The 1,028,026-nt window shown below is 51.3% G+C and overlaps 26 protein-coding genes and 10 non-coding genes across 66 annotated transcripts; 22 read left to right on the top strand and 14 right to left on the bottom strand.

The window, feature by feature from the left end:
- Nucleotides 1–4,607: 4,607 nt before the first annotated feature.
- Nucleotides 4,608–191,730, top strand: ST3GAL3 (ST3 beta-galactoside alpha-2,3-sialyltransferase 3). 3 transcript variants are annotated; one of them, XM_075155986.1, is made up of 12 exons: nucleotides 4,608–4,938; nucleotides 42,459–42,506; nucleotides 44,526–44,660; nucleotides 53,193–53,235; nucleotides 73,126–73,218; nucleotides 115,035–115,129; nucleotides 129,550–129,613; nucleotides 137,824–137,919; nucleotides 142,414–142,600; nucleotides 163,353–163,499; nucleotides 173,818–173,964; nucleotides 187,337–191,730. In XM_075155986.1, exons 1-12 carry the CDS (start codon nucleotides 4,824–4,826, stop codon nucleotides 187,424–187,426), a joined length of 1,260 nt encoding a protein of 419 aa, XP_075012087.1. In that variant the 5' UTR covers nucleotides 4,608–4,823; the 3' UTR covers nucleotides 187,427–191,730. The 3 variants fall into 3 exon arrangements, with proteins under 3 accessions (XP_075012087.1, XP_075012089.1, XP_075012088.1); XM_075155988.1 differs by having other exon boundaries at nucleotides 44,509–44,664; XM_075155987.1 differs by lacking the exons at nucleotides 42,459–42,506; nucleotides 44,526–44,660.
- Nucleotides 191,731–196,082: 4,352 nt separating this feature from the next.
- On the top strand, nucleotides 196,083–200,343 carry ARTN (artemin). Its single transcript, XM_075157050.1, has 4 exons — nucleotides 196,083–196,128; nucleotides 199,145–199,215; nucleotides 199,348–199,537; nucleotides 199,907–200,343. The coding sequence occupies exons 1-4, from the start codon at nucleotides 196,083–196,085 to the stop codon at nucleotides 200,341–200,343; spliced, it is 744 nt and encodes a 247-aa protein (XP_075013151.1).
- A 1,340-nt stretch (nucleotides 200,344–201,683) lies between these two features.
- IPO13 (importin 13) lies at nucleotides 201,684–233,896 on the top strand. 2 transcript variants are annotated; one of them, XM_075155981.1, is made up of 20 exons: nucleotides 201,684–201,839; nucleotides 211,401–212,137; nucleotides 217,634–217,774; nucleotides 217,941–218,082; nucleotides 219,160–219,326; nucleotides 219,652–219,772; nucleotides 220,080–220,227; nucleotides 220,393–220,574; nucleotides 221,450–221,476; nucleotides 222,217–222,351; nucleotides 222,576–222,719; nucleotides 223,135–223,215; nucleotides 223,826–223,963; nucleotides 224,061–224,157; nucleotides 226,049–226,101; nucleotides 232,364–232,430; nucleotides 232,596–232,654; nucleotides 232,802–232,891; nucleotides 233,034–233,215; nucleotides 233,331–233,896. In XM_075155981.1, the coding sequence occupies exons 1-20, from the start codon at nucleotides 201,771–201,773 to the stop codon at nucleotides 233,425–233,427; spliced, it is 2,877 nt and encodes a 958-aa protein (XP_075012082.1). In that variant the 5' UTR covers nucleotides 201,684–201,770; the 3' UTR covers nucleotides 233,428–233,896. The 2 variants fall into 2 exon arrangements, with proteins under 2 accessions (XP_075012082.1, XP_075012081.1); XM_075155980.1 differs by having other exon boundaries at nucleotides 233,328–233,896.
- A 537-nt stretch (nucleotides 233,897–234,433) lies between these two features.
- DPH2 (diphthamide biosynthesis 2) lies at nucleotides 234,434–237,044 on the bottom strand. The gene is made up of 6 exons (XM_075155983.1): nucleotides 236,814–237,044; nucleotides 236,617–236,729; nucleotides 236,206–236,426; nucleotides 235,387–236,025; nucleotides 235,058–235,243; nucleotides 234,434–234,961 (listed from the first exon to the last, which is right to left on the bottom strand). Exons 1-6 carry the CDS (start codon nucleotides 236,958–236,960, stop codon nucleotides 234,837–234,839), a joined length of 1,431 nt encoding a protein of 476 aa, XP_075012084.1. The 5' UTR covers nucleotides 236,961–237,044; the 3' UTR covers nucleotides 234,434–234,836.
- Nucleotides 237,045–237,271: 227 nt separating this feature from the next.
- Nucleotides 237,272–244,097, top strand: ATP6V0B (ATPase H+ transporting V0 subunit b). 2 transcript variants are annotated; one of them, XM_075155984.1, is made up of 8 exons: nucleotides 237,272–237,409; nucleotides 240,509–240,557; nucleotides 241,058–241,141; nucleotides 241,607–241,684; nucleotides 242,285–242,354; nucleotides 242,683–242,734; nucleotides 243,197–243,387; nucleotides 243,773–244,097. In XM_075155984.1, the coding sequence occupies exons 1-8, from the start codon at nucleotides 237,343–237,345 to the stop codon at nucleotides 243,797–243,799; spliced, it is 618 nt and encodes a 205-aa protein (XP_075012085.1). In that variant the 5' UTR covers nucleotides 237,272–237,342; the 3' UTR covers nucleotides 243,800–244,097. The 2 variants fall into 2 exon arrangements, with proteins under 2 accessions (XP_075012085.1, XP_075012086.1); XM_075155985.1 differs by lacking the exon at nucleotides 237,272–237,409 and adding an exon at nucleotides 237,890–238,012.
- Nucleotides 244,098–245,817: 1,720 nt separating this feature from the next.
- Nucleotides 245,818–253,543, top strand: B4GALT2 (beta-1,4-galactosyltransferase 2). Of its 2 annotated transcripts, none has more exons than XM_075155979.1 (7): nucleotides 245,818–245,967; nucleotides 249,296–249,682; nucleotides 250,048–250,283; nucleotides 250,357–250,547; nucleotides 250,778–250,900; nucleotides 251,949–252,053; nucleotides 252,213–253,543. In XM_075155979.1, the coding sequence occupies exons 2-7, from the start codon at nucleotides 249,367–249,369 to the stop codon at nucleotides 252,361–252,363; spliced, it is 1,122 nt and encodes a 373-aa protein (XP_075012080.1). In that variant the 5' UTR covers nucleotides 245,818–245,967; nucleotides 249,296–249,366; the 3' UTR covers nucleotides 252,364–253,543. The 2 variants fall into 2 exon arrangements, with proteins under 2 accessions (XP_075012080.1, XP_075012079.1); XM_075155978.1 differs by lacking the exon at nucleotides 245,818–245,967 and adding an exon at nucleotides 246,887–246,994.
- A 486-nt stretch (nucleotides 253,544–254,029) lies between these two features.
- SLC6A9 (solute carrier family 6 member 9) lies at nucleotides 254,030–271,966 on the bottom strand. 2 transcript variants are annotated; one of them, XM_075155976.1, is made up of 14 exons: nucleotides 271,882–271,966; nucleotides 269,294–269,434; nucleotides 260,508–260,664; nucleotides 260,215–260,346; nucleotides 258,821–259,073; nucleotides 258,613–258,745; nucleotides 258,009–258,143; nucleotides 257,825–257,928; nucleotides 257,510–257,747; nucleotides 257,274–257,408; nucleotides 256,848–256,947; nucleotides 256,465–256,565; nucleotides 256,096–256,266; nucleotides 254,030–255,865 (listed from the first exon to the last, which is right to left on the bottom strand). In XM_075155976.1, the coding sequence occupies exons 2-14, from the start codon at nucleotides 269,321–269,323 to the stop codon at nucleotides 255,653–255,655; spliced, it is 1,902 nt and encodes a 633-aa protein (XP_075012077.1). In that variant the 5' UTR covers nucleotides 269,324–269,434; nucleotides 271,882–271,966; the 3' UTR covers nucleotides 254,030–255,652. The 2 variants fall into 2 exon arrangements, with proteins under 2 accessions (XP_075012077.1, XP_075012078.1); XM_075155977.1 differs by lacking the exons at nucleotides 260,508–260,664; nucleotides 271,882–271,966 and having other exon boundaries at nucleotides 269,294–269,680.
- A 33,754-nt stretch (nucleotides 271,967–305,720) lies between these two features.
- Nucleotides 305,721–311,310, top strand: KLF17 (KLF transcription factor 17). Of its 6 annotated transcripts, none has more exons than XR_012674462.1 (4): nucleotides 305,721–305,908; nucleotides 306,173–307,151; nucleotides 308,025–308,492; nucleotides 309,500–310,879. XR_012674462.1 is itself a non-coding variant. In XM_075155970.1 (4 exons), exons 1-3 carry the CDS (start codon nucleotides 305,816–305,818, stop codon nucleotides 308,198–308,200), a joined length of 1,248 nt encoding a protein of 415 aa, XP_075012071.1. In that variant the 5' UTR covers nucleotides 305,721–305,815; the 3' UTR covers nucleotides 308,201–308,247; nucleotides 310,886–311,310. The 6 variants fall into 6 exon arrangements, 4 of the variants coding, with proteins under 4 accessions (XP_075012071.1, XP_075012068.1, XP_075012069.1 ...); XR_012674461.1 differs by lacking the exon at nucleotides 309,500–310,879 and adding an exon at nucleotides 309,212–309,398; XM_075155970.1 differs by lacking the exon at nucleotides 309,500–310,879 and adding an exon at nucleotides 310,886–311,310 and having other exon boundaries at nucleotides 308,025–308,247.
- A 3,651-nt stretch (nucleotides 311,311–314,961) lies between these two features.
- On the top strand, nucleotides 314,962–356,878 carry DMAP1 (DNA methyltransferase 1 associated protein 1). 5 transcript variants are annotated; one of them, XM_075155965.1, is made up of 11 exons: nucleotides 314,962–315,130; nucleotides 316,037–316,193; nucleotides 319,007–319,098; nucleotides 319,712–319,907; nucleotides 324,250–324,408; nucleotides 325,560–325,727; nucleotides 326,718–326,903; nucleotides 329,782–329,853; nucleotides 341,976–342,048; nucleotides 343,918–344,201; nucleotides 349,247–356,878. In XM_075155965.1, the coding sequence occupies exons 2-11, from the start codon at nucleotides 316,092–316,094 to the stop codon at nucleotides 349,304–349,306; spliced, it is 1,392 nt and encodes a 463-aa protein (XP_075012066.1). In that variant the 5' UTR covers nucleotides 314,962–315,130; nucleotides 316,037–316,091; the 3' UTR covers nucleotides 349,307–356,878. The 5 variants fall into 5 exon arrangements, with proteins under 5 accessions (XP_075012066.1, XP_075012062.1, XP_075012063.1 ...); XM_075155961.1 differs by lacking the exon at nucleotides 349,247–356,878 and having other exon boundaries at nucleotides 343,918–345,192; XM_075155962.1 differs by lacking the exons at nucleotides 314,962–315,130; nucleotides 349,247–356,878 and adding an exon at nucleotides 315,576–315,679 and having other exon boundaries at nucleotides 343,918–345,192.
- On the bottom strand, nucleotides 351,281–487,836 carry ERI3 (ERI1 exoribonuclease family member 3). 6 transcript variants are annotated; one of them, XM_075155972.1, is made up of 9 exons: nucleotides 487,754–487,836; nucleotides 477,921–478,047; nucleotides 477,773–477,838; nucleotides 462,792–462,908; nucleotides 455,884–455,943; nucleotides 453,553–453,644; nucleotides 433,238–433,310; nucleotides 390,344–390,443; nucleotides 351,281–352,883 (listed from the first exon to the last, which is right to left on the bottom strand). In XM_075155972.1, the coding sequence occupies exons 2-9, from the start codon at nucleotides 478,029–478,031 to the stop codon at nucleotides 352,801–352,803; spliced, it is 702 nt and encodes a 233-aa protein (XP_075012073.1). In that variant the 5' UTR covers nucleotides 478,032–478,047; nucleotides 487,754–487,836; the 3' UTR covers nucleotides 351,281–352,800. The 6 variants fall into 6 exon arrangements, 5 of the variants coding, with proteins under 5 accessions (XP_075012073.1, XP_075012072.1, XP_075012074.1 ...); XM_075155971.1 differs by having other exon boundaries at nucleotides 477,773–478,047; XR_012674463.1 differs by lacking the exon at nucleotides 351,281–352,883 and adding an exon at nucleotides 401,054–401,916 and having other exon boundaries at nucleotides 390,359–390,443; nucleotides 477,773–478,047.
- Nucleotides 487,837–514,262: 26,426 nt separating this feature from the next.
- LOC142085205 (E3 ubiquitin-protein ligase Rnf220-like) lies at nucleotides 514,263–681,259 on the top strand. Its single transcript, XM_075156994.1, has 5 exons — nucleotides 514,263–515,021; nucleotides 651,809–651,938; nucleotides 666,736–666,781; nucleotides 677,216–677,311; nucleotides 681,107–681,259. The coding sequence occupies exons 1-5, from the start codon at nucleotides 514,397–514,399 to the stop codon at nucleotides 681,257–681,259; spliced, it is 1,050 nt and encodes a 349-aa protein (XP_075013095.1). The 5' UTR covers nucleotides 514,263–514,396.
- Nucleotides 681,251–741,588, top strand: LOC142084857 (E3 ubiquitin-protein ligase RNF220). 8 transcript variants are annotated; one of them, XR_012674460.1, is made up of 12 exons: nucleotides 681,251–681,444; nucleotides 681,611–681,653; nucleotides 689,667–689,788; nucleotides 690,814–690,946; nucleotides 707,095–707,191; nucleotides 708,221–708,307; nucleotides 710,045–710,100; nucleotides 711,834–711,912; nucleotides 719,365–719,504; nucleotides 727,406–727,514; nucleotides 728,647–728,721; nucleotides 738,433–741,588. XR_012674460.1 is itself a non-coding variant. In XM_075155955.1 (11 exons), exons 1-11 carry the CDS (start codon nucleotides 681,400–681,402, stop codon nucleotides 738,502–738,504), a joined length of 840 nt encoding a protein of 279 aa, XP_075012056.1. In that variant the 5' UTR covers nucleotides 681,254–681,399; the 3' UTR covers nucleotides 738,505–741,588. The 8 variants fall into 8 exon arrangements, 7 of the variants coding, with proteins under 7 accessions (XP_075012056.1, XP_075012054.1, XP_075012055.1 ...); XM_075155955.1 differs by lacking the exon at nucleotides 719,365–719,504 and having other exon boundaries at nucleotides 681,254–681,444; nucleotides 689,667–689,710; XM_075155953.1 differs by lacking the exon at nucleotides 719,365–719,504 and having other exon boundaries at nucleotides 681,254–681,444.
- Nucleotides 741,589–745,138: 3,550 nt separating this feature from the next.
- TMEM53 (transmembrane protein 53) lies at nucleotides 745,139–751,186 on the bottom strand. Of its 2 annotated transcripts, XM_075155951.1 has the most exons (4): nucleotides 751,088–751,186; nucleotides 750,409–750,521; nucleotides 747,951–748,569; nucleotides 745,139–747,471 (listed from the first exon to the last, which is right to left on the bottom strand). In XM_075155951.1, the coding sequence occupies exons 1-4, from the start codon at nucleotides 751,140–751,142 to the stop codon at nucleotides 747,317–747,319; spliced, it is 942 nt and encodes a 313-aa protein (XP_075012052.1). In that variant the 5' UTR covers nucleotides 751,143–751,186; the 3' UTR covers nucleotides 745,139–747,316. The 2 variants fall into 2 exon arrangements, with proteins under 2 accessions (XP_075012052.1, XP_075012053.1); XM_075155952.1 differs by having other exon boundaries at nucleotides 745,139–748,569; nucleotides 751,070–751,181.
- Nucleotides 751,187–754,636: 3,450 nt separating this feature from the next.
- On the top strand, nucleotides 754,637–767,773 carry ARMH1 (armadillo like helical domain containing 1). The gene is made up of 11 exons (XM_075155950.1): nucleotides 754,637–754,958; nucleotides 755,336–755,404; nucleotides 755,925–756,091; nucleotides 756,918–757,114; nucleotides 757,302–757,386; nucleotides 759,930–760,052; nucleotides 760,567–760,639; nucleotides 761,617–761,746; nucleotides 762,627–762,704; nucleotides 763,464–763,569; nucleotides 767,677–767,773. The coding sequence occupies exons 1-11, from the start codon at nucleotides 754,753–754,755 to the stop codon at nucleotides 767,688–767,690; spliced, it is 1,248 nt and encodes a 415-aa protein (XP_075012051.1). The 5' UTR covers nucleotides 754,637–754,752; the 3' UTR covers nucleotides 767,691–767,773.
- Nucleotides 757,877–757,991, top strand: LOC142085328 (U5 spliceosomal RNA). The gene has a single exon (XR_012674631.1). It is a non-coding gene; the product is annotated as a U5 spliceosomal RNA (small nuclear RNA).
- Nucleotides 758,975–759,089, top strand: LOC142085327 (U5 spliceosomal RNA). Its single transcript, XR_012674630.1, has one exon. It is a non-coding gene; the product is annotated as a U5 spliceosomal RNA (small nuclear RNA).
- On the top strand, nucleotides 759,619–759,733 carry LOC142085306 (U5 spliceosomal RNA). Its single transcript, XR_012674609.1, has one exon. It is a non-coding gene; the product is annotated as a U5 spliceosomal RNA (small nuclear RNA).
- KIF2C (kinesin family member 2C) lies at nucleotides 764,345–784,691 on the bottom strand. Its single transcript, XM_075155949.1, has 21 exons — nucleotides 784,499–784,691; nucleotides 784,249–784,343; nucleotides 782,324–782,425; nucleotides 782,048–782,096; nucleotides 779,235–779,354; nucleotides 778,369–778,485; nucleotides 777,864–777,964; nucleotides 777,519–777,614; nucleotides 776,233–776,287; nucleotides 775,984–776,146; nucleotides 775,637–775,727; nucleotides 773,014–773,077; nucleotides 771,754–771,845; nucleotides 771,377–771,519; nucleotides 769,716–769,920; nucleotides 769,175–769,285; nucleotides 768,604–768,671; nucleotides 766,951–767,053; nucleotides 766,757–766,873; nucleotides 766,260–766,386; nucleotides 764,345–764,956 (listed from the first exon to the last, which is right to left on the bottom strand). The coding sequence occupies exons 1-21, from the start codon at nucleotides 784,560–784,562 to the stop codon at nucleotides 764,880–764,882; spliced, it is 2,160 nt and encodes a 719-aa protein (XP_075012050.1). The 5' UTR covers nucleotides 784,563–784,691; the 3' UTR covers nucleotides 764,345–764,879.
- Nucleotides 784,692–785,099: 408 nt separating this feature from the next.
- Nucleotides 785,100–785,214, bottom strand: LOC142085326 (U5 spliceosomal RNA). The gene has a single exon (XR_012674629.1). It is a non-coding gene; the product is annotated as a U5 spliceosomal RNA (small nuclear RNA).
- A 1,082-nt stretch (nucleotides 785,215–786,296) lies between these two features.
- Nucleotides 786,297–786,411, bottom strand: LOC142085318 (U5 spliceosomal RNA). The gene has a single exon (XR_012674620.1). It is a non-coding gene; the product is annotated as a U5 spliceosomal RNA (small nuclear RNA).
- A 392-nt stretch (nucleotides 786,412–786,803) lies between these two features.
- RPS8 (ribosomal protein S8) lies at nucleotides 786,804–792,144 on the top strand. Its single transcript, XM_075155948.1, has 6 exons — nucleotides 786,804–787,103; nucleotides 788,000–788,106; nucleotides 788,479–788,578; nucleotides 789,974–790,149; nucleotides 791,129–791,258; nucleotides 791,982–792,144. Exons 1-6 carry the CDS (start codon nucleotides 787,100–787,102, stop codon nucleotides 792,089–792,091), a joined length of 627 nt encoding a protein of 208 aa, XP_075012049.1. The 5' UTR covers nucleotides 786,804–787,099; the 3' UTR covers nucleotides 792,092–792,144.
- On the top strand, nucleotides 787,849–787,933 carry LOC142085310 (small nucleolar RNA SNORD55/SNORD39). Its single transcript, XR_012674613.1, has one exon. It is a non-coding gene; the product is annotated as a small nucleolar RNA SNORD55/SNORD39 (small nucleolar RNA).
- LOC142085313 (small nucleolar RNA SNORD46) lies at nucleotides 788,293–788,396 on the top strand. The gene has a single exon (XR_012674616.1). It is a non-coding gene; the product is annotated as a small nucleolar RNA SNORD46 (small nucleolar RNA).
- Nucleotides 790,404–790,476, top strand: LOC142085311 (small nucleolar RNA SNORD38). Its single transcript, XR_012674614.1, has one exon. It is a non-coding gene; the product is annotated as a small nucleolar RNA SNORD38 (small nucleolar RNA).
- Nucleotides 791,710–791,781, top strand: LOC142085312 (small nucleolar RNA SNORD38). The gene has a single exon (XR_012674615.1). It is a non-coding gene; the product is annotated as a small nucleolar RNA SNORD38 (small nucleolar RNA).
- Nucleotides 792,145–792,815: 671 nt separating the features above from the next.
- LOC142085324 (small nucleolar RNA SNORA35) lies at nucleotides 792,816–792,945 on the top strand. The gene has a single exon (XR_012674626.1). It is a non-coding gene; the product is annotated as a small nucleolar RNA SNORA35 (small nucleolar RNA).
- A 2,395-nt stretch (nucleotides 792,946–795,340) lies between these two features.
- On the bottom strand, nucleotides 795,341–799,796 carry BEST4 (bestrophin 4). The gene is made up of 9 exons (XM_075157049.1): nucleotides 799,645–799,796; nucleotides 799,137–799,231; nucleotides 798,384–798,617; nucleotides 797,908–798,062; nucleotides 797,735–797,812; nucleotides 797,246–797,398; nucleotides 796,874–796,954; nucleotides 796,261–796,415; nucleotides 795,341–795,946 (listed from the first exon to the last, which is right to left on the bottom strand). The coding sequence occupies exons 1-9, from the start codon at nucleotides 799,794–799,796 to the stop codon at nucleotides 795,529–795,531; spliced, it is 1,521 nt and encodes a 506-aa protein (XP_075013150.1). The 3' UTR covers nucleotides 795,341–795,528.
- Nucleotides 799,797–808,376: 8,580 nt separating this feature from the next.
- Nucleotides 808,377–815,701, top strand: PLK3 (polo like kinase 3). Its single transcript, XM_075157048.1, has 15 exons — nucleotides 808,377–808,535; nucleotides 809,328–809,435; nucleotides 809,522–809,638; nucleotides 810,088–810,217; nucleotides 810,305–810,392; nucleotides 810,944–811,039; nucleotides 811,748–811,943; nucleotides 812,291–812,417; nucleotides 812,809–812,918; nucleotides 812,997–813,114; nucleotides 813,220–813,303; nucleotides 813,492–813,654; nucleotides 813,782–813,911; nucleotides 814,155–814,265; nucleotides 814,662–815,701. Exons 1-15 carry the CDS (start codon nucleotides 808,377–808,379, stop codon nucleotides 814,854–814,856), a joined length of 1,932 nt encoding a protein of 643 aa, XP_075013149.1. The 3' UTR covers nucleotides 814,857–815,701.
- An 848-nt stretch (nucleotides 815,702–816,549) lies between these two features.
- Nucleotides 816,550–817,233, bottom strand: DYNLT4 (dynein light chain Tctex-type 4). Its single transcript, XM_075157047.1, has one exon. The coding sequence runs from the start codon at nucleotides 817,225–817,227 to the stop codon at nucleotides 816,550–816,552; it is 678 nt and encodes a 225-aa protein (XP_075013148.1). The 5' UTR covers nucleotides 817,228–817,233.
- Nucleotides 817,234–819,109: 1,876 nt separating this feature from the next.
- BTBD19 (BTB domain containing 19) lies at nucleotides 819,110–826,556 on the top strand. The gene is made up of 8 exons (XM_075157046.1): nucleotides 819,110–819,421; nucleotides 820,844–821,081; nucleotides 821,503–821,556; nucleotides 823,099–823,158; nucleotides 824,449–824,517; nucleotides 824,876–825,007; nucleotides 825,222–825,347; nucleotides 825,470–826,556. Exons 1-8 carry the CDS (start codon nucleotides 819,333–819,335, stop codon nucleotides 825,602–825,604), a joined length of 903 nt encoding a protein of 300 aa, XP_075013147.1. The 5' UTR covers nucleotides 819,110–819,332; the 3' UTR covers nucleotides 825,605–826,556.
- Nucleotides 826,557–828,015: 1,459 nt separating this feature from the next.
- PTCH2 (patched 2) lies at nucleotides 828,016–848,397 on the bottom strand. Its single transcript, XM_075157045.1, has 23 exons — nucleotides 848,329–848,397; nucleotides 847,805–847,997; nucleotides 837,619–837,808; nucleotides 837,427–837,496; nucleotides 837,099–837,190; nucleotides 834,960–835,155; nucleotides 834,738–834,859; nucleotides 834,227–834,374; nucleotides 833,864–833,995; nucleotides 833,631–833,786; nucleotides 833,414–833,506; nucleotides 833,200–833,325; nucleotides 833,002–833,120; nucleotides 832,466–832,871; nucleotides 832,069–832,381; nucleotides 831,761–831,903; nucleotides 831,491–831,671; nucleotides 830,665–830,948; nucleotides 829,913–830,050; nucleotides 829,621–829,763; nucleotides 829,270–829,369; nucleotides 828,598–828,843; nucleotides 828,016–828,429 (listed from the first exon to the last, which is right to left on the bottom strand). The coding sequence occupies exons 1-23, from the start codon at nucleotides 848,395–848,397 to the stop codon at nucleotides 828,016–828,018; spliced, it is 4,074 nt and encodes a 1,357-aa protein (XP_075013146.1).
- Nucleotides 848,398–861,978: 13,581 nt separating this feature from the next.
- Nucleotides 861,979–967,299, bottom strand: EIF2B3 (eukaryotic translation initiation factor 2B subunit gamma). 2 transcript variants are annotated; one of them, XM_075155947.1, is made up of 12 exons: nucleotides 967,119–967,299; nucleotides 966,744–966,892; nucleotides 963,942–964,081; nucleotides 945,773–945,932; nucleotides 940,321–940,432; nucleotides 912,948–913,037; nucleotides 894,495–894,622; nucleotides 893,659–893,852; nucleotides 889,426–889,503; nucleotides 888,566–888,714; nucleotides 874,421–874,524; nucleotides 861,979–862,193 (listed from the first exon to the last, which is right to left on the bottom strand). In XM_075155947.1, exons 2-12 carry the CDS (start codon nucleotides 966,889–966,891, stop codon nucleotides 862,141–862,143), a joined length of 1,356 nt encoding a protein of 451 aa, XP_075012048.1. In that variant the 5' UTR covers nucleotide 966,892; nucleotides 967,119–967,299; the 3' UTR covers nucleotides 861,979–862,140. The 2 variants fall into 2 exon arrangements, with proteins under 2 accessions (XP_075012048.1, XP_075012047.1); XM_075155946.1 differs by lacking the exon at nucleotides 861,979–862,193 and adding an exon at nucleotides 873,144–874,023.
- A 647-nt stretch (nucleotides 967,300–967,946) lies between these two features.
- LOC142084851 (E3 ubiquitin-protein ligase HECTD3-like) lies at nucleotides 967,947–976,571 on the bottom strand. Its single transcript, XM_075155945.1, has 21 exons — nucleotides 976,241–976,571; nucleotides 975,989–976,149; nucleotides 975,333–975,425; nucleotides 974,820–974,955; nucleotides 974,325–974,440; nucleotides 973,947–974,060; nucleotides 972,774–972,856; nucleotides 972,373–972,538; nucleotides 971,726–971,807; nucleotides 971,312–971,494; nucleotides 971,168–971,217; nucleotides 970,984–971,048; nucleotides 970,622–970,725; nucleotides 970,218–970,337; nucleotides 970,000–970,089; nucleotides 969,701–969,907; nucleotides 969,326–969,455; nucleotides 968,809–968,883; nucleotides 968,445–968,526; nucleotides 968,302–968,373; nucleotides 967,947–968,125 (listed from the first exon to the last, which is right to left on the bottom strand). Exons 1-21 carry the CDS (start codon nucleotides 976,559–976,561, stop codon nucleotides 968,041–968,043), a joined length of 2,535 nt encoding a protein of 844 aa, XP_075012046.1. The 5' UTR covers nucleotides 976,562–976,571; the 3' UTR covers nucleotides 967,947–968,040.
- Nucleotides 976,572–979,068: 2,497 nt separating this feature from the next.
- LOC142084848 (E3 ubiquitin-protein ligase HECTD3-like) lies at nucleotides 979,069–992,066 on the bottom strand. 2 transcript variants are annotated; one of them, XM_075155941.1, is made up of 21 exons: nucleotides 991,700–992,066; nucleotides 991,449–991,609; nucleotides 990,909–991,001; nucleotides 990,515–990,650; nucleotides 989,958–990,073; nucleotides 989,561–989,674; nucleotides 989,060–989,142; nucleotides 988,521–988,686; nucleotides 987,956–988,037; nucleotides 986,819–987,001; nucleotides 986,139–986,191; nucleotides 985,751–985,815; nucleotides 985,211–985,314; nucleotides 984,757–984,876; nucleotides 984,328–984,417; nucleotides 983,767–983,973; nucleotides 983,246–983,375; nucleotides 982,727–982,801; nucleotides 982,411–982,492; nucleotides 982,218–982,289; nucleotides 979,069–981,964 (listed from the first exon to the last, which is right to left on the bottom strand). In XM_075155941.1, the coding sequence occupies exons 1-21, from the start codon at nucleotides 992,024–992,026 to the stop codon at nucleotides 981,880–981,882; spliced, it is 2,544 nt and encodes an 847-aa protein (XP_075012042.1). In that variant the 5' UTR covers nucleotides 992,027–992,066; the 3' UTR covers nucleotides 979,069–981,879. The 2 variants fall into 2 exon arrangements, with proteins under 2 accessions (XP_075012042.1, XP_075012041.1); XM_075155940.1 differs by having other exon boundaries at nucleotides 991,449–992,066.
- Nucleotides 992,067–992,161: 95 nt separating this feature from the next.
- UROD (uroporphyrinogen decarboxylase) lies at nucleotides 992,162–997,038 on the top strand. The gene is given in 12 exon segments (XM_075155942.1): nucleotides 992,162–992,227; nucleotides 992,229–992,292; nucleotides 992,295–992,430; nucleotides 993,356–993,468; nucleotides 993,550–993,629; nucleotides 993,828–993,890; nucleotides 993,986–994,183; nucleotides 994,437–994,598; nucleotides 994,724–994,861; nucleotides 994,990–995,090; nucleotides 995,350–995,416; nucleotides 995,603–997,038. Coding segments are annotated over 12 exon segments (1,353 nt in total). The 3' UTR covers nucleotides 995,768–997,038.
- A 1,048-nt stretch (nucleotides 997,039–998,086) lies between these two features.
- On the bottom strand, nucleotides 998,087–1,027,294 carry ZSWIM5 (zinc finger SWIM-type containing 5). The gene is made up of 13 exons (XM_075155944.1): nucleotides 1,026,923–1,027,294; nucleotides 1,017,996–1,018,144; nucleotides 1,017,219–1,017,369; nucleotides 1,011,652–1,011,831; nucleotides 1,009,165–1,009,341; nucleotides 1,006,678–1,006,824; nucleotides 1,005,595–1,005,732; nucleotides 1,004,802–1,005,062; nucleotides 1,004,234–1,004,369; nucleotides 1,002,358–1,002,515; nucleotides 1,000,194–1,000,357; nucleotides 999,804–999,885; nucleotides 998,087–999,377 (listed from the first exon to the last, which is right to left on the bottom strand). Exons 1-13 carry the CDS (start codon nucleotides 1,027,224–1,027,226, stop codon nucleotides 998,515–998,517), a joined length of 2,910 nt encoding a protein of 969 aa, XP_075012045.1. The 5' UTR covers nucleotides 1,027,227–1,027,294; the 3' UTR covers nucleotides 998,087–998,514.
- Between the last annotated feature and the right edge of the window lie 732 nt (nucleotides 1,027,295–1,028,026).

Raw genomic sequence — 1,028,026 nt, 5'->3', positions numbered from 1 at the left:
GATTAGCAGTCTCGCTACAGAGGGAGCCCGGACGCTGACGTGGGTGTGTTTGGCAACCAATGCAGGTAGTTATAGTATAACTTTATTTACTGATAGGAAAAGAACCTGTAGCTGTTATTTACCTTTACGTGTCACCCCGTATAATGTGCGGCTCAGCCACCATGAAAGAAAAAACCAAGCAGGCGTCATTTCAGTACTGGTGCTCAGTACCACGCGTGAGGTGCATTTGCAGAGCAATTTTGGTGTGTCTTCCGGGCGGGCTCCTTCCAGAGGAGCGTTACCTGCTAAGGCAGCCACCAGCCCTGCCCTGTGCCGGTCTTTTTTTTCCCAGTTCGTGGCCAGCGTTGCTGCGGGAAATGCTCTGCAGACATGTGGGCAACCATGGGCTCAGTGGGTCGACCACAAGTGGGTTTTGTTGAGCAGGATGGGCTGCAGCTTTCATTTGGTCAGTTTGGCTTTGAAGAGCTCCAGAGGATTCTGGAAAGTGGCACGGCAATATGGTAGGATTTAATCAGACTTAATTATTCCCCTGCTGTCGATCTCCTAGCAACATCCAGCTTGACATCTGCCTGCAAATGAAACGTGTAAGCTAAGTAGGAACATGTTCAGACTAAAGCCCTGCTACTCAAACCAAATCGCTCCACTAATCATCGCCTTAATTCATCTCGTGGCCGTTAGACAGCTGCCGGGAGCTGGTACCTGATTTCCATAGATGCACGGCACTCGCCTCCCGAGTTTTTTCCAGCCTGGCAAGAAGCGTGACTTCATCCTGGGCTCTTTCCAGCGTGCTGACACTTGATAACAGGGGGTAGAGTTTCCCCAGTGACAAAGGCAGGCTCAGGAGCAAGCCCCAGCCTTGTTGCTATCTGGCTTCGTGCTGTAGGTCCCCGCTTATCTCATCATCAAAATCAGATCACCCGCTGCGCCTGTGGACTGCGGGGTTTAAACTCTGAGGCGCAAGCGGTTAGAGTCGGGGTGGTTCAGGTGAGGTTTGAGGACGGTCAGAGCAGATGTGGCGCGGCAGTGGCAGGCATCGCAGGCAGCTCTGTGTCGCCAGGGCGCGGGGGGTTGAGGCAGGGAGAAGAGACCCGGCTTAGGCAGCCAGAGGGACGAAGAAGAGAAGAAAGGAGCAGGCGTAAAGCAAGTGTTTGTAAAGCAAAGCCAGGCTCCGGCCAGACACGATGCAGCGCAGGAGTCAGTGGAGCTATTGGGGGAAACGAGCCCAGCAGCTGAGCCAGGGCTGGCAGAGGAGGCTGCCCAGTCCGGCCCCGGCCGCCGGCTCACCGTGAAGCTGGAGGGAAGGGAGCTGCCTCGACCGGGTAAGAGCAACCAGCATCCTGAGTGGGTCAGCCCTGGGGAAATGGGGATCAGTGCGGGCAGTGCTGTGGGGGCAGACCTGCAGATGGATGGGGCTGCATGGATGCAGTTGTGGCCCCTCTCCCTGCACCTCCTTGGTGGGGTAACCTCCTTGGTGCTAGTGATACCTGTGTGTTGGCACGAGTCTGTTCAGCTCCTGTACTGTGTCTAGAACTTGTCATTGGAACAAAAAAATCCCAACGCCAGCGCAGCACATCTCCCTCATGTCTCTGTGGAGGAGCATGGTGGATCTGTGAGCCCAGCTGTGGGGTTGCCACACTGGCAGCCAGCTCGTACTGACTTCACTCGCGCTGAACACAAAGTGGGGTTTCTGGCTGCAAAAGTGGAGCTGCATGAGTCCCTGCCAGCTCCCCCTGCGACCTCTGTGGGCTCTGCCGAGCCCCGGGGAGCAGGCTCGGGCAGTGCTCAGCCAGCCCTGTGCCGTCTGAGGCCGTAGCTGCAGGTTGGCATCGGCACCTGGGCTCGCCTGCAGTGGGAGCCACCACCGTGCTGGACACGCTCCTACTCAGTTTCCCTTAAACTCATGTGGCTTTTTGTTTTCCTTGTGTTATCAGTGATTCATGGAGGGTGGAAACAGGAAATCACTGGGCTTCTTTACTGTCCTGAAGATGCAGGTTTATTCCTTACGGTCTCTTTCCTTTCAGATGACTTTTCCCCTGCTATGCCTAATATTTTCCCTAACTCTCTATCATTCCCTCCCTGTGCTGCCTTATACTTGTGTTTCTCACTTGCCTTGTGCCTAATGAGCGTTAGGGATACACAGCAAGGTTGTGGGGCCAGCAGCGAGGAGGATGATGCTGTGGGAAGGGTGAGGTGCGGGCTGGCTCTGCCGCTGCAGCCCTCACGAGGCAGCTCACAAGATGGACACCATAATATAACAGGAACTGCAGGGAAGTGGTGCCAGCTGTGTGGCACTGGCTGTGGGAGGGCAACTGTGGTGTGAGCTGTGCTGTGGGAGGGCAACTGATGTGGTCTGTGCAGCCCAGTGTAGTCCTCGCAGCCTGGTGTGGTCCAGTGGTGGAGGCTGTGCAACACTGGGCAGCCCAGGGAGGTGGCTGGGCAGGACCTTGGTGGGTATGGAGCGGTGTGAGGATCTGCAGAAGTTGGAGGATAGCGTGAAGGCAGTGACCCGGGGCAGTGACTGGGTGCTAAACTGGACTGTGTGGCACGGCGAGGTGCAGTGTGGTGCAATGACTGGAAGCAAGACAGGGTTGGGCTGCTCTGTGCGGTGGCTGTAGGTTAGACTGGGCAGAGCAGCGCAGTGGTTAGAGGCTGTTCTGAGCAGCGTTTGGAGGCTGGGCAGTGCAGCAATTGAAGGGAGATGAGCACACTGCGATGCAGTGACTAGAGGCTAGGCAATGCAGAGTTGGGATGCAGCAGCTGGATCAGAGGGAGGTGTGGTACGGTGTTGTGGCTGCAGTGACTGCAAGATTTGGAGGTGTCTCAGCTGGAGGAAGGTGCAGTGCTGTGCAGTGCAGTCACTGGAGCAATTAGACGATATGGAGCTTGATAGGCGATGCAGTGCCCGGAGGGGTCCTGCCGTGCCATGCCTGGAGGAAGCAATGGCATAGTGGAGTGCTTTGGAGGTGCCACTGAGTGACCTGGAAGCAGTGCAGCCATTTGAAGGAGGAGCAATGCCAGGCAGGGACTGGGGAAACGTGGAGCAGTGCTGTGCAGCCACTGGAAGTGTGTGGGGGGTGCAGGGCAGGGATGGAAGAGGGCAGTGTGGTGCAGTGATGGAAGGGGGGATCCGAGAGGCGAGGGGGAGCAGCGCGGTGCAGTGACTGGAGCAGTGCGGTGCAGTGACTGGGGCAGCGCGGTGCAGTGACTGGAGCAGTGCGGTGCAGTGACTGGGGCAGCGCGGTGCAGTGACTGGGGCAGCGCGGTGCAGTGACTGGAGCGGCGCGCTGCAGTGACTGGAGCGGCGCGGTGCAGTGACTGGTGCGGCGCGGTGCAGTGACTGGGACAGCGCGGTGCAGCGACTGGAGCGGTGCGGTGCAGCGACTGGGGCGATGCAGTGCGGTGACTGGGACAGCGCGGTGCAGTGACTGGGGCGGCGCGGTGCGGTGACTGGTGCGGCGCGGTGCGGTAACTGGGACAGCGCGGTGCAGTGACTGGGGCGGTGCGCTGCAGTGACTGGTGCGGCGCGGTGCAGTGACTGGGGCGGTGCGCTGCAGTGACTGGGGCGATGCAGTGCGGTGACTGGGGCGATGCAGCGCGGTGACTGGGGCGATGCAGCGCACCGCCGAGACCAACGCCGTGCAGTGATTGGGGAGGTGGGGGGTGAGGAAGGGGGGTCCGCGCATGCGCGCCGCCGCTCTGCCGCAGCCCCCCTCCGGCGGCGACCCCCTGCCGCCCGCCCGCCATTGGCTGCGGGCGCGGCCCCCCGCGCCGCCCCATTGGCCGGCGGCGGCCGCTATGCGGGCGGGTTGGCGGCGCGGCGACCCGCCCCGGCGCCCCATTGGCGGCCGCTGTGCCCCTCAGCGCCGCGGCGGCGGCGGCCGGTCCCGCTGCGCCGCGCCCGGCATGGCGGCGCCCGCAGCCCCGCGCCCGGGGGCCGCAGCCGGCGGCCGAGCGCCCAGGGCCGGCGGCGGTCGGGTGAGGAGGGGCGGAGGGGGCGGGGGGGATCGGGCAGGGCCGGGCCCAGAGGCCGCCGCCGTTTCGGCGAGCGGGGCCCGGCGGGGAGAGGGGAGAGGGGAGCGGAGCCCGGCGAGGCGGGGGTAGGCGGCGGGGTGCCTGGCCGGCGCCCCGCCGCCAGCCCGGCGGTGGCGGTGCCGTTGCCCGTTCAAATTCAGATTCCAGCCGGCCGTTGGCAGCTGTCAGCCGGCGGCGAGCTGCCGTCCTGCTCGGGTCGGGCGGGCCCCGCTGCCCCGGCGCCGTCCCCGCCTTCAGGGCAGCACGTCTCCTCACCGCGACGTGCCCGGGGCTCCCGCCGCGCTCCAGCAGGGACCTGCGCTGCCCCCGGCCCGCTGGCGGCCTGCTGCGGGCCCCGCTGTCCGTGGGACACCCCCGAGGAGCCCTGGGCGCTGTGGGTTTGCTTTGTGGCGCGTCTGGGCTTTCCTGTGCTTGGGCGGAGTGTGGTGCTCGCCAGGCCTCGGCTGTGGCGGTTCTGGGACTGGTGATCTGAAGTGGGCTGGGGCGTAAGTGCCAACAGGGAGTTGGGCTGCTGCTCTGTCATAGCGTGGCAGTGCCCTTCTGCCTCTCCAGATCAGCGTTTACCCTTGTGACAAAAAAAAAGGCAGCTGCTTAGGGTGGTAGTTCTTATTTCACTGTTGCGGTTTGGGTAACTGGTGTGTTTTACTTTGTGGAGAGCACGGGTTTGGATCTGTGCGTTATTGTGGATATGGGATTGCATGTTTTGGAAGGATGACTGTAGGAGAAGGTGGCTCCAACCTCAACCTGTTTTTCTTTCTCAGGTCATGTAGAAGAGCAGATTTAATGTGAAGATGGGACTGTTGGTGTTTATGCGTAACCTGCTGCTAGCCCTCTGCCTCTTTCTGGTACTGGGATTTCTGTACTATTCTGCTTGGAAGTTGCACCTTCTCAGATGGGAGGATTCAAGTAAGTATGAGCACCGTGTAAGTGTTTCTGGGCTCCCTAAGATGTCTGTTCAATAGTTGCAATAATACTGAGGTGGTTCCGGTTTAGTAGTATTAGAGGGATGTGATTAAGCCCAATCAAATGCTGGAGCTTTTAGTATACTTAAGGAGTTGAATTTGTGATTACCTAATGCTCTTTATGGCTTTACTCTTATTACTGGTTACAAAAGCAGGTTCACGCTCTATAAATCTAGTATTAGAGACTTCAGTTCTTAGAATATTCTGTGTTAGTTTATGATTCCTAATTGTCAAAATAAAGAGTTTTTGTGCTGAGACTTTTGTTCCCTGAATCTTTCTGTACATTTTAAAATATCTAAGACAAGGTTTTTTTCTCTGGTGGATTTTGATTTCTTTCTATAATCGTATATGCTGGTTACCTCGTCATCTTACTTCGTCCTTCAGAAATCCTCATCTTCCGTTTATCTTCCATGTTGTTATTTGCCAACTATCTGTCATCTAAAATGATGTCTCTCAACCTTTTTAAGTCCGAAGAGACATCTGACCTCATTGAATACAATCTGAGGATTGTACTGTGTGGTAATGCCATAGGACGTTTTAGTTGCAATGAGATATAAATTAGGCTGAGGTTTGATTGCTCAGTTACTGCTCTTATTTTTGCTTGTGTTGATTGCTTTCTTGCTTGCATGTGAGAATTGTTTATTGAAAATATAAAAAAAAGAAAACAATTCCCTCCTCTCCCCCTCCCGCCCAAAACACAAGCCAGCCTTCTTTGCAGCTGTTCCACAGGCTGTTTCAGATGTCTCACAGCCGACTGTTACTCCCTGGATCAGTGGCTGAGAAACACTGATCCAGAAGGATTGTTTTTCTGTCCGACAAAAAGCCATCGGTCAAATTCCGTCTTTGCTGTATTGCGTTTCTGTGCATGCTGCTGGAGGTTTCTACTGCAATGTTTATTAAACTTAATATTTTTCTACCTCTACGTGCTCCATATCTGTTGTTACGTGCTCTAAGAAGTTTTGCAGGATGGCAGATGGTGACTTGGATATGAGATTTGCACTGATGCAGTGATTTTGACAGGAGGACTGCTAAGGTGTCTTGTACTAGAACAGGTATTGGAAGACTGAATTTGGAAAAGGAGATACATAGTGTCTTTCTGAGCAGGGATTGTTTTTTCAGGTTTGTGCTTCAGAGAGGGAGTCAAAAATCTTGATTATGACCTTCTGAAAACTAGCACTTTTGTCGATGAGATATAGAAAATCCTTCCTGCATGAAAATAAGTACAGAATGTAGTTAAAAGAACAGTTTTGCCGTATCTGCTACCACATGATCATCTGTTATGAAATTATACCACCTGCCATCCTTTACTTCCTTCATACCACCAGAAATTGTGTTGGGACTTCCCAAGGCTCGCAAAAAAACCCTTCAGGCCACAACTTGTATGTGAACTTTGTTAAATGTGGAGGAGAAGCTTTGTGTTTATGTGCCATATACCAAGGTGCTGGGGTGGGTTCTAAATTTCTTCAGGTTTCGCCTCTTTGGGTTTTGTGTCTTTAGTTTTGTGTGCCATTTGTTATTTTACGCCATGTCAGTCCCTGAGGAGTTTTGTGGTAATTGTGCCTTGCAATGCAATGTTGCAAATCTATATGCAAACATTGTGGATTTCTATAAATGGAACACTTTTACCCATGAAAGATGACTTTAAGTTGCAGCCTAGTTAGAGTACTTTCTGTTGAGCGTACTGGCTGCTTTCGGGTACCCAGGATGTTCTGACAGGAGCACCGAGAGGTGATGTCACAGACTTTTTGTTAGGTGTGTGTCTCCTTTTTTCTAATCTCGTGTGTAAAATGTGTTCTTCGTTTATTCTGGGAAGTTGCACTGCTTGCATTAAGCTTTTTCAACATGTACAAAGCAATGATGCATTTGAAGATTTAGCTTATTGATATTTATCAGTTGTCTGTACCATACAGACTGTACCATTGTTCCTTTTCTTCTAGATGCCTTTATGGATTGTGTTTTAAATATCAGATGAAGCTCCTTGAAATATTAGTGTAAACAGCAGTCTAGTGTAAGAGGGCAAAATTTTATGTGATTAGTTTTGAAAACAGTTGAGGTGGTACCAGTTTTCAGTTGATCTTCAGAGTTTTGTATGTATCAAAAAATGTTTTATTTGTCATGTAATTTTACACATGAGGAACTTACGCAGATTTAAAATACAAATTTAAAAGCCTGTATTGGGAAACTTGATATGAAGAGTTAATGTTAAGCTTCTATAAATAAGCGTTTGGAAGTTAACAAATGACAGAATTGAAGTTGCTCATTTAACCATGATTAGGCTTCCTTGAGCATGTGTAATATGATACAATGTATAATGGTGCCATTATACTTTCTATTTTCTGAAGGGGAGCCTTGCTTAGTTCAGTGCACAAGACAGGTGGTGCTTGATAGCTGTTTGTGGTTTTATTTCCTGAATTACAATTCAGTGTATGACCTTGTAAATTTCCTTAAGATTGATACGATAATGCTGATGTCCCCAAAGGCAAAATTAAGTTACATTTCTTAATTTTGGGGTGCTTAATCATCTAAGATTATTGATTTTATGTGTAAGTTATCTTCTTATTAAATTATTTTCTCTTTTTTTGTGACCGGTGTCTTTATTCTGTGTAATAGTGACTCCCTAGCTTCAGTAGTCGCATTCATCTTTTCTCTGTTCCGTTCTTTGTGCTAGAGGAGGCATGAAACTAAGCTATTCCTGACATCCGACACCCTTGCAATCTCTTCAGAGACTGGTTTTAGTAAACTTGACACCTGTATTTAATATCGGACACAAACAAATTTGCCATAGAGTATGGTGAAAAATACTTGATCTGCTTACTTGCTGCTTGTGTGGTTTGTTCACTTAATGTTTTAGAAAATGCCTGTGTATGTTGTTGTTATGGATGAATTTGAATGGTAACTCTGTAAGGAGTCTAGTCACACTGAAACTTCGATGTTTGTATATTTAGTTGCTAAAGTAAATGAATAGTTAAATTAATTTGTTTATTTGTACTTCTGACACCTCCAAGAAAGGAGGCTAAACTTCTGGATAGACTGAAAGATACATGTCAATGTTTCTCTTACCATCTCCATTTAACTTTAAATCTGTCCTCCTTGAGTGATGCCGTAGCGAGTTCTGAGAGATTGTTCCCCTTACTGTGTGACTCTACACCTTGCCAAAATACAACGGAGAATAGGAAAGAATTAATTCTCTAAGGCTTATCTTTCCTGTGACAAGAATAGATTGAATTCAGCTGATGTGAACTAATTAAGGTTGAATTAAGTTCAGCTGCTTCTTCCATTCAAGACAAACCTCCAGTGACTGCTACCCCTCTCTCATCCTTTTAGTGAGTATCATGGCTGGCTGCTCTTCCCTGAGCCTTGTTTCATGTCGGTGGCAATATATTGTTAGTTCTCGGAGCAGCAGCAAAGTGCAAAAAAGTGGTGTGTAACATTATGTGAGTGCAGAAGAGGGTCTTTGAGTTCTGGTGATAGCTGGGAGTATATGGGCAGTGTTTAGGACAGAGGTAAGCTTTCCTTCTTCTTTTTTCTTTCCTGATTTCTGTAATGCAGCTTCAGTCTCTGACAAAAGTGGTAAGAGATGTACACCGTCCTTGCACGTTCTTCCCAGACAGGCAATAGTGACAGATGCCGCATCCCTCTGATTAAGAGTGTTGAGTTGCATGGAGGTGTGCTAAGCACGTAGAACTGATAATGTGATGTGGAAGACAAACAAGGAAATAAGAAGTTTGGTATCAGGTTTAGCTGTCCTGTACGTTCTAGAAGGACCTTGCAGCAGCAGATAATCATAACTCTGTTCAGTGTGTTTCTGGACACTGAGTTGTCAGGGAATTTTTGCGTAGTAATGGTAGCGATAGGAGCAGGTTTTGAAGGTCTGACACATGCACTGCAGCCTCTTTCCTAACAACTCCCTGTCCTATCCCTTCCACCTTCCCTGGTGCATTTGGCTCTGAGGAGGAAGGAAGATGTTATCTGTATGAGTGTGAAGACAACAGCACAGGAGAAGGTGCCCCATTATCTTTGAAAAGTATGATGGGAGATGGAGTCTTGCTGACAGTGCCTCTTAAATTTGCTTTATCAGCTTGGAGGAATGCATTTTTACCCATAACTGAAGGACAGAATATAGTCATGTCAAAATTTAATACTGATGTTTGTTACTTAACCTGGTATGTGTATAGCTGATTTTGCAACTTAAAAATGCATGTGTTGTAAGGAAGGAAAGATTCCATTAAAAAATACCCTGGCTGTGCAAATATTGGACTGATTCCCCCAAGGCAGCTTTTTTTTCTTTTTTTGTCTCTCAAAGTATTGAAATATACTTGGGACAAGGACAGTGTGATGCTATTTTCCTGTTCTCTATTGTACTTCTATCTACATTAGCATTGAATTAATTTAAAGAAATATATACTCTACTTCAGGTATTTTTGCCAAAACCTAAGTTAATACAACTTGTAGCTATAGATTTTGAGCTTGTCAGTTTGAATGTGGCTTTTGAAACATCTCCAGGTATGTTCTGTTGATGTCTCCATAAAGAAATCGATTCACTACTCTGTCATCTGTTGCTCCGTGTTATTTTCAACTCTAATTCTGGAAAGGCAGCCAAAGAGATAAAGCTCTGGGAATAGATCTCCTGAAGGTATTTCAGGACCCTTATCCTTTTTATTCTTTTTTTTTTTTTTTTTTTTAAATGTCTGTTTCCATGGGAACTGAGGAGACATAAGCAGGCAAAACTGACTCACTTCTGGTTGCAGGTTTTCAGTCTGCTTGCATTTCCATGGAAACCAGTCTCACAGCAAAAAGGCTAAATTAATCAAAAGCAATCAAACCTTTATCTTTAATATAAATACTGATTTCACTCTTTCAAAGTGAAATGGTATTTTTGTCAATTCTTGTATTAGGGACTAAAAATGTACTGAAGAAATGGATCTTTTTACAAGGGTTTGGAACGTGCATGCTCTTTCTCGTGTGTCTAAAGCTTCACGATATGTGTGGTGGTATGTAGTGTGGGCACAACTGTTGTATCCTGAGTTACTGGGGGTGTCATTTGTTCTACGTTAAGGGAGTGGATCTTGCATACACTGACATCTGACTTCTTTCCGTTCTGTTGTTTAATGAAAAAAAAATGAAAAGACATTCAGTCGGTGTGTGAGCAGCTAGGCCACAGCGACAAACTTGTCCCCTTTGTGGAGAGAGGCATGTAGCAGTTTCGTGTTCAGACCCTCATCTGTGGGAGTTACGGTCCTACTTGCCTTTGCCAGAAGAAGGAAATGCAGGAGTGCTCCTATTAAAAAAAAACATCTGCAGGCCAGCTCAAATTGGCATTGGGAGCATAAATCTCTGATGAACGTGGTTTGAGCTAAGCTGGCTGAATTTATGGTTAGGTGGATGAGGGAGCGTATCCTCTTTTACTGTAGAATTACAAGGCACTTATGCCCCTGTTGTGAGGGTGGCAAGTAAATGGTGATGGTAATAATTTCAGTTGCTCTGTATCTATCTATGGCCTTAGCTTTAGGCATGGGGGTGTCTATGTGTTCTTTATGGTAGACTTTATTGCTGTTGCTGCTACTCCCCCGGCTGAAAAGCCCGAGAGACTTTAACCTTGTGGGCATTAGCTTTTTTAAAAAAGTGTTTTGGACAGTATTATGCAGCAGTGTAAGTTTCCTGAAGCAGTTGCTTTTTTGCTTTGCAGGAAGAGACTGGAAACAGCGTTGAGACCAATTATTGTGAATTCACTGATGTTTGAGTTACTAATAACTTCAAGGTTTGTTTCATGAACTCAGCTGTTCCATAGTCTGTGTTACTGCTGTACTTATTGCACAAAAATTGAGAACAATTTTTTAGAAAGTTCTCATAACAAGGATCTGACTACAGATTCAAGGAATTTCTTTGCTACTTTTCAGATGCTTTAGGGATTTGAGGATCCCAATGATACTTTCTGAAATAACTGTTCCAAATAGGAAGTAATGTTATTAAGGCAGCAGTGAATATTAGAAACAAAGATGTAAAAATAGGAGTTAAAACAACAGTTGTCTGGTAAAGTAGCTTAACTTTTCTAAGAATTCTCCTATTGGGCTGAAATATTCCACTTGTGTTCAGCTTGAAACTGAAAACTTTAGTGTACTAACTATGGTGGATGATTCTTATCTGTGCAGAACACAGAAAAGTGGATTTAGTGCCCAGAAATTGTTACCGCTGTTCAAGTTACTTTATGGTCCCTGTTAACGTGCCAGAATAAGGAGCATAGCTAAACTTAAACTCCTGCAACTCAGGACATTCAGTTGTGGTAGTATCTTTCACAGCTATAATTGTGCCGCCTACTTTTCGCTTGGCCGGAGACAGATGTGTACGTTCCTGATTCCTCTTGCTCTGTCTGTTTGATGCAACCGCACAGAACTGCCTGCCCTTCCCACCGGAGGCAGCTGCCTGTCTGCCACCAGGACAGAAGAGACAGTATAGTCAGCAAATATGAATCAGAACTTCTAAGGTCTATGAAACAGTTAAACACAAAATAAAAAAAAATCATGTGTGCCTCTCTGTCTTTTAGAAGGCAGCGCTTCACAAGGTAGGCCAAAGAAATCGGGGAATGAAAATGCTTCATCTTTTTCTGACCCGTTACTGCATATTTAGTGAAATACCCAACGTTACTTTACAACCTTGCTGTTCTAGGGACCCTGCTGTCTCTCCAGGAATTTCTAGTGCTGCTGTAATGTTAACAGTGCAGGACAAAACTCTGCTGGGGCAACGAGAAGTGATGCATGACAGAGCTATTGAGGGAAGGAGCAAGTATAATGTTGCCTCGTCCTTGGGATTTCTCCAGAGGAGGAAAACTCCCTGAACACTCTTCAGGCTTTAGGAACCTATAGGGACAGGCTTAGTGAAGGGCATTAAGAGCATAGCACCCTAAGCACTTTGTGGATCAAGGGGTGGCTGTAATGCTGTACTTGTACTCATTTTTATTCTATCTTCATTTTAGCTTTTTCAGCCCTGGGTTACTGTTTTAGTTCTGAGCTAATGTTGACTTTTTAGCAAGATAGAAAAGCAAGGTGCAAGAATACTTCTCCATCCCCCTACACATAGCTGGGCCTTAGTTTTGCATCCTAAAATAGTAAGGTGCTGTTGCTTTCTTAACAACAGCAGAATTGTTGCTGTTTGAGTCCCTGTTCAAGCCTTTATATTTCCCCCTCTCTCCATTTGTGTGGCTAGCTGATGGGTGCAATTGAGGAACTTGCCCAGTTTAAAACAGAGTGTGATTTTATTTGTTTCACTTAGTTGACCTTAACCTGACTTAGTGTTTCACTTGCTTCACTTGCTCAACTCTTGAGCATTTTCTCCCTGTCCCCCCCAAGTTTGGGAACGGTATGTTCCTGTGACTTTTGATAGGTGGATTGGGATAGTGTTTGTAAGGGGCAGCACTTAGTTTCTTACATGCAGCCGAAGCTGCGTCCTCCGATACAGTTTTTCAGAGGTCAAAGTCAGCAGCTTTCCATGTTCTGGAAGGTACAATGCAGTGAAAGCACTTTACCTCTCTTAGCAATTGCTCTGCAGCTGAGTGCTTTCAGAGGTGAAAGGACTTATTCATCTCAGCTGACTGTGAACCCCTTAGCAATGAGTTCAGCTGGAAACAATACCTCCCTGTGAGGACTGTCTCATCTGCGTTAGTGAGTGATTCTTTGCCTTCCCTCCATCTTGTCACTGTACGTCCCCTTGGTGCACAAGCGTGCACCTCTGACCTGTAGCCATTGCAGCAATGGCTATTGTGCCTTAAGGTATTGCCAGCCTTAATGGAAGCTCCACCCTATCGCTTGTTTGATAGATCACATGGACTTTCTCCATCGGCTTTAATACAGGCAGGCTGGCTTTGGGCACCTTTCATGCCCATTTCAATTCTGCTTCACGTCAGTTCTGCTGACGTTGTTGGGGCAATAAGGCACAAAGGAGGTAATATGTGATTTGTCTTGAGTTGGACATCTGTTGCTGCTGTGATCTTCTGACCGTGGCCTTAGTACTGATTCTGACCGTGTCTGTCACACTTAGGGGTGTTTTGCAGAGGAGATTTTTCCTAGATTGTTATCTTCTGCCAACCTTTTTGGTGCTTTTGTCACTATAACATCTCATTTTTTCTCATTGCAGTCGGGGTTTACATCACAGTGTCAGGCTGAGACAGTAAAACAGCCAGGCCTGGGTATGACTTGCAAGGACAAGTACAATTGGGTCATGAGGTATAGCTCCATATGAATTATGTATCTCTTTTGCACCTCAGAAGGAATGTAATTGTGCACCCAGGCATCAAGCAAAAAGTAATTTGTACTGTGTGTGCATATCCTGAGTAGATGTTTGAACCTGAGATAGCTGATTTCAAGTGGTTACTCCTTCATGGCACCACATGATTATATTGCTCTTGTATGCATTGCTTTCTTGAGGAAGTAATAGCATGTGAGGATAGCGTCAAAATTCTAGTCAGATACAGAAACTACAGGATATTTCTTAACCAGTTCTTGGTATTTTGAATTACCAAATGCCTAGACAATCCAAGATATATACATCTCTGACAGTCAGAATTTAGCACTTCTTGCTCTGTTTCAAAAAAAGAAAAATCAGAATGTGTTAAAATTAGCTATTTCCACTTCTAAGAGCTTATAAACATGTATGTTACTTGTCTTTAATTTTTTTCAGATGATGCTAGGATCCCTCCTACTTTAACTCAGTCCCTGTTACAGCATGTCATTTTTTTGCAGCTATTATCCTGTGGATTTCAGTGTTAGGGGCACTGATTAAACATGAGGTTCATCTGAGCTGCAACAGTGCAGTAAGTATGCCCCTTAATAGCTCCTGGAACAAAAAGAGTTAACACAGTGTAACTACGGAAAAGTTTAACCGGTATCTCTTCTAGCTACAGTGAGTGTGCATGTTCTGAGGAGTATCTTTGTTCAAAACATTATGCACAGTTGCATGTATGCTTTAAAAGAGGTAGTGAAAATGAGATGGCACAGAAATCAATAAAAGTTGATTTTTCCCAACAGGTAAGTAGCTGATGGTTTCGTACATATGAAGGCTTACTCTAAATGTTGACAATAACAAAAAAGGTTAATAATTTATAAGGGCAATTGCATCTTTTTATCTTTGTCAGAAATTAATCAATCTCAGAACAGCTTTAATACTATGTAAGTATTGCTTTTCAGCTGTGATTGTGTCTAGAGACCCTAATCAAAAAAATGTACCGAGACACATTTCTTAGGATGAAGGGTGATAACTTTTAAATAGACTTGACTCAGGAAGGCAGAGGAAGCTGAGGCACAGGAAAGTGAAATTATTGTATGTCACACAGCAGCTCAAGGGCAGAGCTATGAATAGAATAAAGGTCTGAAAGTTCTTGATCTTGTGTCCAGTTGGCCAAATGAGGCTCGCTCTCCTGTAGTTACGCATTCTACATCTGCGTAGTTCAGGAGAGCAGTAATATGCTGAAGTTGCTTGCTTGGGGCAGAGATCATCTGCTGATATTTGTAAAAACACAGCAGTATTTCAAAGTACTGTATTGATAATAACACGACTGGTGATGGTCTGCATGGGCAGTGCTGGTGGCTTGATGTAGGTACTGTAATTAGGGTATGATGTGGCTAGTGTAAGTTGCTGCTAGAAGCTGCCTAAGATGCATCTGTGGAAGTGCCTTAAGAACTAAGTGTACAACCTGAACAGTCGTGAATGCTGGTTTGAGGTTTTTCAACCTTCAGATTCACCACATCAAAGGCGCTGTACTTCTTGCTTTCCAGCTGCATTAATACCGCAACCGCCTTTTCTTTTTAAAGGTAGTATTTTTTTTTTATAATGGAAAAGTTTAATTTTGCTCTCCATACTCAAACACAGAACTCTTTTTTCTTTTATTTAATTTTTTTTTTTAAATTATGTTCAGGCAGAGGCTAAGCTTCTAGAATTTCTGCTCAAAGGATGAAAAACTGAGCTTTTGAAAAGCAGGGGATAATGGAACAGTTCAAGCAGTTTTAACCATAGCAATCACTAATGCTCCAGGTATAATTAGAAATCTAATTATGTGAATTTAGTTGCTAAGACTTTTCTGCCTTTTGAGACTTGCCCTACTCAATTCTATCAGGTTCCAAATAGAGCATAGTCAGTTCTCCATTATACTGCTAGGAAGTTAGTAGTGCTGCTTTTTTCTGTTAGCACTGTTGTCATAATCTCTGTTTGGAAGTGCCTTATCTGAACATTGGAAAGGCTTTTATTATTTTAAAATATGATTCATTATAACATTAATTTCTATATATTTGAGTTCAGAGCTTTTGTGTTTGGGTCCAGTACTTCATTAGAAGCAGAAGCCTGAGTTAATACAATGTAAAGACTGCACATTGAATTCTAGTAAAAAAATGTGTTAATTCTGGTTGAATTTTCTAAATTTACCTCATATTTAAGGATGCTTCAGATGTAGTTTGAATATTTCTAAACTTTTGAAATACAAGTTTGCACACTGAAATATAAGTTTGCACATTGAAAAATAGGCCTTATTTGCATTACAAAAATATGAAAGCTTCAGTACTGTATAGTAATATATTACTTCTGCTTGCTGCATATTTTGTTTCCCACAAAGTTAGTTTTATAATTACAGCATATTGTATTATTTGAGAAATAGTTTGTGCTTCTATGAATAGAGACCATGCTGTTTTATGAAGGAACTACCTTTAGGCTGGTGTTTCGTGTCTTTTGAATGCTTTAAGTTTCTTGATGTAGTTACTACAACTTTCCTTTTTTTAAGAAGAATTAAAAATAGCTCATAAACTAGGACTAAGTGCTCTTTATATCATGTACTCTTCTATGCAAATTACGCTTCCTGCTTCAAAGGACGGATGGATGAAGGACTAGAGAAATCTGCTGTTGTCTAGTGATTTGCTGCTTTTCTGATACAACTTCGATGCAGATGCAGAATTCTTTCTTGTGATTAACTGTAAGTACGGCTTCAGAAAATGGCAATTGAGGAGTGAGAGGAATCATTAGGTGAAGAACAAAAAACTTGGTATTGGGAAGATCACTTATTTCTAGCAAACTTTATAATTGTAGCATAAAAAAGAACTAAGATAAGAAATTTTTCTGCAGACTTTAGTGTAATTTCAGGAAATTAGGGCTACTTTGATTTTATTTAAGACTTAACAGTGTAGCCAAAAGGTTTAAAAAAACCCTGTTGGCTGGTGTGTATTAATTGCTGGTTTTGACATAATGCTGCACTATTCTAAGTATACCTTGCTCAGCAGTCATGTATTTGTTTGTGCCTTTGCAGGAATGGGATTACCCTATAAGTAGCTTTCCTTATCCTTGTCCCTGTTCATGGTGTTAACTAATGTTGTGATGGGTTCTTTCTTCAAGGACCTGTTTATTAAAAAAAAAAAAAAAAAAAAAAGACATATCTGTATGATTAATTTTTAATTTTTCCATTGTTTGTCTGGAAGAGCCAGGCAAAACCTATAAGATAATTTACTCCGCAGCCAGCTTTGCTGCTTGTGTTGTGGACTCGCTGGATTTGAAGAGTCGTTCACACTTGTGTGGAAGTGTTTAGTAGACGTGTGATATTTGCTGTCAAATCTCTCTCCCCGAGAGCTCTATATAATGTACCTGGAACTGTCTGCTATGGTATCCCTATTATCTCTTCCTGCGTGAGCAATTCCTTTTTTCTTCTTTTATGCTTGTCTGTTTCTATAAGCAATGATTTTTTTTTTAAAAGCCATATTATGTCTCATGCTTGAAGAACTGAAAGTTGCATGGGATGCTGCGATATTTTTTTTTTTGGAGGAATTAAGTTTTTTGCTTGGTTCTCTGACCTGATTTTTTTTTGTTAAATGCATTAATCTTTGTAAAGACTAAATAACATGATAGGGTAGGTAATGTGAAATAAATTCTGGACTTGCTGTACTGGGAAAGTTTCTGCTGAGCCCGTGGCTGAGCAGCTTCTGCTCCTCTGGCTTGCATTCAGATGTGCTGGAAAACTTACTGGTATAGTGAATTGGACCAGGAAACTGATACAGTGTGAAAATACAGAGGCCTTCTCTTCCCTCTCCCTCCAGCTCTTTAGGAAATGTTATTTTTTAATCCAGACCAGGCAGGCTGACATGCTTAAACCAGTATTTTTGCTAAAATACTCCTGCAGCCACGCAGGTGAAGGATCAAGCTGGAAAGGCTGTGGCCTGTTGAAGCGTGCAGTTATTGCAGGTACCACGTGAGGGCAGCAGATGTCTTCTGCTTCACCCCCTCACCAGCACTCCCCTGCCATGTCAAAACCCATTGCAAGTTGAATAAATATTATTTAAAAAAAAAACAACCTACAAACAAAAACGCAAAACAAACCAAAAAGCACAGCATTCTTCTTTCCTTTGCAGTTACAGAGTGGCAGCTGCCATTCCCTGGGTGAACTTTAGTAAATACTACATCAAAAAAATCTTCTATAGAGTCATTTGGTTTGAGAGTAACTTAATTTGGAGGAACCTTGCTATTCATATTAAGTCCACTACTGTTGCCAGTAGCTATTTTCATAATCTACTGGATTAGTCTACAAGTTCCATCTTGTGACAAGTTTCTGGTTTTGCCTCTTGACGCTTCTATTCAGAAGATCTTTTAGTGCCTTATCCTAATAGCTAGAATTTCTTTTTATATTCAGCTGAAATTATGCATGCGCCCAAAGAACCTGGAGAGAGTGGGAGACATTACACAGGGATATAAGGTTTTGAGTACCGTGCTTGTGTTATCGCAGAGGGAAGAAAATCTAGACAAATCTAAAAATTCTTAGGAAACTAGGCTTTGTTACTTCAATTATTTACAGAACAACTCATTTTATTTAAAGGACTTTTGCTAGTTGAGGAGAAAGAAGAAAAGTTGTAACTATGTAATCTTATCTCATGGGTTGGTGCTGTGGTGAAAATCTGGATGCTTCTAATCCTGAGATCCTTCTTGTAGATGTTGAAGCAGAGAAGGAGAATAAAGAATGAAAGACACATTTGATAATTTGAATTGCTTTTCACCAGGTAGAATTTATATGGGAACTGAAGACCAAAAAATGCTGAAGTCCTCTGCCAAGTGATGATGTTTATAATTTTTAAAACAACTACTGCTGTTAATTTCACGTACTTTAAAGAGAGAAGCAAAATAAAATTTCGGGGAGACAGGTTGGTGTTAAGAAGCACATCTGTTGTATATCTCTCTCATGTTTCATGACAAAATCTGTATGCGTAAGTTCTGCCCCTCTGTCACTGGTAACAGTCTCATGTAAGAACGGCTGTGTCTGGTCAGACCAGAGGTCCAAGTAGCGTGGTGTCTTGGAAAACTGTCACTGGGGTTAGCATTTACTGTTGTTTCCACCATCCCACTTTCCTGTCTTCCTGCAATGCGTGACCTTTGATTTCCTGAGATAGATGTATTGTCTTTTCATGTAATAGTGCCTGCTAAGATTTTCTGACATAAACTTGCCTGACTACTTTTCAAACCTATGGTATTGAGCTTCCCAAACTAATGGTGTTGTGTGAAAAAGCACCCCTAAAGCCTAGTTAAAACACAAATGAGATAAGAAGATAGGAAAATTATTTAGTTTTTCTAGAAACATTTGGTAAAATTGCCCTAAATGAATGGCAAAGTGTTTTATTTGTTTGTTTGTTTGTTTTTAAAAAGTGATTAAGAAGATAGTGTAGTGAATGTTTAACTCTGGGTAGAAATTACAATGAGAGTCTAAGAATTTATTTGGGTTCAGAATTTAATATCTATATAGAGGTTGGAAAAACTAAGAATGTCTGACTAACCAAGATTTTAGAAAGCCAGATTTGGAAGGGGAATGAATCTTACTTCAAGGTATTAAACTTCTTTATGTGGACTTACTAGGAAAAAAATATATTCTGATTGAAGGGTTTCTTTTAAGGATGCCTCAGATGTGATGGAATAGAGGCATATTCCTTTCCTGTGAATTTTTGCCCTAATCATGTAGTGGATGCTCTCGACAGAGGAATTCCTGTGTATTGACATCTGATGATTTTAGGTTCCAAATCTACCCTTCTAGGAAACCTATTTCAAATTGCTACGCTTTTCCAAATGTTTCCTATGTTGTAAGCACCTAAAAGATTAAGTGCACATTTCACATGATTTCTTTGAAAACAACTAATCTTTGTGCTTGTTAGGTTCACATGTGGTAACTATCGATACGAGATCAGCTTGAAGATGAAAGTAGATTTATTCTAGCAAAGCAGGGTTAAATTTGGAATTACGCTTGGGAAATATGCAGAATTAGTCTGTGGTTGATGCTGGTCTCTTCTCTGTTACTTTCTTATATCATTGTTTCGAAACTCAGAAAAGCTTAATAATACTCAGTCTTCTGGCTTGGGTTGATTCTGAGAAGTAAATTAAGGTTAATTTGGAGTGACCAATCAATCAATCCCTTCCTGATTTGCTTTTGTAGCAAATTAAGAAGGCAGTGTTTTTCTGGAGCAGAATCTCTGTCTCTATCTTTATTCTGTTGTTTAAAACAAATCCTTTTTGCTTCTTTCTCATCTGAATTTATACTCATATATTTTTTTCTGGGTCCATCTAGTCATTATCATTGTAGGCTTAGTGGTAAAAAGAGCTCTTTTACTAAATGTAACTGCAGTATACTCACATTTGTGTGCACACACATGTAACATGTAAAAAGTGGGGAAAAAAACCAGTTTTCATCTTGTATTATGTGTCCAAATATAGAAATCTAGAGGAAAATACACCTACATTTATTAGTCTTAATGTGCCTCTTACTGTCCAATTCTTTCTGGTTTAAAATATCTTTCAAAGATTTTCAGTGTTTTTAAGAACAGAGCAAGACTTTGCAGAATTACAGAATAACACTAGTTGGAAGGAACGTAAGGAGGTCTCTAATCCAACTTCCTGGTCAAAGCAGCATCAGTTATTGCGTGAGACCAGTTCTTTATCCAGTCAGGTCTTTATCCAGTCAGGTGCTGAAAACCTCCGAGAATGGAGACTGCACAACCTCTCTGTACAACCTTTTCCAATGCTTCACTGTCTTCATGGTGAACGGACTTTTCTTTACATCCAGTCCAAACCTCTCTTGTTTCAACTTATGCCTACTGCCACTCCTCGTCCCACCATGCGACACTTCAGGAACCAGACTCTGTTTTCTTGGTGATCTTCCTGCAGGTGCTGGAGGGCTACCCTTTTGTCTCCCCAAAGCTTTGTCTTCTGCAGGCTAAACAAGCCTTGGTCCCTCAGTCTCTCCTCATAGGTCTTGTATTAGTGCCCTAGTATTTGATCACCTGCACAATCCCTTGTTTGTCTGTAGCCCTCCCTAGAGACCAGACATGATGCATTAAGACAGAGGGCTCATTATCATTTGGAGGGATTTGTGGTTTGGGTGTTTTGTGTTTTGTTTTCCACCCCCCCCCCCCCCCCCAACTTTTTTGCTGCTTCATGTTAGTTAAATTGTTCCATATACTTTCTGGTGTTTCACCTGTTTCAAACACCTCTTTATTGTGCATTTGTTGCACTGGAGGTGCATGGTACCTGTATTGGAGCTTGCTGAAGAAATGCCAGATCAATGAAGTGGCACTTAACATTGAATGTAAGATATTGATATACAATAACGATATAGGTAATGCTGTTGCTACCCCAAAGGCCTTTTGCTTCTCAAGAGGCTCAGTCCAAAAGTAGTCAGTGTTAAGGGAGTATAGAACGGAGGGATGAGTAGGAAAACAGACTTCAGGCAACAGACACCCTCTCTAGGCAACCTGTTCCATGGTGCTCTAGTAGAGAAATTTTTCCTAATGTCCAGTCCAAACCTCCTAATCTGTGATTTGTGGCCATTGTCATTTCCTTCCCCTGAAAAACTCACAGGATGATATGGGCATTGAGTATGTTTCCCATATGCCTATTTTTTTTTTCTGTAAATGTAATTGTAGGTAGAAAGTGAAGTCCTGAAGGTGGTGTGGGGAGTGGGGTATTCCAAGATAATCAGAGCTCTCTCTTGAAATTCCAGAGCTCAAGAGATGAGAAAGTCAGTGAGGAAAGGCAGTGGCTGTTTGTACAATACTACTAATTTAGGCTCTGAGTACTTGACACGCAGCTATTTAGTAAGTTCAGCATAACAAAGAACTATTTGGAAGAGGATGGCTGTTACAGACTGCTGTGTAATCAGGTGTCAAGGACTGGTGTAAAGGTGATGGTTGCAAGGGAGGCCATGTATGTGGTAATTGGTTCCCTCTGGAGAAGACAGTGCTGCTGAAAATAGCTGGATGGGGTGCGAACACTGCTGCATTTGAACTACTACTGCTGCTGCCAGCTGTTAATGTCTGGGTGGTGACTAAAAATGTGGAGATACTTGGAGTGTTTGATCTTCACTGAAGTGACTACAAATTTGGGGTTGCAACCAGTTTCAAGGGAAGTTGGGTGACTACAATGTATTGCATCCAAAAGGAGTAGTCCCTTAGTCTCTCCCTTGTGTGCTTGTGTTTGGTTTTTCTAATCCTTTTGAGCATTTGTATTGCTTATTCTGTCATGTTTCAACTTTCTGGACTTCTTTCTTCAACTCCTTCTACTTCTGCAGTTTCCGGTATAGCACAGATGTTATTTGCCAAACTATTTTTGAGGTTTATTTTTTTTTAGTCAGGCATCTACATTAAGCTGTTTAAATGTTTCCCATGAATTGCTTCATTGATTCAAAACTTTCTGTGGTATAGGAACACGTGAAGTATTCCCTTAGTTGTGCAATAAAATGTGTGCTGGTGGTGACCATAGTCTAGTATGTTGCCGATTCATCTACCTTTTGACTCCTTTTAACCATTGCACGCAATTGTCTGTCTTTCTGTCTGTAGTGACTACACCAACAGTAGTGGTTGTCTCTTTTTCATAGCAGCTGTACTTGGTTGTCCTTCAAAGGTGAGATTTCCAGAGCATGCAAGCTAATAATCAATGAAAAATACCATAATCTCTTTTCTTTCAGTAAGAGTTGAGAAGTGAGTATAGTCCTCTTCGAAGCTATTTTCTCTTAAAATAACTTTTATCAGTTCCTCCTAGCATGTGCCAGTGTACACTTTAGAAAACATTTTAATTCAAAAACATTATTTGTGGCATTTCCTTTGTCCATGTCAAGTGGGAGCTATTGGGATGAATGTTTCCAGAAGGCTTCATTTTGCATTGATTGCTGGGTGGTTCCCTTACTACATCCTGTACAGTGTGAAGCCTCATCTCTGGAATTTCTGTCTGGTCCCATAAAATGTTTGGGGAGATGTGGTTATATGCTATTACGTGGGGTATAAATCTCCTGCAATTGCATGTTGGATGCTGTACTCTTAGACAGGATTATAAACACGTGGAGGTACTTGTATATTAGAAGTTTTATCTTGAAGATAGGAGCAAATCCAAGTTAATGATTTTTAATTTCTCTTTTCCCCTATGTTGTTTTTCCATCAAGGCAAATGCTTTTGGCTTCTCTTAAAGGACAGGCTTGAAAGTGTCTCAAATTTCTAAATGAATGCTGAGCAATTATACTGAGAAAGAAGTTATGTTGCTGTGATTGTAACCATCTTGGGACTTGGGCTGTATTGAAAAATAACATGTCTTCTGCCATAAGGCAGAAGCCTCCTTATTGCTGTCCTGATGTTAAAAATGGGTGAAACTTAATTTTTAAATGTTGGGGTTTTTTTAAAAGCACTAATAGAAGAAAGATGTGAGAATAGCAGTCCTGAACAGTCAATCTGTAGGTAAGGAAGGGATGCTATTAAGTTCCAAAATACGTATTTAAGTTTTTAAAAAAAACCTTGTATTTATTTTTAACTGCTAAAATTTCACTTATTTTCATATTTATGTTACGTATCTCAGTGCCATTATCTTGCATTTTGATACTCCTGGTGCTCTGTTGTTTAGCCCAGCTGCCTCACTGGCATTAAAAAACAACTGGGAGTGAGCTGGAGCTGCAAGGCAGTTTCCTTTGCTGTTGTATAACTGTTTAGTTACTTTCTAAGATACTTGAGTAAATATTTAATTTGTAAACTGATTGTACTATGTTTTTTTTAGTATAGATTAATATACTTAATTTCTAGTACTGTTTATTTTCTTGGTTATCTCATCTTAAATATTGCTACTCATTTTAGAAGCTGTATTTTTTTAACAATGGCCACTCACAGTGTTTTCCTTCATAGGAAATAGTAGAAAATAGCTTTGGAAAGAACTGCAGGACGTCTTTCTCCAGGCCTTTAGAAACAATATTTTTAACATCATTTTATGCCAGCATATGTCAGAAGTACTCCATAAAATCTAACGATGGAAACTTGGACAATCTATCCCAGTGATTAATTATTATTCCCTGTAGAGAGATTTTTCCTGTTGTCTACTCTAAATCACTTTGGCCACAATCAAGTCAATTGCAAGCTTTTCGGATCCTCATCTTCTTCCCCCCCCCAACATGTGTTCATGTATTTTAGGTTAGTTGATAGGCTTCTTTCAGTCTGCTTTTCTTCGGTTTTGGGATTTTTAATCTTTCTAGTGGAGAAAATTTTTTGGAATTTGATCATTCTTACTTTTAAAGACTCTACAACTGGTGCATATGTTTCTTGGAGTGTGGTACTCCAGAATATATTTCTTTGGAGGCTCTATCTGTATGAGTGGAGTAGAAAAATGTGTCTTGCAGTTACGCTCCAGTTCATGCTTTTCAGTGCAAAGGCATTGGGGTTTCAGTATTGTGGTGCTGATTCAGATCAGCTTGCTGTTCACTATAACTCATTATAACACCATTATGTCTGCTTGGAAGTACTGTGTTCCCTTGCCAAGATTCAAATATTTGTATACTTGCTGTATACTTGGATGTCTTGTTGCTGATGTATAAAATGTATAAAAATGTGGTTCTGAGTCTGTTCTGATGGAAAGACATGAAACCATCTTTGAAGCTTAAAAGTTGAGTCCTTTGGTCAAAGGCAATTGACTGATGTCTCCCATCTCTTCAGAAAAAGATACTGAACTGGGTGGAAGTGTCTTGTTGGCAGTATCATTGTGGACAACATGTTTTGTTGTGTTGCTTTCAGTTTCAAGCTCTGTAGACATTTTCTGTAGATGTGTATCCCTGCCCTGATATGCTTTCTAGATCAGGCAGTGTAGGGTTCTTTTCTATTTTTATTTTTTTTCTGAAGACAGGTGGTCTGTAGTTCTGGATCATACTTCAGTGTATTCATTCACAGTACAATTTTGGGACAGTAATCTTAATCACATAATCTAGTTAGAGCATTCCTTGCTCTTGTGTGTGTTTTCCTTCTTGATGCTTGTTCACATAGGCATTCTGTGATGAATATGCCTGTGCTTCAAATCAAGCTTAGGAGCATTTTTAGCCCTATAGTGCTCATACAGTCTGTGCTTATTCTCCCTCCCCTTGCTTTCCACGTGATGTGAGAAGAACAGTATGTACACCTGGTTTCTGAATTTCTCTGCTGATAAAGATCATCAGCTAGACACTGTGAAGGTGATGTTTCCTGAAGTTCATGGCTTGTGCTGAAGCTTCACCTCCCAGACCCTCTGTGAATGCGTCTGGAAACTTCACACCAGGGAGAAGCTAAGGGACTCTTTGCCTCACCTCCCTGTTTCTGCTCTTGCTGTGCTGAATCTGCAATGTGATGGTCCTTCTTCCAGCATGGGGATCGTGGGTGGTCATAGGATATCAGAAGTAGAGGAGTCTGCCTGTGTTTTTATCCCTGGGGCCATTTGCAGATGGGATGTAGCCTTCAAGTTGCTTTTTGAAGAACCTTCTGATAGAATATATGGATTTCTCTATGATGTGTGGCTAATGGATGATGTGCTGATTTTTAAAATCTAAAAGCCACTTTTGCTTTACAGAAATGATCCAGAAAATATTACTGTGATGTTGACTGGCTCTGGTCTTCCTCAGAGGATAGTCTTCCAATTTTTTTTTTATTTTTTTAAATTTTAAAATTATTTTTAAGGCTAAAACTGTCTTGTCGTTTTCCAATCACAGAAAAAGGTCTTGGGAAAAGAAATAGATTAACATCGTAACCAACCCCAAATCTGGCTCTGTAGTGGGAAGAAACCAACAAACTTGGGACATCTCTTCAGGAAACTAGGTAGTTAATGAATAAAGTTAGGTAGGTGTTCTTGATGCATCAGATGTTCCTGATGGTCAGGGCTGGGCTTCATCTTATGCTATGCTGCTTTCTAACAGTAGAGGGTGCTGTTGGTGTAAGATGAAAAATGAGTTTTTTCACAGGGAGCTGGGATTTTTTTTTTTTTTTACTCCTAATATATTGGTCACTGGAACTGTTGATGTGTTATTACGTAGTCATCTTTGGGTCGCCGCCTCATCTTCATCCCATCCATTTGTGGATTTACTAAGTAGTTTTGTGGACAATCCCCTAATTAAGTATGAATGTTTTCTCATTATTTTTGCTGCCACAAAAAGTGCTTCAAAGATGTGTCTTCTGATATAGCTTGTTTTTCCCTCAGTGTTGTGGAAAGACTGTTCCTTCGTTCTAGATTGAGGCATTGATTATGCTGGACAGCTTTCCGAGAGTTTTTCTTCTGGAGATAAAGTATAAAAAAAGAACAGTAATGGTTTGGGGACAAAGTTGCAATTATTCCATCTCTTTTGTTGGACAGCCTTACAATAATCTCTCCTCCTCTGTTTTATTTACCACATTCTTACATAGTCTCTGGCTGCTGTTCACCACAGAGTTGTGTTTTATTTGAGTGTTGACAGGTGTGCAGTTATTTAAGACTTGCTTTTAAGGAATGTTATCGCTTTGCCAGAGATCATTTCAGTTCTGTGGAAAGGACCTGAGTTTTCCAAATCTAAGTTTCTGAGGGTATAGTTACATGGTATGTTGATTTTGGTGGCAAATCTGCTGTAAGTAACTGCGTAGTAGCATTTTTAAGGAGTATTTTTGGTTGGTTTTTGTCCCATACTTTTTCAGTGGTCCTTTTTACAACCTCCCCCACCCTCTGAGCAGTTGTCTGGGCACAGCGGTGCAGTGGGGGGTTACAGTGGTGTGCTGGGCCACGCAGGGTGTGAAAATTTCCTTAATTTTGCTTTGCTGCCAAAGTACTGTGTTAGTACACCTTGAGGTTGGTATTAATTTGGGGTTGGAATTGGTAATCCTGATGGGAGTGAGACACCTTCAATTTGGTCACTGCTGTATTCTAACTGTACTTATGCTGTTGGAAATTCTAATATGGGTTTATTTGATATTGTGCTGGCAAAAAGTACTACTTTTACTGCGAGTAAAGTTTCCACTTGGCAAACTGATTTAAGCCATAATGTCAGAAAAGACTCCTTGTAGGTACAAGATATAGTAGAAATAGTAGCAAGCTCATTGAAGCCCCAAATCCTTCAGCTGCTGAGTCTACCTTTCATGATGGTTTGTCCACATGGATAATTTTACTGGTACTACAGCGTGATTTCGTTCGGAGAAGACCTTATGTAGACAAGCTTGAAAGAAATTTATTCATAGGCCCCCGATAACTGTTTCCCCAATCTGTCTTCATTCTTCTGCATGTTTCTGGGATGGTAGAGTAGCTTTTAGCAATGGAATCAGTTGGGAGCAGAAAACAGAAGAGATATGTCTGGTAGGGGTTGAGCTAAGATGGAGGAGGAGTGGATAGAAAGGTATTGGTGTTCTTTTGGGCTTGGGCTACAGGAAACACTGCTAGCACTGGTTATAAACATGTTTTGAAACATCACTCATGTTCTCCGAGCTTCAACCCTAACCCTTGTTTCTACTGCTTACCTTGAGCCAGCTTTTTCTGCTCGACCGATTGTGTGTCAGACAATGCCAGCCTACTCTAAAACAGTAGAAGACCAAAAGGGAAAGGTGTTTTGCCAGTTCGACCTTTCAACCAGGGGAGTTCCTGTGATGGCTGAAAGGAAGGGACGTGGGGGAATGGTTTCAGGGGCTGTTTGGGACTGCGTTGTGCAGCTGTGCCTTCTGTGGCATCACTGTTTAAATTTTCACCAGCAAAATGTGAGGCATTAATAATCCATCTGCTTGAAATCTTGTGATGAGTGAAATTTGATGGGGGAAGTTGTCAGTGCAGAACACTTCAGTCACGTTGGGTATATTGAACAACTGCAGAGAAACTGCCTGGATCCTGCGAGCTAACTTGGGTAGTTCCTGGCCAGAACACTTCAATTTGCACACTGTTGTATTTAGGTGGCTGCTCCTCTTGTGAGAGCCAGTAGTAAAGAACGGTTTATTATGGGTAATAGTCATGACCTCAACAGGATCATTCTTGGATTTTCACTCCTGGACTCAAATAGTAGCCGTAACAATACATTTCATTATCCTGGGAAGGAAATTCTTTGTAAGTGAACCCTAACCTTATAGTTACTAGATTTATCCTGTGCTCAACTCGGGATAAATTCAGTTCTCACTTTGAAACACATTGTTAAGACTTCTTGCCTGGCATAGCATTACCAGCAGACTGGAAGGTTTGTCTTTTTTGCAGTTGACTCCTCTGCGTTTAATTCATTCTGAGTCAGTCTAACGTGAGGAAAAGTACTTGCACTAAAACCCTGAGAGCAATGCTGATTTAGAACAAAGGTGTTTCGCAGAATCACAAAATAGTTGACACTAGAAGGCACCTCTGGAGATCTTCTTTGCCCTCATAGTACAATTGTTTTTTTTCTTATGTTTAAATAGAATTTCCTGCTTTTCAGTTTGTTCCCATTGCCTCTTGTCCTTTCACTGGGCATGTCTGAGAAGAGTCCATCTCTGCCTTCTTTATTCCTTCCCATCAGGTTACATTACTAAGATCCTCCTGAGCCTTCTCTGCTCAAGGCTAAACAATCCCAGCTCTCTCAGCCTCTCATGTGGCAGATGCTCCAATCCTTTAATCATCTTAGTTCGCTGGACTTGCTCCAATATGTCCACGTCTCTCTTGTAGTGGGGAGCCCAGCACTGGACCCAGCCCTCCAGCAGCGCCTCCCCAGTGCTGAGCCGTGGGGAAGGATCCCCTCCTCGCCCCACTGGCAGCCCTCTGCCCCGTGCAGCCCGGGATGCTGTTGGCCACCTTTGCCGCAAGGGCACATTGCTGGCTCAGGTCAGCTGCTCCACCAGGACTCCCAGGTCCTTCTCTCCAAAGCTGTTTTCCAGTAGGTTGGCACCCACCCTACGGCATAGGGTTATTCCTCCCCAGGAGCAGAACTTTGCATTTCCCTTTGCTCAACTTCATGAGATCTGTCTGCCCATTTCTCCAGGCCTTTTCCATGTGTTTTGTCAGCAGGAGGCCCACATTTTCCCTAGTCTTCCTTTGGCTGCTAAATTACCTGTAGAAGTGTTTCTTGTTGCCCTTCATGTCCCTCACCATTTTCAACTCCAGCCAGGCTTTGACCTTCCTAAGCCTGTCTTTGCACACTAGAGCGGTGTCTCTTTATTTGTCCTAGCTCACCTGACCTCGCTCCCATGTCTTGTATGCATTCTTTTTATGTTTAAGTTTTGTCGGAAGCTCCTTGTTCATCCATGTAGGTCTCCTGGTGCCTTTGCTTGATTTCCTGCACATTGGGCTGGATGATTCTTGAGCTTGGAGGAGGTCATCCTTCAGAATCAACCAACTCTCCTGCACCTGTCTTCTCTCCAGGTCCATATCCTATGGATTCTTTGAAGCAGGTCCCCAAATGGGCTGAATTCTGCTCTCCTCAAACCCGGACTTACGATCCTGCAATTTGCCTTGTTTCCTTTGCCTTGGTTGTGACTTAAGGCTTGGTTCTGTGACTTCCCTGGCTTGAGCATCAGTAATGTTAATCCCTCAGCCTGCGTTTGTGGTGAGCTGGCTAGGTCACATGTTTTAATCTGAACTAGAGATTTTTGTATCTGAAATTCATATCTTGAGTGAACCAGATAGGCCAGGTCTGGGTAAGTGCTAAATGTTCCTGCAGAAGGCTGTACTTTCTTTTGGCATGTTCTTAACTTATGTTTACTGATACATCTGTTCCTTATGTGTGTTGGTCTTATGTACCAATGCTGGTACTGATGCCATTAGTCTCTCTGATTCTGATTGCTGGATACAGATTTAGAAAAACTTCTGTATAGTTAGATGTCATTAAAATGACTCCCTTGCTAGACCCATTTCCATCCCCTTGTGTGGCTGGGAATGGGGCTTAAATTTGCACAGTCTAGCCATGCCCTGGATTGTTCTGAGATTATAGTGTAACCCAAAGCATTTTTTCATGGTAAAACTAGCCTATCCTGTATGTATCCACAAAATTAAAACTAGCCTAGAGGAGTTGACTGCACAACTAACCTAGGAATTATATAGGCTATTCTGTTTCTTATAGCTCCAAAATCTGTTCAGTATCCACATGGTCGTTAATAAGTTTCATGTAGCATGGGTATGGCTAAGGTATAATGGGATTTTGGCAAGTGATCCAACTGCCTTTTCAGGAGTGGTTTTCTCAATGGAGTGTGTCCGGTACCTTTCTTCAAGTTCTGCATCTTCTCCCCACACCCAGTTACCTGTAAGCCGTGGCTCCAGTTACCTGTAAGCAGTGGCTGTACCAGCTGGTATTTAAGGGGAGTGGATACACCACTCTTAAATGCTGTACCTCAGACAGAATTGCAGAATAACATCCTAGTTAGTATCCAGTATTCCTGGTCAGCGCAGATGGTGAAGTGCTGGCAAAAATACTTGCAAAGTGATTTGAGAAGGCTCTGCTTGCTGTTAGTCACTACCACCAAATTAGCTTAATTAAAACCAGCTGTGGGAAACTGGTCTGCTGTAACTGATAAATCTCATTTCCTTCTCTCAAGTGTCTGTGGGCCTGGAGCTGGTGATAACTGCCTGCTTGGATGCAGTGAGGATCTTAAGGTGGTTGCACTTCTCTTCCATATGTGCAATTTTGAAGTTGGCCCTAAATCCTGCTTTTGGCTCGCATTTCTCCATATGGAGTCCTTGGCCTTGAGATGCTCGGGATTGTGTATCGCGTTGAACCTATGATGGTTGGTGTTGCCATTACTTGATTTGGTTTGGGAGAATTAGTGGGCATATTTGTGGGCCTTCCCTCACAACCAAACCCTGACTTTAAAAACCAACAGCATAAGCCATTCAGAAACGTACAGTTTGCTTTCTCTGAACGACCTTTGTGTTTTGTGAACCGGTGCCTTAGGCTTCTGCAATATTCTTTATTCGTAGAATGCCCTACTCGTCGCCGTCTCCCTTCACTTAATCCTCTCCTCTCTTTCCCCATCATCTGTTCAGTTGCGCACACAATTTCACAGTCAAATTTATGGCCAGAAAGTTACCTACGTTGATGGCTTGTCACAAACCAAGAAAAGGCCATTTTCCATTTCTGAATTGATCCCAGACCTGCCAACATCAAGCTGTTGGGTTTTTTTGCCAGTCAAATGAAGTTGTGTTAGATGAGGCAGCTGTTTTAAAATAAGGTTAATAAAATGACTGTTGCCTTTTATAAGGAGTTCTGCTAGTGGAGTAATCCAGAAATGGTGAAACTCTAAAATTTGTGAATCCCAGTGAGCCTGTGAAATCCTGGCTGGAAGCATACTTCAGCAGGTGGCTGGAAATGCTAATAAGGAATGGGGTCTGTCGTGGAGCGCTGTGGAAGGTTTGTCTTTCTGAGATTACAGTGTGTTTTCTTTGTGGAAATTGAATTAATTTAAGAATGGGAGCTGCTCTTGGCAGCTCTCAGTTTCTGAAGTTCCAGTTTTTGGTGAAATAGAGTTGGCATTTTCACATGATCTTCATCAAAACCATTTGATACTTCAGTGATGCTGGTACTGCTGGATGCTGGATTACTGTTTTTAAGCAAGCTGTTCCCTTGTCTTGATATTTTGATTAAAGTAGTCCATTGATCTGGGTTGTTTTCTGCTTTCTGTTTTTAGGGTGGTTTGTTTTGTTTTGTTTAGTTTCCAGAGGCCCTGCAAGTTCTCTGAAAGTCTATGTGGCCACTCAAAAGAGCAAAGCTAATATTGGTGTTTCAGAGGCATAACTGAACAATGTAGATCATTGCACATTGCATTGTGGCAATGTATGTGAATGTGTGTGACTAAACAAAAGGAGTCACGTCAATAATTACCTTTCTACTGAACTTGTAAAATTTTAGTTTCTTTGCTTCAATATTGTTCCAACGTATAATAATAATGATGATGATGATGATGTTATCTATTATATTTGCTTGTTGCAAATGTGCAAGAGACTTTGTGGCTTTCCCAAATAGGGTCACCCAAGATTTTTGGATGCAGTATAGCAGCTGAGCCTGGTCACGCTGCTCATCTGGATGCAGTTCTCTGGTAATTTACTGCCTATTTCAGTTTTGCACACGAGCTTTGTATCACTGTAAGCTTCATTTCTGACAGACAAGGATCTTTTCAATACAATTTATCCTTCGACAGTAGATGTTCTTGTAGGTGGAGGTGAGACTGGCCTCTCTTTTTAGTCCTTTCCCCCCTTGGGGGAGTGGCAGCTTGGTTGTGCTTTTAGCCACTGCTGACTTGGAAACTACACTATGAGGTTTGTTTTTTTTTTTTTTAAAGAAGGCTTGTTTGCTTTGTCAAACAATTTAGTTAGGTGCTCAGCAGTTTAATTCCATTGATCCTAGACTGGAACCAATGTTTCTTAGTATTTAACCTTCTGGGTGTTTTCTCACTGGCTTGTTTCTCTGCCAAGAGCTAATTTAAAGGGATTCATTGTATTTTTGTATGTGGTGTGATAGGAGGAACACTTTTTCTTTAGATCGTCTCCAGCTGTATTTGTCCAGGGGCTGGGTGATATGATGATCAATTTCCGCTTCTGCTGCTGTTATTTGAATAAGTTTTTCGTTGTTCTGCAATTTCTGCACATGGAACTGAAGTGCTACTGACAGTATTTAGTCCATCTCTGGGTTATTTTTCTTATGTGTTGATGAACCAATTTTTTTTTCTTCAAATCAAACACTTCTGTAAAAGAAAGTAATAGGAAATGAGAATCTATATATGCACTGTTCAAAGTTACTGTGGTTTTGGTTATTTGTTTTTGGGGGCTTTTTTTTGTTTGTTTTTTCCTCCGAGTATGGGAGCTTTCATAGCCGAGCAGATACTCTGGGAACAGAATAGCATTTGGTTTTGGCATCCTTCTAGGATGCAGAGATGACTTCTGCAACATCTTTGTTTCAGATTTGCATGTGTAAATGTTTGTTTGGTTTAGGATGATGCAAGGCTTTTGTGTAGACGTAATGCCCTTTGTAGACCAGTTAGTGTGGCTGGAAGGTGAAGAAAAGCCAAAGGCACACAAGCTGCTCTTCAAGACATTTGGCTTCAAGACGTTTTGGAAACTTAATGAGTTTTAGGATTTGATGGGCCAGAAACCTCTTCAGGTTTTGGAATCAGTTTTGGCGATGCTGTTAAAAACAAAACAAAAAACCCCAAACTTCCCCCTGGCCCCAAACTGCAAAAAACATGAATCAAAAATGGGTCCAACAGCCCTTCTGTTCAGTATCACCTTTCATGTTAATAAATGATCTGTGTTCTTGTAATGCAAAAGAAAGTAGAACATTGCCATTGTCTAGAGAAGATGCCTATAAAGCACTTGTGTTCAGGAGATGTTTTATGCTCATAGACTTTTCTTGTACCTTACTCCTGCCTGTCATTTGTTTGTGTTCTGGGCAGACACAAGAGAGATGAAAAGTGTCACTATAAAGCTGTACATATGAACTTGTTGGCAGTTATTCTGGCAGCTGGGCCAGATGATGTGTGCTTTAAGGTTTTGGGAGGCTTTTGACCATTGGCTTAATATCATAAGCAATAGATCATTTTCAAACAAACTCAAGAATGTGAGTTTCCTGATGAAAGTATTTATATTCCTGCTTTTCAGGAAGGAGAGGTTTCTGAGACCTAGCTCGGAAAAGCCAACACACAGAAAAAGTCTTTTCCATACCAGGGAGAGGGAGAAAAAAATGGTTGAATGGCTTCAGTGGGCATACAAACAAGACCAGGCTATTAAAATAGGTGTTGTCCTAATTGCCATTAATTGCATGTAGGTATCTTTAGTTATGTAAAACAAAGATAATATGCAGCAGCCTTCCAGAGCTCTCTGACAGTTGTGTGAGTATATGTAAGTTTAAGACACTGTCACTAATACAGTTCTTAGACTGTGCTCTGTTAAGGTTAAAAGCCCATGTCCGTATTCAGTAAAAATACAAGAGTAAAGCAATTTATTTCTAATTATGAATGCTTTGTATTTTATAGTATCTAAGGTAGCAGTATATATTTTGTTTGCACTATGAAAATACAAAATTAATTTCCTTGTGCCAGTGCTGTGCAATAACCTAATGAAGAAATTTTAGCGTATTTGTCTTTAGTATGAAACTGAACTTTTTTTAAGGACAAATTTAAGGATATTTTGCTTTCTTCATGGTTTCAAGCTGCTAGTATGTAGCAGAGAGTAATAATGTTTGAAAGTTTTGAAGGGGTTTTGATATGGAAATTGCTTGGTATTCCAGAAGTTATGTGAAAATTATATGCGTGAGCACTAACCAAGAAAACTGAAGGGAGTATGCTATTTACATTTTTCTAATGATTGAAATAAATAAGTATTGTTAGGTTAAAATTACTTTAAAAAATACTTTAAGAACAATTTGCACCTTTTGAAGTGTGATTGAAAGCAACCAGAGAGCATTGGCCAATTCATTTTTGTTTACATCTGTTTTGCATCACCAAAATATTACATTGAGTCTGGCTCTTAGTTTGCAAATGACGTAGTGGAGTATTTTCGAAGGCTTATGTCCAAATGAGTGTTAAAAATATTTTAAAAAAAAAAAAATTTAGTTGTGATCTGTAACCCTCCTGTCTAGTATTCTTGTTTGAACTAAATAATGGCTATACTAATTGACCCTTTTAAAGTAAATGTGTTAAAGAATTCATAATTTTGAAGTATAAGCTGGAGATACACATTCAGAAGAAGATACATATTCTGAACCTAAAGCAAGTGCTTTACATTTGAGTGCACAAATACTGTATTTCTTGATGAAAAGAGTGAATCTTTTATTCAGAAATAAAATACGGTTTCACTTCATATTGCTTTGATTAAAGACTGGTACTACCACTGATGTTCAAGAAAATTTTCTTGCACTGAGCTGGTACTATCTTACTGACCCATGTTTTCACATTTGTTCCTGTGTAATTCACCAACTGCCAATATCCATTCTCTGTTTTGCCACACGGATTGTAAGCTTAGAAGAGAGAAGTTTTACTGTTTTGTAATTTACTGCATGTTCCACTATGGATTTTGGGTGTATGACTGACTTAGTGCTACAATAATAATTGAAACCAAAATATGGGACTTGACTTAGGAGGACATGAGCTCCTTAAAGTACTGAGAATCTGCTTGGGTTTAATTAAAGGATTTCTCTCTGTCAAGAGAAAAACCTCTCAGATACCAGCTTTATTGGAACAGTTTGGCCTGTTTGTTTTTGTGACTTTAAGGTAGGTCTATACCTTCTTTACAGTTGTGTTCCTCAAAGCCAAGTATATTTTCATTGAACTTCTGCAGCACTTTGATTTCCCCTTCTCCTTTGCATTTGGGGACTGTTTGTCCATCTCTTCTGGAAAGAACAACCTAAGAGGCCAATGCTGTTGGCCTTCCCCTGGAATAGGGAGCTTTGAAGGACACCGAGGAGCTACACATACCGGATGCTCGGAGTGAAGTACCATGTTGTCCTTCTGCCCAGAGTTTTGTTGGTCTTATGTAGTGAACTTACGTAGTAGATCCAAATAAAGACTGATCTTACGAGCAAAACATACCAGCCCTTCCTGCTACCAAACGGTTATTTGGGCACTGCTGAAGACAATAGCAATGTAATATCCTTCTGAAGCATTTGCCAGCTGGCGCAGGACACCACATCTTTTCATTCAGTTCATTCATTGCAGAATAAAGAAAATTGGCATGCTCAGAACATTTTAAAAATACATCTGTTCAGAACATGAGTGTTGTTTCTTGCTTAGTTAATTTGCCACTTCATTATGAACGTCCTGATGGAAAAGGAGTGATGCGCACAACAGCAAGTGTAAAAGTTGGTTAGGTTCCATGAAATTCATAAAAATTCATTAAAGAAATATGACTACATCTTTCAAGTTCTGTATCACTAAGAGAGTTGTAGTTTCAGTTAAATGACAGGGAATTGAGAGCTGATAGAGAATTACTTTGCAGTTTACAATGTAACCAGTAGATCTTGATGCCACATAAAATTATTGAGACAAGTGATAATACTTTGCTATCTATATCCATTCTTGGCTCTCAAGCCTTTTTTCCAAGGGTCTTTGGAAAAAAGCAGATTGTTTATTTTTACAGGTGAGAAACACTTAATTTCATCAAACGACTTGTTCAGGGTTGTACGGGTTATAGCAAGATTACCCCTATTGGCTGTGCTTTAGTTTGGCCATGAGTTTGCAGAGACGAGTTCTGAACCAGCTCTGTCTGTGCTCCCTGGGGCAGAGCTTGTGCGTGAGCTTCATCCGAATGGCCGAGGAATTTGGGTTCAACTCTCTAAGCTTGGCCGTGAATTCATCTGTCAATAAAAAGGGTGTGTTGTTGGGTCAGCCACAGAAATGGAGAGAGGACCTGCATGGCCTACTTTAGTACTGTATGCTTAAAAAGTCAGTACTATATAAATGAGGGTAGTATTTAAAGAGATGCTGGCTAGAGCAACAATGCAGAAACTTTTCAACTTTGTACAGTGCATAAGTGAATTAATATTTAGATCAGAATGAAGTTTTTCCATTCTTATGATGTTTCACAATGATACGCATTCTCAAATGAAGGTGAATCTTCTCCCACGGGTACATTATATGAAACAAGCACCAGCCTGTTCCCACATCTCCGTGCCGATACAAATTTAGCCAGGTGACGCACAGGACAGGCGTTCAAATTTAGTGCAACAGGAACACTGTACTGCAGCCTTATTTTAAGACAATTTATTAAAGTAGAAAATCCAGAGTTTATTGGAAGTGTTCTTTACAATCAGATGTTTCCTGTTGCTGAAGATGTGTCCTGTTGCTGAGTGACTTTTCCCTTCCCATGAAGGGAATAAGTTTGAACTTTGAACCGGAGTCTCCCATCAGTTGCAGACAGCACTGGGCTGAAACTCTTCATATGGTTTGCTTGCCAAAACTTGCAGTCTGTATTTACTGCTGTTAGCTTCCACATCTGTGATTAGGAAGTGTGCCTGTGCTGTGTGTGTGTTGTCCTTATATATTCCTCATCTTAGATATTGAAATGTTAGAATAATACTGCTCAAACAATACACTTGAGATTGTAACTTCTTGTGGTGTCTAAGCATGGGAATACTACTGGTAGTTTTTCTCAGAGTACGTGTGTAGGCGCTGAGATTACTAGTAAGAGTGGTCTTATATAATGTTTCCTTTGACCTTCACTGACGCTGTGTGAGGTGGTGCATACGGGATGTCATAATTAGTGCCGTGGGTTTTGAAGAGAGAATATGAGTAACTCAGAGCATCCTTGAGGCTGTGGTACAGAAGGTGTTCTTGTAGTGACCAGTGCTCTTAACACAGAGCCATCTCACTGTGTTCAGAAAAAGGTGGAGAAGTAGGAAAATCAGTTGTACTATAGAAGAAAAAGCTTAGTAAAGTGGAATAAACCAATAAACTAAGTGAGGGGGAACACAACATTAATGCAAAAGTAGGATACTTATTAAATTAATAGGATGGTATTTATCATTAGACTGAATAAATTACTTAGCCCTTCCCTAAATCTATCTTCAGCAAGTAAAACAAAGCATTTGTAAGTGAAGGATACCCTGTCAAGTAATTTGTAAGTGCAGGCGGTTGTTCTTGTGTTTTACCAAATCTGAGAAAGGATGTTCATGCTTTAGGTATCTAAGCAAGGTCTCTGTGAAATAGAACTGAAATTATTTAGTTCCCTTCAATTCCTTGGATATAAGAATTATCCAGAATATTGTGTAGTCATGATAAGAGTGGGTTTTTTCCCAAATATTTTTTTCTTTGGGGCAGGGGATGTTCTGGGACAGATGTTCTTGTCAAATGAATCCCGACAGTAGCATGTTTTCTGAGAGTGGTACTGCTTTTGTGACCTTCACTTTCTGGCTAGATGAAACATAAGGACAGTTTTTATTATTACTGGCCTTTTTGTCACTAAGTTATGAAGAGTTTTGTGCATTGAGTGTTCCTTCTCTGGTATATGTCATGTTATAGAATATTGATCTCAAACAGAAAATAAATTTTGATGGCTATTGGGGTGTTTGAGCCTACCCTTTTCAGTACTCAGCTGAAAAAGGGAGACAGCTGAATGACAGACCCTTTTCTTTATAGATGGTCTTCTAATTCTGCGGTAAAAAAGCAGCAGCTAAAATCTTTCTTTTCATTCTGACTCTGATTCAAAATTTTATTCTTTAACGTTGTTACTGCAATTGCCGTCCCCAGATCAGGTGATGGAGCCCTGCAGGATATCTGGTCTCTGATCAAGCTCTGGAGGTAGAAATTACATTAAATGTTATTAAGTATAGGTTGCAGTTCTCTAACAGTCCATCGGAGTATCTGGGGAGCAGGAGTGTGGAATGAGAAACTTAACAGTGATCATGCATACAAGAAAGCAATGCAGACCTCAGAGCTTGAGTCTCCATGTGAGGATGTGCCAAATTACAGCCTTATGTTGCGATGTATTATTGTATTCCCTGTTTGGCTTGGTCTGTGGAGTGTATTACCGTAATGGTATGTGGTATTGAGGCTGTGTTAAGCCTTTATTATTAAACTCTTATAACTCCTGTGGGACTGATGGTTTGTGGTTTCTCAGGACCACTTCCAAAGCAGCACACAATCATTTTTTTTACTGGTGTTTTTTTTTTTTTTTTTCCTGGGGAAGTTGGTTTATTGCTAAAATCTGTTTTGGTTTTGTTTTTTTAAAAACAAGCAAAAAAAAAAAAAAAAAAGAAGAAAAAGGATAAGAGAAGTCATTGGTTCATCTTCTTTGGTTTCCAGTCTACAAATCCTTGCAGGGAGAATCTGTAAAAAGCAAAAAAAGTTAGTGGCTTCTCAAAGGGACTTACTGTAAAAGTCTTAACTGAAATTCTGAAACAGCACTTAGGTAAACATACAGGTTATATGCAGTTCTTGATTAAATGTGGATTGTATTTGCTGTTCTCATTCTGTGTTGCCACTGCTTGTTTTGAGTTGGTATATTGCATTTTCATCAATGATGAAACCAAAGCAAAGCCAGGATTTGCATTGGAAGTTGGTCCATGTATTTGCTCTTACATGATTTCACGAACTTGACACAATTGGACTTTAGGAACTGTTTCCACACATCTCTCAAGAGCAGTACTCATGCATGATATTAAATGTTTATCCTATGGTGTCCATATCTCTTTCCTGGAGTATGAAACTTAAGATGTTTTCCGTCGTGGCCTTGTTTCTCTCTGTCTCTTACAAATCTGCAGTTTGTTGGTCAGGATCATCACTGCTTTATGAAGACCCAAATCTTAATTTATTTTTCTGTTCAGAGACTAAGAGTAGTGGAAAAGATATGGCAACCTGTAAGAAATAGCAGTTTAATAGTTACCTGGTGTCCAGAAATGCCTAGACCTAAGGTGTACAATATACGCAGCGAGATGAGTAATTTAATTTGCTTGTGTGGGGGAGAGGGGAGTGTGGTGCAGAGTTATCCAGGCCCTGAGAAAGCTCACGGTTAACAAAACAAACAGGAGGAAGGATTTGCAGGAGACCTGAGATGGGGGACACTGGAGTGGAAAGGGGTGTGTGTGTGTGAAGAGATAAGAGGTCAGCAACACTTGAAATGCGTCCCTTGCCTTGAAATACAATCAATCCTCATACCTGGGTGGCTTATCTGGACTGTAGTGTAAGTGCAGCAACAAATGGAGCCGCCTCAGATTTGCAGGATTTTTTTACTTCAGGACAGAACTGTGCAAATCCAGTTGTGTTCCTTCAAAGGCAAGTTCAGCTCTACATCCAGTATGCAGCATTGTTGGAACAGAGTTTAAATTTGTTCGCAGCAGCAGCATTGAGTCTCTCTGCACAGTCTGTCTTGGAGCTCCTGGTTCCTGAACCAAACAGGATCCTTGTGCTTGTTCCATAGCAGTGAGCTTTCCTGGAAGAGGGGGTCTCATACAGCACTCCTCCACTCTCCAAAAGGGCTGTGATGGAGCACGTTGAGGTAGCCCTGCACAGCACTGTTTTTTGGGGGATGATGGAGCAGATTCATGTGTTGGTCCAATTTTTGATGCTCTAGCTGGATGGTGGGTGGGAGGGGAAAGTGACCCAGAGCATTGGTCCCAATGCAATTTTGACCCAACGTTGACACAAAGTGACCCAAAACAACTTTGCAGACCTCTGGTGAGGTCTCAACCATTGTTATTCCTGGCACTGAGTGCCTTCTAAATAAGTGAGTGTTTCTGCTGTCTTTGCTGCTTCTGATGGATTGGATCAGATCCAGAATTGCATTTGGATTTTGCTGTATCTTGGGGGTTTTTTTCTTTTCTTTTTTAAACTGCTGTAGCCACTGAAAAAATGATTGTAGCTAACATGAAAACAGATGTAAAAGGCTGGCATTGTGGTGTGTGCAGCCCTAAGCTGTGCAAATTGGCAAGTTATTGGGTGTCAGATTTCATGATCTGGGCATAAAGGCTGCTCTTCAGTTAAGGCAGGAGAAAAAACATTTAAGCTGCTTTATGGATGTAGGTAGCTGAAAGGTTAGGGACTGCTCCTTCAGACATAAACATTTCTTGGCATCTAAAGCAAGGGTGCGTGTAAGGGGGTATGTTTTACGTTGTGTCTTATTAAGTTTTGAAAGATAGAGCCTTTGAAGATTGCCTTTGAAAGAACGGACTCAGGGGCTTGGGGAAAGCACTGGGCACAGACTGAGCAGCCACTGTCTCTGCAAAAAAAAAAGTCTAGAAAGCCAGGAGAATTTTGAACTGAGCGATGACTGAAAGAGATTTGAAGCTAGAAGCAAAGAAACTTTTCTTCTTATGTTTGTGGAAGCAGGACCTGGTGTATTTGCAAATAAATCTGCCTTGCCTCAAAGAAATGCTTATCTCCAACCTCTGACAAAAATAACCTGTAGCTCTGAATTTGGCTGAATGTGAATAGCTGTCTGGGTGGAAGAAAGGTGACACATGATGACCTTCTCAGCCTTTTTCAAGTTTATAGCTTCTTCCCTTTTGAAGTGGGGATGCCAGAAATAAACACAGTGTTTTAATAAAGATCCATGGTTTGTGAAATTACTTGCGGGGCGGAGGGGGAATTAACTGTAATACAGGTTATTCACAGTGAATTTGATGTTGAAACTGTGAAACTAATAGTCACATGGAGGACTGAATTGGAAAAGGGAGCTCACATGCATACTCCGCTTATAATTTTTTTGTTTATATGAGGAAGATAATGTTCTCAGTTAAGGGAATGAAACATCGTACTATTTTTGTGGGCTGCAATAATGGTATTAATTTGGTGCTTGCAGTGCTTTTCAGCCATTCTTAGATAAGTCCTAATATTTCAAGCACAGTGTTTGAATGCAAAATATATTGCAGGAAAATGAACATTTAAATTTGGCATTAACTACAAAGCAATACTTTATGTCGATAAAAATCTCAACAGTTTTTTAAAAGTAAAACCCCACAGAGATACTTCAGAATTAATTGATGGCAGATGAATTTAATGCAGTTAAAATGAATTAAACCCCTTGCTATTTAGAATAATATAAAGATGTCTGAATTTTATTCCCAAAAGAGGAAATAGAGTTGTTAAGTCCAGATGGATTTTTATTTTTATTGGAATAAGTTTTGAGACTAGTAATGTCTATCTATTTTTTTTTTTTTTTTCTGTTACTACCATAGTGTTGGATCTGGGACAGCACAGACCTGCTTTTTAAAAATTGTTTTAAATCCAGTTCAATGAACAGTTTTACTATGTTTATTTTGAAAATTAGCACTTTCTTATTGAATTTGTAAGAACTGGAAGATAAGGACGAGGATGATGTACAGTATAGAAAAGCCAAGGGCTCGGTCCTATGTCAAGTTATTGTCAGCTGAAACGTGGTAACTGTCAATGTCTGCGATTGTAGCCTGCCCAAATGTAAGGTGATGCAGCGGGAGCTTAACCTTTTTTCAGCACGCTAAATCTGATTGTGCTTGGGCTTTTTGCCTTGCACTGAGGGCTTGCACTGAGGCAGCTGTAGTGGTGCTGCAAAGTATGTGGGATCAGTTGATCACATCTGAGGCCTGGGTTATAAAGAGAAACTCTAAGGGATTCAATCTATTCATTTAGCTGAAGGTGAAAGGCAGTTCTGCTATTGCTGTGTCAGTTTAAAGCTTCTCATTCCATAAAATTATTAATCCTATCATGGTGGTTTGTTCTTTGCTGTATTTTACCCATTGACAAGTTGTCGTTAAGTTCTGGGCCCAATTCTGCTCCACTGGTGGTGGAGTAGAATTCAGTAGACTTTCTCCTTCAGTTGGGATTGGCATTAAAATGGATGGCAAACCAGGAGGCTTACTACCAAAATAAGCGTTGGTTTGTCTCAAGTAAGAATAAAGCTGGAAAAAAACCCCGCCATTGAGCATGGTACCATATTGCAGCTCTACTTGGACCAGAATATCAAATTATTACTGATAAATTTTGCAAACAGGTTCTAGGCTGGGAGAGTGGTATATGAGGAAAATGAATGACTAATAAAGGGGTCTGGATCATGGGGTGAGCTAAGTGCAAGCCAGCAATTAGAGTTTCTATGTGGCCAAATGTCAAGTTGCATGTATAAAAACTAGGAACTGTAAACCACAATTGAAGTGAAGTGTGCCCCATCATATGAAACAGTGACTAAAAGTATCAGGCATTAACTGGTGAGCAAGAATTGTCATTGCAATCATGGATAAAAGCACTGTTGTGATCCCCAGATGGCAAAATAAAAGGGTATCAAGTAGAGAGGTTATATTTTCTTGATACTTGGCACATGTGCTGCATATAGTACAAAGGTGAAGGATATTGATAAATTGAAATACATTCAGCTGGGGAGCCACTAGTGTGAGTAAAGATGTGGAAAACATGGTGAGAACTGCAAGGAGCACAAAATACTTGACTTAGCAAACAGTGTTAGGGAAGAGCTGATCGTAACAGGCGAGTCCCGTAAATGGGAACAAAATATTGGTAATACATTTGATACGAAAAAGCTCTCCAGTCTAGCAGTCAACAGCATATTATGATTCATTTTTAGTAAGGTCAACCAAGCTTATTAGGCATAAAATGAAATTATTTTCAATAAATTGTAGCTACTTCATTGGATAATGACATCGTGATTTGTTGTGTACTCCAGTGTTCTGCCTTTGCTAGATGCCTGTTGTTTTGTCTGGCTGGTGAAGAAGTTGTTCTACTTCCTGGTGGAAGGGAGCATAAGGAGTTATTTAAGCAAAATAACAAGAATATGTTACAGCAAGAAACGGTGCTAAGAAAAAGGGGAAAATGAACTTGTACTCTTGTGTTACAGATTCAGTGGTTCTTTCCTTTGACTCCGTTGGACATACAATAGGCTCAGGTACAACATTGCCTTCTTCTCTATCTCCCACTTCATGATAAGGCTTCTACTTAATTGGACATGGTAGCCATGTTGGGAGGCAGGTCACTGAGTCAGACTTCTGTGGGAATCAACCATCTAGCCAAAGTGGGTAAATAGGTCCTTTCCTAAGTGTAGTGGAAGTATTAAGGGTCTTAGTGCAATACAAGGATTAACATGTGGGACCCCTTCCATTACCCAGCAAGGCAGATGACCTGGACACGTTACATGCGTTAGTGATGTGGTTTGTGCTTCGTTTCTCATGTGAAAGGCATTAAGATGATGTCACCCACCAGCTGAAGAAAAACTGTTTCATGCTACTAGGAGAGTTTCTCAGCTAAACAAACAGTTGAGTTATTTGAGGAAAGACATCAGGAATGCTTCCAGGAAGGAGAAGGCGAAAGAGTCATAGCTAAACAAATAGGCCTGGAAACTTTTTTTTTTGGGGAGTGGAGATTGACCAGTATTATCAAACCCCAAGGCAAATCCTGCCCAATCTAATTTCTTTTGGAACCTGAGCACGACCTTCAATTAAACTGAACCAGAAATCAAAAATATTTTTGTGTTGGGGGCACCTCATGAAACCAGTAACTATCCATTTGGCTATGTGTAATATGCGAGCTGTAGCCAAGGCACACCATAGTGAGCATGACACTTGATGAAATTCAGTTTACAGTGTATGTATAATGATATATGAAGTGCAAGGGAAAGGCTAAGAATTACTCTTATAACTTAAAACCCCTTAACACTTAAGATGGGGGTATTTACTGTCTCACAGAAAAGAAAAAATAATCCAAGTGAAGGTTTTGTGTTTTATCTTGCTTACTAGCCTTTCCTCGTAGGTTGATAGGGAAACGTGCTGCCTTCCAACATAGCACCTGTCTTCTGCCTGCACAGTTTGAAAGAGAGCCTGCTGCTGCCTGACACTAACAGCGAAGCTTGAACACAGATTTTCGATTTACTAACTCCCGAGCTAGTGGTAGTAACTTGCTTTGTTTACAACATCCCAAATGCTTTCTGCTCTCCCTGCATCTTCTCTAAAACTTATATGTGGAAATGGATCTATTGTGGGTGTGTGGTCTGATGTGGAAGTATCTCTAGGTGCTGAGTGCAGAGTGGATATGTTGTTGTGTTTATGGGGGGAAGAGACCCTCTATTAACTCCCTTCTACTAATTATTATCAGTAATAACTGAATTGTGTTGTATAGCCTGCCTCCTTCTGTAACGGGTGATGGTTTCTTTAGTCTGCAGAAGTAGGGAGGAAGTTGCATGGGTTTGGGATACGAAATCTGCGAGTAAAATTCGGGGAAATATTTTGATTAGAGCTGAGTATGTCTGAATCAGCATACCTACACTGGACTTATGCTGGATTGATGTTGGTACAGCTAAGACCAGAATTTGTCCTGGAGTAAAACTTTTAAATATTACCTACTATGGATTTTTTTTTCCTAATACTATTTTGGCTTCTAACTGATGTGAAAACAGTTAACCCTGTGGATAGCTTCCAGTGCAGGGTATCTATGGAGTTAATCATAAATATTGTGTTATGATACTACCAATAGGGTGGTAAACTTAGTTATGAAAAATAGTTCAACTGCTCCATGTCTTTTGGAGTTCTGTTAATATGGGAGGTGGGAGACGAGCTAATGTAGGCCAACGGACTGTCTGGGTCTGTTTTAAAAGCACTGATCTTTGTTCTGCTTATATATTGCAACTCAAGCTTGGATTGGTTAGAAGAAAGATAGTAAAATTTGATCTTTTGTAAACCCTTCCACTGGAACAAGATTGAATTTCTTCATTGAAGAAATATGAAGAAAACTCATATATTTGAGAAGGGGGGCTCAGAAATGTCCAAGAGAGCTGTATGTTTATTGCTTACTTATTTAGTACTTTGCATTTACTGTGCTGCAAACTTTAACTTGCTCTGAACTGATATGTGTAATAAGATGTCAAGATGTGTGATGTCTGTCCAACTGAGGGATAGCTTTCCTTGTTGAACAGGAAGGAGAGAGAGAAAAACTGTGGCTATTGTGCTTCCGCTGTCCATCCCATCTCACCTTGCTGCAGACCCAGGAAAAGACAGAGCCCAGAAAGAACCCAAAGAAACAATGGCAGCTCCAGGCCCAGCCATTCCTAGTAGGTGATGTTTCAGGTTGGGGTAAGAAGGGACTAAAGTTACATACTTTGAAACATAAAAATACATATACCTTTTTCCTTATTAGTCAGAATTAAACAGCTGTGAATAAAGTCTCCCTGTTAAGATTTCATGCTGCTTAAAACTAGTACTCATTGACTTATATTTGCATATTAACAGCTTCTTAGAAATTGCTCTTTTGTAATTGTTAATTGTGCCATGAGAAGGGCAATGTCTTGTTGCAGCTTCTGTATTTTATTTGAATTGACTGTTTGTTCTTATCTTGGTTTTTCCATTAACTCTTTGTCCAACATGCAAATCTCAGTTTTCAGGGAGGCTGGAAATCTGTCCTTATACATCTCAGATTAGTGACACACTCTAGGTTATTCTGGATAAACTTTCTGAACTGAGTGTTCAGAAGATCATCTGGCTATGGAGCGTCATAGTAGTGCTTTGTAGAGGTTTATTAGCCTAGAGGACATGAGAATCAAATATGCTTGGAATGAGACTGAACTGTCTGAGGTTCACGCTGTCATCTAGCCTTCACAAGTCCAGATGTTTTTGTGATTCTCTTCACGACTGCCCCTTCCCTTGAAAGATAAAGTTTGAGCAGCAAAGGTAAATGTTTGATATGATGTCTAGGCCAGTGTTTCAGCTGAAAGGAGAGTGTCATGCTCTGAACTTGGGAAACATTTAAGCAGGACAAAGGGTGTTTGAGGAGACCTGGATTTCATTCAATTACCATAGACAGCTAGTACTCTTTTTTTTTTTTTTTTCCCCTCTCTAGTTGCTTTGTTTTACTTGGTTGCTAGCAAATCAAACATTGGACCTTGAAAGTCAGATTTATACCCCTGCTATTTTTGTTCAAGACTTTTTCTACCCCCTGTGTCTGAGAGCAAGCAAGTTAAATTTTTCTTCTCTAAGCCTCATTAGGATAGGAGTGCATCGAATGTGCAACTTTCCCCTCTGCTAATGTGCTTGCTGGAAATATTGAAGTTCTAAAAACCTTATGGTGTAGGCTTACACTGTTGTTAGACATGTTTGATGGCAGTACTGGCCACCAGTTGTATAGTAGTTGTTCTCACTGCAGGCTTAAAACGCCATCTCAAGCAACCAAGTGTTATCTAGGTGGTGCTCAAATTGTTTGAATATTTTAACTTTTTTGTTGTTGTTACTTTTTCCTTTTCAATTTAATTCTTAACCCTTATCAAAAGTTTGGCTGACTTATGCAAAGAAAATGGAGCTTTTAAAATTTGGTTTAGAGTAGCATATCTGCTGCGGCTCATGTGCTTGTGAAAGCTCACATGCAAGACCATGCTCCCAGATGCTGAGTTCACAATGATAGTGGAGTAATCATCTGAGAGTTTAAATCTGTGCTTATTTAGGAGCTTGCTGTTCAGTAATTCCGTATGCTAAAGTCCTTAGCCATCTTGGGAGAAGCTGTGAGAACTATGAAGGAAACTTTCTGTTTCCTTCGGCTGCTGAAGATGCTCAGATAACCATTTTGTGAAGGATGCGAAGAACCTTGTGTCTGTCCTAAATGAGTGTATTTGGTGACTACTTTCCTATGTTTTGGATGGAGAGTGGTATGGATAGAGGCCAGGAATAGCAATACAACTGAAATTGTCAGGTATCAAATTGGTAGAATAGTGACAGATTCCTAGCATGAGAGAAAAACATTGGTGACTTGCAGAAGATCACTTGCTGTTCTTTGGCTTTCTTGATGAGAATCTGGTAGTATAGATTGTCTGGCTACAATTACAAACTGATCTTTCCCAGATTTCTAGGTTAGTGGTAATTAATTTAGATACTATGTTAATTAACAGAATTTGTGAGGCTCTGGTAGATGTTCTTGGTTTGAGGAAAACAATTTTAATTTACGTTTGGAGCTGATGTGGTTCTAGTGTGTTGAGTTTTTTGCGTTGGGTTCCCCCCCTCCCCCAAATTGCATTTCTGACTGTCTTAATGCTACGTGGTAGTGATGGGAAAGGAGAGGTGAACTTATGCTGCGTTTTTCTGCATTCCTGTAAAGTAGAAAATAAATGGGAAAGATTATATTTTTTTTCTGCTGGTTTTAGTGGCTTTATTCTGCAAAAATGCTTTTCCCTTTTCATTTTTGATTAATGAAGTTCTACTTCATTCTTTATTTCTTTGAGCTGTAGACTGTGGGAGATGCTTGAATCTTTGCCAATGACTGTCATGTATCGGTTGCATAGTCCTTATGTGACTTTGCCAGCATGTTCAGTATCATCATCTGTCTTCTTATTAATGCTCTATTTCTCCAATTGAAAATACAGCTGTGAATGAGTTGAGGTGCAAATGCCAAGAAGTGGCTTGAAGAATACCTCAAAATAAAAGTATTTTAATGGGATTTTTCTCTATCACGTGGCATGTCTCTGCATCAAGTCAGTACATCTTGTAAGTCACTAAAAGCCAATATAGATTACTGTTTCGTTAATATTGTTCTTGACTTTTATTAGGAAATATGATACAATTTCTAAAATAAAGAATATGTCAGAAGATTCAGTAGGGCAGCATTAACTCCATTAGTCAAGTGGATACGTGGTAGTAAATGAAACAACTGTTTATTTAGCAAAGGTTGCAGTCTGGCTTTAAACAGATGACTCCCTGGGAAAAGAAAAAGGGCATATGCAGTTCATAGGAAGAAATTTTTCATCTTCCTATTGGAGTCTTTCATAAATTCAGCTTAAAGCAGTCAGTTGCTTTTCTACCGTTGGAGGCTGCTGTAGTTTTATTAGGAAAAAAATTGTAAGGAGTTACATAGTCCATGTTAAGGAAACCAGAGCTTTTTAAAATGTAATATGCTAGAATGACCTCTTTTTTGTTTTACTATACCTATTTTGGAGGTAAGACAAGCAGGCAAGAGACCTTCCTGATGGATGACCCATACAGCACTATCAACAAGTGATAGCTTATTTGTTCTTTCTGTGACTGGGGGATGAATAATGTAGTTGCAGTGTCTAATGAAGGAGACCCCTCTGGTGTATTGCTTTCCTCAGGCTGTAAAGCTGGGCCAGATGTCTTTGGGGGCCCCAATCAGAAATTACAGGGGGGAAAAAAAAACAGCTTGAAGGTATAGAGCTGGAAATTACTTCCTTTTGCTGCTAAATCTGAAACAATAAGTATTATCCTCATGATTTTAGGTGTTACCAGGGCATGCAGGGGTTTGTGACTGGGGACACATTTCTCCCTTCCTTGCTTTGAACTCACAGGTTTGTATTTCAGTTGTGCTGATAGTGCTTGGTGTATCCATTTCCATCAAATATGGCTGTTTTCATGAGGTGCAGTATCTGGAAAATGAATACTGAGCTTGGTGCAGCAGGATTGGTGTCTTTAGATCAGTTTGCACAGTCTATGAATAATAGAAGTGAAATTCCAAGTTCTGCTGAAGGAGTAGTGGTGTTAAGGAAGTTCTTTTGCTCCCCAGAAAAAAAGGAAGCCTAAGTGAGGCTACATTAAAAATTACACCCATGGTGGAAATGTCAAATGGGCAAATAGTTCAGACGTAGATTGGTGAGGCATGCTTCTAGTACTGGGCTGCAAGGGCTAAGCAGTTATCTTTACAGATATCAGTTCTGCTTCTTCTGTGTATTTTTCAGGAGCAGGGAAAGGCACCAAGGACTGGGCTTTGTCTTACCAGTATACTCGGGGTTCTGCCTGATGTCGCTTGGACAACCGGGAGAAAAGGGCTGTTAAACTTGTATGCAAAAGAGTAAATGGGGGTGAGGAGGAAACTGGAACATAGACATGCATGCAGTCTATGCAGCACAGTGCTGTGGAGCACAGGTGGCCTCAGCTCTGCTCCTTCTGACCTTGGCTTTGCAATTTTTTTTTCCCTTATTTTTTTTTTCCTTATTTAAATAGCCTCAGAAAATAATGCTTTCATCAGTAAGTTCCATCACTGAAAAGGTTAAAGTGAAAATTCTAAGGAAAGGATGCAACTTTAAGTCCTTGTTTATCCAGTATTTTCATTGTTGCTCAGTAATCCTGAGCAGTATTTTTTAAACCCTGGAAGAAAACCTTTCTTTTGTCCTTTCCAGTTGATCCATTGCATATGACTTTTTTTTATTAATTCTTTCTTGTCTCTTCAGTTCTAGCAGAATTGCTTTACATCAGCTGAACTTTTATAACTGTCCATAAACTGTGTTTTCTTAGTCCAAGGTGAATGGTAGGTGTTTGACCTTTTTCATTGCAGGGTAAGTCATTTTACCTGGCCTTTGCCACAGATGTAGAACGTGCATGTGGATGGTGACCAAGGTTTAGCTCAGTTGGAGCCTCAGTTCTGCAGAGACCAAACTGCACTTGACAGGATGAAATATATCAGGGTGGTCTGAGCTGTTCTTGGTTGGACTTCTGTCTTTTCAGTGTCATACTGATTTCTTTGACAAACATAAAAGCATTTTGAATAAAATAGCTAAAATTGAACCTTCGGCCTTCCCTCCTGTACTTGCAATTACCAGTTAAACACAGAGAGAACTAGAACCGCATATAGACCATTTTTTAAAAAATGTTTAAATTAATTTTCTCTTTCTGTGGGCAAAGTTATTTGTACTGTGCTTCTAAGTAGCTAGCTGCTAAAGGAATGGTACTCAAGTCAGGTGAAATCAGTTACAGGTAGTTTGGAAGGATTAAACCAGTCAGCCAAGCTAATTCCTGGATTGTTGATTTCAGATTAGTAGCATAAGGGGAAAATTTTGCCGATTTTGCTTGCATATAGCTATATTGGCTATAGACGCAAAATGCAGTTTGAAAATTTGATAGATATTGTACCCTGTGCTTTATGGCTTTTTGGGTGGACTGTATGGAGTTTACAGAATTAGACAATGCATTTCTCGCTTGCTGCCTGGTAGATGGATTTCTGTCGAATACTTGGGAGAAATTTCCATGCCAATGCCAGCATTGAATTTGGCACAAGATTTGCATCATTTATAGAAATTGCTATCCTTGGCTGTTCTTCTGTTCATATAATCCTAATTACATGCTTTATTATGAAATTGTTGACAGTTATTAGATTCTTACTCAATTCCGATTTTCCTGGAAATGTAGAAATGCACTTTATTTCTGACCTAAGAAGACCTCTTGTTCTTTTGGGGCATGATGAAACTTCATTTCCCATGTTCATTCATTTCTGTGCTTCTGTACACTACTGTACCACATTGTCAGCTGAGATCTGTAGCTTCCTAGCACAAGTGAGTGTGGTCCTTAGATTGCCTTGCTCTCTTTTAATACTGTTTCTTTTATCCCTCACGGGCCTTTCAGTCTCTTATGGACCGAGAACATCCATGACGTTCTTCCAGTGGATGCAAAATAAGTTCTCTATTACCTTTACTCATTTTTGGCTTAAAAAAAAATTCCTATTCCACACAGCCATATAAATGCCATGTCTGGAGGTTGGTGGGTCAGGTACGGCCTGAGCTGGATCAGACCTACCAACCTGGTTAGATCCGAAGGGAGTTCCCCAGAACCACATCCATTGGTAGCTCTGCATTGTGCTTCAGTTCAGAGACCGCCTAATGGGGGGTCATAGTGATGATGTTGGCAGAGGCTAACATCAAACCACGGTTAACATGGCCAGCTGGTCCAAGCTAGTTCTTGGTGGAGATGCTGGAGTATTTCTACCTTGTTCTCTCTAGCTGTTCTGTTCCATTTTCTCTAATATTATAGCACTCCTTTATCCCTCTGCATGAAAAAGAGGAGAAATGTTTTTGTGTATCAGCTGGTTAACTTGGAGAGTAAGGCTTTAAACTAAGGTGATGGGAGGTGAAAGCAACCTGTAGGTTGGGGCACAGAGAGGTTACATGAGTGCAAAGGCAGTCTCTTGCAGCTGATATTTTCAAGGGAGGAAAGAGTAGGAGTGGGATTGCCACTTTCTCTAGCAGTGAGCTGTGTGATCAGCTCAGTCTCCTGTAATCATCACACCCTGACCATACTGTATTTTAGAGTTAGTTGTACTTGCCTTTGATTTAGTGGGTCTGTGTTTTATTTTGTTTTAAATTAAATACGTAACTCCAGACAAGGATTGCCTTTTCCTGCAGCTGGGCTACGTGTGTTTGGCTTTCTCCAGGTATTTGGGGTTTTATCTGTCTTTTGTGAATCCAGACTGCTTCCAGCCAGCATGTGGGCTGCACTGTTGTGTGTCGCAGTGACTTTTGGCCCCTGTATTTGTAGTGATACAGCTAAATGACATTGGAAGTCTGTAACAAGACTCTGATTTTTTCCAGAAAGGAAGCTAACTTTGAATCTGTAATTTAGAGGCTCCTAGTGTCTTTCTTGGGGGAGCAGTATATGATAGAGATTCATTTCCAAGCCAATAGTAGCGCTGTGACTTCCAGAAGTCCCAGTGAGTGTGAGATGGCCTGTGGTGAGGGCAGCATTTCTCTGCCTGCAGTAGTTTGCACGTTTCACCGGTCAGCAAGAGGAAGGAGCATAAATGCTTCTGATTTGATGTTAGAGCCTGAAAGGTAATTTACACCCTACTGAAAATCAAGAATACACCTGTGCTTCTAGTTTGAAACCAGAAATGTTATTTTGTTTTGTTATACTTCATACATTTTTTGGAAAGTGCCTGTTGCAAGATAGTTGACGTATAATTTTACAAGATTACTTTATACCTCTGTTAGTAATCATCAGTGAACATCAAAAGTAACCACTTTAAACCTAGGGAAGGTGAAATGCATGTGACAAACAGAAGGTAAATCTTACGAAACATTGCAATGGAGGTATGTCATCGGTGGCACTTAGCGTTTAGTATGTGTGTGTTTTCTGGTGCTTTGATTGCAAAGCTCATAACGTGCTGAGTTAGTAGAAAGCCTAGGATTTTGTTGTAGTTATGAGGTGATGTATCTCTTGCTGCATTTCCTCTTCCTGTATTTCCTGTTGGGAAGAAGGGAATATTAGCTTGAATGGGATAAGACTGATGACAGGTTGGTCAGTGGCTGTAGATGTTTAAAAAAAAAAAAAATTAAAAAAAAAATTCTCTGTTGCTGTTTTCTCAGTATGGATGTTGTTTTTGGAAGGAGGAAGGGTCAATAAAAATTGAAGGCGTTTTTTTTTTCCCCAGCACGGATACCTTCCTATGCACAATCCTACATGTGGAGGAGGTAAGGTTGGACAGGAAATAGTTTCTTGTAGGAGGAATAAACTGGGAGAATGTTATAAGGAAAGCAGCACATGGGGGAAACACAACTGTCAGTATGTGGAAGGTGGAGGAGAGATGCACAGGTGCATTTCTAACATCAAGTACAATGGGCATGGTGGGTGGCACGCGGGTGCTGGCACAGAACGAATAGTATGTGCCAATATCAAGTGCACACATGTTCTGCAACTTCTGTTAGATCTAAGTTATGTCAAACATAATTCTTCCCTTGGCTCGGGAATTAAATCTTAATGGGGTTGACATCAATGGCACAGTTTACACTGACCTATCTGGTGCAATCATTTTGTCTTGGGTACATGTTTAGGCTTTCCTGTTCTGCCGGTAAGTGATAGTGTGAAAAGCTTGTGATCTTGTTAGGTAAACTGCTGCAGCAGAAATTGTGGTGGTGTTTCATAAAGAAAGGAAACTTCTCTATTTCCACTGAGCTCTTTCTAAAAGGCTATGAGAATTTTTTTTTTCTTGTTTCTTTTAATACATCTTGATCATTAAGCTCTAGAGGGATTATCTTTTACTTCTCTTTGTATTGTTTTTTTATTGTATGGTAGTGAGACCCAGTGGTTCTCAGTGTGAGGGAGGCCCCTGAGCTTAACCCAACGCAAGAAGGACACTACACCTTTTAGTTTTTCTTGTGTATCTCGTGTAAATTCTAATAGGTTTATTTTTTGTATCAAGTATTTGATTTACAAGCTCACAATGTATTCAAAGATGCTGAATGCAAAGCTTACTTTATACAGGAGTTAGAGATGTTCTGAGTGATAACTTTGTTTCTGTAGCTGTTCCCTGCTGTTTGTGGCATAAACTGTGACTTTGCAGTTTCCTGTTGAACAGCATCACCTGAACTTGAAGCATTTTTGCCACCGTAAGTGACTTTCTCTTGGAGAAGGGCTGCTTGATTATGAAGTTGTGGGTTGGAATAGACAAGGAATCAAGAAAAATTTCAAAGCTCTACCAAGTCAGGACCTAGGAGGAGTGTTTGTCATACAAATTACCGCCAAATAATTTCTACTGCAAGCAGGAAAGCTTTGTATATCACTGCATGCATGGTTTCAGTAGTGCTTTGTTTTTATGACTACAGATATCTTGGTTAATTCTAGTGATTTCTAAATTTATGATTACCCACACATTCTCTTGCTTTAGTATTTCCTGGAGATTCAGAAATGTTAATTTGGGAATACCTTGAAGTAACAATAATCTGTGATAACAGCTGCTAGTGACTGGAAATTACGATATAGCTATTTTCAGTTAGAAATAATTATTGCCCTTCCATGAAGACTTGCTGCTTTTTAGTTTTGGTGCCTTTTGCAGGGGAGCCACTTGCAGTTTTTATGATATTTTGTCACTTGCTTTTGTTTTCCAGAATATGACAAGCTGGGCTTTCTCCTGAACCTGGACTCAAAATTGTAAGTAGAACGGTAGGACTCTTTGTTTCTGTAGTTACAGATTTCTGTTCTAAGCAACCTTTATGTCACCTGGGCAGTTGGCTCACTGGACTATACACTTCTACCTGGGACAGCCAAGTCCTGCAGCAACCTGGCGATTACGACTTCAGGCTTTGCTGGCCGGCTTGGATTGTGGTTCATTGTCATTAATTCCTTAATGACCGATCAAGAGGCTATAAATGTCCACCTGAAGCCATGACTGTCAGTCTGCTCTAGACAACCTACTGGTAATCTTCCAAATGAGGAAAAAAGTATTAAACATTTGAAAGCAGGAGGAATGTCAATCTGCAATTTACTGGGATGCTTAGAAGTTTATATTTGCTTTCCACTTGTTTCTTTAAAAATGGATACTACTATTTTTGTTTGTAAACTGGAGTGGAAAGAACCTCAACGCAAGGCAGTGACCATTTGCTATGTCAGAAGAACAACGAAGTGCTGAAGGATGATGATACTCATCATGCTTTTTGCCATAAATCAGTCAAATTGAGACCGAACTTCTTAACACTAGGGGTCACTAGCGACTCTGTTTCTGAGGTCAACGGCCTTGCAGAAATTTGGTATTGGGAGCAAAGAGACTACTAAAAGCCTTCTGCCTCTACTACTTAAAAAGGCACTGAAGCAATCCAATGGCTTTGAATGACTTTCGGATGCATCCCCTGGACAATGTATCATGTTAATATAAAACCCATTCTTAATGTTTAGAAAGTTTCATTGTACTTATAGGGGTGTAACATTAAAGTTTTGAGTTTAGTCTTGCTGAGTAGCTTGGGAGCTTCCATAATGAAACAAAAGCCTCGTAAGTGTGTTGGGAACTGCTGTTTGCAGGAAATGAAAGTCTCTAATTAGGAGCTTCTTTTACAGAAGAAACTGGGTACATAAGCTCAGCTATAGTAATTTATCTGGCAAAAAGGTGCTGTAGAAGAACACGTATGAGAAAGAAGAAATATTGGTGTGTTTGGTTTTTGGTTTTTTTTTCCTAAAGGCTCTGTATCTCTTTCAGTGTGCAGGAAAGACGGCGTTTACTGCATGAATAGCTGGTCAAGGTTTCTTTCTGGTCTCATTTAATGTAGTGTTCTGTGCGGTTTTTTTGCATGCTGTCTGGAACCCGTGCTTGTTGTACACTTACCAATTTTCTGTATTAAATTTTCTGTATTGGGATATCCTTGTGATTTAGAGACAATAGCGTATGTACCCTTACAACACTGTGGGATGAGATGATACATTATCTTCAATCTATACATGTAGAGGTCAAAGCAAAGAGTTTAGTCCAAAATTGTGAAGTGGGTAAGTTACCTTTGAATTAACATCTTGATGTTGGTAAGGGAAAAATGGTTTTTAAGTTTTTAAGTAGTCTGATTTTTGTTTTTTTCCAGACTACTTTGCATATTTTATAATGTCCAATTTATTGAACACGCCCATTGACTGTCCACACACTTTTGACATACCAGCTTTGGATACGAGCCTGTGCTGTGTCCAAACCACTGCTTCAGTCTTGTTCTTCCTATTCCTCCTTCTGTGTTCACTGTCCTTTGTTGCTTTTAGCAAGTCCCATTGAGTCTTCCTTCCCCTCAAGCTTCTGTTACATCCTTTTTTTTCCTCTTCTTTGCTGACTTACCTACTTCGATTACAGCTCTCTGAGACATGGCCTGCTCCTTCTCATACTTTAGTATGAGGCCAAGTGAAGTTTTTACCTGCTGGAGGGCTTCTAAAACCCTAAAATTCATTAAAACCTCCCCATGATAAAAACTTTTTGATTAAAGAAAGATTTTGTTGACTACTTAAAAAACATATATTTATATAGCACCCTAAATGTGCATGTTTGCTTTTCAAAGCCATAAAGTTAGCTTCTGGAAAGGCTTGTAATAAAATCAGCATGATTAAAATACATACTATGAGGTTAAGTTAAGGAGCAAAGAAAGCAAGTACTATATATAGGTAAAATCACTTTTTTTTTGTTACTGTAATTGTCCTTTGTTGGTTTTAGCTTGGGTTTTTTTTCCTTTTTTTTTTGTTTTTTTGTTTTGTTGTTGTTTGTTTGTTTCTTTTGTGGAAGTAAACCTGGTCCTGCTTTGAGAATGGACCTGATGACCTGCAGAGTTCCCTTCCAGCCTGAATTATTCTATGATGATTTTTTTTTTTTCCAGTAGCAAGGGAGCCAGACAAAAAGCTGAAAAGTCCGTAAAACATACTAAATAAATTTTGAAAGAAAAATGGGTGACAGCCTAGAGGAATTTGCTGCTGTTCCGTAAGTTCACCATCTGTGGTCAGGTTTCTAAGTCTGAATTCAATGCTTTCTGCGACTCAATCAAGATGGTGCCGTCGTAGAAGCACTTTCTGGTTAAAAAAAATTTGGTTAGAGTTGAAAGGGATAATATATTCTGCACTGATGACTTTACTGGCAGAAATAATTTAATTATGTCTGTTGTGATATAATCGTTCTGGTGGAATTTTACCATAGATCATAACTTTATAGGGTTCACTTAATTGACAGCATGTGAGAGTCTAGTGCGACAATTAGGTTTCTCTCTTTTTTCCTTAATCTTTCATTTGTTCGAAATCTGTTCCTGGCTGTGTTAGTTGATGTCATTTAAACTAATGACCTGGAGGACTAACATTTTCTACAAAGGTAGATCTGCATGAAAACTTAAGTGCTCTGACTTGCATTTTAAATGACGTTATACAGAGGAAAGCGTTTGACATGAATAAATAGGAATATTTGAATAAATAGGAATATTGAATATTGAATAAATAGGAATGTGTCCATTTGCCTTTGCATCTTTAATTTTTTCATGTGTTACTACTTTAGCGTCCTCTATCCTGTAGATGTTCAGGGCATGTTATTCAGGTGTAATACATTCTGCTGTGGTTACAGCAATGTAATGATTCTGTTCACTGATTCTCTTTGAGTTCATGGAAATGGTAATGAAACCAGATTCGTTCACTTTGGAAAGAAAATCTGTCAGAAGTACTTGAGAAGTGTTTTCTGTGGGAACTGTATGTCTGACGCATGCCTTGCTATAGCATTAGGGGAGGCTGCTATGGCCAGGAATCTCACCTGGAAGGGGATGGCCAGTTTTAAAGATACTGTACAGGTGCTTCATGGAAATGACGGGTGCTGACCAGATGCCTTGCTGCTCTGAGCGTATCAGAAGGGAGAGTATCAGGAAGGAAGATGCTTCCTTTCTGCTGCCTGTGCTTAGGCTAACTCTTCTTTGGAAAGTCTTTTAGCTTTTTAAAAGCTAAGATGATATCCAGGTGGGGATTGTTAACAAAATACAGGATGAATGGAAATCTGAGGACATCTTAAGCAACATAGTTTATGATTTTATAGAATCATAGAATAGTTTGGGTTGGAAGGGACCTTTAAAGGTCATCTAGTCCAACCCCCCTGCCATGGGCAGGGACATCTTCAACTAGATCAGGTTGCTCAGAGCCCCGTCCAACCTGACCTTGAATGTTTCCAGGGATGGGGCATCTACCACCTCTCTGGGCAACCTGTGCCAGTGTTTCACCACCCTCATTGTAAAAAATTTCTTCCTTGTATCTAGTCTAAATCTTTTAGTTTAAAACCATTCCCCCTTGTCCTGTTGCAACAGGCCCTGCTAAAATGTTTGTCCCCATCTTTCTTATAAGCCCCCTTTAAATACTGAAGGGCTGCAATGAGGTCTCCCCAGAACCTTCTCTTCTCCAGGCTGAATAACCCCAGCTTAGTTGTTTCCTTAGTCAAAACAAGACCTAAGACTCCTCAGGACCAGAGTAGTAAAAAAGATCTGTTGCAAGAGGAGTTTATCTTTTAGTTATGCTTGTACCAACCATAACATCATTACCAAAATCAGAATATCGAAACAAAATATGCCCAAAGTACAGAAACAGGGCAGTTGAACCAGTCTCTGCCAGGTAAAGAGGATTCCCAAGCAGCAGAGCCATATACCATTTTAAAACCTTTAAGAATAAAATCCAACATTTACTCGTTGTGTAGAGAAAAGTACACAAAAAATACGATACAATTCACAGGTCTTAATTCTTGGAGGGGCCAATAGTTCCTGAACAACTGAAGACCATCAATCACATTAGTGACTCAGCCAGTGGATTACTAGGTGCCACCAAATGCCAAGATTTGCAGTCACTTTCTAAGATCTGTGCTTGGCAAAGGATTGCATGCTTTTATTATTATTAAATATTTATATTGTAGCAGTCCTTTGAGGCTGGCCAGGTCCTAAAAACAAGAGTCTTATTCACTACAAATTCTGAATCATTCCCTGAGCAGAATCTATGTTTGCATTGAATTAAATGAGATTTCTGCAGGAGGATCAGCATATGATCATGTAGTTAATTATAGATGGTATCTTAATGCATATTCAGTGGGCCCAGTTGAAGGTTGCATGGTCATTCTTTATTCTGTCACTTACTACTCTGTGAATGCTTGGTTTAGTCACCTTAACGATTACTTTGAGTATGCCTTGGCATGTTACAAGTGTAGATTGACTTGTCTTGCGTGTGTGAAAAGCTCCTTTTTTGTAATAATCCGTGTGATTTGGCGGCTCTTCCCTTGCGTTGGTCACCCTCGTGCTTCTATACCAGCTTTCCTTACTCTGCCAGCATGCCATTTGCTCGGTGAGATGGAAGTTAAGGACTGCTACTTCTGTCCTCATTTCAAACTCATCTTTCAAAAGCTATTTTCAAAGGTTCTTTAGCAATTAGATTGGCGATTTGATGCTTCTAAACAACAGCCAGAAAAAAGCCCCCCTTGGGTGACGGTGGATCTTTTCACCTGCTGCCATAGTCAGCTCGAAACCTTGGATATTAAAATCTTGGCTGATGAATGATGGACGATGGGTCTCAGAGTTTGACTTTGACTGGGGAAGAAGCACTTCCTCATAAAGTTTTGCAAATGTTAGAAGATGTGCTTGAGCTTACTGGAATCATTCTTCACTTAAACAAAAAGATAGTGGGTATTATAATGCATTAACTTGAGAGAGAAAGTAAATTTTTTTTAAAGGTAGAAACATGCAAAAAACCCTGCTACCTCTCTCAATTAGAAAAATGACTAGGAGATTAGTATGATTGACCCCTAAAATATAATACTAACATAGTTAATATACTGTATTTATACAATATATGGTATTTTATATTGCACACTTTGGGAATTTTTAGGCAGTACTTAATTAAAAGGAAGAATATATATTCCAATGGGCTCTATGCTTTGCTAGACATTTTGTTATACTGTGTATTTACATGTTTTTCCAATATTACAGAGTAGATTTGGGAGGTGCAACAAAGATTTTTTGAATATTCATGATAATTTCAAACTTCTCTTTAAAAAGAAAAGACGAAGAAATTGACTCTTTGGGGGGGGGAAGCCAGAAATAACAACCTTCACCCTGCAAACTCAAACGAAACTTGATCTAGACTTTGAAAAGACCGTAAAAATGGAAGGAGTTTGGACTAGGGAAACACACAGATTGGGTTACTTTTGTTTGTTGAAATTTCTTTACTTCAGAGCTTTAATAATGAAGAACTGAAACAGAGCCCCTTCCCCTCATTCTGTTTCTAGGGTGGGAGGTTGCTTTGAAACTGTTTGTGTCTATGTGTGGTACTTCGCCATTAAGCACTGTAAAAATAAGCAATAAATGTGTTGGAATGCTGGACTTTCCCCGTGCCTGCTGCTGTGGGATTTCTTTGTGCCCTGTTTCCCTTCCCATTTGTCTTTTTGTATTCCTGCAATCCTGAGGGAGAAAAAAGAGAAGAAGTGAGAAATCCCAATGATCTCCCGTCCTGCCTAGGCACGGGTAAGAGTGTGTCTCACGGGCTAAATGGAGGAATTCTGACCATCACAAGCAAGAGCGTCCTGATGCTTTTTCTGAAAAATTATTTCAAGGTTTAGCATACTTTACAACATTGTATTTTCCTGGCAGTTGGTTGTTTATTTCTCTTTCATTTTAGATTTTTCTTTGACTTTTAATTCATGTCCTTCTACCTAATCTCCTCCAGTCTGTACTAATTGTTTGAGCACTTCAAATATTTAAGAAATGAACCCTGACTATTCACAGTGATTCAATTACTGGGCTGTTTGTTGTTCATCCATCAAACCTCCCACGTTTGGGTGGCATGTAACTGCCATCCCCATTTTTTTGTTTTGCTCTTCTTAGCTCATCTCAGTCTTTCTCAATTTTGATCCTTTGGAATTCTCTTAAGGATTTCTTATGTGAGTCTCCATTATCTAACGTTGGGATTCCTGTGTTAGACACAACCTCAGTCGATGAAAAATATCGATAGAGACTGTAGAACTTGGAATTACTGGCTCCTTGGATAGAACTGATTCATTACTTGATTTAAGCGCAAACAAAGTCAAAAACCTATGTTTGATGCTTTTAAAAGAGCCAGTTTCTTGAAGCTGGAAGTAATTATGAACCAAACCATGTGGGAAAAGAATGTAAAGCAAAAATATGAATGGCTGGGCATTGTTTAGAGCAGTTTTATGCTGTTTGCCCCAACAAGTTCAGTTTCATAAGAAAGAAATGTTCATGGAAAAACAGTTTTACCGAGAGTATAAGGGAAAACAGTGATAATGTATTTATAGAAAAAGTAGAAGTGTGCAGTAAATACAAGGAGTTTTGTTCTGTTTGAATGAGGAAAAAAAAGTGCTTTCCTTAATATCAACAACAAAAATTCAAGGAGCAGATACCTAAGTTTACGTGCTTTAGAATTGGTATGTCTGGACAACGTTCTTGCAAGAATTTCTAAAGAAGTAGCTGAGGACTTTTTGGACTGCTAGAGGTTATGAATAAATCTTCAAACACTAGGGGTTCTCCATGTTCTTGGCATAAAGTTGATGTACAAATATTTTAAAAGCAAAAAGGAATGACTCACAAGATTTTTCAACCCGTTTTTGATTCTGAGCACAATAATGTAACGGCCAATATGAGTTTCCACAAAAAAAAAAAAAAGAAAAAAAATTGTAATACATATAGTTCCAATTAGTGTGCATATTAAATAGGAAACACTTTTTGTTAGATGGGCTTGTTCTTCAAGTGAATGTCCATGAAGATGCCTGGTACGCGTGAGATTGATTTCTTTCTTGATATGTTCCTCTTAGGACTGGGTTTGCACATTTTGTGTTCTTTTAACCAGCCAGACTAGTTGTATAAAAAGTGGGAAGTCTATAAAGAAAAGCCTCAGTTCTTTTTTCCCCTCCATATCTGTAAGGTGGAACATTTACTCTGCTTGTAGTTCTTCACCACAGTGGTATTAACCTAATTAAATGTATGTATGTTTGTTTGTTTGTTTTCCTGAGGTGGATATGGTTAAAACTAGTTAACTTTACAAGTTTCTATTAACTGTTGTTTGAGCAAAAATTTTTACAGTCATTACATTCACAAAAGGCTAAATTTACTTTAGTAGCAAAACCCAATTCAGGGATTATCTATAAGCTCATAAATGACATGCGGCCCTCCTGTTGCCTTATCCTCTTGGGAGAAGAGCATATAAAAAGCCACACTTCATGTTCTTCCTTCAGGGAATTGTTCTAAAACTCAGAGATAAATTACTTTAGTTTTGGCCAGCTTCTGCACTGGTAAGCTTGTTAAGTTTCTAGTTACTGAATATCCTCCTACAAAGACCTCTGAATAATTTATGAAAATTGAATGAATTGGGCAATCTAAGCATTGATCATTCCCAAAACTTCAGTTAAAGAGGTTAGAAATACTGCGTTAAGACCATTAAAGGAATTAGTCTCATTCTAATTCTAATTGACTATGCAGTTTACTGAAGGACTAGACGTTCTGTGGTATCATGGGTTTTAATATGGATTTATGTTAAAACACTGGCGTTCATCATTGTATTCTTGATATTGGTCATAATGAACAAAGTACCAGCACACATTGTGGAAGCCGGTGATTTGTTGCTGCCTGTCCTGAATCAAAGCAGTTGTGAGCTTATCCTTAAACTGATGCAAGAGTTGCCTCTTTTGGAAATCCCAGAGGCATGTATATGATTACCAAGCATCAATTCTTCTGCACCTGCCTGGCTTGACATAGATGCCTTCTTGCAGGCCAGCACTGTTCCACCTCCAAAGAGAAATCTACTTTCCTTTTGTTTCCCCTTGGAAATGTTTTGGGGAATCCTCATCTGATGGTTGAATGGAAATCAAGTGTATTCCAGTAAGGGAACGTTATACTGTTTATCAAGCCTGCCTCTGAAGCATGTCACTTACTCTGAAGAACACCCTTGCTATAGTATCTAGACACAGCTTAGTTGTCAGCTCCTAATTTATATTTTTCTGTAGTTGGCTGAGAGGAGGTTTTGTAAATGTGGTCTATGGGAAGGGACAGCTTGCTTTACTCAGTCTGCCTCTAAATTTGTCTTCTGCATTGCTGTAATGTGACCAGAGACGTCAAAGCTTTGCTGTCTGTATGTGCTGAGAATGCCATACCTAAATTTTAAGAATATGTAGTAGGTCATCAAGGCAGGGAAGAGTTTGGTGGGACAAACACATACAGACTTCTTGCATGCTGGGGAAGGACAGTAAAACCAAGACATACTTTTAACAGCTGTGATTATAATCCATTAGGTAAGAAAAGAGTATTTCATTTATGCTGAAAGAAAGCAGGAAGCCTTATTGCTGTGCTTGAGAAGAATTGCCTAGCAGAAGAGAGGATGGTGACCTGCCAGGTAGTGACATGCTGTGAAACCATGATCCTTAGCTTTCTACAGAGTTGATAGGCTGTAGGAACGCTAAGTGAGGGAGACTGAAGGAACCCTGTTAAATATAATCCAGAGGTGTATTTTATTTTACTTGTTCTGTTCCCAGTGTTATGACTGGAAACCTGACAGTAAGTCTTGCCTAGTAAAAATCTCTTTATTTTACTGTTTAAAGTTGTTCTAGGACTGAAGGACAGGTAAGTTTTGATTAGGTTGATAAATTTAGAATATGCTTTTTTCTTGAGGAAGCATGACATTGCTGCTAGCATCCTTGACGAATCTGCACTGGAGAAGTACTCTAAAGGACCCCAGACCTGACGAGGGCTGGTGGGAGAGCTGGTGTTGTGTGATGCCTATTGCAATGAACAAAACATGATGAAGGCTACTGTGCAGCAGGAAGGTCACAGCTGTATCTGATGTGCCATGTCGGGGGAGGAATTGTGTAGCAGTTGCTGTAAGATGTTTTTGAGGTTATGGATGTTTGAATTGAATTGTGAGGCTCAGGTGAGGTTTCCTCTAGTTGCTTTTGTGAAAATCAAACAACTAAATTAACTTTTATGAAATACTTTGTACTCTTATATTACACAGAAGCCCATGTGATTCTTTCTCAGCTCACAGCAGAAATGAAAACAGGCAGAAATGCTACTCCTGACACTAGCTGCAGCCCCAGTCCTGCTCTCAGCAACGAGAATCAGGACCACAAAGGGAGGGACAGAAAACTGACAGAACACGTATGTGCTATTTCTTCCTTGTCTGCCATGCAATCTGTTCCGGCCCGTTAAAGAAGGGTAAACTCAAAAGCCAACAAACATAATGTTTTTTATTTGCATATTGAATGTGTTTGGATACTTCTGTTTGATTTCATACCTTTTAACTCCTACTTAGAAATATCTTCCCCCTGGCTCTTTAAAAGGGTTAATCTTGAAGACCTGAAGAATATGAGTAGTGTCCTATACAGCTGCAAAATGTTGAGTGCCTTCCTCCTGCTCCTTTTCATCCTCTTTTAGTGACCTTTTCTTACATCATTGAAGGCAGAAATCCCCAAAGGTGGTTGTGTCATTTGACTGTTTGAGTCGGGGACTCTGATCTGTATGGGATTCAAAGCTGTATTTGATCATCATGGAACTCAGCCTCAGGTGATTTTGTGAAGTGTTGCTATTTTGATGAATTAACAAGGAGGAGAGGATAGGATTTGTCCTGCTGAAAAGTGAAACCTGTTTCAATGCTCAGCCTTGGAGCTCTCCTTTAGCCTGTACAGCAAACATCTTAGAAAACCACTTCTCTCTCTCTCTCTTTTGGAGAACCACGGATAACCTCCTTAGGACTGATGTTCAGTGAAGTTAGGGGTGATACAAGATGAAGGAAGGTCTGATTAATTGGGCTGTTCACTGTTCTTTGAGACAAACTTTATTCTGTTCTCTGACTCATCGTGGTTACACATGGCAGCTTGGATGTTGGTTGGATGGCCTTTTCAGACAAGCAGCTGCTCTTTGAAGTGGAAAAGAAAAGAAGTTATCTTAGCAGAAGAGCATTCACTAGAACAATGTATGGAGTAAACAGGAGAGTTTTTTGATCTGGGTGTCTCTGCAGCTGTTCTTACTGTCAAGAGTTCTGCCTATTCTTAATTATTTACCCTAAAGCAGTTTGGTTTTTTGTTAGCTTCATGAGAGCACGTTTAGTCACGGTATCTGCAAGGTTCTTCCAGGTCAGGGTTATGTTCTGTATTTACAGCAAGGTTTCTGGAGGAAACATTTTCCTCCCAATATGTAGCCTTCCCCTTCTTAAGACTTCAGTGTGGTACTTACTACATTAGATGTCTGTTTGAATTCATGACATCTGTCTCTAATATAGGTCAGTGAAGACAGCTTTTTTTAGACTACTACTTCAGAAAGAAGTGTGAGGAAAAATTCAGAGCCTCATGACTATATACAGCATTTTGTAAAACTACTGTTAAACCACATTCCCCAATTGTGAGGTCACCTCTACGTACCATCTAAAGCAATTTATTCACTGACCAGTGGTTTTTTCCTCTCAATTTCAGTCCAGCCCAGGGGAAAAAAAAAAAAATTGAAGCCCTTGCCATATCCAGAGTAGACTTTTTCTTTGGTTAAGAGGAGTTAAGTTGTTATTCCTTCCCAGGCTGTCCAGATCTTCCAAAGAAAAGTTTAAAGGGCAACCTTTATCTCCCTTACCCCTGCAAAGTTACTGAAGAAACTGAAAAGAGAGAGTGTTGTGAACTGTTCTTGTTAAAGATTTGCTATCAGGTAGCTGAGAGAGATTTTCCAAATGGGATTTATTCCCCTAAGGTTTGGTCTCTGCCAGTTGCCTGTGCAATAGATTTGCCACCACAACAGAAAGGGTTGAACTTCCTTTGTGGGAAAATAAAAATGGCCAGACCAAAGGTTCACCGGCCCCAATGTCTTGTCTCAAAGTGCTCCCTAGAATTATTTAGGGAAGGAGAAAAATACACCAGTGTGAAGCGATCCTTGCTCCAGTGTCGCTCTCCAGCTTCTGAGGAGAGGAAGCTTTGGTATTCCTGAGTTGGGGATGCTGTTACACTTCTTAATAGCTTTTAATCCCATCTATACATCTGGCTTCTATAACATACTGACGTAAAGAAATCCACCGATTAACTGCATATTACATGAAAGAAGTGCTTCCTTCTGTCAGTGTTTTACTGTGTTTAGGATAAATTTGGTTGATATTCCAATGATATGGGAAATAGTGAATAATAAATCACTGTTGACATTTTCCATAGCATTCTGCTGTGCCAGTGTGCTCTCATACCTAGGTAAACACTGTGAGTTTCTCTGAAATGAAGTGTTCCATAGCCTGGTTGTGTTCTTGCAATGAAATGAACTACATTTTTCAGAAGGAAGATTTGGTGATTAAAACCTTACTGTAACTGATTTTCTCATTTGGCATTTAAAATTGCTAAGCACTGGATTTTGATATTAAAATCTACTAAACTGTAGTAGCCACAGATGTAAAACTGTAATTTTGGCTATGATGCTTCAGGAAATCTTAGTTGATCTTTTTTTCCCCACAGCTGTAGGCTTTGGGGGAGTATCTTTGTATTCAGATGTACCGATTCTTATTAGTCTGAGCAGGGGATTCATGGATTCTAATTGGGTTGGATTATTTATTCTCATCTTTTTAGCACTTGTTTGTCTCTCCTGGACCTACATTGCTGGATTCATTACACTACAAATAGAAAAACACTGTTCCTGATCCAAAGAAAGCATTGATCGTTTGTAGATGTAACAGATGAGGGTTGGTGATGAAGACTTAAGGGTTACAGCAACAAAATTATGACATTTCAATTTATCTTCTTGCATTCCTTTGTTTGGCCAAAAATGGATGTGATAGGTGAGCGTTTTATTTCCCATCAGACTTTTAATTGGCTCACTTTTTATGGCCATTGTGCTAACAGTGAGTTTTGAGAGGTATTTAAATAGAGAATTGCAGCATTTAATTTTTGCAAGTTTGAGAATGACATGTTCTAATATAAGGAGCACTATAGTTCTGACTTTGGGGAAATAGAGTTTATTTAGACGTTCTTTAGACAGTTTTTTTTCAGAAAGCCATTCAGGTAGGAATCCCAATTGACTGCTGAGAGAGTTTTTATTGACTACTAAGTGAGTCCTAACACAGCCCATCTCCAAAAAAGTGACTATCCTCCATTAGGTCATCCTTGTCTCTTATCTGTAAAACCAGAATGTTGATACTTATTACTGAAGATGGAAACCAGTAATTTCGGATCTATGGAAACTAGAATAGATAAGTCCAATAATATACATTCAGGAATTATGTTGATTATCAGCAAGTTACTTCATCATTAAGTTACAAGTTTCTTTGTCCAAAGTTTAATAAATAATCAAAAACTCAGGGAGCAGACATCTTCATAAACTTGATTTTTTTTTTCTTTCTTTGGTAAACAGCTGCCTTCTGTGAAAATAAAATTTCTGTATATCATGCTTTTTGTTTAGTCTAACAATTGGTATTTCAGCCAGTTGTTTTCTCCTTCCCGTGTTTCTTTAAAAACACAAACAAACAAACCCTCAAATGGACTGTTTTCTTTACTCCTTATCTGTGTCTATTTGAACACAATTCTGCTTTTTCCTCCGTGCTACTAGTCTTAAAGGCAAGATGTAACAGAAACTTTAAAAAAAGGGGAAAGTTTATAAAAACCAAAGGAGATCAGGAGATCAGGGATATTACTCAATTCTTAGAGTATGCAGCATGAGGTCATATACAAAATGTGCCATGGACTTTTCTTGGATTTTTTTAACTGCATCCTTTGAATCTGGTTTTATAAACTCAGCATTTAGTTTCTTTATTTACTTATTTAAAACAAACAAAAACTTTCTAGCTTGAAAACTTCTGATTCTTTTGTCCACAAGGATCCCAACACTTCTTTAGGAGTTGATAAAAGGTTATAAATTGAGAAGGTCCAGGCAGGGTTGTTTTGATTCTGTGAACTATAAGAGATGGTACAATGATATAGTCCTTTCTGATAGAGAAGTCACTTATAGCTGTATTTCTTAAGATGTTTATGTATTTAGCACTGCTAAGACTAATCTGAAATTCCTTCTTCTGCCTAGTGATCCAATTCCTAGTATGTCAAAGACCAGGAATGGAATTTAGTAAGGAAGTAGGATCCTCGTGCCTTTTTTGTGGATGGAAACCTCTTCAGTGTGTGTGCGAAGACGACATTTCACAAAGGGTGAATGGCATTGCCAGTGGTCTTCAGCTGTCAGTGCCCCTCTGCCTAGCGTGCATTTACCAAAGGCAGTAACATTGACTTCGTATTGTGTCTTCATTCAGGGCTGTGGAGGTGGGTCATGGGTTTTGGTGGAATGTCTTTAAAACTTTGCTTTCCTGGGCCAATTTAATGTAACCTAATCTTCTTCAGCTGGTGTTCTTGAGTAGTCCAAATAAATAAATAAAAGTATGTGTTGATTATCTTTGTTATTAAGAAATTAATTTCATAAGAAGCCACAATTCTTTGTGGAGAAGCAGAACAAGACTTTTTTTTTAGCGTGCATCATATCTTTTTTAGAAAGAGGGATTTGGGCCATCTCTCCTCGTATTTGGTCATACAACCTCCTTGAGGAATTTGCTTACATACTGAAGTAACATTTGAAAATATTTACATCTATTTAGCTGGCTATAGTGTGATAGATGCATTTCCTGTCTCTTTCAGTGTAAGCATTCTGTTTTTCCTCTTCTTTCTATCTCCTCATTCCTGTCTTTTGTTTGTTTAGTTTTTCCTCAGCTGGAACTAGAAAAATAGCAAATATCACATGATCAGACCGTGTAATTCTTTGAACCAAAGTTTGGAAACTTCTAACAGAGCTGTAATCAGAGTTCCTTAAACTTCTGTCTCAGTGTTTCCTTACCCACGCTGCACTCCTGTTGAACGTGAAGCTCCAGCCACGTACCAAGAGAGGGTTCATCAGCTCATCTTGTTTCCATAGTGTCTTGCACTCAAGGAGATTCCACCTGTCAAAATGACGTGATGATCATAACTCTACTTATAAAGTCAGATGTTCATTTTTTCAGTCCCTTGCTGTTACTGGTGTATGGGAATTGGCTGCTATATAGGTGAAGGCTGCTGCTGTTGTTAATGACCTCTGTTGTTGTTAATGACTTCTCTTCCTCTGGCTGGATAGCAGTCACTGAAGGACAGTAAAAGAGCTGCATCACCAGAGCTGCTAAAGGTGTCCTCCCATGCCGTTAAGTGAACTGGTAGTATTTGCTGTGAGGCTGACAGTCTGTAATGAAGCGGAGAGTTGATGGGGCACTTACTTTCTCATCCATCTCTTTAATAGAAGTCCCTGACAGCTGGGAAGGGAGGGCTGGCTTATGGTTTTGTTTCAGGGGTTTTCCCCCTCAAATGGGATTTGTTGCTTTACAAGCTTATGAGATATTATGAAAAAACATACTGAGACTGGAAGCTGACTATTTATTAGACTATAAGTGATGTATAAAACAAATACCATTCACAGATCTGTGACCCTTTGATACTAATTAAAATATAAACAAATGTACACCCTAGCCACTCTGGTTGTGTCTTCATTAGTATCTTGTTTGGAGCAGTCTTGCAATTTTGAAGCAAATCCCATAATTGTTTCTTACCGTATGCTGATTGAGTTCACAAACTGGTTTTGAAATGTAGCCATGGGCTCATTTGGCGGAAACTAAACCGAAAGCTTTATTCCAGGAGTCTACGAAATGCAACAATATTTAATTGGGGACATAAGATTCCAAACTAAAACTTGGCCTTTTGGCCAACATTGAGCCATGTATGTATGTGATGGATACATCTGGCCCAGGGAATCTGACTGGAGTTCTATCTAAAATGAAATGCCCTGAATCATAGAATCATAGAATAGGTTGGGTTGGAAGGGACCTTTAAAGGTCATCTAGTCCAAACGCCCTGCAATACGCAGAGACATCTTCAACTAGATCAGGTTGCTCAGAGCCCTGCCCAGCCTGACCTTGAATGTTTCCAGGGATGGGGAATCTCATGTGGTGTAGATATGGGGTCTCAGCATTAACTGCTTTGATTTAGTGATCTGCCCTTTTTTGATCTGCCAAATTACTTGCTAAAATTATTTCATCATTACTTCACTATGTTTTACATGCCTTTCATTTCATGTTCTCATCACATCTCCTATTCATTCTTCAGGTATCATGACACAGTCTTTGTAGAGCTGCTGTATAGGTGTAAGACTCAGGTTATTTTGGACCAAAGAGAAAGAAACCCCAAAGAACTCCTTTTCCTTATTTCAGAAATCTATCAGCATATATATTTTGTGTGCAAGAGTAACAGCAAGAGAAATCAATCCTCAAATAAGATGATCTCAAGCAGATGAAGTTTTTCAGTTTTTACAATCTACAATGTAATTCCATGTGGAAGACAAAGAGGCAAAATCTGTCTCTTAAAGTAGATTTTGTAATACTCAATTAGTGAGCTTATTTGCAGATTTTTTTTTTACTAGTCCAAACACTGAGTTTGTATTAGTAATTTCTTTTTTTAAAATGGATTTAGATTCCAGTCCTATGAGGATGACATGCTGTCCCTGATCAAGACATGATGAAGGAATTAACCATGGTGACGTTTTCATATTTGAGATTAAAAGAAGACACACATCTGCCAAATGCAAGCAGAAGGAAAAATCTTGTTACTTTTTCTAAATCCTCTGAAAGCAGCTGGATTTTTAACTTATCCAAATTGTGAAGTTTTGTTAAGATTGATATCCACATAAAAGTGTAGAGAAGCACAGAAAATCTTAAGAACTCAGGATGTGTGCTAGTCTCATAGGAGAAAAGTCAGAAAAAAAAGCAAGAGTGCATTTTCTTTTTAGTGGAATAAACTGATTACTTCCCTTTAACTTCACTCTCATGCAGGCACTTGTTTAAAAACTGCAGATGTTTACAGTTACTGACTATGAATTGTTTCCCTCATTTATTCTGGATAAATTTATTATCTTACTGGGTTTTTCCTGCACAAAATCTGAGCAAAATTTAAGGGTTCGCAGTGTCATCTAATTATATCCTTTCTGCTGTCTCCACTAGCTCTTTAACTATCTCAACCCAACTGATGCTTTCACTTGAACTAGGAGCATGAGAATCAGGAGCTAGAATAATGTGCTCGGACCTGGAAGATGTAAAGGACATTTACACCTTTGTGCCACAACAGTCATAATAACCCTGGCTGGCTTACTGCAACAGCTTTCTGTGTGATCAGGGTAGCCTTAGATTCCAGGCACAGTAATGGAGCTAGTGAGGTGGAGCTGTTTACTAGTAAAGCACTAAGAAAGTAATATTGTTTGGTTTGGTGCATAGTTCTTGACCCATCTGTTGTAAGCAGCATTCAGAATTATAAAACAAGAATCAAATATAAGCTCTTGAATGCTGTGCACCATGTTTTGGTAATTTATCAGGCGGCCTTTGCAGAGTGTACTTTCAGTAATAGTGCTTCTTCCATTTGGAACTAAGAAACATAATCAAAGAAGTAGCAATATATGCAGCAGTGTAATAAGTACACTGTCATCAGATATGAAAGAGATGCTTATTCATACACTTCAGTTATGTACACATTTATGTTACAGAACTGCGTACCTACTAACAGCAGTGATTTTACAAAGCTGGATTTGTTTGAAAAATCTATAGTTCTCTATGGGATGCTTTGTGCAGGATGTTTTGCAGTCCGATTTATGGAAGAGCAATCTCTGCAAGATCTGTGAATCTTGCAGAAAAAAAAAAAAACAAAGCAAATTTAGATATCTAAAGTTATGTTAGCTTGGATAGCTTCATGTGGTAGCAGAATGGCTGTATCCAGCCTTACTCTAAATGTTTTGCTTTGAGTTATACCTAATGTAGGCTTATCGTTATGAGCGTGCTGGCAATGACAGCGTGTAACGTGTAAACTGAAGAAATTGGACAAATAAAATGTGTCCCTAGATGGATTTAAAATGTAGAGTGCCCAGTTCTAGTTTTCTGTAGCCTGCTGGCTCAATATGTGGCTAGAAGAAAGGAGATGAGCAAATGTTGAATGATACGAGATGGCAGCTACAATTGGCTTATGAGCATTGTTCTGCCTCTGGCACTCTGGATCATGAACTTCATCACATCCAAGAAATGTTAACAGCTCAGCCCCTCGGGCTTTAGCAGCTCTGAGTATCTTTGTGGGTTTTGTAATTGACAGCTCCACCATCAGTATGCGGCTCTGACTGGCATTCTGTGCGACTAAAATGCATGAGGGTTTCAGCCTCTTTTGCAGAAACACCATGATGGGCATCTGAGTGACATTTTAATTTGATAATGAAAGCGCCATTAAATCAGAAAAGAGAAAAATGCGTGTGTTTGTGGCACAAGATATTTTGTGTGACCACTGAGGTCATTTGAGAAAGGCTTGCTGTTGAAATAGTTATACGAGTTTGCCAGCAATGACTCACTACCGTGGTGGCTGCAGACAAATTCCAGTTGCTTTCCACTTGTTTTTGAAGATTTTGGTATTAGGGGTTTCTGTATGTTGCTTGAATGGTAAAAATCCAGCAACGCTTAAATTTACTTGATAAAGATTTCCCACACCTCTTCATGTGTGAAATGCTGCAACAAGCTGTGATCTGTACACCCTTTTGACTGTGTCAGAAGGGGATATATTTTAGCACCATTAAGACCATGTTTTATCAGCAACAGGCCTTTCCTTCCTGTGCCTATTTCTAAAGGGATCCTGACTGGACTCAGAACACAAATGATTCAGTGCAAGTCTTCAGGATTCAAACTTCTAGATGCTCATGTCTTAGATGTTTTCTCATCTCTCTCGTTTAGAGATACGTATTATAGTATCACCTATGGAAACCAAACTTGTGGATTTGGGTTGTGCTAGACAATGTTACACCTGTATCTGTCTCTCCATATCTATATAATATATTTAGAGAAATCTAAACTTTGCTGTAAATAATTGACAGTGTAAATAGTCAAATATATTGTTCTGCCATCCTATAGACGAGGAATTGTGATGGTAAAATATTATGTTTTGACCAAAACTATGCAGGCAATCTGTGGCAGAATTAGAATCGGGTCCATGTTCTTAAGCTTTTTCTGGTGCTATTCATCTGCAAAGGTCTTAAGAAATTAAATACTTATAGTGACTTTTTATTTTCTCCAGTTTATTTCCTCTTCCAGCTGTTGAAGGTTTAGATTTTTATTCAGCAGAAATAAATTTTATTCTTTAAGTACTGTAGATTTAAGAGGTTTTGTACTGTATGAGGCTAATGGTAAAATTAACTGTCCATGTATTGATCACCCAGTTGGAACTGGCTAGTGATCTCTTGGGAAGTGACCCCAGGACCAGTACAAGAAGGAGAGTTACTACCAGTTCAGCGTGGAGTTACTGTCATTCAGATACATAATTTTGCCAGCCAGGGTTCTGTTTGTACCACTGCTCACAATCCCTCCAGGACCTTGTCTTCAGCTCAGGGGTCCGCTCCCTTGAAACTCTCTGAATCCATGCTCATTACATTTAGCAGTAGTTTGCTAATTAAGTGATACTGGTGATGTACATGTTGGTGATGCGTGGAAAAGAAAGCATGGTTGTGATAATAATGGGCTCTTCAAAATTATTTTTGTGGACCTACTCTGCGGATCTGTACTGTCATCTTCATTTGACTCCTACTGTTGACCTGTAGGAAAAAACCTTTCATTACTTGCCTACTGCTAACAAAATGGTGTGGCAGATACAGTATTATCTATTATCTTTGCAGTAGTTAGCACTTGTAACTTCCACTGAATGTTGAGCATGTAACTATAAATGCTCACTTTTTTTGGAAGTAATATTAATAATTCTCATCCTGTGACTGACTTTAAGGTATCTAATGTTACCTTGAAAGCACAAGTGAGTTAACCCTTGTAATGTTTTCATGAAATGGATGAATGTAAAAATTTTGCAGGTGGTGGATAGGGACACAAATAGAATTCAGTGTTTTTCCCAGGTCACTCAGTAGATCTATGGTAAAAGTGTACACTGGACTTAAATATCTTTTCTTGAGTTGCTAATCTTGTTTCTGTACAAAAAACTAAACGGAAAAACCCCAATATTCTGAATTTGGCCCCGAAATCTCTAGGCAAGCTGAATTACGACACACGTCAACAGAACAGCAGCAATGTCATCTGTTCCAAATACTGAAAGCATGCATCCCTTGATGATAGTCTGTCAGAACTGCTTGGCAGTTTGTTTCAAATGCTTGAAAGGTATCTTCTAAACAATACTTTTCTATAATTTTAACTTTGGCTATTTTTCTGAAGTATGATCAAAGCAAAGTGCTGTTTATGTTTTCTTCCTTTTGTAAGGTTGAAGTCTAAAATGATATATTTTTCTCCCATGAGCTTTACCTTCCTAAGTATGAAAATCTTTCAGCAAAACTAGTGGTTTAGTGGTATTTCAGATATCTTTAATCCTATCCTTTGTTTGTTGTTCTTCTGTGATGCGATATTGCAACAAATAAATGCCCGTCTGTGTTTGCTATTATTCCTCACAGCTGTTTTTCAGAAAAGCGATAAGTAAAAAAATAACTTGGATGATTGCAAAAGCCAGTTCATAGCCAGGAGAGTCCTGACTCTCTACTTACTTTTTCACAGGCCTCCAGAATTGGCATCAAAGTATGCAAATTTCTCTGAGGGAGCGTGCAAGCCTGGTTATGCATCAGCGCTCATGACTGTCATCTTCCCAAAGTAAGTAATGACTTTACTGGGGTTTTTTTCCCCTTCTTCCCCTGATGACTTCTCATCCTTCAAGGTGGGTGATCTGCAGAGATTGTCTTGAAAAGTGTCATTATTCTGTCACTTGATTGGTTCAAGGGGAGACTGGTGTTGAAATTCTGGGCTATTTGAGTGGTCAGTGGCAATGGCTTAATTGATTTCAGTTTGACTAGGGGCTTCCTCAAACAGTAGAGAGGTCTGTGTGTTGAATAATAAAACAATTATATTGTCAGTGCATGATACAGATGTGTGGTCAAGCTCACTGCTGGTACCAGATGATGCAATCCTTAGGAAGCTTCGGTCATGAAGTGACAGATTAAGTTATCTGGAGTAGTAAAGTGTGGTCTTTTTTTTTAACTTGGGAGAACACGGTAAAGCACCCCTGAGGTGCCTGAAGGCTTTGCAATAGTGTTTTCCAAAGAATCTAAGACATGTTATTAACAAGTTGTGCATCTTACTGTGTTGAGAAGTTACTGTAGCTGAAGTGTCACTAGTTTATTCAGAATTTGTTTCCCTCTGAAGGGGTGGAAAGTTGCAGTACTGTTTGATAGCTTTCAGAAATGAGGAATGTAATTATAACAGATCAACTGAAACTTACCTTTGAATTTGGCTTATGGCTTTCTCTAATGCACCATGTGGCTTCTGCATTTCAAGGAGTTTGTAGAACTGCTGGAAGACAGTTCAGAAGACAGATTGGCAAGAACATTATACTGTTAGGGCTCAAGGATCTCTGTTGCGTTCATGAAATGGAAAATTTGACCAAATGGTCATTTGACCTTTGTACAAGGTTCTAATACATGTGGAAGAGATCCTCTAGTGCAGTGACTTCTTTGGCAAAAGATATATTTTATTTCTTTTGAGGAGGGAATTTCCATGACTTGCACATACAGAGGTTAGGTTGGGTGACCATGGCCTTCAGGCCAAGCCTGAAACTGATGGTATCTTCTTTCTTTGTTTTTATTGGCAAACATGGTATCTGCAACCTCTAAAAATTAAAAATAAAAATCTGACATTGCCTTGTAACCAGCAGATACTACAGCCAGGCCTTAAAAACAAAACAGTAAGTGTTGAGACCATGTTCTCCATCGCCAGTGTAAAACAAACAATTATCAGTATTATCTTCTGTGTGAATTTTGGAACTCTGGTTAGAATATAAATAAATACCAGAACTGAATGTAGATATATTATCATCCTCTTTTAAGAACTTTCTGAGTGCTTTTAAATCTGTGTTTGTGTACATATTAAATGTAAATAGTATAGAAGAGGAATATAAGGTAATTAACTGTGGTAAGATATCTGAAGCTAAAGCTTTCCTTTCTTTATACAGCTGAAACCTAACTGCCCTTTCCAAGGCATGGCTGTTGTTACATATTGGTTCTGCAGAGATAAATTATATACACTGAAGAAGGAAGACTGTTTAGTACAGTTATTAAGGCCAGAAAAATACCATTAATGGTCCTTTATCCTGATTTGTTTCATGACACAGGACATGATGTTTCTTTCCATTAAATTCATCACGGATCACAGGCTAGCTAGCTTGTTTTAAAGATTTTAATTGCTGGAGAATCTGGTAATAATGTGCTACATTATTCCTATGGATAAACTCATAATTGCAAAAATATTAATCTTATTTTAATTTTAAATTAAATTCTAAATTTTATTTTAATTTTAAATTTATTTAAGACTTTGGCTTCAAAAAGGAGGTTTTTTGCCTGCTAGAATCCAAAGTGTTATTTATTCTCTCCCTCAGTAGCTATTTACAGATCGCTGTTCAGTCACTTTCTCCCAGTAGTTAATTGCATTGAACTAATACCATGCAAAGAGGTAGTAACTTGTCTCTAGTCTAACTAGGTGGTGGTTGTCTTGTTCATACATTGAAAAATCATATTGATAGTTCTAAAGACAGCATCTCAGTGGGGATTTATGTTGACTTGCTTCTCTAACATGATCCCGAAACCTTACTAAGGTTGACGTTTTTTTCCAGGATGTCCTTTAATTCTTTATTAATTGAATTCAGTGTCGGACATTTAATTATTTTACCTAGGATTGGTGTAAGGATGGCTGACCAGTAGTTCTGCAAAGAATTCCATGCTACACTTAAGATTCCTTCTCTTCTGAAACTTCTCTCGTACTTCAAGAACTATACAAAGTTCATATTACAAAGCCAGGTATCATAATTTAATGTATTTAGAACTCTTAAAGCCAAATTAGCTTGCCCGTTGATTTAAGAATTTGAGCTGCATGATTTCTTTTATTCTAGCTTTTGTTTTCAGTTGCTCATATCATTAGGAAAACATCATCTCTGCGGCTGACATTTTTCAGGCTTGGTCTTCGCCATAAAATGTGTGTTTTTGTTGAGTGTTTTTATTATTTGGATAAAGTTGGTTTGGCTGTTTTCAAGCATGAATAAAATGAATAAATGTTTTCCCATTCTAAAGGTTCCTGACTTTTTAGTGCAATTTTTAATGTAAATAGGCAAAATATGATGGAAATAGTTGAGATAGAATAAATATTTTTCAGAGGATGTAACTCTTCTTGGTAAGTGCTTCTTTAATGGTAAAAATGTGAGTTCAGACTTTACCAAGCATAAGTAAGTGCTAGATGGATTAAAGAGCCATGCCCTGAGAAATCTCAAAATGTGTTTGCTGGTAAGGAAAGACTAAATCTGATTGGTGTTTTTTTTTTTTAATGAGGTCCTCAGTTGATCAGTTCTCATTCTAGCAATGCTAGGTGCCTTCATCAATAATCCTAGCTGAAAAAAATCCTAGGTTAAGTGTGCAGATGATATGCTTATTGGAGAGTACTAAATAAAGGATTGGTTACTTTTAGAGAACAATCTGGATTGCTGATTTAAATGGCCACAGTCCAACAAAATACATGTTAGTACATCCAATATGAAATAAGACATCTGGGGAGAACAAATGCAGATTATACCTTCAAGATAGAAAACCTCTGTCTTGGAAACAGACATAGAGAAAGCTTCATATAATCTCAACAAAATATCATAGCTGAAATGCTATTTCAGGTTCATATGTACACACTAAGTTGAGAAATTTTGTGAGTAGCACTGATTTAAAATTAAAAATCCAAACCCCCCAAAAACCCCCCAAGACTTCTAGAATACTGTGTCCAGTTTTGATGGTGAAAGTCCGAGAAGGGAGGGGAAATAAGAGATTGAAGGAAAGCCACAAAAATGAATAAGGACTGGCTTAAACAGTAAAGTAAACAAGGCTCCTAGAAATAAGTCATCTTTCTGAAGCGGGAGTTGTATCCAAATGAGGAGACTAGGAAAGAGCATTAACTTTGGCAAGTTAAATATAAACCATAATGAGGTAGGCCAAAAAAATGTTGAGGAACAGCTTTATAAAGGCATAAAAAAAAATAAAGCTTTTTGTCTAACTGTCAAAAGCAGAAAGTCTGCCAGAGATCCCGATGGGCTGACTGATGATCATAGTATTACATGTGAGCTAAGGGAAGGTAAAGCCGCAGCAGAGAAGTTATTTGCATTGCTATTCACTGCAGAACAGTTCTCATGTGGAGCCTTCCTTTCTGGGGGACAGGCTGGGGGAAGCTGACAGAAGGTTGGCGTTTTGGAGCAAATCGGCACAATGAATTGCTAGGAAAAGTTCTCACTTTGTGAAGAACTCGGTGGTGAAGTTGCTGAGTTACACACGGTTGTGTATAATCATTGTTTAAATTGGCCTTAGAATGGAAGAATGAAAAGCAGTAAACGTGTCAGGTTTTTCAAGAGGGGCCCATGGAGCGTTTGGGAAACAGGAAACTAATCGTGACCCTGGTTTCTGTATTGGGCACCTCGGTAGAAACTATAAAAAAAGAATAGAATTAGTGTTCGTTCACAGGAATAAAGGCGATGATAGAGAGGAGTCAAGTTGTCTTCTGCAGTAGGAAGTCCTGCCCTGTAAATCTGCTCATGTTGTTTGAATGACTGGATGAGCATTTGATAAAAGTGATTTAGCTAATACAATATGTCTGGATTTCTTTAAAACAAAACAAAACAAAAAAACCCAGCAAACACTGCTTCAAAGACTTCTGGGAAATTAAACTGGTGTAATCCTGTAGTGGTTAGGTAGTGACTAGGTAAAGATTGGAAACTGTATGGAAAAAAAAAAGACGACTGGACAATATAGGGACATTACCCCTGGAGTCCTCTGGAGAACGTGTGCTGGGATCTCTGCTGTTCCAAGAGGTCATAAGCTATCTGGAACGGAGGATGAATAATAAAGTGCTGACATGTTTTTCCAGGCAGCAAGACCAAAAGCTGACTTTTGTATATGGAACTTCCACTTTCCCCCAGTGAGGAGTGTCAGAGGGGTCTCACAGCGCTAAGTGATGGGGCAATGAAACAGCAGGCAAATTCAGTGTTTGCTGAGAAGATTGATCTGACAGCGTATACCTAATGATGGACTTGGTTATGCCTTGTAAATCGGGAAAGAGATCTTGGAATTACTGTGGATGGTTCTGTGACTTATTGGCCAGCGATGGTTAAAAGACCATGGATATATTAAGAGATAAATGCAGAAACCTCAAGAATATGTTATGACACTGTATAAGTACCCCTTGTGCCTCTATCTTCAATAAGATAATTCTAATTCTCTTCATCTTTTTCTCTTCAACATCTAATTCTCTTCAACTAATTTTGAAACGGGTCTAGAAGAATTAGATATATATAGTGGAAATAAAGACTAAACAAATCATGGAGCTATTTCCATGCTTAGAAAGATTGAATAGACTTAAACTTGTAGAGCAAGCAGAGGGTATTCACAAGTATGTGTAACATAGTGAATGGCATGGAGAAGATGTTCAGGTGATTGCTTCTCTCAATACAAGATTCAGTGGTATTAAATGTAAATATTGTGCACCAAATTTAACATAAACAAAGGAAAGTGCTATTTCATGCTATTTCCAGTTACATTTTTCTGAGAATGAGTTCCACAGTGGGCAAAAGATTAAAAAAAAAAAAAAGATTGACAGTCAGGTTCTATTGACCATAAGGACTCAGAAACAGGCATGGAAATCTCTAAGTTACAGGAGGCTGGAACCTAAATGGATGTTGAGGGCAGAGCGTAGCTTTAAATATTCCCTGTTTCTTAGGCTTTTTACTGAAATATTGACCAATGGACACAGACATCAAGTATTGGGCAAAATGGTCGTTTGGTCTAATCCATTGTGCCCATGCCTGTGTTTTTGTTTTGTTTGGTTGTGGGTTTTTTAATTATTATGCCTTAAAGGCATAGCTGCAGAAAAACATGCTGTAATCTGAATCATGGCAGTGACTCCCCACCAAGAGAAACGGATGCATGATCTCAGTACTGCATCTCTGTGTAGGAGCTGGCTAGCTGGGCTGCATCTGCTGCTCACTGTAAATGAAGGAGTTACCTAATTTTTCACTTTCCAGGGCAATACGATTCTGCCTCTTGCAAATCTCCAACAGTAGATAATGACTCAAAGTGCCTGAAGTAAGGTTACTGGTTTCGGAATGATACAAAGAAAATGACAAGTGTCTTTCGTAAAATGGCATCAGTAGGTCAGTGAATTAGACTACTATGTTCAGTGAATTAGACTATTTTTAGTAGGTCTGAGGTCACCTACAAGTCTGGAGCTAATGCTTTGACCTTTTTGTAGAAGGCACTAACTTGTGTTTGCAGTGGTAACACTGCAGTCTCCTGCATGTCTGGCCTTACTGTGGAAACGATGCTGCCTGTGTACAGTTCTCTTTCTTTTTCTATGCCCTATTCTTTACCAAATGAGAAAGGAGACTTCTGCCCACAGTTTGCGGCTGACATGCCAGCCTGGGACAGTTCAGCTACTGACAATTTTCCAACCACAAGCTCTTGTAAGTTGGCAGCTAATACTAGAAATTAGAGGAGGCGGTAAATAGAGAGGGAATGGCTGCAGCCTGCAGACTTGTGAATCTGTGTTTGGTAAGAGAACATGGGAAAGAAGTATTCAAAGAAAGATAAAGAGTATCTGAAAGGATTTCAGAATAAGGGGGAAAGTGGAAGTTCCATATACAACAAATCTATAGGTGTTGTGACAAAAATAGTGAATTTAACATTTGTGATTCAGATACATAAGACTATTTTTAGCACCAAGGATATGATCATAAACATCTCTTTCTAGTTAATTGGTGCTAAGAAATAGTCTTTTATGAATCACAAACGTCTTTAAGTCAGTTCAGAACCAAAATCAGTTTGGTTTGTTTCATTATTCTGGTGCAAACTTTCTTCATTTTTTTTGCTTATTTTTCAATACTGCAGCCTGCTCTCCACTCCGAGGAAAAACAGCTCTCCTGTAAACTCTTCTGGGTTTATATTGTTTATATTTCCATACTGAATTGTTTCTTTGTACATAAAGTTCAAAATTTTTTAAGCTTTCATATCAGCAGAGAATGCATGACACGGATTTATGCCAGCCATAGAAATTTCAGTGGCTTTCTCTCAAGTCATTCTTCTGTGTTTTTTTTCCCCTTGATATTGTAGATCATAGACTCCTGTGTGTTTCTCCACTTCTACAGGCCAGTTGTGTATAGCTGGGACAGCTCCAGAAGGTCTTTCTCTATAGTGTACAGGCTAGACTCCTGTCTCCTTGACACCAGAGCTTGGCAAAAACTTCTTTGTCATTGCTGTCTTGCAGGTACAGCTTATGCGGCTTTTATACTTTAGGAGAAAAAACATTCCTACATGCAAATGGGGGATAGGGGCTTCAGGTGGAACTGTAGCTTTAGCAAGGGCTTTAGTAGGGGTCAGGATAATTTAAAAATGTGTGGTCCCCTCCTCCCAAACACTTCCCCATTCGCTTCCATATCCCCTTCCAGGAGGCTGTGCCTCTTATAATAAGCACACAAGAGCATCTTTCCATTCCACACTTGCCTGCTTTGTTACTTAGATATTCAGAAAAAATATTTTAAAAAGAGAATTTGTAACCCTCTGTGACAACTGACTTTATTCAAGTTTTGGCTGTCTTGATGCCTCGTGAATTACTGCCATTCCCAAGCATGGGCTTGTACTGAAGTGACAGGGCACGAGCTCAGTGCTTAGAGACTGTCAGCGGAGGTGACGGCTGCTTCCTTTGTGATTAACTATTTAAGGAGAGCAGAGGAAGCCAAAGGATGGCAGCTTCATGTGGTTCGTGAGAGCTCACTGAAGAAATAGGCTGGATAATTAGTTCTCCACTGAGGATTGCTATGGGAATTCGCAACTATTCCCTGACTGTAGCGTGATCCATCTGCTGCATATTTTGTGGTCTCTTCAGGTGCAGTGGGTAGTATCTCTTAATTTTTTAAGATATATAAAATTGTATATATATGCTGAATTAGTTATTGATAGAGGGGATTTTTTGTCTTCTAAATATATGTATAATGTACATCTTTTTGTAATACACTGAAGTGGTTCATTTTGTTAATTTGAACTGTGAAAGCAGCTTGTGTCCAACGCTTCTTGAGGCTCCCACTGAAGTCAGGGTCCCTGTGTCCCAGATACTGCTCTGAGAAAGACTTTCTGCTTTCCTTCAAAACGAGATTACTCCTGTTCTAGGAACGGGGAGTACTCAAACCCCTGTCCCTTCTTTAAGTCTCTTGCTCTGTGCTTGTGCATGCAAGAATAGTGTATGATGATGGCGGAGATAGTTACATTTGGTGTCTCAGTAACTGCTGTAATCACAGCTCTGTAAGGAAATTTGCACGTGCCAGTGCCCAAAAGGGTGTTTGGGGATGCCAGAGTGCTGAGCTGGAGTCTTTATCACAACTCCCCTCAGATCCTGTATCTTGCTTATTCTGCCTGTCCCCACAGCAAAGATGAAGGAAATACTTGCTGTTGCATTATTGAGGTTTGAATTTGCAGGGACAAGTTGTTGCAGGTGTATTTTCTCCTGGGCAGTGCTGATCATCATTGGCGTCCCTCAGTTCCTTGGTTAACTCTGGCTAAAGGAGTTCAGGACTCACAGGAAGGGAAAGGAGGGATGAAAGAGGAATTGATGGTGCCCTCGTCGGTTAAGCCGTCGGTGTTTCCCATTGCTCCAAGCTGTTCAGTGCCTGGCTTGTGCCAGGGGCATTGGAGCATGCCGCTGCTCACGTTTACCTCTTGTCACCTCCTTAGTCTGTGTTTTGTAAAAGCCAGGCTAAAGAAATATGCGAGCCAAAACATGCACACTGTAATGCTCCTCAAATCACTTCTGGTGTCTGGGCAGCACCTCCCCATGCAGAGCTCCATGGCTTTTCCAGTAATGCACCTTCCCATGCAGTCAGCAGTGACAGTGGGTCAGCAGCTGGTGAAGGGAGCATGTTGCACTGCTCTACCTTCCTTTCCTTGTGACTCCCTTATATGTTGGTTCTGGAGTGAAGATTTTCTCCCTTGTTCACCTCTGCAGTTAGTGTGTTGTGTATTACATACAATTTGAAGGCACTTACAAAGAGGGTGATATTTTTAAAAATATATATTAATGTAGATTTTAAGTGACAGAACTGGGTTAGAGTATACAACAGGTATAATTCCTATGTTTGTTTTATTGTCACATGCTCATTTGAGAGACTTAAATCTCTCACACTTCTGCCTAAAGGTGAAAAGTATGTTATCTCACAAAATATTTTGCCACAGCTGGCTGTACTTTAGTGAACATGCAGCACAGTCTGTTAGGAGACATTTGCTTTTAATGTTCGAACTAGGATTGTTGTCTGAGCTGTTGTTGCTATTTATAACTGGGGCAATTGGATTGCCCTTCACACACCCTGATTGCTTCAGTCCCTTCCACCTGCCTTGTCTGCAGGAGGAAGCTGAGGTTAAGAGGCAACATTTGATAACTCGTGTTCGGAGTGTTGCAAACCTCTGGTACCGAAGTGGTGGTAATCAAAGCTCCGTTTAAAGTGTGGTCGAATAACTAATTTCTCCGCGAGAGATTCCCTGCATTTATTTTTTTTTTGTAGAGAGCAATGATCAGGAATGTAATTCCAGAGATGAGCAGATGAAACTGTACACAGAACTTCACTGCTAGCTCTTAAATTCATAGCACTGATTAACCAGCTGGAGTTCGTACTTCAAAACAAACTTCAATGGCAACAGCTCATTTCTTCACTTCTGGCAGCCTCTGAAGATGTGCATGCTGCTGCAGTCAATTTGAAATAGATGTGGCATAATGTAAGAGTAGATTTAAAAAAAAAAAAGGCTTGGGTTCTGTGTCTGCATCCCCTTTTCTACGTGGCACTGTTAGCTTAAGGAGTTCATGCTGCCCCTTGAGCTGCTCCATTACCTGAGCTAGCATAACTGCCTGCAGACAGTGCAATAAACTGGGTAAGTAAAATAATCCTGATGTCCAAACATGAGTTTTCCCTCCCCCATCCATCAACTCGTTTTGTGCAAGATTATTTTTAATCCAGATCAGTTCACTGATCCAGTTTATGGAATTACCAAATCATTATACAAACCCTGCCAAGGGTGCAGCTTGGGAATGAAGAGCTAAGGTGATGGGACTGCAAAAACTCCGTAAGCCAGCTTGGGTACCAGGAGAGAGGTATGGGGAGCAGTTGCTCAGGAGGTAGGGATCTGGTTTCACCTTCAGTTCACGCAGGTTGTTCTCTCTATCTCATGTTGACTTTTTAACCTTTAAAAAATGTGCAAAGTAGTACATGCAATTCCCGTGTGTTGATCATGACAGTAGATTCTACATTGGAGCCATTTTTGGAGCTGAAATCTTTCATGCTTAACCTCTCTCAAGAGTTTAAAAAAAAAAGTATGTGAATCCATGTGATGTGCAGGCTTTGTGCCTGAAAAGTTTGTCTTCAGATTCCTTTTCGTGACCTCTGAATTAAGTGAGACTGTTAGATGTAAAGCTAGAATATGGGCACATGGACCTTACTGAGCGTGTGCCTTTCTGGCTTTGAAAAAGGTGCAGAGCATATGCGCTCTCGCTTCAGGATGAGCACACTGCATCTTAAGCCAGAGTGGGAACAGGACGGGGGGGTTTGTTTTGTTTTGCATTTTTTTTGTTTTCCAGAATACTACAGTTATTTCTAAATTGTGAACTTTAACAAAAAAAAAAGTGACAGCTTTGCAACTGTACAAATAAACTGTATTTGCGTGAGCATGATGATTGTAATAGAAACAATAAACTTAATCTGTGCCACCAAATAAGCATATTTTATTGTGCATGTGTGTTTGGGCTCTGTTGCTGTGGCCCATCTGCTCTAAAGCTATACCAATAAGAATGTTTAACTTTCAGGAAGAATCTTGCAGCAAACATTGCTTGAGGATCTAAATGCATTTGAGTGAATGAAAATATCAGTGAGCGTGAAATGAAACGAATGAAAAATATCAGTGAGCATCAAAGTTAAGCAGCGTATGTAATATCACTGTGGTTTTGATATGCATGTCTTACCTTCTTTTCTTTTCCTCCAATCCCCGTAAGAAAGTGGTTTTGGGTATCTCTCTTTTTATTAAAACTCTGACTCTCTGAAGGTTCATCTTTATTGGTCCAGCCCGTCATTGCCCCAGAGCCCCAAGAAGTTCCCTGGTATCTCTGAGGCTCTGTCTGTCACCAGTGATTTCCTCTTGCCATAGAAAGTGTGCAGCTTCCCTCAGAGTTTTCTGAATTGTGTTCAGGAGTGGATAATTGTTCCTTCTGATCTCCCTACTAGTGGTTTTCATCAAGTTTCCTATCTTTGGGTAGATTTCAAGTCAATTTATTTTCCTATTCTACCTTTCCCTCCTCTTCTCTTGCTGTCACATTTTGTTCTATTATTGAAACATTTCAGGAGTGTCAGTGCGTGCAAAGGCTGTCACTGAGCCAATGTCATTGGCTAAGAATATGGATGAAAAGCAAGTCTCATAATTTATGCAAGATTATTAGGCCAAATTAGAAACAGAACCCTCCAACTCTACGTTAGGCAAACGAAGGTAAAAACTGGAAAGATTAAAAATTCTCTTTGTAGCAACGTGAAAAGTCACTTGAGAATGTTGTTCAGATAATACTGTAGAAGCTCTGATTCCACTGCAGCATGAACAGCATAAGCTCCTTTGGCAATTATTTTCTTGGTACCTTTTAGTATAATTCTGAGCTAACTATGCAGTAAAATAAAATCCATATATTAATTGCTAAATACTATAGAAGCAATGCTGTAACTGTTGTAATAGTGTCAGGGATCACAGTAGCTTGGTGAAGTTCCTGTAGTTTCCCAAGGGCTCTTGCTCACTGGTTCAACCCAGCCCAAATCACTTGTGATGCTGGAAACCAAGACGTTACCACATTCTGCAGTGAAGCTGACTGCAGTGGGATGACAAATTTCACTAGTATTACTCACTATGTTTTTTAATTCTGCTTCTATTTTGCTAAATTTCTGAAAGAAGTTGTTTCCTTTTTGTGTAATCTGCCATATCTTTAAGAATGATCACGTCTCTTTCTCTCCTGAAGCACTTTGAGTCATTGATTTCCTTCCACAGGAACTTTCTGTGTGCGAGCCAGGGCTGTAGCTTACTTCAGTGTCCAGCTTGTAAACCAGAAAAACTGTGTCCAGCTCTCTTAATAGAAGTGTTTCATTATGATTTTCCTGAAAATCATTGCATCTGCCGTGCTAATTTGTTATTCTTCCAAGCTTAAACAACTGATGTAAGCTTCAGAATTGTGTACATTTCAAATAACACGTCTTGTACTGTTCTTGGAAAAAAAAATTTAGGGGCTTATATGGTTCCCCCTTTCTAAATTGATATTTGTGTCACACCAATTTTCGCATGTTTCTAATCTGTTTATCAGCTGTCCCACCCTAAGGTTCATGTTTACGCCAGGGCATACCTAGGAATAAATGTAGAATTGCACTGCTGAAAGTGATGTCAGTGCGGTAAAGAGATTCCTGAGAAATGAATTAATTTATCTAGGAATGAAACAGATTAAAATATCTGTGACCTTCTGTGGGGTCTCAGAGAGCCTGAAACCAGAAGAATATATAAATATGCCTGTGCACAAAACCACAATGCTTTACCTATCGCCCTCCTAAATAAAAAGGGGTGTGTGGTAAATCTGCTTTTACTTTGGGCCTGCCTCTGTTATAGAATCTCTGCTGTCTTTAATGAAAGGTGATGCTGTATTAGCCACCTGAGGTGTTCATTTTTGGACTTGGATTTTTTTTTTTTATTACAGAAGGTTTACACTGAGACAGAAGACTTGCTTGTGGATGAGCTGTTCCAAATATGAACAGTTCCTGTGAATGCTTCAGGAAGGGTGGAATAGTGTTAAATAACCTGAAAATGAAAGGCAAGGGAAAGCTCTTTGGGACATGATGGCTTTCCCTGTCCCTGCAGCCATCATTGGGGTCTGTGATGTGCTGTCCTGGGCTGGCCAGGCACTGCTGGCCCCAAATCTGCAGCGTGAGTAAGTCCATAGGACAGCAGCTGTTGTGGTGGGACGGTCTCTGGCTCCATCTTGGAAAGAAAGGACCAACTTTGGAATGGTCTCAGGGATGTTCAAAGCCACACCAGCTGCTTCACCAGGCAGTGAATTAGGGATAAGCAGCACAGCATATATCTGCTCTGCAAGTTTTGTTTATATCTTAAGAATTTGTAGATGTGTAACCTGATGGATGGGGTAGGTATTTAAAGCTACAGTATCCAGCTCCAGGCAGTCTTGATGCAAGCTGTGGCAAAACAGGCAACTCCTTAGAGCCAGTGGTGGCTAGCTCTTTTTGCTTTTGATTCGTTTCTTAAACAGTGTCTGTGGAGTTTAGGCATCTGCAGAGGAAGATGCTGGTCCCAAGGCTCTGTTTAACAGGCCAGCACTCAGTCCATTCTCGCTGGACTTGTTCCTCCTGGTCTTGGAATGGTTGAGAAAGGATGTCCAGAATTTGAAAGAAGCAAAGGATGCTTACAGGTCCTGGTTTAAGCAAAGAAAACTAAAATAAGAAACCACAAACTTCCTCTGTTTTTTTCCCTTGTTGGGGATTTTAGTCAGCACATGTACCAGGCATTTCTTCTCTGAACAGATCTGATCTCCTGGGTAATAATAACTATTTATGGAACAACAGGTGACCAAACAGTTTATAAATGTTAGGCTTGTTTACTTCTGCTCTGTGACTGCTCATTTCACATAGGGGTTTCCTCATCTGTCAGGGGTAAAGAAACTGAGCTGAATAGACACATCTGTAAAGAAGTACTTGGCCTTGCTCTGCCATGGTGTCCTCGCAGAAGATCTGTCCTGCTCAGCTAGCAAAATTTTCCACCTATGCTCAGTAAGGAAGGTATTTTAGCAGGAAAGTAGTAGTGTCATATTTTCGAAGAGGAAAGAAAGAACTGTTCTGCTTCACTCCTCCCGGGGCTGGCATCTGCTCCTCATGGAGGTGTGGGGGGAAGGTTTGAAGTGCCGATCTCCTCTGACTCCTCTCCGAGAAGCAGGTTCTTCGTTCTTTAGTACTGCATTATTAGGATTTGCTATAACTGGGGGACTCCTAAACCATGTCCAGACATGAAATGAGAGGAAATAACAATGATAATTTAGGTGGGGTTTTTTTTTCCCTCTTCGTATTAATTGGACTTGATTTCCAGTGTTTTACCATCTCTTGTGGGTTGTTGGACAGAAAACACAGAGGGTAAGCAGCACTTCATTCTGCATGGTTTGCTGCCAGACATTGCACCCTCTGAGGAGGAGGGAACAGTGATGGTTCCAGGCTGTCCAGGAAGACAGAATAATTCCCTTAGAAATTCAAAGCTGTGTGAGATTTGCAGTGCTGGCTGTTGCACATTCTGTCTCCATCTGAACAGTAGCTGTGCGATGATGAACTGCTGAGATGTTTTGACAGATGCCAGTCAGAGGGATGTTTTTGACAGATTTTTTGTAATGATTAATGTCACTCTAAGCAGTTGTTTGTGTTTCTACATGTTTGTTTTCATTCATCTCCTATTTGTTTCCCTTTTGCAGCAGTGCCCAGCTTACTGTAATGAGATTCAGGAAGCTGAAATCAGTCTCAATTACTGAGGCTACTGTAAATATTTTCACTGACAGAACTGTCTTTATTCAGTTAAGATCTCAAAATATTTGAATGTTGTTTTACGATAAACAGTTAGAAGATCCAGTAATTCAAATAAAGTGATACTAGGAGGGCAGTTTATTCTGAGATAATCCTGACTTTAGCTAATCTAAAGAAATCGTGCTCTCTGAAGATGCAAGAACCCTAATAAAAGGCAGAGGAGAGGTGAGAAGCATGAGAGAAAATGGAAGAGGCAAAGGTTCCTGGAGACAAAAATTATTGATTACTAGATCTAACTTCATTTAACAAAGTTGTCTGGCCTGTCTAGAAGTGCACAAGGCATTGTTGCCTGCAGTTGATAAACCAAGTAATGCTCAGAGTTGCCCTGGAGAGTGTGAAGCAGTCATCACTGACGAGACCTTCTGCCTTGGCAGGGGAGATGGCCCGTAAGTATCCAAGACATCTAGCCTAGGAAGAGCCCTCAACAGCTTGTTCACAATGACCTCTCTGTGACTGTTAAGGGGTAAAAAATTAAGTGGGAAAATCAGTGTTAAGTACTGGGGCACTTCAGGTTTTTCTGGAGTTGTGGGAATCCCTTACTTCTGTAAGTTCTTTTTCAGCATGGCACTGACTTTCAGCTGCTGAGTTTTCTTCCTAATACCTAAGGCCTGGCATGTCAGCCCGTCTAAAGTGTTAGACACGCAAGAGTGGAGATTTCCAAACTTGTCCCAGTTTGCAGGTGTTAAGAGGGTTTGTCTGCTACATTTTTTTTAGGTTTGAGGGTTTTTATAGATTACAGTGCACTTTCTGCTTGTCAGACCACTAAACAAACAAAAAAAAATTTCTCTAGCAGATCACAGTTAAATTCTTGATCAGTAGCTTTGAAATAGCTACAGAACGAAAGCATAAAATGCAAACTTCTGAATATACCTGGCATTGATCTCTTCATTTCATCAGCTGCTAGAAGATTTTGGAGGCTTGTCTGGACTGTGGAAGCCAAGTGTCAACTCTACAATACTCCGACTCCATAATGCTGCTCTTCACAGCAGTCCTGGGGAGGAAGATGCTGGTTCCCTGTCTCCACCTTCCACGGTTTGCTCCGTGCCGCAGCCCTGGGCTGAGTTCTCTCTCATGCAAGACGATCACTTCCTTCCCTCTCTCCTGTTTGTCCTCAGAGCTCTCCTCTTGGCTCCATCTGCCTTTCCATGTGGATGGAGCGCAGAGATTGTGTAGGACGTAGCCCTTCTTTACCCCTCTTGGGCTACATCTCTGTTTGCTTTTTTTATAAATAAAATACTAACCTTTGTTGTTCACAGCATTTTTAAGTCTTCTACAGCACTTCGTAAATCCTGTATCAGGAAGCATGTTTAGTGTGCATACGTCCTAGTCGTATTGCTTCCTAGCTGAGCTTAGCTGTCTGTAGACTTCCCAAAGGACAGTAACGGTACAGATGAGAACCTGAGACAGGTCTCTCTTCTCAATTTTTGGGGGGAGTTTTGGATCTCCAGCTATCCTGTTTTGAAATAGCTGGTTCTAGGTAGCGTGTGCCTACCCAAACCTTAGGTCGAAAACAATGTAAGAGGGCCTGAAAAAGCTGAAAGTCACTTCCAGTCTTGAACTCCCTAGAAGTTGAAGATGGCACGAATAAGTGTATTAGAAGGCGAAGTAACTGAATCGTGGGTACGTGGCTTTCATGTTTAAATTTGAGTACAGGCATTTTAGAGGAGTGGTGGTGAAAAGAGCCAGGAGAGGATTATGTTGCAAGGTGTAGATTAGAGTTACATTTTATGTTTGTTTATTTGTGTGTGTGTTCTATATTTATATCTTTGTATCTAAAAACCTGACTTTGTATCAAGCTTGATCAATTTTCAATTTACAAATTCTCTAGTTTTAGGAAGCAAGGAGGAATGGGATGGAACAGGCAGATTTGGAGGCAGCAGATAAGTCTAAGAGAGCATGTGCTGGTGGACCAGAGGGTTCTGGCTCTCCAGGGCATTTTAAGGGAGCACAAGGGCTAGGGAGGGAGTAATTTGGTGATTTGTAGGCGGCCAGTGCAAAGCTTTGCCTTGCAGGCCCTGGAAACTCTCTCAGTTCACTCTGGCAGGTGCAAACTGGTGGGCTTCCAGTAAGGGTCACTGAGGAAAAGACCCCACAATTCACATCACTCCTGGAGCATGACAGCCACCGCTACTCTGCTGAAATGAAATGAGCTAATTTGTTTTCCAGCAGACTAATTGCTCGTGGTTTATTATAGAGACTATTTGGTGCCCTGTTCTGAAGACTGTTTGTTCCGGACAGCATGTTTTAGAATATGTTTGTATGTGCTGGCAAATTTTTCAGGGTTGGGGTTTTTTTTTTGTTTTGTTTTGTTTTTTAAAGGTCACCTTGGGTTTAGGAAAGTTTAAAGAGCTGCAACAGCTAAATAGATACAAGAAATTCAAACAAATCCTGAAGGTGGTTGGGCTGTGGAATTCTTTTCAGCTTTTCAGTCTGAACTTCCTTAAATTTGCCAAATTACTGAACTGACTCATTTACATCTGTATTCTAAGGCCTTCCTGGCTTTATTGCCTACAGCTGCCTTAGAACTTTGCAAGTTTTCTTAAATTACAGTATTTCATTAAAATTATCCTTGTAGTATTGCCTTAGTTTCTTCATGCTGTGTCATGTCATTCTGACCTAAACCTGTTTCTCAAATTCTGGAGCTAAAATAACTACTGCCATTGTGTAGTTCCCTCTGCTTGTGCGATTTGTATTGCCTTTCCCTTATCTATCTAAATGAATGACAGACGTTTTTGCATGGGCTGGCCAGTGGTTTTATGCTGCATAGCACAATAGGACCTCAGCTTTGGTCCTCAGGCTCTGCTGTGATTAACATTGTGAGTAACATTCCTGGAGGCTACTGGATTATTCTGCTGGCAAAAGATTATTCTGCCCTCTCTGTGCTGAATCTTTCTGCCTGTTCTGTAGTTCTGCATGCTGTCCTCTCTGGGTACCTCCGGGGTTATGAGCCCCTGCCTTATCTGTTCTTTACCTTCCATGGTAAAATCTTCTATTTGTCCTGTAGACCACCATGTCTCCCACTATGCTGTGATACTATAGTGTGATACTACAAGTGTGAAAACACTTGTCAGCTCATTCTGGTGAATCACTGTTCATGATTTCTGTTACACTCTGCCTCTGAACCTGCAGGAACTGTTTGGCAGCTGGATGATAATGATCTTACTTTAATATTTGATGTGGTGCCATGTTTTTTATGTTTGGAATGTACATTGGAAACAGCAGAAGTGAGTTTTGGCTGGAACTTCAGTGCAATCTTGCAGGCAGTAAATAAGAAAGACTTTAACAGGAAAAGAGAACCCAAACACTTTGTGTTCTGGGTTGGCTTGTATGAATCAGCAAATCCTGCATCTGTGTTGCTAAATAACAAGAACCGATTGCTAAATGTAGCCCAAATAGTATACCCATGTAGAGGCATAACCCATGGGATTCTGCTCCAAAATTGATCTACAAAAAACATCAAGCTGCCTCCTCTTCACATAGCTGAGCCCTGAGCTGGGACTTTCTCTTTTTAGTATTATTACAGTAATGTGCTTCTTTCTCCTCTTGTTTACACTTGTATTGCTCCTTTTAGTCTCTTGTAAAACTGCTGTTAAGTTCATCCTCCTCATTTGTCATACTTTCAGCGACAAGATCTGCCTCCTTTCACTAACTCTCTCTTTTCCACTCTATTAAATCCAGGCTTATTGGCATCTGCAGGACTCTGTGGACAGTTACTGCCAACCACTTAATTGTTAAAGGAGTTAAACGTAAAATCTTTTTGTCTTTCCAAGCAAATCTGGGAATATTCTGACAGCTTATACCAGCTGTTTCCAAGCCTATAGTGGATTTAATTGCAAAGATGAATTATTAGATGATACTTTCCTGTAAAATATTCAGAATTATTTAATCCTTGTATCTGGGTGCCTGAGACTAGGAAGAAAAACAAGATGAGGCAGAAGAGAGCTCATCTGTCTGGCAGAAGGAAAAGAAACTCGATTCGAATTGCATATTCTTTGTCTGCCAGATGTTGCCACAAACTACCTGCGAGTTTGAATGTGGTAAGTTTGAGCAGCATGTTATATAGTGCATACACTAGGCATGAAATGGTGGACATGAACCTGCCTTTGGAAGGAGGAGCAGCTCATCTGTGGCTCTTGTGCCAGAGCTCGTAGGCCTCACGGGTAGCTTTATTCTCTCTGACACGGCTCTGCTGCTTTTGGGACCAAGCTCTGACCTCAGCGCGGCACGCCGCTGCGCGTGCCTCCAGGTTGTCTCGGCAGTAGCTTGAGGTCCTTGCGCGACGCTGTGTTACATAATGCGGACGTGCTGTAAGGTCTCTGACCTCAAGGTAGGTTAGAGCATCCATCGGGTTTTATGTTATATTTCTCAGTTGTGTTCATTAATCGGAGGGAGGTGGAGCCTATTTAATGCATTGTTACCATCCTGAAGGACAACTTTGTGCATTGCAGAAGAGTAAAACCACAATTTATTAACAAATAACAGAAATGCACAACGATGATGGAAATCATTGTAAAGTGACCATGGTACTAACACAATAGAGGCTATAAATGTTAAGGATCAGTCTCATGGGAAATTTCTAAATGTTGAATCCTTTGCTGCCTTTGCTATTTCTTCTTAGAATTTCCATTTACAGATGCTCTGAATTATGCTGATGAGGAGGGAAGAGAAGCTCTTACTTTGCAGACAACTGGCAAAGCATTTTGACCACAGGGAAAGAGAGGACGTTTTCTTCTCACCTGTGTCGGTTAAGCATGGTGTTTTAGTCCTCTAGTTTGGAACTAGGCGGAAAATGAAAAGACTAACAGTGGGAGTTCTTGTAAGGTGCTAATTTAGTGTGGTTTGTCAGTGTTTTCTGCAGTGCTTGTTTGTACCATCTGAATTTAATTAACGCAACTCTGAATTTACTGTCTTGGTTTGCCTACAGTGAGGGGGTAATAAAAAAAAAAAAAAGCCCAGTAGTAATGCCTGTAGCTTGGTATCTGGAAGACTGAAGGGGAAGCTAGAATAATTCAATTACAAGCATAAAAGCTCTGCCTGCTGGGACCTGTGCCACAGAAAAGTATAGATTTCTTTTCATTTCTTTCTAAAGGAGCACATCTCCTGCAAGTGCTGTAAGAAGTAGTTATAGAAGGAAGGAAGCCAGCTGAGGTACCAGAGCAATATTCACAGTGCATGTGTCACGCTCTTGCAAGCACTAGGAATTATGTGCGAAAATAAGCATTAGCACAGCTATGTGGAAGCAGTCAGTATACTTCATAGCAGACATTTAATAGTCCATTAGTACTTCTGGTGACATTTCTGCAGTGTCTAAGGCACTTATTAAAAGCGCATCCATTATGGATTAAGCTTCAAAAAGGGGACATTTGTGGGCATGGATCCCCCACTGCAATGTAATATTAATGTTAGTTTTTAAAATTTATTTAAAAAGAGAGAGAAGAATGTGCCCAATGAAGCAATAACTCAGTAATTCTTTGCTGTGTGCATGATGCTTTATACTCGCGTGGGATAAACGTGCTAAGAAAAAAGGCATAGAAAATATTTTCACAAGCTGACTCTGGTTTCTTTTGTGGTCAGTTTCAAATCTTTGACTTTAAAACAACATTTCCAAAGTTTAGTCTATATCCATGTTTTATGTACCTTAAAATCTGATTTTTTAGCTATATATGCTACACAGCTGTAAGAGCTGAATGCATTCAATACCTCTGAAATCTAGGCCAAAGGTTTTTAGACTTATTTTACTTAAATTGACTTAGAAAACTGAACTCTGGATATCCTATTTTGAAAATATTGACCTCAATCACTGAAAGTTACTAAAGCACAAAATTTCATGTGGAGATGGAAAGGCATCCTTCATGCTGCCCGTCCCTTCAAATGATGTAGCGGGATAATGGTTGAACTGTTCTGATAAAACTTACCTCAAAATAATTTCTGAGTCAGTCTTGTCGTAGGACTATTCAAGAGAAAATAGTCCGAGAAAGTTATAGATGGCTTAGGAATAAATGTAACAGACTTGGTGCCTACTTCACAAGCAGGCAAAGGATTAACTTCAATTTTTCTTCCTCCTTCATTCGGATAGGAAAAGATAATGAAGCAAGGGTGAAGCAGACTAAGGTGCTTCCAGAAGAAGATAACAGGGCCTGCTCTGGGATGGCTGCTGGGAAGCAGGAGGGGCAAATCTCTGGATGAAGGGCAGTTCTGTGCCCTGTGAATTACAGAAGCAGCGGCGGTTCGTGGGTTTGACAACCTTTGCTAAATCACTGAAACATGGTGTTTGTGTTGTCAGGAACCTTGGCTTCATCGGAAGGATTCTGCCTGGGATTGTTACAGTCCTAAGTGAGCTACCCACTTTTTGGATGTCCACAGGCTCTTTCACGCCTGGGAAGCTCTGGCCTCTAAGACCTTTTTGGCCTCGGGACTTTAATAGTGCTTCTGGAGAATAAAACCTGCCATCTAGCTGCCAGTGTAACCCAAGTGCTGGCTGCTATTTTTTTTCTCCAGTCTCTTGCTTAATACCTTTTGTCAGATGAGCTGGCTTGATGCTGAAATGATGTAGAAATGAAACCTCAGATCAAATAAACTGAAGTCCCTATTGCTCCCATGGTGTGTTTGGGTTCAGGAAATGTCCTGCTTTATGCTGGCCAAGGTGGTTCATGGGTACAAATTACGAAACCAGATCACATGTCTGAGCTGCATCATTTACAAATTTCTGATCTCTCTGCTAATCGCTACATGTTTCATAAGGTTATTGGGTGCTACGACTAATAGAGGAATTGACAGATTGTTGAATTATTAATTTGATTTGAGAACAAAAGTGAAGCAGCTTCCCTATTTATGCTTGCTAGTTGTATAAGTTTGTAAGTTTATGTTAGTTTATAAGTTGCACAGTTTCCATAATTTGTCAGAGGACTGTGCTGAAGAGTAGCTTAAACAAAAAAATCAAAACATTAGGGAGGAGTAGTTGTTGTCACTTTTATTATCCTTTTCCTTTACAACACAACTTAACATTTTGCAGCAATGCCATAGTGTGCAGGCTTGCTGGACGTGCTGGGCTTTCTTGTTCTTTTAATCTCTGCTCTGTCACTGTCCTTTCGTCCTTGCCTGCAGCAGCACTGCTGGCTGTATGATAGTCCTGAGTCTCCCGACACAGTTCCCTGTTGTGTCACAGAGCTCTGATGTTAACTTATTTGTCAGTCCTACCGCTTCACTTAAACTGTGAAGGTGTTAAATGGTGTGGGTAGGCATTAGACATTTGCATACTTAGGAGACCTTTGACTAAACTGCAAATATGGAGACTCGCACTTCCCCATTTTGGTTAATTCTCTTCTTCAGCATCAACTGAAAGGAGTAGTTCATTGCTTTCCTTATACCTATTCTGCAGGAGGCATCAAATTTGTACAGGCACCCTCAGTTCAGAGTAAGAGTCTGGGGATTTACACTTAAACACATGCCTCCATTAGTCAAATTATCCTTTTGTGTTTTATGCCAGGTCAATATGCCCATTAGCAATTAAAGCTACAGATTTCCAGTTTTGTTGAATGGCAAATTTAAGCTGTGATTTCCAGAGGATGAAATCCTGTAGTCATATGCATTAATAAGCAGTTTTCACAAGCTCTCTCTGGCCAAGCATTAGGTCAGTGGAATAGCTAATGGTATTGATCAAATTAAATGCCTTTTTTCCATTTTGTAATCTTATCACTTGATTAGGCTGATTGAGGTCAGAATTACAGCATTTGTATAAAATGAAGTTTTAGCAGACCATTGTTTCTGAGATTTGACCTGGATAGAAATTGAGCTCTTGCAACTTTAACGTTTCTTGCTCCGTGGGGAGAAGAATCACAGAATCACTGGCTAGGGGGGTGGGCAGGGACCTCTGGAGATGGTCTAGTCGAAGCCTCCTGCCCAAAGCAGGGTCACCTGGGACAGGTTGCTCAGGGCTATGTTCAGTTGGATTTGAATATCTCCACAGATGGAGACTTCACAACTTCTCTGGGCAACCTGTTCCTGTGTTTGACCACCCTTGCAGTAAAAGTTGTTTTTCTTATTTTGCATGGAATTTCTTGTATTTCAGTTTTTTCCTGTTGCCCTGTACATTGGGCACCACTGAGAAGAGTCTCTCTGCCTTCTTGACTGCCCCCATCAGGTATTTATGCACATTGATAAAAGCCCCAGAGCCTTCTCTGCTCAAGGCTAAACAATCCCAGCTCTCTCAGCCTCTCGTGTGGCAGATGCTCCAATCCTTTAATCATCTTAGTTCACTGGACTTGCTCCAATATGTCCACGTCTCTCTTGTAGTGGGGAGCCCAGCACTGGACCCAGCCCTCCAGCAGCGCCTCCCCAGTGCTGAGCCGTGGGGAAGGATCCCCTCCTCGCCCCGCTGGCAGCCCTCTGCCCCGTGCAGCCCGGGATGCTGTTGGCCACCTTTGCCGCAAGGGCGCAATGCTGGCTCGTGTTCAACTTGTCCACCAGGACCCTCATCTTTGCTTATCTTACAGTCTCTGCTCCTTCTCAGGAATACCTCAAATAAAGGCCTCATTCATCTTTGAGTTACCTTTCTTCATTCAGTTTCCTTAATTACACCCTTGCTAATCATTTAAAAAGAACCCTGCTGATCAAGAGGTAGAGTACCATGGAAGCTATCACTAAAACTAGTTGGAGGGCTTATTCTTCTTCATGCTTCTGCCCATAGTAGCGGCAGGTATTTTTTGAAAGTTAGTTTAAATAGAGGCATTCTGTTTTCATTTGTACAGACAGGAAGGAGGTGGAAGATAGACTGTATCCGATTCAAGCCTTAGCTCTCCTCTGTGTTGTGGGTTTGTAAATCTGCCCTCCGATCTTTTTGCTTTCAAGCCCCGTACACTTAGGAACCAATTTCAGAACAGTAAAATCTCTCTGAAGCAGTGTGTCTGGTCTCTCTCACTGCTAAACTAATGAGCGCTAAATCACCCATCCTGGGCTGTATACATCTAGGAATTTTAAAGAGGCTTAAGAATGTAATGATTGAGCTGCTAACCAAAATGTGCAATCTCTCATTAAAATCAGACTTTCAGCTGCAGGAATGGAAGGAGCAAATATATTACCTAAACTTGCAAAGAGACTTGACAAACCACAACACAATAAACTTGCTTACCAGGAAAACTCTTTAAAAAGAGTATTAAAAATAGACTTCTAAACATTTAGGTGACCAGCACAACTCCTATAATTGAAAATCATGCAGTGTGAACCTATTTGAAGTTTTACTATGTATGTAGTGGCTCAAATCTCACAATTCATTGCCCTTTTTTTTCTGTCACCTGTTGCACCGCTTACGACAACTCATTTGCTTTCCTTATATTACCTTTTATCCGGTTCTTTTCTTCCATTGACAGGTATTTTTTTCTCCCTGTCCTCTTTTTACTTGCTACTTATTCCTTTGCCTCTCTTGTCTTTCACCAGATCTACCCTGGCTCACCCCACAGTGTACTGCTGTTCTTACCCTGCCAGAAATCTGGGACCAGTCTGACCTCTCTTGTGTTACAAATGGATTCTCCCTTCCTTTGGTTTTGTCCTCTTCCTAGTGAAACTGCTCTAACACCCACCGTGGCCACAGAGATAAATGCTTTGTTGTGTGTGAATTGCCCTCAAGCTCTCTTCAGTATTTGTTGCCCATAGTGTCACTGCTCCCCACTCCAAATAAGAGAGAATGACAATATTCAGCACAACATTTTTGCCTTCTCGTCCCCTAACTTGCTTTCTTTTCTTCTTCTACAAATTTTTTCTCATTCCTGAAATTTCTGCTCTTTTGCTTGCTTGCCTGCTGCCTTACAATACTTCGGGATCTGAAGAGTTTACCTCTCCATCTTAGAAAATACTTGTCCTTTATCCCATTGCACTAGTGACTGCCCTCCTCCCTTCATCTTATGCTCAAGGATAACAGTCCATTTGTGTCCTTGAACTTCTCTCCTCCAGTTCCATCCTAGGTTGCTTCCAGTACAGCTTACGCTTTTTGAAGGCCCATGGAAACTTCTAGACAGAGGTTCTGGTGGCTTCTTTGTAGCCAGAGTCTTTGACTTCTTCACTGCTAAGCTGTAAGGGCTGGTCTCAGATGGCTTCCAAGCAGAATTTAGAGGTGCGACTCTGAAATATGGTTTGAAAAAGTAAATTCTTTAGTCCCAGTCACCAGAGAGCCTGTCCCGTGGTCTATGTAATCTTGCGTTTACCACTTCCCTTGTTGTATCTTCTTAGTTCTTCAAATCACAAACCAGTGTCCAGCCTCGTCACTATACCATACTCAGGCAACTCTGTATTCTCCCCTGTTGTATACCGTGACCTGCACAGACCAGCATTCTGATCCCACACTCCTTAACACCATGAGCACATTTTCCCCACTGCACTTTTCCAGTACCTAACACTTTTCCCAGCTGTGGCCCTCATTCCCTGCCTGCTAAGCTTCTTTTGCTTTTTCCTTACCTGGAAGAGCAAATTCTGGCACAATACTCAGTGCCGCTGAGGTGTGGTACAGCCTTGATGCAGTCGTAGTTTGGTAATTATCATCAGAGCTGCAGGAATTGCGGTGTGTAGGCAATGTTTCAGGCAGTTCCTGGAGATGAGTTGATCATAGAATCATAGAATCATTAAGGTTGGAAAAGACCTCTAAGATCATCGAGTCCAACCATCATGTGATGTGACTTTACAGGAGGGGGTGGAAGAAGCAGTGTGACAAGTGATTGCTTAAAACTGGTAGTCTTTTAGGTTGTTCCAGCCAACAGCCTTTACTACTGTCAAGCTGGTTCTTCTAAAAATGGGGTTTTTCCCTTCCTTTTTTGTCTCCTCTCTTGTTCTCCCACTGCAGCACTCCTTCACAGGTCCTTCAGAAGCTCTTTCACAGCCAGCTCTATCAAGCTTCCTCTAGGAGGAGGCCCACAGAGCTCAGACCTTGGTCCTCTCCTCTTCCTCTTTCACTCCTTACTAAGAAGAGGTAGTGGTAGAGAAGACCTGCATGTCTGCATACCTACTTCAGACCTGCTTTCCGATCTACTCCAAAATAAAATCGTAGCCTGTCTCTCCAAGAAGGACGGGTTCTGTATAAGCCAAAATGTGATGTGTTTAGTTTGCAGAGAAAATACCATAGGTGCGTCAATTTAGTGAATGGCAGAAAAGTAGTAAATTGCATTAATATTAACCCTTCTTGGCTTTCAATTAAATGGAAATAGACCATGTTTCAAACTGGTCTAACCTCATAGACTTTAGTGAGACAGGATCTGAATAAGAGATGCATCGTCGTATACTAATACAAGTACTAAAACGGCTATAGTAACAGTAGGTTTTTTAAAAAGTAAGAATGTGAATTCTTGCTCTTTAAGGCATTGATTTTGAAGCTGATTGGGGTTGGGGAGAAACTGTATCTCTGGTTGGTTTATTCCACTGTGGCTTAGTACAAAGCTATTATACTTTTGTGGGAAGTATGTTGCTGTTTTTTGTTTTAGGTGGGATTGCTTATCTGATGTGGTGTAATAATACATGCTTGAAGTAATACATGTCCTACTGTCATGTAATTGAGTAAAAACATGTGCGGCTGCACACATCTTATTCAGAGCATTTTTCCAAACCTACTAGCTAATCTAATCTCTGTTAATTGGTTGAGTGATTTCAGTGTCTACCAGAGGTAATTCGTCAACACTTCCCACACAAGACTGGGTCTTAAGTCAGTATTGCTGGATCAAAGTCTAGGTATTACTGTACTTCCCACAGGTCAGTAGAGACAACCTGTGAATGTCCAAGGCAAAGCTGTACAGAAAGTGGAATGGGATGGTCACCTACTTTTGTGCTGTCATTGCTCGGTTGGCCAGGGTTGCAGCAGCACTTCTCCTCTTCCTGTGCCTGACTTGTTCACATGCCAGCTCTGTGACAGCTGCAGGACGTTGCTACAGAGGCAGTTTTCCTGTGTCTGAGCTTTATTCCCACGCTAGCCGGTGGGTAAAGAGGAGTAATGGGGCTGTTTGTCATTTGTGTCTGGACAGACCTCATCTCTTTATGAAATATATCTTTTTGAAAACTAGTGTTTTACTCCTTGTGTGCAGCTGCTGGAGAACATTGGCCAGCTCAAAAGAGCAAGAGAGGATCTCCTTGAAGCAGTTGATAGCTGCCATAACTGCCGCTTCTTGTTCAGTGCAGTCTGTGGATGTAGTGACTTCGTGTTCTTCACCGGCTGGAAGCCCAGGCCACTTCCTGAGCGTGCCATGGTTTCTGTGCCTGTGCACTGTTTCCCAGAAAGCAGCTGGGGCTTGTTGTACGTGTATGGCCCTTCAGTCCTTTACAAATACTTCATTTCTGGTGCTCCTGTCGGGAACTACATTGTGCAGAGAGAGATTTTCAGTCATATGCAATAAATCTGAAACTTCCCAGCCATCTACAGCTACCAAACATCTTAGGGAAAGCTGTCCTGTGTGAACACAGGAGGAGCCTGGACTCCTTATGTGGTGGGAGAGGGACTACTGCCTGCAGTACTCCCCGATCTTAGAAGTTGCTAAGTCGTCTGCCAGGCCAAAAAGGGGTAGTTGCTCACCTAGTTAGGTGAGAGCAAGCGGCTTGAGGTAGACACTGGAGAAGCCAGCTGAGAGCTTTGGGAGATATGCAGTCTGAGGAACATAAGGAACATCAGAAACAGATTTAAAGGCTTCTACTGCACAGAGGTAGAGTGTGCTTTCCAGATGAGAGCTGCATGAAAAAAAACTTCTTGAAGCTTTGTAACATCAAATCCCAAAGGCAGAATAAGGAAGGACCTTGAGGGCAAAGGGGGATTGAGAGGTAGGAGGCGATGTGATTGCTGAGGCAGCTGGATGTGTAACAAATGGGATAAAAACATATGTCCCTGTTAGTGTCTGAGGGGAAGGAAGCAAGAGAGCAGAGGGAAATCTGATCTTCTGTGGTGGGTCTTCTGGCTGAGCTGCGCTGAACTCTCCCTTGGCTTTTACTACAGGGAAGAAAGGTAGAAGGGAAAAAACACTGTCTTTCTGCATAAAGTGTTTCTACTTCCACACATCAGAACAAAAAAGATTCAGTTCTTCGTGCATCAGGTCATATACCTGGGCAACTCCTTGCCAAAGCATGTGACGGCTGCAGAATGTCTGTACGAATTCCAGGGGAGTCTGGACAAACATTTGGAAGAGAGATCCATTGCTGGGAGGGAAAGGGGGGTTGCTGATTAGACAAACCACATCAAGCTCAGGAAATCCACTCAGCTGAAAATGTTTGAAAGCTGTGTGAATGTTAGGGAGGAAATATTTTATCTCTTTGCCCTGTTCTTGCTTTACATTGGACATCCATTTATTGTCATTTTTGGAAAAGAGATTTTGAACTCTGATCTGACCCAGCACAGTCCCATGCACATCCTTAGGTAGGATTCTCCTTACTGCTGGGCAGGCAAGCTGATGAAGTCTTAAAAAAAAAAATCCCAAGCTAAAAATCAAGCAACGCTTTTTTTTTCCTTCCTCAGAGACAACCAATTCTGATGCATTAACTGTGATTACCAAGAATGCACACATCTCTGCTGCCCGTGCCTCTGTTCGGGAGTTAGTGTTGATGGTTAACGCTTGCACAGCTCAGTGCCTCGAGATCTCTGCCCTCAGAGTCCAGGCTCTTCACATGTGTTTCAAAAAATGCCCATGATAGCTTTCAGTGGGTGATAACAGTAAGCAAAGCAGACAAAGTTTGTTCAGATTTGTGCTTTGCAGCATTAAGCACACTCTTGATATCAAAAGAAGAAGCAAGTAGCCATCGAGTGAAAGCTCACACTAACTGTTACAGATTCTCCAAAGCTGTGCTGGCCGTGGGCAGGTTTGGAAGCAATTTGTTGAATACTGCTGCACATCAGCCTGCTCTTATTTCTATCAGAGTTGCTCTTGTATCTTTACTCCTAATTCCTATTCTCAGTATGGGAGATACTAATCCCTATAACTAGGGATGCCACTTTTCAAAGGTTAGTTGATAAAAGTTTATGGGAGTGGACCTGTTTTGTTGCCTCTAAAAGCCTGGTATCACCAGAGGGGCTGTTGATTTGATTCACTTCATGACTGGCCAAGATACTAAAATGAAAATCATTGCTGCAGAGCATGTATCAGGGTGTTGCGGTGGAAAAACGTGCACTGGGAATATTCAGAAGTAATTACTAGAAGATAAGTATGGTAACATGAGTGACCTGATTTGTTCAGAAGACAGGTTACTATGTAGTTTCTGTTGAATTCAACAAAGTGCTGATGGTCTCTGAAAATCTTTTCTGCAGTCATTTGTAAGCTTAAGTTTAGACAGTGATGTTTACACAGCATTGACGTGAGAATCTGCAGGTTTTATAATTGTGTTGCTTGTGAACTTCACTGCCAAGTACACTTAGTCTGCAAGTCAGGAAAAGCAAAATGTCCAACGGAAAGGAAATGTACAATTCAGGAGGGCTAAGCATGAGCGTTACAGAGGTGGAGAGAGTAATGTGGGATGATATTGTACTGTTTTCTCGCTCCGTGGTTGTCTGTTTGGAGTCTGGTTGAACACTTGCCCAAAGAGCACCCATAAATACTGGTGGGAAGTTCTCCTTTTGGCCAACAGCGTTGCTATTTGCTGGCTAATGAAAATCTGCTGCTTCTCTTGTCATTGAGATCAAGGGATACTCGGCTAACGTAGTTCTTCAACTTTTCTGTTTAGACAGGGAAATTTAAGAGTATCCTGAATTAGATGGGGTTGTGGGCTTTAACTTTTTTAAAACTACTCTAAGCTAGTATGGGGAAATTGTTTTTAGAGAAATAACTATTTGGGAAAAATTTGGAAGGGCAGTCAAAATGTTTTCTGGGATTTTATTGCAGCTTTGAATATAATAATAATAATGATGATGATGAAACTTTATTTGATAGCTTGAACCATAGCTTTCTTGTTATTTATTTCTTCTATTGTACTTCAGTAAGGTCAAAGAAGTGACTAAGTATTTATTGATTTATTGGAGGGTAGAAGTACTTAAGACAATAAGATATTAGAAATAGCTGATGATTAAGATTACTCATTATTTATATTACGGTCTTTGTTTTCTTCAGTGCATTCCAAAGCTTTCACTTTTTAGGCTGTGAGCTTTCATGACTTTTTCCAGTTTTTCTCACCAAGGTGATTGTTTTGTTAAAAGTAAGATTAAACGAGAACAAAATGACTGCAATTTGTCATTGTAACAGAGAGATTTCTTGCACTGTCACACTGAGCATGTCTGCTTCCAAAATGTCTGGAGTGAAAAGTTCAATACGTTCATGGAATTAGTTTTAAAACTTTCAAGAAGTGAATGAAAACACGAAGACCTTCTCTATGACAGATGTAAATCGTAAGCAATTGTTTGTGGAGCACTTGAATACTGTAATGGTTGTGTAGGCCATCTAAGTGGTTAGACAAACATAGGTGGGCAAACAGAAGAATGAGGAAATAAACCAACACTGGATGATGCTAAGAAAATACAGTGAATAGACTGAATTCCAGGCTGAGGCGGAGATAAGTTACTTCTTTTGTGGCTCCCTGATGGATCCGTGGAAATGCTGGGTTCCAGGGTCACTCTCTGTACTTTGTTCCACCCGCTCACCAAGAGTATGGAAAACTCCCGGGTGTGGCAGGATTTCTGTGTCAACTAGCAGTGCTGCACACTGAAACTACTCAATATTGAGTCGCCTGAGGGGGTCAGTGGGAGAATATCAATGATAGGAGTGAACTTATAGATGCTTTCTATAAAGGCTGAACGCAGTTCATGCAATTAAGCATTGCTACTGGAACAAAAGTAAGTGGATCAGCAATGGTCACTGCTGTTTGTAATATTCAGGAGCGAATACAAATGTCGATGACGAATATGCCTGCAGCATTTCTTTGCTTTGGAACTTGGGATCACTCAGACTGCATTTTGTCCATATGCTATAGCTCCCTTTGATAACAGCCAAAAGATGGGAGACTTTAACTTTCACCATTATGTCTTGTTTTCTTTCCCACAGCTGTAGGAAAAGTGCTTTCTTTATCAAGGGTACTGAGAGAGAAGACATATTTGTGGGGGTTTTTTATCCCCTCAGCTTCACCATAACCATTTCCTTTAGTAGCTAATAATATTTAGTATTTATTGCAGTGACTTACATAAATCTCAAATGCATAAACCAGCAGCATCCTTTTTTCTGCTGGCTTTTCTTGTGGGAGCTTGTTGAAATGAACTATCTCATTGAAAAGCTGCGTTCCTGGAATGAGGAGGACTGTTGTACCATTCTTCAGGTAGTGCAATAAGAGTAATTGGGAGGGTGTCTCTGCTTTGATTAGTGAATCAGGGAGGATATCAGTTCCTCCAAAAGATATATAGCATTTTGGAGAGCAGGCTTTGAAGAACTTAGCTTATGCTTCAGGTATTGGTGCATCAAGCCTAGGAGCAGAGTCCTTTGAAGTTACTGCCGTGGGTGCTGTTATTGCTGCACAGCCTGTTGCCAGATGCATATTGAACTTTGACTTGGGGACACAACAGAGCACAGGACCCTGGTTGGAGGACGGCAGTGAGTGTGCTGGCTGGCAGGATAGGTCTTGTTTTTTGCACCTGTGTTGCAAAAGGAGATGTCAGCATGGTTGATGGTTCTTTTCTTTGTCAGAGCAGTCAAGTGGCACCTCCAGTCTCTTCTTCCCCACCTAATCTCTAACTCAAGCCAGACACTTTCTGTGTGGGATGATGAAGAAATGATGGAGCTGTCTGTGCTGTCTACTGTTTGCAGTTTTCTCCACTGCACCCACTTGCTCCTTGAGTCAGTAAATCCTTTTGGTTTTGTCAGGTGGCCTCTTTCTTCAGTGTCCAGTCTCTGTGCCTTATCTCTGGAAGCAGTACCCAGAAAGAGGTTTTACAAGCTCAGTGTCTTACCCTTGTTTTGTTAAAATACTTGTTTATTTTTAAAACCATGAGACCAAAGGAGAGAGGCTTAGATTAAACAGTGCTGATATTATCTGGAAGATTTTAATGCATGTTGCTTTACAGATGACTCTTAGGCTAAGGGCTGGAATTAATAAGGTGACAGAGGAGGCAGAGAATTACATGAAACTGGGCACAGGGTCCATGTTTCCTATATCAATCATTCTCTCGTTACAGAGGGACCTGCTGGCACAGGCACCTGGGGAGGAAAGCCCCCTCTGAAAACACTCTTTCCACTTGGGATGCATGTTTTGGCCTTTTTTTGTCTAGGTTCCTAGTCTGAGCCTGTGAGATGCAAAAATCCTTGGAGGTTTTTGCATCTGGTTAAAGGAAGAAAAAGCCTCTGTCTAAACCTTAAATGGTAACAACTGGCTGCCCCCAGTTCGTCCTGCACTACAATGTGAAGTCTATTGTGCAGCAGAGTAACAGAAACACATCTGGAATTTTTCCCATCGGGAATGATATGAATCTCATTAATAGCAGCTTTGTTATCTATCTGTAACTGTTTTTCAGTAAGTGATACTATTCTGATATTAGTGATTTTTTTTTTACACATTGTACAAATGCACATCAGGTGGCTGTACCTGGGAGATGGCACCTAAAACTATATTATCCTGTTTCACTTAATAGAAGGAAAAAAAGCTTATTCTCTGGACGGATGAATTACACTGCTTTGACTACTAGGCAAGCTTGAAAATCACACAACTCCTGTCTTGAACAACTTCCTACAAGAAGGAGCATGCCAAGGTAAATTGTTGAGGCATTAGGAATTTGTGCAACAGAGAACATTTCCACCCTCACTGTTTTTTTTAGTTAGGATGTCCACCTTCTGAATGGTGCAAACTATGACATGGATTCCAACCAAAAAGCCTTGTCCGATTTCAAAACGTTAAGACAGAACCCTGCTTGCCCAGCATCTCCAATGCTGTCAGTCCCTCCTTGTTTTTGCTGCAGAGTTCATTCTTGTTTCTAGTTCATATCTTCCTATTTTCTCAACGAAACTATAGACTTGATTTGATATTGTCATTGCTATGTCAGTTTTTTATGTCAAACCCAGATTGTGATGACTTAAAAAATCTTTTGAAAGTAACTGACAAAAAAATTCTGAGAAACATCACAGTGGACTATCTGTGTGATTGTCTTTGAGCATGACTTTACATAGTGTACAAAGAAGCTGAACAATTTACTACTTGTCTGTGTTTCTTTGCATTTAATTATCTGCCTGTCTTGTGCGCTGCAGGCAAGTATTGGTGCAATAACTTCTACAGACTTTTTTCCCCCTCACTTTTATTGTTTTGCTTTCATTTCCTGTTTGTGTCTGAGCGCAGGCTTGTCCTTTTGCCGGCATTTTCATTGGGCAGGCTTTCTCTGGAACACCTTAAAGTCACTGTTGGGAGTTGCACTGATGAGAATTCCAACCTACAAATATTCAGTAATAATGATACAGGACAGAAAATGCATGCAGTTTGAAAATAATGGTTTCTTTTTATTTTTCCTCAGGTTTCTGAGCCTTTATTAGTTATTGAGGTCTCATTTCCAACTATAAGGCTAGGAAAATATTTTTTATTTGTTTGGGGTTTTTTTAACATGAAAGCTGAGATTCTCCCAGGAGTGTAATATGAGGAATTGGGTCCCGTAGAACTTTTCAGAATATTAGACTCCATGTAAGAAAATCAGAAGAGCTGACAATACCTCTGTTGATGCCATGGTGTGTACTTTGCAGCAGATTAATAATTTCCATATCATCTTAAAAGGAATTTTTTGGCTAGGTTCTGAAATGGCATTGATCGTTCTGGAAGAATATGAGCCTTGAAAAAATTAAGACTATTGTCTTTCAGAACAACCCATCTGTTTCAATAATGATGCTTGAAACATTGACATTTCTTCTGCCAGCACCCTCACTCTAGTAAGACTTAGGCAGGAAATTTTTGCTCCAAGCAGATTTTTGACCTGGATAAGAGCAATATGCCAGAGGTGAAGGAACATCAAGCATTCAGGAACCGAATGAATTAGGAAGTCCAGTCCCCTGCCTATGCAGACACCAAATCATACAACCTCTTTCATAAACTGACCAAACTTCACCTCAAGTAATTTGTTTTGTACTTTCCTGTCTTCCTCGGCTTCCATCACAAGGCTGTTTTGGAGCTTACTCGTTTTAAACGTTAGTGACCTTATTTTCATCTTCAGCTGGTTGTATCATGATCAGGTCATATTCATTTGTCTTTTGTGCCTATTTGTTCGTTAGCTTTGATAGCTCTTTTCCGTCCAAGCTGCATTGCCTATGCTGTATGTAGACAGAGCAGTCGTGTTCTGTGCTTGTGCTTGCCTGTGCTGAACAATATGTGCGTTTTTGGTTTAGCTGATCATTGAAGGCTCTTTTTCATCATTGTCTTATTCTCTACATATGTACCAGTTTCTTTTCCGCTTTCTTGATGTACTTGCACAAAAACTGTATGTGCTGTTTGTTCTAGATGGAAGAATTAAGTATTCCAGGCTCCTTCTGCAGTGGTGTTATTACTTGTTATGAGGGCCACTAAAGATTTCACTATTCCCCTCAGTGCTTTCAAATATGAAAATTGCTCTGATACAGTAGGATAACCTCAAGATAGATATATACATTAAATAATGTGGTAGGAGGAAACAAGATCAGAGGCTTTTGAAACAGTGAAGTGCAATGTAATGTGCTCTACCATAAGACTGCCGGCAGCTCAGGACAGTGAAACATGCTGATGGTGACAGGAATGAGCAGTGGGTGGGGAGGATTGCTGGCAATGGCATGGCTGTGGATTAACTTTCCTCTGGAAGTAGAATGCAGAGAACAGTAAGATGGCGATATAAAAGCAAAGTTCAGTCACTGCATTTTAACAGACCAGTTAATTAGTATCTATGATGAAAGACAACAGGTCAGTGATGGAAACTGTGCCCATCATCTGCAGTCTTCTGGAATGTATGTTAGATCTTCACCAGAAAAATCAGATTCCCTGCCTTTTGGGAATACAATGTTGCACAGCAGCAATTAGCCTAGATGACTGCTGTCCTATTCTTTTTCATTAGAAACAGCAATCTCCTTCCTGTCCCGGTGGAATGTGAGCAGGAACATAATTGTGCTAAACTTTGGCCAACTGGCAGAGTTGCTGGCTGGCATCTTCCATGTGAGCTGACTCTTTCTGTTAGGGGAAAGGATTGGACCCTTTCTCCTTACCTCCTCATCTCATTTTTTATTTGCACAGAAGGCTTTGAAAACTCAGGCCGTAATTACAGTCTGCTTTTGCTCACCTTCATCATGTTTCCAAATACCATGTAATCTCATCTGTTTGGCTCAGTGCTCCCTCAGAGGCCTTGAACACCCCACCTGGCTTTTGGTAGGAAAAACTAGCTGTAATTCAATCTTGCATCTTTGACAGTAACACATGAAAAACAAACTATGACATTGAAATGATGTTAGGAGACTGGTTTTTAAACTAAAATCATTCTACGCTGTCTAGAAGTCAGCTTTTCACCCTTGCATAATTGTGTTTTGGTATTAGAGGGTTTGGTGAACAATGACAAATTTTGCACGTTGTCTTATATGCTGCACCGTGAGGCAGGTCAGGACCTGCCTAAGTTTTTGCCTTGTCTGAATTTTATAGCTTTGGGGTTTTTTCCTTTTTTTTCCCCAAAGGGAAGCCAACCTTTAAACCAAGCTTCTTGTTATTTTTGTGTGTGCGTGTGTGTGTTTTGTCTGAAGCGTTTGGAGAGTCAGTAGGAAAGTCTGAGGATTTGGTTAGAGCAGGCAAACTGATTTCTTTCTGTCTTTAATATTTACAGTTCCTCTAAAAATTTTTCAGTCCCCATAATGATTATTTGCATTATATAGAGACACTCTAGGTAAGCCGTGCAGGGTACTTTGTTAGACTTCATGCATGTCAGAACATAGTCAGTTAGCAGGAGGGACTGAGCTGATACTAAATCAGTCTCTGATTTTGTGCCTTGGTGGTGCGGAAGCACAAGATCTTAATGACTGCAGAAAGGTTAAACTTTACGTGTCTTCCTGTTTATCACAAAGGTACAGGGTACAAACAGAAAGCAGTCTTGGCAGGCAACAGGCTTGCAAAATCCATGTGCTGCTTATCTACAGTTGCGTTTGTACTGAAATTTGATTACCATATATGAAGGTAAGTACTTAAGAATCCCAAGGAGTCTGAGGGGTAGCTCTTGATTCCCAACTGCAGCGGACTGTAGCTTGGGTACTTGGTCACCTCCTAGCAACATTAGCCCAGTGTGAAAATGGTTTTAAAAGAAATAGACCTGTGCAAAGCTTCAAAAGATCATCTATTGAATTTTCCTTCTTAAAAGTAGGCACAGCTGTGACTAACCCATGCTTATTAGATGCAAACTTGTTCTTAAAAATCATACAATAAAATCAGAAACTAATGTAGTTCATGCAGGTTCTGTAACCCATGTCCAGGCAATAGATTTCAGTGTGTAATGATCCCAAGCATAAGAAACCTTTTTCTAATGTTTAATTTAAGTTTCCTTTGCTGCGTTTTAAGCCCAGGGCTACTACTTCTATTTACGAGGGATATGGAGGTATTACCTTTCTCTTTTGCAGCAGCCTCACAATATTCAGCGGCTTATCATGTCCTCTTTCAATTTTCTCTTCTCTAGACTAAACAAATTCATTTCTTTCTAGCTTTCCTCAGAGATCATGTTTTCTAGACCTTAGATCTTTTTCACAGCTCTCCTACGGCCTGTTTCCAGTTTGTTCCATGGTTTTTTTGCATGAGGCCCAGAACTGGGCATGGTCCTTGAGATGGTGCTGCTTTCTGATCCTGATCCTAAGTGGAGTACTTAACAGGTTTTACAGCTGTGATACTTACATTTTTCAGTCATGATAGGATGTTTATCTTTTCTGCAATAGTATGACAATGTTCTGTGTATGAACCACAGCACAGAGTATGGAGGCCCTTTAAGATACGTTGGAGCAGCTGGTCCGGCTCTAAATAGAGCAGTGAGCAGGCAATGGGGAAAATGCCTGCACCGATGAGTTTAAACAATCTACTAGGTGATGGAGAGCACAGAGGGCAAGAAGGCTGATGATGCTCCACAGTGCCTCAAAGGTGCAGAGCAACCATTCCCAGGGGAGGAGGCTGCGAAAACTGAGAGTCCTGCTACATGGCCTGCGGTGGGTAGAGGGATTTTTGTTCAGTGGACTTTACCTGCCCCTTCCTTTTCTTTGCTTATGGAATAAAGCCTGTTCAAAGGCATTTTTTGGAGTGGCTGTGGCATTTACTGCCCCTTTCTGTCAGAAGGAAGGACCACGGTTTACACCTCATGGTCCTTCTTGCAGAGCTGCGAAGGGGCAAGTGATTACACCAGCTCAGAAATGGACAAAACCCAAATGGTAGAGTTATTAGGAAAGGGCAGAGAACAAAGCAAAGCAGTGTTGTACCACTGCATAATTCAGTGGCATCTGTATAGAGAATGGCCAAGTAGTTGAGGACTTTTCAGCCTGAAAGGGCCAACTGTACATGAGAGAACGTGGATAGGGATCAGTGGCTCACTGTTTCTTCCAAAAGAAGAACTAGGGGTCTCAGATGGCAGTGGTAGGGTGCACTGACCCAGTGCGGCCATTCTTCCGTAGGAAGTTGTCTTCACTGTATTGTCTGATTTTCTTTTAGACCATTTCTGCAGTTTGTTAAGATCAACTTAATTTTTGGCCTGGTCTCTACTGTTAAAAGATTTTCTTCTTGCAGCCATCCATTTTTTTTTAGCTCTTTTATTTGCTGATTTAGGAAAAGAAGTATGTTGGTTGTAGGATGGGGTTAATCCTTATTAATGCAGTTTCTTAAATTTTTCAGCTGCTTGAGGAATCTTTGAGCTGCTTGGATTTTTGAGAGGGGATTAATGTCAATAAGAAATGTGAAATCAGAACATCACAAGCCTCCTCATTCCCTATGCTATCACACCATGCTGCTCCCCAGAGGAGGGAGGCAAGGGAGAGAACATACATCTAGGTCTCACTAGGGAAAAAGGAAAAGGTTAGTTTAGATTTTTCTCCCCCTACCTTTATAAATGCCTCTATCAGAGCTAATTATTCAGTGCTAGAGTGCTTTGGTTTGTATTTCAGTCATTTTATTAATAAAATTGTTAGATTTTGTGCCTTCTGTCTAACTGTGGATGCTTTTCAGCATAAGCAAATGAAAGAGAGAATAGAAGTCATGCCGGAACAAATAAGTTATTCTTTTGTGTATGTTTTTTTTTTTTTAAAAAAAAAAAAGGTTGTTCATGCCCTTTTACAAATGCAATGTGCGGGTTACGTACAACATGAGGTTCTAGCACCGTTTGTTTTTTTTCCTTCAGCTTCCAGTTTTTCTATGCTGCTGATTCTCTGTAACTAAAGAAGAAACAAAAGGGTAGAGGGTGGCTTAAAGGAGGAAGGTGGGGGGAAAAGGAAAGAAATATCTGAGAAATAAGCCCCCAATGGAGCTTAGTGGCTGCCAATCTGTCTTGCCTTGGTATCATGATTTCTAGAAGCGTGGTGCCATCTTCTCCTCTGCTCTTTAAGGGACTTAGCCTTGTCTTCCTCCCTCCTTGGTATAGCCAAAGACTATCAATCGGTTTATTTGTTTACTTTCTCTCTGGTCTAGCTTATTCCCTTCTACACATTTATGTATTAATTGCCTTGAAAGCAGCAGGTAGAAGTGGGAGCAGATTCTAGTCAAGATAAATGTCTGAAATTGTTCAATAGCTACTTTGATAGAGGCGGTGCCGGTCTAGGATTTGGGCGATACTTTGGGCAGTTAGTGCTGCTGATGTTGAATACCTCAGCACACGTCGGAGAGAAGTGGTTGTGAATGTATCTGTGTATCGAGGACAGTCAGAAAGCTTGGCTGGAGAGCTTCTGGCAGGCTAGTTCAGCCTTCCAGGTAGAATGTTTCGGGGTCACAACTCTTCTTACTTGTCAGGGAGAAAATAACTGGAAATGTAATTTTTTGTTGCATAAGCTGTAATCCCCTAGGCACAAACATATATCACACTTTCTTGTGTATATAGATTCCTGTTTAAGGATAGTTTCCTGGCAGTACACTTCCTTTTGCTGTGAGCAGTGACAAATTGTGTTAGAGATTTTACTAATGTCTTTGTATAAGGAATGCAAACTTGAGAGCTGGCAGAGATTTGGACTGTACCTCGTAATTACCATATCCATCATTTCATAGAATCATTTAGCTTGGAAAAGACCTTTAAGATCATCGAGTCCAGATTTCGTCTATTTAGATGTCATTTGCTGTTTTATCGGGGTATGTCATTCAAACTAGTGATTTTAGATGCTTAGCATTTCTCTCCCAAATCATGCAGATCATAAGCGTGTGCCACAAGCATGCAAATTTCTCACCTTTTCATGGCTGTCACGTGCTATGAGGTTGCATTATGTCTGTTCTGGAATTTGGGGAGAGGTAGATAGGAAGTGGTTAAAAATCAAACTTGAAAAATAGAAACTCTCGCTTTATGTGCTGCTTGCCCGTAGAGCTCAAGCCTATTTCAGTTCTGGAGCTGTGGTTGTCAGTGAAGCTCACCTGCCTTTAGGCAGCAGCAGCAGATGACTCGGGTGAAATGCAGCATCCCGTATGTAAGCTGCTCAGTAGATAGATACAAAATTTAACATCATTCAGAAACGTTTACTTTTTCTGTTTGACAAACTCCCACGCATTCCTTGGAATGTATTTTAGGTGCTCTGCAGAGAGCATTCCCATGGCCTGTTTGAGGCATATCCTGATATTTCCTGAAGGGTCCTAAGAATACACCAGATGCGCTTCAGAGCCGAGACAGAACAGCCATGCTCCTGGAGAGGTCTGGCAGGCAGCGTTTCCCTGTCACTGCTGGACATCGGTTCTGGCCTGCTGTGATTTATTGGGGTGGCAAAGCACTTTTCATAGATCATGAGCTTACAGCATTCGTGATTTCTTAATATTTCCGAAATGCAATTACCTTCAAGATTTATGGGAGCTCTATAGGCCTAAATATCCTCTAATTTGCTCTTTTTTTCCCCCATATGGATATAATATTTCCCCCAAAACTGTTCCTTCCCCCTCTTTAAATGAAGCAAAAGTATGAATTAAGTCAGTTTCCCTGGCTCTGTAAAATATTGTTAAATATTACCAAATAATAGTAGGTGGTCTAAGGCTATTGTGTTCTTTGCTAGAAAGATCCCAAAGTTTACTTGTAGCAAATACAATAACAAGGCCAATGGTCACTTCACCCTTCTCTTTGGTCACATGCAGAAGGGACACCATAGAGCATCAGATCAGTCCTGCTAGCGCTTCAGCTGCTTTTGGGGACTCCCCTCAGAGCCCAGGGAGTCCCAGGAGGATCTGACCTTCCTCCTGGTTTGACCAGGCACCTTCTAAGGGGGAATCTGCCTTAGGGAGAGACACTCAATACTCCATGTCAGACTACTGTAAACTGTCTTTTCCTGGTGTATGACTTGCAAATAGACCAGTTAATTGCATCTGTAAACAATACCAACTTCTGAGTTAGGCCTGACCTTACAGCCTGTACCTTCTTTTTCGTGCAGTGCTCTTGAATAGGCGAACTGAACTGGCTAAGTTTTCTATTTACGCTGCACTACTTTGTAGCATTATTGTAGGGAATCCTCCTGATTCTTGAGAGGAGAATAAAACCTGCTCATATATGCATTTTCTGAAGCATCCAACTTTTTCCTGAAGATTGCATGTCACAGTGGCAACCAGAGTAGCTCGGTGACCTAACAAACCAGCCCAAAGGTGCTGGTGACCCCCAGGCAGTGCCATCGTCCTTCACTGCGGCTGCTGTTTGTGGAGAATGGGGACCATTCTGTGAGACCTGACTTCTGCTTTAGTTCAAGTGGTAGCTGTAAAGGAAGAGCTGTGAACATCTATGCTGTAGCCATTCAGGTTATAAAAGCTCTTACCTTGTATGGGAATCCTGCAAAGATTCCTCCTATTGATTTTGGAAGGAGGTGGAGATAACTCCTTGGAGACCCACCAGTGTAACATAATACTTACATTTCAGTGCACCAAGATGCTTGAAAAAACATTGAACTAATATGGCAGGTTATTGAAACTTTTAGGATATTTTCAGAGTATTATTGTATCCTGTTCTTTTTCTTTTTTTTTAAATAGGCCTGTGGTTTTTTGTTTTCCACTTAAGATCTTCAGAAGCTCTAATATATCTAACACATCTTCCCCACCTTTTCCCAGATAAAGTTATGTAGAACCTTTCATATCCTCAGCTCTGGAAAAACATTCCTTTCCTTTTGGATCAGCCATGTAATCTGTGCATCCTGCTTTTATGGTTATAGATGATCTTATTAAAGATTGCATGAGTGGATGTGAAGCGGTATGCATGGGTGAGTTGGAGTCTTCTGTTCTTGTTTTGTTAAATGCTCTTCGTCTCTCTCTTCCCCCTTTCCAGAGATTTCTGCAACCTCTGGTTTACTGGGCATCTGTGATAGGACTGTACTTTGAGCAGTTTATAATTCGGAATTCGTTCCGCCCTTTCCTCACTGTGCTGCTGTCTGAAAGTGTTGCTCTGTACCTGGCTGTGGCGTAGTGTAGATGAGTTTATCTTAACTCAGGTAGTTCAAGTCCAAAAGTTATCTGATTGCAGTAGCACGGAGTTGCATGGTGAGTGCAAAAACAGCCTGAAGGGAGGGTTAAACCGGTGCGTTACATCTATCCCGCTACCAATACCTAGGTTAGCCAGGCTGTATCTATTTCAGGTATGTGTACATGGCACTTGCAGTATGGCTGTAGTGGAGATGTACTCTCTGACTCTGAACACGCAGTACATTCCTTTCTTCGTTTCTATAGCATAGTGTGATTGATTTTGATCCAGAACATCCCTGCTACTGTTTTGATATGATTGAATGAACAGATTTCTAATAGTATTAGCATATTTTCTAGCAGTGATCTTGATACATTCAGAAATGGTCCCATACAAAAGTTAATATTTCTGTAGTTTCTTTTGCTAATTGTTTCCTTCTATCTGGCCACTATACTAATTGTTTCTAGAAGAGACAAATTTTTAGGAGCTGCTGTGTTTGTCTGTTGAGGGTGTAATTAGGATAATATATTCACATAATGACACGGTTAAGAAGGACTAGTTCTCTTTTTTGTAAGTGATTTTGGATAGATCACGACTGTTTGGTTTGGCAAGGACCTCTCTCGAATCATTTATATGTTAATGAATGCAGAAGAAAATACCTACATCTGTACTGAATTTCCATTCTCTGTAAACTAAGCGCTGCTTCATGATGTCCTGAACCGTTTCCTTTCTTGCCTGTGTTATGGTAGCTGCTGTGTATCTGCATATGAGTGAGGCAGAAGCAGCCGTGAGAGCAGATAACCCTAGCCTTGCTCTCCACATGCATTTGCCCAGTGCATCCACCCCTGCACAGAGCAGCACACATATATGTAATGAACAATATAAAAGCAACTCCGCACCTCTTTCTCACACACTCGCGTAGACAGCACGTAAATTGGCTTGTGCTTACAAAGCTGGAAGTAAAACTGCCTAAACTCTGGTTGCAATTCACAATTTATTGTAGCTAAATTAATAGCCAAACAATAGTGTGGAAGTTCTAAATTGTTAAGTGGAAGTGATTGCCAGGCTTACGATTTGAGTGGTTTGGGTGTCCTCATGGCATAGAGTCTGACAGATTTGTTCCACTGCAGGCTCCTTTGGGTAAAGGTAAAATCTTCCACGTTAGTGTATTGCCGGTGAGAATGTAGAATCAGCACTTAGGTATGGATTCTCTCAACCTCCCTACAGAAATTTATACTTCCTATTCAGGAGTTAATTTCTCTCTCATTTTGGTTTTCTCAGGTTCTCGAAGCCGGCACCAATGTTCTTGGATGATTCCTTCAGGAAATGGGCACGTATCAGGGACTTTGTACCCCCTTTTGGAATTAAAGGACAAGGTAGGAGAAAACTGTACAGCTGTTGAAAAAGAAGGTGGTTCTGCAGATGCTTGCCCCATCTTGTTTTTCTGTTTTGAAAGCTCAGGTGGTCCCTTGAGCTCAGCTTTCTTCTCCTGGTCCAGAGAAGCATTGTATGTGTAGGTCTTAGAAACCCAAACGGGTTTTCACAGATGGAATGTGGAGGATGGTTTAGTACATGGGGAGAGTCAGTGCAACAATGGCAATTTAGACCTACGACCACATTCTGGAAGAAGCATTCTGGCATTGACTGCCGTATCTTGTAGCATCTTTGTTGACACCAGCAGAGTCCAAACTGATTTAAAGTACCTTTAAGTCAGTAATTCTCTAAAGAACAGGAAAGACTCCCCTTTCTGAGTTTTGGAGCCTTGGGGTTGACCACTGATAAAAATCTTCATTTTCTTTTCATAGCATTTGGTTGTATAATTATTTTATAGTTGTGTTATTTTTGGACTTTTAAAACAAATAGGAAGAATCTGTCAGATGCTTTCATGATGATTTGTAATATGCCTTGTCCTGCAGCTGGAGCATGGTATCTCAGGTATGCTGTGGGAGAGCAAGAGTGGTGCTGGTGGTGATGAGATGGGAGCCAGTAGCCCATCCAGCAGATGGTACATTTTGCGGGTGACGCAAGCTCCTTGCTATCCCGCATGTGCCACCAAAGGCCACTCCGGGTGAGTGGTGGTGGAGCAGAAGGCTTACGCTCACAGCAGTCATTTGCTGCAGACTTCCTGAAGTCTGATGTATTTATTAAAAAGTTTGTGGCATTGCATCAACTTCCAAGATTTTTTTTTTTACCCTGACAAACTCAAGGTTACAGATGGCCGTAGGAATTGAAATACCTGGTGGAGAAAGGACTGCATCCACTAATAGGCTTGGGTCTGTCTCTCTCCGTGGAAGCAGGTGTTGTAGTTGTTAGAACAATCTCTGATCAAATCAAAGGCTCTACCGACAAATTTCTTTTGGCTTGCATCAATTCCCTTCTTTGTTTTCTGTATGTCCATTCCTGGTCCAGTCGGTCTTTTGCAGCTCAATAGGCAGCTAATTACTGTCCTCTAAATCAGCCAGCAGAGTTTGCAGCAAAGAAATAAGAGTGGCAGCACAAGTGGAAGGCTGCGTTGACCACAGGAGGGCTTGTCCCCTTCTAACAGGCGCACAAGGTGTACAAAGCTAGGGCAAGCTGCCTGACCAACGTGGAGGTGGGATTTGCAGATTACACATGATGTCAGATAGACCTAATAAAAATCATTCCGTTAAACTGAATCCAAATGGAGAAATTCACCAAAAGGGGATGACGGAACGGCTCTGGCAGCCTTCTCCCTGGGTTTGTTGCCAGCTTGTATCACCACTGCAATGTTATGTAAATCTGGTGTTTTATATTGGATTTCCTCAGTTAAAAAGAGAAATGAGAAATTGCCATTATTTAAATGGCTGTGAGCTGAAGCCATGGGACAGAAACAGTTGAATGGGTTATTTTTTTAATGCCCTCCTGGGACTGAATTTTGTGCCAAGTTTCAGTCTGGAGCAAGTTCTGTGTGTGGGAGGGTTGAATTATAAATCTCTGTAGCCCAGGATTTCTAATGGCCGTGCTGACAGGCTGTGAGTCCTAGTGATGCGAATGGCGCCCTTTCATGTTACACATCACTTGGAATTCTTGCATCAGTCTTTTCTGGCCGTCCCACGGGATGCATTCTGGCTCAGCTGAGTGATTGGATGATGGGATCAGCACCTCATTAGGGCTTTCAGTCAGGGCAATCTAATGATATCCAAACGACTGACCCAGGCAGGCAGCGTGGAGCTCAGTCACGTGCTGGTGGGAGATGAAGACTATCAGAGCTGGGATGTGCATGGGAAAAAGAGCAGTCAGGGTGGCTGAGAAAGCGTAGAGAGAAGTGCCTGTGTTGAAAGAGACGGGGCAGGGGTTTTGCTCTGTGCGTTAGGAAGCCCTGTGACACCATCAGCTGGGATTTCCGACATGCATCACACTGGGAAAGGCAGTCGGTGTTTATAGACACCGACTGTAGCTGGGTTGGTAATGGGAAGATTTTGCTGAGAACTTCGGTGAATATCACCTGGCATTTTCAAGTCACTATGATCTAGTCCAAGTGCAAAATGGCTTTTTTTGTGTGTGAAATACAGCTACAGGATGAGCTCACTTTCAGTAATGCTGCATGTTCCAAGAAACTTCTAGAAACCAATCTGTGGTGGCTTGAAAGCACTAAAGTTATGAAATCAAGAGATTCATAGCAGCTTGGAGGCTAATGCACCATTTCTGCTTTCTCTTGTTAAAGTTTCTCTCTATTCTTCAGACTTTTAGCTAAGTTTTTCTTTTTTTGGTCTCTGAAAAAAAACTGAAAGAAGTCCTTTTTCATCCATCGCTTGGTGTTTACTGGCCCACGAAAGCACAATTCCAAGATTGCAAGAACAAATCTTGCAATCTTTAAGGGAAAGCTTTTGAGGAGCATTGTCTACTGAGCTGCACTAATTTGGAGTAACACGTCTGTATAAATTACATGAAAAAAAGTAGAAATGGCTCAGAAATTTTCAGGGCGGGACTACCACTCTTTAAAGGCAATCATATCAAGGAGAAGGCAGTATGCTGATCATGTTGACACAGTTCATCAGGGATCTTCATTGTCTTCAAAAAGAACGTGATTGTAAAGACAATTCTTCCATCTACAGATGCTAAAAAGTAGTCAGTATAACATAGAAAGCTTAACAGTGTTTCTTCGTGAAAGAATGCTCGCTCCTTTTCTCCATTGGTCATTTTCTGATTTGGCCATTAGCCCATGCAAGAGGGATTTATGACCCGAGTGCTCCACTGTCTCCAAGAGCATTTGCGTGTAGATGCCGTCAAGGTGAATATGGTTCTCAATATGGAAGTTTTTAGACTTTCTCCCAAATGATGCCGGTTCTGAGATGTGCATTATTCCTACTGCAATAGTCCATCTCATGTCAGATTGGAAACTGCTGCTGTTGTTAGTCAATCACCTTAGTGACTACTTGTCTGCTAAATGAAAGAAGCACAGGAACAAGCAGGTGGTGACCCTACTGCTTTATGAACAGGACTTTCTGAGATGAGGCAAGTAGGAAGTCTTGTGCAAAGTCTTTTAGAACAGTGGTCTCTGAGTGTCCTCTACAAGTTATTAGAAATAGATAAAGAGGAGTGGTTGTACCTTTTTCTTAAACTGTCTTAAATGGGCAGAGAGTTTTAGTACATGTTGTACTTGGTGACTCTGCCTCTGCTCACCAAAGATCTGGACCAAGGATTGATCCTAATTACTTGATCCTAATCCCTAGAGACCTGGGACAAAAGCGGAGCTGACAACTGTCAGGAGTGTTGGAGCTGATACAGCAGATTGAAGGTGTCATTGCATTCATCGCAGATGTCTGTAACCCTTTGTGGGAACTCTTGCTTTCTCTGTGTGCAGAGAATAAGGAAAGTAATAGATATGTCATATTTCTGAAGAGGCGTGAGTATATTAGGTTTTGACACCACAAAGGGTCGCTACAAGTATCTAGTTTGGTCTTTTGTGTAACAGTGGCTCTAAGTTTCACAGAGTGACTTCTGCAGCTGGCTATGAACATATGAGATTATCTTTCAGAATTTGAATCAAGTTTTTCTAAATTATGAAGAATGACTGTGTTGTCAGACAGGCCAGTGTCATATTTGACTGCACTTACTTTAAAAAATGAGACTGTGTTGAGCTTGTTGTCTCCTACTATGTGACTTGACAGAATCTAGAAATGGGATGTGCCACTGTGAGCGCTTGGAAATGTTGACTCCATCTCTATTAATAAGTAAAATGCTTGTTCTGAGGGCAGTTGAGCTCATTGTTCAAACAGGTTAACTTCCTGCCCCCCCCAAAAGAGGGTGGCTATATCCAGGCTTCCTATCAAGAAAGGTCACTGGCCTGTATTAGCCTGTGAACCTATGAATGCGTGAGAATTATAGAGGAGGGTATTTGTTGGCCCTGGTGAAAACCATCAGAGACTGTGCTAACGCTTTAATAGTATGGACTCATGTAGGACAGTGTGGGCCCGTGCCCTGCTGCCAATTTGTTTATTAGTGTGTATTAGCCAAAGCGAGGGATGTCATTCAGGAACATGATGAAATTAGTCAACTTCAAGAGTTATCGAGAAGATCAAACTGTAACAAGAAGTTGGAACTCTGAAAGTTACAAATGTCAAGATGTCCTGTTGGGGACAGCTCAGGCTGCCGAGCACCCTTCTGTGTCCCAGGCTATTGTTTCAGCATTAGCTGGGATGTTGGAGTGCCTCCCACGTCTCACCATTTGCGAGGATCTAATTTGCTTGTAGGAATTTTTCTTTCGCACCACTGACCAAGCCTGCTCTTGCAGCTTTTTCAGTGAAGAGCAAGGAGACTGCAGCAATCTCAGGCTCTTAAATGAGTTACATGGAGATTTTTTTTTATTGAAATTGAAATTTCTTCTTTTGTATTTGCACCCTTTTCTAGCAGTGCTTCTATCAGTGTAACTTACAGAGGTATGAACATGCACATGCTATCTGTTTTGTTGCAGAGATCCTCTAGCATGTGCACTGCTTTCAGGGTTAAATTCGTCAATGAATAAGCAATGGAAAAATTGTTTATAGTATTAGTGAGATTATTAATCCCAGAGGACCTCCTCCCCAAGTTTACCTCTGTAACTAAAGCAAAAGGAAAAAGTTATTTGGAGAAGGGCAACAAACAAGACTGGAGAAATACCTGACTATTAATAGAATTTCTCAGTACATGTGGCTTAAAGAATATAAAAGGTTTTCATAAGAAAGAGTAGCTAGTATCTGGCATCCTCTCTGTGTAATGAGGACGGGAGAGTTGCTGCAGTTTTTTTTTGAACTTAAGTGAAAACATATGGCACAGCATATACTAAAAAACTAAACAGACATGATCCATGTAATATATCTCTTCCATGCATTTAGTCAGTAATTGTGTCATTGCTTAGCAATAATTATAGGTCTTCACTTCTACCTTTGTTCCTGCTAGATTGTTTTAAGCAGAGAGGCTGCTTTGTTGGCCCTGGATCAGTTTGTCTTTGAAGGTGATATTTATTTCTTAGGGAGTGACTGTCTTGTCACCATCTCAGAATTTGCCTCCCACCAGGAATCTAGGAAGCAATTTCTCCCCCGCAGTGAAAAGAGAATATTAAGAACATGTTTGAAGTGCTACAGTTCTATCAAATGTAGTATGTACTACTGGCCAGGAGACTTTGTATTTTCATCTGGTACAAGAGGAGCATCTGGAATTGGTGACACATTCGATGACAAAGAAATCAAGTCTTTGCCCAGAGCACCAATGCTAATAGATATATTGTGCAATGGTTAATTGTTCTTGTACTCGGTTTTATTTGGATGTTTTCTTTTGTGTTAGTGCTTCTGGGAAGAACCATGGTTCAGTGCTGCTTAGCAGTGGATTCATGAGTCTCATGGGGGAGAGGTCATTCATCTTGAGTGAAAATGTTGAGTTTCCAGGCGTGCAAAAGTTGGCATATCAAAATGTTATTGGGAGGAAATCTCTTCTCTTTTCATGCGTGTTCTTTTCTTGCATAGCTTTTTCTTCCACATCAACTTTCTTGGCATGAGCAATACTTTATCTCTGAGAAAACATATTCACTTGGACATCACAATTGAAATTTACAGCTGAACCAAAGAAAAACTATCAGAAAAGTAGGTCTTTTCCAACCTACTCTTCCAGCTCTTTATAGAGGCTGGAGTACCACATGCAGACACCTTCCCTACATTTGACTGGGTCTGTTTGATAATGAGGTGTCTCTTTTCTGCTTTAATTCTCCAACCTTGTCTTTATTTTGTTAGCTGTACTCTGTTGTACAGATGATTTTTGTACTGTGAGCATTTTTTTTTGTTCTTCGTATGTTCTTCCTTTAACAAACAAGCAAGAAGCACAAGCATGTATAGCCGTTAGTTCTGTTTAGAGTAGGTATTAACACAAGATTATTGTTTCTTCTTGAGTTTGAGGCAGATTTCTGAACTAGTTTCCAATAGAATTTTACATTTGACCAAAATTGGTAATGGTTGCCATTATCACATGGGAATATAGCTATAAAAATGTTGCTGTTTCTCTAGGGAATCTAGCTGATTTTATAGCCTCAAGAAATTAAATGAAAGGGTTGAAAGGAAAAAAATTAAAAGTTTCAGAAGAGGTAGAGGATCAGCTTTTCATTACTGAATAAAGCCTCTAAAGGGAAGTTATATTGTGAATTTTGAAGTTAAATCAACTCTTGCTCTTGAGCTCTCTTGATGAAAGTACAACCCTCCAGTGCAGTCCCTTATTTCAGTCAAAATTGATGCTTTGCTGTTGAATGTGCTTAAAGAATAGCCTTTCTCCCAACCCACTGAGAAGGGAAAGGTGCCCCAGGGAGATCTCAAACCCCAAGTTCGTAGTTAATTGAGTGACTCCATATTGGAGTTCTTCCCAGAATTGTTGAAGTGCAATTGAGACATGGATATTATTCCTATCTTTTACCTCCTAGAGGGAAGAGCAGGTCTTCTCTGGCTGTTGTGTTTTGAAGTGACACATCTTAGTGCTTCTGCAAGGGTCAGGAGAATTAGGAATCACTGTAGTAGTTACTGAGTTTTTTGGCCTTGAAGACATTGTCTGGCCACCTGTGAAGGGGCAACAAAAATGCAGCAACAAAGGGAAGAACAGCCCTCTATAACAACTGTATTTCTTTTCCCACTTGTCTTTGGACAGCACATTGTGAATCTTTCAAATACCATTTTCATTTGGCGTGAATTAGCCTGTTTCTACAGGCTTTATTGCTTCCTGTGCCTCAAACTTGAGTTTGGATCAAAATGGTTAATGCATGGTTATTGTAAAATGTTGCCCATTTTTTGGCATAATTGTTTTTATGTTCCAACTTTCCAAGCCCTGGGATTATGTTAGGAGCTACGCTTGTATTCTGAAAAAACAAACTCTTGCTTGTGAAGAAAAGCTTGAAAAAAAAAATCCCTGAAGGCTCCAAAACTACGATGTAAATGAAGAGTCCAAATGTTATGTATTTTTTTCATATCTTTTGATAAAAAAAGGCCTTAAGGGCTTTCTGGAGCTTACATCTAACACATGCCAGGTTTTCCTAAAATTGTTAGGGAGGTACCATGCATCTTCAGTCTTTCTTTTTTTCTTTTGTTTTATGTTTGTATCTATGGAACACTATAAGCCTCTTGTTTTAATACCATTAAAAATCATCAGTGGAAGTATTGGGATATTGGAAGTAGTGGCAGTTTTAAGTCCTCTTGTAAGTAAGGTGTATCTCAAGTAAACCACCTAAATCTAGTACAGCTAATGACCTCAAGAAACCATTCTCTTGTATTTACACACAAGATGTGATTTGGGGACAGATTCCTGCAGTTTGTAGTTAACTGTCTTTGAGAGGCAGTTCACGTGTTTTCAATTTGCTTCTAAGTTCTGGAAGTCTTAGTAGCTGCTTTCTCCTGCATAGACCTCATAAAGTTAGTTGATCAATAATAAAAAGAAGCGGTGCAAGGAATTTCAGACTCATTTTGATACCTGTTGTTCTCACTGGATTCCCAGCTTCAGTAAGATACAAATAATATTGTGTGTCTACAGCTGGACATGATGTTTCTGGGAGAGAGCTGGAGGACAGAATATGTGGTGGGACTTGGGTCCGTGGCCTCGTGCTGGGCACCAGGGTGGCAAATCCTTCTGTAAAAGATCACTCCTCAGCTCTCATATGGAGTGAGATCTTAAGGAAAAAAATGCTGAAGAAGGAACTTTATACAGACCTGAACTTTCAGGTAGTGTAAAAAAAAAAAAAGTGTGCACTGGGTTTGTGCTTACAGCTTGTTTGTAAATATTGCGATTTGTTTAATCCATAACATTGATAGTGTTTAGCTTACTCTCCCTGCGACGCTGACACACACCTGTGGCATTCTGTTATTGTGGGACAGGGATCCATATGCAGAGGAGACTGGCATGCTTCAGGGATGTCTATCAACCTCAGTCTAGTCAGAGTATTTCCAAAAGCTGAAGCTGATCCCCACTGCCCTACAGAAGTGCTGGCTAGAGGTGTGGCAGCTGGGTGACCAGCTGTGGAGGGGGGCACTGACCACGGCTCGCAGGGCAAACACGAAGAACTGTGGCAGTACACTGTTCCCTGGCCCTAATGCATGGTATTCAAATACTTACTGCTGGCAATAAGGACACGTAGACTTGCTGAGTTTTTGAGGAAGATGGCTGGTATGGACACTTGAAAAATTACAGCCTCTTCTCTTGGCCACTTGAGAATGCATGAACAGCCCCAATTTGCCTACTTTCAAGGCAGGCAGAAGGTAGACCTTGTGAGATGCCTGCAGTAATCCCTGTGGAGTGGAAAGGTCTCCCATCTTTTTTTAATGATACAAGTGAGAAGCTTATGCATTAGAAACAACAATGTTAAGTGTTGTTGACATTTACAGTGAAGGCCTCCACTCCTCCACATAAATAACAGAGAAAAAGGCTAGAATTGAGACTTAGGCTGGTTCTCACTGTGTGGTCACTGCCTGCCTAATTTCTAACGATTTACTTTTAGTTTTTCCAAATGTCTGAAAATTTCAGGGTCAACCTGAAGTCAAGACGTACTTGCATTCAGAGAAATCATGCAGTCCTGAGCTGCCTTTGAATCTTCTGATGCTATAAGGCAAAGCTGATAGAATATGTCATGATAACTCAGGATTCTTAGATAAATGTAGTCAACTCCTCTAGATGGGAGGAAAATGTGCAGAGGCTTCTTGCTTTGTTTGTATAGTAATAGTGTGTGCATAGTGGTTGACAGATGAATGGGTTAATCTCCTGCTCTCCTCAATAATCTAAATTCTCCATGACAAGAAAAAAATATAATAAACAAACTATAGCTGCAGAAAACTGCAGTAGATTGCTTGCCCTGGTGATGTGTTCATTATTTAATAATGGGAGAAAGTAAGGGTGAAAATGCAGGATATTGGTGTTCCTTTCCATTAATTTATCATTAAAGGATGGTAGCAGACCCATATGAAGAACATGTAAACCAGAGGGCTATCTGAAGATGAAAGCCTTTGCAGAGGGCTCCTTATCTAGGAGTCAAAGGCCTCATTCTGTTCCTAGTTATGTCACTTACTTGCCTTTTGACCTTCAGTAAGTTTGATTCTCTCAGAGTATAAAGACATTTACTGCTTTCAGAAGTGAGGAGAACAGCTGGAGGACCTGAGAGGGTGAATTCAGGAATATGGATGTATGTTTACATACGTGTGTATATGTATCACCTTATAGCCTTTGACTTGAAGGAGCTGTGTAAAAGCCACATATTTTTACTGTTGGAAGTTCACTTGCCTAATACCTCAACTAGAATCAAACAGCACAGACGTTCCTCCCTATATATAACATATGTATGTACACTATGTTCTTATGCTTACCATACGGATGGTTTCAGGTAAGCAGAACCACTGCATTAATTTGCTCTGTCTGATGTGAACTCTTGGAGCTAACACAAGTAAAAAATGGGCTGCCGGTGAGCTGCTGCTAAGATGCGTGCCACTCCCAGGACAGCTGACATCTGTAGCCCTAAGGATGGTGGAGGAAGGAGGAGGAACGATTTAGTATTGATAACGTCTGCCTTGAATCTCATGAGGGTGAATAGCAGGAGCAGTGCACAGGAAGCGATATTGCTGTTGGGTTTACTCAGCCTTCAAGCGGTTACCAAAACTGTGGCCACTGAATGGCTGTTGGATGATCTGCACGAGACGAGTTTGGTATTTGGATTCAGTTTCCAGTGGGAAGTTTGTATTTCACAAAACATGCAGCTAATTAGCACCTGCTGGGCTGCCTGTTTGGCAGCTGGGAAGAGGCCAAAGATTAAATGCATTTCAAAGACGAATTCACCTTTTATCCATACGGGATAGGGGAGGAGAGTGACAGGGAAGAAGTGCATGGTTTTGCCCGAGCTGTTCTGTTCCTGCCTGCTCAGCATGTCTGAAGGATTCCATGGACAGTGCAAGGTAGCCATGGTACAGTGCTGCCAGCTCTCCTTGTCCGGAGTAAACAAGACGTAGAGCTGGTGGATCTGCGGGAGCCGCCTCTGTGCCAGCAATAAATGGCAGCTAATAAGTGCTGCTTGATCTGAGCTGACCTTCCATGGAGCCCTGCAGGTCTCTGCACCGTGCTCTCCATGGTTCATGTTTCTGGGTATATGGTGCTGAGACATGTCTGCTGGGTTGATTTGCTGGGGTTCTGCATTGAACAAAAGTAGCTGAAACTTTTCCAGACTGGAAAGGGCCCTCAAAGAGTTAGAGACCTGCTTGGATGGGGATGTGTCTGAGCTAATGAATTCTGTTACACCTGAGCTGGCTGTGTGCCTGGGCCCTGGAAGCATGAGATGAGTGCACGCATACCTGTTGCTTGTAACAGGAAGGATTTTTTTCCTTTTTAGTACTCAGAACACGTATACTCAGGCCCCTCGTGCCCTTCCTTGGTGCACAGGTATACAAGGCAGAGCACACCCACCACTATGTCTGTTCTTCACAACTTGGGTAAACCATCTGGGGGGAAAAAAAAAGAATCAAAACAAATTGTTTGCATAGCTGTTGCCCTAATAAAACAATCTTTCTTTTAAGCACAGGTTCATGTTAAAGCAGGGGTTGTACGCAGCTGGTGCCTTTTAAAAAAAAAAACAGAAAATAAAATCGATGGATGAATGGAGAAATCTGACAGTTATCAGGAACAAAATGTGCTCCCCTGATACACTGATCTTGGGTTGTTCTGTTCTTTGTTCTTTGCTGTGTTCAATGCAAGTAAGTCCCAATCACGAGCTCTATCCCTCTCCCTTAAGAATATGCCTACCCCAGAGAAACTCGCTTCCCTGGGTGCCAGCTGTTCCCGCTGCTGTCCCACCCCAATGGAGGGGTTCTGTGGCCAAGGTGCAGCATACCTGGGCTGCTGCTGATCAGATTTGCTACTAAATCAGGTAATGGTTTAGTATAGGTTGTTTAGAAGTTTAGCATCAATGTGTATGACATCCAGACTGGTTTGGTAGCCTTTCTGCCACTGTTCTGTAGAACAGGCTTTTTTTTTAATCTGCCCAGAAGCTACTGCATGAAGATAGAACGTGTTAGTTATTGCCTAGATCATGGGGATACCGATCATGTTGGGCATACACTGGGGCAGTCTCTGTGGCTCGGGTCTTGAAGATTTGGCCTTTCTTTTATCCTTTCAAAACTTGCTTTCTTGCTTTCAGTCCTTGACAGATCAGTATTGAGCCAGCAGCTGTGCACAAATCCTGTTACTTGAAACAGGAAGGAATTTTTCTTTGTAGCATTTGTAACATTTACTTGTACCCGTTATTATCACTCAGTACATAGGTATATAAGGCAGACTATGCTCATCACCCTTTCAATTTCTCTCTTACCCTGAAGAAAGCATGCTCCATCAATTAACTTTACATAATGCACCTGCTTTCCTGGTGCCTGATTTTCTTTAGTCATAGTCTGGAGATGAACACTGCTTTGTGTCCTGCAGGTCACTATCTGTGATAGTAGTCTTTGCAGTGGTGATTTCAAATGACCCTCCACCTTGACCCAGCTGTGGTAAAAGATCCTGCCAGTGGTTTTCTGTTGTAGGTATCTTCATTGTCTTGTGAAATGTTGCAGATCAGCCGCAGGAGCATCTGCTGATCCTTAAAACCTTGCCCCAAGAAGATACAGAAGCTCCTTCTGAAGAAGGTCTTGTCCTTCCATCCTGTGCCAGTGAGCAAGGTGCCAAATGCAAGTATCCACCTCAGCAGCAGTGTAGAGAACTCTCTTCTAGTAGAGTTCCAGCTCAGTCAAAAAGATCTAGTGCCTCTCCCCTGCCCAGCCATTAGCTTTTCCTGTTAGTGCTTGTGGCTTCTGCTCCTGGCTTCCAATGAGGGTGCTAGACTAGACGAATGGGCACTGAGGACATCTGTGCCACCTTCATTCCTGCTGCGAGTCAACACTTGGCAGTGAAGTCCTTCGTCTTTTTTTGAGCTTCATTCAGCAGTTTTGAATGATAACACTGTGACTTGTGCAACTTCCAAACTTGTTGTTGTTGGACTGTGGGGGCTGCTGAAGAGATATCTCCCATTTGGCTATTCATAATCTGTACTGAATGTCCTGTATTGTTGTTTGGTTTGTTTGTGTTTTCTCTCTGGATGATGAGAATGGGGAGCATCCCCATCCCAAATGCTGCCATATCCAGTCCTAAAGTAGTCATATTTCATTCCTGAGCATTCACTATGAAGGCATTACTAATTAGCTGGCAAGATGAGAAAAACAGAATTTTCTGAGTGCATTAGTCAACTGTATTTCTTTAATGTGCTTTTTAATATAGTATAACAGATGGCCTCCAAGTAGTGTGGGGTGTTAACTTGTGGGTGGTAGAGCAAACCTGGCATAAGAAAAGCTTGGTAGATGGGAGGTTGCAGCCCTTGACATGCAATCCTTTCATCTCTTTTCTGAGAGTGTGGGAAAACAACCACAGTAACGTATACTGTCCAGTAAAAGTCAACGTATGAGACAGGCCAAGGATAGGACTGTGGCATGGTGCCATTAGAGGTCACAACAACCTACTGCTGTTGCAGCAGACTTAGGGAAATAGCATTCCTGTTGGAGAGGGAGCCTGCTGCCAATGCGTCAAAAGAAATTCTTCAGATGAAGGAAAATTAAACAAAACCATTATTTTGTTAGCAAAGTAAGTTGCTTTTACCCTACATATTCCCTCTTTCCTTACTCCACTCCAAAATACGATCTTCTCAAAGTTCCCCGTTCCCAGCTTGTAATGGTTGGCAGGGGCTGTCAGTAATGCCATGTCAAAAACTTCCCCAAACCTAAAAGTAACCATCAGAGTTTTCTGGTTATCACCTTTGTTTGTCTGCCTTGTGTGTCTCACCAGCTTGTTGTGAGGTTCAAAGCTGTTTGGCACGTGGGCTGCCTCGAGCTTGTGTGTTTGTCCCACACCCTCGTCCTGTAGTTTCTGCGGAGGGATATAGTAAATAAGAACAGAACTCTCTATTTGAAAGGGACTCCCCTAGCTGTGCTGATTGCAGTAAGTAGTGTCTATCAGGAAAACGATTTAAGATTGTAAACAATCACTTGATGTCAGTCGTCTTAATGTTCCTGTGTCATTTTTAATCTTTTGTAAAGAAATGAGACTTATTTATTCCTTTTGACTGGTTGTTTTCTAAGAACTTTTGAACTAGTTGACCGATATATTTAAGGGAAGGATATGATAGATATTTACAATCTCCCAAGGGAAGTGGAAGGGAACTAATTGTTCACAATCTTTTCTAGTATAAATGAAGCTCAGAGAAGCCGTATTCAAAATCAGGAAAGGGAAGTGATTGAAAGTCCATATGGATCCAGGAGGATTCTGAGCTCGTGGAAGAGAAATCAATGAGGGTTGCCAAATACATAGAAGCTATACCTGGCACATGAAATCCCTGACTTGAAAACAGTTAAATGGTAGAAGAGATTTTCAGGCCACAGTCAGAGTCAGGATTTGGAGACAGATGGACTTTTTGTCGGACCCAGTACAGCCATTCTGAAGTTACTGATGCATTTGTAAATCCAGACTAGCCAAAGTATTGCTGCTTCTTGGCCCTGGACGGGTCATGGTAAAGGAGTTTGGACCTTTATAGGGGAGGGAGGTAGAAAAATTAGGGACAAAGGACAAAATCTAGAAGGAAGCAGACTCAAAAATTTCCATAGTCAATAGAATTATTTATGTGTAATCATTGTGCTTCTAGAATTTAATACATTTAATTTGTGTGTGTGTCTGTGCTTGCATAACTTACATCATCTGGTTGCTGCAGTGTTCACTGGGTATCAGTGTAGGTTGTGGTTCCATGGGCATTTCTTTAAGCAACTATGATGGTTTCATTGGATTCTGCCGTGAAGAAAGCCAGACTGAGGAACTGAACCTAAACTAAAAGTAACCCAGGAAAATAAAAAGCATTAGTTTTAACCTGGTTCTGTTCCTACTTCCAGTTCACTGCTCAGCTGCATAAAAGCTTCTCTGAAAGCAAGCATTGACAGTGATACTGGCTTTTTCATGTCTGAAGTGTTTGTGAAACTGCAGTCTCAGGGAAGTGGGTATGAAACCACTGCCTTAAACTGTACTGTGTTTGTTCTCTGTCACTCTCTCTGTGCAAGGCATTTGCACACTGCATCCGAATTTGGCACGTAACATGTCTTTGCAGCCGGTGCGTGAGGGTCATTGTCCAGAGAAAATAGGAATATGCAAGTTAAAGTGTTTATTCCTAATGTGAACCTTATTTCAGTTCCTCCAAGTAACTGCTTCAGATGCTTTACATCACTTTGTTTTTCATTGCCATTAGAAGTGAGAACTTGTTCCTAATGTCTTCTTCCTTTCTCCCCAGATAATCTGATCAAAGCCATCCTGTCAGCAACCAAAGATTACCGTCTAACTCCAGCTCTTGACAGGTAAGATGAGACCTTTTAGAATAGACAGAGTAGAAGTGATTATTTTCCACGTCTTAAATAAATTTTGCTAGATATTTTTGCCAGAAATTATTGCCAGTAAATTTGGCTGTGCTTTGGAGGTAGATCAGGAGCTGGAAACTGAGTCCTCTTTCCAGTAAATCTGTAAACTCTGGAGACCTCTGTTAAGTCAAACATGAGTGGAAAAAAGCATTTACCTTTTGACTATTTCCTTATCTTTTGTTTCATATGGTGTTACAATACACCCTCTTGCCCCTTTTTCAAATAAGTAAATAAAAGGTTTTCAATAAACACATTATTCTTTTTCAGCCTTTCTGACAAAGCAACAGGATCACAAGAAACTCTTAGAGGGAAAGAAGGGACTGGCTGGTTTTAACAATGTTTCACTAATACCTCACTCTTAAAGCAGGAATGTGTGATTGTGTTGGCCAAGCCTGTGCCAGGATGTGATAGCGGTCCTCTGGGTCCTGTGGTATTTAAATTGATGCCTTTAGAAGAAGTTCCTTTGATTCTTCAGTCCTATTGTAGAGGTTGCTTCTGAAACTCACTGGCATGTTTACAATCAGCTTCCCAATGATAGTCCTTTAGTCTTTCCTACCCTTGCTTTTCTGTCATTCCTTCTCTTTGCCCTGCAGTTTTGGTTTAGTGCCGCCTCCTGGATTAGAGGTAGTTTCTTTCAGAAGCTGCCAGAGGTTTTTACTGGGACATGATCTCTTTTCAAAGTCCTGGTACTACTTCTTTCCAAGCAGTGGTACTTCCTTGAACCTGGGCTAACAACACAGTTCCTGCTTTCTAAACACATTGGTTTTATTTCCTAGCCCAGTTCCCCTTCTGCCCACTTTTCCATGACAAAGTTCATAAGCTTTTCCAGCCTTTCTGTAGGTCTCCGCATCTCTCATGTTGATTGTAGAGCTTGCCCGCTGTAGTTAGAGTTGGGAGTTACTCTCTATGTGAAAGTTTATTCTTAGATTTTTGCAATCTGTGTGCTAATTTAGGTTGCTTTGAAGTTTGCCTTGCCTCACAGCAGTGCCGGATAGGGTTAGCCTTCAGAGTTTGGATTAATTTGAGAAATGATGTCCAGAAGGCAAAACATTTTACAAATTACCTTCTTAGAGATTTTGTACACAACTGAGTCTCACCCATCTGGGGTTTATCTCAGCTCTGATTGGAGAATTAAGATTTTAACCTGTTGAAAAATCCACATATACACTCTTTCAGAAGGTTGCTCATGGGAAATTAGTGTTAATGACAGAGGGCAGTTGGAAGATTCTTGCAGTGACGGTTAATGTAATTGTGACCCTTGCTACTCACCTGTTTTTTGAGGAGTGGAATGTTTCAAGTTTTTTAAGTCATTTCACAGGAGGTTGTGAAACATAGCCACTCTAGCATGAGCTGCTCTCTTTGGGTTTATATTCTTTATGATGGGTTTGGTACAGAGATAGGAAAGACCTAACACTCAAGCCTTCATGAAACTTATGCGAAGTCCTTGAGATCTCAACTATGAATGAGACCTAAGGAACAGGCTAGAAATGTATTTCCATAGCATTGCAGTAACAAGGTTTGGTGGTGTGTATGCTTGTAAACACACAGATATCTTGGGGAAGTACTGTTTTCTTGGGAATTTTTGTGATAAATGCAAAGCAGTAGATGTTGGTTGTGTAGTACATATGCCTCACAGTCAAAGGCATCCCAGAGCCCTTCCAAGTGAGCAGGTCTTAGGAAAGATAAAAATTGAAGCTGATGTGCGAGAAAGGGACAAGAAAGGCTTGGGATAGCAAGCTGCAAAGTGAGAGCCTAAAGCAGTAAGTGGATGGAGTTGCAACAGAAGGGTTATTACGAGAGAGCGCTTGGGTACTGTAGGAGGTGTTAAGCTACTGCAGTGCTGCTCTTGGAAACCTGCTTGGTGAGTAGGACATAGATGAAGACTTGGGTATGCTTCCAGAAATGTTCTTTAGCCGTAATGGTCAATGATTTACAGTGCTGGCAGCAATGGGTATCTGCCATTTTGGATTCCAGAAGAACTGATGGAGCAGACTGATGAGGGAAGGCTGGCTACTTTCTCATCTTGTCTCAAGCTCAAAGCAGAGCCCAACAGTTCCTCTCTGTGGCAGCTCCAGTGCGCTGGGAGCAGGGCCTTGAGGTTCGGCTCACTCCCTTCTGCTCACTGGTCAAGGAGAAAGTCCAGACCTCTCCCTTTTGCTCACTACCTTGGAGCAACTGGAGAGGGCCTGACTTAAGGGACCTTTAAAGGTCCCTTCCAACCCAAACCATTCTATGATTAAGGGCTGAAAAAATGCCTTATTGTGAAAGAGTTAGATAAGAGAGACAGCTAAAGTCTGTGAGGTACAAGGGGTCAGACTTAGGAGATCTTGTGAACCCTTCCACTTGTAGGGTCTCAGAAGTCTAGTGGGCTGATTCTAGCAGTAGAAAAGAAGCTCCAGGTTCACCTTTTCTTCAGGATGGAGTTACACCAACATCTTCTCTGTTGGCAAAGCCAGTCTAAGAAGCTATCTTTGCTGCTGCTGCTGCCTGCTCTCAGACTGTAGCTCCTTACTTCTCCTTGTGCTGCTGCTATTGTTTTAAGAGGGACTTTAAAGTGGGTCACTGAAACAATTCCAGTTTAAAAGTTCTTCTCTTAACCCGGGTCATTCCAGTGACCTCATTTACAGAGCTCCCCTCCTACTGAAGAGTTGCATTGGCGCAGCGCTGCAACGGCAGCAGGAGAGGCAGAGGGCTGGGGATGGGTGGGGAGGGTGAGCGCTGCCGAGCCTATTGAAGCAAGTGTTCATGTAACCACATGCTGAATGCAGCTTTCCCGGGGGAAGGGTGGGAGAGGCAGCAGAGGTGAGGTCAGAGCAGTGCGTGAGAACATAGGAAGGAAAGAGGGGATTGGAGTTTTGTGGTGGGGCATCTACACCAAGCCTTTGGTCTTGTCCCCACACAAGCTTCTCCATTCTGTCCTCCTTCACAAAGCTGTCCCTTGAGATGTTACCTTCACTTGCTTCCCATAAGCCCTGGAAATGAACTTGTTTGTTTGATTATCCCTATGCCAAAAGGGCATCCTGATGCACCTTTCCTGACATAATGTACTGACGTGGTGCTGAAATGAGGCAAACTTGATCCTTCCGGGTATGCGTACACCTTTCATCATCCCCAAGCAGCTTTGCCAACTCACTCCAACTAATCCCTCCTTTGTGAGTAGAGTTGTGTTAATAACAAGCAGCAGCTCGAGGGCATGTGAACAAATGCTATAGTTCACGCCTGTAACATAGTGTAAGTGATGCCGTGCTTTCTTAGGTTTCTTCATGACTCCTTATTATGGCACCTTTGTGTTGAACTGCTTATAGTAACCTGCTTCTGCTCCAGGGCAGGAGGTAGGTAAAGCTGCAGTTGTGTTTGTGAGGGTAGTTGCAACTCAGCTCTGAACTTTTCTGGAAAAGATTGGAGATCCAGGGAACATTCTCTAGAATCAGTGTCCTCTTCCTTCAGAGCTGGCATGTCTTTCTCCCCAATGCAGATGCTGGTGGGCCTCGTCTTTGACACTTCAAAGTTCTTTTGCCCTCTGTTGGCTTTTCCAGGCCCATTTATATCACTGACATCTTCACTGCTTGCTTTAGTGACTCCTCCAGTGACCTGCTCCTCATTCTGCAAATCGATCAGGGCTTGGTTTCTAGTTCCATGGCTCTTCTGCTGGCTGGACTTCAGTAGATTTGGGGGTTAAATCTCTGCGGTGATGACCTGTAAATTTCCTATGAAAAGACAGAAATATAAAAACCTGACTGACCCTTTTGTATTGCCTCCAGGTAGTAATGGAGGAAAACTGAGAGTTTGAGCTTATAACTAACACAGTCTTTATTAATGCAGTATATAAGCTAACAAGTGAGGAAGGAATTTGATAGAGCAGGAAAGGGGATGTGTGTGCCCCTCTGGCTCAGGTTGATAGCACCAGTTTAAGTAGCAGCAGCCAGATCAAACCAGAATATGCTAAGCCTCCTTAAGTACCAGTTACCCTGAAGACTTATTTTTAAATTATTCTGTTATATCTTTCCTCAAAGCCTTTAGTTCCAAAGTTGAGTAAAGGAAGGCTTTGTGGTTTTTCTCCCCTGACAAATCCCTAAAGTGCTTTGATAAGAGAGGAAGAGGAAGTAGCAATTGCTACAATGCATACATGTGTTTACAGTGCTATATTGTTCAAGAGGATCTGTGTGAATCGTGGTTTTGGTGTAGACGAAGTCAACCTCTGAGCACCTGTGTCAAGAGGCTGTACATCTGGCTGCAGCTCCCAGCTTAGGGCTTTAGGGAAAGTCTGTCTCGTGTGGAAAGTCCATGACCCTCCTTCATACCACCCTGGTAGCAAAACTGGAACCTGGGCTGTGTCCGATGTGTTCAGTCCTTCAGCTCTTCTGGAAAAGAAGTACAGCTTTGACATACTGTGTAAACAAACAAAAAGGTGTTTGCGCACTTCTTTGTGGAGAAACAATTGAGCTGTAACTGATGCTGCTTGCACAGTGTGTTTCTTCAGCCAGAAACTTGCCTGGAGCCAGCAGTGACTTTGCAGGCTTCCCATGCTCAGGCACCGTCAGTCAGTGCTGGCTGTGAAGGAGCCCAGCTACGCTAGTGCCAAGTGTCCAAACTTCTGGTCGGGATGTGAGGTGCCTGACATCCCTGCTGAATGCTTGCCTTTCACAGTGCCATCAGGGTGGCCCTGCAATCTTCTCACTGTCCCACAGTGTGGTTGCCAAAGTTGGTGAGACCAAACCAGCTCACCTTTCTGCCTGTCTTGATCAAAACAGTCCTGGCTGCCCAGACTTGATGTACACGCCTGATGTGTAGAACGCACCTGAAGAAAGCAATCTGCACCTGAGTACTGCCATCTGAGTGTGCAACAGAAACTTCCAGCTTTGCAATGAGAGCGGGCAAAGTACTTTTGAAAGAAATTTAAGAAAAAGCTGCTAGAAGATCAAAGATTAGACCTTAGCGTCAAAAAGATACTAATGAAAAATCTTATCTGCAGACTTAAGGAAAAAGGAGGACGCATTTAAATATGTCAAGACCACCAGAGTATAAGAGTGGTTCAGACATGAAGCTGGGCAAAGGTCAGTTACGATGAGTAAAGGCAGAACCATTCAGCTAAGTATTTGTTTCATTTATTTGAGTAAAGGTAGAATGATGTTGTCCCATTTTACAGCAACAATGAAATACTTTCTGTATTTTTATTAGTAACTATGAGGATGTTAAATGACAATTATATGTCTCTTGAAATCAGAAAGCATTGAAGAGTATTCAAAGAGTTAAATAAAGAGTTCTTTTTGTTATTACTGTTTGCTTTTTAACCCTTCTTGTAATGGTGGATAGAACAGCAAATGTTGTGCCATTCCTGGAGAAGTATGGGAGATGACAAAGAGGTGGCTGTAAGCTGATTAGCTCAGTTTTGCAGAAAAAATCTTGGAAAGTTAGATCTGGAACAGAGCTAGGATGGCAGCATAATTGATGTCAGTTATCTTGGATTTTGTGGAAATGAAATCTTGTCATGTAGATGAAGGTGGGTTTTTTTTTTCAATTAACTAGAAGCTTGATAAAGGTAACCTTTTTAAGGTAGGCATTAGTTATTTGTCTCAGTCCATTATATTCTGATTGTACACAACACTGTTGTAGGCATGTCCTTTTTAGGAATGGGATATGTCACAGAGCTTTAAAAAGTTACTGTCAGGGTTGAGAATTAATCCTTTAGTGACACTTCTAGTGTAATCCTGCTGGCAGGTGTTCGCAGTGGTTAAGACCGGTCTGTAGGAAATGTAAAATTACACTAGGAAAATTTGCTAGAGCCAAAGACTGGGAAAGTAGAGAGTTGGAGGACTGGGTCAGTCTAGACTTTTTCGTAGGGCCCTTTTCTGAGCAGTCCTTTACTGGAGCCAAATCGAAAGTCAGGCATCTCAGAGGTGACAACAGATCATGCTTACAAGATGAGGATTACAGTCTGCAAACCAGTGACTATAAAAAGAGCATTGGAATGATGTACATAAAACCTCTGTGTAAAAGGGACCTTGCTTTGAGCAGCATTAGCTCCGCATGCTGGTCTTCCAGAGTCAGTGCTTCCGAGATTTGGGGAGAAGTTGAAAATGGTTCAGAGAGATACTGCAAATGTGACTCAAGATCTAGGAGAGCTGCCATACTGTAAGAGATGTGATGAGCTCAGTCCAGTTTGTATGGTCAAGAGAAAATTAAGAATGGGCTTTGATCAGTCTACAAGTGCTGTGTGGGAACAGGGCCATGAAGAGAGGCTGCTGGAACGGCTTTGGCTGGTGGAACTGGTTCTTTTATCTCATGTGTAGCGGCTCATGCTCACCAGTCTGACCCGTAACTGGTTATCCACCTAGAAGCAGATGTTTACACACATAAGTGGGTCACATGCAGATGTGGAAAGGACTGCTGACAGTAGATGGTGCTTTAATTTAGCAGAAAAGGGAAGAATGCGATTAAGTGGTTTGAGGCTGAAACAAACACATCTGTATTCAAAATTGGTAAGAGCTAGCGTCCTAACAGTAAGTGGGAAAGTGATAGAGGGGAGTGGCTACAGCTTGCAGCCTTTGGATTTCAGCATGGTATTCTTCTTCAAAACATAAAATTAAGAAAAGTCATGGCTCAGCAACAACTGGGTAGAGAAATTACAGTATTTCACCCCGCAGTCTGTTGTTTAAGAGGTCAAACTTTCTTATCGTAATCATCAAAAGAGCGTATTTTCATCTGAAATTTCACTTGGCCAGAACTGAACTATGTAATTTTTCCCTCCTGCAGCACGTTTTCCTTAAAGGTTTTGACAAAGCCGTTACCGTCTTTGTCACTCAGTTGGGTGTACTTGGGGCTGACTTTTTCCCTTCCCACCTTGACACAATATACTGCCCGAACCAGATCTTGCCTCTGCTTTCTCCTTGTTGCCAGAACGGTATTTTTTTTTCTGTGCCATTGTCTATAAAGTTCTTTCTCTTTTGTGATTTGATTATCACAAACATCCACACTTCTTCAGCCCTTAGGGACACGAGCACTGGGCTAATATGCCCATCTTATTAAGGAGGTTTTTTCTTTTGGAAAGGCTGGGATCTGCAGTGAGACTTTATCTGGGCTGGGGAAGCTGTTCCTGAGCGTTTCTTGGTTCTGTTAATTCTGCACATATCTCCAGCTAATGGCTCTGTCAGCGGAGTAACCCTCAGTGGTTTAGCTGAGTCTTTCAGTGCGCTCCAGCCCCGCTCCGCAAAGACAGACCCCACATAAGCAGAGCTTTCCTCACGCTGGCTCTTCTGATCACAGCGAGGACAGCCTAGAAGAGACCAGTTGACTGTGCCTGGGACTAGGAAGGCCGCCTGCTCCAAACAACTGATTGCCTTGGACCCTTTCCGAAAAAGGCTCTGCAGACACGTATTCCTTCAGTGAACTACCAGAGATGGAGGCACATTGCCAGGAGAGCCAGCTGCGTTTGGGATTAGATGGCTGGAAAGAAGTCCTCTCTCTGTCTTCAAAACGAAATCACTTTTTAACATCTGCTGCAGAGAGTTCTCGTGACTCGCAGTTCCACGAGAAACCATTCTCTTCCTTCTTTTTCCTGTTTCTTTGTTAATTACAGTTATTTTCCTTCCCTTTCCTCACCCATTGTGTCTCTATATATGTTTCCTACTGGACAGGAGTGTTAGGGGATCCTTTTTCTATCCATTTAGTGTTTTTCTCTTGGAGTCTCATGATAACTGCAGCAATTTTGCACTCAGCAAGGTGAGCACACCCCAGATAACCTGGCAAGATCTGCCTGCACTCAGAAAATTGCTTGGAGAGAGGACTTCCTCACTAAGCCTTTGGTTTATTGTTATTTCAGTGCTAAATGAATAATGAGAAGGTTTAAGTAAACAGATGGGTTTGATTCAAGCCCATCATACCAGGGGTGTGGGGGGAGAGGAGCTGCTTGTCCTGACAGCTCATCTCATTAGGCCACACGTGGTGTGAGGTGTTGAAAGCAGTTTATCACGTGTAATGCCTGGGCATGATGGGGTGAGCTGGGGATCAAGTGTATCTCTGTTCTCCCCTTAATTCTTAATATTCCAGAAGGTTTCCTATAGTTCTCAGATAGGTGCAAACTAAATATGCCCAGCTCGGTGTGTTTGAAGTTATGTGACAAAAATCACCTCTTTCCTCTGTTTCTTCCACAGTCTCAGCTGCCGGCGTTGTATTATCGTGGGAAATGGTGGAGTACTTGCAAATAAGTCATTGGGGTTAAAAATTGATGACTATGATGTTGTTGTCAGGTGAGTCTTTGGCATCACAGTTTTCTTGTCATATATTCAGTTTCTGTATCAGTTCACATGCTATGCAGGCAAACGTTAAACCTACACTAGTGACAATATCCATTTGTGTGGAAGCATTAGCTAATATGGAGGGGTAAAAAACCCAAGAGTATATAAATGTTTGTTATAAACGGTGATCACATCAAAAGGTGAAGGCACTCCTCAAGCATTCCATTTTCCACAGCTGTTTGGGAATGTGGTTTCTCCTGTGATCCCACTTCAACCTTCTCTTCATAGCTCATTTCTAAAAGCTGCTGCTTTTGTGATGCCCCTAGGTGGTGAAGCAGTAAAACATACTGTTAGGTATATCTCCTAGGTAGCTCAGGGAAGTATTATTGGTCACACATGTGTAGCATTCCCCGGGAGCAACACTTCACAGTTAGGATGGGAAGAACTAAAAATGGTGCAGCATAGGGTCTCAGGAAGCAGTAAGCCTCTGTGAGTGAGAACCCAGTAATGATTAAACACCTGTAGGTGCGCCTTAGAAACTGTGAATACTTTGCCTCTGTTTCAGTGCGAATGATGATGTTGAATAAGGGAGCAGACGCAAAGTGGTGTAGGAGTAGAAACGACCACAGTCAAAGTTAGGACTTCTTGCTTTCGCTGAGGACCTGGATCATCGCCATCTCAGAATGCTTGAAAAACGTGCTGATATGTGAAATCACAGGTCTAGTCATAACTCTTAGTAATAAATCTGTCAAGTCAGGGAGGTGTTCTGGGTGACTGGAGATTAACAAGCATAATACCTGTACTAATGGAGAGTGAGAGAGAGTGTGTGTGTAGGAGGGAGGGGGGACGTGCTCTAGGGAGCTACAGACCCATTAGTCTGACTTGAAAAAAGTGCAGAGCTTTATAGCAGGTTTTGAATCATGAGCAAGAAAATATTACGGTGGTAAATAGGAAAAGTGGGATAAACTGCAGTGTAAGTTTATAAAACTGGTTTACCAGTCTAAACTGCTATTTTTTTTCCTTAGTAAGATAGCTGATTTCATATTAAAGGGAACGTAACTGATATCTCTCTGAACTTTAGTCAACCATGAGACATGGTGGCAAATAGCAAATTCTTAGCTAAGGTGGAAGAAAGAAAAGGATTAGTAAAAGAATTTAAGGCATAGAGAAGGTACCATTTAGCATGGTCTCCTTTCTCTCCCATGCACTAGTAATGGGCACATGAGGGAAGAGCAGAATATACATAGAGTAATAAATACCCTTTAACTCTGGACAAAAAAACCAAGAAGATCTCTTTCAGTCCTTTGTTCCTGTGAAAGTTCCCTGCTTCCCCGACGGTGCTCTGGACACAGAGATGACTGTTCAGAACAGGATGAAACTTCTACAGCCCTTCTCCTAGTTCATCCCACTATCAGTTGCTAGTGAAGAGCTCTTACTGCTCATCATACTCTGGTGACTTGCAGTTATTTGAGCTGAATTAAAATTCAGTTATAGCCTCTTCTTGGACTCAGACTGTTCAAAAAGTAGCAAGAGAACAGTTTCAATCCATCTGGACTAAGCCACCCACTAAGATTTACATCAGAAAGTCCACTATTTAATTTCCAAATGAAAAGTTGAACCTTTTCTCTCCACATCAGTAAATCTAAGTCAGTTTGCAAGCTGAGAGTATAAGAGGGCAGCTAAGCACCTGTGCTGTCTGTGGGATGGATAAAGGAGAAAAAAGTCAACTGTAAAGGTTAAATGAAGCCAGGTGCTTGGATGTGGGACTGAGGAGGTGAGAGCAGACTTCTTCTTAAATGTATCCCACTGCTTCCGTTACTCCTGGGGAAGTCCCTTGTGTATAGCATCCTTTTTCATGGATTGCAAAAATCCTTTGAAGGATCAGATTTGGGACCTGGGAGGTGAATTTTAAGGGAAAAAATGTGGTAGATTTGTGAACAAAGGAGTGATCCAGTAGTATGTGGAGTTTTTTGGTGCATCGTGTGTTACCATGTGAGGATCGCTAATTGCAGCAAGAAATTTTGATCTTGTGAAGAGAGTTAGATCAGCTTTGACAGTTCTAAACCAGCTTGGAGCAAGTTAGTTACTGGGTTTTTTTTTTAACTGGATATTATCAGATTTCAGTGCAGACGTTATTCCCGGCTGTCACTCTGTTTACCTGGCAGCAGCTTCTTGCAGCAGTCAGTCGTCAGTGCTCTGAAATGCCTCCTTAGAATAGATTGCAGACAGAGGAAAAACAAGTATGTGTCAGAAATTCCTGGTTAGAATGAGATAGGGATTCACCTGATGATGATACTTTAGTGATATTTGGGAGGGTCTTCATGGTACCTAGGTTAGGAGTTAGTGTCTCGAAGCTCCCTGTGTCGTCAGTGGATACAGAGACAGAAGAACACTCTGAAAATTCTTCTGGAGAAAACTGCCTGTCCATGGGCAGTACGAGGAGGCCTGGCATCCTAACTGAGGTTTTCTAAGATTTAGCTGTGTTTATAACCACCAGTGTGTCCTGCCTGAGAAAGGGTTCAAACTGCGTAGCTTCCACCTTCGTGAACACAGGTTGTGGCTGCCAGAACTTTTCCTGCTCCATTGCCTGCGCTGCCCCTGGGGCACTGACCGTGGGGCTGACAGTGCTGGCTCGTTAGCAGGACTCCATCGCTATGACTCCGTCAGCAACTCACATTCTGGCCCTTTGCTGGAGACCTGAGTTCATTTTACTCAGGGAAATGGTTTGTTTTGTTTCCTGTCTAGATGCAAAGTAGGGGTCCCAAGTTTTGGGAGCTTTAACAAGGTAAGCAGCCAAACAGCAAACCCAGCAGCTGGGGGTGGGGAAAACCCTGCCAAAGAGCTACACATTGACATTTGAAACAACTGCAGATGCTAACCTTCCCCTCGACTTCAAGAAGGCAGATGAAAATACGTATAACTAGCTTTCTTTACATAGTACTTTCTTGTATTTATCTCTGTTACCTTTAGGGCCACGGCTTTTACATTATGTAGGCTCATCTACCCCAAAGAGGCACAACGCCTTGAAGTTTAAATAACATCCATAGCAAAAGTGAGTGATGTGTGAACGCAACAGAGGAAACAGTTCCGTCAGCAACAGAGGAAAAAGCAAGGGCTCAGGCTGGCTGAGAGCACTGTTTTTGCAGGTAGACAGGTCTAGGTACTGCAAAGTCAGGGTACAAAGCGAGGTTTTATAAACCACAAAAAAAAAGGCTTCATCTCCTGTATAAATTGTGGTGGTGCTGATTCTTGTTTTCCTTTTAACATTTTATTCCTAATGATAAAGTAAGTGTTTTTACTAAAAATGCATAGGAATTTATTCTCCTTAATTCTGAACAGAATTTCAGATTGTATACAGGGATTTTCTTCTACTAAAAGGTCTCCCACCTAAAATGCTTATCCGGGCTGAAAAAGACAAGTCCAGATCCTCATTAATGTTCCTACATGGCAAAATTTGCAGTCCATAAGCAGTTTCCAGTATATTGAACTACCCCAAGTCAAGAAGGATGCAATAATTCAAGCAGGCAATGCTGTTCCATCAGGGGCTGCTGTTTGACGTCAGCAAGACTTGTATTCCAAGTTACTTGACATTTCTTCAGCTTTAGGTTTCTAGTTTTGAATAGAAGTTCTCAATAACTTCAATGTCATGGAAGTTATCATTGCTGCTGACGCCAGAGCAGTTTGTTTTTTGAAGGGTAAAAACTTTGTCCCTGAGGGATGTTTTGACAAAAGCACAGCTAAACACATAGCATCCCCTTAGAAATCAGTGTGCCCAAGAGCAAAGCTGCATGTCTGCGTGGGTGTTTTCAGAGCAGGGTGCATTTCCACAGCAGAAACTCCCCCAAGTCAGTGAGACCGCAGTGCTGCTGAGCCTTACCCCAGCTGCGCAGCCCAGCCTCTTCCTTTGCGTTGGCATTGCAGGGCAGCTTGCCTTCTGGATGGGCCAGTTTGGGGAATTAAACCAGGTGGAGATTGTTCCTTTGTTTGTTTTTTTTTTTTTTAAATTATTAGCTGGCTTAGTTCCCTAAACAATCTCACTGCAAGTAAGATGAGCAGTGTAAGCTCTGGACTGGGGTTGGAGCTTGAGACCAGTTTCGCTTAAACTGCCATGGAGCTGCATCCTCTGTTTCAGCACAGTCTTGCAGAATCCAAGTAAGAGATCCCAGGAGCGATGGGATGTTAGAATATTAATGCTTAGTTTATAACTTTAAATTTGCAAGGACAATATTTTTCAGTTTCCTTTTCCAAAGCTTCCAACCCAATTTAAATCACAAGAGTGGATGTGCAGAAGTGGTTTGCATTATATTCAATGAAATAATTGAAATAGCTTCTAATTAAACTGTTGTCACTTGGTATAACGTTTGTGATGAAGAACTGTAAGAGTTAACATTTGCTGCTGTAACAGCTGCATTCAGGGAGCTCTTGCCCGGCAGTGATTGCTGTATCATCAACATGCATGAGCGAAAGTGGGAATTCATGACAGTGTCTTCTCTGGTTGCCCTGCAGGCTGAACTCGGCTCCAGTGAAGGGCTTTGAAAAAGATGTGGGTGGCAAGACAACTCTCCGGATCACATATCCTGAAGGTGCAATCCAGAAAATGGAGCAGTATGAGAAGGATTCCCTGTTTGTTCTGGCAGGGTTCAAATGGCAGGATTTCAAGTGGCTGAAATACATTGTTTACAAGGAGAAAGTGGTAAGAACGCTGTCAGCTTGCATTGTCAAGGTCTCCTAATTAGAAACAGTGGGCAGACATGATATCACAGTCATATTTGCCCCATTTTGGTCTGAAGAGAGGTCCTCTGCGTGTCCTGCTGCACTTAAGTGAAGGCTTTTTTACCTCCATGGACTTCAGCTTTAATTAAATATGCTAAAAGACATCTCTCTGTAACCTGACCTTGCATCACAGATGAGGCTTTCTATTCAAGATTATGTCAGTGTGTGCTATGAACAATGAATTTAATTTTTATTTATTTTAAAGAGTATAAAAAAGGACCAACTTTTCCATGGATTTTATGAACTCTTAGGGTTTAAGAGCAGAGGAAGGAAAAGAGTAAGGGCAAAGGGAGGAAATGGGAGTTTGGGGATAAGGATGTGATGGCACAGGAGGGGAGGAGGAGACAGCAGCAGCATAACTTGTTGAAAAGGCTACAATCCACAGACTTAATATGACCTCTTGAATAGCACAAGCCATTATATTTTGCTCTGTTATTGCTGTACTGAGATTCATGATTTGTGTTTGGCTAAAGTATCACCTGGAAGAACAGTATCAAGTCTAATTTAAAACCATTGAAATGGTGGATCCACCACTTTCCCCATGTAAATATTTTGTCCCAGTCACTTGCATTAGTGCCCTTCTGAAGTACCATCGACCTGTTACTGGTCAGGGTTGTCCTCTGTAATTCACCCATCCTAAATGGAATCAGGTTGTGATCACTGACTTCTTATTCAGTGGATGGCTCATCTTTATCTGTTGTCATGAAGTCCGGAATAAATGGCCTCTATTTGTTTTACAAATCTTATATCTGTTTTCAAATGTTCTTTAATGATTTTTCAACAAATAACCAGACAAATGGATTAATGTTCAGAGGATGGGATGTTATATTGTGTGTTTGGAGATGAAGAGAGGAGGTTGGCAGCTCACCATATATAGAATGAAACAGTCTGGGAATATAATTGTATACAGTTGTTACATAGATGGCCTTAAGGGCTCATACCTTGCTCTTGTCTCACACTGGCACCAACTTGCAATTATTTTCCTGGTACCAGACGGATTAAGTTACCTGTCAGCCTCTGGGCAAGCACAAGGGGGCTTTCGTAACATGAATAATTGAGTCAAAAGTAATTTTCTTTGGTTTATGTCATGCTCTTGTTCTACATTCTGGGCCAGGGAAAGCCCTGGCAGTGTCAGTGCCCTGCAACCTGAATGCAGTTTTAGGGACTCCTAGTGTTTAGCTTGACCCTCAAAGGATGGATTGGTTTACTTCAAAACAAATTGAATTTCCATCTGATGCTTGCAGTCATGCGGTCATCACTAGATTCTAATGTGGTATCCTTGCTCTTGGAAAGATGCAGCAAACAGTTTGTTAAAACTTGCTAGAAGACTGGGGAGAGTGATTGCAGTAATCTTAACTGAGTGCTTCAGTGCCCGGCTTGGCAGAAAGCAGAACGAACGTGAGCTTCTTGCGTTGCATGTTACTTCAGTGCTCTTGTAGTTGGCTCCTTATCCCTTCATTTCTTTGGAATAAACATTCCATTTTTTTCAGTTCTTGTAGGTGATGTTTTCCAGATCTCTTAATTCCTGCTGCTCTTTTGAATGCCTGCAGTTGATTCATCTTTTTATTAAAGAGCAGTGCCCAAAAATGTACAGAGGATGCAAATAGAGAGGAGCAAACAGCTATTTCACTAACCTCGCAGTTCTCATTCGTTATACATCCGCTGTTTTGACGGCCTTTTCCACAATGGCATGGGACTGAAGGTGAGTGTCCAGTTCCTTGAGACACCAGGTTTCAGGAAGGACTGAAGAGCTGCTACCTCCCCAGCTCCACACCCTGTGCTTGTGCCATTGGCTCTTCCTGCCAAAGAGCAGCACCGTGCACTTGTCCCTACCGATTCTTTCTTCCAGAACACTTCTCCAATTTGCCAAGTTCCTTTGGCAGCACTTTCCAGCATGTCTGCCATTCTTTCCAGATTCATGTCCTCTGCAATTTAATAAACATACTTTTTACTCCATCATCCAGGTTGACAATGAAAACACACTAAACGAAGTTGGTTCCTAGGCACACCCCAAAGTAATAACATCCTTCCATTTCTACAGTGAGCCCACTGAGAACTCCTGGATAGTTTTTTGGCCATTTCTGTACTTGTATCACAGTAGTATCATTAATAACATTTTTGGCTTGTTTGTGAAAGTGATATGTCAGAAGCCTTACTGAATTCCAGTTCATGTCTTGTTTCTCCCCTATGATACTTTTTTCACTGTATAAAGAAATACTATTTTTTTTCAATAATGATTTGTTCTTGACAAATCCACCTGTGTTGTTACTCAGTCTTTGTTATTTTTTTCCGGTGCTTACAAATAGTTGATCTTGCTATTCTGAGAATCGAAATCATAAATCAACTCTCTTCCCTTTTTTTTGCCTTCTTAAGGCTAGGCACTACTTTTGTCCATTTTTCAATCCTTTGACATCCTACCTGTACTACGCAAATTCCCAAAGGGAATTATTGCTGGGTTTTGAGGCTGCTGAGCCAGTTCATTGAATACTTTAGGATGCAGTCCAGGTGACTGAAGACATCTGTCTTGTCCTCTTTAGTCTGATCTCTCTCTATTTGAGATCTTGCTGTCACTGGCTTTAGCTGCAAGCAGGTGGCTAGCACAGCTGCTTTTTCTAGTGGCAGCATGGGAATAAGACATTTTTTAGTGGATGCTATGGGAATAAGACATAGGCGTCTCTTCTGGTAGTGAGTGTTAGTATTTTTATCAGTGTGTGGTAAAATCAAAATGACAGCTGTTTGCCCAGTGCTCTCTGTGGAGAGTTTCTGTTCCTCTCTCAGCTGATTTTCCAGAGAAAAAGGAGTTTCTTCCTTTCCTGGCTTCATCTAGAGGCACCTGCTTGACCTAGGAGCTCTGTATGCCACTGTTGCTTATTCCTTATCTGACATTAGGCCTGTCCCTCTGCAAGACTTCATCCCCACTGCAAACCAGTGGTTACAGTCAGGAGTCTGACCTCAGAAAAGAGATAAGGGAAATGGAAGCATCCTGCTAAGGAACATGACTGCTGTGGAAGTGGACACATTCCTCAGAAAAACAGGCCGAACTCTGCTCTCTGATGTTTCCTTTGCCCCTGAATGTTGACGGCAACTGCGTGTGTCCATGGTGGGGTATGAGACTTTCTGAATTCCTTCAGACACCAGACCTGGAACTGCTTGGACTTGCTTGACCAGAGATTCTGAGCCAGGTACTAGGATCCTTGCTTAGTCCTCTCTCAAGTAAGTGAAATCAAAAGGACTTTATCTGAGAAAGAGTAAATGAAAGGCGAATGGCTATTTATTGCTGGGGTCAGTGGTCGGATAAGCTTATTCTCCCTGCAGCTGAGAGGGATTTGCTCTGTGTTATGTTAGTCTTTTGGCAGCACTTGCATACTGAGGAAGGGATAAGTGCTTTGTAGAGAGGAGGATTTTCAGGAGATGTTATAAGGAAAAAAAGTCAGTGTGATGCAGAAGCAGCAGCAGAACAGTGAGGCAGAGGATTTGATGTGTTACATGCAGTTTGGTGCAAAAGCCTTCCAGAGATCTGCGTGATGCCTCGGTGCCCTGGGAGGCACTATATTCAGAAAGAGGAGCAGTGGAATATGGACCAAAGAAAAAGTAAAAGCTCAGCTGCTTTTTATTTCACACTAAACCAGAAATATCTGGAAGCAAATAAAATCTTGAGAGAAAAGATTAATCTAGAAAAAGGACAGGTTTGGCTAAATATTCAACATCAGCAGCAAAACAAAGGTAGTCTCCATCATAGAGTTCTGGGTGAGCTGGCACTCAAAATTGCAAGTCTTGTAAGCAAGTTAGGGCCATACTGTATGACTGGAGAGTACAGACCTGTCTTCAAGAAGAGGAAAGGTGGGTGAATCTGAGCAACTAAAACCCTGGTAATCTGATTTGAGTTAATTTGACAAGCATTAGAATAAACTGAAGGGGAAAATAATTGCACTTGTTGCAAGTAAATGTGGGAAAAGGAGTGCAGGATGGAGAAAGGTGACATGGTTAGCGGAGGGGAGTATTGCACCATGCTGACCTAATATGTCAAAGTACAAGTAGAAAATAAGTGGGTTGGAGTCCCACAGCCTGCAGTTGCATGAACCCATGATTACTGCAGAAGGGTCACAGATGTGCATTGTTCGTGCATCTGTGGTGACTGGTCTGGCAGTGCGTTCTTGCAGTCATCGCTGCAAGAGCCTGCTGACACTTCCAGGCACCCCTCCTCTGATGAAGCAGCTGCTGCTAGTTTAGTGGGTTACTCATGGACAGTCAGAACAGTTACATTCTCTCCTGGACTGTTCTTTTTGCCAAGAAACATTACCCATATGTATTGTGACCCACCCTGCCTGCTTCCCACTATTGTACCGTCCTGCATCACCCCGGGTCTCTCCGTGACAGAAGTTCTTCCTGAATACCCAAAGTACCAGAGGAATTATAGGAGGAGGGAGGTTTGGCCATATACTGCTCTTCTCTATTAAAATAATGGTCAAAAGCTGAAGGTTTCTCTATTGTGTGGAGAGTAGATGCTTCCTGAAACAGAGAATTTACAAGGGCCAGTTATGCAAACCAGCCATCACAGCCTGGCATTGAGGCTGATTCCGACGTGGGTTTTTGCCCGTCATTAGTGAATCAGAAGGAGCTCTCTTGCTTGCTAGGGCTCACTTCCCTGAACATCTGGCACATGGTGGTAAAGCAGCCAAGTGAGGGCAAAGGTTTCACTAGAAATTGGCAGCTCACAAGCTTCCTTCTCATGTAGTAATAAGCCTGCGGACGCTTCCAGCAGGAATCTCTGCAGCCTTTGCCAGGAGGAGTCACTTGTGCAGTAAGTGCCTGCGGCACCTTGAAGCTCTCTTTGATAGTGAAAGTTATAGGAGCGAGTGAGCACCTGCCTGCGAGCGAGGCCAAGTTCGGTTGTCTGTCCCTTGCAGGGGCATGCCTCTGACAACTTGCACACGGCAGTGATGCCATCTGAAAAGCAGTTGTCCTCCAGCAGATGTTGAGACTCCAGCAGTGGGCATGACATAACCCCTCTCCTTTATCACAGCATGTGACTGCTGCTTGTGGAGATCTTGTGGATGTGGCAGCAGTGGAGATTTTTTTTAACCTTTTATTTGGGAACTACATCTCTGCTTTAAGTCAACAGGTTACTTCTAGTCCTGCTAAAATGTATGTTACGATACCTTCCTGCCTCAATCAGCCTATATTACTGTGCTAGAGCCGAGGCTGGACTGCTGCCAGAGCCCTCACTGTCTGCTGAGCTTTTGTTTAGAACTTCTCTTCTTCCATTAGTTAATGGCCTTGTCATGCTGTGTTTGCTAGGGCACACTGTGAACGTCACAGCCTCGTAGTACGCTGCAGATTCCTCGGATTCTGAAATAGCCTTGCCTGTGGGCTGTTTTGCAGCCCTGAAAAAAAACTGAGGAGCCACCATGTTCCTCCTTTCGGCTTGAGGAAAATAGTGAGGCTTTGAATCTGTTCTTGCTGTCCAGCCTCAGGTAAAGCTTCATCCACATGCGTGCATTTCCAGCTTGTTTGGAACTTGAGCCCAGCACTTGAGCAGGTGGTTTCTCTGGGTCTGGGCAAGGGAGGGAGAACCTGCTTTTTCCAGTGCTGTCACTTGCCTGTGTTGACAAATGGAGTGGCCACTGCCACTGGCAGTTTCACTCCAGAGTCTGCTTCTGGATTACAAATACTGTTCTTTCCCTTTCCTCTTCCCAGGGGCTTGTTGCTTTAAGATATTTTGTATACAGTTGGCCTCTTCAGTTTTTAAAGGACTGTGAGAAAGACTCTTCATCTGGTTTTGGTGGAGCTGTAAATCCAGCGCTAGTTGTCTTAATGCATTATGAATGCAAAGCTTGGTTACAGATTTGTGATGCCTGATCCTGTGCTGAGACAGAGCTCTAGCCCATCTGCTTAGAGATATGCCTGGGTAGGCATTGCCTTGTGTCCTCCTGCTCTCCTTGGACTCGGGTGGAAGGGGACAGAAGCTGGACTTGCTGCTCCATCATAAATGAAAAGAAGCTTTTGAATTGGGAAGTCAGCTTAAGGGTTGTCCCATTTCTTTCACAAATTTGAGTTTTCACCCAAATAGCCATTTATAACTAATCCCTTCAGAGGAATAATATAGGAAGGCATGGCTGGTGAGTAAGGCAGCCAACGTGCATAAAGGACATGATGAGGCTTGCACGGGGGAAGAGGGAAGAAAGCCTTTTCCGTGGTGATTGTCCGTGGTCCTAGCACACGGTGCAAAAGGCCATTTCCATTCAGAGCATGGGGGGATTTTAGGAGGAATTGATAGCAGAGGAGGAATTTTTAGGAGGAATTGATAGCACTGAACCATCCTATCAGGATGGTTCAGTGCTTCGGTCAAGGCAACTGAACCATTACTAAAAGTTGAAGCAGAGAAAATGACTTGTAATAAAATGAAAACATGAGACAGACTCTTCTGGCTCCTTCCAAGTCTCTGTGAGAGTGAGAAGAAGAGGTGGGAGAGTCTGCGTGATGTATTCTGTGGAGAATATTCCATTTTCCTCTGACAGAGAGTAACTGGGAGTTAGTTTGTCTTTCTGGGATGATTCTTGGGACAATGTTGACTTTTTTTTAGGTTTTGATCTCTCTTTGGCTGTGCAGAAGGCTAGTGTGTACTGCCTGAGGGCTTGTGCTCCCACGGTCAGGACCTGCTCCCCCAGTGCAGTGCATTGGTGGGAATGGCCCAAGGGTACCAAAGAAAACTTGCATATGAAAAAACAAATCCTTCTTCGTGACTGGCCCAAGAAGAGCCATTTCCAGAAGACGTAAGAAGTATGAACACTGGTGCCCTATGAGAGAAGGTGAGCCAGTTTTTTTCCAGTCATGATTAGAAGAGAGGCTGGAAAATATGTAGGTGTGCTCTATAAAATCTTGTCCCTGCTGACCAGAAGAGGGAGAAGACCTTAGTTCTGTATTGCATAGCTTTTAACAAGCTTTCAGGTAGCACTGTGGTGAGGGCCATACGGGAATCTCAGTAGACAAATGACCCAGTTTGCAACATGGGCCTTGGGGAAGACTTCCTGGCCAGATTCCCAAAGGAAGGTTGTTGGTATGGAAAGTGCAGGCTGGAGCTTGCCCTTCATACATACCTGCATGCAACAGCGTAATAAGATTAGGCAGGTCACTGCATAGCTGAGAGCTGTTCCCACCCAGGCATACTTCGTGTGTCTGTAAGTACACTGTCAAGCATCATCTGGTAACAGGGGCTGCTCTGCTGCCATTGCAGTGTGCCTTCATAGCATTTAATATTATCAAATGGATGCACGCTGGACAACAATACTTGTCGACCTGGATCTGGATAGTCATCAATATCCACAAGTCTGTAGCCACATTCACCTAAGCTTCTGGGGCAGATGAAGAAAATGAAAAATAGCCATAAGTACGCTATTTTCTGGATGAAAAACTTCCACGTATCAAAAGTTTATGAAGTGTCTATATTTGTAGGAATAATTGGTTACCCCAATTTTAGACAGTTTTTCCTTAAAATTCAAATAAAAATTGTTGGTGTGCCTGCCCTTCCCATCATTCCCACACCATGCATGGTTTTTTTTCCTTTTTTTTCTCCCTTACTTTGCTTGCTATTGCCTAACTCCACTCTTCCTTGCACTATACTTCCTATTAAAAGATGAGGAGCCTTTACTTATGCTAGGCTTCGGTAGTCCTTAAAGAACCTTTATCCCACATCTGCCAAGACAGTATTGTCTTCATTTCTGGCTCAGTAATCCTAGGTGTGACATGAAAATCGGAGAGCCCCAGTCAGATTTTTATTCTTCTTTAGTTCCTTTTCCTTCACATCATTCTTAAATGAAGAGACCCAAGCGGAATTTACCCCCTGAAGAAACTGAATCATTGCCCTAGTAGGACATCCTTTCTGGGATTGCCTCACCATCCTGCTTTATCCTGAGACAATTTCTTCCTAAAATTGTCATCTTCTGATCTCTTCTGATGTCTGCTGCCATCCAACTGACAGTTGCTGTCCTTTCCTAGATACTTGATCACTACTTCCTCCTTCATCCATGACTCAACCAAAGTCAAAAAAGATGGATAATTTAAAGAGTTGCAGTTTTTCCACATCCCTTCTTTTGAAAAGCCAACATGAGCGAGGGCCAACTGAAGAGCTAGTGCAGCTTCTTGAAAAAGCATCGGGAGGGTGCTCATGTTGTACTCGCCCTCTTTGGCAGGCTCGGGCAGTATTCAGATATCAATATTATGCAAATCCTGGTAGAGGCATTTCAAGGTCATAGTGCATGTAAACTCAGACTATTCTGGTTAGCTGCATTGATCAAAGATAGGCTTGGAATATCTGAGGCAATGTAAAGAAATTAATTCCAAATCTGATGCTGATCTTAATGAAACACACAATTCCATAAACAGCAGAGCTAACGAAATTGCCTGATTGCCTATGGATTTATGTCCTGCTCCCTCGTGCCTCCCCCTGGCACCACAATACTCTCAGATTTCCCCCACCTCATAAATACTCAGTATGCTCTATCCTTCCTTTTATCCCTCACTACTGCCTGGTGGTTGCATGCTGGCCAAGACATGCATGTTCACTGGCCCATACGTATGTGATTGGGCACCTGGCAGACCAAATGAACAGATAATTGCTGAGCTCGCACGGCATCATCTCCACCTGGCCTCACATGCAGACATGTGGGTGTCTCTTCCATCCGGCCGTACATGGCTTTACCACCAGCCCATGCCTGCTGAGGATATTGCATTGCCCACCTGTGCAGCAGATGTTCCCCCATACTGGAGCAGTGCTTTGTGAATCCAGCACATGGAAAAAGTCAGGGAACATCGTCAACAATGAAAATGAGACGTTGCCCAGAGGGTATCAGCTATTCATGCAAGTGTTAGTAGAGTAAAAATGTTCTGTGTTAACACTTCAGTAAAGAACTACAAGAATCATTTTAAGTCTGCAAAGCCTCCCTTAGTTTAAGAGATTTGAGTTCAGTTTATTTAGCTTATGCATGAGATTTTGGGCAGATTTACTTGTAGTCTCTATCTGTTTACCTAGAGGGAACATTTTTTCTCAGAAGACTTTTTAATTTAATAGGAAGAAGTATATCTGAAGCTATACAAATGACCAAAAAAGGCAGCACATTTATATCTGCCCTATTTACATCTGCCCTACAGACTTGATGAATTTGCTCTTGAAGTCTTAAAATCAAGACTGGATATCTTGGTAAAGTTCTGCTCAAGCAGCGTGAGAGTAAAGGACTGGCAGGAGAAGTTGCTGATGGAGGGAACACTGCTCCCTGCTACGCAGGACGTCCAGGAGGACGTCGGGAGGATCTCTCTTGGCATTTCGAGCAGTGCTGATAAAAAATAGCAGAATGTGGTGCCTAGGAGCTGAAGCTAGATAAAATCAGCCTGGACAGATGTAATTTCCTTGAAATCTGTGCTTATAATACTCAAATGACATACTTGTAGGCGTGAGCACGGACTGCTGACGCCGTTTTCTGAAATACAGACTTAATCCAGTATCTGGGAAAATTCTGTTTCCTGGGAGTACCCAGGACAGGGCTGCACTCGTGTGTTGCCTTCTCACCATCCTGTTCTGTGACTCTGGGAACCCCTGTCCTCACTCTATGACCCGTTTGTTGACTATGAGGAGCAGGATAGCAAGCCAGTAATACCCTTGACAGCTTTTCACGGAAGTAAGTTATTTGCTTCATCCAGTTGTCTGCAAGGGTCACAATTAGCCAGATCTATTTCTGCATCCCGAGGGCGAAGGCTTCATGGAGTCTCTGAGGTGAGCAACTTCCAGCATAACAAGAGCCCTTCGGAAAGCATTGCAACATGACAGGATGCTGCGAGTTCACCCCTGTGCAGTGTGAAGACTCACAGAGGAGGGGAAAAACACTGATTTGATTTTGTAAATAAAATCACATGCTTTCTATCAGTGGCTGAAAAGAGACTCCCCTTTCACAGCTCCAGGAATTTTGCTATCTGCATTTTTTTCTTTAAACTAAAAAGAAAATTCTGAACAGTAAATATTTATCCAAGATGTGTGGTTGTTAATATGATCCAGTCTTCAGTCATTTTGAATGGTGTCATGATGACAGATGTTAATTCAGAAAGGAATAGATTGGACGATTTATGCCTGAAACACATGTGTTCCTTGGCGGGCTCCATGGATTACTTGCATAGTTAGTGCTGTCTGAGCAATTTGTAATGTTTTCTCTGCCTCGAAGCACCGAGGTCTCCAGGACAGGGGGTTGACCTATATCTCCAGTTTGCTATAATAAACACTGAGGTAACTAAACTCCCCATGTGCTTTTATCTTCCTAAATTTATCTCTGCCCCTGTGCTCCAGCTGTGTGTGGTGCTTCTGGTTCTTCCCAGGAAGAATGGCAGCTTCTTTCTGCAAGAGAGGAGGATGCTCCTGTGTGCGCGGGGTGCGAATCCCTGACCTGCTCCCCCTCTAGATTCAACTTCTCTCTTACCTCAACACTTGCAGTTATTTAATGCAAACACTTGTCCTGACAACAGGAGTGTCAGGGTCCGGAGGAGGGCCACGAAAATGATGAGGGGGGTTGGAACACCTCTCCTATGAGGAAAGGCTGAGAGAGTTGGGGTTGTTCAGCCTGGAGAAGAGAAGGCTTCGGGGAGACCTTATTGCAGCCTTTCAGTACTTAAAGGGGGCTTATAAGAAAGATGGGGACAAACTTTTTAGCAGGGCCTGTTGCAACAGGACAAGGGGGAATGGTTTTAAACTAAAAGAGGATAGATTTAGACTAGATATAAGGAAGAAATTTTTTACAGTGAGGGTGGTGAAACACTGGCACAGGTTGCCCAGAGAGGTGGTAGATGCCCCATCCCTGGAAACATTCAAGGTCAGGTTGGACGGGGCTCTGAGCAACCTGATCTAGTTGAAGATGTCCCTGCCCGCGGCAGCGGGGTTGGACTAGATGACCTTTAGAGGTCCCTTCCAATCCAAACTATTCTATGATTCTATGAAGATAAAACAAGCCATGTGAAGAGAGTAAGCAAGAGAGATTCTGGGAAGACCTCACTTTATTTTTGTAATATTTGAATTCTTACAGTTGCGAATTTATAGGATGTGTCTAAGGGTGTTTCTTCTCTCCTTAGTTAAGACCAGGTTTGTAAAAGTGTTAGTATCTCATGTTTCATTTATTTTTTTAATCAGAGACATAAAATTGAAGGAAAATGCCCAAGCTGTTGGGTGTACAAGGCTCTTGGTAGGTCTGCTTGGAAATTTTTCTCAGCTGGTCCATCAGTTGTGTTCTCACCATTTTCCGTGAAATGAACTTTGCCTGCAGCTGACAAGTACAAAAAGTACCGAGCCTGGCCTAGGCAATCAGCGCTTTGACTATTTGGAAAAAACTCTTAAATGTAAATGTTCTGTTTGGATTACAGTTTATTTAAATTCTCATCGTTTAAGAATATTAAATAATGTTACTTAAAAACTCTTCTTTTGTAGAATACCTTTTATTAATGCAAGTCTAGAAAATAAAGTAGGGCAGGAGCTTCCTGGCATCTTCCCAGCCCCTTGTTATTTTGACCTTTCTGCTTTCTCCTCCTAAAGGATGCTGAATAATTTGTATATATTCTATATGAACACTCAGTGAACATACAAATTATTTGGCTTCTCGTTTCAGCAAAAATGCCAAAATAGGAGAAAGATTTTCTGTGTACTCTTGCTGTAAAAACAATGTAAAAATTTCCCTAGAGACTCACTTTAAGATAACTTCAGAAAGTAATGAGAGTTTCTAGGCCATAATTCTTCCTGTGGTGATCCTTTAGCTTTTTTTGTTATAATGTGCCAAGAGTTTAGTCTAAATATGTGTTGTTTAATGAGTTGTTGTTTGTATTCAAACTCATGAACCAGTTCAGCTCCCTAAAAAAGACTTTGCAGATGGGTGTCCTCAGATGCCCTGGGATGCCCTCACGCTTTGTCACCAAAGCCTGCAAAGACAGCTTTTTAAAATTTTTTTAATCTTTTTTTTTCCTTTTGTGCAGGCATACTGTTGTAAGCGGGAGCAGGTAGCTGTGCTTACAGTTGGGATCACCTTATGTTTTCTGTTATAAGCCACGGGGAAAATGCTCTATCATTTTATTACACTGTCGTCTTTGAGCTGATGTTTTCCATGCCACGTGTTTGGTACAGCTGGAAAGTTCAGCTAAAATAACTTAGCTGTCTCTGAGGATGAGGCTACTGAAAATGCACAGTTTTATCCCTGTTTAAAAAAAATAAAAATAAAAAAATAGTCTCCCACCCTATTTTGCTGAGATTCTCTAATTCTTCAGGGCAGTGGCTGGGAATCAGTGAGGCTGTGTTACCATGGCAGCCTGCTGTGGCTCCTGCTGTTCTGTGAAATCCCATGGCTTGGTCTGACGTTCCATGGGGGCTGTTAGATGCTGGCAGCGCAGCGCTGCGTGCGCTGGGCACGGTCTGTCCTGCCAGGGCTCCCCTGCCCTGCCTGCGCTGGTCAGGTGCCCTCGCCGTACAGTTAGTTGGGATGCAGCATCTCCAAGGATGTAAGAACCAAATAGGATTTTCCCTTCGGTTGCTTCTCCACAAAGAGATTGGGGCATGGACAACAGACCTGGGAGCAGGGAATCTCTCCTGGGCTCTCAGGAACCCCCTCTTCTCCTGCCAGCCAGCTGGGCAACGTGAAGGAGCAGTAGCCTGGTCTGGTGCATGGCAAGAGTAGGAGTATTGGAGGTTGGAGGGTGATGGGTACTGGGGACAGCAGAGAAAGGAAGGGTTGACAACCAGCAGGGAACTCCTCAAACGCTTGCAGGTTTGTTAGGTGTAAATAGTTCAGGAGCCCTATAAGAGGGTGCATTTTTTCTCCTCTAACAGCTGATCTAGAATACAATAGCTTACTGGAGCTTGTCGTTGCACTTAGAGGACTGTGCCCTTGGGTTTAATTGCTCCACTTGGTGGAGTTTTTCTTGAGTTGATTTTTTTTTTTTGGTGGATTTTTTCTTCAGTTAATTTTTTTTTAGCATATTAAGTTACCCTTTAAGACTTTTTAAAGAGCTTTATGGTTATAAAAATCAAGCTGCCCGAAGTTAGGAAAAGCAAAAAAATAACATTGCATTTTCAACATTAATTCAGTTCCCCTGTGCAGATGTTATCCTTAATTACATAATTATATCCTGGCTCTTTTAGAACACAGCTGTCTATCTAGTGGAGAGGGAAGACTGAGATTTAGACTAATTTCTGTAATGCAAGACATTCAGCCTTGGTATGAGTAGTTGCAGAAGCTGTAGAACATGTTGTGGATAGGAGAGAGGAAAGGACAGGAGAAAGAACGGTCTCCTGATTACAGACACTGAGAATTCCTCTTGAGGAGGTGGTTTAGCCTTTAACTGATGCGATGCTGGGCAAGTTAGATCAGAATTTCCCCCGAACGCATTTAAGTCTCATGGGGCAGTTTGCAGGAGAGCTGGGTGTTCAGCAACAGAAAAGTCAATGGAGTTGTACTGTGAGCTTAACAAATGTTCTGAAAATTCAGCTTAAGGTGTCTGAAGTAGAGCATCAGGAGGCAATGGAAACTGTGGGCATTCATCTTTGTCTGTTTTCTCCCCTGTAAAACGGTGTAATACATGCCAAATACTGCAGAGGTGCTCTAAATATGAAAGTATTGTTTGTAAAACATTTAAATATATGGTGATATAAGAAAAATCTTGTGGGAAAATTAGAAAGTCACTGTTCACAATAGAAATCCTGAGCTGCAGCTCTGAAGTTGAAGGGCTGTTGTCTTACTTCAGCACTTACTAACATGTGGATTTGGCCTTTCAGCCACAGTATTCTTTTAATAGATGTTATGTGAGTATGACATTTCATAAACTGTGTCATAAAAATAATAGCAAAATAAAGGGGCTGGTCCCTTAAGGCAATAAAATACCCTGTAAATAATGGTGATATTATAGGGCCTGTTCTTCTTTGGGATTTTTCTGAAACTGTACTACTTCAGATATTTTTTCATTGAAGGATTATTATTATTCACAGACAAAAAACCACAACAGAAACATAAATTATCTAAATCCATTCCTCTTACTAAAAACTTCCGTCTTTCCTAAGTTATTTCAAAACAGGAATATTTCTTCAAATTTTGGCTCAAAATCCAGCTTACATTTTGGACAAAAGCGTCTGTAGTACAGTCTATCCATCACCCTGTTTGCACATAGTACAAACACGTCTTCTGACACACCGTATGTGAGCTATCATTTATGCTTTGACTTGTGAAACACAGTATTCATCAGAATAATCTTCAGGTTTTTTTCTGCAGCTCATCTGACATGTTCCAAGTTTCATTTTCTTCACAGGACAATCTCTTTTTCAGCGGCATTTTGTTATATTACAACTGTGAACCATACTTTGCTCTCCGTTACACGGATAAAACCATAGAAATACATGAAGAAAAAGGAATTCCTTTGCATTTACAACATAGCATAAAAATAAATTTACTCTCCTGACTCTTTAGAGCTGGTCTTGGCCTCATGCTGCCTCGTCCTGTGAATCGGAAGACGACAATTGGCATTAGACCAGCAACACAGGAGGCCCATGTCTGTCTGTAGGTTAGCTGTAGCACTGGAAGTTATATAGGTCAAATGAAGTTTGAAATTCAGTAGGCCTATTTGTATATGCTTTTCTGCTTATTCGTAATATATGCTTCCAGGTAAACAGGGCAGAAACTTCGTACTGACAGCTGTGGGAAAGAGCACATTGCTATGTTTTAGCAAACTGACCTGGTAACGCACCAGTGCCACCCTCACATCCCAGCTGGCTGTTGTCACCACTGAGGTGCTGCTTTCTGAGCTGGTGTCTGGGGACAGGGCAGCTTCCAGTTTTGTGTGTAGCTGGGCTGCCATGTAGTTTATATGTCTAGCACAAAGTTTGAAGTCTGCAACCACTATTTGGAATTAAGTTTCCCTTCTCTTGTGGTTTTCAGCCTGGTTCTCAAGCCTAAAGGAACTAATCTCTAGCCAGTGTAGAGAAGTATTATTAGCTCAACTGTACCAATGAAGAAGCATAGTTAGGTTTTTGCTTTAAAAAAAAAAACTCTAGTAGTACCTTGTACTAAGAGGTGCTTTTGCCTCCATCATGCTTTGCTGCTCTTTGCCACTGAAAACACTGGGTAGAAAATGTGTTTGGGTTTCACACCGAGAAACGTTAGTAAAAGCTAAATTTGGGGGGTTTACAACCTGTCAAGAGCTCTCTTGGGTGCTGTGAGGCTATTGGGAGATGGGGAATACCGACAGGGGAATGGCCTGGAAATTACAACCATTTGATTTTAGGCTTGGTCAGTGGGAGGCTATTTGGAGAGAAGAAACAAAAATTACAAAAGATTAGACGTATCATATTGTTGGATAGCCCAAGAGCTGCATCATTTTTGGCAGTGGGACAAACAGAAGATGAGGGAAAGGCTTGAGCACAATCTGCAGTGTTCCTGCTTCAGGCAGAGTAAGAGCTTTTCAGTGGGGCAGATAAGAGTGGAACAAAATGCTCTAGACTCTAGAGCATTTCTAGACTCCAGAAACTGAAGATAGAGAAGTTCAGAACGAGTGCCGGCCATCAGAGACATGTACAGAGGGTGGTCAGGGGTTCTCCATCGCTTTGAGAAGGTTGGGTAAATATATTTGAAGTGTGGGCTAGTGGGTCTGGCAGTTGACCATCAACCCAGACTGCAGGCTCTCAGCACGTCTGTTCTTGTTGCTAAAAATTCCTTGTTGCTTTGATAATCAGTGCAAATGATGCAACTTCATTTATATTACCACTTGTAGAAGAGCATTTTCTAGGCCTCCGTGTCTACTTGACCGCTGAGAAATGCAGCATTGGCTGATAAGATGGTTCTTTTCTAGCGGAAACACACCTTCCACATCTAATCCAGTTACGCCTGAGCAGAAACCTTTCAAAGGCCTCTGCAGATGGATTGCAGCGGTCCTTCTGTACCCTGTGTTTGTGTGACAGTGAGTGCTTGTGGATGACGGGTATAGAATAAACCACATTCCAGCCTAGGTGGGGGCAGAGATCCCGGTGAACTACGTGTTCCCAGGCACGGTGAGGTCTTGTGACTAGTATGTCATACTCTGGCTTTTTCTTTCCCTCATGCCCTCCTTCCTCTCCATTTCTGGTGCTATCAGAGTTTGAAAGAGCAATAATCTCCATTTACCACAGGTTCTCTCTCCAGTCTTTTCATCTTTCTTGTTCCTTTGCAGCAGAGTATTGCATACCTAGACTTTATTCAACTTTGTGTTGTGCTTAGCTGACCTTTGCAGACTCCCTGTCCCCTTGCCATCAGACTTAGAAGTCTTCCAGAGCAATGCTGCTTGTACTCCTAAATCCAGCAGTCCCAGAGAGGTACAGAAGAGGCAGCATCCGTGTCATCAGGATGCAATAGCGTTACTCCCTCATTTTGCTTAGTTTATTAGAAATGTTGTTATTCTGGAGACTCACCTGGCTTTTAGCTGTTTGTATCTTCTTTTGAGGTGTGCTTTTGGCTAAGGCTCCGAGTTTCCACATTTTATTTTAGCATACGTTGTGATTCGCCTTGGTAAATCTGAGAAGAGGAGATGGAAACCTGACTGGAGATAAAAATAGCTTACAGCTGGCTGTCCCTATTCAGTATTCTGCAAATGGACAGAATGAGGAATTATAGCTGGATTGTCTTGTCCCTGTAGCTATTAGGTGAGCCCTGCCATTTTTTATCCCTTCCTTGTAACCTGCCTTCTCTGGTCTGTCATGTCTATACCCGTTTATTCCTGGAGTGGTGTCTCTAGAGGGGATATTTCTGCCTCTCTCCCTGGATGAGAGCTGTACAAGACTGGCTTGAAAGCCCTGGCCCATCTAAATTTTTTCTGCTTTTTAAATAGTCTCCTCCAGCCTTTAGTGATGTCCTTTACAATTACACAATTTTGAAAATACTCCAAGATTGCTTAACAATCCTGTGGCCCTCAGAGACTTGCTCTTCAGTCGTGTTTTCCTTCTGCCTCTGTGTTGCTAGTTTCTTTATGCTTATACTATAAGCTCTTTTTGGCAGCCCTTGGCACTGTGAACGCTGATCTGTGACTGACCTCCAGGTGCACAGTAATACCAACAAATAATAAAGGCGGGAACTTAATGCGGGGAGACCTGGTTTCCAGCCTGGACCCTATGGTTTCCACCTCCATGCCAGGAGGTGATGAGATACTGTGGGAACATTGCCTAAGCAGTTTCCAGACTCGCTTTCTGACTTCTTATCATTATGATAATCAGGAAGGGCGATGTTGCATCTTCAGAGGCCCACTCTTAAGCACTTCAGGCTTAGTCACTGTAGCGGAGAACAGGGGATGCCCTCAACTTCAAACTGCAAGTCTGAGCTCCCGAATCTGGCAGGAAAAGCCTTCCTTCCCAGTGCCTGCTGCTCCTCGGGTGGCTGCCTGTCTCCTCCCAGCCTAAAAAGGGACAGCGTTCCCCGACGGGAAGTAATTGCTTTGGAAACCTCGCTGAACATCTGTGTCCAATCAGACTGAACATCCACACCAGGCGTAGCGGCAGCCCGCGGCCGAGCATCAGCGGTAGCGCGGAGCCTTGGAAGGGGCTGCGCTCCCGACGCCGCAGCTCCCGAGGGGGTTGCGTCAGGGGAGCAGCCTCCCGGGGCTTGCAGTTGTGGTGGTGCTGCGTTGCCAGTGACAAGCTGCAGAACAAAACCACAAGGCTTGAGATGTAGCTCAAAACTAGAGGGTTTGTAGAGCCAAACCACAAGGCTCAGAATTTCAGTAATTATAAGCCAGGAAAACAGTTTTTAGTTCTTTAGCCCTTATATGGGGCTTTGCCTACTGTATAGGCGGAAGTTTGAGAGCTGTCTGCTGGGACTCCACATTTCTCCCTACAATTGTTTTAGAAACTACAGAGGGAAAACACACCAAAATGAAAAATTACCCCAGGCATCCCTCAATAATAATCTCAGGGGAACTGCACAGAAAAGTTACAGGGAAGAACACAGAGCAAATAGAAATGAGACAGAAGGGAGAAACCAGAGCAATTTCACAGCAATGTGATAGCTGAGGAAAATGCTTAGGGAAGTAGTCTGGATGAAGGACAGGAGAAACAGCCACACAGCAGGGACCAAAGCGGACAGGTTGTATTCCCAGTTAGGGATGGGGTCCACATTGATTTTGCACTGGCATCGAACACTAGAGAGGAGACCAGGTATGGTCCTAGTGGTTCCCACAGCACAGGGAATATGGGCAACTGCGATTTGTGTAGTTATCTCTTTCTGAACAGCTCAAGCAACAGCGAAGAATAAGAGTCTCAAATGTTTGTAATCTTTCTTCTTTTTCTTTTCTCTTTAATGTTTTCTGTGTAATGTAAAAGCCATGTAAAACCTACTCAGAACTTATGTAAAATCTCCTATGGACTCCTAGTGAGTCCAAACAAAAGGCAGCTTTTGTCCACTTTAAATAGCTTGCAGACCTTTGGTTTGAATTGTTTGCAAAATTTAGGCAATGCCATGTTTAGAGTTGCATGTGAAATCATAATTGAACTTATAAATTTATTTTAGTTTCAAGGTCACACACTATTTTTCCAGGGTGTGCCTGCTTAAACCCATGATAAAATGGTTTCACTGAATGAGTAGCTGTTCAAGATTTTTGTTTATCATCTTCATTTCTGTGAGACCTGGAGCATGCTTAATGCAAGTGGAATCTGTGAATTTTTTTTATTTAATCTTTTTTTTTTTTTTTTCCTTCCTTCCCTGGAACTGAAAGGCCTCTGCTCTACATGTGCCCTTAGGAAATTCCAAAGGTTTAATATTTATCCTATTTTTAATGAATTTTCACAAGGAGACAAAACTCAGCTGACATACCAAATCCCTCAAATCCCTTGGTCGAATGGATGTTGGACTTTATTAACATTTGTGAAGTTGATTTTTTTTTTCCTAATTTTTTTTTTTTAATGGTGGGATCACTCAGTGGCTGAAAATTTCATATTATAATGGAAAGTGTTAGACCACTTTGACACCAGCCATTCTTTCTAATTCAACTGTGATGAAAGAACGTGAGTGTTAATTAGGATTTTTTCCATTTAGGGTCCTGAGAGCACTTTGCTATTGTCAAAATGCAAACTTAAACTCACGGGATCCTTGCCCTGGTCAGCAAAAGTGTATTATGTTTGGGCAGCTTTGAGGGGGCACATGGGATCAAAACAGGATAGCAATGGCATTTGGCTGTCTTAGGCTGTTGGTTTGGATAACAGTGTGCTTCCTCATCGAGTTTGCTGTGTTAATGCCTTTTGTAGCAAGAGCTATCTACCAAAGTTTCATTCTTCAGGATCTGAAATTCAGCAGCTAAAGATAACCGTGGGATTGTTCCATAAAGAAGCCTCTGTAAGGTGTGTAGCACCACGTGGTATGAGAGTTCACAGGAGCCGTGCGCAGTACAAGTAGTGTGTGAAATGCAGCAGGCATCGGCTGTGGCATAATTACCGTCGATAATTACAGGGGTAATCACTACTGGGCAGGGGAGGCTCCTGAGGATTTTGCAGGGCATAATCAACATTTTCGGCAGTGCCTTGAAAGCAACTGTAAAGTCACTGTTAAGCTGCAAGCAATCCAAAACTGGTGTAAATAATGACTTCCAAAGCACATGCTTTTTATGTAGAGTGTAACGTCTGCCTCTGTTGCTTGTCATGGAGATCGCAGGGAAGATGGCTCAATGCTGCGAGGAGGTATTCAGTCAGATTACCCTGCCAAAGCTGTTGGTTAGCAGATTAAAATTCCTGCCATCCTCCCTGTGCCTTGCTCTGAATTTTTAACCCAAACAGAAGTGAAATGTTAGAACGTAATTGTTCTGTAAGTCCCGTGAACACAGAGCCTCTGGTTATTTTGAGGGCAGTACATGCTATACCCCCTAACATCTGGACCAACAGGAGCAATGATATAAAGTAATGTGGCAGAGAGGCAGGAGCCCCTCTCTAGGCAGGGCTGTCTAGCAGGGCAGCAGTATTCAAGGCCAATGTTCTCCCATGTTTGCAAGGTGAAGACTTTAATTAAAAAACAATCTATTGGGTAAACATAAAGGACATACTTGGTTGTGTTTTCCCTTGTACCATGAACATGCATGACTCTTCACAAGACAAGATGGCACCTTTATAAGCTTACAGCTTAATTCACATAAAACCTAACAGAAGAGGATAAATCTAGGATCAAGTAGGAAGCATGTAGCTCACGCTGAAAGTAAAGCTGTACGGTCGTTTTTAGCTCTTTCTTAAAGAGTTCTTTAATGTTCTTAAAAGCATTTGCTATCCCATGGTACATCCTCTTGGAGGCAGGTGGGAGTAATCACAGGGTGTGCTGGAATGCTTAAGCCATTAACCAAACTAGCTGAAGTGCCAATAAGAGTGAAAAGATGGCACCAAGGAGGGGGTAATTCATGCTGAAGCCCGGGCCTCTCTGTCTTCCTCACGCTTGTCATCAAGACTAGCTCAAGTGCATCTGCACGTGCTGCTGTCACCCCTCCAGGACGCACCCCCCACTACAACCTTATACTAGTGCCTTGTGGCAGTGAGCAGGGACAGCGGGAACTGCTGCCAGAAGTGCATTTTAATTATTTTTTTTAAAGAATAATAGCAATCTGCTGTCTTTTGTATATAATTGTGTTTGTTGTTTTATCTTCCCTTTTTTTTCCTTGTTTTTTGTTACCAGAGTGCCTCTGATGGCTTTTGGAAGTCAGTGGCAACTCGTGTCCCAAGAGAACCTCATGAGATACGTATCCTGAATCCCTACTTCATCCAGGAGGCAGCTTTCAGCTTCATTGGACTGCCTTTCAACAACGGCCTGATGGGCAGAGGGGTAGGTATAAAGCAAAGCAAGCAAAACCACAGCGAAGGACGAGAGACCAAGCAGCAGAGTAGGCTTACGCTGTTCTTACTTTTCCTTTGGGCCTCCGCTGTTGGACACTGAAGGGAAAGGACTTTGGCTCTGTTATGGTGGCAGCGCTCAGCCTCCTTCAGGCCAAGGCAAGATCCTTCCTTGGAACATACTGAGGATTTTGTCGGGGATCATCAACATTTCAACAGTGCCTTGAAAGCAATTGTAAAGTTGCATCCCAGGCTTATAGTAAGAGAGGGTAAAGGTGTGTTTTATGAGACCTTTGGTAAGAAATTCTGATCTTACAGTGACAAGTTTTAGATGTAAAAGCTTACAAAAGAAAACAATGCAAAACACAGTTTTAGGTCATAGTTAGTAAAAAAATATCTTCATGGTCATTCTCACATCTCTCAGCCCCAGTACAGCTTTTTGGAGTGTTAGTGTGCAGTAGATGGTGACTTGGGTTTTCTGGATCATCTCACACTGCAATGCTGTCCTCAGAACCTATTTATATTTGCTCTACCTAATATATCAACCATTAGAGAAAGTACTACTTGGGTGGGTAAATTACTCATGTACACATGCAATATAGTTGTTGATAGAGACCACATGTGACATTTTTGGGCACGTTAGCGCAGCTGACAAATCCAGAGAGAAGCACTTTTGCTGGACAAAGTCTGCTTGCTCTGCCCCTGGCATTGTCCTTCCATTGTTATCAGTACAGGAGATTTGCCATGTTGCAACATGGATCTGGACTAGACAGAATAGTACCTGATTTTCCATGCTCCAATTATATCGTGAAGTCTTCAGAAATATTAGAGACGTTTGTTTTGTGCAGATCAGATGGATGGGTGCCTGGAGATAGGAAATTCTCTTCTTAAAATGCGGTGTGCAAGATGTGCAGACAGATTCAGCCACATAGAATGGGTCTTTTGTGAAATGCATTGCTGCATATGTACGTACAGAAGCTGTCATGGGGTTCTGGAAGCACTGGATTTTTGCTTTGTGCACTGAAGGTATCTTATCTCAAATGTTCCCGTCAGTTAGGAAGTAACTTACTTCACCTTTCTGCATTCTCTGGAACTTACCCTTAGAACAATGTGGTCTTGATTTGTCTTCCAGAAAACAAGGACTGCTGCCCTGGTAAAGGACAGAAATCATCAGACTTTTGCCTTTATTTTCTTCAGATTTGTTTTTATTTTTAAACACGTTATTTTAATACACAAGATATTACTTAAGCTGAGAGGAGAAGAGAGAATCCGGAAATGAAAATGCTGTGAACTGAAGTTTATGAGGTTTTGATAGGTTGTTTAACACACATCAGATTGGGAAATGAAGGCATCTTAATTGAAACCTGATGTTTCACTTCATGAAAGTTCATTTGAGCATTTAAAAATAGTTTATGGAGCTTTAAGGCAAGCAGTCTTTGCCCATGACCTTTGCTAGATTGTGTAAATTGTAGTTCATTCCTTCAGATGGGGCAACAGGAGCTCTGCAGGTGCATCTCTGGGGCTGGGATGTTAGTATACCCTGTGCTGTCTGTGCAAAGGACACTCTTTAATATAGTGATTCTGTCAGAGTTTAAAAACAGACAGAGAATATTTCTAGCCTGTGGGTACAAATTTTACTGCAGACATCAACTATGGACTGCTGTCATGGAGCTGCTGGGACTTCGTGCTTTAGTGAATGCTGCTGCATCAGTGTAAAGGCTCCCACAGAAGCTACTGCTGCCAGCGTAAAGAGGGGAGAAGACTCTGAGTAGGATCCTGGTGATACAAATTTGCTACAGACCTTTTTTCACTGAGAGTTTAAATGGGAAGAGTGGAAATCAGAGCCTGTAGACCAAGAATCCAACTCTCATTAAAGATTTGACAGCGATCTAGCAAGATGAGTGAGGCAGCTAGAGCAAGGAGAATTGCTCCACAAGAGACAGCGTGACCCAGCAGCCGCAGAGCATAGCTGGTTGGGTTCAGGGTCATGCTTTAGAGATTTGAGACAGCCTGGAAAACTTTACTCAAGAAGGAAGCATATGAAAATGGAAAAGGAAAATGCTGAGGTCTAGTAAGCAAAAGCACAGCAAACAGTATGTGTCCTGAGTTTCTCCTGGGGAACCGGGATGAGGACAGATTGGTGCCCCCGTACTGCAGCGTGCTGTGGTATGTTGGGCAGGCTACACACAGGAGGGTCAAGGCTGGGGATGCCTTAGTAATCAAGGCCAACATGAAATCCTCATAAAGAGCAGTAATATTCCACTCTTCTTTGGTTCTGATGCCTAAATAAACTTCAGTGCTTCTCTTGCACACCACATATGGTAACAATGTGCTGCCAATTAACTTTGTAATTTGGGGGCTTTTTCAGCAAGGTTGAGGAGAGCTAGTAAAATAGTTTGGGGCTGATCTCAAAGCGTTTTTCCCAGGATTCAATAACGAGTGAATGTAGTAACATCCTCTGCTTTGATAATATAATTTGGGCCAGGTGGTTCTGGAGGATAGTAGGGGGTTACAACTGAGATGTGCATTTTGATTGCACTTGTGGCATTAGTAGCCGAAAGTCTGAGCAAGGAGCAAAACTGGTCACCCACAATGAACAGTGACTTCTCTCTGGGACCGGTAAAGCTTTTCAGGAGTTTCCTCAGTCCATTTACTGAAGTCTTAAGAAAAGGGAGAGCTGTTTCCTACTACATGTGGACTTCTCTTTTCTTGTGATAAGCTGATGATAAAGAAAAACTTTAGTTTAGGATCCTAGCAATGTCTAGGGAAAATTAAATGTTAATGCCTGAAGATGGTTTAGCACGAAAGAAACAAGCTAGTAAAGATCCTCTCTTTGATTAAAGAATCCTCTTAAGGAGTGGAGTGCAGGCTTGGAGGTCTCACTAGCCAAAGGTGTATGTATGTGATTTACGTTTAGGTGGAAGTTCTGTGTTTACAGGTCTTTTGAGCTTGAAACCAGATGTTAGTGGTATTGCAACTGGTAATTCAGGCATGCAATAACCTACCTTACACTGCAGACGGCTTGCTGGGGGACAAGCATGAACATCAGTTTAGAGGCGTCATTGCCTGCTGCATGTACCACACTAGGGATGGTTATTGCCATGGTGCTTTTTGCTGTGTAGTGAATAGTCCTATCCACTCAGTAGCACTCAGAGCCATTGGAACAGTGGCTTTCTGACTCCTCCGGGAGCCCTGAGCATGGTGTGAGGTGGCCAGGAGAACGTTTCAGATTACACAAATTACCAGGACTCTGAGGACTCCAGTGCAGATTGTGGTGTTTGTTTCTCTCTCTCTGCTGGTGCTGTGTATCCATGGAACTGCTTATGATTTAACTTTTTCTGAGATTAAGCTCTGCTGCCCAAAACTGTAAGCCTTTGGTTTGTTCGTGTACTGGAAATGGACCTCTTACTAAAGAGATAAAGCATCCTCCTCTGGACTTCACGCAGCCTCAGCACCAACTTGGTGAACGAGGAGCCGTGTGCAGGAGGGGTTATCAGGTTGCATCAGGCACCCGGCCATGGATTAGCACCTCTGCAGAGTGCTGACAGCCGGGGGATTAACCTCTGATGCTGGAGCATTAGCACGTCCTGCCCCAGGGCTTCTCTCTGCTGATATGTCGTTTTGCCTGTGGGCAGGCAGCCTTTGTGGAGATGCCAGTGGTGACCCTTTGCTCCTTAGGCAGTTTTTCAGCGCCCCTGCTGGTCGTAACGACCATTTCTCTCATTAGTACTGGGTTGCCCTGGTGTCAGCAAGCTTTGTCTCCTGGGCTGTTCTTGCTGGACTGTCACTGTGTGAAGGCCGTGTCTTGGGACCTGTTGGGTCTTTATGGAGCAGAAGGGAGGTGGGGAATGGCAGAGGAGCAGAGCAGTCTGCCACTCCATCCTTTCCAGTTGCGTCCTTCTCCTTTTTTTGCACTCTGACGGCAACTTCTAAGGCAGGTAGAGGGGCAGGTAAAGGGCCACTGCAGCTGCAGTCAGTTAAATATAGAGACTTAGTGTCATTGTTAAGCTTTGGGTTTGCAAGACAGCACATCTGTTTCACGGCCTGGATTGTTCAATCCATTACCACTGCAGTATGATCAGTCCATGAGTTGCTGGGGAATGGACACTCAGACAAGCCATTATAGGGTAGCAGGTAAATGCATACCAGCCGCTTCTTGGTAAATGCCCAACCACGTGCTTCTGCACATGATAAATGCAAAGCAACTGAAGGGAGTTTACTTTTCAATGAAAGAGTAGACCATGAACTCCCATTTAGCATAGGGTGAAGCATACACGTGGTTACCACAGAGCAGCCGGCGTGTAGTAAAGTCATGCCCTTGCTTGCCCCCTGTTAAATTGTTAGGTCCTTAAGAAATACTCCTTGCATTGCACAGGAATCTGCTCTATGGCAAGTGGTGAATCAGAGCTTGTGCATCAGGTTAGATGTGGTCAAAGATATTTGATTTGGGCTAAGTTGTATAGGAGCTCAGCAGTTAAATGGCAGAGCGGAAACCTGCTGGGCAGCCAGCTTGTCATGCCTCCAGCAACAGGCCTCTGGCCCTTCCTTTTTGCTTTGCTGCAGACCGCCAGTTCTGGAGGCTCTCTCCGGCTTACAGCAAGTGATAACTAGGGAAAGTGAAGGAATAGTGTTGGAGATGCTCTGCTTTGTCTTTTGAAGCCCTATTGCAGCTGATCCTGTGCATGGATGGAGGTAGCTGTGGGAGCAGCACTGTGGGTGATAAGCTCCTGTGACAGGGACCACTCTGCAGGTACTCGTCTGCTCACAATAAGTGGTACTAAATTGCTTTTTATGCCATATTTCCAAACTTGCCAGCTAAGGAAAGCAAAGAGTAGGTTTGGGGTTGTTCCTGTGCAAACATAAATGAACAAAGAGAAAATACAGTGACTGTTGTGTATAGTGTGTGATGGCTATTATAGTTTTGTTCTGTATTTCTTTTGTTTTCACTTTATTGCTGTTAGGTGATCAGGTCTATAACTGATAAAACTAAGGTAGCAATTTTTCCTAGGTGAGCAATTTTTGAAGTTTTCCCTTGAATAAATTAATATAGTAGTCAAACTAATTTGAATATCTAGTTGCATTATTGTTTTTAGGGAATTTATTCTTTGGCAATGCTTACCCTTTTAGTGAAAAAGGTAACAATTAGAATAGTCTGAACAATCCAATACATCTTACCCTGAGCTAAGTAAAATCCCATAAATAACTGGAACTCATTTAACATATTAAGGGAGTCAAATATTTCTAAAACCAGATTTACAGCAGTCATTTCCTTCCAGTCCAGCAGGCAGTGACACAGGAATGACCCAGGCATGGAATGAAAAGCAGCAAGAGCTTTTCACATGCACCAAGCAAAGAGCAGTTACAGACCCCTGGTTCAGTTGCCAGCACTGGATCTCCAGAGCAAGCCCATGAGGGCTGGTGTTCATTTCTGCTGACTGGCTTCTTTTCTTGTGTGAGTAGAAGTTAGTCTTTAAAGCCTCTTCACGGGGACCAATGGAAGATGAAACAGCAATGTCTTGAGGGGAAGCCTTTAATCTTTCCTGCTGCAGCAGTGTAGGAGCAGTTAGGAGAACCTGTCATATGTCTGTCTGTACTGCTAAAGGCATTTCTGGGTGCCTGACCTGGTGGTGCAGACTGGTTGTGTTTGCACCGCACAGAACTTGCAATGAACCCTGATGCAGCACAAGACCAGAGATCTTTGCCTCTCTTGTCTTTATGCTTTTCTCTCCCAGGATCCACCATGGTTGTGCTCACCTCACCCATGGAGGACGTGTGCCAGCGGGCCCCTGGAAAGAGCCACGCTCTGGATGCACAGGCAGCCTTTGCCCAGCACTGCTGCGGTGACGTGGCGCTCACCACTGTTGTGTTTGCTGCTTCTGTTTGTCAGGTGGCCTTTTGGTGTCATCTCTAGCTCGTCCGTCAGTGTGCTGCATTCTCTCAAATGGGACCGGGCAAAGGGCTGATCCCTGGGGAGCATTATATTAGATACTACATTTTCCAGATGTTTGGGCTTAGACAAGCAGGCCAGGCTTGGAAATGTGGACTGTCAGTTCAGGCCACGTTATTCAGGGAGGTTGCCCTTGCAGTTGTTTATCAGTGCTGGAGAGGCGATGCTGAACCTGGTACCACCATGGACCCCAGCTGGGACAGAAACCTATGAGAAACAGTAGGGGGTACAGAGCTTGCAAGGCCAAGTTCAAGGCTTGTGGCAGGGAACTGGCAGGGGGAGAGGACTGCCTATGCTTTCTGGGGTCTTGCCATTCCCAACTCTCCCTGTTCGGTGGGCGCCAGTTCAGGTCAGAAACTCATCATGGCCACATCTGGAGCAGCGGTCTTGCTGGGCCACTCCAGGCAGCCCCATGCCGTGGCCTAGCCTGTGCTGGCCAGTCTTTTTGTGGCTGGAGGGCATCCCAGGAGGCTCCTGCCTCGGCACTGGCCACTGTTGGGCTGCCGTTCTTCAACCATTTGGTTGAAAGCAGCACTGCTTGGTAGTACCGGAATACCCAGGCACATAGAGAACCATGAGCTGGAAGACAGGCTTTGAGCTGGTCCAACCCAAGATTATTATTCCTGAGGCGAAATGTTGGGATTTTGGGTTTTTTCTTTAGCGATGGCCTAGAATAACAAGAGGCCTCTTGCTCAGTTGTTAGAGTTTTATTTTCATAACTCAACGCAAGAGGTGTGGTGGTTGCTTTGGTATGTCTTTGGGGCACGGCACAAGGGTGTGTGTGGTGAGGTAGCACTGACGCATTGTGCAGGGCATAGCAAGCCAGGTTTGGCACAGCCATGTCCATGATGCCTAACTTCTTTTGGAGCGACCTGTCCCCCAACTTGCCCCAAAGCTTGTACGTGGTTCATTAGGTCCAGATCAGAGCTTAGCAGCAAACAAATTTAAATGCCTGTGTACAAGCAGGAGAGCTTGGAAGCTGTGTAGATGCAGCCAGAGAATAATTATAACTGTTTCCTCTCTCCGATACATGTCCCCTCTCATTTGCCACTTCCCTGCTGAGAGGAGAGGAGAGCCCTTTCCCCTGGACCTGGAGAACGCTGCTGAGTTGGCTTCTCTGCAGCACAGCCTGGGACATATCCCTAGATCTCTTTCCCATGCTGCAAGCTGGACATGAAGCAGTCCTTCATTTTCAACAGAAGGAAGGAGTAGCAGAAGCTCAGCAGGCTGTCAGAGGAGAAAAAACGCTCAGTTTCTATAGTTTAAACCAAATCAGGACCAAAGCACTATATTGACTTACTAACGACATGTAGTTAACCGGCAATCATGCTTCTTTTATGCTTCTCTTCAAGGTGGCTCCTTTTTTTTCAAGTCTCTCTAATTCCCCAGGTACTGTTTAATCTGTCTGATGGTTGCTTCTTTTTTAACATAAACAGTTCGGAGCAAATGCCCAGTTATGTATATTTGAACCAGGCGTATGTGGGTGCACACACAATTTGTACTCACGCTCGTCTCTTAGCAGGTGCTGTTACGCTCGCCATTTATTAAGGGTGGGCTCTGCAAGCACGCCCCTGCTGCCCTGGCAGTTACTGCCCTCGGTGAATAGCAGGGGTAATAATTTTTACAGTATTTTCCAGGGTTCTGACTGCAGCAGCGGGACATGAGGCTGCATCTCAGCAGTGAAGGTGTGAATGGCTGCAGATCTCTGTCTTCAAGGGGGACACACGCACTAGGCTGTAGCTACCCTGGTATTGGAGGGTGCTAACATCAATAAGGCATAATTTAATTAAAAACTGCCATCAGATCATCGGTTTCTGAATGTGATTTTAGGGCAATACAAAACTATTTTGCTAAGAACACCTTGTGATTTTCTGATAGTTGTAGGGGCCAAACCAGATACATCTACTACAATCCAAGAGGTTAGGAAGTCTTTGATAGTCTTTGGTATTTTAATCATTTTTGAGAGAGGAGCAGGCAGTACTGAGATATTGGCATGTTAGGAACTACTGAAGAACAGAAGCAGATGAGAAAATTATCTCCTATTTTTCCATTAAGGCCATTGGAGGTATTATACGTAGAAAGAAGTCAGGCAGATATTTGGTGACCAAAGGAAAGTTCACTTTTGATTTCTGTAATCTGTTATTCTCCAAACAGAAATAAGAATATGCTTGAAAGAAAGTTTTGGTGGTTTGGCAATCCTCCCGTAAGGTTGGGTAGCATGATTAATTCTCTGTAGTTTGTAAGACTCACATTAGAAAGTTAGCTCTTAACTGTTAACTTGGCCAGTGAAATTCCCTCCAGGCAAAGACCCTGTGTCTCCCTTGAGCTGTACCGTGGGAATGGGCCCAATGCAAGTGTGGGTGGTGTTAACGCCATCTTATTCCCAATGACGACACGTTCTCAAGGACGTAACCATTTACTCACTATGTTTTGGACACTGTAACTACAGCTCAGCTGAGGGAAAGGGTTTTGTGGCAAGTCCACTACCAGCTGATGCAATTCCAGTGACATCTGAATGTCATTTCCTATGTAAAACATAAAGCTGAGAATATCTGAATTTGAACTGCTGTGCCTGGGAAGACAGGATGTTCTTGCATATTTTGAAATTCGGGGAATTTTCTTATCATTGCCTAATAAACTTTTTCCAATTTTTTTTAAAGCCCTCCTTGATATTTTATGGCTACCAGTGAATTAACAATTAACTAAAGTAACCAGAATAAAACCAATATTGTTTGTGGTGAGTATCAATTGAAATTAAGCAGTGAGAACAAAATGACTCTGCTGTTTTTCCTAACATCTAGAGCTGGCACTGGAGGATGTAGTAAGGTCTTTTCATTTCAGATGTGCACTGTTACAGTTGCACTGCAAATGTTTGAATTTAATGTTTCACTGATTTAGCCATAAGCAGTTTTTGCACATTTGTCTTCAGATTAGTGTAATTCCAGTGCACTGTAGTGGAGTTCTCCATAGCACATGGGTTGTGCTCCCAGCTCTGCACATCTCAGCTAGGGTATGGGTGGCATTTTTTGCTTGGAAGTTGTTGATCTTGGGACAGGCAATCAGAAGTGAGCAAGGTAGTGTGCTGCCAAAAGTCGGTTCCTTTGAACCAGAGGCAGAAACTCAAAACATTGTGTTCCCAGTCTGTTACGAACATTAGGTGAAATGCAATAGCATTGCTCACTAGTTCAGGGTAAACCATTTTAAAGGCAAAATATAAGCGTGCAATTGGTTTCTACATCTCAGTTAAGAGGCTGTCACCCTTGGTGACTGTCTGAGCATGTCCTCTGAATTCGTGATGCTTTTGATACAGCAGGTGTTGGATGCTCTACAAATGAAGATAAGATATGTGGGTGGATTTCTCAGCCTCTCCCTAGCCCCTGGGGTAAAGCTACCTCTGGATTCATCTGGCTAAAGGGGAGCTAGAAGAGTCTGAGAGGTAGGGTTTTACACTGGAAACACTCGTCTATCACAGTGGTCATGTTCATCTGAACGCACAAGAGGAGTTGCAGCCGTACAGCATTGCTGTCACAGGGCCTCGGCCGAAGCCAGGTGAAATGGGAAGGGCTGAGGCTGGACTTTGGTGCAAATGGCAGGTCAGCAGACGAGAGAGGACAGTCGGGGTGTCCCTGCTCGGAGTGCTAGCACCCATCTCTGCTTGGCTTCCCACTGCTCCTCGTCTTCCCAGTATGCTGAGTGCCCTTTGCCTGTGGGGGTGCCCCTGAGCAAAGGAAGGGGTCTCAGTGCACACTGCTGACTGGGTCTGCCTGATCTCTCCATCTCCCAGAGCTGTTTAACAGCCTCCTTAAACTGCTTTTGCCATCAGTAAAATAAAGAGTTCGTACTGTTCCTCACTTCTGCTCCTGTGTGGTGGCCCGTTTGGGATAAGTATTCCTCCTTAGCCTAGCTGGAAGCGAATAATGTGCACAGAATAGTAATCCGGTATCTACGTCTGTTTTAATTTCAGAAAACTAATGTATCCACTGTGATTCATCCTCCAGCTTGTCTGCTGCCCCGTTCTCAGGACAGCAAAGTTGTGGAAGGAGAGTCTGACCAGTTGCATTAATCCCTCTGCCCTGCAATACTCCCCTGGAGAGCCATAGAGCCTCAAACAAGAGCCGCTACTTTTGTGCTAGATGTTTTGCAGGAAGCTGGCTAACATATGATTGTCTTTACAAGTCGGGAGGCTATTGACCCCGCAAGCTGGCATTGGGCAGCTGATGTGCAGATATAGCCAAACACCCTGTTCCTGATTTTCTGCTTAGTAGCAGCAGTGCCCCTGTGAGCAGAGACAGTGAGAGGAAATCTTTGATAATAGAAATGGCAACCTGCTAATGACTTCCATTCCTGCTTTCTCTCCTCTCAGAACATCCCCACCTTGGGAAGCGTAGCAATAACCATGGCGCTCCACAACTGTGATGAGGTGGCGGTAGCTGGGTTTGGCTATGACATGAGTTCACCCAATGCACCGCTGCACTACTATGAGAACATCAAGATGTCTGCCATCAAAGAGGTAGGGAGCTCCTGCCGAGCACATCTTCCTCCCAAGGCCGCCGACCGCCCTGACTCCAGAGCCTGACTGGGATGGTGATGTCAACTTACAGCTTTCCTGTATGGGTCAAAACACAGCTCCACCCATGCATTTGCCTGTAAAATTCTAGACATTCTCCCAAACGCAATGTGTGTTAACGGTTATTTCTGCTGGGAAAAGTTCTCTGGAATGTGTATATAATGCAATTCATTCAAGCAGCAGGGAAAAGATTCACATAAATGTTAACTCAAGTAGGGTGAAAGGGAGCAATTCTGCTCTGGGGTTGAAAAGATGTGGCCTCCTCCTGCTTTTTGATCCATTGTATTGCTCTCTAATCCATAGGCTTCTTTTGCTAGATGATCCCCTCCTCAGCCCCTGTGAAATGTGGGGGAGGTGAGATTAGCCTGTGCATGTTAGCTCTCAGCTGACTGTTCAGCAGCAGTTAGCTAGTGTAAACACATCATGGCTCTGTGGAGTCTGCTCTTTAAAGCTAGAACTACATTAGAAACATTTTCTGGTACTATCACAGTGAGATGGACAGCATCTTTAGAGGAACAAAAGCTCTCGTGTTGATATAATGCAGCAGTACAAAGACACTCTTTCAGGTCTCTCCATCTCCTGTACCAAACTAGAGCAAACTCGGACACTGGTCAAAGCGTCTATAGCGGGAAGGTTTGCTGCTTTTTTGGTAGAGCTCAATCTTTCCCAGCACAGATGTTGCCCAGGTCTTTCTAAAATTGCTTCCCCCTTCTTACTGGCTCCTAGGTAGGGAAACTTTCTCCATCCTACTCCACGTTGTGCAAAGTTGTATTATTCACGGACAGTAGCTGTCTCCTGGCACTTGGCATTTGTTCACCTCAAGCCCTTTGCCATTGATCCATGCTGGAAGGGAAGCTAGAAAGTTGTGTTTTTCCAAATCACAAGATTGTATGTGTCTTAGGACTCTCTCAGGCTGCAGGCTGCATGACCCTAGGCAGACTGAGAGGAATTAGAAATCAGTGATTAGTCAGCTTGAGAAATGAGAAGAGCGTTCTAATTATCAAAGTAATGAGGCTTTGGAACAACCTCTCAGCAGAGGCCAAGAGAACAAACTAAGTTTGGGAAAAGACTGTGAGGAGGTCCCCAATATATCAAGGGGCTGGACATTGTTGTCCTGAGGTACCTTCTGGGCCTGTGGAGGTAGCAAGAAAGTCTGCCTTGCTCAACGGAATAACCATGGATTTAATCTGTCCTGGCTGGGAAAGTGAGTGCCCATTTACAGGATTTAAGGGATACGTCCCGAGAGGAAAACTGAATTGACTCACTATGTACAGAGGTGGTATCTGGCTTGTGAAATCTCCGAGCGGAAAATAGCTGAGCAATATCATTCTTGCAGTAGTAGAGGAGGTATCACCATTGGCTTGCCCAGTTCTGACTCTTCCCTGGGTGTCTGCTTCTAACCACTGCCTGAGACAGGACCCTGGGCTACTCAGGCCCAGGTCTGAGTTAGTACAGCTGGCTCCTTAGTCTTCCAGCAAAGACATGATTACAGCAGAGTGAAAATGGATGCAGATGCCTGGCTCCAGCAGTGGGTACAAAGACTGTTAATGAAAGTTTCAGGAAAAGCTTTTGTCTCTGCGGTGCCACTGTGTCCACTCTGGTGAATTGGCTACCTTTGGTGGAGAATCACTCTTGCCCAGTTGTTCCTCCTGTTTCATAAGGTTGTCAGTCCCACGGTCTGCTCTTGGACATGGGGACACTCACAGCGGGTGTCCTGTGCCAAGCCTGTTTTGCAACATGGTAGGTGTCTCTGACCTCAAGGATACCTACACAGGAGCTGACAAAAATGAAGTCATCTTGCTCTTGATCCTTACATGGATCAATGGGAAAAGTTGGCAAAAAGAGTTGGATGACAGTGTCTTTGGTTGAAGTCACTGGTCCAGATCACTTGCATCTTTGATTCTGGAGGCCAGCACCCTGAGTGGGATGCAGAAGCCAGTGGAAGACAGGAGGGAGTCGCTCTTGGACACCATATGTGGTCTCGGGAATAAACCTTGCATGGCACAGGGTGGTAGCTGAGGATGAACATGTGAAATGCAACCATTAGGGTCTCCTAGAGAGACCAGTTGGTGCCTGGTTTGTCAGGCTTCTGCTGTCTGGAAGCTGTCATCGTGTCCAGGATGTTCTGCACAGAGGTGAGGGAGCGTTGAAAGGTTCTGGTGAAGCCTCACTAATTCAGATGTCAGTGGATTTGTTTCTGCAGCCAGGGCTGTTGATGAGAACTCTGCAGGCCAGCGGAGCTGGTTCTAGGAGGAAGGTTCCGTTCCACTTGAAGGCTGGTTATCTGATACATGTATGCCCATCTAATCCTCACATCCTCACCCACAGGTCCTCTTACATTTCGCTGCCCTGGTACTAGAAAAGCCATCTGTTCCCGAGTATCAATAATTAATGCTCCTCCTGCCTCTACCCCTCCCAATATGACAAATGGTTTGTGATATTGTGGAATGTGAAGAGCAGAGAGAGGATTGCATTTCTTTCTTTCCCATTTAATATTAATGGTAGCTGGTAATTGTTAGTCACCTGAGGGTGAAGTTGAAAGGTGAAGGGCATGATAGTTGGGTTGTGTCTTCTGCAGTTGCCCTCAAAGAAAACAAAAATGGAGATTTGCCCCAGTCTACACTGGAAGCGCCCTGCACACTCTGCTTGAAGAGAGACCTGCATGTGGTTTGCAAATTGGGAGGCTGCCCTGCATTAGCACCTTGTGCCAAACATTGCCCTTGGCACTAGTGAAAGAAGACTGATCCAGAGCCAAGCTCCACCAAGGTTTTTGTTCCTTCTGCTCTGGCACCCAAAGGCCCAAGAGCATCTACAGCATTTTCCTCAGTGTTACTTTGGGCCTCTGGGATTGTGTCCAGGTCTAGTTCTTCCTGGTCCTCCTCTACATTTCAGCCTCTAAAGGAGCCACTAAAGCAAGCTGTGCCTTGAAATTATGCAAGTATCATCTTTGTCCTCTGTCTGGCCTGCAGACCCATGCAGGCTGGAATACTCGTTCCTGGCTAGGGGAGTGGAAAAGGTTTGCTTAACGTAGCAACATCACAGCACTGAAACAATTGCCATGAGATGCAGCTCTTCCACCATAATGAACATCTCAGGCAGGAGCCCCTTGCAGTTTGACCAGGCTTTGGTGAGACAGAACTTCTGTTTCTGAAGTTCAAATCTTTTTTCTGTCTGCTGGGCTCCTCCAGCCCAGATGACCGAAAATCTTCAGTGTTTAAGCCTGGAGAGCAGCTGCAGGGACGCACTCCAGCTCCACCCTGAAACCATCACTGTCTTTATAGAGGAAATGTAAACACCAGCAGTGTCCTGGGTCCGGAGGTGCCACACGTGTGTGTGTGGCTCATGGGGGCGTCCCTAGGAACATCCATGGAGCCCCTTCCCTTGCCTGGTGTCCACAGGGGGAATGGGCCTGCCGGCGAGCATGCATCCTCTCAGCAAGGTGTGTCACTGATTTACACTTGAGGCCTGCTTGACATCTCTCTGGACACCCTTGAAACCCTGTGACTCATCTCCAAGGAATTTGTTCTGATTACATAAAAAAAAGCCAGCAAAATGCGCTGGCTTGCTCACAGCTGGGCGGAGATGCTTCTCCCATGCCAAGACTGAGGTGATAAAATCTCTGTGGAAATGAATGTGATTTTTCCTGTTGCTCTGTGAGACTGGCAGCCGAATTTCCAAGAGGCGAAACAGGCAGCCCGAGTGTACAGTTTTGCGTAGTCTTTACTTTCCCTGCAGGAGTAAAAGCCCTCAAGGTCCAAGATTGTGCTGCAACTGCTTACCGCAGGAGGCAGCTGCCTCCACTGCCTCTTCCAGCATCTCAGACTGACGGGGGCTGGGCAGGCGTTTCCTGCCCCAGAGGAAAAGGCTCTGCGAAGGGGCAGATGCTCTGGAGCTTCATTGGTGTTACCAGTCACGAGGAGTTTATGCTCTTGGGACCCTGGTCAGTAGTATGGCTGCAGAACACATATGGATTCTCCTGTGCTTGTAAGTGCTCATGGGAGTAAATTTCTCCAGTTTAGTCCTGGATGGCTTCCTTACCCTCTTTCCTGGGTAGCTCGGTGTGCTCCAGCCAGGGCACGTCCAGGCAGACCTGGTGGAGAAGACCCTTTTCTGTTCATAAGCGTGCGCCGGAGAGCTGGTAGCACACTGGTGCAGTGCTTTCAGTTTCAGGCTGTGAGCTGGAAGATGAGTGCTTGCAGTGCAAAACTGCCCCTCGATCCCAGCTCCGCTGCCCAGCACCTTCCCCCCTTGTCTCTCCTCTTCTTCCCCATCATGGCCGGGGGAGCAGAGTCCCTGGCCTGCACTTCAGCAGGGGTTTTCTGGGTGGTATGAAGACACTCAGCTGTTCTCTGGTCTGTTACTGGGAGACTGCTGCCCAGTAGACCCCGTGCTGTTGTGTAAATTCTCACAGGTGATTTTTCAGCTCTGATCCTGTCTCTTTGTTTTAACTTAGAAAATGCAGAATGTTCAAGTGTGTCATCTCCCTTCAGTTACTATTTTCCCTATTCCCAATAACTTTGCAACAGCTTTCAACCCTTGGCTGCTTCCATGAATGCTGTACAGAAAATGATTGAGTCCTTGCCAAGGTGTCTGCTCACTTGTTTCCGTTTTCGTGGCAATGAGTCCATCGGAGCTGAATTTTGATATAGTTTATTGTATTTTTATTTCTTGCTCAGGTCCTGTAATGCTTCATGCCCAAGTACTCCATAAAAGTGTATTTTTACCACAGGTCTTCTATTTTATCACTGTCTTCTATTAATGTAGAAGTGTCAGATCCGCTGGGAACATAGCGAAGGAAACATGGAAATGGAGGTGAGGAAAAAGAGAATAATTTTAAAATACAGTGAAGGCTTTTCCAGGTAAAAAAATGAATGAACCTGCCTATAAGGGTTATGATAGACCTTCATTGCTAATGGCAAAACAGGCTAGTGTTTCAGGCAGAAATTATTTCAGGATGGGAAAGTGACAGTGTTTAGAATAGTAAAAACATATCTGAAAGGAGTTGATGAAACTGAGGGGGCAGGAGGCTGTGCTAAATCATGGGAACGAGGCACAAGACTGGCTCCCAGCATCCCTCCTTGTGTGCTCTGCCCTGAGCCTGGCAGCACACAGCCTTCCCCAGCCTTGTGATCCAGAGGTGAGCTTCAGTCTCCTGGTCGTTTCTTGCATGAGCAAGGAGTCACCTCAGATGCCGCACAGGGAGCACCCCGAGCAGTCTTCTCAGCAGCTGGCTGCAGACTGCCTCATGCACTTGCGGTTGGTAAAAATGGAGAACGCGTGGTTAAAGGCCACCCTTATCCATCCAGAGCCCATCTGTGGCATTTGTGTCACTGCTGACTGGTCTCCTTTTCACTGTAGAAGCAGATCAAGCGCCAGCACCGATGTTGTTGGAGGTGTCAGCTCCTTTGATACAGCTGTGCCCGGCACTTCAGTGACTCGCTGCCTGACCCGAGGGGGAGGTGGTGCAGCTGCCTTTGATGGCTGCTTTCTGATCGTTGGCTCCGCTTCCCCAGCAGGTCTTTGTGGGATGCTGGAGGACACCATCTTGTAACACTTCTTATTCAGCCTGTGTAAGGGCTGTCACAAGGGCCAGGGGAGGTGGCCTGCAGCACGCAGTGACACACAGCTTTGTCTCTGTCTCTCCCTGCCAGCAGCTACCTCTCAGAATAATCCAGAAACATCAAGTTTGGAGTCTTGGCCCATAAAGGCACAAACAATAGTGCTTTATCATCATCTGGGCTCTCTCTGTGAAGCCGTCCTTTGCATTTTAAATCAACGCAAGTTGCTTGGGAGGGGGTGGTTGGGCTGCTTCAGGCCTCCAAGTACCTTAAAGTTTGCGGTAGCCAACAAGAAGAACAAAACTCCTTTGAAAGCCAGGCAGATGTCTAGCCTGGTGATTTATAGACTGAAAACAGCTATTCGAGCCTGGCTGATGAATTGCGATTGGAGTACAAGGCATGGTGCAGACTGAAGTGGAGGTCAGCTTTGGGGGGGGGGTTAGGGGCTGGGGCAGGGGGACCTCTGAAAGGGCAGTGCTTTTTCTTGGGGCCGGCAGCGATGACTGATGAGGTTTATACATTTTTGTCTTTGTTTAAAAGCCACCTGTTTGACAGCGTTTTGGCTGAACGAAGGCCTCACATGCTGTTCCTGTGCATAAGGACTGTGTGTCTATGTAATAGAAATCTGGAAAAGATTGATGGAATAGCAGTCACGACCAGAGCACAGGTATTGCCTTGTTCAGTGGGACAGAAGTACGGTAACACTCGTGGGGTACCACTGTGCACTAATAACAGCAAGGAAAGGAAGGCTGGAGGATGGACAAAAACAGAATTAGGGTTTGGACAAGATCTCTGTAGGAAAAGACAGTGAAAAATCTACAGGGGTGTGCTAGAGCCCAGCTGCTGACCCCAACATTGAACACAGATGTCTGTAGGGGTGCTAGGTACCACCAGAAATTGCACTGTCGTGAATGTACAGTAGGAGCCAGTATTACTGTCAAGGGGAAAGCCCAGGTATTCCTAGATGCAATAGCTAGCACGGCTCTTCTCACCAACCATGAGAGCACAAGAAGAGCTGATGGCCATTCAAAGCTGTTTTTAGCAGCCCCCCGCCCTTGCAATCCGCCCCCCTTGCAGAGGGACATTTTAGGAAATAGCCTTTGATCAAGTGCCTCCATGGTTAAATTAAATGGAAAGGCAGCAGAAGGGATGTTATAACTCAGATTTTGCTTCCAAAAGGGGGGAGCTTGGTAAGCGGGGCTGTATCTAGACTGTGGGGTGGCACGCAGCAGTGCTGGCAGGGCGCTCAGTGGAACTGGGATGTGTGTGCAGACTCTGACCTCTGAATTTAGGCCTAGCCTAGGAGAATGGGCTACCAAAAGCAGATGCACTGAAAAGCTCATGGACTCACTGTAGACTTGAAACTTCTTTTGTGAAAAGTGCAAAAATTATCTGCAATTCATGTTTGCATCAAGGGAGGAACCGACAGAAAAAGGCAGTAGACATAACTTCATAAATGACTGCTTTAAAGTGGTGTTAGAAGTAACAGAGGAGTCGGGGAGAGCATCAGGAGACTTCACCCTGATGGTTGGAAAGGACAGAGATAAAGTGGAAACTGGCAGAAATCAAGTTGAATTAGATCTTGCAAAGGAAAATAAAACAAGCACTGCACAGTCCCACTGCCAAACAAATAATATGGAAACAAGGAAAGAATTACGAGGGCTGTGGCATCCAGGGAGGTGAAGGAAGCAGAAGGCGTAGGGATTAAATAGCCAAAGTGGGAACCACGTGAATGAATATATTACCTCCATAAGGATGGTATGATGAATGTGAGGGAAAGGGTGGCTTACAGCGAGAAGTTCATAGAAACAGAAAATGACAGGGTCAGCAGTGAAAGGCAAAAGCCGTTGGAACTAATGCACTAGGTGTGAGAGCCTGAGCGATCTCTGTTCCAACCGCTGTACTATTGAGCTAATTAAGCTGCAAGTGCAGAGGAAAAGGTCCTCAATAAATCTATCAGGTTACACATGGTTCCACAGCATTAGATTGTAGTGGACATAACACCTCTTTTCCCTTTCTTTTTTGGGGGGATGGGAGCAAGGCAAGGAAAATAATCCTGTCAAATTCAGACCTCTTAATCTGACCTTAGAGGTACTGTTCAGAACTTCAGAGCAGAGTTTAAATGAAAGAATAATTAAATCCTGAAAGTAAACACAGTATGGATTTACCAAAGGCAGGTTACAAAAACTCATTTAATATCTTTATTTGATTTAAAAGAAAATTCATTCTGGGGACAGAGGAAGTGTAGTAGCTCAGTCTGTCTGAAGTGCAGTTAAGCGTGTGGTACTGTGCCGTGTGAGATATTATTAGTTAAGCTTCAGAAGCTACGGTTTGGTGCAACACCTGTATGTGAATAGTCTCTCTAAAGGAGAACACAAAGAGCAGCACTGAATGGACAGCTGGGAGTTCCCCCACAGGAGGTCATGTTTAGTGTTTGCTTTAATGATTTTTGGCACAGAAGGCAATGGTGTGCAAGTGGAATTTGTGATGATACAAAACCAGGTGTGGTCAATACAAAGGAGGATCAAAATACCATCCAGGAAGACCATGAGCACCTGGGGAACAGGAGTTAACTGGGTGGCATGAAACCTAAGAGTATGAATGGAAGGTCATGCTGTTTGGGGCAATTACAGAAATTTTGACACTAAGCTGGGAAAGCATTATTTGGCAATGGTAGAGGAGGAAAATGCTTAGATAGGTATGAATAAATCACAGGATAAATGAGAGTGCCAGGCTGTTACTGTGAAAAAAAGGCAAATACAGCTCTGGAAAGACTTGAGGAAAGGACTTCTTATAGAGACAGGGAATTGCCTCTGTCTGAGGCAATGGTGAGCCCTTTTTCTGCTTCTCGAGAAGTAAATTTGGAGTAAATAGGGACAGAGGAAGCTACGACACTTCTGGGAAATTTCCCAGTTTTCATAGAGGAAATGAACAGCCTCTTTTGGTAGAAGGAAAAAGAAAACATGGCTTGTTTAGCTTGGTAAAATGAAGACCGAGAAGAGATACAATTGCTCTCTCTGTATGTATTAAGAATAAGCAGGAGCTAAAAGAGCTGTTTAAAGTTTCAAGTTGGTATAAGAATAACTGGGCTTAAAGGAGCTGTGAGTAAATCTTTCCTAAACATGAAAAGAGGAGGGTGCACAGCCCTCCCTTTTGTTTCAGTACATGTTTCTTGAAAAATAAGCAGCTCTAGAGACAAGTGCAGTGCAGTGCAGGTTAAAGGTAGAGATAAATTAGCACCAGTGGAAACTGGAAACCGACTGTTACCAGTGAAGTAGCACTTCTTGCTGCTGCTGTGGTTGCTGTGCAGGTTTTCAGGGAGAAATGCTGCTGACTTGCAGAAATATGGAGGATGTAACAGAACTGAGAAACCTTCTGCTTTACAACTTACTGGTTTTCTTGAATGCATTCCTCATTGACTTCACTCTCTCTGATTTTATCTTCCTGTATTTTAAGATATTGCAATATACTTGATAAGACTAATGTGCTCTGAAGCTGAGGCATTCCCCGATTGTAATTGATTACAGATGGGGAGCTTACCTTCCTCCTGGGTTGGTATCTGAAACATTTTCTTAGTCTTAAAATATTCTACTTGGCTTCTCTTGAAGGGACAGAGGATGTTTTGTGCTTCCTTGTGGAGTCGTCAGGAAAAAAAGGACGGGTGGTTTGGGGCTGCTGCATTTGCATAACCCTGAAAGGTGGCTTTAACTGGTGATAAATTTTGGTCTAATAACTGTGACCAATCAATCACACATCAGACCCACTACCACCTCTCTGGGATAGACAGCCATAACAGTGCATCTGCTTGTGGAGCGACTCTCCTCCTGCTGTTTCTCTCTCCGCTGAAAAGAGCAAATATCTACTAATCATAGAGAGACCCGAAGCAAAGGAAATCCCAGCCTGATCCCCAAACAGCAAGAAGGGCTCTGGTGCCTCCTGGGACATTCCTGGTGGAGCTTCCAGAAGTTCATTACTCCAGCCGTGGGCTCAGACAAGCAGCCCATTTGTTTGCACAAGTGGAAACAAACGGTTGGACTCAATGATCTTAAGGGTCTTTCCCAACCTAAATGATTCTGTGATTCTAAGCTGTACCAGCCACCTGCTCGATGCGAGCAGCGGAGGTGGGAGAGGGCAGAGCCAGTCTGCCAGGTCACAGGAACAGTGGTGGTAGTGACGTGCGGGGACAAGAAGGTGGAGGTGTCAGTGAATGCTCCGAGCTGCTCTGTTGCTGTCTGGAGGTGCAGATTCATGAGAGAAGAGCTGGAGTTTTCTGCTTGTGATGCTGAGGTGTAGCTTCAGGACTCGGGGCAGGAGCTTTGTGAATGTGAATAATCTGGCATACAGGAGTAGGAAATGAGGCAGTAATGGCTCGGTGTGCACGGGAAGAGAGGGTCAAGGCAGTCAGAAGGGACAGTGAGCATCTTGCCAGCACAGCCAAAGCGCATCCAGCGTCCGAGGGCGGGAGAAGGCTTCTTTGCAGTAGTAGCAGGAATAAACCACCAGCGTCACAACTGCTTCATGTAATCCTTCTCCAGATGTGGATCCTGCTCACAACGCTCTGCTTAAAATGCCTAAATGAGCACTCTGACAGCACAGTCCTGTCTGTGGGAACACAGGTGGCAGAAGCATTGCCTCTTTCTTACCATCCTGCTGCAGCTCAGGACAATGCGTCAGCTGAAGGATTTCCAGGACAACTTGCCCGCAAGCTTGGTTGCACAGAGCACCTGTGCTTACCCAGTGAGGGGTGGCAAAAGAGAACTTCCCCTTACAACAGCCATAACGTGGTCCTGGCGCCAAAGCAAACTGAGCCTGCCAAGGCCTGGCTTTTCATGAGACCCTGCAGCCGGCTCACAGAGCCCTCCTGCCTGCCGGGCCGTGCCGGCAGTGTGTGCTACCCAGGCTGTGCTCCCCAGGGTGCTGTTTAGGGTGTATTTTCTTCCCTTTCCCTTGTTGGGGCAATGGGAGCGAGGTGCCTGCCTCTCTCCGGCAGTTTTGAGAAATCTGCTCCAGCTCTTCTCCCCACTGCGGCTGCTGGGGCTGGAATGCAGCTTCCTTTGCCTCATTAGCTCTGTCTGTCAGTGGGGTGAGTCCCTCTCCTGTAATCAGTAACCGGAGCTGGTGTCAAAGACATGCCTCATCCCTCCTGCCTGTGTTGCTGTCGGGCGGGGGGAGCAGCACCGCACCGCACCGAGCGAACACTCTGCTAATGCTCTTTTGGAGGGGATGAAAGCCCATCCTTACCAGGGAATCCTCCTCCTCTGTGGTCCTGCATTCAACCACAAAACACTTGAGAGTACTGCCGCAGACACTGCTGAGATCCATGGATCAAATGGGAGGCTGAATTCCCTTACATGTGGCTTTCTGCTTGGAAGGAGGAGTTTGTGGCAGTGTCCAGGGTATAGAGCAGCCTGGATGCTGAACAGCCAGAGGTTTATAGGTCTTGCCAGCAGCCTTGCAGTCAGTGCTCGAGCCAGACCTAGCCGTAATGTGAGAGACTGCAATTGTATTGCCCAAAATTTTATTATCTACCTCCTGTACTTAAATTCCTGCTCCACTTGTACCATTCACAAAGCAGATTTCTCCTTGCCGTCAGATAAGGCACTTGGATGTGGCCTGCAGTGAGGTTTTAGGTGGTTTGAGTTTGCCTAGAAGTGGCTGCTTCCTCAGTTACCGACCATACCGAGGGATGCAAGCAGGTTGTACTGGGTGAAATCAGTTGACTTCTCATACTGTTTGATGAGGCTTAAAGACGTGAAAGATGGATTAGCTTGTGCTATGATGTGTCAGGCACATCAGGCTCCCTGGCGCTCCAGATAGGCTTTGAACAACAAGCCCAGCCAGATGTAAGTGAATGCATCAAGACCTGGTATTCCCAGCGTGGCCTTTGTGCCAGCAGACAGCTGCTCACTGCCTGTTGGCAGGAGCACACACGCACACGTGGCTGCCTCTGCCGGTGCCGTGCATTCCTAGCAAGGAGCTATGTTGTCAGAAGAGACGCTGCTGCATGGCGGGGGCCAAGCCCGGGACCCCCCGCTGACATGGCACATGTAGGACTGTTTCCAGCACATTGGGAGATCCTGGCTCTCTGGCTCCAAGTGACAGGCACACGCAGCCTTGCTCTCCCAGCTCCCTCTGCTCTGCACCACCATCGCTGTCACTGCTGCTTTCTGAAATTCATACTTTTTTCCTTTTACGAGCCAGCTTTCTTCCCAGTGCCAGTTTTCAGTTTCTGCTTTTTGCTAGCAGAAGCCAGGCACTGAGTTGTTTCTAGGCAGCATCTTTTCAGTTTAGAGACGGAGTCTTCTGCGTTTTCAGAGTCCCAAAGAGCACCAGCAGAGTTTACCACGTGTGGCCCTGTTGTTCCTGGTGCTGGTGCACCCTTTGCAGCATTCAGGTAACTGTCACTGGAAGCAGAGGAAGTCAAAGACTTCTTTTGAACACAGGTTACAAAGTAATACCTGCCTGAACTTTCCTTAGCAGCTTTAACTGTTGTCATTCCTGTGCACTGAGGGGATGGAAGTGGCACAGTAGCAGCAAGAGACGTATTTCCAAAATGTGCTGGAGATCCAGAGAGGGACCTTCAGTTCCTTGGACCTCTTGGCAGCAGGCTCCACGCCATGACCAGAGCTGTCTGTGCCACACAGTCAGCAGTCGTGGCTGAGAGCTGCTTGTTCTGGACAGGACAAGACATCCACAGATGACGGGAGAGCCACATGCACATGTGTGATGGGTGCAACGAGTGCTTTGCAGGGAGGTGCCCACGGTTTTGCAGTTGGTAAACTGGGTTTAGATACCTATGACAAAGTGCCCTCAGAGGGCTTGTTGTGCTGGTGCTTTGTTGGTTGAGGTCATTTCAGGGAGGCTCCTGTAGAGTGATTTTATCATGGTCCAGATCATATTTAGAGCTCAGATTTCCTGCTGGCCAGAGCACTGTGCTGGAGACCTGGATTCATTTACTGGGATTCTTGCCCTGTTGGGAAATTTTGGGGAAAGTTGCTCTTCCCTGCTCTGCCTTGATCTCCCCAGGGGACAAACCACTTACTGCTTTCATTAAGTGCTTTAATAGTACCAGCACAGGGGGGTGATGGCAGATGCTCTGGTCGCAGCTAAAGCCTGCTCTAGGGAACACATCTGGGTGGGCTGACACCAGCTATAGCAATCATTGCTCTGAAGTGCCTGCCTGGGAGATGGGACCATTTCACCCTTCACATTGTATTAGTGTAACCTTTAGCTTGTGATTTCCTCTTGATAGGGCTAGCGGAGGCAAGAGCTGGCCTTGATGGGGCTGGTCTTGGGGCTTTTCAGCTGCATGGACCCCCATGCGTTCCCCAGAGACCTCCCTTGGCAGGGAACTGTATGTGGGTACGACATGTCCTGCCACCGTGTTCTCTGCCAGCTCTGTTCCCTGGCACACATCACTCTTGGACTCTTGTGTGCTGTGGCTTGGGAGGGCATTGTAACCAGCTACATCGGCCCAAGGTACCTGGGTTGCCCAGATCTCACCATGCCAAAAAAACTTCACCCAGCCCATGGGCAGACCTCCTACCTCAGGTACACAGGTCTGACCCAGCTGGCTGTATCGGCTTTAGATAAGAGAAGGCCCTTGGTCTCCCAGGGTTCTTCTGGTCTGCAGTGGGGTCTGTCTCCTTGGCAGAAGCCACTGCCCTGCCCCAGCTGGAATCTCCCGCAACGTGGGGAATGGGAGCATGCTTGGCCAGGATAGCTGCTCACCTCCTGTCTTTCCCATTTCCTTCCAGTCCTGGACGCACAATATCCAGCGGGAGAAGGAGTTCCTGCGGAAGCTGGTGAAAGCCCGAGTCATCACTGACCTAACCAGTGGGATTTGAGTGGCTGCAGCCACTGCCTCCAAGGGAGGAGACAAAGATGCACGCTGCAGCTCTGGGAGCAGGCACTGGGAGCAGGCCCCCGCAAGAATCCCACCTCACTGAAGACACACAGAGATGCCCAGGTGCTCTGGGAAGACCCTCTCACATTGCCAGTCTGCACGAGGGTTGCATCTGCTGCCTCCGGGCCTAGAGCTGGCAGGAGGTGGGCAAGGGACTGAGTGGGCCGTTCTTGAACTCTGCATTGCAGATGGATCTTCTGTGTCCTGAATTAAACAGGAAAGACTCAGGAGGGAGAAGAAAGGTTTGTGAATAAAACAATTTGTGCCAAATGGGAGGTGACGCTGCCCCGAGGCAGCAATGCCTGAATGTACAAAGTATTATTTTTTAAAAGAAACTCTGCTGGAATCGTACTAGAAATACCAAGGTGCAAGGCAAAGTCTGCTTGTGCACAGCCCTGCAAAAAGCCTGGCCTCTCCATGCTCCACCTGTGTTGTCACCGGCCTCAGACCTTTCCCCAGGAAAACAAATCCGTCCAAAAGTTCAGTGTCATTGGTGCTGCTATAATTTGAAGGCAGAATAATGGCTTTCCCTCATTCTCCACTTGGAGCTTGTGGATGGAGATGAGCATGGGTTTGTTTTTCTGCACTTTTCCTTGCTTCCCGCATAGAGGCGGCAGCAGCAGCCACTTACTTGGCTGCATTTTCCATAACCGTTTGCCCTGCTCTGCCTCTGCCCTGACCCCAAGGTGGAGCGGGGAGCTGATGGCTTTCTCTGCCTGCAGCAGACCCTCCCCACCTTCCTGCCGGTCACGGCGCTGAGGAACCTGCCTCGTTGTGCTCAAGGCTTTCAGGCCTCTTGGTTTGTGCCTGCTGTGCAGGGCTGCCGTGGAGTCCATGCAGATTGGTGTCACCATTTCTGGACAGCATCTCGCTTTATTTTTGTGTGGGAGAGGAGTAATTTATTCTCTGGAAGGAGGTCAGATCTTGCGCGGAGATCTGAAGCTTTACAATTCGAGAGCAGGCCACCGAAGATGTTTGTTTTACTTTCCAGACTCGATCATGTTCCCTATTTAAGCGATGTGTGACCTCAGTGATGATGGAGCCTGCTGGCACGGGTGGGGGCCTGCTGGGAACCCTCACCTTCTGCTCGACCCCTGCTCACTGCGTTTCCAAGCTCCTCCCGTGCTGCTCTAGCACTGCTGCTCCTCCTGCTCTCAGGAGCATGTCCCTTCCTTTGCCGTCTTGGTCCCAAGATGCAGTATTTGCACATTTGATTTGTATACGTATTTCAGAGGAGCTGGAATAAACTGAGCAGCATGGCTGAGTGTGAGGACAGTGGGGTGGTTTCATCCACCTGGAGAGCTTGGGCAGAAGGGCGATTGCCAGGGGAATGGTTACAGGTGGAAATCGGCTCCCATGCTCTCCTAGCCTGGAGCAGGCGGGACTGCGCCCATGGGCATTGTCCTGAGCTGAGTCCCTGTGTGTTGGGGACCGGCGTGCAGCCAGCCAGTGCTGGGGTCAGTGGAGGGGGGATCCGGGAAGGATGCTGGCTGGGCTCATGGTCCTGGTGCTGCATCTGATGTAGCCCAAGGATTGCCTTGCTCTGAGCTGAAGGGAGAACATGGCCCTAACATGGACAAGGGATGCTCACAGCAGGGCTTGCATGGTTCCCCTGGGTTGCCTCTGTTCCCGCTGACTTGCAGGGGGCTGTGGCTCTGGGGCTGAGACCCCAGAGAGGACGTGCAGGAGGAGCAGGCAATGATCCAGGCCTGGGACAAGGAGCAAACTGTATGGAATGGTTTGAGACCAGGCTGCAAGCAGAGGCACTCTCAGGACATGATGCTGGGGTGCTGCCCCCAGACTGGCATGGGATGTGCCCCTCAGGAGCCTCTCCTGCATGGTGCGCCCATAGCCAAGGAGCTTACTCAGGGGCAAGTCCTGTCCAGCTTCTGGTCGTGGCTGCTGCTTGCCTTGTAGTCTGGGAGCTCAAAGATCCTCCCTCTTCCAGGCTGCAGAGAACAGATGCTGGGAGGCTTTCCTTTCCCTTTCTCCTTCCTATGTCCCTTCCCCTGTCCCTCTGGCCTCCCAGCCAGGTGGTCCCTGCCCCCCCCCCCCGGTACATGCCTCCCCCCAGGATGCTCTGTGAGGTTTCCAGCATGGAGAGCTGGGGTTTCCAGCAGGTTTTTGAGCATATGCTGTAGCAGATACTCCTTTGAATATTCTTCCCCAATTTGTTTTTCCTGCTCAAGGAGCCCAAGGGACTGGATTTCCATGGCTCTCGCCAGGTGACACTCCCTTTGCAGTTCCTGTCTGTCAGCTCGGACTTGGGACCATCGTCCGTAGAGTCCCTGTCACGGTGGCAGTGGGGGTGCCTGGGGTGGACCTGGTTGAGGTTGTGGCTGGGGAAGGGTGAGCACCCGCCCTCCACCTTGGTGCTTGAACTGGGTCTTTAACCAGCTGCTGTGGGAGCCCTGGGGCAGTGACAGGGTGATGGGCCACATCCATATGCTACAGTGAGCTGAGATGCCAGAGAGCGTGGCTGCAGCCAGGAGGAGAAGGAGGGGGGTGAAGAGGCTTTGGTGTCCATGCTGGGCTCCTCTCCAGCCCCTAGGGGAAGCACTCCCATGGAGACTTGTGATGGCATTAATTTGATTTAGTCCGTTTCATTGAGCACTACAAAGCTATGGGGCACCTTTGTTTTCCAGCTCGCTGGCTTCAGGTCCAAGGAGAGACCATGGCCCCTGCTCTGCTTTCGCTGGCGTCCCAGCTCCCCACCACAGCCAGGGACAGGTCCTGATGGGAAGCTGTCACTGCAGACCAGGGAGGTGACTCCAAGCCCTTCCCTCCACCTTGGTGGGGGTCTCCAGGCGGAAGATAGTGTGTGGCCCAGGGTGACTGTGGTGGGTCAGGACCACCTGCAAGCAGAAGGAAAGAGAGGATGGGGGGGGTTGTTTGCGGGCCAAAGGCTCCCCTCTAACTGTCCCATTTGGCATTGGTGGGGCAAGCACACCCACGGAGCAGCCCTACGGCCGGGCGATGGGGGTGCGCACCCCAGCCCCGGAGGCAGTGCGCAGCGCTGGGTTTCGCTCCTGGATGCTGTTCCTTTGGCTGCCTCCCCGCGTGCACCTGCAGCCACCTCCCGCCCTCCGAAACGCTGCAGTCCTGCCAGCTCGGAGCGGTGCACGCGGGTCAGAGCAGGGTCAGTGGGACGGATGCGAGTCTTGGCCTCTCCCTCGCAGTGACTCACCTTTTCAGCTCGGAAGGGAGAGCCCAGGGGAATTCTCCACAGCCTAAATATAGAGCGGGGTTGCCTGGCGCCTCTGACGCACTGCGGTGCAGAAAGGCCACTCGGGTGGCAGGGAACCTGCCTAGGGAGAGGCCGGGGAAGCGCAGGGCGGTCGGGGAGCCAGCTCCCGCAGCGGGGTTTTGCTCCAGCCGGTGCAGAGAGCAGGTCTGGGGAGCTGCAGGCCAGCCAGCACGGGGGAGAGGGGGCTGCCAGAGAGCTGCTGCTGCGCCGACCACACCATGAGCACGGGCTGCTCGTGCATTTGTGGCGTGCAGCCCTCCCGAGGGCCCACCACACTGGCGTCGGGCTCCCTCCACCAGCTCACCCCATTAGGGCCGGCCATGCTGTGGCCTCAAGCTCAAACGTGCCAAACGGAGGCACCACGGCCAGGGAGCACAAGGCAGCAGCGGGATCCTCTGTGGCCCAGCATCCCTCAGCCCAGCATCTCTGGGCTTCCAGCGTCTCCTTTTCCTAGGAGGGAGCAGCGGGGAGGCCCTGTCCCGCCGTGCTGCTTTACCCCTCAGTGCGGGCGCTGCTGGGAGGGGGGGAAGGTGTCAGGACAGGGCTATCTGTCTGTATCAAACAGGGGCAGGCCGGCTGGGAACGGGCAACACCAGGGGACAAGCAAGGGCTTCCAGACTGCCTGGCAGGGAGGCGGCCGCCATGCTGAGCTCCACCGGCACCAGCACGGCACGTGCCATTGGCCCAGGTGTGCATCGCACGCAGTATTAGAGACGTCCTTCGGTGTGGGTGAGCTGGGCCGCTACCCAGCCCCTCCGGGCACCGGCTCCTTGCACAGCCTGCACAGGGACTCGCTCCAAAGGCCAGTGCACTCACCGGTACTGTACCAAGCTGAGATGCAAGAACTCAATGAGTTTTTAAAATTAGTTTTCGTTTCTGCGATTTTTTTTAAATTTTCCCTCTAGGCAGGGAGGGCAAGAGTCTTGCAGGCTCCTCCAAGCCAGCTTATGTCACATCAATTCAGTCATATCACAGAAGCAATAAAGCTATCAAACAAGCTTGGCTGGCCTCTTTCTTCTGCTGCCTTTGGCCTTTTTTAGGGGAGGCAGCGGGAGTCCCCTGCTCGGGCTGTCCCCAGCCTGGTTTCACTGCTGACTCCTCCAGCACAGTCACCCAGAGGCAGCCGCCGGGAGCTGCAGCTGGCCGATGCCACTGGCCTGGCGCTGGGGACAGGAGAGGGCTGTGCTCCTCCTTGCTAGTGACCTAAGGGGTGGGAGAGGGGCTTGCGGGTTGGGTGCATGTCATGTTGGGGGGCAAAGGGGTGGGGACTTGTCCTGCCCGGGACGGGCTGCCTGTGACTCCGCATGCTCTCTCGGGGACTCCCTGCCAGCAGGGTGGCTTCCCGCTGAGGGTCACAGCAGCAATCGGGCTGGGCGTGGCCCCGACAAAGGCAGATGTCCATCCAAGTGACCTTCTCGCTGTAGCGTCCAGGAAGGACGTGGTTTAGGAAGCCGGGGGCTGAGGCTGTGACCGGGCTCCGACACCTGCCAGGTCCCAGTGGGAGGACTGTAACCCCTGCGGCAAACCCCGGTGATACCACAGGGCTTCCAAAGCCACAGGATGAGTCGGGGACAGTCCCATCGCCCCAGGGAACTGGGTGGCTGCTTCCAGGTGGGTGGCCGGTCTGCCACACCTGCCAGCTCCTAAACACAAGGGGTGACTTCCTTCCAGAACCAATGGGACACCGCAGAGGCAACTGCCCAACCCTCCCCCGTGCATGGCTGCAAGTTCCAGATCGCTCCCAGAAAGGAGATGCTGGAGCATCTCCTCTCCTCCCAGCCTTTAAAGAGCAGGGCCACCACTGCCATCGGGCTAGGCCAGCCCCAGGGGTGGCCCGTGTCCCATCCTGGCTTTGGGAGGGCTGCGGAGGAGGAGAGCGCAGAGCCTGGGACCGGGGCACATGGGCACAGCCTGTGGGAGGTTCAGGTCAGCAGAGACAAAGACACTTGTCTGGAGCAGGCGTCCCCGAAGGAGCCACATCACCGCTGAGATGGGGACAATGCAACTGGTTGGTCCGTCTGCGTCACAGCTCTCTCCACATGTGTTTTGTCACACCCAGCCATGGCCTTGCACAGGCACGGCAGCAGCCATGGTGTGCTCAGTCCTGCCGTCTGTCTGGACTGCATCACCCCCATCCCGCCTCGCGCAAGGGTGGCACCTTCAGGGACAGACGTCACAGCGGGCCCTGGCCCTGCAGGGCTCATTCCAGGCCAGACGAGGGGCACGGGGACACCCCAGCCCTGGGGGTGCAGGAGCACAGGCTGATGCAGGTGGTGCCTTAGGGGGCACCAAGCCAGCCACTGCCAACAGGAGCAGGTCACCCATCTGTCTGGAGACCCATGGGGCTGGGGACCCTGCCCTGCACCCCAGCACCCTGTGGGGCCTGGCGCACGCTTAGCACTCCCAAGGGCAGAGCCGATACTCCTGGGAGCCCAAGGGGAGAGAGCAGCGCCCAGATTCAGGCACAGCGCTGGGACATGCCACCTCCTGCCACTGCGATCTTGGGGGGGACAGGGAGGAGGTGCCTCTGGCAGGACATTAGCGGGGCTGACAGCAACAGCAGGGTCACATCTCCCAGGACAAGGGCCAGAGGAGGGAGCCAGGGCCCCCAGGTGTCTGGGGTAGCAGCCACGAAGGGGGCACATCTGGAAGAGGACAGAGGCCAGGCTTTGCACAGCTTTGCACAGCCACGCCTTTCACAGGACCGGGGGACGCCGTGGGCCCACCTGTATGGGGGTCCCTTGGATATCCCCCTGTGCCGTGCCCCTCACAGCCCCCTGCCCCCCACCAGCGTCACACCCACAGCAGCTCCCGGCTGTGCCCTGGGGACATGAGGACCAGCCCAACCCGCAGGAAGGTGGGAGGGGGCAACTCCTGGGGTGAGCCAGCACCTGGGGCTGCCTCCAAGCCCCGAGGGCTGTCCCCTCCTGGGGCAGCTCCCTCTGCATGGGTAGGGCTGTGGCCAGTCCCGGCCCTGCGGGGACAGCCAGGCAACGTGGAGCAAGACATGCCACTCACACGGAAACTTTCCAAGCAGGCAGCCCTGTTAGTCTGCAGCCCTGCAAAGCTGAGGATCCTGTTCCTTGTCCCCTGTCCCCGTCCCCTGGCTCATTCCCCACCCCAGGGATGCTCCTGTGCCTCCAAACCTCTGCTGAGCTGAGGCATCCAGGGCATCACCTCTACCAGCTCCCATGAGGGCATCACGGATGGGAGCAGCCTCAGGCCACGGCCATGGGGCAGTGCAGCCCCACGGCAGAGGCCACCCTCCCACGCAGTCCCACTAGCCGGCGTGAAGCCACCCACAGCCACAGGCTTGGCCAAGCTGCCTGTGCTGAGAGCAGGGGGGGACCAGGGCCACTTGGTGCCACACCAGGGCAAGGGCAGCAGCTCGGGGCCACGTGCCGCCTCCACCATCCCTGCTAGCGGTGGCGGGGACGGCTTAGTCGGCGCCGCCTGTGTCAGCACATTCCCCGGCAGGTGATGCCGCAGGAGGGACGCGAGAGTTGTCATCCCTGCACTGGATAATCCAACGAGATGAGATGAGATGAGACAAGATGAGGTGGCCAGCTCCGCCGGTGGCTCGCACACGCCGGCCGGCCCTCCCTGCCGCAGGACCGTGGGGTCCGGGCTGCCGTGCGGCGGGGAAGCAGTTAACGCCAGGCGGGGGGCCCGGGTGCCGGGGCAGACCCCACGGGCGACCCGGGGTCGGTGTGCAGCCGCGGCACAGCCGGCGATCGAGCGGCTGGCCCCGCTCCAGCCGGGGAGTTATATAAGCCCGGGGAGGTTGCGCCGAGGCGGTTGAGCGCTGCCGGGGCAGATGACACGGCAGGCGGCATCCCGGGGCGCGCAGCCCGCCCAGACACCTCCGGACCCCGCCGCAGGCAGGGCCCGGGGGGCCGGCGGGCCATGAGGGCCGGCCCCGGGGGGGCTTGCCCGGCCTGGGCTGTGCCCCGGCGGCCGGCTCCGGCCAGGGGAGCACGTGTGAAGCGGGGCCGAGCGGAGGCGGCCCTGGGATTTGGCACGTTCGCAAGGAGCACTCGAGAGCCCCGGGATGGACGTGGAGGGCCCTGGGCGGTGACGTAAGGACTCGCACGGGCTCGGCGCGGCTCGCCAGCCGGCCCCCATGTCCCCGGGGCCTGCGACGGCCCCGGCGGAGGGAGGCAGGGAGACGGCAGAGGTAAGGAGCCCGGCGGCGGGTGGCCCCGCCGCGGTGGACCTGGCCGCGGGGCGCCCGTGGGCTGTGGCCGCGGGGCGCGGGCGGGCTGGGGGGCAGGGCAGGGAGGCCGGACTCCTCCTCCGGCGAGGCCGGACGTGAACGCCAGGCACACCGGTGGCCCGCGGTGGCTGGGGGTGCGTGGGACGCCGGCCAGCCCCGCTGCAGCCCAGGCGCTGCCGGGGTGGCCCCCGCCCTGCCCCCCCAAATCCATCCCCGCCGGGTCCCCACGGGCCCGAGTGGCCCGCTGTGTGCAAGCGGTCCCCGTGGGGCTCTGCCCCCCGACGCCGGGCGTGGGGTCCACGGGGGGGTCTGCTCCCGGAGCGCTCCGGGAAGGGCTGAACTCGTCCCTGGGGGGGTCCGTGTGTCCGTCCTGCCAGCGCTGTGACCGGGCTGTCGAGGCAGGGAGCCCCGCTCAGGGGGCGTCCGTCCGTCCGGGCTGCGCGTCCGTCTGCCCGTCCGCCGGCCCGGGGGTCTGCTGGCGGGCAGGTGGTGGTGGCGGGGGTCGGGTGCCGCCGGGGGTCCCGGTGCCGATCCCGGCGGGGTGCGAGTCTCCGCGGGAGCTCGGCGACGGTGCGGGTCCCGGCGCGGAGCCGGTGCTGATGCGGATCGGGCTGCGGCTCCTGCTGCTGGCGGGATCCCGGTGCTGTCCTGATCCCGGGACAGTCCCGGCGCCGGTGCGGGCCGGAGTCCCGGTGCCGCTGCCGTGCGGTGCGGAGTCCCGGTGCGGATCGGAGTCCCGGTGCCGGTGGGGATCCTGGTGCCGGTGCGGATCGGAGTCCCGGTGCCGGTGGGGATCTTGGTGCCGGTGCGGATCAGGGTCCCGGTGCCGGTGCCCGCCCCGCCGGTCAGGTGACGGCGGCTGGAATTTGACACCGGCGGCGGCGGCGGGAGCGGGATGGAGCCGCCGCTGCCCCGCACTGCGCGCCCGCCCGCAGCCGCCGGCACCGGCACCGCACCCCGAGGCGCACCGGCACCGGGACCCGCACCCCGAGGCGCGGCGGGAGCGGCACCGGGAGCAGCGGCGGGAGCCGGTCCCGGTGTCGGCGGGGCAGCGCCGGCCCCCGCCCGCGCCCCGCCCCGGCGCGGCGGGCGGCGGCGGCGGCGGGCGGCGGGGGGCGGCGGGGAGCGGAGGCGATGCGGGGCGGCGGCGGCCCGGGGGATGGTCCCCGCCGCGGGCACGGTGAGTGCGGGCCGGGGCGGCGGGCGGCAGCGTCCGCCCCAGCCTGCCGGTGGCGCCGGGCCTCGGCGGCGCCTCGTACCGGGGCTGCGGGGAGGACGGGGGGGGCCCGCTTCGCTGCCCGCCCCCCGGCAATACCCGCGGGGCGGCGAGGGGGCTCGGGCCGCCCCCGGGCAGGTCTCCGCCGGGCGGCTCCCGGGGTGTCGAGCCCGGCCCGGCGGCGGGAAGCGCTCGGGGCCGCGGCGGGGACGCGGTTGCCCGGGCGGGGAGAGGCGGGACCCCGCTGCGGGTGCCGGGGGGCACGGGGACGGTCTCACCCGTCTCTTCCCTGGGCTCCCGCCCCGGCCCTTGGGGCACGTCGGGCAGGTCTGTGCCCCGGCTGCCCGGGCAGTGGGCGGCGGAGAGCCCCGGGGCGGGGGTCCCCGGGCCGGCTCTGCCCGGCGCCCCCCGGCTCTGCTTTCCGCGGGCTGGGGCCGGGTTTGGTCTCTCCCGTGTGCCCCACGTGTCCGACTCCGGCCTCCCACGGCTTTGCGGGGCGGGTGCCAGCTCCGCGTCACACGTGGGGTTGATTTCTGGTCCCCTGCCGGGGGCAGCGCGGTGGGATGCCGGGCCTCGGTCGTGCCCGTGGGGGGTCTCCGGGCATCCCCCGGGATTCCAGGCAGGACCCGTGGCTACAGGGCTGGCACGGCGAGCAGCAGTGAGCCCCAGCATAGCCCTTTTCCAAAAGTGGCCACTCCGTGTGCTGAGACCCTCACCCCGGGGCCGAGGCACCCGCTGGCCCCGCATGGATGCGCTTCGAGAGTGGCTCCTGCCTCCCCCGCCTGGTGCAGCCCACGGGGCACCCGCTCCCAAGCGCCCTGTGCGCTGCGCGGGCAGCGGGGCTCTCGCCGGGGCCCTGCACGGGTGGATGTGGGATTACCCCAGCACGCTGCTGCTCAGCCCCCGGGCGGGGGACAGATGTGGCGGGGGACAGATGTGGCGGGGGGTCAGGCAGGTCCTCACATGGATGGGCCTGTTCCTGACCCTGGAAAGGGCTCCTATGCCTGGGCTCTTGCAGACGTGGCAGGGGCAGACCCCAGCCAGATCCCCCCCCCCATGCGGGATCTGGGGTTCTGCCGTGGGGGCTGCAGGTCTGGGACCCCCGTGGGCTGCAGGTCTGGGACCCCCGCGCTAGGGGAAAGCAGGGGCCGAGCAAGGCTGCAGGGGTGCGGGGACAGCGTGGGCTGCGGTCCTGCGCGCTCGGGGAGCTGCGGCTGGGGACGGGGTTCCGTGTCTGCGGAGACAGTGGCAGGGCCGGCAGCGGGACTGCCCGGGGGCGAAGGGAGGCTGCCCTCGCCCGGCGCCCCGCCGGCAGCGCTGCCGCCGCAGAGCCCGGGGCCGTGCTGCCGCCGGACGGGAGAAGCCTGAATTGCACCGGCTGCGCCGTCCCGTCCCATCCCATCCCATCCTATCCCATCCCATCCCATCCCATCCCATCCCATCCCATCTCATCCTGTCCTATCCTATCTTGTCCTCTCCTCTCCCGCCGGGATGCTGGGGTCGAGGGGCCGCAGGAGCGGGAACCGGGGTGGGGCCTGTCCCCTCCCAGCGGGGTGCGGGGACCCTCGCATGGCCCCTCTGGGGGTGCCAGCCTGGGAAAACCATGACCTGGCAGCAGCAGCTGGCGCGGGGCCATGGGCCGCCACGGGAGCGACGTGCTGCGTGGGCTGTGCTTGGCCAGGCTGCGGCGGCTGGCGGGGCCGGGGGGCCTGGTGCCAGCCCTGCCTGCACCGGGGACGCATCCTGCCCCGTGCATGGCCCCCGGAGGAGACACATGGGCCTGAGAGAGCCCATGGTGTGGCCAGTGCAGGGTGTCATGAGATGGGACTTGGGGAGCATCCCCTGAGGTGCTGGGGGGATCGGGGGAACTGATTTTGTTTCCTTGTCCCAGAGGTGCCCAGCTGTGTCCCATCATTTTTTGGCCAGGAGTGCTCTCCTCAGCATGTCCCATCCCAGCTTTGCCAGGAAGCACCTGAGACATGCTGGGGCAAAGCCATGGAGGGGACAGGGGAACTCCCTGCTGCAGGATGCCACCGAGCTCCAAGGGGACAGTCATGACCGGAGAGACAGGGGATGCAACAGACAGGCCAGGGAGGGTTAAAGCCCCCTTGGGAGCCACCTCTGGGGGATCCTAGCTTGGGACACTGGGGCACAGGGGGCCTCCCCGCACCCCAGGGGAGCTGGGGAAGGAGGTGCAATGTGTGGCTGCAGACTGGGAATTGCCCCTGCACCTCCCCGGGGACATCACTCCCCTGAGACCATGGTTGCTGCTCTGCTGACACCATGCACGGCGGGGACCTAATTCCCCTGTGTGTGTCTGGGCAGCGGATGCTGGGCAGTGGTGTTGGGGTGAATGACTATAGCGAGCCCAGCGTGGTGCCCCGCACCCCGCTGTGTCCCGATGGGACCTGCCTCTCATGGCCCCACTCGCCCGGGCTGCTCTGGGGCTGCACGTCCCAGCTCCCTGCAGGCAGCAGGCTGGGGAGTCAGCGCAGAGCCGGGGGGTGGCTGCACCCGGGGACCCTGCGCTAATGGATTTGGAGTTTCCAAGGTCAGGCTCCCACTGCGAGCAAGAAAAACATTCCCAGGGAAGGGCCATGGGAAAGGGGCCCCCCCGCAGCGCTCCCAGCTCCAGCCGCTGCCTCACGGCCCAGCCTGGCATCCCAGGGCCGCTCGCGCAAGGAGGCGGCTGCATCCCCCTGAGGAGAGGTGCTGGGCAAAGACTGGGCTGCCCCAGCTGCCAAATCTCCGGGAAGGGGTTCGCGGGGTGGCGAGGGTGCCTGGCTGTGTGGAGAGGGGATGGGCGGGGGGGAATGCATGGGGTGCAGGAGGTGTTGCAGGGTGCTGAGGGGCGAGGGAGGGGATGGCATGCTTGGCAGGGGCAGGGGCAGGGGAGAGGTGTGCCAGCTCCCAGCCCGCCAGCTCGATGCCCACCCCATCCCCTCTGCATGGGCGCTGACCCCCACCTCTGCACTTGCAGCCAGCATGGAGCAGCGAGCGGGACCACCAGAGCCGAGACCTGCAGGACCCACCACGCACCCGCAGCCCAAGGTGAGCCCAGGCCCGGCTGGCTGCAACGGCCGGAACCACACGTCCCCTTCCCCATCCCCAGCTCATGGAGCCTCGTCCCTGGTATGGGAACCCTGGCTGGGACTCACCCCACTGTGCTGTGCTTTGTCTCAGGAGGGGATGCTGTGGGGGCTCCTCGCCATCCTCTCGCTGCTGGCCGGGCTGGCCGCAGGCACCCTGCGAACGCCGCACTGCAATGAGACGCTGGATGCGGCCCCCACGCCACGGGGCATGGCCACCTCCAGCCCGGCTGTGGAGGACAGCGTGGAGCTACCGCTCGCTGCTGCCTGGAACCAGCTGTACGGTGCGTGTCGGGGCAGGACCCCCAGCCTGGGCATGGTGGCCCCAAGCGTGGGGCATGGATGGGTTGGGAGCCGCTGCCGGGAGCCCCAGCCTGTGCAGGGCTGCCTCTGCACATCGGGGCTGGGTGGGGTGGGGCTGAACACATGGGGCCCCATGCTTCATGCTGGGAATGGTGGCAGAACCCTGGGGATGAGAAGATGCTTGATCGGGTGCCCACCCACGCCACTGCCCTGCGGGCACCCAGCCAATGCCATGGTGGGTAGTCAGGAGGGGTCTGCAGGTCATGGCGGGGGACAGGCAGGCTCAGCGGGCCCCAGGAGGGCAGCGGGTGTGGGATGGGGTCTGACGGTGCTATGCCCTCTGCGTGCAGGGGACAATGCGACAACGGGTGGCCCAGGTGCCGCGGAGCTGGCAGAGGACCTGCTGCTGCGTGCTGAGCGCTCACCGCCGGCCACTGGCAAAGCCAAGAAGGCAGCGCGGAAACTTTCACGGGGGGCCCGCGGGCGCAACTGCCACATCCGCAACCTGATGGTGAAGGTGCGTGACCTGGGCCTGGGCTTCAACTCAGACGAGATTGTGCTGTTCAAGTACTGCAGCGGGTCCTGCCACCGGGCACGCAGCAACTACGACCTGACGCTGGGCAGCCTGCTGCGGCAGCAGCTCATTGCCCCGGGGCCGCAGGAGCGGGTCCTCAGCCACCCCTGCTGCCGGCCCACCCGCTACGAGGCCGTCTCCTTCATGGATGTGCAGAACACCTGGCAGACAGTGGAGAAGCTCTCGGCAGCCGAGTGCAGCTGCATTGGTTGAGGAGAGGGCTGCCGGCTCGGCCCCAGCTCAACGCATGCCGGCAGACCCCGGCTCATGGTGCACAGCAGCACTGATGCTTGGAGGAAAGGTCTGGCGGAAGCGGGTGCCCCCGGTTTTACATGGCCACGAGGGACTGAGGCGAGATGGAGCCATGATGAGGGGTGGGCGGCCGAGCCCCCTCCCGCTCAGTGCCAAGCAGCTGGTGCCACTGGCTGCGCGGGGCCCTGCCTGGGTGCACCCCGTCTCAGCCCTGGGAGAGGAGCTGGAGGGGTACGGAGCTGCTCGCAGGGGTCTGCCAGCCTGGTGTATGCCAGCAGCACCCAGCTCGCCTGCGCCCTGCCTGGACTGGTGCTTCCGCACCCCTGCTTTAGGGGAGCTGGGGCCAAGCGTTGTCCAAGCTTCAGAGGGCGACAGAAAGGGGGCAAAACCTCCCTGTCCCCTCGGGCAGCCTGGGGCTGGCAGTGGCCAGAGCTGCCATGCAGGGAGGGGGCATCACTGAGGACAGGGGTGCAGTGGGGCCAAACTGCGTCAGCGTAGGGTGGGGGACCTGCACCCAGGTTGGCAGCAGCAGCCCCCGGTGCTCCGCAGGGCGGCAGGGCACTTGCCGGGACCCCTGCCCGGCTCCCAGGGCGGTGGCAGGGTCCCCCCGCTGCCCCTGCAGTGCTGCGGCACTAAACTATTTATTACTCTAAATTATTTATTTATTGTTCTCGAGCGGCAGCTCCTATTTATGACTTTGGGCCCCCGGGGCCGGGTGTAATTTAACCCCAGCGCTGCTGTGAAGCCCTGGGCAGCGCCCCGGCCCCAGCCTCCGGTGCCCCGTGCCCCCAGCCCCCTTTTTCTATTATTTGTAAAATTTGAGGGATAAACTCTATTTTTGTACAGTCGCCTTTTCCTGTAGCAATAAAGCGATGGGCTGCGAGTCCAACCCCTCCGTGTGCCCGTGATGCGGAGGGGACGGGGGTGGCCGGCGTGTTTGACACCCGTGGGCTGGCAGCGGGAGGGTGGGAGGCGGTGCTGAGCAGGGTTCCTGCCGGCACTGCCCGCACCACGCGCGGGGACCAGGGGCGGCGCTCGGTGCTGGTGCCGGTGCCCGGCAGGGGACGCGCGTGGGCCGGGACTACGGCTCCCGGCGTGCGGCGCGGCGCTGCGGCAGGTCCCGGGCTGCCCGGTGGCGCCTGCGGGGCAGCGGGGCGAGACGCTGCCGAAGCGGAGCGGGGCGGCGGTGCCGCTCGGGGCGTCCCTCGGGCGCCTCCCGGCCCGACCGCCGCTGCCCCCCGTGCCGAGCCGCGCCGAGCCGCGCCGCCCCGGTGCCGCCGCCCTCGTCGGGGCGGGGAGGCGGGTCCCGCCGCGATGCGGCTGCCCGTGCGCCGCCGCTGTCGCCCGCCCGCCGCCACTGCCGCCGCCTCCTGAGCGCCGCCGCAGCCATGGAGCGGAGGGCGGAGGCGCCGCCGCCGCCGCAGGGCCTCGACTTCACCGTGGAGAACGTGGAGAAGGTGAGCGAGCCGCCCCGAACCCACCCAGCCCACCCGCGGCGTTGGCGGGGCTGGGGGACGCGGTTGCGGGATGCTGATGCTGCCGCGGGGGTGCGGGGGCTGCGGCTCGGGGGGGCACCTGCTCGGCGGTGCCGGGCCCGGGAGGGCGGCGGGGCGGCATCCCCGCTGCCCTGCCCGCCCTGCCCGCAGCGGGGGCGGCGGGGACCCGCCTCGGCGCCCGGGGGGTCCGGTGCGCGGCGCGGGAGGTGGAGCCGCCGGCTCCTGTGCGCCGGGGCAGCCCGGGGAGAGAAAATGATGTGGCAGAAATGGGAGCAGAAGGGAGGAGTTGTGTCTCCGACGGGCGTCCTCTGGGTCGCCGTGCTGCAGCGCCGGGCAGGGAGAGCCTACGGGTCTAGTCCGGGCTGCCCCCGACATTATCAGTGTCTCCATCAGACAGGGAAGGGAGGGCAGCCGGGCTTTCACCAGGTGCTGGGAATTGTTGGGAATTGCGGTTGGGAAAAGCCTTTGGAGGGCGGATGGCCCGGTGATGCCTTTCTAAATCTGGATTGATCCAGCCCCCGTGCTCCTGCTGATGCTCGAGGTCCTCCCTAAGCAGCTGCAGGGCAAGAGGATCGAGGTCGTGATTGCTGAAACCTGGGATGCAGGGAATGGCCACGGCAAACCGAGGCCTGCCAGCATCACACTGCTGCTGGGAAGAGCCCGAGCAGCCTCCGTGTGACCTGAGGTTCATCATGGAGACCGAGCAGGGCACCCCAGTGAGCGCCAGGGGGGCAGCTGAGCAAAATCCTTCCCTTGGGCCATCTTGGAGGTGATGGGGGCAGGGCAGCAGAGGATGCATCCCTGAAGGGCAAACAGCAAGAGAGTGATTCTCCCTTCCACTCACCCTGTAGGCAGACATCCGCTCGGAGACTGACAGCCTGTCGATCCATAGCTCGGTCCCCAGACAGCTAGTGGGAATCCCAGCGTCCTCATTTTTCCTCGATAAGAATAAACTGAGTTCCTTGCCAAAGTGATGCCCACGGGTGTGCTGGTGGGCACATGGCTTGTGTTTCGCACCCGTCCCTACCCAGCAGCTTGCCCGGCCTTGCGGGAGGTGTCGGGTCAGGGATGTCAGGTTTGTAAGTGGGCGCCAGTTGCCTTTGTGACTGCAGGTGAGACAGCCCACCTCTGCCAGGGAGACGGAGACAGAGCACGGCTGGGGGGATTAACTGATGTCTGGAAAATGCTACATTAATGCAACCTTCTGCAGCTTAATCTGCATATATCCAGGGCTGCTGGATGATTTTGCCTCTGACTTCCTTTCTCTTCGGCAGACACAAACCGCTCCTTTGTTTGCACCAACAATGAAGCGCACACTTGCCCAGGAAGGGTGGGCAGTGCCAGGGCGGGGGGCGCCCGGCGCTGCCTGGGTGAGGTGGGGCTGTGCCGAGAGGCAGCTTGCCCTCGCCGCGCCGCTCTGGATTTAGTCTCCTGCCACCTGGGAGGAGGCAAAGATGCCCTCGAGGGTGCTTCAACTCCCCTCCCCCAGCCCACCCAGCTTCTCCCAGTCTCCGCAGGCTTTGCCATCTCGGTGGTGTCCTCTGAAGATGCGGCTGTGGAGCCTGGTGAGGCTTTGAGCTGCTGGCTGGGGGCAGCAGGATGGTCCCTGCCCAGAGGAAGAAATGTGAGGTGGGATCAGAAAAAGCTCAGAGGTTCAGCAGCTCGGAGCCTTCCTGTGTCTGTCTTTTCAAGGGAGGGCTGCGGGGTGTTTCTGGTACAAAGCAAAGCAAGGGTGGGCTTTGCTGGGGGCTGGGCTGGTGGGAGGCAGGTGGGTAGAGCTGCTTTGTCAGAGGTGATGCTGGCAGATAAATGATGCTCCTACTGGCCTGGGCTCTTCTGCCTGCCAGGTTTTGTGCTTGGCTCTATTAATAACATTGAATACTGATTAAAGTCGGGCTTTGACTCCACTCTGAGTCAGTTAGTGATAAATGCTGGGGTTAGGAACAGCATAAGGAGCTGGTTATCTCTTAAGTCAGAGGGTTGAAGCCTCTCCAGGTCACCCACAGTGGAAGTCATCACGTGTGGCAGTTGTAGCCAGGGAAGTCTCTGAGCAGACCGTGCCCGTCACGCTCTTCTGATGGTTTTTGTGGGGAGGATTCTCATCCCTGGAAGACCCTTCTGTACCTGCACTGTTGTTTATTATGCAGTGGACTGGGCAAATGCCCCCACAGTTTTGCAGGGCTCCATGTTTCCGTGTAGCTGAAGAGGATCATCGCTGTGTTTATCCAGCATGACGTGTGCCAGAGAGAGCCGGTTAGATCCCTCCAGCTGTGACCAGCGGTTGCAGGGAGGCGGGAGAGTATGGATGCTGTAGGCTGGGCCCACACTGCCCTTTGCCAACTGGCAGGTCTGAAGCCCGCAGGCAGCAGGCAGGCAGCTGCCTCCATTCCTAAGGAGGTGTCAGGTTCAGGTGCTGCGCTTCAGGAGCCGTCTGAAAGTTGCTCCCTGCATTTTTTTTTTTCTCCATTTTTCCATACGGAGCTCTCCCATGACACAGGGAAGGAGCAGGGCCGCACTGGGGCTGAGCCGTTGTGTCAGGTTACTGTGTCAGCATCCCCCAGTCCCAGCTGAGGGCTGCTCGGCTGCTTTTTGTTTTCTTCCGAGCCTGACCTAGATGCTGCTCTGGCTTCGGCACAGCTAGAGCAGGCTGGCGTGGCCGTGCTGTGTGGACCTGCTGGGTGGCCGGCCGGCAGCTCTGGGCTGGCTCTGCTTCCCCTGCACCTGCTGCTGAGCGGGGCTCTGCTGCTGCGCCTGGAGGGGTCGGAGGGAAGGGAAGGCTGCGCAAGCCGAAGGCTTCAGGCAGCGAGGATGCTCGGCCTTCCCGTGCCTAAATGGTGCAATCTGGTTCGTGACCTGCGTGTGCTTTTGTGTGCCCAGGGGCTGTCCCCAGTGTGACCGACAGCCTGGTGATGGGGCGACGCTGCCCTGGGGAGGTGATGCTCCTGCTGCAGGATGAACGCTGCTCCGGTGAAGATGGATTGCAGACGTTCGGTCCCTGCTCTCTGTGTCCGTCTCGGAGGAGCAGTGCACAAGCAGGACTTGTGCCTTGCATTTTGGTCCCCCTGGGTCAGGGGTGGCAGCACCTAACACTGCGGGGTTGGCCAGGAGAGACCCTCTTTACCTGCTTTCAGTGCAGTTGAATCTGCTCCAGCAGTATCCCCCTTTTTGAAATAAGAAAGAAGGCAGTGCCATTCCTCCCTGAATTTCCCAAGTGCCTGCTCTCGCCCTGTTTTTTTGTCTGATTCCTTCCAGGTCTTTCCTCCCTTGGCCTGCCTCTGATCCTCTGGGGTGTTTGTAATATTCACTGACATCTTTTCCTTAGCACATGAGCGGTCTGGCATCTCTGGGCCTTCCAGATTGCCGTGTGCCTCTCTGGAGATGCCTGATGAATGCACAGAGTCTCTCCGGCAGGATGGGTAGGCGGGGTGTCATGGAGCTGACATCCGGAGCCTACTGCGATAGGAGAGGGGTGGCTTTGATCACCGCTCCTTGGAGATGCTGAGCTTCGGGGATGTGGCAGCTGCCGAGGCTGCCTTCCACACGGGATGGGGAGGAGAAACCCAAGTGCATCTGCTTTCTTCAGAAAAAGGTTATTGCCTGTCTTCGGAAACCTGATGAAGAGAATTATGGACACGTCAGGATGGGGGAATGGCATCCCCTGTCTGGTGCACCGCTGGCAGCACCTTGGCCACTTCTTCCTTAGAGGCAGCCCACATATACGAGATGTGGCAACCGTGCCGGGGATGGTAAGTTAGGGGCCTTGGAAGGGGAGATTCTTGCAAAATTAAGGGAAGCGAGGAGTCACCTTGTTCAGCATTTAAGTAGATCTTCACTGCAAAAGCAGATTCCACCCAGAGCCAACCTTGGCTGAACACCTTGCTCCTTCCTGTGGCGTCATGGTGATGGGAGGAGAAGGCAGCACCTTGTGCTTGCCAGGGCTTGGCTTTGCCCTACAAGGCCCATCACTGGAGCCTCATCTCAGCTCCGACATCTTATGGAGCAGAAACGGGTGAGATCGGCACCTGCCTGCCAGCAGGGATTCCTCTCAAAACCCTTGCAGACTTGTTCATTGAGGTGATGGGTAGAAACACGAGGTGGTGGGCAGAGGTATTCGGGTCACCCTTGCAACTCATCCTGGGCCCTGTGCTCCCAGGGTTCCTCTCTGGTCCTGCTCACCCTTTGCTTGTGCAGGCCCCTAGCCACCACCGCTGAGCGCACGTGTCTCCTGCAGCCCCCGTCCCTGCTGGGGACCACACCGTTCTCTGCAAAGGGCCTATGGCAGCGAAGCAGGAGGGATGCTGACGCTGCCGAGCCACGTCTGGGCTGCAGCCCCTTGGGGACAGCCGAGGACTTGGTGTGGGCAAGCTGGGCTCAAAGAGGGGTGCAAAGTGGCAGCACCTCTTATTAGGAGTTGGGAAAAAAACCCTGTTCTTTGGGACTGCTGGCAAAATGTGGGTGCCTTGAGCAGGAGCAGCACGCCTGGCAGCACATGCACAGCTTTATTTTGCATCCGTTTGCTATCCTCGGCGCTTCAGCAGGCTGCCGCCTTCCCGGGGCTGCTGGCTGCTCAGCCTGCCCGGCCGTGGCAGGGGGAGGACAGGGGGAGGATGGCTGCTGCGCGGGGCGGGGGGAGGCAGGGATGACGTTCCCTTCGCTCGGCAGAGCCGTGGTAATGGCTGTGCTGTCGCAGGCCTGGAGCGCTGGCGGTGCGAGTGCGTTCAGCTAGAAAGGACAGCGAGCGACTGCAGCGGGAGACACCCCGGGGGGGTCCTGCTGGAAGAAGGCTGGTGGCTGCCGAGGGGCCGTGGCCACCGCTGCCCCTGGCGTGCCACGGCTGTGGGCACAGGGCAAGGAGCAGAACAGGAATATGTTTTGCAGTTTGCTGTTTTCCCTGCCGGCTTGCAGACCTCAGAGCTGTACCCGCTGTTACCTCCATTAGCTCAAGCAGCCTGGCCCCTGGAGGGGACCCATCTCTCTGAGGAGCCCCCAGGGAATGGCAGGCAGCACGCTTCTACTCTGTGGGGCCAGAGCTGCACATCTGGGGCTCCTCTTGTCACCCCACAAATGGCACAGATACAACTCTCTGCTGGGGACCCTATGTTAATGGATTGACACCGTGCAGTCGGACAGACACCCTGCTGGCTCTGGGCTCCCTGCAGAAGCTCCGAGGGGTGAGGGCTGGGAGATGCGGGGCTCGTGGCAGCTTCTTTTCCCCTGTGATACCAGACTGCCAGCTAAGATCAGGTGCCTTTGCTTGGCAATAACTCTCCTTGGACTGGTCCCCCTCCCACTGTCCAAAGTGACCAGCATGGGACCCCTGACCCGTGCCTTTTGGGCAAGCTCCCCCGCCCCAAGGCAGCTTACTTCTGGCTCTCTTGAGCAGCTGATACCGCTCCAGTATCTAGAGCCTAACTGAGACTTTGGCCACAGCTTTTTAGGGCAGGGAAGAGCCATCATAACAAGCTTGAATTATTTTCAGCCAAGCAGAGCTGATGTTGGAGAAAGCTCCTTCCCTGGCCAAAGGGCATAGCTGACAGCCGGGCTGTTTACCAGCTCTCACGTTACAGGTCTAATTGCGGAGGAGGCAGGTCTGGTGGCAGCCACCCGTTCAAATCAGAATGCACAAAGCCTCCCTGTTAGATGTCACTGCCCGATTTCATGCCTTCTGCTTCTCCCTCCTGGCACTAATGAGTTCCTCTCATCATCTCCAGTGCTTCCTGATGGCCCTGAGAGTGCTGGCCGGTGCGGTGTTGTCAAAAGTCCAACAGCAGCCGGTGCCTGCCTCTGGGATGAGGATGGTGCCTTTCTTTGCTGGGGAGGAGCACACCGGGTGTTCAGGTACCCTTCTGCAGGGCACGGTGCCTTGCAGCCTCCTGTCCCACGCTCTCAGCAGAGGATGGTACTCAGCCGATGTGCGTGGTAGGCTAGGGAAAGAGCCTAGTCTTCTCCCAGGGGTTTCATCTGCTGCTTTGGGCTGGGCTAGGATGGTTCCAGTATTAATGCCCATCCTTGGAGGTCCTCTGGAAGGCTCTCCCGTGTCGTGTAGAGCACCAGATGGGGTGCACTGTCAGCAGCCCCGGGGCACGTGCTGCCTTGCCTCTCTACCTGACATCCTGCACGCAGGCAGGAACAGCCATGCTCCGGCCAGGAGCTGCCACGGCCGGTCCCATCCCGGGTAGGGTGCTCAGGGAATGGGGGTGAGAAAGCCAGCAGACGCGTTTTTCCAGAGTATTCTTCTGACTTCCAACAGCTTGCAGCGTGACTCTTCAGTGTCGGCTTTGTTTCCATCCTCTGAATAACTTCGTGTAGTTGGTAGACTTTGTCATCTCGCCACTCACCCTCTCTCCCTGAGGTGCTGAGCAGCAGAGGCTCCAGCATGTGTCCCCGGGGGCCTCCGCTGGAAACCTCCCCAGAGGCTCCCAGCGGGAGGAGCAGGGCTCTGGGGTGGTGTTGCTGGGCGATGGATGCCTCTCCAGAGAGCTCACTGGTGACAGCGGGCACCACTGCAGGGCGGACGGAGCATGAGGGGTACAGGCGAGGTGCTGGGGTGGTGGTGGTGGGAAAGCCATCTGCGTGGCTGGAAAGCTGACCCTGCCTGGGGAGGGCTCTCACAACCTGATTGCTCACCATTCCTCTAATGCGGTGATAGTGATATCCCCCCAGCATGAGCATCGAGGGGAGCATCTACGATAATGCTCCCTCTTTGCCATCGTTATGACGCAGCAGGGGTCTCTGCAGCACCAGGGTCTCTGCTGCCAGGGCTGCACGCAGGGTGCTCGCGCAGGGGCTGCGTGCAGGATGCTCATGCCTCAGCCTTGTGCTGGGCTCTGCCTGGTTGCTTGCTCCTCTCCCTTCGGTCAGGTGATCCCATGAAAGCACCGGGGTCTGCTTGCCTGGAAGCGGTGGCAGGATCAGGGCTTAGCCAGCAGCACCGGCAACCTCAGCCGGGCGGGAGGATGATCCCGCAGCTGCTTCCCAGTGGGCAGGCTGCGTGCGCCAGCCCCCACTCTGCTGCCCTGCGACGTTCCCCATCACCCGCGGCACTGCGTAAGGCTCACCCCGCATTCACATCGCTCCGGGGGCTCGCTTCCGTGTGCCCGGAGTGTACGCAGGGCCGCGCTTTCCCTGCACAGCTCCCCACCGTGAGACCATGAAGCAGCAGCCCTGAAGCCAGCGGAGGTGAGCATCTGGGAAACTCGTGGGTTGGAAACCCAGCGCTGGAGCCAGGTCCGTCCTCCACACGTGGCGTGGTCCGCACTTTACAAACCTTGTACTGGATTAGAGGTTAGGACTCCTGGAGCATGTATACAGCTTGTGCCTTATAATATATGATGCATAGGGATTTTGTTTCCCACCACAATTTTCTAAGTTTTATCAGGAAGACTATTCAAAATAGAAAAAATCAATTAATTAGGGAATGCACGGGAGTGTAAATGGAGGGTCTGAGAGGTGGTGGGGAGGGGTCCCGGGCTAGGGAGCAGGTGGTGGGGACTGGCCTTTGCACCTTGTCAGGGTGCCCAGTGAGCGGGGAAGGAGACAAGTGAGCTGACACCGACTCTGGGAATCTCAAGTGACATTTCTTTTGGAAAGAAGCATCAAGCTCTGATGGGGGCAAATAAGAGACTGAGCTGGTACTGGAGGAGATCGTTGGGATCTCCAGCTCCAGCCCTGCTGCAGGATGACTCAGTCTTCAGTGGAAGAGCAGGGGTAGGAGCCAGGTTCCTACCCCCCGGAGTGGTTGAACTTTTAGCACATCTGCAGCTAGTGCTTGGTAGGGAAGTAAATTGTTGCTTTGATGGGAGGGGATGACAGTGCTTACCTCTGCCCCAGCAGCTGAGTGATGCTTCAGGTAAGAGTCTGAGATAACCGAGAGCAGTGCAAGGTTTCAGGTAGCTGCTGATAACTCGTGGGCTCCCCTTGGCTGCTCTGTCAGAACAGATTTCTCTCTCCCCGTATCCTGCTTATCTAGGGTTAACCTTTTCTGTGTCAGGATACATCTTTTAGTGGGACAGACTCCTGTCCCTCTGCAGCCCGTGTCGGCTGGCTCTGTCTCCTACAACATACTTCATAACCTCTTTCTTTCTCACAAAGAGGTTATCCTCGTTTCCCCCCGCCACGAAGTCTTGAACAGAGGCTTTTCAAATGATGGCCCAGGCAATGCCATCTCTGTGAGGTTCCTGCCATTTTGTCCTGCTCTTTGGTCTTGTGCTGGAAAGCAGCAGGAGGCACAAGCGCTTGCTTGGGAAGCTTGTTCCTGTGCCCCGGGCTGCCAGCTCTGCATGCTTAAAAATAGGGTTTAAATCCTCTCCTGGGTACAAGAGCCACACAAGAATTTCATAGAGCTTTTTAGGGGGGAGGAGGAGGATATCTGAGACCTGGAGCCGGGATGGGGACACAAAAAATCCTCTGCACCTGCTGGAATCATCCTCTGATTTGATGGTGGGGCGCGACGCGTGCCTGATAGCCTGACAAATGCCATTGCTCTTCCTTGCTCCTGGCATATGCAGTCAGCGACTTGAAGTGAAACACACTCTGGCCGGCAGAAAGCCTCACTGCTGGAAAATGGAGTTCAGGCAAAGGGTAGTTCTGTCCCCCTCCATGTGTGAGGGCATCGCTGGTTACCAGTTGCACCCGCTCAGGATGAGTAACTAATTAATGTTACCCTTAAGATCTATATAATATTCCTCTACAAATAAAGTCTTGCAGCCTGCGTGAGGCTGTTCACGTGGATCTGAGCTCTGCAAAGCAGTAACTAGATCTCCCAAAGCTGTTGGAGCAGGTAAGTGGTGTTCTCCTCCGTACGGGGAGAGGGAGTGAGCAGCCCTGGACTGTCCCGGGAGGTGGTGGCAGTGGCGGGGTTAGATGCCAGCTCTCCTGGCCCAGCTGTAACTGGGTGGCTTTGGGAATACTTCAGAGGGACTCTGTGGAGGGATTAATCCCTGAGCTTAGTGACTGTGGGTTTCCAGGGCTCTGTACAACCTGACAGACGGAGATATCTGCAGCAGCTCTTGCTTCCTTGGGCTCCCGGACGCAAGCTTTGGGCCACACACGGTTTCTGAGAGCCGGTGCATCGACAGCACTTTTCTGAGAGCGGGTGCAGGTGGAAGGCAGGAGTGCCGGCGGTGTCCCTTACAGCCCTCGCGCTGCAGAGGGGTCCTGCGCCCACCCCGGTGACGGTGCATCAGCAGGGAAGCAGGCGGGTTCGGCATGAGCGAAGGCGAGGATGGGAGATGACTAAGGAAAAGAAATTTCCAGAGGGCTCTGTGAGAGGAGGAGGGGAAGAATGCTTTGCAGGTCCTCGCCTGCTGCCAGATCGCTCTCGCTTCACCGAGAGCCCAAGCAGGGAGGCCAGCTAAGGCAGGCTGACACAGGGAGGGCGGCTGGCTTTGCAGGGCAGCGGCTGGCGGGCAGCCCGGGCGCTGGGCTCCATGCCGGTGAGCCTTCCCGGTGAGCCTTCCCCTGGCGGGACCGGCCAGGGCTGTGCTCCTTGGCTGCTCCAGGGTGCTTCCCTCTCTCTTCCAGGCTCTCCATCAGCTGTATTACGACCCAAACATCGAGAACAAGAACTTGGCTCAGAAATGGCTGATGCAGGCGCAGGTCTCCCCCCAGGCGTGGCACTTCAGCTGGCTGCTTCTCAACATGGACAAGGTGCCCGAGATCCAGTACTTCGGTGCCAGCGCTCTCCACATTAAAATCTCCCGTTACTGGAACGACATCCCGGCCGACCAGTACGAGAGCCTCAAGTCACAGCTCTTCACCCACATCACCCGCTTCGCTAGCGGCTCCAAGATCGTGCTGACCCGGCTGTGCGTGGCACTGGCCTCCCTGGCCCTCAGCATGATGCCAGAGGCTTGGCCCTGCGCTGTGGCAGACATGGTGCGCATGTTCCAGGCAGAGGACTCCAACGTGGACGGGCGAGCGCGGTGCCTGGCGCTGCTGGAGCTGCTGACGGTGCTGCCCGAGGAGTTTCAGACCAGCCGCCTGCCGCAGTACCGCAAGGGCCAGGTACGAAGTGTCCTGGCGCAGGAGTGCGGCTCCGTCTTCCCTTTGCTGGAGCAGCTGCTGCAGCAGCAGGACTCCCCGGGTTTCATCAAGCAGAAGGTGTTGAAGTGCTTCTCCAGCTGGGTGCAGCTGGAGATCCCACTGATGGACTGTGAAAACCTGATCCAGGCAGCTTTCACCTCTCTGCAGGACCCGGAGCTCTTCGACACAGCGGTGGAGGCTGTTGTCAATGCCATTTCCCAGCCCGATGCCCAGAGGTAAGGGCAGCCTCTCCCGTGCGCTGCAGGCTGGTGCTCCTGGGCATCAATGGGGGAATGGGGTGGGGAGGAAAAACCTCAGGCTTTTTTCTAGCTACCATCGGCCCTGGAGGTTATGACAGGGTTTGGAAGTGGGAGATGTTAAAAGCAGCCGGAGACTCCTGGTTTCACGTGGTTGGCCCTGGAAGGCTTTGCACCACGGTTGACTTGTGGGGACCATGGGCAGCCGCGGCCCATCTCCACCCTCCTCCTCTCCAGCAGAGGAGGATGCTCCCTTCTGGTCCCTCGTGTCAGACCCAGCAGTGCCCGACCAGGGACCAGCTGCCCAGCTCTGGCCAGGGGGATTTCAGAGACCCTCCTCTGCCTCGTGCTGCTGGTCCAGCCAAGGAACTGATTTGATGCAGAGATAACAAAACCAGACCTGTCAGTCTTCTCCCTCCTCCTGGCTCCAACAGCTCATGCCAGCCGAGGACTTGTCTTTTGTTTGTGGCCATGGCTGCCCCTGGTGCAGCTGAGCTGGGAGCTGGGACTGGGGCAGGTCCTGCCGGGGCTGCGCTGTGGGGCTCCAAGCTTGTCTGCTTGGCCGCGTTGTCCGAGCTGCTGTCAGCTCTCGGGACCGATGCCCGCAGAAGGGAAAGTGCATCTCCGCCGGTTCTCGCGGCCACATCCCCTCCTGGCTGCTTAGCAACCTTCCCCCGAAGAGGAGGGTTTCCTTGAAGACTGGGCTGAGCTGCTGCCGCTGTGCATCCCTGTGCATCGCTGCGCATTGTGCAGGCTCTGACCCTCTGCAGTGGTGCGGATGCTGCTGCCGCTGCGGTTGTGAGCCCTGGTCCTCACATTGGCTTCAGGGCAGGGGCAGCCAGCGCGGTCCCCGGCTTGAGCGCAGCCTGGGGCTGCCCTCCGCAATGCCAAGGGGGTAGCATCTGGAGACTGCAAGTCCTGGTGTGCAAAGGGATGCGTCAGGACTTCGATGCGTTGCTGGGTGCGGGGAGGGGTTGCCTCATTTGCTAGTATTCAGAAGATGACCACAAACAGCTTTTCCTTGGCTGTGGGCCAGCCCAAACCCTTGTAGCAGGATTCGTACAGAAAATGAGAAGGTGAGAGAGGGTGACTTGCAGTTCTGAAATGTTGGACTCGCTGCCTTCCTCTTTTCCACTTCCCTTGAGTCTCAGAAGTCCCTTGGCTGTGATTCCCCACCTGTGTGCGGGAGCCTGACCCTGCAGCACTGTTCTTCAGTTGCATTAAAAGCTTTCTGTTGAGCTTTCAGAGTGAGTTTTAGTGAGAAGCGTGGCTGACAGTGGAGTTTCCTCTCCGCTCCCGTGCTGACCCTGCCATGCAGTTTCTGGCCCCGTTCGGTCCTGCCACACTGGTGGCTCCCTTACAGCATCACCAGCACTTGCTCTCCATCCTTCTCCTTGGAGGCATGATCGGCCGTGGCAGAGCACCCTCCCTGTCCGTAGGCGTGCGGGCAGTGGCCAGGACGGGGCAGGCAGCCGGCCTGAAAGGCTGCCCAGTGTGTGCGAGCCTGGCGCAGCCCCTGGTCCGGGGGCGCGGGGACAGCGGTGGCATTGTCACAGGGCCGCCCTGCCAGGCGGTGTGTGGTGTCAGCTGCTCCAGGGAGGAGCAGGACTGTGCTCGGTGCTGAGATCCGGGATAGCTTCAGGAGCGAGGTAGCTCACAGAGCTGCCACTTCCCAGCCCCGGTGGGCTCTCTCTTCCCCTTTGTTCCTTGTGTCCTCCATCCCGTATCCCTCCTCCCGCTTCCCCTGGTGCTGGCTGTCCCGCCCCTCTGGCTTTGTTGCTCAGCCGCAGCGGATCCAGCTCTTCCCAGAGCCCCCAGGGAGTCTCCTGACCTTTCTGCCTCTTTTCTCGACAGTCTGGGGGATCCCTGCTGCTTTTCAGCCGCTCTCTTCCTCCACAGTCTCTCGCCTTTTTTTCCGCAGGGGCCTGGTTCCCCGCTGCCCTTGGCTGCAGGCTTGGAGCATCCTTGGCGCTGGGCTGCCAACATGGTCCTCTCTAGAGCTTTGTAGGGCATCACTCTGTGAGAGGGTTAGTCTCAGGGCTCCCCACTTTCCCACGTGTTCCCCTGGGTGTTACGGACCCTGTGTCTCCTCTTCGCCCCTTCCCAGCTGGCTTCGTTGACGTTGCTGCGGAGGTGATCATGGATGTGTGCCTCAACCGTCAGCAGAAGGCTCAGTGGCTCATGAGCTTGGCTTCTGCTGCTGGGGGTTATGTAGCCTGTGGGTCATCTTCCCAGGGGAGCATCACCTTGCCAGGCATCCCTCATGCTGCAGCTCCCACCCCGGGAGTAGCCGGCTGCCACCCGTGTCCAGGTGGAGAAGGGCAGGTGGGACCTCGTGGGCAAGGATCACCCTCAGGGTAAGTCGCTTGTGCCGGGCAGCTTCCATTTCCCTGCTTGCGAGCAGCAGCGGGTGGCTTTCCTGCCTCCAAGGTGTTACTAGAGGTGATGCAGCAGAGATCTGTAGGTGCGAAGCGTTTGATCTCCTTACCTGCCAGGTGGGTGGGAGCCCTTAGCACCCAGAGGAGTGCTGGAGTCTGGACGGCACTCCTCTGTTAGGATACGGTGTTCCTGAGCAGAAACCTCAGAGGCTTGGCTCTGTGCACACCTCCGCTCTTGGGGGTGGTGGGAAGCTCCTGAGTCGCAGGATTATCCCCCAGCTAAGCGGGTCAGAGAGCTCGGTGGCGCGTGCTGCAGGGCAAGAGCTGGCATGCAGCACTTGGCCACACTCCTGCAGCCCGGCGGGTAGTGTCGGAGCGGGGAGAGGGACCTCCATGCGGTGTGTGCCCATGGCGGGAGTTATGGAGCGTGGGCATCAGACACTGAGCCACCTCTTTGAAAGCAGTAGGGTGTTGCTGCAGTGATGGAGCTGGCGGGATTGCAGGTGTCCAGGTGGGATCACATGGTGTCCAGCCCATCCCTTCCTGGTCTTGGCACCTGCTGCTGAATCCCTGAAGAGGAATTTCACTAGAAGAGTTTTCTAAGAGCTTCATTAGAAATAGGTTTTTAATACATTGTGTTTTCTCATCAGGACGTGGCTCAGATTTTGGATCAGGAAGGATGAGATTGTCCTGTGTGAGCTGCCCATATCTTCCCCGCACAGGTTGTGCCCTGCACTGTGGTGTGGTTTGGGGAGGGTTGTGAGAAGAGCAGAAGGAGGTCCTGGTCCCATGGAGGGGGCTGTGCATGCTCAGCTGCTAAATACCAAGATAGCAAATCTTGCTCAGGAAGGCCAAGACAAATCGCTGGAGGGAGATACATGGGGAAGCGTCACTGTGTGGCTGTCACGTTCATAGACCCTTTCACAGGTATTCCCAGTCATCAGCTGCTGGAGACAGGCTGCTCAGCTGGGTGGCCAGAGGCTCACCTGGGCTGGGATGGTCTTGTCCTCTCCTGCCTGGCGCTGGGGTGCAGGGGGTGGGAAGCGGTGGCTGGCAGCAGGGCCGGCAGACGTCGTGTCTGCCTCCGGGGGCAAGTTCTGCACCTGGTCAGGGCCGTGGTGCCAGCTGGTTGCTCAGGGCTGGGACGCAGCACTGGCCAGGTGGGGTGGCCTGGGGCTCCGTGCTGGCTGGGCGCGGAGGAGAGGAGCCCGGCTCCGGCTGGCTTGGCCATGGCTCTTGGGTGACTGGTTGAAACAACTCACCTAGAGTAGGAGTCTCCCTCCTTGCTGGGGACCCTTGCGTCTGAGTTGCCCTTACATCTGCATAGGTAACGAGCAGAGCAAGGTGGCGCTCAGGAGACATGGTTCACTCAACCTTTTCTAGAAGTCTTCACTAACATGGGATGAGTTGCAGCATGGAAGCAAATCCAGGTGGTTCTCTCTGTTGGCTGTGCAGGGAGTCCAGAGGACTAGCTCAGGTCTAGGCATCTGCACCGTGAGTATTTTAAGGTAACCAGCAGAAGCAGGATCCTTGTCATAAATTCCTAAAATTGTAAAAACATCTCTAGGGAAGTGTGAGCCCAGTGCTGTGGAGGAAGGATGGCTTTGCCCTACACTGGAGCAGTGGAGGGTCCCCTGTGCCTTTTTGTCAGCTCCCTTGGGCTGACCCTGACTGTAGCATCGGTTCCCTGGGAGAGAAGCTGGTGAATTCCCAAATCATCCATAATCATAGCGCTCCCACACTGCCACGGGCATCACTCACGGGGCATCAGAGACTTGAAAATGGTTTACGCACAAATACCTGTCCCCTTGGCCCTGTGATTTCCTCTGGAGGAGAAGGGCAAGGGGGGGTGACCCCCAGCAGCACACAGCACACAGAGGGGATGTTGAGGCGGAGACTTCCTTTTCCCTCTGCCTTCTCCTAGAAGGTAGAAGCTGCCACCACCAGCACGGCTCTCTCCCTGTGCTGGTGGCACTGATGGCTTTGTTCACTCTTACGTTGGCCACAGCAAGAGCTGCCGGAGCGCTGGGCAGCCGTGCCGCTCCAGGGTGGACATGCAGCTGTCCTAGTGCCAGCGCTCACGTCTTTTCCCCGTGGTGGGCAACAGGAGAGCTGGCATCACGTGTGCCTCCCACTCCATGCATCCTTGGCCCCGCACCTGCGTGCGGCGGGGCAGGCAGGGAGCGCACGGAATAGCTGCAGCTCCGGATAACACACTTCGGCAGGCAGGGAAATGGCAGGCTGCTCATCAGCCTCCAGCACGGCCTCTCTCCGGGGGCCCTGGGCTGCATTTCACCTTGGCTGCCTCCTTCTCGTTGCCGTGGTTACCATCACTTCCAGGCAGCGGCGCGGAGGGGAGGCTGATGTGCGTGATGTGATGTGGGAGAGCTGTGCCGCTCAGGGCTGCGGCAGCCCAGGAGGGTGGGGGGCCGGGGGGCCGTGCCGTAGGGCCAGCATCCTCCCTGGGTAGGGGTCCCCGAGGGTGGCTGCCCACTTCATCCCAGCCAGAGAGCACAATCTAGATGTGCCCGTGCTGGAGAGTCGAGCGGCTTCCCACCGGCAATTTTGGCTGCTCTCATGCAGAGCTGAGAAGCACGGGCTGCAAGCATGGCGAAAAGAGCCCACAGGTCTGCCTTCACCACCCTTCTCCCGCTCCCAATCGCCGCCGACGCTGCGGCACGCGGGCACAGCTTGCTCAGAGCTGGTCATGGCAGTGACAATTTAGTGCTGGCTGGGGGTGCTGGCAGTCCTGCCGGCAGGTTCGGGTGGGCAGAGGCAGGTGCCCACACTGTGGTGCAGGTGCCCACACTGTGGGAGATTTGCACAGAGCTGGTGGCCACTGGCTTGGCCCTATCTCTTCGCTTGCAGAGGCCCCGCTGCAGGAGTACTCAGGGCTTCAGCCTTCATCCCGATGCCACGGGCTGGGAGGAGAGTCTCTGTAAGTGGTAAAGGCTCCTGGATTCACCCTGTTGCACAAAGCAGCTTTCCAGTAGGGAAAGCTGGGCAGGAACCCTGGGAGAGCATCAGGAGGGATGGGTGCCATGGCAGCCAGTGCCGGTGAGGCGATGCCCGGCGCTGATTCAGGCTGTGCTTGCAGGTATGTGAACACCCTCCTGAAGCTCATCCCCCCCGTGCTGGGGCTCCAAGAGCAGCTACGCCAGGCGGTCCAGAGCGGGGACATGGAGACGTCGCATGGGATCTGCCGCATCGCTGTGGCCTTGGGGGAGAACCACTCCCGGTGAGTGCTGGGGATGGTCCCCAGGAGAGGGAATGAGCTTGGAGCAGCCTGCTGTTCCCCATGCGGCTTCGTCCAGGGCCTGTCCTGCACCCGGTGATGTGTCTCAGGGCAGAGGAGCCAGGCTCGCAGCGGTGCTGCCACCCTGACCATGCTGTCTGCTCCCCAGGGCCCTCCTGGACCAGGTGGAGCACTGGCAGAGCTTCCTGGCCCTGGTCAACATGATCATGTTCTGCACCGGCATCCCTGGGCACTATCCCGTCAACGAAACCACCAGCTCCTTGACGCTCACCTTCTGGTACACGCTGCAGGTCAGTGGCTGTTGTGGGGCAGCCTGCCTGGATCCTGCACTCCAGGCAGGGCTGGAGACACCAGGGACCGGGGTCTGGCCTGGCTGCGTGTGGTCCCCAGGGATTTCCGATGCTCCCGCTCCTCGCCCTGCACTCGCAGCCACCACAGGGCACGTACCTCAGAAATGCTGGCCCCGTGGCTTGCTTTTTCCACCCCCAGTCTTCCTTGGAAGTCTGAGCCAGCCTTTAAGGGCCTCATTAAGATAACTAATTAAAACTTCATGGTAATTTTTTTTTTTCTAGCAGCAGATCTGGTTGTTTAGCTCCTTGCTGCACGGCTGCACCGGCCGCAGGCAGGGAGGAGAGCACGTGCCAGCTTACTGCGGGCTAGACCCTGCTGCCGGGCTGGCGGTCATGGTCTCTCGGAGGAGGAAAGAGAGGGCTGGGGGCTCCTAGTGGCCGCCCAGTGGGGGGTCCCTCTCCCATGGCCAGTGTTCCCTGCGCCAGCAGAGCAGCCCTGCCACGTCGTGCTCTATTTTTAGCCCCCATTCATCCCTCCAGCTCCATTCCTTTGCAATCTGGTGCAGCGTGGCTGAGCGTGGGCAGGGAGGGGGGTGATGTCGGTGCCGTGCTGGCAGCTCCTCTGCTGCGCAGGGCTGGGCCGAGGCTTCCACCTCCTCTTGCTGCTTCTCTGGATGGGTCTGGGGATACGGGTGCAGGCAGGAGAGTGCTGTGCTCCCCAGGCACCCATCCTAGCCTGCTTCGCAAGGGTCCGAGGAATACGTTCTCCTGATGATGCAGGCGTGCTCCTGAGGCTAGGACATGGCAGGGCAGTGTAACCTGCTGTAACCGTGCTGTCCTCAAACGCCCAAGGGTCCACCCGGCTGCTGGGGCTTCTGGCATCTTGGCTCCAGGTAACACTGCCGCTGCAGAAGGGCTCGGCATCAGGTGGACCTTGGGGAGTTGGAAATGCAACCTCCGAGGTGTGACAGGTCCCACCAGCCCTGGGAGATGCGCCTGAGGCCCCCGTGCAGCAGGCATGCTGGCTCCATTTCCTTTCCCCTGCAACACCTGATGTATTGCTCCTCCTGCCGCCAGGATGACATCCTCTCCTTCGAGCCGGACAAGCAGGCAGTGTACCAGCAGGTCTACAGGCCTGTCTACTTCCAGCTGGTGGATGTACTGCTGCACAAAGCCCAGTTCCCCTCCGATGAGGAGTATGGCTTCTGGTCTTCGGATGAGAAGGAGCAGTTTCGGATATACAGGTACAGCTGGGAGGTTTGGGCTTGTTTGTCAGGCAGGCGAGGACGCAGGCAGCAGCCTGCCTCCCTGGAGCCTGAGCGTCATGGGGACACCCAGGGAGGGACATGGAGGAGATTCCTTCCACCAAGAGCTGTTTTGGCTGTGGTGGTGATGTGGAAATGAGCTGGTGTTTTGGCATGGCACCAGTTGCCCTGCCTAGGAAGCCCTGGGAGCACTCCGCGGCAGTGCCTGCATCCTGCCTGGCAGCGGGAGAAATAACGTGTCCATGCGTGGAGCGCTCTGCAGGGGATGGGGACAGCGTTTGGAGACCCTCCATGTTCTCTGCAGGGTGGACATCTCTGACACGCTGATGTATGTGTATGAGATGCTGGGTGCTGAGCTCTTGAGCAGCCTCTACGACAAACTGGGACGTCTCCTGACCAACACGGAGCAGCCGTCCACGTGGCAGGTGAGTGAGGGCACCCGGGCACCAGGCTGATGGCTACCAGCCCCTCGGGGACCTATCCTTGCTACAGGGTGTTGAGAGCAAAGGGATGTGGTAGAGGCGAGAAGCATGACCACCTTGCCAGCACACTTGTGGGCTCTCTGGGGTCTGCTGGGAGGAGGAACAGGTCGTCTTCTGCTTCCCTGTCCTTAGCACTGCCCAGGGACCAGCCTCCTCGGCCGCTGCGTGGGGGTCTGAGGTAGTGCCCGGGGCGGGGGTGGGCATCGAGGGTCAGCGCGTGGCTCTGATGGTGAGTCTCCTACTCTGGCAGCACACGGAGGCCTTGCTCTACGGCTTCCAGTCCATCGCTGAGACCATCGATGTGAACTACTCCGATGTGGTGCCAGGGCTGATCGGCCTCATTCCCCGGATCAGCATCAGCAACGTGCAGCTCGCTGACACCGTCATGTTCACTATCGGTGAGGCCTTTGCTCACGTGCAGGCTGGGCTGGGGAGGGGGAGCCTCTCTGAGACCGCTCCTGCCCAGCAATAACAGCAGCAAAAAGCAAAGCTGAGCATCCCGGGACGCGGGGAGCAAGAGCCCGTGGCACAGTCCTGCGGTCTGATCCCGTCTGTGTGCGCAGGGGCCCTGTCGGAGTGGCTGGCTGATCACCCCGTCATGATTAACAACGTGCTGCCGCTGGTGCTCCAAGCCTTGGGCAACCCTGAGCTCTCCATCTCTAGTGTCTCCACCCTGAAGAAGATCTGCCGGGAGTGCAAGTACGACCTGCCGCCCTATGCTGCCAACATCGTTGCCGTGTCGCAGGTAGGAGCTGGATGCAGATGGACGTGTGGCGGCGAGCCGGGATGTGCTCTGTGCAAAACCTTTCCTCCGCATGGATCAGGGCAGGGGGATGCAAAGCAGCAGCTCAGGACATCTTGCTTGGTGTGGGGGAGTTGTGCATCCTGTTCCTAGGCCAGTAGACCCAGGTGGCAGGCCCTGTATCCTCCTGTGAGTGTAGAAAAGGCAAGCGGTGCCAGACACGACTGCCAAGGGGTCCATTGGGGTTGCACTTGGGCATCCATCCTTTCCCCGGGGTTTGTTTGCCTTGTTGGGAGCGGCATCCTGCCAGCTCTGCACCTGCCAGGCAGCTGGTGCCGCTGCTGAGCGTCTTGGGGGACATCCTGGTGTTCAAGCCACCCCGTGGAGACTGAGCTGGTCCCTGCAGTGCTGGGGCAGGTTATCCCGTGGTCTTTCTTGGCTCTCAAGATTTGGGACAGATGGGACTCGGAGTCCCGAGGCACTAGGAGGAGGGCTGGGGTGTGCATGGGAGCAGAGGGGGGCCAGTGGAGGGCATGAGCCTCTGCTCTTGGAGCCTGGGGGACACCATCGCTGGGGTGAGGAAGCCCTGGCTGAGGTTGGCTGCTCAAGCCATCCTGCTGCAGAGCCTGTCCGAGGCAGGGGCTCCCCTCACTGCGTGGCTGAGGGGGCTGGCTGGGGGTAGAGCTTGCCAGAGGACAAGGATTTTGCTCTCTGCCTGTGGTGGGTTGTGGGGAGGCTGTGCGGAGCCACGTGCCGCTTGTCTGTGCCCACACTGGTGTCAGTTGTCTTGAACTCCTCCATCAGTCCTGCCTCCTGGAAGGGAAGGGGCTTTCCGCAGCACTCACCCTCTTCTTTCTCTCTCCCCTTCCCTTCGGCAGGAGGTGTTGATGAAGCAGATTCACAAGGTAAGAGGGGCTGGCTCACACCTCTGGCTGGTTCTGCTTGCCCTCATTAGTCACGCTCAGCTGAAGACACGAGGAGTGCCATCGTGCGCTGGGCTGTCCCCGGAGGAGAGCTCGGTGCTGCAGCCATCGTGTGTGGGGCAGGAGTACCTGCTGGCTGCCTCTCGCTGCGCTGCTGGGCTCCCACCGCACGTGGGCTGGGGTCGTGCTGGGGGGTATGTCCCCATAGAGAGGGAAGCCCACAGGGAGACTTAACTCTGGCAGTTCCCAGTCCCTCCAAGCCCAAGGATGCCGAGACGGCAGACATGTCTTCAAGGGGAAAAAGGAGGGAGATGAGTGTGGGGACAGAGCCCAGGCCGTGCCTATGACCAGGACAGGGTGGGACGCCTGACCCCACAGGGGCTGAGACGGGTCTGTGCAAAGGATGGTGTGCTGAGGTAGGGCGAGTGGTGCCAGCATGGAGATCTCTGGGCACCAACTGGTCTTTCCTTGGCGGGTTGCTGGGAAGAGGCCAGGTGTGCTGGTGGCAGAGCGCCTGTTCCCTGGGTTCTGCCGTGCTGGTAGGGAGCTGCTCCCCTCTCCTGCAGTGAGATACACCTAGAGTGATCCAGCTCAGGAGCTACAGCATGCTGGGGTCCTGGCTTTGCTGGTTGGGCCCCTGGCAGCTGTCTTAGCTAGCATGTGTGCGGTAAGGCTGCAGGCTGGACGGTGACCTGCCCCGTTGTGTCTCCTCTCTGTCCCAGACAAGCCAGTGCATGTGGCTTATGCAGGCTCTTGGTTTCCTGCTCTCTGCGCTGCAAGTGGAGGAGATCCTGAAGAACCTGCACTCCCTGATCACCCCCTACATCCAGCAGCTGGAAAAGCTGGCTGACGAAACGGTGAGTGCCCTCGTGCTACCTCCCTCCAGAAGTGGCTTCTCCCACTGGCCGTAGCCCTGGGGCTGCTGTCTTGGAGCAGCACTCTTGAATGTGGGCTTAAGAGAGTGCAGGGAACACCTCTCTGGCACTTTGCCTCTACAGTCTTGATTCCTCAGCATCCCAAAGGCACAACTGTGATTGAGCAGCGTGGTCTATGTCACACTTGGCTTTATTTTCCCTGGCAGCCCAATCCCTCCAACAAGCTGGCCATCATCCACATCCTGGGCCTGCTCTCCAACTTGTTCACCACCCTAGACATCAGCCACCACGATGATGACCACGAAAGCACCGAAGTCAAGAAGCTGCCAGTGCAGCAAGGACCCAACCCAGTGAGTACAGCAGTAGCTCGATGCTCTTTGCCACAGCCTGGCCAAAGCCTCGCTATTCACTGCTGGTGCCAGGAGAGGGGGGTTAATGGGGAATGCAGTGTGTACCATGAAGAGGGTGGTGCTGCTGCATTCCAGCTAAAACGAGTCCTTCAGCTCATCCCACTGCTCCTGAGGTGGGCAGAGGTGACCTGCAGGATCCCTCTTGGCTGGGCACTGGAGGACAGCCTGGGCGCTGCCTGCCAGCCAGCTGTGCGCTGTGCCAGGCTGCTTCAGCAGGGAAGAAAGCTGCTCAGCTTCGGAGGGTGGAGGAGGCAGTGGTGCCTGAAGGTTTGAGTCCAGGCAATGCTCAGTCTTGAATCTCCCCTCCACAGTGCCATGGCGGCCAATTCTCTTCAGTCCCTCTCGTTCCTTCCAGGTGGTGGTGGTTCTGCAGCAAGTCTTCCAGCTCATACAGAAGGTTCTCAGCAAGTGGCTGAATGATGCCCAGGTGGTGGAGGTAACCAGGCTCCTCCTGTGTACTGCCTGCAGCTCTGCCTGTCCTTGCTGACCTCTGTCCCCTGAACTGGGGACAGCAAGGGACAGACTCTGGGTTATGCCCTGTAAGAGGGGTGTCTTGCTGGGTTGTCTGGACCAGTGCTACTTGCTGTCACCAGCAGCATCTGGCCATTCTTGTCTTGTGCCCCCATCAGCTCTGCTCCTGTCCAGTTTCAGAGGCCCTGCCATGAACAGGGAGACAGTAGATGGAGGTTTACCAAACCTGTATTCCCTAAGGGGGTAGCTCTGCTCTGACCTGGACCTCTGTCACCTGGTGTTTCTCCAGTTCGCTCAGTTCACAGTAATGCCCAGGTGCGGCGTCCCACCAGCCACTCTTCCCCCTGGTCCTCAGGGAGCCTTCTTGCTGCAGTGGGAAGGGTGTTTCCCGGTCTCTGGGAGCATCCTGTGCTGCAGGGCAGGGCACCAGTACCAGTGCAGGTGTGAGCCCTCTGCCTGGCTGGTCGCCATCCCCATTGCCAGTCTTCCCTCCCTTGAGACCCATCCATCAAGCCCTACCCTCTAGGAGAGGTCTCCAGACACCCATTGCTCATGCGGTCCCTCTTCTCCCGCAGTCCGTCTGTGCCATCTTTGAGAAGTCCGTGAAGACCCTCCTGGATGATTTTGCCCCCATGGTGCCTCAGCTGTGCGAGATGCTGGGGCAGATGTACAGCACCATCCCCCAGGCCTCTGCCATCGACCTCACCCGGCAGGTACGGAGCCACGCTCGAGGCTGGGGCTGCCACTCCCCGGGGAGGCTGGGGGCACACAGGACCAGCAGCAGCTTCAGTCCTCCTCTCTCTCTTGCAGCTGGTTCACATCTTTGCCCATGAGCCTGCCCACTTCCCTCCCATCAAGGCCCTCTTCCTGCTCGTTACCTCAGTCACGCTGACCCTCTTCCAGCAAGGTACGTGGGATTAACCCTTCTTCGCGCTGGGGCTGTTGTCAGGCTGTTGCATGCACGGAGTCTGGAGGCGTCTTACCAGGAATGGCTGTTTTCACTCCTAGCTAAGCTAATGGGGCCATCTCTGTTTCTTGGATTCATCCCAACCCCTGGAAGGTGGGTACCTTCCCTGCAGGGCAGCAGAAGCAGGAAACTCCCAGGCGAGACTTTGGATTGCCGTGACAGTCCTGCTTCTGCAGCAGGGCTGGGCGTCGCGTGCTGTAAGGGTCGAGCCGGAGCTCCAGTCCCACTTGGCAGGGAGGCTGTGCTCCCTAGGAGATCCCAGGGCTCCTCCCAGGGCCAGCGGTGCTCATAATGGCCAGGAATCAAGGCCTCGCACGAGCAGGAGGATGTGTGTGTGAATATCTGGGAAAGGACCTTTTCAGAGTCACTGCTGGCCACCGAGTCACTGCTGGCCACCGAGTCACTGCTGCGATGCTGAGGACGCTGGCATCCTCCCGCAGGGCAGGGGCCCCGCTTTGGCTCGCTGCCTGCACTACAAAAAGCAAACGGAGTTAGAACAGGCCCCCCCATGGCTTCCCTCAGCCGCTTGGTGACTTGCCCCATGATGGGGACAAACCTCGGAGCTGCTGGCTCTGGTCCTTCAGCAGCTCTGTTTACAGTCCCCAAGGGGTCTTGTCCTTTGCTCACAGCTGGGTGCTGGGTAGGGTGATGCCGCCCCCCAGTACAAGGCTCAGAGCTCTCTAGAGAAGTGGGGGAGGCGTGAGGACCCCTGCTTCATCATCACGCCATGGTCCAAGCAAATCCTGCTGCGCTGAGGTGTCACTGGGGTCAGCGGCAAGCGAGCCGGGCTTACCCGGAGATCAAGTCCCTGCTTCTGCCAGCGGTGTGTGGATGCGTGTACGCTGAAACCCTCTTGGCTCGGCACCTGGGGAGGCGGCGATGCCTCTGGGCAGCAGCAGGCATGTCTGCAGGAGGAAAGGGGAGGGGACAGAGCCCGAGCTGTGCCAACGCTTGGACGCGAACTTTGCTCAGACGAGCGGCCATCCAGCTCGCTGTGTGCCAGGACTGTGCTCCCACCCACCCCGTGGGTCACCTCCGGTGGGCGGCTGGCCCTGAGCAGGGCGAGACCCTTCTGCTGAGCCCACGGGCGGCAGGAGAGGGGGGGACGCCTGACCCCGCAGGGGCTGAGACGTGTCTGTGCACAGAGTCAGATGCCAAGGTAGGGTGAGTGGTGCTGGCATAGAGATCTCTGGGCACTGAGCTGCTCTCTCCCAGGAGGATGCTGGAGGAGACCTGCAGAAGGGTCCTGGACTCAGGGTCTCGGAGAGCATCTGGGAACGGGGTGGGAGGGGACTGTGCCAGGGGCTCCTGAGCAGCTGGTGCTGGTGACAAGCATGTGCACGCCTGAGCCCGGCTGGGCCTGTCAAGCGTTTGCTGAGGTGTTGTCGTTCACTTGCAGTTATCTTCCAGGACCAAACGGTGCTCTGAAGACACCCGCTCAGTCCCCACAGTGCAAAAGCTCTAATTCTCCTTGTGGAGATGGTGCCCAGCTAGCCCCTGCTCCTCCTCCTCCTCTTCCTCCCCAAGGACATGAAGATCTCCTCCTTGGCTCTGCAGCGCCCAGGTGCTAGCTGGAGACCCTGGGGCTTCAGACCCTTTCCTTTGCAGTTTCTTTCTGTTCTTGGGTTCTCCAAGTTTCATGATTTTTTGTATGTTTTGTTTCTTTAACTTGCTTCAAGCTGCTCATGTTGCCCATCCCCTTCCCCACACACCCCTCCTCCCTTACACTCCTGTTTTCACTTGTAAATTCTTTCTGTATCACATAACTATATGATGTTGAGTTGCTGTTTGTATGATTTTTCTCTTAAGTTACATCTTTATTATATTTTAGGGCCCAGGGATCATCCTGATATTGTTGATTCATTTATGCAACTCCTGGCACAGGTGTGTTTTAGTTTCTTATTCATTCACTTTCTGTTCTCTCTCTTTCTCTTTTTAATTCAATTTAAACCTATTTTTAGCTTTCTGTTGACAACGTTTTTTTCCTTTTAGTTGAATATCGAGTTTCTCCATCTGTTTCCGTGGAAGTTGAAAACAAAACATTCTCCTTTAGTTCTGGGTTTGCACCATCCCCAGGGCAGTGCCCTCCTCTGCAGGGCAGCCTCCAGCTGCCAGCCCCTCGCCTTGCCAATGCAGGGCGCTTGGGGCTGCTGCCGCGGTCACCCTCGGGTGGCAAATTAGAGCATTGAGTGGATGTTTTCCGACCCATTTACCTGCCCTGAGACGGGTCCTCCAGAGCGGGGACGGGCTGAGCTGGCTGCCTTGCCCCGGGGCCGGTGGGAGGAAGCCCCTGCCCGCGGTAGCCGGCAGCTGCCAGGGTTTGGCTCTGAGCAGCGTGCTTGTGATGGCGTCTGGACCTGCCAGGGTGCCACGCTGCCTCCTGCCCCGGCAGCCTCTCGGGGTGGTGGCAGCTCCTGTGTCTGCAGCCTGGGAGTGCTCTGGTGCCCCTGGCTCGGTGGCACGCAGGGACAGTTTGCGTCGGTGTGGCGGGGGCCGCAGGCTGGCTCGCGGGGCTGGCACTCGTGTCACCACTGGCAGCGGGCAGGCGGGGCCGGCGCTGTGCTCTGTGTGTATATACACCCGTTGGGAGCAGCGCGAGCCCGGCACGCTCCTCAGCCCACCGTGGCCCTTGAGGGAGAAGCCCTGACGTCCTCAATGCACTCAGTGCCCCTGTTGGAGATCCATCCCCCGGCACCTGCTCAGAGGGTGGGTCAGTGGCAAGGAGGGGCTGGCAAAATCGCTTTCTGCTTCATTTCTGTAATGATGAGACCTCTGACCACACGTGCCGGCCTGGTGGCTGTGCAGGGACACCCGCCCAGGCAGCTGCCAGAGCTGTGGCCATCCTGCCCTTGCCAGCAGCCCAGGAAGGGTGCCTGGCGTGCCCGGGTGCTAAGCCGTCAGCCCCCTCCGATGGCAGCTTGGCCCTCGTGTGGGTCTTGCGGGATGGAGCGGGCGAGGGGACTGCACCTCACCCGCCCGGGCAGGGTCTGCTCCTCACGGGTCTCACCTTGACGCCCAGGTGCCCCTGAGACCCATCGCATCTCGCAAGCTGTACTGCAGTGTTTTCTTCCCTGCTTTTCCTCTTGAAAGACGTAATGTAATCGAGGTTGTTGGAAAGCGTTCACAGTTTTTGCCGATGCTGGATTCGGAAGCTGTGACCTTTTAACAAGGGTTTTGAACGTGATGGGAGAATTGGTGAATGGGGTCTGTGCGTGAAGTTCATGGAGATGTCCTCCCCTGGTGGGAACTCCATTCGAGCACTGTGCCCAGTTTGGAGCACAACGTTTCTGTAGATATAGACCAGAAACCATAGAGAAAAGCATCTGGGAAGATGACCACCTTGTACACATGGTGAGGAGGAAAGGCTGATGGGAGCCTGAGGAGCTGCATGAGTCTTGGGGTGTGTAAAAGCTAATGTCCCAGTCGTAGGTAAAAACCCCTTTCCTGTTCTCCTCAAGTGGGACAAACAGTCACGGGAGGAAATAATGGAAAAGAATCCAGGTTAGGCAGTAGGAGATCTTTCTAACAGCACGGGGAAGCACTGGAAGGTCACTCAGGGAGCTGCTGTTGCTTGGAGGGCTTGAAAGGACTCAACAAGCCTGTTGCTCCTGGAGGGCAGGTAGAGGTGATCCTGCCAGGGGGGTAGGGGATTAGGTGACCCTGAGAGACTCTTCCAAGGCTATTTGTTGTTTCTTTGGAAACTGCTGAGTTTCTCTCTGGCTTGGGGTCCTTCTCTCTGTCTGGACACAGCACATATTTGTGCTTTCTTGGAGAGAAAAGTGCAACCGTGCTGCACTTCCGTGGGGTGTGCTGTCAGAGCAAACACCACCCATCCCAGCTGCTGGGAAACTGTTACACGCTGCCCTCATGGGCAGGATCTGCAGGCAATGCTGGGGCAGCGTGCTGGCAGCCAGCCTGGTCCCTGGCATGCCGGTCTCTGGACAGCCCATGTCCTTTGGAGGTCCTGTTACAGGAGCAGCTCAGAGGCTCCTACCTCCATGGCTGCTCCATCATGGATCACTGCGAGGTGCCTGATGTGCTGCCGGCCCACCACCGCCCATAGCCACTCAAGACCTCTTTTCCTGGGCTTTTTATTCCAGCAACCCCACGGAGACCAAAGGATCCCGTTCCCGTCCTCTCTCCTCACACATAGGACTTGTTTCAAGGTTTCCTCCTCTTCCTTGGCCTGCCTCTCTTCCCAGACTGATCATCTGTCGGGGTACTTTGAAAGCCATCAAGAAATGGCCTTGCCGTCCCTGCTTGGCTCCTTGCTCTCAGGACTTCAGGAGCTGCCTGATGGTAGGGGTGGGTCCAGCCTGTCCTTTTCCAGAGGACCATGCGCTGTGGTGATGCTGTTGAGCATTTGTAGATCCATGGATTAAAGTTGGAGAGAACTGCAGATCTCTTCAGATCTGATTTTCATGTGGCGCGGGCTGTGTTTTCATCCCAGCCTGCTCCACCTGTGGAGCCCTTGGCCAAGTAATGCATCTTGCAGCAGCGAGTTTGGACCCAAGAGTGTGTCAAGGTGGAGACTTTCCCACTTCCCTGACCGTCTGTTCCTGTGGTTGATCACCTTGGTGGAAATATTATCTTCCCTGTTTCAAATTTGTCTGCTTTCTCCTTGCGGGCAGTGTTTTTGTCCTCTCCCTCTGCCAGCAAGTACTCTCCTCCACAGGGAGCCATCTCTCTGTGACAGGATTTCAGTTGACTTTACAGTATATTTATTTGGGCTTGGTTGCAGCCCGTGGGACTGCCCAGTTGGTGCAGCTGATTGTTTTGCCACCATGTTAATTGGCAATCTACTCTTGACGATGGCTGGCTGACCACAAGAACAAGCTGGCTTAAACCAAATGTCTTACAGATGCCGGAGACCCCGGAGTTATTGTTGCTACTCAAAGCTAAGTATAAAATAACCAGTCTGCTGTAAGGCTGCGTGGAGCGGTGCCGGCACCCTTTGCAGTGAGATCTGTCCTCAGCCGCTCCCCTCCCGCCTCCACTCTGTGCTGGGAACGGTGCAGAGCATCGCTGCTGCTGTGCCCGAGGTGAGCATCCCGCCTGGAAGGCTGCTGGGCTCAGTGCCACCCGCTCAGCCAGAGTGCCCGTGCCCAGGATGCCCAGGATCGCACAGCTGGGGCTGCACCCAGGTCCTGGTCTGCAAACCCAGGCAGGAGGTTTTGGTGTTTTGGAGCTCTTACCTGCTGGCCAGGGACCGGGCATCACTAGTGTGTGTGCTCCTGGTTGCAGGTAGGATTTTGGGGCTCTCCAGCCTGCCTCCCCACCAGCAGCTGCAGGCACATCCACCCACCCTGGCAGGGCTCCACGCTGGCACGGACCTCGGGAGCGCTGCGGTGACCTCCCTTGACCAGGAGACCAGGGGCATTCTGGGACAGAAGATGCTGGACTGACCTTCTGTGATGGCCCAGCCACTGCTGTCCCCCACCTCCTTCCCTTCTTGGGCTGGTCCAGGCTGCACACAGCAATCCTTGAGCTCTCCACCACGCCTGCTGCAGCCGGAGTCATAGAGCCCCGTGGAGGACACGGGCTCAGCATCCCCTCTCCCTGGCAGGCAGGGGCTGACTGCTCCTCTCTGGTCCTGTTGCCTGGCCAAGCTCATGCGCCCTTTCCAAAGCTGGAGGCTCTGCTCCGCCAGGCATGTGGTCTGGGAAGAGGTGGTGGAGCCGTACACAAGGGCTTGATCTGTGTGCTCTGGAGAGCTGCAGAAACTGGCCATGCAGCCCCCCACCGTTCCCTGTCTGCTGGAGGAGTGGGGTTCAGTGTCCCTTCCATGCTTGCCTACCGGTCTCTGAAGAGCCAGGCACAGAAGAGGAGCCAGCTCTGAAGACCTGTCTGGGGTTCTCCCAGCTGCCGTGGAGAAGAACCTGACGTCCTTTCTGTGCCACCCTGCAGGACAGCCCTCACCAGAGAGCCAGTGCCTACCTCTGCAGTGGCTGCTGCAGCAGAGGATGTGGGAGGACGTTTGAAAGCATTTAAAGACCTGTCCCCATCCCAGAACATGTGAGCAGAGATGCTCTGGCAGGAGATGGGGAGGACAGGCTGCAGCTGGGTTCCTGGTGCTGGGAAAGAGCAGCTGGACCTACCTGGTGCCGCTTGCTAATAGGAGAAGCTCCACAGGGCCCCATCTCATGGGGTAAAAAGCATCTCTGTCTACATTAGACCTGTGCACGTGTGCCCAGGTTGAGCTTGCACTCTGTGCTCCCTTGGTGGAGGTGTCCTACAGGACGGAGGCCTCCTGATACCAGGGCACGCTTTTCCCCCATGGCACTGACAGAGTGAGGAGCAGGTGCTGCAGCGAACCTGCAGGAGAGCCTGGGGGCTGCCATGGGTCTGGTTTGGCTGTGAGAAGCATCATGCAGGTAGGTGGCAACCGGAGCATGTTGGAAGACCCGTGTGCCAGCTGAACAGTCTTGCAGTGCACAGGACATGGGTTAAAACCAGCCCCTTGGATGGGCAGGGTAGAGGAACCTGCAGTTTGGGTGGAATCACGGGAGCCAGCTGCCCTTGAGTAGCGTGCTGCTGGGGGAGAGGCTTGTGGTCACCGCTCTGGAGGCCAGACCAGGGCTGGGGGCAGCGGGGGTAGTCCTCCATGGTGAAAACTGCAACGTGTCTTGCAAGCGTTGGCTGATATGGAGCCGACTAGACAGCAGCAGCCATGATGAGTGGATGTGTTTCTAAATGATTGCCCATCCACTAGCTAGCCTTCTGATGTTGGTGCTAGCCTTCTGATGTTGGTGCTAGCCTGTCAGGAGGGATGGTGCACACTGTATACACACAGGTATATACACACACGGGTATAACATGGCCCCTGATGGCTCCCATGAAGGTCTCTGCTTGTATCTAGCAGGGAAGCAGGTCCCTGCGATTGTGCCCCCTCCGCCTGGTACAGTGATGCCTTCAGTGACCAAATCCGAGTCCTCTCTTGCACTGTGTGATAGAAAGTCAGAAAGGAGATGGGGTAACCCTGAAACCTGCTACTCGGCTTCTCAGTCTGCAGCATATGTTCTCTGCACCAGGCAGATGGCTGTAGGCTTTCCCTGGAGAAGAAGGGGTGGGAAATAAGTCTGTTTTGCTCCAAGTAGAGACCATGGCTATGAGCAGATGGCCATGTGTCCTGGACACTGCTGGCTGAAAGCTGTCCCTGCTTTCGTCCCTGGGAGCAGGCTCGGAGGGAGGCAGTGGCCCTGTACACAGCTCAGCCCAAGGGCTGCCTGCCCTGGTGTCCTGCTGTCTGAGCTCCAGGCACAGAGCAGGGCCACTCCAGTGCTGTGGCTGCTGTCTCCAGTGTCACAGTGACAGCAGGGCAGGAGACATGGCTGCCATCCCCAGTGCTGGCCTGCAGCAGTGGGCACGGTGGCATGGTGGTCAGGGCACAGATGTCACCACAACTCCTCCTGTGGAATGGCAACTGCAGACTGAAACGTTTCCCCCAAGTAACTTCCCAGTGCCAGCACAGGGGGGACCAAGCCATTGCATGGGGTACCACAGCTCAGAGTGTCCCCAGCAGCAGTGCCTGACCCCCAGAGTGGCTGGTGGCATTGCCAAGTGGCAGAAAAGACCCAAAACTTTTCTGATCTCAGAATTGCTGCTCAGGAACTGCCAAGCAATGGTAGCATCTCATTGTCATCTGTGCCCTGGAGCCCAAGCAGAGCTAGCTGCCGGTCCAATCTGGGGGTTACTGCTTGATCCAGTTGCTGTGACCCCAGGGACGCCAGCATCTTCAAGAGGAGAGGAGCAAAGCACAGAGGTGGCTGGTCTCTGCTGGGCCCCGCATGGCTGCCCTTGCCCTGGGAGCGCTGCTGCTGCCTGGCCTGCTCTGGTGGGACAGGAGCCCTCTGTCCTGTCTCTGTGTCCGAAGTGTTTGTTTGTGTACGCCACTGTGGCATCTATCCTCAGGTCCTGGGGTTGGCAGTCCCTGAGTGTAGTGAACTGCCTGGCTGTTTGATTGACATTTCCTTGGGGGGGGAAAGTGATGGTTTCCTGCTGTACTGTGTGAATCTGCCGTTTACCGTGGGTGTGCCCAGGTAAGTGTGCATCCAGGCAGAAGCTGTCTGGGGCACTGGGTTCCTCGGAGGCTTCCTGGCTGCCTCTGCAGCGCTGGGTTTATGCTGCCTGTCTGTGTGCCTTGCAGGCTCTGAAAAGGAAGCCGGACCTCTTCCTGTGTAGCAACCTGGATGTCAAAGCAGTGTTTCAGTGTGGTGAGTACCATGGGCATGGGCGCGCACGCCACCGCTCTGCGGCGAAGCCAGCCTGCTCCCCCTGCGGAGCTGGGCACAGACCAGCCAGGGGCTGGGGACCACCGGGCTGGTTTGGGATGGTGTGCGGGGTTTCTGCCTGCTAACCTGAGTGCTTTCTGCCCGCAGGTGTCCTTTCGCTCAAGTTCCCTGAGGCCCCAACGGTCAAAGCATCCTGTGGCTTTTTTGTGAGTATCGTGGCATTGTGCAGCCCCAAGGGGATGGGCTGCAGCCCCCTGAGGGACGGGAGGGCAGGAGTGGGGCTGTGGGATGGGCAAGGGCACTGCAACATGGAGCTTGCTCTGGCACTGAGCAAGCTGGGCTCTGTGTTACAGACGGAGCTGCTGCCCCGCTGCGGAGAGATCGCCCCGGTGGGACAGGTCGTGCATGAGAATGGCAAAGTGCTGCTGCAGGCAGTGCTGGAGGTGAGAGACGCCAGGACTGCAGGCTCCCCGGGCAGCTTTGGGCTCTGTGCCTGTGGAGCTGGGGGCAGAGAGCCCGGCAGCGTGGGTGGGTGCAGACAGGGTGATGCTGGGGGCTCAGCAGGGTCTGTCTGCTCTGTGGCAGGGCGTCGGTGGCCAGGCCTCCCGCAGCCTCATGGATCACTTCGCAGAAATCCTCTTTGCCTTGAACAAGCACTGCTTCAGCTACCTGAGCGTCTGGATCAAGGAGGCCATGCAGCAGGACGGCTTCCCCTCGGCCCGCGTCAGTCCTGAGCAGAAGGAGACCTTCAGCCAGCAGATCCTCAGGTTTGTGCACCCCTTCCTGTGGTGGCTGTGCCCCACTTGCGGTGGGAGTGACCCTCCTGCATGGCCTGGTGTGTCCCTCCTGCTTCATGTGTGTCCCCTCCCTCTGTCTTAGCAGAGAGCGTGTGAACAAGCGGCGAGTGAAGGAGATGGTGAAGGAGTTCACCCTGCTGTGCCGAGGGCTGCATGGCACGGAGTACACAGCAGACTACTGAGCACCTGGCCACGACCGCGGACAATTTGCCCGGACCAGCTCTTCCCCGCAAGGAAGCCCCCCCATCCTCCCTGCCCTGCTGCAGTACGGCTCGTAGAATAACCCTCCACCTAGAATTAACCCACTCGGGACGCTCCTCAGCTAGATTTGGTGGCCGCATCTCGTGTCAGCATCTTTGTTCCCCCCAGCATGCTCCCCCCTCGCAGGGGACGGGAGTGCCGGCTGCAGGAGGCGGCGGTGGGGAGGGGGAAGCCTGGGCAGGACTGCCCCAGCACGGACTGTCCCGTGCCCGGGCTACCAGCCCTTCCCTGGCACTTCCCCGTGGGTGCCCGTGCGCCGCGGCGGGGAGGCTGCCCCTGTGCCTGTGGCAGTGGCTGGCTGGGCAGGGGGGCTCGCCCCCTGCTCGTTTGTACGTGTGTGGTTGGGAGGGGGGAGGCCCCGCACCTAATTATATTAAGAATATTTCTATGTTGTGGCTGTCGTTATTGTGGTGCCCGGACTTTGCCTGCCCCTTGCCTCTGGGGAAGAGCACAGCAGAGGGGGTTAAATCAAGGCTGGGATGCCCCAAAGCCTCCTGTCCCCACTGGCTGTGGGAGGGATGCCAAAAACAGTGTCCCCCCTGCTCGCCATGCTCTCCTGCCCGGCATGGAGCAGCTCATGGAGCAGAAACGGTCCTGCCCAACACGAGAGGGGCCAGACTCCATCCCTGCCGAACGTGGGGTCCTCCCTGCAGCACGGGATGTGTGCGCCCCACTCCTATTCATGGGAGCAGGTGAGGGGCTTGCTCACACTCGGAGCCCTCTCCCCTTTGCCTTAGTTTCCCAGCCCAGCCTGTGAATGTGGTTTCATTTCTGGGGGTCCCAGTTCCGGTTTGCTGTTCTCTCAGGCTGGTTTTAGCCGACACCAGAGCGAGAAACGTGTATTTTCACTCTGGGATGTCTGGTATCACCCCTGCCTCCACTCCTCAGCCCATGTTTCATTCTAGAAGACAATTCACTCACAAGTCCTTTTCCGTTCAGCTTTAGTTAGCTGCGATATCCCACATAAGCCTCGAGTCCTGGTGCTGTCGGCTCGCGCGAAACCGTGAGCTCTCCCATGTAGGGCCAAAGCTGCCCTGGACTGGGGAGCCCTCGGAGGCCGGGTCTGGGCCAAGCGCCTCTCCTGGCCCTGCTGCTGCCCTGGCCACCAGCCCCAGGGTGCCACGGGCATCCCCGAACACGCGCACACACAACTCCTGCTCTCCCACTGCAGTACTACTGACCCAAGGCTGCATTCACCGTGAGGCCAGCTGGTGGCAGGTCCAGACCCTCATGACACCCTCACAGGTCCGACACCCAGTGACAAGTGACGCCCGCGCCCCTGCACGCCCCCGGCTCCTGGCTGGATGCCGACGCTACTGCCGAATCAGGGTTACTTGCGCCCCTCGTCCTCGTAGGCAATGGCAATCCCTCGTCGGCCCTGCACTGCCCTGGAGACGGGCGTCTGCCCCAGCTGCTGCTCCAGGCCCCGCCAGCTGCGGGACTCCAGGAAGGAGGCTGGGAGGAGAGAGAAAGGGAATTGTCACTGAGAGCAGGGAGACGGCACCGCCCCTGCACTGGGGCTCAGCCCCACCACGAAACCCCATCACAAACCAGCAGGGCTGATCTCTGCGAGGGCCCGCGACTGGTCCCTGCAGGCCAGGGTGGTGCTGGGGGGCAGCTGGGGGGCCGGGGGGTCGCAGAGGTGGGTGGCGCGCATCTCCCCTGTGATCAGCGAGATGTCAGGAACGGCCTCCGCTGCAGGGACGGCTGGTGGGAGCTCAACGTGCGCACAGGCACCTGCCGGGAAATGGTAACGTTAGCCTGGTGCTCACATCTATCCTCCGGCCAGCACAGAGCTGGGGCAACTGCAGCCTCCAGGCAGGGGAGCGGGGCAGGACATGCCCCGGGAAGGTGTTGGGCAGCTGTTTTCCAGCTGTTACCTGGCAGCAGGTCTCGGAAGTCAGTGAGATAGTTCCCTGTCCATTCGCGGGCTGGGTTACAGGCCAGCTCCAGCTCGTAGGGGGTCACAACGGGCCGGTAGAAGTCGCTGGAGTCCAGCAGGGAGTTCTGAGCGCAGGCCACCAGGACGAAGATGTCCACCTCCAGGAAGTTGGCCAGCTTGGCGGGGTTCGGCTTCCCCACAGCCAGTGTGTAGCTGCGCTTGCCGGCCTGGCGCAGAAGCTCCCGCAGGTGCTGCAGCACGGCCAAGTAGCCAGCCACGCCGAGGGTGCCCACCAGGATGCCCACCACCTGGGCATCCCGGGCCCGCTCCACCAGGTAGAGGCGTCGCATCAGAGCCCTACTGACATTGAGGGTCTCACGGCGGCCGCAGCCGGTGGCAGGGTCGAAGGAGCTGAAGGGGCAGCAGTTCCAGGTCAGCATGAAGCTGGTGAGGGCCAGGCCCTCGGCTCCCACGTAGAACATGGCGCAGTCCTGCAGCCCTCCCGGCGCCTCCACTGGGAACTGGCGACCAAACTGCCACACCTCCCCGGGCGGTGCGGGGCCAGGAGGGTCCCCACACACCACCCTGGAGAAAACGATATTGGGGTACTCGGGGCACAACTGCTGCTCCAGCTCACCTGAAGGGAGAGAGGAGCAAGAACGAAACATGGCCACAGACCTGACAGCAGATTAGGGGAGAGGAGAGGACAGAAATCAAGACTGACAGCATCTGCCTGCCTGCTGCTGCCTCTTCCCCTGGCAGCTCTGCAGAGCTCAGAGCAGCACCAGAGACCCCCTCCCTGTCCCAGAGCACTCACCCATCGCATGGGCATAGACCACATCGCTCAGCACCACCACACATCTCTGCCGGTCGGGATAGAGCTCCCGGAAGGCCTCTGCGCAACGCCCGATGTCCAGGGGCTGCTGCCCGAAGATGTGCAGCACCGGGAGCTTTCTGCAGGGGCTGAGGCAGGCCGGGCCGTAGTGCAGCACTGCCTCGGCACCCGCGTGCTCGGCGGCCACTTCGTCCACACAGCAGCTGTGGGGAGGACCCGGTGTCAGACGAGCTCTGCAGCACGGAGCTCTTCCTCCTCCCTGGCACCACTGTCCCCAGCCCGGGCAGCTCCGGCCGTCGACCCTGCCAGGCAGGGGGCCAGCAGCCCCGTTCCTGCCCGTGGAGGACCCCCAGAACAACCCCCCCGGGACACCCCCCGCGGCCCCGCACAGACCTGCCATACGTGGTGTCTCCCAGGACGTACATCTCGGCCCCGGTCGCCGCCTCCATCCGTGCCGCCACCGCCGCCGCGTCTGCCAGGAGCTCGTCGGGGAACTGGAGAGCGACCTGGGGGGATCGGGAGTGAGGCACCGGGGAGGGGCGGCCCGCCCCCGCAGCCCCCGGCCCTGCTCCGCCCCCGGCCCCGCTCACCTTGCGGAACCCGCCGCCTCGCACGAAGGCGGCGGCCCGGCCCATCTCGTAGAAGCCGTCGAGGTCCCCCCGCGGCGCCGCCGCCGCCGCCGGGCCCAGCTCCCGCTGCAGCGCGGCCTCCCCGTCGCTGCTGAAGGCCGTTGCCATGGCGCCGCGGGGTCGGCGGGTCAGGCCCGCCACGCGGGACCCCTGCGCCCGCTTCCGGGCTGGGGCGCGGAGCCGGCCAATGAGAACTCGGCACCGCCCTCCCCGTTCTCGGAAATCCCGCCCCTGACGGAGCGGGGCCTATCGCGCTTCACGGCAGGGGGAAGAGGGGAAGGACAGCCAATAGAAAGAGGCGCTCGTCGCGGTGCGTTATGGTCTATGTAGTTCCCTCGGGGCTGTGGGTTCGGGCAGCCAATAAGCGGGCGCGGTGGCGTCACGCTGTTTCCGCTCGGGCGCTGCGGTTCCGCTCACGTGTCCCGCGCGGGTCAGGTGACGCGCTCGCGCCCGGCCGGCCCGCTCCGCTCCGTCCCGCGCCGCTGCCGCCATGACGGGGCTCGCGCTGCTGTACTCGGGGCTCGGCCTCGCCTTCTGGACCACGATGCTGGGCGTCGGTCAGCGCCGGGCCGGGGGGCTGGGGGTCACAGGCAGGGCCGGGCCGGGCTGGGCTGGGCTGTGGGTCCTGGGCCGTGGGGCAGGAGGGGGCTCTGGGCGTGGGGAGAGACTGCGGCAGTAGCTCGGGCTTGTGACCCCGCTGGCGGCTTCGGAGAGGGGCTGGGGGTTTGCTCTGGCGTGGAAAAGGAAGGCGGCGGTCGAGGGGGTGCAGGGTTGTCAGTCCCCCGGTGGCTGAGCTGCTCTCGGGCAGAGGCAGGAGCGCTGGCCTATGGCCTGCCACGGCACCGGGAGCGCTGCTGTGGGGCTCCTCAGCCTGGGCGCTTTGAGCTGCTCCCTCAGAGGGCTCGGACCCCCAGCAGCTCCATGTATCTGCCAGCTGCTGTTGGATGCGCAGCTTTCGGCACTCTGAGCCGGTCCGGTTGATCTGCTTCTCTGTGTGTGCGAGAGCAGAAAGGTGCCGGTGGCAGTCAAGGGTTGTGTTGGGATTTGGTGGATTGGGGGAGGTAAAGGCAGGTGCCTGGTTTTTCAGGCTGTGTCTGATGTCTCCTGGACAGAGGTGATCGCCCCCCGCTTTGCCAAGCTGTGGCAGCATAAGGAAATGTGTGAGTTTGTCCGGATGATTGCAGAGTGCATGGTCGTGTTGCAACTTGTGGCGGCGTAGGCCCTGCTGCCAGTAGTATTGGGCTCAGCGGCACTGAGGATGGATTTAGTGGTTCCTGGGAAGGGGATGACTCCAAGGGGTAGCAAGAAGATTTTGTGGTGGAGCTGCTGGTTATTTCCTCTTTCAGCACAGTGAAGTGACCATAGGCCAGGCAGAGGCTGGGGAGACCTTGGCTCCCGCCTCAGCGTTTGGGTGAGGGGAGAGACTGAGTCAGAAGCTGAGGGTGTCTCAATCCCTCGTGTTTCCAGGGCCTGGTGAACCCAGTGCTGGGCCCAGAGCTGCCTTCCTGGGCTCCCTGAATCATGCGGCTCGCACCAGCACAGACACATGCGAACTTGAGACTGTTGGAGAATGTCAACGAGCTGAGCCCAGATGCTTTTAACTTCCCCTGCCCTGTTGCAATCACTTTTCAGGGAGGGAGCGAGCAGGAAGCGGTCTCACTGTGCGCAGTGTTGCGGTGCCTCTTTGTGCTTTCCCACCTTGTCCTGAGCCCTGCTTTGGTGCTCCGGTCCTGCTGCCCCAGCTCTTTTCTGCCCTTCTGGCTGCAGGGATCCAGAGCTCACAGGAAAGCGTCCTTCACCCTGTTTCTTTTGTATATGAATCCAAGTCTACATCTGCTCTTGAAGAGATGGAAGGTGCCCCAAGGATCTGCCCTGAGCTGGTTGTAGCTCTTTTTTACCACTCCTGGTGAGTGGGGGCAGCTGAGGCTGGCTGGGTTCAGTTCCTGCACTGCGAGCCAAGCAGCGAAGCCAAAACACAAATCTGAGACTGGCTGGGCCCAGCACCATAGAGATCATCCCTGAAGGTCGCCAGGCGTGCAAACGGGGGTGCAGCAGCCCTCCATGCTCCCTGGCCATGGTGGCACCGTTCCTCGTGTGTGTGTGTTGCTGCAGGGGAGGGGAGCACCACGATTCTGCGGGCGGGAGGAGTGACCAGCGTTACTGCTTCCCGTTTAGTGCTTGCCTGGCAGTGCTTGTACATCCTCCTGATGCACAGGGTGCTGAGCCCTGAGTCGCGTGTGGAGGGGTTAGCACACGGGGACGATGGGGACATCCCTGCTGTGAGGGTGGCAGGTCTCCCTATGCTGCAGTGCCGAGGCTCTCCCACGGGATGAGTTGTCCTCAGGTCTTGGCCATGGGCAGGGAAGGGCTCCTCCAACCTGGGGCACATGGTCCTGCCCCTGTATTGCTACCGGGCACAGCGCTGGCTTGCCATCACTCCAGCCTCCAGGCTGTGACTCGCGGAGGGGGAAGGGAGCAGCAGGACACATGCAACGGCCTCTTTGCTGCTTTTAAGCATTTCAGAAATCTCCTATTTCCTCTTTTTCCAGCCCTACACAGGGTCATTGTCACACAGCCGCTGGCTCTAGTCAGCAATAGTAAAGAGCCATCCCTTCACCCTCTTTATCTGGTGTGGAGCAGACAATGCCATGCTGCCTGCACTTATCTGTTCCTTAGGACCAGGTCTCTCTCTTTTCCAGCTGCACGCTGCAAGTCATGCGAAGAGCGAGTGGCTCTTCTGGTCTGCAGCTGTGTTTCCCGCTCACGAGCTCAGAGCAAGGCAGGGTTTCAGTGCGAGCACCTCTGCGTCTGCTCCGGCTGCGTGGGGCTGCTGGGTGCAACTCCCGGCTGCGATTTGGCACAGGAGGGGAGCACTTGGGGTACAGCAGGGCAAGCGGCCCTTGTAATCCCTCCCTGGAAAGGAAGGGCTTTTCTGGGTTTCTCAGGGCTGCACTTTGGTGTCTCCTGCCTGTGTTGGAGTACAAATTTCTCTGGAAATTACTAACCTTGGGGGAAAACTGAGGACAGCAGGCATGTCTTGAACATCCAGAGCCTTGGCAAGGGGGATGCTGGGGAGCAGCTGCAGCTTCTGGTGTTGATGGGCTCCTGGGGAGTGGCACAGACCCTGGTGGAATGGTGACAGAGCAGCATGTGATGGTCAGTCAGGGCACAGCCTCGCACCTCTCACCTCCCCTGTGAGAGACAAGAGCTCACGGCTGGTTGCCCAGTGCCGTGGCTCTCCAGTGGGGCTGAGCCGTTGGGTGATGCGGATGGAGACAGTGCTGAGACACAGGGCTCCTTACAGCCCAGCATGGCCTATGGGCTCTCAGCAGGGTCAAGGAACAGAAAATGGGTGCGACAACCACAGCAACCCTCTTCTCGGTGAAGACTGGGATGGGGTTTGGGAGTATCGTGGGTCCGGGCTGTCTCTGTCCTGCGCTGATGTGGGAGTGGCGGGGTCGCTGGGGCTGGACTTTGGTGGGGCATCTTGCCCCACAGCTCTGCGTGCCTGAGCCAGTCTTCCCAGTACCCTCCTGCGTGCTGTGGTGTGCTCCTGGGCCTCTGCCCCGGCGCTCTGCAGGTGGGGGAGGAAACAGCAGCGCTGGGCTAGTAGCTGGTGCCTCTCTGAAGGTTCCCGTGTCACTCTTGCTTTCTAGGGGTCTGCTACACAATATTTGACCTCGGCTTCCGCTTCGATGTCGCCTGGTGAGTTCCCTGTAAATACCGGCATCCTCCCCGCCGAGCACAGGGCTGTGTGAGGAGGTGGTCGGTGTTGGCAGTGCCTGCCAGGGAAGAGCACTTGCTTTTGAGCCACGGGCAGTGGTCACTGCGTCACAGGGGACAAGAGCTACAGTGCTCCCTGTGAGGCGGGATAGATGCAGCCCACGTGTATGTGTGACCGGCTCCATATAGGGTCCTGGTGCAGCCATCACTGCCCTTCGACCTCTGTCCCAGCCCGCGCCCCTCTCCCAGCAGCCTCCTAACCCAGGCTTTCCCTTCACGGTGAGGGAGGAAGGTCTCGCTCCATGTGGCTGAGGGTCCTGGGTTGCTGGCTGGCAAAGAAAGGCTCTTGTGTCCCACTGTCTGGCAGTGCCCAGCCCATCTCAGTCTGCATGACGGGGTGGGGAGTACCTGTTGTGGGGCTGTGCACCATGACTAGAGGGGCTCAGCCTGTGTGCTAACTCAGGGCATTTCTTCCTCTCCAGGTTCCTGACAGAGACCTCGCCCTTCATGTGGTCCAACCTGGGCATTGGCCTGGCCATCTCCCTGTCCGTGGTGGGAGCTGCTTGGTGAGTGGGGCTGGCTCTTCAGCAGGCTCCTGCTGTCCCACCTCAGTAGTCACTTACATACTGTGGTTTCCCGTGGCAGAGCAGCAGCAGAACAGCATATACCTGCAGGGGTGTGGGGCCGGGTGGGTCACTGCAGCAGTGGGGCCAGGTTGCTGGGTTCCTGGGGGGTCTGGGCAGACCACCTCGTGGGCTGCAATGGCAGTGGAGAAGCAGGGACATCCCTGGCTCTCTGGAAGCCGTGCCCCTGAGCCTGGGCCACGCAGTGGTGGCTCTTGTGCCCCAGCAGTCCTGCTGGCGTAGGTGGTGGAGCTTGGGACCAACTGTACCCTGGGGGTGGACAGGCCAGGTCTGCAGTGTCCCCCAGCTGCATGCCCAATTCTTTGCTCAACTGGAAGATCCTGGTTTTCCCTATTGAATCCTTCAGCGAGTGCCAGACTCTCCACCAACCACCCTTGTCTGCCACAGGGGGATTTACATCACGGGCTCCAGCATCATTGGTGGTGGAGTCAAAGCCCCTCGGATCAAAACCAAGAACCTGGTCAGGTAAGCACAGACCTGGGGTTAGTGCTCATGCTGCGCCTGAGCGGGGCAGGTCCCAACCTGGTGCAGAGGCTGCTGTCCTATCTCTAGCTGGGTGCTGTTGGCAGACCATTCCTTGCTGAGCTGTTTGGTTTCAAAACAAAGAGCCCTAAAGGAGCCAGAGTGCTGCTTTGAAGAGTCACTATGCAATGTCACGCAGTGAATGAGCCCAGTGTGCTCAAAACAAACACCCTGAGGTCACGCTTCCTGCCCCAGGCGGGGGTTCCCCTGGCCAGACCTTGCACAGCCTTTCCCCAAAGGAGCAGAAGGGGGCTGGCGCAGGGCGGGAGCTCCCCGGGCCTGCTTCCAACAGGGTTGTTATAGCTTCCTCGGGCGGCACAGCACAAGCAGCGCCCAGCCTTTGTCCTTGGCAGCTGTCCCTTGTTTGAGAGGAAAGCAGCGGGTGGGCTGGGCTGCCTTTCTGCCCTTGGCAGCAATGGGGCAGGTTCAGATATGGCCATGGAGGGGTCTGGCTGCTGGCTGGCTGGGCACGAAGTGGTGGGGGCTGCTCAGGGTGGGGCAGAGCCTGGGACACTGTGCTCAGACTTTGCCTTTCTCCCATAGCATCATTTTCTGCGAGGCTGTGGCCATCTACGGGATCATCATGGCAATTGTCATCAGTAACATGGCTGAGGTACAGGAGGACCTGGGGCTGCCCTGCCAGCCTCAGGGCCACGGTGGGGATGGGCAGCTGGGCATGGGCCAGCATTGTGAGTGGTGGCCATCTGGGGACTTGGGACACTGTTGTGGCTCTGGGAGCCCCTGGGCTGGTGGTCTGTGTGGTGGCCCTTGTCCACGCACAAGAGCGGGTTGGGGGAGCAGATGTCATGAAGCCACCCAGGGACATGGAGTCAGGGAGCAGCTCTGGCCAAAACGTGCCTGCCTCATGCTGTATTGGGGGCAGGTACCTCTCTCGGAGACCACAGACTTGCTGGTAACCCAGGCCCTGTGCTTTCTCTCAGCCTTTCTCTGCAGTCACCCCAGAGACAATTGGAGCCAGGAACTACCATGCAGGTAAGGACTGCTGAGTCCCCAGTGCCATCGCTGTGAGCATTGCCACACCCTGACTGCCACCTCCTGCTGCTCCCTCTGCCCTGGGCTGTAGAGAACAGGACTGCGGGGCCCCGCTCACCCAGACCGTGGCCTGCTGCAGGTGTCTGAAGGACACGTGACTCTTCTGCCAAAAAGCGGCTTTTTAGTTACCTTCTTGATGCCCTCCTGCACCCAGCTGGGCTGTGCTGCCCAGCAGCAGCACCACTCCTCCCTCAGGTGGCAGCAGATCGCTGTCACCTGCTGGCCTGGCACTGCGGGAACCGGGGCGCACCCTGGAGCAGTCCTGCTCCCCAAACAGGAGGACGCTGCTGGTGCTTGGCAGCTCTGGATCTTCTGTCACCTCGAGGCAGAGCTGCTGTAGTGTGCCCCGGGTGCGGGTGGAAGGGGGTTACCCCCTGCTCTTGCAGTGTTCCTCTCTCACAGGTTTCTCCATGTTTGGGGCTGGCCTGACTGTGGGGTTATGCAATCTCTTCTGTGGGGTCTGCGTGGGCATCGTGGGCAGTGGGGCTGCCCTGGCTGATGCCCAGAACGCCAGCCTCTTTGTCAAGATCCTGATCGTGGAGATCTTTGGCAGTGCCATAGGGCTGTTTGGGGTCATCGTTGCTATCCTGCAGGTACCTGCCTCCTGGGGCCACCAGGCTTATGTGAGCACAAGGTGCCTGTCACCCTGTGTGCTCTTCAGCTCCAGGGAGACACACCTACGCTCCAGCACAATCCTCTGCATTGGGATGGGGTGGCATCTCGCAAGGTTTGGGGTGGCACAGCTGTCCCCACAGCATACCGTGCCTGTTTGCAGCAGTGTGAACTCTTTTGATGGCCCCTCTGAGCAACTGTCACCGAGGGTGTCATCTTGGGTGCACCGTGTGTGATGCCTATGTCTTGTCAGTGGGGCTGATAAGCTGTCTGCAGCTTCTGGACGGTCCAGGGGTGCTTGGGTGGGACTGGGGTGCTGGGCTCGGGTTTGTGGGGCATGGCCTAACCTCTCTTCTTTCTTTCTAGACATCTAAAGTAAAAATGGGCAACTGAGCCCTGTCCCACCCAGCCTGTTCCAGCCCGCCCCAGGAGGTGCTGTATATATTTATTTAATGTTTCTATCCTTGACTGGGGCGGGAGTTGCCCGGTGGCGGGAGCGGGAGCCCAGCTGTGTAGAGCCCCAACCTGCCGATTGATCAGCCCCTCAGAAGAAACAAATTTCTCTGTGTGAATTCTGCCCCCAACGGCCTGGCCCAGCCCGTGGGGCCCTGCTGCTGCGTGTCCCCGGTGTGTGTAGAATCGACCACCAGTGCAATTCTGTGTCCGTGAAATAAATATGGTTCTCGTCCAAGGATGCAGCTTTTCCTCTGCCCTGCGCGTGCAGGGAAGGCTTGCAGAGAGCAAGTGCTGATTTGGGTTGACCCCTGCTCGGCGATTCCCCTCTGTGCCTCTGGCAAAGTCCCTGCCCGGCTCCAGGAGCCTAGTGGTGTCCTCCCTGTGTGGGGTTAACCCTGCTGCCTGCTCAGCCTGCAAGAGGCTGCCCTCTCTGGGCTGTGGGAACACAGAGCTCTGCTTTGCTGCCCAGAGCAGGTAGGAGGCTGCTGGAGCAGGCAGCAGGCAGCTCTGCGCTGCCTCTGCCAGGCTCCTACCAGCGCTGGCACTGCCCCACGCGAGGCACTGCCCCCCCATGCAGGCACAGGCACGAGCTGGTTTGGACCTTTCGGCTCCCATCCAGGTGGTTTAGCGCAGGGGGAGCGTACACAGTGTCCGTAGCCCACTTGTGCAGCTGGGGAGCACCAGAAGGGCAGAGGAGCAAAGCTTTTGCCCCTTCCAAGGCTGTCCTCCAGCCAGCAGCTCCCTTGTGTGATGGCTGGGTGCTGCTGCCTGGCCAGGTGCTGCTGGGTGCAGGGGCTGTCCAGTCTGCGGTGCCCCTCTGTCCTGGGGGGGGCCCTGGCAGAGGTCCCAGGGGAGGGGCGCTTTGTGCTGGCTCTGCTCCCCTCTCCCTGGCTGCAGTGAATACAGCGTGGGGAAGCTGGCTGTGGACAGCTGGACCTGCAGCTCTTCTGCTGCTCAGGGGAAGCGAAGAACAAGGTCCTCCTGCCTCCGCTCTGCAGAGAGCCTGGAGCCAATGCTTCTGCAGTCTGCTGTGTCCAGCACAAGGCCCTCATTCTGCTGTGCTGCCAGTACACCTTCACAGGGGGAGCTTCTGTCCCCCAGTGCTGTTAGTGGTATGTCAGAGCAGATGCATGCCTGGAGCTATCCATCTCTCTTCCCACCTGCATGCAACAGGCTGGGGCAGCACTGGGGCTGCTGGAGCCAGGGAAGTGTTCACGCCTGCTGATTTTTGCCCTTGAGACTAGGGCAGGTGCCTCTGCACAGCCTCTCCAAGCTCTGCCAGTTTTCCAGCTCCGCTCCCTGTTGTCCTGTGCGTTTTGGGACAGCAGTGTTTCAGCCTGGGGTGTGGGAAGACTGCTGGGGCAACCCAAGCCGCTGTTCCTGCCAGCTGTGCTGGCTGCTCCGGGCTGGAGGCAGCGACAGGAGTTCCGTGTGCTCCCCGTAATGGCAGGGACACAAGCTGGGCCCTGCCTGCTCGGAAGAAAGGGTGTCAGGTGTGGGCAGAGTTTTGCCTGTCCTGTGTGAGGGGCATCCCCTGGCATTGCCGCTGCTGCAGGCCAGAGATGTCTGAAGGCCCTGGGAGCTGCAGGGCCATCCTGTCAGACCTGTGCCGAACTCATGGGGCTGCCTTCAAGAAGGAGATGCCAGGGGTTGGAGAGCCTGCGCTGGCAGTAAAGAAGCTGCTCTATGGGTTAATCATCTTCCTGGTTAACAACTGTCTTGAAAGACTCGCCCGCTTGTCTTTCAGTGATGGGTCTCGCCTTGGCATGACAGAAATCCATCTGCTGTCAGAAATCTCCCTCTGCAAAGTGCTTTTCTACCCTCCAAATCCCACCTGTGTGTATCACTGATTGGGCTCCGGGTCCCTTGTGAGGACATGAGACCCATCAGGGCTGGTCTCGCGGTAGCGTGGGTAACCCACGGCCCCCCTCCGGCAGCCAGCAGTGGTGAGGTGACCGTGCACTGCCCTGTTCTAGGTTCTGGGTGTGCCAAATACGTGCTGCTCAAGCATGGAGAAAAAGCTTAAGCTGGGCTCCAGCGTCTGGCACCTCGTCTCCTTTAGGAGCAGCGGCAGCAGGATTTGAAAGATGATTTGGTGACCGCATGTAAGTACTCATGAGGGAAATGCCACCTGCCAAAGAGGCAAACCAAGAGCTGGAGGCAGAAGTTGGACAGCTTTCAGCAGGGCTTGCTTGCAGGGGTGGAGCAGGGCTGGGCTGGTTGGGTGCTGCTCTGCTCTCTGCTGTAAGGTCTTCTGAAGGGAGCTGTCATGGGGCAGAGGGAAAGCCCTCGCTCGGGTGAGTGGCCAGGTACAGGGCATGAGGAGAGGCCTCAGAGGACAGGGGCTGCTGGAAATGGGCACAAATGCCATGGGGTGGCTGGCAAGAAGTGAAAGGCTGTGGATGGCACAAAAATTACTCGTGGTGGGCCGAACTCTCGGTGGGACCAGCCCAAGATCTTTCGGTGATCCGCCTGCCGTTGCGGTAGGGAGAGTGAAATTCATTGCTAGGAAACATGGAAAGGGGGGGAAGAAAGGAGCCACAAATAGGTTGCGACGGGCGCTGAGCCAGCACCAACACTTGGGGACGCGGGAGTCGCCCTGGGTGGGTCGGTGAATGCGCTGCCTCCCACACTGCCAAAAACACTGCGGGAAGGAGCAGAGAGAAACGCCGAGAGACCCTGTCCTTGTGTCCCCGGGGTGCGCAGGGGGTCTCCGGTGCCGGGCTTGGGGCCCAGGGCTGAGCATCTCGGGGCGGAGTGGCGGGCAGCGAGCATCCCGGGGGGGAGGGTCGTGCGTGGGGTCTGCATCCGTGGGGTCTGCATCCGTGGGGTCGCGGTCCCGGCGGGACTGCCCTCGCTCGGCGGCAGCACGGTCCCGGAGCGCGGGGCGGGCGGCGGCGGCGGCGGCCCCGCCCGGTGCGGCGGCGGGCGGAGCCGGCGTGCGGGCGCGGCCCCGTCTCCCTGCGGCTCTCGGTGGTGCGGCGGCCCGGCCGGCAGGGCCCCCCCGCAGCCCCGGGCATGGGAGCCCGCGGGGCGGCGGCCGGGCCTGGAGGAGGAAGAGGAAGAGGAAGAGGAGGCGGCGGCGGGGGCCGCTGACCGGCGCCGGGGCGGCGCGGCAGCCCCGAGGCCGCGGTGAGTGGAGCGGCGCGGACAGGCCTGGCCGGGTGGGGGAGGCCCTGGGTAGCCCCGGGATGCGACCCGGGGGATGCGATCCCGGTCGCTTATGGGTGGCACCGCCCCGGCTCGGGAAAAAGCCTCTTTTTCAGGTTGTTTCTCGATTTTTAATAAGTTTTTGTGTGTGCCAGGGACTGGAAAAAATTTGGGGGGGCATGGTTGTGCTGAATGCGCCCCCTCACCCCGCTTTTGGCCGGGAAAAGGGAGGCACAGGGGGGAGCCGATGGCCCCAGTGCCACCTTTGCCCCCCACGCCTCCCTTCTCCAGGCCCAGAGATGTCCTACGGGAAGAAGGATGGAGCCCATGGGGATGAGCATCCCCTCCAAAATGAGCATCACCAGCCCCATGGCACACACCACACTGGAGTGAATCCCTGGGGACCAGCTCCCCAACCCCAGGTTGCTTTTGGCATCTCACACCCTGCGAAGATGCTGCGGTGTAAGGGGGGGTCATCATCTTTCATAGCCCCCCAGCTAGCAGGTGTTTTTAAGCCCACTCATGTTCGTGGCATCCCATGGCCACTGTTTGATGGAGCGCTTCGCTTTTGTTCCTGTCGAGCATCACTCTCTGCTCGCCGCGTGGACCACCCCGCTAAAGGGTCCCTAAAATCCACTCTTATTTTTTCCTAACACCTCCCCACCTGGCTGTCGAGACACCACCGCTCCATGTGCTGCCTGCTGCGAGGGCTGTGGTTTTTGGAGAGGATTTCTGGCAGGCACTGGGGGCAGGCAGGTCCCTACATCAAGGGCTCTGCTGGGTGACAGGGTGCCGTGACCGCAACAAGGTTTGGGAGATAACAGCAAACCTGGCTTTTCTCCAAAGGGCGACTTTCTAGAAAAAAACTGGATGAGGGGTTGGGGTGCTGGGGCGAGCCAGGAGACCCCTGCCCACGCGGACCCCACTCTTCATCCTGTGGAGAGAGAGGGTGGACACAGGTGGGGCATCAGGCTCAGAGCCTTTTCCAGCACCTCCCTGCCTGCGGTGGGCTCCTGTCAACGCCCCGTTGCCTGCTGGGGTCAGCCCTGTGGCTGGGAGAAGGTAGCTGGAGCAGGGTTGGGTCCGCGGGTCCTGCTCTGGCCCACGTCGGCTCTGATCCCTGCTCCCAGCCGGTGCTGCCGTCACTGCTGCTCGGTGCCCTGCAGCTCCCCTGGGGGCCCCACTAGCCGGGGCTGGCAGCTGCCGGTGGGCTGGCCCCAGGCCTTGGGCTGGTTGCCAGCACCCTCGGGTCCTAGCTGCGCTCCTGCCGGGGGGTCCTGCCACAGCTCCCTGCCCGCTGGGGTTCCCCCAGGGTCCCTGCAGCAGCACTGGCCTGTCCCAGGGTCCCCAGGGCCTCGCAAGCCCCATGCTTGTCCTTCGTGGTTGCCTTGCCCTGTCCTAGCAGCTTCCCTGAGAGTGGGGACCAGGGCAGGAACTGGGGTGCACGGCTGTGCTGCGGCCCGAGCCTCGGCGGTGGCGGGGCTGGGAAGAGCCAGACAGTTTGGCTCAGCCAAGGCTCTCCAGTGACTCTCCCTGCTGCCTTCCCGGCAGGGCTCTGGCCCAGCTCCAGGTGTCATGTGGGAGATAAGGGGACCCTGGCTCCCAGCGGCTTCTGGTGTCCCGGGGGGCCTCGCCACCAGCAGCAGGAGGAGAGAGGACCCGTGCTGCTGGCTGTAAGCTGGACTCCCCTGGACGCAGCAGGGACCCCTGCCCCAGGGGCCGGCATGTCCCACTCAGCTTGGCTCGGTGTCTGCCGTGCAGCTGCTCGCCCCGCTGGGTGCCCTGAGGAGGGCCCCTGCCGGCATGGCCCTCGCTGCCAGCCCCGCTTTGGTGCTGCTGCTGGGGTGCAGCGCTGCGGGGGGCTTGGGACGGGGAGCAGGGAAATGGGGTGCCTTGGAAAGGGGTGGCTGCTGGGGGCACTCGTGGTGCCCTTGGGACACCCCAGGCTGGCCGCGTTTTGGAGACCGTGACCTTCAAGGGCCCAGCCTCCACGGAGGCTCTTTGCGGCACCCATTGCAGTGTCCCCATCCCCTGCTTGGGAGGTGAGGGGGACAGGGAGTGGTCTTGGCCTTGGAAAGCGCAGAGGAGACTTGCTGCATGGGGCTGGGGACCTCTCGCATCTTCGTGGCTGTGCCTTCAGAGCAGGGGTCCAAGCGCAGCATCCCCCATGGGACCTGCGAGCCCATCACCTCCTCATCAGGCCTGTGCTGCTCCCGCTGCCCTGGTGTCATTCAGTCTGCGGGCTCAGGCTGGCGGTGTCCTGAACGTGGGGTGTCTCGGCAGGATCGGGACCGTGGCTGGAGCCGCCCCCCTGCCCCGCTGAGCGCACATGTCTGCCTGCCCGTGCCCGGAAGATGACCAGGCTGCTCTTGGGGGTGACCCTGGAAAGGATTTGCAAGGCCGTGCTGCTGCTCTGCCTGCTCCACTTCGTCATCATCATGATCCTCTACTTCGACGTCTATGCGCAGCACCTGGACTTCTTCAGCCGCTTCAATGCCAGGAATGCCTCGCGCTCCCACCCCTTCTCCAACTCCTCCCGCCCCAACGGCACCGTCCCCAGCTTTGGGCCGGCCGGCGCTGAGGCCCTGTCCCCCAGCGCCAAGCCCAGCACCAACCAGTCCACCACTGAGAAGCCCTTGCAGCCCTGCCAGGAGACACCTCCTGGCTTAGGTGAGACGTGTGGGGCGAGTGCTGGGGATAGTTGGGCTCTGGCTCCGAGCATGGGGCTTGTGGGTGGCATCTCCGTCCCCTGGGCCCTGGGCATGGCTTCCTGGTGGTCCCAGGGGTGGAGCAGTGGAGAAATCCCAGCCTGGAACTGGTACCAGGACAGCTGGTTTCAGGTTTTGTTAGCGGCTTGCCCAGCCTCTCTGCCCCTGTTTGGGAAAGGTTTTGGGTGTCCTCTGCCCTCGGCTGTGCCGGTCCCCCTTACAGGTCCCCCTCGCTATTTGCTCCACTGGCCTGGCTGGGAGGAGCAGATGACCATGACCCGGATTGTGTCCTGTCCTGTGGGCATCACCCTGCCCTCCCTCTTGCAGTCGGGCGCCTGCTCATCGAGTTCAGCTCTCCCATGAGCATGGAGCGGGTGCAGCGGGAGAACCCCGATGTGCGCCAGGGTGGCAAGTACACCCCCCCGGACTGCCTGCCCCGGCAGAAGGTGGCCATCCTCATCCCCTTCCGGCACCGCGAGCACCACCTCAAGTACTGGCTGCACTACCTACACCCCATCCTGCGTCGGCAGAAGGTGGCTTACGGCATCTACATCATCAACCAGGTGAGGGGGGTAGGGGCAAGGGGTTGGCAGGGATGGGGTGGGCAGGCGGGCGTTGCTGAGCTCTGCCCCGCAGTTCGGCGAGGACACCTTCAACCGGGCCAAGCTGCTCAATGTGGGGTTCCTGGAGGCCCTCAAGGATGATGAGGAGTATGACTGCTTCATCTTCAGTGACGTGGACCTCATCCCCATGGACGACCGCAACCTCTATCGCTGCTATGAGCAGCCACGGCACTTTGCCGTTGGCATGGACAAGTTTGGGTTCAGGTGGGTGCTCTGCGGGGCTGGGGTGTTTCCCTGGGCAGGGCTCGGTGGTTGCCCGGGGCAGGCATGGGGTCACTGGCTTGAATTGTGGACATGGGATGGGAGAGGGCGCAGAGGCCTGGGTGGGAGAGTGACACAGGGGAGGGCTGGTGCTTGTCCCTGGGGGTCCCCATGGGGCTGACACCCATCCCTGCCTGTCCCTGGGGGCTGACCTGTTTGCTGTCACCCTCCAGGCTGCCCTACGCCGGCTACTTCGGCGGTGTCTCTGGGCTGAGCAAGTCCCAGTTCCTGAAGATCAATGGCTTTCCCAACGAGTACTGGGGCTGGGGAGGAGAGGATGATGACATCTTTAACCGGTAGGTGCCAACCCCTTGCCAGCGCCGGCTCGTTCGGGTATGCTGGGGCTCCCTGCCGAGCACCGACCTGGCACCCTCACCAGCGCCAGGACTCCCGGTTTTGCGGGGGATGTGCATGGGTCATGCCGCATGGCGGGGAGGGATTTAATTACCCTCCAACTTGAGGGTTGGTGACCTTCACGGACCGAACTGGCCCCTCCCAGGGTATTGGGGGGCTGGGGGGCACCCATGTGCCTTCCTTGTGGCTGAACCTCCCCAGCATGTTGGGGCACAGCCCCCTCCTGCTGCGGTGTGAGCTGCGCCAGCGGGGCGGCGTGCCGGTGGGCTCCACTCCAGGCTGGGGCTGGGATGCTAAACTTGAAAGTGTCCAGGGCTGGGATGCAAAACTTGGAAGTGTCTCGGTGGCAGCCGTGCAGTGGCTGAACAGGCATTTCTGCCAGCAGCCGGCAGGCCGCAGCACAGCCGCATGCAGAGCTGGAGCCCAATCCCCCCGCATGCACCCCACGTTGGGTGCTGGAGCCGGATGGCTCCTGCCTCATCTCCCACGGGTTTCCCCACGGCACTGCCCAGGGGAGCAGCGCGCGGCCGGTGGTGCACAACCAGCCTGCAATGGTCGGGCGAGCAAAACACCCCTTGCAGGTGCTGCGGGCACGGTGGCGCGGTTGCGGTTTCCATCCAAGGTGGGCTCGGGGTGGGGAACGAGCAGCGTGTGGAGCTCTAGGAGAGTTTCAGGCAGCCCTTAATGTGTGGGGGGAGCCCCGAGGGAAGGGCCGGGCGCCGGCATTTGGAGAATGTAAACAGCACGGGCTGACCGCAGCGGCCGGCCCGCGGAGCCGGAGGTCGCCGGGCGGGAGCGGTGCTTTGGGCACACCCTGCCGTGAGGCATGCGGCACCCTTGGTTGTGGCAGTGGCCCAGCCCTGGTCTGGCTTTGCTCAGCTTGGCTTGGCTGTTTAAGCAGGGACGGGTTTATTTAGGGTGGGGGCTGACCCCAGAGGTCTCTGGGCTGGGGAATGTCTGCACGCTGATCCTCCCCGCTCCCGCCCCCAGCATCTCCCTGAACGGCATGAAGGTGTCGAGGCCTGACATCCGCATCGGGAGGTACCGCATGATCAAGCACGAACGCGACAAACACAACGAGCCCAACCCGCAGAGGTGAGTGAGCCGCAGGGGCCGGGGCAGCCGGGACGCTGGGTGATTGCTGGGCTGCCTCCGGCCATCGGCTCCCCTGCTCCGCTCACCCCCGTGGAGGTCCGGCACTGCGGCAAGCGTCCCCAGCTCCCCCCCACCTCATCCTGCTCCCATTTCCACCAGATTCACCAAGATCCAGAACACCAAAATGACGATGAAGCGGGATGGGATCAGCTCGCTGCAGTACCGGCTGGTGGAGGTCTCGCGCCAACCCATGTACACCAACATTACGGTGGAGATCGGCAGGCCGCCCCCCCGCCTGGCCCGAGGCTAGCGCTCGCCCTGCCGGCAGAGCCGCCGGGAGAAGGCTCTGTGCCCGGGCTGGCTGGGCACGGTGGGTTTTGCCCCAGCTCGAGAGCCAGGACTGGACGGGGATGTTTTCTGCCTACTCTGCTGCCTTCTGGAGACACCCCCAACCCACCCGTTGGTCCCCAGGATTTCTCTGTCCCCCCCTGTCCCCACGAGTGTGTTTGCAGGACCCCCGCCCCATACTCGGTGTGTCGGCGGATGAGCCCGGCCGCCCTGCATGCGGTTCCTGGCGCAGAGGGAGGGGGCAGCCCCAGGCCTGGCAAGGAGCCCCTGCCTGCGCCAGCTCCTGCCTGCATCCCGGGTGGGGAGGGTGAGATCCCACTGCTCCGGGAGAGTTGCGGGGGTCCCCACCAGTGCTGTGAGAAGCGGGGTGCAGGCTTCCCCCTTCGCCAGCGCTGGAGCCGCTGCTGCCCCGGCCGGGGGTGGGAGCAGCCTGGGCCCCCCCGAGCAGGCAGGATGGTGCCACCCCAGCCGGGCGCTGCCCGCGCTGCTGAGCACGCAGACGTGGCTCGCTGTCTTCCTCTGCTTTAGTCTGGTGCTTAGAGCCGGGCCCTGTCTCAGCTCTGCCAAACAGAGACCTCCGGTTAGCGAACGCCCCTCGCTGTGCCTCAGTTTCCCCAGGACGGGGGGGGTGGCGGCCATATCCCGTCCCCCGTCCCCAAAGGCAGATGCTGTGTATGCGTGTGCAGCCCCTGCCCTCACCTGCCCTCCCCGCTTTGCGGGGGGGATGGGGCTCATTTGACCCCCCCAGCCCCTCTCGGCAGGGGCTGGCACGCGGGGGCGGTTGCCCCACAGCTCCCTTCAGCGGCACGTGCCCCACAGGCAGTTTGGGGGCCATTGGGGTCTCCCCCTTCTCTGGCTTCCCCCTGCAGGCCTGGGGCAGGGGGGCTGTGGGCAGGAGAGGCCGGGGCCGTGCAGGGCGGGTGCCCCGTGCCCCTCCATGGGGCTGGGAGCCCCGGCACCCCCCACACACCCCGTGGGGGGCTGGGAGCAGTGGGGCCAGGAGCAGGGCAGCATGCCGGGGCCGGGGGGCACCGGCGACTTTTGTACATTTGAATGTCTGACCCTTTTTTTGAGCGTACGTTGAATGCAGCGTTCGGTCGTAGAGACCAGGGTTTTTGTATTTAATAAAAGTTTCAAAAGTTTGTGGGGTTTGTGGGGCCGGTGCGGGGGAGTTACCATGAGATGGAGGAGTTTCAGCGTCCGCTGCGGGGGGGACAGCCCTGCCTGCCACCTCCAGCTGGGGGCTGGGAGGCAGAGCCCCCCTGCCCTGCCCACCCTCGGAGCCGCCCCCAGCTCACACAGCCCTGGGGGCTCCTGCCCTGCAAGGTGCCCAGCCCCAGCTGGGGTGAGGTGCCCAGGGCAAAAGCAGCTGCTGTTGCTGCTCCGTGGGGCAATTGGTGTCCTTAGGGACAATGCTCGCTCTCAGCAGGGACAAGCCCTTCTCCCCCGTGCCCTGCTCCAGCTGGATTTGTAGGTCCGAGTGGGGCAAGGGAGCGTTCCCTAGCTGCTGGCTGCTCAGGGCCAGTGCTGGGTGCGCGAGGGGGAAAGCGCTGCACCCATGGGACATGGTCACCCATTCTCCAACCCACTCCCAGGGTCCCCAAAGAAGTGCACAGTGGGACACAGTCTCAGGAATATAAATCTCATTAAAATCTAGGATACTTTAGAACTCTACACCGGGAGAAACACTGGCACAGGCAGCGCTGCCCAGGGACGCGCGCGTTATTGCTAACAATTAGAGGTGAAGAGTAGCGGCGTGACACGTGGGGCAGGGCATGGGCACCATGCGGGAACCTGCACCCCTTGCCGCGGCACGGCGGGGGGCTCAGGACAGGGCCAGGGGAGCTGGAACGTCCTGCCAGGGCTCAGCACCCTCCGCACGCCGCCATGCCAAGCCACGCCGTGTCCCTGTGCCAGCCTTGGGGCTGCAGCATGGAGAGCGCAGGGCGCTGACTGGGAGGGGAGCGGTGGGGTGGAAAGGGTCCCACCCCATCCACCCCGAATCAAGAGCTCCAAGCCCTTTGGCTGGAGCTGGAAGACAGATTGAAAACCGCCCGGCCTTGCCAGTGCATCCTGCTCCACTAATACTGGTTGGGGACTGAGTGTCTCCAGATGGCTCGGAGCGAGCGGGCTGGCACAGCCCCCTGTGTCTCCGCTGGTACCTCTCGCTAGCAGCAGCTGGGGGGGGGCTGGTCCATCCTGCTCCCCCTTAGCACCATGGAAAGCCCACCCTGCCCATGCTGGGGCTGCTGGGGAGAGCTGGACCCCGGCCCAGCCCCGACACCCCTTGGCCAGGCTTAAGTGCTCCCCCAGCCTCCTGCCCTGCTGCAGGGCAGGCAGCAGCGCCAGGCTGTGCCCACACTGCTTATGGCTGCGCCCAGCTTTGCAGGCGGTGCCCGGCCACGCAGGCAGGCACCCAGAGCCCCCCAGTGGGGCCGCAAGGTGCTGCAGGGTGCATGGGGGGGTCATACCAGCTCGCTGCCTGTACAGCCCCATGGTACCGTGCATATATGCGTGCCCACGTGTGCCATGTGTGTGCCCATATCGTGTCTGAGGGACACACACATGCACACACATGTGCTGTAAGTGCTTGTGTCTTGTGCTGTGAGATCCTGCTGCCCATGCTGGCAGCGTGCTTGCCCCCATCTCCCTGTGCTGGCCCAGTGCCTGGCACTGTCCCTGGGCACGGCCACCCATGGAAACCTGCAGGTTCTGAGCCACAGCAGATGCCCACCCGGGCCAGGGGGTCCCTACAGTGCCAACCTCCTCCACGACAGCCCTGTGCACACACAGCTCGGGACAGCCGCCGGCAGTCCCTGCGAGCCCCAGCCCTGGTCCCACGCCACGCCATCTCGACGGGGAGGCCAGGAGGGTGCCCCACGGTGGGGCAGGCTGCCCGGCTGCGGGGAGGCTGGGAGCCGGGGGGCATCCCACTCCCCCCCATCCTGTGCATCCCCCTGGGGCAGGGCCCCTGCAAAGTGCCTCTGGCTCCCGGCCTCCCGGGGCTGTGCCCCCTCCTCTCTTGTCCCAGCGTCGCGCACAAAGGTTACCGTAAACACGAGGGTTAACGAACGCCACGGGGTGGGGGGATAGGGGTGGGGGTTAACCGGCGAGGAGGTGGGGGGGTCTCGGGGACGGGTGCTGAGAGCCCCCCGCGGTCCGGTGCGGCCCGGAGCCAGGCTCCGCCAGCGGAAGGTGCGAAAGTGTCACCGCGCAGGAGGGGTTAGAGGGGGTGCGGGGACAGCGGGGGGTCACAGTCTGGAGTCCTGGCTGTGGGCTGAGCCGTTGCTGCCCTGCACGGGGGAAGCAGCCGCCACCTCGCTCCGGCCCTTCTCCGGTTGCAGGGGCTGCACCTCCAGGTGGGACTCGGTGGAGGAGCTGAACGCCGGGGCGTAGCGCCCGCTGCGGTGCTCTGCCAGCGCCGGGCCCCAGTCCTTGCTTGCCTTGGTAGCATTTTTCAAGCGCTAGAGAGAGGGAGAGGATGGGTAGAGGGTGAGCACCTGCCCTGCTCCCCTGCCCCAGCCTCCCCCAGCATGCCAGCAGCTCCCAGGGGCGCCTGGAGATGGGGTGCCCCACAGATGCTGCCTGCCCACAGCTGCTGCGGGATGCTGACAGCTCCAGTGGGGTGGGGGACAGCCTTGCAGGCAGCCCCAGGTGGGACACGAACAAGGGTGTCTAGCCCCTGGCCACCCACCTCCAGCAGCGTGTCCCCCTCGGAGCGGCACACTTTGTAGATGGCGTAGATGGGGATGCAGATGACGGAGGAGAGCGCCATGAGGAAGCCGATGCTGATGGCCCAGGTGGGGTAGATGTAGTCGTTGTAGGAGATGGGCCGGTACTGGATCACTGTGAAGACCAGGATGAACTGGGGAGGGACAGGCAGGATCAGCCAGTGGGGAGCAGCCAGCCTGCTCTGCACCCCCCCGATTGCCCTGCTCTGCCCCATCCCTGCTGCCCCCCTGCAGCCCAGCACCCTCCCCCCCAGGGTGGGCAAGTGGGTGGTCCAGGTGGGATCCTTGCCCCCTCCTCCCGTCACCCCATGCCCCATGGTCGCGATGCTCACAAAAATGATGGCGGGCGAGATGAAGCGCCAGCAGATCTGGAAGAAGAGTGGGGGCGGGAAGCCCAGCATCATCTCAATGTCCTTGAAGTAGTTGCGGTGCCCTGCGGGGACGAGCGACTGTCAGCCGCGGCGTGGCTGGGCTGGGGCCCCGGTGGGACCCCAAGCCCCCTTCCACCCCTGCCCAGCACCAACTTCAGACCCCGCATGGTGGGATCCACCAGGCTCCTCGGGTCACGGCTGCCCCGATTGGCCAACGGCCTTGCACGCCTCAGCCAGTTAGGACACAGAAAACCACTGATTGGCCAGAAGATAGCACACCCTTTTCCCCACTGGTTGGCTGGGGCAGCCCTAATGGCTGATTGGCTGTAGGCGGTTGCACCTACCATAGATGTACATGATGGCCACGCACATGATGCAGGAGATGACGACCAGGGAGAAGCTGGCGGCGTAGTTGTCCATCAGCAGGAGCCAGTAGATGCCCGCCTGTGAGAGGGACCCGTTGGCACGGCTGCCCCGGTGGTACCGTCGCTGTCAGCAGGGCAACGGCACAGCCGCGCTGCCAGGGCCGACATGGCAACACGCAGCCCAGATACCACCACCGCAGTCGGCATGGCAACACCCGATGCCAGTGTCAGCATGGCGACACTTAGTCTGGATACTATTGCCAGTGTTGGCATGGCAACACCAGGCCCTGGGTGTCACCACTACCAGGGTGGTCATGGCAACAATGTGGACATGGCTGATGGTGTCAGCATGGCAAGGTCACCATGGCAACGGCACCCTGTTACCCCAGTCCCGTGGTCACCTACCTGCGTGGTGAGCGGGACGCCCAGCAGGAAGCCCACCACGGCCACCCCCAGCGTTACGAAGGTCTTTCTGCGGATGATCCACTCGTTGCCCACCTCATCCACGATGGCCGTGACCAGCGTCTCCAGCAGGCAGAACTGTGTGTCAGGTGGAGGGGGAAGCATGTCACCACCTTGGCCCCACCATGCCACCCCATCCCAACACGCTGGCCCCACCATGCTGCCCCACCATGACCTACCTGTGTACCCAGCCCCAGGAGGATGAGCATAAAGAAGAAGAGGATGGACCAGAGGGGCGAGATGGGGAGCAAGGTGAGGGCCTCGGGGTAGGCAACAAAGGCCAGACCAGGGCCGTGGTCGGCCACCTTGGAGATGTCCACGCCCAGGTGGTTGGCCATGAAGCCCAGGATGGAGAAGATGACAAAGCCGGCATAGACACTGGTGGCGCAGTTGGTGATGCTGATGATGATGCTGTCCCTGCGGGGAGAGGGGTCAGGGCTGGCGGCAGGCCCGGGGGGCAGCAAGAGGACTGGTGGCCGCAGTCGGGCACTCACCGGTAGCAGTTGTTGTGGAACTTGTTGTAGGAGGCCATGGTGATGAGCCCGCCCCAGGCACAGCCCAGCGAGTAGAAGATCTGCGAGGCCGCGTCACCCCACACCTGCGGCGGTGGGGTGGTCAGTGCTGTGACCCCCAGCCCTGCTCCTCCCTGGCCGCCCGCCACCCCTCGTCCCTGCTCACCTTGGCGTTGAGGATCTTGTCCCACTGGGGCGTCAGGTAGTACATGATGCCGGTGAGGGCCCCCTCCAGCGTGATGCCACGCACGAAGAGGATGGTGAGCACCACGTAGGGGAAGGTGGCCGTGAAGTATACCACCTGCGGGGCGGCACCTCAGTGGGGTGGGGCCGGGGACAGGGGTGGGGCCACGGACAAGGGGTGTGGCCCAGGAGAGCGGGTGTGGTTATGGACTGGGGAGGGGCTCCAGACCAGGGGAGGGATTATGGTCCAGAGTGTGGAGCAGTGGTCCAGAAGGAGAGAGTATGGTCTCAGGGGGAGGGGCTACGGTCAGGGAAGGCGGGGCCATGGCCACATGGGAGGAGCTGTGCCCAGAAGGGGTGTGGCCAGGTCACTAGGGGTGTGGCCTTTCCCAGAGTGGGAGGAGCACAGAGGGCTGGGACCATGCCTAAAAGGGGAGAGGCTGTGCCCAGAAGGGGTGGGGCCACAGCTACAATGGGCGGTACATTCCCAATAGGGGAGGGGCTATGCCTAAAGGGGGCATGGCCGTCTGCAGTGGGGGCGTGTCCACACCCAGGGGGCGGGGCCCAGAGGGGAAACAGGCGGGTACCTTCCCCGAGGACTTGACGCCCTTGATGAGGCAGAGGAAGACGACGACCCAGGAGACGCCGAGGCAGCCCAGGAGGGGCAGCCGCACCTCGCCCAGGTTCCCGATGTCGTCCGACAGGTCCAGCACGTACCTCCTGCGCGGGGGGCAGCCGGCGTCAGCAGGGTCCTGCCAACACCGCCTCCCCCAGCCCCCAGCCTCGCCCCAGTACCTCCAGTACTCCTCGCTGGGACTGGTGCGCTTCTGGGTGGCGTTGAGGAGGCGGGTGAGGTTGATGGCGGCGCGGCTGGAGAGGTTCCCGTCCAGCACCCCCGCGCAGTCGGGCGTGTTCCAGGCGTTGCTGCAGTACGTCCAGGGCAGCACGGGCGTCATGGACACAAAGAAGTAGTAGAAGGCAATACAGATCACCACGTTGTAGTAGATCCCGATGTACGTGGACACCACCATCATCCCGTAGCCCACGCCTGGGAACAGCACCGGGGAGGGGTGAGCGGCATGGTGCGGCATGGCGCGGGTACGGCACGCAGCACGGGGGGTTGTGGCGAGCGGGGGTGGGCAGCATGCAGTGCTGTCAGCAACCTTACAGCCATGCTGCCGCTCGGGGCCCAGCTGTGGCACTGAGGTAGAGAGCACCCCACGCATCCCACCATGCATGGGGTCCTCTACCTCTGAGTAAACCCCATGGTGCTGAGGGTCCCTGGGATGCATGGCAACACACACACAGGGTGCATGGCCTGCAAGGCTGCAGGCAAACCCTTGGGGTCTGGAGACCTCCTTGGAGAACCACTGGGTGGGGGTCTCTCCTTGCACGGCCACAGTGACTTTAGGGCTGCAGCTACCTGGTGGCAGAGGCCACACAAGCACAGGGACATGCACCCAGGCTGAGTACACCACGGTGCGGAGCACACAGGAGCGTGTGCATGGGCTGCCTGCACTCAGACGTGACGTGTGGGCGCGTCACCCGGCAGGCACTGTGTAGGCGTGTGCCGGGGCGCCGGCAGCACAGGAGCACGCTGGTGCGCCAGGAGGTGCACCCGGAGCAGGGTCCAGCCATGGCAGGGCAAGCTCCGAGCACGGCCAGCACCCACGCATGTGGGCACAGCACCCACTGCCCACGGGGCAGGGAGAGGACTGCAGGAGTGTGCCCACAACCGGAAGGGCCACGGGCACCCCCAGCATGTTCAGGGGACCCGACTGGCCTCTGCAAGGGTGATGCACGGGGGACACATGTGGTGTGTGCAGGGATGTGTGTGTAATGCCTGCAGTGGATGCCAGTGCAGGGCTGGGGTGTGCACAGGGGATGCATCGTGTGTGGACGTGTGTAATGCGTGCAGGGGATGCCGGGCGGGCTGTGTGTGCAGGGCAGTGCGGCCCGGGGTGGGTGTGCACACAGGGGACCCCTGCCACGCAGGCAGCGGTGCGTGTGCAAGGCATGTGTGTGCAAGGCATGCGGGGCTGTGTGAGCCGCAGGTGCCTGCATGGGGCTGTGCAACATGCCAGAGGTGTGCATGCAGGGGACACAGGGGGTGTGCAGGGGGGTGTACCACGTGCCAGGGGCAGGCGCCCCGTGCCTGTGTGTGCTGGTGGGGACAGGCAGCCCCTTACCTTTGAACATGGGGCTGACCCTCCAGACGCCGAGGCAGCCCTGGCTGGCGAACTGCCCAAAGGAGAGCTCCATGAAGAAGAGAGGGATGCCACAAAACACCAGCATGATGAAGTAGGGGAACATGAAGGCACCTGGCGGGCAGGAACCAGAGCGTGAGAGTGAGCAATGACCCTGGACACGGCTGTGCCCCCCGCCTCCCTGCACCTGGGGCCGGCAAGCACAGCACAGGGCCGGGCGCATGCCCCCACCCCTGCCCCAGGGCACCCCGCTCATCCGGCTCTCCGACACCCACCTCCCCCATTGCGGTAGCAGAGGTACGGGAAGCGCCAGACGTTGCCCAGCCCCACGGCGTAGCCCACGCTGGTCAGCACGAACTCGATCTGGTTGCCCCAGTTGCCGCGCTTGACGCTCTTGTCCTGCTTGCCCCGCTCCCCGGGCACGGCGCCGTTCTGCGGAGAGATGCCGCGAGGCGCGTCAACTGGGGACCCCCCCACCGGTCCCATCGGAGGGGTGACGGCCACCGAGCAGGGCCGGGTGGTCCCCTGCATCCTGCCCCATCCCTCCCCCATGCCAGCCCTCCCCTCACCATGCAAAGGCAGTGCCAAGGAGGGGGGAGGGCAGCGGTGGCCCCCCCGATGAATAGCTCTGCCCGGAGCCCGGCTGCAGCGAAGGAAGAGCCTGCAACTCATACAAAGCAGGTCCGGGCGCCCGAGCACAAAGGGGCCTCTGTTCCCGTGCCCCCCCCCTCCCCGCGCCCAGCAAGAGAGGCCCTGCTGAGTGGCCACTGCCCATGGCTGGGGGGGAATGGTGGGACCCCCAGGGTGAAGCATGGGACCCCCCCCAATGGGGAGTAGGGTGCAGTGACTAGAGCAGGCGGGGGGCTGGGTGCCGTCCCGGGAAAGGCACCTTGCCACTGCTGGGGTCCTGCTGCCAGCTCAGCGCCCAGCGAGGGCACCGTGCTCAGGGCAGCGCAGGGGGGGTCCTGTGCAGGTGGGTCCCCTGGGGACAGCCCCAGCACCCAGCCATCCCTCACCACAGGGGACCTGGGGGGGAACTGGACAGGGGCGAGAAAGGGCGCTTTGTGCAGGCTGCCACACAATGCAAGCTCACACCAGGAACAACAACAACAACAGGGACGGGCGCCTGTCATCCCGGATGGAGATGGCACCCATCACCCCGTGGCTCCGTCCCAGCATGGCCCTGGGCTCGCACTAATACCCTGCCTGGATGCTGCCAAGCTCCAGCAGGTTGGGCTGAGGCCAGATGGCATTTTGGGGTGCCGTGGGTGCCCTGAGCCCTCCCATCCCCACCTGAGGCCAGGCGATGGGTGCATGGGATGAGGGTGCTGGTCAGTCCATGGCCCCACAGCACCCATGACCCTACAAGAGCAGCATGGGGTGCCAGCAGCCCTAGGATGCCGGAGCTCCATGGTGCCAGTCTCCCCACCATGGACACCCTCGTGCCTGCTCACGCTGCTGTCCCCCACTACACCCCCCTGCCCCGTGTGCCGCCCGCGATGGCTGACGTGGGCAGCAAGCATGCCACAAATGGGAGCCGTCGCTTCGGATCTGCTCATGCCAGCGGGGTGCGGGCAGCAGGCGCGGTGCACCTAACCGTATCATTCGATTAGGGCCGGCACAGCCGGGACGTGATGCCCGGTGACTCCGGCACCGCGCTGCCAAACAAAGCCATCTGCTGCAAGCGGGGGCCGCACGCGCCAGGGGCCGCGGGGGGGCTGCTGGGGCGCAGGGCTGGGGGAGAGGGGTGATGGGAGGGTCGGCAGGTGCTTTGGGCAGGGCTATAGGGGCTATAGGGGCAATACGCCAGCCAAGCCCAGCCAGGGCACCAGGGTGCCCACGCCAGACCCCATGGGCAAAGGCTCCATCAGAAGTGAGCTCACAGCAACTGCAGGTGCTGGGGGAGGCTCTTATTGTGGGGTGCTGAGCTGGAGCGGGGCCGAGGGGTCCCCAGGGTGGTGGGGGGACACTGGCACAGTCCCCACGCTGGGGGGGGGATGCTGGCACAGTCCCCACACTGGGGAACGCTGCCCGCTTGAGCAGGCTGATCCGATTGGGAAGACTCTGATTAAGCTGCTTGCACTAACAAGGCTCCTAATGAGCAGCACAGCCTGGCAAAGGGTCTGGGGGGGGACGGGATGACACTGCACAGCCCCAGCTCAGCCTGGAGCCCCGGTGCCCAAAGGAGACCTCATCCTTGTCCCAAAGCCAGAGGCCAACCCCTCTGCTTGGGTGACCCTGGCACGGCTTCACCTGCATGCCCGATGGGGCACCCCAGCTCTGAGCTGTCTGGCACCGGTGTGACAAGAGCGCCAGGGCTCTGCTGCCCACCCCCCCCAGCTTCCTGCAGTGCGGGGCTTCGGCATGCTTGTCCCCAATAAGAGGGCAGCCACATCTGTGCCCATGCGTGCACAAGCACACGCATGTGCGCACACGCTTGCGTGCTCACCCCTCAGCTTGCTACAACCCCCCCCTCGCCCCAAATCTGGGAAGGTCACCCTGTCCTTTACACTCGTTAACTGCCCTCCCAACCCCACACGGTAAAAGATGGGGGGACACAGAGAACCCAGGCGTCCGGGAAGATGAGACACCCCCCCTCCCTGCTGTGGGGATGGGACAGAGGTGGGCTGTAAAGGGGGAGCTGCCCCCCAGCAAGGATGCAGCCTCTCTTGGGGGAGTCCTTATCCCACTCCCCAAATTTTCCATGCATGTGTTCCCATGCAGCCCCAAAAGATGCCTGGCTTGGGTGCAAACATTGGGGGGGGAGGAAGGGTGCCCCGGGCACCCCGAAAGTCCCCCAAAGGGGATGTTCGGGGTGCCCAGGGCATCCTTCCTCCCCCTTCCCGAGGGACCCCCCCCCCCGCCCCCGGTCAAAGATTCCCCAGCCCAGCAGAAGAGGCATCATCCATCAGGCCATTTGGCACCGGAGCCTTTCTCATGCTAAGCAGCATCGCCTCGCACAATGACAGCTTGGCTGGGGTGCCCGGATGCCCCCCACTTCTCGAAGGAGCCCTGATTTATGGCTGGGAAGCTCATGGCAGTAGTGGGGTCGATGCTGGGAGGGGATGTCCCCGTGGGAGGCATCTCCAGCGTGGTCCCCCCACCTTTTTCCCCACCCACACTGCCCCCACGGAGGTATTTCAGCCCGGCAGCAGCACTCCGTGGGGCATCAGCCTTACCCAGACCCCCCTGAACCAGTGAGGGACCCCAATTCCTTCCCCAGCCTCCTAATGGGGTGCCAGGGCTGCTCCTGCATGCTAATGCAGGGTACCAGTCAGCCCCTGATGTCGTCAGCCTGATGTCATTGCTCTTCGCCATGGCAATGGTGATGCAGTCATGGCCGGGTGAGGCAGGGGCTGCCGGAAGGTATAAATAGATGCTAATTACATCATTTGCCAAAGTAGCCGCTCTTCCAGGGCAGGGAAGTGGAGTGCAGGATGCCTGGGGCAGGGGGATCCCAGCCTGGGGTGGGGGTCCCTGGGGATGGAGGGATGGGGTGACTTGGAGAGGGTTCCCCAGGGATGGGATGACTTTGAGAGGGGTGTCCCAGATGCCTTCACCATCCGGTAATGGCTCCTGGGTGCTGTGGTGCAGGGGTGCCCCTGTAATCAACCCCCACACTCCCTGCCCCTGGCACATGGGGTGATGAACCCAGAAATGCCAGCCCAGTGCCAGAGGCTGCCATGCCCTCCCAGCCTGCCCATCCCAGCTCTGCCAGCCCCACCGGCACATCCCAGCCATCCCTGCCCTCTCTCTGCGGTGCCCAGCCCCGTGTTTGCCCCTGCTCTGGTGCGGCAGAGGCACGGCATGGGGGCACGGGCACCTGGCACAGCCCAGGCAGTGGCAGCATCAGCCGTAAGTGCCAAGATGGGCACAGGCAAAGGGGCACTCCCAGGGTGTGTGTGATGCAATGCTGAGGGGGATGTCCAAATCGCAGGACCCCCCTGCAGTGCTACACAGCCCTGACCACCCCCAATGCGGGGAGGCTGCCCAGCCCCACTGACAGCCCTGAGCGTGCTCTGCCAGCCACCCACAGCAGCACCAGCCCCGGGGTGCCACGGCAAACTTTGACATTGCTTGTTGATGCCCATGAAATGGAGGGGGCAGACAGGGGTGTCTTAGCTAGACTCTGCCCCTCCAGCACTGAGCAAGGCAAAGGGGTGCTGTACACCCCTCTTGCAATCAGTAGGTTCCAGAGTTAACGAACACACAACTGTCAGCCAATCTCTTCTTGCTCCCAACACAGCTGAGGCCATGGAGGGGCTTGGTGCCGCACTGTACCCTCCCTCCTCAGGGCACCCCAAATCCCTGGGGGTGCCTTCCCAGCGTCCCAAGGCGCCAAGCTGCAGCTGTGCCTCAGTCCCGCAGAGCCATCGCCCCAGAGCCGGCACAAAGGGGCTGGGAGAGCCACGGAGGTGGGGGGACGGTGCTGGCACAGCCACCATCCAGCCCGGCCCCCCACTCTGCCCCCCAAACCCTGCTCTCACCTCCCCACTGACCTGCTGAGAGGGTCTGGGGGGGCCCAGCTGCCCACGGCCGCCATCCAGGAGGCCAGGCTGGCTGGCTCGGCGAGTCCCCGGCTTCATTGGCACCTTGGGCTCTGGCGCAGCAGCCGCCCGCCCGCCTCCCCCCGCCCGCTGCCTCTGGCGCTTGGCACCGCTCCCTGCTTGCTTCCCGGCCAGGCTCAGCCCCTCACTGCCCGCCCCGCCGTGGCACTGGCGCCCCACCACACCGCCCGCCCCGGCACCATCCCTGCCTGCCCCCATGCCACAGGGAGCCCCCGTGCCTCAGTTTCCCCCCCACAAGCCATGTTCCCATGAGTCAGGCACCACCCCCCCCGCAGCAGGCACAGGCAGGGCAGGCTGCGCAGCGGGCTGAGCCCCGTCCTGCTTAATGAGGCCTCATTAGCGGGGTCCAGCTGCTCGCAGCCCTGCATGCTCCGGCAGGCAGCGCTGCCCTCCCTGCAGGCACCGCTGCCCGTCTGGCCCGGGCAGGGACATGCGTTTGGAGCGTGGCAGAGAGCCACGTCCCCTCAGTGCCCCCCCGTTCCCACACCCCAATGCCCCCAGCCCCACACACACGTTCCTGCCCCTGTGCCCGTCATCCACGCAGCCGCCTGGCCCTGCATGCCCAACCCCAACCCCTGGCACTCGAGGGCTGCAGGGACTGGGCATGGCCCCGCTGGGGGACAGGGGCACAGGGACAAGCCTGCCTGCTGGCACATCCCCAGCCTGGTGCAACAGCTACTTCACTCTGACGTCATACCGCTGGCGACATCATGGGGTTTCCATGGCAACCCTCGCAAGGTCACTGCCCAGCGAGGGACCATCTGGCTGGCAGGAGGGCTGTGCCGCGACCCTCCTGCCACCCGAGCACCCTGCAGCCTCCCTGCTCGCCCCCTTGCCAGTGTGGGGTGGGACCCCGCTGGGGTGCTGTGTCCCATGGGAGGGTGGGCGTGGGGTGCCCCCCAGCCAGGCTCGGGGTACCCCAGCTGTTCCCAGCCCTGCGCCCCTGCTAGGGAGCGCAGCCAAGGCGCCAGCGAGGCGTGATGGCGCGCTGAGGGCGGGGGGACAGGCCGGCGCTTTTGGGCAACCATCTGGGGTCTGGGCAGCGGCGGCCGCGGGCACGCACGTGAACAGCACACGTGTGCAAGGCAGGCGGGCGGGAGGCCCCCCGCATGCCGGCACCCAGCGCCTGTCCCTGTCCCCTCCTGCAGCGGCCACCCGGTAGCTTGGGACATGCCCCATCCATGAGACAGCAGCACCCAACTGTGCCTCCCTGGGACACATGCAATCCCAGAGCCACCCCATGCTGTGCCAGCCCCAGTGATCCCAGCCAAGCCCTCCCAGCTTGCACCTCCAGCCCTGCCCTCCCGTGCAGCCGGGCACCTCCCGTGCCCCGACACTCCACAACGTGCCTACACGAGCATCCCTCCATGTGCCGGTTCAGCTGCACCACCTTGCCCAGGCCACCTGCGTGCCACCACCTGCCCTGGGTACACTGCTCCCCGTGCCCCCCGCAGCAGCCTGAGCACCGCGGGACCCACCGCGCCGTCCCGGGGATGCCAGGCCCTGCACCAGCCCACGGGAGCACAGCACTGCTCCCCTCCAGCCCAACCAGCAGGCAGAGGGGACTGCCAGCCCCACGGGGACACGCTGCTGGAAATGAAGGACCCTCACCTCCCCTGACACCCTGGTCCCCACCCCGGCTGGCTGGCTGTGCTGGGGCTGAACTAGAGAGGCAAGGGCGATGGGCCCATGGCAATGGGCAAGGGCCATGCGTCTTCCAGCCCCTGTCACCCTGTCCCCAAGCAGGGCTGCAGGGTGCCCGGGGCAGGGACAATGCCCAAGGACCTGCCCCAGTGCCACTATCCCCTAGCTGGGCGCTTCCCGCTGGGGCTCTCCTTTCTCCGGCCCCATTCTCCCAGGGCGGACACGATTCTCCCAGGGCGTTCAGGCAGAAAAATCCCCCGCCGGCCCCCCCATCACTGCCCCTTGGTATTCCAGGAAGGGCTCCTGCAGCCAAGAGCCACTTCCGCAGCTCTGCTGGCCCCCCTGCCTGCGGCCACTGGCCGGCGGCACCACACCGCTGGGGGTGTCTGGGACAGGCAGGGTCCCCCCAGCCCTCAACCCCTGGCAGCGCGGTAGGAGCGGCGCCCCAGTGTCCACCCAGGGTGGGCTGGGGCGATGGCAGGAGCCCACCTGAGGCGGGCACCCCACGGCTGAAGGCTGCCCTGCCGTGCCAGGAAGGCAGCCCTGGGAGTCAGGAGCTGCTGGCACTGCTGGAGCCCGAACAAAGCACCCTGAGGAGGACAAACAAAATGTCCTTACAGGCCGGGGAGGGAGAGGCTGTCAGACCCTCCCTGCTCCCCTGTGGCCCCATGGGGACCCCCCCTACCCGGCCGCACAGGGACTGATCCAGCCCCTGGAGCTGCCCTGTACCCTGTTGGGCACCCACCCCCACGGCCTCTGCAGGGTTTGGGAGGGGGCGGGGGGCACTGCCCACCCTCCTGCCTGTGATTTTGGAGTGAGTGTGCAGAGTTTCCCCGGGGCATCCACAAAATGCAGAGCTTGTAAAAGCATGACATGGCACCATCATCACCCCAGGACCGACGGGAGGGCGCAGGCCCTAGCTCACAGGTGGGGAAACCGAGGCATGGCTGCACATTGCCCAGCTGCTATCTCCATCACCCTGTCCCTCCCAGGCCGGGCACAGCAGGTACCCAAAGCCCCACCGCAAACCTGCCTGGTCCTGGGGCTGCACACACCCCCGGGCAGGGGCTGCGCTGTGGGACCCCAGCCAGGCCGGAGGCTGTGGCGACAAGTTCTGCAGCTGCAGGGATGAGAGGACAGGCAGGGACAGCGCTTTACCAGGCGACTGGCACGGCCCCAGAGGCAGGCCAAGGAGATTAGCTCCCTTCCCCAGTGACCCAGGCAGCTCAGCAGCCAGCGCCCGTCCCGCCGCAGCTCCCCCCGAGGCTCTGGCAGCTGGTGCAGCGCAGGGATGCTCTGGGAGCAGGGATGCTCCGGGAGCAGGGATGCTCTCACAGGGACCTGCCTTCCTCCTGCAGCCCCTGCACCACCACCCCCGTGCCCTGTGCGTGGGTGTCCTCTCAGCCACACAAACATGGGAGGTCTGGGCAGAGGGCTGCGAGCCAGGGCGGCCAGCACAGTGCGTGCCAGACCCCAAGGTCCCCCACCCGTCCCCACCTCTCCGCACGCTCTGGCCCCGGCGGGGGCTGGTCAGGTACTTCCGAGAAGTGAGTTAAAGATTGACCGGGAGCAGGTGGGCGCTCCCATGCCTGGCTCCCTGCCGCAGGTGCCAGGCTCAGCCCTCACCATGGTGCGATGCTGGCTGCTCTGGCCAGGGCAAGGACGCAGGCGGCAGCACGGAGACACGGTGAGCACCCCGCACGTGCAGGAGCACGTCCCTGTGACTGACCCCCGATTGAGCCGGATACGTCCCTGCTCCCAGCCAAGGGCTTCTCCTGGAGAAACCTGCCTTCCCATCCCACCAGCCACCCTGACCCCTCCACGCTGCCCGCTATGGGCAGGATGGGCGCTGGGCTTCCCACTGCAGACACAGCCAGCGGGGCCATGCTGGGACGCGCAAGCGGAGGAGCCACACGCACGCGAGTGCGCTGGAAGTGCCTGCTGGGCACGCCGCTCCCCCGGCTCTCAGCTTCCCAGGGAAGTCCTGGCTCTGGGCCCTCTGGCTGGAGCGTTCAGCTATTTCGGGAAGCCCCCCGGGAAGGGGAGGGCCCGGCAATCGTGTCAGCCCCGGCATTCAGCTCCCATCCATCAGGAAAAAGGGAAGAGCCAAGCCCAGCCTGGGCTCACCTGCCAGGCGCAACACAGCAGCCTGGCACGGGAAGCTGAGCTCGGGGCTCCCAAACCGCTCGCTGCACAGCAGAGCTGCCACAAGCACGGCGCCATCGCAGCCCTCCAAGGAGGACACGCGCCAGGCACGTCCCACATCCGCCCAGGGCACCGCACCCCTCCCTGGCGCAGGTGACCGCAGGGCAGCACACAGCACCCCACAACACGCCGCTTGCAAGGACGGAGGGTCGGGCACCACACCGGTGCCTGGAAACACCCAGCTCTGCCCACGCACCATCCTACCAGCCCAGTTCGGGAGAGCCTGCCGGGTGGAGGCAGAGGGGAAGCAGCCCCACACCGTGGGGGCAGCTGGCACAGAGGGGCACCTGCACCCTTTACTGAGAGCAGGCTGAGGAGCCGCCCGGCCAGGGCTTTCCCGCCTTCACCGCCCGCCCGGAGAGCTGGGGTGGGCGATAAGGCCGGGCAGGGCGCCTGAGACGGGCGATAGCATCTCCAGGCACGGCGAGACACTGCACCCAGGGAGCCTTGCAGGGGCAAGCGGTGGCCGGCGTCTGCCCCACAGGCATCGTGCTGGGGGAGCACCAGGGTGGCACAACCCCGGCCAGGGGTGCCATGGGGCACCAAGCCTTACAGGAGCCCCAGCGCCCTGTTCCCTGCACTGGGTGCTGCGGGTCCCGCAGCAGGTGCCCGCGCCAGCCCTCTCCCCGCGCCCCGGCACTTACCAGCAGCCCCTCGCTGCACTTATCGGCCATCCCTGGAGGCTGGAGTGCAGTGCAGTGCCGCAGGGGCGCTTGCCCGCCCGCTCTCCGTTGCGCTGGCTGTGGCACCAGCACCGGTGCGCTTCAATCCACTGTCGGAGCAAGCTGGACAGAGGGGAGAGACACCAAGAGAGACGTGACTGGTGGGGTGGGCACGTCCCTGCCCCGGCCCTCCCCTCCCTCCAGGAACCAGGGGCCGTGCCAGGCGAGTCGCTCCCCCATACCTGCCTGCAGGGCACACGGGAGCGGGGCTGGTGGAGGACGCAGGGCTCAGAGCCGGGTGGGCTGGCAGTGGGTTCTCTCACTGCTGGCTCCCACCCCCTCCGGCATCTCCAAACCCCCTGGCACCCACACGAGTGGCGGCTCCCAGGTGTTTCCCAAGAAGCAGTTAAAGATTTACCCGGTGTGGACAGACGACCTTGCGGGCAGCTGGCTGCTGGCCTCCCGGCGGGTGGGCGTCGGGGGCCGCGGGCAGGAGCGGGGGCCCTGCGAGCTCTCCCCCAGTGAGAGCTGGAGCCGAAGTGGCTGCGGCACACGGCAGCACCGGGACTGGGCGCTGAGCGGGGCCAGCTCAGGGCTCAGCTGCGGCGCAGGACGCAGATGGGAAACGATTGCCTTCTGCCCGGGTGCATTGCGTGCACGTGCGGGCGCAGGGGGGCCGAGCTGCTGGGCTCTGCCATGCGCCAGGTGCTGCCGGACAGGGCACGGGCGCGGGCAGCTGCCTCCCTTGCCCCTATCCCTGCCCCAGCCTGGGGCTGCTGGAGGCCCCAGGGGAGCACTGGGGCCTGACCTCACCGAGGGGGACAGCCGCTCTTGTGAAATGCCAGTTTGCTTGTCCATGCGACAGCCCCGGTGTTTGCAGATCCCACACCAGCACTCAGTGCACTTGCTGGCCGGGGAAGGACCCCCAACCCCCACCAAGGGTCCCCAACCACTGCCACCACCACCGGCCAAGCACCCCAGGGCCTGTCCCCAGGCCACCGTGGGTATGGAGCGATCAGCAGAGGGGCATAAGGCCCTGAAGCTGTGGGGAGGGAGCATGGGCAGTGGAGATAAAGGGCAGGAGGCCAGGGGATGTGGGGCGAGCCCCCAGCCCTGGCCACAGCCCCTCCAGCGCAGGCAGGCTGCTGCCAGTAGATACCGCATCCCACCACCAAACCCCTCCCCAGCAGCAGCTGCATTTCCAAGGGGAGCCGAGATGTCGTCACTGCGCAGGGAGGACGACAAGCCCCGCTCCTCATGTGGCACAGGCACCTCTCAGAGGTGGGAGGCGTGGGGCCAGCAGCCGGACCTCCTCCCCGCTGCACGCCTATCGCCAGCCAGCCAAAAGCTGCCCACCCTGCGGCCCTGAATTCAGCCCAGGGACTCATCCTGTGTCCCGGGAGGGAAAAGTGCCCAAGAGGACGGCCCGCCACTCCCCCTGGGGTCTGCCAGGTCCTGATAAGGCTGTGTGCCTGTGTAGATGCTGCTGGCTTCAGCTCCCAGCCTGGCAAGGAAGCGAGCGCCCAGTCAGGTGAGGGATGGCAATGGGATGGATGCAGGGATGCCCAAGGTTGCGGCATCCCCTGGGAGAGCCAGGCAGGGATGGGGATGCAATGCATTGGTGGTACGGGGCTGCTCTCCCAAAGCTGCGGGATGCCATGGCAGCTCGGAGGGCAGGGCAGCTCGTACCTAGAGACGGGACGCGTCACATCGTGGAAGTGGGGACACCTGGGCACCCACGGGGGCTTGCGGCTGGGGTGTCATACCTCGGTGGGTGAGGCAGCCCACGGCACCCAGAGGAAGGCCACGGATGCCCGGCCGCAGGATGGAGCCCCCCAGTCCCCTCCCGGCCGGCGGGCGGCCCGGGGCGCCGGTGGAGCCGCTGCCACCTGCGAGGCCATTTCCTCCGCCAGCATCCGCCGGGCCCGCCGCAGCCGGGGCTCGCCGGTACCCACGGGAGTCGGGCTGCGGGCCAGCCTGCCACCGCCGCCCTGCCCCCCTCCCCGCGCGGAGGCGGCTCCGGCGGCAGCCCCGCGGGCAGCGCCCGCCGCGACGCGCCCGCCGCCCAGCACCCCCCCGCCGCCGCCGCCCGGTGCAGCACGGCGGCAGGGGGGCCCGGTTACATCAGCCGCCACGTGGTGGCTGCTCCGCCGCCCCGCCCCGGCACATGCCCGTGGAAAATTACCGCCAGCCCCCCCGCCCCGCCACCGGGCCGGGCCGCCCCGGTACCCGCGGCCCCCCCCGGGTGCAGCGGCGGGCGGCCCCGCTCTGCCCGCCGCGCCCCCGCGCTCCCCCGGTACCGCGCCGCCGCGCCGGGAGAGCAACAGATGCGGGACCGCCCTGCATCCCGCTCCCGCTCCCGCCACCGTCCTGGAGGGTGGCCGCTCCCGGTGTCGTTCCCGGTATCGCTCCCTGTGCCGCTCCCGATGTCCCCGGCCCCGCCGACCCAGAGCCCCCTCGCCGTCCCTGTCCCCTCCCCGGCAGCCCCCACACACACTCCCCGCTCCGGTGCTCCCGCGGCTGCCGACCGGGCCGGGCACCCAGTGCCGACGGAGGCGCGCGCCCCTTACCGTGCCCATGCCGCCACCGTCGCCCGGCCCCTCCCGCCGCGCCGGCTGGGCCCGCGGGGGCGCCGCCCCGCCCCGCCGCGCCCGGCCCGCTGCCGGTACCGGTGCCGGTGCTGTGCCAGGCCCGCAGCCGCCGCCGCTGCCGGTGCTGCCGAGTTAATGAAAGTTTGGAGGTCGGTGGGGGCTGGCGCCGCCTCTCGCCCCCGCCGCCGCGCTCCGCCCTCCGCGCCGCCGCGCTCCCCAGCGCCCCGCGCCGGCACCGGCACCCGCACCCGCACCGGGGGCGCCGGCACCGCTGGGCACCGCGGGCACTCGCGGGTCGTGAGAGCGCACACGGCACACGTGGGCATACGGGGCACACATGCACACGCATGGGCACACAGGTACACATGGCACATATGGACACACACGGGCACATATGGGCATACATGGGCGCGCTGCACACATGGGCGTGCACAGGCACACGTGGGCACACATGGGCACATGGCACACATGGGCACATGGGCACACTATGCACTTGGCCCACTTGGGCACACACATGGCATACTTCACACACATGGGTAGTCACAGCCCACATGCAGCCCACAGGCACGTGGACACCCAGGGGCACATGCAGGCTTGCACAGGCACATGGCACACGTGGACATATGTGGGACATACGGGCACACAGAGGCTCCTAGAGGGCACACATGCATCCGCACACGCGTGTTTTAACACCCACAAGCACACAGAGAGGAACACCCGCATGCAGCGTGCACAGACTCACACTGCCAGGGCACAGCACCATGACGAACCCAGGCAGGGGGCATGGCCACAAGCTCCGGCCAGGATGCATGCAGTTAGTGTGAGTGTTGTACATGTGTGCGTGTGTGTGTGCATGTGTGTGTGCATGTGTCTGTTGCATGGGTGTGGGTCCATGCACACACACCTGTGTGTCCATGCATGTGCATGCTGCAGCAAGTGTGATTGCTGGCACATGTTCACACATGTGTACGCATGCAAATCCGTACATGTAAACCTATGTATTTAGGTGTGCGTGTATGTGTGTGTACACATGTAAGTGTACATGTCTGTATTTATATGCATACACATGTATGTGGGCATCTACATGTGTGTGCAAACCTCCATGCCTATGTATGTGTGTGTATACATGTATGGGTACGTATGCACACGTGAACATGAGTGTACACAGGTGTGGATGCATCTACTGATATACACATACCCATAAATACATAAGTGCATGTGTGCATCCCCATACCCATGTGCATGTGTGCACATGCGTGTGCAGCCAGCGCACACCCCCACAGCCCAGGCCAGATGTTTCCAGTAATGCATGACGGGTGCGCCCGGGGCCGCCCCTCGCCTGGCCCCTTGCCGAGGCCTCCCCTCCCTCCCCTTCCCTTCCTGCTGGGCTTCTCGCGTGCCGGGACGGGTGCCTGCACCCCAGCACCCTGCCCTGTCCCCTGGATCCGTCCCAGCTCCCAGGGCGTGCTGTGCACCGGGGCCTTGGGGCAGCTGGGGGGAGCGTGGCAGGGGTGCAGTGGAATGCCAGGGGTGCATGCCTTGTGCCCCACAGCCAAGCACCCCAAGTGTACCAACAGCACAGCCCTTCCCACATCCCATTGGGTGCTCCCTGGTCCTTTCCGCCTCCGCAGCCCTGCACCCTAACCCAGGGCTGACCCCCAAGTGCTCCAGCCAACTTGGGGAGCATCCCTTACCTCTCTCTCCACGGATCCCTGTTGTCCCTGCAGGTTGCTGCCTGGTTAAGGAAATCCTCAGCGTGGGATGGGGTGGAGGTGGGGCAGCGATGGAGTGGGTGCCCCAGGGCTGTCTGGCCAGCTGCTACAGGCCCCACTGCCGCAGACTCGCCAGGGTGCTGGGCTGCAGGATGGGAGACGGCGCCAGCGCACTCGCGCACCGACACTGCTTTCGTTTTGCAAGTGTGGTAAAGCCAGAGTCAGGACACCCACAGCAGGAAGGGGAAGGCAACAGAGAAATTGGCGGGTGCTCAGGTCCTCCCACGCCCTCCCAGCACCCACACATGGCTGCTCTGCACCAGGAGCCAGGTTGCTTACTAGCACCCTTGCTCCCACTGCACATGGCTTCACACCCCACCCTGCAGCCCAAATCTGGCACCCAGAACCTGAATCCAGCATCCCACACCAGGCATCCTGAATCCAGCATCCCATGTCCAGCGTCCTGCATCAGAGCCAGAACTCGGCTGCAACCCGCACCCCTGCCCCAGGGTCTGGACTCTGGAGAGGAGCTGCCAGCCATGGAGTTGCAGACTTAACCCTCAAGGGATGGATTTCTATGGATGAAACTCATGCTTTCAACCCCCCTCCTTAGGGTCTCACTCCATTTCTGTGCATCTCCTCTGTGCGCTCTCCCATGTCTCGACTCAGGGAAACAGGAGGAGGGACCCCGCAGCCCCCAACAGGTCAGCGAGGGGCTGCTCCTGCCCCCCTGCAGCTTCTGAGATGCTGCGGTGCCCTTGCAGCACCCTGCACCTGGGTGCAAACGCCTCCTCCCCAGGAGCCTGGGCATTTCATGCACCCACGGCTTTGGCCATGGTCCTGCTGTGCCGGTCAGGCCTTCCCCAGGGTCTCATGGTGCCCAGAGCCGTAGCAGGGACAGAGTCCAAATGTGGTCCGTGGGGTGGGAGGCTGCAGTGCCAAAGGGATGTGGGATTGGTGCGAGCCTCCAGCCTGTGCTCATGCCCCCTTCACCCATCTCTCCCCACCTGGTAGCAATCATCCCCCCATTCCCTGCTTCGGGCCACCCGTCTCCTTCCCTTCTCACCATCCCTCCTCTAGACTGGCAGGTGTCACAGTGTCCCCCAAGCCCCCGCAGGGTGGTGGGGGTGATGCCACAGCGCTCCTTCCCCGGTGCCACTCCAATCTGTGGGGCTGGTGGCTTCCCCTGCTGCGAGCAGGTGCAGTGATTTTATGGCAGAGTTGGCATCTCCGTGGGGGACATGGGTTTGCGTGCGGGTGGCATCGCTGCCTCGGTAGCATGGCCTCTCCTCTCCTTTCCCATCTCGATGGGTGCTGTTGCCTGGGAAACTGTGGGCAAACTGTGGGCAGGCATCCAGAGGGGTGAAGGGTGGGAAGGAAATGCCAGCTCCCAGCACCTGAGAGAGGGCTGGGCCGGCCAAAACGCCAGCGATCTCTGGAGATTTCCCATGCGGCGGGCCTGTGGCATGGGGCTGTGGTGATCCCCGAGTGCTCAGAACCCTGGCATGGTCCAGAGCTTGTCCTTGAGTTTGGGGGTGCACCAAATGCAGCAGGATTTAATGTTGCCCTCCCCGCGTGCCCGACATGGGGGCTGGCTGTGCAACTCCCTGGAGGGACCCAAGGGTTGTGTCCCAACCTGCTTCCCGAGCACTGTGACCCCCAGCGCTACCGGGTCTGGATCTGGCCCTGAGGTCTCCCTGCCGGCAGGATGCTGCGTGCAGAGCCGGGGGCTCCCTGCCCTCCCCGCCCTGGATCACGCCCCCAGTGCTTGCGTGTGTCCTGGGGTGGGAGGCAGGGGGAGGGCAAAATTCAGCATTGGCATGATGGTGCTTCACCAAAATCAATCAGTTTTCTTTTAAACCAGCTTCTCAGAAGCAGCTCCCAGCTTCCCAGGCTGCGGGCCAGCCCCAAAGAGGACCAGGCTGCTTGGGGAGCTGCAGAGACTGGGGGACCACACGCTCTGGGGTCACCCTCATCCCGGTCCCCCAGCTTCCCACCTGAGCACCGGAGCCTGGAGAGGGAGCGGGCTGGCAGGGCACACCCGCTGCCATCAGGGTGGGGGGATGGAGGTAGAAGTCCCCACACAGGCTGGATGTGCCCACTCTGGGGATGGCATAGCCACCCCTGCATTATCAGGAAGCATCCCACAATGCGGCAGGGGAAGCTCCGGGCAAGAGCCACCAGCTCGTGTTTTGCCCTTCCAGCTTTCCCAACTTTCTTTTCTCCCCTGTATGTCCTCCTCACCCTGCCCGGCACATGGGAAGAGGAACTGGTCCATGACAGCACATCATCTCCCGCCCCATGGCTCCTGCGATGGTATCGGAGCTTTTGGAAAGCCCCCAAAATTGTCCCTGATTTGCCAGCAATTTGAAGCCACCTTGTGAGAGCCACCTCATGAGAGGCACCTCGCTCCCCAGCAAAGACCGGGCATGCTTGCAACGCCGTGTGGCAGTGCCATACTCCTGTCCTGGCACCCCGCTGCATCCTGGGACCCCTGTTCCTGCTGGGCTGAGAGCTGCCCCTCACCCAGCCCCAGGCTCGGCTCCCTGCCGACCCCTGCCGCGCCCCTGCCCCGGGCTTTGCCAGCAGCTCACACCCGCTCCGGCTCCAAGCTTCGCCTGAGTGCTGCGGCCTGGGCGAGTGCCAGGGCAGGCGAGTGGTGTCGGGGATGGGAGGAGACGCCGCAGGCATCGTTGCTCCCGGCCACAGGGATCTGCGTCGCCAGCAGCACAAGCACAGCTCCTGGGGACTTTCCACTCCGGTGCCTGCTAGTGGCCCAGGAAAAGTCCCTTGTGGAGGATCCAGCCAGCCTGGGGGAAGCTCTGGCTCAGATGAGCAGCAAGATGGGTGGGCAAACCCGCAGTGTTCCGGGGCCAGTGGCTGAGGGGGATGAAGCCGGGCCCCCGCGCTGCACCGTGCTGCCCTCCCCGCAGCTCACCTCGGCGGCACACACGGCACCCAGCTCGCAGCGCAAGGCTCGTGTTTCACACCGTGAACATGTGTGGCCAGCGGAGACAGCCCTGGGCACAGACAAGGGCTCTGTTGCTGGGAGCTTGTATTTTGGCTGCAGATCCCGAGGCTGTTGTTCCTCCCTCTGCCCTGGTCACAGCTGGCTGGGAGGCACGGAGCCATCTGGATGGGTTCAGTATCACCCATGTCGGCTCCGCACCGGGCTGCCTCACCCCGGGGATATGGCTCACCTCTGGGTGCAGGAGGCAGCAGGGTGCTGGGACCCCACGGGAAGCACATGCACCTCCCCTAATGCTGCCCAGGGCAGCACCCAGGTCCCTGCCCTGGCACAGGCTCTGTGCTGCAGTGAGCACGACAGCTGGGGTGCCTCCGGCTGCCCAAAATAGCTGTCCCCCCGCTGCCCTGCCACTGGGAGCTATCCCATGACAGCGCCTCACAGACCTGGAGCAGCTGGAGGCGGCTGCCATCCTGCTGCAGCGCTCAGCCCACCGCCCACAGGCTGCTGGCCACTGAGCACCCTAGGCTGGGACAAGCATCTCCCCAGGGACCGTCTCCCCTGAGCACTGCCCTGCCCTGGTGCACCCATGGGTGCTCTGCCCAGGGAAAGTGTGTGGCCGCAGCCCTGGGGCTCTGCAAAGCCACCTTTGCCCCACAGACAGGGATAGCTGGTGCCCAGAGGCTGGGCAGGGCTCGCAGAGCTGCTCCCAGCTCCTGTTGCAACTTGGCGGCCAGCCATGTGCTTGCAGGGTGCTCCCCCCTCCCTGGCCCCACCACGCCACGAGCCATACACAGGGACCAGGCTCGCATCTCTCTGCTGCCAGGTCCCCCTTCCCGGCCGGGCCAGGCTGGCTCTTGGGCCCTGGCAAAAGGGGGTTGTGTTGCTGCCCTGCCCGGGGCCGGTGCTGGGGCAAGTCACACCTGGCTGCAGGGCTGGGCTGGGCAGTGTTCCTGGGGTGCGGGGTTGTGGTTCTCCCACAGAGACCGCACAGGGGTGAGGGACAAGGGACAACGGCTGCACCAGCCTGGCAAAACAGCAGCCGGCACTTGCCCACATATGACGTTTGCCGATGCAGATCCCTGGAGACAGTCCCCAAGCCCGTCTCCTCTGCATCCTCAAGGGCAGCGAGGAGGATGAGGTGCTGCCTGGCCAGCTCACTCCACAGTGCTCCATCCTGCATGACACAGAGGTTTCGGTTCCCCTTGGGGCATGCACATGGTGTAACCATCCACGCAGTCATGTCCCCTCACCCATCCTCCACCATGTCATGCCTCTGACCCCTCTGAAATTCCCTGTGGGGAATTCAGCCAAGCATCCCTGGGGCTGGAATGTGGCAGTGTGGGGAATGCAGTGATGGCGTGGAAATAGCACAGCTCCCTGCAGCTCTGACACCCCACTCCAGCCAGGGTGCTGCTGTGGTCCTGGCCAGGAGACCATGATAGGCTGAGGAGTTCGTGACCCACATAACAGCAAGCCTGAGCAGGCCCAGACCTGGGCTGTGGGGTAAGCTCAGCCGGGTTAGAAGCCAGGCTGTAACAGGGGAGTCTGCAGGGAGTTCATACCTAGTACCTGCCACGTGCGTATCTGTGCCTTTATCTAAAACAGCAGCAAGAAGTACTTATGTGAGCATCTTTCTTTTTGGCAGTAGAAATGATGAATAGAACTGTTTTCCTCTAAGAAAATTTTATATTAGCTCAAATGACGGCAGTGGAATAACGCTTTCCACCGACGGGGTCTGCACGGCGTGCTGTGCATGGATTGGAGGTCTGATCGATGCTGCGCTGCTCGGAGTTCCCAGCATCTGAAGGGATCTAAGATTGTCCAGAGTAGCCTCTCTACAGTGTGAGCTCTAATAAATAGCATTTTAAACCATACTTAAAGAGTCTGAGTGCCTTTCTCACTGGGATCATTACAAACCAGCACATCCTGGTGCAAAATAAATACCAGCTGTGTTTGGAGTGGGGGTGCCAGAGTGGGAGGGGGTGGCTGGAGGGCTCGGTGGTTGAAGTCCAAGGACCCCAGGATGGGTAAAATTCCTGACGCTGGCAAGATGAGTGGGTGCTACAGCTGCTGCCTGCAGGCATGGCCAAACACAAGTGCCGGGGACCCCCTAAGTGGCTGGGGGGTCTCCCCAGAGCAGGTCCGGAGGGATGGAGGCAGGGGCATCGCATGGACACTGCACGGTGGGACCCAACAGTGCCCGGGGGGGTCACCCCTCTGCCGGCCCGACCCGCAGCTCGCCCTCCTCGGCGGAGGGGACCCCGGGGGACGTGGCGGGTGCTGAGAACCCACGCTCTCATCTTAGGGGCAGAGGGGCCGGAGCTCGGAGGGGAGCTGCCGGCCTGAGAGGGGCGGTGGAGGAGGAGGGCTGGGTGCCAGGGTGTGCCCCCGCCGTCGGGAGGGCTGGGAAGGGGCCGGGCTCCCTCTGCGGACAGCTGCCGCTCACTGCAGCCGCCGGCAAAGCAGCCGGGGTCGGATCCTGCCCGGCTCCTGCGGGACTCTCAGGGATACTGTCCCCCGCGGGCAGTGGGGACAGCCCGGCGTGGGTGCCCTGCGCCCCCGCTGCTGGCAGAGGCAAGGGCTGTCGTCTCCTGGGGAGCCCCACGCTTCGTCTGTGCCGGTGCTCCCCTGCAGCCGGGCACCCATCGTCCCCACAACGGCTCTTGTGTCCCTGGGGAGAGCCTGCAGGAACTCCACATGTAAAGCTGGGGGGTGGCTGCCTTCGGAGCCGTTCACAGCAGATAAAATCCAGATATCCCTGCCCTGTGCTGCTGAGAGTGTCCCCGAGCCTGAAAACAAGCTCCAGAATGACCGGGGAGAGGAGCAGGCAGCCTCCAGGCATGGCCAGGCTCTGCCATGCAGAGCTGCCTGTCCCCAGGACACGCACCCCGGCCAGCCGTGCCATGCGGCTTTGCAGCTTTTAATGTGACTTGGCAGCAGTAAGGGAAGCAGGGGACGGAGGGGACAGCTGCAAAAAGCTGGCAGGGATGGCCCAGGCTAGGGGAGTACCTGGCTGCATGGTCCCCATGGGGTGGGGTGGGATGCTGGGGTGATGGGCATGCAGACCCTGTTCAGGCTGGCCAGCCCTGAGCTCCCATTGCTCAGAGATAGAGTAGTTTAGGACTTTTTTTGTCCAGGAGACAGGGATTTTAGGAGAAGCTGGAGGTGAAAGGCTCAGTGTCAGAGTGGGGTGAGGCGCAGCACATTTATGGGAGGACATGGGGCTGTCTTAGCTGTAAAGGGCAATCACAGGCTGGTGGGCATCACATCTGTCCTGGAGAACTGGGGGAAACTGAGATGGGATATAATTAATAAAGACTGAACGGGTAGGGATCCTAACGCACATTGCCTTTGCCTCGTGGAAACTTGACCTCTCCTATCCAAACCTATTGGGTCCCTTTCTGAGAGAAGGAATTCACTTGCTAAAGACACTGGGGAGACCAGCAAATGGTCTGGTAAGATGAGCACGGTGGCACGTCCACACAGCACAGGGCTGCAAGCGCTGAGGGATGCTCAGGTGAGCACCCACGGCACCTCGCAGAGGGTCCACATGGGACACGGGGCAGCCAGGCCTGTGGATGCCTGGAAGCGGCTCTGCACTTCACCAACGGGGCAGGGGCAATGCCAAGCCACTGCCGATTAAGCTCTGAGACCCAGCTCTGCAGACGATGCTGTAGAGACGAGGAGAGCGCGACACATTGAGCAGCTGGAAACTGCGTGGGAAAAAAATGCCGCCTTTCACCCAAAGCTGGGTGGAGGGGAAGCAGGGGGCAGAGGGTCTGGCTGGCAGGGGGCGGCAGGAATGCCGCCCTGGGGCTGAGGGACTGCGAATCCCGGAGCTCCAAGATCCAGGGAGCGGCAGCGGGGAGCAGCGGGTGCCTGCTGCCGGCAGAGGGAGGCAGACACCGAGGCGGGGAGAGCCGCGGCGGCGGGGCGGGGGATGCTCCGGCACGGCCCCGCCGGCCCGGGACCAGCGGCTGGAGGGCACAGGCGGACAGGGGGACATGGGGACACGGGCCAAAGCCTGCGGAGCCGGGGTGGCGCAGCGTGCCCCACGGCCCCGGGGCCGCTCCAAGTCCAGCCGTGACTGAGCTCTGAGCAGTAATTTCGGGGCGTAGCCCAAAGGTTGTTTCTGACCCCACAACCAGCCCGGCACAGCACTGAGCTCCGGGACGGGAAGGTGCCGACTTGGCCCAGGGTGTTTTGGGGTCGGGGAGATGGACCTGCATCCTTGCTGTGGCACCGGCATCCTCACTGCATGGGCATGGAGCCTGTGCCATCATCCTCAGGAGCCCTGTACCTCCAGGGTGCCGGCCTCATCCTGCTTCCCATGAGAAGTGCTGCCATCCCCACAGCCGTGCTTCTGTGCCTCACACTCCACGGTGGGTGTTGGTCCTGGGGGTGCCACTCCTGGGGCACATCTGGTGACGCTGGTGCACCCACCGCCCGTGCCGATGCAGGCTGTGCCAGGAGCTCCCCCACGGCTGTCAGCACTGGATGGTGCCTGGGTGTGTCCCCAGCTAAATTTAAAGGACTTTGCGGTATAAATATACTCGGTCATAAATAAACAGAGAGGCTAGATGTTTATCGGGGCCTTCCTGACAGTCTCACTCCAGTGTGCTAGGCACCCGCGCCGTCCCTGCAGTCCTCCCTGGGCTTGTCCCCTCTGCTGGCAGCACAGCTGGGTCTTGCGCTGCCCGATGGGGATGGGGGACAGGGTCCTGCCCCATGCTACAGCCCTACCTCGATCCCACCAGGCCCTCAGGGGAAAAGGTCCAGCAGCCGCTGTTGCCCCTCTGGAGATGTTGAGTCTGACTGCTTGTGGGAGCGGGGATGGCCCCAGGCCCTGTGCTGTCCCTGCCACCAGCCCTGTTTGCCTGGTGCCCTGGGAACAGGTTTGTGTGGGGACAGGGGGCAGTGGAGCTGGGACTCTGGCACCCATTGTGGCTGGTGTGGGACACCACCCGCCCGGCCCTGGGGACCACCGTGAGGACCACCCACTGCTGGGGCCTTGGGGACCCTGAGGCACTGCTGGTCCAGCCCCAGGGCTGGTGCATGGCGAGTCCCCGGGCTGTGCTGGCACTGTCCCTTGGGCAGTCCCTTGGGGCCACCGTAGGGCAGGGCCAGAGCCACAGTGAGGGGGGGGCCAGGACCACAATAGGGGGAGGAGCCAGACTACAATGTGGGGCGGTGCTGGAGGTGCTGGTGCTGGGAGGTGAGAACCAGGCAGAGGGGCAGAAGCAGCCCCACGGTGCTGGCAGGAGGCTCCCGTGGGCCCAGTGCCCACGGGCTGCCCCAGCCCCGCCCCTGCCTGCCCACCCTGAGTGTCCCAGCACTGCTGCTGTGAAGCCACCCCATGCTGGCACCAGCCTGTGCACACCCCGGTGCATTCACCCCCTCCCAGCCCCACCAGCAGGGAGCTCTGGGGCTCTGTGTGTGTGCCCTGGGAATGAGGGCTTTCTGTAGGATGTGCAGTCTCTTTGCAACCTGTGGGATGGCATCAAGGCCAGAGCAGCATCTCTGTGCCCCCACCTGCCTCTGTCTCTGTATTCCGGGCCCGGCTTTTGGCCACTTCCTCCCAGTCCTTCCTGGACTGCCCATTTCCAGCTCCTGTCCTGCACCCTGCACCTCTCAGGGTCTCCTGCTGCTCACTTCCACCCAGTCCTAACCAACCTGCCTGAGCCGTGCTGCACAGCCCTCCGCCACATGGCTTCCAGCATGGGGCATCTCCAACCCTCCTGCCGCACACGGGGGCTTGAGCATCCCTCTGCGAGAGTCAGCAGCCCTTCTGCGACTCATAGCTGTGCCAGGAGCATGAGCTGAGCTGGGGATGCTGCCTTGAGCAAAGCCCCACTGAGCTGTGCCATGCCATGCTGTGGGGTGGCCGTGGGGCTGCGGGCACGCTGGGCAGACAGCAGGTTGGCTGCACCTTGCAGAGGTGTGAGGGAAAACCTCTGGCACGTTGGCACCTGGTAAAAGGTCATCAGAATTTGCCTGGAGCCAGTCCCCGGCACTGGCCAACTGTTCCTGGCTGGCTTGGATCCGTCCTCTTCACCATCTGCAGCCTGGGGTTAATGAGTAGCTCCAGGGTACACAACTGGAGGGTCATTAAACAGCAGTCGAACAAGCCGGGGCTGCCAGCAGCACTCGAACAAAGGGGGCTGATTCACTGTTTGCCCTGCAACAATATTTACTGTGGCCGGGAGTGAGGGAATGTTTGTGCGGGGCAGGACAGCGGGGCGACATGGGGACTGCCAGGGGAGGGCGGCCGTGCTGGGGAGAGGACTGCGCACTGTGCCACAGTCCTGCCTGCTGCAGGTAGGCTGCCTGGCATGGCCACGGTGCCCTTGGCTCAGTGGGGTGTCCCTGTGCCCCCCCGATGTGTCCATCCAGCACCCTGGGGAGCTGAGGTCACCGAGCTGCATGGGGCCAGGCTCAGTGTCAACCTCCCTCAGCCTGGCAGCCTGCTCCAGCACCCTCGTCGGCCCGTTGTCCTCAGGAACTGAGTCTGTTCCCAAGGGAGGCAGGGAGCTGGGGATGGGGGGAACAGGGATGGGGGGAACAGGGATGGGGGTACCTGGCTGAAGATGGGGAAAGCCCGCCTGGCTCCCCTCAGGAGACATCTATCCCTGACCCTGGTGTGAGGCTGCTTGTGGCTCAGGGGTAGCTGGGAGGGATGCTGGGGGATGACCCGTGTCCCCACTGATCCTCGCTTGTCTCCTTTGCTGTCCCCAGAAAGTCAACGGGGGAAGGTTGCTTGCTGATTAGCTCACTACCTAATTAGCCCCAACTGAAGATGTATCACGTGCACAGTCAATATGTTCATGCTCATACATATGTGTACATGCACACACGTGTCTATGCACACTCGGCAGCCCCAGGACTGGGACACCCGCAGGGGAACACGCTGCATCCCCTGGTAGATGCTAAGACAAGAGAGGTGTTCAGCAAAGACGCTTCTTCATGCCAGGGCCTGCCACGCAGCCGGCTTCCCTAACGCAGCGGTGATGGGCTGGGGCACGCAGGCTATACCATCCCCAGGAGCCCTTGAGCCTCTCCAGCTCCCAGCCCTCTCAGCACTGCCTGGCACAGCCTTTTCCCACAGCTGTGCATGTACTGCACCTTGCCGGGGCATCTCTCCACACCCTGCCCGGATCACCCTCCCAGGGACGGGAGCTGCTGGGTTGTTGGTGGCCGGTGGCCATTGGGATCGGGAAGCGCCCTCCAGCGCATCCCGGCACGTGACCCCGGCATAGGGACCGTTCTGGCCATGGTGGGTGTGCATGTACAGCTGCAGGGTGGGTGAGCAGCTGGCACCGACCCCGGCTTCCTCCCCAGCACCCCACTGGTGCATCCGGACTCGCGTCTGTGGGGCAGAGGGGTCCCGGTCAGGTAAAGCAGCACTGCGAGTGCCCTGCCCCAGCAAGGGGGGCTGCCCGCCCTGCCTGCGCAGGCTCAGGGCGCAGCAGCCCACCTGCACACCCCTCCCTGCCCCTCCGGGCCCTGCAGCCTCCTGGGCTGAGGGCGGAGAGGGCAGATTCCTTTCCAGGTGGAGGATTTCTCTTCTCGGGAGCAGTGAATTATCCCCAGCCCGTCACACGCAATCCGTCTGCCTGTCCACCCGCCTGCTTGCCAGGCTGCAGGCACAGTGCCTGCCCAGTGTCCTGGGTGCACCGGGGCCCCACTGCAGGGTCCTGCCTGTGCACCCCTGTGTCCAGCCTGGGGTCCCCATGTCCTTGCAGCCTCACAGGGTGCAGGATCCTGGCAGGGCTGAAGCATGTCTGAGCACTGGCCGTGTGAACTTGGCTAAAGTGGAGACCTGCATCTCCATCCCCAAAGGCTTGAGAGCATCCTCAGCACCCACAGCAGGGTGGGAGCTGGTCCTGCTCCTCTCCCTGCTCTGCTTGGCTGCTCCCGGGTACAGGATCCAGCTCAGCCCATGCAGAGCCAGACCCTGTACTTGGGTCCCAACAGCCATGGGTTCTAATATGTGTCCCCAACAGTGCTGGCTGATGTGTGCCCCCATGCTGGTCCCTGCATGGGTGAGCAGCGTGGGGGGCAACTGGTCCCATTCATCTCTGCACCCTGTGCTACTCTGGCCTGGGGCTGATGCAGGCTGGAGGCCGCTGTCCAGGCATCCGTCCCATGCAGGGTACACCCTGGCCACCAGAAACGTGGTGACCCAAGACAGGACATGATGGCTGGATGGATTTCCCAGCCAGGACCAGGATCCCCAGGCCTGAGGGTGACAGTGCTGGGGACGTCCCCCCCAGCTGACACACTAAGGCTGGGCAGCCAAGCTGGAGCCAGGACTCCCAGCCAGGCTCCCACAGCTGAGGCATCCCCTTAGCGCAGCACTGCAGCGGGCTGGGAACGGCCAGGACTTGCTGAGTTCAGCCCTTTGGTACCCACTCTTTGCCTGGGGCATCCTCATCCACCTGCCTCTGTCGGGGGCAGGAGCAGAGCGGACAAAACCCTGTCATTACCCAGCCCAGGGAAGCCTCCCTGTGCCCAGAGCCAGCCCCCTGCCCCGCTAATCACACTCTCCTCTTTAGCCAGCCCCTCATTCAGCCCTGATGAAGGGGAACAGCAGGGGTTCCAATTAGAGCTGAAATGACAGGCTGGGGCAGGGATCCTGCTCTACCTGTCCTTGCCCCGGGCAAGCATCACTCATGGGGTGAGGGCCCCGGCGGGCCAACGTGGGGGACAACAGGGACAATGTGGGCTTGTTGGGGTTCTGGTGTCCCACACCCTTGCCCTAGACACCGCTGCGATCTGCTGGCACTGGAGCCAGGACAGAGGCTGCAGATGCCGCCCAGATGCTGCTGCAGGGGATCGGCCCATGCTCTGCACATCCTTGTGTGTGCCAGACATGTACAGCCCCGTGCACACGTGTGTGCAGGTGTGCCAGGCTCTGCCACCCTCTTGTGTCCAGGAGTAGGTTCCTCCAGCAGTGCAAATTGCTGCTGTCCCATCCGGGGCAATGCACTTGCTGCTTTACACCACAGCAGGCCCTGGCCCTGCCATGCAATTGCCACTGGCTGTGGTGGGCAGAGCTGCCCCCCAAATACCCACTCTGGGGTGCAGCCTGGTCCCTGCCACGTCCCCATCCCTGCATCTCCACCCCGCTGCTCCCTGTCCCTGCACCCCCACCCTGCTGCCCTGCAGGGACCACGGCAACTCTTGGGTCTCTCCAACACGGCCGCCCCAACTCCCCCACCCCACTCCCCAGGACACTCGTGGCGCTGGATGGGACCATGTGAGCTGGGCACATCCTGGCTCCACCGGGGCATCCAGACTCATCAGTGGCCCCAAGGTCTGGGTCCCTATGGCTGGTGCATCTCTGGGTGCCAGCAAGGAGAGGGTGCAGGGCAGGCTGCAGGAGCCCGGGCAGGGAAGGGTTACGGCTGCACCAGTTCCCAGCACCTTCCCAGCAGGAGCTATGGGGCTCATTAACCAGATGGCGATGGCAGGTATGGGAGGGAAGTCATTAGGGATGGAGAGCCGAACTCAAGGGCCCAGCCTCCGGGCACTACGGGGCTCTATCCCTCCTCTGCCAGCCAGGATCTGGCCTTGCTTGCTCAGGGAGGAGACCCTGGGGGTCCCTTGTCCCCCTGACAGGGGATCGCCCCACTGGGACCCTGACTGCCCCTGTGCTTCCCAGGCAGCCCCTGCTCCAGGCAGGGAGAGCTGCGGGTAATTACAGACCCCGGCAGCAATGCTAATCACCGGTTGTGGGAATAAACGGAGCAGGTCGGGGTGCCCGGGGGCCTGCACCTCCCCTGCCCCAGCCAAGAGCCTGCGTCCTGCCCGGCATGGCCAGGAGGAGAGCATGGAGGCATAGCCTAACATGGCCTGGGGGGTGATGTCCCCAGGACAGTCCCCTGGCTGCTGGGACACAGAAATGGGTCTGGCATCGCCACGGAACCAGAGCCCCACACTCCGGCTCTCCCTGAAGGATGCTCTGGGACTGCGCGGGGTTGGGCAGCGCTGCTGGCTTGGTGCCCATGGCTCCTCTGGGGCTTAACCCAGCATGTCTCTTCCGCCATGCTCTCTGCCTTGGTTTCCCCACGTGCAGAAGGAGGGGTGGGCGAGCGGGTGCATGAGCTGTCCTGCTGCTGGGGCAGGAGTGGTGGCACAGCCTGAGTTGCCCTGGGCAGGCTGTGGGGACAGCAAGGCATGGCAGGGCTTGGCACAGCAAGTGGCTCCCACGCGCCCGCCTGCAGCCACGGCTACGCCCTCTGCTCAAAACCATGTCCTCACCCCCGGTGTGGAGCTGTGGGCTGCTCTGGGCGGGGAAGGGGTTTTCCATGGGCAGCGTGAGTTTGGTTGAAGGTCTGGCCTCTCCCCAAGGCTGAGCATCCCAGTGTGGCCAGTACCATCCTGCGCAGCGAGAGGGAGAGCCCGGCTCACCGGAGCCATCCCAGCCTGGCTTTGCCTGCCCAACTCCCAGCCCCAGGCAGTCTCTGCCCTCCTGCCCGGCCCTGGTGGGCGCTTCTCCCTGGGCTCCAGCACCGGGAGATGCCTGTCCCCACCAGCACCGATCCGCCCGGAATGTCCTCCAGCCGTGGCGGCAAAAGAACGGCACCCATGCTGCCCGCCCGGGCCTGACTTGCCCAGCCAGTCCGGCCGCCCCAACCACCCATCAGGGAGGCAGCAGGTTTCTTCCCGCACCTCCCAGCCCCGGCGTGACTCAGTGCCCACCTGCTGCCAGCACTTGCAGCCCCGCTCCCTCGCCGCCCGCCCAGCATCACCCAGGCAGAGCGGCTGTGGCAGCACGGGGAGCTGGCCAGCACCGGGGCGGGATGCTGGAGCCGGGGTGCTCAGCCGGGGAGGCAGGGCAGGGGCCAGGACAATGTGTTGCCCCAGCTTGGTGCTCCAGGAACTTGCCCATCCGGATGGGGAAGAGGCAGGTGCCAAGCAGCCATCCGGGAAATCGCGGCAAGACCCGACATGACTGGCCTGACAGGCTGGGAAACAGCCGGAAAGAGACAGCCCAGCCCCTGTGTCACAGCTTGAAGCCACCACTCTGGGGAGAGGCACCAGGAAGGGCTCGGGGCTGCTCCCCAGCCACCTGCTCACACGAGAACTCGCCAACGCGCTGCCAAGAGAGCCGGCAGCGCTCACTGGCACACTGCTGCGTGCCGGGAACTGCTACCGGGGACACTTGCACGTGTATACATGCAGTGTAGGTGGATGGACACACACCCTGACACCACCTGCACCATGCAGTGCGCACCCCTGTATATACGTGCATGCGCCCCCACTGTCCACCCCACAGGCGCTGTGCACATCCCTGCATGTCCCACATGCGTGCGCAGGCCTCCCCACACACGCACCCCCAGACACACTGTGCATACATCAGCATCCCCCATACATACATGCACCTCTGCAAATGCCCCCATCTGAATGCATGTGCACCCCTCACATGCATGCACACCCTGCACATGTATATATGTGCCCTACACACAGGCATATGTCGCATACACACCACGCACACCCACCACATCCATGCATAGCCCACCCAGACCCCATGCCATGGATTCCGCCCCCCATGTCCCACGTGCACACCCACCACACATGCAAAACCCCCACGTGCCCACACACCCCATCACCCCACTTGTCCCCCTGCCCCACAGGTCAGTTCGGGCTCGCGTGTGCCTGCACAGCGCATGGGGACACGGACACGTGGCACGCTTCCATGGACACCCCCAGACCGCACATCTCCACGCTCCTGTATGTCCCCCATGCACACTGATCCCCCCACCTGGCTGCTCCCCCCGAGGTTGTCCCAACGTGGGGCTAGCGAGGTGCTGCGGCATGCCGGCCACCCGGACTCGTCCTCCACCCACGTGGCCTCCACCCACGCGGCCATGCTGCCCTGGGCTCGGCCATGGCCCAGCAAAGCCACCGCACACATCAGCACCGACATGGTCCCGTGGGAGGCTCGCCGGGGTGGGAGCTGCTGCCATGCTGGGAGGGTCACACCTCGCCCAGCACTGGGCCAGGTCTTGGCAATCCCTGGCACAGCTTTGCTGGGCCCCAGAGTGGATTTGGGGAGTGCCGTGTCAGGAGGGACAGGCAGGCGGTGGGAGAGGGACGTGCGCTCTTCGCTCCTCGTGGACAGCAAAGCCGGGGGGGATGTAGGGTGGGGGCTCCATGCACCCTGCCGGGCAGGGGGCTGCCGGGAGACCCTGGCCACCTCCTCCTTGGCGGGGGCAGGAGATAGGGGAGGTGGCAGAGCCAGGTTGCTGGAGTGGGGCTGGAGGCAAGGAGCATCCTCACCCCGTGCTGACCCCACCAGGCACCCGGTGCCCCCTCCCTCCGCACCCTATCCCCACGGCCTCTCCAGCACCCAGTGCCACCAGCCAAGCACTTCCCATGCGCCCGAGGCGTCAGCGGCGGCTACATTTGCAAGTGCCAAGCCATCTCTGGTGCCGGGGGGTGACACTCCCAGCATGCCCGGATGGGGACATGGGGCAGTGCAGGTGGCCGCGAGCAGGGGCCGGGGCCAGGGCGGGTGGCTGCCGGCAGGGTGAGGTTGCTGGCAGCACTGCTGCACTCTTCGAAAGAGTCAGGCACCACGGCGAGCTGGGGCAGGAGGCGGCAGGAGGTTAGCAAGGCTGTGTGCAGTGCCCAGAGCCGGGGCGTTGCGGCCCGGAGTGGTGGCAGAGGATGCAAACCCCTTCCCCAGGCTGCTTGGGGCGAAGAGGACAAGGGTGGGTCCTCCCTGGCTCCCCGCGGGATGCAGGACACCCAGCACCGAAGCTTTCCCAGAGCAGGGCAGGAGCATTTGTCCTGCGCTGCTGGGGTCCGGGGTGGGAAACCCAGGACCAGGGCAGGAGAGGGCACTCCGGAGAGTCCGCACAGGGACAGGCACCCATCGCCTTGCACAGAGCTGTGTGCGGCCGCTGGAGCCAGCACACGTTGCCAGCACGGCCAGGCGCGGGTGAAGGTTTTGGCAGCAGAGGTGCCGGTGACTCAGAGCTGGGAGGAATGTGGAAAATGCAGCTTGGCCGCCGTGCCACGTGAGATGCAGGCAGGGCCAGGCCTGCCAGCGCGGCCGGGCTCCAGCGCCGCGTGCACCGCGCTGCGCACAGCGACGCTCAGCCGGGGCAGTGAGTGCGCCCTGCTGACGAGGCGCCGCGAAGGCCCTAATTAAGTGCGTGGGTTGCCAGGACGGGTTCAGCTTGCCCTCCTCTGCAGAGTTGAGCAACCGTGCGGCAGGCTGGCACGGTGCGGCTGCCTGCCCCGTTGGCAGCGGCAGCTGGCCGGGATGCTTTTGGGAGCCCAGGGGCCACGGGCTCAGCCCCTGCCTGCCGCAGCCCTGCGCTGGGTGACAGTGGCAGGTGGCAGCTCCACCGGTGATCGCCGGCGGCTGGGCAATGTGAAGAAAAGCTGCCTGAGCTTGCAGGGTGGCGGGGCGTGGGAAGTGGGGACCCCAGCTCCAGGCTTGTGTGTCCCACCATGACATGCCACTTCCCCGGTGCCCATAGATGCTGTCCATGCCCTCACTGCCCTCCAGGCCCCCCAGCCCCAGCCCTCCCCAGGTGTGTTTGCTCCCAAACAGACCTCATGTGGCTGGAAGAAGCTGCCCCGGGTCCTCCCAAGGTGTCATTTGGAGGTGGCACGAGCTGCTTCTCCACTCCCAGGTGCCTCCAACCACCCTGGGACAGGCAGAGGATGGCTCTCGAGACTGGCTAATTCTGGCAAGACCTGGAGCACCGGCACTTGCAGGCAATGTTGCCTTCAACTGGGGATGGAGAAGACCCCGCAGGAGCAGGCGTCAGCAGCTCCCAGGCACCCGCACTCTCCACCCCGGGCAGAGCCTGCGTGTCCCTCTGGGCAGGGCCAGCGTATGCCCAAAGGGAAGCAGCCGAGGATTTAATGCCGCAGGGAGAGGGAAAGGCTGCAGAGAGGTGGGTCCCAGCTGGCGGCTTTCCTGGAGCATCCCGGGAGCGCAGGCAGGACTTGGGCTGGCAGCAGTGGCAGGAACGGGACCGGCTGCAATCCAATTAACCACGGTGCTCAGTCACCGGGTCAAAAGCTGACTGAGTGAGGCCATCGACAGAATGCTTGGCAGAGGCCGAATCCAGGCTGCAAAGCGCAAGGGGGTTGTTGGCATCTTCACTTCCACCCGTGACTGTGCTAACGACCCCCTCCTCAACTAGGAACAGGTCCTTGGGGTCCAGGTGGGATGAAAATAGTAATTAGAGATTTGGTTTTGGGGAAACAGCCACGTGACACTTGCCTGCGTGTCCTTGTCCTACCAAAGAATGACTTGGAAAGGCGAAGAGAAGGGGGCAGAGGGTTTCAGGAACCAGGGAGCTCTCCCAGCACAGTCAGGGAGAGGGGCCAGGGAAGTGTTCACAGGCAGGACTGGTTCGGATGCCTGGAAAAGGGGGTGAGAGCCAAGAGGTGAAGCCGTAGCTGGGATAGGCACATCTGGGGGCAGAGGGCACCCTCTGGACCACGGGCAGTGAAAGGCGGGAGGGCAGGAAGCTGTGGGGTCAAAGTGAGTCAGGTGCGAGTCACGGCCAAACAAAAGGTGAGATGCTCGGATAAGAACCACAGCTGACTCAGAGTTTCCACCTCTTCCAGGGGGTAATCACAGGGGATGGCCAGGGACCAGCCGGGACCCCCGTTTGTGTGGAGCCAGTGCTGGGAGGAGGCAGCGATTGCTTCCTGATGCCTTCGGGACCCTGGAGCCCAGACATGATGGGGGGAGCAGCACCTGCTGCCGCCCAGGGCCCCCATCTAGCGCCAGTGTCCTGTGGCATGGAGGGTCCTGGGGGGATCCCAGCAGGAGCTCAGCAGCCAGCCTGGGAACCTGGGCTGAGAGCCCATACCTTCCTGGAGTGCCCAGGCAGAAGCTGTTTGAATTAAATAGGAGAGATTTCCCCCTTATTAGCGGGCTATTAATCACATTCAGTTTTTTTTAAATTGAGCTGTTGCACAACAGGTTGAGTAACAGCCTAATAACAGGCTGTAAATCTCAGTTTGCTCTCCGGGAGATTACAGATGTTAATAACAGATAATGACCCACAACTCACGAGCTGCTCCTCTCCCCCGCCCCTTTGATCCCTCTGCTCTGCCCCTCACCGTACCCAGCCCCCAGGATGGAGTGGGCTGCAGGGAAACCCCTAAAAATGCAAACCGCCAGCTAATCCCCCCCAGCACCACCATCCAGCAGAGCTGGGGGCTGACTGCCCGGGCCTGCCTGCAGAAACCAGCCCCCACTAACCCCAACCTCTCCTGCAGCTCCCTGCCACCACCTGTGCTGTGCCCTGCACCCCTCCAGAGCACTGTTTTTGGGGTCCTTGGCTCCGCGTGCTGGTTCACACCACCCATCTCTAGCCATGGGAGCACAGGGAGCAGCAAAGCATCTGTGCACCCGCGGCTGCGCTCCTGCAGCCTGGGGGTGCCGGCTGGGAGCTGGGGCAGGTCCCCTGGCGCTCGGGTGCCCACAGGACTGGTGTGGGATGGCTGGGGCAGGCAGGGCTCAGACCCTGCTCTGCCTGCCCCAAGCCTGCCTGCTAGACCCTGGGCATAAATCTCCCCATCCCATGTCCTCCTTCATCAGCACAGGGGTCCAGGCCTCACACGCAATCGGGGGCTGCTCCTGGGCTTGCTACCATCCTGGACATGGCAAGACCAGAGCACATCGCACACTGCAAGAAACAGTTGCACTGAGACAGGCACCTGCTTGCTGCAGCAGCCACACAGAGCAGCTAACCCCTGCAAAACCTCCTGGGGAGGTTTCCAAAGACAGTGCCCTCCCCACCTCCTGCCTGCTGCCCCCATCCCTACCTGCCCCCTTGACCCAGAGGCCCCTTCGCAAAATGGGGACCATTTGGATGCATCCCGACATGACCTTCTGTCCCCCCTGGATGTGTGCACATGCTGCCTGCATCCTTCCTCTGGGATGCGCACACCCCTGCGAGCCCTGGGGCAGCTGGGCGAGGTGTTGGCTGTGCAGCGCTCGGCTCAGCCCCAGGCGCTGCTCTGGGGACAGGGACAGCCCCAAAAGGGCTCCCTCTCTCCCTGCCCCATGCACCAGCTGGGAGCAAGGGGATGGAGGGACCCTGCGGGAGGGGTTGCATGCGTATTGCCCCCAGAGGGGGGGGAAGGGGAGAAAAAGGGGTGGGGGATGACTTTCTCCTGTCCCCTATCCTGGGTCTGGCACCACCAAGCCAGGGCACGGGAGCAGGGCAACAAGGAGTGCCCGGCTGCCCAGCTGCCGGACTGGTGCAGATTTGCCACAGGGCGTTGGGTCCTTCCATCCCCAGGCCCAGGGGACATCCCCCGCGGGTGGCAACCGTCCCAACAGCATCGTCCCAGTGCCTTGCAGGATCTGGGCCTGTGGTCACTGCCACGGGGAGGGCGCAGGGGCTGGCAGGAGCCAAGGGACGGGGGTGCGGGAGGAGTTGCCTGGCAGGCAGGGCCAGCGAGGGCGGTGAGTCACCACCAGCTTTCCCTGCCAGGGTGGGACTGCTGCAGCCGCTTGGCATCCCACTGCACTCCCTGGTCGCACCAGGCAGCACCGAGCAACTGGCAGGCACAGCAAAACCCTCTCCCCTGCCCCAAGGGCTCCTTCCCCAGCACATGGGGGGCTCCTGGTCATCATCTCCAGCAGGCCAGATCAGGTGTGGGGCAGGCAGTGGTGGGGCCCCGTCCCTTCTGCAGGCACCTGATGTCCCCCACCCTGGTCCTTGCAAAAGGGTGCAGATGGTTGGGGGGTGCTGGGTCCCCCCGGTGCAAGCACTCTTGCTGTGCTGTGCCTACCCAGGTGCTGTGTACACATCAGCTCCATATGGCAACAGTCGCTGGCAGCGGCACTGGCACCACCAACAGGGTACGGAGAAGGATGGAGAAGCAGCTGTGTTTGCCATGAGAGGTGACTGCCATCCGGGAGCCATAGGCCAGTGCCCCGGATGGCGCCAAGTCAGTGCAGGCAGCACCCCTGTGCCACCGCATAGGTGTCCTTGTGTCCCTCCAGGAGCACTGTGCCGTCCCTCCAGCAGACCTGGGACACTGCTGGAGATGGACACTAGGAGAGCTCATCCAGGCAGGGCTCGTCCAGTAGCAGCCTAAGGTGAAGATTATACAGTGACCTGTTGTGGTTTAACCCCAGTCGGCAACCAAGCACCACCCAGCCGCTAGCTCACCCTCCCCTCCCCGGTGGGATGGGGGAGAGAATCAGAAGAGCAAAAGTAAGAAAACTCATAGGTTGAGATAAGAACAGTTTAATAATTGAAATATAATAATAATAATAATAATAATAATGATGATGATGATGATGATGATGATGATGATGATGATGATGTAATGAAAAGGAAAAACAATGAGAGAGAGAGGAACAAAACCCAGGAAAAACAAGTGATGCAACCGCTCACCACCTGCCAACCGATGCCCAGCCCGTCCCCAAGCAGCTGCCCCCCGGCCAACTCCCCCCAGTTTGTATACTGAGCATGATGTCATATGGTATGGAATATCCCTTCGGCCAGTTTGGGTCAGCTGTCCTGGCTGTGCCCCCTCCCAGCTTCTTGTGCACCCAGCAGCCCATGGGAAGCTGAAAAGTCCTTGACATAGTGCAAACCCTACTTCGCAACAACTGCAACATCAGTGTGTTATCAACATTATTCTCATACCAAATCCAAAACACAGCACTATACCAGCTACTAGGAAGAAAATTAACTCTGTCCCAGCTGAAACCAGGACATGACCCATGGGGGCTCTGGGGTCCTCCCAAGAAGGAGGTGTAGGGCCACCAGCCCACGGCGTGGGAGCATCCAGCACATCCCTCTGGATGCGGAGATGGCTCAGGTCTGTCCTGCCTGCAGGTGCAGAGTGATGCCACCTTGGGCCACGGGGCAGTGTCCTCTCCACACCCAGGGAAGGTGCTCAGGGGGGCCCTGAGGAATGCAGAGAGGATGAGCAAGGAGGAAAGCACTTTCCCAAGAGGAGGACACGCTGGTCGATCTGCAAGCACGCCTCGGGGGGTGCAATAGCCACAGCCAGGCCACCCTGGGGTGCTGGCCGTCCCACCCAGCCCAGCCTCCAGCGCATGGCACCCCGTTAGGCAGATGCCGAGCAACGCTCTCCCTGCCGGTATGTGGCACCGGGGCTGCTGGTCCTTTCCCTAGGGACACATCGCAGCAGGATGAGGACGGTGCCACTCCCTGGCGCAGGGAATGTAGGCCAGGGCTGCCCCAGCCAGTTTCCCTTCGGATGTTTTTAGTAACCCTGCACATGAGTCAGGGTGTTTGTGGGTGCTCCTGCCCCACGCTGGCCCCATGGCCCCCCGAGGTGGGCGGCGGGGGCTGCGGCCCCCTCCCCACCCGGTCCACAGCCACATTCTTTCACAACCTGCATGGGGACAAAATCTCCTCCCTGCAGCCCTAGGGGGAAGGAAATCTCAGCAGAGGGGTGCCAGAGAGGGGTACAGGCAAGGGTGCAGAGGTGTCCCCATCCCGGCACCCAGGGAGGGCTGGTGGCCCTCTTCCATCCCTGTTCTTTGGGCTTCCCCCGCAGCCGGGGGCTCCCAGGAGCGGGGTGACAGCCACCCCGGCAGTGATGAAAGGTGGCGGAGGGGAGGTTTGTGGCTATAAGAGAGCCCGGGACCTTTGATATGCAGAAGCCTCCGGCCCCGCTGATTGCATTAGCGGGTTTAGTGCCCGAGCAGGCACCCAGCCCCGGCTATCAGGAGCAGACAAGCTGCTAAAGGGCCCAGCTCCCATTTCAAATGCAAATGACCCTGCAATTGTGGACTTGGAGGGGAGAAGAATCCCAAAATCACCGTCGGGTGGAAGCAGACCTGGCTGGAGACAAAAAGGTTCCCAGGCGGCTTGAGTGGCCCCGTAATGGTCCCATTGATGCCTCAGGTGCGGGGCATCGCAGCCTCAATGCCTTCCCGGAACCAGGCCCTTTATGGGAAGTGCAGATTCCCGGAGGAATCTCCCACCATCCCCACCACCAGCCCGGGCTGCCCGCATGTCCCCCTGCCTGCCACTAATGTCCCCAGGGCAGGCGGCTCCTGCCGCAGGGCTGGAGCTGGGCTTCGCTCCCAGCTTTGAAGTGCATCAGATTGGGCTAATGGGGAGATGCATCCACAAAACCCGCACCCAGAGGGGCTGGGGGAGGGCATCCCCCACCCAGCGCAGAGGTAGTCCGGAGGAGGTGACCAGGCATGGCCAGATCCCCCCCCAGTGTCCCCCGATGTGGCCCCGTTTGCACCAGGTGAGCTGGAGCAGACTCACTGGGGCAGCCCCGGATTTGGGTCACTTTAGGAGCATCCTGGCTCCCTAAATCCACCCAAGCGCTTGGAGCAAGGCTGGGCCACCATCCCCACTGAGATATGGCAGCCCCCAACCCACCAGGGCAGCGAGGAAGGCTTTCCTCCTCCTCCTCCCAGCACCATTCCAGCGCTGCTCTACTGCCCCCGGGGCACCTTGTGCCACCTCATGCCCCACCCCACACCTGTCCCCTAAGCTGCTGTGGGGTCTTCTTCAGGCAGGGTCGGGAGGGGAGGCTGCCCACCGCCCACTGCTCCTTACCCCACCTCTGGGCTGTAAGCCTGCGAGGGCAGGGTCCACAAAGGTCTTGGTGCAGGGAGTGCCTGGGACGGGGAGCTGAGGTCCCTCCTGCATGGTCCCTTGCCCACTGCCCTGGGGGCAGCCCAAAAACCAGCCCCAGAGAGCCCCCCAGCTCCATGGAGAACTCCACAGCCCCACAGAGCCAGACTGCAGCCCCACAGAAACTCCCCTTGCCCCCCAGCAGCCTCAGCCCCAGAGCAGAAGGGGGGTGGGGCCATGCATGAAGGACAGCAGTGGGGCCAGGGTGGTCTTGCAGCTCCAACCCCCCAAAGATCCCCTCTCCCCCCCCTGACTCTGCCCTCCCCATGGCATGGGCATGGCTGTGCCACGGACCCGCCTCCAGCAGCCTCCTCACCCTTACATGTGCCACGAGTTCGGTCAGGTCTCATTCATCCCACATCTCTCTGAGGGGAGATGGCTTTAGGGCCATCAGCCCTGGGAAAGTCTCCCGGGTCCCCTGCATCCCACAGTGCATAGGGTGCCAGGGAAGCAGGAGGGGCTGAACTGGCATGGTGTGGAGCAGGGGACCTCGGGGTCCTGTGTGGTCACTTGCTCATGGTCACCACCGCTTTCCAAAACAAGGAGGCAGGCGGGCAGGTGCGCAGGGCATGGCCTCCATGTCCGTCCCTGCAAAACCACGTGGCTCTGCTTTGATGTAGGTGGAAAATTCCCTGTTTGGCCTGGAATCTCGGGGTCTGGGGACTCCAATGCTGGCTATGCTTGGTGAGGAATTAAAAGCGTGTTTTGTTGGAAAGATTTTTCCTCTCCTGACTGGGGAGGCGACATCCGAACCTTATTTTCCTTTCCGTGCTGGGACACGCGCCAGTGGGGCTGAGCGGTCCCCGGGGAGCCATGGGACGCTGCGGCTGCGCCGAGCCCCTCGCCGGCACGTGGGAGGTAGCGGCGGGGCAGGACCGAGGCACGGCGGGGAAGATGGAGCTGGGGAAAATGGAGGCCGCTAGAGGTTGGATTTGGGCTTGGGGCTGTTTGCCTGTAGCCAGAACACGCGCCGAGGTCGGGCAGGGAGCCGGCTCGGCTGTGGATTTTAAAATAGCACCTTGTCTGCCAAGGACCCTCCTACTCTGCCACGGGCTGGGTGGATCCTGGCCCCGCTGTGCACCTTGTGCTGCTGGCGAAGTGCTGCACGCCTGGCCGGCTCCGCTCCAGCGCCGCAGCCGCTGCGGGGCCGGGAGGCAGGGAGGGGTGCGCTGGATGCTCCTGCCGCATGCCTGGCCGTGGCTGTGCACCAGCCCAGCTCGGGGACAAGCAGCCCGCGGCCACTCCTGGGCACTGTCCAGCCAGGGGACACTTCTCCCAGACGTCCTCAGGGCAGGCTGCTGGGCCCCAGCCCCGGCAGCACGGTGCCTTGGAGCAGGTGGAGAAGAGCATCCCCATCTCCTGGCATCGCCCCCAGCAGCTGGGGGTCCCAGGCATCCTTCACCCCAGGGCAGTGGTCTCTGCTTTGGGACCACGCTTATGGGACGGCAGTACCCCTTCTGCCTGCTTCCCGCAGGGCACCAGCTTAGGGCAGGAGCAAACCGGGATTGCTACATCAGGACCACCCAGGGAGTGCGGAGGAGAGCGGGGTGTGCACACTGGGGCTCGGAAAGCTCAGGTTTCCCCCTAATCCCTCCCCCGGGGGACTGCCTCACTATCCCACTGCTTGCAAATGGCAACTGGGTCCCCTCGGGAGCCAAACCTTGCAACAGCCTACCCTCCAAGGAACCCGCTGCCCTGCCAGCCCCGCAGCATGCTTGGGCATCGAAGGCTGCAATAAGGATCTTCCTCCATCTTTTCAGAGTGTGCTGCCCTGGGGGACACCGGCAGCCAGGCACGTGCTCTGCTGGAGCCAGGGTGCTGTGGCTCCCACTCAACTGGCTGCGGCACCGCCAGCAGCGCACACATGTGTGCACATTCACCTGCGGATGAGCTTGCGAGCTTCCTGGGGATTATGCTCATGCCACGAAGCTTCAAAGCTTGACGGGTGCTCCGAGGCAACCCCTCTTCATCCCCAGAAATGGCTGCAGCCCCAGCGAAAGGGAGGGCAGGATTCGGGCTCTGTCTGCAGCAATCTTTCTTCATCCCTCTCCTACCTGCCTGGATTTGTCTCTGTCCATCCTTGGACCCAAGAGCATCCAGAGGTCCCCTCCATCCCTGCTGTCCCACCCACCCCTGGTGCACGCCGGCACCGCCAGCACTGCCAGGGTAGGTGAAGCAGCCGGTTCTCTCCGAGTGACTCATGCTGAAATACATGACGTTCACCATATTTCAGGGCTTTCGGCTTGGATGAGAAAAACATCAGGGTGTACAAAAGTTTCTTTGCGAGCTGCTCTTAAGACACTGGAGGGACTTCTCCTCCCACTTGCTCACACTCTACTTTTTTGTAGAGAGAAAAGCTGCATTTTTAATAAAAACTCCTTTTGATTGTTTATAACGTGGCAAATAGACAATTAAGCAAAATGTCTTCTCTTGATTTATAAAAAAAAAACCTCTGAAGATCATCGGGGTCCACCCCAAACCGTTCCTGGCTGCACGCAGCGAGCAGCGAGCGCGTGGCCCTGCAGCCGGACACGCTGCCTCTGCCGCCTCCTCCCTCCACCCCAGCCGCTCCGGCCAAGCCTTCATGTAGGGGGCCAGCGAGCCATGCGGCCACTGCGCCCGCTTGCCGCCTGCCTGCGGGGCCGTGCCGTGGCCATACCCGGCAACGCTGCCCGTCCCAGCGTGGCTCTCCCGGCAGCTCGGCTTGGTTTCGCTGCTGCGTTTGCTCGCAGGGTTATCTGCTCCGGAGCTGGTGTTGGTTTTGGCACGCAGCGCCGGGACCACACCTACTATTTAAATACCACAGCCAAGGGCTCGGAGGGGGAAAAAAAAAAAAGGGAAAGAAAGAAAACGAATATGAAATATTTGTTGCGGTTTGGAGATACACACACACATGCACACACAACACAAACACACCAGCCCGGCTCCGGGTCGCTGGCAGCCGAGGAAGGAAGACTCCGGCTAAGATTGTCTTCAAAACCACGCTGGCGGCAGAGTCTGCTGAAGGGAAACCCTTTGGGCCAAAATTAGCCCCTGCCGCATGCCAAGCCGGAGCCTGCTCTCGCCCGGGCTGGGGAAGCCGGGGCAGCCCTGGCGGCACAGCCGGGGCCAGGGAGCTGTGCCAGCCCTTCCCGGGTGGCTGCCCTCCCGCCGGGCTGCGAAAAGCTGGGGAAAGGGTGCCAGGGATGGAAATCCCCAGGGAGGCAGCCCTCGTGGGGACGGGAGGGTTCTCCCCCTGCAGCACCCTGGAATAGCAGGTCCTGTCCTAGAAATGCCCATCAGGGTGGCAGCACTCACAGTGGGGCCGGGGCGGCTGGGGATAGAGATGGGCAGTGCTGCTGGTGCTGGCATGGGATAAATGGGCACCCAGCAGCTAAGGATGGGCTGGGGCTGGAAACGAGGAGGACGGGTCTCCCATGTGAGTAGGTAGCCCCGGCCACCCCCTTGCCTTTGGGATCGTGACGGGCTTGGTGACATTGTGACCCTGCCAGCGGTGCTGGCACCGTGGTGGATGGGAAGAGGTGCCATTTACCCCCTGTCCCTGCTCAGCTCACTCCGCTGGGGCAGGTCCCGCTGCCCCCTTCCCCGGTGTCAGCCCCAGCGAGGCGGCTGCCATCATGAAGCCACACCAAGGTGGCCCAAGGGGCGCTGGGTGGCCGTGCCATGCCATGCCGTGCCACGCAGCGAGGCCTGCTGAGGCGGCTGGAGCAGGTGGATTACCACCACCTTCCTTTCCCCAGGCTCATTCCCGCAGAAGTTTTCCCGATGATCTCACTGGATGCACATTTCTAAATTGTTTGGTTGATTGTTTCATCATCGGAGGTCAATTAAAGAGAAGGCGAGTTCCTGTCGCCCCGCTCCGAACCCCTTCGCTGCCAGAGCCCCAGAACAAAGGGAGGAATTGGGCTTGGGCTCGGCCAGCTTGGATTCCCATTTGATTATTTCCAACAAGGGAGCGAATCTATTTTGGAGCCGGTATTCCCAGGGGATGAGCTCACCGGTGCAGCGCATGAGCAGGGTTGGGGAAAAAAAAAAATAATACAGCCTTTTGTAATGTGTTGCAAACCTATTTACTACCAGGGAGGCTGAGTAATTAAATGCCACTTCCTGGAGCAGAATGAAGCAGCTTTATGTAACGTCGGCGCAAAGGGGTTTGCTCCCGACGCAGGGTGGCCACTGCTCCTGCCGGACGCCACTGTGCGTGTTGCGGGTGGGAGGATGCACTTTCGCGGGATGCACTTTTTCTGCATGCAATTGCACTGCGGCATCCGCGTGTGGCCGGCTGCGAGCTGGGGCCGGTGTCCCGTGCCGGAGTGGGTGGCCTCGGTGCAGCGCGTGTCCTGGGGGCGCAGGACGGCAGCGGGACGGCTTTCCCATGCAATGCTCTACAGTGTGTGATTTACACCGGTGAGGCGGCTGCGGGCAGATAGCTACATGGGAGGAATAACAAAATCAGATGTCCTGGAAAACAGCTTCCACGCAGAGCAGGACGGCTCCCCGGCTCCCTGCTTGTCCTGCTGTCCCCTGGGCTGTCCTCCGCTGCCTCGCACCAGGGCTGTGTCCCCATGGGTGCCAGTGACTCATGGCACAGCCCGTTCGCGCAGCCCCAGCTCCTGTTGGAAAGTCATTCCCCCATTGGGGCGGCAGTGCCCCGCGTACTGTGGCCACACCGGTGCCCAGCCGGGCTTTCTCTGGGCTGGGAAACGGCATGGACCTGCGTGGAGCAGGGCTGACGGGCGCTGGGCTCGGTGCCCACACTTTCCCTGCCTCTGTGCACGGGCAAGGGAGGGTTTTCCCACCCCTGAGAATCTGGGTTCATTGGAGGTTCAATACATTAGAATATCGCTAGGGAGGGATGGAGGCTGCTCGGAAAAGAGCGGCAGAGGTTTTTACCTGGATTATTTGAAACTTTTGTAGTCGAATTGCTCGTACATGACGTACAGTTATTAATCCCCAGCGCATGAGAGAGGGGCTCTAACGCGCACATCCCCTGTGCTGTGCAGCCATACCACGATGCCCACTGCAAAACTCCCTGTGCAACCTGCTGGCACTGCATGTTGGAGCTTTTTTTTTTAAAGATTAAACCAGAGATGTTGGGAAAAATATTCTGCGTTCCTCCCAGCCTTCCCTGTTGCTCACAAGGAAGCAGAAAACAGCAATTCCTCCTTTTACCCCTGGAGCTGCTGGGGTGGCATGGGTCTTCTCCAGTGCTGTTGTAGGTGGCAGCCAAAGCGAACAGCTCTCACGGCCACGGTCCAGACCCGGCTGCTGTGGCCGGGGCCAGGGGGGTCGCTGGGCCAGGGGGCAGGATGCGGCCCTGGGCTGGCACGTGAGTGCATGCGTTCGCACGTGAGGCTGCTGCTGCGAGGGCTGGCCAGACGCCTCGAGCGCGTCGCACTGCCGATGGAGGCTGCGGTGTGCGTTGCGGGTTGGGACGTTTCTTGGAACTGCGCCGAGTGCGATGTCCCCTCCGACCGGGGGGATACCCCATCCATTGCGGTGCTGGACCTTGTGGCTCTGTGCAGAGCCCGGTGCTTTCAGCTTTCCTCTGCCAGTGAAAGTTAAGCAGTGGAGGAAAAACGTTGCTGTATGTTATAGAGGAAGAGAGGTAAAAAGGGCAGGAAATTTGCACCATGTCCATTTCCCCTTGGCCCCTGGCCGCTGCTCATTCCGGATTCGGGATTTGCGTAGGCAGTGTTAAAAATAACAGGGGTATATAAAGAAGGACAGAGAGGGCTGCGCTGGCCCCGCAGCCGCCAGGGCACAGCCAGGCAGCAGGCAGAGATCAAAGCAGGATGCGGTCCAGGCGGCGCAGTGGGGCCGGGAGCGCGTGCGGGGTCTGGGGGGTGCCGCCATGCCGCGGGTCGGGGTGCCCAGCTCTGCCGGCTCGGCAGCCTCCCTGGGCGGGCAGCTGGGCAGCACCCGTGGGAGACAGGGCCATGTACATTTCTGTAGGCAAAGATGTCACCCCCGAGCCCTGTCCCTCCGCAGCCCTGTCCCTCTGCAGCGTTTACTCCATGGTGACATTCACTGGGAGGGACCCCGGCTCCCCCAGCCAGAGCGCTGCGTGGGGAGCCTGGATTTGGCCCCCAGCCAGAGCACCCCATCCCAGGGCCGAACTCCCTGCCAGTGCCGCCGGGGCGCTGCCTGCCTCCCCGAACCCCCAGCAGTCCCGGTCCTCGGCCGTGCACCCCGGTGCTCCCCAGGCCCAGGGCAGGCAGGGCGGACACAGCAGCTCGCTCGGCCGGTGCAAACGAATCTGCCCTCTGTGCCCTGATAACATTGTGTTTGTTGCAGAGCGGGAAGAGCCTGCCAGCACACGATAAGAGCAGATGACTTTACTCTGGACCCGCTCCGGATTGAATTATGCTTTAATTTCATTTTCGGTTCCTCTTTTCTTTTCAGTAGGGGAAGGGGGCTTGTGGCGGTGCAGGTAGGTCTGGGGGCTCCTGGTCCCTTCTCCAGGCAGGCCAGCCCTGTGCAGAGGGGAGGACAGAGAGTAAAACCCAGACAGATCTACTTTCTGCTCTCAGGGATGTAACTCTGGAGCATCACAGCAGCCCAGGGTGTCCTGCTGTGTGGATCCCCACAGCCCCTTTCCATGGGGTCTCCTGCAGAGCTTTTGGGGCCCAGGTTTTGCCTCCCACCGAAGCAGAAGGTCTCCGGGCTGTGATGCCATGGCCCATGTTGGAGGGGCTCCATGGTTCCTGTTGGAGGGGGGCACCGGAGATGCCCCAAAGGCGAGTCCCTGAGTTCACTTCAGGCCCCCAGCTCCAGCTGACGGGGGACGGGGGGGGATGCAGTGCAGGTGTTTTTCAGTCCCCTGTGTTTTGTGGGGTAGGGGACTCCCCTGGGTCTACAGGGGGTCCTGCTGGGCAACCCGGGCACTGATGCCATCTCCGGCAGTGCCGCGGGGCATTGCCCCTCTGCCTGCCCCATGCGTGCTGCGTGCCATGGGGAGGGTGCCGTGGCGCCGTGACTGTGTTGGCAGGGCTGCCGATGCTCTTGGCTTGATGGAGCCACCTCCGGCACACCACGCTGGGCATGGCACGCTCCTCTGCTGACAGATGTGCCAAGAACAGGGATAACCATTAACCCTTTCCTCTTTGGCCATCGCCTGAGCGCGTGGCCCTTCCCACCCTCTGTTTGCTCTCCTGCTGGGCCGCTGTTTGATCTCCTGGGATGCCAGCGACTTTACAGCCTGTTGTAGTGGCGCAGGAGATAATCCATGTTTCCTAAAGGGGCTTCTGTCAACGGTGGCTGTGCGCACACCGGCTGTTCCCACTCGCCTCCCTCTTGGCTTGGAGGAGGCTCCCACGGCCGAGGGGCCAGCGGGGCTGCAGCGGGGACCCCCCCCCGTGCCCACCCCGCAGCTCACAGCAGGCAAATCCCTCCTGTGCTGCCCTCCCCGGCTCCCTGCGCGGTCAGCGCTGGCAGCGCTTGTGTTGGTGCGGTGCCTGGCGTGATGCCGCTCCCCTCCACGCCGGCCCTCCCACCATAGCATCAGTAATAAGAGTTTCCTGGGGAATATCCCACATTTGCAAGAAATATTGGCTGTAAAAATGAACCCAATCTGCTGGCGACGCCTCTTTTAAAATAAGCCAGTGCCGCATGGGTGCAGACGCCAAAACTGCCTGGAAAAGGGGAAAACCAAGTGGAATTAGTGTTTGTCTCCTGTGGCATCTGCTCTCACTTATCTATAAAAGTTTGGGGCGGGAACTGTCTTGCTATTAATTATTATTTGGCCAAGACACAAATAATGGGATTAACCGGTGACTTAAATAAGCTACTCTGGGGGCCAGGCTAAAAGGGATTTTGAGTGATGCCCACATGCTTCTTTGCCACTTCAGAGGTGACTTTTTCTGAGGAAGGACTTTGCAGCCTGTGTGTTTCGACCTGCCGAGTGGCATTAATAAACCCGCACCCTTGCCGGCAACTGGGCACGCGGGGCCCAGGCAGCGACCCAGCATGTGCTCTGGAAACCAGGGCAGGGATTCTTGGTAAAAGGGGGAAGATTTGAATCGTTGTTGTTCCACTGGATTACTGAAATAATTTATTGCAATGCTCCACCCTTGTAATTAAAGCGTGGTGATGAAAGCAACTGGTAGAGTAGCTTTGGATCCAGAAGCAGCGTGTGCGTGTGTGTGCGCGCACCTCACCTTTGGTGTTTATATTTGTTTTTTTTTAAATCGACTCCTCGCTTCTGAATAGCGCAGGCAGCAGCCCCAGTTCTTAGAAAGGTATCTGGGGATGGAAAGCCCCAGAAAGCAGGGAGACAGGCTCCAGGAGATAAGGGCCATTGCTTCTTGACAAGAGCAACAGTAGTAGGCCCATTCCTGGTACTGGCTGGACGACGGCCAAACGGAGAAGGTCTCACTACGAGCCGGACAGGGCAGCAGAGAGTCCTCGGGGAGGCCTGCCCAGTGCCCCGGGTCTCCATGCCACGCCCTGACTAGCCAGCACAGAGTGGAGTACCTGGGTGTCTCCTGCGAGGTGGCACATCCTGGTCCCCTCACATCCCCTGCCATGGGAAGCTCTCGGGCAGACGGCACTGTCCCAGTGGCTCCGTAGGGCAGGCAGGGTCAGACAGCTGGCCCGTGCCCCCCACAGCAGGGCGGTCGGTCGGAGGCCCCGGTCCCCAGGCAGGGCAGACAAACGTCCCGCAGGGGCTGTGGGGCGAGATGAGGCGATGCAGGCAGGGTGCCAGCCCCCCAGCAGGGTCTGCCAGGCAGTTATCTCGGCTCGCACACGCACCCTGCGCTCGGCCAGATGGGAGCTGGTGTGCTCTGGGCTGCTGATTGCCTCACCGACAGCACCGGCGCCGGGGGACGTGGCCTCACAGGCGCTGTTAAATGAGGCGAGTGGTGTGGGGGCACCGGGGCTCAGGCACCCCGGCCCAGCTCCCCAGCTGGCACAAGCACCCATTGCGACGGCACCTTTGCTCACTGACGCGCTCGGCGTCCCCCATGGCGAGCGCTCTGCCCGGCTCTGCGGCCGGCGTGGTTTCAGCTGTAACACTGCACCAGACCTCCCTGGCACACTCTTGCTCGCGTTCATGCACACTGGCGTGCGACACGGCCATTGCCCCCGTCCCACTCGGGGCAGGGTGCCGGGGGACCCCCGGCTCTGCGATCCTCAGCCCCCCTCCCCGCTCGCAGTGTGGGGCAAGGCGTCTGGGCACCGCTGCCCCACTCAGGTCGTGGGGACGGGCAGGAGGGCTTTGCGATCTACACCGGCACCCCTGCCCCTTCTCCCTCCGTGGGCCAGGGCGCGGAGACCCCTGCCACGCTGCCCCGTCCCGGCCGCGCGGGCAGGCGGGCGGCGGAGCGCCGTCGAGGCAAGGGCGGCCGCCGACCCCCGCCCGCAGGGGCAGCCTCATGAGAGGGGGCGTGGCTCGGGGGACGGAGAGCCAATGGGAGGCGGCGGCGGTGAATATCAATGAGGCCGGGCCAATAGGGGCGCAGCCATGCTGTTAACAGCTTAGGGGCGCGGGGCGGCGCAGAGCAGCGCTGCCGCCGCCGCGGGGAGCGGAGCGGAGCGGTGCCGGGCTCCGCGCACCCCCAGCCCGCCCCGGCCCCGGTTCCCCCGCCCGGCCCGCCATGGCGGCGGCCGTGGACGAGAGCACCCTGCCCTCCATCTCCACTTTCGCCAACCTGCTGCCGCTGGAGGAGCGGCCCGCAGACATGCTCCACGTAAGCACCGGGCACCGGGGAGGGGGCGGCAAGGGGGGTACGGGGCAGAGCGTCCCAGGCTGGGGCTCAGCCCGGCTGGTGGGGGCAGCCCCTCTTCCGCCGTCGGAGGGCGCCCCGGGGGCGGCGCAGCCGGAGCGGGGCCGACCCGTCGGACGGGTTGGGGGGAGCCGCCGCCCCGAGCGGGCGGCGCGGACCGCGGTGCCCGAGCGGCGGGCGCCGCCGCAGCCGTCGCCCCGCCGGTCCTGACGCCTCTCTTCCCCACAGAGGATGCTGCAGCAAGACGGCGCCGCCGCCGTCAAGCGGGAGGAGGACGACTTGGGCAAGTTCGTGGACTTGGACTTCATCCTGGCGCACACCAGCAGCGGCGGGCAGGGGCCGCCCGGTCCCGGCCCCAACTACCCCCTGCCCGAGACCCCAGAAAGCTGCGGCACCACCTACGACAGCGACGGCTCCTACCCCACGCCGGGCAAGTTCCCGGCGCCTTACCCCGAGGGCCAGGGCCACAGCTACGTGGCCGAGCTGCTCACCCCGGACCTGCCCGGCCACTGCGACCTGCAGCGGAGGGAGTACACGGAGCTGCGGGTGCCCGGCGGCCCCCACCACCACCCCCATCACCACCCGCCCCTGCACCCGGCCCTGGCCCGCCCGCTGCCTCTGGACCCCGCGCAGCCCTTCGGGCCCCGCATCAAGAAGGAGCAGCCGGAGGAGCGCGCCTGCATGCTGGGGCTGCCCGCCGCCGATTACCTGGGGCCGGGCGGCGGCGAGCACAAGCCACGCGTGGCGCCGGGTCCCGGGCCGGGACCGGTGCCGGGGCCGCCGCTGCCATACCCGGGCTTCACCCACGGCCGCCTGGGGCCCCCCGAGGAGCCGCTGCCCGGCGCCGACCCGCACCTCCTGGCCGACCTGCCGCCCCACTACGCCGTGGCCCCACACCGCTACGCGCCCCACTTCGCCCCCCAGCCGCCGCCGCCGCAGTTTCATGGACACTTCAGTGTTTTCAGGGAACCCCTGAAGGGGCCGGGGCCGGGCCCGGCGGGGCTGCCCGGGCTGCTGGTCACGCCGCCCAACTCCCCGGTGCTGGAGTACTTCCCGGCCGGGGCCCCTCCCGAGGACTGCAAGCCCAAGCGCGGCCGCCGCTCGTGGGCGCGCAAGCGGACGGCCACGCACAACTGTGAATACCCGGGCTGCGGCAAGACCTACACCAAGAGCTCCCACCTCAAGGCGCACATGCGGACCCACACAGGTAAGGGCGCGCCGGGGAGGGCGGCTACGCGGGGGGGGATGCGCAGAGGGTCCCGGGTGGGGGGACCGGAGCACACGGCGAGACCCGCGAGCCCGCTCCGGCGTGGTTCCCGGAGGTGTGGAGGGGCGCCGGGGGAGGTGGCACCGGGGACGTACGGAGAAGACCCCCGGCCGTCAGTCCGGGGGCGCACGGAACGTCCCCGTGGTGGGGCCAGGTGGGGACACCCAGAGAGACCCCGCAGCCGGAGTCCGTGGGGCTGCACGGAGGGGTCCTGCGTGGGGCAGGGTGCAGGTGGGAATGTCCCTGGGAGCTCTCAGAAGGACCCCCGTGGTGGGGCCGGGCAGGGACCCCCGTGGTGGGGCCGGGCAGGGGCACACGGGGGCCAAGGCACACAGTGAGACCACCCCCATAACACCCCGCCCTGGTCTCGGGGCCCAGGGGTGCCTGAAGGGGCAGGGCCTGGGGCACATGGAGAAGCCCCCCCATGGCAAATGGAGGGGGGAGACAGATTGGGAGTGTATGGTGAGACCCCCCAGCAGAGCTGGGACAGGGCACGTGGTGCGGCCTCACAGCAGGGCTGGACAGGGGAGCACCCACAGTTTGAAGTGGGGCAGGGGTGCCCAGAGGACAACCCCCATGCAGGGCGCATGGGACAGCGGAGCACATGGGGAAGGGCAGGAAGATAGGGGACAAATGGAAAAGTGGGTCAGGCAGAGGTGCGCAGGAGATGAGTACACAGTGGGGCTCCCCTCTACTAAGGGTGGTGGGCAGAGATCCCTCCTGAAAAGGGGGTGCTGGGCAGGGGAGCACCAGGGTGAAGGCATAGGGAGGATGGGGGCCTCCAAGCCCACTGACACTCCCTCTCCTCTGCAGGTGAGAAGCCCTACCACTGCACCTGGGAAGGCTGTGGCTGGAAATTTGCCCGCTCTGATGAGCTGACCCGCCACTACCGCAAGCACACGGGGCACCGGCCCTTCCAGTGCCACCTCTGCGAGCGGGCTTTCTCCCGCTCCGACCACCTCGCCCTCCACATGAAGCGGCACATGTGAGCGGCGGGCCGCGGCCGGACTCGATGTCCCCAGAGCCAGCTTACATTGTAAATAGCGTTGGGCCGGGGACGGCAATGGGGAGCAGCCCGGCCACCCAGCCCTCTCCGCTTGTAGTTGATAACTAGTTTTCTTCTCCTGCCCCCACTGTGAGAGCTGGGCCCAGCTGAGTGGTGGGGAAGGGTTGCTTTGGGGTGTAGATGGGGAGCAAAGCTGCAAGAAGTGTCTCCAGCCCCTGCCTAGGCACCACCACTCAGCTCTCCACACCTGGAGGGTCCCCCCAGCCAGGCACCCGGTAAGTGGGGGGGCTGGTGCAGCAGGGATCTGTCCCCAAAGCTCCTGGCTTGTATTTGGCATCAGCTTAAAAACCTTCTTCACCCTCTGATCTTGGCACCCCCCTGGCTCCAGGGACTGTGGTGGCTGATTCCGGCTGGGTTTTGGCTGGAGACCCGTGCCTGCTGGGTGCGTGGGTCACAGCGCTGGGAAGTGGATTGCTGATCTTCTCGGTTGCGGCTATCAGAACAAACATCCCAGGCTGGACGGGGCGAGGGTGGGACCTGACTGTGGCTCATGGCTATAAAGGTTTGCGGGGGTTGGCAGCGCAGCATCACCTTGCACAGGGAGCGGGGATGCTCCCATCGCCAGCTTGGGACCCCGCCGGGCAGTCTGGTCCTGGCCATTCCCAGAGTTTTCTGCTTGGGAGCCTAAAATGGCTCTCCTGGCTCTCGTCTGCTTTCATTTGTCTTGTTCTTCCCCTCAGGATGACACCAGGTACTGCTGCAGCTGCCTTCCCCATGCTGCTTTTTTAAATTTAGTGTGTAAAGGACAGTGAGTCCAGCTATGAATGCCCAGGTCTCTGCTATACTTGAAACTTTCGTAGAGGGAAAAAAAAAAAAGAGAAAACTCAAAAGAAAATGAGTCTTTTTATGTGCAGCTTCTGCAAAGCAAGTTGTAAATTAAACAAAGCAGTAATATATAATGTTTCTGTTTTTTTAATATATTTTTTTCTTCCAGCTGGGAACACAGATGAGTCTCGGCTTTGGGAAGTGCACTGTTCCCGTCTGTGTATATTGTTAATTAACATTTCTCTGCTTGGGCACGTTAGGTCTCTCGCACTCTGAAATGTTACTTTTCTTTATATGCAAACTGTTGAAATATTGTGATCTGCTGTATAATAAATAAACAAGATGTAAACATGAAAGAGCCAGGAGAGTTTACTTTAAAGCTTTCTTCTAAGAGGAGAGGGTGAGGCTGGGCTCGCTTGTCAGTAAATATTTATATCGATGTTCATTTCTGCTTAAGTTAGCTGTGGAGGATCGATGGGGAACGCCCAAGCCTCGGCATCCGAGCAGCATCTCCTGTGCAACAGCTCTTGAGTCACCCCACTTCCCCGTGCCTCAGTTTCCCTAATCTGCAGATGGGGCAATTGTGGCATCGGGATGGCGTGACTGGTCCTGCGGTGAGTCACCGCTGAGGGGAACGGCAGCTGAAACCCTACTGGGAGCCTTGCTGGCCCTGTCCGCTTCCCAAGCGGTCCCGTCCTGCTGTCCCCTGCAGCAGGAGCTCTGTGGCACCAGCCTTGTGGTCACAACAACACAAGAGGAGGTCGGTGGTCCTGTGTGCTGTCCCTGCTGTCCTCCCGGGGGTGGCCCGGCAGCTTGGCGAGGTTCAGGTGCTGAGGTTTCCCTGCGTTAATAGGTGGTGACTCAGCACAAGCGTGCTGGCAGGTCCTGAGCTCAGCAAGCAGGTCTGGCTCCATCCCTCCCTCCCACTTCTGATTACCCGTGATGCACGCATCCCTCTGAAGGCCGGGGCTTGTCTGGACCTGACACCATGCTGGCAGCGCAGGGAGCGTGCTGTACGGGCTGTGTGGTGCCCTGGCCCAGGGTGGCGGTGGCTTCTTCCTCCCGTGCTTGCTGCCGCAACCCCCGGCGGCAGGCCAGGGCTGGGGGATGCCCTGGGGCTCCTCGCCCCGCAAGCAGAAATAGGAGGTAGCTGTGCTGCCAGCACGGGCTGGGCAGGGCTGATCCTGCTCCTTCCCCGTTTCCTGCTTGCAGCTGCAGAGAGTTGAGCTGGAAAAAGAGATGGGAATGGCAGAGTGGGACTGATGCCTCCCCGAGGGGTGGCTAGTCTTTTGGGGTCAGGCTGAGTGTCCCGGGGCCGGTGCGCAGCCTTGGGGTCTGTCCTGAGCAGGTACAACAGCGTGGGTGTCTCCAGGCAGGGTGGCAGCAGCTTGGGACGTTGCGTCCTGCCTGCGGGCCCGGGCATGGGACTGCATCCACAGGTGTCACTGATCCACCAGGCTCAATCACTTGTCCTTTCCACAGCTGCCTCCACCCTCCGCTTGCCCCACTTTCTGAGAGGTGCCTGCGTGGGGGTGACCGTGCTGGGACACAAGTGACCTGTGATGGGGTACCGGGGGTGTCTCGCTCCTGGGACCCCCGGTACACAAGGGCAAGGGCCCGATGCCCGTGGGGTGGCCGGAGCAAAACTGCTGCCTCTTCCCTGGAGACTCGTTCAAAACGTCACATGGAGGGAGAGGGAGAGGGAAAGGTGTGGGCTGTTTGAATTAGCGATGAGTCAGGCTGGCAAAGCCAGATGGGGAGAGAGTGCGTGCCTGCGTGTTTGTGTGCGTATAAGTAATCTCTGGCTTTGTGTTTTTATTATGATTATTATTTTTATTTCCAGGGGAACGATGAATTTCTCCAACCATCCCGTCCCACTGGAAAGGCTGGCTCTACTGTCCTGTCCTCCCTAAGCATCCTGGGAGCCAGAGTGACGGTCCGCGGCTGTTTTGAGGTTCGGCTCTGAGATCAGAGCACAAACCAGTTCTTCCTCGCCTTTCATCATCGCTGCGCTGGGGCGGGAGCGAGGCCCGGCTCCGCTGCCGCTGCCTTACACGGAGGCGAGAGCAGGGGAAGGCGCTTCGGCTCCTTCTCTGGGCAGAGCCGCTCCGGATTTGCTCCCCCCGGCCCAGGGCAAGGTGCTCCTTTGGGCATATGATGGTGCACGGCAGTTGCAGGGACCGGCATGGCCGGGAGCCTTGCCTGGGCGAGGTAGTGGAAATGGCAATTACGGTTAATTTGTTGTTAATAAAAAACACCCTCTTCCAATTGCCTGGGCCAAGATGCACTCTCCGTTGGAGGAGGGAGCCCAGTCCCGTCCCCAGCAAAACCTGCTCCACAAAGCGATGAGGGCAGCAAGAAAACATCCTCGGCAGTGCTGAGGCAGGCAGGGCTGGGGCACAATCCCTGCCTGCGGTCCGTGCACCCGTGGTCAGCTGGAAAGCGCTTTACCCCAGCCCGGCAGGGGCATACTGGGACCCAAAATGCGCCAGTCAACCGGGTGGGACCCTGCTTTGCAGGATGTGGCATTAACAGTGTGTCCTGTGCCAGAGGAAAGGGGGATGCTCCGGAGAAGCCAGGTTGGTTCCTGAGGAGCTGATTTACCCACATATAACCCCTGGGTCCGTGGCTGGCCCAGTCTGGGGCAGGTCTCAGTGTCCTGGATCACACATGGGCTGCTGCAGGGATGGTGCAGAGGGAAAGTTGGCTGGCAGGGCAATGCCGTGGTGCCCAAGCCACCGTGCCCACACCAGGGCCACGCAGCCCTGCTCTGGGACGTATCTCCTCTGGCCAGCCTGGCTTTCCTTTCCCTCCTTGGTCATCTCCTGGTAAAAAGGCCCCCGGGAGCCACAGTGGTGGGCGATGCAGAGGTCCCTGAGCTCCCTGCAAACCTTAAAGCTCAACCCTGTGGCTTTGAGGTGCAGCCAAACCGGCACAGCAGGGAGGCAAGAGGGGAAGGGAAGGAGCGAGGCATGGAGAAACACCTCCCGGCAGAGGGGTGAGTCACGGCCGCAGCATGGCCTGGCACCCTGCAACCACCTGCCAGCAGGAGCGGGGCCCCGGGGATTCCATGGCTGGAGGGGGAGCGAAAGAGCAGCTTGGGTGGGTTTCTGTCCTCTGGGAGTGATCCAGCTTGTCGGCATCCCCCGTGCTGCAACCAACAGGTCCCACAGAACTGGTCCGAGGATGCGGGGCTGTGGGGAGAAGGGGAGGTTGCAGGTCTGGGAGGGCTCCTTGCCCAGGGCTCGACCGTGGGGTTGCTGCGGTCCACTGGGACAGTATGGAGCTGGGGAGGGGATCCGGGTGCTGGAGGTGGGACGCAGCCTGGGTGCTCTGGAGGGGGAGAGACTATTTGGGTGAAACAGACCTTTCCTCGGCACAACGCAAGGTGGGAGCTTGGGTCCCCAGGGATGGGGCGTCCCAGCTGAAGGATGCTCCCGGGGCTGGTGTCCCCCCTCTTGGCGGGGCGGTGGGAAGTGTCCCATCCCTGCCACTGGGGGAAGGTCCAGCAGCCTGTCCCTGCCACTTGGGGTGGGCCAGACGCCGTGATAACGGGGCTGTGGCTGTCACCGCACCCTTAGGAAACATTTGGCTTCAGGCACCTGAACCCACGGGGAAGCGATAACTCCCCAGCTCGCTCGCCCTGCCTGGACCCACACCTGGCGCTATCGTGCCTTAATCACACACGGAGAGTTTTTCCACTGCCGGGCCCCAGATAACCTCCTTCCACCCCACTGGCCGCAGTGTTTGCACTTGTCCTCCTCCGCTGGTGCCAGGCCGGGAGACACACACACCTTGAGCCCCGGGCTGGAGGCACGCACACCTCTGGCCTGGGGCCATCTATGGCCATGCCTGCAGTCGGGGCACAGGCAAAGGGCACGAGGAGCATCTTTCCCCCAGGACCCTGGGGTGGGCAGGCAGCTGGCCAGGAGTGGCCCAGTGTTACCCTCCTGCCAGGGCTAAATGTGGGGGGGACCCATCCCTCCCCCAGCTGCTGCTGGGTGGCAGTGAGGTCACCCAGGGTTGGCACCCTGTGCCGCAGGATGGCAGGAGATGGGTGATGGGGTGGCAGTGACAGCACAGTGATGCTGGCTGTTGCTGTCCAACAAAAGCCAAAGCCCAGGGGCACAGGAGCACTGGGCTGCCCGCTGTCGCTGGCTTTCCCTGACCCGCTGCATTCCCTGTGTTCTCCCTCTGCCCTGGCAAGGCAGGACCCCGGTGCTCCAGGGAGGTGACAGACCTGGGCACGTTTCCCTATGCAGGACTCTTATGTATGGCACTGGGGTGTGGGGGCTGAGCAAGGTCTCCAGCTGTGCCCCTTTGCTCTTCGAAGGCTGTGCAAGCTCTGGGATGCAGTGGCTGCTGCCCAGAAACAACATCTCTGGGTCCCTTTGAAGGCAGTGCTAATTGTGCCACTGCTGATCAAATTAGCAGAAGCACCCAGCTAATGTGTTTCGCTTGCAGGTCCATACAGCTCCTGGTGGGATGCAGCCCCACCGTGACACCCATGCTCACAGAGGTGCAGGGGAGGTGGGCTCTGAATAACACAACCCAGCTGCCCACAACCTCCACCTTTCATGAGGTTAAAAAGCTGCTACCCTGAGGAGAGGAGCCCAAACGTGCTGCAGGCTTAGTTTGTTGAAGAGGAGTGAGTTGATCGCCCTGCACCAGGGCAGAGCTTGGGCTGAGTCCTGCTGGGATAGGGCTGGAAGCTAGGCTTGAGCAGGTCAGGCCTAAAAGTGGGGGATATAATCAAAACCCAAGGACACTGAACGGCCACCTGTCTCCAGATTTTATTTCAGGACAGGCTGTGTTTTCTCTAAGTGCTGTTTAACAACGTGAACAGACTGTGAATGACCTGCGAGTGAGGGGCGAAGGGAGAGATCCTCTTTCTCTGGTCTTACAAAGCTCTCCCCGGAGCAGCAGTGCCAGGCTTGCCAGGCAGGCAGAGCAGGGGTGACCCTGTCAGCAAAGGCAGAGGAGGGTAGTGCTGGCTAGGCCCTGTCTCCCTCTGCAGACCCACCTCGGGGGAGCGTGGCACCGCCTCCGGGCCAGCTGTGGCAAGAGAGCGAGGAAAGACGCTAGAAATGATTAGGAACGGCCACACGCACTGATGGGGAGAGGGCTTGGGTGGATGTGGCAGAGCTGAGAGCAAATGGGCAGGACAGGAGAAACCTGAGGACCGGCTCTGTGCTTGTGGGAGGAAGGGCCAAGATCCTAAAAGCCACCCAGGCAGCATGGGAGGGGACAGAAAAGGAGTTAAACGATTCCTGGGGACAACAGACGACACTCCAGGGGTGTTACCAGCTCCCGTTGGGGCACACTGGCGCATGCTGGGCCCTGGTGCGGAGGTGACACACCAGTTCCGTGGGAAGAGATTGCCAGCGGGATGGGAATGGTGGCAACACCAGCACAGCCTGGCTGGCGTTGGGGGGCTGCGTGTCCGAGTCACCCCGGCACAGTGGGGTTTGGCTCATCTCAGGGCAGCTGCACAGAAGAGACCCCGCCCGGGGGCACCCCCTCTCCTGGGCTAGCTGAGGTGGCTGGCAGATTGCCGTGGATCTCTATTCGGACAAACCTCCACCTGGCAGCCTCGCTCCTGCCTCGATGCAGCAGGAAGGAGATTTCTTGAAGTCTCTCCTGGCCCCACACTGCTGTTTCCTCCCCCTTCCCCATTCCCACCCCTTCTTTCCTCCCACAGGGAAGAGGAAACGGGACAGTCCTATTAATAAAACTTTCACTCCCGGCTGCCTGCAGCCTCAGGTAAGCGCTGCGGCTCTGGAGCACTTCGGGAGGATTTCCTTGCCAAGCATGAAGGCGAGGAACGTACGCTTTGTAAAACGAAGCCGGGACGGGCAGCCTGAACGTGCCACATGGTGCAGCGCCCGCCTGGCAGGCAGCCACCTGGCACGGCTGGCTCACCGCTGGCAGGGAGAGCGGGAGGGTGCGACAGCCACGAGCGAGCGCCTCGGGACCTAGCGAGGAGATGGAAACACTTCTTATGAGCTCTGCGGGGAACCGGGGTCAGCCCCGAGATCTTGGGGAGAGCAGGGCACTGCCACCAAGCTGCCCTCCGCCATCGTGCCAGGTGAGCGGTGGGGTGGGGGTGGCCTGCCCCACAGCCCCCGTGTCCCCGGCCGAGGCAGAGCTCAGCAACCTTCCGCCAAGGTCCCAGGGGAACGGGCACCGCCAGCTTGTCACTTCGGGCAACTAGGGGGGAAGGTGGGAGCACCCTGGAAGGCCCCCGGCGCCCTGCAGCCCCCTGCTCCCGCACACGGGGCGACCCCCGGCCGCGGGACCAGGCCGAGCTCGGCTGTGCTGCCACCTCCTGGCGCGGGAGCGAGTCCCCGCCTGCAGCGGGCTCTCCGTCCGGAGCGGGGAAGGAGGTACGTCGGACCCGGGCGGGTCCGGGTGCGGCCGCTGGGCTGCGGGGGAGGCAGCGCCGGCGGCGCCAGGCCCGGGCCGGCCGCGACCTGCCGGGAGCAGGGCGCGAACCCGACATCCGCACCTCTCACCCGGTGGTGCGTCACCCAAGGGGCTCCGGGCACTTCCGGGCGCCACTCGGCGGGAGCGGAAGTGGCGCTGCCCGGGCCGCTGTGGTGGTTGCACCGTCCCAGTGGCTGCGGAGCCGGCGCGGGTGGGTGAGCGCGGGATCGGCTGGGGTCGGGGCTGCTGTGTCCCCTCGGCGGCGCCTCGTCCCGCCCGTCCTCCCGCGGGCTTCCCGGGACCCCGCCGCGGGGCTCCGGGCCGCAGGCTCAGTGTGCGTGGCGCCCGGGACCGGCCGGGTACAAGGCCCCGTTGCTGGGCCTAAGGGGGATGGGGAGGCGGCTGGGGGGTGTGTGTATATATATCCGTGTATGTAAGTAGATATACGTGTGTCGGTATATATATATATATATATATATATATATATATATGCATGTTTGTGTATGTATGGGATAGCCCCCGCGGGAGGTGCACGTTAACCCCGGCCCCGTGGTTTCCCACCCCCCAGAGCTGGAGGGGACGGACGGGACGGCGGCGGGCAAGGCCAGCGGGCAGGCGGAGAGATGGCGACGGGCGCAGACGTGCGGGACATCCTGGAGCTGGGCGGCGTGGAGTCGGAGAACACGGGCACCATCAACAAAAAGGATATCATCAACTCGGATAAGGTGAACTGCAATGCCCTAAGGGGCCGCTGCTTGTTTTCTAGGTACTGACTGACCTTGCATGTGGTGTCTGGGGTGAATATTGGAAAAAAGATGGAATAAAGCATGTTCCTACCATAGTCCATTTGTTTTTGGGCTTCCTAGGAGTATCTGGAAATGCCTGGAGGGCCCCACTTCTGGGCTCCTGGTGTTCTTAGTTAACTGCCCTGTGGCGTTTGGGGTGGTATTTAGGCTGGAGCTGTGTGAGTGGTGTCCTGGTGAGGTGGGCCTGGCCCCAGGATGTTTTCAGCTGTCTCTAAAATTCCCGTTTTGTGGAGTAAGTGTGAAGCGTGTTTACCGTCTAGCCCCCAAGCAGATGGAAATAATATAACACAGTCCTGTTTTAGAAGAAAAAAACATTGTCTGACTTGATTGAACGGTAAACGTCTTCAAACCATGGGAGCAGTCCCTGTGCGGGGAAGGTATGTGGCTGGGGTTTGGGAGAACTGGGATGTGTTGCCTGTGGGAATGTGGGCAAGTTAGTAAGCTCTGTTAAGGATGCGTGCCGTCACGTGCTGCGTTCTGTGTGGTATATGCTATGGTATGTTGTTGCCTTCTGTATTTTAAATTTGGGCAAGGTCTTGGCTGTCCCATGCTTTGCGAGGTGTTGGGAAGGTCAATTCACAAGTAGTTACGAGATGTGGCGGTGCTTGGAAACGAGCCAGGGGAGATGAAATCCCCAGGAGCTCTCTGGTATAGAGATGGTCTGATTTGAAGTAAAGCGTGTGTATTTGTTTGGAAAAAAAAAAACCAAAACAAAACCAAACATACGCAACCACCTGAAAGTACTTCCTGACTGTCTTTGCCTCCACTGAAACGTTTATCTCTGAAGAGAAGCACAGTGGTTTCATGACTGCCTTGCTGGGGATAGGACACATAGTGTAATTGGTGTAATGGGAAACTGATGAGTTTCAGTAATTTAAAGGCTGAAATGTTAAAATCACTGGTTATCAGCTGTGTTGGTGAATAGTGTGTCCGGTGAGCAGCTCGTTGGCTGGATTCAGGCTGCGATGTTGTGCCACTGAGTGTTTGGAATTGCGAGTTCTTTGATTTAGATGCGTTTGTGTGTTAGATAGCAGAGAGCTGAAGGAGTACTCGTGGATGTCTGTCGTACTTTTGGAGCAGAGAATAAGATGGGTTTCTCCTCAAATTTACTGTAATGGAAAGAGAGAGGAAGGGGAGGTGCAGTGAGAGGTTTCAGGAGGAGTGCAGGAGGCCACTTGCGGCTGTGAGTGAAACATTCTCAATTTCGACAACGTACAGAAACTAAGTCAAACTGAAGGTATAAGCCGTTATTACATGGAGAGAGCAAAATTGCTAATAACAGTGCAGCACTTGCTCAGGAAATAGATCTGTTCTCAATTAGAAAAGAAACAGATTGATGTCTTTAAATCACAAGAGAACTGTGAAGTACTTTCCAGTCCATTAGTGGCTGAGAATGTTAAAATAAAAATTACTGGGCATAAAAACATTTAAATCAGCAAGACCAAGTAATTTGTTCTCAACTCCTAAAAGAGCTGGCTGAGCTGATCTCTGGCCTGCTGATATTAACTTTTAATAAATCTAGGAACTTTGGGGGAATTCCAGAAGCCTGTGTTCAAACAGGGTGTGTGGTGACCTCGTGACCCACGGGTAACTGCCTTGGTTGGCCTTACATCGCTCCTGGGCAAAGTGATGGACACGCTAGGAGAAAGGTGTTTGATTAGGAGAGAGAAGGTGCTAATATAACGTATGTCTGTCATCAAGTTTTATGGAAAGTTGTAGTCCAAGCTGGTAGTTTATTATTTTTTTAATGGGATTTTGAATTTGCTTGATAAAGGTGACTGTATGGATTTAATACAATTTATGATACGGTGTTAGTTTTACTACTGCAAAATACTCTGATTTAAAAGTTGGTAGCGATATGGTAAACAAGTACTTAAAAGTAGTGGCTAATGGCTAATAGTTATAAAGATGGTACAGTTAGAGATGTTCTGGACTACTCAGTAAACTTGGCCCACTTAAATAAAGTGTACCTTGTTAATGTGGCTGTTACTGTATCTACCTGAATCCAAAGCTGATTACTTTATAAACTTGTATCTGCGATACGGGGTGGAATGTGTCTTAGAAACCATCAGTTCTGACAAGGTTTTAGGGGCCAGATTGAGTTGTCTACACTGAATTCCTAGTGTGAAGAAATTGTCAAAAAAAAAAAAAAACCAACAAAAAAACCCAAACCAAAACAAAGCAAAATTCTTTCCTCTGTAAATGGGAGAGCAGAGGCGGGAACAGGGATTTACTTTTGTAGGTGATACCGGTAGTTTTGACATTGGGCTACTGCAAGGGCTTGATGACAACTGGTGAAAACTGAAGTTGCTGCAGAACAAAGTGACAAAAACCAAGAGAGGGTGGTGGGAAGACATTCCTTATCTTCTCTAAAAGGCAGAGAATCACTTAATTAAATGCATTAATACCTTCATGTGAGGACAGTGTTTACCTAGTAAAAAAAAGACTTAGTGCACCAGCCCCTGAAAACTACATCCAGATGTTCAACTTGGAATTTAAGTGTGTGTTATCAGCAACAAGAAGTGTCTGAGTACTGGTGTGTGCTATCACTGAAAGTAAGGCACGTCTTGTCCGTCAGTGTCTTCCACCAGGAACAGGCACTTTCCTGGAGAAATTCAAGGTGTCTAAAACCAGATAAAAGTGAAAACCATCACAGGGCTCTACGTTATGTAGTTTAATGTTCCCTCAGGGATTGCTATTTCTGAATCTAAAATGCAATTCTTTTGTTTCAGAAAAAATCCAAGAAATCTTCAGAGACGTTGACATTTAAGAGGCCGGAAGGAATGCACAGAGAAGTTTATGCACTCCTCTACTCTGACAAAAAGTAAGAGCTTATGGTCATCTGTGCAGGTTGTGGGGTAGCCTGGGCTTTTGGTGGCAGGGCAGTGTCCTCTTGAAAATACGGGCAGTCTTGCTTCCCAGATTGACTCCCCTTTGTGCTTGGCCCATGCTTGTCCCCTTCTCTCTTAGACAGTCATGGACAGCGTCTGTCTTCTCTCTTCTAAATTTGAGAGGTTTGCTCTGTGTAGGAGATGAATTAGGTACAGGCATAACAGTCTAGTGCAGACAAGGCAATGTTCTTACCCTTCTGTATCTAATTCTCTTTTATTCACAACTGGGAATAGCATCTGCTTTTATTTCTGCAAAAAGAGTTCTGCTGCAGCCTGTATTTAGCTTGTTATGGATTGTGCCCTTGCCCCAGAGGTCTCTTGCATAGTTTGCTTTCCAGATGGTTATGTTCATCCGTGCTGTGTATTCTGTCTTTTGATGCGGGAAGCATTACAGTCTGGGAATTGCAAAACCCGGAATAAAGCTTAAACTCAGGTTTTCCCACCCTAGACATTGTGATGGCAGATCCCATTCTGAGTCTGAAATCTCCCAGGTTTGTCCTGGGCTGCTTCTTGCTTCTCATCAGCCGGTGCTTTTCTCCACCACAGGGATGCACCTCCGCTCTTGCCAAGTGATACAACTCAGGGTTATCGAACAGTCAAAGCAAAACTGGGGTCCAAGAAAGTCCGGCCTTGGAAGTGGATGCCTTTCACCAACCCAGCAAGAAAAGATGGAGCAATGTTCTACCACTGGAGGAGAGCAGCAGAGGAAGGAAAGGACTACCCTTTTGCCAGGTTTAATAAAGTAAGTGGGAGCACTTTCAAATAAAAGCATGTAAATAGCAGCTGGAAAATACCCTTCGGTCAGCTTCTTGAATGTCCAGACAGGAAGTTGGTTCTTTCAGCATGTGAAGGCTGAGTTAGATTTGGCAATTGCATTTTAAATTGCAGCATGGCCTGCAGCCGTGTGACCTCAGACTATGATGTCTCCAAATCCTTTAAACTAAGTGGGCTCAGCATGTGGTCAGAGCTTGCTAGAGCTCTCTGTGCTTCAGGTGTGCAGTCATTGATTGTGGTAAGGAGGCACTGTACCATCTAATTCGGTTCCTAGCCAACATCCTCTCCCTGATTACAGGCTTTGGGTGGTAAAAGATATTCTATTCTGAGTGAGACATTAAAGTCTTGTTATTTTGCCCAGTATGAAAAAAATTGCTTGAGTTTCGTGGCAAAAAAGCTGGCTTGCAGCCTTTTGGCCAGATTCCAGCACAGATGCTGAATTACGTTGCATTCCCTCTGAAATTGCTCCTGTGGTATCAGTGTGGTGCAGTACTCTGTTCTTTGCATCTTACGTTAAATTGTCACAATGTGTTATTGTGAACTCCTGCTGTGTTTTGTCCCAGATGTATTTGCTTTGAGTGGTTGGGGCTTTCATGTGCATGCACAAAGAAAACTACATAAAGATTTGTATTTCAAAGTCAGGTCCTCCAAAGTTAGGAAGGAGCAGTGTTAGGGTGCTTCCATAATGTGAATACGAGTCTGAAGGGGGAAAAAAAAAGTGTGTGATAACATGATTCCACAAAAGCTCTGCTTGCGTATAACTGTATACAGCATTTTAAGTTTGTAACCCACAGAGCACCAGCTCTTACAAAGCCTGGCTTCCTGCAGAGTTAAGTGGTTGGTTGACCTTATATGTTAGAAGGCTCAAGCTCTGACTGATGCATTTCCTCTTGCTGGGACATTGGTAAGAGCCTCCTGTGGTATCTCTTCTCTGATGTCTAGGGTGGAAGTCTGAAGCATGACTCGCTTCGTCAAGGCACCTACCTAGCTGTTTGAGTGACACTTTGGGAGTGTAATTGTTTCTAAGACTCTACTGCTGTAACAGTTTTTGGCTGAGTTCAACTGAGTTTATCAGAGGGCACCACACATGGGTGTTGTAATTATATGATTCTTGTTTCCTTAACTTTATCATGTACTGTGAATTGACAGACAGAAGAGCCTTCAGCAAGGCTGCAACCTTTAGATTAGTGGTACAGACCTCTGCCATCTGCACACGCACAATTACATAGTATTAGGAGCAAGTTGCTACCCTTGTGGATTCGTGGTTGAGAGACTAGAAAGCACTGATGAGGAGTTTTGCAGATACTTGCTATATCAGAGGAATTTTGTTTACTTTTCCAGCCTCTTCTGTGGCTTCCTTCTCACATACTTGATCCCTCTGCCCGAATCTCTTACGCCCGTTGGCACAAGCGCATTTTCCTGTGTAGTTTGTCCCACTGGTCACTCAAGCTCCCGTGTCCCTGCCCAGTTGCTTTGCCTTTTCTCTCTGCTCCCTGTCTCCCACCCAAATCCCTCATCTTTGTGAAATCCAAAATGTAAACTTAGGTTTCACAGTGTACACTGAGCCTTGATCCAGGGTGTGAAATAGGAATATAAAAGCAGCTTCACTGGTGTCAGAGCAAAAGCCCATCTCAGCCGATATTCTGTTTCTGGCTACCATTAGTAAAGGCTTAGAGAAAGAGCATGAGAATGGGGCAGATATAGCTAGCTTCTGGTGGTCTTTGGCTTAAGGATTTCTTAACTTGGAATTTGTGTTTAATAATTCTTGCTAGGTACGTTCAGGGCAGAAAGCTGCTTTGTGAATATCCCATGGTAATGGGTTCTGCAGGTTAATTTTGTGTGGTGTACAAAAGCGCTTTCTTCTGTTCATTTTAAACTGCTGCCTTGGTGTTTTATTTGGTGTCTCTGAGATCTTCTGTTACATGATGTAGTAAATTGTCCTTGCTATGTACTGTTTTCCATAATTTGACATACATCTGCCCTTCTGTGCCCTGTGTCACCCTTGTTGTTCTCAAATATCCTTTCTTTTGAAATGGGTGGATTAGGGGTTCGTGTTTCACTTATGGAAGCATGGTGGGTTTGTACATTGGCTGTGTTTCTCTTTTCCCCCCCCCCCGATCATTTTTAATCTTTAGTTTGTCTTTTCACCACTGCTGGGCATTGTGCTGATGTTTTCACAGAACTGTCTCATGGCTCCAGGATCTTTCCTGAGCAATTTCAGCTAATTTAATGCCCATCATTGTGTGAGTTTGTAGTGTGAAATGTAGGACTAAGAGGGGTTTTCTGGGCCATTGAATCCTCTTCTTGGCTCTTTCAGGTCCTGCACCATCCAGTCCCTTTTATAAACTGATCAAGTTCCTTTTGAAAAGCACTTGGATTTTCTTGCCCCTGTGCTTCCTTGGGAAGTTGTTCCAGACTGTCTCTGCTCCATTTCTCATTTCCAGGTTAAATTTTCCACATTAAATTTGCATTTCTTTGCAAGCCCATTTCTTTGTCCTTATTTCAGTTGTTCTTTTCTTCCTGTGCGTATTCCTTTCTTTCCATCTAGCATACTTGAAGCTTGCAGTCAGATTCCCATTCAAACTTCTTTTGCTGGGCTCCTTTCTCTTCCAATCTGCTATGGGAGGACAAGCTCCCCACCCCATTACTCATCCTCATTGCTCTTCTCTGTACTTTTTCCCATTTCAGTTCATCTTTCCTGAACATGGGTCAGTAGACTTATAGTTGGTATTCCCGCCAAGGTCTTGTGGTGCAACTGAAACCCTGCCAGTTTCTGCTGGAAATCCCTCTCTAGGGGTCATATTTGCATTTTCATGGCTGCATTACATTTGAACTTATAGTCATCCCGTGGTTGGCTCAAGCTTCCCATTTGATGAGTTCTCACCTTCTCACTTCTCAGCAGTTCTCACCTGAGCAGCCATGAAAGCGGCTGAGGAAGTGTTTTGGGGACTGCTCTTTGCTCTTGTCCCATTCTATTCTCTGACCTGGCATCTGCCACCTTCCCTTCCATCCACTGCAGAGGGCCCTGCTGGCTCTTTCCATGTATGTACGCTACTGTATAATTTTTTTTTTTCTTTTTCATGACGTACGTAGGGCATCCTTACGTTGTCTAATAGGATGGTGCTTCTGCTGGCGGAAGTGGTACTTGAAGGTTGAGGTGCAGTATGTCTCCAGGAGATACGCTTCACCTTTATGCTTCTGTATCTAAGTGATGGACAAAAGGCAGTAGACCTAAAAAGACTGTGATGTGGAGGCTCAGAAATGCTCCTCTGGTCTTTATGGAGTTCATGAGGATGACTTTTCTGGTGTAGGACTCAGGAGGGTATAGGGGTGTTGAAGCATGTGCGCTGCTCACATGCGCACCGTGTTTTTGTGTGGAGGCAGGACCTCCTCAGGCTGAGCAAAGTTCAGCTGCAGCAGTGGTGCGAGGGGGTAGGGGAGGAAAGCACAGACTTGTTTGCACTTTTGCTTTACCACGCGCTAGGACTTCCCCTGATATAGTATTTTTACTGTTCCTTTAGTACTCATGTGACACTTGTGTTCTGGATAGAGCCCTTGCAGAGCAGTTCCACGCTGGGCACAGTGGTGTGGATTTGGCCTTTTAGGCACCTGGGACACTCTGAGAGTTGGACTGTCATTTGGCCCTGTGGCTCTGATGGAGAAAGGGTGGATGAGGAAGGGAGGGACAAAGTTGTTTGCCAAGTTTATGGCCCTCAATTGTACAGCACTCAGCCTTTGAGATCTTCACAGCACTGTCTGCACCAAACATGAAAGAAGTGGGTTGTGTATCAAAGCAGGAGGTGTGCTAAAGGCTAGGAACCACCACTCCTTGCCTTTCCCGTTCTTCCCGTACAAGTGAGCATGTCCCACCCCAAGTAAAGAGTTGACTGTCAGGGCAGTTTATGTGAAGGTATTGGTGCTGTGATGTGGGAGGAATGCAGGGAGGCTGGCTGAACCTTGGTTTCACTGTCATGTTAGCCTGATAATTTTGAAACCTATTGTCAGGATGTGGGTTGCTGACCTCTGCCTGTGTCAGCCACCTGAAATAGGTTTCAGTGTCCCAGGCAATAGTTCCCGGTGGGCTCCCCAGAACGTTATGTCTGCGTCCCTGAGATCACACATTGCTCCTTATCAAGTCCCCTGCCTGCTCATTGTGTTTCCTACCAGGACCCATTGCTCAGGGTCCTGGCAGCCCCTTCCTGTCAGTGCGCTGCTCTTGTTCTCGGCTCAAGTATCTTGGCCCCTACCAGCTGGCAGTGCGAAGGGCAGTGCTGCCAGAGAGCTGCCATGTTTTTCTTTTCCCTGCATAGACAGTGCAGGTACCTGTCTACTCAGAGCAGGAGTACCAGATGTATCTCCATGATGATGCGTGGACCAAAGCTGAGACAGACCACCTCTTTGACCTGGCTCGGCGTTTTGATCTGCGCTTTGTGGTGATTCATGACCGCTATGATCACCAGCAGTTCAAGGTGAGTCCCAGGGGCCAAGGTGCTGCTAGCAACCTGCTGCTACGGCACGTGCAGGGCTTGCTGCACTGCAAAGACCAAATTACCCTTTATATCAACTTAATTAGGGGAAAATAATGAATTATTGGCAGCAAGGAATATTGAATTTCCAGCACGGGGCATTGCTGCTTGCTTTGTTTGTAATTAAATCCACTGTGACTTGTGCTCATTCCGTGTTGTGTTTTATTAGAAAGTTGGAAGGTTTGTCCCTGCCAGGAGAACAACTCATTGTTCCTTGAAGATAAGGCAGCTGGGGAGTTTGTTTAGCTGAGCAGGATAGGTCTCCTGGATTCTAGTCTAGGCTCTGGTAGAAGGGTCTGCTAACAGTCCCTGGGGATTGGGATTTTTCCCTAGTGCTGCTCCTGACTTGTGGTCTGACCTGCTGCAGGTTTCTGTCATCTCTGCTGTGAAGCAGGGACCATTAGTGGTCTGAAGATGCCACTCTGGTGTCATGATCCTAAATCTCTTGTAACTGCTGGTTCCATGCCTCCTGGTGACACAGGGGAATGATGTGACTCCTACAGAACAGCTCCAAGTGCTGGAGGTTTTTGTTGCCCTCTGAAAAGCTCACATGAAGAGCCTGTAGCAAAGCGGAATATCAAGAGTCTGCCCAGCTGGGCAGCCCAAATATCTTTGGTGCTTGGAGTAAGGGAACACAGCTCAGACTCCATGTAGCGATGGGCAGTGAATTGTTGCAGCTGATACCTTCTTGGTTATGGCTTGAACAGCCATTGTCTGGAGCAGCTCAGAGGAGACCTCCAGTATGTTTGGCAGAGTTTCCTGTTCACAGGTTTTCACCTCTTGAGACAGCTATCCTTGCATCCTTTTATCTGGGAGTGCTTCGCTGCTGTATTGTCTCTAACCCTTGGCTGTAATGTTGGACCCTCTGGTGGGTGTTTTGAAAGCAGTAGCTGTGAACCCATGACAGTTAATTGACGCAGTTCACTGAGAAACTCCCCCTTCCCTGTGGTTCCACTGGGACTGGCGAGGCTCCTCCTAGGCACTGTGTCTTACACCCTATCTGACATCCTTCAGTGAGTGGTCCTTAGCTGGCTACTGCACAAGGTTTTGCTTGGTTCTTTCATAATGTTGTCCTCCTGTGATGTCTTCCGCAGAAAAGATCAGTGGAGGACCTGAAGGAACGATATTACCACATCTGTGCCAAGCTGGCTAATATTCGTGCAGCTCCAGGTACAGACCTGAAAATCCCAGTCTTCGATGCTGGCCATGAGAGGCGAAGGAAGGAACAGCTGGAAAGGCTGTACAATAGGACACCAGAGCAGGTAACCTGAGGAAGAGGGCATCACTGCTCCAAAAGATTTATGATAAGTTGAATCAGTAGGTGGATGAAATAGGCCAGAGGGTGGGAAAGGGAAAGAAAGACTGGACAAGAAAAGATCAACACCTAAGTACTGCTTGTGTTGTTGAGTTCTTGTCTTTTTAAGGGATACAAAAGGACAATAACTGAGAAGTCTGACTGTACAGGAGAGAGGGCTGGGTGAGCAGGGTTATGGTCTCTGGTAACTGCCAACACCACCTCTGTGACACTTGCTGTACTAGTCCTCTGGATAGAAACAAATTCTCAGATCAATGTTCTTATGAGTCCCTGAGTTCCATGGGGAGAGAATTATTTCCTTTAGAGTAAAAATCTTGCCAGAAAACATCAAAGACTGTAAATCTGCATGTTTAGTTCTCCTCTTTGTTGAAGCTGTGTAATGGTCCCAGGGTTTAGAGGTTAAGGAACTGTGTGTTCCCCAAAGGCTGGGGGAGAGCATCCTTTCCTGTTAGTAGTTCCCTTTAATGACAAGTTCACATGTGTAATGACTCTGCTTGTCCTTCCCACATTGACAGGTGTGCTAATACTAGGCATAGTTGCTCTAAGTTCTACGTACTATGTCTGGGGAGGGGAGCCAGCTTTTCACAGCACCACATTTGCAACTACAGTATATTTGGGCTTTTTTACCCTTCTGTCTGTGCTCTTGGCCTCTTGTCTGGAGGAGGGATTGATCACTTATGGATGCTGCCGAAGAGCGCATCATGGATGTTGCCACACAGTAGCTGCCAGTTTGTAGACTGGCATTGCCATGGGTGCAGGGTAAGGCTATGGAAGATAATGTGCTCTGCAAATCCAAGTCCTCTGCAGGAGATTAGGCAGGGGAGCTTAAAGGCATTCCCAGGCTGGCCCAGGGCAGAGTTGTTGTCGGTAGATGGCCCCCTTGCCTTGCTAGGCCTCCTCTGCTGCTCTGATTGCCTTTCTGTGCTCTGGTCTGCAGGTGGCAGAAGAAGAATACCTCATCCAGGAGCTCCGCAAAATCGAAACCAGGAAGAAAGAGAGAGAAAAGAGAACCCAAGACCTGCAGAAACTCATCACAGCTGCTGACACCACCACTGAGCAGAGACGTGCCGAGCGCAAGGCTCCCAAGAAGAAGCTGCCACAGAAAAAGGAGACAGAGAAGCCTGTAAATATTTCTCTTTTTTTCCCCTGCTTTATGTTCTAGCTGGGTAACATGTTTTTCCTTCAACAATCCTAGTGGGATCAGGCCCTCAGCTTTTTAGAGGGAAGCGGCTGCTGGCTGCCTTCTGGCAGATGCGTTTTTGGTTATGTCTTTTGGAAGGCAGAATGGTCTAAGGCAGCCATTGTCAGAATCCTCTGGTGTGCTTTCTGTCTCTCTCCCATTTGAAAAATGCTGATTTAAGTTCTGTTTCCCTTTCCCTCCCTGAGAAACGGGATGAAATGGTGCCAGCCATTCATGCCTCATGGCAGGGAGAAGCATCTGTCTCCCTGCTTCTCCCAAGTGTATTCTGGTACTGCTATGCAGGGTTGTCCCACAAACCTGTTGTCTTTCACCTGTTTTCTTTTTCTAGTCCAGGTTTCCCTTTCCTTCCCCGTTCCTGGGTCTCAGCAGTGTCTCCCCAAGCTCAGTACATGCCCCTCTCCTGATCCTCAGCTGTGATCAAAGCAGCTGGGGGACTCCTGTATTCCAGGAGCTATTGCTTCTTATTTCTCCCTGAGCCAAGCTAAAGTCTAAGGAGCCCAGAACACAGGTTTCAATTCACATTTGATGTTACCTCAATTTCCCTTTCTGGAAAGAGGACAGCATGGACTGAACTAAATTCAGCACCTTCAGTAGGAAATGGCTGTTACAAAATCTCAGATGTTTCCAGTGAGTCCCTGGGAATTCCTGTCCCTCCACCTTGTGAAAAGAGAGCACTTGTGTCATCGTCCTCCAAAAGGGTCTGTGAAGGGAGAGGAGAGAAGCAGTGAATGCTAGACAGTTATTGCTTGATGAAGTGTACCTAATGGCCACCACTTCCTTAAACCAGGGTTTTTTGGTGGTGTCCCCGCCCCCCCCCCCCCCCGAATATAGTATCACTGGGCACCTTGTGCATTGAATTCCCTTGAGGGTTGATCTGGTAAAGCTCACCCATGGCTGGCATATCTCTCTCTAAAGAAAGCAGCTTGTAATTGGTGGTGAGGGAGAATGGGGCTGGAAAGATGCTGAGGATGCCAAGGTGAGGGAGTCCAGCCCTAAATATCGCTTGTTGGCTGGTGCCTGTCTGCAGGCATGTAGTGGATAGGCACGCCAGGGTGGGCAGAGAAGCAGTTTCTGTTGTTGCACTAGCATCATTTCAACCATGACAGAGTCCATTAGGAGTCAATTACCAACTATAGCCAGGAAATGTTAAGAAAAAAATTGCATTTTAACTAAGAATTTGAATCGGGAGCTGCATCAGCATCATTTCAACAAAGGAAAATCATTTACCAAAGAGTCAATTGAGGTTGAAGCGTTTACAGCATGTACAGGCACGCAAGGCAAAAGAACCCATTTAATTGCTTCTGTGCTGAGTGCAGTCAGAGTTGTCTCGGCTAAGCCAGCGATGCTGATTTACCCTCACTGCTTGTGTCAGGGTGTTCAGCAGTGGGCTGGGGGGCAGAGTTTGGGGAGTCTGAAAGCCAGCCTTCATCCAAAGGAAGCAGAGGGGATTGGTTTTTGATTGCAGCCCTCTTTGTCTAATAATCTAAGCAGGGAGGCTACATCCTACCAAAGATCAAAGTGATCCCTACAAGTTCATGAGCCCTGTTGGTAGTTAAAGAATACTTTCTCCACCATGGTCATGTTTAGAAATCTCTTCCTGGGCCTTCTGTTTATTGGACTGACCACAGATAAACTGAAAAAAAAAGTCTTAATGCCTGGCCACACAGAGCGGTTTGTAAGGTGCCACCTCAAGACCAAGACATAGAGATAGCTGATAGAGATGTGAGAGTCATTGGCAGGGAACTTGAGGAGTTGAGTCACTGTCCTTCAGCATCTCTTATGATCTTGGGGCAGCCCTGGTTGTCTCAGTCCTCTCTGGAACGAACAAAGAGCAAGCTGCAGAGCCTTTCTGCAGAGAAATACGGGAGCAGCAAGGCAAATGCTGTCTCCAAAGAAATTGGGAGATTTGAGGCGACTCTTCCTTTTGGAAAAGCGTGATTGAGCATGCGTTTTGCATAGATTGTGGCTATTCATAAATTGAAACATGACTATCACTGACCCATTCAGAGGACCCCACACCATTCAGTGCACAGGGCCCTGCAGGTAGGCTGGTTTAATTATTTAAAAGTATGCTCACCTTGTGCTTTGCTCAGCAGCACAGATTTTTAAGGGATTTCATTTACTTTTTTTTCCATTTTGTTGAAATGCAACCAAATGCTCTACTGTCTAGCAGCAGCATTAGAAGTTTGCGTTATTGTAGTACTATGCTTAAAATGTGAAGTGGGGAAGAAAGAAAACTGTCTAACGAGTGGATAAATGGCAAAACGTGTAAACAGCAGGCCTCCTTGGAGGGGTGCAGTCCTTACATCCTCATTAGTGGGCTCATGTCTATAGAGATCAGAGGTTTCTCAGCTCATTCCTTAGAGGACTTGCAGTCAAAAGCCAAGATTTAGGGAAGTCCTGGGCTTTTTTGATCAGTGAAATGGGCCTAAGTTAGATAAGGATGATATTGTGCAAGTATGCATATGTTAGTATAAGGAGTACCATTTAGGGTTAGAGTTTATGCTTGTGTGGATAGGTGTAAGGATCTGTGTAGAGCAGTGCATTTAAACCAACCAAACAAAAATGCTTGAGCTCTCCAAAGATACCTTGAACTGCAGTATTTTTCTCAGTGAATTGCTTGGGATTTTCCCACTGAATCCCGTTGCTTGGGATTTTCCTCTTGCCTCAGCTCTGACGTGTGGCTGTGGCAGGTGGTTCTCTGTCATAGGAAACAGTGTTTCCCCTTTCAATAGTCTCTATATGAAATCGGGTGTTTCTTGTTTCCTCCATCAACACATCCTGTTTCGATCTCTTTCAGGCTGTTCCTGAGACTGCTGGCATCAAGTTTCCTGACTTCAAATCTGCAGGTGTCACGCTGCGAAGCCAGAGGGTAGGCTGTTGTCCTGGTCCCTTGAGACCTCTGTTAATGTCTTTCAGTCTGCTTGTCTGTCTCCTCATCTGTTCTCCTTTTATAGCTAAAGAAAGTCAAGTTCTTGCCTCTAAAATAAGAAAGGAATTCCATAAATGTGGAGACTCAGAAACCTGGAATGCTGGCTCTGTCAAAGCCAGCTCATCATCTTGCAGGGGCACCTGAACTTGCTGGTGTTTGTTACCGGTGGCACTGGTGTGCCCGCTCTGCTGTTAGACACACGTGACGGGCCCAAATGGAGCTGTCTAGTCCAAACAGAGCGTGCAGCCAAATGTAATAGGCCTCGTAGAGCACGTTTGTTGACAGATGAGAGGTGCTTTTAAGAACCAGATGTTCAGGTTGTGACTTGGAAAAAAGAGACACACATAAACGCATACAATTTTTAGCCTTCCTATTTCCATTATTGTCAGAAAATATTTTGGGGAAAAGCCCCTTTGTTCATTCTGTCGCACAGATATCCCTGAGAAAAGAATTTTCTTGCTGTTTTATCAGCAAGACTTGATGCCTGTCTCTTAGCGACAGGTTTTGGGGTACTGAGGGAGTTAAACCTGCCTGGCCGACTGAATGTTTTCAGAGGGGTTTTCATAGCAAAATCCTGTTTGTCTGGTACAAGTGCTTTTTTTTTCTAGCCAAATAAAATAATCCTTAGTTGCTTTATTGTACCGAAGGTGGAGAAGGAGGTTCGTTGCCTGGCACCTTCACTTGGCATAGTAATTTTCTAGGTCACTTTTAAAGACTGGTTTATGGGATGTTCTTTTGATGTCAGAATAGTTTCAGATCTTCCTGGGAACACCCTGGGACTGTTAATAGAAATGTGTTTGGGATCATGCTGCTTCGATGTACGGGTGCATGTGCACATTAGAGGCAAGGTCACTGCTGGGGGACCCCTTTAGTGTCCAGGTGCCACCACCTGCAGGCTACCTGTTTGAGTGAGGGGCTACAGCCTTGAGGAAGTTCAAAAATCCCAGCAAGTGACAGGCAAGACTGCAGTGCATGTGTTGAGATTTATGGAGACGTGGCAGATGTGTTCTCCAGCGCTAAGATAAATAGAGTAATTTATGGAGATTGATTTGGATTTTGAAAACTAATAAGTGATAGTTGATCTTTTCTATTTTTTTACCCCCCCTGGAAGAGAAGCTGAGCAATAACCTGTCAGTGATGGAACCATCTGGCAAAGCCAGCAGCCTTTTCCTGTGCCAAACAGGCAATTCAAATCCCAGCCTTTGTGGAAATGGGTGCTACGTGCTTCTCCCTGTTCTCTTTAATGCTCACAAAATGCAGCGATAAGCTGAGACATGGCAGTCTGATTCAGCAACTTTCAGCATGCAGTATCCACGCTCCTGAGATGACCTGGAGCAACTTCCTATGCTCTGCTTGAAATTTTTAAGGAAATAAATGCTGTTATTAGAAGTACCAGTGGTTTGCAAATTGAAGAAGATTGCAAATCACTGATATAGGTAAAAAACAACATTTTGTTGCTTGGAAATGTGAAACCTGCCTCCAACCCAGCAAAATGAATTCATTTGTGGCTTTTAGTCAGTCAGCTGGCTTCCTTATTCAGGTCTTCCCTGTTTTTAAAACAGGAGCTAATAGACTCACTTGCTTCACTTATGGGTGATGGGGAGAATTAATTACATGAGGTCAGTATGGGCCTTTTGAACTGGTAAGAGATGCTGAAGTGCTAAGTGGTATAGAGTTGACAATCCATGCTAATCCGAATTATTTTACTTGTGGGATTTATGTGGCAAACCCTCTACACACCAGTGGTGTGGAATTGATAAGGGTGGGAACCGACTAGGACTAAGTGAGGAATTGGGATGCTGTGCTGGAAACTTGTACTCTGGCAACATCCAGCATAAGATATTTTGCCTTGAGCACATTGGAAAATGATTTCTAAAGGCTTGTGACATCTTGCAGTAGGTTCTTTTGCCTGAGGACCTAAAGCGTTCCTCACTTAAAGGCTTCTATTGTCCTCCTTTATTTTGTACTTTGCTACCCTGCTTTACGCCTTCATAGTTAGGTGAAGTTGGATTTTGCACTGCGATCAGGGACTCAACCTCTGTCACGTGTGAAAAATGTACCATATCATCCCCAGGATAATAGCACTTCCTCTTTGATTAGAGATGTATTTTTTTTTTCTGAGGATTTACAATTAGTCTGAAAACTTGAGTTAAAATTAATTTATAGAAACGAGTCCTTGAAGAAAAAGTTAGCAGTCTGTATTCAACTTATTTTTTTCCTAGTAGTTTTTATGACAATAGCCCTGGCTTTTCAAATTCTTTCTGTTGTTAAAGCTTACAAAATCTTATGCACAGGCTGAATTTGAAGACTTCTTTTTTCCCCCTAGGATTAATGGTCACTTATGGCCATTATTCTTCATAACCGAAAGTTTCTCCTTCAGCAGACGCTGAAGAGTAATCTTCTCCAGTGAGTTCGACAAGCTGCCTTCTATCACAATGGCTTCAGTCTCCCATTGTTCTCCATGGGGCTGTGGCCACAGGCAAAGAAGGCCACAGCCCCCGTGCCCTTGCTCTGCATGGGATTTCCCCTCTGCCTCCTGACAGCACAGACTGCAAGTGTCTCTAAGGCAGCAGGAAGCTGGGCATTATGAAAAGCTTCATCTTAATTCAAGGCAGTGTATTGCCTTGGTGCCACTGAGAACAGGAGGCAGTAACAGATGTTTTGGAAGGGCATAAGCCTTTCATGAGTTTCTTGAAAAGGAATTTTAGACCTTTGCCTTCACTGTTAGTAAAACAGTGTTATGAAAATAACACCAGAAATGTATTATTAATCCTAAATGTTACTTCTGGAAAACTTCCTGTTATACTAGGTCTGCTCAGCTGGGAGGGCAGACGGCCAAAGAGCCAGAGGAAATGAGAGATGGGTAGGGAATTTGTACAGAGAAAGGAGAGGAAGAGACTAAAGGGAAAGCAGGGAGTTATGAGGAAGGAAAGCTTTGCTGGGGATCTGCCTGAGGCAAAGGAAAATGGGAGCTGTTGAACTTGAATCTTTTCCAGGACCCAGATAAACCAACAATAACCACATCTGAGATCTGGGCATCATGTTGCTTCTGTAGGGCAGAGCTGAGTTTGTTTCGAATTCACCGCAGTGTTTCTGTACCATGTCATGTTCAGCTTTCTTTTAAGTTTAACCTTTGTCTTTGACTTTATTGTGATCAGAGCACTTGACTTTGGCATACTTAACACCTCTTCAGTGTGTTTTAAGTTGCTCATCTTCTCTCTCAGCCTTATTTGTGAATTTTAAGTAACGATTTTGTTAATGCTGTTGAATTGCTGCAGCAGTGCTTTTAGGAGGGAAGGTGATGGATGGAAAAGGGTGTCCCCACTCCTGCACGTTATGGTGTAAGTCTGTGTCCTTGCTCTGTTGTCACGGGTTTGGAAACAAAGGAACTGGAAGAGAATCGATTGAGTGATGTCTCATCTGAAAAGAAAACAAAACTCTGGAATGAAAGGAGTTTGTAGAGATCTCAGTCTGCAGAAAGGACTGAGGGATGCTCCAGCTTAGTCATTCAAAGCTGGCCACCTCCCCTCAGAAAAGGCTTCCAGTGAGCAGCCTGACTCTATCTGCTGACTGGGATCTTGTAGACAATTTGCCAGTCGGACCAATTAAAGAAGAAGAAGAGGAAGGAAAATTACAAGTACAACTTTAGTATCCATTGATTCAAATATTCACACTCACCAGCTTTTAAATATTTACTAGCCTGCTGAGCATTTTTTTTAGCACTGATTAATGAGTAAGAATTTACTGTGGTTTGGGTGTGTGAGTTCTCTTCCATTTGTTTTTTTCTTGGATTGGGAACTGAGTGCTTACTACAGCTCCAAGGTGAATGATTTTTCTAGAGGAAGATGGGGTTATATGTATGTGTTTAGACATGTTTATTCTCCATATTTGATCTGACCCACAATTAAATGGCCAAGCACGCCGCCTGTTTACTCTGCATCGGAGGCTGTTGGCTCTGTTCCTTCCCTGTCATTAATGCAAACCCAGACCTCGTCGTCTGTGAACATGTGAAACATCTGTCTGTCCTCCTGTGATCAATACTGTCCCTTCAGAGGTTCAGCTTTGGAAGCAGTTCCATAAAATATCATTTATTTTTATTTGGATTTGATAAATTTAATTACTTGGAGCAATTAATAATTTATTTGTTTTGTATTGATTGCACTCCAAGGCATCCTGGCATCAATCTGATGGAGATCAGCACACCCTTATTAGGTAGGAAAGTTTATGTTTCCAGATCTGAACATCCCATGGATTAGTTAGCTGAGATGTGCTTGTTGCTTCTGCTAGCAATTTTTCATTAGCGAAGTTGTATGTTTTGCACTCTACAAGAGAGTGGATGAGAGTAATTTCCATGGGGAGCCTGACAGAGGTGTGGAAGGAAAGTAGTAGTCTCATTTCTGTGAATAAAAGTTATGAACAAATGATGCAGGCTGGATCGAATTCATGTTGTGGCATTGCCATCTATTTGTTGTATTACGTGCCCTCTAATTAGGGCCAAGAGAGTGCTGGTGCATTTCCTAATCAAACTCCTGCCTGTAGAGAATGAAATAAGATGAAAATATTGGAGTATTTATTTTTTAAGAGAACAGCAAAGGATTCAAAATCTTGAATGAACTAGAGAAGGTGAATCCAACACTTCTCTTCCTCCGTTCTCATTCTTAGCTAAACTGAAAGGCAGTTAATGTTAAATTGCTGAAAGAAAATGCATCTGTCACCTTTTTCATGGAGCTCTTTGGTGTGGGAGAGCATCTGGACCAAAGCCTTAGTAGGCTCTTGGGTATAAAGAGAGCACTTTGGGTACAGTAATGGGGTCTTTTAAATAAGTTGTAGTTCTGGAAAGGATACTCCGTGTTGCTGCTTCTGTTGAATCTTCAGGTACCAAACAGTGTCTCTGCAGTACGAGGCCTTGGGGACCTTTGTCTGCCAGTCCTGGACCGATTTGAGAAGCTTTTACTACCTTTGAGTAGTCCGTAGTGACACAGTCTTAGATGTCATTCATCAGGTAGTCTGACTGTATGTAACTTGTGCAGAGCACCATATATATTACGTTTTTCTTTCATTAGCATAACCAATATAATGATCAGAGTGTAATTAGTCACTGTGGTTTTTTCTATTTGTGTAAGTGTAGTTTCAGTTAAATTATTTAAGAGAAAGGTAACATCAATTCAAGACTAGATGCATGTTTTGCTACAGTATCTTGGATTTCTGTCTCATCTGGAATTTTACATAACGTTCTTGTACTATGTGAAACTGTCCTCAGAGTTCCCCCTCCTGTGGCCTATCTTAGGGCCTTCCCTGTGATCATAGCACGCTCTTCTGTGCTCTTGATTTGTTTCAGTCAGATGCAGCTCAGAGGCTGCAGCCGGTTCCATGTCCTGCAGCCACCTCTACAGGTCTCAGCTTGGTTTCTGCGCCTGTAGTGAGAGGCAGGGGTAGGACTATCTGGGAATCTGCAGATCTCCTAAAGCAAAATACTATAGTGTCATACTGTGGTAATGTGCTTTTAACATAAAACACCCTCCAGTAAAAATGTCCTGTGCAGTTCTTTCTTCTGCACCATGTATTTTACTGTTTTTCCCTACACAAACACTTCCTGTACACCTTTTGCATTTGTTTTACGGGCTTGTGCTATATTTAAAGCAAAATGTATTTAAGGGCCAGGGAATCTCAGGATGGGTAAGTGGCAGATAATACTTTGCTTGCCGGAAGATAATCATCTTCTAAATGGTAGGCAGTCCTGGCAAGGTGTGAATTCTTCTTGTCTTCTCAGGTGTCTTGGTTCTTGTCATAACCTGTATGTCAAATTGGGAGAAAGCTGACTCTTTCCAGGTTATCAGCCATCACTTCTGTGGATTCCAGGTTATTCTCATTTTAGGCCATTTGTGCTGGGTCAAAGCAATCTATATCCCCTTCCTAGGGGGAAAATGGTGGGAGAGTATAAAAACCTTGAAGACCTTGTTACCTGCACTGGTGGGAACCCATCATGCTGAGACATTGATGCTTCAGGACCTTTGGTTTCTTTAGGAAGTATCTCTTAGCTTTACCCCTTGAATCAGTGCTATAGATGTGTAATGAGGCATTAATGTTTGTAGGAACAGTGAGCTGCTACTTTGCCATATGCCTGAGCGTGCTGTGCTTCTCCAGGATCTGTTGGCTGCCCTCATCCTGACAAAGCTTTTACTAACATATTCCTCTAACAGATAAAACTGGTTTAATTTACTAGGAGGATTCAAGTACAGAATTTATATTTTTGCACAATTGATTTGGGAATTTGTGAGATATGTCTAACTTTAGTCTAAAAAAACCCTGAAATAACCATTTACATAAGTTAATATAGAAATGTTTTCTTCTTAAAAGATTGGTTTATTTAGCATAAGCCTCATTGATGGAGCAAGTTGATCGTCATGTGCCATTCCGGAGTGATCGCTGTGTGTTTAATGTATTACATAGCATAGTAGAGATGGCATAGCGGTATGACTCTTTATTTTTATCTGTTCTAAATCTTAGTCTGGCAAATCAGCAGGCACTGACGTAAGACATGGGGTCCATGGCTGTAAGCTGGGGCAGGGGAAAGCATGTATGTTCATTGAGGCAGAGAATACCTGTGCAGTTTCAAACTTTTATAACTTTTGCATAGATCCACTGCAATTGCCCATCTGCCTTCCATTGTAGCACTTTAGTTCTGCGCAATTAAGCACTTCAAATTTCTAAAAATGTGCACGTACATATCTGAAATTGAATTTCTCTGTTGGTGTTTTTTAAATTCCAGAGCTCTAAGGCTAAAGTACTTAATATGGTTCTTTACTTCCTTGAGTCTTAAAACTGTGCAGGAATGGAGGCTCTCCGCTCCTGTGGAGTAGAGCCATGCAGCCGAGGAAAGGTTGACCTTCCTTCTCTGTCTTAAGCCAGAAAATGCAAAAAACATTATTCATCTGAAACTTTAGCACTCCTTCCTGGAAACCCACTAAGCAATTCAGTACTCTAAAGATATCCATGAAGAAAGTGCCTAATGAGAAAGTTTTCTTGCTGCTGAAATCCATGAAGAAGGTGGTTTTCAATGTCAGTGAGCTGTATTATAATGCTGAACAACAATACCGGTGCTGGTGCATAAAACCACAGTTTATAGCTGTACAGACACAGGTCAGATGTGTGAAGTTTTTAGGATTAACGGTTTTAGGACAGTCATATTGGTTAGGATTGGGGAAGGTTGAGTTTAAGGAAAAGGTTGTCTCAAAATTGAATTAAGATGAAGTGCAGCATCAGGGAGGGTACATGTGAAATATCCAAATAACCATTGATTAATTTTAAAAACCTTGTATTTTGGTGATAGACCAAACAAAAGGTTTCAGCACAAAAGTGGGATTTTTTTTTTTTTTTTTGGAAGTTAGCACCAGAAATGGAGCATTTATGAAGAAAGCAATAAATTGAGAGCAGGACATTTAAGATGACCACACAGGTAAATGTGGGACCTAGCTAAATCTGTCTGTAGATCCTGCAGACCTCTTCCATTCCTAGTGCAGATCCCTATGACAGCCTCTACCTGCCAGGTGGTGATGCTATAAGACATAATAGGGGACTGTGTTACAAGCTCTCCAATTACTTAGACTTCATTACTCCTCCAAAATATATTCAACATTTACAACTATGCTTAAAAGTATTAGCATAAATAATGAAAACTGAATGGCACACAAAAATAAATGAACCAAGTCTGTTTGGGGAGGCTATATCTTCAGTTATTTCTTATCGTGTTTGTTCATTTAATGAATTTTGCCAATTAGCAATTAATTTGCAGTAGGTCTCCTAGTCATTAGTGTGAATTAGCAAGGTTTTGTTGGTGGAATGTCTCGAACATTAAATAAAAATCCTGTATCGTTCAAAACCTCAATGGTACTCCGTGGTGAAACCCTCTATAGAAATCGAACTGGCTCAGGGCCACCCCCCCAGTTTCTCAACCCCTGCCGTGAAAGTGCGGTGGATGCTCTGTTCATCAATTTAAGCTGCACGGCCCAATTCTAGAGCAATGCCCTCCTCCTTCAGGGGAGAGCAGACCCGGTCAGTACCGGTGTACTCCGTGCCTCTCAGGCCAAGTGCCTGCCAGCAGAGGCTGTGTATCCCAGGATCAGGCAAGGTTCCTCTCTGCGTAGGTAGGCTCTGGTACTGTGGCTTCATGGTGTTGATTCACGCAATTTTCTGTAGCTCTTTATTTATTTTTCTCTTGGTACACGCAGTTCATGTGTTTAATGCAGGTTGTTTATAGCAAGGACAAAGGATTACAGTCCTTAAATCAAAAGCGATGTTGGTGTAATTATAAGCGCAGGCTGGTGTTGCAAAGAGGGCTGTAGGGAGAGGCTGTCAAAGGAGAAGAGCATCCAAAATATAGTAACCTCAAAAATCTCGGCTAATCAGTTTTCTGATGGGAGCAATATGTTTCCCAGGTATTATTATTATATGGGGACTTTAAAGATAATAAATAACAATAATAGTCTAGTATAAGGAAGGAGAGAAAAGGGCAAATGCCATTCACCTCGGAAGCTGTGGTTGCTCACTGGAGTTCTCTGAGGAACATAATTTTCCTCAGCCCTGCAGACGACTCGATCCATGACAACACCAAGAACATCCCAGGAGCTGTGGTGTAAGCAAGGAGGTTGCCCTGAGTGGTGTTTTCATTAACGCAGAGATAGGGCCTGCAGAAACCACATATCCCAGCACACACATCTCGAGCCAGAGAGCACAGAGAAGAGGGACCTGTGGTCCCTGTGGATTGCCTCATTCCTCGGGAATGAGGGCAGGTGCTACACCACTTCCAGCGCTCTGGTGCATCTCTGGACATCTACTTAAAAGACCAAAACAAAGAAGGGCTTGCTGAAGTAAGCTTGGGCTTATCAGAGCTGTACAGGGCATGAAGGCTTCTCTCCTGCAACAAGGCAGCCCAGCTAACGGACCCTGGCTAACAGATTATCAGCAGCATTTGAGTAATAGACTGCTCATTTAGTTTTAATACATTTTGCATAGAGAGCAATCAGCCTTCATCAGTCTTAGAGATGAATTGGCTTAGCCAGCTAAATTCTAAAGATATTAGTCCGACAGCAGCCACATAAATCATAACATTTTCTTAATGATGGTAAAATTAAAATATACTCTTGCTTTGAGAAACCAATGAAGCCTTCCTGTTTGCAGGCCAGATCCTCCTGCCTGAATTAAAAGGAAGCTTAATTGATGTGTTTTTAAACTAAACTCACAGCCCCACTCCTCCTGAGCATCTCTAGTGTTCCTTTCTTTGAAGGTAAATTAATTTGTCCTGCCTCTCCCTGCTCCATCCTCTAATCTTCAGGAGTGTCAGTGAAGACCTTGGCTCGGTTTTCATTGACCAGACTCCTGTGGGATGTGAGCAGGACATGCACAACATCACAGTTGAAGGCTTTGCCAGGTTAATCGTTTGTGTTGCCAGTAGTTCCTTGAGCTAGTGGAAGCCTCCCAGGGGAAAAGCTTGTGCTCTTTGTCTAACCAACAAACCAAGGCCTCCTACCTAGCCAAGCATGAACTTTTCCTGTTTCTTGTCCTTTGTTCCTGAAGCTGGCTTGAAGTCCAGTATGCTTTTGCCAGCTGGTGTTTAACAGAAGGGAATGCTGCCTTTAGCTAGAAAGACCGTGATGTCGGTGTTAGGGGCAGGGGTGAAGACAGACTCTCAGGGCTGTGATAATCACACAAGTATTGTGTCTCCAGAGCTCTTCAACAAGGAGATGCTGGGCTCTGTTAACTCTTTGTGTCCTACAAGTTAAGGATAGCACAATCTGACTAGGTCAGCCCATACATCCCCCAGCTGAGGCAGAGCTGGGTACATTGCCCATCTTAAATGTTCTGTGTGATTCCTCGTGGGGCAGAACAGTTCTCTGGACTGAGGCCTCTTGCTGTCAGGAATTTCTTCCCGATGCTCCAGGCTAACCATTCTGTCTCCTGCTAAGCTGAGCTACGTGACCTTTCCTTCTTTGGCATCCCGCTGCTAGCTGCAGCATGGCACCCACTAAATAAACAGAACAGTCTCCTGTCCCAGAGCTCTGGGCTGCCTTATCTTAGGGCTCTACCCTGTCCTGCTGCTTTTCAGCAGAGCCCGTGCAGGTAGTCTGTGCAGCAGAGCTCCTGGGAAAACCTATTTTAGTAAGATTCTGCTTAGGTTAAGACTCTGGACCAAAGATTTGACTGAAATCCAAATACCCTTGGCAGCCTTTCTTCTGCTAAAACAATCATTTTATGGTCAACTGTAAAGATTCAGTCTCTGAAGTATGAAATTCACTGCTATGCAGAAACCCCAGCTCCAAGCCAAAGACCCTCAGGACTTAGGTGTCATCTAGTCCTTACCTGTGCTGGCCGCTTGCACAAGGGCAGGTTTTCCTTTTTCCCTAGTGCTCCTTTGGGTCCTCTGGATCAGGTTGGTTTCTTAGAAATCCTCCCCTGTTAGTCCTCTTGGTCCTTTGCTGGGGTCTTAATTGTGGTGGTAATATCTAGCAAAAGGACTAGGTGGTGCTTAGCATATACAGTGAAAGGCCCATTCCCCTGGGGTGCTCGGTGGCATCCGTACTCTGGTTTCTTGGCTGAAATGATGAGGTGGAGAAGGCAGGTTTTCCCAGCAGGTCCTGCATCACAGTTGTGGAGCTGCTGATGGGACATATTCAGCCAGAGCTGAGTTAAGGTTAGCGCTTTCACCATTTGAGTATGTGCGTGCAGTGCTCCTGCCTTCAAAGGAATTAAGAAGTTCCAGGTGGTTTCTCTTGTTATCACTTTTGTGTGGGGGCAGTGAACACTGTGGAAAAGATGGGCCTAATTTGGGAGACTGACGTTGGGCTGTCTGTTTTGGGGAACTTCAGCCTGTGGCCTGTGGGAAGTAAGGTGACCATGGGGCCCTCCGGTGAGCTCACCTCAGAGGCCAGTTTTAAGGTGGAGTAAAGAATGGCTCTTCCTTCAGGTCATTCTCAGCCCAGTGTTCCAGGCTCATGGTTGGTTTGGCCAAGGTTGGGGCCGCTGGTCAGTAAGTGGTGTGCAGGATGGCTGCAGGGTGCTCTCAGCTCTCGGCTACTCAATGCCCTGCTGGGCAGCTTGAGCTGGTGATGGTGATCTCTGGGAGGAGGTGTCAGCTCACCTTCCCAGAGTTGGGTATGGAGGGACAGCCTGCGACTGAGTGCAGTAAGGTGTTTGACACTGCGGTGTTGAGGATCGTTTCTTTCCTGGTCTGTCTTCTAGCATTGTTGAGGAAGGAAAGTGCTTTCATTCGTTCGTGGATGTATCCGCAGGGCTTGGAAACGTGTTCTCCCTGCCATATTGTGCCAGCTGCGTTTGTGCTGCTTGTAATGTAATAAATGCTTGGTCTGAGCAGCTAGCACTCCTGCTAGAGCCCAAATGAATGCAGAGGAAGGACCCTGCTAAGTGTATGCATTCTTCCTCTCCTGGCCAGCTCCGATTCCCTTTCATAGCTCACATCTGATGCTTCCTCTCTCACCTAGCCCCTTAGCTCCGATGTAAATGTGTGTTCACACTTCCGCCAGTCAAGTAACTGTGCTCTCTCTGTCTCTCCCCTTTGTTATAAAGCCTGCTCTGTAAATGAATCCCACAGGTCTGGGGCTCAGCAGGTAAAAGGAGAAGTGAGTCTGTTAGCGCATGAGTCTAATCAGGCCGGCTAAAGCGAATAAAGTAGGGCAGCATTGCACATTAGCCGCTGTGTAAATGAGCCCTTTGATGGGCTGGGCACCGCGGGAGAGGGTTTGAAGCCAAGAAGAACTTTTGTTGTTAATTCAGTGACACATGGAAACTGTAAAACAGCGTGTCTTGCACACACACGAGAGAGAAAATAAAAGCCCTCACGACCGGGCTCTTCAATACCTGCCCTCGGACCTAGTCTGAAAACTTTCAGCCCCTGTCTCCCTCTCTTGCCACTTGATTTTCCTTTCTCTCCCTTTCTTTTTTTGTTCCCCCTGCACTATAAAAAGAAAAGCTCTCTTGCCTTTTGAACTAGACGGCTGTGAGTGAGGGCTATCTCTGAGCTGTGTGGCTCTGTTACCTTTGTGTTCCAGATGAAACTGCCAAGCTCGGTGGGACAGAAGAAGATTAAAGCCCTGGAGCAGATGCTGATGGAACTCGGAGTAGGTGAGTAAAGGGGGCACGCGCGAGAGAAAGAGACACACAGAGCTAGCCTTTGTTCTCGAGATGGGCTATTTTTTCCCCTAGTAATACAGCCAGTTTCTTGAATAACAGTATGTGAATGGTTTTTAAAATATTTTATGTGTTTTTTTTTAAAAAAAAAAAAAAAGAGAGGGTAAAAGCCAGAACAAGATGCACAGTTTTTTTTTTTTCCTCCCAGTAGAAAAATGTTTTAAAAGAGCCTTTGTTTCTCTCTTGTTTGGGCCTTTTTAACCATCAAGAGAGGCAGCACAGCGTTCGGAAGGCAAATCTCAGCCTTGCCGGGAGAGGTACTTCTAAGTGTGTTAGTGGCCACGGCACATGCATTGTTCAGGGCTGCCCTGTCTTGCTTTCAAGCTTCGTTTCCTCTTAATTTACTGCTCACGGTGGCAAGTCCAAAAGGCGTCTGGGACTGTTCATCCCCCCTTTATAGGTTGCATGCTGTGTGAAAATCTGGAGCATCTCTGCTGAAAGGCGAGTAAACACACATCCCTCACTCTTGAACTCCAGTGTCTTAGCAGCAGAAAGAAGGGTTCACTTAACATGTACAATGCCCGCTCGTAGCTAGAGGGGAGGAAGTGCAGCCCATGGCTAGCTGCTGCCCTCCATGCAGTGGGTACAGTTTGCAGGTACTACAGGTCCCAGCATGCAGTGCCCCTTGATTAGACACCTGATGATCCCTTTTCCCCCCACTGTGGCTGGGGGGATTTTTAAAAATAGAAAAAAAGAAGAAGAAGAAAAAAAAAAAAGCCTTATTGGTGATTTAAAAGAGATTACTGAGCCTGTTCCCAGCACTGACTTTTGTTAACTCTTGCTAGTTTTTTGGGCCAACTGGTTTATGGCTTGATATGTTGTCTCAGAGACTCTGTGCAGTTCTGAAGGCCTCCCGTGGCTGGTGAAAGCGGCTCAATCAGGGTGGTTTCCCCTTTCTGCTTTAAAACTAAGGAAGTTACCATCTTTGCTTGCTAGGGAAGCCTTGGGGAAGGGTGTGAGTGCTTCTTAGACTTCACTTTCCATGAGGGTAAGGAGGGGTTCCTGACTCCCCATTGCTGCCTTGCAAAACACACCTATCTTGAGGGCTTTCTGGTGCTTCAGCCCTGCTGTGCCTTAGAGTGCAGAAACACACCCGGGCTTTGTGTAGGTGAACACAGTGCTAGCAGGAAGGGCTCCTGTGGGCAGCCCTGTGGACAGGGGGCCACTGCTGTATATCAGGACAAACAACACAGAGCTTCATCCTTTTCTTCTCCAGAACATACAGCTCATCCTGGCTCTGTGTGCGTGTGTGGTGGGCTGCAGCAGAATGCATGGTGTGGCGAGGTGATCTGCCAGCCCTTGCTACAAGCAGGTCAAGTCTGCATTAAAACATGTCTGTAACAGCAGCAGAGCAATTCTCTGCCTCAGTTGTAACCTGGGAGGAGCAACAAGAGAGGCAAGGGAGCTCAGCCTGTCCACCCCTTGTTGGTGAAGGTGTAAGGGACAGCAGGAGCTCTTCTGTCCTCTGCAGCAGTGTGTGAGGACTTGTTCCCAAAACTGAGCTCCCTTCATGTGACCTCGTGGGTAGCAAGGTTCAGTCGTCTGGTTTGATCTGCATCTTCCATCATCCTTCACTTGCTGAGTCCTGAACTTTAGGATTTAGTCCTTGGCCAGAGCTAAAGGACAGCCTGAAAATTGAGGTCTCCAGCCCTTATGGATTCCAGTTGCTAATGATCCATGTGATGGGAGTGAGGCTCCTGGCGTATCTTTGTGGGAGTGAATGGGCAGCCAGGACCTTTCTAGGGATCTTCCATTGTAGGGTTGCAGGTCTGGGTGTTTAACAGAACCCCTTTTTCTCCCTAGATCTCAACCCTATGCCCACAGAGGAGATCGTGCAAATGTTCAATGAGCTGCGGAGTGACCTGGTGCTGCTGTATGAGCTGAAGCAAGCCTTTGCCAACTGCGAATATGAGCTGCAGATGTTACGGCACCGCTATGAGGCCCTGGCCAAAGCTGGTAGTATTGGCCCCCTCAGTGCGGAAGGCGCCCACCCAGATGCCCAGGCAGGGCTTGGCATTGAGGAGGGCAAGGGAGATGCCAAGGACCAGATCATTGATGTAGTAGGAGCACCACTGACCCCCAACTCGGTGAGAAGGAAGGTTGGGGGGGCAGAACAGGGAGCACTCAGGTCTCCGACGCAGTTGCCCTGACAAGCGCTGGGGATGCTGCCCTGCTCTCCCTCCAGGCGTGCGCGTCCAAGGGAGCACAGCGTGCCTGTTCCCCCCAAGTCCCAGTGCTGCTCTCTGGGCTTGTCTTCTGTGCTGGACAGTGTTCTTGGTGCTATAGGTGGGGTCAGCAGGGCTTTCGACATCCTGCATGCAGGCAGATGGCTTGACGTGGGTGCCACCGTGGACCAAAGCAGCAAGGCTTTGGGTGACGAGAGCTTGTACTAGGGCAGCAACAGTGATGCCAGTACAGCTGCAGGCCTGAGGCATTTTCCTTCTAGACACAGCCCCATAAGGGTTGCTCAGCAGAGGGAAGCGAGTGGGGAAAGCAGTCTTGAGATGATGAGCCATGACCTGCACGAGTCCCCGGAGTCAGGCAAGTAGCCCTGCCTGGAGCAGGAGGCTCGGGAAGGAGAGAGGTGTTTGAAGAGCAAAGGGGTGTTTTTATACCCTACTTCCAGTGCCGAGAAAGGAAAGCCAGATCTAGGGGCCCTGTGACAATGTCCTGTGCATGTACCTCTGCAGTTTGCGAATCACCAGCCTCTCCTCCCTGCCTCCATGAGGGCAGGCTGCCCAGCCCCTCACCACTGCTTCAGGGCCAAGGGTATGCCTGGGGATCAGCTGAGGTTGCTTTCCCCTCTGTGCAGTCCCCTGGCACAGCTGAGCTGAACTGCCTGATAAAAGCTGCCCGTCTCTACACAGTGGCATCCCCGGCGCCTCAGACATACTGCCCCTGGTAGTGGCACAGACCTTTCCTTTCTAAAATGTATAATGTATTGCAGGATATTGAGAACACCTTATCTGTCAACGGCAGAGGCGACATGTTAATCTGGACTTGAGTAATGTCGTATTTGATTGTGACAATACGGAGTCATAAGGAAGTGTTCCACTGAGACAGGTTCATGTTTGCAAAGGAGTCTTCTGAATTTTTTTTTTCCCTATTGCATTCAATCTGAAATATCACCCCTGCCTGCGGTCCGGAGTGTCCTGGTTGGCAAACTTTTCGGGCTGATTCACAACACACTTGCTCTTCCTTGAGACTTTGCTTGTTGGGAAGGTGGGAGAGGTGGTGATGATGGTGGGGGTGGCCATGGCTGCAGGAGGAGGGAGCCCATATGTGTGTTTCTGACCACGTTGTTCTTCAGTGCCACCTCCTGGAATTGGAAACAAAAGGGTGGGCCCAGGCAGCACAGAGAGGGTTAAACTGACCTGGTCTCTGACATATTTGAAAGAATATAATCAAGTTAATTCACTGCAAGGCAAATTCAGTACCTAAAGGGCCCCCATGTTAAATACAGCACTGACCTTTACCGGCTGATTACACAAAGACGACACAATTAGATTAGTCCAAGACAAAAGGTCAAGCACATTCACACTGTGACCATTTTATGCTACCTTTTGAGGGGGGGAAAAATTACATCCCAGCTGGAGGGGTATCTTGGAGAGGAGGGAAATGGGGCTGCTGTACCATGTTCTGCCTGGCTCGGGTATATCTGGAGAGTCAGGCAAGACCTGGCATCGTGCTTGCCCTGAACCTTTCCTGCGGTTCTGGGCAATGTGGCCATGGGCGAGACCAGCAGCCTGCGGCCCACAACCAGCTTTTCCAAGGATGGGCTGCACTGAGTGGAGGCCATGTAGTGGTGATGCTTCCTGCCCAGAGCTGGCAGGAGCAGCCGCAGTGCCTCTCGCTCAGCGTCGTGGCTAAAATTGGCCTCTGGAAGATCAGCAGGCTGAGGTCAGCTCTGAGAAGGGGGGTGGCTGGAGCAGTCGCTGGCTGTTCGGCTGGTGGGGTGCATGCGTGTGTCCCCACCCTGCACAGTGATAACCCTGAGGTGTCACAGGCCCTGGTGCGATGGGGACAGCGTGGGAGGCAGTGGGCCCAGGACACGGTGCTGAGAAAGCAGCCTGCCTCTGCAAGCACAGTGCTTTTCCCCCACCCTGGGGCGCTTGCAGCGGGGGTAGCAATATTGGTAGTGCAAACAAGGAGCTCTCTGTAGAGCAAGCGCAGCGGTTCTTTGTAGTGGCCTTTCCCTCCCTCACCTCCTGCAGCCCTGGCCGTGGGCGCTTGCGGGTGACAACCTGCCCTTCCCTGAGGCTGCTTCAGGGGTTTAACCCTGCCACGCCAGCCTTGAACTCCTTGAGTTCAAGCGTGTGCTTTGCCACTGAGCTGCCGGGGGTCCTTGGGGGAATCATTTAATCTCCCTGCTTCAAATTCCTCTGAGTTAGAGAATCCTTTTGTGCTGTCTAGCACTGCCCATCCATGGCACTCCACATGTTGGATTAAGCATGGATTAGTTCGGCCTCCAAACCAGCTGCTCCCCGAAGCCAGATTTGTTTCCCTGGAGAGACGTATCTTGCCCCAGATGTTGGAGGAAGTGAGTGGCAAAGCCAGGAACAGGACTAGGAGTCCTGACTCCTGAGCCCTGCCCGGCATGCCTGGACTCCTTTCCAGGAATTGGGTCGGATGGGCAAAGGCACACCAGGGTCTTGAGATACTGGTTGTGGCAGCAGCTGGCTGCCACCATCCCCCTTGGTCAGCAGTGGGGATGGGGGACATCTCAGCAGGGTGTTTTAGCCCAGGTTAGGAGAGGCGTCTGCCTGTCGCAGCAGCGAGACCCCATGGGGCAGCGGGAAGCCCGGCACCGTTCTGCCCTGCCATGTCCACCGCATCCCTCCTACCCTGGCTGCCTGTCCACCCTCTCCTAGGGGCTGCGGTGCCCATCGCTGACCATTAAAGCCGAGCTGGCATCCCCCCAGTGCCGTCTGCTGCTGACCCCAGTAGGGACTTTACTCGGGGCCTTCGGGAGGTGAAAGGTGAGCCGAACTCGGAACAAATTAGTTCCAAGCAGAAGTTCAGCCAGTTACTCCAGATTGGATCCTTTGATTTCCGCAACTCAGACTCCACTCAGTGATCTGTAATGAGTGACTCTCAGAAATCCTCACATTGCAGCACTTTGTTCCTGAGCTCACAAGTCAGCCCATTAATGGGTAAAGGAAAGGACCTTGAGTCTAAGAAGTCTCGGGTTCAGAGTCAGAATTATTTGACTTTTAAGCTTCCTTTATCTGAACTCCTGCTGACTTCTTGTTTTCTGAGCCTGTTTGAAAGCTAGAAGTTACATTGTTAAGATCAAACATTCTCTCTTTCCAGATGGAGTTACAATATCTGTCTTTTATATTTTTTTTTTAATATATATATAGTGTATATATACCAGGGTGTATATATATTCCTCTTTTTTTTTTTTTAATCGTTCTTTCCATTAAAAGAAACTAGACTTGTAGGCTCTTGTAAATTATAATGTAAAACATTTTTTTTAACCAGACAGTTCCCAATTTTGCCCAAGGCAACTGGAATAGCGGTGCCACAGAAGGCAATAGGAAGGTGATTAATATGAATTTGTGACATATTTGAAAGATGGGTCTTTTGCCATATAAAGATTATCAAACACATGTGCTCTTCCCCATTAATTCCGCAGCCCTCCCAGGAAAGCCACAAAGCCCAGCTCCTTTGTTTCCAGGGTGGGTTTTTGTTTTTTTAAATGTACCTTTCGGTCCCCTTGATTACCATGTATTTGATTTTTATAGGGCATCTGTTCACTCTGCTGTGTGGGTTTCCTGGCCCTTTTATTTCCCTGTTAATCGGATCCTGCGAAGGCAGCCGTGCCAGGGCCTCTGACGAAATCCGTGTGTGTGTTGTATTTAACTTTTAGCCGTGCAAATTCCATGCTCTGTTTGCCATCCGCGCAGTGCCCAGCGGGGACTAGGGGCCGCCTTCCCGCTGGGGGAGGCAGCGGGGCCTCCCGCCACGCGCGCTGCCGCCGGGAGCACACGCGTGCGGGACCGGCAGGGCTGGCTTGTTTCGGAGAGTGCGTCAGTGCCGCCTCGTCCATCCCCTGGGTGCTTGCTGGCGCGGGCAGTGGCTCTTGCAGGTCTTTGGGGACAGGGGATGGCTGCAGGGCTGGGCACGGCGGGGACCTGACCGCAGTCACCGTGCCTGTGCAGCGCATGCTGCAGTGCCAGCCTCTGCCCCTGCCTGCGGTGCGTTGTGCAAAGCGGACCCGATCTCGCGCTGTGCAGTGGGGCCCCCAGGGCTCCCTACGGCACCCAGTGCGTGGGGTACCTGGTGCCTCTGGCATGCCTGGTACACCCCGCACACAAAGCCCGGCTTTGGGTGCTGAACCCGCCGCGGTCTTGGCCAAAGCGTTCATGCGGCGCCTGGCACTGAGTCTCACTGCAATGCAGCAATACAGCTAGGGTCACCTTCCCCATTTGGTGCAATGGTCCCGTCTTTCCTATGGCCGGATTCAGCCCTGAAACCTTTTCTGTGAACATGAGGCTCACCAGAGCCTGCCAGTCTCGCTCAGGAGTATCGGTGCGCGCTGCCCAGAGAAGAGGTGGGTTTTTTGAGGAGCCGTGGTTCTCTGCCAGCCTTCTGCTCTGCTCCTGCGCCACTTCATGGCAGGTCTGGATGGTGGAGGAGCATTTCCAGGCTCTGCCCTGTCCTGCACCAAGCATCCCCGGCATAGCTGGCCGTAGCGCAGAGCTGCTCTGCCCCTCTCTCAAGGCCCTGCTCCTTAGGGCTTGTTGCATGCCAGCTTGCTTGGTCAGGCCTCCTGGGACCACTGGGATGTTGCAGAGCTCAGCCCCTTTCTCCTGCTCATTCCCAGATCCTGCACTGCAAAGATGACCATCCCAAAGCCCTGTCCCTGTCAGGGAGGTGACATCCCCTGCAAGGGTGCCATCCCAGCCGCTCGTCACTGCTGGAGTAGCTCTGTCCCTCCCATCATGCAAGGACCTGGCTCTGCCTTCATCTGGGCAGATGGCAGCGTGGTCCGTTGGGCACTGCCGGGTGTGATGCCGGGGCGCCGGAGCCGACTCTGGGACAGGCGGTTGTGTTTTCCATGTGACCTGAGCGTGCCCACCCGCTGACCCTGGTTTTTCTTTTGTTTTCCATCTCCCTCTTGGAGCAGAGAAAGCGAAGGGAGTTGGCTTCCAGCTCCTCCTCTGTCAAGAAGGTGAAGAAGCCGTGAGCCCCCTGCGCTGGGCGAGGAGGTGCAGAGCTGTGTGCAGGGTCAGTGCCGTCCTGTCCCGGAGGCCCCAGGGACAGCTGGCTGCCTGCAGCAATGGGGCAGGGTGGTGGCCTTGCTGGGGCAAACACCGCAGGGCTCCAGAGAACAGCGGGAGCCATCCCCTGCCCAGGGCCATGGCCCCAGCCCCATCTGACCTCGGGAGCAGCGTCACCTCCGGACACCTGCAGCAGGTGCTGGAGGGCAGCCCCGGGCCCGCGCAGGGCTCTGCCAGTGGCTGCTGCTCCGCCCAAGGCCGTGCATGGCTGCCCCGCGACCGCTAGCGTTAGTTAGATGGGTCTCAGTACAGATAACAGACATAGGGACAATCACTGGTGGTCAATCACCACTGTTCTGGTGGTTTTTTTTTTTTTTTTACATGCCAGATTCTTGTGAGCCTCCCTGTAAATACAGAACCCATCACTGACACTGGAGCAGAGTCGTCATTAGCCCCAGTGGGCCTGTGCGGAGCGGGAGGAGATGGCGCGAGCTGTCGTGCCAGGTACCGCTACCCGTACTGAGAGCCCTGGCTGCTGGTGGCTCTCCCTGAGCCCGCCCGCCTTTGTTGCAGGGCTGCAGCAGAGGTTGCTGCAGACTCTGCTGCCGTCGGGGCTGTCAGGCCCTGCTCCAGGCTGCTGCAGCGCTGCTTGTGCCAGGCTGGGGAGCTCCCTCCAGCATCCCACATGCCCAGATCCTGCGTGGCTGCTCTCTGGTGGGCTCTTGCATGCCCCACACCTGCCAGCACCGCCTCGCCTGGGTGAGGGGATGCCCCTGCCGGGAAACACTCGTGTTGTCCCCAGCACTCGCTGTCAGGCTGTTCCTCCTCCTGCTGCCTTGCCCAAGGCAGGCGGACACCTCTGGCTTCAGTCTGTGGTGAGAGGGGCCCCCGGTCCCTGCGCCCCATGTTTTGCAGGGCCTTGGAGAGGTTGAGGCATTGCTGATGCCAGAGATGGGAGCCTGGGTTTGTGCACTACCTCTGTGGCACCACGGGCATGGGTGGCCCTGGCTGCCCGCCTGCCTGCCCTGCGTCCCCTCCACGCTGCCTTTCAAGTGTAACTGGCAATTGATCCACAGTGACAACGTCCTCTGAGTCACATTCTCGCCTGCAGGAGTAAAGGGCAAAGGCCAAGTTCTTAGTTTTCATAGAAAACTAATTAGATGACTCCATCGAAAATAGGTCAATAAAGCTGATCGGGGCTGCACAGAGGGAGCCATTAAAGCCCCCGTGACCTTTGCTTGGAGCAAGTGGGCTGGGGCTGCCCCTTCCCTCTGCCAGCTGGGCAGCTGTGTGCCTGTCGCCCAGCAGCACCATGGCGCTGGGCAGGGTCCTTTGGGTACCTGGACGTGGTGGCGTTTCCTGCACGGCTCGGTATGGCTCCCGTGCATCATGGTGCTGTGCTCGTGCTGGCTCTGCTGCCTGGGGCAGAGCGGATGCCCCAGCGCCCTGGGCAGAGCCACGCTGCTCCAGCCTGTAGCGGAGATGCTGTAAGTGCAGTAGGGGCCATGCAGGTACAGCATGCCAGGCTGCAGGGTGGGATGACAGATGCCAGTGGGACATGGTGGTGGCTGTCACCCTGCACTGGGCAGAAGGCTGCACTGGGGTGCACCCATGGGTGCAGCCCAGCTGGGATGGGCTGGTGGCACCCTTGTGGCAGAGCCGTCCTGGGGCACAAGCAAACCCGAGGTGGTGGGGGAGACTGCTGGGCCCACCCACGATCCCCATGCTGGAGAGCAGGGCAGCGCTCCCAGCAGCGGGGAACCTGGACCTCCCTTTCACAGCCAAAAAGTTCGCCTTTTTGGGGAGCACGGGCATGCTGGGGTGCCATACCCCAGTGAGGGCAGCCCCACTGGTGGGGCACCCTGCTCCCACGCACCCAGGTGGCAGATCCCTGCCTCCGCCCCCCCACACACTCGCACATGCATGGGCACAGCCCGGGCTCCTTTACCCCCAAACTTTATTCATGTGGCACATTTACAGCAAGGATTGGAATAACTAGACAATGAAAATGCTGGGTTTGCATTATCGGTTGGTTTAACTGGAACACCACACACCATGCAGTCATGTACCGCCAAGTTCAGTGCCTGTATTGCCCTTCTGGCTGCCGTCACCGGCTTCGCTCCAGGCCATGCACGCACGGGCCCGGGGCTGCAGCCTCCCTGCAGGTCAGCGCCCGGACGAGGGCTCCATTCAGCAGGGCCCCGGGGCTGGGTGACACCGGGGGGACGCGCGCCCTCAGCCTGCCCCCCCAACGGCTGCCCCCCAACTGCCCTGGCCAGCCGGGAGCCCACCCAGCCGGAGGGATGTGCTCGGCAACTCTCTCAGGCAACAAGCCAGCTGCTGCTGAGCGTCTGCGGGGACCGGCGAGGGGCAGGGCACGGCACGGCCCGCGGGGACCGTGGGCATGTGGGGGCCAAGCCTCAGCTCGGGAACCGAGGGAGGCCGGATGGGGTCGGAGGGGAGCGGGGTCAGGGGCCTGGGGCAATTTGCAGCTCCCCTGCTCGGGTACCTTGGGCCGGGGGCCAGCGCGCGCTGGCACGTCCACCGCCGGCAATGGACGCGGTGCTGCGGCGGGCCTGGCCCCGGTGGAGCTGGAATCGGTCGGCGGGGCCGGGGCAGGGCTGGGCATCCCACCCAGCCCCCCAAGAGGCACGAGCAGACGGGACAGGGATGGGATGGGACACGGCTCCGCGCGGACACTGTCACCTCCCTCCTGCCGCCCGCCCGCCTGCCGGGCCCCCGCCCGACTGAAGGGAGCCCTCTGGGGCCCCGCAGCCCGCGGTGGGGCTGCCAGGGGCTCTGCAGCGGAGAATACAGGCACTTCACCTTGAACATAAAGAGACGGATCGCGTTTGTCACATACAGGAGTCAGAGAGGGGTTAGTGTTGACTCAAAAAGGGGAAAAGGCGCTCGGGGGAGAGGCGAGGGGGTTGGCGGGGAGGGCGAGGGGCCGTCTCGACACTGCTGAGCCTCCGTGAGCGCTGCCCGGGCGCGGGCACGCGCCGGCCTCACTGCAGCAGCCGTCGAGGCCTGAAAACATAAAACCAGAAAAAAGAAAGAAGAAGGGAAGGCGGGGACGGCCCATGCCGGGGAGGAGATGGGGGATGCTCTGGCTACGGGGCGGGAGAGGGAGGACGGGGTGGGATATGGAGGGAGGGACGGAAATCGGGAGCCAAAGAAAAAGAACAAACTACGAGTCTAAAATGTGGTGCAAGCGCCCTACGCGGCTGTCCGCTAGCATGGCATAATGTCCGGAGCAGCCCAGAGAGGGAGTCACATCAGGTCTACACAGATTTGCCTTCCCATATATACAACCTCTACTGGAGTTAACAGCTGAAATTGAGATTTTTTGTGTCGGTTCCTCTGGCCTCGGTTGCCGTTTTTTTTTAATGCTGGAGCCCGTCCTCCCCGCCTCGCCGGCGCCGGGCGCATGCAGCCCTTGCCTGGCTTGCCTTGGGGATCAAAAGGGTTTGGAGGTCTGCTTGAAGATAAAGCCTCTATGGGCCAGTGTCTTCATGATGTTGGCGATGTTCTTACAGTCGTCTGCGGAGAGAGCAGAGAGATTCCAGGTTAGAGCCATGATCCGACCGGGAGCTCTTGGATCAAGCTCCGAGTCCCACGCCGGGCACAGCCCCTGTATCCCCACCAGTCCAGGCACTCTGTCCCAAGTGCCTTGCAGTGGTGGAGTCAGTGCAGGATCCATGACTCCCTGGCACTGGCCACCTGCATCCCGGTATGGCTCTGTGCTGCACTGGGATGGATCCATGCCCAATCCATGCCCAGGACCTGGAGGCTTGCCTGGAGCAGTGGCATCTCCCAGGCTGCTGGCGGACACATCCCTGGGTCCTTCAGGACGGTGCTTGCCCCACAGCCCGTGGGGAGCCAGTGGATGGGGAAGGCAGTGTTCCTGCAAGCTGGACCTGCACTGGACCCCAGCTCTTGGCCAGCGGCTGCTTCCCTGTAAGCCCAGTGCCAGTTACCCCAGCCTCCTCTTCCAGCACCCCCGTCCCTTGGTTGGCACTGGCCAGCAAAAGGGCTGTCCCCGCACTGGGACGGGTGATACCAGAGCTGCTCTTCACCAGCCAAGCAGGGTCCTCTCCTTCCCCTTGCCCTTCTTGGGCAGGGACTGTGTGGCACCTGCTTGCCACCGTGGTTCGGGATCGTCCCCGTTCCCACCAGAGCCAGCCCTCGGTGCTGCCCCGTGCCCACCGGCCCCAGGCTGGCAGGCAGCGGTGGCCAGGCTGGTGAGCTGCAGCCATCCCCAGCATGGGGCTGCGGTTGAAGCGGGTGCCGGGGGTCGGCCAGCAGCACCGCGGCCGCCAGAGCGAGCGGCGGCGGGGTGGTGAGCTGGGGAGGGGGAAGGCTCCGGCTGATGTTATTTACCTGGGACTAAACGCAGGCACCGTTTGCTAAAATAGAAGCTGGGCTTAAATTGATTCCTGGTGTCTATATTTCATGTTGAAAATTGGCTTGTAAATCCATGTTTTGATCTATGAGGGCCGTCTCCTTAAGAAAAAGCAAGAGTAAATGTGTAATTTCTCCCTTGACAGCACACGGCGCAGAGGCGATCCTTCTTCCCGCTCCCCTCCGTTTCGGGACAGCTCCACTCGTTCCGATTACCACTCTTTCTTCCTCGCCCCACGCCTTGATGTCTCCATTTCATTACCGCCCGCCCATTTATCAAGCTGTTACCGTAAGGGTGACTTTGCCCACTTGCGTGTGGCAGCGGGGCCCGGCTGACACGGGGAGAGGGTGCCCCGGGAGGCGGGGCGCAGGCAGGGCCCCCCTCTCCCCGCCGCCGCTGGATGGATGTTGTGGTGGAGGGAAGGCTGCATCATTACTGATGTGTAAATGATAAAGAAGCCTCCACATCCATCTCCCAACTGTAAATCCAGGGAGTGCTTTATAATCAAGCTACAGCGATAATAATGTGAAATTAGGTCTCTCTATCAACGGGAGGAGGCCTTTTAATCACGGCTTAAAGGGTGCAAACGCTGTTTATCATAATTGAACTGTATCCGGGCTAATTGTGGCCATATTTCACTGTCTAGGAGACAGCAGGCTGCCTGCTGACAGTGCCGCGTGCCGGATTGAGGGCCCCGCGCAGACGGGCAGCACTGCCCTGCTGCCAGGCGCCTGCCTGCAGGGACGGGGCTGCCAGGCCGCCTTGGCGCTCCCTGCCAGACCAGCAGCCCTGCCCAGCCCCGCTGCGCCCGGTGACCCGGTGGCAAAGCCAGCACCTGTCCCCCAGCGTCGGTCGGAGGCGCAGGGGGCTTCCCCTGCGCGCAGCTCCCCGGGGGACTGCCCTGAGCTGCCGGGGACCCTCCTGGCCGATGGCCGGCAGTGGGAGAGGTAACGTTCCCGTCAGAGCCGTGTGCCTCCTGAGTGTCCCCCCAGGCCCTCTCATGGCACCCCTTGCCCTCGCCGGTGTGCCAGGCCAGGGAAGGGAGCTGGGCATGAGGACAGCCCGACGAAGGAGAGGTGTCCCCAGCCCCACTGGCTGGTGCGGGGGCAGAGACGAGCCCGTCTCTCTGTGCCTCTGTCCTCTCCGCGGGCCGAGGTGGCACCGATGGCTCCGGAAGGGCCCTGGAGATGACGGGTATCCTGCCTGGCCAAGCCAGGAGTGCCAGCTCCTGCTGCCACTTGTTCCCGCTCAAGCAAGCCCCTCGCCATCCTTAGGACCCCCTGCTCCACCCGTCTCGCCCCCCGCCCAGCTGAGCCCCTGGGAAACCAGAACCGGACCTGCCCCTGGAGCCAGCTTCCAGTGGGACCTAACAGGGAAACGGTGGCTCGAAAGCTGGGGAAACCGAGGCAGGGGGAGTGCAACCATTTGCAGCCAAAGTACCCCCACCCCACAGCCAGCCAGCCAGACCCTGGCGTGGTCCCCCAAAAAAGTAACAATAAAGCAAATCCTGGCCTCTGAGCTGTGTCAGGCGGGTGAGCGGCTTGGATTTGAAAGCACAGCCCTGGCCGCTGCCCTTCACCACTCCCGGGCACCCACTGCCCACCTCCCTGCCCGCAGCATCGCCCCGGGTGGGCGTGGGCCGCCGGGACCTGGCTATTGCTCCATATTGCTGAAAGGGAAACTGCGCCGAGACCTGGGGAGCAGCCAAACTGGCAGCGAGACCCCACGGCACCTCCTGGGGTCCCTGAGCTGCTCCCCGGGGAGACTCTTGGGACCGCCGAGTGCTTCCTAAACCCCACCAGCTGTCTCCCCAAAACCCTGACGTGCTCTCATGCCGGGTGCCAGCGCTGGGAGCCGCCCAGGGCTCTGGGCTACCACCCTGCAAAGCCGGTGGGACGCTGGCGGGTCGGTGCCACCCGCACCGGCAGCACCATCCTCGCTGTCCCAAACGATGCCACGGCCCCCTGGCAGCAGGAGCGCCAAGCTTGTCATAAGTCATTTAGTGAGACTCATTCCAAATCAGTACTAAGGTAAACATGCTTATTATAATTATCCATGTAAAAAAAAATCAACAACAGCAGAACAACTTTCTAATATGCAATTACAGCCATCTATTGATTTTACAATGTAATCCGCTCCGATTGATTTAATAACACAATTATAGGCTGGCTCTCGGGATATTAGAGTGGGAGATTTTCATAAACTCCAAAGCAAAAAACTAAGCGGCTTTTAAAACAACACAGTCAGATGGCTGTTTGGGGAATTATTAGCAATATGAAATCCTCTAAATCTGGCCGTCGTTACCTTGTGAAAGGAATTTCTATTACAAAAATGGCAATTGACAGCCTAAGAGAGCGCGAACGGGATTGCTTTGCTGCTCTTTCAGTGCTTAATCCATCGCAAAGGTGACCACAGGGTGGGGGACGAGCGGGGTCCGAGGCAGGCGGGGGGGCACGGGCAGCCCTGCCCACCCTGCACCCCACAGCCCGGCTCTCCCCAGGGTGCATGCGGCCGCGGCAGGGCTGCCCCAGCACCCAGGCTGGCACCCACCAGCCCCGTCACATCAGGGTGACCCTGCCCGGTCCCATGGAGGCTGGCAGGGTGCGGAGCCCCCCACGATTCCTATCCCAGTGCACCCGGCTTGCCCCGGGCGCAGACACCCCCAGGGGCCGCGGGGTGCCTGCCTGTGTCCCCAGGCCTGAGCAGGGGGACGGGGTGAAGGTGGCCCCACGCCGCCGGCCGGCACGGCTCTGCGGGTGCCGCACTGGCGCGCACACACGTGCGCGGCCCCGCTCTCCTCGTGCTCGCTCCCTCAATGTATTCCTGACTTTATGGGCACATTTTTCTTGTCAAGTTGACAGGGTTGCTAAGTGGATTTCTCCCTGATATGCGGACGGATTATCACATTACTCCAATGTCCTACACAAACATATTACTTTATATTCAATAGCCCTAATGAATATAAACTGCTTTTTCTTTTTTGGGGGTGGGGGGTAATCTATAGATTTTTAATGAGGGCACTATTAACTCCCTCCTCTTTAAAACAGACTTAGGTGCAGCCTCTGAGTAGAAAATCAATGGTGTTATTGTAGGAATATTGTATATTGATATTGTAATAATAAGATGCAATTGATTTAGGGGTGTTGTGCGGTGTGTGTGAAAGGGGTCAGCCTGGGGTTATCGTGCCTCCTGCAAACGGAGCGGCGGCTCTGCCCTGCCTGCCTGCCCCTCGCCTTGTCGTGCCGCTTCCGAGCATCGCCCCGCGTGCCCCCGCGGCGGCCCCAGGACAGCCGGGGCTGAGCTCGCCCCGAGGCCAGGCTGCCAGCGCAGTGTGGGGTGACGTGCCGCCCCAACCTCCCCTCGTCCCGGCTGGCTTAGCCCCGTCGGGTCTTAACCCTTCTACCCGGTGTTTCAGCATTACCCACTGCAACACTGCGCTGCCTCGACACCCACGTCCCGCCAAGCTCTCGCTGCAGTGACAGACAAGGACAGCGGCACGTGCACACGCGTGGGGCGGCGGGAGCCTTCTTTTAATTAGGGCGGGAGTTTGCCGCCGTTCAGCATCGCTGGCTGCCCTTGTCCTTGGCGGGGGACGGACATTCCCACCGCGCTCCTCTGCTGGCAGGGAGGCAGAGACCCCTCAGCCCGCGGCGCTGGGGTCACCGCCCGGCGTGCGCCCTCCCTCCAGCCGCTGCAAAGCGGCACTGCTGCAAACCCAGGACGAGCTCAAGGATTTCATCGGCAGGAGGCTGGCCCACAGCTTGGACATGATGCAGCCACGACACGGGAACAGGCTGCCAGGAGGAGCGATGCTCACTCGGGGAGAGCATCACCTCCGCACCCACCCCAGGCACCGGGGAGAAGGGAAGGGGCCGTGTCCCCATGCGCGCCGCTCTGCCGGCATTTCCCCCACCTCCCCACGGGACCAGACCGCCCGGACGCCACCGCCACGGGGGCTCGGAGGGCCGGGTGCTGCCGCGACCGCCGTGCGCTGGGCCGAGACACTTGCGGTGCAAGGAGCGAGCTTTTCAATCCCGGCAGCCGCCCGGGTGGGCTGGGGGTGGCTGGGGGAGCGCAGGGCCCCCCTAAATGTGCTCATTTGGAGGCAGCCCCGCCGCACCTGTGCTACGGCCGGGAAGACGGATCACCCCCGGCCCGAGCTGAGCAGGTCCATATTTAAACTGTCCCCATGCTTTATGGGCTGTACAAGAACTGATGCTCAGGCGACGAGGGGCCATTTGTCAATGTTCTAATGGCAGATCCCTGTTAATGAATAATATCACTGCTGCCTTTGTATAACAGCTCCCTGCAAAGCGGAAACAGGGCTGCCCGGCCACCGCCGCCCTTCGTCTCCCCGCTGCCGACCCCGGGTGACAGCAGGTGGCCTTGTGACCAGCGGGAGCCGTGCGGTCCCCACGCAGCCCGGCACTGCTGCCGGCGTCCCCGGCAATCGCAAAGGGGAGCGCTGGGTGCTGTGTGCCCCCAGTGGGCTGCGCTGCTCCCCATGAGCGGGCAAGTCCCCAAGAGGGGACAGCCACCAGGGGCAAGGAGTGACAGCGGAGCCAGGCTCTCACAGCCACTCACCCTGTCCATGCCGGAGCCGGGAGGGAGCTGTATCTGGTCTGCATCCATCCCCACCATGACATGCCGGGCGAGGTGGGGACACTGGGATGCCTGGCCGCAGCGGTGACAAGGACACGGCAGAGCACAGAGTTCCCGGCCTGAAGGGAGCCATGGGGACACCGGGGACGGTCCTGCCGGGCTGCTCCCAAATGAATGGCCTCATAATCCTGCGCGCGGGGCGAGGGGCTCCGCGTGCCCCGCACAGCCGGCAGGTATATTAGGTGGAGCTGACAGCGACGCACAGAATATTAAGAATAACTTACCTCATTATCTGCAATTACGTTACTGCCACACACCTCATTTCTTCACGAAGAAAAGAAAATTAGTTTTATATTGACTTCATCCCAGTGCCTCCCCTGCCTGCCCCACCACTGAGTGCCCGCACAGGCCCTAGAGAGGGTTTGGACACAATTCAATACTTGTCCCCCCCCACCTGTTGCTGTCCCTGTCCCGAGGGGACGGGATGCCCGTCCCACCCCCTGCACACCGGGGTCAGTGAAGTCTCCAAATCCGGCTCGCCCTAGCAGGGATGCTGGAGCAGGGAGGGCCCGTCTCTGGCTGTTCCCAGGTCTGCAGAGAGGTGACACCACCGGGCGTCCCTGGGAAGCAGCCAGGCAGACGAGCACAGCGGAGGGGACCCATCCCGGTGTTCAACCTGCCACCCCAGGAACCTGCCCGGGCTGGCCACCATCGCCCCATGGGTGACGGACTGCTTCCTCCTGTCCCCTGCGCTGGGGACTGGAAGAAGGGTGACTGGATCTGGGTGGCTGGGGACACAGCACCACAAGACACCCGGCTGCCGAGGCACGCGCCAGCCCCGCAGGCTGCCGGATGGCCGGGCACAGGCGATGCCGTGCAGGGGGACCCCGAGATCAGGGGCATCCCAGCTGGAGGGGATGGGCAGCTGGGGCTGAGCTCTCTTGCACCATGCCCAACAGCTCCTGGAGCCCACGAACCCAAAAGGGCATCAACATTGCTGGGGCCGAGGGTGGCACAGGGTGCACAGAGCCCTGGGTTTGTCCTCCAGCGCCTGTGACTGTCCCCGCACATCCAGCATCCTTGCAGGCCAGCAGCACCCCCGGGCAAACAAAGCGAGCGCCACCATCGCCCCGCTCCCGGCCACAGCCACCCTCCGGCCGGGAGGGAAGGGGAGCGGCGTGCACGGCAATACAGGGAAAAAAGCCAATTTCATCTTTATTAGAAGGAGATTTCTCTTTTAGTAATAAGCACACTTCAAATAATTAGCGTGTTTTACGTAATAATGAAATTATGGAAATGCAGGCCACTTATTCAAACAAGTCACCATTACCATATTTTTAAATATTAGACTTAATTAGAGTTTATCACTTCAGAGAAGTACGAGGAGTGGAGATTTTTTTTCCTTTACAAAAAAATCCTCATAAAGTGTTTATTAAGAGCGGGTAAGAAGGGGATAATGATCTGTTTGGAAATTAAGGCAATCAAACATTTAATGCTCTGCACTCCTGTAGGCAAAAGCATTCAAATGAGTCAATTATACATCCATTATCCAGGCACGATTAAACAAGGCAGGACGGGGAATTTGTCCTCCGCATCATGCGATTGTCGCGAGGACTTATGTCCACTTAAAGGCAGCTAATAAAACACTAAACTTGGGGAAGAAGAGGAAGGGAGGACTGAGAAAAGGGAAGAAAGGGGAAGAGAGGTGGCGGGTCGGTGGGACCGCAGAGGGGCGAGGGTGGGAGGTGGGTAAGGATGGAGCCGTGTCTGCATCCCAGCCCTTCATAAATCAAAGTAATTAAGTTAACATGAAAATCAACTTCACCATCCCGTTAAATTACAGCATTTGCATATTAGGACTCAAATGAAGTAGGTAGCGGGCGAGGGGGGTGGCAGGGGAGGAGGGAGTGGGGGGGATCAGGGGAGAAGGATGGGGGGACGCACACCAAAAAGGGAACCATTTATTACGGTGAATAACTAATTTCAGAATTTATAGCGCTGGATTTTTGTTCCTGTGCCATTTATATTACAGAAGGAAATTAAGGGGCGGGCAGGAGGCTGGCTGGACATCTTTCTGCGTTATTGCTTGTCTGCCATTTGCAAATCATTATTAATTGTGGCCCGTGTCGCTGGTGCAGCAGGGCAGGGTGCCTGGACAGCCGGAGCAGACACACATATCTCTTCATCAGGACCCCAGCCGCTAGCCCTGGAGAGCCAATTACCCCTCCCTGATTGGTATCAGATAAGGAGGGAATTTTTACAAATTAGGGAATAAATAGAATTTCCACACGTGGAGCAGGGAGGGCTTGAGAGGCAGTAATGAAAAACGATACATCACCATCAGCCAGACAACCCTATTCATACGCCGATGCATTACGCTCACTACTCATAATCCCGCCGAGTGACAGACAGCCGCCGAGCCGGCCAAGCCGGAGGGGAGCGCATCCCGCCGGCCAGCCCGCTCCGAAGCACGGCCTCCAGCCACCAGCACCCTCGCGGGAGCCCAGGGAGGGCTCCCCTTCGCCGGCCCCGTGGCACAGCCTCTGCCGTGGCCTCTCCAGCTTGGCACTATTCGGCTGGGCGGGCGGTGGGGACAGACCTCCTGGCAGGGGTGACGCTGCGCGGCAGCCGTCCCTGCTCTGCTGCCCGCAGGAGGAGCCCAGCAGGACGAGCCTCCAAACTTGGCCCCGAGTTTGGCGGTTAAAGTCGGCAGCCGGGCACCCAGCTGCACCCCAGCCTCTCACCCGACTCCCGTGTCCCCGCAGGTAAAGCACATCTTCCGCAAAATTATCCAGCCCAAACCATGCCCTCAGGAAGACTCCCTGCTCCCTTGCTGGCTCATAGCAGTATCCTGCTGTTACAAGATCCCTACCTAATTTCTGGCAAGGATTTGCCTTTTTGTACTATTCAGGTCCCAGATCGGCCCTGCGGCTCTCAGCTCCGCTGCTCAGCCAGCCCTGGGCCCCCCTGCACCAGCGGGGTCCCTGTGTCACCTTGTGAGCACTGCTAGGGCTCGAGGACAGGGAAGGCAGTGCCGGCTCCAACCAGCCACGGGAGCAAAGGATGCGCTCCTGCATGGCTCTGCTCCATTGGGAACAGGCTCGGGTTGGGGCACCTCCATCCCCCCGTGAGCTTGCCGCCGCAGCAGACCCCAGAGCTGCCGGCCGGCTGTGTCCCCCGAGCTGGGGCACCCACTTTCAGACCCCGGCAGCTCCCCGTGGAAGCACAGTCCTTTGCCCTGGGCTGTGACGGAGCTGGATGGCCCCCAGGACCAGCTGGCACCCAGCTAACGGGGGCCTGGCACGTGGCTGGCCTCGGAAAGAGCAAATCCTGGAATTGTGGGGACCCCGCTGACATTTGGGAGCCCAGTTTGTGCCGTACTCCCCAGCGTCGGAGCCACGCACCTCCACGCCAGTAATTAGCTCTCCCTTATGACAAGCACGTCACTAAACAAAATGCTCGGCAGGAGATCAATCTCGCCTGTAAGTCACGCAGCCTTTAATTTATTCCGCATACAATGTCGCTCCACCGCTGGCTTCCTGTAATTTACACCGTACACTGTTGTGTATTATTTAACTCGTCCGAATGTTTTACAGCTCGCCTGAAAGTCGCCATGCAAAATAAAGTCAGGGCTGGGGCACTGGCGAGGTGCAGGGAGGATGGAAGCTGCCCCCTTGCTCCGGGGCTGGTGCGGGACCCCTGGCCTGGCCCGGGGACAAGGTGACGGTGACAAGTTCCCGCAGAAGTTGGCGTCTCAGGACCCCCCTCTCTGAGGCTCTGTGGGTGGGAATGGGAAAGGGAGGTGGGTCCCCACACGAGCCCTGTAAACTGCAGGCTCCAGCGTGGACGCTTCCTTGGAGGAGGAAGGAGGAAAGGATGGCGGCAGGGGGAGAGGGCAGCAGGACTCCTGCCTGCTGGGGCTGGGGTGACTGGGGGGACCCAGCTGGACTTGGGGATGGGACAGGGCAGAGACGCTCTCGGCACCTACTCCTCCCAGCTGCGCTAGATGCCGGGGATGGCCAGGCTGGTGCCTGCCCCTCTCTGCAACATGGATGGAGGGTCCCTGCCCACAGGCGCTGCTCGAACACAGCCAGAGACACCAGAGCAAAGTGCAGTGAGGGAGATGGCTGGGAGCCCCACGGGGTGGCTCAGCACTTGCAACAGCCTCATCTCCTGGCCTAGCCTGGGCAGACCGGCGGGCAGCTGCCAGAAGGGGACAGGGCAGGCAGGGGAGGCGAGCAAGCAGCAGCACTGCTGGCACGTCCAGCCCAACCAGTACCAGAGCAAGAGAGATGTCCAGGGGACGGGTGGGAGATGGGCTGCTGCTGCAGCCATGCTGCCCAGCCCACGTCCCATCACCACCACAGCTCTGCCTTTGCCTTCCCTGCACAGCCAGTACCGTCACTGCCACTGGAGAGGGACCCTGGGGATCCCGGGGGGCACTGGTGGGAGCAGGCAGTCCCGCCAGGGTGGTGGGGTTTTGTCCCACAGGCAGGGCGCCGGGGGCTGCCCCATCGCCCCTTCTCCTGGCGCCCACCCTAGAGCGGGCAGAGGGCAGGCAGGCAGCGTGCGGTGGGACGGCTCCTTCCTGGCCTCTCCAGCAGGACACACGGCAGCAGCAGCCAGGCCCTGAGAGCAGGAGGGAGGCCCTCCCCAAAACTGGGGTAAGGACCGGGGCTAGACTGGGCTAAGAGCCGGCTGGTAGCTGGTGTGGCCGCTCCGAGCAGCTCACCTAGAGCTTGTCTTGCAACTGGATGGGAACAGTCAGTGATGTAGAGCTGGATATCCTCCGCAGGGAAGGTTAAAACCTCTGTTCAGTGTGAAGTTGCTATATGTAAGCACTTATGATCATGATATTTATGGCTAGTTTATTCCAGGCTGTTAAAGGCAGCAGTAGTTATGCACAGATAAAGGGAATTTGTCTCCCCTGATGCCTTTTCTCCCCGTGGCGAAGGCGTGCCTGGCCAGAGCCGGGTGCTCGTGGTGTGTAACTCACCCAATGGTCCCTGCCAGAGCCAGCGCCGAGGCCGGGCACGCGGATGCTCGGCATGGCAGGGACTGTGGCTCTGGTTCTGCTGCGTGGGAGCTGCGGGGACAGATGTGGGAGATGCTGTCTCCCTGCCCCTGACTGATGCTGCTGGGGGCCGGGAGGTCCCCAGGCTGCAGGGAGCAATCCAGTCTGCCTTCCTGCTGGTCCCCAGCACCGGCACAGGTGTCCTGGCCTCCTGCACCTCCTCTGCAGCTTGCCGTGCCTCTGCCATGCCCTGCTCTGACAGAGGGTTTATTTAGGGCAGCAGGTGGCCAAACGGCTCTGGGGTTTTGCAGGGCATTGGCTCTGCTCCACGTACAGCTCCTGACACCCAGTCCCACCACTGGGATTGGGACCCTAATTAGGGAGAAATTTCAAGGGAGAAATGAGAGAGTTTATAAAGCCGAGTTTCTCCTGCCTGTTGAGTGACACGAGATGTCAGAGAAAGGAAATAAAAGGCAAGGATGCAATTCCAGTGCTGCCGAGAGTGTGTGGCGAGTCCTAATGGAAAGTTCTCCTGCTCTTTAAAGCTTGGTCAGATGGCCTAGTTATTGCTTTAAAAGGACCCAGAATCAAACCGCCGTGCCGCACTCGAAGCCTTCAAATAAAGCGAGCTGTGTTTCTGCAGGTCCAGTGAGGCAGAGGCAGGCGATTACACAGAGAAGGGCAGGTCTCTTTATCTTGGAGGGAGACCTACCTATTTTTAAACATTAGCTCCAAATCAGCAGCTCACCTCTTTGTCTCACACAAACCCTCTCTCGCCTTCTGGAGGAGAGATCAAACACCAGCCCTGCTGCCATTGTTTCTCTCCCAGCGAGATGGATGCGGGACTGTAATCTTCCCACAAAGCCGCACGCTTCAAAGGCATCAAAAGTGCTTATTAAAAGTCCTAGGAAACTAATTTAATAACATCCCAAAGGGCTGGAAAAATCAGCGCTGGCAGCTCAAAATATAACCTGGCGAGGGAGATGGGCCCCCGTTCGACATGACTCCGTCTGCGGACGGCTGCACGCGGGGCCACGGCGCTTCGGCACACAGATCTGCCCCGCTGTCTGTGGCATGACTGCCCCGGCACTGCCCGCTCTCCTGCCGGGGATGTGGCCGGGTGAGTGGGAGCATAGGAGACCCTGCCCTGATGGCACTGGCAGCGCAGCTCACACGGGACTGTGTCCCCACCACGGGCTTTGCTGGGCCAGAGGCATCCTCACATGGTGGGGACAGAGTCCGTCCGTCCGCTCCAGCTCTGCTCCCCTTGTTGAGCCTAAGAGCCCTGCACCGTCCCGGAGGCAGGATTTCAGGCTTGCCTCTGAAACATGAAAAGCACCGGGCAGCCTTTCCTGGCTATCTCGCCGGCTGCTGGCGTGGCGGCTTTGTGCAACGCTCACCCAGAGTGCTGGGCTAGAGGGAGCCGCACACGAGGCAGACGCATGCCGGGCCCGTCCGCGGTGCAGACAGGGACGTCAGGCAGACCTACGAAGCCACGTCAGAGAGACCCGTGCGCTACGTGTGAGACAGACCTCCACACTGCCCGCTGACATACGTGCCTCCCCGCTAATGCGTACGTGCAGCAGGCACATGCTCACAGCCGCAGCGGCACGAGGGCTGCACTCCCCTGCATCCCCCAGAGCCGGTCCCTGCTCCCAGCCTGTGCTGGGCGATGCGCGGGACGCCGGCGCTGCGTCCCGTCCGAACGGCACAGGCTCCCGCAGAAAGGGGCAGGGGATGGAAATTAACGCTCCAGCCTCCGTCTCATCCTGCCCATTAGCGGGGCTGTTTTACTCCGGATCATTAAATATGTATATCTTATTACACGCCTTGTTACAGTATTGAGCTCTATTGACTGATAATAAATTCCAAGCATCATCCTGGTCATAAATTTATCTGGAGATGATGAAGACTCAATAATCTAGTCATGCAGATAATATGATAGGGCCTTAAAAAAGATCATTACATTATATGTCAAAATTAAAAGTGAAATACACTTTATTAACACTGTTTCCACACTCGGGACCATTACTTGTTATATTCCCTCCTGCCCTCCCACCCACCCGCACACTGTCCCTCGGGTGAGCCAGGGAAGGCGAGATGAGGCAGAGCTGCCACAGCTCTACCCTGGCAGGAGACTGGCAGGCAGCAGAGATGGTCACGCCAGGACTTTCCAGCTTGACCCCAAGGATGCAGGGCTCTGCCCGGTACAGCACCGCTGCCCTGCCCATCGGGCAATGGCCTCTGAGCATCTCCAGGTATCTCAGCAAGCTCCCGTGCCTGATGCCACTTGCTGGCTGCAGGCAGCCCTCGGCAGGCCCTGGCTGTAGCCACCAGGACGAAGGGTAGCCTTGTCCCCAACCTCCAGAAGGAAAAAGCGAGCCCCTGCAGCTTCAGGTCTCCTGAGAAAGCTGCCCATCCATCCCAGCAGCTCCCACCCGACAACACCTCTTGCTCGGGCTCTGGCAAGCTGCAGAGCCAGGACGGGGGTCCCTGCTCATGCCCGGCCACACTGCAGAGTGGCAGAGACAGCCGGGGGGCAGAAATGGGGCTGTGGGTGCAGTGGGTGTCCCCTCCGAGAGAGGAGGGCTCCCGGCAGGCTCCTGGTGCGCCGGTGCCAGTCTCACCAAGCTGCCCCTTGGCGGGACTGTGAGGGCTGGGCAGCTCCTGGCCACCCTCCCCAGGGAGCGGGGCTTGGCCCCCTCCTCCTGCCGGCCCTCCAGAGCCATTCCTCTCCTTTAACAAGAAGGTCACAGCCATTTAAACTCCTCTGATGAGGGCAGGCGGCTCGCGCCCCTCCTGCCTGGCGGGGCCGGCCTGGCCACGCTCCCGCCTGCGGATCAATGGCACGCAGCAAGTTTAAAGAGTCCCCCCCCGGCCCCCCTTCCCTCCGCCACCTTCCTCTCCAGACACGCAAGGTGACGAGCGCCGGGGGGGCCCGCGGATCGATGCCGCGACACGGATCGGCTGCTGGGAAAAACCAATCGCGGAGCAGATGGAAACCGACTTCTTCTTGTATCTGCCCGGCTCTTGCCGGGATAGATTGGCTGGAGAAATCCGATGGCGAGAGGAGACAAAGGGGGAGGCGATGGGGAGAGGAGGAAAGGGCTGATAATGCTCCTGCCGCGGCCGCTCTAATCTGTGACAGCCCGAGGATTTGCTGAAAACCATTATCACATTGCTCTCCCTTCTCTTGTCCCTGATAAAGCCCCGGCTAATCTGTTTGTTGCAGGTATTGAACGAATGCATTTAGCGAAACAAGGGGTGTGTGCGCGCCTCCCTGCCCACGGAGCAAATTTTTTTCCCTGCACCTCCGGTCTTGCTGGAGGACCAGGCACCCTACTTGGGTGCAGGCTCTGCCCCGCCGGGCCATGCCATGGGCAGAGGTGCCATGCCTGGCACGGGGGAAACATCTCCGCTGACCGCCCTTCGTGAGTTTTGGGGAGCTTTTCTCTAGGCACTGCATTTCATTTTCATAACGCAATTCGCGGAGGACAGTGAGCGAAGCTCTGGGGCCGGTGGGCGATGCGGCAGTGCCGTGGCACATCCCAGCCGGGAGCGCTGCCGCAGCCCACCGCGCACCCAGCTGCGCTCCCGCGGGGCAGAGCAGCCGAGACGGGGGGACGTGGGGGGTCTGTGCCGCGGGAACAGCTCTCGGGCCCCCCATCTGTCACAGCCTGGCTCATCTCGTGCCGCCTGTCCCGGTGCTGACCTCGGCCGTCCCCTTGCGAGAGGCTCCTTCTCCGGGGAGGAGAGATAATTCAGCGGCTGTGAAAGCCCAGACCGGGGCTCCCGCAGCCGCCTGTTACAAACAGTTCTAGTGGAACATTAATTATAGTAATTTAGCCGTGGAACACTAACTGCAGCCAGTGCAATAGCATTCAGTACATTAGTGGCTATAACCCACTCCTTAAAAAAGACATTTGGCTACTGACAGCTGATAAAATGAGTTGTGAAGCATAACCAAAAGGGGAAAAAAAAAAAATCAGAAGCACACTGGGAGTGAGCCGTGGGCGGCCGGGCGGGGGGCAGCACCCCATGGGGTGCCAGGGGGCACAGGGGGTGCAGGCGGAGGGGCAGGAGGCGGCGGGGGGCCGCAGCAAGCACCCTCCTGCCCGCCACGCGGCACACAGGCCGGCGGGCTCCCCGTGCCGCGGGCAGGGCTCGGCGAGGCGGGGGGCGCGGGGCCGTGTCTCGGCAGTATGTCAAACAGAAGGACATTTCCTTCTATCTCCCAGCCGCCGCCCCAGGGCACAATCCACCTACATTCAATCTTTACTCCACTACACATGTTTCCTTTCCAGCCTCGGATTATTTTTTATCATCAAATTACCGTGGCGATAAGATGGAGTAGATGTGATAGCGAGCAGAGAGCCCGCCCCCCCCTCACCCCCCGTTCCTTGGCATCCCTCCTCCCTCTGCCACCCCCAGTCTCCTGGCTCTGAGCAGGCGGGGGGTTATCCAAATGTCAGGGGGTGAGGTGAGACCCCCGGCAGCTGGATTTGCTGGCTGGGACCAAACCGCGGCTGGCAGTGAGCGCCTGGGCCACCAGGGTGCCCACCAAGCTGGCCGGGAAAACTTGTGGGGTGCCCTGCCACGGCGTGGGACCCCGCCGGCAGCCGTGCCGCAGCGGAGCCAGAGCTGAGCATCTGCTCCCCACTGCTCTGCCGCAGCACCCTGGCTCCCCCACTGCACCCGATGCCCCAGCCCGGCACTGGAGGTGCCACAGCCCGGTGACACCAGCAAGCCAGCAGGGACACCGGGATCGCCGGCGCAAGAGTGGCCAGGAAAAGCACGGCCGTGCCGTTACAAGCCTGAACAGCGCCGGGAGGCCCTGCTGTGATGAATCCTCCCCATCTCCTTGTTTACTCCAGTCTGCAACAAATGAGTCCCTGCCCGTCCGGGGATAGCTCATCCAGAGGAATGCTCTTTCAGGCCTCTCCCTCTAATCCCTATTAATTTAAATAATGCTCGGCCACTCTTCTCAAACTATTTATTATTTATCAGGTTTGTTTATTTGTAGCTAACAGGTAGCGCTCAGCATGCGTCCCCGGCACAGGGACAGGGGCCGTTCATCACACTGGCTCCCCCGCCATCCACCATCCGTCAATTACTCCTGCTTCCTTTAATTAGTAATGAGGACTAATATCTCTGCCTGGGATGGTGGCTGGAGCGGAACTTCCCTCCGGTGGCATCCGAGCAGCACAAGGGAGGGAATGAAAAATAAATACCTGCGCCAGGCTGCTGCTGCTGCTCCCAGACGAGCAGTGGGGCTCGTCAGACCCCACGCAGCCCTTCCCAGGGGGGTCCGGCCCCCGGCAGCTCCCCAAGTGTCCCCTGTACACCAGAGGCTCCTACCCAGCAGGGCAGGGGATGTGATGCCAGCCAGGTCCCAATCCACGGGTGCCCTTTTCTGCACAGCAGGGCTACCCCAAACCACGGGGGATCTCTTGTCGAGCCCCAGCTGCTGAGCTCCGCATGGGTATCGGCAAGGGGAAGCCTAAATTAAATGCCCATTAGAGCCTCTGGCCTCGCCTGGCGGTCCTGGGGAGCTCTGTATCAGAACATGCCATCCAGAGGCAGCCTAATAGCGAAGGCAGCACATGATATAAATGGAGCCCCTTTGATTTATTGACTGGGAGAAGTTTTTACACGATAGCCCATTAAGAAGGACGGCTCTGTTTACAGCCAGGCCATCTAGCTATAGGGACCCTGAACTGGATGGTGTGTTTTGCTATTGCTCTTCAGGCAGACATCTCATTAAGGGGAACAGCATATGGAGCTCTCTGGATCTATACTTCACGAGTCCTGAGGGAGGCTTTTACCATTTTTAATAAGCGGGCAAGGTTAGCAAACCTGCAACGCGGTGACCTCCCCTCCCCGTGCGATGGATCTCCCTGAAACGCAGAGAGCTGGACTCACCGGGTGCACGCGGGACTCCATAAATCACCTACCCACTGCCGGCCGGGGAAACCGGCCGGGGAGGACGGGAAGGGGGTTCCGGACCAGGCAACGCCACTTTCCGAAACGCAGCGGTGATGCGTGGCTCAGCCAAACGCGCTGGGGGCAGGCAGCTTGGCGGGGAGCGGTGCGGAGTGTGCCCCTGCCCACCGTGCCGGCAGGGTGATGGGCAGCACGCGGGTGGCTCAGCTGGCAAAGGTGCTTTAAGGAGAGAGCGTTAACACGATAGCTGCAGTGCAGGAAATGAAACCCCCAGCTGGCTGTCGAGGGGGGATTATTCCGTATTCAGTAACACGGCTGTTTAGGAGAACAAGTAATCTCTGGCAAAGACCTCCGGCTCTTCTCCGATCTGATAAAGCCCTGCAGCCTACAGGCAAGCTGGCCCCTGCGGGGGCTGCCGAAGCTGGATGCCATAGGCCAGGGCTGCTGGGGCTGGAGGGCAGGAGAAGGAGCGGGGAGGCAGGCACGTGGGGCAAGCCGCTGAGGGGTGGGGTGGACATGCTGCAAACAGCTTGCCCGGGACACCTTTCCAAGGCAAAAGGGCTCGTGCAAGGTTTGGGTGCCCCTGCTCAGGCACCACTCACAGCCCCAGGTACAGCAGCACAGACATACGGCCTCAAGGCAACGGGTCACACACGCTTATGGGCAGAGCTCCCACCATCTCCTCCTGGCCCAGGTACATGGCTGTGCACCCACCCGCTCCCCAACAACGGCAATCTGGCTCTTGCCCATCAGCCACCCTTTAAATCCCTGCTTTTCACTCCTGCGGTACCAGCTAAGCACTATAACCATCACCAATATCATTGGCATTTAACGTACACATCTAAAATTCACACCATGGAAAAACCTGCCAGAAAAGCAGGAGACTGAGAACATGATCGTTTCCTTGTGAGAAGTCTGGCTCTGGTTGGGAAAGAGGGAAGGCAGAGAAGGACAAACGGACAGACACGGCGGCATATTTGTGTCTCTTTCCAGCAATTCTCTCACAAACAGTCTGAGCATCTTTGAAATGAAATTTTGTAGGCGATTAGCTCACAATGTGAACTTAATTGCTTTTGGTATTTAAAAAACCCCATTAAACTAAATGGCCGAGATATTGAGGCTTAAGCAATGGCTGCTTCCAATGCACAGTAACTACCAGCCTCATTACTGGGACGCCAATTCCAGCGGCGGAAGGCGCAGACCCATGCGACGTGACCGGTGCAGCTCTAACGCTTCCTCCCACCCCGAGGGTGAGAGGATCATCACAGCAATGAGAGGATGGCTCAGAGCAAGGCTGGCATGGAGCAGCAGCCCAACAGCGTGCTGAGCTCCTGGTTCCCCAAAGCACCCTTGTTGGACCAGACAAGCCAGACCTGGGGGTCTGGAAGCCAAGGGAACATCGGGTGCCTTTGGCTTGATGAGAGGAGCAGCCGCAGTGGCACAGTCCCACACTGCAGGACACCTGAGTCCTGCTCTGCCAAGACATCAAGGCGACCTCCACCAAGCCGCTTCAGTCCCCATTCCTTGGAGATCCTGTGGTGCTCGCACCGCTCGCACTCGGAGAGTGGTGGGTGCGCAGCTCCCATGAGTGACTATTAAGTGATGCGAGCTCGGCTGGTACCGCTTTTCCCCGGGGACAGCCCCAAAGCTGGCACCTTGCACCTCTTTATGCCAGCGCCCGCGCAAAGGAGCTCTTCTCTGCCACAGAGCCGGCAGCACAGCCCCGCTTTGCATTTAGTCCCATAATACAATAGAGCGGCCAATGGTAGTGCTTTCACCTTACTTTACTTGTTTGTTTAAATTATTTACACTCCTCAGATGCAAGATTGCTCTCCAAAAGGAGCATCCTTTTGGCTGCTGCAGCTTTAAAATGACTTGCATCCATCACTCAATCGCTTTCAGGTCAAACACACGCTCCCGACTTAATGACCACATTTCCGCAGCAACAAATCTGTCACTGCTGTTTGTTTAAAGCCAACAATCTGTAGGAGCACTGTGTGCAAGGATTGAATTAACTCAGCATCTGAATGACTGCGGTGCCAGATCATTCAAATTGCACCTTTCCTAAGATCTTCCAGCAATGTTAATTAATGTTCCTTGGGTGATGTGCAACATGCTGCAGTTCACAGGGCTGCAAAGCCCGATCCCTGTGGGCCTGGGGCCACGGGAGCCGGGTTCCCAGCTGCCCCAGCGCCAGGAGCACATGGGGAGGGGGTGTTTTGGGGAAAAAGAGGGACTGGTGGCTGCCCCTTCCTCTGACACGACCTACCCTGACTTTCCCCAAAGTTTATCGATTCGGCTGAGATATTCCATGCTGGATGTCCGACTCATGCTGAATTTTTTTCCCAGGAAATTCCAGCCCGAACCGTTAATACATTGCCATCAACAAGAATGAAAAATATGTTGCTATTATTTCCCTTAAATTCCAGCTACTTGTTGTTGCGGGTTTTTTTTGTGCATGCCCAGATGTTTTGGAACAAAGCCTTGAAGTCTGGCGGGAAGGTGATTTTGGGGCCAGGGAACGTTTTGGATTTCCCATCGGAATCTCGCCAACTTTGGGCAAAGCCAGCCCTGCCCGTGGCCCCGGGCGGCCGCACGTGCGCCAAGGCCCAGCCCCAGGCCGGCTCCCTGCTCCCAGCTGCTGCAACCCCCCTGGCACCCGCTCCAGGCACCTGCACGGGGAGCGGGGACCCAGCTCTCCGGGTGCTCGATGACTTCCCCAGGAAGCGCGAGGGAGGAAACTGCTTCATTGAAACACTTGCGCCAACAAGAGCTGGAGTCGGAGGGCAGGCGAGGCAGGAGGAAACCGTGACGGGGAGTTAGTGGGGCTGGTGGCAGGGGGAGATGAGATGATACCAGAGAAATGGGGGAAGGGACCGGGACAAGGAAATGAGGACAAAGAGTTGGGATGGGGATGGGGAGGGAGACTGAGCCTGGCAAGAAGTGCAGAGAAGGAAGGAGGGAGCAGGATTCAATCCAACCCCAAACCACCCAGGTCTCCTGCCGCCATTCGCAGCCTCCAGCTACTCCAGCCCTTGCCCACCAGCAAGTCCTTGGCCCAATGTCCTCGTCCCAGGCCCCCGGCCATGGTCCCTGTTGGTCTGGGGCATTCACATCTCCTCGGAGCAAAACCGAGGTCTGCTGGGGGGTCCTAACCTGGAGAGCTAGAGCCCTCCCCCAGCCTCCCCTCAGCTCGCTGCAGTTAATTGGGGCACTGCTCTAATCTCTATCTGCCATTGATTTCAATTCAGCTCCAATTTTCTTCTTTGACCTCTCCTCCAGACCCTGCTCGCAAACAGAACACAAATCCTCAAACATCCCCTTTGTTTTTCCCTGTGATATTCTAGCGTGCCCCAGTCCCAGGCCGGGGAAGGCGATGACCGATGCCTGTTTGAGCCTATACACTCATGCACAGGGACGGACACACCGCTGCCTGCACAGACACCCTCCCCGGGGCACGCTCACCCCGGCTCCGGCATGGAGAGGGAAGTGGAGATGCTCTGACACCATCCAAACCACTACAAGAGAAAAGCATGACAAAGGGACTTCCAGATGGTTTCCTCCAGGACAGCTGCTTTTTTTCTAGCAGCCTCTGGATCCAAGGGGGCATGCGAGAGCGCTCCTGAGTCTGGGTCTCAGCTGCTGGGTTTGCATCCAGCACCCATACCTCTGGAGGGATCTTCTTCTGCCCACTTGAAAACTGGTCCCTCCGTGCCGAGCCCCAGCCCTGTGTGGCAAGTGGAAGGAGATGGGCTGGCCATGAGCTAGGGGAAGATCTCTCCTTCGCTGTGTCCCTGGGGCCGTGGATCAGGCACAGGGACCGGGAGCGCCTGCCCCCAGCTCCCTGATGCCCCTGATGCTCTGTGCTGTGATCTGGAAGGGGAGCCAGCCACTGGGAAGCAGTTACAATCAGGTTGCAGTGTGGTGGTGCAGACAAGCAGGGGAGGACAGGGTCCTAGACAGCGCCTGGGAGACGTCTCCCAGAGAGAGACACTGCCAGCACTGCGGCAAGCGGGCAAGAGCTGTCAAGGGGGTATGGGATGGGAAAGGCACTATCCCTTAACACCCACCCCTTCCTGGCACCCCAAAATGGGTGGGGAACCTCCGTCAAGGCTCCTTTCTCAAGAAAGGCTGGATGCCAGAATTTCAGCCCTCCTGGGGCCCTTCTTTTCCTGGCAGCAATTCACTATGTAAAGAGGCTGGATATTTATAATTATGCTCAAAGTGGCCACTTTGAAAATCTATATGTCTCTAGGCTCCCTGTACATCATAATGTCAAGTCTGTGAATGGAGGCATCCATCAGAGGCCTCACATCACAGACCTCGGAGCTGTGATAAACACTTGGGAAATGCTCACTGAACCCCATGTCCCACTGCTGTCTTCTGGAGAAGAGACTTGGTCTTTGGGAGGTGCCCCCATGGGGACTCCTCCAGGAGGGATGCCACCGGGTGCTCCTGAGTCGCTAATCAGAGATGGGGATGGGAGCAGGGTCTGGGTTCCTCTAGCCAGAGCCTTCTCTGCTGACCCTTGCTGTCCCCCAGGAACGGGGGCTTTCTTCCAGGTGGGACCATCCAAGCCATCACCTCATTTCTACGCCGTGGGCACACTGTCTGCAAAAAGGCAGCTTCCACCTCCCGATATCTGGGAAAGCCCCAGCACTGGGAGGGTGGTGAGCTACAGGGACAGGATACACTCCTCAAACACCAGCTCCACTCTTGGTCATCAAATCCCCATCCCTTGGCCTCATCAACCCCAGGATGTCCTGAGCCTGACTGAGAAAGACTAGGTGAGTGACAAAGGGGGGGCTCAGCCCCCGTTCCCAGCAGGGAAACCAATGCAGGGAGCTGAAGTCTCTTCTCCGGTACAGCAAACGTCAGAGCTGATCCCGAAGCCACGCTCCAGCCCCCTAGCCCCACCGCGCTTGCAGGGAGTTTCTACTGCACTTCTCCTGGCGTGGGGACACAAAGCCCCCGCTTTGCGTCACCTCCTTGAGAAGCGGGGCAGGCGCCCTGCCGGCGAGATGCCCGCGGGAGACCAGGAACGCCGCTCTCTGCCGACAGCGTGGCGAGAGGACGCGCAGGCTTTGCTAACGCTTTGCCCAGGCTGTTCTTAAAAATTTATTACTCTGTTGCAACATGAAAAATAAGACAGAGAAGTAATCATTAGTATAACTATAACTCCCCGTGCAATAGTCCCACTTGTAAATTGAGATTTATGATTGCAGCTGCCGATATTTTAGAGGCCAGTGCAGGCAGCGGTGGCAGTACAGCCCAGCTACGCGCTGCCCCGCCGCAGTTACAGTTTATCACAATCTGCAGAGATTATTGCAATGAATAATACACAACAGGCTGGCAGTGAAGAACTATTCCCGATCAAACGCTTCTGTAAACAACTGAATAAATAATATTGCTCAGCCCCTCTTTAGAGCCCTCGGAGGCCCAGGGAAATCTCTCATTACTCAGCAGGAGAGGCAGCGGGGGGCTCGGAGATGGACGGGAGGGAGGGACGCAGTGACTCTGGGCAGGCACTGGACATCCCACGCCCTGGCACTTCCCATACAGACAGCTCACCTTGCCATTTTTTGGCAAAAAAGGAGGCTGAGACATGGGAAAGACCCGCTCACGGTCCCGCAGCTCCATGTGCAGGGCTGTTACTGCTTGGACAGACAGACAGATGCAAGCACAGAAAAACAGGTATTGCTGTCCTCTCTTCTGCTTGGCAAGGCTTTTGCTCACTCCTGATATTACCAGGGCCTGCGGGTTGGCAGCAGGTAATGAGCGGGTTCGGGGGCAGCCTGGCCCGCAGGCAGCTGGCCCCCATCCGCGGCAGGGATGGGGCAATTGGGGCCGAGCCCACCGGGAGCGGGGCTCCACGCGCTCCCTGAAATGTCAGTAAGTAATGCAACGTGATCGGGGTTGTGCGCCAGCAGCTGTAGAAATGGCATTTCTCACACAGCTCAGAAGGATAAAGTTCAGCTCCACGACGCTGCGAGTTCCCCTGCTGCAGCGAGCTCCGGCTCGGCCACCACGCCATGCTGCCACGGGCACCATGTCTGCAGAGACCCCTGCCCGTGAGCAGGGGGGATTCACCCCTTCCCCAGCAACCATCACACAGAGGTGCTTTATTTACTCTCCAAACATCTATGCTCAAAATACAGTGAGCGGAGGAGGGATCCAAAAGGAGCTAAGGGAGGGTTATAACCCTCCTCAGGCTATAAACCAGTGGCTCTTTGACATTTCAGAGCCCTTGCACCACGCTTTCCATGAGGTGGGTGCCCATGTGCCTCTGCCCACAGACACCCGCAGGCAGGGAGCATCCCCCTGCACACACGTCCTGCCTGCTCCAGGACCAGCTCCCAGGGTTGTTCCCTGCCCTCCGCAGCTCTCCCCACGGCCGGGTCCTGGGGAAGGGCAAGGGAAGCAAAGCAGGAAAGTTTGCATCCCTGCATGGGCTGCTCCACAGCGTCTGTATGTGTGCAGGAATCGGCGCCAATTAATCCCCCCTCAGCTTGGCCCGCCCGCTTCATTACCTCCCCTTGATGAGAACCATCAGTGGGGCCTGTATGATTTTGCTAATTAGCCTCACTTCGTTTATCATTTCCATTTTCTCCCAGAGACGCTCGGCTTGCTGGGCGACAGCTTCATCTCCCGCTGAAACAACGCAGCCCCTTCTGTGCCTGTCTCACTTAGCGCTGTCACTGCAGCCATTATGAAATTGGGGTTTCATTTACACACTAATTAAACATTACAGCTTGTTCACAATTACAACATGGGGATGAGGAGGTAACTAATTACTTAAGAAATGAGCTAACATTTATCTCCGATTCCTCCCCCCCAGCCCGCCGCCCTCCTCTCCAATCAAGATTAGAAATTGTTGTTTGACGGCGGCAGCCCAGCATCCTCCCCCCAGCCCGCCTCTGCGCACGCCATGTCCCCTTCGGGGGGCCATACTGAGACCCCGGCCCGGGGACAATCCATCAACCCCTAATTGCAGCCAGGATGACGGGGGGCCGTAGTGGCGGCACGTGGCGCTGTGCCAAACGGGGCTGCATGGGGACGAGCAGTGATGCTAGGGGTGCATCCGTCCTGGCCAGCCCTGCCCGCTGACGTGGCATCCCCGGGACAGCCCGGCCATGGTGGCAGCAGGGACTGAGGTACTCCCTGGGCATCATGGCCCTCGACACCTACCGGGCTCTTGCCTGTTGGGTTAACGGCTGGCTCTGCACAGAGGCTGGGGACACCAGCACGCCCTCCACAGTCCCGCTGATGGGGAACTCATCCTGAAAAGACATTTTCTTCAGGGAGGAATTAACATTTAAAATTGAGAACCGTTAGAATAAATAAAGCAGGCTGTCACTTGGATCAAATGGCAACACCAATGTGGGCTTGGGACACAAATGTGACTGGGGAGACGGGCCCTGGGGAGCAGGCAAGGAGAGGAAGGGGCAGGCACCCCTTCGTTCATCCCTCGGGGTGGGGTGGCTGGCACGGCCGGGCTGGTGCCCCGCATCCGGCCTAGCAGGGCTGGGTGCTGCCACCGAGCAAGCGACAGCCTCCTTGCATGGGCAGCACGGGGCTGCCATGTGCTGCCGTCGCAGGCAAGCGGTCCTCGCCTTGCTGCAGCGCGGGCAGCCGGCGGAGGGGGTGAGCAGCGGATGGAGGGTGCAGGCAGGCTGCACCCAGAGATACAGATGGGTTAGAGGAGAGGCCAGTGGAGAAAGGTGATGGAGATGTGGACTGTCCTGGGATGGATCAGAGACAGGAGCCAGGCTGCATGGTCGCCTGCAAGGCAGCAAGCCAGCTGGTGGGAGAGAGGCTGGAGAGGCTGGGGATGCTGCTGCGGTGCCTGGACACTGGTGCGGTGCCTGGACACCAGTGCGGTGCCTGGACACTCCTGCAGGCTCTGGGAAAAGGCAGTGCCACTGCAGGGCTTTTGAAACACAAGAGGCTCCCTGTAAACAGCCCTAAGCACTGGAAATGCTCTCAGAAAAAATACCTAGTTCAGCACCAGGCAATTAAGGTTCTTTTGCAACTCTTAACCCATGATTTTGAGACAAAGAAAGTGGCCTTGGCATAATTTGAACTGCTAATTGCTTTCCTGATCCGCAGTCAGAGAACTGAGCTGAAGTGTGGGCACAAAAAAATCACCTTCCCCGCCTGGGAGAAAATTCAGAGCCGCTCTCTGGGGGGAAGGGGATGCTCTCTTCTTCCCTCCGAGCAGCTTAAAAAATAATGATCAGGAAACAGTTAAGCAAAAGGGGGGTGAACTGATGGTTAAAAAAACTCACACCACTTTATAATAATAGTAACAACTCATTCCCATAGTTTTTATCCTTCCTGTCTTTAGCCCACAAAAAAAAAAAAAAAAAAAGAAAAAAAAAGAAACCCTGAGCTAAACTACTGACACTGGCTGGGAGCTTAGAACTGTGGCATCAAACAGAGCCCTTGAAACTCCTGAACATAATTGTGCTGCCCTCTAACCTCAACCTTCAATCAGTGCAGTGTAACTATCTCATTTTAGCCTACAGGACACACCCCTCTGCTAACTAGCAGCCATATTCTTCTCATTAGGAGACTGCTCTGGATGGGAGCGTGGAGGCAAAGCCGTTGTCTCTTTTTCTCTCTCCCTCTCTGCCTCTCTTGGCTGTTATATATGTACTTCTGGGAAGCACTAGCAGAGGGCTTTGTGGGTGCTGGAGATGGCCCAGCTGCCAAGCTCCGAGTCCCCTGGACATGCAAATAAAGCCAAATCGCTGGTTCTTGGTTGGAAACACACAGGACGAGAGAGGGGACCCGGCCCCTGGCTCCGGGCGGCTGGCCCCGGGGAGCTGCAGCTAACGGCTGGAGTGGGATACCCAGCAAGATGGTGCTGCTGTGCCCTCCGCAGAGCAAGGGGCCGGGGGTCCTGCCCGCCGCGGGCTCACCCCATGCGCAGAGCCCCCAAGGAAGGGTCCTGAGGCAGCAGTGACGGGGCACAGGTCCCCTGCCCGCCGAGGCCAGGCTGAGAGGTGGCGGCAGGCAGGGAGACATGCATGCCCTAGTAAGCACAGGCAACCAGCAGCTCCAGCACCATGTCTGCTGCCGAGGGGCCTGCAGAAAAGCAGGGGGCAATGCAGGGCTGGGGTGCAGCAGGAAGGTCTGTACAGAGACAGCCCCTCTGGCCAGGCGGTTGCTCCCCCTGCACATTACAGGCATACATGTAATTAACAGCGAGGCTAATTATAGCAGGAAAGCTTACCCAGGGCTGCCAGGTGCTCTCCATCACTGGGGGGTTTTGCATCATGTCACTGGGTAGGGGTTTCTCCATGGTTAAAGATCAGCGGGGGGATGAGGCAGGATGCTCCTGTAGCCCACCTGGCACAGAAGCCCAGCCCTGCTGATCCCACTGCATCTCTCGGCCACCACCTGGCCAAAACCTGATAGGAGCTCTTGAGCCCCTGCTTCGTGCCACCCCCTCAGAGGCCTCTAAGCACGCAGGGCAGACGTGTCAGACGCAGCACTGGACACAGCACCCCGGTCCCAGCAGTGTGGACCGGCGGGCCCACTCTTAGCAGTGAGGATGATCCTCTCCTCCTGCCAGCAGCACCCGGTTTGGGGCCCAGGCCAGGAGCAGCTGCTCGGGCTCTTGCTGGGTTTGAAGAAGAACCCAGCTTCCAAGCTGGAGCAGGATTGTCTCAGGACTCTTGGGGACAGAGGGAAACACTGCCGTCCCAGTGCACGCCCCCCACGGGGCTCTGCCGCAGGACAGGGAACAAGCCAGAGCTCGGGCAGTTAATGGCACAGCCAGGATCAGCCCGCGTAGTGGCGGCTGCGGCTTTGGAAAGAACCTCACGCTATGGAGGATAAAGAGGAGAGCAGATCCCCTCTGATCCCACTGCAGACCCACAAAGTGAGCAAGGCCATGCTGGGAAAGGGCAGCAGTGTGGCTGGCGCAGCCCTCCCCTCCTGCCAGAGCCCTTTGCCCTGGGATTTCAACACGTTAGCAACTTGGGAGCGGGGGAATTACACTGATTTGTGTAAGGAAAGGGAAAAACATGGCACCGGACAGATTTTTGATGCCTCAGCGCCCATCTTCCCCACCCAGCAGCATCTTCCCCATCCAGACCTCATCCCTAGATCCTCTGCTGAGTTGTACCGGCTATTAACACACTCGAAGTTCGTTATCTTAAACAGGCCACTAGGACACGGGGCAGCGATCCTTAAACCAATTAATGCGATCCTTTGATTTCAGGGGAGAATGAAGAGGGCACTGTCAGCGCAGCGGCAAGGCAGGAGTTACGGGTCAGAGCCCAACAGCACGGAGGTGCCCGTTAGCTCTTAACAAGAGGTGGGGGCTGGTGGGCAGCTGCCAGAACTGGCTTCTGTCAGAGCCCTTCTCCACTGCCTCAGCCCTGGCCCAGCGCCGCTTCCCGGGCACCGGGGAGAGCAAAGGAAAGCGGCGCGTAATGGGGGTCCAGATGCCAAAAGTGCCTCTGCTGCCCCGTGCCCGGTCGGGGCTTCCAGGAGGAGGAGAGCAGCGATTGTGCCGTGTCACAGCGGTCATGCCGGCACAGCGGGGACGGAGGGAGCTCCCCTCTGCCGCGGCGGGGACGGCCAGGGTGCTGCCGCTGCTTGGCCTGAGGCCCCCGGGCACCCCGGGGTGCCAGGAGTAGCATCACCCCGCAGCCCAAAACTTTCCTCTCTTTCTTTCTTTGCTTAGCCATTTTTTAAAGCAGAAGTTCTCTCTTAGCGAAGTCTTTTGGGGGAGGTGGAGAGAGAGTAGGAAGCCAAAGGGAATCGTCTTGCTAGTCAAAGCCTTTAACAACTATTTTTAATATCAGGCAGAGGAGCAGGATTTTGAAATGAAACAGCCGGTGCCCCTTTGATGGGCGAGCTACAGATCTTGAAACAAGGTCCATTCCCTCCTCCTTCACTAACTAACAGCCATATTTCTCTCATTAAAGACAATCTGGCCGTATTTTCAAACTTCTTAACAAGGCGATCACCGTAATTTGAGATTTCTATTATCCATGCTCCTATTACAGCAGTCTTTTAAGCAGCTAGCTTTTTTTTTTGCTTTCTTTCCCCGACTTTGTCTCTCCCCTCAAACTGCCATCAGTGGTAATGACGTGCAGGAAACAAGAGCGCCAAGAACCATCTTTTTTTTTTCCCCTTCTTTTTGGTACTAGGTTGTGTGTGGGTAGCAATAAGGAATAAAATAAAAAGCGAAATGAAGTTTGGTTATCTCTTATCTGGAGTTTGGTTTTTAATCCGCCCAGGAGCACAAATGAAGCCAATGCAGTATCTTATCTCCCCCATCGATCACGGACCCCCCTCCCCAAAGACCCCCAGCTCTCTCCCGTTCCCAAAGGTGCCCGGCCACGGCCCCCTCTCTGTCCCATTAGTCCTTCGCTGGGCTCTGCCAGATGCATGCAATTTGCATAGTATCACCGGCGGAGGCTGGCAGATCAACTGGGGTCAGGCTCTGACATCTCCAGCACAGTCTATCTCCAAGTGCTAATTTGGACTGCATTGATCTCTCTTTCTGATTTCTTTGTCATTTACGTCTGCAACGCTTTGACAGGAGATACAGAGACAGACAAGGGGGGAAAAGAAGAGGAGAGGGGGGAGAAGAGGAGAGAAACAAAGATTGTAGTTACAGATGTCTTTAAGGGAAAAAACAGATTAATCCAAGGACTCCTCTGAGGGTCGCAGCTTTGAAAGATCCTAATTATCCTATTCTTATGAATTCCTGTACAGACTTAGAGGGGGGTCTTGTCAGGGAACTCAGGGGAATGGAAACTTGTTAAATTGCGGTGGAGTCTCTCCGGCTGGCTGGTACACCTTACCCTCCTGCACCTCGCAATCGTTTCTCATTAGGTGAAGCGGGGCAGCTTTAAACCTGGCGTCCCTCACTGACACAGCCTTCGCTCCATACCTCTGCCACCACTCTTGTTAAAGGCAGATCTTCGGCAGAACTTGGGCAGGAGTCTCTCGTCTTCGCAGAGGGGGACCGCGGTGCTCACAGCCACCAACCCCACACTGCCCAGGGAGGCCAAACCTGGGACAACGTGGATGCCCGACTCCTGGAGACAAGGGCTAATCTGAGAGGGACAGCAGCATCCTCACGATCCCCCGGGATGCACATGCAGAAGGGCAGGTTTGGGGACACATAGCTGTTGCAGGACAGCATGACGTTAAAAGACACCTTCCACCGGAGTTTGGCGCAAAGCAGGGCAGGCAATTCGTGCTCTTAATTGATATGTTTATGTTCATTAACAGGAAACTCTTCCCTTCCTCACAGGTAAGGGAAGACGCGCTACCTTTTAGCCTCGTCTGGGACACATTGCAGAGACACCAAGGCACCAAAAGAATCCACGGGGAAATCAAAATGTCACTCAGTGTTTTACGTCGCTATTTTCTACAGAAAAAGCTCTCCAGAAAGTTAATGATCTTCCAGGGCCTCTCACCTAACATGTGTCTCGCTATGTCGGAGGATGCATCACGGTGCATGGGAAGTGCTGCTTGTTGCAGGGGCTGGAGAACAAGTGCTAGCAAACATGTTTTACCCATCCAGCACAACATGGGACAGGGCTTGGTCAGTGCAAGGGTTGTTCCAGCAGTGGGAGGGGGGATATTTTGCAAGGCTCACTGACGGGACTGGACAAATAGCCAGCAGTGGGACGGGTCCAAGGCAGTGCAAGGGTCTCTCTAGTACAGATCAGTTCACGTCTGCACGCTCCTGGGTTTGGGACTGGCTGATTGGTAAGACAGAACACACATAATACAAACCATCAGCCTCTATCCGTGCTCCCAGTATGCCAACAACACTTTAGAGGGATATGAAAAACATATTTAAGAGGTTTCTCATCTGTCACTGGGGAAAGGAATTGGGCCAGGTGTTGGGCTGCGTATCACAACTGGCTTGGGAGTGAAGAAGGGAGGGACAGCAGATCTGCTCTTCTTGCCAAGGGAGACAGTCCCCACTGCTGGTGGGATGAGTCCGGGGAAAGCCTAAAACCAGAAGCCAAAGGAAGGGGGGTACAGCAGCAGCCATGCCAAAGGGCGGCTCCAGGATGACAGCAGCACTGTCCTGCTGGGGGTCAGCCAGGTCTGGGGCTTGAGACGGACCTGCCCTGATCTGCAGCTGGGCCTCCCAGGCATCACGGCACAGCGAACAGCAGATCATCCAGAAATCCCTCTTAGATCTTCAGCCTGACACTGGTGCTGCAAACATAACTGCTTCAGGCCAGAAGAGAGGGGCTTGCGCCTACCTTCTGCACATCCCAAGTGAGCGGGCACTGCCACTGCCTGCCCTGGGGCTGGGAGGAGCGCACGGCAGCACCCGACTTCTCTCAGGCAGCCGAAGCCCTGCAGCCCCTCTCACCCTCCCCTCCAAAGGCCGCTCTCTCCGGGGACCAGGAGCCCTCAGGAGAGGGGCAAGGTGTGACGAACCCATCACAACCCCCCGGCAGGCAGCAAGGTCGGGCGAGCGCGTGTGCCCCCACCCCAGCGGGCGTGCGACCAACTTTCGGCAGGGTAGGACGGAGGGGTGAGCGCAGTCAACACAAACACTCAATCATCCTTCCTTTCTTTCTTCTGTGCCTCCTTTGTTAACTGCAGGAAACAGCTGAAAGACCTTGAGTTTCCCATTGTAGCGTGTATGGGAACAGAGCTGCAGTGATCAGAACATACCCCCCGCTGCTCCCAGGGAAAAAGGGAGAGCAGAATTCTTTCTAAAAAGGGTTTACGATTAGAAGAGTGTTCTGTCACTCTGGCGTGCAGTAATCCACTGCGCCACCAAGTCCCTTCAGAGAGATGTCGAAAACTTACATGACTGAAAGCAAAAGAGCCCCAGCTCAGGTTCCCAGGCAGCCAGACATCCTAATTATCTTTAGATCCACTCCCACATGGAGGGGAGAGAGCACACAAGAGTAAAAAAAAAAAAAAAAAAAAACCACGGAAAAGAAAAGAAAAAGAAAGAGGGGGGAAAAAAAAGACTGTCACATTGCTTTTTTCTTTTTTTAAAAGCTTGTCTCCGCTCACTGCTTTTCCAGCTGTGACACCTCTCACGGTAGTTAATTAGAATCATGTCACCGCGTTAATGTGCTCTGACTGGACTCTGATAGACGCGCGTCCCCTAACCGGCCGCCCTGGCTGGCCCTCCCTCCCCATCCCTCCTCAGGGATGCAGGGCCCGGTGCTCGCGGCAGGACCCCTTGCACCCGCCTGCTGCCCCGTCCCCGCGCCCGTGGTCCAGCGGGTGCCCCGGAGCGGCTGGGCTGGTCCCTGCACCCTGTCTCCCTGGGTGCTGGGACACGCTGCCTGGCCGCGACACCCGGCACACAGCCGCTCCACCTGTTCTGGATCCGCCTGACCTTTACAAGTGCTAATTCAAAATGACACTGCTCATTTGATGACATTTCTGTTGATTTTTACTTAAGTCTCTTTTAATTATTTAATTCGGAGTCTTTCCCCTTCTGCCTTGGGCTGGGGCCGCTGTGTGCGGGGCAGTGGCCCTGAGGCAGCCCCATGCCCTGCTCTGCAGCAGCGAGCCCTGTGCTCCGCTCTTGCTCTCAGCATCCCCTGGCAAAAGGATGGTGCGGTGCAAACGGCACTGCCCCTGGGCACAGCATCACCTGTGTGCCACCGCAAAGAGACGTAGAACGGGGTTTGCCTGCTCCAGGGGAGCGTGGGGTTCTCCTTGGGAGGGACGGGGAGGGTGGGCCCAGCTCTGCCAGCCAGGGCCATGTGGGCTGGGATGGAAAGTGGTGAAAAAAACAGAGAGAAGTTTCACAAAATGTTGTCCCTTTCCCCTTGTTCTCCCTGCCCCGCTGCAGAGGAGGCAGGTGGGCACCAAGGGTGACCGGGGATCCCACAGATGCTGGGAGGCTGCAGGCTTCCCTGCACCCCCGGGAGAGCTAGGAAAACGAAAGAGGGGAAAGGAAAGCAGGGAAAATGAAAGGAGGCGGAAATAAAGCCAGCAAGCTGCCAGGACCACAAGCTCCCAGCACCTCGCAGGGCGAGGCAAAGCCTCATCAGCCCCTGCCGAGCTCCCAGGGGAAGAGCTGGCGCTGACAGCTGAAGGCACCCATCATGGCGGGTGGCCCACCGCCTGCCACTGCACTTAGCGAGCGCAGCCCTCGCCACCCTCTCCTTCAATGTCAGCGCGGAGAGCAGCCCAGCGCCGCCGGGACACGAGCAGGCAGAGCAGGCAGAGTGGCACAGGGAGAAGGGACAGCTTCTCCGGGCAGGAGGCACCCCCGGCAGGCGCTGGCCCGGCTCCCCGCGGCGGTGGCAGCTCGCGGTAGTTAATTAGAATCGTGTCACTAAGTAAATGTGCTCTGACTGGACTCTGACAGACGCTCACCTATGACACCGGGGGCCAGGAGACAATCCACATCAAACTACTGCAGTGTGACCCTTTTAACACAAAGAGTAAACTCACTGCACATCGAGTTGAAGCTCATTAAAACTGTCTACTCTGTGAGCATCCCATTAACCTCACTGTTAAAAACACGCAATTCCTCTTCTTCTTTCCGAGGCCTAATTAATGCTCTGGATCAGGAACAATATCACACCCTAACCTTCCGAGATTTCCAATCAGTAAATGAAAAGAGAGAGATGGAGCCGGGAAGGCACGGTGGCTTGCTGGGTTGCTCACCACATGGGCTGCTGACCTGCCCAGGCAGGTAGGGCTTTCCCATTCGGCACGGCAGAGATCCCCACGGAGGGAGCACAGCACAGCCCTGGCCAGGGGTACCGTGGGCACAGGGAAGATGGTGAAGCCCTGCGCAGAGGCTCACGGCTCATGGGATTACGCCAGCTGGTGTAGAACAGCCCAGCGAGGGCATCGTGTCAAGACAGGCGCTACTGTGGGACCAGATCTCCTGGTCGCCTGGGATGGGTACTGCTGGTTTGTTAGGAAGAGACACAGCAGCCTGGCTACCCTCTTCCCCCCCAAAAAAAAAAAACCCCAAACCAGGCATTTAGAACTAAATCTAAAATCATAATAATCTGTGGGCTAAAGTCTAAACTTTAAAGATTCTACTAAATTCAATTAGATTCAAAAAAGACCAGTAGCAAGGGGTAACATCATGTTTTAAAGACAGTCAATGCACTGGAGGTGGAAGCAGAGCTGACAGATGAGAAACAAGCTTTCCCAGCAGCTACTTCTCCAGATTTGGAAACTTTTTACTTTTTTTGGTGTATTTTCTGTTCAATACTTGGCTCGTTCAGAACTGAGAAACAACAAAGGACTGAAAAAAAAAAAAAGAAAGAAGATGTGCCTTTTAGCTTTTCCATAATCAGGGAAACAAACAAATCAACAAACTAAGGTGGGAGAGGATGAGATGTGCTAATTCTAAAATCTTGAAAGGGTGGTTTCCAGAAACACTCCTTCAACTCACCAATCACTTCTTGCTTTGGTTTCATGCACCAGGTGTTTTTAACTAAAATGTATTCTGAAATTTACTTTTCCTTCTGTATTGAGTATATGCGAGGGAAACAGGATTTTACTAATAAAATCTATTCAAACTACTGCTGGGGTACTTTAACGTGGCATTCCAATTTTCATCCAAAAGAGTAACAACTCAAATCATGAGTAATAATTTAATCACCACCTCTTTAAGAACAAATAGTAATTCATCATTTTCCTAATGTAACAAATATCTAAAAACGAAGGCTAATGGCATATTATGTTATGTAATTGATCAAAATAAGTGTAGCAACTATAGGGCATTTGATGAATAAAAGAATAACCAGATTTAACAACTGGGCAGTGGGAAGGAGAGCTGCACTTGTTTTGATAGGTGCTGGTCAGTAAAACTTGACCTTTTTTCAGGGAAACAGGTAAAAAAAAAAGGCAAAAATAGAAGAAAATCAATTACTGAATCCAGGTGATCTGCTGGCTGATTTAAATCACAACTAAAGCCTGGGATTTTAATCCTTCTGATTTATATCAGTCTCTGAAACTCAGTAGAAAGACCCCAATACAAGAACCCAGCTCCACTGGTGTGGAGCCTGTGAATGCTGGTCTTTGCGTGAGAGTGCCAAGACCCCCATTACAAGCTGCAGCTCGTTTTTGGCAAGCAGCGCCTCAAACACATGTTTTAAGAAACACAACGTGCACACATCTGTAAGATGAGTAACTTCTTGGCAAGACTCAACTTCATTTTGTTGAGGGACAAGAGAACACCAGACAAAAAGAAGTTCTTCACCCCAAGAGCCCACGCTAGAGCTGACACACATTTAATCTATGTTCGAGGAGAGACGGAAGCTGCAAAAAAAAGTCCTCTCTGGTCCTCAGGGCCACATTCAGCTCAGGGAGAATCCTTACAGCCAAAATACCAATCTGAGAAAAAGTATGAAAGAACAGGTTTCACTCCCCTTTTGCTCCTTTCCCATCTCTCAAGGATTTTCTGCATTCTCACTCTCTGGAGCAGGACTTTGCAACCTCCTTATTCTGCCCAGCACTCCTCAGCAAGCTGAAATATTGGCATTTTCCCCCTTCCTTTACCTTTTCCCTCCTGTGAAACAACTGCAGCAGACCCCTACCCATCCCACCCCAAAGCAGCTATATTTGCAGTGTATGCAAATACACTTCGGGGTATTTGGTGACACAAACCACTTTTCTAACCCCTCGACAAGATTTGCAGTTCACTTGTTTGCGAGTGGAAACCAGACAAAAGTTAGAACGTGAGCTCTGTTCAGCAACTTGCTGTATGCTCAGCCGTGTCCCCCAGGGAATGCCGTTAGACTCCACCGTGCTCCACCACGAGCCCCTCCTGCCCGCACGCACCAGCTGCTAAAGGTGAGGTTCCCGTCCAGAACCCGGCCCTGGCCCTGCAGGGTGTCGAGCGCCCTGGAACTCCCTGGATTTTGAACACGACAAAGAAGAGGAGATGCAGCACAGAGCAGGACTGGTCCCAGAGCATGCCAAGTGCAGAGATTTGGAGCAGGTATCTGCTGAGCCAGTGAATCAGAGAGTGATTTGAAAACAAAGCAATACACAACTGATCAGGCGAGATGGCAAAATTCCTTGCAAATTGTTTGCAAAAACAAGTGGTCACCCACTGCAATTTGTCTGTCACATTTGAAGGGAAACATCCATGTTGCACATCCCTGCATAAGCGAGCTGAGGCTTCACAGGACTGCCTGCATCCCCCAGACCGCTCCCACCCTGCCGGGAAAGGGGCAGCACGGAGACTCTCCTGCACGGCACAGTATTCGCGAAACCTCTGTGGCTGGCAAACACATCACCTTGCTGCTCCCTCCTCAGCCTTCTTTGGTTTGCAGACTTCTGGACACCAGCAACCCACGAGGGCTGTGAGAGTCAGGGGCTGACCCTGCTTACACCTGCCTTGGGCAGCCCTGGGGACCCCTTTCTCATCTCCCCCACTTCCCTCGACCCTGCTGCACTCTGGGACCACAAAAGAGAAGGGAGGCTCTAGACCGCATGGGAGCATCCCCAGAGCCACAGCCAGCTCCCGTCTCAGGGCGGGCAGCAAGAGGCGGGGAGGCAGCGTGCTTCGCCTTTCTCCAGTCTCTTCTCCAGCAGCAGTCCTTGCGAAGGGGTCATTTATTCGGCCGAGTGGGCAGGGCTGTGTCAGGAGCAAGGCTCCTTTCAGCCAGGGAGGGAAGGGGAGGGCAGCCCTGGGCAGGGAGAGGGATGGCTCCTCCCAGCCCTGAAGCAAAAGCAGTTGAGAGCATGAAGGAGAGAGGTGAGGACTGCTCAGGTCATACGGCGATTGTCAGGAATTGGGATGACCATGCCCAGTCCCAGTGGCTGATACGGAACAACTCGGCTGTGCAGGACCGACACTTGCTCCAAGATGAGGCAGCAAAGCTGGACCCAAGGAAGCCAGCCCAGCTTGCCCCTGCAGTGAGCAGCCCCTCCTCGGCCCTTGGCCTGGGGACCTCTCGGGCTGTCACTAAAGGCAACGCTTGATCCATGACCAGGACCTGAAAAGCCAGCAGGCTGGGAAATGAAGTGGCCAGAAGGCCAGGAGGCTGGTGCCCTGACAAAATGCCAAACAAGGCATGTCTCCAGACACCAGCGTTGCCCCGAACTTTCTCCCAGGAGGGACGCTGGGCTACCAAGCCCCAAAGCCAGCAGCCCTGACATCGCAGGCAGCAGCTATGCCTGGGGCTTCCAAGCTGGCCAGGAGGAGAAGCCATTCAATGAGCCATGCCTCCAGCTCATTCCCAGGGGTTTAGCCTGTGGTAAAGCCACCAGGCACGGGGTGCTAGCGGCTGCCGGCAGCAGGATCACAGACGCCCGGGCAGAGCTGCTCTGGACCCAGCCCAAATGGAGCAGCCAGCAGGCTGCAACACACAGGGCACGTGTGCACTGTTGGCGGTGCCAGGGAGATGGAGACGGTCACACTGCTGGCCTGGCATCCTTCACAGCACCCATGTAAAACCCTTTCCCAACAGTGTGTGAAAAGCAGGTTTGCCACTGGGACAGGGCGCTGCAAGAACGGAGCTTGACTGCTTCTCTGTGGGCAATCTGCCCGTGGCTCACCCTATACCGGGAAGAGCTGGGAATGCTCTCCCATGGAGGAAGCTGGCAGAAATGAAGAAGTAAAACCTTCCTAAAGGACTGGAGTGGGGAGGGACGTGAACAGCATCTCTCTGAACTCCATCAGATAGAGACACCTGTGCAAGACAACAGCACCGAGATAAACACAGGCAGAAACCAACGGCAGACAGATGATACTCCGGAGCTGGGGACGCTTTGTCAGTATGAGATGAAAGCAACAGAGAGCTCTTGCCATAAATAAAATGAGGAAGGACGAGGCACAAACCAACCCTGCATCCCCGAGGAGACCCTAGGAAAAGCCCAAGCCCCCAGAGCAGGACAGGCACACACAACTCCTGCAGTTCCTGCTCCTTCCCTGTGATCCCCCCAACATGGCACACAAGCAAGGCAAATCTGCTCCCAGGCAAGGAAGCAAATTTTAATGCTACCTCCGTCAATAATGCAACCAGATCCATAGTTCAAAAGGAGCTTGCTAATTAAAAGCTGGTGAGCTTTAAATAATTCATCTCCTTAACTTGGATTGATTGGAGAGTTTAATGGTTAGTCTTGAAACAATATTAAACAGCCTCCTCAAGGCCCAGGTAGCCGGTGACTTTTCCAAGTAAATCTTACCTCCTTGCAAACTTTAATGCTCACAAGTCACCGTGGATGAAGGCCTGGGAGGCAGAGGGAACACCTGACCACTGGTCTCCAAGAGGTGATACAGAGCCCCCCACAGAAACAAGACAGGCAAGAACGATGCAGCCCTGAGTTACAGCCCTGCCTACAGCTCAGTAACTCTGAGCTCCTGCCTGTACTGCAGCCTCCGGCTGCTCCAGCTCTGCGCCCCCAGCGTTATGCAGCAGGCAGATATAAGGCCTCAGTGCCCTGGGCCAGGTCTCCCTCCTCATATCACTTTGATCCCTGGTGCAGATGAGCTAGGGGAAACATGGAGCTCTGCCACTGTGCATGGTAGTCTCAGTTGTTTATCCTGGAGCAGGCTGCAGGACCATGAAGTTCATCACACGTGTGAGCAAACGGGACGATTGCTGGGGCCACGCATCTTCATTCTGCAGCGCATTTCCAGCCAGCTCCAGAGGCTCCACCACTTGGCAGAGTCTCCTTTCCAAGGACAAACGCAGCATCCGGAGCAGCTGGAGGACTGGCCCGACAGGGAGAGCATCCTGCCCAGCCTGGGGACCCCTGCCCTGTGCTCCAGGCACCACGGGAGCCCTGGCACTGCCCACCCCCACCCCCAGCCCAAGCACTACCAGAGCAGCCGAGGAGGGGAACAGCTCCCTGGTCAGAGGGACAGGCAGGTGTGTTGGCCACACTGGGATGTGCCAGGGACCCAGAGCTCATCCCGCGTGCCCATCCTGCCCTGACACATCTTCGTCCCTTCCACCATCCGGAGACCCCGCAGCCCTTTGGTTGGCTCTCAGCACCCCAGCCTGGACCAGCTCTCAGAGCCGAGGCACGTCCCGCGCACCCGGAGCAGCAGCCACGGGGATGGGAAGGGCACGGGGCAGCATCACTCACCTATCCCGCTGTGAGGCCTCCCTATGTGCTGTAGGTTCAGTCCTTTGTTCATGTCTAAGAGCCCGTTCTTTGGCCAACTCCCCATGGCAAAGCTGTACGCCTGGAAGAGAGAAGCAGAGGGTCAGACCAGTGCATAGCCCACGTGCAGACATGTTTTGTACTTGCCCAGGCCTGGCTGCTCCTGGGGCCGGTGTGGCCCTCCGGTCGCCGTGTTCAGTGCGGACCCGCACATTGCCCTCACAGCAGCTCTCCTGGAGCTGCCTGCACGAAGCACCCTCACCCTGGCATGTCCCACCTGATGCTCCTCAGAGAAGAGGTGTCCAGGGTCTGTCCTTGTATGGGTGACAACCCTCACAGGGTTTGCTGGGCACTGTGCCACATCAGCATCACCTGGGGCCACCTTCGCCATGCTGGGGCGAGCTGGGGGCTGTGAGCTCATCCCACATGTCCCTCAGTTGCTCCAACATCATCCCCCCAAGGATGGGGTCGGCAGCAGGAGTCAGGGGGTTTGGAAAGGGGTGCCCGTGCCCAGGCTGGCCTGGCCAGCAGCCCCCTTCCCTGCTGGCAAGCACAGCCCTCCCAGCCTCCCCCCTCCTTTCCACCCCCAGAGTCCCAGCTGCCTTGGGACTCTCCATCACCGGGAGCCAGCTCTGCTCACCCCCCAGCACCGAGCCCGCAGCCTGGCCGGAGGGAGCCTGCTCCATCCCTGCCGCGTCCCCCGGCAGGGCTCCCAGCAGGAGCGAGGCAGGCAGGAGCCCGAGCAGCACAAAAACCCACCGGCCAACACAAACGTGAAAGCAGCCGGGCCTCCATGTCACACGCACGGCTGTAATTACAGCCTGACAGCCACGTATCTTCTTCATCTTGAGGAATTAAGCTCAGCGCTGCATTGTGAGCAGTAAGAAGGGCGCGTGGGCTTAGCGTCGCTCACGCTGGCGCTATCTCTGCTACCGTGAGGGCCATTGTCCCCAGATGAGATCAGGTCAATCCAGCAGCCCCTATCTCCCTTCTGCAGCAGGGATCATTGCTAACTGCAGCCACGGCGCAGCGGGGCATCGCCAACACCCTCCGCGGGCTGGGAATGCCGGAGGAGATGCTCTCTGCAGCGGGAACGGGGCCGAACTAGGCGAGCGGAGCTGAGCGGTCTCCCCCACCAGCCCACTGCCCACCGGCCTGCCACAGGGACCTGCTGCCAGTCCCTCTGCCCCCGCCACCTGTTGCTCTACCCAGCATGGGCAGGGCCGGCCCCTGTGCAGCCCCCGCCACCGGCAGCCCCCCGGGAGCTATGGGGCTTGGGGGAGTTAATCTATTACTGGCCTACGGAACAATTCCCGCTGCTTTGTTACTCCTGCCTTAGCAAAACAGAGGGCTCCACAGCTAATTAATAGACAGCATTGCTAATCCTGTTGGGAGATGATTAGCAATTAAAACTCCTAATTAAGTCTATGCATAATTCACTGAAATTACACTTTGTGTACACAACAGGGAGGTTTCCTTTGCATTCAACAAACATGCTCTGGTATCTTCATTGCTGTGGATGCAGGTTGGCTGGCCACGGGGCAGGGGGGAGCCAGGGGGTCGGGATGCGGGATGGGACCCCGCCACCCACCTGCCGGGTGGCCCTGGGTGACAGCAGCAGCGGCTCTGCGTGTGGCTCCCTCTCCTGGGCTCCGTCCCAAAAAGCAAGCCCAGGCACAGCGCAGGAAGGTCCCCGCACCCAGCACCAGCGGATCCAGGCCCGGGATTGCCAGCAGTGGGGGGCATCCCTGGAGAAGGGGTGTCCCCCCACACTTCGGAGGGAGGATGGACAGGAAGGGAGCAGGGCTGTCCCTGCACTGGGGCAAGGCAAGCTCTGAGCTACCGTATCGCAGGCTGCCTTCCCAGCCCAGACACATCCCTCAGACCCTGGCCAGGAGCAACCAAGGGAACACAGCAGGAGGCTGGCAGGATCCCGGGAAAGCCACGGGGACAGCTCTGGAAAGCTCCTGACAGCTGGGCGCTGGTGCCAACCCCAGCCTGCCTCCCCCAGCCCCGCAGCAGCAGTGTCAGCAGGGAGGCGTCGGCGCGTGCCCCGGCCCCAGGATCGGCACCGGGTCCATCTTTGCATCGCGTTTTGCTTTCCTAATCAAGGTCATTCGGTACAGCAGCAATACCTGAGCAAACTAGCTAAGCAGCCGGGGTGGAAGTTGGCCTGACCACTGAAGGTCAAGTGTGCACTTATGCATATTCAAAGCTGCCTGCAGGATCGATCGGGTTTTAATTGTTTTTCCTGGGGTTTTGGAAGGAAGTGCCAGGGGCATTGATCAGTCCCAGACTCACACTTCGGGGCTGGCAGGGACGTCACTTTGCTGCAGGCAGAGGGAAATACGGGCAGAGAGGCAGAGATGAAGGCAGGCCAGGGGAGAGGGCAGCCAGCCCCGGCCGGGAGGAGGAGCCATCGCTGGGCTGCGTTGGAAAACAAGTTTTTTAATTAAAACTAGCAATTCTGAGCCGCCTGCTGGCAGCAGCCACACAATCAAGAGCAAGGAGCTTTGCTGTTTAATATTTAAAGAAAATGTTCAATCTTTAAACGGGAAAGTTCTTCTTCTGACTGTTAAAGTGAGACAGAAAGTGCCGGAGGCTCCCCGACGCAGGGCTCTCCAGCCCGTCGGGGTGGCTGTGGCCAGCGGCTCGCTGCTGGCTCACCACAGCCGCCAGGAAACCGGTGCCATCCGCAGCCGTTCTCCTGCCGGCTCCTCCGCCGCTCCAGCCCTGCATGGCCGCTGGCAGCGGCACAGACCCCTGCCCCTTCAAGCACTTACCCCTACGGCAAACTGTGAAAAAGTCTGAGACATCCCTGGTTCGCTCGCAAGCCGAAGGATTTAAAAAAATGCTACGAAACCCTTTTTGCCAGGAAATCACACTAATTTGTCCCTCTCTCTGGTTTAATCCTGTGTTGCAGGGACTGGGTTGCTCCCTTCTAGGTCAGACACTAAAGCAGGGCCAGAACCCCGTGGCATCTTATTTTCATCCACATTTTAATTGATAAAAAATGCAGGCATCTTTTAAAAAAGCTATTTTTAAATGGTTTTGTCAAAATTCTTATTTAGAGACAAACTCAGTGCCTCTGATCTGCTAAAACCCACCCAAATGATGTTTGCAGAATAATTTTCAAGCAGCTTGAACACAATTATTTCCATTCATACCAGCTCCTAGAAAGGTCTCTCTTTTTTCCTGATTTTGTTTTTAATTCTGTGGAGGCTACATTTACCTCCCTGCCAATGCTGCTCTGAAGTCAGATGATTATTAATTATATTTATTTACTTATACAATCCCATAGGCATACGCAGCAGTTCACAGACAAATACCACCCTGGGTCCCTGATGTAGGGATCTCGAATCAAAGGTAAGCAGATACTCCTGTGATAAATGTGAGCTAACAGCAGCAGGAGATTAGGAACATACTGTGTTTCCATGCATAGAGCCAGCACCATGGATAATCCACAAATCCACACCCTGCTAAAAGTGTCAGTCCTTAGGTAACCCGTACCTCACATAACCTGCAGAAAGTCCAAAAAACAAAGGTGGGGAGCTATTAGGGGATAAGACATGGGGGTACAGCAGCCTGGGGCAGGGAGATGCTGCGTGCGCAGAATCACAGCATCTGGGACTGGCCTTGTAATAAAGCAAAGAGGGTCTGAGATCATTCTCCTGTTGCAGCGGGTCACAAAACTTCCTGGTGGCCATGCTGCATCTGCCTCAATTTGCAAAGAGCCTGAAACAAGAGCTCCAGGGACCACTTCTAGTAGCGCTGGGGATCAAAGATGGTCCTCTCAGCTGAGACAGGAGCGCACGGAGGGCAGACCAGCGATGCTGGGCAGTGCCACGGTGCTGCTTGCAGGGGGAAGAACACAGGATTTGTCCAGTTCTTGTAAAAATGGTGCCCAGTTTGGCACTGAGTTCACCCCACCTGCTCTTGCGGCAATCCCACTGCAAACCAGCCCCTTTCCCCAGCAACGCCAGGGCCGGCAAGGTGGCAGCGCCAACACAGCCAGATCCTGATGCTCCGCTCCCTGGAGCTTTTTTGGGCTACACACCGCGGTTTGTAAGCAGCACAGCTGCAGAGAAGATGATCCAGGGGGTCAGAAAATTCCTAGAACTGGAACTTGTCAAGCTGATGTATTGATCTAAGTGGACTGAATAATGCTCCATCATTTATTTATGGGGAAGTGCCCGGCACACTTCACAAAAACTGGTGTTCGTCAGTCACATTAAGGCAAGATTTAACGTCCTGCATCATGCAAACAGGGCACCTGCGTAGAGGTCAGGATGCTCACTTCCACAGGGAGCCCCACAAATCCTTCCCACACCTGCAGGGAGGGGCTGGGCTGGTCCTCACGGAGCTGCTGGAGCTCTGCTAGGGCAATGTGCCGACGCCAGCAGAGCCAGTCCTGTCCTTTCTGCATGTGCCAATGCTGTGACCTGCTTGGCCAGCCCCCAGCCAGCGCTGCACCGCCCTGGGTGCTTTAGCTGAAGGGCAGGAGGGGAGCGGGGCTCTGTGCTTTGCGATGGCACAAGCATGTTCACAAACCACGGCAGCAAGAACTGCCAGGACCGGCACAGAGCCCCCTGCTGCCCTGCCCAGCCTGGCAACCCTGTCGTTTTTCATGTCCCATCAAGAGGTTTTAAATGTTTCACCCACTAATTGTAATTTTAATATTAATACGGACACTTTCAGGCAGGGAGAAAATATTTCCTTTTGGAAAAAACCTCCCAGGAGCAAAGGGGCTCAGCGGTTTGAGAAGATGCTGAAGTGTGGGTACTAAGATAAAAAAAAAGAAGTGGTCATTTTTTCTGAAAATTTCCATTAAGAATTTCAAAAAGACTCCTGGGAAAAACATGTTTTTAAACAAATAGAAAGCAGGCGTGAGATCTCCCCAGCTGCCCTTGGCTTGGGCAAGCGGCGGGTGCTGGCTGTGCTCCCCCAGGATCAGGCCGGGCAGAGCAGCCAGCCGATCGGAGCCGACCCCCCTGACATTTTCGCAATGGAGAAAATGGCTTTGCGACAGCAAAAGCGCCTTCCTCCTCTTGTCATGTCAGCTGCGCGCCGCGTCTGCCCAAAATAAGCATTTCCCTCTAACTCCCCTCATTCCGCTGCTCCCATGATGAGGTGTCAAGGTTTTATATTACTTTGTATGGTGGGAATCAAAAAAGAGGTCATGTCTACAACTGAGTGGCCTTCTAAACACAGCTTAAAATGTTTTCAGTGCCACCCAGTAACCATAAGGTTTTGGGGCTGAGGGTGTCTTTGAGGCCAACCCCACATGGCACTCAGGACACTGGGGACTCCAGGGTGGTCCCTCGACATCCCATTTTAACTGCATGCCACCTGAAGCCCACTTCAAGGAAGGGATGTGCACATTTCTTGCTGGGATTTCTTGCCATGCAGACTTTCTGGCACGACACAAGGCAAATCTAATGACAATTAGGGCCCGACCCCACCGCCAAATCATTTAGTAGCAAGGCTGCTGGATCACGGCTGAATGCAATTAAAGAAGAGGCAGGTAATGAATAAGCAGCTTGCCAAGCCCCGGCTGACAACGGCAGAGCTCCTCTGCCGCAGGGAAGGCACGGAGGAAAGCTCGTCCGGCAGGACAGAGGCACGGAGCCCAGGACGGCTCATCCCCGGCAGTGCTGGAGCCCGCTGCCCTCGCTGGCTGTTGGGAGGCAGGAGCTAAACCCAGGTGTAACGTGTTCCTTTTAAGCAGTTTAGTCAGAAGTGCTGCCACATTCACAGCTTTTCAAGTATTTTTAAATCACTTACAAAAGCAGGATTAAACGATCAGGAATTCCATTTAATAGGACAAATAAAGAAATAACAATCTACTCCATCAGCCCTGCGAAAGGCAGGTTTGATTTAAGGAAAAAAAAAAAAGTAAGTATAAAAGAGGGAGAGAAAAAAGGAAAGGGGGGTGGAAAAAAAAAAGGATAATGTGTGTTTACTCAAGCAAAGAAAAAAATATTTAAGTGATGTAGGGGAGAAGATTGCGGTAACTAGTGAAGAATAACATCGTCTGCTTTGCTGTCAAATCACACAAGAATTTCAGTAATAGATTCTCATTCTGACACTCAATTCAATTCGAAGGTGATCCTGCTTTATCCCAACACATCAAATATTAAACACTCGTATTAGCCAGGGTGCCGTCGCCTTTCCCGGCTTAGACGCGGCAGGAAGCTTTTCCCCCTACTTTCTCTCACTCGCTATAATATTCTCAATGTTATCTAAACATGCCTTCATACACTGGGGTTCCTTATCAATCCCATTTGGGGAGGGGGGGGTACTTAAAATGGTATTAGTTTCGGGGGCTTTTAGTATTATTATTATTTCCAAAGCTTTTCAATTTTGTGTGGAAAAAGCTTAGAAAAAAAAAGGCGGAGGGAGGGGAGGCGGCGAGAGAGGGAGAGGGAGCGCGGGAGCGAGAGAAAGTATAAGAAAGGGAAAAGCAGCCAGCAGCTCTTGTTTGACTGATGCCTTTCAACAAGGGCAGTCTAGCTTGTCAAAGCCTGGGCTCGAGATGAATTGGCATATCTATTCAGCCTGCCTCTGGATGTCATGCAATACAGTTTCATATTCCCAGATAAGGCATGATAAGCAATTGCTGCCCTGACACCAACTCCATCCATCCCTGCCTTTCTGTCCACGCGTATTACAGTTCTCTGCTGCGCCGCTAATAAGAGGCATTTAATTTTTACAAACGCAGCGGCAAGAGGGGCCTCCAGACTGACCAGGGAGCATTAACACTGTTCACATTTAATTACTTTTTCTCGGTGCACTGAGCTCCCCGAACACTCGTGAGTGGCACCGGGTGCACAAAAACAGCTTCTACCCAACGTGGCACCCACGGAAGCCTCGGATTAAACATCTGTGCTAACCATTAAGGGGTGGGGGTGACGAGAGTAGAGGGTGTTTGTCCTCTGCCAAATAAATCGGCAGTGCTGCTGAGCAGGAGGTGGTTTGGCTAGGGTTTGGACATGGGAGGACACAGGAGAAGATGCAAGCGGTGCCCTTTCCCAGGGAACGTCCCTCTCTGGAGCACAAATCCCGTAAGAGCTGCGGGGGGAAGGAGAGGGGCTGACACATCGAACGCTGGGACACCACAAATGGGTCTGGCCCCACTTAGGTGGAAGCAAGTGCCGCCCTTGGAAATTCCTGCCATTGCCAGCACCCTGCAGTGGGAAGATGGGATCCGTACACAATCCTCTCACGTGGCCGAAAAGGTGCTGGGACCCTGCCTGGCGCTCTACCCTCTTCATGCAATGGCACATGAAGGTTTTTCGGAGAACAGTGCCACACAACCACCTTCTTACATGTCCCGGATGAGCAGGGAGCCCTCGGCACACGAGCCACCTTCCCAGCCCTACATGGCCTTGCTGAGCAACCTTTAGTAAGCACAGCTGGTGTCCACCTCAGTCCATTTGCAAAGCTGGTTGTTAAAACAGCCACATCTTTATACCTCACGTTAGGCAATAAATTAAACAAAAAAAAATATGAATGGTCTATTTTTGAAAAGGTGAGCACTGGGCACACAGAAGCTGCCTGGCTCTGCCCACCTTTGGGAAGTGCTTCACAGAGGCGAGGTGCCCCCAGTCCATGGGAGGAGGACAGGTCAAGCTTAAGGGAAGGCAGCAAGGTGTCAGATAAGATGCAGAGGATGCAGCATAACTGTATGTGCTTTCTCCTTATTAAAATAAGCAGCCCATGCCATCAGATCTCTGTCCACAGAAGCACTGCAAAAGAGAAACTGAGGCACGCAATGATCTCATGCCTGACCCTTCTTCCTACCCAGACACAGGCGTGAGCAGCCGCAGCCTGCCCATGTCCCGGTAATATCCCCACTCAGCCACAGACGTGCAAATTCACTGTCAAAATCCCTCTTAACTTCAGGAGGGGCAGGATGGACCCTGCAGCCACCAACGGCCCTTCTCCAGGGTGCATTTGGACGCCGTGACCCCGCCGGGCAGTGGGGAGGTGGCCCCGCCGCTGGGCAGGATTAGCACGTGCCCTGGCTTAGGCTGCAATAGAAACGCCGGTGTGCCTGACTCTGCAGTGTCAAAGTGCCAAGCGGTTTAGGCTTCACGTTTCCCTGTGTTTGAACAAGAACAGTCTCTGCCTTGCTCCCAGGCTAGGGATTATCCTGGATAAAATGTTCTCGACTGCTATGTGCTCTGCGGTTGGCGACACACTAGGTTAATGCCGTGGAGACCTGGGTCCAAGCCCGGGGTTTGGTCACAAGCAAAACAAAGCTACAGGTCCGGGTCCCTGGAGGGCTGGGAAATAGAGCTGGGGTGTGCACAAGCCAGCGCTGACCCCGGACAGGGAACAAGTAGAGCCATAAACCACCAAGAACGCAGCTCAAGGATGGGGCTGCTGGCAAGACCGAGGGGGTCTGGGCTCGGGGTCAGGCAGCTGAGCAGAGCATCGCAGCAGGAACCCAGGGGCTGCTGCGGAGACAAGGGGCTGGAGGCAAGTCCGGGACAAGTGGCCCTGCCCTTGAGCCGCAGGTCACGTCTGTTTGAACAGGGCTGCCTTCTCGCGGTGTCCCGGCGTTTCTGGCTGCACCGCAGGGTGACCGAGACCCAGGCTGGGTTACGCTATGTATGCAATCAGCTCCCAACGCTGAGATACAAAAGCAGCTTCCAATTAGTGCCTGAAAGGCAGAGACACACAACGACATGGCAGACAGCTACCAGGGAGTACCTGCACGCAGCTGATTTACCCCTCCAGCCCCGGGAAGGATAGGCTCACGTCCTGCAGTGCCATCCCCCGGTGACCGTCCCAGCCCCTGTGGGGCCAATTCAAGCAGGAAAGTGGTGCTAAGCCTTTCCCCACCACAGCACCGTGGCCGGCAGAGTGGGGAAGCTGGGTATGACCCTAAGGAAAACAAACACACTTCATGGATGATTCACCGCAGCCACGGTTGCCTCTCCACGCAGACAAGAACGGACCAGTCCGATTCTGGCTGCTCCTGGGGAAACTGGGGGTTCAGGGGGAAGGGGAAGATGCCTCCAACGGTGCTGGAAAACAAGCAAATGTTGGCACTGCCCTGAAATGAGACCCACCGTCAGCCCCTGGATACATGAGGACAGAAAACGGCATGATGGGGCCCCAGCAGATGTGCCATGCTGCACAGCTGAGCTGCCGGGGCAGCAGCGAGGTGGACATCTCTCGCCCTCCTTGGATTTAGATGGAGATTAACAACCACCAAAGAGGGCTCTGGTTTTGCCATATTACACGAGGATGGGTGACAATATCCACTGATCACACCCTTCTTCTCTTTCCAGGGCCACGAACGACAACTGCAATGCTCAGACATGCCCCACAGTCCCCCAAACACGCACCCGTTTAATTTAACCCCAGGTCTTTCCCAAGCAAAGCCAGCGCCGGGCTCGCTGTCAAAACCTTCAAGCCCTTCCGAAGGGGGTATTTTCCCCCCTCGATTTCTATTTTTACACATGCACACGCTCGCCTCTCCCTCGCTCGCTGTTTAATTTCCGTGTGAGAGGGAAGCAGGTGCCCGTGCTCCCGTGAGCTCTCCCTTTTCTAGGTTTTTTTTCCCTTCTTGGATCCTGCCCCATTAGTTTAGTGCCCAGCCATCTGCGACGTCTCCTGTAATGCTGTCCCCCTTGTGTACCAGGGAGCTTTTCCATTAGCGCCTTTAATATTCTGACACCTTAGCACAGGCTGCTATTACATTCAAACACTGATCGCCCTGTGAAATTACATCGCAGGGCTTGCTAAAATGGAATTGTGTATAATCAGGCTCCTCCATGCACTGTCAGTCCCATCACAAATACAACGTAAAGCAGGCTTATGGATGGGCTTAGCAGCTGCTACAAGTGTATTTTTTTTTAATAGATGAAGTATCCCTTATTTAAAGCATTTCCTTAAGAAAAAAAAACAAACAGTGAAAGACAAATCAACAGCTGCTGCACTATGTTAACCATACCACCGGTCTCTTAAAAACATGTTATTTACTAAGGTAGCTATCTGTTTATCTATAACTATATCAAACAGAGAAGGAGGGTGAGATAAAGATAGTTAAACAGACAGCCGAGGAGATATCTGCCACTGGGAAATAATAGCTAAATAAAAAGTACCATTATTTACTCCAGAGGGGGGAGGAGGGAGAGCCAGCGCTTTTCCTCCCAGTGCCGCACAGCCGGTAACCCACAGCGGGGAGCTGCTGTTTATAAGGGCAGCCCATGCCAGCCTGCACGTGCCCCAGCTCGCCCCACTCCAGCCTGCTCATCTCCCCACGACCACGTCAGATAAATCTGGGGGAAAGAAAACAGCTCAGGACCCAAGTACCGCACCCCTCTGGGGAGGCTGCGATGCGGGGAAGCGAGAGAGGGCAGGGCAGCCAGGCTGCTGCCGAGGGCTGGCTTGGCGGGGCAACCCCCACCTCCACGCAGGCTGAGAGCAGCTCAAATTAAGGCAAAATTGGCCATGGCAGAGGGTCTGGATGCGTTCCCGCAGGGGAGGCTGGTTTCTGCGTGGCCGGCACACAAGGGACCAACTTGACCAACTCCCAGCTTTTTTTTTTAATTCCAGCTAAGGAAGTGATGGATTAGGACAAAGGTATTTCAGGGGGATGCAGGAAGCGGCAGGGACACAGATGATGTGTCAGAGAAACGAGCTCCCTGGCTCGGAGTTCAAAACACTGCCTCTTACCATGCCCTAAAGGTTATTCTGTCTGTCTGCTGTGAAATGCGACGGCACATCGCCTGAAGGGAGATTTCCAGAGGCACTGTGACCCTTCTGCTATCTCCTCCGAGAAGCCTCCGCAGGAATGATGAGATTGTAGCTCATTTCCACACACCTTGAAAGAGCCGGGCTGGATCAAACGTGCTGGAAGCAGAAGCAGCACATCCCTGGGACTCATCCTCGCCTCCTGGCAGGGAGCGTGCTCTTGCTGTAGCGGGCTGCGAAACCATGTCCACCCCACCGAAACACCGATGCTCTGACATTGCCTTGCATCCTAAACCAGGATGGAAAAGCTAAAACATTGTCTCATTTCACTGTGTGGGAACAGTTCTGCTTGGGAACCACGAAGTAAAACCCAGTGATAGAAATGCTGCTCTCTGGAAAGGAGCAATCTATTCCTGTGCGAAACACTGACATGACATTTTGACTCCAGTTTTTCCAGTGCAAAACAAAGCCATTTGTCCAGAGCAGACACACCGCTCCTTTGCACCCTGCACGGCATGTCTCAGCACACGGTGCTCTGGATGTTTTCGGAAGGGACACATCTGGTGACAGTCGGGCTGCTGTGTCCAAACATGCCAGATGGGGAGAATGAGACTGCCGAGGGCAGAGACCCACAGACAGGTTACCAGGGGAAAAGCGTACGGAAGGTGCTGTACCACTGCACATCCATTCACATTGCAGGTGCGAGACAAGGCAATTCAACCCTCTGTTTTTTGCTACCTGGCATTTTCAAGGTTAGGTGCTTGCAGGCTGGCAGTGAGGGAAGGATGCTGGGCAACCAGCAGGTTCGCATCTCAGTTTCATAATCTGTTCTTGAAATCCAGGCCCTAAGGGATGGGAAAGAAATCAGAGGGTGACCCTGCAGGACCTTCTCACCACTTCTATTCACTTGCCTGCACGTCTTATCACATACCTCTCTCCCTCTAGTCACATCCTACAATTCCTTTCACACTTCCATGTCTACCATGCCTTCCTGGGACAGATCCAAGACCTTTTCCAAAACTCACCTCTGGCACGATGCAGAGAAACTGGCCTGTATAGGACAGACCAGAGGGGCATGGAAACATGGGCCCTGCTCCCTCTTACCTCCTCCTCCCAGACAGCAGACTCTCAGGAGCAAAACCCAATCTTTCATATTTGGCACAGCACCAACCCAACAGAGCTGTCGGGGCCTCTGAGTGTTACTGCTCTGCAAGAATCAAATAAAACAGAGTTTCTCAGCACTCCCACAAGATGCAAAGCCGCTCAGAGGAGAGGCAGCTGGAAGCGCAAGAGAAAAGCAAGGGAATACAATGCACGAGGCATCAGGGAAAAGATCAATAAAGATTACGAGGGCAGCAGCCGCATCCCTTGCCCACATCGGAGGCTCTCAGGGCTGCAGGGAGGGAACACCAAGGAAAGTTAAGGCGCTGCCACACCGGTGCCTGGGGATGATACCTGTCTAATCAAAGGTAGAGTTTACACTGGATCATCTAAGCAGCAGCTCCTCCTCATCACTGTTGACTCAGGTCAGGGTTAAGACTGAAGAGGTTAAAGCAGAGGCGCCTCTAAGAGCTCTGATGGATGCAAACGCCAGGCAAGCAGGCAACGCACAGGGGCCCAGCCAGCACAGCCTACCAGGGCAGCAGGCGGCAAAATGAAGGGTCCCCGATTTCGATGGAAGAGCAAACAGAAGGAGATGGTCCGAGGGACCAGGCAGCACACCGCAAGAGAATCAGTTTGGAGACAGGTCAGGAAAGCAGAGAATAAAGGGACCTGAGAGGAGGATGTGGTGAGGTCCTAAGAAGAGGTTATTAAAGGAGGCATGGGGGGTGAAGTGCAGCAGCTATGGCCAGGCAGGAGTGGGGGGCAGGACTGGCTACCTGGACTGGGAAGAGGGGACCAGCACTGTGTTATGGTGCTGAGAAGGTCACAGGGGAGATCATGACATGGATGACAGAAAATTAAGGGCTTTGGGTCCCCAAGGCCTCCGTTCACGTCTCCCGGGGGAGCGAAAGGCACCTCCATGGCTCTGGTGCCAGCAGGCTCACCGACCGCCAGCCAGGCCGGGCTCCCGCAAGGACACGGGCAGCGACCACCCTCTCTTGCAGCCAGCCAGCCAGGGTCTCCTTACCGGGCAAGCTCGGACACAGAACTGCTGTGCCTGCAGTTCTGCCTGTAGTAAGGCGCTGGGGAGGGCTGCGACCCCCGGCCGCACGGACGCCCTCGGGCCCCACTCCCCGTGGAAGGAGGCGCCACTGCCTTGCCGCTGCCGAGGGCCGGATTCAGCGGCTTGGCTGGCCCTTCCCTGCCAGCGCGCCTGGGAGGTGCTGCTAGGATTTGCCTAGCTGCTGCCTGCTGATGATCCGAGACCTGAGGAGCAGGTCCCAGGAGCACATGCCCAACGGAATTATTACTGAGTGTGAGTAGCAGAGGGGTGCCCCCCACGCAGCCACAGTACAAGGACAGAGCTGTGGGGTCAAGTAATGCTCACCCCACCCCTTTCAGCATCCTTCAGCTGCCCTGCGAACCCGTCCCTGACCTGCCTGTGCTGTTCTCAGCTCTGGCTACAGCTGAGGGAATCAAGAAGAGCAAGCGAGAAGCAAAGCCCCCCCGGGGGGCAGCTGGTCTGCAGCAGAGGGCTGGAGGGCTGAGATGTGACGAGGAGGTTCATGGGCTGTCTAGAAAGCGCTTGGCCGTGGACCGCCTGGCTCTCCCGGCCACAGAGCCGTGCCAGGCAGCCCGCCCGCCACCTCCTGCCAACATGCCAGCACAGAGTGAGCGGCTGGTATGGAACACGGTGTCCCAATTAGCTCTCCACTGATCTAATTAGATCTCCACGGGGAGGACCAGAGCTGGAGAAACACCACGGCTGCCTCCTTGACCAGACACTCAACCTTTCCCACCTGCAGCATTTTATTTTTCAGATTTTTAACTTGCAGTACCTTTTTTGTCTGGCTCAGCAGAACCTGCCCTGCCTCAAGTCCTGCCACAGCTCCTCACCAGCAAGGAGCAATTACGTGTGTACACAAACAGGCGTTCAGTGACTGTGCACAGCATCCAAGCTCTCTGCTCCTGTGTTGGGGAACAGCTGCCGGGGCTGCAAATCAGAGCCGTAAGGAGAGAGACAAGGGGCACCAGGAGGCAGAGCCAATTGGGAGGACACGGCAGAGCACGCCAGGTCCCTCTCACTCCCCACCGAGTGACAGCAAGCCGTGCGAGCGCGCCTGCCCTCCCCACTGCCGCCCCGCACCACCCCAGAGAGCTGGCAAACGAGCTTCAAACCAGCCCGCTCCTTGTAATCGGCGTCAGTCAGTGTGTGTGTTATGCTTGAGTTGATGGCTGGTGTTAAATTCAATGCCTTGAGTATTGATTTCCTCGCACATCCCGGACTTTGTTAAAGGGTTAGCCGTGAACCGAGATCAAAGGGAGGTTAACTCGTTTCTCATAAGTGGTAAAGCAGACCTCTAGCAAAACTGGGCACCAGGCCTCCTCCGCAGAGGATGCTCCGTGCATGTTGTTAGCTACCCCGGTTGCCTCGAAAGCCAGATAAAGCCACAAAGCTGCCGCAAAGCAGGGAGATAAAATGATCCCGACAACTTCCCACAGACCCCCAAGCTATTATGAGTGCACATCAGGGACAGGCAGCGTGGGCCAGCGCGCTCCTCCTCCCCGACCCGTCCCCACAGCACGGGGAGCTGCTCCCCTTGCTCGGCCACAGGAGAAGGGTGGAAGCAAGTCTTCGCCCCTGAAGGGCGAAGCAAGTCTGCACTTGGGAAGCAAGTCTGCACCCCAAAGAGGCTGCCCCTGAGGGGCTCTCGAGAGAGAGGGGGAGAGCCCTCCCCAGGAAGACTATGGTGTCCTAGAGCTACGGGTAGGAGAGGGGGAAGGCACAGGGCTGCTCCCTGAAGGACCGTCCAGCAGGGACACAGCTCCCTCGCCATGGCCAGGTGCAGAGGACACCTTCACTTGAGCTGACACCGCCATCAGCACCATCTCAACCTGCATGGCACCTGCTTGCTCCATTTTACTTTACTCCCTTCTTGGCTTTCCCTACCCCACACGAAGTAATTTTGGCACTGATAGCACCAAGATCAGCAGGTTTTGCTAAGGCAGTAAGAGTTAAGTGCACAAATAATGTGGCACTAACAGGGTTTTGGTTTTACCTTTGTAATTTTTAAGGGATGGAGGCAGGGAAAGAGGATGTAGGAAACAATCTGGAATTGTTATCACTAGTATTAATGAATGCCCAGAGGCACCAAGCAAGAAGCATCCATTTCAGATGAACATCTGTCAACAATAAGAGGTAACATTTCAAAAGTAGTTAAGGTACTTTGGAGCCTCGATTGCACCAACTTCCTGGGAGGCTAAAGCACCCAAGTCATTTCTCACAACAGGACCCTTGGCCCCTAAGTCATCTCATCAACAACGCTATTTCTCAACCCCTCTCCTCTACCCCAAGAACTACTTACAGCACAGTCCAGCTTCCCAGCAGCCACGTTGTTCTTCAACCAGATTAATTTAATTTCAGTGGCACTGTACCTTCCGCTGGGGGGTGACACCGTGACCAGTCCCCACCTCTCCCAGGAGCCATGCAGCTTCAGCTGCAGAAAATGCAGCACACACTAAAAAAACCCAACCCAAAGCAACCCAGCAATGCTGCTGGTGTAATTCCCTCTGTCCTGCAGCATCGGCAGGGAAGGCAGCCCTACCACATCTCGGGGGTCTCAGTGGGAGCTTTATTCCTGAGCACCTATACTCACATTTGACTATGAGGTCCTCCCTAGGGTGCTAAACAGGTACTCCCCCACCCCTTCTCCCCTCCCAAACTCCTGCCACCCAGCACTGCCCCAGCAGCCAATTTGTTTTTAAGTGAAAGGTTTATACCAAAGTGCTGAGGGAATATCTGCGCAGTGCCCAGCATACCAAGTGCTGAAGATTTCACTTAAACTCTCAGCATCTGTGTATCTCAACTAAATTAAGCTATTTGCTATAAAAGAGCACAATGACAGTAATAGAATAATAACAGCATTAATAAAACACAACAATCCTCGAATGAGAAGCGGACGCATCAGCTAGCTTCAACCAAGAGAAGAAGGCTATTTTAAAATCACACACAAAAACCATCTGGGGGCGGAGAAAACCAACAAAAGCTCCGAAACTCAGAGGTCAGACTGAAATTATGTTTTTAACCTCGAAAGAAAGATGCTTGCCAGAGCCGTCCCAGCCAGAGCGCTCCCACACCAGCTGGAAATGAATTTCCACAGCTCCCAGCAAAGCAAGGGCTTATAGGGGGAATGCCGAAAATTTCCAGGGGAGCACGCTGGGTCCATAAAAGGGGGGTGGGAGCACTCGTAGGAGGGAGGACACAGAATCAAAAGCCTGAAACAGAAATGACCCCTCAAGCATCAGCAAGGATTGTAACCCAGCTCCTGGGAGAGACGCATTGGAGCAGGGGGTGATGCTGCACCGAACGTGCGAATGCCGAGCTAGCGACGCAGGGCCAGATGCCGGCGCATCATTATGCAAACATCCAGATGTCTCAAGCTCACCACAGTGCCATTCCCCTCTTCGTTGGAAAAGACGCCTTCAGTCCATCCACAAATTCCTCCTCCTTCCTTTGTTTTGGATGAGCTTGAGACTAAACAGTACCTTCAGTTTCAGAGTCACCTACACACCGTCTCACAGGGATAAAATAACCCTGGGGACCTGCAGTAGCGTTGGGGACAGGGATACCCGAGTCCTAATCACAGCTCTGGGAGGCCACATCCCCTTGCTGGCCCCCTTTACAGGAGAAGGAGACTTAGCACTTGGTGACAATCAGAGCAATTAATGTGCTTTAAGCATGTCATGCTGTATCTCTGAGGTCTTGCCACAGCCCCATCCTGCCCAGGGCAACACCCCAAACTATCACTTGCCTTGGTGGGGACTGGGAGAGTGGGTGACAGTTGTTTCCCTGGAACAGGAGTAGATGGAGGAAAAGGAGACCTCCATGTTCACCATCAGCTTCTTGCTCACCCCCATGGTGAGAAGGACCAGTAGTAGGTTTGTGCCAGCACCAGGAGGTAGGGTCTTTGTGCTTTTCCTGCAGGCACGTTTCTCTAGCCCAAGCCTTGCCCCAGCCCCACGGGCAGAGAAAGCAGAGTCCCTTCCCTGCCCAGGCTCCGGTTTAGCTGGCTGCCTCTGCAGAGGGTACATGATAGCTGCTCCTCTCCTCGCCCCAGCTGCCCAGAGCCCACGTGCAGATCCTCACGAGGATAATGCGGCAGAGACAGATGTCACCTCTTCTCACTGGAAGGAAACACGACCTGGGGCGCAGTCCTGCAGGCAAGCTCACCGCTGCCTCCCTGTGCTCTGCGGCACAGCCCGAGCCAAACGCAGGCAGCTGAGTGATCCCTGACTCCAAAAATGGCAGAATTAGGCAGAAGGTGGGGAGCAGCTGGCTGGCTTTCCCACAGCACAACGGGTATCATCTTCGGGTCCACCTGGCTTTTAAAAAGGAGCGAAGAGAGGCTGGCAGGTCAGTGGTATAGCGTCCATAAGCGCCCAGGCTCACGTGATGCAAGATGGCTGGAAGCCTTCTGTGTACAGGTCCACACACAAGTCCTCCTGCTCGTCCCCTGAGCAGACAATTTCAACTTGGCTGACCTATCTCCTCCAGCTGATCCACAAGGCAGCGCTCCCGACTTACACCTTTCTAAATTCCTATGGAGAAAAAGCCAAAGCAGCAGTTGCCCAGACTTGAACAGGCTGCAAGTTTCTTTGTTTTCATTACAATTTCCAATCCTGATGCCTTTTTATTTTTTTTTTTTAGCGATTTCTGCTCTGCCTCCCGGAGGTGCTGCTGTGATTGAATGAAACACGACCCCAGGCTCCAATAAGTGTATTTCAATTACATCTGTCACCATGTAACAATGTACTGATATATCATGTGATATTAAATCCATGGTAATCATATCAGCGATTTTTTTAATAGTGCACTAATCACATTATTACATCTCAATAATTAACAACAGAAGGCCTAAAAAACCTGGATATAAAGCAGAAAGCTCAGAGGGTCCCCAGCTCCTGCCCGGGAGAGGCCCAGAGGAGAGCAGGATGGAGAGTGCTGCCAGGCGGGCACGGCGAGTAGCAAGGGCAAGGGCACAGAAGTTTTGCACGAGTAGCATTGTGCGGAGCAGCCAGGTAAGAACAGATTCTTCGCTGGTCCCAGATCAAAGGAGAAGTGAGTATTTTGGAGCTGGGAAGAGACACTTGACATGTCCCATCTCGCCCAGCATTGCTCCCTTATCCTCTGCTGCTCCTGCACTGCCACTTTTCCTCCAGCAAACCAATCCCTCTAGTCCAGAAAGTGCCTTGCAAAGGTGCTGTCCTGCCGCAGACAAACACTGCTGGTGCCCCGCTGCAGAGGGAAGGATGGTGTCTTCAAAAGGAAGGACCAATCCTACCAACACGTCCTTACCAGGCTGCTGGAAAAATGACATTATTTTCCTTCTCCCCTTGCACCAGCTAGAGACGAAGCTAAGAAAGCATCCCACCTCACAGAGCCACTGCAAGGCTTGAAGTCACTCTGATTTTTGCAGCAAAACAAATCTGTCAGCTTAAAACTGAAAACCGGTGAGAATCCTTTAGAGGGACAGGGGTCCTCTGGGTCACCGCCTCTGCCCCAAGCTCTCACCTGCACGCCTGGAACAAACTGGGGCTGGACTCCAAAGCACTGACTGACATACACTTCCCCCTATGCAGAAGGGAGTCACCCAGTTTTGTGCAAGCAAGCTGCTCCCCCCAGCTGTATTTTATTCCTTGCAGGATGAGGGTGAAGACAGGTGCAGGCGGCAGGGAGCCGTGGGCAGCAGCAGGCTGGTGCAGAGCGCCAGGGCGTGGGGAGTCCCGTGCCGCACCATCCCTGGCTGTGACAGAGCTTTCTTCCAGTTGCAGCCTGGTCAATCTAGCAGTTTCCACATCACAAGCTGATCTGAAGAGAGCCTCATTACCTGCCTTAAAGTTCCAGCCAAGCACTTAGCTCTTAAAGACAGGATTTAAGAAATATTTGACTGATCATTTCTCTTCTCATTTAGTTTGGCTGCTCTGAACCAATTCAACCTGTGAAGTTGAAATAGTGAGAACGGGAGGAAATGCGTGTGCAGGCAGTCACACCACGCACCGCACACAACGGCCCAGCTCACACCAGCTCTTCCCAAAGGGCCAAGTCCTGGCTCAGCCTCTCCTGCACCAGGAGTGCCCATGGGGCATTTCCCAACGCCAAAGGGGAGCCACCTCTTCCTTTCCCCTGTGGGACAGGCATTTGGGGGCATCATTAACTCCCTGGCATCCAGACAGTACCTTTATGTATGCTTGGAAGTGCCAAGTGCAGCATCCCAGAACTGGAAATAAGGGATGGAAAGAGGGATGAGCCAGCCAGGATTGACAGCACCACCATCCCCACGTCTTCAACCGACCCAGGACAAGACATTCCTGGGTCCCTCATCTCCTTGCATGCCTTCCTCCTATTCTGCTTTCCAGCTCCGCTGTCCCCACAGCCGTGCCAGACAGCAGCTGGGCTGCCGGCCCTCCCAACAAAGGTGCTGCCCGCCACGCTCCCGCACGCCCACAGTGCCCTGCTCCCTCGCCCTGGGGACTGGAGCCTGTGGAGGGGCTGGGGGGGGCCTCAGGGAGACAACGAGGCTCCCAGGGCCAAACAGGAGTTGCAGCACCAAGCAAAGAGACCCTGAGAGTCATTTAGGGGTGATCCTGCTGAGGGGCAGGCAGGACAGGTAGACGGACGCCTCACTGGCCAAGGCAGTGCAATTGGACTTTCTCTCCTTCCCCCATCCCTTCATTTTTTTTTTTCTTTTAATTTTGTCTCAGAAGCCACGATCCTTTAAAGATGTGCACGTCTCATTAGCTCTACCTTGACAATCATTACCATTCCTGCAAAGGCAGGAGGAGAGCTCAGCCCGAGCGTGGGGGAGTCCATTACCTTGTAGTTAAAGGGACATTGACAACTCTGGGCTGCCCGTGGTCTGACTCCCCCTTTGAAGCAGGGTCTCTCCCGCACACCCCTGTTCCCCCTCCTGTACTGAGCAATAATCTCCTGCTCAACGCGGGCGAGATGCAAACCTTGCGGTGGCGGGTGGTCCTGCACCCACCACCAGACACTCGGTGCTCCCCTGGATGGGCTGTAGGGCCAGGTCTGTGCCCACAGCCCCTGGGGCGAGGGGCACTGAAGCACCCAAACCTTCCCAACACATTGCACATGGCCTTCATGCAACCACATCTCACTTCAGTAAAGGCACACTCCCCGGCTGGATCACAAGACCCAAACCTAGCCATGATAGCAAGCAGCAAGCCCAAAATGTCCACAGCAAAAGCCATAGCACAGCCTGGGGCAAGAACCACCATGAGGGCCCTAGGACAAGGGCACAGTCCCCACGTATGAATGCCTGGTGGCACAACCGCAACAGGGCAGTGAGCTCTGCGCTCATGAACCAGCTTCAAAGTGAAATGTACCCTACACCTATGAGTTTATCCCTAGCTTTTCTGGCTCTGTAGGGTGCAACACGGACCACCACACACCCAAGGGTGGGGATGAGGAAGAGTTCAAGTAGGTGAGCATGCAGTGGGGTGATCCCAGGAAAGGACCCTACTCGCTAAAGATGCTGGTCCAGACAGTCTTGCTTTGCCCCATAGCTGGGGGCTGTTGCTCTGCCTGGCTGTCCCCAGAGCCTGCTTTGCCCCCCCACCCCAAGATTGGTAACAGGGGACCTGACTCACGTTATGCAAGGGCAGGACCCCTCATTCAGGAGATTTCAGGGCAAAGACCCCAAAGCGACTTTTGATGAAACACCCCCTGCCTTCTCCCAGCCCCACGGGGCTTTGAAGCCTGGTGCAATCCTCAGGAGGCAAACGCAGCAGGGTGCAGCCCTACAGAGATGATCCTGCCTCTTTGTGCCTTGCAGGACGGGAGCTCTGCTGCAGCCACTCTAACTCCCCGCTGCTCTCTGCAAAGCCACGACAGGAGACAGTAACGCATGGCCGCGGTTCCGAGCCATACTCCAAGGAAGGATCCTACCTCCACACAAGGCTGTCCAAGAACTTGACAGGACTCTGTTTGAAAAAGATGTTGAAAGAAATGATCTCTTTAAGTGCAATGGGAGATATTTGTCTCTGATTTACCCTTGGCTTTTTGCTCTGGTTCAGGTAGGAGCGGTGTGGGATGGCTGGCAGATCTGAGAGCATGGCACGCCCCAGCGGGCAAAGCGAGCAGTGCGGAGGAAGGCGCGAGTCAGTTTGGAGTGCTCCCCATTTATCAAACTCACGCAGCCCGCCAGCAGAGCGAGTCTTTCTATCATTACAGCTCTCAAAATCCGATTCATACCACTAATCCTGCCTTCATTCTCCCAGATTAATAACATCTCTTTCAACCTTCACAGTGTGATAAATAGACAAAGAGAGAACAAAAGGAGAAACAGAAGTGAGAGAAAGAGCCAGAGCAACTCCACATAATAAAGAGAACCAAGAAAGGGGAAAGGAAAAAAAAAAGGGAAAAGAAAAGGGAAAGAAAGGAGCCAGCACACTTGACTCTGCCATTTACTTTAGCAGATTCTCCCCAAAAGCTCCCTGCGATCTTTAAAGAATGTAAAACATTGCTCAAAGGAAAGGCTCGTTAGCAACCCTGACCAGCCCAGGGTTGCTGGAAATCTTTTCACTTCCAGCCTCTGCTCAGGTCAGCGCTGAAAATGAGTTTGTTGGTTTCTCATCCTGCTCCTCCCCAGACTCCTGCAGACGCAAAGCCTCCAGCACACACTTGCTCTCTCCCCTACTTGCACCAGCTTCTTGGAGGGGAATGGGGGGTCTCGGCCAGTGTCTGCTCCAGGGGTGCCCCAGCAGCTCAGCGAGCCCAAGACATGCTGCCAGCGCAGCAGCACCCTCAGGCTGGCACAGCAAGGGGTATCCCAGAAGCCAGGACCATACGTCAAGCTTGGGATGGGGATGAAGACCAAAACCATGACAGCAGCATAGCAGATGTAGGGCCCCACGCCACCAGCCTGGCTGGAGGGCACCCATGGGGCCAGAGGAAAGGGGAAGCCTGCGTGGACACAGCTGTACTGCAACAGGGGTGTCACAAGCCCCGGCTCCCCAGGCTGTACCTCTCTGCTCCCTGCCTTGTCCCCTGTCAGGGAGCTCCCATCCTTGCCCATGCTGCACAGCCTGGACCCGCATTTGGGCCACCCAAGTCCTGCTGGCGATCATGGAGGCTGGAAGCCCCCCGTATGCTCATCCGTGCCTGCTCCAAGCAAGGGGGTGGCAGCCACAGGCACCCCTCCACAGCAATCCTCTGCTCTGGTTCCTTCAGAAACAACTGAGCCCCAGGGAAAGCTGATCCTACAGCCTAGGACCCCAGAAAGCCAACCCCACTGGCTCCAGGGTGCATGGAGACGTCTAGTCATTTCCCACCCACAGCCTTCACCAGAGCTGTGCTGTTCAGCTTTTTCACTCTGCCACGCCGTATTGAACACGCCATGCAATCTCCGAGTTATTTTAATAATTAAATGTTTATTGGCACATTTTTCCCATACTGCTTCCAGACTTGCCTGATTTTCTTTCCAGTGAGTGACTTCCCTTGGTTCAGTCCTTCCATAGGATGCACGCCTGCAAAATGTTTCCTCTGCTCCCCCCACAATGAGCATCCCTCTTTGAGCCCATCCCCGTGGACTCCTGGCAGGTGCTGTGCACACCGAGTAACACTACACCAAGCCCAGATGAACGGCTGGGGCAAAGCGCTGGATTTCTGGCCAGGATGGTGCTCCATTACGGCTCTGCATTCACAGCCCCCGTGCAGAGGCTGGGCTAGGTTGTTTTTTTTTTTTCTCTCTTCTTTTACACTGTTCCATATTACTCCAGGCTTTGAAGTACACAGAAAAGCAACACTCAATGTGCCTTTTTTTTTTTTTTTTTTTAAAGCTACCTTTATCATAGCAAATCTTTTCCTTCTCCGCTGTGTCGCTGGAGATAGATATCAAGCAAAAAGAAAGTCTCCTCTTCTAACAATGGATTTCACTTCCCTTCTGAACTTCAAATAGAAAACTCTTATCTACAGCCACAGTTGACCAGAATAAGAAAAGAAAAGAAAACAGACATATGAACTGAACCCGGGCTCTCTTTCTATTTACTCAAAAAAGCTGTGCTGGGTTCTTCACGCAGAGATGCTCTGCACGTGTTTATAGCACGTATTTACTCACTTCACTAGCTAACCCCCCACCATGGAAACCCGCCTCCAGAACGACTCTCCTCTGCTCCATGTACCCTCTGCAATCTTTTCTTTGCTTAGCAAGCTCCAGGCACCTGGGCCATCCAGCACAACAAAGCCTACACCTAAAGCTGGGGACAGCAAGAGCTCTTCAAACTCAGCTAAGAGTAACAGCAGCGATGCCCCTGGCTCACATAAAGCATCACTTCCGTATAGTGCAAGTTCTTTAAGTGACAGGATGGATTACAGGTCAGACCTTGCTGGCTGTACTCGCACAAGATGCCTTGAACGGCTCTGGCTGAGATGAGGCTGCTCCAGCTGCCCATGACCTACTCACACGCACACCCTACACAGCACTCATGTGCCACTGCTGGCCCCAGCCAGCTCCTCTGCATGTTTTAAGATCTCCCTTTGAACCATCTTCTTGCCTTTGATGGAGCCACTCCAAGGAGAAACGTACAGAACCATGACGTTTCTTCTCTTCCCCACTTCAGCCCCAGGGTGCAGCACTCTCCTGCCCTGGCATTCCTCCCCCTCCAGCTGCCTGATCTCCAGAGAGGCACCACCAGGTCCCAGCTGGGTTGAACACCCACCTCCCTGGGACTTGCTGAGGTCCAGCTGCTGCCAGACCACCCTTGCTCCCTGCCCAGCTAACAGAAACTAAAATGTGAGCAACGTGCTTAACAGGTAATGTCCCTGCCAAAGTCACAGTGCCTGGACCAACATGCACATAGCAAGAAACCCAACGAGGCAGGTACTACTGCCTTCTCCACCTCCCAGCGTGTCCTGCTGGGCAATGCGTGCTTCTTGAACCGTTCTTACTTTCAGCCGTGACAGATATGGTCACACAAGCCTTGGGGAACCCGGACTCATGGCCATGGAGCTCCCATTCCTCCTTATCCTCCCAAACCCACCTTGAGTTCAGGCACAAATTTATTCACATGAGGCAGCTAGACAGACAAACGGTCCTCCCCACCGCTTGTGGCACCAGGGGCTCTGCCACCAGAGACGGACACAGCTACTGCCACATGTTGTACCCCAGCCTGCGAGGGGGACCCCAGCTGAAGAGACTCGCTGCTGGAACTGCAGCCAGAGTCCCAAATCATTCGGGGCAGAGAGGGCTGGAAACTTTCCAGATCATTTTCCATTAGAAATAAGAAGTTTCCTTCATCAAAAGCCAAATATCTTTTCATTAGAATTTGGAGCTCCCAGCCAAAGGGAAGATGAACTCCCACCTGAGACATGGCCAGGAATCCTCCGCAGTCATGCGTGGGGACAACGTGCAAGTCTGAGCTCCGCCTCATTTGGACTGGAGACAGTTTTGGTAACTCTACCTGGCTTCAAAGCAGCCCCCAGCCAGGATAGCCCAACCAGCAGCCCCAGCTGTCCAGCAGGCTCTCCTGGGGTCCCCTATACAGCTTTCCAGGCAGCAGCATCATTCCCTTCACGTTAAACTGCACAAAAGCCCCCAGTTCTCTTCCCTCGGGGCAGTCCCGGTGTTGCAGGAGGCTCCTCCCTGTGGAGCTACAATGAGAAGATCCATCAGACAAAGCACCTTCTCTTCAAGCTGTCTGATGACAGATGTTCAGCCAACGGAGCGGTGGGATTGGCGGAGCACCGCAGAAGCGCTTTGTAATTCCTGCTCCTCTCCTTCTTCAGCGTCTCCTGGGAGAGACACGATGATGGACGGTGACATAACTGACTGTTCCCAATCAAGGTAATGTAAGTAATGACAGCTGACGTGATTCCTGGAACGTGCAGGCGCTGCTGGCCCGCATGCCTTGCCTACCACCGCCAGAGTTTGTGGAAGGAGAGGAGACCAGAGCATGGAGGCCTGGCTGGGGACTGGGGAGGAAGAGCCCCGAGATGCAGAGGCTGTCTCCAAACCACCTGCAAATAACTCATTCCATCAGCCTGCAAACCAAGCGGGAGCCAAGGGGAGGTGGGTAGCACATATCTCGCGGAGCAAACACCCCCTGGGCTGTGCACAACGCCTGCCCCAGACCTGGATGCCACTGTATCTCTTTCTAGTGTCACCTGGGACTGTAGTGCCCCCATTCCTTGCAAAGTGGCTTGTTGGGGCCTTACCTGTCCCCTCAAGGTTCGGCAAGGCTTCTACTGCTCTGGCCCTGCCCCTGCTCCTGCTCCCCCCCACCAGCAGTGACTATCTGGAAATGGGAACATTAAGTCAATAACATGGAGCTCACCTCCCCGTCCGGCTGGCGCGCAGGCAGCACCACGTCATCTGAACCCAAGGCAAGGGGCTGCAGCAGCCCCAGAAAACACACATGGGTGTACGGAGACTCACGGAGGGAAAATACTATGCAAGCTCATAGCCGCAGTCCTCCTCCAGAGTGTTGAAATTAGTAGGCAAATTTAACATGCAGAGAAGCGACCGATTAATAACCCAGCATTGACTTAAGAAGACCTTGAATAATACATAGTGCTTGTACACGGAAGGGGAAAAAGTCAAGTCCTTCTGCTTGTCAAGTGTATCCGCCTCCCAAGCACTGACACTTGACAAGAAACCTCTCTGCCAGCCAGCCACAGCTTTAAGCATCTCTTCAGAAATGCCTTTTGCTAAGATGAATGGCAAAACTTTGCGCCAAGTTAGACAGGCATTTGGACAGGTCCAAGTATGGTCTTGTTTTAAATGTAATTAGCACTGCCTGGTAATAAAGTCCCTTTAAAGCTGCCAAATAAAAGAGGCAGCTGAGCCCTTGCAGCCCACAATGATGTGCCATGAAGAAGCCCCGTGTTGGCCATCCCAATGGGTTGCCCCAACCTCTCCTCCATGCTGTCTGCACTGCAATCCTCCCAGTAGCTCGGCCACGTCAAGGAAAAGTCAGACAAAAGATTGGCAGAAGCTCAGCTGCAGGCGCTGGGCTCCACCGCACAACGATGACAGCAGATGAAGCTGTGAACGGACTATTCCCTTCCACAGCTTGATTCTGGCTTCTGTTGTTTAATGCTGGTTTCAGTGAGACACTGAGCAGTGGTATCAGCATCTCTGTGTGGTGCTGTCTACTTTCCTAAATAATGATGGCTGGAGAAAAATTTGCCCCCTTTTGGAAATAATCCAAACCAGAACTAGCAGAAAAATGGTGTTTACCTTGACAACAGCCACTATTTTTGTATAGGGGCTACATACACAATGCCCATTGTGAAAGGGGTGGAGTGCTGCAGCCACTAGGGATTTGTATATCATCAGTGAAATACTGTGAATCTCAAACGCCTTAATTTTTGAGAGGGGGAGAAAGACTCTGAACGGCACGGCAGGCAGAGGCTCCCAACAGCCGGTCGTTTTGACTCTCGCAGCTGAGTGACCCTCCTGCGCAGCCAGCCCATGAGGATGCTGCGTGGATTTAATGCCTGCAAAGCAACTGGAAAGTGAAAAGCCTCGCAAACAAGCCTTGTGGCTGAAGCCCAGGAGCGATGAGACCTAATTTCTATTCCAATCTCTGATATGGACTCACAGGAAAATCTTCCAACTCACCTGTGCCTCAGTATCCCCAGAATAATATCTATTGAGCATTATGAGCCTGAATTCATTCATGTCTTTGAAGAGCTTTAGCATCTAGTGCCTGAAGACCAAAGGACCGTCACTACGTAAAACATGAGCCGTTTTCTGACATAAGGTCAGAAAGCATTTAAAAAAGCAGCCACCCAGTGCAAAACACAAGGGAAAACATTTGAGCAGGAAACAGGATTTGTCGTCTTCAGATGTAAATGAGTGCCAGCTAGCAGCAGAGCTCCAAAGACACACATTTTAGCACTGAAAAGTGTTTCTACAAAGGGGGCCAAGAAAAAAATATGATAAACAGGCTCAATTCTTAGAGTTTGATTTCCAGAGCAGTAAGCGCAGAAACTGAGCCCAAAGAAAAGATCCGTATTAGCAACCAAATCCAATCATTCCAATAATAAAGAAGAGACATCTAGACTGGTGCAGAACTATTTCCAGAGAGAAGTTTGTCTCCCCAACCCTTTCACACCCTGCAGTGGCTCGGTGGAAGAATACTTAAGAAGTTGCAAGTTTGGTCATAATGTGTAAAAAGCCCCTGAAATGCGACATCATTTACTCTTCTGTGGTATTGCTCAGCAGAGCTAATAAATCTTGCATGAGCAGAGCTGATTCTAATTTTCTAATATGAAAAGGCATTTGGATTGAGAGAGAGGGGAAGATAAAAGTGATTGAATCTCCAATAGCCCAGCATCAGTGACAAGAAACATCCTGCTACGGACCCCAAGGAAGAATGGCTCCCCCTCCTCCCCGAACCACAGGCACACTCACCCGCTCGCACATCCAATTCTCCCTGCTTTCTGCTCACCACGTCTCAGTCTCCCCTATTGACAGGACGTGGTTTTAAACACAGTTACACAAGTTATCATTTCTGCCTTTTGATCAATCTGAATTTTCAGGACAATTACCCTCTTAATCAATGATTGCTATCAGCAGCCCCTTGGATTCTTCACCAAGGCAATCGTGCCGCCGGGGCAGACGGCGTGTGCATATGCAATGAAGCTGCGGGGAGGTGCAAGTCCATCTTCCCCTGACGTAGTCATCGGCTGAAAGGGTGGAGAGCTGTGAAGGCCACTTCAAGGAACACCTGACGTAAAAAATAAGCGGAGGGAATTAAAAGGGACATTGTGCGAGGTATCTGTGGCACAGCTGGGCTGGGGGGGACCAGGGACCTGCTGAAAATATCATCGAGTTGAAAAATAAACCAGCTAAAACAACAGATTTACCATCCACCGAAACCATATATTTAAGAGCTATCTATAGCCAGCACTAACCGCTCCTAATGAGGCTAACAAAGTCCGTTTCCAATAGACTGAAACTATTAGAAGAAGGAAAGGCGGAGAGGCAGCTTTTAACCACCTCTAAAGATGTGGGGTTTGAATTTGGGGTTTTCTGGGTTTTTTTTTGGTTTTGTTTCTGTTTTTTTTTTGTGTGGTTTTTTTTTTTTCCCCATCAGAAATGATTTAATATCACCAAAATGCCCCTAGCATTTACACACACAAAGCAAGCCTCCTGCCGCTCTTCCCTGGCAAGTGTATGTGTTTCAGTAATTGATGTTTGCACAGAACCTCAGCTCTTGGAGGACACGGCTCCTCCGAGGCATCTCTCACCACCACAGAAACATAGTCCCAGATATTTAGACGCCACAAAAACCCCCAAAGCAGCCGAAGCCCAATTGCAGGGGCCATGGGTTGGCTGGTGGACGAGGCTTAGCATCTTGCAAGAGAACCACCAGGCCGTTGGCAGGTTCATGCCACTCGGCTTGTATTTTCGGCACTCCAGCCCAGGCAGGGGTGAAGGAGCACGTGGCTCCCACCCACACATGGCTCTGCGCTGCTCCCTGAACTACATTACGGGCTTCCCCTGGGCATAGGACTCCTTGACACATCATTCTGTCCAAAAAATAGCTCGGCCAGACCCAGGCACCGTTGTGTCTTTCTGAACGGCTCCTGCAGGTAGAGCAGCTGCGTCTTCTCCCAGGCTTGGAAAGCACCCTGTTCCCCTCAGGTGCTGTGTCAGCAGGAGGGAGCTTTGGGACCTTGAGGACAGCAGGGAAACCCTGCCAGAAAGCAGCCGAGCTCCCGCAGGGGAAGGCAGTGTGGTGGCTTCACCACCTTGACCACCAGATCAGGCTGGCAGTAAGCAGCAGAGGCAGCACCAGGTGAGGCTGGCGGGCCAGCTGCCTTTGCAGGCTGCTGGCTGAAGGAGCTCTCCGACAGGCACAGTATTTCACTAGCTATTTTACATGGAGAATTGCCGATCAAAGATATCCCCACTGTGTACTCCAGAGCAATAAAAATAAAAAAAAACCACAAGAAGAATTCTTTAGGCGGGTAATGGGCATTTTATTCCTTTTTATGACACTAAACATAGGCAGCTGGCATAATTACACCACAATAAAGGCATAATGTGCACCTAGCAGAACAAACTCATACTTTTGATAATTAGGCAGAGCAAACACAGTCTGGGATTCAGTCACACAGCTTCACTGTCTCCTGGATCTGCCAGAGCCCCCATCCCTGCAGCACATCGGCCCCTTTCCCACAGCTGGATTTAGCTGGGCCCCACGGGGAAGGCTGAGCAAGCAGAGCACCACCAGAGCTCTCCTGCACCGAGAGGAACGGCCATGCAGCTCCACTGTTTAGAGCAGACCGAGGGCAGAGCGCAAGCAGCGAGGTGCAGGATGGGTCCACGTGCAGCTCCTGAGAGGCAGCTGGAGACGGCACGTGGCAGAGCACCGCTGGAGGATGTCAGTCACCTCCTGATGGCTCTGACTGACCCCACAGGCAAGGCTGCAGCAGAACCACTCTATGGGGCCAAATCACACAAGGTGCGATGGCAAAGGGAGACCCAAAATACAGGAGAGATGCAGAGGTCTTTTGGGTTTGGCAGCTCCGCTGAGGCCAGCTCCAGAAACTGGAAGGGCTGAGCATCGGGACACCCCTCCACAGCAAGGACCTTGGCCAAATGCAGTCTGCAGAGACAACATCCAGAGGAAAGCTGTCCCCTTTGCCAAAAGGCAAGGGCAGAAGAGAATGTCCCAGGGAAGCTGAAAGACCCTCACCTACAGAAGGGGCCAGCTTGGACCTGCTAGAGGCTGGCAATTACCCCTCTGAAGGCTTTCTGCTCTCATTAGTCCTGGTGGCCCTGTTGACCTGCAGACCTGCCTCCTCCAAAACACACCAGCAGGCAGCAAGCACGCTCCTCCGGCAGCTGCAGGCACCCACGCAGGACAGCTCTTGCCTGAGCACAGAGCACAGCCAACGTGGAGATCCTAAATGATCTCTAAAATATTAATAGCATCAATCAGAGCCAGGCTGACAGAGGTTACAACACTGGGAGAGCGCAGAGAGCAGGCTTTCCTGAAGTTGGCACAGGAACATACACTAAATATCCAGAGTTTGTTTAAAAATGCATCTGCAGGATGCATGCAGGAGCAGTGCTGGCAGAACGGTGTGCTGAGATTTCATCTCCACGCCACTGAAACCTGCTGGGGATGCCGACCACTCCACACAGGAGAGAGACCAGCTCAACTACACTCCCTCTCTTACGCGGCTTAATGGAAGTTGGTGTCTTGAAGGTATATTGAGTGCAATGCAGAAATCCTGGAGTATCTTGACTCAAAGAAAGGTGAGGGAGGTGCAGCTAATCTGTCAGCCATGAGTGAGACCTGTGTATTCATCTGTGGATAGGATGCCCAAGAAAACACCAAACAATGTCATTATGAGATTTTTCAACACGAGATTCAACATGAGAAAGGGAAGATGCATGTTGTCAGCAAATATAAGCATCTTGCCTCCATACCTACCGACACCCAGAAGAGGTGGACTGAGAACTGGACAGGTACTGAGCAAGCTTGGGAAGGCTGCAGTGCAGCAATCCAGACCATGACTTCAGGACGGCTGTTTGCTCAGGAGCTTTGATGCCCTATAGAGCCGGCAGCAACATTCGTGTCAGAGCACCCAAGGAGAAGATGGTCCCAGTCTGTAGGAGACAATACCCAGGCAACTGGGAAAACCAAGCACTGTGAGATAGCCTCTGGCAGGGCTCATGCTTCAGAGTGATCAGAGCTGCCCTCCTCAGCGGGCCGCAAAATAGGGGAAGTTTATGCCTAGATGAGGGCAAAGGATGGGCTGATTCCTAAACAAAAGCAGACAATATCTGCAGACTTTCTGGTCAGTTCTTAGCAAGCCACTTGCTGTGAGATCCAATCCACTGGCTGCAGGCAAAGAGCTTAAGCAAGGAAACCGGCAAGTGGAGAGAGCCAAAGCCAGGATGGAGCCAGAAGTGCTGTGCCAGCATGGGGGAAGGGCGGCAGGAGATTTTTAATCCCAACTCTGAAATCAACTTGCTTAGTAGCCTTGGGGTTCCGAGAGATTTAATTAATTAATTTAATGAGTGTGAAGCACTGTAAGTTATTAATATACAAATTCCACTACAGTATCTCCCACTTCCCAGTTCAGAATCTCTTGCCACTTTATATCGAGCCCATGAGAAGCAAAAGCCAAGCCACGGTATGTCTCTGTGCAATGGGGCAGGGGCTGCACACCCTCACCTTCCCAGCCAAGACAGCAGTAGCAAAGCCCCATCCCTTTCAGCAGGATAGTGCATCACACTCAGCACAGGAACACCTCATACAAAAAAAGCTCTTTCCACTTACTGGCAAGCCGATTGCTACCATAAACCGGCTTGCTGCTCGTGGAGGTGGCAGGCAGTCACTCTCCCTCTTGTAGCCATGCTGGCTTGGTAGGACAATGAGGACTAAACCAGTTAATGTTTTAATCCCTAAGGCTAGAAAATCTGATTAACCCGTCATACCTCCCGGGAGAACTACACAGGGCTATTTTCATGCTCCTACATGGAGCTCTTGTCTTTTAAATGCAGAGAAAAGAGGACACAGCTCCTTTCCCAGGAACTAGGCAGCTGTGCTGGTACCCACATAAAGCTCCAGCTGAAGGGCTGGGATGCAGGGATGCTCTGCCCCTCGCCTGACCCATGGGACTCTGGGAAAGGCCATCTTTCACGCATTGCGCCTTCACCTTCCAGCTCCTCCTGGCCTAGAATGCAGCACACGTTGCAGGATTATTGTAAAACATGCCCTGCCTCTAATCCCTTCTCCTCTTGCCTTGCTCTGGTATTGACTGCGGGGAGCTGTGTCAGGCCTGGGGTCAGGCTTGCCTCTTGCAATACCAGGGCACGCAGAAGGCTCCAGCCTCTCCCGCTGACCGCACTACGCATGAGACATGGGAAAACACAGGCCGCCCCACACCTTCACATAAGCAACACATCAGCCATGCTGCAGTCACACTGTACGTACTGTTACCCCCAGCTATAGCAAGCATCCAGCTGACAGGTCCCAGTCACACCATGACCAGCCCTGTAGCAACTCCCTGCCTGTCTGGACCCCACCGTGGGGACCATCAGGCCACTTCAGCCTGTATAACCATTGCAGACAGATTTCTTATCAAAAGCACAAGTTGCTTAGATTTCATTGTGGGTTGTTTTGCTTGGTTTTGAATGCTCTTTCAAAAACTTTGTCTTTCGCACCTACAACACACTGCCCCATAAACAGGCAGGATCAGGAGAGCCAGCATGGCTCGTTCCTCAACCTGCAAGCAGCAACCAGGCTCACGGTGTAAAGGTCTGAGCAGTATGTTTAACCCCAGCAGCAGTGCACACACAGCCAGATGGAAACCAGGAGGCTCCTCGGTGCAGGGGACAGATGTTCAAATCCCCCAGCAAGGGGAGCGCAGGCACAGCGAGGTGCAGCCGAGCAATATGGCACTCAGCAGGAAGAGCAGCACGCAAGGTCTGAGCAGCTGCCTCTCCGCCTTTTGCCTGCAGGCTATGGCAATGCACATGTAGAAAAACCACAAATGCCAACGTGCCTCCAACCACTTGCATAGACAAGGATGCTTTCAGTAAAGCAACCATTGCAATGCACTCAGCAAACTACTGCTTACAATTTCATCTAGAAGGCAAAGCTTTTGCACTGGTTAAAAAAAGCACAAAAGCAACAAATTCTACTCTCTGCTTTGTCTGGTACCTGCAGGCTGCATGGAGCCAAGTAAGATAATTGTGTTCCTCAGCTCTTGAATCACCACCTTCCTGCCTTGTCCGAGAGATCTCTGTACCATACGTGGCACCAGGAGGCCCTGGTCCTTGCTGGAGCCTGAAGGTGCTGCCAAATAATAAAGGCTGCCTTGGGATTCCCCCAGTACAAACATCCTGATCTGGGCAGATGGCATCAGGAGAGGAGTGGAGACGGTACGCAGCACCCAAGGCAACCAGCCCTTCTTTCCCTGCTCAGGTACTCTGAGTTTCAGCGACGTGTCCCAGGGAAAGCAGACAGCCTATGTCCAAATGCAAGGGAGCAGAAAGTGTCACAGAAAACAGGGTAGGAAGGGAGAAGTGATGACCCACACTGTCTGCTTCAAGGCAGGACCAGCTCCATGCAAACCATCCCCACCATATCCTTCTAAACTCTGAAAATCTCAAGAGCCCACATCCACAGAGACTGTACCGATCTCCTTGCAGCAGGTAAGGACATGATCAAGAGCCGTCCACCACAACCACCCAGAATAAACTTCTCCCTTCCTCTCAGCACTTTCATTCCTTCACAAATGATTTCTGCTTAGTCTTCACTAAGGTGAACATCCCAGATCCCTCAATCTTCCCCTGGAGGTCACATCTTCCAGCTCGCTGACCTTTCTTTTGTTCCCTTCTGGGCTTTCTCCACCTGTGCCAGTTCCTCCCTGACTGCAGTACACAAAACTGGTTTGTTCCAAAGGATAAAACAAGGTTCCAAAGCAGCTTGTCTAGGAAAATAGCTGAGATTTTAACACACGCCTATTGCAATTTTAATATGTATTAGCAAAAGAGAGCATAGAAGAACCACTGATGGTAAAGAAGTTAATGTGTGTGTGAGATGCCATGAGATGAACACATGCTAAAACACAGGCAGGATAGCTACGGGAAGGAAGGACGGAAGGATGGAAGGAAGTTCCAAGAAGAGGTTGCTGTTAATAGGACCAAAATACTCATGTGTCCCCTAGGAGTAGCTCTAAATGGCTTCCACATAACAGGACCTCGTCAGAGGTTGTCTTTACCCACCCAGCAGAGTCTAAACAGCAGTAAGTGAGGAACAGGCCGCATGTGCCCAGCCCATAGCCTTCTGCTTGGCATGAGTTTGGCAGGGAGAAGGGTGCTCTTTCAAATAGCTGTGGATTTTACAGCCAAAAGGAATTACTAAACTAATCTGCTATTTTGCAAGCCAGGAAACTTAGCTACTTTCTGGTGAACAAGACCAAGAACTTACATTAAGCCTCTGAGGATCACATCTTTCCCGTGTGCTCCCAGAACAGTTCATACAGACACAAGCTCCACAGAAAATTGCTCCTGTGCTTTTAGGATGCAATAAAAAAACACCAACAAAAGCCAAAGCGGGGGGAAACGCACAAAACCATTTGATTTAGGCGAAGATGGACACTGCTCTTTCCTGCCCTCCTGGGATGGGCATGTGTGTTACCGCTCAAGTCATCCAAAACCACTGAAGCCTCCAGGCTGCATCTACAGCCCCTCTCAGCTGTAGCAAGACCAGCTCCTGAGACTGCAAGAAAAGGAAATGAAATGCGAGGCTGGGATCATTACTTTGAAACTAAGCTCGTGCCACTGAGCCAAAGCCTGTTATATGGACATGGGTTTGTGTCACCCCAGCAGCAGAGATCATTCTCCATCTCCGCTTGCTCAGCTCCCCTCCTCCCAGGACAGCTGCCGGCACGGTACTCTGCAACACTCTGCGAAGTCTAGCTACAGAAAAACTCCCAAGGCTTCGTCCAGCAGGTTAAAGTTATAGGGCTGAGCTACTGCAGAGCGAAAAGTACGCTGCTGACCGCTCCACCATGCTTGGGAAGCTGCTGGCAAAGCACAAAGTGCCACTTGCAGAGGAACAAATAGCAAAAACCACAAGTTTCCTTCCCTGGGGGAGAGAGCCCAGAGGGGGATGTTGCTTCTTAAAGCCTCCAGTATTTAAAAGGCACTGAATTTGCACCTAGCTGTCACGTAGGATACTCCTACTCTGTGTCCCCAGTCACCAGCCTGGGCAGCAGCTCTGAGGGAGGGAGACAACCCTGCTTGCCAGTGAGTCCCAGGCTGCGGAGGGGAGAGCAGAGCCCTGAACAACTACTGGCCACGCAGCCCACATGCCGTGCCTCCGCTTCCTTTGTTTTATGCAAAGGTGGATACCAAAACCAACCCCAATGCTTACTCTGCGTTACATGAGCACCCTACCTTAGCGCATATTGCAAACCCCCATCAACAACCCCTTGGTCCATCTGGTGATAGCTTCTACAGAAACCGAGGCAAAGAAGTCTGATGCATCTACCCATCCTGTATCCCCTTCTAATGAGACCAGCGGGATGAAAGGGAAAAGACTGGCAAGAACTTGCAGACACTCACCCTCTCTTCCCAGCACAACCTCCCGCTTGTTGGTTTTCCTTGGAAATGTGTTTTTAATCCGCACTCCTTGTTAAATAAGAAAGGGAGAACAGGTCTCTCTGCAGCAGGACAGAGAGGGCTGCTCCTTTAAGGCCTCTCCTGGATGCCCTTTCCCTTTGAGATGACTATCCTCGACTCCCTCCTCGTCTCCCTCCCTTTGATTTAAGAGTTCCTCTCCTGGCCCTGACAGTAAGGTATTTCTGTCCCACAGATTATAACTCACTCTGGGCTATTATTCAACTCCCAAGCCCTGGCCCTGCTGCATTTAGTCCAAACATAATATCCTTCATGCATATATTATCTGTCTCCCTATTATCTGGAATCATTTCGGAATTAAATTTCAGTCCTGCAATATTGGCTTGAAGAGCGGCTCGCTTTATGGGCTAGTCAAAGGTTAGAATACCAATCAAAATAACACTGCCGATGCAGAGAGACATTTTAATATTCCAAAACCCGGTAATTGTAAAAGGACATAATATTTTTTCCCTGATTACCCCAAAGGCAACACATGTTAACAAGGCGAGGGAGAGAGTGAAAGAAATTTCAGAGTTCAGACAGCTGCACGACAGATTTAAAGGAGAAGTCATGGACGGCTGCCGCGCTCCAGCCCCCGGAGCAGGAGGGCTCCCCTGCCCGTGCCAGCGGTGCCGTGCTCCCCGGGATGCCGTCCCCTCCGTCCCCAGCCTCGTGGCATTCGTGCCACCCACACTCCCCCAAGTCAGAAGCCTTCGAGAGTGCTCTCACTGCAAGGGAACAGAGCAGCCAGAGCTACGCCGAGACGGACAGTCGAAGATTATCACGGCGGAAGAAACCGCTGCGATCGGCTGGCCTGACCTGCACAGGCCATGAGGCTGCCCCAAATTAATTCCTGTTTGAACCAGAGCTGATCTTTTTAGGAAAAAACCGTCCCTCCTGAGCTGGAGAATACACCACAGCCCTCGGTAAGTTGTTCCAATGGTTAATTACCCTCACTGTAAAAATCTGCACCTGAATTACCTCGCTTTGGCTTCCAGGCGCTGGAACTGTTTATGCTTTTGTCTGCTAGACTGAGGGAGCCTCTCCCCACATTTTGGCTCTCCCTTTAGATACTTAGGGACTACAGCCAAGTCTCCCTTACCCTTCTCTCCGGTACCCTAAACAGCTCCCAGGGTCTCTACTGCATGACGAGTGTTCCCATGGGTCTTGCAGTTCTCATCCAGTCTTCAAGTTTCCAGAATCCTTTCCAATGCAGAGATGGGACCCAGCATCCCATACCGGTCAAACCAGTCCCAAAGAAAGAGATGATCCAGCCCCTCTGCTCCTACTCACCATTGCCTGTTTATAAATCCAACAGCAGCCGCCTCCTAGATGCAGTATCTGCACACTTTATTGAAAATGATTTTTATGTTTTCTTTCAGGGCATTGATAAAAGTGTTAAGTACAAGAGGTCTGAGAAATAGATCCCTGTGGGACCCCACTAGGAAGACATGCGCTCCATGATGATTACCCATTTACAATTAAATGCTAGGAGCTGTCAGTTTGCTCGTTCTTAATCAATGTAATGTGTGCCATGTTGATTTTGTATCACTCTTGTTTCTTAATCAAAATGTCATAAGGTACCAAGTCAAATGCCTTCCAGAAGTATATTACATTGACATGGTTACCTTTATCAACCAAACATGTAGTCTCATAAAAAAAATATCAAGTTAGTTTGAAAAAGATCTAGTTTCCATAAATCCACATTGATTGGCATTATATTACCCTCTTTTCATTCTTTATTAATCAACTATGATATCTGGCTTTTCATTACTTTGCCCAGAATTAATGTCAAGCTGATAGGGCTATAATTACTTCATCGGTCATCCCATTTGCCCTTCTAAATTACTGGTACAACATTAGCTTTCTTCCAGTCCTCTAGAACTTCCCCCGTGTTCAAAGACTTATTAACAGTCCAGGGCTTCTCAGCCAGCTCTTTTAAAACTCCTGTAAACCAGCTATGCAAAATGCCAACTGAAAGCTACCACTTAACTTTATCAGAAAATTGTGTTGTAACAGCAAACCTCTTGCTCAGCAATACGGCACCCTCTGCCTTTCTGTAAATACAGAGTAAAGTATTTATTAAACACAGTCATTTTGCTGTTATAAGCAATTCTTCCATTTCCTTCCAACTATGAACCAATGCCGTTGCACAAACACTTTTCTTTCCTAATCTCCATGGAAAAGACACTCTTACTCCCCTTAATCCTGGAGTCACGCTTCTCCTTCTGTTTCCTTTCACAACTTCTTCTATTCCTGTCTTCTGAGAGAGACCTTCCAAAGCCAAGAGCTCCGCAGCCGGGGGTGAGGAGCCCAGGAAAGCACAGCTCCCACTGAAGGAAGGTGTGACAGTGTCTCAGAGCATTCAGCCATGCTGCAAACCAGCAAAGCACTAAGCACCGTGGGCATATAAGCAGCTCTCCGCAGTCAAGTGGCAACATCTACTCACACGCTTGATGCTTTGGCTGTGAAGCACTCTGCCTGAGGAGACCTCCTCCGTCATTTCTGACCTTACTAGGTATTTTATACTCCCTACAGCCAGTAATTCAATAAACAGGCAATTGATAACAAGCACAGTAAGTCCTCAAGAGGTTAGATCTCACAGAAACAAATTCCAGGCATATGAGCCAAAAAAATAAACCATTTCTCAGTTGCACCCATTTCAATGTTCTTCATCCAAAGCACTCGAGACACTTCACCATCAAGTGCCTGAGAACTCCTCCTCCTCCCATCCCGAAGGCAGAAGGAATTGTTAATTCAGAGGAGAAACAAAAAGCTGTTAGCAAATCTTTGTTTGTTTAAGATGTGTTTATTTCTAGTTGCCAAATATTAACAAAAACATCCTATTACATGCTTCCTCTGTCAGATTTCACAAAGTGAGTAGGTGACCTTAAACATTTGTGCATGTGTATTAACAGTTTGCTTCCAAGCTATGAGCATCTACAGATCAATAAGTGCTGGGCCTGGAAAAGGCTGCACGCAGCCATGTCACCCCCAGCATGGTCACGCTGTGCTCCCCAAGGCTCCCTCAACTCTGTTTCATGATGCCCGGAGAAGGAAAGTTGCATTCCTCCACACACATCATTCAACCCTTTCATAAAAACTGTCCTGGACTTCAGGAGGATGTCAAACTAGGACCAGTTTTCTGTCGCTTTAAAGCAACCACTATTACTGTATCTAAAGACATGCTGCCCTCTGTGAACAAAAATCAAAGATGGTCAAACGTGCCAGCACAGCTGTCCTGAGAAAGGAGCAGCTCTGTCATTGGTACGGAGATTGTCTTTTAAAAAAAAAAAAAATCATTTGAAAAACAAGGAATAAAACAAACCCTTAGTGGTTACATAAAACACTTCCCTGTTATCTTTTAACTGAATAATGTCCAGAGAAAAAACGGAAGATCAGAATAGTGTATACAGCGTTAAAAATAGCTTCCACAACCCAATTCTAGAGTCAGAGTGCCTTTGTGCCAGCCCTCCGACAAGTTATGCTGTGCTGGAAGAGAGACAACTAAGCAATGGTATGGTAGAGGTCTCAAGTCAAGAATAACACAATAGAGAAGAACTGGAAACACTTATTTGCTCTTTCACAGAGCGAAAGACCTAGGCCCAAGAAAATGATCCAACAGTAGGTTTAAAAGAAACAGATTCACACAATATATGAATATACAGAGTATAATTAATGCATAATTAAATAGCAAAAGTCACTGCTGCAGGATGCTGTAGAAACCGAAAGCATGAGCAGTTTCAGAAGAACATGTACAAGTTCCTGGTACACAGACATGTGGGTGCTAGGCACAGTGCTCCAGGGGCAGCTGCCGGCTTTCAGTCTCTGAAGAGACAACTACTGGGAACCAGAGGAAGCTGACTCCAGTCATGCTCTCCTTGTTACACCTGCAAGCATCAGCTACCGGCCTCTGGCACAGAGAGGATCTGGGCTAGACCTTTGGTCTGGCCATTTTGACACCTTTGTCATCCTTCTTATGTTTTTGTTGCACAGGCTAACTGTAAGAGAATCTAGCTTCCCCTCCTTCTTCCATCAAACTACTCTCCCCTCCGTGACGTGCTCCCAACCCAGTGGTGCTGGCACTCCTGCTGCCCGCCGGGTTTCCCATTCCCAGGCTCCCAGCCACCCTGCGATCGCTGGTGCCACGGCCTCAGCCTAACACAGCGCTGGCTCCATCCCCGCAGGGTGAGGATCCACTGTGGGACCGACCATGCCACTAACTCAAGCGGGACCTGGAACAATAAACCACAGAGGCTCCCGAAAGAGCAAAGGGAGCACGAATGAGAGCTGATCCTTGTGTTAGAATAAGCACTAATGAATTTATCCAGGCTACCTGAGGATACTCTTAGGGAAGCAGCTTGGTTGTCACTTGTTCGCTGCAGCAACTTTCCTTTTCACATAAATTTTGACCCACAGCCTCCTGCTTTCTGCACGTATTTCTCCACTGGTGCCCCTCTCTCCTGACGTGAAGCACTCTCTGCTATTTACATCCTGAGCATCCAGCTCCAACGATGTAGCTCAGGTTCTGCACCTCAGTCCTAACCCACAGGGCCTTTGTGGATCCACATGACAGGTACATAAGGAGAACTGGCAGCTGGGATGGTGGCTCTCTATGGAGATGGTTTAGGAGGATATCTGAAATGTTGCGGCATTCAAAGAAAGCGTCCTCTGCTTTCTGCTGCCCTCCCACAAGGCTGAGCTAATCGAAGTGAAGAACATGATAAACTCTCTGCCCCGAGTCAGCTCTACAGTGACAGTTCACCAGAGATACAAGATCGCTCAGTGACATTAAAAATGTCAGCAAACACCGATCAGGCTTGACGGAAGGGATGCATTAGCAGGCTGGGGGAGCATAGGGCAAGGTAAAACTTCAGCAAACGCGGTCAAGTGCACAGGCAGCTTTTCTCCTTTTGTCCTCCACAGAAGGCTTTTTCACAGATCCCAAGGCACTGTGGCCACCATCGCAGCAGTCAGGTGTGGAGCTCACCACCACCTGCACGGCCAGATCAATCCAAAAAGGTTTGCCTGGGGCAATGCAAGCGTGGCAGCTAGTGGGGCCTGACTCCTGTCTTCAGCTTGCCCAAGAGGCAAGTCTTGGATACTCTGAAAGAGGCCTGGAGGCACAGGGTGCTCACTTCAGCTGCTCCTGCAGCACAGAAGTGACAAGGGAAGGAGTTTAATGGAGAATGAACCCTGGGAAAGACTGTCTCACTGCCTTGGGAAGAGGCCCTGGAGCATTCCACGCTTTGGCAGAGGCAGCATAGACAAGCACTTTTTCTTCAAATGATACAAAACGGAGACAAAGAGGAGCTGAAGCCATGTGTGCATGGGCAGAGGGAATCAGGAACATATTTTGTGGCTACCGCACTACACACAGGTAGACAAACATGCCTGCCCCATGCACACACCTTTCCGTACGTAATCCCACTCTGTTGCATTGCCTTGTATTTGCAGCAGCAGTTCCCTAATTCGGTAGGGTCCTCTTGTTATCCCTGCTCACAAGCAGAGACCCAAAGGACAGACAGCAGATGCAGGTGGGGCCAGCCCGCAGGAAACTGCTCTCAGTCACACGTGCCATTTACACTCACATGAACTGTTTTCTCGACATCTGAAACATCCAAGTCTCTGCATTATCCATGACCTAGAAATTAGCAGTTTCACACCACCCCCCCCAACACTTTCACTTCATGGATCAGGTCAGAGGCAGACTCAGCCTAGGAGGTATTTCTAAGTCAGGAACGTGCCAGAGGGAGCGGAAAAGGGGCCACCTGAGCTATGCAGGGAAGAGCAGGGGGGCTAGATACCTGTCCATCCTTATTTGTCTCACAGTGGGAGCTCACTCAAAAGAGACTGAGGTCCCATTGGGTCCAGCTGCTTGACCAGAATTATTTACCTAGGCTGGAAATCCTGTGGAAACACACAGGCGGTTCCCCCACAAGCACCCCCAGAGAGCAGGGCAGTGAGTGGCATGGGAAGATCCTCTTCCTGGGGTAAGAGCCAGCCCCAGGGGAGGCAGCTCTTCAGCCACAGGACAGGAGAGGTCCCTGCTCTCCACTTCAACCTGGGTCGCCTCCCAGAGGGGCGCAGGGGCCCTGGAACCACCCTGGGTGTCACAGGGCATCAGATATTAAAGAGTCAGAAAAACTTCAGATTTTTAAGGGATTAGAAGGGTTGGAGGAAAATAAACATTTTTCCCACACATCCCGTCCCCGTGTGATCTGAGGGAGATCAGAGCCTTACTTTCTGAGTAACACATCTGTAGAGGAGGACAACCCCAACCCACGTGCCCCCATCCTACATGCTCAGCCTGCTCCCCCTTCAGAGAGCTGGGCAGGGGAACGCCTCACTGCAACAGCTTCCCTCCTCCTGCCTTTAGCTCTGTGCTTGGTTCTTCATGGATGCTCACCAGCCCTCAAGTTTGTAGCACAGTATTTGCTGAAGCCCAATACATGAACGCCTGTTTTGAAGAACAGCCACTTGCCTGGATGTTCACGTTACAATGAATCCCAGCTCCTAACATGCTAAATCCAGGAGCCTCGAACTATGGGAAAGAGCCATATTCATCCTGAGGCCCAGAACAGGAGCATAGCTGGATCAACCTACTTCTTAGCAAACATCATGGTATATAGGGATTTTTTTTTTTTTTAAATATTATTATTCTGCAGCCATCAACCTGCTGGTTATGTAGCTCCTATCCATTCACCGGAAGTTTAGTGAACTTCAAATGGCGATCATTAATGGTCACTGAACTGCAGAATGCCCCAATGTGCTTTCAGATTTCATTTACCAAGGACCAGCAATCAGCCAAAAGATTTGCTCTGACAGCAGGGAAATACAAGACCCTTTGACAAGTTCAGCCGGGAATGTGCTGCCAGCATCCCTTGTTAAGTTCATGTTCTACCCTATTTGACGGAACAGATCATGCAAATTGTCCTTCTGCGACCGCTCAGCCTGTCACTCGTGCTTCCATTTAAAACAATAAATAGATAAAAGAACAAAAGAAAAGCCCACAAGTACAACGAGCTGTTTACAAGCAAATTCCACTTACCGAGACCCCTAATTATCAGGAAAAGGCGCAGAAACCCAAATAAAACATTAAATTGGATGGGGGATGGGAATCTTTCTCATCCAAAGGTTTAACCAGGAGGGTCACCCCAGTTTCTCTTGTGCACAGACCCCAGCCTTCCCTCTCACCCTGCTACTGCTTGTAATCGCACTTGTGCTTTTCTTCCCGCTTTGATTTGTGGCTGATGGCATCACCGCCTTTTTCTGTGCAGATGGAGCAGCTGTGCCAGGAGACCCCGTGGATGCACAGCAGGCTGCTCTTTAACCACCCAGAGAAGGTCTGGAACAACACAAGGCACCAGACAGTAAAGTCCAAGGTATTTTGCTTTGCAAAGTGACCACTGGCTTCTTAGGTGGACGTGCTGCTGAGGCAGCTCCCATTCCCCACCGCACAAAGGGAAATACTGATTTTTATTTGGGAATATTTCCACATGTTTATCAACCAGAATTTGATCTGAAGGGAACCGAGCTCCTAGGAGCCTTATACGGCTGCAAAACAGAGTCGCAACACTGGGGCCAACACAACCTTTGCTAAAGAGGGGCCTCACAGTGTCCCACTATTATGCAGAGACACCGCACTGTGCCTGCCACAATGGGATTCTCCCCAGCTGCAGAACACATCCCATCAAGTACAGTAAGACTCTATTAGAGGAGATACAATAGGGAGCCGGAGGACTCGCTCAGCCCAGCTTCTGAGAAAATAACTCATTTCAATGCAAAACAGCAGCAGTTATTAGACACCTCCTTAAAGAGGAAAGGAGAAGGACAAGGGGAGGGGGGAGAGAGGGAGACAGGGACATGGCAGTTTGCACAAAAGTACCTTTTTCAGATTAATCCACTGTTTGAAGTAATCAGCAACCGGCAGCCCTAAGTACTGGCATTGTCCTGGTAACCTGTAAGAGAGAAAAGAGAGCAGGTTTGATTCAATCAGTGTCCTGACAACACAAACTCTGTTTTCTTAAGTGCATTTCGTTCTGAGATGGAAGAGACCCTCAAGTCTGCTGTAACATGCTGCACATCAGAAGGACTGTAGCTCTCGGCAAAAAAATCTCACGAGAGCACAGCTTGGCTGAAGACTTACATACATCCAGCCACATCCAGGCTGCTGACACCTTTCAGACTGAACATTTTGAACAGGAGCTGTGTGCAGGTGCAACATGCAGCTCTTCTCCACAGCGGCTAACACAAACACGACTGGAGCACCCGGGCTGTCTTTAGATAAGTGAAATCATCACAAATCCCTGCAAAACCATCCTGCTCAGCCAGCGGCTTACAGGGCAGACAGAAGGACTGACAATTCACCTGTTGTGCCCTGGTGCTTTTCCATTTGGCCTCTATGGTTAAAATACCGAATGAGACATGAGGGAGGGAAGGAGGCACCAATGCATTCGTTTTTTGGGTAGTAATGCTGCAGGGACCAACGTTTTAGGGCTAAGAAAGCAGAGGCTGTTTTCCAAGCAGGTGCTTAGAAGAAGAGAGCAGTCACCACTCTGAAGATGCAAGGTGCTGCACACTGTCTCACTACGCGTTTCAGCACCAGCAGCCAGAGCTGCGAGCACACGTATTTAACCTCTCCTTTACTACAGCGAGCCGCCAGAATAGGGCTCACAAAACAAAACGGCACCAGTAAAGGAGGTGGATTGCCTGAAGGGACAGCAGGACCCCAGGATTTGGAAAGCTGTTTCTCCCACACTGTGCCGACCCCAGTGTGTCGCAGGGAAGCTACGACGTGCCCCTCAGACGGGGAAGGCTGAGTCGCAAAGCCGTGCAGCTCCAGCCGAGGCTGTGCAGGGAGATGAGCTATGAGAGTTTTCCCCGGCCGGTTTGATCTGATCAAGAGTAATTGATGGATCTTGTTCATTCACATACTGCTGAGCACGCCTGGGGCGCTGGTCACAGGATCTTTAACTGAAGCAAAGGAACATCCCAAATAAATATGTCAACTAAATAAATGACTAAATTAGAGCCGTTTGTGCATGTTAAAAGCCACAACTCCAGAAATCGGCTTTTGCAAACAGAGGGGGGCGGGGAATCTCACAACTTCCTCAGGCACTTGCGGGCTGTAAGGGGAGGTTGCAGGGGAGGAGGGAAGAGCTGCAAGTGCCAGCATCAGCTGCTCAAACATCCCAACACAGACCGTGTCCAGGGCAAAGTCTTCTCCCACTCTCCACAGAGGAAAGACTGAATAATTCAGACTGGACTTCAGACTCAAGGTTGAAATTCAGGAACAAGCTCTGGTCAGATGTGGATACAAGCTAGATACACTGCCTTGAGCTGGGGTGCACCATCAGCACCCCATGCAGTACCTGAGTGCTCAGCCCAGCTCCAAACCCTCTGGTGATCAGGGCAGCATCTCTTCAGACCTACAAACAGTTTCCCAAGTAAGGAGATGAAGGAGGGACACAGATAATGCACTTGCAGATAATGTGACACTCGGGATAGTGCAGTACCAGAGTGGTTTGGTCTCAGTGCTGCCTCCATTTCTATGGGAAGAAAAGGAAGGAAGTTGGCGAGCATATCCAGGGGAATGTCCCAGGAATATGTGGCCAACAGAGCCAGCACACACTGGGCCCCACCAGTGTACTGGCTTTGTGAGCCCTGCTTAGGCTAAGAAAGGAATAGATCTCCCTGGCCAAAACCAAATGCCTGGTCCTGAGAAGATGCAGGTGTCATCATTTAGGAGCAATAATTTAAGTCATACTAACACATTTGAATAAGGAGGTCCAGAGGAATCTCTTTGAAAGCAGGAAGCCTGTCAAAAGAACGAGCTTGCAAGCAGCAGGGCTGCAGCGATTTGCAGGGTAAGCAATGTGACTTGACAGCACGGTCTCATCTCTGGGCACGGCTCATCTGATGCTAGCACCATCACGCTGAAATAAACCACCTGGAGTCACTCCTCACAATTGCACAGCCGTCACATAAATAGCAGCCTGGTCTATGCATTTTACAGCCATTACACATATGTCCATGACATCCCGTAGTCGAACAGACCCCACCAGCCCCAACCAGCATGCTAAGAAAGCTCTTTCTCCAGGAAAGTTGCTTTCTACTGGTGCCCAAATCAAAACAGATCACAAGAAAAGGAACCATCTAAAACAAATGACCGGTCTAAATACAGACACGTGATCAGCTCAACCTCTCTTAGACTGCTCACATTTAGCTAGAGAGGATGATGACAGCAGTTAGCAAAAGATATGTTAATAAAAGCCGAGTTTCTCCTCCCAACCCAAGAGGCTTTCAATAATACAGGTCTCAGCCTAGCTCCAGTTAGGGGAATAATTATCAATTCACCTAACATTTGGATAGGGCCCAGAAGAAGCGAGTACAGCATTGTTCTTGTTAGCCACAGGAATTGACAGCTAACCACCCAGTGCAATGAATGACATCTAAAGCATTTCCATCCCTGTGGGACCAAAAGGCCCAGCAAACTGGACAGTCTGGTTCTACTTCCACCCTGAGACTGATGGCAGTATGCCCGGGGCGCTGGACAGCGGGTCTTTAATTGGAGAAAATAAATGCTCCAAATAAATATGTCAACTAAATAAATGACCCATTTTTGCAAACAAGTAACAACCCCAGAAACTGCCTGTGAAGCCGTGTGACCTAAGGACATTCCCCCTCCCCCTCTGTGCTTGTGCTCCCCTCATTTCACATTACCACTGGAGAGACTTCACCAAGTTTTTCAAGCACTAGAAGACCTACGGTCATGCTATAACCTGGGCAGGCTGTCAGCAGCACAGACCAAAGCATCAGTCCACTCCCCGAGCTGGAAGATGCAGGCCTGGTGGCTCCAGGCCAGCAAGGATACAGCCACTCAATGTGCTTGGCTTTAGTGAAGGATTGCCATACGGGTCTGGTCTAGTCTGGGTACGCAGCGCTCCCAGCACAGGGAACCAGGGGCTCTCGCTGCACAGAAACCAGGTCCCCAGGTAGCTACGGGAAGCACCCCTGCAATGTCTTTTCCCCAGCTCCTAGCTCATCACCTGCAGTAGTCCCCCCCCTCCTCAGCCTGGTGACCAGGCAGGAGTTTCTCCAGCATCTTCTCCAGGTTGGAGTGAACAAGGCACATCTGTGGCTCTCCTGGGGAACAGAAGTGCCAGGGCCTGTAAGGAAGTATCTCCATTTATCAGGGCCACCATTCACTTGAGCAGCTCACTTGGTAAACATGCTCTTATGCTCAGTACGGCTTCTTGCTCTTGCAAGAGTCAACCTTGCTTACTGGGGGCAGCTTTGCTTGAGAAAGAGTTGGGATTCAGCCCTCCCTCAGGTAAGGGAGAAGAGAAATGATAGCACGTTTCACTGCATTCAACATCCCATGATCCTTCCAGCTTTTGAACGAGGTCTCGCTGCCTCCCCAAACACTGAAGCTCTCACTCCTTGGGAAGGAAGCTGGCTCTCAAAATCACCATGTCAACCAAACGCCGTGGCTTCAGGTATGACTGCACTTGATAGAGAGAAACTTGAAAATGGCTGTGGGATTTTCCAGCCTCCGATGCAGCTCTGGTAAAGTCTGTCTTCCCAGCAGCAGAGATGGGAGCGCACAACCTCCGCCTGCTCCCAAAATGCAGGTCCCCTTCGGGCAGAAGAGCAAGTGACATCAGGTAGCACGCTCTCCTCCACCAGCCAAGCAAGTCCAAGTCCTCCTTGGACTGTGGTCAGCAGTGGCAGCTCTGCACCATTTTCAGAGAGCTTTCATCACCCCAGGCTCTGATTTCCATCCAGCCCTGCTCCTTCACTCTGCAGGGTAAATGGGGCCTGGAGATGAACGGGATGCAAATAGGAGGCGAGGTTACATAGCTGCATTTCTCCCGTTGAAGCAGGCTCTCTCCAAGGCGGCAAGAAGCGCACAGCTCGGCGGTGATAAACGGCCTTGCTTTAGTTATCACTTTCCTTAAGTTAAGGAGAGCAGCCTAGTGATGGATGGGCTGGAATTCGGTTATCAGGGAAGGCTGTCAGCCAGAGTTGCCTATCTCCACACACATTTAGCAGGGCGTCATTATGCGATGGCATGGAGTTAAAATATGACCAAGGGTATTGAAAGAAAAAGAACAGGATTAAAAAAAAAAAAAAAGGCAAATTGAGCAACAATAAAGGAGCATGAGGCAAGAACGTTATCGGACTAGTGACACCTTTTATCTCGGTCTGGTTAGCTAGAGCAGGGCACAAATTGGTCCTTCCTCCACTATTGTATCCTCTTGTACAAACAGAGGCAGATAAAATGTGTCACCAGTGCGATAGCATATCAATTTAACCCTAATTATCTAGGGGGTCAAACTAAGAAATAGGGGTTTCTCATTTCAACAGGTTCCTCCGTCTCTGCTCGGAGCCACCACATTAATATGGAAGGGGGAGGGGCAGCCATAATTGATTTCCGTCACTCAGGTGGTCCTGAGATATAAAAAATTAATGCTTGATTCTCCCAACTAATCAGAGCTGGTTAACGTCCATCTGCTTCTGGGTTCAGGATGTCAGGAGACAAAGAAATTGGGCCACTTTCTACACACCGGGTGTATTGATATCGAGCCAGTTAAAAGAACAAGTCCCTCTATGGGAAAGATAAAGGGACATTAAATCTTGGTTTTTATAGACCTGGTCTCAGCCTTCCAAAAACCCAAGCCCTGGAGACCTTGAGTTGTAAGGGATGCAGAACATTATAATTGCGTCCCGGCCAACCCCACTGCACCGGGCTGCAAAGGCGAGGTCAGGCAAGCTCCTGCCTTGGAAATCCTTCACTGAAGGAGGGCTGGAAAGCCTGAATGAAGCTGCTTGGATGCAACAGCACACAACAGCAACAAGGTGATAGCCAAAGAGAGGAGCTGTCAAACCATCCCAGCCTTGCGCCCTAGTTCAAAGCAAGGCTGGTCAAGGCATCGCCCTGGACCATGCGGCGCAGAGGTGCTGCTCTGTTTTGATGTAGGGTGGGATGTCTGCCAGGCCAAGAGGAAAGCTTGGGTGTCCTCTCCTAACAGAGAAAGCTAGCGAGGGAATAACATCCTCAGGCACCTGAGATGTTTCGGCAGAGAAACAGCACCATAACAGGCAAAGCCACATCTGTCTGCACTGAACCTCGCGTGAGTTGGAACCAAGCTAGGAATTTAAAGCAGGTAAACCCGCACCCTCCCAAACAGGCAGTCTTAGGTTGATCCAAACTTTGTTAAAACAGCAAGTCTCAACCAGCAGGGTTCAATGGCCTGGGGATGCAAAGGGGTGAGACCCTGTTCCAAAGCGCCGAGGCTGCAGGAGCATCCCACACAGGGGCAGAAAGCCTGGCAGAGCTCTGCCAAAACCACCGTGCTGGGCCAGGAGAGCTCCAACAGCACGATGCCACAGCACCCCCATGCAAGCAGAGCGCCCCGGGCACACAGCACAGCCCAAGCCGTGCTGCGACCTGCGGAAATTGAAACATGCTGACACACATCTCCAAAAAAAACCCCAAACCCCAACTCCCCCATCCCAATAATTCAAGTTAGACTGGAGCAGCTTTCCTGCGTAATCCCAGGCTTTGGCAGGGAGACGTCTCCTCCCCAGTGCTGGAGTCACTATGCCACCCAGTGCAAAGAGGCAAGAGCTGAGCCAGTCTCCCCTCATGCTTCTGTCCAAAGTGAAGGATGGAGGGATGAATCCCCTGCCAGACTTCTGGCACGCCGCTCACACGCTCCTCAGCCCCACAGACCTGCCAAGGGGCCGGAGGAGCCCACCTGCCCTTGATTCCCACCAGATAAGCCCTTGCCGGGTGACTGCACCCCGCTCTCACTGAGCACACCCTTGGCGCCGTCCCTCTCTGTCCCCCACCAGTGCAGGACAAACCACCCCAGCATGGCTGCACTTAAAATTCACAAGCAGTACCTGTGGAAAGACAATACATTTGGAGAGGGTCTGAAAAGCCCTGGGCTTTCACGGAAACCCTGAGACAGGTCCCATCTCCCTCCCTCTTTGCTTTCTTTCCACCCTCTCAGTTCTCTCAACCACCCCCAAACTTGTCACAGTGCAACAAGCCTACAAGCCGCATATCAGCTTTAAATATCAGCATGCGTGAAGCAGGGACATGAGAGCAGGGAAGTGGGAACAGACAGAGCAAGCCTCCATCGCCTGTCAGGAAACACTAATGAATTTCAACACCAGCAGCCATTGCCTCAGACGGGCTGGCGAGAGGAGGAGACGGAGTTACAGCGAGGAGCCTTTGCAGGAGCAGCCTGCCTTTTTTCAAAGCCCCCTCTGTTAATAAATGTCATTGCCGAGTGGGCTGCAGCAGTCCTCGAGCTGGGATGGGGTGGGTCGGGGGAGAGACAGGCGACTGACAGCGCTCAGGATGCCTGGGCAGCACAGCCTTTTCTTCTGCTGCATTCGCAGACAGGAGCCAGGAAAAGGAAGCAGATGGGACGTCGCCGTTGGCATGAGGCTGTCTTCCATTAAGGTCCCAATACCCCCACAAGGAGCCACAAGTGCAACCCCAACATCCCCCAGTCCCATTCACCGGGATGGATGGAGGCTCTACAGGGAATGGTCCTTGGGATGGGCAGAGGGATGCAGAGACATCCAGATACGCTGCCTGTGTTCCCAGAAGCAGCAAAGGGTTACAGAGCAGCCTGTCCCTTTGCTAACACAAATGCATTCCCGAGGCAGCTCAGGAAGAAGCATCCAGCACAGGGCACCGCATGGCAACCGCACCGATGCACAACATGAAGGTCAATGCAAGTCTTCTTTACAAATGTCAACCTGTCATCTCTGGATATTAATGAGGGCTGACCAGCAGCTAAAATGCATCCATGCTCCATTAGTAATAAGAGAGACACGATGCAGGAGGAGAGCACACACCACGGCATGTGGAGGCACCAGTGGGTCTGCAGGGCCCGGGGAGGTGTGGTGATGCACAAGACAACTAGGGCCACTCCAGCTGCCCAGGAAGGAAAGCAATTGCCACACAAACCCCTTCACTGGAGTGTGTGTTATCTTTTTCCATCAATCTTTAATTGGATTAGTGTAATGAGGCCAAAAAACCCAGGCTAAGCAGCAAGGCTGATACCTGGCACTTTCAGACCTTCCTTTCTTTTTCTGTGATGCCCATTCTGGACAGCATTGCCTTCTCTCTCCACCAGGCATATTCCTGCCTAGGAAGCTTAAAAGGGAAGTCGCAAGCCTTGGGACTCACAGCAGCACTGGCTGAAGTGTCTGAATACCCACCACCCATCATATGCTAACAGCCAGATCCCTCTTCTCTAAATTTTTGCTGGGCACTAAGAAATTTGGGAGAATCTCAACACCCATGCTTTCCATGCAGCTAGCCTGCGAATGGAAAAGACTGTTACCCCAGACTGCAACCAGAGCAACGTCTACACTAGGAAAATAATTCTGCCACAAAAAGCACACAGGGCAAGTGGCTCATCGTGACTTGCTCGTCCTGCAAAGCACTGTGTGCCTTCCACTGCCATCAACCTTAATGAAACATGAAGGCATTTAACACCATGAGAGATCTGGCCCTTTTATGGGTATCTGTCTGTGCGTCAGCTAGATGCTGGCAGAGATGCTATCTCAACATTAAAAGCAAGGCTGTAACACAGCAGGTATTCAGCCTCCAACAGAAGATGTTCATCAACAATTGCACACACATGATGCTACAATAAATCTATGTGCTACCGCTTAACAGCTTCTCTTAAAAAGATTCATAGCTCTATTTACTGGGCCTGATTCTGCTGCTATGCATGTGGAAGTAAATCTGGAGTAACTCTACCTGCAGTTAGTAAGCAGCCAGTGAGAGTAGGATCAGAATTGAGCCTTTTGATTTTTAAGTAACTATTTAATTACCATGCAGGAAACCAGAGCTTGCTGGCTCCACGGTTCAGCTGAGGTTAGCAGTGCAGCAGTCAGAAGCTTTGCAGTCCTCCATACCGAGTCCTCCAGATCGGTGAAGGGGTAAGAGCAAATGCTCTCACCAGCCCTTCCAGACAGGGAGGATGACTGGGTGGACTTCCCTTTGACATTACAAATGCATCACGCTGCTCCTAAGGAAAGAGAAACAGGAAAGCCTCCGAGGCTGAGGTCACACCCCCAGCCTTGGGAATCTGACACTATGAAAAACCCGTAAAAACAGATTTCTACACACAAGCTTGCTTGTGACAGTCCGTCTGCTTACTAAATACAGCATTATACAGCACCTTATGAATAGGAGTGTACAAAATTGGATACTGTGTATATCTACCACACAGGCATGTTCTCAGTGAAAGTCACCCATCATGACCACAGGCTGCAGCAGGTGAACTTCCAATTTGTCATCAGGAAAAACTCTTCACCGTGCAGGCAATAAAACACTGGAACAGATTGGTGGGGGAATCTCTTCCCGTGGAGACATTCAAACTCATCTGGAGAAGACCCTGAGCAACCTGATGTAAGTCTGAAGTTAGTTCTGCTTTGAGCAGGGGGCTGGATTAGAGATCTCTAAATTATTCTGTAATTCACGCTGCAGCAGAGTCTGATTACAAACGCAGAGCATGTCCCTTGTCTGTCTATATGGTCTCTTATGAAGTCTTTCATACAGACAACTAATTTAGGAATCGCCTGGTTCTCTGCATACTGTTTTAAGAGGGAGCGTTCAGACTCCTTTTGCAGAATACTGTAATTACGCACTGAGTAAGGGAGTATATCTGATGCAATGGATGCACCCACAACGCATCGTGTCTAAGCCCCCTCAAAATCAAAATATGCACAAAAACTAAGCTAAAATTAAATGTGCTTCTCCTCCCACTGCACAATTCCCATTGCAGAAGTTTTTCTCCCCAGGAAACCGGAGCACGCAAGACCTAGAGCAAGGCACTGCTTTAGGACGGAGAAGACACGTCCCGTCCCAGTCCTTCCTTAGACCTGCTGTACAACAGGCAGGAGGAAACCTTGCCTCTTCCATGCCTTGCCTGTCCAGACCATTTAGCGTATAAACTCTTCAAGACAAGGGCTTCTCTGCTATGAGTCATAAACTGCTTAGTGCCTAATGGTAAAGCCTATAGACGCTTAACATAATACAATCATGTCACTTAAAGGCCATTAGTCTCCAGTCTAAACAGCACTTTTCCAGTCACAAAAGGGACCTGCCAACTCAGGAAGGCAGGATAAGGGACGTGGGTGGCCAGTCAGGTCACTGGACTCGCAGACACCCGACGTGAAGCCCCAAGCAGGACGGAGCCCAGCCGAACGGCACGGGGGAAAGCCATGGCAACTCAAGCAATCAAAGAGCTTTATCTTTTGGGCTTTCTTGAACCACTTGAATCAGCTGAAAGCCCCTGCCAGCCAGGTGAAAAACCTCTCCACCTCCAGCTACGGCTGTACCGCTTGCAAGGGGGGCTGGAGCCCCTCACCCATACAGAGGGTCTCCAGCCTTCTGCATCATCTCTCTTCCCACTCACTGAAGCACATCATTTATCTACAAGAAAATATGCCACTCTGTCTTACGACACTGTTTGAACCCCTCTTCTTTCCTGGCACTGTCTCTGCCGCCCTCTGGCACTACATTGTCCAGGTCTACTCTCTCAACTGACTCCTGTGATTGCCTCTTCTTCCCTCTCCCCACTAAGGGGAAGACAGAAATCCTATAAGGAGCCAGTGGGATGGGGTAAACCCCCTCCCTGTCCCCTCTAATGATACACAACCCAAAATTACATGCACAACAGCTCCACGGGCTCTCAGCACAGCCTCCAGTCTGGCAGCAGCGGGGAGCCTGGCACATCACGTAACAGGGTCTGAGCACAGGTTCCTGTGCAGCTGCAAATTACATCTGCACGAGGGAAAACAAGTTCGTCTTTTCCTTGTGGGGAAGAGACCGCTCCCCACCTCCAAGCACAAGCTGCCATTAGTATTTGCTTCGCTGGAGAGAAGGAGCAGCGAATCCTCCAGAGCAAAGGACAAGTGCAGCAATTAGGATGCAGGGGCTGCGGGAGCTGTTTAACAGCACGACCCGGAGGTCAGTGCCGCCGACTCCCAGCCCTGCATAAATATTGTATGAGTCGGGGAGAGGGGCTGTTACAGTCACCCTCAGCGCCAGCCCTCCCCCCTCCATCACCATTCTGCATCTAGCTAGATACACCAGCAACATTATTTACAGATGTGACAGTCGGGAAAATCACTTGAGTAACTAGGGGAATGGGAAAGAGGGCTGCTCGGTGGAGCAGGCACCTGGGAGCGGGCTCCCACCCACACCTTCTGCCTCCCCTTGCAGGACGCTCCTCTGCACAGGTAATTGCCAGATGGCACAGCCCGTTCTCAGACCAGAAGGTGAAATACCACCAAGAACAAGGAAGGGAAGCTGTGAGCTCCCCTCTCAAAGGTTGCCCAGGGGTTTGATTATCAATGCTGCTGAAGGACACTTCAGCCAGCAGCTGCTTTCCAGTTTCCTATCAGCATCCCTGCTAGACCCTCCCTTCGGAGGGAGCTTTATAGCAATATAATGAGAGGCTTTATAGAGAGCTTCCCCTCAGACTCTGTCCATGTAGCTCTGCAGAAGGGTCCTTACTCCAACACAGCCACAGTGGCCTCATCCCTGCAGAGACTCCCCCAGCCGCTCTGTTTGGTACCAACCACCTTCTTCACCCATGAACTGTCTGCTGTTTATTCTCCGAAGGATCATCTTCACCTGCAGCTTCAGCCACACTGATCGGCACAGTCCCTACTGCATCCTGGAAGGACTTCTCATTCCTCTGCCCATTTTTTTGCTGGAGATACCAGTCGATTGCACGTTTGCCATGATACACAAATACAAACCTACTTTCAGATTCACTGAGACTGAAGGCTCCCGAGGACAAGGACACAGGCCATTCTCCAACTCTACCAGCAGCCCATGAATTCCTGGGGGCACACAGTTAATAAACATTACTGCCCTGGGCAGCACACAAGGGCTGCAAGATAGGAAACACAGCTCCTGCCCACGATACCCCTCTAGAAATTCCTCCACTGCTCTGTGGCTGGTTGCTGAATCCAGGGAAGGCAGAAGCCCGGTCTTACCATTCTCAGCTTTCCTGAACTCACCGTGCAATTAATGGGCTTAATTATTGATGGCAAAGGCAGGGAAGGGAGGAAAGAAAGAAAAAGCCAACAAGAAGAGAATGATGTGGGGGTGGCGGGCGCCAAAGGTCTCCAAAGATCTTCCCTCAGCCTAGCACAGAGAAAGAGCCCCTAGCCGCTCTGCTGCTCCCACGGCCCTGCTCTAATGCTCCCTGACATGCCTCTGAAGACAGCGAGCTGTTTGCAGTCACCACCGTGATTTGTTAGTAATTATTTTCACAGTGTCACATTGCTGTCACTCTCTTAACAAAGAGACAGGCAGCCCGAGGCTGCCTGCGAGAAAGAACCAGCAGAGAAAAGGAACTGTCAGGCACCCAGGGATCCTCTTTGCTTCCTGGGTTTCACAACCAGAGTCCTTACCAGCTTCTGAAGAAACTTCTGAGGAAAAGTGGCAAGTCAGAATCATCTCCCATCCTGGTCACAGCAAGAGGAATTAATTACTTAGCCCCCTCCTAATTTCACCTTACCTGTAAATCCAGTGCAAGACCCAGCTGCCTAGAGCCTCTTAAGCCAGCAATTTGCTTCAGGCATCCAGCAAACGCAAAAAACTTTGGCAATTGAGGACTTCTAGTGCTCTCCTTGCAAGCTCCAACTTCTTTTCATGTGGTTTGCCATTAGACCGCGCTTCCCAAGCCTGGCAACCCTGATGACAAAACCCCGCCTAAGCCTATCACCCCCCCCACATTAACCCTCAACACCAGCCACGTGTGCTCTCCCTACACCAGTCTCATTAATTCCGGCATGCTGCTGTGCTCCACGTGGCAGTAACATTTCACTTGGCATTTTGCAATGCCAGGGGACCTCAGCAGCTTCCTCACACCTGAAATACATAGCCTAACGGCTTGCCTTCTCTGTTTTTTCATACGCACCACAGTGACTTGACAAGAACCTCCCCTTGAACCACCTCCCATCCATCCATCTCACACCTGCTGTGCAACCGCAGCCATCCATCCTTCGGCTAACTCGTCAGTCCAAGGTAATCACTCCTTTCCCAGTAAGCGTGGAGCTTGCTTGGGCCCCCAAGGAATGGAAGCTATTTTGGCACCTGAAGTGTCACACAATGTAAGGATATAGAGATGAAAGACTGAGACACCTGGCCAGCCAGCCCTTAAAGCGCCCTTGATCTCTATGCAGAAAGCAAGTGGCCTTCCTCCAGAGCAATTCAAAGTTTGAATTACTCCCGGCAAAAGCGTTCTTCCCCCTCCTGCTTACTGACGGCGTACAAGGGTCAGTCCCTGCAGCCTCAGGGAGACTTGGGTATTAATTCACCCTCTTAGCACAGGGAGAGTTTGGAAATGCTAAGCCTCACAGTCTCAGCAAAACCGTCCTGCAATTAACTGCATGGAAGAGCACTGACTCAGAGGGCAGCTCCTTTTCAGGGGTCCTTTTAATAACCAAGAAATGGCACATACATGCTGTGAAGAATTAGGATCACCATTGGGAAGCTAAATGGTCCATAAAATGTAACAGTTCTCTTCAGAGCTGGGAGCACAGCGAGCTGGAGGAGAGGTCTTGCAATCTCCCACCAGCCTCTTCCCCCCACCCAGTTTTGCAGAGGACACACATGACCCCAGGCAGGGACAAGGAGCTGCGCTCAGCCGGTGCCCAGGCACCTCTGGCACCCTGGCCGACGGTCAGCACCGAGGCTGGCTCAACACCCAGATGGAAAAACTGAAGCAGGGAAATTAGAGATGACCAAGAGGCACCTGCAGAGGGAGTCGAAGGGTGTCCCAGAGTATAGGTGCCGGGCAGGGGAGGGGAAAGCCCTGCTCGAAGAGAGGCAGACAAAGCTGTTGGGACCAAGGCAGGACAAAGTTCTGGCCAGCACGAGCTTCCCGCACACAGCCCTGCCAGCCCATCGCACTGCTTCCTCAGTCTTCTTCCCCCCAATTCCTCTGTTCTGCTCTTTCTTCTAGTACCACCTCGACGTGCCTCACGTCATTGCTAGGACCTGGTCCAGAGTAATCTCTGAGCACAAGACACCATCTTCGGGGTGCCAGGCTGTGGGCAGCACCCTGGCCAAACACACAGAAAAAGGTGACTCCAACGTGGAATGGACTCAGCTCAAAAATTTAGTCTGCAGCTCCGGCGTCCTCCCGAGAGTCCTGCACCCACCCAGACTCCACTCCTCAGGATACGGAGAGTTGCTGGACAAGGCACATGAGAACACGCTGGAGGGAAAATACCAGGGATGACCTCAAGATGGCCCAGTAGGTCTTTGCCAGCCAGGAGCTTCAGGAGGAAAGGGACTGAACCCATCCAGGAAAATGGCTCCCAACAGGAAACAAACATGCAAACAAAATAAAAAGCTTTCAAGAAAGCTACCGACTTACACAAGGCGTGAACAGAGCAAGTGAAAGGGGAAGGACGCTGCTCCCAGGCTGGCAGTATTTTTCAAGCAGAGCTCTCTAACAGAGAAGCCATGAGAGCACCACTCCCAGCCAAGTCACTGGGAGGGCAGCACTGGTACCAACACACAACTGCTTTGCTTCAGCTGGGAAGTAAGAAGAGCTGGGATCCAAAGGGAGACACCTGACATTTTAGCCCCAGCATGAAACACTATGGCTGTCTAACGCTAGAAAAATTAAGCTTTTTGAAGTAATAAAGAAAATTCACACTTTGTGAAGCTAATCCTATTTTCCACACATGCTGCAGACAACAAACTCAGATGGCAAACAGCCTTCCAGTGGTTTATCCTCTGTAGTTCCCAAGCCAACCAGCTTTTCAGTTCCCCAGGGCACAGGATAACCACGATGCTGAGTTGCTATTAGATGCCTCTCTCACACAGACAAAGGCCAGGGTGTGCTTTTTACCAAATATCCGTTATAGACCCATTGATTTTGAAACCATTTTGCCTGAATTCATACACTGGGCACAGAATTCACCTTAGCAATTCCTGCTGCAGAGGGAATTATGGTTCCTTACTGTATGAGCAGATGACACTGAGACCAACGGCTTGCATTCAGCTCAGCATGACTGTTTCCAAACACAGCTTGAGTTAAGTTACCCAGGGATGGAAAATCCACCTTCTCCATTCATTACCCCATCCCAATGGTTCAGTGCTGGAAATAAGTACTTGATGCAATGGCTGTCTTATTCCCCGCTACGCTGTATATTTATTCCAAGTTTCTTCACCATCTTTCACGCTGGTTCCAACTTCTTTGGTCCTAATTCCCAGGCAGCAGAGTCCATGCTCCCCAGAGTGCATCAGGCATCACAGCTCAATAAATCTGTGGCCACTACAGCCCTGACTATGACAAACATCTTTGGTTTGATGTGCCAGACAAGTAGCAGACCTGAAGGTGATAGTCCACTGCATGATGACCCCTATGCAAAGATTTCATGTCCAAAGCTCAACCCAAAGGCATTCCCAGAGTCACATATCTCAGACAACGCAACTTGCAGAAGCTCATGCAACCAGCAGATTTCAAACAAAGGCAAGAACGGGAGACAGCCAGGGGAACCGCTGCAGAAGGATAACAAAAGTCAAGTGTGCTATGTTCATTTTAAATAAGAGTGTACAGAGGGGGAATCTTAAAATCCAAAATTTATTTTGCATAAGTGATACAATTTCCTTTAAAAACAAAAAGCTGGATTGCAGGGTCGCAGAAGTGAATGGGGTCAGTGCTACTCCCTGTAAGTGCTAGAGAAGAGCATGCTCACAAGGCTGCCTTGCTTAGCTCCGGCAAAGCACTTTAGGACGTAATTACACGAACGACTCCATCAGCAAAGCTGACTCGAAAGGTTCCTGACCCTGGATACTCAGTCCTGTCCCTGCACTGTAGTTCACACCACTCTCTGCCTTCAGCCAATGTAACTGTGTGAAGAGATACACCATAGGCTTGGTCAGCAAAACAATCCCCACTGAAAGCAACAACAACAACAAGCTAATCCAAAGATCTTAGTTGGAAAGGAATTGTCTTATTATTTTTAAATGCAGATTAAATGTTATTTTTCCATTACCGGCTCTTTCTTCTTACTCTCAAAGCCACCCTCTGAACATACCTCCTGCCCTGCTGCCACCCAACCAGCCCACCCTACGCCTCTCCTGCCTCTCCCTACGGCCACCCGAGTGGTCCCACTCACTCCATTCAGTGGCTGGCTGCAATTTCTCCCCCAGGCAGAGGCTACCAACCCCCTCCCGGGCCTGTGATAAAGAGCAGCATGCACAAGGGACACTAACACCATCAATCCTTCTTCATTCATGACCTAAGGCTCATCTCAAACCAAGCGTCCAGGACAGAAGGCTGGAAAGACCAACCCATTGCCAGACACAGAGCTGGTCTGACAAGGCAAGCATCCCCCCAGCCTGTATAACTTGGAAAGGAAGAATTAAAACAGAACGATAAAATTAAGCAATGGTATAATTTACTGCTCAGAATTTACTAATACGCAACCTAGGAAGAGCACCAAGGGCTATAAACATTTCCAGACACTTCACTGTGTTTTATCACTATATTAGAGAGTACTTGCCTTTTAACACTTATTTAAGAAAAAAAACTTCTGAGCAGTAGTTTCCTCTAAAGACATAAATTAGCATGTTCTGATCAGCCACAGTAAGTGCAGTACAAGCATCTTCATGTCAGAGGTGTACAGACCAAAGCCTACATGCATGTTTACCTACGTTCAATGTGTTTACAGAACAATCCAAAACTGGAAGGAGAAGGATTAACTGATGCTCCTGACATTAAGATGCAGGTCTGAGATTCAGCACATGTGGCTTTCAGCTCCTTTCTCTGCCTCTGCCTGCCTGCATGACCATAGGCATATCACTTAACTTCACCGTATCTCAGCTCTGTAGCTATGAACACACAGTAAAAATGCTTCTTCGGTTGCCAAGATTAATTCACATCGTGCTTAAGAGCAGGTAAACCGGTTCCATACATGAGGGGAGGCAATTTGACTAAAGAGCTTACATTACAAGGGCTCAACCCTGGCAGACACCGAGTACCCTCTTTCCACTAAAACCATCTCCTGCAGTCGGCGGCTCCCTCAGCCCTTCAGAGGCACGTTACCCTCGCCACCCAATGCCACACCAATGCAATTCACTTAATCACTAGTGGCGGTTCCATCCTAGGTGCAGGATGAGGTCCAAGCACTAAAGCAGACTAAACCAGGTGTCTGAACCCAGACCTGCAGCTGTTAAACTTGGAGGGTAGCTCCTTGCAACAGGCTAAAGGAATCTTCCCGCTGAGCACTCGGAGGCCCGAGGACCGTGTGCCTAACGAGGCTGTATCCCCACTCATATTTTAGCTTGGCAGGTCTGGTGCTCCTTTCATCTTTTGCTTCAGGTAGCTCTCTTTAATTAATAACATTTCTGTGTCGACACAGGGAACTTTCCACCCAGAATGAATGGCCCTCTCTCATTAGAACCATGACTTGTCATGATGTATTCAAGAGCAGGAGTGTGATTCATTCCCTTGTCTGGGAACGAGGGGTGTTGCTGGGGGGTTGGGAGGGGAGAAGAGTCTTTGTAAGGAGTGACTGATATTTGCTGAAGTTGATATGTGACTCTGTCGGCTTGAACTGCCTTGTCAGGACAAGCCTTCAGAAAGGTGATGTTCCTACTCAAGAGGCTTTCCTCATTAAAGAAATTGCATCTTAACAAGAGGGAAGGGGAGGGGCAGCAGGAGAGCTGCTGTCTCCCCAACTCCAGCCTGGTTCACACACACCGAGCGCTGAAAGCCGGTTGATCCAAGCGCAGCCAGTAGAAGATGAGCACTCCATTTCTGAGCCCTCTTGCGCAATGGGCTCTCTCCAGCAGCTACCAAATCTCTCCAACAGGGACTCTCCTTCTGATGGTGCACCATACCCACGACAAAGCCTTTGGTGGCATGGCTGAGGACCTTGACTTATGCTGAACCTCCATAAGCCCTTCCCAGATGCTTGGTGTCCTCTTCTGGGCACCCAGCTCCTTGTGACTAGCGCTCCCTGTTGTCAGAGGAAAGCCAGACAAACAGCTCTGTGATCTTCCAAGAAAGGTCCAACACTCAAGAGAAATCAAGTCTGCAGCCTCACAGTGCCTCATTCCCTGAAGATCCCAGAGCGAAGCAGAGGCTTTGCAGGTCCTTTAGCAGTTAAGCTTCCATCCTGAATCCTGCAGGCTCAGATAGTGCTAGACATCATCAGCAGAGAGCTTGACTCAGAGAGTACCTTGACAATTGCTACTTGTCTGGTGCTTTTCTCTGAGCTAGGATTGCTACACATCTTGCAACTCCTGGCTTTGACAGGGCTATTCGCTCACCTTGTCCCCATATCCACCACTGACAGGCTTGTATATTCCCCCTCTTTGTTCCAGCCACCATCCTCCATGCAGCTTGCTCACCCCACTGTGCCTCCCAGTGCCCTGGCACCTACCAGTGGCACCCGCTGGAAACACCCACAGTAGAGAGGCCTGTCCAGAAGATACCATGCCTCACCTCTTCAACAGCACACGTAGACAGAAACCAAACGAAATGCTCTGGTCATTGCTGGAGAAGCCAGGAACAAGGCTGCATGGTTTCCCACCAACAGCTGAGCTAAGGAGAACAGAGGACAGGAACTCCAAACCACACGAGACACTGGGTAAGAGGACCGCAGCTTGCTTCACGGGCAGCTGTGCAAGAGCTGTCATTACTAAGGAAGCTGAGAAAAGGAGCAGCAGAGTTAGGAACAGACCTGCCCCAAGTTGCCGCTCCCTAAGCCAGGAAGCGCTGCACTCACCTCATTGTCCCGAATTCCTCTGGAACCCAGTGGGGTTTCTACCACACAATGCTTCCACAAACACACTCCTCCAAATGTGGACAAGCAGCACCACCTCCCTTCCCACTGCCCCAGTGCCTTTTGTGCCTGGCGTGTGGCCTCCACACGGTATAAAGGGCACCAGCTACACCACAAGTCTTGTAGGGAAGCACAGGGCGATTCCCTGGAATACATCCTAGATGTTCCGCACCTCTGAGGCTCTAACTCCCTGTCTGAGTAGCCTTGTTTCAGCTTTCTGCCTTCTCTCTTTAAAAAGAGATGCTCAGTTCTGCTTTGCTAAACCCTATTTGGCAATGTGTCTAAACACACGCAAACTTAATTAGTTCAGGAGGGAGACTCGGCATTTGTGGTGACGGATAAAAGTAATGGGAAATGAGACAAGTCAGAGCTGGCAGGGAGTCCTCACTCAAGCCTCATCCACTGGCACGGCGCTAATCAGATGTGACGCTACACGCTGCTGCACCCAATCAGCGACGGAGCGGCGTGATGTGCGGCTCACCAAGCGGCTGCGGCCAGACTCCCGCTATCCATGTGGTTGGAAACACGAAATGTATTTTCTGCTTTGCCCTGGAGACGCTTCAGGAATGAATTCTGAAGTTAATGGTTTAAAAAAATTTTTTAAAAGGAAGAGGGGGAAATGAACCACTCGCTGCAACCTCACGGCCAGGACTGGAGTCTTCTTTTCCAGCTGACTAGTGAGGTACAATCCATGCGAGAGACCACTGCAAATGGCGAATCAAGTATCTCTGCTCCAGAACTGCATGTCCTGCTGAGCCAGCTCACCCCACAACCCCTAATGTTCACCAGAAATGGGGCTCATCTTTACCTCTATTTGCCCACTGTAGAGCTCTGAAGCAAAAAAAAAAAAACCCACAAACATCCAGAAGGTTGCCCACTGCATACAGACACCAAGTTAGGATGTCATTATCTGGAAACCTTGTTTCCGTTGCTTTCACAGTGGGATAAGATGGGCTTTGAGCACAGATAACTCTGTTCCTCACAACCATCATCAAAAGCGGTAACCTGGACTCTCAGAACAGCAGTACAGGAGCAAAGAACTGAGAAAAGAGAACAGATGAGAAACAGAAATTTAGCACATCCCTGCAGCTGTCTTGGTGCTGGTCTCTAATAAAAGTTTAAACGCGATATATGTAAAGAAAAATAAGCCTCACTCTTAATTTGAACCAGTAACGCAGGAATTGGCAATATATACCAGCTCTGGACATGGCCCCAGCAGAGACCCAGATTTTGACTCAAAAGCTCGCATACCACGCTCCTGTCTGGAGCATGGCAAATTTCTCATCTCCACTAGCGCTTGTGCTGCTGCTTCAGTCCTCATATCTCATGTCTCGCTAATCACCCTAAGAAGAGGCAAGGAACTGCCACTCTACAAAGACCACTCTGCAGGGAAGAACTGGTGCTGATTGCTCCCAGGCTTTGTGCAGTTTATTTAGGCTTCTGACTTGGGGAAACCAATGTCACACAGAAAACCAAGTAACACTACTAACGAGTTGTGGATGTCAGTTTAGCATTGGATGTGTCAAGCCCATGCTTTACCAGTGTGGTAACAACAGGAGTCTTTACCCAGTGCTCTGAGGAAATGAAAAGCTGAAGCGAGATTACAGGAATCCAAGTGAATTCAGCACAACATGACACCTATCCGCAAACACCTTACAGATCAGACTAATCTAATTCTTAAGACATTTAACTTCATTTTTTTAAATAACATTTTTACGTTGGTGGTCTAGCTATTTTCATAATAAAACACGCACATACACTGACACTTGCAGATCCCAGTGCAGGTCTCCACCTGGTACTCTCCAGATACAGTCTCCCAGCTGATGAAGATGACCTTAATGATAAGAACACTGATGAAGCATGCCAGACTTGGCTTGTACTCTCTTTCGAAAGACTGCTCTGTGATTCACATCCAGTTAGCGTGCCAAGATGACAGAGAGAAAGCCTTGCATGCAGAAGTCAGGTAAGGACCATTGCTTGATTTGGGTGTGCAGAAACAGAGTTCCATCTATGTGCTCAGAAATATCCATCCCTTTGGAAAGTATACTGGATAAAAGGGAAAACATCACACAGCTCCAGTTTAAACTTTTTTTGGGGTTCTGAAAGGATTCATTTGCTATAGGGAATATCCTAGGCAGTGATCTTGCACTATGCCCAGCACCTACCCGTCTTCTTAAACAACCCTCCACTCCCAATTATGCATGGCAAACAACGATTTCCCTAAGAAACAAAGACTAGGGACAGTCAGAGGCTTGTAAGGACAAAGACGCACATACTACAGGCAAGCATGGAGCAATAAAGCCCAGAAAAATCTCCCTCCCCTTCCATACTCACATCACTTTCAAATCCCAGTCTCCACAGGTCACAAAAATCGACTTGACGCTGGGATCTAAGAGGCCTTCCTTCGCCATCCACTCGTCAACCCTCTGAAAGGAAGGCAAGAAAAGGGGATGAGTTTTGCAGAGACAGGCCGAGCCACAACAGTTAAACTCAGATAAGCTGCTTGCAATCAAGAGAGAAGAAAATTGTGATCTTATCCACACTCTCCCTCTCTCTCTTCTCTCTTTGCTTGCCATCTCAACAGCAGCACGTTTGGACCTTTGAAGATTTCTGATAGGAGACATCAGGCAACTAGAGCAGAGATGATCTTATCAGACACTGCAGCAGCTCTGCTTGTGGAGGGATGGAAGTTGTGCAGCGTTAACGGGACGATACAACTGCACCGTTGCCCGACATTCCTCCTCCACTTTTCCTTTCCCTGTACCAAATGGGCTTGCAGCGAGCGTAACTTGTGTCCCCTCCAGTGAGGAGAAAACATAGGCACCCCGGGACGGCAACCCTCACCTACGGCATTTCTCACATGCTCCAATTCATACAGCTTCAAGGGGATATGGGAGAGGGGGAAAAATGGAAGGGCTGGGCACACACAGGCAGTGTGTGGCAGTAACAAGCAAAGCCACGTGTCCCCTTCCTCTCCAGGCTGCGTCTCTCCTTCCTCCCTACAGTTCTGAGGAGGCGCTTGTTCAGGGTACAGTGTGGATTTAAAGTGAATCCACTGTTCCTGATCAACTTCCCATAGGGACAGATGTTCTGGATCCACTTCAGAAATGGGCCACGTTAATCTGGAGGATGCAGACCCACCTCGGGGATTAACCAGGAGGAACTAACCTAGACTAAAACCCCTGCATAGACACTTACTCTAGCTAGAACTAGCAAATGATGTGCCCAAAATCTTCCGGTGGCAGGTGACAGGCAATCAGCTGCTATTATGCAGCACTTCCAGTGCTCAGCAAGAGAAATCCCTCCTCTTTTCCCTTGCTCGACACCTTCCGCTCCTGAATAAACTAGCGTGCCCCAGAAGCTGCCAGACCCGAATCTCATTTTAACCTAGAAACATGCTGCTGCATGAACCTTTTCAGTCCAAATAAAAACAAATCTACAGAAATGTTTCCACACTCTAAGAAGCTCCCGTAGAGACAGAATGAACCATTTTCTGTAATAGCCCAGCGGCAATGTACGTTCACCCATCCAGGCAAAGAGGGCTCTCCCTCCTTCGGAAGCAGGCACAGGCATCCGTATGCTTACAGACATGCACCGCTGCTACGTGCTCTCTGGAGAGCACCAGGGACCGGGGAGAGTTGGGAGTTTGCATGGATGTGAGACGTCACCTCCGCAGAGCACCGGCTTCAGCCTCGTGTCACTGCCGCAGCCTTTCCAGCAGAGAACGGCGCTTCTTTCTGCGATTGATTGTACAATGTCCCTTTGGGGTAAAGCTCCCCGCAAAGCTGCATCCAGCCTCTCAGCCCCATTTTTGCCTCCCTTGGGCTGCTGGGATCTAACAGGCGGCACCGCACAAGTCTTCCCGGAGCGAGGGACAGCAGCGGTAACCTTTCTAAACTCCCTGATGTGAGCGCCCATGAAGTGCTGTCTCCATGGAGGATTTTAAAGCCTTTAATTTGATTTCCTCACATAAGCAATTGTTGCAATTATTCTGATTAGGAACAATTAGGTAACACAGCAGTGGAAATCCTGACAGAGACAATGCATCGAACAGCAACCTGCAGCCCGAGTGGGCTCTGCTTGAGGAGGTTTCCTTCACTATTTGACTACCAACACAAAAGCTATTGATGGAGAAATACTTCCAAGCTAATTAAGCCCTAAATGCTGTAGGAATTCAACATTAAGCAGATGGCATTATTAGGGCTGTGTCTGCATTCACACATCCTCCAGATTAGATTTTAGAGGCATTTTCTTTCTATACTACATGTATTATTGAGCATTTAAATAGGTAGAAAAAAATTAATTTAATAAAGTGCTAGGGAGGGGAAAGAAAATGAAGGCAGAAGGTCCCAGAGCAGTGGTCTCGAGCAATGTCTTGGTGCTTTAAAACTTAAAGCAAGAATCGCCTCTTCTCTTATCTACTGGCAGGAGTTTGGATCTCTTGTCAGCACCCTTGACATGAACAGCTGGAGATGACAGATCAATGGTTCAATACTCTCAGCAGCGTGTCACCAACGTGACAGCAAATGTTATTCTAATGAAGCGGTAATCATAGTCAAATTATGCGGTTCGATTCTCAGCAAGGGGAGGGTGCAGGGAAAGAGATGAAGAGGGGAGGACAGGACCAGAGGTCAGAGTTCGGGAACTAAAGGTTACTCTGCTTACCTCAAGCACTTGCTGGAGGCTTGGCTGCCCATCCACCATGCCTTGAATAATCCCAGTCAGCTGAAACGAGAGACAAACAGAAAGCAGGCGTCAGAGCAGCACTCAAAAGATCATTAGAGAGGTCTCCTCTCCTGTCCATCTCGCTGCAACCAAAACATCCTCCTGTGACCCACGTGGACGTTGCTGAGGAGCCAGCCACAGCAGAGCGACCCTGGCAGCTCCACAGCCACAGGCAAGTGCACAGCTTCATCCCAAACACAGAAATGCAGGGGGGCTCCTACCCACACCATGAAACAGCAAACTCTCAGCAGGGCAGGATCCACTTGGGGAGCAGTGGTGCCCTCTGCTTCATGTACCAGCACGATGCCCAAAATACTGCCCTTTTTCAACATGCATTTCACCAGTTTTGATGTTGCCCTGACTTACACAGGCAGCAGTAACTACTGGGTTCTGTGGCCATTCCTCTGCTACCGCGGCGTAGTGTTAGATGCACAGTGTCAGATGAACAGAATAGACCACTATTGGTAAGCGAGACCCAAAGGGGACCCAGTCATCCTCCCCTGCGCTGGGCAGCCAGCACACATGCTTTCCCGTAGTCCATCACAGCATCCCTCTGCATTTTGAAATTGTACTTAAAACAACTGAATGAAATCTGAAGAAAACCGCTTTCTTCCAGGACCCTGGTCTACTCTGTTTTTCAGGAGGTTCCTTAGGAACAGGTCCTACCAACAGATTGTCCTACTGACTGTACCAGGACTGCTTGGCTGTTTAAAGCTAGACACATGCATAAAAAGATGCAGTCTCATGGGCCTCTGCCTGCCCAGGATAGCCTGAGGCACATGGAAAATAGATAATTTTTCTGTCTGCCTTCCAACTGACAAAACTGTCTTTTAACATATTGAATATCGGAGGTCAGTAGCTTGCCATCAATGCACCCAAGTAATTAAAAAAATCATTATTAAAACAAGTGCACACTACAGGATTTCACTTCATATGGCACTTTCCTGAAGCTACACATCTCACACGTTTTCATAAAATAAAGGTCAAACACAGCCTAGGAGCATGCCCTGCTGCCTGCACACGCATCCAAGCCTCCAGAAGCCACAGCGTCCAGTCGAGAGGTGCTGGCAGCCCCCCCACCACCCAGGAGTAACTCTTCCACGCAGACCAGCTCAACCTACTCGTAAAACATAAGCCCTCTCTCAAACCACAGGGCTCTGCTTTATTAAATGTGTAGCAACTGAAAGAAACTCAATGGTTTCTACCTCTCCGTTTCTTTGGCTGCCTGGCTTACAGCACTGAACTCTGAGGAAGGAAAAAAAAAGAGATTAAACTCCAATTAAACTGTAATTACATTTAATGAATACCAAATACCTGACTCACTGAATAAGCTGTAAGTGGAAAGATTATTTTCTCATAGTGACTTCCATGGAATGGTAATATATACCTTTTAGGGAAAGTATTTTAATTTTAAGAATACAGAGTTCCTCTAGGTGTGTTTCTCAAGTTCATCAAGCCATTATGAGGTGGAATTTTAAGGAAGTGGAGGGACATAGACACTCTTTTATATTCCAGAAACTGTTTTTGTATTAATCTGTTATTTTAATTGGGTAACAGCTACTACCTACAGACTTCCCATACTCTGAGAGGCAAATAGATTTGAGAGATTAACGCATGGCTCTTTAGAGCAGTTTTTAAAGTTCACTGGCTTGTTTTTTGTTTTTCTTGCCGTCTTTCTCTCCATGCATTTGCCTGGCAGAGGTGGACAGCTCACCTACTGCAAGGTGCTGGCTCCGCCTCTCAGAGGGCAGCTCAAATCAAACCTCTGGAAGTGGGTGAAAGATGAGCTTTTGGGAAAGGATCATAGAATCATAGAATAGTTTGGGTTGGAAGGGACCTTTAAAGGTCATCTAGACCACTCCCGCTGCAATAAGCGGGGACATCTTCAACTAGATCAGGTTGCTCAGAGCCCCGTCCAACCTGACCTCGAATATTCCCAGGGATGGGGCATCTACCACCTCTCTGGGCAACCTGTGCCAGTGTTTCATCACGCTCATCGTAAAAAATTTCTTCCTTGTATTTAGTCTGAATCTACCCTCTTCTAGTTTAAAACCATTATCCCTTGTCCTGTAGCAACAGGCCCTACTAAAAAGTTTGTCCCCATCTCTCTTATAAGCCCCCTTTAAGTATTGAAAGGCCGCAATAAGGTGTCCCCAGAGCCTTTTCTTCTCCAGGCTGAACAACCTCAACTCTCTCAGCCTTTCCTCATAGGAGAGGTGTTCCATCCCTCTGATCATTTTTGTAGCCCTCCTCTGGACCCACTCCAACAGGTCCATGTCTTTCCTGTACTAAGGATGGCAGGCAACCTTTCGGTATCATGGCCAACACTGATGTAAATGGCTTCTACCGCTCTGGGCACCTTCAGGACTGCATCTGTTCAGCGCTGCACCCCTGATGGCCATGGGAGGACAGGGCGAAATGGCCTCATCCAGACATTTCATAGAATCATAGAATCATTAAGGTTGGAAAAGACCTCTAAGATCATCAAGTCCAACTGTCAACCTAACACCACCATGCCCACTAAACCATGTCCCTAAGTGCCACATCTACACGTCTTTTAAATACTTCCAGGGATGGTGACTCAATCACTTCCCTGGGCAGCCTGTTCCTATGTTTAACAACTCTTTCAGTAAAGAAATTTCTCCTAATGTCCAACCTAAACCTCCCTTGGCACAACTTGAGGCCATTTCCTCTCGTCCTATCGCCAGTTACTTGGGAGAAGAGACTGACCCCCACCTCACTACAACCTCCTGTCAGGTAGTTATAGAGTGCGATAAGGTCCCCCCTGAGCCTCCTCTTCTCCAGGCTAAACAGTCCCAGTTCCCTCAGCCGCTCCTCATAAGACTTGTGCTCCAGACCCTTCACCAGCTTCGTTGCCCTTCTCTGGACATGCTCCAGCAACTCAATGTCCTTCTTGTAGTGAGGGGCCCATCAGGAGGAGGGAGGGACGGGAAGGCGGACACAGAGGTCCCACCAGAGTCACTGCTTGATCTTGCCCAAGACTCCTTCCCTCCTTCCCTGCCAGGCCAAGCAAAGCACCAACTTATCCGTACAAGAACACATCACCAAGCACACATGCACGCAAGATTCATGCTGCAGAAACTGCACACACGAATACAAAGGGATATACCTGCTCCACAGGTACATTTCAATACAGGTCAGAGAGTGCTCAAAAGGGACCAGATTTCTACTCTCTCACCCTTTCTGTTATCAGTTACATCCATCTGTAACACCCAACCTAGTGCATTGGGTATCTGCAGCATTATCTGGTCTTGCAGCTTTGATAAAGTATAAAAACATAAAACCGCACAATTGTAAAGTTTCACTGGCGATCCCAAGAAGCACATGGTACTTGGGAACATAAACAAGCTATAAGGCATTTATCTTTTTGTACTTTTATTGTCTGTTCCTTCAGGGAAAAAAAAAAATCAATAAAAATTAATCATAAAAAGAGAGCAAAGTACCATGAAAAAGCCTGTACAAGCACCTTCTGTGTAGAGGGAACCTCTAACTAAAGCTCCTGGCATGAACTTTCTTTGGCATCAGACAAGCCACTTGCATCTTCCGAAATGGCATGATGAGCTTTATATACCTAATAATAGCTTTTAACCACTTGCAAGCACTTTCCACCTTCTCTGTCTAAACGTTCAGCACACCCCTCATCATAACCAAGCCTCACAACCTGTTGTTTTACAGAAGCAGGTCAAGAGAAAGGACACCAGATGAGGGCTACAGAGTGAGCCAGCACTGGAAGACATGCTCCTGGCCATTGGTGTGGGGAGTCAGAGGAACCTCCTGTAGCCAGGGGAGAGCACAGACACACCAAAAGCTACGCAAAGGGATGCCTTGAAGGTGACCACGAGCTCTCCAACCTTGCAGACACCCTTCCTGTGCTCTGCTGTCTTCTTCAAGAAGGAAGAAGGATGTGAGAGGTACTCCAGATCCAAGGAGTAACGTTGAGCAACCCCGGTAATCCTCCCACGCACAGCTTATACCAAGCAGTCCTACTGCTTCCCAACAAAGGCAGCGAGCGGAGGGGAAAGAGGAAAGCAGCAGCACAGCAGACAGGCTCCCGTGTAGTGTCAACACCACTGCTTTTCCTACAGAGTTTATCTGGGAAACCATCGTATTTCTACTCCAAGACAGTTTGCTGATTACCTAAGCACTTGTCTCTGGTGTACAATCTGATAATCAGGCCTGGTCTTTCTTTGCAGACAAAAGAGGCCAATAAATCTCACCTTTTGTAAGCAGAGGTGCCTAGACAAAGCCCTTTACTGGCATTTAGCAAAATGGGTATTTTTCAGAAAACATAAACCAGCTGAAAGTCAATGGCAAATGCTGCAGCTGTGCAGGCAGTGGCTCTGCAGGAGCTGGACGCACAGCACGCCCCGGCTGCGTCCCCGGGGTCTTAGGGGAACCTACACCAGTGGCACCAGCTGACCCCTGCGCCTGCCTAGCAGGAGCCACCGACCTCTTAGGTTTCTATGTGGCCACTACAGTCTCCGCAAAAAAGCGGCTGCAAATACGAAACGATATTTTTGCAACTGTTTAGTAAGGTCCTCAGTACGACCAGCTCACCTGTGGCTCTTAGGGCAGCGTTTCAATGTCAGCCCCAGATGTGGGGCCCAGGGACAAGCCCAGTTACCCCTCCAGCACAATCCCTGGACCTCATGGCAGGCCCTGCACAGGGAGGGGGACCGCCAAGGGAGGGACAGGGGCCATGCTCTGCACCGAGCAGCACGGGCGCAGTCGAGGAGCTGCCCAGGAGCCGGTGGCTTCCATGCTAGGATTAAAACCAGCCCCCTAACCCACACTGTTAATAACAGAGAACTTGCCAAACCTGGCGAGTTGGACCATTTTGTGCCACCGATACACACTGGTGGGGGTTCTGGGATCATTCTGCCTGCTGGCCTCAGCACCGTCCATTTTTATCCAACTCTGAAGACACCAGACGGAAGTCAGCAGCAGAATCTGCAGTGCAACGCTGCAGCTGGGACGCCCATGCCCATCCTGGGGACTCCTGCAAATGCACGGCCAGCACACACACACATGGCCTCGCTTGCTGCAGGGCTCCATGCAGGAGTCACGAACCTGCAGAGACACAAACAGCTGCTCCAGGCTCCCGAGAGCATGAGAAGGCAGAGGAACCCACACTGCAGTGAGGGAGCATTAGATGGGCTGAATGTCTCTGTCACAAGCTTGGTGTCCAGAGAACCTCTCAATGTCCTCAAGCTGCAGCAGGCTGGAGGCTCCGTTCAGCTCAGACAGCCACACCAAGCAAGTCATGCAGACTCTCGTGCAACGACAGAGCTGCAACCTTTAGCAGCGGGGGAAGGACGCAGCAGAGGAATTTCCAGAGAAAGGAATTTCGGTGGGAGTTAATAAGTGAGACGACTTCTCTCTAGAATTTAGATGACATGCAAAACGGACATTTTGGACTCTACTCTAGAGGATGACGTTGCTCTTAGCAAAGATCAGGTGCAAGCTGTGAGATTTATCACATTTGTACAAACATATGTCCAGTAAGTCTCATGGGGATAAGGACAGCCAAAGTAGTTGTCCAGCCTTCTAGCATTAAGGTTGCAAAACCATTTCCATTATAGCCCTCTGTTTTCACACATTTATAGCTTTCTGAAAGCCCCTCTCCTGGGAATAATGTTTTCTGTGCTTAGTCTTTTTTTTTTTTTTTTTAAAGTTTAAATAAAATACCTTCAGCTGGTTTTTAGTTACAAGAGAATAAAAAAGAAAAGTATTTGTTTTTACAGTGTGGAAATCTGGAAGGGGCTGGTTGGTCCTGGAGGGGACTCCACCTAACACAGAGGAGTCATTTTTCATCAGGTTAGTACACACGGGACAGGCACTTCAAGGACCTAAACCTGCAGCCACGGAGGTCAAGGAAAACACACCACGGTGTCGACGATCCCAGATGAGACCAGGACAGAACGAAGAACTTGGATACCCTGATTCCCATAGTCAGTACTTCAGTCGCTGAGCTGGCCAATATCGAAACAGTAGAGTAACAGGTAAAAAAGCCCAAAGCAAAAGGAACTTAGAAACTTTGCTTTAATGGCTACAGCAGGGAGGAAGAACACACTTGCAGAAACAGTTAACTTTGTGTTGAGTGAAGAAAATATAATTTAAAAAAACAAAACCAAAAAACAACCTCTGCCCCCCTATTCATTTGAACCATCAGGGATCGCATTTACCACCTTCATCCTCTCGTCTGTATGTGGGGAAAAGTGGCCGCAGCTCAAGAGCAGCTGTCCTCAGCAATGAGAGTAACCAAGTAACAAGAGGCCACTTCTCCAGCAATCATTTCAAGTGCCCCACAAGCATGATATCAAAAAGAAAGTCTTAAAAATACAGACGTGGGTTACCCCACCACTCTGAAGGACTCATCAGATCCCAACAGGCAGGCCCACAGGAGAGTCGTTCAGAGCCTCTGAACCATGCAGCAGTACTTTCTTCCCTCAGACCATGCTCTCTCTGACCTTCCCCACCATAAAGCAGCACGGCAAAATCACGAAGAGCTCACAGAAAGGCTACAGGATTTTGAGCATCAACTAACATGACTGCTTTTATTTTGTGGTCACCCAGAAGACATTCATTACTTGTAAGTACAACTGATCTTAGTTAGCAGATCATAGCTGGAGTTATTTATGAATACAAACTGAGGTCTTTACATGCTACTGCAATGACAAAAAATGATTCCCCTTGTCCTTAACTCGAGGCTGGCATGACACGCTGCCTTGCAGCTGCACTGTGAAGAGGCGACCCCAACCCCTGGTGCAATGGAAACCTGCTTCCCAGGGAGACTCTTGGAGCACCGGGGAACCTTTGCACTTTACCTCTGTACAGAAGGGCGTAAGCTGGGGATGCACCACAGGCTGAACATACATGTGAAAGGTGGATTCGATCTCCATCGTCCTGCCATTCAGCTTCAGGATAGGGAATTCGATGATTTCCTGAATGGGGCAAAAAGAAAAGCAGCTGTTCATTTAAAACAAACAAAAAATGAAGCTGGAAATGATCCCGCCTAGCAAGCTGGCTGTAAAAAGAGGGGCCTGACAGTCCCAAACAAAAACCAGCCTGACGTGAAGCTCTGCACTACAAGGGGGAAAGTGGTGCCGGAGCACAGAGCACACCCAACACCGTGAGCGGAGGAGGATGGTGCCGATGCTCATCCCAGCTGGGACGGGCGGCAGGGATGTCCCTGTGCTCAGCGCTGCAACCACACACATCGCTGCCTAAGCTGAACCTCAGGAAGATGGTCTGGCATCACTCGCACGTGCTGGCACCACCCAGGGAACATGGAGACGCACTTGCAACGGGCTCACGTCTGTTTAGCAAGGACAGCCCAGGGGCTGCGCCCTCCCCAAGACCAGTCCCAGCCTCTCCACCTTGCTGTTCTTTTGGAGGACACCCCCAGACAGACAACAGGAGCTTCTGCATGAAGCACCTCCTTCCCAGGAGCAGCTGAGGAGCACTGCTCTCCTCCAACAGAGTGAGGAGAGAAGCTGGAAGCCCCCCCTGAAAATCCATCCCTATGGGATATGGCACAGTAGCAAGCCCTGCTTAATTTTCCTCTTTGTAGCCAATTTATGCTGATAGGGAAATAAAAACGTTCCTTCATCAGAAGAATGTTCAATTATTTGAATAATCAGCAATCAAAAATTTACATGGACCTGCTAATAAAAAGTTTAAACAAATCCAGTTGCGATGGATTTCTCAATTATTAAAAAATATACATGAAATTAAAAAAGCCGACCACTGAATAAAAGCGATAAAATCCTTTGTGTTCACCCCCCTCCTTCTCCACTCCCTCTCCTCCTTCCAGTTTAATGTAAGAGGAGAAGTGACAATTTGTTTGGTGTCTTTAAAGAATAATTTGTCTATGTTATTTAATAGAGATGCATGGCACCAAGGTTCTGGAGTGCAAATGAGCCCGCTGAGTGATATCCATGCAACAAGCCTCTCAAATCACTTCTGGAGAGAAACAGAGAGAGGGAGAGAGAATAAAAAAAATATTGCTTTTTAATATTCAAAAACAGTTTGCAAAATTTAATCAAAGCAGAGCAAAAGCTAACATTTTTACCACTTTGACATTTTTATTAGCGCTTTCATAAATTTTTAAAACATGAATGGAATTAGTTTAACAACAAAAAAAACTGCCTGAAAACATCTGGAAGAGACAAATAAGAAATAATAAAAAATAAAAAAAATCCAACTCCTGTGAGTAAAATTAGCATGTGGAAAATGCAGCCGCTGCAGAGGAACTAACACAGTTTTTGGACCCTGGCTGCAACCCTCATGACCCGCAGGCGGAAATTATCATGAGGTCATACATATGAGCTGATGACATCACCACCCCAGCAGGCAGAGGGAGGACAAGAAGCTGGGTGGGTAAATGGAAACAACAAATGATTTAAATAGCTGGGAGAAACACGCAATTTCCATGGTGGACAGAGCCCGTGGCCACAGCAGAGCAGCTCCCCGGAGCAGCAGGCACACAGCCCAAACCAGGGCACGCGGGGAGCTGAGATGGAAAGTTAGAAAAAAAGATTAAAATAAAATAAAGTGTTAACAGTGCTGAAGTGCTCAGGTGTAGACACCGAGCAGTGAAGCTGCAGAGGACGCGGGGCTTAACCATTTCCCCTCGGTCGGCTGTGCCACACTCGGTGTGAGCCAAGGCAGAGCGGAGGTTTGGGTGCATCCCTCCCCACCGCCGAACCACCCCACCGCGAGTCATGAGGTTTCCCCAGGAAAGAAATAAAACTCCACCCATGGGCTGGAGGGGGAGGAGGACAGAAGCAAAACACCTGAGCATCTCCCAGCTCGCCTGCTGTGGTGCAGCCAAACTCACCAGCCTCAGCCGCACCGGAGGACCCGTGGAAACACGAGAAACTCAATCTGAGTAAGAAACACTGGACACAGCTGATCCTCCCTTCAAAAGAGCTACCCACAGGTAGGCTCCGAATGCTGCAAGTTTCTGTTCAGAAGGAAAACGGACTGCAAAGTTTGAAGCCAATGGACAGGACATCGTAACAGAGCCAGGCTTAACCCCAGGATAACACCACCCCATCCTTCAAACTAGGCTGGGGTGGCCTGTTGTCCGTAGGTCTCACTCAGGGGGTGACTGTGGAAGTGGGGAAGCCCACAATAGGGCAAGACGAGCATTCCCCCGCCCGGAGACAGACACGCACCGGCTGGATTTCACAGCAGGGCTCCGTTGCCACGCCAAGATCGGTCCTAAGGGACCAGAAACAACCTCAGGGGCCATCAAGTGGCTGGATGCAAAGCGAGACTGAAAGACAGCCCTGCCGCTGATCTGATACACAAAGGCGTCGCTCGCCTTCCAGAACCAAAGGCAAAAAGCACTTCCAGGAGGGTCGGATTAAGACAGACAGAGGAAATAAAAAGCCGTACTAAAAAAATGTGGAAAATTTAACAATATGCAGAATTACTGCAGGTCTGTGGGAAGCACACAGCCAGGAGCGGGGGTGGAACCCCAGGAGCGACTTGAGCGTCTCAGGAGAAAGCGCAGCCGCTCTTTTGGGCTTATTTGGTCAGTTTTTGAAGCAAGTGGTAAAGGACCTTTCCCAAAAGGCTGTTTATCTGCACACTTCCTATAGCAGAGATTTTTTCCAGTCTCTGGCAGTGTTTGCTCCACTGGTATCTAAGGCAACAGATACCAGCCCCATGAAATCAGCCCCACTCCTCACTAACGACGTTAGCCAGTCCTACAATGAAATTTAACCTGTGACACTGCTGTACTTTTCATTTAAACTTTCATTTGGAGAGAAGCAGTGTTTGGAGACCCTGCAGTTTGTCCTGCTAATAAAGACAAGTGTTGGGACCTTTAAAGGTGCCATTCATCTTTTGCCTTTATTAAATTCAATTTTCTTAAGCCCATGATACATCATGAAATTAAGAGTTGACATTCCTGCAGAAACAAAAATATCTATCAAACATAAACAGAAAGGGGGGAAAAAAAAAAAAGAAAAAGAGGCCTCTATTACCAAGAATTTATGGCTTAAAGTTGATCTGTTTCCACTTTCTCTCTCTCTCTTTTTTTTTTTTTTTACAAGCATATGGTTTGTTTTAGATATCCAAAATGTTATTACAGATCTAGAATTTCATTAGTAATTATTATGAAATGGTGAGCACTTAGACACACACACACACAACCCCCCAACAGACCGTGATGCAGGAAGGCAGCCGGGCGCTCTCTCACGTTTCACAGCAGCCCGGTGAGCTCAACACGCTCAGCTCCATCCCCACCGTCACAGACTTTCGCTGCTTCTTCCCAGGTGGGAAAGGTGGAGGTGAGCGGCACAAGGGAATTAAAAGGAAGAGGTTCACTGACACTTCCTTTCTTTTATCAGAGTCTGATCATCCAGAAGTGCCACCTTGAGATCCTCACCCATTTCCATTTCCAACACTGAGACACATTCCAACTTGAGCAGTGATTTGTGCCAGCAGCTTTTGGGGCTTCCAAGTCTTCCCCCCGCCCCCAGCTTTTCCTCACAGCGCAACCAGAAGTTATGGATGTGCTGAAATAATCCTGAGGGTGTCCAGAGGCTGCAAATAGCCACAAGCTACCAGAAGAACAAATGTACCCATTTGAATTTTGTGAGCACTGCAATTAGGTATTTTATTTAGCACTGCAAAGTAACTTGAAAGGAAATCCAGGATTCAAACCACTAGCAATAAATAAGCGGCTTTTTATTTTCCTTTCATTGTCATGAAAAGTTGAACATATTTTCTGTTGAGAAATTCTGCACGCGGCTCCCAATTACAAGGCATTTGCATTTATATTGTTGGAACACAGAGCTTCTAAAATCAATATTAACACGCTTAAAGAAAAAGACATCGGCACCCTGTCCCTCCCCTCAGCTGCGCCCCCCAAACGTGGTAACAATAGGAACCTACAGAGCCGGAGGCTTATACGTATCCATTACCAGGTCCACTCTCTTTACAACAACCTTGCATTTATGATTTCACGGTACTTCAAGCAAATCTGTGTGACAGCTTGCTCAGAATTTTTGCCTTTTAAAAAAACAATAAATGTTCCCAAAAAAAAGAGGTCCCAGGTGCAAGCCTCCCGTGCAACCTGGCTGTCCCAAGCCAGTGGGCTGAGCAGCAGCAGGAGGCTGCAGGATAACTGCGGAATAGCTAGGGACTTCCTTTTAAGAGGGATTTGAAAAATTCATAAGGGCCTGTGAAAGCACTGCTATAAACCCAGCCTTTTCCTACCCAACCATCCTAAATGAAACTCCCCTCCCTTTAACACCGGAACAGGGATGCACAAATTCAGCTGTCTTGATCTTCTTGCTAATAAATGAACAAGCACACAACTATACTCGCTAAATAATTTCCTGTAACAGACAGATCTCAAGTTCAGAGAAGAAAGCACCTGAAGTTACACTAATTCCCACAGAGGAATCTTTTTGCTCATCGTTTTGGATCTGGGGAGCACTAACATCATTAGACGAAAAAAATACAGTGTGCAGCAAGAACTTCCTGGCTCTCAAAACCTTTTAATCCAGAAGCCTACATGCAAAGTGAACAGGGCACACTTCAGGACACTGATTTATATATTTGAGGAAGACCTTGTGGCCTGTTCAGTTCAAAAACTAGCAGAGAGTAATTTATCCCTTAAGCCCACCCCCATATGAAGATGTTTAATAAACACAAGAATAAAAGATGCCCATAAAAATCAGCGCTGACTGTTCAAAATGCAATAAAAACAAGCAGAGGCCATTGAGAGAAAGGGATTTTTTCTGATAAGGAAAAGCATAAAACTTCCTACCAAAAGACCCCTTTACACCTTCACAAAAGGTAAGGGCGGAAGAGGCAAGGGAGTCTCTGTGGAGAGGGGACAGACTCAGCACCAGCTCTTTTGTTGAGGGATGTTGCCTCCCCCAACCCTTTAAAGAAAAAAAGTCATTTTATGCACAAGGAGCTTATTTCTTAAACAAACACTCGTGTTTTTGATTTACACCACGGGCTGCTCCTAAATAATTTATGGCGGGTTAAATTTATTGCACAGCCCTGGCCGGCTGCAAATTCGAATTGCCAAATAATTAGATTTTAGGGCAATGCTTATAAATTATCCGCCGATTTGTCCGGACTTGTTTGTCAGTTGCTTTGTGCTTCAGGTCATCTTTGGCATTTCGCTGTTTGTGTTTTAATTGCTGATTTACACTTTGACAGATGAGAGTTGATGCCTCCAAGATCGGGGAGGGGGCGGGGGGGTGAAGAGCAGGAAGAATCAGAGCTTTTAAAGCCTTGTGATTTTCCTTTTTTTCCAAGGCAATTAAATTCGAAAAGGGACATAGTACGGACGGCACTAGCCTAACAGATCTGCCGCCTCCCCAGTTTCTATCCTCTGCCTTAATTATTATTTTAACTAAAGCTGTTTCCAAGTGAGCAGCCTTACGCTGACCCTCAGGGGCAGTAACCAAGATGACCTCATAGGTCTTTCCCCCACTTCTAAATTTTTATTAAACTAACCAAAACAAGTACCATAAAGGCAAGACCTCTGCACAGGGGGACAGCAGGACTTCTGCTGAACCAGGGCTATGCCGACTTCCCGAAGGATGCCTACCCGCACACACGGCGAGGAGTCTCTCAGCGCTTCTATCCCGGGTAAGTTACTCTGTGTACTGATTAACCCTGCCAAAAGGTCTGTGGGGAAGCAGCTGACCCCAAATTTCTTTTTCCATCGCTACCTAGCTTAAAGTACACATTTGCACACACCCAGCAATTTAATACATTTAAACAACTGTTATATCCCAGAAAAGCATGAAGGGAAATACACATCAAAATCAAAACACAAGGAAACTGTCAGGAACATGGAAAGATCATGAAACACTGGGACAAGATGATGTGAATACAAAGTCTGCTGCCCGATCATTGAATAGCCAAGGTTTCTTCCTCCTTCTGCTCTTAGGTGAATCTCACAGCCTACCCCCAACGCTCAGGCACTGGAGCCCCAAGTCAAAGGCTGGATTTCCTCAAAGATATATTTTGAGTTGCATTTTGCACTGGCATCAAACCTGGCCCTTATTTTCAGGTGCTTCCTTACAACTGTAAGGGTGAGGGACCATTTCTCTTTCTTTAATAGAAGCTGAAATTCCCATCTAATCACATGCCTCCAGGAGCTTGAGCTTTAAGAGAGACATCTAGTCCATGCACCTGCCTGAGGGCAGCATCACCTCCCCCTAAATCATTTCTGACTTTGTCTAGGCTGTTTTTACAGACTCCAATAAGAGAGACTCGCGCGCTCCCCAGGCACTCTATCCTCCCGTTTCATTAGTCTTATCATTGGAAAGTTTTTCCTAATGTCTAATCAGAATTTCCCTTGCTGTTGTTTAAATTCATGACTGCTCTTCCTACCCACAGCAGACACAAGCCAGAACATTGCCGTTCTCGATTTTGTAACAGAAGACCTCATCATCCATACCTTTCTCTTCACCGCACTAAATGCAACCCCAATGCCATCCAGCCTGCACCCACAGGTTGTGTTTTGCAGACCCCTGGTCACACTCACTGTTTCTCTTTTGGATGCTCTTGGAATGGCCTCAGGTTTTTTTTGAAGTATGGAGTCCAAAGTGAAACACTTCCCCAGCTGAGGTCTCTTCTTACCGGGCCAAGAAAAGGAGGATCCACACGTCTCACAAATGAGATTTTCCCCCTAAACTTATCACTGTGGTCTTTGGGACTTCCTTCATATCTGCCATTGCTCCTGAAATCTCGACAGCTGGCTCACAACCCTTGTCCTGCCATGCTGAACAAAACTTTTGGTAGTCATTTGCTCCCAGGCTGGTTCCTGCCTCTCAACATCAGCATCAGCTCACCTGCCGAAACCCACAAAGCTATTTTGATCTTTCCAGCAGCACTCAGACATTATGCATAAGGCAGAACCTCCCTCCTTTTTCCACACCTGGGATGAGAAATACAGACCAACAGACATCAAGATTTCAACTTGTTTCTTCAAGCACTACTGACATATATTTAACCACCCAGAAAACCTCCACCGACACAGCCAACAACAATTTAAACTAGACAGTTTGAGGGAAGTTTAATACTCAAACCAGGTTACAAACAGCACACACACATTTCCAAATATTACCTTTCCATTGCAAGATGACAACTACATTGTATCCTTTTTTCACGTCCACTCCTTTCTACTGCAGGCAATCAGCCTGTGAGTCCTCGTTGCAGAATTATCAAATCATTTCAAGACCCAGCCTCTTCACCTGATATTGAGCAGCACAAACGATCAATGTTCCCAGCAACACTAAAACATCTGGGATGAGTGGAAAGGGCATGCTAGTGCGTAAATGAACACCCAGGGTTTTACAAACATCACGACTAGCTGCTGGTGACAGCGCATTTCTGCCTGGCAGAGAGGAACTAAATAACACAACCAAGAGCTATTTTGCCAGCTAATAAGTGCACAGATCAACAAAGAGAACACAGGGATGGCTGCACAGCCAGCTTGGCACAAAGGGGAAGAAAACACGAGACTTAGGCATGTACTGTGCCCTTCTCGCCAAAAATTGCTGAGCTGCACTTTCTCTTTACCAGGAGGGTTTTGTTCAAAACTAAGATCACCTTAGTGCAGCAAAGACCATTCCCCGGGAACCACAGCAGCCTGAGAAGCGGCATCCCCGTGCAGCACTCTAGACAGATGCCACACCATGGAAGAATACTGCCTGGTTTTAAAACATCATGCTGGGAGGGATGCAAAATACCCCCCTGCCTCAGAGGCTGGGAAACAGCACCAGGCACGCACCGATCATCGGCGACCGTACAGGGCCATGCACACGGCAGGACAAGCGCAGCGAACGTACAAACCTCTGGCACCCGTTCCCTTCACTTCAGAAATGCATGTGGTGCGAACGTTTCCAGCAGCACACGTTACCCTCAGCAGCAGATTTACGGAGCGGCGAAGAAACCTTTAAACACAATACAGCGGACTTGCACATTCCTGAACATAGCCTGGATCTTTTCTTTTCAGGGTGACTGCCGCTCAACTACTTTCTGCTGTAACAACAAGTCTGCTTAACTTTGCAACTTGTCACCTAAACGATGTGTAATGTTTGCACAGCTAAGGATACAGTGTTCAAACAGCACAGGTGGGGAATTGCACGCCGGGATGCATAACTGATGTGGGTCTCCGCGTGCTGCAAGGGAAAGGGCAACATGACTGATTGCTTTAAAGTAGTCATCTCATCGGCCTGTCAATAACCAGCCGAAAGCTAAGCAGGTTGGGTCAGGTTAGGACTGCAGCAATTGGCCACCTGAGTGCCTTGGTATTTTAGGCTTTTTGCTATAATGCTGCTGGGTTTATATCTTTAAATAAGAAATTGCTTTGAATTTTTTTTTCATACATCAGATGTCTTGCCTGGTGGTCTCGTGGTGTGCTCTCCAGGAGATTTGGGTTCAGTAACTGTTCACGTTCTCTAGCTCATCGGGTTTTAAATAAATACAGCTAATTCTGTTGCCTGAAGCCATAACCTGCCCTGTCAGATTCATATGGGTCACAGCCAGGTTGTCCCCACTTACTGGGAGAATGAGGGAGGTCTCCAAGGCAAAATGACTGCCGCCGAGAATGCAGCTTTTGAGGGTTACACCACACCTGGTGTCTCAGACCCTCCGAAATGTGGTCTTCTCTCTACACCTTTTAAAATAAAAACATTATTCTCCATATTGGTCAAAATAAGATTTCACAACAGTCCAACAGAATTGCAATGAAGCACATGACATACGGAAAATACAACTAAAGAACAGCATCTCTTTAATTTCAGATGCGCCTTGTAGGATGGTGAGCTATGGATATTCATGTGTTCTTTGCAAAATTTTTAACTGTTCAGAGGAACTAGCTACAAGGCCTCAAGAAGTTTTTTCAAAAGATTGTTCAAAAAATTAACGTGAACAGAAAAACCCATCTGAAGCAGCTTTTGTATGAACTATTTCCTGCCACTCTAGGAACTTACAGCATTCTGACATAAGAAGAATAGCATAACAAGAGCCATCATTGGCAAAGAGATGATAAATATGTTTTTTTTTTTTTTTACTTAGTTTTAGTAAAAAAAAAAAAAAAAAGACAAGACTTTAAGTCACTCTGTTACATGCATTTTTAACGGCATTCCTCTAGAAACAACATTTTAAGAAGCTGAATTGAGAACTAGGTATTTAAAACTACACCCAAGCCTAAGCTGCATGAAGACAGGTAATTGCAGATTAATATTCCACTGTAATACTTATGCACAAGAGTGTGGAGTTAAAGTTGCCATGGGAAACAAGCCTGAATTTCTTCACTTTTCAGCAATTCACGATCATCCTTAATAAAGGCTTTGGCAGGTGATTTCTAATGCACCGAGCTTAACAGCCACACAAAAACCGTGCAAGAAGAAAGCTGCCTCGCGGGGATGTCTCGATAGAATAGGTAGGCATGGGCATATCTCCATTATCCGCCTCTGAGTAGAACTGTGACAATCTCCGTTACTGCATGAGCCACCTTCTGCATTCCCATCCTGGCCTTCAGGTAGGATTGCCTTGATAGAGGCTCCACAGAGCACCGCTTGAAAAGCACGCAGAAGATACCTCGCAGCCTGCTCCCCAGCAGACCAGCGGTCCCTCCATAAACTCCTCCCGCAGCAGGTTTGTGATTTCAGGGACATATTCCTCCTAGAAAGTCCTCTGAGCCTAGGCTACGGCTCCCAAGGCAGCTTGTCTATCCCCTATCTACTCACCCTGAGCAGGGAGCTCGGCAGGGACTGCACATCTGTTGCTACGGCCTAAATTTGGTGGAAATCAACATCCATTCCCGTTACAAGGTCAGTCTATAAATCACAGCGGCTCAGGAGCAGAGACACATCATTCAGTCGTCCCTGCCATGGGAACGAGACCACGGGTAGAGCAGTACAGGCGGCGGAGAGGCAGCGATCATTGCAGCCACTCCAGCTGCACCTGCCCGCGACTGCCAGCCAGAACCGCAAGACGGATGTTCAGGGGAAAACGCCAGTAATGCTCTTTTACACCAGCACTCAAGAAAACACAGCCTGAACCCAATTTAACCTTGTCATGCATTTGTACTTAATATTATCTTAAAGAAAGACTGGCTCCCATTTGTTAATATGCTTTTGCCAATCAGGAGACTTACTATGATCATCCATATACTTAAATTAGTAATTGAACGTATGCTTATTCATAGTCTCAGTGTTTATGGTTTTATGTTGAAATGGTGAGTGATGTTCTGTATTTATTAGTATGTCCAGTTTCATCTGACAGCAACTATAATTAAAAATTCCCCCAAAATAACAATCAAAATGCATGCTAAACAAACGTGAAATATATATGTGCTGGTTTTGGCTGGGATAGAGTTAATTTTCTTCACAGTAGTTGGTATGGGGCTGTGTTTTGGATTTGTGCTGAAAACAGTGTTGATAACACAGGGCTGTTTCGTTACTGCTGAGCAGTGCATACAGAGTCAAGGCCTTTTCTGCTCCTCACCCCACCCCACCAGCGAGCAGGCTGGGGGTGCACAAGAAGCTGGGGGCAGAGCACAGCTGGGACAGCTGACCCCAACTGACCGAAGGGATATTCCATACCATATGACGTCATGCTCAGCATATAAAGCTGGGGGAAGAAGAAGGAAGCGGAGGACGTTTGGAGTGATGGCATTTTGACTTCCCAAGTAACCATTACACATGAAGGAGCCCTGCTTTCCTGAAGATGGCTGAACACCTGCCTGCCGATGGGAAGCAGTGAATGAATTCCTTGCTTTCCTTTGCTTGCGCATGTGGCTTTTGCTTTACCTATTAAACTGTCTTATCTCAACCCACGAGTTTTCTCACTTTTACTCTTTTGATTCTCTCCCCCATCCACCAAGGGGGAGTAAGCGAGTGGCTGTGTGGGGCTTAGCTGCCGGCTGGAGTTAAATAGGATACACTAAAGAAAAATATCAAGATGTTTTTGTATTTAAAATGTGGGGTTTAAGAGAACAAGGAAAGTCTTGTCTGTAAACAATTTATTCTTCTGCCTCTGGTCACAACCTCCTTCAGCAATTAGAAGATCTGAACATTTCATACCTTCCTTTTACAGAGAGTTTGGAAGAGGCAAATTTCTAATTCCCAACTGATTATCAAATTTGAGTGACCCTGAGACACTGAAGTCAAGTACCTGAAAAAACTGGCATGAAAAAAGTAACTTCATCATTACCAAAAGCTCATTTAGCAGCTTAGCAACTCCTAGGTCCAGCTCCTTCTGCCAGGTCAGGGGTCTGATACTCTTTTACACTTCCAGGCAGCAGACATGCAAAGCTTGATTTTTATTTGGTTTTCATTTAAGCGGCTTGAATAGATTACAGTAGTGATTAATTTCCTATGTAGAAGCCTAATTTCAAATTCAGCTTGGAACAGATCTGATTTCTACCTTCAGACTTTTTACATTTTAAAATATCATTGCTTTTCATCCACTCTGGTGAAGTTGAAGGCAAGATACTTGGCTTGCTGACTGAAAGAGGCACACCCACTCACTGCATTAATAAAATAAGGTTACAAGCAGCCACGGATCCGAGCCTGGAGAGCTCCTTTACACAGCCACTGAAAACACTGACCACCATAAACACTGGTGTATACAAGGACAAAGGGACAAAAGAGCGAGACTCCCACTTATTAATGCATCTTCTCTTGTGTAGCCAAAGCACCATATGTACCCGGCTCTACAGGCTGACAGCGTATAAAAGCAGCAGATACTTATAAACCCTTAGCAGACAGTAAAGGAAAAAAAGTCAGAGTTAGAGCTGAAAAATGAAGCACACTACCACCGTCGTGGTCCGAGGTCCACCGACCTCCGCAGAACAACAGCTCCCACCTGACCCCACTGTGCTCTGGATCAAATTCCAAATGCACAGGCTAAGCTTTAAAGAGATGCGAGGGGCCAGCCATAAACATCCCTTACTGCCTGAACAAACCCCTACTGACCTTTGGCTGGCTAAAACACTACACAACACAGACTGTGCCTCTATTCTTTCAGGTTTTCCCATCTATCCACCCGGGGCAATGCAGTTAAACTCCCCACCTTCTTTTCTCTCTGGGATGGTCTCATTATTCATAAACATATCCAAAAAACCTATAAAGCTAAGCTACTTCTTTGTGCATATAAACATGCATTTTGATTTAGGGGCATATCTGTTGAAAGCCATCAGAAGTAAGGACTGCAAGGATGCTACCGTTCCTCTGTGGGTGTAGGGCAGGGAACATGAAGGACCCTCCATGCCTGACCCAGAAGTGGTAAAGCAAAGGGCAGCGGCCATGAGGCACTCAGCCAGCAGGCCCAGCCACTGGAGCCACAATGCAGACAGCTTCCCAGGGGAATACCACTGTCCTTGACCCTCCTTGATCCCCATTACGGAGGCCGTACCACGAGACCTCAGAGAGAGATCGGGCAGCGTGAAAGGGAATGGAAATGAAGGAGTCTTCAGGGCTCCCGAATGAGCATGAAGGACTTCCCCAGGGATAAAGCCAGCAAGGCTGTCGGTTGTAGAAGAGCACAAGCAAATACAGTGGGAGGGGGAGCAGATGTGGCAGTCACACACTTAGTGTAGATAAAAAGATAGCTTCTTCAGTAGTTTCTGGTCAAAAGCCAGAATATTTTGAAGAGCAGTTAGTGAGAGATGTGAAGCATGCTGCACAGTGGCAAGTGCACTCTGCAGGACTTTTAGGCTGAGCTGGCTAAACTTACAGCTATGCCTACCCACTTAAAGTAGCCTGGATCACAACTTAGCTCTGTATATGCAGCCTCCTCATCAAATCTGAATGCATTTGAATTTCATTGTATCTAGACTTCTATTTTGCAGGTATTAAAACAAAAGCAGAAAAAGGATCAGGATCACAGCAAAGATCAGCACTTGACCATTCCTAGCTCCCAGGTCTGTCCTCAGACCAAACCTCCAAGACCTGTCTGCCGCTGCTCCAGTGAAAGATCCTGCCACTAAAACCTTGCACAAAATATCGCTGAAATACACAGCACAGTTTGCTCACCATGACATACAGCCCAGCAGTGAAGAGGACAAATGCCATGCTGGTCAGCAAAAAGGTAAGATGTAAGCAGGGGCATCAACTAAAGTTTCATTTTATGAAGTTGCGTGATTCTGGCAGGCACCTTCAGCCTTTCCAGCTACACTGATTCCCATGTAGCAAGAGCCATTTCTCTATTTGTCAAACTAATTTGTTGGTGAGGATGTAAGGGATTGACAGCTCTTTCCCCACACGATATGATGCAGACAGGCACTGAACACAGCAGACTGGGAAAACAACACTGAAGAACATCTCCACCTTAAAGGTGCTATCTCACCAACAAAATATATAGCAGATCTGCATTGGCCCAGACCATTACTTTCCCTGGCAAGGACTTGGGGACAAAGCTCCTTAAAACAGTAGTAATCATATTCCACTCATGCTCCTTTTTACTGCCAGCTGTAAACTAGCTCCACATGCATCATGGTTTTGCATCAAAATGTGCACCGACCAAACCCATATCCAAAGGGACAAGGTAGATCCAATTTACAGCTTTGACAGGTCTGTGCACCCGAGGCGGAGTGTGCAGGAAATAGCCTGACATCTCACTTGGAGAGCGGTTAAGACCCTGCTAGCAGAACTGGATGCAGAGCCACAACAGCCTGCCACAAAGACCCAGCAAAAGAGCGGGGAATTTGCTGTCCATTTTTCAAGAAACACGAGAAGCAGGCAGCACTCACCAAGGCACTACTGGGGAAGAGAGGAGTCAAGTTTGACCCCAACTAGCAGCATGCCTTTGACGGGACAAGCCCAAGGGAAACCACAGCTGCACTGGGAAACAAACACACTGCATCAAGTCACTTCAGTAATGAGATACCACAACGAAAACCGCTTAGCCTTTAGTATATTCGAAACAAAGCAAATGGAAGTTATTCTGACCCAATGCATATATTACCAGCAATACCCATAAGAGGCCAATTGCTTGGCAGAGGAGGGTGAGAAGTCCAAGTTCAATTTAGAGACGCAGAAATTCTGTTTGCTTGTTACCAACCCAATATTAGGTTAGGTTTTTTTTTTTCTTTTTAGCACAGTTTTCCAACTTAAATGGAAAACCTAGGCCCATCCTGCTGACAACTGAAAATTTCTTTACTAATATGCTCTATGCTACTATGGAAGAACTGTCTGCAGGAAAACCTCTGTACTTCATCTGGATCTCTGTATGTCTCAAGTGGTAGGGCACTGGAAAATCCCTCTGAAGCTGAACTCTTCCTGTCTCATTACACTCCAGAGTTAGCACCCAGGCAAGATAACTTCAGCAAGATCAGACAGCTCCAAACTATTGTTCTTCTCTACTTAGAAACACCATTTTGTTACACATATTCATGTCATTCAAACTATTCTTTTCCTAAAGTTGTTGGCTACCAACAGCGTTTTTCCTTGCAGAATCAAACAAGGCTGCCATGAGTACTCTACTAATGCAGGTTCCCAGCCAAAAATTTTTAGACCCTCCCCAGTTCAGGCAGATGACAAGCATACATGACTTAAAAATGTTTTCGATAACAATGAATTGTCACTTCCTTGATGGAAATCAGGCTCCTTCATTTTATTCCCACCGAACAGTCCTGGCGTTGCTCCTGAGAGAACAAGTGACTGGCAAGAGCCCTGGAGGACCAGCAACAGAAAGGAGGTGGGACAAACCAGAGAAAACGAGTGAGCCAGCACTGTGCTTTTTCCTTCCACCTCTCAGAACAGCAGCAGCAATTGCAGAGGGATAATTAACACGATTGACTATTTACCTGAGGATGAATCTGTGGTTTATCACACGTAGCCTCAAAATCCAGCACTAAGAAGTAGTGATATCTCTGTGGAGGGAAGGATGACATTGCTGCCATGGAAGCTCCAAAGCCGTGGGACGCCAGTTTCCTGCTTACGATGGAGCCGTACCCTTTGAGAACACCAGCCGGGAGGAGGGAGCACACAGCTTGTCTTGCCCTTGGAAGTAAGTTTTGGGGAAACTTTGCTGCTCCAGTATGGAGGAGTGCTATCATTGAACATCCAGAGGCATCTGAAACTGAAGACAAACTCACGTTACTCATGCACACATACATCTCATCTCTGCTAGCATCTCTTCACTGGCCTCCTCTGTCGGGGATTTTCTCTGTGCTTCCCGGTGGAGCTTCCAGCATCGCAAACCTGAAATAACACAGTAACCTGCTCTAAGCACGACAGATGACATTCGGACTGAGCTCAAGGTGTCCAGAATCATGGGCAACTGGAAATTAACCTCTGCAAATGGCTCTAAATTAAGAACTGAGACACACAACAGTCATGGCTCCAGGCACCAGATACCCCCCTCCGCTGAACCTTATCATAGCAGAACACAACACAAACCACTTAAACATAGAAAATCTGATCTAAACCCCATTGAAATTTCTGAGGAGGCCTTTCGTCTTTTCATATACAATGCAACTTCTGATACATGGTAGGAATTAAATACAGCAATACACATATCAACACTACAATCCATCCAAACTGCTGGGCCCTGAAACACCTCTAAGTCGCACCGAAACCTCCCACTTCCATTACAAATCCAGGCGCCTGGTGGCTGGAAGGCTCCTCCCCAGGGAAGTTCTCATTTGCTCTGTGTATGAGGTTTCTCAGGGATGTGATTCTAGTGCTACACTTGATTTCTTACTTCAGGTATTTCTCAGAGGATATTGGTTCAACAAACCCATATGTGAACTGCAAAACGCAAGCAGGACTCTATAGGTTACAGTCTCCCTCCCAAAGAAATACCTCACCCAGCCATCACCTTCTGATACTTCTACTTAACTAATGCTATTTAATAAATTACATTATCCATGTGAGACTGCCTGGATATCCCCCCTATCCTTTTTCTTTTAAAATGTTGCAGGAAAAACATGACAGGACTGTCACTGCCCAAGGTGGGCCAGCCTTGGGGCTGTTAATAGATTTATTGGGATGAGAGTTCAAGCCCAACTCATGAGGGTGTTACATAGCTGGGTTACAGTGACCGATAGCAAAACAGGTGAATTGCAACAACCCAGTCCTCTTGAACAAGGATATAAGTACCCCCTCTAACTATATATATACACACACACCTCGTTACATTGAGATTTAAAATCCATCCCCACAGTTGGTCCCACTGTTCGTGGCTCTGGGCAAGAGCTCCATCGCACCACGTGCCCCCCACCCGTCTGGTTTCTGAGCCCGGCCTCCCCGCGCCTGCGCTCGCTTTTCGCTCCGCCATGAAGGGCTGGAAGTGCCCGCCGCAAGAAACAGAGCCGAAACGGGCATGGCGAAACGAAGGACTCGCCGCCCACGAACAAAATCACTGTTTGCACAAAAGACAGCATTTGCTCTCTCCCATCCGTTAGTCCGTCAGGTAAATAATGCACGTGCCAAAACACACACTTAATGAGGTAAATAATATGCCTTGAATAACGGCTAAATCTGTATTTACCTGCGAGACCAGAGAAACTCGGAAGGACCAGATTAGGAGATAATTGCAGCTGAGCAGGTTGTGTGCTTCGAGTAAACATGCATTTGGTAACCTTCCCTTTCCAAGGTTTTGAGTGAAAGGCAAAAATCAAAAGAGCTGAGATGTTTAAGACGGAGCCACTGTCCACACTGCCAATTCCACGGCATAAATACATCCCCACCTCGCGGCTTTCATGTTTTGGGGGGCTGCTTGCTTTATTAAAGCAGTGTGCAGGCATCAGGTACCGGGAAAACTGAAAACTCAAATTACAAAACCGTAACAAAGAGCCCAACATTGCATTTATCCTAAAGGGGCTCAGTTCTACCTATTGCTTTTCCATCTACAGCTTTTACTGTCATTAATAAATGCATTACGGCCAAACAGAGGTTAGTTATATTCACTTCTAACCTGCCCCAGATAAGAGATATTTAAGGTATGCGTGCTTAAAATCTTCAAGCTACCGGCTATGAATCTAAAAACCCATCACAGCAAATACAGTATCTCAGAATAAAGCAACTTGTAAGTTAGTTGCGGTAAAACCTGGTCTTTAGCATACTGCATAAAGTAAAATATACAGTTGGAGTGGGGGAGGCAGGCAGGCTCCAACCCCTATATCAAACACAGGCAATAAAACATACATTATCCACTCACACACAGCAAGATCAGTACTTCTCTAATGTATCTTAATCAGCAAGACTAGGGAATCAGACATGAACCCCACGAATCTTCAGGCTGGCCCACACCATGCACAGCGGTGCAGAGGTTCCCGAGCCACTGAGTCCACACGGCAAAGATAAACCAGCCGGCTCGGCAGGAGCCCGGCACGTCACCACGCCGGCACAGCAGCACCGCTCCGGACCCCGGCCGGTCTGTGTCACATGTCTGGGACATCAGGACAGGGAAATAACAGCTAACATCTAGTGCCTGCTCACACTAACAACTTCTGCAGGTGGGCCGTGTCCAATAACAGGATCAGGCTCCCCGTCCTAAAAGCAGCCTCCCTCCCCACCCTCCTGTGTAACAGAGGGAGCAATGCTCCGAACAAAGGTGCGCGAGTGGGGTATTGCATGCCAATTCCCCTACACAGATGGCATACAAATAAGAGCAACCCCACTGCAAACTCCGCACTTCCAGCCAAATGAAGTTTCAACTGCATGTTTACCCAGCCATTGCTCTAGGTGCCCTGAGAAGACCTCACATCATCTTCTTTGGCAAGGTCAGAGTGCCTCAGAGCACAAGATAGCTGGTTGCATCACACTTTACTGGAAGTCACGTAAAGCATTTATAACGGCTATGACAATGCAAAGCACTAGCAATTATCCCATATTTTTTTCAAACAGACAACAATGCAAGCAACGCAGCTTCAAAAATTGGAAACCTGGCTCTAGCCATATAAATCCACATGTTCAATGATTCCATTTCCAAACCTACGTAAAACACCACATGTATATTTCTTATGCACATAGGGTCAGATTATAATCTCAGACAGTGCAAGCTGTCACATCTGGCATTCAACCCTACCAGGTTAATATTTCATATCACACAGCTCCAATTCCTTACACAGATACATATGAAATGTAATGGGACCATGAACTGAGGCTGGACTTCAGGAATTATTTTGACAGATTGTACACAGACCTAGGAAAATGTGACAGCACTTTACATTTGCAACACCCAATAACACGGGAAACGGCCATGTGTGGTGGGTTTCAGCTGGAAGATAAAGTTCGCGTTACGTGCTGTATAACAGCATGTGCCACACGTGACATCACCGGCTATAATCAGCAACTGTCTTTTAAAAATAATTAAAAAAAACATTAATCTCTGGACATCAGCCGCAAGTAACAGGATAAGCTCAGGCTGACCACAGCTCTTGCTTGTTCGTGGTCCAAGCACACGATACTAAAGCACGACAGTTTGATCACCAGCAAGTAGGGAAAGCCGGGAGAAAGGCAAGTGCCAGCTGTAGCTGCCGGCTTGCCAGGGGCCCCACCGAGGGAGAAGTGGAGAATCTGCACCGGCGGCTGTCGCGCTCCAGGCTTCCCACCGGGGAAGCCGCTTAGTGGCAACCACAAGCGGCAAGGAACAGGGTGGGAAACTCCTGCCACATGAAGGACACTGGTGACAAAAGCCAGCGGGGCATTGCAAGTGCTCTCCCCCACCTGCGGGACAGCCCCAAAGCCACATACAGAGATGTGCACCGCGCAAGTTGCAGAGGATTCAAATTCATCAATGGCAAGACAAACGAGCCTACAAACTTGAGCTTAAAAGGTTCTTTACACATAACATTAGTATTTACTTTTTACAACCATATCTAATTAAAATCATCTGGCAGCAAGAGAAGGCATAACTTTAACAGCTTGCCTTTAATCCAAAAATATTCCCTTTCACTGTCCAGTTTGATAAGCTGATGCAGGGAGGGGGCAAGAAGACAAACACCTAAATTCAGGCTGGAGGAGCGACCCAAGAAATTATATGTTTTATGAGAGCCTCCATTCACACATTAAATTACTTTGTTATGGCAATATGGCCCTCCACTGTATTAAAAAATCAACCAAACAAAAACCCACACACACTAATCTAAAGGACAAGACAAACTAAAACTAAAAAATAAAAGCAAGCAAGCTTTGGGAGTCATACGCTTCCGTTCATTCCCTGTGCAAAGCCTGGGTAGGGGCAGCTGCGACTCCTGGCCTCTGACAGACAACGGAACTCGTGGCTAGAGCAGCCAAAACCAATCCAAAATGTAAGTCAGGTTTGTCTTATTTTATTACATTATAGTGTCTTATTTTATTAAATTATAAAGAGTAAAAAGATAGGGTAATAAAGATGCTTTTTGCAGAACAAAATTGCATACATTTAGCAACACCTGGAACAGAATATAACAAAAAATGCAGGACTTCCATTTTGGTAGCTATTCAAATGCATACTCAGAGGTCAAATGTGAGCCCATATTTCAGTTGTGTGAAGATATAACTGAAGAACAATAGAGATAACTCCATTTTTTTTAAATCAACCTTAACCTAAAACCAAGTATTTCATTAGATGAACTACAGTCCAAAAATGACAGCACCTGGCTAGCCTGCGAGGCAGGAAACGAGAGACTAGGAACAAAACCAGCTTATCCACTGTCACCATCCAAACTTGGGAAAAAAAAATACATAAGGTAAAACAAACAACAAAACACAAAGCTTTTAGAACCGTTTTAATAATGTAACATGATTTTAGACAGGTAAATTTGCTTCTTTAATTTGTTAACCTCACAGTATCATCCCTTCAACATGAATGCAGTACACTTCCATGGTTGCGCTCCCTTCACTTTCGGCTGGGTTTGTCTCCAGCACTGCTAGACAGCCAAGCCCACGTTTTGGAAAATTCGTAACTTAACTTTCCCAAAGCATTGCCACGGCATGCCTATATGCTGTCCCATCGTTACTCAGCTCAGATACAACTTGGCATCAATCTTTTTTTTTTTTTTTACAGTACCCCGCAGTCGCACCCAGCCTCTTCCCACTACAGATGAAGATGTCCCTGTTCTCAAGAACTTACAGTCTAAAATCAGATGCAATACAACAAGTGAGGGTAACAGCAGAGAAGAATGAGGGTTACAGGAGCGAAGTCAGGCAACCGCTCATTCGGGAGATACATGCATCTTGGTAGTTCAACTAAAAAAATAATTCACTCTCTATAGGCACCGGCTTCCCTCTATATGGGCATTATGGAAGAGTTAAGTGAACACAGAAAGGGTTGACTAAAGGATGGAGGGCACTCTCCTCTCAGGTTAAGGAAGGTCTCTCCCGTCTTGAGCTCATTCTTCCCGCTGCGTTCCTTGGCCGGTATGTCAAAGGCACCACCAGATATGTCAGCTATGTCAGAGCACCAGAATCTCTTCCATTGTGACATCACAGACGCGATGGCTTGTGAGATCACAATGAGCGAGGCCGAAGGCGCTGATTACTTAGGGAAGCACTTGCTGGGGCTATCGCACCCTACGAGGCTGGGAAACAAACACATCTCAGTTCACTTGACAACACAGTGAAACCCACACGAGACTCCACACCAGTAGGAACTCATCTGAACAGACCACCCAGAAGCCGTCCCAAAGATGCACGTACAATTACACTCCAATTTTATTAGGCCACCTCTGCTAGGCAACCCACTTTCATCAGCTCTTTGACTCGTCTCCTAAGTCAAGCTTTGCTCTGTATTTTTAAATCTTCTCCAAGAGTAACTGCAGATAGGCAAACGGGTCTAAGCTGAAGTCTGAAGAAGTTCCGCGCAGTAAAGGACTGGTCACTTAGAGGAAATGTAGAGGAAGGAAACAACAAAAATTAAAAGAAGAAACAACAGAGATGCATACAGCAAAAGACTGTAAAGCCGCAGTGGAAGAGTGGATTTGGTATTAAGGAAGAGAAGAGTTACCGAGTATCAGACCAAGAAGCCTTTAGTCCAGTCTCCTGCCTCTGCGTGGGAGCCATAAGAAAATGCACCAGGGTGAAGCTACACAAAATGGGGTTAACCAAGCCAATAATTCTGGGAGGTCAAAAGGAGGCAGGCCTGTCCTTCCCTCTCGGTCTCACTCTCCTGCTGATTACCTTACACCAGTTCCTGAGCTTCTCTGGCCCCTCTGTGAGCCAATTCAACCACAGGAACCTATAAAAGTGCTAATGCAGCCAGAATAAAACCCAATTAAAACAAGATAGTTTCCTGCTGGTTTAGTGAGACGAATCAGCTCAGGGCCAGGCTGGATGAGTGCCAAAGCTCAAAGGAGGGGACGGGCCCACATTGGCAGAAGCAGGAGGGAGATGAGCCATTGGGAGCTGGCGGCTCAGCCACTCACCAAACCATGTTCTCAGACCAGGATACATACACCTGGGATGGTGTGGCACTTTGCAGGAAACGGAGAAGGTATCTTGGCTCTAGCAGCATAAACACATAAAACTTGAAGTCGGAAAGCCCATCGGACCATCCTGTCTGAACCTCATGTAATGCTGGCCATAAAGTTTCCACTTCATTACTCCTGAATTGAGCCCAAAGGCTTCAACATCTTTCAGAAAAAGTTTCTGGCCTTGAATTGCAGCATCAAGTATGGAGGCTCCTCACTACCTTCAGACAGCTCGTTCCAATGGTCAATCCATTTGCTGTCAAAAAATAACACAACTTAGTTTTCATTCAAACTTTCCCAGCCTTGGTCTTTGGAGCAAGTTCTGAAATTTATGGCATTTCAGTGCTCTCAATCCAGAGCAGAGCTCCCGCAGCCAGGAGTAAGAGATTTGCAGTTACTATGCTTCTAGTCAGTAAAAGCTACTATTGCATATTGGCCTAATTTAGTGGAAAGGAGACATAGCAGGCCACCCTTTGTTTAATGGAATCTAGCACGCATAATTACTTGATTTTCATACACATGAATGCCACAGTTGTTCAAACCACTTATACAGTCACACACCTTCGTTATCTGAAAAATGAACTTCAAGGTTAACACCGGACAGTTCCAAATAAATCTCAGTCTGGATTCAGGGAGACAACACTTGCATTGCTCAATACACTGTTCACTTTTGATCTTCACAAATGAACTCCAGAAGTGTTAAAAGAAAATCTATACTTTGCCAAAGCTCTGTCCTAGTAGACAGGCAAATGCTCCAAGCAGGGTAGCAGCTACAATGGGGCATGGTTTCCACACAACCCAGTCTCAGTGAGCCCCGAAAACCAGGGGAAGATGTTGACCCCAATATTCAACCACAGAGAAAATAACAACTGTAACAAATACAGCGGAAATAAAAAAAAAAAAAATTTTTTTTTGGTTGGGAGCGAAGTATCTTTACCTGCACAACATATCTGGAGAGCATACAACTTCTCAGCTGGCATTTGGCCAGCACAGGTAACTTCTCTTACGGGAGAGAAAAGTTGCCAAATGGTATCTAGCAGCAGCAGCCAGCACCTCTGCTCCAGGTTACGCTTCCAGAGCCAGAACTTGTCCTCTCCTCCCCTCATTCCCCTGCTTGCCATTGCACCATGCTGGTATGTTAGCTCAGCACTATTAGAGTAAAACACCAGGAGTCTCAGGATGACCATTTCCAGCAATAACACATGCTTCAGATCCAAGGACAGACTTGTGACAAATGCATAGCTGCTTAATAGGCTTCAGTGTTCTCCTGTAAGCACAGCCACAGTGGTCGGTCCTACACCGTTTACCTGAACTTCACCAGAGCTGCACTCTACAGTCTCGTTGCTCTTTACTGGAGGCAGCTACTGGATCGATACAGGGGCAGAGCCAAGTACAAAAACTTCACACATTTAAGTCTCTTCCAGAACTCCATTTCCAAAATGTAAGGGTGGGGTGGTGGTGGGGGAAATCAAATCAGGACCTACCAAAGTTAACAGAGCCAAAACAAGATAAGCATCAAACCAGCTGTAGCCAGGCCTCCTAAAGGAATCAAACTGAAGTTAAGTATCTCTCAACTGCAGAGCAGAAGGTTTAGGTCATATCAGTGCATACTCAATCCAAGGACTTCTTTATTTAGCATCAAGCACACGAGCATTTTCTTTTCAATGCTTCAATGGGTTTCTTCTTTTGGATTTTGGTACCACTCAAATCTGTCTGGTTATACACACTAACTTTAAAAAAAAAAAAAACCAAAACAAAACACAAAAAAACAACACACCATTCATGTAGAGCAACTCAAAGTTTAAGAGGAACAAGAACCATAAAAGGGCTACTCTTTGAAACATGACAAGCATTTAGTCCACACTATAAATTAACATGAAAATTCAGTTGCAAAGGCCAGAATTCAGTTCTTGAAAAGGGAAACAAAAATATCTGAAATCAAACTTCCCAAGCCCACACAATGAAGAGTAATCAACTGGACTTCTAACACATTACTTATTTTAAGAATAATTCATTCTTGGAAAATAAAAGTTCAAACGCCAACTTTAACATCAAGTGATATGAGATGCTACAATGTTGCAAAGAACAACTAAAGGATAAATAAATTCAAGTTACCATTAAAAAAAAAAAATCCTCCAACAACTGTCTAAGAGCATCTGATGGGACAAGCGTCTTCGAGATGTACCTGCCCAGACCCCTGTCCTGCCCAAGGCACAGTGCAAGCATTAACCTATTAGAAAACTTGCTGGTCCCTTGCATCGCAGCTGAAAGAATATTAAAGAGTTCAGACTAAGCAGCAGCTGTCAATCCACCCATTTCTGAAACCAAAAGCTCAATAAGGCAAAGAGGTAAGTAAAGAAGTAGTAAAACAAATATCAGACTTATTAGCAAACAGGCCAGCAATGACCATGTAAATCCACCAGACACAGGACTTGTAAAAGACAGAACATAAGGAGTAAATGACAACACCTTTTCATACATCTCAGTTTAGAAGAAACACCTGTAACAGTACAGCAGCGAGAAAAGAACAGAAGAAATTCCTACTGCCAGTCAGGAAACAAGTAAACAGATCCTGCACTTCTAAGCCTTCTCAAGTTTACTTCAGTCTCAAGATCTGAGACAGGTGACCAGTTCAATCTCACAGGATAAAAAAAATAGAAAAAAAAAGAAGACAAACCTCCTACTCCCCCATCACCTCCCTCTACGAACCTCCACATCCCAAAAGGAACATGAAAAACCCTCACTGCTGCTGGCTCTTGCTCACCCCCGTGCTCGCCCCCCGCTCCCTGGGCAGACAGGTTTCTTCCCTTCCTCGAGCTCTAACAGCAACTGATCCCGCTCCGCTGGGACCTGGGGGGCCGCTGCCACCGCCACCCTCCAGACTTCTACCCGAAACAGAGCGCGGGGAGCGGAGGGCCCGGCAGCCCCGAGCTCCAGCACAGAGGAGCAGGGGCTCGGCGTCGAGCGGACGAGGCGCCGCCGCGCCAGCGCGCCGCCGCCCCGCGCCCTCCCCCAGGGCCGGGGCCGCCCCCCGTCCCCAACGGCCTCCCCACACCCCCGCCGCCGCCCCGCCCCGGCCCGCAGCCCGGCTCGCCGCCCCACACCCCCGGCCGCGGGCCGCCGCCCCGGCGCAGGCCCCGCCGCCTTGGGGGGCCAGGCCGCGCCCCCCCTCCGGGCCAGGCCTCCACCCCCCGCCCCGGGCCACGGCGGCCCCACGCCTCCGCCAGGCCTGCCGGGCCCCCGCACCGGCCGGGCCCCGCCGCGGCCGTGCCGCCGCCCGCTGCCCGGCGGCGCCGGGCCCCCCCCCCGCGGCGGGGGCCGCCCCAGCCCGGCCGTCCCCCCCCGCCCCGCACACACTCCGCACCACGAGTCCCCAACACCGCCACTCACCTCCGCGCACTCTGACCCCCGACCCCGCTCTGAGCGGCAGCGCCGCCGGCCAACCGCAGCGCCGCCTGCCGCCGCCGAGGGCGGGGCTTCCTCCCCGCCGCGCCCCCTCGCGCAGGCGCCCGCTGCCCGCCGCGGCGCGGAGCACGCTGGGGCTCGTAGTCCGGCGCCGCCGCACCGCCCCCTCGCCCTGCCCCGCCGCGTGGCCGCGCCTCGACGCTGCCGCCGCGCCGGCCCCGCCGCGTCCCCAGGCGCCCGGCCGCGGTGGCCGCCCCCCTGCGTGCGCATCGGGCACCCCGTCCCCTCCCCACCGGCTCACCTCCTCGTGTCCCCCGGGGCCACCCCTTACCCCCTCGTGTGTCCCCAGCGGCCGCCCCATCAGTGTCCCCCAGTGCCACCTCCCCCTGTCCCCTGAGGCCTCCCCGCTCTATGCGCGGCCCGGGCCCCAGCAGCTCCGGCCTTCAGCAAACCCAGCGTCAGCTGTAAACGCGATGCCGCACGTGTGGAGTTCATTTTGGCTGCAGCGGAGAGAGACCACGTCCCCCGTGTGGGGGCCGCGCGGCCTGCGGGTGTGGGTCTCACCGGGGCCCCTCTGCAGGGGTCTCCCCTCGCCCCCGCTGCTGCTGGGCTCATGGCACCACTTCACCTCTGGACCAGGTTGATGCTGCCGGCGCCGGTAACTCTTTGTCGGTCTTAACGGTGCCAGGTGGGGCTGCACCAGTAACAGCAGCTGGTCCTGTCCGGTGTTTCCTCCCTCCTTTTGATTTGGATTAAGTCAAAGGCAGGTCCCTCAGCAAGCCTGGGGCTGTCTTTCTTCCCCCTCACTTGGACATCAGTCACCGGCTTCCAGTTCTTCTGTGTTCTTGCAGCTCTCTGATCCTAAACCTCTGTCTGGACCTTGCCCAGTGTCCACTAGACACCCTAAGCTGTGGCATCTCCTCCCCACACACATCGCTGGCACCCTCAGCCGGGACACTCACATCTTACCTGCAACGATACCTAATCTGTACCTTACTGCCGCGTCTGTAACCCTTGGAAAGCGCAGCTGCAATGACAAGCATGCTAGCTGGGGCCCTTCCCCTCTTTGCTTCCTTCCTTGCCCCCCACATTAACTCACGCCTCCACATTTCAAGCTGGCAGCTCCTTTGCACCATCCCTGGTGCTCCACACGTGTGCTAAGAGCAAACTCAGAGTCACCGACTCGCACAAACAGGACCGCGAGGGTTCCTAGAGGTCACCTCACCCATCTCCCGCTCACAGGTGGGAGCAGTCCTACCTCTCTGTCATCTTGCTGTCGTCTTCAACTCATCCCTTAAGCCTTTCTCTGGCTCTGTGCCTAAAAATATTGGACAAACGTAAGCACCAGGGTGCAGAGATCACTGACTGCCACTCCATGCAAGGCGGGCTGCTCGCGCTTTCCTGGCTGCCTGGCCGGGTCTGCCTGGTGCTCCTGCCTTTAATCGCATTGCCGACTCTTCAGGCTGAATTTATCTTTTTGCTCTGTTTGTGTGCAGCCTTGAACTTCGGAGGCCCGAATCACGGAAGTACCATTGTCAGAACTATAAAAATACCAACAGCAAACCATTTAATAATAGAAAGAGTTCCTTTAAGCCCTCTTAGATTTGGCATCTCTCAGCCTCCCACCCACATAAGCAAGGATAATGTGAAGTTTTACTTCTAAGCTTAGCTGTATCTCTGTGATTTGTCAAGCCTTTGGTGACTGATGTATGGTTTGCCAGGAGCCCAGGAGAGAGAATTGAGGGCCTTTGCGCTCTGGCGTTCTTTGAGCAATCTGTCCCTGCCCCTCCTTATCGGGAATGGAAACTGGCTGAGACGTGCTTGAAATTATGCTGCAACCCCAAGCTTGAAATTTAGGGCTCACAGCCTGCCTGTGTTTCTGGGAGGATGAGAGAGAGGAGGCCTTTTCACTGCTGACCTCTGCATCTAGCAGTAAAAAATAATTTTTTTCTCAGTCTAGACAAACAATGAATGGCTCATAGATGTGTGCATGTCCTTTTTTCATCAGTCAAGCCTCGTGCTGTTTCCCAGGTTTGTCAGGCAGCACAGCAGGCAGGAGATTTCCTCCTGGTTTTTTTTGGGGGGAACCCCTTTTCCCAGCTGAGCATCTGCCATAGCCGGGAGCCACATCCTGGCTTCTGCCAGCCTCCGTGACCCTTGTGAGATCCGTACAAGTTGTCCTCCAAAGACTGCAGGACAGCCATGTGATCCTCTTCAGCAACTGCACTTTCAAAGAGGTCCTTTTTTCTGGCACAGCTATCTGCTGCTGAAGAAGGCACCCAAACCAGTTTGAGGAGAGCCATGTTTTATTACATATTGTCACTGTTTGTGTAGTGTTCATATCTGAGCTTGTCTTATGTGAGTGTGCATGTCTCAAATGAACACTCCAGGCCACTGAAAATGCCACCTACAGATTAATCTGGCTCACTCCAGGCTTCTGGAAAAATGAACGAGAGTGATAAATAGATATCCTGTGGCCTCCCCATCAATGCGCATGGCCCCTGTGGCATCCCGGCTGGGAACAGCTCCCCTCCCCAAGGGACTCAGTCAGCGGCAGAGCTACAAAATGCAAAGGTGGACAACTGCCATGGGGCCCTGGGCAAGCAATGCTTAGAAACTGGGTCGTGCAGATGGGGAAAAGTGGGCAAAAGGGCTGATAGCTGCTGATCAGGGTCACCTTATTTTTTCCCGGTAGCACCTTATTTATTCCTGGTAGGACAGCCCATGCCAGTCCCGCTACCCCATTGCCTCAGGACCAACAGAATCAGCCCTCTGCCAGTCCGAGAGCAAGTGAGTGTGTTTCAAGAGCAGCTCTGGTGTCTTAATTGCTTGTCCTACTTTAGAGATTTTGGGATGGCTAGAAGCAGCCCAGAGGAAATAGGGTCCAGGCTGGGGCGGTGTCTGGGCTGTCCTGATTTACACTAAGGACTATCTTCAAACCCTGGGTGGAAAGGGCAGCTCGAAGCTTCCAGCTGTGCCCCCCTCTCCTATGGCTGGATCCCCTGTGCTGCCGCCAGTAGATGCAGCAGCCTGGTCTACAGTTGCCCGTAAGTTTTATTTGTTTTAAAAACCCAATAGTTTCTTAACAAAGCATCATTTCATTCAGCACAGATGTGCAGCCACCTCTGGGCTGACGGATGGGCAGGGCTTTATGAGAAGGCAGCAAACTGGTGGGGCAGGGTAAGGCAGAAGACACAGAATAAACCCCCCCGACCCTGCGTGGCAGCTCCAGGGGATCCTCCGTGTGAATAAAGAGCTGAGCCCATCCTAGCCCGAGATGAAATATCAGGTCGCTGCCTGCTGCTGGGTCAGCAGAGAGGAGGAGGGAGGGTCCCACCGACTGCCTCCCCAGCCCTGCTCCCAGTGCCTCCTTCCCAAGGGCCCGTGGAGCACAGCTCCTTTAAAAGCAATGGGATTTTACATGATTACAGCACAGAGAAACATCACCTCATTTTAAAGGTGACTCCTTTAGTTCTGTTCGGCTGCTTATGCTGAATGCAACTTTTAAATGTCTTATAATACACATGACAAGTAGTCTTGTATCACTGTTTTCTACTTAACAAGTTAATAACGTGCCAACCCAAATCCTTCAGTTACTAACGCCACCGGTGGGACTCATTAACCAACGTGAACACATATTTAAGGGAATACTAATATTCACAACGTACATTTTTATATTCATGTTGTCATTCTTGAAACCACAGCTCAGTTCATGTGTTCTGTTGAAACATTTGTTTGCAGAGGATTTCTCTCTCCCTTTTCCTCTAAACACTATGACTGGGATATCATTCTGGTGAATGATATTAATGACAGCTTGTCATCATGGAAAGCTATTCCTAGCTGTCAATTAAGGGGTGTTTTGAAAGAAAGCAGCTCATTCAACTCCGGTGGGAGAAAGTGTGTCTCTTTGTTTGACAGTGACCCCCTTGATGAATTTGGGAGCAGCAGCAACAGCAGCTCTGTGGGGCCAGGAGGTTTGCAGATGCAGCACAGGGCTCTTGGGTGATAATGACAGGAGATTTTAAAGGTGCTGATGTCCTTAGCAAAGGAAAGGCAAAAGAGGATTTCAGATCCTAAAAGCAATCCACATGTAGGAGTATAGGCCAGGAAAGGGATACTGAGCCGTTCCCCTTCATCTTGTAATATAATTTCCCATCCAACATCCCAGTAAATTTATCAACATCCATCTTCAACTATGTTTGTTTACTTGCCCACGCTAACCCGAATAGAAGGCTTCTTCAGGTCTTCTCTGCCTGACAGATGGGAAACTTCCTCTAATTCCCAGATTAAATGTATTCACAGCTAGTTTACACTCTGGCAAAATGGCCCTTTGCTTTAACTTGGTTTTTTTTTTCCCCTCCCCTGGTGTAGCTATAGGCTCTCAGATCCCGGTCATCTTTGTCCTCTTTGTTTTGCTGGGCTAAACAAACCACATTATTCTCATGTCTCCTCACCACCTTGGCTTTCCATTTCCCACACCATCTTAGCGGACCTCCTCTGCACCTGCTCCAGTTTCAATTAAATTTTCTTGAGCACGAGCTCCCAGACTGGTACGTGGTATTCCTGAGCTGGGCTCCAAGGCCTTGTACAATATTTGTCACTTGACCCTATAAATATCACTCATATAAACATGCTCGATTTCTATATTTCCCCCCTCAACAGGGTGGTCCACTCTCAGGGCTTTCTTGTTCCTTTTATTTTCCTAAGCACTCCTTGCACAGTAATAAAAATGTACAGACTCAGTGGGGATCTGTTTTAACTTCAAATGTGCTGATTCAGTTCAAAAACTATTAATTCAGCCGGAATCAGGGCCATGGGGTGGAAATCCTTTTCCAGTTAAAACAGAGGTGAGAGGGACAGCCTTTGGCAGGCTGGGAAATAAAGTGCAGTAGAAAAGCATAGCAGGACATCAGAGAGTGGCTATTGACGGGGCTATGTTAACAGAGGACCAGGGAGTCTTGGACATTTCAGATCAGGATGGGATGTCTGCTGTAGCTTGGATTTGGGCAAAGCTCTGGGATTTGATGCATGGGAGCATTATATTTTTGGACATGATGGTCCTTGCCAGACCTCACATTGACTGAACACGCAAAGCGCTGTACAAAGCTGACCAGACAGACTGGTCCTGTCTCCAGAAAATCCCCCGTTATTTGAGAGCGTAAGAGGATGCAATGAAATGCAAAGCAAACACAAGCAACTGTGTAGCTTGGGCTGCACGCCACTGCAGTTCCCCTCTGCAAGGGTCTGGTGCGACCACCCCAGGCACACAGCGCTTGGTGCTGGATGTGGAACTACCACCAATGTACGTGCTTCAGAAAGCAGGAGCCCACTTGGGTAGGTGGGTTGGGTAAGGAGAGAGGGTGGAAAGTGCCCAGTGAACCCAGGTTTTGCCCCTTACCCCCACTTTGTATGTGGGATGAGCAGAAAAACTACCTACGTGTGTCAGGAAGGCATCAGGACCGAAGCACAGAATAAAACGACCCCTCAGCAGAGCACTTCCACAAGACATTTGACTGAAGGAAAACGTAGGCTGAACATCAGGAGAAATTTCCTGAGGCTATGATGCATTAAATTGTGGGATCACCTCCCGAGAGGAGCGATGGGAACCATGAAACCAGCCACTTAGAGCACCGTAAAACGTCCCGTTGGTGCCAACCCGATTCCGGTTCAAGGGAGCTGCACTGAATCATCTACCATGCCTTTTCCAACTCTCGCTCCTAAAAATCAGACCCAAGAAGTACAAAGAAAGAAGGACAAACAGTGATGTCAATTTGCTGAAGAAATACAACCTTTTTTACATTATTGTATGTCATAAAACCTTTGTGCTCGCACTGTATACTTAATCTTGATATTCCAGTGCCATCGACAAAAAAATTCAGGCTTAACCCTCACAGTTTATATTGTCACTATAAATGCTGGTAAAAAAATATTGTACAGTTGGGTGCAGTTTATTCTTTATATTTTAATGGCTATAGCAAAAATCCATTGCTAACTAGTAAAAAAAAATTAAAAAAATAAAAAGTTGAATGTGTTTTACAGCCATGTCGTCATGGGAAAGCTGTATTTCAAAGTGAGGGCATCAAGAGCAGTGAAATGGGACATTCTTAAACATTTTAAACATTTTTAATGGGACATTAAAAAAAAACACTTCACCAAAATCTCTTTGCCAGTATTTTAGCTAATAGGGTTGCAGTGTATAAAGGAAAGGTTCTGACGCCTGCACAGGCCACCCAATACTGAGGCGCTGCTCAAGTGTCTTGAACTCTAAGTGTAAATGGAAAAAACATCTAAAATTAAGCGTTTCTCCTGGAGGAACAAATTGCTGATAAAGCAAATCTTCCCATAGGACAAGCACACCTGCTGGAAGGTAGAGAGACATTTTTATGTGTGGGATTTTAACTCGAGATAAAATATTTTTCACGGGCAATCATATGGAAGACAGCTGGCCAAAAATAATAGTAAAGGAATGTGTGTCCCTTGGGAAATTCTGAGGTTTCAAAAAATATGATTTTTGACCTAATCTGGGACAAAAAGTTTAGCGCTCTGATTTTTTTCACTTAATGACGTATTCCCAAGTAAGAATAGTATATTTCTTTTCACTTTATCACTTTGACATTTCTTTTCTTTTATTATTACATAATTCTAGAAGTCCAAACCATCCATTATACCACACTGTTATGTTTCCTTATACCGTAAATTACATCGACAGGCATAATCTCCACCCTTTTTTAAGATCCCTATTAAACCAGCTAAGTTTCTTCATGAAACCGAATATCAGGAACAACAAGGATCCCTGCCCCAAGCCAGGGGGATGATGGGTTTTTGACTACTATTTTTCAAATGTGCCTTTAAAAGATGGACATAAGAGACTAGAGCAGCCGGGAAGAAGAGAAGCGCCCAGCACAATCCGAACAAGCACTGGGAACATGATGGTTGAAAAAACCTGAACTAGCTCTCGGGCTGATGGCTGGCAAGAAGAAGGCCTGGCACAAGCCCATCATCACTGGTGGTTTAATTCTTGCTGTGGGCAGGGAAGCGAAACTTCGCAAAGGAAAAATACTGTACTCGGAGAGCGCCTGGCTCCCCCTCAGCTCAGGAGACCCCATGTTTTTGGCCAAGCACTTGGACCGAAAGCGGTATAAATGCATAACACAGGAGTGAAACAATGCTGTCAGAAGGAGATGAGAAAAAAACCCATATGAACATTTTGGATAATTTCTCAGCAAAAGCTTGGATAATGTTGATACATCCCAGGAAATGCTTCCAGTTACTCCAATCAGCGTTTCTGGTAGAAAACTGGTCTGCTGGAAAAAAATTGACCTGCTCTACCATGAAATCTCTCATGTTCGTTATTTGTTTGGACTCAGCCGTGATGTTCAGTGCTATGCAAAACTTCCTGGATCCAAAAATCCTCTAAACTGCCCCGCAGAAACTAAATAATTACCTGGCTAGGACTCGCCACTGCTGCTCCAAGTGTCCAGAGGCCAGGTCTTCAGAGTCGTTCCTAAATTGCAGGCCAAAGTGGCTCCTTCCACCGAACTTAAGGTCTCACCTCTCTCTCCAGTAACATGCACCTCCAAAGGACAGCTAAATCCACCGGGAAGGAGGTGCGTAAGGAGTTACTCCCTGGTGTAAGGGTGTAAGGGGCTGAGAGTCAGACTCTTGCTCTCACGTACCTTCTGTCTACACTGCTTTAATTTCCTCATCGTCTCCCCTTCTGTTTATTCTATTTTCTGCCACTTTGTCTTTCCTCTCCAGTGTTTGGAGACCCTCTTTCCTTTTCCAGCCTCTCTCTTCCTCCCATCGTTTCCCCCAGCTCGCTCCTTCCTTCCTTTCTTTCTTCTTTCCTTCCTTCTCAGCTCTCTCCCTGGAGTTTCCATTCTCTCTTCCCTCCTCCCTCTCTTCCCCCAGGACTTCCCCTCTGCCACCGGAGACACTTATTCTGCCAGGGGTAGGGAGAAGAAGGACATGCCGTGTCCAGACAAGCCTTAGACACTGACATCCCAGTTTCCCCTTGCCTGGGGACCAGTCGCAGCTCCTGCATCTCCTGCTGCTTTCAGTCCGCAAGTACCAGCTGTGTGTATTGCCGTGTAGGAATGGGAACATGTAAGGGGTCCCGGGAGACAGTGCAGAGGGGTCCAAAGGCTGGAGACCTTGGCCTCTGTGCTTGCAAGTGTCCTTTGAAACCCAAGAGAAAGACCCTGTGAAAGAGAGTGGCACATCCTCGCCCGGACCTCCTCCTTTGTTACAGCCCTGAAGCAGCTGAGCTTTGAAATGTCAAAATCCCATTCCCCCCCCAAATATTCTCACTTACGTTGGCTGCCATCAAAAAGCACAGCTGAGACCACTGAAATTCATCACACCTGTGACCCACGCTGGAGGTAGGAGGCTGAAGGGGCCAGTGTAGTAATGTGCTACCTTATCTCTAGTGCCACCGACTTTGGTCTATTTAATTTTCCCTTTGATTTTAATATAGATTTATTGAAAACAACAGTTATCAAAACAAACTGCACTGGCAAATTGGTGTTCGTCTGTAGCTGTACAAGCACCTATAAAGCTGCCAGCGTATGAAATAAATGGTGCTATATGGGAGGTCAGTTATTGCAATAGAAGTTCCCCAAGGATTTGCACTGGGCAGTTTAATATTTTTCTTATTACCCTCTTTTCTTTTCTACTATTTATGCCTCTCTGTTTAAATTTAAAACATACAGCCATCTGCCAAGACAAGCCTCTCTAATAAAATCATCTCTGGTAAACCTTTTCATGAGTGGGCTTCCCTCAGAGTGCCAGCAAATACGGATGTGTCCTGTTCAAAAGGCAAGCAAATGGGGACAGGGAGGCCAGGTTTTCTTCCCAAAAGGCTTCACTGCCTAGCGCAGCTCTTTTTTTTTCCACCTGCTTTTGAAAGGGTTTGTCCTTACCTCATGTTCCTTGAAAAAACCCCTGATTAAAACCCTGCTTCTTGCCATGTTATTTAACCTCCATTCGAATTCTGTGGCAGTATCCCACCTTACACAAATTGTACCTGGTATCTGTGGGCTCCTCCCTACACACGGTTCTAAAAAAATCAAATCCAATCATAGTCTAAACCCGTTCATCAGAAGAGATAAAAGGGTTTCTGTACCGATCTCCACATCAGGAGAACACAAATCAAATAACATAACTGTCAAATGAGGAGACGAGGTGTTTAAATGCCTATAGAAACAGGAACTCTAATTACGGAAACATCTATAATGTAACTAATATTATTTACATTAGAGTGATGCTAATCCAGGCGAGGGTTAATGTCCCTGCTCCTAAAACATTACAGTTTAAATAGACAAGAGACAGTGAGAGGATGAGGGGATGAGGGGAGCATCAGCATGCTCATGCCTGCTGGAAGATGAAGGATGGAGGCAAACTCCTCACGATAGAAGAGGAGAGGATGAAAGCAAGCCAAAATGTGCAATAATGAAGACGAGTTTAGATGCAGCCAACGAGAGCAAGCGACTTGCTCAGCTTCACACAAGCTGCCTGGGGGGCTGGTGGAAAATGAATAGAAACTGCGGACGGCTTATATGAGTCTCTTACTCACAAAAACATTACTCGGCAGCGGGCAGTGCTTGGATCTCACTGAGTCACCGGGCAGTCTTGCACTGCGCTCTGCAAACATCCAGTTCGCTGGGAATGAGCTCCTACTGCCGCTCCTCAAAGCCAGGCTGGTAGGTTTTCAGACCAGGCTGCTCCAGGTGCCCCTTTGTCTCCATGTGAGAGGCACCAGCCATCATTTTTGGGGCTCCAGGGAACAAGGCATCTTGCTTTCGTTGGCAGAAAAAGGGTCAAGCTGATGGAGAGCAAGCAAAGCCCTCCATCCTCTGGACCTCTGGACTGATTCACTGCTCAGCCCATCAACATGCAGACAACCCATCCCCCGCTCAGAATTGAACCTTCTGACCTTAAAGTCTACTCTCTGGAGAACCTCACCCATCTTCCCCAGGCCAAAAGCCTCCTCCACTTTCTAAGTCTGTACAAACTGGGGGCAAAATGTTAATGCAAGTGCTTTGTCCTTTATCCACTGTGGTCGCCAGCTCTGGCAGCTGTTTCCCAACTTCACAGAGTACTGACAAGAGGACATGTTCTCCTTCTCCTCTATCCTGCCCCCTCTATTCTCCACTGAAGAGACTGAATTTCTCAGTGCAAAAGCTCAACACTTGCACCTACCAGTCCTTTAGAGACCACTTGAGGTTCTTCCTGTCTGGCCAAGCTACCCCGATAGAACCTGGGGTTGGATATGACCTCTTTAGACCATATTCCATTTGATGTGAATTGCTGAAGTGGAGACAGAAAGAGCAAGTATGACTTTCTTTAGATAAAGCTATTGCAATATCGAATATAGCTCTGTTCTCTTTTTAAGGGATCTCAAACATTTCTCATCCCCTTCAGAAACTTGCTGTAAAGAATAACAATCCCACACACCTAAAATGAGGCAAAAATCCTCTGCATTTGAAGGGAAAGGATCCACACAATTTGGCACTGGACCCAGCAGATTTTCCAAGGCTCTAGTAACAGTTCAGCACAAAAGGGAAAGCCAGCAGACGAGAAGCAGAGCATTAACAACTCTGAATGACACGTGCAGCCAGATTGTCTGCTTCGCTGACAATTGATGCCATCACCATTACTGGGAAAATATTGTAAGCATGCTTCCATAGCGCTCTGCAGCTTATTGCTACAGATAGCCAGTGTTTCTTGTCATGGCTTATGGCTTTTGTGAGCTGGTGTAAAATGGCTTGCTGTTCCCATGCCCGAGTTTACTGGTGGAGGCAGCTGACGCACAGCCAGAGCATGCCTCTCCAAGCATCTTGTATGCTTTGGGATTCTGTAAAGTAACAACTGTATTATAAATACCACTCTGGCACAGCTAAAGAGACAGTCCTCACTAGAGAAGCTCGCTGTTAAGTCTCACTGTTGAGGATCAAACACAGGACAAGGGAAAGGGAGTCCCGCAAACAAGATCTGACCTTGTGCAAGAAGAGCGCAAGGCTCTCCGCAGATGCTCCTCTAAATGGGACCATTGGGGAGCCCAAGGCTGAGGTATTTATGTTAGACAATTTATTCTCACCATCTCAGCAGCGCTGGAAGAAGAACGAGTGGTACGGAGGGCAAGGCGAGGGGCAGGAGCCCCTGGGCAGTGGGAAGGTGCAGCTGAGCACCCCGCGGCAACCTTGGGGCAGGCAGTGGAGGGCTGAAGGAGTGGATCCAGGCAGGCAGGGACCACGGGCGATTCCCTCAAGTAAGGCTCTGCTAGAAGAACAATTGAGAAACAGAGTGCTAGAGCTCTCCCCTTGTTTCTGTTAATATTCCCACTTCACTTTCACTCTCCATTTCTTTTTTTTTCACTTCTGAAGCGGCTCATAGGGAAGGACAAGCAGTTTGCCTCTCCTGGCAGTGGAGAGGTAACACAAGCGTGTGGTTTCACATCTTCACACCCCTCTTACATCCTCCATCTACAGTCAAAAGTACCCTGTAAGGAAACCAGCTGTGGTGAGTAGGCAGAGCAGGGGATGGGGGGAAAGGAAGGAACAAGAAGAATTGGAGGCTGAGGCAGAGCATCTCTGTGAATCATAGCAATTTCCTCTGATCCTGTTTTATCATTGGGGGTGGGAATGTAAAAGATGCAGAACCTGTGTGAACAAGGTCAAATTAAATCACATTTCCAGGCTGGGGAAATTACTTTTGCCTGCAGCAAGAGAGGTGCACAACACGAATGAAGGAGGGGAGGTTCATGCCACCAGGCATGCTGTATCCAGCTAATGCAAGACAGAGGGAATTTATAATTAGCCCACTGAAATATATCCCTGCAGGATTTCAGCGGGAGGGGGGTCACAGCAATTGAACATGTAAGAGAAAGACTAACTGAGATGTGATTTCAAACCTATTGCTCCTTATGGAAGACAGCTCATCCTTATCTCAATGGACATGCGTTTTTGTCTAATGAGATGACATTACTCAACAAGGTCAACTACCCACGCACTCTGAAGACCTAAGAGAGAGACCTTGAACATCTCCAGGACTATTCAAACCTGACTCAGCTTCAAGAACATCAGTGGGAGGAAGACCCAGATGCTACTGAAGCTCAAGATTTCCTACAAGAGCACACAAATTGTCAGGGCTATTTAACATCTCTTGGTCACACCCTACAACTGTTTCTCACTGGCACAGCCTTAAGGGAGGGAGAACAATGCTGTGCATAGGTGGCTTGATGGACCAATGGAAGGATGGATGGAAAGGAGTCTCCTGAATACCAGCCGAAGAACACATGACTGGAGGAAGTGGCCTTTCACATACTTCACACACAACAGGGAGAAATTACTACAGACTCCCATGCAGCCTCACTAGCTACGCATGATGCATTGCAGGCACGTGGGAATCGCTGTGTCTGCCTTAGCTAACTCACTGTCTCAGTGCTAACAAAGGGAAGTGGGTGAGGTGGTGTGTGCAGGTGATGACTCTCAACTCTGAAGTGCCTAATTTGGGTTATTGTAGTGGAATTTTTGACTCCTGAGTATCCCTCATTCCTTTCAATTTTAACTAGAGTTGTAGGAGGAAACACCGGAGTCTGGAGATGGACCAGACCTAGAGCTCACCTACTCCATGTGTTGTCCCTGCTGGTAGTGGCACTGCCAAAAGGCACAGCCCTTCCAAGGTTTATCGTTTCTATTTGCTGTTAAAATTCAAGCTATTCTTGTTATCCAAACCATTTTGTGCATTCCAGTAAATTCTGCCTTTCTGGTTCCTTGGGGGGGGGTTGAGGTCCACAGGAAAACTGTAGATGCAATGAGCTGCTCCTCCAACAGTCAAGGCAGGCGTCTGAAGGGTTGTGAGATATGGGTCACTGGGACTGGACAGCAGAAAAAGCTAGCTAAAGAGAAAGCAGGGCCAAGATAAAGAAATTTTGAGTGTATCAGTTTCTGAACAGGCTCATGTCTGACAGAAAGCTAGCTTGTTGCACGTATTTGCCTTCTTTAAATAATTTACTGCTACAGTAATGTGAGCTGGATTAAAGGACAAGAAAGGGGCAAGAAAAAGGGATTGGAAAGTCAGGTGAGAAGTGACTCGTGAAAAAGACCGCTAGAAAGAAGACGTGTTTCTTGGAGGAAGATGGGTAATTTCCCAGGAGGGAGAGAGTGAGAACCAGGCACATAGTCCTGGAAATCAGCAGCAGGAGTCTATCTCAGTATGAAACCAAAAATTACCCAAAGTTGTAAGAAGAGATTGCGAAAATGGTCTCTGAAGCCAGGTTTGGTGACTGAGCTGAGGAACAGCTGGAGCTCTGGAGCACATCACGCTCTCAGAAAGGGAAAGGAGGATCCCGAGGAGGAGCGAGGCTCGGAGGGGTGCGCAGCAGCACCTTCCCTCCTGCGAGTACCCCGACGGGTACGCCAGAGTCCAAGATCTCTGCTGGGGCAGCAGATGTGCTGGGGCTGAGCAGAAGGCAGGCTAGGCACGCTGCTGGCGCTCACGTGCAGCGTGGCAGCCATAGGGACAGGCTTTCTTGTGCCGCGACTCTGCTGGAGCCACGCTGCTGTGGGACCAGGATAGGGGGGTTCTGCGTGGAAGTCCCTGGCCTGACCCAAATCCCCAGGGAGGGACCCACGAGGCAGAAATTCCCCCTCCCCTGCGATGCCGCAGGAGGGGTTTGCTTCGCTGGAGAGGAGGTTTTGCAGAGAGTCTTCTGCAAAGGACAGGGGGGATGGAGAGGGCAAAAGACGTTTCCCTCTGCTCTCACCTGCACAGAGGCTGGTTTGTTATTTCAGCCTGGATTTTCCCCCCTTCAGATTTAACCTCCAACTCCTATTAAACAGACAGATCAGCCTAGGGAATGAAAGTATTTATTTATTTGGTTATTATTATTTTTTCTAGGGAGGAATACCATCTGGTTGGCATGACAACGGTGCTGTGGGCCACCATAAACACTGGATCATTAGCACCAATGCATTGGGCTATTATGTAGGCTTGGCCATCAGCGCGGCTAAGGTGTGTGGGTTTATGGTGCAATCCCATTCGTATCGCAGCATGGGAATTATCACAGCAGTCACAGTACTGAGCACTACAGCTGACGCTGAGGTCCAGCCTTACGCAGGACTAACTGCATCGGCATAAAGCATTTTCCTTTGAAAGAAGGCAGGCACAGAGCGTAGGTTTGTCTTAAGTCACCTATGGCGTGTGAGCTGGCTAATATCTAACGCAATTCCTGGGCACGACCACAAACATCGTAATACTCAGCACTTTGAACTCCTAAACAGCATCGCTCTGTGTTACGCAGTATCATGAGAAAATGCACGTGCATATAAGGCACCAGTATATTTCCTCCTAAGAACAGCCAGTTCCTATTACTACAGATGTTCGGGGTGCTCAGCACGGCTCTGAATTAGATCCACAACCTGTATGTTCTTGGGAAAGAGCAACTTGTCTTTCTTTTTACTGTAAAGCACCATTTCAGCTTATATATCTGTAGCAGATATTAATAACAATCATGCTGCACTTGGCTGCTGCAAACTCTGACTGATGAGAGCAGCCCTAACTCACACAAGTTTCCAATTGATTTTATCTCATGTTAGGCTCTAACTAATCACACCAGAGAGCTGCCTTAAAAGCTCACTAGATCTGTCCTGCTTGGGTTTGCTTGCCTGGCTAAAGGGAAAGGTGGGGGTCGTTCCCAGTTCCCCGCTGAACTGGGGTTCACCGCTGAATTAGGGAGCCCCACATCTCAGGCAGGTGCAGCCCCGTGTCCCTCCAGGCTTTGCCCCTGCACCAGCCTGTGCAGCCTCTTTGGGCCCCAAAAGCAAACCCAACATGTTCCCTGAGGTGCAGTCACAGCAAACACCAAGAAATAAATAAGAAGAGCAAAGCCGTGCGCTTTCCATGGGCCAAAGCAGGAGCCACCGCTCTGAGCTGCTCTCGGCCATGGCTCCAGCTTCCCCCGGCTTCCGAGGCACAGTTCAATAGCTTTGCCTTAGTTTTACTTGATCCCATTAATGACAAAAATGACAAACACATATGCTTTGCCTTTATAGCTATTTCACGCTTTGACATGATCCCGGGCAAGTTACCTATGCTGTCAGCGTGATGGATGGTGCACAGAAGGGGGGTTGGACAGGTGTAGCTCTTGTCACAGGGAAATATTTTTCCACACCATTAGCCTGTGGAACTCATAGCAACAGGATATTGCTCAGAGAGGGATTCAAAAAAGCCCTGAAAGAAGGGTGGATGCTTGTACAGAAAACAAGTGTCCAGTACTGTAACAGCAAACGTTAGAAATAATCGATACGAAAGGATGTTGCAGACTGCACGTGCTTAAAACATGCAACTTCAGATACTGGAGTTTTGGAGATAACTTTCCTCAGGAGCAGAGTGTCCCAGAAGTGCCTCATTTAGGGCTCTGGACACCTTATCCCAAGCAGCTGGGTTGGGCCTCAGCTTTGGAAATGGTAATATGGCTGACGTTCACTTGTGAGCAGTGTTCCTGAAACACTTGGTACAGTTACTTGTCAGGCATCTGCCACCCAGTCTGCAACCTCTTTTTTGGAGAAGGAATTTTCCAAGGGGAAGGTCATATAGGAAACAGTACCGCAGGACAATGGTTAATGAGGAACACCTAGCACTCATTTGCAAACTCCTGGGCATGTTCTCCACCCTTGCTGTCAAGATTCGGTGATGAGAAAGCTGTAGAAGTAAAGTGGCATCTTGCAGCATGCCCTGAGGAGCAGAACCAGGAGGTTCTTCTTGCTCTCATGTGTTACTCAGCAGATTTTGGAAGAGGTCTAGGTGATGGCGATGATGAAAAAGGGACATGGTTATCTGTCGGCCATAGAAAATTTTTCCAGGCTGAAGGAAATTTTCTCACTACTTGTCCTATGAGTCAACAAGTCATTTAAAGGACTGTTTTCTCATTCTGGGAGGACTAGTCACTGAGAGTACGCCAGCTCTAAATTTCAAACTTCTGGCAAATAGTATGATTTCAACCCTGCCTCTGCCAGATTCTTCCTCTGCAAGAGAGAGGGGACTGGCAGAGGGCAGTCACAGATGGCTCAGAAGACGAAGAGATCTCGTATTAACTCTCCTGAGCTATGGGACAATCCTTAAACCAATCATTAAAGCCCAGATCAGCTGCTAAGACCAGAATAATGCTCCCAAACTCATAGGTCAATCTTTATCTCAGATGTCCTCCTCAGAGTGAGACATGGCTAACTGCAGAGGCTGCAAGCTCCTGTCCTCCTGGAGTGTAGCCACCAGCTTATCAACGCTGAAACCAGGGCCATGGCTCTGATAAAACCAGGGAACAAAAACATTTGGACAGTGGGGACTACAGCCACTGGCAGCATTTCCCAGCATCTTCTCCCGGGAGGGGACAAGTGGTCCTTCTCCCAGCTGTGAGGGCAGGGTGGTGGTGGCACGCTGCTGAGACACGCTGGCTGTAGCCAGCAGAGGGCATGGAGATTACACACGCCAGCCAGCCACCCACACCTCGCTGGAAGCAACAGCCGTCTTGAAGGCTAACTGCGATAAAAAGTTTATTTTTAATGAATGAATGAATGAATTTGCCATTTTCCCCACCTCCACCCATACTGCAGATGAAAGGATGCAAGGGATGGCCTGGGTCTAGCAGAGGTGACAGCACCAGTGACTTCAGGACATGGTCCCATACCTGCAGAATTTTGGCACCTTCTCAGGGTGCTGCTTTTCGGGGGACCCACAGCATCACAGCAGGGCAGTTCCAACAAATGCAATGCACCGTCATGGGATCCCAACGCGCTGCTGGTACATGTGCAATACAGATTTGCTCCATGCCTTCTGTAGTTGCTGCTATAATTTATCATATTTCTTAATTTTATTTTATAAAATAGCAGCTAGAGGACATAATGATGAGTGAGGGGTCTCTTGTTTTAAGAATTGTATGTTGGTATTTTAAGAATCCAGCAGGCTTACCGTCAGAGGCACTATTCTTGGTGGAATTTACACGTACACTTGACTTTATGTACTATTGGTAATCCTATAGAAATCTGTATGCATAAAGTTAAGTGCATCTAATCAACTCTGTAGGTTCAGGATTGTATATATTAATTTAATTTAGACTTCAGTATTTAGAACAGTGTTTGCAATGAGAAGGTACAGCACTGTGATAGCCCATAACAATCTCAAATTTTGTTTTACTATTAAGTGCAAAAAAAAAAAAAGATATTGAGGGGTCCCCTATTAGTCTTAGAGATGAGCAGTACACACAAAGTTAAATCAGATGGTCAAAGTTATTTTAGGTCCAAATCATCAGTGTAGAATATATTTCAGTGGAAATTTTTCCTATGGGCCTCTGTGCATATCACAGCTCCATAGCTGTGCAGGAGTCCATGTTTATGGATCCATTTTCAGGATCAAAACCCTCATTAGTAATACAGATTAATGGTAATTACAAATATAAATAACTTGAGTGTATCTTCTCATTTCCCTCCAAAGACATTGCTCACAGAAGCTAGCTAAATGCCAGACTTGTTCCCTGAATCCAAACTGTATTAAGTTCTTGTGTAACGGTGCAGTAACATAAAGTTAAATAAAGCTGCATAATTTTTTTTCAAGCCTCAAAACACAGAGCTTGATTCTCAGCTAGCATAAATTGGACACCGGCGCAGGATTCAGATCCCTTTTTCCATACTAAGGAACTGAAAAAGTAAAAAAAATTGCTTTTTTCTAAGAACAAAAGAAAAAAGTTTAAATCTGAGGGATCATTTTTCACAACGTTGTAAGTACCGAAAAGAAGACTTTATAATAAGAGCACTTTTTTAACCAGAATTCTGTAATTCTGACTATGAAGCTGTAGCCATGGCTGAATGTTTTCCCCAAGATCCCTGGGACATAAGGGTTGGTTTTTAATGTGGCTTCCTGAACTCTGATGTTATCTAAAATGTGGCCTATCTATACTACCCTATGGAATATTTACTGAAGTCCTCAACTGGTTGGTCCTGTTGGTGTGGAGCATGCTGCAGGATGAGTGCCTTGGAAATGTGTGGGATGCCAATTAACTCAGTGTCCCCACACAAATCAGCAGGACTCGTGTGTTGGGGCATGTCTGCCTGTGGGGCAGCTATTTCCAAAGAGGTGTTAGAAATGACCAATCCAAAAAAATCATAACTTCGGTTAATCAAGGGGTAACTGCAGAATATATGCACAGTAATGCTTGCTCACAATTGTGAGAGATTTTTACCTGGAATATCTAAATGCCAGTTTTTACACAACGCAGGAAAGGAGCTTGGGAATCTGAGCCCGCGTTTACCATCGTACCACGGATGATCCATGGAAGAAGGCAGCGCTTGCTGCCTGCCCTGCCAGCCTCCTCGCTCCGGCACACGGTGTGCAGGAAAGCAGCCACGGAGCAGATGCCTTGAAGGGGAAGCATGCTCTTTTTGTTGAGTATCATCTGCCTCTGTATGGCTGAGCTGCAGGTCAGAGCAGGGAACAGAGCTACTGGCGCTTATGTAAAGAACGTACATGAAGCTCCTTCACCCAAGTGCTTTCCTGAGTTGAGGAACTTGAAATGCCACAGGATTTTATTTTGAAATTTAAGTGTGAAAAGAAGAAAGCCTTTTTTTTTTGGCTACATTTACTACCATTTCCAAAGGTTTTACCATTCACGAAGCATGCAAGCACTCTGACTGCATAAGACCTTCTGAAGTGTTGTAGAAAAGATGGGTGAGCTTCAGCCCAGCAGAGAAGCAAACGGTTACGGTCTGCACAATGCACCCGGTTAAGGCCTGGGGCCACGTTTCTTGCTGTGCCTGTGGACACTTTTATAGGCGTTGGTGCATCCCAGGGAGTAACAGGCAAAACCAGCCCATATATTTCAGTGATGAGTCACTGCTTACACAAAAGTTGCTGGATGATGTAAGCACATAATCCCTCTTACTCTCACACACACACATAGGATATAGCCCAAGTGGTGGATGATGCTGATGGAGAGGACTTCTTTTTTCAGTGTATGTCGTATAGCATGGTCATATTTTGAGAATGCCAGTGCAGAGTTAGGTAAGAGCCAAAAAATGCTGCCCACACTTTATTTTGAAGAACAACCTGAAATTATTTAGCAGTTGAAGAAAAAAACAAAACAGTTCCCTCCTGGGTGGAACAAATAAGTCTCTCGGTTCAATCCCTGGTGTACTTCACAGGAAACAATGAGACAAGTGTTTCATCTGAGCCCCCATCTAAAACTGGCTCTTCCATTTCCTACGACTGGCAGTTTTGCTTGGGACAATCATAGGGCTGGCAGGGGAGTCGCCTGCGGCTGAGGTGGAGCGCGTGTGCGGGAGGGTTCGTGCAGAGCTGCGACGTGCATCCAGGAAACATTAAAATAGCAATGTGCGTGCCGTGCATGCGTGCTGCAGTTGGAGAAACACTGGGAGTGTGAAGTCCCTAATTTGCTCTCTGGCTCTGCTGCGGCTGTCCAAGTCAAATTTGGGGATGTTGTTAGATCTGCCCATCCCTGGGCACCCCTGAGTGCCAGGAGACGCGGCAGGGTGCGTGGGGGAAGGCTGCGTGCCCGTGAGCATCCCGAGGGGTGCCAGCTGCCCCTGGGCTGGAGGGGTGCAGGGCTGCCTGGGAGGGGATGCTGCTGCCCAGGGGACCCTGCAGCGTCCGGCTGCAATTTAGGAGGGAGCTGCACGGTGGAAAATATGATCGGTGCCAGAAGCTAACGGCGTGTGGGCAACGCGGGTGCGGAGGGGCTGGGGTGGAAGCGGCGCCCCTGGGAGGGGAGCAGCCCCCTGACGCCCCATTTGGGCAACTCCGGGGGCTGTGCCTGCCGGCCGGCCGGCGGGTGGGCGCTCGGTCCTGGACTGCATTTCCCATACTGCCCGAGTGCCCTAATGTATGCAGTGCTCAGCCTGGCTCCGAGTGCGAGTGTGTGTGTGTGCGTGTGTGTGTGTGTGTGCGCGCGTGTGTGTGTGCATGTGTGTGTGCAGGCAGGAGTCCCTCGGAGAGTGGAGGCTCATTCACTGATGAGAGCCGGCACTGAGAGGCAGCACTGCTCCTTCCTTCGCACCCCCGCCGCCTCCCGCTCTGCTACATGCGAGCCGCGGGCGCGCAGCGGGGCCAGCACGCCCGGGACTCCCCTGCTCCCCGCACGCCGCCAGCTCCGCGCAGCGCCCGCCGGCAGCCGCACCGTGAGTACCGGCCACCGGGGCCGCCCGGCCACACGCAAACTTTGCAGGGCAAGTTTCTCCCCCTCCCTCCACCCCAACCCCTCGCGCCCTTTCCTCCTTCTCCCTCCCCAGCTCCGGGAAGCCGGGCGGCTCGGCGGCGGCGGGGAGCCGCGCCGGCCGCGGGGAGGGCCGGGTGGGTGGGGATCGGCATGGTAATGCCGAGGGGAAAGGCAGATAAAAGGGGCCCCCCCCCGCACCCTCGGCGAGCCCCGAGCTGCGCGGATCCTCCCCCCCGGCGGCGTTCCGGGGGGGACCGGTAGCCACCGGGGGATCAGGTGCCGGGGACCGCCGCGGCAGCCCGCCCGGGGACGGCGCACGGCGGGGGGGACCCGGCCGGACCCAGAGACCGGCACAGATCCCTCGCTCCGAAACATATATTGTTTTTTTAACTCCTTTTTTTTTTTCTCCTTATTTTTTTGGTGGGGCAGCCCGGGGAGTTATTTCCTCGCCTCCCTCCGCTGCGCCCAGCACGTCGCTCTCCCCGCGGCCGCTTTGGGCAGCGACAATTTCATTTCCCAGCGGCTGCAAAACAAAAACTTTTTTCAAAGGAAATAAGCAGATCCACGCACCCACCCGCCCAGGGTTTGTTGTGTTGTTTTTTTTTCCAAACACACAAACTAAGGCTTTTATTTTGCAATAAAAGTATCTGCAAAAAAACCCCGCCAGGGTTTCTGTGCGTTCAAGAAACACTGAACAGCCAGTAATTTTATTTACTCCGAAGCTTTCATTTTTGCAGTCATGCGGTCCCCGTGTGAACTTTAGTTTTAAGCCGTACCAAAAATGCGCGATCCCCGCTCGAAGACCGAATTATTTTTTTAAACGCACGTTGTTAAATCGCCACTTAGCTTAATTTTGGACGAGGCTGAAGTTTGTCCAACGTCCTCGCCCCTCCTCGGGTCCTTCATCCCTAAAAGATTGCCGCCCTTGCCCCCCGACTGCTTTCAGGTAGGAACCAAACGCCTGGATCTCACATGCGGTGTTGTTCTGGTTTTATTATTGCAGATAAAACAAAGGTAGAGAGGCGGTTTAAATTGTCAGCGTTGTTCAACGAATGAGCTAAAATTACTCCACATGTGAATTGCGTAGCTTGGAAAGCCAGAAGAGGTGAAAGGAATTATCCGTGATTTCGCTTTAGGTTCTTTAGAAAACTTTCTGGATCATCCAGCGATGCGATCGAGAAATCGCAGGATTTTCTTTCTTTTAACCAACAACCCCAGTTCTAGACCAGGGAAGTCTGTAAATAGGTTGGAAGCATGGAAAATAATTCTTCACCTTCAGATCTAAATACATAAAAACCATCTGGTTGACCACAATGAAATCATTAGGAACTGTCTACTTAAAGAGTTGTATTGAATGCTTATCCTTCCACACAGGAAACGTGTATGGTAAGTGATTGTTGCAATAAATCCAAACAACTCTGGTCCTCTTCGCGTTTGATGATCTTTGCGACTGGGGGTTTAAGGAGGAGGAAGAAGTGGGGGAAAAAGGCGACTTAACGGGCTGTACGGACCGGACTGGCGGAGCCCCCTCCCGCCGCCCTCCCTGGGAGGGAATAATTCCCGAGGAGGCAGGAGAGGAGCAGCCCCGGCTGCGTCCCGGTCGCCGCTTCCCGGCGGGGCGTGCGGGGCCGGGCGGGACCGCGGGGCCGTGCCGAGCCGAGCCGAGCCGAGCCGAGCCGAGCCGTGCCCGCAGCCCCGGCCCCGCCGGGCCGCCAAACACCTGTTTAATTTGCCGGCGGGGAGAGCGGAGCGGCGGGGCTTGGCGGCGTCGGTAGGCTCCAGCCCGGGGCTCGCCCCCTTCTTATTTTATTTTATTTGGGTTTATTTAACACCCCCTCCCCCGGGCGCGGGAGAAAAATCGGGAGCGGGAGGTAGAGGGGGCGGCCGGCGGGTGCCGACCCGGTTGGCTGCCCGCGCCGAGGCGGGCGCTGCCGGAGGGGGCCGGGGCCGGTGCCCGGGGCCCGGGGCCGGGGCGCGCCCGCCGCCCGCGCTGCCCGGCGGAGCGGGGCTTCCCCCCGGGCGACGCCGCCCGCGATTTTCGCTCGGATTTCGCCAAGTTGGGAGCGGGGCCGGGGGCGTAGCGGCCAGCAAAGCCCTCGGTAGGTTGTGGGGTTTTTTCCTTCTTTCCCTCTTTTTTTCCTCTTGCAAAGCCCCCGGCGCTCCCGCCCTCCCTGCAGCCCGCCGCCGCGGGGAGCACCCGCTCCGCCCCGGGGCTTTTTTCCCCCCCTTTTTTTCTTAAAAAAAAATTTTTTTTCGGGCGGGGGGAAGAAGTTTGCAGCAAAACAAAAGCGGGCGCGCAGCGCGGGGCGAGGGGGCAGAGGCCGGGCTGCCCTGCCCGGCGGAGCCGCCCGGGGCCGGGGCCGCTCCGGCCGGGCCCGCCGCCGGCTCCTCCGCTGCCCGCTCTCCTCTATTTTTTTTTCTTTTCCCCTTAAACCGGTTTTCGCAGCAGCTGCCCGGGTGTGCGGCTGCAGTTGGCATATTTCACGCGTTGGAAAAAAATTAACTGTTTTTCTTTTGTATCTTAATCCAGTGATGAGAGCTCTCCTTTGTTGGCTTTCGAGCTTGCATTTGTTTTATTTATTATAAGGAAATCCAGTTTGGTTCAAATATATAATCCATTTGAGCACTTAAATCCCCAAACAGCTGGCATTATTTTGTTTTATAATCTTTGGCTTTTCTGCGCAGAGCATATTTCTAAATTCCTACTTGACATTTATGGGGAAAAAAACTTTTTAATGTAAATGGATATTGTGATTTTTTTCTGGGTCTTTCCTAATTTACATGCATCATCAATTTTCCTGGGTTTCCCATTGTTTTAATCTTTTTTTTTTTTCCCCATAGCTTGTTAATTATTTTTTTTTTCCCCAGAAAACTTTGTTTCTGGAGGGAGAAAAATGTTAATTTGCCCCATTATTTTAATCTCTGGCATTTGGAAATGGTTGAGAGACCACAAAAATGCAACCTGTTGTAGAAACCAGAGCGGTGCGTTTTATTTATTTTAATCGATAGCAGAGAGGTGATTTAGTAATAGGAATTCTGAGTAACATTTTAGTAAAAGATTTGCAGATCTGGTGGCTGCGTATGGGGTGTGCATGTGCCTGCATATGTGTGTGTTTCTTTGCAGGCTGATTTGCAAGTGGGTTTTACGCTTATAACCAGTGGTCACTGCTGTTTTCTCCACTTGCTGGGTGTTTGTGATGCCTGCTAAATCCAGCTCTGTCATGGCTTCTCCTACTTTTGTCAGACTTTCCTCTGAACTAATTCAGCACAGTGCTACAACCTTCGTAAGCAGAGGAACCAAAACTGAGGCAGAGATAACTGATTACAACTTGTTCCTTGGTGAGAGATTTTTTTTTTTTTTTTAATGGTTCAGAGCTAAAGGCTGTTGATTCAATTTGTCTTGGTTGTGGCGTGTTTAGCCTTGTTGTTAGTAATAGACACGATTGCACAGGTAATTTGTATACACCTTAAACAGGGTAGCTCTAAAAACCAATAACTATGCATATAGGTAGCTGTGAAAAAAACAATAATAAAAAAATTAGACTTTGTTTTCAGTCTGTCTGTCTAACCTTCACACTTGGTAGACAGTTTATGTAGCTTCATAGATTGATCTCCACTCCCCCTCCCTCTACTCCTTGTTTAGTTAATTCAACAAAGACTTTTTGCAATCTGTTTGGAGTTTGTCTGATGCCGTGGAAAAGTAGCTGCTGATTTATTTGGTTGCTTTTCGATTTCTGTCTCTAGCCCGTCTTTTCTCCTCCTTTCAGCGGGGATGTCAGCTGTTATTACTTCCTATTGATCCCTTTGCAAAGTGAGAAGTGAACTAAAATTAATGTCAATTCCACTGCTCGGATCAATAGCTGGAGTTATTTTAATCTGGATTTGCACGAGGTGCTAAATTAAAAAAAATCAGCATAGAGGCAGAAAAGTAGCAGTTCCTCACTCCGCCTGTGCCCACCGCCTTCCCGGCACCCAAATGTTCCCTCCAGCTGATTACCCTGCAATCCATATTTTTTTAATTAAGAAGGTCAGTTAGTTTTCGTATTTTTGGGTTCTGTATTTAAACCTATGACATTTTGACATTGGGAGTGTATTAACGATAGATTTTCATAATGACTGGTCCGCTGCAGTCTAATCTGTCCGTGTTGCTGGGGGTGGGGAGGTGCTGGCCGAGAAGGGAGCAAGAGAGAACGAAAAAGGAAGTGGGAGCTGAAAAAAAATTAAATTTGGCTGGCTGAGATATTGTAATGTGTTGATTTATTCCCAGTGTAATGAAGTTTGCAAACGAATAAACGGCCGTAGTGATTCACAGTATCCTACAGGAGTGTCAAGTGTTGCGGCCAGATTACTAATTTATGAAATACATTTAACGTAATGGGGTGATAGCACAAGTAAAAATAGAAAGGGAGGCAGAGGTGGTCGCTTTTTTTTTTTCCCTGGAAATCCGTGTTTTCCCGTGATGGCTCAGTTTCACTTCCACGTTAATGATTGTTTGTTTCTGAGAACGGTGGCTTATTTGCATGCGTCTCTTTAGATATATAATCGTGTGTGTGTGTATATATATTTACCTGGTTGCATAAGCCCCCAGCAACTCCAGATTTGCCAGTGGCTGCAGTTTCCTGACCTCCAGTTTTTGATCAGCCTCGCGTGAAGCAGCGGAGCGAGTGTACCCAAGACTGCAGCGCTGACCAGGATGCCCTTGGCATCCCTCGCTCTCCCTCTCCCCCTCGCTCTCCTCGGCGAGAACTCGACGGGAAAGTTATTTAAAATTTGGAAGAGAGCAAATCCGTCAATGCGAGATACATAATCTGGTAATTTAGCAATGATGTCTGTAAGGATGGGTGCCAAATGAGGAAGCAGAGAGACGGTGTCCACTCATCTTCACAATTAATAACAGTCAGTGGAGCGGCTGGGTACAGGATGGGCGAGAGGAAATGTTATCAGTGAACTGCATTAAAGCCACAGACTGGATTTCATACACTTTGTTAACCTAGGCTCCCTCATTCATGGAGTACAAAAGGCACTCCATTAGGGAGACACTCTTTCACTAAGTTTTATTTGAGATGTTTGACCCTCTGGATTTAAGAGGCACAATTTGTAACAGCTTTTTATTATTATATGATTTTTCTGGCCCTTTGAGCTCCAGCGGCTAGTATATTGTTTCAAAGTTATAGTCCTTGTATTTTAAGCTGGGTTGTGGGGCCTGAATGGCAGGCAGCGGAAGCTTAAAAGAAAAGACACGAGATTGATTGGGGGAGAAAATAACAACACAAAAAGCCGGAGCGAACTGGGGGAGATACAGAAAGGAGCATTTTCCCTTCTCGCACCCTGGGAGGGGGTTGTGGCTGGCTGGGTGGCTGCAGCCAGCCTAGGAGGCTCAGCAAGATGCGAGGCAGAAATTTTGTTAACATTTTCCTCTAAATGTTAATGGCACATCCAGGGCAGTTTGCAAATCTACTTAAGAGTGAGTGCATTAGGAACTAAAATTACTGATCCATTCTCTCTTGTCCCCGACCCGAAAGGCAGATGCTTGCAGAGATCAGATGGCAGAAGCACCCGTTATGATTTTAAATATTGTCAGAGACGCCAGGCGTTTTACTGGGGAAGTCTCTTCTCCTTTGGCTAACAGGGAGCGTGTGCCCGCGTGGGTGTTTGTGTATTACACACACGCACCCATACACAGTCACATTCCTACATTCCAATGGTGTGTGTGTGTGTATATGTATATGATGGTGCCAAGTACTGTGTGCAAGTACTTAGCTACACATATATACTGTGAGAGTGAGGGAAAATGCATGTCTGTTATGTATGCCTTAGGCATCGTGTACAGTATAACCATGTATGCTGGGTTATTTAGGTAACTATGTGCAATAGATATTTTTACACCCCCCCCAAGCAAATTAGCGGTGTGTGTTTGTGAGGGCATTCTCAAGTTTATTGCAATTATATGTACATGCCTCTTTGTCCGTATAACATTTCAATTATAATTTGGAGTTACTATCTTAATTTTAGACCGAACCTCGTTTATTAGTGGGTTATTAAATCTGCATGTTATTATGTTTGGTTTGCCTTCCATTCATCTGCACTGGATGATACCCTTTAACCTGGAGGGCCAGAGCTGATTCCACTAGTGTGTGAAGTTGTCTATTGATTTTCTTGAATGAGAACAGTGGCGTGTCGCCGGCCGGTGGGTTGTAACACGTGTGGCCACCCTGCTGCTGGAGCGTCCCAGGGAGGTGCGTGCAGAAACCTAACCGGTTGTGTTTTCTTTTCTTTTCTGTTTCCTTGCAGTGTTTGGAGGGTGATGATGCTCCAGTAATTTTCCCCGCTCCATTCCCAGGCATCGCTTTGCTTTCCTTCCAGGGAAGATCGTTCTGCTTGTGATCCTGCTGAGGAAAGGGACTCCGATGGACTTACACCGGGCAGCGTTCAAGATGGAGAACTCACCCTACCTCCCCAACCCGCTGGCTTCCCCGGCACTGATGGTTCTTGCCTCCACCGCCGAAGCCAGCCGTGATGCTTCCATTCCCTGCCAGCAGCCGAGGCCTTTTGGGGTCCCCGTGTCAGCAGATAAGGACGTGCATATTCCCTTTACCAATGGCTCATATACTTTTGCCTCCATGTATCACCGGCAAGGCGGGGTGCCGGGAGCATTTGCGAACCGTGACTTTCCCCCGTCCTTGCTTCACCTCCACCCCCAGTTTGCACCCCCCAACCTGGACTGCACCCCAATCAGTATGTTGAACCACAGCGGCGTTGGGGCTTTCCGCCCCTTTGCATCTACTGAAGACCGGGAGAGCTACCAGTCAGCCTTTACGCCGGCCAAGCGCCTGAAAAACTGCCATGACACTGACTCGCCCCATCTGCGCTTCTCGGACGCTGATGGGAAGGAGTACGAGTTTGGCACGCAGCTCCCCTCCAGCTCCCCCGGCTCCCTCAAAGTTGATGATACGGGGAAGAAGATCTTTGCCGTTTCTGGCCTCATTTCTGACCGGGAGACCTCATCCAGTCCCGAAGACCGAAGCGACAGATGTAAGTACCTCCGTTGACTTGTTGGTTCTTCTTTAGTTGCGCCTCATTGAGATACTCAACAGGAGATTGTCCCGCAGTGCTGTGGTTCTTGCTGACGGCAGAGGGAACCCAGCCTTTCCTGCCTGCCCAGCTCAGCCACGCGGCGTTGCCTTGTCTCTTCTAAATGGGCATTGGCAGATTTTAAGGTGAGGTGCTCTTGAGGGAGACTTCCAGCCCACAGCTGGAGAGACAATGCTGACCATGCAGAAAGCTGCCCGTGCCCCGGTGCGAGGCTATAGGTGCTGGTACATATATGTGTGTAAACAGGGATTATATGTGTGTAAACAGGGATTCAGCTGGAGTGTGTAGCCAGAAACTTTCCCAGAGCTTGCAGCAAACATGTACCCCCTGCTTCTTCAGGTATTTCTTTCTGACCTTTTCTTCATGCACACTGTTCTTGGAGCAAATGCATCACCTTCAGGATTCGTGCCTCGGGTTAGGACAAAAGTGCCTTTTCCTCTGGTTAACTTGAGAATATTTCTGGCGACCAAGCTCCCTCTTCGAGACATAAACCCGAATGCGTTCTTACAGTGCAATAAGCTGTTTCCCAACATACGCCGTGTGCCTTCTCTGAGTGTTTCCCCCCTTTGGTGCCTGTTGAAAGGCGACGTGCCCTTTCGCAGATCGGTGGTAGGACTGAGGGAAACCAGTCCATGTGCTCATGACTGTAACTCCCTGCTCCCCCATCACCTTGTCCCTTGCGGTGTTGCCTGCACAGAGGGGCAGAGGTGTCCTCGGGGAAGGGCAGGCTGCCAGGTTTGCTGAGCTGGGAGGTGACCCGCGACGGGGAGTGGTCTGGGGGCAGCAGTGTGGTACCCCGAAGAAGAGCGCTAACTTATGATTAGAGTTTTCCTGTAAACCCAGACGTGTAGACCAAGGAGCGAGTGGTTTGCTTTTCACGTGGGCTCCTTTGTTCTGTTGAATTTTCATCCTAGAAAACAATTTTATTATTGTTGTTGTTAGTATTATTACTATTTTTTTTTCAACAAAACCCTGCTGCACCGTTCCTTCCTCTCCCTTTCAGACGTGATTTTTCTTCTCCCCTTTATGATGCCGAGGAGAGTAATAGAGACATTGTGGCTCTCTCTCCCCTGTCGGCGCTGCTTCCTCAGGCTGTCTCCTTGAATTAGGCACTGTGCTAACTTACGGGCGCTAAAAGGCATCTGCCTAAACCCAGCGTACCTTTTCAATAAAAGTCATCATAAAATCAACCTGCCTTGTAAATCCATCGCTCTTTGGTTTTGAAATATGCTGCAAGTGTGTCTTTTATGTCGGTGTTTGCGAGGGCAGGACGATTCCCACTGAAGGCAGAAGCCGTGTATTCCTCGCACTACGAATGCGATCTCTTATCTGTCTCCCCCCCCCTCCTTCTGATCCACCCCCGACCATGTTACTTTTTGTGCCGTAAGCTCCTTTCATTGTTCAGCACCTCCTCTCCCTTCTTTTGGGTCCGTAAGGGAAGCGGCTGTAGGTGGGAGCGCCTACGGATGCGTATGTGTATGAGCTGGTGCTATAATTATCCTGGGGGGAGGCAGGTGAGATGGCAAGGCTTAGAGGCATCTTTGTCGATGCTCTTTCCCTTATCGATATAACCTGCCTGTGGAAGTGAAGCTTGCTCAAAAGAATACTCCGGGAGATAGTGGCGGAGGAGCGGGTCCGCTAGCTAAATGAATTTAGAGCGCATCAGCTGCTATGGATCTTGCTAGCAAAATCCTGTCAGATACCCCATTTAAAGAAGTAAATCTGTTAAATGAATTAGACCACACGGAGCGCAGCTGTGGACAGACAGACGCATCCACATCCACCGCCGTGCCTTGCCTTTGCCAACAGCGTGTGCCCAGCGCGGGTCCCCTCCTTCCTGGGAGCCGTCGGGGCTTTGCACAGGCGCGTGCGAGCGGCAGGCTCGGTGACACCCGGCTCCCCCACCGCCCGTGCTGCGGCAGGGGACTTGCCGGGGAAAGGAAGCAGAATAAAAACTTTGCAGGCAGCTTTGGAAACTTGGGCAGAAGTGGAAGGTGTTTTGTTTTGTTGTTTTTCTTACCCGTATTGTTATATTTCTTTAAGATGCTTTGCTGCACGGTAGAGCTGAGCAAATGCAACATCCCCGATATTTCATCGACATTAAAATTCTTCTGTAACTACCAGGATAGTGTACACTAAATATGTCTGTTGGCTCTGTATCATATTCCCATCACATATAGACACTGCACCATGGAAACTTCGCTCCATTAACACGGCGAGTTTATTTGGTGTGTGCATACACACGTATGGGTGTGTTTGCTGGAGACCGAGAGAGCGAGTGGCGGAGCTTTATAGAGGATCCTAATGATCTTTGATGTTGACCATCAGAAAAGAAAAACTTCCGTAATGAGGAATTCGAGATCAGTTTGCAGATATAATCGTGATCCTGTTTTGCATTGACATTTGCATATGTATTTTTGGAGTTTCTATATAAATGCATACTTTGGGGGGGTGGTCGTCTCTGAGAATTTTTGTGGATTCCTTGTGTAATTGTTATATATCACCCTTTGTAAAAACTGCCTACTTGTGCTCCTGATGGAGAGTCTGTTGCAGGAAGGTGGCTGTAGATTCTAGGCAAAAATGTAATAAGGCTTTTCTACAACAGCGAGCAAAAATTGTAAAATTTTCTTAGATCAGCAACACCTTTATGTATCTAACGGGTGCTTTTCAGATTTGCAGAGCTCAATCCTTTAGTTGTATTTTTCAGATTCCTGAAAGGGTTTGTGTTACGTGGAAGGTGAATTACTGTGATTGCACTGCGTATTCTTCTGTACCACTGCACAAGAACCTTTTTTGAATAGCTCATTAAAATGTTTGTTTTACCCCATAGCTTAAATGGTGATTTTCTAAGAAACTAGCTCTTTTTTTTTTTTTGGTGGAAAAAAAAAAAAGGAATTCAATGCGCTGAGTTTTAATCTTCTTGAAAAATAGGTTTATGCTTGAGATACTTTGCAGCAAAACGAGAATCCAAAGTCAGGCATTTTCATCTGAGTGTTTGGAAGTTGCTCTATTTAGTCCTCTGCCTCACGGGAGCAAAGTCTCATCCTCTTTTCACCAGTGGAGGAAATTCACATAATTCAGTAAAATTATCTGGGATGTGTGCTGGTGTAACCCAGATTAGCACCTGGCCCTGTAGGAGATGTATTTGTGCAGCAGAGATTGCTCAGTCTTTTGGGTGAACCTTTCCTTACTTTGGAAGCAGGGTGTTGCTTGCCAGCGGTACCCGTACCCGTGCCTCCCGGGAAGGGCCAGCATCTCCTTTGGGGTGCATCTGGGTGGGATTATGCTCCTTGTAACTCAGCAAATTGGTCTGAGATGTCTGCGTTTGGCCAAGTTGTCCCTTACTGTAAAATGCAGGTACTCAGGAGATCTGGAGCGATGGAGCGTACAGGGAGCATGTAGAAAAGTGGAGCTTTTCCAGGGAGAAGCAGATGTAACGTGTGCTGGATGGGCCCATTCTCTTAGGTGCTTGCTCAGAAAAATAATGCCATTTGTTATAGTTTAGGGGCTTCTTGTAAAGCATGTGTTAAAGACACTGGGAGACATATTTTATGGGTTTCCTTTAATGAGCATACAATAGTTGAGATTCCTAGAAGGAGTGGAAATAAATGGCATGTTCCTTTCTGCAAAAGAGATCTATAGCCCTGTTTTAAAATCAGAAAAAAAAAAAAAAGATCCCTGGTTTTATTCTTTGCTTCTAATAAAATCAGTCCCAGTGGCCTTCTGCACCCAGTCACCATGGCGTTGCTTTCCCACAAAGTGACAAGCAGAGGTCCATGCCGAAGCCGGGATCTCTTGGCAAAGAACTGGACCTCGCCAGAGTGGGCACCTCTGCCGTCCCTGTGAGGCTGCCCGCGCCCCAGCCTCCCTGGTCCACAGGAGATGGTTTCCTGTCGCTGCTTGGTCTTCATCGTGTGTTGTCTGTGACTTCTTGTGGAGCACAGCCTGGTGTGTCAAGGTGACCTTCTACATCCTGGCCTCTGGCTCTTCTAGCCTCAGTTTCCCTGCTGCTGCTGGTGGCTCTCGCCCAGCTCGTGGTGTGCCCTGGGGATGAGCGATTGGGTTGGTGAGCACGCTGCAATCCTCGCTCATCTCTTGGCACTGGTGGGTAAAGTGGTTTTATTAACATTATTTTGGTTATTATTTTTCATAATCATATTTAACCTTGGTTATCTGGACACAGTCAGATACTGCAACCGGTTTCTCCCCTGCAAGAGAGTTTGTGTGCCGTGTTAATGAGCTCTTTGTTCCACTTCAGGGTTTTAAAGAACATCTCTAGCATGGAGTTCGTTTTCCTTTTGAAACAACTGGCTCGTTATTGATCAAATGTAAATCGCACTTCAGGTGATGAACATCAGGGCTATGATGACCACAGCTTGAATTTCTGAAAAACGTAGTGCTTTGGAAATCAGGCCGAGGACTGTCCCTACAGTCACCCGCCGCATCAGACATGTGCGTGTTGGGCTTCGTGTTTACGGGCTGGGACATATGTAGAGTAGAGATGTATGTGTGTACATATGTACATGTGCTGGAGGGGAAGAAGGTTTTTCTTCTTATATTTCTTTCTTAGATTTTGAGGCAGAACAATGGGTTGGAGGGGGAATGCACACGTGCACACATCCACACGTGCACACATCCATCGCTCACTCTCACAACTCTTCCCGCTGGGATGCACCACTTAGGAGGCTGGTAAAATTTGGGGTCTGACGTGAAGTGACGCTTTGTTGCTAATAATAATCAGCCATCACCATGGGAAATTGCAAGCTTAACATTGCTTATGAAATGATGAAATAAATCAAGTGGAACGTTTGCTTTCCGTCGCGCAGTGCCCTGCGAGATGTAGGAGCAGAGCAGGAGCAAGAGTGGATTTTCTGAAGGGCTGGGCAGGCAGCCGGGCAGTGGCAGAGATGAGGGCCACGCACCCATCCCTGTCTCACCACCGAAAACGCGCCGTCCTCCTGGAGCTAGGTGCGCTGCGTGGAAGGAGGTCTTGGAGTATGCAGCAATCGCCTCCTTTTTCTGCTTTTCTGGCAACAACCTTCCCGCTCCCTCTGCAAACTGTTGCCGAGACTCCTTTCCATGCTGTTCGGCTTAATTGTCTTGTCGGGATAAAGAAATGTTTGAACAGTTAAAGTGGGGAAGGGCTGGATGGGAGCAGCCCCTGCCGGCTGCGGGGCCATCTGGCCTGCCTTGGATCTGCCGGTCTCCAGTTTATATTTCTCTTTCTGTTATTTGGGGCTATCTGGCGCACTCGGAATACCTAATCACCATGGTGAGAGGAGGGACGGGGCTGCCTCCCCCGCCGCCCCTCCGGCCTCCCCTTCCCATCAATTGTCATGCAGAGCCCGGCCGGGCGGCTGTTCTGCTCGCAGCCCTCATTTGCTGTCCTCGCCCGGCTCTCGGCAGAAGGATGGCTTTTAATTGATCGTTTGAGGGGGAGGGCTGGGGCTGTTTTCTCCTCCAAAATGTTTCCTCGCGCAGCCGCTGCCACCCGGCCAGCTTTCGTGTTGTCTCAGCCGTGCCAGCGATGCCTCGTGCCCTTTCTCTTCCTTTTTGGACTCCCCGAGAGTTGGTGTCAGGGCTCGTAACCGCCGTCCTCGGAGCGCCGAGCAACACCTAAATGTCATATTTATCCATCTCCTGCTGGAGAGATGGGCACAGGCGGGGTAAATATTTATCGCTCCTCTTTCGCTCCGTGTGTCTGAACGCTTGTGTGAGGATATTTATTGTACATTTGCAAACTCCCCATCTCGCTCAGTATTTCCCATCAAAACCACGGCCCCCAAACCACTGGCCAAACCCTGCTTTTCGAGAAGGATTTAATCACGTTAAATCTTCAGTCCTATCGATCAGACTCGACTGCTGTCACAAAACTACGGCAGGAGAAGCGAGGGCAGACTCGGCGGCTGCCGGGCTGTGTTGGGGACCGGGAATCCCGACCTTGGGCACGGCTCGGAGTCGCGGTTTCCCGATCCCGAACGGGGATATAGCGATAGCTCCCTCACGGCGGCGTGTGCCGCTTTGATATCTTCTGACAGAAGACACTAGGCAAGGGCAAAGTATTAGTATTATTAATATAGTACAGTTAGTAGAATATTATGAACTATTATAAATCATTACCGCTAAACTACAGTTATTAAAGGAAATGACCAAAGTGCACTTTGCGAGCCAGGATCTCTGACAGTTAAAACGTTGTTTTATTATTTTACTTGCTAACTTGCAAAATTCAGGAGTTAGCAACAGTTTCCTGGTTGATCTGTGGCAATTGCGTAAGGAATTGGGAGAAGTGGGGGGGAACGGGCATGCATTTCAGGAGGGAGAGAATAAGCATTAGTGCCTCTGTGATTCCGCCCCCCCCCCCCCCCCTTTCTTTGATAATTTGAAGGTCTCAAAGGAAAGAGACATACTCAGGCATGGGCCTAATCCTGCTCTGTAGGAGTGAAAGTGTTCAAGGCAATGAGGTCTTAGTTTCTGGAATTCCCCTATGGAAAAAATAAAAGTGAAGGTGTTTGTGGATTGTTGCTGGTTGCTATTTGTTTGATATCATTTAGACAAGTCCCATTAAATGCTAGCAGCAGATTCATTTTTCCCTCTTTGTTTGCCTTCCAAGGAGTAGAAAACAGACATAATGATATTTTACAGAAGACTGTAAGATTTCCTCTCATCTCCTTTTCTGGCTAATATCTGCAGCTATAAAATAAATTCCATTTGTGCATACATGGTGTTAGACTGAGGTAAATAACTGTCATCTAAAATCTGCCTAACCTTAATCTGCATCAGGAGCACTATAGAGAACTGTAGCCATTTGTATAATATTAAGCTTTATTTTTATTATGGATTTCTAATGCAAATTTGTAGTGGGGGCAAAGTTGTTTTCTTTTAATACCATATTGCAAGAAAAGCAGCCATTGAAAGCAAATTGTGACAATTTTTATCCTGCGGTTCATGTCACTGGTGGTCTTCAATCACATCAGTTTTCTTGATGGCCTATGAATTCTTCACCTCTCTTCTTCAGGATGAAATAGCAGATTTGGGGACTTCTGAGGACATTTTTCAGCTATGCAAAGCAATTGAAATTCTTTGGGAATAATGGATTTCTATTTGGGAAATTTAATGTGGGATCGGATTCCTATATAGTGTCTTCTGAAAAAGGGCATGTGTATTTTTTTGTAGCTCTACCCGTGTAAGCTGTGTATGTGTCTTTCTCCCCTTTTATGCAACCTCGCTGTTTGCCTGCTTGGCTCTGCTGACCGGAGCGATCCCTGTGTATAAAAACTCACAGGTTACAGGTATTTGGGGCAGATTCATCGCCCTGAATTCAGTTTTCTTTACATCTTAGTGCTGAAGTATTTTCCTGATGCTGCTAGGGTATTTGTTGGCCAGATTGGCAGTCCTTCTCGGGGACCTAGCCCTCAAGTCAATGAAGGCTCTGACTGAAGAAGTGCTGTGGATTTTGGTACTATCTGTGTCTGTCCTCTTCTTTGTCTTGTCTTTTTAAAACATGGATGGTGGTTGCGATAAGCCAGGCCATTCTTCTTTAGCCATCACTTTCTCCTTTCCTTCAACCATTTGCTGGCGTCTTGAACTGCAGCAGTACCCGAGCAACAGAAGAAGGAGAAAAGCAATGTTGGGAAGGAGCGGGGCAAAGGGAGATTTATTGTCTTAAACACAGATAACATGGGGAGGGAGTCCTGGTGACAGTGAAACCGCTCTTTGAGTTCAGGTGTGGGACACTTCCATAGTATTTTTCCTCACTTGGGACATTGTTTCTAATCAGTATTGTTTTAAACCCTTCCTTTTTTGATAGCTTGAGGCCGAGATCTGCTTTCTCACCGAATTGCAGAGCAAGAATGTGTTTTGTACTTCTTGTGAATACCAGGCTGTCCTGCAGTGGGAAAAGGCAGGCACTAAGTGTCTCTGGATACCCCTGAGAGGAAGAGCTGGAAACTGTGTCCTTGCTTTCCCCCAGCAGCACCGATTCTTAGTAACTGGCTCTCACCAGGGTAACAATATCAAGTTTTTAATTTGGAAAGACACAAGAGCTTTTACACGTGAGCTTTTTGCTGGTTCAATCCTGCAGCCTTGCCTCTGCTTTGCAAATTTGCGATGCTGCAGCCCAGAGCAGGGTGAGGGCGGCCGGACGCCTCCAGCTGCAGGTGCTGGGCTGCTGGCAGGGCTGGTTTCCCGAGCGCGGGCTCGTTCCTTGGGAGGGAGGTGGAGCGCTTTGCAGCTCTGGTGTGAAAACTAAACCAGAAAGCGCTGGGGCACCAGTCCGCAGGCGAGCAGCGTGCCACTGGGGTAGAGACTCGGCAAATGCAGTAGGTTTTGCAGACAGAGCAAAAAGTGAAACTCGGGGGACTGCTCTGACGACCCATTTCTTTCTATTGGGATTTTTGATACTTTGTTTCTAATTAAGATATTTTTAATTACAAATGACTCAACCTTTCCATCTGCTTTTGATATTGTTTCCCTGCACTTTAAGAAACAACTTGCAAAGCCATTTAGTATGTGAAATTGTCTGTCCTGTAACATCCCTCGCTATAAGGAGGCATAGGATAACAATCCCTCATCGCAGAGAGCCGGCTTTGGCAGTTGCGCCGGGATGGGAAAAGACCTGGTGCCAGATGACAGCTCTGCCTTCTCCTCCAACCTGGCTTCCAATATTGAAGATTTCTTTAGGAGTTTTCTGTCCCAGTCCCGTTTGGGGGCAGACTCCACAGAATTCCGTACGGGGGACCCTGCCCAAGCCCCCGCGCTGTGCGGGAGGAGATGTGAGGGTGTTTGGGAGCGAGCTGGAGGAGAGCTCACAGGTGTGACCGGCATCCTGGGTGCTGCACCTTGGGCTGGGTGAGCGAAAGCCTTATCAGGGTGGCCTGGCCGTGCCGTAGCAGAGCCACCCCGCACCCAGGCCAACCTTTGGCCCATGCAGGCTAGAGGGAACCTTGTCTCCTCATCGCTGCTTGCAGCGTGGAGGATCCTGCAAGGTCCTGATGGCTGTGGATGGGTGGAAGGTGCCATCTTGGGTACCGGGTATCAGGGCAGGTCAGAGGGATGCAGGCAAAACGCTGCAGCACCGTCGAGGGGGCTGCAGAAGCCCAATTCCTTCTCTTCTTTATTCTCCTCCTGGCAAACCAGTTTCACTTCCCATTACCAGCGCTGTAGCTGGAGGTGAGCCTCCAGCAAAGTCCTTAGCCAGGGTGACAGCTTTTCCCGTCTGAGCTCTTGTCTTCAGCCTCCCCAAGGAGGCAGTTTGACCACTGGCCTTTTTTTTTTTTTATTAGGGAGATGAAGGAGCAATCAGTGACCTGGGTAACCCTGCGTGGAGCACGAGCAGAGGAACTTAATGGTCGCAATCAAAAAGTTGCCAGCCTGAGTGGATTCATACATCAGGAGGTGCCCCTTAGACAGGAGAAGGGGAGAACGAGCAGCTAAACTCTTATAATCCTGCTTCTTCACCCTTGGCTTTGCACTTTGCTCCTGCACAGCCCTGTTCAGGACTGCTGGTGTTGCTCCTGGGGTGTCTGCTCCTGGGGCTGGTTGCCACCATCTGTGCTGCTCCCTCCTTTCTGCATATTTGGGTTCACGCACAAAAGTGTTGCTCTCCAAGGGTTGTTCTGGTTACAGACGAGGCGTGGTGATCAGCAGCCTGCCTTCGCTCAAGATTTGGGGCTAATGTGTTCAGGGAAGCTGTGTTGAAGGCGCCTGGAGATTCAGTAGTGAGGGAATCACTCCCCTGAGTGATTCTGTCTGACCAGAGTCTGCAGACCAGAAATGTAACGTCAGCAAAAGGTCTTTGAGAGAGTGTGAAGCAGAAAAGTGCTACAAGTTATTTCTGTCTTAATTTGGCCAATGTGTTGTGTCCAGTCCCATGTTGGGTCCAGGACTGAAATAAGTATGATGATATTTGGATGAGGACTGGGATATACTGGAAAAAGTAAGCCGTGAAAGTTTGCAGATCTCCGTCTCCATTAGCCAGAAGTAATGTTCCCACCATCTCATTATTTTCTCCTCTTAAAATGAAAACAACACGTTAACTGTGGAAACAGGGGAGGATTGTGTTATAGCAAGACAGAGCTGGGCAGAGGGAACTTGAATTGGCCTCACTTGCATGTAACTGGGATGCTGTGGGTGTTGTAGCCTGCGGAAGCTCTGCGTGGTGTGGTGTGGATCAGGCCTCAGGTTTTATGGCACGTTGGAAGGAAGAAGGGCCCTTAAACTAAAAAAATGCTTCACCTTTGGTCATCTCTTCAGGAACACTGTGAGGACCCAACTCTGCCCTCGAGCATGTGCATCTCCCACCCGGGCGCCTACCCCGGGGAGCGGGCATGCCCTGGCGAAGGCTGCGGAAGGTTACGATGTCAATGAGAAACATCTGGGTCTGTGTTCTCCCAGATGTTGCCAGTTGTGTCTGGGTTGTTAGCTGCACCTGGGCAAAGAAGAAAAGGAAACCCCCGGGTGGTGTGATGGATTTTGCAGACCCTGGGAGGAGAAGGCAGTTAGACACCACTTGCTGATGGTCCCTCTGCTATGTACTCAGGTGGCTTCCTGACGTTCGGGTGATCCAGACCCACGTTTTTTGCAGCTAAGGAAATGTGTCATCAACTCGTCACATACCGATTATTTTACTTTTGTTGCGTGTTTCTAGCTTGACTGGTGTGGGGGTATTGAAGATGAAGGGCATGGTTATTGGCAGAGCAGAGCACGCGTCTCCTCGCAGCCACGCAGAGCAGGAAGAGGGAAGGGCTGCCTGGGCAAAGCCCGGAGCCTAGCTTGTGCTTCTGCTGTGGACTCTATTGACCTTGGACAAGCAGAGTCATTTCCCATCGCCCCTCTTTAAAGCAGGGGTTACGATAGTCTCGTAGCACAGCCGAATGCTGGGGGCGGTTGCATTCATGTTTTGGAGGTGCTCGGGTCCTAGAGCAGTGGTTATAACCGTGGTACCCGGTGGTTACACCAGAATTGAAAAGGCTGCGTGGGGGAAGGGATGGAGGCTTGTTTAATAAACATTATCATTGGGATTTATTCTGAAGAAACAGTTGCCAGATTTTTTTTTTTTTTTGGTGAAACTTGGATGAACAGCTGAAAACAGTGGCTAGGAACAGTAGAGAGAGAACTGGGGGGGAAAAATTTGGAGTAAGGTAGATAAAAGTGAGAGATAAAAGAAATAATGCAGGGAAGGATGAGTAATCGACATTCTTGGAGTCGAAGCGCAGGCTCTGGCTTCCTTCCTGAGCAGTAAAATAAAATTAAAAAAAAAAAAGTCTTTAGAACAACAAAACTCTGGACGCTCTGGTTTCCTTCCTGACAGGCCCAGCCTCGTGGTGTTTCGATGAGTCCTCATTGGCAACCAGGGCTGATCTAAAGGCCAAAGGCAGAAAGATTGGGGGGAAGGGAGAGGGATTTAACTCTTTGAGCTCTGCTGGAAAACCAGAGATCATCTGCTTTGTGTGGATTCCTTTTGCCATCGCTGGAGCCCAAACAGTGTTCATTGTGGCTCAGAGGTCTGAGAGGCGATGGGTACATCTATCCGGTGCCTGGTCATAGTCAGGTGTTATAAAATAGTGAGTATTTTTAATCCTTGTGGATAAAGTTCCTTGGACTGTGCGTGGTACGGCATGAAACAACAGCACCAACGAGCAACGCGGGAGCGGACTGGCAACCCTTAGTAGGAAGCCCTGACACGCCGCTGTTGCTGTCTCGGGGATGCTCAGTTTACTCGTAGCATCCAGTTTATAGTAAAGTGCTGCTCCGGTGTCTTTCCTTAGCACGCTTCCCAGCCGGGAAGGAGCCGCTGGCTGCACGAGAGCCCGTCGTGCCCCAGGAGGCTCTGGGCAGCTTGCAAGGAGCCAGGAGCGCGGGAGGGGAGGCTGCCTGCGCGCTAGACAGGTTGAATGGCTTGGGCAAAGCTTGTTTTGCAACTAACTCTCTGAGGCTCGCCGCTCTCCGCAGGGTTCCCCTCTCCGAAAGGTCGAAGCTACTTCTTAATTCTCAGCAGCTGACAAAATATTTATTTTCAGGTACTTAAAATATTATAATTTGAAGTGGAGTCCAGGGCCCTGGCTGGAGCTGAGCTTTTGTACTAACAGCTTCAGCGAAATGCCTTTTTCCTCCTACAACTTGCCAACAAATGCTTGGAAAATAATTGTGGGACAGTCATCCCTTTAGTGAGCAGATCAAGAAGATTTGAGACTTGCCAGAGACTTTCAAAGGACAGGCCAAAGGTTCAAGTTGTTGCCAGTTCTATTTGTCTTAGCCTTTATACTTACTTTTGTGTCATTAATTTCGTCAAATGTCTGTGGGTAAAAGGCACCCAGCGGGCTGCTGCTTTTGCTGAGCTCTCTGGGTGTACTTGGACACCTCTCGGGAAATAAGCCCACCTTTTTGTCTAGGGAGAGAGATTAATCCCACCGCAGCTGTAGCTGAAAGAGGCTTACCCACCCGCACGCTTGTGATAACCTGGCGTGGAGATGGCCGTCCTGGGGGAGCAACACTCGTGAGCTACTGGTGTCCTTTCTGCAGCCCTTCTTAAGTGGGTTTTACAGGGAAACGCGCATATGAATGATGCTCTCTCAGTGGTACCGTACCTATAGGACCTATAGAGACCTACAGAAATAAGGTGTGGAACTTACTGCAATGAGGGCTCAGCAAGAAGGAGAGGTGAGCAGAGGCTGGGCAGAGGGGAGCCCAGTGCTCCGGGTCCTGTTCCTGGCCCTGCTGTTGGGTCCTCTGGATAATCATGTATTTTTTGGGATGCCGGCAGGTTGTTCTGTTGATTTTGGTAGGCAGGGCAGCTCTGTTGAGCTCTTTGCAAGAGCTGCTCTTGCTAGAGTGACAACTCTGTTGGCACTGTCCTCTCCTGGGGGCCGTGCAGCACAAAAAGCAGGGAGGAGGCTGTTTTCTCCGCAGGATCCCTGCAGGCAGAGCTTCCCTGCCCTTCTCTTGTGCCCTTGTGCCGCAAACCTCTTTTCTTGGTGCTCCCATCGCTGCCTGCATCCTGACAGCTGCTTTCCTACCCTTTCTGCCCCAGTGCAGCCGGCCAAGCACGTTAATTTTTCGGCAGAAGTGTTGTAATAATTAGGCAGCTCGTCGGAGGGTTTAGCGGTACTTAACCAGATGTGAAAAGACTCGTCCCATGGTCCCCGCTCTCTCGCTGGGCTCCAGCCAGCTGCCTTTTCCCGCCTGCTCAGGTTGCCTAGAAAGGGCTGTAGGAGATCTCCCCGCTGCCCTGGCTCCTCTTGCCTCTCTTCTTATGCTAAACACTCATTTGTAAAGGAGAAGGAGGGAGGGTGGAAACCCCTGGGCTGTTTGGGAGAAGAGCAGCAAAGAATTAAAAGCAGACACCTGCAGTGCTCAGACTTGAGACCTCCACCATTAACTCTTCCCAGGGCAGCATCCCCGGGGCTCGTGGTCCGTCTTGTGGTGCCTGGCAGGGCTGCGTGGCGGGATGCAAGGGCTAGAGCGGGTGGTGGTGCTATCCAGGGCTCTTGATGGCTCCTCGTTATATATAATCTCCATCAAGTTATATATAGATAGATATAATAAGGTATATCTATACATATAATCTCCATCTCCCCTGCCTCAGTTTCCCTCCCTGTGGGGTCGATGCTGTTTCCCTGTCCACTGTGCTCTATAAGCATTCACACAGAAGGCAGCAGTATTATCACCAACGTGGTCATAAAACGAGGTTGTAGTAAACTGTATTGTCTGCCTAATCCATATTAATGGGAAAAACTGTTGGAGACAGGATATTGGCCTGGATGGCCCTTGGACTGAGTCTTTCTGACAATTCTTACACTTCTATGGTAAAGCTTTATACATACACACTGGCACCATATATTATGTTTAAAAAAAAATCTATATACAACCTATAGGTTTATGGTTATAGAGAGAAAAAGACGTATTAAATCAGCAAGACCAAGGGAGCAGACAAGATATAAAAATGATGCTGTATTATACTAGAACTTATTGAAAATCCCAACGCATCTTTTTTTTGTGTAAATGGTAAATTCTTTTCTACATTCTGAATTTGTTTCTTAATGTGTGTCACGTACCAGAACAGTAGCATGGACACAGTTGCAAATACGGTATGTGTTTTATTGTGAGTATTATACTGCATAGCAGAGTAAGGGTGTTGAATATTGCAGTCAGTTATATACAGCTGTAAATGGGAGCTACCTGCTGTTCTGTATACAGCGAGCTGCATATTTATTAGTAAATACCAGTCTAGGTAAAATAAAAATAAAACAGGAAGTTGTATTAAGGACTTCAAGGTTTAAAACTAGTTTGCACAAAGCTCCTGGGATCCTACTGCAGGGAACGGTCCTGCATTTTCCGGCATTAAGTCTTTTCCATCTGATTTTTCTAGTTCTGTGAATTTGAAAGCCTCGGCTGAACTGCCCCGCTTATCAGTTTGTGGAATAATTCATACGTGTTTCAAAGCAGGGTAAAGATTGGGTTTGGGGCTGGGGAAATTGCGTGTCGGCTCCTTCCCTGGTGTAGCTCCAGCTGAACACATCAGAGTAGCTCTGATGGGCGAAACACCGAGGACCTGTGGTTTAGGGGAACACGCGAGGGCACATGCATCACACACGCGTGTGCACGTAACACGCAGGGCCGCGGGCGCTCGGTGCCTGCAGCAGAAAGGCCGGGTGCGGGTGGAAAGCAAACCCTGCGTTTTCTGGGGTGCTTGCAGGCTTTCCGACTGACAGCCACCTCTCCGGAGATAAAGGCATCAGGGCAGAGCGCGGACTCCGAAATGAGCAATGGCTTCTGAAATACCCGAGTGTTTAACCTAGAGGGAGCTCTCTTACATGAAGAATGAGACTATTGGCACAGCTTGCCTGAACAGCTTTTAGCGTCTGTATCTTTAGCAAACTTCTGCCTCCTGCATCCTCGGCTTGTGCTTCTGGGTACCGCGTTTCCCTGGGCTGATGTATGGAAGGTTGGAGAAGTCCTGTGGGTAATTTCTGCGGTCCTGGCTGTGCAGGGGCCGGAGCGGGAGCCTTGCTCTGTTTCCAGAGGTTGCTCCTTGTGGAAGTTGATGGAGATTTCTTCTGGCAATAGCATTTCTTCTATTCTTCCTGCTCCTGGTAGCACTGTTGCACCTCACGGATGAGTCACGGCTTTTGGGGTGCCAAGCCCCTGCTCCCTGCTCTGCTGGGAGGAGGAAGGGCTCCTCAGTGGGGAATAGTCTTTTGTTGGCTGCTGAGGGTGCTCGTAGCAGGCTGATTCACTGAGGAGATATTTACGTGCTGGTCCGGGGTGGCTCAGTTGCTCCCTTTGGGTCTCTCCTTTTAAATGGCTTCATATCCCTTTGTCCTCCTCGGGGTAGGTCCAGCTGCCTGAATACAAAGCCATGATGTTCTGGGGTTAGATGAACTGGTATTTCCTTTCCTGGAAGCTGTGTGATGCTGGAGGTGACACAGATGGATGATGCGAGGATGCTTGCCCTGTGCAGGGACAGATCCGGCTCCAACCTGGTGTGAGTCCTTCAAATCCCACGAGTCCTGCTCCCGGTGGGTGCGGGAGCTCGCAGCCTGTCTCCAGACGCCGCAATGCATCAGTGAGAGGTGTGAATGAGCTGATGGGGAGCTTGTAGCCTTGTGTACCCACAGCAGCAGGGCAGAGGGGATGTGGCTCTCCAGAGGCAGCGATCGTAGCTCTGCGTGTCCAGGCCACCCACTGATTTAACAGAGTGAAAGAGAAACTTGCTGAGGTGCTGGGGCAGAGGTCTCGGAGAGCTGATGGTGTCTGAGATGTCATTTAAAAGAGGACTGAATAAAAGCAGGACTGTGCAATTCCTTCCTGGGTTCAGAAAGCTCCTATCTGGCAATGGTGGGCCCAAAGGGACAGCTTGATGGTGCTGGGGTCAAGCTGGAGGGATCGAGAGTGGTGATGCTGCCCTGTTCCTCCATTCCATCCTCTGGCAGTCTGGGTCCCCGTGGTGGCTGCGTTTGCCCCAGCAAGTGGCAGGAGGGTGGCACTCTCACTGCTGGGGGGCCGGCGGCGGCTTTGCTGGGAAGCCCCTCTCCCCAGGGCAGCCGCCCTGCTGCCGGCACTGTGCCGGTACCGGGTGAAAAAAGAACCACCCCAAAAAGCAGAAAGGGGAGGTTCATCCAGCCTGGGCGTACCTGTGGGGAGCACCGCCGGGAGAAGCCGGGAGCTGAAATCCAGCCCACCAGCCAGAGCAGGCTTTCCCAGTCACAGCCCAATCTCTTCTTGAGGCCTTCCTAAGCTGCCTGGCACAGTCTGTCTGTCTGTCTGTCTTCCTTCCCGTTCTAACTTCCAAGAGGCTTAACAGTCCGGGGGACGGAGGGGGCTCCTCTCTTTTTTGCAGCCCTTGCCTTAAGGAGTTTATTTTATTAAGCTGGGCAGGGGGCTGGGGTGGAGGAGGAGGGCAGAGGCCCTTTCCCCTCCGGCGCGCTGCTTGCCGAGAGCCGTGGCCTTGGCAGTGGCTCGGCTGCTGGCACGGGCATCCCCGGGAGCGTGGGAGGGATGCTGTGCGGTGGTGTCACTGGCACTGGTGCCCCCCAGCCACTGCTCCTTGGACGCGTCCCTTCTCTCCAGGCAAGGGCTGGATGTTGCTTCATTAGCTTTTTGTCTCACTCGTGCCCCCGCTGACCTACCCTGCCCCCCCCAGCTCTGTGGACCTACCGACTAACGGCTTGACAGGAGGACGAGGAAGCCTAGGTGCAGAAAACAGAAAGGCCAGAGTTTCCACGGGAGAAAGCAGGGAGATGCTGGCGGAGTCTCTCCAGGGAGCTTTTGTAGCGGAGTTCATGGAGCCCTGAATCAGCCTTTCAGATACCTTGACCCTGGCGTGCAGGGTTGGGGTGGTCCTTCTGCAGCCCCACCGTCGGCAGCTGGGCTGCTTTGAAAGAGGGCTGCGGAGGGGCAGAGCTGGGGCGGAAACGAAGGACGGATGGAGTAGGACAGCGCATATTTGCCTGTGGGTGCTTTTCTTTTTGTTGTTTTTTTGTTGAACGAAGGAGTTTGGGGAAGGAAAGGGCATGTGTGAGGGTAAGGAGCTGAATGAAGAAGGTGGTTGGAGGGAAGAAATGGAGAACTAAAGCACCTTTTTCATCTAATTTTTAGAGAAAGGCTTTGCACTAACTTTTTGTGTCTTCGGTTTGTAGTGCGGTCTGTGTTTTTCCAGAGAGGGCAAGGAGAAGTGTGAGCAGCAGAGGCAGGAGAAGTTACTTTGATTCAAGCCCTCAATTTAGCTTGAAAAATGCCAGAGGAAAGTAGCTGAGATTGGAATAAGCACTTTTACTGGGAACGACTTCTTCTCTCCGTGTTTCAGATGGTGCCCATTCCTTCCCCCATCTCGCTGTCTTTGCTTTGCCAGCTAGCAGATCGTACCTGAGCCTCCCTGTCCATCCTTCCCTTTTCTGCGTTGGCACGAGGAGATTCTGGGAAGCAGCTAATTGCAAGGATATCTCCCCTGGACTTCTAACAAGGTTAGGGGATGCTGGAGGAGAGAGAGCAGGATTAGTAGGCACACTCGGCTTTGGGGTCTCAGCAAATTTCTCTGCATGTTAATAGTGCCCAGGCCCCACCGCATTCCGTTTCTGTCTTTGACAGGAGGAAGCCGCACGGTTGAGTACAACTCTCATGAAATTCAACTCTGTGAGGGCTTGTGGTTAGAAAAAACAACCCATTGCTCTAATGGTTAGCTTTAAAGAAATCTGTTAACTCTAGGAAGCAATGAGAGAGCTCAAAGTGCTGTCCTTCAGGGCTGCTTCCCAAATACCAGAGTGGCAGACCAGTCCTTGCAAATCCTGAAGTAGCAGCTATTGAATGTAAGCTCTTGCAGCGAGAGGTCTACACAAGATGCCCAAATTGTGCATTTGAAAATGACGCCAGTGTTGGTTTGATGCTTGTCCCGTGGCTGTGGATGCAGACTGGGTTATGGTTGTTGACTGAAGTGCGTTATTTCGGGCTCAGCCGTCCTGTGTGCTGGATGAAGATGCATTGCAGGGGAGCGGTTGGTGCGAGGAGACTCCTGCTTCCCAAGCTGCGCTGCAGCGGCGAGGAGGGTCCCAGCCCTGCCCTCACGCGGCTCGGGCAGCCCGGGCCCTTGCAGTGAGCTGTGCAACCACAACCCAGACTGTCTCTGCTGATCGTGAAGGGACTGTAGTGTCGTGGTGTTGCGCACACAGGCACCTTGGTGAAATGCCTGTGGTAGGGACTGTGGATGTCCCCACGCAGCAGAAATGCTCCATGTCCTCCTCTCTCCCTTGTGGTCCCAAGTCCACGGCCCAGCAGATACCTGCTGTTTGAGGGCCTGGCCAGAGCAGCCTTTTTATTCTGCATCCAAATTTCTTGAGAGTGAGTTCCCCGCAGGTCTCTGCTCTTTGCTCAGCACAAGCAGCCCTCCTTCTGCATTTGACCTTGTACAGAAAGTTAGTTTTATTTTTACGAGCATCCCAGGGAGGCTCAGTCCTGCGCAGGATGGCGTGGAGGCAGCTTTAGGGGGTGCTGGTTTCTCATCAGTAATTCCCACCAGTCGTCAGCTGTTTGGAGTGAAACACTTTGGCTCCTGAGGAATTCCTGGGAATCTCAAAGGGTTAAAAAAACCCGGCACTTCTGACTTGTACCTCGTGTGATCTTCCCCTTCTCTTTACCCCCTTCCCCTCATTCACCCGTCAAGAGAGAGCATTAGCCCAAGATGCTGCAGGTGTACGAAAACAGGCTGATTTATGTTAAATGAATTCGCAGTGCTCCATGTTGTCACCAGTGACTGTCTCACTGTTCGTGACATGGGGATGAGAAACAAACTGCTCTTCTGTCCCATGAGACACCGCCTTTATACCTAAAGATATTAACAGCGCAGAGAAAACCAGGAGCTGCAGCCTGCAGGGAAAATGGAAAGGACTTAATACCCACAGCTTGCAAAACGAGAGCGGCTCAGGACATCGGCGTCGGGTGCTGGAGCCTCGGAGGTGGTGGGAGAGTCTGTAGGAAATGGGAGCAGGGATGAAAGGGCTAGGACTGGGGGGATCTCAGTGGCAGCCTGAGACTGTTTTCAGAAACAACCTTGGACCTTTGGTGGCTCAAAGGAAGCATTGAGAGTCCTACATGTATCTGTTGTGTGTCCCTAATAAAACCGTACCCCCCAAACGAGGAGGCAGATAGGGGATGGTGAGTGTGTCCTGAACGCGCTGAGAAAGGCGAGCAGGAGAAGAGAAGGAAGGCGAGCAGGAGAAGAGAAGGAAGGCGAGCAGGAGAAGGAAGGCGAGCAGGAGAAGAAAGCTCTCTTCTCCTGGCTGCCTGGCACAGGTTATCGTGCGATCGCAGGTGCAGGAGAGGCTGTGGAGAGCTTGTCCCCAGGCGATGTGCCAGGGCTATGGGGTGACGCAGTGCTGCGGCTGAGGTAAGCCCGCCTCATGCCATCCCTCCACGGCTCATCTGACTTGGAACAGCCCTCTGAGTTAGCGTCGGCTCTTTTCTGCAGGGCAGAGGGGTGACGATCAGCTGCACAGCTATGCTCTGCCCCGGGCAGGAGGGTCTGGCCTGGCGCTGGTGATCGATGGAAGTTTGCGGTTCCCTGCCTGGAGGTGGGTGTCAACGGCTGCATCGTCGTCTTCCCGCGCTCTGCCCGGGGCTCTGGGCGGCTGCGAGCGGAGGAGCGAGGGTGCTGCTGGCTGCTGCCCGCTACCTGGTGGCCCCTTTGGGCCCTTTTGCAACCCTCAGGAGGTCGCGACCCGCACTCAGAGGAGCACTGCTTTAGATCAAGGGTGGCTGGCGAGCACACGGGCAGCGAAACCCAGCCCAGCAGTGTCCAGCTGGGAGAGGAGGACCAGGGCTCAGGCATCCCCAGCAAGCGGACTTTGAAAAGGCCGCCTTTTCTTTACATAGAGGTGTTTTCTGCTCTCACCTAGACTTTAAATTTAAAAGGTCCCTGCCTGGTAAGTCAGGAGAGATGTAACTTTGGCTTGCGAACTTTGGGCCTGATTTAAACGAGGGCAGCACTTTAAAAATAAATCCTTCTTCCCCTGCTTCCCTAAGATACATCCAGGTAGGATGTGCTTCACGCTGGCTTAATGTTCCAGTTTAAAGAGATAGTTTTGTCCAAAGCCACCCTTCTGTAGGAGCCTATAATTAGCAATTAAAGCACAAAAAATATTTCCATCGAGTGACTCCTAAATAAATGCTTGTCACTGCTGATCAGAGTTGGTTTATTTCCATGTGTGTTTTCCTTCCTTCTTTTTTTGTATAACTTACGGCCCTGTAAATGCTCAGCAGCTGTTAATATGATTCTGTCGATACGTTTACCATGGTGATTTGGCTATATTTGGCGAGCGTGTGAAGAAATCACTCACTGGTTAGAAGGAGGAAAGACAAGCTGTCGATATCGAGGGAGAAATGCTAATAACCCCGGTGACAAATCATTCCTGGGAATCTCAAAGGGTTAAAAAAAAAAGCAGCAGCACTTCCCGGAGCGAGGGGCCTTGGCGAGTGAAGGTGACTCATCAGGAGCTGCAGACACCAGCTGTCATCTCCAGCTCCTCCTGTGCTTAATCACTTCACTTTTCTAAAGAAATATTTTGTTCTAATTCAAACAGACCTGGGCTTGTTTGTTTTTTATGAATTATTTACTGGTGAGGAGAACCTCTTGAGGTATCCATCTTCACTCAGAAATAAGTGGACTCTCAGCCTGCTGCAGCACTTTAAAGCACGCAGTCCCCTCCACGATGAGCCTTTTTTTTTTTTTTAACACCCACTTAAATCCAGAATAAACCGCAGAAAGTCAGCTCTGGCACGTGGGCCCGTACTGGAGGGAATGCACGCAGACTTTGGCCTCATCTAGTTGCTCTTTGAAGGACATCCCTGCTCGTAGGTGTGGGGCGGTGATGGTCCAGGTGACCCCATGGCTACCACTGGTTTCCCAGTGTGGAGGTGGAGATGTGCCCCCATACCTGACGTGCTCCTAGGTGTGTTCCCGCAGCAAAAACAAGTGCATGAAGGGTGCAGCTGACCCCCCCTCTGGGCATGGACACCCTCCAGCTCTGGGTGATCTTTCTGTAACTTAATAAACCCATGACCAAGTTCCACCTGGCGGTTCTTAGCTTCTGCTCTTTGCACATTTATAGCTCTTCCAGTGGCAGCGGGAGCTCATATGCTATCTTGCAGTCCCAAAAGGTCTGATCCAGCAGCCGTGGAAGTAAATAAATGGAAAAATTTGCGCTGACTGGACTGGGCATCAGATTAGTCCCTAAATGTTAGTTGATCTGCTTTGGGGTTATGACAGACAAATATTGCCCCACGGTTACTGCTACAGGAATAATCGATCTACCTGTCTTGGCTGTGTCTAGGCTGCCTATCATCACTCTAATATCTAAGTGAGTGTTACCTCCCAGGAAGACTGTGCCTGACCAAATAAGTTGCCTTTTCTTTGTGTGGTCTGAGACCAGAGAGTGCAGTTTTCAGCGTGTTTAAGATCATTTCTATTTGGCACTTATCTGCTCCACAGGATATTGCTACTTGACTGCAATGTCCTTATTACCTACTTCTTATATTTCATTTCAAATTGTTTTTTTAAATTTATTTTTTACTAAATAAATAACATGATTTGTAAATAAATGACTTGGTCCTCCAAACAATTTAGACAGACAAAGTGCCTTGAGTGTGATTTAACTTGAGTGGTGTAAGTCGCACGCTTATACAAGCTTCAAAATGACAGGAAAGATAATCCCATCAGGCAGTTTGTAAAACAGAACAAGCCTTGAGAAGGGTTTTCTTGTATACAATTACACTTAGAGACACCGGATGAGGAGGAAGGGGATTCAGGACCTGGGGAGGCTGAAAGAGGCAGCTGCTTGTGTCCTAGACACTTATTTGCACTAAGGCCCCTTCATGCAAGTCAGCGCAGCCTATGGAAGCTGGAAAGGAGATGGGCACAGCCGCGTGGAAAGTAGCTCTGGTGCCCCGTCAGCACGGGTTTGGCCAAAGGGCTTTGCACCGACGCCGGCTGCAGCCGCCGGTGTGTTGCAGACCTGCTGGGAACGCGGTAGGAGCGTGCTGCGTGGCGCAGCCTGTTCTCCATCCCGTGGGTTATGTGCAGCGGGGCATATTTTAGCCTCATTTCAGGGCTGCTCTGGCGTGACCCAGGAGCCTGCAGCCCACCAGCTTGCCCCTGAGCGCAAGAGACAAACGTGCCCAAAAGTTCTTTGTGCCCTATTTCTGTTCGGAGAATGGGAACATCCCCTGGAAAATAGGATGCATGAAGGCGATGCCTTTACCGAAGTCAAGCATATATTTGCTTTTGATTCCTCAATTTTTTTCTTTTTTCTTGCAGAAGACCCTTTAAGCAACACTTTTTTTAAGGGGCACTTTTGACACCCAAACCTCTTCTTCCTGACTCCTTCCACCCCCTCCTGCCTCCAGCCCACACAATCTGCCGGGCTCCCTCTCTGCTCCCCTCCCGGTGCAAAGATAAGACATTTGGGGTAAGAAGTTTGTGCTGTATTCATTAGTGATGTGTAAGCTAGCAGAATTGAGGACTTCTTTGGGCTTCTTGCCACTTCTTATGATAGGAACTCTGGGATCCCGCTGTTTACAAAGCAGCGGCTGGTGAAGGCAGAAGATACAACTGAGGTTCACTTCTGAGCCACTTTCGTGCCTTTTTTCTTGTGTGAAAAGTTCCTGACTCTGTGTTGATTTTCTGGAGATCGTGTTTATTTAAATCAGGATAATAATCTTCCAAATATACCCTAAAATTATATAGCCATATAAATCCTGTCATAATATATTCAGTAAAACTGTCAGGTGATCATTCTTAATGTAAAATGAGACCTTTTCATTTTCATCCAGTCAGTTAGCACTAAATTAACTCCTTGGAACAGGCTCAGAGTCATTCATTTGAGTAAATACCCCGGTTATTTATTGAATATACAGCATTGCTGTCTGTCTCAGGGCTGGGAGCGAGGGGCTCCTGTCCTTATCCCAGCTCCGACACCTGTCAGTCAGATTGCTTGAAAACTTCAGTAACACCCACACAAACATTCGTTTTGCTTTTAATCTCGGTGCAGCCATGAGCTGATTCCCAATGATGGGTTCAAGCCGTGGGCTAGGCTGCAGGCAGGACTCCTGATCCGCTGCCCCGGCAGCAGCCCGGGAGCAGGAATTGTCCCACGCTGGCTCGGGGACGTGGGCAGGAACCGTGTCTTGGCATGCAGCTGAGGATGCTCTGCTGGTGGGCTCCGTGGAGGAGGACTCCAACCAGTTGGACTGGCTCTGTCCTCCTCGGTCACCTCACCTCAGAGCACCTTTTCTAAATGATTATTTTTGCCAACCTTTTTGATTCCTAACAAGGACAGGTCTTCTAAACCTCCAGCCGCGAACTGGTCTGGGCACATCAGGACCTCCATCTCCTCCTCTTGGGATGGAAGGGTGCCAGCAGGTGTGGGAGAGGTTTGCTGTGGGGTTCACCATGCATGGCTGTTTGGAAGAATCATTCAGACTAGTGCTGGAGTCCCAGAAGGGCTGTCACTGAGATAAAGACCCTCAAAGAGCTTCAGCTCTTCAGCGATTTTGTGGAGTGCCTGGTCTGTTACAGCCTCCTCGCCATCCCCAGAGAGGCTCTGGCCCCTCCTTTACTCCTCTTCATCCCTCCTCTGGCTGCTGGGCCAGCGGGGAGCATGAATAGTCAGCTCATGTCCCAGAGCCTGCCACAAAACGAGATGGAAATTGAAGTGCTGCCTGCAGGGCATTCCCTGGAGGACTGAGATATCTTATCAGCACACACTGTTTAGGTGTCTAGTCCCGTGATGGAGCAGGAGGGAGAGGTGAGCTTCTTTCCCTGCATCCCTGAGAAGACAGTGGAAGTGCCTTCAGAGATGCCCTGGCATCCAGCCCACTGCCTGGGAAGCACGGACTCAGCCAGGTTCAGGGAAACACCTTCCTTCTCCTGGGCCTAAAGAAAGAGCCTTGCTTGCAGCCCCGTATTCAGCTTGCCAAACACAAAAGCCAAATAAAAATAAACGAATCAATGAATCAAATCCTGACTGTCCGGAACCGGGCTGCAAGGAGACACATTCATCCTGCTCTTCTGGGAGATCAAATTCACTACACAGATCAAAGAAAGAAGAGGAAAAGCTCTTCAAAAGTCAGGAAACAAAATCGCCTCGGCCTTCCTTTTAAAGAAGGAAAGTTACTGGACCGCAGCCTAAAAGAACCAGAGGAGAAAGCATCAAAGGGAAGCTCTTAGTCCCATGTGGCTCTGTGAAAGGTGAGGTCTGCCAGGTACTAGATGTCCAGTTTGAACTGGCAACTTCAGCTCCCAAAGAGCAGTCTCTTATCCTGCTTACAGGAGCTCTGCATCCCCCTCCCCTAGAAAAAATGAGAAGATTAGAGTAAGGGAAAAAAGAAATTAAAAGGCTTCCCAGGTTTATTCATAAATTCTTTATAATCCTGCAGAAAATGGAGGGCTGTTCCCTTTCTTATTTCTTCTTGTTGATGCCCATTTCAGCTGCAGCCTACCTAGAACAAAGACAGTGAGGGTGGTCTCTCCTAAGGTCTCTCCTTGGGAGGGTGGGAAAGAAATCCGTCCTCATCTGAGGATGGCGTGTCGGGTGGGCATTGCAGGTTGAGTAGCAGGAAGATGTGCCAACTGCCGATAAGGCAAGAACTTCGGAGCTTAAACTGAAGCCTTTCTGTCAGCTGTTATTGTCTAGCAGGGGGGTGACAAAGCAATGCAATAGGCTGGGAGTGGGGAGCACTGGTAGGTTTCAGGAGCAAATTAAGCAGAATTATTTCAGGAATGTGTTAAATTTAGCTGTTTCCGCTTTTGTACAGAAAGAAGCAGATAACCTCTCGTTCACCCTTCCACGTCTGCATGATTTTGTGATTCTCCAGGTATCAGGTTCCCACTGTTGTGCAGACACAAGGTGTGGAGCATTGGGTGCTCTCCCAGAAATGCACTCCAGTTTCTGTGGGAGCTCAATACTGAGGTAACCTGTTGGGTGGGGAGATGCTTTAATAAACAAGAGGCACAGCAGTTTAAAGTGCAGGATCAGCAGCTGGCAGCAAAAATGGTTCCATGTAAGTTCATCAGCACATGGTCAACTGGAAGAAGGGAGAACGCAGTTCGCCCCCCTAGAAGAAAAGGAAAGGAGATGCAAAGGGAAAAGGTGTGAACAAATTGCGCAGGGATTGAAGCGAGGAGAGCAGCTAGAGAGATGGCTCTTATAGCTTTCAAGTCTAGGAGCTGCAGGAGTACGGCGACCCCAGCCATCTAGCGGGGTCACCTGTCCAGAGGACTCACAAAATCAAAGCTGCGGTGTGTGGCTGCCCGAGGAGGACCACCCGTTCACAGGTACCCAGGCGTCAGCAGAGAGGATGCCAGGGCTCGGCGCAGCAGGATGCTGAAGCCTTTTATCTCTGTTTTCTTAGTCTGGCTGACCCAGGGCGATTTTGATGCCTAACTGGGATTTCGTGTAGTTTGTTTTAGTTTAGTATGACATTGTTTAGTGTTTAAAGGTTACCTGGGTTACAAATTTTACTGTTGTATTGATTGACTGGTCTTTTCTGCCTTGCTGCTGAAGATGAGAAGGAATTGAGAAAAATGTTCCCAATTCCTTCACCAAACTGGAGTGCTTTTCCCTACAGGTGGCTGGCAGTTTCCTTCCAGCATTTTCCTCTGCTTCCATCTTGCTATGTGCCAACATGCACGCAAGGCACGGGCTTCTTCCAGTATTGCATGATATGCTTGAAACTCACATGCGCGCACTGCTTTATATTTCTGCCGGTGCAACTTCTGCTTCTGGATATGTGCAACAAAGTTTTAAAAAAGCCAGCAATAACCAGCGTGATTCTTTTGAGCACGGTGTTTGTGCGGGGAAAGCAGGTCAGAGACCACAGGAGGATGCTCTGCTTTACTGAAGCCTACGTATGGCCTTGCCAGCACTACTGCTGCTGCAGAGAGCAGAGGTGGGAGCACACGTGTTAGTAGACAGATCGTGTACGTTCATCCAGTGGAAGGTGGTGTACTTTGAGGGACTGCTACACGCTGAATCTGTGACAGCAGCTGTTGCAGATTTGGTCCTTTTCTGCTCTTTGAATGAGTGGAGGGTTCCTCACTGCCCCAGGTACTTTCCACTGGCAGCGGACATGTGTGATCCTCCCAAGGAGGATGTGTTGACCCCACAAAACACAGCTGGGATGCTGCTGTCATATCTCCACTGGCCCCTTTGCTGTGTTTATTGATATCCGCGTTGCTCCATTTCAGTGTGTTAGCAATCATGGTGGTAAACAGCACCGTAACAGCGCACCGTGGGCACCTCTATCCCTCTGCTGTAAGGTGCTGCTTAAGTACCTGTGCCACAGAGCATCTCCAGATGGGAGCTGGTTTGAGGGCTTGCAGTTGCACCCCGGCGCGCGGTACCTCTGGGGGTCGCGGTCCAAGGAGGCAGGTGGGCAGCAGGCACGAAGTTCTGCCTCTCGTCTGTCACTCTATCCACAGAGCGCTGGAAAGCACAAATTCTGTTGAGATTAAGTTATAATTTAAGGCAGCGAACATGTGCTCTGCTGGCGGCTATAAAGATTCAAATCATAAAGTTTTACAGTGGAACGGTTTCTGTAAAAGCATCATTAGAAAGGGGGAATCGTGCCTTTAATTCTTACGACTTATGGGGCTGCCTGGTTTGTTCTGGTTTTAGTGGTGCTTGGTGTGACATGGGGTGGGGTTCCAACCCAATCTTTCCATTTAAAGTCAGGTCTTTCTTCCCCAGGGCTCTGTTGTTCCAGTGCCTTGAGAAGGACTGGAGATGGTGCAGAATTTTGTGTGTTCACCCCATCCACGGGCGAGTTTTGTGACCCCTAACGTGCACAGAGCTTTTGGCCTTTCAGATTAGCAGGCAGAGGGAAGATCTGGTGTGCGCTGTGTAATGGTATGGAGTCTGGGGGAACCCAGGCTGGGACACAAGTACCGTGAGCATGTTACAAACGCCTAGCCAAACCGTCAGCGTAGGGTTAGGGTTGGGTTGGTCATCCTGAGGTCTCTTAGGCCTTTGGATATTCTTCCAAAGGATGGATTAGCTTCCTTGTTCTTTCAGTCTTTCAGAAACCAAGTTAGGCTTAGTCATGTCCCGTAACACTGGTTAGCGTCCCAAAGGAAGCACCACCACACGTTGCTTCGAGGTTTTGCGGCGTGCGGGGTGGTGTTCTCCGTCTATAATGTCTTTGCTCTGGTAGCGTTGGAGTGGAGACCCGATTGCTCTCAGCAGGTGAGGGCTCCCAGGTCTGGGCTTCGGAAGCGGTCTGACACAGCTGGTGAAAATCTGCAGCTGCTGCGTGAGAGGCGAATGAATTAAAACATAATATGAATAATACAGTCAATACAGCAGCCACGAGTTGTTTATTTTTATGTTAAATTCAATGCATTTTTGTCACCCTCATATTTTGAGTGATCAATAGGCCAAAGATTTTCATATTAACAATACTCAGCTGCGTTGTAGAAGCCGGGAGAAGTGGGAAGTGTCGGCAGCTGGATAGACACGTAAGGTTTTTGTCACCTCCTTGGGACACATGGAGAGCAGTTTGAGATTATGAAGAAGCATCACAGATACATATATTCGCTGGTAGATCAGCAGTGAAATTGTTAACAGTATTCCCATTTCAATGGTTATCTCCAGCTCCCAGAATTAGCACCCCACTGGGGTGAGTCAACTACGGCAGAGCTCGCTGTGCGGTTATAGCAAGATCTTTACAGGGGGAGGAACACACCGCTGGTGTGATTACACTTGGTTCATCTTTCAGTTTTATTTATAAATTAAAGCTCGGGAACTTATTCTTAATGAAAATTAAGATCGGCGGTGCAGGTGGCGCGTGTGTAATATTTAGGGCTTTGACCCTAGGTGGAGGGCTGCATTCTGCTGAGCCTTGCAGCTGGACTGCCGTTGCAGGGCTTGCCTGGGTGAAACCGAGAGGGGAATTCAGCTCAGCTGTAAGGCAGCTGGGTTTGAAATGGGGGAGTTTTACGGTCCCAGGTCTTGGGATTTTATGTGATTCTGGCTCGAATAGAGGATGGGGACATAGGCGCTCCCCAGCCTTCATCTGCAAAATGGAGGAGCAGACGGTTAGCTGAGGTGCTGTCGGTATCCTATGGATGGAAAGAAGGCATTTAATCTGTTCCACTGGGCGGTGGAAGTGACTTCCCAGCCTCGGCTGGCAGCTGGCGGCTGGCAATATTGCCTTTAAAGCTGAGTGTCATGGGATTAGAGTGAGTCCTGTGGCATTATGGCCAAGTCTTGTTCTGCTTTTGAATCCTCCCTTTGCCGAGCCCATAGATCAGCTCGGCTCAGGCTGTGCGGTGGCAGTAACCCAGCATTATTGAACCTGTCCTCCTCGCTCTCCCAGGCAGTCACACGTGCGTCTGGCCAGATTTGCAGGACTCAGCAACGGACAGCCCGGGCCCCACTTACTCAGAGGAGCAGATCGATAACAGAGGCGGGTGATAGATGAGGAGAGTTAGGGATGGATAATCTGCTGAATTTACATGACCCAGGGTGGTCCAGGGAAGGCTGAGGCTTTGCTGGGAGACTTTCAATAGGAGACAGAAGTTGCCTTAGTTTCCAGCTGCTGACTGCATTTTAAAAAACATTGCGGGGTCTGTTTGGGTGGGTGGAGGAAACTGCCAATTGTGAGCAGAAAATAAAAAGCGGCATGTCCGCTGCCTGCCTTCAGGGCTGCATCCCCCCGGCCCCGCTCGTCGGCAGCCGAGCCGGCGCTCGGGAAAGGGAGCGTGCGGTACCATCCACTCATCTGCCCGTACCGGCAGGCTCCATCCCACAGTGGAGTTTCAGGGAAGAAGGAGATACTGGCAGGGTGGGCAGGATATGCTTTGAGATATTATCTAGATACGTGGTCGGTATATGTGTTAAATTGGCTGTGCTGGCTCACTCGGTAAGAAGCAGAGGGTTTGGGTCCGAAAGCTCTGTATTTCCAGGACCTGGTTAGCAAACACATCATAAAAACAAGCACCAGCAGGTTGAAAAGAGAAGCAAAAAGCTGTGCTTTTAAATAATAATAAAAAAAAGATTCCAGCTTTCCAGTCCCATTGATACTGGAGAGTGGAGTTTTAGGGCTTAATCCTGTAAGATGTTGCTAAATGCCTTCTGCCATGAGAACAGAGCATATGCCAGCGGCCGGCTTTTGGGGAGGCAACTTCCCTTGAATTGAGGCTGCCCTGTAACTGTTTACAGTGGTGTCTTCCTTTTGTCTTCTTTCGTTTGATCTTTCACAGAAGCATCTGGTCTGGCCTTTGCTGGAGACACCACACTGGGCTGGAAGGACCACAGGTCACTTCTTCTGCCCACAAGTGACAGCTCTGGTGCCCATAAAACTATAACTTTCCTGCTGGCTGGAGTGCGCTGCTGACAGTCTGGCACACTTTGATTTACGTGGTTTAGCTTTTTCTATAATGTGTCTATGTCATTTGGTCTCACATTCAGTTTTTGGTAAGAAACAATATTTACAAAACCTCAAAAGAAAAACAAACAAACAAACAGTAATTTGAAATAAATATGTACACCAATCCTTTAAAAACCAACCTTCCTCCTTCCCTTTCATCTGTTCATCTTGGAGCTCAGGCCTTGCAGTATTCAGCTTTTGCACAAAACTCTGAAAGATAAGGCACCGCAGAGCAACTGGAACCAAAAGTGAGGACAGGAAAGCTGTTTTCAATATGCAGACTGTTAAAACTGCCCACATTCCCAATAGTAGAAAGTAAAATAGATTTTCATGTTTCTTCCCAGCGCAACGATCACAGAATTTTCTAAAAAAAATAGAGAGATTATTTTAAAAAAAAAGTATGATTTTAATCAAAGTATGTTTCTTTATTGTTTTACTGAATTAGACCCTGATCCTACAGTTAGATCTGGTTTGGATGCAGCTGATCGAGAATCATCTTACTCCCTCTGATTCCAGGAGACCTTTGCTGTCTGTAGAGCCTTTTCCTCTGTACACCTGGCTGCAGAGTTGATGTCTTGGGATGAATTGGTCCTCCTTCGCTTGAAAATGCCTGTCCAAAGGTAGAGCGAGCGTTGCAGGGTCTGGGACCTTCTGGAGAGAGCGGTACTGGAAAAAAAGCAGGACACTGCGAGCTGCCTTGTGCAGGAGTGCATGGGGCTGACGTGGACGTAAAGTCATTGATCAGCTTTGTTTGTGTTTGCTATTTTGCTGGATAGTGTAAGTAATCAGCGACAGACCGTGGCTAAGGAGGACCACCCCTCCTTTTCATGCCAAAGATTGCACACTGCCAGGAGGGGCTCTGACAGCAAAGGCATCGGAAAGTCTTCACACCAAGCAAAAATTGCTGTTCTAATACAAAAAGACCCTAAAGGGACGGATTTTAAAGGCTTTTCCCCTTCCTGCCTCCCTCCCCTGCTCTATATTAGTACTGAGTAAATGGGTTTGGCCCTAAGACAGGCTGTCCTGCTGGGAAGGGACCCAGGGGAGCGGGGATGGCCTCGCGCGGGGCGCAGGCTGCTGTGCGCTGCGGTGTTGCGCGTGTGCTGACGAGCTGCAAGGGCGGCTGCGGGGATGGGAAGCTCTTGGCTGGAGGTGCCCTGCAGCTCTGTAAATCACCTGTTTGGGTAGCTGTGCTGGGTGCCGCAGCGTCCCCGGTGAGGCCACGGCTCAGTGATTGAAAGGAGCATCCTGGAGAGGGAAAACGAGCTGTGCAAGTGTAAGGGAGTTCACAGGAGAGCAGCGGTACCCAGGGGCACTCATATAATCATCTTAGGTAAAACATCTGCCCTCCAAACAAAGCAGTTGTATTACTGAAGCTCTCTGTAGGCAAGGTCTATATCTGAATTCTCTTCAGCACCTTTGGTCGCCTCTGCCTTCTTCCAAGGAAGAAGAAGGAGCAGTGCTAGAAGCCCGGCATGGATGTGTAAGCCTGTACCAGTGAGCGTGGGTGCGGGGAGCAAGGGTAGCCTGCAGTGCCGGCCGTGCTCGTGCTGCAGCAAACCTGCGTGGCACTGGTGCTGGGGACAGCTGCAAGAAGGACGGGCTGTTCTACTGGACAAGTTGTATTTAAAGCAGAGAAGTTTTGAAAAGGCGAAACTTTATGTTTCAAACAGTTCTGTGTAGCAGTGAAGAAGAGACGCTCTCGCGCATCTACCTGTTCTCTATGCATGTAGTGTACGTATACGTTGGCATATCCGTGTCTTCCATTAAATCACAGGCATGCACATATCTGGACACGCGTACACGACTGGGGCCTTTGTACGTTTGTGTTTATTGAATGGGCTTAATACAGGGCAAAGTTCCCTTTGCTTTCTACTTCCTGACATTTCAGGGAGAAAAATGTCCTGCTGTAGCCTCAGGAAAATAACTGAGCTAATAACTTAAAGGAAAAAAAAAAATATCCAGGATTGCTCCAGTTAAGGAATTAGCCTGCCTAGCCTCTGCAATAAAGCTCCTCTCCCTCTCTCCCTGTCAGTCCTGTGGCACCCTCCCTGCTCTGCGTTTTAATTCTAGTCTCTAATCTCGGCCGCTCCTGTGATAAATTAATTGTAATGATAGAGGCCCCAGTTACGAGGTCTGCACCGTTTGCTTGTAATCTGAGCGACAGGTTTAGGGCCTGCTTTATTTAAGATGCGAGGGTAATTACATGGGAGTTAGCATATGCAGGCAGGGAGATATGATTCATTCTCCCAGCGACGGCCATGACACAGCTGTTTGTCGGATAAAATAGAGGAACCGTGTTGTTACAAAATGTTCCCCTTATTATACCTCATTAAAAACAAGGCTGCGATAAGTCAGACCTGGCAATGAATAAAATGTATTGCCCCCTGTAAAAGCTGATAGGAGAGAAAGAGGGTCTTCCAAGCAGCCTCAGGTCATTTATTTATTTTTTGTTCTCTTTCACGCTCCCTCTTCTTTCTTTCCCTCTGGTTTTCTGCCTTGCTCTGGCTGCTAGCGAAAAGAACAGGAATGTTTTCTCTTGCTTTCTCTTCTTTCTTTTCTTCTTCCTTCCTTTCTTTGAACCTGCCTATGCCCTCCCCTTCTGGGAGCAACCGCAGATAAGGCAGAGTCGGGCCAACGGCAATTAGCAAAGCCTTTTGCAGGGAACAAAAGAGGAGATTTGTTCCCATCGGCCTAACACGAGCTGTGCCTCTTCACCTTGCCTGAATGCAACAGGCTGAGAGAGATGGAAGCTCCCTCTCCAGCCCCGGGCACAGGGTCTTCCCAGGCAGGTTATTAAAAAAAAAAATTAGGAAAATTCAAAATAATACGAAAGCGTTCCTTTCAGGAGAGAAAAAATATTTTTCTTTTTCTTTCCCTTTCTTTTTAAATAACCCGAGAAGCGTAAGGTGATTCTCTCCCCTTTTTCATCTGCAGGAAAACGGCGAAAGTTTAAACAATAAAGCCAGAAGTGGGGAAGAAGGCCACAAATGACTTCTGAGAGCCCCACCAGGATGCGATGGATAGAAAGGGTCTCTCTGAACTGGCGTGCCGGAGCAGATGCATAAATCCGTTGCCTCTGAGAGCGCTGGGGCACGGGAGTTCAAAGGATGGCTTTCACTCTTTCACCAGCCTTTTTTTCTTTGCGCACACTTTAAGCTGTCAGACTTCGTGGGTTGCAAGCATTCCTGCTTATTTATTTATTATTTTGGTGCCCTAAAGATACAATGTTGACTTTTGTTTTAATTTTTTTTTTTTATTCCGGGGAAGATAGAGTAGTTTTAAAGTAGTAGGAGCAGTAAGAGGTCTTGCCCGCTCTGGAGGGCTGTCGTTTGGGTGAGAGGCACCAGCCGACTTGAGCAAGGCTCGAGGCGGGCAGCTGTGGCCTTTTGGAGCTGTTTGTATGGGCTGCATTAAACCAAATGACGTGTGCCTTGGTTTTTCTAACAATTTTTTTTTTTAACTCTGATCAATACGTTCAGCTGCCTCTTCTCAGACCATTTGCTTCTCTCTTGCGTATGTTGCTCTTTTCTTCCCACAATAGCTGAGATGAATGAATAAGGCTGATTGATAGATTAGCTAGTTTATTTTTAACTTAAACTATTGAGGGAGATTTATAAAAGCATCATAATTTCTCTCTGGGTGGGTATTTAAGTTATAAACACCATAACATTTGACTAACAAGATATTGAGCTGTGTTCGATTTTAAAATTAGATTCAATATCTTAGAAATAACTTTTTGAAGTACCAGACACAACAAATTAGTCACTTTTTAGGTCTGTTCCCTTGGGAATAGGTCCTGTTTGTAAAAATGCATATCTGGTTTGCATCCAAAACATCCGTTTTTCGGAAGGGTAGGTCATCGCTTGGCTGGGTTGTTGTCCTCCGTGCTGTACCCAGGTCCTGTGTGGGTGGTGTTGGGTGTTAGCAGTGGGCTCAGGAGTGACGGTGACAGCAGAAGGTGCTGCAGTACCATGGGGTATCACCACGCTATTAAATCAGTTAGGGGACTTACGACGTTAGAGACGGTGTCCCGGGCAAAGAAGATCAGATCCCAGTGTGGAACCTGTGTTCATGTCCCATTGCTGCTCATGGTTTCTCCCATGCCAGCCAGAAGAGGTGCAGGGACTGCCGGGTCTTGCTTCTGTCTGGTGGTAGCATTTTAGTGGAAAAGTGATTTTTGGGTTAGGGGCAGTATCAGCTCATGACAGTTATGATGGCACCGGTGTCGTGGACCTGCTGGGCTTCACAAGCTGCTTGCATTGCTTTCAAATACTGGATGGTGACTGTGGGGAGATCAGTGCTGTGCACTTGCGAAGAGCCTATCCTGTTCCCATCACCTTGCTCCAAGGGCATGGGGTGTAAGGATGAGGAGGTCTCCCAAGACAAAATGTCCCGGGCAGATGTGCCCTCATGCAAGAGTCTACAGCATGGCAATGGTGCTGCAAGTTTCAGGATGAGACTAGTGCATTTTGAAGGCTGATGTTGGAAGGTTAGGGAGAAGTCGAGTGCAGCATAGGCAGCCCTTGGACAGTTTTTTCTGAATCTCTGGGTTAATCACACTTTCCCAGACTGGTTTGCTTGTCCCCTCACCTCCTCTTCCCACTTCTGTATTGATCCTCTGCACCAGTTCTCCTTTCTGAGTAGATCTTGTTTACAGAGATGTAATGAAGTGTCTTATTTCCAAATAAAATCCAAAACAAGCAGGAGTAATGGTTCGCAGATTCAACCACTCCCACACTGGTAATTTACTAAAATTAAAACTTAATTAAGCCAGGCTCACTCAAAGGTTTTGCATAATTTAGTAGTCTGTCTTGGATAGCCAAGGAGCTGTACAAGCAGGCAGCTGGGTCGGGAGCTGGGTCTGTCATCCAGCTCTGGATTCAGGGCTGTTAGTTGGCACTTTGCACACCTAATTCTTTTCACTCATAAGATCTCAGAGCAGTTTAAAGGATTGAGCTGGAATCACTGCCTCCCTTTCACTGATGGGGAAAACAAGGCCCAGAGAAAAGCATCAACTGTCCAGGCTGGTGCTGTGAGGAGTAGTAGAGGAGAACCTGAGGTCTGCACTCCCTCATCCCTGTTTATGCATCACATCAGCCATTGTCAAGATTTTTTAAAATGGATTATCACACAGCATCTGGACTAGGACATGTCTCTGCTGAGGGATGCAACTTGCATTTTAAGGTCACATCTTGGGGGAGTATGTCACCTTTGAGCACAGGACCACTTAGCGTCACTTAGGGATGACAGCTTGGGAGTGTGTGCAGCCAGGTCACGGTGATGGTACCCGTATGACTTGCTGCTAGGACTAGGGCTCCTTTGCAGGAGAGCGCGGAGCAGGGAGGAGCGCTGCTTCCAAAGATCTTACAGTCTAGGGAGGGAAGACAGGCAGCAGGAGCTGTATCAAAGGGAAAATGAAAAGGCTCGAGGTGTCCCCAGCAGAGGTGCTGGGGAGCATGTAGGAGCAAAGACCGAATCGATGTGCTGCTGTCAGTGTGTGTGAGGCTGTACTGTCTCCCCTTTCCACAAGATGCCCTGTGAGAGCCTGCTGTTGGTCTGGGAAGAAACCTTTGTACCCACAGTTACTTGGTCTCTTTTCTTTATTCCTTAAAGGGAAGGGACAAGTTTTATCACTGGATCCTCTGCTGCCTCTGAGAAAGCTTTGGAGAGACTTGATGGCAGAAATGCCAAGCCTTCTTTCTGCTCCTGTGAAATGGCATCGGCAGAAGCACCGCTGTGGGAGGTTATCCCAGAAAAGCTGGTGGCTACTGTCTGAAAACCATGGCTTAGTCAGTGCAGTTTTGCTCTTCTACTGGGTGCAGGTACCCAACTGTATGAGACACACCTGAGCAGCCCTGCAGAGCCGTTTGGGCATTAAAGCCTATCTATCTCACTTGGCCCACTGGCCCCATGGGGACAATTGATGGGGACTGCCCAGGTGGGTCAGCACCATGAGACTTTGAAGCCCAATGGGGCTGTAGGAGCGTTGTTGCTTTTCTGCAGCCTTTCACAGATGCTGCCTTGGCTGCAAGGGATGGATGAGCGAGTGGAGCTGGCTTCCTACACAACCAGGCATGAGCGGTGCTTACAGAGAAGACATCTCTCTCTGCAAGGGGAATACAGAACTAGGGAGGATGCTTGAGAGGGAAACAGAGAGCAACGGTTTAGCTGGAGATGGGTAGAGGGGAGGTCACCTCAAAGGGAGGACCCTGAAATGTCCTGAAAGGGAAGGGAGCTGCAGGCCTCAATGTCTGGACCATGAGCACTGAACAGGACACCCAGCACTGGTATGGAGGGGAGGGACATCAGCTAGTGGCGAGGTTAAGGATCACCCAGAAGATGCTGGCTCAAGAGAAGGGGGGACAGCAACAAAAGCCGGGGGGGGTGTAAAACCAAAGGCCAGCCCTCCCCTCCCCCTTGACCCATAGAAATTCACGGGGGGCTGGAGAGGCAGGTGAGTAAATCACGCCGCCTGGCTCCATCACCGCCGGGCTCTTCTTTGTGCGCCGCACAAAGGCTGGGAGTGTTTTATTTTTGGTGCGTGCGGGTGTGTTTTGGCGCGCGAGGCCCCCCCGGCCGAGGGCGAGCCGCGGCCGGGAGCGGGGAGCAGGGCCCCCGCAGGGCTGGGTGCCCCTTGTCGCTGGCCCGAACCCGCCCCGGCCAGACAATGCGGAGGGTGGGCTGGGGGAGGCTTTTGTCTCCCTGTTTTATACACTCTCTTTTCAAGGTGGGGAGGAGGGAAAGGGGCTGAAAAAGTTTTTGAATTTCAATCAGGTTTGGCTTTGAAAGCCTTTGGCTTTTGTTGTGGGGAGAGGAGGGGAGGTTTACATTTCAGCTGAGCCTGGTGGATGGGCGCTGGGGAGGCAAGGGGGCGGGGGGGGCAGTCACTTTAATGACATCAGTTTGGCTTTGGGGCTAGGCATCCAAAAAAAAGTGTCATCCCAGAGTCTGCTTATTTGGCAGGCACACGGAGAGGGTGTCGCGGGGGGACGATGGGACAGTGCTGCGGCTGCTTTCTCAGTAGCTCTGAGACAGGCATGTCGATCTGAAGTGCCGGGTGTGAAACACAAGCCTGCCTGAATGGCTTGTCCCCGCGAAGCACCGGCCACCCCCCGCCTAGCTTGTCCCCCCCACCTCGGTGGCAGCTTTGACTTGCGTAAGCTGGTGAAGAATGGACCCACCCATGCCTAGAAATCCGCCTCCTCCCTCCCTTCCCACCCCTTCTCCCCTTTTCTGAGAGATGTAATGGAGCAGATCTTACAGGGAGCAGCTGCCTCTGCCCCCGTGCCTGCCTGCCCCATGCTCCGCTTTATAATCTCGGGGTGAAAGGGGGGCATGGATGCCTGTGCCCCCCAAGATGCAGGGCTTGGGTCTGCTCTTCCCATGCAGTGGCACAGCTGCCACCATGGTGCAGGCTTTGGAAAGGCTTGTTCGGCCGGACGCTGCGGCACCCCTCGAGTGGATGCCATGCAATTTCCAATCTTGCAGCACCGTGACGGGGTGAGGGCAGCACAGCGAGACCTCCATGAGCTGGTTCACCTCCCTCCTCACCCCGCTCACCCCCTTCCCAGCACACAGGCGACACGGGATTACCCTCTCTGCATGGCCAGCCTCGGCCGGGGAGAGGTCTGGGGGAGAGGAGCATCACTCATTCCAGCTTGTCATCATCTCCAGTAATGTGTCCTTCTTGCACGTGGCAATGCTGCGTGGCTCTTGTCCCCTTCTGCCCGGCAGTAGGGAGGACATGTACCAGCTTCCATGGTTGTATCAGATGGTGCAGATGGCCCTTCCTCTTTTGTGTGTGGCTGCGTTCGACTCTCCCATTCAGCTGCAGAAGAGCTTATTTTCCTTTGTTTTGAGTAGACTTAAGAGAAACACAAACCCGCACTTCCAAGAGCAGATCTCAGCTCTCCTAATATGGGCTGTTAAGACGCACACCTCCGATATTAAAAATCAAACGCTGCCCTCTTCTCCTGGTTGCTGCAGTTCTGTCTGGGACAAACGTGGAGTAAAAAATGTGGAGGAGCTCATGGAAAGAGAAGGAATATGGTTTCACATGATCATTTCCATTTTTGAGACAAATCCTGGATTCTAGATTCTAGAGTTTCCCCATTCTCGGATCATAGAAAGAGTGGGACATTCCTGGTTTAAAGAAAATAAAACTTAACAATCTTTGGGTTTTAATCAGAAACATTTTATGTCCCAGAGGTGTGTGTGCTGCCAGACCATTGTGCCCTTGGCAGTGAAATAAGTTCTTCCTCTTGTGCATCCTTCAGAAGCAGCAGAGCAAGGGGATGAGAGGGTGTCAGGAGTAGGTCTTAGCTCTTATAAATGGAGATGTCTCATATTCTAAAAATATAAAGAACCCATCTCCATTCCTCAAAAGTCAGAAGATCCAGAACTTCAGTCCTGCCCCAGGGGCACCACTTTTTCCCAAGCCTTATTTCAGTATAAGTTGGGAGGAATTTCCACAACACAAAGAATGGTTTGAAATAAGCCTCATTTCATCCTGAATTTTTCTCTTATTGAGTCTATTATTTTTCTCTTATTTGAATCTATTAACAAATATGAGCAGCCAAATGAAACCCCAGCAGAGAAGAACCTAGGAAAACTCACCAGCAGCATGCCAGCGGCTGTGCGAGGGTACAGTCCGTGCGGGGCGAGGTGTCTTTCTATCTTTCCATATTGTGTTTGTACATTTCTAGGAATACTTCAGCTTTGCCCCTGAACAGTACTTACTAGGTAAAAATGCACAATATAAATCATATTTCTTAGAGTAGTCTTGTCATATGCTCTTTCCACCTGGTGTGGAGTTTTCTTCATCTTTAAAACGGTATCAAAATTCATATTGATTGCCTTGAGAGATATAAAGTGGCTTCTCAGAGTCACTGTAGTGCTTTGTGCAGAAGGACATGATCGAATTTTTCCTGCTTTCAGTCTCTGATGTAAGCTCAGCACCTTCAGCTGGTGTCTGGTATGGAGGAGTCCATGTTCACCATGTCCATACTGAGCCGTAAGGATCTGTTTTAGAATATCAGTCAGAAGAAGAAAGTGTTGGTGGACAGGGAAGACTCGCCGTCCCTTCCAGGAACTTCACTGAAACCCAAGGGCATGCCTGCAAAGAAAGCAGTCTACTCCTACGTTGGGCAGGCGTTGCCGGTGGCTGCAGGTGCTTTGCATTCCTCACCATGAGGAACTTTGGAAATGACCTGAGGTTCTGAGGAAGATAGCGTACAGTGTCCTGCTTTCCATGCATGTGTCCGTCACCACCTGTAGAACCACGAGATGCAGGGTAGGAGCTGCTGTACCACTGTGGAGCAAGTCCCTGGGGGTGTTGACACAAGGCTGGTGCGGCTCTGGGGGGTGAAGGAGGTGCCTGCACCAGCCCAGGCTGCTGAGGGTGGGCAGGGTGACACGGCCAAACCCACTCGCACCCAGAGCATGACCTAATGTTGCTCAGAAAAGGGAGATTGTCAACAGAGGAAGGGGTTCAAAAGAGCATCAGGTTTGGGGGAAAGCAGCTGGACCTTGAAAACGGAGATGTTGAGACGTTTGTGTACGAAGCTAGTCATCAGATCTTTGAGGGCAGGAGTTGGCTCCTGGTGGGGCTGTGTGGACGCGGTGGTGAGAGGTGGAGGTCAAGGAGGATATATTCCCTTTGTTTGTGCATTACCCTGAACCACGGCCGTGGGAACTCCTGCCGTGACCCATATTTACGTTCATATTTGATTTTTATCTATTTACCTCTCAATTTAAGAGAGATGGGAGTAGATGACTCCTCGTAGGGGACTCACGTCTGGCCTCAGTTGCGCCCTGTGAGCCTGCAGGAGCTCCTGGCTCCAGCAGCGTTACGCTGGGATTTATGCTGGCACGGCAGAGGTCAGAATCTGGCCCTGCCACCCCTCCTTCTTCTTGTAGGAACCTTTTTGGTTTGTGGCTTGCCCATGAGTCCCATGCAACTCTGTTTTGCTTTTCTCTTCTTTGAAAAAAACCCCACAATCTAATTTTTACTCTCTGACGGATTCCAGGACCTGAGGTGCCACTCCAAAATAAAAATGCATCCTCCCTTCCCCAGGTCCAGCGAAGTTGTTTTCCTCTGCCTCCTGCAGCGCAGGTTAAGCCAGTGCCAGCTCTGGTCTCGGGAGATTCCCTGCAACCCCCACTTGCCTCGCTCCGTCGCCGGCAGCTTTTTCATTATTTATTTAATGTCTTGTACCGTAAATAATGGTGACTTTATGGTTATTAGGAACGGGTTAAGGTACATGCGGGCAGCACCAGGCTGCCTTCAAAAGGAACAGGCCCGGCATAAAATGTTGCGATAATTGCTTTACTGCTGAGTGCTTGGTCTTTATTTTGTGTCCGATTTGTCTCTTAAGCCAGCGTAACATTCTCCCCGCTGCAGGAGAATGCAGAGAGCAAATTGAAGGTCTGAGCGTGAACAATGCAACATGGTGCACTGCTGGGTTTTTCTTTTCTTTCCTCTTTCTTCGTTCCTCTCTCGACCTCCCTCCAGTCATCTCTACTCCCCCTCCCCCTCCAGCCTCCTCTCCCTCTCGGCCGCTCCAGCTCTTCCACCTCTCGGCACCCTCTTTTCGGCAGGTGAGATGGGAGGCGGGAAGCCGGCAGGTCCTCTTCAAAAGCAAAGAAAAAATATATAACAGTGGAAAGTACCTTCTTATACGAAGCCAGGCGTGTCCTTCAGCCTGAAATCCCAAGCACGCATCCCAACCCAAGAATAATGATGGCTTTTCCGTAGCGCTAACGATACCCACACACGCAGCAGCTAAGGATGCTCCTGGGTGCCCGCGCCTGCCGGCAGCGGCGCGGCAGCTGCCCGCGCGCCGCACGTGCCGAGGAGGAGGCAGCAGGGAGCGGGTCGTGGAGGCAGGTGTGCTTTTAAAACACCGCTCCCAAGGTGCTGGGGCCTGGGGAGTGTTTGTGTTGTCCTGCCGTACACGATAATTACCTTGTTAGGAGTAATTAAACGTGGATTTGTGGTCCTTCTAAGGTGGAGGTTCCCTTTCCCTCCTCTTAATCATGAAAGGCAGCTGCGGTTGCACTGCAGACAATGGGAGCATCCCGGAGCGGGGCAGCCACGGTGGGTGCATCAGTCATCCCAGGGCCCTGGTAGTTGACCTGGCTCTTTTCCCACCCGTACGCTCCTCCCCGATGTGAAACCATCTGAATTGCTTTCTTCTGAGATTTATTTTCGGCGGAGGGGGGGAAGCCAAGTGCCAACCTGGCTCCCGCGTGGCACTGCAAGTCTGCGCTGGGCTGCTCCTGTGACCTTGACAAAGCTGCTTGGTTTTCCTGGACCTCAGTGATCCGGGCTGTGAAATGGCACCATTGCCCCCAGTTTGCCTGATTATGAGTCTCTGTTTAATAACTATCCAGAAAGTGCTATACCAGAGGGACAGGGGTCTGCTACGGAGCCTCCCCTCTCTCCTCTATCTAGAGGCAGTGGAAACGAAGGTTGCAGTTTCTCATCTAATCTCTGGTTGTAGAAAAATCACTGCTTATTAAATGGCCTTTTGGACTCCTCTGAAGTGCCTGGGTCTCCTTCATGTTGGAGAAACCTCCTCTGGTTGGAAAGTCAGAAGTTTCCTGGTCGTGCAGTGTGTGCTGGCATGATGGGATGGGATGACAGGGAGCTGGCCTGATGCAGAGCAGGTGAACAGCCCTTTCTCCACGCCTTGCTAGCAGCGTTGGGGCCAAGGCAATATTAGTTTTACTAGGAGGAAACAGAGAAAGGGGGTTTGATTGTAAAGGACTCCACAGCCTTCTCCTGAATGCCTAGCGAGGAGTCTTCTAAGATGTTCAGAATCTCTATCGTTTGAGATCAGACCTTTCTGGTTTGACCATTCTATATCTTATCTACCTGGTATGGAAAATGCAACCAAAAATATCCCCAGTCGCATGTCATCTTTGAAAAAGCTTTGGTTTGAATTTTGCTCAGGACTTAAGATTTGGCCGTTACCCCAAGTGCAACAGCTACCCGTCTGAGAAGTTGGTATGTGCAAAAATTCAACTTTTTGCTTTGCCCCCTCTTCCCGCCTTAGCTAGAGACACGATGCTTACCGGGAATTAGAAATGAGAGAGTTTTACCTTCCCTGGGCCTCTGGAAAATAGCTTGATTAGCAGAGCAAATTATTACACAAAAGAAGTTTTTTTTTTTTCTTTGCAAGGATCCAGGAGTTATTTCAATCAGAAAGTGCTTATCATCAATTTAAGCTTAAGAATCAATGGATTGTAGCCGTGGCAAAAGCCAAATCAATGCTGAAAATCTGACCCATGGATAGGTTTGGTCCCCTTTCTCACACTCCCCACCTGCCTCCCTTCCCCCTCCCCTTGTCCCCTAGAGCAGCGACCGAGTAATTAATAAGGCATAAGGGGAAATATGAATGAATTGGGCTGAGCGAGAGAAGGACGAGCAGGAGGAAGGATTTGATCTGTGTATCTGAACAGCTTTAATTAGCTGTTTCTTAGTCTCTTTGGTTTGGTTGCTTGTTAGGGTAATCCAGTTAAAGAGGCTGCCTTTCATCTCCGTTGGACTTTCTCAGCAGAGAGGGATGGCTGAGCTGTGCTGGAGCACGGGGTGGTGCGGGCGGGTGAGAGCCGAGGCCACCCCAAACCCCAAATGCGATTGTTCCTACAGGGCTGCCGCCTTTAAAAACAACTAAAACAACCCAACTCCGGTGCAGCCCTCTAGCTAGCCACGAAAGTCAGCGGTAAAATGGCCAATGTGCTTCTCCGGGCTTAATGTGTCCTGTTTTCTGACCCCGAAACGTTTTCTTTATGAAAGGATCAAGTTGGGAGCATTGTCCCAGTGCCTTGAAAAGAGCTGCACAGAATGCTCTTTTGTGTTAAGTTGCCTTTTTTTTTTCTTTTTTTTTTTTTTTGAGCCACTGCCTGCTGTGTTTTTTTCCTCCCCCTCCCTTCTGCACGATGGGGGGAGAGGCTGGGACGGACAGTGATACAGACAGAGACTGTCTTGATGAACCATCTGTGCCACAGTGTAATCCAGTGGAGCTGAAAAATTAAACAGCATTTTCAATTAACTTTCTCTCTCTGGCTCTTTTTCCTTCTTCTTCTTCTTCTTGGGGAGAAGTTTGATTTTAACCCCTTGGAAGCCATTGGGATGGGGAGGATATTGGCTGCAGGGGCCGTGTGGGCAGGACACATGTAAAAACACACACCTGGAATCAGGACAGAGTCTGCGAAGCCCAGTGTCCTGTCTGGGGCAGGAGATGCTGGCTGAGCTAGGGGATGGCTGAGAAAGGCACGTAATTTTGGAACAAATGGGCCACAGGGGAACTTTTTCTTACTCAGTTGAAAGAGTGTGTTCCCCTTTAAAAAATGACAATGGCAGTTTTTGTTTACCTTTGTTGATATAACCTAGGATGTTTTTATTATCCTGTTTAAGTGGGTTTTTTTCTCTCTTTGATTGTAGCCTCAGCGCTATCTTGTGGCAAGGGGTCCCAGGGGTTAACTCTGCATTGTCTACAACTATTGCCTTTTTATCAATTGTAAGGGTTTTTTGCCATTCTTCTTCACTTCTTCATTTAATTTCCTTCTTCCTTTACCCAAGGAAAGGTGTAGTAAGTGTTATTTTATTAAAACTACTCCTGTTCTAGGTGTTATTTTATTAAAACTACTCCTGTTCCACTCTCTCTTTTGTATATGTCCTTTGTGACCATTTTTATTTGTCCTCTACAGAAAAGGTATTTTCATTCTCTTTGGGAAAAAGGTTGCTCCCGACCTCGGCTGGTGGCTGTGGTTCACGCGAACACTCCTGTTTGCAGCAGAGGTGTGGGGGCTGGCGTGGGACGCAGCGTCCCCGCTGCTGGCTGCCGATGCACCAGTGTCTCCCGGGTTGTGGTTACCGTGGCTTTTTGGGGGAGAATCCTGCCTTTTTCCCGTTGATGACGCTAGCTGTCCTAGGTGCTCAGTTGGGAGCTCCTCCGTCAAAGGCATTTAGAAAGCCCAAAAAACTTGCCAGCCAGTCGTTGAACTGAGGCACTCGGACAATTCCCACGGAGAAGAGAGTATTTGCCTTTGCAGGAGGCTCCCTGCGTGGGATGTGTTAAATCGTGGCCATCTGAATTCAGTCTTTAATTCTGGAACTGTTTCCAGCGATTTGCCTGATACTGAAGCAGGGCTTTGCTCATCTGTAACCCTCACGGCCATCTTTTGGCCTCTTTGAGAAACATTACTAACGTTTTGCCCTCCAGTCCTCTGGCTTAGCGGTTGCAATGATCCTCGTACTACTTTGCTCTTACAAGCTCCTTTTACAGCTGTAGGACTCCCAGTACTTCACGAGGGAGATGAACTTCGTTAGTACTTTATTTTGAAGGAGAAATGAAGCATGAGGAAGCAAAGGGACTCACGAGAGGTATCACCAGGTGACCAGTGTCATGGCTGAGTCTGGTCCATGAGCTGGAAATCCAGGTTGCTCCCTGTTTCTACTGGAGTTGAGCTGCTGGCGTTGAGGAGGACATCCAGCCCTGTCATGCCCACATCCCCTCGCTTGTGTCTCCCCTGGGCCTGGGAACTTAAATTCTTGTAACCTGCGTGCTGTGCACACACAGGCAGAGGCACCCAGGCTCTCGCTCCTCCAGCTCATCCCTTGCCTCCCCCCTCAAGCAATTTAGCAACCTTCCTGAGCCCTCCCAGCTCGACACCCTCCTTCTCCTCAGCCTCCCCCCTCAGGAAGTCCTCTTCTCCCACACTTGCAGCCCAACAGCAGCAACTTTTCCCCAGCAGTGACCTCAGGGAAGGACCCACGAGGACGGCCCCATGCCTATTTCGCCTCCCAGTGCTCGTACTGGGGGCACGGAGCTGGCAGAGGGGTGGGTGCAGAGCCTGGGCCCGCTCTTTGTCCTTGGCTGTTGAACACTCCAGGTCTCCATCCACAGCCATGTCAGTTGGAGGGCGGGGAGGGAGGACCTTTGCTTCCCATCAGACCAAATCCAGGCGGTCCCTGGACCCAGGCTGCTCTGACCCACTCCGCAGAAGCTGGGACAAGGGGGCTGTAGCCATAGCTTCACTGCAGCCTTTGCATCTCTGCTGCAGACCTGCTTCACGCAACTGGGTAAGACCAGGCAAAGCAAAAAAAATGCCCCCCCGAGCCAGTGTCCCCAGTCCACTGACTTCTGCAGCCAGGAGGGAAGGTCACTGGGGTGTGCGGGTCCTTCCACTGCAGCTCGAGCTTGTCACTCCTCAGGCTAGCAGACAAGCGGGGAGAGTTGCCGCTTGCAGCCGCGTCCCGGGGCCCGCTTGCCCTGCATTCGCCGTGCCCCCTCGCAGGGCTCCCTCCCCAGCCCACAGCTCCCCGGGGAGAGCAGCCCGCGGGTCTCCCCCTCCATGCAGGCAGCCTCCCAGTTACCAGGGGCTGCTGCTGGCATGACGGGGGGAAGAATACTCAGCAAATTGCTTTGCTGCACATCTTAAAGCAGCCCTTGATTTGATTTAAACAAAAACAAAAGGGGGCTTGGTGGAAAGCGGGGCGATTGGCGGGCACAGGCCCTCTTCTGTGTCTTGCACATACAGGCGCGCATAAGTGACAGCTCAGTGGGCCGCTGTTGAGCGCTTTCATTGCACTGGCGCAGCCTTTCGCTCGGGAAAGCCAAAGTGTCTGTCACTGTATGTCCCCCCCCGGCCCCCCCACGCCTTTTCTTTTGCTGTTCCCTTTCTTTCCCTCCCTCTCTCTGCAGAGGAATGGGCGAGACCTTTGCATTCAAAGGGAGGATGGCTCTGTGAGGTCTCACTGAGGGTGGAAATCGCTTTAGCAGAGATGATGTTTCTTTGTTTAGGGGCAAATTGTGCCCCTTTTCTGCAGCTCCAGAGTTGCCAGATGCTGTCATCTGCAGGGGGTCCCCAGAGAGGGGTGCGGGAGCCACGAGGGGCGAGGAAGGACTCTGAGAGGGGAGCTGCTGGCTTCAGCACTTTTCAGTGGGAGGCAGGGATACAAGGGGGAACAGAGAAAGGTTTGGAAGATTTGTAGTTGGTGTCTGGGGAACTGCATGTGAGCAAGGGCACAGGGAAGAAGTGCAGCTGGGTGGAAAGGACATGTGCTCCCTCTTCACATTTTGGGGCCGTGAGCTCCATGCGGTTGCTGAGCAGTGGTTCTCCCTGGATGCTTTGGTCTGAGTTTCTGCTGTTATTTGATACTGCATCAAATTCCCATGCTGCTTCCACCTCCAGTCTTGACCAAAATGGAGCCCTAGGACTGAATTAACTGGCACCGAGGGAGATGGATCGGGTATTGCATTGCAATGTCTCTAGCCGTTCATTTTATTGGAGCTGTTCTGACCATATCCAGCTCTCATAGCAAGCTGGAGTAGATCCATCCCTTGGCTTTCACATGAACCTTGCACAAAATGCAGGATAGTGGGATCAAGAAAAAGCCGTGAACAGCATCAAGGAAGACACAGGGTGCTTGGACATGCGGCGATGGGTGCGATGGGGCAGAGCCTCTTGCTGCTCTCCCTGGAATCGGCACTCACTGCACTTTGTGCCTGAGCACACTGCAGACAACTGCAGACACTGCACTCCTTCTCCCAGCATCCCAGGGAGAAGCAGGACTTGAGAGGACCAGCAGAGCTTTTGAGGACATGCCTAGTAGCCCACTTCTGATGTCCAAGCATGTGGCCAAGTGTGAATGTGTTTGGGATGATACATTCTCCTGAGCCCTTGGACCAGGGCTGCTCTTACTTCGACAAGTGAGCAGCCCCTTCAAGCGCCTGTCCCTCATCATCCTTTGTGAGCTGTCTGACACCCTTACCCCGCTCCCAGATGTATTCATTGGTGGGTCTTGTGGGCTGTTTCTCCTGAGGACTCAGAGCATGGTCGTCTCAGCCCTCCACAGCCATGGGCATGATCCTGCAGTCTCTGCCTTGATGGCAGCAGATGTCAGGTCCGTGTGTGTCCAAGGACGCTCTCAGATCACTTGGAGGCTCGATGCCAGCACTTTGGGTGACGAGGCTGGTTGGTATTTGGAAGCAGACGGGGTGGTTGCTTTAGCAGCAGATCGCAGTAACCCCTGGCACAAGGAGTGTGATGTGGAACATGAATTTCGGCATGTGTGCTGCTCCCAACAGTCATTCTCTGTTTCTCTGTTCCCAGTGGCAGGGTCAGGCTTACCACAGGTCTGCTTTGGCAGAGGAAGAGGGGAAGGGAAGCAAATATCTCCTCAGTGAGGGTTAAGGAGAGTGACTCATTTGGGTGATCCCGCAGAGTCCTCCTGCCAGCCCCGGTTTCATACGCCTCAGCTGTGCTGAACACTTTCTCTCGGTCCTTTTGGCAACCTCACAGTTAAAAACTTTACCAGTTTCTTTCTCTCTCTTTTTCCCTTCCTTCCTTTTCAGAGTTGACAGGGGCAAAATAAAGGCTTTATTTTTTTTTTAAACAATTTTGTTCCTTCTGGGAGTGATGGAGCGAGAGTGAGTGAAGATTATAGCTCTGTGTGCCGAAGACCTTCATAATGGGGGGAGAAGCAGTGACATAATGGGAACCTAATGGCAGTAATTGGCCCTGGTTTTGACAGGGCCTATATCACGGCTCAGGAAAAAAAGAGATGTTTAAAGTAAAAATTTACACAAAATTATACGGTTTGGGGGGTGAAAACGGCTGTTTGGTTTTTATCTCTCTTTTTTTCCCATTCCTCTGGGGACGTTGCCTCGCACTGTGTTTGTGTTTGTGTGTGTTTTCATGTCCATCACTTAATCAAAGTCAGAATGCGGGTCCCTGAACAAGAGAGCCCTCCGCGCAGCACCCAGGTTTTTAAAGCGCTGGGTCAGATGCTGAAAGCCGGCGCTGCTGAAGTCTCCTTCAGGAGAGGTGGGACGTGGGGACCCCAGTGAGATTTCTCCGAGGCTCAGCTGTGCCAAGGCTGGTGGCACAGGAAAGCAAGGAGCACGGCGGGGAGCAGAAGCCGGAGCAGCAAAGAGGGGCTGTGGGCAGGGGTATCCATTTCTCTTTGCTGTTCACGCCACCGAGTGAGATCCCTTCTAGCTTTTTCCATCTCCCCTTGCAGGGTTGCAAGAGCCCATGCGTACAGAGGACAGTGAAAGGGACGTACGTCCAGCGAGCCAGGGAAAGGGCAGCACTGTGTCTGCAGGCTGCACCGCCGTCCCCTTAACCCTCAGCACGCTGCGTTTCCTTTAACGTTTGCTCTGCTATTCAGAGAGCAGAGGTCCACAATATCTTACCCATCACCGGACCCTATGAACTTCCTTCCTTGAACGTAGCCACAGCTCCCCCAGCCTTAGTCAGCTCCTTGATCATCTCCCAGGATCTCTTGCCGCTGCGCTCCAGATCGTCTCTGCCTCTCTCCAGCACTGTGGTCCCAGGGGACAACGTCCTTCCTTCAACATGGCCATGTGAGCACCGGCCAGAGTAAAATGCTGGTCCGAGCTCTGATTCCTTTGCAAGCCTGAATCACACTGCATGTTTTGTGCTGCCATATCACAGTGCAAGCTGAGGTCCATCTTGATGTCCCCTACCATCACCCACTTCTTCCCTGCTGCTGCAGCTTCCCTTGCACATTTTCTTGCTCGATACGTATCAGTCAGCTTGTTTTCCCTTGGAATACCGGTGTGTGCTAATGAAAGCCTGTATACTGTAGGATTGCACTCTGAAGGCCCTTAGCCAGAAAGTGGCCACAGGCTTTGAGGTGTGACTGCAAACAGAAGCTTGGAAGTGCGGCACCACGAGCATTTGTGTGTGTGTGCGATTTTATATACACTGTGTGGGACGGGGACTCAAACTTGTACAAGACCCTGCAGGAGCCTTCAAAAAGCGTGTGCATATTGTGGTGTAAGCATGCTTATCACATGCATAGTTGTGACAGCTCAGTGAAAAATTGCAACTCGGATCACAAAGCTATTCTAGAAGATACTTAGATGTTTCTAGAGTGCATTGAGTTACAAATTCCTCTGTCTTCAAGCTGGATTTAGCACAAAGGGCTGCTGGCCTTATGGACAAAAAGATGTTGAATCGGGATGTGTGTCTGCATGATGGTGTGTTGGTTGAAGAGGTCCCAATTCTTTCACTCTCCTGACGCTAGGACCTTTAAGTGTGACTAGTAAATAAGCTCAAGACTCTGCGTGCCCATCACCCGGTAGAAGTTGGGCAATATTCTTCAAGGACTGATCCCAAGGGGGCAGCTTGGATGCACACCACGTACATTTATCTCATGGGAAGGGCCGAAGGGGGCTTGTACAGATGTCTTGCCCCCATTCTGACCAAAACGAAACCAGTAGATTTGCAGTAGTACAGTTTGAAAGGGACAAGGAACTTAAAGCGGGATCTCTCAGTGAAAATGCCCGAGGGCTGCTGTTACACCTCTGTGTTAAGGGATCAATAGTCATTTGGACCAGATTGAGCAGAGAAATGACTAATCTCAGAAAACGTCATTCCCTGTGTAGCTGGGTTGGAAGTGGTGTGCCATGGTCTGGGAGGGTAACCTGGGCTCAGTGCGTGCTTGGTGAGTTTGCAGACCCCGGGTGGCCCACTCTGGTGAGGTTTTTTAGGAATAAATAAGTGCATCTCTCCTCTAAGCTACAAGCAGTTGTCTGTTCTTCGACCCAGGCAGTAGGAGAGCCATGACACAGAAGCTCTGTGCTTGTCCACCAAGCCCACACTGATCACCTACTGCTGTAGTCTGCCTGGAGGGGGCCTTTCCTTGGCCCCTGCTTCTGCAGCCGTCTCCCCCCCCCCACATCTCCCAGGGGGGACAGAGAATATGCTTTAACTCCAGTTTAGAGATGGGAATGCCAGTCCCAACGCCTGCGCCGCTGGCTGGCTGTGGGGAAGGGAAGTCCTTTTAACACTAAAGGCTGAGCATAGCCATAACTCTTCCCTGCGCTTGCTTTGCTTTACGCTGGGGTGCCTCTCTGCCCACCCCACTGTCGAGCTCGTGTGTGTGTGTGAATGTGCGTGCTTGTGCGCATGCACCTGACCGACCTTAAACAAGTGTGCAAAACTCGTTTGCCTTCCCGGCTCAAAGGCAGCAGAGCTGCTGGGGACCTTGGGGGCAGGGGGAAGGCAACATCTGTTCAAAACCAAACAGTGCCTCCTGCTAAATGGCCTAGAAAGCTCCTGCGAGCGGGGTCCTGGGTGGAGACTCCAACGCTGGGAATGTTTTGTCTGGAGGAGCTGGGATCGGAGGTGGGTGTCCGTGGGGGCTCCCACATCCTGAGAATGAGCCACATCTGGGGAAGTCGTTTGGCTGGTGCTGATGATTCCCCAAGCGCTCTTGGCTTTAATGACTCGTGATGCCGCAAGAAGTGGCCCTGTAATGGCCATTCCATGCTTGGCCAAGGGGCGCGTGCTCTGCCCCTGCACCGGTGTGTTTTCTCATTCCCACTGGGGACCAGGACCTTCCGCTCTCCAGCTGCCCCAGGCAGGGCCACCTGGAGACCCCAGCGCCTTCGGGAGGGGTCTGGGGGATTTGCAGGTTGCAGTAAGGTGCGCTTCTAGTGGCCATCCAGGTGTTTGTTCTGGCTCTGCTGTACCCATCACCAGTACTGGGCCAGCGTGAATTCTCCCCGCATGAGGTGGGTTCAGAGGTGCTGGCTAAGCTGGGTTGTGGTTGCAGAGCCAGGAGCGTAAGTCAGAGCATGGACCTACTGCTTGTAATGGGAGGGAGAAGGGAAGCACCCTGACCCTGGAGCAACAGTCCTGGCTGTTTCAATGCCTGGGAGCTGGGTTTTCAGTGAGGATGTTATCTTGCATTGCCTATAGGAGGGGTGGCCAAGCCAGGACACCAGCACCAGGCTTGCCTGCTGGGACTTGAATGGGACCAAGCACTCCCAAGAGCGGCCCTGCGCTCCCAACCCTTCTTACTGTGTGGCTTGAGAGGCAGTGATGGCATTTGTTCCCCTTGTCCTTACCAGCCTGCCACAGATCTCCATTCAGAAAGGTCCCTGGCTTTGGACCTTGCACACAGCTTGTAGAAACCGGGCCCATCCTGTCAGCCCAGCATCTGGCCAAGCCTGCCCCTTTGGCCATTTTCAGCTCTGTTCAGGAAGGTGAATTGCTGTGGGACTTGTCCTGCTGGGAAGCAAACTAGCAATCTGTTTAATCCAGCACCTTCCCTGCAACAGTGAGTGGACCTCGGAACTCCAGGAGAAGTTTAAGTACTCTGCAGTGGGCAGTTTGGGGTTAATTCCCCTCCAGCCCTTGTCCCACTCACTGGTAGGCTTTGGTTTATATCTCCTGGTTGCATGGCAAATCTAAGCCAATGTTTCCTTGACTGAAAGTTGCCTCATGCTGACTTGGTGGTGTCCAGTAGCCATGGGAGGGTTTTGCTGGGCCTCAACTTAGTTTCTGGTGGCACGTGCACATAGTGGCACCTGCTCTGCCGCTGTTGTCAGCCTTGGCACAGAAGCTGAAGCCCAAGAGGGGCCAAGGAGAATGAAGCTGGCAGCATGCAAAGCGTACATCCTGGCTCTCCTGCAGCCTCCGCGACTGCTGCTGACCCCGCCAGGTACGTGGGGCTGGCAGTGGGCTGAGCCTGGCACACTGCTTCGGTCTCTCTTAACCCTAGACAGCAGAGAATACCACGGCTGAGTACCCACAAGTCATATTGTGTGCAGGCACAATGTTTTCCAGGCTCCAGCTGCGGCGAACGGTGATGGAGATACAGGGTCATTGCCTGGTGGCTCCTCTGGTGCATCCATGGACTTTCTCCTTGGTTGTGCTGATTTGAGGGTCTGCAGCAGCCTGCTCCCACCCTTGTTGTCTCAACAGTGGCCAGCTGCGTGCAGAGCAGTGGGGATCAGAGGACAGATCTGACTGTTTCTGGAAGACAGAGCTGACACTGTTGACTGTCCCCCTCTTCCCCTGCTCCTGCCCCCAGCATGGGTCCCCTTCCTTTGGTGGGTTGTCTTGGTGCTCTCCTGCTTCCCATCCAGACCCTGGCGGAAGATTTGTTTTCACACCAAACCAAACGCAAAACCCATCGCAGCAACGGCAATGAGATTCATGTACAGATTCGGGCTGCTCGCAGGGCCCAGTTCCTGCTCAGCTCCGGGTCACAGCATCCGGTACCCGTCCTGGCAGGAGCCTGCCCGCCGTGCCGGTGGGGAGCAGGGAATTCCCTCCCCCTGCCCGCCTTGCCCAGCGAGCACTCATAAAGCCGCAGGTGTGGGATGTTTGTTATTTAGTCTACAGCCTGGTATGTGACAGTTTCTTTTCTACTCGGAGTGGTTTCAGATAATTAGTACATTACGATTCCCCCACCTTGAGTGGGGGAGAGAGGAGGGGGCAGCCCACCCTCAGACTACTTGTAATTTCACATCCTGTGTTTTATGGACCCGAACTGTTCGGGGCGGGGAGTTGGATGGGGGGGATCAGAGAGCAAACAGCAAGTCCTTCCCCCACCTTCACCACCAACCAAACCCTGGGGTTGTTAGGGTGGCCAAATGTTATTTTGCAGAGTTGCAACCAACTTAATTCAGAGATGTTTGTTTGCTTTTTTTTCCCCCCTCTTTTTTTTTTTTTTTTTTCCTTCTAAGGCTTGAATGCCTTAAAAAGGGAAGAATGAAAAACAAGATGCTCTTTCTCCCGGCCTGTCCACACTCCCCTCTCTCCCTTTTTATTACACGCTTATCGCTTCTTTCCCTCCTGCTTTTGAAATTGATTTCCTTTCCTTTCTCCCCTATTCAGGGCCTAAACGCTGAATGTTCGATATTTCATTTGAGGCCGCTAATCGCATTACCACCCTTGACGTTTTACAGATATCATATTATGGGCGCAAATTTGGCAAATTATTAGCGTTGTAATGTATAGCTTGTCAAAGGTATTTAAGACACTAAGAGCCCTGGGCTTATCGGGGTTAGCAGAGAGCTCTCGTTGAGCTTTTGAAATGCAGAGAGCCGGTTATAAAACACACTGTGACTCTCTTTTCAGCTTGTAAAAAAAGAGAGTGAGAGAGAGAGAGAAAGGAGGGGGAAAAATATCATCCGTCTATCAGGGGCTTCCAGGGCTGATAACAAGCAAAATTCTTCTCTGTGGGTTTCACTGGAAATGTGAGAAGCTTTTAAAACATTTCACAAGCTGTCTGGGAAAGAGGAAAAAATCTTTATTGAAAGGATGTAGCAATCTTTTTACTGAGGTCTATTTATCTCCTGGGAACAAGCTGTAAGTAGGAGTTCCCCTCCCGGTCACCGGAGGGGTTTGGGGAGGGAGGCTGGAGAGGGGTCCTCCAGAGCTCCTGCGCCGTCCCCTGCGGTGACTCCTCCTGGCCCAGCCTGGGACGTCGGTGGCTAGAAATGGGCCCCGTCAGCCCTCCTTCACCCCGCTCAGCCGGGATGCTCATTGCCACCACCACATCCCGTTAGGCAGCAGAGGCGAGAGGCAGATGCTGCCGGGCCAGCCGCAGGAGAGAGGGTCCGGGGAAGCCCCTTCCCCGGTGCCCCAGCCAGCTCCAGGACAGAGGCAGTGCTGGCATTTGCTCAGCGACCCTCTCCCAAAGGGAGGTGGTTCCTCTCTGATCAGTTTATTAAAATGGTTTTAAGTCCTTTTAAAGCCCTGTGGGGGATTTGTGCCTTCCCTCGGTGTCGAGATGTGAGCGTGTGTGTTTCCCCCTCTCCTTTCAGACCGAGGGAGGAGGGGGCATGGCAGTGCAGGGTCACATTTTGCTCCCAATATTGTGATGCTAACAAGCTGCGGAGTTCGTCAAGGCGAAGCGGGGCTCTGGCAGGACCAGGGAGGGGGTGACGGGGTTGGCGTGATTCACTCCCCGCTGGCAGCAGAATGGATATCATGCGTCTTATTACGGAGTTAGACAGACAGAGCCCCACCACTGAGAGCTGTCAGTCCTGCCTCTGCTTGACAAAAACAAGCCATAAATAAGCAAATGCTTCACAGCAAGGGGGCTTGTGTGTGTGTGTGTGAAAGAGAGGGAGAATGGCTGTGTGTGAAATACCCGTGGGGGGGCTGCATTTGTTACCCCTGTTTGTAAGAGGGAAAATGGATGGGATTTATGTCGCTGGGTCTCCACGGAAGAGAACGTGTGTCTTCGTATTGCCTTGCTTAAGTGTTTGGAAACATAACCTTGTGTACACCAGGCAGCGCACATCTGGGTGAAAGCGTGCCAGCACGGGGGGGTATGCGAGCGCATTCACAGCAGTTTGTGTTTGCGAGGCTGCGTCGGCAGGAGAGGTAGCTGGGGGGTTCCTCTTGCAGAGGTATTTCGCTGGGAGGACACAGTGGAATGCTGAGTTTGGTAGAAGCTTTAGAAGTACCTGTTGCATATGCGTGTGGGCCTGGCTGTGATGCACGTGTGCTGGGAAGATGCAAAGCAGTAGGTTCAGGGATGTGTCGTGCTTTTCTGAGCACAGAGCATCTCTGAAAAGAGCTGAGCATGGACACAGGTTGTGCATGGGCATGGGTGAAGTGCCCATCATACTCAGCAAGCTCTGCCAGCGCCTGTGAAGGCAGGAGGACATGCAGCCCTCAAGGGCAGGGAGCGTGTCTTGTTTGGGGCAGGAAGGGTCCATGGTCTTGTCACAGCTTTTCTGAGAGAATGTCAGTGAAGGACCCCTAGCCTGTGCTCCTGCATGTGCCCTGGGAAGGCTGCGGTATGGATGTGTCACCTGTCCCTCCTGGGCTGAAGCAGGGGTCGGCACACGGTGCCCTGTATCTGCTAATGGGTGCAGGAGTTTTTCCTGGCAGCCCCATCCAGCCCCCTTCCGCTGCGGGTACTCTGCCATCCACATCCTCCCAGCAGCTTTCAGCCTCTTCTCATTTTGTGGCACCCCAGGGGGGTTTCCAGCGGAAGTGCAGAGCCCACATGCAGAGCAGTATTTGATCCTCAGTTTGCTTTTCTTGTTCAGGATTCCTGGGTAGCTGACAAGTAATCCATGGACCCTCAGGGATCACAGACCATGGGCTGCAAATCACTGTGTTCTGCTTACGTCTGTGAAAGAGTTTTGTAACTGCCCCCATGCCTGTCAGAGGGCAGGAGATGGTGTCCTCTGACCAGCCAGTTAGAGCAGTGATTTTCATGATTTTCACTGCAATACAGGGCTGCTCAGCACCTCTGTGCCATGCAGCAAGTTTTGGGGTGGTGCTAAGGGCTGGAAGGGCAGAAACATCAGCCACAGGGCAGGCAGCAGTGCACAGACCTGAAAGGTGCTGGGCACTGCGGTTAGTTGATGCTTGCAGGCTCCCGCAGCGGTGGTGGGGAGGAGGAGTTGCAGCAGGATTTGGGGAAAGGCTCTGGGTTGGATTTGGCTCTTCTGAGGAATTTGCCTCATTGCAGGCAAATGTGCCAGGCAAGCCCTTTCCACATCAAATGGAGCTACTCTTCTCTCTCATATGACCGGCCATGGTCTTTCTACCTTAAAAGAAGGCAGTGGGAAAAAGACACTGCCCTGTCCTCGGTTGGCTTCTGCTGGGTTGAAGTCCATCCTTAGGGCTTTGGTCCCATTTCCCTAATGGACAGAAGTTTGTTTGATTTGAGCGTGGAGCCCTGGGCTCCCTTCCCCTCTCAGCCTCCTAAGGATGCAGCATTCACCCTCTCTCTCATATGAAATGGCGCATCGGTAAGTGCTACTTAAGAAAACACATGTTCTCCCCCTTGAAAGCAGCCCCCCCACTCCCCCCTCACACTAACACCTTTCTTTATTCGACCCAAACCTCACCAAGGGGAATTTGCAACAACTGCGGTGATAAATCCGCCCGCAGATAATTGGCAAGAAAACAACACTTGTGCAGTATATAACGTTTTATGGTTGTTTCATGTACTTTATTATAATACTAATGAGCAGTTATATATCAGGAGCTAACTGCACGCCGGATTAGCTTGTTAGCATGATATGAAACGGCAGAGCAAATAGTCCAGTCCCCCTCACCCGCGCGCCCTCCCCCTACCTCTCGTTCCCATTTGCACTGAGTAATTAGTATGCAAATTAGACCCCGGGACCACACAAGTTCTAGTATATTACAAGGGCTTTATTATGCTCTTGTGAGTAGATGATGGAAGCGGCCCATGACAGTGTTTATCTCACTACCTCTCTCTCTTTTTCTCTCTCACATACATTGGCAGAGAGTAAACACACACTGAGCTGGGCCCCGTACCATTATGACTCCCTGAAGATGCCACCAGCTTGCCTTTATCCCGACGACCGGAGTTAAGAGCCTCCTCTGGAAACACCATAACAATGATGTTAATAATAATAATAACCCTGATGATGATGGTGATGCTAAGAGCAGCCTTGGCTCTGGCAGTCATGGTGATGATTGCAGGAGCAAGGAGAGGAATCAGAGTGAGCCAGAATGAGCTCTTTGTCACCTGGGTCATGCTGTGGAGGAGCAAGGGTTGGCCTCGGTTTCCAGCCCTGCAGGGATATCCTGTGCTTTCTTGTAGCACAGGATTATGGTGTGTTAACTGCTTTTGGTGTGTGATAGTCAGAGCAAAGCATCTTCATAGTCTTTGGTGATTTCCAAGCTATTGAGAGATAGATCTCAGCTGAAGTTTGTTTCTGGGTTCCTTTCCTCTTCTGTTTCCTGTATACCATACTTTGTGTCCCACTTTCTCTTTTTCCCTTCATTTCTCACTGAGGAGGTCTCTGTCTTCCAACCATTTATCTGATGATGGACAGACCTCCCTGAATATAGGTTTCTTCCATTTAAATTAGACTGTAAGACACCGGCGGCATCCTCTGTCTCTCCTGCCAGCATGGCTCAGATGTGCACTATGGCACAGACTGAAGTCGGCCTCCATGGTCTATTGGTGCTCTGCTGGGACGCTGACCATGGTGCCATGGGACTGTGCTCCTGCCCGTAGCAGCTGAACCCACCAGCTTGGGTGCCCAGCACTCTGTTGAGCTATTAGTCATAATTTCTGGTTGTCATAACCAGGGCCGATGCCAATCTGGTCAGCTGGGTGCGAACGCATACAGTCTCATTCACGCCCTTGACCCAGCCTGCTCTCTTCTCTCCAGGTCTGAGATCTGGTGTCTCACTTAGTTGGGGTTGCTCTTTGGGTTGAAGCAATGAGTACTGAGGAGCTGGTAGGGGTGAAGGAATGGAAGGAATCTCAATGAAACCTCATCCCCACTTCTTGGGCCCTTGTGGCATGCAGTTACCTCCACAAGGTGTTGAACTCCATCTCAGAAATAAGCAGGTTTTTGCCCAGAGGCTTTCCATTAGCAAGTCCTGGCTGTGAAGCTCTTGGGCTTTGACCAAAAGAAAATGTTGTATGGGGGGGCCCAATCGCTCTGTGGAAATGCAACCTCCTGCGGTCACCGTAGTGCTTCTGGGGGTGTCTGGGAGTTCATGAAGGTGCAGGGGAGCCAGCTGATGGGCCTGGGGTAGGGGCAGAGAGACCTGGACTGGCACCAGTCTCTGTGCTGGGCTGCCCGTGGGGCAGGCATCAGGCATTAAACCATCTCTGGGGAGCTGCCTTTTGCCAGTCTTCCTCGGGGGGTTCACTGCCAGCATTTGCTTTGGTTTGTTCGCTTTTGCATCCAGCTTTTTCTTACCCCGAGAGCTGACCGTCCTGGATGTTCGCTGTTCTGGTAGACAAAGAGAAAGGGAAAACCAGAGGGATGGTTTGCTTTTCTGGGAGGCGTCTTCTCAGGGCTTAATGCTGAAGAACTTTGTGCAAAAGGAGAGAGATCCTGAAATCCCAGAGCAAAAAAAAATTGGCCACATTCGTCCTGAGCATAAGTGAGGGGCGGGGGGGTGAATCTGTAGAGGCGGCAGTTTTTGTAAAGCGCTGAAGTGCCCCACACATCACACCCTGACAGGCCCTGATGTTAGCTCCCGGAATGGATCACAGGAGACTCATTAGAAAAAACAAATATTATCACACGCTGAAATGATTTATGGAGAAAAATGAAAAATTTTGTGTTGTTGCGTCCTCGCTCTCCCGCTCTCCTCTGCTTTCGCTCAGGGAAGTTATTTATGGCAGCGGGCCCTTAACAAGAGAAAGGCGAAGCGCCGAGCCGCTCGCTCCTGCAAACTGCCTGCATTTGATTTTTATTAGCGAGTTAAAACTTCCTTCTTTTCACCTCCCCCCTTCCCCTCGCGCGCCTTTATTATCCCGGACTAACTGAAATGCATTTTAATGCCTACTACTTGTGCTTTTAATAGTGATCCTATCGCCACCCCAGCAGCAAATAAAGTGACATTGACAGGGGGAGGAAGGCCTGACAGACAGCCGGGCAGACAGGAAGGAGTTACAGGCCCGCGTGTGCTCCCTCCTCGTCTGCTCGGCGCCGCTACCTTCCCAGTAACCCGAGAGGCGTTTTATTGTCAGAGCAGCAAATGCACACGAAACCCAGCCGCCGATGTATGCGCAGCCCCGGCTGCCGCCTGCGAGGCCGGGGAGCGCGCGGTGCCCGGGCGCGTGGGCTTGTGTCCCTGCGGAGGTGGCGGGCCCTCTGCCTCCCACCCGTGACGAGAGGGCGGGCGACCGGAGACATGGAGCTTCCCCCAGGCTTCGCAAGTGTCCCTGGGCAGGGGCTCTGTACCCTCAGCTCCGCTGCCCTGGGGGGAAACGGTCCTACAGCTTCCCAGGCAGGGCCCTCAGCTCCGGGCCTTGCCCGGGGAGCTCCTCGCCGCAACCTGGGTGGGAGGGTGAAGCAGGGGCTGGTGCCTTTCCCCTCCAGGACACAGCCTGGCCTCTGGAGCATTTTTCCTGGCCCCAACCCGGCCAAATCGCCGCCCTCAGCTGTGCCCAGCAGGATAACACTGGCAGGGGGCAAAGCCACCAAGCACCCCCCAGCCTGGCTGCTGGCAGGGCTCGGCCAGGCCGGCAGGCGCCAGCCTCCAAGCTGCTGTGCCCTCCACTCGGTTGCTAAGTGTCCCCAGGGCCACAGTGGCTATGCCAGGCCTGGCCCCCCCCCCCCCCGAAACTCTCTGGGTGGCTGGACAGCCCTGTTCTCCCCCTGGCCAAGCATCCCCAAAGCGGCACGATAAGCTTTCCGGAGCGATGGTTATCGTCCGGCCTTTCCCTCCGCTCCCTCTTTGTGCAGGGCTTTCCACGTGAGCCCGGCCCGGGGGACCTCCCAGCCCTGGCTGCGGCCCTCGCCGGCTGCTTCCCCAGCGGCGGCCGGGCCTTTCAAGGGAGCTGGGAGCCCTGCACGGGTTAATGCCCGCTGACACCTGCAGCTCCTCGGCTGGTGCTGCTGGCCTGGGGGGAGGCACACAGGGAGGGGGGATCGTTGGTGGCGTTATTATGAAGAGCTCAGCAGGCCTGGGGCCTTCCATTGTCCGAGTGGCAAATAAATAAATAGAAGAAAGCAAGTCTTCCCTATGGCTCGGCAACGGGAGGTTAACAGCTGGACATGACATGACAAATTGGACGTTTTTTTTTCCTGCGGGGGCCGATCCCAGCAGCTCGGTGTGCGGGGGAGGGATGGGGGAGAGCGGCTGAAGGAGGGGAGGGAGGGAGAAATCGGCCAGGAGAAATCGGCCAGGCGAGGGTCCCATCGGCTTGCGGAGGGGCTTTGTCCCGGGCCGGCCGCCTCCCTCCCCACTGAGCCAGGTCCCCAGAACGAGCCAGTCTCTAGAAAACATGTTGGGAGGGGATTATCCTCCAGGAGGGAATCCCCAACGCCAGAACACTCACCCTGACCCTGCGCACCTGATTCTCATGCCGGCAGGTCCCCACAGCCAGCCCCCATGTTGTGTTCCCCTCCGGCGCGGCTCCGCTCCAAAATCAGGCAGCGCGGTGCCTTTTAACGGCCAATAAAACCCGGAATTCTCCAGCAGGAAAAGCAGGGAAATTAATCAAATCGTGGATCTGCTGTGAATTACGCGCTCACCTCCCATCTGCCCGTTCAGCCGGCTCACCTTCCCCTCCCTGCCTGCAGCCCCTTCGGCTTGCGGCGGGAGGGAGCCTTTATGGCTACGCCTGGAGCCCTCGCCATTTGTCGTGGGCTTAATAGAAAATGTGTTAAACATACAGGAAATGGCCCAAATGTTACCAACGGGTCTAGTTTGCTTGATTTGTTTCTCCTTTTCGGGGGTGGCAGAGGGTGGTTGGTTTCGTTTGGAAATTGTGGGATGTAATGGCAGCCGGCCTTGTCCCCAAGACGGTCCTTCAAGCTAGCCTTTGCTCGGCCGGTGCCCCTGGCTGAGCACGCTGCTGGTGGCAGTGATGCCGGTCACACCGAATGCCAGCCCCGGCACTTTCATGAGACTGGCTTCTCCCCAGGCCTTTCCATCAAACCCTGCCTCCCTCCGTGCTGAACGGCTGCCCCATTGCACGTCCCGTGCTGGGGTCTGTCACCCCCTCCCTGCACTTTGCTGCCTGCTCCCTGTCCTGGCACGTGGGCACCTTGAGCCTGGCCTGCCTCCACGGCTTTTATTCCCACCCTCGTGCCTCCCAGGACCTGCCAGGGCCTTGGGGCGCCCAGGAGGGACTGCTGCAGCTCTTCGGAGGGCCTCTATGTGCAAGCACTGTGCTGTCTAGAATTGCTCTGCTGCTCTTTCTATACAGCCACTCTCTGCGGTCCGTTGACTTGCTGAAGGCTTTGGGAGGGCTGGAGTCTGCTCTGTGCAGCCTGTGAAAGCCCGGCGCAGCTGAGGGACCCAATCTCACTGAGATTCAGGTTGCACTGAGTTCCTGTCACCGCAGGGATGTGGCCAGGGAGGAGCTGCTTGCTCTTTCCATCTCAGCTGATGTGCATGGGACCAAAGGAAGGTCCTTTAAAGCAGCAGGCATGACCCAGGCTACCCAGCAGATGTAGCCAGGCTGGTTTTTTCAGTATGGTGGACACCAGTGGAGCCGTCACCATGACTGTGGTGTGGACGGGTCCAAGGGAGCTGGAGCCATGGTGGGTGGTCAGGAGGGAGACTCTATAAACCCCATCAATCTCCTCCTCTGGCTCCCATACATCTGCTTGCAAAGGGAGGGGGAGGCAATAACCTGGCTATCCGCTCACCATTGGCGCTTTGGGAGGTGGAAGGGGGAGGAAGGGGGGAAACGCCAGCCCCGATCCCTTGGCAACTGTGGGCTGAAATATTAACTGGAAGAATGTGCCCAAGACTTGGCCCCCATGCTGGCCCGCTCCAGCGCTGCCTCCGGGGGGGGTGCAGGGAGGGGGCAGCCTGTTTGCACAGCCCAAGTGTCAACTAATTAATAGGAGTTTATAGGAACATTTCCAGGGCAGCTGGCTCAGGAGTAGTGGGGGAAGCACCCCACAGTTCCTGAATCCGAGCCGTGACCCAGTGCTTTTCTTTGCGTCTTGGACGGACAGCAACTGGGGTCTGTGCGACCGAAGCAGCCTCAGCTGGTCACTGCATTGCTCCTGCCTGCGCTGCCACCATGCAAAGCAGTGTCCATAGCCCATTTCGGAGTCCTTTTCATTGCGTGGACACACTTCTCTTCTCAGGGCTTCAAAGTGCCTGTTGAAAGACCCAAGTGGGTGGACTTGACAATGTGTGTCCTACCGCGGTTCCCTGAGTGCCCATGCTTGGTTGAGGAACAGCGAGTTTCACATCCTTCTTTCTATCCTCCAAGGTACAGCTGTGGATGAGTCCATTCCAGCCCATAATTTCTCATGTTTTCTCAAATAACAGGAAAGATGCTTTCTGGGAAGTGCATACACTCCCAACAGTGTCTGCTGGATGGTCCCCTTGGAAGCGCGTGCGCTGCTTCCTCTTGCATTGACATCAGACTGCGTAGACTGTAGTGAGAGGTCTTGCTTGTACATCTCTCCTGATGCATAGCATGTTCCTCGGTGGCAGCTCCCCTCCTGTGCTTTACCTGGTCGTGTTGGAGGGATCTTACAGAGGCAGCCAGGCAGCTGTCTTGGGGTAGGGAAGGGCACGAGCTGGGGGAGCACCCTGGGGTGCACGGCAGCCCCACGGACCCCACTCCAGAGAGTGGGGCTGGAGAACCCTGCTCTGAGCATCCCTGAATTTAGGGCCTACGTGGCTGTGATCTTTGAACAAACCAATAAATGAAGTGTAATAACCAAAACGGTGATTGTTTTCCTCGCGGTAGCTGTGGAAATCTCTCCCGGGGGAGCACAGAGCTGCCAGCCTCGGGTTTTAGATCACAATCCCACTAACCTTCCTGTCCCCTGGGCAATAGTTTACCGCTGCTGCCCTCAGAGCTAGGCTCTATTTATTACATATACTGGCCTCTGTGTGTGGCGGTGTGTTCGTAAAGCCTGATTGAGCTGTAAGGAAAAGTGTACTCGAGGGGAAGGAGGAGACAAATGCCTGATTTGGCCTGCCCTAAATATGGGCTAATAACCTCTGTGGGTGCTGCCAGAGGGTTCGAGGCTGTCATTCAGGCGCAGCCCTGGCCACAAAGCTATTCCTTGATAGCCGTCCTCTGCAGGGGACTGCAGTTGTCCTGCCCTTGTTAACACCTCTGAGGGGCTCAAAGAGCTGCAGGAGCGCAGCAGGACCTGAGCAGCTCTCTCTGAGCTGGTGACTTGCCCTTTGCATGGATCTGCAAAGTCCGGCTTGGAGAAATCGAGACCCCTGACCATGCAGGTGCAGCTTGGAGCAGCCAGCAGATGGGACCTCAGCATGGCTGGGGATGCTGAGTCCAGAGCCTGCAAGGTGTCGTAGCCATCGGATGCTAACAAAGCATTTTGCGTTTGTTTGAAATGATAGTTACATGTAGCCTGGACCAAAATCATCTGCAGGTGTCTGCCTTCAGATAATGGAATGGACAGTCAGGTCACTGTGGGGAGGACAGTACTCTGATCTCCTGCCAGTGCATGTCTTTGGCACTGGGCTTGAAAAAACCTAGTCAGTGTGGCAGAGTTTAGCAGGCACCCTTGTCCCATGCTGCCCAACATCACTTTCATGAGCTGGAGACCTTTACAGTTACCGTGCTGCAGGGAGAGGATCCGCACCTCTCTGCAGGGGGGTTCTCTGGTTGTCCATGCAAAACCTTGGCCAAAGGGGGAAGAGGGGTTTCTACTGGGGTGCTGTACTGGCTTGTGTGTGTATCTGTGCACAAGAGTACACAAACCTGCCCAGCAGCACTTAGCTGTGTGTCACAAGTCCTGTATTGCTCAACACTGGGAGCAAATCTTCTGTACCAGTGTCAGCGGCCATCTGGTATGGATGGCTATGGTCATGGCTGTTGCTCAATGCAGTCAGTAGCCATGGGGTCCAGCAGGGCCTTGACTGGACATTCCCACTTTTACTTTGCCTAGTTTAGCTGGTTTGATACAAGCGTGAACTGAGGCTGTGATAAAACAGGACAAGAGACAAGACAGATGTGGCCCCATCACCTACGATTGCATGGCCCATGAAAGCCCCAAAGGACAAGCAAAACACCATCCTCCGCTCCCAAACCCCACTCTGAGTTCAACATTGGCTGTAAATACCTCCAGGATCAGGGCTTGGTGCTTCAGACCCATCTTCAGACCTACATCCTGAAAGCCACCCTCCTGGTATGGCTGGCAGCATGCGGTGTGGCTGGCAGTTGCTGGAGTCACTGGCATTGCTCTGCACGCAGCCAGTCTTGCCCTAGTTTTTACTGTGATGCCTGTGCAAGGTGAGAGCCCAGTACAGATTGATGTGGGAGCTAGCAGACTGGGAATGGCAAGGCTGCCCCAGCCACTCAAGAAGGGGCACGGTGGTGCAGCACAGACATAGTTATTCTTGATTGGGGTAACGGAGAGCTATAAGATCTTTCATTTTCCAGGAATCTGCCCCCTCCCCCTACTTTTAGTTTTCCTATATAATATTCCATGCTGTAGCCTATAAATGCTGCTCTGAGCCCACAGCCTGATTGAATTTGGAAGCCTTTGTTTACAGATGTCTGGCTGTACAGGGGTATTTATTGAATTTTCCATGAAATGTTGCTCCTCTAATGCTGTAAAGCACAAGCTGCCCACATCAGAGGAGCTGCGTGTTAACGGATCGGGTTACGCAAAGATGCATTGCTCTCCCTCGCCGTCCTTTGCCTTCCAGGGGAGGAAGGTGGGTGCTGGAGTCCATGCACAGCGGGGCTTTTCAGGGGACTCTCGCCCTTGAGAAGAGGAGGACTGGCTGTTCTGCACCCTGGGGCTGGAAGGTGAGTTTGGTCCTGCAAGGCAGCAACTCCAGCCACATGCGATGCAGCCCGGCCGGTGGTGAGGGCAGAGCAACTCGCTTGCTGGTCACAGCAGCAGCCAGGTCTGCTGGTGGGACTGGAGGTGGGTCTGATTTTGGGCTGTTATAATTACTGCACTGGCTATCGGCGGCTCAGATGAGACCTTGATGGCAGGCAGATGTCCTCAGGGCTTTTTTGTGCCTCTCTTTGAGGCTTGTGATGTTGGTAGATAATCTCATAAGATGCCCCTTTGGTTGCTGTGTAACCAGGGTCCATCTTTCCTTACACATCTGATCTATCTCTCTGATCTACTGGGGGCCCACAAGCAGAAGACTGTTATCAGCGAAAGAAACAGGATTTTTTTCCTGGGAGACCTTTATGGAGCCCCTCGGAGCATCCTCTGACCTCAGTGTGTCATTTTTAACCTTTGTCTTGAGAGGGAAATGAGGGAGAGCCTGGTCTGTGAAGGACACATCCGGGACCTGCCATTCCTGCAGTGGTAGCTGGAGGAATGTGTCTTCCTTCCTCGTGGGGGAAAGTACAAAACCATCTTGCAAAACTCTGGGTCAGGAGCCCCAGGATCTCTGATGTAAAATAAATGATTCTCGGGAGAGAGCATGTGTTCACCATGTTAGAAAAACAAGCCCCCTGCAAACAGCACATACCAAACTCTGCCCGGAGGAAGGGACTTCAAGGGTGGACGGAGGGAGCAGTCCGAGCATCAGAGCACAGCCTGCCCCCCTCTCCCAGGCTGGATCTTCACACTGGTCCGAGGAGGAGGCAGGAGGGATGGGGGCTTGTTTTCTCAGATTTGATTGGTTTATTTATCCTTGGTCCGGGCTCCCATCTGGTCCAACTTCAAACAGGGGCTGCCGTGAAGTGTGGAAGCCACCAAGAGAGACTCTGCAAACAACGATTGTGCAAAGTATATAAATATTTCTGGACATAAAAATGACTGTGTCTGAGGAGGGATCGATTTGGGCTGGGATGGAGGGTTCCCCGTCCTGCCTGAGATAAGTCCTGGAGAGTGGCTGGGGCAAGGAGAAATATGTGCTTATTTACAGTTTACATCTGCATGTGCAAGGGCAGAACCAGGCCTGCTGAGTGCTGCTACTGCCAGAGGCTATAAGGCAAGGAGAGGACAATGGGAAAGTCAGTCTGTCTCTCTGCTCCTGATTTAATAGTCAGCGTGCAAAAATGTCCACTGATTTGGGGGGCCAAAATTGGATTCCGGGGTTTGGAACTCAGTGGAAAATCCAGCATGGTCTGTCTCGACCTCCAAAACATAGCAGCTACATTTGAAAAGTTTGGCGCAGCTGCTGGACGTGAACTTTTAATTGAGGATAGAAGGAAAATGCAGTTCTGTTAGTGATGGCCTTTTGTGCTGCTTGGACAGCAACGAGTGCCTGGGCCAGGATCCTTGCGCATCCCGGAGCGATGCAGCTGGTGGCTTCGGAACTGGCTGCTGGATTGTAAATCAGATCAGCTCACAGATTACCGTTTGGATGGCATCCCTTCAGGAAAAAAGGCAGTGGCTGGCGTTATGCCTGGCCTAAGCCAGTGTGCATTGGTGGTGCTGAAGAGGATGTGAAGGCCACGCGGAGGAATTTGTAGTTGATGCTACAATGGAGGGAACTGCAGACACCGCTGAGGGCAAAGAAGTAGTGTCAGGGTAGAGAGGACAGTGCATGCTAGGCAGGGGACGCTGAGGTGTAGGAACGGCATGTGGCATTCCCAAATGTGCTTCTCAGTATTCACATAACGGCCCTTCCTCGTGCAAGGCAATGTGTATTTCTGGCTGGGATAAGGAGAGGGACAAGGAGGATACAGCCACCGTTATGAGCTCATCGCTGCCTTTGGAAACATTTGGGGGTGCTGGGTCTTGTGGGGTTCACCAGGAGTGTGCCAGCCCCAGACAAGGCATGCTTCATGCTGCAGCTCTCATGGGGCTCAGCTGCCCGTTGACTTCTGGCCGCAGGGGCTGGAGCCAAATCACCTGGGAGAAATCCCACCAGGCTAGTTGTTCTCAGATCAGACAAAGAACTCCTCAAAAGCAGGCGTTTCTTGAGTTGAGTCCTGTTCAGGCTTAAGTCCATGGGGACAGGGCAGTTCCAGATCAGTGGATTTAAATCTGAGTGGTTTACATTCCCAGGATTCAGAGGTTTTAACCTCAGACTTTGAGTACCTCTTAGCACCAGCACACCCAGATGTGCCGTAGGCAGCAGCATGCATTTGTCCCTTCCTCAGAGAGAGCCATGCTCTCGGCAGCGTGTGGTAGGACCCAACTGCTAACCACGGACAGAAATGACCTCGTGCCTGAGTGGCAGGATGCTTGAGTGCTGTCCCTTCCTCTGCTGCGGAGCTGCCTGGTTTGTGTCCCCAGCCTTGCTTCAAGAGGAACACGGCAGCCGGCGCCTGGTGACATGGTTTCAGCCAAGGGAAGAAAAGCAGCTCTACCCGAGCTTGGTTTCTATCACAAACTGCATCAGGCAACAGAGTCGGCAGCAAGGCAAAGCCAGAAGACCCCTTAGGAGCAGAGGCAGGGTGCTGAGATTCCCCCTTTGTCTCTTTCTGTCTTGGCAGGGACCAGGATCAGCCCCATGTGAGCTCCAAAACCTGCCGTCCTGCGGGAGCCACGGCTCTCCTCTCCCACAGGCACCGCTGTCTTCCCACGCTGGGGCTCCCCAAAACTGGGTGCTGACCTGGAGGGCAGGGGGGAAGCCCTGGGGAAATTCGCTGGGATTGAACTTCTCGGGGTTGAACTCGGCTGCCTGGGATGGAGAGCATCTAAAAACTGTCCTGCCCACGCGAAGCCCAGCCTGAGCCCTGGCCCAGCCTCCAGCAGCCGCACTCTGCAGTGGCCCTCAGTTAAACCTGATCCCTTGCTTTAAGGGCCTGCCTGGCACTTAGTGGAGACCGTAAATAGCGATTTATAAACGATCTTCACGCCGATTCCTCTGCCGCTGCTCAGACATCAAAGTCTATAATTCACGCCCTCCCGCGTCCTGAGCCTTGCAAAACCCGAGCCTTTGATGTGAGCCTCCCCCTTCGCTACCTGCGCGCGGGGGCCGAGCCCGGCTGGGCTGCGGGCATGTGCGCTGCTTGCAGCAAGGCGCCAGGCCCGCTCTGCGAGGCATTTTATAAGGTGTCTGCTGTCATTCAGCCTGTTCCTGAGCCTGTTATCCCCTTTGGCGGGGCCGCGTGGGACGGCTGCGAAACAATGGGAACGGACCGGGGGGACCTTGCTGGGGGCAGCGTCCAGAAAGCACCTGGCCTCTCCTTCCCCCCCTTCCCCCCAGCACCTGCAAATTAATGGAAACTTCTCCTTCCAATAGTGCTGCCTGTGCTGTTTAACAAGTCCGACTGTGTGCTCTGAGGGTTAGAAACCAGCCTTCCTTCTCGGGGTGGAGACGGCTCCCAGGACCCTTGCACCAACCCTGCTGCTCTTAGGGCAGGGGCAAACGCTGCCGCAAGAACTTTGTGGTGTAAACAGGCCATGATTATATCTAAGGTGAGGTTAAGAAGGAGTTTCCTGGCTCTGCAAGCAGGGAGTCTCTGAAACAGCCTCCCAGGAGGGAATAAGGAGAAAGAAAACGTCCAGCTAGTTGTAAGATGAAGCTGGATCCATTGTAGGAGGTGGTGCTGGTGACGGCCCCTCGGGACTCCTCCACATGCCGAAACTCCCCATGAGCTGCTCCTGGTTTGCAGCCATCCTCGAGGTGGACCCAACAGCCCCACTGGCCTCTCTCGACATTGTGGGGCAGAGTTCAGCTTCGTGCTTGTTATCAGGGAAGGCTGGCCCAGGATGCTCTCCCCATTTTTCCTGGCCTCTGTCTCACCTCTCCTGAGCCAGCATTGCCCATGCAGGTGCAGGAGCCCTTCTCCAGCACCACAGTCAGCCCCATTCGGGTCCCCTTCTAGCTCCTCCATTACCTTCTGAAACCTTGAGCTGGACATCTTACCTCTTTTCTGTAAGATGGACAATTTTCTCTTCCTCGTACATGTGAAACTGCAAAATGAAAGCTCCATGCTGTGACCGCGCTGAGGTCTGGGGGAGCTGAGCAGGACAGGTGTCCTCACCAGCTTGGCAATCTCTTCCTCTTTCTTCTGCCTCTTTCTGCCTCTGTTTTTTAGCCCCTGGAGCTATGGAGAGTACTTTAAAGATGTGAAACCAGTGCAGCAATGTTTGTCTGCATCCGTAGGCTCTGGGGAAGGCACACACCCCCACATCCCTCTTAAACCAAACGATTGTTCAAGCACAGCGTGTTTGACTGTGGTACCAAAGCGCTGGCAGAAGGGAGAGAGAGAGGGGTTTGGGACCATATCCCTGCTCACCTTCATCTCTGTCAGTTCAGCCCCTCGTTCCCCACACGAGGGCCTGCAGGGTCAGGCGCCAGAGCTGGATATAAGTCGCATGTAAAGCACAAATTAAACTCTGTCCATAAAAAAGCTGCCTGGTGTGGTGCGAAATACTGTGTCTTACAAGCCAGACACTGCAAAGTTGATAGAGGCGTTTGGGGTGTTGGGAGGATTTCAATGTATTTTGCAGCTGGAATGGGTGTGGATTTATTTATTTTATTTTATTTTAAGTGAAAGTCTGTAAAAATGTATTGAGAGAGTCTTGCATGTGCTACAGACTGGCAAGTGGTGAAGAAAGGGCATGAATCATGTCACTTGGCTCTGTATTTAATCATATCAAACTGGTTTGGTTCTCCAACAAGTCAACATATATTATCTGTGTAAAAAAGGCATTTTACAGGACTAGGAGTCTAAATATCATTTATAAATATTTAATTCTACAAGTGATCTTTGCAAAAGAAGGATAGCTCTTCATTATCATACCTGTGTCTATTGAAATATCACCATTATTTATCATCCACTGTTGGTGCAGCGTCCCGCCTGGGACTGGAAGAGTTATTTTGTACTGGAGGCCACCGCGGGGCTGGTCCCGTCCTTCTCCCCACACAAGGCACTGTATGAAATGGGACACACGGCCCTGGCATGAGTCCCCTCTGCCCTGGCCCCTGACCGCACCAGCCCGGTGGCAGGAGGGTCACACCGCAGAGGTGCTTAGGGACCCCTTGCCTAAGCTCAAAGGAGCCTCATGCCACCAGGCTCCTTCTTCGCCTAAGCAACCAGAGCTGCCAAAATCCTGTGTGTTGGAGAGCTTTTGTGGAGCGCTCATCACCCATCTTGCTGTGAAAGTGCCCTGCTCAGCCGTAATCCGGCTCCTCTTACGGTTGCTGAAGTGAACCATAAAAAGCCGTGGCCACCCCGCTTATCCTGTCCCGTCCCCATCCCTGTGGCTTTCTGCCTGTTTAATCTCTCTGACATTCAGCCCAGCTTTGCCCTGCTCTGTTTTGACTCCTGACAAGCCTTTCAATTTGCTCTCCTCTCTGAAGAGCTGAGAAGCCATTGATAGCTCTCCCCCTGAATTATTGAACCTCGGCGTCGGGTTTCGGGCCCCGGGGAGCAGCCCTGCACGCGCAGGGCTCTGAGACACGCCATTGATCGGCAGGGCTCAGGTTCAGCCTGCTGCTGTCCCCGGGTCCCCAGGCGGCCCTGGCTCCCTGTGTGCATGGCTTCTTGCTCTGCCGTGGGAGGAGACCCCCGTCTTTTAGGGCTGGGGCTTGAGGGGCGGCATGCTGCCTCTGGAGTGTGCACGCCACACCGTCGTCCTCCTCATATTTGACAGGGACAGGAGGAAATGAACTTGTTCCTGGCCAGCTTCCAGTTCGTGACTGGCCTGCCTGCTCAGGAGCCTTGAGCCCCGTATGTCTCCATGTTCCCTCCCATGAAACAGAGGTGTGCCATTGAGGTAGCAGAGGTGTGCGAAGCACCAAGGTCTTCTGCTGGAGTAGAGGGCCAGGAAGGGACAAAGAATTATTCTGCTTAGAGAGCGGGAACCTCTGACTTTGCGCTTCTTGGAGAAACAAACCTCCCTGGAGAAGACACAGTGACAGGGAGTATCTCATTTAAACCCCGCTGGCATCTTGCCCCAACTAGCTAGGACTTTCCTCTTGTCACTGCTGCATGGGCTGATCAGAAAACAGATACCCATTCGCACAACAAATACCCTTGGTGTTTTCATACGCTGTTGTGAATTGTTTTCAAAGACCATGGGAATGTGTGTTGACAGGCTACAGAAAACCAATAGCATTTTTCACCATGTTTTCAAGAGGAACATTTTTCATCGCCTTTTTTCACTGCCACCCTTACAGCCACCGCATAGTGAAAGGGAGCAGGGGGCAGGTATCCCTCACACACCAGCCCATGTCACCATCATGTCTGCTGGCACCCCTGGGCAGTGCTGATTACCCAGGAGAGGCCAGATATCTTCTCCATCCCTCCCTTACCCACTTAGGGCATTTTTAGCCCCTGGCCACTCCATGCTCCTCTCCCAGAGGCTGGCAGGATGCAGGGACATGGCAGGAGCTGGCCTGGGAACCGGAGTGCAAATGCGTTTCAGTAGGGGGGGAAGAGGAAGGGCAAGTGTGGATTTTATTAAGTGATAACACATCTTCAAATCAGATTATGGGAAATTTTCGGGGGCACCGCGGCATTGATTGGCTGGGCCAGAGTTGGCGAGGCTGTGTGGGAGCACGTCAGAGCATGTGCAATCGGATCCCTTCCATTAGCCTGATCAATAGCCACCGCGTGGGGGGAGTGGACAGGAGCGTGGACAAAACTGCATAAATATATACGTGAGAGCCAAGAAATCACATTACAGCCAAAGAATCTGAGCACAACACGGGTAACCCTTTCACCCCAGGACCCAGAGCAGGGGGAGCATTAACCCTTTCAGGGAGCCCTCTGACTCCGGCACTGGATCGGGGTATGACTGGGTTGTGGCTTGGCATAGCAGTAGGAAGAAGGGAGGCACCACTCCCCCATGCCCGGCTTGCTGGAGGCCGGGAATGTTTCTTTGGCTGCAAGGGATCCGATGGCACGTGCTCTCATGGGCATGAGGTGTGGTTGGCCACTGGGAGCGTGAGCACCGTATGCACAGTGTCCCCTCCAGCAGTGTCCCCACCGCCCTTTGCAGTGTGGTGCTTGTGGCACACGGCGTGGGTGGGTTAGCATCAGACGTTGCACCCGTGTGATGCACAAGTAGAAGGAACTGGCAAAGGGCTGGAGAGCCACCACAGAGCTGAGCCAAGCCCAGCCTGCAGGCCAGGTCTTCCTCCATCGCTTCTCCACCGGTTATTTGCTGTGCAGCCTCAGGAGACTAGGAGCTACGGGCTTCTCTTCTGCACCATCACGTGCAGCATCCCCGGGCGCTCGCAAGCAGGCAGGGCTGGGTGCACCCAGTTTGTGGCAGCCTGAGGCCAGTGCAGGAGATGGAGGAAGGGAGAACGAACACTTCCAGTGGGACAGAGAGCAAAACTTGGCGGGGGGGTGTCTGAAAGGGAGAGAAATAAGACATTTATAAAATCTTTTGTGCTTCTTACGTGGGAATCCTAAGAATTGTAGGAACGCAGGACAGACCTTGTTGTCCACTGAGCCCATCTCCCTTACATCTCACATTCGGGATTTCTGGACAAAAAAATGTCAGAGAAGCTCAAATGCCGCTGCAGGGGCCTTCCAGCTCTCACCTGCAGTGCGGTCCGGAGCCCCAGGATTTCGTGTCTCTCTCCACCAAGCCCCACTTATCACATTTCCAGGCCCTCCCCAGCCATGCCTGCCTTTCCAGTCCTGTTTTGACACTTCTAATTAGCAGACATTCAACACCTTGTTTTGCTTGGACTCTGCCTTCAGCCAGACAACACATCGATGGCCTTTGACTTCTCCCCTGACTCGGGCTAACCTGGCAGCGCAGAGCTCTTGGCACCGCTCTGAACACATCCTGTCCAATTTCCTCCCGCTGCCCTCTGCCCCCGGCCCCCCCAGCCCTCCCAGCCGCGCCGGGCGAAGACACGGCGAGGTGCGGCGCGCAGCCTTTCCCTTCATAAGCGCTTTCCTGAACATGATTTAAAGCACTGAAACAAGAAGAGAAAAAAAAAAAAGACCTGTAATAAAGTCAGCACTCTGCTTATTAAGGGGAAAAGGCTGTGCTTTACTTACACTAACATTAATTAGATAGATATATAGGGAGCAAAGAGGCCTCTAGGAGATTTATACGGAGGCCCTGAAGATGGATGTGAGGACTGACAGACAGACAGCAGCTCCTGTAGAATGCCAGGAATGGGGTACTTGGGGAGCGGTGATGGGGAGCCAGAGGGGCAGTGGTCTCAGGGATGCTTCAGTGCAGCAAGCATGAGGGCAGATGGGGATGTTGGGATCTGCCAAAAACACCTGGGGGTGCCATAAAACTGGAAGGAGGTGCAGATGGGGAGTACCAGGGAGGTTTCTGAGAGCATCCTCAGAGAGGAGCATGTCTCCCTCTCCTGTTCCCCTCTGTGGTACAGTCAGGCAGGTCTAGTGGCAGACAAGGTCTTTCAAGCGATAGTTTGTCTTTCATGCTCTGGAAACCTGTAGTCACCTGGATGCCATTATCAAATTGAGGAGACACTCAAAGCTGTTTATTTTCACTGTGAGACTTTTCTCCCTCTGTTCCCTTCCTTGCTGCATCAATCAAATATTTTCCTACCGCTTCCAGCGCCGGACAGACAGCAGAGCAGAAAACTCATCGTGGCTTTTTCATTATCCCACTGCAGAAGGATGCTTTGTTAGCATCTGATCAGAGCAGGTCCCCTCCTGCTCGGTGCATCACACCGAGATGGGAGAGCGGTCCCTGCCCCAGCTGCCCCAGCCCGCAGCCGCACGCAGCAGGGCATAACCTTGTGTATGCCACTGACACAATAGGACAGGTGACCATCTTCTTGGTCCTTCTGGGCCTGCCCTTGTGGCCATCTGGACCATCCTTTTCTCGTGTTTCTGTTTGGGGAGGTGACCACAACCTGTGGGTCCGGTAAGGATAGCTGAGCCCGTGCCTTGTACATGTTTTTCACCATCCTCCCTCCTTCCTCATCTGTCCCTGCGGAGAGCAGAACTCCTTACTGGTCCTTTCCCACTGATGCTTCAGCAAGGACAAGTCTGGAAGTGCCCTGTGATACCTTTGCAAGAGTTGAACTTTCCACTTCGCCAAGACAGTTGGCGTCCTTGGGCTTTCTTCTCTCTCCTCTAAGCACTTCTTTTACCTGCAAGGACAAGAGCTGACTTAAGCAGGAAAGGAAGCTTAACTGTGTGTCCTTGCAGCCTCAGTGGAGGGACCTCACTCATCCTAGGACTGCCAGGTGCTCGCACGCTGCTGAGAGACTTCCCCAGCCTGGAGAGCTGGCTCTCTCATTAAATCTCCATTCTCATCCGCTTTGCACAGGAGGAGCTTCCATGCAGGGAAGAGCTCAGGGAAGAGCCTCCCCATGCTTGGGGAGGCCGCGACTGAGGTGGGAGTTCAGCTGAGGTCTCTTTGATCCGTAGCCTCGTGCTTCACCACAAGCCCGCCCTGCTCTTGAGTTAGGGCTTGTAAAAGGGTTGTTGCTGCTGCTGACAAGCGGAGGCTGAAGGCTATTTGCCATTGCTCCAGCAGGCCCCTGCCTGCGTCCGTGAGCTGCGTCAGGGCCACTCGTCACCCTGTCCTCCCTTCGCTTTCTGATCTTGCCCCCTCCCCTCTTTCCCCCAGTCTGGGTTAAATATAGCAGCTAACTTTGGTGGTGATTAGTAATAAAATTTTAACAAGCATCCATATGAACGTCTTTCTGTCACTTTTATGAGGCCATTTACAGCAGGGAGATATAAGAGCACCTTAAATCTCCCCCTAACAGGAGGGGTCACATCAGGAGGGTGAGAAGCAGAAGGCCCAGTGTCCCATGTCACCTGCCTGGTGGTGCTGTAGGTGCTCCCTGTCCCCGCGATGGGATGGGTGGCTTCCCTTTGCACAGATGTTACTGGTTTGGCCAGTCGCTTTCTGGACCAGTGGGTGGAAAAGCAGAGGGGATGCTGTGGGCTGCCGGTGCCCGTGGGCGCTGCCCGTCTACAGAGGAGCACGGCACAGGGATGGGACAGGAGCTGGAGACGGGCACGGTGGTGTGAGGTTAGCTCAGGTCCCGCGGCAGGGCAGCTGCCTCAGTGCTAAGGCGTTGCACTTAGACAAATAAATTCTGTTAGGAAAAAGTGTTCACGTCGACTATTTTCCATTCGCCTCCCAAGCATGCTAACTGCAAAACGGGGAATGGTTCCTGTTGCTTTGCCCAAGCCTAAATTTGGGGCCTGACTCTACCCTGACACTGTCTACCTTTTTTAAGAAAGCCTTGTAAAAGCCATACACCCTTCCCTGTTTCCGACCCGTTTGGCTGCACACCAAGGGCAGGGTCTGCTCCTGCTTCCAGTGGTGCAGCTCTCCCCTGCCCTCAGCCACGTCACACCCGGCGTAAGGGGGAAGAGGATTGAGTCCCAGGTTGGCAATATATGTGCGAGCAGCCAAAGGGATCCTTTCCAGGAGTACAGTGGAAGGAATAAGCCTCTGTGTTTCCTGTGTAGTTACATGTCCCAGCCCTGCTCCTGTCTGTAGGCTTAATTTGTGAGCAGTGGTACTTGAAGACTTTCTGCCTCTGCTTTGGCTCAGCATGGGCATTACATCAGGCTAGGACAGGTCCCGGGTCCGGCCAGGCTCTGGGCTGACCACTGGGAACAAGCAGAGTTTCTGGAGCGCTGATCCAGCCAGCAAATTCAGTATGTGAGACTGCAGAGGATTTTGCCAGGTGGTGTTTCATGGTGTGAAGGTGAAAGCTCCTTCTGCCCCAGGTAGGAGGTAGCAGCAGCAGCAAATTCCCGCATCTACTAATGCCCCCGTGCACCCAGAGGGGATCAGGGACAGGGAGAGGTGCGGTCCTTTCCCCAGGGTCACACTTTGGGTTGGCGGAAAGCCCAAAATAGAGCCCCTCTGTTCTGACAGCCACCAAACCACACGGCTTCACAACTGCTCTGCGACACCCCTTTCGTGTGGGTGCTCTGCTTCCTGTGCCAGGGGTGCCGGATCAAACACAGCTTCACCAAGTCTTTCAATATTAGGAAAAACCCCAAGACTTGTGGTCTGAGTTTTGGGCGGAAGTTTAGGTTCGTTCCTTTTTCTAGTTTTGTTTCTTAAAAAAAAGGAAACACACCTTTGAATAGTGAAATCAGAAAATAAGGAAGCAAAGCGTGTCCAAAATGAGGGCTTGTTTGTTGTGAGCGGTGCCTGGTCCCTAGAAGAGCAACGTGCAGCCTCTTCACAGGCAGCCCAAGCTTTTCAGGAGGAGCTACTTTTACATAACTAATATACATTATAACTAATATACATTAGTTATGTAAACATACATAACTAGTTTTCCAACCTCATATATGCTACCCCAGCACTAACTGTGCAAGGCAAGTATAAATATCACCCCTGCAAAGGCAGGGGAGCAGATGCGGGGAGCAGATGCCTTGTTCTAGGTCTAGGGCTGGAATTATAATTCACTGTTGCAAACCTGCTCCTTTCCGAGGAGGCAAGACGGAGCTGCCAGCCTGCAGCAACCTGGCAGAGCGGGCAGCAGGGGTGCTCAAACTCCTTGCAGTAAAAATATCTAGTGTGGCCAACAATAAAAGTAAGAGGAAAAGATTGGTATAGATTATTTTGATTTTCTGGGGAGGAAGGCAGAAGTGCATAGGTTGGCTAAGTCAGACTGTTACTTTTTGCTCAGAAAAGATGAATTTTCCATGTGTGAAAATTTCGTTCTGGAGTCTTGTAGGATACACTGGCCCTCTGGTTTTGACCAAGCAGGAAAGTAATTCTGCAGTGTTGCTGTTTGCTATGAAAAGCAGGGCTGCGTGCGTCAGCAGCCCTGGCAGACAGCGTCCCAAGGGCTGGTCCCCGTACCGCTCTCGGGCCGCGGGTGAAGCAGGGGTAGAGCGCAGCACAGCTGCTGACGCGTGTGGGTGAGAGGAGGTGGTGGCTGCTGCCAGGCCAAGATGATGTTGGCACTGCCTGAGCCCGTTGGCAGCAGAGGGATGATGACTCTGTTTCTTGCTCCCACGCCGCTCTGTTGAGTTTCCCTTGGAGCCCAGGCTCCCCCTGGGCTGGTATTTGGGTGTTTTTCCTGACTGCTTCCCTGGGTCAGAGAAGACATCTGTATCCTGGGAGCAGGAGGGACCCGATGCTCCCTCTGTGCACCACTACATGTTGCTACTGAGATGTTATTCTGGGAGAGCCGTGGTACCCCAGATAAAGTTAGTGAGCCAGGATGTCCCCATACATCCTTGGTGCTGTAAATCACGGTTTCCATCCTCTGCTCACATATACACTCCCATCCCATGGCCATATGTTCACTGTGCATGTCAACGCAGTCATTGATAACGACTGGGATCTTGGGATCACCAAAGTGACCTCTTCGCAGAGGCGGGTTGCCCAAGCGTGGCAGAAGAAGGCACCTTGAGGCCCCTGGAAGGACGGAATGCAGGGGACGGTGCTGAGGGAAGGCGAGCGGGGAGCAGAGGGCAGCGACTGGCAGCCCCCGTGGGTGGTGGGATGCAGGGGTAGCCCTGCTCCGTGGGGTTAGAGCCTGCTCCGGCAGGAGGTCAAAAAGGCAAAGTTTCTTGGGAGGTGAATTATCAGTGGGAGCAATATTGGCAGGTCAAGCACATCGGTGCTGGGGTAATACAGTTAAGGTGCAGAGCCTTGGAGGGAGCCCGGCCGAGGAGTGCAGCATTAAAGCAATGAGCCCAGCTTAATCTGCCCCAAGTGAGGGCAGTGGGGTCTTTAATATTGTGTCAGGCTCGCAGGCCCTTGTTGGCGGGTTATTCTTCACGGCAGCTAATGCCACTGGGCTAACTGAATTAGCCCCTCCTTCCGCGGGGTGAGCGTGGGGTTGCCGGGAGGGCGATCGTGCCTCGCAGCTGCAGGGAGAGCGAGTGATGGCCTGGAAATTCAATCAGGTGAGGAGCCGCCACCATCCCCAAAGGACAGGGAGCAGCCGGATTGGGGAGGAGAGCCCGGGACGGGGACGCCGGTGACTGGCTCCTTGCTGTCCCTAGGCAGGGTGCCCGCCGGGGACTGCTCCCTGCTCTGAATGGCATGAAGTGCTGCCCTGCAGCCTGCTGCTCTGCATCCATCAGCCCTCCGGGACCGCCTTGGTGGAGAGCCCATCCGTACCTCCATGCTCGTTTCCAGCTTGCACACCGCTGGGTGTGGTATTCCCTCGCGCATCCGTAGGGAACCACGGCGTAGGGACATGCGGGGACATGCGGTGTGTTTCCAGCCAGGCTGGGCGTCCCCGGGGTCCAGCCTCCAGCACACCTGCAGCATTTCTCTTTGATCGGAGATGAAGGTTCGCCAGGAGAGACAGCCTGGCCCAGGAAGTTGGCAAATGGGTCTTTTTTCTGGCTGTGCTGTTGGGACGAGGTGCTCCCCTAACAAGCCGCTGAGTGATTGCACTATCCTCTTTGTAAAGCCCTGAGGGATGCGCAGGAAGGAGGACGGCTGAGGGGCTGGGTACGGCAATGACCCATCATTCCCAGGAGTCATTTTCTCTCCTCCAAGTTAAGGAAAAATGAAAATCTGAACCTCACAGGTGTTTGCTTGTTGTCCTCTGAATCTGCCACTGCTTTTTTTCTTTCCCAGCCTCAACAATTGCTTTCTCTGTCACATCTAATTAAAAGTACACACCCGGCGAATACTGCAGTACATCCTGAGCGGGCGACAGTGCCTGTGCCCGCCGCTGCCTGGGTGGTGCCAAACCCAGAAGGCCTCACCTGTGTGCCCGGGGCCCGGGACAGCCCGCATCCAGGTGGTGGCACTTTGTCAGCCCCAAGGGCAGGAGTGGCTGCGGGGACCACGGAGGATGCTGCAGTCCCAGGGGTCCAGGAATGGCAGACCCACAGCACGGGGCTGCTCCCCTCCCGCAGGGCACAGCCCCCCTCACCCCGCCACACCAGCCCTTTCCCTAGCTGAAGCCACCGTCCCTTCACCCCCGCCACCGGGGCTGACGCCGTCCCCTCTCCTTTCCCGGGTGCCCCTTTGATCTTCAAACCTGCCCCGGCTCCCTCCACCCCCCTTCCCCCACATTGTTATAAATGGAGGCTTTGGCTGCCTTTAAATAGTCATATCTATCAGACAAGCTCATGTCAGCCATAAATTCTACAGTAATGATGATTTTCTAAGTGGGTCGACCAGAGCTATTTCCGCTTCAGCCTCAAGTTACTGCACATGTCCCCCCCCAGGGGCCAGCAGCCTCATTTGTTGTCCCCCTAATTGTCATCTCTCCCGTACGCACTTGGGCAGAAGCTGGAAGGAAAACTGGCCCTGCCGCCAGCCCCGGGCTGGGACTCCCCTCCGCCCTGACAGGTCCCTCCTGATCTTCCCACCTGGGAGGGGGCTTCAGAGGAGGGAAGAGGGCTGGAGGGGCAAGATGGCACCGGCTGCCTCTAACGCAGGCAGGGGGAATGGCCGCCTATGGAAGCCTACCATATGGATGCCCTTACCTCTCGCCGCTCTCCCCCGCCTTCCCCAGCCGCGCAAAACCGGCCCTGACGTGTGAAAGCTGTAATTGCAGGTAATCCCCCCGCACTGCGCATGGTTTGAATTTGGCAGAGCAGGAATGTGGAAGGGAGAAGGGGAATTACTGCCCAGACGCGCTGCAGGGCCAACATCTGCACGAGTCATCAGTGCACATCTGGCCGCAGCAGCCTGCGCTTGGTTGCCCAGCTGGTCACTTTTTAGCCCATTGAGTCTGTCTCAGGCTCCCACTTAGGGCAGGGCATGGACACCCCGGGACAGGAAACCTTGGGCTGATAGAGAAATTACTCCCCTCACCTGATATTGCTGCTGATATTGGGGTGGTCACACAGACTTTCTCTGCCTTTGTTTTTCCATTTGTGAAATAGAGGAAGGCTGTCAGGAGCACACTTCAGGGTACCCATCACGAGCTCTTCTAGAGAGGAGAGTGGCTGTATGTGCACCCTCTTCCAGGTTTGCCTAAGGCTGGCACTGCTTTGCAGCATCCCCCAGGGAGATGCTGGAGCAAAGGAGCTGATTTCTGCCTCCACGTGCAGTTGGGCTCAGTGAGGTGGGTCCCTGCCTACTTTCTGTTTCACTGGAGCATGATCCCAGAGCCAGCAAGCTTTCTGCAGAAGTCCTGCCCGGAGGTTCACTCCTGCAAGGCGGAGCCCTTCTCAGCACAGAGCCCGTGGTGCAAAGCGAAGGATTTCAGATCTGCCTTGCAGGATCAGGCCTTTGCAGAGAGAACCGAGGCAGGATGGGCAGAGTGGGACTCACCTGCCATCAGTACCAGAGGGTCTTTGTTGCCTCCAGGTGCCGTGAACTTCAGTCGGTCTGCTAACGCTGGATAGGGGTGGAAAGCTTCCATCACACACACAAGATGTGCTCTTGGTAATTGCTTGCATTTCCACGCTGTGGCTGGCAAGCTAGTCCTGCGCCCTGGGAAGGCTGCTGGGACCCAGGGGGAGCTAGAAAGGGCTGGGGAGACGGGAGGGCTCAGGGCACAGAGAGGGGTCTTGGCAAGGGGAGGCTGTTATGTCCAACGCCTGGTTTCTGTGGACGGGGTCGATCTGATCTGCGGGTGAGAGGGTGGGACGAGAATCGGGGAGGTTAGAGAGATAGACAGGCAAGTGGCTGAAGATCCACCCGCCGCCGTGCTCTGGGACGAGGGCTGGCCCCAGGGAGCACTCTGGCAGTGCCTCGTCCCTGAGGCAGCCGGCCCTGCTCTGTCTCCTTGATGGAAAAGACCTGCCGGACTTTCTCATCCCGACCCTTCGCCTCCCAGGTTTCTTTGGGAATGTGCACGATCAGGGTGTAAATCCTTGCTGCTGGTGAGCTGCCCCGTGCTGGGGAGGAGATGCTGGGGGGGCTTTAAGCAGCAGGCGTGGGTGTTACGTCTCCTTCCAAATGTGGCTGAGCAACCCCCTGTAGGGAGCCTGCTTGGGGCTGACCCAGGAGCAAAAGCATCTTCTGTTCAGTCGCTTACACCCCTCCCTGTCCTCCCAGCCCCGAGGAAAGCAGCCTGACCTCGCTCAGCCAGAAGGCAGACGCAACCTCCTCCCCAGGCAGGCGGCTTCCCAGATAACCCCCGGCTTTCCGGGGGCAGTGCGGGTGTCAGAGGCATTGTCTCTTTGGAAATTAATTTTCCTGTCGATTTCCTTATTTCTCTTAATTGATGAGGGGCAAGTCTTCGGCGTGTTGCCAGCGGCACCAGCCACAGCCTCCCGTAGGTATCGGCGGAGCCAAAAGCACTAGCGCCGAGGGCTGGGGAGTGTAATGAACTCTCAGAGGACTCGTTGCAGCTCAGCCCGTGCTCTAGATTAGCTGAGGAATCATCTGGCCCAGCTATTAACTGTCCCATTTAACATCATAAATTATTAACCTAATTTTGAGGAGGGTCGGTGACGGATCACACTGATTTTGTCAGCCTTCCTGCAGCCTCTCGCGCAGCCTGCCGGTGCGGGGTAAGCCGCGGGCAGGGCCTGAGGGGCAGCGCCTCCAGGGAAGGAGAGAGACCGGGCAGCACAGCCCGGCTGCCGGCAGAAGGACCAGCTCTGCCTCCTCTTCCAGCCCAGCGGAGAGCTCGGGGAGAGCCCAAGCAGGGCGATCCTCCGGTGGAAACGGGGGATGTAAGAGCTGCCCCCGGGGAAGAGCAAAGCCACCCCCTCCCCAGATTTCGGTGCAACACACCTGCACCCATGTGGGACACGCCTGCACCTGTGTACGGGTGCTCGAGACCTCTGCCCCTTGCTCGGTACCCATGTGCGCCACCCACCCTCGGTGCAAGCCATCACCAGAGGTGCTTTTTGCCTTGTTTAAGCAGCTATCAGGATGCTTTTTAGTTTGTACAGCAAAGGCCTGGGGTCGGGAGGTTTTTCTTCCTACGCTTGTTGTAGACTGGAGCTTGTTCAAAAAGTTTCCTTCCTGGGAAAAGTTTTAAATAAAATAGGGGGAAAGTGGATTCTTTGGTATAAAAGTTTTAAACCATTCAGAGGTTTTTTTCAGCTGATGGAAGTGTAATGAAAATGTAAGGGATACCATCTTTTCTTTCCCCTTTATCTTTCTTTGAGAAGAGAGATGCGTGCAAGAAGAAGGGGCTGAGAATTGCACTCAAACCCGCATTTTTTTTAATTGAGTGGAAAAATTTTGAAGTCATTTGGTCTGTTGAAAAAAACATACAAACCTGAAGGAAAGCAAGCTCTGAAATCCTCGTAAAACGCCTCTTTCATTCTGGCATCACAAAAAGGACTTTTTGTTTCCCTGCGAGCAGCTGTGCTGCTCGGTGCTGCCTGTCCGTGGTGTGCGAGCGCGCGGCCCCGGGCTGGCCGTGTGCGTGTCCCCGCGCCGTGTCCCGTGCGTGGGAGCCAGCATAACCCCCAGTCCCGCTCCCCTTCCCCTCGAGGCTGCGCGAGGTTCAGCGGCTGTAGGACCCAGCCTCGCTCTCTGCCTCGCATTTCCCTGGCTGGAGGGGCTTGGGGTCAGGATCAGCAGGCTGCGTTGCTGGTAAAACAAACCCCCCAAAAACCCCAACACAAGCTCAAAGAAGTGCCTTTGGCTGTGGTGGGGCATGGAAAGGTGTCGGAGTCTGCATTAAATTGGCAAGAGCCTGTACCACTGACGCGCTCATCCTTGAGGACTCATCTACTAACCAAAAGTGCCTCATAGTGTGGTTGCTGCCCCTCTTTCCCTTAGAGAATGAAACGGGAAGAGGAATCCAGCGTTTGCAGACCCACGGCATCGGTGCTGTCATAATCACCTTACCCGACACAAGGCTTTACACGCGTGCAGAATAGAGAAGGTGCAAGGAAATTGCCTTCGCCAGAGGCCTGAACCTCACAGCGCACACGCGGTACAGACCCGCACAGGACTGATGCCCAGCACACGGATATAAAATATAGCGCCCTGCAATAAAACATGCACTGCTAGTCTATATATTTTGCAATCCCTTTAAAGATTTTTTTTTTCTTTAAACCCCTCACCCCAGCTCCCTCCTCGTTCTCCCCCCAAAAAATTATTATAAAGAATTATTGCCATTAGTACGTCTTTCCCAGTGAAAGGAGAAAATCGCCTCATTCATAATTTATACCCTCAATTACTATTAATAAAGAAATATTTCAGCAGAAAATCGCCTGGGAAAATTACACGTAACATTGCATTAACATTCTATTTGAACATTTTCATCACATTTGTTATAGAGTTAATAAGAGGGATATGCTCCCCTGACTTCTTCATGAAATTATGGGCTGCCTATGATAGTTTAATCTTTTAGACTTTATATAATATATTCACTTTACTAATTGAGCTATCCAAGGAGCAGTTAGGGATGTTCTTAAACGTGGAAGACAAAGTAATCAGGGCCGTGACTTCCTGACGAGAAGATCTTCTTCCGGAGATGAGGAGCCGCACGTGTGAGGAGCACACACGTACGTGTTTGTGCGCAGATGTGCCATTCCATTAGCCCTGCCCTTAATGTCCTGCCTGTACTTGGAAGTGAACGTGAATGAAGGCTGGAGGTGATTTTCAGGCTGGCGAAATATTCCCCAAAAGCTCCGTTTGTATTTCAGAGTGAAAGGGGGGTCTGGTAAGCTTGAGCAAGCTATTATTTTTGGAATAAGAAATGCCCAGCGTGGGGGGTTTCTCAGGAGCAGTACTTTGTGCAGACAAGCCTTTATGCTCAAATTCACTCCCACCCGCAATCATGCACAGACCATATCCAAAGCTCTGGACAAGGAGCTGGACAGGGGTGGACAACCCCTCTTCTGCTCTCCCTGGAGCTTCTGCTTCACCAGGTAGTGCGATCTGGGGCACGCGGTGCAGAAAGGCTTCCCCTCGCCCAGGGCACAAACAAACCCCAAATTGGGCCAGAGGCAAGAAGCGAGGTAGGTGTGAGCAGTGAGGGATGAGGAGGCATTTGGAAGATGGACACTGCTCTGCTGCACCATGACAGTATCACCATGGGCATTGCTCTGGACAGTTCGCTTGTCTCCAAAAAACTGAAGCAACAGGAAAGCCTTGGTAGGTCCCTCTCCTGCTCCTGCTCTCCTGCTCCTGCACCTGCACCCGGGGACCTCGGGCAGCAACTGGAGCCTTGGTCCAGGCTCAGCTGCTCTTGGACCCTTCCCTGCATAGAGGCAGTGTCGGGCACAGAGATCTGAGCCCCTCGTCCAGTTTGGGAGCTGAACACAGGTCAGGGTCTCTCTGCGAGATCCTTCTTTCCCCTCCATGTGCATATGAGGTGTCCCTTGCTACAGGATGTGATCCAGAGCTCTTGGTTTCAAACAGGAGGCTTCCCGAGGTGACAGCAGGCAGTGGTTTGGACCAGGACCATGTGGAAGAGGGCTGCATCGTCAGCATGCCAGGAGGTTGCTCACTCATTAAGCCTAAGTACATGCAGCCGCGAGCAGGTGCAAAGAGGGATCCATCACTGCTGAGCAATGGCCCTGCCACCAGAGATGAAGGCGAATCTCTGTTAGCTGCCCCTGACGAGAGAAGCTGAGGGAGCAAGGGACCAGCTGCTTCATTTCACATCCGCAGGGTGCTGGTGTCCCCTCTGCAGCCACTGAGACCGGGCACGGGCCGGGAAAATGTGGCAGGGCACAAGGTGGGACGCAGGCTCATAGGTGAGGATCTGCAGTCACCCCTGAAACCACTCTTGTGATCCCCAGCCTCTGCAAACCGGTGGCCAATGCTGACAGCAAGCCAAAGGGTTAATGAAAAGCTTTCATGTGTTGGGATTCATTAGCTGGGACTCATTAAACAGCAAATAAGAGCCCGGATGTTGCCAACCGAGCCCTGCTGAAGGCAGCTCCTGCGGGTGAGGCAGCCTGGGACCGCAGGAGACCCCCATGCTGGGGGGCAGCCAGCCATCGCTCCCGGCAGACCGTGGCCAGTGCATCCCACCAGAGATGGGAATCGGTGCAGGAAGAGTGCAAGGGGGGTGCTGGCAGTGAGCACCCCCCCGCCACGTCCCCAGTGTTTAATGTATATTCACAAGGCCATCGACCCATAGGGCCCAGCCAGGCTCAACCATTCAGACCCCTGGTGTGACATCCAGTTCTGCCAGCAGGTGGAAGAGGGGGCTGAGCTCCTGCCAGCTCTGTCCTCCCAGCCCATATGAGCCCATCAGGGGGACAAGGATAGATGCATGACAACCTGAGCCTGTGGCCCTCTGCTGCAGTGGGAGGTGTTGGGAGCAAAACACCCACATCTAACCGCATGAGTCCTGCAGCTCCGTTAATGCCTTCATGGTGGAGCATGGTTGTCCCTGGCCAGTTGGTTTCTCATGAGATGCGCTGCACCCTCACTGCTGAGCTTGCAGCCAACACTTTCCTGGGTGACAGCGTGCCACCAGCCAGCACTGATAGAGGCTGTGGCCATCTGGGCCACTACTGAGCCACACTGGGCAAGCAGCAGCCCATGCAAGCCCAGATCTCCCCATAGCTTCCCAAATGGACAGGGGGCCACAAGCTGCCCTGTGTGCAAACACATGGAGAGCGTGGGGCGTCGGGCATCTTTCCAGGGACCAGACGGGCAGCCTGGGCATGGCAGAGGCTGAGGAAGAGGAGACACGGACTGACCACCCCAGGGATGGCCACTGCCTGGTCCTGGGCAGGATGGACCATGCTGTAAACAGGACAAGGCTTGTAAACAGGGCTCCAGCTGGGATAAATTTAGCCCGTTGGGGTTGCAGCCCCGGCGCGGCAGGACACAGTGTCAGGGCATTGTCGAGAGGAGAGGGGGAGAAAGAAGCTGAATAAACAAACACAGCTTGTCCCTTTTTTTTTTGTCCTAGAGTTGTTATTTCAGCCGGACAATTGCCCTGCAGATTGAGGGAACAGGCTGGAGTTCAAGTGAATTTGGCTTCCAGCGCCTCCCTTTTTACGTTGTGTTTTCAGGGAATGTATCCTGGCATATATGGTGGGGGTCCGTACCCGGGTGTGTGTGGAGGATAACTCCATGGGTGCTCCACACATATCTCTGGGCTGTCCCACAGGGATACGGGCTGCTTTGAAGCCCGGGTGAGGCCAAGTAACTTGGTGTTGGCTGTTGTGTAGGACTTTGCTTTCTCCATGTGCACAGCCCAGACTAACACCCGTGGGTGTCCAGGAGCACACATGCGAGGTGATCTGAGCTCTGCACGCATCTGTACGTACCTCTGTGGGCAGAGCAGCCCTGGAGGTGTCCCCCCACGGCAGAGGGGACGCTGTAGAGGTGAAAGTCTTTGCAAGACTTTAGAAATGGGGATCAGGACTCCTGAGCTTTTTTTCCCTAGTTCTGTCACGGGGTTTGGACAAGTCATATTCCCCTGACAGAATCATCCGTGATCTCGGGAGCAAAGGGCATGGATCGTCTCTGTCAGTCCTGCTCTGTGAGGACCTAAGTCTTTTCTAAAGGCCATGTTTAGAGGCAGCCTAATTTTCACGTCTTAATTTTATTTTTCTCACATCTCTCTCTGACACACACATACACACACACACTTATATTGGAAAAACGATTTTAATACCCATGGCACATTGTCCTGGTGTGATATAAAATCCAATGACATGTGGCATTTGGAAAAGGTCACTTCCCCCATCAGGATTCATTATCCTACCTCAGCCTGGGAAGCCATGGGGTTGCCCCCTCCTCTGCGGACCCCTTGCCCCCTCCCTGGCTGCGGCAGGCGAGCAGGGAGAAGGGGTGAGGTGGCTGGGTGGCCACGCCAGGGACTTTGGCGGTTACAGGGACACACTGCTCGGAAGGCTTGGGCTGCAAAGCCAGCTCCGCTGGGTGCACAGGCTGGCTTTTACCTGCCCCCCCCACTCACTGCTCCCTCTCTGTTCTCTTGCGAGCAGGAGCCGGCTCTTGCGGTGCCCTCGCTCGGCACGGTTGCAGAAGGGAAACAGTCCCCTTCCCTGTTTCACTTGTTCAGTTTTTTGGCTGGGTTGGTTGGGAAGTGCCTTTCCGTCTCGGTGCTCACCGCCACCTAGGCAGAACTGAGAAGAGAAAGTGGAGGGGACATGGAAGGCCCAGCTCCTCGCCAGCTTCCCCACCAAGCACGGGGTCCCTGGCTGCCCCTTGGTGCCCCCCAGCCCCTGGGGCAGACCGGCAGCGCCCAGAAGGCTGGGTGCAGCAGCACTGGGGGGGCTCTGCCCCGTCCCTTGGTGATTGCCCACACCGGGCAGCATCCTGGGCTAGAAAGGGGTCCCTGGCGCACCTTGAAGGTGAGGGACAGCAGGTCAGGAGTGGGGGATGCTCACAGCAGGGCAGGATTGACAAGCTGTCCTGGAGTGCTTGCATATTTTTTGCCTTTCACTGGACTCACTCAGGCTTCCCCAGGACCATCTTTATCCAAGTATATCCACCTCCCAAGGTGTTTCCAGCCCAACATGGAGCTATTCCCTGGAAGGGCAGAAGGGAACAGGAGGGCCAAACCTGCAGTGGCGGCTGCCTGGGGGTGCTCAGGGGGGTGCAGCCCTTGTGGGGCAGAGCACGGGCTGTTCCCCAGCACGTCGTCCTGTGGGCAGGGGACTGAGAGCCAGGACTTCTCTGCTTGGTCACAAACTACCTTGGGGCACCTTGGGCAAGTCATTCACTTCCATAACCCCATTTCCCACCCGCAGGGAGGGGAGAGGCGAGGGTGGGTGCACTGAGCATGCAGTGGGCTCGGGGCTGTGAGAAGGGCAGGAGGTGGGGAGCGGGAGCCGTTGTTCCCGGGGAGAAGAGGATTAGTTTTGCAGCGGGGAGCGGGATTTGATGCCTGCTGAAGATGACTTCTCAGAGTGCTGAGGGTGATGGTGAGTGTAGCCCCTTCCTACCGTATAAACACCCATGAGTTATGGGTACCCCAGCCTCTAATTATGCAGTCAGCCCCAAATAGGCTGTGTCTAACGAGGCTGACAGACTAATATCTCAAGAGCCCTTAATGCGTTATCATCTCTTGCTGTATGACCTCATATTTATAACTGCTCTGGTGGGAGGTTGAGAAATGTCCTTCTCTTCCCCCAGCCCCCTCCCCAACTTCCCCCCCCCCCGGGACCAGCAGCTCTTCAGCCTCATCTGTTAGGATCAGGAGGAGAGAGGCGACTTCTCTCCATCCATCATGAGCGGAGTTCGCGCTATTAGATGATTAAAGACATTTTTTATAATATTTGGAAGAGGCTTTGAAATGTCTCTCAAACAGTGTGATTAATGCCTGCTTAACCCTCGCCTGGCCAGGATGGTGTGGTGGGGAGGCGGGTGCATCCCGGGGCAGGGCTCCCCGGGCATCTCGGCGGTCGCCCGGCCGTTGGGCACCCCAAGCCCTGACAAGGTGTGATTCATGAGCGCGGGGCACCTGCAGGAAGCTCCGGCCTCCAGGCAGTTCCTAACGCACCGGGGACTTGGTGGTTTCTGAGGCTGCAACGGCCGGGGCAGGAGGAAGCGGCGCCTGCCCCCTCCCCAGCGCTTACACAAGAGGCCCCCGGGCTGTGCCGGTCCGCGAGCTGGACCCACGCCGATGCTGTGGGGTTCAAGGGCGGGCAGGGAGAGGGGGTGAGCAGCCTGTGCCCGTTCCCAGCTGGCCTGAGCTGGTGGAGTGTTTGCTCTCCCCATTTCCCCTTCTTTTTCCTCTCCCTCTCCGGACGGCTCGCTCTCAGAGTGAAGTCTCTCCAAAAAAAAAATCAGGGGCATCTAGATGCTCCAGTAGGATCCACCTTTAGGACGTTGCATCCTTGCTCAGTGTTTGCCATAATGACCTGTGGGGCTGGTGGACACATTCACGCTAAAAGTCGTGCTGGTACCTGCCAAAGGCCAAATCGCTGACGTTCGCTGTCGTTGGTTCCCGTGGGGGAGTGGAGATTTGGCCTCGGATGGGGGAAGGATGCCCGCCTCCTTTGATCACAGGCGCAATGTTTCATAATCTCAATTTCTTGTCAATTGATTGCCAGATAGAAGCGACAACCAAAGAGGGCCCCAGGCGTCTGCAACTGCCACTCATCGTATGATTTTAACTCTCCCCCTCTGTAAGTTTGCATTATTTTCTTCTTGTTGTTGTTGTTTTCTAAAGAAACCTCCCCTCCCTCCCCCTCCAAAAAGCCTCCTAGAAATCCCAATGCCCTTGTCAATTTGGTATTCAATGTACAAATAGCTGAGAAGGGTTAATGCATGATTAATAGGTGTTTTATTAAAATGGCTAATCTGTCATTATAGAGTCCAAAAGATCAATAGATTTCTTATAATCATGGCTTAAAATCATCTTTAGCGCCACTGCTTATGGGCTTAAGACCCTGGGCAAGAGGCTTAGGGGACCTGGGAGTCTCCTGTTAACTCCTTCTAGCCCTTCTGCCATCTGAAGCGTGACCCAAGGTCTCCTGCAGATGGAGAAAAGCCGCCACAGGGCTGCATGTACTGTTATGCTTACCATCCGCCTTATTATTTATGGGTATTAAAATTGTCACACCTGAGCGACAGAAAAGGGAAATGGAAACAGGGAGAAACTGGGAATGCAGTTGGATAAATGCTCTTTGTTACTGCTGTCAGCAGTGCCCGAGCGGAGCGAGGCGAGGGCATGGCTGGGCTGTCTCCGATCCATTAGTGCCGTCGCAAAGCAGCGAGCGTTGGCTGAGCATCGCCCATCACAGCCGTGCTCCTTCACTACCGACCGCTGCCTCGCACGCCGGGGTGAGGCGGGGAGGTTCCAGCCTTGCACGGAGGTGAAGCCATGTGCCTGGTGTGAGGCAGGGTGTCGGTGGCCAGGGAGGACCAGCCCAATGCCACCTGAGTCCCATCCATGTCCTCAGCCCCAGAGGCTGCTTTCCTGGCAGCTGGGTGTTGTTGGGTCTCGTTGACCCAACCCTTTGGGATGCCTGGTCCAAGCTGCTTTTTGATAACTCCGGCGATACCGTGACAAATCCCAGAGACGCTGAGCTGCCGACCCCCGGCGTGAGGTCTCTGCGGGAGGAGGTGCTGTTTAGACAGGCTGACACGGGAGCGGCTGAGCCAGCGCAGGCAGGGGGGAGCGCAGCCCCCTCGCTGCCCCCCGAGCGCCCCACAGCATCCTCTCCTCCACGGCAGAGGAGGGATCCCGAGGTCACGCGAGGGGTCTGTGGTGGAGCCTGGTGGGCAATGCGGAGCACCGCAGGGACACCGCGCTCTGAGCATGAGGCAGGGCAGCTGGCACCGGCGAGTGATGCCTGAGCAATTTTGGCTATGGATGTTGCTGGGCCACCCATGCGATGGAGACCCAGACCTGCTGCCTAGTGAGCAGAGCAGATGTTGGTGTGCTGGAACCAGTCCTGGTGGCCTGAAATCCCTCCCTGTGCCTTCATTTCTCCCTTGCCAAGATGCACGTGTGCAGGACGGGCAGACTTTTGTGCAGCCCCTGGCATCACAAGCCTGCCCAAGGTTGGAGACCCTTGCTGGGCTGCTGGGAGCTGCTGCTCTCCGATAATTTGGCTATGCAGAGTGCCTCCACCGCAGCCCCCCTTCCTCGCCTCCTTGCCCTCTGTGGGGGCTCAACCCCACTCCCCACCGGGCTCTGCTCCCTGCCCGACCCCACAGCCCGTGCCAGCCAGCTGGCCTCAAACCACAGGTCAGGTAAAATGAAGGCAAGTTCACACCATTACTTTCCCCTTCTCTTCCCTGCCTGTCCTGCACTCATCCTGCTAGGGCTGGCTTGAATAACTCCCACCTGGCAAGAAATCCCAAGTCTGCCCCATCCAACCAGTGGGTGCGTGCCCAGCGCAGGGGTCCCAGCCTGCCAGGAGGGTATCGCTGCCTCCACCTCCCACCCCCACCAGCGCTCGGCGTGGGGCTGGGCGGAGATTTTCCAGACCCCCTGGGTCCAGCCCTTTCCATCCCTGCCGCATTGCTTATTTCTGGGTCATTATGTTCGACAGAGAGAATTTGTTTCTGTCCAGAGCAGATCCCCGGACAGTCTCAAACCTCTGAGGATTTATCATCCTGAGCTTTTGTTTGAGGGTCTCCAGGACCCTCTGCCCCACAGCTGAGCCGAGACAGCTTCTCTGTCTCCTCCGCGGAGCCTGCTGCCCCCAAGGAGCACTGACCCCTCTCTTCCCGCATGGATGCCCAGGCGCGCGGGCTTCCCTGCACCCCGGTCACACACACGCCTGCAAAGGCCAGTGCTGGGGGCAGGATGCTGCGGTCACAGTGCCAGGGGACATGTCCTACCTACCAGGAAGATGATGGCTGTGGCTTCTTCTGGCTTGGTTCCCCAGGGCTGCCGAGGGAAGTGGCCCAGGGCAGGGCACGCTGGGCTCCCAGCACAGAAATCCCCCGGGATCCTTAGGTGACGTTCAGCGTGCCCCGGGACTGGTGGCTGGGGAGCCTGGGCTCGTCCCCCCGCAACCCCCAGATTGCATCCCTGCTTCCAGCCCCGTTCCATGGCAGCGGAGCGGCTGGGAGGGCCGGTCAAAAGTGAGGTGTGAGTCCCCTCGCTTGTCTCGGGGGTCAGCATTGACGTCCCCTCGTGTCTAACAGAGCTGAAACAGCAGCAGCCGCCTGTGCCAAGTGACAGCGCGGTGACAGCAGGGGCGGCACAGGTGCCGGTGCCGCTGGCTGCACTCTCCATTTAAGCAGATGTTCGGCTACCCCACGGTCGTGGTGGTGAGGATTTGGGGTCACTCTCAACGGGTTCAGGTCTATCAGGACGGAGCCATCGGCTGGCACAGGGAGCGGCTGGGGTTGCGTTTCCAAATTGCCACCGCTGCTGCGTTAGATGGGGACCCCACTCGCCACCAGCCTCCTGCTCACTCTCCTCCTGTCCCAGAGGCCACCATGTCGGTGACAGAAAGCTGCTCTGGAGGCTGGTGGAGTGATGGAGAAGGAAAGGGGTGCAGGGCTGCTCCACCAAAGCGCCGCCCCTGCAGCCCCGTCCCCTCCCCGGCCGCCCACATTCCTCTGCAGCAGCGCCAGGAACGGAGGGACCAACCTTTGGCACGTTTATTGACACTCCCTGAGTTCATACTGCGACTATACAATCTTTCCCTGAGATTATTAAGAATTAATTGATCACTTTTATATTCCCCCCGATACCCAGTGCTGCTTCGCGACAGGCGGCAGGAGGAGGGAAGGGAGACGGGAGGAGGGCGGGGTGTGTGTAAAAAACACACTGATAAATGTTAATTACTCTTTTACAGCCCTTGTCAAATTCCAAAGCAAGTCGTAAATTCATTAAACTCTAACGGATTAAGCACATGCAGCTTATTTAGTCGCCATAAACAAGATCATTTGGATGTTGATTTTCCCCTTTTTATTGCTGCAGCAGAAAAGGGGAAAAAATCAGATGAGGGAAGCAGTTGGTGGTTACCAGGGAGTCAGAAAAGTTTGGATTTATTTCATATCTTGTTTTCTTATTCCGTGGCAGCTCTCTGTAGCACATCAGTCCTCAGGTTGCACCTGGGCAGCTTCTTGCCAGGGAGTGTGGCCTTCCCAGGAGCCGTGTCTGTGCCCCAAGCGTCCGAGTCTGCGTGGGCAGCCCTGGGATGGAGGGGCCGTGCTGCACAAAAGGTCTCCATGTTCTCTCCATGCCCCAGGGCTGCCTTCTTAGTGCTGAGACCCAAGCAAGGTCTGGATGAGCAGAGATGGAATGCTCAAAGACCTTTCGGTGATGGTTTTGGACTGGGCTGGCTGCTCTGCACTCCATCGTGCTGGGAGGTCTCCACGGGTAGGTTGTCTCCAGCGAGGCTCAACCCGGCCCCTGGGATGCAGGGCTCTACTCAGCCACGCTGCAAGGGATTGTGCAGGCAGACTTAACATAAAGGAAGCTCTGCTCATTCTGGGATGTTTCAGCCCATTTAAGTGCTGTCCCCAAAGTGCTGACTGTGCCCAAGCGAGTGGGATGTGTCCCCAGCCAAGCCCAGCCACGAGGGAGAGGAAGCAGGGAAGGGATGCCGTGGTGGCAGGGAGGGACAGGGCACCTTTGGCTGCTTTGAACATGGGGACATGGCCCAGGGTCTGCCGACCCGCTTGGTGAGCTTGCCATCCTCTACATGCACGTGTTAATAATCCAGGCTTGACCTCCTGAGTTGTGAGAGCAGGGGAAGGAGAATGAGAGGAGGGTCATGGAAATTAATTAATACTCAGGGCTCTAATTACGAGTTTCTTCAACACTGGGCTTCTAATGAGGAACAGGTGCTGAGGCAGCCCCACGTCCCGCTGCCCCCCAGCTGGCCCTGCTGAGACATCTCCTGCCTCCTTGCAGGGATGGTTTTACTGGGAAAGGGATGGGAGTTTGCCCCCGGCATCTCCCACTGCGGCTCTGGGGCTCCGGGCTGTGTGGCCGAGAAGTTGCCGCGCTTCTGTGTAACCCCCTCTGCGCCTTGGGCTGAGCGCCGGAGACCTGCTGCCATCCCCAGCACGCCCAGCTCCCTCCCTCGGTCCAGTATCCGAGCATGGGATGCAGGCAGGAGGTAGCCTGGGGGACCAGAGGACCTTGATGGGTGTCACAGCCTGGCCCTGCAGAGTGGAGGGTGCTCCCCAGGTCCGGTGCTGGCAGGAGCCCTGGCACTGCTGGCTGCTGGCTCTGCTGATGCTGGTTAGCCACACTCACGGCCAGCGGTGCTGGCCCTGGGGCACGGCTGTGCTTCTCCAGCATTTCCCAGCCTCTGATGAGGCTGTGCTCGTCAGGAGCTGCAGGCAGCCATGCGCTGCAGGCAGCAGAGGGAACTCTAAACACCTCACCAGAGCTCGCAGCCTGGCTGCTGCCGGAAAAATTTTGGGCTTTTGCTTCAGAGTCCTCAGCAGCACTTCATCTAAAGGAGGTGGCCTGGGCGCTGGAGGGGTGACTGCCTTCCTCCAGCCCCATCTGAGCCCATCTCCGAAACGGGTACAGCCCAGGAAGGTCTGAGCCATGGGTACATACATACCACCCTGGCCCTGCTCCCCTCTGCATTTGCCTCTTGGGGGCAGAGGGAGAGAGAGGAGCCGCTGAAGAGCGAGGGGGTGCCAGCCTTCAGAGCCCCATTCGCGTCAAGCATTTCCCTCCCGCAGTCTTCACCCTTTTCCTTGCAGTGAGTACAAAGTGCACAGCTAAGTGCCAGCAGAAGCAGCCCTGCCCACCAGGTCCCTCCATGCTTTCCCGCTGCGTGGAGGTGCCCTCCGGAGATCTCCCGGGGCTTCTGAGCGCGGATGAGGCATCCAGGGGTTAACGGAAGGAGCGTGTCCCATGCTAAGCAGTAGCTAACAGCCACTAGCTAATAACTTTATGGCTTCAAAGCAGGGCATTTATCATGCTGAAGTTTGTTTATGCACTAGTTATATGGCGCATTATACCAGCGCTGTGTTTGGCTGATAAATTCTCCGTGACAAGCGAGGCTACCAATGGGGACTCACTGAGTCCAAAAGACCAGTAGCTTTTTCCTGAACTCTGCTTTCCGAGATAAGGATGTTTTTTCCCTCTTTTGTTTTGTAAGGAGGAAAGAAAAAAAATTTGACAACCTGAAAACTTAAAAAAAAAAGGGAGATTTTTGTTCCGGGTAAGTTGCCTGATGCCGCGGTCCCCCCCGATGGGGGCAGAGGAGATGGTCCTGGTCCTGCGTGTGAGGACCTCTGTGCTGGCAAGTGATGCACGTGGGCCCGTGCCAGGAGATTTGTGCGTGTGCTGAGTGGGCACTGACACTCCTACGGGCTCTGGATATCTGCAGGAACAGCCGACCTCGGTCCCGTCTGCCTTCAGGGAGGGTATTTTTGGGGTAGAAGTGTTAGAGGGTACTCTGGCAACTCTCTAGTTCTGCTCAATGTTTCTAAAATGAGCCGTGATCGTAGCATCCGTCAGTACTTTGAGGTTGTGCGTGTGTGCGATTTGTTGCTGAGTGCAGCACAGCTGCTACGTTCACCTGTACCCCCTCACTGCTGGGTTAAATTGCTTTAATCCTACTAATAATAATGACCTTCACATTTCTGGCTTGCTCTATCACAGGAGCCAAACCCACTTCGCAAACATTAACAAGCTCAGCCTCCCGACTCCGTGCAAACACGATGGGTCAGGATTATTTTTTCCTGCTGCAGTGATGGGGAAACTGAGGCATAAAGCAAGGAGCTGGCTGGTCTGAGCCTACCAGAGGGGCACCCTTTGCTTTAACCAGTAGACCTCATCCTGTTCCAGTTTGGACCAGTGCAGGCTTTCATGGGTCTCACCTGTGGAGCAAGATCTGGGGCTGCCTGGCTGGTGGGATGCAGCGGGACAGACCCTGATGCCAGGACCTGCCTCCACAGTGCCACCAAGGCACTTCGTGCATCAGCAGCCTTTGCTCCTGCCGGGGAGCGGGATCCGCGCTGCAGGATGCTGGGGGGGGCTGGGCTGTGCCAGCTCAGCCTGGCCCCCTCCCGGCGGGGCCATGTCCCTCCATCTTGCTGCAATGAGCAGAAAGTCCCTCACCATGGTCTAGTGTTTGGGGGCAAATGCCCAGCCAGCAGACATGTGGGCGCACACCTCCCCGCATGCAAACGTGCTTGTTATGTGCATCTGTGGGTGCTCCCCGGTGAGGGCACCTTAGCACATTTACCCGTGCACGCCTCTGTGCGCATCCGTGGGTGTGCGTAAACATGGATTCATTAGTGCGCTATGTGCATCTCCATCTCTGTGTGCTGCGTTAGGATCCGTCCACGGCTGCCCACCCACGTGGGCATCCCCGGCCACGTAGCCGTCCCAGCCCGTGCATCTCTGGCTGCGTACCTGTTGCCTCCCCAGCTGCATACCTGTGCCGGCGCGCACGGCCCCGGCTGCAGATCTGCATCGGTGGCTGCGTGCAGTGGCCCCTGCAGGCTGTAAATACTGCCAGTGTGGCGGGGAGGTTGAGCGGTTTATGGCTCAAGGTCAGGCCCATGAATCATAAAAAGGTGTCGGAAGGAGCATTAACTCCTAGCCTTCGCTCGGTCTCTGTGTGGTTTCAGGCGGGGCCCCGGAGGCAGTGATTAAAGGGTGCACCTTCCCCTTTCAGTTTTACGGTAAAAGGAAAGCAGTAAATTAGAAGCCCACAGGCCAGGTCCCGCCAGCGCAACAGCTAAGCGAGTACCTGCCGTGCGCCCCAAGACCCCGCCGCCGGCTCTTCACCCCCCCCACCGGCACGGCCCCCGCGCAGCCCCTTCCCATGGCAGCCCCTTCCCGAGGGGCAGGGGCCGGCCGTGTGCTGGGCAGGCGGCCGCGCTCACGGCGGGTACATCCCTCCGTCCTTGCCCGGCCGACGGTTCAGGGTGGCTGGGGGTGCTCAGCCCTGCTCGCCCTATACAGCAGCAGCACCTCTTGCTCTGCACCTTTTTACGACTCCAGCTATAATTAACTGAAGTAATAAAATTTTTTGAATCCAAATAGATATAATTAACGTTTAATGCCCCTGTTTTCTTGCGAATTGTCAGGACTATTAAGAGCTGAGTATTGATTGAAGAGGTGAGGCAGATGTTTCTGCTGCCGAAGTGGGATTGCCGGGGCAGAGGCGGAAAGCCCTGGTAATGGTTGGATCCCTGCCCCACATCTGGACCTCGGGACAGCAAGTTGGGGCTGGGGAGAGCTGGGGCAACACCCAGTGCTGCAGGGCTGACCCTGGCCCAGGGAGGCAGGGAGGAAGGGACCTTTTTCCTACCACTCAGCTATAGGTGGTCTCCAGCACTGCAGCCACATGGCAAGCACTCGGGCGTGGGGCATTGCTGGAGATTTCACCCCGCCAGCGTGTGCTTCAAACCCACCATCTGCTGGAGAAGGGCTTTCGGGGACGGAGGTGGGAATGCACCCAGCCCCATCCTCATCCCGGCAGCGGTGTCGTCCTCCCGAGCCTGACCCAGCTGGTGGCTGCCCTGGCATCCCTGTCTCGTCCCTGCCGCTGCCGGCCAGGCTGGGGAGCGGGACATGGGACATATGCAGTAACACCTTCCCCGAGCTGCTGCTGCTGCAGCCAGCCCCGATAAGGTGTCGTGCAAAGGCCAGGCGCGTTTGGCCATTGCCAGGCTGATTTCCCCCAGCTCCTGCCAGCTTGGCATGGCTGCTCACCCTCCGGACCTGTCTGCCGGACCTGCGGGCTGCGGGTCAGGCTGCCACCACCTGCCTGGTACCTGCAATAGCAAGGGCCCGGGGGCAGGCCGGGAGCTGGAGCACATCTGCCCTGGGGCCACTGCACATCTGCCCCGGAGACACTGCACATCTGTCCAGGTACCGCAGCCCTTCGGATCCCTGGCAGCCGGCGGGGAGGCTGGGGCTGGGCTGAATGAAAAGCCCAGGCACATGCTGTGCCCCTGTCCCTGGGCTGGGTTGAGCGTTAGATGTCTCTGAGGAGGGGAGGGAGGGATCCTAGCAGCTTGCCAGGATGGAAAATACTTCTCCTTTCCCTTAAAAAAAAAGTGCTTTTTCCCCCTGGGGAATGGCATCACGGAGCCCTGGAATTGACGGGGCTGCCAGAGCTGATGGATGGCGTCGGCGGAGGGAGCAAAGCGGGTCAGCAGAGCAGAAACCAGCAGGCACAAAGAGAGAGCATCCCCGCTAACCAAGGCAGGCGGTGACACCCTGTGCCGGGGCTGGGCCCGCAACAGCCCCCTCTCTGTTGGGCTGGAGAGTCGGCACAGCTGGGGTACCTGGGGTGCCATCCTGCGATGCCCCCGGGCTCACCCCAACTGCACCCGCCAACAAGAACGGCCTTTCTTCGTCTCTGCACAAGCCCCAATTGTTCGGACACTTCCCCTCCCACTGCCTTGTGCTTCTGCTCTTCCCAGAGATGGTTCTGGGAGGAAAGGGAGGACTTGCAACGTCTGCACGGCCAGAGCTGCTGGGACTTCAGGGTTTCTAAAGGGGCTGGGGCTCCTCGGGCAGCTCCAGATCAGGACATCTTGGTCCTCTCGGCAGCTCTGTTGTGTGGCCGTGCAAGTCCACAAGCTGCCCGTGCCTCAGTTCCCCCACCAGTAACTGAGGTCCTGCTCTGCCTTTGCAGGTGTGCTGCAAAGAGTGGGTGCGTGCATTTGAGCCAAGGCACCCCCAAGAATTGGGGAGCTGCAGTGCCGACTGCTCAGGGCAGCCTCGGTGCAGGCAGCTGTGCTGCCGGGTCCTCTGCCTTCCCTCCCGGGCACACAACATCCCGCTGGCCATCCTGGAGCTGAGAAGGGGGAAAATGAAAGGTGGAAGCCTGGGCTGGTGTGGGTCTCTGAGGACTGCTCCACGCAGGGACCTGGCCATTGGTGGAAGAAACTGTGTTTTTTGTAAATGGTGGAGGCGGTGGCTGCAGGGAGACATTGAGAGACTGGGCAGCTGTGCTAAATCAGCCCTAACCTCACTGAAACTTGTGTGCTCTTTCTGCTTCCTCAGGAGAGACACCCAGCCAGCCCCTCGCAGGAGAGGCGACAGCAGCTTGCAGTGACCCAGGGGGGATGCTGGCTGTTGTGATGTGACCAGGACTCACAGACACCCACTCCAGTCTAGGAGCCCCTGGCTCTACTGGTGGGAAGTGTCTCCTTCCTGAGCACTGTCCCCATCAGGCACATGGGGGAGGGCAGGATCTGTCCCCATCAGCCACGCGTGGGAGGGCAGGATCTGTCCCCATCAGCCACACGTGGGAGGGGAGGATCTGTCCCCATCAAGCATGGGTGGGTGGGCAGGATCGGGAGGAGATCGGAGTGGAGGCAGGCCACGCTGAGCTGTAGAAAGTGACAGCTCTTTGGAGGGCTGGAGTAAAACAAGGGTGCCGTGAGCCCCAGGGTTGGGATCCAGGACTGCAGGCTGCTCCCTGTCTCTCCTGTGGGGTCAGCGGGTCCTTCTCCTTTCTTCCCCCCTAGCACGGGGAGGAGAACAAGCTCCTGCCTCAGCGGGGAGGCCATAGCCCTTTGCCCAGGGCCCCGGCTGGAGGCTCACAGCGCCCTCCGGGGATGCAGGGCTGCCTGGCCCCTCCCGCAGCCTGGGGACACGGAGCGGGTCTCCCTGCAGACGCGTGGCGGGAAGGAGCCCAGGCGTCCTGGCTCCTGTCCCGTGCTCTGTTTCCAGCTGGAGGATACGCCTGAAGCTGCTAGGCTGGAAGGACGTATCTCTGGAGGGATCTGAACCCTGAACTGTCATCTTTGCTCTCCAACAAGCCCTGCTGCTGAGTCCCTCTGCAGCGCCGACCGCTGCTCCAGCAGCTGCGAGGAGGAGGAGGAGGAGTGCGGGGAAGGGGCTCAGCTTCAAATCGATTCTGAGCACTGTGATAAGAATCTCTTATCACCCTTGTCATTGTAATGGCTGGGACTGAAATGCTGGGCTGAGTAAGGGCCAGATTTCTGCAGGATTGGAGGTGAGGAGGAGACGGGGCACAGCAGGGAGGCAGCAGTGGGTCTGGGATGATGTCCCAGTGCTTCAAGCACCTGCTTGCTCTCTTCAGTGATGGCCAAAGGCAGCTCTCCCTTCCCAGCCTTGGGGCTGCCCTGTCTCCTTCCCCAGCTCCTTAGAAGGAGGAGGAACTCCCGGTGACACGGGTGAAATGCAGTGAAGGAATGGGTCCAGCAGATCCAGACCATGCGTGGAGGTAAGGGGCACATAGAAGAGCAGCTCAGAGGGCTGAACATTGCCAAGAGAGACCAGGAGTGAAAGGAAGAACTGGGAAGCTCCTGCTCCCACCTCTGCAGCTACCTTCAGCCTCTTCCCACCTCCCCCTGGGCTGGGCTCAGCCCCAGCCCTTCAGGGGGGTGCAGCACAGGCACAAGACAGGCACCCAGGGGCCAACAGGCTGTGGAGCAGGCGGGGATCTGGGGGGTTTCCAGGCCTTTGGGAATTCCTTCTATTCCTATTAGTATCCAAAAGCAGCTTTTCCAATGGTTAAGGAAAAAGGAGCCAGTAAGTTTACGTGCTCTGGGCAGTATTAGACTAGACAGTGGCAGCATCGAGTGCCCTCAGCTGTAATGGGGCTCCCCCAGAGCCCTGCAGCACGCTCTGCCTTCAGCCCCTCCTGCTTCTCCCCTATGTTTTATTAACAACTGTTGATTGGGATTCCAAGGTCGTCCGGCCATGCAGAGACGCAGATAAAATCTAAGGCTGCTGCGGTCCCCTGCATCTCTGGACCCACCAATCTCTCCGTCTATCTACAATATCTCTCCTCCTGCTAAGCTCTCCTCCGGCGGACAAGCTCGAGAAGGTTAAACAGGGTCCTGTAGCAAGGCCACTGCTCTGTCTTCCTCCGATGACCACGGGGGCACTGGGGGATGTGTGAGCTTTCTGCCCTCTCACCCCATTCCCCTTTGCTGCGGCTGTGCGGGATGTCCTGCTGCCTTGTGGGGATGGCCAGGCAGGGACCGCGGTGCCGAGGAGGACAACGCTGCTCCAAAAGGCTTGCTGAGGGTCTGCGGCTGCCTGGGAGGCTTTGCTGCTGGCTCCACACTGTTGGTGCCAAAAAAACCCCATGCTAGAAAGACCCCGTGAGCCCCCTGCACATGGGTGCCCTGCCATTGGGGGCTGCCAGCCAGGACGAGGTACCCTGGCACACTGCAGAGCTGGGGACTTGTGCAGCGGGGGCTTTATCGGGCCCACAGTTGTTCTGCTGGAGAGGACGACTGAAGCTACGGACTGGTTTTTCCTATCACAGACCAGACACAGGTTTCGTGGCTTAAGGATTAGCAGCCCCCACCACAGCTCCCAGGCTTGGTGGCCAGGGAGCCAGTGGGCAGGGGTGCTGGCATGGTGCCGAGCAGCCCACCGCTCCCGAGAGGTACCTCGGGACTTGCCCGTTTAATTCCAGGAGGAGCAGTGTCAGGTCGAGTGAAATTGGCCCCGCTGGAGGATTTATTCGTTTCTCCTTCCCTCTGCCTCCTGCCAGGGCTGCGCTAAGATCCCGCGCCGCACAGTCATCTCGCTAAAGCCGAGGGGGGCTTAGTGCTTAAATGGTTTTCATGCCGCCGCGGAGTTTAGTGCTTGTCAACAAGTCCGAGGTCTTGCCGAAGAGCCTTGACAAAGAGAGCAGCGGGGAGACGGGGAGAGCCGACATCAGTGCTGGGAAGGGGGGAGCACGTGAACCGGGTCTCCAAACCACCCTGCGTACGTGGGAACGTTGCATGCCCAGCTCCGCATACCCCCTCCAACATGGAGACGAATTTGGCTGTCCCACACTCCAGCGAGAGGTGTATTTGGCCCAGCTCTAAGTTTAAACCTCATGGAAACACCTTCATTATACCTCACTAATGTGAAAAAGCAGAGCTCACCCATATTTTTTAAGCCCTTGCTTTTGTAGGGTCTTGCAGAAATAGATGTATGCATAGGAATATGTTTTGTGCTCTGTGCTCATCGGGCTGCTTTTGCTGCTGGGGTGAGCCCGGCGGGGCTGAGTGCTGTTGCAGTAACGTGCCGGCTCTGCAGATGGGGATAGCAGAGCTCAGAAACCAAACCCGGCTCCAGATGCCACTTAAAAAGCTTGCCCTGCCTGGGGAGGGGGAGGAAGGCACCCTCACCTCCTCCTGCACCCCAGCCTGCCCCACTGGGAGGAAAAAAACGTAAACTCATCTTCTTTCCTTTTGAAGAGCTGGATTTGCCAGGGATGAATTTGCTTAAGCATGGGATAGTTCAATTCAAGCTCTGGGACAAGGGTCTGGCACACCGTGGAGCGGCAAGGCACACGGCGCGGGTGAGCCAGCAGTGCTGAGGTCTGGAGGCCACTTGTGCTGTGGTCCCCTGGGAAGCCACCCCACGCCTTGGTGGCAGCATGGGGAGCGAAGAGGCACGCATGGCAGGGCAGGCTGCCCGTAGCAGCCGGCTGCCCCCACCCTGGGCGTGCTGCAGCAATGGCAGCCCCCGAGACGCCCGCTCCTGTGGGATCTGCTGCTGCCGGTGGGTCGCCCGAGTCAAGCGTTTGAGCAGGATTCAGAGGAGAGCTGGGTAGTTTTATGGGCAGTAATAGTATTTACAGCCCTGCTGGCTGAGGCACTGATCCAGGGGGAAGGGAGCCCCCTCGCCAGCAAAAATCAGATTGCAACACTATCCCGCCTCCAGCCTTCCCAAGGGCTGGGTTGGCCCCATCCTTTTTTTGAAGCATCCTTGGTCGACCAATGCCCCGTGAACCCATGGGTCGGTCCCACCTGGCACGGCCAGCATTCCTGTGCCGGTGAGGTCCTCACTTGGTGTACACTCACACTTCTCTCTTGATTAAGGATTAAGCCCTTCATTTTCATGGGAAGTGCCAGAGATTTTCTTTCTTCACACCACTCCGTGGCTTTGTCCTGCCATCCGCAGTAACTGCCTTCCTTGGCAGCTCCCCCGCCCGACGGGCAGGGATGGCAGGCAGCCCCGTGCACACCCCACATTGTTTTCCCATCACCTGCCACAGGCCCCGTATGTTTTCATTTAGTCGACGTAGGGGAAAGCTGTAAAACATATGTCTGCTTCCCAAGGAGAAGGAAAAAAATGACTCCGACAGCTTGGCCCAGTTAACGGCTTGGGCTCTTGACTCCGCTGTTGGCTTCGCAGGGACTTTGTTTCACGCTCTGCAGTAGCTGGCCCCCTTCTCTAGCTGGACCAAGGTGTGTGTCTGGGGGGAAGGATATTTGGGGGCAAGGATGCTTGGGGGGGCTGCCCCCAGCAGCTGGGGGAGCGCGGTGGGGCTGTGCTGCCCCTGAGAGCGGGCGGGCAGCAGCGCTTTCCACCCCACCCTCCGCGGGCTCCTCCCAGCACAGCTCCCCATCCATCCCATACATTTACCTAACGCTAATGAGACGTATTGATTGGAATGATGGGATTTGTAAAGGTCACAGGGTTAAAGTACATAAAACCAGCCTTTCTGGAGCTGCAATATCAGGGCCGATGGGTCTGGTGGGAGAGATTAAAGGCCTCGTGCTGCAAGAATGGAGAGAGCTGACAGCAATTACATTTCAGATGTGTGCATAGTTATAACCCCCCCGCTCCGCAAGACAGGCGACCACGTCCCCACCACCGCAGAGCAGGTCTCCAACCCCCCGCTCTGTCTCCCTTTCAAAAGCCGGATTTCAACAGAACAAGTCAGGGAATGAAAGAATGAGAGAAAGGGGGAAAGGGAGAGAGAGAGACTGGCGATCCCTTTGGAGAGGTGGTGCCCAGCCCCATCCCTGCGGCTGGGCTCATGCCCCTGCTTTGGGATTCCCAGCTGAGCTGTTACGGCATCACTGCGCTTAAATCACGTCGGTGGAATCTAAACTCCGAGAACACTGTGGTCCCTTTTGTTAGGGCAGGACTCCCACTACTGGTAATGAGCTGGCAGGTCATTAGAGCTCTATCTGTCCCCTGGAAAGGACCTTCCTTCCCCAGCAGTTCATGCTTGAGGGCTGGAGGAGTCCAGATCCCCAGAACCACAAATGCAGTTGGCTGGAGGTTTGTCCCAGGTCAGGATTAAAAGGTCTTGCCATAGGAGGCAAACGGATCTGGACATCACTTTTTCTAGAGGTGTTTCTCAGCCACATCTGGGGACGTTTGGGAGCTCAGTCCCTCGTGCTCTGCTCTAGGCTGCACCCACCAACAGTGCCTGCTGGAGCTGCAGGGCCAGCCCAGCTCTGGTGGAGTCATCTCGCTCCATCATCCCTCCTTGTAGGCCCCTCTCCGCACCGTGCGTTTGTTTCTTGGTCCAAAAGAAAGAAGGAGGAGCACAACCAGGAGAGTTATATCATCTGAAGGTTATATGCTTTTAACACTGGGGGCTCCTGCGCTGGTTCTGGGGTGCAGGGGGATAAACACATGCCTTGGTGGTTTTCATGGGTCTCCAGAGGGAACAAGTAGACAGACACACGAGCTAGGCTGAAGGATGCGCTCACGTTAAGGAAGGATTAGTGTCGACAGTATCACTACACAGAGAAACAGCTAAATTATCTCCATGACCAAGCTTCATTAGCCCAGGCTCAAAGCTCAGGTCCAGGCAGGAGGAAGTCCAGCTCAAGGGCTTTTTAGCCTCAGCTCATCTTGACTTCACATCACCTGCAGGATTAACACCAGAGGCATCTGGGACTCAGGAAACCTGGCTCCATCTGGCATCGCACCAAGCCAAGAACATGAGCACGAGCTGCACTTCCCCAGGGATGAACCCCAGGATGAAACCCAGCAGGGGAAAGGAGCCAAGCAAGGACAGAGGCACATTACTGACCTGCAACTGTTGCTGTCTCGGGCTGAGAGCCTTTCCCCGGTGACAAGGCAGCGCTTAGCACGTGGTGTGAAGTACCAGCGATCTAAGAGCCCCTGCAGAGCAGTTGTGCACAGGAGCTTTCCCCTGCTGCCCATCCACACGTGCTAGAGCTTTAAATCCTCCCGCAGAGCCCTGCCAAAGGGGCTACACCGGGGCGCAGGAGCATCCCCCGGCACTGCAGCTCACCACCAGTGCCAGGCACCCGCCCGAGTAGCTCGGTCTTTATTTATCCCTCCCGCGCACTCTCTTTCCCTCTCTCAGATGGTAATGAGTGGTTTGCACTGGGAACTAAATGAAGTTGATTGCCCACTGGTGTCTGCCATTAGTGGTAATTAGTTAAAACATCAGAGTATAAACAGTAAATTGGCTCTAATAATTAATACTAGCACTCAAGCATATGAGAGACACAGAGACTGGGAGAGAAGCAGCGGCAAGCTTGTAAAATCAGCTGGGGCTGCTTTAATTAAAAAAGAAGGAATGTAAGTAACACAGTATTGGAAAAAGGACAAAAGCCATCAGGATCTTGCTCGTTAGGAGCATGGCCGTGTCTCCCCTGGAGCGCAGCAGGGCCGAGGGCTTGCCTCGAGCCTCGGGTACCTGCTGCTGCAAGATGCAGAGCCCAGGATGCAGAGGCTGCTGCATCCCCGGGGTGCTGGGAGACCACTTGTGTGATGAGTTTTAGCCTTGTCGCCAGTCTCCTGGGGCAATAGGGGGGACCGTAACATGTCGATCTGCTCCCACTCCTGCAGATGTGAGGCGAGTCGGGTAGACAGGTGGGATAATCCCATGGGATTTTTCAGGGGAGATCTGCTTGGATCAGAGGGGCTGGTTCATTCCACTGCTCCCTGCTTAATAAAGGCGCCATCCTCTTCTGTCTTTTGGGAAGAAGGACCCAGTAAGGGGTGGGCGGGTCCTACTGGGGAAGGTTGGGTTTACTCTTAGAATAACAGTTTTTTTCTGCAGGTTTTGCCAACCTGCATCCTTCCCCTTATTCCAGCCACCTTCTGCCCCTGCACGCCTTCCCCTTCTCCCAGCCAGCGTCTGCTGGGGGTTCCCACAGCCCTGCCTTGGCAGAAAGCCCTCTGCCCCCCGAGTGCCTTCAACACTTCATCTTAAAAATAATAATAATAATAAAATACAGCATAAAGCAGTAATACTGGTGGTGCTGGGGTGGTGCTGAGCACCCGGGGCTCCCAGGGTGGGGGTGCGGCATGGCTTCCCCGTGAAGGCGGGCGCACTGGCTGCGCCCCTCGCAGCCCCAGCTCGGGCAGAGGTGGCAGAGCCGCAGCGTTTGGGGAGGAGGGGAGGCTGCATGTATATCGCTATTAATCATCCTCACGTACGTTAACCATGCTAATGTCGTAAGTGACAATAGCCCATCTCAGCTCGTGATTTAGGGTCTGTGAACGGAAGCTGGGCTCCTGGGAGTAAATGCGTGAATCCTCCGCTGGTACTAAACCTTCTAATAAATCTAACGCACACCAAAAAGCCCTGGGCACTAAATCCCAGAATCCGGTAATTGAAACCCTTACAGCTCTCAGAAAAAAGGTAACCAGTGAGTGGAAGTGAGTGTATGTTTTTACAGAATATACATCCTATCTGCACCTGATTATCTCCAGCAGAGACAAAGGAAACCTGGTGCCTCCTCGTAAAGCACCTCGTTCCACAGACTTAAAATAAGACCTTTGAAAATAAGACCCAAGCAGCCCCGCGCTGACGCTGTGCTCGGCAGACCCGAATGGGCAGGGGCGAGGAGCTGTGGCCCCTCGCCGCATCCCGCTGCTGCCCCAGCCATGGGCAAATGCCATGTGGTGGTCCAACTGCCTGCTGTCCTGCGCTGTAGTGCCTTGGTGTCACGGGGGGCCAGTGTGCTGGCACGCTTGGGGACAGTCACCAACCCAGTCTGGCTCACGCACACCTTTGCGGCAGGCTCCTGCAGCAGAGGAGCGTCCCTGAGCTGTCCCTGCCCTACAAGTCGCAGGGGCCGAGGAAGGGCAGGACGTTCCCGTGGGGCTCAGCATCCCGGCCGATGGGGTGGTGCCGGGCAGCTGCCCGGGGCAGGGGGGGTGAAGGTGTTCCCCCACCAACCGGGTCTTCGGTGCAGGGAGCAGCTGGACAAGCAGAAGCACGTGTGGGGGGCTGATCCCCGCCTCTGAGAGTGGGGCGTTTGCAGGCACAAGTATGTTTGTGTTGCGGCTGCAATGAATTCAGGATCCTTCCCACGGCTTGTGTGCGTCTGGTAGCCAGCGCTGAGGCTGTTTATTGTGTTGTTTACTTGAAAAAAGATCACGTTTGTGTTTTATTCTGCTTTTAATCTCTGTTACAGACCACTCTGTAATGCCTTGGCAGGGGACTTAATAAATATAGTCATTTGGATAATGAATGGTGATGATACAGGCGAGCTCGGGGGAGGTCGCAGAGGAGAGATGCTGCACAGGGCACCTGGCTGCGTTTGGAGGCAGCAGGACCGTGTCCTCCCTGGGGTCGCCCCTCCGCAAGGTCCCGCAGCCCCGGCTGGTGGCCGGGACGCTGGGGTTGCCCAGTCCTTTCCCGGTTCAGCATCCTTCGTCGTGTGAAGAGAGCTGAGACAGGCAGGGATCGATGCAGATGCTCGGAGTCCTGCCCGGTGGTGACCACAAGCCTGTCACCTGCCTGTGCCCCTGCACCCTGGGACCTGGGAGCGTCCCATGCACGCCACAGCACCGTTCTGTGCAGCACTTCTGCGTGATGGCTTCCTCTCAGAAATGAGATTGGGGTTTTTTTTCCCCCCTTCTCCCTACCTTTTGCTCTACCGCTGCCTGACTGTCCCTCTATATTACCACAGATCACCCCTGCAGCCCCTCTTACTATCTCCCACGTGTCAGAGCCCCGCATCCCTCCCACCACACAGCCGTTTTCGGGTGAGCCGGTGCCAGGCTGCAAGTGAGCCATGACGGGCACCCAGCATGGCCGCCCATCCGCATCTCCCATCCCATCCTGGGGCGCTGGGACCATCCCCTTGGGGACAACCACAGGATTTCCATTGCCTCTCCCCTTCCTCCCCCCCAAACCTGGGGAGAGCCTGAGCACCCTCATTTCTCAGGTCACCGCTTGGCTAATGGTCTATTAATTTGTTCAATTGTCCCCTGTGAGGCAAACTCAATTTCTGCCTGAGATTCCTCCCTGGCTGTCGACACGGTGATGGATAGGACGAGCGGCTGTCACCGCCGGCCCCGGCGCCCGCTCGGCACGCCGGGCACCCGCGCCGGCCCTCCGCCTGCATACCGGTGCGGCTCCGGCGGGGCCAATCCGCCGCCTCACGCCCAAGGATCTGTCTCCAGCAATGAAAAATGACAGAAATATTTAAGGACAAATAAGGTTTACAAACCCAATTTAAAATTATTACGGGAGGCCCCGGCTGCAGATGGGCCCAAGCTGATTCGCGGCGGCAATCAAATCGAATTTCCTTATCGTTGTATTATTTTAGGGCGTTATCTGGCCCCATAATGCAGTTATAAATTCAATTTCATCTGCGAGCGTTCATTGTTTACTGTCGCCTGTTTGCTGGGGAAAATGTAAACACTTCGCAGCCCTGGGCTGCAAAATTAATTTCTGGCGGAAAACGGGAAAAGGGAGAAAAAGTGGAAGGTGCCAGAAAAAAAAAAAGAGAGAAAACAAGAAAGGTGGTGGCGGCAGCGCTGCCGGGCACGGTACGAGGGCTGGCCAGGGCACCGGCCGCGCCGCTTGGGCCGGTCAGCTGCCGGGGCTGGCTGCCAGCGCGGTGCCGTGCTTGGGGTGGCAGTGGGTGGGGATGGGTGGGGATGGGCGGCGATGGGCGGCGATGGGTGGGGACGGGTACCCGGGCAGCATTGGCGGCTCTCGCCTCTCCGCCCCGCTGCCACGTTTCTCCCCCGTGCAAAAGGAGAAAAAAAATACTCAGTGACCTGCTGGGGCTGCCAAGGGAAAGTTGAAGGTCTCCCATTAATTCCAGACTAAAAATGACAAATTCATCTTCTACGACAATTAAATGAAGTCAGTAATTGATGCTAATTGATCTTCAGCCGAGAGGGCTCTTACTGCTTTGCCGTACTCTCCCTGATGCTCCGGCACTTTCCCCCCTTCCCCGCTCCGCCCCCCCGCAGTCCCCAGCCGCGGGGAGTCCCCGACGGCCGCTCCCGAGCCTGCCCAGCCCGGCCAGCCCCGTGCATCTCTTTCGGCCGCTTCCTCCTTGGAGTTTGGATTTATTTTCTTTTTTTTTTTTTTTTGGAGGCAGGTACCAGGCCTGGCTGTGTTAGCGACAAAGGATTTATAGCCTACAGCTGTGTAGGTTTCCACTTAATTTTTATAAGCCCAGCATAAGAGCCAGCAGGGGGTAAAGCACACTTGGATTTTCTCTACTTAAAATATTACAATGTTAGCACTTTTGCTTGAGCCCTGAAAAGGGGGCAGTGGGGGGGCTGGATGCGTGTGTGTGTTTGGGTTTTTTTTGGTGTTTTGGTTTTTTTTTTTCCTTTTTTATGAGAGCCCTTTAATCTCAAGCCAATATGTCAAAATCAAATTAAGCCTTGGAAGGGGAGCGGGCTCAGCGTGCCAAGCTCGCTCGCTGGGTTGTAAATGTACAATTGTTTCTGGGAGCTGTTATTAAAGCGAGGTGACTGCTGCCCATTAAGGGAACCTGACGTCACGTCCTCCAGCCGCGCTCGCGAAGCGGCACCGGTAGGAGGGGGACAGGGCTCGGCCACGGGAAGGGGACGGACCCACGGCGTCCCCTGGAGCAGAGCAGAGGGAGGGTGGCACCAGCCCTGGCGTGGATGGGCTGCGCGGTGGCCCCAGCAAAGGAAGCCCTGGGGACCCAGGGGGGGACATGGCTTGTGTTTCCACGCAGAAGAGCAGGTTGAGACCCCCGCAAGGAACCGTCAGAGGGGGTGGGTTTGGGGCTTGCAGCAGGGTCTGGGTTTTGGAGGTAGGAGAGGTTGCTCAGCCAGGACTTCCCCCAGCCCTTCTGGAGAAGAAAAAGGGGGAAATCATAGGGGTTTTTTCAGTTTTCTGATTAAAAAGTCCCTGTTTGCTTTGGTTGAGAAGCCCATTTCTTGCCCAAGCAAAACCTTTTCAGCAGGGTGGTGGGGCCAGCCAAGAGGTGCCCTGCAGAGCCCCCTGAAAGGTGTGGGACAGCATCGCTATTTTTGGGTAGCGGGGGCTCTTTGCCAGGTTATGGTTAGGGGCAGAGGGGGCAAGCCTTGTCCCTAGCGGTTACCAAACCCCACTGATGTGGAGGCGGGATTTGGGGTGCTCTGCTCTGGGGTACACGCCCTGCAGGGGGTCATGAGCCATTTGCAGGGGGTCTTACCGCGGCAAGATGCTCCCGTCAGCACCGTGATTTAAATCCACATTTCTGCTGAGCTTCGCTACAAGCAAAGTAACAGCAATGACAACACTGTAAAGTATCACCGTTCTTCACTCAAGACAGTTTATATTTAACCATAATGCTGATATCTGACATATTTAGACTGTGCAGGTCTTTAAGGTGGTCACTTACCACCTTTTATTCATGCAGTGGAACTGGAACGGGCTGGAGAAGCGTGGGGGGCAGCGGGGCGGTGTGTTGGTACACTGAGATCTGCTCGCCGCCCTCTCCCGTCCGACCTGACTTCAGCTCCTACAGATGCCGAGGCAGGTGGTCCCTGCTCCGTATCCCCAAATCCCTGATTTCAGTGCATCCGGATAGGCAGCTTCACACCTCGCCGAGAGCCATCCGGACTGGATGCTGGCGGTCGCAGCCATGTTACCGTCAGCGCTGGGGCAAGGAGCCGGCACGAGAACAGCGAGGAGACCTCACGCCTTCTCCTTTTGGCCACGCCATGCTGGGCAGAGAGAGACGAACTAACAGCCGGGATAATTAGCCCTGGTGAGAGGCAGTGCTAATGAGATGGAGCGTAGCGGTGCTAACGGGGCTGTCTTGCTTCCAGGACACAAGACAGGAGCCCTGCGCGGCGCTGGGCTGTCCTGGGTGGACGTACGAGCTCATTAGGAGCGAGCTGAGAGACATCTAACATGATGCTGTGGGCAGGGGGTCAGACCCTGGGGTGGGCAGCCCCTGGGGCCCCGAGGGACATAGGTAGCGGTTCTCTGGGCGATGCGGCGGAGAAGCCTACATGCCCGTGTGCAGGCTGCTTTCGCTGGTCTTGCTGGGTCGCCGCTGGGAAGCAATGGCACGGGTAATTCTGTTCTCTGGTCTTTATGGGTCCCACTAAATCCTGTGTAATATACTGTAAATAAAGTTTATAGCTGAAATGGGTGTTTTACAGGGGCAAACCAAAGTCCAGCTGCGGAGCTACAAACAAATGTACTGTACGCAAAGGGGAGACGGCACCAGTGCCTCCCACCGAGCCCCGACCCATTTCTTGGGCATGTTTCACTGGGTCTTAGGAAGAGCGTAGCTTGCACCGGCTGGCTCTGGCTCTGGACGTGCTCATCACCTGCACATGGCTCCTGGCTCCCAGCACCTCTTCCCTGTAAGCAATTGAGACCAAAAGTCAATTGCAAAGTGAAAATAAATTACTTTCCTCAAGTCGCGCAAGGAATCAGTGGTGAGGGCAAGGGTAGATGTCATGCACAGGGAAACTGAGGCAAGGAGTCGTGCTTCAGGGTCGTGTAACAAGGCTCCGGCAGAGCCGGCAGGAAGACCAGGAGCCCTGTGTCCTTGTGTCTCTCGTGTTGGTGCCTGATGCGGCGTGCAGGGACCTGAGGCCCCCAAAATACCCCCCTCGCCTCTTTTCCCGTGGCTGCGCAGCTGGAGCGGCCGGTGGGCAGGGCTGCGCCTGCGGGAGCGCTCCGGGTTGCTCAGCGATTCCCAGACGTGCTGCGCTCGCTGTTTTCCGGGAACTCAGCGGCCTGAGCGGAGATAAATAAGTGATACAGACATCTCTGCACTAAACACACATGACGCGCTCCCTCCCGCTCCCCCCCCCACGCACACAGTTCTATTAATCCTGACAAATTATGACGTACAGACGTGTAATGCAAACTGATTCATCATACATTCAAATCTGCTGTGCGGGAGCAGCGGGAGGGCAGAGGCAGACAAGTGTATTACACGGATAATGTATTTGACGTATTAATAAAACCAGCCGCATTGCTCAATCTGGAGAGAGGGGGGGATGCCGATACATCATGACAGATCACATATTGATGGAATCCAGATGTTGGGAATCATAGTCTTGGGGCCTTTCTTGTATTGACTAAAGGTAAAAAATGCAGGCTGTCAGCACATTAAATCTCTGCTCCGCTCGCGGAGGCTGGGGGAGTGATTATTTATTTCTGGAGGATGAGGAAGCTGCTCCCCGCGTCCCCTGTCCCGTTAGCCCAGCCATCTGCGAGGGAGGGTCGGGGAAAGAGTTTTGAACCCTCCTGCTATTTGGTTGCTTATCGACCACAATGACCAGCCGGAGCACACGTTAGTAGGGTCCCACCAGCTTGAACTCCTTGGCTGGGTCCCTCAGCTGATGTAAATCAGCAGCAAAGTGATCCCCCTTGAGCACCTGGCCTCAGATTTTTAGCCGGTGAAACAGCCAAAAACATCCCCCTTGGCTTTACCGGCAATGCTGCTGCTTCCCGTGTTTTGCTCCTCTTGGCTCCGTCTCCCTTTTTATCCTTGTTCTGAGCACATCGTGAGTGGTTTGAGTGAACATCACATAGGTACTTATATGCATATGCACACGCATGTGTGTATCCATAAGATATTTTTAGTATTTTTCAGGGAAAGATATTCTGTTACTCACACTTTCATGGGTAAAGGTCATTGTGCCAATAACAACTCCAACTTTTATTTTACCTTACCGAGTCCTTTTAAAATGAAATCATCTTGTTTCAGATCTGTTGGGGTTGGATACTTTTTAAGGGCTGCTTGCATTCTTGAAGCCTGATTGACTTTGGCTTGCGTGCGACACGGCGTTGCGCACACGGTAACGTTATCTGTTGGGGTACACAAATATATGAACGTACCGGCTTGGCTTTGTGTCCCTCCGCCTGGTACTGCCTTTCCCTTGAGCATCTGCTTGTTGCAGTGGGTTAAACCTGCTGCTCGGGGCACGGCCAGCACGGCAGGATGAAGTGACACTGAGAAGATGACAGAGCTTTACGCTAATGCTCTTTCCAGCGTTATTGCCATCCTGCAGAAGGTGCTGTGCTCTGTATTTTTGGGCCCTACCCCTGCCAGCTTGCGTTACCCGCAGAGGGGAGTGACCAGGAGGTGGCTGGGACACAAATGGTCGTTGCCTGGGAGGCCAGGGCAGCCCGGAGGAGCAGTGTGGGTTTCAAAAGTAATGAACTTGCAGCAGAGAGGGAGGGACGTTTGAGCACTAGGAAGAGCTTAAATGATCGGGGCACAGTTTCCTTGGATTCAGACCACTGGAACTTACATAAAGGAGCCTATAGAACTATAATACAGGCTCAGAGAAAGAGAGAGAGAAACTCCATATAGGAACTATAGAACTATATAGATATATATAACTATATATAAAATATAGAACTATTATATTATACAGAACTAATATATAGGAGCCTATAGAACTATTTGTATGGCATTTTTTCCCCCCTATCAGAATGGATCAAAAAGCAGGAATCAAGGAATTTAGGGAAATACAAAAGCAGACATTGACATTTTGGCGTTTTCCCAGGGGAGCCCCAGTGGGTGCGTGCCGTGGGTCCACGCCCGGCGGGGGGGGGGATGCTGGGAGGTCTCTGATGCGCAGAGGTGCAGATGCGCGGGGCCGCCCTGGCATCCTGGGTCCCTTACAGAGCACTCCTGAAATCCTCCACTCCCACGGAGGGTAGCCCAAACTGGAGCTGAGTGATTAGCCTCTCTGAGCCTTCCAAAACAGTGTCCCGACGGGCTGGCAGCGGGGCAGGGGTTAGCACACACCGGGTTTGCGGGGTGGGAGCAAGCCTGCCCCCGGCGCTGGGGTCCGGGCTCCACCCCCGCCTCCCTGCGGGTCTGCGGTCTTGCGAGCGAGCTCGGCTGATTGAACGGGGAACCGGCGCTGCCCATTGATGGCAGCGGCCGCGTTCATCGTCCCGAGGGTGAGCAAGATCTGGCCCTGGCTTTGAGCGCACACAGCGGTGCCGCTGCCCTCGGGCACGGCCAGGGCATGGGGCCGGCAGCCGGGGCGAGTCTCTGGCCCCTGCTCAGCCGCCGACTCCCCCTCCAGCTGTGAGTGACCTGCGCCGTGCAGGGCTTTCAAAAGCAAGGACACAAGTCCCTCCGAGTCCCAAAGTGCTTTTAAAACTCCTTCTTTAACCTCTGGAAGCCGTTTCCTTGAATGCGAAATGGAGACAATAAACACCTGAGATGAAAGGGCAGCTTTTCTCTGCTAAGACTTTATCTTTGCTCTTTCCCCGGGACTGGTTCGGTACAAGTGGACGGGTCTGGAGGCTGAACCGCTGGCAGGGATTGCGCACCAGCCCTGGAAAGTAGCAAGGTCGTTTTTCAAGTTGGAGAAAAGCAGCTTAGAGGAAATATAAATTGCACTGAGTGAGCAGGACTTGAAAGCAGGGAGGGCTCCTCAGATGGGGAGCCGGGGAAAATGATGGAGGGAATGTAAGAATGACAAAGCATGTCGTTCCAGTGGAGTGCAAGACGATTTGCTTTAGCTCATTAAATACTGCAATAAAATATTAATAGTTATTGTCCCTCTATTTTTTGTAATTATCCTTGCAAAGAAGGATCTGCTGCAAGTCACTAATGTATTCCCAGCAGCGGGTTGCTTTTTAATACGGTGATGGCAGTCAGGGGTGAGGAGGGGGGGGAATGAAAGCATTTATGTGTGGCCAGAAAATAGTTGTATGATCAGGGTCATTAAGGAACCAGCGCTGTCTACAGAGGGAGAGACACGAGGAGGGGAAGAGGAGGCTGCGGGAAGAGGAAGAGGGTGCAGGTCAACTCGGGAGCACTCGAGAAGGGACGGGATTTGAGGACAGTCTGGTGTCCATGTCCCACCTAACCCCAAGGAAGAAATGCGTGCTGCGGCTGCCCAGCCCGGCGTGCTCGGGTGTTTGCTGGTGAATATGGTGATTTCCCCACCTGATCGCTCTGACGCGGCTATGAAGGACCCTGGAAAGGGCCGAGCTCCTGCTGCAAGTGCTCAGGTGACCTGGGGACAGCCCATGCACATGGGAGGTAGACCTCAGGGTGCTGCGTGTTGTGCCGGGGAGGCTGCCCTCCGTCACAGCCCTCTGGCGCGTGTTCGCCGTGCCTCTGCCTTCCAGTGCCCCCGTTCCTGTGCCTGTCCTACCTGGCTTCCCTGGGGCTCTCCTCATGGTCGGTGCCATAGCTCGTGCTGTTGCCTCCAGGTTCCTCTGTGCAGCCTTTGAGGCTTTGGAAACTCTCCCTCCAGGGATTCTCTTTCTCCGCCTGATGCAGTGCAGCTGGATCCAAAGAGGCTATCACTCTTCCCTCAGCATCACAGCTGAGCCCCTCTGCTGTGGCCTCTGGGCTGCAAAGAGCAGGTAAAGGGCTGCTATCAGTACCTGCAGCTGCAGTGCTGGGGCTCAGCAAGCCCCATCCTCTCGCCGTGGCCAGGAGGGCTGGGGATGTGACGGGGTGGCACCTCACAGCCTTGTCCTCTCCACACCATGCTCCAGCCAGCTCTTCTTGGACCTCAGCATCTCTCAGTGGTCGAAGGAGCCCTTCCCAGCAGTTTTGCCTGGGCAAACACCAGGGTGAGGCAGTCCCCAGGGTGGCCAGGGACCCAGATGATGGCTGGCGGGCCAGACGCCGTCTGCCTAGGCAGGAGGTATCTCAGGGACCACACCATATCCAGAGATTTGTCCCAGGAGAAGCTGGAGGGCAGCATCAGCCTCTCTCCATCCCACTGCCATCTCAGCCTGCTCCCTTCTCCTGGTGCATCCCAACCCAGGAGCAGGGACATGCCTCCCAGCCCCTCCGGTCCCCACTGCGGTGCCAGCCAGGGGGTCACTGGAGCCCAGCTGAGACACTGCACCGCACAGGAGCAAGCAATGCTGATGCTGTGGCCATGACAGGCTCCGGCAGAAAGCTTAAAAAAGTGAGGTGGGATGTCTCCTGCCAGGAGCAAAGAGCCCCTCTAAGGCTTGTAGCTTCTGCAGCAGCACCAGCATCCCACCCCGCCGTGCTCTGGCCAGACGAGACCTCACTCGGCTTCCTCCAGCTCTGGTTTCCCGCTGCTTGAGCAAAGCGCGATGCAGAGGTGTTTGGCTGAGCCTGGGCAAAGCTATCGGCGTAAACACGGGGTGGTGGGGAGCTGGGGCTTTTCCAGCCAGGAGCAGCCCGTTGTGCCCGGGTGGGTGAGCAAAGGCTGAGCCCCGGCAAAGCACTCCCAGCATGTGAGACCAACCTTGTGGTCACCGTGGGGTGGCTTGGAAAGCCTCGGCCGGAGGAGACAGAAAATGCTCTGCCGGCAGAGGAGGAGAGAGCGGGGATCCCACCGTGACTCCTGCCCCCAGGCAGGGAAAGCCCAGGAACGCAGGTGCCGGCGCGGCGGCGTGCCGTGAGCCCGTGTCGGGGAGCAAAGCCTGTCCTGGTGATCCGCCCGTCCGTCCCGGGGAGCTGAGGGCAGGGCAGCCGTGTCCGTGATGCTGCCTGCCGCAGCGGGGATGCTCCTGCTTCCCGCGCTGGAGGGTCAGGGTTCCGGCCCCGCTCAGATCCCATCAGCCGGCCCTCGGAAGAGAAACGGTGCTGACAGGTATCTAAGCGAGGCAGAATTAAGGGAAATGATAATAAATGTGGATGGTCAGGCGGGGGAATGAAATGATCCATCTTTTGCATGTTAGTCAAGAGGTGCTCGCAGGCTCCCCCCTCCCCGCTCCCGTTCAATCAGGGCCTGTCAGACCTCCAGCAGGCTGGCATTTTTGTGAAGAATCTCTCGGCTAAAAATTGTTGTCATTCCTATTTCCTTGTTATCAGTCGGCGGCACCTCGGCGGAGCCCGGAGATTAACGCAGAATCGCCGGGCGAGCATCCATTCCCGAGGAGCCCTATCCATTACGCCGAGCTCGGCGGGTCCCTCCCGCCTCACCTCCCACATTCATCATCTTTAACGCTGACAGCCCGGCGCAGGCCTTTCAAATTTATCTCGCCGCGTCCCGGGCAGGCTCTATCCGTCAAACTGCACGAGAGGGAGCGAGCGGAGCGCCGTCTCCTCTCCCCTGTTCGTCGGGGAGGGAGAGGGGGGGAACAACCTGCCCGTGTGAGGGACTCGGTAAAAGATTGGTCCGAGATACACAATTAATCATGGCTCGCATCAATTTGCTTGATTTACTCCCCGGAGGGAGAAGGGGCGTAAACACGGCGTGTGCAGAGGCAGTGTGGAAACATAATGTGTCTGTCTATAGGAAAAACATTAACACATCATCCCCGTTGTGGGTGATTGATGGGGGAACGGGAGAGGGACAGCCCGGAGCTGGCAGGGTGACAGAGAGCCAGGAGCTTGCCAGAGAGACAGACCCAATGGAGATGAACCTCAAGGGCCACCGGTCAGGGCAGCCGGTGCCTGGCACGTCCGACCCAGCTTGCGCTTCCCTCCCGGTGCTCTCCCCGAGGCGACAGCCCGGCCCGGGCGTCCTTCCCCGCACCGAGACCCTCTGGGTGGGGAAGGGAGGTGGGAAGGGGAGCTGCCGGCCGTGCTCCATGTAGGAGGCGGGCACTTCGAGGTACGGATGTACAAAACATTCCATCCTCAGGGTGATGCAGAATCCAAAGCAAAACTGCTTTTGCACATAAAAATTTCCAAGGCATATTTCATGTTCGCCACCATGTCCTAAATGGGTGGCAGTGCAGCTTGCTCTGCCTTGCCTTCCCTGAATTCCTCCTGTAAATAACTTTTTCTGCCCATCCCTGCAAGCGGGTGCGTTTCAGGATGAGATCCAAATGTGCGGAGCGTGCTTGTGAAGCCCTTCAGCAGCCTTCGGGGCGGGAGATGCCGTAGCAATGAAAGATGCTGTTATTATTAGATCCCAAGCACTGGGTTGTGCCATCCCTTGATGGCTCCGGCAGAGAGAAGAGGCTGACTTTTATGGAGAAAGTTACTGCTGTATTTACAATCCAAACCTCCTCGTAACCAGCCGCAGGGTGGAGGAGGAAATGCGGAGAGAGTGTGTGATGATTTAATGTGTCCTTCTCGCGTGCCTTTCAGCTAGGGAGCCTCCTCCCTCCTTCACCAACTCGGCCGGGCTCCAGCTCGGTGATCACACCCACACGGACAAGGGGAGTGTGAGGAGAGGCTTAACCGAGGTGAAAATGGGGGAGCAGGAACCTGGAGACTCGTGTCCCAGACCTGCGTCTTCCTTGGTAAAGTCTCCGTGGAAATAAATGGTCCCCAGACCCCGCTGGGCCAGGGACAGGGTTTCCCACTAGCTTTCAGAGAGGTTATGGTGTTTGGAGGGGGAGATGGGGGTTCATGAGAGCTCGCTGCCACCAACAAGTACATCTGCACCTGATATTTGTAGGGAATAACCTCGCTGATAGGAATAGCTCAGTGGTTGGGGAGGATGAGCCGGTGCAGCTCACCAGCTCTTACCGCCCAGACAGACGTATTGCCCGGGGCAGGTTGCAGCCCACGGGCCGTTCCTAAACTCGGCGCCGTTCCTGCTGGGAGCTGCGAGCGCCCGCCTGCGCTGCAGCGCCGGCTTTGCTCCTGGTTAGCTAGTGGTGGTGTGGAACGGGCTCCCTCCTGCCCGGCCACGCGTGGGACCTTCCTGCAGGTGCTCCCGTCATTTGGGCTCTGAACAAGCAGCAATTTCCCCGTATATATTTCTTAACACGCCCAAGGCTGGGTTTAAAAGCTGGTCTTCCAGCTCTTCCACCACCTGCCTGTGTGGGCTTTCCTTTAGCTGTGTTTCCACCTGGGAGGAAGGGATACTAACGCAGGGAGATCTGTCATCCACAGAGCACCGGACGATGCTTTTTAAGTCAGCAATGCACGAGACAGATGTAATCTGTCTTAAATGAAACCTGGAGTGGTGCGGGCATGATTTGAGCATCCAAACAGACTGTCCACTAGTTGTCCTCCTGTTTGCAGGTCCTTGGGAGAAAAGCCTACCGTGCCCCATCTTGTCGTCCGTCTGTCTGTCTGGCCAGCTATCAGTACGGTGCTTCAGACTGTTCCTATTTCTAACTCATAGAGTATGAATTAAACTCTGAGAATTAGCACTCCAGCCGGGGGCTGCTCCCATCCGCAGGAAAACTCCCGTCCCCTCTCCGTGATGTGCAGCATCAGCCCGCGCCCACACGCCCGACGCACCCAGCCCTTTGCCCTCCTCGGGGTAGATCCTGTCCCTAAGGCACCCGGGCTGAGCTCAGGCAGGATCAGGTCTGTGACCCACAATTTTGGTGTTGCTTGTGGTTTAAATTTATCAGTTTAATTTAGTTTTGTTCTCCCCTGAATTAGTTGTGTTGGAAGGGGTTTTTTTGTGTTGTCTTATCTTGTGGAAATTACCCATAATTTTGTAGTGGCTGTTTAATATATATATATGTATGTATATGCTGGGTTTTACAGCCCATTTTTATCACCTTTTTATTATCTCGGGTCAAAAGCTTTACTGGGTTGCATTCAGGGAATTATGCAAACTAAGAGAAAATACCATAGCAAAACTATAGATTTTCTCATTAAACTCTGCTTGGACATGTAGTTATTGTAGTAAAACTCTAGTAACTATTACAGGCCCTAATATAAAATTATAGTTTGACACCTCAGCGTGATTGGCCTTGCACTGCGGTTAAATTAACCCTTTCTGTCCCTTGCCTGCTCAGACTAAAGGCTTTTGCTGGAAGCAGGCAAGCCAGGCTTAATGGGCAAGCCAGGGTGGCTGCGCGGGGGCGTAGCCTGGGACTCCGCTGCAGCACCCGCGGCCCCGCCGTGCTGTGCAGCTTGAGAGCAGCTTCGTCCCAGCTGTCAAAAAACTTCACTCCAGCAAGCATTTAGAGAGACAGTGATGCTCGAGCAAGGGAGGAGCCCACAACTCCAGAGGGATGAAGTCCAGCAAAGAAGTAGGAGTTTGCTGGAGTTTGCAGCGTTCCCCATCACCCCAGAAATTGCTTCATTCCCACCACCCAAAGACTGTAAAATTCTCCCTGCTCCATGTGCAGTGGATTTAAGGAGCGATAAGCATATTCAGCGACTTAATTATCTCAGACCAGATTTTCTTCTCAATTACACTCAAGTAAATCTGAAGTGATTCCATTCAAGTGGATGGTGTTAGTCCACCCTCGTAAAAAATAAAATCAGATAAAATATCGTCCATGCACTTTAGCAAGCCCCACGCCTCTGCCCGGTAATGCCGCAGCGATCATGGAAGGTTTTGGGGATCGGCTGCTGCAGTGACGGGGAGCTGTGTTTAAAACAATTTGGATGGTCCGGCAGGGATGGGGACTATTTCCTTCTGATTGTCTGATTAACATTTTAAAGCCATGTTGATAATAACCCGGGGTAGCATGACAGTTCAGCAACTTCATTCGAGGGAAACACTTAATCATATTTATTATGTAAACACAGCTTGCCATGCCCCCATTAAATTATTAATAGTACCATTAACATATTTACATATAAATCTTATAGCAATTGATGGAAATGGCTTCAAGAACTTTGCGTTAGCTCCCTTTTTATAATGGATTCTCTCTTGCAAATACCCATTTATTAAAGAGACAAAATATTAATTTTTTGTTAAATGTTCATGTCAAGAATGTCACCTTTGCAGTTTTGCAAATTGCCATTTATGCAAAACCTACTGACTTGGTATTTTCCTGTCTTAAAAAATGGTCTGTTTAAAAATATTGCTTCAGTAGGAGCAATTAAGGAGAATAAGAGTAAACATATTTCAGTGATCTGGTTTTTTGCATTTTCATTAATAATCAAGTTGATAAACTGAACGACAAAAATACTGGGGGGGTTGTTCTATCACTTCGCCCCTGGAGGTGCCCTAAAATGGCCCCAGTCCTGCGGCCTGGGGGTTAACCTCTGATCAACACATACGCAGTTGTTATGTATTTGCAAAAGCTATTTGCTGTTACTGGGACCTGAGTTAATTTACTTTGGGCTGGAGTCATGCCCAGATGTCCCAGTTAGAGCTGATCACTCTAATGGGATGCCATCCCCCAGTTATGGATGGGGATGCTGGACCAGGCTCCCAGGGAGATGCTGCTGTCCCGGGGAGTTCCCGGGATGGAGGGCTGGAGGATAGGGCAGAAGGGATGCCGTTTGCACGCACAGTGGTTGGAGGCACCAAGGGCCCAGCGACTCCCCTCTTTTTTCTGTATTTCCTAAGAAAGGGGGCGAGGTCTCCTTTCAAAACAGGAGTGGGAAACTGAGGGAAATAGGTGGCATAGCGGGAGCATGGCGGGAAGAGGTTAAGGGGGGTAGGGAGTACGAAGGCAGGGTTTACCAGACAGGATAAAGAGAAGAGCATGGAGGGTAGGTTAGTCTGTCTTCTCCTGTTTCTCCTCCAAATTCTGCATCTTTCCTAACCAGCCCGGCCCTGACTAATAATCCTAATTAGGCTATATACTGTAATTCCTTAATACCTTCCAGGTAGCGGTATGCCAGGGTGATTCATTCTCAGGATTGCCAGTTTTCACAAGTTTATCATAAGGCTCTCAGGATTCCTTTTTCCTCCTTAAAGTTTCAACCCCTGCAATCAAGTGGTGATATAAGAATCTCAGTTTTCCTTTAAATAAATAGCAAAGGCATGCTTCGAGCCCTGCGGTCAGGGCAGAACGCTTGAATATGTGCTGTGAGAAGGGTCCTTAAAGTCTGGAGAGCAGAAGGCAGAGAAGAAGATGATCACAGGGTTGTGGAGTTGTAGGATAATTTAGGTTGAAAGGATGGTCATCGTACACTTAATTCCAGATGCATCTCATACTTAAACAGCAGTTTTCATTAGCATTTTTAGTAATAAAATTAATAAAACATAGCTCATAGTTTTGTGTGAACTATAGATACTATACATCTCCACATTGTGAAGTATAAATCTCCACCGAGAGCCCAGCTGTCCCTTGCCCCTCCGGCGTGCCCCGCTGCGATGGCAGACGTCCCGTGCCGGCAGCTCTGAGCCGAGCAGAGGGGAAGAAAACCAGTTTGCTGGGAATGAGCCATAACTGCCTGAACTGGGACCTGCTGGGAACCCAGCACAGGGCTCCTGTCCCAGCTCCGCTCGGGATGCACGACCTCGGTAAGTTGTGTCTCCTTTCCACGCCTCCCTTCTTCCCACCCGAATACGGGGATGAAAAAGGCACTTTGCTTTCTGGGGAAGTATTTAAGAATTAGACCTTGTTATGATAATGCAGAAGCTGGGGAAAGACAGAGGAGGCATTACATAGGATTTTTTTCCCTTTCTCAATTAAATGAATGTTCCTCTAACCCATCGTGCCCAGCCCTCGTGTGTGCTGTTGCAATTGTCTCTAAAAACTCTGCCTGATTTTTCAAGCAATTTCTCATGAAACAGGCACTTTCAGAAAAATCATAAGAAAGCAATCGTTTCAAATTGGTCATTTGGGACTCAAATTACTAATCTAATACATTTTTTATTGAGGGTTCCTGAAAGGTTCCATAAAACACAGCGTGTGAAGCTGCCCAAACTTGCCAGCCTCCCCGTTTGACAAATCGAACCCAACAATCCACTTTGCAGCTCAGGTTTAGGGCTCGCGAAGCCGCCACCGAAATAGCAGCGTTTATATTTCTCCATCAATAGTGCCTATCTGGTTAGATTTTTAAATTCCCTGGGGTGTTTTGTTGGGTTTTTTCACCTGTGCTGGATTTTTGTGTCCGTGTCCAAGCTGCAACACTGATATTGGGGATATTTGGGGGGGGCTGATGTGGAATAAGCTGTTGAGCATCAGCTCTGGAGCTGCAGGGAGGAGTGAGCGGGAGGACAAAAGTTGGCTCAGGCAAGGAGAGGACTGGGAGCCAGAGACTGAGTTTTTCATTATTTTTTTTTTTATTATTATTACATTATTTTTATAATTTATATTCTTTTAGTATTTTGTTGTATTATTTATAATGTTATTTGTTTTTCTTGAGGCTGCGCTTAGAGGTGGCCCCTATAGCAGCAGAGCACTGCGCACAGTCCCTGTCCCGCTGAGCTCAAGGGCTGAACAGAGAAGGGAGCCAAAGTATGGGAAAGACAATTTCTTTCTAGAAATGAGGGCTCAAAGCATGAGAAAATGAGTGAGATCAAACAGGTGGTCTCTGGTCCTGAGTCCCTGTGTCATGTCATGGCCACAAGACCATACTCCCCTATTTTTGACCCGCTTCCCAACGGCCACTCATGGTTACGAAGCATCAGCCTCCCCACACACAAGGCACTAATCAAATACATGTTAATTATTATTTTGGCAGATGCTGAGGGCCGCCTTGAGGTAGGACCAAAAAAAGGGCGCCTCTCTGATCAGGTTTAATAAAATCCAAAATAAAACTCTGTGGGTTGACAGCCAGCTCCTTCCTGATGCCGGAGAGGCAGCACCCAGCGAGGAAAAACAAGCGGCACGAGGCAAATACTAGCTCAGCTTGCCAAGAGCCCAACCAAAATTGCTTTTCCCCTGTAACTATGATATAACCTATTTCTGGTGGCAATTTTTCTTCTGCAAGATCTGCTGGTCGGGAGCAAGGCAAAAATGTAGTTTTGGGGAGGATTTTCTAGCAGTGCCTGCTTCTTGGTCCGGCTGTTACAAGAACATGGAGGGGAGAGGGAAGGAGCGGGGCAGCCCGAGAGGCTGCTGGGCATCGGGCAGAGATGGGGATGGAGAGCCTGGGAAGAGAGGTGGTACCTCTGCCTGCGGCTCAGCGCCCTCGACATGGCTCGCAGAGCGGGGACGGGGCTGGCGCGGCGCCGACGCTCTTGGCTCGGTCCCGGCATCTCGGTTTGAATTTCACCCTCCGAGAGGAGCCGTGCGAGCTGGTCCGACGTGCAACAGGGGCCGTGTGGGCAGGGAGAGGGGGCTTCCCTGCAAACCCTGCTGCACCCGCTCTGCTCCTCACCTTGCAGCCCCCGCTGTCCTCTGGCTGTGCAGCTCCCTTGGCGCTGAGACGGCCGGCTGTGTGCTGACACGCTCCCCTCTAATGCCTCCGAGGGGGCCTGTTACTATTTATTGGGTTAGCGTATAGTTTTCTGCTGCCGTCACGGTTTTACTACGGGGATAATGCACAACATGTAGTCAAAAGTTGCTTTCAAGCCGAACGCGGCCGTTTTGGATATCAGCTGGGGCTGCATTGCAGGGTGGGGCCATTCTTGGCCGATTCTGCCCGTGGTGGTCACCCATGGGTGATAGGGATGAGCTGGTAGCCCCTCCAGCCCATCCTCTGGTCCGCAGCTCCCCGAGGAGTGATGCCAGGGTCCTGCCCCCGCGCAGGCAGGGCGGGTTGCACAGCTTCCTACACATCCACGGCCCTACAAACAGACCGGAGGTTCTTATTGTGCTGTTTCTTCAAAAGAAAAAAATCCATTTATTAAAATTAATAAGTGATGCGATGTTTCAGAGAAAAACTCTCTTCCCGTTTCAAAGAAAACTTCCAAGCTAAACTCCAAGCTGAAGCAGATTCAAAGGGGGCAATGTATAAGTGAAGCAAAAAGGAAGGTGAAGCAAGAGCCGCCCTTTAATCTTGGCTGTGGCCGCACCGTCAGCAGCTCCTGCCTGCGCTGCCCAGGCTGGGGGTGACGGTGCCAGTTCATCCCAGCTCTGCCAGCGCCGTGTCTGGCACAGCTGCTTCCCTTGCAGGAGATGCAGGTATTTTTATTGCAGATGGGAAAACTTACGTGCAGGCGTGTGCTCCCAGCTGTGCGTTTCCTTTTACCCTGCTCAACCTTTTTTTAGGCACGTACGAGCAGCAAGATGCCCACGTGTTTCCATCAGAGGGGCTGCGTGACCCGTGGGGATGCACTTCCCAGGCTCATCCTTGCCTTTTCCCTGTGCATCTGCACGTTCTACTGCGCAGAGCAGGTCCACCTCCCCGAAAGCTGCATGCACCAGCCTGCTCTGCCTCTGTCCCCACCGGGTAGGAAAGCCACCGGCACCGGTGGTGGAGAGACGTCAGGCCACCATCTCGGCGCGAGGTCTCTGCACAGAGACATGTGGGGTCCACAGCAGGTCGGGGACATCGCTCCTCACTGCACTGAGCTGCAGGTGTAGCTCTGCCAACCCCTGATCCTTCCCACCGCCCTTCTTTGATCTCCCTCCAGCCGCTCGATGGCTTCGCAGGGTGCGTGTGCTCCGTCTCCTCTTTGCTCTCATGATTCACGCCTCTCCCCTGCCGGGGCCGTTCCCCGCTCTGCTGTGTGCCATGGCCGCCTGCCACGGCGCAGCCTCCCCGGGACGGCGTCTGATGAGCTGTTTGCTTTAGCCGGAGGGAAGAGCCAGCCACGGGGCAGGAGCAGCGGGCGGCCATGACGGCACGTCTCCCGGCCCGCCGCTCGACAGACTTGGATGCCGAGAGGCGCGGAGGTGCCAAGTGCTGATCTGGCTTTCGCGCCGTTGAAGTCCATGAAGTTGCTGTGGATTTACACCCATGGAAGCGGGATGGGAACTTGGCCTGAGGTCTCGGGGCTGTCGTAAAGCTGAAGGAGCCTTCGGACCCACCGCCAGGCCTTTAATTGGGGTGGGGGATGCAGTGGAGGAGAGGAGGGGTGAGGCTCAGGGCAAGGGGAAGGCAGCCCTGGTCTTCTTGGCCTCCTGGGGAAAAAGTGATGGCTACAGCGACTGTGGATGTCGTGGGAGGGAACAGCAAGGGTCTGGGCAGGTCAGGACCCAGAAAGACAGAAAAACCAGGATTTTCAATCCCTTCCCCACGCTCCTCCGCGTGGCGCATTTCCTTGTGCATCAGCCAAGGCACCCCGGGGCACGGGGATGAGGGCGGCCCTGTCCCCAGAAGCTGTGCCCGTACAGGTCAGGGCTGTGTGTGAAACGCCAGATCTCGGCAGCAGATTAAGAGGCTGAAGTGTCAGGATGTGTCCCCGCCTCGTGCTGAGCACCCCTCTCTGGGGAGGGGAGGCTCTCAGGGCAGATTTCACCTTGTGCGAAGGGGTCAGCGAAAGACTCACGCGCCACTTAAATCCCACTTAAGCACTCTGCACCGGGGTGAAATTAACTCTCTCCGCAGAATAAGCCATCAAGAAAAAACGGATCTAAAAATCTACGCTGGGCCACAGCCGAGCCACGCTTCTATTAGCAAGTAAAAAAATATTTCCCGTCCTTAGAGTTAAATGAGCCAATAGTTCAATCACGGAGCGAAAAGCGGCAATAGAGACGGGGATGTTGAGTGCCTCAGGTATTGGCAATCTATGCAAGGAATCACAATAAGCAGGACTCGCCTGTTTTCTCTGTCTTTAGCAGCAGTGTTATTCAACAACCTATTTGCAAATGCCATCTTCCAAAGTCCTTTTTTCCCCCCTCGTTAAAGTTGCAGCGATAATAGGGCGATTACAGTGCAATAAGCTAAACGCAATCCATTAGTGGCATCACGGCCGTTTTTAGATCTTTAAAAAAAAAAAATCAAAGCTGTTTAAGTTTTCTTGTTACGCACATTAAAGGCAGGCAGCAGGGTCTGATCAAAGACACCACCACCCCTGCGCTCCCCCCGCCCGCCTCCTGTCCCTGCATCTTGTCCCCCCTCTATTCATTAGTGGTCACAGCTGTGCAGTCGGCCAATTACTTGGGAATAATAAGTACATTTTGCAGTAAATTAAATATTAATTAGTCCTTGGCAGGTTGTTTTGTTGTTTTTTTTTTTTTTCTTATTTCCCTCCCTCCACCTGAAAACGGCAGAAGGGATGTGACACTGTCATCGCCTGTGTCGGCATGTGGGTGACAGCGGGGGAGGCTCCCCTCTGGCCCTGCGCTCGGTCTCCTCCGTGGTGACTTGCAGCGAGGTCTTTCCTGCTCTTCCCAGAGGGTTCCCTGCTGCTGGGCCAGGGTTTGTAAACCCCTCCCCAGCTTTGCCGTTATCTTCTTCTCCCAACCCGGGCTCGTCACGACTCTGCCTGGGTTCCCCTCCTGCACGCTCCACTCGGGCACTAAGCTCTCCGGGCCAGGGCATCGTTCCCGATTGCCTGTGACATGCCTGTGGGAGGGGTCTGGAGGCAGCAAATAAATCAGTGTGGGGTTTGCCTGGCCGTGGGGAGGGCCAGCTCCATGGGGCTTGAGGGCAGCTTGGCTGGTGCGACCCCCTCCCCAGCAGTGGTGGTGGGAGGGATGCTGCCTGGTCCCCTGGATGTGCCTGCGAGGCCTCATCCTGCCCTGCTCCTGCACAGCAGGACCCCAACCCAAACAGTGCGTGTTGTGCCAGGGGACGAGGAGGAGGAGTAGGGGTGGGCAGAAGGGGCTGGCTGACTGTCGTACAGCCCAGCGTCACCCCTGGCCAAAGTTGACCCTTTTCTGGTTCGGTGGCAGACCCTAGGCGGGGTGACCCTTTGATCCCCTGGCCAGGGACTCCAGGGACAGAGTGACCTGGTCTGGCTTTGCCTGTTCCCGTGGAAGTCAGACCACCTTGAACAAGTGCAGACCCTGGGGAAAAAGCCCTGCAGACTGTGGTCAGGTGAAGCCCAGACCAGATCCCAAGCGTTGATCTGCTGGGAAGAGCAGTTCCTTAAACTGAGCCAGGTGGGCTGATTTTGATGTCTATTAAGGTTTAAAGAATGAATGCAGTGCAAAGGAAAAATGGATGAAAAGAGCAGCTAAGCTCTCTATAGGAGGGATGAGAGCCTGACGTGGAGGGGAGACCTGTCCTTGCTCTGGAGCTCCCCAGGAGCACTGCAGGGGCTGGCACAGGAGCCCTTGGGAGCACTCAGCAGTCAGGACAGGAGGGGAGGATGCTCTGGTCACTCACCCATTCCCTGCTGGCTAATTCTGGCTGGAGACGCTGTCCCTGTCACCTGGGCTGTGCCACCCTGAAGCGCAGCATCACCTTCGCTCCGTACAGCCAGGCAGGAGCCTGGAAACAACAAGATGGGGTCTCAGCATCCCACCCACCACCCATCCTTCCTCCCTGGCACCGATGTCAGTGTGAGCAGAGGAGAGAGCTTTTTGCGCTCTCTATTCTTACTAACCCTTTCCCAAGAGTTTCTGGGGCAGGAATGAGCTACGTTAGCAAAGCCGGAGTAATCTGTGCCTGTCAGCAGATCCCAAGGTAAAAGGCTCCACTTGTCCAGCTCTTGGATTTACACTTTACTAACAGCTCTGCGGGCTGCCTTGTGATGCACCGTGCACCGGGCCGCCCCTTGGTGCTCTTGAGTGCAATTAAGTTGGTTTTTTTTTTAAATGTAGTTTGACAATATGCAGGTTAGGTTTGTATTTTATTTACAGCTTTTACTTGGGGACCAATAAAACCCCAGCTGGCTAATGTGAGATCTAAAACTTGCATCTCACTCTTTGCCTTGGATATCTTTTCTATGGTAAACTATTTATTTGCGTTTCATCTTGTACAAGCTCCTCTTTCCATGCTGAGAAGCTGAGAGCTCCAGGGGCTCTTTGAAGACTATTTGCTATAGGATAGCAACTGGAATTCTCTTTAAACATCCGCGCCTGCTTTGTCCTACAACTGGCCTCTTGGTGTCAACACGCAGTTTTGTGCGAGTTTCCTGTGCAAAGCTAACATTTGCACGCTCCCCTGGCAATTGCGCTTCCAGATCCCTCTTGTTCAAGCACATCCCGTCGTTTATTCTTGCAAGCATGTGCAGCAGTTACTCCACGTGCCAAATTAAAGGTGGCACCAAGGCCTCTTTAAAAAGGAAGATTTAACCGGGTTATGAATGACCGCTGTGCTGCTCAGGTAGGAGGAACGTGCTGCGTGACCTATGTGGCTGGTCAAAACGGTCTATGTTTGGATTGCAAGTACGTGGTCCCCCTATCTCTGAGCCTTCAGGTTCTCATCACACAGTTAAAATGCCACAAACTCTTCTTGGAAAGGGTTATTCGACAGCAGGATGAGGCACACACATGCAAAATCCCAGCGCATTTCAATGTCGGGCAGTCAGACATCCCCACCTATGAGCATCCCCCAGACGCTGACCCTGGCATGCCAGCAGAGCACGTGTGAAGGGTGAGGTGGCATCAGGCTAGCGACACAAATCACGCTAAAAATGCCAAATAGCTGCGTTTACATGCATTCGCAACCCGAGGGTCGTGCTCTTGCCATAAAAAGAAAGATGAACCCCGGCGAGATGGGAGCGATGTTCCCAAGGATGCCTCTGGGAGGGAAAGATCAAGAACCGATGCTCGTAATGGCCTCGGCTGCTAAAACAGTCAAAATAATAACGGGGTGGGGAGGATGCTGGAGGGGCTAGATGCAGCCCAGGGAGCCACATGATGGGTGCCCGTCGTGTGCTGGTGCATCTGCCCAGTGACACCCCGATGCGTCCGTTCTCCCTGGGATGCTGCAGGCCTTTGGTGCGCGTATCCCAACATCCAGCCCCCTTTTAAATCCCAGCAGAGATTTCTGTTATGTGGGTGGAAACGGCCGGGACAAGCTCTAGGAAGACACAGAAGGGAAAATATTTTCATTCTCTCCGGCGTTATTTTTTCACTCCCTCTGTTTTCCTTTCTGCTCTTCCTTTGCCATCTCACGGCTCTCTAAATTCACGGGAGCTCTTCCTCAAGGTGAAATGAAGGCTCCTGGCTGCATTTGGTGGTGCCGGCGGGGGGGGACGAGGGTCAGGGAGGGTTAAGCAGGGAGGGGGCAGTGCAACAAGGCGGCCTGATCTAGTGATTAAACAAAGGGATTCAGCCAACATGTGTAAAATTAAGTGATCAAGAGTTGATTACAGAGTGCATTGATTGTGTACTGATGGATTAAACAGAGTCGTGCTCGGGATGCGATTTTCCGAGCCGGGCACAGAGAGCGCAGGCAATCGACGTGTTAGCCAGAAGGACCCGCTTCTCCCAAGCCCTGGCTTTTATACATTCTCCAGATAAATCTGCAGAGAGGCCCGTGGAATTATAATCGATTATCCATTTCTCAAAGTCACTTAAGGGCCCTGAGCTACAAGCTAAAGTGCCGGTGCTGCGAAGAGGCATTGGGTATGCGCCGGCATGTGCAGGTGCTGGCGCGAGGGGAAAATGTGGCAATGACCCTGCGTGCTGCAAGCTGATGAATCTATTTTCTTGTAGGAAATAGTTTTGACAGTTCAATATCTGTGTTTTCGATATGTGCCCCACACACCCCCGAGGGAGGAGAGGAGAGGAGCCGGAAAGTGGGGGGAGGGAGTGGGTGGGAGGCAGGGAAAGACTCTACCCCATCACCCCTTCGAATTATAGACGGATCAGTATATCACCAACTTAACAGGCTGCCCTCCAAGTCAAGGGCATGGAGACGTGTGGCTGCCTGCGAGCGTCTGCTGCGGGGACAGGATGGGGCGGGAGCCCCTCTCGGGGCGCCTCGCTGGGCTGCGGGGGGACCCACAGCAACCCCCTGGCCCGCAGGCAGTTGGGGGGTCCTCAGGCTCTTGTTTCCCTGTCAATGGTGAGGGCAGAGACCCATTTCCAGGCTGATCCTGTCTCTCTGGGTGCAGCCAGATGCTTCGCCGAGGACCCAGAGGAGCAGGAGGACGGGGCGTGCGAGAGCTGAGCAGCGGCAGTCTGGTGCAGGATCGTCCTGCGGGTTTTGCAGGGAGCTGGGATGTGCGGTGGTGGGATAAGGCTGGGAGGGAGAAGCCCCTCCAGTGCTCCGCCAGGCCCTGTGCAGGGCTCTCGCTCCCGCTCACGACTGCATCCCAGTTTCTGGTATGGATGAAGCAATCAGGGCATGGCGCAGACCCCAAAAGTGTCTGGGACATCGGACCCCAGCTCTCTTATGGGCTCCCAGCCAGACACAGGGATGTCCCTATGAAACTCCCACCTTCTCTAGTTCCCACTGCCATTATTTTTTGGCAGCTAAAGAAGGTATTTTACTCCAGGTCTTTCCATCCCAAGAACTGATGCAGAGCATGGATAATCAAGGCATGCGCTGGCGATGCAGTTACGCAGCTCCTCCTCTCCGCCCTCTCCCACCGGGCCAGCAGGAACCCCAGCTTGGGGGACTGGTTCAGCAAGGGACAAAAAGTGACCCTTGTGACAGCAAACAGGGCCAGAGGCCTATTGGTGAATGTCACCCAGCTGCCACCTCTGGGTGCACAACCCCAGGCATGCCGGGTGGCCGAGGAGGAGAAGGGGGGATGGTGAGGAGGCAGAGCCGTTCGCTGCACTCGGTCCAGCCATGGCTGCACAGACGGTGCAGGCAGCGAGAGAGCCCTGGGGTCTCCTGCCCGGCTGCCTGCCTGCTGGGGAGTGTGCTGGGTCCCAGTGCCTCGTTTCGCAAGCCCCGCTGTGGAAGGACTGGCTGTGGGCCACAGCATTTGCAGAATTGCATGCAGGGTCCATGGGTCTCACTGGCTCTGGGTGGTTTGTCCACAGCCTGGCCATTCTTGGCTGCATGGCGTGACAAGATCCACAGGATGGAGGGCAGCTCAAGGATGTGGGGGAGGGAGGTGCGTCATGCTCCAGGAGGTCCCCCAGGCTGGAGGGAACAGAGCTGTAGGATGCCCTCAGGAGCGTTTCTGCTGCGCCATGTTTGCTGAAGCCAGGGACCCCACTGATGTCGGGGAGACCCAGCTGCTCCCCAGGACTTGTGTGTTTTGGAGACGAGGCAGTGGGTTGGAGGAGGCTCCAGTTCCGCTGCCAGGGCAGAGGATGGGTGGCAGCAGGAAGGTCCAGCTCTGCGGTCCTAAGCTTGCCCCGATTCATATCAGCACCCATCAGAGAAGCTGGAGTGGAGAAGGGATCATCTGTCTCTGTGCCTGGTCCCTGGTCCATCTCCTCCCAGTGCAGGTCGTGGCCGGGCACCGATGTGCTTCCTTGGGGGAAGGCAGCACGGGCAGCCTGCCCGGCCAGGAGCTGCGAGGCAGGCGGGCAGGGACGGAGGCAGCGCAGCCCCTTGGCTTGCTCTCGGCGTTCCTCTATTCTTCTCTTGTGAAGCCCGGGGAGGCGTTTCTGCTCCGCTCTGCGGAGCCGCATTGAGCCCAGGAGCAGTGCCGTGGGGAGACGGGGCCACAGCCCGTCCCAGCCCTCCTATTCTCCTCTCCCTTCCAGGTCCCTGTCACACTCTCCCTTTCCAGCTCTCCCAGCGGCCCGCGTGCCTCTCATCGAGGATTCATTGTCTTGTCAGCCTCTAGTTAGCCAGCATGCGTGCGAATCATAAATTACCCCGCCCGGGCCTCTGCTATGCTTCAGCACAGACAAAAAAATTGCACTCCATCACCGTGTCTCCCGGCTTTTAGTGGTATTGATCAATGCTGCTCCCTTCCCGCCCCCCCCCCTTTTCATTTTAACCGAGCCGGTTAAGTGCAGTATCTTATTTTGTGCTGGGACAAATGAAAAGAATATTAGCAAGGGCTGAAATATATCTCTTTTTTATCTCTCTGCTACTTTTTTATTGAATCTTTCTGAGTAGGTGGCTTTCCGCAGGATGACAGCCTCATGACAGGCTCCTCATTAGAGCCGAGACAGTAATTGTGATGCATTTCCCTGCGCGGCCTTTTCACTTCTCCCCCCGCTCCTGCCTTTCCTCCTCTCTCCTTTTCCCCTGATTTGTAAAGTGATTGGATGTACAGACTCACTCAGTTTCTTAAATTATTGCCCAGCTCAATCCATCTTCCTCTGCCCCGCGCCGGGCGGCCGTGATCTCCGCAGGTGGAGAGCCAGGGCCGGGATCGCGAGCGGTGGGGTCGGATGCTCGGAGGGGCCCCTCACCTCTCCTTGCTGCCGGGCTGCCACCCGCCATGAGAAACGTGGTGCCGGACCCAACGGGACGTGCAACAGCCTCTGAAGGGCCCAGGGTGCTGTTTGAACACACGTTCTGACTGAGCGACCCATGGGATCACCCCAGCTGGCATTAGCTGCATGGCAGGAGCACTGCACCAGTTTACACCAGTCCTCTCCAGTATCCAGCTTACCTGGAGAGGCAGCTACAAGAGCAACTCTTTTCTTTGGAAGGAAAATCAAGATTTTAGCAAGCTTTTCTGCCTCGGATCCCTCCGTAGATTTTAGCCTCAGGTGTATTTTCTAAACTGCTTGGCAGCCTGGGCACCTTAGCAGGGAGCAGCGCTGGGGATCAGGCCCTTGGCGGGGATGCAGGGGGCTGAGTTCAGCTCTTCGCTGCGCCCCAGTTTGCTCAGGAGGTTGTAGAGGTCCCTCGGTCCATATGTGCCTCTCTGTTTTATACATTCCAGCTGTATAAAACCGGCTGTCACCCATCCCTGTGCCCCTCTCTGCTAGATTCAAGGCAGGAGCGGCCCCGTGCCGTGCCCAGCACGATCTGAGCCCAGCTTCTGCTGGTGCCCTGCGGCAGCTTTGCGCTGTGGTGCAGGAGTGAAGAAGTGACTCCTCAAAAGCCTTTTCTTACATGAAAAGCCACTTTTCCAGACCTCTGTTCCCTTCCCGCCTGCACAGACCTCCAAAACGCAGGTGCTCCAGGGAAGGGCAGGTCTGCTCGACACAGGGTGATTCCCCGGTGATCTGGATGCGCTCGCTGCTCTGTGGGGTGTTTGCAGAGTTAGGTCGTGCTGTGGATGTGGTTATGGCCAGATGCTGAACCCAGCCACAGCACGCGAACCTGCAGTCACCTCACTGCCCATCGCTGTCCCCGGCGCCTGGCTCTCCATCGCCCCGGGCAGAGCAAGTGCAGGAGGGGCCAGGCCCAGGGTGCCCGGTCCTGAGCAGCAAGCTGAGGTCTGCATCCCACACAGCCGAGGTCTGCATCCCGCATTCAGCCAGGAGCCCGAGGGAGGGGAAGGGCCTGCTGGAAGGAGCGGGACGTGCCCTGACCTCAAGCCACCCCCTTTGCAGGTTTTTGGGGGCCACGTACCTTTTGGCCCCAGTCAAAACCAGCAGGACCCAAGGCGATGCCCAGCAGGCAGGATGCAGCCCTATGGGGATGGCACTGGGAGCTCACCAGTAAATAGCAGGGAGATGGGAGAGCAATGAGCAACATTATTCCTGCTCCCTCACTTCATTACCAAATACTTTTTGCCTCTGCTGTTATTCCGGGGTGCTCTGCACTGACACATGAACCATCTCCGCCTTCCTCGCCCCACCGTTGTCATCGTCCCCCGGCTACGGCGCAGCCCCTTGGCTGCCACTTACTGTCAGGGCTCTGCAAGCCTCATCGGCTGCGGCGCGGGCTCGCCGGGAGAACAGCGAGCGTTTGGCTATTTCCAAGCTAATATGGGGCTTTCTTTGAATTATTGTTTTTTGAGCTGGAAGGAAAGGAGGCTTGTCACACGAGATATCTGCTATCAGTACACAAATAACAGCAAGCCCATCATCGAATGGAAAATAATCGCCGCGGAAACCGAGTTGCGGGGGAGCCGGGAGGGATTATTACAGGCGCTGGCAGTGGCGATGCTGTCAAGGAGCCTGTGTCAGCACTTCCATTACCACCCACCTGGTTTCAGCGCGGCCCCCGAAGCGGCGCGCGGGGCCGGGGGCCCCAGCATGGGGTCATTTCTATTCAGAAGAGTTTCAGATCAACTGGCTTTGATTGGGTTTAAATGATGGGGTGTTTAAGAGGAAGAGAGAGGGAATAGGAGGGCGAGATGGAGGGAGGCATCTCGGCGGAGGGGGAGTTTGATACTCAGACAAGTGGAAAACAGTTTGAGATAGGAGAAATCAGGAGTTGGGAGAGAAGAGCTGGTCCTCCCGGGGGCAAGTTTCAGATGGCCACGAGGAAGGACAGCGTGGGGAGAAGATGCCCCCAAACCTGGGCAGATGCCCTGGGGTCTGCCCAGTGAAGGGCCGTTAGGAAAGAGCGAGCACGTCCCCAGCGGGGACCGGGCCCCCATCAGTGCTCCCTGCCTGTGCCACCGCGGTGGCAGTCCCTGGGGAGGCACCTGGCTGTGCAATAAGCCATCAGCGGAGCTCAGCAATTGAGTAACAAACAATTTATTCCGTTCATTTGGCAACTTGCCGAGCTCCTGGGCAGAGCGAGCCCTCACACCTTGTAACCTTTGCTCATTCAGAGTGACTTGGGAGCATCGTTTACTCCATGCTGCATAGTGACGAGGGGCTGTATACATCACGTGCTGTCATGGCTGTTGGCGGGCTGGGCCGGGCCCCTTTTTTCCTCACTTAAATGCTCTCCAAAATAGCATTTCCCATTCTGCTGAGGGGGAAGCTCTCCCTTCCAAGTGACCCAGTCCTGGCCTGCAAACGCCTTGCGGTGCTGTCAGCCCTCCGTCCCAGGGCACAGGCGCAGGGTGGGAGCAGGGATGGCTTCATGCCTTCACGCCTATTCGGTGCCATGTGTGCATCCCTGGTACCAGAGCCCAGCTCCCAGCCTGGAGCCTGCGTCCCCTTAGCAGTTGCTTTGCGGTGAATCAGACCTGACTCAGGGGAATTAGGCTGGATCCATATTGGTGTAACTGAGGGCAGGATCTGGCCCTTGATCCCCCCAGTGAGATCAGGAAGGTTCGATTCAGTGCCCGCCTGGGCTGGGATCGGTTTGCAGACGCCCTCCAACGGAGCCCGTGGACAAATTCCTCCACGCAGGGGTGCGTCTGCGCATCGAGCCCTCTGCTTTCAGAGCAGGAAATATTCAGTTTCAACACTTGGAGTTAAACATTTCCGCGGAGCCCAGGAGACCGTGCAAACAGCGGGAGCACCAAAGCTCTGCCTTTTCATCTCTCTGGCACTGGTGAGCGGGGGGTCGGCAGCGGGGAAAGCACGGCAGAGCTGAGGAGGGTAAACACTGGAGCTGAGCCTACCGAGTAACCAGAGAGTGAAGGGGAGAGAGAGGGGCAAAGAAAACAAAAACACAGCTGCCAAAAAACAAAAGCCTGAAAAGAGCCATTCAGGGTCTCCCAGGAGCGGGTTTGGCACAGGGCGGGGAGGGAAGAGCGGGGAGCACTCGTTGCTGGGGCAGGCGCGGGGCCAGCCTGCTCGGGGTTTGCACCCTTCATTTTGCCCCGGGCAAATCAATGCCCTCTGCTCCCTCGAGCAGGGTAAGCATCTACACCCCAGGGCGGTCCAGCCGCACACACAGTGCGGCATCCTTTGCTTTTTCATGAGTACCGGGATGCCCCTGCTCCGGAGAGGAGAGGCGGGATGTACGCGTCTCCCTCCACCTTTGCATTCACAACCGAGGACTTACGATGCCCATCCTCTCCCTCCCCACAACCCAACATCCCACGCCATGGAGCTGGGTACCGCTGCCCGGCGTGAAACACTACAGCGTGGGCGTGTGCTGGGCTCCGGGGCACGCTGCAGATGTGGCTGCCACTGATTTGGGGAGACGCATCCCGCCGGCAGCCTCTGCGGCACTGCGGGCGTGCAGCAGGTTTCGCAGACCTGGGGAGGCTTGCGTAGGTGTCCTGCTGGCACGGGAGGTGATCCCTCCCTTCTGCCTGTCACTCGCACTTAGCCCTGCTCCTGCAAAAGCGCAGTTGTCAGCCCCTTGGGCCAGGAGCCAGGGCTCCTTCTGTCTCCTGCTTTGCAATCTCTACATCAGGGACTTGGCTGCCTGGCCGGGTCCCTGTTCTCCTGCCTCTCTGGAAGCCCTTGCTTCAGCGCAAGCACCAGCCTCCCGTGCTCACTGGAGCAAGGGGATCTTCCCCCGCTGTCACGGGGATGCAGGGTGACAGCTGTCACGTCCTTCCTTGGCACAAATTCGTTGCCGTATCGTTGGTGTAGCTGGTGGGTAAGGCCGCTGCTGCTCATTTCTCCTGCTGGCCTGGGCTGGGGTTGGGAGTGGCCGTGGAAGGCAGCAAGGCTCCTTCCCATGGCCTGAGATCCCTCCCAGTTGCCCCGGCCGTTGAAATCCAAAGTCACCTCTGCTTAGGAACATGCACCCCATGGAAGAGCCCTGGAGAACACGCAGGGCATGAGAACCTGGGTGTGCAGGAGGTTAAAAAAGCCACCAGCCCAGCGCAACAGAGCTGGTCCCCAGGCGGGACCTCAGCTGCACCTCCTGTTCCGAGGCTGCCCGTCCCAGCACTGCGGTCCAGGACTCTCCATCACCTCCCCCAGCAAACAGACACCCCTGGGCTCCCCGGAGAGCAGAGACCCGGGGATGCTCAACCTCCGGTTCACCCTCCGGTGCTGCCGAGAGCATCCCTGTCCCACCAGCCCAAGCTGTGGGTGGCAGGCGGGGGGGGCTCACGGGCCCCACGGTGGTGGCCTGGGCTGGGAGCGGGGATGCGGCGCGGCAGGGCGGAGGGCAGTCTGTTTACCCGTCCATCTGCACACCCCACAGCGGGGATCCAGCAGGATTTCCCGTCCGCTCAAAGGCTGCCTGTTTATTTTGGGAGGGAGACTCAGACAGCTCCATTGTTTTGCTGCGAAGTTGGGGTTATAAATAGCAGGTGGTCGGGGACGCTCCTGGGCTATTTCGGGCCCCCGCTACACAAAAGTGGAAAAGCTCCAAGAGGAAGGTGGAATTACTGAAATGCCGACCTTTCCCGCAAGGGTCAGCAGGAGCTGGTTGTTTGGGTTTGGGTTGGGTTCTGGGCATTATTTAAACACAAGGGAAGGAGGAGAGAGGAAGATGTTCCCAGTTGCACGGGCTGCACGTTGTGTCCTCCCCGGCAGAAGGGTGGTGGGGACAAGGAGCTGAGGTGTCTGGAGTCTGCTGGGACCCTGCCCAGGAGCCATCGCGAGCGGCTCAAGTCCGGAGGAGAGACCGGCTGGGTTTTCCTCCTGGCTCTGCAAATGGGAGAGTTCCTAGTGGATGGAAAAGCTGGGGAGGTAGGGGCTGCCCCATAGCACTGGCCTGCCCCAACTTGCCCCTCGTGCCTCAGTTTCCCCCATCTCCTATAGGGAGGCTGAAGAAAAGGGCAGGCAATGTCCCGGCGACAGCCCCGCTCCCACCAGGCACGTACGCTGTGTCCTGCTGGAAGGCAAGGATGAGCCAAGGTGACTCTCAAACTTATTTCAGACCCTTCCTCTCGTTAAATGCCTGCGCCAAGCGGTTATACAGTGAGCGCAGGGACCCAGTAAAGCCGCTCACACCAATGTTTTATACTTTGAGAAGGTCTATTCCTTTAATGGGGATTCATTTAACTGGGCTTGCCATCGTTAGGAGCCATAAAATGGCACCTTTTGGCTCCTGATTGGAAGGCCACGGTGCACGCAGCCCCCTTGTATCCAGCGCCGACTGCTTTATTGTGCATTACTGCCTCTCACTCGGATTTAACCAATTTGATCCATGTCTAATACATAAATAAATAATCCAGCAGGAGGGTTCACGTTAGCTGACAACAGGCGGCTATAAAGCATGTTTCTCCCCGCCGGAGCCATCTGAGCCGGGCTCCGCACGCCCTCTCATGAGCAGAGCTGCTAATACAGCTGGGAGAGGGGGGCCTGGAGACCCACGGGCTTCTCTGTTTTATTGAAACTTCATTGTTTGCTTTAGAGTTTTATTTTATGTTAAATAGATGCTGTATATTCCTTACAGAGGGGGCAATAAAGTTTCTGAGCTGGAGGAAATTGGCTTCGGAGCACGGAGTGAACCAGGGAGATGTGGCTGGGCAGGGGAGCGGCGGGGGGGATTTGGGGCGAGGAGTGGGTGAGGCAGAGCCCCCCAGGGCAGCCCCAGGGCTCAGCCCAGCTTGGGATTGGGGTTCACAGGCACCCCCAGATATAACCCAGGTATGATGCAGCCCCAGGGGGTTCGGGGCTCAGGCGGCTGCAGGGTCCGGAGCTGCCGGTGGTGCGGGGAGGGTGAGGGGCCCCATCCCAGCCCGGGGACAGGGTGAGCAATCCCCGGTGACTGCTGGGACGGCCATGCCGAGCATCCGGACCTGCTCCCTGCCATCTGCAGCCCAGCGCCGTGGGGTCTCCTCTGCCTCCCAACTGTTGTGTGCCAATGGAGAATCGCTCTGCCCTTCGGGGGGGGTCATCCTGACCCCCCCGACTTCAGGACTACCGAGGAGGATGAAGATGGCTCTTCTTAATTTACTGTTATTAGTTAATAGGAACAGTGGGTAGTGCAGTGTCATCCGTCTGCCCCCAGCCACACCGTCTGCACCGCAAACTGGGGAAGCCAGGATTGCACAGGGTCACTCCTGAAATGTGGCTGTTGCTGCTCTCCCTGTAAGATTGGAGGTCCCAAGGCTGGGGCTGGGATGCTCCCATGCCAGTTGCTCTCCTGCTGCAGAACAGAGCCAGTCCCTGCCCCAGGGAGCATGGGATGGGGAGAGAAATGGGGCTATACCAGGAGAAAATCCCCTGGGTTCGGACCTCAGCTAGGACGGGGACCAGGGCAGAGCGCAGGCGATGCTGATGGCAGCTAAAGCTTTCTCCCCTCTTTTCCTCCCCGCAGGCAAAAAGAAAGCGACTTTGTTTGACAGCCAGGCTCCGATCTGTCCCATCTGCCAGGTCCTCCTTCGCCCCGGGGAGTTGCAAGAGCACATGGAGCAGGAGCTGGAGAAGCTCACCCAGCTGAACATCAGGTAAGCAGCTGCCGGGGTCCACCAGCATCCCCGGGTCAGCCAGCCGGCGCACCCACAGATGGCAAAGGAGATGGTGGTACCCACAGCTACCAGACATAGAAGATTTAGAGCTAGCCAGCAGGGCAGAAACATTTCCCTGGGGTTCACCGCAACGGTAGAGATGGGACAGAAATGCCTCCCGGAGGGCAGGGACACCGGGGACGTGCGTTCGGGTCAGCAGCTCTCACGTTGCTGACATCCCGTGATGGAGCAGGCCTGCAGCAATGGTGCACGTGGCCCTCGGCCGCCTTCAGCTCCCGTCTGCTTTCCCCAGCACAGCCAAGTCCCCTATTTAAAAAAAATAATAATAATAATTGCATTTTAACTGCTAGCAGTTATTTAGGAAATGGCTGCAGCCAAGGGTTGGCAGATCTCTGCCCCTGCCTTAATAAAACTCAGCAGCCTTGGAAAAGAGCGTGTTTATTTCAATTATTAATGAATTCCCCGGTCATTAAAAGGTGAGGAAAGGAATCAAACTGCTGACCAGAAGCAAAGTTACGTCAGAAGCAAAGGAGAGGAGGGAGAGCGCGTGTGTCAGCGTGCGTCTGTGCCAGGGCAAGGGGCTGCAGGTGGCTGTGCACACTGCGGAGGACGCGGAATCCGTCCCTGCCTGGCGAGGAGCTTCTCTGCAACTGAGCGATAGCCATTGCAGATGCAGAGAGAAGGAGGGAGCTTTAGCTAGAGAAATAGAGACTTTCCCAAATGGGTGCGGGCTGAGATCTCCCAAATTCGGCACCCACAGGCTGAGGCTGAGACCCGCATCCCCCAGGCATTGCACAGGAAGACGGAGAAAGGCGGGGGGGAAGGGAACAGGCAGCCCATTTATCCCCCGCGACACCCAGTTCCCTTGCGAGCATAATTTATGGTGTAATTTGGGCTGCATCCAACTTAATAAAGGGCCACTGCAAATTAGTGAACAGGTTTAAATGAACAGAAGCAATTAGTGCTCGGAGGAGCCCATCAAAGAAGTTGGGCCAATATCAGAGTGAAACTGAAACCGCAAGCCAGGAGCGGAGGCTGGCTGGCGCGAGGCGGTGATGGGAAGGTGGCGTTTAATGGGAAAGGAAAGGAAACCCTAAATCATAAAGCATGACAAGGGCCATTGTGGGCCAGCTGACAAATGAAAAAGAATGGCATTATTCCTTTAAATAACAGCAGCAGTTAGAGAGGAGACAGCTCTCCCCAGCTTGCCCTCGCTTCCCTGGCCCGCTCCGCTCGGCCACGCAGGCGGCGAAGAAGAATCAGAGGTCTTTATTAATTATTAAATAACGACTCCCTCCGCAGCATGATAGATAACGTTCAATCTAGACGATGGATTCAGGCGATGGAGGCTAATCTGTAACACGGCAGCTCTGCACAGGGACAGTCTCCCAGTCCCGGAGGGGAGCGGGGCAGGGGCCAGCGGCAGCAGCAGGCAGGGCGGGCAGGGCAGGCAGCAATACGGGCAGCGGGACGCGAGCGGGTCGAGCTTCTGTGCGCTGCCCGGCTCCGGCGGGGCGGCTCGATCTAGCGGGTGGCCCCATCTCCCTTTCCCCCACCTTTCCCGCCTGGAGGAGCCGGGAGCAAGAACACATCAACAAGAGGAGAGAGAAACTAATAATGATCTCAAATAACCCAATAAACATAAAAATAAAATGTAGGCCTATAAACGTGACGGGCACCGGCAGCCCTGGCCGCTCCCTGCCAATACCGACTCGTTACCGAAATGGCTGAGCAGCTGTTACTTATCAGTCTGATGGGGAGAAGCAAACCGGGGGGCTGCTTTCCAAGGGCCATTTTTTTTTTTTAATTTAAAGAGGATGCAGCCAATCATGGCTTGTGCTGTTAAGTTTTAATAAACCTTAATGATTTGCAACAAAATCATAAATTTCCAGCGCTCGGGGTTAGGAAGGCAGATCCCCTCCTGCCCGCTGAGCCTGCAGCACCAGCGACTTGGCGGGCGCCGCATCAGCTCCCGCCGCGGCGCCGGGGCTCCCCATGTGCCGGGATCTCCCCCGAGGCAGCGCGGCCGCGGGGCTGTGTGGCGGGGTGAGCCAGCCGAGGTGCTGCCGTAGGGCCCGATCAAGAGGAGGGGAGAGGCTGGTGGAGAAGAAAGGTGGAGGGGCTGCCCTGTGCCACCGCCTCCGCCGGGCGTGGAGTGTTCACTTGGGCTGTCGGGCATCGCCGGAGCGGGGAGCTCGGCATCGCTCGGAGGAGGGCAGAGGAAGAGAAGGAAGAAAAGAGATTCCTCCAGGTGTTCACAGGACCTTTTTGGGGCTGAGATACAAGGGAGCTGTAGGAGCCACCTGGTTGATGCTACCCGTGGTCCCAGCTCACCAGGAGCCGGGGGTTGCATCCCACCCACACCAATGCACCCCTTGCTCAGCTGGCGGGGATGCGGTTTGCTATGCCCCAGGGGACAGGGGCAGCCCTTCTTCCCCACCGGCAGTGCCGGTGTGTCTGTCCTGGCCTCAGGGCAGGGACATCTCAAGGTCTACCCAGCTGGAGCATCATGCTGAGCCATGCTGGCAGGAGGAGCCACGCTGAGCCACAGGGCAGTACCTACCCGTGCCAAGGGGCTGTGCGTGCCCAGGGGATGGACACCGGCCAATGGACCGGTGATGAACATCACTCAGGAGGATCCAACCCTGGTGCAGGGTCAAGCTTTCCCTTGACAAAGCGGACTTGAGTAGGAATGAGGGACCTGAGTTTCTAGCTCTGCTGCCTTCTTGGTGCGTCCAGTCTCCCAAAGCACAGGGAGAGACCTGCTTGTGCTCGCCCCACGGCTCCTCCACCCCGCGCGGGTCCGGCCGAGCCCCGTGCACAGCTCCGCGCGGCGAGGCAAGGCTCTCTGAATGCAAATTTCATTTCTGAGCCACTGGCGCTGTTTCAAGAGCCGGCAGCCTCCGAGCCCTTCTCGGTGTTACATATGTAACAGCCTCATTGAACTTGACATGTCAAATTCAGGCCATTTGTGCAAAATCTCCCTTTAATAATACCGTTTCATTTCGCTCAAATGAGACTTGAATGCATGTAAAATGGAAAAGGATATTTAAGCGCTAACATTAGGCAGATGTCTTGCCAGAGGCCGATTGAATATATGAGATTTTGAAGTGCTTAACACGTTTTCGGTGCTCCCTCTTAGAATGTGTCACCTGGCTTTCTTTTTTCTCCCCCTCCTTTCTTTTTTTCCCCCCACTCTTTAAGTGAAGGGTATAAATTGAAAGAAAACAAAACTACAAGCCTTGGTTTTATGGGGTTTAACTCTTGCCAGGCAAGACTGTTGGTATTCCTCCTCCAAAGAGAAATTACCTAGTAGCTCACCTTTGCAGAGCACAAGCACAAAGCAGCAGAGAGCGGGAGGCGGGCGAGCGGCGGCCCCACGCGCTTGCAGAAGAGGTGCTCTCCTCGCTCTGCAGGTACAGCTCGGAGAGCAAAAGGTGCCGATCCCCAGCTGAGCAGCTAAGTGCCACCAAGGTAAAAATAAGAAGTAATAACAGCAACCCTCTGTGTACGCCGATGCCCTGTGCCCCAGCCAGGCTGGTCGCTGCAGAATACATGAATATTCCTGGCTTGTGTGCATGAAGCTTATCTGTGCGCTAGATGCAGGTCTCCTATCCTCACTCGATTTATATTCACCTGGTTTACACCTCATCTGTATTAAAGGCTTGCAATAAAGCACACTGAAATGTGAGACTCTTTCTGGAGCTGTCAATGCCCCAACTCCAAGCTTCGGCTGGTGCTTTGGCTGCAGACGCGTTTCCCCAGCCCAGGGCCACCCGGGAGTGCAGGCAAGCACAGCGTTCAAGAGCAGCACCCATGGGTGTCCCTCAGGACAGGCACACACACACATTCCCATGTGCATACAAGAGTATCGCTGCGTATATCACTGCAGGTAAATACGGAGGTGGCGGTGCGCAGGGGGACCCTTAAACCCTGCCCGCTGCTCCCCAGGCAGTGACCGGAGAGGACAACCTGCTGGTGATGGGGGAGGCTGGGTGGAGAAGGGGCAGGTCTGAGGCTATGGTTTGAGTTTGGGGTGGGAGGGAAGATGAGTTTGAGGAGAGAAGAGGAATAAAGGAGGCAGCAGGAGCTGTGGAGCCTGCCTCAGTTGATGGTCCCCAATGGGTCCACAGTGCTTTCTCGAGTTTGGGGAAGAGGCATTTATTGACTGTTTAAAAAACATTAGGAAGTCACATTACAAATATTACAGTTGCTGAGTCCAGCACCTGAAGGTTGTGAATGTGCCTTTGGATGCAGTAGTTTTAATAACCTGATGCTCTGTTCTTGAATGTGCAGTGCTCTTTTTAAAAAATTTATTTGACAGGGGGCATTTTTATTTCCCTGTGTGACAGCTGGCAGATTCTTCCCTGCATTACCAGCAGCAAACCTATGCTTCCGAGCTCTGATTTCACCTCCCCAAAAGGATGAGGTGTATCATTATAGCTGGGGAATGGTCCAGAGGGTGGAGCAGTGAGTTGGACCATGCCGGCTCTCTTCCTGCTTTTGCAGCTGAAGGACGGTGCAAGCTCAGACAGGACTATCTATCCCTTATCTAAAGGGGTTTCTAAGCTTAGCAGATGTAGCCAGCAGTATCCTCATGCCATGTTGTAATATTACCTGTGCCTGCACTATGGAACCTGGCGGCTGGGCATGGTGGTGCAACAGCCGCCCGGGGTGCCCAGCGGGTGCCTCCGGGGATGGACGTGCTTGGGTGGGCAGGCGGGGGACGATGCTGCTCTCGCAGTGCCCCATGGCTGTGCAAACTCTCCCCTTCACTTTTCTTCCTTTCTTCCCTCCGCATTGAAGGCTTAATCTGAGCATATTTGTGTTTTAAGCCCACGCCCACCTGTTGGCTGTTCCCAGCCTGGGCTAGCAGCTCTCACTGGTCCTTGCCACAGCACTGGGAGCGTGGGGAGACACCCCTGTGCACCCAGCATCTCAGGAGCTACTGATTCCCCCTAATGACCTTTCTGGTGTGTCCAGGAATCATTTCTCTTCCAATTCTCTGATTACGAAGCATTTCCCGGAACACAGAGGGCACCGGGGTCTCTCACCTTGGTGCAAATGGAAAGTGCTGCGAGCTGTTTTCTGGTGACCTCAAAGATGCTGTCACAAAGAGGGAAGCAAATAGTGTTAGGGCAGAGCAAGGCGCAGTGGGGAGGCCTGATTCAAAGCGGGTGAAATGCCCAGACGGGGGATTCAGCCTGACTGTTGGAGCCAGCTTTGATTCATGTCAGAGGAAAAGAGCCAACCATGGGACTGTGGCAGCTCCAGCTCCCGTAGCAGCTCTCAGTGGACTTCTGCCCAGGCTTAAATCTTCCTTCGGCATCCCTCTGAAGCTTCTTCTCCCTCGTTTGCACGTGTGCTCTTTTCCTCTCACCTCCCCTCCCTCCCTTGGCAGCTGAGGTGGAAGCAGAAAGTGCTGCCTCCGTTCCTGGCTCCGCACTGAGCATCCTCACCCTGCCGTGGGGGCTTCAGCTCAAGGTTTCTTTATGCAGAGCGGCACGGCGGTAGCTCTCCTCGGGGGACAGAGGCAGCTCCAGGCCTGACGGGTTAAGGAATAAGGAGGAAGCTGGCAATATAGCTAAAACATGAAGGCTGTGGGACCTTGGGAGATGGCCTGGTCATCCAGGCAGGGTCGCTGTCCTTGAGAGATTTCTCCAGGCTTCTGGAGACGCATCTTGGATTTCACATCCTTTCACAGCTTGATTTCCCAGTGTTTTGTGGTCTTTCTGATTAAAGTCATCCCGTTAACCCCCCGGAGTCTGCACTGGAGACTCCTGCTGATGGACGAGGAGAGAAGGACACCAGCCCTGTGGTCCCTGCACGCTCAAATGACAGGGGCTTTCTGTGTTACGCCTGGTCAGGATAAGGACCCAGAGCAAGTTCTGAGACGTGGCTCTGACCCCTCTCCTGCTCAGGGAACCCTGTGTTTAAATACGGCTGCTCCTCGCACTGCCCCAGGCAAGGGTTTGCTTCATTTCAGTGGGATCTGCTGGGCGCTGTGGTGTCCCAAAGGGCCCTTGGAGGAGACCTTCCCGGGGCCAGCACGGGCGGCTGCTCTGGGAAGGGCGAGCGGCCGCGCTGCCAGGCCCAGCAGGATAAATAGAGTGTGTAAAACCCGAATTAGCTCTGTTGTCATGTGTCACATCAGGGTCATGGCTCTCGCCTCAGGTCTCCTCAATTTATGCCTGGGGACTTTAACTTGATGGCCAGGTACTTTCCCAGACCTCTTCTACAGCGAACGCTGCAGGTCCCCCAGCCTCTGAACGAGTGAGATTAGAGATGTTTTTGAGCGAGAAGGATTTTTTTTCCAAGCCACAGTGAAATACATGCTGATTCCCTTCCTGGCACCTGAGAGTGCTCCAGAGAGGGCAAGGAGCACTGGCCAACAAGTGAGCTTGCAGCCAGGGAAAAGCAGGCATTGCAACCTCCTGCTCCTCAACTTCTCTCTGTCTTTTCTTCCTTCTTTTCCCCTCTTCTTTTTCCACCTTCTTCTTTTCCTTTCTTCCCTTTCTCCCCCTCTTCTTCCCCCTCCCTCCCTCCCTCTCTCCCCACCCCCCCGGTATCAAAGCGACATCTCCAAGCCAAGTACTTTTAATTTCGCCCGTGGCCCTTGCTGACACGGTGGATATGCACAGCAAGTTAAATTCCCGCCTGATCAATAAAGCAGAAGCAGTGTGTCCGACTGGTCGATATTTTTTTATCTGTCTTCAGCCCAGTCCTGCTGATGACAGCCCCCTGCGCTTCAGCAAAGGCACTCAAGGGCATCGGGCTTTGGCAACACAGCTCTTTTTTTATTTAAATTAAAAAAAAAACCCAGATGCCTACAAAAAAAAAAAGTTCACGGAGTTTGGCCTTTGCTTAATAACATTTTATGATTTATCTTAATTTTTAATTGAAAAAAATTTGCGAATTAATTGATTTCTGGGACTTGCCAATTAACATTGTAATTGGGTGCATGATAAATTTCGAGGGAGCATCATTTTTCTCCCTCTCCCCCTTGTCACCGAGAAGGGGAATCGCGAGGGCAGCTGCTTCCTTTCCGTACGCCCCCCGCTCCTTCCCGAGGTGCCGCTGCCCTCCTCCCCCCTTGCTACTGTATCTTAAAGAAGGAACAAGAAAGCTAATAAAGTCGTGTTATTAGAGTCTCGCCAGAGGTGACCCCTCAAGGCATAAATCCAGGCCGGGGAGATGGTGGGGACAGGTACTATTAAGTGCCTGACAGTGCTTTGCGAGGCGGGACTGGGTACCTCCCCTGCGGCACCCCTCTCCCTGGGCCGTGGGGAAGGCGGCCGGCCAGCCCGGGGCTCCCCGGGGCTTTCCCGGAGGGCCCTGGCACCCCCCGAGGTGTTCAACCGAGCAGTTCATTACCTGTCATGTCTCCCCGATGCTCTCCCCGTGAGCCCAGCTGCTCCAGGGAGAGACCCCACCCCAGCACCGAGCATCCGGGTACCCGAACGGGCGCTTCCCGCAGCGCGTGCAGCGTCCAGGGTTTGCCCAGGGTTTGCAGCCAACGTCGCCCAGCAAATCCTGCTGGGGCAGGGCTGGTGCTTGGGAGCTGCCGCTTTGCTCCGGGGGCTGGAGCACAGGAGGGGTCGTTTCATAGAATCATAGAATCATAGAATCATTAAGGTTGGAAAAGACCTCTAAGATCATCAAGTCCACCCTGCTCTGCCCTGAGCCCCCCAGGGAGGCGGTCCCCACGGCAGCAGCAGGGCATCCCATGCCACCCCACAGCAGAGGTGTTCGGTGTGGGACCTCAGCTCCGGGGTCATGGGTGTCCAGATTCAGGCACGGACACACCTCCAGGTGCGTGGGAAGTGGCATCACCTAACGCTTTCTCCAGCAGTGTGACTCCTGCCAGATGTAAATTAAACACACTCCGTTACCGGAGAAACCCGCCTGGAAGTGTCAGCTTCTCCGTGATACCCGAGCAGGGCGCAGGGCCACCTGGCACCACGAGGCAGGGTCACATCCCCACATGGGGTGCAGAGAAGTGGGCAAGCTGGCTGCTGTCGAAATGAGGAGTGAGGAAACAGCATTGTGCCGGGGCAGGGAGAGAGAACAAGCCACACCTGGGGGGACTGAGATGGAGAGTGAAATTCAAGTAAATTCAAGTAAATTCAAGAGTGCCCGGTGTCTCTGGTGGTTCTCCCACCCACTTCACACGCTGGTATGGATCACCTCGTCGCAGTCAGCTCAGGTGTCGCATGCACTCTCTGAAGCCCATGAGCTTGGATTGGGCTTCGCTGTGCTGTCCTGCCGCCCCCGCCACAACCCCATGTGCACAGGGGGTGAAGGATGCCAGCCTGGGTGGGAGGTCCCGGGCTTCTCCGGCAGAGCCGTGGCTCTCCCCACTGGCCGGGATGCCAGAAAGGCCAGGAGCAGCCCAGCTCCTCGCCCACCGGTGTCAGTGGCAGGGAACCGTTGGGGAACGGAGGGAAATTTATGAGGAGAGGAGTCTGTTTATTATCTAGCAAATGCTGATACCGTGGATTTATCCTCTTTCATCCCCCCTCTGATTTGTGTCCCTGCCCCTTGCTGTGGCAGATTAATCATGGACAGAAAGGGAAGAGAGACCCTCCAGCTTCCTCCCGTGCACTCAGAGGGTGGCAATGGCAGCAGCCTGGACCCTTCATCCACGGCTTCTCCAGCAGAGAGAGCACAAGCCATACAGCCGCCTGTCCCGCTTAGAGATGCCCCATTCCTCCCCTCCCATGGCAGACCCCAGGGGAGGCAGAGGGTGCTGCCCATAATCCGTGGGTGAGAGCACTTCTCATGGGTCAGGGCTTCCAGGTTATTTCAGCGGGTAAGAAAATTTGTGGGTCACGTATCCCCTCGCTCATGCAACGCCATGGAAGTGCTATGAACGCTCCTTGAAGTGCCTCCGGACCCGCGGTACCCACAGCCCATTCCCTGACTCCAGGCCTGGGGTTTGGGACCTCAGCGGGCAAAGCCTTCCTCTGCCCCTGACTCCCAGGGCAGCGGGAGCCCTGGGAAGGGATGCATGGAAACCCAAGGGTGAGAAATAAATCTTCGGCCAGTTATTTGCCCTTAAGCGACGCATGCCTCCTGCGGAGCCTCTTCTGAACTGCCACGTGAGCTGGGAATAATTAAACAGCCATTACAGCCACGGTAGCAAAGAGCCCCCCAGATCAATCTAATGCATGACCTTTCCCTCCGACTTTTCTCTTTATTTTTCCAGCCACCTCCTTTTCAAATAGTGGGAGAGAAAGGAAACAACCCTCCCACCCCAGCCTCCTGCTTCGCCCCGCACACGTGGACCATCTCATCCTCACCCAGAAACCTGTCGCCCACTCTAAGCCAGGGCTCCCGGCAGGGGGTACCAGGGGTTGATAAAGAAAAACCCCAGCAGGGGAGAAAGAGCCGGGGGTGCGAACAGGACAGAGCAAATGGGGGATTTTAGCGTGGTCAGGTCATGCCTCAGTGTTTTATGATCCTGCTGCATTTCTGCTGCAGCATCATCTTTTTGGGGAAGGTGGGTGGCTGCCCTGTGGGGTCACATTTGCCACAGCTGACCACGTTGGGCACTGTGGTCTCACAAATATGGACTGGGGGAGCATTTGGGAAGCACGGCTGGGACTGTGGGTGCAGAGCGTTTCTAGTCCTGACTCCAGCATCTTTGGCAATTTTTACCATCACTTGGCCCCTTTCCCCATCTTTGGATGCAGGAGATGTACTCAGCACTCGGAGTAGGTGCTGCTAGTGGAGCCACGGCAGGTTAAAAATCCTGGCATGCTTCCTTGACGGCACAGATCACTCCCGGGGCTGTCACCTGCAGCTAGGTGAGGATTTGGCCTCATGTAATTTTAAAAAAAAAAAAATCATCAAACTCCCATTTCCTTATTTAGGCTTCAAGTGACACTTCCACTTATTTAAGCTGGCGTTCACAAAAATCCAATTCCCTCTCTACCCGGCGACTGCTTATTTACAGCTGGTGTTCCCATTCGCACAGCTCTGCAGGTAGCTTGCTCCGCTGCCGGGGCTCCCGTCCCAAGGCTGCGTGTTTGAGCTGCAAGTCCCACAGCTAAAAAATAAATTGTTTCCACTAGATTTTTTTTTTTTAAAAAAAAAAAAGAAATACATCAGTTGGCCACGGCTTGTAGAAAACTTTTGGCTTTGCAGGATCTCATGTGGGAGCTGCATGCGCTCTGGCTGGTGCCTATCAAACTCAGAGGGCTGCTGAGAGTTGTTCTGTGGAAGGGTTACAGGGCTGGAAGACACCAGCTGCGTGGCAGCAGCCCTCTTACCACCTCTTTAAACCTCTTCTGGCTGTGATGTCGTTAAGGGATGAGCACAAACAACTGTAGCTGCCTGAGCTCAAGGAACTTCTTCTCTTGCAGTTGTTATTAATTACGTGTGGGGAGTGTGGCCGGGGGGTGGTTGCCGTGCCAGGTGCAGAGCTCAGCCCTTCCTTGACGGATGCTCTTCATAAGCCCTGCCTTGCCCTGGGTGGGGGCTCTGCAGAAATCTCGTTTGAACATGCTTGGGGAGCCCAAGCGGCTGTGGTAGGCTGAAGCACGGTGTCAGGGCTGTTCCTGGCCCTGTTGTTGCTGCGCTGAGATTTCAGGCAAGTCCTGTCACTGCTCTGCACCCACATTGTCCCTCTGAGCACATCTCTATCTCTCCGTCTCCTTACATTGGCAAACATTTGAGCTGTAGCTACGATTACAACAGAGCTTTCCAAGCCTTGCTTGGACGATGTGGTGATGCCCGGTGCCGGCACAGTCAGTGTGTGCGCTGCGGTGAGCGCGGAGGAGGAGGGCTCCTGCCCTGCTTCCCTGGGGCAGCCGCTGGCACCAGGCTTCTGCCTGGGCTGGGGGTCAGCGAGAGCCCTGCCTGCATCTGATGGCTCCGGGCACCAAGAGCACACCCTGGGTCGTGGTCCTCTGCCCGGTGGCTGACAAGGCATCTCCTGTGGGGAGCAAGCCTGCAGGCTTCTGCTTGTCTCCTGACTCGGGCACCCAGAAAACTTCTTTCTTTTGGAGGAAAGCTGAGATTCCTACAACAGCTTGCAAGAGCAGAGGCTTAAAGGAAAAGGAGAAGTACCACCTTGCTCATGGTCGCTTAGCCTTCATCTCATACCCTGGATTCTCCACGTGGGAAGCAGCAGCTTCTGTTCATGGGGATGATAAGGGACCATTCCCTGCATATTGCTTTTTTTTTTTTCCCTATGGCAAGCACACCCCAAAAAGCAGGACCATAACAAAAAAATAAGTAAACCTGAAGGTCATTGTGTGTAACAGCAACCACGGCGGGGTAGGGAAACCCCAAGACTGTGGGTAAGGAGGGCATGTATTCGGCATGCTGAGCTGCCCATTGGAACATCACGACTGAAGTGTTGGGTCTGAACAGCCCCTTGGGGCTCTCTCAGGGAGATGCCAGGGGATTCCCAGTTGCATCTGTGGATGCTCCTAACCAAATCCCTGCTTAGTGTTAAAAGACATCTGCATGTCTGCCATATAGCCTGAGTCTTGCTTTCATTGTGGAGGCCCTCGCTGAGAGCAAATGTTCCCCTTAAAGCTGACGTGCCCTAATATAGAGGAGCGATGGGTCCGCGGCGAGTGCCCCTGGGCGCGTGGGGACCTGGCGTGCAGCTCCCGTTAATGGGTGACAAAGGCAGAGCCCTCCAGCAGCACCAGAGCAGGGACCTTATTTTGTCCCCACAGAGGCGCAGGGCACCCAAACACGTGGGGATGCAGGAATGCACTGCCAGAACTGGTGCCGCAACCCCGAGAAAGGGAACCAGCGAGGAAGCAGCCTCTTATCGCTTGGAAATGCAAAGTTGTAGGGAGAGAGAGAAGGAGGCTGCCCGAATCGCTGGGTCTTTCCAGGGCACTTCTTGTCGTCTTTGGTACTTTGGGGGGGTTGCATAAAAGGGAAAGAAGTTGTTTTGCTGTAATGAACTAGATAAACAATTCCCCAAATAGATTAAAACTAACTGTAACTTATAAAAGTGGGTAGTAATTATATTTTATTAGCTAGCAAAACACCATTTTTTTATTTCGTAGGATAATTCTGTGTAAATCACCTTAATTAGAAGTGTCAGACGAGCCCGTGAATATTGTACTTAGTAACTAATTTCCTATGTACAGGTTATAATTTAAAACACATGGATCACTCGCCGAGTGGAAATATGCTAGCCATGAAATAATGTGGGGAGTGTTGGGGTTATTACTATGTAAATGTGTAATCATTTCAGACCACTGCAGCCTGGCTGGGTGATTAAAGAGAATCCCAAGGTCTCCAAAGATTGTGCTCTCTGCAAGGGCCTAGAGCGAAAAAACTTTAAAAGGCACTGAAAAGTGTTTGAACTTTAAAGGTCTTGATTTCCCTTTTACCATTTTTAATTTGTCTGCGGTGTTTATGGAGGGGAAGGTTTCTCTTTGCTGATGGCCTTTCGATTCTCAGCCCGCTGCCGGCATCCTTAAGAAGCGCGGGGGGCTGCAGCCGCTGTGATTCAGGGGGTTGGTTAGCGGGTGAAGGAAAGCACCCTTAAATTGCAGGGTCTTGCGACTCGGATGACCAGGGCTTGTGCCCATTCCTGACCCGCCTCTGGAAATAAATAAAAACAAATTGCAAACTCTTATTAGCAATAGAGCAGGGTTAAATTGCAAGGAGCGGGGTGGTTCTTAATAATCCTCCAAATTAAGAATAAAATAACTTGGCAGAGTTTATCTAAATCAGTTCCCTTCTCCGTCAGTCCCAACGGCAGAGCCTTGGCCTTTCAGCTGACCAGAGAGACTCTCGTCCTGAAAACTGCAGTTTCCTGGCACTAACACCAGTTCTGGGAGGAATTAATGAGATTCTTCCTCTTTCCCTCGAAAAGGAATAATTTTAAACACCTTTAACAAGAAAAGGGAGGAAATTAGTTGGGTTTTTTAACCTGGCGTTTGGATTATAAAAGTAAAAAAAAGTTGTTTCATACTTTGGGCGATTGAGAAATTCAAGGTAGCGCTGGAGACGGGGAGGGCTGGAAATCCGTCCCATCGGGGCTGCGCCTCCGGGGGCAGCGGGGACTGACTCTGCTCCCCGCCGCCTCCCGAGAGCAGGGGGGTAGAGCTGGGGCAAGGGGGGGCATCCTGCACCCCCCAGCAAGCATCCGGCAAGGGAGGACTGCAAGGGAGGCGATGCCCCAGCCCTTCGATGGGTGGTCCCCAGAAACCACAGCCGCTTGCTCCGGGAGCGGAGCTGCGGTGTTTGGGGTGACCTGATGGCGATGGATAACTGCATGGTTCCCCCTGTTCTGGGTGGGGGGCGAGGGCGGTGGCACTGGGAGAGGAGAGGGGCTGTAGCCCCGGGAGAAAACACCTTCCTCCATCCCTGCTCATTTCATAACACCCAGCCATCTGCCAAATCAAGGCAGATTAAAGCCAGCCAAATTCAATTTCTCCCCGCTGCCACTGCAGCTCGGCATCTGGGGCTAAAGTGTCCCCGACAAAGCGAACATGACAGGCACATTGCTTTTTTGTCACATCTAGTACCGTGTTGATCTTCTAAAAGTCTCATAAAAATTTATTGATGTCTCCCATATTGCTGTGATTGAGAAGAAAGGAGCGCGGGTGTGCGGAGCCGGGCGCGCGCGCGCGGGCGAGCGTGTGTGCGTGTGTATATTAATGTTTCTGAAGTAGATCTGATTTGATATGTCTTGTTCTATTGTCAGCATCTGTTTAGCGAGGCTTTTTAATACTTTCTGGCTGCCGATCACTCATCCTTAGCCTGGATGCAGGCTTGCATACAAATTTTGTTATTAAACACAATTCCATTCCCCCCCCTTCCCCAACCTCCGCCTCCCCCCGCTAACCTCCCCCCTCCACCCACCCATCCATCATCTCCCCGGGGCTATGGGGAGCTGGGAGCCAGCCGCCCCACCGGCGTGCGCTCACAAGCACAGGCACTGGGCTTGGCAACATATTTCAAGAGCCTTTTGCCTGCTGCAGGTGCTTTGCATTGACAAATCGAATCATGGGGAAATAATTTATTTCCTAATGCTGTTTGCAGCATGTTAGCAGGAGAATTTACATGAGAGAGATTACTTTAATAACCAAAAAATTACAGTGCAGGCCTCCCCGCCATGTCGGCTTTGATATGTAATTGTTTCAAGTTTAACCTGTCTGGAGGGGGGAAGGTGTTATTAAATCTATAGCATCTCCCGCTGGCGAGGGCAGGCGAGGAGGAGCACCGTGGCGGGGACCTCCTTCCCTGCTAAATGGGGAACAAGCTGAATTAACAAATCACTCCAGCCTCCGGCAGAGCTGCTGCCTCCAAGGCGCAGCTGGAGCAGAGGGGATCTTCCTTCTTTTCCCTTGCTCTTATGCCGATTTAATCGCCTTCTCTTTCCTTCCCTCCTTTTTTTTATTGTGCCTGACCCTACGCAGGGCTCACCACCTCCGCTCCCCTCTCCTCGGCTTGCTTCCCAGCGGCCCTGCAGGCTCGCTCCCCGCTTTTCCCCAGGGCTGGGAGAGGAGCTGTGCAAGCCCCCGGGGAGGCGGAGAGTTGGGATTTGACTCTGCATCGCATGTCTGGGTTTGGGGGGTTCCACTCGTAGGACCATTTTATTCCAGGTGGAGAAATAGTTGGCGCTGCCCTCCTTTCCGTGCCCCTCCGGTCAGGGTGAGGAGGCTCTCGTTGCTCCGGGGAAGGGGAGCCCTGTGCTTTGCTATTTGACCTCGTGAGATCCCTCGAAGCGCTTCCCCCCTTGCCCGCCACAGCGGTTTTGTGACTCTGACCCCGTTCTCTTCTCTCTTGGCAGCAAGAGCTCCATCCTGAAGGATGCCATGGCAGCGGGCACCCCCAAGGTAAGTGAGCACAACTCAGCACGTACCCCCGCCCCAAGGGATGCTCTTTACACCCCCTCGCCTTCCCACTCCCTCTCCTGCTATTCGGTGTCCCCCAGGAAGGTGGCCGTGCTTTGGAGGCCGGCCAGCACTGGGGGCTGCTGCTGTCCCCATTCACCCCCTGGGCTGGAGCGGTCAAGTCCCTGCAGGGGCTCTCTCGTTCCCCGTGCAGCCAAGGGATGGTGGAGCTGAAGGACCCGGCGGGCTCCGGGATTCCAGATTGTGTCTAATGACAGCTAATGAGAGCTGATCACACGCAGGCTGAGCTCAGCCTGGGAAATCACGTGCGGGAGTTCCTGGAGCCAGAGCCATATGCCAGCTTTGGAAGAGGGGAGCGGGACTGCCTCAGGTGGAGTGAAACACACCTGAGAAGGAGCCCAAATCACTAAAAGACCCTGTCTCAGCCGCATCCCCCTCCCCAGGACCCACCTCCCATCCCCTTGGCTCAGAATGCAAAAATACAAAACGCACAGAGCATCACGCCATCGCTGCAACGGGCATCATTTACTAATTAGCATTACTGTTAGCTGGACTTCATGTGATACGGAGGTGGGAAGGCCAAGAGCTTGGGCAGGCAAGTGGGTGGCAGGGGACACTGCAGGGCAGCTGGGCATTGCACGGCCTCTGAAAACCACGCTGTGCTCCCCAAGGCGGGCAAAGGCAAGTGGTCCAAGCTTTCCTACACTTCTGGTGACACAGACCAAGCCAGGGAGCCTCCTGGCTTCCAGGGAGGTGCCAACTCCCGGCATCTCCTGGGAGATGTCTTCATGCTTGTTTTAATAGAATCGACTTCAGGTCTCACTCTCCCTTTTTTTTCCTGGAAGCTTTGGGTCATTTTTGGCGTGTGATGTCAGAAACAGAGACCGACATTTCAGCTCTAGGTTTTCCCCTTGGAGCTGGGTCTTGCCAAGTACATAAACACCTTGTCTGCTCCACCAAGCGAGGGGCTGGGGAGCCACCGTGCTGACCCAAGTTCCCAGCAGGCAGGGACACCTCCCAAGTCAACCCAACAATTTCCCAAACCCCATAAGGGAAAATAAAGATCATGGCGATACTCCGTAATGCTCCACACCTTTGGCATTCCCATCTCCTGCATGACTATCCTTGTCTCCCGTGCCCTGTCCGGAAGGAGACTGGAGATCTGACTGTTTCTCTGTGAAAAACAAGCAGAGCCGAAAGCAACCCCCAAACCCACCCGCGGCTGATAATCCACGGAGCATGAGGCTGCCTTGGGATGTCTCGAAGGAGCTGGAAAGGGCACCCGCAAAATGAAAGCAGCTGGACTCCGCAAGCTTCCCTTTCCCTCCTCATCAGGTCTGAGTGTAGATAACTCAATGGTCCCAAACACATCGCCTGCGAGGGAGAAGGACGGCTAGGAAGACAGATTAGCTGTTTGGAGGGAACCGCAGCGAGTGACTGACAGAGACCAGATAAAGAAGAAGGTCCATCTCGCGGCAGGGCCGGGCTTTTGAAGTTTCCATTGACAAAGAATCCCATTTGCCTTGAGCGAGGGGATTAAACTGGGACTGGAGCGTCGTTCTATGTAAAAGAGATCAATCGTCCCCTGTCACCACATGGATCTTTTCCCTTTGCCCGTCACGTCCAGGACTAAGAACATTAACTTCAAGAAGCCAGGAGAGCAGGGAGGGAGAGGGTGAAATCAGGAAATCTTTCATTCCCTTCTCAGAGAGCTTGAAAGCCCCTCAGCCCAGGAGGATTCATTATTTCTAGGTGGCTTTTGCTGGGAGACAAGTCCTGTGTGGCATGGGAAGGCACACGCTGTCACCTCCACCTGAGCTTGGTATTAAAGGCTCCTTTGTAACTGCATGGGATTGAGGAGGAGGGTGGTGGGGAGATGAAGGCTGCTTTTTCCCTTTGTGCCCACAGAGCATCTGCAACATGGGGTGGGAATAGCTCATCAGGATGTGAAGTCCCTTCGAGAAAGTCCTGCTGGGGACAAAGCTGGGCCTCCGGGCCACCCTTAACAGGGGTCTCAGGTGGAGGGATGGAGGACAGACCTGCGGGTGGGCTTGCAGCCCATGCCCAGGCACCTCGGCATTGCTGGAGGTCTGGCAGGCACCGCCTAGGAACCTGTGCCGTGTCACGCTTCCCATCCCGGGCACTGGTGGAAGGAATCACGGGGACTGCTGCGACATTTCCTGGCCGGTCCTTCTCCTGGTGCCAACAACAGGGCCAGCATCTCCAGCAGCTCAGCAGTGGGAGAAAGGGGCTGCACCTCCCCACCTCTCGGGAGCATCCCCTGGCAGCACGGGCAGCCTGGTTCCACTCAGGGACATGGGAGCTGGGGTCGGGTGCAGGCTGGTGTTATGAAAGGTGTTACCTTTGTGGTCGCCGGTGGCTTTAAGACCACTTTAGTTCTCATTTAGGGCCTTCGCGTACACTACCATGGGCTGTCGCCGCTTCTATGCTGGCTTAAGACTCTTCCTGGGGTGCAGCTGGGGGCAGGGGATTTAACTCCCCCCATGCTCTGTCTCCTGGCTCTGCTCCCATCCCTTCCCTGCCGTTGCCCCGGCAAACATCTCTCCTGGCAATAAAAGCCCAGATGTAAACCCGTATTCCTCTCTCGCTGCTTCCCTGCCCCTGAAGAGCTGTCACTCACTGCACTGGGTCAATTTTCATGGCAATATGTCAAAGAAAATCCAATCACTCAACATGGGATGTGATGAATGCAGGATTATTGTATCAGGTTCTTCTATTATCGGAGCCGACGGAGGCAGTGACAGCCAAGCAAGGGCTGCGAGCTGGGGGGCTCCGGCCAACACATCTGCTCGCTGCCTGGGCTCCCTCTCTGCGAGGGCAGCTCGGAGAGCAGTGCTGAGCACCAAATAACTCCGCAGAGTTCAGGGTCCTCGTTTGCTTTCTGTTAGTGACCAAGCCCAATCGATGGTGGTATGCCAGTGTGGACAAGCCACTTGGACAAGCAGATGACAAACCTGTGTAGTGAGCCTCAGGATGAGATTTTTATCCAACCCTGACTGCCACTTACTTAGGCAAGCTGGTGACAGCAAGCTGGGCTCTGCCAGCCTCTGGCTGGGGAGAAGGGCCTGAGAGAGCTGCTTGGTGTCTTCAGGAAGTCCCGTGGCCTGCGGACAGCAAAGGGAACAGCGCTGTCTCCTCCCAGCTGCAGCTTCTGTCCCTGATTGCAAGCTTGGATGCTCACCCCATGGCTTGCGGTAGCCTTTGGTGCCTTGATCTTCATGTTGCTGAGAGCCAGGTAGCCCATTGAGCCCCCACAGGTCAAGGTGATGGCTTGCTCTTGCTGGGCTGCTTTGTGCCTGTGCTTTGCAGAAGGCAGAGGTGCAAAAAGGTGCTGAAAGCCCATCTCCTTTGCAGAAAGCACACCCAGCGGTCCTGCTCTGAGAAAGGTCTTCCTCATGCGTTGGACTTCAGGGAGAGTCCTGGACATCTGTAGCATCCTTCTCTGATGACATGTCTGAGACACCAGGAGGAAGAGGAGGGGTGGGAAAAGAAATTCTTCACCGAGGAGAAGTTTCGGTGTTGGTGGGAACAGATGCTTCACGCCCATGGGAAGGGATGGAGGATGTCCTTGCTCTTGCTCAGCTAGAGACCACGGTTCATGGTCCTGTTCACTGGTGTGGGCTGAGCATTGCTCACTAACCTTTCACTGTTGTTCTGGGTCACCCTGGGGAAACCCAACACCAGAGCCACTCAGAAGGGCACTTTCAGAAGGTGTGTCTGAGCCAGCCATGCCCCAGACCTCTGTGAGCCCAGAGCTTCCCTGCAGCAGTCCCCAGCGTGGCCACAGGCCATGTTTCAGGCAGGCCAGGCATCAGGGATGTCTTGCAGAGGCGTACGGACAACACCATGGGCTCTGTCCAGGCTTGTGGCTGCCCAGGAGTCTGTAGGTAGCTGTCAGCAGGACACAGTTCCCCCAGGCATCATTCTTGGGTTTCACGCTCTCCCCTTACCTTTCCCCTCTTGCCTTGGCTGCCTCTTGCAAGGGGTTGTGCAGGAGAGGAGCACACGCTGAGCTGAAGCCGCATTGGCGAGGTGTATGAGCAGTCTAAGTCCGCTGTTCCTGCTCTTCCTTGAGCAGCCGGCAGTAATTCCGAGAGTCAGCGTCCCCAGGCCCTCCTAGCGACCTAGGAGCACTTCTTTGCCACTGCCTGTCTGGCCTACGGCTCTCCCTCCGCAGGCTATCATCTAGGTGGGCTATCATCCCTGCCCGGAGAGATCTCAACCCCTGAATTTCAGGATATTAGCTGCAGACTGGTACTTGTCACCTAACAGCGTCCACTGAACTTTCTTATATCCTCTGTGAAAGTGCCGGTACTGACGGCTGAAGGGGAAGAGGCTGGGCTCTGCGAAGCATCCCAGCTCTCGTGGCGGGTCCGGCATTCCTTTTCCACTGCTGCTTCCTAATACGTGACTGCAAATTGCCTTTCCCACTAACGGTCCAGCCCGTGCGCTGGCTCTTGCTGCAAACAAACACTGAAGCAAGCGGCCAGGAACAAAATCCATCTCCTGCGCCCAGCAGAAGCTTGTGGCCGGTTTGTTTAGGTGTGCACCCACCTCCTCGGAGGGTGCCCGCAGGCAGGCGGCCAGCACGCTGCTCCGAGACCTCCGGCGGAGCTGGGAACCGAGCCACAGTGCCAGAGCCCTTTGATTCCCCCACCCACCCCTGTGATTTTACAGCTTCACCGAGCAGTTTGAGAGAGAATTACAGCACCTAGAGGGAAATTTGACCACTAAAGCCCTCCAAGGAAAAAGAGCTTTGAAGCAAGCAAGATTTGGAGCCTTAAACCTTGACAGAATGTCTGTATTAAGCCCTTCCCAGCTGCCTCGCTTGAGATGAAATTTCTAGCACAATCATTTAACTTCTCCATATCGTGTCTGGTGGTAGGAACAGGGGACGGGTGTCAGGGCCCTGGGGTTTTAACTCCTTCTCTTGTGTCACTGACTCACTGGGGGGGTGGAGAAGTCACTCACCGTATCTGTGCCCCCTCCCTCTGTAGCTGTGATTTACAAGGAACGATTAGAAAGCTAAATCTGAGCGTTGTGGCAAAGCTATGGCCAAGCCAGGGACACAAGAGCAGCCCACAGATACGCGAAGGAGGGGAAATTACCTCGGATGAGTGTCGGCTGAACGCGCTCCCTGCCAGTTCGGGGTGATAAATACCAGAGCCACTCCAAAAAAAATCTCTGCCAGGTTTTATTCCATAAAACAAATTACCCCGTGAACAAACAAAGCCCCTCGCTCCCCTTGGGCTGAACAGCTGTGCCCTCCCATTAGTCCGGGGGAAACCGCTGCGTTCGGCAGGAGGAGCGGAGAGGGATGTGGTCCCGGCGGGGAGCCGGACAGGCTGGCAGACCCCGGCAGCCCTTGGCCAGACCTCTCTCCCCCTCCATCCCCAATGGGCAGTTCTGCTGGAAGGGGACCCTTTCCCCACCGTGTAGCTGGTGTCTCTCCCAAGAGGACCCAGAGCTCAGTTGCAATCCCAGATGTGACCGTAACGTGCACAGCAATAAATCAGTAGCTCACATTTCTGTAAGCTTATTCTGCTTGCGGACCACTGGAATCCTTCAGCGAAGGCCAGAAGCTGCCGATACCATTATTTCTGTTCACTATTCACACCCTTCTCACATTTAAGCCTTTTATCCCCAGCTCCATCCCACCTTTATCTCTGCCAGCTAAAAGCCACTAGATAATTTTACCTCTAACTTTCCCGGGAGCAAATGTGGACACTCCGAAAGCTTCTAGGAAACTCAACTCTAATGGTAGCATCTTTATGTCAGGGGATTCTGCAGCAATAACATAAAAAATGGCTAGCAGAGTTAAGGGGGAAAATCGCAGCGAGGCCTGGTATCACTCATTGCTTTCGGGTTACAGTTCCCAAGTGATAACAGCTATTAGCAACACTTTGACGGCTTCCCTACCGTGGAGGGGAGGGCAGGAGATAGAAAACATGTCAAGCCATCACCTCCATGTTAAGTGATAAGTACCTATTTAGATGGCAGAGTTAAAGCTGAATGCATCAAACAGGGAACACTTTGTGCCAAAATAAAAAAAAAAAAAAAGGGCCATATAGATACATAAAAAGCAGGGTTAGGGTATTTGTTCTGCTGACAGCAGCTGTGATGGATTGTTTAAGAAAAATAGACTCCCTGTGTTTTTCCAGGGCTATCAGAAAGCAGGAGTCCAGCACTTTAATACTCTCAAATGACTGGCCTTGAGAGCAGCAGAATGTCAGCGGCACCGGCTGGGCTCTCCCCGCGCTGACACCTGCCCCGGCTGCCGGCGAGCGGCAGCGCTCAGGGCTGGGGGCGGTGCGTGCCGGCAATTTCCATCCATTTCCTCGGGCCGGCGGCTGCACCCTGACACCCGTCCCCTCCCCTCGCGCTGCCCCGGGCCCACGCCTCGAGCGCCTGTGGGTCGGGAGCCGGCGGCATGTCGGCACGCGTGCCCTTGCCGGCATCGCCTCGGAGCCGCCTGTGGCTCCTCCGCCCCAGCAGGGAGGAGCAGGTCTGGAGAGCGATGGACTGGGATCACAGCAGCTGGCACACCAGCTGCATGGGGCATATTTGATTCACGCTGAACCTGCCCGTGTATTTATATATGTAAACTATAGGTTGTTCCTAATTGCAACGAGACTGCTGAAACCTTTGCAGACGCTGCAGCCCAGCTCTGCAGAATTGCACGGTCCATGGAGGGTGTCGGGAGCTGCCAGGGTGTGAACCGCGGCAGCGTGAGCAAGGCTTACGCGGCCTCTGCTTCCTGCGGCGCCGCATCCCCGCGGAGAGCCCAGGTCCACGGACGCAGGCAGGTAAAGCCATACTCCCAGACATGTCTCTTCCCCTCGGCACGGCACAGCTGGGCTCCAAGGGGTGGGAAGGAAACGCCAAGCGGGGCCATGGCTGCCCGGCACGGCAGGAGGGGCAGGAGGAAGGAGGGAGTACATGGCTCGGACAAGATTGATGGCCTCGTTGCCATTAAGAAAAAAATTAGCCGGTGGCGGCTATCATATTAAAGGGTGAAGAAGCCGTGAATTATTTTCTTAAAGATCTTATCACTTACAATGATAATTTTACCTTCCAAAAGGCCACTTTTAATGAGGCAAGCCAGGCAAAAAGTCATGATTTAATGCCAGATTTTTTTTTCCAAACACATTTTACTGCTTTTTTGTCCATGTTTAAAAAGCGCCGGTGACCTTTTTTTATTTAGCTTGCCCCAGGTGTAATGCTCAGGCTGATCCTCTCAGGGTTTATAACCTCTGCAGAGAGTGCCTTTACCCAATGGAGAGATGATTTAAAGGGGAGGGAGAAATATGAGGCTGCACGGCCACTTGCACAAGGCCCTTGCTCCATCTTTGATGCTGGGAGCCGTGGTTTGCCAGGGGAGGGGGGACCGGGGAGAGAGGAGGGTGCTCTCGCCCCGACAGCCCCGCTCAGACGTACCCTGAAAGGGAGCTGGGCTGAACTGGCAACCAGGCGGGGATGAGCTGGCTGGTGGCCTTTCCCCAGGGGAAACAGGGACATCGCAGCATCAAGGCTTGTTCCCACCACGCCAAAGCGGCTGGTTCCCGAGGTAGGGAGCACGCCCGTCTGCACACAGAGCAACCGGCGCCGCGTTTTTGGGGTGGGAAGCCAGAATTTGGGTCTGCCCTGCAGTGTGGGTGTGCACGGGGACTGGGAGGCCTTTTCTCTCCGCAGCCGTCTTCCCAGATGCCAGTCGAGAGAGGGATGGGGATCGTATCGATGCCCCTTCCCCACTCGCCGGGACCCCAGTGGGAGTGAGCAGCGTGGGTGCAGGGGACAGCAAATCCTCGGCTTGGCGTGCTGTGGCTGTGCATCCTCGCCGCTTAGCCACCGGGAAACAGCCCCAACACAACGATTTGGGAAAAAAGAGGCCAAAATCAGGATGGCAGAGAGGCTGGCCTAATGCAGAAATGAAAGCCACCCTGATGGCAAGTGCCTTTCCTAATCCCTTAGCCCCCGAGCCTGCATCCCTGCCTGCTCCCATGGCTGCCTGAAAGGCAAAGTGTGGCACAGCGCGCGGAAATGAGAAAAACAAATGAAGTCAAGTTTCCTAAGAGTGAAGGGGAAGTGTGACTTGGCATCTCTAACGCTGTGTTTAACATGCCGGCGAGGTATTTAGAATTGAAGTGCTTGCACACAATTTAAAAATAGACAGTTTATTAATCTAAACTGCAAGTGTATGTAGAAGAGGCCTCGAGATTGACATCTTTGGGATTAGTTTAGCCCTGCGTTTTTCCAGAGGTCATCGCCATGGTGCTCAGGAGGTTTGTGGAATAAATGGGGCCAGCGTTCTTCCCGGGACCACACGCTAAAAACTAATACATAACGTTTAATTTACTGTCTCCATAGCTAGCCCAACCATTTTTCACATAATAATATTGGATTAGAGCTACCAGAAGCTGAGGGGGGAGCTGGAGGCGGGGAGGGTTTGTCTGTCTGTCGCCGAGGAATGGGGAGATGGGTATTTTTTCCCCTTCTCCAGAATACATTGGAAGACAAAACGGATTTAACCCTCCCAGCTCCAGGGTGCTTGGCTTATTAGAGGAGGGAAAGGGCATTAGCACCGCTGCAATCAGGGCTGTTGTTCTGAGTCCCACCTGAAGGCTTTGAGTCTCCATCCCCCTGTTTTGTAGGACATGTGCAAACCTGTTTCTTCAGAAATGGTCCTCGTTCTCTGATTAGAAAATAAAGAAACCAAACAACAGCAGGAGCTCGGGGTCTGCACTCTGCTTCGCATGGTTATCAGAGGGCTTCTCCAGAAATAAATGAGCCGCTCACCAAAACCCATCATGTTGGGTTTGGCCAACACGTGAGGCAGGAGAAGCCCCTGCTCTGCCCATCTCTCTCCTGGGAAGCGGAGGCCGGTCTCCTGGGGCAGCCCTCGCTGCGTGCCCCCAGTCCCACCGGCTCCCGCTGGCCCTCCCAGCGCCTGGCATGCCCGTCGGGCTGAGCTGAGGAGCGTGCCAGCCCCGAGATGTGGCTGGCACAGCCCTCGGCGTTGGCAGGAGGGACCATGCCTGCAGAGGTAACTGAGCACCCCAGCAGGTAACTCCCCCGTGACCCCTTTCAGGACGTCACGCCTCTGCACGGCCGGTAGAGCCGTGTTTTATGGCAGAGACCCGCAGTGCAGACAGGGATGCAGCTCTTGCCCTCGTGGCAAGGCTGGCAGCTCATGCCCGTGGGGTTGAACCCAGCACCCCAAATCCTCCTCCCCCGTCTCCACCCCGAGTGTGCCCCGCCTCCGCGCCCACGCCGACTGCGCTGCCGTGCTTTTATCGCCGGGAGAGCTGTCCGAGCCCGGGGGATCGCATCCTGCTGACTGAACCGATTTGTATGCTGAGTCATTTTTCCACTTACTCATATCTTTCCAAAAAATGCACATTTTTTCACGTTTCATTTCAGCCCAGAGGCAAATGTTTCTGGAATACTTGCCTTTCTCCAAGGTATTATGCTTTTTAATAATGTTGTCACCACACTTGACCTGTCCAATTCAGATGATATCTACACTTCCCTTCGCAAACATACACATCTCCGAGCAGTCATTTATTGTCGAATCTTGCCAGCTGATTCTCAGAAACAAACATCTGGAGAGCTGCATTTCCACTGTACATTTTTTACAATGTATTGAGCTACATTTAGCCTAGTTTAGCTAATTTATATTTTAAATTAGAATTCTAAATTGCATTTTTCCCTCAAACTCTTCTCATAATAAAGTTCACTTACAACTCAGTGTACATTTTTTTAGATGCTGTCAAACTCCTGCAGTAATTTTCCCGCTAGAGTTCACTGTGTGTAGAATTTAGACTTATCTACTATTGACTTGAAGTTTATCAGTGATTTCTTAGGTCTCAAATATCACTGATCTTTTTAACCTTCTAAAAGGCCCTTTTTTTCTGTGCTACTTATTAAAATAAATAGCATCATTACAGAAGGAAGAGGTAGTTGCGCTGCAAAGGTGCCGAGAGCTTTAGTGCAGTTTACAAAGCTATTGAGAGATTTAGTGGCACTGAGAGGGGCGGGCGAGGGCCCGTTAGCACGGCTCCACGTCAGCACGCCTTCGCCTTACCGTGTGCATTTCTGGTGTGGTCCTCACGCATCACTTCCAGCAGGGACTGATTCTGCCCCAGCCACCAGACCTGGGGACAAAATGACCATCCCTTTGTTGCCTGATGCGTTTGCACTTTGCTAGAGCCTGCAGCCCGGTCCCCTCGTGGGTCAGGGTCCCACGGGAAGAGCAGAGCCAGCCCCACAGCCCGGCAGTCTGTCCCAGTGCAGCCCCCCAGCCCAGCAGACGCTCTCCGTGTCTTTGAGGACGGCTTAGCGAGGGGCAGAGAGCTCGGCGACGCTCACAGCATGAATTTCTCCTTTCTCTTGCAGTCAATTTTGTTGTCGGCCTCAATCAAGCGGGAAGGAGATTCTCCGACAGCATCACCCCACTCCTCAGATGACATCCATCACTCGGACAGATACCAGGTAAGCAGGCGGATGCTGTCGCTGCTCTCAGCCTTAGGCAGGCAGCCAGTTCGCCCCAGTGCCCGCAGCTCTCTGTGTGTGAGAGCCCGGCTCTCGGCTCTGCACCGGTGCCCCAGCTCACCCGCCTGCAGCGCGGGGACGTGAGCACTCGGTCCCTCACAAGCCTACGAAGGCGTGCTTTTGTCTGCAGACTCCTCCCAGCTCCGACTTTAAACCACAGCCATGCAAAACTGCTTTGAATCTCTGTAGAGGTTTCTCTTGCATTATATTCACCATCTCGGTCGTTGCCGTGGCTATGTTTGTCATTGCTTACCCTGTGCCACCGGGAAACTTTCAGAGAAGTGATTTTTTTGTAAAACAGTGAATGATGTCAGCCTGCAGCAGGCCAAAATTCTCCGTTTCACTGGTGTGCCGCAGCCCAGCAAACTGACTCGTGACTCCCACCCAAAACAGAAATGGTTTTGGACCATCCACAGCCATGCCAACAAGTGTTATAAAACACCCTCTGCCCAGAGGAGCAGCAGGTCTTGGCTTTGACACAATGAGTAAAAGTTGAGGAAGACGGAGCAAGGAAAGAAGAGAAAGGCAGCAGCACAAGCACAGCTTTGCTTGTTGTAAGTCTGTCTGTATTTTTGGGGTGGGCTGGCACACTTGACTCTGACTCAACACACACCCAAACTGTTTGGCTGCAAGCCTGCGCTCAGCCAGCGGCTTCAAGTAAGGTCTGAAAGGCAGCAGGTAAATTAATGGTGCTCTTCAGCATAGACCCAAGGGTGCCTCTCCCTGCCGTGTGGACAGGCTGGGTGGGCCGTGGCTGTACCAGCTTGGCATACGCCCATCACCCGGTATCCTGCGGTGCTCTGCAGCGATACCCTGTGCCCGGGGTCAGGCAGGCAGTCAGGTCTTCCTGCATCGGCCACTTGGCGTGTGCCAGGCCTGCGTTTGGATCTGCAGAGGGAGAAGCTGATGGGCAGTGCTGGGGGTCTAACCGAGCAGCCCCAGTTAAAGCATGTGTTCCTGAAGATAGATCCCATTAGTAGCAGATTTGTACATTTGTTGCCCATTATTCTCTCCTCTGTCCTATTGGTTGGTTATATTATCAAATATGGGCCAGATCCTCCATTTTTTGCTACGTATTCCCATGTAGCCTTCAGTTACAACTTGGTGTCACATCACAAGTCACTTTACCCTTGTATGAACAATGAGACCTAGTACAAAGTAAGAGAAGCAAAACCCTGCAGAAGATACAGAAATGCCTGATTCAGGTAATCCCGCTCTCTTTCCTGCCTGTTTATCAAGGCTTATAAATAAATCATGTTCTTTCCAAAGGGACATGGAAGAGACTTTTGCCATGGCCCCCTTTGTTGGAGAACACCCCTCCCTTCCCGCTCCACCAGACTTTAGTCTCTGTGATATTGGTGGTCCCTTGCAGTCCTCCCCTCCTATAAATTTTTATTATGTCATACTTGAGGACAAATATTCTCAGCAGAAGCCCCCTCTATGTGCTGAGTCTAGCTAGTCTGTAATATGTTTTAAGTTTGTGAGTGTATTTTATGGAGGGTTGCAGCCCTTAATGCAAATGCGTAATGGGAGTTGTAAGTCTGCACTGCAGGGAGAAAAGACCTCTGGGGCCTGATTTTCATTTACGCTTGTGCTGGCTGCATTATGCTGCTCTGGCAGCGTAAAGGGACCTCAGAGTGGGTGCCAGGGTTGTGTAAAGCCTCAGTGTATCCTTAATAAAGCCACAATATGAATGAGAAGTCAGTCTTCCTGGCTTACCAAGTAAAATGCTCAGGAAGCAGAGCAGAAGGCTCTCATGGTGGTGAGTTTAAGGGCTGCAAAATGTAGCTTTCCATATGCAGAGTTGTGCTGGAATTATGAATGTCCCTTGTGTTATCTGTGATCTAATCGTGAATATACAGTGTATTAGCAACATGCTAGAACGTGAGTTATTGGCGTGTAGGTTTTCAGAATTCCTGTGGCTCGGTTTTCTTAGTCCTCATGCTTATTTACCATGGGGTTATTTAGGGAAGAAGGAGATTTACGAGTAGGAGAGCTGCAGGAATACGGGCTTGCACAGCGCTTGGGCTGTTTGCATTGCTCCCCATGCTGAGAGGGAGCTGCAGTGCAGGCGGTGGGGTGGCTCCAGGACGCGGGGAGGGGGGATCCCCTTGCCTCCCCTACACCAAGCCTGGTTGCTTGAGTTTGGTACGTGGATGCTGATCAGACCAAGGTGGTGGCAGCTGGTGTAGCGCAGGACCTTGTGATAGGGGTCAGTGGTGGGTGCCCCTCTGAGATACAGTATGTCCTATTAGTCAGGGCTTTTCCTGCGCTCCGAGTAAAAATAAAGCCATTTTAGTTAGATTTAGATACAACCCTGAACCCCCAGTGGAAAAATCAACAGCGAGTTGTAAGTCATTTACCGTACTGCAAAGAGAACGTTTCAGGCTTGGAGAGAGCCTACCTTGCGTGGGTCAGCTGAGCCCACAGAACATTTGTGACTGAATAACATGTGGAGCAAGTATAACTGAAAGCCTAAAATCCTTGTCCAGGAAAGGCTCACTTCCTCCACCTGAGCTCAGCGGTGAGCATGCCGCCTGAAATTAATTAAAGCTTAATTAATTAAAAGGGTAAAACCGACAATGAGCAGCTTTGATTTTGTAAGTAAGCACACGTATGAAAATACAGCTGCGTTTCAGCTTGCAGGCAGAGCTGGGATGTACGATGCAGGTCAGCGCTGCGCAAAGCTTACCAGCCAGCACCTGAACCTGCTGACTGCCCATCATCTTCTGATACAGCAAAACATATCAGGGTTTTTTTTTGTTTTGCCTCTGAAGGAGCGGCACATTGTCAGTTGCCAGAGCAAAAACCCAAAATGTAGATTTGATTCCAAGAAACAAAGTCTGGGGAGTCTGCATAGGGGGGAACAAATGGGACTTGTGTGTGTAGGAGCCTGTGCTGCCCAATTTCTAGGCCCTAGCTCTGTCCTACCCTCAGGCTGGTCCGCTGGGGCCGTCCCCCACCACAGCTGTGGGGCAGACATGGGAAGGAAATCCATGAGCCAGGTTTGATTGACCAGGTTTGCTGAAATGCAGAAGGCAAAAGAGGGGGAAGAGGCTGAAAAGCACAGGGGAGGTGGCAGCGCTCCACCTGTAGCCTGGGTGCCCCCTCGCCCAAGGCATGGGCCGCTTCTCCTCGGGAAGGCCAGGAAGATTTCAGAGCCCCAGAACCGAGGTCGGTGCCATCGGGGTGGGTCGGGCTGGGGTGCCCAGCCCGGCCCCGGCAGCCGCAGCCGCTGTTGGCATTCAGGCTGTGCTCCGCCCACGGGACAGGCGGGAGGGCCGGGGCTCCTCTCCCTGGGCCTTGCCTCCCCCCCGAGCCGGTGCCCGAGGGGGCCAGGTCATGCCGCGCCCGGGAGGCGGTGCCTGAGGCTCCGTGGCAGGGCTGGGGCCCCATTGGCCACGTGCCTTCGGGTCTAGTTACCCCTTGGGCCCTGATTGGGCAGGTGCCCTTGGGCCTCAATGGCCCCCAATCCCTAATTGGGCAAGAAAAGTTGGGGAACGGTTGTCCCTGGTTCCTCATTGGCCAGCACCTTTGGGTTACAGTTGGGGCCAGGGCCCTGACTGGCTAGTGCTGTTGGGCCTAAAGGATGCCCAGTCCCTATTGGGCAAGGAAACCTGGCTTGCAGTTGCCCCTGGGCCCTGATTAGTCACATGCCCTTGGGTTCCAGTGGCTCCTGATTCCTGATTGGCCAGGTACTCGGGCCCCTGTTACCCCTGCTCTCTGATTGGCCAGGTGTCTGGGTTCCAACCGCCCCTGGGCCCTGATTGGCCGGGGTTCGCTGGGCCCTGCTGCCGCCTGTCGGTTGCCATGGGAACTTCCTCCTCTCGCGCCTCTCCCCGCCGGTTTCCTGGTGAACTTTCACCCGCTCGGCGGCGGGTCACATGACCGGGGCCAACATGGCGGCGGCCGCTGGGGGCTGATCGGCGGCGCCTGCCGGGCCGCGCCGTATCCGCCCGCATCCCGGGCCGCGCGGGGGGGTCCGCCCTGGGGCCGCCGCCCCGCTGCCCCGCCGGCCGCCCGCGGCTATGCAGAGCGGCAGGAGGGGGCCCGGCGGCGGGGGCCGGGAAGAGGTGGGTGCGGGGGGGGGGGGTGGCAGGCCCGGGGCCGGTGCGTGGTCCCGGTGATGCGCGGGGCGGGGGGGGCCGGGCCGGGCCTTCTTTGCCGGCGGGGGGCGAGTTGTTTACATCCGGCGCCCGCGGGCCCTGACACTTCTCCGCTCTTGTCTCCCCTCTGCAGACCTTCCTGCGGGTGCGAGCGAATCGGCAGACCCGGCTGAACGGTGAGTGCGGTCCCGCGCGGCGCCCCAGGCTGTCCCCGCCCCGCCGGGCCTCCTCCCGCGCCTCCCCCCGCCCGGAGAACTTCCCAGAGTTGGGCCGAGTTGTGTGACACACCCCCCCCACCCCCCGCAGGCCGGGAGCTCCGACCTGCCTCGCCCGGGCCTCGACGTGCAGCTGGTGGGGCGCAGGGTGTGCTGGGGCGAAACCCTCCACGCTCGTCCCTGCCTTCCTCGGGGAGGCGGTTCTCGCCGCGGGGATCCCACCAGCGAGCTTATAAGCAGGCCTTGAGCCCTGTATTTTAAATTAGGGGGCCAGGCTGCTGGGCTTTCGTGGCTCACATGGCAGAATCTTGCAGTAAACTTTTAAACCAGCAGTCTGAGCGTCTGTGCATCTGACGTCATGTTTTGGTTTGGTTTTTTTTCTCTCAAACCACAGATGCTGGTGCGTTACTTTTATTCTTGTATTTCTGGGTGTTCCTAACAAGAAGTAAAGAAGTATTTCTAGTGAAAATTGTCTTGGCATTTAAAAAACAAATCAGAGGGCATGCTATTTCAGAGAGAGAAAGTCCCATCTCTGTGTTTGTAAATCGGAAAAAAAGCTGAAAGTATACTTTTTTTTTTAGCTTGAGCTGAAGAAGTTGAAACGCTTTTCCCAAAGTTCAGAGAAGTCAGAACTTACCATTTAAATAGTAACAGTATTCTGTCATCTGATTTCGTATTGCTTATAGCTGGTCTAATATGTACCATTTAGTCAAGATTTTGTTTTTTGGGCTATCAGGAGGCTTGTCAATTTTGAGCTTCCTGCTATGATAGTTTAAGATAACACCAGTAACGTTGTGCTGCTGCAGTTTATTTAGAAGAAGATACGAGATACTTTAAGGAAATAGCAAAAGGCTTTAGAGTGTACTGATACCAAAATAGTTTGCTTGAATTTGAAGTGCTACATGTTTAGCATAGTCTTAAGTAAACAGAAGTATTATTAAGTTACTGACCCAATAACTTTAAGTTACACATAACTGAATTCAGAGCTAGCTTGGTGGAGATTTTTAAATATCAACCCTGAGGGCCAAAAACCTGTGAACTCCTGAAAGTCTGTTAAGTCATACAACAAAGAGTTGAGTTGCCTTGCATCAATTACAGGTAACTGCTGGCAGGTGTGCTCACATCTGTGCTCCTAGATGAGCACAGTGAGCTGCCAGCGTTGGCAGGTAGACCCTTTTTCTGACACAGAGACTTCAGATAGCTGAAATGCACCGAGGTATTGCTTTGCAGTGACTTGTTTTGTGTGACAGAGGTCTCTGGAGTCAGTGATGTCAAACTGTTTCTTTGTCATTTTTGGATAGCTGGGGCTAAGCTCCCACCTTCCACCTTTTTTCAGGCCAACAATGTGCCATTACCTTATTTTAAATTAAAAAAAAAAGTCTGAGCCAGGCTTGTGAGGTTCTTGGTGTTGTGGAGTCCTTCAGTATGAATGAAAGCTCTTGATAATAGCGTGCTCTGCTGAACTGGCTCAATAGTGCTTTATGCTTTTGACTTTAGCCTAAAGTAGGGCTGCATTGCAGTTTGTGTAGCCTGCGATTTAGGAACTCCTCTTGGGCCCTGTTCTTGGATGTTTTGTGAACCTGGCCTCATCATCTAAAGAGAGGCTGCTAGTTTTGTACAGCGTTTGCAGTGTTTTTGCTGAACCTTTTACTCTTTTTGTATATACCGTTTTGGGGTACAGTGAGCAGAACTAACAGCCATGTTGCAAATGAGGACATTTGGTTAATTTATATAATGCCCTTACAACGCTGGTGTCTCCTATCCGTTCTGTTGTACACCTTAACACTACTAGGGAGCTGGATGCAGAAATATCAGCTGAAGCACTTTGGCTTTGGGTCACAAAGAAGGTAATACTAGATCAGAACTGGTTCCTCCTGATCTTAGCTTTTTATGACTGATTACTACTGTTCCCAGAACATACCTGTAGCGATGCCTGGTTCAGTCCTATGCTGTTAGATTAGTATCCAGCCGGACGGTTGGGTAGGTTATACTGCTGCTTTCTATGCGTGTGGCTCTGTTTGTGACTGAACTCAGCCTGCTTTCTTGTTTCCTCCTCCACATTTGTTTGCACTAAAATAACTTTGCCACATTGTTAAACAGTTATTTAAGCAGTATTGCTCCAGATGGAGAACGCTTGAGTGCTTTCGGAAAAAAAAATGCGTATTTGTCTATATCTTGTGTTTTAATGAGCTTCTAATCAATTACGCAACTTTATAGCTTGCTCTGTGAGAATGGTTTCCTTATCCCTGTTAGTTCACGGAAATTGACAGAAATTATGTAGGACTTGTCCAAAGACGTCTGGCTTTTTGTTTCATGTTCTTATTGACACAGTAAAGAAACTTAGGATATAGAAAATGCAGTCTATCTGTCAAAGAAAAATCTATTTCATGTGTTCTTATTATGTTTTAAGTGTACTTTTCAATATTGTTGTAACCGGTTTATTTTGGTATCTCTGTCTAGCTTCTTACCAGCTGAGTTCCAGAATCACTTCTGGAAACTCCTCCCATAAAAAGGGGCCCACGGTGTTTGCTCCTCTCCCATATAGTCCTTGACTCAAATCTCAGCTGCCCAGGCTTTTTGTGCCCGAGTCCTGTCAGATCTCCTCTGTGTGTTCCATCCTGTTGTGGTCACTTGGGAAAGTGCAACAGGAGCTAAGGAAAGAGAAAGTAGAGAGGGAGATGTCTTCTGTGAGCTGCCCTTGGCCTGGCTGCAACATGATTAGGTCCTGGTAGTTACATGGTTCACGAGTACCTGACGGTCCAGAATTTTAATTCTGTAAGTCAAACCTTTGACTTAAATTGAACTGTAAGTAAGGTGAATGCATGTGCAAGCTCTGGAGCAGGAGATTAATGTTCTGTCTGTTACACTCTTGGTTGACTGTTTGTATCTGAACTTCCCTGTCAGCCTCAGCCAGTTAATCTTGCACCTCTCACCTGTGCTAAACTCACTTTGAGAGGTTGTGTCCTTGTGAACCCAGGAGTACAAAGTGATGATTCCTGATGAACCCATGTGATAAAGAAGGAATTTCTTTCATTTGCCTTATTTCCAGTGTTGCCAAACTGGAAACTTTAAGCCACCCTGTAAATTGATGCCTACAGAGTTTAGCCGTGCAGAGCAGGTTAGGTAGTCATTCAAAATTAGAGGCACAAAGTTATGGGTTAGCATATCAGAACATGGATTCAGCAGGTTAAGTATGTGCCAACCTTGGAGAATAGTGTCAGATTGAAGGCTGCTGAAAATCATCTGTGTGGAAGTTTGGCCACATTGTGAAAGCCTCACTAAGACCCTTCTGTGAATTTGGCCCTCATTTTCTCTCTCAGGCAGATAAGCAGCAAATTGTACAGAAAGTCTGAAACAGTCTCATTCTTGACTGTCTGTTTTCTTGCTTTAGCTTGTTCTTGAGATGTTTTTTTTGTGCTCTGCCATTGCTGCCTTTGTTCCCTTGGATCAGATGCTCTTGGAGAAGTTGATCAGCCACAGAAGCTTTTTGTGATAGGCCTAACAAAAATAGGTATAACCGCTCCTCAAGAGTCCTCTAGTAGATTTGCAGAGAGCAGGTGCTAACTCTTGTGCTTGAATATCTTTGATTCAAATTCAAGGGTATTTGCAAAGTTGGCGTTGTTGTAAAATAGGTCCTTACAAAGCTCCTTTTGCACCTGCCTGTGAAGCTGATTCCTGTATTGGTGGTGACCATAAGCCTGCCTCTCTGGGCAGACCTCGGTGGAGGTGGTCACCGTGCAGTTTGTTGTTGAACCACCACCAGCATGTCGTGTGCTTTTGTAGCTGATGGGTGGGGGAGGAATAAAGCTGGGTTATTTTCTCTGGAAAGGAGACAAAAATGTTTCCACTTAATTTGATTGGCCTGCCATTGCAGGAGCTGCTAATGATGTCTGCATGGCACTCGGGGGACCACTCAAACTGGTGGAAGGAATCATAAGAGATATTGCTAGTAACTTAATCATCTCCTTTGATGCTGCAGGAGAGGTTTGTATGGTGTCCACTGTTAGATGCTATGTAAGAGCACTTCTGAGGTAATTACTGCCCTGTCCTGAAAGTGAATTTTTGTTTGGGGAGGGGAGTACCAGTGAAAACTAAAACCCATTAGCTTTTATCTCAGGAAGTTTTGCTGGGCTAGAGAATAACATGATCTTTAGGCATTAATAAGGTTTAGCCTTGATGGGGAGAGCCCGTTGTGAGAAAAAATCCTCAGTCTCTTCTGCCAGTAAGGCAGCAGTGTCTGTGGACGGGGGGTGGGCTGGCTCCTTCTCTCTGCACCTGTGGGAAGGCAGAGGCCAGTGCACCCCCAGCCGTAGAGGCTTTGTCAAGTGCGGTTTGGCTCCTCCTCTAGTGCAAGCAGCTTCTCTCCTTCCATAGTCCCAAAAGACCCCATATTAGGAAAGGGAAGAGCAGCTCCCTTAGCCAGCACAGCTCTTAAGTTAAGTCAGAGATGGTAACCGAGACCCCAGCCCTTGCAGAGGGTCCCAATTCTTGCTCATCTCCATGTGCTACTTTCTCATTCATATGCTATGGCCATTTAAACTCCCTGGGTGCCCCATGGTTTAATGTAACCTGAAGGAGAACACGCACACGCAGGAGCAGTGTGTAGGGTAATGTACATCTGTTAAAACTGAGGCCTCAAAGGTATTGGAAGCCCTCTGATGGCCTAATGATAATTAGTAATGCTAATAAAAATTAGTGAACTCCTCACCTCCTGGCAGAAGGCTGGAATAATAACTACAGAGTCTCTGTTCAGTCGGAGATAAGAATGGGTCAGCCTTGTGCAAAAACCTCCTTCCCTGAGCTCTGTCCTCTTCTTGCATCCAGTCCTCCGCTGGCTGCGTTTTTATCTTCCTGAATTACAAGAGAGAATGGCTTCCCCCCCACCCCATGCTCCTGTGACAGGAGCGAGGGGGAGAGGGATTAGTGAGCTAATTAGAAATGATCGCATCTATCAACACTAATTAACAATCCTGTGGTCTCACTTGCGTGTTCTTTTGAGCTGCTCCCCTTCGGGACAGCGCCACAATCACCCCCTGCCTTTGGGGCCACTCCGTCCCTTCCACGCTGATTGGAAGTGATAGCCGGGCTGCGTGTCGGGTAGGGACAGCGCTGCTCGGGATGTGCTTTCTAGGCTGCAGCATTCCCTTTCGGATTCTGCTGTCACCAGGGGCACCCTGGGCCTCCGTGGGCACAACGCTGCCGCTGCTAATGACCACACAATAAAAACGGCAGCGGGATTTGTTTTCAACACCTCTTTCTTCCAGTGGCTTTTTCACTTGTGGCACTAGGACTTAAAGGGCTGCTTCTTGGCGCAGCTAAATGAGCCAAAATAGGGGCTGTCTGCTGAGCCTTGGGTGGAGCTAGAGCAGAGTGAGGGTCTGTTCCCAGCTCTGCACTAACATTTCAACAGTAGATCAGGTGCTTGTACTGGCAAAATGGTCCCAAGAATCTATCAGTGCAAGATAAAACCTAAAGACAAGACGAGACCTAAAACAAGTTGTCTTCCTTTTATCACTGTTACAGTGCATGGACTGGAAGGTGGCAGTAAAAAAGTTAAAAATACTAATAAACTTGCCAGGCAGACTGACTTAGCTGAATTGATTGGCCACAGGGAGTCCTACCAGAATAATTAAACTGCTCCTTCCCTATGTTTCCCTGTTTAAAAACAGGATGAGGTGAGAGAAAGATGTGTCTCCAATGAGGATAGAGAAGGCTTTGTTCCTGTGTTTTTCTCTGGTCAGATAGGTGTTTGCTGGAGAATGCTCAAGTCGTGTCTGATTCCAGCCTCCTCCCCTATTTTGTGCTGGCTCTGCAGCACTAGTGAGGCCAGGAAAGAGTGTCCTAAACTTGTGCGAAAGAGCCGTACTGGAGGATATAGGTATGCACTAAACCAGAACTTCAGAAGTCTCTTGTGCACTGCAGTACAAACCAGAAAAAGCATGGCTTAACTCTGACTACTTCTGGTAACAGGTCTGGATGATGTTGAAGGGGGAGGAGGGATAGCGTTTTGGGGTTCAGGAAGGGGAAAGAACACAGAAGACATGTTTGGGGTCATTGTTTTATTTAAAAGTGGAGCATAATTCATCTGGGCACAATGAAATTAGCAATTACACTTCTTGATGTTTGTTTCTCTATTGACTGGAAGTCAAGCGGTTTTCCTTCTGGAGTAGAAGATGACAGTGGAGGTAAAATAACAGATTTAAGCAGACAAAATAGAAGGGAAGCTATTAAAACAGGAATAGTTGAAGTACCTGAAGTACTTCAGGTGTGGAGGGGCAGGTGGGCTGTGGAGCTTCAGCAAAAGAAATTTAGATGACTGATGAAAGTGGTGTGCGTTTACTTGACCGTCTCTATTGTTCAAAGTGCCAGGTCTCAAAAACACCCTTGTTGTGCTCTCAAGTTGCTGTCTCTTATTCTAGGAATGTCACATTTGCAGAAGCCTTTTGATGATGCCAGGAGGGAAGATTCGTTTTGGAAGGAGTTTTCCTACAAATCCCTATAGTTCAGTGAGGAAAAGCAATGCCCAGGGAATAATTTGAAGCCTTCTTAATCCTGGAGCATCACAGAGTGTAAGGGATGGTGAATATTCCTAATTCTGGATTGTGGGAAAGTATATCCTAACCCAGACAGTCCTGAATCCGGGGAAGCCAACAAGAAAGCCCTGAAAGAGGCCTTTCAGGTCTGTGTTGGTGTATTCAGATGAAACCAAGTGAGTTATAAACTGATGCACTTTAGAAAACGATTGACAGAAACTTTCCTGTACCCTGGTCCTTCTCTTCCTGGCATTCCAGCAGCTTTCTCTCACTCGTTGGCTGCAGGGAGCTGTTGATCCCACAGTATTCAGGCATGAAGGCTTTCGGACCATGCTGCAGCGCTCACAATGTCAGTAGCGATTTCTGGCTAACGCAGCTTTTTGGTGGTGTCATCTCTCATTATCACATGGGCTTTCCTTGGGCTTTTCCTTGTCTCTCATTCAGAATTTTGACCTTCCTTATTAAACAATAACTTTCCTGCAGCCAATGATTGAGTTATTCAGTAATACCTGCCTAAAGCCATCGTAATAAAGGACAGAAGATCTTTTTAATGCAAATTATTTGGTTCCAGATGTTTTGATCACATTAAACGATGGCTCAAATTAACCAGAGATTGGATTAAGCAACAGGCTACCTTGGCTGCTTTTTCTAATCATTGTGATTCCTAACATGTTTGTTTCCCAGAGCGTGCCCTCAGGAAGGCAGTGTAGCCCCCAGTTTTTCTCTACTGAAAATAGTGAAATAAAAATAACAGAGAGAGCCAGAAGCTGTGTAACATAGGTGCTGCGTTTTTCACAGCAAAGATCTTTCCTCTCCATAAATGTTACCTGCTGCTAAGATGCTGCTCTGACTTGTTCGTGGTGTTCTGGGAAGGAATTATTCAGGGTGTACAGGAGACTCTGTGGTCCTGAGTGTTATATACCTCGTCCAAGGCTTTTTGGGTGCTACATCATCCTTCTACGGTCTGAGCAAGTTCCTGTATAGGGAATAGATGTGTTAGTGGATGGGTCTCAGACTTAGAAGGCAAAATCCAGAACAGGATTCAGTGGCTTGATCACTCAACTTTGAAAACAATTTCAGGCTTCCAAGAGAAAGTATTTAATCATTTGAATAACTTATCCGGGGGTGTGCGGCAGATATTCCCTCTCCTAGTTATTAAATCGCGAGTAGCTGCCTTTCTGAAATCAGGCTGTACTCCACCACAGGTTACAGTCTTAATCTGGAAAGTGCTAAGTAACAGTCTCTGTACTTTTTATGGAGATCAGAATAGGGAGTTGCAATGGGATTTTCTGGTGTGAAATCTTACCGTTTCTACCAAGAGTTTTTTATTTGGAGCTGAGCAAATAGAGAGAAGAGTGGATCTGCAAACTTGACATGTCTTCCTTTTTTTTTGTGTGTGTGTTTTTTTTGTTTGTTTTCTTTCCCTGGTTTCTCCATGCAGCTCGGATTGGAAAAATGAAACGGAGGAAGCAAGACGAAGGGCAGGTATGTCCCCTCTGCAGCCGACCTCTGTCAGGATCCGAGGAGGAGATGAGTAGGCATGTGGAACAATGCCTTGCAAAGGTAGAGGCGCAGCAGAATCACCAGCTGCCATTCCCTTCTCCCTACTCCCAGCTTTGTCTGCAGTTGACCTAACATGGGGCAAAAACTAACGTTGCTGAGCTTGCAGGCAATGCTAACTATGTCTCCTTAAGATCTGTAGTCACTTCTCTTTGTCTTGGAAGATGAATTCTTCTGGATTTTTCTCCTGTGTTGCATTAGTAATTTTATGCACCCTTTCACTGTTACTGAAGTCTAAGTTATAGACTGTAAAGGTAGAACTATTGAAGTTTTTGAAGCCTTTTGTAGGACTTCATGCTTCCTGTGTGGCACAGCAAGAAGAGTTCTTTCTGATCTCTGCCTTTGACAACATTAGAATTATTTTTTATTGGGTTCTTTTGTAACAGATTGGCATTTGTGAATGTTGCATGACCATCTTAGTCCAGGAAGTGCATTTGAGCAGAACTGTTCTCTCGCTGTTCATCCCAAAGACAGCAAGGAAGAAGGAGGAGCAAGCCCTAGGGGAGGGAGAGAGTTGTGTCATAGGGCTTTCTTTGCTTGTTTTTCTTGAAAAGCCCACAATAGAGATGCTAAGAAATTCATTCTTGTTGCCTCAAGAGGTGCATGGTGTAAAGAGAGGTGTCTTTTTTGATCACTGTGCCCCAAAAAATATGCTGTAGGAGAACATTCCTGCTGGGGGGCAAAGGAATCTGTGGTTTACATGGTAGAGGAATTGCATGCAAGGTAGGGGAATGCATGTTGAAATGCCCACCAGCATTGTTGCAGGAACCAGAGCTTAAATTTCCATGTGTAAAAATGATGAACCTTGCAACTTATTTTGATCTTAAGGTTGTCAAGTTCTTCCAGCACCCATTTACTTCTAGATTTAGATCACTGGGAATGGGGGCGGGAGTAGATGCTGCTGTCTGCTCTATACTTAGCTGTTCTGGGAACAGTCCAGCTTTTCTTCTCCATCCCACCCTGAGTTATTAACCCCAAAGAGCTATTTCATGCATCTCAACGCTCTGCCCCTGCTTTACCCTGTGCAGAGAGAAGGTTCATGCATGACTGAGGATGACTCTGTGGACATCGAGAACGAGAACGGCAACCGCTTTGAAGAGTACGAATGGTGCGGGCAGAAGAGGATACGGGCTACTACTCTCCTGGAGGGAGGATTTCGAGGTGCGCCAGTGTTTTGGGGGCCCTTGTAAATCATTCTGTTGTGGAAGTTGATCGTTGTCTATCTTTAAAGGGAGGGACCTAGAGATTTGCTTTTCACAAAGGGCGGGACCTTCAGCCTTTGCCAGAATGTAAAGTGATTTCAGCTTTCTGCCTCTCTTGAATGATGAGAGTCAAAATTTGTGCAAATCTTGAACAAAAGCGCGGCGTTATTTCTTGCTTAAGAAATGTGGCTGAAGAGGGAATGAGTAGGAATGGGTAGAATGGGGAGATCATTTGGGGAAAATAGCTTTTTATATGTTACACATAGTAAGAAATACGTGGAGATATGTGAAGAGAGGGAAATAGAAATGAAATTGTAAAAATTCCCAGCCTGGAGTGACGAAAGCTGGTGTATCGGCCTCTGGTGATGTATTGAAGGTGACAGCTAAGTCGCTTTAGCACCTGCATAAAATATTAAAGGGCCAGTTGTGCATTTATCACTCCATCCCTTTTAAGGTTGATAAATGAGAATCCAGGAACCTGCTCTGCACCTCCAGCACAGCAAGCCCTTAGGGCTCCCAGACAAACACATTTTATTTTTCCTCCTTTTGCTCCTTCCCCAGTGACGGGGAAATCAGTTACTGAGAAGAGAGTGAGTTATGGCAAAATTTGACCTCTCGTGAGCTTTATTGGTGAATGTAATTTTAGCTAGAAACCTGGCCCCTTTCTTACACTCAGCCCTTTGGCCTCGAAGAGGAGGATTTACTAAACTGTTCGTTGGCATGAACCTCTGGCACTAAGGAGAGTCTCTCGCAAGCAATCCACGTAGCGCATGCCTAACGAGAAGAGGAATGCTGGCTCCCTCCGTTCAATAAAGAGGATGGGATGTGATCTCTTCCTGTATCAGCTTGGATTTTAATTTAAAATATCTCAAGGGGAAAGGCTACTACGTAAGGGAGTTGGACTTAAAAGCCAGCCATGTGCTCACTGACAACCTGGCACTCCTGATCTGCTCTTACCTTCCTCTGAAATTAAATTGTAGCTGGGTTGTAGCAGAGCAGATGATCAGGAGCACAGAGGTGAAGGAGCAGCTTCTTTCGGTTTTAAAGGCTACCCAGTAAAGCGCTCACTGTCGCTTCCTGTGTCTGTAGCCTTACCTACCTTAATTTTTTTTGTGCCTGCGTGGAGAGTTGAGTTTGTACATGATTCCAGGTAGAGGTCTGATGAGACCGTGCAGGGCCTTAGACTATGTTAACGTGGTATAGTTACTACAATCCGTAGCGGGGAAGCGTGGGATGTCCATGTGCCTCTGTTGTTGTCACTGCTAGTCCTGATTAGAAAAAGCTACTTGGTTCATTTCTGCCCGTTTTTTGTGCATGCGTAGTTTCTTCCTTCACCCCCACCGAACGCCTGAGTTTGAGGAGAGCACAATCTTCTGCTTCCTTAGGTGAGGACATTATGCTGTCTTCACCTGGTTAACATTCCCAGTTGGTTTTGAGCTAACTCACTGAAGTGTGATCTGAACCTTTCATACTGCTTGAGTCATGTGGAGACCCTCTTTCGAATGAGGCTTCAGGTGGACGAAATGTGTGTAATTGATGTGATTAGGCTGTGTAAACGCAAAGTACTTGCTCCTTGTTGCATTTTCTTCTTTATTTTAAGGAATTCTCAAATGTGTTAGTTTGCGTTATATAGATCAATGGCTTTCCTCCACCAGGGGTAGGACAGATTCTAGCAACAGTCAGGGCTGTAACCCCTGCTAGATGGCTGCACGCACATGGACAGGTACTTCTGTATTTCATACTTAGAAATAGCCTTGCTTCCATCAGGAAGTATGGGGTCCGTCTCTTCTTCCCTTTTTGAGACCTCCATGACACCCTCAAGAGTGTTTAGTTACATGAACAGATCCAGCAAAGGATCGGAAGACCAGGAGAAGAGTAGAGCACGACTAGATGCAGTTCTAAAACTCTTCATAATCACCCTGATGGGAAGGCTTTTGGATTAGACTTCTTCCCTTTGTCGTGCTGCATGAAAGGTGTCCGTAGATCAGCTCACAAGCACAGGAACCTCCCTGTAGCATTTGTAGTGAGGAGCATCCTCTGTGCAGCTTTTGGAGGCAGAGCCACTGCTGAAGAAATGACTCCACCTGAGCAGCTGGCAGGTCCCTAGCGCATGCGTTTCTCCCTGCCCTTCCTCCTCTGGAGCACGCCTCTGCTGGCAGCTGGATTCAACAGGTCCTCTAGAGAGGTGTCCTCTTCCCTAAACGGGGAAACTTTTTGCCACCAACTTTCCACCTAGTATTTTGGGATGACCAGATAGTATCTGCAGGGTACCTACCTACTCTGCACAAGAAGTTTCTGTAAAATTTGGGAAGCCAAAGCAAAGCTGGAATGATCTCCTGTAGCTGGCTGATTGTATTTCTTTTTAAGCAAGTTACACTTTTTCATGCTCCTTTTTGTGGTTCTCGTATTGTCTCTGGCTGCTGGCATTCAGAGGTCTCCATCAGTCAGGTCTGCTTTGTGCACTCTCAGGTAACCTTAAGGTGACTGTCTTTTTCCTTTCTCTGCCACTGTTGGCTCTTGCCTTGTTTTAGGGACAGAATTCTTAATTTACAGCCCTGAAGCACAGCACAACGTTTTGGAGATGCTTTCTAATGCTTAAAACTGCTTTGTCTGGAGTTGGCAAGGCCCTCGTTAACCCTCGTCACCCGAGGCTTTGTGTTTGGCTCTGTTCCCTTTGCTGAGATGTAGCAGCGATGCGGAAATCGAAGGCCTTTTATAATGCCAGACAGCCTTTGCCAGGCTACAGGGATGTCACCAGTGTCTAAAGAGATGACACGGGGAAATACATAAAACCGGAGGGGAAAATAGGTGTCCATGTGTCTCATTAATTTTGGTTTTAATGGTGTGTGGCTTTGAGGAGATGTCACAGCTGGGCGAAGAGGGAACGGGACACTGTGGCCAGCGTGTATTGCATGAGTCAGTCAGACCATTGGGCAGCATTACAGAAGAGACTCAAACTTACCACAGGTCCTGGCTGCTTCTTTTTATCATTTTTGGTTAATGAACAAAATTTGTATCACTCTGAAGGTGAGGAAACTCTTTGCTTATTATGTATGAAAGATCCTGCCAGTTTCTCAGGTGGGGGAAGGTTGGGAGATCCTGGGGTTTTTCTTCTTGAAAACAGAAAGGTCAGGGAAATGAACAGCCCTGCTCAGGTTTTCTGGAAGGTGGTCTACTATTAGGGAGCAATCACAGGCTGAAACTCTCACTTGTGTCGTTCCTAGGATGAAGCTTTCTTGCTTCCAAAGGGGTTGCAGGGAAAACTTGCTCCTCTCACCTGAGGGGCTGTCTTAGAAGGTGGAAATTCTTTGTCTTCTGTGTTGGTGTTGCAGCTGCAAATCCCCAGTCGGGTCTAGTGCAGCAGAGCCAAAGCACACCTTCTTGCCTGCCACAGCTTGGCATACTTGAGGCAGCAGGTGGAAAGAACAGGAGATGGCAGCAAGTAGGAATATGACGTAACTGAGAAGTGCTGGGATCAGTATGTTGTCTCTTAAGCTGTTGGGTTTGGTGAAGGCATTCAGTCAGGAAATGTTTTGTACTTCTAGCTGTCCTCCTGGCTTCTTAAAGCATCATTTGCTGTTGCTTAATTTGCTTACCCAAAACTGGAGGAGGTAACTGAAGATTATTGGCAATTATATAGGATTTGGAACCACTTTGTTTCAGCAGAGGTCCTGCTTGAGGAAGGGGTTTGTAGCAGGAGAGTTCTTGCTTCTGTTTAGGATGGGTACAGAAGGCTACAGCATGAAATACCAAGCGCTGTTTAAATCAAGCTGGTGCTTCAAAGTGAAAAGCTATACAGATGTAATAATCAAATATTTCCTGATCTTTGAACAGTGTCACAAGACTAAAATTTCTCTTGAAATACCTGAACGTTCAGTAACCATCTATCCCCACGTCTCTGGATCATCCCTCTCCGAAGCTCTTTCTTGCAGGGGATTATTTCATGCCATCTTTGTCTAATGAGTTGCTGTGTTTAGGAAGCCAATAAGGCTTCGCAAGTGAAAGCATCAAGTGGCTCCCTCTCTGATGGTTTTTTTTGACGCTCAACATATTTGTAGCAATTCTTCTGTTCCCTCTCCAGAATGGATGCACGTTACCCTCAGTGTTTACACTGTAAGGTTATCCCTTTAAAGAATTCCTGAGGGAAGTTCAAAAGGGTTTTTTTTCTTTGAAAGATTCAGTGTCTCTTTTTGTGTGTATGTCTCTTACTTGAAAGAAGGAAAAGGGAGGGGGGAAGTGAAAAAAAGTGCTTTATCTGAAAAGAATCGCATCAGCTTCGCGCTGATAGAAGCTGCTGTCATCTCTTAAACGGCTTAGCACAGTCAAAAGGCAAGAGGACTTAAAACAGTGTCTTACACAGGGATCGATGGGTGGAACACATAACTTGTGACTGCAAAAAAAAAAAGAAGCACGGGGAGGGGGGGGAAGAGATAACGGTAATGATTGCATTGAGGGAAGCTTGAGGGAGGCTTGTTCTTTGTAACACAGCTTCAAAGGTGTCTGGACCGGTGCCTGAGCAAACTGTCCTGTGAAGTCGCTGCCTCTGTAGGTCTAGGGAAGGAGGGGGGGATGCTTGCACCCTTCTGTTTCTTAGCAGATGGGACAAAAATTAGTAAATGCCAAGTTAGCAGCTCCCTTCTGCTGCTTCACATTTGAGGAGAGGTTTTTGTCACTTGGTCTCTCGCCATCCGTTCCGGGAAGGCTGCTTGTCCAGGAGAGGGGAAGGAGGCGAGCAGCGGATGGGGCGGTTGGGGAGATCGGGTGGGGGACGGGATGTCAGTTTATCGATCGCACCTCAGTCAGGAGAGCTGCAGGCGCAGTGCTCTGAGCACGAGCAGCAGCGTGCTTAATGTGATTGAAAGGCAGTTAAAATGGCGGTGACCTTTTCAGGGGGAATTAGATTGCCTGCCAAGAGTGGTTAGAGGGAGTGATAACGCCAGCTTGAGGAAGCTGTCCAGTCTGCTTCAAAGGGAGAGAGACAGAGACAGGGAAAGTAAGCTAGCAGCAAGTACCATTTAAAGCACGAATCGCGCGGTCTGATAGAACAGAGATTGCTGTCCTCTTTAGATATGAAAGAATTGAAGAATTGTAGCTAAGTTCTCTCCACCCGCCCCATCCTCCTCTTCTCCCCTCCAGCTCCCCCACCAAAAAGCCACCTTCTGGGCACAGTAGCAAGCTAGTCACCACTGCTTTTCTGGGTTTCTTTTCCTTCAGCAGATCAGTTGCATCAAAAATAACACAGAAGAGAGAAAGACTTTGAAAATGTTAAAATGGTAAGCAGGGCATTTTCAGGGAAGGATACTTTCTAAGAAAGATCAACATGACAAGGATCTGTGTGATAGATTGCGATACCTTGAAGAAGGAGAAACACACAGGGATTACTTAACTCTGAAGTTTCTCTTTATTTCTCCATGCTGCCCTCCTCCCAAGTTAAGAAAAGGTTTGCATCTGTTCGTTAATGTCTTATCAAGGGAAAAGAACAGCATGACTTAGCGGAAGCATAGAGGGACTTGGTAAAGCCTTATAAGCTGTAACAAACTACAGTTATCCTTGGGTGCCCATTTGCATTGGATCTCAGGTCATGTACAATTAGGGCAGCTGCCTGGAAAGTGGGACTATATTAAAATGTCTAAAAGTTTCCAGCAGACGGCTGCCATCCCACTGTCAGCTTTCTGTCTCAGCAGAATCAAGATGTGCTTCAGTTTGAGCAGCAAATGTTGTAGGCCAGCCTTCGTCCAGCATGGGTTAGTGGTCCAAGAAAGAGCATTGGGGTGATAGCTATATGCTCCTCTAATTTGTTCTCCTTCTAAATACATACAACATTAGAAGCATGCTCTTTAAGTGTGAGGTCCTGTCCTCAAAATCTAAGTAGATGCTTTTCAGTTCTCCTGCCTCAGCAGCAGGTGTTCATGAACACAATGACTTCACTTGTCTGGTAACTGCCTGGCAGAAAGCTCCAAATAGAGGAACATCAAACTCTACAACAATACTCTGCAAAATCTGTGTTTGACACGTTTCTGGAAACTGAAGCATGGAGAAGCATCTTCTCTAATGTTATAAAGATAGTAGCAAAGCTGGCAACAGAGCTTAAAAGTCTTGCTCTAGAATCTCACCTAGCAGCCAGCTGTGCCCTCTTCTTCAGACAAAATATAATGAGGCATGCAGGAAAGCTTCAGGAAGCAAGGAGACTTTCCATTTTTCCATGCCAGGAGGTTCAGGCTGCATTTAAGATCATACTAGTAAGAGGATATAAACTGATCTACTCAAATTCAGCAAAAGAATTTGAGCTGAACGGTAAAAGTGTGACTTCTCCAAAGAGACTGTGTGGGAAACAGAAGATGTCACTGGCACGTTGAAGCCTTTTGGTAGAATGGTCTAGTAACTAGAATAATTTTCCCCATTTCTGGGTAGATGAGTCAGAATTCATTCATTTTACCCTGGCAGGCTAAAGCAAACTTCAACTTGGATGCAAGAGCAGTCTGTAGTAAGAGTATAGGGAATCTTTGCCATTATGAAATTCTTAATCTTCCTCCCACTTAGCAAGAGCTCAGTTCAGGGCCTTTCTCTGTCACATTTCCAGCGTCAGCGTCCTTCGTTGCTTAGTCTCTAAGGTGAATGCATCTGTGTACCTCAACATCCTTCCCAGCCTCTCAGTCTTGGTATTTTAGCCTTCCTATATTTGGTTTTCTGTCTTCTGCTGGTCACTTCTACCTGCCGTAAGCTTCCAAGTGGGCAAGATGTATAAATTTCATATTTCTCAAGTGCTTATTCTAAGCTTTATCCCCCCTCTAGAGGGTTGCTCAGTCCCAGAGCACTCGTATGCCTTACCTCAGCCCTTGTGTAAAATGGTGGTAATCCTAGTAATCCCCCCGTTGCTGAAGGACAGTACTTTGTACTTGTCTGATGGAGTAGCCCAAGCACTCCTTAATGTTTGCACCTCTCTCCTTTGAGAGCAAGTACTTGTCCAAAAGGTAATACTTGACCTAAAAATGCTAAGGTATGTTTACATAGTGTTATATACAGTAATCAGATGGGCTCTACGTGACTATTTCTCCATAGTTTGTATTCACATATAGAATTTGAGAGATTCCGTGGCTAATAAATGTCTCTTGGGCATTGTACGGAATATTAATATCAGAAGTTGACTTTAGTGAGCAGGACAAACAGATGAGAATAGTACGTGATTTTTAAAAGAAAAAAATCAGAATTCCTGCCATACCTACAAAAGCCATCATGATCCACCATGTAATTGATGCTCGATATCACATGTGTTCAAAGTTCACATAATGCTTCAGGGAACAGTGTTTTCTTCATTTTGGACCACGAAGTAATCAATGGGACTTGGCAAAGTAAAAGTCACTTTAATTGAAAAAAAGAAATTGGTGTTTATAGCTGTTAAAAGTCATGATTGTTGATGGTACATTTTTGTTAACTTGAACACATGCAAAAATGTAAGAACCTAATTTTTATGCTCAAACTGCCAGAACACATTAGCTGAAAGGAGCACAATCAACTAAACCTTGCTGTTTGATTTACGTAATGCTGACAGCTACTCTAACCAGGAAAAGATTTTCTGTGGGAAGAAGGGGAATTCTCTCCATTTGACAGTATTATGTATCGTACTTGGAGGAGGAGAAGGGATGTCTGTCACCCAGCAACAGAGGAAGAAGGAAAAAAATTAATTAAAAAGAAAACAGAAAATGCAGTTGTAACACCGTGAAAATTGGCAGGGGGAGTAAGGGAGCAGGTAGAGCACCTGAAACTACTCAATTTTTTGAAATTGACTGGGTTTCAAGTTGACAGCATCCCTTTAAACTTCAATTTTCCTAGATCTCAGACATGCAGCATAAGATCTTCCAGTCCCATCTGCTGCACTTGCTTAGCTGCTCTCTGCAATCCATTTTTCTAGTGGTCTGTCTGCTTTGGTTTTGAAAGTCCCAGGCTTTTAGACAGTCATTTGATAATTTTTTTTTTTTTCCCAAGTGTCTGCAGTTTTGCTAGAACTGCAACCTGCTGCTTGGACACTCAGGTCAAACTTCAGCTTTAAACACCCAATAGTTGATGGACATGATTTTAATAGCGTTTTAGAATACAGTTGTTAAGTCAGGGGCAGTGAGATTTTTCTAAAAGAAAAAGGGAGCACGGGTCGCAATGGCTCTAAACAGCTCCTGTCTCCGCATGTCGTCTCTTACACTCGGCGGTGAAACGCATTATCGAGTAGTGCCCGGAAAGTGGCTAACTGCGTTTGACACACGCCAACTCCCTGCCTCCACACTGGATAATTGCATTGTCAACTGTTCAGCAAAGTGGCAGGTGACACTGCAGCCGGATTGATTGTCCTAGTATGGAGGCTCCCAAGACTGTCAGCCACCCAATCGATAGAGTTTACACAAGACACTGTGACTGCATCTGTAACTAATTTCAGTTTGAACCTCACAAGATGCGGCTGTCCCTGTTTCCTGGCCTCTCTTCTCCTTTGCTTGCATCTTCTCCCCGGACAAGGAAGTTGCTTTCCTGCTGAAAGCACGGATTTATTTCTTGTTTTGGAGCTGGAAGTGAAGAAATCAATGGTGTGTTTTGTGGTTTCAGAGTTGAGGGCATTACAGCACATGGCTAACTACCAGCTCCAGTTTTGCAATCAATAGGCTGATCAATTGATTAAATTAGCACTGATTTTTCTTTCTTCTTTCCAGCCCAGAAAAGAATTAGTTTGGGGGGGAAGAACATATGGGTTTGGCCCGTGAAATTTAGCCCTTGGTTTTCCAGTCCTTGGCTGTCTTTCCCCTACAAATACAATCTCTGTGCTCATCATTATTTAAAGCAAACTGCATCGAGCCCCGCCACTGGCAGCAGCCCGCTGTAAGCCAGGGTGTCACTTTCAGCTGTTCACCAGCCTTGCTGCTTCATGCTCGGCTGCCTTAGAAAAGTCATCCTCCAAGCTCTGCTGTGCTGCTTTATTATTGGCAAAGTTGCGACATTCCTGTGATCCCTGTCAGTGGTGCTTATTGATCCAGTGATGTGAATCTGCTTAGTGATTCAAGATTACTTTAATTCTCCCTCTTCCTTTTTTGTTTGTTTCCACCCTCTCCCCAGGGGAACAAAAGCTTTCAGATCCACCTTTCCCTGACTGAGGAAAACGAGCCGTAGCTGCAAAGACTGTGGTGGTTGCTGCTGCTTTTGTACTTCAGCTCTGGGTTTTGAAGAGCAGCCTTTGAGATAGTCAGGAGACTGTTCTCACCTTAGTGCATCGCGCCGGCATGAGGCTCTAGGAGGCAGCCGTGCGTGAGTGGCCACACCAGATCAGACCTTTGGTCCGAGAGTGTTTTCCCCTCTGCAGCCACGATCTGCACCTGATGGGTTACGGAGAGGTGTAAAAGAAATCTCTGGAATACTCCTCAGCGCTGCAAGGGGTGGGGAAGCCTCTTCCCCGAGCCTTGCAGCAGCTGGCTCTTATCCTGTCCAGCGGAGCTTGCCCGCCCTTTGTTCAGCACGCTGCTGTGAAATGATGTTAATGGTCATAAAATTATATGGCCCTTTCTTTAAAGGCAGCTGTTCTTCTGATCTGTTAGCAAAGATCACTGTAAGCCTCCAAGACGCTGGTAAGCAGTCAGGTCTCTGGCAGCCTATTTGTGCCTCTGTGGGAGCTAATAGACGGCGTCAGATGGATGCATCTGCTATTTCAGGTGTACACTGTAACGACACAGTTGGGTGTCAGTTTTCCAGGTAAATCACTGTTTTGCTTGTAATGGATCTGGCTCCAGAGAAATGAAACCCTCGTCCTGCAGGCAGCTTTTCATGGCCTCTGAATGTCATTTTTCCTGCAACAGGCTGGGAAAGTCACCAAAAGAACTATTCTGTTCCTGTTTGCGCTAGGAAAAAATGGGGAACAATTTCACTGTCCAAAAATATGGCTGGGGAAAGACTGCTGTTCAGGATGGCCTCATCTCTGCCTTCCTCTTGTTTTCAAGAATATCTAATGGCTTTCTCTTTCTTTCCAAATGCCTTTTAAAATAAAACAGTATCCGTGCCACCTTGTCCTCTTAGTACTAGTTTGGGATACTTCAGCAGCTGATGAAATAAACCCAGTTTAGAGCCATTCTCGGGAAGTATGTGTGAGGCCTGGCCGTGTGTCTGCATAAACTACTTTTATTGCCTTCATTGTTTTTACTCTCCAAGAAGCCAACGAGTGACATTTCGTTAAGAAAATAGAGTGAACGTGCTGGAAAGGGAGGTTGTGTAGAAGGGGGTTACTGCAAGGAGTGTAATTAGCAAAGGCTACAGTTCTGGAGATTTATGGGAGGCTTTTTTTTCTTCTTTCCTGAGCACGTGTAAATTACCTGCAAGCAGAATGAATGCCTCTTCCCAGCCAAAACAGGCCGCAGTAGAGCTGCACGTCCCTGAGATGGATTTGGATTTCGACCCACTTACAGAATTTACACAAAATTCTGGATTTCTAGGATATTTCCGGTATAGATTTGACACCCCTCCCCCCATTCCTTGGGGGGGCAAACAGGAGAAACACTAGTTAAACAGAGGAGTTTGATCTTCTGCGTGAGCAGCATCTAGTAGTTGCATTCATAATGGTGGTGCAAATAATAACACTAACATCTTATTTTGTTCCTCAGTCTTTTTTGGAGTGATAATTAAATGTGTACAAAACAGCTGGCCCCTAAAACTGACTTATCTGCCCAGATAGGAGTTGAGGAGCAGAGATGGGGCACAGCAGGTCTCTGCTTTCCTACCTGTGCTGATGAAATTTGGCTGTGGTCGTTTGGGTCTGCACTGGTCTAGTTGTCTTACCTTTGTACTCCTGAGACTGCCACGCTCCGTGTGAGCTGACGCCTGCGCAGGAAACAGCAGTGCTGCCAACACCTGAAGCAGCATATGTTGTCACTTTGACCATCTGCCGCTGAACGTGATGGAGAAACGGAGGGACTTGAATGTAAGGCCCTTTTATCTGTTCTGTGAATCTGCTTATATATCATGTTAATGACCGTCGATCTTAGCTTGAGCCGCTGTTCACGTGAGAGATGTCGAGGTGACCGGTCATCGGGGGATTGCACAAAGGAAGTGGGATTTGAGAAGCAATGCAGAGGTCAGAGAGGATGCTTAGGCATAAGGGTCGGCTTAGGAGGAACCAAAGTGCTATGAAAACTTAGGGAAAGGGGAAGAAAAGGGTTTCTGATGAAATTTATCTCCAGCCATTATTAATAGGCACATGGAAGAATGTGGGAAGTGTTTTCCAGTCTCCTTCAAGCTCAGCTGATTCCTGTAGCCTGCCAGTGCCTGCAGCCTGCCGGCGGCGAAGAGGCATGTGAATTTTTTCTGCTTTTCAGAGCTCTGCATCGGTATTTCAGGAACACTGTTGTTTGTGTAGAGTACCTAAATTTTTCAGAAACTACCTTGAATTGGTGCTCAGGCGGACTGCTCCGAGGCCAGCTCAAGCAAAGCTGTGTACACAGTGCTGGAGGGTGGCGGGCACTCTGGGTAAGTGATCTTGATAGGTACATTCTGATTGATGGGGGAGTTTGTCTCCCAAACTGTCACAGGGTTTATAGAGGTGCCACTCAATACCAGTGCTGGAATTGCTTGTCAGAGCACCTGGCTACAAGAGCAATGGGGATTGGAGACAGAGCTGTAACTTTGTTTTTTCTCTGCTTAATGGCCCCGGCGTCTGACCTGCCTGCTCACTCGTGTTTGTCTGGACCTTAAGGAGGCAGCTGGGATTAAGACTGTCAGAGGATTGTGCTGCTTTAGCATCGGGAGGCTAATTGTATCGGGGCTGGCAGCATATGACAAGCAGTTGCCTCCTACCAAATGCACAGCAAGAGCAAAAAATTCTTCAACAAGGAAAGGGAAAGGTATAGGAGAGTCTGCATTTTGGTTTGTTCATCCGAAAGCAGTGTTTTCAAATTCACATGTGGTATTATGTTCTTCAGGCCTTAGGTGACTTTCTTTGTAAGATTCGCAGCTGCTCCTGTGAGTAACAGCCTCAGGATCGTGTCTCTTGTGAATTCCTAAGTCAAACTCACGACTTAACATTCACTTGTAGGATTTCACTTTGCTAACACATTGGGATAAAGTGCTGGTCCTGAGCATTGACCTCTGGGTAGTGGTGTTGGCTTTAGAGGTCCGCTCTAGGCAGCATTGCTGACGGTCGTGAATTACTGCGTGACCTTCAGAAGCCGAGCCTTGCTGGAGGAATCCTTCTCCGTTCCCAGTGTGTGCTATTGAATTGCAAATCACCCGAGTGTAGTGGTAGGGGGTCTTCTGGAAGTTCCCATTCTCCTCTAGCAGGTCCAAAACAATGCTGTTGCAAAGGCCATTTTATTCTGCTCGACGCCCTCTGCGCTCCATTTCACGTTTTCCTTGCTCCGGGATGGCAGCGTACGCCGCCGGCAGGAGCTGGAAGTTATGAGCCCTCTTTACACTTGGGCTGAGTTAGCGAGAAGCAGGTGTGATCCTATCAGGCCTTCCTTGCATTTAGTGGTCCTCTTAATCCATTTATAACAGCACTTGTCCAGAAATCTGGTTTGAATGAGCCTGAGATGAATGAATAATGTCAAGCAGTTCAGACGTTAAATATTTGAACAGCTGCGTGGGTGTTTTCACTGGCTTTGTGCATGGAAGCGACTCCAGGAAGTTAGACAAGGAGGGTCAGGTCGAAATTGTGGCACCAAACCCCAGCCCGCCGGAACTGGCCTCAAAATCCATCCCTGCTGCAGATGAAAGGGCGTTAGGATGCCGGTGGCAGGCCATTCGCTCCGCAGGTGATGCTGGACCGAGCTTTGCATCCTGTTCTTTGGTGTTCTCTTGCATGCGGTGGCAGTACTGGGATTTATGGACCTTTTGATCACATGGGAAACATATTTTGTGGATTTTGTTTTTCCTTTTTGTTTTTTTAAAGCAGCCTCTGAAGTCCTGAAACTGATAGCACAACTTGTATTCACTCTTTTCTGGGTACAGAGAGGTTACTTTGTTTAGCATACAGTTTCTGAACCAGTGTGTTTTACCATGTTGCAATGGATTGCGCTTGGTCATGTTCAAAAAAAAAAAAAAAAACCAAAGTCCATATTTGGTGAAAATCTGAGAGTTGGATCACCTTACTGCAGCTTCCTTTAGGCCCTGGCCTGGGAGTCCTTGTTTGATCAGAAAAGAAAATTTGCCCTTCTCCTGCCCCTCATCTTAACCTATGAACTTCTCTGCTATGCCCTCCTCTCTGACTGAAATGCTGTATCAGAACATCCCGGTGTGTATCTGTCATCATAACACGCAGTGTCCAAACCTTTCCTCTGTACCCTCCCGGTGCAGGGCGGGTAGTACTCTGTTGGGAATGCAGTGGTTCCTGTTATAGAGCTAGATTCAGCAAAAGGTCTGTGGAGTATTTTCCTTACAGACTTAAAAGGGATTTTCTTGAATACAAAGGTTTTGAGAGCAAGAACGCCAAGATTCTGAGGTCAAGGTGCCTTAATATTTGTAAATTGTATCACAGTAAGCAGATCTTCTTTTCTTAAGCTCTAACCATAAACCACTACTTGGCTTGAGTCACTTGGAAACAAAATTGATGGAAAGGTGCGTGTTTGGTGTGTGCTTGGCATCCTTGCAGAGAGAGGGACACAGGGAGGAGTCCCACTTACATTCACTCTTTTGGACACCTTTCCCCCCCCGCCCAAGGCACTTGCTCCAAGTATTCATTGTCTGGCTAACATTCAGATCACCTCTGGGACTGGCCAAGTCACAGCTCCAGCTTTGCATGATTTGTGTTTCCCACAGCTACAAGAAAAATGGAGACCTGTGTGTCCAAAGTTTATGGCCTTTGAGAAGTGATGGGCTAAAGTAATGCCAGATGAGGGGATGGTGTTACTGCAGGTTAAATGCCATACCTGTAAATTACCACCCCATCGCCCACTGTGAGTTCTAAGGCAGCTTTGAAAGACTATCCAGCTTCTTTGACAGGTCTCTCGTACTCCTCTAAATCTTCTCCCAAACATGGTGATGAACTGAAGGATTCAAGATTTACTAGATGAGCCATTGCAGCAAAAGAAGGCAGCTCGTGACGTGTGTTGGCGGGCAGCGTGCAGCCAGTATGTGAAACACTTTGTAAGAAGTGCTGGAAGAGGGCTGCCCCAGTGACAACACAGAGCTGACCTACGAGCACGGCTCCTGCATACCTGGCGCAGACGGTGGATGCTATATTGTCGATGCTGGTTTTGTTACCTCTGCTGAAAATTAAGGCTGGCAATTACTTTGAAGTAAAAGGTAGTTTATGCTTCTACAGAAAGGTTAGTCTTAAAATCATTGTCATGCTACAGTTATCACTCGTTAAGGACCTTCTTTGTATTCAGGGAAGAGAAATATCAAATCCATATAAACAAATTTTATTGGGGGCTTAATGAATCAGTGAGAGCATCCGTTCCTAGAGAGCGACAGTAAAGAACTGTGTCTGCATGGTGTCCTTGGAAATGAGACCTTTGCCTTGCCCTGCTCTCTGCACAGATGCAGACTGTTAGGAATACAGCTCACTCTTTTGGGCTGGGAAGGTGCAAGTTTGCTGCTGACAGCACGAGCTTGTGTAAGTGTGCTGGTGAGAGCCCAGTGGGGTGAACAGACTCAGAGATCGGGAGCACTAAAAGGGCAACCCTAACGCTTGGGAGTGTCCTCATTCTTCAGACATGCACCTTCTATCCAGTGCTTCTACATTCATTTTAGCCTGTCTTTTGCACTTAGAACCACGTTCACAGTGCAGAAATGTGCCTCTTTTGCGGCATTTGTGCAAAGCCAAGGCTACGTCTGCCTTACTCTTTCAGTGTTTGCAGGTGGGATGTGCTCCCTGGTCTAGCCACAGACTTAGGTCGCCAGCCACCTGGCTGTGCGAGGTCCTTCAGGCTCCAGCAGGTATCCTCTGTCTGTGAGCCAGGTGTCCGGGTCTGCTGTCTGGACAGTGGAATGCTAAGTGGAGGAGCGTACTGGAGGCAGCCAGAGTGAGCAAATTTCTGTCTGCATAGCTTATGTCCCCAAACAGCTTAGATCTGCTGCAGAATTGAACGCAAATGAGGACCTTGCACTACCCTAGAATTCAGGAGATCTTTGCTTAATTTCCAGTCTCATGGGAGAGAACATATCCAGTGTTAGTTCTCATAAAGAGCAAATATATATCTTCCTTAGTTTTACCTGCTATTAATAAACCTTAGGTGGCAAATACCAGGTGAAGGTTCATCTTTGTAGGTGTTTGCACGCAGATTCAATTAAAAGAAGCCTGGTAACGATTAGAAATAAGAGTCAACAAAATGCTTGAGAACCAAAATAAATGTGTATATTGTTAGAAAGTGGCAATTGTTACACAGTTCAGTCTCAGGTGGAACTGTGTACACTTGCTTCCTGCTGGAGTCGGGACTGAGCTCGTGCCCGATTCACCCTTGTTGGAAGTGCAGGACTTTTGTTGACTTGGACTTGCTCACATAAGAGGTACTTAAGGGGCTGTTAATGACTGTGGAGTCTGATATTTTTTTTTTTCCTTCTCCTAGAAACAGGTTTGCTATTCTTAAATGTTTTATATTGTAAAAATCTAAGTCATGACTGAATGCATTTAAAAAAGAAAAAGATATTTCTAATTGTATTTTAGCCTCTGCCTGCTGTCTGCATCTGAATTAAGGACTAATTCAGAATGTCCCTGTGGCGTTCTCTTACCTGCTAGTAGTGTAGTTTTTGTGTTGACCACTTTTATGAAAAATCAGTCTTCCCTATTTCCTATGAAAAATCAATCTTCTCTATTTTGCTTCAATTTTTTTCTGCCTTTGAGAGAGACCCTTCCAGTGCCTTCAACTTTAAAATAACTTGTGTAGCAAGCAAAAGGTCAAGAACGTTTCATTTTCAGTGTTAAGGGGCATTTTAGAGCATAAAATCCAGGAAGTTAGAGCATTTCTGTGAGTGTTTTCTGTGCAGTCTTCTGAAAATTGTTCTTGTGCAGTCTTTGGAGATATGGTACCTTTTGTGAAGCCGTAAGAGTAAAGGACAGCCTGCAGACTGGTGCTGTCGCACTGTCCTTGGGAGATCTCCTACGCTTCATCTCCAATTCAAGTGCTCATCATGTGTTTTATTTTCTTTCAGGTTCTGGGTTTATCATGTGCAGCGGCAAGGAGAATCCAGACAGCGACGCTGACCTGGATGTGGATGGAGATGACACACTTGAATACGGCAAACCACAGTATCGTTTTTGAGAGGCTCTTACTGAGAGGGAACCTGGAGTTGCATCTTTAGCTAACTTTCAGACAGCACTGCCCTGGGGAGTGGTGGATAATCTGTGTCCAGCCCTACTGGAAATGGCACTGCCTTCCCCAGTTCCCATGTTACTTGAACTAGGAGGGATTCCCAGTTGCTGCCTTTGAGATCCTTCTGTTGATGCAGCACTACATCAGACCCAGTTGGTGAAGTCTGTAGGAGACATTGCAGGAGATCAAAGTTAGTGTTTCTCTATTCTGTTTCATAAGCAATCTCTTGTCTCTACCCAGGTTTCCTGCATGTGGGTAGCTTTTCCTGCTTCATGGGTAGGAATTGAGTTTATTTTCCACAAGACACCCCTTTGTTTTCAGGGTTTTGTGCAGTAAACATTTCAAGCAGTATTCACCTGCCACTCTAAGAAACTGATTTTTTTTTCCTTTCAGTAGACAGTTCATGGGCAGAACTATCATTAAGGGCAGTTTTTGGGAACGTCTCCATGTGGGAGCCAGACTCTTCGGACACAGCTCTGGAAGAGCTGTGGGCAGACTTCTGCCCTGCAGCAGCTGTACAGCCATCAAAGAGCAATTATTGCAAGGGTATTAGGTAGACATTGACTTAGCTATGATGACGGGGAATGTATAGCTATAGAATTAGATTTTACTGAAATCTGTACCAGCCTTTAAGACTGAAGCCCCAACCCTTAGCTGGTAAAAGATCTCTGTACCTTAAACAGAAATAGCGGAATTGTGCAAGTTAGGCTTGCAGAGGTTGAGGAATTGGTTTTCATCTTTTAAGGGGCTGTGGCGTCATGTTGCTGTCAAAAGACTTTTCTGTCTCTTTCCACCTAAAACAAAACTTTAATCCAGGATTTAAAACCAAGCCCCTCCATGGATACCAGCCCCTCTTATTTTGAGGTGTTCCCAGTTGGAATGAATTTGTTCTGTATCCCAACCATTTCAAAAGCCTTTCCCCTGTCTGCAGCAAGGCTGTATGTTCCTTAGCCCCTTGTGCTCAGGTACACAGAGGCAGACGTTATCCCTTGCACTGGGGAAGAGCCAGGTGAAGCCAAAGAGAGGGAGGCGCTCCGAGGTGCTGTTTTAAAGTAAGTACTGTGCCTTTCTAATTTGCTTTCATTATTTTGGGGGAATCTCAATTTGTGGAAAATACCCGTTCACTTGAGCGCAAGGGTGGCAACGAGAGAGACTTACAAAGAACCATAGTGTGTCGGGTGGGTCTCTACCTATGCAGCCTCGTAAAGCCTCCCTGTACACTCTCCCTCCCTTAACCACCCCGCTGCCCCGCAAGTGCCATCTTCTCCCTGAATGGTGCTGGACAGAAGGTGAATTCTAGCGATGGGGGAGACTATGCTGTACTAAAGCCTTATGCATCATCCTGCTTCACGATCAAATGTGGCCTCTTAGTAATAGTATAATGTGATGCCATCCGAATCTTGTTCAGCCCATTAGGAGTCCGGCACTTGGGGTATGATTTCCTTGCCATTATGTGTTGTGGGGTACACAAACTAATCCTTCTGCTTTTGGCTCTGGGGTTGGGGCAGGTCGGGGCAGGATCTGTGCTCTGCCCACATACATATGTGGAGAATGTAGGCAGCCAGCATTCAGGGCACTTGGGGAAGCATTTCAGGCAAATAAAATGAGTCTTAACAGGGAGGTAGGATTGCTTTCTAAGCCCTCTGCCCTGCATAAAACATGGCTTAAATTACCCCTCTATCTCTTTCACTGAGTGATCCTGTGAGGTCAAGGTTGAAATGATTGATAGAACAGTGCAATGAAGTTTTCTTACTGCTTAGCCTGTCACAAACACTGGTTCAAAATTAGGTTCCACTCCATAGAAAAGTGGCATTTGCCACACCAGATCCAAACCATTGGTCCGTTCAATTCTTTGCTAACCCTGCTAGTCCATAGGCAGGGCCTCAAAGATGCTGAAGCTCCTTCACACCCAGGAAAGTGGTATTGTAGCAGGAAGATACCAGAGTATCCCTTATCAGTGGCTGTGGACACTTTGTGCTTGGTGGGAGGACTGAAGACCTGAGGCCAGGAGACCCAGTTCCTTCATGTGGCTTGCAGCTAACACATTGTTTTGCTGTTTGGGCAAGGTCCTTGCACGTCTCCTGGACTTGTTTGCCCATCTCTAAAACAGGAGAGACGATGTTGCTTGTAAAAGCAGTTTGACATTCTGGCAAGTTTCTGTAGAAATGCAGTAGGGTAGCTGATGCCCTGAAGCATGATCTACGTTACCTTTTGAGTGCAACTGACTTAGCTCATAGAGCTAAAATGTCACAGGAGTGCAGTCACAGGTGTGCAGCCTGCTCAGAAGATTCCTTTCTCTTAGTCTCTGTTACTGGCTTGCAAGAGAATGGGCAGGGTTAGGAGTTGTCTGTTCTTCAGTGCTGTTGTTCTTCACATGGGAAGATGGGAAAGATGGGGCTTGTGAAGGTGTAAAGTTATTCTTAAAGGGAGAAGCTATTGCAACACAGAGGATTTCTGTTCGTGAGTAAGGTTTTCATCTTTGAAATTGTGTATTCAAAAATGAGCCTTAGGTCACAGGTGCTGTTTGAATCCCAAGCCTTCAGTCAGCATCACAACCCCCGTGTGATTCAGCAGAGGTCACAGCTAGAAGTGCAGGTTGGGAGAACACTAGTGGAAGTGCGGACTAGCACAAAAAGCACCTCCTGCAGCAGGCCAACCGCTCACATTTTGAAGCCTAGACTGATGGATAGAAATATTGAGAGAGAAGTGGTGGCTGGAAGGGGTGGCTTTTCCTGAGCAGCAAAATTTTTCATATTCAACCTTTAGCATTCTGCCCTTTTCTTTTTTAGTGGTGGCACACCCAGTACTCGAATAACACCGGAGTTTTCTAAATGGGCCAGCGACGGTGAGTGTTGAACTTGTAACTTATTAATTTGTATGCTACAGGAGGGCAGATAGATGTTCCATATGTTCTGATTGCCAGTAATTAGGAAAATGGTAGTTACAAGTGCTCGTGCACAGTACCAGCAGATATGTATGCATGTACAATCACACTATCTTTTTGAAACTTTAAGCACAATTAACTGTAGTCAGTGGCAGCCAGGGGAGTTCCCGAAAAAGCAACTTTAACTGGTATGGTGATAAGAGATAGGGGTCGGATTGACTTGCTGTCATGTCACTAAAAGACAAACTGCTGTATCACAGAGGGAGCCGTCAGAGCTTGACTATGAGATGGTGGTGTTCAGCTGCTGGGGGTTTAAACTACACAGGCATCTGTCGCTTGGGTTTTTTTCAGCTGCTTTCTTATCATCTTCCCTTCTTTAAAGGGGTATGCTAGAGTCTTGTATCTTGATCTGTGGGGTAGGTCTTGTCCTTGCTGACCTCTGTATGGCAAGAAAAGCATGCAGCTCTGAAGCCTGCACCTTTGGAGTGGGAACTCTAGGATCTGTCCTACCTGTAGTTGAGACTCCAGAGCAAACGAATGAATGTGAAATTGTACCTTTGCATGCGTTATTTGAAAGCTCATAGCATTGGGGGGGTGGGTGTTAAACCCATTCGACTGCTGGGGTTTATTTAATGCCAGCAGCACTGGAAGTGTAAGCAGCAACCTAGTGGAAATATGAGAATAATAAAACCTGGCGCATTCCAGCTGTAGATGCCAAATCCATTTCCAGAGCTGGGCAGTGCTGCTTCAGCTCCCTTAGGAAGGGAACTGAAGCTCAGCGACCTGAAGAGACTTGTCCCAATGATTTTGTTCCCTGTTCTGTTACTGTAATGCTTTGGGCATTTGATTCCCAGCCTTGAAAGTACCTACAAGACATAACTGCTTGCCAGTGGGAGGGGGAGTGGGTAGAAGGAGTTTTGCCAAGGGCATGATGATTAAATGGAGAACATAGGATATCTATCGCAGGCATTTTCTTCTGTGGGATAGGCAATGGCATTTATTTTCTGTGATGTAGGAGCACTCGCTTGTAGGTGTGTTCAGCTTCAGTAACTACAGCCACAGAGGTGATGAGGAAGCAGCCCTGATAGCACTTGCTATGAGCTGTTTTCTTCATACCTTTTACCTGAAGCCACGGTGCTGAACCTACAGTCCAGAGGCTGGCCCTAGGACAGTTCATCCGGCTCATCTCCGACTGGTATCTCATATCCCCTCCAGTGCTGGGAGGAGCCATGGGACTGCCGGTGGAGGAGAACTATGAGCAGACTGTTCTGTCGTACTGGTTACCTGGCATATATTTTTCTCCCTGTCTGTGTCTGAGGAGTCTCAGAAAAAGGCAGAAGCTGAGAGCCGGGTCTGGGCTGGGTGGATTTGCTCCAGATCCACCTTTCTAGAAGTATACTTTGGCATGGCAGCTGCATCAAACCTTTCTGAATTAAATCCTGGCTTAAACAACTGGAACATCTGCAAGGGTCAGTCAGTATCTTCAGCCCCGAATTGTAGAAGCATGCTGTACAGAGGGAGGGCCTCCCTGCCAGACAGGGACACGTAGCATCGGTCTCTTCTCTCTCTTTCCGAGAATCGGCATGAAAATGACTCATCGGGCTCCTCTGCTTCTGAAACTGTAACTCACTCAGACTATTTCATTGCAGTGATCGAATGTTCTCTTACTAATTTGTCTGTTCTTCCCTCAACAGAAATGCCCTCAACGAGTAATGGTGAAAGCAGTAAACAGGAGACCATGCAGAAGACCTGTAAGAACAGTGACATTGAAAAGTGAGTGTAGAGTGGATAGCTTTCATTTTTCTGGTTTTAAGGAACCATAGTGTCCCATCTGGTGTTCTTAGAAGCAGTGCTAGTCTGAGGGTAGGCATATTTGAAGCTTTTACCACTGCGAAGGGAAGTTGTGCTCCAGCATGAAGCCTGGGCTTGGAGCTATGGGTGTCCTGACTTGCCGCTGCTGCGTCCACAGAGGGCCTGTGGGAAGTTCTCCGCCAGATATCTGCGTGGGCGGGTACCCAGTGACAAGGAATTGAGTGCAGCTTCCAAAGGGCTTCTCCACTGCAAATTGACTTCTTTTAAAATGTAAATAGATATATCCATGCTTTCCATCATATTCTAGTTATGGTGGGTTTTCAGATATGTTCTGCGGTGTATAGCAGCCTAGACTAGAGCTGGGACTTTGGACGGGAGGTGAAGATTCAAACCCGCTTTAACCTGACAAAAGCAATTAGCTTGTCAAGCTGTACTTTGATGGTTTTTTTTTGATTCTCCCTGCAAGTTTTCTTCTATCAATGTATCATGGGATCCTGCTTTTACTAGAGAAGTTACCTTATGGTTGCATCTTGGTTTTTGAGGGCAGTCCTTCACATGGTTTCTCTTTGGTTTTCTCCATGGCACCTCTATGTTCCACCCTCCATCTCTCCAGCAAAAGGGAATCCCAGCAGCCCTGTAACTTGGCAGAAGCCTCACTGAGAGAATTTCTTTTCCTTTAAGATCCAGATTTTACCTTTGTGTGATTGCTAACTCAGTTCCTGAGTTCTTTACCTGCAGCTCTTCCAGTTGATTCAGAAGTTTGTCCCAGTGTTTGAATATACAATAGTGCAGGGGCTCCTGAACATCTCCTTTCCTGTCTCTGCTTGCTGGATATCCTGCAGCCTGGTCCGGGATAGAAACAAATTATGTTATCTGCACTGTGCATTTGAGTAACAACCTCAGCATCCTTCCACACTCTGCTAGGGTGACTTACTGCTCAGGCAGATTTGACGATCCAAGCCTAAAACTACAGGCTCTTCACTGCTGCCATGAACTGCATTATTTGGGATGGGGCAGTGTTTTAAGTTGATTATTGCCTGACATAAAATGTTGCCCCAAGATCAAGTGAGAAACAAAACAGCTTGAATGAGATGGAAGCAATGAGGTAGTTGTGGGTTTTAAACAGACAACATTTGCATTTTGGGGATGAGGTCCATTGGTAATTTGGGATGGGGAGAAAATCTGGTGGTAACGTTAAGCTGTTTTTACAGAAAGTTTTTGGGTTTTAATGTCGTTTGTTCTCCTCCTGCCCCCTGGTCCTGACTTGAGAGGTTGTGTCCCTGGCACATTTCGGCATCTCTGACCGTGCAGGCAGCCTGGCAAAGTGTATGTTCACAGTCAGGGGTTAACTGGGGAAACTCCCTGCTGCAGAGGAAACTTTAACACTGCTTTGCTGTCTCGGCACTTTCCTTTTTACAAGGCTTTTTATTAGCATGTTCCAAACGTGGGCTGTCTGCTGTTCAGTGCTTCTCAGTGAGCAGACTTTGGCCAAGGATCACTGAGTCTGGGAGCTCACAGGTCAGTGCAGAAGCAGCTTTGTCCTTAGAGCGAGCCAACGTTGCATGCTGTCTTGGTGGCAAGGACTCATCCCTTCTGGCCTAATCTGTCAGCCTCTGTCTCAGCCGCTGCTTGGCTTCCCTTTGGGCCTCCTGCCTGTCAGCCCAGCAGCCCTCCACCCTCCTAGATCCACTCCTATTGAAAATCTTTAAACTGCAGGAGCTGAAAGGATTTGACATTTTCCAGAACACTTGAGCTCAAGTGATAAAATTGACATAGCTTTAATAATCTGATCAAAGAGGCTTTAGCTAGCAGCTTTCGAAGGATCCCAGAATCCTCTCTAAACAACACTTGTGCTAACGCCGTGAATTGGGGGGAGCGTGTATGTGCGTGTGCACGTGTATGCACGCATGCCTTGCTCCACAATAACCTTGCCCCACTAAAGGTTCAGTTCTGCAAAAGGTGTGAAAAGTCAGCAAAACCCAATAGAAATTACAGGAAAAGCCTTAAGTGTGTTGCTGAGTCTTTCCAATAATGTTGCTTTTGAAAGTAGCAGGGAGAGCTTTTTATTTAAGGCGCTTTATTTCACCGAGGTTCAGAAAACAAGATGGTGTTTCAGGTGGAGAATTCTAGCTGCTTTTTTTTTTTTCCCCCTCTCCTTCTTTCCTTTGAGATTCGTGCGTGATAAATAGTTTCTGTCCTGCCATTTAAGGAGTCTGAATGCTCTGTGTGCTTGCCTGTGTAGAGGGGTTCTGTTAAATTAATTGATAACAGGGATCAGAGCTAGAAGCCTACAGAAAAGGAGGGGGAAGGGTTTCACACTGTCTGGCTGCTTCCCACTCCACTGCTGAGCCATGATATATGGCGACCCAGCCCAACAGGCTAAATTGATTCATCTCTAGTTCCTGTTTCTTAATCTGGAGCTAAATTGGTTTCATTTTTCTTGTTTTGGGTGGCGCTTACAGGAAGTTTTTGGCAGCATCACTTTACTCCATTGTTTGTAACTTTAATTTTTGCCTTTAAATCTGAGCGTTATTGATTGGCATGTTAAACCCTGTGTAGCATCTGATTAGCATTTTTAGAAGTGTCCAGAAGCACATGGCTTACCACCTATGTCAGCCGTGCTCTCCGTTTAGAGCAGCGGCTAATAGAGTTAGCAGCGATCCGCGTATTGATCCTTCTCATAAGAATGACGTTCCTTCCCCCTCCCCTCTTCCAAAAATAAGTCTAGGCAAGGAGAGCAGTGTGGGTTTGTTTGTTTGTTTTTTAATCCATTAATACAGTACAGCAAGCGATCCTCCTTTTGGCACGCAGCTGAAGCTCTTTGCTTGAGCAAGTTAATTTAATCTAAATTCAGGTTTTCTTGGAAGAGTCTCTTGCATGTAGAACGACTCGATGGGGTTTAGGGCAAGTCTGTGTTTGTTGCCCCACTCTTTGTGCCGTGCCAGGTCATCAATAGCTTGGGCAGGTTGCCCTCATCTGTGTTGTGTTGAACTTCAGATGGCAGCCACAAGTAATGAGAGACATGGTGCTGGTCCCAGCTCTCCTTTGCAGCTATGCCAGGCCGTCGATAGCTCAGGCAGGTTTATCACTGTTGACCTCATTTGTGTTGTGTTGAACTTCAGATGGCAGCTACAGGTAATGAGAGAGGTGGTACTGGTCCCACCTCTCCTTCCCAGCCATGCCAGGTTATTGATAGCTCGGGCAGATTTCTTACCATTGACCTCATCTGCGTTGCGTTGAACTTCAGATGGCAGCCACAGGTAATGAGAGACGTGGTGCTGGTCCCTCTCCTTCCCAGCGCTGCGAGGTGTCTCAGCCCTGCTGAGTGTTTCAGATCTCACCAACGTGAGGTCTGGGAGACACCCTGGGGTGCTGAAGGCTCACATGGGAAGAGGTAAAGGAGCGGCGCACCGGCTGAGCTCTGCCCGTCTGCTGAAGACCCCAGCCACCGGTGACTGACTTCAGCAGACGGGCAGAACTCGGCCAGTGCGACGCTCCTTTACCTCTGCTCAAGATGCAGCTTTGCTCAGAGAGAGCAGCCGGTCCCGAATTGCCTAGGCATCCTCCCCGACTCCTCCGCCAACGTCGTACTCTCAACCGAAGCGCTGTCGCACACAGAGAACTGCAAAAAGCACCTTCCCTGCAAAAAGCCTTCCTCCCTTCTCCCTCCTGAGATGCTGCCTGCGAGGATCTGGTGCCATTTTGAAACCGAGGTTCCCCGGGGTTAAAAGCCAGCATCTTAATTCAGAGTGCCAATGTTCAATTTTGCTTTCTGCCACCAGACTAGATTGCAGGCCAGCGAGAGAGTCTGGGTTAGTGGCCCACTGGGTCACCTCCCATTTGTTTTCCTCAATTTTGTGTTGTCATAAATTCATTCCAGCCCGTTGTGGTTGATCAGTTTATCTCCGCCGGGGCAGGGAGCGCTGCGAGCATGATATATGGCACAGAGCATTGTAGCCAGCCTCTCCATGAATCACTCCAGCTGTTTGGTGTCAGCCCCAAAGCAAACAGGACCCGGCCGCTAAGCGTTGACTACGATGAGCTCAGTATGGGAAGAGACATGACGTATGAATGTTTATTTAATAATTCTCTAATATTTCCAGCGGAGTGTGGCTGTGCCTTCTGGGGGGGTGGAAGGGGGGGGAGGTTGAAGAGGGAAACTCTAATCTGTTGAGGTGGGTCATAAATCAGGCAGACAACATCATTAATCAGGGATGGGACAGAAGTGGAAGGAGGTGGGACTGGAGCTGCCATCCTCTGTGGAAAGGGGGCTGTGCTCTTTTTTTTCTTAAAACAAATCTTGTTTCTGATTCCGCTTGGCCCCAGCCGCACTGCCCGCATAATAGCAAACCCGGACACAAGGCTGTTTAGGTGAGTATGCTACCTCCGCTATAAACCTTGCGATACGAGCCTGCCAAGCATTAAATCCCTTTATAATTATCTTCTTTATATAACACTTCATGCTCATCATGCTTCATTGGATGAGACGCTCGTTGGGTTAAAAAGAGGGGTTTAGAGACAAAAAGCTATTGTATTTGGTTTATTTTTCCTGTCTCCTCTTTCCTCCCTTTCCCCCCCACCTCACCTCTTTCCAATCCAGCTGTTCCGAAAGCATCAGCTCCAGAGGGGCTCTGATGCTGCAGCACAGGAAGGAGCATCAGTTAAAATTAAACAAAGTTTAGGTTGGGGTCATGGTGCAAAGAGTCAAGCGTGTGAGAGCAGCTGGGGAGGTAGCAGTGTCTGTTGGGGGGACCCTGCTCCCAGGCAGACGGGTCGGGACGGGAGCAGAGTGAGTGTGAAGCCAGAGGATTAGCAGAGGCCTGAAAGCGAAGGAGCCATGCTTAAGCTGGTGTGTCAGAGGGAAACAGCTGTTGTGAATTCACACCAGAGGATAAGCGCTCCCCAGCCCTTCTCCATAGTGTCACATCATTAATAGGCTTTGGTGGGAGTGTCATATAGCAAAGATAGAATTAAAAAATTAGCTTGAGTCATAAATGAACTAACCCTTTGCGTTCTGCTAAGAGAGAGCATGGTGCTACTGGTGGGTCCAGTCCTAGATCAGCCCGTGTAAACTTGAGACAGGACCCAGGAAGCTGAACTGAAGCCTGGGATTGTCAAAGCCAGGCTGAGAAAGCACGGCTGGGCTGGGCTGCTTGTGTCCAAATTTTTATCTTTATTAGGTTTTAGTCCTTCCTTTCAGTAATTCAGGAGTATGTAATATGTGCTTGTAATGTATACTGGTGGTCAGTGTTGGAAGGGTGCATATGTAGATGCTCCATTTCTTTATGAAGTAAGACTTTGGCATTACTTCATCCTTTAGGTTGTGGCAGCGGAGAGCAGAGTGCTGGGCTGTGTTTCTTTATTCTGCTTCCTCTTTTAACTGTTCAGTAGAAGTTGCATGTGCCAATGATGGTCTCAAACGTTATTACACTGCGCCAACTGAAATTGTATCAGTGTCATGGTTCCTCATAGGCTGGCGGTTAACGAAGCTCAGCGAGGCAGGCTGACTGTACAAGCTCAGACCTGGGGGAGAAGGTGGTATCTCTGTTTAGTGCAACTATGTCCAGAGGTTTGGTCTAATTCTCGTGCCTGGGGCAGTTTTTCTATAGATACGTGTTTGACATCTTCATATAGGGAGGGACTCTTCCATCTGTTGAACCGGTGATGTTTTAGAGCAGAAGTATCTGCAAACCCAAGGTGGCTGCCAGCTTTGGGGGCAGTAGCATTCCTGTCCCATAACTGGTGAGAACCCCGGCAAGGAATTTTATTCCTATGTTGAGGGTGTGATTTAGGCATCTTGCCCTTCGTGTCTCTTCACTTGCCCCTTCTTTTCTTTTTTTCTTTTCTTTTTTTTCTTAGTTTCAGAAATGCTGTTAACTTTAATTTGTGGAGTTGCTTCCTGGGAGTGAAAAATCGATGGGGGGCTATCGCAGTGTGAAATTCGACTGTCACTATTGAGCTATAGAGTTAGCAAGATGTCTTAGAAGGTAAAAAATAAATCGTGGCCCAGCAAGTGCTCAGCTGTGCTATTTCAAAGGGGATATGAGGCTGATGGTCCGTTAGAGGGTACTTCAGTTAGATGGATGATGATTCTCTGTGAAACATTGGAGTTATTCCATAGGTAAGAGAAACTTTAGCTTACAAAACACAAACAGCTGCCTTCTAGCAGACAAATTCTGCCCTTAGATATGTGAGCAGCTTGTCAGAGAGAGGACTCATCCCTAAAATTAGCCTGTTGTGTTTAACAATGTCTCTGATGGAGCATTGTAGATCCTGCTGTGTTCCTTCTGAAAATATTTTGAGGATATGACTGTTTATTCACATCCCTTACTTACACTGCAAGAATTAAGAGGCAGGGACTGATTTTTTTTTTTTTTTTTTAGGAAATGTTTGTATGGTGCCCAGATGCTCTCAAGAGAAAAGTAACAATTATTTTTTACGTAGGCTGCATCCCCTGTTTGGATGGAAATGTTCCTTTGAAGAGCAGAAAAGGGATCATGTTGTGCCCCATCGGCTGCCAGTTTGCTGTCGCTCTCATGCATCTGTTGAAGGGCAGCCCTGGCTGCGCCGGCTGCCTGCGTGCTGGCTTAATAGGGCTACTGCTTTCTTTGGCACTTACTGACTATTGTGGCAGGACTCAGTAAGTGTTTGTGCTGTGCCAGCTGCTGTATGACAACAGGATGATTGTAATTACAGCTCTTGGTAGTTTATGTATTTCTTAGACTATAGTTAGTAAGTATAAATATGAAGTAGTACCAAAAAAACACCAGTTTGTATTACTTCTCACTAAACCATGTCTGGGACAACTGTAAAATCTGTAATTATTTCTCTTATACTTGCATGCATAGTTGCAGTACCTCTGAGAGGAGCTTACTACTGCAAGAAAGAGTTTTAAGTCGCATTTAGTTGGAGCTTGGTAAAGATTTCCCAAAGAATTTAATGACAGAAGAATTCATTGTGCTTTCGTATCTCCTCTGCCTCTGTGACACAGAACCCAGCACTGCCTTTACAGAAGCAGTGTAATAGCAAGTAATGTAATTAACGTAGTTTAATATCCATGTTGATTTTTTGCCCTCACTTCAGTGTCGATGCTTGTCCTAACCTTACTTGCTCCCCACCACTGCAGGCATTCTATTTCTCCATTGCCTTCTCCTTTGTTCCTTTCTGACGGTTTCTGTCCCCAAAAAGCTGCTGTTTCCCACTCAGTTGCATAAGCGTTCCTGCTTTTCCCTCAGATAGCCGGCTCGTGACCTGTCCTTCCTCCGCATTGCTTGTTTCCTTTTCCAGCTCTGGGACCACAGTTGGTTATGTGATACTAATGTGCCGTGGCCTCCTTTAATAGCCTCATGTTTCTTTTTGAAGGCATGATTACCTTAAATGATGCTAATTCTGATCCTTTCTTTCCCTGTAAAGGAAACAGCAACAGTGTAAAAGTTCTAGGGCGGCAGCAGCAGTTGTAGGAAGCTGTCTGGAGGATGTGTTATCGCGCTGTCCTTGTGTACCTCCAATCAGCAGTCATGAATGGAAGTTCTGGAAAGCGTATCACCTCCACGGTAAAGCCCTTAAAAGGCTGCAGATGAATTCAAGTGCTGCTGTAGTAACATAGATATTTCCTGTTTATTTCGGCCGTTTGGATGCAGGCCATGGGAGTAGAAGGCATTTCATTGTGCACAGAGGCTGGCCGCAAGACTCAACTGCATGTCCAACCTTCTGAACACCTTTCAGCCCTAGGAATTTGCTATTCCTCTTTCACTTCAGGGATATTTTATAATTTTGTGCCCTGATCATCCAACCAAAGCTACCAATAATCCCAGACCACCTCCAGGCCACAGTAAGATGACGGGTTACAGCTGCCATAAGTCTTCCAGTAAAAAAATATACCTGCCTAGCTATATGTGGAGCTTGGTCATAATCCAAACATGTTTACTTGTGGATCGAGGCAGGTTTCAGTAGGCTGGAACCTTTAAACCGTGTGCCTCAGCAGGGAGAGGAGCTGCATTTTCCATTTCCACTGCCTGCCTCTTGTGGCCCTGGCCCGTATTAAGACAGAGACAATGATGCACCTTCACTGATCTGTTAGGAATACAGTTAGGGTCACCAGGGTGAAGGATACATTTGAAAAGTGAACCGAGACATTAACACATTAGATGTGCAATTATTTCTAGTTAGGAATTTCGTTTAGAGAATAATTTTCTAACTCAGCCCATGCTGCCTCAACAAAACCTTGCTGCAGCAAAATACTTTTCCGTAGCATGGCTTTTTACTTTATCGCCAAAGCTGCTCCAGTAAAGCAATGGGATTGCATTTATTTTCTCTTTGGAACAGGGGACATAGTCTCTAAATCGAAATCAGAATGACCCATGCATTCTTCCTCCCAGCTTTCATGTCGAACCATAATTGCTCAAATGGCACATTTAAAATTTTGGCGCAAGCTCAGACATTCACTAGCCGCCTTTTTAAATCAGTCCCAGTGGCCAGCGGATACTGCGTAGCCCTACAAATGCATCTAAACATGCTGACTCCGAGGCTCCTTCCATTCTGAATGATCAGCGGTGCCATCTGTCTCTGTTTTGATTGGGGCTGGGCACATGTGTCCCAGCGAAACGCGGGCCAAAAAAAAGAGAGAGAGAAAGAGCCAGCGCCTGAATTTACTTCCCGCTTCTGTAAAGACATTGTTGGGCTCTGTGTTATAGAGGCGGAGGAGATATGAAAGCATAATGAATTCTTCTGTCGTTAAATTCTTTGGGGGATCTTTACCCAAGTCCCTACAAAATGCAGCTTAAAACGCCTTCTTGTAGCAGTAAGCTCCCCTCAGTGGTATTGCGACGGTGCATGCAAGTGTAAGAGAAATAATTCCTCTGTGGGGAAAAAAAGAGACAACATTTTGGTTTGCATCAAGATGAAATTAGTCAGAAGCAAACTCTGAATTTGGCAAGCAGATGCCGGTATTAACAAGTTGTGCAAGCAAGTATAAAATAGAGGCGCTCATGACTGAAAGCGCCTCGGCATCGTGTATGTGTGCCCTTGCATGCACCCCGCTCCAAATTCACAACTTAGAACACGGAAATTAGAATGGGGAACATTGCATTATTCATAACTTGGCAACCAGAAGCCAGGGCACTTTGCCAAAATAAACTATTCTCTATAATTACAGGTGAAGCAACATTCTTTAATATCTTACAATACAAAAACATACATTAATCAAGGAAAGAGGGCTTTTTTTTTTTCCTAGAGGACAATAAATTAGCATCCTTGCCAATTTCTTCAATACATGTGACAATGTTTTACAGGATTATAAGTCAACCTTTTTAAAGGAGGTTAGTCTAAAACAAATAAACCCAATAAATGAGTTTTTTTAGCTAAATAAGGGGGAAGCCAGCTCCTAAAACATTGATGTCTTGCCAGAAGATTTGCTTTTAGCACTGACATTCTCACAGACCAGGGGTCTAAACTTCACTTGGTGTGTTTTGACAGGGCTCTACTGCAAACAGCTTTGCTGGGCAGTTTTCTACTGCTAGGGATCTGGCCCCTTCTGCCGTAGCCAGCTCATCTAGTGACATAAAATCACAGTGCATCGTGCCAATCCGGTAGCCCGCATGTTCTGGGGTGATTCGCAGTCAATCTGCCACCAGTGCCTCACGCTGGAGTTCTTTCAGAGACTTAACATACTGACAATTCTTGAGCTGTGTCCGTTTCCCTTTAAAGCTGCCTGTGACTTTTCTGTTAAAAACCTATTTATCAATTTAAGTGTTCTGCTTCTTACTAGCAAACTTTTTTTTCAGCTTTATGTTACGTTCTTGCACTACAGTAAGTGCAAAAGGCCTTTGTGTCTGTCTGTCTTGCACTGACTTCAGTAGTGCTCACCCACATCTGCCAAAATAAACTCCCCATATTATTAGCTCTCGCATTTGCTGCAGGTGATGCTTGCTAAATTGAAAGAGGGGGTGGATTCTTTCACCAGGTTGTCCCAGAAAACTTAGGGTTGTTTTTAGTTAGTGTTTGAAACTCAGATAGCAAGGGAGTTGTGTTGAAGACAACGTATGAGTGAGAGCCAGGACAGCATCATCGTGCTCTGCCATTCCGCAGTGTTACCGGTGTCACAGCAGCTATGCGCAGCATGTTACAGGCTGATAAAACATGGTCTCTTCTCTGAAAAAGTTGCCCTCTCACCAAAACGTAAATTGGCTATGAGAGAAGGCTTGCAATTAAATGATTGTGCACTGATGTTGGGGTCATTTTTTGGATCATTTTATCAAGTCTTTAAGATTTGTGCCCCACAAAGCGAGGACTGCAGTAGGCTTTCTCTTCTGCAGCATAGTTGTGGTTATGTTAATTGTCATCTGCGGCCGTGGTTGGATATGGCCAGGAGCAATTTCTCTGCTCTTGGAATCTTACTTTAGCTTGACTCTGCCTTCGAAGCATCGACCAGTCTGTTTCTAATATTTATGATATGTAAGCTGCTAGCGACCTGACCTCTGCCCCCGGTGCAGGGAAATGGCATGTACGTTCTGCTGGGATCAGGTTCTCCACCTCGGACAAGGGAAGATAAAGGCTTTGTTTAAAAATAAAGACATCACACTTGGGTTTGTCAGTGGTACTGTACATTTTCCCCTCTGCCACTTTGTTTACAGGCATACAAAAACAAAAGTAAATGTATGAGGAAGAGAGAGGAAGGTCAGAATATCAAGTGTCAAAAGTAGCCTGTGAAATTTTATTGGTGGTGCGTTTAATCAGTGCTAAGCGTTTTTTACAAGGTACATACAAACAGTGGAATTGTAAAAATTTATGGAATGCTGTGTACAGTGTGGCTGTTTATGAAGAAAGGAAAATTTATATCCAGTTGAAATAAACCAAAGGGGAATGTTTTATGAGGACTCCTCAACAGTGGGGTGCATCAAGTAGGATCTGAGTAAGGGGAGGAGTGGGTATTTACAGGGGTTGACTGATCTTTGAGGTGTTTTTCTGCCTCTTCGGCAGCTAATAGTTTGCATCTTTCTGTGGCTTTCAAGTAGACAGGATGCTGGATGCAGTGATGTATTTTTTTTCTGTACAATGGAAAGGAAACGTAAGCGAACAGCTGCTCCTGGCATCTCTGGTACGAGGCTCTTGCTCTTGGGCCCGTTCCAGTCTAACAGTTTCTTGAGCAGCCCTTAATATCCAGCTGGGAAGGGTTAACTGAAGCCAATCACTTTGACATCAGCATTTTTTTGTTTCCCTTTTGGTCCAGTATTTTGTTGATGATAAAGCACAGACTTAGTCAATTGAGAGATTCCAGAGCTGCAGAATCAGAGATAATTTAATTAACGGAATTGCTTGTGATTGCCCACTGGGACAGCGGGTAGGAATTGCTCGATTTAATTTGGAGAAACAAAGATCACATGCATGCTAATGTTTGACAAATAACCAGCGTTTGGTTTAAAGTTTTTTTGCAGGGGGGGGATGACACGCAGCCAATTCCCGGGGAGATTTTTCAGGAGGTGATTGCTGAGTAACAGTTCAAAGCTACAAATAGGTCCTTTTTCCTTTTACATGGTATTTTTATGTCCTTCTGCTGACCTTTTACCTGAACAAAGCAAGGATTTGCTCAAAGGAAGAAAGTTGGTTCTTATTTTTAGTGCTGAGGGGAAAATGCTATGAACAGTAGAAAAACATGCACTGGGCACAAAGACCGAAAACTGTCATGTGCTGTCTGCCAGGTCTCATAGACTTGCTCCCTGGTACCCAGCATCCTCAACTGTGACTGCCAAGTTGTTGAAGAGTTATCCACAAAGTCCAGAGAGAAGTACAGGACCAAGCTTCCTCTGCGAGGAGCCCTCCCTTCATGTTTTTGCTCTTGTATAAACGTTCTCGCTCAGGCTCCCTTCTTTGTGGTAGGTCCACAGCGAGTAGATCGTGGATGTGCCCTCTTGATAGGTTTTCAGCCAGGGAGGACAATGCAGGTATCAGCGAGGCCGCTCAGACCTGTGTGGTTGGAGAAGCAGCGGCGCTGGGGCTCAGGGTATTGCTCTTGGCAGCAGTCGTGCTCAGCGGATCTCTCCGGAGGCTGATAAATGACGTTATCCAAACACGTCAAATCAGAGCGCTGAGGCGCAAAATTGTTAAAAGAGTCCTCCCACATCCAGCATGAGGTCAAGGCAAAGCGGGGAGAGCAAGGCTGTGGAAGCCAATTCCTTCTTCCTTGCAATTCCCTCTGCCTCCTTTGGCAGGGTAACTTGTACACAGCCTTACCCCATCCGTGGAGCTTGGCTTTCTGACCCTCGCTCCACCCCGGCATTACCCTGTAAAAATACTGCACAGGCTGCTCCCAGCTGTGTCCGGGCAAGCGCACACGAGGTGTGCACGCAAGAGGGAAGCCTGAGGGAGTTCCCAAGATTGCTGCTGCAGGAAGAGTTGCTCCTAAGCGATGCTTATCTTTAGGATACAAGCAGCAGGTTGACGGTAAAATGTCACTAAATGGAATGGCATGTGTCCCAAGTGTGCTGGCCACCACGGGAGCCAGACGCTTGGGAAGTGACTCTCATCTTTATTCCATCCCTGGAGGTAGTTCCAGTTTCCTTTATTTACTAATGTTCTCCCTATTTCCCTTGACCTCATTTCCTCCGGCTTTTCGGAAGCAACCATGCAATTATCACTCACTTTGGGTTGACCCTTGGCCACCACGTCCCTGGTTCCTGCTGCTCTGGGAGGCTTTCCTGAAATCTCAAGTGCAAAATACTCACTTGTGGCCAAAATCTCTCTCTTGTGAGATAGGAGCTGTGTCTTCGGCACTGTGCTGTGTGTCAGGTTTTGTCCTGAGAGCACGCTTAGCAGGGAGAACATGGAGTTTAAAGTCTGTCACAGCTGAGCTTTGATCAGCGCTGGGAGATATTGCAGTGGCTAAAGCTCCCTCTCTTACCAATGCACCCCAGTCTTGTTAATAAATGTATATTTAACAATGTCTGGAGCGTATGAAGTGATAATAACTAAATCAATACCTCCCACATTGATTGTCCAGGATCCCTACAGCGTGACGCACGCAGCGGTGCGGTAATTTTCCAGCTAACTAGCACCCTGATCTACAGCCCTCCTATTGATTGGCCATTGTATCAGGCAGCCTCTGAGCATTATTGCTTATACCTCTATTCAACCTCCTTTTCTGATTCATTCGTTTATTACTGGACAGGTGCGATTATCTCAGAGACTTTCCGAAATTGGCTGATGGGGGTCAGCCATTTAGACTTCTATAAACAAGCCATTTTCTATCTCCTCTAGTTGTTGCAGAGGCAAATTTTTCCTTTTCAAGCTTTGACTGTTATTGGGCTGGGACTGGGGATGAATTGGCTTTTGCTTGGATCTGCTCAAGGATTCCACTTTTCTCTTTCCTTGCTGAGTCGCCTGCCCTTCAGAGGAGGACGGATAGCTCCATGGGTAGTAATACGAGAATTTAGCAAGCGTTGAGGTTCTGCTTGCCACTCACTTTGGGGAGGAGCCACACACACTGCCTTTGAAAACTCCAGTGCCCTTATGCATGCAGGAAGGAGAAATGGATTCCATAAAGTCAAATTCAACTGCAGCCTTCATCCAGCGTCAGCTTGTTGATGGGCCAGACTGGAAGGGAAACAATTTTCTCATCCAACAATAATCTTCAAGCTATAAATAAATAATTCTGTTTCTTCCTTGGACAAAACTAACACCTTTCTAGACTTTCTTTGAAAACACTAACAACTCTTCCTTGAGGGTGAGAACCCAAACTGGGAAACGATAATAATTTATACCCATGAGTAGGAGCAAGTGGGTGTTTCACAGCAGGGAGCACTGTCTCCTACTGAAGCTCTTTCATTTTGCTCCAAAGAATATTTATTAATACCAAGACTTGAATCCACAGTGTCCCTGTCCCCAGGTAGTCCTCTCCTACTAGGCTATCATGGGACGTGTATTTCTTTGCCTTTTTTGCAGTTTTAAAATTGTTACCATTTCCTAGCAACTGTCATTTGCAATGAGTCTCCTTCTGATGAAGGTCTCTCCTTGGTTAGCTCGTGCAGAGAGTGTCTGATCTGTACAAAGGTAGGAGTGAAGCTGGAGGAGCTTTATGACACTGGTACTTAACAATATGCACTCCTGCAGCTCCAGTTTCTTCTGAAGTGTCGTAATTAGAAAAATCACTCAAGATCTTTTCGACTAGCTCTGTTTCCAGAGCCTTGGGAAAAGCCAGCAGAGTCGCCTCGTGGGAGATACCTCAGGTCCCTCCCTGTGTGCTGGCAACAGGTGACTAATGAACAAAGGAGCGAGTGTGTGCGTGCAGTGGGAGTGCTGAGATTGCAGCTCACTTTATTGGTTGTAGTAATTCCACTAGACCCATGTTACAGCCACCTGTTGATGAATCGTCCTCTAGAAAGATAGAACACATAGGTGCCACTGTGGGTTATGTTGTGATTGAGGCAGCTTCTGGTGGCGAGTTACTCTTCAGGTTCTTCTGAGCTGGAGTCTGCTTGGACAGGCCTGAAATTCACTGACAGACATGAAAATTGCTGTTTTGTTTTGTTTTTTCACAAGAGTGAAAGCCTTAATGTCAATACAATACTCTAAACCTTTTCTGGGGAATGCTTGAGGGCCCCTCTCTATGTCTGCACTGTGTAGAAATGGGATTTTGCAGCCTGCTGGAGTGACACATCCTTGTCTATAATGCTCCCTGCATCTCATTTGCTAAGCATTGCTATCTGCCCTTGCTTTTAGGTTGGCAAGTTGCTCTTTTCACCAGCCTCGCAGAACCATGAAAATACACTTGCCTGCCCTCAGCACAGCGCCTCTGTGACAAAAGAGATAATGCTGCCCATCAAAAATGACCCTAGGAAATGGGAAAGCAGAGATTGTAAAGCTGCTTTTATAGCCACCCTGTTGGCACAGTGTCCGTTGCTTTTGGTTTCTCCTTTTTTTCAGTATTGGAATCCAAAAAGCTAGGGATTTCTTTAATATAAAAGCATTGTGCTGATCCTGTGTAACGAGCTGATTTTGTGTTCCGTGAGGTTGATGGCCAGCAAAGACCTTCATTCTCTAAGGGGAGAGCAGCTCCTATTGCCTAGCTTTATCTCACCAGCTTTAGAGCAACGTACAGAACTTTGTCCAAAGCATTTGGTCCTAAGGAATCTCTTAAGGGAGACAAGAAAAGAGGCAGAAAACAAAAAACAAACAAAAAAAATTGTTCTTTAAATGTCCGTGTCTTGTGGAAACTTGGCTCTGTACAAAGTTGACAACACCACCCTCGTTGTGTTCTGTTGTGATGCGTTCGGAAGCGTTTAGTAGGACACCTCGAAGAATTCACTCTGGGCTTTTCAGGAGTTCTTCTTCACCCCAAGTTGGATGTAGTAGTTCGAATGTTGCCATTTCCTGTGTGGTACCTGTTGTGGGACCCTTTTTCCCCAAAACTCTTAACAATCTTGCGTGCTCAGTGATGCTCACTCTCCATCGTCTTTTGCAGAATTACAGAAGACTCTGCAGTGACAACATTTGAAGCGTTAAAGGCTCGTGTCCGTGAGTTAGAAAGGCAGCTTTCCCGTGGGGACCGCTATAAATGTCTCATTTGCATGGTGAGTAGCACTCCACTTGTGGTAATGAATCAGAAATGTCTTGCTATCTTTGCCGAGGAGGGGAGAAGTTTTTCTCCCTTTTCGAGTGGAGTGGGGGAACTTACCTTTGTCCCTATACTCCAATTAGCCTTCCAAATGAAGGTGCTAGGTCTTTTTAGCAATTGAAGTTTCTGAATGCATTACATTGTTCCATTGGTATTTGTAGCTGTCCATCTGTATCAGGGGCAAGAAAGCCCCAACTTCGGAAGGTTTTCAGCCTTCCTATAGAAAACTCCCAGATACCAGTATGTGCTGGTGCAGATTTACATACATAGGAGAGAGCAGAATCTGTGATCTGAGACCCACTGTATGATTTGCGAACAGGAATGTTGCCTGAGCATTTAAAAGTTGTCGATGTCCTGCTTGCTCTGTGGTGATGCTGTGGCCTTCTTAAAGAAGGGCAGCAGCTCCCTCTGATGGTCTGAGCCTGCAAAGCTTTGCATCTCTTGTTAGGTTTTTATTCTGATAGTGGGAGAAAATTCTGCTTGGTGAAGGGCTCCCTCTGCAACTTGATTCATGGTGCTCTCTCTGCCAGCTCATGACTTGTGAGTATGGGGGTGCAGTCCCCATCTCTCATCCCACAGAAGGGACAACAGCTTGCTGCTGACTTCCAGAGGTTTATTAGCAATGATAGAAAATACTCAAGAGAAGGCATGTCTGCTGAAATAGCAGCAGCATTCTTGGGATGTAGTTAAGCTGTTCCTGCAGAACTAAGAGTTGTGATAAGGGTTAATCTTACCCTGTCACTGGTTTTTGTATGATCTGGTGACTTTTCTGATGGGAATAATGACAGGTGGCCACAGCAACTTGAGATGCTCTTGTGATAACTGTGCTGAGCCAGGTCACCGCTTGAGTGGATTATGGGCTTCCAACAGGAGTTCTGGGAAGCCAGAAAAATGGACTGCAGGAGACTTTCTGCCTCTACTACACAAACATTACAAAAATACAAGCTTACATATTACACAAGCTTGTTTTTTTTAAATACAAAATACAAGGCAATGTTACCCACAAAGAAAGGTGTTGTGATGGGGTTGGGAGTGAAGAATCAGTAGATCCCTGCTGTGGAAATAACGTGTTTGCTTCTTCTCCTCAGGACTCCTACACAATGCCCCTGACTTCCATTCAGTGCTGGCATGTGCACTGTGAAGAATGCTGGCTGCGGACTCTGGTGAGGCTCTTGGCTACTTTCTTGTTGACTTACAGACTTTTTCCTCTCTTCTGGGATGCTTTATTTGAATCACCATGGGAAAGGTGCTTTTTGCTTTATTTTAAACAATGCGAGTGCTATGCGTGCAGACTTCCCAAGCCTTGCTGTTTAACACCCCACTCTAGCTTTCACTTGAGTGAGTTTCGTTTGAGTCATCGTGACCAAAGTGCAGTCCTGCCCCTTGCTTGCTCCTCTGCTGCTGTGGGGGACAGCCTTTGCTCATGTAAGAGCTCTGTGCCGGGGACAACCTTGTCTTACAGTAATTTCCTGTGGGGCGTCCATGCAGAGAGGTAAAGCTGTGAAAGTGGAGGCCAAATCCACTGAGATTCATGGAATGGGTAGCTTCTGAGAAACCTAATATTCCCCTGCAGCAAAGGGAATCATCTTCAGGATAGATGATATGGAAGGAAGCTTTTATGAATATGAATCTATAATTTTCGGATTATTTGAAATAGCATCGTGCGGTTTTCAAGCATATGCCATTCTGTTTGGAAGATTGGGGACTACCTTGAACATTGAATAGGTGATCCAATGCAGTAGTAATTTATGTATTAGACATTAGGTTAAAATTCAAGATGTTATTAAATAAAGTGTTTTCCTTTCCTTTGTTAAAACTGTGGGCTTTATAATCAGCCTTTCATTTCCCCTGTGCAGCTGATTTTCAAGCTTTCATTTTATTCAGGTTGGGGAGTGGAAAATAGTCACTTGTGCTTTCTAGTTCTCTTGCTAGCAAGATGATACAGTGTTGGGTTGCAAAAAACGTAAGGGAATGCCACTCCTAAAAATTGTTCCTGTAAGGCATTACAAAATCTACTTTATAGAATACGTTGTGCGCTTGGAATTACGATTAAGCCGATCATGCTCCTTTAAATCCTGCCTTTTAAAAGTCTTGTCCAAGAAAAGTTACCAGGATGGTGAAGTGCCTGTGGGCTTGAGTACTAATAGCAACTCAATAACTTGGCTATCCCTTGGGCTGCATTTTATAGCTCTTCAGCTACACCCCGTCACTATTTAGGTTATACAAGCTTTTGTAAACATTTTAGCAGCGTGTTATAAAAGACACATATGTGGGTACATAGCTGTGAGATGTTTGGATGAATGTGTGCTCTGCCACCTTTGCTAAGTGAAGAGTAATCTTGTCCTTCAGCGATGCGACAAGCAGAGGATAAAACACTAATTTCTTTTTCATTTTCTTTTCTCTGAAGTCTTTGTCCTCTCCTCTTCCTACAGCCTCAAGTCATCTTCTAAATCTGTGGCACCGATTTCAGGCTGTTCTTGGGCTCAGCAGCAACTTAGTTCAACTTCAGTCAGGCCCCTTTGTTTCACGTGCAGCGGTCATGGCTGCTCATAAGGACTGGGAAATCCCACTCCAGGTGCTCAGGGGTTAGCATTTACCCTTGCAGAGGGAGAGCCATCTCTGCTCTAGATATCCATGAGGAAGGTGGCGATCAAGCTGGCTGTGGGCTATCCACACATGGCTCTTCTGCCGACCAGGCAGGCGGGATAGGAATAGTCCAGCAAGACATCGTGTTAGGACTTGGCACTTGCATAGGGGAAGCAATTAATAAGTGGCTACTCATGTGTTCCCCAGTCCTAGCCTCTCCCTGCAGCCCCCAATTTATTAAACCAGGCCTTTTCACAAGGCATGCTTGCACTCCCTCTCCCGTCTCAGAAAAAATCTCCCAGCCTGTGTTCGCATGTTTCTAATGTAACCATTAAAATGTAGCCCGAAGACAGCAATAAAAACCCTGGAACGCCTTGGTGCTTTTGTGTCTTGATCAAAGTCAATGTGTGTAATCTCGTTAAGACTGCCCTCCTTCCCCCCTCCTTTTTTATGAATTTAATGGCATACAGCAGCTGGGCTCAGTGTTTAATGCTCACCAACCTGCATTGTTCTAATTAAGGTATCTCCTTTTATTTCGGGCACAAAAGAGACTCTTGTTTTTTTTAACAAGCGAGGAGCTGTGGGATAGTGTGTGTAATAATCGCCGCTGTTACCTTTCCCTGGGTATAAAGCTGGCTCCCCAGCGGGGGCAGGAGGAGGGAGCCTGCGCGTGCTGCACACATGGAAAGACTTGGCTGGGGGAGAGGGGCAACATTTTTCTTCTGTTGTGCAATAAACAATTTGTTGGAGTTAATAGGAGTTGGGGCGGGGGGGTTGTGTCGGGCTTCCGGCCCCTTTTGAACATTCTGGAGATCTGCCATCCCTGCTGGTGAAAAGTCCCCTTTCTCCTGTGCGCCTGTGGTTTATACGCCCAGCCAAGATCTAATATTAAATTAGAGTGTGAGTGTGTTTGTGAGAGAGAGGGAGAACCATGTATTGAACAAGGCCTTGGAACTGAAGGCTCAGAGTGCCTGGGAGCACCTCTAAACCTCTGCAGGGTATTGAAGACGGGGTGAAATTTGGTGGTAGGGACCAGAGGAGGTGAAGTGGTTTTTAGAAGGTTTAAGGTTTAAACATTTTCTAGGATACGATGCTACAATGATCTGAGCATCTCCAGGATCCTCTGACTTCCATGGTGTCTAGGGCACTTGAGGAAGATTCGATCTTTAAAGTGCTTAGGCTTTCTGAAAATATAATTTTTGGACTTTTGGCTCTTGATGTCTAATTGCAAATTATGACTGTTCTATTGCTAAGGGAGAGGGGGAGACATTTTTAGCCACCAACTCTACAAATGGCTACTGGGCTCTCTAGCTTGGGTGCCGTTATACTAGAGCTCAATGAATCAAACTAGCTCCAAGTTCCGGGGATGAAACATCCACTGGACCAGACTCCATCTCTAGCTCCTGTTGCTGTGTTGGATTACCATGAAGGAAAGGCTGGGATCGCAGAAAGGGACCCTGGAGATGGCTTAAGAGAACCGAGATCGTGGCACTTGCTGAGTTAGCCAGCGCCTCAGTGCCAATACAAGCTGCTTGGTTAGACGGTCCTCCTCAGGGTGGCCGTGGAGAAACGGAGGAACCATCCTTTCACTCAGCGTCAGGACATGGTGAGTGAGTGGTTTTCTCTCCTTCCACTTGCCCTGTGAGCAGAACCGGTCTGCCTGAGGGCTGTGGTCCAGGGGCCGCAGGCTAAAGTTGTGCTGTATACTGCGTACGCTGTTGGCAGCTCTGTGGTTGTAGGCACAACAGGAATGGAGATGGGGAGAGGGATACAAGAATGTGTTGCTTGATGCCATGTGATCGTGCCTGGTTTCCCAGGAAATCCTATTAGCTGTTTTGTCAGCTGGGTGTTTGTCTGCTGGTTTTGTATTGCTGTGTCAAACCACACTGATGAGCTTGCTACTCCTGACTTGCTGGTTGTCTGGGGCACTCAACACAGTGACATTTTTCATTCATCCATCCTGCGTGCAGAGAGCTAGTTGATATCTTCAAGTTACGCAGAAACGGGGACACAGGCTGGTGTCTTTGAGTGTCTTCTAGGAGTCCTAGGAGTGACTTCCCTGTGATCCCTTTTGGAAACCCCTGAAAACACGTGGAGGTTCTTCAAAGACAGGAGGGGGAATGGTGTTGCAGGAGGGAGGCTTAGCCTGGGCAGCAGGAGGTGGGGTTCATTTCCCTGAATGTCGACCGTCCTCGCGGCAGGTGTCCATCCTCAACTGGCTGTTGGACTGCAGCCCTGAGTCACTGGGTGATGGGGGATGAATCTGCCTCTGGAAGAGGTTTGTCTGCCGCTTCTCTATCCTTCCCTATTAACCAAGAGGGACCCTACAGCTACTAGTGGGTGAGATTCATATTTTCCTTCTTGTGGGAAGAGTGCTCTGATAGTAAAGATCGGCGATCTGCTGCAGTGCTTTGCTGGGGAGGTTTAGAGCCTCCGTCCTTGGAGGTTTGTGAGAACAGGTTTGATGCATGTCCATCAGCAGTAATTCAGGTTGGGGAGATCTTGCTGGGGCAGTGGCTTGGCGAGTTCTTGATGTCCCTCTGAGGTGTGGTTCTGTGATCCCCCAAACGCTGGTATCCTTCCTTACGAAGTAAATGGAGTTAAAAACTAAGTCACGCTGTTGTTTGCCAGTGATGGAGCTGTTGGTGGGTGCAGGTGTGCAGGGGCTGAGGGAGGGCAGGTTTATTTGAGCAGGTGCAGTTTGCCGAGTTTCCCCCATCGCCTCAGCCAGATCCAGCATTTCCTATGTGTGTTTGCTGACCCCAGGCTTGTACTTGTCTGTCTTGGGCTTATTTGAAAACGACAACTGCAAGAGCAGGAAAAAATCACTTCTAAAAAGCCTTCTTCGTCACAGAATATGCTTCCAGGGGACCCATCGGTAGATATGTATGCTCTGCAGTTGACACATTTATATCTTTGGTAGATTACACTACTACGTTCTTAGCCTTGTCGCTTTTTCTAGGCTATAATACCGTATATCCCATGCGGGCTGGAGTGTTTTTTTAAGAAACAGCAGATACAGAGCAATCCTTCTGGGTGATTCCTTAGTGCTTCCAGCAACATAGGGACCTCCTGAGTTAGCAGCTACTAACTGCTGCGCTTGATCCTTTATGATGTTCCTAACTGCCATGAGTTTGTCCGGTTATTTATTAACATGTTTCAGTTTTTGGCCTCCAACAACCAGTGGGGGTGAGCTCCACCCTTTGAGGAGGCTCTGTGGAAAAGGTTGCTCTCCTGATTGCTTTATCCCTATTACCTGACAAGTGGAGGTACCCCACGATGGCAGTGGTGAACGGCTGTTTCGCTGGGAATTAGCATTTGCAGAGGAGAAGCTGCCACGTCGTGTGCAGGCATGGGGAGAGGGGGCTGTTGCCTTGGTTGAGAATTGGATCTTGGAGTTCGATTCCTGTCCTGGCAGAAGCTGGCTCTTGGTTTGGGTCCCTGTCATCTCTCTGCCTTGGTTTTCCTTCCTATAAAATAGGCAAGCTTTGAGCCCGGGTTTGACGGTGGCACTGTGTAGGCGAAGTTGCTCTGTGTGTGTGTCTCTTTATTCTCTATGCCTGATAGCATATTCTGCTTGGAAATTGCCCATTTTTAGACCCACAGGACAGCAGGAAGTGCCTAAATCCTTCCTTTTGAGTTTTCTTGCTTTAGCCAATTTATAGCAGACGTCACGCCATTTTTTTTTTTAAGAGGCAACTTTAAGACAAAATACTCCAATCCTTCCTGGCACCATGTGAGCCCTAACGACTTCTCAACATCTCAGCTCTCGTTAATGTATTTTTCAAACTACTACCCCAAGTGATTAGCCTGTATTGTGGATCAATCACTTGCCAAATTTTAATTAAGAAAGGAGGAGAAAAAATAAACTCCATCCTGGTTCCAGCCCCTTTGCTTTGCTTTGTAACAGCCCTGGAGCAAACTTCTTGCAGCAGAGTTTTATAAACCCCTCAAAACTGGGGTTTATAATGGAAAAGCTGAGGTGGCCTTTACTCTAGCACACGCAGCTATAACACATCAAGGCTTTTCCATGAAGCTATGATGAAAGGAGCAGAAGGACCTGGAAAAAAAAGAAAGAAAGAAATGGCCGACAGGTGGGACTTATTATTCCACAGCATTTTTATTTCAAGGGAAAAGTTTAGTAACCCCAGCTGGCAGGTGAGCAGTGGGGGAGCAAACGCTTTTTCATTGTGCCTGTGCCAGCATGTGTGTGTGTACAAGCTTATGTGCCTCTCTACAAGAGAGGAGAGCTTAAATGCTAGTGCCAATAAATGTTGTACACCTACACCGAAAAGTCAGATGTAAGGAACAAGGTTCTAAGCAATTTCAATCTAAAAAGAAAAAATCAGGACTTAGTTCTGAATTTAACACACATGCTTATGTGTGCAGAGGATGACAGTTTTATTTAAAAAAAAAAAAAAGAAAAGAAAGAAGAAAAAGGCTTCCCCAAGGGTCCAAAGTCATTATTTTTGCTTGAACTGTTTAATACCAAGCATAAGTACTAGGGAGACCCAGAGACCTGGGCTCGGCGTGCCACGTGCAGTCAGCCTGCGCAGCATTCAGGCCAGGCTGCTGAGGGTCTCTTGGATGCCGTTGTTCCCGCAGAGGTACCCGGGCTTCAGAGCTCCAGATGAGCTGCCCTTCCCACGTGCAGGTGAAGCAACATCCACCACTGCCCTAAATCAATCTGCAGTCACGTAGCTTTTGCAGAAAATGGGTCAAGCTATATGTGGTTAGGTACTGCCTTCTGGCGTGGTCAAAAACTTGGCCCTGGCTGTCCCTGTGCAGCTCTCAGCCTTCGGTGGGGAGCGTGGATCCCCCTAAAGCCATCAGCATGTGGTGCAGAAAGCAGATCTCCGGGACAGAGATCCTGGGGCCTGGCAGGATAAATCCACCCATATTCCCTTTCCCTGTGGTGTGAAGGAATTGCATACCCGACCTTGCTTTGCCATGGGAGAGAGGAGCAAAGCTGCAGTCGGTTTAATCAGGCTTGTTCTGCCATCCCGTGGGCTGAGTGCGGAGGACTTGTGCTTATAGCGAGCACCTGTGCAGCCTTTGGAGGGACCTGGGCAGGGTGGCTTTCCAGGAATCTGTTCTTCCGAAATTACGCCCATTGAGCTGTCCAGTCTGTGTTAGCAAGGTTGCCCTCACTGTGGGTCACGTACATCTGCCTGCAGCTGTCTCAGTCCACCTCCCAATCCCAGAACGGAGCACGAGATGCCAGACAGTGAGATGGCAGCTGAGATTTACTTTTAGCAAAAATGACCTCAAGGGGGTTCAGTGCTCCTCCCCATCCACTTACAGCCAAACGTCTCCAACTTCAGCAGAGCTAAAGGAAGATCACTGCTGAATGCTTTTCAGGTTTGCACAGGAGCACTGAGGAATAGGGGGGCATGGGTTTAGGTGGCAGCAAGCACTTCCCTTCATCCTTCGCCCCAGACTGAAGGCAGGCTAAGGCATTTGGTGAGTCAGGAAACTGGTCCTGCAGAAGGTACCTCTCCCTGGTGCATTGCCCAGAGAAGCAGAAGCTCCAGCTACTTGGTTGGATGCTTTGCTGCCTCCTGCCAATAAGCTGTGCCTGTCTTGGGAAGGAGAGCATGGACACAGACATGTGCAGTAGTCACATCTGGAATGCCTTAAAGTCCCCACGCACACTTACTTCTGCTTCTCAGGGCACACAGGAAAGCTTGAACGGGCAGCTGCCAACTGCTGCCCCTTTGCAACATGCTGTGAATTAATTCCTCACCACCTCCCTGTCACTTCCCCTGGGACCTTCCAGCTACAAAGATCATGCCAAGAGGCCAACCAGATGCAACAGGAGTGTCTGAGGACCGAGGAGCTGCATGGCGATGCAGGCCTGAGCTAGGACTCAATTGAAACAGGCTGTTTCGTGGCATTTGCATCCCAGATTAGCGAGCCCCTCCTTGGCAGTGCTGCTATGTAGCCCGGCCCACAGTGGCTTTAAAGGTGGCGGAAGGGGCAGATGTTTAGATTTTTCTCTCCTACCTGTTGTAGCTGCTGCAGGAAGTTTTTACTGGGACATGCAGGGTTAGAGCTTGCCCTTTTCTAATGCTGGAGATCCAAAGCTCTGGTCTTGAGCATAAGCGAAGAGGCGTGTTATACAAACAGGCTCTGTTAAAGTCCGGTGCAGTCAGTCTTCGATTTCATTAGGCTTTTAATCCTTTCCTTCCAGTTGTGGTTTGTGCTTGTGCTTCCCAGAATCCAGCATGGCGAGTCCACTCTGTGAAGAGCAGGGGCTGCCCGATGCGTTGCACAGGCACAGTGAGGTGGTCCCTGCCCCAAAAAGCTGGAAATCTAAACAGGCAAAGTAGTTTAGAGTGGGGATAAGATAGGTCCCAGGCAGCTAGAAGGACACAGGCATCAGCACCAGAACGAGATACACCATCCAGACCGCCAGCGGTCTGTCCCACTGCCAGTTTGTCACTCACCCTAAGAGTGATGTCCAAGGTGTCTTGGGTGTCCGTCACATGTTTAATTCAACCCTAGTTCAACAGAACTTCGTGTGTGGCTGTTTTAGATCTCAGGTGCAAGTACCCGTGGTTCCTACACATGTCTGGGCAGCGGCTCAGCTGCTAGCAGCAAGGGGTGTCAAACGGGAGCCTGATTACTCAGAAGTCCAAAGCTCGGGGAACAGCAAACGTGCAAAATCCAGGTCTGCCAGGAATAATGTGCACTGGGAGCAGGAAGGGAGCGGGTTTGAGGCTGGTCTGCGGGGGCTTTTTGGTAGTACTCAAGACTGCAGAGCAAACATGACTTGCACCTCTTCGGAGCAACATCCCTGTGAATTACTTGCATCCGTGTAAATTTGCTGTACCTGGGACTCTCTCCTCCAGATTCTCCTTAGTCTGGGGAGCTTCCAGGGGAGAAAGCCTCTGTCCTCTCTCTGCAGGTGTTGTCACAGAGCAGAAAGAACCTTTTCTAAGGACGCTTGCCTTTTGTAAGCAGCAGTGCCAGGTCCTCTGCTAGGGGTGTCCCCAAATGCAGGTAGCAGTACCGAAGCAGCGTGGCAGGTCACGGTCCTGCCCTGCCACTCAGTCTACGTCCTGCAAGCTGCCGCGCTCACCGCTGCAGGTACTGAAACAAGCCCTGCTAAGGGAGAGCAGCAGCATCACTGAACCGAACAGCTTCAGTTCTGCCAGCAAGCCCTGTGCAAGCTGGCAGGCTTTCACAAAGCGTGTTGCATCCCTCTCAGCTCGCTTCTCATGCTGAGCGCCGGGCGTTAGCAGCTGGAAGGGCCTGCCTGATAGCAGTGAGCAAAACTCGGGGTGCTCAGACAGAGCCTGTGCTCAGTTCTGTGCAACGGGAGGTCGTGTTGAGGCTGTGGTCGGTGATGAAAGCCAGGGCATCCCAATTTCCTGCACTGCTGCTGCTGTAGACAGGAGGCTGCCTCGCAGCAGAGCCATCTTTCTGTCATTTTTCCCATCAACTGTCTGTCATATCTGCCAATCTAATGATGACCGGCTTAGGTTGACCCCGATTCTGAGGCTTATTAACATCCCCTTGCTGTCAGGCTTGGTGACAGATGGCACATCAGCCCTTGTTTTATTTCATGTAGTGTTCATGTCGGCCACCCATTACCTCTCCCCAGTTCAGAGTTTACCAGTTCCAGCTCACCTTGGCAGAACAGACTCGTCTCCGCAGCACCTCTGCGAGCTGGGCGAGGACAGGACGGGGGTCTCCTTCACGCCAGCAGCTCTGGGGCTTTCGCAGGATGGCTGAGGCAGTCCCTCAGCGTTCTGCCCTGAAAGGCATGTCCAACCCCACCATGAACCCGTTCAGTCATCCCAGCTGAAAACTGCACTTGTTCTGGCTGGGTTGGTTTTCTGCCTGCTCAGTGACCTGAACTGGCTCATCGGGGGCTGCAGGTGGGCAAGGGAAGCAGAAGGGAGCAGATCTGCCTGGCAGCCAGCGACGACAGTGCAGTGGGACGGGGGGCTCAGGCCAATCCGTCTGCAGAGGCTCCTCTCCCCGGGACTGCTGAGTTTGGTGACGCGTCTTGGCTCTGGGTTTCAGCCTCCTGCAGAGCTCCCGCCTGCCCAGCCGCCTCGTGCCGGGGACTGGAGTGGGGCGAGGGTCTTGCAGGGCAGGCAAGGAAGGCATTGGGGCTCCCCCTTCTCACAGCTTGTGCCCACCGTTGGAGGGCATGGCCCTGCCTGGAGGGGAAGCGGGGTGGCCTTGCTCCCCCCGAGATCCCAGGCCAACGGCAGAGTCACGCGGGTTGTCCTCCTTCACTCTCTCACGCTGTTCGTCTCGTCTGCCGGTTGCAGGGTGCCAAGAAGCTCTGTCCCCAGTGTAACACCATCACGTCTCCCGGAGACCTTCGGCGCATCTACTTATGAAGGACCCAGCGGGAGGGCGGGACCCAGCTACTCGGCTCAGCTCATCACACCAAGGGGGAGAAGAACGACAGCAACAAAAAAAAGACGTTTTAAAATTTAAAAAAAAAAAAACAAACCAGAGACTCCAGACATGGACTCGAGGATACAGGAGCAGTGGGGAGCCTCGGCCCCCAGATCCCGCGTGTTGAGACCTCCTTCAGCATCTGCAGCGGGCAAAACCAAACCCATTGTTGTGAAGCCCCCTTTTTTAAAACCAGTATTCCCCATCCACCCGTTCCCTGGAGCTGGCTTTGCATCGCGGATGGCTCGTGAGCCCTCCTTTGGACTGTGTTGTTGACCACTCTGCCCCCAGGAGACTGGGGAAGGGACCCTTGGCAGAAAGATGTTAAATAACCTGTAACTTGTGTTCTTTGTTCAGTTTTTTGTTTTGTTTTTATTTGTTTTGGTTTGGTTTTTGGTTTGGTTCTGTTTTGGTTTTTTGTGGTGTTCTAGTGATAAAAAAAGGTTTAAAGAAAAAAAAAAACACACCCAGGCAGAAATGAAGCACATGTAATATAGATTATATATGTTTACAATGTTGTGTATAAATGGGATAGACTCAAACATTACATACTAATAAGTTTCCCTTTCTTTTTTTTGGGTTGTATTTTTTTTAAAGAAGAAAAAAAAATGAGCAGAGAACATTAAACCCATATTTTTCTTGGTTCAGCAAAGTTTTGGCATTAAAGTCATTAGTTTAAAAAAAGTATATATATACATATATATAATATAAATGGTTTAATGTTCTGTGGTGTATATTTCCTCATTCAGATATGAAGTTAACAGCTTTTAGTAATGGCTGTAGCATTGCCCATAACTTACAGAACTTATGGGGAGTAGAGGAGGTGGATTTTTGTCATTAGTTGTAGCTAATGGGGCTATTTATAATAGAGTCGTTATCCCCGGAAAGACACGGCTTTTAACTCCTCGCCGGGGGACCGGGCAGGGCGGGGGGATCTGGCTCAGCCCCCTTTGCCTTTCCCAGCTGGGGAGGGGGCAAACGGTGCGGAGCTGGAGGGAGGCAGCCTGCCGGAGCGCTGCCTCTCCCCCGGCCGGGAGCCCCTGCTCGAGGGTCCGGCCGACCCCCTCGTGCCGCCTCCAAGGCCGTGGCCCCTTCCCCTGCCCCTGCCTTGCTTTGCTTTCCGCCCGGGATGCCTGAGCTGCTCCCAGTGCCCGCTGCCGAGGCAGGATGGCGGGGAAGCAGGCACAGGGAGGGACGGCAGGGGACGGGATGGTGGCTTTGCCCAGAGGGGCTCGGCCAGTTCCCTCGCGGTCAGCGGGTCCCGGCGCTGCCCGGCAGAGACGTGCAAGCCCTGCAGAGCCAGCCCTGCCCCGCGCCGGCTTCCCCCAGCTCCTGCTCTCCTGGAGCCTGCGTTTTGCAAAAGAGGTTTTGGCACCAGGGCAGAGAGCCGAGCCAGCCCTGTTTCGTCCCCACGGCCACCCCCAGGGCTTGCCCGCAGGCTGCAGCGAGCAGAGGTGCTTCCAGCCAGAGCTGGAGGTTCCCCGCAGCCCCAGCTTCTTCCACGCAGTCCCACATGCTTGTCCCCGTCTCCCGTATCCTCAGCCTTAACCAAAGCCGCCATCTGGCCTGTTTTTTGTTGTTTTTTCTTTTATTTTCAGGACCCAAGAAACAGATACTGATCCATTTCCCAAGGCGAACGCATGCCCTGTGTGCTGACTTTTCCCAGCCCCACGCCGTGCAACCCTGCCCCGGCCCCCTGGGCAGTCGCGGGGTGCCAGCTCCCCAAAGCCAGAAGACGGGGAGATGGGGAAGTTCATCTCCCCCTGCTCCTGCAGGGTCTTTCCAAGCAGATCCCACCTGGCAGCACAGCGTGACTGGGGCATTTTAAGACAGTCTGGAAACAGCAGCGGATGAGGGGTTTGGAGCTAGGGCCCCAGCACCGCTGGGCTGCCAGGGCCTTTCCGGAGAGGGAAGGCTGGGGAGGCAGGGTGCCTGCGGGGTGACGGTCCCATCACCACTTCTCTGCCCTGAGCTTGATGCTGTTTTGCAATGAGCGACTGCTGTCCTCGGCATCTCCCGAGTGATTTCAGAAGGATCCCGCTGCATCCAAAACAAAAAAAACCAACACCAACCCAAATTGAAGGAGCTGTATTTTATAAGCATCTCAGCAAAGGGCGACAATTCCTAATTGAGAGTTTCCTGGGTCTCCAAGCCCGTAGCAGCGTGGTGGCCTCTGACACAGGAGAGCTGCAGCCTCCCCTGCTCAGGAGCGCATCCCTGTAGAGCTCCTGGGGACCCAAGAAAGCTGAGGCATCCCAGGAGGGTCCTGCCTCCCCGGGAAGGCTGTGGGCAGGGGAAGGGGCTGCAGCGATGGGCTGTCACTGCTGGGTAACCCTCCGGCCAGCAGCGCTCGGGCAGGGGAAGGGTCGGCACACAGAACTGGAGTCTGGGTTTGTAAAGGGGGAAAAATTGGGGGGAGCACAGCTGGGGTGCAAGTGCCACCCAGCCGGGGCTGCAATGCCTGGGTGCTGCACTGGGGTCTCAGAGATGGATTTGGAGAGGGTGCAGTGGGTGGGTTTGAGAGGCAGCCGGGAAGGGGGAGAGGGCAGGACCCCCCGGCCCCAGCCCTTCCTTGGAAGTAGACCCCGGGAAAGAGCCAGGACTTCTGGTGGGTGTTGTGGACCAGCCATGTGCTCTATGTACGTATGTGTAAAACCATATGTAACTAGTCATTGGTTCTTTGTTTTGGGTTTTTTGTTTGTTTGTTTAATATTTTTTTACTTGTAAAGCCATCCCCTGTTTTCAAGAGGGGGGGCTGCAGGGGGAAGGCTGGGGAGGGAGGCATCCCGGTTTGTAACACGCATCTGCCGCTTCCCCTCTTCTGTAATGAGTTTAAATGATTTAAAAAAAAAAAAAAAAATTGAAATATTGGAGTTACCTATCTTTGCCCAAAGAATCCCAGTTGCACAAAGCGATATTCCGGTGTGTCGATGATTGTGTGTCGGTGTATATTATACAAAGAGGTACTTGTCACTCCCGTTTGTAAACTACATTTGACATTAATTAAACAAGTATAAATCTTCTCAGGCGCTTCCCGCCTTTCTGTTTTTCCCTTTGGGGTGCAGGGACGGATGCAGGGGGATGCTGGGGCAGGACCCCCCGCCAGCCCCCGAAGGGACCCCTGCCCTAGCATCCCCCTGCAGTGATGCGTTTCTGCCCTGCCACGAATGGGGTCCCCCAACTTGTCCCCCCCGCATAGAGCCAGGGCGAAGGGCACACCTCAGGGGACACCTCCCCACCCCCCCCCCATAATGAAGTCTCGTCGGCTGCATTAGTTGGGGGCAGGAGGCGCCCAGCCCCAACAGATCTATACGTCCTGCATTAGGGGCCACTGGCACGGTATAGGGTTACCCCGTTCAGCAGGGACTGGGAGGCTGCCGGGGGGGGGGGGGTGGAGGTCAGGTTCCCCCCTGGCATGGGGCTGGCGCCGACGCTTTTGGTTTACAAACATTTTGCAGACGGGTCGATGGGGTGTTTAACCCCTCCCCATGGCTGTGTCCCCTGGGGATGGGGTGCTGGGGGGTCCCTGGGCTGACGGGGCGGGGAGCAGCGGGGATGTCAGGGACCTCTTTCCATCTGCAGTGGCAAGGATGGGGAAAGGGATGGATTTGGCCGCTTTTTTGGCTGGCAGGGAGCAGCAGGGCATCTCATCCGTTCTCCAGTCCGCTTTCATCCCAGAGGAGGCCTGAGGCCAGGGTGAGCGGCGGGAACCCTCCCTCCCTCTCCCTCTACCCGCCCTGCAGCGGGCTGCTAATATTTTATTTAAAATATCTTTAGGAAGCGGAGGGCCGTGATGTATCGGATGTATTGAGAAAATGCTAATGTGTAATAGCGTGTGTCAGGGGCCTCGTTCATCACCCTGCACCGCCTTCTGGGGGATCCATATCTAATTAACAGTAATGAATGAGGGAGCCCACCTAATGACAGCCCGCCAGTTTGTTATGGAAATGAGGCAATCCCATTAGGCAAAACACTTAATTAAACAAACTGCTCAGAGTGGAGGCCGGAGCAGGATGGGCACAGGTACCCGGCCCCCCACATGCCAGCTGTGGGGCACAGGGGCTGCTGCAGCCCCATCGAGCCGGGTGCCCATGGTCAACCCCAGCAGCCACGGGCTGGGGGAGCCGAGAGGGACACACCGGGGGGTCCGGGCCGGGGAGGGGGCAGCAGGGCCATTCACATCCCCCTCTCGTCTCTCCGGCACGTCGATGGGCGCAGAGGCAGCAGAGGCCAAACACAGATTTCCAATCAAACGTGTGTACTTGGCTCCTGCTCTATTGACACTGAAGCAAGAAGGGCTCAAGGTTAATTCCTTATCAATACCCTATTGTCAGCTCATTCATCACCCCGGGAGGGCAGGGCCTGCCCAAGCTCTCCCTGCCCCAGCCCCCATGGGTTTGGGAGGGTGACCGAAGGATGCCGTGCATCCCTCAGCCCTGCCTGGGTGGCTCATGTCTGGCTGGCGGTGCTGGGGTGGGTATGCAGCCATGTGAGGATGAGGAGACGAGGGGATGGGGGCTCAGGTTCAAAGGGAAGGGGATGGGGCGATGCCGGGCAGGCAGAGCGAGCAGCTGCCCTGTGAGCCCCTGCCTCCTTTGCCCATGGGTGCAGGACCTGTGCATAGGCGTTGCTGGGGGGTGTGTTGGGGAGGTTCAGATTGAGCCTGTGGCCCCCAGTTGTGCTATTCTGTTTCCTATCTGCCCCCCAGGCTCTCAGTCCTGTGTGCTGGGGGGTCCTGCTGGCCTTTCTGGAGAGCAGCGCCAAGCTCAGCTTCCTCCCCAGGGCTGGGGGGCTACAGGGAACCCACGGGAGCTCCACAGTCCCGATCTGTGGGGTTTCCAGAAGCTGGACCATGCTCTGTCTAACCACACTACTGCACAGATTTGCTTAAAAAATAGATAGCCCCCTCTGGGTGATGGAGAGGGAAGTGGTGCGACCTGGCCTGCCAATGCGGGAAGGGCAGTAAAGCTATTCCTGCTGTTAGACTTACGGTTTTAATGTTCAGGTAAAGCTGAGAAATAGGACTTCCAGGGGCAGGCAGCTCTAGGGCTAGATCCTGTTCCATATTAACTCACGATCTTTACGCTTCAGCATTGGAGTTTGTTCTTGCTGGTCTTCTTCCTTGCCTCCAGAGGGGACTTTTTGCAGGAGATGCTCTCAGGCACGCAGAAGCGCAGGGCTGAGCCGCGCTGTTGGGGTCTTCTCCAGCATCTGCTCTGCTTGTCTCCTAAGCTAGAAATCTCTCCACGCAGGAAAGAGGGGGCCTGCTGCCACCTCGTGGAGTGCTGCTCCCTCCCGCGCCCGAGCATCCCACGCCCGGTCGGGCTGCTGCGGGGCTCAGGGAGGTTGCCATAACCGCCCTAGGCCAGCTCCCTCCTCCATCACCTCCACAGGGCGATGGAGACGAGCCTCACGCCTCCCCTCTTCTCCTTCTAGGAAGCAGCACATGGGCTTGGGTTGCTTGTTTCCATTTCCAGCCATCCATGCTTGCTTTTCCATCGGTGGCACGGGTTCACACATGTGCCCGCGCCTTCCCAACACGTACAAAGATGGGGCCTCAGCCCATGCACAATTTGCTGCCCCAACACACAAAAGGCAACAGCAGACTTTTAAAACACCTTTTTTAGGTGTGGGCACAGGTCAGTCTTTGCACAGGGGCTTGGTTTGAATTACGGGTACTGCAAGATGTTCCCCCCTGCTCCAAAACACGGCCCCTGGCCAGGCTGGATCATGCCCCTGGTCTGCCCAGGTCTCTCCCAGCACCCTGGCTGCACCAGCACCCTCCCACCGCCTGTCAGCAGCAGCTAAGCACCCTCCAGCCCAGGCACACGACCACCCTGACCACTAACTAAGCGGCTTTTTTTCTTTTTTAAAACCTTCCTGTAACATCACTGCTGCCTGGGGAGACGAGGCAGCACAGGGGAGCGAGCCGGCAGGCAGCTCCTCACAGGAAACACTCACGAATGGCTGTTGTTGCTGAGGAAAGGTAAATTTGCGCTCTTGCAAAATGAACCTAGCTGGGAAACGTGCAACGGCAGCAGCTGGCCCCTGGGCATCCTCCTCTCCCACCACCGCTGGTATTTCACCCACGCTGCTCCACCGTCTGCGCACGAGGTCTGGACTGTAGGAAAACGAGCTCCGGGCTCCCCAGGCAGAGATCGCCGGTGCCGCATCCCGCTCCCTACCCACGAGGCAAGCTCAGGGATGCTGCATTTCTCCTCCCAAAGAGCAGATCTGCAATACCCCTCCCACAGCTCATCTCAGAGATTTACTTGGATTTGCCAAGCTATCCCAACCTTTGGCTTTCAGTGTTCAGGCTGAAGCTCTTTAGAAAGGCAGGCTGCACCAAACTGTGACAGTTTAGCAAGGATTAAGGGTTTGAGGCTGGGTTTTTTTAAATCCAGTAGTGCTTGTATCAGTTCTTGGCCGTGTGCCTTCAGGCTCCAAGTTATTAACCTTCTGTTTCAAATAACAAGCAACAGAAATAAGGAGGGCAGAAAGGGGGGCGGCAAGCATACATGCTGTATAGGAAAGAAGGCGGCGATATATCACACAATACATTTAACACACTGCTCATAACCATCATTGAAACTTGCCGGGACACAGAAAACGAAACCCACCCAGAAGACTGGTGCTTCTGTACAGACTTCCTCTGTAAACCACTGGCCTGCTCAAGGTCGCCCAGGCTCTTAGAGAGGTGTCTACACGAATTAGCCCTGAATGTCAAGTCAGTTTTGCAGCAGTGGAAATGCCGGTGAGCTGGTTCCTGCTTGTGTAGCACAGGGCACCTCCGACTGCGGAGCTCCAGCAGGCAGCACCCGCTCCCTGCCCGCTGCCCTGGAAAGCGGGGAGGTGGAGCAGAGCTGGGCTGCGCTGGGGGAGCAGCAATCCCGTGGTGGGGAGGTGAAGGTGGGGTGGAAGGTGCAGCTGGCAAACGTGGGGCTCTTCCCAGAGGGAGCTTCGCTGTCCCTCACACAGGGACAGAGGGTTTAGCCCTGTCAGCCACACTCCACAACAGACCAAGTCCTTAAACAGGAGAAGTTCAACGTCCACAGCAATAAACAGGAACAGGAGATTCCCAGCCCAGCACAACTGTATTAATTCAGAGGCGTGTATTATGGAGTGTTTAACTGTTCTGTAAATACTGAAGCTGTAGAAACCAGCATGAGGGCAAGTGCTAGTTAAATAACCTTTATCACCTCTGCTCTCTAAGAGTTTTCACAGTGCCACAAACAGGCTGGATGCTCAGAAGAGGCAGCCCAGCGCTCCAAGAAGGCAGGCAAACAGACCACAGCTCAGGAGTTATAGAATCATAGAATCATTAAGGTTGGAAAAGACCTCTAAGATCATCGTGTCCAACCGTCACATTATAGTGCTGACAGCATGAAGCAGGGGCCTGCTTTAAACAGCTGGGAGATCTCTGATGGGCTTTCTGGGGACAGGGGACCATGCCTGGATTTTACACGTCCAAACCCTAGGAACAAGAATTTCTTCATGAAAAGCGGCAGGCTGAAGGCTTCCCAGGGTAGCCCTCACAGCTCATCTTCACAGTGGAAGCTGAAACTGGGATCACACCTACAGAAGACTGGACCCTGAGCAACAAGGGCTTCTGTGCCTGGAACCAGTCTTCGCTTTAAAAAAACTGAAGACAAACCAGGCCATCAGCCCCTTTTCAGTTAATTCCCACCTATCCTATATACCCCAGTCCACCCCTTAAAACCACACCCGATGTGGGATTATTCTTTGCTTTAAATAAGCGTTGCCACACTGGCCTGCTATAAACAGTTGTTCTGGCCACTGACCGCAACTCACCCTGTGCTTCCACTTCTGTGAGGTGTCACAGTTCTCGTTTTAAACTTCCAAATTATTTTAGTGCTTCCCAAGAGACCTCCCTCTCTGTGTTTCAATTCAGAACAGCAAGTGCTTTGTAATTGTGGATGACAGCACCCCAAAGGTGGGTGAGACAAGCACAGTAGCCCACAGGCAGCAAACATCTGTAAAAATCTTCGTGCTTTTTATGTTCCTACCTCTCGAGGGCAGCCCCTTGTTCAAACAGGCCCACAGCCCTCCAGAGCCTGTTCCCAGCAACTTTGACTAGGAATATAAAGTCGGCTAATCCTGTCCACCACATTATTAATTAGCTTGCAATGCTGTGACATGGCATAAACATGTTATTAGCAGGGTCTCCTCCGTCTTAATCCCCGCTTCTCCCCAAAATAAACAACAAAACCCAGAACCAAACATGGCTGAAGCGCAGTGCAATGAGCTACTTTTTCACTAGGTGGAAGGAATTAATTTCTTCTATTACTAGTACACGCTGCACGGTCAGCAAAGACTGATCATCTGAGGAGAACATTATGGGGAAAAACATCAAATTTCATGGTCATTTGTGGGCTGGAAGTGATTTAAGAAACACCCAGTATAAATCACAGCTCCAAGAGACAGTTTCATTTTTCTCTGCAGTTCCACCTTTCTATTTCTGAGGTCTTTTGGGTTACAGCTGTGCCAGTTTCCCTGCATTTCCAGAGGCACAATATAGGCTGCTCAAAGACACACAATAATAAATGAGCAGTTCTCCAAGAAAGCAAAACTACTTGGGAGAACACACAAAAGACTGGAGGGAAGAGAAACAAAACACAAGACACATTCAAAAAGGTTAACTTAAAACTTTTGGTTGAAGAACACAAAAGTTATCACAAACATTTGAGCTCCCACCAAGGATCAGAGCTTTGACTGTTCCATCTATCTCAGCTATTTAATGGAACCAGATGACAGTCTGGTCATACTGCCCTGCACAAGCCTTTTCGAGGTCTTACACTTCGCTTCTGGGCCTGCAGGGAGTATAACAAGAGCTGGGATGCACTGAGAGAAGAGAGAAGTCCTGCACAGCTGCTTCTGTTTGCTCACTGCAAGATAAAAGAAATGGCAGAGAGGAAAAAAACAACAAAGACATTGAAGAGCTGTATTGTGAAATAAGTACAAAGCAACAGAACATGCACATTGGACATCGGGGACAAAGAGACAACATGGAAAGCAGAGAACAACATGAGACAGGAAGAAACAAGTAACACTCCATGTGAAATTCTGCTCCATGGCACCTTGGTAAAGCACATCAACTTCAAACATGCTAGGATTTCACCTTCAGTACTTTAAATTAATCCATATGTACTCTCTGTAGAGAGAAAGCCTGGAGGCTTTCAAACTTGTAGATGGTGGGGGACAAAAAAAAAAAAGCTAGGAAGTCTCTACTTTCCTCCCTTGGAAAGCACAAAGGCAAAGGGGGTGACATTTCCCATACAAGCTGAGCAAAGCAGAGGCAAACGTTGGAGGTCACTACACCACTAACGAGGTGAGCCCCCGACACAGTCAGACAGGAAAGTCGTACAGAGGTTGCTGTAATAGGTGGGATACACCCGCATATGGCTGACGTGAGCTGAATCCGAGAAGTCTACAGCTTTCACAGAGACACCGAGGTGCTGCCGGGCATCAGCCATGTGCTTAACTTCGCTGGCCTTGATGATGGCATCGGCTTGGGAATAGAGGTAAAGCTCAGGCCACCGCGAGGGCGCTTTCAGCAGGGCATCGTAATGGCTCTCATGGATGAAGCGGGTCAATGGGTACAGCAAGATCCGCAGCACGGCAGCTGTAGTAGCAAAAGCAAAGAAGAGGAAATACTTGAGCAGCACATTCGTGGATACCAAGACAGTTGCCAAGGCACGAAGGCCTCCTCTCAAGTTTCTTCTGCCAGGGGCGCTATCAAAAATGGTGCCTGCTACTTTGAGGTTCTTAAACGGTTTGTGAGTGTGGAGCGCCTCAATGATGTAACGGTACAGCATGACACCACCATTGCTAAAAACATGAAAAAGAACCGGTCTGTTTTCAACGCTGTAGTCAAAGAGCAGCTCCAGGAGTCGCCTGGCTGGGGTCTGGAGGGATCTGATGCCAAAGGTCTCAGAGAAGAATATCATCCTCCATGGAGCCGTATAGCGGATGACGGTGCACCCCTAAGAAGAACAGAAAGAGACCCCACACATTTAGGCTGTGCTGTAAATTACATGGAGTAGGCAAGCATCACTACAAGGAAGTGAAAATTTGGGAGAGGTTTCCAACAGAAACCACAGGGTCAGAAGAAAGTCTTTAGTGTTAGTAGCAAGGCACCAATATGAATAGGATTATATTAATCATAACAGCACATAGTATTATGAAAAGGTTTCTGCAGTAGCAGAGGCCTGGATTTGATGATGTTTGAGATCCTTTCAAATCTTGTGCTAACTGGCACAGCCCCTGGGGACATTGCCACCCAAGCTTTTATGAGTGTAAGTCTTCACCCAGGAAGAGAAAACCATCTCCCTGATTCACAAACCTTCAGTATCAACCATTTTGGTAAGAAGGGTCTGCTCTGGTACACATCTAGTTCATGACATGGAAACAAACGTAAGAAGGAGGAGGAACTTTTTCCTGTCCTTGGGTAGTACTTGTTTGCAGCTGTCTCTGAGAGTCACCCACAATCAACACTGACATGATTTTCATAAGTCTTTCTGAAATGCTCCAGCTGTGCAAGTGAAGAGCACTGGTTCAGAGATTCAGAACGCCTGAGCAATTGCCTTTACAGTTAAGGCCTTACCTTTAGGTGTAGATTGGGAACAGGATCTTGGAGGAGTTTCTAAATAGAGCAGATGGAACTACATTTATAAATGCTTTAGGTCTTTTCTATCACCTAAACTCACTGATGTTACACACTGACAAACACAAGGCAAAGCCACCAAGACAGCCCTCCCACCCAGAGCTCCCTAAACAGTGAACAAGGAAGAAGAGGATATCAAGTTCTTAAATCAAAGTCTTCTATATCGTCTTGCCATGATTGCAGCCACTTCCTCATTAGGGAGCTAAGAAAAGCTTTCTCTCCTTTCCTGTTCCTATCACCTTTCTGATAGAAAAGTATTTTCAAAAAAGTTGCCATGCTGCCATGTAATGCGCTCCTCACCTGCTCAGCAGCATCTCTTAGTCACAACAGTCACTTAACAATTAATTCTTCACTAGAACAAGCCAATTCATGACTCTTGCACTGGATTACACATTAACAACAGACTTGTTAATGTACAAACTTTGCCACCTATAGCCGAAACAGATTTGGATAAATACAAGATCCTTGCATGCTGACAAAAAAAAAAAAAAAAGTCGTCTAATGTTTCATTGGGTCCCCATACCACAAGGTGGGGTCATTCCAATAAAATACAGTATTAGGGAACCAGCAATCAGACCTCTCTAGTTCAAACACAAGGAGTTCCTAGTGAGCAGGTGTGACTATCATAGGATGCCTGTTTCACAGTCAGGATAAAATGAATTTGGATTACAACATTTAGATGAATCATCTTCACAGGAAGGAAAAGCCAAAGGAATGACAGATGCTGACGTGCTCCATCAGCCCTCAGCCTGGCCTCGCCAAGTCTGTGCTGTGGCCTATTAGCAAGCAGTATACGCATAATCCTTCCCCGCATGTTCACCTGTTTGGAAAACTAACAGAGTTCATGTCATTCCTGAATAATCTCACAACTTTAAAAGCCTTAAAATATTCCAGTGATTCACACAACAGCAGAAAGTTTCTCCAAGGAAGTATTTTTGTCTCAGCTGCACGCACAAAGATGACATCAGCAACTGTTAGATAACGCTGCCTGGGCTCCTAGAGACAAGGAGCTTGCAATGACAAGAGAACTCACCACTCACTCCCAATGACTCTTCAGACTGAGAGGCGCTTTAGAGCGATTTTTACCAACGTGCAGAAAAGAGGCAGTTTCTCAGAGAGCTGTATGACAGTGTCATGAAAATACAAATAAGCTACTCACCTTCTGACTGTAGATTGCACTGTATTTGGCCAGGTATTTGTCCTGGCAGCCTGCCCAACCTAGAAGGATCACCACAGGCTGACCATCTGCATGCCCTCCCTCTGTACTGCTCTCTGAAACAAATCACAAGATTTACAATAATTGTCCTCCAGTCTACCAGAATCAGAACTTACGGCAACTTGCCTGGTTAATACAGTTTAAAGGTAATGGTGAAGCAGGTATTAGTTTAATTTCTCAGTCAGCTATGAATACTGCCTCGTCCCAGTTTCGCTATGTGGGCGCGCTCAGTAGGGCAGCACAGTTTCAATCCCTGCAGCTTCCCAAAGCTCTCCACTGACGCAAAGCCAGCAGGGTGCAGGTCGCTACAGGGGACAGAGACCCCCTCCTCACGCCTCCCAGGAGCTGGGGAGGCATCAGAGACTGCTGCCCACTTCCAGGGAGGAAGGGAAGTGTCCTGCCCTGCCCTCCAGGAACTAACAGACACCTGGTACGGCACAAGCGTCTCCAGGCTCCCTCCCCCCGTGCCCTGAGGGGTGCCCCAGGCCCCGGCCCCGTCCTCCACCCTCAGGGGTCTCCCAGTCCCTCCTGTCATTGGGGTCCCCCGGGCCCGCCCGCCCCCCCCTTCACCCTCGAGACCTCCCAGGCCCACTCGTCCCCGCACGTCGGGCCACCCCCGCACCGCGGGCCTCCGCCGGCGCCAGCTCCACCGCCGCCTCCAGCCCGCGAGCCCCCATCGCCGCACACTCCCGCCTCACACCCCACGGGCGCTTCCGCTCTCCCCACCGGAAGCTCCGCCCCCCTGCCCCTCACGCAGCCAATGGGAAAGAAAAGCGCCCACCCCGCCTCACTCCCCGTCCCCTATCCTGCCCGCCTGCCACTTCCTTAGCAACGCGCCCTTAGCAACCGGCCCGGGCTGGGCGCCCCGCCCACTGGTGGCGGAAACTTGCCCACCCATTGGTCCGCACGTGGCAAAGGCGGGTCGCGATTGGTTCGGCTGCGGTGTCAGTTATTCTGCGGGGTATCCGCCCCTCGGGGAAGGTGAGAGGGAGTGAGGGGCTGAGGCGGGCGCTGCTGCTGGCGGGGTTGCAGGACCTGGGCGGGGTCGGGATGAAGGGAATTGTAGGGCCTGGAGTGGGGGTCGCAGTCAGGGGGACTGGGGGATAGGGTGGGTGTGAGGGGGTTGTTGGTCCAGAGCTGGGCATGTGGGTCAGAGGGGGCAGACACAGGGGCTGGGGTGGGCACCGGGGTCAGGGAGCATGTGAGGGACTGCTGGGTTTGTTGGGGTGTGGGGGAGCACAGGGCCTGAGGTTGGGCTGGATCAGGCCTGGCAGGATGGTTGGGCCTGGGACGGGGAATGTTGAGGCGGCAGTGGATTAGGGCGGGTAGGGGCTGGCATGGATGTAGGGATTAGTGCAGGGCCTGGCTGGGGGTGAGGGGAGTGCAGGGGCTAGGTTTGGGGTTGTGGCTGGGGTTGACAGTGGGGCTGGGAGGCAGGACATGTAGGTGAGAGAGGGGCCAGTGGGACTGTGGATTGATAGGGGCTGGGTAGAAGGCATTGGGGTACACTGAGGAAGGTGCATTGTGTGTGAGGAGGGTTGTAGGGGACTTGAGGTATGCCAGGAGACGGTGAAACCTGTTGGGGAAACAGAAGCTCTAAGTTTTGCTTGAGGCTGGGCACAACCTTGATGTTGCAAGATGCAAAGGTAACACCAAATCGCCATCACTCTGTCCTTCCATAACTCCAAGGCTATCAGTCGCTGCACCTCACGCTCGGACTGAGGCTGACACAGCACCAGTCTGCCTTTTGATCTCAATCTGATGATTTAGCAGCACTCTGGATGTAAAGAACCGCTGAATTGCCACAACCAGCTCCTAAATCACTTGTGTTTTTCTTGGCAGGAAAAAAGCACTGCCCTGACCCAGTCTTGATTATTAGGTCCAATGGACTGGTGTGGCAGCACAGCACTGTAGAGAGCAGAGTTTGAAGCCAACAAACAGGAGTTATGTGCTGATACTAGCGCTGACAAACGACTGAGGCAAGTCATTTAACTTCCCTGTGTCTGTATGTTCCCATATGTAAAATGGTCATCATAAAAATATTCATGTACATTTTCAGGGTACTTGGCAATGTCAGCTTAAAGACTACTATGTCAGCAGATGCTATTATTATCGCAGCCAGGGACGGATACCACAGTATCCTCAGAAGCCTCATGTGATCATTGTTTCAAATTCTTCTTTTTTTTGCCATTGATTCATAGGCAAGCCCTTTGTATCACCAAAATCCTTACGTCCAGGGGCTGGTGCTGGTATTTCTGAATAGTGGGGGGTTACTGCAGCTATATAATAAAAATAGGATAGCATTACACCACCAGCATCTTAAACATAAATATGGAAAGGTTAATCTAGAATCAATTTTGGGATGTTTCAGACTGTAAAGTTCTTTTAACTAGATCTCTGTTGAGGACAGAGGAGCACTTTATGGGATTGTAAATTTCATGCAAACAGTCTCTGTGAAATACAGATTCCCCCTACACACTAGCTGTTCTCTCAATATCAATCATATGCCTTGCAAGTAATGTTTCACAAATATTCTGTAAATCACAGGAAAATGCTCGCAATAATGTGAAATATGACTTTCACTTGACTGTTTCACCAGAGGCCCCTAACAGGCCATTCTCCTGTCAGCACTAACATTTGTTATGGCTAATAACATTTTCAATCACAACTATTTTGGGAAAATGGATTTATTTTAAACCTGCTTCCCCGCAAAGGAGATCCTGAAAACGCCCTGCCAAGGACACAGACTCCTTACAGAGCACAGACCGTTAACTCCCACATGAAATTTCATCTCATCTTAATTCTCAAACATTGTTTCTCAGCCAGCTTTTTGAAGACTTTGTTTGTTTGTTTTCAGGCCCTGAGGTGTATGTTCACCTCTTGGTCATTGTTTTCTGAAAACAATGGTTCAGATAATAGCAATAGAAAGTTACTTTTTGAGCAGGTATCTTGGGGATATTCTGGAACGGATTTGGAATTTTGCTCCAGATTCTAGGAGAAAAGGCTTAAGAGCTTTGTAGATAGGAAATTGGTAATCTTGGCAACTTGTATTACATTGAAAGAAACTTCTTATTCTGAAACCCAAAGATTTTGTGTCATTTTAACTTTTTTCCTCGTAAACCACACTTTAAATAAAACCTAAAATGGTGCTTTTTTATGTAGGAAGAATTGTATTAGGCAAGGCGTGAGTTCCTTTCTTATCCTCAGGCATGTTGATGCAGGTTGGTGGAGGACAACACACCTGTGTTCATGCAGCTGTCTGTGACCTTGTCTCTCTTTCTGCCTCTGTGTGTGTGCACAGATACTGATGTTTAACTGCGAGGCTCCTTGAGATTGGTCAGTGTCTTAAAGCCAAACGCATACATGTCCGTGGAATTCTCACCTACCTGAATGGAGAGCTTAATCCTCTGATATTTCATCCCCCTACTAAATGCACCTTCACGTTTGTCAAGCTGGAATAGGGGATATCATACTGAGCCAAAAGCGTGCCAAAGAAATTTGGCAAAATATGGATTGCTTTATTTAACACCTGTGGGAAGGGATGGAAGGAAGTGCAGGCAAGGGATGTTTCTGGAGCTTCTGTCTTCTTGCCTACGGTTCCTATCATTTCAGGTTTTCTTAGATTGTTTAAAAATGTGCCATAGAAATTAGATAAGAAAAAAACAGAGCAAATGTCTGTCATGCCAAAGGGTCCCAAAGCACTCTCCCAGTGCCAAGGCCAAGCACATCTTCCTGGAGTGGATGTGGGCCCAGTCCAAATGACTGTCGCTCCATCACGTGAGTGAGGGCATGCTGCGCTGCTGTGCTAACAGGCATTTACAGCCCCCTTGACCCTGTCACTCCCCATAAATCCACACCTATTTGTGCTCTCATTTCACCCTATTTATTCTCTGGCAGGTCAGATATGAGATGCAGTGTTCATATCATGAGGATAGCGAGAAACCGAGGATGAGGGAATGGGTAACATCAGAATGACTTTATTAACAGAGCAGAGAAGAGAGTTCCTGTGGTGAAGCCACCTGCCCTGGAAAATAATCTCATCTCAAGTCTGTCACAGATTCATTGTGCAGCTTCAGACATACCAGGACTCTCCTTTTGCCTCAGTTTTCCTACCTATGAAATGAGTATTAAGGAAAATTAGATTAAATTAATGGCTAGTAAGCGCTTTGATATTATTTGCCAGAGATTTTAAATGTGATTCTGGTGGTAATTCCTTAGTACAGACTTTTTCTACCTTCAAAGCCTTTCTTTAACTTCTTTCTCACTTTTCTCTAGGCAGAAGAGATCATGACTTCTGTCAAAGAGCAGGAAGCCATCAAGAAGCTCATGGTTTTCTTGCAAGAATGGGATAGTGCCCACAAAGTTGCTCGAAGCCACATCCTAGACAACTTCATTAAAAGCAACGACGGCAAGACAGAACCAGAGCTGGAGCTGGAGTTCTCCCAGGGAGCCAGCTTGTTTCTGGCTCGCCTAACAACATGGCTCAGGATGACGTATCTCTTTCCTTGGACAGCTGGAGGAGGCGTGTGGTAGTGGGATGGAGGGGAAGGGAAAGTTCTCTACCGAGAATTTGTTTAAAGAATAAGCTTCTGTACGGAGACATCCATATCCAGGCGTGTTCTGCAGGGTTAAAAAAAAAATGGCTATCTAAAGATGGAACTGAAGGGAAAGTCACGTAACCTGTCTCTCAGGGACCTAGAATTAGTGGTTTTTCTCACCTTGGGATGAGCGTGCTGCCTCTGCACGCCTGTGAGAGGAAGGTCCATGTTCTCTCGCAGAGGGAGTACCCACTTCAGACCTCCACATTGCCAAAGGCTGTCTGGGGGACACCACGATGGTCTGTAAATCTCTCCTTAGCCTTGTCAAACAGCTACATGTACAGCACATGCCTCAACAAGCTGCTCAAGTCCATTGGCATCTTCTTATCTGCTGCAAGTGGGTGAGTATAGAATGTCACTGTGTGAGAGGTGCCGTGGGGAAGGCACGCAAGAGAGAGGGGGTGAGTAGATAAAGAAAATAACAAGTCCTTGGCGGTCTTTTGGGAGGGCTGCGTAAGCATTTCAGGCAAAGCAGGCCCCACTGAGGCTTGTGGTAGGAATTTAAAATGCTCTCAAAACCAAATCCACTGCTTGTGCATGTCTCCAGAGCCACCAGGTCACTGACACGATGTGGAAGGAGTGTGATGAGAGTCTTGAGTGCAGAGATGGGGCTTTCTGTGCCTGTGGTTCAGTACCTGAAATGAGCACAGGGTAAATCAGGAGCTGGTGACCTGCTGGCAGCAAAGCGTGCTGCTGGCGGGCATCTGCCTCTGCGGTCCAGGCTGAGCCTCCTTGTGCTCACTGCCCGGGCACCCGCAGCGAGGCAGGAGGTGATGGCTCCCAGGAGCACGGCGTGCTGATGGGGGAAGATGGGCTCCAAGGCAGGTGACGCTTTTGGCTTTGTTCCCTCTATCCTTGCAGACGCAGATACCTTATTGAATTTCTGGAGATCGGAGGTGTCTTGATTCTCCTGGAAATACTAGGGCTGAACCACCTGAAAGAAGAGGACAAAAGGGAGTCTGTAAAGCTGCTGCAGCTCGTCGCAGATGCTGGCAGGAAGTATAAGGAGCTCATTTGTGAAAGCTACGGTAGGCAGCGTGTCCATCCGTGCTTTTTCCTAATTCAGGTGAGGATGTTCTCCCTGACCTCTGGCCCCCGGAGCTGCTTGCCACGCTGAGCCACTCCCTTCCCTCCACCTGCCGGATGGCAGGTCGCCACAGCATTCCTCTGGCTGGAAGGAGTTCAGAGTCTCGGCTATTGTTGAGCGGTTGCATTTCATCCCTTCTCTCAGTTTTTAACGAGCTCACTTTCTTTACAGTCCTTTCTTTTGATGCAATATTGCTGTCCTGCTGGTTGCAACTGCTCCAGTTAAACAAGAAAGTTTCCATTCTTACCTGCAGCGTTCGCCTACTGCAAACTTTCCCAGACTTCCCCTCTGGGGGTGGGAGAGTTTTGCGGCTTGTATCTTTTGAAAGAGCATTACAACTTTTTTTTTCCTGTTTTTCCTCCTGGGCAGTGGAAGCCAAACCCCATTAGTTGTTCTGTAGTTCGGATGACGTTGTCGGAGGCTGGTACCTGCCGTCACAGCTTCCCCCAAGGGAGACGAAGTGGCAGGATCAGCAGAGGGGTCCTTAGCAGCACTGTTGGCATCCCAGTGCCAGATTCTGTGCTTGTGTAAACGCCCGCAGCAGGGCCTTGGCCACCTAGTCCAGCTGAGAATTTTGCTGACTGGTTTTCCAGTTGGTGGTGTGGTTCCTGTCAAGGACAAAGAACTTTTTGCCTGGCTTCTGTTCTTCTTCTGCGCTTCGAGTGGAACGTGGTGCTGGGTTCTCTCGGGGTGTCAGTGAGACAGCTGAGGCGGGTGACCTGCAGACTCATCCAGACACACGACTTGGCGTCTCTTTCTCTGCACAGGGGTGCGATCCCTCGCAGAGTTCTTGGCCACTTCCAACTCAGCAGAGGCTCAAGGAGACGTGCAGGTGCTGATGGACTCTTTGGGCCGTGGCAATCCCAAGTACCAGAACCAAGTCTACAAAGGCCTTGTTGCAGTGCTGCCGTGCGCCTCCCCCCGAGCGCAGCAGCTGGCTCTGCAGACACTCGGGGTCATGCAGGTGGGTAGTGGGCCTCACGGGGTGTGAAGGGCAGCGTTAGCTTCCATGTCTGTCCTTCCTGCCTGGCAGGAGCTGGGCCAGTCCCCTTGGTGTTGGGGGCTGCACGGGACACTCCCCGTGCCTGGCAGAAGGCAGCATGGAGTATTATGTGAAGGCTGTCCCTGCCACTCTGCCCTTCTTCCCCCAGGACATGGTGGGACAGGCACCCTCCGTCCTCGTGGAGCCCGTGCTGGGTGTGCTGCGCTCAGTACACCTGGAGGTCCAGTATGAAGGTAGGACCCATCTTGCAACCTCTGGGGGAGGCCGTGGCTGGGGATGGCCATCTCCAAGCCTGGGCAAGTGTGGCAGGGGCATGGGGAAGGGTGCCGGGGACGGAGGGCTGGGGAGGAGAGGCCTTGGCCTGCGCGACTCCTGGACTCCCGGACCCGCGGCGGGGCGGGACATGCGCAGCAGCCCCCGCGCTGGCCAGGCTCCGGCCGTGCTCGGCGCTGCGGGCCGTGTCCGCGTCATTAGCATGCGGCTTATTAGCATTCATTGTATTTGCATACCCAGGGTGCACCGCGGACTAGCGCTGCGGTCCCGGTAGCGCTGTCCGCCGCCGCAGCTCCCGCGGGGCCGCTCGGGTCCAGGCGGGGGCCGTGCCCATGTGCGCCGCTGGGGGGCCGGGCCGGGCCGGCGGGGACTGTGCCGGCGCGGCGGGGGTCGCCGTGTGCTACGGAGCGACAGCAGCGGGTGGGTACAGGTGCGGGCGGAGCTACAGGCATACTCTGGTTTCTCTTCAGATCGCATAAATCTTTCGCCTTTTACTAAAGATTTCCGTGGAGAGGAACAGGCACGAGTGTCGAGGAATTTTTTGAGGCTCCATTTCGGTGGAGCTGCCCCTTTTCCAGTAAAGAACAGAGCAGGTTGGAGAGGGGCGGGGGGCGCTGCGTCATGTCCGAGTTGCGGTACCGCCCAGCGGCAGAACCGAGCTCTTTCGGGGCTGGGGGAGCAGTGATCTGCTGCAGGGCCGGCCCCGGCTCCCGTACGGTGCGCACGGTGGAGCCGTGCGGCGGGGCCGCTGCCTGCCGACGGTTCGGGCTGCGGGAGAAGCGGTTAGCTGGGGATCCTGGGGATCTCCCGCGGGCTCGGCGGGCCCGGTACCGCAGCGCTGTCCCGGGCGCTCCAGCCCCGCCCGGGCCGCCGCTCTGGCGCCGTTGGCGCCGCGGGGCTCCTGAGTGGGCCTAGTCGTTATTGCCCGAGGCTCAGCGCCCTGCGCGGGGCCCAGCGGTCTCCCGCCTCCCGCTTCGCTCCGATCCGTGGCGGCGGAAGCGGCGGTGGGGTCGTACAGCGGACTGTTCCGTAGCCGATCTTCCGCCTCTGCGGGGACGATGCGACCCAACCCGGGCGCCGCGGGGTCCTTGCCCGCTTCCGCTCGCTGCCCCCCGTCTGCCCGGCGCCGCTGCCCCGGCCCCGGCCCCGGCCCCGGCCCCGGCCGTTCGCTCCGCCCCGGCCATCCGGTCCCCGACGGGGCGCCGCGCGGCCCCGCCCAGCGCTGCAGCTCCTCTTGGCGCGGCGCCGGGGGCGGGGCGGGCTGCCTCATTAGCATGTCCCGCCTCAGCACGGCTCTGATTAGCATACCCAGGGTGCAGTGCAGGCAGCGCCGTGCCGGCCCCGCTGGCCACTGCGGCCGCGAGCCGGCGTGGCCGGCGGGCTCAGGCCGAGCCGGGGCTGTGATAGCTGCGGCGAGCCGTTGTCGGGCCGGGTGGGACGGCGGGGGGTGGAGTGGGGGGGGGGGGGGGGGTGTGTGTCGGAGTGATGGTCGCCGTATCTGGTGGGGCGGCAGCCGGGAGTGGGTATCTGTGCGGGCGGAAGGATGGCATACTCTGGTTTCTCTTCAGATCGCATAAATCTTTCGCCTTTTACTAAAGATTTCCGTGGAGAGGAACAGGCACGAGTGTCGAGGAATTTTTTGAGGCTCCATTTCGGTGGAGCTGCCCCTTGTGTGGTTAAAAGTAGAATTATGACAGGGAGAAGGTGGGGGGTTGCAGCGCCACGGCGAGGGAAGAGGGAGACGCCATCTTTCGCGGTTCGGACTGGAGGGAGAAGTGCTGCGGGACCGGCGGAGCTGGCCCGGCCCGGCTGCCCGCATCGCTGACGGCGCTTGCTCGGGCCTCCCCGCGCCGCCCCCGCCCGCCCGTGTCGACGCCAGGAGCGGCCTCCTCATTAGCATGTATCTCATTACCATGCGGCTGTTTTGTGTACCCAGTGTGCACCACGGCAGCGCGGCTCCCACCGCTCCACACGCACCACCGTCCCACCCCGCCCGCCCCGCTCTCCGCTGCCGCGGCGGCCTCCGACGGCCGGTCCGAGCTGTTCGGGTCCGCATGGCTTGTGCGCCCCAGCGGGGCCGGGCCGGGCCGGGCCGGGGGCCGCGGTGCCGGGAGCAGGCGGGCAGGCGCCCGTCGCCCTGACTTGTGGGGCGTAGGGCAGGCGGGCGGTGTGCCGAGGGCGGGGGCTTGGGTATACTCTGGTTTCTCTTCAAGTCGTATAAATCTTTCGCCTTTTACTAAAGATTTCCGTGGAGGGGAACAAGTACGAGTGTCGAGGAATTTTTTGAGGCTCCATTTTGGTGGAGCTGCTCTTTGTCTGGTTAAAGATAGAACGAGCTGCATGGTGACCGTTGTGACCCTTAGAACTGTTAGTCCCCAACGGTGGGATCTCGGGGTGCCTGCAGAGCCCTCACCATGACAAGCATACACAAATCCCCACCGCTGTCCACAAAGACATCCAGAATGCGAGTCCCTGTGCTGACAGGCGCTCCCCTCTCCTCCAGCCATCCAGCTGATGAAGGCCCTCATGGCCCACGAGGTCCGGCCAGCCCTCCTCAAGGGCCTGGTTGCATTACTGACGCCACCCAGGAAGAAAGCGTTCACGTTCTGCGGCGAGACCACCAAAGGTAAAAGAGCTGACCAAGGCCTGCCAGGGCGACCAGGGGGTGTTTCTCCCAAGGTCCCTCATCTCCTTCAGGGTTCAGCCGTTGCCCTGACTCATAGGGTAGGACGTGCAGGGGGCTGCCCCTTGAGGCGAGGGGCATAGCAGCAAAGGCTGCCTGCGTCGAGGCAGTGCTTGCCTGCAGCACTAATGCTAGCATGGAGGCCTCCAGAGACCCGCTGAGGTCTGCTGAGCAAGGATGATGAATAGTTCCAGCCCTGGGTTTTTCCTCCCCCGACTCAGCAGAGCAGGCTGCAGTGGCCCAGGCTCTCTGAGCTCTCTGATCTGCAAGGATCATGCGCGCAGATCCTTGCAGGGTACTACGTATGATATGTAGCCACAGGGTTTCCCTAAGGTGTGTTTCCTGAAAAACTACATCCTCCTTTCATGCTAGCAGTGTAAGTCCACCTCCCCTCCCTTCTAACATCTTAGAAGTGTTTCAAAGCATCATTCTCACCTTCCTAATGTTCCTCATGCAGATCCAACCGCACTTTGCCTGAGGGAGCCCATGCTGGTGTATATTCAGCAGGCAGCTGCTGCAAAAGTCATTGGGTAAGAAACTCTGGAGCAAAACCCACAGGAACATAAAAGGGACCTTAGAGAAGTGGCTTCCTTTGGAAGGAAAGGACTGGGACATGTTTCTCGCAGGGAGCATTCACCTCTGGCACTGCTCTCTGGCTGAGTACCCCAGCTCTGCCAAGTCTCCAGTACTAGGCTGTTCGGAGATGGGGTGTGTTCAGGAATGGGGCAGAGCCGCTGCCTGCAGGTAGCAGTGCTCAGACCCTCCCTGCTGCTGACACTGGAGCTGGCTTGAAGTTTTATTTATAAGAAGATGTGGAATCCCATCTGCTGGCCCTGTGTGCCATCACAATGTCCGTCCCCTTTATGGCTGGGCCTGGAAGCCATGTCTGTGTCCTGCCACAGCACAGGGCTGAAGGGTGCTGTATTGCTCATGGCCACTATTCTCTGCATAGCTGGGAGCCACAGGGAGCGGTGGATCACCCTTATTTAACATCAGCCATTCAATGGAGGAATCTAGTGCCTATGATTGCAGAATCCTTAAGGAAATTCAGCTGTTTGTGCTAAAATTGGTTCGTTCAGTATGAATTTCCTGCAGTGTCCACAAGATAGTGCTATCAGAACACTTTTCCTGCAAAAGCAGATGACAGAAAACCCTTGGCAGGTAGGGAGACATACTGGACTGTCTTCCAGGGACATGCTCCAAGAAGTAGTGTTGATGGCATTTGAGTCCTGGGTTCTCCATGGTCACGCAGAAACTTGCTAGACTTGAGTACACACCAGGAAGTTCCTGCCAATCATTAAACAATTGGTTCTCAGAAAGCCCACATATTAAATGATTGCTAATCCATGTACAGCCAAACATTTCTTGTTTGGTTTGAGACTCTCCTGTTGGTTGGTGCCGCTAGGGCAGGGTAGGAACACATCATTTTCCATTGAGGTTGCACCAAGAGGCCCAGACTCGATTTATTGTGTGCTTCTTCGCCCATCCGGGGCCTATCTCATTGCAGCGTATTAGCCAAGGAGTCAGCAGAAGTGGCTGAAGAGCTGATCCAGCTTAAAGTGGTACATGGCCTGATGGTTGCTGTGGGGAACCTGGACTATATGGCCAGCCAGCGACATGCCAGCATCTCCCTGGAGGTGAGAATGGTGGTACATGGCAGCAGACATCATAGCACGGCCTCTGCTCCCAGAGCACCGGAGCAGAAAGGCTCCCTATACTGTGGGGTTTTTTTCCTAGGCATAGCAGACAGGCTTAGTTACAAAGGCAGGAGTCACACTTCCTTCAGGAAAGAGCTGTATTTCCCCTCCTGTCTGCCTCCCTCCTGCCACCCACCACAAGTAGGGTGCTGGGAAGCCAATGTTGGCCCTCACACCTCTGTTCTACCCCCAGGCTTGCTCTGGGTAGCAAGCACAGACAGAGGTAAGGGGCTAACCAAGACAATTTGCCTGGAGCAAGACACTAGCACAGAACTATAAGCAGGCTATTTTTTCCTGCTGGTGCTGGGCAAGGAGTTTTGGCTTGCCTCAGCGCAGCTCTGCCTGTGTAACAGCCACAGGGAAGGACCATGCTGTCAGTAGCTGGGAAGGGCTGAATGAGTGATGGCTGAAAACCAGGCTGTTCAGGGTGAAAAAGGGTTTACAAACCTACCTAGTAATGCAGAGGGTGAGTGCATCCTTCCTCTGAGCAGGCACCGACAGCACAGCAGGGTAAACTCCCTGGCAACTACTGCACTGCAGTCATTTCACTGAAACACCCTCCCTCCTCTTGTCAATGAAGGTGGGAACTGGCACTGGGGGAGGGCAGGGGGGAGCAAGGTGAGGCTTGAGCGAGGACCCACAGGTTTGTCTTATGTGTTCATGAAGTGCCAGCAGTAGCACCGGCACTAAAGGAGGTGGGTCAGGGACTCACTGGCACCTGACACAGGTTATCGGGAGCCACATCATCCATACAGCTCTACCCTCTATACACACACTCACATCCCTTCTCCCTACACACCAACTCTCTGTTCTGTTGCAGTATTTTGTCCACACATTTCCCTTTGTGGAGGAGTGCGTGAAGAAGGCCCTAGGACACACACTGTTCCAGCGCTTTATGGTAAACATGCCTCCCTTATGGGGTTTATTAGTGGCCCTAGGACCTTGGTCTGTTTTGCAGGGATGGGCATAAGAGCCCAGAAATAAACCAAGCCACCCTTTGAGAAGTGTTCACCTTCAATCTCAGTGTTCAGGAAGATAATTGCTCTGACTCAGCCTCAAGGCAGAGCAAGGAGGGATCTCAGGCTACTGCTACCTCTGTGTCAGTGGGAACTTGATGTCAGGAGTGTGAGCTGAAGGGCCATTGAGGCAAGAGGTGACCTGAGCTCTTCCAAACCGGGTCCCTTCTGACTGTAGCTCCTGGGGTGGATATACAAATTAGTAAGCAATGTTAGGTCCAGGCAGGGAAGGTCAAACAAAGAAGGGGCAACATTTTGTTCCTTGCACCCAGGCCCATCCTTACTCACCCCAAGACACCACTGGGCAAGGCTGGATAATCCAAGTGTAATAACATCTGAAGTGGAACAGGACGGTCTTGCTTTAGTCCAAACTCAGTAGGGCATAACAGCCCTTTTACTCTGGATGTGCCATCTTACCTGGGCTCTGCCTGCACCATATCAAAAGTCAGCTTTGACAGTTCAGAGGCCCTTAGAGTGCTCAGCCCCACACTGCTTCCAGTACCTGAACTGTTGATCACAAAATGCCCCAGCTGTGGGGGAGGATCCTGTCTGGGTTGAAGTATCCCTTCTCTAGCTGCTTGTCACTACTGCTGCTTGCCTACATCCTATTAAAATCATAACTCTTTTGCTGCCTTTTCCAGGACAGTCCTAAGACGTGGTACACAAAAATGAATCCAGTCCAGGCTGAAGAACTGTCCTCCAATATAGTAGACATCCCCAGAGACATGGCAAGGATGCAGTCTACAGGTGTGTGCAGAGCTGGGAGCACAGACACTTAAACTACACCCTTTACTTTCAGGAGGAGAAGGCAGCTCAGGAAGCAGGAGATGAGGGTGGAGGTCTAGGGAAAAAGGGAGTAACAGTAAAAGGATCCCTTTGTAATCTGCTGTTTGTATAGCTGCATCCTGTGTTGCGGGACCCAGAGCTCACAGTGCCGTTTTGTCCTCTTTCAGAGACAAACCCTGGAGTGAGCTGAACAAACAGGAAACAGAGGGCAGCAGCACATGCCTCCCATCTGTCCTCCCCCACCCTGACCCTCTGCCTGCTCCTCCCTAGAGGACAGGTTGTGTGGGGCCACCTGGACCCAGGTTGCATGGCAGCACCTTGCTGCATCTGAGCCAGTGGCCAGCTTCACACTTCTGCCCTCAAATACAGATTTTGGTGGGCTACTGAACGTGTATTTTGTGTGGCATGTTAGCCATAGGAAATATATGTGAAAAAATGTGAAGTAACATGCTGGGGCTATCTTCAAAGCCTAAGTAAACGCCAGTGATATAAGGGAGTCTCACAGGGCCCTTCCTACTTACCTGATGTCATAAGAGCCGAGCCACTCACTAAATGCTGAGCTTTGCTCAGGTGCAGGATAGGTACCCTCTAAACCAGCTTCCCCCTTGCTAGGCAAGTTCTACGCAGGATCTAAGCAGGATCTCAAAATTAAGAGACAAAATTTATTTCGAGTGATTTTTATGTAAACATTACAAGTGTAAAGACTTTAAAAAGAAACTTCATCCAAGAAATCAGCTTGTCTCTACCACACCAGCCAGTCTTTAGGGGCTGTTAGACTTTACCAAAATCAGCAAGAAATATATTTTATAAGATAGAAGATAATTAAATCCAGGAACATTTATTTATCAAACTTCTTAAAATACTGATTTTTTACAATTACATATAGTCCATTTTCTTTCTAGAAAAGCCAGACTTGCAACAGTTTTGCAATGTTTGAAGCACATCTGGAAAGGTTATATGTACACTAGAAAACTATATACATGTATCTAGTTCTATTAGAGGAGACCATTGTCACTAGCAAAGGGCCAGATGTTAGACACACATAGCAGACTCCCAGGCCCTCCTCCCCAAGCCTTGCAGGGGTGTTTCTAGCACTCTGCTGAGTACCCCGATACCAGGCCATGAAGAGAGAGAGGCTGCCATGTTCACTGCCCTCAGGCATGTGTGACCTGCAGACACTCTGCCACATTTGAAATAGGAGTTACACAAACCACCGACAAACATGCAAGACATACAGAAGACTGCTTGTGAACCGGGTTTTGCTGTATTTACTAAGGCCTCTGCCGGCTCATCTTCTTGCTGGCTTGCTCTTCCAGTTGCATGGCAGCCCCCAAGGCATCCAACGTTTCTATAAAGGAAGACGGTGACAGGGTGACTGACCTGGAAGCTGAACTCCCCAGCCCAGCTGTCCCCCTCAGCAGCTCAGCAGGGCTCTGCAAGGGCCACAGAGGGAAGTGAACAGGGCAAGAACTACTCAGCCAACATCAAATCCTGCCTGGTCCCACAAAGCTCTTCAGCTGTACTTGTTCATTTCTACTCATCAACAGTTTCAAGCCTGCAACTTGCAGTTCAAACTAGACACCACTAATCCAACCATCCCAGAGGGCCAGATTTCCCTGGCCTATAAGGCAGAGAGGGTAGCAGGGTGTTTACTCTTGTTATCTTGTCACCACCGCTCCATGGTGAATGGGGGAATACAGCTCTCAGGCTGCATTTGAGATGGGAGGACAGCCAGGGCTGTTTAAGTTAACAGTTCACTTCGATGCCACAATTTTCAGCCTCATTAAAATAAAAAACCCTCACAGCCCTGTTTTTGAGGCAAAGACTACGCCAGCTGTGATGGCTCCAGTAGCAATCAAAGCCCAAGCTACTGCAACAGTGGCAGAAAAGTAGCAGTTACCAGTGTAACAGTTCCCCTGTCCTAGTCAGGCAGTCTATGTACCTGACACTCTTATCACGTCAGCCAAACTCATACATCTGCCTTGCTGCCTCTCTACCATCGCTTCAACCAGCATGGTCCAAACGAAGTCAGGCAGTGCCCAGAGAACAGGCAGCTGACATCCTCCTGCACTGAGCTGAGAAGTCTCCAGACTGGGTCAGAACTGAACAGTTGGAGGGATTTTGTTGCACATTAAGTAATGCCCTATACTAAGGTAAAGGCATGCCAAACAGGTGCTGGCAGGCATAGCATCTCAGTATATGCCTGGCAGACGCTTGTTATAAGTGAATGGGTATTAAGGCCTGATATCCATGAAAACAGGAGTGGAAACAGCGGGCATACCCCTGTGAATCCCTAGAACATGGCACTGGGACCTATTTCTCAAAGTCCAAGGCAAAAAGCAAACTATACAACCAACTAGCCAAACAGACTTCAGCTCGTATGCTCTTGGTGGATATTGCATTCTGCTCAAGGGAAGGTAGTTTTATATGGCAATGCAAAGCAAGTGGAAGTTACTAGCCAAAATTTTACTTTGGAAAGTGCAGACAATAGGACATTTCAGATCTGTACCTATGATCACACAGGAAAGTGATCTAAACCGTAAGCTAAGCAGAAGGACTAGGTGCTCAAACCCCCACAGGTATGCTGGTGTGACTTTCAGGTCTTTGAAAAAAGATTAGTGACAGTGCTAGTCAGACAGGCACTAACATACCTCTGACACTAAGGAAATTTCTTGAGCTCTCCTCTACAAAGTGCTTAGTTCTGCTCACAAAGGTCTCGAGATCGTAGTCTGGTTGCTCCGTGATTCCCAAGAGGTAATCAAGTTCAGTTGTCATTCTCTATATTTACAAGGATAACAGTGATAAGAAATTGACTTTCTGGAAATTCAATTAGTTTCTTCAAACCTGGCACACCAATCAACAGAGCTGAGCTTCTACAGGCCAGTACCAGTCAGTGCTCATTAGCAGCAAGTAGAGGTTGCTAGTTGGAGGGGAAGGGGGACCAGCTGGCCACAAGCACTGAAATGCCCCAGTTCAACCACTTGAGCAGGAAACCACAGGAAAAAGTTGACAGTGAGGAAAAAGTAACACCACTGACAGTATCTTGCAGTACAGCCCACAGCCTACCCAGCAGCACTTGGCTCAGACAAGGCAAGGTGCTGTCAACATGTAGAAGGCAGCCTGGGCTGGGCTTGCCTCTTCCACATACCTGTCTCAGTTCTCTAAGCTGTTCTACAACCTTCTCCTCCCGTTCACTAATTTGAGTCATAGCCTCACGAAAGTTGAACATGTCGGGAGAGATGTCTTCCTCCTCATCCTTGGAGAGCTGCAAGAAACAGCCCAAGTAAGAACAGCAAGTTCTTCCCAGCTTTGAGATCTGTTCAGCCCACTGCACACACATACATTGTGATCTGAGCCTTCTCCGCTGGACTCTGCTTCCTCGTTCTCAGTCTCCATCTGATTCTGTGTTTCACCACCTCCATTATGAGGACTGAGCTCTTTCACTCTGCAACAAGAAAATTTGTCACTCAAACTCTTCTTCCAGCAGTTTCTGGGCTACAGCATCACAAAACAGCTACTGCAATCAATCAGTGCTCAGCAAGAAACATTCAGCTGCACTTAAAAAGTCACACATTACCACCCCCAGAACAAGCTCACATGAGCAGAAACCCCGGAGGGCTGTGGGAAGGAAAGCTGAGAGATGTTTGTCTCCATGCTCCATCTAGGACCTCTCCTGGAGAGAAATGTCCAAGTACACAGTGCTAATTAACAGCAATGCCTTTCACAGAAGCTCTCTTTCACATGTCAGCTTGGTCTGTCATGACCAACTAGGAGAACTTAGTATGGAAAGCCTGATTTTGCCCAGAGACCCACTGTGCCAGCATAGGTCTATAAGAACGATAAAAGCCATGGCTGAAGATGTGGTACGAGAGGTAGATGTCAGCTAGGCGTTTCGTTCCAGTTACTAGCATCAGCTTCATATTTCCAGTGAGTTTCAGCCTAATACCCCCTTTCTTATAGCTTGAACTTGCCTTGTGCACTGGCTAAGAACCCAATGGGCCCAAGTCAAGACTAGAACCTTACTGAAGCACGCTAAGTCAGATGTTGCATTTTGTCCTGTACTTTCAGGTGAGCAGGAATGACTGTCCACCAGAACGAAAAAATGCAACTTCAATCCAGAACCAAATCTGCGAATCTGTCAAGATTCACAGTGTTCCTGAATGCTTATGACAAGCATTACAAACGTATTTTCAGAGTGTGGAATGCTTTCCAGGAAGGAAGCCTTTGTGAACCAAATGAAGGAAAGCTACCAAGCCTGAAATGTGCAAGTGTCATCTTGTTAACACATGACAAAAGTCACAGACTTCTTTTTACTTGTCACCTCACCAGCAAGGTGTAGAGGCATGTAAAGCAGAGACTGGGAGGCACTCACTGCTCTGTCATCAGGGTTCCAGGTATCAGCAAGACCCCCTGAAACCTGGGGCTCAGTCCCTGCAAATCTACCTTGCCCTGCAGGTACCCAAGGTCAATAATGGGGCACTGAAAACACACGCTCCCACCATCTGCTTCGAGGCATTTGAGTTCTCCAGGTCCTTCAGATTTTCCCCAAAGTCTCCAAGATGCCATACCCTATTATCCCATATCAAAGTCCATCAAGAACACCAAGTGTTTTGTGTCATCTTTAGGGCCATGTCAGGGACACATTCTTAGCACACCACTTACAGATGGGACCCAAAGTACTACAAAAAGTAAAGGGCATAGAGGTAACCATTCAGGACAGAGTAAACTCCCTACAAAAAACAGCACAGTCCAAAGTCTAGCACGAGAGACTCCTCTGAGGAAAGGAGACGTTAGTCACAGTTTAAGACAATCTCTATTATGTCTCACACAGAGAACACCCATGTTAGTTTCATAAGACAGCTCTGAGATAATTTGCTCATAACAGCCTCCTAATTGCCATTACAGGCAATAACAAGAGAACTTTTGGTCAGAATAAAAGCAGCCAAAACACCTTCCGCAACAAGAGTAGAATCCCCAGGTCAGAAAGGCCATTACCTGTCAGCATATCTCAGTGTGTTTAAGGTGTACTCGCACGAGTTCATGCCTGGAGAAATCATTGCTATCTGCAAACAGAACAAAATACCCCCGTGACTCCCACATCTGACTTTTGGTCACGTTAATGGTCCTACAGATGTCACCAGGCAGCTGGGACATGTTAGGGCAAAGGGTCAGAGCTGAGACATTCTGTCAAGTCCATTTTTCTTTATAGCTTCTGTGGAAGATGCCAGTGGCCCTGTATCCAGCTTTCCACTGGCTTTGTGTACACCCACTGTGCTGCACCCTCCCCAGGAAGCAAAGCCCTTTGAGAGAACCAGGCTCTACTGTAGATTCACTGTATGAAAGTGACTTCTGCAGCCCTGCTTCTACTGGGGCTGGGCAAAGCTCACCAGTTTTTGATCTCAGTCACCATGGGTGAGTGGAGGAGGAAAACTGTATGACTTTTTTGCAGAGAACTGAAGCTTTCTGACTTCAAAGTCCCCTCACTCTTGAAGAAGAGCATGCAGCTATTTGGTCAAATTGCAGAACCCGTAAGCAGTGTGTATGTTTGTGCCATGTGCATACTCACCATACAGGTCCTTGAGTTTGTTCCTATGAAAGAGTCTCTTAGCACCTGGGTCAGCTTGCTCTCCCGGAAAGGGGTATGAGATTTGTTCTGCCCTAAAGCTCGGATACATTCCTAAGAAAAGACAAGTCTTGTGAATGTGATATCTGCATCTCTTCTCAAACAGCTCTGAAAGCTATCAACCACCAATTGCTGGTAAACCCAACAGACTGGAGAAGGGTCATCTCTATTGCTCTGTAAGTACTTCATGGCCTTTTAGGTACACTCCAGATATTTGACTGTCACAGGACAGCTGGTATATCCATCACATGTAAAAAAAGACAACTTGAATGAAGCTTGAAAGGGCTGTACCAGTGTCTGACCTGACAACACTGCACTGTTTTCCTGGAAACATTCTAAATGGACGTATACACCATTTTCAGGGTTGTTAACATACTAAACTAGGATATTTTTGGCTGTTCTGTTTCTTTCCAGTGCAAGGGAAAAGAACAGATAACCCCAGAGTTGAACAGAATCCATGTGTTGATTAGCACTATTTGCTCACCTTCAAAGCCAGTAAGCTCTTATTGATTTCTGCACCTTCCATTCGTGTCTGCCGATCAGCACTAGATGTGTCTGCACCCCTCTCATTTCCTGCCAGATCCACCAAGGAAAATTTGCCAAGCAGTTTCCCTCTTTGGCGTAGTAGGATTTGGAAGCAGGCATGTGACCGTGAAGAGCTAGCATTTGCAAATGTCTGCCCAGATGTCCTACAGCAAAGATGAAAACAAGCGTTAGAACTGTGTCACAGAAGATGCAACAGGTCCCAACAGCACTAGATCTGCAGCCATTCAGTTAAGTTGTTTAACCTCCCCAGTTTTATCCCACACATTAATACCTCAAGTTTGCATGACTTATGGAATTACCTTCAATACAAGAGCACAGAAGGACTGCTGTGAAGAATATGAAGCTGCACCCCCAGATTTAATAATCTGCCTGACTCAACTCAGCCTACACTGGAATGCCTTTCTGACTGCTAATGCCTTACCTGCATTTGGAGCTGGAAGACATACCTTCAGCACTGCATCTCCCTGCCTGAGAGCCAGCCACATGTCATTCTCCTAATGCATCTGCCACTACCCTGTAAGCTCAGCCGAGCTCCCCATTAAACAGCATTAGCTGTGCTAGCACATTACAATCATGGTAAATCCCCTTCTCCAGCCAAGCTAGCTTGGCACTTTACCTCTGCTGTGCAACTGCACCTGCCCCATCACTGCAAGACACAGACTGGAGTCTTCTAAGTTACCATAAACCTCCCTGTGACCTTTGCTATCATTTATTCCCTGAGAAGGCTGGCAGGTTCGCTGTCCCACATGCATCCCTACTGCTGGGGGAAAGAGAGGGAGGTTGTCCTAAAGTGAGGCGGGAGTCTGAAATGTTAAACAGTTCTTGGCTGAATTATCAGCCAAAAAAGCATGCACAGTAGAGTGCTGAAAGAGCTGCCCATGCAGTGTAATACAGAAGCCAAGGAGTTCTCATTTGCCTAGTAATGTTTCCACAGCAGTTGCAACTTAACTGAGACAGATAAGACTTGCTAATACGGATTTTAGCTCCTGATTAAAGACATCAGTACAATGGTAGAGTTGCCCTGACCACAGCCTTCCTGCCAGAATAAGCCAAGCCTACGGCTGTCCCTTGGCACCTGCTCTCAAGGATTCTTTAGACAAGATCCCTGAACAACATGCAACATTTTTGTTGCTATTGGAATAACTCATCTGGCCTGCAGTTAAGCCAAAGCATTTTTGCAACTGTAGGTTGATGCCAGCTGCTCTTCCTTGATCTTACAAGCCTGCAGAGAGCTACCTGTGCTCCTGTAAACTAGTGATACTTCTAGAAAGTAGCTAGACTGCTCAGTTTAGCTGTGGCACCAGGGCAGCCATCTCTTCATGTGAATAGTTTCTTTCTTCTTGGAGTTACATGAGGACATATGAACTATGAACTCTGACCTTCTCTATGGAAGGCAGGCTAAACCCATCCCTGCTAGCCCTTTATTCCATAACCATCTTCTTATATTCATGCAGAGGTGCTGCTCAGTGCCTGCCTATTACTGGGAACAACAAGCTCCTGTTTAAGTCTCAAAGCACCAGCTACAGACATTATATATTTTTTGTAGGCATGAAGGTACAATAGGACATGGCTCTTCTTATTGGTTTTAAGGCACCAAACCTGCAGGCACTGCCCATCTCAATCATTCTGATGACATCCTCAGCACAGCCGACTTGTCTCTCTTGGAGACCAACGACCTGGACCTGCTGCTTGCCATCCTCCAGGACTCGAAGCTTTGTCTTCTTATTCAAGAGGTCAAACACCTATATTCAGGCAACAATATTAAGGCAAATCTGAACAAAGTCTCCTTGTAAGTATTTTGCGCTGTCTTTATAGAAAGCTATATAGAAACAGCTCCTTTAGCATAGCCTTCCAATTCAATTCCAAACACACCAAGAATAGACTATATAGAACTATAGAAACTAGTAAATTTCACTCAGCTACTTATGAAACAGCCAAAGAAGTCAGGTCAAGATTTAAAAAAAAAAAAGTCTTACCTTTCCATTGTATATTTCAAAGAAAGTCACAAAGACTTCCAGGTCCTGACTCCTGTACCTGGGCTGGTTTAGAAGGAGGAAGACATCTTGTGCTAGTGAGGAAAGGCAGTTAGTTAAGTAGTTTAACATATTCTAGTTGCTACTTGATCTACTTTCAAATATTGTGCAGCCATAAGGCAGTGACTAGCAGCTACATGACAGTCATCCTAAACAAATGCTAGTGGAACAATTGGTGCTGTGCTACCATCTGGAGAACAGTTTCAGCAGCATCCTCATCCAGAGACTGAAAACACAGGGGGATACAGAAGTTTCTACTGCTAATGTCACCTGCAGACAGCAATCCTTACTGATCTGGAGGAACACTGGGAGCTGCTATTGTTTTGGACAGGCCTGAAAAAGTTACATATTTGTGTTTCAAGCGCTTCTTGCTGAAAGCCTAGAAAACAGGCATCCCTGAGCATCTGCATTGCTGCTGTTTGGAGACAATATATCAGATTAGTTGACCCTTTGGCTGGATCCAGTGCAGCTTCTCACAACTGGGCTTCATATTTTGAAATTGAGCTGAAAAGCAAAGACTTTCCTTCAGGGCCAGTTAAAACTAATTTTCAGAGACTAGCAAACAGTTGCTTTTGTTTCAACTGCCTCGCCACACAGACAAGTTTCACAATATACCTTTCTAAAGGGAAGGTAGAGGAGGTCAGGGTTCATGGTGCTTTCTAGGCATTATATCAAGGAGGGGCTTCTGAGCATCTGTTTTCTGAAATCATTTTCTATGTGCTAGGTTTTTTTTGCATCTAATGTTTACAAGAAGAAACATAACACATACATTCATACGCTTTCTGTATAACAAGCTTTATATCAGAAATGTAGGTAGGGTTGTGTTGCATTCACGTCAGGTATTTCCAAACACCATCCTCAGTCTGAGGCAAAAACCAAAGCAGAAGAGTCAAAATTAAATGGTTCAGCCCAGCAAATGCCAAACTAGAAAATATGTCATCTCTTTGCCTCAAAAACAAATATCTTCTGGTGACTTAAGTGTGGATCTAGAAACTTACAGGCTGGATGGAAAATATTTTGAGAAACTGATAAAAAAATAATCATACCTCCTGCAACAAACACCACTACTTATTACTGAAAACACAAATACTTTATGTATCTTTTACTGGAAATATTTTAAATAACCATACAAAACCAGACCATATCTATTTAAGAAAAACAAGTACTAATTTGATTTTTGTATCTAAAGAAGAATCAACTTACATGCAAAAGCATATATGCCCTTTGAGGCATTCTGTGCTCTCCCGGAGAAGTCTCCACCCATAGTCTGTGAAGAGAAGAGGCCAGAGGTAAGGCATGGTACAAACAAGTCAGGCTACCTGATTTTAGTCCCAAGAACATACTAGGAAGTTACCATATATATGCTCTGATGTCAGCAAGATGATTAGAACACAGTGAATTCAGGATAAAATTAGTTTGCTGCTTCCCTATCAGTTCAGAAGGAATATCTGGACTATGCAAAGCAACAGCTGAATGCCTGTAAGGCTCTGCAGTGCAGAGTCAAAGCAGTTGTTCCTTCAAGGGGAATTTCATGGCCTTGACAGTGCAACCAAATAGCCTCTGGTCAGAAGAAACAAAGCCTCATTTTTTAAGACATAGGTTGAATAACATTTTCACTTGCAAAAGCTCACATGTGATACCAAAACGCATCAAACTTCTAGAGCAGACACCACCTTTAACTCCTTTGACCAAGGTACCTTTAATCCCAACAAAATTTTCAGTTGGTGCTATCCTGGTGACTTGCTGCACCACTTTTATATGAAACAGAGTCAATTATGTAAAACACAACTCAATCCCATGACACATTCTCAATTTACCAGAGTTTAATATGCAGGACTCCAGTCTCAAGGTACAGCTATTGTCCTTGCACTAGTTCTGCACCCTAGGATCAGGAAGGGAAACTTCATTGCCGATGATTTTAGTGCCTTACAGTTGTATTCCTATAACGATGCTCAGATGAGCAGGTTTGTCTGCCCATTCCAGTGCAATGGAGGCAGCCTATGTCCAAACTTCTATAAACTTCCAAATTTCCTTCTGGATTACTGGATGAGGTCTACAGCTCACTACATAGCACTGATAGGAGATCCTAACCTAAAAACTTGCCTCTAACACTGGAATGAAAGCAACTGTCTGATTACTCAAACTGGCAGGCTAGCCTAGTCCAGTCCAGATCACTGTGGTTTGAGGTAAAGGCTTCTTGCAGAAGAAGGCAGCAGATTTGACTCCACTATCATGCTGTGAGGGAAGAGAGTTTCCCACTTTCCTTCCCTATAGTTTTCAGAAGAAAGTTAAAAAGGCAACACAGTTGTTGAAAATTTAGAGCAGATCACCTTTGAGGCAGAAAACACAATCTTCAGGTCTCTTGAAACTGCATCGATAGACTGGAAGGAGTGGTTAGAAAGTGAACACGCTAATTTGCCCACTTCTCAAACAATACCAGATCACTTAAATGTTTATGTGCAACAAGAGACTTATTCTTATATAATCGCTAGTGTCTTTGGAATGCCTCCAAGCTCAAAACACAGTACAGACAACAGCCTTTGTCTCAGATGTAGGCCAATAGCCCCACTTTGCAGACTGGAGTTAGGCAGCAACAGCCATTTGAGGCAAGGAATAGCCATGACTAACACTGACATGTCATAGAATCATAGAATCATTAAGGTTGGAAAAGACCTCTAAGATCATCGTGTCCAACCGTCAACCCAACACACCATGCCCACTACACCATGTCCCTAAGCGCCTCATCTACACGTCTTTTAAATACTTCCAGGGTTGGTGACTCCACCACTTCCCTGGGCAGCCTGTTCCAAGGCCTGACCACTCTTTCAGTAAAGAAATTTCTCCTAATGTCCAATCTAAACCTCCCTTGGTGCAACTTGAGACCATTTCCTCTCGTCCTATCGCCAGTTACGTGGCAGAAGAGACCAGCACCCACCTCCCTACAACCTCCTTTCAGGTAGTTGTAGAGCGCGATCAGGTCTCCCCTCAGCCTCCTCTTCTCCAGACTAAACAGTCCCAGTTCCCTCAGCCGCTCCCCATCAGACTTGTGCTCCAGGCCCTTCACCAGCTTCGTTGCCCTCCTCTGGACACACTCCAGCACCTCCATGTCCTTCTTGTAGTGAGAGGCCCAAAACTGAACACAGCATTCGAGGTGCGGCCTCACCAGTGCCGAGTACAGGGGCACGATCACCTCCCTGCTCCTGCTGGCCACACTATTTCTGATACAGGCCAGGATGCCGTTGGCCTTCTTGGCCACCTGGGCACACTGCTGGCTCATGTTCAGCCGGCTGTCAATCAGCACCCCCAGGTCCTTTTCCTCCGGGCAGCTTTCCAGCCACTCTTCCCCAAGCCTGTAGCGTTGCCTGGGGTTGTTGTGACCCAAGTGCAGGACCCGGCACTTGGCCTTGTTGAATCTCATACAGTTGGCCTTGGCCCATCGACCCAGCCTGTCCAGGTCCCTCTGCAGAGCCTTCCTACCCTCCAGCAGATCAACACTCCCGCCCAGCTTGGTGTCATCTGCAAACTTACTGAGGAAGCACTCGATTCCTTCATCCAGATCGTTGATAAAGATATTGTCAGGACATCCTAAGTCTTTAACAAGCCAGCTTTGGGGGGATTTTAGTACGATTTTCCTCACAACCTCAAAGGAAAGCCATTAATACATAGAACTACAGAAAAAGAGGATTAACAACTGACAAAAATATTAGCTTTAAGACAATAAAACCAAGATCCAAACTCTATACAATCCTACTCATTATCAACATCAAGGAGCTTTAAAATACTTTAAATAGAGCTAGAAAATTTGAGACCTTGGAGAAAAACTTACATGTGTCTTGCCACTGCCTGTCTGGCCATATGCAAAGCACGTCGCCTTCCCACCCTCAAAGATGGTCTCTACAAGAGGTCTAGCAGTGAACCTGGATGTTCAGAAGGTAAAAGACAGTTAAGGCAAGCATTTCACACCCTGCCTCATCAGTTTTCCTAAAAAAAGGAAATAAAAGCACATCCTTAGGCAATCAGCAAGGCCATGCCATAAATAAGCTTTAGACTTTTCAGTCCTTTGGTTTCCTCCAAAAACGATTTTAATATTTATTTCAGGTAGCAGTGCTGCCATCTAGCCATACCCCCGTGCTTTGATCTCGAAAGTCGTTCCCCATGAGAAGAAAGCATTACCTGTATACCATCTCATTAGAAGAGGATTCATCAAATGAAAAGTCAAATCTAAATGCTTGGGTTTCAAGGTATTTTGTTAGGTCCACTTTCTGCTTTGGCTCATGCACCAGCAGGACACACTTGCTTGGAACAGTAATCACATCACATTCCTTTTTCAGAAGTTCTGTTGACAGAAAAAACCCTCTGTTTTAATGAAAATAAGCCATGTCAAACTGCTCCAAGACAGAGCTGCTTTGTCAGGACACTCACCTTGTTTATTGAGAGGGCGCTTCCTCACACAGACACAAATCCTATGTTCTTCTATCTAAAGGAAAAGTAAGAAACCAAGTAATAACTGTTTCCCAATTACACCCACACCTACTCAATATTACAAGAGAAAGATCCAATGCTCTCTCATATCTACTTTTCTGTATGCTGATCAGTTGCCTCTGCTACTGATCAGACCCACTCATGCAGGGATGCAAGTCTTAAAGTCCATTTGTGCAAAAGAAACACTACAAACAATTGAGCTTTTCATAGCATGCTCCAACACATCAGGTGGAAATGCTGCTATGCTACAGAAAGTGCCCCAAATATTCTGTATCAGAATTAGTAAAAACTTTAGTCTTGGCCAGCTTTCCAGCAAAATCTGTGATATCAATACTGCAACTACAGTCAAATTCAGGCAAATTATTATTTTAATTTTACCCCAGAGGTATTTTTTGACCTGGAGTTCTTTATTGATGCATTAAGTTTAGCTATTTGTGCAGCACAGCTACACATCAGTTGAGTTTGGGAAAGTGCATATTCTGTTGGGTGAGGCAGAAAGCAGAAGACAACAAACTCCTCTTCTGTCATGCAGCGATATCTACACAAACAGCTGGTTCTCAGCCCTGTAGGATGCAGGCACACAAACCACCTCGTGTTCTAAGCTAGTCCACACCTAGTTTTTTGTTGGAACTTAAATGCTGGTCATTTTTCACTGACCATAACAAGGCTTTTGCTAGACAAGGACTACTTGTTGTCAGGTATTAAACAACACTACCTCCATAATTGCTGAAGATATTGACTAAGCCTGGTTTTTCTAGTTTTTGACCTCTACTTTTGCTCCTCTGCTTTTTAAATTTTAAAGTAAATTTAAATTTTAAGTAATTTTAAAATTACTTAATATGACTTACATATGATAACACTTTCTGTTATAGGGCAATAGTCCGTTTTAAATTATACCTATACCTACAACAAGCTAAGCTACTAGGTAGTAGGCTCTGCCACTTCTAAGCTCTGAAAAATACTGGTATTACCACACAAATCATTGCATGATAATTGTCGAAGTGCAAGCTCTTCACTAGTGACATATGCAAAGTAATGCAAGGCAGCTTAGCCCTAAATAGGGGATGTAAGTGACCTCACATATACCACCAGATGCCTCAAGACCACAATATGCTCAGAGGATTTCCAAGGTCCAGTGATGCACTAAATTGCTCATATGCTAAAATCTTCAGTACAAAATAAAGAAGTCTGTCTACAGGCTGCAGTTAGCCTCAGTATTTACTTACTGGGTCAGTTATAGATATTGGCTGGCAGTCTAAAGTTGCTCTGAATTCTTTGATCATCCGTGCAAACTCCCAGTTTGGACAGCTGCTGTCAAATTCCTGCATGGAAAAAGCCGTTGATGTGAAGGTAATTAACCTGTTACAGCAAAAAAGCCAGAGCATACTAAATCAGCTATAGACAATTAGAAATACTTCACTTAAAGGCCACAAGATTCAGAACTTTCTGAATCTAGAATCAATCCATACAGCTTCGTAAGAACAAAGCCTGTCCAACATGTTTTAGTTTCAACTATTGTGATGCACCATCCTATAGTATTCCCCTTACTGGTGTATTGTAGAGTACTCCACCTGTGCACGTTTTGACCTGATTTCACTAATTTGAGCTCTCTTTTCTTCTCTCTTGTTTTTCATTTTCTCCATCTCTTTCACAATGTTAGATCTTCTCCGAACTAGATAAAAACAAAAACGTTTCCTTGGATTAAATTTTCATACTAGGTTTTAAGCACAATGCAAATACTTCAACTTTTCCAGATTGCCAACAGACTAACTTGTACAGAAAACAATAATCTTCAGAAGGATGGTCATTAATTTTGCAGCACTTCCTTCCTAAACCAGATCTACCTACCACAGAAACTGCCTAGCAAGCCTCACTACCACTCTAATGTAAAGGCAGCATTTCTGAGGAGATACCACTAAGAGAATTACACATTTGTCGTAAAAAATACTCAAGATATGCAGTCTTGCCGCCAACGGCACCTTTTCAAAGCTTTAGTCTCGGAGTATACAAAGCAGCAATCACATAGTGATGCATTGCTGACTGGTGAGTCAGTTCTTACCCACTGCTCTCTGGTACCTGGGCTCGCTGAAGAGCTCATTCTAGCAGCAGGTAGATGATCCTCTGTATTTCCATTGACATTTGTCAATGACGCTTCTGGAGCACAGCTCAGCCTGCTAGTCCTGGTTCGGCCAGCTGCAGAAAGAAGCCAGACCAAAACCAATAATTAGATTCCAAAGATCAAGAATAATTTTGTAATTTGTAAAGCCTCACAGACCACAGGCATTTCTCGACTTTGATTCTGGATCAGGAGAAAGAACTAGCTAAAACCTGTGATAAGTGTGCAAATAATTTTTTAAATCCTTTGCCGATCACCAACTTTTATTCAAAGCTACAAATCAAGGCCACACCGACTAGACAAGAATTTAGTATCAAGCCTCTTATTTCAGTGTCTTTGCAGAACTTAATACACAAGGCATGCCCTCAACTACTCATAGGGTAGGTCTGGTAAAGATAAATAACTACAATTTCATAATTCAAGTAGGCTCAAGTTCTTGCTTTACTCAACCAGTATAGGTAAAACTACTACCAGTTTAGTTAGAGTGTATTGTCAGCAGTATTAAGGCACTTCTCTTCCCACTCTAGCCCTGTGAGTATGACTTACACTGTTAAGCAGATACCACAGCCATCCACCCACCCACCCGCAGCTCTCTGGCTAATAAGCACATCATTATTCAACAACATTGTTTCCAAACTCCTTTGAGAACCCCTTCAGGTAGGAGCCCTGGGTATATACACAGTGGCAGACCTCTAGGTCTCTCTTGTTTTATATATGAAGGGGTAGAGGTTGCTCCTCCCCATTGGGATTTGCGGTTTACCTAATCAAATGCAGACAAAGCATCTTGCTTCATAGTAAGAATTCACTGGGTTCTTTCTCCACTCACCAGGAACCAACAAATTGTTTCTGGTTTGTGCAGAAGTGCAGGGATCCACCCCCATCTCATTTTCCTGGAGGCTGCACAGAGATTCTGTGATAACAGACATCCTGGAACGGCCACGAACAGCTTTGGAAACACGAATTCAAGGTCAGCATCATGCCTCAGAAACTCACACATTTGCAAGTAATCAAGTGCTGAAAGTGCAGAACAACAGGGAACAGGGTGTGTTTAAAAGGACCATTTCCAGATCTCTGATGCATTAGCAAAGTGCAGGACAAAGCAATGCAGGTGGGTGAAAAGTGATCATGAAATATACCACTACAGAAAAGCAAACAGTTCATTCCAGATTTGCAGTTCCAGTGAGTTTCTTTCAGATACCACTAAGGATTCACTAAGATGGCAGTTCCAGAACCTTAATACCGAGGAAGGAGGCAGTTACAAGTCAAGGAACTGGGAAATCCTCTGAAGCTTCACACTTGCAGGGCTGTGTGAATTAACTGTTTGATGGTGACAGTAATACTGCAATCTGGCAACTGGTCATGGGCAGCATCATGCCCACCATCACAGCACCCACGCACAGACAGGGTGCGTGGTGCACAGTGGAGTGGGAGCTTGATAACACTAAATTCAGCTAAAAGACTGTATGTAATCACAACAGCAAATCTTTGGAAAGGGTCCTTTTGTAGGCAGTCCATTGTCACATGCCAAGGTACATTTCTTTCACTGAGACCAAGTCCCTCACAAAGCTGCCTGGGGAAGGGATTGGAACATACACCTCAATAGATTTGTTAAGAAAGCAAATCTGATATAAAAAAAATAGAAGTGTGATATGAAAGCTAGAACTACCTTCACCTCCAGCAATCACAAGAATTTATCCAGAATTAAATCACTATGATTTTAAAGAACGTTAGATTTGTTTCAGCCCAATGGTTAATTTCAATTCTGGATCAAATTCCTTACAACTGTACCCACAAAATTCAGTGCTCGTATCTGTTAACTCTTTACCTGAAATCTTCTGCTCAGGTGCAGAGACATTAGGTATCACTGTTGCAACTTTAGGAACAAAAAGCATCAGTTTCATTATGCTCAGAGATGGCATTTTATTCCATTTACTTTTGTCACATATGCCCAGACCTGATCTTATCACAAACTCAGCAGCACTTTTTCTGTAAACGATAGTGCTCCTGGACATACCAACTGGAGGATTTGCTGCATCTAAATGGGTTTGATTCAAGTGATTCTTGTATGTGAGAATATTCAGCATCCTCCAAAATTCTTATTGATTCAGACGACTGAGGCAATATCTGTTTCTTAATTCATTCTGAAAGCACTGCTGGTGCTTCTCTCACTTTCCTGAATGAGATGGAGACAGACACCTCCTGATCTTCTTTAAGTTGTTTAATCTAAGAACCAAAACTTGAAGCCAATGTTAGCTTTCTAATTGGTGCAGTGCAGAGTTTGCAACAGGACAGATACTCACTGACACTCTTGGGGTTTAGCTAGCTATAATAACATAAAATATTTGAGGAATACTGAAAACACTGCTTCTGTCTTGTACTCTGAGCAGGTCTTTAGGGACAAGACTGTGCCAGTAGGAAAGGCAACAGATATTTCAGATTTGCCAAGACTTGCCATTAGATTCTATACTTCAGGAAAGCTGTGACCTCTGTGAGGACATTTTTCCATCAATCAGTGACTGGATTAAAAAACCTTTATTTTTCCAGCGGGCTATCCAGCTCCATTAACTGACCTGTCTAGAAACCTGTCTAGAGACAGTCATAACTTTACCACATCATTTTGCTTGCCAGTTCACAAAATTTATGGAGAGTTCTCTGGATTTGAGGAAGATCAGGATGCTCTAGTACAGAACAACTTCTAACACATTAAGCTTCTTGGACTACTCCTGCCTCTCCAATGCAAGGGCATTTGTACTGGTGTCTTTCGGTACCAGCTTCCCTGTCTTGCATCGCATACAACAAAAGAGGCCAGACAAGCACAGCTGCTTTGTTTACAGCACAGTTGCGTGGAAAAGCACAAGTTCTGGCTAGCTATGCATTTTAAGAGAATCATTAAACTAGCAACCTCAGCATCACGCAAGTGTATTACAAATAGACCTGTAATGCTGCCACTTGCAATTCAAAAAGCCAAAAGAGTCAACTAATAAGCTAAAGGAGGTAGAAAATGTGAGAGTTTTCTAACTCCTGACACCTCAAGAAAAACAATTCCTTAGCAATCCCACACTCTGACATCTCTATCTTCTCTTTTGGCTTTCCTCAAAACATTGTACTGACATACAATCGCTGAGCTACGGCACACCAGCTGGCACTTTGGCTCCCTGCTCTGAAATGTCTCCAGGAATAAAGCTCTAGTTATTGTCTAGGGAGACTGTTTGAAGAGGAGGCATCCATTTGTCACCGCTATTTCTTTCTTGCCCTTTCCACTCTCATTTTGACACTTTTAATCTTAATAAATGCCACTTACCTTTTGTTGTTTGTGGCATTTGCAAAACTCCATATGAAACTTTAAAACTCACTGCAACAGTAACTGCCTAGTGACATTTAAAGCAGTGTCAAGGAATAACTACAGAAATGCTGCAGAAAAGGGCAACACATCAACAAACTCCAGCTCACAGGAACAGGACAGCAATCTGTTAGCAAAGTTTCTGCCCTCAGGAGTCCAAAGTGTTGGTATGAGCCAGTATGGTCTTCATTACCATTGTCTGAATGAGCAACCTTATGATACACTCAGAATTTAACAGCTGCAGTGGAAGACCGCCACTGTTTCACAGGGATACAGCAGAGAAAAGAACATTTTCTCACCTTCCCGTGGAGCAGGAATTTTTGAAAGGGTTGTTCTACGCTTGTGTTTCTGAAAAAACAATGAATGCTGTAAGTAACCAGAGCAAGCTGCAAACACATAGCACAGCACTTCAAGACAACATTGATACAAGGATTTCTGACCAAGGTCTAACTACGAAACAGAAAAGACAAGTTAAAGACCTCAAACTTTAAGACTGAGGGTATTATTTATAACAAGACCTATGCTGCTGCCACTTTAGTACCTTAGGAGAGACTAAATCACTTTAAAGCACTCACCTGTACAGTTACATTCTCTTGCAAAGGAAGGTTCTCTTTCACATCCACAGCAGGCAGTTCTGATAACTCAGGATTTATTGTTATCACATCATCAATCTCAATCTACAAGAGCAAAGGCAGGATTTTACAGAGTGGAATATTGCTGCTACTACTTATGGCATTTTTTTTTTTGAAGCTTGACTTTCAGTACAGGCAAACAAGCCTGACCCACTGCCTGCCAAATGTTAAGTTAAAATTGCCTGGCAGGGCAAGACAGTAGTTCATATTCCATTTGAGTAGTCTCATATGTCAAAATATGCTAGAAGAAATGTGCTAGTTAAGCCATTTACCTTCATCTGCCAAATGCTATGCAGCTCTGCAGGTGCCACAGAGCACTTCTGAAGAGATGGGCCAAGCACATTTGGCATCAACTGCTTTAATCTCATACTGCTAATCTTAGTAAATCTCAGCTGCTCCGTGACTTCTGTGCTAGGAGAGCATTAAGTGTTTACTGTGCGATTGTGCTTACTGAAATAAACTTCAAAGAGCTGCTTAGACTTTGGGAAATGAAGGATTCAGCATTTAATCCACAAGTCAATTCACCTGCATTTTCACTTGCTATTGCAAGTGATTTCCTAGGGCCAGCTACCGCCTCCTGCCTGACCCTCCAGTGAAGTCATAGTCCTGCCTTCACCGCATTCTGCAGCGCCCTGGCACAGGCAGCTGCAGGGCAGGGAGAGCAGCGGGGGGCAGGCAGCCAAGGGCAGGCTGCAGCACAAAAGACAGCAACTGTCTCGGTTCGGTTTTTCAAACCTGACCCTGCAGAAGAGGGTGAAAGCACGTGTACACAAAAACTCTGGTATCGCAACAGCTTGCACTGGAATCCATCTAACAAAGCAACACAAGCACCACTCCAGGAAGTTCTTGAGTTCTCAATTAACTTTTAAATTACTTAAAATAAGAGTGCATAAAAAGAGCAAAAACAAGTAGGTGAGCCTCTGTAAAATGTGGAGATACTGCATTCTAACATAAGAGAAATAATCTATAAAATTTTATTTATATGGAATCTTTAAGTATCTACTCAGAAACTGAATTAGCTCAGAAACACATATATGTGGACAATATAACATATACTAACAGCATATAAGAAAATTTGCTGGGTTTTGAGTTTTCTTCATGAAGTTTTAGTATCATCAGAGATACACACAATTTAGCCAGCAATTATACCTGAATCTGCAAATTCCACATATTTGAATGCAGCATGCACACAAACAGTGTAAGATCCAATTTCAGAGAACCAGCCAATAGCAACTTCAAGATTTCAACCAGAGTTTAGGTTTCCAGAGAAGCAGCCAGGACGAGCATGTTTGCTCAGTTACCAAAGGGGATTTTGTTAAGTGTCAGGATTTCGGCCACATCAACCTCAAGTGCCCCAGGCTCCCTTCCCCCCCCCAATCTCACACCAGCATAGAGATTCTGGAAAGCAAACTCAGCCCTCTTCACATAGCACCTTATCAGTGGCACATTAAGTCTTAAGGAAAGCCTAAAGGCCGTTGTTAATGACATGAAAAGCCAACGGGCAGCCCCAGAGCTGGGAAAACTGAGACTTTGGGGCATGCAAAGTCAGCAGCCAACAGTGTGAGTGGGAGGCCCAACACCCCCTTGTTCACTCTGAAGGGTTAAGAGCCTGTTTTGGTACTGCTCCGCTGCAACTGTCACACCTTACCTTTACACATCTATTTCTTTACTTTAATTATGCATAACGTTAAAATAAGCACAGGCGCGCCAGAGGAGCTCGCCGCGGCCAGCCCAGGCGGTGCGAACCTTCGGCTCCCGGAGGCCCGTGCCCAGCCAAGGCTGCAGCTGGCAGCAGGCAAAGCCCGCCTGTGCTACGGGAGAGCCTCGGCGCGGCCCGGGGCAGGCGCCGCGGGTGGGCCGCCACTCACCTCCTTGCCCTTGATGGTGCCGTCCTCGGGCCACTCCACGGACACGGAGGACCGCTCCACGTTCACTGTCTTCACCGTCGCCTTGTGGATCAAGCCTGGAAGAGGCCGGCGTTGAGCCCCGGCCCGGCCGCCCGATGCTGCCCCGCGGGGCCGGGACCCCCACGGCACCGCCCCGCCTCTGCCGAGGGGCGCTACGGGCGGCGGCGGCCGGGACCCCCGCAGACGTCCCGCTCCCCTCCCCACCCCTCACCGTTGCTCCGCTGGATGTTGATGACGCGGCCGGGGCAGACGCGGCGGCAGAGGCGGGAGTCCATGGCGCGGGCACGAGAAGAGCGGGCGGCTCCTCCCGTCCCGGCAGCGAAACGCAGGCCCGGGCAACCGCCGCCGATTTAAACCCCGCGCGCCGGCGTGCCGCGGGGCGTACCGGGAAACACCGGCGGGGGGACTACACCTCCCAGCATGCACGGCGCACACGGCCGCCTACAGCTCCCGGCGTGCCCCGGGACTAAGCCCCCTGGGGGCGGTGCGCGTGCTGAGAGGCGTAGTTCGGCGCGGCGGCACGCGTGCGCAGTCGGCCCCGCTACGTGCGGCGGCTTGGGGCGGGGCGGGGGGCAGGCGGCGGTGTCGCTCCCGGCGGGGCTGGAGAAGGCCCCGGCCGCCATCGGGCCGAGGCGAAGCAGGAGGCAGGGCGCAGGGGCCGGCGGCAGACCCGCCGCTGGGGGCGCGGCGGAACCAGGGGCTGAGCGGTGGGTGCGGGGCAGGGGAGCGTAGCTAGAGCAGAGGAGCGCGCGCGAGGAGCCTGTAACGCTGCCGCTGCTGGATTTGGTTCTGCTTTTGACCAGACAAGGGGCAGCTCCACCGAAATGGAGCCTCAAAAAATTCCTCGACACTCGTGCCTGTTCCTCTCCACGGAAATCTTTAGTAAAAGGCGAAAGATTTATGCGATCTGAAGAGAAACCAGAGTATGCCCAAACCCCCGCCCCCGGCACACCGCCCGCCTGCCCCATGCCCCAAAAGTCAGGGCGATGGGCGCCCGCCTGCTCCCGGCACCGCGGCCCCCGGCCCGGCCCGGCCCCGCCGGGGCGCTAAGTCGTGCGGACCCGAACAGCTCGGACCGGCCGTCGGGAGCGGCCGTAGTGGCGGGGAGCGAGGCTGGAGCAGGACAGCGCTGCCGCGGTGCACCCTGGGTATGCAAAACAGCCGCATGGTAATGAGATACATGCTAATGAGGCGGCACGGGAGGGCGGGGGCGGTGCGGGGGGGACCGGGCAGCGGCGTCAGCGCTGCCCCCGCCGTCCCGGTCCCGCAGCAGACCCCTTCTCCCCCCGGATCCCTTCTGCCCCCGGATCCCTTCCGCCCCCGCCCGAATAGTGCCTGTGGCTCCCTGTCGTTGTTTAACCCCGGCCGGCAACCAAGCACCACCCAGCCGCTGGCTCACTCCCCCCCCCCCCCCCGGTGGGATGGGGGAGGAATTGGAAGGATAAAAGTGAGAAACTCGTGGGTTGAGATAAAAGCACTTTAATAGTTAAAAAGAAATAATAATGGTTTAAAAAAAATCTACGAAAAGAAGGGAAAAAAGTAACAGGAAAAAAACCAGGAAAGACAAGTGATGCAAGTGAAAGCCGTTGCTCACCGCCGACCGACCCGCGCCCAGCCGGTCCCCGAGCAGCGGCCCCCCGCCCTCTCCCCGCAGTTTCTATTGCTGAGCATGACGTCATATCGCATGGGACATCCCCGTGCGCACCGGGGTCAGCTGTCCCGGCTGCGTCACCCCCCAGCTCCCTCTGCCCCCGCAGCCTGCCCGCTGGCGAGGCCGGACGGGAGGAGAACGGGCCGTGGCGGTGCTGAGCGCTCTCGGTGGTAACAACATCCCCGGTGCCAACGCTGCTCTCAGCAAAACCCGCACAAGGTACCGGCAGGGCAAGAAGCCTGACCCGACCTGACCCACCCTGTCCCAGCGGACCCCCGCGTCCTCCCTACAGCATCGCAGCCTCCGCACCGCGAACCTTCTCCCGCCATGTTGCTCTGTTTTTAACCAGACAAGGGGCAGCTCCACCGAAATGGAGTCTCAAAAAATTCCTCGACACTCGTATTTGTTCCTCTCCACGGAAATCTTTAGTAAAAGGCGAAAGATTTATGCGATCTGAAGAGAAACCAGAGTATGCCCTGAACTCCCCCCGCGCACACACCGTCCCCCGGTTCTCCCTCCGCAGGACACGGCGACCCCCGCTGCCCCCCCCGCACGGTCCCCCGCTGCCCCGGCCCGCTCCGCCGGCGGCACACACGGGCACGGCCCTGCGCCCGGACCCGAGCGGCACCGCGGGAGCGGCGGACAGCGCTACAGGGGCCGCGCCGCGGATCCGCGGTGCACCCTGGGTATGCAAATCAGCCCAAATACTAACGAGTCCTACGCTAATGAGGGGTCCGCAGCGCCGAGCACGGCCGTAGTTTGGGGGCCGCGGGGGCCGCTGCGCCCGTCCGGCCCTGCCGCGGGATGCCGGGCCCGGGGCCCTGCCCGGAGGCGTTCGTGAGGTGACCCGTGGGGCAGAAAGGACGGGCCTGCGACAGGCAGCGCCCCGACAGCGCTCCCCTCCCTCCCGGGCCCGCGGGCTGGAGCCCGGGGCCGCTGGTGTCCCGGCAGAGCAGCCCCAGCGCTGAGACAGGCAGAGGCTCGGCGCGGGGTCAGCCCCCGCCGCCGCCACCGCCCACCGCCTCCCCTCAGCCGCCGCGTCGCCAGGCAACGGCGCGCGCCCCGCGCTGGCGGCGCGGTGACGTCACAGCCTCGCGAGAGCTCGCCCCGCCAAACCGCCCCGTGAGGCTCCGCCCCGCCTCTTTGCGCCAGTGCCGCACCATGGGTGAGTGGGGCCGCCGCGGGGCCCGGCCGCCATCCGCCGCCATCCGCTCGCCGCGCCGCCGCCGCCCGCTCCTGCCCCTTACCGGGTGACAGCGGGGGGCGGCCGCCAGCCTGCATCGCCCGCCATTGGGGGCGGCCGCGACGGCCCTGAGCTGCTGGCGGGGGGAGGGTGCCCAGGCCCAACATGGCGACCGGGGGGGGGCGGACGGCCTCGCCTCGCCTTGCTGCAGGCCCCGAGCACTGGGTTCGCTCTCGGTGGCGCTGGGGCCGTAGTGCTCTGGGGCTGTGGAGAGAGCGTTTCCTGCAGGGAACCCTGCGGATGAGGTGGGACGGCTTTCATAGGGGACCCAGCAAGAGGGGCGGGCTGGGGGGTGGCCCTGTACCTAGCTGGTTGGTGGGGGCTTGTAGGGGAAACAGGATATGGGGTACGATGGGGAGATAGTCCTTACGGGGTGCCCAGCAGGCTGGGTAGGAGAAGGGGGTTTGTGTTGCGGTGTCTTTCAGGGGCTCAGCAGGTGGATGGGTCAGGGGTTCCTTTCTGTAGATGATCTACCAGACCCAGAGGATAACGTAGGGTGTCTCCTATGGGGTGCCTAGCAGCTGGGGATGGGGCACTTCCCATAGGGTGCCCAGCACATGAGGTAGGTTGGGAGGTTGCTTCCCAAAGGGGCCACCCATCAGACATGGCGGAGGGAGTCTGTCTGCTTTCTGCAGCTCTGCTAGAAGGGAGGAGGTCGAGGCAGGTCTGAGTATCAATGATGAAGCTTCTCTGACTGCTGCATAAGGCTGAGTGCACTGTGCGGATACCAACCTTGGAGAGCTGAGGACTCAGAACCGTGCCCTGCCATGGCCAGGTGGGCTCCGTGCCATGCTCTGACCACACTGCTCTCCATTCAGGTATCTCCAGGGACAACTGGCATAAGCGTCGCAAGACTGGAGGCAAGAGGAAGCCCTACCACAAGAAGAGGAAGTATGAGTTGGGGCGACCTCCTGCCAACACTAAGGTGGGTGATTTGGGGAGGGTGGTCAGTAGTTGTGTTTTCAAACTTGGGTTACTGGTCACGTGCTGTTAGAGGCTTAAATAAATGGTCTGTTTTGTGAGTGGTTGAATATCTGCCACTGCTTCTTTAAAAGGTGGTATTTTCTCTTATGCCTGTGGAAAGCAGTGATATATTTTTGCAATAAGAGGCAATTGGAGTGATGAAACTTTCACCTTAGGTAGATGCAACAGACTGTTTTGGTCACTTACTGTATCTGCCAATGCTGGGGTTTGTCATAGTTACACTGACCACATTGCCTTTGAGGTTAGGAGTTGGCTGCGTGAGCTGTGCAGCCTTCCAGCACCAGCAACACCCTGTGTTTGTTTCTGACCATAGATTGGCCCACGCCGAATTCATACAGTGAGGGTTCGTGGTGGAAATAAGAAGTACCGTGCCCTTCGGTTGGATGTTGGCAACTTCTCCTGGGGATCGGAATGTAAGTACATCGTAAACCTGATGTGTTGGAAGGGAAAAGTCTTTTACAGTAGTGCTGGTCCCCAGTGCTGCTACAGAATACAGGGATGATGACGCAAGCATGGATTTGAAGGCTGGGTTTGAACATCGTGGAGCTTGCAGTTCTGGGTCTGAAGCAGCATGCATAGTGATGAAAACTTTGACCTTATGTGGCCTTAGGAGACCTGGATGTCTGCTAAGTTCACAGTGATTGGAGTGTCATAGTTACACTGAGTGACATGCTCCTGGTACCTTTTTACTGGGGGAGAACTACAGAGGGGCAAAAAACCTAAATATGGGTAGATGTTCATAAATGCAACTTCTGTTTATTGATGAACGCTTGCAGAAAGTTAGGCGGTCCTGTACAAGAGGGAAAGGTGTTGAGGATTTTGTCCTAGGGCCACGCTTTCTCAGAAAAATTCTAGCACGTGCAGTTTACTTCATACGCCTGCTTTGCTAAGCAAAAGCGGGAAGCACAGAAGGGAGAGGGAAGTCTAACCCTGAGCAGGGTGGGTTTTCTCTGAATTGCAAAAACCGTATCACTTGACCCCAGGCCTGTTCAGTGTTACTGAGCATGGTGGCAAAGCTGGCAGTTGGTAAGGTGGCGCTTCAGTGGCCAGCGTGGTGTGAGGGAGAAAGGACATGCTTTCTCTCGGTGATCACAGAGTGTTGTCCATGCTGAGATAAGTGCTGTCATTCATAGGCAGTATTACGGAAGGGAAGGGATGAGCGTACCTTGCAGAACAAGGATGAGGTACGTGAGCAAGGGGGAGAAAACCCATCTTGTGCCTGGCCTTTGCATACGTGGAGGGCTGTGTCTCCAGGGCGGGCAACTGCTAAACAGTCAGATCTAGTGGCTAAGACTGAATGCTTCAGGTGGGTCCTGAAGGGTGAAAACACCAGCTTTCCTTCTCAATTTACTCATAAACCCTCATCCTATAAAAATGGTTTCTAGTATATGTTGCAGAGCAGTCCCGTTCAAAACAGCTTAATTCAGTAACTCTAGGAAGTACATGTAGGATTGAGCCCTGTGTGCAATGTTCATTGGCATCTGCTGAGGTATCTTCCAATCCAGAAATTTATTTTTTAGCATTGCTTAGTCTTATTTGAGATGAGTTCCAGCAAGGCCAGAGATCTCAGTTTTTCACCTGGGGTGAATCAGTTTCCAGGTGTAGGCTTGTGTCCTAGCAACAGAAGGTTGGACTGATGAAAAATAGATGCATCTCTTAGTTAAATTTAATTCAATGCCAGGGAAGCTGGAGGACATTTGATGGGGTGATGAGTGTGAGATGGTTTGAGGGTATGTGTGAAATGCTGTGGACTGTATTCTCAGTTGTCTGATCCCTGTAGGTTTGAATTCATACTCTTCTTTTGAAAGGCTGCACTCGCAAGACCAGAATCATCGATGTCGTCTACAATGCTTCCAACAATGAACTGGTGCGGACAAAGACCCTGGTGAAGAATTGCATCGTTCTCATTGACAGTACCCCGTACCGGCAGTGGTATGAAGCCCACTATGCCTTGCCCCTTGGACGCAAGAAGGGCGCCAAACTGGTATGTCTGGGACTGACATTTGGGCTCCTTGCAGAGTAGAGTCTGCCTGCTAGAGGCAGTTAGCCATCGGGAATGGACAGTGCCTGCCGGAAGAGGGTTGGGTACCCGTCAGTGATAACATTGGTTATCTGGGCTGCATTCCCGTCGGCTCCCAGGACAAGTCTCGCTCTGTTGATGGAGTGTTCAGTACCACGGAGCTCTGTGAGGTATTGCACTCCTCTGTGCACAAGGACCTGCCTGTCCATCTCTTTGGTCTTCTAATGATGATACCTTTGTCCAGTTCTGCTACTGAAGGGAGAGCGATGACATTTTATGATGCTGAGGAAGACTGCAGATCAGATCCTTGTGCTGGGGAATGGCTGCTTTGATGAGAAGCTTGTGGATTGCTACCTAAATTTCAGCTTGCTTTTAAGTGTTCTTAAGTGTCTTTAAACTATCAAGACCCATCGCCTTTAATTTTTTTTCAAGATGCAAACCCCAGACTCTTGAAAAGTGTTTAAACCCCCATGGTAGCACTCAGCTCAAGGTTATCTCCTTGCATTAAAAACAAAGCACTTCCTACCTGAGCACTGTGCAGTTCAGAAGCATGGGGAGAGCTTGTAGCCTGTCTGCCAGGACTTGCACCACACCCAAGTGCTCTCATTATGTCTGGAGAGGGAGAGTATTTGCTTTTTTGGAGGAGGATTAATTCATCAAGGAAACCTTTGCAATTTCATTTGTCTGAGAGCACCCTTCCCTAGGGCACCCTGCGTTGTTGTCAGCAGTGACTCTAGTTAGCAACATTGCATTTCTTGGCCTCAAAAGTGAAACACTGCACCTAATTCTGTGAGGTTGAAGTGTTTGTACCTGGAAGGTATGACTTGGGAAATGGTGCAGTGCTGAGAATACAAGGGTCTCCTTGACGTTAGTGGAGACCTTCTGCTCTAGCAGAAGGTGGCCGTATGCTTAACCTTGTCTTCGCTTGTGGTCTTGTTTTTAGACTCCTGAAGAGGAGGAGATCTTGAACAAGAAGCGTTCAAAGAAGATCCAGAAAAAATATGATGAGCGAAAGAAGAACGCGAAGATAGCAAGTATTCTTGAGGAGCAGTTCCAGCAAGGAAAGCTACTTGGTGAGTCTTGGCAGAATGAATGTGGGTGGGGATAAGGGAGTCAGGGCACAAACAGGGTGCCAGAGCAGATCTTATTCTTGGTCTTGGGATCACTTGAAGTTCTACTGGCTGTGGTAAAGCTAACTGCTGGGTGAAAGCAATGGGGTGTTCTCCATATCTGCAGGAGTATTTTCTGGGTCTTAAATGTAACTTGTTCTTTTATCTTCTCTGGAGATACCCCACTTCTGGCAGCAAGGGGAAATCTATTTCTGGAGCTTGAATTGGCAGATGTCCCAGCCAGGCTCCCGGAGTTGATCATTCCTGGTTGGCCTTTGAGAAAAATAATGGGGCTTGAGACTTGCAAAATGAGCAAAGACCCATGGGCTGCACGGAGTGTGAGAAAAATGTCCTACGAACATGTGACAGCTTTGACCAGTTTCAAGTTCTGGCAAATAGTTCAGTGTTCTGAAGTCTTCTGGTGATGAGACCTTTGTCCAGTTCTGCTACTGAACTTGAGCGATGACAGTTTGGAGATCTGAGGAGGACTTCATTAGGGACTCAGTCCAGCAGAGCAGGTTCAAGAGCATGATACCGTGGGGGGAGGTACCGAAGCCAGCACATAAACTGGTGTATCTGTTACTGATACCGTGCGTTTGCAGAGAGACTGCACGCAGTGTTTATTTCACTTTGTATATACTGGGGTAGTGAATTGTTAAACGTTAACGGGATGACTTCTCCTTGCAGCCTGCATTGCCTCCAGACCTGGACAGTGTGGCCGAGCCGATGGCTACGTGTTGGAAGGCAAGGAATTAGAGTTCTACTTGAGGAAGATCAAGGCCAGAAAAGGCAAATGAATAAAAACTATTCTGCTGAGAGAATGAATAAAACCAAGAGTACCTACAGTAAAGGGTTGTGTGCTCATTTGTGCGTGCAGGGCGGAGGTGGCTTGTGTAGCTCCTCCTGCCTGTAAAATGTGAAAGAAGAAGATGGATCTCTCCTGGAGTCCCCGAGAGCTGTTGTGTCTTCAGGCAAGCTCTGACTCTGCATGTTCTCAACTAAAACCTCTCCCTGGGTTCTAGGACAGTGACTTAATGGAAGTGGGCGTGGGAAAGCGTTGTCAGACTCGGCTCAAGTGGAGAATTTCAGATACTGGAAACCTGCAAGCAGGAGGAAGGTGCAAATGTCCACCCCCATTAAGAGTCCTGGCTTTCTGGGAGCTGCCAGGGTCTGGCTGGGCATCCCCCCTTTTCCTGTGGTGTCTTAGGTCAGCACATGCTGCGTTTTGGGACCTCTTGGAGTGAGGTCAGTGGGGAAAGGGGCCCCGCTGTCTCAGGAGAGGACTGTTCAGGGAGCAGCTCTACCGCTGCAGCACGGTGTTTCTTAGACTGCATTTGTGTGGCTGAAAACTTCTCTTGCACCTCCAGCCTCTGCAGCTGGTACCTCCTGCCTCTGCTTTCAGATCACAGATGCTCACGTCCTCTGGTTCAGGCCAGCAGCCCCTTTCGCCATTGCTTGGTGTTTCCTGCCTGGTGGTACGATTGCCTTCAGGGTCCGGTACCTTCTTTTAACCAAACTTGGCTGCACTGCGCAGTGACCAGCTGGTCTTTCTCTGACCTCCTCGGTCTCATTCCAGTGCAAGATAAATTCCTTCTAGCAGAAGGGCCAGGCTCTCATCATGGTCTGCCCCTTTCGAAAGCTGGGTACAAACTCCAGCTTTCTGCCCTGTCACTTGTGGTGGGACTGGAAAGCTGTGGTGAACAAAAGCTTTTCTGGATGTTTTGGAGCGTGTGATGTCGTTCCTTGGGGCTGCTGTCTTTTAAAGAAAGCCAGCATGATGGATCTCTGCATCTAGTCCCCAAATGCTTTGTGCAGGTATTGGGGTGGAGTTGGGAGCCCATCTAAGGGCTGGTCCTGGGGCCACAGGGCCAGGCCAGACTCGCACATCTTACGCCTGCCAAGTGGACACACTGGATACTTCACCCCACTTCTATATTTTTACAAAAGCCTCATTTATCCATAGGAGCACTCGTGCGAGGCAGGCTGCCTACAGCCCCAGCTTCACAATTTTTAGCTCTGAAGTGAAGGAGATGGTCCGTGATCATCTTGCCCCAAGCAGAGCTGTGGTGAGACCCATGTCCCTAGTGCCTTGAAATGCAGACTGTCTGCCCTGCAAATACCTTGTGCATGGTATTTTTTTATTTAAAGTTTTTCCTGTGATGCTCTGCCCCGGCTGCCGAGTCTGGCAGCAGGAGGTGCTAGCGGGCTCGGGTGCCCTGGGCAGTGTGGGTTTCATCCTGCCTTGCTGGCAGGGAGCCCAGAATGGGTCTGTGCCACAGATGGAGAGACACACCAACCGCATCAGAAAACAGTACCTGTTACCTGGATGGCTGCAGCAGCACGGTTATGCCGTGGTGGGCATGCGTTGGCACTGCTCTGCAGCTTGGGTCTGTGCTCCTGGCGGCACTGCCAGCAGAGCCATGCCCGGCTGGGTGCAGCTGGCCGCACTTCTGGAGTCCCTGGCAGTGGGACCTGGGCTGGGTGGGACGTTTGCACAAGCACATTCCTTCTCCATAGTGATCTGGGGTAAACTTTCCGTGCTCTCCAGCAACGCCTGCTTTCCAGAGAGGTGGGGTGGAGGCGATAAAGGGCACTCGGGAGGGATGCGTCACGTCTGCTTCCTCCGAATGTGTTTCTTCTCCCCCCTCGCCCTCTGCAGAGCGCAAACAGGATTCGGGGTGTTTCTGGGGGACTTTGGACAGATGGAGAAACTGAGGCTTACGGAGCAAGTGCCAACTGCGCGTCAGAATAGGAGCTGTAAACCTGGTCCCTGATGAGCAGGATTATGACTAATTCATCAATGCACGCTGCTTATGAAGTTACTGCTCTGAAAAACGCAGCTGCCGAGGGCAACGACCCGTGGGAACGAAAGCAGCACCCATTGCCGGCTGGAGCCGCGCTGTAGGTGTGACATGGGAACAGGACGGTGGCAGCTGGCCAGGGGCGTGTGGCACCTGGCTCCCACGGTGACACAGGCTGTGGGACCTTGCGCGGCTCGGCCGCAGGATGTATGGTTTCTGGTCTGGCCTTGGCACGGCCCCGCGGATGTGTGTGGGGATTTACCTGCCTGGGAGGCGGCAAGCCTGCCATGCACTGAGCCAGAAAGAGATGGGCAGGGGCGAGGGTTAAGCACAGCTTTAGTCTGGGTGGGTTTATGAGCTGCCAAAACCTGGTCTAAGGACCTTACCCACTTCTGCAGATAGATGCGGGGGCTGAACTTAAATAAGCTACTTTTCATATGATAAGCAGCGTAACCCAAGTGAGGTCACTCGTCATCCTGAGTGCTGCTCCTTGCTGTTGAACGGCGCTCTCAGCTCCACGCGGTATTAACTTTGGGGTATTTTCACGGGATATGGTCCAACCCAGAAAATGACCTCGTGGTTACGCTTTAACTGGTCCAGCAGTCACCCAGAGGGTAGTGGAGGAGGAGCGGGGCCAGCTTGCTGGGGGGGACAGGAGCTTTAGAGGAAAGGTGGCTTTGGGAAAGAGGGGCTTGCAGGAAAGGGAGTTTTTTAACAGCTGTGCTAATATTCTCAGGGGAAACACACATGTCTGAGTGCGGGAATCCTTCTACATCTTTCTGGGTTTTTTTCTGGCTCCATCACATGGTCTAATACCCCACAACCATCACTGGTGTCAGTCCATGGGGCTGTGCCTTTTTTGCCCCGGGAGAACATGTGCACTCCTTGACAAAATCCAAATTCACCTGCTTTTTGCATAACTGTGATGTCCCTGCTGTCTCACTGCTGGGGGTGATTTGCACCCACAAGGAAGAACCGAAAAGCTGAGGTTGGCAATAGCTTTATTAATATCAAGGGGACATCTCCATCACGGTGTTAGTTTTCTGCAAGACTAATGCCCTTGTCCCATCCCTTGCTTGGGGTCTGGGCTGTCGCCTGTCCCCTGCGCTGGGCATTGGGAGCAGGGAGTGAGCCTGGCCAGCTGCAAGTTGGCAGCATCATCACACGGATGGGCTGAATCCTGCAGTTTTGGGGCTAACAGCTAGTGTTGAAGGCTGTCTGCCCAATCCCAAACCCACTATGAGCTTCCCATCAATCTGGGGACACATCTTGGCTCGGGGCTGGGTGGCGAAAGACCTGGCAATGTCCTGCTTCTGGATGGGGGGCCCAACGGGGGGTGTCTGGGGACAGGGAGCTTCGTGGCTGATGGTGGCAGTGCCTTGGGGTGGGGGCGGCTATTCTGCCCCCAGGAAAGGGGTGCTTTTGGAGCAGCCTCAGGGCTCCCAGACCTCCAGCTGGTCAGCCCCGATGCTCTCGCTGGATGGTAACTTCACCCGGATCAGTGGCAGCTCCTTCCTCCGCGTTTCGGAGGCCTCCAGTGGCTGGGTCCCCGCCAGGTGACCGCCAGGCGTGGTGGACTCACTGGCCCGGCTCTCCTCATCCTCCGTCTCCTCCTCCTCTATGCGGGCCACCGACTCGGGGTCCTCGGAGCGGTTGGGGTAAGGGGAGGGGAAGCCGCCGTCTGTCCGGGGACGCCGCAGGTGGGGGTGGGCTCGGCTACCCCGGCTGAAGTTTTTGATGCTGATGGCAGGGGATGCGGCAGCGAAGAAGCGGCTGAGCAGGGGCGTCTGGATGCGCGGCACGCTCGGCGAGGCCTCCGCCAGCTGGCTCTGCTCCGCATCCTCGCACATGCTGGGGGAGCACGGTGGGGTGATGGGGACAGGCTGCCATCCTCCGCACGGGTGCCCAGCACCACTCACCGCCTCCATCCCAACGCATTTGCAAGCAGGGAGGAGCTCCAGGAGGCCACGTCCCTGCCCCAGCAGCTCATCCATCGCCCAGCGCAGCCCCCAAGCCCCACAGGGGCTGGGCAAGGTGGTCCCAGGGGGGATTTGCTGTTTGCTCACTGTAATTGGGCCCAGGGGGGACGAGCCCGGTTGTGCTATTGCTACCCTGAAGCACTCGCCCTCTTTTTCTCCAACCCCAGGGCTGCGCCGTGCACTCACCGCCTGTCGAAGGTGGAGCCCAGGAACGAGGGCTTCAAGGTCTCAGCGGCTGTGGCCGTGGTGTAGGGGGGCTGAGCCGTGGACTCATTCCAGTATTTGTCCTTCACGGTGGGTGGCAGGTTCTGGTACATGTCATCCACGGAGAGCAGGGACACCTGGGCACGGCAAAGGCAGGGGACAGGGGTGGCTTTGCGAGGACATGAGCAGGAGCGGTGGCCGCAGATGCTGCTCCCAGCGCCAGCCTGGCAGGGGTAGGGCTGAGCTCTGCAAGGGGCCAGGGAGGCTCCAGGCCCATCTCCTGGCTGCATTTGGGGTTTTCCCCTTTTGAACACTTTTCTCAGAGGTGAGGGGCTGAGCAGCGGTGCCAGGCTGCTGAGTGTCCCGTGGGGGGGTGCTGACCCTGCCATGGGGAGCAGACACACGGAGGGACAGCGATGGAGGGACAAGGTGCAGCCCCACTTCCTGGCATGGGAATCTATTTTGGACAAGGAGCTGCGTGGCCAGGAGCAGGGCTGGGGGCTGGCAGGGCACAGGTCCCACTGCCAGGGGCAGGGATGTCCCTGTGCCCTGACTGCAGCAGCCCCACACAACATCAGCCTGGGGCAGGACCCACCTGCAGGTTCCTGTCTATCAGCTTGTTGGTCTCAAAGTCATCATCATCTTCTCCAAAAGGGTTAATGATCTGCTCTGCAACCTGGGGAGGGAGGGGGCCAGGTGAGACAGAGGATCGGGGACAGGGACACTTTTCCCATGGGGCTTTCCATCCCTCGGTCTACCTGTGGGGCACCCAAAACGTGCAGACTTGGAGCTCCATGGTGCCCCGGTGTGATGGCTGGGCCCAGAGGATGTGTCCCAAGGGCAGCTAGCAGTGACGTGGCTGGTGCCATGCCCTGGGTCAGCCACCCCCCAGCCCAGGGGGGCACTCAGGGCCACCTGGCCACCCCCAGCCTGTAAAGCAAAGCCCGGCTGCGTGGCTGCATCTCACCTTCAGCCAGCCGGCGTAGAAGAAGAACTGGAGGAGGGTGGAGAGAGGGACATACATGTCCAGGTCACCCTCCTGCCCTGGCTCCAGCGGCTCCAGGAACTGCCGCCCGATGAGGCAGAAGGCGAAGAAGGAGTAGACAGCGATGGTGACCACCTGCCGGGAGTGCGGGTCAGCCGGCAGCGAGGGTGGCAGCCAAGGGGGATGCTCGGTACAGGGGCAGCAAGGATGCAAGAGGCTCGGCCGGTCACTGATGCTCTCGTGGGCTTAAGGCTAAACCTCACTGCCCGGCTGCCCGGGCTCCCGCACATCCCTGTGGGGCTGTGAACCAGCGGCCGTGCCGGATCCGGCACCAGATTCAATGGGGGAGTAAAGTGCTCCCCATCGTGGTGCAGGGAGGAGGCTGTGGGGCTCTTCTGCCATTGTGGGGTGGAAGGAGCTGGGACCTGGGCTCGGGGGGCCCATGGTCCCACAGGGTGGGGAGGTACCCACCTGCGTGTACACCAGGGGGATGCTGATCCAGTCGTAATGGAACAACATGCTGCACTTGGCCCGGTAGAGATTCAGCTCCTGGGCAGAGAAGACAAGGACGGGTGACCCAGGCTTTGTACGAGCCCCCCCCCCGCAGCGCCTGATCCCCCCCCGCGCACCCGGCGCCAACTAACGTCCATGAGCAGGCGGAGGGCCACGTCGTCACGGATGCGGCCGTCCCGCCTGGCCTGGGCCGCCAGGTTGGTGAACCACACGCAGGGGATCCAGTACTTGTTGAAGTCGGAGTGGAGGCTCTCGAACTTCTTGCGCTCGTCCTGCGTCATGAAGCCTGCAGCGGGGCAGAGGCTCAGCGCCACGGCCCCGTGTCGGTGGGGGAGAGCCCTTCTGGGGACTGTCCCCAGCAGGAACACAGCGTTTTCCAGGTGAAACTACAGCCCCTGGAGATGAGCTCCGGGCATAGGGGATGCGGGGCTCTTTGGGGGTGAATATCCACACAAGGATGCCACCCCATGTGCGGGGCAGTTTGGGGCAGGGAGGTTTGCAAGGATCCCTGGCCCCCAGCACACCCTCCCGGTGACGGGGACACATCTGTGGCCCCCAGCTCTCACCCCACATTGCAAGTCATCACCCCCAGGGCTTAGCTCCTCACCCGCTTCCACCACATGGTCTATGGTGGGGAAGCGCTTAAGCACCCTGGTGCTGATGGAGCGCAGGATGAGGACCGCCGACAGGTTGGCGTAGCGGATAAGGGTGCGCCGCAGGATCCGCCCCCTCTCGTCCTTGCCGTGGACATTGCTGGAGATGACACACATGAGCTGGTCGGGCAGGGGGATGCTGGTATACTGGGCCCACCACCGGTTCACGATCAGAGTGACATAAAAACCTGCACCGAGAGACAGCACGTCAGCGTTCGGCGCAGCCGAGCGGTGGGTTGAGGCGAGGACGAGCTCACGCCAGGAGAGCTGCCACATTTCAGGGGTGACAGATTTCTCTGTAGCCAGGAGATAAAGTGCGCATTGTGCTTCCCTTTGGGCTGCCCTCCCCAGGGATGGAGGTGGGGATGCCCCCAGCTCTTCCCTGCCCTGGACGCGGGTGGCACAGGGCAGGACAGCCACCTCTTGTAAATAAGGTGCTCCTTTCCTGGGCATGGGGAGGAGGGTGCAGAGTGGGTCAGGGGAAATCACAGCTTCCCACTGGCATCCCCGGGGCCAGGGAGCTGCGCTCGGTGGGTCTGGGAGCCAAGTGCCATCCCTGGGGCGCCAGGCTCCGCCATCCCCCATCCGATGGTGTCCAAGGGATGTTTTGGCATGGGATCAGGATGGGCAGTGGGGCCATCCTCAAGCTGCCAGTGCCGGGGGGAGCAGGGGACCCCAACTCCCGGGTTCAGGGGCAGGACCCATACCTAGGACAAACGATATGGGGATGAGGTCCGTGGAACGGTTGCAGTATTGAGCCACTTTGGTGTAGAGGCGCTTCTGCTCCTCGGTCAGCAGCCGCCTGCAGTGGACACGCAGCAGGGTCAGGGACACGCAGCGGGGTCAGGGACACACAGCGGGGTCAGGGACACACAGCAGGGTCAGGGACACACAGCGGGGTCAGGGACACGCAGCAGGGTCAGGGACACGCAGCGGGGTCAGGGACACACAGCAGGGTCAGGGACACACAGCAGGATGAGTCGCGAGCGGTGAGGCTGGGGCACTGCCTCGGACCTCCACAAAAAGCCGTTGTCTGGTTCCTCTTCTCCTTGCCCTCCCCTGCCCTCCCCTGCCCACTCCCACCTTCCCTGGGGGCGTCCCCGGGGCTTCTCCCCTCCCTGCAGGGACCCCAGTCCGTGACCAATGGGGAATCTCTGCACATCCCAGGGTCAGCAGGGAGGGACATGACGGGCAGTGACACACCACCCCACTCACCGGTAGACAAGGCTGAGCACGGCGTACAGCACCGCAAAGACGATGAACTCCTTGTACAGCAGCTTGTAGATGCTGCCTTTCCAGCGGAAGAGCAGCTTGGAGAAACCTCCGAAACGGGAGTTGGCAACTTTCAGTGTGTAGGAGACGGTCATCACGGCTCTTCGGCAGAAAAATCCTTCTCTCGCTGGCTGCCGGCTAAATTGAGGACAACTGGGGCTCCCGCCGTGCGTCCAGGGATGTGCGCTCGCTCCCACACCAAGCCCTATGGCCCATCAGCAGGATTGCCCGCACGGCCACCCTGCCCTTCCCACGCCTGCCGCAGCCGCCGCCTGCTCCCTGCCTGCACCCACCCGTCCTGCCAGTGCCTCTCCCCCCTAAATACCCCAGCATGGGCCCGCACAACCGAGCCCTCCCCGTGATGGATTGGGGCTGTCAGAGGCAGGGAACAGGGAACTCCGGGTCGGTCACACCTCCCTGCCACTGGCCACGGCCGGAGATTTCAGTGGGGGCTGTGGAGCCGGGGCTGGGCAGGACCCAGTCGGGCGATTTGGGTCGTTCCCCTTTGCAATCATGGCGGCTGAATTTAGGCTCCGTGAAAAGGAGGGGAAAGGACAAGGGGTTGCATCGCTCCTGGCAGCCCTGGGAACGGGAGCCTGGGGTGCGCAGGCAGAGCCGGCACCCAGGCGGGGCTGCGGGATATTTCTGGAACCACGGGTGAAGAACGTGCCCGTCGCTGCCCGCGTCCTCGCTGCCGGCCACGTGGGCTGGGCTGGGGACGGCTGGCTGACCCCTGCCTGTCCTGCCTCGGCACTGTGGCAGCTCCTGGTCCCTCCACGTCCCTGGGGGGCACTTGGGGATTGCATGAGCCGGGGCACGCCAGGTGTCCCCTGGGTGTCCCCTGGCTGCACTACTTGGCAGGGGGTGGTGGAGACATATTAAAGGCCGGCACGGGGCCACTTTCCCAGGGCCCGGGAGGGAGTGGGAAGGGAAAAATTCCAGCAGGACATAAAACAGTGGGAAACATCCGTGAGCGACTGAGACATGCAGAGAAATCATCCCATCCTCGTCCCCGACTCGCGCTGGGGCTGGGGCCGAGCACCGCCGGGGCCCGTGGCTCGTCCCGCCGTGGGCTGCTGGAGGCCATGCCGCGCTCCGCAGGAAACGCCGCTTCCTTTGCCGGCCGGAGCGCCGTGTCCTGCCCTGCCCGGCTCCCTCCCTTCCTGCCTGGGCTCGGGGCCCGGCCCAGGCCCAGGACAGCTCCAGCACAGAGCAGGGCAGCCGCTGGGGCTCCCAGCCTGGGAAATGTCCCCCTGGGCAGGGGGGGCAGGACTCAAGGGTGACCCATTGCAGAGAAGGGCTGGAGCACCCATGGGTGAGGCTCACTGGGGGGGTGCCTGTGCAGGGGGGTGATTTACAGCACCCTCAGCCTTTGCCCCATTCCCGGGCCACACAGCTCCCGGCCGGGAACCGCAGCGTTTACAGCAGGCTGACACCTTCCCCAGCCGGGCTGTAAATCACGGTGCAAGGCAGAGGCTCCGCTCACCCCCAGCCAGTGCCCAGCTCTGCTCTGCTGGCTGGAAAAGTGGCCCTGGGGCTGCCAGATGAGACCCACGCTGGGGCATCACCCAGGGCATGGGAGAGGAGACGGGGTAGGAGCAAACCCCCCCATCCCTGTGCTCCCTCACGCCCCGTCGGTCGGCTCCCCAGCACCCCAAACCATGCAGACACAGGGGTGGAGACGCACTGCCAGGAGTAAAATGGTTTATTTCTTATTGAGAGCTGGATCCTACAGGAGTTGGCAGCACACGGGGCAGGAGAGGCTGCAAGGGGCCCCCTCCGGTGCCTCCCCATGTGCGTGTGCACCTCGCACACCCGCTCACACCCACCCATGCACAGTCCCCGCACACACGTGTGCACACACGCTCGTGTGCACAGCAGCACATGTGCACTGGCTGCTTCAAGCCCCTGTGCCATGCAGCGGGACACAGCGGCATGTGGGGTGGGGAGCAGGCAGGGCCACCCCAGGCTCCCCCTGCCAAGCCCAGGGCACCCTGTCCACGTGTGACACCCCCCCCCCCCGCAGACCACATAGGCAGAGCCAGCCCCGTTTCATGTCCCCAGACCCTCTTATCTGTGGGCTGGGGAGCAGCGGGTCCATGCCAGATGCCATCTGGCTTCAGCAAGAGAGGATGAAGGCCCTGGTCGGTGGGTCTGGCACACACAGTATTGTCACCTCGTCCCCAAAACCAGACAAGACAGCCCCCACCTCCCCTCCACATCCTTCCTCTGGCACTGCCAGCGCGTGTGTCCCCAAACACCACTGGCCTGCAGCAGAGTCCCCAGTGCCCGAAGCACCCTTGCACCCCTTGCCCAGCTGCAGCACATGGCAAGCGAGGGGTGCACGTGGTAGCACAGGGGAAGGGATGGCGATTTAGGGGTGCAGCTTTGCAAACAGCCACTGTAAGCCACGGCAGGACAGCTCATGCCTCTTCTGCTCTGCCAGCTTTCACTACCGCCCGGCCCCTGCCATCCCCCCAGTGTGTCCCAGATAGGGCCCAAGTCCCAGCATCAGTGCAGGTCAATGTTCTCATACTCCAGGTTGTCTGAGTCCTCCAGCTCGATGCCAGGTACCAGGTTGTAATAGTTGGTCGACTGACTCATGTAGATCTTCTCCCGGTCGGCAGAGTCCTTCAGGACTTCACTCACGCTGACGGTGTCCACCTCTGGCTCGCTGCCCCCCTGCTCCTCTGCTCTCGGTGGTGGGGTGTCCCGCTGCCTGCCCGGCCCCGTGCCTCGCTGCCCTTCCTGGGCCGGCACCTGGGAACTGCTGGGGGATCCTACCTGGATCTCCACCTCCTCATAGAGGTCCCTGCTGCTCTCCAATGGGTCCACAGAGGGCTGGAGCAGGACCTGGCTCCCCAGCAGCACCTTCTTCTCGGTCTTGGAGGGGGCGGCAGGCAGCTCGTAGGGGACGTAGTGGTGGGGCTCCGCAGGCACTGGCGTGTTGCCCCTCTCTGCCATGGCCTGGTGGCTCTGGGACCTGCTCTGAAGGCTGTAGTTGGTCTTTCTCTTCTGCCTGCAGAAGCACCAGGTGATGCTGGCAAGGATGAGGAGAGGGGGCAGGCAGATGAAGAGGGCGGTGAGGCTGTGTGAGCGGCACAGCTCATCCCGGGGGATGCTCTGGAGGTCCACGCCACAGTACCGCTCCGGCGTGTGGCAGACAACCTCAGCGACCAGGCTGGGCCAACCCTCCAGGTTGCTGAGCAAAGCGCAGCTGCAGTCCCAGCTGTTGTTGGAGAGCTGGAGCCGGAGCAGAGACGGCTTCAGGAGGCTGGCAGGAAGGAAGGTCAAGGCGTTGAAGCCCAGGTAGACCTCCTGGACCTGGGTGGATGCCTTCAGGAAGGACTTGGGCAGCTCCTGGAGCTGGTTGCTGTCCAGATAAAGGACCCTCAAATTAGGGGCATCTTCCAGAAAGCTTCTAGGGAGACTTTCCAGCAGGTTGTGACTTAAGTGCAAGATCTCTAAGGCAGGGGGGACTCCCTGCGCATTGCTGATATCCATGATGCTGCAGTGTGAGAGGTAGAGCTCCCGTAGCCCCCGCACCCCTACCAGTGCACCCCAGTCCAGGTGGGTGATGTTGGAGCTGGTGAAGTTGAGGCAGCAGCTCTCAGGGAGCGGAGCCTCCTGGAAAGCCTGGAAGTCCATGGGCTCTGTGCAGTTGCAGCTTTGTGGTGCTGGGTCGAGGGTAAGGCCGGCAGCGAGCAGGAGGCTGCCCCAGAGGGACACGGTCCCCAGCCCAGCGCCTGTGGGGAGAGCAGAGAGGACGGGTGACCCCCCTGCAGGACCAGCTCTCCCCTTGCTCCAGCCCGCCAGTGAAAGGGTGAACCCCCTTTCTCCCCCCTCTAGAGAAGGGACCCGGGTCCCCGCAGCCCCCCCGGACCCACCTCCCACGGCTACCGTCCCCCGCCAGCCCGGGGCTGTCTCACACCCGACGTCCCGCTGCGCCCGCCGGGTGCCCGCGGGCAGCGAGCGACCCCCGGGGCTACGCTCGCCGCCCCCCCGGGAGCCCTGCCCGGCCTCACCTGCCGCCGCACGCCCCATCCTCCGGGGCCGCTCCGCGCCCCGCCGCGCTCCCCGCCGGGCGCGGCCGCCGGCTCCGCCTCGCCGCGGGGCGGCCCCGCCGCAGCCCGCCCGCCCCGGCCCGGCCCGCCTCGCCCCGCGCCCGCTGCCCCCCCCCCGGGCCGTGGTCTCCCTTCAGACCCTGTGCCCCGTCCCCTGGCTGGGCTCCCACCAGCCACGGACCCTCCAGCCGCACTGTGCGGCGACACCCCTCAAAATATGCTTGTTCCCAGCTCCCCACATTCAATCTGTCCTCTGGTCCACCTTCTTCTGCACCCCCCCATAAACCTTACAGCCCCCCATCCCCTCCCCATCCCTCCCCTCTCCATCCCCCAGAAGCAATGTGCCTTCCCGACCTCCCCCAATCTCCATATCCCACTGGCCCCCCACAAGCCATATCTCCCTCCAGCCCCCTCCATACTCCAGCATCAGCCCCTCAAGCCCCTGGAGAGGCACCAGGCTGGGCTCTGCTGAATTCCCCTCCCTCCTGGGATGGGGATAGAGCTTTGCCTGGCTGGTCCCGACCTCCGTAGACAGTGTGACTCCCAGCCCCACTGGGGAGAGGATGCAGGGTGGACATGCTTGCAGGATGCTTCTCTCTCCATCACCGGACCCTTTATGACTTCCTTCCATCCCACACAAGTCCCAGGCCAAGAAGGAGGAGCAGAGTCAAACACGAGCACTACAGCCCACAGGAAAAGCAGCGCTGGAGGGGGGGCTGTGTTTCCACACCCTGAAAGCGCGTGTGTGCTCACCGTGGTGTGAATTGGGTAAACCGAGGTACGCAGCATGGTACCGACAGTGCTTTACTTCGGTACTGGTGGGAGGTGGGTGAAATGGGATCTGGCCCAAGTGCCAGTGCGGTGCTGCGGTGCTGGAGCCCGGTGGAGTGACTGCAGCGGGGCAGGGCTCTGGCAGTTGCTCTTCAGCCTGGCTCGGGGTGCAGGGTGCTGGGACACCCTACTTACTGCATATCTGGGGTGCCTCAGAGGCCTGGCAAGCTCAGCGCACCAGTAATAAAAGTGCTGGGTTGTTTCAGGCTTCCTTGGGCCACCCATGCTATCCTGAGGGATGCAGCGATGTTTCAGAAGGCACCAGGCTTCAAGAGTTTCTTCCCTTGATTTCACCCCTCGCTCGTGGCTCAAAACTGGCACCTCGGGTGCCGCTGTCATGTCTCCGCTCAGGGACGCTCCAGCCCCCAGTGGGAGAGTTCCCCAGCAGCAGTTCCCCTTGGCACAGACCCATCACCCACGTCCCGTGCACCCTGCTTGGGTCTCTCCCAGACCCACAAACCCCAGCAGAGGGTGGGTTTCTGGCAGTGGGACCTACCCCATCCTGCTGTGGGCATTGCCTCGTGAGCAGTGGGTTTGGGGTGCCGGCACCTCACACTGTGCAGCAAATGCTGCAGCAACGAATCCTGCACCAGGGATTTCTGCCGGGGAGCAGGGCTGGGACGGGATGGAGTGGGAAGGGAAGCAAGGCCGGCCAAGTCCGGGCTGCTGGGGTGGGACGCAGGAAACGCCGTTCGGGCCCTTGCGGGAAGGGAGGTGCCGGCAGCGCGCTGGCCTGGGGGGACGAGAGTTACCTCCCAGGATGCCCTGGACACGGTCATACAGCCCCAAGCTGGCACCCATGGGCTGGAGTCTGCTGACACCCTGCTTGGGGTAAAGCCTCCCCTGCTCCCCCCTCTCCGGGGCAGCAGCTGAGCCAAGAGTCCCATTGCAGGAGATTTCAGAGGGCTCCCTGAGCCTCCGTGGGTCGGATCCTGCCTTCTGGGGGTGGCTTCCAGCACTGGCATTTTATATAGCATTCCAGATCCAAGTGCTTCCTTAATCCGGAGGGATCCGGATCTTTTCTCTCTCCCTCCAGGCAGCTCTGCCCAGATTTGCAGCTTCCCCTCTGCACATCCCCAGCCAGCCCCTGGGGCGGGTTGGCCTCCCTGGTGCTGGAGCTGGTGCTGGAGCTGGTGCTTCCTTCCCCGGCTCAGCTGAGGGACCAGCCATCTTCTCCCTCCTCCTCCTCGGCAGCTGCAGCCCTGTTCTTTGCAGGAGCTCACCGGGTGACAGTGCCAAGGGAGGGGAAAACCCCACTCCCGAGGGGGTCAGAGCTGTCACCCCAATCCCGGGGAGCTACCCTGCACCCCAGGCTGTGAGGGTGGGCAGACCTCAGGGGAACCAGCCAGGTCTGAGTATCGTGGGGGATGGAGATCCCACAGCCTCTCCAGGCTCCTGTAGTATTTTACCATGCTCACAGGGGAAAAAAGTTTCCTAGTATCTAGACGGACTTTCCCTTGATGCAACTTGCATCGGGTGCCTGTCCCCATTTCGCTGTACACCTCCCCGAAGAGCCTGGCTCCCTTTTCCTGTAACTCCATCTAAATAGCTGCAGGCAGCTGGGAGATCCCCAGATACCCCAGAGCCCCCCCTTCCCCAGGCTGGGCAGGTTGTTGATGTCAAACTAGGCTTCCTCCTGCCGCCCCAGCTCGGTGATGCGAAAACCCTTGGCTGCGATGCTCTGCATCACCACGGACCCCAGCTGCAGGTGCAGGGGGGCTGCTCCCAGGCTCCATCCCTCCTGGAGAGGAGGTGCCCCAGCCCTGGTGGGACACGGGCTGTGGGGTCTGTCCGTCCCCCCAAACCCAGCACAAGAGCTCGCCCAGAGCCAGCGGGAAGCAGGAGCAGAGCTGGCAGCTCTCAGCCCTTGCTGGTCCCCGCTGTGCCTCTGCAGGGGACACTGGGGCAAGCCCCATGCAGGTCGTCCTCCCACCCCCAGACAGGTCCCTTGGGACCTCCCCTCACCCCTGGGTGCCTCCACCCACGCGCTGCCTCCAGACGCTGACTCAGCTCTGCCCAGGGAGCTCCCGGCAGCCCTGAGCTGGGCCCTCTGTCGGAAAACCAGCATGGCCCCATGACACCGCCCGTGCCCCGGGGAGCTCCGGGGCCCTGGTGGAAACAGGCAGCATTCCCCCAAGGGGCAGCAGCCTCCCTGCCTGCTCCCGGAGCGTGTTTGCTGCCTGGCAGTGGGTTTGCACATATTTCCTCTGCAAAAGCTGGAAACACAAGAAAAAAGCAGCTGGATTCCTCTCTCCCTGCAGACAGGTTTGCTCAGGTTTCCTGCAGCAAAAAAGAGGATTGATTCCCCCCACAGGGGATGTGCTGTGAAGCACGGGGCTGTTTGGCTGGGAGTACTCATGCAAAACCCTCAGCATATTTAGGAGTAGATGGAGCATCAGTGACCGGAGCCCTGAGCTGCCCTGGGGCAGCAGAGGTGGAGTGCAGAGTGGGGAAACTGAGGCACAGAGCAAGGGACGTGCAGGGGAAGGGCAGCAGGATCTGCTTTTGAGGGGTTCTCACAATGCTGCTGCTCCAGGTTCGTGGGGGGCCATGGGTTTGTGGCCACCTCTGCCAGCTCCCAGGCCCGTGGGGAGGGAGAGATCCCCCGCATCCTTCCATGACCTGTTCTGGGTGACACAGAGACATGTCCTCCTCATGGCCATTAGAGAGCAGCACTGCTATGGCCCACTGCCCGGACACCACCGCACACCAGGGCCAGCACAGCCAGGCCCACCCCACAACCCCAGAACCCCCAGGAAGCCGAGGATGGGGTGCCCAGGCGCCGAGGAGTGAGGATGGACATCCCCCAGTGGGACAGTCCTGCAGGTTCCCAGTTCTGGACTGGCCACCGCGGGCAGCCGCAGGGGCTGTTTGAGAGCCACTGGGGCACGGGGCTGGGCTGGAGCCAGGGCAAAGGGTGGCCAAGGGGCACCTACCCAGGGGACAGCATGGCCAGGGAGCTCAGCTGCATCTTCCACTGACCCCTATGTCCCCAGTGCCCCATCTGGGGTGGGCTGTGACACCCCTTCCCCGGCCCCTGGCACAGAGTGAAGGGCTGCAGGGGGGTCCCTGCCTGCATCTAGGTTTGGCATGGGAGGCGCAGGGGCTGCAGTGAACACATGGGCTTTGAAATCCCACCCTGGCCACGGCCTTTCCGTGGGGTGTACGTATGAGGTCCCCAGTCCCTAGGGGGTCGTGTGACACAAGGTGGTCACCCCTGTGAGGGCAGGCTCCCTGTGAGTGGATGGGGGGGGCTGTATTTACAGATATGTTTGGGGAGGGGGCTCTGCATGTCCCAGGAGAGGGAGCCGAGAAGGGGTCTCCGCGTGTCTGTGGGGCCTCGATGTGCCTATAGGGGATCCCTGTGCCTAGGGGGGCTGCCTGTCTTATGGAGGGTCTCTGTGTCTAGGGGGGGCATGCATCTCTTGGCGGGGCCCTGTGCCTGGGGGGGACAGTGCTTGGGGGGCCCTGTGCGGTGGAGGCAACAGCGCCGGAGCTGGACCCCCCGCGAGTCACCGCCGGCCAAGAGGTTCCGGTAGATCCGCAGGACTCCACCGCCTCCTCCCACTCACCCTTCACCTCGCGGCGGCCACTTTAAGGGCAGCGCGGGGCCGCCTGGGGGCGGGGCTCCGCGGGTGACGTCAGCGCGCCCATTGATAAAGCCGGCGGGATCCCCGCGGCGGCAGCAGCAGCGCACGGCGGCGGGGCCACGTGCGCGGGGCCCGGCGGTGGCGGAGCAGCCCCCGTCCCGCGGAGCCGCCTCCTTCTCCCGCGCCCGCCATGGAGCCCGCCGGCCTCTTCCCCCCCTTCCCCGCCGCCTGCCTCCCCGCACAGCCCGCACCCGCCCCGGCGCCCTCGCCCCGCGCGGCTGAGACCACCCGCATCATCACCGACCCGATCTCCGGCCGCTCCTACTGCAAGGGACGCCTGCTGGGAAAGGTACCGGGGAATGGGAAGGCGAGCCGCCGCGGTGGGCGTCGGCCGGGTTGAGCGGGGCTGGGGGCCACCGCCCGGTGCGGGCGCGGGGAGGGGCGGGGGGCTGCTCGACCCCCCGCCCCGGGGTGGCCCGGGCTGGATGTGGCCCCTCGGCTGCCGCACGCCACCTCCACCCTCCCCGCCTCTCCCGGCGGGCCCGCAGCAGCTCTGGAAGCTGTGAATCACCCGGGCTGGCTGCATGCCTCGCCGGCTATCGGAGTCGCATCGGTTTCGGGGCGCCCCGCGGGGCGTGCGTGGGCCGGCGGGTGCCCCGGTTCCCAGGGGTGCCGGCCCGCGCCGCTCCGCCACACGCAACTTTTTCCGCCCACTGCCAGCGGTATGTGTAGGAGGTGGGTGCCGGTTCCCAGCCCGGCCCGGGCGGGCTCGGCGGCTGAGTGTGCAGATTGGAGGCTGACATCACGGCAGGAAAAACCTGTCTCCATGGGGCTGCCTTTCGGTGGCCTCCAGTCCCCGGGCTCCCGGCCCTGCGCAGGACTTTCCAGGTTGATCTGTCTTGTGGAAAGATGCAGAATCTGGCCATGGTGGGAGGAAAAACGCCCTGGAGGTTTTACAGGAACTGGGTGAAGAAAATCCCTGGTTGAGAGCATCATAGTTCAGATCTTAGTGGGCGATACAGCGGGAGGGAGCGTGTGACGCTTGCTGGGCTGTGCTGCAAGGGAATGGAGGAGGAGGAGGCTCATAGGCAGGGGCGAAGAGCTGTCTCTCACCCATCCATAACCACCTCTTCCCTTGCAGGGTGGGTTTGCACGATGCTATGAAATGACAGACCTTTCCAGCAACAAAACCTATGCCGTGAAGGTCATTCCTCACAGCCGGGTGGCTAAACCCCACCAGCGGGAGAAGGTGAGTGCTGTGGGTCTGGTGGGGTGCTGGGCTGGTGGGGTGCAGCGGGGGCCCTGCGCTCACCCAGGACCACTGCTTCCTTTCAGATCACTAATGAGATCGAGCTGCACCGGGACTTGCACCACAAGCACATAGTCAAGTTCTCCCACTACTTCGAGGATGCAGAGAGCATCTACATCTTCCTGGAGCACTGCAGTAGGAAGGTGAGCGCTGGTATGGCCTCCTTGCCAAAGGATCTCCTAAACAGAATTGTGGCTGCTTGGAGCAGGCCTTATCTGAGGTGCTTTGTTAGCATACGCCTTCTCCTGGGCTGCCTTGCTGCCTGCTCTTGTCACACGCTCTGAGCTCAGCCATAACCCTTGTGGTTTCGCATGGCACTGGGGACACCACTGGTTACCTGTCCTACTCGGGCTGCCTGCTCATGTTGGGGCCTGGTGGGGCCACCATAAATCCAGTGGTTCCCCTGCCTGTGCTGAGCCACCTCAGCCTTGTGTGGGGAGTCTGCTGAGGTCATGGCTGTGGAAGAAGGATTATTTGTGGATGTGCAACTTCTGGAAGAACTGGCTTTGACCCTGCCTGCCCCTTGCCTAGTCAGCAGGGCTGCCTGTTCTCCTTGCCTGCCATCACCAAACTGCCTTCTCTCCCTCTGCAGTCCCTGGCCCACATCTGGAAGGCTCGCCATACTCTGCTGGAGCCCGAAGTGCGCTATTACCTCAAACAGATCATCTCAGGCTTGAAATACCTTCACCTCAAGGGCATCCTGCACAGAGACCTCAAACTCGGTGAGTGCTGTGGTCGGGGCAGGGTGCTGTGTGGGGAGCGAGCTGCCCCAGAGGGACTTGTGGTGATGCATCACCCTTGACTTGCAGGCAACTTCTTCATCAATGAAAACATGGAGCTGAAAGTGGGGGACTTTGGTCTAGCTGCTTGCCAGGATATCTCTGACCAAAAGAAAAAGTAAGTCTGGGATTTCCCTATTCCAGAGCCCTCTGAGGTTTCACTCTTCCTCCTGCGGCTTCCTGGGAGGGTGGAGGGATGAGTGGTCCCTCCTGGCCTGGGGAGAGGAAGCCTTAGGGCCCCTTCCTGGGGTGTGTGTGGGGGTGTGATTCCTGCCCCAGCTGCAGGCAAGGCAAGGGGGCTGGGGACTTTGTGACTCCTTCAGGAGTGAGCTCGCAGCCGTCGGGGAGAACAATGTGCTGACTATCGCTATTGTGCCTGCCTGGCTGCCCCGCCGGCTGCGCGGGGCTGGGACACAAAGACTCTGTTCCTCCCTGATTCTAGGACAAGCTCTTCCCAATGGCTCCCCAGGAGCAGCTGCTCCTGACCCCGGGAGCTGGGCGCGGGGGGTGGTGGTGAGTCTGTACGGGGCTTCTTGTAGATGGAGGGCCATAAAGAACAAAATGGGAGGGGGGAGGACAGGCTGCAAGCTGAATCCCAGGGCTTGGATGGGGGGAGGTTGTCTGCAAGGGGATGCAGAGCATGCGCTGACCTGGTGCTCTGCCCCACAGGACAATATGTGGGACCCCCAACTACCTGGCCCCAGAAGTGCTGCTGAGGCAGGGCCATGGCCCGGAGTCGGACGTGTGGTCTCTGGGCTGTGTCATGTAAGTCTGTGCTGTTGGGTGGGGGGGGTCTGGGCAGCCTTGCCTGCGCGGGGCGGGGGAGAGCCAGCTACAGAGCAGCCCCAATGAGGAAGTCCTCTTGCGCTTTGCCTCGTGGCTTTGCTGTGGTTGCCAAAAGGCAGGGGGAGGGGAGTGGGCGGCCGGATCCTGCTGAGCCCCGCTTCAGAGCGGGTGCTGCCAGCCGTCCCGGGATGCCGCTTGGGGGCTGCGCAAGCGGGAGCTGCAAAGGGCAAGCACTCTCCTGCTGCGCTCAGCTCCAGTTCAAAGCAGGCTCGGCTGCCCCTTGAACCTGATAAACAACGGAAAATCTCGGTGGCTGGCAGCAGCTGCCTCAATGTTTGTATGGGGCGCGATCGCTGTGCTGCTTCGGTGCATCCAGCCCCCGGCCTGGCCGCTGCCCGCAAGCTTCCTGCTCTGCTTTCCGCCCCGGCGGCTGTGCAGGGGGTGGGAGCGGCGGCAGCGGAGTGGCCTTCTCCTGCCAGCCCTTTCCCCTTCCCCAGGGCTCCTTGCCTGTTGCTCTAAACAGTTGCTAGGAGGAAGCGTGGCCGGATGTGAGCGTGGCCACCGGGGCTGGAAGTGGTGCTCCCGGCCAGGTGTGGCCGGCCAAATGCCAATAACTTCCTTGCTTTAAGTACTGCTGAGTCACAAGTCTGGTGGGGATGTGACAGCGGCACACGTGTCCCCTCCCAGGTACACCCTGCTGTGTGGGAACCCTCCCTTTGAGACCTCCGACCTCAAGGAGACCTACAGGTGTATCAAGCAGGTGGAGTACACCCTCCCCATCTTCCTCTCCCTGCCTGCCAAGCACCTCATTGCCGGCATCCTCAGACGCAACCCCCAGGACCGCCTCACCCTCGAGGAGATCTTGGACCATGAGTTCTTCAAGGTGAGTGGGTGGGGGTCTGGCCTTGACCCTTCTCCAGGTTGGATGAGGCTTTTTGGGCTGTGCAGGGTGCTGTCCTTGGAGCCCAAGTGTCAGTCCTTCAAAGGAAGCAGCCACTGTCCTGCCCAAACACCAGCCAGGAGAGCTGAGGGATCTGGTGTGCTCCTGCCACCTTGTCCCTATAGCACAGGCTGTCTTCCATACTGATGCCAGTCGTGGGGCCAAGGCTTGACGGAAACACAAACTGGCTGTCAGGAGGGCTGTGAGTGACTGCGGTCAGCCCAGGGCAGCCGCTCTGCCTGCAGCACGTGGGCTGTGAAAACCAAACCTCTGCCTTGACCTCTCTGCAGGGCTACACGCCTGAGAAGCTCCCTCCCAGCAGCTGTGTGATGGCTCCAGAGCTGAGTCCCCCCAACCCAGCAAAGAGTCTGTTCGCTAAAGTCACCAAGACACTCTTTGGGAAGAAGAAACCCAGGGGTGAGTTCATAAGGCCCAGGAGTCTCTGGGTGACCCTTCCTCCAGGGAGAAGTGGGTCCCATCTCCTGGAGAGATGTCCCGATGGGTCTCTGGACCCCCTACCCAGGGCCAGCACAAGCTGGACTTGCCCGTGCTCTTCTGGTGCTGGTGGCCTGGCATGGGTGTGCGCCTGGAGAGCGGATGCTGTGCTGCAACCCACGGGGCAGTTCCTCCTGGAAGCCCTGTGTTGCATGAGAACTGGGAAGTGAAAGTGGGAGGCAGCTGCTTGACACCATCCTCACCACCATGGGCATGGGAGCAGATGAGGGAGAGCTGAGCTGCTGGGAGGGGTGGCCCAGATGTCCCCATCCCCTCTGCTCAGCAGTGTACTCATTGCTTGCTCTCTCCTCAGCCAAGAAGGGCTCTTTGGAGGACAAGGATGACATCTCTAAGCTGGTCACTGGGCTGATGAAGACCTCAATCTGCCGGCAGATGAGCTATAAAACTGTTGAAGGGAATGAGGTGAGAACATCCCCAAGCCATGCACACCCCTCTTCAGGGGAGAAGGCAGGTTGGTGATAAAGCCAGGTCTTTCCACAGGGCACCCCCGTATCATGCCGCAGTGCCAGCTCTAGCCCCGTGGAGACAGTGGTGGAGGAGACATCTCACAAGTCTGTGTCCCCCTCCATCCAGGGGATAATGGCCAGCAGCTGTGAGGGTGAGCAATACCTGCCTGGGTCACCCCAAGCCTGCCCCGAGCTTCCTGTCCTGCCCTGGCTGATAGCGGGGCCGGCTGACTCAGCCTGTCACCTTCTCCCCGCAGCCTTTGAAGACTGCATCACTGCCTCTGCCATCATCGAGTCGGCTGTCCGGCTCCTGTGGACCTGCCTGTCCTCCATGCCCCCAGGTAAACTGGTTGGACTGCTCTGGGATGGGGCAGGGTGCTATGCATCCCCTTCCCCATGGGATGAAGGCCCGGCTGCTATTTGGGGTAACTTAAATGCTGCCAGAGCCTGCTGTGGGGAGTCTGCTCCCCCCGGGGAGGTGAGGTGGGCACCCTGCTCTGCTCTGCTCACCCCCTCTCCTCTCCACCAGCGGAGAAAAACCCGGCTTCCCTGGCCCGTCACGAGCACTTTGTCTGGGTGAGCAAGTGGGTGGATTATTCCAACAAGTACGGCTTTGGCTACCAGCTCTCCAACCGCAGCATCGGGGTCCTCTTCAACAACGGCACACACATGACGCTTTCCCCCAACCACAGGTAAGTGGTGGAGAAGGGGCTGCTGTCTCTGGGGAAGCCCCTCGGGTGGGAAGGGGCAAGGGGAGGCTGTGCCAGGAGTGGGTTTGGTGCTGGGTGGCCCCAAAGCTCATGGTCTGCTCCCTCCCAGGACTGTGCATTACAACCCGACCAACAGCAAACACCTTGTGTTCTCTGTGGCCGCCATCCCCGAGCAGCTGCAGGGACAGATGAGTGTCTTGCGCTACTTTGCGTCCTACATGGAGCAGCATCTCATGAAGGTGGGTGTTGGGGCCCTGGGCTGAGCTGGGATCATGGGTATTCTGGATGGTGTGTCATGGCTTGACCACACTGCTTGGGGTTGTGGGACTCTGCTCACAGGCTGTGGCCAGCTGGACACCCAGAGAGTTGTGTCCTGGGAGCGAGGACCCCACTGGGGGTGTGTCTGGGTTTGGCTGTGTGTATCCCGATGGCAGTGCTCCCATGTATGGGACTAGTGGCTTACGCAGACCTTTCTCTTCAAGGGAGGTGACTTGCCCAGCATAGATGACCTCGGGCAGCCGGCCCTGCTCCTCCTGCAGTGGGTGAAGACCGACCAAGCCTTGCTCATGCTCTTCAGCAGTGGCACCCTCCAGGTATGAGTGGGACACAGTGGAGAAGCCCAGAGCCTTGTGGGGAGGAGGCCAGCTGGGGACTCCTGGCTGGTGTTAGATCTTGTCTGCCACAGCCCAAATGCAAGGTCCAGCTGTGAAAACAGCTGTGGGTGCAGGATGCTGCTCCAGTGCCCGGAGCTGCTGGTTGCAGCTTGTCCAGCCCGTGGGGGACATGACGCTTCAGTCGGATGCTTCAGTTGGATGCTTCCGTCTGCCCTGGTGCTGGGCCTGGCGCGTTCCCGCCGTGGGGCATGGAGCAGGGATGCTCCTGGGCAGGTCGGGGAGGAGGAACGGGTTGAGGCAGGAAGCATGGCTCCATCCCGGCTCCCGACATGCCGTGGGAAGCGTGGGTTAAACCAAGCCCAACCTGTCTCCTAGGTGAACTTCTACAACGACCACACCAAGGTGATCATTAGCAAGCCTGACCACTCCTGCCTTGTCACCTACATCAACCGGGAGCGCAACTCCTACACCTACAAGCTGTGCAGCATCCAGGAGCTGGGCTGCTCTCCTGAGCTCCACCACCGCCTCAGATACATCCTCAAACTCCTCCAAGAACGGGCTGAGGCCTAGCATGGGACCTTGGGGGACCCTCTCTGGACGTAGAGGTCTCCCCCTGCCCTCCCACAGGATGGGAGGTATGTTGTGGTGCTGGCTGCCCGCCTGGGCACCCTGTATCCTGGTGCTCAGCTGGACTCGACTGAAACACATGGATGTGGTTACAGCAGCAGGTCTGGACATCCTTGCTGCTCCCTGGCTCTGGGCAATCGCTGTCTTCCCGCTGGCAGCTCCTGCTCTGGTTGTGCTGGTCTTGGTGGAGTGGACTAGAGTGGCACAGGGAGGTGGTGGGTGAGTGCCCTGCAGCCAGGTTTGGGTCTGGCTGTGCCTCGTTCATGGCCTGGTGCTCCAGCCTGCAGTGAGGGCTAGGGCTGTCCTGCCCAAGGTGGTGCACCAGTTGCACAGACCCTCTCCATGGTCTGGAGAGGACCGGCACAGCCTTGACCTCAAGGCTTGGCTGCTGTGGGGTAGGGAAAAACCCCTTCTCAGGGGTGGACAGGGGTGAAGGGCGCTGCCTGCCCTGCCAGGGGCTGTGTGGGCTGGTGTGTGCCACTCCACAACTGCTACACTAAGGAGGGGGTTGTGCTGGGCCAGACTGTGCCCTGTCCGCTCCCGAATTGTGAATTGTCTGGTACAACTTGAGGTTTGATAAAGGGGGGGGGGTGGGATCTGAGGGCTTGCCTGGAGAAGCCCTTGTCTCGCTGGGACCTGGGGAGGTTTCTTGTTTCAAGGCAGTCTCTGCCATGTGGGAGTATTTATGTATCTTATTTATATGGAATTATTTATTTTCCTGTTGGTCTGTCCATGTGCAGCTCCCCTGTCCCTGACTCACCTCAATAAAAATTTATTTGTGTAAGGGCAAACTGTCTGCCTTGCTTGGAGCTGGGGCCTTGGTCACAAAAGGGCTTCATCTTCATCCTTGCTCCAGGGCTGCTTCTGGCTGCCAGGCAAGACCCCTCTTGACACTGGCTGTTGCTGGGGGACAAGGTCAGGGAGGCAGGATGGGGGTGAGGAGCCCATGTGGTACCTCCACTGCCCTTCCCAGGGCTGCCAGGAAGAGCAGAGCTGGCTTTTGCTGAAGCCTGTGGAGCCCTGGAGTTGCCTCAGCTTCTCCTTGCTGCTGCCAAACTCTCATTCCCAACTGTCTCTGCACTTGGACCAAACCCAGCTGCTCTCAAGCTTCTGCTGAGCTGGAGAAAGCAGGAGCTGTGGCCCAGGGGCTGGGTGGGTTGCCTGGGTCCTTGCACTATGACAGCTGGCGTGATGGGATATGAGCTGGGAATGAAGCCAGGAGGAGAGATTTAATCAGCTCCGTGAGCTTGCTTTGAAGGTGATCTGTCGCCTCCTTCCCCAGTGCTGGTGTAATCAATCTGCCTGGGAGCAGCTTGCGCGGTGGGAAGCAGCCTGGGCTGCTCCCTGTAGCATGGCCTTGGGCAGCTGCCTGCTCCAGGGTAATGCAGCCTTTTGGGTTGTATTTGCTGCAGCTTGGGTCTTTTTGCAAACCGTGGCAGTGGAAGCTACAGTGTGGGAATGAGCTCAGGCTGGGGGCTGTAGGATGCACCTCAGTGCCTTGATGCTCACATGCTTTCCTCCCTGCATGCACCATGGCTAAAGCCACCAGGTATGAGCCACAGCTGGAGCAAACCTCTTTATTTCAGCTGCTCTCCCCCTGCAGCCCTACAATGCTGAGTGGAGGGAGAGGCAGGCGCTACTCGAAGTAAACCCCATGCACTGTGGCCACAGCAAAGAGGGAAGTGTTGGAGAAGGTGGCGGCGGCAAAGCTGTCGCTCTCAGGGTCCCACAGCGCCCGGCTGGCCGCCAGCAGGCTCTGCTGGCCCCGCTGGCCCAGCAGCACGTGGCAGACCAGCTTGTAGCGGGGCGGCACCACCTCCTTTGCCCGGCTCCGCAGCAGCTCGGCCAGGCTCTGGGCTAGCGGGGCGCTGCCCTGGGGGCTGTAGGCTGTGGTCCCCAGGGTGGTGGCCAGGGCTCCCTCCAGCACCCGCTGCACCCGCCCCGCATCAAACTTGCAGCCTTCGTCCGGCCGCATCCTGTAAGTGTTTTCAAGGCGGGTCTTGAGGATGGGCTGGAAGAGGGGGAGCCCGGAGAAGCTCACGCGGCTGTGGAGCATCCAGGGACCGATGGAGGGGTGCCTGGCCCCCGGGGCTGCTCCGAGTGAGCTGCGGCGGCTGGCCAGGGGTGCCAGGTGGGTGCTGAGGATGGAGTTGCGGCGGGAGAGCAGAAGCTGCGGTTTGCCTTCCTCTGTGCCCCGTGCCGGGGCTGGGGGCTGGGAGCCGCGGCGGCTGGCCCGGAGTGGAGGGGCTTCAGTGTTGTCTGCAGCCGTCACCTGGGCTGGGAGTGCCACCTCTGGGGAAGGCTGCTCAGCCATAGGGGTGGCCTGAAAGCAGACACGGCTCTGAGTGTTGGGGGGAGGCGGGTTGTCCCCCTCTCCATCCCACCGCCTCTCTGCTTTGCTTCTCCCCGCCCCCTGCAAATCCCACGCTTCCTGGCACGTGGGTCCCTGAAGGGCTGGATGCAGAGGGGCTGGGGGGACCGTGGCAGCTGCCTTCCCTTCTCCAGCACCTCTATCCCCAGCACCCTTGGCCAGCTGGGACTGATCCAGCGCAGCCATGCATGGTGCATCCAGCCCTCTGCTCTCCCATCCCCAACTTTTTCCCCCTGGCACGGGTGAGCAGCTCCTTCCTCCCCAGCTTCCCCAACCCTCCTGTCTGCATCTCGTCCCACACTTACCCCTAGCCCTACTCCTACTCTGCCAGGGTAAATCCAGAGGACTTGTCTCCAGCCGATGTTGTGCTCCGGCTGCCCAGGACCAACCTTGGTCCTGGCAATTCTCAGTGAGCAGGGCCAAACCTGTTGTGCTCCTGGAGCAAGTGTTGCTACGTGACACTGCAGCTCTCCAGGGCCGCTCTGGGACACGGCTCCGTAACTCCTTGTTTCCTGGTTCATGGACAGCTCTGTCCCCTTTCACTCCTGCCCTGTCTGCGTTTCCAGCACAGGGACATGGTCGCTCCAGGCATGTGCCCTCTAACCTTGGCTGCTCCCTGCCAGCCCCGAAAAATGTTTGCTGGTGTTGAATGTGCAAAGGAAGAGCAGGGGGTGAGAACAGCCACTGTGATCACTGCTTTGCACCCCAACTATGGGCTGCACCGGGGCTGGGACATCCAACAGCTTGATTTTACCCAAAGGTTTGCATCCTTTGGGTACTTAGCCCCCTGCACCAACGAAGAGTGTGGGCAGTTGGGCACCCATGGAGCGCAGCTCTGCCACGTGCCGGGGACCCTGCTGCCGCAATGCCTGGCCTGAGGGCAGGTTTGCTGGGGGCTCCTGACCCCGAGCAGGGTTTCTCTCCGCTGGCGGAGCCCAGCCCAGCTGGTACGCCGTGGCTGCCCCGTCAATGCGCCTTTGTCTGGCCTGGCTGCCGAGCTATTTGAGGAAAGTGGAGATGGCTTTTGTGTTTCTATCTCCTGTCAGAGGTATTTATAGCCTGCTGCTGACTAGCGCTGCCAAGCACGCAGGCAGCTGGACCCTGCTCCCTCGGGGTGCTGCTGTCGGCTGCGGGCCCTGCTCCTCCATCTCTCTCCCACTGCCGCTGACAAGCGAAGGTGTGTCCCTCCGTGGGCACCCTCCCTGCATTCCTGTCCATGGGCTGCTTGGGGCCAGCCAGGCTTGGGAGGAAGGGGACGGGGCATCCCCTGGGTTTGGGCTTGGGCGAGGCTGGTTATACTTTTTTCTGCCTGCGATCGCTTGTGTCCTAAGCCGACATGAGAGCTGCAGGACTTTGGCCCAGAGCATCGGCGAGAGAGAAGGCCTTTGCCATTTCAGGCGGCAGATCTCCCCGTGGGCTCAAGTTTGCTCCACTGCTGGTGCCGAGGACCCAGCCATGCCCACTGGCTTTCCATGGGGGCTGTGCATGTGGAGGTGGGGGTGATCTTTGTGCGTTTAACCTGTACCGTGTTGCCTTTTTCAAAATCCCAGCCGCCCGCCTCCCTTCACCCCTATCTGCCCCATCCACAGGCTCCTCTGCAGCAAAGCCCCCGGCTGGGGGGCAGGTCCCCGTGCGGGGGTGCTGGGGCCGTGCCATGAGCCGCAGCGGGGGATGCCGCTTGAACCGAGATGCAGGCCCGCCGCCCCGCTCCGCTCCATCCGGCCTCGGCAGCATGGGCGGGCGTCCCCGCTCGCCGCCCCCTCTCTCCCTCCCTCTGCCCCCCCGGCAGCACGGCTGCCTGGCCCCGGCGCTGCCTGCCAGGTTTCCCTAGCAATGGGCCATGTCGTACGGCGCGGCGGCCTCCTCCCCGCGGCCTCCCCAGGCCGGGCAGCCTCCCGCCTGCTTGCCTGCCTCCCGCCTGCCTGCCCGCCTGCCTGCCCGCCTGCCTGCCTTCTGCCTGCCCGCCTGCCTCCCGCCTGCCTCCCGCCTGCCTCCCGCCTGCCTCCCGCCTGCGCCGCCTTCCTCCGCCGCCCTCCCCGAGGCAGCCCATGGCCGGACCCTGCTCGGCGCGGCTGCAGGGCGAAACGGCGGCCTTCACCGCCGCCCTCCGCACCCTGGTCAACAACCCTCAGTTCAGGTGAGGGGCGGGGGGGCTGCCACCCCCCAGCCGTGCCGAGCCCCCCGGCGCCCGCTCCGTGCTGCTTTCCCACGGCCCCGAGCCCTGCCGGGGGGGGTTTGGGGCCCCCGGGCAGTGCGGGGAGCCCCGGGCAACTGGCGGGGCAGGCATGGCTTGTGCACGCCCTGGGGCATCCCGCACGGCTTTGCAGCTCTCCCCCCGCATCCGCACGGCAGTGGGAGCCCAGGGCTGTGCGGGTGCGTCCCCCTGGGACGGCTACCGTCTCTCTGGAGGAGGGAAGGTCCCCGGGTGCACCCAGACCCCCTCTGTCCCCGGGCATGGTGCCAGCAGGGCAAGGCAGTGTCCCAGGCTGAACCCCGCACTGGGGCTCCTGCCCTTGCCAGGAGTGGGGGTACTGCAGCCACCGTGCCCCCCAGGGGCAGCCACCCGTGCTCTGCTCCTTTCCCACCCCAGCTGTACCGGTGCTTTCCTTTGACATCTCCAAACTCCCTGCATCCTGGAGGGCAGGCAGCAGCCCAGCTGGCCCCCCGTGCAGCACCCAGTGTCCCTACCACCTCCTCCCAGAGCAGGGAGCAGAGATGGAGAGCCACTGGCTTGGCCGTCCCCCACCTACATGGCACGTCCTGCCTGGCAGCTGGCCGGCTGTGTGGATCGCTTCACCTGCTTCACGCTGAGGCCTGGTACAAATCTGTGCTATCAGTGCTATCTGAGGAAATCCCCGAACCTGCTGAAATTTTGGCCACCCAGAAGAGAAATCCCGGTGAAAACTCCCCAGCCACAGCACCAGGCAGTGGGGAAGCGGCTGCCAGCACCTGCTGTTTGCCCACTCACTTTCCCCTGATCCTGCCTCCTTTTTGTGGGGCCGCAGGGCTGGGAAACTGTGCTGGGGGGCTGTGGGGGACCAGGGCAGCAGGACCCCATGCCCCAGTGTGCAGTGCAGGCTGCCCTGTCCCGCAGGCCAGGGGGGCCCAGTGCCAGCCCCGCCAGCAGCGATGCCAGAGGCTTCGCATCCCTGAGCACGTGAGTCAGGGCCTGTGAGTCAAGGAGGCCGAGCCTGGTGGCAGCTGCGCTTTCCCTGGCTTCGCTCTGCCAAAAGAGAAAGCCACTTTCTCCAGCTGTCCTGGGCCTTTCTCTGCCCTGCTCTGTGCCAGCACCCATGGCCGTCTGTGTTGGCACCCATGGCTGGCTGTGCCAGCACCCATGGCCGGCTGTCCTCTGGCTTCCAGAGGACCCATCTTGCTCACCCCGCCTGCATCATTTAGATGGCCGCAAGGAGCCACCAGCAAAGAGCATCCGTGCCTGGGAAAAGCCCCGCGTTAAAACTAAAGGGCACTGCCCTGCTAGGACGGGCACCCAGCTGGTCCCATCCCGTGCCTCGGCTTCCCAAGCACCCCATCCCTGACAGTCCCCTCTCCCCCGCAGTGACGTGACGTTCGTGGTGGGCCGGGAGCAGCAGAAGGTGTTTGCGCACCGCTGCGTGCTGGCGTGCCGCTGCCAGGCTTTCCAGGGGATGCTCGGCCAGGGGCTGGCAGGCAGCGAGGACCCCCCCAGCAGCATCCCACCCCAGGGCCCCTTCATCCTGGGCAACGTGCAGCCCGAGGTCTTCCTGGCGGTCATTGAGTTCCTCTACACCAACAGTGTCACCCTCAACAGCCACATCGTGAGTGGGGATGGGGCTGGCAGGGACTGTGGGCATGGGAGGGACAAGGAGAGGATGCAGGGGTAGGGGGTGCTTTGCAGCTCCTGGGGTGCCAAAAGTGGAGGGGGTGCTCTGCATAATGCTTTCTGGCTGGCTAACAGTGCAGTGAGTGTGTGGGGTCTCAGCCCAGCACAGTGGGGTGTACAGAGCAACTTGCCCCACATGTGTCTTGGGACAGCTGGCTGTGCACATCCTGAATGCTGGGAATGGGGACACCAGAGCAGGACACCTTCATATGCCCCCATGCGGCATCCCCTTCCCCCTCCATGCCCCACCTGGGAGCTCCCACGGAGGCAGGAGGACATGTGCCCTTGGCCCCTGGGCTGCCGTGCCTGTCCGTGACCCTGCACGCCAATGCTTACAAGGTCTCTCTTGCCTGCAGGCGCTGGAGGTGCTGACCTCGTCGGTGGAGTACGGCCTGCAGGACTTGTGCAAGGTACGGCTCTGCTTAGACTGGGGGTGGTGGTCCCCGAGTGCCCCCGTGCTGAGGAGCACCCCAAGATGGTCCCTGCATGGCTGGTGGCTGGAGGTGGCTCTGAGGACAGCAGTGTGGTGCATCACCCAGGTCCATCGCAGGCTCGGTCCCTGCTTCTCGATCCTGGAGGGTCTTTCCGGTGGGATCTCCCTTGAGGGGATGCAGCACCGGCATCCCCTGGCTGGGGGCAGGGAGCCCTGCGGGGCCGGGGAATCCCGGGAAAGGGCATGGGGCCTCACGTCTCCCGCACGGCAAAGGGCAGCAGGAAAGCCCCGATGCCATCGCCCACGGGTGCCCTCCAGTCATCTGGCAGGATGATGCCATAGGGAAAGCCCCCGGTCCTGGGCAGCGCTCAGCACCCCAGCTGTGCTGCTGCTAAGGGGGTGCTGCTTCAGGCGGGAAAGTTTTGAGAAGGCAGCAGGGAGCGAAAAGGAAGTGTGGGAGCCGGACGAGGAGGGGGCAGGGAGCTGGAGCGGCTCGGCATTGGGGAGGGCGGCCGGGCCACGTCATCAGAGCGATTCCTGAATTACGGCTGGGCCGATCGCGTGACCCGCCATCTCGCGCCCGGACTTCCCCTCCCTTCCCACCGCGCTGGGGAAGGACCTCGCTGAGGAGCTGAGTAACCGCGGGCTGCTGTGTGCCGGGGCAGCGGGACGGGACCTGCCCCATCACCCCGTGGGGACAAGCTCAGCCAAAGCCCAGATGTGTCTGGGCAGGGAAGGGACATAAGGGGTGTTGCAGAAAGGGAGACCCAGTGCCCTGGCCACACGAGGCCCACCCCACCATCCAGCAAATGCATCCTTGGGGGAATGTCCTGCAGCGGGGAGAGCTGTAGGGGAGGGGTGGGACGGAAGGGGCTGACCAAGGACAAGCCGGGGAAGCCCATGGCTGTGTCCCCAGCTGCAGGGTGACCTCATCTCCCTCCCGCCAGTGACTCAGGGCCCTTCTGCTCCAGCTGACGGCTCCTCCCTGCATGTCACATCCCCTTGGGTTGCCCAGGGACTGTGACCCCTTTGCATGGGAGGCAGCTGAGATGGGCAGGAGGGAGGTCCTGCTCCCTGACACATGTGCCCGTCTGGCTGCATCCCACCTGCATCGCCCGCGTTTGGGCTGCAGCCAAAGCTGCTGATCCCCCAACAGTCACAGGCAGAGAGCAGCTGGCAGGCAGGGCTGGGCAAAGCTGGGGTCACCCAGTGCATTGCGGCCAGCACCAGGGCCATTCCCTGTGGCAGGAGATGGCTAGTGACCGTGGCCAGGGCTAGGTGGCCCACCTGGGGCTATGAGGTTGGCTGGGGTTTGATCACATCAAGCTTGGTCCCTGGCTGAATCAGTGCCCAGGCTGGCTGCCCACAGCCCATCGCTGCCTTATGAAACCCTGCGGGGCTGGAGGTGCCTCCACCCCATGTCCCGTGTCCTGGGGGCTCAGGGGATGCTGAGAGTCACGGGAGGGGGTGGCGGGGCTGGGTCCCCGCTCTGCTCACCCTCTTTCCATCTGCTTTCCAGCTCTGCGTCAAGTTCATCAAGGACACGCTGAGCGTGGAGCAGGTCTGCGAGGCTCTGCAGGTGAGTGTGACCCCAGTGGGGTCACAGAGGGTTAAAAATAACCTGTCTGATTTTAGGGTAGGAGCTGGCCTCCTGCTCTTGGTTGGATGGTGGGGCAGGATTTCCTACCCACCCCTGGCCAAGCAGCTGCCCTACCAGCTCCTGGGCACGTTGTACCAGGGCTGCAAGGGACACCAGGGCCACCACAACCTGGCAGGGAAATGTCCTCACGCTGCCCTGAGCAGGGCTGGCCAGAGCTCACCAGTGCCAGGGCCTTGCCATCATCTGCATGAAACTGGGAGGCACTGGGTTTCTGGGAGCTCTCATGGTTTTGAGGCCAGTCCCAAAAACCCTGCTGAAAGTTGGGGCACCTAAAAATAGCCTTGGGGAAGTCCCAATGGCCCTGCCATGCTGCTTGGTAGCACCAAGGCTGCTCCCCAGAGAAGGGGGATTTGTTCCATCTCTCACAAGCCGAAGCGATGCTCTTGGGGCAAGATGCCGGCCCCAGAGCACATAGGCTCCCACCAGACATGGTGCCAGACCACTGCGGCATAAAGAGAGCTAAAACTGGCCTGGAGGAAACAAACAGAAAACCCCAAAACCCCAGAACAAAACAAACCTGAAGAAAACATCTCGCCTTTCCTCCCCGCTTGCGTCAATGCTGGTCCCCTGCCGTGGTGGAGGGGGAGGTGATGTTTGCCCTGCCTGTGCTGGTCCCGAGGACCCTGCATGCAGGGACTGCCACCACGGGGGGGGACAGGGACGTATCCTCCTGGTGTCCAGGTGGGCAGTGCCAGCCCTGGGACGAGCATCGCTGAGTAGGGCTGGGGGAGGATGAGAGCACCCCAAATTCCTGCTGCAGTGGGGATGGCAGCTATGGGGCAGACTGGGGCTGACACCAGGGCATGGAGCACATGTGGGGGGCTCTAAGCTGACCCTGTGCCCATGCAAGGAGCACTGGGGACGGGTGGCCCCATGTCCCCGCAGTGTGGCCTTGTGAGAGCAACGCCGGGGCCCCTCGCCCACCCGGGGCTGGGTGACGTCCCTGAGCAGCGGTGGAAAATCAGGGGCTTCCTGCTGACGGCAGGGCTGAGTGACCGTTGTAGGCGGTAGAGCCACCAAACCCTTTGCTGTGGGGCAGGCCAGGAAAGGAGGGCACCTTGGTGCCCCTTCCTCATCACACTGTGGCACCCACGCATGGGGATGCTCGCCTCACCTGGGTCCCTGAGAGTGCCCGTGTCTCTGTAGGGCTTTGGCAGGGGTGTCCCTCCTGCCCCGGACCCCCTCGCAGGTGTCTGTGTTGTCCCACAGGCTGCGGTGACCTATGGGCAGGCAGACCTCCAGCAGCACTGCCTGGCCTTCATTGAGGGCTGCACCGCGGTACGGCTGCGGGCGATGGGGGAGCATGGCATGGGGTACCCCAGGGCATGGGGAGCACCGGGGGCACGTGGCATGGGGAACACTGGGGGACACAGCACGAGGCAGGGGGGCAGGGTCCCTAAGAATGGGGAGGCTGGGCAGGGGAGGAAAGGGAGCAAATGGTGTTTGGGGGGAAGATGCTGGGTGACAGGTAGAGGCTGGCTGGGTGGTACTGGGGTGCCAGGGGATGGGGGTCCGGGTGGGGGGATGCTGGAGTGCCAGGCAGGGATGGCACCAGGATGGGTCCGATGGCCCATGGAGGATCGGGGCTAGTGTAGGGTCCCAGTACCAGCGCCGCGGTGCTGTGGTGTGCTGGCAGGCGGTGGTGCAGACGCAGGGCTTCCACGAGCTCTCCGACGTGGTGCTGGCACAGGTGCTCCGCAGTGACCGCCTGGCCGTGGACGAGCTGGACCTCGTGCAGGCCGTGCGGGAGTGGGCACACGTCAGCTCGGTGAGTGCAATACAAGCAGTGATGGGGGGGTTGGTCCTGGCTGCCCCTCCAGGCAAAGCCACCCAGGGGTGCCCGGCCCCCTCACCAGCCCAGGCAGGCAACCCAGGCACCCTGCCTCTGAGCCCAGGGCTGTGCGATGGGCACAGAGGCTGTGTTCCCCCCAAACACCCCCGGTGCCCAAGGCATCACCAGCCCCATTCCTCACATCCCGCAGGCTGTCTTGGAGCGCCCAGTGCCCGAGGTGGCCGCCCTGCCTGTGCGGGAGCTGCGCCTGCCTTTGCTGGCACCCAGCGAGCTGGCGACGCTGGAGAGCCACAACCAGCGGGACCTGCTCATCCCGGTGAGGTGCTACCTCCCCTTGGGGTGCCCCGGCTCACTTCTGGGGCTGGAGAATGCTGCGGGGCCGGGTTTGGGGGGGACTATGCTGTGGCCATGCTGATGCCCCCATCCCTGTCCCTGTAGGTGGAGAGCATCGCGGCAGCCTGGCGGTCCCACGCGCTGAGGAAGGGCAGCGGGGTGCCCTCACGCCTCTGCCGGCCCCGGCGCGGCACGCGGCCCCGTGACCACCACCGCCAGCTGGACCCACACGCCAAGTAGGGGCCCGGTGCCGAGGTCCCCCCAGCCTGACCCGGGGGCTCGGGCAGCGGCAGTGCCCCCCGGCCTGGTGCTCCGCAGTGGGGCAGGCTGAGGGGCTGGGCACTGCCGGAGGAGCCGCCGCAGCCAAGAGCATCAATAAAGCCCTTTGCCCCAAGCCACAGCTTCGGGGTCAGGGCAGGATGCCCGGGTCACCCCAGAAAGGGGTGCAGGGACTGGCAGGGTTGGAGCTGGGCCATGGGGTGGGTGCGAGGACGCCCAGGCGCCGTGGCACTCGCACGCAGCCCGGGCGGTGACCCCAGGGGTGGCAGGGCTGCAGGGTCCCTTGAGGGACGGGGGCACAGGGCGAGCTCCCCCTTTCCCAACTCCACTGCTGCCCCGCAGCCGGGCCCTGCGCTGGGGCCCTTCCCCAGGGCCGTGCTGCCCTCCCCCGGCGGCGGGGCCGTGCTGCAGCAGGCAGCGAGCGCTGGCACCGGCCCGGGCAGGGGCACAACCCTCCAGCCCGTGGCAGGAGTGGGGAAGGGATGGGGAGCCTGGGGCTTAGCGGGGGGTAAGTGGGACGGGAGACCCCAGCATCTTTGCACCCACCCAGCACCGCTGCACTAATGCCAGTGCCCCCCCCCGAGACCCACCCCAAGCTCTGCCAGCAGCCCCCAGCCCCTCATAGCGCCAGGGTGGGGAGACAGGCCAGCAGCCCCCCATGTGCCACACACACTCTTACACACCTCTGCACAGTGTGCACCCCCCCACCTGCACACCCCATTGCGTGTGCACACGCAGCTGGGTCTGTCTCAAGCATCCCCCCCACCCCCCACCCCCAGATGTCACCCCCAGGAGAAAGGGCCGGACACGGCAGGTAATTTATATATAATATATATATTTACTCTTTAAAAATAAACCTTCAGTCCCCACTACCGCCTGTACAAACTACAAAAATAAACCTTTGCTCTCTTTGATATAAATAACTTAGATGGCGTGTTGGGGGGGGAAGAGGGGGGGGCTGCCCACCGTGCCCACGCCTGGCACGGGGATGGGGTCCCCGGGCCACCCCAGCTCAGCGGCAGTGTCTGGGGGCCGGGGGGGACTGGGGTGACGGGCACGGCAAACACCGCTGGAGTTAAAGTGCTGGGTAACGGTGCAGACGGTGCCCGGGATGGGGACAGGGACAGGGGCTGGCCTCAGAGACAGCCCCGCTGCACGGGGACATGGTGAGAAATTTGCTTTCCCAGAGAGATGTGCCCGGTGGCACTGTGGGCACCCACGTGAGCGTGCGCTGCCGCGGGTGTGCATCAGCATGTGCTGTCACCAGGGCAGAGCACGAGCGTTGCACGAGGGCCGTGACTGTGGGACAGCTCAGGGGTTCGGCACAGCAAGGACCACCCCAAGGACCCCCCCAAAACTCTGCCTGTGCGGTGGGAGCAACAGGCTCCCTGGCTCCGTGGCATGTCCCCTATCTCCAGCACTCTCATGCTCACCAGTGGGGAAACTGAGGCACGGAGCAGAGTGTCAAAGGGGGTGAGCTGCCCATGGCCACCCAGCACCCCATGGAGCAGGGGCATGAACCAGGTCTGCGTTCCCGCCTTGGGCTCCTGCTGCCTCCGCTGGGCAGCCCTGCACTGGCAAAGGGTCTGCCCCCTCCCCGCCTGCACCCTGGGCAGCTGGGCGAGGCCGTAGGCTGAGAAATAAATCTTTTAAAATAAGCTTAAAAATATATATCTCTCTATAGATAGTTTCCCTTTGCAATAAATAAAGGTGGGGGTGCCCGCCCCAGGCCTTGCCCACGGCACCCCAGGGCACAGCTGGCTCTGGGGCTGCCCCCTTATTGGGATGGGGGGCACCAGGGCACCCTGTTGGGGCACCCCAGCATGTGGCCCGGGTGGGGGGTCCCAGGAGGAGGTGACGGGGAGCAGGCAGTGACCCCACAGCGGGGGAGCTGGCAGGGCACCAAGCCCGCCTTGCCAGCAGCTCCAGAAACAGAGGAGGGGTTAGTGCTTCCATTTCTGGGAGGGGCAACAAGCCCGGGGCAGGGTAACCCCAAACCCTGTGTGGGAGGACACGGCACCATTGGCACAGCCCCAGGCTGGGGACATACGGGCACGGCATGGCCTGCACACAGCTTGCATAGAAGTGCCAGCCTGCCCTGCTGAGCCCCTTTACGGGGGGCACGGGGGGCCGGTCCTTCTTGGCTGAGACCAGGGGGCATTGCCGCTCCGGCGATTAGCAGCACAATGCGGGCGACCCTGCTCTGCACCCTCCCGTGCCCGCCGGGCTCTGGGGAGATGCTTTGCCCAGGAGCTGGCAACCTGCAGGGAGAGAGAAAGGAGGGGTCAGCCGGGCCCCTCTAAACCCAACCCACGCCCCCAAGCCACCGTGCATGAAGCCCCGGGGTAGGGTGCCTGTGTCCCCAAGCTCACCTAACGCTGGGTGCCTGCCCCACGGCGTCCAATGCTCTGCATCTCGAAGGCATTGGGCATGGCGGTGCCACCCGTGCTGGGCATGCTGGGCTCCTCCAGGCAGTCCCGCTCACCACTGGCGAAGCCCTCGGGGCCAAAGTTGGGGTAGGAGCCAGGCAGCGTGGGGTGCAGGGCCACTGTCACCGAAGCGGTGGCCGTGACGGTGGTGTAGCTGCCAGCGGGACCCTGCAGGTGGGTGCTGTAGGCAGGCAGGGCTGCAGGGGGGGCTGGCTGGGCACCCAGTGGGCAGTACTGCGGGTAGTCTCGGGGCAGCGCGGGGCACGGCTCCCCGAAGGGCAGGGAGGGTGTGGGCTGCGGGCCAGGAGCCTCCTTCTTCTCCTGGACCTCCGGGCTGTCCTTGTAGGGCTTCAGCACCTGGGGGGGGTAAACGGCGTGTGAGGGGTCCCAGCCACACCAAGAATCCCTCCGGTAACCCCACCAGGGTCACAGGAGACCCACAAGCCCCCGTCCCCTGGCTCTATCTGTGACCCTCTCCCAGGGGATGCCAGGGAGCCGGCGATGCCACAGCAGGCAGAGACTCACGGTGATGCGGGGGAAGCTGGGGTCCTTGCCGGCCTCCAGCAGGATGTGTGCCGGGGCAGGGGGCACGATGAAGGGTCCCCGGGGACTGCCTGGCCCCACGCTCTCCGCGTAGCGCTCCGTGTCCGAGGGGTCGGGAAAGGCGGCAGGCCAGGCTGGGGCACGTCGGACGTATAGCCCACCGGGGCCCAGGCATGGGGGCACCGGTTCCGGAGGGGGCAGGCGGGGGCCATTATCCACTGGGGATGCCTGGGGAGAGAAGGAACAGCGTCAGAGAGACAGGGGACATGCAGGGATGGAGGAGCAGGGGGTGGCAGGGAGTACGGGGTGATGCGAGGATGGGGCGAGGGCTGTGTGGGGTGAGGGAGATAGGAGGTGAGGCAGGGATGGGGTAAATGGGTCAGGGAGGGATGGGGGGAGTCCAGTGTGGGGTGAGGCAGGAGCGGGGTCATGCAGGTATGGGGCAAGTTGGATATGGGGCAGAGAAAGGATGGGGTACAGCAGGGATGGTACTGGGTGAGGGATGGGCTGAGGTGGGTACGAGGTGAGGTTGGGCCTGGGCAAGGCAAGGATGGGTATAGGGTGAAGGGGGGACAGGGTGAGGGGCAATGGGGGATGAAGAGGTGGGTTCAGGGTGGGGGAGGGACAGGGAGAGGTGGGACAGGGGTCTCGTACCTCGGGGGGTGGCCCGATGACGGAGAGCAGGACGGGCAGCAGCACCAGCCCGTTGAGCAGCCCCAGCAGCGTCAGGACGGTGAGCACGGCAAAGAAGTACCTGGGGGGGCCGCAGGCAGAGGGGGTAAGCAGGCACAGCCCCCATGAAGCCCATCCCACCCCAAACATGGCTACCCACACCACACACCCCAGCCTCCCCCCATGTCTCCCCAGCTCCCCTGCCAAGACATGCCCTCGCCAGCTGCCCCAAATCCGCACTGCCAGCCAGGGGGGCTGCCATGCTCACCAGCCCCCATTGCCAAAGCTTTTGGGGGGCAACAAGCGGCTGGTTTATGCCCCTCCGGCGCTCACCTCATGATGAAGTCAAACTCAGAGCCAGCCAACATGAGGACGCCCAGGAGGGTGGAGACGGCGCCGTCCATCACAGGGGCGAAAGTGTGCTCCAGCGCTGCGGCCGAGCGCACGTTCCTGCTCCCCGCAGCCGTCAGGAAACCCTGCATGGGATGGGGATGTCATGCAGGGCTCGTCCCTGTGTGCCACCCGTAACGTGGCCATCCATCGGCACATGGCCAAGGGGGTGAGGGTGCCAGGGGAGAGGGAACTGGGGCGCCCCATGGCTGGGCAGGGGTCTGCCTGTGCTCACCAAGGCCACATGGACAGTGAACTCCACACCGATGCCCACCGAGGCGATGAGGATGACCACGGGGATGGCGCTCAGCTTGATGCCCATCAGCCCCATGATGCCAAACAGCTCCACTGCCATCATGGCCAGGATGGAGACCTGGGGGGCGATGGGGTCAGTGAGGGGTGGCTCTGACCGGCTGTCCCCTCTGCCCCTCCGCCTGGCATACCCAATCCTACCCCTCCATATAGGGCAGCCTCACCCCGTTGCCCCTTTTCCCTCTATTTGGGGTGTCCCTCTGTTCCATCTATTGGGGTGGCCCTCACCCTCCTCTGCATGGGTGTCCCCAAACCCCTGCCCACTACATACGTTCCCTTCATAAGGGGTGTCCCTGACCCCTCCATATGGGTTGCCCACCTGCTGACATCTCCATACGGGTGTTCCCCCACACTCCTCTGCATAGATGTCCCCAGACCCCTGTCCCCTCCATATGTTCCCTTCATAAGCGATGTCCCTGATCCCTCCATATGGGTGTTCCCCATCCACTGCCACCTCCATATGGGTGCCTCTTCCACCCAGGGTGCCCCTCGCCACCCCATCGCCCCATCCCCATGAAGCAGGTACCCAGGGCCACCCAGCAGGATGGGAGCAGGGATGCTCCCTGGATGTCCTGGGATGATCCCTGCTCCAGTTGGATGTCCCTGTCCCTATCCATCAGGAGGGCAGCGCGGCCGGTCACCCCCCGGTCCCCATGCATCGGGGTGCGTACTCACGATGATGCCGGCCGTCCAGGGGTTGAGCAGCAGCAGGGCACAGACGAGGAAGGTGCAGGCCAGCAGGATGCTGATGGCCAGCAGGAACCAGTGGCGCAGGCCGATGTACTGCTCCCAGAAGAGGAAGGGGTAGCCGCTGGGGTAGCTCAGCACCCCGTGGCGCTGGGCGGCCTCCCGGCAGATGGCCCGCACGCTCTCGATCGCCTCCACGAAGTCGGCCGTGCGACGCAGCCCGCTCAGGTAGAAGGGGAACTGGGCAAACTCCAGTGGCTGGGCTGCCGGGACTGGAGAGGAGATCACGGGCAGTATGGAGGTCCAGGCAGCATGGGGGCACCCCAGCCACACCAGCCTGAAGGCAGCCCAGGCAGCCCGATGCCTGGTTGGGTACCACGGGGCTGGGGAGCACGCAGGGAGCAGACTGGGGGCAAGGGGGAGGGGGTTTCTCTGCCAGCAGGATGCTTGTGGGGTAGGGGGTCACGGGGAGCAGGGGAATGTTTGTGGGACAGAGGGGGAACAGAGTGGAGGGGCTTCTTTGCGGTGAGATGCTCATGGGCTGGAGCAGGGAGGTGTTGCTGCAGCAGGAGGGCGAAGGGCAGGGGGGGTGCGCAGTGGGATGCTCAGGGTGTGGGGTGCAGGGGGAGGAGCGTGGGGCGCGGGGAAGCAGGGCAGTTTCTCTACCAGAAGATGCTGATGGGACAAGGGATGCGGGGGGGTTTCTCTTCAGGGGGATGCTTGCGGGGCAGGGAAGGTGCAGGGAGTGGGGTCCTCTGCAGGGGGATGCCGGGAGGTAGGAGGGGGCTGTGGGGAGCCCACCGCGCTCACTCACTTCGCAGGTTCTCGCCCGTGGTGTCGTACTTGTCATGGATCCACTCGGGCGGCGGGGGGTAGAAGTTGGCCTGGGAGGCAGCGAAGCCCAGGGGGTCATTGCTGGCCCACACCGTCAAGCAGATGTAGAAGGTGTCAGGGGGGATGATGCCGTTCTCGTCCACCAGCCGCCGCGTGGTCAGCTATGAGGAGAGAGCAGGAGCGGGCATGAGCAGGGCAGCGGGCACAGTGTCATCCCTAGCCCGGTTGCCCCAGCCCTGTCCCCACACACCTGATTGAAGTTGAAGGGCTCCTTCTTGTTGCCGGTCTGGATTAGGAGCTTGTACGCCAGCGCCCCGTCCTCGGAGCCATTGCGGTAGCTGTCATGAGTGATGCGCCCAGCTTGCCAGTCCCTGTCGAAGGTGGCCTGGAGCCCTGAGGACGCAGCGCAAGGGGTGAGCATCCCTTGGGGCACACCACCCTGCACGGCATCCCATGTGCGCCAGAGAGGTGGTGCCAGCAGGACGGGCACTCAGAAACCCTAGGCCAATGGGGAGGGTGCAGGTTTGGGAGGGCATAGAGAAGAGGAATGTCCCTCACCTCGCAGCCAGTCCTGGAAGTAATGGAGCCACATCTTGGGCAGGTCACGGTTGCCCTCCCGCACCACGTACTTGACGGTGCTGAAGGCCTGGTGCAGGCTGAGCAGCGCGGCTTGGGCGCCCGGGTAGTGGAAGCCGCCCTTGGTGACGATGAACATGTTGTAGAAGGAGAAGTACTTGAACTGGGCCGAGATGAAGGCGTGTGCCTTGGTGTCCCGTGGCACGATGTCTGTCAGGTAGAGCCCGTCGTGCACCATGGTGGTGCCGTAGAGGCTCAGTCCCAGCAGCGCCAGGAACAGCACCGCTACCACCGCCTGCGGGGACAGCAGGGGGGTCAGGCAGGGCCCCGTGCCACCCACCCGCCTCGGGTGGCACCGCCGGGGCCGTCCCCACTTCACCTTGGTCCGGGTCCGCAGAAGGAGCGGGGCGTACTTCTCCCGGGCGAAGTCGGCGAGGCTCCAGCGGCAGAAGGGCAGGGGGACGCACTCCCGCCCGCCCTTGGCCTCATCCAGCTGGGCCAGCAGGTCCCGGGTGGAGCTGGATGGGGCAAAGACCTGCGAGCCCAGGGGGTCGGTGGGGGGCAGCAGGACGGCGGGCGAGGTGCACACCTGGGAGGTGGGCGGCAGGACGGTGACGACATGGTGGCCCGAGGGGTCGCACCGGGTGAAGGCTTGCACGGTGGTTGTGATCTGGGTGCTGGTGGCCATGCTGGGGTGCCCATAAGGGGAGGGGTGGCAGGCATGGTTGTCGTTGGCGTCAGCGAGCTCCTGGGGTTGGATCTGGATGACCCGCGAGGAGCAAGGGCTGTGGGGAGAGAGGAAAGGAGGAGAGAGGGAAGGAGGAGAAGATGTTGAGGGAGAGGAGCAGAGTCACCCCATGCTTCTGGGGGAGACCCATGGAGTCAGCTCCATCCTGGCCACCCCGGTGCTGGTACCTGTAGAAGCAGCAGAGGATGTCGAGCCGACGTTTCTCCCGGCGGTGCAGGTCCAGGCTCAGGATGGCGGGGAAGACGAAAAGCACCATGGCGAAGTTGAACACCACAACCACCGCAGCCTGCGGGCGGGGAGGCACGTGTCAGAGCGGGGTCTGGCCATCCCTTCCTGCCCCCCCCGGAGAGGGACCCTGGCCCTACCTGGAGGGAGAAGGCACGCAGGGCAGGGATGGGCACCAGGGCTGCCATGAAGAAGGCAATCATGTTGCTGACGGAGGTGAGAGCCACACTGGTCCCCGTGCGCTTCAGGCACTCGCCCGTCCGCTCCTGCGGGGATAGAGGGAGGGGGTGACAAGAGAGGCCACAGGGAGGCGGGAGGGGGCTGGGGAGCCCCCAGGCAGGGCTCGGTGCTCACCTTGAAGGGGATGTGCTGGCTGGTCTCGGTGAAGGCGTGAGCCAAGAGGAACATGTCGTCCACACCAATGCCAAGGGCCAGGAAGGGCAGGACCTGCCAGAGAGCAGCCAGCGTCAGTGGAAGGGACATGGCCACCACTCAGGAGGGGACCCAGACACCTCGCAGCCCCCAGGGTCCCACCAGCCCCGCAGTACCCGGCTCTTCCCCCAGCACATACCTGGGTGGTGGCTGCGTTGAAGGAGATGCCCAGCAGTGAGCAAAGCCCCAGGCCAGAGGCCACAGAGAGAGCCACAAGCAGGACCCCGGCCAGGCCCACGGCCCCTTGGGACTTGGAGCAGTCCCACCGCAGCATGGTGACGCAGGCGTAGGCCAGCTGGAAGAGCACAGCGGGTTAGTGGGGACAGGGGGGCGAGGGAGGGATGGCGGGGGACAGAGAGGGGGCACACACACCATGAGGAGGTAGCCCCCGGCCACTCGGATGGCGCTGACGTCGGAGAAGGACTTCATGATGTCGTTGAGCGTGGTGGTGGAGAAAGCATGGACACTCTGCGTGGCGTTGGGCGGGATGGAGTCCTGCGCCAGCTGTCAGAGGCGCACCCCGTTAGAGGAGTCAGGACCCCCTCCACTCCCCAGTACATCCCCCCCAGAGTCACCCAGGGTATCAGCATCGCCACTGAGGGTCCCTAGGGACCCACTGGACCACAACAGGGCGGTGCCAGGACCTGTGGCCACATGAAAACCTGGGTGCAGGGGGATGCCACACACAGGCTCACCCCTGCCCAGCCCCACATGGGGGCTGTTCCCAGTGCCCACCTCCACGAATTTCCTCTGCCAGGCCTCCAGGATGGCACCCGCCTTCTCCTCGCTCCAGCTGATGTCATGGATCTCATAGTCATCCTTGAAGTGCTCAAAGAGCTGCCGGGGGCTCATGAGGAGGAACATGGTCTGCAGGGCCTCGGCGCTGGGGGACAGGCATGCACCTCGCTGGGACCGGCTGCAGCACCCCGGGATGCAGGAATGGGTCCGTCCCCCACCCCACGGCTCCCATCCCCACTGCGGACACCCAGGAGAGGACCGAGGCATCCCGCCCCCCCTCGCCCCCCTCGCTCTGACGCACTGCCCCGCTCACCAGCCCCATTCCCTCGCCAGCCTCACACGCTCTCCCAGGCAGCCCCACAGCCCCTCTTACAGCCAGGGCGGGTTCCCATGGGCATCAGATGAGGACGAGGAGAAGGGAACCCTGTCCCAAACCATCCCGGGAGCGAGTGCTGTGGCTGGGCCCCGGCGCCGTGCCTGGGGACGCCCGCACTGCAGCGGCTCTCACCGTAGCAGCTTGCCCTGGGAGTCTTTGGTCGTGCCGCCTAAAATCAGCTCCTCCTGCCAGCGCATGAACTTCCTGGAGAAGCCGTGGCAGCCCCCTGAGAGCTCGGCCGGGATGTCAGGGCTCTGCGAGTGGAGGGGAGGTGTCAGGGACGCAGGACCGTGGGGCAGGCAGGAGAGCAGCAAGCCTCCGCACCCCTCCCGGTCCCCACGGGCTGTGACACACCTGCTGGCTCTGCTTGTTGGGGGCACTGGGCGGGCACTGGGGGTCCCTGGGATCCAGGCAGGGCCGCTCCATGTAAGCCTGTCCCACCTCTGCCTTGTCCAGCAGCTCTTTGAAGCCTTCCAGGGATGTGAACTGCCCCAGCTCCTCCATCAGCTGCAGAGGGTCCAGGTTGCTCCACTGGATGTCCGGGCGGCCCCTGGGGAGAGAGGGGCATTGGGTTGATGGAGGATGCCAAAACCCACATGCGGTGGTACCACTGCCTCCCTATCCCATGCATGGGGCCGTGCCTGCGGGCCCCGGGGGTGCCCTCGAAGGCAGGGTGCGAGGCTGCAGAGGAGCAGCATCAGTCCCCAGCGCATCCCCTACCCCCTCCCGGGGCCGCTTGCGGCATCCCCTGTGCCCTGTGCGGCTCAGCGGGCCGTGCCCGAGTCAAGTAGCGTGCATGATCCTGTTAGGCTGGGACAAAGCGGGGGGAGCCGGCCCCACCGCTCGGCCCCGCTTTGTGCGAGCAGTCAGGCCGATTACTGCCCGCGGGCTAACATCTTGATAGAGGGGAGCAGGCAGGCAAGGGCTCCCGGCATCCCTTCCAGCCCTTCCTGCCGTCTCCCCCCAAGCTGGAGGTTTTCGGGCTCAGCAGAGGTTCTGGGGGCTCAGGATGGTGCTGGCAGCTGGGCACAGACCAGGTCCTTGGAGGTCCAGCGGGACCCCAGGGGACTTGAGTAGCCGGGAAAAGGGGCTTTTCCATTGCCTGTGGGTGCTCTGCTCCCTCCGTCCCAGCCCGGGGTGCCAGGGGCCAGCTCCCAGCCTCGCTCGGCTTCTTTTTTAAGACAGAAAGGACGCACAAAAAAGCCAATAACCCAGCCCAGCGCTCCAAAGAGGGGAAGAAAAAGCCCCGAGCGAGTGTGGGCTCTGGGGAGAAATGCAGCCTAATAATTCATGAAGGCTGGCTGGGCCGGAGCCGGCCGCTCGAGATTCCCACATACCAACCGGAGCTGCTGCTGCTTCCAAAGAGAGCCCCTTTTATCTGCTTTCGCTTGCTTCACTGAGCCAGGGCAAATCCTTTTGTCTTTCCATAGATTGCTGCTCTTTGTTCTCCCAGCTCCCGCCCAGCTCACCCCTTGGCGTTAAAAAGGGGGACGAGTCCCCATGGGCTGGCCAGCTCTCAGCCGGGGTGCCCACCCGGGCACCCACTCACCCGATTGCGAGGAGAGATGGCTCCCACCGCTGCTGCGGGTGCCACCCTGCCTGCCACGTACCCCAGCACCAGGATGCTGCCCACCCCAGCGGACGATGCCACCAGCATCCCGCTCGGCATGGCCATCCCAGCCCCACTCACTCCCGCTCCCGGCTGCTCCCTAGGCTGGGACGGGGAGAATCTGAGGTCTTGGGGGGACAAAGCCGGTCCCCCAGTCCTGGCTGGGGATGCTGCGGCCCCTTCCCCCTCCTCCCGTCCAGCAGCAGCCTGAATAAGGCCACTATTTCATCTGTTTGGCAAGGGGCAGCTTTCAGAGCAGCATTAGCATGAGAAAGCGCGGGGCTGCGTTTGCTGACAATGCACAAGCCGCCCCGGCTCTCCCGGACAAACACACGCGTAAACAGAAGGAATGTGGGGAGGGCTCCCCCCGCCCAGTCCGGGGTCCCCAGCCCCACCACCGCGGTGCAGGGAGCTGGCTGGGAGTCACCCGCCACCCATCCCGGGGACTCCGCGCCCTCTGTGTCCCTGGGCACAGCTGAGGAGCGTGGGTGCCTCCTCGCCATTGTGGCACCCACTTGCGGGGGAGCAGCCCCAGGGACCTGCCTGCGGCACGGCCTCTGTCCCCGTGTCCCCATCCCTGGCTGGTGTGACCGCATGGCACGGCAGGTATGGGCAGCTCTTGCCCATGGGGTGCAGACCCCCCCACAGTGGTGCAGCCCTGCCCGTGCCACCAAGGCCAGGTGGACAAGGACAGGGACCTTGCCCAGGGTGTTGACCCAACAGGATGAGCAATGGTGGCAGGACCATACTGGGGCCAGGCAAGACAAGCAGCAACACCAAGGGACCAGGCTGCACGGGGAGGACAGGCACAGCCCCTTGGCAGCCCCCTCAGCCCCTGCTCCCAAGCGCACCTCCCGCACCCCAGGACGGCCCCCCAAACTCACGGGAGGTAGGCTGAGCCTCCCTGCAGCTTGGCGCCTTCCCAGAAGCAGTCCAGCGGCGTCAGGATCACACAGGGGAACAGCTTCTCTATCATCTGCAGGAGGAGGAGATGCGAGGGGTCAGCAGGGATGCATCAGGCCCCCCCGCTCCCCCCTTCAGCCCTACTGGGCTGCCCAAACCTGCACCCTCCCACACAGGAGCTGGTGGTGCCTTTGCAGCACCCGGGGCTGGCAAGCCCCGGCCCCACCATGGCCCATCCGCTGCCCGTTTCTTGGGGGACCAGTCCCCCTTGGGGGCTTCCCTGGGAGCCACGCCATGCCTGCCACTCACCCTCTCGATCATGCCGTTCTCAATGATGGGGACACCCGACTTGTAGCAGATCTTATTCAAATCCCACGATCTGGAAAGGCAGAAAGAGGAGCTGAGGACAGGCATCATCCCACGGGGGACATGGCAAGGGGTGTGGGGGACACACAGGACATGGTGGGGGTCCCCGTTCCCCCCATCCAGAGCCGGACTCACTTTCCGTACAGCGAGACTTGGACTTTGCTGGCGGCCAGGGCCGCCTCGAGGTGGAGCTGCAGGGCCTCCTGCGTCAGGATGTTCTCCCCATCCCGCTTCGGGGTCTGGATCAGCATTTGGGAGGTGTAGACGGACTCCTCGCCCAGCTTCTCCTTGGTGTAGCGCAGCTCCTGGCTCACCCGGCTGCCCGCTGCGGAGGGGACCGCAACGTGCCCTGTCAGTGCCAAGGCTGGCAGAGCCCCCATCCCACCAACCTATCCTGCCCATCGGGATGCCCAGGGAAGGGGCCGGGCAGGAGCAAGGCTCCACAGCACCAGGTGGTGCCACATTAACCCAGGGGAGCTTCTTGCCATAGGGTTCCCCAGCTGCTGCATCCTCTGGGCGCTCGCATCCAGGGGACCCAAGCAGGCAGCACCCCAGCCCACGCCGGACCAGGCATTCCCCTTCCCACCGACACAGCCCCAGAGCGGCTCGTTGGCTTTGCTTTCCCTGAAAAAACCCCACAGATGGAAAGCTGGCGAAGCGGATGGGACGCATCCTGCCCCCTCCCACTCATGTGCTGCAGCGGGTGCCGCAGATACCCAACACAACCGGACCCCGACGCAGCGAGTGAAACTGGGGACACCCCACCCTGTCCCTGCCCAGCTGCTCCCTGGCACCCTGAGGCGGGCAGCGTTTTGGCCAGCGGATGGACATAAGGAGAGGTGGGCACCCCAAAACCCCTGCAGGTGCAGGCTGCCCCAGGAGGGGCTTGGGGACAGGGGAGGGACACGGTGCTGGAGAGCTCCACAGGATCCCTCTCCTCCCGCCCAGGCTCCGGGATCCATCCCCGACCGCAGCAGGAGCGTTCCGAGCACGGCGAGGCTGAGGTTTCCAGGAGAAGCCGCCGACCTTATTTGCAGCCGCCTCGGTGTGGAAGAGAAATCCCCGCCGGCCAGCGCGGCTGGGGTTGAGCTCAAACCCTGCGTGGCCTTTTGCATGGCAGGGCACCGTCCCAGGGACAGCTGTCCCCATCCCTACCGAAGGAGGGGCTCCCATCCCTCCTGGCACAGCAAAGGGGGCACGACACAGCCCGCAGGAGGGTGGGAGGCCAAGCCTGAGACCCCTAAGCGCAACACCCGGCCGCCCTGCTCCCAGCCCCCTGCCCGGCAGGGCGGATGCTGCATGTAGCCCCCGCCCCGTGCCACCCACCAGGGATGCCCCAGAGTCCCCGGTGTCGGGGCGCATCCCAAGGCAGCGCTGCTGGTGGGGGGGAGGCCGCCTCCTGCCCAGCCCCGGGTGCTGGGGAAGGGGGGGGGTCAGGATTCATCCGTGCTGGGACGCTCCCTCAGCAAGAGGCGGGGGCCCCGGCGGGCCTGGCCCCCCGCCAGCGCCGAGGAGGCCAGAGCGAGACCGCAAATAAGGAGCAGAATCTTCCCTTTTAATGACTTATTATATGGGTTGGTGTTTTTTTTGGTGGTTTTTTTCCTGCTTTTTGGGAATGGGGGGGGAAGCGTCTTTATTGTTCCTGGCTGGGCCGGGAAGCAGCTGGTGTCCATCAGATGCCAGTTGGAATAGAGGTTGTGCCAGGGCCGGGGAGGGGGGGACACGGCCGCGGCCTTTGTGTGTGTGTCAGAGGGGATGGCGGCGCCTGGGGCGAGGGGACAAGGACACAGGGAGGGTGGGTGTCACAGGGCGGGGGGGGAACCCGTTCCCTTCCCGGCAGGCTGGGAGGTCGGGCAGGAGGTGCACCGAGTTGCTCTGATCTCAGCCGCGCCACCCACGCTGAACCCCGGGCGGGTGGTGGGAGACGGCGATGGGGGGTGCCCAGCATCGCTGCCACTCCCAGGGGACGCATCCTGCTGCGCCGCGCGGGCATCTCCGCTGAGCACGGCCGCGGGAGGAGCCGCACATCTGCAAGCGTGGAGTGGGGGGGAGCCCCCCAAAAAATTAAAAAAAAAAAAAAAGAGAAAATAAAAAGCCGTCCCTTGTAATTAGTGTTAATTTGGAACAGGGCACTGCGAGCCGTCAGCAAGCTTCAAAGGCCGTGAGGAAGCCTCAAATTCCAACACCCTAATTAACCAAAGAGCAACATGAAAAGACAAGGCAGCGCACACAGGGCTGCCAAGGACACTTCAAACGGGCGCGCGCCCGCCGGCCGGCCGGCCCAGGGCCGGGAGCGGGGCGAGACGCCCCACGCCGCACGCAGCCCCCCGGCCCAGGGAGGGGGCCGGGGGGGCGCCCCGATACCAACAATGAGCACGTTAATGAGGAACTGTATGTAAATTCTTCCTTTTTTTTTTTTTTATTCCAATTAACAAAGGGAGCCCTCGGCTTTTTCATGCAAAGGGCCCTCTGGTTCCAATCAGGCGCCCCAGTCCTGCTTATTAACAGCCCGCTCCACTCCCCAACGGGGGCTGCTTTTGCCCCCCGTATCCCCACACCGGGCAAAGGGACCCCCACGTTCCCCAAAATCTCACAGCGGGGCCTGGGGCAGGACAGTCCCCGGAAGCAGCCGTGTCTTGCGCGAGCATCCTCCCCGGGGTGGGCGCCACTTCTGGGTACCACTGGCTGGGGGTTTCACGGGGTGCAGGCATGCAGCAGCGTGGGCTGGGAGGTGGATGGGACCCCATGCCCACCCACATCCCAAACACCCAGGGTGGGGAGCGGGCCCCCACCATGCCCAAGCAGGGAGGGTGCCAGGGAGGGGATGGGGTCCCCGGCAGTGAGGGCAGCTGCGTGTGCGGCTGCCTCCCGCCCGTGGGCCACGCCGGGGAGCCCTCCCCGTAATTACAGCATCCGCCGCAAAATTACAGAGCAGGGCGGGAGCCTCCCTGCCCCCTTCCCGGCCACCCTGCCTGAGCCGCCCCCCCCGCCACCGCTCCCCAAACCCTCCTGGCACAGGACACACGGCCACGGCGCTGCAGCCAGCTCACCCTCGCCCACCCTTGCCCAGCGGGACCAGCTTGTGCCCTCCTCTGCCTTGGTGGGTGCAGGGACAGCAGCACCCTCTGCCTGATGCCAGTCCCCCTGCACCCTCCAGCCATGGGTAGCCCCAGGCTGGCAGGGGGTGGGGGGGCAAGGGGTTGCTCCTGCTCCCAGCCAGGACAGAGCCCCAGCCCCCACGTTGCACCCCTGCCCAGGAAGACGCAAGCTCACCCCACATCCCCCCAAGGGCTGCAGGCACCCCCCAGACCCAGCTCAGAGGGTTTGAGATCAGAGGAGCCCATGCCGGCTCCTGCTGTCCCCGACGCAGCTGCAACCTCCCCGGCACAGGGTTCGCCCCCACACAGCCACCCCACCTGGCATGACAGCAAGGGGATGTCCCGCCGTGCCTACCCAGGACAGGAGGCGGGCAAACCCCACGGGGGCCTTGTCCCCAGGCACCCACGGGTGGGGGACAGCAGGCTGAGCACGCCGGGGCAGCATGCCCGGGCAGCACTGGGAGGGCAGTGGGTCGCGGCAGGCTGCCAGCCCCACACCGAGCCCTCCCTGCCTGGCAAGGGCAAAGGGGCCAGAGGCGAGGGGGGGGGCCAGGGGAGGTGCTGGGGGCCACAGAGAGGCACCAGTGTCCCCCTGGGAGACGCATGCTGCTGCAAGGACCACTCTGTGTCCCCCCAGGGCAGATGGAGGCTGTGCCACCGCTCTGCAGATGGGACCTGGGCACCACCAGCAGCCACCACTACCGCTTGGGTGACCTGGATGTGAGAGGGAGGGAGCACGCCTGGGTACATGTCCTCACTTGGCCTCCAAAAATCAGGCCCTGTCCTCCTGCCTGTTGTAACAGGGCTATGGGATGTGATGACAAGTGTGGCGAGGCCCAGATTCGGCTGGTGCACAGGGGATGCTGCAGCCCTGTCCCAGGGCCATGCCAGCCCTGACCCCAGCTCCAGCCGTGCCCCCCAGAGAGGGAAGAGCTGGGGGCAGTAAAGGGGGGTCTCCTGGGGAGCAGCCTTCTTTCCACAGCACCACATCCCAGTGCCAGGGCTAGAAACCCCTGCTCAAGTCCACAGCTGGGAGGGGGGCAAGGTCATGCTGAGATCGCCCGGGAAAAGCCATCCCCATGGGGACCCCGCTCTACAGCACCCCCCCACCGCAACAAGGGGCAAATGCCGGACCGCTGAGCACACGGTATGGACAGAGCACGTCACACCAGCAGACATGCCTGCCCCTGGACGATGAAAGCCCCCAGGGGTCACGAAGAGATGGTGGCATCATCCCGCATCCCGTGCACCATCCCGGCGGGAAGGGGTCCCGAGGCACCGCCCCGAGCATCTCTCAACCGGCCGCTTCCCCGTGCCGAGCGGCGTGCAAGCCGGAGGCCACCTTCAAAGTGTTGTGGGGCGGATTAGCTGGATTAGGGAGGCAGTGAAAGGACCCATGCTGCTCCGGAGGAAGTCTCGCCCAGGGCACGCTGAAAGAGCCATTTTTACCTGTCCCGGCCGCTACCGCCAGCCTCGACAAAAGCCCCGTGGCCCCGTCCTGTCAAAACACGTCCTCCCGGCCCCATTCACCCCACGGCGCGGGGCTGGCCCCAGGGAAAGGGGGGGTGCGTGGCAGATGGGTGTCCCCAGCAGCGGCGAGGGATGAACGTTGCCGCTGCCCCAGCGCCTCCAACCAAACCCGGCCCCACCAAAGGGGCTCCCACCGCCCGGCTAAGTCAAGAGGGGCGGCAGAAGTGGGGGATGCCTTCAAAAAGCCAGCGGCGGAGGGGCTGAAAGGGCCTGTTTGAGGCCGGCTCCCCGGTCGTCGGCCCCGGCCAAACCCTTTTGTTTAACGGCAGAGCTAAATTAATGTCTTTATTACCCCAAATCGCGGGGCGGCGGTTCCCAGCGCGGGCGGGGGGGCAGCCGGCAGCTCGCACCGCCCCGGCCCGCACTGAGGGGACAGCGCGACCCCCGAAAAAGAGAGAAAAAAAAAAAAGGGGGGAGAGGGGATTCAGTTGGGAACTATTCACCGCTAAGACTCCTGTCAGCATTGACATAAATTTCCACTGGTGTTGGCATTTAGGCATTTGCCATTTCCATATGTATAGGGCTGCCTGTACTAATTATGCTAATCACCCCCTCTGTTGGCTGCTGTGAAAAATGGCCACATTAGGCACTCCACTGCTTGCTAATGTCACTTAATGTGTGGTTGAAACATACATTCATCCCCCTCTGAATGGTGAAATTTTTCCACATTGCTGGCTTCATTCAGGCAAGAAATGAATTTTTTGAACTCAGACCACTTTTCCAGGCCCGAGGGAGAGGCAGATAATAAAACCCTCTTCTCGGGCCCTGGCGCTGCCCCCTCCCAGCCGCCAAATAACATTTAAAACGCAAAAAAAGAGCCCCCTCCCTATGTCCGTGGATACGTCTAAGTTTAAAAAAAAAAAAAAACACAACACAACACTTTCTAGGAAATAAAAAAAAAAATATATAAGTTGAAAAGCAAAGCAAAATGGATGGGGGCAGATAAGCCACAGCCATCTGTAAAGAGTCTCCCAAACCTTTTGGGTTAATTAGCAAAATTTTCCAGCCCAAAAAAGCTGACCGAGCTGTCAAGAAAGGGAAAAGGAAAAGCAAGAGGTTTCACGCTCGCCTCCCGAAGATAAATAAGGCAAACTGCCTGCGCCCCATCTTCGGGCAGGCGGGGGGCTGCTGGGTGAGGCCCCCCCCCCGAGAAGAAAGGTCCTTTCAGAGCCAGTCGGGGCTGTGAGGGAAAAGGTGCTTTGGAGCAGAGGGCAGAGCCAGGCGGGCGAGTTTTTGGGATAACGGGGACCTCAGCACCCCATGGCAGCAACGCCCCGGCTGCCCCTCGCTCCTCTAAGCCCCCGAGGATGGGGGCACAGGGTCCCCAAAGACGCCCAGACCCTGTGAACAGAGAGGACTGCAGGGTCCCGAAGAAAAAAATCCCACCGGGCCAGGCAGGGGGTCCCCAGGGCAGCGCTGGGAACCCCGGGAGGCCCCTTCCCCCCCTATGGGGCGATACCTGTGTCACTGCACCCAGAGAGGAGTGGGGACCCTGTCCCCACAGGACGCCAGTCTGGGGACGGAGCGGGGACGTGGCAGCCCGGGAGCCGCCCCTTGGGCACGAGGCCGGCTCAGGCCAGATCCCAGCGGGTGCCTCGCTGCCCTTGCCGCAGGGACGAGCTGCCATCAGAGCCCCCCATGTTGCCGGCACCAGCCCCATGCAGCCCCCCAGCCCGGCTTCACCCGCTCCTTCCTCAGCCCCTGCACCGACATCTCACCCCACAAAACCCACCCGCCGGCAGCAACAAGACCACCCACCTCTCCCCGTGCCCACCCAGGAATGGCCACGGCACCTTGCTCCCCCACACCCCCCCGTGGGTTCCACCATGTAGAGTGGGAACAGGGGCTGGGAAGAGGGGCCGTACGGATAGCCTCCCCGGGGGAGAGGTGGGGTGGGGAGGGCGCTGAATCCCCATCTTTGGCTTTTCATTGTGGCTTTCCCATCCCCGATGCCCCTCTCTCTGCAAAGACGGAGCCAGCCGGGGTCTCCTCTCCTGCTCGCCCCTGCTGTAGGGGGAGCCCCTGGGCTGCCCCCCAGCCCTGCCCTGGGTGCCGAGGAGGGGACAAGTTCTATTGCAGAGGTCAAGGAAGGACAAAAACTATTGCCAAGGGGGCTGGGGGTGTCTCGGCTTCATGCCCCAAGCTGAGAACAAGGCAGCAAATTCCCCTTGCCCCCATACCATGCACCCATTTCATCCCACTGGCGCATTCAGGGTGTCCCTGACCCCTGCAGGAGAGGATCGGGGTCTTCTCTGGGGAGACTCAGCAACTCTTTGAGAGCACGACGGCTGCACGGGGCGCTGGGCTGTTCCGGTTAGGAATTAACCCGGCCTTCCTTTGAACCAGCCCTCGGCGCTATAAATCAGGCAGGCCCATTCACCACCCAGGGCTCTGCCTGCCCGGAGCTCGCCGCCCCGGCCCCTTGGCCCTACAGACGCCCTGGGAGAGCCGGGAACAGCTGCCAGGTGTCTAGAGGTAACTCAACACTCGCCGCTAGCCGGGATTTCAAAGCCTCTGAGTGGCTAATTGCTTCAGAGGAGCCTAATTGAACATTTCCACAGTCGAGTCCAATTTATGGGGTGACACAGCCTCCCTCCATCTCCCAAACAGGGATGCGGGTCAGGCACAACCCCAGGGCAGCACCAGCACCCCCCAGCCTGTGGGGCTGAGGACACTCCTCAAATCAGGACAGGGGACCCTGCGCTTTCCAGTGATGGCTGAGGTCACAGCCCAGGCTCAGGGGGACCCATCAGGGGACCTGCCATCAGCACAGCCCCAACACTGACCCCAGCCATGGGGCCAAAGCAGGGCTGCCCACCCTATTCCTCTGGGGAGGGACAGCAGCATGGTGCCCCCATGGGAAGCAGCTCTCTTCCCTCCCCTGCCCGCCAGGTCCCCGGCTCCTGGAGGGCTGAGCTCAGCCTGCAGTGGGGACAGCCTGGCACAGGGTCACGCTCCACTCCTGCGGGGTTGGGACCCCACCTGGGTGAGATGGTTTGGGTTGGAGCATCACCAACCCACATCCCTCAGGCTGGCTAGGCAGAGGCAAGTGAGCCGGTACAGCCCGGCTTCAGGGAGTCATCGGAGGCTTCCTGGGATCCTCAGCCACCCAGCCTCCGAGCTGGGGGATCGGCTGGGACCTACTGGCCTAGGATGATAGGACCAGGACTCCCTGCACACAGGACTCTGCCCCTTAAACTCCTCATGGCGCTGCCTCGGGGCTGCGATGGACCATGCTCCTGCAAACACCTCCCCACACATACCCAGAGAAGGCAGGAGCTGGGGTCCCCCGGCATCCTGGGGATCCCAAGACTTTGGGGCCAGGCTGATGGGGGCACCCAGCTTTGCCAGCCTGGGGGCAAGGGCTGCGCTGCCTTGACCCGGCACAGCAGTACCAGGCTCGCTGCAGAGGGACATGCACACCAGCCACCCTGCCGTACACCTGGGGACGGCAGAAAGTGGTGGCTGAGAGAATCCAGAAGCAGCTTAAAGCGCTCAGGATGCAACCACACAGTTTGGGAAATTGCGTCCTGCTCCCCAGGGGCAGCCCAGGCCCTCCTGCCCCCCAGTAACACATATCCCCACACCAGATCAGGGAGGGCTGGGTACACCCCAGGACACCAGGGAATGCTTTGATCTCACCAGAAAATACAGAGGTAGAGGCCAGTGGAGAGGCAAGCCCCCATGGATAGTTTTGGGGAAGGAAGGCAGCCCCACAGCTGATAGATGAGACTGAAAAAGCCACTGCAAACCTTCCACATCCTGACCCACGCAACCCCATCAGGGACCCCACAGGACTAAAGGCACCCTGGCCACATCATCCTTGGTGGTCACAGGTAGTGCCAACACCTGAGGACAGCCTCGGGGCCAAGCCACCCAGGAGCAAGGCACAGAGGGGTCTGCCCCAAGTGCACATTCCTGGGGGAAGAGCCCTCCCAGGAAGGCCACGGGGGCCCCCAAGAGCACCCCCAGCACCCCAGGTGCTGCATATCCGGAGCAGGGGGTGTGCGCAGACCCCAGTGCACCCATCGCCCAGGAAGGGACAGGACACCCCAGGTCAGCGGTGTTTCACTGTGGGCTAAAAAAAAAAATCCAGCTCCTGACACCAAAGAAGATGCCCCAGCCATAAGAAAGAGCCAGTTCCTTGGAGAGGCCCCTGGCACCCGCGCTACAGCCACACCACAGCGGGGGGGAAGATCCTCTAAGAGCAGCCGCAGTGCCTCCTGGCTGTACCCATGAGCTGGGAAGCACAGTGGGGCACAGATGTGTGTGCAGGAAAAGCCGGGTGTCTGGGCACTTCCAGCCGTCCCCAGGCTCGGCCCCTTCCCCATCCCACTCTCCACCCCGATGCACCACAAGTCCCATTCCCTCTCAACAGGAACAACCGCAGCCACTTCCCTGGCTCCGGCCACAGTTGCAAGAAACGCCGACTCCTTGCAACCCCAAAAGCACAATAAAAATCCGATGGAGCCGAAGTCAAGACCCGGAGCAAGGGAACCACGGAGGGAGCACGTCCCTCCTCCAGCAGCCACCGCTCAGGCGCCGGCCGGACCAGGAGGTATCACTGGATTTCTCTGCTACGTGTTGCAGAGGAAAGGGTTGATGGAGACGAGACCTAAGGGGGGGACAAACACCCCTCGGGAGTGGGGAGCAGGTGGGAGAGCTGGGCATTCCTGGGCAGGAGTGCGTGCGTGCATCTGTGTGCGAGTAGCGAGGGAGCGCAGGGCCTTTTTTTTTTTAAATAAAAAAAAAAAGGGGGTGGGAGAGCAAAGTTGCTTCTATTGTTGAACCAAATCCAAGAGTAGCTGAGGACCACACAGGGAGCGGGGCGTGGGGGAGGAGGCAGCGCTCCCGCACAAAGATGGCTGACACCCCTCCGCTGAGCAACATCTGCCCCTGCACAGCACCCCGCCGGGGACCCCAGGCTGGGAGACCCCCCCCCGGCCAGGGCCGGGCAGGGATCGGGGGGTGCAATGCGGGGTGCTGCTCCCCCGGGATCCCCAAAGCAGGAAAGAGGCACAGGGAAAGCGAATCCCAGCGCTGGGGAGCAGAGCTGCAGGGAGAGGGAAGAGAAAATCCACGCTGGAGTTATTAATAACAAAGGAGGGGGATCAGCCACTTCCACTCGGAAACGGGGATTTGCTCCTGCCTGACCCTGCCCGCTGCTCCGTCCCCGCCGGGCAGGGGTCCGCAGCCGGGACCGGCAACTCCGCGGCGCCGGCTCTGTCCGGGTACGGGGCTGCGACCGCCCCCGGGGGCTCTTCCCGCGGGGAAAGGGTCCGGAGGCGGGAGAGCGGAACCGCGGGAAGGGGGTGCCCACGCGTGGGCACACGCGCGCTCGGTCGGCGGCAAACACCATCCCGGCCCCACGTGTCCGCTCGTGCGGGGACGCGACCGCGGGGAACCCCGCGGGGACACGCGTAGGGGTCCCTTTGCGACTCAGCACCACGCACCCGCGCAAGACGCTGCCCGAACGGCCGCGCAGACGGGACCTCCGCTCGCGGGCATCCACGGCCCCATCCTCCGCGGCCCCGCACGCAGGGATCCCGGCGGCATCCTCCTCCCGCCCCGCTCCCGCGCTGTCACCTGCCTCCGGGCCGGCCCCGCACCTCCGCGCCCCGCGGGGCGGACAAAGCCGCGGCCGGGAGCGGGACCGTTCCCACGGGCGGCTGAGGCCGTGGGGCCGCGCTTACCTTCCACCCAGAGGTGTTCGATGTCGGTCTCGATGGAGGCCACCCGCAGCCCCACGGCCAGCGCCCCGAACACCAGCAGCCCCACGAAGAGCACCTTCCCGCAGTGCCGCTGGATCCGGCAGCCCAGGGCGAAGAGCAGCGCCTGAAAGCGGGCCCGCAGCCACAGCGGGGCCCTTTGGCCCACGGCCCTGCCCTGGGGAGAGGGCGAGGATCAGGCTGAGAGCGGATAAGGGGAGCCCCTGCCCGGGGAGGGGGGATCCCGCAGCGGGGCGGGATGCCCGCGGCGGCCACGCTCGGTGGGCTGCGGAGCGGAACCGGGACCCCTCCGGCACCCGCGATGCTGGGGGTCCCCAGCCGGGGAGAGAGCGGGACCCTGAGCCGGGGGACAGGGGGGCACCCACACCCGCTCCGCGGCCCCCCTCCCCAGCCCGCCCCGGGCTCCTCCGCCCTCCCTCCGCGCAGCCCGAGCCCCCCCATCCCCGGTCCGGAGCCCCCCGCGGCAGCGGGCGATGCTCGTCCCTTACCTCAGGCAGCGGCTTGCGGCGGGCGGCGCGGAGCGGCGGCGGCGCGGAGCGGGGGGGCTCGGCCGGCATGGCGGGGCGGCTGGCGGGGCTGGGCACCCCCCGTTATGTGGGGCCGAGCGCGGCGGCCCCCATGCGCGCGGCGGGGCCGGTGGTGCCGGTGGCGGTGCAGCGCGGTGCCGGTGCGGAGGGCTGTGTGCCGCCGGCCGCCCGCCGCGCCTCTAAAGGGGAGGCGGGGGCGGGGGGCGCCGGGGCCGCGCCGCCGCCGCCGCTCCCATTGGCCGCCGCCGCCGCGGCAGCGCCCATCGCCGCTGCTAGGCAACGGCGCGCCCGCCGCCGGCGGCCACACACGGCGGCACCCCCCCCGCCCGCCCCCCCGCCCCGCTCGGCCCGGCCCGGCCTCGCCGCGGGGGGGAGCGCGGCGGCGGCAGCGGCGGCGGCACCGGGGGCGGCCCGGAGCGGGCCGCCCCGCCCGCGGGCAACGGCACCCCCCGCGCTCGGGGCTGCCGCCTCCCTCCCACCCCGGGACCCCCCCCCACCGACACCCCCAGGGATGGGCAGGTCCGTGCCCCCCAGCCGCACCGCAGGGGTGCGCACCCCCACTCTGTGACCCCCGGGGGTGGGGATCCCCTACAGCAAACGCCAAGGGAAGGGCACCCCCCGTAGCAAGCCCCATCTGCCGGGCATCCCCCCACAGCCACCGCCAAGGACAGGCATCCGCCTGTAACCACCCCCCCCAAGGGTAGGCAGCCCCCCCATAACTATCCCCCAAGGATGGGCACCCCACAAGCAGGGAATCCCCCCACAGCCACCCCCAGGAATGAACATCCTTCTCCCACAGCTACCCCACGAGGGTAGGCAGCCCCCTGGAGCTGCCCCAAGGGATGGACATCCCTCCCAAGGGCATTCCAAGGGCAGGGTGTGCCCCCGTAGCCTCTCCCCGAGGATGGGCGTCCCGCCATAGCTACTTTGCTTGGTCCATGAATTCCCCCCATAGTCCCCCCCAGTGCTGGGGAGACCCCCCATAGCCACCCCAAAGGCCAGGTATTCCCCCCAGGGCCAGGCATCTTCCCATAACCACTTCCCAAGGGATAGGCAGCCCTCCTAAGGGCTGGATATCCCCCTATGTCCACCCCCCAAGGGCTGGGCAGCCCCCCCATAGCCATCCCAAGGGATAGGCAGCCCCCTCCCAGAGGCTGTGCATCTCCCCTATAGCCCCCCCAAGGGATGGGCAACCTCCCTTCAAGGGCCAGGTGTCCCCCCCCAACACCTTTTCTCAAGGACAAACCATCCCCTCCCAAAAGCAGGGTGTCCCCCCACCCCCAGTGCCAGCTGCCCTCCCCGAGGGCCAGATATTCCCCCAGGGCCATGGTGGGGGGCAGGAAGACACCCCACTCTTTGGGTGTGCCCACATGCCTTGCTGTGGGGAGCCAAGCCCAACACCCCAGGGCTGGAGGCAGGGGGGCACAGAACCCCCATCCATGGGGCAGGGGGCTGGCAAAAGGGCAAGGCGTAAATGCCACCAATAATATGTTGGGTAATTAGGATTATTTCTCTGCTCATTTTACATCCTTCTCAGGTCTTTATAGGACAGACCTGGTGCTGCTCCCACCAGGAATGGTGCCCTGAGGAGCTGCTGAGGGCACCCAGGGGGGTTGATAAACCCACATGGAGCAGCACCCGCCCCACATGCATCCCCATCCCTGCTGCCCACCCCTGGAGCAATGATGGTGATGCTCATCCTGGTGTCCCCTTACTGGCCAAAAATGGGGGAAACTCCCATAAATAAACCGAGTTCCTTGGGCGCCTTCTCTGCACCCCCCGGCCACGGCCCCCGCCAGCCCGACCCGCTGCCGCCGCGTCTCCTGGGCCTTAGCGGCACGTAAAGGGTTTCTCCCTCGTCCGGCGATAGGCCTGTAGCATCTGGCGTGTCCCCAAATACAGAAGGGAAACGGCTATTCAGCACTTCTGCTGCCTGATTGCTATTAACAGCTCCACCATTCCTCTTCCTCGGTGGACCCGCACTACCGCTGGGCAGCTGCTGCTTTTTATAAACTGAATTTTAAAAAACTAAGTTGTCTTTGCTTCCGGCATTGCCCGTTCCCCCAGTTCTCCATCCGCTTCCTATCTCTCACCATTGGTTTCCACCTAGGGCTTTCCCGCTGGTACCCTGCAGACAGGGAAACTGTCCTTGGAAAAGTCATGGGATGGTCAATGAAGACCCCCCTGGGTGTCTGCTGGGGCCTGGGGCTGAGCTGGATTTGCCCCATCCCAGGGCCCCGAGGGTTCCCCTGGGACCTGGGCTCCTGGTGATACAGGACTGGCTTCCCCCACTCCATCCTGGCTCACCCGCGCATGAGCACCGCACAGGACCGGCCGTGGCAGGACCAACCCCAGCACCGCTGCCTGCTCTGCGCATGCACCCCCTGTCCCGCTGCCCACCCGCTGCCTCTGTGGTCCCCGGGGGACTGGCTGCCCCCCCAGAACCCACATGGCCCCAGCGGCAGCCGGCACCACCACGGCACGGCGCCGTGCGCCCGAGCGAGAGGGTGTGGGGCTCAGCAGAAGGGCAGCTTGGGGCTCCCAAGCTCTGCGGTAGGGGTGACAACCCCAGCGACAGGGACGGATCCTGCCCTGCCAACAGGGATTGAAAACCCAAGCGGAAAACACTTGCGGGCAGGACGGGGCTCAGCCTGCCCTTGCCCTGATGCCGCAGCGATGGGCTCCCAGACAGTGGGTCTGCTCTGAGTTGGGGGCTTCGGGCCTCCCTGCAGGACCCTTATTTCCCCTGGCGCCACCCGGGAGGGGACTCGGAGCCCTGCAGGCCACCGGCCTTGGGGGAGCGGGACAGGGAACAGGGGATCGGCTCGTGCGCAGGGAGACTTCGCTTGCCGCTTCTTGCGGACCGGCTGTTTTATATCAAGGCGGGAGGGGGGATTTGCTGTTCTAGATGGTATTTTAATGGGCAGGCAGGCAGCTGGAGCCTGGGAGAAGCCTGCTTTACATTGTTTGGGGTTGTAACAAATAAATTCAATTAAAGGCAAATGGCTCCGCGCAGCCCCCACCCTGCGCAGTGTTTCTGTGGCACCGGTGGCTGCGAGAGCTGCGGCTGTGAGGCGAAGGCACAGGGCTTTGCCCCCACGCCAGGGCCACCCGGGGCCCTGCCCACCCTCGCCCCTTGCCCCTGCCGCAGGGAGATGCCAGGGTGAGCTGGCGGGATGTGGCGGGAGCCGGGGAACCTGGGGCACCGCACCCACCGAGCGCCCAGAGAGGGGATGGTGTGGCTGGGGAGCCCACCCTGTCCCCTGTCCCTGTACTGTGCATCCCACCCTGCCGAGCGAAGGCGATGGGAAAATCCCCGCGGGCAGGAGCCACGCCGCAGCGGGCACTCCTCGGGGACAGGCAGCCTGGGACAACGGCCTTGGCGGGCAGCGGAATCCTCCAGGCAAGCGGAGGCCGGGCAGGGGCTGGGGCGTGGAGCCGGGCTTTGCACGGCTGCGATGCAGCCCCAGAGCCCTGGGGCCGGGGGAAAGCAGAGGGGACTTGGCGGGGACGTGCCAGAGCCTCGGCACGCTGTAAACAGCCGCCGCCGCAGCAGCAACTCCTCTGCCGGGAGCCAGTGCCGGGCGTTTGTTAGTTGGAAACCAGATGGTGCTCTCCCAAGCGCCGGCACAGCTCGCCCGGCCGCGGCCCCGAGCCAGGCGCAGGCTCCCAGGGACCCCGGGGCTGCAGAGCGCCCAGCACTGGGCCCCCATCGGGGTGGCTGGAGAGGTGGAGGTGTAGGGAGGTCCCCCGGATGGATGGGCGGTGTCGGGGTACCCCCTGCCCCAGCTGGCACCGGGTGTGTCCCAAGGGATGCCATGTCCCAAAGGGATGCCATGTCCCAAGGGGATGCCATGTCCCACGGGATGCTGTTTCCCAAAGGGATACTGTGTCCCACGGGGATGCTGTGTCCTGAGGGATGCTGTGTCCCCAGGGATGCAGAAGGGAGGCAGCAGCCACCACAGGGGATTAGAGATGGGGCATTAACATCCCCCAAAACCCTTGCGCATCTCTCTGTGCCGCACTGTGCTTCCGTTTCCCTGCGCCTCCCCAACAGCAGGAGGCTGAGGCGGGGGGAGAGAGGCTGGTCCCCAAGTCAGAGTCCACCTGGTCCCCCCAGATAGGGCTGAGATAGCAGGGAAGGCATAAAGCCCCATCTCCAAGGCCAGGGAAAGCCCTGGGGAGGGAGCAGAGGGGTCCCCGCCACATCCCACCTGGGGTGATTCTCCATGGGACACGGCACAAGGGACAGGGCCAGCGAGCCCCCAGCCCAGCACCGCCAGCAGGACCCGGGGGTCCGGCCTCTTCCCCAGCCCACCGCCGTCCTGGGGGCAGGTGCACCGAGGGGGTATGGGCGGACCCATCCCAGCTCTGGGATTTTGGGGGGACCTGCAGCAAGCAGACAAACAGACAGGGCTGGGGAGGGGCCGGTGGGGAGGACGGCATCCCCGGCAGCCGTGGGGGGGTCCTGCGGTGTTTACAGAGCTTAAAAACCGGCTAAGCCCCGCAAGGCCACGGCGCACAATAGCGTGTGGACGTGGTGACACCGGCCGTCCCCACACCACCTTGGAAGACAGAGGGCCCTGCCACCCACCGCCAGCACCGGGATTAATTATGATAATGTAGTTCTTTCCCCCTTTGTCACCCTAATGAATGGGCCCCTTTAGGATTTTAAGGCCTTTGTTTGGTGCCTCTTTACTGCGGTATTGTAGGATGGGGACTAGCAGGTGGCAGGTCCCCAAACAGCCCCTTTTGTCTCCTTTGGGGGCTGTTTTGTGGTGGGGTTGGGGAGGGGGGTGCGAGGATGCGGGGAGGGGGGGGCTGCAAGGGGGCTCCTGGATGGAGTCGCAGCGCTCGCCCCATCGCTGCGGGGCCGCGGCGCCCCACGCCGTGCATCGCGGCATGGGGGACCGCTGGCCCTGGCTGTGCCCCTAGCCGCCCGCGCCCTGGCCCGCTCGGTGGGCAGATGCCAGGAGCCACCGTCTGAGCCCCTGCCTTGATCTTTTACTGCCTGGGCAAATCAATTACCCAGCAGAAAAGTCCCTAAATCCCACCATAAAACCCGTTTAGCAGCCGCCGTGGCGCTCGCCGGGCCCCGGGCAAACCTCGCCCGCTGCCGGCACGAAGCCGGGAGCGATTTGCTGCGGGGAGGGTGGGTAATCGCTGCTGGGGAAGGTCGGGCTGCGGCTGCAGGTGCACAGCGTCCCCCCACTCCCGGGAGGTGGAGGGGGGCTTCCCCGGGGACCTGGCTGTGCTCAGACCCTCCTGAGACCCCCACAACTCCCAGCCCCTCTGCACCAGCCCTTCCCATCCCCTGGTCATGGGAGCAGCTGAGGATGTGCCCGTGCTGTGGGCAGCACCGGGGACCGGGGAGGGGGACAGATGAGGGGCACAGAGGCACAGGGAGCGAGGAAAAGGCAGGGCATGGAGGCACCCGGATGGCGATGCCCTGTGCCAGCGTGGGTCCGTGCGCCCCCCCATCAGCCACACTAAGCAACGAGGCTGGTGCCACCACGGCGGTGACGATGGAGCCTTGTTTCTTCCCGTGCAGCCACACAGGAGCACCTTTAATACCACAAGGACAACGCCAGCACAGGGACAACACCAGCACGGGGCTGAGGGACCTGGGGATGCTCAATGTCTCCCTGATTGCAGGCTGGGCTGGAGATGCCTTCAAGATGCCCAGGAGCACCGGAGACCCGGGTCTGCTCTGCCAGGTGCCGGGCACTGGGGATCTCTCTGCCTCACGGTACCTTCCCCATGGCGCAGGGGACCCCGACTGCCCCATCCCCCCAGACGCACAGGGCAGAGAGACTCCGCGGGAAGGGGGCAGATCCTGGCTGGGCAGCGCCGGGGGCTGCGAACCGGTGAGCAGTGGGGTGGTAAAACGGTGACAAGTAATTGGTGTCCCGGCCAGTCCTTTCATGCCGACGCCGTTTTATGGGTGAGGAAATTGCTTGTGAGTCAGGAACACAGGAGACAAATTTAGGAAGTGCTCTCTGAATGTGCCGGGGTCAGGCGCCGAGGCCGAGCGCTTGAAACCTGGGTGGCCTCGGCGTTCGCCCCGCGCCCCCCCGGCTCCTCGGCATGGGAAAGCAGACCTTTTATCTTATCACTGCTCTTCCGCCGCCCCGGCCTCCCCCGCGCGGCCCCCTCCCGGCACAGCCGCTCGCGCCGCAGACACAATGTGCGGCGGCGGCCAGCCCCGCGCCCACGACCCTCTGGGAGCGCCTGGCACGGGGGGCTGCTCCCACCCACCTCCACCCACCCACCCGCCTGCCAGGGGGCTCGGAGTCCCTGCATCACCCTGCGGCCCCTCCGGCCAACAAGGCGACATGGGGTGAGGGGACACAGTGTCACCCTTCAGGGACCGGCGCTGGCGCAAGCTGCTGTGGCCCTGGGGACATGGCGATGGGGAAGTGCTGGTGCAAAGGCATTCGTACGCCATGGGGCAAGTGGTGCCCGCGCCGGTCCCCATCCCCGCCGGCAAAGGTGCTGGGGCTGGCAGACCCCCGTGCCACGGCGCTGTATCCCACACCTCCTCCCTCACCACCCGGGCCTTCCCCACGTCCCCTCGTGCATCCCCCCGTGCGTCGGGGAGCAGGTTCTCCCTTTTGTTTGTTTGCTACGGTTTTAATTGGGAGGAAAGGCCGTGGCCCCATTAAAATGCGCCTGAACGCAGCCGACGGCTACCTTGAGCGCGCAGCCCCCATCCCCGGCCGCCGCCGAGCGCGCCGCATCGGGCGGTTTGGACGTATTTTTCTTGATCGCTGGCCAAGCGCTCTCTCCTGCAAAGCAGCATGTTTCTCATTTTCTGTAGGTTTAACTCCAAATTAATTTGTAAGTGATCTAGGTTTCTTGTTCCCCGAAAGATACCTAATAGCAGGGGGGAGCTCCTGCCAACCGAAACGTCTCAGCGGGGTAAAGGAAAAGCAGGAAAAAGAAACCCAGGAACTGTGACCCCTGGTGGGTATTTAACAAGGTGTCAGGGTGAAGGATTTTTGGAGCCAGCTAAGTGGATGTGACACCGGCCCCGTGGGTCGGGACGGGGCGCGGGGATGCTCCCGCTGTGGCGGCAGCTGCTGCTGCCAGGTCTCATCCTGACCTGGCCCTTGGGGGGAGCGGGAGCAGGGAGGGATGCTCAGCATCCTGCTGCCTGCGCTGGGGTGCAAGGAAAGCGGGGGGAAGAGGAGATGCTTGGGGATGGGGTGAGCCATCCCCAGCACGAGCCGCTGGAGATGCCCTTGCTGGGGGACCGAGGGAGCGTATTCGTGCCCGGCAAGGGCTGCCAAAGCGCCGTCGCCTACAGGGAGGCAGGAGAGGCCCCACAGGGTGGGGGTCCCCCGGGGCTGGTGGGTGGTGTGAGGGGGCCAGCGAGCCCACCGGGCGCCCCTGCCGCATGGGAAGCGGGCACGGTTTAATTGGGCGGGCGGCCGCTCGGCGGGGCCGGCTGCTGGCAGGCGGACACAAGCTCTTTTGTCTCCGCTCTCGCTCCCGGCACCGGCTGGGGCTGGCAGGGCCCGGAGTGGTTCAGCCACCGAGAGCCGAGCTCGCCACTGGGGCAAGCAGCCAAACCCACCCCGGCTCCACGGGCTGTCACAGGCCTTCGCTGCACGCGAGGAAGCGCCCAGGTGGCCGGCGAGGCTTCCCGGCTGATCAGGGGTTGGGAAAATTGCGGCAATCCCCAGCAGAGAGCCCTGCAGCCCTCCCCGTGCCCCCTTCTTGCCAGGAGAGCTAGCAGGACAGGTGAGACCCCTGCCCTCCCCACCGGCCAGGGCTCCCCAGGGCTCCTGGGGGGCTGGCTGCATGGCCAGGGTGCCGGGGCAGCAGGGGTGTGAAAGCACCTGGGCTGTTGCTCTCCAAAGCAGGATCTGCAAGGAGGTGCCAAGGAGGGATCTGCAGCGAAAGTAGCCACTGCTTTTGGATCCCGGTTCCTCTTACATCCCCCCGTCCCTCAGCTCCGCTCAGATCCCCTCTGCAGCACAGGGTCACTGGCTGGGGAGCTGCGCATCTCCCTCCTTCCCCGGCACCCCCTGGGCATAGTGGCTCTCCAGACCCTTGGGTGACGTCCGTAAGGCCACTGGACAGTGGCAGGGTTGGTGCCGGCTCGGGAAGAAGGGGCTGACTCCCACCACGTGCGTCCTTTGCCTGCCTGGTCTCTCAGGGGCAGCGCAATAGGGAGCCCAGGAGCCTCCTCTCCCAGACCTCCCTCGCCACGGGGGGAACAGGGGCTACGAAGGTGGGAAAGGACGTCAGAGTGGGAGCAGGAGCCATCCCCAGGTGATGGGGGAGATGGCCTGGCCACCACCCAGAGGGGACTGTCCCTCCTCGCAGAGCAGCCCCAGCCCCTTGCACGGGGGAAGCAGAGCCAGGGCCGCCGGGTGCATCGAAGCCAGCTGCGGATCAGCGGCAGCCGTGAGCAGAGCGCGGCCAAATCCCTTCTTCCCGGCATCCGGCACCAACCAGCCCTTTTGCAGAAAGGCCCGAGCGGGGGGAGACGCCGCTGTTGCTCAATGACCTTGCAAGGGCCCAGGTCCCGGCTCCTTCCCGGCACCGCTGGGAATGGCTGGGTGACGCGGCTGAGCGCTGCCGGCCCAAAGAGCGGGCACCATCACGGTGGTGAGGAACCTCTCATGGGTGGCGCAGCCCGGCTGGGTTTGGCTCCCCAAGTCTCCCAATCCATCATCAGGGGATTCCCGGCTTTCCTTGCCCGGGAGCACGGCTTGATGCTTTGGGGGAATTCCGGTGCTGGGGTGAAAATCAGAGGGAAGGGGCTGCAGGGCCGTTACCCACCGGCCATCTCAAACGTGCCTGTCACCGCCGCTGGCATCGCCGGTCGGTGGTTCCTCACTGTCCCTTCCAGCTCTCCCAGTGCTGGCAGGCGGCTGCGCCCCAGCCCCGGGCGCAGGTGTTCGCACCGGAGACCACGGTCCTGGGGGACAGTGGTCGGTCACCACCTTCCCTGCCTGGGGCGACCCACATCCCGCCGCGGGGTTAAACTCCCCAGGGAAAGGAGGGAGGAAGATAGGAAAAACAATCACAAGAATTTGTTTCATACTGCCTGGATCCCTCCCCGCATGCAGCAGTGTTTTTGGACGGCCAATTTATAATCAGCAGTGTGGAATGTTGTAAATTAAATATTTTTAAACAACTTTGCTCTCTCTCTGGTTAAACATTTCAGAGATCGCTCTTTCTTGTCTGTCTCTTGCTGGGTGGTCCCTCCATTCGCCCGTACATCTTCCTCAAACACAATTAACCATTTAGATGTTGCACAAAGGAATAGCTTATGCATACAACACCAGTCGCTCGCTGCTCTGGCGCTGGGGGAGGGAGGCAAATAAGAAGGCAGCTTCTTTTATTTTCTGCTAAAAACAAAAACAAGAAAATCCCTTTTTCCTTCCCAAACTATCCCATTTTTCCTTGAATTGTAAAGGCACCGATCCAAGCTCATCAGCTGTCTTGGTGCTCAGTCCAACAATCCCCTTGCGTCTCCCCTCCCCTGAAATTCAACATTAGCATTTTAAAAGCCTTAAACATACAAGTTTATTTAGACTCAAGCTCTCCCAAGCTCTTGCGTTCCATATTTATATACACACGTTTTTTAACATATATAAAATGTCTGTCTATAGGGCCTGGAAGGAAGTTCTCGTCTGCCGGCCCGTCTGGGAGGCACAGGCGCGGCTGTGGACCTTGGCTCCCGGGAGATGGAGTGAAAACCGACAGGATCCAGAAATCAGCCGCCCGGCTGAGAGCGAGCGAGCCTCCACGGGCCGGCTGCTGCAGAGGTGCTCGGGGGGGTTGCTGGGCGCTGGACCCTGGTGAGGGCACCTCCATGTCCCCGAATTAACCCTGTGGGTTGCCCAGCCAGAAGGGCCCTGTGCCCTTGCGCTCCCCCCATGGCACCGGGGGGGCTGGGCGGGACATGGCGGGCAGCCTGTAATGCCAGCGGACCCAGCCCCAATTGCCTGCTGCAACCTTCAGTCCTTTAAAACAGGTGACCAAAGGCCACAGGAAGGGCCGCGTTTGACAGGAGGGCAGCACCGATGGCCACCGTGGTGTCCCGGGACCAGCGGTACCCAGGGAGCGGGTTACATCACGCACTGTGCAACGCGCGGTCGTCACGGCGTCGCAGCGGGCGCAGGCGACGCCTCTGGGAGCCCCTCCTGGGGCTCGATCTAACCCTGCCCCTAGCAAGACACCAGGGCAGGGACCAGAGCAGCCACTGGCCCTCACTGCGGACTTGGGCCAGCGTGGAGACAGCAAAGCACCTCCTGAAAACACTGATGTTCCCCAGACCTGCAGGGTTTTATAAGGAAAATTCTGTTCTCCTGGGACGAGAAGGTCCCACCAGCAAAGTCCAAAGGATGGGCAGGGCATGGTGAAAACCACTCTTTCCAGGCAGCCAGAGGAAGGAAACTGAGGTGCAGAAGCCAGCAAGGAAGACAGTAGGAGCAACGCGGCTCTGCATGATAAACCTTGGAGACCGGAGGCAGTAAAAGACTGGTGAGTCCTCGTGATGCCCAGCTGCGAGAGGTTCAGGAGAGTCCTATTGCTAGGGCTGCACACACAGTGTCAACTCGACAGGTGATGGGGGACCCAGACCTGCGGACTTGAGGCCATATGACCACTCAGCCTGGCACTCCTCTCCCCTTCCTGTCCACAAGCCAAAAAACTGTCCCAAAAGTGAGATCAAAGCCTGGTGCAAAGAAGGGTTTGTGTCCCTTTGAACACTGCCGGGGTGGGAAGCCCGCTGTCCTGGGGAATGGCTGGCTGCTCGCCTCCCCCTCTCGTGGCTCCCCTCCAAGGCTGCCAGGAAGATGGGAACCATCCACTTTGGACTGCAGAAGGGATCAGATGAGCTGCTGCTTCCTGAAAGATCACAAAAGTCACCTACAAAAGCAAACACGAACGGCCGAGGGAGGAGGGCCACGGCTCTGGGTATCTGTAACAACCCAGCAAATGCTTTTCTCAAATCTGCGTCTTGCAAACGGGCTTGGCTGCAAACATCCTGGGAAGGGCCTCGCTGCAGAGCTGCTGCAAGTGGTGCCCACCTCTTACAGGAGCCTGGACAGGAGCTTCAGGTGCCCCTGTCACCTGAAGGACCCACAAGAAGTATGGGCCAGGTGTGTACACACACTGCCACTGGGCTCTGCACCCACGCCAACCTGCTGCCCTGGTCACAGAAGCTGCAGGAGCTGCTGGCAGGACACCGCTCAGTGAAACCCAGGAGCTACGGAGCTCGCTGGGCATCATGGCAAGCCTCTGCTTTACCATGTGCAGAAGCAGCACGTGACATGCCATTGCAAGAACCTTCTCACATCAACCCCAGCTGTACATCTGCCAAGGAAGCGTTCAGGACAAGCCTGTCCAGGAAGCACCAGTGTCTACAGAGCTGGGAAGCTCCATCTTTTCAGAGAAACGTTGCCTATAAAGCACCGCCCTGGTGCTAACAGCACTGTGATGGGCACGGGCCGTAATGCTCAGCTACCAGCTGCTCTGGGTGTGACAGAGCAGCAAAGTGAGGAGACTTAATTGCTTCTGAGAAGCGACCTGTTCCTCAAAGCTGGTGAGCAGCCTGTACCAGTAACACCTTCCCAAAGGTCTGTATGACCTAGGACCAAACAGTCACATCCAAAACTTCCTGGGAACAGAACTTCCTTTCCTTGGTCGCCTCCCTGATTTTCTTGAAGACCGTAACGTTTATCGCTCGGTTTGTAAAGTTGCCTGACTCAATCCATCACCTGCTCACCTGATGATGACAGTGGCGTGGAGACCAGGTTAGATAAGGAAGGGTTAACCTCCCAGTGCCCGCCTTGGGATTCCTGAAGGCCCTATTATCCCGAATTATTTTTCATAATTACTGCCACACACGTAGACTACATCAAGAGTGAATCTTCACTTTGATAATTTGTGCTGTGAAATCTCACTTTGGGATCTACTTTTATCTCACACCAAACACCTGCAGGTCGTAAAAGGCAAAAAGGAAAAGAAAACGCCTCAAATCCCAGCCAGGTTTTCAAGTGTCAGAGAACACTAAATTAATGCTAAATTCTAACCGACTCAGTAAAGAGCCCCCCACCCTCTTCTTAAATTAGCTAAACAAAAGGACTGAGACTTTAACATATAATTAAGGCACAAGGAGGTAGAGCTGTAGCTGTTAAGTAAGGGGATGATGACTTTTCAGACGTTAAGTTCTAAAAAGGGAGAGGGAGAAGGCTTTGTGTTTGAGCAAAAGGACCAGGAGTCAAAGTCCCTGCGGACCTCTCTCGGCTTTGCCACAGCCTTCTGGTAAAATGCAAAGCCAGGTAATTACGCTCCACTCGGCTTCTGTTTCTACACACCCAAAATGGATGCCTTGCTCCCTTGCTGCACACAGAGACAACAACTCTTTAATTAACCTTCGTAAAGCCTCTGCGATCCTTGGATGAAAAAGGCTTCGTACCTTAAGAACGTGTTTGCGTGCATACGCAAGGCAAAACCTCTAGCACAAAGCCGGAGCTGAACTGCAGCGCGTTTCTTCTTTCTGCAGCTTGTCAGAGGCCTTGAAGCTCATCCTTACCCATACTTTCCATTCCAATCTGGTCTTTTCGAGGAGGGATTTTGTTTATGAAACTCGGGGAGTGTCTGGATTATAATCTCCTGTCAAATTAGGTAGGAAAAGGTAATTTTCCTCAGGGGACATTGGTGCCCATGAAGCGCACATTTAACATCACTTCAGTTAATGAAATATCATCCCAGCCAGTTGCTGTAAGCACCTCTGGATGTCGAACTGCTGGGGCAGATAAATGTCCCATTGAATCCTACCAGATTCTAATAAACAGCTTTAGGTAGGAACTTGTGTCCAATTTATAAACGTTAAAGAACAGCGTGTGTTTCAATCCCATCCAGGTGCTTTACAGTCCTGGCACAACCCCTGACCACAAGGCTGTGCGTTTCACATGAGCACCCTCGACTCATCTCACAGACGTAGGTAGAGTCACCCACAGATCATCTAGATGTGGGGAGGGACCTCTTGTCTGGGATTAGGACCAGCGGACCGACAAGTGAAAGAACCATCAAAATAAGGCAGAGAGCACCCACTGCTCACACCCCACTTCCCCTCCACACTCCCCCATCCCTCCAGCCTTTTTGGGCAGGATTTCAAAGTAACGGACCAAAGTCAGCCCTGATGGAAATGGGTGCCAAACTCCTCAACTGCATTACAGAAAAGAACAGGCGCAGCTTTAACACTTCTGTGCTATGGGGCAGCATCATGAGAGAGAGAGACAGAGAGAGGAGGAGGAGGCTGGCGAAGCTGCCGGGCTGCAAAGAGCAGTCCGCGTTACCGCTGTGTTTCACTGCCCACCTGCTGCGTTGATGAGATGCACAAGCAGCATCCCGAGCAGTTTCTCCCAGGCTCGGGGACGGTGGTGCAGGACTGCAGGGACGTGGTTTACATCGCAGGGAGGGCGGCTAAGTCATTCTTTGGAGTAGGCACAGTCTGTGTGGTCCCCGCTCTCCCTTCTGCTGGAAAAGTACAGTGCGTTCGCCGGGCGCGCAGGAACCGATATTACCCGGCACAAACCCGCGTGCATCCCAATGAGGGGGGAGGGGCTGACGGACACACCGCTCTGTAAATACTTCTTTATTAAGACATAAATATAAAGCTGAACAGGAAAGGAGCAATGACAGGATAAACCGTGCCAGTACTGATCTGTACGGATGATCTTATGATGCTTGAACATCTGGTTCTGCTGCTGGCTTCCATAAAATCATCTTTAAAACCTACTCGGGTTATATCTCCATCAGCTGTTCGGTGCCCACAATGACTTCATTAACATGTTTGGCTGAAAAGAGAGAGGGAGAAAAAGAAGAGGAATTGAGTTTTGCAGCAGTGTTTCAGACCTTGCATTTTTCAAATCTGTAACTTTAAAACAAATGAGAAAAGCAGATTCTGGGGAACTCGAACACAGATTCGCTGCCTTTCTTTGGACTCCAGCGTCTCTCCAGCAGTATCCCACACACATGGCAAAAGCCTAAACAACTGACTAAACATCAGGAGGTTTCTCTAATGAGAGTTTTCACATGTATGTGTCACTACTAAACAAGAGAGGCCTGGCGGAAGTCACAGCTGCTGCTACACCTGTGAGGCCTAGGTCGAGGCAAAGAACCATCGACATCCAACATGGAGATCTGACGTAAAATTAAAGATCAGTAATCCACCCCGGCCCTAAAGTGTGCTGCATGCCCTCAAACTGCATGGAGACTGGGGAGGAGAGGGGTTGCTCAGCATCGGGGGGCCATCAGCGAGGCAGCGCGAGATCCTCTCAGCAATCCCAACTCAACCCTTGCAGCTTAAAAAAAAGGGCTTTTTTTTTTAATTGAAACCTGACTTCTCCCTCCTGGATTCCAAAAATCTGGATGGAGCCTCTCCAAAAGTATCCATGTGAAGCAAGGTCTCTAGGCACAGTTATCACCTCTGAGGGTAACGGTGGGCAGCCCACCTTAGACTCCTGTGGAGCAAATTTGTTGGAGGGGCAATTTCTGCAAGGTCACTCCTTCGCCTGTTCCCAGGAGCTCTGCACAGCCCCAGTGGACACATTAACGTGCCAGTCCCTGCCCCAGCACTGTTAATGCACTGTACTGAAAGAGCCTTCCCTTTAAAATGCAAAAGCAGCTTGTCAGGGAAGGACTGCAAATAAGGGATCTAAAGCCAAAATAATAAAAACATGCAACTGAAAGCCCAGTGCCTAAAAAACCCAAGCATGTGGCTTCAGAGCGTGACACAAAGCCAGTGTGCTCAAAGTGGGTGTCCTCAGGGTACCGAGGGGGGAAGCGGTGAATCTAAATTGCTCTCTGGGAGCTGGACACCCATTCAGGTGGAGCTCAGGTGGTTTGACCCATGCCCCTAGGCTCTCCATCTCCCCTTCTGCACATTAGGAATAACAATCAGCTCTGGAGCCTGGGACAAAGCATCAAGGCCTGTGAGGTGCTGGGATACACTGATGGAGGCTGTGTTCTCTCCCACACCTTACACAGCAGTGGGGGTGGATAGTCAAGGATGATGGAAAAAACGAGTTGTGTTTTATTTACCCACCTAAAACTCCTCCCCTCAGGGGAATGGATTTTGCAAGACTGCTGCAAAACAACAAACATGCCACCTTTGGCTAAATGAAGAAATTCCTGGCAATGCCCAAACCGGCCAGGCCAACACGATGCTTCTCTTGGTTTAAAATTCAAGACATTACCTTTGCACGATACAAACCATTGCTCCAGAAAAGGTTTAATCAAAAACTGCTCTAAAAACTTTAAGGAGTTTTGGATTGTGGCAAGGTAATTTCCCACTACCACCCCGACCCCACAATCATATGGATCCTGCCGTCTCAGCCTGGGGGACAGAATTGGGTTAGGCACACAACCGCCTTTCAGAGACCCCTCGTGAAGGCAAAAATAAGGAGATCAAGGAGCTGCTTCTCGCCTTCAGCATCAGATCGAGTCATTTAGTTCTTTGCTCAGGGTATTTAGTGACAACTGATAATTGATGCTGAAGCCTCATGCTAACATCTTGGAGCTCGAAGTTGGAACGTGGAGCCCCATCTCCAGCACTTTGGGCAGGATGAGCAGAGGTGGATGCAGTGCTCAGGAAAATGAGGGACTGACTGTACAAGCGCCAGGTGCAAGTGTGATGTAGGTAGCACCACACAACCTCTCCAGCACAACTCTGCCAATAGCCCCAAGTCCAGCCTTCAGCACCTCTCTCCTCTCGTCCTGGACCCCACACAGCTTTGCCAAGGTACCTCAAATCCAACCTGCAGCACTTCTTGCTATAACATTCCTCACCCCCAACAACTTTCCCAATATATCTCAAACAGGCCCTGTAGCAACTCCTGTGACTCCATTCCTGAACCTCCTCCAAGCAGACTACCTATCATGTTGATTTCTGTGATGTGAATAAGACCCTGGCTACCATCCAGTGAGAGTAATTACGTTATGCCTCTGCAGATTAAACATGCCTTCATCTAGGCTTATAAAGAGCCATGTCAATTTATGGTTCTATATATAGGTTATCTGTAGCAATACTTTTTAATAAGGAACTTCTTGCTTCATTTCAGACAGCATCCTGCACTGTCCTAAACGTGCAGAGCTGGGATGAGTCCCGTCACATACTTTGTTGCAGAGGTGGTACCAACTATTTGTATTTTGCACTGACATGCTTGCAGCCGCCTTATGATATCTTGCATTTTACACCTGATGAGTTCAAAATGCTTTTCGAGAGTGGGCGAATAGGAGCATTCCCATTTTATAGATAGGGAAAGTGAGGCAGCAGCGAGTTTAGGGAGTTTAAGTAGCCAAAGCCACACAGGAAATCAGAGCATGCATTCCCTCATCTCCCATCCCTCTGCCTGTTTTGTCTCCTCCTTGATCCGTGTGGCCCAGATTCCCTGAAGCAGGCACACACAGCCTGCCTGGTATGTCACTGCTACCTCAGAGACTCGCATGAAATCACCAAACTCATTTCTCCTTGTACAGGCTAAAAGAAAACACATGAATGTGCCTGCCTCAAATCCGAGAGAAAGTTTTTAAGTGATAAAGGGAATGGTTTTGCTAGAAACAAAGCCCGATTCCGCACCCCCAGGGGATGCGATAGGCAGATAAGGATTCACCCTGCTTCCCTCTTCCCTTCCCAAAGCCCTCCTTGTGGAGGGAAGGGAATTCAGACTCCACTGCATGTGCCAGAGAGCCGAGCTGCGGATAGCGTTTCATTATCAGCCGTGGCTGCCAGTTGCCAGTGGCTCTGGCTGGTACCAGCAAGCTCAGTTCATGCAGAAACTCTGCCTGAAACTCGGGGGGAGGAGGGAGAAGTACCTCACATGCTTAGCTGTTCAGCTCCGTTCTCCTTCCCCAGCTCCCCATTAGGGATTTCTTACCAGGCTGCCTTTTATCTGACACTGGCAGGGTTACAGATGCATTCAGCCCACAGAGAAAGAAGAGGGATTAGAGAAAGGACTTGCAGAAAGCCTTCGAGTTGGACTCTGCAACCTTAAATCATGTTCAACTAGATCTTCTCAGATTGGGAGCATCTGGTGCTAAGCAGATCCAGAGCTGATCAACACATTCAACCTCCTGATTAGCACTTTGCTTCAATTTGCTGAGCAGCCCAGCCTGAAGTCAGCCTGGGTGCTCGAACCGAGTGTCCACGGAGATTTTACTGAGTGTAAATCAAAAACCTGTCACTCATTATATATGCGTTCCTGCTTTGGAAGACATTTGTTTACACATAGTGTACACTAGCCCCTTAAAAACATACGCACAAGGCAAGGAGAGCTAGAGAGCTGGGGAGCAGCGCAGCTTTTGGTGCTTGGCTAAAAACAAATTGTAATGCAAATAAACAGAGGGGCGGAAATGACTGCGCAGCCCAGCACAAACCCCATCAGCAGGCCGGGGGCCGGGGACCCAGCGCTCCCCAGCCTTCCTGGCAGGTTCCTGCCAAGCTGCTTACAGAAAGGGGATGCCGGAGCATTCCTTTAAAAGCCATGTGAAAGCATCTCCTTGTTGTTTGCTCAATTAGCCCCAGACAGATTGCTGCTGCTGCTGCTGCTGCTGGTGGCAACGCTGGGTTGTAAAGGAGGAGGGGAAGGAGGGGAAAGGGAGGGGAAAAAAAAAAAGAGAGGAAAAAAAAAAAAGGTTAGGGCCTAGGCCCAGGACCACCACGAAGTTCCAGCCCTCAGGGGCTCCAGAAAACGTTCAGTTTACTCACTCAATTACATACACTGTTTTATAAACCCTTTAAAATAAAATAGAAAACAGTCCCTGGCACAGAATTACTGCTCTATTATACAGCAGTGATGAAAGCCACTGCTGTGTATTTGCTCTCTTTAAAGCAAGAGATAGTTTAACTTAAAAAACTAGGCGGGGGGGAGGGGTGGCTGCAGAAACGCATGCACGAAAACACGCTGTGGGTGGTTCCTACCACATTCACCCAGGACAGAAAGGATCAGAGAGTGGGAGAGAAGAGCAACTTGTCTCTGCAGTGATGGTTGGCCCTGGAAAAGCAGCCAGGTTGGGGGGGAGAGGAACTAAAGGGGCTTAAGGGGATGGGAAGCAGCTGAAGCTTGACTTTGGGAGGCTGGAGGGTGTTTTAAATTACATGTAGAGATAAAGAAGGGAAGCAGGTGATGGGGGCTGATTTGTTTGTGTTTACAGAGCAGTGGGGCTTTCCAGTCAAGGCCTGCTCTCTCGCCAGCCACACTTTACTTACGTGATCACTGGAGATCAGGGGTGACCATGCTGTGGCCCCAGAGGCCAGGAGTGTCTCACGATTTCTCCCAAGTGCCGCGTCAGCCCCGCTGCACAGCCGTCAGCCGAGCCCGCGCGTCTCTGGGAGCGATGCTCCCCATGAGCTGGGTGCCCCAGCTGCTCCCAGGGCTGGGAAGTGCAACTCACCCCAGGGGCACTGGGAGTGGGGCAGGCAGATCAGCTGGGGCCTGCAGCCCAGAACGGGCAGGCAGTAGAGATCTCACTCCTGCCTCACACCCACCCTGAGCAACCACCAGTGCACAGTGCCAGTGCTCACCTGGTTCAGCTGAGGCTTTTCTCAGTTCAACCAGTATTAACCCATTTGCCCTCAAACCCATCTGGGGAATAGACGTGTCTTGGGAGTGTAAAGGTAAAGACAACACTGAACTCAGTGCCCGAAGAGAGAAGAATTTACCGTGGCTTGGAGCAGATGGATGGGGGGAGTGAAGGAACTGGAAAGAGAGGTGTACGGGAAAGTGATCAGTCAGGGTGTTAGGAGAAAGGTTAGTCAAGGGAAAAGGAGACCACATGGGGATGTGCCTAAGATAGCAAGCACCTTGGGGAGAAGGACACACTTGGAGTCCTAGTACCGGGGCAGAGTCCTAGGAAAGTGTTTAAGAAAGTGACTGCATTGTACCGATCGATGTGCTCCCATGGGGTATCACCATCTCATAGCAAACACGAGCAGGGATCTCAGAAACGTCAGTCTGAAAGACTCTGTCTACGCTTCCTGCTAAGATGGCAGAGATGCCATATTTGCCTGGGCACTGCTGCCCACTGTGCTGGATGCAAGCAGAGGTCCCTCTCCTTTCTCAGCATCCATTGGGGTGTTCTTCCTGGCTCTTTCATGTGGCTGAGCTCTAGCAGAGCACAAGTGGTTATTTTCTCTGCATGGAGCATGTAAAAATATTTCCACAAGGTTACAAACTGCTGCCTTATGGGTAGACTTCACAATCAACATGCTGCGAATGTGGCAGCTCGTTTAACCCGCTCACTCAGGAAGTCTGAACTTCCCCGGTCGGGAATGACAGTGTGCACAAGTGTGACAGTCCTCAGCGGCAGAGGGGAGGACAAAGCGTTGCTGGATGGATATTCTAGGGAAGTTTCATGCCACTGCTAAGGCCAGAACTCATAAAGCATTTTTATACAACTTGGAAAAGAGGCTTATTAGGATCAGTTAGAAATGTAGTCATTGCATAGTCACTGAAACAAAATTGACAACTATTTAAGAGATGCCTGTTTTAACTGCCAACTAATATCCTTGTCAGGGACACTCAGTAGTAAAACTGCTTCAGGGAACAAATCATATGGACCTCTCGGTTTTGCTATGAATTTACACCATTCCTACATCATCTCCAGCTCATCTTGCACCCCAGTGCACGATATACATGTGTGCACTGTTTAGTCTGTGTCTGTTCTTCACGAGCTTTCATAACTCCCATCTGCACTGCAGCATGCTTTCTGATCCTGACCTTGTGTTGTGCTAAGTGTTTTCAGTTCCTGAAGACTTCACCAGGAGGTATTCAGCATCTTGCAAGAGCAGATGCTCGCCCCTTCTTGAATGCAGCGAGAGCATCAGAAAGTCCCTCAGTTCCTTCCTGTCCCTATCCTGCTAAATCTTGGCTGGGGCAAAGCATCCTCACGAGCAGTCACCCATTCATATGTGGAAGTTTCATAAGCTGTACCTGCCTTCAGAGGATGACATTAGAGAAAAATGTGCTCTTTGGCCCTCATTAAAATAAAACAATCTTACTCTGTTTCATTGAGAAGTCCTAGGACTCCAAGCTTGGAACAGGACTTGGAAAATGATCGGAAACGGGAGCCAGTCCTTACTGGATATGTGCCTTTTTCTGTTCTTGTGAGAAACCACACAGTTTTGGCTATGTGATAAGCCTCTGGAAAAAAAATCTCAGTTTGCACATGTTCTCAGGAGGGCAGCTAAAAGCTCCAGAGACTCTGTCTGCAGTGAGCACTCTCGACCATGGAAGCGCAGGAGGAAGGCAGGGCTTCCCCCACGCTTGTATCCCTGCTCTATGGACCAGTGCAGCACTCGGCACAGAACTGCTTCCCTCCTGTACCCAGAATGATCCTGCCCGGGCACGACGGCGGTACAGAAAGGGATGCAATCTGACTCAAAGCAGTCAGGGGGTGAGTGCCAGATGGGAAATGGAGCATGGGACTGTTAGGCAAGGGGACTGGAAATAGCAGCTACGGTCAGACCAGGAGGAGTCAGGTGGGTGTCTGGGAATAACCAAGTAAGAGAGAAAAACAAGAATCTACATGGGACAAAGACTAGAAGGAAAAACAAAGAGAAGGCTAGGAATGGGATGAGACTGGTCCTGGGACAAAGCCATAGCAGGGAGCTGTGAAGCAGGAGTCAGGATTAGGTAGGACACAGGTGATGTAGTTGGGGTCCAACGGCTGATGCTGGGGGCAAGAGCAGTAAAGCCTACAGTAACCAGAGCCTTCTCCTCCCAGCACCAGGAATGGATCTAGGGCTACTGACACCCATGGGCATCCGTGAAACCTCCTGGAAAAGAGTTTCTCTTGTCCCATTGCAGATCCACCTCCCTTTAAGGAATATGACCCACTACTATCAGTTCCCATCAGCTGAAGCAGCAGAAAGCTGTACAATGGAGTTCAAGTTTCTGACACTGCTAATGATCCATGCAAGGGATCATCCCTTTTTTTTTTTTCAGTGGACTGAACCTTAGCTCCCAACATTTACAAAGAAAATGCTAAGGCTAAAATGTCAAGTCTGTAATAGCTAGGAAATGCCACATGTAACATGCAACTTCAGCGCTTAAGCTGGCCAGTCCAAATGAATGCGCACATGATCGGAATCTCCCTGTCTCTCAGGTCTCTGTAAAATAGGAGGAAAAACCAATGACGTTCATACTGAGGAGGTGAAAATGAGGTTGTTAACAGTTGTGAAGCATTAAGATGACAAATGTTGCAGAAAAGCCATAGAAAGGAAGGATCTTGTCTCTTGCATAGTGTACAGTAATTAAGGTTTCAGACAAACTGAAAAAGGACAGAAAAATGAGGAATACGGAAAACCCCCACATTCAGCAAGCACTACTCATTCTGGGTGTTGACTGTGTCAGGCCACCAAGGAAAATAAAAATATATGGTGGCATAAAAACTGCACAGGAACAAGCACAGTGAAGTCTTAGTCTACAGCCTGGTCACGGAGATAATGCTACTACTAAGTATGTACCAGGATACCAAGCTAAGATTACATCAGCATCCTGGCTGCTGGCATTTTTTTCCCTTTCTGAACATATGCTTTGCGGCAACAACACTGCTGTAATGCACTTTTTGGGTGTGCAATGACTCAAGCTGTCCCCAAACAACATTGGCTCCAAACAACAATGCACATAAAACATTCCTGCCTCAATGACAACAGAGATGAAGGCGAGGGATACGGTGGTGAGTTTTGTGTCAATTTTGCTAGTTCTACCCTATGTGTGTGTCTTTACCATTTCTGCGCTTGGTGTTGCTTTGAAGAAAGGTTAGGCCACTTTACTGTATATGCCTCTTCCTGGCTAATCTATACCAGATGTATAACGTACTCCCTGCTGAATCTTGCCTAGAGACTCCTTTGGGAACTGAACTCACTGACTCTAGGGCTCATCTGACTCCTCGACTGGCCCATCACCAGCACTCCCTTCTCTAGTCCTACTTCAATGAGTGCATGCTACTTTTGAGCTCCTCTTTAAAAAGGAGTTCATCAAAAAGGCTGGAGCATGATCCTAATAACTGTCTTCGAAACAGTGATTGAATGCTCCGTGCAATTAAGTTCTTTCAGAACTGCTGCCTGCTATTTCCTATCCCTTTAATAATTACCTCCTTTTTCTTAGGTATCAACATGTTTTTCAAACTGCTACCTGCGTGAGGTAGCTTTCACAAGGCCCATCTGTTAATTCTCTCTTACCAAATTCCTTAAAGTATCAAAGAGGAAGGAAAGTGGATGCTTCCTAAGCATGGTAATAAAAGCAGTAGGAAGAGAATAGTATGGCTCTCAGGAAGCATGGCTTGCAAATCCAGAATTTTAATAAAACTCCATACCTTGACTTTGACAGAGACACGTAAAAGTACCATCTCTGGCCAGTGCTGTGATAGGGCTGAAGTCAACGCAGGGCTGGGACATCATTGCTGACAGTTACCTGGCCCCACTGTGTCTCTAACTTTCTTTTCAGGTTGAAAGTAATAGGCTGCATCTGATCTACCCCAGTAACCAGTGTTGGAGTGTTCCCTCTATTTAGGTGTCCAGAGCTTTGCCAAGCCCATTATTAAGTGATGAGGTCTCCCACCATGTCCCCAGGGAGATTATCCCACAGCCTACCAGACCACATCGTTAGGAAAACGTTCCAGATAGCCAACCTAAATTGTGTTTAATTCAATCCCATTACTCCCAGCTGTACCATTTGGACCACCCTAAATATGCCCATATTCTTCCGCAGAAGGAGAAGGATGAGAGCTGGTTTGAGTTACGTTTGCCTATCATTTGTGGTAGCTGTTCTCCTGCCATCCTCCTTGCATGGGACTGGAGTTCATTTTATGAAAGGAGGTCGGTGCACCACTGGCTCAAAGAGCTCTTGTACCCCGAGCCGCCTGGGCAGTGTGGCCAGGACTCATACGGCAGAGCAGGGAGCACACAGCCAGTTCTGCAGCAAAGTCAACTGTGGGATTTGCGTGGGGCTGTGTAGGATGATTCAGGGATATTTCTACCTTTGATGAATCCTGGCTGATGCTTTGGAATAAGGGACTGCTGTATTTTTATTTTTTTAATGTTTCTGGGAAGGTGTATGCAGCTTTGCTGAGGAGGTTTCTAGCATGTAACTCCCAGACTAGGGTCAACAGCCAGCTGCTACCGCTTACGTCTGCTGAAGTGTGATCAGCTTGCAACAAAAGGTGGCTCCAACCCAAGAGAACTAGTTTTTTTTTAACCTGGCCATGGAGGCTTGTGTTTGAAGAAGGAAAAGTTACCAAACAGAACAACACAGCCAAAGTCTTGATGAAAGGGGGAATATGGAAACAGACTTCCAGGGCCACACCAAAAGCTTGGCACAAGATACAGGAAGTCTTGGGCAGGGGAAAGGAAGTCATGGCATGCTTTCACAGTGAAAAAGAGAGGGCCCAGTTTACTACGGGACCAGCCAAGGTCAGAAGAGACGTGCTGGGCTGGAAAGACTCCACAGTTCAGGAAATAAGTCATGAACTTTGCAGACAGATCCCGGACCACCGAGGAGAACCTGACCCCCAGCCCAAAGAAATTCCAGAATGGTTAGGAAACTGAGGCAGAGAAATGAACTGAGGCTTTATTATTTTTTCTTGCTCAGCATAATGGTGTATTCATAATCTACCTGAATGTGTCTTTGCTCACGTCAATCATACGTTTCTGAACAGTTTAACTAGAGGGCTCATAGACTCATTAAGAAGTGGGTTTAAGCTTTGGAGAGGTGAGCAGTAGACTCCACAAGAATAGGCAAATGAACCACAGGTTACAGCTCCATTACTCTCCCTGCAAATACATCTACAGACTCTGAAAAATATTCAGACGACGATGACAAGGACAATCAAGAAGAAAGAAATGTTTCCATACTAAAATCAACCCGACTAGGATCTGCACCCTGGAAGAGATTACTGAAGCAGATGTGAGCGAGGTCAAAGGGTGATATTTCTGTTTGATATAATCTACTAAAGAAATAAAACATATTCCTATTTCCTAAAATATTAGCTAAATCTACACTCCATCTCCTCATAATTCACGCTGCAGGTTAACAACCAAATGCGACCTGATTCAGCTCTCCTAGAGATTCATGCAGATGCATGGATGTGGCACTTAGGGACATGGTTCAGTGGTGGACTTGGCAGTGTTAGGTTTATGGCTGGACTCAATCTTAAAGGTCTTTTCCAACCTAAATGATTCTATGATTCTGTGTTCAGGGGAGGACACAGACGGAGCATCATGAATAGTGCAAATCTTCAGTGATAGGGGGGCAATGAACCCCGCAACAGCCTTCAGACTGACGTGACGGGCAAAGCCATGAGTAGGCACAGGCTCTGGTACACAGGGACCAAGACCACAGTGCACGGAACACTCTTTGGGTGTCTCCTACGGTATCCGAGACTTGCAACTGCAAGATCAATACTTTGTTTTCACGAGTCTTTTTCACTTTTAGTTTCAATTTGAAGGCAAATTTGTCATATGCATAGCTGACAATAGGTTACGCTATACTACTGTGCTGGTTTTGACTGGGATAGAGTTAATTTTCTTCACAGTAGCTGGTATGGGGCTGTGTTTTGGATTTGTGCTGAAAACAGTGTTGATAACGCAGGGATGTTTTCGTTACTGCTGAGCAGTGCTGACACAGAGTCAAGGCCTTTTCTGCTCCTCATACCACCCCACCGGCGAGCAGGCTGGGGGTGCACAAGAAGCTGGGAGGGGACACAGCTGGGACAGCTGACCCCAACTGATAAAGGGATATTCCATACCATATGACATCATGCTCAGCATATAAAGCTGGGGGAAGAAGAAGGAAGGGGGGGATGTTCGGAGTGATGGCATTTGTCTTCCCAAGTCACCGTTACATGTGATGGAGCCCTGCTTTCCTGGAGATGGCTGAACACCTGCCTGCTGATGGGAAGTAGCGAATGAATTCCTTGTTTTGCTTTGCTTGTGCGTGCGGCTTTTGCTTTACCTATTAAACTGTCTTATCTCAACCCACGAGTTTTCTCACTTTTACTCTTCCGATTCTCTCTCCCATCCCACCAGGGGGGAGTGAGCGAGCAGCTGTGTGGTGCTTAGTTGCCGACTGGGGTTAAACCACGACAACTACGTTAAGTGCAAACCCTGCTTTGTGTCAGGACATTTACAATTGGGAATCCACCCATAAAGACAAAGCGAGCAAACAAATCCTGATCTGACTAAATGACTTCACATGGAGCCTGCAAAGGAACTTACTTTTGTCCTCAGTCCACACCCTAGAGCAGGGATCTGCCAAAACCCCAACTATAAATATTCATTAAAAAGCCCTCTGCTTGGGATGCAGTCACTGAGACAGCCATTTCCTGCCCATTATCTCTTAGGGCAGGAAATCAATAGTTCCATTCAGGCGGTTACCACCGAGCCCTCTCCACGCACACTTCCACTGGATGGCTTAACTTTGCCCCAGTGAGGGTCACGTAGTTGGAACCTCTCTGAAGCCCCAAAATAGCATTTCATAGCAGTAAAGCAGGTCTGAACATAGCTGCCCTTGTATTTAGTACTGAGCACAGCAGCTCCTAGTACGATATTCTATATCTCCATCTCCATATTCTTTTGCTTGGAGCAAGGTGAATGGGAGCCACGCTGGCACCGTGGGTTGGTAGCATCTACAAAGACAAGGACGTCTGTGTGATCAATAATTTGACTGCATCGCCCCTGACACTGAAAAAGATTACCAGCCAAAATAACGGCTCCTTCTGCTGAGGACAACTTCAGGCTGATCTAATTGTGGTCTCTGGGAAAAGACTGTCTCAGCACCCAATCTTGTTCTTTATAACAACAACAACAGAGCTTTTCTGCCAACTTCAGCGGAGCAAGTCCCTGAACTATTCTTATGCCAAGAAGCTGTACTTTCCATGAAAAACAAATCCTAATATTATAGGACACCACACTGTAGAACTGCCACTGTTTACTGGCACTTCATGAAGAAGCAGGAGTAAAATATCGAGGAAGAAATTCTGAAAATTATTACAAATGCACTGTAAATACAGCTCATCTACTTACCTTTGGTTTCCAGCCTCTGATCACTTCCAATCAAACAGTCTTTGATGTCTGCACCCTTCTCTATCACGGCATTATGACAAATAACACTGCCCTGAAGACAACACCTACAACATAAACACAAAGTAAAGAAGAAAATAATTTAAAATGACAGGTACAAAACAAAGGCACCCGCCGGAATATCTAATGAGCCTGTGACATGATCCTGTAAGTAGGTTCAGTTCTGCTCTTTTCTCAAAAACTCCACTATTCTTCTCCTGATCCTCACACCCAGTTGCTGGAAAAACTGAAATACCAGCTGTCAGAATGGGTTTGCAAAAAAGGGTTTCCAGTTTTACCTCCTGTTAGAACAGCTTTCCTCTACATTTCCTTAACAGAATAAATACTGCCAGAGGATTTCATAGACAGGACACTGGCCTGGCCCTTGGGACCTGGATCAAGTCTCGTATTTTCCACAGACAGCCTGGGTAACTGCGAGGGTGGCTTCTCTGCTCAGCTCCCCAGTTAAAAAGAGGAGCAGCAGCCCAGTCCTTCCCTGCGAATTTTGCTGAGAAGTTTCATACGTTCCAGCTTGCCAGGCACTAAGAAAGGGTGGCGAGAAGGGGCAGATCAATACCTCAGCTGGCTGGCTTTGTTCATGTTACATTCAAGCACCCGAACATGATTACTCTGCAGTACTAAACCAATGCAACCCACACTGGACCTGCTCTAGCTGCCTTGGATATCTTCACCCTCATGTAGCCTTTGACACCGCAAAGTCTGAAACGCTACATAGGATGGAACTTTAGCAAAAGTCACCTTCTTCCAAAATTTATTTGAATCTGTGATAACCAGCTTTCAAGTCTGCTGATCTGATTGTCCAGATAGGAAAGAAGTTCGAAGTCCAAGTGCTGGCTTCGTAAATCCTCTGCTGAGAGATTCTGAGTGAGTTACTGCATTGGTCTGAGCCCCTCCATGCAGTAAAATGGAAGCTGTGAATATTTACTAGTATCCGTGATGTGTCCTGAAATGCTGTTTACTCAGCATCATGAGCAGTGTTAAATGGTATTAAATGTAATTTCTTTCAAAGCTACAGAGAAAAAAATAGCTACGATGCAAATGATTTGTTTCCTTATTTTCACATGTGCAAAGATAGGTAGAAGTCATTGAAGGACAGAAAATTTGAAGGCACCCAGCTAAGAAGTTTCTAAAAATACTAAGTCTAACACACTGATCAAAATTAGCTGATTGGGAGGAACGTATAAGCACGATATATAACCCCAGAGAGATGCAAGCAATCTGCTCCGCCAGATTAATCCTACTGTGAACCACGGCATTTCGTATCTTCTCCCCAGTATTTCTGCTAATATTAATTACAACAATTGTGGATATTCTTGCTATCCTCAGTCAAACAGCTGATCTCTGTCTGAAGTTTTTGGCTTCAGTGACTTTCTGCATGGCGAGTTCCACAGTTTAATGGCCTGCAGCCATTCCCCACCTTGGTCGCAGGCGTCACCACTACTCATTGCACTAGTGAAACACAGCTGCACCGCACCATCAGGCTGGCTCGTGGACAGAATTGTTACCCTGGAGTCTGAACTAACAGCATAGAGGGGTTTTGGTATCAGGTCAAAGCCCTGAGCCTCAATTCTATATTGAATGGAGAGCTAGCCAGCTGTGGACCTCAGGAGAAGAGAGAAATATCAATCCTCACTCCAGACTGCTGATCCTAAAATTAATTCCTAGTATTTTCCTGCTTACACATCACTATTATCTAGTATACAGAATTTGCCATTAAACATATTACAGTTCTGTTGCTTGTGTGAGTCAGAGCAGAAACCATCTGCCCCACAAAACTGGCATTAATTCTGCAGGAGTAAAAGCAATAAAACCGGACCTCAGCCGCAGTGGCTAGCAGTTACGACCCCCCTCGAACAGACTGTCCCCTCTGAACAATTATTCTTTTAACTCACTTAAACTCCCCCTCCTCTGACCTATAAGGAGGCAATATGAGCAATTATGCTACAAGTAACCAGCTCAGGTTGCCTTGGCAAGGTTTTTACTAACATGTTAATAAGATAAAAAGCGGCAAAGATACACAGCAGACCCCTGCCTGTCTTTGCTCTCACACTGTCACAATCTGCTTCCTCTCCAATAGCTTCGTGTGCCTGTGCAGTGGCTCAGGCCATCATCTTGCGCAACAGCGGTCGCTGAGAGCGAGCGTGACTCTGCATTTGCAGCCGGACTAGGGAATGAATCGGTGGAGGGCAGACTGCCCACCCCTGCCATCCTGACTTGGCTTTCAACAGGACTAGCGAAGGCGATGAGAGAGTTGCTCATTTCCCACTGAAATGGCTCCTATCCAAAATGCACGCTCCAAAATACCTCCTCCTTCATCACTTTGAGCCAGTGAGATGAGAGCTTTCCCCTGCAAACTTTTAGGTTCCCACCATCTATCACTTCTTCTGAGCACGAGAGCCGCCGTGAGTACGCTACACCTCTCGGCATTATCCTCATGGAGGAGGATATTCCCCAATGGAGAGGGGATTTAAGCTGTTGGTCTGGAGTTCAGGCTGGAGAATACTAGATGTGTGTTCAGAGCCCACTTGCGGATAGTCTTTCAACTCCCGGAGAAAGAATAGCATTGTAACCAAGAAACTGCTGATGACATTAACATCAAAGATAAGGGGGGTTCCTGCCAAACCATTTGTTGGGAGGGACGGGCCAGGGAACCAAGATGAACTTGTCTGTGCCAGGTGCTCGGAAACCAACCCTTCCCCGGTGCCAGGGTAAAACAAAACCCAAGAACTCCGCCACCCCAGGAGTTTCTTAAAACTTATAAACCCAACCAACTGCAGAAGTTTTAAAACCATACTCAATGCTCAGATTACCCCAATCACACAAACCAGCAGCAAATCCGGCTTTTATTGCTCAAGTGGAACAAAACTTCAAGAGATAAAAACACAATTTGTGGGTGTTCCCTTCACCCGCTGACAGATGTAACACAGCCATTTTGAAACCACTTGTAAATGCCTTTTTTTAAAAAAAAAAGTATGTTATAAAGCCTGCCAAGAGAAGTATTTTGTGTGTTTATTTAATTTTTACTATTTTTTTAAGTTGAAGAATAAGGAATAAACTTTTATTCTCTTACACGGTATCACATCTCAGGGCAGTCTGCTGTATTCTTCTTGGCTGAACAGACACCGCAGTTCCTGCCTTGCTTAACAATTAGGTGCTATTAGTCCTCAAAGGTGCTCCGACAGCACCCAGCTTCATCGACACTGTTGTGTGTATGCATACGCGTACATTTGATGTACTGCTTTATAATGCAAACCATATTTTTTTTCCCCCGAAAATGCAGTATATTTTTAAACTTTTCAGCACGGTGAAAACGGATATCTTCTGACCTTAAAATCCAAAGAGCATGTTCAAACCCACAAGAGGAACTAATTTGGGGCATTTGATTTATGGCTGAAATTTCAATTTGAATTTGTTTTAAGTGTAATCACAAACTGAAAGTCTGGCAGCTGGGTGTTTTTCAGAAAATAAATAAAAATATTCCGTGTGCGTCTGCATTCTAGAGAGAGCATTTTACAAGCCCAGTCCTGTAGTGGGAACAGATGTAGCTAAGACATTAATTTGTTATACAGGTACAACGTGCGAATGGAAGCATATGAGAGAGAGCGTGCATGTACGTCTGTGTCTGTGCACGCGTGCATGCGTGTATGTTATGCGCCTGTATCTGAGAGACAGAGAGGCTGACTTTGGGGTGGTTTTTTTTGGAAAGTGAGAGAACAAGAGCAAAAGGAATAGTGGCCAAGGAGGCATGGGGGGATTACAAGGATTTAGGTCTTTAAACTGCAGACCACCTAACAAGATCACTGTGAAATGCCACTAATTTCAGTTAAGGCCACAGACCTCCCTTCCTCTGCCCTCCCTCTCTCTCCCATTGTAAACAACTAATCCCAGCAGAAAACAACAGAGAGCAAAATGTACACACATTCTGCAACATTCCAGGTCCTTCTTTATCTTTTATTTATTTTTCTAAAAGGTCAGCGTATGTATGGAGGGAGGGGGGAGGGGAAGAAAGCCAAAAAACCTCAAGTCCATCTCTTGTGTGGGCTTGAAGGAAGCTGGGAGAAAGCAAAGTCCAAGAGCATACAATATGGAGCTTTTATAGCACAGCAATTCCTGGACTCGGCTTACTTTCCCCTCCCTCTATTTGTGGCAAAGTCACATAGCTTTAAACCAAAGGACAGGGTGGTCGATTACATCTGAAAGAAATGTAAAGAATCGAGAAAGAATTCCATCTCCTGTTGAAATTATAAATAAGGAAGTATTAGTCCCAGAGACAGACTGATTTACGCACCCCTGGAACTGCTGACTTTCAGCCTGAGTATCAGTCTATAAATCAAACTCTTAAATCAAGTGTGTCAATCGCTGCAGCGCTGCGATACTTAGGAAAAGCAAGGTACCTACCACTGAAAGCAGGAAGATTGCCAGGGGACTGAGGTGCCGTACCCTTCTTAATTTTCTGAAGTGTAAATCTGAGATCAAACATCCTTTGGGGGAATGGGAAATCAAAATACGCAGCGCTCAGCACACCGGGAGCAGGCTGCAGGAGTCCAAGACACAACCCCCTAATTACAGGCTACCCACTGATTATTTAGGACTCTGTGATTAAAGTGATGAACGTTCCTGGGAGAAAGGGGCTTAAGTAACTGAGGTCAAGACCTCAACTGCAGCTCTCGCCCTAGTTGTGCAAGCTTAGGAAGGTATGAATGTCACAGGTTTGCCTTACAGCAAATCTCCTGAAATGCCAATGGAAGTTATCCAGGTCTGCTAGTTTAATCCAATTGTGCCAAAACCCCGACATAATCTCTGTTGGGCAGCAAAGCAAATGAGGTGTCTAAAATGCAACGCTTAAAACTAAACACTCACGAGGAAGAAAGAGCCTGGAGCACAAAGCTTAGGACAGCCTGTTGGTAATGCTCCGCCATGCCAAGAAGTCACGTCTCTTGCTCCTCCAGACGAGCTATGAAACGGAGAGACTGATTCTGGAGTTAAAAGCAAAGGGTGACATGCCTCGGCAGCTACTTTGCTGACTGAGGGGTAACAGCTGTGGATTCCCCTGGGAGCAACATCCCATTCTGCCCTGACCAAGAAGATAACAGCCACAACAGGCACCTTAATAATGCTGAGAGGTGGCAAGGAGGCAGGTAGAGCTCTAAAACCTACCAGCAACCCCTCAAGGAATCCCCTGTTAGCCAGTGAGTCAGTGGCTGGGACACACGATCACAGGGATGAGGCACAAAGACCATGGGAAAACAGGGAAGAGGCAAAAACACTACTAGGAAACTTGTGAATCCGAAATGTTGCCTTCACCAACATGCTTTACACACTAACACATTTTTACACCAACAAGGTTTTACAGACTAACAAGCGAACGCAGGGCACTGTGAATCTCACGTTATACATGCAAGTAAATACCAGAGACTACAATAGATGCCAGCAATACGTGCTATAATTTATAGATACATTTCAAAGCAAGCATTCTTAAGTGAATTTGGGCTTTGATCTCCTGTTTTTCCCCTTGGGGGTAACAAAAACATTCTACCAACCCCCCTAAATTCTTCACCCGTCTCTGAGGGTGTTTTTACTAAGGAACTTGTTTCATGTCTCTTTTCTAGCCAAGCTCATCACTGTGGTATGGCTCCTTTACACTTCTTCCCCACACCCTAAACATTTTGCATTACATATTGCATATACTTGCCAGCACTCGTATTTTCCAGTGAAAGTTCAACTGACCTTAAAGGATTGCCTCAAACCTACCTTAATGTGTTTTATTAAGTGAAACTTAGGCTGCCGGGGGAGGTCGCCTGCAAGGTTGTGCCTCACCTCTGAAACTTCAGTTAAATCCAGCTGATCTTGGAACAAACAAATTGGTGGCCTTTTATGTAGCTGCAAGCCTGGTTTTGCACACTTCAGCAAAAGTACGCTGCAAGGAGTTTTACACCAGAAAACCCCACATGCAGTAAAACTGACCTCCCTGCTGATTCTCTGTCGCAGGGTGGGAGGGCCATGTCCTGCATGATTTTACAGACACTCAGCTGATGCCTGGGAAAAGCTATCGATGTCTATGTGAAGGTAATAAAGCAGAAAAATTTTAAGTTCACTCCCATCTCTGGGTTTGCTTTACTTGCTCACTAGCTGGCACAGTCAGACTGAGCAGGGTAACTGGCACACACAGTAGAAAGACACTTTCTCTGGGGTTTTTCAAGGGCAAATCTGGGTTGAGAGCTGTAGCCCTCCGTAGGATATTATTGGTTAAATCGACTTCCATATCATATGGGCTAGGTTGACAAGGAACAGCGTTTTCTAAATGTCACCCTTACAAATTGAGCCTGGCTTCTTAGAGCTAAGCTGAACTTGTTCAACCTCATGGTCCCCTAAGGAACTTACAGGCACGATTCTGGCACAATGTGATAATTTCTTCCTTTTCCATACCCAGGTTGGGGAAGATTTTCAAGAGCACCGGAGGTACTCACACCCAGATTCCCATGAAAACCCAACAACAATCAGTTGCTTGTGAAAATCTCCATACCCCTCTTCGATTAGACCCATGTGGCTAGCAGGAGGCAGAAGCTTATTTATAGCTCTGAAGCCAGACATAACCCTGGCCACCTGAAGAAGCAGATCAGCAGAATGAGAGGAGATGTTTTAAAATGCCACTTTTCAGAGCTGATCTGTGCTTTAAGTTCAACATTTGATGTACAAGATGTTTGGAAAATTGGGAAGAGCTCCCTGCACTATCAGGGAAACATCTGCATCTGAGATTAAAGAACAGGTGATTTATTTAAGACAGACTGATGTACCAGGAAGCTAGCCAGAAGAAAACTTTTTTTTTGAGGATCTGCTAGTAATAATGGTTCAGACATTCACAAGATAACAGGTACTATCTGAGAAATATCCTAAATACATTAGATACAGTAGAATTTTACTTCAGTTGAAAGTAACTGAAAACTAGTCCTGCAAGTAGCTCAACTGCTTCCTGCTCACTGGTTTCCTAGTTTGCCCTCTCTTCTTCAATTTATCTTCCTGAAAGCAAACTCTGCCAGCCAGAGGTTGTCTCTATTCAGTATCTTACATAGCGCGTGCATTGAATTAAACAGTAGAATGAAAATTATGGTTCCTGACCAAAAACGTTTACAGTTTAAAACCAAGAGGTGTGACAGAAAGGACAGAAGATAATTGCTACATAATCAAGAGAAACAACAGCCCTTTTTACAGGCAGGGACTATACCTAGCTTTCTTCATACATTCATGTTTATCCATATCCATGGTATAATTTATCCATATATACACTTTATCCATATATTTAAGCTGAGCATGTGCTTTTTCTGAATCAAGTTCTCAATTTTCACGTGCTTTCTGCGATATCTATTCTAAACTCATTCTTCTTTCTAGGGCTAGCATAGGGCAGGGGGGCAACTGATGGTGTGAGACAAAGTGTGCAGAAGACAACAGCATCTTAAAAAATGGTTCAAGCATTTACCACATCTTAAAAAATGGTTCAAGATACACAATGTTTGGGAATCCCACCATAAGCAAATCTTTATTTCCAGCTTTGCAAACTATGGTGCTGGAAACAACTTCATCTCCTCATTCCTTCTCATGAGGGAATGTGCTGTAAAATACATTTTACAATTTCAACAAATGTTGCCTTGGCAATAGGACCATTCCTTTGCACTGCCATTATCCAAGGGGAAAAAGACTACTTACACGCTGAACCCCTATAAACGCTCAATTCCATCCTGGTTTTAATTAGAACTTTCTTCAAACCGCTGACTGTTTCTACATCAGGTGCTGATTTGGCACTATTGAGGAAACAACCAATAAACTTCACAATCAATCTGCAGTTAGTAGTCAATCCAGCTCGGCTTGCTTGTTGTTTTCTTCCTTTGTACATTTTCTCATAGAAAGTAGCAATAAATTGGAGACATGTGCTATACTAGAGTAGCCTTTAACCAGTCACACGTGGTCTCTCTCCAGTCCCCTCACTGAGTAACATTACAGCATCTGTGCCACCTACTTTCACGCAGGTAGCCAGAACACCTTTAACAAAATCCAACACATAATTTACTGTCTTCATGTGACTGAACAAGGAAGATGCTAGTGCTATGGCTGACATAACATTTTTGGTGCCAGTCCTTCCTCCACAAATCTGGGTACTTTAGTTCTTTATACAAATTTTTAATCCAGCCTATTCTTTCTGCCCAGGGATTCAGAACTCCCCAAGGTTTACCACATCTCCTTGTGGGACTTGTCTAACTTTCCCTCTGTCCTCGGTATTCATATCACCTTCCTGCAGTTTTCATAACCTGCAGTCCTTGGCGTCACCTCCCTTGCATTTCAAGTTCCCTGATGCTGCAACACTCTGCAGTTTGCTGCCATCATGTGCAGCCTGATCCAAAACATATCTGCTTGTCTTTTTAACCCCTTCCCTTTCCAAAGGTAGCCTTAGCAGTATGTCATATGCGGAATTTCACCAGTTCTCTTTGGGTAGTATGTTTTTTATGTAGTTCCAACAACACGCTAAAAGCTTTACAAACACAACAAGGAGATGAGGTTACTGTTCAATAGTTCCTGCCCCTGCACGCACACGCGATAAACTAAGTCCCATCTGCAATCCCAGTCTTAGAGTTCCTGAACTGAGACTGCCCACTGCATCAGACTATCTGGCAACTGTCTGCTGCAAACTCCTTTCTGGAAGGAACCCTCTTTTTCTCCCACTGCTATTCACAGTTTGGGATACAACTTGAGGAGTTCAACGGTGAGGAATCTTTTGAGACATCACATCAAAGTATATCCACACGATGGACACCAGGATAAAGACACTGTTTTACAATTGAAGGGGGAACCTTGCAGAGTTCCGCCCAGAGAACTGTTAAATGTCAGCCATGCAAATACCAAAGGAAGGCAGTAGCTGCCCTTCAGAGCTTGTGTTTCTACGTCCCACAAATTACACCTGTGCCACACGAAGCATCTTTGACCGTAGACTGTAAAACACTTAGGATTGGAGATGTGTGTCTATATGTTAAAAATGGAAATAGTTAGGGAGACTAAAATGAACATTGGATCAGCTTTCCAACGTGGTCAATGGACCTCAAATTGTTCATGATTTTCAAAGAAGATCGCCATCTTTTAAAGTCAACAGCTTTCAAAATTTTTATCTGCAGGGATGGAATAAAATTTCAAAATCTTTATCTGCAGGGATGGAATAAAGTCAACATCAACAGATGCTGCCTAAAATTCTCTGGCCTCGGCCAGGCAGATGACCAGACATTTCATTTATCTTTTCCATTGTCCAAAAATGATCAGTTTTTCTGATAAAATTGTATGTGAGACAGGTTGAGCTTCCTTGGTTACTCTGTGAAGATCTGGTATGTCCTAGCTGTGGAGGTGAAATCTTGATGCAAATCTTGAGTCGTTTGCATCTTGCTGTCACCCCCTCTGACAATCACAGCAGCTTATTTTGATTTCCATAAAAACATCATTTGAAGCATGCTGCTTTCTTATATTTCCTTGAGAAAAGAAAAGCAGTAAAATACTTCCTTTCAGAGACTAAATCTGCCAAAGAGCCCCTATGGTACTGACTACCAGCATGTCAACAAGACCATTTCCAAGCATGGCTTACTGTGGACTCGTTATTATCCGAGCTTTTCATGCTTGCCTCCTCAACTAACCTCTAAGTAGTCCAAAGATCAGGGTTTTTTTTTTCCCTACTACAGTCCCAACTCTTGAATCTTTCCCAGGGAAACGTTCATTTTCCACGACCAAGGAAGAAGGATATACTGCACACATGACAAAATGGCCAAGCTGCTTTCAGTAAGTGTATACACTGAGATAACTTTACTAGCAAACAAGATTTCAAAATCTTTATCTGCAGGGATGGAATAAAGGATTCAACATGCTTTTCCTGTTAATATTATTTGTAATGCTCAGAGCACTTCAGCACAAGGTCCTGTATGACCAGAGCAATTAAGACAATTCCTGCTGCCAGAAGCTAACAAAGTAAAACTACAAGGCTGGTAAAAATAAAGGCAATGTTTGAAAAAAAACCCCTCAAACCAACCACCAGCTGCCAAAACAAAAGCCAAAACAGGAACCTGAAGCTGAATCCATCCATCCATATCTACGTCTCATTTCAAGGAAGCTAAGCATGCCTGAGTATACCAAATGAAACACAGTTATCATGCTCAGGTCAGCATAATTAGTTGCGAGATTGTCTGCAAGCCCCAACAGCAGTAATTTCTGTTCTATGAAGATATCAGGGTGGAGTTAATGTATCAGAGACATCACTTTTCATTTGCAAATGGCACAATCTCCCTACATAACCAGCTTCAGTCAGTCTGCCAGTGTTACAGACTGCTCCTTTGCAAGCGAGCTATAATGAGGGGACTCTTGCACCAAAGACATAGGAATCCAGGGACCCTGTTGTACTGCACCACCTCTAATGCAAACAGAACAAACAGAAGGGGCAGCCCCAAGATGCTATAGAGACTGAGGACACATACAGCTACTGCAGGAGCATTCAGATATACAAAGTTTTCAAGTGACCTGTAATTTCAGCTCGATTAGTAGATTTTCTCCAACTATGTAACTCAGTGCAGTCGTTTGTCACTGAGCTCTGGGGAGCCGTCCAGAGGGAAACAAGAACCATTCCCCCACTACAGCCTGGCACCTGGGCAGTCAGCATCTCTCAGCACTTGCGCTGTTGTGTAAATTACATCCCTCCCAGCATGGTCAAGTATGTCCATCATTCAGCACATATGTAATCTTCACTATTTTATTTTCTCATTGATGGAAGAATTAGCTGCACAGTGGGAAACACATTAAGAAAGGACTACCAGTTTTTTTCCCGTGTTACTAACTTCTTTAATCCCCTGTAATCACTTCTAAGGGGGAATCCATATCTACTCAAATGACTTCACAGGAGACATATATAATGTAACAGAAGCCCTACACACCAAGGAAAACAAAAAACCCTGCTACTGGCCCTCCAGAGTATCGAACACACCAGCCATTGCTGGAGAACAGATCATAATTTGCAAACGGTATGCAATGGCACTGTCCAAGCTAACCCCAGTTCCTTGATCCATTCAGTTGGGAAGCTTATCATCATCTAGGTCATAACCTCTGTTTCTCTAATAATGAGCCAACCACAGCCTAACAATAGGAACCTAGTTTTGTCCTAAGCACCTTGTGGTGTTCCCATCTGCCCAGAAACAATCTATTTATCCATTTGAGAAGCTGGTATCAAATGTGGTGAGGCTATTCAAAACCTTTTTCTGGTTTGGAGATGTAATTTGTGGATCTTGAAGCCTCAGGAGCTATGTCACAGGATCCTCAAATCACATTACAGGAAAACTATCAAGAGATAAATCTTTTTAATCTGTTTTGTTGTTGTTGTTGTTGTTTTGGTTTTTGTTTTTTTCCTATATTGACATAGTGAACTGAAGCTGCTGATCACTTTCGCAGCTGAGATGGGGAGGGGGGGAAAGAAAGGTAAGATTCAACCCAGAGAAGCTAGAGGTGATGTAAGTGGTAAGGGAATTACTACGGCAGTACCATGTATAATCATAGCTCTTGATAAATGAACTTAGAATGTGGTGCAATTTTTGCATTTGGTTGTTCCCAGCCTCCCAACTTCCAGAAATGATTTACCCGATGTTTCTTTCTTCTCTGGTTATCTAAAGAGCTTTGCCTTTTCCATAATATGTGCCCTACTGCAGTCTTCTCAGCCTGCTGCTTCAAGTTAGTATTATTGCAGTGAACACTGCTGGGACTTCAGTTACCACTCACATTTGATAGGGCATTAATATAGTAGTCCATTAGTTCGGTGGAGCTGCTCCTGTCAGCATTAAAATGTATATTCTTTAAATGACACAGTTTTTATCCGCTTCTCAGTGCAATTCTGGAAGTTTCTAAAATACAATACCTCAGATGGTGTTAAAATTGGCTTACTTGTCGGACATTTGCTATGTAGCAAAAAATGAATTAGATCTGTAAAGGCACTTTATTATGCTCATTTTGACCCATATCAGCCAACATATACTGACTTTCCAATTAAAGTCCAAGATGTTTTCTGAAGTTGGTGATTAGATAAAGCCTGAGTTATTTTAGAGACACTTGGGAGAAGAGATGTTTGTAAAGAGAAGTTGTCCATTGTGAGCAGTTTAAAGCAAAACCACATATAATTTATCCACCTGTTGCAAATGGATCCATCAACATGTGTGAGAATTGTTAGCATTTTAACAAAAATCTATCAGATTTAAGTAAAGTCATGAAAGAGGGTCAAAAACCATAGAAATTCTTCACTAAGTTACAAGCAAGACTTCTTTCAACAAAACTCAGCAGCTAGAATATTTCTGTATCTCACTACCTGTGTATGCATGACTTCATACCCCTCTAATCTTAAGACTTACCATGATGCAATAAGAAATACTTTATCAGCTCAGTATCAGTGCAGATGTACACAATATGAATTACAATATGCTTTGAAATAAAGCTCTGTGGTCTATAGTATTAATTCTGGCTGGAGAGGAACAATTACAAATTTGACCCCAGTGCATCGGTGTGCAGTAACCATAGAGCAGCTAAGGGGGTAAACCCCTGGGACTATGAGGTTTTTCACTCAATGGTGGCTACATTGTTTTCACTGAGAGTGACCAAGAATGACATTGCTTTCCAGAAATTCACAAAAATGTTACCCCAAAAGTTCATTTTTCCCTCTTAAAAAAATAATGTATCACCATCTTTATGATGCTTATGGAATTTTGTGGAATGCTTAAGATAGCGACTCTGAGCTCAATTTAGGATTTAGAAGAGAATATTACTATACACCAGTGCAGACAAACAGAAGCTGATTTGGGACTCTTCATAAAAATAGCACTACTTATACACTTAGCTGCCTCTGTGATTTAATGGTAGAGCTGCTCACCTCATATGCAAAACCATACCATTATGACTGTGGCATCAATTCATTAATCAAAATGACAGAGGGTCTCATGATCAAACGAGAGAGGTTCTGGTACTTCTTATGACAGCAGTGCTTGTGATACAGCCATATTGGATCCATTTGCGATTGAACTGGAAACCAGCTATTTTCTATACTCAACGGAATTCTGATTTATGATGTGCTTGAAATTACTGTGGATTTCTATTAAAGACAAACACTTGGCAATAAGGTACCATACTTACCTGTAATTTAGTTATGTAACAGTAGTATCCTCCATAGACCCCACATCCTTTGGGGTTTTTTGTTTTTCAGATATGCAACTTTCAGAGCCAACTTGGCATTTTTTAAGAGTTTGGCCTTTTTCCTGAGGCCCTAAGCAAACCTCAAGCCATGAAGAAGGAGGGAATTTATACAGGCCTGCACAGACTCAATCAGCAGTTTCCTTTCCACTGACATCCACAGGAAGCCAGCATGTATGGAAAGATGGGGGCATGCAGACATCAACAATTACAGATAGGCCACTTTTCCCACATTTGGAAATGAACAGCTCAAGGCTACCTATTTAGTTAGTGTCTTTAATGCATGGGAAACCTCTACTAGCTGGCAGATTTTCTCTTTGAAAAGTTTATTCATTTATTCTATTACTCAGCATATGCAATGGTAAAGTAAAGCTGCAAGATGACAAAAAAGGGCCAAAGAAAATGACATTTTAGGTGAAGCTGTAATGTTCAAAGGTGATAAGAACATGTCTAGTTGGTAAGTGTACCGCTTCAAAATATGTTTCCTGCTTCAAATGTTTTAGGTATACTCATAGACCCAGCCACTAAAATAAAGGTTGGAAGGATGACACACAAGCTCATACAGACTCATACATCCACTTAACTTACTTACACATTCTAAAGATGACATAATCTCCTCTAAAAAGAAGAAATTTATGTTCCAAGACTGCAGCCCTCTTGTTAATTCATTTCACTTGTGCATTTGTAGCCTGTTTTTAGAGACTTATTTCTGACTTGGTCTTTAGAAACACAGTCCCTGGGATCAACTGTTCTGGCTGAGGATTGCTTACAGGACAAAAATTACGGACTCAGAATCTATTTAGAAAAAGAAACTGCAAATAAAAACCGAGATACAAAGAGGTGACATACCCTTCCTCAATTGTAACAGAATTCATGATGATGCAGTTTGTTATCTTAACTTTGTCTTTTATGGTACACATGCTGCCGATGATGGAGTGTTTAATAGATGTCTTCTCCCCAACTTGTGTGGATGACCCAATGATGCTATCTGATCCAACCTAGGGAAGAAAAGAACGGAAATTGGCAAAAGTACCTGGAGCTCTCTGATATGTGTTCTCCATACACCTCTTCCAAACAGCACATCTCAAGCACTCATCAACAAAGTGTGTCCTGGTCTACCCTTAGGGATCCTTGGCAGAAGAAAGACCCAGAAATCTGGGGCCCATCCCATAGGCAGACAGTTGGACAGTCTTCCCAAGGTCCATTAGCTTGGTAAAACTCCATTAGCTGGTCCGCTCTGCAGGCCTTATGCAGGTAAGCATGGTAAGAATAGTCCTGCTGGTACTCACTGGTTTCACTAAGATTTGCCCAGTGAGACCTGTGAAAAGGAAGCTTGAAGCTGGTATTCAACCAAAATGCTTTAGCAAGAAGCAGAGCTAAAATACTGACCCCTTCTTGAGTTTGGTGTCCTTTGGGAGGCAAACTGCTCAGCTACCATGAACTGCCATTAGGGAACAAGAGACTGCAGTATCTTACTTGGGAGTAAGATAGAATTTTTACCAAACATTTTTAAAGACAGAGACTCAAGGGCAGAAACCCATGGGTGAGCCTACAAGGAGACTCTGGGTTGTATCACCTACATTGTAATTTCATACTTCAGAACTCAGCTTCACTTCCAACAGTGGGACTGAATTTTAGGAAGCAGTTCTTGAAGCGAAGGGCGTGCAGACTGTATTGAAAAAGCAGAGGCGGGGAAAGGGAACACTTACCATGCCTCTGTCAGTGATCTGTGCAGACCCGTGAACCAGTGGCTCTTCCAGACCCAGATTAAGCAATAGCTTGGGAACCTGGATGGAAAAACCCACATCACAAGTTAACATGACAGTGCTGTACCCGCATGTTACATAAACAGCTCAAAGATAGCTTTGGTTTCCATTGCACTAGTGCATCTATCATAAACATTTTAACTTAAAGGAAAATGTAGGTTCCTGCATTTTAAATCTGCAACTAGATAGGTGTGATTTATCATCTTCCCCTTTTGTAAAGGACACAGGTACACTTCCATTGTAGTGCACTGCATGTCTCCTCAACTCAGCTTCCCACCTGTGGAGAAGCAGTGGATCAGCAGCAGCAAGCAGGCTGGCTCCAGCGGAACACACTGACATCCTGTACATTACTACAGTGTCCAGCACCTGCCATTTCAAATGCAGCTCAATGTGTTTTACACCAGTCAGTAATGCAAGAGAGGGAAGCAAGTAATATCAAATATAAACCAGTAAACTGGCGTAAAAAGATGACTATGTTCAGCCCACTCAATAAGGCCGCATGCTGAGGTACAGGCAACAAAAAAGTATTTCAGATATTTAAGAAGAAAGAAACTAAAGTTGATAAAACGGCTATTCCAGATGGTAGAAAGCTGCAGAAGAAAAGGCTCTTGACAGAGAAAAGGCAGGTGTTAGATAAGCAGACAAAGCAGCGATGGTAATAGAGAGAGACATGGCCCATGAGGTAGCCAAGAATAAATCCATGGAGGGCAATTCTGAACTGGCTCCTGAAAAGAAAGGGGAGCCAGCATTGTAGGAGGATGGGATATCGCTCCATCATTCCTCCTTTTCTGGGTGAAAGAGCAGCCTGAGGCATTCTGCATCTCCTGGCGTCAGGCTGGGGCCAAGGTCACACACCACAGAAGAGGCGATGACAGCAAGGATGGGGATTTCAGGGGAGGTGGGAGTCTTGCAGCAATGCACAGACACAGTGCTGTACAGAGTTACTTGCAGCAGTGATGCAATGCATGATGCATCTTGGTAGGACAGAGATGGCAGTCAAAGAAACATGGGAGATACAGAAGGCAGCAAAGTGATGCATGAGCGCTAAGAGGTCTGTGTCATGCAAATCATATGCCTGAGTGTGATGCAGCATGTGCCGGGGCTGGTGTGGAGCTCAACACATGCTGTTGGCCAGCCAGGATGTATGTCCATCTGGGAGGTCAACTGGAGTCTCAGCACAGTGATGGTGTAACTGGGTTTGCCTGAGGGGAGGAAGCGGCACTCATTAAGTCTCTCTTTTCTCTACCCAGGCACCTATTTTTACAAAACTTTTAGGAAAGTTTATCTTTGAGATCTCTATTGCTCTGTTAAATTTGGCTGAGAGTTGCCAGCAAAGCTGCTATAAAGGAGCTGCCATACAGTATGATTGTGTAAAACGACTTCCTTAGAAAGCTGGGATAACAAGAGCTGATGGCTAGGGAGTGAACCTCAAGAAGCAGATCCCACAGATCTGAAAAAGTTGGGATCAGATCAGAAAAAAAACCTCAAGATCTCAAATGAGATGATACTTGCAGGAAATTGTTTGGATATTCATAATATGACCGGCCCGTTTCCCTTCCAGCATGCAATGATGGATAAATAGTGCTGTTTTTCATACGATAAGAGTTTTCACAGTTGACGCTTCATTCAGATGAGTGAGATGAGCTCAAATGAGCTCGCACCTCTGAGCTATCATTTCAGGCTGCCTGTTGTCCCCAGTAGACATTTCCACATCTGTAGCTCTTTATATCTTGAAGATGGTCCTTCCCACTAGACTTGTGTTTTCTTTGTTTTTTAAAAAACAAGAGTAGGTTAGATCCTTCAGTCCAAGGTGTAGACACTACAGAAAACCACCAGCTTACCAGAACACCACAAATTAGGCCAATCCACCTGGATGATGCTGGCTTGGTGCAGGGATGCTGTCCTCACCTGACACATAGCTGGGCAGCCACAACATGTAGATCAAGAGAGGAACACAAGAGAGGAACACACACCAAAGCATACCTACAGCGTAGGTTGGAAAGATTCCTACTATCCAGTGTTGCGCTGTGGGAAGGGAAAGAAATGAGGAAAGGCTCTTGCCCTCCTCAGTGGAAAGGTGGTGTGGTGAAATAAATAAAGGATTTTACTGGCCAGAGCAAAGCCCTTATTAGAATCAGTCAATGGTAGTGCAGCCTGAGGGGTGACCCAAGAAAGCTACCAGCTCAAGCATTTTGCTCTGAAAAGGAAGGTTAGACAGGGGGCAGGAGTCAGAGGGAGTGCCTGGGTCAAGGGAAGGTTTAAGATGTGTTTGGATTTAATTCATCTTACAAAGAAACTATTTCCTGCTATTGAAGATAACTCCCTCCTGAACCCACCTGCCCACACACAGGCTGCAGGCATCCAGAAACCCAGCTGGAAGTGAAATGATGTGAGTAAAGTGTTTCCTCACCAGAAGGGCAATGGGTTAGGATGCCACTCCTTCCCATGGCTACTGGACTGGACTGCTACTGCTCCGTGAGTCTGTCCTCTTGGACAGTAAAGTTATAGGTCCTGGCTTTGCAGGCAGGGAATCAGAATCTGGTCTGTGAAGACCAAGATAAGAGCAAACAAGACACCAAAAGTCTTCCTTAAAGACCAACAAAACAGGTAAAAAAAAAGCTGAGAAAATTAAATGTGTATCTTTTATGAGGATTAGCAAGAGAAACAAAATGCAGTGGTACTGAAAAAAGGAACTCCCTTCTCACAACCCCTCATTAAGCTCCATTTTATGTTTTACCTCTGCATAGTTTCCTTAGAAATTTTACCATTCTGGAAAAGTTAAAAATTCAAAGAAAATCCTTTCCAACGTTGAAGGCTCCAATGTGATTTCGAAACACTAATTCTATGTACCACCCAGGAGCAAACACATTTCCTGAACTGACCAAAATGTAGAATATTTAGGTTAAAAAAAAAAAAAGGCAAAAAAAAACCAACACAAAAAAAACCCACATGGAGTCTGACTGGCTCAACTCAATAACTTTTTACTGAAGTGGCTGCTGCCAAATGTACACGCACACTTCCCCTAGCAAGCGGTATTCTCCCTTAACCCTTTGGGCACACTTGTTCCTGATATTCTTGGAGAAAGTTTTCCCTTTCTGACAGCAGTGCTGCCTCCCTCCTCTCTTCCTCATGTCCCTAACTGCAAAACAAATCTACAGGCACCAAGGAGAAAGAGCTCCAGTGTGTGAACTCACTCTGCCATGCTGCAATTCTAATTTGCATAAATTAATCCATTCATTTTATTAAAAAGAAATCAACTCAATCTGAGAGCAAAGGCAAGGCAGTGACCACTTCCAAGATTCCCAATACAACTTTATCGCTCTCCCAGCCCCACTTCCAGAAATCTTTAGTCTTTCCCTACTGCACTCCCTATCGGTCTTTCAAAACTAGAGGAAACTGTCCACTCCTGATAACAAAGAAGTTCATCACTAGCAGAGTGAAGTGAGAACTTGTACATTGCATCAGCCAGTGTAGTAAAAAAAAAAAAAAAACCACCAAAAAAACCCCCAAACATATTAAAAGCTTTTAATCATCAGCTCATTAGCTAGTACAGGATTTCTCTAATCCTCCCTTGTGATCTTTTATTTTATGAATTCTCAGTAGTGTGAAAGTGAAAGCTACAACAGATCAACATTTCACCTCTGTGTTTACCTGGAGTGCCACTGTAGTGAAACCCGTTCATAAAATAATTCTTTCATAATGGAAAGCATTAGGCAATTTGAATGTATGGGCAGTTTAAGTCTTCCTGGAAATCTTTAATAACCTTTGTCATTATCACTTAGCTAAACATCTGTTAGGAAGAGTCCAGTCAGAACTGATCTTACTTTTAGGACATGGATGATTAGATTAGATGATCTATCAAAGCTACTTCCAGCCTCATTTTCCATATGTCTTGGCTCTTTGGCTGCAGGTCTTGCCACCCCCAAAAAAACAGAAGAGTGTGTGGGGTGGGGGCTTTCTTAGCTAAATCAAAGCTATGGAGTAAATTAGTGACAAAACTGTTTCCTGGCCTCATGTCCCTATCCAGCAACCAGTAGGGTGATGTGCCTAGATAGCATGGCACTGGTTCAATTCCCACACACTCCTCAGCTGTATCGCTGGGAGCCACTCCTGGAGGCTAAAATGTCCCGTAAACTACTGCTGTATTCCCACGTGGCAGTTCTGAATTTTTCTCACCTGTCGGTTAGCTTCAATATACAACCCAAGAGTATTCACTCGGTAGCACAGTCCCTCTTTCATTATATGGACGTAGCAGCGCACTTTTCCTTCATGGAGAGTTTCATTCATATCTCCTCTATGATCATTCCAACAAGAGTTATCTGGAGCAGGTTTCAGCAAGCTATTATCTTCCTTTATGAAGCTATAAATGTCTGGAGAACACACACATGCATGAAGTTAGACAGGATTTAATGAAATACTTTCTGAACAAGAATACTATTAAAATACTGTTGGTGAAGGGAAATCTTTGCCTCACATCATCTGAATGGCTAGATACTTAGGAATCATTAACAGATTTTATCACATGTAGTGAGTAAGTGCGTATTTTTATTCTGCAGGTGGGAACGAAGGGATCAGGACAGATGCAATGTTTTGCCCAAGGTCACACAAGGAGACAGCGGAAATGCTAAAAATAAATTCCAAGATCTGAGATCCTGTCCAGTTCCCAGTGCAGGGAGGTTAAGGCTTAGTCTGTTGCCCTATGCAATTTTAGGAATTCCCTCCTAAAATTACATTTTCAAAAGTGCACTTACCTATACTGTATTCCAGAAGAAAAAATGTAGAGCACCTGGCTGATTTGCTCTTCATTTACACCAAAATAAGGGAGGACAAAAATATTTATATAATGCACAATTGTGTTTGAAAAAGGAATCTACTATAATCTTTGCTATCATGAAGTAGAAGAGGAAAAAAAATCCCCAAACTAGTGTTTCAGGTAATTCTGTACTCTACCCAATAATTCAGCAGTAGCATATGGACTTTAAAACCATCAAATCTTTGATACTTGTACTGACCTAGGGATGCTTGTTCTTTTTTCTTTTGGTCCTCTTCTTTGTTGTCTAGTCCTTGCTGCAATGATGTAGAAGAGAACTGTTTCCTAACCAGATGTGGAATCAGTTCACTTCGGAGAGATGTGATTGTCCTGGGGAAGGAGAAGCACACATGAAGTCCATGAATGCTAAAACATACATGTCTTCATTTTCTTTGCATAACATTATGAGACATTTTGAACATTTTTCATGCTGAACAGTACCAATATCCTGATGACAACTACTGAAATCCACTTTATGTGGCTTAAAAAATGGCATCAATTGACAGGAAAAGAGAGAATAAAGTGCCTATAGAGGAAAAACCAAAGCAGCTCCTTTTCTTTGTGACAAAAAAAATGGAAATGCTCAAGGATATCTGAAATATCTGATCCTTAAACGAAAATATTTATGACACAGACATTAATGATGTCCTCCTGCTCACATGAAACATCAAGAACATTTTAAAGATTCATTCTTTAACCAAGAGAAATCAATACATTTTAACAAGTTTAGGTCCCAAGAGTTTCATGCTCTTTAGGTGCCCCAATCAAAAATACATCACTCAACAGAAAGTTTCCAAAGGCTTCAGCTGGCAATACGCCCATATTCCCTGCGTACAGATTTCAACTTTTGTTATATTCATTTTGACACCCCAATAGTAGGAGGCAGAGAAATCACAAGGGGTTTGTGATAAAGCAGAGACCTTGACCCCAAACCACCTATGCCTTAAACAAGGACCCTGATCACTAGATAATCCTTCCTCTTGCATTGATTTATACATTACAGTGAATCAAGAAAAAACCCTCCCCAATAAACAAATATCCATGCAGAAAGTCTGCTGTACAATGGGATTGTAACCCTGGTAATTTAATTTTGACTATTAGAAGATAATTTTATTTTTCAATGAAGTATTGGGGAAAAAACCGCAAATCAATAGTTTTTAAAGTTGGAATGCATGAGATGCAGTCTTAAAAGAGCTTTACTGTTGTTGTTTCATTATTTTAACAATCTGCATTTAGTTACTGAATTGTGGATTATTTAAAATAGTGCTTGGGAAAATCATGCGGAAAATGAATTCAAATTTGGCATGTATAAGAGGAACTGCTAAACTTCAGAGGAAGGATTGGGAGAACTAACACAGAGGGCTTGGCTAGAGGAACTCAACAAATGATAACCTGCAAAGAAAGAGGAGTTATTTAGAATGGAAGACAGCAAAACTACGAACTAACTATAGGTTAAATTAAAAAAGGAAAGTACTAGAATGAGTCTCCTGAAAGTGATTTTGGTTGGCAAAATCTCTAGCAAAGGGGGATCTTAAACAGTTCAAACTTTAAGAAACATACAGCTCATAACCCACCCAGGCTTCTGTTCAGGTCAATGAAAGTGAAACAGAAAAAGGACCAAAAGAGTCTTTCCTGTCTCTAACTTTGATGGGAAGATTAAGATGATCACCAGTTCAGCCCTATGAACAAATACAGTGTTCTCCTTTTTCTTGACAAACTTTTCCTTCAGTACTCAACTGTAGGTTGTGTCACATCCTCTGTCCTGCAGTGGGATGATCTAACCCATCCCAGATCTGAAATTCTACTTTTATTTTTTTACTGCAGACAAGGAAAAGCTCTAGTCTTCAGTCTCTTCTCTTTCTTGAAAATAACGTTATAATCACCTTCAGATAGCTGTATTTCAGGAACTAATGAAGCAAAACACTTCATTCCTTAATCACCAAATCTCTCCCTGCTAACCACTTACAGCCGCACTCTGCCACGGCCGTCCTACCCCGCGCTCCGACACACGTGTGGCTGTGCAGATGGGCAGTTTACTAGCTTACAATGTTTGCCTGCAGCTGTGCCATTCAGCAATGATTTCCTGCTTGGGTTTTATACTCCATCCAAAACCGACAATCCTGTGTTTCCCTCAGAGGCTGGCCATGGCATTTATAAGATATATTACCTATAAAATATCCAAGTATTTGGCAGTCTTAAATAGTCTGATGCAGAGGACAACACAACACGGTAGGAAATGAAAGCAGTGGAAAGGGGGAAAGACAAAGTTTTGCCTAGTTTTCGATGGTTTACTCTTTCTTGGCCGAACTCCTGAAGCTTTCCTGCAACTCTCTGAAGCGCTAGCCACATTCCTTCGGCAAAGGTGGAGTAAATCTCCAGGTCATCCATAAGATGTGGCTCAGAAACACACCCTTCTTAACGGAAAAGGAAAAACAGGAAGGTTTGCCTTTGCTTGCTGTTTAAGCAGAATTTATATGCGACATTAAAGGAATATGCCTTTGGAAAGTTTTAAAAATACCTAGTAAGGCACTCAGTGACAAAAATTTGGGCATTTTTTGTGACAGATCTTTAAATGTGGATATACGAAGTGATAGCGTGAGAATATTATCTGACTGTCAACAGCGGGGGAAATCAAACATCTGGCTGGGACTAGGAAAGGAATTTAAATCAAAGGAGGGGTAAGACTGAAGACCCTTCATCAAGAGAGAAAAAAATTAGCAGGAGTTTGGAAGAACCAACTAGCCTGTAACCTAGATTCAGGAGAAAACAAACCAAAAAGGTTTCTGGTCTAGCGTATTAAAAATTCTTACAATCAAACCCTGAACTACACATGCCTATATTAAGAAGAAATAAGTGTAAGACTGTATACACTGAAGCAAGGGATCTTTTTTTGTTCTCTTCAGGTTTTAAAACTTGGCATCACCCTGGTTTCCTTCTAAGCTTGTTATTTTCTTTAGCACCAAGAAGTAAGTATGAAATACCCACTGAGATCAACATAAGGAAAAATCTACTATGACCAGGAGAAAGAAAGTGGGAAGGTGGGCAGAAGGAGAGGAGGGGACACAAAATTTTGGCAGAAATCCAGTTGTAAGCCAAAGTGGAGTAACCATGCTCTGACACCTCACAGGAAAATCCAGACGGTAGACAGGATAAAACCGAACCTGCTTTTGAGAAACATTTGCCAAAATAAACATGCTTTCATAAACTCCAGCTCAAGTGACAAGCCTTTTTTGTGACCTTTCATTCCCCAAAACGTGATTTTTGAAGTGATATCTGTCTGTTTTCACCTCGACATAAAGTAGTAGGTTTTCAATTAAACAGCCAAACATTGAGAATGCCATTAAATTGCTGCTTGTAAAGAAAGGGGGGACTAATCCCTGGAGGACCTTAGGTGGCTTCAGTCCCTTGAGAACAACGGGAGATGGCAGCAATTTTGAAAGAGGTCGATTCTGACCACATTTTAAGCATATAAAAATCAGGATTATATCTGGGATGGAATCCTCCATTCACACAGCAGGTCACAACAAAGCGGGATGTTGGCAAGAGACAGTGCATATGTGGGGGAAATGAAGACAACAGGGCAGTTGAAATTCATGGTGCATGTGCAAGAAACAGCTGGGAATTCAAGAGAAAATAAAATTTTTAAAAACAAAGGAACCCCCTGGAAAAGTCTGTATTAAATGTACCTAATAGCTCAGAGCACACATCAGTCATTTGCAGTCAGCTCTGCAGACTCAGGCCAAGGCATTATAAACCTAGGATTCAAGGTTAATTTTATTTAAAACCTAAACCATTAAGGTACAAAAGTGGATACCCGGTCAAACAGTTGTAACTTTACCAAGTACTATCACCATCAGAGAGAAATCAGTACCACAACTTTAGAATCCCTTTATCCTCGGACCCTGTGCACTACGACGTCTTCCCATGTTCCTGGGATTTTTGCATGACAGCAAGGGCACAGATAAGGTTTGTGCTAAATTAAAAATTTTTACTCGTGAAGAACATTAGGTGAAAATACCCTAGATCTTTAAGTTTTATATTTAAACACAGCTACGCAGAAGTTTTCAGTGAGTTTTAACCACAAATGAAATTAGAACAATCTATGATATGGCAGAATTAAGTTTGTATCTATGTTTATAATATTGTATCATTTTGTACTATATTACATTACATTACATACATTACAGCCCACAGAGGGCCAACTTTTACTTGTTGCTGAAATGCAGCTGCCTCTGGGATGAAGAGCAGCTTATTGAAACTTCAGTAAGAAATGAAGAACAATGGAGCCAACTGAAACACAAGAAGAGTTTTGGGGAAAAAAACCAAATGTTGACCACCTAAACTTAAAAAAAAATACATTTCACAATTATGCTTCAATGGGCTGTGATTTCTGCTTTTAGACATATGTATTGCTGGAGACTCTGACACAGAAAATAATGGTTCTGTCCAATGCTGGTAAAGAAAAAATGTCATCAAATATTTAATAATAATAGAAGAGTCTATTTAAGCCTAAGTTTAGGTGACCTTGCAAAAGTCTAGGTACCAGGAGGTGCTGTTTGGCTTGACCCACAGCAGGAATGAAAGCATCCACAGCTTTTATTTCCTGCAGCTACTTCTCGCTAGCTTCAGATACCCTGAACACAACTGTCAGTTCCATTTACCGGCTGTCATTCATTTTCATTTTCCATGTTTAATGTTAAACACCATAAAACAGTATTAATGAGTATTAGCATTTTAATATCCTCCCTGTTTTATTAATCTGTGATGAAGCATGAAATCTACCATTGCTGTCAGCACCCACCTGTGAAATCTGCTGTTACTCTCCATGGGCTAGTTGCAGGGGGTCTCCCTTGCTATCATTATTAGCACAATCAGCTACATCTACAGGTGCAAATAGTATTTGTGGTTCCCTACTACAAACAAGCAGATTATTAGCCTTTTTATATCTACTTTTGCGTTCGTTTTTTTTTTTTAACAGGCTAATGTTAGCTCTTGTACGATATGCAACCATACAGAGGGTTGGGTTCTGATCTTAGCTCCATGGCCTTCAACAGAGATTCTTCAGATCACATCAAAAGGAGAACATGAGGCTGTATTTCAGACTGGTGCTCATAATTAACGTTAGAAATGTATACATAAATACAACTAAACAAATCCTAAGGCACTTACAGTTTTGGCCAAAAAGAAGTTGCATGTTTATGCAGAACAATAAAGATGTAAGAAAAAGGGAGGGAGAAAGAAAAAAAAAAGAGGGTGTGTTGGAAGAAAGAGAAAAGTTAATTCTGAACCCTGTAGGTACATAGTTCATGGTTCTCATCGCTTAAAGGATAAAGCCAAATAACATTTAAAAATTCCATGTAAGCTGGGAGCTCTCTTGTTGAATCTCAACGTTATTTTCTCCTGATCCTTTGATGGAGATTAAAAATTTCCATGTGAATACAAAGAAAGAAACAACAGTTACTCTGAGATTTTTTCCCCGAGCATTTAATGCTCCAAACTAGAGCAGCCAGCCGCCATTCCCATCTCCTCCCCCCTCCTTAAAGAAAAAAAAAGTCAACTCACTTTGAAGAAAAGACAAAACAGGGTCAGGGCAAGGGGGATTAGGGAAATGATATTTATATCATGGACCAAATTAAAATGTCAATGCAAGAGGCAGGCAAACAGCCCTTGCCACATATATACACCAGGCATGTTTCCTCAAGGAAACAGGAAAGATATTTGAAAAGAGTTAATGCAGTCCTGAGTTAATACCACCTGCCTCAGACTCAACACCACTTAAAAGACAGTGTTTGGGTCCATTTCCCACAATGCGGTTTTAACAAGCACAATGGAAAAAGCAATTACAGGCCTTTTCCCCTTCTTCTCACTGATTCACTGCTAAAAATGCTGGAATTTCTGAGACATGCTAAGAATGTGGAGAAAGCAGACAAGGACTACGTACAAAAGGAAAAAAATATCAAATGATAAATTTATAGGGTGTGCCACATCCCTGCAGAAGGCTAATTCTGCCCTTATATCTTGCAATAATCTTTTTGCCTTTGTTTGGTGTACCCAAGACCAATTATAATAAAGGAAAACTCCAAAGTAACCAGGCAAGCCAATAAACTACCAGGCAATTACTTGTGCCTAATTCAATAACGTACAACACCAATCATAGCATCAAGCAGATGTTATTTCTTGCTATGTTCTATTTGTTCTGTTCTACTCTCAAAATTTCTATAACAAAGAGAGTAAATACATTTCCCATCCCCACCTAATTTCATACTAATTACTTATTTGTCAGTCTCTCTTATTATTTTTGGAGCTAAAAGCCTATGGAGAAGGCAAGGAAACTTTGAGAAATGTTCTACTAAAAGGTAATTCCACATGACTGCATTTGTGCTTCATTTGTCTTTCCATACTATTTTCTAACCAAAACCTTCAAGTCTGACAGCAACCTACTCCCAACGTTTGTAAGAGCGTGCGTGACAATATTTCAAAAGCCATTGCAAAGCAAGCTGGTACAACTACACAGCTTTGCTTTGCAGGCTCAAGTTTATGAATGACTTCCCAAAACTGCAGAATCACCACTGAAACCCCTGCATTCTGGATGATGGAGGGAAAGCAGAAGACAAGTAAGTGACAGTCATAGACACCATCATGCAAAGAGGACCCAGATCAAAGTATGGAAGGGATGGTATGGATGCAAACCACATAAAAAGCTGTTCTCAAGTTCTACGAAGTCTGGATGCACTTAAAGGAGCAGGGATCTAACTTCCACTTCTGCCAAAAAACCCTTTGGGAAACAAGGCAGCTTTCTGAAAAATTGACCACAGAAATTAAAACTCCTCAATTACATACTCAAATCCTTTGAAAGCGTGTGCACACTCGGCTTGGGTCATCTAAGTAACCTTAACTCTGCCCACTCACCAAACAGCCAGGAACGCCCCGCAGCTCCCGACTAATACAGCTTTTGCATGGGAATGCCAGCAAGTTTATACATTTTTAGAACTTCTCTCTGACCAAAAGTCTCCGAGGCTCTCGGAGGCCACCCAGGGTGTTTGGCAGGTTGTACACGCTGCTGAGGAATGGATCTCATTCACTCCCAGACAGCATCCCATTCTTCTAAAACAAGCGCACCTGCACCAAATGTGATCCCTTGCCAGAACTCATCTTTCTCCATTCTCTCCCACCTCCGCCTTTGCAGCCATCTGTGTCTGAGTTCCCATCTCTTTTCTAAATGCCTTTGAAATTAGGCTCGTTTTCTGAAAAGTGCATTGAACAGAGGCATTTTGATAATAAGCCTAAACAAACACATGCATATGATGCATTTGATAAAGTTGACGTGTATCCATAAAACCGATGAACTATGTAAACTTTAGGTGCACAAGTATATGTTTAGATAAATAGATTTAAACGCTTCAGACCTGTCTGTATAAAACATGTGTCAAAAAATGTAGACATGGCTGTAGCTTCACGTGGGTAAGCTCTTTCACCCTGCTCCACTGAGGCTGCATTAAAGGCACCATAGAAGTCCGCATCACTTTGCTCTGTTTCTCCATGCAGATACCGTGCTTGGTGGTCTGCAATCAAATGGACCCATTAAGTTTGACTTAACAACATGCCCATTCTTTCAGCAGTCTGGGAGATAAACTGGAGGCTCCGCTGTGTAATTCAGTCCTGCTTCCACCTCTACAAGTCCCATTTCTACATCCTTCTCCCCAAAAATCATTCTACCTTAATTAATTCCTATCCTCACTATTGATTACTAATCCTTGCTCCACTCCTCCCTGTAGGACAACTCTTCTGTTCTCTTTACTGTGGCATTTTCAATATGTTCTACTGCCCTGTGATAAGACTAAACTTCTTTTTTTGTGACTTCACCCTTTCTTGAAGAACTTTAAGATGAAGCTTTTTGGCCAATGAATCCCATCTCTCTTCACGAGCCTACTTTTATTCATAAAGTTCTTTCCAGGTAGTATTCATCCAGAAAGGTTTGGTGTAAAATGCTGTGTGTGCTACAGTTCATCTCTGCATCTTTGATTTAGGGAAGTGTCACTGCTCCTCCACATTCAGGCCTTTGACTTCTCAAAACGAGTAACTTAACTAGACAGCACTCAGCATTTCTCATAGATTGTCCTGTGGCTGTTTAACATGTTATACTCCCTTTTTTATTTTTTCACTTTATTTTAATCAAAGCAATATGTAGTTACTCCACTTTGATTCAAGACTGTGTTCTAAGATCAGCCCTTACCTCATACTGTAGCTACTTAAAATGGAACTTAAAATGTTGTTATCTATTGATGATTCACTGACTTAATGAAGATACCTCTTAGCTACTCTATTCAGGTATGTGTGCCCTATCGTCATTAGTAGCATTTATTCTCCCTTCTATACGCAGGAAGTTAAAAGTCTCCCATCACAGTAATTCAATGCAATAATAAAGTCGGTAACAGTGCTATAGACACCTTTATTATTGTTCATGCTTCATTTGACTGGCTAAGGCACAATAAAATTTGACATTGAACTAACACCTAGAGTACAAAAACTATGAGAAGTAGAACAGTAGGGAAACCATCACTATTTTCTCTCTTTCCCAAAAATTCAACTCGTGACTAAAAGGGGACTCTCAGCATTTCAGAAGGATCAGTTGGTGACTGAAGTGATGTGGAAGAGAAGAGATTTAGAAGCAAACCAGAGAGGGGAAGAAAGGAAAACATTATCTTGAAAATTCTTGACAGTTTCACAATCTTGGGGAGAAATTCAGATCATCTGAACAGAACAGAAAATATAGGAGAATTATGTTTTCCACTGCAAGAGAAATATGCCATGATATCACACATAAGGATTGTATCCTCACGGGGAAATGTTCATCAAGGTAAGATAATAATTTCACCCCAAGTATTATCTTACATGCGAGTAGTGCTGTGTGGAAGAAGATGTACTGCACTGATGAAAGAATGCTTAGCATGATACTGTCCAAGTGGCAACAATTTAAAGAAAAAAACGAAAAAGCGCACATAGATGGATAAAAGAATCATCATTCCTCCTTGGTTCAAAATCCACATCTCATATGGAGACAAAAGTCAATTTGATTGAAGGCTACCCAAGGAAACTGCAACTGCATGAAACAGTGGAAAAAATAGTTAACAATTTTTAATGTTTATTATCAGATCAGAGCAGGCCCAGCTGAGGCCACCAAGAGGGCCAGGAGCACATGATGCAGGCGGAGAAGCTGAGGGAGCTGGGTTTGTTCAGCCTGGAGAAGAGAAGGCTGCAGGGGGATCTGATCACAGTTTTCCACTACCAAAAGTGAAGCGATATAGAAGACAGCCAGACTTTTCCAAGAGATGCACAGTAAAAGGGCAAGAGGCAACGGACACAAGCTGCAACAAGGTAAATTCCAGTTGGGACATAAAGAAAACAACTTTTCAGTGAGTGGTACAGCCCTGGGACAAGGCCCAGCCTCCAACCTTGGAGATTTTCAAAACTCAACTGCAGGAAAAAAACTAACCCTGAGCAACACAAAAGTGAGCCCTACTTTGAGCAGGAGGTTGGACTAGAGACTGCTAGAAGTCCCTCCCCAACCTAAATTTTTCTATGATTCTATAATATTTGCACTGAAATTTGAATGACCTTTTTTGTGTCCTCCCTACATTTGCTTTTCATAGGAAATCCAAAGGGTCATTATCCAATGCTGTAAATCACAGTTAGAGGACAAAATTAACAAATTTTAACATTTATTTTACAAAAATTTGCATTAGGAGCAGCTTGTATGCACAGAATACTGTGCTGTGACCAAGCATGCTTCGAGTATCTCGGGCACATGGCCACTATGGCATATCGTGGTCTCATAAAGAAAGATTTGCGGTTATTCATTAAGTTAATCAGCTCCAATTCAGCACATCCAGAGATATGTCTGCTCCCAGGTAGTCCGCTAACAGGAAAAGGAATTTTATTTATTACAGAATTGATTTGCTGAAAATCGTAATTTTTTAAATCTAGTTTGGATCATTAGGGTTTTTTCTCCTGAGGTTTCCAGGAGTGAGCGTGATCGGTACAATGGGAAGATGGTAACGGTAATGATACTCTGGAGGCGGAGGACACCAACAAATTTCAAGTCTTGGCATTTCTACTAAGGAGCAGAGAAAGCTCCAACAACTAGATACCTTTGACAAGGAAAGGAAATGAGAAAGATAAATTGCCATTTCACATTCTAAGAGATTAAATGCACTAAGGAGGAGCTTGGGTTGGTTGGTGGTTTTTTTTTCCCCCCTTTTTCTTTTCCTTGTTTGGAAAGCTACGATCTATTTGCCTCATCTTCACACAGTATACTTCCTGTAGGAGCTATTTGTTTATTTACCCATATTAATCACAAGGAAAGTATTCATTATAAAATCTCTCTTTACAGCAAAGGAGAAACCTTCCAGCCACACGGCTGACACATGTTAACTCGCAGGTATTCACAGAGCAGGTTCTGTTTTAAGCCATCTTTCAGGCAGCCACACAAAGACCACCAAGCTGGGTGTTCAGCTCTGCCAGACCTCCCCCAGCCAGCAGCCCTTGCCAGGAAACACAGGTGACAGCCTGAATGATAAAAAGGCATTTAGAGGGGAAAAAAGAAAAAATGCACTGGTTTAGTCTGGGCAATACCTTAATATAAACCTGCAGGGGCCTTTGTGTACAGCATAGCACACAGCCATCCAAGCAGGAGCTTCAGAGCCAGTCACTCGCACCTCCAGTTTTCAAAGATCTCATACTGCCCCTGCCTTTTATCGGGGAGGAGAGGGGTGGCTCTACTGCAGCTCTTCCCACAGATCTCAGAACACAGCACTGAGACAGCAAACCTTCCTCTCCCCTCCTAGTGCTGGCCCAGCAGAGGCTTTCTGGACACAGCAGAGGGGAGTCGAGAAGAGAAGCTTGCTCTGGGATTGCAGCTGAAGCAGTTTGGAAAGGCAGAGCGCTATGACCTCACACAATTTGCTCTTATTTATTTCAGCAGTTCAAAAAAAAACCCCAGTGTTTAACTTTGCAAACAAATCATACTGACTTTGGCTATAAAGCTTACTGCAGATTTGCTCAGTTCAGAGAAGAGTTTCTCTGCTGGCGAATTCTGGCAGGCAGCTCTCCAGCGCTGGAAGAGCTGCAGAAGAGCTGATCTGTTTCCTCAGCTCCAGTTCAGCCTCTCATGGGGTGCACCCCGAGAGGAGGGCTCCCCAGGGAAAGTGGATTTCCCTGATGGCAAGCAAGATGTTAGCACTCAAGTTCCTAGGACAAGGCACTGTGAACGCTTACTCAGACCTTTCGAAGTGGCCACAGTGCGGCTGTTTATCATTCTGGCCTTTCCAGTACCGCGCATCATTCCTCCCGGCCACAAACAGAGCTGCCCAGCTCCCAGGTGACTGTACAATGGAAATAGTGGCTTTTTCTACACCCAGCAATTTAGAAGCACTAGATTCAGGACAAAATGGTGATTTGCAAAACACATTAATAAACACAATAAAAATTTTACCTTGCTTTTAGGAGGAAGAGGGGGAAAAAAGGGGGAAGGACACCACAAAAGTATGTAAAATGTTCTAACATACAAGAGGAAGACATGTGCTATCAACTTTCTTTTAGATATACAGACATAGTGTTTTGAAATGAAGTCCAAAGATCTTATGTTAGAAAAAGCAATTGCCACAGAGAAGCCATAACATCTGAGCAAACACACAGTGGCATCTGCCTTCAGAAAAACCAAGATGACTGGTTTTCAAAGGTCATGCAACTGGGGTGCATATAAATAAATTGCCCAGCATTTCCTATTGTAAGTTTCTGTCTTTATCTGTTTGTAAACTTTGCCAAAGTTTAACTGTTTTGGCTGAAATTACCCATGCCAGGTGTTTGCCTCGAGCTGATTTTTTTTGGATAGCTTCATCAAAAATGTCTCAGCTATTTCCAAGAAAAAAATTATGGAAAAATACTTTGTTTTGACCATGTTAAAAATATTTCAACTGCTCTGCTGAAAAGCTCTTGCACTTCCATGCTTGCAGTTTGGCACAAGGTTGTCTTTTCGTCAGGGCATTACACTTGTAAACATAAAAAGTGCCCATACTACATCAAGGTAAGTCTGAAAAACCACTGTTTGCACATGCTTGTAAGAGACCTGTTTTGCAGCTAAATTTTTTGAGTCCTTCTACGTTGGGCATGCTCCATTCTCTCTCTCTTTCTGCAACCTAACTGGACTGCTGATGCACTACTCCACAGAGTAACAGAGTACGCTCCAGGCCAAGGTTACAAAGGCTGAGCTAGATATTCTCTGAAGTTCTCCTTGTGGTGGCTGACGTGAAAGGTGATAAATCTATGTTGATAACAGCTACTCCATTAGCAAGAGTCACAGTAGCCTCACTGATTAATTCTAAAATGTCACATATATAAATATATATACACACACTTAAAAGAACATCACGGTAACAGTTTGGGACCTCAAATTCAGAAAAGCTAGAACTATGTCGCTTACACAACCTTAATTAAGACATCGTGTGTACACAATCCTTAAAAACACACTCACCTACTTTTCCTCTCTCCCCAATCTCTATCTCTTCTTCACCCAATGTAAAGATGGACTATGCCCTCAGGATGAATCAAGGTTGTGTAATGAGGCAGAAGAATGCCTGCCTCATTTGTTAGAACATGTGTGTAAAATGTACAAGGCAGAGGGCTGCGAGACGAGAAGAGAACTGCTAATATTTAAGGCAAATGAATGATTGCCTGAAGAACTGATTCTTAACTTTTTTTTTAAATTCCCTTCTGTCAGAGGAGTTTACAGATGCTGCTGAATGCAGAACGTAAATCTAATTTCTGCAAGTTGCCACTCATTGTGTGCTTTTGATTTGATCAGTGTCACCCTGTGACAGCTATCACCAATGGAAAAGATTGTTTCAACATTAAAAGCCCTCTGTATAACATTAAGGACTGAAAAATGGCATACTTAAGACAAAGATGCTTCAAACTTCAGCTCTTGTGTGCCTTAGTTTCCCCCTTTCAGAATGGGGAAAGACTGCTACTTCACTAATCGGGGTGCTGGAAAGACAGTTAATGAAGTGTGTGCACAGCATTACAGTATCAGTGATGAGCACCCGGAATCCAAAACGAAAGTATTTACCTTATCCTCAGAACAGGGTTTAAACAGCGAGCAGCAAGTAAGGCTGGGGGCCTTCACCTGAACTACAGAAGTTACATACAATATTGAACAGTATCTCCTTCAGTGAGCATCTTGGGCAACAAATGAAGCAATGGTCACAGAGGGGAAAAAAAATGTACAGATTCATGTAACTGGAGGCTGTACTACAATATCTGGCACATACAGAAGCAAAAGGTTGCACAGGGAGCCTCAGCTGTGGTGCTTCCTAACTGCCAAGTGCTTAACTTTGCAAAGTTAGTATTTTTAAATGTAGCTTTTCGTGTGCCCAACCTGTAACTAAGGTTTGATTAGCAGATTCATGACAAGCTCTGCACTGATGAAATTTGACAAAAGTGATTTTTGGGAGGTAACTTAGTAAGTAGGACCACATACTGCTTTGTTTTAGGCAGTCTTGATCGAGCTTCGGATTTTCTGGTCTATCTCAATGAGAGGTGAAAATGGCAGCCTCCATGTGTCTACAGGTTTCAGCTATAAGCAGGGTGAAGTCCACACATATAACAAATGTTGTCACCTGTACCTGCACAACTGACTGTGGGCACAATGCCATTCATGCATACATATATTATAAATGCATATTACATATGCTTTTAAGCATATACACAGGATATATAGAGACACACACACCTTCAACACTTAAATTTCCAAAGCAAGTTTGAATTTTCCACATTAAAACTTTACAGGGGAAGGGGTTGCTTTATATTTATCTCCCTCCTCGCTCTCCCCCAAATCAGGTATCTTATTTCACCAGACTAGAGCTTTAGAAATATTCTGGAAAAACAGAACACAAACTACCATGCAATTTCACTTTGATCGCGTTTTTTCTGCTAGCAGCTTTGCTGGGATTGTTAACAAGCAAACTGTCAGCACACAGTAAAGAAGTATCAGTGCATGCCTGTGCAACACGCCAGGCCTAGATCCTGCCCTCTGCTACAGATGAAGTTCACAGGGGAAAGGGAATAAGGGCTCTCTTCTTCCATCTGCCCTGAATGCAGCAGCAAGGCAGGATTCCAACCTAGCACTCAGGAGAGTGCCAAAAAAGGGACTGGCTACTGTGCTGGCTGCCACCCCAGGGCCCCAGGGGCGTGAGGCCCGCCAGCTGTGGGGTGGAGCCGTGCCCCCAGCCAGCTACAGCCTCTGCTTCTGTCTAGCCTGCTGGCTCAGCTCATGTAATGATCGTTTTAAGAAAAGCAATATTGTGCAGTTCATCATGCGGTGCAGGTGTTCACCTTCAACTATCCCTGCCCTGTGCTGGCAGAGCAGCTCCTGCAACACACACGGCCAGTGCTCGCCTGTCTTCCCCATGCCACAAAGCACAGCACCTGTAAGATCCCCAGGTTAGCTTTATTCTGAAAAATGAAATGTTTAGGAAAGAAAAGCTCTCGCCTGAATAGAGGGAGATCAGATTTTTAACTGACTTCCCTCCTGTGCAAAGACGTGATACAATTCGGCAGACTTGATACGCCTGCCAAACCAAGACCAACCTCAGCAACTCTGATTTCATTGATGCAGAAAGGAACCTGGGGAAGAACCAAACGTCTCTGCAGAAAAAAACCCGAGGACAGTCATAATCAGTAGAAAATTCAGCCCAGACAAGCTGCTGCTTGTTCACATTGAGGTCACAATCCCTGTTTGGATGGGATAAATCCAGTTGGTAGCAGGGTATGGTCCGTGACCTCTTGGGAATCTAGTGGGAACAGGCCCAGAAGTTGTCAGCACTGGGTATCCACTGTGGATGCAGGGATGAAGATGTCCATCCCAGGGCAGAGCTCTGAGTGCTCCTATTGGCATCCCTGGGCAGAGGCTGCCAGTGCACTGGAGCTGATCAAGGAGCACTCAGATAATCAAGCTGCCCTGGTGATGCAGGAGTGTGGAGAGAAGGGAAGGTCTAAATTCCAGCCACAGGGAATAAGAAACTGCTAGGGGCAAGAATTCCTTCAGCTGTTCCCCAAGTCACTGTGGAACCACGAGCATTTGACCTTGGTAAATTCGGACAGGGCAGCAATGTCATACCCATGAGGACTCAGTTTCACTAAGATGCAGTGTTGAACTAGTGGATGAGAGATAGATGGAGATGGGGATTTTAACTGCCAAAATGCATTTTTTCTCCTCCTGGAAGAAGAAAGAGAAAGCAGTTTCATTTCCCAAAAAATAAATTCCCCAGGTTTAAACAATATTAGGGATGTGATATTTTTTATTTTTGTCTGGAAATACATATTTGAGGGGGTTCTAATAAACAGACCATTTCCTCTGACTTTTATTCAAAGGCACTAGTGATCTCTGCTTTTTAAAACTCAAGAATTTGTTTGGTTTGCTACAGTGCAATAAAACTTCAGGCAAGAGAATCTACCATTCAGTCCTTTTAAAATAGTTCATAAAAATGTATTAAAGGACTACGAACTGAGTTACAGACTACCAAACAGGATTTTGACCTCTGCTAACATCCCCCACATAGTAGAATCTCACTGCTGCCAAACACACACTGATTATTCTCCAAACAGTCCCACCCAGAAGAGGAAACAAGTGCATAGAAAAATTAGGGACCTGTACTACAAAGCAAGACAGTGTCCGAGCTGATGATAAAACCTTGGTATCACAACTCCATTTTGGAGCTGAACAGTAAGTTCTGCCTTTTTCCAGGGGTGTCATGTAACAAAGTTGTCCCAAATCCTAAAGCAAGATTCATATACTTGGACAAAACAAAGGTTTAGTCATTTCACGTTCTCTTTTCCTTGTTTTCATATTAGTTGCTAGTGACTTTGGACTTTATATACAATGCATATATTAATCCAATCAAAGTGAAGGAATGCAATTTACCCTTACAGGTGCAACTACATACAAACTACATTCACTTGGGGAGAGCTTGTTCTTGCCACATTTTTGCAGCTAAGCTGGGACTACACTGGGCTTTTATCCTATTTGAAGCAACAGATCCCACATACATAACCATATTAGTTTTCATGTAATTCTTTGACCTGGAAGTAATCATAATTTTCCTCTGCAAAAGAGCTATAGCCAGTTGTAGGATCTGAATTTTTTAGTGCTGGGCAACATCTTTTCTGCTTTTGTATGTCAAAATAAAGTTTGAAAAAAATGTAAATGCTTCACTGAGCTACAAACAATGAAAAAAGGTGTTCTGCCTGCCATCAAACCCCGCTGGTTAAAATATTAACACAATGTAAATATTGTAATATTGAGGAAGTACACTGTGTCAGTACTTCCTGGCACCATACAAGAGCTTCACTGTTCACTTCAGTCCCTGCTGTTAGTTTTAAACACGCACAGCTTAAACAAGGCATCTGAGCTTCTCCAGTCCTGGTGTGGAATTGCAGAGAGGCAAAATCTTACTGTCGGATCTCTCTAGACTAAAAAACAAAGCATTAAAAAGAATACTTAAACCCAAACAATTATGTATATGTCAGTACTTTTGAGGCAAAAATATTCCACAGGGTCTTTCAAAAGTCCTGACATATTGCTGCCAAACATGGAAAGATCTTTGGGTATGCACTGTCCTCCCCTTCCTCAGAGAAGAAAAACAAACTGCAAATGCCCACCAATGCCAGGAGCCTGAAAGCCCAAGTTATTCCTCATGGCAAAAGTCCCATTCCCCAAATTTGCCAGTTAAGCACATTACTTGCAATTGACTCTCTGTCTCAATTGACTGAATAAGCAGCATGTGTGTAATAAAGAGAATGAAGCAGCTACCTGCCATTAGTAAGCCAGATGTTGCTATCACGTCTTAAGAAATGTTGTCTAGCTGCTGTAATTATGTATTTGTCATGAAAGTGTCACAGAAAAGAAGCACAGCTTCATAAAATAGTGAAGACAGAGAATGACCTCTCTATAGAAAACAAAAAAACAACTGGTCATACTTGCAAAAAGTCAGTAGACTTGTTCTAGGGGCACTTGGGGGGGCAACCGGAGGTGTTCAGAGCAGGATTTCACTCTGCTGGCTGGCTTTGGTTAATACAAGGTAAAATCCCGCCACTGACAAAACCAAATATCTCACCAGTTTCAATGGAAATAGCATAAAGCCTTGAAATCTGAAGTTACCACTATTTATGCTTAGAGGCCTTGCTGTGTCACGCACCGTGGCATGTCTGACAAAGACCGTCCTTGTCCCACAGACGTAATGATCTAAATTCAAAACAGCATGAAATACCAGGGAAAAAGAACTGAATGTGTGAAATATGTAATATTTCAGAAGTGTCTAATCCCAGCAAAACTAGATGGCTAGGATTTCAAGAAATGAGTCCTATGTGTTGTATTATGACAAAAGAAAGGCGTAAACACTGCTTCATGCTACCACAGGAAATACAAGAAGTCCTAACTGTCACCAACTTTCTAAAATACACTGAATAAATGGCTTATTCCAGATTTAAAGCATCTGCTGCTCCTGAAGCTTTCTCACCTTTCAGACATGTTCCCATACACAAATGGGAACTAAAATGACTTGTACAATGCCCCCCGCCATGTGCCAGTCAAAGTATCGGATAAGCTTTATTCTTATGCATGGTAAGAAATTGCCCTGGGGATTAACACAGATTTTCCACTTAATTTTAACTCACTCACAGAACCTTATTCTGGAAGAGCTCCTTCAATCATGTATCCAACTGCATCACCAGATTTGTATATGGTCAAGACTACCACAAATCCCCCTGCCCCCCAACATTTTTTCACATGTCAGTTTATGTGCTAAGGAAGAGCACTATGAACACATCACTTAGTCAGCCCCTTTATCTTTCATCTTACATAAAAGGTGAGAAAAACTCTTGAGAACTCAGTAAGCATTCAATATATGCAATAGGCATGAGAGTGCTACAAAAAGTCTAGGAACAGGTCATCGTTCCAAAACTGAACTACTTACTGTGAGGGAGGTTGTTCATTTGTTTGTTTTTTAAAGATAAAGAGGGGTTTTTTTGGTCTGTTTCATGAAATATTATAGCTAAGGTCCTTCTCTACTTCCATAAATGGATGTTTTTCTTAGTCTCAGTGGGTGGTCTCAGAGTTTTGACAGAGGAACATCACAAGCTAAAAACATAGGATGCTACAGAGATAGCCCACCTGCAGTGCTGGTGGATGTGAAGGGGGAGAGAAAAGGTGATTGCAAAGGCCAAAACAGACTGTGGTGGGGGAAATCAAAGGTCAGAAATGTATTCACAGCCCTAACAATGGGGGAGCCCTGGTGAAATGAGCAGCCAAAAAGCACAGATACATTAGGAAAACAAGGGATGCAGAAAAAAGGCAAAAATTTTAGCTTTCACTTATGCTGTTATTAGATTTTTTTTTTTTTTAAAAAAGGTCTGCATAAGAAACTCGGACATAATGCTTGGCATTCTTTTAGTGTAGTTAAAGCATTTTGAAAACTCATTTCTTTCACATTTCTATTTTATGCTAGCCCATTTAATGAAACAAATCTTCCTTTAAAAGCTGTAGTATGAACCATATGTCATTGCAAACACCTGCTACTACCTTGTGTATTGCTTGGTTTCTTACCTGTTTTCTACAAGGAAGTCTACCACATATTTCTTCAGACAGTAGAGATGGGCATCCATCAGCCCTGTTCTGATGTGCATTCTGGGATGCCTGGAAAAGAAGAAAAAAAAAAAAAAGGAAAATCATAGTTTTGTATGGCCATTTACAAGAGCTTGACTTTGCAATTAATCCAGTGGATCGTGAAAAATCTGCAAAAGCAGGTCTGTTCCTTTCCATCTACTGCTGGATTAACAGAGGAGAACAGCGCAGGCTGCCATTATTGGACTGTGTCTGTAAACTTACACCTGCTGGCCCTGGGCTGATTTGCTGCAAAAGAAAACACCTCCTCCAAGGAGTCATTACTCCTGCTACATCTTCTTATGTAAGTGGAAATTGCACATTACTGGGCAGGAAGCCAAAGTAATGGGCCCAGAGTGCTAAAAGTTACAGTGGGTAATGTCAGGGTACAATAATTCAAAGCTTCTGGCTAAGTGCCTGCCTTAATATGCAAGGCTGTGCATGTTCTGCTAGCAAACACAACACCATTACTGTATTTTTTCCAACACTTCCTGGAGGGAATAGGGGAAGGAGATGGGGTCTGCTCACCTTTCCTACGCTACACATTACAAATTACTGCCACAGCTCAATTACAAAGCGTTTGCCTATCCAGCCCAGTAAGATGGAAAAGATCAGTAAAACTCCCTCTCATCATTAGCCAAACAATGGCAAACAGTTCCCTGTCTTGGCTTTCAGACCAGTGGCAGGTTAATACTTCAGAAACTCAGAAATCTCCAATAGCTTCAATATTTTAGGAACAAAGTTTTAAATCAGAAAGACTCATCGATTACTTCTATTACTTCCCTTTATGCATTCTCTCCTCTTAGATAGTGGAAACCCTTTTTGGAACCTGTCTCAAAGCAGCTAGATATTTTATGCCAATATTACTTTCCCTTCCACACACCTGTAGCCTCATTTAAGAGTGTTCTGGCTGTCTGAACACTCACCACTAGTTCTGAGGACAGAAAAGCCACAAGAATATTTAGCTTGCAAATTGAAAATGACAAAACACAACAACAGTCAGGGACTACACTTGGCTGTTGAAGAAATCTGTTACTGCACCCACAGTCCAAAGGCTATTAAGGAGAGAGATTTCAATCCACACCTGAAATTGTCTCTGTTTTCATTTTTCCTCCTTTGATGCCTGGATTTCATAATGAAGTTTGAAAGCACATGTCTTACCAGTATATTCCATCCAACCTTCGCTTATTCCAGAACACGCTAAAGTCAGATGTTTGTGATCATGATCACTTTTATTATTTAGTTAGCTCAGCAGAGGGATCACTCACAACTTGGGCACGCATATATATGTATATGTAGTAAACCAATACTAGCACACCAAATATTTAGTAACAACAAAGCTACCGAGAATATCAGGTGTTCTAGTAAGTCATTTTCAGTGTATTTCTCAGTTAATGCATTTAACAACCAAAGTATTTAAGTCTTAAAATTTTGTAATTTAGGTGGCATTTCTCAACTATGCCATTCAATTCAAGCTAAGCGCATTGTTAACTATAACAAAATTCGTTAAGTCCCACTTGCAAAGGAAAGCTCCAATAATAGTAGTATGACACTTTGCAGTAAGGTATGTGGTACTAAAAAATGATATATGCACTTTCAGTAGATTACTTCATTAACAAAACATGAGCTCACCTAGCAATGCTGCAGTACTGATGTTATCAGTGGCCCAGATGTTGCTGTGGAAGTCAGCCCAAATAGCAATGTTCCCTATGCAAAGAGGATAGGGAATCCACTAATTTTAATGAGGTCTTGCAGTTGGAAGTCAGCAGACTCCCTCCTGCTCTGCATCCTGAGGATGGTTTCCACATTTTGTGTATTTATGAGAGGGAGAATTTTCATATCTTCTCTGAGAAAAAGAGCTCCCTTGTATTTATATAATGAATATAATAGTTTATTGAAATGGGTGAAAGAGAAAAATGGAAAGAAATAGAGCAGGGAGGAAAGCTCTGAAAATTAACAAAACAATGGAACACGGCAAGAAACTGTAAAAAAAAAAAATAGAAATGGATGCAACATGGGAAGGAGAGGGAAAAATAGGAGGAAAAAACCCAATTCTTAACTTGAAGATGACAAACACGGAACAGTTTCTTTAGTGCCAGAATGCCAGGTTCTTCTCTCCCTATTCAAGATCCATCACCCCCCCCCTTAAACACAAGGCAGGGGAAGGCTGCGAGGGCTAGACATCAAGCAAAAGAGTATAAAACAGGAACTCCTCAATAAATGCTGGTTCTGTTGCCAGTGTCTGTGCGGCTTTCACACATCCAGTCTCCCCACCTGCAAACTGGAATAACACTATTTAGCTACACCACAGGGTACTGAGGATTTGTGGGCTGAAGTTTGTATCTGCATGCAAGTATTGTACCAAGTTTTTCTGTAGCTAAGCAACTTTATAAAGTCAGTGCAAGTGGACAGACAGTAGCACAGTGCTATCCTAGCTGCAGCTCCATCACACACAAAAAAAACCCCACAAAAACCAGCCAGACAACAAGATGTACTGAAACACCACCCTCGCTTAGCTTCAACACAGAATATACTAACAATAATGGAACATCATGCTGGACAAGAAGGAGGTCCCACAATGAAAATCCTCTGAAATACAGACCACCTAAGTGATTTGCAACAGAATAGTCCCACAGATTAATATTATAATCACAGCTTCAAAGGTCAAACAGGCAAGTTTGGGCACATGCATAAACAAAGCTGCGATTTCTGTAAACCAGGCTCAAGGAGAGAATAGCCACACTAAACCAGACTGATAAGAGCACTCTATCATAACAAGCCACTAAAGTTGATGCTAATTTTCATTGACTACTGCTTAAACCAGTTTATCTTCAGGTAAAAGCAAAGGAGCCAAATAATCTAACAGATAACAGCAAACTCCATCACCATTTCAAATGAGCATCTGGTTACTAATACGGAAAGCCACACTCCCTTCTCATGCCTCTGATCTCCCACTCCATCAGCTAATCTTTACAACATATGAAAAATGAGCCCGTCCTGAGGAACAGCTGATACAGAGAGAATCGAATAACAAACAATGCATGTGCCGAGAGCTGACGCACCTAGACTTATCGCTCTGAGGGAGATAGTATAGAAGGCTTTTAATTATATCATCAAAGCAAGGGAGAAGGTACTAGGAGGGGCTGGCTGCAGATGGGTAAGTGTCAATGAATGCCAGGTTGGGTGGTTTATCAAACGAAAAAGACTGGTTATATATCTGAGAGGGTCACTGTTGAGATGAAAGTTCTAACAGCCATTGTTGGAGCTCTTTAATGAGCGAGGAATGTCAAATGTGAATCCTCTAAGAATCATACCAATTACTAAATGAACTTCAGTTCAATCTAGCAAATGTAATCAAGCACAAGTCATTAAAATACATGGTAAAACTCCCACTGGCGCTGCCACTATAGTGTCTATTATTGTCTGTGCTCCCATGCAAGGGAGGGGGCTGCTCCCAGTTGTAAGCTCTGTGTGTTATGTTAAGTGATGGCAGATTTTAGCCCTAATGATGAGGCACGGAGGGCTCCCTGGCAGAAAGTCGACAATGAGGAGGCTCGGAGAGATCTGTTGAGAAGTCAGGGAAAGATCAGCAATTAAAAGAGCAATTTCAAAGAATGCAGTTTAATGTGTAAAATTAGCTTTTATTAGCACGTAATTCCACAAAATCCTAACTCAGGATGAGAGTGCATAAAGGTCTGCAAGAGTCCTTAGAAAGGTCTGTGCCCGTAATTCCTGACACGCCATTGTGAAATAATAAGCAGTACTAACAGGATTGATGCATGCTTCGTACATGGCATTGCTTTGAAAGTGGAGCCCGGAGCTTTTTTCGCCCTGATAACCTCTCTCAGGATTTCCTCCCTCAGGGAAATCAACCACTGATAGAGCAAACTTCCCCTGTTTAAAGGCAAAAAGATGGACAATTGTTTCAACTGTAAACTAATTAAGAGAGATCACCACCAAGAGCTGGAGGTTCAAACCAGCCCCGCACTCCCACTGACAGTGTGATAATGCCAGGCTGGGGTCAAAATCATAAATCTGAAGGGAGCACACACAATGCTTAAAGCCAAAAAGCCTCTCTACTAAGCATGGGATATTGCCACATTAACCTCACCACCTCACAAATAAACTAGCTGAGAAGGAGAAATCCCATGGCCTCTTTCCCTTTAACTTCATACAGCTGTTGATGGAAAATACAACGGTCTTTAAATAAGCTCAAGGACCTGAGGCTGTCCATACGCGAACACTAATCCGAGCAATGACACAATAAAAAACCAATCATACCTGCTAATAACCTGGCTCCTGAACTGATATCTGAATTATGTCCACCATGGGCTTATGGGGTATTAGTTCATCTTCTTCCCCATCCCTCCAAAATAAATAAATAAATAAAAGCACGCTAAGTGCAAACTATGCATTCCACACTCATTTCTTTTCTAATTAATTGCATGTAGCTCACAGTTCGTGTAGCCAAACAGTCTGCCACATTCTCCTTATCCCCCAGGCTACATACTGTATTCTTGCGTGAAGAAGCGTGCCATCTAGTTCAAACACACAGTGCTGACCCCGGACTGTCTGCATGGAGGTGGTGCTCTCATGTTGATACAAAGCCAGTGTACAGATCAACATGAAGAGAAGACTCAAAGCAAAAGCTGCCAGACCACCTTTAATGTCTCAAGCATTCCTACTTTTAAAGGAGGAGAAGAAAAAAAAAAACCAAACCTAAATCGCATTGCTCATTTACGGGACAGCTCTTGGCTGTAAACTCACTAATAATAAAAGACCACTGTTACGTTGGCTCTTCAAAAATCCCAGACACCTTATGACCTTAATTTTTTACACAGTGCTTTTGGCCAAAAAGATCCTGAAGCACTTAGCGAAATGAATATCCCCACTGTATCCCAGGCCTCCTTTGCCCACCAGTGAAATGCTGCCACCTCTGGGCTGAACCACAGCAGCCGAGGCGGTGCAGGCCAGGACCCCCCGCCTGCGGGGCCTCCGGCACCCCTCTGCCCAGCACCCCTCTCCGCCGGGCTTCGGAGGAGCGGGAGCAGAGCTTAATTAGAGGATGCTGCTTCTCGGGTGGAACAACTAGTTCAGTTCTGGCTACCAGGAATACCTTGGTGACGTGAGAGAGCTGGCGTGGAGAGGAAAGGGGCACAGAAAAGCAATCACCCAATATTTCAAGACGGCGTTGACTACTACGAGGTCTCCTACAAAACGTGCCATGGGCCCCGGGTGACCCTGACCTCCGTTTCCCAGCTCAGAGGCACCCCCTCACTGTTTCCCTTCTTCCAGTTTTGTAACAACCTTATTTACAAAGACAGGAGGGTAAGACACAGTTTGGTCCCTTGAGGACCTGGCAAGGGAGGACACGCCACATTTGCAGCTTAACGTCAGCTGCCCGGAGGCAGCGCTGGTAACTACCCACCCATCCATCCTTCTGGCTGCTGCTTCTAAAGAGACACTGCATCAGAAATGGGAAGTACTTTCCACATGAAAATGTTTAATTGATCTAATGACCTAAGTTGCTTGAAAGCCTTCCGAATAATAAATATTTTTCATTTAAAACCTTCACCACGTGCCATTTTTCTTTGTTGTGTTGTATTATTAATACACCCATGAGACTATAATACAAACTATGAACCTATTTCTGACAAAAACATGCTGAAAACTTCTTGGTAAAGGAACCAGCTTTCATTGAAAGCCAAAGATTAAATCATTTTCTCTAGTATAAAGAGTATAGGTTAGCAGTCAGAACTCAGGATTAATATTTGTTCAAGGTCAGTAATGGTTTACAATAAGCCACTGTGACCTCCCATAGAAAAGAGTCGTTATCTTGGCACCAACACCATGCTTTAACGTTAACATCTCTCTTGACTTCGACGCTGAACAGCGAGGGTGCTGATGGCTGCGCAGCCAACTCATCCCATGACCTTATGTAAAATGTTTTTCTTCGCCCTGCTTCAGTTTCCCCATATGAAAACGAGAACAGTAATTCCTCACCCACCCCAAGTCCGCGGAGCACGCCCTGGGGAGTGCATGGCCACGTCGCTGGATGCACGTGCATCCCCCCGGGAGCACGCCAGACACAGCTGCTGGGGAAAGCATTTCCCTAAACTTGGTTTTAAGGGTCTTCTCTGCCATAGTGAGTGCTAACAGCTGTAGGAAATAAAGCAGGGACTGGGCTCCCTACAACCCCCCCTGCCTCTTTCTCTTTTTCCCTGTCCTCCACTGAAAATCCAGAGAAAATGCAAATATTTTATACTAGACACTTTTATACTAGACTCAATCTGCTAGAATACCTCAATTGCTATGTAGAAACTGAGAAAGTAAAAGAGAGAGACCAAAATGATAATAAGTCCGGAGTTTGGTGTGAACAGAAGAGAATACATGCAAAGGAAGGCGGGGACTGCCAGAGACATTATTAATAGGTTTTACCCTTGAGCTCTGGCAGCTACTTGTTCTATACACAGAGGAAAAGGATTAATCAAGCCTTGCACGTAAAGGTTCTTTCTATGGTGTGCCAAAATATTTAAAGCAGTATATACAAATTGTAAGCCTTATTATTATACACATTCAATGTAATCATCTTATGCTACAGTTAAGGCTAGGATGACAATAAAGTAGATTATTGTGAACTATAACCAATTCAATTCCAACACAACAGGACATGGCTTAGTCACTTGGTTCAGATCTGGTATTTGAGCTTATTTTTCTTGTGCTGGGCTAAACTGTGATTTAAGAGATTTAATCAAGCTTTGGGAAATGCTTTCTTTGCTAAAGAAGGAGAAAGAACTGAAAGTGTGCACCTGGCAACCCTAATAATTTCCAAATTTCAGCTCATTTTGCTTCCTGCTGTGTGGAAATTCACCTTAGCAAATAAGTGTTCCCTAAAATCACCAGTGCTGAAAGGATGACAACACATAAGAGGAACAATTTTTAAGCAAACAACCGAAGCTGTAGGATTGTACAGAGGCTACTGAAGAACAGCAGCTCCTGCTGATCCCTCCTATGCCAGTTCCCAGAGGGCTAAGCAGTAGACATATGATATATTTTCTTAAATCAAATAATTACAGTAAGTGCATGGGAAACAGTGAAACTGAATACTAGGTCAAAGCTGCAGGTCACTAGCAATATATAGCTTAAACACAGCAAGGCTGCCACAATTTCTTTACGTCACTGGCCTAGACTCAAAGGCAAACAAAACGGTACTCAGCAGTGTGACTGGCTGATTGAGCCTTGCTCGATAAGGCTCCAAAGACCTTATCGAGCCTGTGCCTCTCAGGTGAGGCAGGTTTACTAGTGGCTGAACTTAGAATCTATGATTTGCAAAATTTTGGGATTTAAGGTAATCACATACCTTCAGACTACTAAAGCACATACGCAAAAAGAAATCCCCCCTCTCCTGACCTTAAATTCCTTGTAAAAGCAGAAGTGGAAAAAACAAAGTGGAAATAAGCATTGTAAGCATTTCCTTTTCTTTTACAGGGCCCAGAAGCAGGACAAACTGAAGCTGTCACACATACCTTTGGATTTCCCATTGTGAGTAGCCTTCCAGGTACCTCATGAAAACCACCTACTTCTGCACCATCGGTTTATTAAAATTAAAAATCCCTCTTTAAACCTGTTACTGTGCATAGGCCATACCTGATCACCAACTTTCCTTTGCTAAGATCTTCACTTGACAAGCAAATGGGCTCTCAACGACAGAAGGTGTGTGTTTATGAGTCTTTCTTTAGAAGATATTTGCATTCAAACCAGTTAAATTTCATGGGACTGGACAACAGCCTGACAAGAGTCTAATAGCAGGTCATTAGGGTTAGAAGGAAGAACAGAAGGAGAGAAGAGAAGAAAGAGAAGAGCAATACATGTTGTATGTTAGAGAAAGCAGCATCTGATTCCACCCAACACAGTCTAGAAAGCAAGAAGACAAGAGCTTTGAATCCAGAGATGGGAAGAATTCAAGTATTATTGTTTAAATTACCAAAACCTACCCAAATCCAGCCCATGTAGGATGTCCTCTGCAATAAATCTGGCAATGCTTATTTCCTTCATCTACAATAAGTGAATTATAGTTAGCTCCTGCTCCTTGAGGGTCTGTAGCTTCCTCAGCTGATGCTCTGACCTGTGTTTCCTTTTGATGTCCCCCTGGAACCTACTGCTTCTGTCTCACTTTTGATTCATGGTAAGGTTTTACAGTCGTACCTATTCACGTCTGAACTCCACTGAAACCTGGACACTTTCGCATTTGGCAATACAGTAACCACACTTCATCCTGACAAGATCCCAACAACTGCAAGGGTCAAATATTTAATCAGATAATGAAAACAGCTTTATCTCAGGCATAAATTAAAGTGGGCACAGAACTTGGCTCTGCCACCACTGCAAAGGAAGCCTGGCTGTGACTGCGAGGACACAGGCTGCTCCACATTTCGGCAGTGCTGAATGGGTAGATGGAAGAAAAATACATTTAGGGGAAACTACGCTAAGGTATCAGCAGTCAGACTTGAGGAATCTTGCTTCCCACAGAAAAACAGAGGGGTTTCCCGACTTGGCTACACTGAAGTCATGACTCAGCCCATGTATTCAGATATATCCTCAGACACATGCTAGCCCGGATTTGCAACAACATAAGCCTTGAGCCATGAGATTTTGGGACACAGAGAGCTGTCAGGGCTCAGGACAACATCAGCATTAGAATACAGCCCAATTCTGCAGTGAAGAAATACCCCAAGTGATAGGAACATCACTCAAGAAATACAGATATACTTGCATTCTTTTCTATTTTAAAAGAACCTATTTAATTTGTCAGCTAGTATTTTGACAGTATCAAGTAAGAACTTCATTACAACAAGGCCTTAACATTAGAAAATGCAGCATTCTTTTTGCAGAATGACAGTAGAATTTAAAACCAAAGGAGAACTGAAGTCAGACTGATGCCACTTGCAGACACCTCTCATCTTTTCAACCCAAAAGAACTTTATGATGAATTCTTTTAATAGCTAACTGGCATTTTAGAAAACACCATTAGAAATACCATGGGATGATGAACATAAATATCAGAAGAAAAAAAAAAAAGGAAAAAAGACAAGACAGAAAAATCTATCGTTACCACAAGAAGAGCTTAACATCCACCCAAAGTCCAAATTTGCATTTTTTAAACAAGTAATTACAGTGGTTACAACCACACTGGATTAGTTTCTGGTTAGACCAGATTACTCATGATTTAAAATTTCCAGATTTGTTAATAGCTATAACAGAAGTTGCTGCATCATATTACCATAAGAAACTGAGCTTACACTTAAAATGCTTTCAGGAGAGCACTAAAGTTGGAGCACTACAGCATTAAGCCCAACTGAACAAAAATGTACACTGCACTGAGGACAGAGCTGGATTTTCAAAAATCTTTCTCATCTTTCAACCATTACTAAGGCCTGAATAACAGCTTAAGGTTGGGCCGGAGAAATTTCACTCCTTTTGAATAGTGATAATACGGCAATTAGAATATCGCAGAAGACAGAAGAAAATCTTGGTGAATTCAACGCAGTAAGACGGTACTTTGAGCAGTAGGTTAACTTCTTTCCCTGGGATGGTTACTGGTGACTGAGAAACTTCACGCAAACAAGAGCGCTGTTCCACACAGCCCAGCATGTGCTAACTCATTTCATACAGTAGGTGGGAGCTGCCTTTATAATAAGTAAGAGACAGTCACTGATCATTTTAAAAAAAAAAAAGCAAACAACACGTTCTTGAAGGAAAAGCTGTTTGGACAGCTAATAAGACACTGCTTACCTATGTATTTTCACAATTTAAACACTATTTTTTTTTTTGTAAGCTGCAGTTACAAGGTCCAGTTTTTGGCCAAAATTAGCAAGTATTTTATTGCTGTGATAAGGAGACATCAGCACACTACTTGTCTGGAGACAGTGTGGCTTCAGCAATGAAATAGATAGGAGAATGTCATTAATCTAGACTTCAGTGGTCCCTAATAGCGAAACCAGTAATAGAGAACCATTTTCACCACTGATCACAAGCTGGTATTGAAAAGCAAGAGAGAAGATAGCAACTGAAGCCTCTGTTGCTTATGCCACCTGGGGTAGTGAGTTAAACCTTACAGCCTAGAAGCAATAAACTGGCCATGGCAAGTAACAGAGTTCAGGCGCCTCCATAATTTGCTCTTAGAACAGCTTTCTCTAGAAACATCAGAATGGCAACAAATCCAATCCTTTTCCTTTACAAGGCTAAACCCATAGTACGACAATTTCCTCATCTTGAAATACTTAGCCTAACAGAACGAAAAAGAAAATGGGTAGTTGATGACCTGAAGATTATCATTTACAGTTTTACGGCAACCTCAAATACTATTAAAACAAAACAACTTCTATTCCCTTCTTGCTTGGAAGAGACTGGGACTATTCCGTCTGTGGTTGTGGACTGTTTCAGTATTATCCAACTGCATAAACGAAACTAGTGTCAAAATTAAGTTTTAAATGGCTTGAGGTTTATAGGAATTAAAGAAGGAAAAATTAAATTTGAAACTCTGCTTGTTTACTAGCACTAATTAAATATGCCAGATTTCTGGGCAAGCTTCCTAGCCTGTGGCTACTACGTTACTGGCTTGTAAAACAATCAACAAGTCCATGAGTACAAAGCACAAATACAATAACAGAGATTTCGTGTACAGTCCTGCCCCTAGTTTATAAAGAAAAAATGTATTAGAAACAATCTGTAACTATAAAGACCTGTGCTAACCCTCTAGACTATATTAGTAATATAAAAAAGGGCCAAGTCTACAATGGTTGCTTTTGCGGAGAACAGTTAAAAAAAAAAAAACGGGGCGAGGTAAGAAGCAATAAGCACAACCAAAATGAACAGGAAGCCTTAAAAGACTAGTTTATTTCTAAAAATCCCATGCTTCTGGGCTCTGCTCTCAAAATAATTTGCTATTAAAAATAAAAGGGAGGTTTTGCTCTTCAACAGAAGTGGGTCTGATTATTCACTCCGCAGAAGCTGCACTCCTCACAAATAGTAGATTTTATTATTATATTGGAATTCAGTAGAAAATAGGTTTATTCTGAAGAGCTGGAATTTCACATTTAATGGGAGCAAGAGCCATATCCATAATTGTACAGTCCATTTAGACTCTAAACTCTTAAAACAGGTACTATCTCTGCATTCTACATTTTAAAGGAACCAGCACAATGAACTCATAGTCTATGAGGAAGCTATAAACCAACCAAGAAAGAACAAACCAAAGCCAACCTCAGATAAATGGAGCCTCTGGAGACTGCTCATCTCGGCACGCAGCTGAAATGAAACCAAATAAAATGCAGTGGTGCCTGCATCATCCCCAGGTAGGTAGGGGCAGGAGAAGGAGGGACAGTAAGATCCCATGGCCTAAGTGCTGTTGTTTGCACATCCTTCTTTCAGGAAAAGCTCCCAATTTACTTGCCATGGCTGAAGCAGCTGTTTTGACAAAAGCGGCAAACAATTCTTAATGAAGAAACACTTGAGGACAATTCGCTGCTTTGACAGCTTTAAAACGAACAACCTTTCACAGCAACTCAAATTAATGTGTGTTCCCACTGTACAGTAGCCTTGCTCAGCTTTAAGGAAACCAGGAATTATGCTTCAATAAAAATTTAGCCACGCAAATATTCTGCTATAAAAAGAGGCATAAACATATAACTCTCCAACTTCCAGAATCACGTACATGAGGCAAAGGGAAACGATTTAAAAATAACTAGGTTTTTGTTTACATCTCAGATTTACAAGAGCAATTCCAGAAACTAAGTTCTTCCACAGAGGCATTGATTTAATTAGCCTGCATAGCATGCTTTATTTGTATTCGGACCTCTGACGTACATTGATAAAAAAACCACAAATATACAATGGATACACACAAAATAAGTTGCTAAACTTTTTCTATGCCCAGGTGCAGGTAAGAATTCTCAAACACACTTTCATGGGCTCTTCCTTACATGCAAATAATCTTTTTTTAATGTATACAAACTATGTATGTTTTCAATTAAAAACGTGACTGGATCGATTGGATCATATATTCTTGCAAACAAGCCAAAAATCAAATACAAACTGAAACCCTGAAGGAACTTCTAGAAGTACAAACCATACAGCACAACAGTTCTATTTCTGGCAAGGAGAAGCACCTCTCCTTTTGAAACGAAGCTAGAAGCGACAGCACTGTGTAAAAACATGCTGTCATTCAGCAATGAAATAATCACATTAATGAACAATCATAAAAAAGTGTAAGTGGTGAAAATCTTAGCTAAGCAACTAAGCACAAAATGATCAAGTAACAGCAGAGTACTTGCTTCTTACTTTATGATAACTGTTAATCTCAATTTTGGGTCTTACTATTCAACCAGCTGACAAAATGATCCTCAGAGATGTGAGCACAGGTTTCTCTTCAGGACACAAACAGTGGCAGTGAGGGTGACATTTTTGCTTAAGATAACAAACAGGACTACTAAGGATGGGTTCTCATACACTTTTTTCAGTGTATTTTGATCCACATTAGTACAGACTTTCTCCGGTTGTCCTTCCTCATTGTCCTGGCTTCAGCTGTGATAAAGTTAATTTTCTTCCTAGTAGGTGGTATAGTGCTGTGTTTTAGATTTAGTATGAGAATAACGTTGATAACACACTGATGGTTTAGTTGTTGCTAAGTAGTGCTTACACTAGGTCAAGGACTTTTCAGCTTCTCGTGTCCTGCCAGCCAGAAGCTGGGAGGGGGCACAGCCAGGACAGCTGACCCAAACTGGCCAAAGGGATATTCCATACCACATGACACCATGCTCAGTACATAAGCTGGGGGGAGTTGGCCAGGGACCAGCAACTGCTGCTCGGGAACTGGCTGGGCATTGGTCAGCAGGTGGTGAGCAATTGCATTGTGCATCACTTATTTTGTATATTCTTTTATCATTATTATTATTTTCCCTTCCTTTTCTGTCCTATTAAACTGTCTTTATCTCCACCCACAAATTTTACTTTTTTTTTTTTTCCCCCCGATTCTCTTCCCCAGCCCACTGGCAGGGCGCTGCGGTGAGCAAACGGCTGTGTGGTGTTTAGCTGCCTGCCAGGTTAAACCACAACAGTTCTTTTGGTGCCCAGCGTGGGGCACAAAGGGTTGAGATAACGACAGATCTGACCAGAGAGTGTTAAGGTAAATTTTTTATAAGCATTCATTATATTGGTTTAATAGTCACTGGTCACATGTTGATTTATTTGCTCTCAAAGATGTCACGCTTGCTCTCAAAGTTGTGTAATGTAATATCTTACTTGCAGTATACGTTCCCTGTTGTGCTGTTTATCACCTCTGGGAGCTGGATCAAGGTTATCATTTTGCTGCTCTGTGTAACACTGGTTTATGATATGATAAAATTTTTGGTCGTAAGACTAATCTGGTATTTATACTCAGCATTGCCATCATCGCCATACCTTGGGAGCCACCTCTCGGAAAATATTAATAATTACACTCTTTACCTTTTCTCCTCGGAGAACCAATCTATGGGGGAAACGGCGGGGGGATATTTCCCCCACTCCTTCACCTTCCCTTCCTCCTTCAGGCTAGTTACGACAGCTCTTAAGAATTTTGAATATCCTTGGGATGTTCAAACCAGCATGTTCCTATTGCTATGTCTCCTGAATGTGGTTCAGGTCTTGTTTAGGGTTAAACAACTATTTAAGAATACCACCCAGAGACCTGCCCCCGCGACAGGCACTGCGGCTACTCAAACCCCGGCGACAGGCACTGTGGCTGAACCAGAGGAGCAACCTGTGCCAGTATCAGTCACCCCTATACACAAGAAGAAATACACAAGAAAATCAGCTCGTTTAGTAAGGGATGAAGATGAACCAGGGCCATCACGACAACATGAGAAGGAAGAGGCAGAACCCATAAATGAGATGGTAACCACCCGATCCCTATCCCTGAGTGAGCTGCGGGATATGCGAGAAGATTTCAGTTGTCGTCCAGGTGAGCACATTGTCACCTGGCTGCTCCGATGCTGGAATAACAGGGCCACTAGCCTGGATTTAGAGGGTAGGGAAGCCAAGCAGCTGGGATCCCTTTCTAGGGAAGGGGGCATTGACAAAGCTATTGGAAAAGGGACACAACCCCTCAGCCTCTGGATGCAACTCCTGTCAGGCGTGAAGGAAAGGTATCCCTTCAAGGAAGATGTTATATGTCACCCAGGCAAGTGGACCACCATGGAGAGAGGTGTCCAGTACCTGAGGGAATTAGCTGTGCTGGAGGTGATTTATGATGACCTGAACAATGAGCAGTTATCCAAAGATCCAGATGAAGTCAAGAGCACGTGACCCATGTGGCAGAAGTTTGTACGGAGCGCGCCATCGTCATATGCAAACTCATTGGCAGTAATAACCTGGAAAGACGGAGAGGGACAAATGGTGGATAAATTGGCTGGCCAACTCCAGCAATACGAAGAAAGTCTCTCTTCCTCCCTATGGGCCTGCATCTTGTATGTGGAAAAACTGTCCAAAAAATTGTGCCGGGAATTCCAGCAACTCAAAGAGGATATGTCCTACTCCCCACCTGAACGGACCAGTATGTCAGCCATTAGGAGTAAGCATCCCTCTGCTCAAGAGAGAGGATATCGTGGGTACACACCTTGGGCCACCCTATGGTTTTACCTGCATGACCACAGAGAGGACATGAGGAAGTGGATGGAAAAATTTACTTCAACCCTAGAGGCACAGGTACATGAGCTGCAAGGAAGCGGGGGGGGGGGGGGGGGGGGGGGGAGGAGAAAATCACAAAGTGGGTTCTTCCAGGAAAATTGCTGCTCCAGTTTCCAGTGAGCCATTCCCCAGACAGAGTAGAAGGGCTGATTTTACTTCTGAACTTAATAAAGGGACTTTTGATACACATTTACAAGAAGTGAGTAAGGAATACTATGATGAGGACTAGAGGGGCCCTGCCTCCAGCCAGATGGAGGAAAGGGACAACCGGGTTTACTGGACTGTGTGGATTTGATGGCCTGGCACATCAGACCCACAGGAGTATAAACCTCTAGTAGACACCGGTGCACAGTGTACCCTAATGCCATCAAGCTATAAAGGGGCAGAAACCATTTGTATTTCTGGAGTGACAGGGGGATCCCAACAGCTAATTGTATTGAAGACTGAAGTGAGCCTAACCAGGAATGAGTGGCAAAAGCACCCCGTTGTGACTGGCCCAGAGGCTCTGCGCACCCTTGGCATAGACTACTTCAGGAGAGGGTATTTCCAGGACCCAAAGGGTACCGGTGGGCTTTTGGTATAGCTGCCCCGGAGACAAAGGAAATTAAACAGCTGTCCACCTTGCCCGGTCTCTCGAAGGACCCTTCTGTTGTGGGGCCGCTGAGGATTGAAGAACAATGGGTGCCCATCGCCACCACAACAGTGCACCGGTGGCAATATCGCACCAACTGAGACTCCCTGCTTCCCCTCCATAAGCTGATTCATCGACTGGAGAGCCAAGGAGTGATCACAAAACTCACTCACCCTTTAACAGTCCCATGCGGCCAGCATGAAAGTCCAATGGAGAGTGGAGACTAACAGTAGACTATTGTGGCCTGAACGAAGTCATGCGACTGCTGAGTGCTGCCGTGCTGGACATGCCAGAACTTCAATACGAACTGGAGTCAAAGGCAGCCAAGTGGTACGCCACAATTGATATCACTAATGCATTTTTCTCCATCCCTTTGGCAGCAGAGTGCAGGCCACAGTTTGCTTTCCCTTGGAGGGGCGTCCAGTACACCTGGAACCGACTGCCCCAGGGGTGGAAACACAGCCCTACCATTTGCCATGGACTGATCCACACCGCACTGGAACAGGGTGAAGCTCCAGAACACTTGCAATACATTGATGACATCATCGTGTGGGGCAGCACAGCAGAACAATTTTTTGAGAAGGGGAAGAAAATAGTCCAAATCCTTCTGAAGGTTTTGCCATAAAACAAAGTAAGGTCAAGGGACCTGCACAGGAGATCCAGTTTTTAGGAATAAAATGGCAAGACAAACATTGTCAGCTCCCAATGGATGTGATCAACAAAATAACAGCCATGTCTCCACCAACTAGCAAAAAGGAAACACAAGCTTTCTTAGGTGTTGTGGGTTTTTGGAGAATGCATATTCCAAATTACAGTCTGATTATAAGCCCTCTCTATCAAGTGACCCGGAAGAAGAACAATTTCAAATGGGGCCCTGAGCAATGACAAGCTTTTGAACAAATTAAACAGGCGATAGTTCATGCAGTAGCCCTTGGGCCAGTCCAGGCAGGACAAGATGTAAAAAATGTGTTGTCGTGCTATTAAAATGTTTAGGAGAAATGAAAGCAGTTAGTCTTTAGAGTGACCACCTTCTAAAGGGAATTACTTTTCTACTGTGAAAAGTATGCTATTTGAAGAACTAGAAAAGATTAACTCTTTTTTGATATTTGTATTTTGTTGGATGCAGAAAGTGCTGACCAAAGCTGTACATATGGGTAACAAAAACACAATTCTTATCTCAGAATTCAAAAGCTGCCATCAGGTGGCCAAACTGGCAGTGGAAAGTAGCAAACAAACGCAAGAATTAAGAAACATAAACATCACTTTTTCCCCTTTATCCAGAATAATAGGGATTGGAGAAAGCCTAGATGATACTACTATTTCTGCACCAGAACTTCTGGTTCTTCCACGGTGTGCCCTGAGCTCCCACAGGACTCGCTAGCTCAGGAGCTGCCCTGCCTGCCCAGCCGTGTCGCTGCCAGCCCAGCCTGGCCCTGGCAGCAGTACAGCCACTCGCATGTTAGTTCAGGTGCACTGCCACAAGCTGTGCCAGACTCAAGGCAGCATTTGTAAAACCAGTTCATGCGCACGCAAGGAACCACCTATCTACAAATTTGATCGTGTACATTCAGCAGTGGTGGCTTGTTAATGCAAAAGAAAACATATTTCATTTTTCACTGTATGTCCAGTGCTTTTGTAGGAAAAACTGGAAAATGAGAACATTGAAAGGAAATTAATAGACAGTGGAGTGATAAGAATAGCAGCGCATAACAATGTAACACACAATAAACTATACAATAACACATTTAAATACTATTGGCATCTGACATGCAGAAATGCAAGTGCTGAAACTGAAAATCTAGGTTTAAACATGATCTGTAGCTCATGCTGTATGCTGTGTTACATCAGCTGCTTCCTGCAGGTCATTTTAACAAGTAATATTCTGATTCTAAATGTAGGAAAAGCCAACAGTTAATGCCCTGTACTCAGAGCAGCATTTTATATTTACAGTACTGACATAAACATTCATGAGTTATGCCCCTATGAGACAGGAAAGTAATACTGCGTTCATTTTAAGAAGTGAAGAAAGTGTGAGAGACAAACATTAAGTGGACTTCGCAAGGCCACAAAGCCAAGTAGAGAAGCGAGATCTCTTTGTATATTAATTACAAGATATTCTTAATGCAAACAGGTGATAGCACATCAATTCACATGTTAACTTTTACCCTTTCCAGCACCAGAACACCTGTAGAACAAGAGAACTCTTCCTCTGTAAACACAAAGGTTGCTTATTTTAATGGTTCACTACAACAATCAAACAGATTAACATTTCTATTTTTTTCCAAAGACAAGAATAGATTACTGAGAAGTAAGGTCAGACAACTTTTCTGCAAACCCTTTAAGTCAATAGTTGTCCAGGACATGAGAAGTCATTTTTTACCCCAGGCATGAAGTTACCTCTGTCACATATGAAAGCCTGGAATCTATATAACATCCCTAGTATCATAACCCCTTCTTTTCAGTTGACAAACATCAAGCGCAGAGCAAAAAAATGCCAGTCTACTCTTTATCAAGTTGCTTCCTTCATATAACAATGTAAATCAGAAAACACCCAGAATCCTGCGTTCTATCATGGGGTACATCTAAGACAAACACATGCAAGAGACATATTCCTTAAATCTGAAATAGATACTATTTTCTCAAAGAGTAAGATATAGAAAAACATACCAGCAAGCACTAATTTGTCTCGCCGATCTATCCCCTCAATAGCCAGAGGCTACTTTTAACTACACTGACTTAACACAGGAATCTAAATTGTATAAATCAATGTCTCAATTAACATTTTGTTTAGGAAGAGTTACCAAAGAGAAACAGAATGTAATCATTTGCTAGCACAGTGGCTCCAGAGGTCTGGGAGCGAGTGCAAGAAGAATGGAGTTGAATGTGGAAGGGTCCATTATTCTTTCAATAGCGTCTGGTGCTGCAAAATATGTGCTTGCATACTTTCCTACTTGAAAAGCTTAAGTCTTCAGTAGCTCTTTGGTCTGGGAAAATGGCAGGCACCCAAATGCTAACCCAGGGATCTAGGAAGGAGATCTACCTGAAGAACAATATTTTTCAAGTGGCCTTAGAAGTGAAAAATGGCCATAAAGAGAAGTCTCATTCCCAAGGGATTTTATTCCTTGTGTCTGGCTGCCGTTCGTCAGGTGCCGTTCCCCGCACACATCCCCAGCACATTCTAAGGCAAGAATGGAGAGAGGGCCTCTCTGAAAATAATCACACTTGCTGAAAGACCTGCCCTGCATAAATATCTCCAACAACAGTACAAACAGAAATCAGCCTTCTTGCCTGATACTTTAGTTGAAATTTATGGCACCGCTGGCCGTGATTCTGTTATTACTATTCTACCTGGCTAAGGCTCAAAGTCACAGAAGTGGGAATTTCAGAGGTATTTTCAGAAATGCTGTAGGTCATTTGGGGGAAAAAACTGACAAAAAAATAAACACCTAGTTCTAGAAATGCTGTACCCATACATTAGTGAACAAAGCTATACATTACACATATACATACATGTATGAACACATGTACCATAGAGATGGGACAGAGAAGTTAGGGACACACATGGTCTCTGAAATCATATTTAATGCTACACCTTGGGAATAACAAAGCAAAGGGAAAAAATGAAATAAAAGGGAATACTGAAAGAGAGTCTCTTGTGCTCTTGCAAATATCACCAGCTGCTGGAGAATTTATATTCAGAAAAACTAGAAGTTGATCTTTAACTTGAATTTCCCTTGCTTTCTTACTGGTTTGCTTCCAACCCTTGGAGTTTAATTAAAGTCCATCAGCCAATTTTTTTCTGTCTGAAGGCCCTAAATTATTCCCTTTTTAAATGCCTCTGTATTGACTGACCCAGATTTGAAAAATCTTGAGCTTCCACTAACCTGAATTATGAATACCACCCCCCACATGTTTTTTAAAAAGGTTAAAGGGTTTCAAGATGATTGACCCAAGTAATACCAAGAGCTATTGCCCACCAATAGGCAGGTATGGAGGTACATGTAAGTTATACGAGTAATTGTGCAAGATACAGCATTCTGCATTGCCAGTTCACATATCAAGGTGTAATAGCCATTTCCTCGTAATTCCTAACAGAGTATTTCATATTTGGTGATTGGGGAAGGAGAGAGTTCTATAAGAAATCTCTAAGACAAGTGGATAAGAAGTTTTACTGCATGTAAAAGGAATCTCTATCTAATCCTCTCTAGCTGAGGAAATGGTGCAATAAATTTGATGAAGAAAGGAAGGATTTAAAGCCAGCGAAAATTAGGATTTCTCAAAGCAGAAATGTAGAGGACATGCTGCCCTTAGGAATAGATCTCTGCTATTTACTCGATCTACTGGAAGAACTCCCGGGGAGCATGTCTTAGCAAGAGAAAGGAAAGTTTGCTATGCTCTTCATTTCCTGTGTAATTCCAGAAACTGCCAGCACAATGCTGTTTGGGGAGAACCACACAACGGCTATTCAAGAGGGAATTCAGCATTGTATTCTGAATGAATGGAAACATTTTGAAAGATATATATTTGCTGCGAATAAAGTAGAATGCGAACCCAGTAAGGATCGTGGGCACACATGTACCTTCAACCAGCTAATTGTATATTCTGACTCTGTCCATCATGACTTTAACAATATTCTTAGCAGTGCTAAACATCACAGTAAATCATCCAGGTTAGAGTTCACAGTAGCCATGAAGTAAATATAATAAATCAGCACTAAAAATATTATGCAACTACAGTTCAATTGATACCAAGTGTAGCTAATTTTAACAGAGAGGCTATCACTTTTATGTATCCCTGCAAGTTAGTGATTTGGGATCTCAATGACCAGGATAAAGGAAAGGCTCTTCTAAATCCGGATTTCTTAGAATAAACTAGATTAATGGTTCCTTGCAAAAATCCCAAGGGTATTTCCCTCCAGCCCACTGCAAAAATCTTCTGCTAAGCCTGACAATCTAAAGGATTTAAAAAAACAAAACAAAACAAAACAAAAAAACAGTAACACAGAACAGTAAGGGAACCACATGCTTTGGCTGGACTCCGGAGCCAGGACCTCAGCCCCAAGCAGAATCAGACCTTTTAACTGAAGAGGAACAGTCACATGCCTCATTTCACCCTTACTTTGCTTTAAACTAGGCTGTTTTTTCCCCCCCATATTCCACATTGGCTGATAAATTCCCCAACGGCGGGTGTTAACTAACTCCGCATTCCAGTCTGCTCTGCGTCATGGAGTTCCACATCCCGCTGATGAGGAACACATGGCGGACATGTGGTAGGGGAGAGCCTGACAGCGCTTGCCCAAGTGGGGATAACTCCTCTGACCTTTGGCTTTTTTTTTCTGTGTGCCATCCCAACCGCACAATAAGGAGTCTGTGCCCCTCTGTCGCATACTGGTCATTCTGGGATCGCTGGACACGAGCTGAAACCCTAAGATTTCAACAGGCAGCTCTACTGAATACACGATATGGCTGAAAACATACGTTAAAAGCAAATCATTGATCATTCTGTGTCTCACCCCTAACCAGACCATTCAGAGGAACTTTTTGATCATACAGGTTACATCTGGATCAATTGACGTAAACACGTCACAAAAACAACCGGTGATGGCTGCATTTCCCATCAACTCTGCAAAATAAACTAACTCACAGTGTTGCTAAAAACTACACAGTGGCAACTGTATTAAAATATTAAGCCATCTTCCTAAAACGAACAGACCATTTGTCATCTTTTCAAGACCCAAGCCTGGCTTAGAGTAACAATGAGAGAGATTCAACTTCAGTATTGTCCAACCTAATGACTCACCCAGAGCACTGCATTTACCAAGTCACGTGGACTCAAGGGTGTCCAAGCAATACAGTCAGCTATTCCTCCTTTGAAACCTCCGAAAAGTAAAACCAAATCACGGGCTAAGTGCTGGTCTGAGACCACAGCAGACAGACAGACAAATGACTAATGACAATCCGCGCAACATACATTTACTGACGATTAGAAACCAAATGCTGAGCCTCACGCTCTCTGCTTTTAGTCTTATGTGTACTGTAACGCTGGCAAGAATCTTGCAGTAAAATTAAATCCATTGCCAGTAAGTCTTTCTATAGCTACGTTCAACACAGAAGTCATTGCTAATATTCCAGATTCTAAGATTCATGACCTCTTACCTGTACAAGCTGTCAAGACATGGCATGACCTTTCTGTTATAAATAGGACCTGGATACGTTGTACATTCCTTTCAACCCCCCCACTGAATGAATAAAACAACACAGCAGCAGCAAAACACAATAAAATCTTGTGGAAGCAACAGTATTAAAATCAGTAATAGCAGTATGTTCTTTGAAATATAAAGTCAATGTCTCACAAACTGCTTTGATAGTTCACGTTTATTGTACAAGCATAACATAGAAAAGCACCAAATTAAAATGTTTTCCTTGTATTTGGCTACATCCATTTCAAAAACAATAAATCATTTTAGAAATACTCCATTTCTGAAGTTCAGGCTACACTCATCCCCAACATATTTACAGAAAAAGCAGAGCAAGTTGAGCAAAGTCTAAAAGCATAATAAAAAGGGCAAACTTTCTGAGAAAATTAATGCCTTTTAGTTACAGCAGCTACTCTTAGTGAACTGAGAAATTTCTAAACAAGCAAGCAAGACCTCCAAGGGCATCTTGAGAACACCTACTCCCAACTCATGGCTCAAACAACAACTCACAGGCCAATATCTTTTTCTGAAATGTTCAGCAAAATCCTTTTTTGTAAAGAAATATGATTAAAGCTACACCAACATTTTTAAAGTGTGGTTACAGTCTGAGAAGTTAAGTGTGTAAAAATCACACTCTCTTATTCAATAGACCTAGTTCCCCTGTTTTGATTCAGAGTCAGATCCGCTTGCTTTACTGGCTAAAATAACTTTTTACAACTTTCTAAATTCCTACTAGTACTGTGAAACCAATTCAGTTCTGGGAAGGGGAACCAGATTCTTTTCTGGCTTATGCATCTGCAAAAGGATTATTACCTAAAGCAACACATACAATTTCTATTTTTGTGACGAGGAGCCAAAAAGAACCTGACTTGTTTTCTGGATGCTAGTCAGAAAATTTTATTTTTATTTATGAAAAGAGCAGATCTGGAATAACAGGGAAGACATGAAGATCTACACATCACTCTATAAAAGTCACATTTTAGAGAAAAAAAGATATATCCAACATCTCTCCATGGCATTCCTCAAAATATCATTTGAATGCAAAGGAAACTTAATAACAAAAGTTTGCTAACATCAGTGAAATGACTGATTTTTCCAACACGGGAACACCACCAAAGCTAATACATGTATATTCATTCTGTAGACAGCTGAGCAGAGCAAAGAGTTTTTGCTCCCTGGTCTGCCCCGAGTTGCTCCTCAGGATTTTCCTACTGAGTTGGGTTATTGCATTCCTCCCTTCCCTGCCACTGGCACAGCTTGTGGGGACTACTCCCTAATGCACAAAATAAAAAGAACCAAGTTATCAAAGTCCTGCTGTTTAATCTATTAAAAGTAATGCAACTCATTTTGACACATGTGGCTTATGAAGTATTCGATCATACATCCAGCTGGGGGCAAGCTGGAGGTGGTGGCCTCCTTCACTAGCACAGCTGGATTTGGAAGAGGACATTTGCCCATGGTCTAGCTTATGATGCTTTACACAGTGGAGCATCTGCCTATACCTGTGTCATTCCCAGCCTTTCTCATGGAAGTAGATTTTAAAAGAAAAAAACCCGAAAGAACAACCATAGGAGTGGCAGAGTATTTCAGAGATGCCAATTTCCCAAGGAGGGCAGCTTCAGAGAACGGAAACACTAAGGAAGTTGCAGTGTTTATATATGATCCACTTATTTAAAACAAATTATCAGCAGAAAAAAAAGGCAATATCCCAAGGCAACAGAAAGGAAATCAAGTGTATCAAAGCTACTCCTGAATTCCCATTACCTACCCACTTGGCAACGCTGACTTTTAAAATTATACTACACCATTCATTTTTACTCTCATGATGCAAGGGGAAAAGGAAGAAAAAACTCCCCCATCTTACCCCCCTCTTTTTATTAAAATATCTTAAAAACAGATCTGTATTGTTACTTCAAGGTTACTAATGTTAGTACTGTATATATTTATAGATGAGGTATTCCTTTCTGTCTGAAGCACATGAGGTAATAAGTAGCTGGAATTGTCACGGTGATTTATTAACATATTCTCTAGGAGAAGCCCTGCACCTGCGTCTGTGCAGACAGAACACCCACGAAGGCTGAACTCACCCTTACACAGCCCACAAGATCTTAAAAGGAAATGCTCCAAATTTAGACCTGCTCCAACAGGTGTCTTTTACTGTCTCACTTTGCATGACCATAAATATCAGAGGTGGAGCAAAAAAGCTCCCTGTCCATTGTAATCGTGCTTTGAAAACAAATACCTTTGCCCCCTCCAAAAGCAAAGGCAGCAGCTATGGAATTCTCATCATTTCCTCACTCCTTCATCCTGCCAAGACCCAAGTCAGGGAGATGTCACTGACAAAACCAGGCTCCAGGGATGAGTACATAACTTTATTTTTTTCTCTTCAAAGAGCCCTAAGCTGGCTCCGAAACTTCCCCAAACTGTATTTCTTTCATTCTAGTATCTCATCTTGCAGCTATTTGCCAAAGTGAATGACATGCACAGGCTGTTCATGGCTTTTTATAAGCTCTCATTACCCAAACAGGGAACCATTTCCTTGAAAATGCTTTCCCCAGCAGCATTAGTCTCTCTAGGCACCACCACTAAATTTGCCTCCTGGCCCATCCTGATGCACACCAAAACGTGCCTGGATGGATGTATTTGATACTGTTTCGCACTTGTTTACTGGAGGGAGGATGCTACCTGTGGGACTTGTCATCAGGGTGATTAACAGCACAGGGAAAAAAAAAAAGGACAATTTTAACAGCTGAATGGAAAGCTTTGCCAGATTTGCTCTGGCAAGCAAAGGAGCAAAATCCAGACTCCTTTCTGTGGTGTAACAAGGAGAGGCATTCTGAAAACCAAAATGGCTATCCACAACTAACAAAACCCCAAAACAAATCAAAAACAACAAATCTGGAAAAGAAATCCTAACCAAACTGAGAAAGAGAATAACAGGTTACACATGAACTTAGAAATCCTATTAAAATCTTTCATTCTGTAACACTTTTGTTATTACAAAATGCCTGAGTCAAGAGCAAATAAATATTTAATACTCAACAGGTACTCAGGAGAATGTGTGTTTTCCCCTGTCCCTCCCCACCAGCTGCTCTTTTATGGCAGGAAAGTGAAGAGCGTGAAATCCAATGATAGGAAGAAGGCAAAGGTCAGGAAAAAGGTTTTTCTTCAAGGATTTAAATTAGCGTTCTACAACTTTGGATGTTTTGTCAACACAACTTCCCTCCTGTGAGGACGGGAAGCCAAAGGTCCTTTGAACCATTTCTATATGGGATCTAGATTTTTACTAGTAATAAGATTCCTAGCTTTAAAGAAAAGTTCATCTTCCCTCTTCCCATTCCTTTCACCACTCCCTCCCTGTCTCTCCTTCCACTCGCCTCCTTAAAAAGGGAGAGAAAAAAGAAAATAGAAAAAGAAAAGGATCTGAAGAGCAAAAGCACTGAAGGAGTTCTAGAGTTCATGTAACAAGACCACCATAGCCCTTCAAAGGGACCATTAAAAGCAAAACAAACAAAAGCAACACCCTCAAAATGTCTATTGTATTTTACAGAGGAATGAATGAGTGTACTGGAAATTCTCCCATTTTGCCACAAAGTCTGTTATTTCATCAAAACAAAGTCCAGAGATCAAGAATCGGCCAACATGGTAGCTGAAAGTCAGCCACTTCAAGTGATCCATAAAGAAAAACGAGATTGGGCTTGCTCTTCCCCCCCCTCCTTGGCTTTACTATGATGTATTAAAGAAAAAGACTTCAAAGATGGTTTCAAGCGTCACTTTTGTTTCTCACATGAGAAAGTCAGGGTTTGAGCAGGTCTAGACAACACAGTGGTTAAAACATCATTAGCTGCCAACACTTTGTCTTTCTAGAGCTCCCACAGTTGTTGCTACCCTGGAATTGCCTCATTTGAAAATATTTGACAATTTCCATATACTATTTTGCTTCCCTCAGAACTGCTCCAAGATGGCAGCTGTAAAACAGAGAGAGCGCATGAGCATCCACAGCAGGCAGTTTCAGAAGTCAGAAGCTCACCCAGGTGGATACTGGCCCAATACTTCTGCCTGATGCTTGAGAGCATCCTTTTCTTAATTTTTTTTTGTTCTTTTTAGCAGGTCTTCTCTCTTTGTGCATCCTATCATCTGTGGGCTTTACTTGGAGGGTGGTTAACACTTTACATTAGCTTTGATAGCTGTCCATATGGAAATGTAAGAAAGACAGGGAGACAGACAGATTTTTATCCCATCTGTATATCACCAACACTACATTTACCAAATCCCAAACAGTTATGCCTAAGAAGATCTGCTGAAGACAATGTATCCGAACAGGTGTTCCTGAAGGCAAAGTTTTGCCTGCAGGATAAAGCCTGATTAATTTAGCTATAGGGTAACAGGAATGAGAATCCTCTGGTTAGATGAACCTGTAAAATCAGAGGTCAACTAAGATCACACATGTTACAGCAATTTCTAAGTCGTCGTATCACAGCCACCCGCTAGTGCTAGGAGAAAGCCATAAAGACAAGCCTATCACTAACAGTAGATAAAATATTCCTCCCTAGCCCAAAATAGATCTATTAGTCTTTGTTTGCTCAAAAACACAGAATGCAACAGTGCTGAATTTCCTACGCTATACAGATCAGCTGCTGTGTATGTACAGAAGGCTTGTCTGCAGCTTGGTCCCTGCCACGTCCAAGAAAAATCCAGGAGAGAGCCAGTGGGAACACGCTGGGACAGGCTCTTTCCATCACAGCAGTTAACACATGGCTCACTCTTGACCACCTTCCTTCTAGTAATCCTTACACTCAAGGCAGAAGAGGAGTCATCTTTCCATGGGCACACAGCACCTCCCTTGCACCTCCCTGAACATTTCCCATGTTCAAGAAAAGATTACACCTAGCTGCGGTCCACAGCACACACCAGAGGCATTTTCACAGACGAGATTATCTGGGAGCAGACCCCAGATGTCTGCATCCTTGACTTACAAGGTCCACATGGATGAATTTCCCAGCTCTCAGATGGCTGCCCCACAGGTGTCTAATCTCACAGAGGTGAAAGTCTGACTGTCAGCCTGGGACAGACTACAAAGGCTGGGTCTGAAGGAGCCAGCAGAGCTCTCCACAGAAAATGTCAGACAATGTGTCCGAGAAAACTAAAATTACTGTACAGAAGAGCGTAAAGAGCAACAAACCATCTTTCATTCTTCTACTAATGGATATGAATTATGCTGTGTAGGAAGCTCAGCTAGTCTGACGTATTTAATAAATTCATCCAAGTCCCCAGTGCAGTTTAATGGTGGATATAACATGGATTCTCTAATGAATCTTTTGGGGCCTAGAAACACAGCTGAGGTTTTGTGCCTTAGATGCACAAGAGTGTTGTGAAATCCCGAGAGCCTCTCTCAGATACTCTGTAAATCCATCTGGGACTCAGCCAAAAAGACTAGCATTTCATTTACGGACATAGGTCTACCACTTCTGAATCTCTGAATTTAATCTGTATCTGAACTATAGCGATACCGGCTTCATTTCAAGGAGAGTTACCTTTTCACCATTTCTTTTTTTCCCCTGGAATTTTTCCACAACAAAGGTATCAGACAAACCTATCAACTTCTTGTAATGATGTAATGAATAATAAAATACTGCTCCCTGAATATTGCAAAAGCTGCTTTTCCTCTTCCCTTTTCATCCTACTTTGTCTTTAACCATCACTCCTAGTCCACAGTTATTTTCCCCCATCCCAGGTTCAGTTTCTATTACAAGGACTTGTAAGCTTACTTCTGAAGGATGGATCTTTTAATGACAAGTTCTTCATCCAGGTCAGCTTCATTAGCCATGAAGAGCAATCTTTTTCCTGTGTCGTCCACTCCAATGAAGTCGCGCTGCTCCACTGAAGTAGAAGATCAAACACAATCATTATATAATCCTGTCTTAATGCAGGATGCAAAATAAACGGGACCACCAACCACCCCCAAAAAATGAAATACTAGGTTTCAGACTAACCGAGCAAATCAATGAATTTGCAAAAGTTATCCGCAATATTTATTAACTTTTTTTCAGTCAGGGTAGCTGATATATATCACGACATTCAAAACACTGGCCCTGCAAGGTTTTTGCATCCTTTTTATGAAGATGCCAACTACAGGTCCTGACATGCAACACTCCATCTTGAGCTGTGCTTTCCTTCTCTCTCTCTCTTTTTTTTTTTTTTAAATAATAAAAACCCAAACCTGCTACCTGAATTTACACAACAAACCCAAGGCAAGCAGAGAGTTCTTCAAAATCCAACTGCTTCTTCCTCATAAATCACTCCACATTAGAATTTGGTGGTCTGGAGAGGATTATGGTTTCAGTTAAGACATAACTACTTTGCAACTGATCTCTTATTTCAGATAAATACTGATAGCAATAGAAAACCTAAATCACATACACAAACACACATACAAGTATAGATTCTAAGACTCCTACCATTCATGTTTCTGGGTGGGTTAACTTGGTTTAAATATCTATTTATAAAACTGCCAACGAAGAGAATACCTAATAGTCACATCTATTATTGTGGCAATTCCCATCTCCTGCAATCAGTGACTGTGCATCAACAGTGACTTTGGTGTACTGAAATGTAAAGCATTTATTTTTGAACAGTTTTTGACAACATCTGAATACAGTGGTGGTAGTGTATTCCAACTTGCACGTTGTATGTTCCATCACTCTGGTGGCGACCATACACTGATCTTTACAGGAACACAGGCAGTACAAGAATGCCATGGTACAGTTCTAACAAAAACCTCTTTTCTCCCACTAAGTACTATTATTTTGGGCCAAACTGGCAAATATTCAGTCTCCTAAGTTCTAAGCCTTTAACTACATTGGAATGACAGCATGCTCTATAAGTAGTTAATTCTCTAGCTCTTTTCTCAGCCAAACTATTTTTAACCCTATTTTCCCCAGTTCAGCCCTATCCCTTATTTTCCTTTTACCTGTTCCTTCAGAGTTACCACAGCAATAACCACTATCAAAATACAGTCAAATCCATGCAGCTGTTGAAAGTTCTCCTACTGGCAGCCTTTGATCCAAGTGATGAAGCATACCCTTTTCAGAAATCTCCCCCATCCCCTCTCAGAAATAAATTATACAGCGAAGTAGTACAAAAATAGGCCTGAACATGTAACATTATTACAAATTAAGTACAATTGGGATAAAGCTCACTTGCTGTAAAAACTCAGAAATAAGTCTTGAAAGCAGTGCTGATTCTCATGCTAAGGAGGGCAATGAAGTTTGAGAGTAGGGGCTAACCAACCATCGCCACTGCCACCTAACTGGGGTCTCCTGACAGGTTAGAAACACAACAGTGACAGATTCTCCTCCATCAAGGTACCAGCACTTCTCTCAAGGTTCAGGTCATGGCTGCCCGTCTCCTGACCGTTCCTACAGTAGCATGTTACACTGCTATCGCAAAGCTCTGTGCAGTAAGAAAAAGGGAAAAAGAAAACTTCATGAAAATGGGACCAGGTACATGGCTGCCACCAAACCGGTTTCTCTTGCTTGTGTCATAGGTAAGAAACAGACAGTGAAACCATGTGAGAGCACTATATTTTTTTTTAGTAGCGGATGCCAGGTCAGGTTAGGTTTTTCCCTGTATACTGGCAATAAATAGCATTACTTTTGTAATTTAGAAAAGACAAAAGTTATTACTAAAATCAATTACCCAGAGATACAAGAGTGCTGTTTCAAATCACACTGGCATTACTTAGTGAGGGAAAAAAAATAAATGAAGAATGAATACATAGCTAGTTTATAAAATCCCTGCAAGGAAAGTATGAGGAAAATGTTAAAGCTGCAGTGGTGGTAACTAAAAAATCGTTTAAAGTATAAAAATGTAATGCAGGATGTATTTTGCCTCCTCGCGATAGATAAATAAGGATTGGACACAGTTATTGCAATTTATTAATTACCTTAGAAATTAGATCCCCGTCAATTTTGAGGGCTTTAATGACCTAAAGAAATCATGACATCACAAGAGAATGGAAGTTGAGCAATTCAGTGATGAGAAGAAATAATTTTCAGTCAGATTTTCTAAAATGCTTTTTAATCAAACATAATTAATTGACACTTGGGAAAAAGACACCTTTGTTAAAGATTCAGTATCCCCACCCTTTCAATTAAAGGGAGAGAATTCACACGACGCAGCCTGCAAGACCACCAAGAGGTCTTCTGGCAAACACAGGGAATACCAGTGATGACATGCCTGCTGCTTTCAAGACAAGAAAAACAAGCAGGAAAGAGTCACCATCCCCATCTTTTCTGCCTTTCTTTATACACAGAAAGGTTCAGACACTCTTTTCCACTCAATCCCTTGCAGGTCATCTTTAAGCACATGGCTCCATTCTGGGTGTCTGAATTCCTGACACACTCTGTTTATTTGGGTTACTACCATTCACTAGCACTCTGCTTTTTTTTATTGCCATGCCTCTTATTGATCAATTAAAAAAGCCAATGAGATGATTATTGTCAATATATAATCCCCTAAATATAAAAGCCAATGAACTTCACCCTGTAACTTGCAGCCGAGTTATGTCAAGCATTTCAGGAAACCATCAGTATGAATTTATAGCTGCTTAACACTTAGCAATTCATGCTAATTTAAAAACTGTCCTTATATCACATTTCTTGAATGCTCAATAATATCCCAAAAGCAATGACTTTGTATCGGATTCCATGACACATGCAAAATAAAAGTCTTGTTGCTCCTTCTCAAAAAATACATGAATTTGTAGGAACAGTGAAACAATAAATAAAGCTGCAAATATATCTAGTGGCTCGTCAGGACTAAGGATCCATTTCCTGATACTAACACTTGAACAGTGCAAGTACGTAGTGCAAGTACATAGAAACATATATGTGTCACGATTTAGAGAAGGAGCTAACAGTGCCACATACTATGAAAAGCTGCCTGACACATTCCATGTTAATATCTTGTCTTCAGTTGCTTCTAAGTTTCATCAAATTTTAACTGTTCGGGATGAAATTTCCAATGCCAGGTGCCGGCCTTAAGAGGAACACTTGGAAAACCAGCAAAAACAGTTCAGCTTCTTTTAAGGCTAAAGAAAAAAAAATGTTTAGCCTAAGCTTAAAAGGTTAGGTGGCCTTTCCCTTGACAAGCTCTGGTATTGCAGTTCTTTGGAGAAGCAGCATGTCATTCAGTAAGTGCTGCTGACCTGTGTATCAGGAGTGTACTTTTTGCCATCTGACTCCATTATAAATCTTTGAAAAACTGCAGTTTCACGTGCTCTTTCAAGATTTCTATTTTTGCTGCAAAAATTTCTGCATATTTTATTCTTAAGGAAAGGTTGTTTCAATTCCTCAGGTCTTAGAACTGATCAAATAGCAGGTGCCATCTAAGGTCTTCTGTACCATCATGTGGTAGAAGCAAAGCACACAAGCCACGAGGCTCCACAGCCATGCTGTGATGACTGCTCCAGGGGGAAGAGCTTGATCTGTTGTGTTTTTGCAACCTATTTTTTACAAGGGAATAAAATTTATAAGCTCACAAGGGTGAGGGGAAAGAAAAACATAAAAATGAGGACTCTGCAAGACGGGCTAGAAGGGAGACAAAATAGTCCCTGAAAACTGGTGGAAATTTGGACTGTCCGTGAAAGGACACCGGACCACAGAGACAGGAATCAGAAGAGAAGAAAAAAGGTGACTATGGGTAAATAAATGAAGCAGGTCAAGATGAGAAGTCAGAGGTGGAACAGGGGACGGGACAACTTACTAGAGCTATCCATGACAGCTCAAGTAGAGTAGCTTTGAGTGGGAGACCTTAGCATCCAGCCCCACAGAAAAACAGTGGGTGTCAAAACACTTGCACATGATGGAATTTTAACGTTTTCAAGTTTGGTCTTCTATAGATCTGAGAAATCATGCACAAATTTTAACAAGTCATTTAGAAAGAGTAATGCTACAAAATCAAGCACACAGACATTAAAAACCAAGCAAATTAAGAATGCACGTGCAACCTGATGTGTTTACACTTGCGAAGAGTCTTCAGATGATCTTGTTTATCCTCATAGACCTCCTCACCCCCACCCTGTATGCTCAGAGCTCACGTAGTGGGCAGCTCTATGATGTTTAACCATAGACCCATTAGTTTATAACTCCTGAATGCTCAACTCTGTGGCTGTAATAGTGCTCTTGACAATGTTTTATGTGCCATTATCTCTTAGATTGCCTTTTCAAAAACAGGGGGTTTAGAGCTGTTTGAGAGTCCAAGTCCTAAATGCTTTCAGGCCTATCATCCTTACACTTTGCTCCAGAAAAATCTTTTCATGCAGAGTCTAAGCAGCTTTCTTTTAAAAACACATTTCCTCCACTTCCAGACACACATGTAGTCCAACTGTTGGCTTGCATTTCACTCCTCTCTCAAAGAGTTTGAAGCCACGCTTTCTTATTAGTATTACTGTAGTGCCCCTGAGCTTTAATCATGGACCACGACCCACTAAGCTGGTCATAATCAAGCCTCAGCAATTTAACAGATATCATTAAAAGAAAATGAGAGGTATGGTATGGGAACAACTGTATGGTATTTAGTACTTTTAGCATGTAAGTAAAATGGGGATAATAGCCCTGCCCTGCCTTACAGCAGTGTTGTGAGAATAGATACATTAAAGATTACAAGGCACTAACTAAGATATTATGGTAAAAGGGACAAGATAAGCATCTAACCAAGTCCTTGAAATCAGTGGGAGTTTTGCCTAGCAAAAGGCTCCTAGATGTGATCTCAGAAGAGTAATTCAGTACATACCATGAGAGGGGAGAATTTCTAGAAGTATTTGTTACCCATCTAATGCTGGTCTCTACAGTCAATGGTAAAATTCCCAGCTATACTCTGGCTGATGCTTAGCGCTCTTGAAAAAAAATTAACGGTTTTAATGTTCATATGTAACAAAAATTTAGGGTTTGATCCAAAACTCACTGAAGTCACCTGGAGCTTTTCCCTTAACTCTTGTGAGCTTTGGATCAGAGCCTGCAAGATTACACGAGTCTAATACTTAATTCTGAGCTGGAAAAAAACAAGTCACACCCCCCACCAGGGAATCTGATGAAAAATAGGGTATCTGTACCTTTTTTATTTCTTTCGCTCTGGGATTGATAACTAAACATATCATACATACCAGTGGTTTCTCTATCATTTATTAATAAGTAAATATATGTATTCCTATCTACATACCTGGCTTTTTTTTCCCTTTCTGTCCTGGTGCCACTTCTGTGGGTTCATGAGTTTTCTTCATCAACATGGAGAGAGTAGCATCATGTGTCCGAAAGAGATCCACAACTTTATACAAATCAACATCTGTGATCAGATCGCAGCTCAACACCAAGACATCAGTCTGTCAAAGAAGAAAAAAAACCCAAACCCTTCAGAGATACAAATGACCACATATGGATTAGCACTTGAGGGCTCAACAACAAATACACGCATAACTTTTTTTCTCCCTCCCCCCCCCCCCTTTTTTAGTTTAAAACACACTGGGTCTGCCATACTCTGCCAAAAACAGTTCCTGGTTTTTACCAGTTCACTTTTCTTGAGTTCTGCTGTTAGTGAATTAGTTATTTGGTTAATGCTTATCCAGCTCTGGACCATAAAGAATAAGAAGTGACCATCTAAACTGCCATCATCTGCTCCTAAGGGAAGGAACCAGGACACAGAAGCCATGGTTTTCAAGACTGCCATGAAATTCTGCAGTATTTACAACAGCTACTTCTAGTTACATAATGATGTAGAAATCTTTTTTAGCTGACTTTGCATCTGGCTACAAACCACTGGAAAAGATATTTAAACTATGTTATTTTATCAGGGGGGAAAAAAAGCAAAGACTATCTAGGATGTGATTTACTCGGTAATTGCACTGCGATGGTGGGCTCAGTTTAGAAATACATTTCCTAAAACCAGCAATACCCCATATTAAAAAAAAAAAAAAGGGAGGAAGTTAGGTCCTATTTAATAACAGGCTTGTATTTAATTTTGATCTCAAAGGATTCCAAAGTGCCCTACAAAGTATTTAAGAGAACTGCTGCATATATCACAGAAACATTGTCACATATTGAGTGAGACGCAGCAGCTTCATTAACCATGCACACTATCAATATACTCTGGCTAAAAACTCTTACTTAGACACAATTTTCTATATTTCACGTGGGTTGTGGAATATACTGCCAAAAATCTACCAGTTCGGCAATTATCTTCATTTAAAATAATCCTAATATAATATTTGTGCAGCATGGCCTACAGGAAAGTAGCAAGTTTCTACTTTATTTTTTGTAAATGATCAACCTTCTAAATGTGTCTCAAGAAGAGAGTGTTTCTTTCCTGACATCTACCGTTTTCACTTTCTGTGCTACCATTTACTATGGTAAGCCTCCGTGCAGAGCGTGGCATGGCTTCCTAGTTTTGTCTTTTTAAAAGACATTATTTAATAAGAAGGGCATTAGAAAATACTTGGTAAAATCTGAGACAATTAACTGAGGGAGGATCAGTAATTCTACTTTTACTTTTGAAAACTACCTTGGTTCAAAGTGAACTAGTTCAGCATTGACCTTTTATCACAGAAAGGTTTATTATAGAAAGGTTTGCTTTACAGACTTTATCCAATACTAGGAGATTCCACATTGTAGGTGAGACTAACTGAGGTCTGGTATTTACATTATTTGACAGGTTCTCCTACAAATGCTAGGCAGTTTCATGTGTTTACCAATAAGTCATTGGAATTCATCATGTCACAAACTGTTAGAGCTGCTGATTTGGTATGCTATGCAAAAGGTCAAGCTCTTCAATTTTCACTTGATTTCTCCCCACTTTACTGAGAAACACCTGGCTGCTTTACAAGAAGGAACAATGTGCAGGTTGAGAATTTTACACATTCAAAACCTGACTTGCAGCTCCCCTTTAACATATTTTCAAAATGTGTATTTTATATTACGGTTTTGCCCAGGAGAAGTGCTTTAATTATCACTTCTCTAAAACAAATAACATGCACACATTGGGAAAAAACCCAGAACAACCCAAACCACTAAAGCAAGCTGCCTAGCACTCTGGAGCAGCCCTGCTCCAGCATTCCAGCATGTACAAAGAAAGCAAGAAAAAAATTCAACTTGGTATGGAAGTAAATCTCCCGCTTCACAACTGTAAATAGTGAAGAAACACATATTAAATATCTTGGAAAATCCTGCAAAATTTTCAGATATTCTGTTTTTACAAGAGCACAAATGAGTTACAGTATTTGCAGAAAAGGCCAAAAGGTATCCAAGACCCATATAAATAGACCTGTACTTTTCAAACTCAGTTTGTAGAAGGAAGAGATTGCCAGCTTCAAATCTAAATTCTCCAGTGGTGAAAATAAGAAATAATAACAAAAAGAGAGACAGACATACCAATGGAGTTATCCTAAGGAACAAGTATGTGGACTTGTAAAACAAACCTTGTAATTATTCCACATTTTACTAAATGCTTTAATCTGTCACTAAAGCAAAAACCCAACAAGCGTTTCATAGTTGTGAACAGGCTCCTGGGTTTTTTTTCCTCACTATAGGACAAGCTTTTTGCAAAAACTGAATGCAAGACCCCTGAGGAGCATACGGGAACAGAACCACCAAATGTCTGGTTGCCATCTGTTCTACCCATTTACTCTCCCAATATGTAAATAAACGTCAGTGAGCGCAGGGACCAGTGAAACACACAGTTGCTCTGTAAAGCCCACATTTCTGCCTCTCCTCCTGATGAGCAGAGCAGTGGCCTCAGAAGCACGCTGAGAATACACCATGAAAGGCTCTTTTGGGACTTGACAGCCTCCCCTTTGAAACACCACCCCCCTCATAAATAAAGCCCTCACTGTCTAATGGATGCACTTTTTTCCCAGTGTACAACTCCTGAACGAATAAACTAATGGCTGAATGAAAAAATAAACTATCCTAGAACCCTAGCAGAAGTGTGTGTTTTTCCTTACGTTTTTAGGGTGGGTGTAGAAGAAAGAAAATAAATGGTAGAGCTTGTGGGTTTTTTACATATATACATGCCAAATAAATACAGTGCACCTTTCCCAATGAACTACGGATACAAAGAAGAGAAGTACGTACTTACTACATGCACTCATGTGCTAACAAGGGGTATGTGAACATACTTGACTTCATGAATTATGCAAACACCTAAGTACACACACACATACATCTCTTAATGAAATACATGTAACAATGATTACATCAACCCCAAACTATTATACAAACATACGATAAGAATCAACATGAACTGATTAAAAAAACCCAGCAAGCACACACCCCAAGCAGAACCACTGCAAAGGAAGAAAAATGCATGCACAAATGCACTCTCAACACCCATTACAACCATGGGAAGGACAAGGCAAGGGTCTTAACTCAAGGAGGACCATCTAACAGATGGGGCATGAAACAAATGCTTGGAATTTCTGGCATTTTCCTGCTCTGCCAAACTTGATATGTGCCATTTTGTTTACTACTTCTATGACACAGAGGAGCCCTCGTCGCAGACCAGGGCTCTACCACAGAAGCTGCTGTACAGACCAGACATCAAGCATAATAAAAGAGAACAGCAAATGACTTTGGGTTGGAGAACACAAGGAAACACTGCAGTGCTACTCAGGTATAGGGACAGCAGCCTTAGCTTGCTGGTAGCACAGCTCACATTTTTTGTGAGCATCACAAGAGCCACAGAAAAGACAAGGAGAATATGACACTCCTTGGAAGAGTCACTTGGGCCTCAGTAATCCCATTTAACCTCAGATTTGCAATTTACGCACTCGAGTTCAAAATTTAGACTCTGCTGCTCATCAGTGGAGAATACAAGGTCCTGCAGAGATCATCCCACCTATGATCCGAGTTTCAAGGAAATGTTTATCTGTCCCTAACTGACCATGGATGGAGCCCTGGGCTTCCAGTCTAGCCATCACTGAACACAGACTGTTCAGTCAAGTCAAGAACAGAAACACAGCTCTTAAGGCCTCTAAGTCTCCGCTCTCCCTTTCTAACACTGGCTAACAGCACTTCACCATCGCACGTTTCCGAACTGTGAGATGCTCAGATGTTATGAGATAACTTACATACTCAATCTCGATAAATACAACACTGTAACATAAAACATCGAGAGATTTATACAAAATAGAGAAAAAAACAGTAAAGAAAAAAACCTCAAAACCAACATGTCAACAATTATATTAAACCCAGCACAATATGGAAAATCTACACAAAAACAAGACCAAAAAGCAGAATGTTTCAAGAACTCAGTTCAAGACAACCGATTTAAAAATAGAAAACATGTTTTCAATGGAACTAATTCATACCACAGATCAAAAGATGGATGCAATTATATGGTGTAATATACCAGCATAAATAAAAAGCCTTGGACTTTCTCACACCCTTGCGTACAAAGGCAATGCTAAAAACTCTTTTATATTCAGCAATAATTGCTGGATCCCTTCTGTTCAAACAGGAGATATCAACGTTACCACAGATAGCTGGCAGCAAATGATGAATTTTTAGTGGTATTTACTATGCTTTTTCTATCAAGTATAGACAAGGGCAGGACCTCAGAGCCTAAACTGCTGAGGGCCTCAAAAACTGTAGACTAGAAAATGAGAAAACATGTGTTCCAAGGAAATCTCTAATTTGAACAAAATCAGCCTCAAGAGAAAGAGAAAAACAAATGTCAGATTGCATTATAAACAGAAAAGCAGCAAAATATCCACGAGCAGTAGAACCGGCTCCTAACAGAACTGAAGACAGACAAAACATTGAAGTTAAATGTGAAAAGTTTCCAATTGCACAGTATTACAGCTGAGACTTTGACAGGTAAAGAAAAAAATCAAGAGATTAGATAGGCTGAGTGTAGGAACAGAGTCTAAGTTAACACATGCACAAACAGAGAACTTTGCATCACTTCCTGCTGTGTCACCATACAACACGGGAGAGAGGAACAAGTTATAATTACTGCTGGAATCAAGACTGAGAGTTTTATACACAATAGCCTGGAACTTCACCCACATGTTGCATTAACAGTGGGGTTTGTGTGTAATGCTTTTATTATTCTAAAGAGTGGAAAGGGAAAGAACAGTTTGGCTGTGGGCAAGCATTTTGATTGCTTGTTAGCATGCTCCAGGCAAAGCCAAAGATACCTCCTAGCAATTGTATTACTCACCACTCTTCAGATCAGAAGCTTACATCCAAGGCTTTAGAGAATCCCTTTTTATCTCAGTCTCCATTAAGAGTCCTCCAATTTCCACACCTGTGACCTCTTTGAAGCTCTATGGCTGTTGCTGTAACTGGAGCAAGGAACCTCATTTATTTTTTGATGTCTGTAGGATCTTGTTAGCTACCAACTGAAATGGCTGCCTTTGGCTGGGAATTCCCACTCTGCTTTTGTAATGTCCTTGACAGCAAGATTCAGAAGAAAATCATGATTTAGTACTTTGTTAGCAGATATGAAGCATTTACCTACTGTGTGCTCATCCTGCAGCAGCAAGTTTGCTGTAGACCAGCACCTTCATAACTCTTCTAAGGATAGAGGGCAGTGGAGACACAGGATGTCCCTCTAATCTGAAATCCAGCACCAACCTCTCCTCATTAAAAGATAAAAGAAACTTTTTTTTGAGAAAGACAGTGTGCAGTGTGAAAGAGGCTTTTTTTTTTAAAAAAAAAAAGAAAACGGAAAAGTCTAATGCTGAAGCCAAGGGAGCCTCTTCTTGGATGGCCCCGAATTCATCAGGTGAGGCTATCTTAAGGCAATGTGAATGCCTTCACATACGTAACCTGTCAGCATCACTGTTTATCTTCTCAAAGAAAGCTGGAAGAAAGATGCCAGAAGCTGGGGCGGAGTCTTAACCCCGGTCCCATCATATGGCTCATCCTATGCGTTGTATCAGATGGGATCACACAATGAAAACACCATTTTAGGTTATCTTTGTATCTCAAGAGCTACCATCCAAAATCAATATTTTTTAATTTACATACATATAAGCTAGGAACAGGAAAGATATTCAAGCCTGGAAGGCATCCTGTCTCCTCCCAGGAGGAAGTCTTGTTACCTATTGCTCAAACTGACACATGGGGTGGAAAAGGGTAATTTACAGTTATCAGCAACCAAAAGCAGAAGTTTAGAGATGAACACAAGTTCATAAGCTTATTAAGAATGTTTTCAAAGCAGGACTTTGTATTACGACACTGAACAGTAAACCTTCTGGTCTGGAATATAAGCTTTGCAATCCACATTCTCCTCTGGTTCCGACTAATGCAATTTTGTCCTATTTACACAGTACCCCAAAAATCATTTTCCCAGCTTCCTCCTCCAACCATATCACCCTTCTTTACTGGTTCCATTTTCTGTCACATCAAGCACAAGTTGTTTATCCTCCTTTTAACAGCCTATCCCTTCCACTCGCCATTTACTTACCAAGTTTACTTCTGCCTTACATCAATAAAGGATGCCGGCTCTATTACCTACTTGTATCTTCTAAAGGACGTGGTTTTAGGCTCTGCTGTCTTTTTTTTTTTAAATAAAAGAAATCTGCTACCCTTACACTTACAGAAAGTTGACAATTATCAGGCTGTCAGCATGCTGGGGCACTGGCATGATACACTGACATCCTGTCTTGCTAGGCTCTCTCATTCGTCTGAGGTCAGGCGTCATCTCCTGGGTTTATGTCCAGATCCTAAGCATGACACAGAGGAGACTCTTTTTCCACCATCTAAAGGCATCCAGAAAGTGTGCACCATCACTCACGAGAACCATGTATGCTAAAGCTCAGGGGAGCACCCCGTAGCCAGGCCCTGAATTAGCAGTTCACAGAGGGCAAGCCTGGCAAGCTGAATTCTCCCCTGGATCAATGCACTGCACGAACAGATCTCTTCTTCACAGGCAGAGAACTCCAGAAACAAATGGCGCTCTCCTCGTCACTCCTATTCCTGGAAGGCAGGTTTCCAGGACTACCTGGACGGCAGCACTACCAGACCTGCTGCGCAGCTGATCTTGGACTCTGCCTCACATGAACAGAAAGGAAAACGCCGCAGTCGGGCTCCAATCTCAACAGCAGCGGCGCAGCAGGCTTGCTGCCAAAACCCAGAGCTCAAGCCCAGGCTTAACACTTAATGTAAGCAGAGCCTTAGGCAGTCAGGTGCTGTAGTCATACAAACAATAATAATAAAAAGTAGTCCTAACGGAGCTCAACCGGCTCAACTTATTGAAGAGAAAGAAGGCCTTTGCCCACAGCCCGCAATTACCTAAACAGCAGAAGATCTCTCAGCAACACAACAAAAAGCAGGCATGACTGGATTCAGTGGCTAGAAATCAGTGTTCGATGTAGAAATAAACCACAGTGTTTTAAGAGGGAGGATAAATATGATCTGGAATAAAATACCAAAGGATATAATAGACTCTTCATCTACCAGAATGTATGGATAAAGACTTGCTATCTTTCAGAAACACATTCATTGAGTCATCCATAAGTTTTGGGGCTAACAGCCCTAATTACTGTGTGCAAATTCCCGTACAGCCTAGAGGATCATAATGGTTCCTTGCAGTCTCAAACCAGACTATAAATGAAAACCAAGACATATACAGCATGTGTCCTCAGGAATCATTTTGCCATCCCACAGCTAGTATCAGCATGATCTTAAATTAAAAAAAAAAACAGTGTGCAACTCTTCCCAAGGTCAAACCAAGTCATTACACAAAACCCAGTTCCAACTCTGCTCCAACAGAAACGCCAAATGCTAATCTGCTCCACAAAGCACAGCTCAACAGAACCAGTCACCGTGAAACACAGCTCAATGGCATTGCCACTTTATGCTAGCCTGCACTGAACCGAGTGTCCATACACGTGAAACTTGATTAGCTTTGTTCAAGTGTTTTTTTCCTGTAAAACCAAATCATGCTATGTTACATAAAAGTACTGTTTTGAACTGTAGACTCCTATACCATCCCCCATGCAATACTACTTTCTCCTCTAGCACCCCTCCAATTTTTCCAGTGATATTTGGTCTGCAGCAACTGGTATTGTAAAAAACATGCTATGAAAACTTCCAAGACCTCCGCTGCTTTTTCCAGCACTATTCGTCTACATCCAGAATTTTCACCATCTTCCCAAAGGAACTAACAGAATTTATACTACAGAAGAATGATTTGCTTCAAGAAAATCTGAATACACAATTGTTTTTCCCTTTTCAGCATAGAACAGAGGAAAAACTACATAACCTACGTGGATTTCCCAGTTAAAATAACATGACAAAAATGCAAAATTCAATTCCAGCATCCTACAAGTCCACTGATCTTCACCATAGCTTTCAACAGCGCTGAGCAAAGTGACAGCCTCTGGGATAGCCTGTGCTGTTCACAGCACCGCATTCCTATTATCAATATTACACTACTGTACCAGGCTGCAAAAACAGACACAGGGCAAAACTCTGTCTAGCACAGTAACTCATGGGTTGACATTTGGCATCTACTCCCTTCCACATTCCCCTATAACTGGAACTAGGTAGTTAGGTTAACACATGCAACTGTGTTTGGTCTAAACAATTCCATTTTCTCTTTCAAGGGATGAATACTCACTGAGGAATGTCACCTGCAACAAGGTAACCGTGATAGCTGTACAGCCCACAATTGCCATGAAAAGCCCCAACCTATGGGGGAAGGGCTGTTAAGATCCAAACATGGGGAAAATACTAAAGTAGAAATCATGCAGCTAGAAACAAAGTAAAAAGGCTGTGGACAGCAAGAAGGAATCTTATTCCAGAAAAATGTACAAATAGCCTGTGAATGCCTCCTTGCAAGTATCACCCTACCTGAAGTCTGGAAGTTACAAGCAAAAAATTACTAAAACATCAGACCAGATGGTGACTTAATATTCAAAATAAGGACATCATTGAGGAACACCAAACGGAGCCCTACACAACTCCTCCTGCTCTGTGGAGTCCAGGGTGGCACAGACATCAGTGATGCCTTCACGGCGCCCTTCATATCCTGACCCAGGCATGGGAGGCAGTTACATCTTCAAGGCTCATCTGTGGCACAAGGCTTTGCCCACTCCATTAACAGCACCAAAGAAAAACGGCAGCTGGAGGACACTGACTAACTTTTTCCCCCACACTTAAAATGTTACTCTCTCTTTGGAAATAAAATAAGATGCACAAATTAATTTCAAAAAGACTTTTCATTTCTTTGAACATTCATCACAGAATGACTTTTGGAAACTATAAACTTGAGTTTGACTTATTAATGTAAAAGGCTTCCTATGTCTGATAAAATGAGCTGATAAAGGACGTTTAACTCTTCTTTGCCTTCCTGTATCCATGAAAGTGTTGTTAAAAGACAAAGTTTTTTGAGAGGCAAAATGTTTTTTGAGATTACCTTTACTAAAGCTGTAATTTTCCCTCAACGCATAGCAAAGTAAGTTATTTACACAAGATGACTGTATATATTTTAAGTAGGGAAAATGAAGGATGATTTACAAAAATTAACACTAACTTCTATTTACTCCCCAAAAATGAAAACTAGTAGTAGCTCATAAAAGCAGGAAAACTACTAGTAGCTCATAAAAGCAGGAAAAGATTTTTACCAGGACGTTTTTAAACAAATTATTTCAGCTATATACATGTGCAAAGAGCTTACTATGGCTGCAACCAGAATAGGTTGAATTTGTGTAATTCATCAGAAACCACATAGGGTCTAAATGAAAACATATACTGTAATACAGGAGAAATGCTGACAATTAACTTCTACATGGGAACAAGAGGTATTGGTTAACATAATGAGCACAGGCCTCGAGTTGCCAGGAGCATGAAAAGGATAAGGACATGCAGTGGGAGATGCAACAATTAAAACTGACAGGCATCTCAGGTCTGTCAACGAGTCTTTTTGCAAAACACCTAAGGTTTTGCCTGTGTCTATAATGGAAGGCATCCTCTTTAGCCGACAATGTGCAGAATAGCAAATGCCCTAATAACCACTCTTGATCCTAACCTTCAGAGCTAATTGCCTCATTCAAACTTCTGGTGTTTTAGCCCTGATCCATAGTAAACCCTGGCAGCAAAATAATTAATTTAATTAGCTACATTCTTCTAAAGCTGAGTAACTTTAAAAAAAAAAAACCCAAAAAACAACAACAACAACTAACAACTGTTGAATTCTCTAACTCTTACCCTGCCAGGAAAAATAAAGATCAGAGCAAAGTCCTGAACACATTCATCAAGCACGCAGTCAGGCAGCGCTGTATCATTCCCCCCAGCAACACTGCCAGCCTGAGCACCTGCCAGTATAGCTGCTTTCTACTAAGACAATCAGCTGTGCTTTGGAAATGGGACTTGGGCATGCAATCCGTAATAAATTTTGCCTAGTGCCTCAGTGGTGGCAGCTTTCAGTCAGAGATAGAGAAGGAAACAAGATGCTATATACCCTGTGAACTGCCATCTGATACATCTGCTTTTCCCACGCAGCACTAACAACATTGTGAAAGGCAGAATCAGAAAAACCGGCAAGACAGCAACTTTTATTTCCATTTTAGACACTCAAGTAAACAGTATTTTCTGTCAAGTCTGCCGGAAAAGACTGATTAAGTTCTTTTTACTATTTCAAAATAGATGAACAGAATATTTAGTTAAGTCTTGCTCGTATATACATAGAATACAAATGAATTTCATTTGGTTTTTTTTTATTTCCACTGACAGTACAAAAAAACCATAACTATATATTATGGGGACTGAAGTTTTTCTTTCCATGCTCACCAAACTGTGCTCAGCTGTACCAAAAGGATTCAGATTCAACCTTCCAGCCGTTACAGCAAGCTTACTTACATCATGTGTTTGGAAAGGAGATTTTTCAACAGAGGAAGTGAAGCGCTTAGCCATGCCGTCCAAGACTCCACGGATCAGTGACCCTCAGCAGCATACAGACCACCACCGTGACATCACACTTTCCACAACATGGCTCCCAAAGATGCACATACCAAGAGAATCTGGAGTTTCAATCTTTGTTTATTTGTTCAAAGAAAGTTGATTTTTCTTCTTCTTTTTGGTAGCTTTTTGGGGTTTGTTTTGCTTTGCTTTTTAAGAGCTGTATTACTTTCAAATCTTACTTTTTTCTCAGGTGGACCACCTGAGACGAAACATTTCGCAGGCAAGCACTCACCAGTGATAGCAGCAGAAGACACGCTGATTAATTCACACCATATTAGTCAGGGCTTCCATTAACACAACTAAGGGCTCATCAAGGAAGGAAAATGTGAAATTGTTCCATTGCTGTTACTCTGCTGGAACGCCACATTTTAATCACTGGCTGGAGTATAGTTGAGTGACACAAGGGAGAGAAATGCTTAACAGAAGATGAAAATAATATAGACTCAGTGAAGACAAACGCTTCATCCAGGCACACCCAATCCACCTCCTGCTTCAGATTAACCAGGTTTCTCAACCTGCTGCCTGGAGAGGCCCCAGCCTGGGAGGTGGCGCCAGACAGCAGCTGCGTGGGTCTGGTAAAATTTGGCACAAGAAACAAAATGGTCAAATATTAGAGATGCCTAAATTTCACAGGAACTCATTTGTAAACTACAGTGACACCCTCTGCCTTTTTTTTTTTTGTCAACAATAATCTACAACCCACAAAAGGTCTGCAGCAGTTTGATGAATGGTACAAGCAAAAGGTCACAGAAACACAGTTCTCAAAGAGGTTTCCCGAGTCAGAGTTTAGCCTCCTGCCTCTCCAGGTATCACATTACTTAGTTTATTTAAAAAAAAAACCAAACCAACAAACAAACAAAAAACCCACAACAAAAAATCAGCTTCTCACTCCAGTATAAAGTTAGGGGATTTTTGTCTTGATTACTCCTTCTGGAAGACTGTTTCACAATCCTATTCTGCTCTGATTAAAACCTTTCTGTAATTTTCAGCCTATGTTTTCTCATAGCAAATTGAAATCCAATTATATTTCACTCTCGATATCTTATCTCATTTTCTAGTGTTTGTTCCACATTTGAGTTCCACACCTGTGCAGTATTCCAGGCAAAAAATCTTCCCATTGCCTTAAGCAATAGGATTAATTTCTCATCTCTATCAAAAAAAATACTTTACCTGATACATTCTAGTCTTGCCTTTACCTTTCCTTCCTCCATCAGAGTAGCTGCTCACTATCACCCTATTTCAACTAGTACATTCTGAGACATTGCAATTTACTCTTGGGCTCCTAGCCACTATTACAATTTCTTTTCACTAATCCCCAAAATCATGAGTTCTGTGTTACCAACCAAAGTCTTGACACTATTACTGTGCTATAACATGGCAGGTCACGGCACATATATTTGGCATACTGGTCCTGTGAATCATCCAAAGGAGGCCTAACAAAATGCATATGGACTGAAGAAGTCACAGAGCAACATACTGGAGGGAATGACATCACTAAAAAGCCCCAATGGACATACCAGAAGACTTTACATTATGACTTGAAAAAAGTGTGTCCACTAACATCAGCTACAGAGGAAAAGCCTCCCTAGGTGAGCCAGGGAATTTCATTACATAAAATTTCAAGAGACATCAAAAGACGTTAACTTTTAAAAAGGCAGTCTACTGCCCACAATTACGGGGGGGGGGGGGAAAAATCACCACTGAAAGACGACCTGCCTACAAAACAAAACTGCATCATCTCCTACCACAGCACGCAGCAGACAGCACTCGCATCTCTTCTCTCGCTAGAAAGTGTATCAGATATCACCACTGAAACTGTCAGGACTCTTACTAATTTCCCCGTTATTCAGATTGTACTCATCTGAATGCTCCAGCCAGTGCTGCTTACCAATGAAAACCAGAAACAAGGACTGGAGATAGTTACTGAAGAGAAAGCAATTATACATGATTTTAAAAAAAGAAAAACCACACCTCTTATAGAGACCCCCTTCCACACGGTTCCTGCCAGTTAGCAGGCTTTGGATGCTGAATAAAAATAAATAAAAACAGGAACATGGAAATTATCAAATTATACTGTAGCACTTGCCCTGTCACACCTGTAACATCATCCTTAGTTTACAGCAGCCTGCTGAACATACTAAAAATGCCCAACACTGATCTCATTTAAAAACTCCTTAATCTTGAAACGCCATGTGTGAGGAAAATTAAGAACAAATCCAGAGCAAGTTTAGTGTTTTCTCATCATCTATGGAAGAGGTATTCAGTTGTTCATGCTCAGGGCTTGATTAAGCCATCCTTACATCCAAATTGTTTGCTCATTTGTCCATAGTGAAAGTTCACCTTTTAGAGAATCTGACTCTTAAGAAAGCAAATTATTTCTTCCCCCTTACAAATTCTACAGGCTCCTTCGCAAAGCATGCAATGGCTATGTGCCTCCCACGCCTGTAATGGGTAAAACAGTGATGAGTAACAGCCTAAGTGATTGATGAAGTAGGAAAGATATCTTAAGAGAGCAGAATCAGAAAGTGACAGGAAAAGAAATGCATGTGCAAAACAAGATTTCATGAAGGAGGGAGTTTGATTTACATTTCATACAAAACCAATTTTTTACACCTATGCTTTTTTTTTTTTATTTCAAGCACTCCCTGACAGGTCAAGAATATTCTTTAATGCAAATAATAGATTAAGACAATAGCAACATGGCTCCAATCAAAGGAGGAGACTAAAACATATGCCCTTCAGAGACAAAGGAAAGCATAGATTCCGCTCTAAAGAGCTCACAGTCTGCTTTTACTAACGTAATTGGATGAGGTGGTATATACATATTACAGACTTAGAGAGAGCTGACTTTGTTATTTTATCTATAAAAATAATTTTCTGAAGTTTCAAAGTAATGATTGACAATGATTCTTGAAAATAGACATGAACATACAGCAATATTTTAAAAGTTCAACATAAAGATACTGGATTGAGTAAATTGTGCGAGAGTACCACTTTAACAGATTTGGAATCTAAGGATGTAACTGCTTGATTCATTGCTTGTTACAATCCATCAAAGTTGCTTGGTTTATCATAGCTCTTCGTTGTCTTCAAAAGATTTAGTGAAAAGTTTTTTCCACTACTTTGCACAGCTTTTCAAAAGCTGACAGGCACACAGCTGAAGTAACCCATGGTAGTGCCTCTTTTTGTGTCCTTGCTGGACCTGTCTCACTTCCATGCTGTGGGTAAGGCAGTAACTCAAAAAGTACTGAAGTTTTCACTAAGTAAATCACTTCAGAATTACTCTAGTATAATTGTGCATATGAACAATTGAAAGAAAATGGAAGTCAGAAGGCATTTAAAATAAATAAATAAATAAAATTGATGTTCCTGTAATGAATTTACTCAGCTACAGAAGCAGACCTTCACATTCCAAATACATTAAATTTCTATATATGCCATTCTCTTGCCAAAGCCCCACCTGGAATAGGGGACCTCTCTTCACTCTTCATGACCAGGGAAGGTCATCGATCCAAACCTGTAAGCACGGAAGCTTGGCTTGTTTCTCTGTTTAGGCTCGATCACACAGTGACAGAGACCTGTAAACACCCCTATGGTGGTAAAGTTGCAGTTTCAACAAAAGCATTATTATAATACCATCAACTGTCAGTCTACAGAGTCTATGTTCTACCATTTCCAATCCTATATATAAACGAGAAAAGAATTAAGACTTTGCAGCTTCACTTTCATTTTCGTATTCTGAAAAGCCTCCCATTATCAGTCCTGAAAAAGATGGGCAGAAAACTAGGAACTTAAGGGGCCAAAAGAATAAAACTGACAGTGATATTAAAAGTACATCAAAAAACAAAGACTGAACATTAAAATGATAGCCATGGAAACTGCCATAAAGTACCCAGACTATAGCAAGATCCTGAAACCAAGGGCATTCTACTGAAATGCTGGGATTGTCCACAGGAAAGCAATTAAAGGATCTGATCGATAGTTGTAACAAAGTCCTTAAACAAATTGTTTTCATATCCCTGTATAAAACAAAACATTTAAGAAATAAATGAATAACTCCTATATGCACTTTTTCCTTTTGACATCATTTTAAGTGCTGGACATTAATAATTTAGTGTAAAATATCAGTAAGAGTTATATTACCCAATGAAAAAAATAATATAAACACACACACAAAAAAATCCCTATCAGTTTCTTTTTCATATGCTGCAAAATGATTTTTCAGTTACTTACATTTAGACCAATGCATTGCCAAATTGAGGGCCTTTTTAAAGTCATAATCTTGCACACACTGAAAAAAACCTCAACACTCCCAATTCAGAAATTGGACTGCAGCTCCACTGACGTTTCTATTTCTGTAGTTTCCATTTAAAATAATTTCAACTTTTGTTTAATCTCTAGTCCTGCTGGCTTTTTCAAGGTGGGGAAACAGAGTATGCAATACGCACACAGTATAGAAAGATGATCTTGTGCACAAAACCATGAGACTTGGGGCAGATGTCCAGTTTCCAGTACTGTTACGAATTTCTTTAATGTAAATTACTTCGTCTCTTTAAGCCTCAGTTCTCAGCCATAGAGTTGTGAAGACAAACTGGTCAATGGTGTTAGCTATTCAGACACCAGAATTGAATGTTTAAATAAAAACAAACAAAAACACCCCACCACACAAGTCAATTAAAGAACTACTGGTAAAGAACAGGCCAGACTGACACCCAGGCCTAGGAACCCAAAAAGTGCAACTTACGGGACCAAGTTCTCTATTGTTCATTACTTCTCAAGAAGGTGCCTTTAGGAATCAAGTTTAGTGTGGTATCTTTATTGTGTGAAGGATCCAAGAAAAGGATACATTCAGACTTGTAATGAATATAAAAAACCTAATGAAGCTGCTACCTTGTCAATCAGGCATAGGCTGTAGCCAAAAATAACAGGAAGAGTTCCAGTAGAGCAAAGAGCATGCATTTACTGTATCAACTCTTGAAATAAAGATGTCAAAAAAATCCCGTGTGTATAGAGTGGGCGAACAGCAAACAAAAACTTGAAGAGACTTCCTTTGCTCTCATGAACTTCTGAACAACCAGGAAAGACTGACTGGTGGAATTAGCTGCTTCTTACTGTGAACCAAGACAGTCAGTCTTACCTACCCCCAAAAATGCCAGCACCAAAAAGCAATAAAACAACAACGCAAACTACCTTCCCTCAGCCCTTACAGGTTTTGCACGTATATATTCTCATACCACTACTGAATGCAATTCTGTAAATCTAATCTCGACATCTAATCTTTAAAGTATCAAGCTTCATTAACCAAGGTGTAACACAGCACCTGCAACTGCAGGCACAGCAAGCAGCAATGCTGTGCTGGTGGAACTCCCTCAGTCAAATGCCAGGCAAGGCAGAAAGTCATGAGATTTTTATGCTTTAGAGCGGTTCAACATTTATGCGCATCTCAGGTTTGTGATCAGCAGTTCAGCTAGCCTTATACGTATTTCTTACAGTGCATTTATATTCTTGGCTTTAGTCCGTGTCACTTGCATTGCACACAGGCAAGTTGTCTGTACTGTGCCATGCTACCTTGTTTTTATTGTTTTTATTTTATCTTCTGTCTGTGGGCAATTAACTCAATTTGTGACAAGCAAAAGTTTCAGCAACCAGTTTAAAATCCTCATCATACTTTTGGCATGGGTTGCAAAAAACCTGCCAGCAAACTATGGCCACAAGCAGCAGTTGTTTTCACCAGGGCATTCTTCAGTGAGATCCCTTTCCTGCTACACTGTAGACATACCCAATAAACTGCGGCTTTTCAGCTACCTCTACTGTGTAGTTCTCTCACCTATATCACACAGGAGAGGGTACACCCTGCAAGAGGTGTACCGGTGGTATGCATTTACTAGAGGAATGACTCCAAAATACACAGTGCAGCAATCTGCTCAAGAACTTAGTATAGGCTTATTTCAAATCAGAGACCACTTTGTCCTCTCTGGCCAGACAAGCAAGACGTGGAATAAAAAGGGCAGAAGCAATTGCTGCCATTCATACACAGCACTTGACTGAAGAAAAGCTGCATGTTTTACAACACTACCTCACATCTTTTGTAAGCCTTCTTTCTGAAAAATAAGCAGATCATCAACACTGCCGCCTCTGAAGACACAGCCTATTTTCTTATGCCTACATGCTTTCCTGTTGTCTCCGAGGCCTTCCCCTAAGCAAACTCGCCAAAAAGAGGGACATCCAGACAGCCGGATGGATCACTCTGATCAGGCAATAAAACTGTAAGGCCAGGATCACAATTTGCAGTGTAGACATATTTCCTCACTGCATGCACGTATTTAAAAAATACTGACAAACTGTGTTATGACAGAGCGCGATTCTCCACATGACAGAAACATTCAGTTAAGTTAAACTGTTTTTGTTGATTTTGCTTTTCCTCTTTATACCTTCTCTTCGCTCTCTAAATTATTCTAGTCTGTGCATTAACCCCTTGCAGAATCTCTCTTGTTGTGCCACCCAGACACCCATATTTGCCTGGAAAGTTTAATCTTGTCTCAACTGGAATCTTTCTCTTGGGAGTACACAGCCTGTTATACTGCAGTTTATTACCTTCAAAAAGAGCCTGAAGACAAAAAGGCACCTCAGGACTTAAACGGTCCATTGATGTTCTGTTGCAACCTTTATTTAAACAGCAAATTTGGCTAAGATGGCCTAAACAGACAGGGAACAAATCGGAAAGATTAAGTGTATGACAACAACAAAACAAAATTCCATCCCACATCGTGGTAAGAGCTCCGAGCAGCCTTTCTGCCTTACATGGCAGTGTTTTAATTGTCCAGCTGGAAATTAAAATTCTATAAACTGGCTTTTTTCTTAGAACAGCAGTCCTTTATCACATTTGGGCACTGTTTATCAAAGAGCTTACTGTATGACCAAGCCAGCAAAAGCGTAGGAAAAGCAGAAAACTGAAGCACAGAGCAAGTTACTTGCCTAATGGTGCAGGCAAGGCTGTGGCAGGGCCAAGAACTGAACATAAGCTTCCTTACATATCGGTGTATTGCCTAAGCTAAGACGAAAATGAACATTCGTGCAGAACTACTTCCCCAAGCACTATGTGGACAACAGCTATCACACATCATATCAAAAATTGTATGAACAAATACAACCTTTTAATTAACCTGCCAAAAAGCTAACACTGACTAAGAAGCGGGCAGTGCCCAGCCTGGATCTGCTCCAGCCTTCCTAGCTGTCAATTCTAGTCATTTAGAGTCTTTGTTGGAGTTCCCCCACGAGGTGACCTTTACAAAATTCAGCTCTTCTGAAGATCAGGAAATTCAGTTACCCACAATATCATTACATGGGACAGCTCTTAAAGCACAATGAAAAAAAATATTATTATAAACAAATGTCTTCTAGTCAAGTTCAATAAAAGACAGTAATACCTTAATCTTCTGGTGAATATGCCTCAGTGAATCTGCTGTACCCATGTCCATGTTGTCACTGATGCACACAAAATCCAGCTTCATTTTTGTGTCCAAATTTAACATCTTTTGGATTTCCTTCCTTGTAATCACAATGACCTCTAGGACAGAGGAAGGTGGGATGAGATCAAGCAAAACAAAAAAAAAATCATCACAAATACGATACACTCACTTTTTATTTACAAAGCCTGAAGGAACTGCCAAAAGGCTTGAGTAACGTAATTGGGTTCTCCAATGAACCAAGCTCTTTTGGCAATAGTAACTTTTGAAGAAGAGAATTAAACTCCTAATGAATATGAAAACAATCTCTTCTGCTTTGTGTGGGTGGAGGGTCATTACTGAAAGGAACACATGCATGTGAGTGACACAAGCAAGAACAGAACCATCTCCTGTCGTTAGCAAGTGATCTCAAACAGACCAATGAGACCCTGCATTAATGTCACTGACACTTTAGAACTTTGTCTTTTGCCCTCCCTGATCCTGTATAATCCTCTGTGGACAACAGCACCAACCACAGTATTACGATACAATCGTTAAACTATTTCCCAGCACCAGCTTGTCAAGGGAGTGAAGTAATATGTGAGCAACAAACTCATTCCGTCTATAAAATAGAACAGGTAAATGCACATTTGAAGGATATCAACAGTGGCATGAAAGCGTATTTTCCAAAATGAAGAATGTGAGAACAGAAGCTCTGCAAAGAAAAGACTGAGGAAACAAAACAGCAAGAAACCTTTTCCCCTGGCCTCAAGAACTGGAAGGAAAAAGCAAGAGTCAAATCTCCAAACTAAAATATCCCACCGCCCCAAGAAAACCCAACATCATAACATCATATTCCACATGGAATTTTAATAGACAAGTATGGGAAATAATACAGCCCTCAGCCTAGGAAGCTCCTGTGGCAAGATGAAAACACACTAAGAATAAATCTGTATTGTTCAAAACTGAACTCATCCTGAATCTGTTAACAGAAAAGAGGAAGGAACTGTAAACCTGAGAATTGTGTGGCAGTTTGGTACCAGAGATATGGGAGGCCTCCCCTCCCACTCCCGTACCGGATGCCAACTTGGATTCAAAACAGGCTGAAGAACCTAGAGAAAGGGATTGAAATTGAATTTCACCTTGAATTGGGGAAAGAAGTAACCAGTTGAGAAGGAATTGGTGTCAGGTGGAAGTTATAAGCCCACAGTTCAGCAGAAATCTGGTGAGCTGGACAAAGGTCTCCTTTTAATATTTATTAGGAGAGATGAAGCACTTGCAGTTGGGACAGAAGGGACGCAGTGAATCAGACTGTGGAACACCTACTTACTAATATAAGCAGGTATGAGGAACTAAAGCCTCCTGTAATACTTAGAATTATGATCCAGGGAGAGAAATTCATGCCACTGAATTATTAACACAGAAACGTACAGCTTGGTCAGAGAGCAGAAGCGAGAGAAGAGCAGGAAGGTGGCAGCTTGCATACTGAAGCTGCACGTACAACCCTGCATGTCCAGATTTTCATAGGGGATAGATAAGCTGATGAGCTATGTGTGAGAAAGGAGAAAGATCTGACCATAACACCACCTACTAGTGGTCAAGAGCATGAAATGGAAATGGCTATTTCTGAATAGTTATAAAGAGCCACACAAAGCACAAAACTGGTTACAGAGAAGCTTTTAGCTACCCATATATCCATATCACTGGATGAAAGTAGGATCCTAGCAAAAAAAAAGACAGGAGAACAGTCAAAGAAAATGGACATTCAGAAAGCAGACTCAGCAAACAACAGGCAAAAGCAATTCCAAGGGAAAAAAGTTCTTAAGGATTTCTTAATGAAACAAAATAAAGGCAAAGTCTTAAGTTTGCTCTTTCTTTTGTTCCTTCACACTGAAACTGTAAGAGGCTGACATGGATAACCATGAGCTGATCTTTACATCTTCACAGAAAAAAGAATCAGTCAGAAAAAAACCACATTCTTGGGATGGAGTATAAAATAATCGCACAGTCACGCAGGGGAAGCAAAAATAGAAAAGCAAAGGACAAATACAAACATGAAAAAACAGAGCCACAAAAGGTGTCAGGAAGAAGTTTTATAAGTGGCAGGAGAAACACCACAGAAAGATTTGGTCCATCACTCAAAGGTAAACAAAAACCTAAACCCAGAAAATACTAAAGAACTTATGTACTAAATACCATTTTAGCCCTCCTGTGGAACAAGGCCCACAGGTGAGCATTACAAGTCTGCCACCTCCCCCTGCCCTATTCTGTCCAAAACCTAGTACTTGGCTCCACGCTGCAACAACAAGGACTAAATGCCTCAGACAGAACAAGTAACCCTGAACTTCAGGCCAGACTGAAACAACAAACCAAATGATATCCCAAGAGAGCTGACATGCTTCTCATTAATGGTTCAGAGAAAGTAACAAGTTCGAGAATCCCCATTAACAACACTGGGAAAGACACCAACGTTGGGAAAAGAATATAGATGGGAAAAACCTTGCTGAGGGGAGAAGAGCGGGAAGGGGGCGCAGACACAGCAGGTGCAGCCTACAGTTAAGGAAAGGACGTGACATGGGCCAATAGCATAGCTCCAGTGCGGAGAAAAGACCTCCTGCTAAAGCAACTATCCCGATCAACAGAGCACCTACAACAAGACATTAGAACAACGCGGGGAGAGAGGACGACACAAACAGGTGTGGCAGAGGTGGCCCTGGGAAGCCTGAAGAGGCCAGGGTAAGCACGTCGTCTCCACCCCGACCTCAAGCCACCGTCGTGCCTCACCTTCGAAGCCGGCGCGCTCCAGGAGGTTCAGCGGGTACCAGAGCAGGGGCCGGTTGCCCACCGGGAGCAGCGGCTTCGGGATGCTGGAGGTCAGGTCCGTCATACGGGAACCGCCCCCCGCCGCCATCACCACGGCCTGGAACTCCATGCTGCAGAGAGAGCACAGGGGCAAGGCCTCACTCAACCACGGCAGAACCGGGCCAGGCCGAGCCGAACCGAGCCGAGCCGGGCCGGGCCGGGCTAAGACCGGTTCGGTTCAGCCTGGCCCAACTTTAGCCGTCAGCGCTTCTCCAAGGCGTGCGTCGGCTCCCCGCCTTCCCCGCGCCCCTCCCAGCCCGTGCGGAGGCGCCGGGCCTCCCCCCGCCTCGCCGTTACCTCCGCTCTGGCGGCCGCCGGCTCTCAGCGCCTCACTGACAGGACAGGAATGGCGGCGCCGGCGCGCACTGCGCGTGCGCGCGGAGAGCCGAGCGGGTCGATCGCGGACAGCGGCTGTAGAGCGCCGATAGGCTCGATCCTCCTCCTCGCTTCGCTGCGATCGGATCCTCCAGGCCAGGTGAGCGAGAAGAACACCGAGGTAAGGATCCCAGGCTGCAGAGCGCCGAGTCATGGATCCCTGCCCAGCCGCGGGAGGGGCTCGGCGGCACAGCGCCTCCAGGCGGCCGGAGGTGGAGCTGCAGGCAGGGTGCGGGGGGGCAGTCTGCAGGGGGCATGGCGGGGGGGCTGTTTGCAGGGTGATTGGGGGGAAATTTGCAGGGTGCATGGCACGGGGGCAGTTTGCAGGGTGCATTGGGGGGAAATTTGCAGGGTGCATGGCACGGGGGCAGTTTGCAAGGTGCATTGGGGGGAAATTTGCAGGGTGCATGGCACGGGGGCAGTTTGCAAGGTGCATTGGGGGGAAATTTGCAGGGCGCATGGCAGGGGGGCAGTTTGGAGGGTGCATTGGGGGAAAGTTTGCAGGGGACATTGGGGGGGGCACTTTGCAAGGTGCATTGGGGGGGCAGTTTGTGGCCGCGCTCCCCACGCACACCGTGTCCGGGGGAGGGGACAGGACCCGCAACCCCCACGTGCACGCCATGCTCTCCACCCCACAGCACCCCGTGCCAGCGCAGCACCCAGCAGACAGTGCCATGCTGGCCCCCCTGTTGCAGCACTGGCCAAATACGCCCCAGTCCCAGCCCTCGAGAAGCACAGACACAAACAGGACCTGGGGCAGGATGGCAGGATCCGGCCCTGCAGCTTTATTGAATGCGGTGTCCCGGGGCGGGCAGCTCCCACGGCACGGGGCGCCTGGGGGGCCTCATTCATCCCAGGCGTTCTTGTCGGTGTCGATGGACATGCAGTTGTACACGGCGTACCGCAGCAGCTCCTCACAGGCCTTGGCCCTGGGTGGAGGGGACGCTGGGTCACGGCCGTGACGGGCACCTACAGCCCCACGCTTCCCTCCCCACGCCCGCCCTGATGTCCCCTGGGGCAGGACCTGGGGAGCCTGGGAGGGGACCCCAATGCCAGCCCCAGGGAGGGGGGAACGTCCCGGTCCCCTGTCTCCAGCTCGACTCACGAGGAATAGTTGGGCAAGAAGAAGCTGCAGGAGCACGTGGAGGCCTGAGGCATCAGGTCCAACGCATTCAAGCTTGGGAGAAAGGAGAGAGGGTCAGACCCCGGCATGGCGCAGGGACCCCAGCCCGGGCAGGATGGACTCACTTTGCCACTTCGGGGTAGACAGTGATCCGAACCGGGAGGCGGCTCCGGCCAGTGACGAACTTGAGGAAGCGGCTGAGATCCTCTGAGGGGAAGGACAGGGCTCAGGTCTCAGGGACAGGGACAGGACTGTCCCAGTCGCTGCTGTCGCAGCAGGGTCTGCCCTTGCAGAAGCATCCCGGGAGCGCAGGGCAAAGCTAAGGGATGCTCTCAGCATCCCGGGAAGGGCCAGGTGGGATGACCCCAGCCGACTCCCAGGGAAGCATCTGGTGAGCATCCCCAGGGCACAAGGCAGTGGGTACCCTGTCCCGTCCCCTGGCCCACCCCGCTGCACATGAAGAGAAGGGAAAGGCTGGCGGTCGCTCACCGCTGGTGAAGTTGTTGAGTGCCTCCAAGAAGTTCCGGACACGGGTGTCGTCAGGGGGAAAGTCCTCAAACGTGACTGCGACAAGGAACGTGCAACAGCTTTTGTTGCAGCAAAGCAAATTAACATGGAATACGTCCATCCCGCCCTTCTGTGAGAGCCCAGAGAGGAGGCAGGGCGTCCATCCCGCTCTCTGTGAGCCCCCGCGAGCCCCCGGCACCCCGAGCAGGGCCGGCACCCTGTGCAAAGCCAGGTGGAGAAATGAGGGTCCCAGTTTGCAGGGTGGCCATTCACCTCTGCTCACAATTGCCGAGGACCAGAGGGACCAGGATGGGGACCGATGGGGTTTGCAACTAAACCTGAAGCATCCCAGCCCTATCCAGGATCCCTGTGGCTCATCCTCCCCCAGGCTGACACCCCACAACCAGGGACAGGCCGTGCGCAGGATAAGCGTCGTCGAGGGAAGCCCCTGCCCACGCAGGGGCCTGGGAGCAGCTTTGGGCTGGCTTTGGGCACTTACTGAACCTCCGCAGCTCGGTCACTGTGATCTCAGGGTCCCCGCAGACCTTCTTCTCCAGCTGCTGCCAGGTGAGCAGGTCCAGCACAGGCTGGGGCACCACGCGGAGCAGCCCAGCACGCATGGCTGCAATCTGGGGGGGGCACAGGAGGGGTCCCACATCATTGCGACAGGTCTGAGCCCAGGGCAGCCAGCCAGGGTACTGGGGGCAGGAATGCAGGACCCCAAAGGGGCTCATGGACATCCTGGGCATGGGATGCACGGAGGAACCACCCAGCTGGAGCTGGTTTTGGGGACACGTTTTCGCAGACACCAACTCCATAGGTACCAGGAGGGCTTGCCACGGGGGCAGGGTCCCCTTGGAGCGACTCCAGCTACCTGCTCCTTGCTCTCCTCCAGTCGAGCCTTCTGCACCAGGCGGATGAACTCCTTGCGGTCCTCGTAGCGCACCACGGTGCTGCCGCCATTGGGGATCAGCTCCACCACGCGCTGGTCGCTCCGCACCATCGTGTAGGTCAGCTCTCTGCCGAACATGAACTCAAAGGCTTCCCTGTCCAGCCCCTCCAGCACCTCCAGCAGCTTCACCTGCAAGCCCAACAGGCGAAAGCCATCACGGCACAGCCAGAGCAGCCATGGGAGCACACGGCACTGCCCCGCCAGCCCCCAGCCCCGCTCACCAGCTCCGAGTCCACGGCAGCGAAGTCCTTGCTCCAGCTGACCTCCTCCCCTGCCAGCTGCTTCCACACCAGCGCCGGCAGAGCCAGGATCTGCCAGATGGAGCAGAGACACGCGTCCTCCCTGTGTCCCTCCTTCACCCGAAGGCAGCCCCTCTGCCTTAGACATGGTGGCCTCTGCCAAGCCCCGTTGCCAGCCGGGGAGGCTCTGCCGTGCTCACCAGAAACTCCTTGCTCCTCAGGGCTGCTCCCATCAGCTGCCCAATCCACTCGTACTTGGGGAAGTCCTTGCAGGAGGGGTTGGGGACGTACATGTCCCTGGTGTCGCTGCTGCTGTTACCCTGTGGGAGAGAGGCTTAGGACCCGTGGACACAGATGCAACCAGCCCAGCACGGTCCCTCCTGCAGGTTTCCTCTCCATCGCCCCTCCGCCTGCCTCTCCCGCCCGCTTTTACACCCCTCCAGCAGATCTCCACCACCCGGGTACAAGCACAGCCCCCCCGCCAATAGCCCTGCAAGTGTTAAGACAGGACTAACACCCCAAAATACTGCAACTGAGGGATGAGCCCCTGGCTCTGCTGGATTTCCCCCCAGGGCCGGGATAGGCAAACAGCAGGGTGCCAAACCTGGTTGGAGGTGTGCACGAAGAAGGGCAGGGGCACGGGGACATCGCCCGAGCTGGGACACAGCTCCTCCGACACGTCCGACAGGCTGTCCCGAAAACCGCCGCCTGAGATGGGGGCAGAGGCTGGTTGGTGCCTAACACACCGGGGCCAGACGCTGAGCCGCAGGATCTGGCCAAGCCACCCCCTCTCCATGGGGCAGGGGCAGCGCTGGGGACATAGGGGAGATGCAGGGACCACCCCACTTGTGCAGAGCAGGGCTGCCTCCCGCAGAGCAGCCAGGACAGTCTGGGCACCCCACCGAGCTGTCCCCCAGCATGAGAAAGCCCAGGGGAGAGCCCCAGGCAGGAGGGGAGAGCTCTCACCGTTGTCGATGATGCCCTCGGTGATGAACTCGCACTCCCACCACTGGCTGTAGCTCAGGGGCCACCTGCAGAGAAGCACCAGCCCCATGCACCCCCCTCCTCCGAGAGAGCCAGCAGCACCCGGCATCCCCCTGCACCCTGCTCCAGGGAGGTGACACCCCACAAATGTGACACGAAGACCTACCTGTAGTCCAGGGGCTGATTGTTCTTGCAAGACCTGAGGCCTTCATACAGCTGGAGAGGAGCAGAGCGGAAAGGGGATGAGACGCATTGGGGAAAGCGATGCTGCATTGGCAGGCACCCAGCGCGGGGCACGGCGTTGCCGTACCTGGGTGAAGACGGTGTTCCTGCAGCTGGGGTCCAGCGCGGGGTTGGCACGGTGCTCCCGGGCCAGGTGCCTGTTGATGAACAGCTTTGGCAGGGTGTGAGGGGTGCTGCTCTCCGAGGACTGGAGACAGTGGGCGATGAGGGCTGTGCTCTGCTTGGACAGCAGCAGGAACGGCTTCATGCTCTAGCAGGGGACGAGCAAGGATGGTTAGAGGCCTGATCCTGCTGCCACGTGCCCTCTTTCCCCCTCCCCAAGCACAGCCCCCGGTGTCGCAGGGGATGCTCAGCTCCCCCATCCCTCCAGCAATGCCCATCAGATCAAGGGGGACATGCCATAGTACCCAGGGAAACCAGCTGAGCCCGTGATAAGATGCTCCTACTGGCACCATGCGAGGGGAGCCCAGCAAATGCTCACCCTGAGTGCATTGAAGGTACCGATGCTGTCCTCGGAGAGGGGGATCAGGTAATGCAGGACACTGTCCAGGAGCTGGACGAACCTGGCGACCGGAGAGGAGCAGCCCGAGGATGCGAGGGGGTTGGTGGACACGTGGAGCCCGATACACCCGCAGTGTTTCACCGCAGACAGTCCCAGGCACACGTTGAGCCCGGGCGCCGCTCTCCCTGCACGTGGGTCTCCTCCAGCCCACAGAGGGACCCTGGCACACCAAGGGGAGCACCCAACCAGCACCCTCTGGCCAAGCGCTTTATTTTGTACCCCCCAAGAAAAATCTGCAAATGAGGGCAGCCCAGCCCACACCACAGCACTGCGACTGACTCTCTCCGTGGGGCCAGTGCTGACCCCAGCCTAGGGCTGCCCTGCAGGCAGCAGAGTGGGAGACTCCACATTGCAGGTTCCCCTTGCCCTGTGCCGGAACCGTGCTCCCCAGGCACTGGAAGCAGCCGTGTTCGGATGGGGAGCAGCAAGCCAAAGTCCCTGCTGCACATGGGAAAGGAGCTGGCAGACTTTGAGCAAGACACGTGCAACCCCCTGCTAGAGGCCAGGACACGGTCCTTCTCGGGGCCCGGGCTCGCTGCGGGGACGGTGCCGTCCCAGTGCCGTACCTCTGAATGAGCACAGCCCGACGGTACAGCACGTCGGCATCCACCCCTTCCAGGAGAGGGTAGCGCACCAGCCGGGCTGGCTGGAATATGTCGGCGTTGAGGATCAGGTCCCACTCCCAGAAGGATTTGATCTTAATCCCTCGCAGGCGGACGTTGTACCCTTGGTCTGCCAAGAAAGGACAGCGATGTTGCATGCGCGGCTGGCACGGCTTGGATGCTGCAACTGGGGGCAAGGAGCCCACAGCACCTGTGGCATCCCAAATGAAGCTCATTCCCCAGCTTTTCCTGCAATGGACCCCGAAAAGCAGCCGGTGTGGCAGGAAGAACCGCAGGTGCTGGGACCGGCTACAGGTTTAGAGCCGGGCTGGGCTGGCAGCCCCAGTCCGGCAGCGCAGGCTCACCCCGGCACTCCAGGATGCGGATCTCCAGCACCGGTAGGTGGGTCTTCATGTCACGGAGGATGCAGACGTCCCGGCAGCTGCTCCTGCACACAGCACGGAGGGAGATGGCAGACCTGTGAGGCACAGACACCGGCGAGGCAGCTGGCGAGATGTGGGCCACTCCGGCTCCCCAGCCAAGGATGCACCGCTACCCGTGGCGAAAGCCTCACCGGGGCTGCCCAGGGGGGGACCGAGCTGAGAGAAGAGGCTGTCAGAGGCACAGAGACGTCCTGTGAAAGAAGGTGGAAGCCACATCCAAAGAGCCAGAAAAGAGCATAATTCAAAGCAGAGCAGAAAGGCAAGATGGCTGAGAGCACATCGCCGTTCCCAGGGGCTCCTGGCGCATCTCACGTTGGCACAACCATCCTTCAAGGCGAGCTGGTCACGTGAGGGTGATGTGTTTTGAAGGAAACAGGGATTTGTAGAGATGAGCGATTTGGTAAATGATTTGCTTGTATTTCCAAAGCCTTTGGAAAGGTCCTGTCAAAGACCTACGGGCACATGGGGAAAAACCACTGCGACTGCCTAGACACAGCGAGGAGTTGGCTCCTGCCACCAGGAAAGAGACCTCGGCGGTCTCATGGATGCTTCTTCAAAGACAAATCTCACTGCTCAGCCAAAAAAAGGCAAACAGGCAGGTTTTGGGGAAGGAGATCTTCGCACCCCTGTGTAAACCCCTGCCTGCCTTGAGAAGGGTGCTGCAGAGCCAGAGTGAAGAGGGAAAGGTGAAGCACCCCAGGACTTCTCGGCTACAGCATGGCAGAGATGCTCAGAAAGGAGACGGCAGCAGCACGTCCCCAGAGGCGAGAAGGAGGAGGAGGAGGAGGAACAGAAGGAGGAGGAAAGACCCCCAAAGTCACCAAGCAGGAGGAAGCACGCTGCAGCCCAGCTGCCGCAGCACAGATGAGGAGCAGGAGTGGAGTTGAAGGCGCTCGGTGGGCACGTGGAGGCGGGGGGCCACCACGCTTGCGGGGACAGATGTAACCGGCATCCAGGGACCCATGGAGAGCCACCGTCACCGCTGGGTCACTCAGGACTGACCCCAGCCCTTTCCTTAGCGTCTGCTCAGGATGTGGAGACAGCTTGGGTGTTTGGCCCAAGCCAGAGCCAGGCTGCTCCTCGCTCGTTACTCACTCGCTAATAAGGACGGTTCTCAGGTGCTGCAACCTGTTCGGTGCCCCGCCATACACGGCCACCCGCCTGGGTACGTAGGAGTTGGCCTGCCCATCCAGCATCAGCCACAGCCTCCTGGGGATGAGAAGAGCAATGGGCAGCGTTGCCCTCTCCTCCCGAGCTGCCTGGGCACGGAGATGCCCCTGGAGATGTCCCAGGGCTGGGGCCAAGGCTATGTCCTCCTGGGGTGCATCTGGCAGCAGCTGCCCCCCACCTCAACCCCGAGCCCCAAGCTGCAGCCTGGGGAAAGCTGCTTTCAAGAGGAGGATGGTGTTTTGCCCCGCACTCTGCCGGTCACCGGCACAGCTGCCAGCGGGAGGGGACACCCTGAGGTCTCACTTGACAATGGTGCCTTTCTTCATGTTGAGCCGCACCCAGTGCTGCCCCAGGGGCCCGTTGCTCTCCCAGAAGGTGTATGTCTGGTTGTCAGTCAGATGGGCCGCACCGCAGTCCTCCTGCAAGAGTGCAGCGAGCAGAGGGAAGGAGCTGAGCATCCTTGGGCACACCATGGCCACCCCTGGGACAGGTCCCATGGGGCCAGAGGAGGTCAGGACCAGGCCAGTCCCTTGGTTCACTGGGCTGCGGGTGGATGGTGGCTCCCACACAGAGCAAGCTGGGTATGCCCATGGACCCCTCACAGTGGCCCAGAGACACAATGGGGTTTTTGCTCCAGATGCCCAACTCCTCGCAGCTTCGCTAGAGTGGCAAAGCCCCACCACGATCCCCTGCCCCTCGCGGAGGGGACAGCCACCGCCGGCTGCTCCTCCCTGCAACTGTGGCGATGCTCATGTGTCTCGTGCTGATTTTAAGCCGTGGAGGAGCCCCGCTACGCACCGCCTGCGAGGAGACCTCAACACTGCTGAGGTGCTCCTTGGAGCAGTCCCTGTGCTGCAGCTCCCTCTCCCTGTGATTGTATAGGAAGCGCCCCAGCTCCATGTCATGCTCGTAGCTCCAGCCCGGGGGCACAGACCTGCAGGGGGGCTCCGTGTTAACAGGACAGGGAGACCAGGCCGCACCCCAAACCTGCCCACCAGCACTATGCAGGTGCCCCAGCTCAGATCGGCCGCATCATCTCATGGTCAACACATGGCGATGGCACCGGGCAGCTGTCCCCGCCACAGGTAGATGGCATGGCTGTATCTCGTCACCACCATGACAGGTGTTTATGGCCACCCCAGCCCGGAGGGAATAGCACCACGCCGTCACTCCAATGCTCCGTGGAGCAAAGGCCACCTTCGCTTGAGCAGCGTTGAATGGTATCAATGTAAAAGGCATCTCATGGCACCCATCCTCCCCACTCCAGCCCCTTGGGGTGCTCCAGTACCGCTGTAGCAGATGCACTCGTACCGAAACTTCTGCACCGCGGCCTCATCCTGCTCTATGAATCTGGGCTTCTCTCCCAGGCGCATGGAGTATGTCAGGTCCACCACTTGTTCCCAGCTGAAGCAGCACCAGCAGAGGAGTCACACAAGGGAAAAAATGGGTCAGTGCTCAGCGTGCCCAAGCGTTACTGGCTTAGCCTGGAGTGGAGGCAGCAGCGGTGGGGGGCCAGTGATGCCACTCAGGGGCTGCAGGAACAGCTGCAGGGGGGGTGAGAGCATCCCTGCAGCCGGGTGCAGGCTCGGGCAGAGTGCGGGAATCCAGCCCTGCACATGGCCTTCCATCATGAAAATTAAATACAAGCTCTCTCGTGACTGCATTACCACTACGATATCGCTCAGCCCAAACCCGAGTGCCTCAGAAACCCCCTGGCATCATCTTTATCCTGCGCAGGTGCTGCCACAAGCAAACAGGATTAGCCTAGGAGGGGGCACCCTCCTGCCCGTGGGCGGCTCGGCAGGGATGTATCCCACCTGCGATGGAGGAAGAGAGGGGGGCTCTGCTGGATGTGCCCAAGGGATTTGGGATGGTTGGGTCACATGTCCTCTGTGGGTACCGGCCACACACGCCTCCAGCGCTCACAGCCCGGTCCCTATCGGGGGTGCAGCAGGCTGGGGCCATACCTGACCCCGGGTTTATAATCAACCCCGAGCGTTTGGTGCTGCCACTGGATCTTCTTCACGGATTCAACCGGCACCAACTTATCTCCTCCCTCTCCAAACCTCTGCGCCAGGAGCCAGCCCTCAGCCAGGTCATGGCTGCTCGTGTACTCCTCCAGCTGCTCCTGAAAGCACATCCCGGCTTGTCACCGCCGCCGGGACCCGAAGTCCCCCGGTTGGTTCCGGGCTGCACGGCGGGGCGCGTCCCACCATTACCTTGCTGAGCTTGACCCAGAGCCCGGCGCCGTTGCAGTACTCCTCGCCGGTGGCGCGGAGGCAGCCGCCCTTCCGCACCTCGATGGTGGCCCGCGCCGCCCGCTTGCCGCCCCGCGCCGGCCCCGGGCTGTCCCAGACGCTGAGCAGGCTGCGGGCGGCGGCGGCGGCGGTGGGGTCCTTGCAGATCTTGTACTGCACCTCCCGCGGCACGTAGCAGAGCGCGGCGGGCAGCGCCCGGGCGCGGCGGAAGCACTCGCTGCACTGCAGCAGGAACCGCAGCCGGCCCAGCACCTGGTGCGGCGCTTCCCCGCCCGCACGCATCGCGCACCGGGCACCGGCTCCGGGCACCGCGCCGCCCCGGCGTGCCCCGGGCTGTCCCGCTGCTGTGCCCCGGCGGTGCCCGCCCCGGTGTGTCCGCCGTGCCGGTTCGGCTCCGGCGGTGCCGCCGCGCCCGCCGCCGCCTCCGGCCGCGCCCGGCCCGGCCCTCCGGCGCCGCCCCTCCACGGGCAGCCCCGGCTCCCGGGCTGCCGCCTCCTCCCCGGGCAGGCGCCGCTCCGCCCGTGCCCCCCGGCACGCCCCAGCCCTTCTTCACCCCTCCCGGGCCTCAGTCCCCCCGTTCCCCAGCGGAGTGCTGAGTGTGGGGCCGCCACCATCCCCGCTTTGACTGTGTTACGCCCACCCCGGTCCCTCCGTCCCCGGCAGGAGCTGACCTGGGTCACCTGCATCCCCTCGCCTTAGGACTCTGCTCCCTCCTGGCCTCCAACGTCCCTGTGGCTGCCTGTAGCCCTACAAGCAGAGAGAGGTCCCTGTGGGATCAGGGCACAGGGCTACATCTCCGGCATGGACAGGGAAAAGAGGGGAGCGGGCATCCTGCTATGGGGAGAGCCAGCTCCTGGCTGGCTGGGGGACATATTCCTGCCCCAGGCAGGCTTGCAGTGAGTGAGGAGGCTCCGGGCACCCGCTGGGGAGGATGATGGGCCTCCCCGCCCAGGAGCAGTTTTATCCCAGCCAGCAGTGGCATCCTGGCAGCAGGAGTGAAGCCGTGACACCCAGCAGCACCCCACCACCCCAGAATGCTGGCAGTGCGTCACCCCACGTCATGTCTGCCTGTAGCATACCACAGCGAAGCGGTGGCAGAGAGCAACTCAGCTCCACCCCATGCTACCTGAATTTCTCCAGGCTGGGCACAAAGAGCTGCGTTTAGGGATCAGGAAACAACCAGGTTGGCAGAGCTCAAAGGTCCCTGGACCCCTCTGGCGCCTGCCTGCTCTCCTGGCAGGTCAGAGTCCAGCTCCATCCCTGCCTGCAAAGGCACGGTGCAAGGAGAGGTCCGACAGCTGTCACTCCTGCAGCGTTATCTATTGAACAGGCGTGACTGTGCCTCACCGCAGTGACAGGCACCGGCCTCGCCAGGAGCAAAGTGCCCTGAACCACAGCGCGAGAGAAATGCAAACTTCTGCCTTGCTCCTAACTGCGGCCACCACAGCCAGGAGGGTCCAGTGCCCTCCCTCCGCAGCCACCTCACCCTATAAAATTGGCTGCAGAGCTGCTGCAAAGGATTGAGCCAGTTAACGCTCTGAGCCACCTCCATGACACCGCTTTGTGTGCAAAGGGTATCACGGGGCCAATTTCTGCTTCATCTCCAGTCGCCTCTCATCACACCAGTTTCCATCGCTGTTTAACCAATCAGAAGGCTGCAGGAGCCCCAGCCAGACCAGACAAATTATCAGGAAGGCCAGGAGTAGTTAGTTCGTTCACTTTATTTTACATCCTACATGAGGTAGGGACAGACAGATCCTGTCAAACTATTTATAGCTTGTCATACTCCAGAGTATTAGTGGAACAACAAGAACAGCTAGACTACATGTGCGTTATTAATCACCTGAAGCTATTCTATGACAATTCAGCAAGCTGAAGTCAGGAGAGAGCAAGTGGTTACACGGAGCTGTCACGGCATCAGGTCCTCCCCGAGCTTGTCCCTACCCACCCTGTAAAGCTGCAGCTCGGGCACACACAGATGCCTCCTCTTCTCAGCAGCACAGGGGCACCAGCTCCTTCCTCAGCATGGCACTGGCGTGAAAATCGATCTAGACCGACTTGAGACTGGGTGACGGGGTGGGGACACACAACCTCTGGTTCCTGGTGCCCTGGAGGGCTCGCTCGCCCCGGGCCACGCACAGCAGGAGTCCAGGGCAGGGGCACTTGACTTGTGTCTTGTCAAACATGGTAGGAGATAGCTCCTACCCGCAGCTTTAGAGATCAGAGGAGAAGGAACGTGATCCAGCACTGAAATAACACCTACTTTGGGGCCCTGAGATTGGCCAGAGCTGAGCCAGGCTGAGCTAGGCTGTCACATCGGAAATTCAGTTTGTGATTGGCTTTAAAACACCACAGATGAGACAGCGGACCATGTGGAGGAGATCCGGGCGGGTTACCAGCTCCCCCTTCCCAGCTCACCTTTGCACAGCAAACTCAACAGCATGATCTGTGGGTTATCTTGGTGTCCTTGCTCCGCAGCCATGTTTGTCCAGACCCTCTGACCATGCACTAAATGATCTCAGCTGAGACCTCGCTGCAGTGATGGGCTCTTCCTGCAACTGGAAGGGCTTTCACAGGTCTCTACACCCCGGTATAACACTACAGCAGCGGCTGCTGCCATTCTGTAACACGTGTATGGCCATAGCACAAAATGGACGGTAAAACAATGGTATATATGGTAAAACAATGTTTTTCTCAATATGCTTGTAGGGGTTAAACCCAGACCATCCGGGATGAGCTCCCAACTGCACCCTTCCTGCAGGGTGCTGTTACTACAAGTATTTTTTAAATAGACAGCCCCATCACCAGCTAGATCCTTTCCCCAGAGGTCCAGTACTTGCACCAGAGCTCCAGCAAGCCCTTGGGCAGCACTCTTTTCTCAGTGGCAAGAAATAAACCCAAGGGTGTGAGAAGTCAGGGGCTAAAAGACCTTGCTGGGAGGAAAGTAGAGAAATGTGGGAAATGTGGGAAAAGCTAGAGTCAGCAACTCCACAGTCATCAAGTGCTTCAGGTTAGGAAGGACCTAGACCTGAAGCCAGCAGGGCAAGACTGGAAGTTAGAACAGATTGCCCAGGGCTGTGAGACAAGTCTTGAGCGTCTCCAAGGATGAAGATGCCACAATGCTTCTAGGGAAGGATCCCACTGCTTCAGCCAGGTGCTGCTCTCAGCATCGCTCTGCACAGCAGCTCTCCCCTCATCATGGAGGGCTGGGACTGTGTACATGGATGACAAGAGGGAACAGAGCTGTCCAAGCATCTCATCCCTCAGTGAGAAACCTGAGCTGCTCTGGGTACCTCCATAATTACCTCAGTTACCCTCTGTCAGCTGCAGTTGCTTCCACCAAGGCCAGGGGAGCCAGTGGTCACCTGTTGGAGATGTCTCAGACAAAAGTGCCTGTTCCCCCACAGCTGGTCATCCCAAGCAGCCCCAGCTGGCTCTTATAGCCTGCCCATTCCCACAGGTGACATCAGCTCACCCTCCACCAAGGACTAGGGCCATTTTATCCATCCTGCCCCAAGCCACTCATCAACCAACCATCCTCTGCCCAGCAACAAAGCACCAGAGAGGAGTCAATTTTTCTTGCTGCTTCTAGTTCTGCTCAGTAAATAATGTGACCTCCTATTGATCTCCCTTAGAGAAAAGCGGGCAAGGTTGGAAAAAGCAGGATTGATTCCACCCAAATGTCAGTGTCCAGAAAGGATCTAGGATGGCTCATTTCAAATCCCAGCTTGATGCTGAAGACTCCTTCACCAACACTCCTGACCAAGGCTAAGGCAACAGATCAAAGTCCTTTCACCAGCTCACTTATGCCCATTTAAAACAGATACCCTAGGAAGTGACTCAGCCACCAGCACGGAAAGGTATCTCACTGGCTCTGCTCCTGTCCATGCTGGTCGTTGAAATCAGCCACAAAGCCACAGAGCTCAATTCTGAGATAACTCTAGGATTTACAAAAAACCTCCTCCAGCAGATGGGACTTCACACCCACCCAGCTGAGCATGGAAGGTTCTGCTGCAGGCAAGGGCTGCCAGAAACAGCTTCCCTGCTCACCTCATACTCCTTCCACCCCCTACGATGGGAGATGGCAGCACATGATCTCTCCTGGTCCTACATCCCTTTTAGTACAAACCCCCTCAGCAGGTCTGGGAATACAGCAGTTTCAAAGGAAATTGGTGAAGGGAAGGACTTCGTTTACAACTGGAAGTGATTTCTGGATGACAGACTCCTTCAACAGAGGAGAAAGAAGCATGAAGTGTTAAGACAGGATAAATCTTAACTCACAGCATTAGCCACACTCCAGTGAAGCCCCAGTGACTCAGTGGCTCTTAGCAGTGGTGGTCCAACAGACCACAGGGGCTGAAGATGGAGCTGGGGGTATAAAAGTGGGCCAACATCTGGTAGCTCACAGTGCTAGGCAATGACTAGCTCTGCCCAGGGCTGGGAAGATCAAGGAACATTTCCAATGGTCTTGAAGTTGTAAAGCTTTCATTGCCCGCTCCTGGCTCACACACTGCATGTCCATCTGCTCAGGGAGCTCCAATCCTTGGTATCCATAGTCTCTCCACTCCCCTGGGGCAAAGGCTTTCCCTGTCCAGCTGAAACCTCCACCTACCTCCCCACCGCAGAGGGGAGCAGAGCCCGGCGCTGCCATGCCTGCTACTGCTCTAACTCCTGTTGTCTGGGAGAAGAGCTTGGCTGGCCCTGCCTGCACATCTCCATGAGAACTAGAACAGATTAGTTGTTAATACTGACTTTCAGGGGAAAACCAAGGCTCAAAGAGCCTGGGAGAAGAGCTGCTAGGCCACCAGCATGCCAGATGCAGAACTGAAGGTTACAGAGCAAGAGGGAAGCAGGCAGTTCCCACCTCCTGTAGGGGAGCAGCTCCCCCAGCAGTCGCTGCTGTGCAAGGGGTGCAGGGAACCATGGGTGGTCATAGGAACTGGGATTTTGTGCATGGGAGCCCTTTCCTGACAGCACCCGCAGTCCTGTTGTGCAGGTCTGTCATGACGCCCGGTGGCCAGAGGCACCCCTGCAGCACCTGCCACCAGCCTGCCCCATTTCTTCTTCAGCCTAGACGTAGACGAATGATCTCATTTCCATGACCTCGGGTGAGACAGGAACAAGGCAAGGGAATGTGGTCAGGACACTCAGGCTAGGATGCACTGAGCATCTCTGAGCATCCCCGTGGTCTCAGCAGCAGCTCACAGTTCTCTGTCCTGTGCTATAACCTGCTGTGCAGCTTTGTGGCCCTACCCCACTTCTGTCTCGAGCAGAGCGCAGCCTGGGAGGAGCGAGAGTTGTGGAGCTGCAACAGGGACACGTGGAGAAGAAACTCATTACAAAAACATACCAGGCCTTTCTGATGTTTGAGGGCTGGGCCAGGGTTTCATTATTGCAATCACATTTACACTCCAAGCCAGCTCCCACCCTGCTGAAGACCCAAACCTCCATGTCCAGAGAGATGCTGGTTACCACTGCTGGGAGCCAGGCTTCACACCTATATGTTTATTATATATACACATCCTGGGGGGACAAGGGAGCTCTTCCCACTGCACAGTTTTGTCCAACGATTGTCCATGCTGCTCGGTCAGGCTGCAACATCACTCTTCCCATGGACTCATATCTGTGTCAATGGCCACGCAGTTATAGGCGGCATAGCGCAACTTCTCTTCACATACCTTGGCTCTAGGGATAGCAGGAGGGGGTGGGAAAAAGACAAGGAGTAGTTGCCATTGCTGCATTTGCCAGCCAAGAGGACAAGACGCTTTCTGAGATGGATGCTATGCTTCGCCAGCTGCTCACAGAATCACAGCAGCGACATGGTACAGGCAGGGGGACATAAGTGTGGCAAAGCGATGGGGCTCTATGGGTCAGCACCAAGGTAAGAAGAGAGCCCAGACACACAGCCCCCCAGATGTAGGGAAGCACCAAAACTTACGTGGCATAGTTGGGCAAGAAGAGGGTGCTGGAGCAGGTGGACGACTCCGGCAAAGCATCTGTTGTCTCAGAGCTTGGGGAGAAGGTGACAAACTGGTCAGAACCAGCAGGCCAGTGAGACAGGGGAGACCAGACAACACATCCCTTTGGTGTGGGATCTGTCAGCCTTGCAGTCTACAGAAGAACGGACTCACCCCATCTTGTCTGGATAGATGTAGATCCGTGCTGGAAGGCGGCTTCTACCAGTGACAAATCTGAGGAAGCGGCTGCGATCCTCTGTGAAGGAAAAGCAAAGGCATCAGCAGACCCTAGAGGGATGCGAGATGGAGAACAGCCACTTCCAGGAATCCCCAGCACTAGCAAGCAGTTCCTTCAGCCCAGCTGCTTGCTCTCCTTGGCTCCCATCTGTTCTCCAGGCAGCAATGAGGGTGGTTTCACCCTCCCACTTCCCAGCCAGCATGCAGGGGCTGTCATGGCACAAGATATGCAGGGACAGAGCAAATCACTCACCATTGGTGAAGTTGTTGAGTGCTTCCCAGAAGTACTGGACACGGGTGTCCAATGGCTCAAAGTCCTCAAACCGGGCTGGCAGAAAGGATACACAAAAGAAGTTTATTAAAGATCCAAGCTCCTCCTGGATAAATTAGAGCAGGGCCTCCCCTACTCACCCAGGGATCCTCTGTCAGCGCAAGAAGAAACCACTAGGTGCCTGCAGGGTAGACCCAAGGTGCGAGGGACACATGCAGTCAGGCCCCTCCCAGAAAGCACATCCAGATCCACATCTCAGCTCCACAGAGGCTCAGATACTGGCAGGCTAGGGATGCCCCAGTCTCTACTCTGAGGCCCAGCATGGAGACAAGGGACATTCCTGCTCCCATCAGCACCCAGCTAAAGGCAAGAAGTATACAGGCCCACATTCTCACTGTAATAAAGGTTAATATAGGCCTCCCACACCTCTCCTTGTCCCAGCATGGAGAGAAGACAGTCTTATTTTCAGGGAAAGAGTTTTCAGCAGAGCCCTTCACTTACTGAGCTTCTTCAGGGCATCAACTGTGACTTCAGGGTCTCCGCAGACTTTTTTTTCCAGCTCCTGCCAGGTGAGGAGGTCAAGAACAGCTTGGGGCACCACCTTCAGCAACCCAGCCTGCATGGCCATGATCTGAAAAGGAGACAGGGTAGGTAAGCAGCATGTCTGGCCCGTTTGCCTGGCTCGTGGTTGAGCCTAGGGACTCGACTGGACGCAAGCCATGTGACTGCTCTGCAAATGCTCCACAGAACCTGAAGAAGGCAACAGGATCCCACAGAGATGCATCCCAGTTCATTCAGGAAGTCCGTGTCAGAGCTGGGAATAAAATCCCGTGTCTCCCATGCTGCTACAAGCCACTTTGCTTCTCAACAACTCCACGGGCTCCAGGACCTCACGAAAAAGGACTGCCTACTATTGCATTAATTGGCACAGGGACACTAACCACGATGCATTTTACCATAAACAGACTGGGGGGTATGTCTCTAGGAACTCAGTGACCACTGATGCTATGGGACAGCGTTACCTGCTCCTTGCTCTCCTCCAGTCGAGCCTTCTGCACCAGGCGGATGAACTCTTTGCGGTCCTCATAGCGTACCACGGTGCTGCTGCCATTGGGGATCAGCTCCACCATGCGCTGGTCACTCAGCACCGTTGTATAGGTCAGCTCATTCCCAAATTTGAACTCAAAGGTGTCTTTGTCCATGACTTCCATCACCTCCAGGAGCTTCACCTGCCCAGGCCCCAGACGAATGCTTGTTAGAGACATATCCAGTGGGCAGAGGTGTGCCCAAGCCTCCCTTGCCAGGTGAGGGCTGGAGTGACTGCGACAGCAGCACAGCATGGGATATGCTGCCCTAGAGCTGTTTAGCAGATCCTGGGGCATTGCATGCTTGAAGCAGTAGTCAGCATGGCTACATCTCTATATCAGCTATAGGACACATTAAATGCTAAGAGTGCCCTTTGTGTGTGTCTCTTTGTCACATCACAGGAGGAAGCAAGTACAACATGAGGACAGGGACACAAATCACCACCTTGCTGAGTGCCACAAAGAATAGTTTAGGTACAGCCTCCCAGTCTCTCTCACCAGCACAGAGTCCACAGCAGGGAAGTCTTTGCTCCAGCTGACCTCCTCCCCTGTTAATTGTTTCCATACGAAGCCAGGAAGAGCCAGGACCTGAAGGAGAACAGAGATTTTGCTGAGTCTGTGTGAAAGGAGACATCCCCAAAGACAGAGATAGTCAACAGTGCAGACACAAAGGAGCTTCCCTGCTCCCCCTGTCCACATGCAGAGCTCATCATAGCTGAGCAGAGACCAGACACACTCTCCTAAGCTCCCAGCAGCATCTCCCAAAACCCAGGCTGTGACCTCTCGGCCCCAAATCCTGCCAAACACCTTTTGTCCCAGTGTGTTGATCACAGAGTCCTCCCATGCTCCTGTCGGACAAGCTGCAGAAGAGGGCTAACGACTCCCTTTGCAGCAAACCTTCACGCAGGGACGGGGTTGAAAGCTTACCAGAAATTCCTTGCCCCTCAGAGCTGCTCCCATGATCTGCCCGATCCACTCATACTTTGGGAAGTCTTTACAGGAGGGGTTGGGGACGTACATGTCCCTGGCTTCTCCAGTGCCGTTACCCTACAGGAGTGAGAGGCAAAACTCCAAGTCATGATCCCAGCGCAGCATGAACCACCACAAACTCAGTTCCTGCAGTGCCTATGGGCACCTCTCATAACAGAAGTGGGCTAAACCCCCCCATCCTCCTTGGCAATATTCCTAGTGAGAGACAAGTATCCAGGCACTTGTCAGCATATCCTAAAACGAGATGCCAATAAGCAATCTAGCCAACCCTTCACAAGGAAAAGCTTCGGACCAGTGAAAGTAGGTACGTCCCTGGCATGCAGGGGGACAGGGACAGCACTGCATTACCAGGCACAGAAAGATCTGCCTCAAATACCCTGACCCACAGCACCTGGTTGGACGTGCGCACAAAGAAGGGCAGAGGCACAGGGGTGTCTGCCGAGCTGGGACACAGCTCCTCCGACATGTCTGCCAGGCTGTCCCGAAAACCGCCACCTGCAACCCCAAAAGAAGGGCATTTTTAGTGATGTGAACTCCCCGTGTGCTGACCTTCAGAGTTATGGAGCAAAGATGAGGAATTCTGGTCCAACTTGGCCCCAGGCTGAGCAGAAGGCTCCTGTCAGAGCCTTATGGCACCGGAGGAACTAAGACAAGAGAAATAACATCCCTGCCTGGCCTGTGGAGGACAGCCAGAGGGAGCATTGGCACTGTCAAAGCTACTGTTAGTGACTGATGGAGGTCTGGTCCCCATGCCAGCAAGCAGCACTCCTTATCCAGGACATGGCTTGGGGTGGCAGGACAAGGCAACCTGCCTTCCCTCTCCTCCATGGGCAGTAACACTGGGAGCAAAAGTGAGCCCCTACAGCAACCGAGTCACCCCATCAAGCCCTGACTCTGCTCCAGAGGAGCCCTTGCCTCACACAGCCCCTACCTTGGTCGATGATGCCCTCTGCGATGAATTTGCACTCCCACCACTGGTCATAACGCAACGGCCACCTGTGGAGAACCAGGCATCACCTGAGGTGCTGCTCAAAACCAAGAAGATGCTGGAGAGGCAGCAGACAGAGCAGGGACACCAGGGGACTAGAGTGGACCAGCCTGGGCTTAGGACAGATCTCAATCTCCAGAGACAGCTGCATCCTCAGTAGGGAGGTGACACCTTGAGGAACAGGCCCTGATCCCATGGCTGAGCTGGCTCCTGCCCTAGCAAACCCTCTCCAGCGCACAGGACACCCACAGGCTTCCCAAACACCCTGCTGTGACAGAGGACATGGCTCCCAGCACTGCATGATCCCCTCCCTCCCCCAGACACCCGTTACCTATAATCTAGAGGCTTTTCAAACTTGTCCGAGGGTTTCAGGCCTTCATACACCTGCAACAAGCAGAGAAGATCAAGGCTGGTATCCCCTCTCCAGGGGAACCGGTGCCAGGCGAAGGCAGGAAATTGGAAGAAATCTGGTTTGCCCCAAACCTTTAAATACTGACTGAAGCTGATCTCTGAATGGTCTAGGAGCCTTTGATTTTTGGAAAGGGAACATAAATTACAGTGCTAACCACTGTATGGAGTGTTCTGGCCTCGGAGGTACATTGAACACATATTAAACCTCACAGCAGTCTGGGCTGTTTGTGCACACATAAAGCAAGAGATCTTTTGGAGGTGGGGAGAGAATGACAATAGGAAGATCAGCATTGCTGTAAAACCATGACACAGGACTGTACGCATTATTGTTGTCACAAGAATTCTTTGCTGCTCTTTCAGTGTAATGAGATTGTTATGCTCTGCATTAGCAACATGCCACAGAGAGCATCCAAGATAGAGGCTTCAACTCAGAGATCCCAAATCCCTCCTAGATGTTATTCCTGGATATGGGATCATCAGCACATGTAATTGTAGAGCCTATGAGTCATGTGAAGAGGCCTTGAGGACTCCAGTATCTCCAGCTCCAAGTTGTTCTTTCCACCCACCTCTATGTGGTTCATTTTGGTTTTGGGACAGTACCTGGGTGAAGACAGCATTCTTGCAGCTGGGGTCCAGGGCAGGGTTGTCTCGGTGCTCCATAGCCAGGCGCCGGTTAATATAGAGCCGCGGCATGAAATTGGGCTTGCTGGTCTCCGAGTCCTTCAGACACTGGGTAATGAGAGCTGTGCGCCTCTTGGACAGCAGCAAGAACTGCTTGATATGCTGCCAACAGGTATGTCCAAAACGTCAGAAGTGCCCAGTGTCCAAAACATGTCACCTACTTCCTACTGAAGCAACTGCACTGCCAGGCCTCTCCCCTTCCCAGGGCCACTGCCTTCCACCCACAGACACATTCTCCTTGACAATATTTGCTCCACCTCTGCCTCTGAAAGATTTTGCTTTCTGGCTTAAGGGAGATACCAAGCCCAGTCCTCTCTCCACCAGTCGTCATCTGATGCTCACACTCCAGTGTTGCTTGGACTCTCCTTCACCCTCACTCTCACCAGAACATCGGTCTTACTATCCCTCCTATTTGCAATCAAAGCAGGCTCCTCTAAACAAACAAGAATCCTCAAATGCTTTGGGTCCTATGTTGAGCTGGCACAGGAATTACAGTGCTTTCTGAACCAGGCCTGGAAACACACAGAATGGGGCTACCCCAGCAATGTCCGGCACACATATTCTGGGAGAGGATGTAAGGAAAACAGACAACTAGAGGGATGAACTCAGTGAGAGTTCTTATGAGAAAGATGGAAATCAGAAGCTTATTAAAGCTAGAAAGAAGTTACTGGTAAAAACCCTGCTATTTGGACACAGCCAGCTCAAAGCTGCTGGCAGCAAGCGCAGGAACAGAGTGTCCTGGGCTGAGATCTCGGAGGGGATGTGTGTCCGGCTCACATGCCCAGGGCTGCTATGGTCCAAATCCTTTTGCGGGTGAAGTGCTCTGGTTTGATTCTGCTTTGTTATCCCATAGCTACATATTTCCACATCAGCGTTTTAGCAGGAAACTAACCTCTAAACAATATCACCTTTCACAGCTTTAATGAACTGAGCTCAGCCAGGTATTTCCCTTGAGCTACTTTAAAGGCAACAAGCAATGACTGCCTCCCTTGCCACAGCCCAAGCGCAATCACCCTGCCAGACTGAGGCCCCACAGACGCAGAGGGAATCGCTCACCTTGAGTTTGCTGAATGTGCCAACAGTGTGGTCCCAGGCTGGCACCAAGTGATGCAGGACACTGTCCAGGAGCTTGATGAACCTAAATCCCAAAGAAGAAGGTATTGCGACACAGGAGGGACAGGGATCTGCACAAGCCTATTCCAGACCAGACACCCCCTGGACACAAGCAGAGAAGTAACAACTGATCCAAACCCAACCCAGCATGGTCTTTTACATCACAGAGCCTTTGCTACTAAATTCGCACTCCCTGGGAACTGCAGGGACCTTGCAACCCTTGCAAGGGACTCTGCATGCACCTGCCCCACACACCGCACAGATATGCTGCGCTTGCGACACACGACACTGTGAACTTGAGCTGCAAAATTCCTCTGAAAGTGTAGGGGAGTTACACCAGAGAGCCCACTTTGTTCCCAAATGACTCTGCTATTTTCTCCAGGGTCCAGGATGCCTGTCCCAAGGGGAGTCACACAGCTTTACAGCTTCCAGCCATACTCGTGCTGGAGATGGCACCAATCCCTGCAGGCAATGCCACCCCACTTGTCTGCCCCTCTCCATACAGTACCTTTGAATGAGCACGGCCCGTCGGTAGAGCAGGTCAGGGTCTGTCCCTTCTAGGCGAGGGTAGCGCACTAAATTGGGCAGCTGGAACATGTCAGCACTGAGCCCCAAGTCCCTCTGTCGGGAAGATTTGATTTTGATGCCTCGGAGGCGAACATCAATCCCATCATCTGCCAAGGAAGACCACGGATGATACGCTAAGACCATGAGAAAGCAAGCCTTCCAGCGTGGGAGGTCTATAAGTAAAAGCACTAGGAACGTGACCAGCTCCACCAGCTCTGGGGCAGGGCACCGAGAGCCTGAAATACCTCTATGGAGAAGCAGGGCATTTAAAGAAGGAAAAAAAAAAATTGAAGGCAGAGAAAGACAGGATGAAAGCTGAGAGCTTGCAAACCTCCAGGTCCCTGGGGAGTTTCCCACGGTTCTTCTGCATTTCGTCTGAAACAGCCCACAGGGCCAAGAAGTACAAGCCACAGGAACAAACTCTTAATGTACAGTATCTTACAGGTGCATTATGGATGTGGCCATAACACCCAGCCCTACCTCTGCACTCCACAATCCGGATCTCGATGACAGGCAGGTGTGTTGTCATGTCCTCAAGGACGCACACATCCCCAATGTAGCTCCTGCAAACACAGCACAGACGAGGGCTGCAGAGCTGTTCCCTTGCCCATCTTGCCAAAATCCACTCGGCTGCTTGTAAGGGACGAGGGTTTGCATCTTTTGAAATGGGAGCCTGCGGCAGGAACCCAGACCCAGTTGCCTACAACATGGCCTGTGTTGAACACCTGAACCTGCTGGTGCCTCAGGTCCAAGTGACATGATCCTGATGGGTCCCACAATCGGATCAGGAGAGCCCTGACGATTGTGCCATCTGCTATTGTAGGCAGAGTGAACCTGCAGCTCAGAGATGGAAAATGCCTGTCCCAAAACCCTGGGCCTCTTAAGCCAGGCTGGTGCTGGCATGACTGCTTAGGGTTGGAGTGTCCAGCACCTCCGGCCCCTGCAAGGGCCATGCCACCCTCTCCACCTCCATCCACTCACTCATCAATGCCAACATCATTCAGTTTCTTCAGATTGTCTCCCTCGCCCCCGTACACGGCGACCCGCTTGGGCATGAAGTTCTCATCCGTGGTATCCACTGTCAACAGGAGCTTCCTGCAAAGGGAGGCATGAAACGAGGAGAAGGTAACTGCATCTGAACACCCATTGCTGCTCCCCCTCATTGCCTGGTCACGCTTGTTATCAAGAACACGCCACTGGTTTTGGGATCCCTGGGTACCTGTGACAATGCTAAGACTCCTTCAAGCCCAGAGCCAGAGCAAGAGCTGAGGGGCAGGGAGTGCACGGCAAATTTGGGCCATGATGGACTCATGCAGAGAGCGGGGACTGCAGGACTCGCCCCAGCCGCGAGCACGCGCACAGGGGAGAGGTGCCTCACTTGACAATGGTGCCTTTCTTCATGTTGAGCCGCACCCAGTGCTGGCCCTGGGACCCATCACTCTCCCAGTATGTGTCGGCGTGGCTGTCGGTCAAGCATGACACATTGAAGTCCTCCTGGAAGAGGGCAGTGAAAGAAAGGAAGATCAGAGGGGGTAGGATTAACTTCCCCTTAGTGGTTACTCTCATCATGAATCTTAGAGCCAGAGGGCATCAAAACTGGCCCGTTCCCTTTGCTGGGCTGTGGGTAGACACAGGGAGTACAGAGCGCACAGGACACTGGGGCTGACCCTCCAAGGTGCTCTGGGGTCACACACAGAGCACAGAATATCAAACCCTCCCTAAAATCAGCTTAGTAGCTAATATTAGCATTTGGTTCTCAAACCACAGCCCCTCCAGGGGCCACATTACACAGTATGCTGCATGATGCTCCCCAGGCTTTTCTCCCACATCCTCAAACACAGCCCCGCCCAGCCCAGAGCAGCACACCAAGCACCACCCATGCTCCCCAGCCCCATGGCACAGCGGGGCTGATGCAGCCTTGTCCCTTTAACCCACCGTGTAGGACGAGACATCAATGCTGTCCACGTACTGCTTGACGCTGCCCAAGTTCTCATCCTCCTTCCCAATGTGATCGTACAGGAAATGCACCAAGTCTTCGTCACATTCATAAGTCCATGTCGGGGGCACAAACCTACCACGGAAAAGGCATTAATGGGTCTGGAGAGCCAGACGCAGCCAGGCTAATGGGTCAGGGAAGGCAGGTCCATGTCCTGCTTGCCTTGGTCTTGCCCTGTTTTCTGCTTTGTGCAGACTTATCTAAGACAAGAGCTGTTCGCTGCTGCCTGTCTTCCCCCCTCTCCCCTGGTCTGCAGGGGATGGCTCTCTGAGCAGCCAGGGAGACACAGTGCCTTGCACCCACCCACAGCAGAAGCTGGGAAACAGCTCATACCGAAGCTTCTCTACTGCAGCTTCATCCTGCTCCATGGGCTTGGGCTTCGCTCCGAGGCGCAGGGAGTACGTTAGATCCACCACCTGTTCCCATCTGAAACAACCCAGAGAAGGGGCGAGTGAGAAAATCCCAGGGGAAAGAAGGAGCTGGTGGTCGAGGAGTAGGTGGAGGGGGAAGGTTTGGGTTTAAAGCCCCACCGCACTCCATCCTCCATCACCTCCCTCCGCCAGCCCTTCCTTTCCAACCATCTCTACTTCTTCCAGCCCACACCCCACTAGGAAGTGACAGGCCCGGTGACCGAACCAAACCCACTTAACTCCACATCTGGCATCCCTATTGCCTCACTTCCATGGCAGAAGTGGCCAAGCGGGCCGGGGCTCCTCAGTCCAGGGCAGGAATGGCTGAGGGGCAGCACCCCGAAACCCCAGGCAGCTGGGCCGGGGGGAATAGGGAGCGAAACCTCCCTGCTCTCTGCCGTGCAAGGGGGAGCCGGGGAAGCCAGGGACGGCGACCTAGAGGGAGAGAGCGGCGGCCCCGCACCTGATGACGGGTTTGTAGTCCACCCCGAAGAGCTGCTGCTGCCGCTGGATCCGCTCCGTGGACTCCACCGGCACCAGCCGGTCCCCGCCGTCGGCGTGCTTGCACACCAGCACCCAGCCCTCCTCCAGCTCGCAGCCGCTCCTGTACTCCTCCAGCTGCTCCTGCGGGGCACAGGCGGCTCCCGTCAGGGGACGGACAGGCCCGTCTGCGGGCAGCGCAGGCCGCGGCGGCCTCCCAGCCCCCGCCGTTACCTTGCTGAGCTTGACCCAGAGCCCGGCGCCGTTGCAGTACTCCTCGCCGGTGGCGCGGAGGCAGCCGCCCTTCCGCACCTCGATGGTGGCCCGCGCCGCCCTCTTGCCGCCCCGCGCCGGCCCCGGGCTGTCCCAGACGCTGAGCAGGCTGCGGGCGGCGGCGGCGGCGGCGGCGGTGGGGTCCTTGCAGATCTTGTACTGCACCTCCCGCGGCACGTAGCAGAGCGCGGCGGGCAGCGCCTGGGCGCGGCGGAAGCACTCGCTGCACTGCAGCAGGAACCGCAGCCGGCCCAGCACCTGGTGCGGCGCTTCCCCGCCCGCACGCATCGCGTACCGGGTACCGTGCAAAGCGGGCAGCGGCCGAGCCCCGCACCGCCGGGGTCGCTACTCGCGGGTTTACGGCAAACCCCGCCCGCCTACAAGGCAAGATGGCGGCGCCCGATGGAGCGGACGTAGGGCAAGATGGCGGCGCCCGTGCCCCGTACGGAGGAGCAAGGAGCAGGGCAAGATGGCGGCATACGGAGGACCGGGAAGCCGGGCAGGATGGCGGCGAACGGAGGGGGCGGGGCAAGATGGCGGCGCACGGAGAGGAGGGACTATGACAAGATGGCGGCACCGGCGGGGCGGGACGGGGGCGGGACGGGACGGGACGGGGCGGGGCGGTACCCGTCCGGAGACAACGGAGGGGCCGGGGAGCGGCGCAGAAGCATGGAGGGTGGCGAGCGGCTCCTGTGAGTAACCGGGGCCGGGGAGGGCGGAGGGGGCGCAGGCCTGCGCCCCCTCCGCCCCGCCGCCCTCCCCCAGCCCGCTACTGGGGGAGGAGGGGCACGCACCGGGGCCTGTACTGGGGACACTGGTGTGGCCCTGGAGACGGTGCTCTCGCACTGGGGTCCTGTACTGGGGACACTGGTGTGGCCCTGGGGACACTGGTGAGGCACTGGTGTGGCCCTGGGGATACGGTGCTGGCACTGGGGTCACTGGTGAGGTGCTGGCGGGGGCTGATCTAGCACTGGTGAGGCACAGGGAATACTGATCCTGCACTGGGATGGATCAGCAGGGCCACTGGTGTGGCAGTGAAGTCACTGGTCCCATACTGGAAGTTTTGGGGACTTTGTCCCCGTGGCCCTCACCTGTCACAGCAGGACGGTGCTGCCCGTCCCCCGCAGTTGCCCGGGGTCCCCATCCCTGGGGCAGGCTGGGCTCCAGCAGCCCCTCGGCGGTGACACCGCAGGGGGCAGGTTGGGGACGCGTGGTTGCCACCTCGGTGGGCTCCTGGGCCTCCGGGGGCTGCACGGCACAGATAGGGGCCGGGGACAACGGTGGCAAGGCTGCCTGCCCCCGCGCCCTGCTGGCCCCAAATCTCTCCAGGCGGGAGCAACTGCTGGCCCCGATAACTTAATCTCGCGGGGCCCTGGGCTGGGCATTGCCTCTCCCCGGGGAGGGCCCTGCGATCCCGCGCAGGAAGAGGCCCTGGACCGCGATGGGGAGCATTTGTCACGTTTGTCACAGCTGGGCGCAAGCCCTTTCCTGCGGTCACCAGCCAGGGAGTGGGGAAGAGCCGCTGGCCCTGGCACCCCCTGTCCCCAGCCGCCGGGATCGGGCAGGGCACCTGGACCCCTCATGGGTGACAACCTGTATCTGCCCTTTCGTCCGCAGCCCCAAGGGCTTCCCCAAACTGAAGAACGACACGTTCCTGCGCGCGGCGCGTGGGGAGGAGACGGAGCACACCCCGGTGTGGTGCATGCGGCAGGCGGGGCGCTACCTGCCCGGTGAGCATGCGGAGGAGTGCGGGGGGGACGATGAGGGGGGACTGGCCCGCACCCCGTAACACTTGTGCCCGTCCCTTGCAGAGTTTCGGGAGACCCGGGCAGCGCAGGATTTCTTTGCCACTTGCCGGAGCCCCAAATTGTGCTGTGAGCTGACGCTGCAGGTGAGCATCCCCCGGGGGGTCTCCGTGTCCCCTCTCCATGCCCAGCCGGGGATGGGGAGTAACCTTGGGTCTGGCCACCCCAGGTGGCCCCATTAAGCTGTGCAGCCCTTGGGGACCCCACTGCCCCATGTGCTTGTCCAGGTCCTCATGGGGAGGGGGTCCCAGCCCCTCACTGACGCTGCCTCTTCCCCTCCGCAGCCACTCAGACGATTCCCCCTGGATGCTGCCATCATCTTCTCCGACATCTTGGTGGTGCCCCAGGTGAGAGATGGCCGGTGGTGGGGAGCAGCGGCTGGGAACAGGGCTGGGTTTGGGGCCACCCCATTCCTGCTTCTTCCATTCTCCCCTGTCCCCAGGCGCTGGGCATGGAGGTTGTCATGGTCCCTGGCAAAGGACCCACGTTTACAGAGCCCCTGAAGGAGGTGGAGGATCTGCTGAAATTGCGACAGAAGGTGGACGTGACCGCGGAGCTGGGTTACGTCTTCCAGGCCATCACACTGACACGACACAGCCTGGAGGGCAGGGTGCCCCTCATCGGCTTCTCCGGGGCGCCTGTAAGTGATGTGGCTCCTCCATGTGGGCTTCCCAGCTGGGCTTCTCTCCTCTTTCTTCTGGGGTGACACCGGCCATGACACCCCCAGAGCTGTGGGTGCTATAGGGTTATGTAGGTGGCAGATGTTCAATGCAGGAGCAGCTGTGCCTGAGGCTCTGGGTGCTGAGAGGTCCTACCTTCGGCACTGTGACCGGCCCCTCATGTCTTCTTCCGTCTCCATCACCCTTCTTACTCCACTCCTCTCCTTCCCGCAGTGGACGCTCATGTCCTACATGATTGAAGGTGGCGGCTCCACTACAATGGCCAAGGCCAAGAGCTGGCTCTACCGTCACCCTGAGGCAAGCCACCGACTGCTACGGCTGCTGGCCGATGTCATCACTGACTACCTGGTGGGGCAGGTGGCTGCTGGAGCGCAGGTGTGTCCGGGTGCAGGGGGTCAGGGCCAGGTGGGAAGGCAGGAACTGGGGACAGGGAGGAGGGAGGGTCCAGCTTCTGGAAGGAGGACTGAGGTGCGCCTCTCCCAGCCCCGTGTCCCCGGCAGGCGCTCCAGCTGTTTGAGTCCCATGCGGGGCACCTGGGCCCAGAGCAGTTTCAGGACTTCGCCCTGCCTTACATCCGAGACATCGCCCAGGCTGTCAAGAGCAAACTGAAGGAGGAGGCGCTGCCCCTGGTGCCCATGGTGAGTAGGGGCTGCCTGGGTTGACCCTGGCATCTGGGGGCTGCTGGAGAGGGGTGGCTCCCCCAGTCTAACCTGTGGAGAGGGGCCTGACCCATAGCGGAGTTACTGCCCGTCTCCTCCCTCCCCAGATCATCTTTGCAAAGGATGCGCACTACGCGCTGCGTGACCTGGCCCGTGCTGGTTACGAGGTGGTCGGTCTCGACTGGACCATCCGGCCCCAGGAAGCTCGGTAAGGGTCTGGCAGAGCGCTCAGGTGCCTGGGCAGCACCCTGGGCCGGGTACCCTGACCTCTTCCTCTGCCCTGAGCCATCCCAGGCCTGGAGATTTCTGCTCCAGAGGTGGGGATAGTTGGGGCCCCATGCTGCGTGGAGCTCACAGCAACCAGGGGCTGCACTGAGGGCTCCCGTGTGCCCTGCGGTGGGGGCTGCAGGCACCCAGATGTCCCCAGCCCCACATGCAACAACTCACCTGCTTCCTCCCTGCTGCAGTGCACAGACAGGGAAAGATGTCACCCTGCAAGGGAACCTGGACCCCTGTGCTCTCTATGCACCCAAGGTGAGCCGTAGCCATCGCCAGCAATGGGGGCTAATTCCAGCCTGTGTTAAAGGCCTCCTGCCTCAGTTTTCCCACCTTCAGTGCTGGCTTGTGTCCCAGCAGTTCCCCAGGCTGGCTGGGGACTGGTGGGGGTGGAGTACCCTGGGCTGGATGGGGCTGACACATGGTTTCCCACCGTGCCTACAGGAGAAGATTGGCGAGCTGGTGAAGAAGATGCTGGAGGGTTTCGGGACCCAACGCTACATTGCCAACCTGGGCCACGGCCTCTATCCCGACATGAGCCCCGAGCACGTGGGTGCCTTCGTGGAGGCCGTACACACTCATTCCCGCCACATCAACAAGCACAGCTGAGCCTGGGGGCTTGGGGACAGGACTCCGCTTTGGGCACAGTCACCCCCAGTAGCGTGTTGTCACAGGGCTCGCCCCAGGCTGGGCTGCAGCATTAAACCAGCACCTTCTCCGCAGCAGCCGTGTGGCTCTGGCTGGGGGGACGGGGAACTGGACGGCCCTGGAGGAGACGGGCAGTGATGGCAGCCTGGCAGTGGGGCATGTGAGGTCGGGGGAGCCCCTGAGCCCCATCCTGCAGGTCAGAATGGGGAAACAGGGATGCCAGCAAAGCAGGGAGGATGCCTCTCTCTGCCAGGCTGCACAGTGGTGTGCCAAGGGCTTGCGCGAGAGGATGTGAGCCTCGAGCAGAATAGGTATCTCCTGGCACGCCGGATGCGCTCGGCCCTGCTAGGGCAGATGGGCTGCATGAGGCTGGCAGGGTCATAGCCTGGGCACTGGGGGCTCGCACCCCACCGCTGCCACAGGCTCAGCGTGAGCAGTGCCACAGTCCTGCTTAGGTGGGAATAGGCAACATGACAACGACCCAGGGCATCCCCGAGTGGGTGGGAGACCCAGCAGCACCCACCGGGGGGACAGCCAGCCACATGGCAGGAGCCCTCCAGACACTAGCGCCACCAGCACCCTGCCACGCTGGCAGGGACAGTGGCAGAGACACCATGGCCCTAGCACTGCCATCACCCTCCTCCAACTCCCAGAGCCTCTTTGGGACTCCCACTGGTGCTGGAGATCTCTCCCTGACACACACCTCCCCATCTCCTTGGGGCGAGTCTGCCCGGGGCTCAGCACACCCTGCAGAAAGCAGCCCAGGGTGCCGGCAGCACCCAGGAACCCTGGGTTATGACTCCATGCCACCCCATCCTACACTGCAGCACACTCACTGCGGTCCAGGCTGGCTGTATGATGCATCACGACATGGGCACCAACACTGCTCTAGCTGGCATGGATGGGGCAGTGCCACCAGGGTGGGCAAGGACCTGCTGATGCTGTGCGTGGCAGGGAATTGCACCCTGAAGCAGCCAGGGTGCCTTGCCACTGCTCTGTCCCCCTCCTTGGGGCGCAGCAGCTGGGTACTGTAGGGGGCTGCGATGCCAGTGCCCGCGACGCGCGGCTGCCCAGCAAGCGTGGTGACCCCTCCAGCTTCAAAGAAAGGCAGTAGAGATATAGGCGGTAACGTTCATCCCTTTTATTATTAAACATCAGATGAAGAGGTCGCACACACACATACACGCACACACGCAAAAAAAAAAAAAAAAAAGGAAGGAAAAAAAGAGAAACAGATTGGTTGAAGACCGCTATTTCGGTGGCGACAGAGACCGAGTACAATTGGTTTCCTGGCCGGAGTGCGGACACAAGTCACTTGCCAAAAAATTAAAAGTCAAACCAGACAGCAGATAACTAGCCCACGTTCTCTAACTACAAGTCACCGTCCAGACCGGCCCTGGTCCCCCCAGCCCTCCCAACCCGCTGGCAAAGAAATGAACCAAAACCAAAGAGCCGCCAGCCCGGGGCTGGAGAGTCTGCCCCCGGCGCGGGCGAAGCCGGGAAGGGCTGAGCGTTGGCCGCACCACGGAGCTGGGAAGCAGAACGGTGCAGGGAGGCGGCGTGGCTGTGCCTGCCCCCCCTCCCTCCCCAGGAGCCGGGCAGCCCTGGTGCCCGCACGCCCGCCCAGGCACCGCGCACCCCTGCGCCCGCCGGGAGATGGTTGTGTACGAGGCGATGGGCTCGTGTCCTCCGCCAGCAGCAATGTGTGTCCAAGTGAGCGTCGCTCTGAGTCCCTTCCTTTGCTGTCCTCAAGCGCTGGGCTGCCGCTCGTCCTTCCGTCCGTCTGTCCGTCCCAGGGCTGCGAGTCGAGCGGATGATGGCCTCCCCCCACACCCTTCTCACTGCCGACGATGCCGTGGGAACCTGAGAAATGTTCGCGTGCCTCCTCCTCTTTTTGTCTGTGGTTTTGTTTTGTGTGGTTTTTTAAATAATAGTTATAATAATAATAATAATAATAGCAATAATAAAAATAATCGCCCCAGCCCACGACAATTTCAAGTATCCCCCAAATAAAAGACAGAATTATAAATAATTATAACTTTACAATTTAATAATTGACACATATACTATAGTATTTACAGTATCATAAATGCTTTTTTTTTTTTTTGTGTTACTTTTAGTAAGCAATCCCTGAGAACAGTTATTTTAACTTGTTTTTATTGAAGTATCTTCACAAATAGAGGAGTTTGCATGTCTCGGGCGGGCGGGAGAAGCGCTCTGCAAAGCCATCGCTTTTGGTGACGCATGAGGTTCTAGTGTTGCGGGTTTCTTTGCTCGCTCTTTCTTCTTTTTTTTTTTCTTTTTTTTTCTTTTTTAATTCCCCATGTAATTTTTCGCACTTTGCAACCTTCGGATCCCTCCAGCGACCGCTTCCTTCAGGAAAGAGGTATTAGATTTCCAGGTTAGCTTTTGGTATTGACAAGGGAGGGCAGGGGGCTGAGCGAACCATCCTTTTTCCCCGTGGTTGCCTTTTGGTTTGTGCCCAAGGAATCTCTGGATCCTCTCAGTGTGTGAAATGGTTAAATCCAAGAAAGAAAAAAATAAAAAACAAAAAAAAAGAAAGAAAACAAAAAAAAAAGAAACAGAAGACCAGAACAGAGCAGCCTCTGCCGATGGGGGGAAGGTGATCTCCGCTTTCCTTCCTTCTTCTCTCCCGAGTCCCCATGCTGCGGCCGGACCCTGCCAGTGAGCGTGGCGGGGGCCGGGGCTCACCCAAACCGTTCCCGCACCAGCAGCATCAGTTTTTTCTTGCCTTTGTAGATTTGTTTGAGATTGTCAATGAACTGGGCAAACTGTATGTGCCCATCCTGCGCCAGGAGGAAGGTCTCCCTGGCCTTGCTGAGGAACTCGATGAACTCCCCGTAGTGCCGCGGGCTGATGTGGGTGAGCCGGGAGTGGGTGGTGTTGATGTAGGCGCTTATCGTCGCGTCCAGCAGCTGTCGCAGGGGGGCTTTGTCAGTGGACATCAACTTCCCCGAGTTCCTGCGGCCGGGGATGCCGGCCAGCCCTGGGGCCGTCATGGTGCAGCGGCGAAGGATGTCCGAGAGCACCGTGGCACAGTGCACACTCTTCACCACCAGCGGGATGATGGCCGCCAGCTCGTTTTTGCCCAGAGAGTGGCTCAAGGCGCAGGCCCAGAGCACATCGTTGATGGCTGGGTGCGTGTCCTGGTTGTAGGCCAGGTTGAGATGCGTCATGGCCAATGAGGCCAGTTTGAACGCCCGGAGCGGGTAGCCCCGGTGCTCCATGTAGCGGGCGATGGTGAAGAGCTGGGTGTAGGTCATGCCGGTGGAGGCGGCATCGATGACGATCTGGTAGGCGGTCTCGAAGGCGATATGGTCCTTCTCGCAGAGGGTCAGGGCAGACAGGGCGCAGTTCTGCGGGTCCTTCATGGCGCACTGCAGGGCCAAGGTGCGGGCGCAGCTGGCCAGCTCTTCCCGCTGCGGGTAGTCCAGGCTTAGGCGCAGGATGGTGTTGTGGGACATCACTGTGGCTGCCACGATGCTGGTGGCTTCCGTGGGGGTGAACAGCGAGTACCAGCTCTGCAGGATGCTCACCAAGGCCCTCACCCCTGCAAGAAAACACTGGAGTCACGGCACAGCCCTGGAGCACGGCTTGGATCACGAGGCTCCTCCAGGTGCCTGGAGCCAGGGCAAAGCCAGCCCGCAGCAGTGCTGAGCCACGGCCTCTGCCCTAACAGGCACAGGGAAGAGGGGGACAGGCAGAGGCTACCCCGCTCGGCCATGCTGCAGGGCACAGCGAACACTGCTGGCCTGGCCCTGGGGTTCATGGGACCTGAACCAGTCCTGAACCCGGCCAACGTTGTGGCCCCAGCCCGGCCAGCTGGCACTCTGGGAGTGCATCCAGTTACCCAGGAAGAAATGGGAGACTCAGGAGAGCTCAGATGCCCAGGGCTATGAATGACCCTGGGATGTCTGTGCCCACCCTGCTCCCACCGGGCACGGGCCAGATCCGCCCGGCGCAGCGAAGCACTCACCCACTTCGGTAGCGCACGTCACCAGCCACCTCACCATCTCCCGCCGCCGCCAGTTGAGGGTTGACAGGGTCATGCGCATCACCTGCGAGGCAAACCCGGGGTGACCGGCTGCCCCACAGGGCTCCACCGAGGCCACCCAACACCATGGCGCTCCCCAAAAATCCCCCTGGCCCAGCTGGTTACCAGCTCCCCATGAGGCTCCCCGGTGCTACCTCGCCTCCACCCAAACCTCAGTGGGGGCACAGGGGCCTCCCATGGCTGAGCTCCCCCACTCAGGGCCATGCAGGGATGAATTTACTCCTTCCATGGGGGACCATCTGCTTGGTGGAAGACGGTCATGCAGCATGGGGGCAGAAGGGCCGCCGGCATCCCCCCCATGCCCTCCTGTACCTGGAGCCCCAGCTCCAGCGCCACATTGAGCAGCGTTGTGTCCGAGTTGCTGTCGGCCGGCGTGGCAATCTTGAACGCGTCTTGGGCCAGCTTGAAGATCAAGGAGGAGGAATGGATGTTCTTCTGGATGGCCTCCAGCACTGTGCGTAGGCGCAGCATGTCCCCTGGGTGCAGGAAAGGACGGTCAGATGGCTCGGCCTCCCCTCACCTTGCCCCCGAGCCCCATCTCCTGCCTGCACCGGGTAGTGAACAGCCCCTTCAGCATGGTCAGCCCCTCTGGACGCACACATGGAGGGATGCTGAATCAGGCCCTGCAGTCCAACAGCAAAATGGGGTGTCCTTCGCAGGAGGTGACACATCCTACAGCACCCATCCTTGCTCAAGACCATCCTCTCATGGAGAGGACAAAGAACACTGAGTGATCCCAGACACGTTCTGGAGCATTAGCAGACAACTGCAGGCCCCTCAATGTTCTACCCTGGGCACAACGTTGACAGCTGTCAAGCAGCCTTTTCCCAACAAAGGAGTTTGGGGGAGATGCTCAGTGCTGAACGGCTGCAGAAAGGTCAGTCTTCATTTAGGTATCTTACAAAGAAGAAAAGCTGTTTGCTGCACACGTACTGTCTTGCCCAGTAAGTCCCTTCTCACCGCAAGGCTAGCAAATGCCGGGCCAGGGTCACCTGGACTCGCTGCAGAGGCTCAGTCCTGGATGCCCCAGGTCAGGCACACAGCTCTCATAACCAAGACAGGCTGAGATACCCCCAAAGAAGGGGGTTCCTGGCACAACACCCAGTGATGCCGTGGGACTCCTGCCATAGGAGGCTGCAGGTGCCAGAAGAATACGTCATGGCATTGGGAGATGGGGCAGGATCTTGGAAGAGAGACCCATCAAGGCGTATTAATATCACGATCCTGTATCTGGCTTGGGAAATCCTCCCGTCAGCTCCTGTGGGACACAGGGTGGGGAGAGGGACCTTTGGCATGGGTGCAGACCAGAGATCCCAACGTGCCACATCAGGTCCCTCTGCTTTGTTCCAGGTTCATGTTTCTGCTCCTGTAGTCGTACACTGCGCAGATAACCTCACGCGAAGAAAACCAAATAACGCACAGCGGCATGAAAAACCTAGTGCTGCACCTGGGCACACACAGACATCTCGGGTGACTAATAGCTAAAGATATCGCCTTCCACCCACAGCAGCCGCTTGCACCGCCACCAAAATCCAAGCCTCCCTAAAATGGCTCGCGCAGGCGTGGGCGAGAGAGGCGGCGAGGACACAGGATCGCATTGGGACATGCTGCGGTGGGGGAACACCTGGGAAAGGGGACGGTAGGAAAAACAGACGTAATCCAACGGCCCTACAACCGTGGCATAAAAACCTCATCCCCATTAAGGGCTGGAAGGGAGAAGACACTAAGGGTAAGGCACTTCCATCCAGGTGCCAGCTCTCCATCAGGGCACTGCAAGGCAGGGGCAGGACACCATCAGCCCTGGAAAAGCAGCCAAGAGGAGGAGGGCTGGAAGGGGAGAAGAGGCTGCCGAGGCAGCGAGGCTGGAGCTTGCTGATGGCTCATTTACCTTCCACCTTGCCGGGGAAGCAGCACCTTCCCCATCAGGCTGGCAGCACAGTTTGCTGGAGGCTGACGCAGGCCACGCGGGACAGCGGCGGGCAGCGGTAACCGCTCGGCTCGCTGGCCCTCGCAGGGCACAAGGCGCTCACCATCCCAGTGGGGTTGGTTTCTGGACAGAGAGATGTTTAATGAAAAGCCCACAGCATGAACCCGTGGTATGTTGGGCAGGGCTAGCTGACCTGGCAGCTGACCATGCTGCAGGGCAGGCATGGTCCAGCATCACCCAGGGGCACTACCCGGGATCCCCGGTGCTGCGGTCGGCATCGCTGCAGGGCTCCACACACCTCTTAGGAACCTCCTGTCCCGCCCTGCTGGATCACGAGCCTTGGGGCCCTTTGGGACCAGAGCCCCGGAGATCCCAGGTTCTGTTGGGCTGCTCCGAGGCCAGTTCACTGTGCCCTGCCCACGGCGGGCTGCCAGGTCTCTGCCGGCGCTCGAGGGAGCAGAAAGAGGAGCTCCCTCTGTTCTCCAGTAAAGTCCAGTAAAGTGCAGCTCCGTCCCATCACCCCCATCCCAGAGCTGGCCCCCCACTAACCTTTGGCTGCCGTGAGCATGGTGGAGGCCAGCTCGCACTGCTGTGACTCCAGGTGCCCCAGGGTGAACCAGCGCGGGTATCTGCTAGGGACCACCGAGACCAGGTGGTGGGGGTGAGTCACGTCGCCAGACGGTGCCGTGGTCTCCAGGACGGGCAACCTGAAGGGTAAATGGGAGGAGGCAACATCAGACCTCACCACAGCAGCCCCAGCCCAGCCCCGGCTTCACCTCCTCTCCCCAAGGCGCTGGCGAGGCGAGGCAGGGGCTGCCTGCAGGCAGCTGCCCGCAGCGCTGCCTTTGAAAGCATCCTGCTGCCGTGCACGTGTGGGGGCTCCCGAGGCTGCGTGCTCAACACATGGGCACGGGGATCAATCTGAGACCGACTTGAAAGGGGCAGAATGATCCGTGAAGTGATTTATAAACTTGTAAGGAAAGCACAAGTCTCAGAAAAAGAAAAAAAAAAAAAAAAAGGCGAAATCCGTCCTCCCTCCCCACTCCTTTCATGTCAGAGTGCCCAGCAGAACTCCTGGCTTTATCATCTGGTTCTTCTTAAAACACCCAGTTATGATCAGAAGCAGCGGCACATTTCCCCAGGGCCTCTGCAGCCGGTTTGGATTACCTGCTTGTGTGGGGATATCCAAAAGCCTGGAAAACCCAGGGGAGAAGGAAGTCTAAGGAAGGGGAGTAGGTGACCAGCCATGGTGACAAAACCATGTTGGCTCTTAAACCCCTGAGTTGGTGCTGGTGTCACTAACTCGGTGGCCAGCCATGGCATGCAGCAGGGAAATCGTCCCCCTGGACATGGAGAGCATCCAACCGTCTCTGCTCTCCTCACTCGCAGGCTTGGGCTACCACGGGGCAGCAGAAGCCCAACCTTTCCAGCCCCAGTCAAAGACACCCCGACACAGGTGGTCCCAGCTGGGAGCAGGGGACGGGCACTGACACAGATGGCGAGGGACCAACGTGCACGTGCACCCCCAGGGCACTCGGTCCTGTTCCTGCTCGGTGGCTGGAGGTCTTAGGAGACTGGTGGGGCGTGGTGTCCCCATGCACCGCAGAGGCCCTTGGCTGCTCTTTTAGGTCTGGTTGCCCTCCTGAGCTGCTCTTCCCAGGACAGGGGATTTCAAAATTTCCCCTGGCGTTGGGGAGAGATAGCCCATTTCACCGAGGAAATGCTGCAAGAAAGATGATGCTGTGGGCTGGGACTTTTAATGGTGTCAGAGGGAGAGGGCACTGGAATGCTCTGGGGTTGACGGTCCTTCAAGCATTGACTCGTTTGGGAAATTCCAGCCTTTTCAAGACCCATCCAGCCCCTGCCAAAAAATCGCAGTACACGGGCTGATGTCTGAGGGGTGTCACACACCAGGGAGGGAGATGGGGCAGCTCTCGGCATCAGCCGTGTCCCCAGTCCCAGAGATGGAGCTGGGCTTTAATGGAGAACAGAGCGCAACTGTGCTCTCCGCCTGGCTCTGCGACATCCTGGAGCCTGGGGCAATGGCCCAAGGCCTGGCCGACCGAAGGCAGGTGACAGCACTGTGCGTGCCTGGGACCTGCTCCGGCGGAGGAGGCCTGTCACCAGGACAGGCAGGTGGCGAGGGGCCGGGCAGAGAGCTGGACCAGCAGACGTTATCGGGCCCGTGCAAATCCCTACAGATTGACAACCAGGAATTGCCCGAACAGAGAGCAGGAGTCTCTTTGCACTGCTGCTTGGTGCCCGGGCAGCCCTACACGCTCCACAGGATGATCCCAGGGTCGGCAAGCTCCAAGCCTGTCTCCGCTCCCATCCCTGCTCTAGGGTTGTAAAGCATCCCGGCTTCCCGGCAGAGCAGAGGAGGGAGGCAAAATGGGGGCAGAGACGGAATAAAACATGCACCAACCTCATGGCCCGCAAAGCCAGCTTGTATGCCAGGTCTGCATCGTGGGGCAGCAGGGCAGAGAACAGGTATTTGGCAAAGGTGTGCATGGGGACGCTCTCACGGTGGATGACTTCTCCCAAGCCACTGAAGGGACCACCTAGGCAGAAGCAGAGCCTGTCAGCCATAACTAGCACAGCAGGATCTGTGGCTGGGGTTTGCACCACCCCAAAGCTTTGAGGATCTGCTCAGCAGCTCCCTGGTGCGTGACTCAAGTTGAATCCAGGGCAAAGGGCTGCCCTTTCCTTTTCTAAAAAGCCTTTCAGGTCAAAATCCCTCAGAAACTGAGGCCACATGCTTAGCACCCTTTCTCCATAACGCCTCTGAGGTGGTCTCGCTCCAGGGATGTCAGCAAACCCTTGCTTTGCCAGATGATGGGGCTGAGCAGCCATCCCACAGACTCAGCACCACACCCACAAAGGAAGAAGCCAGGATGGGGTCAGCCAGGCGTAAACCTTGGAAAGGGCACCCCAGAGATGTTACCAACACTCAGCTAAGACACAGAAGCCAGCTGGATGGACCAAGTCCCCACCTTCCAGCAGCAAGATGCACTGCTTCCGCAGGGTCTGCACTAGCACCGGGTCCAGCTCCAGGTCCTGCAGCCGGGCGATGATCTGCTCCTCGTTGCGGCACACCTTGTCCTGGGCATAGAGACCTTCAGGCATCACTCTCTGCTGACCCATCCCCATCAGGGCCACCTCTAAGGCCAGGGACAGGTAGGACTCGCCGCTGTCTTGGCTGCCGGTCACGATGGGCACATGTTGATACACTGGGGGTTTGGAGTCCCCGGTGTCTAGAAGAAGGGAGAGAGATGCAGCAAGGTTAGAAGAGCCTTCCTAGGTGGCAGAACAACAGCAGAGAGAAAAACCTCTCAACTTTAGAAGCCAGACCCACGCTTCCCTCGCTGCCTGCCTTCAGTTACCCAGAGATGATGGATAAACCTCCCTGCAGGAGGTGTGGGCTTCACCTCCTTCCTGCTCTCACTAGGAGATGCAGAAGACCCGAGACCTGTGCAACGGGGTGCACAGCTGACACCAGAGCCCTCCCGCGGGCTGCCAGGCCTTAGCCCAGCTCTGCTAAGCCACTCTCCTGCTTGGCTCTGGCTGCAAACCAGAAAAACTGGGTTGGGAAACCTCACTGGGAAAACTCAGGGCACTAACTCCCCCCTCTGCACTGCAGTGCTGTCCTGGCTGCTCCTGCAAAGGTGGAGCGAGGGGAGATTCGGAGCCCAGGAGTCCCAAGCCCCAGACCTGCACCAGGGTCTGCCCACCCGGCTCGGTTCAGCCGCAGCCACCAGGAAGGGAGCCAGGAGGAACGCTCAGTACCTGAAATTTCAAGGCAATTTTCCTCTTCTAATCTACAAGCTTCGGTCAGGGTGAGAAAGAGGCAGCCGATGGGGTTCAGAGGGTGGCCTACCCAGCCCTCCAAGTTGGTGATGGTTGTTGCTCCTCGCTGCAGCAGTTCTGCAAAAAAATGGAACAGAAAGACATTAAAAGTGAGGAATTTAAAGACAGGTCCTGCACCCAGAGGGGTCTCTGAGACCAGAGACCTGGGACACGGGGACCTCCAGGGCCAACTCTGGCGTGGTAGTTCGCAAGGGCAAGGAGCAGTTCAGGGCAGCCACCCATGCACCCTGCCACAGACATCAGAGGGAGCAGGCACCCAACAAAAAAAGGTGCCCCTAAGGCCACATAAGATGCAGCAGCTTGTTCTCTGTTCCAGGAGGACACGAAGGACTGCAGAGTCCCAAGATGGGGTCTATAAAGTCAGACCTGCAGCTTATGGACTCATAGCCTGAACGTTTTGGAAACACAAGCAGAAATCTCTCCAGAGATGACAAAGACTCCCAGTGAGTCTTAAAAGCTCCATCTTTTGATGATCTCAAGCTGGCTGAGCTAGCAAGGTCCAGAAGTCACTGACCACCAGCAGCACTGAGCTAACTGACCCCGCTCCCTGCAACTGCAACTGCAAAAGGAGAAACCCTGGGCTTGCCTCCTGGTACAATTTACTCAGCAAATACAAGGTGGAGGTAGCAAGGCAGCCAGCTACTGCAGCAATGCAGACAAGCGGCTCCTCTTTAATGCAGGCATCACTTGCCTGTGCAATCCTTACAGCAACCAGACACGGCGACAGTGGGAACAAGGACATCCCTACTCCAGCAGCCCGAAGACAGCACGTGGGCACCTCTGTCCTTAGCGTGTGGATGCCAACACAGTTTGGCTTAAGCAATCAGATGCATCAGTTTGTCTTTCTAGGGTGTGAGTAATCCCATAGAGCGCTGCCCACCGTCAACCTCTGCTGCTCTGGATGGGGCAGCACTACTCTCTGAGGTGGAGAAGACTTTCTCAGTCAGCTGGGATACCCCAGCTAGACCTCGTGAGACACTTCTCCCATAGCTCTACTCATACCTTTCTTCTGATGCTTATATATTTCCAGCTGCCTTTGCTGCTGCAGTCGCAGGGTGTTGATTATGGCAACAGTTAGTCGGAGAGCTTCTCTGGGATAGCCGTGGGAGCGCAGGGCATCTACCCGAGCGCAGGCAGTTGGGACATGTTCTGCAAGGCAAGGACAAACACGGGGGCATGGCTGAGCCAGACGAGCACAGAAATTCATGGGATGGTACTGATGGGGAGAGAGAACCTGACGGCATCAGGCTTCAGGGCGTTTTCTTCTACTGATCTTTCCCACACCCCAGCTAAACTTCTGCTCCCTGTCTTGAATTCATCCCTTTCTCCCTGCTCCTGGCAGGGATGCCTACCAGGAATACCAATGGGACTCCTACCATGTTCAACCCACAGCAGCCACATCAGTACCTAAATCCCCACCTCCACAAACCTTATCTAATGGAAGCATTTCCAACACACCATCGCTGCAATACGACAGCTCCAAACACAGGCTGTTACATTCCCTGCTGCTCATTTCTCCTAAAATCTGCACGGCTTATAGTGATTTCTCTCATTGCTGTGCACCCAAACGCTTCTTAGCATCTCCTCCAGCACAGGCGATGATACATGGGGTGAGCCTGTGCATCCAGCGCTGTGCTGGGGGCACTGACAGATCGGGGATGATGTTTTGAACTGCTTCTTTAACGCTGCCGTGGAGCGAGCTCTGCAGACACCCCGTCTCTTCTGCAGCTCTCCTACCTGGTGTTTTATTATTAGGAACAGTTGCATGAAACCCCCCCCAAGACTCACAGTTGCTTAGGAATTCATCTGCTCCTGCTGCTCATTGCTCACCTGAAATCACAAGCGACTGTGGAGAGGATTATGACTGAGTGAGAAATTAGCAGGAGCAGATGACATGACATGCTGCATAACAAGTAGCAAAAATCCCATTTTCTTGGAAAATGTCCTACCAAGGTGGGGAAAAAAAAAAAGGCAAACACAGAAGATCTAAAATTGTGGTAGAGGGATAATTTCTATTACTGGAAGAGCTCAGAAAGCTTTGAAAATGCAGACAACCACCTCCACAAATGGGGTTTCCACATCCCAAAGGTCACCCACAAGGAATACAGGAGGAAGAGGTTTCACAACATCTGTAAAAGAACTTCTTGTTGCTCCCTCTATTAATTTGCTAAATGGATGAAATATTCAGCTTCTTGCTGAATTCATCACTGGAAGTTGCTGACAAAACACACTCCTTTTCCAGCGCTGAGTCCCTAAAGGAGTGCCAAGAAACTGAAAGCACAAAATCCAAAAATCACGGCAAATACATCAAAAAAATAACATGCACCACCCAGCTGGGCCAAAGGGCTCACCAGAACCAGGATTACGCTAGGGACAGGGGAGCTGTGGCCACCACATCCCTGCTAGATGGAGTCCATGGAAGCACTAACCCACCACCACCACCTATGGCTGCGCCGGGAGGAGACCTGCTGCCTGCAGCTACACAAACTCTTCCCAGAGTAGAAATGTCCTCTCCTGCTCCAGCTAAGCTAGCAGAGGTGTACCAGCAGCCTTCACATGGGCCCTTTTTAACTTATCTCCTGGCCTTAATAGCAACTTAGTGCCTGCTGCTCCATAAACCACGTCTCTGGAGGACTTTAAATGCTCTCTTCCCATTTGGTTGGGTAACAGCAGACCCTGGCTCCTGGAGTGGATGACAGTGCAGTGGTGGGTTTTGACCTGTTCCATGTCCATACCTCCACCTCTTGGGCAGTAGGGATGAGGCATCCACCCTCCTGGAGGTGTGGGGGGCTCGTGTGTCCCATTTTGGGGTCAATCTGAGGTCTGACAGCCACACCAGGCACCCCGCAAGCCCTTCGTCTCACTCGTTCTCATCCCAGACATGCAGTTGTCAAGGGCCTGCAGACCTGCCCTGGGTCATGATTTTGTAGTAGAGAAGTTGTGTGGCTTGAGGTACATGGACTAAAGGTCTACAACATAGGAAGGTATTGGGCTTGACTGGTCCAGTGTACCTTAAAGCTCATACAAGGCTTAATTGTACTGTCTGCTAATTGCCTCTAAGGGAAGACTAAAGAGAGGGTGAGAGCAGAGAAGAAAAACTCCAGAGGATACAGCTGTGCTCCCCAGCCAACTTTCAAGGGACTTTAAGTGTCCAGCCCCCCTGTACCAAGAACAGTGAGAGCTTGCACTGGGGACAGCCAAACACTGGCAGGATGAAAGAGGACACAACGAGCCTGGTCCAAGCTGCCCAAGGGGAACCCAGACTGTAAAGATGTGGGGCTTGCTATAAGGACTGTGGCTGGGGTGTGGGAGGGCATCAAGTTCTTCTGCTCGCCCTACTCCGCAGGCTAAGGGCCACTTTCACTCTAGGATGCAGAAGCTTGCGAGGACCCAGGGTAGCAAAGCTTCTTCGATGCCTTGCGTGGCTCTTCTCCACTAGCAACCCTATCCACCCAGGCCATGCAAGGGGCTGCTGGTTTGGATGCTCACCTAGCCAGAGCGGCTGCCCCTGGGAGTTGAAGAGGAGGCTCTCGCCCTCCCGCTGGTAGGAGGGAGACACGTAGAAGTCACTGCTAATGATGCGCTGCAGGTGGCTGTCCTGCCAGTGGAGATCACAGCCCTCGATCGCCCGGGTGAACACAGTTCGTCTGGGCCTGGCCAGCGAGTCTGCAAACAGAAAAACCGTCAGTGCCTTGAGGGGCAGGGGCAGTTCCTGCCCCCAGACATGACCTCCCTGGACAGAGCAATGTCTTTACAATGAGAGCAAAGCCCCACTTGGTCCCCCCCAGCTGTTTCAGAGCTGAGCACAGGAGCTCTGGCTCCTGCGCTGTGGCAGATTGCCTTTAGATACCTCTGCTGCCCATCCCATCTCTCATGGAGACCGCCGTCTCCTTAGATGGCATTGCTAAGTAACTTGCTAGAATAGCTGCCTTGGCCAAAGAGGTGAGGAAAGAGGCAGGGACTGCCCTGCCGTTAGCTTTCTGACGATAATCCGCTGTCACTGATGCCTTGAAACGTGGCAGTGCATTCCCACCCCTGTGGCTCAGCGTGCAGGCAGCTGCCAGGGGTCAGGACTGGGCTTCCTCAGTGTTACTGCCCCGCAAGGACCACGAGCTCTCCTATTCTGCTCCAATGCAAAGCCCCGGCTTCACTGAACCACAGCTGCTTAGATCAGCAGCACCTGAAGCCGTGAAGGGAACCGCACGAGCGTGTCTCATCTGCCTCCGGGCGATGGAGGGAACCATCGCCTTCCAGCAACCTCCCCCGGCTGTGTGAGAGGGCTGGAAGGGAGGAGACAGCATCATCTGAAACCCCACCGCTGCTCTGCAGCAGGTGTCTGTGCTCCTCTTCAGAGCTGTTCCGTAACTACGATGATATTTTCAAAGCTATCGAATGCTGGACGAGCATTTCACTCCAGCCAGACAGATCAGACAAGTGGTTTGTCGGGAAGAAAAGGCCCATCCGGAGCAATCCTGCTATCGCTCCAGCCACGCTGGAGCACAAGGGCCAAACACAGCCAGCGGGCTGCAAAATGGGAAGCCCCAAAGGGGATGCAATGCTGAATGTTGGGTCCTGCAACCCGCAAGACAGGCCAAGTTAAATGCATTCGAGAGGGGAAAACAAAAGGCACCGCTCAAAGCTGATCCAGGGCGGCTGGATAAACACGCTCCGGAAATGATGGCAACAAGCAATTAGCTTGAATGCTGCAGGCACCCCGAGGTGGAGAGAAATTAAACAGGTGTTTGTACATACAGAACCAAGCCTGCTCACTTTACCAGGAAGGATTTCAGGAATCAGCTGTTCTTTCAGTAATAAAAGAGACTGGCAACAATTTGCAGCAGTATTTGCATAGGCACAGACATTAATCCCAGGACACCTCCAGGGTCCGGGCTGTTTTCAGTCCCCTGCTTGGAGAGGCAGGAGCGCGGGGACAAGGGGACATCCCTGGCACGCGCTTTGGAAACTCCCCGCATGTCTGAAAATGTGACCTGCTCAGCCCCGGTGACCTGCCCCGAACGCCAGAGCGAATCCTCAGCGGAGCTGGGAACACCAGGGGGGAGTCCCGGGCCTGGCACAGGACGTGGAGCAAGGCCAGGTTTAAATTAAGCCGCTCCCCGAGGATGCGCACAGGGAGGCAGCCGGGGCGCACGGTCCTGGCCGTGGCTGGGGCGGGCTGGCAGGACGGCCGCGCTCCCAAACCGCTGCTGGGGGACTAATCCCACCCAGAAGAGTGAAGTTTCCTTCGCGGCACGGCTGCCGCCCCCCTCTCCTCTTCCCACTTTGGCCGCACGTAATACACCAAAGACCAATTCCAGCGCAGCAGATGGAGGCACGGTAAGAGCAGTAACTTTCAATTAATGTCTACTTCAGGCAAAAGAAAGGGGAAAAAGTGTTTTAAAGGGATCAAATGCTTTGTCAGGGGTTGAGAAAATATTTTAGCATGAAGGAACAACCCCATAACTACATTGCTCTGTTTGTGCTCTGCACTTGAACCATGTTTAACATCCCTGGCTAATGACTTATCTACCATCTGCATCAAAGCCCAGAAGTGAGACCCAACGGCTGGGTGAGGGGCTCTGCATCACCTCAACTCCTCACTCTCACGTTACAGCCAGGGCTTCAGAGCTCAGTTCCACTCCGATTCAAGCAGTACCATTTTTCTGTAAAACTCCATACCTAAACCTGCACAGACCATATGGGTCCAAACTCCCCCGTGGTCAAATTGCTTTAAAATGGCCTTTGAAAAGGATTTGATGCTCAAAGTCCAGGTGACTTCACCCAAGACGTCGCAAAGAGCCAAACATTTCCAAGTGTATCTAAAACCAGGGTTTTCTCTGTAAAGAGAAATGTTTTGTATTCCCGTGCCCCCCGGAGACATCACCAGCAGGTGAACTGAGGTCTCTCAACTTTGGGGTGAGTTTTGACCCTGACCCAACCCCTGCACCGGCTGGATTTCCACCCTCTGCCCGGACTCACCTTGGCTGTGACCAGAGCTCTGCGTAAGCGCATTGGTGATGTTGGGAAGCTCGTTACCGTAATTGCCATCTTCCAGAGGACAGACGTCCATCTCGCCCCACTTGCGCAGCTGCCGGAGCCAGCAGGATTTCTCTTCCAGCTTGCAGTGCGGGTTTAACACCACGCACACCCACAGCGCCCCTAAACAAAGCCAAGAAATCAAGGAGGTGCCACCACCGTACCCGTGGGGCAAAGCTCTTCTGCTCCTGCGCTCGTCGTGAGAGCCTGCAAGGTTTCATCAGCATCCGTAAACTCATTTCAGTATAATGCATGGACCCAGGAGGGGGATTTAGACAGCTTTTAAATAAAAGTAAAACTCCTCTGTAATGAAGCTAAATTATAATCTCATGAGATGGGGGACAGTGGGGAGGAGGGAAGAAGAGAGCAGTTGTGTATGAATTTGTGAGTGCTTCTGTCTGCCAGGACAAATCTACTGTTTGAACTACACATCAAAGCATGCTTAAAAACACCCTGGCAAGCTGCAGAGTCTGTATCTCCAAAGACTAACCTGATTTTGATCCTACCCACGTTCCAAGCGCTTTAAAGCCCGCTCCGAATGCTATTTCATCTGCCATTGTTCTTCAGGCCATTTGCATTCAACTATTTAAAAAGGAGATTTGGTGTATTTTCTTCCTTTTCTTTTTTTCTTTTTCTTTTTTAATCCCCAGTAGCCCCCAGCCTGCAGAGGAACCAGCAGAGGAACCTGGAGCTTGGCTTGATGTCTTGCAGGCAAGAGCCCTCCAAGGTGCAAGCCCTCCAAGGTGCAAGCCCTCCAGATCTCGCAAGCAGAGGTGCCCATCAGTAGGATATGCACGCTGACCCCCCCCAGGTCAACCATGGGACCTCACAGGCCTGATGATGCTGTCTGCTGTGCAAGAGGCAGAACCAGGCCCAAGAACATCTGTAGTCATTAAGATCCAGCTCATCTCTTCATAAGACGAGGCTGACGCTGGTGCTGCTAACCAAGCCTCACCAACTCTCCTGGGTCACCCGCTACTCTGAAAAGGGCTGCAGCAACCCAAGCAAGTGCAAAACCGTAAATTCTCCTTTAGCTAATTACATTTTTGCCCAAATTTCCCTGCAAGGCTGACAGCATGCAGCACGTCCCCTCCCTTGTGCCTGCTCCGCGGGGTGGGATGGCTGCGTGCTGGCACAGCTGCGGTGCGCAGTGTCCCCGGGGATCCCCCCGGGCTGAGCAGCCTGTGCTGCTCCTCTCTCTGCCCGGGTCGGATTCTGCCACACACCCGGGACAGCTCAGCCTCCCGCAGAAACACCCTCCCCTGCCTCTCCTTTGTGGGCCCAGTGGAGACCTGGAGCACCTTCCTTTCCCCGCCCAGCCAGCTGCTCTCCCCCGGCTCCAAAGAGCCAAAATTCCCATCCCAAAGTGACAGCCAGCGGCAGGACAACATCACCCGACACGGCTCTGCTGCACGGCGAGGGGATTCCTCCAGGCGCCCAAACCATCTCCCGCGCTTGCTGCGTTTTGTGCGGCAGCTCCCCAGCTGCACAGCCGCGCCGTCGAGCCAGACCGCCCCGAGCAAGGCTGCGACTCCGACACAGGCAGCTGGAGCAGCCGGTCCCTCTTCCAGGCAGCGCGAGGCAAGACCAGGCTGAGCAGCGATGTCCTGGCTCCGCTCCGGTGTCTCCCTGCTCCTCTGGGTTATAGCTGAGCTTTGGTGGTGCTTTTGGGGTGCATCTCCCAGCACCCGTCCTCTGCTAGTTGGGACTTGTGGACATTAATAAGGCGTGGAGGCTGTGCACGTCCAGCTCCTAGGAGCAGCTTGGCTCGGCAGGAGAGACGTCACGGCGTCACAACGCAGATGGTGGCAGCAGCATCGCATCCAGGAACGGGCATGGGAAAAGCAACCAGGCACTGAAGATCAGCAAATATTCAAAGGAGCCCTCGCCCAGTCCAGCTCCATCGGCATCTCAGCTCCGCTGCTCCCAGGAAACCCCACCAAAACCCCACTCCCTTCTCACGAACAGCGGGGAAATAAGACTTTTGAGCTGCAACATCAGCACTTAATGCACATGCAAAGGAGAGCTGACTCCTTAGGGGCTTTCGGGGCCCATCCCTCCCAGAGCGGGTCCAGGCCACTCACTTCCAGGCTCCGGTAGGCTCCATGGGGGCTGCATGGATACAGCGTCTTCCAAAAACTCAGGTCTCGGCTCCGGCAAATGAGTTTTCCTCAAGGCTCTGGTTCCTGCCCCTCAGCCGAGCGGCGAGTGCCTGCCTGCTGCCCCTCCCGAGGGCATGAAACTCCCCACCTCCTCGGGCGGGCATGAGCCAAATCCTGCACTGGGTTCCTGGCATTGGGCGTCCCGGGGCTCCGGCTGGTTTCGGGCATCCCCTTCCCAGCACTCCTGCCCGTTGTCGCTGCCCCTCTTCACCCGCCCCAGGGCTGCTTGTGCAAAAAGCAGCCTCTGGCGATTTTGGCTCCCGCCTCTGACGGCGAGCAGAGTGGCTCGGCTGACAGGCGGTAACGAGGCTCGGTGCTCCGGCTCCGCTGCCCCCAGGAATGGGATGCACCCACTGGATTTTTGGCTCCCACAGCTCAGCTAAGATGCGATCCGCAGAAGCCTCATGACTTTGCAGCCTATTTTTGGGAGCCGCCAAAATGCTGTGCCCCTGGGCTCTCAGGCAGAAGGGAAGAAGTGGCAGGGAGGTGGGGACAAGGAGGGAAGAGGGATTCGCATCCGTCTCGGCCACGACAGTTATCTGGGAGACGGAAAAGAGGGGTTTTCTGAGCCCTACAGTCAAGTGACATCAGCTGACAGCACAAATGACTCCTGTCCTGAGCCAAAATGCCGTGCCGGGTCAAACTGCATGTCTGCTCACATGCTGCAGAAACCTTCATCTGAACTTTCCAATAGCAGAAGGTTAAGCGGGGAACAAAGCGGCAGATCACGATTAAGCTAAGCCTCTAAACAAAAATGCTTTTTGATGACGGGGCTGGGTGCAGGGACGGGGGGGTCGGAGCCTTCCCAGCCCTGCGGTCCCGGCTGCCGGCCCCGGAGAGGACAGGCGCTCCGATCCCGCGCCCAAGTTTCCAAACCATCAAAGAAATTCTCCCGTTTCCCACAGGGTCGCTCCCCAGCTTAATCTGCTGAAATTCCCCACTGTAAACAAGTGGCCGAGATAAATAAACCCGTCTCCAGGCAGATTAAGGTCAGGCTGCACTTCAGCTGGTTTTTCGTCTATTTTTTGTAATTAGGCTTTAATCGTAAGTACTAATACGCCAGGGCAAATACTCCCACGCCACAGAGCTCTCCATCCAGCAGGTCTTTCCTTTGGCTCCCCAGCAGACGGGGCAATAGATGTTCAGTTGGCAGCACATGCAAGCAAACGATGCCCTTTTTATTTTAATTTTTTTTTAAACTCTGAAATCCTGCAAAATCCTTTACATTTTCCCCAGCATAAATCCACAATCTTCTTTAAGGCTGATCTTCTTCCAATCCCACGCAAGTCTGTGATGCAGTCTTTGCTAAAATCAATGATTAATTATTAAACACGTGCCCAAAATAATTTCCGCGAGGCCCGTTTTTCTCTTCCACGTGGCAGGGGAACGTGGTCTGCGCCGGGGCTTCCCGCAGCAGCTGGCACCAGGCCCCCTGTCCCCCGCTTTGGCAGCAGCAGTAACACCGGGCAGCTTTGGCATCTGCAGCCCACGAGCGGTCAGACACCATGCCTTCAGCGCCCCACGCGCCCCGGCTACTGTTGCCTGCCCAGCGATGGTTTGGGACATCTCTCCGCGTTGCTGATGTTCGTTACCGGTGAACACCACCACTCACTGCAGCTCTGGTCCCTCCATGCCTGGACCCTTCCTTCAGAGGGATGCTCTGTTCCTACAGCAAATGCTGCCCAGGTCCAAATCCAAAAGGCTTCTGTAAGATGGAGGGAATAATCCCTGCGCTGAGTATAGTCCATGCTCATCCTGCACTGGAGCCGTTTCTTGGACCATCACCATGTCTTCTGCAGGGGCTTCTCTTCAGCATGGAGATGTCCGAATCCCTCTCGCACGATGTGCCTACGCCAGGCGAGCCGCTCGCTCTGACGTGCGTTGGCTGGCACCACGTTTCACCTGCTGTCACGCTGATCCAGCCTTGGTAGGACCCTGACGTTTCCTAGCCACCCTGCCATCTGCTGATGGGGACGTGCTGCCGCCTCCTCCCGCTCTGCCGACCAAAACTACAAGCACCGACCTGGTCCTTGCACTGTTAAGCCAGGACTGAAACCCAACCACTCCCGCCGCATGTGTGAGGGAAGGGAGGGAGGGCTCTCGGCTTGGATAGCAGGTTTGAAGTCTGGCCAAATAATCTGTAATTCTGGGCAAACTGCTTCCTGAGTGCAGGCCTGCCTAGACACCCATCCATCAACATTTCACCAATGTGTTTGCTTTCTTCCATGCGGAAATTCTGGCTTGGTGGATTTGGCCACCTCTCCAGGATCCTTGCATATCCAACTCTCTAGCTGCAGCATCCCAAAATCCTGGAAATATCTTCTTGGCAAGCAAGCACAGATGAGCTCTTCAGAGCCGGCGTGGTTATTTCCATCTAGGAAACTTCACACAGGAGCGAGACATCCCACCCCTGCCCGGCCCTTGTCTGCGCTGTTTGGCCAGGCTCTCCGGTCTCACGGCTGTGTTTGCATTTGTTGGGACACTTGGTCTGTGACCCCAGCTGCAGTTTCAGGTACTCCAGATCCCGGACCACCCTCAACCTCTTCCAGCTCTACAACATCCCTTTGGTCCCAGCCTGTAAGCCCTTGCCCTTACGCAGCATCTCCCACCGGCAGGCTGCAGAGAAGCTCAAACTCAACATGAAACTATGGCACAAGTCAAACTATTCACCCAAGATCCCAGATGTCCAGGAGAGCCCAGAACTGCTGGGTTAACTCTACCACACAACCAACCTCCCTGGGCCCACGTCATCTAAATGTTTTATTCTAATGATATTACGGTGTCAGCCAGCTGAGCCGGTGTCTAAGGTGCTTAGCTAGAATTACCCAGAACCGCATTTCTCTTAAAGCCAGGCTCTGCGCTGGCCATCCTGCCCCCCTCACTCTGGAAACGTGCACCACGGCACGCAGAAATCTGTTGGACAGGATGAGACTTGAGAACCTGCCTTTCCCCCTCTGGATCACGGTTCCTCCAGGAATGGCACTTCCACGTCTCCAGGCTCCATGTCCAGCCCCTGGGGCTCACCAGCCCGTATCCTCCCTCGCAAAGGCTTTGGGGCAGCACACCAAACATCAGGCTGCTGCAAGTATGGGACCAGCCACACTCCGCACACCCATCATCCTCGACTCCTTTGCAGGAGAGGGGCTGGTTTAAGGTGTTGAAGTGTACAGTTGGGGCCTGATCCAGCTGTCCCACCAGGATTTCCCCAGCAGGGGATAGAGCAAGCTCCTGGCATCTCTCAGGGCCTCTGCTCCCAAAAAAGAGCCTCAAAAGCCTCTGAGATGATGTCTGCTGGCCCAGCAGCCCAGGCAACCCTGCTGCTGCTCTCTGCAAGGCGGTGACTCTTACCCAGCTCATCCCAGAGCTGCCGGCACTTCTCCGTTATGCCTGTCCCCTGCTGCCTCCAGAGGGAGAGCCGAGGATCGGCCATGAACTGCTCCGTTATCAACGTCAGCATCCTGGCCCCGTTGGAGTCCCTCATGCGCAGCATCTCCCGAACCTGGAAAGGACAGAGAGAATGTCCTTTGTGAGACAACCCACGGTCCCCTGGAGGTGTTTAATACATGGTCACCTGGCTGGCAACTCACAGCTCCCTCAGTCTGGGGGTCCAGACTGTAATTATATACATATATATACGTGTATAACGTATAGTCATACATTATAACACTTATGCAATGGCTATGACCTGGCTGATTGGAGTCCAGCTGAGTAGCAGCCACAGTCTAGGCTGTGAAGAGGACCAAGCAATCAAGAACATGAAAACAAGGCCCTTCTGCAAAGAAAGAAAAGAGCCTGTAGGCTGGTGCCACCTCTCCATGGTCTCGGTAGGCTCTGCAGGGTTGGCTTCCCCCCCACCGTGCTGATGGGGAGATGGGGGAAAGCCCTGCCTTGCGCAGGGATCACGGCAAGCCCATCGCATAGGAGGAAGGGACCTGCCAAGGGAGCGGGTGAGACAACCCAGGCCTGACCCAGAGCCTGGATTACAACCGCCTGCTCCGCGACCGGGCGAGAAGGCACTGGAGCAGATTCCCAGCTGTGACAGGCACCCTGCCAGGGCAGCCGGCGAGCTGCCGGCTACGTGACGCGCTGAGCGGAGAGGGGAGAGAGCAGCCGGCTCCTCCTCACCTTGGCAAACATGGAGTTGAGCTGCTTCCCCGAGCCGTAGTACCCTCCCTGAGATAGGAACAGCTTCACCTGCTCTCGGACCTGCTCCTCGTCCAAGTGCCAGCAGTTCTCATCGTCGATGCTGGCCCCAGCAGTGGGGTCAGGAGCGCCTAGAGGGATGGGGAGGGAAGAGAAAAGAGACAACCGTGTTTATAGCGGCAGGGTCAGCAGTCCCACCAGCAAGAACAAGTGGACCTACCTCTATTTTATATGGACCCACCTCTGTTTTCTCAGCTCAGGTGAGGGAAAACCAACCAGGTTCCCAGGCAGCGAGCCCCAGCTGACAGCGTCACGCTCTCCCTTCCACGGCAGTGGCAGCAGCTGCCAGGAGGAATTCCGACCACAGGGCTAATGTCTAGCTCGCCCCTCTCTCTCTGCACCCCACGTGAAGTGAGGCTGAGGAAAAGCAGGGACCTGCTTTCCTTCAAAGCCCAGGGGGAGCAGGCAGGGCAGCAGCAGAGCCTGGAGCACTCCCTGGCCGGAGGGTGTTCCTCCTCTTGCTCCACATCACCGGTTTGTTTAAGTGACAGAAAAGCTCCAATTCCTGCAAGCCCTTCCCCACGTTAGGAACAGTCTCACAGAGGTAGCACTGCACGGGGGCTCCAGAGCCCCGGGTTAAATGCCTGATCCTGCCCCTCATTTGCTCCAGGACAGGGGACAAGTCCCTGTGCATCAGTGTACCTACCTGGGAGAGACCCTCTGCTGGAAAGAGCAAAGGATCAATAATCCTTCAAAGAGCAAACTGTGACCGGAGCAGGGCCTTTGGCAGGCACACATGTGTGTTCACAGGCTGTATTTCATCTTCCAGAGAACAAAAAACCAGAAAAACCCACAAGTGCTTTAAACAACAGCTTGGATCCACCTCCCCTTGCCTTGCCCCCTTCAATTCCCATTTTTCCCCCCGAGCGCTGCCCTACCTCCCAGCAACGTCTCCGGCTTCCCGGGCTCGCGGAGCAGGCAGCAGCACAGCTCCAGCAAGCAGCCAGGAGTGCAAAAGGGAACAGAAACTCAGCTTTTCATCTCCCCACTTGTGATCCCTGCTCTGCAGAAACCCCTCAGTGAAAACCAGTGCCAAGGAGGGATGGGTGCAGCTGGAGGATGCTCTGCTCCACTTCGGTCTGCTTCTCCCACCTCATCTCCCTCTTGAGCGAGGAAGGGGGTCAGCGCGGGAAGAGCGAGGCGCTGCACGGACAGCCAAGGGATGCTGTAGCCGACGCATTCCCAATTAAATCTTAACGACGTCTTCCCCACTCGACTGCGATCTGGTTGGGAAGCAGACATCACTTTCACGCAGAGACAGCTTGGGATGCTGCACACGTCCCAGCCCCCTGCGCTGAACCAGGAGCTCAAATGCAATTCATGAAAATCAAGCTCCAGGATTGAGTCTTCTCAGCAGGGCGACTGTCTCTTCGTGGCTTGTAAGCGAGAGGACGTCAACCCGAGGGGTTTTGCTCCTCCGGCAAAGGCTGAGAATGCTCCTGACCCGGTAAGATACAGCTATTTGTATTTAATGTCCTTTACAAAATTCCTTTAATTTCTGCTAACAGTCGCTGCCTCAGAGCTGTTCCAGCAAGCTCTAGGCGCAGCCTGCACCATGCTGAAGGGAGAGGAGGATGCTGCTCCCTCTGTAGAATAATTTATAGTCAACAGAACCATGTAATCGGGACAGGAGCTGAAGCAGCAGAAAGGAAATCACAGCCCCTGGATGAGCACGAGGGCTTTCGCCTACAGCCCCGCGCATGCCCTGATCCTGCTCCCCGGCTGCCGGTGGCCAAGCCACGAGGGACCACCATGCCAGGACCAGTCCATCCTGTCTGCCTCAGCTTTTCCGTACCTTTTCCTTCTCTCCCCCAACCTCGTCCTTATCTCACAGATAAAGAGCAGACAAGTCAGCGATTATCCCCTATCAGGAACCAATGACTAACCTGTCTACCATGAGCGCTTACCCCGGCCCCACCGCCGAGGTATCCCAGTCGCTTGAACTCTTAACATCCTCCTCCCCACCATCCCGCCTGCCGCTCCCAGCTGCAGCTATCCAGACCAGCCAGGTAGTCTCAGCTGCCTCTATAGGGTCACCTGGCTGCACCTATAGGGACCAGGAGGGCGTGGATGCCTGGGGTGATCCATCCCACCTAAGCTCAGCCCATCCTTGGTCCCTCACCGAGGCCACTGTGACAGATAAAGGTGGAGGAATCAGCAAGATGCAAAAAGTGGCTGCATTTTTGTGGGGTTCCCGGGGCTACCCTCAGCGCTCGCTGCTCACACACAGCGTTAGCGATGGAAAGCCCAAGCAGCGAGGAAAGCAGCGTGCAGCTAAATAAAACCTCCTCCTCCCACGCAACACATTGAGCACTTCGCACGTTGGGGTTCAGGCCGCAGCCAAATTAGTAACGCGCCTCCCGCGCCTCCAAATAAAACCTGAATTCGCTTGTAAATGTATTTCGCTCTCCTATAAAAGATTCAGAGAGAGGGTTGTAATAGCAGATTCCCACATGTGCAATGCAACCTGGCAGATAACGGGCTGCCCAATTACACCGGGGAGCTGGATAAACATTTAAGAGCAAACAACGGGATTTGTGCCGGGTTTAAATATTAATGGCAGGATTTGTCCACCTCCCCTTGCCAATGTTCACACCGTGGGGGCTTCGGCAGCGGCATGCCGTGACGCAGCTGATGAGTGATTCCATGTCTCGGCTCCAAAGGAGCAGGGAACGGCATGTAAAACAGCCCAGCGCCTGCGTAACACGTTTCTCATATAGCAGCGTTCCTGCTCCAAAGAGCCCTGTTTCAGATGTGCTGGATCTTGGTCCTGCCGGATTCAGATTTAAGGAAACACAACCGCACATCTTGAGTGGAAAGAGGGTTTCACCAGCCCGTTTACACAGGCTGTAGAAACAGAGATAAAAATGCAATCCATCAAATCAGAAGCAGGACCCCCCCCTCACTGCGGGCTTGGGGTTTAACTGTTTGACAGCCAAGCGAGACTTCTCCAGGGGGATACAAAGACTGAGAAATAAGGACTGGAAAAACCTACAAATTAGAAAACAGAGTGAGGCCAGGCATGGAAAATTCAACGCCTTGCTCAGAAATTAGCTGCCCAACGTGAAGAAAATGAAAGCCACGTCTGGACCAGAAAGCAGCAGGTTTCCAGGGCTGAGGAGGTGGTGGGACCTCGTGGCTCACACCGAGGCATTGGCGCATCCTGGACTCAAGCTCACAAACCCAAGAAGGGGAGATACATCAGCTGGGCAGCATGGGAAGCACTCCCAGAGTGTCTCACGCAGCACAGCAGTGGTGACACAAAGAAAAAGGGGTAATTGTTATTTTTAACCAGTGCCTGGAGCTGCTAAACTGATGGTAAAAGCAACCCAGCAACCCTGGCATCTCCCTTGCGGTCATCTTGGCCAACCGTGCCTGATACCCGCTGGCGGCTTGGGGTCTGGCCGTGCTGGCCCTGGGGTCAGCGGTGCCGGGGTGGGCTCTGCCAGCCAGCCGAGCCACAGCCGCCTGGAGCAGGGCTGGCCATCGTGGCAGCGGTTCACAAGGGCCATCTCATGACTGCACATGGTGGTGTGGCTGAACACCTCCGGGCTGCCTCGCCAGCATCCGGAGAGAAAACAGACGTGAAGGAATAGTTTGGGGCGGGGAGGACACGGACAAATAAACAAACAGCAGAAAACCTCAGAGAGAAAATAACCAGGCACCAGAAAGGAAATGAACTCTAACGAGGGACTAAAAATAGCAGCAAAGTGAGGAGTCAAGCTCCACCAAGGCTCCTCGTTCGTTTTCAAGGGGAGGCAAGTTGGACGGAGCCTCCAGGGCGGCCTGAAGATTCACACCCATCTGACAGCAATGGGGCAAGTGAAGCCAGACCAGCTCCCAGCACGATGGCCGGGAGCTCTCTGGTTCCAGCTGGTACCAGCGTCGGGTCTGGCTGTCTTTGGAAGCCCCTCGTCAAGCACCGCACCCACGCTCTGGGGTCATTCGGCAGCCTCAGGGGCTGTCAAGACAAGGGGGAAGAGCCGGCGGCAGAGCCTTTCCCTCCAGCACTCAGGTGTGCTATTTTCCCTTAAATTCACATCAGCTCAGCAACCAGGAACACGAATCCCCTGGAGACCTGACCTTCTCCTCCTCCCCAGCGGGAATGCAGAATTTCAAACAGATTTACCGGTGTTGCCCTCCAGATGTTGCTGTGGGATGACCTGAAAGTTAAAGACCACCTGCGAACTCCTCAAACATTAGCCCTGGCTCCGTGCGACAGGACAAGCAGGCAGGGACTTCCCGCGCGGCCAACCTGGCAGCCGACTTGCTGTGCACAAGGAGCAAGACAGGCCAAGGTGAAGGACAGTATTAGCCCAGGAGTTGAAGGAAGGGCTCAAGGTGGTCAAGAATACATCTCGGACAAAAATAAGAAGATGAGGCAGAGGGCTCCTTACGGCTTTTGCATGAGCAGATCTGGTTTTCCTATGCCAAAGCCTGAGGGACCATTCCCACTAAGAGTTTTCTGAAGGTCCTCTCCTACAAGCAAGCTCCTGAGACCCTGCAGGACCACAGAGGCCTCTTGGTGATTTACACTGACTCTCTGCTGGCTTGTTCTCAGAGGGACTGTCCCTGCACTGCGAGACAGCGGAGGTTTTGTGGCTTTTCCCACTTCTGGCCGAGAAGAACATCTCAAGCCTTTCGACAGTATCAGCTGAGCGCCACAGACATTGTGTCACCCACTGGCATTTCCGTGGGGCAGACAGACTGCCCTGACCACGTCTCCTGGGCTGAGGGCAGCAGCTCTCCCTGCCATGCCCAAGCACTGCTCAAGCAGGGCAAGTTACCGAGCTGGAAACACGGCCTGCCAAAACCTCCTGCTCCTCACCCATGAAAGGAGGAGACTTCACCGATGATACATGAAGGATACCTCTAAGCTCCAAATCTGGGCCCACAGGCACTCTCACTCTTCAGAGGTGCCTATCCTGTCTTTAAGCTTCTAATTAAAGATTTTAATGATGACCATCTCTGTCCCTGCAGTGGTTTCCACCGGTGTCCTCTCCTTCCTTGGCCACAGACTGCTTTTGCCCTCAGGAAGAATCCAATGTTTACCTCCAAAGCCCAGACACCCCAATCAGGCTCAAAGGATGTATCCGAGACAGCAGCTTTCCTCCTGTACACCCCACACTGATCCTGTCGTCTTCTTAAAATAAATTCAAATCACGCCCTACAAGCATGAACCAAAACACAAGAGGAGATGAATGCCACCTCCCAGGTCCGCTGGTTGACTTGGACCCTGCACACTCGCTGGTGCTGGATGTTGGATCCAGGCTGCAAGAGCAGGAAACCCAGCGCTGCTGTCAGGACTCATTGGTGCTTCTGAGTTCCTCCTCCTCTGTATTGCTCGCTTTTGCCCCCGAAATCTCCCTCTCTGCCTACAATTCCTATTTCAGCTCTTCTTCTCAGCCTTGCCCTCTCCAATACCTCTTGGCCCTCTCTGCAATACCTTACCGCACCAAAGCGATCGCTCTCTGTTCCTCATTCGCACCTGAGAAGGATGTATTCTTCCCATGATTCATGGTGGTAGAGCATGGTTCCCCCCAACGGCAAAGCTGCACCTATCCTGGCATGTCCCAACACGGCTGGTGGTCCTGAGCCACTTTCTCAGCTTGCGTTTCCCCAAGTCAGGCTGGCCCCGCAGCAAACCAACGCGAGCCCTGGACTGATGCTCTGGGAAGAGCGAAGGGAGCAGGGTGCCAAGGTGGCCACCACCAGATGCTCCTCACTCAGTCGGAGGCCTGGCTGTTGGATCCAAGCTCTCCAGCTGCAGGTCCTGGCTGGCCCCAGCAGCCACCCCCCCCCCGAAAAGGCCAAGCAGCCATGAGTCACATTTGCTGGCGCAATGACAACCTGCAGCATTGCTCCGTGCCGGACAGTCACGCCGCTGACTTTGTCCCTAAGCAGAAACACACTCGGGGAGGGGACACAGCAGCACTGAAACCCACCCCGGTCTCCTCACTCCAGCTGCCACTTCAGACGCTGAGTGTGGAGGTGTCAGACACGTGAGACGCTCTCGCTGTGAGCACGCTGCCCTTTGCAGCCAGCTACGAGAGCAGAAACGTGACCCACTTAAGCAGGCAGAGGTCAAGTGGGGAGCAGCGCGGCAGCACACCTAGGCTCTCTGCTCGGATTGAATCCTTCAAGAACATGGGAGCGCCTTGGCTGTGCTCCGAGACTCCATCATTACTGGATAGTTTGCATTTCCTTCTAGGAAGGCAGCCGGGAAGATCGGCATGCGGTGCACAGCCCGCGGCTACAGACTCCTGCAAGGAACAAAGCTCCGATGCCCCGAGACGAACGCGTCAGACAATGGCCTGTAATTTTCTTTGCCGTTTGGGCTCTGCAGGAGGAGAAGAAGCAGCCCTGAAAGGCTTATTTTACAAAACCAGACGATCCCCTTGCACAAGGGGCATTCCCCAGTGAGCCCAGAGTGCTCCCGAGGTGCAGAATCTGTTCCGCCATCCCGCCTGCTCACCATCAACACGGAAGGAGCCGCCCTTTGGGTGACCAGAGGCAGATGGGGAAGACCTCATGCTGATCTGAAGCTCAACAGACTTCTCCTCAGAAGAAATAGGAGGAAAAAAAAAAGAAAGGATTTTTCTGGAGAGGCTGTTCCTCCTCCAAGGCGTAATAACCTTGGGTGTCCAGCGCACACACTGTTATTGTGTTGGGCTGCAGCTGGGTTACTGTTTGGGCTGCAGAAGTTGCCAAAAACCAGCTTGGCCTCAACCCAGAGGTGAGTGGAGGTGTGACCCCAAGGGTCTGAACTAGACACGGCCAAGAAATGCACACGTAAGCCCATGAAGCTCTATGTAAAGCATACCTTGATGAATTTTAAATCCCAGGATCAGGGATCCTCTATGAACGCGTGAGCTGCAGCTGGGAAGGGCAAGATGGGGGAAAGATTTGGATCCCCTTCACCTGGAGCCCCCAAATTGCTCTCACACAGGCAGCCCCACATGCCTGCAGCCCTTCCTTGTTCAAGCAGCTCCACGATGTAGCTGCACTGCGGCTGTGCTTCGCTGGGCGGACAGGGAGGGCAAAGCTTGCAACACTGCCCAGGATCGAGAGCCGAAGCCCTGGACGACATCACTCTGAACTTGAATGTGAGGTTTTTTGAGCTTTCCTTTTCACAGGGTGCAACATCTATGAGTTTTAGATCATCTTAAGATAATCTTAGATCGTCTTTAGATCATCTCATCATCTTAAGGCTGATCTGCGTCCTTCCCCAGGATGAGCCCAGGCTGTAGTCCTGCTTGCAGAGGCGTTCACTTGCTCGTGACCCCAGCTCGGCAGCCACGCGCGTGTCGGATCGGTGCCACCTTCTGCTGGGTAAGTCAACACGTCTCTGGCGGTTCAAAATCACACGCTGGAGCGCGTGAATTTGCACGAGTCTGAAGGGACAGAGAATTTCTGCTTTGTTTTTCATAACCACTTGTAAAAACAAGAGGCAGATATTGAACCGGAGCCAACATCTGTATCTTTGTAAGACTCTCAATCACCAGCCTTTTGCTGACTCTAGAGCAATAAATATTCAGGGCCTTAAAAGCTTTTCTTCAATCTGCTTAGGAGAAAACAGCCTCAAACAATGGCCAAGAAGGGATCTTGCCCAACCTCAGCTTCAGTGGATCAGCTCAGGGAGGGAGCAGACCTCACCGGATTCTTGCAGTACCACAGCTCCTCATTCTTTTTTAATGCCAAAAAACGAGGAAACCTACCCCCCTAACCAGTAATTTAGAGCACAACCACACACGCAGCAGATGTGGCCCAGCGGAGGAGACAAAAGCCTCTCCCAAGGTAGAAGCAGAAACGACCAGCTAGAGGGAGGGGAGGGGAAAATATCCAAGATCAGAGCTGCCGTCACCCCTACAGTGGAGGTGGACCCCTGGCCTCACCTCTACATGTGGATTCAACCAGTTCAGATCCTATTTTAGGTTGCATATGGGGCTTTTCATCTGCAGAGCACTTAATAGGCATGTGTTAATCCCTGCAACGCCCTTCCGTGGCAGATAAGTGTTTATTATCTCCGCTCTACAGCTGGTGGGACAGGCGTGGTGGAGAGCGGCTCATTGTTGCAGACCCTGGGCAACCTCACTCCTGGGCTCCTTGGAAAGACACAGCGGGAGCGCTCGGCTTGGGCTGGTGAAGGGAGCCCCAGGGCAACTCCCCAGGGAGCCTGCGCCACCTCCTGGGCCAGCGGGCAACTAGAGCGGGCCTGGGATGGGCACCGACACCCAGCCGGGTGCTTTCCAGGCGAGGAAGTCAAAAGCATCTTCCAAACACAAAACCACAGGACACATCTCTGCTGCCTTTGTGCAGTAGGTCAGGACAGTGGTGCTCATTTATTATGGGCAAATTAACGCCCACGGAGATTAAAGCTTTATCTCCCGCCGGCTCAGTTGCATCTGACTTAGCAACGTGCAGGGCTGGGCTCACACCGTGTCCCCGCATGCTGGAGGAGCCATGTCCCCACTGCACCTCCCAATCTCCAGGGTCCCTGCACCACATCCTTCTGTGTTGGGGACTAAATGTGCTCCCTTCCTCCACCCTTGGCTTCCCCATCTTACTCTGAGCTGTGCCTTGTGCACCGCCAGCCTGCCTGCTCTGCCTTTTCTTGCCCGTTAAAGCCAGTGTTTGACAGATAAACACATAAAGAAGAACAGAGGGCAGAACGGGGATGCGTGGCCAACATCGATGTGGTCCCAACACCCATGCATTAACATCAGGTTGACACTGCCATCTCTCTCTGTGCAGCAACAGACAAACACGGCAAAGCGGAGGCCACCCACCCCAGCCCCAAACGCACAGTGAATCAGTGCCGAGCCACCCACGGAGGGAGGAGGAATTACCGTGCACTTGGTTGATCTCCGAGTTGGATGACAGGATCTCATCAGCCAACTTCTGGGCAGTGGGCAGCACCTCGGTGTGATGCGCCGTGATCAAATACTGAACAAACTTCTGGAGCTGGTCCCTGTTCATCTGGAAAAGGGTCTCTGAGATGGGAAGACGGAGTTTGACCTGGTCCGGCTTGCGGATCCTGTACAGCGAAAGCGCCACGACGTGGGCGCAATAAAAAATGTCCTTGTTCCCGCAGCCGCATGTCACTGAGGTGATTTTGCAGCGGTCAAAGCTGATGGCCACCTTGTAGGTCATCTCTGGTTCTGTTGCAGTTGCCGGCTCCGTTACCGTCCCGCTGAGGTGGAACCCTGGAGAGGGGAAAGGAGAAGAGGGAAAGGCCATGTTAGCTTCTCTCTGACCACGACCACCCATGCAAACTCTGGAAGGTGGACAGGGGCAGCCAAGACCGCTTATGCATTGCTATGTCAAGGAGCGCACCACTCAACGCATGCCATCCTGGTGGCTTACACCCAGCAACACCCAGCCTGCATACAAATGCACTTCTGCACCAACACACACATGCAGCCAGACTCTTCGACGAGTTTATTTAACAGCCAAACCCTCAGGGGACGAGCAAAGCCGCTCAGTTCCCATTTGTTTAAGAGTCTCTCAGACTGTTTCTCTCCTGGGAGTCATCTTCATCCACGCCTCCCTCTCGCTGAATTTGTAACTCACGTGAGCGAGGGCTGGCAGAAAAAGGCCAGGTTTTCTTTTCTTTGATGAGGCAGACAAAAAAAACCACAAATTAAACGCAATGCAACTCCAACTTCAGTCCCTCAACCAAGTAGAGTGCTCCAGGGCAGCTCTGAGCTCTTCCACGCAGTGGGAACAAGGAACAGGGATGGGATCAATGCACAGCCTAAACTGCGGGCTAGGGGGGAAACTGTTTGTTCCTCAAGCTCCACAATATCTGCTGCTTCCCTGCGAGCTCTTGAGCTCTCCTCGAAATACTTGGCCAGGAAGTCAGCCGCTCGTCGGGGCGATCCGTGTGTCGAGCTGCAGGGACAGCCCAAATCGTTCAGGAAAATGTTATGGTGCTCCCGATAGCCCCCGCC

Source organism: Calonectris borealis, chromosome 8 (genome assembly GCF_964195595.1).
Source record: "Calonectris borealis chromosome 8, bCalBor7.hap1.2, whole genome shotgun sequence".
In the NCBI taxonomy this organism is placed as follows: domain Eukaryota; kingdom Metazoa; phylum Chordata; class Aves; order Procellariiformes; family Procellariidae; genus Calonectris; species Calonectris borealis.
The sequence above is the reverse complement of the archived record's forward strand: the minus strand, read 5'-3'. Positions and strand labels throughout refer to the sequence as shown.

Coding starts and splice junctions, on each gene's coding strand:
- DYNLT4 (XM_075157047.1), bottom strand. CDS start 817,227: ATGGCTGAGCAGCCTTCCCCAGAGGTGGCACTCCCAGCCCAGGTGACG.
- KIF2C (XM_075155949.1), bottom strand. CDS start 784,562: ATGGACTCCCGCCTCTGCCGCCGCGTCTGCCCCGGCCGCGTCATCAAC. Junction 769,286..769,715: donor AGAGCTTACTGGCTTTGAAG/GTGAGCAAATAG, acceptor GTCTTTTCTTAG/GAATGTATCCGAGCTTTAGG. Junction 768,672..769,174: donor CAAACTCAAGGACCTGTATG/GTGAGTATGCAC, acceptor TTCTGTTTGCAG/ATAGCAATGATTTCTCCAGG.
- ARMH1 (XM_075155950.1), top strand. CDS start 754,753: ATGACTTCTGTCAAAGAGCAGGAAGCCATCAAGAAGCTCATGGTTTTC. Junction 754,959..755,335: donor ACAACATGGCTCAGGATGAC/GTATCTCTTTCC, acceptor CTTGTCAAACAG/CTACATGTACAGCACATGCC. Junction 760,053..760,566: donor CTGCGGCGAGACCACCAAAG/GTAAAAGAGCTG, acceptor TTCCTCATGCAG/ATCCAACCGCACTTTGCCTG.
- ST3GAL3 (XM_075155988.1), top strand. CDS start 4,824: ATGGGACTGTTGGTGTTTATGCGTAACCTGCTGCTAGCCCTCTGCCTC. Junction 42,507..44,508: donor TGGACATACAATAGGCTCAG/GTACAACATTGC, acceptor ACTGAGGGATAG/CTTTCCTTGTTGAACAGGAA. Junction 53,236..73,125: donor CTGAACCTGGACTCAAAATT/GTAAGTAGAACG, acceptor ACTTTTTCACAG/GCCTCCAGAATTGGCATCAA.
- SLC6A9 (XM_075155976.1), bottom strand. CDS start 269,323: ATGGCCGATAAGTGCAGCGAGGGGCTGCTG. Junction 259,074..260,214: donor GGTCAGCCCCATGTTCAAAG/GTAAGGGGCTGC, acceptor TGCTGTTCCCAG/GCGTGGGCTACGGGATGATG. Junction 257,748..257,824: donor TTCCACAACAACTGCTACCG/GTGAGTGCCCGA, acceptor CTCTCCCCGCAG/GGACAGCATCATCATCAGCA.
- LOC142084857 (XM_075155953.1), top strand. CDS start 681,400: ATGCAGAGCGGCAGGAGGGGGCCCGGCGGCGGGGGCCGGGAAGAG. Junction 708,308..710,044: donor CTCCGAGGTGCTGTTTTAAA/GTAAGTACTGTG, acceptor TTTCTTTTTTAG/TGGTGGCACACCCAGTACTC. Junction 711,913..727,405: donor AAGAACAGTGACATTGAAAA/GTGAGTGTAGAG, acceptor CGTCTTTTGCAG/AATTACAGAAGACTCTGCAG.
- LOC142085205 (XM_075156994.1), top strand. CDS start 514,397: ATGGACTTACACCGGGCAGCGTTCAAGATGGAGAACTCACCCTACCTC. Junction 651,939..666,735: donor CTCACCCAGCTGAACATCAG/GTAAGCAGCTGC, acceptor CTCTCTTGGCAG/CAAGAGCTCCATCCTGAAGG. Junction 666,782..677,215: donor TGGCAGCGGGCACCCCCAAG/GTAAGTGAGCAC, acceptor TTTCTCTTGCAG/TCAATTTTGTTGTCGGCCTC.
- KLF17 (XM_075155970.1), top strand. CDS start 305,816: ATGGCGGCGGCCGTGGACGAGAGCACCCTGCCCTCCATCTCCACTTTC. Junction 305,909..306,172: donor GGCCCGCAGACATGCTCCAC/GTAAGCACCGGG, acceptor TCTTCCCCACAG/AGGATGCTGCAGCAAGACGG. Junction 307,152..308,024: donor GCACATGCGGACCCACACAG/GTAAGGGCGCGC, acceptor TCTCCTCTGCAG/GTGAGAAGCCCTACCACTGC.
- DMAP1 (XM_075155961.1), top strand. CDS start 316,092: ATGGCGACGGGCGCAGACGTGCGGGACATCCTGGAGCTGGGCGGCGTG. Junction 324,409..325,559: donor ATGATCACCAGCAGTTCAAG/GTGAGTCCCAGG, acceptor TGTCTTCCGCAG/AAAAGATCAGTGGAGGACCT. Junction 342,049..343,917: donor GCTGATGGAACTCGGAGTAG/GTGAGTAAAGGG, acceptor TTTTCTCCCTAG/ATCTCAACCCTATGCCCACA.
- IPO13 (XM_075155980.1), top strand. CDS start 201,771: ATGGAGCGGAGGGCGGAGGCGCCGCCGCCGCCGCAGGGCCTCGACTTC. Junction 212,138..217,633: donor TCCCAGCCCGATGCCCAGAG/GTAAGGGCAGCC, acceptor CTGTGCTTGCAG/GTATGTGAACACCCTCCTGA. Junction 219,773..220,079: donor AGCAGCCGTCCACGTGGCAG/GTGAGTGAGGGC, acceptor CTACTCTGGCAG/CACACGGAGGCCTTGCTCTA.
- ERI3 (XM_075155971.1), bottom strand. CDS start 478,024: ATGATAGCACTCCTCCATACTGGAGCAGCAAAGTTTCCCCAAAACTTA. Junction 462,909..477,772: donor AACCACAGATTCATCCTCAG/GTAAATAGTCAA, acceptor TGCCCCATTCAG/GAAATCATCGAATTCCCTAT. Junction 455,944..462,791: donor TTACGCCCTTCTGTACAGAG/GTAAAGTGCAAA, acceptor CTCTCGTTTCAG/CTGACTGGGATTATTCAAGG.
- ARTN (XM_075157050.1), top strand. CDS start 196,083: ATGCGGGGCGGCGGCGGCCCGGGGGATGGTCCCCGCCGCGGGCACG. Junction 196,129..199,144: donor TGGTCCCCGCCGCGGGCACG/GTGAGTGCGGGC, acceptor CTGCACTTGCAG/CCAGCATGGAGCAGCGAGCG. Junction 199,538..199,906: donor TGCCTGGAACCAGCTGTACG/GTGCGTGTCGGG, acceptor CTCTGCGTGCAG/GGGACAATGCGACAACGGGT.
- B4GALT2 (XM_075155979.1), top strand. CDS start 249,367: ATGACCAGGCTGCTCTTGGGGGTGACCCTGGAAAGGATTTGCAAGGCC. Junction 249,683..250,047: donor GGAGACACCTCCTGGCTTAG/GTGAGACGTGTG, acceptor TCCCTCTTGCAG/TCGGGCGCCTGCTCATCGAG. Junction 250,284..250,356: donor GCATCTACATCATCAACCAG/GTGAGGGGGGTA, acceptor TCTGCCCCGCAG/TTCGGCGAGGACACCTTCAA.
- DPH2 (XM_075155983.1), bottom strand. CDS start 236,960: ATGGCAACGGCCTTCAGCAGCGACGGGGAGGCCGCGCTGCAGCGGGAG. Junction 236,026..236,205: donor GGTCTATGCCCATGCGATGG/GTGAGTGCTCTG, acceptor CTCTCCCTTCAG/GTGAGCTGGAGCAGCAGTTG. Junction 234,962..235,057: donor CGCAGAGATCAGCCCTGCTG/GTTTGTGATGGG, acceptor CTCTCCTCCCAG/CCTCCTTCCTGGAGTCCCGC.
- PLK3 (XM_075157048.1), top strand. CDS start 808,377: ATGGAGCCCGCCGGCCTCTTCCCCCCCTTCCCCGCCGCCTGCCTCCCC. Junction 813,115..813,219: donor AATGGCCAGCAGCTGTGAGG/GTGAGCAATACC, acceptor TTCTCCCCGCAG/CCTTTGAAGACTGCATCACT. Junction 813,655..813,781: donor ACGCTTTCCCCCAACCACAG/GTAAGTGGTGGA, acceptor GCTCCCTCCCAG/GACTGTGCATTACAACCCGA.
- PTCH2 (XM_075157045.1), bottom strand. CDS start 848,397: ATGCCGGCCGAGCCCCCCCGCTCCGCGCCGCCGCCGCTCCGCGCCGCC. Junction 833,326..833,413: donor GCCAGCACATCCCCTTCAAG/GTGAGCACCGAG, acceptor CTATCCCCGCAG/GAGCGGACGGGCGAGTGCCT. Junction 833,121..833,199: donor TGCGTGCCTTCTCCCTCCAG/GTAGGGCCAGGG, acceptor CCCCGCCCGCAG/GCTGCGGTGGTTGTGGTGTT.
- LOC142084848 (XM_075155940.1), bottom strand. CDS start 992,026: ATGCGTGCGGGCGGGGAAGCGCCGCACCAGGTGCTGGGCCGGCTGCGG. Junction 991,002..991,448: donor GACTACAAACCCGTCATCAG/GTGCGGGGCCGC, acceptor GGGTTGTTTCAG/ATGGGAACAGGTGGTGGATC. Junction 989,143..989,560: donor AATGATGTTGGCATTGATGA/GTGAGTGGATGG, acceptor CTGTGTTTGCAG/GAGCTACATTGGGGATGTGT.
- ATP6V0B (XM_075155984.1), top strand. CDS start 237,343: ATGACGGGGCTCGCGCTGCTGTACTCGGGGCTCGGCCTCGCCTTCTGG. Junction 240,558..241,057: donor TTCCGCTTCGATGTCGCCTG/GTGAGTTCCCTG, acceptor CTTCCTCTCCAG/GTTCCTGACAGAGACCTCGC. Junction 241,685..242,284: donor AAAACCAAGAACCTGGTCAG/GTAAGCACAGAC, acceptor TTTCTCCCATAG/CATCATTTTCTGCGAGGCTG.
- EIF2B3 (XM_075155946.1), bottom strand. CDS start 966,891: ATGGAGTTCCAGGCCGTGGTGATGGCGGCGGGGGGCGGTTCCCGTATG. Junction 964,082..966,743: donor GGAGCGCGCCGGCTTCGAAG/GTGAGGCACGAC, acceptor CCTCTGTCCTAG/AGGTCATTGTGATTACAAGG. Junction 888,715..889,425: donor AGATCACTGACAGAGGCATG/GTAAGTGTTCCC, acceptor TTTCTTCCCTAG/GTTGGATCAGATAGCATCAT.
- RPS8 (XM_075155948.1), top strand. Junction 790,150..791,128: donor GCAAGAAGGGCGCCAAACTG/GTATGTCTGGGA, acceptor TCTTGTTTTTAG/ACTCCTGAAGAGGAGGAGAT. Junction 791,259..791,981: donor CCAGCAAGGAAAGCTACTTG/GTGAGTCTTGGC, acceptor TTCTCCTTGCAG/CCTGCATTGCCTCCAGACCT.
- TMEM53 (XM_075155951.1), bottom strand. CDS start 751,142: ATGGGGGCTCGCGGGCTGGAGGCGGCGGTGGAGCTGGCGCCGGCGGAG. Junction 750,522..751,087: donor GGCGCCGGCGGAGGCCCGCG/GTGCGGGGGTGG, acceptor GATTTGTTTCAG/AGAGCAGTACAGAGGGAGGG. Junction 747,472..747,950: donor CACCTATTACAGCAACCTCT/GTACGACTTTCC, acceptor TTTATCTTGCAG/TGAGCAAACAGAAGCAGCTG.
- BEST4 (XM_075157049.1), bottom strand. CDS start 799,796: ATGACCGTCTCCTACACACTGAAAGTTGCCAACTCCCGTTTCGGAGGT. Junction 798,063..798,383: donor AGACCATGTGGTGGAAGCGG/GTGAGGAGCTAA, acceptor GCCCCGCTGCAG/GCTTCATGACGCAGGACGAG. Junction 796,955..797,245: donor TCTACGCCGGCTGGCTGAAG/GTGAGATGCAGC, acceptor CTCCCTCCCCAG/GTTGCAGAGCAGATCATTAA.
- ZSWIM5 (XM_075155944.1), bottom strand. CDS start 1,027,226: ATGACCTACAAGGTGGCCATCAGCTTTGACCGCTGCAAAATCACCTCA. Junction 1,018,145..1,026,922: donor GGAGATCAACCAAGTGCACG/GTAATTCCTCCT, acceptor CCATCCCTCTAG/GCGCTCCTGACCCCACTGCT. Junction 999,886..1,000,193: donor CGCTGGAGCTGGGGCTCCAG/GTACAGGAGGGC, acceptor TTTGCCTCGCAG/GTGATGCGCATGACCCTGTC.
- LOC142084851 (XM_075155945.1), bottom strand. CDS start 976,561: ATGCGTGCGGGCGGGGAAGCGCCGCACCAGGTGCTGGGCCGGCTGCGG. Junction 972,539..972,773: donor CCGCATCCTGGAGTGCCGGG/GTGAGCCTGCGC, acceptor CTTTCTTGGCAG/ACCAAGGGTACAACGTCCGC. Junction 971,808..972,372: donor CGGGCTGTGCTCATTCAGAG/GTACGGCACTGG, acceptor TCCGGTCGCCAG/GTTCGTCCAGCTCCTGGACA.
- BTBD19 (XM_075157046.1), top strand. CDS start 819,333: ATGGCCGGACCCTGCTCGGCGCGGCTGCAGGGCGAAACGGCGGCCTTC. Junction 819,422..820,843: donor GTCAACAACCCTCAGTTCAG/GTGAGGGGCGGG, acceptor TCTCCCCCGCAG/TGACGTGACGTTCGTGGTGG. Junction 825,348..825,469: donor AGCGGGACCTGCTCATCCCG/GTGAGGTGCTAC, acceptor CTGTCCCTGTAG/GTGGAGAGCATCGCGGCAGC.